Source organism: Sus scrofa, chromosome 3 (assembly GCF_054392235.1).
Source record: "Sus scrofa isolate SSC_HxYL_T2T_F1_AM1 chromosome 3, Sscrofa_HxYL_maternal_Yorkshire_Landrace_v2.0, whole genome shotgun sequence".
Lineage (NCBI taxonomy): Eukaryota > Metazoa > Chordata > Mammalia > Artiodactyla > Suidae > Sus > Sus scrofa.
In genome coordinates, this window is record NC_139385.1 from 71,566,426 (window position 1) to 72,719,858 (window position 1,153,433).

At 42.5% G+C, this 1,153,433-nt stretch overlaps 7 protein-coding genes, 8 long non-coding RNA genes, 1 other non-coding gene and 2 pseudogenes across 36 annotated transcripts; 5 read left to right on the plus strand and 13 right to left on the minus strand.

The window, feature by feature from the left end:
* Positions 1-3,759: 3,759 nt before the first annotated feature.
* TCF7L1 (transcription factor 7 like 1) lies at positions 3,760-184,370 on the minus strand. Of its 4 annotated transcripts, none has more exons than XM_085018781.1 (13): positions 184,199-184,370; positions 183,503-183,625; positions 183,356-183,419; positions 182,990-183,117; positions 24,493-24,576; positions 12,063-12,195; positions 10,465-10,567; positions 10,083-10,166; positions 9,319-9,462; positions 7,833-7,992; positions 7,628-7,735; positions 6,266-6,341; positions 3,760-5,175 (listed from the first exon to the last, which is right to left on the minus strand). In XM_085018781.1, the coding sequence occupies exons 4-13, from the start codon at positions 183,053-183,055 to the stop codon at positions 4,742-4,744; spliced, it is 1,392 nt and encodes a 463-aa protein (XP_084874907.1). In that variant the 5' UTR covers positions 183,056-183,117; positions 183,356-183,419; positions 183,503-183,625; positions 184,199-184,370; the 3' UTR covers positions 3,760-4,741. The 4 variants fall into 4 exon arrangements, with proteins under 4 accessions (XP_084874907.1, XP_084874906.1, XP_084874905.1 ...); XM_085018780.1 differs by having other exon boundaries at positions 10,465-10,618; XM_085018779.1 differs by lacking the exon at positions 184,199-184,370 and having other exon boundaries at positions 183,503-183,826.
* LOC146404703 (uncharacterized) lies at positions 66,684-68,048 on the minus strand. The gene is made up of 2 exons (XR_014841571.1): positions 67,390-68,048; positions 66,684-67,027 (listed from the first exon to the last, which is right to left on the minus strand). It is a non-coding gene; the product is annotated as an uncharacterized LOC146404703 (long non-coding RNA).
* LOC146404704 (uncharacterized) lies at positions 136,139-142,432 on the minus strand. The gene is made up of 2 exons (XR_014841568.1): positions 140,246-142,432; positions 136,139-138,725 (listed from the first exon to the last, which is right to left on the minus strand). It is a non-coding gene; the product is annotated as an uncharacterized LOC146404704 (long non-coding RNA).
* LOC146404705 (uncharacterized) lies at positions 148,758-152,915 on the minus strand. Its single transcript, XR_014841572.1, has 2 exons — positions 149,665-152,915; positions 148,758-149,014 (listed from the first exon to the last, which is right to left on the minus strand). It is a non-coding gene; the product is annotated as an uncharacterized LOC146404705 (long non-coding RNA).
* LOC146404706 (uncharacterized) lies at positions 156,173-161,004 on the plus strand. The gene is made up of 3 exons (XR_014841570.1): positions 156,173-156,811; positions 157,589-158,647; positions 158,694-161,004. It is a non-coding gene; the product is annotated as an uncharacterized LOC146404706 (long non-coding RNA).
* A 28,709-nt stretch (positions 184,371-213,079) lies between the features above and the next one.
* Positions 213,080-245,298, minus strand: KCMF1 (potassium channel modulatory factor 1). Its single transcript, XM_021087303.2, is given in 7 exon segments — positions 213,080-215,210; positions 222,208-222,490; positions 224,493-224,667; positions 227,914-228,015; positions 241,460-241,599; positions 245,062-245,248; positions 245,251-245,298. Coding segments are annotated over 7 exon segments (1,182 nt in total). The 5' UTR covers positions 245,284-245,298; the 3' UTR covers positions 213,080-214,948.
* LOC146404707 (uncharacterized) lies at positions 245,087-300,410 on the minus strand (the record flags this gene model as incomplete). The annotated part of the gene is made up of 2 exons (XM_085016189.1): positions 245,087-245,229; positions 299,452-300,410. A coding segment is annotated over one exon (942 nt), but the record flags the coding sequence as incomplete, so codon positions are not given.
* On the minus strand, positions 278,215-896,831 carry LOC146404708 (uncharacterized). 2 transcript variants are annotated; one of them, XR_014841566.1, is made up of 3 exons: positions 896,792-896,831; positions 293,805-296,455; positions 292,606-293,498 (listed from the first exon to the last, which is right to left on the minus strand). It is a non-coding gene; the product is annotated as an uncharacterized LOC146404708 (long non-coding RNA). The 2 variants fall into 2 exon arrangements; XR_014841567.1 differs by lacking the exons at positions 292,606-293,498; positions 293,805-296,455 and adding an exon at positions 278,215-280,588 and having other exon boundaries at positions 896,792-896,830.
* On the minus strand, positions 327,018-349,174 carry LOC102158774 (uncharacterized). The gene is made up of 3 exons (XR_298235.4): positions 349,058-349,174; positions 328,967-329,028; positions 327,018-327,154 (listed from the first exon to the last, which is right to left on the minus strand). It is a non-coding gene; the product is annotated as an uncharacterized LOC102158774 (long non-coding RNA).
* TMSB10 (thymosin beta 10) lies at positions 368,122-369,138 on the minus strand. The gene is given in 3 exon segments (NM_001097482.1): positions 368,122-368,408; positions 368,689-368,803; positions 369,076-369,138. Coding segments are annotated over 2 exon segments (129 nt in total). The 5' UTR covers positions 368,789-368,803; positions 369,076-369,138; the 3' UTR covers positions 368,122-368,379.
* LOC146404709 (cytochrome c oxidase subunit 7C, mitochondrial pseudogene) lies at positions 392,627-394,480 on the minus strand (annotated as a pseudogene).
* TRABD2A (TraB domain containing 2A) lies at positions 394,945-449,274 on the plus strand. The gene is given in 13 exon segments (XM_085016191.1): positions 394,945-394,954; positions 398,381-398,714; positions 398,812-398,923; positions 406,733-406,802; positions 406,805-406,855; positions 406,858-407,268; positions 429,687-429,838; positions 433,374-433,548; positions 439,756-439,846; positions 446,297-446,335; positions 446,337-446,456; positions 446,458-446,556; positions 448,952-449,274. Coding segments are annotated over 13 exon segments (1,851 nt in total). The 3' UTR covers positions 449,139-449,274.
* Positions 451,336-706,774, minus strand: DNAH6 (dynein axonemal heavy chain 6). 13 transcript variants are annotated; one of them, XM_021087306.2, is made up of 77 exons: positions 706,634-706,774; positions 704,950-705,182; positions 690,226-690,402; positions 686,035-686,249; positions 671,927-672,194; positions 666,051-666,185; positions 665,842-665,962; positions 664,618-664,735; positions 663,176-663,344; positions 660,313-660,429; positions 656,261-656,461; positions 649,301-649,421; positions 647,242-647,393; positions 644,827-644,979; positions 640,916-641,167; positions 638,704-638,832; positions 635,028-635,141; positions 631,436-631,579; positions 625,757-625,969; positions 624,961-625,053; positions 622,653-622,772; positions 619,828-620,008; positions 616,278-616,374; positions 612,278-612,497; positions 609,381-609,545; positions 609,180-609,293; positions 607,401-607,526; positions 607,160-607,315; positions 606,703-606,864; positions 601,363-601,500; positions 599,956-600,123; positions 597,104-597,252; positions 595,312-595,419; positions 589,282-589,837; positions 588,106-588,228; positions 584,447-584,629; positions 583,277-583,420; positions 578,698-578,919; positions 577,778-577,925; positions 575,650-575,807; positions 573,788-573,919; positions 569,834-570,005; positions 568,946-569,092; positions 567,995-568,068; positions 566,008-566,162; positions 555,245-555,476; positions 549,471-549,623; positions 548,041-548,181; positions 545,449-545,691; positions 543,540-543,707; positions 542,572-542,807; positions 540,697-540,958; positions 537,628-537,751; positions 536,909-537,105; positions 535,665-535,868; positions 534,850-534,975; positions 531,153-531,317; positions 526,661-526,728; positions 525,893-526,073; positions 522,345-522,524; positions 516,483-516,716; positions 511,554-511,689; positions 504,472-504,641; positions 494,140-494,330; positions 489,360-489,520; positions 485,911-485,999; positions 484,307-484,453; positions 482,294-482,432; positions 476,562-476,681; positions 475,752-475,873; positions 469,279-469,408; positions 465,988-466,115; positions 460,917-461,102; positions 459,929-460,001; positions 459,344-459,495; positions 455,977-456,199; positions 451,336-451,616 (listed from the first exon to the last, which is right to left on the minus strand). In XM_021087306.2, exons 2-77 carry the CDS (start codon positions 705,172-705,174, stop codon positions 451,513-451,515), a joined length of 12,420 nt encoding a protein of 4,139 aa, XP_020942965.2. In that variant the 5' UTR covers positions 705,175-705,182; positions 706,634-706,774; the 3' UTR covers positions 451,336-451,512. The 13 variants fall into 13 exon arrangements, 9 of the variants coding, with proteins under 9 accessions (XP_020942965.2, XP_020942964.2, XP_020942967.2 ...); XM_021087305.2 differs by having other exon boundaries at positions 686,035-686,297; XR_014841541.1 differs by lacking the exon at positions 511,554-511,689 and having other exon boundaries at positions 686,035-686,297.
* On the plus strand, positions 459,213-466,961 carry LOC146404710 (uncharacterized). The gene is made up of 2 exons (XR_014841565.1): positions 459,213-460,110; positions 463,054-466,961. It is a non-coding gene; the product is annotated as an uncharacterized LOC146404710 (long non-coding RNA).
* On the plus strand, positions 734,152-769,267 carry SUCLG1 (succinate-CoA ligase GDP/ADP-forming subunit alpha). 4 transcript variants are annotated; one of them, XM_005655225.3, is made up of 9 exons: positions 734,152-734,274; positions 744,748-744,851; positions 749,980-750,096; positions 754,268-754,480; positions 754,630-754,687; positions 762,323-762,406; positions 764,031-764,182; positions 765,904-766,092; positions 769,024-769,267. In XM_005655225.3, the coding sequence occupies exons 1-9, from the start codon at positions 734,178-734,180 to the stop codon at positions 769,048-769,050; spliced, it is 1,041 nt and encodes a 346-aa protein (XP_005655282.3). In that variant the 5' UTR covers positions 734,152-734,177; the 3' UTR covers positions 769,051-769,267.
* LOC146404711 (uncharacterized) lies at positions 777,723-867,401 on the plus strand. Of its 2 annotated transcripts, XR_014841564.1 has the most exons (4): positions 777,723-777,887; positions 785,939-786,008; positions 819,329-819,512; positions 865,586-867,401. It is a non-coding gene; the product is annotated as an uncharacterized LOC146404711 (long non-coding RNA). The 2 variants fall into 2 exon arrangements; XR_014841563.1 differs by lacking the exon at positions 865,586-867,401 and having other exon boundaries at positions 819,329-821,820.
* Positions 896,832-1,045,636: 148,805 nt separating the features above from the next.
* LOC146404712 (U2 spliceosomal RNA) lies at positions 1,045,637-1,045,824 on the minus strand. The gene has a single exon (XR_014842629.1). It is a non-coding gene; the product is annotated as a U2 spliceosomal RNA (small nuclear RNA).
* Positions 1,045,825-1,068,821: 22,997 nt separating this feature from the next.
* LOC100525159 (cytokine receptor-like factor 3) lies at positions 1,068,822-1,072,039 on the minus strand (annotated as a pseudogene).
* Positions 1,072,040-1,153,433: the final 81,394 nt, after the last annotated feature.

The following is a 1,153,433-nucleotide window of genomic DNA, read 5'->3' on the forward strand; positions in this document are numbered from 1 at the left end:
GGTGCAGACTGTTCTGTGGTGGAAAGAATAGTCTTTTTGACAAATGGTACTGGGGAGTTCCCATTGTGGCCCAGAAGGTTAAGAACCCGACTAGTATCCATGAGGATGCAGGTTCGATTCCTGGCCTCACTCAGTGTGTTAAGGATCCAGTGTTGCCACAAGCTGCAGTGCAGATGGAAGATGTGGCTCAGATCTGGCATCGCTGTGGCTATGGTGAGGGCCGGGAGCTGAGCTCAAATTCGACCCTTAGCCTAGCAACTTCCATACACTGCAGCTGCTGCCCAAAAAAGAAAAAAAAAAAAAATGGTGCTAGGATAATGGACAAATAACGTATGATTAGATGTCCAACATCATTAGTATTAGTTAGGTAAATGTAAGTCAAAATCACAATGAGACACTTGTTCACACCTACTAGGATGGCTATAATTAAACTGAAAACAGGGAAATGAATCAGGGAAATACAACTTAAATAAGATATCACTTCACACCTGCCAAAAAGGCTATCATCAAAAGGAACACAAATAGGAGTTCCTGTCGTGGCTCAGTGGTTAATGAATCCGAGTAGGAACCATGAAGTTGTGGGTTCAATCCCTGGCCTTGCTCAGTGGGTTAAGGATCCAGCGTTGCCATGAGCTGTGATGTAGGTCACGGATGTGGCTTGGATCCCGTGTTGCTGTGGCAAAGGCTGGCAGCTACAGCTCCGATTAGCCCCCTAGCCTGGGAACCTCTATATGCCATGGGCACAGCCCTAGAAAAGGCAAAAAGACAAAAAGACCAAAAAAAAAAAAAAGACACAAATAACAAATGTTGGAGAGGATGTGGGAATCTAAATTGGTGCAGTCACAGTGGAAAACATGGAGGTTTCTCAAAATACTAAAAATAGAATTACCATGTGATACAGCAATCCCACTCCAGGATATGTATCTGAAAAAAACCACTATGTTGAAAAGAAACACACACCCCAATGATCATAATAACATTTTTTTGTCTTTTTAGGGCCACACCCTCAGCATATGGAGATTCCCAGGCTAGGGATCCAATTGGAGCTGTAGCCACTGGCCTACGCCACAGCCCCAGCAATGAAGCATCTGAGCCTCTGTCTGTGACCTATACCACAGCTCACGGCAATACCAGATCCTTAACCCACTGAGCGAGGTCAGGGATTGAACCTGCATCCTCACGGATGCTAGTCGGGTTCATTAACCACTGAGCCATGACGGGAATTCCAATAGCAACATTATTTAGAGTTGCCAAGATAGTGGTAACCTATCAACAGATGAGTGGATAAAGATGTGGTATACATCCACAATGGAATATTACTCAGCCATAAGAAAACATGAAATTTTGTCATTTGTGGCAACATGGATGGACTAGGAGGGCATTATATAAGTGAAATAAGTCAGAGAAAGACAAATACTGAATGATATCACTTACATCTGGCATCTAAAAAATACAACAAATTAGTGAATATAAAAAAAGAAGTGGAGGACTTCCCATCATGGCTCAGTGGTTAACGAATCCGACTAGGAACCATGAGGTTGCAGGTTCGATCCCTGGACTTGCTCAGTGGGTTAAGGATCCAGCGTTGCCGTGAGCTGTGGTATAGGTCGCAGACATGGCTCGGATCCCGAGTTGCTGTTGCTCTGGCAAAGGCTGGCAGCTACAGCTCCAATTGGACCCCTAGCCTGGGAACCTCCATATGCTGCGGGAGCGGGCTTAGAAAAGGCAAAAAGACAAGGGAAAAAAAAAGAAGAAGAAGAAGTGGATTTACAGATGTAGAGCACAAACTAGTGGTTACCAATGGGGGCACAACATAAAGATGGGGGAGCGGGTGGTACAAACTATTGGGTGTAAGATAGGCTAAAGGATGTAATAAACATGGCCAGTAGAGTCAGTATTTTGTAATAACTGTAAATGGAGTGTAATCTTTAAAAATTATATTAAAGAAAGAAAATAATATGTTGGTAAGGATGTGGAGAAATTGGAAACCTCAAAAATTGCTGATTGGAATGTAAAATGTTGCAGCTGCTATAGAAATTGCAATGGCAATTCCTCCAAAAGTAACATAGAATTACCACATCTCTTAGCAATTCCACTCCCAGGTCTAAACCCCAGAGAATTGATAATGGACTCAAACATATTTGTATGTGAATGCTCATAGCAGCATATTCACAATGGCCAAAGTGTGAAAACAACCCACTTATTCATCAAGAGATGAACAGAAGAACAAAATGCACTTTATATAGAAATGGAATGTTATGCAGCTATAAAAAGGAATGAAACACTGACAGATGGTAAAATATGGATGAATCTTGAAAATATTATGCTAGACACGAAAGGATAAATATGATTCTGCTTATATGAGGTACTTAAAATAGGCAAATTTATAAAGGTATAGAGCAGATTGCAAGTTCCTAAAGTCTGGGGGAGTTAATATCTAATGTGTACAGAGTTTCTGTTTGGGATGACGAAATAGTTCTGGAAATCAGTAGTGCTTATAGCTGCACAATATTGTGAATATTTATTGCCACTAAATTATCCACACGTACTTTATGACAATTTATATTATATACTATTTTACCACATTTAAAAATCTGTGTGGGAGTTCCCATTGTGGTTCGGTGGTAACGAACCTGACTATTATCCATGAGGACATGGGCTCAATCCCTGGCCCTGCTCAGCTCAGTGGGTTAAGGATTTGGTGTTGCTGTGGCTGTGCTGTAGGCAGGCAGCTGCAGCTCCAATGCAACCCCTGGCCTGGGAACTTCAATATGCCGCAGGTGCAGCCCTAAAAAAAAAAAAAAAAAAAAAAGAAGGAATGGACACGGACATAACGGATTTGTGCTTGCTGCGTGGGGGAGGGGAGGAGGGAAAGATTGGGAGTTTGGGATTAGTGGATGCAAACTAGTCAACAGCAAGATCCTACTTTATAGTACAAGGCGCTATATCTACTCTTCTGGGATAGACCATGATGGAAAAGAATATGAAAAAGAATGTATATATGTATAACTGGGTCACTTTGATGTACAGCAGAAATTGGTACAACGTTGTAAATCAACTATACTTCAACACAATTGAAATGAACAAGGGATGAAGTGCTGATAGAGTTACAACATGGATGAATCTTGAAAATATGCTGAAAGATGTCAGGGAGAAAAGACACATTGTATGATGCCATTTAAATGGAATATCCAGAATAGACCAATCCAGACAGAAAGTAGATCCATGGTTGTCTAGGGCAGGGGGTGGGGCTGGGAGTGGGGTATGAGAAGGAGGAAGTGGAGGGTAAGTTCTAAAGAGTAGGAGGGTTTCTTTTCGAGGTAATGAAAATATTCTAAAATCCACTCTGATGATGGGTACCCGACTTTGAACATACCCCAACCCATCGAATTGTACACTTTAAATGGGTGAATTGTATGTTATGTGAATTACATCTCAATAAAGCTGTTGCAAAAAAAAAAAAAATCATTGCGGTGCTAGGTACATGCAAAGCAACCCAAGGACACCCTTCCATCTTGGCAATTACAAGACAAACGAAAATAAAGATTCCTCCCCCTGGATATCTCTGTTATCTATACCACTGGTCTCTGCATATTCGAGGCTGGAAAGCTGGGTTGGGGTTTTTCTCGTTGTGTCTGGCATGATTTATATTCTCCTCTAAGAAGCGGCATTCCCCTTTTGCATGTCTTGCAAAAACCTTGCCCGGGGCTCGATGTGATGAAGGGGGCTTGGTTCAACAAAGGGACAAAAATACTCAGAAAAGGTCTTGCCACTGCAATTTTATTTTCTTATGTGAAAATAAACAACTGGGAGTGTAAACTGCTCCCCAAAAACCCCGTAAAAATGAAAAGAAATACACACAGAAGAAGCATGTGAGGCGATGGAGGTGGCGGGGTCGGGGGGTAGGGTCTTCAGAACTTTGGCAGATTGTGCTAACACTGACCCAAGTGACAGAGCCAGACCTCGGAGCCAAGTCCTGTCTGCCACTCTGGGGCCTCGAGGGGACAACTTGACTGGTAAGGGGATGGAACACAGGCTTCTTCGCTGAGGGAGTGGCAGGCACCTTGAGTCCCTTTAAATGCGGGGGAAGAACCATTTCAGAGAATCTCGTCCCCCACCGGAAGCTGGAGGCTGGCAGGTTAAGGCCACTGAGGAAAAGGGGACGCTGGCAGAGACCAACCAGGCCAAGGTGTCTTCTCACCTGGTGACAGACAGCCTTACACTGGGCAGAGGACGACGATGAAGGCAAGAACCCACGGAGCTGAGCAAAGGAGAAAAGCGTGGGCCAGGCAAAAGGGGGTGTCCAGGAATGGGATGGAGAGGAAGGGGCCGTGGGCTAGAAATGGTAGCAAGTGGCCACCATGCAGGCCACGTGGGGGACGCTGGGAAGAGGGAGGGAGGAGCAGAAAGTCCAGGAGGTGGAGAGGAAGGTGCCTTCTGCCCAGGCCCATCCACCGCTGCACAGACGGGAAGAGTAACATACTACTTTTCAGTTCTCGTTCTTTTCAAGATTTTTTTTTTTTTTTTTGTTTCGTTTTGTTTTGTTTTTTTAAAAAAAGCCTTAAGATCAGCTACTGGTTACATCTACAAAACGTAAAGTGCTGCTGTTACCAGTCACTTTACAGAACAGTCCAGAGTGGTCAAATATTGACCAATAAAGTTTCCTTTTCTTTTTTTTTTTTCTTCTGCATCATTACTACTCGATGAGTCACGTGTCAGCCTGCGTAGGTCAGGGGGCAGCTTAGTGGGCAGACTTGGTGACCAAGGAAAGAGGCTGGGCTTGGAGCACCGGGAGGGCCTGGTGAGCACGGAGAGTGGTTGGGAAAGAAGGGGGGGACGTCAGCAGAGCTGTGGGCACGGACCCCAGGGGGAGGGGCCGGGACAGGAGGGGGGCCTGGCTGCCCATCTGGCCAGAGGAGGTGGCGGCAGCCTTTGCTGACAGGAAGGCGGCTGAGTGGAGAGCCAGCTGGGCCCGGGTCTCTGGCTTGGTGGTGAGGGAGAGGGGCTGGGCTTGCTCGGAGTGGGTGGCGGCCGGGGCTGCAGGAGAGGCCAAGGCCGCCGAAGGGGTGGCTGGGGAGTCCAGCATGCTGCCGTGGGAGGAGGCAGGGCTGTCACAGGGCTTCTCGGGGGGCAGGTACTGGACACATGGCTTCTTGCTTTTGGAGGCCAGAGCACCTAGGGAAAAATAAACCCCAAGAGAGACTCAGCAGCTAGTAGTGCTGGGTGCGGAACCCCAGCTACACACAGCAACACCGGAAACAGGAATGCGTCTAGGGAGGGAAGTGAGGACCTGAAATGCCGGCGAAGCCTTCCAAGACACCTAGAGCACAGAGAAGGGGCAATGCCAAAGTGCCAAGACCTGCTCGGTATCTGCCTGCAGGGAAAATAGCTCAGCCTTTAGCATCACCTTCCTGATTAAACCTCATCATCCTGGGGATTGGCCCTCAGTTTGCCTTCCATTCCTTGGTTTCTGGTACTGCCAGGGACATCTGTTAAGCAGAAAGTATGCTGTGGATTTTGCACCATATACATAGCTTACTTATGTGAAGTCCTATGGAGAGGAACACACAAATGACATAGATGTTACAGAGATAGCAAAGGAAAAAAAGAGAAAGGGGTAAAAAGCGCTTTGGTTGGAACCAGTAGTTCTATGCTTGTCCTGGAGTGAGCATGAGATAGGATGTGTGACAGAAATACTGGTTCTGGTGTGAGCGTCTCTGTACAGGCTGTGATTCTGGTGTAAAAAGATACAGTGCATACTTGTGGCAAAAAGGGGCTCCCCAATCCAAGCGAGCGATAATTTCTGATATTCGACTAACCAGACATTGAACGAAAACCTCATTCTATTGGACACACGGATAGGATCCATGTCAATCTCCAAAGGGCCACCTTTCCGAGGGCATTTCAAGAATCATGTCAGCTGCATTCAGGTTTCACCTTATACATTGATTTTAGAACCTGACCCTCAATAAGATGCAATTCAGCTGCATTAAAAAGTGCCTTCTATGTGAGAAAGTGCTGGATCAAATCCTACCTCTACCATGTAACAAGCATAGGGCCTGGACCATCCCTTCACTCCTCTGAGCATCTTATCTGATCATCTCCAAAAAGGGGACTAGGTATACATGAGGCTGAGGCCTTGAAAACAGCAGCCGCAATAATACAGCCTTGTCACTGTGTCCAGAGATGCAGTACAATGCATGGGCAGGCATGGCTGGGACAGCAGGAAAAAGAAGACAGACGCAGTGCCCTTCGGAAGACTCACCCTCTGCCTCTGGGACTTGCTGCTGGGACTGTGTCTGCGATAGCTGCTTTTCCCGCTTCCTCTTCTTTTTCTTACCCTGAAAGACATGCCGAAGAAGGAGGTAACCAGGGACAGAATAAAGCGGCTTTTCTGGGGGAGCCCCAGTTACAAAGCGGGGAGGCAGGAGATAGCTCGTCCTGGGCACCTGATCAGTCCCCAGCAGCCTCACTAGGAGGCAGAGTGAGCCCTCCTGAAGGGCACCTCCCTTCCCCTCTCCATCCCTCCTTTCAAGCTCCAGTGTGGTGTCCTGGCTTTCTCAAAAGGCCTTTTTCTTTCCCTGCCCTTCAGGCCTATTTTTCTATTTCTCTCCCTAGAACAGTGTAGGGCTCCTGATCTTTTTAAGGTGTCCCAGGTCCCACTGAAAATCTGACACAGCTCTGAAGCCTCTCAGCAGAAGAAAAGGCAAATAAGAACAATACATATAGAGAGTTCCTTTGGTGGTGCAGCAGGTTTAGGATCTGGTGTTGTCACTGCTGTGGCTTGGGTCGCAGTGTGGCGAGGGTTTGATCCCTGGCCTGGGAATTTCTGCATGCCCAGGGTGTCTCCCCCATCCATTGCCCCCACCCCAAAAGAACAATACATATAAAAACCTGCCCAGGAAGTTCTCTTGTGGCTCAGCAGGTTTAGGATCCAGCATTGTCTCTGCAGCAGCTGTGGTTACTGCAGTGGCGTGGGAAATTTTGAGTGCTGCAGGCACAGCCAAAAAACCTCCACAAAAACAAACAAACAAAAAAAACCCTACACAATTTTCCCAATTTCAGGGAGTTATCAGAACTGCTGGCAATGAATGGCTCACACATGCTGAGCCCCAGGTTAGGAACCCCTGGTGAGACAGGCATTGGCCACCAGCACGAGCCCCCAGCACACACTACACCCTGAATGATGGAATTAAAGACTGTCAGAGTTCCTAATGTGACTCAACAGGAACAGCGGAGTCTTGGGAGCGCTGGGAGGCAGGTTGGATGCCCGCCTGACAGTGGGTTGGGGATCCCGCGTTGCTATAGCGGTGGCTTAGGTGGAGACTGCGGCTGGGATCTGATCCCTGGCCTGGGAACGCTATGTGCCGCCCACTGGTCAAAAAAGAAAAAAGAAAAAAGAAAGAAGGCTCTGTCCACTGCCCATGGCATGGGCACAGATTTAAGTCTGTCCTCAGGACACCAAAACTCTGTCCTCATTGACCTCCTGAGAATGGAAATGCCTTCTTTATTTCCAGAGAAGGACAGACTTCCCCGGGGCCTCAAGGGTCCTCTATCAGTGGAGATGGAGTCCTCCCTTCCTCCCCCTCCGGCAGAGGCGACTCCCGGGCTCTGAGCCAACACGTACGTAGTTGTCCCGCGCGGACCAAGTCGGGTAGAGCTGCGAGTGCAGCTGCCGCTCCTTCCGGGCCAGCTCGTAGTACTTGGCCTGCTCTTCTCGCGAGAGGTTGTGCCACTGCGGGAGAGAGGGCCAGAGACGCCCGGGGGCCGTGAGCGTGCACGCCGCCAGCCCGCGCAGCCTGGACCGCCCCGAGCAGGGGGGCAGACCTTACCTTTCTCCCCAGGATCTGGTTGATGGCTGCACTTTCCTTTAGGGTGCACTCGGCCACCACCTTGGCCCTCATCTCCTTCATATATAACATGAAGGCATTAAGAGGCTTCTTCACGTGGGGTTTCTTTTCTTCCTCTTTTTTCACCGTGACTGGTGATTTCCTGGGAAGTCACAAGGCCCTAGGTTAGCATGTGTCAGGTGTCACCTCTCAAGGAGGCTAAGCACGTCAGCGCCTGAGCCCCCAGTTCCTAGAGGCTAATCAAACTAATCAGGAGAATATGTGTTAATTCAGATTATATTGTACTTGGATGTTGACTGACCACCAGCCATATTCTAGGAGAACACAATTTTCTGACTAAGGAGCAGAGGGTGGTGGCCAGAGCTGGGATGCACTGGCCCCAGACGAGAAAGGCGAGGGGCCAGGGCACTTGAGGAAGAAACAAAAGGGGGGGTGGGGTCCTCAAGAAGAAAAGATAAAAAAGAATTAGGAGTTCCCATTGTGGCTCAGCGGGTTACGAACCCCACTAGTATCCATGAGGATGCAGGTTCCATCTCTGGCCTTGCTCAGTGTGTTAAGGATCCCAGGTTTTCATGAGCTGCCGTGTAGGTTGCAGACACGGCTTGGATCTGGCGTTGCTGTGGCTGTGGTGTAGGCTGGCAGCTGCGGATCCAATTTGACCCCTAGCCTGGGAACTTCCATATGCCAAGGGTGCAGCCCTTTAAAAAAAAGGGCGGGGGGGGGTATCCCCCATCAGCCATGAGGCACTGACTTTGGCTTTCCTGCCATCTTTATGGCACAGTGAACAAAACATGGGTGTGGGTGCTGGTCTCAGCTCTGCCACCAGTCAGCCATGTGACCTTGAGAAAATTCTCCTTTCTGGGCCCTACAGTTTTCATGTGTATTAGGGGAGGAGAAGAAGGAAACTAAAAGCTCTCTTGGTTTCTCTTTCAGCCTCAAAGTCCTAGGGCGTTCCCACTGTGGCTCACGCTAGTATCCATGAGGATGCAGGTTTGATCCCTAGCCTTGCTCAGTGTGTTAAAGGATCCTGCTTTGCTGTGGCTGTGGTATAGGCCAGCGGCTACAGCTCTGATTCTACCCCTAGGCCTGGAACTTCCATATGCCGCAGGTGCGGCCCTAAAAAGACAAAAATAAGTCATGATTGTAGGGAGTTCCCTGGTGGTCTAATGGTTAGGACTGGGCATTTTCACTGCTGCAGCCTGGATTCAATTCCTAGTCTGGGGACTGAAATCCCACATCAAGTGGCTACACACCAATAAAGGAAAAAAAAAAAAAAGTTCCGATTGCAAAACTTTCCTTAACACAAGAAAAGATCCATGATGTCTCTGAGGAAATGGGAACACCAAGGGTCAAAGGGAACAGTTCCCAAGTGGGAGGGTGTGGCTGGGCAGAATGTCCCCAGGAGAGAAATCAATGGCACCTGCTGCTCAAAGACTGGCTCTCCCCATCCAGGCTGCCCATTACTCACGCGCTCACTGCCGGGCTCAGGCTGGGGGGCGCTGGTTCCTGCTTGACGATGGGGGAGACGATGGCGGGGTGGGGGATCCCTGAGGTGGGCAGACCAGGATGGGCCGGAGCCACCATGTGAGGGGAGAACCGACTGGAAACCAGGCTACGGACCAGGTGGAAACAAAGACAATAGAGGGATTTAGACTGAATGCTTATCACCCACAGAGGACGTGGAGCCAAGAAAGGTCATTCATTGACCTCGACAGAACCGGATTAGGGAAACAGCCAACAAACCTCCCCTCCCCCATGAATGCACAGGGTTCCTGTATCTGATGCTGAGAGCATGTCGGACCAAAAACAGAATAAGATGCAGCGGGTCAGAGGCCAGGACACACAGGGGAAAAGAAGGGTTTATGCTGTGGGATGCATCTCTTTTGTCACTGGAGGACCACTATCAGAGAGACTGGTCTCTGAGACAGAAATCCTCCCTTTTACTGCCCCTCTCCTGACATTTCTCTCAGGAGCAGTGAATCTTCTCCCAGTCCCTGACTTCAGTGCCAGAAAGCCCAGCCTGGGAGGGACCGGCAGGAGGGGTGAGTGGGAGGGCTTGGACATGCTTCTCTTAGAGAAACTGAGCTTGTGGTCTCCACTCTCACCTCATCAGAGAGGCGGGGAGCAGAGGGGAGCCGCTGCCTCCTGGGTCACTGCCAAGAGAAGGCTGTGTAACAGTCAGAAATGGCAGGGACACCAGGAGACAACCATTCCCCAAGTCCTTGGACTCACCTGGACATGGAGGCGTTCATGGCGAGGGCAGGGTAGGGGTGCCGGAAGCCGCCGGGAGGAAGGGAGTACATGGGCTGTCCTTGCCTAGGAGGGCCCGAGGGCAAGGAGATCTGGTCAGCAAATAGGCTAAAATGGGAATGTTCAGGACAGGGGAGAAGGGGTTGGGAGGAAAGGATGCTGAGCAAAAGGCAGGAAGTAGGAAGTAAGAGGTGGGAGGAAGCTGCCCTGGGGAGAGCCATCCAGGCTTTGGTGAAAGGGCTGCTTGTGTGTGTGGGGGGGGCATCTACATGGATCCCCCCACCCCCAGGGCAGGCTGGACCTACAGAAGGCAGAGCTCAGCATGAGGCAGGAGAGAGGGTAGAAAGGCTTCAAATTTCCTTACTGTGGGACGAGCCAGCCGAGGGGATGGGGGATTTGCCCGACAGCTCCAGGAGAGAGTGGGTAATACGGAGGCAGCTCAGACGGGTGAGGGGGCCGGGGGATTCCTGCTTCCAAAGAGAGATGTGTCAGACGGTTCCCTGGCCCTGCCTCAGCACCTGAAAATAACACCAAACCGGAAGTTCCTTGTCCTATGTCCCCACGTGTTCTGGAGCTTGGAAGGCCCTTCCTTTCATTCTCCGTGTCCTCTGGCACAAGTAACTCCCAGCTGCTTATACAGAAGTTTTCTGAGAGACCGGCAGGAAACCTTAAGAGACCCAAGATGTCCCCAGCCATCAGCTAGGAAACCTGCCTCATTCCTGTGAAAATAAACTTTGGGTCTCTGCTCCACATTTGTCCTCCTTATTATTATTATTATTTTGCTTTTTAGGGCCACACCTGTGGCATGTGGAAGTTCCCAGGCCAGGGGTCGAATCCGAGCTGTAGCGTCCGGCCTACGCCACAGTCACAGCAATGCAGGATCCGAGCTGAGTCTTCTACCTACACCACAGCTCACAGCAATGCTGGACCTTTAACCCACCAAGCAAAGTCAGGGATTGAGCCCACGTCCTCATGGATGCTAGTCAGGCTTGTTGTCATTGGGCCACTATGGGAATTCCAAACTCCTTATTATCTCTGAACTTGAAGTAGCTGTGATTTCTCTTAAGAAAGGCTCCAAAGATGCTTTGAGCCATGGTAATTCTATGAGAATTTCATGGAGACTATGGCTCCCTCTGGTATGGAACGTACAGTTCAGGTGATCGAATTTTTTTTTTTTTTTTTAAAGAGAGAATTACAAGTTCCCATCGTGGCTTAGCAGTAACAAACCCCACTAGTATCCTCGAGGATGTGGGTTCGGTCCCTGCCCTGGCTTAGTGGGTTGGGGATCCGGTGTTTCCGTGAGCTGTGGTGTAGATCACAGATGCAGCTTGGATCTCGAGTTGCTGTGGCTGTGGCATAGGCTGGCGGCTACGGCTATGATTTGACCCCAGCCCGGGAACCTGCATATGCTGCAGGTGCGCTCCTAAAAAGCAAAAAAAAAAAAAAAAAAAAAAAAAAAAGCCAACACATCCTTCTTGCTTACTTAGGAGTCTGGCTAAATTGCTTATTCTACTTGAGTATGTCTGGTTTAGGGCATAGGTCTTGGTTTAGGGAGGTACAGCCTGCAGCTGGGCTGGACTTTAAAGTCAATGAAAACGGAGACACCACCCCACCCCTCCCTACCAGATCATTCCAGTCTTAAGGTGTTAGGAGAGTCTAAAATAAAAGAAACAATGGCAGAGCAATAGCATATGCTTGCTGCTAAGCCTGGCCCGGTGCATTATCTCATTTAATGTCTTTTCATCCTCACGACGACCCCGTGACGCAGAAAGGCCAAGTAAGGCACTGAAGACAAAACAGAAAAGCCTAAAGTTAGCAGCAAGGTTAGAGACTCTCGAGAGTTGGAGACAAGGCTTGAACCCAGGTCTGCCTGGTGCCAGGGCTGAAATATTCCTGGAGAAGCAAAGCCTGCCCCCCATTGGAGCTCCGTACCTGGTCCAGCCTGAGCGGCAGCCAACTCACCTGTCTTTGGATCGATCTCCGGGGAGAGGTGTGTGGGAGGGGAGCCAGGGGAGAAGTGGTCGTTGCTGTAGGTGATGAGGGGCGTCAACGGGTGCATGTGATGTGGGTGCTGAACAACAGGAACTTTATTGGACTGAAAGAGAGACAAAGACTAGGGACTAGTTGCCAAGGAGATGGAGAGCACAGGCACACCTGCAGGTTCGGTTCCTGACCACCAAAATAAAGCGAGTCACGCATGGTTTTTGGTTTCCCAGTGCATATACAAGTTACGTTTACACTATAGTCTGTTAAGGGTGCCATGGCATTATGTCTAAAAAACATATATATAATCCTAATTAAAATATTTTATTGCTAAAAGGTGCTAACGATCATCTGAGCCTTTGAGCGAGTTGTAATCTTTTTGTAATATTAACATTGAAAATCACTGATCATACATAACAAATTGAAAAAATTTTGGAGTTCCCTGGTGGCCTAGCAGCTAAGGACTCAGCGTTGTCACTGCAGTGGCTAGGGTTATAGCTATGGCTCAGGTTTGATCCCTGGCCTGGGCATCTCCCCATGCCTCAGGCTTCACAAAACATAAAAATAAAAAAAAAATAAAAAAGAAAGAACAATTGAAGTATTGTGAGAATACTTGACACAAAGTGAGCAAATGCTGTCCAGACTTGCTGGATGCAGGGTTGCCGTAAACCTCCAATTTGTAAAAAAATGGAGTTATCTGTGAAGCACAGTAAAGTGAAGTGCAGTAAAACAAAGTCTGCTGGTGAAATCTGTGGTTATTCACTGAGTCAAGTATATGCCAGGTATTTTCCATGCAACATCCCATTTAGTCCCTGAACAGTACTTGTGAGAGAGAAGCAGTAAACACAGCAAAGAACCAACAGAAGAGAATTCCCATTGTGGCTCAGCAGTAAACGAACCCGACTAGTATCCATGAGGACGTGGGTTCAATCCCTGGCCATGCTCAGTGTGTTAAGGATCTGGCGTTGCCGAGAGCTGTGGTGTAGGTTGCAGATGCAGCTTGGATCTGGTGTTGTTGTGCCTGTGGCACAGGCTGGCAGCTACAGCTCTGATTGGACCCCTAGCCTGGGAACTTCCATATGCCGTGGGTGAGGGCCCTAAAAAGACAAAACAAACCCCCCTCCCCACAACAACAGAATTAGAAAGGGAACTACATCCACCCTCCTATATACCCTCTTCAAAATAGCCCCCCGTTCTCATTTCTTGTATACTGTGTGGTCCTTCAGGCCACAGGCTGCTGAATTAGAAACTGTGCTCTGTGTAATCTCTGGATTTAACACACGCCTTCCAAATTCACTTAAGAGAACTAGTAGTTCATGGGTTCAGGTCTGAGACTGGGAAGAGTTGTTGAGGGAATGTCACCATCAGACCTCATAAAGATTCAGGTTCAGGTTCAGCCTTTACAGACAACACCAAGAGCACTTGAGAGAGTTCTCCTCGGAATGTTTCAAACACTCTGCTGATCTAATCGCCACAGTTTCATTGAAAACACCAGTGAGTATAAGAAGCACCATTATTTATTTATTTATTTATTTATTTTATTATTGAAGTATAGTTGATTTACAATGTTTCGTCAAGTTCTGTTGTACAACGAGCAACCCAATCACACACATTTCCCTGTGCTGTACAGTAGGATCCCATTGCCCATCCATTCCAAATATAACACTTAAGAAGCACCAATAGTTAATTAATTTATTTCTTTTCAGCTGCAGCGTGCAGTGGCTTGATGTGGAATCTCAGTTCCAAGACCAGGGACTGAACCCAGACTGCAGTGGTGCGAGCAATGAATCCTAACCACTAGAACTCCAGGGAACTCCTGCACCATTATTTTATATAACTGTTAAGAAAGCAACAACACTGGCATGTCATTGACACTTCAAGACTTTTTTTTTTTTTCCTTTTGTGGCTGCCCCTTGGCATATGGAACTGGGCCAGGGATCAGATCCAAGCTGCCGTTGCAAACTAGACCACAGCTGCAGCAACTCTGGATCCCCAACCCACTGCAACTTGACTGGGGATCAAACCTGCTCCCAGCATTCCCAAGGTGCCACCAATCCCACTGCACCACAGCAGGAGCGCAACATCCAGATTTTAGAAATGTTAAGACAGGAAAAGCCTGGGGGTCCTAGAATTGGTAAATTGAAATAGTTTTTTAATTGTTTTAACCAAGGCTGACTTAACAATAAGGAAATTTATTTATTATAAAACTGGCCACAATCCTTATTATGACCTAGCAAAGGAGCTATGATTATCTCCATTTGAAGAATGAGAAAACTAAGTTTAGAAGGATTAAGTGACCTAGGCTGGGTCACAGAGCTCATCATTGGCAGAACTGGATTCGCATACCAGTCAGAGTGTTTTCTCTTTCATTACTTGCCTTTCCAACAGTATAATCAAAATATATGTCAGAGAAAGAACTGACATACATCTTTTTTTTTTTTTGATAACAAGGTAAATGAGTCATAAGTGGAGAAGAACATTTATTTAAAAAGAGATTTGTAAAAAGGGCCATGAGCTGTTGTGTAGGTTGTAGACAAGGCTTGGATCTGGCATTGCTGTGGCTGTGGTGTAGGCCGGCAGCTGCAGCTCTGATTCCACCCCTAGCCTGGGAAGCTCCACATGCCGCGGGTGCCACCCTAAAAAGACCAAAAAAAGAAAAAAAAAAAGGAGAGAGAGAATCGTTAAAAAGGATGAAGCAGCATCTTCAGGGCCTAAATTCCAAGCTGCTGTCTTCTTGGTTGAATGTTTCGCTTCATAGATTTTTGCCTTTGACTTGGTGTCCCTTTGGTGCTCATCATGAACGCTACCATCTGTATTCCATCCTCCTAAATATTGTGGGCTGACAGCGGTCTTGCTCCATTTTGAGTAGGTGAAGCAGACCTAAAAGGCAGAGTCCTGGAGACAGGCCTCCAACCCCGGAGTCCTGCTCCCAGACCCACAGGTCTGAGGTGGAGAATTTAGATGGTTTAGAATTTAGAATTCAGACCACGACCACTAGGGGGAGCAGGAGCACAACCAGGCCCTGCCTGTATCTCACCTTTACAGCCTCTCTCCTTCCACATTGGGCTCACTTGACGGCACAGTAAATGCTAAAATTATTTTCTTCTCCATGTTTTCACCTGTTTCCTGACTAGTTTTTGAAGAGGCCTCTACATACATGAACATATAGCACAAATAAGAGTCTAAAAAATTATTTTAAGGTCAGATTTCTAGGATCCAGATGCAACTAAATGATACATGAGGTTTTCTGGAAATAGCTTTGTCTAAAGGGTGATTTTTTTGTATCATAAAAGCAATAGAATTATTACTAGAGTAATAAAAATGATTAAAGAATTACACAGGATGATTACAATTTTTTAAAAAAACACATAAACTCTATGATTAAAAAAAAAAAAAAGACTAGGAGTGCCCATAGTGGGTCAGTGGTAATGAACCCAACTAGTAGCCATGAAGATGCAAGTTTGATCCCTGGCCTCACTCATTGGGTTAAGGATCTGGCATTGCTGTGGTATAGGTTGCAGATGAGGCTTGAATCTGGCATTGCTGTGACTGTGGCATAGGCCAGCAATTGCAGCTCTGATTTGACCCCTGGACTGGGAACTTCAATATACTTACGAAGATAATGCTTCAAATGTTTGCAGATCTATGGTCAAAGAGTTCTACCCAACTGTTCACTGAAAAAAGTCTTTCCGTACTAAATATATACACATACACATATATATATATTTATGTTGAACACAAATTTCCTAAGAAAGAAAGACAAACTACATTATAAAACATTTAGAAAACCACCCTAACCTAACCCAGTCACTATTATCATTTTGGCATATTTCCATTCATTTACATTTCTTGTGCATCTATTTTTAATTTATATCATTTCTAGCTGTGGTTTTTTTTTTTTTTTTTTTTTTTTTGCCTGCACTAGCAGCATAGGTACGTTCTTGGGCCAGGGATCAAACCCTCACCACAGCAACAACCCAAGCTGATGTAGTGACAATTTCAGATCCTTAACTCACTGTGCCACAAGAATCCCTAGCAGATTTTTTTTTTTTGGGGGGGGGGTCTTTTAGGGCTGTACCCGAGGCATATGGAGGTTCCTAGGCTAGGGGTCGAATCGGAGCTGTAGCCACTGGCCTACACCACAGCCACAGCCACATCAGATCTGAGCCGAAACTGCAACCTACACCCCAGCTCACGGCAACACCAGATCCTTAACTCACTGAGAGAGGCCAGGGATCAAACCTGTGTTCTCATGGATGCTCATCAGATTTGTTTCTACTAAGCCACGATGGGAACTCCCTTGCCAGTCTTTTTTTTAATTATTTTTTTTTCAGCTTTGACAAATAAGATTGTAAAACATTTAACGTGTACTATTTGATGATTGGATATATAGATACATATATAACCCATCTTAAAGTACTTAATAGTATTATGACATCTTGACTGGCTATGAGGGATCCAAGCCGCGTCTGTGACCTACACCACAGCTCATGGCAACACCTTAACCCACTGAGTGAGGCCAGAGATCAAACCTGCAATCTCATGGATATTAGTCAGGTTCGTTACCACTGAGCCGTGAGAGGATCTACGAGAACATAACTTTTTTTTTTTTTTTTTTGTCTTTTAGGGTCGCACTCAAGGCATATGGAGGTTCCCAGGCTAGGGGTCTAATCAGAGCTGTAGCCGCCGGCCTAAGCCACAACCACAGCAACACCAGATTGGAGACGTAACTGTGACCTACACCACAGCTCACGGCAATGCTGGATCCCTAATGCACTGAGCAAGGTCAGGGATCGAACCCGCAACCTCATGGTTCCTAGTTGGATTTGTTTCCGCTGTGCCACAACAAGAACTCCAAGAAAATAACTTTTGAATGAATGTGTGAAGGCAGTAGGGGTGAGATGTGAGGGCGTGAAGTGGGGGTGCATTTTGCAAGAAGACACAGGGTGCAGTGGTTCTGAGGTGGGCAGGATGCTTGGCATGTCTGAGGAGCCCCCAGGAAGCCAGTGGACTGGAATGGAGAGAAGAAAATGAGGGGATGAGGGCTTATGTTAACATACTAACAAATACTCGCTGAGCTGCTCACAGGCAGCAAGCTGTACGCTGCAGACTCTGAAAGGTGTAAGAAAAAGCCAGGGTCTTGGTAGCAACGCTGCAGAGCGTAAGTGCTCAGGAAACTGGGAGGTGCTTCTGGTCCTTCTTGGAAGCAGCGGTACCCTTCTGCGGGCTTTGCAAATTGAACCCTGGACAAAATTCTTAGGATAACTCTTTCCTCATCAAAATTATCTTTTTGGGAGTTCCCGTCGTGGCGCAGTGGTTAACGAATCCGACTAGGAACCATGAGGTTGCGGGTTCGATCCCTGACCTTGCTCAGTGGGTTAAGGATCCGGCGTTGCTGTGAGCTGTGGTGTAGGTCGCAGACGCGGCTCGGATCCTGCCTTGCTGTGGCTCTGGTGTAGGCCAGTGGCTACAGCTCCGATTGGACCCCTAGCCTGGGAACCTCCATATGCCGCGAGAGCGGCCCAAGAAATGACAAAAAGACAAAAAAAAAAAAAAAAAAAAAAATCTCTTTTTGGATGAGGGTTAAGGATCTGCCATTGTCACTGCTGTGGCTTGGATTCAAACCCTGGCCCAGCGACTTCCACATGTTGTGAAAGGGGAGAGTTTACCTTTATTTTTGTTCCTTTGACACTGGCCTTTTCCCTCCTGCGGAGATACTTGTAGGGAAAAACATTAAATGCTTGCAGTTCGGACTGTTGTCAAGATCAAGGCTACATTTGTTTTAAAACTAAAATCAAGCATAACATTGACAATTAAAAAAAATAAAGTTGGGGGAAAATCCCAACTCTTTTTTTCTGTGTACGCACACCACCACTCTCTAACAAATACTATTTCAAAGGCAAAATGTAAGCTCTTTGCCGATTCTGTCACAGGATCCTACACATTTGTGTAAATTTATACACATACAAGGAGAGGGAAACTGGAAATCTGGGAATCTCCATATGCCATAGGTTCAGCCCTAAAAAGTCAAAAACAAACAAACAAACCCACAAAAAAACCCCATGGTGTTCATTATTACTAAAGAAAGCATTTCGGTCATCATCTAGAAAGCAAGTTACAGGAGCGTGCACACACAGAAAAGAGGCCAAAATGCTACATGATAAAATGTTTGTGGGCTGTGTGTGGGATTACAGGTCTTGGTCTGTGTGCTTTGGCATTTTCCCCAAGTGTTTTACACACGCGCTTTACTTTTCTGATTTTAAAAAATGATCTAATTGAAAATCCTGAATAAGGAATTCCCTGAGGCGCAGTGGATAATGATCTCGTTTGCCTCTGGAGACACCAGTGTGATCCCCAGCCCAGCGCAGTGGGTTAGGATCGGGCATTGCCACAGCTGTGGCGTAGGTCACAGCTCCGGCTTGGATCCAATCCCTGGCTGGGGAACTTCCATATGCCTCAGGGGTGGCCAGAAAAGAAAAATCCTGAATGAGAAGAGAAACCAGACTCCAAGGTCAAGAGGGGTTGGGAAGCAGGTGCCTACCTTCCCCAGCCTCTCCATCCTTTCACAAATGCATCCCAAGGACCTACCCCGTGCCAGGCATTAAGACAGGTGCTGGGGAAACAGCTGTGAAAAGACACAACTCCTATCTTTGAGTTGCTACTCTGGAAGTGCACAGATTTGTTTCGAATGGCTGGGGGACCCCTTCCAGGGGGAGGGTGGAGGGCAGGACAGGGGCCAGGCACACGGGGCCATGGCGAGGGATCTGCATAGCAATGTACATTCAGGGATCAGACATCGAAGATATTTACATGTAAAATATCACCACTACCTCATTGTTAGAGCTTGTTTTTCTTCTTCTTCTTCTTTTTTTTTTTTTTTTTTTTGTCTTTTTAAGGTCCACACCTGCGGCATATGGAGGTTCCCAGGCTAGGGGTCAAATCAGAGCTGCAGCTGCCAGGCTACACCACAGCCACTGCAATAGGGGATTCCAACCACGTCTGCCACCTACATGGCAGCCCACAGCAATGTCAGATCCTTAACCCACTGAGCGAGGCCAAGGATGGAACCCAAAGCATCCTCATGGATACTAGTTGGGTTCTTAACTCGCTGAGCCACAACAGGAACTCCTTTAGCGCTTGTTCTGAAGGCATAAAAATTCAAGTAGTGATAGCACTTAACTCCATCCCCACTCTGGTCCAGTTATGGCTTGTTTATACACATTTCCCTGACAGGCAGCTTCACCATGACTCACTCACTACTTCTTTGTAAGTATGCGGGCTGTTTCCTGCATCATTTGCCCTTCTCCAAGGGCCAAACTCATCTTCACATATTTTTCTCATGATTCCAAAAGGGATTTAGTAATCAAGTGTTTTCATTTTTCTAATAAAAAAAGTCAGCATCCAAACCTCCGGTTCCTTCCAGTAACCTGCTCACCTGCTTGCGCCCCCAGGCTAGAGAATCCAGCATCTGTGAATGGGGGTAGTCTCAGGATCTTCCTCCCCTCTTGCCTCTGATTTGGTGAGGACAATGCTTCTCTATTCTGGCTGCCCCCTGGAATCTCCAGGGGAGCTTAATAAACTAAGATACCAGCCCCACCCAGACCAGTTAAATCATATCCTTCGGAGATTAGATGCTCAATTCTATAGGCTCATTATCTCTATTACCTTTGCAATGTGTCAATTTGATCTGGCACCTAAATTCAAGCCTTCATCACCTCTTAGCCTGCCAATTAAACAGGGTATTATTGTTCTTTCCCTCTCTCTCTTTTCTTTTTTGGCCATGCTGAAGCATGCCGAAGTTCCCGGGTCAGGAATTGAACCTGTGCCATAGCAGCGACCCACGCCACAGCAGTGACAACGCCAGATCTTCAGCCCACCAAGCCACCAAAGGAACTCCTATTCTTTTCCTGTCTTAATAATAGCAGTGCTAATTGTGGTGGTAATTGTAGCAAACTAAGAGCCATTACGACAGAAATTATCACAACAGTGTACATCAACTATATGTCAATAAAACTTTAAAAATTAAAAAAAAAATCTCCAAAACAAACAAACAAACAAAAACAGTCATTGAGGCTTATTTTGTGCAGCACACGATTCAAAACTTATTACAGCACTGGCTCATTTTCACACAAGTCAGAGGTCGAGACCTCTTCTAATTCCAGTACTATAAATGAGGAAACCAAGGCAAAAAGAGATGAGGTGATTTCCCGAAGCAGCTCAGGGAGGAAGAGGTGAAGCTGGGATGCAAACCCATGTGTTAGACAACCTCCAACACACGTCATCCTCCACCGGCATCTCACGTTTGCCTCCTACACATACACGCATCTCAAAAGTTAGAATGAGAAGTTCTAACTCGAAAATGGAAAGGGGCAGTCTTCTCCCATCTACAGAATTTCAAAGGAAGAGTTAGTTTTTCTCCCATAAATGCTCCTTATGCTTTTGAGGCCTGTTTCTGCTTTTCTTTCTCTCTTTTCGTTTTTGGCCCTGCAGCATGCGAAGTTCCCGTGCCAGGGATCAGATCTAAGCTGCAGCTGCAACCTACGCCACAGCTGTGGCAACATTGGATCTTTAACCTGCCATGCGGGGCCAGGGATTGAACTTGCATCTCAGGGCTCCAGAGACACTGCTGATCCCACTGAACCACAGTAGGAACTCCTGTCTTTGCCTTTCTAATATTAGTATATAGAGTGTGGTACTCAGCACCTTACTAGAAAAGTATCTTTTTGCTATCTACAATGTGATATATCCACTGTTCCTGCTTATCCACTCTCAGACAAAATTAGGAGCCCCTGCTCCCCTGCAGTGCTGAGTCAGGATCTGCAGAACACACATCTGCAACAGCTGGAGGTTTGCTTGGCCTTGGGTACAGAGCCTTGTTGAGAGTTTAGGGATTTCAGATGTTTTTATGTCACTTACACTGAGATAGTAAGTGAGGATGAATTGCTGATTTATTGGAGGAAAAAAGTCTAGAAGGAAAATGGAAGCTTAGGGCAGAAAAACTTGATACTGTATATTAATATAGTCTCCCAGAGGCAATGAAAGAATTATAGGAAGCAGAGGATTGAGGAAAATTCTGACACACAGGAAACTCTACTCAATGTTCTGTATTAACCCACATGGGAAAGGAATCTGAAAAAGAATGGATATGTGTACATGTGTGACTGAATCCCTTTGTTGTACGCCTGAAATGAACACAGCATTGTAAATCAACTATCCTCCAATATATAATAAAGATTTTTTAAAAAATCAGGCAAATGACTGGACTCCGGTATTAGATGGCAAGTGGATTTGGGGATGGAAGTGAGGCTCTAGTGTTTGTATGAAGCTGGGAGGGGAATATTAGAAGGGAAGGTAATGAATCATATTACATTGGCAGAGTATCATTTTATTTAATTTTATTTTTTTGTTTTTAGCACCACGGTCATGGCATATGGGATTCCCAGGCTAGGGGTCGAATCAAAGCTGTAACTGCCAGCCATGGCCATAGCCACAGTCACAGCAACGCAGGATCCCAGCCATGTCTGCAACCTATACAACAGCTCATGGCAACATGGATCCTTAACCTACTGAGCAAGGCCAGGAATCAAATCCAAGTCCTCATGGATACTAGCAGGGTTTGTTATCACTGGGTCACAAAGGGAACTCCTTATTTTATTTTTTAGAGATGGATTGCTCTGTGCAACAGGAAGGATGAGAAACTTGTTTTAAGGGAACTCACTTCCCCTAAACATAGATGGAGATTGCAGGGGATATGTAGAGAGCGTGTGGAAAGAAGAGAGGGGTTGCTGGAGAGGGCTCGGGGGTGCCACAGGATGGGTAGGGGGCAAGCAAAGATTTGAAATGGAGAGAGAAACTGCTGGGAGGGGACAAGCCAGCTTTGCAGCAAGGGTGGGCTGGGAGGCCACTGTGACTGACCACTAGAGGGCAACGCATGCCGCACTCAGCCATCTGGAGCTGTTCTGGAATCTGCAGCGCCACAGGCACCACCCCCCTGCTTCTGGACAGGACAGCTGGCCCTGCTGCTCACTGTTGCCCCCACACTCACTGGTCTCTCTCAGAAGCTGTGAAACAGCCATCCCCACTTGTCTTCCTTGAGGATGGCTGTGACGGTCACCTGAGAACTACTCATGGCACTGCTTTGTAAACTCCTACCAGGGGATCTGCCACTATAAGCTGGTCTCAGGATTACTGGAAATCCTACAGGCTCACTGCGCCATTATTTATCTCTAAGTACACGTGTACCTTCCTTCTCCTCAGTTTCTAAGCTTTACTGTATTTATTTATTTTGCTTTTTAGGGCTGCACCCGAGGCATATGGAAGTTCCCAGATTAGGGGTCAAATTGGAGGTACAGCTGCCGGTCTACACCACAGCCACAGGAACACGGGATTTGAGCCACATCTGTGACCTACACCACAGCTCATGGCAACATCGGATCCTTAACCCACTGAATGAGGCCACGGATCAAACCGGCATCCTCACGGATCCTAGTAGGGTTCATTACCTCTGAGCCACAAGGGGAACTCCTAGTCTCTAAGCTTTTAATGAGAAAGGATTGGGGAGTTCCCGTCGTGGCACAGTGGTTAACAAATCCGACTAGGAACCATGAGGTTGCGGGTTCCGTCCCTGCCCTTGTTCAGTGGGTTAACGATCCGGCGTTGCTGTGAGCTGTGGTGTAGGTTGCAGACGCGGCTCGGATCCAGCGTTGCTGTGGCTCTGGCATAGGCTGGTGGCTAGAGCTCCGATTGGACCCCTAGCCTGGGAACCTCCATATGCCACGGGAGCGGTCCAAGAAATAGCAAAAAAAGACAAAAAAAAAAAAAAAGAAAGGATTATCTGGGGGGGAAGGATGGAATGGGAGGTTGGCGTTAGCAGAGGTAGACTATTCTATATGGAGGAGATAAATAACAAGTCCTACTGTAGAGCACAGAGAACTATACTCAATATCCTGATAAACCATAATGGAAAAGAATGTACGAAAGAGTACATAGATATGTATAATGGAATCACTCTGCTGTATAGCAGAAATTCATACAACATTGTAAATCATTATATATCAATAAAGAATAAAATTAAGGAGTTCCTTAGTGGCTCAGCGGATTAAGGATCTGGCATTGTCATTGCTGTGGCTTGGGTCACTGCTGTGGTGTGGGTTCAGTCCCTGTCTGTGGAACTTCTGTATGCCACAAGAGCAGCCAAAAATAAATAAATGAATAAAAATAAATAAATAAATAAGATATCATTAAAGGTCCTGAATGAGATGAAAAACTACGGGATTTGCCTAAAAACAACCCAGGGTGGTGGGGGTGTGGGTGAAGGGACCCGCTGAAAATTTCTGAAATAGAGTTTTAAAAGCATCATGTGGGAGTTCCCGTTGTGGCTCAGCGATAACGAACCTGAGTATCCATGAGAATGTGGGTTCGATCCATGGCCCTTCTCAGTGGATTAAGGATCCTGTGTTGCTATGAGCTGTGGCTTAGGCTGATAGCTGCAGCTCTGATTTGATCCCTAGCCTGGGAAACTCCATATGCCTCAGGTGGAGCCCTGAAAAAACAACAACAAAAAAATCATGTATTCCCAGGTCTCCTTGTCTGTAAAATGGACAAGTCATGCCAGCTGGGGTTCCTTCTAATGGCACCCTCTACGCCTCTGAGACCCATTCCAGAGGGGACAACACCAGTTAGCTTGTGGGGCACGTGAGCTCAAGAAAAGTCCAGGAAGGGGAATGCAGGGTCCCCAGAATATGGCCTATCCTCTCTTTGGTTCCTTGCAAGCCCTGAGGTGAGCCCCAAAAGACCCATGGCTCCTCCTCTCAGGACCCTCCAGACAAAGGACCCTTGACAAAAGGGCCTCTGCTGCTCTCAGGAGCTTTGTTTTGCACATGTTTTGTTTTGTTTTGTTTTTGGCAGTCACCAGGGCACATGGACGTTCCCTGGCCAGGGAATCTAACCTGTACCATAGCAGCGACAATGCTGTGTCACTGTCCCAAGCTACCGCAGTGACAATGCTGGATCCTTAACCTTCTGAGCCATCGGGGAACTCCCTGTTTGCACGTTTTAAGTCATTCTTTCCCAAAACATCCTGTATACAAAGGGCCTCTTCACCTGTTGCCTTGCAGCTACTAGGGGGAAGTAGAAGCTGCTGAGCGAGCTCCAGGGGGAGGGAAAGGCTGCGCAAGTGGAGGGGAGGCAGGTAAGACATGGTTCCCCGGCCAGGGGCAGGGCTGGCATTCCTGATCACCCAACATCCGAGCGGGGTGTACACAGGTGACAACCTAATTGCTGCACCCCTGACCGTTCAGCTCACATGAGACAACACTGCTGGAGCTTCAGGGCAGTGGAGGGGAGGCAGTGGCAGGGGACCAGGTCAGTGAGAGCATCCCTCCCACACTTTAAGGAGAAACAGACTTACCAAGTGTGCTGGGGATGGTGACCTGGTGTCCTTGACCGTGGCGCTGGTGGGGACATCGAGGAGGGGCCATTTCATCTGCAGGTACTGCACAAGGGACAGAAAACAACGCAGCCAGTGAGAGGAGGCCTCGGAAGCATCCCAAGTGAGCAGGGAGGCGCTGTGCAGGTGGCTCACGTGACCTGCACGCCCCTTATGTCAACAAACATCTAGAGGACCCTGGGTTCCCACGGGGTGGTCTTGCCCGTTCATTTCCATTTCTTACAGCATCACACACAATGCTAACGAGGAAACAGCCACTCCAGAATTATCTGGTGAATGAATGAATAAAAACCATCTGCCTGACACTCCCAGGATCATGGGTTATATCTGTCCGTATTCAAGGATGTGGATTTTTGTTACAGGGTTTTTCAATCTTGAAAAGTTATCTAGTACCCTACCCTCTGCCATGTATACTTGCAAAAACCCCAAACAGTAAATCCTCCTAAACACACATACACCTTACACTTCTTTTTTTTTTGCCATGCCCCTGGCATGCAGAAGTTCTTGGGCCAGGGATCAAACCAGGGCTATAGCAGCGACCTGAGTCACAGCAGTGACAACGCTGGTTCTTTAACCAGGGCCACCAGGGAACTCCACACATACTTTCTTCAAACAAAAAGCCTCTCCTCAAGCCCAGCATGGCAGTCTTGGGCAAGAGCCTGGAACAACATGGGTGGAGTAGCAGTGAAGGGGTCTTCAGTCTTCATGGGTTCAAGTTCTCACTCTGCCAGTGCTCGCTGTGTGATCCTGGATAAGTGTCTTAACAACCTTGAGTCTGTTTCTTCATCCATAAAGCAAGATGCTCCTCCCTGACTTTACAGGTTGTGAGAGGATCAGTGGCAGTGCTGGTACTGAGCACAGTGCTTTGCACGTGGAAGACGCTGGATAAATGGCAGCTGTTATTTTCATAAGCGAACCATTATTCTGCGCCAGCAGCAAAACACACATGTTGTCTTAGTGTCAACACTGATGTGGTGCTTGCAGGCAGCAGACCAGCGATGCAGCCTCTGTGCAGAATTCTCGAGGCTACTTTGAAAATTCAAGATCTAATAGGAAGCAGTGGCTCCAGGCAGAGTTTCACAGGGAGACAGAAAGAGGTCTTTGAATCATCCCTTGCTCTGGTCATTACATTTCAGGAGGAAAAAAAGTCATGATTTGGCCTTGATCTCTGAGCACAGAATCAGGAAAGGAGGATGGGCAGTGGCCCTTTGCTCTCCATCAACCCCCCCAAACTGACTGAGAGAACAGGCTTTCCAAAAGGGGTCCACAGGCAGGATAATGACCCAAGGACACTTCTGCCAGTGAGGGGCACAGAGAGCAGCAGGAGTGGGGGTGGGGCAAGGAGGCACGAACCTTGGGAGCAGAAGAGGGCCCCACAAATAAGGATAGTTCCAGGAGTTCCCTGGTGGCTCAGTGGGTTAAGGACCTAGCATTGTCATTGCTATGGCACCGGTTCGCTCCCTGGCCCGGGAACTTCTGCATGCTTCCAGCATGGCCAGACCAAAAAAAAAAAAAAACAAGACAAAAAAGATAGTTCCACTCTGGGCCCTCTGGCACCTGCCCTTCCCCCCTGTAACTGAGTGTCATCTATGTCCCTGTCCTCCACTGATCCCATCTGCTTCCTTCCTCCAGCATCCCCCCCCGGCCCCCCTGCCACCATCTATTTCCCTTCCCAGAGCCTACATTTCCTAGATGAACAAACTGCAATTTAAATGCCTTTGGCAAGTTAATAGCACTGGACAAACATTGGTATCATTAGTTAAAACTCATTTCCTCAGTGAATAACAACATTTGTGCCACACAGGCAGTTTTCTACACATAAACCATGGCAACCCTGCTATGACAAGTAGGGGTGACTGTTCCAATTTTCAGGGGGAGCTGACGGAGGTAAATTTGGGGTCAATGACTTGCCCACGTTATGAGGAGCTGGAGCTGTGGTCTCTTGACTGCAAATCCCACACGCTTCACCACAACATGAGTCATAAGACTTTTCATAACATCGTCTTCTTGAACATTTCACCGTCCCCCAGGGAGAACCACCAGTCTAGTGATGGAGGCTCGGGAACCCACTATATATTATGAGACACATGAGGGTCGATATGCCTTGATACTGGGGCAATCAAGGTACAAACATGTATATAAACACATTTACACAAGAATAATAAGGAGTTTTAGTAGCAAGTACTATTTATGACTGTCTATCGTGAGCTTGGCAGTTTACCTGCCTACCAAGACGTCCGGGCTTCTGGTGGGAGGAAACCACACTGGCCTCTTCTCCCCTTAGGGTCCATTCTTTCTTTTTTAGGGCCGCACCTGCAGCATATGGAAGTTCCTAGGCTAGGGGGTCTAATTGAAGCTGTAGCTGCTGGCCTACACCACAGTCACAGCCACAGCCACAGCCACGCCAGATCTGAGCCACGTCTGCAACCGACACCACAGCTCATGACAATGCCGGATCCTTAACCCACTGAGCAAGGCCAGAGATTGAACCTGAGTCCTCATGGATGCTAGACAGATTCATTTCTGCTGAGCCACAACGGGAACTCTTTTTTTAAAAAAAACCGAGACATAGTTGATTTACAATGTTGTGTTTCAGGTGTACAGCAAAGTGATTTAGTTATACATATGCATATGTATATTTATGCATATATATATTTTTCATTATAGGTTATTATAAGATATGGAATACAGTTCCCTGAGCTATAAGTAGGTCCTTGTGGTTTATCTATTTTATATAGAGTAGTGCTGATCGCCTAATTTCAAACTCCTCATTTATCCCTCCCCTTCCCCTTCCCCTTTGATAACTGTAAATTTATTTTCTATGTCAGTGAGTCTATTTCTTTTTTCTTTTTTTAAGATGTGAAGTTTTTTTCATTTTATTTTTTCTCCAATTTTGTTTTTGTCTTTTATTTAGGGCTGTGCCTACGGCACATAGAGGTTCCCAGGTGAGAGGCTGAATTAGAGCTGCAGCTGCTGGCCTACACCACAGCCACAGCAATGCAGGATCCAAGCCACATCTTCCACCTACACCACAGCTCATGGCAACACCGGATCCTCAACCCTCTGAGCGAGGCCAGGGATCAAACCCGAATCCTTATGGCTACTAGTTGGGTTAATTAACCACTGAGCCATGATAGGAACTCCATGGGAGTCTATTTCTGTTTCATAAATAAGCTCATCTGTATCATATTTTAGATTCACATATAAATGATATGATATTTGTCCTTCTCCATCTGATTTACTTAACCTCTAGGTCCATCCATGTTGCTACAAATGGCATGATTTCATTCTTTTTTTATGGCTGAGTAGTGTTCCATTGTGTATATGTACCACATCTTCTTGATTCATTCATCTATTGGTGGACATTTGGGCTGCTTCCATGTCTTGGCTATTGTAAATAGTGCTGCTGTGAACAGCGGTGTGTGTATATCTTTTTGAATTACAGCTTTCTTCAGATAGATTGATGGAGTGGGATACTGGACTGTATGGTGGTTCTAGATTTAGTTTTTTAAGGAACCTCCGATCTATTTTCCAAAGTGGCTGCACCAATTTACATTCCCACCAGTAGTGTAGTAAGGTTCCCTTTTCTTCACATAGGATCCACTCTCACTCACTAACTTTACCTGGAACTTGGAAGCTTGGAGGGCAGGTGAAAATCTTTAGCCCCATCCATCACTGAAGCCTGGCTCCTTACAGGATAATTCAGACAACTGTGGAGCGGTGGTTCTGGGAATAGCGAGCATCCTGTCCAGGATCCTTCCTGCTCCAGGCGATCACGGGTGTGTGTGTGTGTGTGTGTGTGTATGTGTGTTGAGAGAGGGCTGCATTCTGGAGGGTTGTTACTTCCCCCTTTCCACTTTTCTGCCTTTTTTAGGATTTTGAAACAAGTGCTGAGGGTGGGGTAGCAGAAGACAGGCATGGTGGAGCCGGGGCGGCTTAGTCACTCGCAGGATGTCTTTGGATTATAATTCAGAGGACAGGCGCAGTCTAAAGGGACAGCTGAGCTTCCCAGAACCACAACTTGGGGCAGAAGGAGCAGGCGACTCCCACTGTCACCCTCCCCAACCTTGTCCCCAGAAATCTGGAGGTGGCCATTCAGTTCTGAATTCCTAGGTCAGGCTCAGCCCCATGTTCAGTGGAAGGAGCACTCTCTTGGCTGTGATTCTCCCGTGAGGCCACCCCCACGGGGCTAATCACTCACCGATGGCGAGCATGTTCTTGGGGACTGAGAGATGTATGGCTGAGCCAGATGGTCTGCACCATGATGGCATAGAGGCAAATTAAAGGTGCTGGTTTCCCCAAGCCCAGCTAGGCTTCAACCAACTGGCCACAAACTGGCTCCTGACCAGTGTGTCATGGCCAAACTTCAGCACACAGGGAAGCTAGTCCAGCTACCTCCCTCCCCAGCGTTGCTGCAGAAGGCCTCAGCTGCAGCTTCGATTCCACTCCTGGCCTGGAAACTTCCCTATGCCGCAGGTGCTGCTGTAAAAGGAGTGAAAAAAGAAAGAAAAAAATCCAGATCCAAGTGGTGAGTGCTGTGAACCCTCAATTTACAAACACCACATAACATGCAGCTGTGTTTGATGACTCTCTGAGACAGGCCAAGCCATTCCCTAATCTTACTGAATCTGGGGAACTCTATTGGGGGGGGACTGGGGTTCCACGGAACACACTTGGGGAAGTTCTGCTATCGTGGTTCACAGTTGAGTGAGACTGCGGTTTAGAATCTGTCTTTCCCTTGTTCTATTCCTGTTGTTAATCGTTTTCACTGGGGCTGTTGTTGAATTCTCTCAGAATCTTGTGTGGTTTCTCTTATTTGACTCAGTCATGAGATGTATAGGTAGTCATAATTTTTCTTTTTTCTTTTTACAGCCACACCCTCGGCATATGGAGGTTCCCAGGCCGGGGGTCAAATCGGAGCTGCAGTTTCTGGCCTATACCACAGCCGCAGCAACGCCAGATCTGAGCCATATCTGTGACCTCTGCAGCAGCTGTGACAACGCTGCATCTTTAACCAACGGGGTAGGGCCAGGGATCAAACCTGCATCCTCATGGAGATTATGTTGGGTTCTTAACCTGCTGAGCCCCAGCAGGAACTCTGTCATAGATTTTCTTACACTGAAGCACCTTGCATTCCCCAGGTAAACCCTCTGTGACCACAGTGGTTTTGTTTGTTCCTGTATATATTGTGGAATGCTAACCATGAGTATTTTAAGATTTTTGTTTCTAACATTCCTAAGAGTGAACAAGTTCTTTCTGTTTTATTTTTGTGAAATCTTTATTGAAGGTTGCTATGGGTGCTATTTTGGCTTTGTTATTATTATTATTATTATTATTGGCCCCCCACCTGGGGTCGAACCCGAACCCTCACCAAGGCAGCGACAAGGTGAATCCTTAACTGCTAGGCCACCAGGGGACTCCTTGGCTCTCTGATATCTCAGAGGGTGCTGCTGCTGCTCTCTTCCTGAAAGTTCTGGGTTCCTTTCTGCATCTCGGGCCCCTCCCCAGGACCCTCCTGGCGGGGGATCCCTTGGCCAGGTGGGCTGTTTCTGCCGACTGAGGCCCAGCGAAGAGTTCCTGTGAAGGGTCTCTCGCTGGAGAGCCAGAGCTCTCTTCCTGCAGGGAGGTGGAGCCCTGGGCCCGCAGGATCCCGCTTAACTTAGAGACTGTGCAGCAGATTAATTGCAGCTGTGCCCTGGAATTTCCCCAACATACAAATCTTCATGATGTGAAACAGCTGGGAGGAAATCCCGGCATGCCCCGGACAGCGGCAGAACTGCCAATGAGCTACGGAGATTAACCCTCCGCCTCCCAGGAGGTAGGGAGGGCCCCTCCCCCAGCCCCCCCCCCGCCCCGCCCCGCGCCCCCGCGCGCCAGGCTCCGTCCTCACAGAAAGCCCTTTAAGCAGCGCCCAGGCAGGAGAGGAAGTAAAGCTTCACGTTACAGAATCGAGAGCCGTCTTTCCAGAGGGGGGCGCTCTACAGCCAGAAAACAAGGGGTCTCTGGGAGCTCCCCAGGGGAGAACACCCCACTCTGCAGACTCCTTTGCAGCTTCTCCTGGATGGGAGGGACAGGTCTGATGCAGAAAGAAAGGGCCCCTTTCTCTACCTTTCCTGCCCTGATGCTTTCGTGCTTCAGAGCAGAAAGTTATCAGTTGAGGTGACCAGTCTTTCCTGCCTCTCTGGTCCCTAATGGTGACACTAGAGATTTCTTTGGGACACCAGAACTGGGGCCCCTTTTATAGAGAAAAGGCCTCCCTCCCAGATCACAGGGTGCGCCAGCCTCTCAGGAGTGCGGGCTAGAAACCCAACCCCGAAGGCAGGAGGCCACCCACCCTCAGTGACAAGGATGTTGTACACAACTCCCTCCACTTCTTTTTATAGGTGATTTTTTTTTTAAACATCAAGAATCGTATTATAAATGAAAAAAATGTGAACCATCTCTCAGTTTTTCCTTACTTTTCATTCTGCCACATTTGGGGACGAAATCATGCAACAGTGTCCCAGACTCTATAAGAGTTTAGACTTCTAGGAGTTCCCGTCGTGGCTCAGCGGGTTATGAATCCAGGTATTATCCACAATGATTTGGGTTTGACCCCTGGCCTCGCTCAGTGGGTTAAGGATCCGGCATTGCCATGAGCTGTGGTATAGGTCGTAGATGTGGCTCAGATCGGGCATTGCTGTGGTTGTGGCCTGGGCCAGTGGCTACAGCTCGGATTCAACCCCTAGCCTGGGAACTTCTATATGCCGCCAGTGGGGCCCCAAAAAAATAAGGGAAAAAAAAAAAAGGAGTCTAGACTTCTAAAATCTCATCCCTGCTTAAAATCCTACCCTGGGTGGTTTTGGGTCAGAGGATACTCACCTATAATCTAGGGCCAACCTAACCTTCTGCTTCAATCCTCATTGTTCCCGTACCCCTACCAACACCAGCTGCCCTAAAATGCTGAATATACTTTGAATGTGTCATACAGAGGAACCAACTGGTTCCTGGCCTGGTGTATCACCTACTCATGGGAAACTCCATCTCCTTCTTCAAAACCTAGCACCAAGGTCACCTTCCCCGACAAGCCTTCTCCAGCTGCTCTCATGGCCAGTCATGCTCACCTCTGGGCCCCAGCCAAGCGAGCTTAGGGTTCCACTGTACTCAGCATGTTGCAAATTCGGTCTGTCCTTTGGACTATAAGCTCCTCAAGGGTCATGTCCACATCCCCCATTCCTCGTCCAGAAGCCAGGATCCATGATGTGTCCAGACCCTGTCCCACCTTGAGCTTGAGCATCTTATCAACCTCATAAGCCCCAGTTTCCACATCTGCAGCCCTGGGTCGTCCAGCCTCTTCCTGAACCCTTTCGAGACACAAGACGCACATAATGAAGCCCTTTTCACTCTGGAGTGATTGGTTCTCACTTCAGTTGGCTTTGTATTGCCAAGAATTTGTAAAGGCGGCCTGGAGGCTGTAATACCCAGCCCTGCCAGTTCCTGGAGGCCTATTTAAGGTCCTCCATCTTCTATCAAAATGGACATAAGTGGATCTAACTTTGAAAACATACCAATATTGAGCAACAAACTCATTAGTGAGGAGACAGAACAGCTTTCCCAAGTGGAAACAAACATTTAGTTTTCAGGAGTCACTGAAGGAGATGAAATCAAAGTATTAGAAGAACTGGTTCCCAAACACGATGGATTAGGCACAGTTTCAGGAGCAAAGTATAAAAAAAAACAAGGTTTACACTCTTATCCCTTATTTCCTTTTTAGAAAGATGAGTAGTTTCCGCATTTGCTTAATTTTGCAAATGGCACTAGCCCCCTAATATAATCACCTTCTTTATTTTGCTCAAGTACAGAAGGTTGGGTTCCTTCTTGAGGTTTTGTTGATAAGTGAGTTGTTACAAATAAATCCAATTAATAAATCCATAAAGCCCTAAAATAAGCAACTTTTCTTTTTTTGGCTGCCTGGCAGCATATGAATCCCTCGGCCAGGGATCGAATCCAAGCTGGAACGGTGTCACAGCAATGCTGGATCCTTAACCCACTTTGCCGGGCCAGTGATCAAACCCTGCATCCTGCTGCTGTAGAGACACTGTCAATCCCCTTGTGCCACAGTGGGAACTCCTTTTTTTCTTTTTTTTGGGGGGGCCTGCAGCACACAGAAGTTCCCAGACCAGGGATCAGACCTGCGCCACAGCAGTGACAACACTGGATCCTTAACTGCTAAACCACCAGGGAACTTCATAAGTGACTTTTCTTTTTTTCTTTCTTTTTTTGGCTTTCTAGGGCCACACCCATGGCATATGGAAATTCCCAGGCTAGGGGTCGAAGTGGAGCTACAGCTGCCAGTCTATACCACAGCCACAGCCACAACAACTCGGGATCTGAGCCAAGTCTGAAACTTACACCACAGTTCACAGCAACGCCAGATCCTTAACCCACTGAGTGAGGCCAGGGATCGAACCCACATCCTCATGGATAGTAGTCAGGTTCGTTACTGCTGAGCCACAATGGGAACTCCAAAAGTGACTTTTCAATTTAATACAACAGACACAATTTTTCTTGGAAAAGTTATTTAGAACCACATTGTGGTAGTGTTTTCAACTAATGAAGTTAATTTTTTCCTTTCTAGCATCCATCCCAGCAAATTAGTCAACAAACATTTTTGGAGCCTGTCCTCATACTGGCAGCAGAGGGGCTCCAAGAATATTCCAAGACTGAGAATAAACTTAAAAAAATAAGAGCGGGCTGTTTGGGTTTCAGTCTCCCCAAAAAACATCTTTTTCCTCCTCTTCTCCCCAATAATTCCTTTTCTTCCTGGATGGCTTCAAACTAATCTCTTCCCCTCCCAATTCGGAGAATCCTGCCATTTTGCCTTCAAGATTTGATGAAAGGTTTGCTTTTCTCGCTTTTTAGGGCCGCACCTGTGGCATGTGGAAGTTCCTGGGCTAGGGGTCAAATCAGAACTATAGCTGCCAGCCTACAACCCAGCCACAGCAACTGGGGATCCAAGCCACGTCTGAGACCTATACCGAAGCTTACAGCAACCTGATCCTTAAATCCCTGAGCAGGGCCAGGGATCAAACCCACATCTTCATGGATACTAGTTGGGTTTGTTACCACTGAGCTGCAACAGGAACTCCCTACATTAAGGTTTTTGAGAAGTTATTATCAAAGACCACTGCCCCCGCCTCCCCCGACCCCTGCCCTGCCCCAGCCCAGTCTACACTGCTACCAGCAATGCGAGAGAACTCATTCCCCCAAACCCTGTGTTCCCGCATGGTGTTATTAAATTTAACCATTTTTGCCCAACTGACAGGTGCAAGTCTAGCTCACAGTAGTTTTAATTTGCCTTTCTTTTATTGTGAGGCTGGGAATCATCACCCATACAGGTACTGATTGGGGGGACAGGAAAAAGGTGTGTGTGGTCAAAAGGAAGTGGCCTTACAATCTATGGAGGAGGAGCAGGAAAAGGGTGAGAGTGTGAGTGTGACATGTGCAGGTGCAGAGGCAGATTAGGGTAGGACATGAGGGAGGGGTCTCTGGGATTCCTCTAATTACAGAGGACTGAGCAACCTCTACTGCATTTGACCGATGCCAAAGGCACGGTCTGTGGGACATGTGTGGGTGCAAAGGTGGAGGGGGGCCCAGGATGCCGCTGCTGCTTCCACTTCCCCAGCCCTGCCCACCCATCTCTGTTACTGCGAGGCCAGTGAGGACCCGAGAAGGAAAACTAAGGCTATTGGCCTTGCATAGGCCAGAGGCTATATGGGCATCTCTGGGGAAACACAGTCCCTGCCCAGAAGCCCTCTCCCCTCCTGTCACCCATGGTTCCTTCCAGGTTCTTTGTGCCTTCTGCTGGATCAACTTTTATTGATCTGCACGAAGGTCTCAGACAAACTCTTTAGTGAGTTTAGCCAGACGGAATCCAGAAAATCACCAAAATATTTTCACTGGGTTTTAGCATTTTGAGCAATTTTCTTACTTCTTTGCGCTTTTCTTATTCATTTGAAATGTTTACAACAGCCGCCTGGTGTATTGTCGCAACAGTAAGCAAAGCTATTGAAGTGACAGCAACCCTAGATTAATCATTTTCCTTCCCCAAACCCATGCCTTCTGCTTCCCCACCTGGAAACCCTGAAATTCACCACCACGTTAATGTCTTTAGCTGCCTCCCCTACCTCCTATTGGCTACCTAGTTCCATGGATTCTAGGCATCTCTCTAGATTCTAAGGATTCAAGCCCTTTCTAATTCATGGCTGGGCCACGGCCGCATCTGGATCTGGTCTCCTGGCTTCTGTTCCATGTCTGCTCCAGACTGTCCAGGAGGCACCTGGGGGCAGCAACTGGGTTCAAAGGGAGTGGTGGTGGGGCTGCAGTCATCTGGTCTCAGAGGAACAAAATACTTGTTGTCCATATCAAAGTATGGGGTGGCAAGCAGAGATTAAGGGGCCCCAGCCCTCTTCCAGTGTCACCACCTCTGTGGTGCTCTGGTCTCTCCCCCTATCTATTCCTGCCCACCCTTCACTCACCCCCAGAAACAGCTTTCTAAAACATAAAACACTGCTGTTTTAAGCCAGCAGGTAGCTTCCCATTCTTACAGAACTGCTTACTTCGACTTACAAAGCTGACCAAGGCGGTGAACGCTATGCACAGAGCACTCCCTCATGTTTAATGGGCACCTCCTCTGATGGCAGCTGTTCATGTGCATGACATGTGCATGTTCATGTGCCATGGGGGAGATTTGGAAAAGGCATATCAATAACTAGAATATAAGTCAACAAATGAAAGGTTCAGAGAAGAGCAGGGTTGCAGCCAGCAGGAGTCCATGGAAAAACCAGAGACAGCATAGAAGAGGTGGCATCTGAGGCAGAATACACTTCTGTAGTCATTTACTGTTTTTGTTGTTTGTTTTCGTTTGTTTCCCTTTTTTGGCGGTGCCTGTGGCCTGCAGAAGTTCCTGGGCCAGGGACTGAACCTGAGCCACAGCACAGACTCAAGCCACAGAAGTGACAATGAGCCACAGCAACGACAATGTTGAACTGCTGGGCCACCCAGTAACTCAGTAACTCCTATAGTCATTTAGGTGTTTTTTTTTTTTTTTTTTTTTTCTTTTCTTTTTTCTTCAGGGCCACAACCGTGGCATATGGAGTTTCCCAGGCTAGGGATCGAATAGGAGCTGGAGCTGCTGGTCTATGCCATAACCACAGCAACGTCAGATCCGAGCCACATCTGTAGTCTACACCACAGCTCACAGCAACGCCAGATCCTTAACCCACCCGAGTGAGGCCAGGGATCAAACCAACATCCTCATGGTTCTTAACTCACTAAGCCACAATGGGAACTCCCTGTAGTCATTCACTTTTGACAGCGCTTTATATTAATTGCCTCATTTGATCTTACTGACCCCCAGAGATGGATAAAGGAGATATTATCACCCTTATTTTAAAGATGGGGAAACTGAGCCTGCTGGGAGCTCCTGGACTTACCCAAAGTCGTGAACTGGTTGAGTCCAGTTGATATGAGACTAGGGAGTTTTGGGCTTTGATGGTAGGACTCAAGGGTTTCAAGGCATGCCTTTTGTCTTCTAAAAGCTTCTTCTTGGGATCTTGGGACAGGTACTATGGGGCAGGAGTGTTGTCACACACCCCTTGTGGACCCATAGCAGACACTACTAACTGATCACAGCACTCTTCCAATCCGTGCTGGGTAAGACCTCAGAATCCTCAACCTAGTACACTGCTAATAGTTGGTTAAAACTGATTTGTGAGATGTAGTCTATTCTGATTGAAGCCTGAAGGGAGATGCAGATATTCTGGCTGACGCGAAGGAGGAGAGGTGAGATCAGGCCTTAGGAACATTTCCCTCCTGGCTGGCACGGTGAGGAGCGAAGCTCCTGGACAGAGGGCAAGGAGCCACAAAGACGGTGGCTGGATAGCAAACCCTGTCATGACCACAAAGCCCATTGACCAAAAGCAGCCCTGGGAATTCTGAAGTTTATGGGTTTTCCCTGTGGGAGGAGAAGCTGGAAGGCATCCCAGGTATTGAGGAGAAAGGAAGCAGGATCCGTGGATAATCAATGGGGAACAGGAAGCGCTTATCTCGGGGCCAGTAAAACACACAACACAAAAGAACAGCTAGGCGGCCCGGAGCTGCCTCCCAGTGCAGGGAGCTCCAAAAACCTCTCCAAAAGCCCACGCGGCCACTCCCGCAGACCCAGCAGCTGGCCAAAACCAACAACCCGTGGGCACCAGGAAGCGGGCAATGTCTGAGGAGGTCCCTGATAGGTGGGCAGTCCTGGGAGAGATCTCGGACCCTAATGGCAAGAAAGGATGCTGAGAATAAGGCCACACCAGCCCCCTCTATGTAGGGTCGTCACTCCTGATAAAAGAGCCCAAAGTCCCCGGATTCCTGCATTGCATCGAATCCTAGTGTGGGCAAACCTGTGTGCACAAGTGAGTGAGTTCCTCAGAAGGAACCCCAAAACGATCCTGCGTTCATGCAGAAGCAGGGGTGCACGAAATCCAGACGGGTGGTGGAAGGGCTAGGAAAGGAACGTTCATGGTGGTATATTGTACGTAGGTACTTACAGGCATCATCCGAGCACCAAAATCATCAGCCTCCTCCTCCTCACGTCTAGAAAGGGTGTTGCACCTCATTTCCAATTTGCATCTCAACTCTACTATTGTTAACCATTTAAACAATTCATTTGTTTACTGTTGTTTACTCCAACTGTTTACTATTGTTTACTATGTAAACTATTCATTTTAACAGGCATTAGCATATACCTATGTGTGTATGTATGTGTGTGTATATATGGAAAACTGGTTTCTTGGATACTCTTGAGTTCAGTGAAGTTCCACTTTTCAAAAGTAGACATAAAGTGAGTCAATCCAAAGGAAAAGATTAAAACCACAGGGGCTACGTGGCAAAGATTATGCAAATAAGGGAGGTGTGAGGAACACTGATATAGAATCACCTGTTGACGGCCGCCCAGAGGCTTAGCAAATTGTGGGTGGCACCCCTAGGAACTGGGTGAGGTCTGCACACAAACCCCAAAGTTAACATGTCCCACAAAACACCACTATTTCCTTCCCAAATGTTTGTCACCTAGATCCACCATCTTCTTGGGCACTCTGGGTCAAAACCTCAGAAATCTTTCCTTCCTCCCTGTTTGCTGGCTGAGTCCCATCCAGGGGCTGCTTCAATATTATTTTCTTTTTATAAAACAATTTTGAAAATTATTTATTTATTTATTTATTTTGCTTTTTAGGGCCACACCTGTGGCATATGGAGGTTCCCAGCCTAGGGATCTAATCAGAGCTACACCACAGCCACAGCAACGCAGGATCCGAGCTGTGTCTGTGACCTACACCACAGCTCATGGCAACGCCAGATCCTTAACCCACTGAGCAAGGCCAGGGATCGAACCCGCAACCTCATGGTTCTTCACTGGATTCATTTCCACTGTGCCTTGAAGGGAACGCCTTATTTTCCATGTCTATCACCCCTGACCTGGCCATGGCTTCCTAACCCCTCCTGGAAGTCACACGTACACACCCTGCTGTCCCCCTGACCTCCCTGCTCATAGCCAGGCTCAGAGATCCTTCATCATCCCTCCTGAAGCTTCTTGGGCCCGGGGAACCAACAATTATTTGTGACTCGAGTCCCCAGAGCCCTTGGCACAGCACACCATTTGAGAGGTGCTTGGTAGCTACTGCTGCATGTTTACTTTAGCAGAGATACAAATGATTCCACCTTCTAGCCATTGCTTCCAGCCAGTTCCAGGGGGAACCACATCCAAAGCTCAAAGGCAATCAGTGATCAGGCTCCTGGGGTTGTCACCTGAAACCCTACTCCTGCTGGCCTAGAGCAAGGGCACTGATAACCACAGATTCCTGGGAAGGCAATGGATCGTCCATCCACTGCCAATGGGTGGTCTACCATCAAAGAAAGTCTCCATTGACTTAATACAGTAAGATTGAGCAAAACAAACAAACATTCACTCATACCATATCTGCTTCCAACTATTTTAACATTTTTCCCTTATAGTTTATATATCGACTACAAAAAATAAGCCAGTATATCTTAGTCCTTCTATAGGGTGTGTGTGTGTGTGTGTGTGTGTGTGTGGTGGGGAGGGGTTAACACCAGATTTGTGCTGCTCGGTGCTGCTGTGGAATACAGCATATCTGAAATCCATATTTTATCTGATATAACCATTCAGGTAAGCAGATACGTAGGTGCAAAAGCCAAGGACAGCAGATCAGTCTACATAGAAGAGTAAACAGATGTCTTCAAAGATAACATTTACTGATCAGTTACCCTGGACCAGCACTGTCCAGGGTATATATTTCAACATATTATTTCATTTATCCCTCATAGCTTTATAACTGGATGCTATTATTTTTATCCCCATTTAACAGAGGAAAAGAACAGAGAGTTTAAGTAACTTGTCCAAGCCCTACTCATCCCAAAGGCCGCACTCTTAATCCTTTCATTATTCTAATGTTGGAAGAGAAATAAACCACACCACTTCTCCAGCCTAGCCTGGTGTTTCTCAGGTAAAGGCACTCAGGCCACTGGCAGAGCTGGGATTAGAACAACCAGGCATCCTGGCCTCCAGTTGCAGAAGAGCTAGCATGGATCAGGTTATTTGTTTCAACCAACATAAACCTACAGGGGAAAATAAAAAATAACTGGAAGGGAATGAAATATTACTCTAAGCAAATCAATATTATGAATGCCAATGAGCAGAAGTCATATAACACACAACAAAGGAATAATTGTTCTGTGCAAGATTTTGTTCTGGAGACTCCAGAAAACCTCCAGAGTGGGGCCATAGCTCCACACTGCCCCCTGGTGGTTCCCGTGTGCACACCAGGAGCAGGCCAGGCCCATGACCAGCCTGAACAAAAGCTATGGAAGGGATGGTTGCCAGAAAGACTGAAAACCACATCAGGGAAAGGCCGCAGAATTCCCAGAGGCAGCGACCTCATGGGTCAGACAGTCAAGACCCTTGGGGCTGGGTACTTACCCAAACCGTTAAAGGAAATCTCTGAGCTCCACTTCTATTTGTAAGCAGACTTTGAGATAAAGAAGTTACGCACTCAGTAATGAGTTAAATACTTTTCAGTCTGTCAAGTTGGCTAAGCCCTTCCCCCTCTTTAATTACCAAGGGCACTTTTTCATAGGCTGTCGGTGGGAAAGTAAATTAGTAAAGCTTTCTTGTGCAATTTGGAGGTAGGTATCTATTCTTCCAAAGGCTTGCTACCCATAGGAATGTATCCTAAGGAAATAATTAAGGATGTGAGAAAATATAGCTGAAAGAATACTCACTGAAAAGCTGTTTATAATAAATGAAAGGTATTAAGTAACTTATGCTACAAATATGATATCTGAATTTATGAAATAGATGACTATTTAGGGTTGTGAAAAAGTGTATATAGTGCTGAAAATGAAAAAGCAGGATACGAAAACATATATAATATCCCACTTTGGGGAAAAAAGTCTTTATATATGTCTTGAAGAGAGGTATGGAAGAATAGGGCCACACCTGCAGCACATGGAAGTTCCCAGGCTAGGAGTTGAATGGGAACTGCAGCTGCCGTTCTTACACCACAGCCACAGCAACACGGGATCTGAGCACATCTGTGACCTACACGACAGCTCACAGCACACCAGATCCTTAACCCACTGAGCAAGGCTATGGATCAAACCCACATCCTCATGGATGCTAGTGGGTTTGTAACCCCCTGAGCCACAATGGGAACTTCTGAGAATCACTTTTTACTTAGAAGGGGTTTTTTGGGCTACACCTGCAGCATGCAGAAGTTCCCAGACCAGGGATCAAATCCACACCACAGTTGTTACTGGAGCCACCACAGTGATAGCATGGATCCTTAACCTCCTGAGTACGAGGAACTCCTAATTAATTTTACCTTTTTTTTTTTCTTTTTTTCCTTTTTAGGGCCTTGTCTGCAATACATGGAATTTCCTAGGCTAGGGGTCGAATTGGGGCTGCAGCTGCCAGCCTACACCACAGCCACAGCAACATGGGCTCTGAGCCACATATGCAGCCTATGGCACAGCTTGTGGCAATGCTGGATCCCTAACACACTAAGTGAAGCCAGGGATCAAACCTGCATCCTCATGGAGACTATGTTGGGTTCTTAACCCGTTGAGTCACAAGGGAAACTCCTAATTAATTTTAAAGACTGATAAAAGTGGTCAGGAAAAAAAAAAAAAAGTCAAATCTATATTCAAATCTCTAGTCTCTCTTTTCTGAATTTCTCTTTTTTTTTTTTGGTCTTTTCTAGGGCCCCACCCACAGCATATGGAGGTTCCCAGGCTAGGTGTCTAATCGGAGTTGTAGCTGCCAGCCTACACCACAGCCACAGCAACGCAGGATTCAAGCCGCATCTTCAACCTACACCACACCTCACAGCAACGTTGGATCCTTAACCCATTAAGTGAGGCCAGGGATCGAACCTGCAACCTCATGGTTCCTAGTTGGATTCGTTTCCACTGTGCCACAATAGGAACTCCCCCCCCCTTTTTTTTTTAAAAAAAAAAAGCTCCCCCAGGTGATGCCACACAGTGAGCTCAGAGTTTCCCCCAGGTGTTAACAACCGCTTTTCCCGCTAATAACTTTCCGTGGATTCCACCCATTGGGCTTCTTGTTCAATGACGACCTCTGTGGTCCTGTCCCTTATACACTCTTCTTATTCCCCAGAGGAAGGCATCCATCCACTTACCCTTTAAACATTTTTTTAAGTTCTCCTTGCTCTTATGCCACGTGCCACGCGCCACGTCTCACCTCTGCCTAAATCCTTACCCAAAACACTATGACAATGAATTATACAGAGAAGGCTTGAAGAGGAAGTGTTTGGTAAATATGGAGACTCCGAAACCTGTTTCAGCATCCTTGGCAGGGCCTCACAAATGGACCATCGCAACCAGTATTCCTGGAACATTCCTACTGGCGTTAGCTCAAGACATGCCTTATTTCTGGGCTGGGAGAGGGGCTGCAGTGCATTCCTTGACTTCTCTAACCAAATCCAGGGCTCGGTCCCTAAGGAATTTCAAGCATCTGGGCTAGGCTGGCTGGGCTGGGGAAGGGGGATACGTTTCAGAGCACAGAAGCCCTAAAAACATTTCTCGAATCTCATGTCATTTCTCAAGTGATCTGGGGGTGCCTCAACCCTAGGCATAGCTGGTGTGTGAGGCTGGAAATCGAAGAGGAAGAAATTAATGACCCATTCAAACCATGATTTTGAGCTGAATTCAGCATGTACTTGAGTATGTACCCTTGACCTCAAAGAACTGATAAGAAGTGCGGGGCATTTAAGAATGTAACAGAAAGGAGTTTCTGTTGTGGCTCAGCAGTAACGAGCCTGACTAGTATGTATGAGGATGCGGGTTCAATCCTTGGCCTTGCTCAGTGGGTTAAGGATCCAGCATTGCAGTGAGCTGTGGTGTAGGTCGCAGGCGCAGCTTGGATCCCATGTTGCTGTGGCTGTGGCATAGACTGGCAGCTGCAGCTCCAATTTGACCCCTAGCCTAGGAACTTCCATATGCCGCAGGTGCAGTCCTAAAAAAAACGAAAAGAAAAAGAAAGAAAGAGGAAGGAAGGAAGGAAGAAACAAAAGGAAAAAAAAAGAATGTAACATAGAAGGAGTTATGACAGAACTTAACTTTAACGAGCAGCTGTTTGGGGAATGGGACTGGGAGGTGATCTGGCCTCATTCAGTGCCTCTGATGACCCTGAGTTTCCACACGTCTGCCACTTCCTTCCTGAGGCCCTGGTTCCCATCCACTGGCTCTGAAAGGTGATCACTGAATTGAGTGACAACTTCATCTCCTAGTCCCAGGATCTGTGACACACACAAAGCTAGAGTGGCTCATTCAAATGCTTTTATTAAGTTACTGGGCAAATTCTCTGATCTACCTTAATTTCCTGTTACATTTTTTCCGAATTTTATGGACACATCCGCAGCTTATGGAAGCTCCTGGGCCAGGGACTGAAGCTGAGCCACAGCTGCAGCAACACCAGATCCTTTAACCCACTGAGCCAGACCAGGGATTGAACCCACACCTCCTCAGTGACCTGAGCTGCAGCCATCAGACTTTTTTTCTTTCTTTCTTTTTAGGGCCACACCTTCGGCGTATGGAAGTTCCCAGGCTAGGGTTTGAATTAGAGCTATAGCTGCCAGCCTACGCCACAGCCACAGCCACACCAGATCTGAGCCACATCTGGGACCTACACCACAGCTCACGTCAATGCCAGATCCTTAACCCATTGAGCGAGACCAGGATCAAACCCACATCCTCATGGATACTAGTCAGGCTCTTAACCCACTGCATCATGGTGGGAACTCCTCCTATGTTACATTCTTAAGTGCCCCACATCACTTAGCAATTCTTTGAGGTCAAGGGTACCTAATCAAATACATGCTGAATTCAACTCAAAGTCGTGGTTTGAATGGATCATTCATTTCTTCCTCCTCCATTTCTATTTTTCTGCTCCAAGAAAGGAAAATCAGTGCAGCATCCCACGATTGGGTGAGCCCCTGTGCTGCTGCCATCTCTCCCTTATAGTCTTTTTACAAAAACCCCCCAAACGCCCAACACTGTCCCTTCCACCCCGATGGCTCGTCCCACTGCAATTTGGCGTCCCTGTCACTGATGCTGTTCCCTGAAGGTTACTGCAGATCCCCTAACCACCAAGTTCAATGTCATCTTCCAGCTCTCTACTCTAATAAGGCCCTCAGCTTCTAGGACCCTCCCTCCCCCTCCCCACTTTCAGCTGGTTTGCCATTCCCATCCCCCACCCCCTCAGAGGCTGTGTTCTGAATCCTCCCCGTGGCTGCCCAACCTCATTTCCAGCCCCTCACTCCTCACCCCTTATGTCTAATGGTCTTCTCTGCGTCTCCACACAGGCAGCTCAATCCCACACAGACTCATCCAAACCCAGCCCTGACCAAGTTCCTAACATCCTACAAACCAGGGCATTTCTGAAAGCAGAGGGGAACAGTTTTTAGCAATGACATCAGATGTGATGGTTAAAGCATGGGCCAACCTGACTGGACCTGGGGGTGCCCAGGTATTTGGACACCATTATTCTGGGTGTTTCCAGGAGGGTGTTTTGGGGTGACATGCGCATGTGAATCAGTGGGCTGAGTGAGGCAGATCGCTCTCTGAGGGTGGTGGGCCCCATCCAATCAGTTGAAGGACTTGAACATAACAAAAGGTGAGAATTTTTCTTGCCTGATGACCTTCGAACAGGGACATCAGCTTTCTCCCTGTCTTTGGACACAAACTGAAACATCAGCTCTTCCTGGGCCTTGAGCCTGTCAGCCTTTGGATGGAAACCATGCCACCAGCTCTCCTGGATCTCAGGTCTTTGGCCTCAGACTGAAATTCAACCACCAGCTCTCCTGGGTCTCCAGCCTGTTGATTCAGTTCAGATCATGGACTTGCCAGTCTCCATAATTGTACACACACACACACCCACACACCCTGTTGATTCTGTTTCTCTGGCATGTCCTGACTAACACATCAGACAACAGATGTGAACCAGGACACAAGGTTACTCCACAAACCTGGGGAGTCTTCTTTCTTTCCCTCACCCTTACATTTGACAGAGGACCAAGTCCTGCCCTAACTCTGGACTGTCTCTCAAATCATTCCCAAACCAGAGTTCCCGCTCTGGCACAGTGAGTTAAGCATCTGTCGTTACTGCAGCTGTGGTGTAGGTTGTAACTGCAGCTCAGATTCCAGCCCTGGCCCAGGAACTTTCATATGCCACAGGTGTGGCAACAAAACAACAACAAAAAAACCAACCTTCCCTCTCCTCCTTGTTACTGCCCAGGACCTCTGCAAAGACTCCCAACTGAGTCCCTGCTTGCAGCCTTCCTCAGGCCAGCCCATCACTGCCCTGCTGGCTGCTCTGATGGCTTCCCGGTGCTTACAGAATAAAACCTGCCTGCTCAGTGGGCATCACACCCTTGCCTACCCTTCCCATTGCCAGCCGCCTGCCCACAACCTGCAACTGCACCCTTGGCCACAACCTAGTCACCCCACATCACTCTGTTCTCTGAGAGCTTCACCGTTCATGCTCCTGCACTTTTGGCAAAAGGCTGCCACGCTTTGCCAGGGCTTGGGCCACCATCCCAGGCACCTTTGGTCAGTGGCCCAGGGGCTGACAAAGCACTCCTCAGCTGCATCTGGAGGCTGTGTCACAATGTACATGAGAGAGGGTGACTGAGACCCTTGTGATACAGCCGACTGGCCTCCTGTGGCCTCCTCGTTATTTCCAGACTTGTAAGTTTGGAATGAGGACAGGGCGACAGAAGCCAAATCAGGAAAAAACACCTGGAGTGACTTTCCACTTCTCCACCCCAGGGAGTAACACTCCCTCGGTCCTTGAGTTGTGATACAAAGGGAAACTGCTAGAAGACGGTGTTAGGCACCAGCTCCACCCTGGCTAACTGTTTTTGGGGCTCTCAAGGGGTTACCAGGTACCCCCAGCTGTGATAATGGCTCGTTCTTCTGCAATCTATACTCATTCTCTTTTGGCAAAAATCTTTCTAGGACTCTTCAAACCTGGGTCTCCAACCAGCCTTTGATGAAAGTGCCTAAACCACCCACATGTGGCCGGAATTTCTTCCAAGCCGCATCTCCGGGGCCTGCAGGTTTTTTTTTCCCTCACTCCACTTGGGCTCATCAGAGGCCCCAGGGAACCGGAAGACTTCCCCCTGGGATGAAGCCCTGAACCCACAGCATATTCTCTGCAGCTTCAACAAACACCTGGTCACAGCTCAACCAGACCGTTCTGTCTTTGCTGACTCTGTCAAGACGCATGGCTGCTGGTGGAATCCTGGACAGCCCCACTTCACAGCGTCCCCTCCACGCTGGCAGGGAGGTGCCCATGGGCCCGAGCTCCCGAGTTTCATAATCCCAAGCCCACTGAACATGCCCTTTCCTTGAGCCTGCATAGACAGTGGCCGCAGGCATAGGGAATCCAGGTCTGGCCTATGTGATGCGCCTCAACAGAAACCAAATGCCTTCACATACAGGCCTGCGGGCCTCCTGGTATCACAGTTAACCTTTGTGGTGGGTTTGAGAGGATCAAATAATTCTACTAATATTATTATAAGTAAATTTTACAACTTTGGCTTTGGAATACAACCCTACACACAAACTAGCAATAATTCCACAAGTAGTCAAGAACTATAACAGTGCTCTTGAGCACATATTCCATTTCTAAACAGGGACAGTAAATGAGAAAGATCCTTGTTCGAAATGGTGGAAAGGTTATCGGCAAGAAGGAACTCAGGGAGTTCCCGCTGTGGCACAACGGGTTGGCAGTGTCTTGACAGCCCTGGGATGTAGGTTTGATCCCCCAGCCAGCACAGGGGGTTAGAGGATCTGATGTTGCCGCAGCTACAGTGCAGGTCGCAACTGTGGCTCACATCTGATCCCTGGCCTGGGAACTCCATATGCCATGGGGTGGCAAAAAAGAAAAAAGGAAAGAAGAAAAGAAGAAGGAACTCAGAAGATGTGTCCAGGGCTTTTCACAAGAAGCTATGAGGATCGAGCATGAGCAAATGCCTAGAAACTGGAATAAGAACCCCCCACCAAGCCCAAGAGAATTACTTCTACACCCTAGAGTTGAGGACTACTGTTTTGGGGTTTCACCACTTGGATGGATATGTTTTACCCAGAAAAGGTTGAGGTGATGCTGAGCTTCCTGAAGGCAAAAGGGAGTGTTCTTATGAGTCAACTATACTACAATAAAAAATAGGGAGTTCTGGCTGTAATGTGGTGGGTTAAGAATCAGGTCACATGGAGTTCTTGTCATGGCTCAGTGGTTAACAAACACGACTAGCATCCATGAGGATGCGGGTTCTATCCCTGGCCTCACTCAGTGGGTTAACGATCTGGCATTGCCGTGAGCTGTGGTGTAGGTGGCAGATGCGGCTCGGATCCCACATTGCTGTGGCTGTGGTGTAGTCTGGCAGCTGTAGCTCTGATTGGACCCCTAGCCTGGGAACCTCCACATGCCGCAGGTGTGGCCCTAAAAAGCCAAAACAAAAAACAAAAAACAAAACAAAAAAACCGGGATCAGTTCGCTGCAGAAGCGTGGGTACAATTCTCTGATAAAGTGGGTTAAAGGATCTGGTGTTGCTGTAGCTGTGGCTCAAATTCGATCCTGTCTAGGGAACTTTCTTATGCTATCGGTATGGCCATAAAAAGTTAAAAAAAAATTAATTAAAAAATATAAAAAATTAAATTAAAAGAGAAGGATTGTTCCTTATTTTTAATGTACAGACCACAGCATGACAGTCAACATGTGTTCATCAAATGACCACTGAAACCTCTTTCAAACGGGCGTTGACAAATGTTCGGGACCTTCACACACAGGTTTCTTTAAATGATGAATCAGAACATTAATCTCTCTTCTTTCATCTAAATTCTAGCCTCCCTACCCGTAAAACACGGGGGCCAACATTGCTTAGTGCACAGGGCTGTGCCAAGGATGAAATGACGAAATGCATGTCAAGGAATTCCCATTGTGGCTCCGTGGTAACAAACCTGACTAGTATCCATGAGGATGCAGGTTCGATCCCTGGCCTCGCTCAGTGGGTTAAAGATCCAGCGTTGCTGTGAGCTGTGGTGTAGGTCGCAGATGTGGCTCAAATTCCCAGTTGCTATGGCTGTGGTGTAGGCTGGAAGCTGCAGCTCCGATTCAACCCCTAGCCTGGGAAATTCCTTAAGCCACAGGTGCAGCCCTAAAAGCAGAAAGGAAAAAAAAAAAAGTAAAAAAGAAAGAAAGGAAAGAAATGCACGTCAAGTCAAGTGCTGGTTCCTCCTAAGTGCTTGACAGCCATTAGCCACCATCCGCCTTTCTTCTTGGAGATATTCTCGCCCTGTGGTCACAGCAGGGTTCACCTAATGACTAAGGGTGAGTTTGCAAGGCCTGCCCCCTCCTGGGACGTCCTCCTTCCAGGTGTTTCGATGTGCAGTCCAGGAAATGGAAAGGCCAGATAATCCTGCAATTTGGGGCAGGCCACCCAGGAGGTCGGCCGGGGTGCGTGTTCCCCCCAGGGGCCCCTCCCTCACATTCGCACAATGTCTGGTGACCCAGCCGGTGCCCAGGAACACTCAGCCCTCCCTTCTTTTCCCGGCATTTCACGGCTCTCCACCAGCATTCATTGTCCATTGTTCAGAGGAAAAAAAAAAAAAAAAAAAAATCAAGCCGCAACTTGAGGCTTGAATTCAACTTAGAAAACTGTGGCTCTCTAAAGGGTCTCCATCCGAGTTTTTCCCCAAAGATTATTCTCGGAGGAAAAAAAGACAACCAAGTGGCTACATCTCAAAAATGTGCAGGCTCCATTATCCCACGGCTCTCTTTACCCCCTGAGACACAATTTTCAACAGCAAACTGTGCTGAAGTTGGAGGGCAGGGCCTAGAGAGGCCGTTCCATTCCTACCACCGAAGACAGACACAGATGGGGATTCTTTGACCGTGTTCCCTCCGGCTGGCCCTCTGCTTCATAGGGCCAAACCACTGACAGAATAAATGAATGCAAAAAATTTGCCTCACAGCGGCAAACGCTAAGATTTGCTACAGATACAAATTCCCAAGCAAATCCACCCCAAAGATAATAGAAACGAGGGTTGGGTTTCCTGGGCTTGTGAAAGGCTAGGGGCCTGATTGTCTTCAGGGTCTGAATGTGTCTACACAGTGGGGGCAGCTTACTGACACAGCAGTTTGAGAATATCAACACAGGCCCACAGAACACGACTAGGTCTGCCGCGAGCTCACCTCTCATTCCGTGGATGTGCAGCGGCCACGCTCAAGCACTGCCTGCGGTGACATGGGGACAGAAAGACAGTGTGGCTTGGGATGGCCTCAACCTGGTTGGGAAGACAGGACTGGGGCCCTGAATGATGCATGTGCGTGGGTGGTGCAGGCCCAGAGGTGGGATTTGACCTTGACTTTGAAGGACTGGGAGGCTAGTTTCCACCTGCACAATTTACACAGAGCGGGACTTTATTTTAGAATCAGTGTGTTAATAAATACGTAAAGGGTCTGAATGGAAAGGATCTGGGACAGAGCCAGGGAGGAGGGTTCTCAGAAGTTAGTGGCGCACAGGCAGGCCCGCCCCTAAGTTCTTTGGGGCCCAGGCCAAGAATATAGATGAGAGCCAACAGGTGGATATATTGAAAATTTAAAACTCAAGCTAACAGATGGCTCAATAGATTCTAGCCTCCTGCCTTGACAAATACACCTTCCTAGGTTCATAGTTAGAATTCCTAGACTTCTGAGTTTTGCACCAGAATGTAGGGTACAGGGATAGGGGGCTGACCCAGGACCCCTCCTTTTCCTTCCATCCCCAGGTCCACTGTGTACCAGGAGTCTCAGGACCACACATGGAAATACCCCCAGACACCTCAGTCCCAGGCAGGCACCTGACCCCCTGCTCCCCTGAGTCTAAGGGTGTGCAGAGTGGGGGTCAGTCCACATCCAGGAGGACAAACCTGAGGAGGACATCGGCAGAGGCCCTGGACTCAGAACCCCATTCCCTGGTTCCCGGGTCCATGGATGCTCTGCACTGTGGGGAAGGGACCAAGGGTGATGAAGCAGGCCTCCTAGTAGGGGGCCCACAGCAGGGGTGACACTGGGTACAGGGAAAGACACAGCTCAGTGGGTGATGAGGCACAGCATTGTGGGGTTTTGGTTACGATGATGCTAGAGATTAACCTTTATCCCAGAAAACGAATACAACATTAGTTGAAACCTAATCATCTCGACCAGCCTATGAGTTCAGTAGTGTTTTTTTTTTTTTTTTTGTCTTTTTGTCTTTTTGCCATTTCTTGGGCCGCTCCCGTGGCATATGGAGGTTCCCAGGCTAGGGGTCTAATTGGAGCTGTAGCCACTGGCCTACGCCAGAGCCACAGCAATGTGGGATCCGAGCCGCGTCTGCAACCTACACCACAGCTCACAGCAATGCCAGATATTCAACCCACTGAGCAAGGGCAGGGACCGAACCCGCAACCTCATGGTTCCTAGTCGGATATGTCAACCACTGCGCCACGACGGGAACTCCAAGTTCAGTAGTTTTAATTCCTGTTTCACATATATGGAGACTAAGATGTGTGTGTGTGAGAGTGTGTGTATGTGTCTTTTTTGGGGGGGGTGTCTTTTTTAAGGGCCACACCCGCGGCATATGGAGGTTCCCAGGCTAGGAGTCTCATCCGAGCTGTAGCCACAGCAACGCAGGATCTGAGCTGAATCTGCGACCTACACCACAGCTCACGGCACGCTGGATCCTTAACCCACTGAGCGAGGCCAGGGATCGAACCCACAACCTCATGGTTCCTAGTCGGATTCAATAACCACTGAGCCACCAGGGGAACTCCTGTGTGTCTTTTTTAGGGTCGTACCTGAGGCACATAGATGTTCCCAGGCTAGGGGTTGAATCGGATCTGCAGCTCCTATTCACCACAGCCACAGCAACTTAGGATCTGAGCCGTGTCTGCGACCTACACCACAGCTCACGGCAAGGCCGGATTCTTTACCCAGTGAAGCAAGGCCAGGGATCGAACCCATGTCCTCATGGATACTAGTCGGGTTTCTTACTGCTGAACCACGATGGGACCTCCTGGAGACTAAGATATGAGAGAGATTTTAATTTAACCAAGGCCAAGCAGCTAGGGGTGGCAGAGCCAGGACTTGAATGTTAGACTGTCTTGTGGCCTCAAAATACAGAGAACATTCATTTCCTGATCCCGAACCATGAAATCTGTCCCATCCAACCCTCCAGGGGGGATTTGCTGGTGGGCAGCTCAGAGGAGGAACCCAAGGTCCTAGGGCTGGACCACCATCCCCTCTGTGCCAGGCACCTCTGTGGCCACAGGTACCCCAGGGGGTCAGGGAAGCCACCTGGGGGCCAGGCAGGTGGCCGGGACTGCCCAGCAGGCATGTCTTGCCCAGCTTCATCCCTGTGGCCCTTGGTGAGCCAGGACGCCTGGAAATTCTTCCTAAAACGGCTGTTTTGATGCTTTCTCCAAACCTCGAGAGCAAAGTAGCAGGCTGCAGTGGGGAGGCCCCAGAATCTGGCTGCTGTGAGGCTTCTTTCTGCCCCCAAGCTCAGACATCCACACCACTCAGAGAGGCTATGCCCAGGGCCCAGAACCCCTGTCCTCCCTCCCTGCAGCAGTGCTGGCCAGGCAAGGACTTGAAGGTCAGAAAGGAATTTTTTCCTTTCTTTCTTTTTACAAAGTTGTTCTTCCTTTTCTTTTTCGGCCATGCCTATGGCATGTGGAACTTCCCAGTGCTAGGGATCGAACCCAAGCCACCAAGGTGACAATGCCAGCTCCTTAACCCACAGAGCCACCAGGGAACTCCTCAAAACTGATTTCCTTAAACATTTTTCTATGAAGGTACACATCTAATATAGGAAAGTGCCCCAAACCTGTGTACAGCCTGGTGGATTTCCGATTGGGTACGTTTTATGTAACCACCACCCAAAGCAAGATAGAGGTAGTTTTAAAAATTATAGATGTAACCTGTGAAGACATTCTCCTCCTCAGAAAGCCTTCACACAGGACATGTAAGCTGACCCCCCTGTGACTCCCCCTCTCCTTGCATCCCCCCTTCACACACAAGGCCCCACTGTTATAACTCAGTGTGTCCGGAAGCGGGGCTTCCCCTCAGCATTCCCAGGCCTTCAGGCAGCAAAGCAGCCTGAACAAACAGGTTTGGGGTCTTTCTCCTAGAACACTCTTTTCTGCTCACTCCCCCCACCCCATGCAATTCCAGCGACTGATGGAGCCGTGATTCTCCCACAAGGCCAGCATGGCCACTCCCTGAGCTTCTCCCGGAGGCTAGGGCTGCGGGGGCTTCTCCCCAGCCTCTCATCTTCGAGGGGTCTAACCCGGACCCCTCTGAAGTTTGCCTGCTGCAAACAAAGAGTGGCCCCCGGCCTACCCAAGGTAGAGAGGACTGGGGGGGGGGCCGCCAGCCTCTGAGAGATGGGGGCACGCCTAAGGCAGAAACTGCCCAAACTGGTTACATTCCAGCAAGATTAGCACAAGGCCCAGGCCTGCTCTGGAGCCCACCCCTCCCTCCTGTCTCTCCTGGACCTTGAATAGGAGGTTTAACTATTTCCCTCCCACTTGCTGTCTTCGCATGCTTCGCATGCTGACAACGCTCCCCGCTGTTTGCACATTAACCTTCCATTTGCCAGGCAGCTTCTCAGCGGCTGTGGATTAACACCCTCCAACCCAGACAATGGTCCCTGGGGAGGGAGGCCAGGGGCTCAGACAAGGGTTCAGACAAAGGCTCCGGGCTCCAGGCCCTGTGCAGTCGCCACTGCCCTTTGGGGTGCGGCTCCCAGACCCCGCCCCACGAGGGGCTGGTGAGGGCTGGCTGTGCTCCTGTGACAAGGGCCTAGGGAGCTGGAAAACTACCCCCACGCAGTCCAATCTGGACGTGCTGGCCTGGTGGTGAATGAGTTCAGGCCTGAAACGAATGAACCCCCAGCTCCTGGGAGAGCCTCGCACACCCAGCCCACCACGTTTAGCTTTTCTCCTTTCTCTTGGCAAAATTGGTTTCTCAGGGGCTACAGCAGGAAGCAGGGGACCCTGGGCCCTGGCCCCTGCCCCAAGGCTCCCAGGGAAAGCTGTCTGCTCTTTTGTTAAGAGCAGACAGGAGGAACCAGTAGACACGAATCCACATCAATGCCATTTTCTTATTCTCTCTTGAAGGTGTGCACGTTTGCATGAACTTGGAAAAGAAGCAGAAGGGAAAGGAAAAAGAGAGAGAACCAGATTAGTAAGTGTGGAAATTGTTCTTTTTTTCCTTTTTCTTTTTTGTCTTTTTAGGGCTGCACCCTCGGCATATGGAAGTGTCCAGGCTAGGGGTTGGATTGGAGCTGGAGCTGCAGCTGCCCACCTATGCCGCAGCCACACCCACCCCAGATTTGAGCCATTTATGTGACCTACACCACAGCTCATGGCAATTCTGGATCTTTAACCCACTGAGTGGGGCCAGGGATCAAACCTGTGTCCTCTGGATATAGGAACTCAGCGTGGAAATGATTCTTAAATGTTCTAGATTAGGGGTTCTTGGCTCTGGCTGCAAGATAAAGGCCTGGCCTTAGTATTAACAATTTCTCCTCCAAGCGATTCTTTTTTTTTTTTTTTTAAATTTAAATTTTATGTTTTGGTTGCGCCCACAGCATGTATGTGGACATTCCAGGGCCAGGGATCAAACCCGAGCCACAGCAGTGATAATGCTGAACTCTTAACCATTAGGTCACCAGGGAACTCCTCCTCCAGGTGATACTATGCAACCTAGTCCTGAAGCAGAGCCTCTGTTCACATGAATCAGCCTGGGATCTCATTATATCCATATTCTGGGTCAACAGGTCTGGGGTGAGGCCTGAGATGCTGCATTTTTCACGAGCTCCCAGGAGATGCTTGTCCTAGGACCATCTTACTAAGACTGCCCTGTCCATCAGGAGGCTGAATCCTCTCCACACCCTGAGAAGCCGCCTGGCTTCAGTCTAAGCCCTTCTCTCTCTCTATATATATATATTTTGTTTGTTTGTTTGTTTTTGCTTTTGTTTTGTTTTGCTTTTTTGCGGCTGTACCTGCGGCACATGGAGGTTCCCAGGCTAGGGGTTGAATCGGAGCCACAGCTGCCGGCCTACACCACAGCCACAGCAATGCAGGGTCCGAGCTGTGTCTGCAACCCATACCACAGCTCACGGCAACACCGGATCCTTAACCCACTGAGCGAGGCCAGGGATTGAACCCACAACCTCGTGGTTACTTGGATTCGTGTCCGTTGCGCCATGACGGGAACTCCCTGAGCCCTTCTCTTAAGGCAGCTGTGCCAGCTGTGCACAGCTCTGCTGGCTCCTTCCTTACACTGAGACGACCCTGAGACAAGCTCAAGTCCCTCTTCTCTTGACCTGAAGCTCTGGGCCCTCCTAAGAAAACCATGAGGTTTTCCCCGCAGGCCCATGGCTCCTTGTCTAGGCCAGTGGAACTGTTTTTCTGACCTTCATTCTGTTCATAATACTAATGGGGGTGGGTGGGGGCAGGGTGCAGACTGGTGAGACTTTTGGGGGTTGGGGTGGGAATAGAACGCCCAACGGAAACAGAAACCAGAGTGCCAGCCCTGGGGCAGTTAACACACAAGAAATTTAAGGACAATTAAAAAGCAACAGCCACAATGAATAGGGTTTACACAGGCAAAACTCATTAGTGTGGGCCGGGGTGCTGGAGTTTACCTTTCCCGGGCAAACCCTCTCTTTACAGATAGTACAAATTAATTGCAAACAAGTCTGCACGGGAGGATATTTTAAAAGCTGTGAAACAATCTTGGCGCTCCCCAGATGCAGGAGGGAACACCAGAAACCTGCCACAGACACCTATAGAATCTCGATTAGGGAGCCCTTTGCCAGCCTGGTTCCAATTTCTGGCGAAGTTCAGGTGCAATAAACCTGTGCTGCTTTGGAAAGCTTTACTAATTCATGAGACTCCCTCATTCACACCGACATCCACCTTGACACTGAATCAACTGTGTTTCCCGGCAGTACTGCCCAGGCCCCGGTATACTGCTATGGGAATCACTTCATGGTCATTGCCGCAGAGGAAATTCATGCAGGGCTTAGGCTTTGCAGTGGCGACAAGTTTACAAATGATTATTCCAAAGGAGATGATGTAAGATCAGCCTCAAGTAAAGTGCTCATCTGGCTGCCCTGTGCCAGGGCATTCTTCTCTTGTGAGCTGACCTTTCTCTGCCTTGAGGTCAGTTCAGCTACCAGTCCTGTTGTCCTGAGAGACTGGCAGATAGGAAGTCCAAGGTCACAGTCTTACTCATCTCTGAACTTCCCTTAATGATCAACACAATGCTTGCAATTAGTAGGAAGCTGGTTGGAATTTGTTGCCCTGATTTTCCAGTGTGAACCAGCCAACACAGAACCAAGTGTGGCCACCATAACCAGGTGGGTTCAGTGGCAGCACAGACCAGACCTCCCTCCCACTGTAGGCGTGCTGTTTCTGTCCTTTGGAAAAACGGGAATTGCACTTCTGCAAAAAAGAGTGCCAAACTCTTCATGAAGATGACCACCAACATTCTATTTTTATTTTATTTTTTAAGGCTGCACCCGTGGCACATGGAGGTTTCCAGGTTAGGGGTCCAATTGGAGCTACAGCTGCCGGGCTACACCACAGCCACAGCAATGCCAGATCTGAGTTATGTCTGTGACCTACCACACAGTTCACAACGACCCCGGATCCTCAACCCACCAAGCGAGGCCAGGGATTGAACCTGAATCCTCATGGATACTAGTCAGATTCATTTCCTCTGTGCCACAATGGGAACTCCTCCTCTGAGGTTTTAACATCAGTAAGCCCTTCTGTTTGAGCTGTCATCTATTCAGCCCTAGAGGTTTCAGCCTGCTCTTCTGGGCCCCCAAAGGGGGAGGACTAGCTCTGGGGAAAGCTTCTCCATGGAGCTGGATAGTAGTGGCTGAGTGGGCGTCGGATAGGACTTTCCGGGCAGGGTGGGGTGTGCAGAGGCCCAGGGTCCTGGGGGAGCTTGTGGTGCGGGCTGCTGAGGAAACCACACACTTATCCAGATGACACTGTTTGTGTGCAGACATTTCTGGAACTCTTCCTCAAGAACGGGCTATAGGGAATAGCTTTTTTCTTCCCTCTCTTGGCTCTGCTCGGCCACTCCCTCCAGGGACACTGCAGACTTGAAGGGAAAAGCAGTACTGGGCAGGGGCATCTTTTCGAGGGATTGTGCCAAGGGGTCCCACTGAGGCTTGAATAGGGTGTAACAGCAAGAAGAAGGGCAGTGCACACTCATTTTGTGCAGCCTGCCTGGAGAGCTGTCTGCATGTTCTAACAAGGGTGTGATTGCCTGTAGCTGTGTCTGTGAATTCTCTAGAAGTCCTGCAACTGGACAGGGGCTGGTTCCTATCGCTGCCAGTTTAGGCCCATGACAATGACTTCAATAGAAGGGACGACTGTGCTTCTCAGCCAAGAACCACGGGAAACTAAAGACACAGGCAAATCTGTGGAGCGGGGAGGACCAACCCCAGGCTCACTCAGTTGGTTCTGTTACAGCACCTCCTTCCAGTCGTCTTATCACTCCCCTCTCTCCCCAACACACACACACACACACACACACACACACACACACACACACACACAGTATCTCCAGCAGGGAAACTTTTAGAGTTTCTCTTTTGTGTGTGTGTGTGTGTGTGTGTGTGTGTGTGTTTTAGGGCCACACCCACAGCATATGGAGGTTCCCAGGGTAGGCATCGAATCAGAGCTATAGCTGCCAGCCTACACCACAGCCACTGCAACTTGGGATCGGAGCCACATCTGCGACCTACACCACAACTCCTGGCAATGTCGGATCCTTAACCCACTGAGCGAGGCCAGGGATCGAACCCTCATTCTCATGGATACTAGCTGGGTTCATTAACTGCTGAGCCACAGCAGGAACTCCTAGAATTTCTCTTAACTGCGATCTGAACTAGAATGGGAAATTGTCTGCTCGTTTAAGGGACAAGCAGGCATAGATATCGGCCAAGAAGCAGAGACTAGCCAGAATGAACAGAGAGATGAAACCTGGGCATCTAATGTGATGCTGTTGTCTGGTCCTCACCCCACTGCCTCTTACATCCAGCTGGTCCCTTCCCAGATGCTGAGAGAAACAAACAGCATCAGGCCGGGACCAGACACTTGGCTTTGGTCACCTCCGCCCCACTGGCAGTGTGACTGCAGGCAGGTCCCGCCCCTTGCTGAGCACAGCTGCCAGAAAAAAAGCCTTTATCGAAACAAACATATTAAGCACCCACGGTTTACACTACACTGCGCACAATGAAAGGATGAGCCTCTTGCTTTCTTTCCTGTAAGCTTCCCTTCACGTGCGCTGAGAACGAGAATGGGCATCACCCTGGACAACAATCCTATCTAGATATGGGTCATGAAGCAGGGCGATGACCTACCCACTTGTCACACTAACCTATTCTTGGTTATTCCAAAGCATTTATTCAGACAGCACGATGAATTGCTTAATTTTTCTTTCCACTCCTAAATTATGAAATTAGACTCAAGCCCCCAAACAAACCATGCAAACCTCCAAATACAAAGTAGGAACTTGGTGCCAACACCTGTTTCACCCCTGCACAGGGGCTGGTGGCGCTCTCTCCCCCGTGGGGTCCTTGGGCCATGCTCTCTGCATTTGGCCCCGAACTCTCAACTGAAACGTGTTCACGGCGCCTTTATCACCTTTCGGTGGCTCAGACTGAACCCTAAGAATCCTCTAGGGCCTCTGGTTTCTGCTTTCCCCTTTCAAAGGGGCTCTGAAAGGTCTCTCAAAGGTTACTTATCTGTCCCCCAGATGTGCCCAACTTCCTGCATTCAGGGCTTCCTCTGGAGTGGACAGCCCAACCTGGGGGGCTCTGAACATACACAGAACACAAAGCAGTGTAATACGAAGTTGCACAGGCTTCTTAAAAACCCCACTTTTGAACTAGGCTATGTTTAAGATCTTATCACTGAGTGCTTTTAATTTTTTTTAATTGATGTTTTTTTAGGGCTGCACCTGTGGCATATAGAAGGTCCCAGGCTAGGAGTGGAATCAGAGCTGCAGCTGCCGGCCTACACCACAGCCACAGCAACACGGGATCCTTTAAGCCACTGATCGAGGCCTGAGATCAAACCCACATCCTCATGGATACTAGTTGGTTCTTAACCCACTGAGCCACAATGGGAACTCCACTGAGTGCTTTTTAAAAAGGCCACACTACATTCATACATGTGGTAGGCGGAGAGGCGAGGGGTGGCCACAGCCTTGTGGTTTCTGTCCATCACAGATGCCTCCCAGTGATGCTGGACAGCCAGCTGGCCCTGGTCTATTAGCACCTCTTCCAAACCCAGTGTTCACCGCTGCCACATTGGCAGCTTGCAGTCGGTCGCAGTGGGAGAATTTACACCATGGCAAATGACAAACACTACCGATCAGAGCACCCTCTAACCCCAGAGCTGGTTGTTAAAGTGACTAGCCCGTCACTGCTTGTAACCCATCCCCCCATCATTAATTTAAACGATGCATGTGTTGCGTATACAATCTACTGCATTAGACCCTGGAACTCAAAACTGAGTTGAATAAGCTCATAATATAGAAAAAAATAATAATGCTAATGCCACATAAAATCAACATTAATAAGAGTTAACTTCCTCAGTTCTAAGTTCAGCACTGCTCTAAGTCTTTGCATATGCAAACTCACTTAATCCTCAGGACAGCAGTGCAGGTAAAGACCCATTATCTTCTTGTCTTCTTCTTTTCACAGATAAGAAAAGTGAGGGCTCTCCCTCACCCCTGGGGCCCAAGAGTTTTCTGTGGTTCCTGAGTGCAGCCTGTGTGCAAAAAACTCAGAGAAAGGCGCCACTGGAGCTCAGACCCCAAAGCAAACAATTTTATGTAGGCTCTGTGCCAGGAAACATTCTTGGAAGTGACAAAAATTATGTAAGTTCTGAGGAAGGTTCCAGAGACCCTAGAACTGCCCAGGAAAGGCAACGGAGTGGCAATTTGGGCCAGCTCGAGAAGAGGGGGTGTTTGCATACAAAGGCCCCTTGTCACAAAGCCCTCTTCTCCTGGCTCACTCTGTCGAGCCAGGGAAACCCCTTGCAACTCTGGAGGAGAGAAAAGGAAGAAGGCACAGTCTGCCCTTATGAAAGAACAAACGCATCCTTAGATTCGCACAGCTGAACACCGAGGGGAAAACCCAAACCTTCAGAACCTAGGTGTCGCCAGAGCAAACAGCCCGAAGGGTAACTGCACAAGAAACAAGATCCACATTATCAGGGGACAGCGAGAGGCCATGTTTTCCGAACAGTTATGGTGGCGGCGGCGGTGGTGGTGGCGGCTGGTTTTCTTGCTGGGTTCCCAGTTGGAAATTCTGGAGGGAACCACTTTCGGCCTTTAAGCACCCAAAGAAAGAAACTGCAATGAGTGAATAACAAAAATGACATTTCTTAAAGCTACTTCATAAGATGAAAATAATCACATCCTGCTAACAACCAGACAGCAGCCTGGGCCTTTTCTGATGATTCTTAGGATAGACAGAAAACCAAAACCAAGAACACTCCCCTTTTCCCTACTTCCTCCTGCCTTGCCTTTTTTTTTTTTTTTTTTGCCCAGGGAATGAGTCAAGTCAGTCAACAACTATTTATGGAGCGACCACAGGATTGCAGAGTCTGGGAGGAGACGGGGTTGCTGGAAGCAGCCCAGGAGAGCTCTCACTTGAGACAGTAAAAGGAAATGTCAATCCTCAGGCCAGGTCTAAACAGGGCGGTAAGGAACTGACTGCCACCCTGGGTGGGTTTATTCTGGACCAATCTCTCCCTCTGGCTGAGTGGCCTCTGTTATCCTAAGGCCAAACTGGGTGGGTCCGCCATGATCATGCACATTTTTGGAAAAACACAAGCAGGACGCTAACAATCTTGATGGTTTTGGGGTGGGGACTGGCAGCTGGCTGAGATGCTCTTCCTCCCCAACTCCCGAAGGGCCCCACAACCATTGAAATTAAACAAATGTTGTCAGATGTTCACCATTTTCTCCTCTGCAAATGTTAAATGTGTATGCGCTAGAGGGGAGAGGCTAGGAAAATCTAGGGCCAATGGAAACAGCCTCCTGGGGACCTGACGCTCTCTTGTTTGGAAACTGGGGCCTATCTACTTTTGCTCCAAAGCCTTGCTGCTCACTGGTTCCGTGGACCAGCAACATCAACAGTGCCTGGATGATGTTAGAAATGCAAAGTTTGGCAGTTCCCGTTGTGGCTCAGCGGAAATGAATCTGATGGGTATCCATGAGGACGTGGGTTCAATCCCTGGCCTTGCTCAGTGGGTTAAGGCTCCAGCGTTGCCGTGAGCTGTGGTGTAGGTCACAGACACAGCTCAGATCTGGCGTTGCTGTGGCTGTGGTGTAGGCTGGCGGCGATAGCTCCGATTAGACCCCTAGCCTGGGAACCTCCATATGCCATGGGTGCAGCCCTAAAAAGATAATAGACCAAAAAAAAAAAAAAAAAAAGTATCTGACTGCAGTAGCTTGGGAGGCACTTGGAGGCGAGGGTTTGATCCCCACGCGGCCAAGTGGGTTCAGAATCCACTGTTGCCACAGCTGCAGCTTGGATTCAGTCCCTGGCCGGGGAAATTCCACGTGCCATGGGTGCAGCCATTACAAAAAAAAAAAGTCATTTGGGAGCTTGATGGTGGATCAACAGGTTAAGAATCTGGTGTTGTCACTGCTGTGGCCAGGTTGCTGCTGTGGTATGGGTTCAATCCCTGGTCTGGGAATTTCTGCATGCCACTGGTACTGCCCAAAAAATGGGGGGGGGGAGGAGTCACCTGGAAGGATCCAGGTCAATCACACATTTGTTTAATCCGCATTGGAAGATAACTTCTCGGAGTCTAAGAGAACTGAATGCAACTCACAAGGCGCCCTTTCACTTCTGCATGACACTTGGGTAACAGGGCACGCTGGCCTAGATTCTCTTCTGCTTTAAACATTCACGGATGTCTGAATAACCTGCACAGTTACAGTTAGGGTCAGCGCATCTGGGGAAGTCACTGCAATCCCCTCCCACATAACTATGGTGATTTTAATAACAAATAACACATCTAGAGACTGGAATATAAGTATGCAGGCAGAGGGAGCCACTGAAGATGTTAATTTGCATGTTCACAAAGGAGCAGAATCCAGCTGCAACATTAATGCTGAATTCTACAGAGTCATAGGATTCATCCACAACTTCACCATGGGTATGCTCTAAATTTAAAGCTAATTTTCAACCCCTTACGATTTTGCCTACAACTTAAATTTAGCTGCTTGAGAAAGAGACTGGATTTGATTTGATTTTCTATGAATCCTGAAACAGTGCAAACAGGAAAAAAAAATCCATTTGCTTAAGTTTTGTGAGTTAAATACAAAGATCTAATAGATTTGATGTGGGGTGTCTCAAAATATTCACCTTGGCACATGAAAAAAAAAAAGGGTCTAATTGGAAGAGATTTCTTCTAAGAAGAACTAGGTTCTTGCTTCGCTGTTGCTTTCTGGTCTCCTAGACTTGTTTTCGGTATAAAGTGTATTAGCCCTTAAGAAGATAAATCTTCTGGAAATAAGATGTATAGGAATGAATGTGTGTGTATACAGGGGAGTGGCTATTAACTATAGTGGTCATATCGCTGCATTAGAGTAATTACTATAATATACTACTTATACTATGATATACATAACACATAGACTATAATATAGTATATTATACCATACACTATAAGAACAACAGGAAAGGTGTGCATCTGGCCATCTTTGGGGAAACTAAGGTCCTGGGAAGCTTTGTTCACTTTATCAGTTTCTCCAAAAATATGGAGTCTACTGAACCACTTGCTCAAATACCTGCAAAATGACAAAAGGGGCCTCCAGCCTGAATGGAGACCCAGTGGGGCAAACAGAACTTATTATCAACTATGAAGTTCTATGAAGGAAACTATAGTTCCTTCTAACTATAATTCTTTTTTTTTTGTCTTTTTAGGGCCACACCTACAGCATATGTGGGTTCCCAGGCTAGGGGTCTAATCAGAGCTATAGCTGCTGGCCTACGCCACAGCCATAGCAACACAAGATCCGAGCTGTGTCTGCGACCTACACCACAGCTCACGGAGACACCGGATCCTTAACCCACTGAGCGAGGCCAGGAATCGAACTCAAAACCTCATGGTTCCTAGTCAGATTTGTTTCTGATGCACCACAATGGGCACTCCCCTAACTATAATTCTATGAAGGAAAGAACTATAAGATGCTTCCACTCAAATGGCCTATGTTGCATTGAATGCTGTTGGCATTTACAGGTTACAGAGAATGGAGGGTAGCCTGGACCTATGATGACAAACGCTAAAGGGCAACGCTCCAGTCCTACAAGTGACCCAGAGGGAAGGAAGGTTGTCAGTCATCCCGATCTACCAGGCGGATGTGGTGCAAACCCTCCATGGGGTGCATGCATCAGATACTGACTAGATGGCATGATTTCATGAGATAAGCAAAAGAATGTCTTGAGAGTTAAAAGCTTGGGAGTCCTTAGGGTTGCAACTCTGACGAATCCTTGGCCCATTTGTTATTCATTTACTTATTTATTTAGGGCCTCACCGGCAGCATATGGAAGTTCCCAGGCTGGGGGTCAAATTGGAGCTGCAGATGTCGGCCTACATCACAGCCACACCAACGCCAGATCCAAGCCGCGTCTGCGACCTACACCGAGGCTCATGGCAACACCGGATCCTTAATCCACTGAGCAAGGCCAGGGATCGAACCCGCATTCTCATGGCTACTAGTCGGGTTCTTAATCTGCTGAGCCACAACGGGAACTCCCCCATTTGTTATTAATAAAGGCTGGTGTCAACAGCTGTGAATACCCTTGTCAGAGGGGCTATGTCTTTTCCCCTCCCTGCTGGCCTGCCAGGCAATGGCCAGATGGGGAGATCAGGAGACCTGGGTGGAGAGCCTGGCCCTGCCAGGGGACAAATTCGTCACCTCGATAAGCCTCTGCTCATCGTCTATTACACAGGAGTGATTACGGCAGCTTCACTTAATTCTTAGAACCAGTTTGAGGATCACATAAGATAATAGATGGGAGTCCTTAGGGATGTCAATCAGCTGAGAGTCCAGTGTGGATGATATCATCTGGGCCACCCGGGGGCGAGGCTGGGTGTGTTGGGGTGAGCTTCCTTCTCCACTGTCATAAAAGGCATGTGACACCCTTTCCAGTACTTCCCCCTCCCAGGCCCCCAGACATGCTTGCCTCAACATTTGAACACATTTAGAATTCGTTCAGCAATTAAATCCAGTTTTGATCTGAGAGGCTTCTGAGGGCAGCTGCAGGTTCCCCTGAGCTGGTGCAGTTTATGCGGGCTGGCAAGCTGCGGCTCCATCCCCCTCGCTCGTGTCGAGACATCCATCATCACTTCCCACCAACGCGTCACTGAAGCTTTGTTACATCTGGAGGCCAGAGCCAAGCCAGCCTCTACGCCGAGGGGCAGCACAAATACCACCACTGTGGTGTCAGCAGTATGGATGGTCCTGCCCTGAGCCACCGGGCAGACGGAACACCTGGCTGCCTCTCAGGCGGAGGCTTTCCTAAGACAGGGGGGAATGGCTGGCCAGTCACTTGAGAACTAAAGCCATGAGGGGTATGGCTGCCCACTAACAGTGTCCAGTGGACAAACCCCTTTCAGTGTATGACAGCTGCTGGTCCCCCCCTCTCTTTTTTTTGCCTATTCTTGAGCCACTCCCATGGCATATGGAGGTTCCCAGGCTAGGGGTCTAATCGGAGCTGTAGCCACCGGCCTACACCACAGCCACAGCAACATGGGATCCAAGCCATGTCTGCGACCCACACCACAGCTCACGGCAATGCCGGATCCTTAACCCACTGAGCAAGGCCAGGGATCAAACCCGCAACCTCGTGGTTCCTAGTTGGATTTGTTAATCACTGCGCCAAGACGGGAACTCCTGCTGGTCCCTTTTAAAGAGGTCGTGGGCCTGATCCTGGAGCTGAGAGATGTGCCACTGTGGTTCCTAGTCACCCATTGGGTTTCCCTGTTTGTGCTGTGTCCAGCAGGGAGCCTCTTCAGCAACTCCCTCTGTCTGAGATGGCAGAGGGAGTGGTGACTGACGCCTGGGGTTACTCAAGAGTCTCCGCACCTGCCCCCACCATCCCTTTCTCCTCCCACCTGGTGCAGAGGGTTGTCACTATGTCACAAATGCCTCCTGGTGAGGAAGATAGAAAATGGCCTTCCGCTGAGTAAGGGGGAGGCAGCACAAAGCATAGACACCTCATCCGAGCTATTAGAAAGCCTCCATTCAGCTTCACCAGTCTTGGCAACAAGCTACAAAAGCCTCTATCTTCTGTACCTGACCTACGCTGCAGCTATGGCAGCATCGGATCCTTAACCCACTGTGTCAAGGCCAGGGATCGAACCTGCATCCCAGCACTGCAGAGACGCTGCCAATCCCATTGCACCACAGTGGGAACTACTATTATTATTTTTTTTAATTTTATTTATTTTTTTGGGCATACCCACAGCATGCAGAAGTTCCTGGGCCAGGGATCGAATCCACACCACAGTAGCAACATGAATCACAGTAGTGACAACACCAGACCCTTAACCCAATGAGCCATGAGGGAATTCCTGGAATTACATCTTTTGAAATAGGATGCCTTGGAGTTCCTGTCATGGCTCAGCAGTGACGAACCCAACTAGCATTCATGAGGATGAGGGTTCAATCCCTGGCCTCACTCAGTGGGTTAAGGATCTGGCATTGCCATGAGCTTCGGTGTAGGTTGTAGACGTGACTTGGATCTGGTGCTGCCGTGGCTGTGGCGTAGGCTGGCAGCTACAGCTCCAGTTCGACCCCTAGCCTGGGAACCTCCATATGCTGCAGGTGCAGCCCTAAAAAGACCAAAACAAACAAACAAAAAAACCAGAAAAGAAAAGAAAAAAGAAAAAAAAAAGAAAGAAAGAAAAGAAATAGGATGCTAACTGATTATGAAGAAAGAGCTGAGGGTAGAAAAACTGGAGCTGGATGCATACCGATTTTATACGTGTTATCCAAGATACAAGAGATTCAACTAGAAGCCAATGCAAGTTACTAATAGTTGAATAACTACTCTGGGCTGATACTTGGCCACACTGAGGTCTGTAAGACTGGTTGGTAGGAGACTCTACCTCGAGAGTGTCATCTAAATGGAGAAAGAAAAACATGCCCTTTCATTCAAGAGCTTTAAAAAAAAATGTAGTGGCATACCAAGAAAGTTGCAGGCAAAATAGCTGCTTGTAACAATGGGAAGCAGAGAAAGAGGGAGATGGAGGTGTTGGGAGAAGATTTCTTGCAGGAAACAAAAAACTAGAGATTTGCAAAGAGAAGAAATGGCAGGAAGCAGCACATCTCACATGGGAGGGGAGACGCCTGCACAGAAAGGGAGCTGCAGGCAGGAGGAGAAGGATCTCCCAGAAGCACAAGCCTGGGACAAGGCTTCATGCCTGTTGGCCACACACTGCTCATTACACACTGCGACACGGAGCCCATTCAAGAAGGAGGACACAGAGCAGAGTGCGGCTTCAGAGGTCCAGCGCCACGCGGTTTGGGGTTCTTATTGTTAGAATGGTGTGGTCAGGTTTGGAGGAGAAAATGCAGCTGACAAAACCTCACGGAAAGTAGGACTGTTCTTTCTGTGCCACGTGTCCACAAATGGACCAGTGAGGATTTGCGCTTGAGCTGTATGTGACATGGGTTCTATGTTGGCGGTTGGCAGCCCAGGGTTGGTCAGAATGCCCCAGGGAAGCCAGCAACCATCAAGTTTCCAAGCCTCATGGTACCCACGGGAGAACTCTGGGATCATAAATGTCAGAGATGGAGGAGACCTGTTTGGGGACATCTAAGTCTTTCTCCCTCTGGGGTCCTGTAGGTAAATGCTTAGTTTGATTAGATGTCATCCGGATAGTGGAAGAAGTTCTCATCAGTTTCTTAAAGCTAGATATCTTTAGACTTCCGGTAATTTAAAAACTTCCCTGGCCATAAAAAAGCAAGCAAGCAAAAAGAAACCTGAAAGGAATATTTATGGAAAAATAGAAACAAACTATTCCTAGACTCATGTGGTTGTCCAGCTCCTAAAGTTTAGGAGAGTTTCGTTAAAAGATTAAAAATAAACAGTGGCTGTATTTAACTTCTTTTTTTAAAAGTTTCTAAGGGAGCCAATAAAATAAAAATATGCTTGGGGCCTAATTATCGAACATGAATAAGGACTACTTAAAAATGCATCTAAGGAGTTCCCTGGTGCTGCAGTGGGTTAAGGATCTGGTAAGTTGTCAATGCTGTGGCACGGGTTTGACCCCTGGCTGGGGAACTTCCGAATGCCGTTGGGCAGTGGCCAAAAAGAAGTACAAACAAACAAATGAAAACACATCCAGTCCTCTGGGTCAGAGAACCAGAAGAACACCTGCTCTACTGTTCCCCACCCTTGAGGCACTATCTGTAAGCCAATCAACAAACCTCCACAGAGTACTATCATATAATATAGAAGGCACTGAGGACCAGGCACTCACAGAGTCAAGTGAGAAAACCCTAGCGTTCCAACTTCTGTTCCCACACTGAAAAAGAAAGACCAAAAAAATGCTGAGCTCCAAAAGACATGCTGTGAAAAATGCTGAAAAGGAAGACAAACCCTTTAAAGGGGTGACCTTGGGCGTGCCCTCCTCAATCAAGTTAAATGTCACTGCTCTGAGAACTTGTACTTTCTGATTTCCTGATTCTGCAGAATCCAAAGCTAGCATAACGAATTTAAACCCTCCAGCTTCCTTCCTTTCTCCATTTCCTTAAAAACAAAAACAAAAGCCACAGATTTAATATTTCCATTAAAATACAACTTAACAAAATGCATCACACACGTTTACTGTTACCATGGTTTAGGAGGAAAATACATTTCTCTCTCTCTTTTTTGCTGAAAGATTACTTTTTCAAATTTCAGCAAGACACTAAATTCTGCCCCTGCGTAATTTAGTTCATTAAGTATATGCGCTATTTTAGGCACTTTACGGTTGTGTGTTTGTGGGTTTCTATTATCTCTCGCTTGTAACAAAGGGGCTGTTAGAATCAGGAGGCATATTCCCACATCAGCCCACCTACTCTCCCTCTGGTTTCCCCATCCACACCTTCTGGAATGGTAGCTTAGTTTGGAAGATCCTAAATCTCCACTGCAGTCCTCAGGCTTCCTCCACTTGGTATTCACAACAGCCCCCTGAGGGAGGGACTCATCTCCATTGTGCAGAAGAGGAAAGGGAGGTTCCCAGAGCCACCCGTGCAGTGTGGCACAGTGGCCAGGAGCCCCATGTGTTTTCTGAGGGCTTGGAATGATGCTGCCCACGTAAAACACGTCGAAAACTCAGGACGGAAGAATACAAAGCACCTTGGGAATAGCTTTATATGTTGAGTACATGTTGAAATAATATTGTGGATAAAGTGGGTTAAATAAAATACATGATTAAAATTACTTGTTTCCTTTTAATTCTTTTCTTAATGTGGTTACTAGAAAAATTTTAAATGACCTCTGGGGCTCACATGGTTTTTATTTTTTGGCTGCCCTGTGGCATACGGTGTTTCCGGGCCAGAGATCACAGCCAAGCTGCAGTTGCAACCTAAGCCACAGCTGTGCCATTGCAGGATCCTTAACCCACTGTGTTGGGCCGGGGATTGAACCTGCGTCCCAGTGCTCTCAAGAAGCCACCAATCCCACTGCGCCACATTAGGAACTCCTCACATTATATTTGATACCAGGTAGCGTTGCCCTAGAGTGGTCAGTGCAAAGTCCTCCACTGGACCAAGGGTAGACCTGGGCCAAATCCACTGTTCCTACTGTTTTTGGGGGGCAGAGAGTTTCCCAGGGCTTGAGGACTTTGAGAGAGACTAGTATACAGATGCAAAATGGTCTGAGCTGTGCCCAGGAAGGAGGGGAGGGATGCTGTCTCTCTGAGTCCAGGCGGGGCAGGGCTCCAACCCAAACCGCAGCAGTGGGAAGGGGGTACAAGGACCCCAGGGAGGGCGGGTCCCCGACTGCCTGCCTGGGGAGGAGCCTGCACAGGGATGGCAGGGGGACCTCAGCCTGGCAGCTGAGTCTATCGAAGGAGGTGGGGTGCACATATTTCCCAAATAAGCACCCACTCTGGACCCAACTCCTGTCCTCACTTCCATCCCTTTAGACACAGTAGTTGGAAAACTGTTTTAAAAATTTATATCAGGAGTTCCCATCGTGGCGCAGTGGAAACGAATCCAACTAGGAACCCTAAGGTTGCGGGTTTGATCCTCGGCCTCGCTCAGTGGGTTAAGGATCTGGCGCTGTGGTGAGCTGTGGTGTCAATGACTACAGGTCCAATTGGACCCCTAGCCTGGGAACCTCCATATGCCGAGGGTGCGGCCCTAAAAAAAATAAATAATAAATAAAAATTTATATCAAATGGATTTCCCTTGGGGTGCAAGGGGTTAAGGATCTGGCATCTTCACTATAGCAGCCTGGGTCAGTGCTATGGGGCAGGTTCGATCCCTGCCCCGGGAAGTTCCACATGCCACGGGCAAGACTCCCCCCCAAAAATTATATCAGACAATGTCACATCCCTTTTCTTAAAAATCCTCCAATCAATTCCTCCGCACATGGAGTAAAAACCAAACTCTAGGGTTTGACTTGGCCTCCGCCCTCCTCTCTGATTCTCCGACTCCCTCCCCACTCCGAGGTCTTTTTAACGGTTCCTTCTGCCAGGGATCCCCTCACCTGGATCTCTGCATCACTCCCATCCTCTCAACTTTGGGGTCTCCCAACAGCACCCCGTCCACCCAGTCTAACGTTGCTCCTCAAACACTGCCCTGTTTTAGTTCTCTGCCCAGCTCGTCATTACTGCCTGGTGGTGCTTTATCCTTCTCCCCCCAGGAGAATGTGAGGTCCCTGGGGGTGCAGACCCAGCCTGTCTCAGACCCTGGAATAGGGACTGGCTCTAGAAGGCAATCTATGAATTAGGGCTGAATGAAATATGAAAGGAGGAACCCAGAGTAGGGTCCCCAGTGGTGCCCAATGGCTACGAACCTGTGCCACAGATTTGGTAAAATCCTGCATTTACCACCCACCATCTGAGCTGCCATCATCTGCATGTCAGAGAAGATGGAAGAGTCCAGCTCAGGTGGTACCTGATGAGGGCTGAGGTTCAAACCCCAACCCGGCTCCATAGCCATGCTCTTCCTTGAATCATCACTGTGCTGGGAGGAGCCGGGGCTCTAGTCCCCCGGCCCCGCCCCTCAGCCAGGGCTCCCCCAGCCTCTGCCTCTCCTCCACACACAGGCCAGGAGGGCAGTCATTTGTGCACCAGCCTTTCTTCCCAGGCGGCTTAAGCACTCTCTGTGAATAGGGCCTGTGTCCTGCAAGGGAATCCCCAACAGCAGCCACCACGCAAGACCTGTCCTCCATGTACAGCAGAAACCTAATCACCATTTGCTGCTGGAAAAAACGACTGCATTGAGAACAAGAGCCCTTCTTGAAGGCGACCCCGAGAGTGCGCCACCTGTCACCTGCCATGACCCTCCTTCATGGCCTCCCCCCATCACCTTCTTCTCCAATCACTTTCCTCTCCTTCCTTTCATTCGGTCAAACAGGCTCAGACCACTTAGGCTTTTCATCACTCGACATCACCCCTACTTGGGTGAAAGTGTGTCTGAGTGTGAAGAAAAAAAAAAAGGCCTGTGTACCACCCCCCTTATGCCTCCCATTCTTACCCGCCCCTCCCCCACCTGGCTCAGAGTCCTCCCAAGGCCCCCAGGGAGGCCCCTCCATTGGGCACCCCCCTCCTCTCCCATTATCCTCTCCCTCTGGACTGTTTACACAGCTGCAGAACGCAGGGACGCTCATTCCTCCCCTCCGCAAGCCCAGGGTTAATATACGTGTATTTCCGCCCCCCCCCCAACCTGGGGCAACGGGAAAGCTACCCCAAGCCAGTCTCCTGTAAATAGCCTGTCTGCTGATAATGGCGCATTCTGGGGCCCAGAAAAGTGAAAGCCTGCTGAACTGCTTACAGAAAATGATCTCGAGGATGCCTGTGCAGGCTGCCTTTCTGCAGCTCAGGACACAAGCAGCTATGCAGCAACACCTAAGCCCCGTCAAGTAAGCAAAGGAAAGGCAGGCACACTGCAGACCTCCAGGTGACCAGCTAGGGACATGTACCACGGGCATCCTTGATTAAGTATCATAGAATCCAAGCCTTGATCAAGTTGTAGGCAAGAGGTGGAAAAAAAAATCCCCACTGGACCAGCTGTTCAAATATCTTAGAACTAAACTAGCTAGCTAGCTAACTGAAGACCTGGAAAGTATTTTGGACATCTGCAGTCCTAAGAGGTGCCCCAAACGATTACCTCCCTGACTATACTCAAGGCCAGATGGGAAAATCAAACCAGACACAGCTAGAAAGCACCCCTCATTAGCCTCTGCAGTGAGGGAGATGCCCCAGACTAATGTGAACTTTATGAGATCAAAGTCCAAATAAAAGAACTCAAGATTGTGACTTGAGGTGTAAAGAATATAATTCCTGTAATTCCTGGAAAGCCATGGAATTCCTGAAGGTTCTGTCTCTAAAGAAGGATGTTGCTCTGCTGTCTGACCAACTTTCTCCAAGGAATGCGTCTGCGGCTCCTGGTCCCGCCTGCGTTTCCATTCCCCACAAATGACACATTCTCAGAGGGATAAATGCACAAAACCCGCCCCACCCTCAACCCACCCCATCCCGTGTCCCAGTACTGCAGGAACCAAGGGTCACTTTCCTTTCCCACTTCTGGGATGAAAAGATTCCTTTTCAAGAGATTACCTAACTTGTCTGATGGGGTGGCCCCAGCCAGAAATGTGACAAATCAGCTTTTCCTAGAAATACTCACTTTTGCACTCTGAGCTCTGGGTACAAAGCGTGCTTACAATATACCATCCAGAGGCCTCTGCCACATCCCTAGGAGATGTGCACGGGTGTGTGTGTGTGTGTGTGTGTGTGTGTGTGTGTGTGTGTCTGTTTGTCTATCTGTCCGACCCTGGTCAGGGGCCCCTCCACAGGGAAACCTGGGGATGACAGGCTTGATTCTGTCTGTGATGTCTTCATGGGCTCCAGGACAACCACGACAACCCAAGTCAGTTCAGAGCAAAGGATGGAGCCTGGGGGAGAAGAAAAAATTGACCTGACTCAGAGAGTGCCACCGGGCCTAAAATATTTCCAGGGCACAAGCTAAGGAATGACTACAGGGCTGCTACAGCTAACTTGGCTGATCTGCAAGGTTGTCACGTGGCCAAGTTTTTGTCATCGCCAAAAAGGTGCAGGGCTTACCCTTGGGCTTGAGATCCTCACGCTTAGGTTACTGGAGAGCCTCCCGGGTACACGTCTTCTCACTGAGCTTCACAAGGTCTTGAGTCTCAGGTAGAGCCTTAGTTCCCTTACAGAGATGGCCGAATGCACTATGGTCACAATGTAGTGACTCCCAAGTACAGGGGTCTGTCCCTCAGGAACCGTGCTCCCCAGCATCTCCCTAATGGGGATGACGAGGCAATCCTGCCACACGGTGCTGAGTTCTGCAGGATAAGGAAAAGGCTTGGCACAGAGCGGGGGAGGCCAGACAGAATCTGTGATTAAATAACTCAAACTATCCAAAGGCTTTGTAGTAAGAGCGGTGTGCTATTCCTACGTAGTGTGGACCTAGGTCGAAACTAAGGGAAAATGAAAACAACGTTGACAGCCATTTCCTTGCTTGTTTTCTCCACCCAAGAGGCACCAGTGGTTAACAGTATGGTGGCAACAAGTGGGTCAAAGGTCAGCCCCTCAGCCCGGCGCTGGTTTCCATGGAGATGGGGTCTATTCATCCAGCACACAGAGCCTCTTCACAGCCACTTACACACAATTGAGCTATTACTGAGAGCCCAGGAGAGCGGTGTCTGGAGCACAGTGCACTAGACAGGGCAGGGTTTAATGGAGCTGATTAAATGGTAGTTGGGGAATTATCCCAGAGCAGGATTGGGGAATGCCCTTCAGAAGCAAGTTAAATCCCCAAGCCTCATCGCATTCAACACCCCTCCCTCGTCCTGGGAAAATGCCAGCGTCCACACACTCCTGCTCACCTCACCTTTCTTCCCACGTGTTCAAAGTGGAGGACAAACCCTCATTCTGACATTCCCGGGCGTTTTGTATCTTCATCATTTGCTCAGCATTGCTGTATTTTTGTGATTTAGAAAGATATCCTCAGACCAAAGAAGGGAAATTTAAGTAAGGCGATCCACTTTGGGCATAAAATAAATTCCAGTGGATGGCGTACTGGTTCAAAACCAGTACTTCTTGGAGGTGAGAAATTCTTGGGCATATGTTTGGGAGTACTTGAAATCCCGTTTTTTGTTTTTTGTTTTTGTTTTCCTTGAAAGAATGGGGGCAGCATTCCATTACAAAATGCCCTGTCATCTGTAACTGATCATAGAGTCTACCAAAATTCCCACAACCTTTCAATCTGGGTGGAACAATAGGGCTGAAAAGTAAAATGACTAAAAGGGTAAAAAAGCATATGAAAGAAATTATTCTCTCATACAAGCACTTTATACATAAAGATTTTATGCATAACCACCCAAATCTGGAAATAATCCCAATGTCTTTTCACAGGTGAATAGATCGGCAAACACTGGTTCATCCACACCATGGAATACTACTCAGTCGTGAAAAGTTACTGCTCAGTCAAGCAGCAATAAGAATAAATCTCAAATGCATTCTACTAAGTGAATGAAGCTGGACTCAAAAGACTACAGACTGTATGAATCCACTTACGAGTCCTGGAAAAGGAAAAACTATAAGGATAGAGATAAGATCAGTGGTTCCCAGGATTTGGGACTGACTACGGGGGGTGGGGGGAGGGGCTGGCTACAAGGTGATACCCAGGGGAATCTGGTGGCAGATGGACTTGTCCTGTACTGTGCCTCTGGTGGTGCAGTTTGTTGAAACCCATAAGACTGTACCCACAAAGAGGGGATTTTATCGTATGTTAAAAAAAAATAAATATTGGAGTTTCCATCATGGTGCAGCAGAAACGCATCCGACTAGGAACCGTGAGGTTGGGGGTTTGATCCTTGGCCTCGCTCAGTGGGTAAAGGATCCGGCGTTGCCGTGAGCTGTGGTGTAGATCTCAGATGCGGCTTGGATCTAGCATTGCTATGGCTCTGGGGTAGGCCAGCAGCAACAGCTCCAATTAGACCCCTAGCCTGGGAACCTCCATATGCCGTGGGTGGGGCCCTAAAAAGACAAACAGACAAAAAAAAGAAAAAAAGAAAATCTGAATTGAGTCGTTTAGAGAATATCTAAGGAAACAGTGTACGGACTCACCAGGTTAGGATAAAATAATAAAGAATCTGCTCCGTTCTCCTAAATCATACCTGCTAAGCTCTAAGTGCAGCCCGCTCTTCTCATCCCTGCTGCTGGTACCTCTAACCAGGTGAAGGTCAAGATGAATGTTTCCAAGAACCGAAGTGCATCAACATTTCTGTTTTCTGAGGCCTTGCTCTTTCCAGGTATAATTTGGGAAGAAAAGGTCATAGTGGAGGAGACATTCTTTAATGCATAGGAGAGAAAATAGCGGAAAGAGGATAAAAAGAAAGCACTTACAGTCTCCAGCGGGTTAGCGCCTGAATGCTGAACGGGGGTTAACAAATTCAAGATCTGCATGCAGATGGTCAATGTGACCTCACAGAGGTCAGCCAGACTTAGAAGATGAGACCTCCAGATGTCTACGTATGTCCCTGGAATGGCAGCTTCACCAGGACATGCATATCACTGTAGTGGCCCCAGTGACCAGGTCAATATGGTGCCCACGTGTAAATGACAATAGGCACAATCAGTATTTGCTGAGCAATGACTAAGTCTGAGGTAGAAGCGCAGAGGAGAAAATATGATTTAGAAAGAAGTGGAAAGGAAATACATAGAATATTTACACAGATCATTTGGTCAGGCTGAATATAGGGAAGCTGCTGAGAGAGATTTAAAATAATAATTACTGCGGGGGGGAATAAATTAAGGAGTATGGGATTGACATAAACACCCCACTGCATACAAAACAGATGACCAACAAGGACCTACTGTATAGCACAAGGAACTCTACTCAATATTCTGTAACAACCTATACGGGAAAAGAATCTAAAAGAATGGATGCGTGTATGTATAACTGATTCATTTGCTGTATACCTGATTCTAACACAACATTGTATGTCAACTATACTCCAATAAATTTCCTTTTATTTTTAAAATTTCTAGGGCCACACCTATAATATATGGAAGTTCCCAGGCCAGGGGTTCAATCAGAGCTGCAGCCTGTGCCACAACTGGTGGCAATACGGGATCCATAACCCAATAAGCAAGGCCAGGGATGGAACTCGCATCCTCCTAGAGCAAACTTGAGTCCTTAGCCCGCTGAGTGACAACAGGAACTTCTCCAATAAAACCTTTTAAAATATAACAATGGGAATTCCTGTCCTGGCATGGTGGTTAACGAATCCGACTAGGAACCATGAGGTTGCGGGTTCAATCCCTGGCCTTGCTCAGTGGGTTAAGGATCCGGCGTTGCTGTGAGCTGTGGTGTAGTTTGCAGATGTGGCTCGGATCCCGCATTGCTGTGGCTGTGGCACAGGCTGGCAGCTACAGCTCTGATTAGACCCCTAGCCTGGGAACCTCCATATGCCATGGGAAGCGGCCCTAGAAAAGGCAAAAAGACAAAAAAAAATGAAAAAATAAAATAAAATATAACAATGACAGGCATTCCCTCTGTGTTGCAACAGGATCGGCGGCATCTGTGCTGTGCTGGGATGCAGATTCGAACCCTGGTTCGATCCCTGGCCCAGCACAGTGGGTCACAGCTGTGGTTCAGCTCTGATCCCTGGCCCAGGAACTCCATATGCTGCAGGGCGGCCAAAAACAGAAACAAAAACAAACCAATTACAAAACCAAACATACATTAAGCAAAAACAAAAACAAGACTCCAGAAAATACCCCCTCCAGAGGTCGGAACGAACTGTATGGGAGCTGTAACGCTTCAGGCCTGGGCTACTCAGCCCATGGTTCTGAGCAATGACCTGGAGAGAACACAGAGAAGATCCAAAGCACTGCGACAAGGCTAACGTTTCCACTGTCTCACAACAGCCAGATACTGTGGTTCATACCTGACTGATATAATCATCTAAGGTGGGAGCTGTTAGGGTCCCATTTTACAGGTGAGAAAACTGAGGCACAAGGAAGTGATCTGACTAGTCCAGGGTGGAATCGGAACACACCCCCGGCCTGAGAGTCTGCCTGCATAACCCCTACACTATTTTGGGAAAATGAAATAAAACCACAAAGGCAAAGGCTAACCGGGATTGAGTCCTACACCCACAGACATCCCACTGCTAAGAGCAGGTAGGGCACGGAGGGGGCTATGGCTGACCTGACAGCTACATGCGTGCCAATAACTCAGGGTGAGTCAATTCTGCTCCATGGTTCCCCGCAGAAGAAGCCACTTCAGAAATGTCTGCTGTTCCTCCCCAATGCCCAGAGAGTGGCGTTCTGGTCCAGAGTGGAGTGACAGGCTAAGGATTTCAGAACTATGTTGTCTGGAGTTCCCTGGTGGCCTAGTGGTTAAGGATTCAGTGTTGTCCACTGCTGCGGCAGTTCCCTAGCCTGGGAACCTCCACATGCCATGATGCAACCCCCCCCCCAAAAAAAAAACCCCAAACCAAAAAAATCCCAAACAAAACAATGTCGTCTAGAAATGGTCAGTGTGAGGAGAAGACAACACGGGAAGGCAGTCTTCTGAAAAGTGAAAGGCCATCCTGTGGACAAGGAGGAATTCAGTTTCCTCTGCGCTGCCCCCCTCACAGCAGGTATCCAGGCAGAGGCCAGACAACAAATTGCTAGGCCGGATATCCCTGTGATCTCAGCCAGCGAAGAATGATTCTCAGATGCGAAGGGATTCTCAGGTCTCTGGGAGTAAGTGAGGAATGGAAAAGCTCAGTTCCAACTCAAAGAAGAAATGCCAGCCGGGCTTCTGGGAGGAAGCACCAGATAGCTGAGGATAGATGGTGTGTGGGCCTGGGTCAGGGCATCCTGACAGACCCCTTTCCCCTAGTCTGAGCTTGCGGTGGGGACTGTTCCTTCTGGCTGGCTTAGCAACCTGCTCCACCAGCAAGATGCAAGATTCCTGCAGATGTTTGAAAGGGTTTTCAATATACCCTGTAATGCTTCTGGGGACACTTGTATGTCATCGTCCCCTCCCCCCACCCCAGCTACCACCCCAGCAATAGAACATTAATCCTGGAAGAACCAAGATTTCAAAAGTCAAGGAATCTATCCACACTTAGATCACGTTGTGGAAAGTTTTAAGACATTTCTTTCTTTCTTTTTTTTTTTCCTTCTCTTTTGTCTTTTGTCTTTTTAGGGCCACTCCCTCAGCATATGGATGTTCCCAGGCTAGGGGTCTAATCGGAGCTGTAGCCACCGGCCTACACCAGAGCCACAGCAACACCAGATCCGAGCCGCGTCTGTGACCTACACCACAGCTCACGGCAACGCCGGATCCTTAACCCACTGAGCAAGACCAGGGATCGAACCCTCAACCTCATGGGTCCCAGTCAGATTCATTTCTGCTGCGCCACGACGAGAACTCCACATTTGTCTCTTTATGACAAACTAACAGCAGATGAAAACGGGATATCCACCCATTGCCCCCAGCTTTTCCTCTGACAACACAATCAAGTCACTGTATGTGGTGCATGGCCGAGGAACACCAGTAAAAACAGTGGCAATTTGAAGCTATTACTTTTTTTTCTTTCTATTTTTTTCTTATTCTTTTTAGGGCCGTATCTGTGGCATATGGAAGTTCCCAGGGTAGGTGTCAAATCGGAGCTTCAACTGCCTGCCTACGCCACAGCCACAGCAACACCAGATCCAAGCGGCATCTGAGACCTACGCTGCTTGCAGATTGAGGCAACACCAGATCCTTAACCCATCGAGCGAGGTCAAGGATTGAACCTGACTCCTCATGGATACTAGTTGGGTTCTTAACCCGCTGAGCCACAGTAGGAACTCCCAACAGCCATTTGTTAATTGCAGTTTAGCACTGGTTCCAGTGGAGGTTTCTGATCGTGATTTCTACTCTGGTAACCTCTTATTTTCTATATCTGCCTATTTGTCTCACTTTGGAAACAGCGTGTTGCCCTGTGACTTTCTCTCTGTGATGTTTCTATGAAGGGTTGTGGGTTTTGGGTTTTTTTTTTTCTCAGGGTATTCATCTTTTTACTTGTTGTCAGGATTGAGTGGTGACTTCCAAGCTTCTTACTTGCCATTTCAGAAACTGGAAGTCCACTTAACTGTTGGCTAAGTCTCTTTTTAGTGTGCCTATAATACAATCTTTTTAATTTAAAGGAACTGTGGTCCATAAATGACTTGGACAAAAAGACGGATCCTACCTTTGGACACTTGTAGAATATAAAGTGTACACATTTTTTTTTTTTTTTTTGTCTTTTTTGTCTTTTTGTTGTTGTTGTTGTTGCTATTTCTTGGGCCGCTCCCGCGGCATATGGAGGTTCCCAGGCTAGGGGTCGAATCGGAGCTGTAGCCACCAGCCTACGCCAGAGCCACAGCAACGCAGGATCCGAGCCGCGTCTGCAACCTACACCACAGCTCACGGCAACGCCGGATCCTTAACCCACTGAGCAAGGGCAGGGACCGAACCCGCAACCTCATGGTTCCTAGTCGGATTCGTTAACCACTGCGCCACGACGGGAACTCCTAAAGTGTACACATTTTAAAAAAGACACACACTTTACTTAAAAGAGAAAAATGCCAGAAAAAAAAGTTTCTAAAAAATAAGGAAATGGTTAAGTGTGTCCGTGGGGGACAAAGCTCGTGGAAAAATATTACGTGAAAAAAGCGAGACAGGAGTTCCTGTCGTGGCTCAGCAGAAACGAATCTGACTAGTATCCATGAAGACCCAGGTTCGATCCCTGGCCAGGCTCAGTGGGTTAAGGCTCTGGCGTTGCCATGAGCTGTGGTATAGGTCGCAGATGTGGCTTGGATCTGGCGTTGCTGTGGTTGTCGCCTAGGCTGGAGGCTACAGCTCTGATATGACCCCTGGCCTGGGAACTTCCATATGCCACAGGTGTGGCCCTAAAAGGACAAAAAAAAAAAAAAAAAACACAAGACATCAAATTCTATCTCAATATGAAGATACTGATGTTTAAAAAGAGAAACAAGTACATAATTCACACACCAGAAGAAAGGTCTGGCAGAAACTGGACCAATATATTTAAATGGTTTTATTTGGGGGACAGGATTAAGTGACATTAAAAAAAAAAAAGTCTCCAAATCTCCAAATTTTCTTTCATAAACATGCTTCTCTTGCACTGTCTCTCTCTTCAAGTAGCTCAATTAACCAAGGGAAAGACTCCCTCTGTAGGTGCTTCCCCAGATTCTGGTGCAAATCTGCTCCATCTCCTTTCAAGAACGTATAGCCATAGAGACACACACACACGTGTTTATGACTTTCTGATTCTTTCTTCTTTTTTAAGCAGAATTGGGATTATATTACCCTTTTTCCAATAGTTCCTTGTTTTCCTTTAAAATAAGGTCCTAATTTCTAAGATCTGTTATCTTGGCAGCCCATTTCAACCTCTCCTTCCTTGCTCGATCTCACTAAATTCAAACCATTCTGCACTCCGAAGGGAGCTCAAGTCAAGATGCATACCTTGGAGTTCCCGTCGTGGCTCAGCGGTGAGCAAGCCCAACTAGCATTCATGAGGACGCAGGTTCAATCCTCGGCTTTGCTCAGTGGGTTAAGGATCTGATCCGGCGTTGCCGTGAGCTGTGGTGTAAGTCAAAGATGCAGCTTGGATCTGGTGTTGCTGTGGCTGTGGTGTAGGCTGGCAGCTGTAGCTCCGATTAGACCCCTAGCCCAGGAACCTCCATAAGCCATGGGTGTGGCCCTAAAAAGCAAAAAAAAAAAAAAAAAGTTCTTTTGAAATGAGATTATAGAGCTAGTAGAGGATAGTAGAGGATAGTTGTTTCTTTTAATACCCTTCTTCAGTAAAAATACAAGCTGGTATTATTTCGCCAACCCCTTCCCCTGCTCACATTTTCTTAAGTCTGAATGCCTGGGAGACCCAGAAGTGGGGGTCGGTGGCAAATGCTCTAATACTTTACGGGGAAGAACAAATCCCCTCCTCAGTCTGAGGGGGGATATTCTTTTGGTTGAACTCCGAGGCTGGATTTGATTTTGAAAGCCGGAGATCAAACCAGTGGTGAGAGCTGAACACGTGAAGGGAACGGGGCCAGAAGTCCAAACACGATAGACAAGTTTCTGTACAGAGCTCTCATTAGGTAGATGCTGGAAAAACAGCAAAACAGTTTAGGAGTGAAAACTAAGCACTCAGCCATTCTGGAAACCAAGAGCTGATCCTGACCCAGACACCTGATATATATGCTCTTTGCACATTTGACCACCTCAAAGCCCCCTGCGGAGAGGATACCACAGGTAAGTTTCAGGGTGAAAAGTGGGAGAGATGCCACTGGAATCCAGGTCCACCTCCCTCACCTTCACACTCACTGCCCTGGCTATGTTCCCTGTATGGTCAGTTAGGATTCACTGGAGGTTTGGGAGCAGGGCAATGATATGAAGAATGTGGCACCTTAGAGGGTTTTTTAAAAAATAGAGATGTGGGAGTTCCCCCTGTGCCACAGTGGGTTAAGAATATGACAGCAGTGGCTCAGGTTGCTGTGAAGGTGCAGGTTCGACTGCCAGTCAAGCGAGGTGGATTAAGGATCTGGCCTTGCCACAGAGGCAGCATAGGTTGCAGCTCTGGCTAGGACTCAATTCTTGGTCCAGGAACTACCATACACAGTGGGTGCAGCAATTAAAAAAAAAAAATAGGGAGTTCCTGTTGTGAGTCAGCAGAAACAAATATGACTGATATCCCTGAGGACCCAGGTTTGATCCCTGGCCTCGCTCGGTGGGTTAAGGCTCTGGGGTTTCCATGAGCTGTGGTGTAGGTTGCAGACATGGCTTAGATCCATCGTTGCTGTGGCTGTGGTGTAGGCCAGTGACTACAGCTCCAATTTGATCCCTAGCCTGGGAATCTCCATATGCCGTGGGTGGGCCCTAAAAAGACAAAAAAAAAAAAAAAAAAAAAAAAAAAAAGTAGAGATGGGAGTTCCCTGGTGGTCTAGTGGTTAGGATTTGCACTTTCGCCTCTGCAGCATGGGTACAATCCCTAGTCTGAGAACTGAGATCCTACATCAAGCAGCTGATTGTCATGGCCCAAAAAAAAAAAAAAAAAGGAGGGGAGATAAATCGAAGAGGCAAGAGCTGGAGTTGGGGCACCACTGCAGTGTGTTAGGCCTGAAGTTCACTGACCGTGTCCTCACAGGGTGACGCTGGGGTTGGAGGACAGTTTCAGAGAGTCAACAGGACCTGGAGGCCGAACAGGGATTATGGAAGACGATGGAAAGAGAAGCTGACAACTGAGCTGGGTGACCAGGAGAAGGGGAACTATGGAAGAATGAAGAAGCTGGGAAAGGAAACTTTTCAAGTCAAAGGTTTCTCCAAAATATAAGTGGCACTGACATGAAGAAGGGCAGCAGAGCACAATCGGTGAAGGATCCAGATTCTCGGTTTGCCCCGTTTCGATGTCTGCCTTGCCACTTGCTCACGGGTAACCTGAGGCAAGTAATTTACCTGTGCCTCAGTTTCACCAAGAGTAAAACTAGAATAAAGAACAGCATACTCCTCACAGAGGACAGCTTTAAGGATGAAAGGACTTCTTATCTGCCATACAGTATGTGAAACTGAAGAGTCTCCCACATTTTGCTGTCAGTGGTCAATGGCAGATAGAGTTTCTGGGCCAGGGATCAGATCTGAGCCACAGTTGTGACCTACACCACTGCTGCAGCAACGCCAGATCCTTAACCCACTGTGCGGGGCTGGGGATTGAACCTGCGTCCCAGCCTTCCAGAGATGCCCCCAATCCTGTTGCGTCACAGCAGGAACTCCAGGAAATAGTATTAAGAGAATACTGAGCACCTGCGTTGGTCCTAGCTACTGAGATGATGATTGTTTCTAGGACTTTTTTCTTCTTCTTCTTTTTTTTTTTTTTTGGTCTTTTTGCCATTTCTTGGGCCGCTTCCACGGCATATAGAGGTTCCCAGGCTAGGGGTCTAATCGGAGCTGTAGCCACCGGCCTATGCCAGAGCCACAGTAACTAGGGATCCGAGCCGCGTCTGCAACCTACACCACAGCTCACGGATTTTTAACCCACCGAGCAAGGGCAGGGATCGAACCCGCAACCACATGGTTCTTAGTCGGATTCGTTATCCACTGCGCCAGGACAGGAACTCCTGTTTCTAGGACTTTTAAGTGGGTAGTTTCTCTTTATCTAAGTTGGAAAATAGGTCATGAGTTTATATTGGTCTTTCCAATTTGCCCTCAGGACTACAAGTTATTTCCTCAGCTCCTTGATCTTCCATGAATTGGTACCTCCTTTTTCCCACATAGAAAATCCTTATTGTCGGTGACACCAACATAATTACTCATTTAAACACAACAGACTCAGAATAACACCACCAACACCACCACATCAACCCGGTTAATGACAACAGCTTAAAGTGTTTTTGTACAGGGCCAGGGGTGGGGTGGGGTGGGGTGGCAGACACTTCTTTTGGTCCTCAGGTTCTATCCCATTAGGGATATACAAGTAATTGTGTTTGCACTACTAGCTTCTGCCTAGGTCTCCTGGTTTCCAGTCTGGTCCTGTCCTTGGGCCTTAAGCCTGTCCAGCCCTTAGCTGGAGGCATGATACCCTGTCTGGTCCTGTCCCTGGGACTTAAGGCTGTCCAGTCCTTAGCTGAAGGCATGATACCCTGTCTACTCTTGGCCAGGCCCCACCTGGAGCTGGACTTATGCAAACCAGAAGCAGTCCAAGCCACAGGAGACACCTGACCTCAGACTTTGTTCCTTTGGGAATTCTGCGTGTTCAGACATGCTTGGATCTGGGTTGGGATGGAGCCTGAGCATGCCTTGCCCTCTTGACAGTGATCTGGGTGGATGGCTATTCCCCTGGGGCCAGGCCGAGAGCTGACTGCTTTCCCTGCAGTCCTGTTCACTCCCACCTTGCCCCAGGAACTTCTGCAATTCCAGGGTTCCGTGAGATGAACCTCCCCCAGGGGGGCGCCTGACAGGTATCTGTCAGAGAGAAGGAGGTATTCCACAATCCTTTAAGCATCAAAATACTTTCTTTTTTCTTTTTTTGCTTTTTAGGGCCGCAACTGCGGCATATGGAAGTTCCCAGAGGCTAGGGGTCAAATCGGAGCTGTAGCAGCCAGCCTACACCACAGCCACAGCAACATCAGATCCAAGCCTAGTCTGTGATCTACAACACAGCTCGTGGCAACACCGGATCCCTAACCCACTGAGAGAGGCCAGGGATCGAACCCACAGGTTTGTAACCTGCTGAGCCACAGCAGGAACTCCCTACATACTTTTTAAAGTAGAGAAAATAAGTGGAAATCTTAATGTACCTATTACACCCATACTAAATAATTTAACATTTTCCCATAGTGATCTCAGAGCCTTCCTGACTTTTATTTTATTTTATTTTTTTAAGCTGTGCCCAGAGCATAAAGAAGTTTCTGGGCCAGGGATCATAACTAGAGCCACAGCAGTGATGATGCCAGATCCTTAACCTACTGAGCCACCAGGGAACTCCCTGACTTTTTTTTGTTTTTTTAAAGAAATAAAGTGTTGTTGATATGAAGCTAAAGTTTCCAATCTCAGCCGTTTCCCCACCCTCCTCGGAAAGTAAATACTGTTCAAACATGCTGTTTATTGTGCTTCTGCATATTTCTATGCTCTCAAAACATATGCATTATCCATAATTTATAAACTCAATTTGGGTGTTTTCTCTCACTTTTTATTTAGCAAAATTCCAAATTTCCAGGGAAATTATAGAAGAGCGGTAAAACCCCATTTGTCCTTCAACCAGATTTATCATCATTAACATGTTCCCAAATTTGCTTTATGTTTACCTCTCTCCGTACATATGTACACGCTCACTCATGCGTGAGCACACACACACACACACACACACTTTCATTTTGCTGAACCATTTGAAGTAACTTTTAGATATCGTGACACCTTACCCTAAGCAGCAGGCAGTCATAATGCAAGTATCATTCTCAAGTTTTATTTTATTTTATTTTATTTTTTTGTCTTTTCTAGGGCAATACCCGTGGCATATGGCGGTTCCCAGGCTAGGGGTCGAATCGGAGCTGTAGCCACCGGCCTACGTCAGAGCCACAGCAACGAGGGATCCGAGCCGTGTCTGCAACCTACATCACAGCTCAGGGCAACGCTGGATCCTTAACCCACTGAGCAAGGCCAGGGATCGAACCCGCAACCTCATGGTTCCTAGTCGGATTTGTTAACCACTGAGCCATGACGGGAACTCCCTCATTCTCAAGTTTTAAACATTCATATAAATGGTGCTACATTTTAGGCATACTTTAGCAACTTGGTTTTCCCAATCAACATTAGACTTTTGGGATTTATTCATGTTAATACTCCCAGATGTAGTTAACTCAACTGTGACTGTATTGATTTATCTATTTATTTAACATATCGATGGCTGCCTACACTGCTCCAGTTTGTGCTTGTGCATACAATGCACTAATGATGGTTTCTGGTCATGTCCCTTGTGCCCGGTGTAGGAGTTCTGCTAGATATTGCCAAACCACTCCTCCAAGTAGTATCTAATGTAAGCCTCACTTTAACCAATATCCTTGCCAACACCCGTGCTCTCAGACTTTGATTTCTGCCGTCTCGTTGTTTTAATGAGCATGTCCTGGACGCTGCTGCTTTTTTAAAACAGAAAGCCTGGAACACATTTAACCTCTCCTGAACATCCTATGTCACTGTCATGACCCTCCATTACAAAGCCCCTTCTGTATTATTACTTCGTGTCCCTCCCTTCACCTAGATGGTCAGCTGTCACTTCATCTGCAGATGACCAGGCCATCCAGTAGCCAAGGGGTGTTTCTAAATCAAGTCCATAAAGGTCCAAGGTAAAGGTCCACGGACACCCCCACCCCCCCAAATTAAAGAGTAAGAACTCCAGGAAAGGACAATACGACCCATTTTTTCAGTGGAACAAGGGTCTATTTCAATTAAACAGTTCCTGGTTCTTGACTTTAATATAGATTTTTGAAACCACTAGAAGTATAGTATCTATGTAAGTAGCACAAACTCTCAACTCTTGAGAATGAGCCAAAAAATGGACAAAACAGAGGCCGGAGAGCTATACACCTCCCCTTAACACAAAAGCGTGCAGCCCCCGAGCCCTGAGTCGGTTTATTGCAGGTCAAAGGAAGCAGCCTCACTTCAGTTACTCGGGGGTGGGGGTGGGGGAACAGGGTAGAAAGGGAAGATGGGCCCAAGGCACATGATGACAAGAAATACACTCAGCTGGCAGGCAGACCCGGCTGCTGGTTCCAGCTCATTTTCATGGTCTATGAAAGGAGATAAACTAGATGGCTTAAAATTTTGGGTGTTTCAACTCAAATATTCAATGGTTCTACAATACCATAAGAGCCTGTAAAAAATTCATTTTACTTTTGCCCTAATCAAAACTGGGGTTCATAAAGCTGATCCTCAAGCATTGAAAACAAAATGAAACAAAAAAGATTCTATCTTCATTATTTGGGAAGTTAGAAAAAGTGTAGGATGAGTTTTAGAATATTTCCATCAAAAACGGTGAAAGGTGGAGTTCCCATCGTGGTGCAGTGGAAATGAATTCCGACTAGGAACCATGAGGTTACAGGTTTGATCCCTGGCCTCACTCAGTGGGTTAAGGACCTGGCGTTGCCGTGAGCTGTGGTGTAGGTCACAGAGGCGGCTCTGATCCCGCGTTGCTGTGGCTCTGGGGGTAGGCTGGCGGCTACAGCTCCGATTAAGACTCCTAGCCTGGGAACTTCCATATGCCGCGAGAGCGGCCCAAGAAAATGGCAAAAAGACAAAAAAAAAAAAAAAAAAAAAAAGAATAGGAAGTTCATTGGCTTATCTGGTCCAGTGATTTATGAACATTTACTGCTGGGTGAATATGCCCATAATGCATCAGTTTGTTCTAAGACGGCGGCATCTGGAAATGCTTAGGGCAGGGGGCGTCTACACCATGTGTTGTGAAATTCACCTTCTGAATGAAGATGGTTGAGCCTCTGAAGACTTCTGGTACATCTTTAGCATTCTAAGGACAATAGGGTCACTCAGCAAGACGTAACTCTCCCCTCCCCACTGGAAGGGAAGGCAGGCTGGTGGGACCTGGGTTCCTACCAGAACTGATGCTTGGTGTTCTCCGCAAGGCTCGGCTCAAACACCTTCTTGCCAGGGCCTCCCCTTACTCCTCCAAGCTCCTCTTCCAGGCATTTCAGGTGATGTTTTGCTCTATCAGTATTGTAAGGTCTGGTTTTCCTGTTTCTCCCCCTCCCTGCATTTCAAGCTCCCACAGCTGAGATCCTATCACATTCTGCTTGGTAACCCCAGAAGGTGCTCAGGAATTGTTAAATGGATGGACGGATGCATGCACACCCGGCATTCTTCCAAGGCAGGCAGGGAGGGAGGAAGGGGGGCGAGAACGTTGGCCTGATTAATTTCACCACATGTACACATGCTAGAAGCAGAAGAAAGCATGGAAAATGTTGGTGGGCTGGTATGTTTGTTTTGATTGGTTTTGTTTTCTGAGGTAAAGTGAAGAGGGTAAAACGAACTGAGTTAACTGAACATCACTAACCAACACACTGAAAGTTCTCTGGAATCCATCGTTTCCGAAAACTCCAAGCACAGCAGGACGCGAGGTTCCCAGATGGTGAGTGGGCTGTCGGGTCTTCACGGGCAACGGAAACGGGCAAATTGCATTTTGCACAGTCACATACCTTCTCAGCAGATCCCAACTATGATTTCCACACCAGTCAAGTAATTCAGGGCGGGAGTGGGGGTCGATTAAAAAAAATAAAATAAAAAAGGTGCCTGGAGCTGGGATGAGGGGAAGGCTGAACAGAGAAGGTCTCAACTTGCCCCTACGTTGTTAGTCTCCTTTCATTCCTTTTGAATAAAGTCTGCATTCCTTTTCTCAGCGACCAGCCCTGCTCCCCACCTAACACAGCCCTGAATGTGATGGACTGGGAGCACCCCCCTCCAAGCCAAGCTCCACAAGGGAGCTGAACCCCAGCCAGCATCAGCACGGGACAGAAAGGAGGACTGTCCCCCTAGCCCAGCTCAAACATTTCATTCTCTTCTTAGGCCTCCAAACCCTAATTTGACCACAAAAACCTGGCCTCTGGTGTTTCTGTTCTGAGTATCAGATTCCTTCGGCTGAACTTGGCTGTTCACTGCCTGAACAAATTACATTAACAATGCAGAGAAATGTATACAGGGCCTTAAAAACACTGCTGAGCAGGGACCAAAACAAAGACAGTGGTGTCCTAGCAACAGACCTCACCCCCCAGCAGCCTCCGGCCCTGCCAGGGATTGTAAGCCATTGAGCTCCTCTCTTCTCTGCAAACAATTAAGGACAGAGAAGTCACAATTACAGATGGGATTTACAGCCAGAGGAGCAATCTATAAATCACGGAGCTCCCACCCCCAGCCGTTCCCAGCCAGATAATCAGAGCCAGATGTTCGCCACAGCTGCTTCAACATGGGTAGACTGCTGTCCAACTCGACCACGCTCCCTACGCTGAGAACCGGCAGAGGCTGCAGCCAGAGAAGCTGGCCAAGCCAGAGGGGGCCTCTGCACCCTGGAGCTGGCCCAACTGTATGAAAAGTTGGGTCGTGTGGGAACTGTTTGTTAACGGTGCCTGGCGTTCTCACTGGTAAGCGCTGCGTCCCTGGGCATCCACGATCCATGTACAATTCGGTGACTGTGGCTGCAAGAGCAACCAGCATCAGCAGTATTAACATCCACTATCACTGGCGAAGTACTAAGCACTAAGCACCCAGTGAGTACTTTATCATGGTCCTCTCTCACTGAAGAACACTCTTCAGAGATCAGCTGATTCGAAGACCAAAGAACTGAGCCTGAGAGAGGGCAATAGTTTTCTAGAAGCTCCCAGTGCTGGTAAGAGCTAGAGAAGCAACTCAAAACTGGGTCAGCTTGAAACTGATGCTCCAGTAATCTCATTAAATTGCGGAGTGACTGGAGTTCCCACCATGGCGCAGCAGAAATGAATCTGACTAGAAACCATGAGGTTTCAGGTTTGATCCCTGGCCTTGCTCAGTGGGTTAAGGATCCGGTGTTGCTGTGAGCTGTGGTGTAGGTTGCAGACACGGCTTGGATCCTGTGTGGCTGTGGCTGTGGCTGTGGTGAAGGCCAGCAGCTGTAGCTCCAATTCGAACCCTAGCCTGGGAACCTCCATATGCCATGGGTGGGGTCCTAAAAAAGCCAAAAAAAAAAAAATTTGTGGTGTGATGGAGACTGATTCAGGTTGAGGGACTGACAGTTTCCAAATTACTCTCCTGACTGTCAAACTTGGAAGAGACTTGTTTTATTCCTCCACAGTGGCCAGTGTTTCAAATTTCTTGACAGAACCAAGTCAGACTGTCAGGACCTGGGGCCATGGAATAGCCAACTCCAAGTGTGGTAAAAGCTAGACTGTTCAAGTGCTGCCAAGGTGTTGTTCCTCACAGGCCTTTCTCTGCACATTTTAATTTTTTTATTTATTAAGTAGCATACATATAGTGCGATGCACCCATCTTAAATGTACAGGTCAATTAATTTTTACATATGTATGAACCCATCTAACTGCTGCCACATCAAGATATGGAAAACTCTAGAACCCATTCTACAAGGTTCTTAGGAGTCCTCTGGAGGCTTTGCAAGTTAAGGATCTGGCTCTGTCACAGCTGTGGCTCTCCTTACTGCCAGGAACGACTATATAGGTTCGAACACTGGCCTGGGAACTTTTGCATGCGGTGGGCTCGGCAAAAATAAAGGTTCTCACATGTCTCCTTCTAGCCCACATTCCTCTGCCCCCAAGGTAGCCACAACTCTGATCATAAATAGCACCATAAAAGGCTTTGCTTGTTTTTGAGCAAATGGACTCACACAGTGTGTCTCTGGTGTAAAGACATGTCTTTTGTGCAGTTTGGGTTATTCTCAGGGTCAAACACAGGCTCCCCTGAGTCCCGTCCGCTACACCAGCTCCGAAAGACACCTCCCTGACACCTGCAGTTCCACTTCCCAGGACCTTGCTCGTGGTGTCTCAGACGCCCGGTCCTCCAGGGGGGGACAAGTCCCTGGCCATTTGTCTTCGAGCACCGCCGGTAACTGAATCTGGTAGTAACAAGCTGTGTTTACCCCACTTGTCACCCTTCATCCTTCACCCGATGACAGCCACCATCTTTCACTCCTCAGGAAGTGCAGGAGGGCGTGGCGGACATGGCCGGGGCCCTTCGAGGGAGGAGGAGCAGGGCTACACAGGCTGGAATATCTGGACCCTGAGCGCCCTCCGGTTCAGGCTGTCCCTCATCCGTCTCACCACCCTGGGAGGTCCTTGGTGGGAGCTTCCATGGGGCCAGACCACCAGGCATCCCTGCACCTGGCCCCTGAAGGACTGGGCCTTTCGCTTAGACATCAGGGCAGGGGAAGGAGCGATGTGGGGTGGGGGTGGGGTTGCAAGAAGTTTAGGTGGAGATGGTGCAAAAGGGCTGGCACCACAGGAAAAGATCCTGAGCAAAGCTCGGGGAGGGAGGGCCAGGATTTTCTCCTCTCTTGGCTTCCTCCCCACCGTCTTAACCTCCCCCTGGAGTGCAGCGTCACTCACCTTAACTCCTTGGCATTGCCCCAATTTCACTTCCCAGGGTGGTTATTTTTAGCGGCCCTGAGCACCTGTTTGTTTCCATGACTGTTTTAAAATTCTATATCTGTTGGCATATTATGACACAGGACACTTCCAAAGGCTCTAATGCGACCAGCCGGAAGTGGCAGATCCTTAGGAACGGATACTCTCATCCAAGCGTTTACGGCTGACACATAAATACAGTGACCCTTCCTTCCAAACAAAACTGCACAGCCTGGGATTCCACAAAGGCTATTCTGGGGCACTTCTAGACACGACAGACAATCAAAGAGGTGGACATAGTGGAATGATAGCATATTCTTTTTTTTTATTTTTGTCTTTTTGCCTTTTCTTGAGCCACTCCCACGGCATATGGAGGTTCCCAGGCTAGGGGTGGAATCTGAGCTGTAGCCACCGGCCCACCCCACAGCCACAGCAACGCGGGATCCGAGCCGCATCTATGACCTACACCACAACTCACGGCAAGGCCGGATCTTTAACCCACTGAGCAAGGGCAGGGATCGAACCCACAACCTCATGGTTCCTAGTCAGATTCGTTAACCACTGCACCACAATGGGAACTCCGATAGCATATTCTTGACTTGTAGGCGTATGTCTGGTTACCTGTGATGAGCACGGCTAGAAAATATCAGACCTGGAAAGTGACATTGACACGGGCGCTTGCCAAGGTCAGCATTTCGAAGCCCAATGCTGTCTTCTGTCACAGCCATTCGAGTCTAAAAAGGGGCTGGGGTCCATCCATCCACACACCCAGCCCTAAAAGCCCTCCCCAACCCCAGGCAAGCAGGAAAACTGGAGGCTTCCCCCTCAAGGTATTTCCTGGCTCCCCCATCTCAGTCCGCACATCTCTTTTTTGCTGCACCACCTACCCCACCAACTTCTAGGACTGCTTCTGGCATCCCAGTCACTTCTGCTAGGAGATGAGTTTTGTCCTGTTCCAGAGGTTTCTAAAGGCCTGTCTATTTCCTAATCCATTAACTGACAGGGGAGAGTCTTGTGAACCTTCCCATGCCTCCCTTGGGGCCGTACGGTTACTCCAGGTACAACTTGTGAGCAGGCGATGTGGTCCAGAGGAGGAGAGCTCGGGCCCCACCTGTAAGTGAGAACATTCTGCCCCAGGCACTGAAGGGGACCAGGCCCAAACCTCGAGCAAGTTTCGTGGAAGCAGGCAAGAAAACTCTCAGTAGCAACAAAAGGCAGGCTGTCCATGTTTGCAGCCACTTAAAGAAGTGTGCATACTCCTATAGCCACGCTTTTTTTTTTTCTTTTTTTAATATTTTTGTCCTTTTTAGGGCTGCACCTGCGGCATATGGAAGTTCCCAGGCTAGGGGTCCAATCAGAGCTGTAGCTGCCAGCCTACGCCATAGCCACAGCAACGCCAGATCCGAGCCGCATCTGCAACCCACACCACAGCTCACGGCAACGCCGGATCCTTAACCCACTGAGCTAGGCCAGGGATCGAACCCACAACCTCATGGTTCCTAGTCAGATTCATTTCCGATGCACCACAACAGGAACCCCCTCACCATGATTTTAACTCTTGCTGTTCCTCTGCCTGACATCATCTCTTTCCTCTTCCAGTTCAGGCTTGATTCAAAAGACAACTCCTTAGAGTTCCCAGGTGGCTCAGCAGGTTAATGATCCGGCATTGCCACTGCTTTGGATCGGGTCATGGCTGTGACATAGGTTCAATCCCTGGCCTGGGAACTTTTGCATGCCGTAGGTGCGTCAAAAAAAAAAAAAAAAAGACAGCGCCTTGAAACCACAGGTCAAACATGTGAATGCCAAGGCCAGGCAGAGAATAGTCATGATAATAACAGAAGCCACAATAGTAATTATCTACTGCTTCCTAAGAGGTGGGTCCTGTGCCCGGGCCTTTCATCTGGACTAACCATTGAATCCTCAGCATGAGCCTGTGAGGTGGGCACTGTCACTACCTAGACGCAGAGAGAAGTAAGGTGACCTGCTCAAGGTCATGCCTGCTGCTAAGTGGTGGGCCCAGGATGGAACCCAGCCCCTCTGCTGGGACGAGGGGCATGGCCTGAGGGAGGGGGGCCGCCAATTGCCACCATGCAGGAATTTGAGCCCATCCTTGCTATATCTCTGATTTTTCAAGAAAAGCTGAGGTCTGGATTTTCATATGACTTTCTCTAATTTTGTAAAGTCACAGTTCACATCTGCAATGGGACTGAGCCAGAGAGCACAGGCCATGCCTGCTGTGAGCAATGCATCCTATATCTGACCAGGCACTGCCCTGTGGGGTCTCTCCTTCCATGCCTGAAATTCTGATTTCAGTGTTTGTGGTTTCACTATTCACAGCAGCCAAGACTTGGAAACATCTTAAATGTCCATCGACAGACAAACGGAATAAGATGTGGCATATATATGTATATGTGTATACACCCACATATGTAATATATAATGGAATACTACTCAGCCATAAAAAAGAATGAAATAATGCCATTTGCAGCAACATGGATGCAACCAGAGATGATCATACTAACGAAACAGGTCAGAAAATGAAAGACAATTACCATATGATATCACTTATATGTGTATATATATCACGCAAATGAACCTAGTTACAAAAAAGAAACAGACTCATGGATACAGAGAACAGACTGTCCCTTGCGGCTGTCAAGGGAGAGGGCGTTGGGGAAGGGATGGACTGGGAGTTTGGGGTGAGTAGATGTAAACTATTACATTTAGAATAGATAATCAATGAGGTCCTGCTCTATAGCACAGGGAACTACACCCAATCTCCTGGGATAAAGCATAATGGAAAGGGGTGTTTTTTTTTTTTTAAAGAATGTATATACGTATATAGCTGAGTCACTTTGCTGTACAACAGAAATTAGCACAACATTGCAAATCAACTATAATCTAAAATATTTTTTTAAATTAGAAAATCAATGCTTGTGGTTTCAGACAAGTCTTCTTCCCTAAACTACAACCTCCATGAGGACAGAGAGCAGCCTCTTGCTCTCCCAGGGAGAACAGGGGAGGGACATACCTTTATGGAAGCCCTCCTAAGTGCCAACACTGTTCTAGACCCTTCCATCTATTGGTTCATGTAATCCTCACCTGTTGGGTTGGTAATACTGACCTAGGTTATTCTTTTTAAACAAAGGCAGATCGTAAAGAGTTAAGAGGCACTGAGTCTCTTACCTAAGGGCACGACGCTGGTGGCAGTCCACTAACGCTCCTTCCAGCTCACAGAATAGCTGTAAATAATCCTCCATATGCTCTATCTCTGTGGTTCCAGGCAGGAAAATCAATTCCTAAATTAATTAACGAGGGAACCGTTTATGTTGGAGAGGCTCTCAGTAAATAATAAAGCACTTGGATCCCTGGATCCCTAAATTCTCAGAGCTCTCAGGGCCATGCCGTCTGCCTTGAAGACTGAATACTGTCCTACAGATAAAGGCGTATTCAGCCATGTTTGCTCCATCTTGGGGGTGGGGTGGGGGCCGGGGTCCCAAAGTGGCAAAGCCAAGTGCCTCCCAGGACTGGACCCCTCACGATGCAGGGCCAGGAGCAGCCCAGTGCAGTGGAGCCTCGAGGGGACTCCTGGGCTGGCCTCCTCCTCCACGTTTCTTGGTCTACAATGGGGATGACGAGGCTGGTGCTCATAGTGTTCACTGCCTAACAGGGCTGTTGTGAGGGTAAATCAAAATCTGTGTTTACACTCCAGAGGGGTGTCATTTAGAATCCCACATTGGTGCATCTTTATCACCCCTGCACTCGCTATGGAAGGAAGAGGCCCTAAGAGACAAGGTCAAAGAGTCAAGGTCAAAGGGGATGACCCCAGTCATTCGCACCTCCCTTCGACAGCCTAGTGAAAACACATCCTTCTCTGGATGAGTCTCACTGTCTTTCTCTCTCTCTCTCTTTTTTTTCTTTTTTCTTTTCATTTTTGGCCACCCCATGGCACATGGAGTTTCCAGGTCAGGGATCAGATCCAAGCAGTAGTTGTAACTTAAATTGCAGCTTTGGCAACGCCAGGTTCTTTAACCCACTGTGCCGGGCTGGGGGTCGAACCCTCGTCCCAACGCTTTCAGGACACCACTGATCCCATTGCACCACAGCGAGAGCTCCTCTCTCTCTCTCTTTTTTGGCTGCACCTGTGGCATGCAAAAATCCCCAGGCCAGGGATCAAACCTGTTGACCTAAGCCGCAGCAGTGGCAACTCCAGATCCTTAGCCCACTGAGCCACCAGGGAACTCCAGGTCTCATTGTTGCTGGTGGGTTTCTCTTGATCCTCTGGGGTTTTCCAGGGAGACAATCTATAAATGGTGGTCATTCTACCTCTTCCTTTCTGATTTTTTTTTTTTTTTTTTGTCTTTTGTCTTTTGTCCTTTTAGGGCCATACCCACGGCATATGGAGTTCCCAGGCTAGGGGTCCAACTGGAGCTGTAGCCGCCAGCCTACACCAGAGCCACAGCAACGCAGGATCCAAGCTGCGTCTGCGACCTACACCACAGCTCATGGCAATGATGGATCCTTAACCCACTGAGCAAGGTCAGGGATCAAACCCGCAACCTCATGGTTCCTAGTCGGCTTCGTTTCCACTGCACCACAACAGAAACTCCTCCTTTCTGATCATTATTCTTGGCTCCTGCACCCATGCAACTCCTCTCTCCCTTCCTAGCTCTTCACGCTTGTTTATGCAAAGGAGAAGGCCCATCTGTCAACTGAGGGGCACCACTAGAGAGGCCTGCCAAGGGGACAGGCTGTGGGGTTCAGCAAAGGGCTTTGGCTGTGCTGGCCCAAGGCCTCCCAAGCAGGGCTAGTGGCACCCGGGAGAAGCTGGGATGCAGATGGGGAAACGCAGCATGTGTGGAGAAGAGCATGGGTAGGAGGGGAGGACCTCTCAGGAGGCAAAGCTGAGGTCACTATTAGGTCCCATGGCTGCGAGAGTGTCCCCCCCACCCCGGGTGGGGGTGGGGTGCTGACACAGGGTAGCACTCGGGGAGTATTACTGAATCAACAGTGACCTGTGAAGATCACGTCCTGTCCCCTGTCCCCAGGGGTACAACCTAGGGGATAGATCCTTCAAGACCCTCTCCTTCTCCAGGATTTTAGGTACATGGAAATCGAGATGCCTTATTCCTTCCCAAGAGACACCCACGGACAGCAGCCCTTCAAAGAAGGTAAACAGTTTCCTCATCATTAAGGTTCTCACTGATGTCCCTGTCTGGAACCACCCTAGGTCTGCGAGGCTCCCCAAGACGGGACATACTGGACACATGTAGGGGGGAAATCATTTCACTATTTGGAAAGGTCAGAATTGTAGCAGTAAGTTTCTGTGCAAAGGGATTGCTTCCCATCACCCGTGTCAGCCTTGGAAACAGCCCTCCAAGCCTCAGCGCTGCACCTTCTGCTGCTGGGGATGGGGCAGGAATCTGCACTTGAGCATGTGTGGGATGATGCCAAAGGGGAGGTTGGATCACTGTCCTGATGGTACTGCGGGCTTGAAGCCCCTGGCATCCTCCCTGTAGTTTCCTCCTCCTTTCTCTGACCTGAGAGGCCCACCTGGACATTCGGAGCCCCCAGCAGCTCCCCTTGGGAGTACAGGCGGTGGGCAGACCACAGGAGAGGAGGCAGGCTGGCCAGCAACTCCGGGCCTTGGAGCTCCCACCCCAACTATGGAGGATGGAAGGGGCTTCAGAGCATCCAACGAAGCCTCTGGTCTCATTCATGTCCCAGAAGAGGGCAAGTGCCGCTGGCTTCATCTGCCCCTGTGGTCACAGCCTCGTGCAAAGGAAGACGAAGTCCCATGGGTTTCCAAGTTTTTGCTGGCCCTACATTGGGGTCCCCAAATCACCCTCCTCCTTTGGGCTGCTGCCTGGGCATTTACTCCTTCTTCACGCACTGGGCCCTTTCAGGGTGGCTTGGATGCACACATTTATCTGCCTCACCAGGAGAAAACTCTGCTATCGAGACCGCCCTGTTTTGTTCCATTTTGTTTTGTTTTGTCTTTTTAGGGTCACACCTGCGGGATGCGGAAGTTCCCAGGCTGGGAATCGAAAGGCGCTGTAAGAACCAGCCAAGGACACAGCCATAGCAAGGTAGGATCTGAGCTGCGTCTGCGACCTACACCACAGCTCACGGCAACGCTGGATCCTTTAACCACTAAGCGTGGCCAGGGATTGAACCCAGGTCCTCATGGATACTAGTCGGGTTTGTTACTGCTGAGCCACAATGGGAACTCCCAAGACTGCTCTGTTTACCTATTCACCTGTGGCACCTTTTAGATTAAGAGAAATATTTGACCCTGTTTTTCAACGACTCCTGTAAAAATCTATAAAGGATGTGGAGGAAAAAGAAATCATTGACATATAAATGGAGCTGAACCTGCCAAGCCCAGAATATTTGGAAAAAATAACCTTTCTTATTAATTTCATATTGACGCCCAAGGGGAAGAAGGTTTTATAATCCACCACTTCCTCAAGATAATAAGAAATGAAATGAAGATAGCAAAAATGTGGCCTATAAACATCTTTTTTTGTCCTTCCTAGAATTGTCCCTTCCACAAAAAAAAAGGAGTTCCTAGCATTCCAGAGCTTCTCCCTCCACTGGACCTTACACACTGGCCTCCCTCTGTATCTACAGGGGATGGTTCCAGGACCAAAATTCACAGATGCCCAAGCCCCTTATGTGAAATGGTGTCATATTTGCATAGAACATAGGCACATCCTCCTGTACATTTCATTTTATGTATTATTTTATTTTTTTTATTTTTATGGCTTCACCTGGGGCATATGGATGTTCCCTGGCTAGGGGTCGAATGGGAGCCGCAGCTGCAGGTCTACACCACAGCCACGGCAACACCGGATCCGAGCTGCATCTGTGGTCTATGCAGTAGTTTGTGGCAACACCAGATCTTTAACCCAATGAGTGAGGCCAGGGATCGAACCCACATCCTCTCCGACACTATGTTAGGTTCTTAACCCACTGAGCCACAATGGGAACTCCATCCCATATCATTTTTTTTTCTTTTTTTTTGTCCCATATCATTTAAATCATTTCTAGATTACTTATAATACCTAATACAATGTAAATGCTTTGTAAATAGTTGTCTCTGGGTGGCAGATTCAGGTTTTGCTTTTGGGAGCTTTTTGTACATTTCTTCCCCTTCCCCAAAAAATGTTTTAAGCTGCGGTTGGTTAAACCTGTGATGGGAAACCTGGCTATGGAAGGCCAACCATACTGGCCTCCAGATGCGTGAAAAAATGAAAATTCTGTGTGTGACAAGATAAACGCATATCTAGAAATCACTCTGGAAACATGGGATGGTAAGAATTTAGTTTTTCTACCATGAATTAGATACGGCTCACCCTCTCACTTCCTTCAGGTCGCTGCTGAAACATCACCTCCATGAGGCCCTTCCTGGCACCACTGTACCAAGTATGCTGCCCTTTACTCTCTCTGTGCCTTGCTCTGCAGTTCTCCTCATCAGCAGCTGACACGCTGTACATTTGTTCAGTCTCTGTCCCCAACCAGAAGGCCAAGAACTTGAAAACTGACATTGTCTTCCCCGCTATATGCCTGGTTCCTTGAAAGTGCCTGCCATGCCAACGGACCCAGGGAATCACATCCATCTGCCTGCCAGTCCATCTACCCACCAAAATATCCACCCACCATGTGGTAAACACCAGCCGTGATCTAGACGCTATGATGGATGTTCTGTCATAGGAGAGAGACACACATGAGTGAGGCAGTCGAGGTTTCTGCTCTAAGAGAGACAGATGCCAGGCAGAGGTGTGGCTACAAACTACAAAACTAGGAGTTCCTGTTGTGGCTCAGTGGTTAACGAACCCAACTAGCATCCAGGAGGATGTGGGTTCAATCCCTGGCCTTGATCAATGGGTTAAGGATCCAGCATTGCAGCGGCTAAGGGGGTTACCTACATAAAGACTGGGAAGCACTTAGGAAGGTCCAGGGTGGGAAGAGCTTGGGGGATGTGGATGAGGGAGAAAGCGGCAGGAAGGACCAGAAGAAGTCAAACCCCATCTGGCAGACAGAGGAGTCACCTGGAATTGAGTCAGTGGCAGCCAAGGATCGACTTTGTGGACGAGATTTATGGAAGCAGGGAACAGCGACCAGAGACATTCGTTCTCACATCAATTATCAAAGAGTATTAATATTAACTAATAAAACATGGGTTGAGGAGTTCCCTGGCGGTTCAGTGGGTTAAGGATCCAGCATTGTCACTGCTGTGGCTCAGGTTACAGTTGTGACTCGGGTTTGATCCCTGGCCCAGAAACTTCCACACATCATGGGTGTGCCCCCACCCCCACAAAAAATAGAAAGATCTCAAATTAATAACTTCAACTTCCACCTTCTAAACTCAAAAGAGAAGTGCAAACTAAATCCAAACCAAATGAAGGAAAAAATTACCAAAGAATGGAGATACATAAAATACAGCATTTAAAAATACAGAAAAATCCACAAAAATCTAAGGGTTTTGTTTGTTTTTAAAGATCAACAAAATTAACGAACATTTTCACAGGCCCAGCCCAAACTTTTTTTTTTTTAAATATGGGGTGAAATCCCCATTTGTTTCTGCATCAGTGAAAGTGCTTCTTAAAGGTCTGAGAAAACCTTGGAATGAGGTAAATGCAGCTAAAACATTTTTTGGCGACAGAATGCCACCGCTTTGACATCGTCCTTCAGAGTGATGTTTCTGGATGGAGAGTGGGGTCAAGAACGTTCAGGTTCAGGGGACTGGATTTAATGTGCAGAGTCTTAAAGACAAATCCTTAGAAGACTGGATTTTCTTTTTGACTGGAGCAAGATATCTTGTGTTATTTCCTGGGGTTTATTTCCTCCTCCTAAAATTACAATACATTCCAAACGTTGCATAAAATGAAAGAGGATCTCCTTATTGAACTATTAGCTCCTTGAAGGGAGGCAGTAACTCTGGATTTCCAGCACCAAGATTAGTGCCTGGCCCAGAAAATAGCCTTAAAACAAGTATAATGAGATGAAAAAGTCCCCGTTTAAAGACTTTGCCTGGTCTGGTTTAGCCCAGATTCGGCTCTCAATCCGGTGTCTGCCTCATGCTGGCTATAGGGTTACAGGCTCTGGAACTGATTTTCCAGAAAACCCGATGAAAGGAGGACTTAGGAAGAGCACCCATTTTGAAGCCTGGGACTTAGCCGTCAATCAATAAGTGACAGGGATTACTGCTTTGTCCGTAAAATGCCCAATGATTGTTCATGTAACTTTTGCATTGTCATCTTAAGTCTCTTCTATCAGAATCCTAACTTGGCACAAAACTGCTAACCCATGGAACATTCTGTGGTCACACGGCCCCATAGGACCAGGAGGAATGCAGCCTGTCTGGTCAAAAACTAATGCAAAAGGTCTCAGTGATAAAAGGGCCACCAACAAAAGCAAGTCAGGGTTATGGGTGGGAGAAAGGCCACCAACTTTCCCACCAGCTGGATACAATCTCAACAAAGTCACCCTCAGGCCACATGCCCTCATTTTCCACCATGGCCTCTGCCCCGAGACCCTCCGGCCAGGGCACAGGAGCCCAAGAGAATGGAATGAATACCTCAGGTGGCTGTACCTTCCTGTAGAACTGTCTTCCTTTGTCAATAATAAAAGGTCAGCGGTGGACATCACACCAAGAAAACAAAGCATCCAAGTGGATGACAGTCCTTATCAATGATTTATCGGCTAAAGTGGTAACATTTAATGTGTACACAATGCCTACTGTTTTTAAAATCCACTGGGGCTGGAAAAACCATTTGGAAATTCTTATACGAAGACTGGAATAAAGGATGTGAGCTGACAAGCACTCCTGTCTGCTGCCCCCGGTCTTCTATCAATAATTATCTCCATGGCCCCAGAGTGCAGAGGCACAAAAACCCATCATTTCAAGACTTGAGGAGTTCCCTTGTAGCACAGTGGGTTAAGGATCTGGTGTTGTCACTGCAGTGGCTTGGGTTGTTGCTGTGGCACAGGTTCGATCCCTGGCCTAGGAACTTCCACATGCAGAAGGCGAGGCAAAAAAAAAAAAAAAAAGACTTGAAATATTCAATCTTAGGTTAACAAGTCCTACAGAGGGATACCTCTATTACAGGAAAACAAAGGCTTTGAACATGCACCTTTCCTGCTGCCCTCAGCTCTAAGGGCAGCTCTGCACTGAGGGAGAAACAGGGATTTGTTTGATATTGTTTTTTAAAATATCTTTATTTTTTTTGGCTGCACCCATGGCGTATGAAAATTCCTGAGTCAGGGGTCAAACCTGCACCACAGCAGTGACGACACCAGATGCTTAACTGCTAGGCCATCAGGGAACTCAAAAAATATACATATCTTTAATGTTTTTCAATTTACAAAAACAATACTTATTTTAAAACAACCTGAAACATGACTCAAATTTAGAAAATGAAAAGTTCTCCTAATCTCATTTCCTTCTGAGTAGTTTTTTATGCGAAGATTAGAGAAAAAAAACCTAAGTAATACTTTTTTTTTTTTTTTTGTCTTTTTGCTATTTCTTGGGCCGCTCCTGCGGCATATGGAGGTTCCCAGGCTAGGGGTCGAATTGGAGCTGTAGCCACTGACCTACGCCAAGGCCACAGCAACGCGGGATCCGAGCCGCGTCTGCAACCTACATCACAGCTCACGGCAACGCCGGATCGTTAACCCACTGAGCAAGGGCAGGGACCGAACCCGCAACCTCATGGTTCCTAGTTGGATTCGTTAACCACTGCGCCACGATGGGAACTCCTAAGTAATACTTTTAACAAAGATTTTTTTTCTTTTGTTATAAAGAAAAGCAGGAGTTCCCATTGTGGCTTAGTGGTAACGAACCTGACCAGTATCCATGAGGACTCGGGTTTGATCCCTGGCGTCGCTCAGTGGGTTAAGGATCTGGCGTTGCCGTGGGCTATGGTGTAGGTCGCAGACGTGGCTCAGATCCTGCCTTGCTCTGATTTGACCCCTAGCCTGGGAACCTCCATATGCTGCAGGTGTGGCTTTAATAAGACAAAAATACAAATAAGTAAAGACAAAAAGTTGTTGAGCCTATGGAAAGTCATTCCCATACCCTTAATGGAAGTGTAATTTATATTCACATGTTCATTTACGGAAAGCCTTTTTCTAGATGGCCTTTTGACAGAATTTATTAAAATTTAAAATGCGCACATACCGTTAGACCCAGTGTATCTGCTATTAGGAATCTACCCTTGAGAAAGACTAACTTGTGGGCACACAGGGATATGCACAAGGATTTTTTTTTTTTTTTGAATGTTTATCAATGGGAGAATAGTTCCAAAATGATCTTTACTATAGAATGCAACACAGCAGCTAAGAAGAATGAGGGTGACCTGTATATGCTGATCTGGAAAGGTCTCAGACTAGAAAACATATGCACACACACGTTAGTATGAATAATATGATCCTCTTTGGGTTTAAAAGTACACAAAATAATACACAGCTGTATACAGTTGGCCTTCTATATCCTCCACATCTCTGGATTCAACCAACTGAGAAGCAAAAATATGCTGGGGGAAAAAAATAAATTCCAGAAAGTTCCAAAAGGCAAAACTTGAATTTGTCCTGCCCTGACAAATGCTATTTACATAGCATTTACATTGTAATGGGTATTATAAGTAATTCAGAGATGATTTAAAGTATACAGGAGGATGGGCCTAGGTTCTATGCAAATACTACAGGCATGCCTCAGAAATAATGTGGGCTTCAGTGCCAGACCACTGCAATAAATAAAGCAAATATCACAATAAAGGGAGTCACACGAATTTTTCAGTTTCCCCATGCATATAAAAGCTGTGTTTACACTTTATGGTAGTCTACTAAGCACACAATAGCATTCATACCTTAAATAAAAATACTTTGGTGCTAAGAACTGCTAACCATCACCTGAGCCTTCCAGCAAGCAGGATGTAATCTTTCTGCACTGGTAACTCAAAGATCACTGATCACGGTCCACCACAACCAAAACAATAATGAGAAAGTCTGAAATACTGTCAGAATTACCAAAATGTGACATAGAGACAAGTGAACAAATGCTGTTGAAAAAAAGGCGCCAACAGACCAGCTCAGCCCAGGACTGCCACAAACCTTCCATTTATTTAAAAAAAAAAATGCAGTTTGTAAAAAGTCTGCAAAGTTCAATAAAGCAAAGCACAATCACATGAGTATGCCTAGATGCCATTTTATATAATGGCCTCAAGCATCTTCGGATTTGGGTCTCCACCAGGGGGGAACCTGGAAACCACCTTCTGCAGATTCAGAGGGACAAGTGTATATATATGTTCAAACCAGCCTGGGAGGACAGACATCGAACAGCTAAGAGTGTGGAGCGGAGTGGAGATAGGCAGAGAGAGGAAGGAGCGGGTCAGCACGGAATTCCATTTTACTTGGACTGCTGGAATATTTTCCTGCAATTAGCATGCATTCCTCTCTTAAGTGTGAAAAGGATTTTTTTTTTTTTTTTTTTTGCTTTCTAGGGCCTCTCGGCATATGGAAGTTCCCAGGCTAGGGAACTACAGCTGCCGGCCTACGCCACAGTCACAGCAACACGAGATCGGAGCTGGGTCTTTGACCCACACCACAGCTCACAGCAATGATGGATCCTTAACCCACTGAGCAATGTCAGGGATCGAACCCACATCCTCACGGATACTAGACAGATTTGTTTCTGCTGTGCCCTAAGGGGAACTCCAATGACAGGAAATCTTTAATCCAGTTGGTACATTTGATTTCAGTATGAAGTAGGGATTAACTCCCCTTTCCAAGGCATCCCTTCTTCTATATGTGCTTGAGCCTGTGTGAGTTCTTTCTCAGGTTCCTTTGGTTTATCATCACATCGCAGTCACTTGCTGTGGTTTTACTCAATGCTTTAACATCTTTTTCAAAACTTTTTTTAAAAGTTTTATTGAAGTATAGTTGATTTACAAGGTTGTGATAACTTCTGTTGTACAACAAAGTGATTCAGTCACACAGGTACACACATCCAATCTCTTTCAGATTCCCTTCCCACACAGATTGGCACAGAATATTGCATAGAGTTCCCTGTGCCATACAGCAGGTCCCCGCTGGCCAATCATTCCATACACCTCAGTGTGCATGACTTTGGTTTTTTGCTTTTTTACGGCTGCACCCACGGCATATGAAAGTTCCCAGGCTAGGGGTTGAATTGGAGCTGCTGGCCTACACCACAGCCACAGCCACAGGATCTGAGCCATGTCTGTGACCTACACCACAGCTCACAGCAACGCCGGATCCTTAACCCACTGATCGAGGCCAGGAATCGAATCCGAATTCTCATGGATACTGGTCAGGTTCGTTACCGCTGAGCCACAGTGGGAACTCCTGCGTGCATAACTTGTAAAAATGCCTTTTAATTTTTTGAACCCTCTTAACATTTTAGTCCATTTGAAATTAATTTTCTCTCATGATATAATTTCCCGTTTAGTTTGAATCTGATGTATCTATAATCTGAACTTGCATTTCAACTATGCTTGGCTGTCTACCTACTCAAAAACTGGTATCTTTAAACACATGCTTCCGAGGTGGCATTTCATCTGTGGTAGGGACATGCACTGTCCTGGTCACCTCGTTAATCTGGTAGGAACATGCACACAGCACCTCAGATATAAGTGTCGGCCCTCAAAAGTTAGAGGTGTTATTAAAATTCATGGAACATGGAGAATACACTCTAACCTTCTTATAGAGTCAGAAAGTAGTCTAGGTTTCCATAGCATCCTAGGGTCAGTATTTGCCCCTCAATTGAAGTAACTCAGTACCTCAAGCTCTTTGCCAGTACAATACGGTGGCTGGAGTCCTGGTGTCCCGTAGCCTGCTCTACTATTTTAAGATTATCACACTTCCTTGCCCAGAATGCAGCTGGACCCCTAACTTTTGCTTTGTTTTTTTTTGGCCGCTCTCCCAACATTTTGAAGTTCCCAGGTCAGGGATCAAACCCGTGTCACAGTCACAACCTGCGCCACAGCTATGGCAATCCTTAACCCACTGCTCCACAAGGGGACTTCCTAGACCCCTAACTTTGTCGGGGGGTGATAAGACCTACCTCATATAAGAGAGAGAAATTCACTAAAAATTGACCAAAGATCTCAAATGTAAGAGCTAAAACTCTAAACCTCTCAGAAGAGAGCATAAGCATAAATTTTCATGACCTAAGATAAGGAATGGTTTTTTAGATAAAGTACAAATGACAAAAGAATAAATCATCAATGTTCAAAACTTCTGTGCCTCAGAGGATACTATCAAGAAAATGAAAAGATAACCCATGGAATGGGAGAAAATATTTGCAAATCATAAGTCTAAGAAAAAGTATCCAGAATACATAAAAATTCCCATAACTCAATAAAAATGGACAAATAATCCAATTTTCAAAGGTCAAAAGTTTAGGTAGACAAGAAGGGATGCCAATGGCCAAGAGCACATAAAAAGATACTGAACAGTATTAACCATGAAGAAAATGCAAATAAAAACCATAATGAGATACCATTTCACACCCACTAAGATGACTATAATCAAAAGGACAGGCGATAACAAGTGTTGGCGAGGATGTAGAGAAATTGGAATCCTCGGAGGCTGACTGCTACTAGCAATGCAAAATGGTGGACCCACTTTGGAAAACAGACTGGTAGTTCCTCACATGTTTAAACACAGAGTTACGGAGTTCCTTTCATGGCTCAGCGGTTAACGAACTCGACCAGGATCCATGAGGATACGGGTTCGATCCCTGGCCTCGCTCAGTGGGTTAATGATGCAGCATTGCGGTGAGCTGTGGCATAGGTACAGACATGGCTTGGATCCTGCTTTGCTGTGGCTGTGGTGTAGGCAGGCAGCTAAAGCTCTGATTCAACCCCTAGCCTGGGAGCTTCCAAAAAGCAAATAAAAATAAACACAGAGTTACCATATGACCAAACCACTCCACTCTGACAAAGATACCCAAGGTAATTAAAAACATACTCACAAAAACTTACACATAAACATAGGTACTCATTGTTCATAATAGTCAGAAAGTGCAAACAATCCAAATGTCCATCAGCTGAAGAATGGATACACAATATCTGGACTATCCCTCCGATGGAATACTATTCAGCCATAAAAAGGGAATGTATACCAATTCATACTGCAATATGAATAAACCTTGAAAACGTTATGCTAAATGAAAGAAGCCCATAACAAAAGGCCGTATGTTGCATGGCTCCGTTTATACAAAATGTCCAGAATAGGCAACTCCAGAGAGAAAGAAAGCAGCTAAGTGGTTAGAAGGAGGGGATAAGAGGTTGACTGTCTGTATGGATTAAGGTTTCTTTGGGTCTGGAATTAGAGAGTGGTAATGGTCCCACAACTCTGTGAATATACGAAAACCACTGAATCGTTCACTTTTCAAAACAGGTGAATGTTATGGTACGAAAATGATATCAATAAAATACATAGAGTCCCCCCCCCCTTTTTTTCTAGGCGTCACCTATGGCATCTTGGAAGTTCCCGGACTAGAGGTTGAATCAGAGCTGCAGTTGCAGTCTGCACCACAGCCACAGCAACACTGGATCTGAGCCGCATGTGCAACTGACACTGCAGCTTGCAGCAACTCCAGATCCTTAACCCACTGAGCGATGCCAGGGTTCGAACTTGCATCCTCATGGACACTACCTTGGCTTCTTAATCTACTGAACCACAACAGGAACTTCAGGGTTTATTTTTAAGCCATTAAAGGAATGAAAGAAAAAAATGATCTTGAACAATATTTCTCGAAATAAGCCTGAATCTTTACATTCAACTGGCATGCTCCAAACAATGGTCCCTAATCCCAAACGCCTGTTGGAATCACCCGGAGAACTTTTAAAAACACACAGACGCTTGGACCTGCTTCCCAGAGGTTGTGATTTAATTGGTCTGGGGTGGGGCTTGGGCATGAGTGTTTTTCAAAAGCTCCCCAGTTGATTCTAATGAGCAGACGGAGCTGAGAACTGGCTGCCCTAGAATTTGAGCTTTCACAAGAGTCCCTGGTGTTGGTTTAGATATCCGTTATTTCATCCTTTCTCATAAACATGAGACAACCAAAATTTTAAATGGCTCACAGTTTCTGGTTGTTAGAACTGGAATTTTATTTGATTGTCTCTTCTATATTTCTTTTTTTTTTTTTTTTTTTTAAGATCAGCAGGTTGCCATTTTACAGACAGCATCAAGTACAAAATGGTTAAGACACACAGTGAGGTCACCATCCTGAGCAGGGGTGAGGGTCGAATTACAGTGGCGTCCTTGGGAACCTAACTTCTTTCTTTTTCTAGTTGCTCCAATTGAAGCCTTAGGAACATCCCTCGGCACGGGTGTCTCTGGCACAGGAGGCAGAGAGGTTGGATGGAGCCTCGGTCTGGGAAAACTGCAGACTCTCACATCCACCAGCTTCACCTTCGGATTTGGTAAAAATGGAGCCACTGCTCTCCCTCCCCCAACAAGAAACCAGTTTTGCTTACAAGGCTGGAAAGATGAGGATATTTCACCTCCTCACTTCAGGTAAGCTACCCCTAAGTGCTCATCTGCCTAGGACACTGCTTGTCTGATTTTCATTATTTTCCCCTAAGCTGCTGAAAACCAGGTCGGGTCTGTGTGAGGTTCCACGTTCCCTTCGGAGCCCCAAAGCTGTTTCCAACTGGCAAAGTCAAGGCCAGTGAGTGTTGTTCATTCATCTACTTGTGGAGGCTGTCCAGGCCCCCACCCAGCCCCTGCCCACGGCAAATTCTTCCCCATCGGAGGACCCACCAGACCCCGGAGACCAGGAGCGAGGGGGTGGTCTCCTCCTCTCCCTGGGCTCTGCTCGGCGCTTCTGGCCCCTCAACGGGGAGGAACGAGCACACAGTGGTTGTCTGGGTTCTGATTTGGTTCAAGAACCTCGCGATGATCTTCTGTGAAGTTCCCTGGCTCTTCTACCCTGCTTTCTCTCTCATTCAGCTGTTTTATAAAATTGAATTCTAATATGGGTTTCTTCACAATGTCGCCTTTGACCAAAAGCTAATAAAACTCCGAACGGAAAATTCAGAAGTAATGGAGATGCCACGTGACTGTAACCTAAGGTTGTTGGTCAACTTGATTGGGTTTTGGAGCTTGTACACCATCTGGGGGCTTCAGCCCCACCCCCTCTTCCTTTGTACCAATAAAGGAGGGCTTTGTCTTTCCTCCACCGGACGTGAGGCCTGAACCTTTCTGAGGAGTCCTGGAGACAGACAGCTTTGCAAAGACTCAGGACCATGGCACGCCTCTCTCGATGCCTGCGCCACCACCAGGACTCTGGGCAGAGGCACTCTGCCCTGCTCCTCCGAGCAGCTGCCTCCTCCACAAGAGCCAGAGAGACCCACTGGCCCGGCGTGGGCTCTGCTTCCTACCTGCCACCCACCCAGACAGGAGTCACAACCCTGGCCCCTTGTACAACCAGAGGCTCCTCAGACTCAAAGGGGAGGAAAGCTTTTGAGTTCAAAAGCATGCATATCCTCAACATATAATGTGGATAAATCAGAGAGAAGGACCATGAGTTTTGCTGCAGCCTGACATTCATGGTTATGGCGGAGAGCTGTCTTCTGTCAGAGATAGTCCAGCAATTTATTTCTGATTCTTGTTTTTAATTGCAGAGAGTTGAGAAAAACCTTGGTTGCCATAGATGAGCGGCAGCAAATACTGACAGGCTTCTGTTTTTAGATCTTAAAATGGTCTTTAGTTGGCGTTCCTATTGTGGTTCAGTGGGTTAAACCCCCGACTAGTGTCCATGAGGATTTGGGTTCAATCCCTGACATCGCTCAGTAGGTTAAGGATCCGGCATTGCCTCAAGCTTCTGTGTAGGCTGCAGACGAAGCTTAGATCTGGTATGGCTGTGGCTGCGGTGTGGGCTGGCAGCTGTAGCTTTGATTTGACCCCTAGCCTGGGAACCTCCATATGCCCCAGGTGCGGCCCTAAAAAAAGTGGAAATAAAAAGGTCTTTAGTTAAACCAGTATTTCTTGGCCTTTTTTTCATTACTCCCTCACTCCCTGCAGCAAGGCATTTTTGCCTCTCTCTGCTCCCTCCATGAATCTCAATACTACATCTGTTTATGTACAGTGACCTTTTAGAGGGCCTTGCACTGTGCCATAGCTAGATTTTTTTCACCTCCCTGGGGGCAATACCTCTCTGGTTTAGAATGCATGCATTCAATAGATCCAAAGCTTGAAGTAGTGGTAGAAATTTTCTGTTTCAAAGGATCATGAAAATAATGAGTAGAAACAGCAATTACCTGATAATTACTTGTCAGACACACTCATAGAACTTTACCTCTATTTTACTTGTTTGAGCCTTGGCATACCATGACTAATCTCTTCAGTTAAACGATGAAGAAAAGGAGGCACAGAGAGGGTAGCTGACTTGCCCAAGATCACACAGATGACACATGGAAGAGATGGAACTCAGGCCTGGGGTCCACACCCTGTACCTCTAGGCTATGCTGGCTTCCCTCACTACCAAACAAATGCTTGTTTTATATCACGCATATAAAAATCAAGCAAGATGCACCACAAACTTGCAGGAAGCCTGAAACCACCCATAAGGAGACAGTTCCACAGGGTGGCGCATCACACATTAGCCAACTGGCCACTGCGCCTCGAAGACCCACAAGCCGACCCCGCTAAGGACATGTGTGAGTGTCTGGATAATGTCCAGAGAGCAGACTGTGCACGCCTGAACACTGAACAAAACTCGTGCTGGCCTGCAAGCTTCCTAACCAATATCACCTTTACAAGAAATTCCAACACAGATAGAAAGCGGCAGAGGACTCTCCTGCCCCAAATACGAGTCTGACCCCCCTACTCCCAGGTCTGTTAGTGCACCGGTGGTCTGCAGTATGTTGAAATGTATGATATTCAATCAAGCATGTCTTATTTGGGTTGCCTGACAAAAAGAGAATTAAAAAAAAAATTCAAGGAGTTCCCGTCGTGGCTCAGTGGTTAACAAATCCGACTAGGAACCATGAGGTTTCGGGTTCGATCCTTGGCCTTACTCAGTGGGTTAAGGATCCGGTGTTGCCATGAGCTATGGTGTAGGTCGCAGACGCAGCTCGGATCCCACGCTGCTGTGGCTGTGGCATAGGCTGGTGGCTACAGTTACGATAAGATCCCTAGCCTGGGAACATCCAAATGCCGCAAGTGTGGCCCTAGAAAAGACCACAAAAAAAAAAAAAAAAAAAAAATCAAGTCCAATGTTTGAACAACACTCAAAGCACTGGGCCCCTAGCAAAGAATCTGAACCGCCTGATGAACCCTGCAGGGCTCTTTCGTCTGATCAAGGGTGCTGCTCGCACAAGCCCGGACCCCAACCTCCTGCATGGTCCCAGCACCAGCTCCTTCTGCGGCATCTTACCCTCGGCCCCTCTGACCTTCCAGTCCGCGTCCCTCAGCCTCGTCTCCCACCCAAGACCCATTCCTGGCACCGATTCAGTCTGAATCTGGGCACTAGGTTCCAGGCTGCCCTGTGCCTAAGCTCCCCAGGTGGTTCTGACATGCGGTGGGCTTGAGAGCACAGTTCTAGTCCTGCTTGTCTCCATCTTCCGAAGTTAACCCATCTCTGAGCAGGATCACATCCAGCTGATCCCAGCCCCTCATGTCCACCTGAAATCTACACCACCTGTAGGTGTGTTCTTGCTCCTCACCACTGTCAGAGAAAGAGCCAGTTCTCTTGACTTTTTTTTTTTTTTTAATCTTTTTAGGGCTGTACCCACGGCAAATGAAAGTTCCCAGTCTGGTGGGTTAAATTGTAGCTTCGGCTGCAGCCTAGGCCACAGCCACAGCCACACCGGATCCAAGCCACATCTGTGACCAACACCACAGCTCTCAGCAACGCCAGATCCTTAACCCACTGAACAAGGCCAGGGATGGAACCTGCACCCTCATGGATACTAGTCGGGTTCCTTACTGCTGAGCCACAATGGGAACTCCTGGTTCTCTTGACTTTCTCCCTGTGTGGGTGTTCCTGCTAATTGCTGCTCTCCTTGCATACACTCGTCTTATTTACTGGATGCCTGCTAAAGGCAGGCCAGCAACAGGGAAAATCAGAACAGGTATGTACAGAATCACAGGCTATTTCTACCACTACAAAGGATAAAGAACAGGGGACCCCCTTTATTTTGTTTTTAATTTATTAAACTTTTTTTTTTCCTTTTTAGGGCCACACCCACAGCATATGGAGGTTCCCAGGCTAGGGGTTGAATCAGAGCTACAGCTGCTGTCCTATACCAGAGGCACAGCAACGCCAGATCATTAACCCACTGAGCGAGGCCAGGGATCAAACCTGCATCCTCATGGATATGAGTCAGGTTCTTAACCCACTGAGCCACGGTGGGAACTCCCAGGGGACCCCCTTTAGAATGCGGGTCAGATAAGGGGAAATTAGTGATCTAAGTGAGGGGGGAGGTTGTCAACCCCCTAGGCAGAGCAAACCCCAAGCGTGAGACCCAGGGACAGCAGGGTTTGGACAATGGGAAAGCAGGTGGATGAGGCTGGGAGCACAGGGGGCTGAGAAAGAGGCAGGCGCCTCCGTGCTTGCCTTCCCCACCCCCCTCCAAGAAAGCAGCAGGGAAATCACGGCAGTTGGGAGAGTGCTTGGTGGTGAGATTGCCTCCCTCACTGTGACCTGGCTGCCTATCTGTCAATTAGGATTAACCATAATGCCTTCCCTAGATGGCGGTGGTGATGAATGTCCACTGTGACTCAGCAGAAACGAATTTGACTAGTATCCATGAGGATGCGGGTTCGATACCTGGCATTGTTCGGTGAGTTAAGAATCCTGTGTTGCCATGAGCTGTGGTGTAGGTCAAAGACGCAGCTCAACCTCAGTTCTGGTGTTGCTGTAGGCTGGCAGCTATAGTTCTGATTTGACTCCTAGACTGGGAATCTCCATATGCTGCAGGTGTGGCCCTAAAAGATGAAAGACAGAAAGACAGAAAGAAAGGAAGGAAGGAAGGAAGAAAGGGCCTCTAGAAGAAGTGGTTCTTTTTCCTTTTTAATCTTTTTTTAGCTGCACCCACAGCATGGAGAAGTTCCTGGGCCAGGGATCGAGCCCACACCACAGCAGCGACTGGAACTGCTACAGTGTGACAATACCAAATTCTCATGTGCTGCCCCATAAGAGAACTCCAAGAAGCAGTGGTCCTTAACCTTGCTTACCCATCGGAATCACCTGGAGCCTTGTAAAGTCCTGGTTCCTGAGGCCAGGTCTGGCCTGGGCATCCAACTTTCAAAACTCCCACAAGATTCTAACACATATCGGGGGTGAGAACCACTGCCTGCAGATCACAGCGGTTACCATTGGTGGTGTCTCCAGTCCTCCCTCCCACCAGTTTTTAAAACTGCTCAAGCTTCAGGAGTTCCTGCTATGGCACAGTGGGTTAAGACCCTGACTGCAGCAGCTCGGGTCACTGCAGAGGTGTAGATTCGATCCCCAGCTGGGTGCAGTGGGTAAAATGATCCAGTGTTGCTACAGCATAGGTTGTAACTGTGGCTCAGATTCAATCCCTGGCCCATAAACTTTCATATGCTTTGGGTGCAGCCATTTAAAAAAGAAAGAGGGAGTTCCCGGCGTGGCGCAGTGGTTAACGAATCCGACTAGGAACCATGAGGTTGCGGGTTCGGTCCCTGCCCTTGCTCAGTGGGTTAACGATCCGGCGTTGCCGTGAGCTGTGGTGTAGGTTGCAGACACGGCTCGGATCCTGCGTTGCTGTGGCTCTGGCGTAGGCCAGTGGCTACAGCTCCAATTTGACCCCTAGCCTGGGAACCTCCATATGCTGCAAAAGCGGCCCAAAGAAATAGCAAAAAAAAAAGAAAGAAAATCCTCAAGGCTCCAATCAGAAATATCTCTTAGCCCTTCAACCATCATTCCTGTGCAGATGACTTCTGTGATAAAACTCTAAAATCTGTTTAGCAGCCAGATTCACAGAAAATAAGGCAGGAGGGGGAAGGTGCCTTAGGGAAGGGGGAGTTATAGCTTAATGGGTATGGAATTTCATTTTGGGAAGATAAAATCCGGAGATGGACGGTGGTGATGATCAAATAACAGTATGAATATACTTGGAGTTCCTGTCGTGGTGCAGTGGTTAACGAATCTAACTAGGAACCATGAGGTTGTGGGTTCGATCTCTGGCCTTGCTCAGTGGGTTGAGGATCCGGCATTGCCGTGAGCTGTGGTGTGGGTTGCAGATGTGGCTCGGATCCCACGTTGCTATGGCTCTGGCATAGGCCGGTGGCTACAGCTCGGATTAGACCTCTAGCCTGGGAACCTCCAAATGCCGTGGGAGCGGCTCAAGAAAAAGGCAAAAAGACAAAAACAGAAAACAAAAAACAACACAAAACAAAAAACAAAATGAATATACTTAAGTGAACGGCTCACATAAGAATGGTTAAGATGGCAAATTTTATGTGACGTGTGTTTCTCCACAATTTCTAAAAACCTGCTTAAGATATTTATTTATTTTATGTTTTTGCTTTTTAGGGCTGCACCTGCAGCATATGCAGGTTCCCAGGCTAGGGGTCCAATCAGAGCTACAGCTGCAGCCTGCGCCACAATCACAGCAATGCCAGATCCGAGCCGCGTCTGCGACCCTCACCACAGCTCATGGTAACACCAGATCTTTAACCCATTGAGCAAGGCCAGGGATCAAACCCGCAACCCCATGGTTCCCTGGCTTCTAAACTCTCTTTCCATAGCTAGGAGCCCCCACTGCCTTAAGAGTCCTGGTAGGAGCCAGGAGCCACCTCTCACTCTGAAAGCTGCAAGTCAACAGCGGCAGTGTCCTCACCATTCTGGTTTTGTGGCACAATTGTGGGCATGGCCTGGGCTGCTGGCTCATTTCCACAGTTTCAGTCCCTAGCCTTCCCAGCAAGTCTGGGAACCACCATGATGTCCCTTAAAGAAATTCCTTCCCTGCTGATATCAGTCAGTTGATAGCTACTACTCACAACTAAGAACCCAACTGATAAAAATATTTGGAGTAGGACTCTGGTTTGTAATAAAAAAAATAAATAGGTTCTTATATGTCAATAGCCAACAATAGCTGGTATTTCTTGAGCACTTAACTATGCGCCAGGCACTGTTGCAAGCTCTTCTCATGTAGCATCTCCTTCAGTCTTTATAACAACCCTAGTTGGCTTGCACTGTCATTCACATTTTACAGATGAGAAATGGAGGCATAGAAAAGGGTAAGTTATTTGCCCAGAGTTACAAAAATTGCACGTAGTGAAAGTGGTTTGTGAATGCGGTTCTGTCTCCAGAGCCCACAGTCCCAGTCACCATGCAAAAATGATTCTGCAGGGAGAAAGACAAACTGGCCACACCCCTTACTTCTGGGATGGGACCTGGGGAGGAGGGGGTGCTGAAAGAGGCCTCTTGAAGTTTCCTTCATGGCTCAGCGGTTAACAAACCCAACTAGGATCCAGGAGGATGTGGGTTCGATCCCTGGCCTCGCTCAGTGGGTTAAGGATCCGGTGTTGCCATGAGCCGTGGTATAGGTCACAGAAACAGCTGGGATCCTGCGTTGCTGTGGCATAGGCTGGCAGCTACAGCTCCGATTTGACCCCTAGCCTGGGAACTTCCACATGTCTCGGGTATAGCCCTAAAAACCCCCCCGCCCCCCCAAAAAAAGAAAGAACAAAAGAAGGAGGCCTCTTGACATGTTGCCTCTGTTGGTTTGAGTCTTTTGCAATAAGAACCAACTGTGCTACTTTCAGACATTGCAGCACTGAGGGTGATTAAACATAAGCCAGGGTGCCTGCGCTGCTTCGGTAGCATCTTCCTGTGGCCACTGGCCAAGGACTTGAGGATTCAACCCCACATCTCACACCAGCTTTTTCCTCTTGGTTCACTTGTAATAATTCCCTCCCAGGGTGGTGACGGGGCAGCACCTGCTAGTGGTGTGAATCACACAATCTGTTTACCCTGGGCTCCCGGGGCCCTGGGAACCTGTGTTTTGCACACACTCCTCAGGCCTGAGGGTCTTCAAGCAGCATGTGGTCCCAGCCATCCCTGCCCAGTCCATCCATCCTGCCTTGGTTTCTCATGATTTTCACTCTCCAAGGGCCCAAACCAGAGCAATTTCTCCTGGAGGCCTTGGTGTCTCCTAGGTTCTGCCCGTATCACTTCCCAAGAGCAGTCCTTCCTTTTTTGGTGGAGAGGTCTCGTGTTCCGGGGCCATTTCTTTCTCAGTTGATTCACCCTCTTCTATGTCACTCTGATGGTCCTCACTGCCCCCACCCCCGAGGGCCACAGTCCTGGGCTCCCCACCCCCATCCTTTCACACAAACCTGCACTGCCACACAGGAGGTGAGTGTTCCTTGAAACAATGCCTTGAGGAGTTCCCGTCGTGGTGCGGCATAAATGAATCCGACTAGGAACCAATCATGAGGTTGTGGGTTCGGTCCCTACCCTCCCTCGCTCAGTGGGTTAAGGATCTGGCTTTGCATGGGCTGTGGTGTGGGTCGCCAGCATGGCTCGGATCCCTCATTGCTGTGGCTGTGGTGTAGGCTGGCAGCTGTAGTTTCGATTGGACCCCTAGCCTGGGAACCTCCGTATGCCGTGGGTGTGGACCTAAAAAAAAGGAACAATGCCTTGATCATGAGCCTGTTCTGCAAGACCTCTGACGCCCAAGTGCTGTTATTTTACATGAGCCTTAACCATTTGAGGGTTACTTTTAACTTTTTCTTTTGAAATAATTTCAGACCCACAGAAAAGTTGGAAGAAGAATTAAACGGACTCCCTCCACCAAAACACCCCAAACATTAACGTTTAATTTGTCCTTCTCTCTCTTTCCAAATAACTTGTTCCTCTGAGACACCTGAAACTAAGCTGCACACAAGATATCCCTTTTCCTCTAAATTCAGTGTGGGCACTTCCTTAAAAAAGACATTTTCTTACATTACCAGGTTAATTATTTAATCAGGAAATTAACATTGATACAACACTATCAGCCAATCTACAGACTTTATTCAAATGGTGCCAATGGTCCCAGTAATGTCTTTTAGAGCAAGAAAAAAAAGAAACAGAACCCATGGTCCAGGATCCAGTCCAAAGTGAACAATGCTCAGACTGAACCTACCAGCTTCTCGACGTGTCCGTCGTGACTGAACATGTCAATTTCCTCTCTGGGCTCCACTCTCCATCACCCATGAGGATAAAAGGTCAGCGAAGCCTCAGACATTTTAGCAACAGCTCGATCTGTCAAAGGTGATCACCAATGGGGTCAGAGCTTCCCCAGGCATGGACACAATTCATTCAATTGGAAAAAGAGAAGTCGATTTCATTGAGCAATTACTAGGTGACAGGAATGTACCTGTTTTAGGCACATCATCCCATTTGAGCCTGTTTTCACTGCTAGCCCATTTTGCGGATGAAGAAACAGAGGTTGTAGGAGTTAATTGGCTCAAGGTCTTTCAATGCTTACATTCAGAATTAGAAGTGAGGAGGGAAGAAAACACACCCTGCCGTTCGCAGTCTGATCAAACGTCTCTAGGTTGAAATAAATCCTCTAGATTAGAGGAGAGCTGAGTATCTGAATAGAGACCACCAAGGCTGCAGTGGCCCCTCAGGCATGGTGAGAACACACTGGCTGGCCGCAGCAGAGTCTCCTGGGAAGAGGGGAAATGGATTGCAGGACCACGGTGGAAACAAAACTACACCAACTTCCATGCTGCAAGACCATTTCTCATGGTGGCTTGGAACTGACTTTCTGTCCCGTCCCTATGAAGGGCTATTTCCCTATGGAGCTAAATAGGAAGTCTCGTCCCTTTGTGGGAAGTTGGCCACATCCAATGAACAAAGTACTCCCCGCCTTTTATGGCTACATCTGCAGCATGCAGAAATTCCCGGGCCAAGAAATGAACCCGCGCCACAGCAGCAACCAGAGCCACAGCAGTGACAACGCTGAGTCCTTAACCCACTGAGCCACCAGGGACTACCAACAAAGTGCCTTCTAATGCACTAGCTATTAGAGTACTGAGCACATACTATGCCTCCAGTGCTAACTAACCGTATCAGGGATGCCAGTTCACCCGGAAGCTCCATGACCTGCCTGGGACTAAGCTGTCCCCACCCCTGCAACTTTCAGAACAGCTGTAGGGCCAGATGTTTTGAAGCTGGCATCATGACAGAAAGACCCACATCCCTCCACTAGCCATGAAGCAAACCAACTGTTTCCTCCGGAGGAAAGCCCAGGCACTTGTCCCAGTGGGGCTGTGACCTCCTTCCCAGGTTATATGACACGAGGGAAAGCTCTTCCCTTCCTGTCCTCAGGACAGACCCTGCTGCCACTCGGGCTGCTGGTGGTTTGGAAAGTGTTTCCATGTTTGTGGGTTGCATTTCCCCAACTCAATTGTGAAGCTCCTAAAACTTCTAAAAATGTCTACTTTTGCAATGTCATGGCCCCAATAAAAGTGTGTGTTTCCTTTTCTTCCTTTTTTTTTTTTTCTTTTGAGGGCTGAACCTGCGGCATGTGGAAGATCTCAGGCTAGGGGCTGAACTGGAGCTGCAGCTGCTGGCCTAGGCCACATCCACAGCAATGCAGAATCCAAGCCACATCTGTGACCTACCCCACAGCTTGCGGCAATGCTGGATCCTTAACCCAGTGATCGAGGCCAGAGATTGAGCCCGCATCCTCATGGACACTGTGTCAGGTTCTCAACTCACTGAGCCACAAAGAGAACTCCTTTTTTCCACCTCTTTTCTTAACACTTAAAACAGAGGTTAAAAATTATGGTGATAACTTGGTTCACTGGCCCAGAGTACGGCTTGCAGCAGCCATCACCTCAGCTGCTAAAAGCCTGAGCCCTGTTTCCCCTGAAGCTCTGCCACTCACCTTGAGAAGCCACTTAACATTTCTGAGCCTCAAGTATGCCGTCTGTAAATGGGAATAATAATCTTTCCTACCTTAAGGTACTTAAAGCATTCTTCTCTTTTGCTTTGTTTTAGGGCCACACCTGCGGCACTTGGAAGTTCCCAGGTTAGGGGTTAAATCAGAGCTGTGGCCATGGCAACACTGGATCCTTAACCCCTTGAGAGAGGCCAGGGATCAAACCCACATCTTCATGGATACTAGCTGTGTTCATAACCTGCTGAGCCACAACAGGAACTCTCTTAAAGTACTTATAATACATATATGTATACATTTTACAAATGTGTGTGTGTATACAACAGATGAATAGCTTAAGTCAAATGAAGTATTATGTACAAAGCACTTAGCCCAGCAAGTTCCCAATAAAAAGAAGATTCCACTACTTCTTTGCCTACCATTGCAACAGTTGCTGCTGCGATCAGCAAACATGGTTTTGTAAAGCTGGAGAACACTACGGCTCCTTGGCATTTTGGCTGGTCTTATTTTTTTTTTAATTTTTATTTTTCCCTTTATAGGGCTGCACCTGCAGCATTTGGTCTGGTCCTTTTCATCCCCCTCCCATGTTCCTAGCATGGTCCTAGGGTGCCGGGGCTTTGGTGAGGGCACAAGCCAGGGCCGAGAGCCGGAGGTTTTGAGGGTACTGGCTGCCAACTGGCACAAGCCATGGGGGTCAATTAAGCCCAAGCTCCCAAATCTACATCTGCCACTAACTGGTTCCAAGTTCAGCCCAAGGAACTGTCCCTTCCTGCAAAGGGCCTGAGGCAGACCCCTGCAGAGGCCTTGGGGGGGCTCCTTACACAGACTTTATTTTTAAATTTTTTTTTTTTTTGTCTTTTGTCTTTTTTAGGGCCGCACCCGCAGCATATGGAGGTTCCCAGGCTAGGGATCAAGTTGGAGCTGTACCTGGTGGCCTACACCACAGCCACAGCAAAGCCAGATCCAGCTGCATCTTCGACCTATACACAGCTCACGGCAACACCGGATCCTTAACCCCCTGAGCAAGGCCGGGGATTGAACACGCATCCTCATGGATACTAGTCGGGTTCGTTAACAACTGAGTCACGACAGGAACGCCTACACAGGCTTTAAATTCTAGATGCAGGTCCCTGGCAGCCCAGAGGCCCTTCTTTCGCTATGACCGCACCCCACCTTGAAAATGTCCTTTGTCCCTTCAGGGTCTCAAATCGACTGTCCTTCCAAATATGAGGTGAGCCCAGTTCTTCCAGTAGGTGGCCCGCACCCCCAGGCGCAGAGCACAGCGCTGCCGCTTCAAAGAGCAGCACATCTCAACCATCAGTGCGCCCTGGGCCTAAACACAGGGACCCCACCTTAGTGCCCCCATTCAATGAGCACTTACTGAGTGCCTGGGGTACGCAGGACTGAGAAGATAAAGAAGGGCTCCAGTCCCGAAGCAGGGAATCGGATGGGTGGTGCACAAAGATAAAAGCTGAAGGTCAGAGCCAAAGATAAGCTCCAGCAGGCCCGAGCTTGCACATTCCTCCTTCGCAGCAAGGTATTCCTCCCCCTCCCTCCCACTGCCCCCAAGTGCAGCGTGTATGAGCCCCAGTGGCTGTCCAGCATCGCCCGTCTGGGCTCACTCCCGGGCTCCGGGCTCCATGGAACAATCGGGGGCTCCTGGAGACAGGCAGAGTGGGCGCGTTCTCATGTGCGGGGCCCGCGGTGCCCTTCTCAGCTGATTGTGTCCAGGCGGCCGGGGTCTCCTCGGCGCATGAATGCCCTTGAATGGGCCCATTCAGGCTGATGGACAGGAGCTGAAAGCTGCACACACACAAAAGCCACTGGGCAGCCGGGAGGGCTCCAGCCTCGGCGTTTGCCCACGGGAAGGGAGGCCAGCACCACAAAGAGCAGTGTGAAGACGTCGCCCCTTTTCAATGGCATCCTCTGGGCACCAACGGTACAGCACCCACCCCACCCCCCATCTCCAACTGCGTGCGAGGTCTAGAGGCAGCAACGGAGAGCCAACAGACAACAAGTAAACAGAATCTGTGTTTCTTTAACAGCAAGCTAGGGCTCTGGCCCACAGGGGGCTGAAGGGCGCCTCCACGCGCTTGTCCAGTACATCGGTTGGAGCTGCATTCCTGACACCCACGGTGACCTTTAAGGACTCGGACTGACCTGAGATTGTTTAACATGTCACCAAGAAAAATGATCTCGAAGGGACACGGCCAATATTTAATTGAGGGCTGGAGAGACACGGTCCCATTCTTGTGTCACTCACTTGGTGTTTTCCAGGAAAAAAAAAAAAAAAGCCCTCTGAAACGACACTTGTATTTTTAAATAGGACCAGGAAGGGGGGAACCACCCACCTGGAATTCCTTTCATTGCTTCAAGGGGAGGGCAGCCTCTGCCAGTCACAGGACTAGAGAAGTCTATTTACACTGTGCCGCACAAATATTTTAAGGAGTCAGGTGGCTACTTCGGAAAGGGTGACTCTCAGCTCCCGAGATCACATTACTTTAGAAACAACCCCCCCAAAAGATAATTAAAGATAGTTCCTCCTCATAATGCAATCCTATAATGAGCAATTAAAATTAAATTAGCTTGTCATAATAAAAAAGATGAATTGTGTTCTTGAGCTTCCTGACCCAGAGTTAGTAATTCACAGGAAGAAGGGAGAAGTCTGTGACTGAATAGTTTTACTAAGGAAATATTAAAATGTTCAGACCAGTTCAGTGAGCAGATCAAGATAACATGGCGAGAGACACGGGCCCTGGCATAATTATTAATTTTATTTACTTTTATTTCATTTTCTGTCTTTTTAGGGCCACCCCCACGGCATATGGAGGCTCCAGGCTAGGCATCCAATCAGAGCTGTAGCCGTCGGCCTACGCCACAACCACAGCAATGCGGGATCCGAGCAGGATCTGTGACCTACGCTGAAGCTTGTAGCAACGCCAGGTCCTTAACCCCCCCAGATTTCACCAATTTTATAAGCACGTGTGTGTGTGTGCGCACACGCACACAACTTTGTGTAACCAATGAAGATACTAAACTGTACCATCTCCACAAGACTCCCTCATGCTGTCTCTGAATAGCAACCCCAGTCACCTACCCCATCCCTAACCTCTGAACCCAAAGGTGTTCCTCTTCTCTGCAACTTTATTATTTTAAGACTGTTCTATAAATGGAATGGTACCATCTGTAGCCTTTGGAGACAGGCTTTTGCATGCAGCCTAATTTCCTTGAGGTTCTTCCATGCCGTTGCATGTACTGAGCCTTTGCTCCTTTTTACTGCTGAGTGGTGTCCCATATATGTGTAATATGTCCCACATTTGTTCAGACATTCACCTCTGGAGAACATCTGGGTAGTGCCGTTTGTGGCTATTTTGAGTAACTTGTGCTATTCACGTCTAAGTCTTTGTAAACATAAGTGAAAGGCCCTTAAAAACAAAACAAATTTGGACAAAGAATAAAGTTATCCCGGAGTTCCTGGCATGGCGCAGTGGTTAACGAATCCGACTAGGAACCATGAGGTTGCGGGTTCCGTCCCTGCCCTTGCTCAGTGGGTTAACGATCCGGCATTGCCGTGAGCTGTGGTGTAGGTTGCAGACGCGGCTCGGATCCCGCGTTGCTGTGGCTCTGGCGTAGGCCGGTGGCTACAGCTCCGATTCAACCCCTAGCCTGGGAACCTCCATATGCCGCGGGAGCGGCCCAAGAAATAGCAACAAAAAGACAAAAGACAAAAAAAAAAAAAAAAAAAGAATCAAGTTATCCCTCATCTTAAATGTTAAGGTTTATTACACAGCAACAAGAATGGTGATGGCGTGTTGTTGGTTGAAGGACAGGCACACAGATCAATGGAAGAGAATAGAGAACTCACAATTAGCCCCACACAAATATCCCAGGGGATTTTTGATACTGCACAATGAACTCAATGGTGAAAATGTAACTTTCTTTCTTTCTTTCTTTCCTTCCTTTTCTTTTTCTTTATTTCCTTCCTTCCTTCCTTCTTTCCTTCCTTCCTTCCTTCTTTCCTTTCTTCCTTCTTTCTTTCTCTTTTTTAGGGAACACCCACAGCATACAGAAGTGCCTGGGCCAGAGGTCAAAGTGGAGCTGCAGCTGTGGTCTATGCCACAGCTTGCGGCAACACCAGACCCTTAACCCACTGAGTGAGGCCCGGGATAAAACCTGCAACCTCACAGAGAGAAAGTTCGGTCCTTAACCCACTGAGCCACAATGGGAACTCCAAGGTGTAGCATTTGGACATCCGCATGAGGAAAAAAAAATCAACATCAACTTCAGTTCCACACTGTATACCAAAACCAACTCAAAAGGGATCACAGACTTAAATGTAAAACATAAACTATTAAACTATTAGAAAACAAAGCTGAAAACATGGAGATACCTGAGCTCAGTTATTCACAGAACACCAGGAAGTGCCTCTTAGACTACATCTTCCTCTCTGGTCTATCCCAAATGACTGAAATTCCACTATTAGACACTCATACCTTTGGCTTAGAGGCTCATCCACAAAATTCCTTTGGGAGATAAGATATGAGCTTTAAATCTTGGGGTGAATCAGAGTATCAAGAATTCTCCAGCTGACAGCTAAGAGGAGACTCTCAAATGAAGGAAGATGAAAAAAGGCGCTAAGCACTTGGACAAGAGAGGAGAGTGAAAATGAGTCAGAGGAAAAAGATAATGTTCTGACAAGTTCTCCCTTCTTGACAATGCCAAGGTCAGTTCTTCCAAACTCTCTATCTGGTTCAGCATCATTGGCAGTGGTGGTGGTAAAGATGGGTTTTCACCAAACTACACCCACACAACATGAGCAGACATTCATAAGAGGAATCCACCAACTTAGAAGCAAAGAAAGGGAGAGGATAAGAGATGGGGGTTGTTGAGGTTCCCTCATTAGTACAGCACAATTCTAGCATAAAACAAAGAATTTATATTCCAAACAGGATAACACCATAGAAGATGTATTTATTATCTATCTAGTATTCTCCTTCCTGATTTATTATTTCTTTACATGAATGTTTAATGGAACTACTTAGGCAAATGCCTTTGGAGGGGCTCATTCTTGGTGAATTCTAGTTACAGACACAGAGGGCTCCAACCTCCAAAGAATCAAAAACCATCAAGTGCTTTTAACTCTAAAACTTTGTAGAAAGAAAATTTTCACCTATGCTAGTCCAGAAGACACGGTAAAAGGCATAGGGTCATGTAAGTATATTCACCAAACCATGCATTTGTATCATATAGTCTTGAGGCGTAAGCAAACAAAAACAACTGTTAGGAAAAAAAAACAATTTTTGTTTTGTTTTGTGTTTTGTGTTTTTAGGGCCGCACCCACAGCATATGGAAGTTCCCAGGCTAGGGATCCAATTGGAGCTGCAACTGCCAGCCTATACCACAGCCACAGCAATGCCAAATTCTTAACCCATTGAGCGAGGCCAGGGATTGAACCCACGTCCTCATGGATGCCAGCTGGGCTCACTAACTGCTGAGCCACGATGGGAACTCCCTTTTTTTTAATTTTCTTTTTGCAGTTATGAAAAATTTAAACCCAGGAAGTGTGGTCAGTGAGATCTAGGGCTGCCATTGCTTGCTTTTCCCATCCCGGTGGGAAGAAGGTTCAGAGAGAAGGCAGCAAGTCCCAGTGATGCTCCCTGAGGGCAAGAGGAGTCACAGTCCCTTAGAGCAAGCCCTCAGCTTTAACAGGCCACTCTAAACGGCCAGAATCACCCCCCCACACCATCCTCTCCTGACTGATAGGTAAACCCTCATCTCCTGATCAGGCTGCTCAGAGAATGTGACCCTCAAGTTAAAATGAGGCAGCAGAGGGAGTTCCCTGGTGCTGGGATTGTCACTGCAGTGGCTGGGGTCACTGCTATGGAGTGGATTTCGATCCCTACCCCAGGAACTTTCGCATGCTGGGGGCTCGGCCAAAAAAAAAAAAAAAAAAAAAAAGGGAGTCCCTGTCGTGGCGCAGTCGGTTAACGAATCCGACTAGGAACCATGAGGTTGCGGGTTCCGTCCCTGCCCTTGCTCAGTGGGTTAACGATCCGGCATTGCCCTGAGCTGTGGTGTAGGTCGCAGACGTGGCTCGGATCCCGTGTTGCTGTGGCTCTGGTGTAGACTGGCGGCTACAGCCCCGACTCAACCCCTAGCCTGGGGACCTCCACATGCCGTGGGAGCGGCGCAAGAAATAGCAAAAAAAAAAAAAAAAAAGACCAAAATAAATAAATAAATAAATAATAAATAAAAGAAATAGTCTTTAAAGGGGGGGGGGGGCAGCAAAGCATGCAAACTGACCAGGAGACAGGGCCTCGATCAAGACAGGCCACAGGCCCTCTCAGCTCTGCTAATCTTCCTTTCCACCAGCTGGTCACAAAAACCCATCAGAGGCTACGAATTCTCACAACCTTAGTGTAGGTGGCATCTCAGTCTGAAACAGTCATTCTCTCCCTCAGGGCAGCCTTCAGAGAAAACTCACAAGCACTGACAGGCCAGCCCTCTCCAGAGCTGAGGCTGAGGCTCTGAGCCAGGCAAGCTTCTATGAGGCCCCTAGCTGCCTTGAGGTTGTGTGTGAAGGCTCTGACATCTAACTCCTGCTCGGCCTGCAACCCACGGAGGCCTGCTTTGCCTTGGCGGCCTCATCTATAAAATGCTGAGATGCGGATCCATGAGTAAATAGGCAGGCCTGGCCCTCAGTCCAGGCTGGTTATCAGGATTTCACTCACCATCCAATGCAACCTCGCCTAAAGCTGATTTCCCAGGCATCTCTTAGTCCCTGCCCAGGCAGCTGCATTTTTTTTCTTTTTTTTTTTTTTGCATTCTTTTTTTATCTTTTTTTCTCCCCTGGGGCTGCACCCATGGCATATAGAAGTTCCTGGGCTGGGGATTGAATCTGAGCCGCAGCTTCCACTTATGCCACAGCTGCAGCAATGCCGGATCCTTAACTTGCTGCACTGGGCCAGGAATCAAACCCACACCATGGCAGAGACAATGCCAATTCTTAACCCACTGTGCCACAGTAGGAACTCCTTTTTTTTTTTTTTAAACTGCGCCTACAGCATGTAGAAGCTCCAGGGCCATGGATGAAACCCGAGCCACAGCATTGACTATGCTAGATCCTCACTGAACCACCAGGGAAATTTTTTAGTCTTTTTTTTTCCCCCTGAAAAAGGATGGATTTCTTAATTCCTTTTGTATTTTTGTCACACCCACAGCATGCATAAGTTCCCAGGCTTAGGGATTGAACCCACAGCACAGCAGTAACAACACCAGATCCTTAACCCGCTGAGCCACCAGGGAACTCCCAGGCAGCTGCATTCTTAAGAAACATGAAATTATTCAACCAGACCTAGGAAAGATGCTGAATGCTGGTGCAAACTTCAGATATGTCAGAAAACCAAGACACAGGCAGACCTCTCGCTCAACTTCACTGTGACCCCTTGTAGCAGGTCCTTGACCTCCCTGAGGTGCTGAGAGGCTCTGCCTTGCAGAGGTGCCATGGGGATCAGAAGGGAAGACTCACATAACAGGCTTCACACCTGCCATAACAGAGCCCATGGCTGAATCAGACGGCAAAGGCCGGCTTCCTGATGTGGGCAGGCCCAGATAGAAAAGCACAGGGCTGGGCGCTGAGGGAAGCGAAGTCCCTGAGAGCCTGCCTTGCTCCATCCCACTTCTGCATCCCCTAGGTTAATTAGGGAACATCAGTGGGGCCACCCTCTCAGGCCATGCATAGCGGCCTCCACCAGTGGGGTGGGGAGCATTCCAGTGCTGCAACTCTGTCTTTACACACGACAATGCGGGGGGGGGGGGGGGGGGCAAAAAAGGCAAGGGCTGATGTGATTGCCTGCAGCAGGCTCTCCAGGTAAGGAACCTTCCCACTCTGAGGGCTGGAGTTGCAAGGAGGCCTCTTTCATCATTACCAGCAGGAAGACGCTAGGCCTTTTTTCCTGTAAGGGAGCTCTCGAATTCGCCCACTGTCCCTTTCATTCCCCACCCCCCAAACCCAATCTGGACACTGGCCACCCAACTCCTAAAATCACCTCTGGGTCACCTTTACCCTGGAAAATCCCAGAGTCCTCAGCCAGTCTCCACCTTCCAGAATGCTGCCTCTGCCAGGCCTGGTCCAGCACCCCCCCTCCCAACTCCCCGTTCCCTGTTATCCAGGCCTGCTCAGCCCAGTCCTGGGACCTTCTTTTTGGGCTCACCCTCAGTGCCCACTTGCCAGCTGGAAAACCTTCCGTCCTCATTCCCGCCTCCCGCCCCCAGGCACTGATGAGATAGAATCGATCATATTGTGTAAGTTTACAGCGTACAGTGCGGTGATCTGACGGCTGTACCTGTTGTGAAACCCACCCCTCCTTCTATCCACCCAGATCCTGCCTGACTTTCAGAGTCTGGCTGAATTTCAGCTCCACCAAAAAGGGTCCTTCCAGATTTCTAGCCTCCACAGACGACACTGCATTTTTCTTCTAGTCCATATTTCTCTCCCAAAGACATCACCTGAACATGGAATCTGCCCAACTCTACGTGAAGAGCTCTGGGGCTACAGATGGCAGGAGACAGGTGACTGTGCTTTGTGACTGCCACAATGGTCTGCACCCCAAGACAAAGACACTCTCGCTCTGCTAGCACCCACTGCACTCCAGCTCTCACCCCTGGGTCTGCACAGAACCTCAACTCTCTTCCCACAATCGTAGCCCAAGTTTGCACAGGTCACAGCGGCCAACCCACCCCATCCCCTTTCACCTTCTCTAGCCCAGGGCTTCCCACAGACCCCTCATGATCATCTGTATGTCTAGGGCTTGTGGAAACTGCAGCTCCCAGAACCAAACCACAAGCTCTAGAAGGGGTCGAGCAGGACAGAGGTGTCAAGGTCATTCTCAATCTCGAGCAGGGCCTTCTTTTTTTTTCTCATCTTTGTTCCATTTCTTGGGCTGCTCCCACGGCATATGGAAGTTCCCAGGCTAGGGGTCTAATCGGAGCTGTAGCCGCTGGCCTACACCAGAGCCACAGCAACGCGGGATCCAAGCCATATCTGCAACCTACACCACAGCTCACGGCAACGCCGGATCCTTAACCCATTGAGCAAGGCCAGGAATCGAACCCCGCAACCCCATGATTCCTAGTCGGATTCATTAACCACTGAGTCACGACGGGAACTCCGAGGTGGGCCTTCTGATTCGACCCATGCATGGACATGTGCAGTTCCTACTGAGCCTTTCCTTTGTTTCACAGGCAGACCTTGGAGCTACTGGGGGTTTGGTTCAAAACCAGTGCAAATAAAGGAATACTGTCATAATGAGAGGCACATGAATGTTTTGGTTTCCCAGTGCATATAAAAGTTATGTTTACACTAGACTGTAGTCAATTAAGTGTGCAATGGTATTATGCCCAAAAAGAAAAAATACAGCTGGATCAGAAAACCGACATTCAGGGAAGAATGCAGAGAAAAGCTATAAAGATGATTAAAGACTTAAGAAATAGGACCTACACATAATATGTTCAATTAAATGAACTTTGTGAATTCTCATTCATTGTTTCGGAATTCATGATGTTAACATAAAGTAACTGCTTGAGAGAAGGGCTTATTCCAATCATTCCAATTATAATTATCTTATAAAAGAGAAAATAGCATGTTGTCCCCAAAAATTAATATATATACCTTAATTTAAAAATGCTTTGGAGTTCCCATTGTGGCACAACATAAACAAATCCAACTAGTATTCATGAGGATGCAGGTTCCATCCCTGGCCTCGCTCAATGGGTCATGGATCTGGCATTTGCCATGAGCTGTGGTGTAGGTCGCAGATGTGGCTCATATCCCGCATTGCTGTGGCTGTGGTGTAGGCCGGCAGGGTTGCAGCTCCAATTCAACCCCTAGCCTGGGAACTTCCACATGCCGCAGATTTGGCCCTAAAAAGCAAAAAATAAATAAGCAAAAATGTTTTACTGCTTAAAAAAAAAATGCTACCTGTCTTCTGAGCCTTTAGCAAGTCATGACCTTTTTGCTGGTGGAGGGTCTTGCCTCAACACTGATGGCTGCTGCCTGATCAGGGTGGCGGTTGCTAAAGGACAGAGTGGCTGTAACATTTCTTAAAATAAGACAACAATGAAGTTTGCCATATTGATTGCCTTTTCCTTTCATGACTCATTTCTCTGTAGCATGCAGTGCTATTGGACAGCATTTTACCCACAGTAGAACTTTCGAAATTGGAAGCAACCCTCTCAAACCCTGCCGCTGCTAAGTTTATATAATATTCTAAATATTTTTCTGTCGATCTTCACAACATCTTCACTAGGAGTAGATTCCACCTTTTGAAAACACTTTCTTTTTTCCACCACAAGAAGCAACTGCTCATCCATTAAAGTTTTAGAGATTTAAAGTCATGAGATTGCAGCAACTCAGTCACATCTTCAGGCTCCACTTCTAGTTTTCTTGCTATTCCCACCACATCTCAAGTTACTTTCTCCACTGAGGTCTTGAACACCTCAAAGTTGTCTATGAGCATTGGAATCGAACTCGTGTTCATGTTGATATTCTGACCTCTTCCCATGAATCATGATTGTTCTTAATGACATTAAGAATGGTGAATCCTTTCCAGAAGGTTTTCAATTGACTTTGCCCAGATCCATCAGAGGAATCACTAACTATGGCAGCTGTTGTCTTACAAAATGTATTTCTTTTTTTTTTTTTGTCTTTTTGTTTTTTGTTGTTGTTGCTATTTCTTGGGCCGCTCCCGCGGCATATGGAGGTTCCCAGGCTAGGGGTTGAATCGGAGCTGTAGCCACCGGCCTACGCCAGAGCCACAGCAACGCGGGATCCGAGCCGCGTCTGCAACCTACACCACAGCTCACGGCAACGGCAACGCCGGATCGTTAACCCACTGAGCAAGGGCAGGGACTGAACCCGCAACCTCATGGTTCCTAGTCGGATTTGTTAACCACTGCGCCACGACGGGAACTCCCACAAAATGTATTTCTTAAAGAGTTAAGAATTGAGGAGTTCCCATCGTGGCTCAGAGGTTAACGAATCTGACTAGCATCCATGAGGATGAAGGTTTGATCCCTGGCCTTGCTCAGTGGGTTAAGGATCCGGCATTGCTGTGAGCTGTGGTGTAGGTGGCAGATGCCACTCGGATCCTGTGTTGCTGTGGCCGTGGTGTAGGCCAGCATCTACAGCTCCAATTCAACCCCTAGCCTGAGAATCTCCACATGCCCTGGACGCAGCCTTAAAAAGCAAAAAAAAAAAAAAAAAAAAAAAAAAAAAGAGTAAGACTTGAAAATTGAAATGACTCCTTGACCCATGGGTTGCAGAATGGAGATCCTGTTAGCAGGCATGAAAACGGCATTAATCTCATTCTATGTCCCCATCAGAGCTTTGGGGGTCTAGGTGCTTTGTCAAGAAGCAGTGATATTTTGAATGGACTCTTTTTTTCTAAGCGGTAGGTTTCAATGGTGAGTTTAAAATATTCAGCAGACAATGTTGTAAACAGACGTGTTGTCATCCAGGCTCTGTTGCTCCATTTATACAGCACAGGAAGCAGAGATTTAGTGCAATTCTTAAGGGCCCTAGGATTTTCAGAATGGTAAATGAGCGCTGCCTTCAACTTAAAGTCGCCAGCTGCACTGGCCCCTAACCAGAGTGTCAGCCCATCCTCTGAAACTTTGAAGCCTTGTAGCCAATCACTGACTTCTCCTCTTTAGCTACGAAAGGCCTCCATGGCATCTTCTATCAGTATAAGGCCTTTTTGTCTATTGAAAATAGGTTGCTTAGTGTGGCCACCTCCATTAATGATCTGAACTAGATCTTGTGGAGAAGGTGCTGCAGCTTCTACATCAGCACTTGCTGCTTCACTTTGCACTTACCTGTGCGTTATAGCGATGGCTTCTTCCCTCAAACCTCATGAACCAACCTCCGCTAGTTTCAAACCTTTCTTCTGCAGATTCCTCACCTCTCTCAGCCTTTACAGGAGTCAAGCGTTAGGGCCTTGCTCTGGATCAGGCTTTGGTTTAAGGGAGTATTGTGACTGGTTTGCTTTTCTATCCAGACCACTAAAACTTACTCTCTATCAGCAATAAGGGTGTTCCACTTTTTTATCATTCATATGTTCACCAGAGTAGGTTTATTTTATTTTCTTCCATTTAATCTTATTTTATTTTATTGGGCCACTCCTGCGGAATATGGAAATTCTCTGGGCTAGGGATCAAACCTGTGTCATAGCACCAACCCAAGCTGCTGCAGTGATAACACTGGATCCTTAACATGCTGTGCCACAAAACTCCCAGAGCAGAATTTTAAATTTCCTTCTAGAATTTTTCCTTTGCATTCACAACTTGGCTAACTATATGGTCCAAGAGGCCTGGGTTTCAACCTATCTCAGCTTGCGACACGCCTTCCTCACTAAGCTACATCATTTCTAGCTTTTGATTTAAAGTGAGATATGTGCAACTCTTCCTTTGACTTGAACACTCAGAGGCCACTGGAGAGTCATCAACCGGCCTAATTTCAGTATTGCTGTGTCTCAGGAATAGGAAGTCCCAAGAGGGAGAGAGATGGGAAACCACGGGTTGGTGGAGCCATCAGCACGCACATTCATTTTTGTTTCTGCTGTTGTTTTGTTCTTTTTACAGCTGTACCTGCGGCATATGGAAGATTCCAGGCTAGGGTTCGAATCAGAGCCACAGCTTCTGGCCTACACCACAGCTACAGCAACACTGGATCTGAGCCGCCTTCTGCAACCTACACTGTAGCCTGCGGCAATGCCAGACCCTTAACCCACTGAGCGAGGCCAGGGATCGAACCTGCATCCTCATGGATACTAGTCAGGTTCTTAACCCATGGAGCCATAACCAGCACACACATTTGTTGATTAAGTGCACTGTCTTACATGAGCATGGTTCCCAGTGCCCCTGAGTCATAACAGTAGTAACATCAGAGATACAGATCACCATAACAAGCATAACAACAATGAAAAGATTTGAAATATTATGAGAATTACCAGAATGTGACACAGCGACCCAAAGCGAGCAAAGGCTGTTGGCAGAATGGCGCCAATAGATTTGCTCGGTGAAGGGTGGCCACAAACTTTCAATTTTTAAAAAACGCAGTATCTGCAAAGTGCAATAAAACAAGGAATGCTCTGGCCTCTACAACTAGATAAGGTCACTGAAGACGACCTGGAACCATGTTCTCGTGAATCCTCCTGCACAGACAGGCACACAACACCTGCTGATTCACCAGATGATTTTACCCCAAAGCAGGCCTGAACTAAATGACATGCCTATTTACCAAGGCTAAGATCCTAACTAAAAAGTACCTCCTGCCCAAGACAAGCAAGCAAGGTTATAGGCTCTGAGAGTCACGGGACACTAAAGATGAAGACAGACACCAAGAATGAACTGGGAACATCCCAAACAAAATCCACCGTGTACAACAATGTGGCTGCTGTTTGCCGTTTTCTTCCTTAGGCCTGAGCTCTGAAGGCTGGGCAAGGGATGCCAAGTTCCAGGTGACATAGGAACCTGAGTCTCCAATGACTCACACCGTGGGAAGAGTTATCCATTCTATAATGGGCTCCCTGAAGCTTCTGCCTTCTTGGAGGGCCCTAATCCCATGAATAAATGCAAATCTTGGTTGACTTTTTCACACATTTGAAATGCATTTTGAAATCTAGTGTTTTAGGCAGAGACCAGTGCCATCAAGATCTGTGCTGCCCGCTTTTATTAATTTTTTTTTTTTTTAATGGCTGCATCTGCAGCACATAAAATTTCCCAGGGACAGGGATTGAATCTGAGCCATAGCCTCAACCTAAGCTGCAGTTTTGGCAATGCCAGATCCTTTAACCAACTGGGCCAGACTGGGGATCAAACCTGCACTTCCGCAGCAACCTGAGCCACTGCAGTTGGACTCTTAACCTTCTGTGCCACAGGGGGAACTCCCAGAAATTTTTTTTTTTTTAAATGGTGCACTGCTCTTTTTAATTATGGCAGAGATGTTGCCATCTTATCTTCCTCCTGGGCCCACAGAGGATTCTATTTCTCAGACTCTCCTGGAGTGAAGTGGAGCCACTGTGACTTGACTTCTGCTCTCTCTCATCCTTCATCTCCTGGCTGCATACAGAAGCTTCAGTGGAGAACCACGAAGCCCTAGAATGGTAGTTTTCAAAGTGTGGCTCCTGGACATAGCAACAGCAGGAACTTGTTAGAAATACAGATTCTCAGGCCCACCGGTGGTGGGAGTGGGGCTCAGAAACCTGCGGGGTTTTTTTGTTTGTTTTTTTGTTTTTGCCTTTTTAGGGCTGCACCCACAGCATATGGAAGCTCCCAGGCTAGGGGTCGAATCAGAGCTGTAGCCACCAGCCTACACCACAGCCACACCAACACCAGATCTGAGCTGCATCTGCAACCTATACCACAGCTCACGGCAACGCCGGATCCTTAACCCACTGAGCGAGGCCAGGGATCGAACCTACAACCTCATGGTTCCTAGTCAGATTCGTTTCCACTGTGCCACGATGGGAACTCCAGGAACCTGTGTTTTAATAAGCCCTCAGGTGATTCGGTTATGCACTCAAAGTGGGAAACCACTGCTCCAGAAGATGGCAGAGCTCTGAGATGGAAAGTTCTGGGCTTGCACCAGGGATAGGAATAAACCTGTATTTCATTAAGCCATTTGAGGAGTTGTTTTGTAAAGCAGGAATTCTGTCCCAATTAAAACAATAAGCATTCTTGGGTTTCAGGTCCACCTACTCATTAGGGCCATATCCCACCTGGGACCTCCCAATGCCGAAGGCTGGCGGGCGGGCAGGCTGGGGATATTTTATCTCGGCTATGACGGCCTGCACAGGAACCCTTTCTACCCACTCATTCATTCGTTCAGTCTGGTTGGTATGTTAAGAATGGGGGAAGCGGAAGTCGCTCCCAGGCCAGGATCAGATAGCAGCCAGCTGCTGGTGTTCACACATTCCTGCCGCCCGACAGCCCCCCTGCCTGCCACAGGCTGCCTGGCACCCCAGACCAGCACCTGCCGGCTTGTCAGTTAAGGGTGTCCAGAACCTGCATCTGGGGCTGAACTCACAGATAGTATCAGGACCCATGGGTCTTCAGCCCCTGCAAGGCCAGCAGCTGTAGCTGCAGAACAAACGGGCTCCCAGGGTGTCCTGAGAAGTTTGGAGGGCTGTTTGTCCATCCACGATGTGTGCCATGTCACTTGCAAGGGCCTTGTCCCTCCTTGCCAGCTTTCCCTTTTCCCTCCAGGTGAAATCCCACTTAATCCTCAAGGTCTCCCCAGCATCTAGCCTGGTCCATAAAGCTGCTTGCTTTCCCGGCTCCTGTGTCCTTAGACCCTCTATGTCTGACACTCTCAGGGCGGCCTTAGGCGTCCCCGAGCCCACCCATGCCGGTAAACTGCTTCACACAAAGTTCGGTGTCTTCCCCTGAAAATCCAGTTCTCGCGCATGGGGCTGTGTTTTGCAGGCCTCCCACATCCCCCCAGACTTGGCACTGGATACAGAGCACTCATCACATTGGCACGCACCCTGCGCCTGCCTCATGATTGACGGGTGAGGCTCAGGGAGAATGGCCACCCCAGGTGAGCGCCCTGATGACACTGTACAGACACCCGAAGAGCCAGTGAACCCAGATACACAGATATGGACGTGTCCTCTTTGCTGGGGCACACTATGGCCCCAGACGTTCTTCTCTGAGCAGAGGTCCCTTCGCTCTCCTCCAGCCTCCCTCCTGCCCCCAACCCCATCCCGAGATCATACAATGACAAACGGGATTGCATGGGAGCTGCCTGAGGTTCCCTTGCTGTACTGCATCTTCTCCCCACCACTTATTCTTTTTTTTCCATGAACTATTTCTTTTCTAGGCCCAGCACAGAAGCACACATACTTCCTTTACCTCTCAACGTACAGCCTTTCTCTGGGCAATTTTATAGGCGGTGGCTTACTACTTACACTTGGGTTTCTGGCCACACACCAAACTGGACAAGGAATGTGGTTCCCGCCACCCTTCCCCCACCCCGAGGGCCTGTCGGCTGCTCCTTTTAGGCAGGTCTGCTCTCCAGGTGATTGGGCCCTCTCTCAGGTGCCCCCTGCTCACTGTACCTCTCTCTTCTCCAAGTCTCTGCCCCACCCTCCCCACCCCCCCCCACCCCCGCCAGAAGAAGCCCCAAGCGAGGCAGAGCCACAGGCTGCCTGGGAAACTTACAAAACCTGAAACCATCAGGCTCCTCTATTCCCATCAGGAGACACAGTTGACTGCCCCAGTCAAGCAGCAGCAAATCTGCCTGCCGGCAGAAGAGAAGATCTGTTAGGAGCCCTCAGCAAGCTGGGGCTCGGAACCACATGCTCCAGACCTGCACGCGGACAGGCAATCTAGCCGCTTGTTATTTGCCAGTGCATGACGTTGAGCAAATCATGAAACCTCAGAGCACCTCCGTTTCCCCACCTGCAACATAGGGCTAATAAGGCTGATAGGCATGAACCTCCTAGGGCTGCTGTCAAGATTACAGGAGGGAATAAATACACATGCTTGGAATGGTACCTGATGCATAGGAAACGATCCTCGGAGGCCACCTCTTACTCTTATTATGCTTATTATTTCCTCAAGCCTCACTTTAGGAGGTCATCGACTTCTGAAGAATGTGCAAAGCAAGGAGGAGAGCCCACTGTGAGCCAGAAGATAAAGGTCAAGGGGGAGCTCATGACCAAAGAACCCTCTAGAACCCATGACCTCCATCTGTAAGAGCATCTGAAAAACACGATTTACGCTGCTGGGCAAAGCTCAGTCTTTTGGATTCCACACCTATGAGCTAAGTCAAGTAGTATCTGACAAAGCTGGCAATGATAACCTTACCTTTAAATTTAACACAAGTCATTTTGCAGATTATTTTGAAAAAAGTAGATAGGTGTATATATATTAATGTATTTTTTGAGCTTGCAAACATTTTTCCCTGATAAGCACTGGGGAAGGCCTCTAGATGCTAAAGACTATTAACAGCCTGAGAGAAGCCCAAAGGGCTGCTCTCCTTTGAGGGGACCCAGGGAAGGAGGCAGTACACATGACGAGCTCAGTGGCCTCTAGCATACAGCGTGCAGCAAGAACGTGGGACTTCTGGAGTTCCTGAGTGGCACAATGGAATGTGCCACAATGTGCACAATCATCTCTGCAGTGCCATCCCAGAGGATAAGGATCTGGTGTTGCCGCAGCTGCAGTATAGGTCACAACTGTGGCTCAGATCTGATCCCTGGCCTGGGAACTCCACATGCCGCAGGGCGGCCAACAAAGAAAAAAAAAGAACGTAGGACTTCTGTAGCAGAAGAAAGCCGAGGAGTAACCTGGGCTGATAAAACAGGGTGAGCAGAGACTGGGCAGAGTGGATGCATGTGTTCCAAGAGCAGGAAGGAGTCTGGGGCAACCACGCTGTAAGATGACCCAGGAAAAGGCAGTGGGAGAGATCAAGGCAATTACATCGACAAATGTCAGCAGACATTTGTCGTGCTCCTACTGAGTGGCAGGCACGGGGACCCCGTCGGGAACATGACAGGCAGGGGTTCCTGCCACGCATGGGTGGTGGATGTTCTCTGAGGGATGTTGGACACACCGTTTGTCTGAGCCCAATACGGATTCCTGGGCCTCTCCCTGAGAGATGCTGATTCAGCAGGGCTGAGCAAGCCCCAAGACACTGAATATTTTTTGTCTTTTTTTTTCTTTTTTAAGGGCCACACCCATGGCATATGGAGGTTCCCAGGCTAGGGGTGGAATCGGAGCTATAGCCGCTGGCATGAGCCACAGCCACAGCAATTCCAGATCCAAGCCAAGTCTTCAGTCTACACCACAGCTCACAGCAACGCTGGATCCTTAATCCACTAAGCAAGGCCAGGGATCAAACCTGCATCCTCATGGATACTAGTCAGATTCATTTCTGCTGAGCCACAATGAAAACTCTGATACTGAATTTTTTCTTTTCTTTTCTTTTTTTTCCTTTTGTCTTTTTAGGGCCACACCAGCTACATATGGAGGTTCCCAGGCTAGGGGAATCGAATCAGATCCGTAACTGCCAGTCCCAGCCACAGCCACAGCAACTCAAGATCCAGGCTGCATCTGCAGCCTATACCACAGCTCACGGCGAAGCCAGATCCTTAACCCACTGAGCAAGGCCAGGGATTGAACCTGCATCCTTATGGATACTAGTCACATTCATTTCCACTGAGCCACGATGGGAACTCTGCTGATACTGAATGTTTTAAAAGCATCCCACGTAATTCTTTTTCTTTTTCACAGTGAAAAAATGTTTGAAGTATAGTTGGTATGTAAGTTTCAGGTGGACAACACAGTGATTCACAATCTGCAAAGGTTATAGTTTATTTATAGTTATTATAAAATACCGGCTATTATATTGTACCTGTCTTGTACAATATATCTTTATGGCTTATTAATTTTATATGAAGTAGTTTGCATTTCTTAATCCCCTAACCCTATCTTGCCCCTCCCCCTTCCCTCCCCCCACTGGTAACTGCTAGTTTGTTCTATCTGTAAGCATCCCACATAATCTTGATACACATTTGGAATAACACCCATCTGGATCCACCTAACTCTTTGAAGGGACTGAATCCCCGAAGCAACATCACTTCCTAAACTTGAATCCTTCTAGAGAAAGAGGGCGCACCACCTCTCATGCAAATGCTTTGATAACTGTAAAGCTCCCACAAGAAACCAGCTATTGTTATTATCATTGTTATTACTGATGCTGGGTATTAGTCCACCTTTGGACAGTCTGATCTTCAGGTTGGTCTTCCTTATAAGGGGCCAAATTTGCATACTGCGACCCCTTCAACTGTCCCAGGCTCAGCTCTTGCCCCCTCCCCGCTGTTCTTTCCTTCCAGTGCTTAGCAAAGCATCTTCTCCTCCAGTAGGGTTCAGGACCCATGGCACGCTGACCTCCAGTGGTCTAGGTCCCTTTTAAAGTCTGAGTGGTGGCATGGACACAATATTCCCCCAAGTGATCTGATGGGGCAAGAGAACGCTCTGGTGGTCCCTTCAGCAGAACTCCCAGACCTAGACCATGCCCCCTCTGTGCTGGTTTCCATTTCCCTCCTTTAACAGAGGTGCATTAGCCTTGGGGAAGTTCCCACGTCCTCTATCAAAATGACGTAATGGATGGCAAGCATTGGGAACCCTGAATTTCTACTTCCTCAAAACAAAACTTAAAAGCCCACTTCTTGGAGTTCCTGCTGCGGTGCACTGGGCTAAGAATCCGGCTGCACTGGCTCGGGTCACTATGGAGGTGCAGGTTCCACCCCTGGCCCAGTACAGTGGGTTAAAGGATCAAGCGCAGGTGGCAGCTACAGCTGGGATTCAACCCTGGCCTGGGAACTTCCATACGCTGCAGGTGCAGCCACAAAGAAAAGAAAAGCCCATTTACTGTCTTCAGCAGTTTTTCAGACCTCAGTGCATCTGGGGACTTTAGCCAGCAGACTGGCTGTCGGCAGTCTGAGCCTGGCCCCATAAGGGTTGGCAGCTCAGAATGTTCCGCGGGGATCAGAACGAGCACCATCAGAACCCAGGCCTCTTCGGCTGTCTCCCCAGAGTGTGGAGTCTTCCCACAGAATGGGGCCTTTGTGTGTGTGTATCTTTTGTCTTTTTAGGGCCACACCCATGGCATATGGAGGTTCCCAGGCTGGGGTCAAATCGGAGCTGTTGCTGCCAGCCTACACCACAGCCACAGCAACACAGGATCTGAGCCACGTCTGCGACCTATACCACAGCTCATGGCAACACCAGATCCTTAACCTACTGAGCGAGGCCAGGGATCGAACCCACAACCTCAAGGTTCCTAGTCGGATTCGTTCCTGCTGCGCCACTATGGGAACTCCTTTTTTTTTTTTTTTTTTTAAATGGGGCCTCTCTCAGCCAGGTTCCAAGATGTTCGCTCTTGATGATTAGGCCCTTCTCCCTGGCTTTCTCCACTGCTTATGACATGGCCTCTCCCTCCCACTTTATCAGTTCCTCCTCCTCCCTCTCTTGAGTCAGAGCAGCGAATCCTCTTGATGTTGGCTGGCCTCTGGCAAGCCATCAACTTGTCAAACACACTCCTTTCCGCAGCTGGAATATCCAGAAGCTTTGGGGATTGTCAAGGCCTCACTGGCATCCACACTCTTACTCTGGCTGGACTGGACGAACCCAGATCAGAAAGTTCTGATGCCCAGGAAATGGGGTTTTCTCAGAGACCACGGGAAACCATCAAGGGTTCTGTACTCTCGGGGGAGTGGGGAGCAGCCTGGGCACAGCAGGTACTAGGAGGACGATGTGGTAGTGTTGCGAAAGGTGGGTTGGGAGAAGGAGAAATTGGAGATGGGCTGTAGACTATTTAGTAGTCTAGGCAGGATGCAAGAGCAGAGTTCCCATTGTGGCTCAGTGGGTTAAGAACCCAACATAGTGTCCGTGAGGATGCAGGTTTGATCCCTGGCCTCGTTCAGTGGGTTAAGGATTCAGTGTTGTCAAAACGCTGTGGCACAGGCTGCAGATGCAGCTCGGATCTGGCATTGCTGTAACTGTGGTACAAGCCAGCAGCTGCAGCTCGGATTTGACCCCTAGCCTGGGAACTTCCATACGCTGCAGGTAGGCTTTAAAAAGAAAAAAGCAAAAGATGCAAGATCAATCTAAGGAGGTAGCAGAGGCATGAACACAAAGAGTGATCCTGGGGACTGGGAAGTCATTGCTGTGGGGACCAAGGGACAAGGCGGTGTAGACAACTGAGAAGATTCACCAGGATGAAGATCAGAGGGTCATTTGAGGGGGAGACAGCAACAAGCTGGGTCTGGCCACGTGGCTGAGATGGCCAGGCCAGCAGACCACAGGCAGCCAGGCTAATGGCATACAGGCTGCAGAGCCCTCAGGGCTCAACCCCAGATTCCCAGCCCTGCATCTTTCCTCCCATAACCCCTCCCACCACCCCAAAGGGGGGTCTCTGACCCTCTCCGCAGTAGGTGGCCCTATGCTCCTGGCCCACTTGGAACTGTTCCAGGGCCAGGCTAAGCAGTGCCATCCTTCACAGGAGAGCAAGACCCCTCCCACCCACTTGAAGCCATTACAAATTAACTCCAGAGATCTTCTTAGAGCAACAGAAAGTCTGAGAAAATTGTTTAGAAGAACAGAGTGTTAACTGTTTTTATTCATGCAGCAACTAACAATAGTTATAACTCAAGAGAAATGTTGTATTTCTTTCTTTCCAAAAAGGATAAGAAATCTTTTTTATGCACTTACTGGGGAAAACGCTTAGCTCATCAAATTTCACATGCTAAAAGGAGCTAAAGGAACATTGCAAGGGGGGCCCTCTCAGCACCAGCTCTATTCCAACCCATACACTGGGAGGTAGGGAAAGGAAGGGGTCAGCCCTGGGGGAGGGACCAAGGGCTGTGGGCGGGGCCAGGGGTAGTTCAGCTTCCACCTCAGCCAAAACCTCTTGACCTGACTCTATGCTGCAAGACAAATTCTCTTTTAGACAATGGTGCCCTCCCACACTTACTGTGTAGGTTTTGAACGGTGAAAATGAGAACAAAGGCCTATTTTCAAGAGCCACCCAGGACAGAGGTTCTCAGAGTACAGCAGAGTGTGGTTTTACACATCTTGGGAGACCTTGTTAGAAATGCAAATTCTCAAGGCCCCACCCCAGACCTACCCAATCAGAATCTCTGGGGTGGGGCAGAGATTAAGGCAATAAGCATTAACCAGCTCTGCAGGTGATGAGAACCACTACTCCACCAGTACTCCACCAGTACCCCACCAGTACTGCACCAGTACTCCACTAGTACTCCAGCACTCAGGCTGAGTTTTAGTCCAAGGAAAACCAGAAACCATTCTGTGCCCAACTAGTAGGAAACAAACTCCAGATGCTCCCAATTTCATTTCTAAGGTCAACATCATTTTGAAGTCAAGATGAGTGGCTCTATTGATTTTAACATGGTGGTCAAGGCAATTTACTCTCTTTTCGTTGTTGCTGAGCAAAAGAAGACAACGCCTGCAGAACACAGATGGCTTTGGAGGGAATGCAGCTCAGTGGGGTCTGAGTAACATCAGCTCAGCCAGTCAGGACCCCTTCCCTCCCCAGCAGGGCCTCTGAAAGGCTGTACCCCAGCTGGTGGCCACCTTCTCGCATCCTGGGTTAACCGTCCGTATCTCCTCCTATCCAGTCTCTTCTTGACTGCTCCTCCACCCAAACTCCACTCACAACAGACATCAGTGGGACCCACTGAGGCTCCACAGTGACCCTTTACTTGAGACACTTAAGATGACATAGTATTTACATATGCAGCCCCGGGGAGTTCCTATTGTGGCTCAAAGGTAAATGACCCTGACGAGCATCCATGAAGACATTCGATCCTGGCCTCACTCAATAGGTTAAAGATCCATCACTGCCTGAGCTGCAGTGTAGTCACAGATGCAGCTCAGATCTCATGTTGCTGTGGCTGTGGTGGAGGCCAGCAGCTGCAGCTCCTATTTGACCCCTAGCCTGGGAACTTCCATATGTCACAGGTGAAGCCCTGTAAAAGGAGAAAAAAAAAATTGTAGCCCTGACCTTCTGTCTCTGTGGGTCTCAAAGCTCAGATGAGTTACTTGTACAACCACAGCCAAGCCAGGGCATTACTGAGGCCAGGCTGATCTCAGATTCTAGCAACTAACTAGGTCTCGATTTCCTTATCTATAAAATGGACAAATCACAGTCTAGGAAGAGCTCGTTAGATGTGAGCATTCTGGGCCTGAAGAAAGCAAGCCCCCTGGGAGGGTGTGTGGAAGCATCTAGATGCTGGAATTCCAGCACCCACTGCCCTCCTACAATACTCCCTCCCCCCGCAACTATAGCCCCTTCTGGAATCCTGAGTGCACAGCAGGAGCTCAATAAATGGGGTGAATTAAGGGGAGAGAGACAGAAGCAAAGAGACTTGTGAATGTGTGACTCAGGCAAAGGCAGAATTGATCAGTGATGGTATTTGAGGGAGAAGGAAATTGCTAAATAGAACAGACTGTTTACTGCCATGAAAGGAAGCCAAAGCGGTAACCAGCGAACATGAAACACAGGAAATTCTGAAAAGTGTGTAAAAAGGGCACTGTTTTGTTTTCTCTTCTAAAAGATGAACACAGTTCCAAAACTTCCCCCTTCCCTCTCTACAGAGCTCACTGACCTTCATATGGAGATGCCCCTGAGAGCCTTGAACCCGGCCCCACCTCACACCTTCCTCTCCCCTGAAGCCCCCTGCTTCCTCTCAGGGGTAGGTGCCCACGACATCACTGCTCTGCTCTCTAGTCACTGTCACAATGCTGTATCTGTTCCACTGAACAAGGTGCACCCATCCCAATGCTCCTCCGAGCTGCAAAATGCTTGTGTTCTTTGGATTTCACCTTACAGTGCCTAGAGCTGTAGGAGAAATGACTGCACAGCGAATGAAGAAACCACCCAGACTTGGTATAGTGTAGTCTATTCTGATGATAACTGCACAATTGGATTAATCAGAATAAAGACAAAGGAAATACTCAAATAAAAATAAATTTAGGGAGTTCCTGTCATGGCACAGCAGAAACAAATCCAACTAGGAACCATGAGGTTGCGGGTTCCATCCCTGGCCTTGCTCAGTGGGTTAAGGATCCGGCGTTGCCATGAGCTGTGGTGTAGATCACAAACGCGGCTCAGATCTGGCATTGCTGTGGTTCTGGCGTAGGCTGGCAGCTGCAGCTCCAGTTAGACCCCTAGCCTGGGAACCTCCATATGTCACAGGTGCAGCCCTAAAAAGACAAAAAAAAAAAAAAAAAACCAAAAAAAAAAAGTTTAAAGTTTAAAATTTTCCTTTGTGGCTCAGCGGTAATGAACCTGACATATCCATGAGGATGCAGGTTCGATCCCTGACCCTGCTCAGTGGGTTAAAGGTCTGGCATTGCCATGAGCTGCAGCGGAGGTTGCAGATGAGGCTTGAATCTGGCATTGCTGTGGCTGTGGTGCAGGTTGGCAGCTACAGCTCCAATTGAACCCATAGCCTGGGAACTTCCATATGTCATGGGTGTGGAAAAAATAAAAATAAAAGGAAAGAAAGAAAGAAAAGGAAAGAAAGAAAAGAAAGAAAGAAAGGAAGGAAGAAAGGAAGGAAACATGTTTGGTAAATGATGGGATTATCATCCTTTTTCTTCTTTCTTTCTTTGTTTTTGGCGGCAATTGCAGCATTTAGGAGTTGCTGAGTCAAGGATCAAACCCGTGCCACAGTTGCAATCTGTGCCACAGCTGTGGCAATGCTGGATCCTTAACCTGCTGTGCTACAAGGGAACTTCCTCTACATTTCTATAATATGGTGGCTATTGACCTTACGCTTAAAATATATATATATACATATATATATATATATAAATAAACTATATATATGTGTGTATGTTGTATACATATACATTACGATACAACAGGCTTCCTCTGGAACAGGTAACTTGCAGAAAGCCATATGCGACAGGATGATGAGGGTTGAGAAGGACACAACCCCCACATGAGGACCAGTTACCCTGAGAACGCACGGCCTGATAGCTGTGAACACAGCGAGACCTACTCTGGAGGAATGAATAGCAGCTGAATCCAAGGAAGGAATCTGCCCGCAAATGGAGCTGTCCAACAGCGAAGGTAACTGCCAAACCTTGGTCTCCTGACCATGCAGATATGGGGGGAGGAAGGCACTAAATAATCATCTGTCTACCGGAAAGAACTGATGGGCTCAGGTGCTTCCAGTCTCAGCATCACCTGCTTCAAGGTAAACACAGTCAGTGGAGGATCAGAGCCTCAAACCCAGACTTCCCAGGGCCTGGACCGAGGTTCCAATTGGTTGGTGCTTCTTGGCCTCGTGGTGGGCGAGGGTATGCCTGACACAAGTGAGCCTCCAAGGGTGGCTGGCTCCAGCCTTTTTGCTCATCCCAGTCTGCCCTACAAATATCATCATTTTATACCCCTGCACGAGGGGGGAAAGTTGAGAGCAACTCTGACCACTGCAAAGAGGTGGGGGGCTTCCTACAAAGCTAGTAAATATTTCATCAGAAGGAAATCTCTTTCTGGAGTTCTCATTGTAGTTCAGTGGGTTACGAATCCAACTAGCATCCATGAGGACGTGGGTTCCATCCCTAGCCTTGCTCAGTGGATTAAGGATCCGGCATTGCCACGAGCTGTGGTGTAGGTCACAGACAAGGCTTGGATCTGGCATTGCTGTGGCGTAGGCGGGCAGCTGCAGCTGTGATTCGACCCCTAGACTGGGAACTTCCACGTGCCGAAGGTGTGGCCCTAAAAAGCAAAAGAAAAAAAAAAGAAGAAGAAAAGAAAAAGAAAAAAAGAAGGAAGTTTGTTTCCACTGGAACTGCTGCCTCCCGCTGTCCAGGCTTTAATTCTGATTTTAAGAGATCCATATGATCATCTTTCGTTTTCTTCAGGAACAACGGTCCCTCCCTTTCCCACCCCGCCCCTCCAAGAAAAAAAAAAAGCTGACCTAAACATGCCTGTAACAGAGAGACGGGGAGGTGAGCCAACCAAAACGAAAGCCCCAAGGGCCCGTGCTGAGATGGTCAGGAGGTCTTGCTCATGCTTCCACATCCTGGCTCATGTTGCAGCCAACTTTTGTTTACCGAGCCTACAGATTCTCTTCCTGCCCTTCCCAGCTTCCTATTTGAATTTTCTTCTTTCTCTGCTTGCTGTTATCTCAGCAGACAATGAACACAGACAACAGAAAGGCAGAGAAAAACTCAGCTAAGTTCCCTGCCTCATGTCGATTACCTGATCCATCTGGAAAACAGAGAACGGGAGCGGACAAAGAATTGGCGGACCTCGTCGTTACCGATGCGGTTATCAAGTCTGTGCAGGTTACCCTGCCCCCCAGTCCTAACTAAGTGCTCGAGTCTGTGGGGAAGGGAAGGGGCTTTATCACAGGTCCCGCCCAATGGTGGCCGGGCTCCCATTGCTATTCTGTGACTTTTACATAGACAGGCATGGTCACCAAGAAAATCCACAGTGCAAGGTCTGGACCAAAATTCAGGTTACTTTTCAGCCAGCTCAGCCACACACTCTTAAGAATTAACAATGGGAGGTTGAAGCAGGGTTCGAAACGATTTAAACCTGATCCCCCTCCAAAGACCATTGTACAGCTGAGCAGGTGCCTCCATTCACCATTCCATCCTCTCCCATTACATGGCAAAGGGCTCAAAACTCCCAGACACCAAACCAGCCAGCATTCAGAGAACCCACCTCGAGCTGCACCTGGCGGGCCAAGGACAAGGACGTTACAAGACGCTGTCTGGCCAGGTCGCAGTTATGGTTTGGTGGAAGCCATATGGCAAAGACAACAACATCAAAGGAGAAAAAAAAAATACACATTAACTAGAAAACATGTAGCACAAAGACTCACAGACTTTGAAAAACTTATGGTTACCAAAGGGAACAGGTGGGGAGGGGGCGTGGGCTTTGGGATGGGCATATGCACACCAAGGTATATGGAATGATTGGCCAACAGGGACCTGCACAGAGAACTCTACCCCATAGTCTGTGATAATCCATGTGGGAAGGGAATCTGAAACATGTGTATATGTACAACTGAATCACTTCGCTGTACAGCAAAAATAATCACGACCTCATAAATCAACTATACTTCAGTAAAACTTTTTTTTTAAAAGAAAATATACATTGAAACATAGGTAAAAAACATAGGGATGTTTGAGGTAGGCAAGTCAAAAAGGCCTGCAGAGCTGAGAAGGTCCTGAGAAGGACAGGTGGGTTTCACAGGCACCTGAAGTAGCGGTGGAAGGAGCCCAGGATGCGAGCTGGAGAGGGGACTGCTGGGGAGAGCTGGAGGCCCCTGGAGCTGAAGGTGGAGAAACCAGTGGGGTAGGAGTGGAGATTGGAGGGACAGGTGAGGAGACTACTGAATTCAGATCTGACTCACAGGTCAAAGAAGAGAAACACTTTGATAATCTCACACATCCTACACTGGAGCAAAAAGGCCACAGAAGCGGGAAAGGTCCACTTTCAGAGTGGACAACAGCCCAGCTAGATGATATGTCTACCCCTTTGCAGATCCTCACACCCATCTGGGAGGTGGGCCACATCGCCTGCAATTTAGGAGCAAGGAAACCCATCAGCATCAAGTCTTTCATTACATTTGAAAATGGCTCCGTGGTAGCCAGAAAGCAGAAAGAATCCAAATGCTCATTGGCAGATGAAGGGACAAACAAATGTGGTATATCCATTCGGTGGAGTATTATTTGGCCATGAAAAGGAATGAAGTGCTGTTCCACGCTTCAACACACATGGACCTTGAGAACATTAGGCTACATAAAAGAAGCAAAATACAGAGTTCCCACTGTGGCACAGTGGCTTAAGAATCTGACTGCAGTTTCTCAGGTCACTGCAGAGGTAAGAGTTCAATTCTAGGACCAGTGTAGTGGGTTCAAGGATCCGGCATTGCCAAAGCTGTGGCACAGGTTGCAGCTATGGCTTGGATTCAGTCCCTGGCCCAGAAACTTCCACTTGCTGCAGGTGCAGCCATAAAATTTAAAAAACAAGCAACAACCAACAACAAAAATGATGCAAGATACAAGTGATCATATGTTACATGATTCCATTTATATGAAATGTCCAAAAGATAAAGTTGCCAAGGGTTGGGTGGAAGGGAGAAGGGAGAGTGACTGCTTACAGGGTGATGGAAATGTCCTAAACTTATGTAATTTATTTATTTTCTGGTTGCACCCTCGGCATGCAAAAGTTTCCAGGCCAGGGATCAAACCCACACCACAGCAGTGACAATGCCAGATCTTTAACCTGGTGAGCCACCAGGGAACTCTGAAAATGTCCTAAATTCAGAGAGTGGTGATGGTGGCACAACTCTGTATATATACTAAAAACCAGTGAATTACACCCTTTAAAAGGATGAATTTTATGGCGTGGGAATTCTGTCTCAGTAAAGCTGTTATTTTAAAAACTGGCTTGACAGGAGTTTTTCTAAATATATTTGCTATTCCCCTACCTTCCTATACAGGGGCTATGTGAGTCCATTTAATCTTTATTAGTATTTCAAGGTCACTGTTTCAACGATCAATCAATGGGCACCATGCGCTACAATGAAAATAATATGCCCCCTCCCCTACATGCCTCTCAACATCCCGTCATGGTGCCCTTTTCAGGTTTCTGTCTCCTGCCACCAGTGAGCACTGACAGGCTGTCTTATCCCCCTTCAAGCCACTGAGCTGTGCAAGTGCAGGTCCTTGCTTGTGGCGATGCTCTGAATGAATCTCCTCTATCAGGCCCCCAGATGAGGCCCCTCTGCTAACACTGAGCAGGAAAAAGTGAGAAGATCACCTTGTCGTCTTCATTTGCCTTTGAAAAGAAGATTTATCGGATGCATTTAATTTTTCTCTGGAAACCAGTTTTTGTGGGAAAAGGAGGCAGATTCGGATCTCTTAAACTACTGCGGGGGTTCCCATGGTGGTTTAGTGGGTTAAGAACCTGACTAGCATCCATGAGGATGCAAGTTCGATCCCTGGCCTCGCTCAGTGGGTTAAGGATCCAGCGTTGCCCTGAGCTGTGGTGTAGGTCACAGACACAGCTCGGATCCTAGGTGGCTGTGGGGTAGACCAGCAGCTGTAGCTCCAATTCAACCCCTAGCCTGGGAACCTCCATATGCTACAGCCCTAAAATTTTTTTTTAATTTTTAAAAATTTTAAAAATACTGCAGCCACTTATTCATTCATTAAAACCTGTTTAATGGGCAGGGACAGTGTGCTCAGCGCTGCTTGGGTGCCAAGACACCACAGCAGATGAGCCATGTGGGGCCAACATGCTGTTGAGGGGAGGGACAGTGACAAATGGTGGTGGCAAGTGCCATGGAGTGAAATAAAGCAGGGGAGGGGACAGAGAGGTTTGCAATTTGAGATAGGATGGTCAGGAAACCCAGGAGGTGACAATGAAACCAAAGAAGCGGAGAGTGAGCCATGCAGTTATAGCAAAGAATGTTCTAGGTGAAGGGGCACAGAGCACGTGAAAAGGCTCTGAGACCAGCGAGAGCCCAGTGGGGAACAAGAAGGATGGATGGAACAAGGTGTGCGAGGGGGAGGAGCAAGAGGGGTCACGGGAGGTCAGTGCAGGTGAGAATGCCAGCTTTCACCCAGAGTGAGAGAAGATTCTGACCATCATCTCACTATCACCACAATGTTGCTTATCCCCAGAACATCAATTCCTAGGGCCTGTCACACAACCCTGCTGGCTACATGGTGCTGGGGCGCACAACTGAGCGTGACCTGGGGTCAGAAGCACCATGGGGGTCTTGGGGTAGAAACTGACTAGAATCTGCCTTCTGGAGGCAACATCAGGTAACTTTTTTTTTTTTTTTCTTTTTTTTAGGCCACACCCAAGGCATATGGAGGCTCCCAGGCCAGGGGTCTAATCTGAGCTACAGCTGCCGGCTTACACCACAGCCACAGCAACGCCAGATCTGAGCCACGTCTGTGACCTACACCACAGATCACGGCAATGCCGGATCCTTAAGCCACTGAGCAAGGCCAGGGATCAAACCTACATCCTCATGGACACTCATGTTGGGACCCTTTTGAACCTGCTGAACCTAAAAGAACTCCAACTCTTCCCTTCCATGTTACCTGTCATGCTCTAGACTTGAGTTTATAGAAAGCAGGTTTCAGTTACCTCAACATTTAGTTAGAAGAATATATTGTTCTTTCCCCTCCCCCCAATTCTGATCTCTCACAGGTATCTCCAAAGGAGTTTCACGGACCCTCTCATACTCAAATAAAAGCTAACCATTTGCTAAAACATCCTGACTGCCAGACCCTTGCCTTCCAGGCTCATGACCACGAAACAGGGAGCCGATAATTTAAATTCCAGCCTGCTGTGAAAGAGCCTGCAGAATAAGGACCCAGAGCAGAGCTGTCAGGCACTTCATGATGGGGACTGGCTGTAACCATCACTCAGCAAGCACTGATGGAACATGCACACAGCCCCACGGGGTGCCCGAGGTGGACAAAATACACAGCACAGCATCCCTGCCCGTCTCCTACTTAGGAAGACAAGGCCTAGCCAGGGAAACAATTAGGGAGCAACACAATATGCTTTGTCTCATTCACTAATTGCAGATACATAAGTAACATTCAGAAGATCTAAGACAACCGAACATACCATTATGTGGCAAACTGATTGTATTTGATGGTGAGGTAGGTAGGAGAAAATGTGACAGTGGGTTAATTTGGAGTTGAGCTCACCAAAGCCAGTGTTGTTAGAAAAGGGACAGAACATTATGGGATGGAGTCTGGAAGGGGAGCACAAACACCCCGAGGGTGAGGAAGGGGCGGGGCTCAGAAAATACTGAATGATGGGACTGATGAGCCGTCAGGCTGACCCGCCTGGGGGAGGTCAGATGCGGAAGGCTTGGGATTCACATGTGGGCGGGAAAGGGAGCCAAGGCTGCTTTCCTAGAAACGAAGGTACAAGAGGTCGGTGTCTCAGAAGATGGAATGGATGGTATCGGCAGGTGGGCTGAATGAAGGAGATGGAGGCAGGACGCTATCTCGGCCAATCTCCTTCCTGGGGTGGCAGCAGCCTTGGTCTCCTGCCATAAGTTTGGTTTCACAAATGATTATTTATAGAGAATTCCCATTGTGGCTCAGCGGGTTACAAACCTGACTAGTATCTATGAGGATTCAGGTTTGATCCCTGGCCTCGCTCAGTGGGTTAAGGATCTGGCATTGCCGTGAGCTGTGGTGTAGGTTGCAGATGGGGCTCAGATCCAGCGTTGCTGTGGCTGTGATGCAGGCTGGCAGCTGCAGTTCCAATTTGACCCCTAGCCTGGAGACTTCCACATACCACAGGTACAACCCTAAAAAGCAAAAAAAAAAAAAAAAAAAAAAAGACAACAAACAACCCCCCCTAAAAATTACCTTTACAAATGCATTTGAGGCCCTCCTCTGACCACCTGCACATGGCTCTAGCTCCTGAGTTATGTCTAACCCCCAGCTTTGCCATTCTGTGGCTGTGGCTCCTGCTGGCAGCACCTCGGTACCCCAGTTTTCCTGGCACCATGCTGGCCTTCTCGTCTGGGTGCCGGCCCCACCTCCACCTGGGTTCCCGGAGCCCCCACCCCCAGAGCCTGTGTGGGGCCTGCCGTCCCTCTCTCGCCTTCTAGCCATCTTCTGTCCAGTGTCCCAGCACTGGTTCTTGGGAGCTGGCCTTGTACCGTGGACTAGCTTTTACCCCCAGGAAGCCCCATGTCCCTGGAATCATCCAGGGAGGGGGCATATCTGCAGGGATGGAGCAGGGTGTCATCTCTGACCAAAAAGCTTAAGTACTTGGCAGAACACCTGAACCAAAGAAACTGGGAAAAACCAGCAAATGAAAAATAGAAGAGTCACATGTGTGCCAACATCCCCAAATGGCCAGCTGAAACCATAAACCCAGACCCGGTAAGTACTGTTGTCCTGCGAGATTGGAGAGTGGAGTCTTCGACTCAATCCCATGTCCTGTAACTGGGAAGTGCTGAAGACACAACAGATACAGGACTGGCTTTGGGAAAGTTACCACCTTTGTTTTGAGTGTGCTCCGCAATTTGTATTAAATATCTTCTCCTCTACCATGCCCTCACAGCAGCCAGGGCAGTGAAGCAACCAATGTTCTCATCTTGCATCTAGAAGCCATGCCCAGCAGCGTGTACTCAGCAGTCAGTTCAGGGGTCCATGAAAGGATGGGCAGGACCCCTGGGTACCCCCATGCCCACCAAGCTATGACTTTTCCCCACAACCTGCACCGTATCTGCCCATTCTCTCTTGTCCCCTTTGAGGCCTGGATCCCGTCTCTCAAACCCAGGGAGCTGGCCCTTGTTCCCTGCCTTTCTCTTGCTGTATCCCCCTCCCCAGAGGAACCAGAAGAACACTGATCCCATGCCCTGGACACAGGATGTCATGGCTACAGAGAGCCAGCACCTCGGCCAGCCAAGAGTCCTGCTGTGGGGCTCCAGGTCCAGACTGGACCTTGTAAATGGCAACCATGCCTAGCACCAGAGTCCAAATGCTCCAGAGGCCTCTGGACATGTCAAACCACCACCTCCAGCCCTGAGGCCAAGGGACAGTGCTCTGATTAACAGAACAACTGAAAACTCACCACGTTATGCACCTCACACCTAAGTTTCAAAACCATGTTCTATAAACAGCTCTATGGCATGATTGTTGGGGTAGTTACAAAAATCTCTACAGGGGATAAAACTGCATAAAACTGTTCACACACACACACAGACACACACAGTGAAGGCATGTTAATAATGGTGAGAACTGAAAAACGTCTGTGATCCAGTTAATAGTAATGTACCAATGTCAATATCCTGGTTTTGATATTGAACTTGAGCTATGTAAGATGTTACCCAGGGGGAAACTGTTGGAAGAGTTCCCAGGACCTCTATGTACTATTTCTGCAACTACCCGTGAGTCTATTTTGAAAGAAAAGTAAAAAGCAAGCAACCCCCACCTCCAAACCCTATAACCCTAGTCATCTTCAGTGGGATCATTTCACACCCACCAGGGCCTGTGAGTTGGCACCATGCATATTTTCCCAGGCAACGTGGAATAGGTCCTCTGAGCCCAGCTTTCCTCTCCAACATGGGCAGCTCAGGCACCAGCGCAAGGTCTGTGCATTTCCAGAGTGACCAAGAAGAACACGCCCCAGTGCATTTGGCTCTGGAAAGAACAGATGATTATTTTGCCAAAAGCTACTCTCAGTCCCGCTCACTGATTGGCTAGAGACAAGGACCAGCTTTCCCAAGCAGGACTCAACAGGACAGGAGGGCAGATTTAAGGCTGGGCTTATTTTAAAATGGTTACCTAAGAGTTCCCACTGTGGCTCAGTGGTAATGAACCCAACTAGTACCCATAACGATGCAGGTTCAATCCCTGGCCTCGATCAGTGGGTCAGGGATCCAGTGTTGCCATGAGCTGCAGTTTAGGTTGCAAATGGGGATTGGATCCTGCGTTGCTGTGGCTGTGGTGTAGGCTGGCAGCTGTAGCTCCGATTAGACCCCTAGCCTGGGAACCTCCATATGTCGAGAATGCAGCCCTAAAGAGACAAAAGACAAAAAAAAAACAAAAAACAAAAAAAACTCAGTACTGTTAACATTACTATGGTTTGGTTCACATTCGAAGGAAATGCAAACTCTCAGGTCATGAAATTAAAACGTAACTTTTTCCCATCAAAGTTTCTGGGACACCACCCCCCAACCCCGGAATTTTGTCTGTGAGTAGACCCATGTTAAAAACCACAGGAGCGAAAAATGAAAAGACAGCCTACAAAATGGAAGAACATATTTGCAAACAATGCGACTGACAGGGATTAATTTCCCAAATACACAAACACCATGGTATGCAGCTCAATAGCAAAAAACCCCAAACAATCCAATCAAAAAATGGGCAAAGGACCTAAAAAGACATACAGGCACACAAAAAGACACTCAACGCCACTAATTATTAGAGAAATGCAAATCAAGACTGCAATGAGGTATCACCTCACACCGGACAGAAGAGCCATCATTAAAAAGTCTACAAATAATTAATGTGGGAGAGGGTGTAGAAAAAAGGGAACCATCCTATGCTGTTGGTAGAATCTAAACTGGTGTAGCCACAGTTTAGAGAACAGTACGGAGGTTCTTAAAAAATTAAAAATAGAGTTACCATATGACCTGGCAGTCCCACTTATGGGCATGTATCCAGAAAAGATGGAAATTCTTTTTTTTTTTTTTTGGCTTTTATTTTTTTAGGGCCGCACCCGAGGCATATGGAGGTTCCCAGGCTAAGGGTTGAATCGGAGCTATAGCTGCCAGGCTACACCACAGGCACAGCAAGGCAGGATCCGAGCTGTGTCTGTGACATACACCACAGCTCATGGCAATGCCTGATCCTTAACCCACTGAGCGAGGCCAGAGATCGAACTGGAAACCTCATGGTTCCCAGTTGAATTCATTTCTGCTGCGCCACGACGGGAACTCCAGGAAAGATGAAAATTCTATTTTGAAAATACATGTATCCCAATGTTCATAGCCAGGCTATTTATGACAGTGGACATGGAAGCAATGTAAATGTCCATCAACAGATGAATGGATAAAGAAGATGTGGTACATATATGAAATGGAATATTATTACTCAGCCATAAAAAGAATGAAATCTTGCCATTTATAGCAACATGATGGACTCTGCGATAATCATATTAAGTGAAGTCAGAAAGAGAAAGACAAATATCACATATCACTTGTATATGGAATCTTAAAAAAAGATACAAATGAACTTATTTACAAAACAGAAAAAGACTCACATACATAGAAAATAAACTTGTGCTTACCAAAGGGGAAAGATGGAAGAGGAAAGGGATAAATTAAGAATTTGGCAAAAACTACTCGAACCGATCAACAAATTCAGCAAAGTAGCAGGATATAAGATTAACATTCAGAAATCAGTCACATTTCTGTATACAAACAATGAAATATTAGAAAAGGAATACAAAAATACAATACCTTGTAAAATTGCACCCCAAAAAATCAAATATCTGGGAATAAACCTGACCAAGGAGGTAAAACTCTTATATGCTGAAATCTATAAAACATTAATCAGGAGTTCCCGTCGTGGTGCAGTGGTTAACGAATCCGACTAGGAACCATGAGGTTGCGGGTTCCACCCCTGGTCTTGCTCAGTGGGTTAAGGATCCAGCATTGCTGTGAACTGTGGTGTAGGTCACAGATGCAGCTCGGATCTCGTGTTGCTGTGGCTCTGGCATAGGCCCGTGGCTATAGCTCTCATTAGACCCCTAGCCTGGGAACCTCCATATGCCACAGGAAGCGGCTCTAGAAAAGGCAAAAAGACAAAAACAAAAACAAAAACAAAACCATTAATAAAGGAAATTAAAGAAGATTCAAAGGAATGGAAAGATACTCCATGCTCCTGGGTTGGAAAAATTAATATTATAAAAATGGCCATACTACCCAAAGCAATCTACAGAGTCAATGCAATCTCTATCAAATTACCCATGGCATTTTTGACAGAACTAGAACAAACAATCCAAAAATTTATATGGAACCATCAAAGACCCAGAATTGCCAAAGCAATCCTGAAGAACAAAAACCAAGCAGGAGGTATAACCCTCCCAGACTTCAGGCAATATTACAAAGCTACAGTCATTAATACAGTGTGGTACTGGTACCAAAACAGACATACAGACCAATGGAACAGAACAGAGAACCCAGAAATAGACCCAGACACTACAGTCAATTAATCTTTGACAAAGGAGGCAAGAATAGAAAAGGAGAAAAAGACAGTATTTTCAGTAAGTGGTGCTGGGAAACCTGGACAGCCACATGTAAATCAATAAAACTGGAACACACCCTCACACCATGCACAAAAATAAACTCAAAATGGCTGAAAGACTTAAATGTTTAGACAAGACACCATCAAACTCCTAGAAGAGAACATAGGCAAAACATTCTCTGACATCGACCTTACAAATGTTTTTTCAGGTCAGTCTCCCAAGGCAACAGAAATAAAAGCAAAAGTAAAGTCAAACTGAAAAGTTTTGCACAGCAAAGGAAACCATAAAAAAACAAAACAACAACTTACAGAATGGGAGAAAATAGTTTTAAATGATGCAACTGACAAGGGATTAACCTCTGAAATACACAAACAACATACACAACTCAATAGCAAAAAAACCAACAACCCAAAGGAAAAATAGGCAAAAGACCTGAATAGACATTTCTCCAAAGAAGATATACAGATGGCCAATAAGCACATGAAAAAATGCTCAACATGCCTGATTATTAGAGAAATGCAAATCAAAGTTACTATGAGGTACCACCTCACACCAGTCAGAATGGCCATCATTAATAAGTCCCCAAATAACAAATGCTGGAAGGAGAAAAGGGTACCCTTCTGCACTGTTGGTGGGAATGTAAGCTGGTACAACCACTATGGAAAACAGTATGGAGGTAACTTAGAAAACTATACATAGAACTACCATATGACCCAGCAATCCTGCTCTTGGGCATATACCGGGACAAAACTTTCCTTGAAATAGACACATGCACCCATATGTTCATTGTAGCTCTATTCACAATAGCCAAGACATGGAAACACCCTAAATGTCCATCAAGAGATGAATAGATTAAGAAGATGTAGTACATATACACAATGGAATACTACTCAGTCATAAAAAAAGAACAAAATCATGCCATTTGCAGCAACATGGATGGAACTAGGGACTCTCATACTAAGTGAAATAAGTCAGAAAGAGAAGACAAATATCATGTGATATCACTGATATCTGAAATCTAATATATGGCACAAATGAACCTATCTACAAAAAAGAAACAAACTCAGGCACATGGAGAACAGACTTGTGGTTGCCAAGTCTGTTGGGATGGACTGGGAATTTGGGGTTAATAGATGCAAACTATTGCTTTTGGAATGGATAAGCAATGAGATCCTGCTGTACAGCACTGGGACCTATATCTAGTCACTTACGATGGAGTGTGATAATGTGAGAAAAAAGAATGTATTACATGTATATGTGACTGGGTCACGGACTGGGTCACCTTGCTGTACAGTAGAAAACTGACAGTGGTAATAGAAAAAAATAAAAATCATTAAAAAAAAAGAATTTGGGATTAACAGATACACGCTACTATACATAAAATAGATTAACAACAAGGACCTACTGTATAGCACAGGGAACTACATGCAATACCTTATAATAACCTAAAGAAAAGAATCTGAAAAACAACACATATATACACCGCTTCACTTTGCTGTAAACATTGTAAATCAACTATATGTCAATACATTGTTAAATTTCAAAATTCAAAAAACAAGAAATGAAAAAAAAGAACTTCAAAAATGAGCTGCTGATATCTGACCTCCATGGCATGAAACACTGCTTCTGGTCTACACCCTCGTCTCTCCCTCACCATTTACCAATGATACAGACACACCTTTCCAAGAGTACCACCACCAACACGGACCCCCCATCCTAAGAGCTGTTGTGCGTCCACTCAAACTGATGTTTAACTCCAGCACCTGACTCCAGCCTTTCCCTGGGGCAGGGAGGACCACCACTCATAGCTCACCTCGCCTTCCAGCCTCTCAGCTGCTCCTGCAGCTGTGAGGAAATACAGCCATCTCTGGAGAAGCCTGAATATAAACCTTCATCCTCCAAGTGTACCCAAAACCAGGGGACCAGATGTTAGTCTCTCGGCAAGTTAGTGCTGGTGGCTCCAAAGCAAGCAGCCCTGGGCTCTGAGCTCTGAGCACTTCGAGGGTGGGGACAGATGTAAAGAAACAACTACGCTATGTGGCTCTACCCATTAAAAGCTACAGCTGAGGTGGGAAGCTTGGAGGGTATTAGTATTAGCTAAAGGTTGAACATATATTCCCCCAAAAGATATGCTGAGACCTAACTCCCAATACCTCAGAATATATGCTTATTTAGAGACAGGGACTTTCTGGAGGAAATCAAGTAAAAAACAGGTCATTAAGAGTTCCCTGGTGACCTAGCAGTTAAGGATCTGGTGTTATCACTGATGTGGCATGGGTTGGATCTCTGGCCCAGTAACTTTTGTTTTTGCCGTGGGCATAGCCAAAAACAAACAAACAAACAAACAAAACCCCCCAAACCAACCCCTCCCCAGTTATTAGCATGGGTCCTAATCCAATATGACTGGGATCCTTATCGAAGGGGGAAATTTATTATTTATTTATTTATTTTTCTTTTTGGGGGCTGCTCCCGTGGCATATGGAGATTCACAGGCTGGGGATTGAATTGGAGCTGTAGCTGCTGGTCTATGTCACAGCCACAGCAACACCAGATCCAAGCTGTGTCTGCGACCTACACCACACAGCTCACGGCAATGCCAGATCCTTAACTCAATGAGCAGGGCCAGGGATCGAACGCGAGTTCTCATGGATGCTAGTTAGATTTGTTACCACTGAGCCACGACGGGAACTCCTGAGGTTAGATTCTGTTCAGAGTTGGCCTCTGGTCCTTGGGAAGGAGGGACAGTCAAGGCCAAGTCTGTCATCAAGAAATGACATGACAGGGAGTTCGCTGATGGCCTCGTGTTAAGGATCTGGCATTGTCGCTGTGGTTGGGGCAGATTGGGGCTTAGGTTTGATCCCTGGCCTGGAAACTTCTACACACCACAGGCACAGCCCCCCCAAAAAAAAGAAAAAAGAAAGAAAGAAATGACAGGACTGGATGATGGAGGGGCTTAGAGAATCCAGGGGTCACTGTTGGTGAATCTACTACCAGCCTACGGTCTTTGGGGGAGCCATCGACGCACCAGGCAGAGATCTTTTTAATCCTTTCATCCAAATGTTCCGTGAGGAACTCTGGCCTGGAGCAGTGGTTCACAAACTCGGTTGTACATTAGAAGCGCCTGAGGAGCTTGAAGAAAATTCCACCCAAGGCTGGGCCCCACCCCAGACCAGCTAAATCCAAATCTCGGGGTGGGGGTTGGGCACGGGCATTTTCTAAGAGCTCCCTAGATGATTCTAAAGTGCAGCCCGGGGTGAGAGCTTCTGGACCCTATGACCTTTGAAAGCCTCTCCTTCTCTGAATTCGGCGAAAGTGCACTCTGTGTTTATCTTAGCGGTTCTCAGGAGCGTGCCGGGGTGGCCTAGGGCTGGTTTCTCAGGTCCAGGCTACAGCAGCCTTTACTGGGTATGAGTGGATGTGTAATTCTGATGAACAGGAGGTTGATGTGGACTTTCTGATGGACGGTGGCGGGGCGGGGGGAGGGGGAGTTTAAAATGCCTTTTGCCCATTCATTAAAACATCGATTTAAGAGTTCCCATTGTGGGAGTTCCCACCGTGGCGCAGTGGTTAACAAATCTGACTAGGAACCATGAAGTTGCGGGTTCGGTCCCTGCCCTTGCTCAGTGGGTTGACGATCTGGCGTTGCCGTGAGCTGTGGTGTAGGTTGCAGACGCGGCTCGGATCCCGCATTGCTGTGGCTCTGGCGTAGGCCAGTGGCTACAGCTCCGATTCGACCTCTAGCCTGGGAACCTCCATATGCCGTGGGAGCGGCCCAAAGAAATAGCAAAAAAAAAAAAAAAAAAAAAGAGTTCCCATTGTGGCTCAGTGGTTAACGAATCCGACTAGGAACCATGGGGTTGCGGGTTCGGTCCCTGGCCTTGCTCAGTGGGTTAAGGATCCGGTGTTGCCATGAGCTATGGTGTAGGTTGCAGACGCGGCTCGGATCCCGCGTTGCTGTGGCTCTGGTGAACCTCCATATGCCGCCAGAAGCGGCCCTAGAAAAGTCAAAAAGACAAAAAAACAACAACCACCAAAAAAAACATCGATTCAATAAGCTTTGGTTATGAACCTCCTACATGCCAGGAACTCAAAGATGAATCAGAAACTAATATCTAGACCTCCAGAAGCATGGTCTCCTTCCAGAAACAAGTGGACAGTGGTTACAGTGAGGAGAACCCCAATGGAAGTGCATATGGGAGCAGGGGGGGGTCAAGACACCCCTCCCAAGGCAACAGAAGGTAACTCCAGAGACGATCTTAAGAGAAACAAGAGGAGTTCCCTAGGGGTGCAGGGGGCAAAGGACCCAGTGTTGTCATTGCTGCGGTGTGGGTCCTGAACTTGGCTCAGGAACTTTCCCAGGCCACAGGCGTGGCCAAAATAAATAAATAAATAAAGGAGAAACAAGGGTATCTTCCATGAGGACAAAAGAACAGGGGAAGGTTTGATCTGTGATGGGCTGAAATGATTTTGTTTGGCTAGAAATAGAGGAGATGATACACCTGCAGAGACCCAAAAAGAGGTAAGGACCCCTGCTCTGTGAATCAGGAATTTAACAAGGCATGACCTGGTTTGGGTAATGATTCCCCACCTTGTTGGTCTCTCACCATCCATGTGGGCTGGCCTTCTGTCTGGATCCATGGAGCAACCTCCAGACCCCACTACTCCTCAAGGCAGGGGCTCTCAATACCAGCTATGCACCAACTTTTATATAGTTATGTATTTGTTTGTTCTGTTTTGGTTTTTGGCAGCATCTACAGGACATGGAAGCTCCCTGGTCAGCTCCCCTGGTGGCTCAGCAGGTAAAGGATGGAATCCAAGCCACAGCAGGGACACCACATCCTTTACCTGCTGAGCCACCAGGGGACTCCCTGAACCAACTTTTAAAAGGAATCTCTTAATAAATACATGTTCTAGAGCCCCCTAACCTAGAGATTTTGGGCACCAGGGTTAGGCATGTGGACTTTCTCCAAAAACCACAGGCTCCGAGGAATTCTGATGGGTTAGCAATTCTCGACCTTGGGGGCACTCACAGCTCTGATCTCCAAACCTGTTTCCGGGGGCAGTCTGCCAGGCCTGTAGTCCCCCATGAACTTGCTTGCTGGGACTGCCTAGTGAGGCCCTCAGCTTCCGTCTCCCGAGTACGACTGCTTACCTGGCTCTCCCGACGGGAGGCTGAGTTCTCTCCATAAGGACCTGGCCAGGCCCAGTCTCCCTCCAGCTCTGGCTCCAACCTGGCCAAGAGGTTGCCCCAGAGCGCAGCCTCCCCCGCAAGTTAAGCACCACGAACCCTCAGCCCACAGTGTGGGACACTGCTCTCCCCCTTTCACATAGACCGAACCCACACAAGGGGGCAAACAGGGACGTGCCATCTATCCCACAGGCCCCACATGGTAACGCAGGTGTCTTCCTTCTCTGCACACAGAAGTCATCCCCTCCCTCTGCCATCAACCATCCGACCCCAGGAGGAAGGCAGGCCAAGGGGAGAGCCCGGTGCTCAGGGAACCAGTACGACCCGCCTAGGCACATGCACCTCGCCGGCTCACAGCTCAGAACGCACCTTTAAGAAAACTGCAGCCTGCAGACTGCCCTCTGTTCCCATCACTTCCAGTCCTGGCACCAGACACCATGCACCGGAATCACCTTGCATAGACTTTATTTACTCCAAAGAAATATCCCAAGCTCATTCACGCCTCCAAACCACCAGGGAATCGGAAAATTTACCAGGAAATTGGGCAACTGCAGCTTATCCTGAAGATTCAGGAGACAACACTTCGTTAAATGAGAAAAATCTCTTTGTAAGTCAAAGCTGTCACAGGACTCAGGATACCGGCAGGGGAAATCAACGTTTTTTGCTTTTTTTTTTTTTCTGTGGGCAAGGTAGCTGGTAAATCCTTAGCTAGAGAGAGACTGGCATGTCCCCAAAAGCCAGCCCAGGAAGGGCACTCACACCTCTGTGAGCTGATGGAACACGGCTGTGGCCCTAGTTCTTCCAGGCAGGCTTGGGGAGCCCCAACAGACCCCGACAACCACACCGTGCCTTACTCTGATTAAACAGGAATGACTCACGGGTTCTCATTACAAATGATGCACAAATGATCTTCTGGAGTAACATGAAGCCTCTTAACTCTTTTTTTTTTTTTAAAGATGTACCAAGACTTCAAAAATAAAAGATGGGCTCAAATGCACTGTCAAGAGATTCCTGAGCTCTTTTTTTTTTTTCAACTTGTCTTTCTCCCCTGGGTGATCTGCAGCCTAGGGTTATCGTCACAGACAGCATTCCTTTAAACTTAGACTTCATCACTTTCTTCCCATAACACAATTTTGAAGCACTGGGCTCAGAGCAGCATTTTTAGGATGAGCAGGAAAACAGGGGTGCGATAGACTTAAAAAATGTTGACGTGGAGTTCCCGTCGTCGCTCAGAGGTTAACAAATCCAACTAGGAACCATGAGCTTGCGGGTTCCATTCCTGGCCTTGCTCAGTGGGTTAAGGATCCGGCATTGCCGTGAGCTGTGGTGTAGGTCAGAGACGTGGCTTGGATCTTGAGTTGCTGTGGCTGTGGCTGTGGCATAGGCCAGTGGCCACGGCTCCAATTAGACCCCTAGCCTGGGAACCTCCATATGCCGTAGGAGCGGCCCAAAAAATGGCAACAAGGCAAAAAATTAATTAATTAATTTTTTTTAAATGTTGACATGCAGACCCAGCTGAGGGTGTGGAGGAAGAGTGCTGCGGTTAAATGCTGACTTGTCCATATTGGAGGAGCCCCCAGGTGGGTGTCAGAGCCCAGCACAGTCATCATAGATGCAAAGGCAAAGGAGGGTCGGAGTCAAATAAGTGGAGTTCGTTGTCCTGCTTTTCCCTTAACAGCAGTAGGTACCAGTGAAATTTATGGGAGGATGCAGTTACCGTGGACCTCAAATCTTTGAGGAACGTGTTGGAGGACAGAGCAGTGGTGGTTGGGCAAAGAGGTGGGTGGTGGGATGTGACTACAGAGAGGTAGTGGAACAGTTTTAGGGGCCTGGGACCATAAGGGTGGCATGAGACGAATCTATGTGTGTTAAAATGTGTAAAACGTATTGTTTTTTTGTTTGTTTTTGTTTTTTGTTTTTTAGGGCTCCACTTGCGGCATATGGAGGTTCCCAGACTAGGGGTCGAATTAGAGCTACAGCTGCCAGACTACACCATAGCCACAGCAACACTGGATCCTTAACCCACTGAGCGAGGCCAGGGATCAAACCCGTGTCCTCATGGATGCTAGTCAGGTTCGTTAACCACTGAGCTACGACGGGAACTCCAAAACGTATTGTTTTCTAATTTGGAGAGAGAAAAAATGTCAACGACACCATCTCTAGGTAGAGGAAGAGAAGTGTTGGCTGGAGATAAGGCATGGCGGGTAGCACACTTCCTCCCTCCTGTGACAGCGTCCCAGGGTCCGCATGGCACCCATGGATGCTCAGCAAAGCTCTCTTCGGGCTGGTGGGCTCTGAAGGTTCTGCCATCCTGAAACCCAGTGACCGTCACTCACAGTGCCCAAGGAGCAGGGAGCTGGGACATGCGGGAATCAGAAGAGGTACTTAGGGAGGAAGCTGCTCCCCAAAGCAGCAGATGGAGGAACTCAGCAAAGGAGAACTTACTTTGAGGGGCAGAAGGAAACTGGCAGGGGTGTCAGGAGGAGGCTGCCAGGGCACCAGGGCCAGCAGGACACTTGGTCCAGGCCCAGGCCTGCTGTGAGGGGCCTTGGAGAGCAGCCGGATGTCCCACTTCTCCCCAAGCATCCCCTTCATCAAGGCTTCCACGGGCCTTGGGCCAAGAAGGCCTGAATAAAATCTTTAATTTTCTCAGGGCTTCTTCCATCTCTGACAGCAAAAGTCCTACCCACCAAACCAATCAAGGGTACGCTCTGTTATGGGAAGCCAAACCCAAACATAATAACCCCACCAAAATGCAGGCAGCGACCCATGCCCTCCTCGGCCTCCAGGGTTCTTTCTGCAGAGGACACCACTGGGCAGGCAGACAAGGACCGCAATGTAAGGAGCGAGGAAGAGCCAGAGCGGAGCCAGCATCTGTCCAGCCGCTTCCTGAGAAACCCCTGAGCTGCAGTGGGTTGAGCCTCTCGAGGGGCAGGGGGCCATCCCTTTGGACCACAGAAGGGGCAAATCCTGGAGACCTGTGACTCAGGGGCTGGTCCGGGAGGAGAACGAGCTTCAGGGCCGCTCGCAGACCATTCAAAAGGACCATGATGGGACCATAAGGTTGTGGGTTCCATCACTGGCCTCACGCAGTGGGTTAAGGATCTGGTATTGCTGTGAGCTGTGGTATAGGTCACAGACATGGCTGGGATCCTGCATTGCTGTGGCTGTGGTGTAGGCTGGCAGCTGTAGCTCCAATTGGACCCTTAGCCTGGGAGCCTCCATATGCTGCGGGTGTGGCCCTGAAAAGCAAAAAAAAAAAAAAAAAAAAACAAATAAATATTAAAAAAAAAAAAAAATCAAAAGGACCATGAGGCTGGAAGAAGCTGCCGAGGCTGCAGCAACACCAGGAAGTTTGCAGTCTCGAGCACCAGTCTCTCTCTCTCTCTCTCTCTCCCTCTCTCTCTCCCGTTCCAGGAATCCCCTTTTCCTGAAGCGAGAGCCTGCCGCTATTTATTTATACAAGGCCGAACCCCACCTTCCAGGGCCCTGCAAAGCCGTCCTCCTCCACAAAGCCCGATTGTGCTTCCACAGCCTCACAGCCAACTCGGAGACAGAAACTCGCCTGAGGGAAGACAATTTGTACCAGGGATGGAGACGCAGTCGGATTTAAAGGCGCGGCCCCTCAAGAACAGAGATCTTTGTTCAGGCAGAGAACAAACTTCCAAGGACAGACAGAAAGGCGTGACAGGGGTTCCGGGGGGGCCAGGAGACTCTTTCGGCAGGTGAGCTTGTGGCTGTTTGGTTTTGGATCATCTCCAGGGAAGCCGGCCTCGCCGCAGGCCTGGCTGAGAGGGAAATTAGCCTGCTGCTCTGCTCAATTATCCACTTACTGAGAGACCGAATAACATTTTATTAAAGCAGGACATGCCCATGAAAGATACATCCAGAGTAGAAAAGCCCAGAGGTTTTTTGGGGTTTTTTCCCCCAGAAGGAGACAGGAAACTTTATCCTCTCCCAAAATGATGCTGGCCTAACCTAGAGGGATCTGGGCAATGATTTTTCCCAGGATGTCCAAGGTGGGCTTTTGCCCTGTCCCCAAACCTCTCTCAGCCGAGGGTTTGGGCAGACGGTATTTTGAAACAGGTTCCTGTCTTCTCACGACAAACTACATCTAAAAGGTGCTGATATGGCCCTTGGGAAAGTCGGGGCCCCAGAGCTCTGGATGGGTTTCAGCTTCATGTGGAGTCTGTAGATTGTCCGCTGGTCACCAAAGCCAGGACAGAGAGGCCCCCAGACAGAGGGCGATGAAGTGCCTATGTTCCAAAGCACCCACGCCACAGGTGACAAGGCAGCAATGCCGTCTGTTCAGTGGGCAGCTTCCCAGGTCCTGAGGACAGGCGGAACCCAGGCCTGGACAGCCATGTGGCTGCTTCCTCCTTTATACTCTGGATGCTTGAGCATCTAAAGCTGACCTCATAGGAGGCGGCTCTGAACCTTCCTTCCTTCCCACAGAAAGCTTGCTTTCCTCCCAGAATGCGACATTCTGACAGCACCCCAGCCTCTCTCCATCCCGGAAGGCACCAAGCCAGGCCATTGTGTGTATAAATGATGAGTAATTACTACCAACTGCCCCTTACCGCCTACTAACCCGCGAGCTTCCTACAACAGCAGGAAAGGAGGAGAGGGCGGAAGGCAGGGAAGCCAGCAGCGACTCTCCTGTCCTGCCGCGCCCAGCTCCCCGGCCTGGATGGGCCAATGTGCTGTCATCACTCCTGCTCTCCCCAGAGAGAGAGAGGCTGCCTAGCAAGTGCTATGGGTGCACCAGAGGGCTGTGGGACCAACAACTCTGCAGGTTTCCTAACTCAGGGCTTCTCAGAGACAACGCTCAGGCATTACTGCATTTCCACATGGCAGCCTCAGAATGCAACCACTGGAAGGGACCCCGCGGGGTCACCCCGGTCAGCGTCTTCACTGTGGAGGCCCTCCCTGTTCCTCAAGCTCAAAGAAGCCATGTTGGCCCAGTGGTAGATGGAGCTGAAGGCAACTCCACCTTGGGAGGAACCCGGCAAACGTGGGCTCTACACCAGTCCCTGCCCCTGGACGGCTGAGTGGCCTCAGGTAAGGATCTTGACCTCTCTGAGCCTGGATTTTCCCCAGAGTAAAGCAGGAATTAGCCCCGTCCCCCTCTTCAGGGTCATCCTGAGGATTAAACGAGTTAATGTCTGCAATACTCCTCTGGGATGCAGCACACTCAGAGAATGAGACTGTTAGCTCTGCCAAAAGCACCAGTCCTGTGTCTCACTTCTCTAGGCCTCAGTTTCTTCAGCTGTAACCCCAATGCAACCAGTATCTTTTGTGTCCCTTTTAAAAAAGTATATGTGTGTACATATATGGGTATGTGCATATACTCACATATACATACATGTTATGTGAGCACAGATATTCATATATACATGTGTGTTATATGAGCATAGGTACATAGGCGCATGGTTTTATTCATGTGTAATATGTATGTCTGTACTCCAGGGTTTCTCAACCTCAGCACTATGAACACTGGAAGCAAAATAATTTTTTGTTGTGAGGAACCATCTTGTGTCTTTTAAGATGTTTGGCAGCATTCCTGGCCTCTACCCATGAGATGCTGGCAGAAGCCTGTCCCCTGCCCCCACCAAGTTCTAACAACCAAAAAATATCTCCAGACATGGCCAAATGTCCCCTGGGGGACAAAATCACCCCCAGCTGAGAACCAGTTGTGTACACATCCACACACACACACACACATCCACACACACACACACACACACACACACACACACACGATGCATGCTTTGACAGAGGGAAGGGGTAAGCAGGGTGAGAAGCAAGGAAGAGAGCCCATGCAATGTGCTCATGGAAACTTTGCAGGGATTGAGACGACAAACATACACAGTGCTTTTGAGCTTCTTTACATCTGTAAAACGGTTACTGTGCTTGTAAAGACGGCCTGCAGACTTCATTTGGCTTAGACATACAGAGTCCCATTTACTGCACAAACTCGCCAGGCCCCAGGGCTCCCCAGCTCAAGTCAAGAATGTGCTCAGGAGCTCGGCCTGGGGGAGGAGAACACAGGGGGATCCTGTGTGCTCCCTCCCCCCAGCGCTCGCCCTTGAGGAAAAGGAAACTGCCTCGCAGGCTGTTGGGGGTCATGGCCAAGGAAGGGGGAGTTTGGTCCAATGTGCAATTCCCTTTACACTTGATGGGTGAGCAGCATTTTTTTTTTGTCTTTTGTCCTTTTAGGGCCGCACCCACGGTATATGGAGGTTCCCAGGCTAAGGGTCTAATTGGAGCTGTTGCTGCCAGTCTACGCCAGATCCGAGCCACGTCTTCGACCTACACCACAGCTCACGGCAATGCTGGATCCTTAACCCACTGAGCGAGGCCAGGGATCGAACCCACAACCTCATGGTTCCTAGTGGGATTCGTGTCTGCTGCACCACGACGGGAACTCCGTGTGAGCAGCTTTGACTAAACTTCTATCTGCCCCGTTCAGAGGAGTGAAGGGCTTGGTAGACAAGACCTGAGCACACTGACATGAGACCGTGTGAACGGACCTGCCCACTTGCTCGTTTAAGTAAAAATGAACAATCCTCCTAACAACGGGCACAGAGGTAAAGTGGGAGAGCAGAGGTGACTGCTTTCAAGAGGGGTCTGTGTACCCCAGTGTTTAAAAACGAGGATCCTGAACTCCCTTTCTACCTCATTACGACGTCTTTAACATTTGTTTTTAATTTATCCTTGATCATAATCATCGCTAAGGACCACATGTGAGCCAAACTTGAACTTGAAAACCAAGCTGAGCCTTTTGTTCTGCCTGCGTTAATGTGCACACAAAGGGGCATCTCGTTTCCCCCTCCCCCGAACATTCTGAACACCAGCTCCCACTTAGGATGCACGGTGAGAGGGGGGCTGTGGGTTATGGGCCCAGGGACAGGTATCAGGAAACGCAGGTTCTGATCCCGGCCGATTCCCTATGCGCCACTGAGACAAGTCTTTTTAAGCACGGAGCCTCAGGAGTTCCCTCTGTGGCTCAGGGGGTTAAGAACCTGACTAGTATCCATGGGGATGTGGGTTTGATCCCCGGCCTCGCTCAGTGGATTAAAGATCTCCCATTGCCACAAGCTATGGCATAGGTCACAGACGAGGCTCAAAGGATCTAGTGTTTCTGTGGCTGCGGTGTAGGCCGGCAGCTGCAGCTCTGATGGATGCACTGAGTGAGTTAAGTAGGGTTAAGAAGGAATTCTCAGGCAAAAAAAAAAAACAGCTGGAGTTGCCGTCGTGGCACAGCGGTTAACGAATCCGACTAGGAACCATGAGGTTGCAGGTTCGATCCCTGGCCTTGCTCAGTGGGTTAAGGATCCAGCATCGTTGTGAGCTGTGGTGTAGGTCGCAGACACAGCTCGGATCCAGCGTGGCTGTGGCTCTGGCATAGGCTGGCAGCTACAGCTCCGATTAGACCCCTAGACTGGGAACCTCCATATGCCGTGGGAGCGGCCCAAGAAATGACAAAAAGACAAAAAAAAAAAAAAAAAAAAAAAAAGAAGGAATTCTCGTGCTTCACACTGAAAAGGAAGACTAAGCTATGGTTCCCAAAGTGGGTTTGGCAGAGCACTAGTCCCCATGAGATGCTACTTGGAAATGAAAGGGTCTGCAGCCCCTCCACCTCTCCAACAAATATTTACGGAGGGCCTTCTAAAGGCCTGGCACCGGGAGTCCCATAGGGAAAGGCACAGACCCACACCCTAACGTCTCCAGTGACTTTAGGATCCGGAGAAGAAAAGCGTGTATCGGGTCATTGTTAAGCCACGTATTTACCAGCAGAGAAATGTGCTCAAGTACAGGAGCTGAGCATTTGCATCAGGGACGACATCTAAGGCTGGGAGCCAGGGTGTAGGAGCTGAGACTTAAGCCCAGGGTGGGGGGACACGGGGTAGAGGGTCCTTTTCCAAACACAAGGAAAGCCTTGGTCAGATAAGCCAGAGGAGTCTGCCTCATACACTTCTCTCGAAGAGACTCATGGGGCCAGTGCGTTAAAGGCCCCAGAAGTCCCACAGAAATGAAGCAACGGGACTCCCTCCTAACACCCCGAGGATGTCACTCTGGGAGACGCTGATAGAGGCACCATTGTTCCCACAGCCTTTAAGAAACTTCAGTATAAAACAAAAGCTCTTGTTCGCATAACTGGAAAACTATCACGTGTCTGCCCAGAACAGCCAAAATACCTTGGAGTTGCTAATGTAATTCTCAAGTATTTTCCTTGGCAAAAGCCTATAAAAACATATGGCCTCCACAACTGCTAACACATTCCCAGTATCACTGATGAAGGAGAGGCCACAGCTACACACCGGTGGGCACTCTGTCTCCAGCACAGGCAACTGCTTTATTTGGAAAAGAATGTACAGCCTCAAAACCAGGATGAACTGAAATAATCTTCATGAAAAGTAAAATAAAAATGATTACCTACCAATGATCAGCATATCAAAGATGACACCCTGAAAGGTCTCCGAAGTGAACAATGATTTGCTTTGTTAGCCTAAACATGTCCAGGAGGAGGACAGGTTTTTGCTGTTTGTTTTATTATATACGATACCTAATGAACACGGAAATGCAAATAAACAAATATTCACATGGTACGGATTTTGTGTACAAGGCCTTGTGCAGGAGATTAGGGTGGCCAAAAGGGAAATATGACAGCCAGAGTCACTAAGAATATGGGTTCTAGGAGTTCCCCCTGTGGCACAAAGGGACTGGCAGTGTCTCTGGAGCCCTGGACTCGGGTTCCATCCCTGGCCTGGCACAATGGGTTAAAGATCCAGCGTTGCCACATCTGAGGCATAGATCGCATCTGTGGCTGGGATCTGATCCCTGGCCCCAAGAACTCCATATGTCACAGAGAAAAAGAATATGCATTCTAGGATACGAGCAATTCAAAACTGAACCTAAGTGCATGCTCAGGGAATGGTCCAATACAGAGACAAAATTTCATAGGCACTGAGGAGGCCTGAAAACTCAAAACCACTATAGCTAATAATGAATTTACCTTAACCAAGTCCTTACTCTGTACCAGGCACCAATCTACATGCTCATGCCCAACTTTCAATCTTTGAAACTATGAGGTAGGTCCTGGGAAGCATCAAAATCTGGCTTTGGTCTCGGCATTCAGTGGAAATCAGTGGTTCAGCTTTGGCTTCAATCTTCTGAAGGACTGATGGATGATCAGGTGGTCACAGGGGTGACCAACACATCTTTTTTTTTTTTTGCTTTTTAGGGCCACACCTATGGCATATGGAAGTTCCCAGGCTAGGAGTCCAGTCAGAGCTACAGCTGCTGGCCTATACCAGAGCCACAGCAACATGGGATCCGAGCCATGTCTGCAACCTACACCACAGCTTACAGCTACGTCGGATCCTTAACCCACTGATCGAGGCCAGGGATGAAACCCGCATCCTCATGGATACTTAGAGTCGTTTCTGCTGCACCATGAAGGGAACTCCCAACATATCTGTTTAGAGTCCCAGTATGAGAAATAAGAAAATGAAGCCTGTCTGGATTCACTGTTGTTATCTGAACATGCCTTTTCAAAAATAGGAAAGCATTCCACATGTAATTTGAGTAGAAATCTCCTTAGGAGCTTTATCTATTAAAATGCTAACAGTTGACAGAAGCATTTATGTCTACATACTATTGAAAGAATAAAATATGAGCATGAAAGATGTTAATTTCATAGAAAACAATTTTTTTTCTTGCTTTTTAGGGCCGCACCCACAGCATATGGAGGTTCCCAGGCTAGGGGTTGAATCGGAGCTACAGCTGCCAGCCTACACCACAGCCACAGCAACTTGGGATCCGAACTGCATCTGTGACCTACAGCACAGCTCAAGGCAATGCCAGATCCTTAACCCATTGATTGAGGCCAGGGATCAAACCCACATCCTCATGGATACTAGTCAGATTCGTTTCTGCTGCGCCACAATGGGAACTCCTAGAAAACAATTCTAATGTATAACTAAAATTACTAAATAAACAGGAGGATTAGGGAGTTCCCTTGTGGCTCAGTGGGTTAAGGACCGAGCATTTTCACTGCAGCAGCCAGCCTGGGTCGCTGCTGTGGCATGGGTTTGATTCCTGGCCTGGGAACTTCCACGTGCCATAAGCAAGGCCAAGAAGGAAAAAAAAACTTCAGTGGTCACTTTTGCAGGGTAATAGGAAAGCAACTGAAAACTGGGGAAAGAATCAAACATTCAAATTGCTTTTTTCCATATGATCTAGAGCAGGGGTCAGCAAACTTCTTCTGTAAAGGGCCAGATTTCTTCAGCTCTGTGGGCCTCTTATGGCCTCACTGGCAACTACTCAACTCAGCCCTTGCGGGCAAAAGCAGCCGTAGACCACATGCAAATGAATGGCCATGGCTGCGTTCTTAGAAAACTTTAATTACAAGAATAAACAGTGGGTTGGATTTAGCCTGTGGACCTTAGTTTGCTGACCTCTGATGTAAGGTAAGCAACTTTTTTTTTTAGGCCCTCACCCAAGGCATATGGAAGTTCCCAGGCTAGGGGTAAAATCGGAGCTGCAGCTGCCAGCCTACACCACAGCCACAGCAACTCAGGATCCGAACCTACACCACAGTTCTCAGTAACGCTGGATCTTTAACCACTGAGCAAGGCCAGGGATTGAACTCGCATCCTCATGGATACTAGTTGGATTGTTTCTGCTGTGCCTAAACAGAAACTCCAAAGGTAACTAATATTAATGAGGGGTAGTTTGTCTTTTTAAAAATATTACAGCTGAGGAGTTCCCTCATGGCTCAGTGGGAAGGATCTGGAGTTTTCACTGCTGTGGCTCTGGTTACAGCTGTGACACAGGTTTGCTCCCTGGCCTGGAAACTTCCCCATGCTATGGGCATGACCAAAATATCTATATACATTAGAATTGATAGATGAAGAAGCAATGATACAAATAAATATTGCTATCTGGAAATTGCTAGCAAAGTAATAGATGTGGATGATAATTACCAGTGGTTGCTAATATCACAGGCAGACAATCAGATCTTAAGTATCTCATGATGTAAGGACACCATCCATGAAAGAATTTGCAGAAATAAATTAAAAAGGAGAGAGGAAGAGAAAGAACTCTGAAGCCTGATCAAGTCTTAATTCAGCTAACAATTTTCAAGAACTATAGGGGACAGGAGCTCCTGCTGTGGCACAGTGGGTTAAGCGTCCAGCACTGCTGCTGCTGCAGCGTACATCTCAGCTCAGATTGGATCCCTTGCCCAGGCGCTTCCATATGCACCAGGTGCATCCGAAAAAGAAAAAGGAAAAAAAAAAAATTAGAGGAAACAGAAAAACATGTTTAAAGACATGATGGGGTGGCATTTAACAAAATTTAGACAAGCTGTGACAAACTCTAGTCATCAGACAAAAACCTACAAATCCTAATTAGGAAGTTCTTCGCACCCGATGAAGAATGCAGAGCAGAATGTCAACTCCACTACCTCATTATTTCACAAGCTTTCAAAATCATGTACCATCATTTCTTGATAAATCATTTCTGATTGATCCCAACATAAAGACTATACAAATTATGAAAAAACTATTATTTTTGTTAAAGGACCAAAAATATCTTGTTCCTTCATCTTATTTAGTATTCACAAATATGCTGTAGGAAGCACAAAAACAATCTAACAACTTACAAAGCTGAGAAATTATGGTCCCTGTGTTACAATGTCAAAACTTTTAAAAATCCCACCACCATATGCATGTACAATAGAATACTCCTCAGCTGTAAAAAAGAAGGAGATTTGGCCATTTGCAGCAACATGGATGGACTTGAAGGGCATTACACTAAGTGAAATAACTCAGAGAAAGGTAAATACCACATATGAATATGATATCACTCATATGTGGAATCTAAAAAATACAACTAGTGAATATAACAAAAAGCAGCCTCACAGACATAGAGAACAAACTATTGGTTAACAGTGGGGAGAGGGAAAGGAAAAGGGGCAATATAGGGGTAGGGGATTAAGAGGTACAAGTATGGAGTCCCTGTCGTGGCGCAGTGGTTAACGAATCCGACTAGGAACCATGAGGGTATGGGTTCGATCCCTGGCCTTGCTCAGTGGGTTGAGGATCCAGCGTTGCCGTGAGCTGTGGTGTAGGTTGCAGACGCGGCTCGGATCCCACGTTGTTGTGGCTGTGGTGTAGGCCAGTGGCTACAGCTCCGATTAGACCCCTAGCCTGGGAACCTCCATATGCCGCAGAAGTGGCCCCAGAAAAAGCAAAAAGACAAAAAAAAAAAAAAGAGGTACAAGTTATTAAGTATAAAACAAGCTACAACTATACAACATAGGGAATATAGCCAGTATTTTATAATAACTATAAATGTAGTTTAATGTTTAAATATCATAAATCACTATATTGTATACTTGTAACATGTCATATTGTACAGCAACTATACTTCAATGAATAAATAAATAAACAGAAAAATCTGACCACCTACCTGGCCACTACCACTTGATAGTTTCTTGTGATAATTGGCAAGACACATCAATGGCTGCTGAAACCAGTAGGCAAAAGTTTGATGAGAAATGGGATATTTAAATAGTCTCAAAGTATCCCCCCAAAGATTATTTTTGAAGAGGAAAAACCATAACTTTCCTGGAGAACTCTGGCAGACCAAATTTTAACCAAGCGATCAAAATTAGCAAAACCTATACTGAGAAAAATAGATGGTGCCTCTTAGGAGAAGTCTTGAGAAGGACACATCAAAAAAGAGAGAGAGAGAGAGAAGGACACATCAATTACCCAGTGCTCTTGTCCAAAATATACAACCTGAATCTACTTCAAGAAATATCAAGGAAAAAAAAGCTCCAGGTCCTATAGAATAAATGGCTTATACTCTTCAAAAGTCAATATAAGACACAAATCAAAAACCTATTCTAGACTGAAGGAGACTAAAGAGATATGACAACTAAGTATAGCACAGGGTTTTGGACCCACTCTGGACAACCCCCATCCTCACCAACTTTTAAAATATTTATTTTCTTTCTTTTTTTTTTTTTTTTTTTTTAGGGCTGCACCTGCAGCATATGGAAGTTTCTAGGCTACGGGTTGAATCGGAACTGTAGCTGCTGGCCTACACCACAGCCACAGCAATGGCCTGATCCAAGCCACGCCTGACCTACACCACAGCTTGTGGAAAAGCCGGATCCTTAACCCACTGAGCGAGGCCAGGGAGCGAACCTGTGTCCTAGTGCTCCAGAGACACCGCCAATCCCGTTGCACCACAGTGGGAAATCCTAAAATATTTTCTTTTGCTACAAAAGACATGAGGAAGACAACTGGCAAAAATGTGTGTCTGTAGTTGAGACAATAGCACTGTCTCTATGTTAATTTTCTGATTTTGATCATTATATTCTGGTGAATGCCCTTGGTTTTAGGACATACACACGAAGCTATCCAGCCTGCAACTTACTCTCAAATGATTCAGGAAAAGAATTATAGAAAGATAGAAAAAAATGGGGGGGGGGTGCTGTGTGAGCAGCATGTGAAGGTTCCCAGGCCAGGGATCAAACCTGCACCATAGAAAGTGACAATGCTGGCTCCTTAACCCACCGTGCCACAAGGAAACTCCCAGAAAGATTTCTGAAATGGAATAAATGTCAACATTTGGAGAAATCTATGGAAAAGTAGATGAAAATCTTTGTATTATTTGAATCTTTCCCTGTTCCCGAAAAAATCGCTAAATAGAAAGTTTAAATTTTGCTTTGTTTTTTGTTTTTTAGGGCTGCACTTGCAGCATATGGAAGTTCCCAGGCTAGGGGTCAAATTGGAGCTGCAGCTGCCAGCCTATGCCACATCGACAGCAATGCCAGATCCGAGCCGTGTCTGAGACCTACAAGCCGTGTCTGAGACCTACATCACAGTTCACAGCAATGCTGATTCTTTAACTGACCGAGTGAGTGAGGCCAGGGATGGAACCCACATCCTCATGGATGCTAGTTAGGTTCGTTACCTCTGAGCCATAATGAGAACTCCTAAAGTTACAATGTATATGTATGTATATATATATATATAAATATATACATATATATGAATTACTGTATCCATGTCATCCTGTGGATAGCTATTTGATTAAGAACTCACATAAACTGGTAATACTTTTAAAGTGATACGTAAATCTTTGCAAAGGGAATTGATAACCATGTAAATTTCAACACCTACACTAAGAACTAAAGTTCATGTACTACTTTTTGTGTGTGTGTGTGTGGCCATGCCCACAGCATATGAAAGTTCCCAGGCCAGGGATCAAACCCACACCACAGCTGTAACCAGAGCCATAGCAGTGACAATGCCAGATCCTTAACCCACTGAGCCACCAGGGAACTCCTGATGTACTAATTACTTTTGTTTAAGCATGTCTTGTTCTCCCTGATGATACCATTTAATCACTTACTATAAAAAATACTTTTAAATACTGTAAGAAAATATCTGCTTCTTAATATATTAATTAAAAATGTTGGTCACTACCCATCTTCAAGTCATAATACTACTATAAATCACTTTCATGACATTTCTCATATCTCTCTTTTTTGGGGGGGTGGGTCTTTTTGCCTTTTTAGGGCCACACCCACGGCATATGGAGCTTCCCAGGCTGTAGCCACCAGCTCACACCACAGCCACAGCCACAGCCACAGCAACACAGGATCCAAGCCGAGTCTGCAACCTACACCACAGCTCATGGCAACGCCGGATCCTTAACCCACCGAGCAAGACCAGGGATCAAACCCGCGTCCTCATGGATGCTAGTCAGATTCATTAGCTGCTGAGCCATGACGGGAACGCCACATTTCTCATCTCTTTTTATATCCCAGAGATTCATTCCACGATGTTGATGCTTAGTTTTAGCTTTGGACAAATCCTGGTATTAAAACACAGTTTGTTCAGCCAAAATGTTAATTCAGTGACTGTCAAACACTACCACTATCTCCATTTTCCCTAAGAGGGCCCTGGGCACAGGGGCACAGAGCCCGACCATGACTGGGCTGAGGTCCAAGGCATGGCCAACTATGGCCAAACCCTAGTCCCAGACCACTTGGCCACATACACTGCTGGTCAGTGCAGCATGCTCCTCCACCCCTCAAGCCTCGGGCTTCTCTCCTGTCTTTCACTGCAAGGTCCGAGAAGCAGCTCACTAAGGTGCTTCCCCCAACTCCAGACTCTCTTTTCAACCCTATCCCCATCCCTTCCTGCATCCACTCTCCTAAGGAGGGTCTGGGACCATGCCCATGAACATGATCTCCTTCCCACTCCGAAGCTTCAGACCGGAGTTCCCGCCATGGCGCAGTGGTTAACAAATCTGACAAGGAACCATGAGGTTGCGGGTTCGATCCCTGGCCTTGCTCAGTGGGTTAAGGATCTGGCGTTGCCGTGAGCTGTGGTGTAGGTCGCAGACACAGCTTGGATCCCGTGTTGCTGTGGCTCTGGTGTAGGACAGCGCTACAGCTCTGATTTGACCCCTAGCCTGGGAACCTCCATATGCTGAAGGAGTGGCCCTAGAAAAGGCAAACACACACACACACACAAAAAAAGAACAGGGAAAAGATCACGTTGTGAAGTTGAAATATGAAGTTTTTCATCTCGCCTATCTCTAAGATGCCTACTATACCACTCTTCTTTGCATGCTACCTAGAAGCATTTCAATAGATAGTATGATTAATTAGCAGTGACTGTGTCCAGTGTACATGCAAACTAATATGCACACATGTATAAGAAAGTAGGGCTCGTCAGGAGTGGGAAGGAGGTAGCAGACCCTATAACCAGTTGCACATGACACTACTACATATTGTGGTACCTAAGGAACCAAGTTACTACCTCAAGATGTCAGAAAGAAGCACAAGGGAAACTGAAAGGGAGAAAAGAGGTTACATGGAGCTGCACGGCAAAGAAACATTAAGACTGCCGTGAACACCCTGTTGGAAACGATAAAGACACCAGTCAAGGCACTGACTCTACCCCAGGCAGAAGCAGTAATTAAAAGTGCCTCCTATTAGGGAGTTCCTGTTGTGGCTCAGTGGGTTACGAACCCAACTATTACCCATGAGGATGCGGGGTTGATCCCTGGTTTTGCTCAGTGGGTTAAGGATCCAGCGTTCCCAAGAGCTGTAGTATAGGTCCCAGACGTTGCTCAGATCCTGAGTTGCTGTAGCTGTGCTGTAGGCTGGCAGCTGCAGCTTCAATTCGACCCCTAGCTTGGGAACTTCCATATGCTGCAGGTGCAGCCCTAAAAATAGCAAAAAAAAAAAAAAAAAAAAGGCAAAAAACAAAAAGTGCCTCCTATTAAAAGACTGGGAATGCCTCCAAAAAGAATGAATGCAGGAGTATTGGGCATTACTCCGTTTTTGCTCATACACCATTTCTTTGTATCTTGCTCCAAATGGCATTTTCACCTTAACATGGCTGTCCACTTTCAGTAGACAGGAAATTCCAGCATTGTGGCCGGAACGATGGCTTTGCCACCTTCTGGAGAGGCAAGTCTGGGCCCCTCAATTACTCTCTCAGTCTCAGCTTCCTTGTGGATCAAAAGAGGTTGTACTATCAGACACACAGGAACAGTTGTAAATGGTGTGACATAGTGCCCTGGAAGGACGCAGGTGCCTACAGGGCTGTGTTTTCAAACACTGATGTTTAAATACTTATTCTGCCAACATTCAACAAATGTCTATGAATCATTCCTCACAGGTCAGGTGTTCAATAAAGAACTATTCTGGAGTTCCCGTTGTGGCGCAGTGGTTAATGATTCCGACTAGGAACCATGAGGTTGCGGGTTCGGTCCCTGCCCTTGCTCAGTGGGTTAACGATCCGGCGTTGCCATGAGCTGTGGTGTAGGTCGCAGACACGGCTCGGATCCCGCATTGCTGTGGCTCTGGCGTAGGCTGGTGGCTACAGCTCCGATTAGACCCCTAGCCTGAGAACATCCCATATGCCGCGGGAGCGGCCCAAGAAATGGCAAAAAGACAAAAAAAAAAAAAAAAAAAAGAACTATTCTGAGGTGCGTTTTCTCCACGGCATTGTTTTCTGCAGGGGTGGCTGTGGATCTCTGAGCTGTGGGGAGGATGAAGCTCCAGGAGGCTCAGCTGAGTTCTGCTTCCATCCCTCTTGACGGCTTGATGTTGGGCAAGCCCACAGTCTCCCTGAGCTTGGGCTCCTCACCAGCGGGGAGAGCTGGATGGTCCCTTCCAGCTCGGAGGGCTGCAGGGTCCCCATGCACAGTCCTTGCACAGGAATCTCAGGGAGGAACGGCCAGGAGGTCCGTGATAAAAATCCAGCTGATTCTGGCGACTCTGCTATATCCTTTTTGGAATATATGGAGAAGAGCATCATTCCAAACATCAGAAATCATTGCTGCCGACAAAGCTGGACTTGTAAAGTGATCAGCTTTTCAGATGGCTCATTCCTACTTCTTTTGCTTTTCTTCCTTATCATCTATTTCTTAATCCTAGTTACTGTCTCTCATTTACACCTTTGTTTTTCCACACACTTTCTAGAGACATTCCTACCAATCATGGCCCCATTCACTTTACGACATATATAAGACATTTATCTAAGTTTAGTGCCTCATAATATGCAGATCTCCAGGAGGGCTTAGCTAGGACCCCTAATGCCTCCTCAACCTCTACCAGTCGGATTCTGAAGCCCCTTATTAATCTTTCCACCATGTAATTGTTTTCAGAAAGAGACCACCTGGAAGATAATTTGGTAAGTGAATGAAAATGCACCAAATTACCTGATTCCTAATTTCAAACCATCACACACACACACACACAGAAAAGGAGTGGGGGAGAGACTGATACACTCTCTGAAATTCTGTGTAAACATTTAGTACTTATTTAACACTCAATTTACTGAAAGAGTTACAGGTGATTGGGACTGATGTTTAATTTACAAGAACTTTGAAAAGCAACTTTTAGGCCATGTTGGAAGATGGTATAAGAAAAGGAATGTATATATATGTATGACTGGATCACTTTGCTATACAGTAGAAATTGGCACAACACTGTAAATCGATACTTTAATAAAAAATTAAAGCAGCCAATTTATAAGCTATTTTATAAAACACACAATAAGGAAATAACATTTGCATGCTTGGTTCACCAGAGCTTGGTTTGTTAACCAAACTATGTTGTAATCCAAATTGCAGGGATGGCGAGAGAGCGAGCCGCCTCCCCTGCCTCCTTCCACGCCAAAGACACCCTTGTGTATTCTCCCAAGCCTCAGTGATTTCAACCAGGAAAAACAGTCCCCAAGTTCAGAAAAGTTCATGTCTATGTCAGTTGATCACCATTTTTTCCTCTCAAGGAGGGCAGCATGTGGGGCTGGGGCTCCTGGGGCCGCCCACTAAAGGTATTTATTTCTTTTTCTTCTCTCAATTTCTTTCTATTGAAGTAGAGTTGATTTGCAATGTTGTGTTAAGTTCTGCTGTACAGCAAAGTGATTCAGTTACACCATTTTTTTAAAATATTCTTTTCCATTATGGTTTATCGTAGGACACTGAATTATAGTTCTCTGTGCTCTACAGTAGGGCCCTGTTGTTTATTCCCTCGTATATAATAGCTTACATCTGCTAACCCCAACCTCCCACTCCATCCTTCCCCCATATCCCTACCCCTTGGCAACCACAGTCTGTTTCTGTCTCATAGATAGGTTCATTTGTGCCATATTTTAGATTCCACATATAAGTGATATCATATGGTATTTGTCTTTCTCTTTCTGACTTACTTCACTTAGTATGATAATCTCTAATTGCATCCACTGAAGGTTATTTCACGCCTCTGGGGCACAGACAGCACTGGCGCACAGCTCAGCTGCCCACACTCCCTTATACAACTGTTTATATGGGAAGGTCCCTTCCCAGGTCCAGTTTGTAAAGTTGGAACAAATCTACCCACCCTCCACATGGACTGATAACTCACATCAGGATTTCTGAACTGGGAAACAAAGGTCAGCTGCCCTTCTCCAGGGAGGGGGAGGAACTAGTGACATTAGGCATGCATGGAAAGTCACGAGGGTGGACTGGGAAGACCCGGACTTTCGACTCACAACCAAGTTCAAATCTGTGTGCTGTCAATTACCAGTTGCATGACCTTGAACAACATACTTGACCTCTACGAGTCTGTCTGTCTGGTGGCAAAATGGGAATAACAAGTGTCTTCTTAGCAGGTCAGAAGCGATGACAAATACTAAGGTTTTAGTGACCACTGCCAAGTCCTTTCCCAGTGGGGTGGGGCTGTCAACACTCTTCAAGAACAGTATCTGGGAGCACCCACTTCACCATACATTTGCCAGCACTGAACGGTCTTGTAAGACAAAACCTTTGTCAACTTGGTAGCCAAAGAATTGGTTGTCTTTTTTTTTTTTTCAGTGGTGGCACCTGCGGCATATGGAAGTTCCCAGGCCAGGGACTGAATCCAAGCCACAGCTGTGACCTACAGTGCAGTGGCATCAACACCAGAACTTTTAACCCACTGTGCCAGGCGGGGGATCAAACCTGAACCTCCACAGTGACCCAAACTACTGCAGTCAGATTCTTAACCCACTGGGCCACAGCGGGAAGGTTCTTGTCTTTATTAGCATTTCTGACTATCTGGGAGGCCAAACATAGTTTCACATACCTAATGGGCATTTGTACCTCCTTCTTTTGTGACTTTATTTATATTTATTTTATATTTATTTTCTACAACTAGGGCGAACACTTGGGGCCTAGTTCCTCCTCTTGATGAAACAGGTTTCTAAACTGCTATAATGCATTTTGGTTGGTTTGTTTGTTTTGTCTTTTGAGGGTCACACGCACAGCCACAGCAACGCAGGATCCAAGCCAAGCCTTCAACCTACACCATAGCTCACGGCAACACCAGATCCTTAACCCACTGAGTGAGGCCAGGGATCCAACCCCTGTGTCCTCTTGGATACTGGTAGGGTTCATTAACTGCTGAGCCATGACGGGAACTCCTATAATGCAGTCTTGAAAGCCTGCACATGACCATTTCCTGTCCTGAGGATCCCAGGTAAATGGAATGATCATCCATTACTTCCAACAAAAACTCTTGAAAAGAGCCATGTCCAGGAAAGCATTTTTATGACTTAATTTTCCAACTCTGAAGTGTATTTCTAGGCTAAAAGTTTACTTCCATGAAAATCCGTAGGCTAGCCACATGATGAAAAGGGAAGATCTAGGGTTCTGAACCTAAAACCTCTAGGTCCTTAAAGGTATCTGGCAGTTGAGGTCTAACTTGGAGCATCTCATAAAGAAGCGGTCCAGTGTCCCCTGTTGTTCCCTGAGCAGCGTACGCAGCATAGAGGAAAAGCCGAGTTCCCTTCACTCCCTCGATGTTCCCTCATTCCCAAATGCCAAGGTTTTGGAAACGGCAATTATGTCATTGTTCCCTAAATCCAATCCAGTTTGGGAGATGACAATAAAACATGGGACATATGAAAACCTCCTCTAAAAATACATTATTAGATTAGCCAATATGGGGCAATTTTTCCCAAGCTTTTAAGCGGTCAGTTCTTTCCCATCCCCAAGGACTTATCACATCCCACATCTGTCCCTGACTGCAAGTGGCTTGTGTTTTGATCCCCTCCTCTAGCTCCCTTCAAAGCCAGCCAGCTCCAGACAATAAAAAGAGGAAACATTTCGCCAGTGTGTCCTATCTCCCAACCAATGCACAAACATTTCACTATTAACATGCAGCTAAAAGGGTCTCGACAAGTCTGGCTCTAGAACTGGGTACCGAGGAAGGGCCTGTGGTCTCCCTACTGCCAACAAACCCCCAGCCAACTTACCCTTGTACTGAGTTGTTCTGAGAATCTCAATGCCATCCAGGCAGCCAATGCGCTGCCCCTCAACTTCTGCAACCCCACCCCTGTATTTTTCTACTTTCCCATCTTCAGCTCTTGGGCTCGTCTGCAAAGTCAGGAGACCAACGCCTACTGTTCAGAGATGCTGCTAGGGAGCATCCTCTGTCTGCAAGCAAAGAGAGACTGACCTTCTTCCCAAAGTTTTCAGTCCCCTCTCCTCTCCTCTCCTCTCATCTTTTTTTTTTTTTTTTTTTAAATGAGCAGAGTCTGCCACCTACGCCACAGCTCCACAATGCCGGATCCTTAACCCACTGAGCAAAGCCAGGGATCAAACTCGCATCCTCCTGGATACTAGTTGGGTTTGTTACCACTGAGCCACAATACGAACTCCCCACCCCTCTTCTCGTCCATTCACAGTCCACCCTGCCCTCTGACCCCTCCAAACAAGTGCCCCTTCCAGCATCCTGCATGGACTCTCCTTGCCACAGCCCTTCTTAAATGGGTTGTCCATTTAAGACATTTAAGATGCTGGTTTTCCAACATCTTCCGGGTTACACAGACAGGAAGTGAAGTATGTAAGGCAGGCAGGGGCAGGGAGGAGGCTGCTCACAGTGTGGCTAGGGGTCGAATCGGAGCTGTAGCTGTTGGCCTGCACCACAGCCACAGCAATGCAGGATCCAAGCCACATCTGTGACCTACACCACAGCTCATGGCAATATCAGAGCCCTAACTGGAGTTCCCGTTGTGGCTCAGTGGTTAACGAATCCCACTAGGAACCATGAGGTTGCGGGTTCGGTCCCTGGCCTCGCTCAGTGGGTTAAGGATCCAGCGTTGCTGTGAACTGTGGTGTAGTTTGCTGAGGTGGCTCGGATGCCGCCTTGCTGTGGCTCTGGTGTAGGCTGGCGAATAGCTCTGATTGGACCCCTAGCCTGGGAACCTCTGTATGCCTCGGGAGCAGCCCTAGAAATGGCTAAAAGACAAATATATATACCAGAGCCCTAACCCACTGAGCAGGGCCAGGGATCGAACCCATGTCCTCATGGATACTAGTCGGGTTCATTACTGCTGAGTCACAATGGGAACTCCTCTGCCGCCTCTTGAATAAGACCAGATTCCTTCACTGGAATTTAAGATTTAGCTCCTTATCTTTCCAAACAAATGGAAGAACTTGCCTTTCCCCAAATGGCCCTACGCCTTCCCTCCCTCCATGCTTTCGCTTTCCCTGTGGTGACATCTACCTCAAGACGGGGTGAATAACTTCCACTTTTCACTCTAAATACCTTTGTATTGTTTGCATTTTTTTTAATATAATTAAGGAGAATTACTTGAATTGAAGAATGATGAGTTTCAGGGACCAGTTTAAAACAACCTCCTTTACCTGCCTTCCTTGATCATGTCAGCCCAAGACAATTTTTCTTTTTATTCTGAAAATTCTTTTCTGAACTTTATTGACTCTTAACATGGACTTCCTATTATAATGGCCAACATTAACATTAGTAATACTAAGAAAATAAAAATAAAAATAAATAAAAACATTAGTAATACTAACATTACTTCTACCTAACTCAATTTTTAAGTCCTTCAGGGCAAAGCTGGGTTTAATTCATCCTAAAGCTCACAGTCCCTTTGTCGTTGTCCATGATAGGTCCTCAATAAATATCAGATGAAGTCGAGGACTTTATCTTAAGGATGCCAATTGAACTCCCCCAGTTTAGCAAGCAAAACCTGGCTCTAAATAGGAATATAAGTAGGATCTTTTTTTTTTTTTTTTTTTTTTTTTTTGGCCCCACCTGTGGCATGTGGAAATTCCCAGGCCAGGGATCAAACTGTGCCACAGCAGTAACCAGAGCCACAGCAGTGACAATGCCAGATCCTTAACCCACTGGGCCACCAGGGAACTCCATTAGAAGGATCTTTACATTATGGACTTTCCAGTAAGTTAACCATTTCAATTCTTTTTTATGCCACAAATGTTGGGTAACTTTGCACATCACTGCAAAGGCTGGAACACTCTGCATTGCAGGTTATACTGTGTGTGAGTGTGTGTGCATATACACGCACTAGCCTACTTTCTCCTCAAGATTCCCTCAAAGTGAGATTAACAAAGAATGAGACCAACCTCTAACTTTCCAAAATTATAGCGGAGCAAGCAAGTATGCCCTGTCAGAGTCACCCGCCCAAAGAAAAAGGACTGACAGGGTTTGAGTCCCTCCACAGAGTTTGTCACCAAAACTTTGGCAACACACGCAGGGCCCTTGTAAATGCTCATTCCATGTGAAAAGCCCTCTTCAAATCCTGAGTTATATTTAGCAAAAAAATGGAACCGAAGTTATATTTAGATGAAAGGGCTTAAAAGAATTTTACCAAAAGCAGTGTTTATGCTGATCTTCCAAAAGAAAAGGTTTTACTTAGCTTTTACACGCAACTCCCAACAACGGAAAACTTCTCATAAAGATTTCTGCTTGGGTTCCTTTGTGTCAGAAAGGAAACAGGAGCACCCAGAATATGGGAAAAAATGCCCGGGGGATACGGTGGAATGGAAGGATTTAAAAACGGGCCCACATTTGGAAGACAATAATCTCATAGAGAAATCTGAGTTGAGATGGTCTGAGAAATGTGTGAATAACTTGGTGCCTGAGATGCACCACAGCAGCTCTAAAATGCATAAACTACACACTTATACATAAGCTATAGAGATTTATACAGAACTACAGATTTCCTCAGCAACTCTACCTGGAAGTGCTCTTTGCCCAGTGTCATGAGCGCTCACATTGTGGTCCCAGTCAGACCCCTCTCTGTCACTTCGGAGCTTGCTGACCGAACCACATGCTGCATTTTCTTTGGGGTTCTGATGAGTCCAGCTTTTTTTTTTTTGTCTGTTATTTTAGGGCCGCACCCATGGCATATGGAGGGTCCCAGGCTAGGGGTCTAATCTGAGCTGCTGCTGCCAGCCTACACCACAGCCACAGCCACACCAGATCTGAGCCATGTCTGCGACCTACACCACAGCTCATGGCAACGCCAGATCCTTAACCCACTGAGCAAGGCCAGGGATCAAACCCACAACCTCATGGTTCCTAGTCAGATTCGTTTCCACTGCACCACGACAGGAACTCCGAGTCCAGCTATTTTTGTCATCCGCTTTCTCCTGGGTTGACTTATATTTTCCTAAGAAAATCCTAGTCGACTACACCGACGTGGTTTAGCGAACTGGTGAAGCCTTTTCCTGAATCAATGTATAATTCCGGTGACTGTCGGAAGGAGTGAAAGATGGTCTGTGGCGGTTCTTCCTCTCTTTAGGCCACAGGGTCCAGATGAGAATGAATCACAGTTCAGAGGCTTGGCACACACCCCGGGTTAAGGGGACCTCTTCTCTAAAGAGCCTCAGGAAGAGGCCACTTCCCAGCCTCCCAGCCAAACCAGAGTGGAGGGCAAAGGTAAGGCCTGGGGAGGCGGCTGGGGCCAGAGACTGGAGGACTGGCCAGCCCCTAGTTGTCCCAGAAGGAATTTTGCCAGTGGGGAGGGTACTGCGGCCCTGCTGCTTGCTATTCCTAGGGTCAATTAATACCCTGAAAACACTCCAGCCAGACCTTACTTTTGCCTCTGGTTTGGTATTTCCAGAAAGTTTGAGCCAGAAGAGGACTGAGGTCACCCAATTTTACACCACTTATAGGCCTTAGAGCAGCAAGGCCTCAAGTTGTGAAATTTAGAGGTGAAACCAAAAAAGACCGAGGCTGCTAAAAAAGACAGCAGATCAGATATTCTGGGCAGCACCCCCTCACCCCTCAGCCACCTTCCTCCTCCCCCGTATCGATCTACATTCATTTTACAGGACCCCATGGAGGGCCACTCTGTCTATACCTTTGGTTTGCCTACAGTGAGAATCACATTAATTACATTAGTATGATCATCCGGAGGAAAAGCACCATCTCAGTCCCACAGTCCAGACAATCAAGTGCTTAAGTGTTTCCTCGTTTGCTTGCTTTCCTAACAGTCACTGACCCCCAAGGATAAAGTCAAATTAGCAGGTGCCACTGAGCTGATCTAACTGCAGGAAACTTCAATGAACTTTGCAACCAGACTGGTCAAAGCCCAATGACAGGCACCCACGGGGCACAGAAACGAGAAGGACACTGAACCTACTTCTACGAGGACAATTCGCCCATGAGATACGCTGGAAGTATCAGAGTGGGACAGGACCTGTGAAGTCCCTCATGAAGGATCACCAGCAAGTGAGTCGAGGCTCCAAAAGGAGAATGGTGACCGGGGCCCAGGCAGGGAACAGCTGCAGGGATGAGCAGGGACAGTCAGAAGCAGATGGAGGGGAAAGGTCGACTTCCTAAGGAGGACTCCAGAAATCCCCCGCAGGCCTGGATTTAGGAATCAGGAATCCCCCAGACCAAAAAGAATCAGCCTCTGGAAGCGCGTAGGCAAAAAAGAACATGTAAGAGGATAGAAAGAAGGGTGGTAGAAAATGGTAGAAGGAAGGAGGGGACTGACACAAAAATCTGTCTCACTTGGGCGCTTGAGGGGAGGGGGAAGAGCGGCATCTCAAGACAGGCAGTTGTCACCACTCCAAGGGGTAGAATCAAAATGTCCTAGTGAGAAATGGGTAGGGGAGAGTAACAGCCAGCTTCAGTGAAACAACTGGTCATATGTGGAATATTTCTGGTGACTTTATCTATACCAGGACCTGGATCTGTGCTGACTCACAAAAATGCCAAACTCCTCTTCCCAGACATCTAAAGGTAAAAATGGAAAGGAAAAAAAAAACAAAAAAAGACTTTTTTTTGGTCTTTTTAGGGCCGCACCCTCGGCATATGGAGGTTCCCAGGCTAGGGGTCTAATCGCTGCTGTAGCTGCCGGCCTACACCACAGCCACAGCAACGCCAGATCTGAGCTGCGTCTGTGACCTACACCACAGCTCACAGCAACACCAGATCCTTAACACACTGATCGAGGCCAGGGAAACGAACCTGAGACCTCATGGATCCTAATCTGGTTAGTTAACCACTGAGCCATGAAGGGAACGTCGAGAAAAGAGACTCTTGATAGTGTAACCTTCTCACACAGTTATAGAAACTCGACTAAAACTTTGAGAACCGAGCACACCTGCAGGTGTGCAAGAGAATTCCTGAAAACCTAAACAAAGTTGCTGCAACTTGTTTTGCTTAACTTTTACTCCCTCCTTTTTTCTTTTAATATGAATGAGAAGAAGCAACAGCCAGATGCCCACACTCAGCTCATGTTCAGAACTTATATTCAGGACTTTGGGAATGTTCCCAGACAAGGCCAAAGATGTAGGGTCTTCCCTGCTTGAAAGGTTAGGGCTGTGTGGTCCCCTCTAGGTTGGTCAGAGTCCTCAACCTTCACTCCCACACACCAACTCGCCAAGAGAGCTCCAACACTGACCGCTGAAGCAAATGCCTCCCCTCTCCCTGGCCACTGTACCATGACAGCCGGGCTGGTCCATTCAGCACCACCTTTTCCAGGCGGTCCTTTAATTATGATCGTGATTTAAGGACAGCTTGAGCATAAAGTGAACTTGTAGGGCCAGCTCCTAAGACGCCAAACACCTCCCACCCTGAATCAAGCACGAACAGGCAGGCACTGGGAAACTGGGCAGGAAGCAAAGAGAGTCACTATGGTGCCCGTGGCGCCCAAGCGGCTACGGCGAAAGAGCCTGGCGCATAGTAGGCAGACGTTAACCCAAGATCTGCCACCCGTTCTAGCACCTGGGCAGGGGGCCGTGGGGTGAGGTGGCAGTTCAGGGGACAAAAAAGCTTGGCAGTCCCCGGGCTGCGCCCCTTGCGACGCGGGGGGCGGGAGTTAGAGCCCGGGAGGGGGCGAAGGAATCCTCCCTCATTTGCACGTCGTCTGGGTCCCGGTCAATTTGCTTAATCACGACTCTAAATGCCAGCGCGCAGCACACAATGCGCGCCCATTAACAGGTTTAAAGTGTCGCAGCGCTCGCTTTAAATGAGAAAAGCCGGCAACAAAGGGGGAAAAAGCCAAGTTCCTCAACTTGAAGAATGTCTCGATTCGCCCTCGAAATCGTCTCGGCGAGTTTGCAATCCCGAGCTCTACAGAAAAGTTGAGGCCGGCGCGCGAGGGCTTGGAGGCGGTGGGGTGGGGTGGGGTGGGGGTGCGGTTGTGAATAACCCGCCACGAACACTGGATTTCTTAGGAACCAACTCACAGCTGCCCAGCGAAAACCGGAGTCGTAGAGTAACGTCTCCAATCCAGGTCCCCCGGCCCCATTGCCCAACTGCCAGGGAAAGCTGACCGATTTCCAGGAAGGAAGCACGACCACCTCTCCTCTCCAGCCCAACCAGCACATATCCAAGCTTTCCTTGAGTGCGAGTCCAGAATTTTGGAGTCCAAGAAAGCTCCCAGAAGTGAATCCTCAAAGCCGCTCCCCAGCAAAAGAGGAGAATGTAAAGGAACTTTCCTTTCAACCAGGCACTGCCCAGCGCAGCCTCACCCTCGACCTCCAGAGCAGTTCAACTCCGTGAGCAAGTTCTGCCCAGGATCCACACCGGACGGCCCCATCCCCCACCCCGTCGCCAAGCCCGGGGGGCGCATCTCGGAGGCCCCCGCGGTCCACTAGCCCCGGCGCGGCCGTACAGGCACTCACCGTGCGCGCTCCTCCGGGAGACAGGGGTCCGTTGGGGAGGTACGGGCTGCTCAAGTCCGGGATCATCAGGAACGGGTACCCAGGATAGGGGGGGCCCTTAAAGAATGCGCCGTCCTGGGGCCTTCGTACTGCGGGAGAGACCCAGGCGGGGGTGAGGCCGGGGCCCCCGGAACAGCGCTGCGGCAGGGGACCCGGAGCGGGGACAGGGACCCAAGCACCCCCCTCGCGCGCCCCAGGACGGCTGCAGCCTACAGCGGAGGAGAGCAGGGGGGCAGCCACGGGGGAGAGGGGGGATCACAGGCGGCCTGGGCTGAGGCGCCCAGCGCCTCGGGGAGGAGAATGGGGGCTGCACGGGCCGGCACGTACCTTCGGCGAAATAGTCCCGCGGCTTCTGGAAAGCGTCCCGGGCGGGCTGCGGGCGCCTCTCCGCCTGCAGAGGAGACACAAAGGCGAGGGCGGGTGAGCGGGCGCGGAGCCGGGGTCCCCCGGGATCGGCCACTGGAGCCTCCTCACCTCCGAGTCCGAGCTGCTGCTCTGGTTCTCCGACTCGTTGACCAGAGACGACTTGACCTCATCCAGATCCCGCTGAGCCGAGGCACTGTCGCTGCTCGGCTCCTGCTCCTCGCCCCCCTCGTCCTGGAAGGGGATCAGCTCGTCGTTGGCCCCGAGGTCGTCCCCTCCGCCGGCCGCCCCGGCGCCCGAGCCGCCGCCGCCGCCGCCGCCTCCCCCGCCGCCGCCGCCGCCGCCGAGCTGGGGCATGGTGGGGCCGCGGGCCGGGGCCGCCGCTCTCGGAGCCCCTGGCCGCCCGCGCCCGGCCCGGCCGGGCACCCGCCCCTCCCTCCCTCCCGCTCGCCGGCCCGCTTCGTTAGCCGCCGCGGCGGCCGCAGCCACAAAGTTTGACAGGGCGTGGCCCGGCGGGAAGCGGGGCTGCGCGGCGGGGCCGGGGCGGGGGAGGCTGGGCTCGGGCCCCTACAGCAGAGCAGAGCCCAGGTCTCCCCAACTCGCCGCCGCCTGCTCCGCCGGGGCGTCCCAGCGCCTGGCCCGCTGGGGAGGGGCGAGCGGGGAAGGAAGGAGGGACCGGCGCGCGGGGTAGGGGGGCCGGAGGGAGGAGCCCCGGCTGCAAGCTGACACCCGCGCGCCTCTCGGAACCCGGAGAGCTCCGGCGCGCACACACTCTCGCATTCACACTCGCAAGCCGCTGGCTCACACCTTCCGGGGCTGCACCTCCCCGCAGCGCGCACGGCTCTCGCCCGCAAACTCGCCAGGACCCCCAGTACGCACCCCGGCGACCCTGCCCCCACCCTCCCGCCGACCACTCGAGTTCGGCCCCCACCCTTAGGCATCCTCCTAACTTTCTTCTCGAGAATCCCCAGAACTCCGCACTCGCTCCACACCCCCTCCCACTATATCGGCTCGCTGGCTGGGCGGCACTGCCCCCTGCGGGAAAGCTTTGGACCCACAGACGGCTAGGGACAAGGTGCCTGGAGTCCTCCCAGCGCCGGATCGCTCCTGGCCCGGTCTCCCTCACTGGCTGCGTAGGTCAGGGGCTTGGGGAAATGAATGGCATCCGGAATATGTCCGGCGACCTTCAGCTCTTCTTTTCTGGGGAGTTCCCTAACGCTCTCCACCCCACCCCACCCTAGGCCAGGTTTTCGACTTTGTTCAGGTGAGCAGAGTCACCCCCGCCGAAATCCCAAAGATCGCCTTCACCTCATAGTTTCGGACTAGGTCCTTAGTTGAATAACTCACGTCTTGGGTTCAGAAGGAATTCTGATTTGGTTCGTTGTAAAGGAAAATTGTCGGCCCGTTGATCTCTGAAGTGTTCACGAAGCTATCTCAGGAGCCAATGAGCGTGTGAAAAATGCCCAGCCAGCCTCGTGCTTAAATGCCTCCTGTAACAACAGTAAAATATCCCTCCAACCAGTTTGGGAAAGTCTGACAAAGTGGATCCTATCAAGGGGAAGCTGTTGGTGAGAGCCTCCGTTTTAAAAGTAGACTGGGGAGGAGTTCCTTTTGTGGCTTAGCGTGACTAGCATCCCTGAGGACTCTGGTTCTATCCTTGGCCCCGCTCAGTGGGTTAAGGATCCAGCTTTGCCATGAGCTGTGAGGTAGGTGGCAGATGTGGCTCGAATCTGGCGTTGCTAGTGTTGCTGGCAGCTGCAGTTCCAATTCAAACCCTAGCCTGGGAATCTCCATAAGCCAGGGGGTGCAACCCTAAAAAGACAAAAATAAATAAATAAAGGTAATATAAAAGCAGACCGGAAGGCAGAGTGGGTATGCCTAAAACCACTTTAAACACACCTGACAGAGGAGTTTTTTCCAGCAATGTGTATACACACAAAGTCAAAGGAACCAGGAAAGTTCAAAGCAGCAGGGAGTTTGGTAAAAAGAATTCTGGGTCTTCCTTACAGTGAGAGTCTGTGTATCAACCAGGTTAAGAGAAGGAGTCGCCCGCACAATCCTGGAATGATTTTGGAGAAACACCTTTCAGTGAAAATGTATATGATACCTTCATTTTTGTGCACTAAAGATGACACGCTAGTAGCCTAGCCATCAAGGATCTTACACTGTGACTGCTGTGGTACATGTTCCATCCGGGGCAGGGCACTGTTGGAATCCCAGGATGTGGCCCAAAAAAGACATGCTCCTATTTTCTTCTTCATAGGAAAATGTCTGAGAAGATGCACACCAAATTATTATCAATAAATATTTCTGGGAAAGAAAATAAGTGAGAGGAGAGGGACAGTTTTGTTTTTTACTCTCTACATAGTTTACTGTTTACAATAAGCAGATTGCTGTATCTATATTTTCACACAATTAATATGTGAATGTAGTCCCATAAAACTTCTTCAAACAATAGAGATAAATCTCTAGCAGTACCTTGGAGTAAAAAGTTTCTCTTTCCCCCACCTCCTTCCCACACCTCCCTCCAATTACTCACTGTCACTGGTTTGGTGGATAGAATCCCAGACATTTTCTTAGACAGTTATGTAGACGTGTAAACATATACAAATACTCAGATTTACTTTCATGCAAATAGAAATACACTGTTTATAGTATTGCATGATATTTCATTGTTCTGAAGGTTTTTCATGTGGCCCACAAACATATGAGAAACCTATTGTATTAGTTAAAAGTCCGAAGGTTTTTCATGTGGCCCACAAACATATGAGAAACCTATTGTTTTAGTTTCGCATGATTACTGTAACACATCACTGCAAATTCGGTGGCTTAAAACACCAGAAATGCATTCTCTCACTGTTCTGGAGGCCGGAAGTCCAAAATGAGTTTCACTAAATCAAAATCAAGGTGTTGGCAGGGCCATGTTCCCTCTGAGGCTCCAGGGAGAATATACCCTTTACTTCTTCCAGCTTCTGGTAGCTGCTGGCACTCCTGCAATCTCATCACTCCAGTTTCTGTGGCCACATTGCCTTTTCCTTCATCACATCTCTCTCCGCCTCCTTCTTATAAAGAAGGACACTGTAATGTCATTTATGGTCTACCCAGATTATCTTGGAGATTTCCCCATCAAGATCCTTAACTTAATCACACCTGCAAGGACCCCTTTTCCTTATAATGTTCATAGGTTCCAGGGATTAGTACATGGACATACATTTGGGAGTGGGCCGTTGTCAACATATTACACCCATCAACCTCAAAGAAATGAAAATTGAAATGGCACAGAGATACCATTTTTCATCTACCAGATTGGCAAAGGTAGAAATGAATAGTAACACTCAGCACTGGCCCTTATGCTGAGAAACATAACCACTGCTGGGTATGCCCTTGTGTAACATTTCTGAAGGGAAGTTTGGCAATAGCTATGAAAAATCTTTATTTATTTATTTATTGCCTTTTTCTAGGGCTGCTCCCGTGGCATATGGAGGTTCCCAGGCTAGGGGTCTACCCAGAACTGGGTAGCCACCAGCCTACGCCAGAGCCACAGCAACGCAGGAACCCAGCCATGTCTGCAACCTACACCACAGCTCACGGCAACGCCGGATCCTTAACCCACTGAGCAAGGCCAGGGATTGAACCCACAACCTCATGGTTCCTAGTTGGGTATGTTAACCACTGCACCACGATGGGAACTCCTATGAAAAATCTTTAAAAGTGTAAAGTGTAGGAGTTCTCCTCGTGGCTCAGCGGTAACAAACCGGACTAGGGTCCATGAGGGCACAGGTTCAATCCCTGGCCCTGCTCAATGGGTTAAAGATCCTGCATTGCTGTGAGCTTTGGTGTAGGTCGGAGAATTGGTTCGGATCTGGCGTTGCTGTGGCTACACTGTAAGCCGGCAGCTGCAGCTCTGATTCCACCCCTAGCCTGGGAACTTCCATATGCGGGGGGTGTGGCCCTAAAAAGAAAAAAAAAGTGTAAACACTTTGACTCATCTCGGTGCTTCTAGGATTTTTTGTTGTTGTTGTTCTGCCCTCCAGGCATGCAGAAGTTCCCTGGAGTGCGATCAAACTGTGCCACAGCAGTGACAATACCGGATCTTTAACCACAAGGCCACCAGGGAACTCTTTTTTTTTCTTGGATTTTCTACTAAAGAAATAACCAGGGACACAGGAAAACCTATACAAGTGTCTTTATCACAGAGAAAAGCTGGAAATAACCTCAAGGTCCCCAAAGAGGACCTTAAATTACTGATTTAATCTCTTCATTTGTTATGTTTATTCAGATTTTCTATTTCTTTTTGAGTCCATTTTGGCAATTTTGTCTATCTAGGAAGTGGGTCATTTCATCTAGGTGGTCCAGTTTGTAGGAATACAATTAATCTTACAATTATAATCTATAATTCTCTTAAGATTCTTTTTATATCTATAAATTGTTAGCAATGTCCCCTCTTTCATTCCTTAGTAATTTGAGTCTTCTCTTTTTTTCTTGGTCAGTCAAGCTAAATGTTTGCCAATTTTTTTTTTTTTTTTTTTTGGCCATGTATGCATGCAACGGGTTGAACCCAAGACACAGCAATGACCCAAGATGCTGCAGTGACAACACCAAATCCTTAATTTGCTGCTCCATAAGGGAACTCCAAATGTTTGTCAATTTTGTTGATCTTAAAAAAAAAAGCAACTTAGGAGTTCCTATTGTGGTGCAGTGGAAAAGAATCCAACTAGTAACCATGAGGTTTTGGGTTCGATCCCTGGCCACACTCAGTGAGTTAAGGATCCAGCATTGCAGGGAGCTGTGGTGTAGGTCACAAACATGGCTTGGCTCCTGCATTGCTATGGCTGTGGCTGGCAGCTGCAGCTCCCATGTGACCCCTAGCCTGGAAACTGGGAAGCTCTATATGCCACAATTGCAGACCTAAAAAGTCAAAAAAAAAAAAAAAAAAAAAAAAACTTAGATTTTAATTGATTTTCTCTCTATATATATGTGTGTGTGTGTGTATGTGTACTTTTTTTTCCTATTGTCTTTTTAGGGCTGCTCCCTCGGCATATGGAGGTTCCCAGGCTAGGAGTCTAATCAGAGCTACAGCTGCCAGCCTACACCAGAGCCACAGCAATGCAGATCCAAGCCACATCTGTGACCTACACCACAGCTCACGGCAACGCCGGATCCTTAACCTACTGAGCAAGACCAGGGATTGAACCCGAAATCTCACGGTTCCTAGTGAGATTCGTTTTTGCTGCGCCGCGACAGGAACTCCTGATTTTCTATATTTTTAAATCTTGTATTTCATTTACCTCCATTCTTTAGTAATTCTTCATTTGCTTTGGATTTAGTTTGCACTTCTCTTTCCAGTTTATAAGGTGAAAGTTTAAGTTTTTCATTTGAGGTTTTTCTACTTTTGGGGGGAGGGGGCAGCTGTACCCATGGCATGAGGAAGTGCCAGGGTCAGGGATCAAACCCACACCACAGCAGTAACTAGAGCCACAGCAGTGACAACACCAGCTCTTAAACCTAGTGAGGCTCCAGGGAGCTCCATCTACTTTTTAATATAGGCATTTATAGCTATAAATTTCTCTTTAAGCACAGCTTTCGCTGCATCTCACAAGTCTTGGTTTGTTGTGTCTTCATTTTCATTTATCTTAAAGTATTTTCTGATTTTCCTTTTCATTTTCTTTTTTTTTTTTTTTTTTTTTTTTGTCTTTTGTCTTTTTGTTGTTGTTGTTGTTGTTGTTGTTGCTATTTCTTGGGCCGCTCCCGCGACATATGGAGGTTCCCAGGCTAGGGGTTGAATCGGAGCTGTAGCCACCGGCCTACGCCAGAGCCACAGCAACGCGGGATCCGAGCCGCGTCTGCAATCTACACCACAGCTCACGGCAACGCCGGATCGTTAACCCACTGAGCAAGGGCAGGGACCGAACCCGCAACCTCATGGTTCCTAGTCGGATTCGTTAACCACTGCGCCACGACGGGAACTCCTCCTTTTCATTTTCTTTGACCTAATTTTTATTCAAAAGTGCATTGTTTAATTTTCACATATTGGTGAGTGTCCCAAATTTTCTTTCTATTACTAATTTCTAATTTCACTTCATTGTGATTGGAGAATATACTTTATATTATTTCCACACTTGCTTTTTTGGGGGTCTTTTGGGGGCGCACCTGCAGCATATGGAAGTTCCCAAGCTAGGGGTTGAATCTGAGCTGCAGCTGCTGGCCTACACTACAACCACAGCCACAAGGGATCCAAGTGGTGTCTTCCACCCACACCACAGCTCACGGCAATGCCAGATCCTTAACCCTCTGAGCAAGGCCAGGGATGGAACCTGCATCTTCCTGGATGCTGGTCAGATTCGTTTCCACTGAGCCATGATGGGAACTCCTATTTCCACACTTTTAAACTCATTGAGGTTTGTTTAATGGGCTAACATATGGTCTATCTTGAAAATGTTCCATATGCATTGGAGAAGTTTTATTCTTTGGTTGTTGGGAGGAGTATTTTGTAGATGTCTGCCATTCAAATCAATTTTTTTTGTTGTTGATTTCCTGTCTAATTTTTCTACCTATTATTGAAAATCGAGTATTGAAATTTCCAGCTAGTATTGTTGAATTATCTATATCTCTTTCACTTCTGTTATTTTTTTGCTTCATGTATTTTGGAGCTCTTGGTTAGCTGTATGTGTGTTTATAATTGTTATATATTCTTAATGGATTATGCAGCAGCTCTTTGTAGCAGAAAAAGTGGTTTTGAATTCCACCATTATTGACAAATACCACAAATGTTAAGATGTGATATTTATCGGTGAAATCTGTTGACTCACCAGCCTGGATATGGATGTTGCTGATTTTATTTTATTATTTTTTCTTTTTGGGCCGCTCCATGGTCTGGGGGTTTCAAGGGGCCAGGGATCAGATTTGAGCCACAGTTGCAACCTATGCTACAGCTCTCGCCTCACCAGCTCCTTCAACCCACTATGCCCGGCCCAAAATCAAACCTGTGTCCTGGTGCTGCAGAGATGCCACCAACCCCACTGTGCTGTAGTGGGAACTCTGGATATTGTTGATTTTAGTGTATTACATAAAACCTTTTTGGCATCATGTGACTGTCATCAGAATAGTGCTTTATTGTATTTTGGGGGAACAGAATCTCTCCATTTTTGCACACTGTATTGCATTTTAGAATTCAGTCAATTCTAATCTTATATCTGGTATTATTAGATTCTCACCAAGAGTATGACCCTTTTTCTTCCTGGGCAAGAAGTCCTGCTACTAAATAATTTGCTTTTGGAGATTTTTTACTGTTTGTGACATTTTTTCTTAAATGAAAACTTTGTTCTGTTTGGAGATTCCAGTAGCCATTTACAATAATTAGCCCCTTTATTGGTCAAAGAGCTGTTACTTGTAGTTAAGCACCCTTCAACTTTGGATCCTGCTGTAGACATTCATATGTTAAATTGTAAGGCCCAAGGTGATTATCTGGATATGGGAATTTGGGGAGGATATTAGATCACGAAGGTGGGGCCCTCATCAATGAGATTAGGGCTGTTATAAGAGACTCTTCTGGAGTTCCTGCTGTGGTGCAGCTGGTTAAGGATCCGTGTGGTCTCTGCAGCAATGCAGTTCGATTTGATCCCCAGGCCCAGAGTGTGGGTTAAGGATCCAATGTTGCTGCAGCTGTGGTGTAGGTCACAGCTAAGGCTCAGATTCAGTCTCTGGCCCTGGAACTTCCAGATGCCGAGAGTGAAGCCGAGAGAGAGAGAGAGAGAGAGAGAGAGAGAGAGAGAGAGAGAGAGAGAGAGAGAGAGAGAGAGAGAGAGGAGAGAGAGACCTTTCCTTTCCCTTTACTTCTACACAGTGAAAAGACAGACAGCTGGCTATGAACCAGGAAGTGGGTCTCACGGAATCCGCTAGTGCCTTGATCTTGAACTTCCCAGCCTCTGGAACTATAAGAAATAAATTTCTACTATTTACAAGCCACTTGGGTCTAAGAGAATGTGTTACAGCCGCCCAAATGGACTAAGATAGGCCAGGCCATTGCTGACTGTGCACAAAGGAATAGAACACCTCAAATTACCAGCCCATGTAAAACCCATTTATAAATGTCTTTCGCCATAAAGATGAACTTTTCTCTCTTTTTTTGGCAGCACCTGCAGCATGCGGAAGTTCCCAGACCAGGAACTGAACCTGCACCACTGTAATGATAATGTTGGATCCCCAACTGCTAGGTCACCAGGGAACTCCAAGATGAACTCTTTTATGTCTTTGTTTAGAAGACTGAAAATCTTCACCCTTAACTTGATCAGAATGGCCTATAAACCTAGGCCGGAATCCTCCTTTTGCATACTCTGTCTTCAAAAATTATTGTTTTGGGACTGTCAAACATGTTTGTCAAACACAAATGCTAGTGCTAATACTACATGTAATATAATTAAAGAGATATATTAGATACCTAGAACATCGAAAAAATAATGAATACATCACAAGGCACATCACTTTTAACATGCACAATACATATTTTGCAATATTTATAACAACTGCAAAATGACAGGGGTGGACAGCTAAGTTGCAGCACTAAAAATGTCTTCTTTAGAATGAAAATTTGGAATTCCCATAATGGCTCAGTGGTAACGAACCTGACTGGTATCCATGAGGACTTGTGTTCCATCCCTAGCCTTGCTCAGTGGGTTAAGGATCCGGCATTGCCCTGAGCTGTGGTGTAGGTCACAGATGCAGCTCAGAGCCAGTGTTGCTGTGGCTGTGGTGTAGGTTGGCAGCTCTCATTCAACTCCTAGCCTGGGAACTTCCAAATGCCTGTGGTGTGGCCCTAAAACAAAAAAACAAGCAAACAAAAAACCTCCAGAAAGGTAGTTCCCTGGTGGCTCAGTGGGTTAAGGATCTGGCATTGTCACTGCTGTGGTTTGGGTCATTGCTGTGGTGTGCATTAGATCCCTAGCCTGGGAACTTTCAAATGCTGAGGGAATGGCCAAAAAAACCCCTCCAAACTCTAGAAAGAACAAAGTTGAGGTATGGATGGATGAAGTAAGACGAGTAGAATGTTGAGAATAGTGGAACCTGAGGGATGGACACATGAAGATTCATTCTCTTTACTTTTTAAATTTATTTTATCTACTTTTGGAATTATTTTTGAAGATTAATTCTCTTTATTTCTGGTATATTTGAAATTTTCCCTAAGAAGGATTTCTTTTATATACATTTAAAAGAAGGGAGTTCCCATCATGGCACAGTGGAAACGAATCTGACTAGGAACCATGAGGTTGCAGGTTCGATCCCTGGCCTCACTCCCTGGGTTAAGGATCTAGCGTGGCCGTGAGCTGTGGTGTAGGTCGCAGATGAGGCTTGGATCTGGTGTTGCTGTGGCTGTGGCATAGGCTGGCAGCTGTAGCTCCTATTGGACCTCTAGCCTGGGAACCTCCATATGCTGCCAGTGTGGCCCTAAAAACCAAAAAAAAAAAAAAAAGGATTTCTTTTATATATATATATATATGATATAGGACATATATGATCATATGTATGATTTCTTATATATATTACTATATATTTAGTATAAAAATGTAGAAAATACAGAAGTATCAAAAATATATAATTATTGGTTAATTCCACTACTCAGAGATACAATTGGTAACACTGAACCATTCTTCTAGGCTGTTGCTATTCATATTTGCAAACCCTGGCCCATCCAGCATTGCTCAAGGGTGTCATTAACCATCATTACATGAACACAGCCTTCTTCTACTCTCCAGGGAACCGCACCTTAGAGTTACCTGTGGGAGAAGCAACTTGCTTGCAAATTGGCACCTGCAACTCGGAGGCTCTGGCCTTGGCACTGTGGCTTTGGGGCACATGTCTGAAACCAGTTTTTTGCCCTGACTCAGGGTTTTACTTGGGCAGGTCCCTTCTGGCCCTCACACAATACTCTCCTTGAACTTGTCTAGCTGCCTATCTCTGCACAGTCTGTCAGCCCTCACGCCCACGATGGGAACTGTGAATATGCCATAAATCTGCATTGGAATCCAGCTCATCCTAAACATACCCTACACTAGGTCCCCTCTTTTTATTTATTTATTTAAAAAAAATTTTTTTAGGGTCACACTCACGGCATATGGAAGTTCCTGGGCTAGGGGATCCAATCAGAGCTGTAGCTGCTGGCCTTCACCACAGTCACAGCAACATGGGATCCAAGTCCCTTCTATAACCTACGCTACAGCTCATGGCAACTCCAGATCCTTAACCCACTGAGTGAAGCCAGGGAGTGAACCTGGTGCTCAGGGATGCTAGTCAGATTCATTTCCGCTGAGCCATGACGGGAACTCCCCCTCTTTTTATTTTTTAGGGTAATAAGAAGACTGAACTTTTGTTTAATTCATATAGATTCATTATGCAAACTTAAATTGGGATCGTATCCTACTGTTTTTGCTTTATGTACGCTGGAAATATTTTCATGTGCATTAAATACACTTTATAATGTAATTTGTTTTTTTGGCTATGCCCATGGCATGTGGAAGTTCCTGGGCCAGGGATGGAATCAGCACCACAGCAGTGACAATACCAGACCCTCAAGGGCTAGGCTACCAGGGAACTCCCAGATTTGCTTTTCTTTGATTACTAGTAAACTAAATAGGCATTTCAATGATTGGGGGGAAAAGGCAGGAGATAATAAGAGAAAAAAGAACAGAGAACTTTCTTTTTTGGAGGTTACCTTTAATGTACATTGCATCGGCTTTAGTGGTTGGGAGGAGTGAATGGCAGCGTGTTGGAGCCAGACAGATCTGGGCACCCTGGGTAGGTGTCTTACCCATTTCTTTACCTCTAAGAATAGTTATCGATGTACTTACCCCTTGTGTAATTGATGATCTTCTGAGGTAATTCACGCAAGGCTCAGCTTTTGTCTGTTGTGGAGTAAACATTTAATACATCACCGTCAGGGTCATGATGCAAACGGATATTTGGAAATATTTCAGAATGTTAACTGAGATTCTTTTTTTTTTTTTTTTTTTTTTTTTGCAAGGGGTCAAATTGGAGCTGCAGCCACCAGCCTGTGCCATAGCCACAGCGCTGTCAGATCCAAGCCACGTTTGTGACCTACACCACAGCTCACAGCAACACTGGATCCTTAATCCACTGAGCAAGGCCAGGGATCAAACCCGTGTCCTCATGGATACCAGTCAGGTTCATTACCCCTAAACCACAGTGGGAACTCCTCAACCGAGATTCTTGCTGGATGGTAGTATTAGGTGTGATTTTTGGTTGCTCTTTTTTTTTTTTTTTTCTTTCTTTCTTTCTTATCCTGTTATGTATTTTTGAAGTTTTTAAAATAATGATCATGTGTTATTGTAATGAATTCAAAAGACTTTTAAAATTGTTCTGTAAAAAGGCAGCACCCCCCCCCACCCGCCCCCCCGCTGGGAGCTCTCCCTCCCTGAGGTCTGCAAACACTTCAGCACTAATCTGGTCCCCTGGACAGTTGCACCCCCACCCGCGCCCCCACATCTCACTGCCCCACATCTCAGGGGCTGCATGGAACAGTGTCTTGGGGCCCCCTGCTAGGTGCACAGCTGTGACCCACTGCAGCCTGAGCTGCTCTCTACGCAGTAAATTGAGGGCTTAGCTGGTCAGGGAGAGGGTCCTGCTGGAGCTGAGCAGAGACGGGGAAGCTGAGAACTGATGCAGTAGCCCCAGCCCACCTGGTGCCACCATCTGTGGCTCTGGCCTGGCCATCCTCAGCACGGCCCCAATTATTTTGAGAATTGAGAGAGGACTTCTGGATTACCTAGCCTGTGGTTCAGTCTTGACAGCACCTGGGAATCAGGCAGAAAGCAACTTTCTTTTTTCCTTCCTTCCTTCCTTCCTTCCTTCCTTTCTTTTTTTCTTTCTTTCCTTTCTTTCTTTCTTTCTTTCTTTCTTTCTTTCTTTCTTTCTTTCTTTCTTTCTTCCGTCCTTTCTTTCTTCCTTTCTTTCTTTCTTTCTTTCTTTCTTCCGTCCTTTCTTTCTTCCTTCCTTTCTTTCTTTCTTTCTTTCTTTCTTTCTTTCTTTCTTCCACGACATGGTGGTACATGGAGTTTTGGGGCCGGGGGTCAGATCTGAGCCTCAGTTGCAACCTAAGCCACAGCTGCCACAATGCTGGATCCTTAACCCACTGTGCCAAGGCAGGATCGAACCTTTGACCCAGTGCTCCCAAGGCACCACCGATCCCCTTGGGCCACAGTGGGAACTCCAGGAAGCATCTTAAAACAAACAGATGATGGGGTCCCACTCCCAGGCTATTAGACCAGGCTCTCTGGAGGTGGCCCCTGTCATCAGCAGGTGAGTCTGAGGGTGGTCAGACAAGGTTGAGAACCACTAGTCCAAACTACCTTTCCTCATCAGAGACGCTGAGTCACGTGGTGTCACAAGGCCCAGGGTGGAGTGGAACACACACCACAGCTGGTCATGCAGTGCGAATGGTCACTGTCCTCCCATACAGCTTCCGAGGGCTGGGTGGCTTACTGAGATTTTCCCAGCCTTCATCTCTATCAGTCCACATAACAGGGGATGAAGAAGGCAGGCAGACATTGCCTGCGCTTTGGGGCCCAGGCAATTGAGGCCCACAAGGGTGAAATGAATTTTGCAGGTCTGATCTGGAGCCAGAACTGCAATTAGACTTCATTCCCAAGACACCCAGAGGCTGGACCCCTTCCAAGGGGAGTCACTCAGGTGCAAATTCCTTAAGGGCTTGCATTCCTGAGCCCTGCTCCAGACCCACTGTATCAGTGTATCTGGGTATGGGAGAAAGTAGGTGCAATTGTTAGAAATTCCTTGGGGGATTGTGATGGACACTAAAGTTTGAGGATCATTTCAAGTGCTTCCCCTGGGGTGACCTGAGGCTAAATAACAACATATATGCCAATTTACAATTTACTTTTAGCTGTGGGACAGGAGACAGTTCTAAGTTCGGGATGGCAGAGCAGACGAGCGTCTCAAAGAAATTGTGGTGAAGCTCCTCGGAGAGATAAGATATTACAAGCATTAAACTGGAGTAGGATGGTCTTTCTTTTTAAAAGAAATGACCACACTGAGAGACAAAAGGTGATGGAGCTACACTTAAAAAATCCTGAGTGACAAAGCTTTTTAACCCAAGAGCTCGTTCTATGCCTAGACAAACTATCAATGAAGTGTCCAGGGAACAAAGATATTTTTCAGATCTTCTAATTAAAAAATGGACCAACCAGCAGATAATCACACAAAACAATGCGTCCTTTCTCAGAAGGCAACTGTGTATCACACCTAGAAACCAACCAGTTCAGACTGGAGGGCAGAGGACAGAGGTCTCTGGGATGGAAGTCTCCAGAAAACAATGGATAGAGTCGACCCTATGAAAAATCATAGTGAGAGACATTGTATGGAGCTGTGGGAATGCCGGGGAAGATGTGGCCAGAGTGTTGGAGAAAGCTAAACAAAAAAGAATGAATGAGGTAAACATAGAAGGTTATATTACAAGCGAAACGTAATCTTTTTTTTTTTTTTTTTGTCTTTTTGTCTTTTTTGTTGTTGTTGTTGTTGTTATTGTTGCTATTTCTTGGGCCGCTCCCACGGCATATGGAGGTTCCCAGGCTAGGGGTTGAATCGGAGCTGTAGCCACGGGCCTACGCCAGAGCCACAGCAACGCGGGATCCAAGCCGCGTCTGCAACCTACACCACAGCTCACGGCAACGCCGGATCGTTAACCCACTGAGCAAGGGCAGGGACCGAACCCGCAAGCTCATGGTTCCTAATTGGATTCGTTAACCACTGCGCCACGACGGGAACTCCATTCGAAACGTAATCTTAATACTCCACTTGGCTTAGTTGTGAACAGTATTTCATAAGCATAATAATGGAAACCCGATTATCGATTGCGCCAAAAACAGTGAGAAAGCTAAAGTCCCTTTCTGCCACAATGGGATGCCAGTGAATAATGAATGAATAACAAATAAGACTGATTATTAAGAGATGACAGAGCATGTATATTATTTTAAAATAGAGAGGTACATGCTAACAAAAAATGAAACTCACTGAAAGTAATTGCTTCTAGGGAATTGGGAGGTAACAAAAGGGGAGAGATGTGGGGAACCAGCAGACTTGTTATTTTATTTTATTTTAGTCTTTTTGCCTTTTCTAGGCCCACTCCTATGGCATATGGAGGTTCCCAGCCTAGGGGTCTAATCGGAGCTGTAGCCACCGGCCTACACCATAGCCACAGCAACAAGGGATCCGAGCTGAGTCTGTGACCTACACCACAGCTCACGGCAATGCCAGATCCCTAACCCACTGAGCGAGGCCAAGGATTGAACCCAAAACCTCATTGTTCCTAGTTGATTCGTTAACCACTGAGCCACGACCCAAACTCCAATTTTATTTTATTTTATTTTATTTTTGGCTGGTTTTTTAGGGCTGCACCGGTAGTATAAGGAGATTCCCAGGCTAGGGGTCAAATCAGAGCTGTAGCCACTGGCCTACACCAGAGCCACAGCAACTTGGGATCCAAGCTGTGTTTGCAACCTACATCACAGCTCACCGCAATGCCGGATCCTTAACCCACTGAGCAAGGCCAGAGATTGAACCTGCATTCTCATGGATGCTAGTCAGATTCTTTAACCGCTGAGCCACTATGGGAACTCACAGACTAGTTATTTTATTATAGACTTTTCACCATGGGCTGACTTTCAAAATTATGTGTGTGTATTACTTTGATTTAAAAAAAAAATTCTATAGCCTTCAAATGTAATTCCAAAAATATTTGACCCAATAGCATTATTGCTTGGTAGAATTTCAGAAAGGAAGACAATATTCATGGTACATATACCCATTAAAAAATCTATAGGTGAATAGATAAAGAACTTCTACAGATAAATAATATGGCAGGTGCAACCTGAATCCAAAAGAAAAATGGGCAAAACAAAACAAAACAAAAGCAGGAATTCATGAATAGCTCACAAATATATGAAACATTTCTCATTAAAGTACTGGGAGATCCAAATTAAAAGCCCAATGAGTTCCCGTCACGGCTCAGCAGAAACAAATCTGACTAGTATCCATGAGGAGGCAGGTTTGATCCCTGGCCTCGATCAGTGGGTTAAGGATCCAGCATTGCTGTGAGCTGTGGTGTAGGCCACAAATGCAACTCAGATCTGGCGTTGCTGTGGCTGTGGCGTAGGCTGGCAGCTGTAGCTCTGATTAGACCCCTGGACTGGGAACCTCCATATGCCCCCAGTGCAGCTCTAAAAAGCAAAAAAAAAAAAAAAAAAAAAAAAAAGCCTAAATATACCCAGGGAACTATATTTAATATCTTGTAATAAACCTATGATGGAAAATAATCTAAAGCAATACATATATATTTAACTGAATATATGTACACATAACTGAATCTCTTTGCTGTACAAACTTGATATTAACACAACATTATAAATTAATTATACTTCAATTTAAAAAAAGGACTTGATGGTTTTGAAAGTTCTCAATCTCTCTAGATGGAAAACAATGCTAAAGTTAAGAAAGGACTTTTGAGCATTCCCAGAAAAACATGATGTGGCAATGAAGGCAAGAATACGACAGTATGACCTTTTGTTAAGACTTCAGAAAAATTTTAAAAATAAGTAAAATTATTTATTTTGGGCTGTGTTCATGGCATGTGGAATTTCCTGGGCCAGGAATTGAACCCAAGTCATAGCAACAACCCAAGACCCTGGAGTGACAACACTGGATCCTTAACCCACTGTGCCACAAGAGAACTCCAAGAAGAGCTAATCTTAGAGACTCATGGGAATGATTTTGGTTGAATGGGAGTGGACTCCAATGAGATGCATAGAAGACCCAAAAAGTTCCATGTGGGTGTTCCCATAGAAGACCCACAAAGACCCACAAAGAGAACTATATAAGCAGAAATACTACTGACTTAGACTGAAAGAGACAAAGATGTACAAAGTGAATAAAGGCTGCTGGACCTCCAAAATTTTGCAGATAGGAAGCAGGCTGAGTAAGTTATTCATGTGCAAACATGCACTACCTGTCGTGATAAAGGAAAGTTGGTCTCAGAGGCAAAAAGTCATGGAGCGCTATTTGCAGGCCATAAAAACGAATCAAGGAATTTGCAAGGTCTAGCCACTTGGATTTCAGAATTCCTATGGACCAACCCTTTCCTTTTCCCTTCCTTGTCTAGGAGTTTTGACTGAGAATGTCTAGAGCAGTTATCTTATATCTGTCCCACTGCTGCAGGGGACAGCAGTGTGTGAGCAAATCTCTTCAGTTTCACAAATCCACAGAGAGAGGAACCATATTCAAGAGCTGGAACTATACCCAAGGTGCTGCATCCACAGCTGGACCTGATGTAGATAATGAAATTCTGGACTTTGAACTGATGCTGTGGTGGGAGGAGAGTCTGGGAGACCTTGGGAAGGAGAGAATATGTTTTGCATGTGATAGGAACCTGACTTTCTGCAGGCCGGGAGGTGGACTGTGGTTGGCAGCTTCTAAGAGGGACCTCAATATTCCCTGCCTCTGAGCATTCATGTCTCCTATAACCTACTTCCTTTTGTTTGTTTGTTTGTTGTTTTTTGACTGTGCCCATGGCATGTGGAAGTTCCCAGGCCAGGGATTAAACCCATGCTGCAGTTGCAAACTATGCCATCATCTTGTCTATGTCCATAAAAAATTCTTCTGGGATTTTTGTTGAAATTGAGTTTAATGAATTTAGGGAGAATTATTATGTTTATTATGTTAAATCTGCCTATTCATGAAGATGATATGCTTCTCTATTTAGGTTTTCTTTGATGAATTTTTTCAGTGTGTTGTAGTTTTCAGCTTATGAACCCTGTATGTATATTGGAGTTATACCTAAGTATTTTATATTTTTAGTATTATAAATGGTATTGATTTTTTATATTTGGGTTTCCACTTGTACATTGCCGGCATATAGAAATATGGGTTCTTTTTGTGTGTTCGCCTAGTATCCTGTGACTTTGCTAAATTCACTTATTAGTTCAAGGAGTTTCTTTTGCAGAGACTTTGGGGTTTTCTTTTCTTTTCTTTTCTTTTCTTTCTTTTTTTTGGTCTGTTTTCAGGGCCATACCTTCGGCATATGGAGGTTCCCAGGCTAGGGGTCTAATGGAGCTGTAGCTGCTGGCCTACACCAGAGCCACAGCAGCGCCAGATCTGAGCCTCATCTGTGACCTACACCATAGCTCAGGGCCACGCTGGATCCTTAACCCACTGAGCAAGGCCAGGGATAGAACCCGCAACCTCATGGTTCCTAGTCAGATTCATTTCTGCTGCGCCATGATGAGAACTCCGACTTTGGGATTTTCTATGTAGACAGTCATGTCATCTGGCAATACAGACAGTTTTATTTCTTCCTTTCCAATCTCTATGCCTTTTATTTCCTTTATGAGCTGTTTTCACTCACAACACTTCTGACACCAAGTGTGTGGGTTTTTCCATATCAGCAACCAGCTCTGACACCAACTGGGTGTCCCACATTTCAATCCAATACTGACACTAACTACCCAAAGTTAGCACAGACCCCACAGTTTAAGTGATCAGCCCCACAAGACTGTCCTCCTCCCCCTACCCCAGCCACAGATGCTAGTCGCAAGTCCCAGCTTGCCACCTGTCCTTCTGACAAACCAGCTATAAATCTGGGGTTTCTCTGACCCCATTATTTATGAAAATTTTGATAGAATGGCTCACAGGACTCAGGAAAACACTTCACTTATTATTATCAATTTATTATAAAGGCTATAACTCAGGAAGAGCCAAATGGAAGAGATGCTTAGGTTGAGGAATGGCGGAAGGGTCTCAGAGATCCTTAACTGCCAGGCCACCAGGGAACTCCAACAGGTGAGAATTCTAAAGCACAGAGAGATCAAGTCTTCTTGATTAAAAAAAAAAAATTGTGTATTAAAAGGACACTATGGGAGTTCCCGTCCTGGCGCAGTGGTTAACGAATCTGACTAGGAACCATGAGGTTGCAGGTTCAGTCCCTGCCCTTGCTCAGTGGGTTAACAATCAGCGTTGCCGTGAGCTGTGGTGTAGGTTGCAGAGTGCCTAGGATCCCGCGTTGCTGTGGCTCTGGCATACGCCGGTGGCTACAGCTCCGAATGGACCCCTAGCCTGGGAATCTCCATATGCCGCGGGAGCGGCCCAAGAAATAGCAAAAAGACTAATAATAATAATAATAAAAGGACACTCTGAGGAGAGTGAAAAGACAAGCCACAGGAGAGAAAATATTTGTAATCATATAGATGATAGGGGATTAATATCCAAAAGTTAAAAAAGAACTCCTGCAGTTCAACAATAAAAAAAAAATCAACCCAGTTTAAAAATGGGCAAAGAGCTTAGCTAGACATCTCTCTAAATGTATATACAGATGGCCAATAAGCACATGAAAAGATATTCAATATTATTAATTAGGGAAATGTAAACTAAACCCACAGTGAGATATCACTTAATATTAATTAGGATGGCTGTTTTTTTTAACGGAAAATAACAAATATTGGTGAGAATGTGGAAAAACTAGAACACTGATGCCTTGTTGCTGCAAATGTAAAATGGTGCTGCTGCTGTAGAAAGCAATTAAAATGCTTAATTTTATGGTATGTGTATTTAAAAATGAATAAAAATGGAACTTCATCAAAATTAAAAACCTTTGCTCTGCAAAAGACACTATTAAGAAAACAAAAAAGGGGGAGTTCCCGTCACGGCTCAGCAGTAAGGAACCTGACTAGTATCCATGAGGACCTAGGCTCTATCCCTGGCCCCACTCAGTGGGTTAAGGCTCTGGCATTGCCGTGACCTGTGGTGTAGGTCACAGACGCAGCTCGAATCCCACATTGCTGTGGCTGTGGTGTAGGGTGGCAGTTGCAGCTCCAATTCAACTCCCAGCCATGGGTGCAGCCCTAAAAAGACACACACAAAGAAGGAAGGAAGGAAGGAAGGAAGGAAGGAAGAGAGAGAGAGAGAGAGAGAGAGAGAGAGAGAGAGAGAGAGAGAGAGAGAGAGAGAGAGAGAGAGAGAGAGAGAGAGAGAGAGAGAGAGAGAGAGAGGGAGAGAGAGAAAGAAAGATGGAGTTCCCGTTGTGGCGCAGTGGTTAACGGATCCGACTAGGAACCATGAGGTTGCGGGTTTGGTCCCTGGCCTTGCTCAGTGGGTTAAGGCTCTGGTGTTGCCATTGAGCTGTGGTGTAAGTCGCAGACGTGGCTTAGACCCCGTGTTTCTGTGGCTGTGGTTTAGGCCGGCAGCTGTAGCTCCGATTAGACCCCTAGCCTGGGAACCTCCATATGCCACGGGAGCAGCCCTAGAAAAAGGCAAAAAAAAAAAAAAAAAGAAAGAAAGATATTGAAGTTCTCTTGTGGCGCAGCAGGTTAAGGATCCAGTGTTATCATTGCAGCAACTTGGCTCATTGCAGTGCTGCAGGTTTAGTTTCCACATGCCCCAGGTGTGGCAAAAACAAAACAAAACAAAACAAAACAAACAAACAAAAAATCCCAAAAAGATAAATCACAGACTGAGAGAAATTATTTGCACACCACATATGTGGTAAGGACTCATTTCCAGGATAATGAACTGAACTCAGTAAGAAGACAAACAAGCCAATTAAAAATGGGCAAAATAGACATTTTAGCAAAGGTGATATGTGAATGTCTAATAAGCATATGAAAGACGCTGAATATCATTAGTCAATTTGGAAGAGTAAAATTAAAACCACATTGAGGAGTTCCCATCGTGGCTCAGCGAACAAACCCAACTAGTATCCATGAGGATGTGGGTTGCATCCCTGGCCTCACTCAGTGGGTTAAGGATCTGGCATTGCCATGAGCTGTGGTGTAGGTCGCAGACATGGCTCAGATCTGGCATTGCTGTGGCTGTGGTGTAGGCCGGCTGCTGCAGCTCCAATTTGACCCGTAGCCCGAGAACCTCCACATGCTGCAGGTGCAGCCCTAGAAAGCAAGCAAATAAACAAAAAACCCCACATTGAAATACTATTATATACCCACTCAAATCACTATAATTAAAAGAACTCTATGGACTAAGCCAACTCTCAAGTATGTCTATCCCTAATGCACGTGACAGGGATTAGGGAAATGACCACGGGGTAGTACAAACCCTAGGGGACCTACTCTGAATGCCATTTACTCCCCAGCTCTACATGCTCCTGTCCGAACAAGGGGCCATGATTACTCTCTGGGTCTCAGGTTATCAGAGTCTGCTAGGAGTCTGTAGGCAAACAGCCTCCAAATGTTTAGGTATTTTCCTTTTCCCGATGCCCAGTCACCCAAGTAAATGCCATAGGTCCCATTTGGGGGAAGGCCAGAAGGAATCATTACCATGTTCAGTTGCCATGTGTCACCGGGTCCTTCCTCCTGGAGTTCCAGCTTCTTCTTTAGTAAATAGGTTCCGGGTTCAAAAACAGCATAGAGGAGTTCCCATTGTGGTGCAGCGGAAACGAATCTGACTAGTATCCATAAGGAGGCAGGTTCAATCCCTGGCCTTGCTCAGTAGGTTAAGGATCTGGTGTTGCCATGAGCTGTGTTGTAGGTCACAGATGTGGCTCGGATCTGGCCTGGCTGTGGCTGTGGCATAGGCCAGGCCTACGGCTCTGATTTGACCCCTAGCCTGGGAATCTCAATACGTCACAGGTGCAACCCCAAATAGACTAAAAAAAAAAAAAAAATGTAGAAATTAGGCAAGGGGGCATGGCCTCTTCTTCATCCTCCTTGATTTCTTTTGACAGTTCAGTTTGAGTGGTTCTCTTGCTGGCTCACCAACTGTTTTGCCTGTGGTTATGCCAAGATATTTCTATTACCATACTTGTAACCCCCTTCTGCTCTGACCCATTGCTGGCTGCCACTTCAACCCCGCTACTTGCTGTGACAATTGCAAACACCTGGCTTCAAGCAGGTAAGCGCTGCCACCTGTCCTCTATTGCGCTGGTGTCCAACCCAGCCCACTGCCGAGTGAGCCCTTGCAGAGGAGTGAAGGACTTCTAGGTAAAGGACTTCCCTGAGATCACACAGACACTAAACGATGGAGGCAGCTTCCATCCCGGGAAGTCGGGCCCCAACACCACATTTTTATGCAATTCCCACAACTGCCCAGGAGACGTGTAAAATAGAGGTTCAAATGGACCCCTTGGAGGCCTCCAAGAGGGCTCGGCAAGCAGTTGCCTTTCCTTTTTGGTGTTGATCCACTGCCCCCAGGTGGCCACATCCTGAACTTCACCTTTGTTTGTTCTGGAATGCCGGCAGGCTCTTCAGGTCCTGGCCCTACCATGAAGACCCTCCAAACTTACCCCGCTGGGAGACACCGCTCCCCTCCCCCCAGACTCAGACAGCACTGTGTGACCTGGAACAGGTTACTTAACCCTTCTGGGCCTTGATTTTGTCCTTTCTAAAATTTGGTAATGATAACAAATTAAATGAAATGATGAAATAATACAACTAAATTTCTGGCTCACGCTAAAGGCCCAGTGAACATTAGCTATGGTGCCCACAAGTTCTGTTTCCTTCTTTCTAAAAAGGGAGGGAACACTCAGCCTCACCTTTGCTACAATGCATGAGCTGCCAAGTTCAACTGCAAATGTTTAGAATTCATATACAACAGGAGGCTCTTGCAAGGCTCCTTAAAAAGTGCTCTGCTAGGTTAGCTGTGTTCTTGCTGGCTTGACTCCAACCACAGTTGAGTAAAAGGTTAGAAGATGATGGGAGACCTATGTTATTGTGTGTGCATGTATATATGTATGTGTGTGCACACACGTATTTGTGTGCATATGTGTATGCATATGTGTACATGTGCACATGTGCTGTGTATATGTGTGTGTATACTGCACCTGTGTGTGTTTATGTGTATGCACGTGCATATGTGTATGTATATGGGTGTATGTGTGTATATGTATGTGTGTATGACTATGTGTCTGTGTGTTTATGTGTGCATGTGTGAGCATGCATGTGCCTGTGTGTGTGTGTGTGTGTGTGTCTATGGGAGGAGTCAAAAGTGATCCATGTTTTGGCGAACAATAAAGTGGGGAAGGGGACTGGGGAATTCTGGGTGGGTGGGATCAATGTTTAACTGAACGGTCAGGGTGGGCTTCACTGACAAAGAGGAGGAGGAGGCAAAGGAACGTGACCCTTGCAAGAATAGGGACTGCCAAAGGGTCACAGACCCCAGCGGAGACCTGCTGGAGCACAGCAAAGTGGCCGGTGAGGCTTGGTGGAGCGTGCAGAGAGTAGCAGGGGACAAGGACTGAAAAGTAACAAGTATTGCACCCTGCAAGGCCCAGGGGCACAGTGAGAACTCTGGCCTTCACTCTGAGAGTGGATTTCAGGGACTAATGGGCTATGACAGCATCTTTCTTGGTTCTGACAAGATGGCCCAGCCTAAGGACCAATCCCAAGGAGACAGGGGTGGGGTTGGGAGACCATGTCTATGGTCCTGGCAGAAGACGGTGGCAGCCTGGGACCAGGCAGTGGGCGACACGGTAAGGGAGGATCAGTTCCTGGACACGTCATGGAATGAGAGCCAACAGAATTCACTGATTAAATGGATGTGAAATGTGAGGAGAGGAACAGGAAGTGATCGCAGCAGATTTTGCCCTGAGCAACTGAAAGGAGACTGGGCTAGTTACTGTGGGGGTTGGGGGTGTGTGACTCTGCTTTGTTCCCTGTGGACCCCAAGTGCCTGGAAGATGGAAAGGTGGCAGGGTCCTCAGCAGGCCCTCTGTCAGGCTTGCTTCTCTCTCTTTTATGTCTTTTTAGGGCCGAACCTGCGGCACATGGAAGACCAGGGATTGTTACAGCTAAGCCACAATGGGAACTCCAAGCACACTGTTTCATTAAGGTCAATTAACTCAATCAAGATTGCATTGCTAGCACACGGTAGATCCAGGGCTGAAACTCGCATCTGTGCTTGTAAACACTGCACTTTATCTCCTTCCTGTTCTGGCTGGAGGTTTGCTTTTCAGGAGTGTTTCTGTGGGAATCCTGAATGGAGAGGGCAATTGGACCTTTCCAACTCTGAATTTAATCCCAGAAGTCCGTTCTCTGGATTTGTCTTAAACTTCACCTTTAACTCGATTTCAAGCCCCAGCCACCACTCTTGATTCAAAAGTGTGCACCTTTTCATTCTTGCCATGAATTTCAAATTCTAACCTTTGATCATGAAGGAACATCAACTTTCCTCTTCCTCCTTTGGGGCGAGCAACATCAGTAATCCAGCGAATTCTACAAATTTCAGACTCTTGACCAATTATACCCCAGGACTTGTCATCTAGACCAGGCATGGTCTGGGTACTTTTGAGGTGATCAAATCTTCAGGTGATGAGCTGAAACCTAATTTCTAACACTGAACATTAATATCCATTCTTTTTTTTTGGCTTTGACTGTAGCATGTGAAATTTCTGAGCCAGGGACTGAACCTGCGCCATAGTAGCAACCCGAACCACAGCAGTGACACTGGATCCTTGACATGATAAGCCATCAGGGAGCTCCCATTCATATTCATTCTTATCATTCATCGTAATGTTTCCTGTGCTTCTCCTTTCCACCAATCTTAGTCCATCCTTTCTCCTATCACCATCTGTCATGGCCACTTACAGAATTTACGAACATCAAGAAGTTGAGCATTTTCCAAATACTTAATCAAATACTGCCCTAAATTCTAGTTGAAATGTCCCATAACAATGTCTATCTCATAAATATATAATAAGTTGCAAAAAGGAATGTTTGCTTCATCCTTTAAGAAATCTTAGCCAATTTTTGTCTTCCCAGAAGGCAGTTTGAAATGAGGCAGTGTGAGAAGAATGTCTGGTATCAGGACACTTGTCACTGGGCAAGCTTCTGAAAGTCTACAGGGTGGATTCTGGTTTAATCAGATGGACCTGCTGGTGATCTTGTAACCACAGAAGGGTGAACACATGGGAAAAAAACACTACAAGGAATTAAGTGATAATGAAATATACTAACGGTGTTTTCATTTTATTTTTTCTTTTTAGGGCCACACCTGTGGCATATGGAAGTTCGCAGGCTAGAGGTCAAATCGAAGCTTCAGCTGCCAGCCTATGACAGAGCAACAGCAACGCCAGATCCGAGCTGCATCCCTGACCTATACCTGGCAGCAACACCGGATCCTTAACCCAAGGAGCAAGGGCAGGGTTCAAATCCTTATCCTCATGGGTACTAGTGGTGTTCTAAACCCACAGAGCCACAACAGGAACTCCACTAACACATGGCATGTGTTTTAATATGCATTCCATCTTCCTTCCTGGAGATTCCCCCCCGCCCTGCCCCATAGACTCAACTCCTAGAGCCCTAGGCTAAGGTGAAACGCTCCTGTTCAGGGTGAGGCCAAACTTTCATGGTTTTCACCAAGCATTTTTTTTTTTTTTTTTTTTTTTTGGGTCTTTTGTCTTTTTAGGGCTGCGCTTGTGGCACATGGAGGTTCCCAGGCTAGGGGCTGAAACGGAGCTATAGCTGCCGGCCTACGCCACAGCCACAGCAACGCCAGATTTGAGCCGCGTCTGCGACCTACACCGCAGCTCATGGCCAACGCCAGATCCTTAACCCACTGAGCGAGGCCAGGGATCGAACCTGCAACCTCATGGTTCCTAGTTGGATTCGTTTCCGCTGAGTCACGTTGGGAATTCCTCACCAAGCACTTTTAACCCACTTCTATTCATTGCAGGCATTTGGCTGTTCAAAAAGGGAAAACCTACCAACAACCCAAAAGTCATCAGGGAATCTGAAGAGGAAGAAAAAAATGGTGTTGAGCAGACCATGTGCATTCTCAGGTCCTGGGTGGGTGGGGCTCGTGGTGTGCAGGTGGCGTTCTGGGGGCTCCTCCCCACTCCCTCTCTGTAGTCTCCCTGGTCCTGTGAAGCTGTAAGGAGGGTGAGTATTCCGAAATCCTGGTCTGGACAGAGCAGAGGCCTCACTGTCACGCCTCAGGCTCGGCGTGGTCTCTGTGGTTCTCCCTAGCGAAATCAGCAATGGGTCTCAGAGTAACTTGGGTGGGGTGGGTCCTGAAAATTCTGTAGGCAGATGGAGTTAAAACTTCAGGTGCTGGAGTTCCCATTATGACTCAGTGGATTAAGAACCCAACATAAGTGTCTGTGAGGATTTGGGTTTGATCCCTGGCCTCTCTGTGGGTGAAGAATCTGGTGTTGCCACAAGCTGCAGTGTGGGTCACAGATGCTGCTCAGATCCCAAGTTGCTGTGGCTGTGATTGGTGTAGGCTGGCAGCTGCAGCTCTGATCTGACCCCTAGCCTGGGAATTCCATATGCCACTGGTGCAGCCATAAAAAGAAAAAAAATAAACAAAAAATCTCAGATGTCACTGGAAGCACTAATGAAACACACACAGATGGAAGAGAATAGGAGAGGAAGCAGAGAGAGACAGAAATACAGTCACGGGGCATTGAAAGCTACAGAAAATTTCTTGTGGAACAGCTAAGATACTGGTACCACAATGTCTGTTGTTGAGCATTGCTTCTAAGATGATGCAATACAGCCACTGAAGCACCACATGAGTGAAATTGAAAGTGATATGTATAACAGTTTGCTATATGTGTACCCAATAATACATTCAAATCAGAAAACACAGGAGTTCCTGCTGGGGTGCAGTGGAAATGAATCCGACTAGGAACTGTGAGGTTGCGGGTTCGATCCCTGGCCCCAATCAGTGGGTTAAGGATCTGGCGTTGCCGTGAGCTGTGGTGTAGGTCGCAGACGCAGCTTGGATCTGGAGTTGCTGTGGCTCTGGCATAGGCCAATGGCTTCAGCTCCTTTTAGACTCCTAGCCTGGGAACCTCCATATGCTGGGGGTGCGGACCTAAAAAGACCAAAAAAAAAAAAAAAAAAAAAAAAATCAGAAAACACAGATAAACTGGGTGTCCAAGTGAAAACGTTATAAAAGATATTCCATGTGAGGATTCTAAGTCTGGGAGCCTGTTGCAATGTCTAATTCATTTAAAAAAGCTGCTGTGTAGTCAGTGGGATATTTTTCAAGGTGAGCTTTAATTCAGCGGTCAGTGAACAATGCGGCTGCCATCCAACTGGGTCACACTCCAGTGACGAGCTCTTTTGCAGCTCAACAGACTTTAACTAGCATACTCTGTATCCAGAAGAGGGTTTTTGTAGGTGAAACTAGTGTGCCATGAGAGGCTCTCATAGACAAAACTATAGGCATTCGAGACTGGTCAGAATAGCTTATGTGACTAGGGTGAAGATCCATGAAAACTTCAGCCTGTAGGGACCATGGCTGAGGCCTGCTTCCTAGTTGGTGTCATGCACTGTGTGACTTCGGGCTATTACAAAATCTTACCTTGAGAATATTGTCACTTCTACCTCAAGGGTTTAAACCTTTTATACAGGGTGTGGTCAGAACATCTAAAGGGAGAATGGGACCTCATCCAGCTTCCAGACTAGGATGTCCTAACTGTGTTTGTGCCAGCTTTGCTATCAGATGCAGACTGACGTTTTGTGGGTAAGGCAGGATTCTAAACAGCTCAACTGAAATCTGAAAGCAAGATTTAAAAGGAACAGCTCTCACCAGATGGGACTGGAAAGGCTCTTCTTGGAATTATTTTGGAAGAATTCTCTTATGGGGAGAATGTCTGTAAGCCCTGCACGTTGTAAAGATGCTTAAACCAAAGCTCTGTACCTACTGAGAGTTTGAAAAGTCAGGATGAATGAGAGAACAGGGGTGATGGTGGTTGATGGAGACAAAGAAGCCAACAAACCACAGACTAGAAAACTCCTAGGTCCAGGCCTGAGAACAGCCCCTGAGGGTGTGTGGCCCACAGGGGTTGTGGATCACGCACACACATTCATCAACATCTGTGCACAATCTCTACACCAAGCAAAGCTACCAGAGACACAAAATCGTACTGATTTTTTTTTCTTTTTTTTTTTGGGCTGGGGTCAAATTGGAGCTGCAGCTGCTGGCCTACACCACAGCCACAGCCACATGGGATCTAAGCCACATCTGCAATGTATGCCACAGCTTGCAGCAACGCCAGATCCTTAAGCCACTGACTGAGGCCAGGGATCGAACCTGCATTCTCATGGATACTGGTCAGGTTCTTAACCGGTTGAGCCACAATGGGAACTCCTACTGTTAAATCTTTTTTCCTAGTTGCTGTAAAGTTCAACTGACTTTACAAAGCCCAGAACATGAGGGTGAGGGGAGAATCATACTTTGTAATTTGAGGAGGCTAAGGAACAACTCACTTGATAGCAACTGTCATGTGGATTTTAAGGTTCTGGACCAGCCTAGCCTCTCTCAGAGATGAAGTCTTTCCGATTTGAAACCAAGTTAGCAAGGTTTGCTGCAGGCTTCCTTAAATAAGGAACTTCCCAATATATTTAATAATATATATTTGACAGCAATGGGCTGAAAAGTAGAAGCAGCAGGAGTATTAATCAGAAACAAAGACATTGAATAAGCATGGGTTGAAGTTGATGGGCACAAAGAATTAGGTTTTCACTCTCTTCTGAAAAACAAATTCACCTGAATTTGGCTTTGGAATACTGTGATGGAATTATTCAGATTAAGGCCAAGTTTAAAGCCATACAATTTCACAACACTGTTCTAAGTGACCAGAAGGTCTGCAAACTGCTGCTCCATTTACTTTCCAACTTTAACTTCTCTCTACCTCAACCTGGATGCAGGGCTTCAGTAGCAGGGAATTATTTTGGGTTTTTAAATTATATTGGGTCCAATGGAACTTTAAAAAGCACATAGCAAAGCACGACCTTTGTGCCAGCACTAACACCAATTATAGCATATAATTCTGGGAAAACCTTTTACCTAGTGTTTTACTTATTACTGCACATGAAATCAATTTTGCATGGGCCTCCGAAACTGTGCAGACAAGTGAGAAAACACAGATCTCCCAAGGGCTTCTAGCACCCTCTCTTCTGTTGTATTTGGATGGTTTTTTTACACACTCCTGCTTCACAGGGCTGTGCTAACCACATTAGCACAGTTACAGTTAACTTACCTATTTTTTCCTGGACACGGTTAGTGGCAGGGCTCTCATTCAGAAGACCCCTTTTCTTCCACCACCTCCTTCCACTAGCTCTCCTCTTGACTACCTTTCCTGACATGGCCTTAAATATTAAACAGAGCTAAGTCTCTGTGGCTCCCAGGAGGTGAGAAGTAAAACACAGAGGGGGAGCCATCAAGAGAACTCTTTAGAACTGTTTTTTGTTTGTTGTGAACTGTGGCCCACACCAGAAAAAATACAATAGGTTTAGTGACCATTAAAACCTCTTTGCATGGAATTAAAAATTCAAATATTGAGAGGGAAAAAACTGAGAGCGGGGATGGATTTTTGTGAGCCTTTTGTGATTCTAATAATGTAACCTGCCACCCTAAACTACGTTTCTTTGTAGGTCATAGGGAGGGGGATTTCTCTTGCATTGCCTGAGTCTAATTAGAAATGAAATAAGAATCCACTACGTAACACAAGCCTAGGCTCTAATTCTGTGCGTAAGACAAAGAAACAAAACAATCTAAATCCAAATCCAAGTATTTCACTGTAGCCAAACATAGAAATTGTATCTCAGAACCATGGCCATAAAAGCACAGGCATTTCTATTTGTTCAAAAGAGTTGAGATGTTTTAGAAAACTAAATGAGTGAAAAACAATCTAAGGAAGTCATGAGGTAGAGTCCACTATTTCAGTCAAATTTCAAAATTCCATTGTTCTCTGTGCTTAAACATCCAGGAGCGGGAAGCCCATGAATACACTACAGTTACAGTTTAGCAGGAATTACTTTGGGATTCTGAAAACACACAGCACATTCTAGTCCATCAGTTACACAGAAATAGAAACAGATACAGTTTCAAACATCCCTTGTAGCTCTTCCTCTTCACTAAGACATTTTTTTGGGGGTGGGGGGTGGTTCTCTATGAGTCATGACATTACACCACTTCCAGAACACCTTGAAGAGAAAGATTCAAATTATTTTTCAACAGAAAGTAAAGACAAGCACTGCAGAACACTTGTAAACTTACATACTCTAGACATTCAAAACTCAACAAACAAAAACCTCTCAAAACTCAGGACCTGGTCCTTGGAAATTTGAAGCTGTAGCCAGAACAATCAATGGTATATTGATTTTTCTCTCCTCTACATCACAGTCTTTGCAATTATTTTTATTCGGCAATTCCAATAATAGGATGTTACTTCAGAAACTAAAGAAAAAGGACACAAAAATTTGAAGGACTTAAATATATTTTTATATTGATAATCTGTGTCTTTCTACTCTAATACATTATTATTGATTACATACAGGATGAGGTGAGGTATTTGTAAAATATCTGATAAAAATAATTAATATACAGTATTCTACATGAGATGGAATCTTATGAAACTTTAGGTCTTCTGAAGTGTCAAGCTGATCATTTTAAACTGCCCTGACTGGACTTACAATTGTTCCCTCAAACCATGTTTAAAAAGGAAGGATCTTACATTTTCCCAGAATTTGTGCAGAAAGGGGAAAGCACATAATTGGCAATTTCTGTTTCTCACATCCAAAGTAAAGCATTCACACAAAATCAGGACCTCCAATTCTAGCATGTAAAGGAAAACAATACTCTATGAAATAGAGATCTACATTCTCTGAGTAATGGTTAGGCTAATTCACCAACAGCAAAGAAATCCAAGTGGTCAACAGTCTTGAAAATGCTTTATTGAAATGTGTGACTTATGTGCAGAAGATGTGTGTGAAAAGACCACAGCTTGAAAACTGGTTTCTGAAACGTCTCAACAACCAATTGAAAAAAGAAAAAAAAAAAAAAAAAAAAAAAAAAAAATCCTACTGGACTGGACTTCTAGCATAACCAGAAGCCTGGTGTAAAATTTCCCTTTAAAACATTTTCCATCACAGAAACTAAAGAAAACGAAGCTAGGATATTTGGAAATTGTTGGAGACTGAAGTTTCTGAGGAGGAGAAGCAACAGTTTTTTTAGACGTGTGGGGTGACGTCGTTTTTGGTTACGTCTGGATGAGCATGGACTTCACAGTTCTTGGGGAAACACCGGAGGGTGCTTGAGTCTGTAAGCTTGTCGTGTTGAAGAAACAGAGAAACACAGACTGGGAAGGAAAGGACTGTGAGGGAAAGAGGGAGACGAGGAAAGGGCTCAGAGAAGAGAGCACTGGAACAAGACATGATTAGGTTAAGTCTAGTTATAAATTTATCAGAAGCTGTGCGCACCTTTTTTAAAAGTCCTACATTTACATTCCAAAAACTGCCCCCCAACCCCCAAACCTGCTGTCCCTGCCTTGGAGCTGTTGTGAAAGTCTATGCACAAAAACTGAAACAGAAAATAAAAAAATATCCCAGCCCCTCCAAAGCCCCAAACAAACCCCAAAAATCTGTACATTTTTTTTTTTACACATAGGATTAATAATATAGGCATATAGGTGGCATGATTCAATTAAAAGGCTTTACTTTTTATGCTGGAAAAAAACCCAATAAATAAAAGGTGCTAAATCAGCATTAAGAATTTGGTTGTAATATATTGACAAAGTCTGGGAAGGCAAATCCTCAAAGCTCCCCTGATACTGATCTGTCTCAGCAAACTATGAAGCAAATACATAAATAACGCAAAATATGATTGAGAATGTGAGATTTTCAAAAACAAAGACAACATAATTCAGGTTAACTTTGTTGAACAGTGAATAAATGAAATTCATCTACACCTGAATAAAACATATTTAACAATTGAAAAAAATTTAAACAACCACAAAAAGTAAAAACTTGAAACAAAGAGAACAGGATTTGTTTTTAGGGCACACAGACGCCTGCAGCAGATTCCCACAGTAGCTGAACTGGTGTATCTTCTGTGGATGCGTTAGACAGGCTGAGCTCCACACGCTAAGATGACTAACAGGGCGACAGGACAGTCACACAGGGCGGAGCACGACACCGGCTGCGACCCCAGGTTCCACTGCAGAGCTGGCTTGTGCGTAGGAGGCACACAAAGAAAGGTGATTCAGGCAGACATTATTCAAAAGCTACTTCGTCAAGTAACTCTTTTGCTGCGTAACCATTGAATAATGTTTGGGAAAGCTTTGGGCTTTTATTTTTGTTTAAGTTTTACTCCTTGTATTTAATTTTTTAAATAACAAGGTCACTAAAACTCATGCACGCTGCAAAAAACCTCATGCAGTAGTTAAGGTAAACCATCCAAGCAGTTTTTATTCATTAATATTCATAAATACACACAGCAGCTTCATTAGAGATTTCAATTTTCCTCTTCAGTTTGAACGTGGAGTATTAGGAGAGCCTTTTGCATGTCAAGGTACAGGAAGCAGAGCTCACCCCTGCACTGCTACCTACATTTACCTGCTAGAAGTAAAAATTAGTTAAGTGGAAATGATTATCATATATATTTTCTCTCTTCCTTTTGAATGTACACAATGTAACAAGAGTGACAGACCTGAAATTACAATCACCAAACAAACCCAAGATAGTTGTTGTCCACTTTCATTGGCAAATACAGCACAGAGGACATTGTCTGCGAAGTGGGATGTCATCAAAGAGGAGGTGGTGGAGGCTCATTTCCTTTATTACTCTCTTTTAAATTTAGGTTTTCTAAAGCAACATCTAAAGGCATAATATCTACACAGCCCATAGCACCAAAATCTGCCATCTCCCCCCGTTCATCCTCGTCTGAGGACGAGCTCTCTTCTCGAACTAAAGTGGACAGAAGGAGCTCTTGGACAAACAGGCTGCGATCTGCACGCTCACTTTCCATGGACTGGCGCTCTGTTTCAGACATTTTAGGATCATTCAACCTGTGTAAATGAAAAAGAAAAGATCCTATGGGTAAAAAGTCAAGGAACAACGGCCCAGCCCATTTCCATAATGTCCTATGCTGTGCAAGCTTTATAGGCGGCAAAACTCAGAATCTGAGTCACACCACTGCCACGCCTTGCTCTCAGGTATCCCCTTAATTGTGCTGCGATGAATTCCCCACATTGGTAGCAGTAGTACTGTTATCCTGAGGTGCAGGGCTGTGCTTTAATTAGATTCAAAGAGAAAAAATACATTTAGACTTCTCATAGTTCATTTAGAGAAAACTGTGGTGAAATTTTTCTAAGGAAAACACAATTTCTAATAGATTAGATGCTTGGGGAGATAGGGATTCCCTAACCAGAATGTCACTAGTGGGTCGTGAAAACAGGAAAAGTAGCAACCGTGGTCACAAAAACAAAATCTAGTGACTAGAGGAGTCAACAGGAAAAAATCCTAAAAGTTCCCTTGACTTTCCTCTATTATCTCCATCTATTTCTTCCTGAAATGAAGACATGCCCAGAAGCCTGAGAGGGCGCACGTGCCCACATTCCTCCTACCAGGACCGCGTAGGCTGGGCTGACCTGGGGTTTAACGGCTGGCAGCTCATGTGCCCAGGCATCTATGAGACCTGTGTCATGCTGGGAAACTTGGTTCACCTTCACGGAGACCGGAGAGATGTTAAGAACTGAATTTAACATTACTGACCTGTGAAATGATTCATGCAAAACTCTGCTTAGTTTCAGTGCTAACTGTATTTCTCTATATTTTTAATGGCAGAGAGAGAAAGGGAAACTGGCTGCAGCACTGGGTCAGGAAAAGTAACAAATGGGGAAAAGATGGTGACAGTGAAAGGAGGCCCAGCAGGCCGGTGGACAGGTGCCTCTCCCAGAGGAGCCAGGGGTGCTGGAGCCCAGCTGGTCTGCAACCGGGCCCTGTTCTCCGCTGCCCCCTCTATCCTGGAAGGCACAGGGCGTCCCAAGGTAGCAATGGAGGACTGGTACTTGGCACTCATGTGGGTCAAGCTCTGTATTAAGTGTTTTCTGCATGTATCATTTCGTTTAACTCCTATGAGTTAGGGTTCATTACTACTAGCGATTTACAGGAGGAAGAAACTGAAAAGGTAAAGTGACTTGCTCAGAATCTTACAGCCACAAGTTCAAAACCACTCAATGATTAGATCTAAGGCTCAGAAAACAAATTACAAGATCTAAATTTCAGAACAGAAAGAACACAAAGGGATCTGGGAGTTAACTACATAAAAGCCATTAAATCCACATTGAAAGGAAGTGACTGACAACATAACTAAAACCAAATTAAGAATATATAAGAGAGTATTTAATGAAAGAGGAAACTGAGCAATAGGCTACATAGTCTCAGTCAAAAAATTTAAAAGCATTCAGAAATGAGGAGTTCCCGTCGTGGTGCAGTGGTTAACGAATCCGACTAGGAACCATGAGGTTGCGGGTTCGGTCCCTGCCCTTGCTCAGTGGGTTAACGATCCGGCGTTGCCGTGAGCTGTGGTGTAGGTTGCAGACGCGGCTCGGATCCTGCGTTGCTGAGGCTCTGGCGTAGGCCAGCAGCTACAGCTCTGATTCAACCCCTAGCCTGGGAACCTCCATATGCCGCGGGAGCGGCCCAAGAAATAGCAAAAAAAAAAAAAAAAAAAAAAAGAAAAAAAAAAAAAATGAAATACATTCTAAGTCCTAAGATTTGGAGAAATCCTTAAAAAGAAAAAGTCAAACCTATTATGAACAGACAAGATGCAAAGATTATCTATACAATAAGAGAGAAAACTAGAAACCTATAGGCTGAGGCACCCAAACCTTTGGCAAGGGTGTAGTTCTAATATTACCGTGTTAACTTTTAGGAAATAACTGAGAAAAATGTTTCTTTCCTGAGGGATAAATAAAATTGGATTAGGGCTAAATTTCCTGATGGGCCAAATTTCACTAGAAGATCTAGAAGTAACTTCAGGAGTTCTCATCATGGCTCAGCAGTAATGAACCCGACCAGCATCCATGAGGACGCAGGTTCAATCCCTGGTCTTGCTCAGTGGGTTAAGGATCCAGGGTTGCTGTGAGCTATGGTGTAGGTGGCAGACTCAGCTAGGATTTGGCATTGCTGAGGCTGTGGAATAGGCTGGCAACTACAGCTCTGATTCAACACTCAGTCTGGGAACCTCCCTATGCCGCAGGTGCAGCCCTTAAAAAAAAAGAGAGAGAGAAGTAACTGCAAAGCTTGAGAGGATTTTTTTTTTTTTTTTTCCCCTTTTTAGGGCTGCACTAGCAATGGAAGTTCCCAGGTTAGGGGTCGAATCAGAACTATAGCTGTCAGCCTATGCCACAGCAACTTGGGATCTGAGCTGCATCTGCGACCTACACCACAGCTCTTGGCAACACCAGATCCTTAATCCACTGAGCAAGGCCAAGGATCAAACTTGCATCCTCCTGGATACTGTTACTGCTGAGCCACAATGGGAACTCCCTTGAAAGGATCTTTAAATTGGGGCTAGCAAAACCAGTTGGCTCCATTACCAAAAGGCTAAATCTGACTGACACAATTGTTTTCTAAAAGGTTAATCATTTTTGGATCCCAAAGAAACTGTGTCCCATCATCAGTTCCAGGACAAGAGGAATGGGAACTCACTCCCTAACACCAAACACAAGAATAAACTCCAAATGGATTCAAGACCTAGATATAAGACCAGACACTATCAAACTCTTAGAGGAAAACATAGGCCAAACACTCTCTGACATAAACCACAGCAACTTCTCAGATCCACCTCTTAAGAGTATTGACAATAAAAACAAAAATAAACAAATGGGACCTAATCAAACTTCAAAGTTTCTGTACAGCAAAGGAAACTCTAAACAAAATGAGAAGACAACCCACAGAATGGTAGAAAATCTTTTCAAGTGAATCAACGGACAAGGGATTGATCTCTAAAATTTATAAACAACTTCTGCAGCTCCATACCAAAAAAAACAAACCACCCCATCAAAAAATGGGCAGAAGGTCTAAACAAACAGTTCTCCAAAGAAGACATACAGATGGCCGAGAAACACATGAAAAGATATTCAACATCACTCATTATTAGAGAAATGCAAATCAAAACCACTCTGAGGTATCACCTTACACCAGCCAGAATGGCCATCATCCAAAAGTCTACAAACAGTAAGTGCTAGAGAGGGTGTGGAGAAAAAGGAACCCTAGTACACTGTTGGTGGGATTGTAAATTGGTGCAACCACTGTGGAAAGCAGTATGGAGATGCCTCAGAAAACTAAACATAGAACTACCATTTGATCCAATCATCCCACTCCTGGGCATCTACCCAGAGAAAACCAAGACTCACAAAGACACATGTACTCCGATGTTCATTGCAGCACTATTTACAATAGCCAAAACATGGAAACAACTTAAATGTCCATCGACAGAGGAGTGGATCCAGAAGATGTGGTACATATACACAATGGAATATTATTCAGCCATTAAAAAGAATGAAATACCGGCATTCTCAGCAACATGGATGGACCTAGAACCTATCATGCGAAGTGAAGTCAGCCATACAATGAGACACCAACATCAAATGTTTTCACTGACATGTGGAATCTGAAAAAAGGACAAACTGAACTTCTTTGCAGAACAGATGCTGACTCACAGACACTGAAAAACTTATGGTCTCCGGAGGAGACAGTTTGGGGGGTGGGGGATGTGCTTGGGGTATGGGATGGAAATCCTGTGAAATCAGATTGTTATGATCATTATACAACTACAGATGTGATAAATTCATTTGAGTAATTAAAAAAAAAAAAAAAAAAAAAAAAGAGGAATGGGAACTGCCCTGGTCAAAGAGACCAAAGATAAAGCTTTGACATCACATGGCAGCTGTATGGCCAGGGACAAGGGTCTGCCTTTGGAAGCACTACCCTCTCTTGTGCCCTGAAGGCACAGTGTGCATTTTAACGTATCTGGACTTCTGAGAAGCCCAACAGTAAATAATAAACGATTTTTGTTACTTAGTTTCATCCAAGTTTATTTGTTCAGGAAAAAACTGAACATAAGTAACTGTTTATATTCCTTAGAATATATAAAATTCCAGGGAAAATTTTAGGGGAACACTGCCTTAGATAAACCCTATGAGTCAGGATCAAATGACACAATGAAAGATATGGGAAGTGGTCTATAAAATGCAAGGTATTACTTGACGTATGGTATGAGATGACAGAAGGGGGCCTTCAAGAAGCCCCCCCCAGAACCAGAATCTAAGGAAGGCAGTCAGAGGCTACCCACACTGTGCCCTGGGTGTCTGGTGGAGAATAATTACACCAAGAAAAGTCCCACTTAAAAGCTCACTGAGTCTGGAATTCACGAAACAAAAATTAAACCAGAGTGGGGCAAAGGTGGGAGGATGTCTTTCCAAAAGGCAGTGGGGTAAGACATTCATTCGGTCCCCAGCCCAGCGAGCTCGCAGCAGAGACGCACACTGGCAGGGCTCCTTTCTGAGGCAGGTACCCAGATCTGGCAAATTACAGGCCTGCTGTTGGTCAGTCCCTACAGGTAAGGGTACAGGGCAGAAGGACAGATCCATTTGCGGTTCTGTGATTTCTTTATGTTGAAGCAGTATTTTCTGGTAATAATGAGGCACAGTTACTCCCTTTGCAGAGATAATCCAAAGATAAATCCCCCACTTGAAACTCCTCCTTAGATGCATAATAAATGATAATAAGAACCATTAATTGAGCCTTTATTATGTGCCAGATACGACTCCATTTCATCCTCAAAACAATTCTCACTCTCATGGGGCAAAATTCATGGGATATTATGATAAAACCGAGATTTGGAGAAGTGAGTAACTGGCCTAAGGTGCAAACTAGTAAGTGGCAAAGCTGGGGCTCTTGACAGGGGTCCTGTTTGCAGGGCTCTGAAAACATTTTTAAAATTCTGTGTCTGCAATATGTTATTTACAACTATACACACGTGCCACTGTACTAACAGAGATGTTTAACAGTACAAGATAAAATATACACAGAAATAATGTTTTCTTCTAACATCTAATTGTCACATACACATTTTGGAGATAACTGATATATGACACTAATTCTTTTCTCCATTTTACAATTTTTACTTTATATTCCTCTATACTTCATTAAAAGCCCAAATGAGTCCAGATTCATATCTGCTGAGCCTCAGTCTACTCATCACTGCTCTTTCTAAAATCCTTTTATTTTTAAAAGTCACAGAAAATGCCTATGAGGAGAGCTGCTAATGGGAGTTTTCAGAAGCAAATAAGAACTCTGCTCCATCCAGCAGAGTCATTTACCTTGTGTACTACATGTTTTTTACACTGCAGTAAACCATTTTTTAACACAATTACTTTTGTTGTGTGTTAAGTATTCTTTCTTTTCTTTTTTTTGGCCATACCCGCAGTGTGTGGAAGTTCCCAGGCCAGGGATCAAACCCGAGCCACAGTTGTGACCTAGGCCACAACTGCGGCAACACCAGATCCTTAATGCACTGTGCCACATAGGAATTTACTATGCTAAATATTCTTTTTTTTCTTGTCTTTTTTTTTGCCATTTCTTGGGCTACTCTTGCGGCATATGGAGGTTCCCAGGCTAGGGGTCAAATCAGAGCCATAGCCGGCAGCCTATGCCAGAGCCACAGCAACGTGGGATCTGAGCCGCGTCTGTGACCTACGCCACAGCTCACAGCAACACCGGATCCTTAACCCACAGAGCAAGGCCAGGGATTGAACCTGCAACCTCACGGTTCCTAGTTGGATTCGTTAACCACTGAGCCACGACAGGAACTCCCTATGCTAAATATTCTTATTTTCTCTCTTTTTAAATGGCCGTACCTGCGGCATAAGGAAATTCCTGGGCCGGGAGTCCAATTGGAGCTGCATCTGTGACCTAAGCTTATGGCAACACCAGATCCTTAACCCACTGAGCCAGGCAAGGGATGAACCTGTGTTCTCACAGAGACAACATCAGGTCCTTAACCCAATGAGCCACAACGGGAACTCCTAAGTAATTTTATTCTTTAATTAGAATTTAAATCCCACTTCTTTAGAAATTCTCAGGAGAGGAGCTCCAGTCATGGTGCAGTGGTTAACGAACCATGAGGTTGCAGGTTTGATCCCTGGCCTCGTTCAGTGGTTTAAGGATCCGGTGTTGCCGTGAGCTGTGGTGTAGGTCGGCGGCTACAGCTCTGATTAGACTCCTAGCCTGGGAATCTCCATATGCCGTGGGTGCGGCCCTAGAAAAAAAGACCAAAAAAAAAAAAAAAAAAAAAAAAATTCTCAGGAGAAAACCATCACTATTTTATAGAATCTTCTCTTGTACCTTTGAATATTTTATGCGATTGAAATTGGCAATAAAAAGACAGTAATGTTAATTATGATACTAAATGTATCCTATGTCCATATATATAATGATACGGCAGTTATGCTTTATGGGCAATATGGGAAAAGAAATTCATATCTGATGATGATACACTTGTTAGAACAAGACCTTGAACTTTCCTACTTTACATAAAATAAATTATTGTTTTTCATATTTTTAAGGAAATACTGAATATGCATTTTTTTTTTCTTTTAGCTTTTTAGGGCCATATCTGTGGCATATGGAGGTTCCCTGGCCGAGGGTCCAACTGGAGCTGCAGCTGTCAGCCTAAGCCAGAGCCACAGCAATGCTGGTTCTGAGCCCCATCGGTGACCTACGCCACAGCTCACAGCAATGCCCTATACTTAACCCACTGAGCAAGGTCAGGGATCAAACCTGCATCCTTGTGGATGCTAGTCGGGTTCGTTAACCACTGAGCCACGACGGGAACTCCCTGGATATGCAGTTTTGATTAGAGGTCTGTGAGTTTTAAGAATCTGCTCAAAAGCAGAGGCTTTAAGACGATACATAAGCACAAAAGAGAAAGATCATCTCAGACTACGTAGTGCTAATAAAACATACTTCTCAAAGTTACATTAACAAACCAACTACCTTGTTAAAAGAAACTGGGAATTCTGGACAGTTTGCTGACTGCTTTCTGTGTTAGCTGTGTTGGTTGTTGCTGTGGATTGTGTGATTGTAGTGGTGACACTGCTTGTGTTAGTACGCCGGGTTGCGTTGCGTGCAGTCTCCAGTTGTTGCCGTGCTGCCTGGGCATGCTGCCGTTCTAGCTGCAGCTGCATCTGCAGTTGCTGTAACTGAGAAGCGGAAGGGCCAGAGGAATTAAGCTGTCCTCCTGCAGAACGTCTCACTCCTGATAACTGAGATAAAAGCTCTGCCAATGGAAATGAAGACAGTTAACGTCCACTTAAATATGAGGAAAACAAATGCTACAGATCATTCTTTTACAAGAGGAACACTAACAATGACCATCAACAGGAAAGCAACCTGTGGCAACACAGTTTCAGCTGGGAGCTCAATACCTTTTAGGATGCCTCCAGGAGGCAGGAGTTGCTGTGAATGGGGAATGCAAATACATATGAATATCAACTCACATACAATTATTTTTAAGCAAAATGCAGCAAATTGTTTTTTAAGTTGTTTGCTTACTAGGCTAATTTAGTTATGCCTTCTCGTAGCAGTTTAGCACATTAAAGTGGTTCATCTCCCGGTCCAATCATAATATAAACCCTTTCGATGTGAGCTCCATGAAAACCAGGGATTAAGTCTACTGTTTCTGATACTCCCAGATCTTAGAACAGTGCCTGACACACAGCAGGCACTCAAATATTTATTTAATGATTGAATGACTATCAGAATTACATCCAAGAGACCTGCATCATTTCTAACCATGACCTCCGCACACTTGCCTTTGGGCTTCTTTCTCTGGAACCTTCTGGTACTGTTGTTTGAGAGCCCTGGATACCACTGCAGTGAGGGCCACTGGTGACACCCAGTGAAGAAGGGTAGCTTCTGACCATACAGCCTATTTAGGGGCATGTTTTGATCCAGACTCTTGTTTGAACAATGCTCAGCTCACGTGTCCCGGCCTTCTCCTCTAAGAGAGGTGCAGTAATTGTCTTCTCCTAAGTGGAGGGTCTGCTTCGCTCACACGAATTGCCTTTTCCACATTCCCAGGCTGGCAAATGCTCTTTATCATTAAAACTCATTAACAGAGCACATTTCTGTTTTATTGCTCATTGTTGTTTTATCCCAGGGATTCTTTTTTTTTTTTAAGGGATCCCAGGGATTCTTAACACCATTTTCATATAATCCATCACTAACATAAACTACTTTTCATTGACAGGAAAAAAACTGGAGAAAATGTCTCAATTTTGAATTCTGTTCCCAGAATATAACTTTTAGAGCCTTTGGATGAAGAAGTATTTTTAAAAATCCCCCAAACTCAGTTTTTTTGGGCTTACTACATATCCAAATGCCCAAAGTACATTTGGAATTAAAATTTTACACTGTATATCTCACATTTTAAGATTTTCTGAGTTAAAACTGTTCCCACTTTCATCACAGATTTACACATATTAGCATTATAGGGACATGTTCTACCGTGGGTACAGGCTTCCACCTGTGCTTGGGGGTCTTTCAGGATCTCGGGCTACAGTGATTTCTGAAATTTTGACTCTCAAGTCTGTGCTGGCTTCCAGGTTGGCCATGCACTAGACCAGTGCCTTGGCTATGGACCACATGTTCAAATATTGGTGGTTTTTTTTTTTTTTTTTTTGGCTGCACTCACAGCATGTGGAAGTTCCCGGGCCAGGGACAGAACCCACACTGCAGTTGCGGCCTGCACCACAGCTGCAGCAATGCCAGATTCTTAACCCACTGAGGCACATGGGAACTGCCCAAATATTGTTTTTTTAAAGTCAGATTTTCTCAAGCTACTAAAACATGCGTTTTCCATAACAAAATAGTTCTCAAATCAAGGCAAGGACAAGAAAGTCCTACCTGACTTCTAGGAGAAGAGCTTAAGTCTTTAGTCTTATCAATTAGTTCTCTTAACTGTGTACCTGTGGAGGTCAAACCCTGGAACTTTGGAGGTCTTTCGACTCTGAAATCATCTAGGATTTTCTTGGGTTTCATTGGAGGCCATAAATTCCTTGTTATCTTACACCTCTAAGTACTTAAAGAAACACTGGAATAATAAGAACTACTTTATGTGGTCTACTGTAAACATACTTTATATTTTAAAAAATTTAGGGGAATTTTGTCAAGGAACCTAGGAACGTGCTGAGAGGCTAAGAATACAAATCCTACCAAGAAATTTTAAAGGTAGACCCCGATCCCCAGACATTTCCTTTATTAATGTGAAACTAACTTACCAGCTATAGGATCCATGGCTTCCCTATTGCTTGGAGAATATGAACTCTGAGAAGAAGAAAGTCCACCAGTAGAACTGCTAGTAAAGTGCATGTTTGATCTACGAGCACGAGGACCTCCTAATCCTCGGCCGGGGTGAAACATTCTACGTACATGTCGAACACCACTCGATTCATCATAACTCCAAAGTTAAGAAAAGGACCCAAGTATTTCACAGAAAGAAAAAAAAAATATCACTTGAGCCCTTGTAAAATAGACATGCAGATTTCCTAAATTATAAGCATTTAAAAATAGCACATTTCTTGCTACACAGGAGAAAGTGACAGGGCATTGTAAATCAACTATAACAGAAAAAAAATAAAAATCTTAAGGCACATCTGCTGATAAAAAAAAAAAATGGCACATTTTATTTAGCATACAAATGTCACAACTCTATCTACGAGAGGACTATTTTTTTTTCTCTCTTTTATGGCTGCCTGGTGGCATATGGAGTTCCCAGGCCAGGGATCAGATCTGAGACAGTTGCAGCCTACAACATAGCTGTGGCAATGCCAGATCCTTTAACCCATTGTGCCTGGCCAGGGATTGAAACTTTGACCCAGTGCTCCAGAGATGCCGCTGATCTCACTGTGCCACAGCAGGAACTCCTATGAAGACCATTAATTCTAAAACTGACGTTCAAATACAAAGCAACGTGTGACTGTGTGTATACTGTGTATGTGTATTCGATGAGGAAAAAAAGTATCTCCATGTGGGAAGAAGTTTTCTTCCTAGACGACAGCTACAAGGACCAGAGTAACAGTGCCTAACACGGTGAAAGGTGAGACAGTCCCTTACCCTGACCTCAGTATTGAACTCCATATAAGTTCATACCAAAGTAACCACAAAAAATTACCATCAAGTTTTATATCTGATATATAGACTAATCAAACCTCAATGACCATCTGTAATGAGAAAGGAACAGTAAAAATAACAAATTCAGGAATGAAAGACTCCTTTTGGCTATTAGCTTTAATCTGTCCTCAAGTTTTGTTTTTTCTTCAGTGCTGCTGCTAAACAGAAAACCAGTTGAATTTCTTGTCAAGTGGACACACAGACAGTAGCAGCACATTTATCAAGAAGTCAAATTTCTAGCAGCCTCGACCACCTTATATATACCTGCGTGTGAGTTAAACTGAAGAAGGTCCTGAGGAGCAAACAGCTGCCAAAACTCATGAAGACAACACGGTGTTTCCACACAGGCAAGTGTGAGCGTGCAAGGAGGAGGGAGGGGGAGCCAGACACTGTAGCAGAAGAAACTTTCTTTAAAAGCAGCCAACAGAACAGCTATAAAATGTTAAGTTTGGTGCTGGCCTCCTAGCTCTTCAGCAGATGGGGACAGGGTGAGCAGCTCCAGGAAGCCCTCAGGCACCACCATAATGCACACTGTTTCTTGGCTGTATTCTTGACGGTGGCTTGGCTTCTACAGAAAGTGATGTTATGATCAACACATTTTGTTTTGTTTTATTTTTGTTGTTGTTTTTCTCAATTTTTGTTTTTGTTTTTAGATTAAGTGCTTTAAAATTTTTAATTTTATATTGGAATATAGTTGATCTACAACAGTTAGTTTCAGATATACAGCAAAGTGATTTTAGTTATACATATAACATATACATATTCAGATTCTTTTCCCATATAGGTTATTACAGAATATTGAGTAGAGTCTGCTATGCTATACAGTTAAGTCCTTGTTAATTAACTATTTTATATATAGTAGTGTGTATATGTTAATCCCAAACTCCTAAACATTTTGTTTTTAAAAAGTGCACTTTAGGAAGAGTTCTATCATAGTAGTTAAAAGTTTGGTTGCTTAGAAGCTAGACACTCACGTCAAACAAAATTACCACATAGCAGCAATTGAAGTACCTGAAAAATAAGTTATATGTCCAGCATAACTGCTATGCCAACATTCTACTTTCTAGAACTTCGTGGACATACTTGTTAGGAATCTAAAATGCAATATATACCCTCTCTTATTCCTATATTTTACATAATTTAATCTTCCACCAAATAACAAAAGACTCATAAAAATTTACAAAACTGGATATAGACAATATGGGATATTTGACTGAATGGATACTAATTTCACTAGAGGCCCTTGAACTTGCTGAAAAAGTGCAGGATAACAGCATGGTTTTAAATTTTTTGACTCGCTTCTCCATGAAGATGGAGTAAAGAATGGATCAAGTGTAACTCTTCAGGGTACTGTTATTGGATTCTTTCATACAACGCACAAGGACTCAAAGGCTAAAGTATTCATGGCCCGTTTGGGTTTTCATATTCTCTTGGAAAAAACAACAACAACAAAGAAAGCAAGCACCGCTTCTGTCATTTTGCTTTCAGTGTCCCCTGCATTGCGGAGAGCGTGGGTTCATTCAGTACTCACCCTAGACTGGCTCAGGCCAGGATGATATTCTAATTTCTCAGGAAGGTTCCATATCTTTATCTTTCCATTAGTTTCCACTTATCTTCCCCTGACTATAGGGCCATATTTCTCATTAGAAAATTAGGAACTGTGAGGAGGGGATGGGGGCTGTAGGACAAAAACCCCACCAGACATTTCTTCCTCAAATAAGTCTAAAGTTGAATTATGATTGCCAGGAGGCAAAGAATCAGAATGAAGTCTGGCAGGGAGAAAAGTTGTGATCACTGAAACCTCTACAGGAGAACAGAACCCTCAGTTAATAGGTGACAGTTTTAGAAAAACAGTTCATAATAGTTCATAACTTGAAACCAGAAGCACTAAGTCTACAAAATTAATTACCCTGGTGGAACAGTCATCTGGTGGAGATTCTAGGGAATACTGCCAGGAACTGTCATGAGATTAGCTTGGGTGGGGAAGCAGAAGTGAAAGTGGGAAGGAATCTAGAGCTGGACCCTGCTCAGAGACTGGGCAGGAGATGGCTCTCCGTGGAGAAGTAGACTCCAGAAGGGAAGGAAGCCCCACGAGGCACACCTGCCTCCATCCTGCCCATTTAGGGAAGGGCAGCAGACACTGGGGCAGCAAGCAAACACATCCTCCGTACAGTTAATGATTGCGATCCTAATGTGGATGAGCATTTTCATTTTCCTCTCTTGTTTGAAAACACCCTCCTGAAGACTCATAACCTGGTCAAACTGTCTTTAAAAAATCTGACGGTAATGAACTAAAGATGATGAGCAAGTGAGCTTTCACTTACTGAGCACAGTTCATGTAATAGTCACAGCACAGAAAAAGAACGATAAGAAACTGCATCTCAACACTGAGTTACTTTTGGGAAACGGTCAAATCAACTAGGACAACATGGAGGTTAGTTTTTCTCTTTGGGGATACTGTCCTTAAAAATAATCAAAGTAACAAATGTTACAAACAACTTTTTCCCTTGTTGCCTCTCAAAAGGATATTAAATCTCTAGGGGCTCTGTGTTCAAGTGTAAGATGAGCTGCAAAGTCATCCGTGACATGATTAGGATCGCCTCCAGGTAATGCTGCACATATTGGACAAATCTGAAATGAAAGTAAAGAAAGCAGATTTACTTACAGATGAACATTGATCAGACATCTTTCTGGATGAATATTTTACTGTAAATGTTACCTTGACCAGGTTGTAACCAGGCAAAACCATAGCAGATCCTGAGCTAGTGAACAGCAGTGGAAGCTGAACAAGACCCGCAGGCACCGATGCTGTGACTCTCCACTAAGCAAACCATCTGGCAGTGTCATACAGACAACTAAACACACAGGTCAAACCTGAGCTCTGGCAAAGACTTCTAACATTCTGGCTGATTCATCTGCATGGTCTAGTAAATCAGTTTCCATAAAAAGAAGTTTTTAATGTGCTATTTACTGCACATTCATGTCTGACTAAGTTCAGTCTTGAATGGTAAAGGCTAAGACATAAGCTTCCCCAAAGGAAGCTAGACTTAAGGACCAATAGCCAAACAAGACAGCAAAACTCCCATCAAAAATTCAATTGCATAAGTTTAAAATATTCTCAATGTGGTACAGTAAGAAAGTCAATGATTATTAATAATAGGCAAATATGTTCTATCAATTCATGAATGGAACTTCCAAGGGGGAACCAGGGGCGGGGCGGGGCAGGGGGGGGAGGGAGACCATTTTTAAAACTTTATTTCTCAGAGGGATGGGAAGTAGGACAAAAGCATGTGATCAGAGCAAGGTCAAGGAGTAGAAGGTAACCTCCCTGTGGGCCAGGGAGAGAAGGAGGATGCAGAACTACAACGTGTCCATGGGCAGAAGAGACTTGGTAGGTTGGGAATGTGGTTTTGGAAACAGCAGTTTCACCAGAAGTGGTGAAACAGAAGGCAGGAGAGAGGGTAAAAAAGCACAGGAATTTTCAGAGGAAAGGTCTTCTAGAAATCCAGCTGGGCAGATGATGGACTAAGAGTGGTAGCCAAGCCTTGAAGTATGAAGCACTTCAACCTTAAGGAACAGAGCCAAGAAGCGAGGTCTGATGCAAAGGAGCACAACGATGGAGCCCCAGGACATGGAGTTAAAGGTTTCAGCTGTGTCCCTCCAGGGGTGGGAGAGCCGAGGTAGGATACGAGAGTTATCTGGCCAATACGTGTGCCACTGCCTGGGTTCTTTCACTGGGAGTAAAGCTGGGCCTTTGGGTGACCTTACTGCCAGTTCGCAGCAGAGCAGAAGAGAGTGGCAGAACGGAAGGACAACCCTGGGATATGGAGGGAGAACAAACTACTCTGATGCCTCGAGCCAAAGCGAACACAAATCCCCATTTTCTAATGACAAGAAAGCAGAAGCGATGTGATTCCAGTTCCTCTGTGTGCAGTCAGTCAGCTGTGCTGATCATCTGCCCCAGGACTCGGGGAAACAGCCTTAAGAAAACCTAAAAATTCTCATGAAAAATAACATTTAAGCAAGACAATGTGCAAAGAAAGTAAGGAGGCCAGGATGGGACAAACCTATGAGAGAAAGAAGTAGATAGACAGGCTTGTGCCTTTTTGAGAAGATGCCAGAAAGGTGGTCAGATACTTTTTTCTCTGTCAGAGAGAAAAGTAATTTGATCTGTTCACAAGTTTACAGATTATCAACTCTCTCTTTACAAGGAACTTAGAGTTTGGTACCATTTCTGTGCTGTGACACTGTGGGGCAGAGTCTGATACACTTATTTTACTTTTCACATGTGTCAGTCTTGTAAACTCTTTTTGAGAAATGCAGGACATGTGATTTCTTTCTTGTTTGGGATTTGTGACCAGATTTGCTTAAAGCAAAAAGACTGGTAAGGTTTAAAGAAGCAGAAACAACTTCCAGATCATGCATAAGATTTTTATCCAAAGAGAAAACAACCACCAAAAGGAAAAGTCATCTTCCTTCTAGGATATTTCCTTTCAGACTGGCCTTTGGATAAACTCTATGCATAACCTGAAGTGCATAAAAATGCTGCAGCGGTTGCAGTTCTCTGAAGATGTGTGTAAATGAACAAAGTCTCACTGAGAACATGCATTCCCAGAAGGACAGAACAGAGAAATATGGATACCAGACAGACAAAGAATGTCCCTATCTTTGAGAAAGAGAGGTAAAATAGGGAAAAAAAAAAAAAAATCAAGATCCTTCAATACTCTATGTTAATTTCAGTTCTGTAACTCAAAATCTTTTAGATTTCATTCTAGAGGTAAAACAGCTGATGGCAGGATGAAGGTATTCAGACTGCCTCATTCAAGAGAAGTAACACCAAAACAAACACTTCCCTAATGACTAGGGACAAAACTACCAAGGATGAGGAATTACAGGGTGGGAGGGTCCTCTATTTTGGCAACTGGTGCAGAAAAATTAAGAGACAAGATTAGAACCAAGTGGAAGACGCTGCACCCTTGGGCCACCTGGAGCTAATCCAGATGAGGACCAGGAAGGGAAAACCAAGTGCTGATGGCACCAGAGGCCTGGTCACCTTGCAAGTTTTTACATGTTACACTTAGCGAGCTAACTCATGTTTTAGGATAAAAACTTTGGTAACTCAAGGCTGTACTTTCTGAGGGATAATGGAGGGAACAAGGGGAAGAGAGAAAAACAAGAGCAAAGTGGGCCAGGAGCAAAAGGGAAGAGGGGGGAGTGAAGAGAGGGCGAGACACCACTCTGGCCCTCTGGGGTACAAATTCGGCCATGCTCTGAAGGCATCTACCTCCACAGGATGGTACTTGATACCTTTTACAGGACAGGGAAGTTCCACACAGAGGATAAACTATTAACCCTAAAATTATGAGTTTGTCAATTTTAATAGTTATCATACCTCCACTGCCACAATGGTACAGAAATACCTATCACTCAAACAGGAAAATTCCATTGATTTTAGCTAACACATTAGCTTAACTTAAACAATTTGTCAACATTAAGGCTCACTGAATTAGCTTAAGTCAAATGTTCCCTCAACTTGGCTAAGGATATAATTTATCTCGAGTATTTGTTAAAAATATAGTTTCCTAATCCCTGCCTGGAAAGCGACTCTGAAAGGTTTGTGGAATGTGGAGTTTGACAAGGGTCTCAGGTGTTTTATAATTAGAAAGTCTGATAAATCTAGCTTAAACAGACCATGGTATTGAAAAATACTTACCCCATTGTACGAAACACCAGATGGCGTTACGTACTACCCCCCACAGCCTATTCACAAGTGTCCTTGCCATTCTCAGCCTTAGCCATCTTTGCCCTTGCTTCAGAGCTCCCTCCCCCCCCACCCCCGAGCTTCATCTGCCACAGGGGAGCACATCAGAGCACATCAGTCCTGCTTTCTACCTGCAGCCCTTTGGGAAGCCTAAACCAACGTGGTGAGGTGAGCCCCACACCAAAACAACGGGGCTTCCGATTCCCCACATGGTCCCAGTGTATGATGGCCAGCGGGCAACCAGTCAGGGCAGAGTCTTAACGTAAGTGGTCACCAGCGTCTAGAACACACCTTCTCAAGTCATCGTTTCACATGTAAATACCAAGGCACTACTGAAATTGCAAAACCGTTTTTCCTGTGACAGGTTATGTCCATACAAAAATAATTTAAAATCAGCATGCTAGGCTTTTGTTTTTAAGCAAGAACGCCATACAACTATCAAGTAGTCTAAAGCAAGTTCAGATTTCCCCCAGCCTCTTTCTTGAACACCCACTACAGATGGCATCCTCTGTCTGGCTACTGCACGGTGCTTTATTTTATTAATTTTTGGGAGCTGGGTCTGCGCCATAAAGAAGTTCCAGGCCAGGGATCGAACCCATGCCACAGCAGCAACCCGAGCGGCTATAGCGACAATACTAGATCCTTAATCTAACCCACTCTGCCATGAGAGAACTCCTAGAGTGCTTTAAAAACAAGGGAGAGTTAAGTTCCCATGACATGATGAGTTCTTTTCTCCTCACTCTCCTCCCACCCCCTTTTAGGGATAGGCTTCATAATGCCTTTCTTGCCCATTTTGTTCACTGGTATTTTAAAATATGCATTTTAAAAAACTGTCTATCTGATCCAGCATAGAACCTGGTTTTAACTGAAATAGGACTGCAGCATTATTATAGAGGCTAGCCTTTCACCAAATCATCAGGCAGATGCTGCTGAGCTAGGCTGGTTCCTCACCATGAGGATTTACTTCGTTGCATCATCTTCTCAGACGACTTGAAACTGCCCTTGAACTCAGACTCTCTGGGACACCATGCTTCTTCTTTTTCTTATCTTTTTTTTTTTTTTTTTTTTTTGGCTTTTTAGGGCCCCACTCACAGCATATGGAAGTTCCCAGGCTAGGGGTCGAATCGGAGCTACAGCCACCGGCCTACACCACAGCCACAGCAATGCTGGATCTGAGCTGTGTCTGCGACCTACACCACAGCTCATGGTGTGAGCGAGGTCAGGGGTTGAACCCACATCCTCATGGATCCTAGTCAGGTTCGTTAACTGCTGAACCACAAAGGGAACTCCCACCATGCTTGTTCTTAACAGTCAACACCTTAAGTGAAATAACTGCCTTGGCAACTGGCATTTCTTGACCATGCTTCTGGATCACAAACTTGATAAATTCATTTACTTCTTTGATCTAATTTTAGATCCATGAGAAACTTTTTTTCCCCCTGCACCTAAGGCATGCAGAAGTTCCCAGGCCAAGGATTGAACCTTTACCATGGCAGCGACCCAAGCCACAGCAGTGACAATGTCAGATCCTTAACTCATTGAGCCACCAGGGAACTACAAGAAACTTTTTTTTTACATGAATATCTGTACAAAAGCTGTAGATTTCCCTATACCATTTTGATTGTTACTTTCTGTGACACTAAATATCTGAGGCATCATTTCTCTGACAATTGTAATCTTATTACAGGCAGCAAAAGCTTCTTTGTAATTTCTATCCTTTTTTGATCCATGCTCATCCACATAGTCATTATGATAAGGTTCATCCCGTTTCAAAAGACCCACAATCACTCAAACCCTACCATCCTTCCCTTCCCAAGTGAAAGCCTCGGTGGCAAAATGATGGAGAAAATGTCAGTCCCCTGTATAGGGGTTAACTTCTCGACTGACCACCAAGCCAAGTCTAGTTTAAAGGTTCTCTATTATCTGACCTCACTTGGCTCATTCAATTTTATTTCCTACTACTTCCATAACAAATCAATCCCGTACCATCCTCTCCACCTACTATATATGTTCTTTCTCAACAATGAATTTGGGTTCATGTCTCTTCTCATTCGGTCCACTTTTCAAAATAACACCCCCTTTTCAAGGCCTACCTCAAGTCACAAAGCCCTGACTCCTTCTTACATTTTTATCCAGCTGTGTCAGAAGAGCTAGTTTGGTTTTTAGTGCGGGTAGAGGCCATGTTTTAAATCTGTCATGCTCATGGCCACCATGTCTGACTCCAAGGATTTGATGACTTCAGAAAGCACTGCCCCACACTTCACGTAATAAGTGTAATATTCTTAGTTAATACTCCGAGAGACATAGTGAGAAGCCATGAATGTATGAAGTCTTGAGAAAGACCAGGAAATATTTCTCTGTTCAAGCTCTTCTTAATAACTGACCCCTTAGTGGAGTTCCCTGGTGGCCTAGAGGGTTGAGGATCGAGCACTGTCACTGCTGTGGCTTAGGTCACTGCTATGATGTGGGTTTGATTCCTGGCCCAGGAACTTCCACATGCTGTGGGTGTGGCCAAAAAAAAAAAAAAAATCCCTTTTACAAGAGATATGTTTTAATCCTTATACTAAAAAAGAGCCGACATGCTACTGAACTAACAACTGCCAAGGCTAATTGATAAGTCCAGGTTTTTGGATCCCTTGCCAATTAACAGTAATTTATTTAATAAAATCTGCAGATATAATGAAAATAAGATAAAAGTAAAGTTTTGCCTTGAGAACAAAAAGCACAGGCCACATGGTCAATAAACTCCTTTTGGGCCTTCTTTAGAACAATCTAAGTTGGAGCTACATGTAACCTGGCCATTTTGCCAATACAGATACAGGTTCTTTTAAGATTTAAGTGAGCACATTGACAGAGCATAAAGAATGTTAGGGAGTTTTTGTTAAATACAAAAATTGCAGTTTTCCTTATATTTTTATACAAGATTTAAAAGTACTAAATAATTACAAGTTTTGGTAGTTTTTTTTTGGTTTGTTTTTTTGGTCTTTTTTTGCCTTTTTTTTTAGGGTTGCACTGGAGGCATATGGAGGTTCCCAGGCTAGGGGTCTCACTGGAGCTACAGCTGCTGGCCTATGCCACAGCCACAGCAATGCCAGATCCTTAACCCAATGAGCAAGGCCAGGGATCGAACACGCAATCTCATGGTTCCTAGTCAGATTCATTTCCACTGCGCCACAACAGGAACTCCAAGTTTTGGTTTTAAACATGCTTCCTGGACAGAAATTTAAATTACATGTGTATACTGATGTCCTGAGAATTCATAAAACTTGAAAACCATAACTTAGCTACAATGAAAAACATCTGCAAAGGGGTCAGAGCTGCCCCATTTCTTTTTTTCTTTGTCTTTTTTCCACTTCTTGGGCTGCTCCCGTGGCATATGGAGGTTCCCAGGCTAGGGGTCCAATCAGAGCTGTAGCCACCAGCCTACACCAGAGCCGCAGCAACTAGGGATCAGAGCTGCGTCTGCGACCTACACCACAGCTCACGGCAACGCCGAATCATTAACTCGCTGAGCAAGGGCAGGGATCGAACCTGCAACCTCATGGTTCCTAGTCAGATTCGTTAACCACTGTGCCACGACGGGAACTCCAGAGCTGCCCCATTTCTTTATCCTGTCCACAATTCACTCTGGATATGAGCATTCATATCCATTCTTACCAAAAGAAAAACCCTGATGGAAGCTTTACTTTTTGCACCTCTCCTGGGGTGAGCTTATCTCACTTTCAAACAGAGCAAGGAAAGGAAACAGGAACCCTTTACTCTGAATGCTGTCAGTAAGCTCTGTGAGCCGCAGGGGAAGAGGTGTGGGGAGGAACGGCAAGCCAGCAAGCACCTCAGTGAAAAATGAGAAATGACTCTACCTACTTTAGTGGTTTTATGTTGTTTATAATGAGCTTAGAGTCTGGCAATGACAGAAGCTTTGGATCCTCTTCTTCTAAGAGCATAACCAGTTTGTCAAGTGAGGCTGAGTTTGGTAGAACTTCCTAGAAAAAATAACCTCAGCTACAAATACTGAGATTAGCACCTTCAAATAATTTTCTTAACCAGTTTTTCTAACCTAAGGGACACAATGGGAAAAGACGTGGTAGGAGGGGAAGAGACAAGGCTGAAAAGTATGTGAAGAACTTCTGAGCTACCTTGTAATTTGCCAAGAGCTACCAGAGAGCTCCTATCTTTATAGCACTCTTTCTACAAATCTTTCTGCTGGCCCTGCAAAACATTTCTATGCACTGACTTAAAATTAGCTGTGTGGACACTGAACTGGACAAATCGGTATTTCAAAGGACAAAGAAGAAACCACACCAGTAGCCAAAGGAAAAAAAGAATTCAAAATGAATGTCTCTAACACCTGCTGCTCTCTTACCCCTCACATTAGTTCTTCCCATTCTGAAAACGGCCCATTCACCTTCCCCCACAGAAGTTTAATTCAACAGCAAAGTACAGAGCAATGAAAACTCCACCCAGAGATAACAATATACTCTGAATTACCAGGCATGAGACCTTTCCAGAAAAGTTTTATCATCTCATTTTCATTATATTTCAAGCGAGCCTCCTCCTGGTCTTCATATCACCTTAAGGAACTGATTTCTTAGAGAAATGTCTTCTAAAATATCAGGACAATCACATACATTATAGATTATCCTAGAACAATCTGGAATCTCCAAAGTATCTCCTATCATTCTTTTCCCTGCTATCAACTCAAAAATCTGCTGGGTGGAAACAAATCTGACTAGGAACCATGAGGTTGCAGGCTTGATCCCTGGCCATGCTCAGTGGGTTAAGGATCCGGCGTTGCCGTGTGCTGTGGTATAGGTCACAGACGTGGCTCAGATCTGGCGTTGCTGTGGCTGTGGCATAGGCCCGTGGCTACAGCTCTCATTAGACCCCTAGCCTGGGAACCTCCATATGCCATGGGTGCACCCCTAAAAAGACAAAAAAAGAAATATCTTCTGGGATACCAAAAGCTCTAGATCACTCTTAAAATCAAAAGTATAACTATCTGATTTTAAACAAGCAAATATGTTCAAAATAATTATTATTAAAGATGTGCAAAGATAGCCAAATACCAAAGATAGAAAAAGAGATTTAAAAAATAGAAAGTGTTCTGAGTCAAAAGTAATGAAAAGCACAAATGGTGCAAGTACCAAATCCTGAACTTCTATAACCTCTCTAGCTAAATGCAGTTGAGTAGCAGCAATGTGGTTGCCTGTAGTACCTGTATTTTTCAAATCCTATGTTTTCCTCCGCTATTATTAAATACCATTGGTTAGTTCACAAAAAGGTAGATAGATCCAACTGCACTCTTTTTTTTTTTTTTTTTTTTCTTTTGTTTAAATGGCCACATCTGTGGAATACGGAATTTCCAGGCTAGGGGTTGAATTGGAGCTGGGGCTGCTGGCCTACGCCACAGCCTCAGAAACGTGGGATACGAACTGAGTCTGTGATCTACACCACAGCTCACAGAAACGCCGGATCCCTTACCCACTGAGTGAGGCCAGGGATCGAACCGGCATTCTCATGGATACTAGCTGGGTTTGTTTCTGCTGTGCCATAATGGGAACTTCCGGCATGGATCCGTTAACCCACCATAGTGGGAATATCCCAGCTGCATTCTTTACTGAAGAAGGATACAGACATTAAGTCAATTAAAGCCTAATTTAAAAAAATGTGTATTTGGCTTTTAAAGGCTTACCTTTTTGGATTACCTGGTTATAAGGATAAACAGATCATTATATTTAAGAAAATGTACAAAATTCAATAAGAAAATTTGCAAAAAATTATAGTTCACTCCACTATTACTGCTCCTAGTAAGGAAATAAATGTGTTGGGAAGTTAGCTCTACATATCTGTGAATTAAAATAGGCTTTTCAGTTCCCTGGTGGCTCCTCAGATTAAGGATCTGGCATTGGTTATTGCCATGGCTCAGATTTGACCCTTGACCCAGGAACCTCTGTATGCCACAGGCATGACCATCACCCCCCACCCCACAACAAAGTCTTTTTAAAATGAAATTCAGGAGTTTCCATCGTGGCTCAGAGGAAACGAGCCGGACTAGTATCCATGAGGACTCGGGTTTGATCCCCGGCCTCGTTCAGTGGGTTAAGGATCTGGCGTTGCCATGAGCTGTGGTGTAGGTCACAGGCACGGCTCAGATCTGGTGTTGCTGTGGCTGTGGTGTAGGCCAGCAGCTACAGCTCCGATTTGACGCCTAGCCTGGGAACCTCCATATGCTGTGGGTGCGGGTCCTAAAAAGTCTAAATAAATAAATAATAAAATAAAAAAGTAAAAACAACAAAATCCCTGAAGGCTTTCTAATTTGCTGCAGGGCAAGTCAGCTCAAATAAAATTTAAGAAAAATTTCAGGAGTTTTGCTTAATGTTTTTATGTTAGAAGAAAAGCTCTTCCCAATGATTCTCCACATTCCTAACATTTCCTTAATGTTAGGATCCTTCATGTCTGCAATCCCATCAGAGCTCTAGTGTTCACTAGTACTACCTGGTAGATGGATCTGGATAAGTATATACTGTGCTACCTCCCCACTTAATTCTTCTCACAACCAAAATCTAGTTAGTTGTCCCAAAAGACCAGATTTTATAACCATGAGGGTTTGTAAGAACTTGTACTTAACTTCAAAAATCACACTCTTTATTAGATTTAGTGTTTACAAAAACACTCCTGAGACTATACCCAACCTGCTTTTAAATTTTTTAATCAGCTTAACTATGCATTCTGTCAGACGTTGTTTCTCCTAATATCTAGTTTTAAAAGGGTCCTCTATAACCTCAAAATCAAAAGCCTCTTGAGTAATCTTAAATTAATATTAAAAATAGAAGCAAATCTTAGATTGAGGCCTTAGAGTCCACAAGTTGAAAAAGGAGACAAAAATATAGACAAGGGCTACGAAGTTGTTTTAAAAATTAACCTTCCACAGCTGTCTTCTGGCTGTGTCAGGTATCGGTAAATGCTTACTAGCAGTGACAGTAATATCAGCAGTGATATATCCTCTCGCCCTTAAATGTTCCAAAGGGATGCTGGTGAGAGGAGTGACATCCTTACATCCTAAAGGAAGGTGCAGATGACACATGCAGGAATCACAGGGTCAAAGACAAGAGAGCAAACTGAGTATTTAGAAAGAAAAATATAAACAGAGATAAAAAAGGAGATACAGTCAGTTATTATGTGAATCTTCTCTACCAAAATGACATGAGTCCCTCTTGAACTCTAGAATTAAAAAAATATTTCAATTACCATAACTTGGCAAAACACAGCAGGGAGGGTGTTGAGTGGGGACACACAGTAATACATCACCTGGACATTATGTATACCTATAACACATCACAGGTGACAACATGCTTCACATATACACTGAGAGGAATTCAAAACATTTAACAACTGTTATGGAAGAGGCATCAATCCTTCAGCATGGACACTAATCAGTGCGCCATATGTGGTGCACCTGCTAAATGCCAGCCCCAGACCTAGGACATGACCTATACGATTCAAAGAATCATGTACTTTCACATCAAAGATTCTTGTCTGCTTGCTATTTTTCACTTTCAGAGGTCTGGGTGTGTTACGGGTGGGAACAGAGGCAGATGCAGTGGTCATGCAGACTAAGAGCTGGTCAAGAGGGAGAAATCCTTAAAAATTTCCACAAACACTAATATGAAAAAACAGTATGGGGAGATCCTGTCGTAGCTCAGTGGAAATGAACCTGACTACTACCCATGAGGATGCAGGTTCTGATCCCTGGCCTCACTCAGTGGGTTAAGGATCTGACATTGCCATGAGCTGTAGCATAGGTTGCAGATGCGGCTCAAATTTAACGTTGCTGTGGCATAGGCCAGTGGCTACAGCTCCAATTCGATCCCTGGCCTGGGAACCTCCATTTGCCGTGGGTGTGGCCCCAAAAAGACAAAGAAACAAAACAAAACAAAACAACAGTATGGCTTCTGCCTTGAGCTATGTTCCAAGAGTTGGGGAACTAAATGAAAGCACATAACTGAATACAACTTATGAGAGACAGACCACAAAGCCATTTGTAGATGGCATTTAATTTTTAAACTATATATGGAGTATAAATAAATTGTGAGGAGGTCCTTGGTGGTTCAGTGGGTTAAGGATCGGCACTGTCACCGTTGTGGCTTGGGTTCCATCCCCGACCTGGGAACTTCCACATGCCATGCGTGTGGCCAGGAAAAAAAAAAAAAAGTATAAATACATTGTATTTACTTTCTGGAAAAAAAAAAAAGCAAGGCTGCTGGTGGTTGATTCTTATTTGAAAAAAAGGAATGGCTTTTCAGTCATGGAGAACACTTAAATTTCCACTGCGTTCTCCAATTTTGGATGTGGAAACCTAAGCTGTTGTCCAATGGGGTGATGAAAGCACGTATTATACTCAGGCCTATTGACTAATATAATAATGACTTAAGAATCCCTGGTTTACAATACAAGAATGCCTGGTATTACAGCTAGGTAAATAAATACCCCAACTTAGAAATTAAATCAAAGAGAAATTATTTCCACTTTTCCACAAGAACCAGGATAGAAAGGTAATCAAATCAGTATTCTTCACACCGTTTTTTGACTGTTCCAAAATGCAACAAAATCACCTCTGCAGAATAAAAAGAACAGATTAAGAACACTTGTGAAGTGTGATGGTAGTGTTCTGAGGTTCCCCAAGTGGCAAGATGAGAGCATTTCTGAGCCGTTAAATGGTAACATTTGACTTGAGGACTACATAATGTAAATTTACCAACTATTTGAACTATAAATCTTATAACAACTTTAACATCAAACTGGCAGTGTGAGTGGGAATGAAAGTGAACCTGTATTCCTCACAACTCTAACAGCAGGGCTATAGTGGAGACAGAATGGGGCTGAGGTTAAGCAGGGATTCTACAGCCCAGAGGAACTCTGGCTGAGTTCAAACACCTGTTCTGCCCCTTTCGAGTTGTACATCCTTGGACACACTACTTTGTTCCTCTGGAGTTTCAGTTAGTTCTTTTTTTTTTTTTTGGTCTTTTTTTTCAGGGCCACCCTCAAGGTATATAGAGGTTCCTAGGCTAGGGGTCTAATCGGAGCTGTAGCCGCTGGCCTACACCACAGCCACAGCAACACCAGATCTGAGCCGCATCTGCGGCCTACACCACAGTTCATGGCAATACCAGATTCTTAACCCACCGAGTGAGGCCAGGGATCGAACCCGCAACCTCATGGTTCCTAGTCAGATCCGTTTCCACTGCACCACAATGGGAACTCCTTAGTTTGTTTTGAGTACGTTTAGGGACTGACGAGTTGAAGCCATGTGTGACTGCCTGTGTCCACACTCTCCAGGTTCCACAGCCACAGTTCCAGCCCTCCTGGCTCACTTTATCTACTGTTACCAAATCAGGGGTGGGGGTGGGGGGGCACTCTTCAGGGTACATTCATCATTTCTCCAAGTTGGATATATGCTGGCTCAGATGTCAAGTAAAATATCCAAAAAGCTTTTAAGGCAAGACTGTTTGTATATTATTCTGAATCCCTGGCTTCTAGCCACTGGAAAATATCAGAGTAGGAGAAAACTTCTAGGGACCTCAAAACTTTGACCTTTGAAGCAAGAGATATGATCTGATGAAAATCAAGTAAGGTTAGTGATATGTTACAATGAGATGTGGCAACGAATTACTACCTCATATATGACCAAAGATTTAAATTTTCCTGGTGTAAGCTTCCTTATAGAAGAAAAATCAAGCAGGGAGCAAGAATACTATAAACAGGAGTTCCCGTCGTGGCGCAGTGGTTAACGAATCCGACTAGGAACCATGAGGTTGCGGGTTCGGTCCCTGGCCTTGCTCAGTGGGTTAATGATCCTGCGTTGCTGTGGCTCTGGCGTAGGCCGGTGGCTACAGCTCTGATTAGACCCAGCCTGGGAACCTCCATATGCCGCAGGAGCAGCCCAAGAGATAGCAAAAAGACAAAAAAAAAAAAAAAAAAAAAAGAATACTATAAACAGAGATGTGCTGCAGGTTGAAGTGCTTTAAACCTTTTCAAAACATGTTTACAGAAGGTTCCTGAGTTTGGTCAAGATTCCACATTGTGCTTTTAGAAACAAGGGAAGAAAGGCTGGTGTGGACAAATGGGGAGCCTTATCTTGTACACATACAGTCTCTCAGGATGTGTAAAATTTGCTGCCAGAAGATCGTTTTAAGAATTATCACGCAAATAACATCAGTTCAGTGGGCAGGAGGTAGATGGCAGTGACATGGCTTTATTTAGGTTAGAAATCATGTGCTTTACCACATCGTTTAGGTACAAGGCTGCTTCACTTACCACTTCTGTTGATGTTTCCGCGTGTTCAGAAGTAACATGTTCTTGAAGAGATGTCTCCGTATAGCCCATTTTTCCACAATAGGGACAAGTAAAAGACTGTGGCTGCTCTACAGAGAAAGCTTCCCCACCATAGTACAAATCTGAAAAGTAGAGTGGGGTTGCATTGAGAAATAATTATTATTAGTTTTAAGAAATATATAAAAATGTAATCATATGGTATAGTAATGTAAAAGAAAAGTGTGCCTGAAATCTCTACCAACAACATCACTCTGTCAGGACGGGCTTAGGTACCACCTCTATTACATCGCTAACATCCTCACTCTCTTCCAAAATTTCTTCTCCACTTGCTACTGTAGCCTTATAGCAGACAGCTTTTTATCTCTTCATTTAATTCTGAAACATATCTAAGTTCACATCTGGTTCTAATTTTATTGTAATTTATTTTTTCCTTTACATTTGTCTACACTGTGACAATGTCAATGTCAACACAAAGAATCAGCAGCATGTATCATATACAGGAACATGAGTAAGCAGAGGAAAACAACAGATGACAATGATCATCATGCTAACTCCTAGACGAGCTGTCATCTACAGAACATACCGTTCATATAGCAGGAAGAACACTAAGCATTCAGTTCCTGAAATTGCTAACCTGAAGGGTATACTACCACAACATACTCTGCCCAACTTGGTTACTGAAGAACTGATCAACTGGTAAGAGTCTGTGGGAATAATTTGTTTGCCTGATTAATACATCTCAAGGAATAGGTCTAATTTTCTCCACAGAAGGAAATGCAATTTAAGTATACTTACTATGTTTTGCCACCTCATCACAAAGATCTCATTATTTAATGTGAAAGAAGCAACTAATTCAAGAGGATATGATTATTTTTGTGAGAAGAGAAAACGAAAGTGTTTACTATATGATAGATATGTTCACATTCACTTCTAGGGAAATTTAGATTATCAAAAATATTTACCCATTATGTATATATTGACCATTTATTATGTCCACAAGACTTGCCAGGTGAATTTGGGGTTGGTGGGGATAATTATATTAAAGAATAGCACTTCCTCATCTGATAAAGGGCATCTATAAGAAAACGCACAGCTAACATCGTACTTACGGGTGAAAGACTAGGTGCCTTCCCCCTAAGATCAGGAATACTGGCTGAAAGGGAACATGTGGGAACCTTTATTTTTTTATCTATTTTTTTTTTTTGGCTGTGCCCATGGCATGCAGAAGTTCCCAGGCCAGAGACTGAACCTGAGCCACAGAAGTGACAACACTGGATCCTTAACCCACTGAGACACCAGGGAACTTTCAAAATAAAATTAAAAAAAAAAAAAAATTCCATTTACAATAAGAAAAGAATAAAACATTTAGGATACATTTAATAAAAGAAGTATAACATTCATCCTCTAATAATAGAAAATGTTGTTGAAAGAAATTAAAGATAACCTAAATAAAAGAAAGACCACATTCATGGGTTGGCAGGTTTAATATCATTACTTTCAAACTCATCTACAGATACAAAACAATTCCTATCAAAATCTCAGTTGGCTCCTTTGCAGAAATTCGACAAGTTGATCCTAAAATTCACCCCAAATTCAAGGGATCTAGAATACCCAAACAAACACTCTTGAAAAAGAACAAAGTTGGAAGACTCGCACTTTTTAAATTTCAAAGCTTATTACTACACAGTTGAGACACTGTGGTACTGGCAGAGAGGCATTTAAATCAATGGAATAGATTGGGAGTCCAGAAATAAAAATTGACATTTATGGTCGATTGATTTTTAACAGCTTTATTAATATATCTTCGACATAAAAATTATATATATTCATGTTATAAAATTTGTATACATTGTGAAAAGATCACCAGTCAAGCTAATTACCATCTCTCCCTCTAGATAGTTATCACTGTGTGTATAAGTGTGGAGAGATTTCATGTAAGATCTGTCCTCCTAGAGTTCCCTAGTGGCCTAGAGATTAAGGATCCAGCATTGTCACTGCTGTGGCTCAGGTTCGGTTCCTGGCTCAGAAATTTCGGCATGCCACGGGTAAAGGAAAAAAAAAGTCTATCCTCCTGGAAAATTTCAAGTACACTACACAATACTGTTCTGTGGTCATCAACATGCTGTGCATTAGATCTCTAGAACTTATTCATCTTCATAACAAAACTTTGTATCCTTTCACCAACATCACCCCAATTTTCCTCTTCTCTCTAGTCAACTGACTTTTAATAAGAGTGCCAAGACAATTCCCTGGATAAAGAATAGTCTTTTCTGGAGTTCCCATTGTGGCTCAGTGGTTAATAAACCCAACTAGTATCCATGAGGACTCGGGTTTGATCCCCAGCCTTGCTCAGTGGGTTAAGGATCTGGGTGTTGCTGTGGCTGTGGCTGTGGCATAGTAGGTCAGCGGCTGCAGCTCTGACCCCTAGCCTGGGAACCTCCACATGCCGTGGGTGTTGCCCTAAAAAGACAAAAGACAAAAAAACCAAAACAAAAAAAAACATATAAAAAAGAATAGTCTTTTCAACAAATGATTCTAGGACAACTGAACATCTATGTGTGAAAGAATGAAGGTGGACTTCTACCTCATTCTACACATAAAAATTAATTCAAAATGTATCAAAATCTAAATGTAAATACTAAAATTATAAAACTCTTACATGAAAACACAGTTTTAATTCTTCATGATCTTGGATTAGGTAATGGTTTCCTAGATACGACACCCCCCCCCCAAAATTAACATCAAAATTAAAACTTTTGTGCTTCAAAACATACCATCAAGAAAGGGAAAAGATAAGCCACAGAATGCGAGAAAATTTCTGCAAACCATCCATCTGTAAGGAACTTGTATACAGAATATACAAAGAACAATGAAATCTCAATAATAAAAGATATATTGCCCCATTAAAAAATGGGCCGAGGATCTGAATAGACATTTATACACATAACTAATCAGCACAGGGAAAGATGGTCAATATGACCAAGCATCAAAACTACATGAGACACCACAACTTCACACCCACTAGGATGGCTATAATCAAATCAAAGAAGACAGATAATAGGAGTTCTATTGTGGTGCAGTGGGTTAAGGATCTGGCACTGTCACTGCAGCAGCATGGGTTGATCCCTGGCCCAGAAACTTCCACATGCCACAGGTGTATCTAAATTGAAAAAAGACAGAGAGTAACAAGTGCTAAGTAAGAAATTACAGCATGGTAATATTTAAAGCTTTTCTTATTAGCTGACAGTGCATCAACAGCAGAAATAACCTGCCTCCTGATAACTAGAGCAATAATACTTGTGTACTGTTAGCAAGAACAATCAGTTTAAGCTTTATTCCTTCTTTACTGAGGCACTCTTCTATTTCATACTTTGCCAGTTGTATTTATTTCCAAATGGCTTTCATAAATAAACTATGATTAAGATAAATAATTACTTGGAATATGAAAGTAAGATTCATGTTATTTTTAGAGAATTTGGTGCCTCACATATGCTACTGGGAATGAGTTAGAATACTGTGCCTTTACTTCTTCACACATACACACAATTCTAAATGATAATTCAGAATTTTAAATAAATACGTACCAAAATCTACCCTTGTTAATATGCACTGCATTGGGTGGTCAGTTGTATGCCTTGTTGTTGTTGCACCACTTTCATAACAAGATGCACAAAGATCGTAATCGTAGCAAATTAAGCACTTATATCTGCGACCTCGAAAATTTCCTTTTAAACATGCATCACAGCTGACACCTATAAGGAAAAAGAAATAGTATTAATTAGCAGTCATAAAAGGCCATTCTCCATTTCATTTTTATAAAGCTGCACTTCTAACCCCATATTTCCTTTCCAAAATGACTAGAAACAACATAGTAAAATGATATGGGAACTTTCAACAATATAGTGGATTTATTACTGGATTTACACTCCTAATGAAAATAACTTCATGTCTGACAAAATGTAGAACAACTTTTCAAATGTCTTGATGAACTAGGAAGAGGATAAAAAACCAAGTGAAAGAGGAACAGGTAACTGGAATCACTAAAGGAGGTGGGCATCTACCTGGAAAAATCTGAGCTTAGATTTTCACAGTATTACAGGAAAAACAAAGCATAGGAAGCAAACACCAATGTCTACCATGGTGGGGTGTCTGATAGGCAATTCCTTACAAAGCTTAGACGCTAATATACCCTCAGTATACAGGTGAGCTAAAAATCCTCCTTAGGGATTACAAAACTCGCCTGTGAAATTCTCCTCCCACTAGGTACGAAACAACAACAAAAAAACGAAACAACAAAAAACAAAAAACAACAAAAGACTTATAAGAAGTCTGGGCTGGTTTGTGGTTATAAGTAAAGAGCCTAAATTCAGACTTCCAAATGGTTTCTGGTGAAGAATTTATTTTATTATTATTATTATTTTGGCCACGGCATACAGAAGTTCCCAGATCAGGGAAGTGAAAGCATGTTGAAGTTGTGGCCTATGCCACAGCTGTGGCAACACCAGATCTTTAACCCACTGCACCACAAGGGAACTTTCAAGAATTTAACTTAAAGTGATCCTGAACTAGAACTGCCGCCAAGCATCTGGCAGAAACAAAATTCCAAGGAATAAGAGTTCATACACGAGATACCACCACCAACAAAAAAACACCATCAGAAAGAAGTAGCAGAAACAGAGAGTGGAATCAGACTGGCAAAGGTTTGTATCAGAATTGAATACCAAATATACTTAACAGTTAAAAGGAGCTTGAAAAAAAAGAGGCAACCAACAGATATGAAAATGAGCCAAAGAGTTCCCTGATGGCCTAGCAGTTAAGGACTCAAGAGTTGTCACTGCTGTGGCTCAGGTTCGATCCCTGGCCCAGGGACTTCTGAATGCCACTGGTGCAGCCCAGAATAAAAGGAAAGAAAACAAAATGAACCAAATGTCTAAATGTAAAAAGAAAAAAATTAATTACAATTTAAATCTCAATGGGCAGGTTTAATGGTAGGAAAGCCTTTTATTCATATATGACATACTTATTTGTATAGAAAACCCCAATACAGCTATTTTTTTTTTTTTTTTTTTTTTTTTTGCCTTTTAGGGCCACACTTGTGGCATATGGAAGTTCCCAGACTAGGATCCAATTGGAGCTGCAGCTGCTGGCCTAGGCCAGTCACATCAACGCCAGATCAGAGCTTCGTCTGAGACCTACACCACAGCCCATGGCAAGGCCAGATCCTCAACCCACTGAGTGAGGCCAGGGATCAAACCCGAAACTCTATGATTCCCAGTTGGATTCGTTTCCGCTGCACCACAATAGGAACTCCTGAATACAGCTAAGTGTTTAGAATAAAGCATTTTAAGCAAGGTTGCTTAAAGTAAAAAACCAATTAAATAGAATTAGTTTCTTCATTCCAAATGAGATAAAAATATTTTTTAAAACGCCCCATTTATGATTCTACTTACATGAGGTACTTAGACTAGTCAAATTCACAGAAAAAAAACAAAGCAGAAGAGTGGTTTACTAGAGGTGGGTGGAAGGGGGGTACTGTTTACTGGGTTTCAGTTTGCGATGATGAAAAATTCTGGAAATGGATAATGGTAATAGTTGTACAATGCAAAGGTACCAATGCCACCAAAATGTACATGTAAAAAGCATTAAAATGACAGATTTTAGGTCATGCATATTTTACCACAATAAAAAAAAAAAAATGCCATTTGATGGAGTTCCCATTGTGGCACAGTGGAAACGAATCCAACTAGGAACCATGAGTTGTGGGTTCGATCCCTGGCCTCACTCAGCAGATTAAGGAGCTGGTGTTGCAGGCTGGCAGCTGTAGCTCTGACTGGACCCCTAGTCTGGGAACCTCCATGTGCTGAGGGTGCGGCCCTAAAAAGCAAAAAAAAAAAAAAAAAAAAAAAGAATAACAAGATGGAGGGATCTGCTTAACAAATCAAGAGCTACTAATACAAAGCTACAGTAATTAAGATAAAATGTCTTGGCATAGAGACAGATGAACTGACCAAAGGAACAGAATAGAAAGCCCCACATTGAAATCTGTTTCATGATAGTAAAAGGTCATTAGAGATCAGTGAGGAAAGGAGTAGACAGTAAATGGTACCAGAACAGGTGATCATCCATAGAGGGGGAAAATAAAACCGGATCTCTTCCACGGATTTCCACCCCCCCCCCCATCAATTCCAGACGGCTTAAAGACAAAAGTGAAAGGAAAGTAAAAAAAAAAAAAAAAAACTCTGAAGACAATAGAGGGTAATATTTTTATGAGCTCAGAGTAGGAAACAATTTCTTTTTTTCTGGCCATGCCCTTAACCCGCTGGATAAAGTAACTCTAGGAAACAATTTCTTAAAACACACACGCAGGGCCCAAACCATAAAGAGATATATTAAACCACATTAAAATTAAGACTTTCTTCATTTTTTAATATCCTAGAGATGGAACTGACAAGGCTCAGAAACTGGTGATAAATGCAACATACATGACAGACCAAAGTTAGGTATACAGAACACATTAAGGAACTCTTACATATCAGTAGGAAAATGATGAACATCTAATGGAAAAATGGACAAAGACATCAATGGGCAAAGAACAATAAACATATATGACCAATCAATATATGAAAAGATGCTCAATCTCCTTAGTCATCAAAGAAGTACAAATAAAACCATCAAGAGCTGTCATTTTACATCTAACAATTAGGCAGTCTGTTGATATCAAGGGTTGGTAAAGACAAGGAACAACAGAAACACTCTGCTCTGCTGGTGGCAACAGGAATCAGCACAACCACTCTAAAATTTTCTTCATATTCTAGTCACATTAAACATGTGCAATTCCCAGAATTTTGCAGTTTCGCTCTTAAATATATGCCCTGGGGAATCCTCTGGTGCCTGTGCACACCAGAAGAATGTTCACAGGTTTTGCAAACAAAAAAAAGAAAAAAGAAAAAAGGGGGGGGCTTTTAACAACCCAAAGGCACCTTACAGAATGAATTAAAAGAGAATGAATGCTAGCCTTAAATAGTGAGTGAGGATGCGTATTAAAAACAAAGCTATAAAGCAAGTTAGAAAATAAGTGCTATGGAGAAAAATAAAGCAAAAAATACATGGTGTGGCCAAAGCTTCCCTGAAAAAATGATGAGCAAAACAATGTAATATGGCAAAATTTCCTTATTCAAAATAGCTTTCCAACAAAAAAACCAGAACAACAAAAGGAGTTCCTGTTGTGGCGCAGCGGAAGTGAATTCCATTAGTATCCATGAGGATGCAGGTTCAATCCCTGGCCTCGATCAGTGAGTAGATTAAGGATCTGGCGTTGCCGTGAGTTTGCAGGCCGACAGCTGTACCTCTGATTTGACCCCTAGCCTGGGAACTTCCATATGCCTCGAGTGAGGCCTTAAAAAGCAAAAAAAAAAAAAAAAAAAAAGCTTCCAGGCACTATAATAACATTGAAAGGGGGTAAGTATCTACTTAGATTCACAAATGAAAGTTTAATGTGACATGGTACAATAACTGTTATCAAACAAAATGTAGTGTGAACTCAGCTAAAAAGGTGCCAGAGGAGTTCCCATCGTGGCGCAGTGGTTAACGAATCCAACTAGGAACCATGAGGTTGCGGGTTCAGTCCCTGCCCTTGCTCAGTGGGTTAACGATCCGGCGTTGCCGTGAGCTGTGGTGTAGGTTGCAGACGCGGCTCGGATCCCACGTTGCTGTGGCTCTGGCGTAGGCCGGTGGCTATGGCTCCGATTCAACCCCTAGCCTGGGAACTTCCATATGCCGCGGGAGCGGCCCAAGAAATAGCAACAACAGCAACAGCAACAACAAAAGACAAAAAAAGACAAAAAAAAAAAAAAAAAAAAAAAGGTGCCAGAAAAGGAAGCTCAGTTTTGAACACTAACTTTCTGGCATGTCCCATCTGACATTACCCTTTGGGCTCCACTTTTCTTTCTTTCTATCCTCCAACAAATGTAAATGAACAAAGCTTAAGGCGACTGTGGATGGTGACACTGCCAAACACTGCATCATTTTCAGGAGAGACATGCTAATGATTTCTGCCCGTTGCCTGTTCTACTCTTCTGATGAAATTCAAAGTATTCTAAATCTAAATGCTCTCCTAAGAGGTAAGGATAGGGAGCGGTATCAGACTTCACCTACAATCCAGCTAGAGTTCAGTAACTGTTAGCCCTTTAAGAAATTGGACTTCTGGAGTTCCCGTCATGGAGCAGTGGCTAACGAATCTGACTAGGAACCATGAGGTTGCGGGTTCAATCCTTAGCCTTGCTCAGTGGGTTAAGGATCTGGCGTTGCCATGAGCTGTAGTGTGGGTCGCAGACGTGGCTCGGATCCTGTGTTGCTGTGACTCTGGTGTAGGCTGGCAGCTACAGCTCCGATTAGACCCCTAGCCTGGGAACCTCCATATGCTGAGGGAGTGGCTCAAGTAAAGGCAAAAAGACCAAAAAAAAAGAAAGAAAAGAAAAAAGAAATTGGACTTCTTTTGGAGTTCCTCCTGTGGCCCAATAGGATCAGGGGCATCTTGGGAGCGCTGGGACACAGGTTTGATCCCCAGGCTGGCACAGGGTTAAGGTCAAGACTGTGGCTAGCACCTGGTCCCTGACCTGGGAACTCCATATGCTGCAGGGTGACCAAAAAAGAAAAAAAAAAAAAAAAAAAAGAAAAAATTGGGCTTCTTGGGAGTTCTCTTGTGGTACAGGGGGTTCAGGATCTGCCACTGTCACTGCAGCAGCTCAGGCCATAGCTGTGGCAAGGAGTTCCATCCTTGGCCCAGAAACTTCCACACGCTGTGGGTGTGGCCAAAAATAGGGAAATTGGGGCTCTTTAAAAAATTATTAACTATTTTTTTTTTTGTCTTTTTTTTTGTTGTTGTTGTTGCTATTTCTTGGGCCGCTCCCGCGGCATATGGAGGTTCCCAGGCTAGGGGTCCAATCGGAGCCATAGCCACCGGCCTACGCCAGAGCCACAGCAACGCGGGATCCGAGCCACGTCTGCAACCTACACCTCAGCTCACGGCAACGCCGGATCGTTAACCCACTGAGCAAGTGCAGGGACCGAACCCGCGACCTCATGGTTCCTAGTTGGATTCGTTAACCACTGCGCCACGACGGGAACTCCTATTAACTATTTTTGATGGAATCATTTCTAAAATGTATTTTTTTTTTAATTTCTTAACACTGAAAGACATTTAACAATTTTTGTGATTCAAGGTCTTTATTTCAAATACATATCTGTATCAGTGCTACCATTAAACATTATAATAGGTAAGTTCTCAGCAGGGTTTCTTATAAGTAAGAGTAACTTTATAACAATCTACGGTGGCAAGTATGTTACAGAAGATTTGTTTTGGTGCTAAGTGTACTATGAATAAGAAGTCAGGGAAGTAAAAATATATTCTCACATATAGTTTTCCTCATTGTAACAGTTTTGCCAATTTAATACTTCTAATCTGTCATCATAAGCTTAAGTCAAGATCTTATTTTGTAGATTTCAAACCACCTTTTTTTGTTTTTTTGTTTTGATAGTAGCTCAAAGTCTCAAAATAAAAGCACGGAAGCATGCATAGGCTGCCAGTTTCTCAAAAGCACCCCACTTCCCCCATTTCCACTTGGAATTACTAAATCTCATTTAGCTTTGCAAAGGACCCCCCGATTTCCCTTCTGGGAACTTAAAACATAATCTCTTCCAAGTATATCTGTCAGAATTCATTTTATAACCCAGACTAACAAAATCTGCTCCCTTAGTTTCCACTACAGGTGATCTACAATTCCAATGAGGGAAAACAAGCAGCTCTTCCTCCATGTGCACAGTCCCTTGGTTAACAATAGTTGTTCTACCTGGTATCAGGAAGCTCAGGAAAATCTGAAACAGAATATACATGTGGCATATGTAAAAGTATCAACTGCTTGATAGGAAGAATGGAATTGCTTCTGATGGGATGTAAGATATATTTAACAACTAAAATTTCCAGAGAAAAGTGCTATATTGTAATAGAAATAAAAGTTCAAATTGTCAAATAAAAATACTGCCTTGAGATGCAAGGCTAAAGAACCACGAGACGTTAGCACTGAGATATCCTGAATTAAAAACATGGTTTCCTTGGAGCTCCTGTCGTGGTTCAGTATTAACAAATCTGACTAGGAACCATGAGGTTGCGGGTTCGAACCCTGGCCTCGATCAGTGGGTTAAGGATCTGGCGTTGTCGTGAGCTGTGGTGTAGGTCGCAGACTCGACTTGGATCCCGTGTTGCTGTGGCTCTGGTGTAGGCCGGCGGCTACAGCCCGATTAGACCCCTAGCCTGGGAAGCTCCATATGCCGTGGGTACGGCCCTAGAAAAAAGACAAAAAGAAAAAGTTAGGTTTCCTTTACCCTACATTATATATAGCCTGCAAACACTGTGTTAACCAAATAATAAAATATGCAACTCATCCTTGTATAACCTAGGTTTTAGCCATACTGTGTCACAAATAAATTCAATCACTACTTTATAAAATGGCAAAAAGCACAAGCTACATCTTTTTAAAAATTGTATTTACTATTTTTAATTATGTATAGCTTACAATATTATGAGGGTTTCAAGTATACAACATAGTAACTTGGTATTTTTACAGATTATGCCCCAAAATTATTGTAAAATATTAATTATATTCCCTGTGCTGTACATTACATCTTTATAAAACCTGTTTTTTATTAAAGTACAGTTGATTTACAATGTGCCAATTTCTCCTGAAGAGCAAAGTGACCCAGTCATACATATATATACATTCTCTTTCTCATATTATCTTCCATCATGCCTTTTTTTTTTTTTTAGAGCTGCACTTCGCAGTATATGGAAGTTCCTGGGCTAGGGGTCAAGTTGGAGCTATAGCTGCCAGCCACAGCCACAGCCACAGGAGATCTGAGCCATGTCTGTGACCTACACCATAGCATTGGATTCTTAACCCATGGAGTGAAGCCAGGGATCAAACCCGCATCCTCATGGATATTAGTAGGGTTCGTTTCCTCTTAGCCACAACGGGAACTCTTCTATCATGTTCTATCCCAAGAGACTGGATATAGCTCCCTGTACTGCACAGTAGGACCTCATTGCTTATCCATTCTAAATGTAATAGTTTGCATCTGCTAACCCCAAACTTCCAATCCATCCTGCTCCCTTCCCCATGTCCCTTGGCAAGTGGAAATCTGTTCTCTAGGTCTGTGAATCTATTTCTGTTTTGTACATAGGTTCATTTTTACCATATTTTAAATTCCACATATAGTGATATAAGATATTTGTCTTTCTCTTTCTGACTTTACTTAGTATGAGGATCTCTAGTTGCATCCATATTGCTGCAAATGGCATTATTTTTTATGGCTAAGTAATATTCCACTGTGTACAGGTACATCTTCTTAATCCATTCACCTGTCAATAAGACATTTAGGTTGTTTCCATGTCTTGGATACTGTAAATAGTGCTGCCATGAACATATAGGTGCATGTATCCTTTTGAATTGTAGTTTTTTTTGGTCCAGATATATGCCCAAGAGTAGGATTGACAGATCATATAGTAGTTCCATGTTTAGTTTTCCGAGGAACTTCCATACTGTTTTGCACGGTGGTTGTATCAATTTACATTTCCACCAACAGTGTAGGAGGGTTCCCTCTTCTCCACATCCTCTCCAGCATCTGTTATCTGTAGACTTATTAATGACGAGTGTCTAATGTCTATAGACATTCTGACGGGTGTGGGGTGGTACCTCACTGTAGCTTTGATTTGCATTTCTCTGATAATTAGTGATGTAGATGGAGCAGTCTTTCATGTGCCTGCTGGCCATCTGTATGTCTTTGGAGAAATGTCTATTTAGGTCTTCTGTCCATTTTTTCAATTGGGTTCTTTTGTTGTTGTTGTTGAGTTGTATGAGTTGTTTGTATTATCTGAGATTAAGCCCTTGTTGGTTGCATTATTTGCAACTATCTTCTCCCACTCTGTAGGCTATCTTTTCATTTCCTTAAAAAAAAAAATGGTTTTCTTGGCTGTGCAAAAGCTTATAAGTTTGATTAGCTCTCATTTATTTATTTTTGTTTTTATTTTTATTGCCCTGGGAGACTGACCTTAGAGGACATTTCTAATGATTTATGTCAGAATGTTTTGCCCATGTTCTCTTACAAGTTGTATCTTAAAAGTTATAGTGGGATATTTGTGATTCCCCATCTGATCAAGTTCATCTAACAAGATAAACAAAAATGCTAAGAAATACAGTTTAACCTCAATTTTGACACTGATACATGTGAAACTAACATAAAAAGAATGGTATATATCTGACAACACTTAACTATAAAAACTGTATCTAAACACATTCACATCCACAACACGTACTTTTGTATTTAGGAATTTTGTAAAATTAATACATAAAGGCTAAGAACTAAAATCAAAGGAAAGAATGCCCCCTAGTGGGAACAGATGTTTAAAAAGCCACTGGAGGAGTTGCCATCGTGGTGCAGCAGAAATGAATCCGACTAGGAACCATGAGGTTTCGGGTTTAATCCCTGGCCTCCCTCAGTGGGTTAAGGATCTGGCATGGTTACAGACCAGGCTCGGATCTGGCGTTGCTGTGGCTGTGGTGTAGGCCGGCAGCCACAGCTCCAATTAGACCCCTAGCTTGGGAACCTCCATATGCCGCGGGTACGGCCCTAAAAAGGACAAAAGACCAAAAAAAAGAAAGCCACTGAAATAATAAGTAAAATGTCTTTTTTTCTTTAATTTTCTAAAATAAAGGTTTGTTAACCTATATACACTACTATACGTATATTATAAATACATTTATACATCATTTAAAGAAAAACCCAAGGTTGACACAGATTTTTCTTTTAATTTGAATGAATTTTTAGTAGGGAACAGAGAGGTGGCAGGAGGGAAGGTCAGTAAAGGGAAAGCTATCTGTCAAGATACACAGTGAAAAGAAAAGACTCCATCTGGAATATAAGCCCAGGAATTGTTCAGCATTAGCCAATGACGATCTATTTTAACCCCTAGATACCACGTAATCTGGAGAGAAGGTCTTCTTTTTTACTTCACGAAACTATCTCTTCAGGGCCCATACATCTCTAAATAAGTGTGACTTAAAAAAAAAAATGTACGTGTGTATGTATGTTATATGCTATAGAACAAAACTGAGAACTGCACACTAAAATAACTTTACAATAATAAAGACAACTCCCAAAGAGGCTCTCTGAATTGAGATAGTTGAAAAACCATTCAGCCTTTTGAAGAGGATCTCAGATGAACATGGAAGCAATTAAAGAAATGTACTGCCACTCAGTGAAAAGTGGAAGTAGCCAGAATTAAAGATGGTGAGGAGTTCCGGTTGTGGCGCTGCGGAAATGAACCCGACTAGGAACCATGAGGTTGCGGGTTCAACCCCTGGCCTCACTCAGTGGGTTAAGGATCTGGCATTGCCGTGAGCTGTGGTGCAGGCTGCAGACGTGACTCAGATCCTGAGTTGCTGTGGCTGTGGTATAGGCCAACAGCTGCAGTTCCAATTCATCCCCTAGCCTGGGAACCTCCATGTGCTGCAGGTGCGGCCCTAAAAAGTCAATAAATAAATAAATAAATAAAAAGAAGATGGTGAAGGGATCTTTCTAGAAGCAAAATTGCTGGAATCTGAGATAAACTCTAATGCTTCACAAGCTGTGACTCCTAGATCAGAAATAGAAAACTTTTCCCCCTTCTCTTAAAGAAACACAGGGGGAAATACAAGCAATCATGCCTTCCAACAGTAAAGTAACTCTAGGAGTTCATCTCCTTAAAAAGAAGAAGAAGGAAAAAAAAAAAAAAGCCCTACTTAATTATCTTTAAAATTAGGATCAGAACACCCCCCCCCCCATGAAATACACATGTAATTCTATACTTGCTTGCCTGCTTATTTATTTGTTTATTTAGGCTGTGATGGCAGCATGCAGAGGTCCCCAGGCCAGGGATGAAAACCATGTCGTAGCAGTGACAATGAACCACAGCAGTGACAACGCTGGATCCTGAACCTACTGAGCCACCAGTGAACGCCTATACATGTTTATTATCTTTTAAATCTATGCCACTTGGTAAAAAGAGAGGCTCATGAGGAGAGAAAATTGGGTACAGAAAGCCACATATACATACCATTCAGGAGAAGACCTCTACTTGAAGAGATGCCAGGGGCAGAGAAAGAGAAATGAGAACGAGGGAATACAGCTGGGAGAGCACTATTCGGGAAAGAGGACTGGGAGACAGAGAGGAACATTAGAGCAGGGGAAAGCATGGAGCTGCCTGGTAAATAGATTTTGAACTATGTGTGCTCTTCACACTTGGTAGACTTGAAAGTGCGATACACTCATCTGGCAATTTAAAACAATCCTTTCTGTACTGGGACTCAGCTTTCTAACCTTGACTTTATTACTTTCAGGTAGAATTCTATGAGTTTGGTGATATGTAATAAGACTCAGTAGTCTTTCCCTACTGAGTATCCACTATGTGCAAAGATAAGAGCAGTGAGTAAAGGTCTTTGCTATGTACAGCTAATACTCCAGTGGGTATTAGCAGCAACTCCCATCATTATTTACTGTGTCCCAGACAATTTTCAAAATTACTTTATTAATCTTCACAACAAAGTCATGAGGAAAATATAATAAATATAAAATATAAATATAATAAAACTTCTTTCATGGCTATGGATGACTCAAAGCCAGCTCATATCTGCCCAGCAAAGTGGACAGAAAGGTAGGGGTTAGACATTTTACTTAAGGAGTTCCTTATGGATCTTGTCAAAGAGGAAAGTTTAATTCACCTCTAAAAGTTTAAGGTTAGAGGAATTTGGTCTATTTTGGAACAACTGGTTGTTTTGCCTGGTTTTAAAGAACTGTTTCTGGAGTTCCCATTGTGGCTCAGAGGTTAACGAATCTGACTAGCATCCACGAGGATGCAGGTTTGATACCTGGCAGGCTCAGTGGGTTAAGGATCTGGTGTTACTGCGAGCTCTGGTGTAGGTCGCAGATGCAGCTTGGATCCCGAGTTGCTGTGGCTGTGCTGTAGGCTGGCAGCTGCAGCTCTGATCAGACCCCTGGCCTGGGAACTTCCATATGCTGCAGATGTGGCCCTAAAAAGCAAAAAAAGAACAGTTTCTCTGCTCTTGCTTTGCAGAAAATGCATCCCTGGCCTGCAAACAGATACTCACCTGAGTAACAATGGACCTGCTCGTGAGGGAGCTTAGTTAGCAATAGTCTTTCAGAATCTCTTATCTGGACATAGAGAAGCTTCTAAATTACTCAGTATACTATCATATTCAGCCATAATTAGAGCTATTTTCCAACTCACATTAAATGAAGGAAGGAGAGTTGTGTAAGGAATGCCTGGGACAAAGCAGGAATTCAGTGAGTATCTGCTGAATGAATGAAGTGGATGAAAAGAGGAAGGGACATTTTCATGGAGTAATTAGATAAGAGCTTGAAAGAGAGGAAGGAAACAGGGATTAATGTGTGTCTATAATAGACTTCCTGATGTAAGAACGAGTGAATGATGAAAGTAGCGGGGGGAAGAGACTGCACAGGTACCTGTTTCCCGTAGGAGAAAAGAAAATTAAGTCAGTAGAAATGCTGCACCAAATACTTCTAGGCATGAGCTAACGTTCAGCAACATCAGCCTAAGTGAGCTTAGTTGCCAGCTGTATAAACGATGTTTATTGTTGTTGGGAAACAGGGTTTTTTTTGTTTTGTTTTGTTTTTGCTTTCGGCCACATTTGGTGCAAGCGGAAATTCTGGGGCCAGGGATCCAGCCCATGCCACAGCTGCAGCCTGAGCAAAAGCGGCGACGATGTTGGATCCCTAACCTGTTGCACCATCAAGGGAATTTCAGTAAACAGGGGTTTTTTTAATTAGCCACAGTTTTGTGTTACCAATTTTATAGGTAAAAACCAAAAATAAAATCTTAGTATTTTAAAATATGTGTGCAATTCCATTTAGTTGCTTTAAACAATGCCAACTAAACAGAAACTACTGCTGTTTTAAAGACCTTTCTAGGGAGTTCCCTTCGAGGCTCAGTGGTTAACGCATCCGACTAGGAACCACGAGGATGGGGGTTTAATCCCCGGCCTCACTCAGTGGGTTAAGGATCTGGCATTGCTGTGAGTTGTGGTGTAGGTGGCAGACACGGCTCGGATCCCGCGTGACTGTGGCTGTGGTGCAGGCCAGCAGCTATGGCTCTGATTCGACCCCTAGCTGTGGCTGTGGCATAGGCTGTCGGCTACAGTTCTGATTAGACCCCTAGCCTGAGAACAACCATATGCCACAGGTATGGTGCTAAAAAGCAAAATAAAGAAAAGAAAGACAGACCTTTCTAGGCAGGTCTACAGGCCAAGCAGAGAGCTCCAGTCCTCCCAAAAGGCCAGTGTCCCTTGGAGTAGGTTTTGCTTTTTTGTTTTTTGGTTTTTTTTGGCCACACCCGCAATACTGGGAAGATCCCAGGCCAAGGATTGAATCTGTGCCACAGCAGTGACCTGAGCCACAGCGGTGACAAAACCAGACCCTTAACTGCTAGGCCACCAGGAAACTCCAGAAAAGGTGATCATTTTTATGAAAATATCGAGTGATTCCATGAACATTTTGCAGAGACTTTTAAAGGAGAATACTAGTACATTCCAATACTAGCACACCTCAAAACTACAGGAGCTGGTCTGAAAAATTAAAACACTTTAAATAGGTATGAAAAAACAGAGGAGACTCTCCCTCAGATCATCTACATAGCAATGTTCTCTCAATAACCAATTAATTAGTGTTTAACTGATCTTGATGCTCCAGGTACCTGCTAAGGGTTGGTCATCGAACTGATGAATAAATTGAGGCACAGGAACACAAGCAACATGCTCCAAAGGCACACAGCCATTAAGTGACAAATAGTGATTAAGATGAACCTATTGATGCAGATCATCTGAGAACAGGAAGTCTGCTTTTGTTTATTTTAGAAGGGGATGTCTTTAGAATGTTTTATATACTATGGCATGGAGATATACATTTAATATCATGTTTATTGCTCTTCCCTTAATTCTTTATTTTCTAAGGGACAAAACTCCTCTAAAATGAAACCCTGAGGTTGAAGAATTACTTTCAAGGTGGATGTTAATATACATTTATTTATTTCCCGAGGTTGATGATCAGTCAAACACAGCTCTACCTAAAGGCACTATTTTGTAAGTTCTTACTCCAGAGCCGTGTTTTCTTAACTTTTTGAAAATCCACTTATCCATATATTGGTAAATGTTTAGAAACATCACCACCTCCTCTACTGATAATTTTAGTTATATGTCACATCTCACTCTTTCAAATCACAGTAGAATATCAGTATGACCCTCAAATATATAATTTTTCATTTTTGGTCTTCGCAAACATAAGGAAATCTGGCACACATACATCCTCGAACATGGGAATCAATAACCTATTACACATGACATAATCCCCTAATGAAATTCTAGAACATTATGAGCTCCAATAAACTGCTATTATCACATCTAAGTCTCCACAAAAACAAGTTGTAAAAGAATACATATCACATGGAATCATTTATGTTAATTTAAAAATATGCAACACAAGAGTTCCCTGGTGGATCAGGCTCAGTGGGTTAAGGATCTGGTGTTGTCGCTACTGTGGTGCAGGTTCGAGCTCCGGCCCAGGAAATTTCATATGCTGTGGGTAGGGCAAAAAAGAAAAAAAAATTTAAAAATACACTATGCAGGAGTTCCCGTTGTGGCTCAGTGGTTAATGAATCTGACCAGCATCCATGAGGACACGCGTTCAATCCCTGGCCTCGCTCAATGGGTTAAGGATCTGGCGTTGCCATGAGCTGTGGTGTAGTTCAGCGGCTACAGCTCCGATTCGACCCCTAGCCTGGGAACCTCCATATGCCACTAGTGCGGCCCTAAAAGACGAAATAAATAAATAAAGAATAAAAATACACAATGCAATACTCTATAATTATAGTTTATCGATATATACATACATTTATAGAAAGCATATTGAAATGTGGACAGGAAGGATACACACCAACTCCCAAGAAGTGATGGCCTCTGGGATGTACAGAGATAAGGAAGGAAACAGAAAGGAAAGGAGAAAGGGTATAAAGTAGAATTCATCTATATCTGCAAAGTCTTATTTCTTTCTATACATTTAAAATATTTCACTTAAAACTAATATTTTTTAGCCCCAAAGATAGATTCTACATCCCTATTTGTTACGTCTTTCTAAGGTATAAACTAGTCACTGAGTTTCGAGGTAAGCATTCACTGTAGATCCCGTTGTGGTGCAGCAGAAACGAATCCAACTAGTAACCATGAGGTTGCAGGTTTGATCCCTGGCCTCGCTCAGTGGGTTAAGGATCCCACATTGCTGTGGCTGTGGTGTAGGCCGGCAGCTACAGCTCCCCCTAGGATTCGACCCCTACCCTGGGAACCAACAATATGCCGCTGGTGCTAACCTAAAAAGCAACGAAGGAAAAAAGAAAAGAAAAAAGGTAAGCATTAACAGAATGACTACCCCCAAACACAGTCACAATCTGGGCACACTAGACGATGCTCAGAAGATGTGAAGAGCGACTAATGGACACTGACAAGAGGCTCAATTTGCTGTTTAGATGCCTTCCCATCATGTACTTGGTGTGTACAGTTCAGAGGGCAGTAGGGGACTTTTGGCCTGGAAAAACACTTACATATATTTGTCAGAAGAATGTCATTTTAAACAAGGGTGAAACATACCTCATGGGGTCTGCCCCCCTTGGAACTTTCTGCCTACGGTTTGACCACTTTTAAACTGACTTTCTGCCACTATCTGAGGGAAAGGGGAAGAAACAACAAGATGAATAGGGAACAAGCAGAAAGCATACTATTTGATGCTTATTTGAGCCAGAAATGCCTGCACATTTATTTGTGATAAATTCCCAGTTTGCACATGACAGCCCTTTCTATTACAGTGTAAAGGATTTGTCTGCATTGATATTAGGAAATAATTTCTCATTAACCTACCTTAAAAACATTACCTCAATGACAATTTTTCAGCACCTACAATGCCCACTTAGTGTTTAAAGTTTAATAGGGAATAAAGATAAGTAAACAAGCAATTAAAATACAATAGACGAGTGAGTGGCAGAGACTGGTGGGAACACGCCCGCAAGCAAAAGCAGTATGAGATGACTCATTCTAGTTGGGAAGGTACAACAGAGTCCCACAGTTAGTCTTACCCGGACACAACTCTTCATACCAAGCAGTCCCTGAGGCACCTTTCTCTTCAAAACACTGAAATTCAACTTCAGGCCCTTCTGTTCCATGTTTCCTCCACATAGAGCTGTTACTCTAAATCCACCCTCAGAAACGCAACCACACAGCTTAAAGCGAGAATCAAGTCGCTTCCTCCTCTTTTCTAGGCAAACCAATTTAAAAATCTAACAGGTCTTCAACTGTAACATTATTTTTATGTCTACTCCAGTGCCTTCACTGGTTTTAAACTAAAGGGACCCACACTGATAGAAAACTCTGGAGAAGACAAGGAATAATGAACTTAAAGTGCAGAGCATATGCTAGGAAGCACGCTACCTACTCTACCTTTAGTTGTTGGGTCTGGGGTGATTATGAGACATGCTAGTTGAACAGTATGCTGTCAGGCTGATCTTTGGGAGACTTCTTCTGAGGGAGGACAGGTCTTTCCATCACATGGAGAGTCATACACAACAGTATGGGACAGAAAGACATAAAGGACTAAACATACAGGCAAAATGAGAAAAATAGGCAACGCTTGTAGAGTTTGAAGCAAATCACTAGGAAATCAAACTAACTAGTTCTCAAGTATAAGTATCCAAAGCTAAAAAACAAAACAAAACATTGGCTTTAATATAAATATTATTCACGTTTCTTCTTCCCCCCATGTGTGAACATTTTCCGCCATGATTCTGAGCAGTGAGTCTCTGGTAGGGCACCAGCCAGCAAATGCATCTAGGATAACGATGTAGCCATAAGGACTTGAAAACGTAACACTCAAAAGAACAGTGCCCCTACTTAAAAAAGGAGTATGGGAATAAACTAAAAGAACAAACTTCAAGAGCAGCATATAAACAATAACTTTATCATCAAGGATCTGAATTCTATCTGACTGCAAAGAAATTACTTAATTAGTTTTTGCTTTCCTCACCAACTAACTAATTTAAATTTAAAAAGGGGGGGGGAGTTCCCACTGTGGCTCAGTGGTAATGAACCCGACTAGAATCCCTGAGGATGCGGGTTCTATCCCTGGCCTCACTCAGTGGGTTAAGTATCTGGTGTTGCTGTGAGCTGTGGTGTAGACTGGCAGCTACAGCTCCAATTAGACCCCCAGCCTGGGAATGTCCATATGCTGCATGTGTGGCCCCAGAAGGAAAAAAAAAAAAAGGAAAAAAGAATATGCTAATCTCTATACTGCAGGGCTGTAACAAGCATGTGAATGTTAATTTCTCCTCCCTTCATTCCCATTTCAAGGCTATGTGAAGTAAAGCTGGTTCCGGTTATTACCACTGTTTCTCAGCTCCAAGCTTATTCTTTTCCACAATGCTGGCCTAGGACGTTGTCCTCAATCAGGGGCCATTTTGTCCCCCACTCCCACCAAGGGTCCGTGCAGCCATGTATGGAAACATTCGGGAGGGGGTTGGGTACACAAATCAAGCGGGTAGAGGCCAGGGATGTTACTAAATATCCTACAAAGCACAGGGCAGGCACCTGGCCCAAAATATCAACGGTGCTGAGGTTGAGAAACCACAGTGTAGGGTCTACAAATTCAATTATTTATACTCCCTTGGCAGCTGGCTTCTAGCTCAAGTTCTGCTGATGCGAGGTCATGGAGGGAGAGAGAAAGCATCCCTCTGGTAGTAGAGGGATTCCAGCATCAACTTCTGGCCTCTCATCACTAACCAGCTGTATCCCACTTGAAGGCCAAGTACCAACTGTGTACAAAAAGGCCTAGGGGAGTTCCCGCCGTGGCGCAGTAGTTAACGAATCCGACTAGGAACCATGAGGTTGCGGGTTCAATCCCTGGCCTTGCTCAGTGGGTGAAGGATCTGGCATTGCCGTGAGCTGTGGTGTAGGTTGCAGACACGGCTTGGATCCCGCATTGCTGTGGTTCTGGTGTAGGCCAGCGGCTACAGCTCCGATTTGACCCCTAGCCTGAGAATCTCCATATGCCGCGAGAGTGGCCCAAGAAATGTCAAAAAGACAAAAAAAAAAAAAAAAAAAAGAGGCCTAGGGAAGTAGGGGACTGTGAACTCTTAAATTCTAGCAACCCCATCTTTTCTCTTTTTGCAATGATAGAAATATATTTATTTATACTGTCCAGTCTTTAAAATCCCTTGTTAGCCAACAGTGCCTAGAAGCAGCACTGTTCCAGAAGCAGTCAGATCTTGGTTTCCAAACAGCATCCTCCACTAAGAAGAACTAAAGCTCTTTAGAGAAATGGATGATTTCAGAAGTAGGGCAGGGTGTGTTCATGAGGAGCCTGCAATATCTAGTTCTAAAATCAATACTGCAGAAAGAACGACGGATACTGAAGAAAGCTTGATGGGGTTTCCATTCTTCAAACCTGGGACAATTTGAGCATCTAAATCAATAATAAAAACCAATAAGGTCCTAGAAATACAGGGAACTCTACTCAGCCTTCTCTAATAACCTATATGGGAAGAGAATCTGAAAAAGAATGGATATATGTATATGCATAACTGAATACAGCATTAAAGAAAGCCGAATCACTTTCCTGTATACCTGACACTAATACAACTCGAGGTAAATCAACCATACACCAATAAATTTTTTTTTAAATAAAATCCGTAATAAAAAAAATAATGCCCATGGAGTTTCCTTGTGGCACAGTGGGTTAAGGATCTAGCATTGTCACTGCAGTGGTATGTGTTCGATCCCTGACCGAGGAATTTCCACATGCCGCAGGCACAGCCACAAATAAATAAATAAATCCCATTGAATAATACAGAAATCCACACGTCCATAATGATGTAAATGAATAGGTAAATAAATCAAGAAGAAGGAAACAGGAAAAAAATTTCCACATAGTAGATTCCTTGACTAGAACTTACATTTCCACTCCTATTTCACCAGCACTGGACCTGCACTGTCCAGTAGGGTAGCCACTTAGCCACATGTGATTATTTAAATGTAATTTATTAAAATAAAACTAAAAATTCCATTCCATACCAGCTGTATTTCAAGGGCTCACATGGCTAGTGACTACTGCATTGGACAACAGTGCACTGGACAACGTCATCCGACACTGAACCTGATTTCTGTGATAATAAGGTCTAGAACAGATAATAAGGTAAGATCTCATTTTATTCTTTGAAAATCTTAAAATTTAGTTCTAATATTTTTAAAAAGACGATTCCACAAAGATAAGCAGAGCAACACAATTTTGGAGGTGGGAAAGCAGAAGGATGGGTGGTAGCTGAGCCAGAAGGTTGAAGAAAGCCAAATCCTAGAATGGGTAAAGGGGAAGGCAAAGAAACCACCCAATTTACAAAGCAGATTCAACACAATGTTTAGGACTGGTGGCATCGGGTATCACTGGAACTTAGGTTAGGGTGGAGAACTACCTAAAGATGAAAGATGTAAAAGCTCTTTGAGAAGCAATTAAATTTGTAAGTTGCCTCTTTGATATTATAGTCCAAGTGGAAAGGGGAAGCTTATTCATTAAAGAGGGTAAAATATGGAGTTCCTGTTATAGCTCAGAAGAAATGAGCCCTACTAGTATCCATGAGGATGCAGGTTCAATCTCTGGCCTCACTCACTGGGTTAAGGATCCTGCACTGCCGTGGCTTGGATCCTGAGTTGCTGTGGCTGTGGCGTAGGCTGGCAGCTGCAGCTCCAATTTGACCCCTACCCAGGAAACTTCCATGTGCAGCGGGTGTGGCCCTAAAAAGCCAAAAAAAAAGGGGGGGGGGGTAAAATAGAGGGCTTCTGACCTAGGGAACTCAAGGAACTATTGACAACCACAGTAATGTGCACATTTTACTGAAAAAAGGAGTTGGAGTTAAGTCTTAACTAAATTATTTCTAGACAAAGAAGGTGGAGAAGGGAAAGAGAACAGAGCATTAATGAGAAACGCAAATCTACAAGTTTCAATATCCTGAAAATCACCTTACACTTAGAGGAACTAGAAAAAGAGGAACAAACAAAACCCACAGTTAGTAAGAAAAGATGTCATAAAGATCAGGACAGAAATAAATGAAATAGGGACTTAATAATTAAAAAGATCAATAAAACTAATGGCCTTTTTTTTTTTTGAAAGATAAACAAAATTGATAAAACTTTAGTCAGGCTCATCAAGGAAAGAAGAGAGGGCCTAAATCGATAAAATTGGAAATGAAAAAGGAGAGATTACAACTGACACCACAGAAATACAAAGAATCATAAGAGATTACCACAAAAATTATGCCCTAAGAAAATGGACAACCTAGAATAAATGGACAAATTCCTAGAAATGCATAATCTGCAAAGACTGAATCAGGAAGAAATAAAAAATATGAACAGACCAATTACCAGTAATGAAACTAAATCAATCATAAAACTCTCAACAAGCAAAAATCTAGGACCAGACAGCTTTGCAGGAGAATTCTATCAAACATTAATATCTATCTTTCTCAAACTTCAAAAAAACTACAGAGGAAGAAACACTTTTGAACTCACTCTACAAGACCAGCATCATCCTAATACCAAAACCAAACAAAGACATCACACACAAAACAGAAAATTACAGGCCAGTATCACTGGTGAACATGGATGCAAAATTCAACAAAATATTTGCAAACCAAATTCAACAATACATTAAAAAAGATCATACATTAGGTTTAAGTGGGATTTATCCCAAGGAGGGTTTTTTTGTTTGTTTGTTTGTTTGTTTTTTGCTTTTTAGGGCCACACTTGCAGCACATGGAGGTACCCAGGCTAGGGGTCTAATCGGAACTACAGCTGCCAGCCTACACCACAGCCACAGCAACGCCAGATCTGAGCCACATCTACAACCCACACCACAGCTCACAGCAACACCAGATCCCCAACCCACTGAGCAACGCCAGGGATTGAACCCACAACCTCATGATTCCTAGTTGGATTCATTTCCTCTGCGCCATGACAGGAACTCCAAGGATGGTTCAATATCACAAATCAATCAATGTGTTACACATTAAGAAAATGAAGAATAAAAATCATATGATCGAAGTCAGTTGCATTTCTGTATACCAGCAATGAAACATTAGAAAAGGAATACAAAAATAAGATACCTTTTAAAATTGCACCTCACAAAATCAAATACCTCGGAATACACCTGACCAAAGAGGTAAAGGACCTATATGTCGAGAACTATAAAACCTTAATCAAAGAAATCAAAGAAGATGTAAAGAAATGGAAAGATATTCCATGTTCCTGGATTGGGAAAATCAATATTGTGAAAATAGCCATCCTACCCAAAGCAATCTACAGATTCAATGCAATCCCTATCAAATTACATGACATTTTTCACAGAACTAGAACAAACAATCCAAACATTTATATGGAACAACAAAAGACCCAGAATCGCCAAAGCAATCCTGAGAAACAAAAACCAAGCAAGAGGCATAACTCTCCCAGACTTCAAGAAATACTACAAAGCCACAGTCATCAAAACAGTGTGGTACTGGTATCAAAACAGACAGACAGACCAATGGAACAGAATAGAGAATCCAGAAATAAACCCAGACACCTATGGTCAATTAATCTTTGACAAGGGAGGCAAGAACATAAAATGGGAAAAGGAAAGTCTATTCAGCAAGCATTGCTGGGAAACCTGGACAGCTGCATGCAAAGCAATGAAACTAGAACACACCCTCACACCATGCACAAAAATAAACTCCAAATGGCTGAAAGACTTAAATATACGACAGGACACCATCAAACTCCTAGAAGAAAACATAGGCAAAACACTCTCTGACATCAACCTCATGAATATTTTCTCAGGTCAGTCTCCCAAAGCAATAGAAACTAGAGCAAAAATAAACCCATGGGACCTCATCAAACTGAAAAAGTTTTGCACAGGAAAGGAAACCAAAAAGAAAACAAAAAGACAACTTACAGAATGGGAGAAAATAGTTTCAAATGATGCAACGGACAAGGGCTTAATCTCTAGAATATATAAGCAACTTATACAACTCAACAGCAAAAAAACCAATCAATCAATGGAAAAATGGGCAAAAGACCTGAATAGACATTTCTCCAAAGAAGATACACAGATGGCCAACAAACACATGAAAAAATGCTCAACATCGCTGATTATAAGAAAAATGCAAATCAAAACTACCATGAGATACCACCTCACACCAGTCAGAATGGCCATCATTAATAAATCCACAAATAACAAGTGCTGGAGGGGGTGTGGAGAAAAGGGAACCCTCCTGCACTGCTGGTGGGAATGTAAACTGGTACAGCCACTATGGAGAACAGTTTGGAGATACCTTAGAAATCTATACATAGAACTTCCATATGACCCTGCAATCCCACTCTTGGGCATCTATCTGGACAAAGCTCTACTTAAAAGAGACACATGCACCCGCATGTTCATTGCAGCACTATTCACAATAGCCAGGACATGGAAACAATCCAAATGTCCATCGACAGATGATTGGATTCGGAAGATGTGGTATATATACACAATGGAATACTACTCAGCCATAAAAAAGGATGACATAATGCCATTTGCAGCAACATGGATGGAACTAGAGACTCTCATACTGAGTGAAATGAGCCAGAAGGACAAAGGCAAATACCACATGATATCACTTATAGCTGGAATCTAATATCCAGCACAAATGAACATCTCCTCAGAAGAGAAAATCATGGACTTGGAGAAGAGACTTGTGGTTGCCTGATGGGAGGGGGAGGGAGTGGGAGGGATCGGGAGCTTGGGCTTATCAGACACAACCTAGAATAGATTTACAAGGAGATCCCGCTGAATAGCATTGAGAACTATGTCTAGATACTCATGTTGCAACAGAAGAAATGGTGGGGGAAAAACTGTAATTGTAATGTATACATGTAAGGATAACCTGACCCCCTTGCTGTACAGTGGGAAAAAAAAAAAAATCATATGATTGTTATCAATAGATACAGAAGAGGCTTTTGATAAAACCCAGCAGTCATCTGTGATAAAAACTCAATAAAGGATGGACCTAGAGATTCTCATATTAAGTGAAGTAAGTCAAAGACAACTATCATATGATATCACTTACATGTGGAATCTAATTAAAAATGACCCAAAAGAACTTATTGATAAAACAGAAACAAACTCACAGATTTCAAAACAAGACTTAGGGTTTCCAAAAGGGAAACTGTGATGGTGTGTGGGTGGGATAAATTGGGAGGATGGGATTAACACATACACAGTACTCTATATAAAAGATAACTAACAAGGACCTACTGTATGGTACAGGGAGGTCTACTCATGTTCTGTAATAACTTATAAGAACAAAATAGATATATTTATATGTATAACTGATTTACTTTGCTGTAAACTTAACACAACATTTAAAATCAACTATAGCAGGAGTTCCTGTCGTAGCACAGTGGAAATGAATCCGACTGGGAACCATGAGGTTTCGGGTTCAATCCCTGGCCTCGCTCAGTGGGTTAAGGATCTGGCATTGCCGTGGGCTGTGGTGTAGGTCACAGACGAGGTTTGGATCCCATGTTGCTGTGGCTCTGGCATAGGCCGGCAGCTACAATTGGACCCCTAGACTGGGAACCTCCATATGTCGAGGGGTGGCCCTAAAAAGACAAAAATAAATAAATAAAATCAACTATACCCCAATAAAACTAAAAATAGTAATAATAAAAAACTCAAGAAAGTAGATAAAGAGGGAACAGACATCAACACAATAAAGGCCACATGTGACAAGCCCACGGCTAACATTATAGTCAGTGGTGAAAGCTGAAAGCATTTCTTTTAAGATTAGGAAAAAGACAAAGATGCCCACTCTCACCACTTTTATTCAACATAGCATTGGAAGTCTAACCACAGCAATCAGACAAGAAATAAAAGATTTCTAAATTGGAAAGAAAGAAGTAAAACTGTCATTCTTGCAGATGACATGATACTATGCATAGAAAGCCCTAAAAACACTATGAGAAAACTATTAGAACTCATCAATGAATTCAGTGAAGCTGCAGGAGACAAAATTAACATACAGAAATCAATCGTGTTTCTACACACTAACAACTATCATAAAGAGAAATTTAAAAAGCAATCCCACTTAACAGCCATATCAAAAAGAATAAAACCTCTTGGATAGTCTAACAAAGAAGGTAAAAGACCTGTACTCAGAAAGCTATAAGACACTAATGGAGGAAATTTAGGACACCACAAACAGATGGAAAGATATGCTGTGTTCATGGACTGGAAGAGTTAATATTGTTAAAATGACCATATTAACCAAGGCTATCTACAGATTCGATATAATCTTTATCAAAAATACATTTGGGGAAGTTCTTGTGTGGCACAGTGGAAACTAATCTGACTAATATCCATGAGGATTCGGGTTTGATCCCCGGCCTCAATCAGTGGGTTAAGGATCCAGCATTGCCATGAGCTATGGTGTAGGTCAGATACAGCTCAGATCCCACACTGCTGTGGCTGTTGCGTAGTCCGGCAGCTACAGCTCTGATTTGACCCCTTTCCTGGGAACTTCCACATGCCGCCTATGTGGCCCTAAAAAGCAAAACAACAACAACAACAAAAACCAACAAAAAACAACCTTTGTTATTTTTCACGGAACTAGAGCAAACTATTTTAAAATTTGTATGGAAACACAAATGACCATGAATAGCCAAAACAATTTTGAGAAAGAAGAACAAAACTGGAGGACTCATGCGCCCTGACTTCAGACTATACTACAAAGCCCAATAATCAAAATAGTATGGCACTGGGACAAAAACAGACACATAGATCAATGGAGCAGAAGAGAGTCCAGAAATGAACCCACACTTATGTGGGCAGTTAATCTATCACAAAGGAGGCAAGAATATACAATGGGGAAAAGATGGTCTCTTCAGTAAAGGTGTTAGGAAAACTAAACAGTTACATTCAAAAGAATTAAACTGACTATTCTCTCAAAACATACACAAAAATAAACTTAATGAAGTTCCCTGGTGGTCTATCAGTTAAAGGATCCAGCGTTGTCACTGTCATGGCTCAAGGCACTGCTATGGCATAGGCTGGATCCCTGACCTGGGAACTTGCATAGGCAGTGGGCATGGCAAAAAAAAAAAAAAAAATCAAATGGATTAGAGAATTAAATGTTAAGACCTGAAACCATGAACCATCTACATGAAAACATAAATAGTAAGCTCTTTGATACTGTCTTAACAGTGTTTCTTTGTCTCTTCAGGCAGGTGAAACAAACACACACAAAAAAACAAACGGGACAACAGCAAATTAAAAAGCTTCTGCGCAATGAAACAAAAAAGTTGCCTATTGAATAAGAGAAGATATTTGCAAAATATATATTTCATAAAGCGTTAATATCCAAAATACTAAAAAAAAAACCTTATATAACTCAATAGCAAAAAAAAAAAAAAAAAAAAACTGATTAAAACCTGAATAGACAATTTCCCAAAGACATACAGATAGCCACCAGCACTAATAATCAGGGAAATGGAAATCAAAACCACAAGGAAATAACACTCCATATCTGTCACTACAGCTATTATCAAAAAGACAACAAATAAGTGCTGGCGAGGATACAGAGAAAAGGAAATCCCCATGCACTGTGGGTGGGAATGTAAACTGGTAGAGCCCCTGTGGAAAAGTATGGAATTCCTCAAAAAATTAAAACCTACACTACTGCCATACGATTCAGCAATTCCACTCGTGGGTATTTATCCGAAGAAAATGAAAACAAGTAGGAAAGATACAGGCACCCCTATGTTCACTACAGCATTATTTATAATAGCCTGGATATGGAAGCAACCCAAGTGATTATCAAGAACGGATAAAAGGAGTTCCTGTTGTGGCTCAGCGGTAATGAACCCGACTAGTATCCATGAGGTTGTGGGTTCAATCCCTGGCCTCACTCAGTTGGTCGAGGATCTGGTGTTGCCGTGAGCTGTGGTGTAGGTCACAGAAGCAGCTGGGATCCCACACTGTGATGGTTATGGCATACACAGGCCAGCAGCTGTAGCTCTGATTTGACCCCTGACCTGGGAACTTCCATATGCCACAGGTGCAGCCCTTTAAAAAAAAAAAGAATGGGGAGTTCCCGTCGTGGCCCAGTAATTAACGAATCTGACTAGGAACCATGAGGTTTCGGGTTCGGTCCCTGCCCTTGCTCAGTGGGTTAAGGATCCGGCGTTGCCGTGAGCTGTGGTGTAGGTTGCAGACGCGGTTCGGATCCTGCGTTGCTGTGGCTCTGGCGTAGGCCAGTAGCTACAGCTCCGATGAGACCCCTAGCCTGGGAACCTCCATGTGCCGAGGGAGCGGCCCAAGAAATGGCAAAACAAACAAACAAACAAAAAGAATAAAGAAATGGAACCCCCCCCCAAAAAAAAAGAATGGATTAAGAAAAGATGTGAGGGGACATGTGTGCAAACTTGCACGCGCACACACGCGCGCGCACGCACACACACACACACACACACACACACAGGAATATTACTCAGCCACTAAAAACAATGAAATATTGCCATTTGTGACAAATAGATGGACTTAGTATTATGCTAAATGAAATAAGTCAGAGAAAGACAAATGCTGTTTTGTTTCATTTATATCTGAAATCTAAATAGAAACAGTTATAGGAGTTCCCGTCGTGGCGCAGTGGTTAACGAATCCGACTAGGAACCATGAGGTTGCGGGTTCGGTCCATGGCCTTGCTCAGTGGGTTAACCATCCGGCGTTGCCGTGAGCTGTGGTGTAGGTTGCAGACGCGGCTCGGATCCTGCGTTGCTGTGGCTCTGGCGTAGGCCGGCGGCTACAGCTCCGATTAGACCCCTAGCCTGGGAACCTCCATATGCCGCGGGAGCGGCCCAAGAAATAGCAACAACAATAACAACAACAACAACAACAAAAAAAATAGAAACAGTTATAGATACAGAGAACAAATAGGTGGTTGCCAGAGGGGAAGTGGTGGGGGGAGTAAAGAAATAGGTGAGGGAGATTAAGAGGTACAACTTTCCAGTTGCCAAAAAAAAAAAAAAGTCACAGGTATGAAACATACAGTGTAGGGAATACAGTGGATAGCTATGTAATACTTTTATACGGTGACAGTAACTAGACTTACTGTGGTGATCATTTTGAAACGTAGAGAAATACTGGGTCACTGTGTTGTATAAAAGGAACACTGTGTAACCCACAGTGTTGTAGGTTAATTATACTTCAAAAACAAACAAATAAACTCAAGAAAAAAGAGATCAGATGTGTAGTCACCAGAGATGGGGGTGGGGGAGGGGAATGGATGAAGGCAGTCAAAAGGTCCAAACTCCCAGTTACAGTAAGTACTAGGGGTGAAATGCATTAACATGAGAAACAGAATTAACACTGCTGTTTTTGATATATGTTATATATCAAAGTGGAGAGAATAAATCCTGAGCATTCTTAAAATAAAAAATCCTGAAAGGAAGAAAATGGAGGGGAGAAAATAATCAAAAGAACAATTTAAGAAAACCTCCCAGAAAAGAGGTTATGAACTTCAGACTGAAAAAACCCACAATGTAACCAATGGATAAAAGGAGAGCAACCAACCACATTTCAAAAGAGCAGGCTTAATGAGATTCTACTACCCTCCAGGAGAGGAAGTAAGGGGGAAGGAGGGAAGAGAGAGAGGTCCATACAAAGGTCAAGAATCAGTTGTTTTCAACAAGAACACTGGACTCTAAAAGATAATGCACTAATGTCATCACAATTTTGAAGGAAAGAATTTCCAAATTAAAATTATATACTTTGAGGAGTTCCCGTCGTGGCTCAGCGGAAACAAATCTGACTATGAACAATGAGGCTGTGGGTTTGATCCCTGGTCTCACTCAGCGGGTTAAGGATCCTGCGTTGCCGTGAGCTGTGGTGTAGGTCGCAGACAGGGCTCGGATCCTGCGTTGCTGTAGCTGTGGTATAGGCCAGTGGCTACAGCTGATTGGACCCCTAGCCTGGGAACCTCCATATGCTGCAGGTGTGGCCCTAAAAAAAAAAAAAAAAAAAAAAAAAAAAAGACAAAAAAATACTTTGGAAATTTATCATTTAAGTATCAGGGCAGTATTAATACTTTCAGATGTATTAAGTTCTTAAAAATTAATCCTAGTGCACCCTTTCTTCAAAAATTAGAGACAAGTGAGATGAGGAAATAACAAGGAGATGGAATCTAGGAAACAGGAGATCCAATATAAGAGATGCAACTAAATTCACTAGGAAGATATGAGGTGGGAACCCCTGGAATGACAGCTGTGGAGTAGCTGAGGACTGGTCCACACTGGAGCAGTGACACTCAAGAGCCATACGCACTGAATGGTCATCACCCAGATCCTGAGGCCATGGTATTAATTGTTTTGCACTGTTTACCGAAGTGTCGCACCATTTTAAAAAGCACACAAGGAGATCTCTGTGGGAATTTCTGCATGCTGCAGGTGTGGAAGAGAGGGAGGGAGAAAGAAAGAGAGGAAGGAAGAAAGGAGGAAAGAAAGAAAAGCACACAAATCATAAACACAGATTGGTTATTACAGAGTGAACACATCCTGTGTAACCAACACCCAGACCAAGTAATGGAACATTACCAGAACTTTTTCTGGTAACTACCCCAAGTTACTATCCTGACTCTTAATGTCCTGGATTAATTTTCCCTGTTTTGCTTGTGTATACAGACATAAACACACACTCATACAGAAATGCTTGTGGTACTTTCACAGTCACTCATATACGAGTCGCCAATGTGCACACTCCTAGCTGAGCTCAAAAGAGTGGCCTCTCTGCCTTCCTGTTTCAGTTCATCCTGTAAACAAGTGTACTTTTCATGGTCATGTTTTTCAACTTTTTGTACTATTTGTAGGTGACCCCACTGTTTAAAACAGCCCCTAGTGCAGGGCTGAAATGCTGCCTAGTGTTTCTAAGCACCACAAGGCTGTGTCTTACAGAGAAAATGTGTCTTAGATAAACTGTGTTCAGGCATGAGTCATAGTGCAATTAGCTATGAGTTCTATGTTTAGGAATCAACTGTATATTTAAAAAGATGTCTTTCAATAGAAACACACAGAAAAGAAGGTCATGCATTGATGTGTAGATGAAAGTGTGACCCAAGACTCACGGGAACCTAGCCCTATATTTCCACTAGGAGCACTGGTTCAGTATTTGCTAATTCAGTGTTCAGGGCAACTTTATAGAACACAACTACCAAGAATAACATCCCCCCAACACACATAATCATATTCTTTTTCTTTTTCTTTTTCTTTTTGTCTTTGTTGTTGTTGTTGTTGTTGTTGTTGTTGCTATTTCTTGGGCTGCTCCCGCGGCATATGGAGGTTCCCAGGCTAGGGGTCTAATCGGAGCTGTAGCCACCGGCCTACGCCAGAGTCACAGCAACGCGGGATCCGAACCGCGTCTGCAACCTACACCACAGCTCACGGCAACGCCGGATCGTTAACCCACTGAGCAAGGGCAGGGACCGAACCCGAAACCTCATGGTTCCTAGTCAGATTCGTTAACCACTGTGCCACGACGGGAACTCCCACTTTTTCTTTTTGACCTGAGGACCGAACAATGACCAGGGAGTCTGGCCAGGCTCAGCTGCTTGCCTGGCCTTGGCTCATGAAGTTCACACTCTCCCCTCAGGAGGCGGGCTCAGCTGAGGACCCTCATTTCACGCCACCAGTGCTCTGCTCTGACCTGTTCCTGGGGGCTGGGGTGGGCCACGGTGAGCAGCACACACATCTCTGCTGGAGATCCACCTGCGTCCACATGATGACGGTCCAGCCCAGGCCCCCCTCTGTGGTGGCCCTGATTCTTTGCAAGGTTCACTCATAACCTCACCCAGTGACTTCTACAGAAGGGCTCTGGGAAACTCTGAGGGAGTTGAAGGCAGGCTTTGTTCAGTCCCTCCACTCCTAGGAAGTTACTACTCCATGCTTCACAACTATATGTTGCTTAGAGAGAATGACAGGGGGTAAAACTATAAAGAAAGGCAAGAGGGTGAACCAGGCAAAGGTTCAGAAAGTGGTTACGGACATGTCTATGAGATGGTCTATTTTTAATATAGATGGATACAAGGTCTTTTATTTTATTATCTTTTTACTGAATACAGACAACTCTCACACTTATGAATCTATGACACAGGTCTCACACATACATAAAAATTCCATTCTCAAAGAAAAATACTGAGTGACATATATCTTAAAATTGGCAAATATGTTTAGGGCTTTTTTTAAGCTGTAAACTTAAAAGAAACTATAAGAGGCTATTTTTATTACCTCTTTGTGTATGAGAACTTTCTAAAAAATATAAGGAACTCAAAACCAAAAAGAGGGCAAGGAAGCACAATGTAAATTTGATAATAGGTAAGTATAAAACTTTAATATTGGCAAAACAGCCACAAGAAAAAGTCAAATGACAATAGATAGAGAGATATATACTTGCAACAAATATAACAAACAATATCCAGGCTCTTAAGATTAAGGAAAAAAAACCTAGGGAGTTCCCATTGTGGCACAGCAGTAACGAATCCGACTAGGAACCATGAGGTTGTGGGTTCAATCCCTGGCCTCCTGGCTCAGTGGGTTAGGGATCTGGCATTGTCATGAGCTGTGGTATAGGTTGCAGATGCGGCTTGGATCTGGCGTTGCTGTGGCTCTGGCGTAGGCTGGCATCTGGGGATCTCCATATGCCTCGGGTGTGGCTCTAAACACACACACACACACACACACACACAAAAGAGAGAGAAAGAAAAAGAAAAGAAAGAAAAAAAACCAACAGGAAAAACAAAAAAAGGAAAATGGGAAACAATACATGAACAGTCACTACTGAAAAGGAAATATCATTAAAAAAAAAATCCTTGATCACTATCATAAAAACCATAATGGAAAAAAATAAGAAAAAGAATGTATACGTATGTGGATATACACATGTGTGTATACAGTTTTGCTGTATAGCAGAAATTACAAACATTGTAAATCAACTAAACTTCAATAAAGTAAACTAAAACAAAGACACACAAATACAACTCTGGTAATAAAAAGCAGTGTGTCTAAAGCCCTCCAAAATTTTCAATGCCATTCATAAAAAGGCCTAATTCAAATAAGGCTCATAAAAGTAGAAGGTTCAGGCATGATCAGTTAGATGAAAGATAAACTAACAATCTTATGAATCACAGCTGGCTCTGTTCTTAGGCAAGAATGACCCCTCACCTACCAGTCCTCCTCCAGAAAAATTCATCTGTTCTCATTCTGCGAGAGTTCTAGCTAACACAGAAGTAAGACCGAATTGGACCTTCATCCCATGCTAACAACACTTTTAAGCTTCCTTATATAGCTACATACTTGCTACAGCTTCTTTTCACTTGCCATCTTGTGCCAGGGTAAGCAAGGTCCTGTACTTGACCCTATTCTATTCCATGTTTTTATTAGCATCTTAGAAAATGACACAATACATACTTATAAGCTTTGCATAAAAGAAACAGTTAACACATTGGATGATAAAATAGAAATTCAAAGAGGCAAATGGGTGTGCCAAAATAAACATGATGAATTTTTAAAAAGAGTCACAAAAAATCTCTCCTTTGAATTAAAGACCAATTCATGTGATAAAAACAAACTCTGGGTGAGTTAACTAAGCAGAGCTTCAGCTTCAGTATTAGCCCAATATGGGATGCAGTTGCTACACAAGCCAGCAAATAAACAAGTTTAGGCTACATTAACTGTCATGTGAGATATTTTCACAACATTTTGCTCTCATCAGACCATATGTGAAGAACTGCACTCAGTTCTGGGTGTTTTGTTTTAAAACAAGACAAAAAAAAAAAAAAACTAAACAGCATACTGAAAGGATCTAGAAACTAAGTCAAGAGAAATTACTAAAAGACAAATGGGCAGAAGGGCAGAGAGGGGGTGCTGTGGAGAGGTTGTGGCTCTATCCAGAGCCAGTAGAGAAGGAGGCACCTGCTCTCTGTGCAGCAAGCCAGGTCAAAACCAGGAGGCACTAAATGCAACATGGTATCCTGGACTGGATCTGCAACAGGAAAGGGATATAAGTGGGAAAAACTGGTAAAATCTGAGTAAATCTATATAGTTTGGTGAGTAATAACATATACCAATGTTGGTTTCTTAGGTATGACAAATGTGTCAAGGTAACATGTTAATATTTGGGAAAACTGGGCGAAGGGTATATGGGAAATCTCTAGACCATCTTTGCAAATTTTCTATAAAGCTAAAATTACTATAGAGTAAAAGGTCTATTTAAAAAAAAAAAAGAAAAGAAAAAGAAAAGAAAAAAACAAGGAGGCAGATGGTTCAATGAATGACACTCAAATAATGTGAGTGCTCTGTCAATGCATGGACAGTGTTTGGAGATTAGACAAACTATGTGCCTTTGAAAGGATTTCTGCATTATTTCACAGGATACTGTGACCAACTAAATTGCAGGTCAAACGAATTTATAGGGCCATCAACACCTATCTTGCAGTCTGAAAGCCAGAATGAAAACTGAAGTGAGGTGTAGAAAGAAAAATAAAATGAAGAAAGAAAAACAAGCAAAACTAACTGAAGTGATCCATCAGCATTAGGGAAATAATAGTCTTATATTTGCAATAATGTTGCAAGTGACTATTCTTCTAGTTTTGAGGAGGATCCCAAAGGACTCCGTGTTTTTCAAACTATAGCTCATGACCCACTAAAATCAGTTTAATCACAGTATCTCTCACCTGAGAGATACCATTCTCAGAGGGGATTTATGGGGGTTATTTTTTGGTCAACAAAGTGATGCGGGTCCTACCGGCATTTATTGGAGAAAGATGCCAAAGATGCTAGGTGTCCGGAAATACAAAAAGAACTGCCCAGCATCCCAACGAGACTTTTCCAAATCTCCCACCAGATATTCATGCAGGAAATTTTTAAAAAATAAAAAACCATGAAAATTATCTCAGCATACTACCAAACTCCATTTTTTCCCCGACACAAAATATTTCTTGCTCCTATAGTAAACACTTTTCAAGTATGCTACTATCCCATAAACTAAGAAAAGATTATTTTGCTTCATTTAGAACTAAGACTTTTAGCATTTCAGAAAATTTGATGACAAAGCTGTTTGTAGTAGCTGAGTTTTCCGTACAGCATACCTGTATCAGACTGCTTTTACAGCTGTAACTTTCAATAATATGTAATAGATTTCTCTGAATAGATTTATTTCCAAACATTATTGTTATTAAGGGCTTATGAAACACAGAGTTCTAAATTTTACTAACACCATGGGGTTCCCTTGTGGCACAGCAGATTAAGGATCCAGCACTGTCACTGCAGCAGCCTGTGTTGCTGCTGCGACATGGGTTCCAGCCCTGGCCTGGGAACTTCTGCATGTTGTGGGGGTGGCTGAAAAAAAATTTTTTTCTAATTTAAAAATTAAAAAATTTCACATCAAGGTCTCCCTATATGTTATCCTATATTAGAAATCAATGTTGTGAAGATTAAATATTAAACTTACTAATTTGGGAGCTGTTATTCTTTTTCTTTTTTACTCTAAGAATGTCTCTCCAAGTTTACCACATGGCTGTTACTGTTTCTTTTTCTAATCTATCCCCTACTCCCCATTACCTATAGAAGGCATATCAAATATCAAAAGCACATCAAAAGGTATGCTCTCCAGGGTGTTAAGTACTAGAGTCTGAAAGCAAGTTGCTAATGATGGAGTCTCAGGTTTTCTATGAGATTTCTCTTCCTCATTTCAGACCAGGTCATTTCACAGGAAATTATTTTGACACCACACTTATAAACAAGGTCAAACTCACTAGTGAGTATGCAATACTACCTTTATTTTTTCATGATAATGGTCTAATTCCTTATGTTATCTTTACATCAAGTAAAATCTCTCTTATTTTCTGTCTTTTAAAAATTTTCCTTGGAGGAGTTCCTGTTGTGGCCCAGAGGAAATGACTCCAACTAGGAACCACCAGGTTGCAGGTTCAATCACTGGGTTAAGGATCCTGCCTTTCCATGAGTTGTGGTGTAGGTCACAGATGTGGCTCGGATCTTACGTGTCTGTGGCTATGGCGTAGGCTGGCAGCTGTAGCTCCAATTTGACCCCTAGGTTGGGAACTTTCATATGCCACAGGTGTGGCCCTAAAAAGCAAGGGAAAAAAAAAAAGGAAAGTAAAAAGAAAAAAAGAATTTCTTGAAAAGAAGATAGAATTGAACATTATCAGAGTACATTACAAATAGAGTACTGCTTCATAAAACTTGTTTCCATTGTGTGTGTGTGTTTTCTGGGTGCTGTAAAAAATACATTTCTTTCTTCTTCTTCTTCTTTTTTTTTTTTTTTTTAAGGGTCGTATCTGCATTATATCGAAGTTCCCAGGCTAGGTGTCTATTCAGAGCTTCAGCTGCCAGCCTATACCACAGCCATGGCAACACCTGATTCCTAACACACTGAGCAAGGCCGGAGATCAATCCTGCAACCTCATGAATACTAGTCAGGCTTGTTACTGCTGAGCCATGATGAGAACTCCATATTTCTTGCTATAAATCATGGTCAAATGAGTGTGCAGCCCACTGTTAAGTGGTCCCCCAGTAACTGAACACATCAGAGACCAACAACTCTCCTACCAGGTCCCTCATGCTAGCTGCTTGCCTCTCCTGGGCTCTCAGACTTACTCTGAGATCTACTTCCCACCTGAGTCCTCCTCCTCTCTCTAAAGCAGATGCTTTCACCTTCCCTACTCCCCACAGATATGCCTTCAAGTCATTCTCTCAATTTCTTTTTTACCTTCTCTGTCTTAAAAGCAAAAACAAAAAACAAAACTCTGAGCATGTCAAAAGGCAAAAAGTAGCCTTTTTAGGCATGATGAAACCGATAAACAAAGAAAAGGCAGAGATTCGTCTACAATAAAAGTGAGGAGTTCCCGTTGTGGCTCAGTGGTTAACAAATCTGACTAGGAACCATGAGGTTGAGGGTTTGATCCCTGGCCTTGCTTAGTGGGTTAAGGATCCAGTGTTGCCGTGAGCTGTGGTGTAGGCCGCAGACGTGGCTTGGATCCCCGCATTGCTGTGGCTCCGGCGAAGGCCGGTGGCTGCAGCTCCGATTCGACCCCTAGCCTGGGAGCCTCCATATGCCACGGGAGCGGCCCAAGAAATGGCAAAAAGACAAAAAAAAAAAAAAAAAAAGTGAAAATCTTTTTTCATAGTGGTTATTTAACTTCCTGTCTTAATAAAATTTTCACCTGACTAGCAGTTTTTAAAGAGTGTGATATTATTTCAGAGAGGGATTTTGAAATTTGGGTGTCATCTTGGCATCTGGGAGGTCAATGCCAGGGATTCTAGAAACCTGCAAAGTGATGGACAATACTAAGCAATGAAGAACTGTTCTACCTTTCACCTACCTCAACAAAGGTTGCAACAGAAAAACATCTTTATAATTAACTTAGAAGCTAACTCAATTTTACATATAAATACTAAGTATCTTTTGTAAGATTTTAACATACACTGAAATCACTAGTAATACAATTGTTTGGGTAAACTGTTTAAAACTTGACACCAAGCCTGTTCAAAAGAAACATCACTGATGGTAACATTGTTTAAGGTGAACTGCCAACAACAGGTCCAGGATGGATCTACATTTGAAGCTATCATATTTCACAGTGAGTCTTACATAAATACAAGCACCTAACCTCTTCATTATTTCCTCTAATGCTTCAGCATTTACATCCTGCAAGATACTTTATTATACATGATTTCATTTTATTTAATGCTCCTTTATTAGAGCATTATAGTGATTTCTTTAAAGTATATGAACCAGAGTCCTCTATAGAAAAATTCCACGCGCTGCTGTGGCTCTGGTGTAGGCCAGTGGCTACAGCTCGGATTCGACCCCTAGCCTGGGAACCTCCATATGCCGCAGGAGCGGCCCAAAGAAATAGCAAAAAGACAAAAAAAAAAAAAAAAAAGAAAAGAAAAATTCCAATAAACAGGAAAAATAAAAATGGAAAAATCAGCATCTTGCAACCACTATGAAACAACGGATCCAGGCAGTTTACATCAGTAACTGCCAAAAGAGGAACAGCTGACATTTGAACCCACTGAGGCACCAGTCATTATGGGCCTCAATGTGATACAGTAAGAAGTATTATGAAATATACATCACCTATGAAATATTCCATGAAATAAACATCTGAACCTACCCTCTAGAACTGATTACCACTTAAACATGAAAAATGAAGAATATGCTAAAATGGCATCATAAAAATACAAACCAGGTAGTTGCCACTGTGGTACAGTAGGTTAAAGAACCAGCAGTTATCTCTTTGGAGGCACAGACTCAATCCCCAGGCAAGAGCAGTTGGTTAAGAATTCAGAGTTGCTGCAGCTGTGGCGTAGATAACGGCTGTGGCTTGGATTCGATCCCTGACCCAGGAATTTCCATATGCTGTGGGTGTGCCCAAAAAAAAAAAAAAAACCCGCAAACCAGAATTTAAGAAATACTATCAAAGAAATGACTCAGCTTCTTCAACAAATAAATAGCATTTTTAAAGGGGGGAGAGCTGTTACAAATTAAAAGAGATTTTAAACGACGTAACCAAATGTACTTATGTGGACCTTGTTTGGACCATGATTTTACCGAACTTAAATTTATTTATTTATTTATTTATTTATTTATTTATCTGCTTTTTAGGGCCACATCCACAGCATATGGAGGTTTCCAGGCTAGGGGCTGAATCAGAGCTGCAGCTGCCATCCTATGTCACAGTTCACAGCAACACCATATCCTCAACCCACTGAGTAAGACCAGGGATCAAACCCATATCTTCATGGACACTAGTTGGATTCGTTTCTGCTGCACCACAACTTGAATTCCTAAAAATACATTTTTGAGACAAGTGGGAAAGCTAAACATGAACCAGGTATCAGATAATACTAAAGAATTACTATTAACTTTGTGAGGTGTGATGATATGGCACGGATGTGCACAGATGCGTGTGCGTGCATGCGTGTGTGTGTGTCTTACCAAAGTGTTCATCTCCATCTTTAAAAAAAATCTTAGAACAGGGAGTTCCTGTCATGGCGCAGTGGTTAACGAACCCAACTAGGAACCATGAGGTTGCGAGTTTGATCCCTGGCCTTGCTCAGTGGGTTAAGGATCCGGTGTTGCCGTGAGCTGTGGCGTAGGTTGCAGACGCGGCTCGGATCCCGCCTTGCTGTGGCTGTGGTGTAGGCTGGCGGCTACAGCTCCGATTAGACCCCTAGCCTGGGAACCTCCATATGCCACAAGAGCGGCCCCAGAAATGGCAAAAAGACAAAAAAAAAAAAATTAGAACAGAAAAAAAGAGATACAGAGTCAGCTCCTTAGTTGTCTCTTTAGGTTGCCACTAACCTATGAATCAACACTCTGACAGCTACTCGATCAGCAATGAATTTCTCTGACATCATCATCTAATACATCTATCCTGTCCATAAGGACAATGACAGTCTCATACATCCCAATGAAGGAAAGCTACTATCTAGGGTGACACTGTGATATTCCAATTTAGAAGCCCAATCAAAAAGAGGTAAGTTTGGTTTTGGTATACCCTTCATGGGCCTTTTCCCTAGCAAAACTGTTCATTTCACTGTTCACAAATTCTCCCTTGTGTTTCCCTGCCCTGGCCTTCTTATTACAAACTCATCTCTGCCTATCCTATTAGTCTAGAATGTCTCTCTGCTTCCAGGCAAGTCCTTTATCCACGAAACTTGCTCAAACCCCTTCTCCTTATTCCCTGTGCCTTCATCTGAATACTCAGATTCACGGAATGTCCGAAAAGGGATTATTCACAGCTCTCACTATCCTATAATTTTAAATAGGTAAGCGTTTTAGTATCTCCTATATTTTTCTACTTCTTTCTCCATTATAATGAAAATTCCTTGAGGGCAGGAACTATATCTTACCTTATATACCTTATCTTGCCTTACAATATCTTCTCCTATATACTTTGTATAATGTTAACACTCATAAATTATAGGCACAGAATTTAGAAGTATGGTAGACAACTGTTTTGTACATCCAACATGAAAATGATAAAGATGGCTCAAACAGTAAGTGCTCACTATAAGTCAGCCACTACTTTTTTCTTCCTTCCTTCCTTCCTTCCTTCTTTCTTTCTTTTTTTTTTTTTTTGCTGCACCCATGGCATACAGAAATTCCTGGGCCAGGGACTGAATCCTCATCATAGCAACAACCCCAGCCACTGAAGTGACAATGCCAGATCCTCAACCTGGTGCACCACCGGGGCATGCCAAGCCAGGGAATGTCAATTCTTTTTTTTTTTTTTTTTTTTTTTGTCTTTTTGCCATTTCTTGGGCTGCTCCCACGGTATATGGAGGTTCCCAGGCTAGGGGTCAATTGGAGCTGTAGCCACTGGCCTACACCAGAGCCACAGCAACACAGGATCCGAGCCACGTCTGCAACCTACACCACAGCTCACGGCAACACCGGATCGTTAACCCACTGAGCAAGGGCAGGGATCGAACCAGCAACCTCATGGTTCCTAGTCGGATTCGTTAACCACTGCGCCACAACGGGAACTCCGAGAATGCCAATTCTAAACATTTTATATATAATAACCATCAAATACAACCACCTTGAGCATTATGTCTACTTCATGAAATGATATACACAGAGATAAACAACTTAGCGAAGGTCAGAGTAAAGAAAGTGACCAAGCTGAGGTCTGAACCCTGGCAATCTGGCCCCAAAATCCCAATGACAAATTTATTACTCAGCATATCAGAAAAAAACTCAAGTAAACAGAAAATTTTATCCACTGAAGTCTAGCCTCGGAGTATCTATAAATAAATAATCTCACTCTGAGCATACAGTTTGGGGTAACTTCATCCCAGTAACATATACAGTACAAAAGGAGCCCTGAATAAAAGTCATGTGATGTGAAAGCTGGTCCTGACTGTGATCTCAAGTAGTATGACACAGCCTTTCTGGACTGCAATTTCATTGGGGGGGGGGGAAGAAGGTTGATTTTCTTCTGGACCCAAAAGTCTATTATTCTATCTTCTCTTGATTTTATTGGAGAGAAGAAGACTAAAATAAACTAATTCATTATCCAGCTGCCAAACTGGCCTAATTCCCACAATAAGCCCTCCTGGTCTGGACCTGCATCACTGCAACACTGGAGCAGGAGACACATTGGGTTTTCTACCTCTGTGCTCCTTTTCTCCTGCTACTTTGCAAGGAAAATAACATGGTTCCCAAGTCCCCAGATAAACATTTACCTAGAAAAGGTTTGGGGAATGAAACCACAATAAACTGGAAAGAAGGGCCTCACCTCATTCAGTCTGGACCCAGTCTATCCCACCTCAACTACTCTACTCCTAGTCAGCTCCAGCTACCCTGTTCCCCACATAACCTACGCTATTCTAACCCCAGGGCTTTTACACCTCAGGTCTCTGCTTGAGAGGAGTCACCTCCTCTCAAAGGCTTTCTTGACCACTCTTTTAAAAATAAACACAAAGAGTTCCCTGGTGGCCTAGCAATTAAAGGATCCAGTGTTGTTACTGCTGTGGCACGGCTCAGTTCCCGGACCAGCAACTTCTGCATGCCATGAGTGCAGCCAAAAACTAAAAAATAAAAACTAAGACACACAGACCACACATTCACCTCCCATCATATTCAACCCTTAAACCCATACCCTGCTATATTTTCTTCAGAATGCTCATCATAACCAAAATTAAATTATATTTTTCTGTACCCTCTCCGCATTAAAAAAACGTAAGCTCTACAGCGAGAATCTCCTCTTTCATTACTCTATCCTCAGTTTCAACACCAGTAGTTGGCACAGTGTTTGGTGAATGAGTAGCTTTTTCCAGTTTTTAGTATCTACCTTTTAGCTACAGACATCTCTCTCTTCCTTCACAGCTGAATCTTTAGGTAGTGTTCCCAGTTCTTCCTATTCATTCAGGGCTGAACACACTGCAATCTGGGCTCTAGCCTATGCCTCGGAAAGGGCTCATTAAGTTCCATAACCTTCCTCACTCCAACAGTCCCAGCCAAAGAACACTTCATTCCTTTCCGACCTCTCTGCAGCAATACTGGACATATCCTCCTTCCAGAAAATCACCTTCCTAAGTTTCAGCAACAATGCTCTCTCTCCTGATTCTCAAACTCTCCAGGCTCTTCCCTTCAGTCTCCTACTCCTTAAACATTAAGTGTTCCCAAAGACTTAATGAGCAGTGTCCTCATCTTCTTAATCTCTATGTTCTCACTGTCACTGAGCAATCAACTCCACCACTATGGATGTATCCCAGCTCAGTTCTCTTCCTCTTGCACTCCAGACCCACATGTTCGATTGCCCCTGGACCTCTTCACTTGGCTATCCCAGCAGGTACCTCAAACCCAACATGCTACAAATGGAAGTCACTTCTCTTTTCCTTGCTTCCCACCCTTCACCCTCAAAGCATGCTTCTCTGTCCTAAATATGCATCTTGATGAACATCACTGCCCAACTGATCAAGCCAAAAACCAGAGTTTTCCTAGACTTTTCATTATTCCAAAATCACCATGCCTAACCAATCACCAAATAGGTCTCCTATTTGTACTTGGTATGGCAATTATTTTATCCTGTGGTAACTAATTTGTCCACACCCCCCAGCCCCTCCATGCGGTAAATCCATCCTTCAGAGCATTTCCTTCTAGAATATGAAAATCATACCGGTTTAAAATTTCCCACAAACTCACTCTCCATTACTCTACTGACAAGGTTCATCTCCTGGCATTAGCTCCTCCCCTCCTGCTCAAATAATGTTAAATTTGTTTTTATTATTATTCCTCCCCTCAAAGTAAAACTCTTTCTGCTCATGTCTCTTTCCATGGGATACTCTCCCCAACATCACACACAGCTCAAATATATGACTCTTTTCAAGATGACTTCACAGATTCATTCATGAAACTGAGAAGCCTGTCATATCTGTTCCTTCACTATACCTTCTAAGTATAAATGCATTAGAGTTCATCCTACACTGTATTACATCTAACTACTGGTCTCATCTCAGAAGGCTGGAACTCCCTTTGTTTTTCTTTCCCAGTTCCCAACACAATGTTTCCATATAGAGAAGGTATTCAATACATATTTATTGAATGAATGGATTAATGCAGGAGTCAGCAAACCATGGCTCACAGGCCAAATCTGGCTCACCACCTGTTTTTGTGGAGCCTGCAAGCAAAGAATAGTTTTTATGTTTTAAAAAAGTTTAGAAAAGAAAAATTTAAAAAGAATAATATTCAGGGATGCCTGAAAATTATATGAAATTCAAATTTCAGTGTCCACAAATAAAGATTTATTGGATCACCCATGCTCATCTGTTTATGTTTAGTCTTACAGCTGCTTTCATACCATGACAGCAGAATGGAGTAGCTGCAGTAGAGACCATATGGCCTGCAAAGTCATACTTGCCATCTAGCCCTGTACAGAAAGTTTACTAACCTCTGAATGAAATATTTGGTTCCTGAGAGAACTGAGTTACTGCCTGCATGACCCAGGACAAATAAGCTAACCTCTCTGAAATTCTTAATTTGTAAAACAGAATAACATCTTGCTGGGTTGTTAGGAAATTTTACTAAGCCTTTTAATTGAGGTCTTTGCTGTAGGAACCAGTTTGTAAAGTGCCTGGTACAAAGAAAGCATAGCTTAATGTTAAGAACCCCAAGGACTTAATAATCAGTCCCAGGCTGATCTGAATTCCAGCTCCATCACAGACTACGTGACCTTGGGCGAGGTACTCAATTTGTCAGTATGTCAATTTCCTTATCCATAAAACTGGGATAATAATATACACCTCACAGGACTGTTAATGAGAAATAAATGACTTGGTACATGTGAAATGCTGAGCACAGTGCCTCACAGATAGTAAGCACTCAATAAATACTACTATTACTATAGCAGATGCTTGGTTAGAATTAGTTTCTCCCCCTTCCCACCTCTTCATCACTCCTATTCAAAGACGCCTACATCTAAAGGAGTCAGTACTTGCATGACAAGAATGGCAAGAACGGGCCTCTGTGGCTTCCAAGTCACATCACAATCCTGGTTCTTTCTGAGCCCTCTGATCCTCCCTTCTCTAGATGCTTTCTTCCTTAGAAATCTAGCCAACCTCCAGGCTTCAGTGTAGGGGCTATAAAATTCTGTTTTCTAGCCAGCATCTCTCTCCTGAGCTTCATTGTGGTATTTCTCAACTCCTGATTTATACCCAGTGGCCTACCATCACCTTAACTTCAAAATGTCAAAACTGAAAATTATTCTTTTCCCCATCTTTTCCTTGCCGCTCCCTTCCCATTTTCTCCACTTACTAGAAGAACCTGTGATCCTTCCAGCACCCTGGCTGGTTTTCCTGAAATGATATTTTAGTCCTTGCTCTCTTGTAATGAGATTTTACCTCAAGTCATCCTTTTCCTTTTTGTTCCTAATGTCATTGACTGATTCAGGTCCTTTTTAACTTCAAGCTCATTTTGCCAAAGAGCCTCTAACTGGTCCCTGCCACAGACACCAACCTACCCCCCCCCGCGACACACACACACACACACACACACACACACACACACACACACACACACTAATCTTCCTAAAACACGCAACTCTTTTTCGTGCCCTTTCTCTGCTTAAAACTTCTGATGTGCTACCCACTCTTCCATCCCATAATCTATATGGAATATGGAATAAGGAAAAGACCATCCTTAGTGTGGCATTCAAAATCCTCTCCTGTCCACCTTGCTCCAGTCTTCCTTTCTAATCTTATCTATCCCCCATAATAAAAATACCATCACCCTACATCTGTGTAGTGCTTTATCTAACTTAGAAAACATTCTTGTATGTGCTGGCTTTTTGTCTCCACAACCACCCTTGGAAAGAGGCCAAAGAGGCATTAATTAGCATCCTTCTTTTACAGAAAACAGACTTCTCACACCGAATGGGAAGTCAAACCTTACATATGGAGGTCTTCTACTCTGGAAACCCTGGCCTCCTTGGGGCTGTCCCACCTACTCCTCTCCAACACTCTCAGGTTTTCTTAGCTCTGCACTCTACATCCTACCGTTCTCTCACCCAGTGGACACCCCTAGAGTGATGACTGTAGGGGAAAGGTGGTAAAGAAATGTTTCTTGGAAATGCTGGAATGTGCTATATTAGGTATTTAGTTTCCAGTCTCTGTCGTAGACAGCCCAAAAGACCTCTCTACAGAAGGGCTTCCACAACAAATTTCTCAGAGCACTCACGGTTCAACAGTCCTCACCTCAGCCCACAACACAAGGTATGCAGGAGTTGGCCCCGGCTACACAGACTTCACTTCCCACTCCTTCCTCCCAGTCACTCTCCTTCAGCCACTGTGGCCTTACCACTGTGCCCAGAACACTCCAGGAACTCTGTACCTGCTGTTCCCTCCTTTATGTGTCCTTCATTTAATTCAAGTTTTTTGTTTTGTTTTGTTTTGTTTTTAAAGTTCCATCTTCAGAAAGGCTCTCCCTGAGCACAGTATCTAAAACAGGCTCCACCCTCTATTCCCTTACCTGCCCTATGGGTTCTCACAACACTTGTCACCTCCTAACAATCTATTACCTATTTATTCTTTTATAGTCTTTCCCAGGGATCCACAAACTTTTTCTGCAAAAAGGCCGCATAGTAAATATGTTCAGCTTTCTCTGTCACAACTACTCAACTCTGCTACTGTAGCACAAAGCAGCTTAGACAATTGGGAGATGAGGACATGTGTTGTGTTCCAACAAAACTTTATTTACCAAAACAGGTTGTGGGCCAGGTTTGCCTCCAAGGCCATACACCCCTGCGATGGTTCATCTAAATAGAGTGTGAGTGTCAGAGGGATGGGAAGCCTCTCTGTTTTGTTCATATGGTTTTCCTGTGGCCAGAATAGTGCCCAACCCCAGGCACACAGTCAATAAATATGTGTTGAGTAATTAAACAAATAGAATTAGTCTGGAGTAGGGAGCTATGCTTCCTCTACACCTTCTCAGGTGACAAGAGCATGATATTCAAGAATAAGGCCAAGGTCATCAGTTTTATTTCCATTTAGTTAGCATCATACCATGAAAAACAGTCCCACAACCACTGTGTGCCTATCTCCAGGAATAACCACCTCACACACAAAAACATGCTTTTGGTTATACATGGGTTCAGGTAGGAGCCTGTTAAAACACCCTGGGCCCCACTCCTAGAAGTTCTGATTCAGTAGGACTAAGGTAGAATCCAAGAATCTGCATTTCCAGTAAGTTCCCAGGTGATGCTGATACCACTGGTCCTGAACCATACATTAAGAACCACAGATAAGAGCACCCCAAAACAACAGTACCAGCATTTTTTTTTTTACTATCTTTAAAAAAAAAAAAAGAAGAAGAGCAACAAATTCCCGATGTTCCAGTGATCTGCCTAGAGAAGGATTTAAGGGGGTGGGGGGGAGAGCCATAAAACTGACTGCTCAGTAGAACTGCTGCTCCAGTAAAATGAAGACAGAAAAACATTAGGTCTTTAATTTTTAACAGACTGTCTTTCAAACACTCTAACTTTACTTGCCTATCTAGTTTTAACTGGCTCAAACAATAAGCCAAACAGGTAAAAGAGAGAAGTCACCAATGGGTGGCTTACCTTGATGTTGGGCTGAGTATTAGCTCCATTATCAGTTTCCTTAAAAATACTTTAAAGAAGAATCATAACCACCTGTCTTTGTATTGTTAGATGCCAGGAGGCTTTTGAAGATGGATGCTAGAGATCTAATCTCATTACAATGAAATACATCTACAATAAATTACCAAGCCTAGGGGTCACTTTCTACAAATGAAGGATTCACCATAACAGAACCTGCAATGGACTAGTAACAGTTTTTACAAATTCTACACTTGTCAACACAGGGGACTTTAAAATAACCCCCCAAAGTCACATTACAATCACCCCCAAGCCATTACTTACACCTCATCAACCTGAACAGCCCACAAAGGGATTAGAGTTTATATACATTTGTAGCTGTTTTTAAAGTGGGTTTCTATTGTGATGGTAATATGCAGCTAAAGTAGGTTAAAAATAATTTTAGGGTGAAAAAGTAAGGTAAAATCTGGCTCAGGAGAGAAATTCAGAAAGCACAAATCCAGAATGTTAATGAATAGTCTGGTAAGTAGATGATGGCAATACTCCATCGACAAGTACTTACAAAAAGAGACGTATATGATCAAAAGATGAATTAGCAGACACCCCAGGTATGAACCTAAAGTGCTTCTCAACTAAGACCAGGTATTTTTAATGAACATTTAGCATTCAATGTGTTATGGGTGAAATATACACTAGATTTTTACAGCTTTGAAAGCAAGAAAGAGTGTAAAAGTACCTCATTAATTTGTATATTGATTATATGCTGAAATGTTATTTTGTCCATTGGGTTAAAACATTAAATTACTAAAATTAATTTGACCTCCTTAATTTTGTTACTGTACCTACCAGAGAATTTAAAATTACATTTCACTTGTATTAGATTTCTATCAAGACAGTGTGATAGTGTACCCCAACTCTGGCAAGTAGATCAGCTTATCTCCTCTTCCTTTGGGTGATTTCTAAAATGCTTGCAGAAAATGACATGGAACAATGAATGGCATGAAGATATGCAGTATGTCTGACAGGAGTAAATATCCTTGGATCTTGGCCTAATACAGGATCACCATAGGGCAGCTGCCCATCCACTGTAACCTCAAGGTTCTAATCACCATTCTTCCTAGGGAAAGTAAGACTGGTCCCATCTCTGTGACTACTAATGTATATCCATATCTACAGCTATACAAACATATCAACAGTTTACATTCATTTCCAATTGCAGTTAACTGTGTCAGTATTCCCAGCAGTGTTAACAGGGATGAACATAAGCTCTCTGATGATGAAAACTACCTGGTTCCCAACACCCAACCACCCCCTAGCTCCCAGCATATAAGTCTTTCATCTTGCAGAGAAGGGACGCATCCGTAACACTCCTTTATATAATCTCTGCCCATTTGACTTCAATGCCCTAACTCCTGATTTGGAAAGCTTCTCATTTGCTTGTGCTGCCAAACCTCTACAATCACAGAGAACACCGAAGGAGAATGCTGGCTGAGGAAGAATAACTGAATAAAGTTGAGTCTAGATACTCCAATACTTGCTATACAACCATTAGGACTTTGCAAAAAATTATACTGAAGACAAAAAGTAAATGTTTAATCCTTTGAGCTCTTTTCTAAGGATTAAAAAGATATTTACCTATGCAGATGTGTGTTTCAGTCTAAGGATAATAGTGTTAAAGAAAGAAATGTACTGCTGGACAGAATTAGAAGTGATTGTGAAACCTGAATGAAAATAAGCTTAAAAAGGGGGGAGGGTGCAAACATTGCCAAAACATTGAAACATTTGCATGATTTAGTTACCCTGTCATAAAATATAAACTTCAAGGACTAATTTGAGCACACTGGAAAAGAGCCACAACCTATCCAACAGGAAAGCATTTAATTCCCAAATGTGTGTCTAACCCACTGAATATTGGCATCCTACAGCAAGGGTCAACAACCTGCGGCAAGCTCTGGAGTGACTCTGAGTGGAACCTGAGTAGGTAGGCCATACATACTCGCTGAATGAATGACTGATGAGCCAGAAAACTCACACACAATTACTACGCAGAACCCATAACCAGCTAATCTGAAACCAGCGCCAGAAGAACAAAACAGTACCTGGAGTCTAAATCCCAGGCCATTCCCCCCAGAGTCGGCTACCCTACTTTCATTCTATGTACATAGTTTATTCATCCCCTCTTACTTCTATGAAAGTTCCCAGTTGTCTTTCCTACAATCTCTCTCCCTCTTAACCAGTTCCCCCAGATAAAAACAGAAGAGCGTCTTCCAGTCTCACAATTTTTAAGACAAGTATTAATAACATCTCTAACAATCACCCACAGATGTTCCCTGGGCCTCCCAAAGGCCAGACACTTGGCTAGGTGGGAGGGTACAAATAAGTGTGACACAACACCTACCCCTCAGGTAGTTTGTGGGGCAGACAGACAAGTAAACAATTACAGCATAAAAAAATGCCTGGAGAATGAGGCAGGACTGCTACTGAAGGGACTTAACTTTGCTGAGTGGGCAGGGAGGGCGGCAGAGTCTTAAGGAACAAAAGAAACAAAAGTCAAAGCCAAAAACTAAATTACAGTCGAATATACCTCGTGACTGTTCTAATAGTCAATTCACCAAGTTAGCATCTAAAGTGGCTCTCTGAATGAAGATCCTCTGACCATGGAAAATTCTTTTTTTTTTTTTTTTTTTTTTTGTCTTTTGTCTTTTTTTTTGTTGTTGTTGTTGTTGCTATTTCTTGGGCCGCTCCCGCGGCATATGGAGGTTCCCAGGCTAGGGGCTGAATCGGAGCTGTAGCCACCACCGGCCTACGCCAGAGCCACAGCAACGCGGGATCCGAGCTGCGTCTGCAACCTACACCACAGCTCACGGCAACACCGGATCGTTAACCCACTGAGCAAGGGCAGGGACCGAACCTGCAACCTCATGGTTCCTAGTCGGATTCGTTAACCACTGCGCCACGACGGGAACTCCCTGACCATGGAAAATTCTAATGTTCATGACACTGGCACTGAGACTAGCAAGAGAAGGAAAATACACATACACATACACAATGTACAAACCTAATTAGTCATGACGTCAAGAGGCTTCACCCACTTACTGTGGGTCCCTCCAAGCTCAAGGTGACTTGACTGACCCATTCTTGTAATTTCAGTTGGTTCTTTTTTTTTTTTTTTAAATGATTTTTACCTTTTCCATTATAGGTGACTTACAGTGTTCTGTCAATCTCTTCTGGACAGCAAAGCGATGCAATCATACATACATATATTCTTTCTCTCACATTATCTTCCACCATGTTCCATCACAAGTGACTAGATACAGTTCTCTGTGCTATACAGCGGGATCTCACTGCTTACTCTATTGGTTCTTTCTCACAGCAGTGATACATCTGCAAAGATCCACCCATACTCTCTCCCTGATACCCCTTGTGGCTTCTGGCAAAGTCTGCTGGACTGCTGGTTGATATTGCAGCCATGAAGAGAGAAAAGGACCACATACATGAGCTAGACGGACTCACACTCTGCTTTGTCACTAGCTAAAAACAACGATTAACAAATACCATGGGAGGGCGGTGAGAAAGGCAGCAGGGCACCCTGGAAAGTGCCTAACAAGGCAATTCATCTCTTGCTAGTTTCCAAGGACACTGAGTTTTCACCTCCTGGTACCCAAGTCCTAAGACATTTCATCAGCATGAGTGTTGGTTTTTTGTTTCTGACTCCCTGTGGCTACAGATCATTTCCAAGCTTCATGTCTACTCCTGCCTCACTTTCTTCTGCCATCACCCTCCTGGTCTTGAGCTTACCATCCCCCAAACACCCTCTCTTTTCTTGACCACTCACTTCCTTCCCATGGAATCTAGGTAATGTGTTCCCTCAGGAAACTTCTGCCTTATCCATTATCACCAACATCAATCAGGACACAGATAATATATAAAAATTACCACATTTAAAAAGTGCTCTGATCTGGATATCTTTTAGGGGCTCTTTGCTCAGTTTTAATAAATAACTCCAGGAGTTCCCGTCATGGCTCAGTGGTTAACAAATCTGACTGGGAACCATGAGGTTGGGGGTTTGATCCATGGCCTTGCTCAGTGGGTTAAGGATCTGGCATTGCTCTGACTGTGGTGTAGGCCTGCAGCTACAGCTCTGATTAGACCCCCTAGCCTGGGAACCTCCATATGCCATGGGAGTGGCCCTAGAAAAGGGAAAAAGACAATAAATAAATAGATAAATAACTTCAGTGACTGAAAAAAAGAGTAGCTTATCGTTTTAAGGAAATGAAACATCATGGCTCCTAGCACAACACTAAAGTTAACATGAGGAGTTTCCATTGTGGTGCAGCGGAAACGAATCCGACTAGTATCCATGAGGACATGGGTTCTATCCTTACCCTGCTCAGTGGGTTAAGGATCTGGTATTGCTGTGGCTGTGATGTAGGCCAGCAGCTGCATCTCCGATTCAACCCCTAGCCTGAGAACTTCCATATGCAGCGTGGGTGCGCCCTAAAAAGCAACAAAAAATAAAATAAAATTAACATGAAATTAAACTTTTATTAACAAAGGTATTAATTACAGATACCATTACTTTTAGAATTTATGAGTATGAAAGGTAGGAAATGTTTCCATATTCATGAATGTAGCCCCACAGCAATATTTATAATGAAATAAAAAACACTATTTTTAGGATAACCCAATGATCCTTTAATCATCACAAAAACTTTTGGAACCCCCAGTCTAAAAAAAAAATCCAAACTGAAGCAAATGTATATGATAGATGTTATAAATGTTTTTGAAAATGAAGTTATGACTCAGAAGGGCATGGATTTCTCCTCTGAAATGTTGCAAGCCTAATGCGAATGATTTGTTTGGTCACTTCACATCAGAAATTTCCTAATTTTCCACTGTGAAAAAGTTTTCAATCTTTAAACAAGACTACTGCTAATACATCTTAAAATTCCAAGACTAAAAGGAATTTCTTCCAAATTAAATTTCTAGTTTAAAAAGAGAAGCAAGCTGTAGTCTCGCTTTATACGTTTCCATGTATAATGTCAATATACGTGGAAAATGGGATTTAAAATCAACACCATACAAAATCATGAAATCCGAGACCCCAGAAATGAAAATATTTACATTCTTATCTATCCTTTATTGAAATTGACAAAGTTTTAAGTAAGAATGTCATAATCTTTTAACAGATCATAAAACTGACATGATGGCAAAAATCTTTTCAGTGGGAGTCAATTTACTCTGCCACAGGAAGGCAAAAATCACCACATTAAAATCACATGCTAATTGCCAATCCTGGCTTTGCAGTCCCCAAATCTTGAAAACGAAATTATTGCAGTTCACTCTGGGACTGTCTACATGTACATTTTTAGCATCAAATAACATTTTTTAGAGAAGACAAAATTTCAATTTTACTAACAAAAGAGTGGTACAATTTCAAAAGATTGTACAACTTTCAAAAAGTAGAGTAATGACCTGCCTACTCTTGTATTTACATTTTGAAAGTAAACAGTATCAGATGCTTCAGGGAATAACATCCTATATGATCACTTGTCCATTTATTTTTACATAGGAAATCTTCAAAAAGCAGGTAGAGATAAGAACTCGACTTGAAATCTCAAACCATTTAATCCAAAATTTCAAATCATTTAATCTAAAATTAAGAGTAGCCACAAAAAACCTAGGAGAGCATTCAAGAAGCAAAGTTAGAAATCACCCTCTCTGAAACTGGGCAACGTTAGTAAGAAAAAAGTTGGTAATTATTTTGTCATCAATTTGTTGATCCCTTCCTTATGGCCTGTCTCAGGGGGTTAAGGATCTGGCATTGCTGTGACACCAACCATACTGGAGAATCTGTGTACCCATGTGTTTTCCCCACCAGATTTAAGGTGAGGAGCTGTGTCTCATTCATTCATGCCCACGTTCTTCACACCAAGTCCAGTGCATTATACACAGTAGAGAAAGAAAAAAGGTTGAATAATTTAAGGTAATACATGTATTCCTAACTGGAGATAATCAGTTATGCTCCAATTCATGTAAGGACATTCATAATTTCATTTTAGCTAATAAGCAGTGAGTAATTTGATGGGTTTTTTTTAATCCACAAAGCTATGAAATGGATTTTAAGCTCTAAATAACATAGTTATATTTTAAACATATTTAAAAGAAATACATAGTGAAACATTTAAAAAACACTCTCACAAATAAAGTTGAAGGGAGTTCCCATCATGGCTCAGCGGAAACAAATCTGACTAGCATCCATGAGGACGCAGTTTCCATCCCTGGGCCTGCTCAGTGGGTTAAGGATCTGGCGTTGCCATGAGCCTTGGTTGTAGGTCGCAGATTCAGCTCGGTTCTTGCTTTGCTGTGGCTGTGGTGTAGGCCAGCAGCTATAGCTCTGATTCAACCCCTAGCCTGGAAACCTCCATAAGCTACAGGTGCAGCCCTAAATAGACAAAAAATAAAAATAATAATAAAGTAGAAAATGATTGACTTCACTGTGTATAAAATGGAACCAGACGGTGTTGGTATGGTGAATGTAAAGTGACCAGGCACAGATGTTGTAAAATGACATGACAGGAACCTTATAGAGTGAATTAAAAGAGACCCTGGAATTCTGATTGGAAAAGTCTGGCTGGCAAATAGGAGGCTTAATTAATGTAAAGTACTGCCATCTCCATTCAGACAGGGTTTGAGAAGGTGGGGAGTTTCCCATCCCTCGGGAACAATGACTTCTACCCCAATCTACATGATACGGCTGGAAACAGGTACAGAACTGATTCAGCCCAGCGACTCACCCTCCACTGCCCAAAGGAAATAACGTGATACCAAGGAGAGAGGGCCCTCTCTGGACCCCCAACAATCTCAGTTCCATCATCTCTAAAGCTCTAGTCCATAGCAAAAGTAGGCAAATTAGGAGTTCCCATTGTGGCTCAGTGGTTAACAAACCCAACGAGTATCCATGAGGACGACAGTTCGATCCCTGGTGGGTTAAGGATCTTGCATTGCCACGAGCTGTGGTGTAGGTAACAGACGTAGCTCAGATCCCACCTTGCTGCTGCTGTGACTGTGGCTGTGGTGTAGGCCAGCAGCTACAGCTCCGATTTGACCCCTAGCCTGGGAACCTCCATATGCCTCGGGTATGGCCCTAAAAAGACAAAAGACCAAAAAAAAAGTAGGCAAATTACAGGCTATAGGCCAAAATGGGCCAGATCTGACCCCCTCCTGTGTTTGTACAACCTGCAAGCTAGGAATGGGTTTTTACTTTTTAAATGTTAAGACGAAGAATCACATTTCATAACACATGAAAATTTTATGAAATTCAAATGTCCATTCCATAAAGTTTTCATTGGAATACAGTTGTGCTCATTCATTACATGTTGTCTGCAGCTGCTTTTTCACTACAACGGCAGAGCAGACAGAGACCTTATAGCTTGCCAAGCCTAAGATAGTTACTACCTGGCCCTTAACAGTAAAAAGCATGGTGACCTCTGGGCTAGAAGATTTCTCCGTGCTCCCACCTGCATCTGATTTCTGAGTTAGTCCACTGCTTCATAAGGTACAGACTCTAAGCTTGAGAGATGTCCATCTTGGGGCTGTTCTGTCCAAAGTTACATCAATGTATATAACACAGTGCAACTCATTAGGATAGGGCCAAAGACAAAGTAACAAATTGCATGCACAAAGAAGGCACTGAAAAGGAAGCACAATGCAAGCACAACATTACAGGCAGAACAGTTCTGGGTGACACTACTGAGAAAAATGAGAACTACAGAGAATTTGGAGATGGACAGATGATTAAAAGAGCTCACAAATCATACCACTAAAGAAATAGGATTAGCTGGCCCAAAGAAAAAAGGATGAGAAAAGAACTACAGTACCGAGGGAGTCCAACTCTACATTTGTTGATAGGCTAAATTCCTACTGATGAAAATAATTGGCAACAAACTAAATTTGCACAAAATATTTATCTAATGAATTAAATGTGATTCTTAATAAGATTGCTGTTCCTGCCTCAGGCCATAAACTAAACCCTTAAAAAGTAATCCCTTGTTAAATACTGTGCTATAAGACTTAAACTGATATATTATAGGGACATTCCTTTTCCAGAAACATTTGTCACTTTGTAAGTTATCAGAAAAGGTGTGCTATGCATGTGCTGAGGCTCCCTAATATACAAGTAACTAAAAGTAAGTTTCATGACCACATGGCTTTCCATATGACCAAATAAGGGGAAAGGGGCTTAAATTACAGAATTTGTGTTACATTCAAGAATGGGATTTTAATTACTCTAGAAGATTACTGAGTGTAAAAAAAATCTTCCTGGGACATCATTCAATTAAAATACTTAGTTTGGGTGTACCTGGATACTTTCTTAAAACAGGAGAATGAGTCTGAAACACTCTTCTTCCATTACTATGATTCTATAATTTTTAACTCTCCCAGTTCTTATGAGTAAGAGAGCCTGCAGCCATTGCTCACTTTCATTTTGTCTGGAAGGCAGTCAATGTACACACAACTACAGTCTAAGATAAACTTTGATATCCCAAATTAAATTCTGATTATAACTTTAACTACAACTTATTTTAAATTACAAGATAGGAAATGTATTTCCATTAAATAGGAAAAAAATGGGAAAACAGGCATGGCTTCTAAATATTTCTATGAGCCTATGTACCTTATTAAAAAGGTCCAACACTTGGACACAGTAAGTGAAGAAAATACAGCATGTCTCCTATTAGTTTCATGACTTTAAAATACAGAATCCTTGGACACAATATACTGAGTCAATCTAAACATTACAATTAGTAATCCAAATCTTGATATTTGCTCTAAATATAATTTTGATCAGTCTGAGTTTTTTCAATCTAGAAATTCTAAGGGCTGTATTTCCCTAAGAATTCCCTTCCAACGGTGTGATGCACACACGAATCTGACTCACTAAACTTTCTCCACTCCTACATCACCTATACAGGATTTTAACATCAAGAGTACACAATATCTTCAAGCAACTTCTACGATCTTGCATTAACCTTACCAGGATAAACTTTTCTCCAAGTCTCCTAGTACTTTTTATTTAAAGACCTGTGGTAGTGAAACAAAGAAAACACCCCCCCCCTTAAACCATATGGCAGCAAATTGAAGTTAACTTATTTTTTCCCAGCTCAACGCCTATACACTGGCCCTAAACATTTTTTCTCTTTGTGTCCTAGGACCAGGCTAGAGCCGTCCGCTTATTTGCGACTGTACCCCCATCATGTTTTTAAATCGCAAAACAAAGTCCAAAACGACCCCTGACCACCAATACACCTCACCGTGGTCATGTACCAAAACCTGGCTTAGGTAGATCGCGCACGCCGGGCGAGAGGCCCTTAGCGGGCCGTGAGCGCGTCTCCCTCCGACCTGGTGACCGAGTAGGGAGTTTGCTCGCCCGGCCGGGCCGGATCCGCCCCGGGAACTTGGTTACCCGAGCCCAGGGACGCACCGAGGCCTACCCGCGAGGCCGGGGCGGGCTCCAGGCAGCGGGGGCTTCCCGTTCCCCGGCCACAGAACCTTCCCGCCCGGCCCGCGGTCGCCAGCAGGCAGGGGCACTCGCCGTTGTCTCCCGGCGACGGGACGCGCCCGCCGGGTCCCGGGCCGGCTCCTCTGTCTCCTGCCGCCGTCCGCGGCCCCGCTCGGCGGCCGCGCCGAGCCCTTCCGGGACGGAGGGAGCACTAGGCCGCGCCGGGGCCCCGAGGCTCCGGGGCCAGCCGGGCGGGCCGCGGCGTCCGGTATCAGTCCCGAGGGCCGGGCTCCCGCCGGTAACGGGCCCCGCCGCCTCCCCTCCCCCTCCCCCGCCCCATGACAGTGCAAACCCTCCGGCCAGCCCGGCCGCCCCGCCTCCGGCACCAGGCCCAGCTCAGGGCCGCGGCCGTGGCGGCGGCAGCGGCCGTGGCGGCGGCGGCGGCGCCGCGGTTCTCCGCCCTCGCTCGCTCGCTCGCACACGGGCCCGGCGCCCCTCGGGCCCGGCTCGGGCTCGGCCGAAGTCTCCGCCGCTTCCCGGCCGCCCTCTGCGGCGCCCGGCCCGGGCGGGGTAGGCCGAGGCCCGGGCGGTGGGGGTGGGGGCGGGGGCTCCTCTCACCTTCATGTCGGGACATCCTAGTTCAGACGGTGGCGGCGCGGCCCCTCCCGGGCTCCGGCTGCAGTGTCCCCCGCGGGGTCCCGGCGCTGACCGCGCCGGCCGGCCGACTCCCACTCGACTCCCAGGCTCGGCCGCGGGGGCGGGGTGGGCAGGGGAGCGCTCCCGCGGCGGCGGCGGCGGCGGCGGCGGCGGCGGCGGCGGGGAGGCGGCGCGGGGCGGGAATGGGGCCGGGCCTGGCCGGGGCTGAGCTCCTCCAGGAGGCGGGTCCGACGCCGCGGCTCCGCCGGCGCCCGCCGTGACTCGGTCACTCTCGGGCCCGCAGGCTCCCGGCTGCGGCGCCGCGCTCCGCAAATCCCGCTCCTCCCCTCCCCCGGCCCACCCCCCGCCCCTCTCCCCCGGCTCCCGGCCGCCGCCTCCTCCTCCTCCTCTTCCTCCTCCTCCGCCTCCTTCCGCCGCCCGCACGCCGGCCCCGCCTCTCGCTGCCCGCGCCGGGCCCAGCCGCCCGGAGTCCCGCGGTCGGAGGGCGTGGAGGCGGCGCGGCGGCGGCGGCGGCGGCTCGGGGTGCAGCGTTTGCCCGCGCTCGCCGGCAGGCCGCGGTCGGGCGCCCGAGCCGGGCCTCCGCCTGGCAGCCGCCGCGCCGCCGCGCAGCGCGTAGGGAGGAAGAGGAAATGCCCGGCTGCCTGCGTCCGTGGCTTGCCGGTACGGCCGGCCCGCGTGGTCCGAGGGCCGCCGGACCGCCCCCAGCCCAGCCTGGGGCTTAACCGGGCCCGGGCCGTGGCCGCCCCGCTGTTGGGCCGGGCTGACCACGGCGGCGAATGCTTCTCGGCGGCGAGCTGCGACCCCGAGGGGCTCCCGCCTTCGGGCGCTTGGCTGCCGTGTCGACAGCGGGCAGGGCCCTGCAGTCCCCGACGCCGAGGAGAGACTGCGGTCCGGTTGGGGCCATGTGTGTGTGTTTCTTTTTAAGGCAGGAGTCTTGAAGGAAAAAGCGGCTGGCCTCCGGGCGTTGTCCGGTCTTGCTCGGCCTGGCGACTCGCGGTCGAGAGGGTATGGGCGCGGGAGGCCAGCCTCGAGGAGGCCGGGCTTGGCTGCTGTGCCTCAAGGCCAGCTCCTCGGGTACCCTCTCTTTCGAAGACTTCTCTCCCGCCAGCCCGGCTGTCGGGCAGGACCCACGCAAAGTTTGTTCCAGCAGCTTGGCTCACCCTCAGTGCACTGTTCTGAAAACTGTTGGGGGGTGTGTGTGTGTGTGTTTAATGTGTGTGATAGCTTTTTTCCTGTCTGTAAACTACTTAACCGTTTTTACCTCTTTTACACTTTTCTTTTACATTATTACCCTCTTCCTTGTCAACTTTGTTTCAGGCATTATTTATCAAATACTTATACTGCCCCTTACCACGTGGCAGTTGGTAGTGTGGTTTGGTGGAAAGATTCATTTTGGAGTCACGACAGATTTGCCGTGGATTTTGGTTTTCATATCCTCTGTGTAACCTTGGACAAGCTTTTTTAATCTTTCCAAGTCTCCTTTTCTTTGTCTTTTGTTTGGTTTGGGGCTGATTTTTATTAAAGTGTGTAGTTGATTTACAGTGTTGTGTCAGTTTCTGCTGTACAGCATAGTGACCCAACTGTTCATATATATACTTTTTCTCATCCTGTCTTCCATCATGTAATATCCCAAGAGAGTGGATATAGTTCGCTGTGCTGTACAGTAGGACTTGGGCTGTTGTTTTAATTTACCCTTCATTTGAAAATACGTATATGTGTATTATTATTATTATTGCATAAACTAGAACTGTGCCCCTAGGCTAAGTCTACTGAAATTGCATTCTAAAGTACTGCTTCTTTGATATCACTCTATTCCTGTCCACCATTACTAGCTGTGTGACCTGGAGCAAATGGTTTAGCCTCTTTGTGCCTTGACTTACCCATTTTAAAATGAGCACGATTACAGATGATAAATTAATAATAAAATAACAGGTATTTGCAGGGTTAAGTGCTAAAATGTGTATAAAATATCTAGCACAGTAAAAACAGTTTGTTACCATATTTCATTAAATCTGATTTTAAGAAGCTCCTTGATTTCAGAGATATTAGAAGCTCTTAAAGACAAGGAAAGAGGTATGAGGTCGCTCAGCTCTACAGAAGGGCTGTATTTGGTAGTAACTAATGATAAACAAGGTATCAGCCAAACTAAGGTTTAAACAAACTGGGATTTGAGCGAGGACTGTCACAAGAAATATTTCCAATGCAGATATGGAGCTTTTGCCTGAATTCAAGCCAGCACAGTTGTTGATGTTCGTCCAGGCCACGATTGGGGTCTGGTGGAATAGGGCTTCAAACAAGGCTAGCTGACTTCTACTCCATGCTTGTCCAGCATCTTTCTAAGCATTTTATGGTATTGTGTGTGTGTGTGTGTATGATCCAGGGACCATTAATTTCTTGGCCTGTAAAAGTGAAGAAGACAACCTTTCATAGTCTTGTGATGAGTACATGATGTCTGTCAATCTATTAACTTACAGAGATTAAGGCATTATCATTAATGCAGTCAGACAAAATGCTGGGGCAGGTAGGAGAGCTGACTGCTCAACTCCTGGAAGGAACAAGAGTAAGTACAGAGTTTAGTTGTGAAGTTCCCCTTGTGGCGCAGCAGAAACGAATCTGACCTGAGGTTTCAGGTTCAATCCCTGGCCTTTCTCAGTCGATTAAGGATCTGGCATTGCTGTGAGCTGTGGTGTAGTTCACAGATGCGGCTTGGATCTGGCATGGCTGTGGCTGGCTGAGCTGTAGCTCTGATTGCACTCCTAGCTAGCCTGGGAACCTCCATATGCTGCCGGTGCCCTAAAAAGCAAAGAAGTTCAGTTTGTTCAGGTTTGGGGAATTGTTAGCTAAACCTGTGAAGAGCATACAGGTGACTGTCTAAAGCTGAAGGAAATCTCAGAACTTTGACAGTTTTGTTTTCAGTCAGGCAAAAGTAAGAAAATGAAGACACTGACTAGAAAATAAATTTTTTTTCTTTGTTTTTCTTTTTTTTTGGCCAAACCCGCAACATTTGCAAGTTCTCAGGCCAGAGGTTCAACCCTTGCCACAGCAGTGACAATGCCAGATCCATAACTAGCTGAGCTGAACTCCATAATATTTTCTCCTGTTATAACAAGAGTAAGCCGTATTGTATTTTGGGGTTTTTTTGTCTTTTCCAGGGCCTCACCCTCAGCATATGGAGGTTCCCAGGCTAGGGGTCTAAATGGAGCTGTTGCTACCAGCCTAGGCCAGAGCCACAGCAACGCCAGATCCAAGCCGCATCTGTGACCTACAGCACAGCTCACGGCAATGCTGGTCCCTAACCCACTGAGCAAGGTCAGGGATCGAACCCGCAACCTCATGGTTCCTAGTCAGATTTGTTAACCACTGAGCCATGACGGGAACTCCTGTTTTAGGGTTTTTCATGACTGGAGGAAACATTTACTCAGTTCATCTAGAGGTCAGGCCCTGCAATTAAAACTGCCTTCTGGGAGTTCCTGTCGTGGCGAAGTGGTTAACGAATCCGACGAGGAACCATGAGGTTGCGGGTTCGGTCCCTGCCCTTGCTCAGTGGGTTAACCATCCGGCGTTGCCGTGAGCTGTGGTGTAGGTTGCAGACGCGGCTCGGATCCCGCATTGCTGTGGCTCTGGTGTAGGCCGGTGGCTACAGCTCCGATTGGACCCCTAGCCTGGGAATCTCCATATGCTGTGGGAGCGGCCCAAGAAATAGCAAAAAGACCAAAAAAAAAAAAAAAAAATGCCTTCTGCTTGCCATCCTGCCATATAGGAGATTGCATTTCCAAAAAAAGGATTACTCATACCAAATTGTCCATCAAATGATTTCTCTTCTCCAGAAATGCTTCCTCGTGTCCTTTCCCTGCACTTCCTTGAGTCCTCCTCCTTCTATGCCCTTGCCTTGCCAACCCCAATTCCATACTATGGCCTAGTTATGTTCCTTAAAACAAGCTAATGTATGTAAACCTAGGTGAAATCAGAATAAAGTCTAGTCCAGTTAATTGCACTGTTGTCAGTTTCCTGGCTTTGGTATTTTTCTATAGTTCCGTAAGATGTTACCTGTGGAAGGAAGTGGACATGGACCCTCTTTGCAACTTCTTGTGAGTGTATAATTATAAAGTAAAATCTGCAGTTTCCATCTTGGCTCAGCGGAAACGAAGCCAACTAGGAACCATGAGATTTTGGATTGAGCTGTGGTGTAGGTTGCAGATGCAGCTTGGATCTGGCATGGCTGTGGCTGTAAAGTAGGCTGGCGGCTGTAGCTCTGATTGGACCCCTAGCCTGGGAACCTACACATGCCAAGGGTGTGGCCCTAAAAAGACACACAAACACACACACAAAAGCAAGCTTATACTGGGGACAGAAATCAGCTCAGTAGTTACCTACATCTGAGAGGGTGGGAGATGGGAATGGACTACAGAGAACTTTTTGAGAATATTCTGTCTTGATGGTGTTAGTGTCTACTGTACACTTCTGTCACAAGTTAAAGACCTGTAAACCTAAAAGATTATATTTCACTTCTGTGTAAATTATACCTCAGTGAACCTGACTTAAAAGAAAAGCAAGCTCCTGTCTGTAACCCCAGCCTCCTGTGATTTAGAGGGTGACATTTAACTTCTCGTATAAAGCCCAGCAGTCTTTTCCAGCATAAGGACTTTTGACTTCCTCTGCCAGTTTACTCTGTGCTTTCTTGTAGTCTTGATTCTTGCCTCTGGGCCTTTGCACTAGCTCTTCCTTGTGCTCTGTTAAGCCTTCCTGCCCCTCAGGCACACTGGTAAACTCCTCTGTGCTCACATGCGGTGCTTTTTTTTTTTTTTTTTTTTTTAATGGCCAAATCTTTGTCATATGGAAGTTTCCAGGCCAGGGATTGAGTCTGAGCCACAGCTGTGGCAACACAGAATCCTTTAACCCGTGTTGCTGTGGCTCTGGGTGTTGCTGTGGCTCTGGCGTAGGCTGGTGGCTACAGCTCCAATTGCACCCCTAGCCCGGGAACCTCCATATGCCACAAGAGCGACCCAAGAAATGGCAAAAAGCCAAAAAAAAAAGCCCAACAGTAACATATAACCACATTTCTTGAAAAGTTCTTTGGCGTCTCCGATGGTTTTTAAGAGCACAAAGGGATTCTGAGGCCCAAAATTCAAGAATCTTTGCCTTAAGAGACAGCCCCTTTGTTCCAATAAAAAACGGTAATGATGTTGACACGTAAGTAGTGATGAGCCTTGTGATGAGCACCTTACTTGTGGGTGTGTGTATCTCTTCACTGTACTGGTAAAGGCAAGTGAGGCACACACAAGTTAGTTGACTTGGCCACATACCTCATTGGTAGAGCAGGATTTGGGCCCCCATGGGTTTCAGAGGCCCTTTTGCAAACCAAAATTAAGTTTTCTGCCACCTTCCTAGAGGCCTGGAAAGGGTCAGAAAGGCTTATGCTGTCTGGTGCTTCACAGTCACTAGGCCAGGGTCACTAAGGCCTCCAACTTTCCAATTCTGCCACCCTGAGTATTTTCAAGAACAGCCTTGCATGCCTTGATTTCTAAAAGCCTAACCACCCGCACCTGCACTTCAGCCACCCAGTCCCCTCTCCTGACCACACCCAGAGCTCTTAATTCACGACTTCCTGTTTTATTGTAACTGCCAACTTCTCCAGTTTGCTTACTCTGCCATTAACCTAATCTTTTACTTCTTCAGGACCTCAATCCCTTGATCCTTCCATTTGACCTTTTTCTTCTTTCTTTTTTCTTTTTTTTTGGGGGTCTGCACCCTTGGCATATAGAGTTTCCCAGGCTAGCGGTCAAATCAGAGCTACAGCTGCCGGCCACAGCCACAGTAACTTGGGACCTGAGCCTCCTTGGCCACCTACACCACAGCTCACGGCAACGCCAGATCCTTAACCCACTGAGCGAGCCAGGGATGGAACCCACATTCTCATGGATACTAGTCAGATTCATTTCTGCTGTGCCAGAACAGGAACTCCTTTTTTTAATTTTAACCCCATTCTCTTCCTGGCCCAATGGTCAACTAAAATTATTCTCATTCATGACCTTCAACTCTCTAGACCCCTTCATTCTCAAGCTGCACCACCTCTGCAAACCCCCACTCCTGAACCAATTGCATGACAATCTCCCTCCACCTATATCTACTTGGGGTGCAGGACACAATGTAAAAAAATAATGGAGCTGGCATTTCTATTGTAGCGCAGTGGTCAACGAATCCGACTAGGAGCCATGAGGTTGTGGGTTCGTTCCCTGGCCTTGCTTAGTGGGTTGGGGATCCGGCGTTGCTGTGAATTGTGTAGGTTGCAGACACGGCTCGGATCCGGCATTGCTGTGGCTCGTGTAGGCCAGTGGCTCCAGCTTCGATTCAACCCCTAGCCTGGGAATCTCCATATGCCGAGGGAGCGGCCCTAGAAAAAGGCAAAAAGACAAAAAATAAATAAATAAAAATAATGGAGGGAGTTCCCTATGTGGTACAGTGAAAATGAATCCAACTAGGAACCGTGAGTTTTCGGGTTTGATCCCTGGCCTGGCTCGGTGGGTTAAGGATCCGGCATTGCTGCAAGCTGTGGTGTAGGTTGCAGACATGGCTCAGATCTGTTGTTGCTGTGGCTGTGGCATAGGCTGGCAGCTGTAGCTCCGGTTGGGCCCCTAGTCTGAGAACCTCCGTATGCTGCAGCTGTGGCCCTAAAAAGCAAAAAAAAAAAAAAAAAAAAAAAAAGATGGAACATGGAAATATAGATTCAGTGGGGGCTGGGGGGCGCTGTTGCAAAATCTGGTGGATCCAACTGCGTTTGGAGCTCAGTACCATCAAGCAATTTTTGTCCCACTAGCAGCCTCTACCATTCTCAGAATTTTATAGACCTTCACCACTTAGCTCCTTGTGCCTGTCCACAACCCCAGTAGATAATCTCACCTTCTATTTCACAGAGGGAATAAAGTTCAAAAAGGAAGAACTTCTTCCCCTTCCCACTCTGAATCTTCAGGGCATCTGTCCACGTGTATCCCACTACCTCGTGCCCTCGCCCTCATCCTCAGCCCAGAAGAACCGGGATGTCCTTTTGCCAGTTCAGGCCCACCTCTGCTTAGGATCCCACTTTATTTCACCTCGTATCTTGCATTATGCTCTTTCAGCCACCTTAACATCTACACTTCCAACCACTCAGCCTCTATGCATTCCTTTCCCTTGGCTGAGAAACACCCCAACCTGCACTCCCTCTGGTTACTGCCCTATTATTTCATATTCTTCATAGTCGAGCTTCTTACAATAACTGTCATTCCTTTCCTTCAGCTTTATAATATGATTCATCTGATTGCCGGGCTTTCGATGCTGTAGGCCATCCTCATTTGCTATGAAAGCACTCTCTCTTCCCTCCATGGTTGTGCTCTTCCTGTAATCCCTGTTGGGTTGAGCAGAGTTACCATCGACCTAGTCAATTACCCACGATGAAACCTAGCAGTTACCTAGACTTCTCTCCTATTTATCTCCCATGGCCAGTCACCACTGGATTTCACCCATTAAACAGTGGTCAAGTTCACCCTATCTCTCCATCCCCATGGCAACCAAACCATTCTAGGCTGCTCCCCTCCTTGAGACTTAGGGTGACAACTCCTGACTCTTCCCCACCAGTGTATCCCTTTCTGTTCTCTTGTTTTTTTGTTTTTTTTTTTTTACCACTTCTACTTAGCTTTTTTCCTTTTTTGGCTAAATTTCTAAAACTTAAAAGTGATACATACTTATTGGAGATGTTTTGGAAAGTATAGAAAAGTGTAAAAAAATAAAATAAAAATCATTTAAAAACTTATCACCCAGGAGTCCCCATAGTGGCTCATCAGAAATGAATCTGACCAGCATCCATGAGGACCTAGGTTCCATCCCTGGCCTTGCTCAGTGGGTTAAGCATCCAAAGTTGCCCGAGCTGTGGTGTAGGTCACAGATGCGGCTTGGTTCCTGCATTGCTATGGCTGTGGCGTAGGCTAGCAGATGCAGCTCTGATTTGACCCCTAGCCTGGGAACTGCCATATGCTGTGGGTGTGGCCCTGGAAAGACGGGGGCGGTGAGGGGGGAACCCAACTTACCACCAGAAGTAAACATTGTTATATTCTAATGTGTTTCTTTCCTGGAGCTATTGTTCAGAGTTACAAATGGATCATATATTCCACTGCTTAGAGCTTTCTAAGTTCACCTTCAATGCTTCCCATCTTCTAGATTGTCACTCAAGGTCCTACCAAATCCTGGCAGGGTCTGCCTCTACTTTTTCTGCCCCCACTGTGTAGTGCATGTGATGGGCTGCCCAGGCTGCAGAGGGGTTTCCTTTCTTTTCTGTCTCTGGAATGTCTGTACCTGATTCTTCCTTTAACAGCCTTAACCTAAAATCATCTATCTCCTCAGAGATTTTCCTGACCACGTTTTCTAGGGCCCTCCCCCACCACTGGTTTGATTGTTTGTTTTGGCTGTGTGCACAGCATGTGGATGTTCCCAGGCCAGGGCTCGAACCCAAGCCACAGCTGTAACCAGAGCGACAGCAATGACAACACGCTGACCCACATGGGAATTCCCTGATTTTTTTTTTTTTTTTTTTTGGTCTTTTTTTGCCTTTTCTAGGGCCGCTCCCATGGCATATGGAGGTTCCCAGGCTAGGGATCTAATCGGAGCTACAGCTGCTAGCCTATGCCACAGCCACAGCAATGCCAGATCTGAGCTGCTTCTGCGACCTACACCACAGCTTATGGCAACACTGGATCCTTAACCCACTGAGCAAGGCCAGGGATTGAACCTGTGACCTCATGGTTCCTAGTCGGATTCGTTAACCACTGAACCACAATGGGAACTCCAAGAACTCCCTGATTTTTTTTTTAATCTGTTTATGTTATTAATAACAATTCACATGAATTGTCACAACTATTCCCAAACAAGATTTCGAAGGCCCATAGAATTTTGCCCAGTCTCTGACACAGCCATCTCATCTCACTTGCTCTATTTAAATACATGCAAAGATTTTAGATACAAGGACATTTATCACAATGTTCTTTTTAATATTTAAGTTTGAAGACAACCTAAATAAATTATGGTTTATCCAAACCCAAAGCAGCTAGAAATACACTTGTGGTATGTTTTCAATATGAACATTGGTTTCAGGAGGCCCCAAGATGGCTCAGTGAAAACGAATCTGATTAGTATCCATGATGACACAGGCTTGATCCCTGGCCTTGCTCAGTGGGTTAAGGATCTGGTGTTGCTGTGAACCATGGTGTTGGTTGCAGATGCGGCTCAGATCCCTCGCTGCTGTGTCTGTGGTGTGGGTCAGCAGCTGCAGCTCCAATTGGACCCCTGGCCTGGGAACCTCCATATGCCGTGGGTGGTGCGGCCCAAAAAGACAAAAAAAAAAAAAAAGAAAATCAGACTTCAGTCGTATATTGGTCCTTTTCTAAATGATGTATCTACAGTATGATGCCATTTTTGTTTTCTAATAAAGCAAATACATAAAGACTGAATGGATTTCAGACTCTTCAATGTATAATATGAATATGAATGATTTACGTTATTTGTTCAACTTATACATATTTATCGGGAGTCCTCTGTGTTCACCAAGGATACAAAGATGAAAAAGAAAATCATGTCCTCATCCTCAAGGCATTTACATTCTGGTGACAAAATTAATTGAATTGCTATTCTGATAACTGTTATGAGTGTCTAGAGAGCTTATGATGCGGACATGAAGGGCCATTTCCCCCTTTTGAAATTTTCTATAATGAACATGTATTAGTTTCAAAGCCTTTTTGTTTCTTTTCTTTTTTTCAGGATTAAGGAAGATGCTCATTGAAATAAATGGGAACTAGGAGTTTGTGTTGTGGCTTAGTGGGTTAAGAATCTGACTAGTATCCAGGAGGATGCGGTTCGATCCCTGGCCTCTCTCAGTGAGTTGAGGATCTGGCATTGCCACAAGCTGTGATATAGGTGGCAGATATGGCTCGGATCTGGTGTTGCTATGGCTGTGGCATAGGCTGGAGGCTGTAGCTCTGATTCAAACCCTAGCCTAGAAATTGCCATATGCCTTGGGTGTGGCCCTAAAAAGAAAAAAGGGCATTCCCGTCGTGGCTCAGTGGTTAATGAATCCGAGTAGGAACCACGAGGTTGCGGGTTTGATCCCTGGCCTTGCTCAGTGAGTTAAGGATCTGGCGTTGCCGTGAGCTGTGGTGTAGGTTGCAGATGCGGCTCGGGTCCCGTGTTGCTGTGGCTCTGGTGTAGGCTGGCAGCTACAGCTCTGATTAGACCCCTAGCCTGGGAACCTCCATATGGTGGGAGTGCAACCCTATAAAGCAAAAAAAAAAAAAAAAAAAGAATAAGAAGAAAAGAAATAAATGGGAACTAGAAGGTGGTAAGTGGAGGGACCCAGGGTGAAGGGGATGGTTCTGATGGTTTGGGGAATTGGGAAGACTCCAGTGCCGTCAGAGGCCTAGAGGAAGGGGTGTGTCTGTGTCTGTCTGGGTGGGGCAGGGAGGAGGGTGGAGGAGAGAGGGGGAATCCAGGTGAAGTAAGCTTTCTCCAGGAGGTAGGACGTCTCATCAGCAGAGATCATGTTGTCACTTTGGGTAGAGCTTTGGCAGTTGTGCCCCTTGGCCTTCATTTTCTCAAATCAGAAGGTGAGATCATGCCTCTGTGCCTAGTAAATTTCTATTCCTTTCTCCTTTAAAAACCAACAGTAGGGAGTTCCCTGGTAGCCTAAGGGTTATGATTTGGTGCTTTCACCGTTCTGGCCTGGGTTCAATCCCTGATCCGGGACCTGAGATTCCACAACTAGCCCAGAGAGCAGCCCCCCAAAAAACAAAAACCATAGACCCCAGCCTTTGTGAACCATTTTCCCATCCCTTCCTTCAAGCTAGCTGGGGACATTTCCAGAAGCATCACCTTTGTGGGGGGTTGATGGGGAGTCCTTGCCTGTGAAAATCTTCCTAGCCCAAGGATCTGCATTTGAAAGAACACCCAAGCAGATCCTGGCCATGCAAAGTTGGAGAATCACCGCACTAAATACTTCCAATTCATTTTACAATTTGCCATCATCACTATTAAAGGCTTCCCCCTTCTGCTAGGTGCTGCCCTTGGGAAGGAGCATCTCTTCATTTACAAACAGCCCTGAACTTGGCTGCTATGGAGGGCTTCGTGTGCTTTGCTAATTTGTGAAATGAACGATTTGTTCAAAATGAGCCCAGGGGTCCTGACCCTCCCAACTCTGAAATTTTCCCCCTCACACCATGTTTCATCTCCACCAGCCCCTGAATTCTTCATGGAAGCATTTCCTACTTCAACTCGGCATCAAAACCATATGCTAACTAAAAACCTCACAAACCCACATAGGAAAGTCCTGGGAAGAATGGGACTTGAGGAAGATTGGTGGGTTGCTCTACAGAAGATCAGAAAATGAGGCCCCTTGAAAGCGAAGTAAATGGAATCCACACAGAGTGGATGAGCCAGCCCCTGCAGGTGGTGTGGACTCTGTGTCACCCACCATCCTCACACATCAAGGAGTTAAAAGATGCTCTGGAAAAGAGCCCAGGAATGTCAGGGTTAATAAGGTGGGTGCTGAGTCATAACAAAAGGCTTGTGCTCGGCTTGCATGGAATCCGGAAAAGGGGAGGCCACAAGGTTAGAAATTACATTGTGTTTCCCACACTGACCAAGGACAGAGATGCTCTGTTACTATTGGCCAGAGCTGTTCATTTAGAGAGAACTGTCCAAACGACGGCTGATTCCTCTTAGGAGAAATGGGTATTTCTTCCAGGAACAGCTAATCTCCTTTCTTTAACTTGAGTCTTTTTTTTTAATTATAATTTTTATTTTTTGTCTTTTTGCCTTTTCTAGGGCTGCACTTGTGGCATATGGAGGTTCCCAGGCTAGGGGTCAAATCAGAGCTGTAGCCCTGGGCTACACCACAGCTACAGCAACTCAGGATCCCAGCCGCGTCTGCAACCTACACCACAGCTCATGGCAACGCTGGATCTTTAACCCACTGAGCAAGGCCAGGGATCGAACCCGCAACCTCATGGCTCCTAGTTGGATTCGTTAGCCACTGAGCCACAACAGGAACTCCGAGTCTTTTTTTAAAAAAATATTTTTTTTGGAGTTCCTGTTGTGACTCAGTGGTAACAAGCCCAACTATTATCCATGAGGACGAAGTTTCTATCCCTGGCTTCGCTCAGTGGATTAAGGATCCAGAGTTGCTGTGAACTGTGGTGTGGGTTGAAGATGTGGCTCAGATCTGGTATTGTTGTGGCTGTGGCTTAGGTTGGCAGCTGCAGCTCCAAATCCACCCCTAGCCTGGAAACTTTCATATGTTGCAGGTGCAGCCCTAAAAAAGAAAAACAATAAAAATTTAAAAATAAATTTTTTTTAGTTTATTTTTTTGCCTTTTTAGGACCTAAAGATAAAATGTTTTATTTTATTGCTTTTTGTCTTTTTTAGAACCACACCAGTGGCATATAGAAGTTCCAGGGTTAGGGTCGGGGTTGAATCGGAACTGCAGTTGCCCTTCTACACCACAGCCACAGCAACGCCAGATCCAAGCCTCATCTGCGACCTCACCACAGCTCACGGCATTGCCAGATCCTTAAGCCACTGAGCGAGGCCAGGGATTGAATCCTTGTCCTTATGGATAATAGTCGAGTTCGTTACCACTGAGCCACAAGAGGATTTTTTTAAAAATAAAAAAATAAAAATTTTTTTTTGGCTGCACCTGAGGCATGTGGAAGTTCCTGGTCCAGGAATTGAATCCTCGATACAGAGGTACCCTAGCTGCTGCAGTGACAATGTCAGGTCCTTAGCCTACTGAGCCACCAGGGAACTCCAATCTGAGTCTTTACTGAGCATCTCCCATGGGTCAGGGGCTGTACCAGCTGCGGAAGATGCATCAGTGGGCCACTCAGGCATAGGACCTGCCCTTCACAGATCTCAGCATCATTCTTGGTCACCCCAATTCCCAGCCTGTAATTTGGGGCGATGTGTGGATTTGCCTGGCAAAGCCTAGGACTCTGAGCAAATGGCCAGAGCCAATTATTTCACCAATTAGACCTCTAGTTTCGAGTCACTTGTGACTGGGGTGAGTGTAAATCAGCCAGTTCCAAAGAGTTTGATTTCCTGTGCCTGACGAGCCTGCTGATGAGCTCCACAGACACCCTGGCCCAGGAGGCCCTGCGATGGTCCTCAGCCTGCCTTCAGCGGCTGTCACTCAGTTCCTCCAAGGCCTCGGGTCCACCCCCAGAGCCACTGGGATTGCCCTGTCCTTTCTTGCCCTAATGGCCCACTAAGAGGTTGTTCAGAGGTTGTTGGGAGGATTTTCGAATTCCTGGGTGTCTTAAATTCCAAGGAGTTGAGTCAGCAGAAACCACTGGGCCCAGGGCTGATTTTAAAGGAAAATGGAGTGGGATCAGCCGATGTTAAATGGACAGAATGGGAACAACTTGGAACCTGCAGCCCCCTGGGTTCCTAGGTTCCCTGAGAGAAACCCTCAGAGCCCAAACCAGGATCCTTAGCCCGTGATAATTCCTAAAAACTGCATTTCACAGTCTTAGCTTTGGAAAACCTTCACTCGAGGGCAGATCCAGATCTGGGAGCCTGAGGTCTACATATTTCTGAGGCGTGACGCTTAAGAAAAATACAGAATTAGACACAGGGCCTTAGAAGCTCTCCTTTAAGGAGGAGGGGGACCCTGAAGCTTAAGCTTCACTAGTTTCTTTTTTTTTTTTCTTTTTCTTTTTTTTGTCTTTCTTGGGCCCCTCCCGCAGCACATGGAGGTTCCCAGGCTAGGGGTTGAATCGGAGCTGCAGCCACCGGCCTACGCCAGAGCCACAGCAATGCCGGATCCGAGCCGATTCTGCAACCTACACCACAGCTCACGGCAACGCTGGATCCTTAACCCACTGAGCAAGGGCAGGGACCGAACCCGCAACCTCTTGGTTCCTAGTCGGATTCGTTAACCACTGCGCCACGACGGGAACTCCAGCTTCGCTAGTTTCATAGCAAACCACCTACCTATCCAAGTTGATGCTGGAAGTTAAAAATAGCGGTTTTCCTCCCTCCCTCCCTCCCTCCCTCCTTTCTTTCTTTCTCTTTCTTTCTCTCTTTCTTTCTTTCTTTCCTTCCTTCCTTCCTTCTTTCTTTCTTTCCTTCTTTCCTTCCTTTCTTCCTGTTGCACCCAAGGCATGTGCAAATTCCTGGGCCAGTGATCTAACCCAAGCCACAGCAATAACTCTGCCAGAAACTTAACCCACTAAGCCACCAGGAAAGTCATAATATTGGGTATCTTTGATCCCAAAGATTGAAGCGCTCTCTGGATGCTTAGAGGAAAGAGAGGCAGGGAAGAAAGTGAATTCAACATCTTATTTCCTTGATATTATTAATAAATCACACATCCCTTTCTTCACCTTCCCCATCCAGTTATAGGTTTATAGTAGACCCTGAGCTACTCAAGGAATCACATCTCATTCTTTTTCAAATCCCTAGTACTTCAGAAATAGCATAAGATAGAATATCTGTTGAAGGGATGAATGGATGAAGGCATGAATGAATGAATAAACGAATGAATTCTGTCAGGACCTGAGAACTGACAGCCCTCTATATCCTCATCCCTTCCTTCTAAACTGCCTCCAGGAGATGGCCTGAGATAAGAGCCTGAGCCCTAGAGTCAGACCCGACTTTGAATCCTGACTTGGCCACACACTAGCCATATGACCCTGAGCAACACCTCTCAGCCTCAGTTTCCTTATCTGTAAAGTGGAGCCAAGGATCCCTCCTTGCAAGGTCGTAGGAATCAGCAATACTGTCTGAAAAGTGCCTAGGACAGGATAGGTCTCAAAAAATGGTAGCTCTCTTATTATAACTTTAGGTCCAGTCAAGGCAAACAGTGGCCCCTGAGTCAAATCTGGCTCCCATTGCCTTTTTTTTTTTTTTTTTTTTTTTGGTAAATAAAGTTTTATTGGAACACATTGTCTGTGGCTGCTTATATGCTACAATGGAAGAGTTAAGTCTCTGGGACAGAGACTGCATGGTGAATCAAGCTGAAGCTATTTCCCATCTAGTCCTTCACAGAAAAACATTGTCAGTCTCTGACACTTTCATCACTTTACTCTCAACTTGTCACCTCCTCACTGGTCCTCTCCTAGCCTCTCACTCTGTTCTCTCTCTACTCTGTAGCTAATTGTTTTCCTAAAACCTATATGCCATTAGGGTTTTACTCAGGAAAACCTTTGTTGGTTCCTCATTTTCTGCAGCTCCTTAGTGTATTTTCAAGATTTGTCACCATCTGGCCCTGATCTTTCCCTGCAGCCTTGTCTCTGTCTCATCTCACCTGCTGTCCTCTCTGTGTCCTGTAAGATGGTCACATCAGACACCAGAGCCGCTCGGAGGCTTGTACGGTTCTGTGGCTCTGCATCTCATCCATTCTCTAGAGCATCCTTTTCTCTGTTCTCTGCTGCTCCAATCAGCTTCATCTTCGAACCCTGTCCTGATTTCTTTCTTCTATTCTGTTGGCTCAACCAGGATAAGGTAAATTATGCTGCTGTAACAAACGACCCCCAAATCTCAGTTACTTAAAAAGACAAAAAAATTGAACAAAGAATAACAGATATACAAGGGCCCCACTCCTGGAGGGCTCAACATGCATCTATTTTTTTTTTAAATGTTTGGCCATGCCTGTGGCATGTGGAAGTTTCCAGGCTAGGGATCAAACCTGAGCCACAGCAGTGACCCAAGCCACAGAAGTGACAACACCAGATCCTTAACCCAGTGTGCCACCAGAGAACTCACTATGATTTTTTTTTCCTGCCAAGAATAGAAAAAAAATCAGCCTAGTCCTTCTTGTTGTTGTTAATAGAGCACACAATGACTATTTTATTAATATATCCTTGTTGGGAGTTTTCTGGTTGACACCACAGGTTACCTAAGGATCTGGCATTATTACTGCAGCAGCTTGGGTTGCTGCTGTGGTGCAGGTTTGATCCCTGGCTGGGGAATATCCATATGCCAAGGGCAAGGCCAACCCCCTCCTGCAAAAAAACAAACAAACAAAAAAAACAAAAAAACAAAAAAACAAAACCAGACACTTATCATTTTTCCCAAAACAAAGGCTCTTATAGAGGTTGTGGTGGTTGATCAATAATTATAAAGGGATGATTTCATGTAAGGAAGAAAAATGGAATGTCTACCTGGGTGGATGAATTGTAGCGAAAGAGTCATGCCCATAGGCGCCTTACAGAGGGCCCACTGCTACTCTCCCTCGTCCAGATCCTGAGCTGGTCTTTCCCAAGGCGGGTGGTGGGGTTGAGTGAGGAGGGAGAAGGACCAAGTCTGTCTGAACCAGCGACCAGTGGTGTCATCAGTACCCTCTTCCCAGGGGGCATAAAATCATGTGTGACTTGCCCCACACGGCACTGGGGAGTTTCTCCAGGCTTGTCTCCTCTTTCCGCTCTGAAGTCGTTTGCTCTGTCCTGACATCTCTTGCCCTGCCTCCAGATATCTGGTTTCTGCCCAGGACCCTTAAGACTGATACCATTTTTTTTTAAGGGCTGCACCCACAGAATATGGAGGTTCCCAGGCTAGGGGTCCAATCAGAGCTGTAGCCGCCGGCCGACACCACAGCCATAGCAATGCTGGATCCAAGCCATGTCTATGGCCTACACCACAACTCCTGGCAATGCCGGATCCTTAACCCCACTGAGTGAGGCCAGGGATCATACTTACATCCTCATGGATACTAGCTGGGCTCATTACCGCTGAGCCACAACAGGAACTTCCCAGACTGACACCTTGGGATGTCTTTCTCAGCATCCTGTTCTGCAGCCCACAGGAGCTCACCTTTCATTTGAGGGAGCCCATTGGGAGCAGTCCAAGTTCTTTTGGCCCCGGGCTGTTCCCCGAGCTCCTGTGTTGCTGTCTCCCAGGCCTTTGCTTTATGCTCTGGCCACAGGAGTCTCTGGCCCAGGGATAGTCACTGAGCCTATATGTTGTTTCTGCAATTATTGCTCGCCCTGCCCATGATCCCCTTCCCTGGGCTCAGCCTTTTTTTGAGTCCTATTGTTCCATCTTGCTCTCTTTCGTATCCTCTCTGTGGATGAGATCTTTGACTCAGCATCACCCAGGACATTGGATCCTACCCTTGTTCTTCCAGGCACTGCCCTATTAGAAGTCATGGGAAGGGAGTTCCCGTTGTGCTCAGAGGGTTAAAAGCCTGACTAGTATCCATGAAGACGTGGGTTTGATCCCTGGCCTCACTCAGTGAGTTGCCACAAGATGTGGTATAGGTCACAGATGCAGCTCGGATCATGTGTTTCTGTGGCTGTGGTGTAGGCTGGCAGCTTCGGCTCTGATTCAACCCCTAGCTTGGAAACTTTCATTTGCCGCACGTGAGGCCCTAAAAAAGGAAAAAAAGAAAAAACAAAAAACAAAAAAAACCTCATGGGTAAATCATACTGGCCTCATCCCTGATCCACTTCCAGATCTGTGCCTCAAGCTCCACACCTCTGTCCTCAATCTTAGCTCATGTGTAGCCTCAAGAACCCTTGATGTTGATGTGGATTAAATCACACAACATGCTTTACTGGGATTAGGTATTGTAGCACTAGCCTCTTCGTGGGGTGCTGAACCTGGTCCCCTTTGGGGAATCCACCTCCTACTCTGATTGCTTTTCCCATCCCAGTCTGCAGCCTGGTTTCTTCTTCTTCTTTTTTTTTTTTTTCCTTGTCTTTTTGCCTTTTCTAGGGTTGCTCCCGCGGCATATGGAGGTTCCCAGGCTAGGGGTCTAATCGGAGCTGTAGCTGCCAGCCTATGCCAGAGCCACAGCAACGCAGGATCTGAGCCGCGTCTGTGACCTTCACCATAGCTCATGGCAACGCTGGATCCTTAACCCACTAAGCAAGACCAGGGATTGAACCTGCAACCTCATGGTTCCTAGTCAGATTCGTTAATCACTGAGCCACGATGGGAACTCCTGCAGCCTGGTTTCTGATACTGAGCTTCATCTTGTTCTTCTGTTGCTGGCCCTGCCCCACACTCTCCTCCACCAGGTTCTGTTTTCCTTGGATTCTTTTGAGCCCAGTGGTCTGTTCTCTCTCTCTACACCACTGCTGCCCACTATCCTGCTGAGGCCTACTCGTCTTTGTTCGTGGGGAGACTTCAGGACCACTGGTCTAGAAGAACATATGGTGGCTTCTCCCATCCAAGTTGAATCACTTATGAAAAGTACTAAGCATAGTGTCAGGCCAAGAGTGAGCTTATTTATTTATTTATTTTGCTTTTTAGAGTCGCACCTGAGGCATGAGGACGTTCCCAGGCTAGGGGTGAAATCAGAGCTACAGCTTCTGGCAACACCACAGCCACAGCAATGTGGGATCCGAGCCGAGTCTGTGACTCAGCGCACGGCAACACCAGATCCCCAACCCACTGAACAGGGCCAGGGATCGATCCTGCATCCTCATGGATACTAGTTGGATTCATTTCCACTGAGCCACATGGGAACAACACTTATTAATTATTTTTAAAAGCTGACAGTTATGTCACATAAATTCTGAAATAATTAGATATATTTAATAATTAAAAAAATCTGAAACCAGGAGTTCCTGTCGTGGCTCAGTGGTTAAGGAATCCAACTAGGAACCATGAGGTGGCGGGTTCCATCCCTGGCCTTGCTCAGTGGGTTAAGGATCCAGCATTGCCGTGAGCTGTGGTGTAGGTTGCAGACGTGGCTCAGATCCCGCGTTGCTGTGGCTGTGGTGTAGGCCAGCGGCTACAGCTCTGATTGGACCCCTAGCCTGGGAACCTCCATATGCCGTGGGAGTGGCCCAAGAAATGGCAAAAAGACAAAAAAAGAAAACTAAAACCAAAAGCCAAAGCCTCCCTCTTAGTCTGTTCCTTTGGCTATCCGCTTTGACCAACGATCCTTTCATCCAGTCCCGTTCTCCTGTGAAGTCATCTCTCTTATTCCTCCATGCGAATGACCCTCCACCCCAACGAAGACTGAGGGCTGTTAATTGTCCTTCCCCTAATGACCCAGAAAAGTGTGAGGTGCTAGTACCCAGTTGAAGAGTGTCTAGCACCTCCTGGCTTCTTTCACTGGAAATAGACCTTGGTAAGAGGTAACTCTCAGGCAGGGAACTGTACCCCAGTGGACATGGGCTTGAAATAGGAAGATACAAGGAATGGGCTTCAGGTTGTCCGAAGCTGCTGAGGTGTTGCTGACAGACTCCAGGAGCAGAGGACATCAGCCACTGAGGCCACATGGCCACTGGGAAAGTCAGCCAGGATGTCAGCCAGGAATAACGGAGAAGGAGGAGGGGCTCCACCATAGAGAGGAACAAACCTGGAAGAGAAGACACGCAGCTTCTTCGGGGCCTGGTCCTGTGCCCAGTGTAAGAACAATGTAGGATTGGTGGATGGATGGATAGTTGGGTTCAAGATGGCAGGGGAGGAAAGACAAAGAAAATCAAAAAGAAAGTAACAGGCAAATCAAATAAATGTATGAGTCAAGAGCAAGATTTGGCTTCCAGTGACCTGGGACCTTCCTTCCCTCCCTCCATCCCTCTCTTTTCTCCACTCTCTCTCTCTCTCATTCCTTTTTTTTTTTTTTTTTTTTTTTTTTTTGGCTGTGCCCACAGCAAATGGAACTTCCTGGGCCAGGGATCTAACCCACATCACGGCAGTAACCAGAGCCACAGCAGTGACAACCCTGGGTCCTTAACCCTTTGAGCCACCAGGGAGCTCCACTCTCTGTTTAATGAGGCTATTTCCCATCCTGGAGGGGTGCTAAATTCCATCCCCACCAGAGTGGCAGTCTGACTGAGCAGGGCACTGGGTGCAGGATGAAAGCCAGTGGCTAGGTCTGGAGTATGATGTGGGGCCCGCAGGACCAAGCGGAGAACTGAAGTCTGAAGCAGACCCCTTCAGGAACATGGCCGAGCAGAGCACTGGGTTTCAACAAGGAACCAGCAAGATTAGCTGGAATGAGGCCTCGGGTGGGACGTGCCAAAATTAAGCAAACAAAGCCAATGTTCTCTCTTGTACAGGAAGAGCTTTGGCATGAACTCTTAAAGCAAATCAGCAATGAAGTTCATTGTTACAGCAGTGTGTAACTGTGAAAAGACATTTATTCACTTACCATGAAATTCACCCTCTTAAAGGGTGAACCTAACAGTTTTGAGTATGTTCACAGAGTTGTGCAACCATTCCCACTCTCTAATTCTAGAAGTTTCATCACCCTGAGTCTATTAGCAGTCACACCCCTTCCCCTAACCCCTGGCTACCAGTAATTTATTTCTAGTGCCCAGATTTGTCTATTTTGCACATTTCATAGAAATGGAATCATACAATATGGGTGTGGCCTTTTGTGTCTGTTCTTTCACTTAGCACAACGTTTTCAATGCTTACTCCTGTTGTAGTATTTATCAGTACTTCATATCTTTTTATGGCAGACTAATACTCCATTTTTTGGATATATCACATTTTGTTTACCCATTCATCAATCGATGGAAATTTGTGTTATTTCCACTTTTTGCTATTTGAATAATGCCACTATGAGCATTTGTATACAAGTTTTCGTGTGGACATGTTTTTATTTCTCTTGAGTATATACTGGGAATAGAGTTCCTGGGTCATTTATGGTAGGTAAGTGTGTTTATTTGGTGGGGGGCAACTACCAAACTGTTTTCCACAGAGGCTGCACTATTTCACGTTCCTACCATTCATGTCTGAGGGTTCCAGTGCCTACACATTCTAGCCAGCATCTGACACTGTACATCTTTTTAGTGCAGCCATCCTAGTGGATATAAAGCTATATTTCTTTGTGGTTTTGATTTGTACTTTTCTAATTACTAATGCTGTTGAGCATCTTTTTATCTATTTATTTATTTATTTATTTATTTATTTACTTTGGGCAGTACCTGCGACATGTGGAAATTCCCAGGCCAGGGATCAAACCTGCGTCACAGCAATAACCAGAACCACAGTGGTGATGGTGCTGGATCCTTCGTCTGCTGAGCTACCAGGGAACTCCTTCCCATACTTCTTGACTGTTACTCTATCTGCTTTGGGGAAATACCTATAACAATGTATAACATTGGCTCTATACCTACACATGGTCATATTCTCTCATACAGTCCGAGACTGTGCACAAGTTCTGATAATTGCCTCTTCAGTCATCACTAGTGGTCAGAGTGCAGGTGGGGGATAATTCCTGAGGCTTCCTTGAAGGGAGAGAGATGCTGTGGGGGTTGATAGTTTTCCTCAAACTTTGCTTTTCTTGGCTGTCAGGTGGCCTATTACTCTGGGGATTAAATTGAGAGCTACATATGGGCAGTATGATGTTCTGTGGCTCACGCTGGTTCAGCGGTACTGGTTACTCAAGGTCTGCATCTGTTCTGATTGGTTGATGCCCATGCCATACTAGTTATTTAACATTTGCAACACTATACCTGTGTGCAGAGTACCCAGCTCACTGGCATATAGCTGCCGTATGGTTGGTAATTGTTAATCTCCTTTCTTTTTCTTTCCTCCTTTTTTGGGGGGGCTCTTTTATGTCTCGCCATCATTGAGAGTAGGCTACTGGTTGCTAGTATCTATTTTTCGTTGTCTTACATCCTTGAATTTTCACCTAATCCTGGACTCTGGAGTATGCTTTGATGATTCTGGGGGGTGTCTGTTCTGTTCTTTTTGATGAAGATGAGATCTCGGTGACTTTGGCAATTACTCATAATCCCAGGAGTTCCCCTTATGGCTCAGCAAGTTACAAACCTGACTAGTTTCCATGAGGATTTGGGTTCGATCCCTGGCCTCAATCAGTGGGTTAAGGATCTGGCCTTGCTATGAGCTGTGGTATAAGCCAGCAGCTGTAGCTCCAATTTGACCCCTAGCCTGGGAACTTCCACATGCTGCAAGTGCGGCCCTAAAAAGACCAAAAGAAAAAAAAAGAAAAAAAATTTCCTCATAATCCCAGAAACCCCCTATACCATTCACTTGGTCTGTTCCTTTTTTTTTTTTTTTTGGCCGACCTGTGGCATATGGAATTCCCAGGCCAGGGATCAGATCTTGAGCCACATTTGGGACCTATGCTGCAGCTGTGGCAGCACCATATCCTTAACCCAGTGTGCTGGGCCAGGCATTGAACCTGTGTCCCAGCACTCCAGAGATGCTGCCAATCCCTTTGCACCACAGCAGGAACTCCCACTTGGTCTGTTAACTCAAAAACCTTCATCCCTCCAATTCTTTTTTCTTTTTTGGCCACCCCAGAGGTATGTGGAAGTTCCCCAGCCAGGGAATGAATCCAAGCTGCAGCTGCAATTTACACCACAGCCACAGCAATGCTGGATTCTTTGTCCACTGTGTCGGGCCAGGGATCAAACCCACTGGACACAGAGACAATGCCAGATCCTTAATCCACTATACCATAGCGGGAACTGCTCAAAAATCCTTTTTATTTAATTAATTAATTAATTAATTTATTTATTTATTTTTTTTGTTTTTTGCTATTTCTTTGGGCCGCTTCTGCGGCATATGGAGGTTCCCAGGCTAGGGGTCGAATCGGAGCTGTAGCCGCCAGCCTACGCCAGAGCCACAGCAACGCGGGATCCGAGCCGCGTCTGCAACCTACACCACAGCTCACGGCAACTCCGGATCGTTAACCCACTGAGCAAGGGCAGGGACCGAACCCGCCACCTCATGGTTCCTAGTCGGATTCGTTAACCACTGTGCCATGACGGGAACTCCCAAAAATCCTTTTTAAAGGAAATCTTTCTGTGTGGACACACTGGATTCACATTCGGTCACGTTCTCACTCACTGATTCCCATGGTGGAGGTAATCAACTGGTGTAATACTGAAAAAAGTATTGATCATGGAATTGTTTGTAAGGGTGGATCAATGGAAGCAATGCCAATGTGATTAACAGGGGACTGGAGCATGGTATAACCATGTTTGCAGGGCTTGTCACACATTTTCTGTAAAGGACCAGAGAGTAATCTTTTAGGCTTTGTGGGCCACAGAGTCTCTGGTGCAACTATTCATCTCAGCTGCTGCAAGTGCAAAAGCAGCCCTAGACAATATGTAAATGAATGAGCTTGGCTGGGTGCCAGTAAACCCTTATTTAGGCGCTGGGCCATCTTCTGCCAGGATGCCATGGTTTGCTGATCTCTGATATCATGAAGTCTTGCTATGTCGCTATTAGAGAAAATCAAAAAGAATTACGTTTTGACAAAGATGTGCATCAAGTTTAAATGTCTACAGGCATATGTACATATTTTGAGAGGGAGAAAAATTGCATACACATTTGTTTAGGCCTAAAAAGTGTCTTAAGGATACACACTCAGCTGTTAACAGAAGTCACATCTAGTGATTAGGATTGAGGAAGTGAGAAGTTGGAACAGATGGGCTTTTTTCCTGACCTTATTGCTTGAATGTTGTGCATCGAGAGAGCTTTGTGTTTGCAATTCAATAAAATTTAATTTTTTTTCAAAAGAATTTTACTAGTCTTAGTTATAATGGACACACAACTGCATGCTATATAAAATAGAGCAACTTCACAATCCTTTTTTTTTTTTTAGGGCCGCACCTGTGGCATATGGAGTCTCCCAGGCTAGGGGTCTAATTGGAGCCACAGCTGCTGGCCTACGTCAGAGCCACAGCAACAGCATTCAAGCCACATTTGCAACCTACACCACAGCTCATGGCAACACTGGATCCTTAACCCACTGAGTAAGGACAGGGATCGAACCCACCACCTCATATTTCCTAGTCAGATTTGTTTCCTATGCGCCACGACGGGAACTCCCACAATCCTAATAATCACACAATCACCATTACACAGTACCTCTAAGCCAGAACATCTCAGGGTAGGAGTTCCTGTGCAGCTCAGGGGTTAAGAACCTGACATAGTGTTCGGGAGAATGTGGGTTCTATCCCTAACTTTGCTCTGTGGGTTAAGGATCCAGTGTTGCAGCAAGTTGTGGCGTGGTTTGCAGATGCAGCTGGGATCCAATGCTGCTATGGCTGTGGTGTAGGCTGGTAGCTGCAGCTCCGATTTGACCCCCAGCCCGGGAACTTCCCTATGCTGCAGGTGTGGCCCACAGAAGAATAAATAAATAAATAAATTAATTAATTAAATTAAATTAAATTTAAAAAATAAATAAATAGGAGTCTACACGGATCCATGGACAAAGAGGAGTCAGGTTGGTTGAGAAGCCTGATCAGAGCCTCGGTTGGGAGACACAAGGCTGTGTTTGGAGCCAGGGACTGAAACAGAGCTGAAGACAGAAACATCAGCCCAGCTCAGGCCTTCTCTAGTCAGCAACCCCCTTGCCCCCGACACAGCCCCTTCCAGCCCAAAAGGTTCTCAGGAATGTTCAGGCAAGCTTCTGCTCGTTGTGTCATGAGCTGCATTTTCACCTCATCAGGAGCCCTCATTTCCTCATGTGCTAAAGATCCACTGTGGACCGGGCCTAAGGCCGGTGGGTGGCGGAAGTCTATACCCTCAGGACCAGAGCAGGAGGGAGATTTGTACATAGGTGAAGTTCAAGTCCACGGCCCTGGCATACGTGCACCCACAGAAGTGAGTGCAGGTGGGAGGGGAATCTTTGTGCAAGAAGTCACAGCTGAGTCACAGCTGAGTCAGTCTGAAGTGTGAATAGGAGTTCGCCACATCAACCGAGGCAGGGCAGGAAATTCCAGGCAGACAGCAGAGATGAAGACCCAGAGACGGGAAATACGGTCAAAGGCACCCTGAGAACTTTATGAACAGAGAGAGGCTGAGAGGCCACAGATCAGGAAGGGGAACTAGTGGAGAGCTGCAAGCTGGAGAGACAGGAAGTCAAATTTGAGCTTTAGAGAGATTTTCTGGTGGAGGAGAATGGGTGGGGTGAGCAATTAATGATCTCTTGTTCATGGCGCCCTTACTCCTGGGCCATTCTCCAAACTGCTTACTATGCCCTCTTCTCTCCTCTTGGCGTGGCCATTCTCCTTCAGTCTTTAAACTTTTAAAAGGCAGGCACCATCCCACCATGAAAATTCCTTGACCTCCCTACCCCACCCCAGCCCCCACCCTCCTGGCTGGGTCCTGGATCCCTGCTCCAGGCTCTCTGAGGCTCTAGGCCTTTCTCTGTCACCGCGAGAATTCTATTGCTTTTTTTTTTTTTCCTTTTCCCCTTTATGGCCGTGGCGTGCAGTGGCTTGGTGTGAGATCTGTTCCCAGAACAGGGATTGAACCTGGGTCGAAGCAGTAAAAGTGTCAAATCCCAACCACTAGACCACCAGCAAACTCCCCATATTTTTTGGTTTCCAAATCTTCACTTGACTATGGTTTTCCTAAAGCAGAAGCCAGGTCTCATTAGTCTTTGGTTTCCATTGCCTAGGATAAAACCTGGCACAGGTGTTCTCTTCAGCAGGTTAAGGATCGGGTGTTGGCACTGCAGCAGCTTGGGTTGATGATGGTGGCAGGTTTGATCCCTAGCTGGGGACCATCTATATGCCTTGGGTGTGGCTAAAGAAACAAACAAAAACCTGGCACAGAAAAGGTAATTAGTAAATATGGAACTGAATGTGTAAACAGATGAATAAAAAGTGAGGAGGAGAGAGAGATGAGAGATATTTGGGAAGTTGAATTAGGATAACTTGTCAAGTGATTGGACAGGGAGAGGGTGACATATAATACGATGCCAGGTTTTCTGGTTTGGAAGTACAGGAGGTCTGAATTGTTTTTGCTTATAATGTTCTGACATCCAATCTGTAGATTTTTAATTTAATTAATTGATTAATTTTATTTATTTATTTTTTGGCTGCATCCACGGCATTTCGAAGTTCCTGAGCCAGGGATTGAAATCCAAGCCACAGCTTCAGCAACACCAGATCCTTAACCCACTGCACTGGGCTGGGATCTAACCCATGCCTCTGCAGTGATCCAAGGCGCTGCACAGACAACCCTGGATCTTTAATCTGCTATGCTACAGCAGGAACTCCTAATTTAATTTAAAAAAATTCTTATTTTGGCCATGGGGTGCAGTGGCTTGATGTGTGATCTCAGTTCCCAGACCAGGGACTGAACCCAGGTCATAGCAGTGAAAAGCGCCAAATCCTAACCACTACACCACCAGGGAACTCCCCAATAAGTGGGGTTTTTCCTCATACCAACCAGTTCTCTAACCCTCCAGATGCCAGCTGGGTATCCAACAATTCCTTTCTGACACTGTAGTGAGTACCTGGAGTGAGTATCAACTCCCCACAGGTTGAGAATTAGTCTCCCCAAATGGTCTCTACTTCAGATGTCGATAGCAAGACCCAGGTGCCCACCTGTACTCCTGACCAACCAGCTTTACATTGGGAGTTTCTGCAACCCCTCCTCAGGTTCAGTCATTTGCTAGGATAGCTCACAGAGCTCAGGGAAACACTTGACTTGTATTCATCAGGTTATCCTCAAGGCTATGACTCAGGAACAGCCAGATGAAGAGATGCGTAGGGCAAGGCATTGGGGCGGAGGTGTCAGGGGGCGTCTATGCCCCCTTGAGGTGAGCCACCTCCTAGCACCTCAACGTGTTCACCAACCCAGAAGATCTTTGAACTGCATCACTTAAAAGATTTTTTTGGCAGTTTCATTACATAAGCAAGGTTGGTTAAATCATTGGCCATTTGTCATTAACTCAATCTCCATTTCCCCATTCAATCTCCCTTTCCCCATTCAACCTCCCTTTCCCCATTCAACCTCCCTTTCCCCATTCAAGGTTGGGGGTTAGGACTGAAAGTTACAACGCTCTAATTACGCCTTTGTCTTTCAGGTGATCAGCACCCATCCCACCTAGGTCTCTCTGAGGGTCCTCATCTGCCAGTCGTTTCATTAGCATCTCAACGACACTCTCATTACTCCGGAGATTCCAAGGGACAGAACTCAAATATATATATGTACACCAAACCAAATATATATGTAGGACTTCCCGTCATGGTACAGCAGAAACAAATCCGACTAGGAACCATGAGGTTGCAGGTTCGATCCTTGGCCTTGCTCAGTGGGTAAAGGATCTGGCGTTGCCATGAGCTGTGGTGTAGGTCGCAGATGTGGCTTGGATCCCCAGTTGCTCTGGCTCTGGTGTAGGTCGGCAGCAATAGCTCCAATTCGACCCCTACCCTGGGAACCTCCATATGCCGTGGGTGCGACCCACAAAAGACAAAAGACAAAAAAAATGCATATATATATGTGTGTGTGTGTGTGTGTGTGTGTGTATGTATTTCTCACCCCTACAAAAGGCTTTGTGCTTTCACAAACCTCAGGGTTTGGTCTGTATAAGGTTCTGAGTCTCTGACCTGATGGTCACCTGCTTGGTTCCAGCTGCTGGCAGCTGTGTGGACATTCCAGATTGAGGATAAAAGCATTAATTAAGACAGGAGATATGAGAAGAAAGCAGGTCAGGGAAAGAAGATTGTCCCAGTTATCTATTATGTAGTGACACAAAACAATGACACGTATCATCTTTCATGGTACTAGGGGTTGACTAGCACCCCCATCGCAACTCCTGGGCTGGGCTGACAACCCTCAAGCATGGCTTTTGACTGATCCATTCCTCGTTTTCTTGCATGTCCTGCTCATCTGTTGAATCTCCGTGTTGTGCAGAATGACTCTTTTTTTCTTTATTTATTTTCACAGCCACACCCTCGGCATATGGAAGTTCCTGGAACAGAGATGGAATCTGAGCTGCAGCTGCAACATATGTGGCAGCTGCGGTAACACCGAATCCTTTAACCCAGGGCACTGGGCTCGGGGGTAGAACCTACACCTCTGCAGTGACCCAAGACTCTGCAGTCAGATTCTTAATCCACTGTGCCACAGCAGGAACTCCTAGAATGACTCTTACTGACTTTCCTTAGGGCCTTTGTTGCACCCATGTATTTCAGGAATCTTTTACTCTTGACAAGGAACTTCTTACCTATATTCAGACCTATGGCTCTGGCCTCTGGCAGTTTGTGAAATAAAGTTTCTCATGTGATCCATGCTCTCTACTCAGAGAAGTCCTGTATCAGGGCTCTTTCTTACATATAACTGAGAGCCTGGCATGCATCGGTTTAAACAAAAAGGGAGTTTATTGACTCACATAAGTGAAAAATCCAGGGAGTAAATCTAACTTTAGCCATGGCTGCCTACCAATGGTAGGACCTTGATTTCATTCCCTGATGATTTAATCTCACTTCCTGCCTTTCTGTTCTCAGCAAGTTCAACTCTATGGTTGTTTTCTGGCTCCCGAACCTACCCCTGAGATCAAGGGCCAGCAACAGGTTCTTGTGCCCTAGGAGGAATGACTCCTTGGGGTGTTGGGGAAGCAAAGCACAATCACTTTGGGTGGGAGGGCAATGCCCTGAAATCCCACCCAGGTGGAGCTCAGACAGCAAAGTGCCTGGTACCCTACATCTCCTGGGGAATCCTTCTATGTTTGGTGAACATATGGCACCACTGAGCCATGGCCTGGGACATGGGCAGAAGCTACATCCTGGCTTTGTGGTCAGTGTGGCTCCAAAGGGTGATGATGCCTGCTGGCTGAGCCAAGATACTCTAGATGGGAGTTCCCTTTGTGGCTCAGCCGCTTAAGAATCTGACTAGCATCCATGAGGATGCTGGTTCCACCTCTGGCCTCACTCAATGGGTTGAGAATCCAGCGTTGCTGGGACCTGCGGTGTAGGTTGCAGATGCGGCTCCAATCTGGCCTTTCTATGGCTGTGGTTGTAGGCTAGCAGCTACAGCTCCAATTTGACCCCTAGCCTGGGAACTTCCATATGCCACAGGTGCAGCCCTAAAAGACAAAAAAAGGAAGAAAGAGATAAAGAAAGAAAGAAAATACCCTAGATGCCTGCAAGGTTTTGGTTTTGATATTTCATTGCTAATCTCTCCAGGGAAATACAGATGAGAAGACAAAACTTCCCAACATGGGAAAATTGTAGAGAGTCAAGAAATCTCTGAAGGTTATTACAGCCTTAGTCCTTATTCTATATTTGCCAATTCTTTTTCCTAAATGGAAACGAGGAGCCCAATTTTTTCTTTTTTCTTTTTCTTTTTCTTTTTGCTTTTTAGGGCCACACCTGCAGCATATGGAAGTTCCCTGGCTAGGGGTGGAATCAGAACAGCAGAGGCAGGTCTACACCACAGCCACAGCAATGCGAGATCCTTAACCCACGGAGCAAGGCCAGGGATCAAACCCGAATCCTCGTGGATACTAGTGAAGTTTGTAACCTGCTGAGCCATGACAGGACACCCCCAATTTATTAATTTGTTCTGTCATCTATAAATATTTATTGTTCAACTACTCTGGTCTAGACTTTGGAGGTACAAAGGTTGAAAAGGTCCAGTCTTAGGTTTGCAGGGTTCACAGGCCAGAGCTGGGGAGACTGACTAAACAAATGATCATCCTGAATCTGATGACTATAAGTAATAAAGGCCTAAAGGGAGAGCTTTGGCAAAAGGGAGCAGCCCTTTCCCCCTGGGGCAGACCAACCTGTGCAGTTTCTCAACACGGTGGGGTTGAAATCATCTGAATTCATGCCTGGACCACGTGCCCTGTATTGCAAAGGAGAGAGTACAGTTGGCATAGATTTTATGTAGGAAAACTAAACAACAACTAGCAACATTTTTCCAGCAATTTCTCTTCCAGGAACGTACCTTCCCTGGTGCAGGTAAGAAACTACATATTACCAGGTTTTTCCACTGCAGTGTTGTTGGTAATAGTGAGGACTGGAAATAACTTTAAGGTTCAATGTTAATAAAAAAGATTGTCTAACCACACCAAGGAAGCCTATGCAATGGTAAAATCAAAGAAGAAGCTCTGTTATGTGCTGATCTGGAACAGTCTCTATGATATACCGAGAAGTGAAATAGCAAGTGTTTGAACCGATTTATAATATGCTGCCCTGTTTAGAAAAAAGGAAAAATTATATCTATTTTTTTTGTCTTTTTAGGGCCGCACCCATGGCATAAGGAGGTTCCCAGGCTGGGGGTCTAATCGGAGCTGAAGCCACTGGCCTATACCACAGCCACAGCAACGCGGGATCCGAGCCACGTCTGCGACCTACACCACAGCTCATGGCAACGCAGGACCCTTAACCCACTGAGCAAGGCCAGGGATCGAACCTACAACCCCATGGTTCCTAGTCGGATTTGTTTACCACTGAGCCACGACGGGAACTCTGAAAAACTATATCTACATGTATATATCTATCTATACCTATTTATATAGGTAGATAGATAGATAGATTAGCTCTGGAGGGAAACAAAGGAAACTTACAATTTCACTGGGGAGAGGAACAGCATGTCCAAGGGTGATTTAAGTGTGTACTTTTTACTATTTGAGGTCTAATGTATTTAATGCTTCTTTAAAGCACCCCTCTGCGTACTCCCCACAGCTGAGGCCAAGGAGGAGGATTGAGATTTGTGTCTCTGGGAGGGTTTGCCTGGCTGATCCCATCACAGAGATCCCTTTACCCTCCACCAGAAAGGCCGCCTGGGCCATCTCTCTTCACATTGACATGGCCTGAACTTGCAGTGTCACCAGTAGCTGCTCAACCTAGTTAACTTTCATTTCCTTTTCCACTGCCCAGGAAAGGCTTTGTGCTTTCACAAACCTCATGGTTTGGTTGGTGTCAGGTCCTGAATCTCTGACCTGATGGGCCCCTGGCTGGTTCCAGCAGCTGGCAACTGTGTGGACAATCCAGGATCTCAAGCGCGTTGCTCGCCAGCTGTAGCCATTTGAATTCCGCTGGGTTTGCTCCGTGCTCTGGGGCTGTTCCAGGCATCAACTCTTCCTGGAAAGTCCCCTTTAAAGCCATGTGCTTAAAACTGAAACCAAAGTGTAACAGCCACACAGCCACCACAAAGGTGGGGTCCAAGTACCTCCTAAATCCTTGCTGATGGTCTCCTTTATTAAGGAGTTCAAGGCCACGGTGGCTTGAGAACCCAGCTCCTGGTAGTTTCTAAATCTAGACTTGTTTTTCTTTTTTCTTTTTGTCTTTTCTAGGGCCGCACCCACGGCATGTGGAGGTTCCCAGGCTAGGGGTCAATTCGGAGCTACAGCTGCTGGTCTACACCACAGCCGCAACAACACCAGATCTGAGCTGTGTCTGTGACCTACACCACAGCTCACGGCAACGCTGGATCCTTAACACACTGAGCGAGGCCAGGGATTGAACCCCCATCCTCATGGTTCCTAGTTGGATTCATTAACCCCTGAACTATGACAGAACTCCATAGACTTGTTTTTCTTTCAGGGAGAGATTTTGTCACTTGCCTCACTGTGTCTTTTCTGATTCACATTTTAAATTTAGCCAAGAATTGCAGAACATTTATTTATTTATTTATTTATATTTTGCTTCTTTAGGGCATCACCTGTGGCATATGGAAGTTCCCAGGCTAGGGGCTGAAGCAGAGCTGTAGCTGCTGGCCTACACCACAGCCACAGCAATGCCAGATCTGAGCCACATCTGCAACCTACAGCACAGATATGGCAACACAAGATCCTTAACCCACTGAGAAAGGCCAGGGATCGAACCCACATCTTCATGGATATTAGTTGGGTTCTTAACCCGCCGAGCCACAATAGGAACTCTGCAGAACACCTTTTAAAGGCAAAAAGAAGCGACACAGTGATCTCTCTCTCTTTCTCTTGAAAACCAAAGAGGAGAGTTGAGGTGCCGACTCTCCTTAGAAACCTTAGGTGGGGGATTGGGGTGTACCTTAAGGGCCAGGCAGGTAAAGCAGGTGTGAGGAGCCACCTGGGAGTCAGGCAACAGTGGCAGTGGGAGGCACTGTAGAAGCTGTGAGATCCATACTTTATACAGGAGGCAGCTGCTTTCCTGCTTCAGCCCCTATGGGTACATGGCTTTGCTTTTCTTCTTCTTCTTTTTTTTTACACGAGATTTTTTAGCATACATCTTAAAACATTGTGAATGTCCTGATCCAGGGCAGGCCTTCTGGGTACAAGCTCTCTCCCAGGAAAGCTGCTGTATTTTTGCCAGTTTTCTCAAGTGCTCCTCAGCAGGAAGCCTTCAGTTTGGGACTGCCTCAGGATGGCTGCATGATATTTGACCTTTGTCTTGGTCCTTACAGGCTGCTGGAACATAATATAAACTGGGTAGCTTATAAACCATGGAAATTTATCTCCTACCATTCTGGAGGCTGGGAAGTGCAAGTTCATGGATCTGGCAAGTTCAGTGTCTATTGAGGGCCTGCTTCTTCATTCATGGATGAGAGTCTTGCTATGTCCTCACTTGGAGGAAGGGCTAGGGAACTCTTCCTTCCTTCTTTCCTTTTCTTTTTACAGCCTCACCTGCAGCATATGGAAGTTTTCAGGCTAGTGGGGGTCGAACCGGAGCTGCAGCTGAGGCCCACACCACAGCTACCACGACATTGGAGCTGAGCTGCAACTGTGACCTACACTGAAGCTTGTGGCAAATGCCAGATCCTTAGCTCACTGAACGAGGCCAGGGATCGAACCTGCATCCTCACGGATACCAGCTAGGTTCTTAACATGCTGAACCACGGTGGGAACTCCTGTGTGGTCTTCTTCATAAGGCACTAATATCGTTCATTAGGGCTCCACCCTCCTGACCCAATCACCTCCCAAAGGCTCCCACCTGCTAATACCATCACCTTGGGGGTTAGGATTTCAACATATGCATTTTGGAGTGACACAAGCATTCAGTCCTTAGAAACCTTGTACCAGACAAGCCCCTGCCCCCATGCCCTGTGGAACCAAAGGCACGAATATGGCATCTCAAGGAGAGGTCAGCCCTGGAAATTTGGATGGTTTTAATATTTGTCTTGGCTGTTTTTGTACTATTTGCTCTGTGTCTCTACTGTGTAGCATTTCAAAACTATTTAAAATTGCTTATGCCTTTTTAGATTGCTTTTTCCCTCATTTACTGTTTTTGGTAGCAGTGGTATTGAGACAGAATTCACATACCCTACAATTCGCCCGTTTAGATTGTACAACTCATGGCTTTTAATATATTCACAAAGTTGTGCAACCACTACCGCAATCAGAATGTTTCCATCATCCCCACGAGAAACTCAGCCAGAAGCAACTCCATATTTACTCCCCAGGAGAAACATTCCACAGCCCCAGGCACCACTTTCATTTCCTACAGATTGTGTGTTCTGGTCACTTCATATGAATACAATTGTGCAACATATGGCCTTTGTGTCTGTCCTTTCACTTAGCACAATGTCTTCGAGTTTGATCAGTATTGTGTCACATATCAGTGCTTTATTCCATTTATTGCCGAATATCATTTCATTGTTTGGATATACTACATTTTGTTTATTTACCAGTTGATGGACATTTGGGTTGCTTTTACTTTTGACTATTGTGAATAGTGCTGCTGTGGATGCTCATGTACAAATTTTTTTATTGCGGTAAAATATAGATAATATAAAATTTACCAGTTTAACCATTTTAAATTATTGTATAATATTTTATTTATTTATTTATTTATTTGGGCAGAACCTGCGGCATATGGAAGTTCCCAGGCTAGGGGTTGAATCAGAGCTGCAGCTGCCAGCCTATGCCACAGCCACAGCCACACCAGATCTGAGCTGCATCTATGACCTACGCCACAGCTTTCAGCAAAGCCACGTTCTTAATCCAGTGAGTGAGGCCAGGGATTGAACCAGCATCCTCATGGATACTAGATGGGTTTTTAACTTGCTGAGCCAGAATGAGAACTCCCTTTTTATTTTTTAAAATAAATTTTATTGGCGTATAAGTGACTTATAATGTTGTGTTAGTTTCAGGTGAACCAAAGTGAATCAGCCATATGTATACATATATATCCATTCTTTTCTAGATTCTTTCCCCATACAGGCTATCACAGAGTTTTGAATAGATTTCCCTGAACCATCCTTGTTACTGATCAATTTTGCATATAATAGTGTGTATATGTCAATCTCAACCCACTATTTATCCCTCCCCCCCACATTTCCCCTGTGGTGACCATAAGTTTGGCTTTGAAATCTTTGAGTCTGTTTTGTGAAAAAGTTCTCTTGTACCATATTTTATTAGATTTCACATATTAATGAAATATCTGATATGATATTTATCTTTCTTTGTCTGACATACTTCACTTAGTATGATAACCTCCAGGTCCATCCATGTTGCTGCAAATGGCATTATTTCATTCTTTTTTTATGACTGAGTAATATTCCCTTGTATATATGTACCACATCTTCTTTATCCAGTCCTTTGTTGATGGACATTTGGGTTGCTTCCACGTCTTGGCTATTGTAAATAATGCTTCAATGAACAGTGGGGTGCATGTATCCTTTTGAATTATGGCTTTCTCTGGATAGATGCCCAGGAGTGGGATTGTTGGGTCATGTGGTAGTTCGATATTTAGGCTTTTTTTTTTTTTTTTCTGGCCACTCCCATGGCATGTGGAAATTCCTGAGCCGGGGGTTTAACCCAAGTGACAGCTGTGACAATGCTGGATACTTAACTCACTGTGTTACCAGGTAATTCCCTATATTCAGTTTTTTAAGGAACTTCTACACTGCTTTCCACAGTGATTGCACTAACGTACATTCACTGCAGTAGTGTAGGAAAGTTCCCTTTTTCTCTATATCCTCTCTAGAATTTATTGTGGACTTTTTGATGATGGCTGTTCTGACTGGTGTGAAGTGATACCTCATTGTAGTTTTGATTTGCATTTCTTTAATCATTAGCTATGTTGAGCATCTTTTCACATATTTTTCTGGCCATCTGTCTATTGCAGAATATTTTATTAAATACATAAAATAATTTGCTTATACTTATAGAACTGTATTTTTTCCTACTTTTAAAATTTTTGGTAACTTAAAAAATTATGGTAAAATATACATAAACATAAAATTTGGGAGTGCCCTTCATGGCGCAGTGGTTAACGAATCCGACTAGGAACCATGAGGTTGTGGGTTCGGTCCCTGGCCTTGCTCAGTGGGTTAAGGATCCGGCATTGCCGTGAGTTGTGATGTAGGTCGCAGACATGGCTTGGATCCCGCGTTGCTGTGGCTCTGGTGAAGGCTGGTGGTTACAGCTCCGATTAGATCCCTAGCCTGGGAACCTCCATATGCCGCAGGAGCAGCCCCAGAAAAGGCAAAAAGACAAAAATAAATAAATTAATTAATTAATTTTAAAAAATTGCCATTTAAAATTACTGTAGAATATTTTATTTTATTATTATTATTTTTTGCTTTTTAGGGCTGTACCTGGGGCATATAGAGGTTTCCATGCCAAGGTTTAAATTGGAGCTATAGCTCCCAGCCTATGCCACAGCCACAGCAATGCCAGATCTGAGCCGTGTCTGCAAACTACACCACAGCTCATGGCAGCACCAGATCCTTAACCCACTGAGCGAGGCCAGGGATCGAATCCCCCACCTCCTGGTTCCTAGTCGGATTCTTTTCCGTTGCACCAGGACGGGAACTCCAACTGCAGAATATTTCAGTAAATGGATAGAATAATTTGCTTACTTTATAGAACTGTCCCTTCCCCTCCCCTGGCTGCACTCATGGCATATGAAAGTTCCCACGCCGGTGATCAAATCCAAGCTGGAGTTACGACCTACATCCCAGCTGCAGCAACTTACTTCGAATCCTTAATCCACTGCCCTGGTCCAGGGACTGAACTGGTGCCTTCACATCAAGAAGCCAGATTAATAACCTACTGCACCACAGTGGGAACTCCCAGAACAATATTTGTTTTATTTCCACTTCTTTAAGAAATTTTTGGTAATTATTTTTTAAATTATGGTAAAAATTACATAAACATAAAATCTGCCATTTTAATAATTTCTAAGTGTACAGTGCAGGAGCAGTGAGTACCTTCATATTGTTGGACAACCACCACCACTACCCATCTCCAGAATGTTTTTTATGTTCCCCAACTGAAACTCTACCCATTAAACTTTAGATCTCTATGTGTTTGACTATTCTTGGTCCCTCACATAAATAGAATCATACAATAGTTATCCTTTTGTGACTAACATTTTATTTCACATAATATCTTCAAGTTTCATTCATACTGTAGCCAATATCAGAATTTCATTCCTTATTTATATATTTATTTATTTAGCCTTTTCTAGGGCTGCTCCCGAAGCATATGGAGGTTCCCAGGCTAGGGGTCTAATCAGAGCTGTAGCCACCGGCCTACGCCAGAGCCACAGCAACGCAGGATCCGAGCCACATCTGCAGCCTACACCACAGCTCACGGCAACGCCGGATCGTCAACTGCAAGGCCAGGGATCGAACCCGCAACCTCATGGTTCCTCGTCGGATTCGTTAACCGCTGCGCCATGACAGGAACACCTTCATCCCTTTTTAAAGGCTGAATAATATTTCATTGTACATATACACCAAATTTTGTTTAAGCATTCATTATGTACATGTTTTTAGGTGGACATATGTTTTTATTTATCTTGGGAATATACCTGGGAGTAGAATCTCTGGGTATCATAGTAACTCTCTATTTAACCATTTGAGGGCCTGCTAGACTATTTTCAAAGGGGCTATACCATTTTACAACCCCATCAGTGGTGTATGAGGGTTCCAATTTCTCCATATCCTCGTCAATGCTTGTTATTACCTATTTAAAAAAATGATACCCAGCCGAGTGGGTATTCTATTTACTTTTGTAAATATTTGGGATACCTCAAAAGGCACAAATGAGAAAATGAAAGCCACCCAATGAAGATTAAAACTACAATGAGGAGTTCCCGTCGTGGCGCAGTGGTTAACGAATCCGACTAGGAACCATGAGGTTGCGGGTTCGATCCCTGCCCTTGCTCAGTGGGTTAACGATCCGGCGTTGCCGTGAGCTGTGGTTGTAGGTTGCAGACGCAGCTCGGATCCCGCGTTGCTGTGGCTCTGGCGTAGGCTGGCAGCTACAGCTCCGATTCGACCCCTAGCCTGGGAACCTCCATATGCCGTGGGAGCGGCCCAAGAAATAGCAAAAAGACAAAAAAAAAAAAAAAAAAAAAAAAAACTAAAACTATAAAAAAAACTTAAAAAAAAAAAAATAAAAAAAAATAAAACTACAATGAAGTACCACCTCACATCGGCCATCATCAAAAAGTCTACAAATAACGAGTATTGGAGAGGGTGTAGAGAAAAGGGAACCCTTCTACACTGTTAGTGGGAATTTAACTCGGTGTAGCCACTATGGAGAACAGTATGGAGGGTCCTTGAAAAGCTAAAAAGAGAACTACCGTATGATCTAGCAATCTCACTTCTGGGCATATATTCAAAAAAGATGAAAACTCTAATTAAAAAAGGTACAGACATCCCAATACTCATAGCAGCACTATTTACAATAGCCAAGACATGGTAGCAATCTAAATGTCCATCGACAGATGAATGTGGTACATATATATTTTATATTTATATGCATATATTTATTTGTATTTGTTTAAATATAAATATATTTTACTTGACCATAAAAAAGAATGAAATAATGTCATTTGCAGCAACATGGATGGACCTAGAGCTTATCATACTTAGTAAAGTAAGTCTGACAGAGAAAGACAAATATATAATATGGCTTATATGTGGAATCTTAAAAATGATACAAATGAACTTGTTTATAAAACCAAAATAGACTTAGACATAGAAAATAAACTTATGATTACCAAAGGGAAAGTGGAGGGAGGGGTAAATTGAGAATTTGGGGTTAACAGATACACACTGCTGTATATAAAATAGATAAACAACAAAGACCTACTGTAGAGCACAGGGCACTATATTCAATATTTTATAATAAGCTATGATGGAAAAGAATTTTAAAAAGACTATATATATACATATATATTTGCATCACTGAATCATTTTGCTGTACACCTGAAACATTGTAAATCAAGTATACTTCAAACAAAAAAAAAAACAAGCCACCCATAATCCTGCCATCTTACCAGAGATATACAGCCACGCCAGAAGTGAGCTACATCTGTGAACTACACTGCAGGTTGAGGCAACTCTGGATCCTTAACCCACTGAGCAAGGCCAGGGATTGAACCTGTATCCTCACGGACATTATGTCAGGTTCTTAACCTGCTGAGCCACAACAGAAACTCCCTCTTTTTCCCTCCTTATTTATATTTTCCATGTTATATGTTGACACGGTCGTCGTTAAGTATATGATAACAGGAGTTTCCGTCCTGGTGCAGCGGAAATGAACCCGACTAGGAACCATAAGGTTTTGGGTTTGATCCCTGGCCTCACTCAGTGGGTTAAGGATCTGGTGTTTCTGTGAGCTGTGATGTAGGTCGCAGACACAGCTCGGATCTGGCGTTGCTGTGGCTTTGGCGTAGGCTGGTGGCTGCAGCTCAGACTCAACCCTTAGCCTGTGAACCTCCATATGCTATGAGCGTAGCCCTAAAAAAATTAAAAAAAAAAAAGAATATGATAACATGATAACAGGCATTAGAGAAAGAATGTAAAATCAAGGCTAGGAGCTGGCATTTTCATGGCTTCCACCCCAAGCCTATGGGCCAGTGCCTTTCCGACATCTGCCCCCCTGAAGTTAGAACCTGATTCTTTCCTCTGCTCACATATTAACACCATCAGAATAGCCAGCAGCAATAGGAGCAAAGCAGTTAAGAGCCTCCAGGGGGGCTCCTGGGAGCTGTATTCTACCCTCCCTTCTTCCTCTTCTCGATAATGTCCTTCCTAACAATCTGGGCCAGCTTCAGAATGGAAAGCTCTGGAAGCACAGCCTCTGCTGCAGAGTGTAGAAAGACCAGCTTTCTCTCACAGGTGAAAAGATGCCTCTCACACTGAAATAGATAGAAGTGGGCCCGAGGGGCAGAAGTGTCACCAGAATGAAGGGCCCACATTTCCATGAATCTAAAACTCAAGCTGTAATCTCCAGTAGATGTTCCCTAACTCTTGACTGGTTTAAAACTGGCACTCTGGAGTTCCCTGGTGGCTCAGTGGGTTGAGGATCTGGCATTGTTACTGCTGTAGCTTGGGTCGCAGCTCTGGAGAGAGTTCAATCCCTGGCCTAGGAACTTCTGCATGCTGAAGCCGTGGCAAACAAAACAAAAGAAAACAACTAACCCAAAACTGGCACCTTAAGCCAGAGGTTGGCAAACTCTGGCTTGCTGGCCAAATCCAATCTGCTACTTGTTTTTAGAGGACCTGCAAGGTTGGAATGGTTTTTACTTCTTCTTTTTTTTTTTTTGGCCACAACCGCAACATACGGAAGTTCCTGGTCTGGGGATCAAATCCGAGCTGCAACTGCAGCAACACTGGATCCTTAACCCTATGCATCACCATCACAGTGGGAACTCTGGTTTTTACATTTTTAAGGGTTGAATAAACATCGAAGGAAGAATAATATTGCAGAATTTGTGAAAATTATATACAAGTTAAATATGTGTTCATAAATACAGTTTTATGGGAACACAGCCACACTTGTTCATTTACGTAGTGTCGGTGGCTTCTGCCCTACAGCTGCAGAGGTGAGTCATTGGGATAGAGACCATGTGTCCTCGTCTGCTGTCTGTCCCTTAACAGGTGGCTGACCCCTGACCTAAACATTTGAGTTACTTTCCATGCCATCTTGCAGGAGTTCTGCAAACACCTTGGGGTGGAGAGGGGCACTAGGGGGCAGCATTGCTCAAAGCGGGGCTGGCCAGTGGTTCCCGCAGGGTTGAACGGATGTTAATTTTGGCCAGGGCAGCAGAGTTCAACCACCTTGGTACATTTTGAAGAAAACCATTTCAGCCAAGTCCTTTAGAGTAGCACTTTGAGGCCTCCTCTGCTTTACAGGAATGTAAAATTACCTTCTGCGGAGAATCCTGGCTCTTCCAGCATGTATTGCCTTGGAGAAGAGCTAGGTCCCCTTTGTGCTTTCCCTTGGCTGATGGTCAGTGCCTGGAAATCCTAGGATTAGTCTCCTTAATGGTATGTGTTTTCTTCTACGCAGCCCAACTTCGTAGAAATGGGGCAGCAGTGTACATTTGCTTTAGTTCTACTGCCCATTTCCTGCACTCTCCAAACCACCATCATCCCTACCAACACCTCCACTCTATGATCCCTGCCATTACCACCGTCACTATCACCAGCATTACCCTCACCATTCCTACTACCAATACCACCACCACCACCTCCCACCACCTCTATAATCCCTGCCACCCCTGCCATCCCCTGCATCCACTACCATCACTATCACCAGCATTACCCTCACCAGCACCATTCCTGTCACCAATACCCCACCATCACCCCTACTCCCACCACTACCACCTCCACCACCACCACTGCCACCACCATCACTGCCACCTCCACCATCACCACCACCTCTACCACCACCTTCGCTGCCACCTCCACCAGCACCACCACCTCTATCACCACTATCCTCATCGTCTTTGCTACCACCATTCCCACCACCGTAATCACCAACACCAACACCATCACTCTCATCACCACTTGTTTCTTAGCATGTAATCCAGTGGATTGAGCTATAAGCTCTGTTACATTATGTAAAGGCTCAGTTAGGTTTTTACCCTAGGACCCTCCTTGTTTGGTTTCATTTTTTGAGTTTCTAGTAAATCTCATACACAAGTCATCTTCATGAGAAACTCCAGGATAGAGGTTTTTCTGGTCTTGGGACTAAGAATAGCTATATTTCTTTGGATTCAGGAGTTTGCCTTTATCTTAACAGACATTGCAAATTGTATAACTAATCAGATATTTCTTTTCACACAGGATGCTAGGAAGCCTGGAGCATCATACAAAGCCCACCTAGCAAGAATTGAGTTTCTTAAGCTCTGAATCCTTCAGCCCCATTCTGGGCTTCACTTTGGCTCCATCTTATTTTTGCCTCGGTTTTTTTTTTTTTTTTTTCCTGTGCCTGTGGCATGTGAAAATTCTTTGGGCTAGGGATTGAACCTGTGCCACAGCAGGGATCTGAGCCACAGCAGTGACAATGCTGGATCCTTGAACTGCTGAGCCACAGGGAATGTCCTCAGTTAATTTCTCTTTGGTTCTAAGCCTATAAACCACCTTAAACCCTTTCTGGAACAACATAGAAGTTAGATGGGTAGGTGCATATCACATAATTCTCCCTCATACTTAAGTTGAAGAGTCTGAGTTGTAAATGATGTGGGAGATTCCTGGATGTCGCACAATGAAACCAAACCTGTCTGCATGAAGGCATAATTTTTTTTTTTTTTTTTTTTTTTTGCTTTTTAGGGCCACACCTGCAGCATATGAAAGTTCCCAGGCTAGGCATGGAGTCAGAGCTGCAGCTTCCAGCTTACAACAATATGGGATCTGAGACACGTCTGTGACCAACACAGCAGCTCATGGCAACAGCGGATGCTTAACCCACTGAGGAGGCCAGGGATGGAATCCACAATCTCATGAGTACTAGCTGTGTTTGTTACCTCTGAGTCACACTGGGAACTTGCTGAATGCATAATTCTGATCTCCTGACAGTAATTGCTTCTTATCTCTGCCTTCATAGCAGTGGAGGCATCCATTTATTCGACACATATATACTGAGTATTTGCTTTGTGCTGGTCACTGCTTCAGTGCTGGGGAAACAGCAATGAGCAAAAGAAAACAAAACAAAACAAAACCCTGCCCTCATTGCCCTTGCATTCTAGTGGTGTGATGGGAAAGTCCCTGAAAATGGAATTCCATCTCTACAGATTAATAGTTGGGTGCCTTGGGGGAAAAAAATCACTGAACCTTTCTGGGCCACAGTTTTCTCATTAGGAAATTGGGGGAGTTCCCACTGTGGCGAAATGGGATGGGCATTGTCTCTGCAGTGCCAGGATGAAGATTTGATCCCTGATCTCAGTGGGTTAAAGGATCTGGCATCTGCACCTGCAGCATAGGTCGAAACTGCAGCTCTGATCTGATCCCTGGGTGGAAAAATCCGTATGCCGGGAGACAGCAAAAAAAAAAAAGAAAAAGAAAAAAAAAAAAAGGAAAAAGAAAATCAGGAGTTCCCGTCATGGCTCAGTGGCTAATGAATCCAACTATGAACCCTGAGGTTTTGGGTTCGATCCCTGGCCTCACTCAGTGGGTCAAGGATCCGGCATTGCCATGAGCTGTGGTGTAGGTTGTAGATGCGGCTTGGATCCTGCGTTGCTTGGCTGTGGTGTAGGCCGGTGGCTACAGCTCCGATTAGACTCCTAGCCTGGGAACCTCCACATGTCACGGGTGCGGCCCTAGAAAAGACAAAAACAAACAAAAGGAAAATCAGGGATGACATCTAATGTGTGGTACTATATTAAGAGTAAATAATGTAAATAAATGTCATTCAGTGAAACCCACACAAGGGGAGGCAGTGAACCACAGTCCTTAGGAGTATGGCCTCTGGTGTCAGATTCCTGAGTGTGACCTCGCTTAACAAATTACTTAACCTCTCTGTGCCTCGGTGTCCTTAATTTTAAAAAATTGGGATAATAATGGCACCTCTCTCATAGGATTGTGAGGACTAAAAGAGTTAATCAATGGAAAAACTAGCGCATAGTAATCACCCAATTAAAGTTAACTATTCCACATTACATTGAGGTTTTTATCCCATGTTTCTGTTTTTCCATCCACTCAAAAGACAGTAAGTACAATCGTTACATTTATTATAATATATAATATATAGAATCATTATATATAATATGTAATTATATATAATGACAATTATTACACATATAATGATATACATAATGATATGTAAGTATACACAATTATTATATAATCTACAATCAGGATTGTATTCAGGGTAAGGAAAGTTTGATAATTAAGTCACATTTCAAGTACCAGGTGTGAAAGGGAGGCTTGGAATGGGTGTGGGATGGGGTGGGATGAGGGTGGGTAGATCTGTCCACACCTAGAAGCTTCTGCGTTCTGTAGCAATCTGTTCAGACCATCTTTGTTACCAAAGATAGCAAAGATGTTTAACTAATTTTCCTTCTCCACTCTTTTTGCATATCAGAAATGTCATTTGGAAGAACTGCTGCTCCTGGGTAGAAGGTGTGATCCAGGAAGCCTTTTTTTCTTTTCTTTTTTTTTGGTTTTTTGGTCTTTTAGGGCTGCACTTGTGGCATATGGAGGTTCCCAGGCTAGGAGTCCAATCAGAACTGTGCCTACCCCACAGCAACATGGGACCTGAGCCACATCTACAACCTACAACACAGCTCAGGGCAACGCCGGATCCTTAACCCACTGAGCAAGGCCAGCGATGGAACCCATGTCCTCATGGATGCTAGTCGGGTTCACTAACCACTGAGCCACGAGAAGAAGTCCCAGGAAGGCATTTCAGATGCTGGTTTAACAGGCACCTCTGACTCTGTGGCTACACACCCTATTTCAAGGGAGAAAGCATTAAAGTGCTCTTCTTGAAAAGATATTTTTTTCTTTTCTCTGAGGAATTTTTGAAAGTTATAATGGATGCTTTTGATGAGAAAGGAGTGCTGAAGAGCAGTAAATGGGAGAGAGCATCTTTAGCCCCAAGGCTGGAACAAGGCAGGTTCAGCTGGTCTTTGTGGGTGTGAATCCTAACCCACAAACTTAGCTGCACAAGAAATGTAATTTTTGGAAATTCCCATTGTGGCTCGGTGGTCACAGCCTGATTAGTTTCCATGAGGATGCGGGTTTGATCCCTGGCCTGCATCAGTGGGTTAAAGGATTTGCCATTGCCGTGAGCTATGGTGTAGGTCACAGACGTGGCTCGGATCCCACATTGCTGTGCCTGTGGTACAGGTTTTTGTGTACAGAGAAGTTTTCAACTCAATTGAGTCAATACCTAAGAGTGTAACTGCTGGATCACCTAGTAAGACTATGTTTAGTTTTTTTTTGTTGTTGTTGTTTTTTTTTAGGGCCGCACCCATGGCATGTGAAAGTTCCCAGGCAAGAGTTTAGGGGTCGAATCAGAGCTGAAGCCGCTGGCCTATACCGCAGCCACAGCAACACCAGATCCAGCTGCATCCATGAGCTACACCACAGCTCATGGCAACACCAGATCCTTAACCCAAGCCAGACCAGCAATTGAAGCTGCATTCTCATGGATACTAGTCGGATTTGTTACCTCTGAGCCACAATGGGAACTCCCTATGTTTAGTTTTGTAAGAAACTGTCAAATGATCTCCAAAGAGGCTGTACCTTTTGCATTCCCACCAGCAGTCAATGAGAGTTTTTGTCACTCTGCATTCTCACCAGCATTTGGTTTTGTCAGGTTTGTTTGTTTATTTATTTATTTACTTATTTTTTAAGGCCACACCCTCAGCTCATGGAAGCTTCCAGGCTAGGCGTCAAATCATGGTTGTTTAAGGGTTGCTTTAAGTGGGCGGGCATTGGTAATGGAGAATGATTGGGGTTATTTCACAATGGTTACTCTTCCCCTCTCCCTCCATAAAACATGAGATTTTTCCTGAATCTTTAGTGTGAGAACCACATGGGGTTCCTGGTGGTAAAAACCCATGAAAATGTGTGGGCCCCAAGATTGGAGCAGGGGCTTCTCTCCCTCAAACTAGTCTACACTTGGCTTCCAGGCATACATCAAAATAACTGCTGGTTTCCTACCAGTGTCTGGCTCCAGCAGCCTCTGCTTGACTTTGAAGGTTTCTGCTTGCCTTTCATCATGGAGATTAGCCCTACCTGTCCTCAAATTTTTTTTTTTTTTTTTTTTGTCTTTTTAGGGCCATACCCGCAGCACATGGAGGTTCCCAGGCTACAGGTCTAATCGGAGCTGCAGCTGCTGTCCTTCGCCACAGCCACAGCAACTTGGGATCTGAGCTGCATCTGTGACCTACACCACAGCTCATGGCAATGCTGGATCCTTTACCTACTGAGCCAAGCCAGGGATCAAACCCACATCTTCATGGATACTAGTCAGATTCATTTCTGCTGAGCCAGGAAGGAAAATCCCCATCCTCAATTTTTTGATGGATCTAAGAAAAATTGTTAATTTTCAGTTTGTTTTAGATTTTTCTTGTTGTGAGGATGGGGATGACAATTTCCAAGCTGTCTGCACATTGTAGCTGAAACTGGAAGACTTCGTATTTTTCAATGAAAACACTCAAACATATGTGAAATAACAGAGAACAGAAAAAAATCCCCATACACTCATTGCTCAGATTCAGTACATGAGCCTCTCCCTGCATTTGTTTTGTCTATCTGTCCCGCCTTTTCATTTCTCTTATTTTGGTCTCTGCTAAAGTAGTTTAATGCAAATGCCAGACATCAGTCCATTCCTACACACATTAGTATGAAGCTCTAAAAAAAAAAAAAAAAAATCAGTTTTTATGTTTGTTGCTTCGTTTTGCTCATGGATCTTTGGTAATTTTTCTTTTATTTTTAGGGCCACACCTGCAGCATATGGAGGTTCCCAGTCGAATCGGAGCTACAGGTGCTGGCCTACACCACAGCCACAGCAACATGGGATCTAAGCTATGTCTGCGACCTACACCACAGCTCACGGCACCTCCCTGAGAGAGGCCAGGGATCGAACCCGCATCCTCATGGATACTAGTCGGGTTCGTTTCCACTGCACCACAACGAGAATTCCAGAAAAAATTTTTTCAAAGTATAGTTTATTGACAATGTTGTTTTAATTTCTGCCACACAGCAAAATGATTCAGTTATACGTATATATACATCCCCCCCCCTTTTTTGGCCATGCCCGGGGGGGCATGCAGAAATTCCTGGGCCAGGGATCAAACCTAAGCCACAGCATCGACCCACGAACACTGAATCCTTAACCCACTGTGCCATCAGGGAACTCTCTAATTTTTTATATTCTTTTCCATTATAACTTATCATAGGACATTGACTATAGTTGTCCCTGCTACACAGTAGCACCTTGTCCATCCCTCCTGTGGACAATGGCTTATACCTGCTAACCCCAAACTCCCAGTCCATCCCTCTATCTCCCCCCTCCCCCGCCCTTAGCAACCACAAGTCTGTTCTTTTTGTCTGTAAGTCTGTTTCTGTTCCATAGATGAGTTCATTTGTGTCTTATTTTAGACTTCACATATGAGTGATATCATGTGGTACTTGTCTCTCTCCTTCTGACTTCCCATAGTATGATAATCTCTACTTATATTCATATTGCTGCAAATCACCCCAGCATGTTTTTACTCCTTTTTTTTTTTTTTTTTTTTTTTTTTTTTTTAAAGCATTTGCTGCCACTTTGGGGGGTGGGGAGGAGGAAATCTATCTGCATTCTTTTTTTTTTTTTTTTTGTCTTTTGTCTTTTTTGTTGTTGTTGTTGTTGTTGCTATTTCTTGGGCCGCTCCCGCGGCATATGGAGGTTCCCAGGCTAGGGGTTGAATTGGAGCTGTAGCCACCGGCCTACGCCAGAGCCACAGCAACTCGGGATCCGAGCCGCGTCTGCAACCTACACCACAGCTCACAGCAACGCCGGATCGTTAACCCACTGAGCAAGGGCAGGGACCGAACCCGCAACCTCATGGTTCCTAGTTGGATTCGTTAACCACTGCGCCACGACGGGAACTCCTCTATCTACATTCTTGGTGGACTCCGTTCCTTTGTTTCTGCTGGCACCTTATCAATGCTTGTCCACTTTGCCATTAGCTCCTGGCCAAAGCAGCCTTTGGACACCAACATTTGCTTTGTTTTCTGACTGTCCGCTGCATCTGTTTGTCCCCTTTTGTGACCTGAACACAACTCTCATATCCACCTATGTCCCCTCCTGTTCCAATCTGGGTATTTCATTCCCTTGCTAATCACTTACTCATGAATTCAAACAACCTCTTATTTGCCAGCCTCTGAGTAAACATACATATATATGTACACACCCTTTATGCCAGAATAGATTTAAGGTGACTTTAAAAAATACTTACAGGAGTTTCCACTGTGGCTCAGTGGGTTAAGGATCTGGCATTGCCACAGCTGTGGCAGAGGTTGCAGCTGTGGCTGGAATTCCATCCCTGGCTTGGGAACGTCCATGTGCTGTGGGTGTAGCCAAAAATTTTTTTTCCAGTGCAACAAATTAAAAAAGAATAAACATTGGCCAGGGAGAGAATTGCAAGGAGCACCAAACACAAATATTCCATGCAAATTTATAATCCTTAATTAAAAAAAGATCTAAGCTCTGTGGCAACTTTTACCAAGAGCTTGGGGAGAGGTCTTTGGCCACAGACCTGCGTTCCTCAAAAAGCTTTCAGATCTGCAGTCCCGTCTAGTGGTGGTCAGCAGTAAAGGATCAAAAGGACCCAGGTGTCTGGGTTTGGGACTCTACCCATTCAGATCAGGCTTGTGTTGAGAGGTGCCCAATACAAGTGTGTGATGTGGGTGGAAAGGCAGCTTTGGAAAGGAGGAAGACAGACCCACAGGAGACCCTGCTGAAGCTCCAACGGCTGCATTACCTCCCTCTTTTAAGGATCCTCTGAAAGCCTCCTCCAGGAATGCTGCATCTCTTTCTACTTCTCTTAAATGCTTCTCGAGCTTAAAGGTAAACAAGCTGTAGAGTCCTGACCAAGAATCATGCAGGGATCTGGTAAGGGAGCTCCCTGGAAGATAGCGCACCTCTCAAGAGCCCAGGCTTAATCTGAAGTTGAGTCAAAGCAGAAGGAAGATTTTTCAGAGTTCCTGTGTGGCTCAGTGATTACTGAATCCGACTAGGAACCATGAGGTTGCAGGTTCGATCCCTGGCCTTGCTCAGTGGGTTAAGGATCTGGCGTTGCCGTGAGCTGTGGTGTAGATCGCAGACGCGGCTCAGATCCAGCGTTGAGGCGGCTCTGGCGTAGACAGGTGGCTACAGCTCCGATTCGACCCCTAGCCTGAGAACTTCCATATGCTGCGGGAGCGGCCCTCAAAAGGCAAAAAGACAAAAAAAAAAAAAAAAGAAGGAAGATTTTTCCAGGCAAAGAACTCATAAAGGATCCTGCAGCCCCAACCTTCCTTCCAGTGTGAAGTATTTGGGGAACATGGAGGAAGTCAACTGTGGCCAGAAGGAATGTTTTAAATTCGTTCTGGTCTGGTGTGGCCTTTAGACACCGCACTACTCTGGAATTTTTTCCGCTTTGCTCAAGACAAAGAGCAAAATATAAAAATGTGTTCCAATTCTCTTGTTGCCACTCCAGTAATGGACACCAGATGGCGCTGGTTTCCCTCCTCTAAGGTCTTCGGTCGTCCACACTGTAGCCACTACCCTGCCCTGTGTACCTGGGCTTGTGGCTGCTGCAGGCTGGTGGTTTGAGTTCCTTTGTGTCCCTCCAAACATGCATGAGTGAAGTCTGCTCTCCCTCTAAAATAGCCAGTGTTTCCATGAGAGAGGACAGAGCCCCAGAGAATGGGGTGTCCTGGGCCAGGAAGGAAGAGGCAATCTTTGAAACGGGGGTGGCTCAAGTGGCATTAATCTAAGCAAGAACCGCGAAGCTGACCCTGCAGTAAGTGCTGTGCTCCCTTTCCTTGGGAGCCTGGGCACCTCATACCGTGACAATGACGACGGTGGGGAGGCACCTCACCCCCCCCATAGCATCCAGTAAGAGGCAAGGGAGGTGGATGGCACACCCCTCTTGCCACTGGCAGGCATGCCTCTCTCTTCTGCCAGTTCCCAGATGTCCTATTAAGAACCCCATGGCTGGAGTTCCCGTCGTGGCACAGTGGTTAACGAATCCGACTAGGAACCATGAGGTTGCGGGTTCGGTCCCTGCCCTTGCTCAGTGGGTTAACGATCCGGCGTTGCCGTGAGCTGTGGTGTAGGTTGCAGACGCGGCTCGGATCCCGCGTGGCTGTGGCTCTGGCGTAGGCTAGTGGCTACAGCTCCGATTCGACCCCTAGCCTGGGAACCTCCGTATGCCGTGGGAGCGGCCCAAAGAAATAGCAAAAAGACAAAAAAAAAAAAAAGAACCCCATGGCTTTTCATGGTCCTAAAGGCACATGCATCAGGGTTGGGGAAGTGATGCATGAAGAGAAGTTGGGCATAGCTTCAGTTACAGGGGGTGGTGGGGACTGGTAAGGTCTGGTGAGAACACTAGCTCCTCTTGAAGGCATTCCAACTCAGAATTTCTTTTTTATTTCTTCTTTTTCTTTCCTTTTTCTTCTTCCTCTTCTTCTTTTTCTCCTTCTCCTTCTTTTTTTCCAGCCACACCCCCAGCATAGGGAAGTTCCTGGCCAGGGATCGAATCCCCAGTGGCAGCTGAGACCTACATGGCAGAGCTGTTGGCAATGCCAGATCCTTAACCCACTGCCCCCCCACAACCCTCTCACATCAACTCCATCACCACCCTACTGCCATCCCCACCACTCCTGAGCTGGGGATGGAACCCACCTCCCCAGCAACCCCAGCCACTGCAGTGGGATCCTTAAACCTACTGTGTCACAGCGGGAACTCCCCCACCTCAAAATTTCTTAGAACACTGTGTTGAACTAACAATATATCTGCAAGCTACTTAGGTTTAAAATGTCTGGCCTGGGATAAAGCCCTAACTCCCCACATGGCTCCAGGGACCTTTCACTGCTATTCCCGCCCTCCTTTTCCAACCCCATCCCCATGCACTTAAGCTCTAACCAGACCCAAAATACCAAGCCCCTCTGCAACCTTTGCCCTGGGCCCATGCCCTTTGTCCAGAAGGCCTTTTCTCTCTTCCCTCACCTCTTCCACCGTCCAGCTCAGGAGTGCCCTCTCCTCCATTGGCTTGTGGGTCCCTAGCAGGCTGGGACAGGACCGAAGCACGTTTCACCCTCAGGAGTAAATTCGCTTGGGATTCTGTGAGAATGGCGCCCCGGGGCGTCCCGCGAGTTGTGTAACGTCGCCGCCGCCGCCGCCAGGCACGGAGCGGGCACTCAATGTGACATCAGTTACCCGAGGTCACGCTCTCTGTGGACGCCTCCACGGCCTCCCGCCAGATGGCGCTCGTCCGCTCCACGGGGGCCCCGCGTTCGTCTGCGGATGAGGACCAGGGAGGCAGGTGTGCGCACGCGTGGGCGGCGCTCTTGGCTCTTTGCTCCACTTGGCCCTGGACCCCTGAGTACAGTAGAGGCCGGCGTTGGGGGTGCGTCCCACTCCATTCTACCCCATGGCTGATCTTGAGCCCCCTGCGGCTCAGTTCCGTCCCACGTGTTCGGTATTGACTCAAGACATTGCTACCTGAGTCATCAGACTCTCTCATGATGCTGGAGTGGAAAATAACAGCCCTGAGAGTCCCACTTGCCTAGACCTGCCCTGGATCCACCTGTGGCATCTGGGCTTGGGGAAGCCATGGACTAAACCTGGCATCTGGGTCAGCCAGGCAAACAGCACCCCCACCCCCGCCCCGCCCCGCCCCAGAGTGTAACCAAGAGGTTCTGGCAAGATCTCCCTTAGCTCCCTGAGCCTCTGAGCAGAAGGCAGGGGTGGGGTGGGGGTGGGTACTGCCATCAGCCAAGGGAGGGCTTCTGACAGCCTGGCACCTCCAGGGGAGGTGGAACAGCCTTGGCTAAAGGGTCCTTCATCTGCCTTGTGTCAATAATAAGTAAGGCTGCTCGAATTTCTGAAAAGAGGGGACTAGGCAGCAATCTGTTTGGAAGAGGGTGGTCTGTGGTGTGGGAATGAAGCACCTACAGACTTGCTTCGTGTCTAGTAAGAACACTGTTTTGTTTTTCCTCTTTTTGCCTTTTCTAGGGCCGCTCCCGCGGCATATGGAGTTCCCAGGCTAGGGGTCGAATCGGAGCTGTAGCTACTGGCCTAAGCCAGAGCCACAGCAAATGCTGGATCCCAGCTGCATCTGCAGCCTACACCACAGCTCAGGGCAACGCCCAATTGTTGATCCACTGAGCAAGGCCAGGGATCGAACCTGCAACCTCATGGTTCCTAGTCGGATTCGTTAGCCACTGTGCCACGACGGGAACTCCAAGAACACTGTTTTTTACAGCTTAATAAAAAGAGCAACTTTTTCTAAAGATGTCTTTATTTCATTTCTATGAGGACATCATTATAAGTGTTTATTTTATTTAGGAGTTTGATAAAGATTGTAGTGGGGCAATCATCCCTTGGTACAAATGATGTCCTGGGTGACAGGTGTGTTGGTGAGCAGAGCAGAAGGGAATGACGCCGGCAGGTGTTGGGGGAGAGGTTGGGGGAGAGGTGGGGTGGGGAAGGTTCTAAAGACCAATGAAGGAGAGATTTTGTGGACTGACCCCAAAAGAAGAGAAGAGGGAGGAAGTGACAGGACTTTCAGTTTCTCTCAAGGTCCGGACTAGAGATCTCTGACTAATTTATCTCCCATCTTATTCAAATCTTACTCAGTTTCCACCAGTAGAGTTTTGGGTGGTGTTCTGTACATTTTTTGCTGAATATTTTCTTAAACATATTTTGTTCTGGTTTGCTGTTGCTTAACAAATGACTCCAAAACTAGGGGCTTAAAACAACTACTTTGCTGTATCTCCTGTGGTGTGTAGATCAGGGAAATTTTTTTAAAGATTGTGGTAAATTGTGCATAAGGTAGAATTTCCTGTTTTAACTTTTTTTTTTTTTTTTTTTTTTTGCTTTTTAGGGCCAAACCTTGGCTTATGGAAGTTCCCAGGCTAGGGGTGGAATAGGAGCTACAGCTGCCGGCCACGGCCACAGCCACAGTAACGCGGGATCCTAGTTGGGTTCGTTGATCAAGGAGCTATGAAGTGAACTCCCCATTTTAACCATTTTTAAGTGTGCAGTTGAGTGATATTAAATATGTTCAAAGTATTTTGTAACCATTACCACTATCTATACCTAAAAGTTTTTCATCATCCCCAGCAAAAATCTGTACCTATCAACAATAACTCTCCACTCTTCTTTCTCCCCAGACTTTCTCCCAGCCCCTGGTAACCTCTGTTCTACTTTCTGTCTCTGTGATTTTGCCTATTCTAGGTACCTTATATAATGTTTGTCCTTCTGTGTCTGGCTTATTTCACTAAGCATGATGGTCTTCATTGTCTGTCGGTGTTGAAGTGTGTATCACAATTTCATTCCTTTTTTTTTTTTTTTGGCCATGCCTCTGGCATGTGAAGTTCCTGGGCCAGGGATCGAAACTGAGCCACAGCAGTGACCTGAGCTATAGCAGTGACAAGGCAGTCCTTAACCAGTGGGCCACCAGGGAACTCCTTCATCCCTTTTAATGGCTGAATAGTATTCCATTGTATGCCTATAGAATATTTTATTTATCCATTCATTTGCTGATGGACCCTAGGGTTGTTTCCAACTTTTGGCTATTGTGAATAAAGCTGCAGTGACCATGAGTGTGCAAACATCTGTTCAAGTTCTACTCTCAGTCCTTTTGGATATGTACGTAGAAATGGAATTGCTGGGTCTTAATATAGTTCTATGTTTATCTTTTGGAGAAATCCCCAAGCTGTTTTCCATGGTGGCTGCGCCATTTTGCATGCTGTGGGTCAGGAGTTCGAGCAGGTTCAACTGGGCAATTCTGCTTCTTGTGGCGCCAACCGAGGTCACTTTGTGGTACTCAGCTAGCAAATGGGGTGGTCTAGAAGTTTCAAGGTGGTGTCTTCACATATCTGGCCCCTTGGTGGGGATGCTGGAAGGCTGGGCTCAGCTGCAGTGGTAGGGGACTGTGGGTGAAGTGCTAAGAGTGGCCCCTCTAACCTGGTGCCCTCGGAGGATGGGACATCTTACTTGGCATATGGATGGGAGCAGGCATCCCAAGGGAAACAGACATGACCTTTTCTGGCTCAGCCTCAGAATTCAGCTGAATTCCATTTGTTCAAAGCAAGTCACAAGGCCAGCCTGTATTCAGGGGCTTGGGACCTGGACCCCGCGTCTTACTGGGGAGTGGCCAGGACACACTAGGGAGGAGCATGTGAGATGGGATTTACTGTTGTTAAGAACTTAAAAAAAATACAGTCAGCCAGAGTTTGTTGAAAACAGAATCTGCTAGGGTTTTAAGGGTTTTTTTAAACTTTATGAATGACATTTTTTTTCTTTATAGATTCTAACTCATTATTGCTGCAATTGATTTATGTTTCTTTTCTGATCTAAAGAACCTAATCAAAACCTCTCATTGATTCTAATATTTATTTGCTGAGTCTTAAATTGCCTAATTATATTATTTGTAATAATGATATTTTCCCCTTTTCATTTCCATAATAATGCCTCTTATTTCTTTTTCATGGTGAGAGTTAGGATTTTCAGAACAAAGTTAAAATGCAGTGGGGCTAATTTACAACCTTATCTCTTTCCTGATTTTCAAGGGAATTACTCTAATGTGTCACCATGAAATTAGATATTGGCTGTTGGTATAAACCAGATAGTTTCAATCCTATTAAGAAAGACTTTATCCAAGTTCCTGTCATGGCTTGTGGTAACGAGACTGGTTAGTATTCATCCATGAGGATTTGGGTTCGATCCCTGGCCTTGCTCAGTGGGTTAAGGATCTGGTGTTGTCGTGAGCTGTGGTATAGGTCGCAGACACGGCTGGGATCTAGTGTTGCCGTGGCTGTGGTGAGGCTGGCAGCTGTAGCTCTGATTCAACCCCTAGCCTGAGAACTTCCATGTGCTGCGGGTGCTGCCTTAAAAAGATGGGAAAAAAAAAAAAAAGAAGACAGATTTTATCTATTATTAGTTTACCAAGAGCTTTAAAAAATCCAAACTTTTGGGCTCATATCCAAATAAACATATATATTTTTTCCTTTTACCAACTTATGTGCTAACAATAGATTTCCTGATATTGAAATATCCTTGCATTCTTATAATGAACTTTAATTAGCAATATTGTAGTTGTATTTATTATACTTCCTGACAATTTTGCTGCTATTTTATTTATAATTTTGCAAAAATGTTCATAGTAGATTTTGTTTTCAGGATCATTTTGGCTTTGTAAAATGTTTTGGTAGGCATATGTCTTTTTCTAGCTACTGAAACAAATTATGAGGTATTGAAGTTACTGCTTTCTTGCAGCTTTGAAAGAAATCATCTGTGAGACCATCTGGGCCTGGCACTCTTCTAAGTGGTAACAATATGCACGCACATGTATGTGTGTGTGTGTGTGTGTGTGTGAGAGAGAGAGAGAGACAGAGACAGAGACAGAGACAGAGAGAGATGTTTATTCAGTGCATAAAAATTTAAGAATGTTTTTCAGATAGCGGCAATACTAAACAACATTCTTTAATTGTTTACTGTTTTCTGGCTTGAATTTTATTTTGTTTATTAACACACTAATCTTTCCGAAAACTGTTCCTCTGGGAGTTTGGGATTAATAGATGCCAACTATTTCATTTAAAATGGATAAACAATGAGGTCCTGCTGTACAGCACAGGGAACTATATCCAGTCTCTTGTGATAGAACATAATGAAAGATAATATTAGAAAAAGAATGTGGGAGTTCCCGTTGTGTGGCAGCAGAAACAAATCTGACTAGGAACCGTGAGGTGGCGGGTTCTATCCGGGGCCTCACTCAGTGGGTTAAGGATCTGGCGTTGCCGTGAGCTGTGGTGTAGGTTGCAGACTTGGCTAGGATCTGGTGCTGCTATGGCTGTGGTGTAGGCCGGCAGCTGTAGCTCCGATTTGACCCCTAGCCTGGGAACCTCAATATGTCTCAGGTGCGGCCGTGAACCCCCCCAAAAAAATAATAATAAAGAAAAAAATAAAAACAAAAAGAATGTGTATAAGTGTATGATTGGGTCACTTTGCTATGCAGCAGAAAATGACAGAATGATGTAAATCAACTATAATAAATCTAAAAAGAACTGATGCTGATGTACCTTTTCTGAAAAAATATAATTGAAGGAGTTCCCTTATGGCTCAGTGGGTTAAAGATCCAGCATTGTCACTGCTGTGGCTCTGGTTACAGCTGAGGCGTGGGTTTGATTCCTGGCTCAGGAACTTTTACATGCCTTGAGTGTGGCCAAAAACGTATGTAAATATAAGTATAAATATAAGTATAAATATAAATATAAATATAATTGAAAACTGTTTTGGCCCAATCTGGGAGTCTTTTAGAAGGTTTTTAAAAACTAATTTATTTATGGCAAGAAAATCTCCTTAGTCTTATTTTTATCATCTTGAATTATGCTTTACTTTTCTTTCTTTATTTATATTTTTAATTTTTTTTTGGCCACCCTGTGGCATATGGAGTTCCCAGGCAGATGCACGTTGTAGTTGCCAGGACTGAGCCTGAGTTCTGGAACTGCAGTGATGCCACAGATCCCATTGAGCCACAGTGAGAAATCCTATGCTTCATTTTGAAAAAATCCTTCCTTGTTTAGTTCTTTGTTAATCATCTTCCTTTTCTTTTTTTCTTTCTTTTTTTTTTTTTTTTTGTCTCTTTGTCTTTTTAGGGCTGCACCCATGGCATATGGAGGTTCCCAGGCTAGGGGTCCAATTGGAGCTGCAGCCGCCGGCCTACACCACAGCCACAGCAACACCAGATCCGAGCCGCATCTTCAACCTACACCACAGCTCAAGGCAATGCTGGATCTTTAACCCACTGAGCGAGGCCAGGGATCGAACCTGCCACCTCATGGTTCCTAGTTGGATTTGTTTCCGCTGTGCCATGACAGGAACTCCATCTTTTCTTAAGTGAGTTGTATTTTCTTTGTTTTTTGTTTTACAGAGATGAAGTCTGGAAGTAGCCAATGCAAACGTGGTATAGTGGCTCAAGGGTCTCAGGCTCTTCTCAGCTTTCTGCTCCACCATCCAGCATATAGTTCTTTTCCTGGCCCTGGGTGGGTGTGGGAGCCAGGCTTCTGCACTGGGTGTGCCTTGCTGCTGGCCGGGCTTGGCATGGCATGGACCAGTGCCCAGATCCAGGGAGACAGTGCCTGCTGGGATCTGGGTGATGTGAGGAAGAACTGGGTAAGTAGCCTCAAGCACTGTGATGGTTAATTTCTTGTGTCCACTTGACTAGTCTATGATGCTCAGTTATTTGGTCAAATGCAATCTCTATGTGGAGGTATTTTGCAGATGTGATTCATGTTTACAGTCAGTTGACTTGAAGTAAAGGAGACTACTTGCCATAAAATGGGTGTGTCTCGTTCAATCAGTTGAAAGCTTTAAGTGCAAAAGTTGAGGTTTCCTGGAGAAGACAGAATTCTGCTTTAAGCTTCTAATGTGGAAGAACTGCCTGATTTTCCAGTCTACTGACCTGCTCTGCGGATTTTGCTTTCACCAGCCCCATAATCCCGTGAGCCAGTTCCTCAAACCTCTCTCTTTGGGAGTTCCCGCTGTGGCACGGTGGATTACCACAGTGGCTCGGGTAGCTGCAAAGGTTAGGGTCTGGTGCACTGGGTTAAAGGACCCGACATTGCCACAGCTTTGGCATAGTTTTGCAGCTGTGGCTCAGATTCAGTTCCTGGCCTGGAAACTTCCATATGCCATGGGTGTGGCCATAAAAAAAAATTCTTTAAAAATAAAACCCAAAAAATCTCTATACATGCACACACAGATGCACACATATGTATGTACACAGGGGATGTGTGTGTGTGTGTTTGGGTGTGTATGTGTGTCTCCCTGTCTTTCTGTCTTGAATATAAGGACCTTTGCCCCTGCTCTGGTTTTTGGCAGGGACATTGGAAATAGGGCTGTGGTGACAGAGAAGTTAGGTTTTCTTTTCTTTTTTTTTTCTGGCCATGCCTGTGGCATGGAGAAATTCCTGGGCCAGAGATTGAACCCACAGCACAGAAGTGACAATGCCGGATCCACAACCCGCTGATCCACCAGGAAACTCCAGGGTTTTCTCTACCAGTTCACATCTGCAGCTCCAATTGGACCAGGATCAGACTCACAGTAGCTCCTACAGTCCCCAGGGATTAAGAGGTTAAAATGAGACCTTTATACTCCAGTTTAGCACATGACCTTGGTAGATATTGATGGGCTTGGTTGCTCATATCCATTTACCCTGTTCTTAGTAATTGTCTCTGATTTTGTTCAGACATATACTCCTCCATGTGATGTCCCTGTGATTCTAGTGAAGCTGACCCATCCCCTAACTCCAGGGATAACATATGACCTAGTTTGAAACCAAGCTCTGCCTTCTCTTATCTTGGTCAGTGTGATGGCATCAGGAGTGGACACATGACCTAATTCATGCTATTGCAAGTTAGGGCCAGGGTTTTTGTTTAAACTGGTTGAAGAGAAGTTCTCTCTTCTCTAGTGTTTTTTTTGGGGGGGTCTTTTTGTCTTTTGAGGGCTGCCCCTGTGCCATACGGAGGTTCCCAGGCTAGGGGTCGAATCAGAGCTGAAGCTGCCAGCCTACACCACAGCCATAGCAACACCAGATCTGAGCAACGTCTGCAACCTACACCACAGCTCATGGCAACACCGGATCCTTAACGCACTGAGCGAGGCCAGGGATCGAACCTGCAACCTCATGGTTCCCAGTCGGATTCGTTTCCACTGCACCACGACGGGAACTCTCTCTGGTGTTCTTAGACCTGGGAGGAATGTAAGTTTTGGGCTCTAGCAGCTGTATTATCACCATAAGGGAGGAGGGTCAGCTCGAGAATGAGAAAGTTTGAGGTGAGAGATGGAGAGGGAGAAACCAAGTCTCATGAGATCATTTGACTCTCTTCACATTAGCACACCTAAAGCAGAACCTACTCCCTGTATTCCTCATCCATGTGAGTAAATAAATCCTTTATGCTTAAGCCAGGGTTTGTTTGTTTGTTATTTTATTTTATTTTATTTTATTTTATTTTATTTTATTTTATTTTATTTTGTGCCACATCTACAGCACACAGAAGTTCCCAGGCCAGGGTGTGAATCTGTGCCACAGCAGTGACCTAAGCCACAGCAGTGACACCCCCTGGTCCTTAAACCCCCTGAGCCACTAGGGAACTCCCAGGTTGGATTTTTAAAAATAAAAACCAAATAATCCTTGTGATAATGATTGATTATGCACTCTACTGATTTTTTTTTTTTTCTAAGAACAAGCCACATCAAATAACCTGGCATCTGAGTATCAGGAAACAAAGGAAAGGCGGGCTTGGCAGGAGATAACATTTGGACAAAAAAAGCAACTCAAAGAATAAGTCCTTTTTAGCCACGGATGCCTCAGATGCAGATCTTGGGGCTGCCTTTATACAAGAGTGAGAATTTTTCTGGGCAGAATCACCTTCCTAGAAAACAGGATTTCTCTGCATTGTAGAAAATACTCTTAGCTGTGGTTTCAGTGCATTCATGGAACCAATGGATTTTATCTCCTCACCAATAACAGAGTCCTTCTGATTTTATTGATTTCTATGAAACACATTAATTTAGCAATACAGAGATAGAAGTGAGTGCTACAGAAATTCAGAATAAATGCTGAAAACCACCAGGGCTGAGCCAAAAATAGACATCTTTCAGTGTTAGGGGTTCAGTCTTCTGAATTTCACTGGGGAGATAAGAAAAATAAGACTACTGCCCTTTTAGTTTTAAATTAGAACACAGAATTCCATGATCCCTTATTTTGTCGTTAATCTAGGTTTCCCGTTCATCTTATCTTCGAGAGAATGAGGTTCAGGAAATCCATTTTGTTTATCCTGTGCATATGTAGCCTAGGACCCAGTAATTAACAGATGCTTAATAAATTGTGGTTCAATAAATGGAGAGAGCATGGATTGATTAATAAACTACAGCATCTCCTCTTTGACTGGCCCTAACAGCTTGTTGATTCTGGCCAATGGGCCTACTTTCCTCCCACTGTGTTCTTCCACCCAGACCGCCACTGGTGTCAGCTTCCAGGGTTTTGTTTTTTTATTTTTTTTTCTTTTTTGGTCACAGGCGGCATATGGAGTTCCATGGCCAGGGATCAGATTGGACTCGCAGTTGTGACTTATGTGGCAGCTGTGGTGATGCCAGAGCCTTTCACCCACTGTGTGGGGCTGGAGATTGAACCTGCATTCTGGTGCTGCAGAGACACCGCAGATCCCGTTGCGCCATGGCAGGAACTCCAGATTCCAGGGTTTTGCCTGATGTAGGTTCTAGGATGCTGTGATGTTTTGCAAGTCACTCTGCCCTCCTCAGGGCTCAGTGCCAGAGATATCCACTTTAACCTGGCCTCGTTTTATTGTATCTCCATACAATGTGTTGGCCATAAAACTAACTTATATACTTACTTGGGGACTGTAAAATGGCTCTCACAAGCAATGCTGTGTCTCTCAATGTACTTTCTGGGGAATGCTCTGGTTATTGGTCTTCCACTATTTTTTTTTTTTTTTTCCTTTTTAGGGCTGTACCTGTGGCATATGGAAGTTCCCAGGCTAGGGGTTGAATTGGAGCTGCAGCTGCTGGCCTACACAACAGCCACAGCAATGCCAGATCTGAGCCACATCTGCGACCCGTCCCACAGCTTGCAGCAACACTGGATCCTTAACCCACTGAGTGAGGTCAGGAGTTGAACCGGCTTCCTCAGGGATACTAGTCCAGTTCTTAACCACTGAGCCACAACAGGAACTCTTGGTCTTCCACTCTCGAAGCACGGAAATGAAGGCACATAGTCCAGCACACGTTTGATTCTGTTGGCTTGTTTGTCAGAGTACAGCTTCTGTAATTGCCCACATAATCTGAAGTCTTACTCATTCTGTCTCTGCATAATCTTTTGTACCTGCACTGACTGCCTATCTCCACAGCCGGTGGTGTGCTGAAGCTATCTGGCACCAGCCTGCAAAGATCCAATTGCTAAGTTTCAGAAGGCAGGCAAGCTGTTGGTTAAGCTGTTGGCAGCTCGAAATTGGCAACACTCTCCGTATAGAAATTGGCGAATGCTACAAAGTTAGCTCCTACCCGCCTCCACCTTGAGCTGAGAGCCGGTTGTTAGAGACTTACCTGCAGGTCTTTCCCTCATTTAAGTCCTCATTACCTCTTGCCCGGACTATTACAATAGCCTCCAAACCCTCGTCTCTGCCCTCAGAGTCCTCTCATTCCAGGTGACCACTGTAGAATACTTTTGACTACCAGGGACAGAAAACTCAACTACAGATTTCCTAAATATATGCAAAATGTATTATTTCAACAATAACAGGAGTTCCCATCGTGGTGCAGTGGTTAACGAATCTGACTAGGAACCATGAGGTTGCGGGTTCGATCCCTGCCCTTGCTCAGTGGGTTAACGATCCAGCATTGCCGTGAGCTGTGGTGTAGGCCGGTGGCTCCATCTCCGATTCGACCCCTAGCCTGGGAACCTCCATATGCCACGGAAGCGGCCCAAAGAAATAGCAAAAAGACAAAAAAACAAAAACAAAACAAAACAAAAAAACAATAACAGAAAGTTCAAAGATAAGACTCTTTTAGGAAAACTCAGCAGCTCGAGAGCTCAGCAGATACTCAGATTCATTTCACCTTTCCACACTTAGCATCATGGCATTGCCTTTTGTGGCTTCAAGGTGACTGTCACTTTTCAAGCATCATATCCTCACACAATGACATATGAAACTTTTCCTTATGTCCTTAAAGGACAATTACAATCTTCCCAGAAGTCCCCCAGCAGACTTCCTCTCCTTGGCCAGAATTGCAACTCATACCTACTCTTAAGTCAATCACTACAGGGTAATGAAATTACCATGATTGGCTCAGACCACTGGTTCTCAACATTTTAGAACCCAAATCTCCTTTTGTGTAAATATTTTATAGCGCTCCAATTTCCTAAAACAAAAATCAAAGATAATATAATCTATCCACACACATACTTGAAAAATGAATCAATACAAGTCCTCATTGGAATATAAAGGTGAAATAAAGAAAAATAATTCACAAAAAATCATACACATGTGCATTTCAATATATATAGTGAATTGTATTATGACTCCAAATTATTTCTTGCCTTCCCTATATATGAGAATTATACATCCTGGCCTGATGACATAGGTTTCGCCTTTCCTCACCCAAGTGATGTCGGGCTTGCTTTATGATTAGCTCTGGTCAATGTAATGCGAATGGAAGTGTCATAGCTCAGAAGAGTTTGAAAAGCCATCGCATGGCTCTGCCGTTCCTCTTTCCTTCTTCCACGACAACAGCATGCCTCAGATAGGGCTGCTCCTTTAGCCTGGCTCTTAAAATGAAAAAGACAAGTAGAACAGGAGAAGAGCTTCAAACGATGTGTATATGGATGTAAGTCTCTGAGATTTTTGGAGTTGTTTGTTACTGTAGCACAACCTATCAAAAACTAATATTATGGGCACAAAAATATTCTGCACATAAAAAATCAGTATACACTTTGATCTGTATGTAGCATTACCTTAAAGCCAGCAGCTTCAGATGAACACTGATACAATTGTGTTGTATACTTATGATCTGTGCATTTTTCTATATATAGTTATACTTTTAAAATATAATTTAAAAAATGTCATGCAGGGCACAGGGCAAATCTTTGGTGTGTGGGATTTCCCTACGAATTGTAGGATGTCAAGCATTCCTGGTACTTGTCCATGAACTGTCAACCATGTCCCCTAATCTTTGTGACGATCAAACTGAAACAAAACAATCTCACAAATTTCTATAATGCTGAACCCTTGGACTCTTGGGTGACTTAGGTTTATGTAATCAAGCCCCACTCCTGGGGCTGTGCCCCTTGAAGCTCATCAACTGCTTTATATCTAAATACAACTGGGCTTCCACTGGCCATGAAGAAGGCAGGATAGAAAAGGATGAGCAGTGGTAGAGGTGGTGGTGGTGGTGATGATGGAAGTGGTAATTGTGTTGGTAGCGGTGGCGGTGATGGTGGAAGTAGTGGTCATGGTGATGATGATAGTGATGGTGGTGATGTTCGTGGTGGTAATTTTGGTGATGGTGAATTTGGTGATGGTGATAGTGGAAGTGGAAGTGGTGGTCATAGTGATGATGGCAGTAACGGTGTTGTTGGTAACTTTGGTAACGGTGATGGAAATGGTGGTGATGGTGATGATGGTGATGGTGGTGGAAGTGTTGGTGGTGGTGATGGTGGTGGTGACAATGGTGGTGGTGGAGGCGGAGACTTTAGTAATGGCAGTGATGGTGGTGGTGGTGATGATAATGGTGGGTAGAGGTGTGCTACAACCTCTTTCACATGCTGTCAAATACATGCTATCACTTTGCCCCAACTTCAAATCTTCAGTGGCTCTCAACTGTCTATTGGATAAAGATCTCAACTTACCTTTTTAGGCTAATTTTGAGGCTTCTTCCATTTTCACTGAACCATTGCCTTTCCCTCCATTGAACATGCTGTGGTATCACTATGCATTCCTCTCCTTCTGTTAAGAAAGCCCTGCTCCCATTCTTTCTCCTCTGGTCTTCAAGTGCTTCTTCCCCATGAAGCAGCCTCCTCTCCAGAGTTAATAACTCCTTCATGTAACTTCCCATCGTGCTTTGCTTACACTTCTCTTTAGCATTTACTTCACTCTGCCTTTTTTGTTGTTGTTTGTTTGTTTGTTTTGTTTTTTGTCTTTTTGCCTTTTCTTGAGCCGCTCCCTTGGCATATGGAGGTTCCCAGGCTAGGGGTCGAACCAGAGCTGTAGCCACTGGCCTACACCACAGCCACAGCAACGCGGGATCCGAGCCATGTCTGGGACCCACACCAAAGCTAACGGTAACATCAGATCCTTAACCCACTGAGCAAGGCCAGGGACCGAACCTGCAACCTCATGGTTCCTAGTCGGATTCGTTAACCACTGCACCAAGACAGGAACTCCCACTCTGCTCTTTTATAGTTAATTAGCTCATATCTTTTACAGCTTCCATAAGACTAGTACAGTGAGAGGAGCTCACTGGGTGCTCAAAAAACACATGCTGAATTAAAGTGAATAAGAACACTGCCTTTGTATATCACAGAAATCAGCAACCCAATGTCTAAACTCCTTTACATGGTTGGGACTCACCATTGCCATATGGGTAATTAATAAATAGCTTTCCATTAATAGTCTCAATTGTGAATTAGCTGTACTTCCCCTCATTGTGATAGGACTTCATCCTGTTCTGCTGCCGGCAGGGAAATGAAGCTGTTTGTCTTCCCTGAACCATGGTACTTTCCACATGGCCATTGTGCTTGGGCCCTGTCAATGTACAAGAGAACCCACAGTAGGACAGTGGGGGCTCTGGTAGCAGCCTGGCCTTTGTATGGCCAAGATGGAGCAGGTGAGGCTGGGTGGCATTTCAGTGACAATTCAATAAGTGTGGCTTTTTTTTTTTTTTTTTTTTTTGTCTTTTGTCTTTTTAGGGCCATGCCCACAGCATATGGAAGTTCCCAGGCTAGGGGTCGAATCAGAGCTATAGCCACTGGCCTACATCACAGCCACAGCAACTCGGGATCTGAGCCACATCTGCAACCTACACCACAGCTCACGGCAACGCTGGATCCTTTAACTCACTGAGTGAGGTTCGGGATGGAACCTGTGTCCTCATGGATGCTAGTCAGGTTCATAAGCCACTGAGGCACAACGGGAACTCACAATGAGAATTTCTAAACAAATTTTGAAGTAAAACATACATAAGTGAAGTGCATATGAGTGCTATTGTAAGCGTACAGCTTGATAATATTTTACACATGTACACACTCCCAGAGTCACCACTCTGATCGAGGTATACAACATTCCTATCACCCCAGAAGGTTCTGTTGACTTTTTTCATCAAAAATTATTTTTGCCTTTTCTAGATTGTTACCTAAATGGAATCCTACAATATTAGATCTCAGCACTTGTTACTTTCTTTATTTCTTTTTTTTTTAAGCATGCCAGGTGGCATGCAGAAGTTCCTGGGCCGGGGATTGAACCCAAGCCACAGTGGTAACCCAAGCCACAGCAGTGACAATGCCAAGTCCTTAACTGGTAGGCCACCAGGGAACTCCTTGTTTCCTTTTTATTGTTGAGTAACGTAGTGATTAAGTGTATGAATACATCAGATTTGTCTGTTCATTCTGTTGATGGACATTTGAAATTGGGTTGTTTTGCTCTTTGGCGAATATGAATAAAGGTGCCAGGAACATTCCTGGACAGGCCCTTTGGTGGACAGTCATCTCTCTGGAATGCAGCACTAGACCCAGGGTTGCTGGGTCCTAGGGGAGCTGTGCTCAGCTTCAGGAGACTTCTAATGTCCATCTGGACTTGCAAGTAGTGTCTGAATTGGGGGGGGGCGCAGTTTTGTGGCTCTAATGCCACCTCCAGGTAGATACAGTGTCAGGACTGAAGAACCATAGGACACCAAGCTGGTGTCCTGAGAATCAGAGAATTGCTCCATGTGGAAAAGCTACATGTTTGGTGGCCTGAGGTGGAGTATTCTGTGATCTGAGTGTTGTAGTCAAGGAGAAACAGCATGAAGAATTTCCTGGGCCAGGGACTGAACCCAAGCCACAGCAGCAACCTAAGCCACAGCAGTGACAATGCCAGATCCTTAACCCACAGTAGGCCACCAGGGAACTCCATTTCTTTCTTTCTTTCTTTCTTTCTTTCTTTCTTTCTTTCTTTCTTTCTTTCTTTCTTTCTCTTTCTTTTTTTCTTTCTTCCTTCCTTCTTTCCTTCCTTCCTTCCTTCCTTCTCTCCTTTCCTTTCCTTTCCTTTCCTGCTTTTTAGGACTGCGCAAACGGCATATGGAAGTTCTCAGGCTAGGGGTCAAATCATAGCTACAGCTGCTCACCTATACCACAGCCACAGCAACGCAGGACCCCAGCCGCATCTGTGTCCTACACCACAGCTCATGCCGGATCCAGGAGTTGAGGTGAGTAAGGCCAAGGACTGAACCCAAATCCTCATGGATACTAGCCAGATTCATTTCCGCTGTGCCACAGCGGGAACTCCTCCATTAATTTCCTGATTCTGATCATTGGACTCTGATTAAGTAAGATGCTAACATTAGGGATGCTGAGTGAGACTCTATTATTATCTTTTATTTTTACTTATTTATTCATTTTTTTGTCTTTTTAGGGCCTCACCCATGGCCTATGGAAGTTCCCAGGCTAGGGGTTGAAATGGAGCTGCAACTGGCAGTCTACACCAGAGCCACAGCAATGCTGGATGTTTTAACCCACTGAGCCAGGCCAGGGATTGAACCCACATCCTCATGGATACTAGTGGGGTTTGTTACTGTTGAGCAAAGATGGGAACTCCCTATTATTTTAAAAATTTATTTATTTTTTTGGCTGTGCCAACAGCATGGGGAAGTTCCTGGGCCAGGGATTGAACTTGTGGCATTGCAGTAACCAGAGCTACTGCAGTGACAACACTGGATCCTTAACCTATCTGCCGAGCCACAAGGGAGCTCTGACTCCATTATTTTAGGGTGCCTAACATTGCCTGAGAAGAGGAAATGTTTCCTGAAAGTGAGAGAAGAGGGTGGGAGAAGGACCTGGGGAATCAGGAAATTCTGGGAAGACAGGTTGGGTCTTCCTTCCAGGCTCCCCTAGGTGCTCCCTGCGGCATCTGCCAACTGATTTCCCAGCACCTCCAGCAGCCTGGGGTACACACCAGGCACTCAGCACATGCTTATTGAATAGGAGGTGGAGTGTGGGCTTGGGGACCTTCTGTCATCCTGAGTCCCCTGGTGCCCCCTTAAACAGTGCAAAGTCCCAAGCCCTGAACATTCTTCATAACATGGAGGCGTAATTATTAAAGCCTGTCTTTAGAATGAAATAAGAAAATGAAACTAGAAATTCAGGTGTGTTGAAAAAGAAACATTGCAATTGTATGTTAGCTTCACAGCAAGCCTCATTTTGTGATTGGACTAATCAGTGGTTCCTGAATCCTTAGGAGGAAAAGGGCAGAAACTGGTAATTTAGTGTAATTTCCCCAAGGGTGTCAGTGTTCTCAGGTGGCGGGGAACAGAGACCGTGGGGAAGAGGAGGGAGGAGGGGGGAAAGGGTGGGCCTGAGGTGCTTCTGCGCTCTCTGACACCTTGGCTCTGGGGCTCTCTCCACTGTGATGCTCACGGGCTCCACAACCACTGGCGGGGGCGGGGCGGGGCGGAGTTGGGGAGAGGCGGGGGGGGCGGGGAAAGGCGGGGGGGCGGGGAAAGGCGGGGGGGCGGGGAAAGGCGGGGGGGCGGGGAAAGGCGGGGGGGCGGGGAAAGGCGGGGGGGCGGGGAAAGGCGGGGGGGCGGGGAAAGGCGGGGCTAGGAAGGCGGGGCCTCTTGGCCAGTGCTTCGCCTTCGGGGTTTGTCTTCTGCGGGTTCTACCCATGAGGCCGAGGGACGTCTAGATGGACACATCTTGAAGCAGCTCAGGGCCCAGAATGTGGGGGAAGGCAGCCTTATCTTGTAAACCAATGCGGTGTGAGATTTCTGAGATGATGACTCACCCCATCCCCACTTCCTCATCTCCTTCCCCCCCATCTTGGCCGGGCCCCATTCAATCAGCTCATTGTCTCAGAGTGGAAAAGCGAAAGTGTCCTCAAGTTTCTTACTGATTTTTGTCTTCTTAAGTCCTTAGGAAGGCTCTTATGGGCACCCTGTTGCTTCAGAATAGAACGGATTTCTTGGGAGGGGGGTGAGAAACTCGTGGAATCTTCTGAGAGTAAAGGGGTCCCAGGAAACGGGACTCTGGAGCTGTTGCGGGTGTGCCCGCTGGGGACAAGAAGCCTGTGGCATCTGAGGGGAGAGGTCCTGGGATATGCGTGACAGATGGAGCCCCAGAGAGGGGGTTTGTCCAGAACAGACTTAGGTGTGCGGTGCCTACGGGGCGCCTTGGGTGGGGGGAGGGGGAACCCCTCAGCAACCAACTTTGCAACAGTCTCCTCCCTCTCCTGGCCTCTCATACCTCAGCTCCCTAAGCAGCAGCTGCAGCTTCCGTGCTCGCTGCAGCCCAGCTTTTGTTCTTCCTGAGGCCCCAGCACATTCTGAACTCCATCTAAGAGTGCGCTTGCTGTCGCTCGCCCAGGAACATGCTCATCTTAGCCTTCAGGTGTCCACCTTTCTCTTCCTCATGTCCCTTTCCGTCTTTGCTCCAAGGCCCCCTTCTCTGTGAAGCCCTTCTTGACCACCCCCTCAAAAAATGGCAGTGGTGGGAGTTCCCGTCGTGGCGCAGTGGTTAACGAATCCGACTAGGAACCATGAGGTTGCGGGTTCGGCCCTTGCCCTTGCTCAGTGGGTTAACGATCAGGCGTTGCCGTGAGCTGTGGTGTAGGTTGCAGACGCGGCTCGGATCCCCCGTTGCTGTGGCTCTGGTGTAGGCGGATGGCTACAGCTCCGATTCGACCCCTAGCCTGGGAACCTCCATATGCCGCGGAAGCGGCCCAAAGAAATAACAAAAAGACAAAAAAAAAAGAAAGAAAAAAAAATGGCAGTGGTGCGCACCCCAGCACACTGATCCCCTTCCCAGCCTCCAAAGCCCTCTTGCCAGCAGACAGCTGTGCTACTGTTTGAAGATAGTGATTTCTTGCTTTCTCTTCCTTCATCTTCTAGCAATAGACCCAACAGGGATGACTATAAATATGCTTCAAGCAGTGGTCACTCCTGAAACCGATGCGCAGATGTCCTGAACATCCAGATTGTTGGCTCCCCCAAAGCACAGCCTTGGCCCCCCAGATTCTGGCTCCACTACTCACAGACTGTGTGACTTTAGCAAATCCCTAGTCTCTTTGAACCTTAGTTTCCCCATCTGTAAAATGGGATGATAATCATACTGCCTTCATAGAGTATCTGAGAATTAAAGCTCAGAGCACAGTGCCTGGCCCACGGCATACACTCAGTGGTTGGTGACTTTCACCCTAGTGGTCTCTTAATGTTTCCCTCCCTTCTTTCTCTTCCCAGCCCACTTACCCTCCAGCACAGGTCTGACAAGCCACTCCTTCATGCCAAATGGGCAGTGGCTCCCTCAGCCCAGGTGTTCCTGACTGTGGTCTGCTGTGTACTCACCCCCTGGATTTTAAGGTCCCCTGGACAGGGATCACAACTCATTCAAGAATTACCTGCCCTTACTCAGTGTCCAGCCCCTGATGGTCTGGCAGATAATGGCACAAAACACTACACAATGCATCCTCCTTTTCTTCCTCCTTAGGAGACTCCACCCCTGGCATTACAAGCCTGCTTCTTTTGCTTCAGAACACACTGCAGCCCCAGGTTCTCCTCCTGTGCTCAGGCCTCTGTGGGTTCAGAGGGTGTGACCCAGCAGGGCTGCGCCGCTGCCCCGGTGGGCCCCCGCCCTCCCTCCCATCCCCACCCTTCCTGCTGATCACAGCAGCGGGGGCGGTTCAGCCCAGCACTCCCTCTAATGGCTAACCGCTTTTGTGGAAGGTTCTGAGCTAGGGTTAAAAGACAAAAAGCTAGGCTGTCCCCCACCGCTCCTCTAGTTCTGGTGTTGGTTCCTCCAGTCCTGATGTTCTTTTCCTGGATCCCGCCTTTGTTTTTGTTCCAATGCCTCCTCCTTCAAGCTCCAAGAGAAAGCCTCTTGGAGACTTTGTGACCTCGCCCAATTCCCAACATTCCGGATTCAATCTTTCCCCCTTTCTTCTCAGACTTGAAATCACTGTTCTCTCAGAGTTAATCAGAACTAGGCGGAGGCCAAGAAAAACAGTGGACTCTAAAAGCTTATCAAAAACAAATCCTGCTCTTCTGAAAAGGCATTTTCCAAAAAGGCTTCCAGCAGTGAACAGTGGGGTTAAATTTTTGCATAGATTGTATTATAAGAGCAAGAGACTGATAACCCACTTAAATCTTATGGAGAAGCAGGTCAAGTCAAACGAAAAGACGGTCCCTCCAAGCCAGCCCATCCTACGACCCCCTCCCCCGCTCTGCGGCAGGAACTCCGGCGCGTGGGGCTTTGCTGCAGCCGGCACTACCCACGCATACTCAACTAAGAGACTCAGACCACGCCAGCCATGCCACGAGGTGTGTTTATTTTCATTAATCATACAAATAATTTTCTATAATATCCCAGGGCAAACCGGATAATTTGGCAGTCCGATTGGAGGGTCCCTTCGGAGACCCAGGGGCCGATGGCATCGGCACAGAGCGCCCGGGTTCACAGTGCAGCTTGTCGCTTGTGTCCATCTTGCAGGTGGCTCTTCCTCCACATCCCGATTAGGGTCTCCAAGATGTTGGGGGTGGAGAATCCTCCCGGTTCTTAGGAAATTTCACTTGGCTTGCTTCTCCTGCTCAATGGCTGTGGAGAGCAGGAAGCGGACATTGGGGGATGGGGACTTCCTTGCAATCCCCCAACCGAGGCGCTACAAACCTGGTGTGGGCGAGGCGCCCAAGACGTCTGGGGATTAAGAAACGGGCATGGGGCTGGGGATAGACAAGCGCTTTGTCTAACAGAAAGGGGGTGCTGGGGCCGCCCAATGGGAGGCACCGGCCGGATGGGGTGGGGGCGCTGGGCTAACGGGAAGTGTGGGTGGGGGCTGGGCAGGGGCCCGCGTACCCGGAGGCGGGGATGCACTTACTCTCTTTGGTGGGCAGGGTGTTCTTCTCCTGCGTCTCCGTCTTCTTCAGCTTGGCCTTATCGAAGCTGTTGATTTCGCCCATGTCCGGCTTGTCTGCCATTTTCTTATAACAATCCTAGCGGGCAAACCAAGGCAGTTGGCCTGGGGCCTGCGGCCCCCTCCGCGCTCCCCGCCGCCGCCACTCGACGTGGCACTAAAAGCCGGGGCGTTCCCGGCAGCCCCGAGGCCGAGGATCTGGGAGCTTTCTGCACCGCTTCCGCAGCCCCAGGGCGTGGCGGGCCAGGGCGTCCCGTCGGGGAAGCGCGCCCTAAGCAGCCGCTGCGCTTCTGCTAGGGAAACCCGCTCAGTTCCCAACCCAATGGGGCCCCCGCCCAGCGCGCGGCTCACCGAGAAGTTCCGCTGAAAGCCCAAGGTGCTGCTACTCGCACTCGCCTCGCTGCAGCAAGAGACAAAAGAGCGGCGCCCGCCCCTCGCCTTATATACACCGCGCCCAGCCCCGCCTCTCGCCCGCTGCAGCGGGGGCGGGGCCGGAGGCCAGGGGGCGGGGCCAACAAAAAGCCTCGCTTCCCTGCCACGCCCGCCTCAGGGCTACCCGCTGGGCTGGGTGCGGCTCTTCCCGCGCGCGCGGGGCCTTTGAGCTCTGTGCTCCCAGCTCGCGGAGCCACCGGCCTAGAGGCTGCAGGCGCCCCCAGGTCGGGCACCAGGCACTCGTTTTCCTACGAGGTTTCACTCCCCTCTCCGCTAATCTGTTGCGCACCCGCAGAAGGTGCGTGAGGGGCGGGCGGGGGAGGGGTGTATGGTTTGCTGTGAATGTGTAGCGGGTCGTTTTGAGTGTGGCTGTGCGGGCGTGCTCGCGCTCTCTGCAGCAGTCCCCACTCGCAAGAGACACCCCACCCCTGTGCAGTCCCCGCGTCTTTCAGTCCCCGCGTCTTTTGCCTTTACACCCATAAGAAATTCCCTACCCTCTTTTCCTCTCCTTGGGGAGGTGAATCCCTGCGGTTTTCGCACTGAAAGAATCCCAGCCCAGGGTCCTAGAGGTGAAAACACGGGGTGGAGATGGGGATGCAGATGGGTTTCCACTGCTCCTTGCTCAGATTGTGGGCCGGTTGTCTCCCTTCCCCGAGCTGAACAGCTCCTCCAGGATCCTTGGCTGATCTGCCTCTCTTGGGCGCTTGTTACAAAGCATTGTCTGAAATGCGGTGGTGGCAGCAAGGGGCTCGCAATGTTCTTTCTCTCACAGGGCTTCTAGGAACGCTGTGTGCCAACGTTCGGTTTTCCTCCTTGAGTTAACCTTGAAAATGTCTCTATAAAGGTTTTTGCTTTCCTCTTTAACCCGTTATAGGAGTGCTATAATGCAGTTATTCCGATCTTTGTTAGAAAACTTGTATTTTCATCCTGCGCAACGTTTTTAAGTACCATAAATTAACAACACAGGGAGTAAAGCTGGACATTGTTTTATTCGCCCTGGACTGTCCAACGACAAGGAGTAGTATTACCAAGCATTTTTTTGGGGGGGGGATGTCTTTCTAGGGCCGCACCCATGGCATATGGAGATTCCCAGGCTGGGGTCTAATTGCAGCTGTAGCCACTGGCCTACACCACAGCAACGCAGGAACCCAGCTACGACTACGACCTACACAGCAGCTCCCAGAAGCGCCAGATCCTTAACCCACTGAGGGAGGCCAGGGATCAAACCTGCGTTCTTATGGATACTAGTCAGATTTCCATTCCACTGAGCCACGGTGGGAACTCCACCAAGTATGTATAAAGTGGCACTTGGTATATCATCCTACATTCTGTCCCATCCCTTCCCGATTTTACCTGCTTTATTTCATGCTCCCTCAGTGCGTTTGGAAGAGAAGAAAATATATTTAGGTTTATGAATTTGATATACCAAACTCCTTATGTGATCTTGGGCAAGTTTTTTCTTGTCCTCTTCATGTGTAAAAGAGTTTTGGCATAGAACTTAGATGAGATAAAGAACAGTCATCAAATGGAAGCTTAACATCGCAGCCCATAAGAATGGCACAATCACACTTCATTAAGTGTATCAGCTAACAATTGCCACAATATGCTGTGTAACAAGCTACCAGAAAAACTCAGTGGCTTAAAATAATCACTTATTCTCACTCATTCATCTGCAGGAAGGAGCTGTTGGGTTGGGCTAGGCTAGACTTTGGCTCCATGCTGCTGGCTGGAGCCAGCTGTGCTTCACAGGTGTGTCTCATGCTCTGGCACAGGATCTAGCTGGGGCTTGTTCTTCTCTAGGTGATGGGAAAACAGCAAGAGGACTGTTGCCCAAGAGAATGCAGAAGGGTTGAAGTGTGTGTAAAAGCATGTTATGTCACCTCATGTCTGTTAACAGCCAAATCCGTGGAATGGGGAAGTATATTCCAGTCATGGTGGGAGAGGAAGGAGGATGAAGATTTCTTAAATAAAAATCCAACTTTGGGAGTTCCCCTCGTGGCTTAGTGGTAATGAACCCAACTAGTATTCATGAGGATACAGGTTTGGTCCCTAGCCTCACTCAGTGGGTTAAGAATCCCATGTTGCCGTGAACTGTGATGTAGGTCACAGACTTGTCTCGGATCCTGCGTTGCTGTGGCTGTGGTGTTGGCTGGAAGCTGCAGCTCCAATTTGACCCCTAGCCTTGGAATTTCCATATGCAGCCCTACAGTGAAAATAAATAAATAAATAAATAATAAAATCCAACTTTCTAGTGAGGGTGGGCAAACAACCATAACAAACAACTCTCGAAGGGGCTTAGTGCAATCAATTTTATTTTCCATTCAAGCAGTGATATGTTATGCAGTTTCTGCTCAGGTAGCTTTCCTTCATGCAGTGACTCATGTACCCAGACCCCTTCACTCTGCCCACCTCTAGGTTCTGGATATTTACCCCATCCAGCCAGTGGATGGGAAAAGAGAAGACAGAGGACTGCACTAGAATGTTTACAGACCAGGGCTTGGAGGTAGTCTCCACTACTTTTGCCTTCCTCTGTTTGGCCAGGACTGAGTCACATGGGAACCTGGGAAATACAAGGCTGGGAAAAGTAGTCAGGCTGTGCTCCCAGGTGTAAAAGAAAGCAGGGGGCAGATGAACTTGGAGTAGTCTCTACCAGGCACAATTGAAGGGATCTGCCAAACTTGAGCATGACACTCAGAGACATGGACTATTGGGAGGGTCTCCCTGGCCCTGGATTGCTTTTTAGATGCAGTGCCAAGTGTTATTTAGGTATTACCTTCCTAGTCCCCCCACCTTTGGCTTGAGCATGGAAATATTCAATTGTCTCTGTTTGGACCCACGGTGAACTCCATTTCTTAACCTCCCCTCCCTTTTTTTCCAGCCCCACTCATGGCATGTGGAAGTTCCTGGGCCAGAGATCGAACTTGAGCCACAGCAATGACCCAAGCCACTGTAGTGACAATGCCAGATCCTTAATCTGCTGTGCCAAAGAGAATTTCCCAACTTTTATTTGGGAAACAAAGGAATCTAATTCTTCTAGATAGAGCTGTGGAGAGACACATTTCAAACATATCAAGCTTGCAGGATTTCCAGACTTAAGACCTCTAGGTAGACTTGCAGACATTGTCTATTTTCACCCAGTACATCTCTGTGGCCCAGATCTAAGAAAGCAGGTAGCCTCTTAGGCATTTGTTGCTTAAGAACAAAGTTCATGTGGTGTAGGTCGCAGACACGGCTTGGATCCTGAGTTGCTGTGGCTCTGGTGTAGGCCGGCGGCTACAGCTCTGATTGGACCCCTAGCCTGGGAACCTCCATATGCTGCGGTAGTGGCCCTAGAAAAAGGCAAAAAGACCTCCCCCCAAAAAAATAAAAAAAAAAAAAAAAAAAAAAAAGAACAAAGTTCACACCTTTTAGTTTCATTCAATCCTATAGCAAAAGTTTTATTTTTTTTAATTTACATTTTTTTTCTTTCTTTTTAGGACTGCACCTGTAGAATATGGAAGTTCCCAGGCTAAGAGTCAAATCAGAGCTGCAGCCTCAGGCCTACGCCAGCCACAGCCACAGCAACACCAGATTAGAGCCGCATCCGCCGACCTACATGACAGGTCTTAGCAGTGCCAGATCCTTTAACCCATTGAGCTAGGCCAGGGATCGTACCTGTATCCTCATGGATACTGGTCAGGTTCTTAATGTGCTGAGCTACAACAAGAACTCCTGGGCAGTGGGTTTTTTTTGTTTGTTTGTTTGTTTTTTGTCTTTTTGTCTTTTTTTGCTATTTTTTGGGCCGCTCCCGCGGCACATGGAGGTTCCCAGCTAGGGGTCCAATCGGAGCTGTAGCCACCGGCCTACACTAGAGCCACAGCAACGCCGGATCCAAGCCGCATCTGCAACCTACACCACAGCTCACAGCAACGCTGGATCGTTAACCCACTGAGCAAGGGCAGGGACTGAACCTGCAACCTCATGGTTCCTAGTTGGATTCGTTAACCACTGCGCCACAACAGGAACTCCGGGGCAGTGGATTTAAAATGACTGGACATTCTTTGACACTTGTCCCACTAATTTCTGAGTATAGACTCTCCTTCATGACTTTCTTCTAGTGAATAAAATGTGGCAGAAATTATGCTGTTTGATTTATGAGCCACACAGCTCTGCCTAACTCTCTCTCAGGGTGCCTTCACACTCAGAAAACCAAGCATCTACAAGGAAAGGCCACTTACAGGCAGTCCAGCCACAAGCCTCAGCTGAGCCAACAGCCAGCATCAACCACTAAGCATGCAAGTGCATGAGGTAATGCTGAGTGGAGCAGACACAAGCTGTCTCTGGCCAAATTGCAGATTCCTGAGCAAAATCAATGTTGCAGTTTTTGTAAATCACGAAGTTTGGGGAATTTTTTTCTGTAGCAACACCGCTCATTTTCCCATGAGATAGAAAAAGCCTAACTTAGTGGTGCCAATCTTAGGTTCCATTTGGGGATTTTTTTCCCCCCTAAATATCTTCCATCAACTCACACATTCACTTTTCCCTAAATGTTTATCAAATGCCCACAGAGTATCGGGCAGTGTTTTGGGTGTGGAAGATAGAAAGATGATGAGCCTCTTAGTAACAAGTCTGGTGTAGTAATTGAATGACTGAGTCAGTCAATGAGCTGATGCTGGTGCCCTGCGTTTCCTTATGACTTGGGGCGTCATTTGTCTGACAGTGTATCAGCCTGCTGCTTGGAACAGATTGCATACTGTTCACAGATGGTGTAGAGGAAGCAGAGTCACTCAAAGCCAATTATGTTTCCATCGTCGTTGAGAAGGATGCTCTGGAAACTGCAGAGCTAATGAGAGAGACCTAAGGGGAATCTTGATGACTGTCAACCTGGTGGTAGGGGGAAGGGGGTGGGGGCACTTTGGAGATTTGCTGTGGGTCCAACCCTCAGTCCAGGCCAAGCTGACTATTTTTTTGTTTTGTTTTGTGTTTTTAGGGTCATACCCGTGGCATCTGGAAGTTCCCCGGTTAGGGATTGAATTGGAGCTGTAGCTGTCGGCCTATGTCACAGCCACAGCCACAGCGACTCAGGATCTGAGCCACATCTGTGACCTACACAGCAGCTCACGGCAACGCTGGATCCTTGACCCACTGAGTGAGACCAAAGATGGAACCTGCTTCCTTATGGATACTAGACGGGTTTGTTACTGCTGAGCCACTACGGGAACTCCCCAATTTGACTATTTTTTAAGGGACTTGAATGGAATGTAGATAGAATGCTGACTATATGGGCCAGGATGCAGCACTGTAAACACCAAAACAAGATCCAGTGGAGAAATGGACAAGATATGATGAAATGAACCTGAAAAGGACAGATGCTGAGCCTTCTTGGCCTGCCTCTTAGCCCTACAAGTGCAGGAAGACAGGAGTAAGAGGGTTAACTGTCAAGGGGCACTGAGATTTGTGACTGTATGAATAGGAAGATGGAGTTCAGTCCAGATTGCCTTTGAGTGTAAGGAAGACATTCACTCCTGCTTCATTTACTCCTTGCTGAAATGCTCACATGAGATGCTCTTCTTAGTCTAGATGTTCACCTTGGGTAGCTTCTTGTCTCATTTAGAAAGCGGCTAGTTGGAGTTCCTATTGTGGTACAGCGGAATTGCATCTGACTGGTATCCATGAAGATGCGGGTTCGATCCCCTCATTCAGTGGGTTAAGGATCTGGCATTGCCGTGAACTGTGGTGTAGATCGCAAATGTGGCTCGGATCACACATTGCTATGGCTGTGGTGTAGGCTGGCAGCTCTGATTCGACACCTAGTCTGGGAACTTCCATATGCTAGAGTGTGGCCCTAAAAAGCGAAAAAGAAAAGAAAAGAAAAGAAAAGAAAGCTGCTGGAGTGTTCTCTCTTCGACCACCCCTACCACTGTCTAAACTTTTACCTTATTCCATTTTTCTTCTTAGAATCTGATAAAAGAAATATGCACATATCGAGGTATGGGGAAGTCATTCTGGCTTACACCTGCATTAACTTGAATTTTACACTAACTGGAATAGCCTGATTGCAGCCTATCAAACATACATTGTATATCTATTTTAATTATTAAGGAAAAGGGCACATTGACCAGAAGTAAAGAATGTCCATGTTGGAGTTCCCTTGTGGCTCAGTGGGTTAAGGATCCAGCATTGTCAGTGTTGTGGCTCTGATGATAGCTGTGGTACAGGTTCAGTCTCTAGCCCGGGAACTTCCGCATGTCTCAAGCATGCCCCCCTCCCATTATACCCATGTTCAAAATAAAGATTATATGCCTCTCTTTCTGGGACACCGATGCTGGTACTTCTTTGATCAAAAGACTCCCTTTCCAGGTGCCAAGGCCATACTAACTCACTGGGTATGTGCTGATCTGTTTTTTGAAACCTTGAAGGAATGTTTTTCTGAGTTGTTTGATGTTTGGTTTTTTGGTCTAACAAGATATAACACTATGCTGGAAACCATGCTTCTCTGGAGCAGTTCCTCAGAGTTATCTGAGAGTCTGTCTTCTGGGCTATAGTTCTCAGTTTGGCTCAGATAAAACTCTTTTCTATTCTGCTTATAGATTGTTTATTGATTCTTTTGTTGACGACTCTCTCTACCAAACATGTTATATATTCATTTCTTTGTTCGTCTCACACACTAGGAAGTGGGAGGCCTTGTCTCTCTCATTTACCACTGCATCCACAGCCCCAGGTGTAATGCCTGATATATACTAAGTTCTCAACCAATATTCTTTGAACAAATGCATAAAATGTCTAATCAAAATGGAATAATTACTCAGGGGGAGGTGAGGAACTCCCTGTCACTGGACGCATTCAATAAGCAGTGGATGGCCAAGTGTGTGGACTCTGATAGAGCTGGTTTGGATCTTGGATTGGAGTTTGATGCTTCTCCCTAGATGACCTCCCTTGCCCTTCTCGTGCTGTTCTTCCAGTTGTGAAACAGCCTCCTTTGGGGAGCCGGCTTTGCCATCCTGAAAAATGCTGTGTGACTCTCACACAAAGAAGGTATGGGAAGCCAACAATTCAAGATTGACCTCTGTGTTTTGCATACCATCAAAACACTGTCTCTTTTTGTAGGTCATGGTGTTTAAGGAGTCCACAAGATAAAATTGTGAAGAAAGAAGAGCGGGTCTTTGAAGTTCAGCCTCAGGGATGATTGTTTTACTCTGGAGTTGTGTGGATGAATCTCTAAATCAACCTTGGCAGTTGCGAAGTTTGCCGAAGTGGCTAACAGTCACTGTGTGGGTGAGAATGTTATTGTTTCAGTTTTCATCTCTGGCGCTCGAAGAGCAATACTGAGGGCAAATGATATTTTTTGAGCAGTTGTGTTTCAGGCACGGTGAGAAGGACTTTAAATGTATGTATCTCAATGAAACTCACCGAAACGGTGTGAAATGGCATGGTTTTGATCATCTCTGCTTTACAGTATAAGGCTCGGAGGCTTGGTCAAGGTCACACAACAGGTGATTGGCATGGCTAGAACTTGAATCAGGCTCTGGCTGTTTCCAAACTCTAAGCTCTTAACCACCTGGACCTGACAGCAGGGTTTGTAAACTGGCAACCTGGATCCACACTAGCATATGTATCTTGTTTGGTCATATTAAATTTAACAAAAAAAATTCAAGCAATACTCAAACAGTGGAAGATGTCCAAGTTGAAGATCTAGCCACCCTGGGTCTGTATTTTCTCCTGGCAGCACCGTGATTAGCGGCTGCTCCCTTGAAACGGGGTATGTGAAGCTTTTACTTCACAGCATACGCCACCATTGCCTAATGTCTCTGCAGCATGGAGACTAATGCCACTTGCCATTTATTATATATGTACTGGTATTTTACTTAGAGTAGATAACTATTTCCATTCCCAGGTCTCTATCTATGAAGTCAGTCTTCGATTTGACCTCTAATGGTCCTGCCTCTCTTGTCTCCCTTCCTCTAGGGGCTCAGGGTTGGTCTGTGTGATCAGTGGCATATGGGAGAGGACATAGTATTCCATTTCTTTTTTTCCTTTTTGCCTTTTTCTGGGGCTGCTCCTGCGGCATATGGAGGTTCCCAGGCTAAGGGTCTAATCGGAGCTATAGCCACCAGCCTACACCAGAGCCACAGCAACGCGGGATCCGAGCCGCGTCTGCAACCTACACCACAGCTCATGGCAATGCTGGATCGTTAACCCACTGAGCAAGGCCAGGGATCGAACCTGCAACCTCATGGTTCCTAGTCGGATTCGTTAACCGCTGAGCCACAACAGGAACTCCCGGTAGTATGCCATTTCTAAGAGTAGGTATAAAAGATGAATTTCTCTTTGGGACCTTCTTCCTCCACTCTGCACTTCTCTCTCTCCAGGAAGCCAGGTGCCATGTTGGAAGCCCACATGGTGAGGAGCTCAAGTCTCTGTACAACAGTCAGGGAGAGGCTGAGGCTCATCAACTAGTAAGCTTGGCAGTCAGTCCTCTGTTCCCAAGTCTTCAGAAGGCCGCGGGTCTGTCCGACATTGTGACTTCAACCTCCTGGGAGACCTTGAGCTGGAACCATCCAGCTAGAAGTTCCTGCTTGGTACAACTGGCTTGATGGTGTCTCTGCAGTGGCAGGAACTCGGGTTCGATCCCTGGTTCAGCACAGTGGGTTAAGGATCTGGCGTTGCTGCAGCTGTGGCATAGGTGGAAACTCTGACTTGGATGCGATCCCTGGCCCGGAGACTTCCATATGCCACAGGACAGCCAAAAAAGAAAAGAAAAAGAAAAAAAAAAAAAAAAAGAAAAAGAAAAAAAAGAACTTCCCAGCTGAGCCACTCCCAGAAACCATGATATGATTTTACGTTGCTAAGATTTGGTGTAATTTTTTCCTCAGCAATGGAAAAACTAATTCACTGTCAAAAGTAGGGAGAGCAGATAGATCAAGAATGCCATGTAGTTAAAAAAAAAATTAAGAAAGAGCATATGTAGCTGTGGAAGTAAAGAATATTTATATCGTTATGAAACCTGCCGTAGTAAGAACTATGACTGGCCTATGGGAAAGAGGAGTGATGTCGGTCTTAATGAACCAGGCCTGTCTTACTTCCTCACATGGTCTGCCTGGTCTCTTCTGCATCTCTGGGTCTTCCAAGCTTACTGTAAAGCAGTGGTTTCCAAACTAGTTTTGACCTTGATGACTGCCCTCCCTTGCTCCAAGAAGTACATTAAGTACATTTCACAGGGGACCAGTACTCACATGAGCACACACAAATGAAACAAAAGTTTCAGCAGAACAATACATTCTGTGAGTGATACCCTCCAACTTTCTCTGTTCATTCAGTTCCTTTTCATTTTTAAAACCTTTTCACCTTGAAGTAACTATAGACTTACAAAAAGTTGCAAAGCAGTACACTGAAATCCACAATGTACTCAATGGTAACATCTTACACAACTGTAATGCTGTATCAAAACCAACAAGGGGGAGTTCCCGCTTAGGTGGGTTAAGGACCTGATGTAGTCTCCCCCAGCATGAGGCCTCATTCAGTGGATTAAGTATACGGCATTGTGGCAAGTTGCTGCATAGATCACAGATGCAGCTTGGATCCGATGTTGCTGTGGCTGTGGTATAGATTGCAGCTGCAGCTCCCATTCAGTCACTGGCTCTGGAACGCCATATGCTGTGGATGTGGCCATAAAAAGAAAAAATAATAATAATAATGCTGCTGTGAGCATTTGTGTTTTTTGGTGTATGTGGATATAAGTTTTCATTTCTCTGAGATAAATGTCCAGGCTGCGTCATGTGATAAGTATATTTTTAGTTCGTAGAAACTTCCAGCTTTTCGGAGAGGCTGTACTATTTTACATTTCTATTACCAATGTATAGGAGATCTAGTTTCTTATCATCCTCACCTGTATTTGGTATTTTGTCACTATTTTTAATTTTAGCTGTCCCAATAAGTGTGGAGTTACATTCCATCAAAATTTTCTTTTTTTTTCTTTCTTTTTACATCCGCACTTGCAGCATATGGAATTTCCCAGGCTAGTAATCGAATTGGAGCTTCATCTGCAGTCTACACTACAGCCACAGCAATATGGGGGTCTGAGCCACATCTTCGACCTACAATGAAGCTTGTGGCAATGCCGGATCCTAAATCCACCAAATGAGGCCAGGGATTTAACCCACATGCTCATTGACCAGGTCAGGTTCTTTTTTTTTTTTTTTTTTTTTTTTTTTTTGTCTTTTGTCTTTTTGTCGTTGTTGTTGTTGTTGCTATTTCTTGGGCCGCTTCCGCGGCATATGGAGATTCCCAGGCTAGGGGTCGAATTGGAGCTGTAGCCACGGGCCTACGCCAGAGCCACAGCAACGCGGGATCCAAGCCGCGTCTGCAACCTACACCACAGCTCACGGCAACGCCAGATCGTTAACCCACTGAGCAAGGCCAGGGATCGAACCCACAACCTCATGGTTCCTAGTTGGATTTGTTAACCACTACGCCATGACGGGAACTCCCTCATCAAAGTTTTAATTTCCATTTCCCTATTGGCCAGTGGAGTTGAACTATTCCTTTCCGTTTTATCATTTCAATAAAATTGCTAGTTATGACCGACCTACCAATTTAATTTTATCGCTCACTAATTCATTGTGGCTGGCAGTTCAAACACTGCTAAAGGGGGATCATACAATATTTGGCTTAGCACCTATTATCCAGAAGTCATACCTTTAACTTCTAAATTCTCCTTTCACTTCTACAAGGCAGATGTTTCTAAAATTTTATGTGTAACCTAGATATCCTCTGGCGTCTGATGAAGGCATTCTATTTGATGTTTTCCCATGGTTTCTCTGAATTTTCGGGAATATTCTGTTCTTATGATTATTTCTGGTCTCTCTGAATTTTTTTTTTTTTTTTCTGATCATGCCCCTGGCGTGTGGAAGTTCCCCGGCTAGGGATCAAACCTGTATTGAGGCAGCATCTAGAACCACAGCAGTGACAATGCTGGATCCTTAATCCACTGAACCAGCAGGGAACTCCTATTCAGGGTAGTTTTGTATCATAATTGTCACTGCCAATGCTGATTTAGTGACTATCAAGCCATTGCTCCTAGATTTCCTGTGAGCCTCTGGCCAGAACACTTTCAATAGCTGATCAACATACAACCCTGTTTTTATACGTGTTCCGTTGAGAGACACCTTATTTATTATATATTGTTGATTCATTAACATTGAACTTACACAGCCCACAGCATAAAATGCCTGGACAAAGCTTATGTAACAAGTACATTTTTCCCTCTAAGGCACAGCACAGCCTTCTTGCACTTCGGAACACTAAAAAGCACTTCAGTGCTCTTGTCAGGTCATTTTAAACAGTGAAATCACCAACAAAAATGAGAACAACAGGGTACTAAACAGAACACTTACTTAGAGTATCAGAGCTGAAATAAGAAGGCAGAATGTTGTTTTGTTCAGTCCCTCAACATGTGTGTTGGGGAACTCAAGTTTTTCATCATTCTGCCCATGTTTCAAATGATTATGAAATCACTGTGAGTTTGATTTGGGGATTAAAAATAAACTTCAGCAGAGTTCCTGTTGTGGTTCAGTGGTAACGAACACAACTAGTATCCATGAGGATGTGGGTTCAATCCCTGGCCTGGCTCAGCGGGTTAAAGATCCAGCATTGCTGTGAGCTGTGGTGTAGGCCATCAGCTGCAGCTCTGATTCAACCTCTAGCATAGGAACTTCCATATGCCATGGGTGTGGCCCTTAAAAAAAAAAAAAAGAAAAGAAAAATAGGAGTTTCCTTCATGGCTCAGCAGTTAACGAATCTGACTAGCATCCATGAGGCTGCAGGTTTGATCCCTGACCTTGCTTGGTGGGTTAAAGATCTGGCATTGCCATGAGCTGTGGTGTGGGTCATAGATGCGGCTCAGATCCTGCATGGCTGTGGCTGTGGCTGTGGCGTAGACCAGCAGCTATAGCTCCGATTTGACCCCTAGTCTAGGAGCTTCCATATGCCATGGGCGTGGCCCTAAAAAAAAAAAAATAAATAAATAAAAATAAACTTTAGCAAGTAGTAATTCTCAACTATACTCTCCATGAATAATGAGGACCAACTTTATTTTCACAGAAAAGGTGACTTCAGTTAGGTAAAAAACAAAAATTAAATTTCAAATCTTTTAAGCAAGATATTTTCTTCTAAAATATTAACATCATCTAGGACTCTAAAGAAAAATACAAATAATTATGAGTGAATTTCAAATACGTAAACAACATTACTGAAAAATAAAATACTTAATTAAATATTTTGTCATTGAATTCAATGAATAATTTTCTAAAAACTAAATGATTTGCAGTGCTGGCAGTCGACATCCATCTCATGGCCAAGGTAAGGAACCTGTATTTTGCTTCGTAAGTGTTATATCCAGGCCTCTATGTACACAAATTAAAGAACAAGATGAACTGTTTACTATTACAAAATATTCTTTGGCTGTCTCAGGCAACTGTTGGGAATACTGTGCTAATTTTGTGGTGGGCAATTCCTGCAGCTGCAGGAATTCCTGTGTTAGTTTTTGGAAGCCTAGACTGAAACAGAAAAAAGAGCAAGAAAGTGGGCATTTAGTACTCTTGGGAATCATCGTTAAGCAAGAATCCCTGGGAGAAAAATTTTGAGTGACGGAGGTGCTTAGGTAAGTGCCTCCATCACCCCAGTCATCCATAAACACAGACATGTATCACCTTGGGTACCGTCAGCGGCACAGCCTGCAAACCTCCCAGGCTGTTACCCTTTGCTTCCGGGACACAGAGCAGAGGAAACCTGTGCTCTGAGTTTGCAAGTCGCCGGCATACGGATGGGCTTCCTCTAAAGTACCAGCAAACTTTGCCTGGGCCTGCGGAAGCCACCCCTACAAACAGTGCTGCAAGTGAATTAAAGCAAACAAACACAACCAGTGCAAGTGTCTGTGTCAGATAATTTCTCTCTGTTTTTTTTTTTTGGAATCACGTTTGTAGTTTTCACCAAATTTCATTCATTTCTAACATCTTTTTCATTTGCATACTTTCCAGAAAACTGGCCCCTTCTGCACACATATTTTTAAATCCTCTTCCTTAAAGAATATGCAGTTTCTATTTTCTTTTGAGTTAATTCGCTCATTTGAACATTCAGATTCTTTTCTGTCTCTTTTATGCCATGTGTTACTCTTTGGCGTGGAGCCAAATTTCTAAGCTTCCTCCCAATGAAGTCTTTGAAAAAGCCAACTACAAGCTTACTGGGAAGGGAATAATAATTTATAACAGACAAGCAGAAAAAAAAGTTTGACTTACTACCATTGCACCTCCAGAAAGGAATGTAGTAAATATTGTGCTTTCAGACAAACCCCCTCTCTTCTATTTTGTACCTGTGGCATCTGGAAGTTCCCAGGCCAGGGACCAAATCCCAGTCACAGCTGTGACCTACACCACAGTTGCAGTAACACTGGATCCTTAACCTGCTGCCCTACAATGGGAACTCTGTACATCCTCCTTTTTTTTTTTTTTTTTTTTTTTTTGTCATTTTGTCTTTTTAGGGCCATACCTGCAGCATGTGGAGGTTCCCACAGCCACATCAGATCTGAGCCAAGTCTGCGATCCACACCACAGCTCACAGCAACACCAGATCCTTAGCCCACTGAGTGAGGCCAAGGATCTAACCCACATCCTTATGGATACTAGTTGGGTTTATTAACTGCTGAGCCATGATGGGAGCTCCCCACTTTTCTCTTTTTTTAAGTGTCTGGTTTTATTGTTACTGGTGGGGCAGACTCTCTAGGGAGTGCCCGAGACCCTGAAGGATGGGGGAAACTTTGTGGGAGTCTGGAAGAATTTGCTGCCTTTTATCAGACCCTGCAGCTCGAGAAGCCTCTTCTGCTCATATTTGAGGCTTGGGATTGGCTTGGTATGTGGCTTTCTGTAACTGGAAGGTGGCCTTTCTTTTCTTTTCTACTGGCTTTTTTTTTTTTTTTTTTTTTTTTTTAGGACCTTACCTGTGGCATATAGAAGTTCCCAGATTAGGGGTCGAATTGGAGCTATAGCCTCTGGCCTACACCACAGCCACAGCAACACCGGATTCAGCCGCATCTGCGACCTACACCACGGCTCATGGCAATGCCAGATCCTTAACCCATTAAGCGAGGCCAGGGATTGAACCCTAGTCCTCATGGATACTAGTCAAGTTCATTAACCTCTGAGCCACAGCAGGAACTCCTCCTCCTCCCCCTGCTTCTAATGAAGGTCTAGACATACTTATGAAGCACCTTGGACACCACATCGGGTCAGGAGACCTGGTTCACATGCTGGTCCCATTCGTTACCTACCAGCCCTGGACCCCTGGACAGTCACTTCGCTTCTCTGAGCTTCAGTTGCCCTCATCAAAGAAATGAAGATAGAAGTTGACCTGCCATGAGCAGCAGTGAGATCAAGTATCTGAAAGAATTTTCTTTTTATTAAAAAATTTTTATTATAGTTGATTTACAATGTTCTCTCAATTTCTTCTGTATAGCAAAGTGACCCAGTTATACATATATATACATTCTTTTTCTCACATTATCTTTCATCGTGTTCCATCACATGGGATCAGATATAGTTCTCTGTGCTATACAGCAGGATCTCATTATCTGAAAGAATTTTGTAGGTGAGATATCATGTGAAGAGGAGCAGTTCAACTACTTTGGTTCATTTTTACAGTTTCCTGCATTATGCTAATGACTTCTCTGGAGTATTGTCTGAACTTGTCTCAGTATTGTTCTCTTTTCATCATTGTGTGCTTCCCAATAAATGGTCCTAAGCTGAATATGAATCCTTCAAAAGAGGTGTCTGGACATGTCATTTTGGATATAGCGATAAAGGGTAGAAGAAAATGTCAGCATCCTGGAATTAAGATCAGATGCTATCTGGAATTGATTGGCAATGTTAGCCAAGGAGTTAGAGAAGGCTTCCAGATATGGGAAGTGGGGGGTGGGGTGCAGGAAGGCAGGGACTGGAATGCTCCCACTGTATCACCACTTGTATCTCCATAGCAGTATACCGCAGATTGGCTTACACAACAACTATTTTATTATTGTTTCATTGTATTTTTTAAGGTTGCACCTGCAGCATGTGGAAGATCCTGGGCTAGGGGTTGAATCAGAGCTGAAGCAGTAGGCCTATGGCACAGCCATGGCAACACTGGATCTGAGCCGCATCTGTGACCTACATCGCAGCTTGAGGAGACACCAATTCCTTAACCTGCTGAGCCACAGTGGAAACTCCAAAAATGATTTTTTCACAGTTGTGGAGGCTAGTTATCTCAAATCAAGGTTTAGGTAGGTTTGGCTTCCTCTGAGGCCTCCCTCCTTGGCTTGGAGATGGCCACCCTCTCACTATGTCCTCATGTGGTCATCCTCTGTGGACGCATGTCCCTGACATCTTTCAGTGAATCCATATTCCCTCTTCTTTTGTGTGTGTGTGTATATATGTCTTTTTTTTTTTGCCCGCAGCATATGGAAGTTCCCAGGCCAGGGGTCTAATCGGAGCTGCAGCCGCTGGCCTATGCCATAGCCACCCACAGCAACGTGGGATCCCAGCCATGTCTGCAACCTGTACCACAGCTTGCCGCAATGCTGGATCCTTAACCCACGGAGCAAGGCCAGGGATCAAACCCAAAACCTCATGGTTACTAGTCGGGTTCATGAACTGCTGAGCCACAACGGGAACTCCATATACTCCCTCTTCTTATAAGGACACCAGTCAGACGGAATTTGAACCCCACCCTAACAGGCTCATTTTGGTCTATTCATCTCTCTTAAGGTCTTATATCCAAGTATAGTTATATTTCGAGGTTCTGGGAATTAGGGCTTCAGTGCATGAATTTGGGGACATTAACATTTAAATCACATGTCAGTACAGGTGCCAAGTGTGGTCCGGGACAGGAACTGGCTCTCTGTGAACCGAGGCAAACATATGAATTTTTGTCCCCAAAACACAGGCTAATACATCCGGTAACCAGCTGAGTAAACCAGGAAGCCCTCCCCTGGGAACCTAAGTCTCACTTGCCATGGCTCATTCTTTCATTTGTTCATGTATTTATTCAACAAGCATTTCCTGGTGCCCATCAGGTGCTGGGCAGCAGACAAGGGGCAGGATTTTCCAAGACTTCATGACCTTTAACTTTGAGATGGGAAACAGACACACAAAAAAAATAGATGTGATGACATGTGAAGGGTATGAGAGGACAAGTCTACACCAGATTCAGGGGTAACATGGGCTGATCCACATGAGTTTGGACATCTGAGCTGTGCAAAGCCACTAATAATAATAGCTGGTACTTACATGACCTTTTCTATGTGGCTGGCTCGGTGCTATACCAATAATAATAATCTCAACAATTACTACTGGGTCTTTGAGCTCTTGTGACAGCCCTGGGAGGGAGTAGTACTAGGTCATTTTACTAACGAGGAAACAGAGACCCAGGACTTATGGACTGAAGTTTGTGTCCCCACCCACCCAAATACATAAGTTGAAGCCCTAACTCCAAATGCATTGGTATCAGGAAGCGGGGAGCTATCAGGAGGTAATTAGGTTTCGATGAGGCCATGAGGATTGATCTCTCACAATGGGATTAGTGCTCTTACAAGAAGAGGAAGAGATGTGAGAGCTTTCTCTTTCTCTCCCCATGTGCATGAGGAAAGGCCATGTGGGCACCCGTGAGAGGCTCCAGGAAGAGGGCCCTCCAAGAGCTGAAACATTAAAAAAGAGCAAAATAATGCCACTTGCAGCAACATGGATACAGCTAGAGATTCTCATACTAAGTGAAGTAAGTCAGAAAGAGAAAGACAAATAGCATCTGATATCACTTATATGTGGAATCTAATATGGTGCAAACGAACCTAGCTACAAAACAGAAACAGATTCATGGACATAGAGAACACACTTATAGTTGCCAAAGGGTAGGAGGGAAGAAGTAGGATGGACAGGGAGTTTGGGCTTGGTAGATGCAAACTCTCACACTTAGAATAGATAAGCAATGAGATCCTACTGTGTAGCACAGGGAACTTTATCCAGGCTCTTGGGATAGATCATAATGGAAGATAATATGAGGAAAAGAATGTATAGATGTGAAAACATATATATGAATGAATATACACATATGAATGAATACACATGTATATATGTATGGCTGGGTCACTATGCTATGCAGTGGAGACGGACTCAACATTAAATCAACTATACCCTAATAAAAAATTTAAAAAAAGAGGTGTAACGGCTGGCATCTTGATTCTGGATTTCCCAACCTCCAGAACTGTGAGAGATAAATGTCTGTTGTTTAACCCACCCAGTCTATGGCGTTTCCTTACGGCAGCCCAAGCTAAGCTAGAACTGGAGGAATCTGCCCAAGGTCTCATGGTCCCAAGTGGCAGAGCTGGGATGTGAAGCTATGTTGGTATAAATCTCAACAGAAATAAGGCAGAGAGGAACAAGGAAAGAGGCAAAGAGGGATAGAAGGGGCGGTCTGGATAAGAGGTAATGAGGGTCTGACTCCCAGAGTGGAGGTGGGGCTACAGAACTGAAGAATTTGAGAGTTAATCACTGCAGAAAATTAGCCATGGTGGATGTGATGTAGTGGGTGACAGAGAGAGATCTCCAGCTGGTTTGGGTGACATAGTGACATTAATAGAAATAACTAAAGCTACGTGTTAAGCTTTGTGCTAAATGTCTCTCCCTGTGTATCCAGAGCCTTGTCTAGCTTGACTATTTTTCCTAACATTTATCATGCCACCTGACTTCTGTGTGTGTGTGTGTATGTATGTGTGTGTGTGTGTGTGTATAATATAAAATATCCAGGACTACAGCCTGGTCAAGGTGACACGTCAAAAAAGCCGTTGCTGAAAAATCAGGCAGCCTGGCCTTAGAAAGCTCCTAACTCCCTATGGCCTGCACGTCCTGCTCAAGGAGTGTAAGAGGTCAAAGAACCCCTCAGGGCTTCAGGGAGAAAGGTGGAAGCTCCCTGAGGGATTGGCAGAAAAGTTTACTGAGGTGAAGGTGTCACCACAGCAGGGGTGAACTGGCCTTGTGAAGAGAGCCCCAGGCAAGGATGCCCAAGCCAGAGATCTAAGAAAAAAGGCTGTCAGATCTCTGGTAATCTGCAAAGTCAGGGAGGTCAGCCAGGAAAACAGGCTCTGAGTTACACCAGCCCCAGATGCTTCAGTGACAATTGAGTTTCTCCCCAGGGTTGGGGAGGGGGGTGGTTGGAGGAGAAGTTGAATGAAGCCCAAAGAGACTGTTTTGAGCAGGAAGAGACTAAGTTACCTTTAACTGGCTCATCCACTCACTCCCTGTGTGCTGGGGTGGCTGGGCCTCCAAGCACCCTTGGAGAGATCAAGCAAGCTGCATTTCCCCTCCAAATATGGGTCAGAGATTCCCTGAACACATGCAATGTAAAGTCTTTCCCATTTGCTTTGTGTCTTTCTCTTGTCCTGATGTCTGTATGTTTTCTGTGAATGGGGTGTCATAGTCATCACAGCCCCAGTACAGTGAATATCTGAGTGACTATTAATAATGCTCTTTAGGAGTTCCCATTGTGGCTCAGCATTTAAGACTAATATCCACGAGAATGGGGGTTGGATCCCTGGCCTTGCTCGGTGGGTTAAGGATCCGGTGTTTCCGTGAGCTGCAGTGTAGATTGCAGATACGGCTCAGATCTGGCATTGCTGTGGCTGTGGTGTAGGTCGGCAGCTGCAGCTCTTATTGGACCTCTAGCCTGGAAACTTCCATATGACACCGGTGCAGCCTTAAAAAGAAAGCAAAGATAATAATGCTCTTTAGAGAAGTGTGGTTTTGCATGTTGGGTTTCCAGGGAAGCAGACTCAGAAGTGCCTTCATGTGTAGGATGTTTATTAAGAAATGCCCTAGGATTACCTCCTATCAAAGGGGAGGAAGAGAGATAGGGCAGAGGGAAAGTCAAGCTGTGACAGCCTCCTTCCCCCCTGGCACCCTGGGGGCCTCTTGAGGCTGGATTTGTCCCAAGATGGGCAAGACTGCCATTAGAGATGCTGAAGCAAGACTGAAGGACCTGGCCTCTGTCTGCTGACAGGGCCCCAGCCATCTGGGGCATCAAGAGCTCCCTTGAAGGAGAATCTGGACAGTGCCTCACAGTGTCCATCTCCTGGGATTTAGGGTAAGAATGTCTTAGGGCTGGAGTTGGACAGCCAGCTGGAACTCAGTTTTCATGCTGTGCCCCCCTGTCCCCCAGCTTATGCTCTCCTGGGCACCGCCTAGATCATCCTCACCCTGTGCTTCTGACCAAGTCCTGGAGGAATTATTCACCTTGACCTAGGTCAGTGGTTCCCAAGGTGTTATGTGGAGATGTTAATCTGGTCTTTCAAAAGCTGGGTGATGCATATACACAAGTTCATGTACTCTTCCCTCTTCTTTTGTGTGTGTTAAAAAAAAAAAAAATCAATATATCTCCTTAAAGAAAATGTGAGTTGGGGAATTCCCATCGTGGCGCAGTGGTTAACGAATCTGACTAGGAACCATGAGGTTGCGGGTTCGATCCCTGGCCTTGTTCAATGTGTTAAGGATCCGGTGTTGCCATGAGCTGTGGTGTGGGTCACAGATGTGGCTCAGATCCCGCGTTGCTGTAGCTCTGGCGTAGGCTGGTGGCTACAGCTCCAATTAGACCCCTAGCCTGGGAACCTCCATATGCCGCAGGAGCGGCTCAAGAAAAGGCAAAAAGACGAAAAAAAAAAAAAAAAAAAAAAAAAAAAAGAAAAAAGAAAGAAATAAATAAATTAAAAAAGAAAATGTGAGTTGGTATTTAGAGGAGGTGGTATAGAGAAGCAGGTAAGAGTTTGGATTTTGAAGTTACGGTATGTGAGTTTTATTTTGCTTTGTTTTTTGGTGCCCACAGCAAGCGGAAGTTCCCAGGTGAGGGATCAAATATATGCCACAGCAGCAACTTGAACCACAGCAGAGAAAACAAAACACTGGGTCCTTAACCACTGAGCCACCAGGGAACTCCTAGAGTATGTGAATTTGAATCTAACACCTAAGAGGCAGTGACCTTGGGCAAGTATCTTGACCTCCCTATGTTGTGCTCTGCTTCCCTGAACAAGGGCAGGATAGTTAGGACAGACAGGAACACTGAGAGATGGGCATCTCCATGCAGTTATTTTATGGAGAAATAGCAAGAATGAAGCCCAGAATGTTTGTTTTGTTTGTTTGTTTGTTTTTGGCTTTTTAGGGCCACATGTGCGGCACATGGAGGTTCCAAGGCTAGGGGTTGAATTGTGGCTATAGCCGCTGGCCTATGCCACAGCTACAGCCACGCCAGATCTGAGCCCCATCTGTGACCTACACCAACAGCTCATGGCAACACTGGATCCTTAACCCACTGAGGGAAGCCAGGGATTGAACCCACATCCTCTCGGATCCTAGATGGGTTCATTAACCCCTGAGCCACAAAGGGAACTCCCCCAGAATGTATTTTTAAAAGTTGTATCTGGATGTATAGGACCAACTGGAGAAAATAATTTTATTGCTGCTCTACTTCTGGGAGACTGTAAAACATATTTTTCTCTGTAGATGTGCATCTGTCCTGGGCCTAAGCATGTCCTTACACACTGGGAGAGAAGCTGACCCTGGGCTGAAATTCTGGGCCACGAAGAAGTTCCATCTTAGGAAGATGGAAAGCAGATCTCTGAAGCCCTAGAAAGGATGACTTATGGCCTTATGGTGAGAGGGGACCCGGGCAAAGATTCTTCCTCCCTAAGTTTACTAGTGTTAGTCTGTGAGGCTGGGCCCCATATTGATCGTCATTCAGGTGGCCAAAAACCCTGCAATTCTGGGAAACAACAGACCTTTGGCAAGAAATGGAAGAAGCAGGGACAAATAGCCTCCCCCGCAGCTTAGTTATAAAAGTATCAGTTGCCAGATGCCAGGGCAGAAGTCGAAGTCTGGGGCACTTTTGGGGACCAGATGGGGGTCAAGGCAGATACAGCAGAGAGATGGTGGCTGGGGGTGCTGCCAGCATGTTGCATCTCTTGGAAGGGACCAGCCAGTTTGGGCCTAACAAACAAGTCAGAGTTACAAAAATAATAATCCCCAGGGATTCCTCGCACTGACTTTCTTCCCTGCACTCTCCTCCACATGGTTGGTTACTCGTGATGGTGAGAAACTACTCGCACGTCGTGAGGCGGAGGGTGCTATAGCTGTCAGGAAGAGTGGGGAGATTGTCAGGTTTTGATGTGCGAGGCATGCTCGCAACTGGACAAGCCACAGAGTGAGCTCTCAAAAGCATTTAGTCCAAAAAAAAAAAAAAAAATGGAGTTGCCTCGTGGCCCAGTGGGTTAAGGATCCAATATTGTCACTGTTGTGGCTCAAGTTCTGTCCCTGACTCGGGAACTCTCGCATGTTGTGGACACAGTAAAAAAAAAAAAAAAAAAAAAAAAAAAAAATCATTAAAATTAAATAAATTATAAATAGGGGAGTTCCTGTTGTGGTGCAGAGGAAACATATCTGACTAGTATCCATGAGGATGTGGGTTCGATCCCTGGTGTCGCTCAGTGGGTTGGGGATCCAGTGTTGCTGTGTGTTGTGGTGTAGGTTGCAGACATGGCTGGGATCCTGAGTAGCTGTGGCTGGGGTCTAAGCTGGCAGTTGTAGCTCTAATTCGACCCCTAGCCTGGGAACTTCCATATCCCGCAGTGCAGCCCTAAAAAGAAAAAAAAAAAATTATAAATACGTACTTGGTATAAAAAAAAAAATTCAACAATACAGAAGCACGGAGAGTAAAAATAGAACTCCCGGAGTTCCCGTCGTGGCGCAGTGGTTAACGAATCCGACTAGGAACCATGAGGTTGCGGGTTTGGTCCCTGCCCTTGCTCAGTGGGTTGATGATCCGGCGTTGCCGTGAGCTGTGGTGTAGGTCGCAGATGCAGCTGTGTGTGTGTGCGCTTGCTTGCTGCGTTGCTGTGGCTCTGGCGTAGGCCGGTGGCTACAGCTCCAATTCAACCCCTGGCCTGGGAACCTTCATATGCCGCGGGAGGGGCCCAAGAAATAGCAACAACAACAAGAACAACAACAAAAAAAGACAAAAGACAGAAAAAAAAAAAAAATACTCCCTTCCCAGAAGTCACCAGTTTGGGGAGTTCCTGTAGTGGCGCAGTGGTTAACGAATCCAACTAGGAACCATGAGGTTGCGGGTTCGATCCCTGCCCTTGCTCAGTGGGTTAACGATCCGGCGTTGCCGTGAGCTGTGGTGGAGGTTGCAGACACGGCTCGGATCCCGAGTTGCTGTGGCCCTGGCATAGGCTGGTGGTTACAGCTCCGATTTGACCCCTAGCCTGGGAACCTCCCATATGCCACGGCAGCGGCCCAAGAAATGGCAAAAAGACAAAAAAACAAACAAAATAAACAAATAAATAAATTTACTGGATCTTAAGTGAGAACCAAAGCTGCAAAAAAAAAAAAAAAAAAAAAAGAAGAAGTCACCAGTTTGGTGAGTGTCGTTTCATTCTGGAACACAAAGATCTTCCTCATTTGTTCAAAAGGTCATATAACTTTTCATGACAAGGATTGTTTTGAGATTTTTCCATCCTTCTAATGTGTCAGCCAGCCCAGCCTGATGATTCCCAAACTACAGTGCGTGTGTGTGTGTGTGTGTGTGTGTGTGTGTGTGTGTGCGCTTGCTTGCTTGCTTGCTTGCACATATGTGTCAATATTTCCTTAGGACAGATTCCTACAGTGGAATTTCTAGGTCAAAGTGCATGCACATTTGAAATGGTGCCGAACTGCCTTACACAAAGGCTTTACATTCCTGCTGAATATTGCCACGCTTTCGCTTTTGCCAATTTAAGTGAAAAAATGTGCTTAGTTTTATTTTGCTTTACTGAGGGAACATTTTATGTTATCTTTCAAATTGTGGTAAAATATACATAACAAAATTGACCATTTTAATCATTTTTGAGTGCAGCCTTCTGTGAAGCTAAGTCTGTTCTTACTGACGTGCAACCATCACCACCATCCTTCACCCAAAAGTGATTTGCTTTTATTTGATTGGTTAGTGGAGGCTGTGCTTCCTCTTTAACTACGACTGTGTTTTTCTTTCTCTTTCTTTCCTCCCCCCCATGTTCTCCCCTCCCCCCTCCCTTCTTCTCTTTCTTTAGTCTCTTTATGATCTTTGCAGATTTTCTAACTGGCTTATGTCTTTTTTTCTCTCTTGCCTTTTTTTTTTAAGTTATGAGCTTTTACTGGTGATAACCCATATGGGAAAAGAATCTGAAAAAGAATGGGTGTGTGAATATGTCTAACAGAATCACTTTGTGGTGCAGCAGAAATTAATACAACATTGTAACTCAGCTATACTCCAATAAAACTTTATTTTTTTTAGGGATTTGTGTCATAATTTTATTTACAAACATATCTAGTATGTTGAGTTCAAGAATTTGATCCTTTTTTCAGCGACTGCACCTCTTCATATCTGCTACTCTTCATATCTGTCTCCTGGATTATTTTTTAAGCAATTGGTGTCTTACTATAAAGAAAGGTGCGGCAAATCCAGATCCAAAATTCAGAGTCATCCTGAACTTATAATAATAAGTTTAAAATAATAATAATTATTTTATAATATTATTTTATAATAATAAACCACTGGTTTTCCACTTAAAATGGCAAATTCTTCCCTCAACCCTCCTCATAGTGATGCCTATAGACCACAGACGTTGGGAACCTCTGGATACTCTGTCCTAACCTAGCACTGTTGGAAGCTCTGCAAAAGGCACAGAGACCAAAGTTCCAATAAAACTTTAAAAAATGAAAAAAAAGTCATGAGCTTTTCTATATGATGGCTGCCATCTATTTTCAGTTTGATCTAATTTGCTTGGCTCCTCCGGTGTTACAGTAGTCCTGCTCTTTACATCTTTACAAGACAAGCATTATTAGTCCCATTTTGCAGATGAAGAAGCTAAAGTTTACTGAGGTTACATGAGATGACTTAATTCGCTGAAGGACACAGGGATAATAAGTGGCAGAGAGGAGATGCAACTGCCTGTCTGTCTGGCTTTTTCACAGTTTTGGACCAAAGGGAATCTGCCTGAGGCAGCAAGACTCTGCTAAGGGTGGGGAAGACTAGCAGCGGGGGGGTGGGGGGTAGGGGGCTGGAAAGGCCAGGGAGGGTTCAAGATACCTCAGGGGGAGGCCAGGGTAAAGGAGTTTGGGGGGGATCTAGAGTAAGTGGCTGATTCTTACCATGGAGATGAAAGACAGGCTCTCCTCTTCCCCTACTGCTCTTGCTTCAAGAAGGACCATCCAAGTACCTTTTTTTCGTTTTTTCTTTTCTTTTCTTTTCTTTCTTTCTTTTTTTTTTTTTTTTTTTTTCTTTTTTTAGGGCCACACCCACAGCATGTGGAAGTTCCCAGCTGAGGGGTAGAATCAGAGCTATTGCTGCCTGCCTACACCACAGCCACAGCAACACTGGATCCTTAAGCCACTGATGGAGGCCAGGGATCCAATCTGCATCTTCATGGATATGGGTTCTTAACCCACTGAGCTGCAACGGGAACTCCATCAAAGCACATTTGAATTGGGGTGTCTGGTGGCTGCTGAGTAGAGGCCAAAGGGTGTGGTTTGGAGGCTTTTTATAGGCACTGATTACAGGGAAGTTTCAATTTTTTTTTTTTTTTTTTTTTTTTTTTTTACTAAGTCCACACCTGCAGCATATGGAAGTTCCCAGGCTAGGGGTTGAATCCACAGCAACCTGGGGCATATCTGTGGCCTACATAGCAGCTCGAGGCCCTACCAGATCCTTAACCCACTGAGCTAGGCCAGGGATCCAACCCACATCTCATGGATACTAGTTAGGTTCTTAACCTGCTGAGCTACAACGGGAGTTCCTCCAGGAAAGTTTCTTTTGTTCCTTTTTCATCCATAGCACAGGGGCCAGGGATCAAACCTGTGCCACAGCAGTAACAACACTGGATCCTTAAACCCCTAGGCCACCAGGGAAGTCCCCAGGGAAGTTTCTTGTTCTTCCTCTTGGTAGGTTTCACATCCTTGATGTCACTTCACTTTTCTTCATCGCCTGCCTGAGCCTGGCCCCGGGGCCTCACAGTCTCTCCTTACTGGTCTCACCACTTCCACTCTCACTTCCTCCAATCTCCCCTCCCCTGCAGTCCACGTGATAGTTCTAAAGGGGACATTTGTTTGTGCAGCTCTTCTGCTTGGGATGCTTGGGTGCTCAGCAGTGCCTTGCGGGTGGGAGCCGATTAACCCACCCAGTGCAGGCGCTTCACCTGCTGACTCCTGCCACCACCCTGTCTCCCTGTCACAACGTGGGTCAGTGTGTCCATCAGGCTGAATTCCATGAGACGGCCAACTCTCTCTCATGCCTCAAGGCCTTTGCCTGCGCTGTTCCCTCTCTTTGGAATGCTGTTCACCCGCTAACTCCTACTCAAATTGTAGGTCTCTGTTAAGATAACATTCCACTGAGAGGCCCTCCCTGGAAGCATGGGCTTAGTTGTGGGTGGCCATGGACCTTTGCTTCACCCATCCTACCATCTTGTAATTTTCTTTTTGTCTGTTTCTTGATCCTGGCTGCACATAGCATCACCATGGCTGCTTTTAAAACACTGATACTTGGCAAATGAACCTATCTACAAGACAGAAACAGACTCACAGACATAGACTTGTGGTTGCCGGGGGGATGGGGAGAGAGTGGGATGGGCGGGGAGTTTGCAGTTAGTAGAAGAAAACTAGTACTTAGAATGGATAAGCAATGAGGTCCTACTGTACAGCACAGGGAACTATATCCAGTCTCTTGGGATTGACCATGATGAAAGGTAATATAAGAAAGGGAAGGTGTATATATAAGTATGACCAGGTCACTTTACTGTATAGCAGAAATTGGTAGGACACTGTAAATCAACTATACTTTAATAACAAATATTCAAAAAAAAAAAAAACCAGAAACATGGATGCTTGGGCCACAGCTCTCAGAAGATTTCTAGTTAATTAAACAGGGGTAGGGCCTGGTCTTTGGTAGTTTTGAAAATTCCCCAAGTGATTCTGATGTGTTTCCAGGGAAAGAAACAAAAGCTTCATTGCAAGCTCCATGAAGTCAGGGGTCCTGTGTGTCAGATTCATGATTTTTATATTTTTTATTTATTTTTTTTGCTTTTTACAGCCACACCTGCGGCACATAGAGGTTCCCAGGCTAGGGTTCGAATCAGAGCTATAGCTGCCAGCCAACACCACAGCCACAGCAATGAAGGATCTGAGCTGCATCTATGACCTACACCACAGCTCACAGCAATGCTGGATCCTTAACCCACTGAGTGAGGCCAGGGATTGAACCTGTACCCTCATGGATACTAGTTGGATTCATTTCCCCTGAGCCACAATGGGAACTCCCCAGGATCGTGATTCTAAACCCCTCACCTGACATTGAATTAAATGCTCATGTATTTAGTAAGCATGTTGAAGAAATGAATGAACTGGTTTCTACAAGGGATGCAGGAACTGCTGGGGACAAGATACAATGCACACCAAACTTAAGTTGGGTAGCAAGCTAGAGTTTTTGAAATGGTCTAGAGAACCAATTGTCTTGGAGTTCCTGTTGTGGTTCAGTGGGTTAAGTATCTGACTATTATCCAATCGGATGCAGGGATTGATCCCTGGCCTCTCTCTATAGGTTGGGGATCTGGCATTGCCACAAGCTGCAGTGTAGGTCACAGATGCGGTTGGGATCTGGTGTTGCTGTGGCTGTGGTGCAGGCTGGCAGCTGCAGCTCCAATTTGACTCCTAGCCTGGGAACTTCATATGCCCCAGGTGTGGCCCTAAAAAGAGAAAAAAAGTGTTTGCTAGGACTGGGTTCTTAGCGACAACTTCACTGGGGAAGGAGTTGTTTCTGAGCTCTCAGAGGTTGTTGTAGAATTCATTTCCTCACGCTGTAGGACTCATGGCAACCTGCTTGTCAAAGACAGCAATGGAGGGAGAGTTTGTCAAGCCTGGCACTCCATGGACACATTCCTTGGTTAGAAGCATTCTTGCCACATTCCATTGATTAGAAGCAAGTCACAAGTCCAGTTCACCCTCAAGGAGAGGGGGTTAAACAGAAGTATGAACAGTAGGAGGCAGCTGTGTTGACTGTTCTGGGAAACCTGCCATGTGGTAAGTGACTCAGGACTTGGATGGCTGCAGGCTGGCCAAGCTGGGCAGGGCAAAGGCACAGAGGTGAAGTGGAAGCCATGGCAAACCCTTTGTGTATCATGAAAACTTTGCTCTTGAGGAAAGATCTCATTCTTGGGAAAGAGCAAAAAGACATTCAGGGTAATGGGTCTGACTAAGGCAGGAAGATCTACCTAAAAATATTATCCCTATACTAGACATTTCAAACTTAGTGTCTGACAATATCTTGGGCCTTGAATCAAATTCTAGTAAATTTAAAATATTTGAAATTATATAGATTATGTTCTCTGAGTATAATGGAGTTAGATTAGAAATCAGTAACAACAAATGCTAGGAAAAATCCATAACTTGGAAATTAACCAACATACTGCTAAACTACCCATGGTCAAAGAAAAAAAATCACCAGGGAAATTAAAACTTTTCAAAAATCTGTGTGATGCAGCTAAAGCAGTGCTTTGAGGGAAATTTAATATTTATATTAGAAAATAGGAAAGTTTAGGGAGTTCCCATTGTGGATCATCAGAAACAAATCTGACTAGCATCCATGAGGACACAGGTTTGATCCCTGGCCTGGCTCAATGGGTTAAAGGTCTGGCGATGCGGTGAGCTGTGGTGTAGGTCGAAGACACGGCTCAGATCCTGTGTTGCTGTGGCTGTGGTGTAGGCTGGTGGCTACAGCTCTGATTTGACCTCTGGCTTGGGAACCTCTATATGCCTGTGGTGGTGCCCTAAAAATACAAAAAAAAAAAAAAAAGGGAAAGAAAATAGGAAAGTTAAAAAGTCAATGATCTAAGTTTCCACCTTCAGAAGCTAGAAAAAGAGCCAAGTAAACCCAAAGAAAGTAGAAAGAAATAATAAAGGTAAAAGCAGAAATCAAAGTAATAGAAAAGATACAATAAGAGAAAATTAATAAGCTCAGTCATGTTTTCCACGTATTATTCCGCCCCCTCTATCCTTTAGCCACAGCTGACTGGGTGAGAATTCATTTAAGTGGGGGAAAGAGTGTGAAATTATAGTCAATTACTTCCTTTTGAGTTCATGCTTGCATCGCACAGAGAATTTTTTTTTTTTTTTGCCAGTAGGTGGCAGCGCTGGCCCCTTGAGAATCCCGACAGGCTGCATTCGGGGGTCCGCTGGGGGACCAATGATTGCCGCAGGCATGAAAAGAATGAGTCATTTCAAGAATGGAGCGAGGCAACACCAGAAAGCAAATCCTCACTCGAATCTACAACAGGAAGAAGAGATTTCAGACACACACACACAGACACACACACACACACACACACAGACACACACACACACACAGACACACACACACACTTTCCTTTTCCCTCCTGAAGCCTTAACACCCACCCCCACCCCCGCCCCCGCCGCTGTGGAAACAAAGCTTGAAAAACGTGCCTTTTAAAACCTGGGCCTTGGAGGCTCAGGAAACCCCTCCTCCCATTGTGTGCAAATCCGAGCCACTCTCTCCCACCCCCTAACCAAAGTTTCCTTCAAATTCCCCAAATTATCGGGATTTAAAACAATTAAGGTACCCTGCCTACGAATGCTCCGTTAAACCCCGCTCGGAGGTTAAACACGCACGAGGCTAGGCTGTAAACGGAGGTGGTGGAGCGAACCCGGGCTTTGGGTGGGGGAGGCCCGGCACAGCTAGTCGCTTTTATCATTTTTTTTTCTTCCTGAAGGGTCCCTGCTGTGAAAAGTCCCTTAGGGAGTTTGGAGCTGAATGAGACCTACTGCATTTTGCAGACTTACTCTGTGCGTCACCCGAGGTGATTTTCCAAAAAGTCATTTAATCTTTGCAGTCAACCTTCGAGTTCGCTGTTAACATCCTTCCAGTTAACTCCCCCAATCCCTTTAAGAGGGCAGCTAATGGAGTGCCTGGCTTCTGTGGTTCCCGATTTTAAGTGAATGCACACACGGACTACTCCCCTCTTTTACTGACAAAATTTCCAATTGTATTAAAAAACTTGCCATTTAAAATAGACGTTCATTTATTTTTTTGGTCTGTCCATCAAGAGTCTTGGCAACATGAACGCAGACGTAAAGACAGTAGCCAGTACGATTTTCCGCAGAATTTAGAAGACTGTCCTGGGGCCCCCCCCTCTGCCCTTCGGGCCGGCTGACGAAGTGGCCGGTGGCCGGGACAGGGTTTGGGCGGGAGAACCGGTGGCCGGCGTTCCCGCGGCCACCTCAGCGCGGGGCCGACGGGCGGCGGAGGGGTTGGGCGGGGTCGGGGTCGGGGTCTACCCTACGTGGCCGCCGCCGCCGCAGCCGAGGGACTCGCAGGGCCTCCGACCGAAGGCTGCCGGAACAAGCGGGCGAGAGGCGCGGGGCCACTAACAAGCGCCCCCGGCCCCTCGAGCCCCGTGAGCCATGGCGGGCGCCCGGCGAGTCCGCCGCTCCACAGCGAGTGGCTAGCCGGGCCTGGCGGCCACTGCTGCCTACCCTCTTCCTTCTGCTCTCCGGGCTTCGGAACTGCGGAGAGAAGGATGAGCCCCTGAAGCTGGTTCCTGCAGCCCGCCCTCTGCCTGCTGCCCGCCCTCTGCCTCCTGCCGGCGAGCGCAGCCCCTGCGCTCGGCGCCCCCGCCTACGCCAACTGCGAGCTCAAGCCCCAAGTAAGGAGCGTAGCGGGCGCGGTGGTCTCCCGGCCCCTCTGGGGTGGTTCCTTTCCCAATCCCTCTGAGCACCCGGTGCACTCGGACCCCCAGCCCACTCTGCGGGCTGGGTGCCCACCTCGCTTGGCGGCGCCTCCTGGCTTGCGCCTCCCGCCGCGCCCCCGGATGTCCTTTTCCAGCTGAGTCGCAGCCCTCTGACCACGCGAGACCCTGTCCCCAAGCTCTTGCCGTTCGACAGCCGAAGTGAGTCCCGGGCAGGGTGGCTCGGGTCTCCCCCGCCTCCTTCGCGGGCATTTGGGCGATGAATCCGCGAAGACCGAGTGGGCCCCAGACTCGGGTACATTTACTTTGAGGTTTGTCTGCCGGCTTTCCCCTAGCATTTCATTTCTGCTCTTATCGAAATGCTAATAGCCCCCAGCAGCTGCTTGATTTAACCTTTGTCTATTCAGTGCCTGAGTTAGGAGGAATTTGGGGGAGTTTAAGTCACTCCTCTCGTTTTACTGATATGGGAAACTGAGGCTCAGAGAGGGACTTATATGCTCCAGGTCACAGAGCGCATTCGTAGAGAGACCGAGTCTGACAGCCTAGCGTTCCTGTACTGAGCGCCTCCTTCGATCTTCTCAAAAGCGTTTTGGGGTGAGGAGAGCAGAGGTCCATTGACCTGCCCGGGTCCACCCCGCCCCATGGGAGCAGAAACCGAGAGGAAAACCCGCACGTCTGTTGTCTCCCAGGCTAGACCTCTTTCTAGACGAGCGTTTTCTTTTCCTGATCAATTTTCTTACGCTCAGAAATTTCTTGCCATTCTTAAGTCCCTCGCTTCTGAGCGCTGTGGACGTCCAATTTTGCGAGATTGCATCGGTGGATCCGATCTATGTGGCTCCCTGGCGCTGGGGAGGGTGATCATAGGCCGTGAGCCTTCGGGTGCCAGAGTTAAGCGGTCTGCCCACTTTCGGTGACAGCTGCGCAGCATCCAGAGCCGACGCTACCTCTATCCGTGATATTATTCATCCTCCAAACCGCAAAGGTTAGGGTGGCCTCTTTGAGCCATTCCTGAAGCACTGGGCTACTCCGGGAGCACGGTGTGCTGCAGACACGCAAGGACTTTCCCCTCCAGGAAGGCAGGACGCAGGGTGGCTGGAGAGGGAAGTCGGACACCAGGGAAAGTTCCAAACTCTGCTGAGGTGTGGCCCCTGCGGGCTTGTTATACAAAGCAGAAGTCCATCCTTTTGTATGAAAGCAGAGTGCCTTGCACTTTTGCCAGTCTCTTACCAACTCATAATTATATTATCCAGTGAGTCTTGACAAGTCTCTGTTTTTCTCGTCTCTTGAATCTGTCTCAGTGGGTCTTTTATTCCATCAGTTCTCAAACTTTTTGGTCAGGAGCCCACTACATTCTAAAAAAGTATTGAGGACTTCAAAGAGCTTTTATTTTTATGGCTTAATGGACATGCTTATTAAAACATTTATGTGAGCTAACAGAAATATTAGTAAATCACAAGAATGCAAGTGCCATTAACCATCGGAGGACGATGTTATCTAGAAATCTGTAGCCTCTGGAATATTGTATTTGTACACTTGAGAGAGAATGAAAGTGAAAGAGGAAGATATCTCAGTATTATGATGAAAATACCTCTGACCCTACAGCCTGCTTGAAAGGGACTTGGGGAAATTCACAGGTTTCTGGAACACACTTTGAGAACTGATGTTCTATTGGATGGGCAGACTGCCTTGTCCTGGGCGAAGGTCAGAAGATCAGCCAGTGGCGGGGCTGTCTGCTTCACTTGCATGCTGTAGAGGGCACTCACTGTTGGGTGGGTTCCCCAGCGGGTAGGGATATTGAGAATGTAGAATGATGCTCTGGAATCCAGTCTCCAATCTGGGTGTGGTGACTTCCTCCTGCAGCATTCTGGGAGGACCGTGGCTCCCTAGCTGGTTTGGTTTTCAACTTTGGTTAATCATTAGAGGGGTCTTCTGAGCCCAGGTCTGCCACAGACAAAGGAGGCTTGACCCTGAGCACCACACAGATTGAGTCACTACCTTATCAACACGCAAACAGAACTCTAGAGAGTTCTTTATTGTTCCTACCAGTGTCCTTTCACGCTTTCTGTTTTTTCCCTGCAGATATCCACATGCTGTGCCCACACTTCCATCCTGGCTTTACACAAATTCTCTCAACGAGACTCTTCCCAATTACCTATTAAAGATTATGTCACGCCCCTACCTCATTCTCCTGCCTCCCCACCTCCACCCTCCTATCTGCTTTTACTGCTTTATTTTTCTGTGTGACACTTAAAACCACCATCTGATAAAAATTTTTGTTTATTGCTTCCCCTTCCCCATCCCAGTCTTCCCAAGAGTAGGAATTTTTGTCTGTTTTGTTTGCTGCTTCATCTCAGTGCATGCAAGGGTGCCTGGCTGGGAGTTCCCTGGTGGCCTAGTGATTAAGGATCTGGTGTTGTCACTGCTGTGGCATGGTTTCCACTCCTGGCCTGGGAACTTCCACATGCTATGGTACGGCCAAAAAAAAAAAAAAAAACAAAAAACAAAAAACAAAAAAACCTGGCCATAGTAGTCTGCTCAACAAATATTTGTTGAATGAAAAGGATAAATTAGAAGTTCCCATTGTGGCTCCATGGGTTAAGAACCCAACACAGTCTCTGTGAGGATGCAGGTTTGATCCCTGACCTTGCTCAGTGGGTTAAGGATCTGGTGTTGCTGCAAGCTGCAAAGTAGGTCGAAGATGCAGCTCAGATCCGGAGTTGCTGTGGCTGTGGTGTAGGCCTGCGGCTTGCAGCTCCAATTTGACCTCTAGCCTGGGAACCTTCATATGTTGGAGGTAGGGCTGTAAAAAGAAAAAGAAAAAAAGAAAAGGCCAACTTACCTGAGGATCATTCTAGCTGGTCTGCTGAATGGTACACTTGAAATAGAGCAGTTAATTATCTCAGGTCCAGGGGCTGGGATGGAAGGAGCTGAGTGGGGCCATGGTTTAGGCCCATGGCCCACATTACACAAGCCTTCATTGTGCTTCTTTGTTTCTTTTGTGTGTGTGTGTGTGTGTGTGTGTGTGTGTGTGTGTGTGTGTGTGTTTAGGGCTGCACTCGAGGCATGTGGAGGTTCCCAGGCTAGGGGTTGAATCGCAGCTACAACTGCCGGCCTACGCCACAGCCACAGCAACGCAGGATCCAAGCTACATCTGTGACCTACACCACAGCTCACCGCAACACGGGATCCTTAACCCACCGTGCGAGGCCAGGGATGGAACCCAAGTTTTCATGGATGCTAGTCAGGTTCGTTAACCTCTGAACCACGACAGACACTCCATGCTTCTTTGTTTCATTGCATGGATTATGCACGTGTGTGTGTGTGTGTGTGTGTGTGTGTGTGTGTGTGTTAAAATCTCTGGTAATTCAGTCGACAGAACTTTTGTCTCTGTCATCCATAAACATGGCTTTTTCTTTGGAAAGAAATGTTAATGGTGTTAAGGTTTTTTTTTTCTTTGAAATCCCAGCAGAACGTTAAGATACAAGGCTCCCTCTGGTAGCCTGTGGGGGCCACCTTTTCAGTGAAAAGGGAGGTGGTAGACCAAGCTTGTTCTTTTATCTTTTGTGGAGACAAATAACCCTTCCCTGCGGGTGTCAGTGTGAAGGAGCAGCTGCAGATCAGTGCAGCCACCTAGGGGCTTGCCTGTGGGCAAAGGCAAGGTGAGTGCTCCCTGCTCAGAAGCCCTGAACACCCTTCCACCTGAAGGGCCTGGTAGGGGGATGTCAGTGGCCAGGGTGGGGGACAGGCTGCCCTCCCAGGTCAGAACAGAACTCCATTTATTGAAGAAACACTACAAGATAAGGATCCTGTCTTTAAAAACACTTTAAAACCCCTGGCTTTAAAAAAAAAAAAAAAAAGAAAGAAGGAAAGAAAGAAAAGGGGAAAAACCCTTTAGGCTGTGTTCTCCTGAAAAGAGAGAATGGGGAAAAGCGGCATTTAAAGGAGATTTAAAGATGTCGGTGGGAAGGAGTTCCCTGGTGGCCTAGTGGTTAAGGATCCAGCTGTGGCATGAGTTCTATCCCTGGCCTGGGAATGTCCTGAGTGCTGTGCGTGTGGCCAAAAAAAGAGATGTCAGTGTGGATTCATCTGGACAGGTCATTGGGGCCCAAAGAGGGGCTGGACAGCACCTTTCTAGATGAGGTGTCAGGTGACACTCCCCAGATTGGGTGCACCTCGCAGAGTAGGAATTGCAAAAGACATGAGTCTAAATCTGGAGTGAAGCCTGTTGCATGTTAAGGCTGCATAATGTGGTGTTTAAAACCTGGCACTCAGGAGCCAACCTGCCTGGCCTCAAATCCTGGCTCTGCTCCTTAGCAGTGATGAGACCTTGGGTAACGGGAATAAACCTCTCAAACCTGTTTCTCCATCTGCTGATGACCAGAGTCTTACTTAGTGTGTATCTACTCTCCCTCTTCCTCTCTTCCTAATCTCTCCTGTGTGGGCACCAGGCAGGCCTTCCGCCCCCTATGCCAACTGTTCTTGTCCAGGTCCCCAGTGACCTCGGTGTTACTCCATCCAGAGGTCAGTTGTCAAATCCTAGACTTAAGATTTGGTATATCAGCCACACCCGACCCACTGGCTTACTTACTTATTTATTTATTTATTTATTTTTGGCTGCCCAGCAGCATATTTGAAGTTACTGGGCCAGGCATCAGATCCCAGTCCCAGTTGTGGCCTATGCCACAGGTGTGGCAACACCAGATCTTTAACCCATTGTATGGGGCTAGGGATTGAACCTGCACCCCAGCACTCCAGAGATGCTTTTGATCCTGTTGCACCACAGCGGCAACTCCAGCATGGTCTTATTTTCTCCTTCCTCAAGCTCTTCCTTCAATCCTGCTTTTCTTTTTTCTTTCTTTCTTTTTCTTTTCTTTTCTTTTTTGTCTCTTTAGGACCTCACCCATGGCATATGGAGGTCCCCAGGCTAGGGGTCAAATTGGAGCTACAGCTGCCGGCCTACACCACAGCTCACAGAAACACCAGATCTTAACCCACTGATTGAGGTTAGGGATTGAACTCATGTCCTCATGGATACTAGTTGGGATTGTTTCCTCTGAGACACAACAGAAACTCCCCAATCCTGCCTTTCTGATTTTTCCCCAGTTGTCTCACTGGGTTCTTCCCCCTTTTTTTTTTTTTTTTGCTATTTCTTGGGCCGCCCCTGCAGCATATGGAGGTTCCCAGGCTAGGGGTCGAATCGGAGCCATAGCCACAGGTCTACGCCAGAGCCACAGCAACGCAGGATCCGAGCCGCGTCTGCAACCTACACCACAGCTCACAGCAACGCCGGATGGTTAACCCACTGAGCAAGGGCAGGGACCGAACCTGCAACCTCATGGTTCCTGGTCGGATTCGTTAACCACTGCGCCACGACGGGAACTCCCCGGTTCTTCCCTTTTTTGAGCTGCTATTCTTTCCCTTGACTTCACAAAGTTAGACCATTTCATTTAAAAAACAAAAAAGGAGTTCCCATTGTGGCTCAGTGGAAATGAATTTGACTGGTATCCATGAGGATGCAGCTTTGATCCCAGGCCTCGCTCAGTGGGTTAAGGATCTGGCGTTCCCGTAAACTGTGGTGTAAGCCACTGGTTACAGCTCTGGTTCAACCTCTAGGCTAGGAACCTCCGTATGCCTCAGGTGGAGCCCTAAAAAAAAGGCAAAAAAAATGTGAGCAGTTTTCAGTGAAAAGATCATACAGTGACCCTTTTTTCTAGACTAACACTAGTTGAAAAGTCAACAAGAAGATAAATAATGAACTAAAAATGGACACATACAGTTGAACAGACTTTGTTTCTGAAGCGAAGTTAGGTATTTTGAGGTAGGATGGGACCTTAGGGAGATTAAGTGTATTGGGCAGAAATAAGCCAAAACTAAACCAAAATAAAACGGGCCTGTTCCCAAGTGGCCAGCACTGCTTGGGCTGCTCAGCTGATGCCCTTTGTGGAGAATTGTGGGCTTGTTGGCCTCTGACCTCACCCCACCTTTATCTTACCGCACTCCCCCCCCCCCCCGATTTTTACCTGCTGGCCTCTGCTCTCATCTGAGTGGACAAATGGTATTTTTGTGAACAGGGGAACAGGTAGAGAAAAGAAGGTTGAAGGCTGTGAGAATCGGGCCCCTGCCTCAGCCAGTTCCACCCTCATCGGTCTTATATTTTGAGAATCTTTGTAACAGGCCACTTGAGAACGTTTGCCATTGCTTAAAACAGTAGCACAGAAGTGTAACTACCAGTTGATTCTCATCTTTGGTGGATTCCACGCCTGTGAATTTGCCTACTTGTTAAGATTGATCTGTCACCTCAATGCTGGTCATGCCTTCCTGGTCATGTGCAGACATGCCCAGAACTGGGACAAATTCTAGTGGCCTGATGCACATGCTCCCAGCTGAGGTCAAATGAGTCAATGCTCTGCCTTGTGGCTTCAGCTCCCAAACTAGAAACAAGTAAACAAGTGTACTGGTTGTGGTCTACTTGGTGCTGCTTTTTTTTTTTTTTTTTCTCTTCATTTTGGTGCTTTTTATAGACGATTTCATTGTCTAAAACAAACTCAGGCCTAGTGCTGATGTGCTGTCTGGTGCTCCTAAGCACAGGAAAGCAGTGATGTGCCCACATGAGTTAGATGAGCTTCATTCAGATACGAGTGATAGTGTTGTTGGCTGTGAGTTCAATGTTCATGAATCAACAACATATATTAAAGTACGTTTCAACAGAAGCACACAGAAAACAAGGTTATATATTGACGTGTTGGTGAAAATGTCTTGACCAGAGGCTCACAGGAACCTAACCTTGTATTTCCCCTAGGAGCAATCGTTCAGCATTTGGTAAGTCAGTGCTCAGAGTAACTCTATAGAACATAACTACAACAAATCATGAGAATTGATTGTAAATTGAAACTCAACAACCCAGGAAAACCTGTTACTTAAAAGGCTGCTGAAATGAAGCCTTTGTAAAGAGAATACATTCCAAATTTTCTTTCCTATAAAACCTGAATATTCACATTTCTGGTTGCTTAATGTGTGGCTCATCCCATGCATGTGTCTGACCTTTACATTTGAACTTGAGGGCTGCCTTGTGCACAGACTTCTTTGCACAGTCTCTCTTAAGAAACTAATGTATCATAAATGCCCACTGTTGAGTCTAAGAGACATTCGGGGCTAAAGGGCATAGCGGCCTGGTCTCAGGTGGATGTAACCACTGCTCAGCCCATAAAACTGCTGGGCGAGTATCCAGGAAACACCACCCAGTTCTCTACTCTTGAACCAGAAGACTTTTGTAAGAGAGAAATGCAGTAGGACAATCCATATCCTCAAGGGACTGGGGCAAACCGTGAAGTCAGGGGTTCGTTAGGACGGTGGTGTCAACCTTGGCTACCCACTGGAGTCACCAGGAGAGCCTTAAAAATATCACCTCTGATCCCAAGCCACTGCAGTGACAATGCAGGATCCTTAACCTGCTGAGCTACCAGGGAACTCCAAGAATCCCCTCTTTTACTCCTGTTCAGTTGCTTGAGCCAGTATGGGGCAAACTCAGAGGTGGTGATTGTCTTGCTTTCTCATGTTTAATCAACATTTTGATGGAAGAGGGTAAAGGATGCTAAGATTCCGGCTGCATTGAGGACCTCTGCTTCTGGCAGGTGAATCTACCTAGACTCAAAAGTCCAAGTCCTGTTTTGACCATTTTTCTCCTGCAGGGTGACTTGTCTCTCTCATTCACTGCTCAAGTTCCTGACCCTCCCTAGCATATCTCCATGTTGTCACTTTTCCTTTTAGCAAAGTGAATTGAATTCCTTCTTGTGGACCATCAAGCGAGACCCACCGTCTTACTTCTTTAGCGCGATCCATGTCCGTACACCCGGGTTTGGGACTTCATCCCTGACAACTCCAAGGAGGCTTTCCGGCAGAGCTGGACCTCATGGACCCCTCTACCATCTCAGCCCTCACCAGCTGTCAGATGCTGCCCCAGGGTGAGAACCTCCAGGACATGCTCCCCAGGGACATCTACTGCCATCTCAAGCGCCACCTAGAGTACGTCAAGCTCATGATGCCCTCATGGATGACCCCTGACCAGCGCCGGAAGGGTCTCTATGCAGACTACCTCTTCAGTGCCATTGCTGGGAACTGGGAGCGGAAGAGGCCCATCTGGATCATGCTCATGGTCAACTCCCTGACCGAAGCGGACATCAAGTCCCGTGGGGTGCCCGTCTTAGACCTGTGCCTTGCCCAGGAAGCCAAGCGGCTGAGGAAACAGACGGGGGCAGTGGAGAAGGTGGAAGAGCAGTGTCATCCATTGAATGGGCCGAACTTTTCGCAAGAAAGATCCTCTTTGTTTGCAGGACTTGGTGGCAGTTGATGGTGTAGCTGGGCCTATTGAATTACAATACTGTGGGAAATGGATCAAAAGCCCAGCTGACCTAAAAATTGCCTTTGCTCAAGAAGTTACTCTGGGGAGTTCCCCTCATGACTCAATGGTTAACGAGTCTGACTAGCATCCATGAGGACGCAGATTCAATCCTCAGCCTTGCTCAGTGGGTTAAAGATCTTGTGTTGCTCCTTTGATTTACTGCGTTCAGAACAAGAATTAAAGATAGGCAACCTGAACTCTCTCAACAACTTTGAAGAGATAAAGCACTGGGGAAAGACACTACTGGATGCTCCAGGACTGCTTACAAAGTTGTTCTGAACAGACCACTAATGAGAAGCATTTTATTAATCCAGTATCCACTTGGCATGATTCTTCTTGGGTGAGGGAACGGCTAGGAGTGAAACTAAGTGGAATAAGCAAGGGGTTTTGAAACTGCATAAACGTTATTGTTCTTGCTACATAGGAAAGCAAATGTTTTCTTCACTGGTAGCTGAGATTCTTGCCAAATGAGACAAGAGGGACCAGGTAAACCACAACAGGTTCAATACAGCCGGCTTACTGCAAGATAACCTACTCTATAGAACCTTAACTATATACCCCCAATATAGCTCTGAAATACCAATGGGTGTTCCCATATGCTCAATTCAAACTGCGCTCATTTTTTCACACATCTATTCCTTAGCCTCATGTGGTATTCTGAGGCACTTTTGGGATAAGTGGCACCTGAAAAATGGGGAGATATCTCCCAAACAACTGAGGATCTCAGAGCTGGAAGAGAACCTGATGATAATCTTCTCTCCCTTCTTTTCTTTCTGATGAGAAAACTCACCTCACTGAAAATCACATGAGAAGGGACTACTTGCACTGCAAGGCTGCATGCAGAGTTTGAAAGTCTAGTTTAAGTGGTCCCTGTCAAACCTCATATCCAACCAACTGGATGCAAACATGTCAGGCACAGAAATCTCTGCTATACCTGGCCTACTGGCACGGTTCAACTGACCATTCCCTTTCATTCAGTAATGCTGGGTGCTGGGTGCCGGGAGCCAGGGCTTAACAGCACAGGCATACCCCTGCCCTCAGAGAGCTTGCATTCCCTTGGGTAGACATGCAACAAACAGGCAGATAGACAGTGGTAATTTGTGATAAATGCTCTAAAGCAGACGCATTATGTTTAATTCATTGAATTTACCATAGATCTTAAAGTGGGGAAGGAGATGGCAAAAACTAACTTTAATTAAGGAAACTTTCCAAAGAAAAGAAAATCATGGACTTGAAGAATAGACTTGTGGTTGCCAAGGGGGAAGGGGAGGGAATGGGTGGGACTGGAAGCTTGGGGTAAATAGATGCAGAATGACGCCTTCGGAATGGATTAGCAACGGGATCCTGCTGTGTAGCACTGGGAACTCTGTCTAGTCACTTATGATGGAACACGTAATGTGAGAAAAAAGAATGTGTACTGTATGTGTAACCAGGTCGCCATGCTGTACACTAGAAAAAAAAATATAAATAAATGATTAAAAAAAAAGAAAAAAAAAAAAAAAAGATTTGGTGTTGCTGCGGCTGTGGTGTACGGCTGGCAGCTATAGCTCCTATTCGACCCCTAGCCTGGGAACCTCCATATGCTACGAGTGCGGCCCTAAAAAGCAAAAAAAAAAAAAAAAAAAAAAAGAAACAAACAAAGAAAGAAAATTACTCTGGGGATGATAAAATACACCTGTTAGTTATATCACTTATTTGTGTATTACCAGGAAAGAAAACCTGTTTTTTCCTGTCACATATTTCTGTTTTAAGTCATTCTTCAAGAACACAAATGCAATGGAGTTCGCTGGCAGCTCAGCAAGTTAAGGATCAAGCACTGTTATTGCTCTGGCTCTGATTACTGCTGTAGCTTGGGTTTGATCTCTGGCCTGGGAACTTCTACATGCTGAGAGCACAAAAAAAAAAAAAAAAAAAAAGATAATAATAATAAATGAATGCTAGACTGCCTGTCTTGGGATGTGGCCTGGCTCTCCAGAAGCTTCTTAGTCCTATGGTCCTACCTCTAATCCCCACTCCAAGGATAACCATCTGCACTCCAGGAATAATCCTGATCCTGAAAACCTTTGAGCATAAGTTGGTTTGACTGTTTTAGAACTTCGTTCGCATCATGGAATTACCCAGTATGCTTGGCTTCTTTTGCTTAGTAGTACCTTTGTGTACCCATGTACTTTGTGTAACCAAGTTGTACTTGTTTGTGGTTGATTCTCATTGTGGGGTGAATTTTGGGGTGGTGGTTGGTGGAGTTTCCCTTCTTAGTAAGCAAGACCATTTGTGCCCATTTTGCTGGACCACGAGCCCTAACTCACGCCCTTGGGCCCCTGTCTTCTCCTGCCCAGGGGAGGGGTGGCTGGCTCCTTTCTCCTCATTCTGTTGCTCCCTCCCCATAGTTCTGAAGGAGGACAGCCATGGGTGCCGACCACACAGTGAGACGAGGAGATGGCCCGGCCCTGCAGCCTCTGGAGTCCACTCCCGCAGCCAGCTGCCAGGAAGAGGCAGAGGGCAGAGTTGTAAGGAGAACTGGGGTCCCTTCCTGTGGGCTCCCCACCCACCTCTCAGATTGTGGGGTGGAGGCAGCTCGAGACAGAGGCTGGAACACTCCCCATAGTGGAGGATGCCCTGGATCCAAAGTCAGATGAACCGGGGTTAGAATTTCCACCCTGTCACTTACTGGGGGGTGACTTTGAGTAGCTTCATGTCTCTGAACTTTTGTTCCTCATCTTTCAAACATATGCATACATATATATAGTCTTTCTAGGGCTGCACCCACAGCATATGGAGGTTCCCAGGCCAGGGGTCAAATTGGAACTGTAGCTGCCGGCCTATGCCACAGCCACAGCAATGCTAGATCCTTGCCCATGATCACATAGTTAACACATGGGGGAGTTTTTTTTGTTTGTTTGTTTTTTGTTTTTTGTTTTGGCTGCACCTGAGGCATTCAGAAGTTCCAGGGCCAAGGATCAAACCTGAGCCACAGCAGTGACAATTTTGGATTCTTATATTTTTTGTCTCTTTAGGGCCGCGCCTGCAGCATATGACATTTCCAGACTAATGGTTGGATTGGAACTACAGCTGCCAGCCTACACCACAGCCACAGCAACGCCTGGTCTGAGCCGCGTAGTTGATTAGTCTTTCTGATGGGAGTGAAACATTCTTGAATTTCTGCTTTACTGGGAATTTTATCAGAAGCAGTTGTTGCTTTTAGTGGAAGCAGTTGTTGAATTTCATCAAGATCTTTTTTCTTTTGTTGTGATCTGTGGTGATGTTTTTTAAAAAAATGTTGAGATATAATTGATGCATAACATTATATTAGTTTCAGATTTCCATTTCCAAGGTCAGGCACCACCAAGTATCTACATACAACATAAAGACTTGATATTTGTGTATATTATGAAATGATCACCACAGCAAATCTAGTTATCATCTTTGGCTATCTATAATTACAAAAGTCTTTTTTTTCTTGTAATGAGAACATTTTTTTTTTTTTTCTTTTTAGGGCCACACTGTGGCTGTGGTAGTTCTCCGGCTAGGAGTGGAAACGGAGCTACAGCTGCTAGCCTACACCACAGCCATAGCAACAGCAGATCTGAGCTGCGAGTGTGACCTACACCACAGCTCACAGCAACGTTGGATCCTTTAACTCACTGAGCATGAGGCTGGGGATTGAACCTGCATCCTCATGGTTACTAGTCGGATTTGTTTCCACTGAGCGTCAGTGGGAACTCCCAGGAGAACTTTTAAGATTTACTGTCTCAGCAACTTTCAGTGATGTCTTAGAACTGTCTTTGTTTGATCTCTATTTGTAGATGTCCCAGTATTAAATCATCCCTACCCGGCTGGCCCTAAACTTCAAGGACCAGGGTATGAGCTTATAAGAGTTACCCTCATAGCCACCCATTTCTATATACTTTTAACACACCCATTAAATTCCTGTTGAGCATGGTGCTACATGAAAAAGTTAAAGTGGGAGTTCCCGTTGTGGCGCAGCAGAAACTAATCTGATTAGGAACCATGAGGTTTGGAGTTCAATCCTTGGCCTCGCTCAATGGGTTAAGGACCCCATGTTGCTGTGGCTGTGGCTGTGGTGTAGGCTGGCAGCTGTAACTCCGATTGGACCACTAGCCTGGGAAGCTCCATATGTTGCAGATGCAGCCCTAAAAACAAAAAAAGAAAAGTTTTGGAGTTCCCGTTGTGGCTCAGTGGTTAATGAATCTGACTAGGAACCATGAGGTTGTGGGTTTGATCCCTGGCCTTGCTCAGTGGGTTAAAGATCTGGCATTGCTGTGGTTGTGGTGTAGGCCGGCGGTTACAGCTCTGATTAGACTCCTAGCCTGGGAAGCTCCACATGCCGTGGGTGCAGCTCTAGAAAAAAAAGACAAAAAGACTAAAAAAAAAAAAAAAAAAAAAAAAAAAGTTAAGGTGTAATCTGGTTGTTGCTCCTTAGAACCTGAAATCTTTATAATACCAGCTTCTCCATGGCAGGACTCATCACTGTTTTTCTAGGATTTAGCACCACGTCAGCATATAGTAGATGCTCAGTAAGCTTCTATGGGGTAAGTGGTTGAAGGAGTCTCTAACTTTGCATGGAGAGGGATCGGAAGGCCTCTTCTAGATCCCTCGTGATTCCATTATTTCCTCACCTCTCTTTCTCTCTTCACTGTTTCCCTATTATCTGAGAACTGTTTCCTTTAGCTACTTTGATTTGGCATCAGAGAAGGAACGCCTCCTTCCTGTCCATGGATTTGATCCTGCCATCCCAGGGCAGACGCCACCCTTACCCTGCAGGGTAGAGTCCCGTTTCGATGCCTGATCTTTTTCACCCAAAGTTCCTGCCTGCTTGGTACCACTGGCTACCTCGCCTTTCCCCGTGTGAAGAATGCACATGAGCTCAGAGCTGGAGGCTCAGCCGTGGGTCTCACCTCACTTCCCTCCCCTTCTGCATAGGTGGGTCCCTGTGAAAGATTGATGGTTCCTTAGAGAAGTGATCTTTCTGAATCTCATTTCCAAGGTCAGGCACTGCCAGGCATCTATACACAGACTTCAGATGTGACACCTTGTCTGCTTCCTCTGAGGAGCTGACTGGAATGACTGCCTAACCACAGGCATCTCCTGCCTGCTTCCTCAGTGGTGTGGGGGCTGTCAAGTTCAGGTGGGATGGGAATTTGAGGCAGCCCAATACCCTTGGTGTTGGAGTCTGTCCCTGGGACCCAGTCACACTAAGGTTTGGGGTCTGAGTCACAGGATCTGAGAGCTAATATGCATGCAGCCAAGAGGGCTGGAATGGCCCTCTGCTTTCCACACACAAGGCCTCATCTCTGGACTTCCCGTATCCTAAGAAGTAGTTGGATGTAAAACCCAAAAGTACGCTTTAGATGAGACATGTGTTCTTATTATCTGAATTGCTGTTGGCAAAGAATTGTTCCTTTGTTATTGATTACTCCTGCCAATAGATGGCACTAACATATTTCATACTTGCCCCATCAGCTGTCACTCTCTAAGGTCCAGCAGTAGATGTCACTACCAATTCCTGCCCTCTTTACCTCAAGATCCTAATAACTCACCCTTTTGGCTGAAAAGCATCCTCCCCCCACGTTTTTTTTTAGCACAGTGAAAACTTAAACAGTGTTTGGGTCCAGTGGACATACTTGCGGGTCTTATGAAAAAATGCATTTCTGGAGTTATAGTTCAGGGAGTTGGGGAAGATGGAGATCTTTTTTCTTTGGGGAATATTCTCTTTAGGTGGGTCAGTCACTTAGTAGAGGACATAACTGGTTCTAGGGTGGAGCCCTGGAAAGGTCCAGGGCAGGGCAGTGTGGGAGAGGCAACCTCTGCCCACAGGAGATGGTGGTCTGGCTGGCCAGATGGGTCACATGCCTAGAAAGACACCCCATCTCTCCATCCCTGGCTATTGTTAGTGAATGTTGGAGGAGTGGGAGGTTGGGAGGTGCTGGCCAGCCTGAAAAAAGCTTCCTGAGGAGGGAGGGTCAGAATCTTTGAGAAGGAGGTGGGCCTGCCAGACCGAGGGGAGGCTGATGGCAGGAATACTTCTTGGTGCCTTGTCTTGTAGTTTGCAAGTCTTTCTGCATATTCTCTCATCAGTGTGTTGGATCTTAAGAACAATCAACGCTGTGAGGCTGACAAGTCTGTTCCCAGAGGCCACTGCAAGAGTGAGGATGGGTCAGTGAGCAGAAGGATGGCACAGTGTCCTGTTGGAATGACCCTGGTGGATAGTCTGGGGTCTTAGTGAGACTGTGCAGGGCTAACCTGGGCCTCTGCGTCTCTTGTTTTCTCATCTAGTTTTGCCTTGGAGCCCTGCCACCTGCCAGATCTACAGTCTGATTTACTGAGGGAGTTCCTGCTGCTCCCTAGTCATAAATTCCAACAAAAGCAAGCAATCTTATCTTTGACATTGACTCCATTTTTCATAATTGAGATGGGATGTGCTTGAAGATGGAGATCTTGATAGAAATGAAGTTATTTACAAAACAGAAACAGACTCACAAGCAGAGAAAACAAATATATGCTTGACAAAGAAAAAGGGGATAAATTAGGATCTTGGGATTCAGATACATATGGCTGTATACAATAGATTAACAAGGACCTACTGTATAACACAGCGAACTAGATTCAATGTCTTGTAATAACCTGTAAGACAAAAGAATCTGAAAAAGAATATATATGTGAGAATCACTTTGCTGTACACCTGAAGCTAGTACACTTTTGAAAATCTGCCATCCTTTATTTAAAAAACAAGATGGCGATCTTGACATTTCACCTTTCCCTTGCAGATTTGGTTTAAAATAAAGGCCTAGAAAAAAAATATATGAACTCTCTGCAAGGGAGCTGGTTCCTAAAATATGGACAGGTTTGCTCATGAACAAGAATATCCTTCCTAGTGAAGGAGGCAGGTGAGCTCAGTGTAGGCACATGCTGTCCCTCTGGCCAGTGGCTGATTCAGCTTATGTATTATTTCCTCCGTGAGGCCTCCCAAGCCCAGGGTTGACCCTCTGCTGTCCTCTCAGTGTCCCCAAGGCTGTCTCCATGGGATCCCTGATGTGTGCCTCCCCCAGAGGTGGAAGCTTCTCCAAAGCTGGGCTGTGCTTTGTTGGTCCTTGTGCCTCAGCTGTTCATGTGGTGTCTGTTAGGGGCAGGGGCATACTAGTGGTTGTTTCATGGGCCATGGTTGTGTGTGTCAGTCCAGTTGGATGTGCAGAAGGATGATTTCAATGGGCAGAGCTTGGAAAGAGCAATGGGAAACCAGTGAACTTGTGGATACCTTGGCTCAAATGGGCTATAACCTGAGTGTGTGCTGAATCTCTTTTTTTTTCATTTGCTTTTTAGTTCTCAGGCTAGGGGTTGAATTGGAGCTGCAGCTAAAAAAGCTGAAGACAGCCTTCCTGACAGCTGTGTAAATGTAGCCTGGCATCTTAAGATTCACATTAGGTCCAGTCTTTTTGCTTGTGCAGTATTCTTTTGCTTTTTTTTACATTCTTCCCCACATTGCCGTATAGTATTTTCATGTTCCTAGGCATAGTGGGATGAAATGCTGCAGTTACTATAAATGCCCCAGGAGCTGTGACATGTCTTCTTTTTTTGTTTTTGGTCATTTTTGGCTGCCCCGTGGCATACAGAGCTCCAAGGCTAGGGGTCAGATTGGAGCCACAGTAGAGACCTAAACCTGCAGCTGCGGCAACACTGGATCCCTAACCCACTGTGCTGGGCCGGGGATGGAACCTGTGTCCCAGTGGCTCCCAAGATGCCACTGGTCCCGTTGCACCACAGCAGGAGCTCCGACATCTCTTCTTGGGTGAACCTGTCCCTGATTTCTCATAGAGCATCGGCACAGGTGTTGTGGGTGGGAACTGTCTTCATTAATTGGAAACCTGGGCTGGGCCATTAGCTTTTCCCAGGGGAATCTTCCACGCATTCTTTCACCTTGGCCAACTTTTTCAATTCCTTTTTTTTTTGGCTAGAAATGGACAATCGAAGCAACTGTGTACCTGTTGATGGCTGGCTGTGATGTTCAAATGCTGCAGACTTGGGCTCTGTGTCTCCACCTGGGCACAGACCCCCTAGGCACTTGAGTCATCTTTCCTTTTGTTGCTCATCTTTATTTGGGGCACATTTCTTAAGCACTCAGCATGGGCTGGGCATGGTTTCTCATGTTCAGGATTCAAAGACAAGGCAGGTGTTGATCCTGCCTTCCGCTGGCTCTGGGTGGCCCCTCTAAAGTCTAACTCCAACTTAAAGAAAGTAGGTCTTGGAGTTCCTGTTGTGGCTTAGTGGATTATGAGCCTGACTAGTATCCATGAGGATATGGGTTCAATCCCTGGCCTCGCTCAGTGGATTAAGGATCTGGCATTGCCATGAGCTGTGGTATAGGTCGAAGACGTGGCTCAGATCCCCCATTGCTGTAGGCCAGCAGCTGCAGCTCCAATTCAACCCCTAGCCTGGGAACTTCCCTATGCCATGGGTGTGGCCCTAAAAAGAAAAAAAAATATATCTTTTTGGATGTGTACATGGATCCCACAAGTGCTGCTGGGATTCTGACCTCAGCTGGATCTGATCTTGCTTGTTTGCCTTTGAGGTCATAAAAGAAGCATTTCACAGAATCCTGCAGCCTCATTTTGGCCACACGTCCCTGCATCCTATCCTGAACCAGACTGAGGCTTGAGAGCTCCTCCGAAGCCCCAGCAGCCAAATCTTGGTGGATTAGCTCTACGACAGCCTAGACTCTAGGAATAACTCCCAGTGTCTCTCTTTTTTTTTTCGTTTGCTTTTTAGTTCCCAGACTGAGGGTTGAATTGGAGCTGCAGCTGCCCGCCTACACCACAGCCACAGCAATGGGGGATCTGAGCCATGTCTGTGACCTACACCACAGCTCCTGGCAACACCGGATCCTTAACCCACTGAACAAGGCCAGGGATTGGATGTATGTCCTCATGAATATTGGTTGGGTTCATTACTGCTGAGCCTCAAAGGGAACTCCTTAGTGTGCTTTTCTACTTAGAAGGACATTTTTCTCCATAACCACAAAACAACCATCAATGTTGATGAAATCAATGAAATTAATGAAATTAATGTCAATGACATTAATGTTGATTCATCACTACCACCTTAATCCTCATTTGCCATTCAGATTTCATCAATTATCCTAGTCATATAATTTATAGCAAAAGGACTCAATCTGGGATCATGCATTGCCTTTTTATGAATTTTTTTTCCTTTTTATGGCTGCACCTGTGGCATATGGAAATTCCTAGGCTAGGGGTCAAATTGGAGGTGCAGCTGCCAGCCTATGCCACAGCAAGACAGATCTGAGCTACATCTGCAACCCATACCACAGCTTGTGGCAATGCTGGATCCTTAATCCACTGAGAAATGCCAGGGATCGAACCCAAACCCTTAGAGAGACAGGGTCGGGTTCTTAAATCACTGAGCCACAGTGGAAACTCTAAAGGAAGAACTTTTTTTTTAAATGGCTGCACCTTTGATATATGGAAATTTCCAGGGCAGGGATTGAATCTGATCAATTCAGTGTGGCAATGCTGGATTCTTTAACCCAGTGCAGGGCTGGGGATTGAACCCACATCTCTTCAGGGACCCGAGCTGCTGCAATCAGATTCGCAACCCACTGTGTCATGGCAGGAACTCCCATTTTGATGGCTTTTTTATGGTAATGTTTGAAAATTCTTGGAGTTCCCGCTGTGGCTCAGTGGTTAACAAACCTGACTAGTATCCATGAGGACACACGTTCGATCTATGGCCTTGCTCAGTGAGTTAAGGATCCGGTGTTGCCGTGGGCTATTGTGTAGGTTGCAGATGTGACTCAGATCCCGTGTTGCTGTTGTGGTGTAGGCCGGCAGCTACAGCTCCAATTTAGCCCCTAGCCTGGGAACCTCCATATGCCGTGCATGTGGCCCTAAAAAGACAAAGGACAAAAAACAAAACAAAACAAAACAAAAAAACCTCAAAAACCCAAAGAAAAGAAATTCTATTATTTTTACTGAAGTATAGCTTATTTACAATATTGTGATATTTTCTGGTGTACAGCAGCATGATTCAGTTATACATGCATCTCTGTCTATTTTTTTATTACAGATTCTTCTCTCTTATGGACTATTACAAAACTGTGCTATATAGTATGTCTTTGTTGATTATCTGTTTTACAAATAGTAGTGTGTAAATGTTAGCACGGTGTCTTGCACAGGTGTTATTTCCTAAGTGGAGGGTACCCTCTTAAGATGATTGTTTTCTAATCACTCCATCCTACCACATTGCCTTTTTTTTTTTTTTAAACTGATGTGTAGTTGATTTACAATGATGTGTTAATTTCTGCTGTATAGCAAAGTCATTCAGCTATACATGTTTATACACTTTTTAAATATTCTTTTGCATTATGGTTTATCATAGGACATTAAATATAGTTTTCTATGCTACACAGTAGGATCTTCTTTTTTATCCCCTCCCTGTGTAAATAGTTTACATCTGCTAACCCCAGCCTCCCATTTCATCCCTCCCCCAACCTCCTCCCCCTCGGCAACCACAAGTCTGTTTTCCTTGTCTGTGAGTCTGTATCTGTTTCGTAGACAGGTTCATTTGTGTCACATTTTAGATTCCGCATTTAAGTGATATCATGTGATATTTGTCTTTCGCTTTCTGACTTTCTTCACTTAATATGAGACTCTGTCTGTATATATCACATCTTCTTTATTCATTCATCTGTGTGGACGTTTAGGTTGTTTCCATGTCTTGGCTATTGTGAATAGCGATGCTATGAACATAGGGGTGCATGTATCTTTTTCAATTATAGTTTTGTCTAGACATATGCCCAGGACTAGGATTGCTGGATCATATGATAATTCTATCCTTGGTTTTCTGAGGAACCTCCATACTGTTTTTCATAGAGGTTACACCAATTTAAATCCCTACTAACAGTATTGGAGGGTTCTCTTTCTCTACACCCTCTCTAGCACGTGTTATTTGTAGAACTTTTTAGTGATGGCCAGTCTGACCTGTGCGAGGTGGTTTTTCATTGTAATTTTGATTGGCATTTCTCCAATAATTACTGATGTTGAGCATTTTTTCATGTGCCGGTTGGCCACCTATAGTTCTTCTTTGGAGAAATGTTTTTTTTTTTTTGTTTGTTTGTTTTAATAATTCTCTTTATTTTATTTTATTTATTTATTTTTTTGTCTTTTTGCTATTTCTTGGGCCGCTCCCACGGCATATGGAGGTTCCCAGTCTAGGGGTCTCATCGGAGCTGTAGCCACTGGCCTACACCAGAGCCACAGCAACGCGGGATCTGAGCCGCATCTGCAACCTACACCGCAGCTCACGGCAACGCCGGATAATTAACCCACTGAGCAAGGGCAGGGACCGAACCCGCAACCTCATGGTTCCTAGTCAGATTCATTAACCACTGCGCCACGACGGGAACTCCTGGAGAAATGTTTATTCAGGTCTTCTGCCCATTTTTCAAGTGGGTTGCCCATCACACTGCCCACTTAACCAAAACCACAGCATCAACTCTGCTGATTTGTTTCCATCTCTTCCCTGACTCTTCCTCCCTTTGTTAATCCTCCCAGAGTAGCTTCCTTCCTGCCACCAGGGCAGGGAGGCTGATCACACACTAATGGCAGCATACCTCCCCCGGCTTCCTGGTGGGTGACTCCAGGATGATCAGCAGTGCAAGTTAAACGCATCTCGTGGGGGCCGTGGGGTGTGTGCTAATAGGCTGTGGGGTGCCCTAGGGAGGCCTTCCCTTCCTTTCTAGGAGGGGTTTCCCATTCTGTGGTGCAGCTTTACAGCTTCTCTCCAAACTAGCCCTGAACTTTGGAAGCACCATGTAGAGCCTGAAAATGAGGGTGACTTCCAGGCCCTCAGCTGCTGGCACTTGAAGTCACCCACTCCAGGTGGGGTGGCCTCTGGAAAGGACCTCTGCCCGAGGAGGCCCACTTTCTGCAGTCATTGTGATGACCTGGCTTGTCAAATAATGTTATTGATGGGGGAGAATATAACAATGTTATATTCTAAATGTTATCCAGTTTAATAAGCATATTAAAGTTTGAGCTGATGTTCAAGAAAAGGCTAGGATTTACCCAGGCAAAGGAAACTAGGGGAGATATTTCAGATGGGCCAACAGTGCAAACCTGGGCAAAGCCATGCTGTGCTGGCTGGTGGCGGGTTGAGCTGTGTAAGGGTGAGGTGGGCGAGGAGGCTGGAGAGGGCTCTAGAGTGAGGTAGGGAAGTCACTGTGTGCTCTGAGGGCCAATGTTTTCCTGGGGACATGAGGACACAAAGAACAAGCACTGACATCGAAGTGTTGCAGAACAAGCACTGACAGCGAAGTGTGGGCTGGATGGAGCCGAGACAGTCGTCACTTTTGCAGCAGTGTCAGAGTTAGCCCCCTGGCTAAGAGCTTCAGCTGTGTTAGCCCAGGGCCCTGGGCCACTGGGAGGAAGACACTGGGAGGAAGACACTGGGGATCTGGGGGTGGGACCGCTGGGGAGGGGGCTGTCTGCCATATAGAGTTGCTCTCTGCAAGAAATCAATCGTGAGCATCATATAGTTTGTTTTGTGTGTGTGTGTGTGCAAAGGAGAACCTGCCATGGATGCTCATGTATGTTGGAGACAATAAACAGTAAGAGAATGGCCAGAAGCAGATTGGACTCAATGTGTTGACTGAAACAAAAACACACAGCCTGAGAGCTGTGAGTTTCAGTTGTATGTGGGGACTTGCTGAGGACTATACCTGGGAGGCAGCCTCTCAGACAGCTCTGAGGACCTGCTCCCCCGAGGTAAGGGGCGGTCAGTATACATGTGAATCTGACAACGGGGGTATGTGTAACCAAGCACACATCCTGGTAAGAAGGTTGGTACTAGTTGTAAAAAAAAAAAAAAAAAACAAAACACGTCTCTGTTCATGATTTTAGTGCTTTTCTAAGTTTGAGAAGATACAAGCATCTAGGTTCCTAAGAATTTTCTTCTGACAATATCTAACTATCCGAAGGCCAGTTCTGCCAGTTTTCCCAGAGCAGAGTGCCTCGTTTCTTATCTCCATCCTAAACTCCTTTCAGGGTGTGTTAAAGGTTGCTGACTGCAGTGACTAATGACTCAACCCTTGCAAAGCCAGATGGCGAGTGACATTCTTTATTTGGCAGAAGCGATACTGTGTGTAGTCATTTAGTGAGCTGCTTACCGCTTACGCCTAATTAGCCCCAGGAAGAGGCCCGGATGTGGTTAAGAGTGTGCAGTTAGCTTTCTTGGGCTTTTCATTTGGTTCTTCATGTGATTCTTCATAGTTTATTACTCCTGAGGCTTATCTGTCTTGTCAGAACTTCAAACAATGTAAAGGAAAATTACCTTTCAGGGCAGTAGACTAGAAAAGCATGGACGTTTCTAGCAAGGGGCTGAGATAGCTCTGAAGTGCTTAGCAGAGGTTGTAACTTTCACCGGACTTTGGAGACGGAGAGAGTGGTGTTTTCTTTTTCTTTTTCTTTTTTGGCTGTACCCGTGTCATATGGAAGTTCTCAGTGCCAGGGATGGAATGCGAGTAGCAATTGCGGATCCTTCTAACCCACTGGGCTGGGCCAGGGATCATACCTGTGTTGCCATGGAGACAGTGCTGGAACCTCGACCCACTGCACCACAGTGGGGATGCCAAGACTGTGCTTTCTTGTTACCCCAGCATCATGTGGGATTTGGGTGAAGGAGGTGAGCTAGTCTGCTTGAGTTGCCTTTGCAGGATACCCCAGACTGAGGGGCTTAAAGAACAGAAATTGATTTCCTCAGCATTTGGGAGGCTCACTGTACAAAATCAAAGTGTTGGTTGGGTTGGTTTCTGATGAGGTCTCTCCTCGGTTTGCAGAGGGCTGCCTTCTTGCTGGGTCCTCACAGGCCTTTTCTCTGCATGGGAAGGAAGCGAGCAAGCTCTGCTGTCTCTTCCTCTTCTTCTTTTTTTTTACTTAATGAATTTTATTACATTTACAGGTGTAGAACAGTCATCACAACCAAACTCTACAGCACGTCCATCCCAAACCCTCGGTACATCCCCCTACCCCCCAACCTTTCTCATTTGGAAACCATAAGTTTTTCAAAGTCTGTAAGTCAGTATCTGTTCTGCAAAGAAGGTTATTGTGACCTTTTTTTAGATTCCACATGTCAGTGATAGCATTTGATGTTGGTGTCTCATTGTCTGACTGACTTCACTTAGCATGATAATTTCTAGGTCCATCCATGTTGCTAAAAATGCCATTTTTTCTTTCCTTTTAACGGCTGAGTAATATTCCATTGTCTATATGTACCACATCTTCTTGATCCCCTCCTCTGTCAGTGGACATTTAGATTGTTTCCATGTCTTGGCTGTTGCAAATAGTGCTGCAGTGAACATTGGAGTACATGTGTCTGGAAATCTTCCTCTTCTTACAAGGACACCTGTCCTATTGGATCTGGGCCCCACCCATATGACCTCATTTAATCTTAATTACCTTCTCTCCAAATACCTCTCCGACCTGTGAATGGGAGGGTCAGGGGGGGACAGCTCAGTCCACATCCATAACAGGATGTGCTTAGTCAGCCCTGAAGTCAGGGCAGGCTGTGGGCTGGGTGGAAGGAAAGGGTAGTTGGGGGACCTGACTGAGGAGAGGAGAGGGCTTGGAGGCTGTGCAGGAAGTGGCAGGGACCAAAGGCAAAAAGACCCAGTCCGCCTGGTGCATTCTTTAGGTTCTCTCCCTGTGCTCTCTTGGAATTCAGGAAGTGTCATCATTTACAAAATGACACTTTTTCAGGTCAGATCATGACTGAAGATCAGTTTCTCTGGTCCTCATGTTTGAATCTGTCTTGGTCTCTGCACCTGGGTCAGAAGAAAAATTTCTGGGGTGAAAAGGAAGGAGAGTTTATTGAGAATAGAAACACTGCTGGCACAGAGGGATGACTTCCTGATAGTTAGAGAGAGCTGACCCCAAAGAAAAAGAAGAGTTTAAGATGAGAGATGCTACCAGCGCAGGGGGACGACTTCCTGACAATCAGGGAGAACTGATGCCGAGCGCATGGTCATGTCTCTTTTTATAGCCCGGGGAGGAAGGAGTGGTCTTGCCATACACCTGTTGACCTGCTGATTGGTTGGGGAAAGAGGGGTGTTAGGATACACTTGCTGGTTGGTCGGGGGTGTACAAGGCCCCTATAGAGGCAGGGTGAGGAGTGGGCCACATACCTTTCCTCTAGGGAGTGGGAAAGGGTAGGACAAGGTGGGGGAAGCGGCGTTAGAAGGAGATGAGTCAGAGGATGATAAGGGTCTGATAATTCTTGTCTTGGCCAGAGGCTTTGAGTTCAATCTCCTTAACAGGGCCTTGAAGGCCAATAGAATCCTTTGTCTGAAAAGAGCTCAGGTCCAAGTTCTGAGAATCACCCTTTTCCCTATGAAAAGCCGACCTCAAGTCCAGAGAAGGGTGTGGAAACATCTCTCCAAGTCTGGTAGCCTCTGCTAACAGGACAAAAAAAAGGGCGGGACTTCCATCACCACCTTGCCCTGAGGAATCAGTCTAGACTGGTCAAGGGAATAGTCACCTTTCAGATAAAGGAGAAGAGATTTTTTAAGAGTGGCTGGGAAGAGGTGGTGTGGGGGGGGGACAAAACAGCTTGAGGGGGTCGTTCCCACTGCCTGGATACCCAGGTGAGGTGGGAGAGGCAAGGAACAGAGATCCTCAAGGTGCCTTGAAAAATGATGTGGGCAGAATGATGGAAGAATGCAGGGGACCTTCCCCGACTCAACTAAACCTCAAGGGACCGAATGGCTCTCAAAAGTGAACTAAAAAAAAAAAAGAAGACAGAACAGCCCAGCGCCCCAGAAGAGGTGGGGCCTGGGCCAGAACAGATGCGAGGGGCTTTGTTGGAGAGCTGGGAGGCTGGTGGGGCGGGTGTGTGTGTGTGTGTGTGTGTGTGTGTGTATTTGGGGGGGGGATGGGAACTACCTAAAGGGCAGTACCTTTTTCATATGCAGAGCGGCCCTTTGATCTGAGGGGGATAAAAGTGCTGGAAAGTGAAGAAGCTCAATGGGGGGCCTTTGTCTTAGACAAAAAACACAACTGCCAGGCTCCAGCCACCCTCGCCCCCCTGCTTCGGCCAGTGGGCTTGTGCAACAATGCCCCCACTGGGACCTGGGTCTCCCCGCGGCTGAAAAAGTCTCACGAAAGAGAAAGAAGGCTGCTGCCAGGGTTGGACAGGGAGCTTAATTGATTCTTTCCACAGCCCAGAAAGAAAGGGAAGGAGAAGGGGGGCTGTAGGGGAGCAAGGGGCGAGTGGAAAGGGAGACACAGCCTGGAGAGCGGCTGTGGAAGGGTGGAATTTGAGCGCTGAATTACACTGGCTGGTAATAAGCTTGTTACTTTTTCCAGTGAACACAGCTTTTCAGAAGACATTGTCACTGGAGGGAGGGAGAAGCGTATTCAGCTGATAAGACATGGCTTGGGGTGGACTGGGAATTTTTTTTCCCCCTAAAATTGTCATAAAAGCCGAGCACGAATGTAAGCAGAGATCTGTCTATCTTGCTGTGTTTTCGAAGGGGAAAAGTCCGTCGAAGTCTTTGCACTGTTAGAAACTTCATGCTCATTGGCGTTTCATCATAATTTCCACTAGTTTTTCCGTTTTTGCTGTCTCTCACCTTCATTCGATCTCAACCAGTGCAAATTAAGAGACTTGAAACAAAGCCAGTCCTTTTGGGTCTAGAGCTGAGTATTTTCTGCTTATGGATGATTTTTGAGTCTATTTTATGGGGTAAATGTTCTGTGGTGGTAAATCTCAGCCAGATGGTTCAGCCAGTAGCTGTATCCTTGAGTCAGATATCCACCCAGTGTAACTGGCATGGCCTGAGGAGGGAGGGGACAGGTGGCATCGTGTCCTATGTAAGGTTGTCCCTTCAGGGGCTGTGCTTTGGGTGTCAGGTTGGAAGAGGAGGGAGCGCAGTGATTCAGCACTTCTGGAACACCTAGAAGAAGGTGTGGTTTTTGTGGGTTTTTTCTCCCCAGAGGTGGATATTGACCTGATGCAGTGATCTGGGCGAGGGCCATTAATTAATACATGGAAGGTGGATTTGAGGCCGTTTCTTACCTAAGTGGTGCTGTTGCAACCAGGATGAAGCATGTAGGAGAACTAGGGGTTCCTGTCTTAGGGGTGCATAGGTTCTGAACAGTCAGGCTTTGCCTTAGGAGAGGTTGGCTTTAGACACCTTGGAGAGGCCAGGCCAGTGCTACTGCCCCTCCTGCTGTTCTGTCCAGTTTCTCAGCAGAAAGAGCATGCAATTTGGGGACCCACAGGTCTGGATTTGAGTCCTGGCTTCCCCATTTCCTTGCCTTGGGACCTTGGGCAACACATCAACCTTTTCTGAGTCTGATTCTTCATCTGCAAAATGAAACAAACCTGGTAGGATTGTGATGAGGAATAAAGAAGAGGATTTTTATAAAGTGCCCAGGGCATCAAAAACATTTTGCTAAAAGTTTGTTTTGCTTTGTTTCTACCACCTAAGTAGCTGGGCCTCCCCGTGCCTGACTACTTGATTCTTACGCCCCATCCTTGACGACATGTTTTTCATCCTCTGTTCTACTTGCCTCATTCCATTTCTTCATTTCTAGGCATTAGTCTCAAACTGGCAAGGAAATCTGGTACAGGGTTGGGAATATATATGTAATTTTTTGTCTTTTATCTTTTTAGGGCTGCTCCGTGACATATGGAGGTTCCCAAGCTAGGGGTTGAACAGGAGCTGCAGCTGCCAGCCTACACCACAGCCACAGCAACGTGGGATCTGAGCCTCATCTGTGACCTGCATCACAGCTCATGGCAAGCCGGATCCTTAACCCACTGAGCGAGGCCAGGGATCAAACCTGCATCCTCATGGATACTACTCAGGTTCGTTAACCACTGAGCCACAACAGGAACTCCGAATTCTATTCCTGAACCCAGTAGTTAGCCACCTTACTTGCCTTTATTCCAGATGTTCGTCTCGGAGTGATTGGTGTTCCTCTCTTCAGGTTAGAGCTCTGACCCTGACTGAATTCATTCAAGGGCTCCCAGCCCAGCTTGCATGTTAGAATCCCCTTGAAGGGCGAGCTAGGCAGTGATTTGCACTGGCAGAGTGTAATTACAGAAGCAGTCCAGCCAGGGGGCCAGTGCATGTGCTTGTCATGGTTTCTGTGCAGCTGTTAGGAAGATGGAGCAGCGCTGGGTGCAGTGTATGGACGGACCCCCAGGATGAAAGATGAACAAGGTACTAAGTGCTGGGTAGGGCCCGCCAGGATTTATGTCCACAGGGACATGGTGGGTAATGAGTTGTTATGTGTGCAGGGCACTACGTTTTATATATAGTACCATCAACTGTGTAAAATGTATAGAATAAACTGAAAGGAAATATACTCACAGTATACTCGCATATTATGAAAAGTATTATAACCTGAGTGTTGAAATTATGGGCAAATTAAAAATTCTGTTGTATAAAATTTTCTGTTTTCTAGTTATACTGTGTGTGCTAATCTTACCTGGTGAAGGAAAGCGGTAGTATGTGCCTTTCTTTCTGACTCCCTTTCTCTCTTCTTCTTTCCTCTTTTTCCCTCTTCTCTCTCTCTCACCTTCTTAGCACCCTTCATCTCTTCTTCCTAATTTTAGATTCCTAGGTCTTTAGCATAAGCCTAATAATGTAAATCAGACCACACGACAAAAAGTCAGTTACGCTACTTGGTAGCAGCGTACCTCGTGTGCAGCATGGTGGTGGAGATATCGGGGTTGGTATTGGACTGCTTGGATTCACACACTTTGTGGGGACATTTTGATTTACTAAGCTAGGTGACCATAAGCAAGGTGTTTAACTTCTCTTTGCCTCATTTTCTTCTTCTTTAAAATAGGGGTAATAATAGTGGCTACCTTAGGATGTTGAGAGGATTAAATGAGAACAGAAGCAAAGCATTTAGCAGGGTACATAGTACTCAGAAAATCATTAATGTTATTGGCTTAGTTTTGGTATACAAACTTCTTTAAAGCTTCATCATCAAAAGCAAAGACAATGTCCTAGCGAGGCTTTGTAAGCTTCCAGTGAACAGGTGACATTTGAATATATTGAGAAGGGGCTGAATAAACAAAGTTCTTATTTGATGTATAATGTGGCCCATGCAATGTTCCCCAATTTGTAGACTGTTAGAATGTGTCTGTTAGAATGAGTGCCTCAGAGTTCTGTAGTGCAGCGGAAATGAATCCCACTAGTATCCATGGGGACGAGAGATTCCGTGGCCTTGCTCAGTGGGTTAAGGATCTGGCATTGCCTTGCGGTATAGCTTATAGACACAGCCCGGATCCTGCATTGCTGTGGCTGTGGTGTAGGCTGGCAGCTGTAGCTCCAGTTCGACCCCTCGCCTAGGAACTTCCATATGCCAGGGGTGTGGCCCTAAAAAGCAAAAAAAAAAAAAAAAAAGTAGACTGAATGCCTCAGTCTTCTTTAAATACAAAGAATACTTTAAGGAACACATTTTATTTATTTATTTATTTATTTATTTAAACAGATAAACACTAATTTATTTGTTCATTTATTTTTTAACATTTTATTGATGTATCGTTTGTTTAAAATGTTGTCATAATTTCTGCTATATGACAGTGATTCAGTTGTACATGTACACACCTCCAATCGCTTTCAGATTCTTCTCCCACATCAATTATCAGAATATTGATTAGAGTTCCCTGTGCTATACAGCAGGTCCCCATTGGCCAATCATTCCATAGACCACAGGGTTCATATGCCAATCCCAAACCTCCAGTCCATCCCTCCCCCCAGCACCTGTCCCGTTTGGTAACCAAAAGCTTGTTTTCTATGTCTGTGAGTCTATTTCTGTTTCGTCAGTAAGTTTGTTTATTTGTATCCTTTTTTTTAGATTCTACATATAAGCAATGTCTTAGGATGTTTGTTTTCTCTGTCTGACTTCACTTAGTACCATAATCTCTAAGTCCATCCATGTTGCTGAAATGGCATTATCTCCTTTTTTGCGGCTGAGTAATGTATCTCATCTTCTTTATTCATTCCTCTGTTGATGGATATTTAGGTTGCTCCCATGTTTTGGCTGTTATGAATAATGCTGCAATGAACTTTGGGGTGTGTGTATTTTATTTTATTTTTTTATTTTTTTTGCTTTTTAGGGCTGCACCTGAGGCATATGGAAGTTCCCAGACAAGGAGTCAAATTGGAACTGTAGCTGCCAGCCTACGCCACAGGCACAGCCATGCAATCTACACCACAGCTCATGGCAACACTGGATCCTTAACCCACTGAGCAAGGGCAGGGATCAAACCTGCATCCTCATGGATGCTTGTCAGATTCCTTAACCACTGAGCCACGATGGGAACTCCTGGGGTGTGTGTATTTTAGAATCAATGAATGCTCTTGGAAGAAGGTCTCTTAGCAACAGGTTACCTGGGCATGCCCTGAATACCTTTAGCACACCCAAGTCCATCAGCAGGTGTTTGTGAGCCATCGGACCCTGAGACCTTGGTCTGGATGAGTTAGACTGAGACAGAATGCGAGAGACCTTGGCCTGGGGCATGGCGTATCTGAGAGGTGCTTCATAACACCCCCTCTCCTTCTCCTCCAAAGGTTTGTTCCTCTAGCTGATTGAAAATCATTTAGGAACCCCAGTGGTATGGGTAGGTCCTGGTTATATGGCTTTAGAGCCCAGGGGCTCATCTCTATAGAAGACTGAGTTTCTTCATTTAGAACAAAATGTACAGACATGTACATGGATGTATTTGCCTCTCTGTCAGCCCGTGTCACCAGTAGAGGGGTGGGGAAGGTGGGAACACAGCATAGGCTGGAAGGTCCAGTCCCAAGACAGAAGAGGCTGGTCTGCAGATCCTCGGGGAGCTGACTTCCGGGAGAGACTGGAGGAGGTGCCTCTGCTGGGGGGTTGGGGGGCACGTGGAGACAAGAGAGGAGGCGGGGGGATTTTACAAAAAGGGACCTCCCCACTCCCCCTTTGGTTAAGGGCCCTGAACAGGGACAGAGTAACCGAGGGAGGTGGGGTCTTGGTGTGCAGCAGGCAGGCCCATGTACTCGGTAGCCTGTGGACACTCAGAACGAGGAAGAAAAAGTAGCAAAGCAGAGGGGAGGGACTTGGAGCTGCATGGGGTCATTGGATGACTTGCGCCCTGCAATATGTTACTTCCAGAGAATTGAAAACTTCCTGCCAAAGACCTCATGGTCAGATAGACAGGAGAGTGGGGGAACGTTCCAGCAAGGCAGTGTCCTATCCACTGGCTACTGGGGCAGTGGTCATAGGTGATATGTCTTATTCACCCTTGGGGAAACTAGCAAGAAAATGCCACAGCATCTTCGGTGTCGTCAGGAGCCTGGTGGAGCGTGGCCGGCCCCAGTTCCCACCTGGAGCCAGAATCCTCACCTTGCCCCCTCTGACCTAGCTCTCCTGGAGGATTCACTGCTTTGTAAAATTCCTTGAGTCTGGATTGTCCCCAAAGATGGTCCAGCCAAACCCTTCTCTTGTGATGTGTGCCTGAAATCAGCTTGGGAAACCCAGCACCCCCTCTATCCCTTGAGGAGAAGCACAGCACACACTAATGTATCAAAACTCTAGAAGTTCCATAATGACAAAACTCATTTGATTTTTTTAATTGAAGTATAGCTGATTTACAGTGTTGTGTCAATTTCTGCTATACCGCAAAGCAACGTAGTCATACATATTCTTTTTTTTATATTCTTTTCCATCCTGGTCTATCCCAGGAGATTGGATATAGTTCCCTGTGCTATATGGTAGGACCTTGTTGTTTATGCAAAAACCTGTTTGATTTTGTTTAGCCTTCATCCCACTCCCTTTTCCTATAATAACTTCCATTAACGTCTCATGAACTCATCAGCCAGCAAAGGCTGCCCTGATGTTTGGAAGATGTGTGTATTGTGAACAGTCCTGTCCTGTCTTTCATGTCCTTGAAACCTGTTGGTTACCTGTGTCTGTCTCCCCACCTTCACCTGCTCCTCACAAGCCAGCTTTTTTGGGACCCTTATGTCTGGGTCATTCTTGGGGGAGAGTTCCAGATTGTCGGTGTCCCTCTTAAGGCACTTCCTCTGGTGTCATCCAGTGGGGGCTGACTTAGGACAATCCTCCTTTTGTTTGGACACTGTCCAGGTTTTTGAGTTTCTTTCTTTCTTTTTTTTTTTAATAGCAGAGTCCATGTCCTTATATAAGGAGCACAGATGAGGCTCTTGCCAACTGTGGGCAAAAGAAATAAGATGGCAGCTCATGAGTGCTGTGTCAGTGGATTTAAAAGAGGCCTATGGTTTCTCCCCTCAGGTCATCTTTGCTTTGAACCAGACCCTCCTGCAGCAAGAGAGCCTGAGAGCAGGTGGCCTTCAGATGCCCTACTCCACAGAGGACCTCATCAAACACTATAACTGCGGGGACCTCAGCTCCGTCATCTTCAGCCATGATAGCTCCCAGGTGAGAGCCCTTTTCCCCTGCCCAGCTCACGGCACCTTTATATGCAAGAATAAGGACATTGCCTGCTGACACCTGGACATCCTGTGTACAAAGAATCCAGGTCATGAAAGGCTCTAAGGATAAAACTGGACAGATGTAGGTGTTGAAAGAGATGCTGCAGCTAACAAAGATATTCTTTAGGGAACTTAAGAATGGAGAGGGCCACTGATGAGAGTTCATTCCAGGATCCCCATCAAAGGATGAAGCTTCAAGAGGTTTGGCAGCAGGTCACTTAGGCAGCCGGCAGCAGGTACCAGCCTTTAGAGAGGGGGAAGGGGTCTGAGTCTGAAACCCCTTGGCTGACCTAGGTAACTGCTGAGACATGATGGAGCAGAACTTCGGCTGTAGCTTTTGGTGGCTTCTAGGAACACATGAGCACGATGCAATGGCAAGTGTACATGGTATTCTTAGAGCTTCTAGTACATAAGCAGGGGAGGCTACCGGCATTTCTAGACATGAATTTCATCCTGCAGTATTGCAGTAAGTGTGGCTGAGCTGGTGCAGTGAATGTACATGCAGAACAGACCTTACCTGGGGCTGGCTAGGGGAAGGGAGGGGCTGGCCAGGGCTCAGAGAATTGCAGCCTCCCTAGAGGAGGGAGGTGAGAGCGATATTTGTTATGCTTTGATCAAAAAGCTTCCCACGGGACAAACCATGGCTTCCTTCTTCTCCCCAACAAAAGCATGTGGCAAGTCCAGCTGAGCTTCTGCAATGGGGGAGTATGTTGTCTTCCCCACCTGCCAGGGGATGCTGGGAATGAAGAAGGGAGCTGATGGGTGTGAGGTCTAGTAGATCCGGGGACTCTGTCATAGGAAATGTGAATGCTTATATAAGAGCTAAAAAGGAATGGCGGCCCTGGGTCCGGGAAGAGGGACAGGAAAGGCTGAATCTGGTGTCACCCTGCAGGTGTCAAAAGATACAAGGAGGGAGTTCCCATTGTGACGCAGTGGAAACAAATCGGGCTAGTATCTATGGGTATGTGGGTTCGATCCCTGGCCTTGTTCAGTGGGTTGGGGATCTGGCATTGCTGTGAGCTGTGGTGTAGATTGCAGACACGGCTCGGATCTTCCATTGCTGTGGCTGCAGTGTAGGCTGGCAGTTATAGCTCCAATTTGATCTGTAGCCTGGGAACTTCATATGCCTCAGGTGCGGCCCTAAACAGCAAAAGCAAAAGCAAAAAAAAAAAAAAAAAAAAAAAAGATGCAGGAACTTTCTAGAGAGTCTAGGGTAGGAGCAAGTAAAACCAAGGCAAAGCAAAGAAGAGGAAGGGGAAAACAAGAAATACGCTAAAGAAGGCACAGCAGAGTTTATGGTGGTGAGAATTCTTATGTACACTGGACGGGGTGAGGGCACGAAGTGGGGAGAAAGGTCAGAATTGATTGGGAAATTAAAATCTGAAGGAGCAGAAAAAAGTTCACATGGGTGGGGCATTTGGAAATTATATGGACACATGGAAGTCTGACGGCCCTGTTAGAGGACAGAGGTCTCATTTTTTTTTCCCCCTGTGGCTCCTCCATGCCTGTGATATTCACAGTGCCCTGGACTGGTGTGGGTTGTGGGGAATGTGCCCGCTCTTGTGGAATGAGGGCCAAGCGGGTGGCCAGGCAGTGTGTGACGTGTCCCAGGTCCTGTCTGGCATTTAGGAGGCAGGGCAGAGATAGGTCGTCTGCACATTTGGGGCTTCCTGTGTGGAGAGGCTGCTGGCGCCCAGGGAGTGCTATGCTGAAGAACTCTGGGGAAGGGGACAAGAGGCCCCAACATAAATGACATGATTAAAAAAAGATGCTGAGGAGACGATGAAGGCTTTTGATTTGAAAATGAAAGAATATCGGAGTTCCCGTCGTGGCGCACCGGTTAATGAATCCGACTAGGAACCATGAGGTTGCGGGTTCGATCCCTGGCCTTGCTCAGTGGGTTAAGGATCCAGCATTGCTATGAGCTGTGGTGTAAGTTGCAGACCCGGCTCCAATCCTGCATTGCGATCCGGCGTTGCCATGAGCTGTGGTGTGGGTTGCAGCTCGGATTCCACGTTGCTGTGGCTCTGGCATAGGCTGGCATCTACAGCTCCGATTAGACCCCTAGCCTGGGAACCTCCATATGCCGTGGGAAGCGGCCCTAGCAAAGGCAAAAGACAAAAAAAAAAAAAAAAAAAAAAAAAAAAAAAAAAAAAAAAGAAAAGAAAAAAAGAAAGAAAGAAAATGAACAAATATAATTTCAAGGAAATAGCAGAGGAGATCTGTTATCCATCAAGTGGAAATTGATGGCCTCCTTACAGCGTCGGGTTTTCAAGAGGTCTTTGAGAGGCTATTGGAAGTAAGAGAAGCAGGAGGGTAGACACCCTATTCTGTATTTGAGGAGGGTAATGGTTGACCTGGTTGTTAACTCCCTGGAAGGAGGAGCCAGTGTGCACCCAGGAGAGGGGGCAGGGCTGAGGTTTGGAGCCAAGGAGAGAACACCCCTTACAGCCACTGCATTGCAGAAACCACCCCTGTTTGTCACAGTTTTGGTGTAGCAGCACCCTGCTGTTGGCCAAAGCACTGAAATTGGCTAACCGTGCTCCAGAGGGCAAAGAACATGCCTGGAGGGCAAAGAACATGAGAGAAAGCAAGTGGGAGCAATAGGAACTGGAAAAAGAATTAAAATTTAAATGTATGGAATTTATAAAACATTTGAATGTTTATAGAAGTTCCATGTATCTGGGAATTGAATGGTAATATTTGATTCTAAACTATGTAACTGTGTAAAATTATGTTTATGAAAAAGATCACATGTGAATCAAATAGCCACTTCCATATGGCTGTGCTGTGGAAACAACTCAAGTGTCCATTAACAGATAAACGAATAAAGAAAATGTGGTGTGTGTATATATATATGTGTGTATATATATACACACACAATAGAATATTACTTGGCCATAAAAGCATGAAATAATGCCATTTACAGCAACATGGATTCAGTTTTATATCTATATATGTGTGTGTACATATATATATATAGTATATATATATATAGTGTGTATATACACACACAATAGAATATTACTTAGCCATAAAAAGAATAAAATAATGCCATTTGCAGCAACATGGATTCAGTTTTATATAATGCATGTGTGTGTGTGTGTTCACATACACAACTGAATCACTTTGCTATACACCTGAAACTAACACAATATTATAAATCAACTATACTTCAATTAAAAAAAAAACTGGATGGGCTATGCCCAGAAGTGGTTTCCTTAAATGGAACAGAAATACTGTTTGAAACAGCCTAAGTGTTCTTCCAGGGCACTTCATTTGATATTTTTTTCACTTGGGTTACAGAGAATGATATTGCAGCCCGGAAGAACAGCAGGCGGGAGATTCCTAGGATGGTGTGCCACACTTGCTCTTTGCCTTGCATCATCTTGACTCTCTGGGCTGGGTGATTTGATGCCCAAATAAGCAACTTCATAGCCCTGTGGCCATTAATTTTTGTTTTTCTTTTTACTTTGGTGGAGGTTCCCAATTTTATTAATGCCACGCTACTGCCCCAGGAACGCATCACTGCTCAGGAGATTGACAGCTACTTCCGCCGGGAGCTCATCCACAAGCGGGAGGAGAGGATGGGGAAGCGGGTGAAGGCCCTTTTGGAAGAGTTCCCCGACAAAGGCTTCTTCTTTGCCTTTGGAGCTGGTGAGTGGCAGGCTACTTCTCAGACCTGGGGGCTCTGCTGCTTCTCTCAAGGAGCGAGTGTTGAGGGGGGCCCTGGTACATGGTGGGAGCAGTGACACCACCTCTTACTTGTTGATGATGCCAGAATATCCAGCGTGTTTGAAATTTTGCTGGACAGGTTGGTGCTTGTGATGCTCTCTATCAGCGTGGGGCTCCTGATATACTCCTGAGCCCCGAAGGCACTTCTCTCTCTTCTGAATTCAGAACTTAAGCAGAATTTCTTTCTGGCACCTTTCTGTGTTTTTAACTTCCCCGAACATGTGGTCTGTCTTCTCTCTCCTACCTGACTATGGGGGGGGGGTCTTCCAAGTTTAAGGCTGGGGGGACTGTTACATCAGCTATTGTGAACTATCAGTAGTTTGTACATGGAGATAGACTGGGAAAATTATTTCTTTTTGTGGGATTTTTAAAGTAAATTCTCTTATCTTTTTGAGCCATTCTAATATTGCTTTGCAGCCTCCAGAATTAAGGACAGAAATGCCAGAGGCTGGGTAGTGTGCACAGGAGTATTTGCTGGTCCAGGCTTTCTTCTTTCAGTTCTTTCACTAGCTTCACAAATTTGGACTGGGTGCCCTACTCAGGTTTTTTTTTCTTACGAGTGAAATCTGGGGATTGGAGAGAAGCATTTCTGGAATGGCAGAGTGAGTGATCCAGCCTAATCTCCCAATCTCAAGATCCTTCACTACACCTGCAAAATACCTACCCTCTTTTTTGGCCATGTAAAATAACATTATATAGGCTCCAGGGATTCAGATCTGGATATATTTTAGGGAGCTATTTGTCAGTTTACCACAACATCTGAAAATCAATTAATGTGAGAGTTCCCGTTGTGGCATAGTGGAAACGAATCTGACTAGTATCCGTGAGGATGTGGGTTCATTCCCTGGCCTTGCTCAGTGGATCAGGGATTCGGTGTTGCTTTGAGCTGTGGTATAGTTTGCAGATTTGTTTTGGATCCTGAGTTACTATGGCTGTGCCCTGGGCCTGAAGCTGTAGTTCCAATTCAACCCCTAGCCTGGGAACTTCTATATGCTGCAAGTGCAGTGCTAAAATGCAAAAAAGAGGAGTTCCCGTGGTGGCGCAGTGGTTAACGAATCCGACTAGGAACCATGAGGTTGCGGGTTCAATCCCTGGCCTTCCTCAGTGGGTTAACGATCCAGCGTTGCCATGAGCTGTGGTGTAGGTTGCAGACGTGGCTCGGATCCCCCGTTGCTGTGGCTCTGGCGTAGGCCGGCAGCTACAGCTCCGATTGGACCCCTAGCCTGGGAACCTTCATATGCCGTGGGAGCGGCCCAAGATATAGCAAAAAAGACAAAAAAAAAAAAAAAAAAAAAAAAAAAAAAGAAAGGAAAAGAAAAAAGAAAAAATCAATTAATGTAACATGTCACACAAATAGAATAAAGGACAAGAATCACACGATCATCTCAATAGGTACAGAACAATCATTTGACAAAATGCAATGATGAAAACACTCATCAAAGTAGGGATAGAAGAAAACTTCATCAACCTGGTAAAAAAAAAAGTTGCTATGAAACATCCACAGTTGACATCCTTTATTTTTTTTCCCCCAGCAATGCCCACAGCATAGGAAAGTTCCCAGGTGCCAGGGATCAAAACCATGCTACAGCAGCAAGCTAAGCCACTGTGGTGACAAAGCTGGATCCTTAGCCCACTGTGTCACAGGAGAACTCCTGACATCCTCTTTAATAATTAAAGGCTTAGTGCTTTCCCCCTAAGATGAGGAACAAGACGTGGAAGTCTGCTCCCAGCATTCCTCTTTGGCATTGTGCTAAAGGTTCTAGCCTGGCAATTAGACAGGGAAAATAAGTAAAAGGCATTCATTGGAAAGGAAGAAGTAAAACATCTCTTTTCTCAGATGAGATAATCTGTGTATAGAAAATCCTAAGCAATCTATCAAAACCAAACCAAAACCAAAACAAAAACCTATTGGAACTAATAACCTAATTCAGGATACAAGATCCATATATACAAAAATCAGTTCTATTTCTATACCCTAGTAATGAATAATGTGTAAATGCAGATAAGAAACCAGTTCCACTCTATTCAGTATCTTGTAATGACCTGTAATGGAAAAGAACCTGAAAATGAGGAGTTCCCGTTATGGCTCAGTGGGTTAAGAACCTGACGTAGTGTCTGTGAGGATTCCGGTTTGATCCCTGACCTCATGCAATGGGTTAAGGATCTGGCATTGCTGCAAGCTTTGGTGAAGGTCCTAGATGTGGCTCGGATCCTGAGTTGCTGTGGCTGTGGTGTAGGCTGGCAGCTGCAACTCTGATTCGACTCCTAGCCTGGAATTTCCCTATGCTGCAGGTGTACCTTTAAAAAAAAGAATCTGAAAATGAATTTATATATGAGACTGATGCACTGCCTACTGTGCTAACAAGGCATCTTGAATTTATATATATTGTATGTATAACTGAATCACTTTGCTGTGCACCTTAAACTAACACAACATTGTAAATCAATTATACTTTGGAGTTTCCACTGTGGCAAAGTGGGTTAAGAATCAGACTGCAGTGGCTTGGGTTGCTGTGAAGGTTTGGGTTTGATCCCCAGCCCAGTGGAGTGGGTTAAAGGATCTGGCATTGCTGCAGCTGTGGCTAGGCTGCATCTGTGGCTGGGATGTGATCCCTGGCCTGGGAACTTCCATATGCCACACTTGTGGCCATAAAATTAAAAAAATATATAACTTAAATAAAAGTAAAAAAGAAAGGAAAGGAAAAAGAAACCAGTTCCATTTACAACAGCATAAAAAAATACTTAGGACTCAATTTAGTGATGAGCAAGATATATCATAACAACTAAAAACATCATCGAAAGGAATTAAAGAAGACTTAAGAAAGACATCTCATGTTCGTGAATTGGAAGACATAATAGTGTTAAGATGATACTATTCCCCAAATTGAGCTTGAGATTCAGTGCAACCCCTATCAAAATCTCAGCTGATGAAAATGTTTTAAAATTAGTGGTGAGGGTGGCACAACTTTGTGAATGTTCTGAAAATCACGGAATTGTACATTTTAAAAGAATGAATTTTGGGAGTTCCCTGGTGGCCTAGTGGATAAGGGTCTGGCATTGTCATGACTGTTGCTCAGGTAGCTGTTGTGGCATGGGTTCTATCCCTGGCCCGGGAATTTCCCCATGTCACGGGTGTGGCCACAAACAAAAAAAGAATGAGTTTAATGATATTCAAATAAAATTGTTAGAAAAAATAAGGGATCAGTTTCCTACATCCAGTTTGTTAAAAAGTTCTACCAGGAAACAAATCACTGTGTTTATCTTGGTAGCCCTGGGTGGGTCTGGGAGCGGGTTTCCCCCTCTGTGAGCCCTCGGTTCTATGGTTGGATTGTGGACTGTGCTGTGTTGTGCTGTGCCCAGGTCCAGCATGTCTCAATGAATGGCTTTCAGCTGTCAGCTCCTGCCCTGCAGGTGCCCCAACAGGGGTCAGGCCCCAGAGGCCCCTGTGGCTTGTTCCTTGGTGGAGGTGATGGGACTCTCTGTTAGGACGCAGAGCCGGTGGCTCTGCTTCAGTGGCCCAGCCAGATCTGCCTGATGGAAGGCGTCGGGCGCTGCAACAAGGAAGCACTGGGCTCTGGTACAAGGGATAGCGGGTGCACCAGCCTGCCTGCCCCAATGTGGTCTTTCTTCCATTCCTGCCAGACTCACTTGATAGGTCAAGGGCTTCCCTGCCATCCCATGTTGGGATGATGGGCCTTGGGAGCAGGGGCAAGGTGGGGGCTTTGGGAGGACAGTGGACTGCCTTGTGGTGTGTTGATCTGAGCAGTTTGGTGGGCTCCCTTCCAGATGGGGATGGGGCTGGACAGATCACACTACAACACCTGGGCTTGCATGGTCCTCAGGGCACAGTTCTTCATACTGCTGCAGCTCTGGGTAGAGACCTCACAGCCTCTGGGTGTTGTGGGTGTCAGGGGTGCCCTGGACAGCCGCCAGGGCCAAGTGGGGCTGCTTTTTCCACCACGCGAGTCCATTTCTCCCAGTGCCTTCTGATGGCTGAGTTGACCAGAGGGAACCAGAGAAATTCAGAAACTGTTCCCAAACTCTTAACCTTGGCAGCATGAGGTTTAAAAAGCTGCATGGTTAACACACTTTTAATTTTACGGTGAGGATAACTCCAAACTGAAAGCTCCAGAAGTTTGAAATGAAATAGCAACTGAGGAGTTCCAACTGTAGCTTGGTGGGCTAAGAACCTGACATGGAAGTTCCTGTTGTGGCTCAGCGGGTTACCAACCTGACTAGTATCCATGAAAATGCGGGTTCAATCTCTGGCCTTGCTCAGTGGGCTAAGGATCCGGCGTTGCCATGAGCTGTGCGGTAGGTCACAGACATGGCTTGGATCTGGTGCAGATCTGGTGTTGCCAGTGGCTGCAGCGCAATTTGACCCCTAGCCTGGAACTTCCATATGCTGCAGATGTGGCCGTCAAAAAAGAAAACAAACAAAACCCCCAGAAACTGTTGTTAGGGGGATTTACAAATAAAATTTAAAGATGAGGAATGGAGATCGCCTTTAGAGTAGGAGGAGATTGAAGTCAGAATATAGCTTGGTCCATAATGATAAAGATGGCTACTAGGGGCTTTTCATTCACTTGACAAATGCATTTTCATTCTTAATTGGTTGAGAGAATGGATGCTGGAGTCAGACCACCTGGGTTTGAGTCGAAATTTGCTTATTAATCTTTCTGTGGGGATAATAATATGCCTACCTTATAGGGTTGTTGTTGGGGTGGGGGGCCGAATGACGTGTAAAGCACCCAGAATGGTGCCTTGCACCCCATAATGCTCCATAAATGTTAGCTTTTCTTTTTTAAATTGTGATTACTCCCTGTTCCATGGACTTGACAATAGCTGGGAAAGTGACAATCGTCACAGTAGCACTTTGCAAGCTCAGTCCCCTCCCCCTGCCCGAGTCGAGGTACCGACTATACAAGACTTTGCTGTACTGCTGCACCAGGGCTAGTCTGGGCCTTGCCAATGTCCCTGTCATCTGAGTCAGTTGCCCCTCATCCACCATGGGGTCATAAGTCATAGACTTTACAGTTGGACCCAAGAGCACAGTAGAGCCCAGTACCTTCTGCCACAAACACCTCCCTAGGACTCCCCAGGCTTCCAGAGGCTGCTCCAAGTTCACTCTGCTTCTTAGAGCTATGGAATCAGGACAAGGGAGTTTGGATGGACCTTAATTTGCTTTCCTGGTCTCCGGCTTTTGGGTATTCATTTGTCAAAATTCCATAGACTCTGGGTGAAGCTGCCTGGGTTTAGATTCTGCTCTGTTGCTTCTTAATGTGTGAAGTCCTGAAGCTACTTTACCTGTTTTCCATTTTAAAGTGGTGATAGGAGTTCCCTGGTGGCTTAGTGGTTAAAGACCCAGTGTTGTTACTGCTGTGGCTCATGTTGCCTTGCTGGCCCAGAAACATCTGCATGCCACAGGTGCAGCCAAGCCAACAAAAACTGGCAATAATGATACATCTAAGGTTCTGCTGGGTCAGAGGATGGAGTGCTGCAATTTAATTAGCCGTTTCGGACATTAAAGTGTTAACTGTCACAGAAAGGGACATTGTGACCCCAGAGGGTCATTCAGTTCTCAGCAGCAAAACCTGAAGTGAAAGAAGGTGAACCCCAGGAACTACTAGGCTTGGCCTTTAAAATACTTATTTGAAGATGCCTCTGCAAGCTTATCTGGTTGATCTTTGCTGCTTTTTATTGAAAAATAAAAAAGTGAAATAAAATTCAAGTTGAGGTTTCCAGTTATGGTGGCTTCTGCTAAATGGAGGGTTTTCGTGTGCATTTATAAGTATACATAGGACGGAAGGGGCCCGGGGGCTCAGAGGTGATTGGTTTGTACAAATGGGAATGGTTGGGAATGTCAGCTCTGGATTCAGAAGCAGGAGGTTGGGACTTGGTGTCCTCTTAGCTGTGTGACTCCGGACAGCTCACTGCACCATTCTGATCCTCAGTCCTCATTTTTGAACTGCCTGACTGGCAGGGCTGTTGGGGACCCCATTGCAGAAGCTCCAACTGTACTGGCCTGGACAGAAAGGAGGGGGGTGGCAAAGGTTATTTCTTCATTTCAGGGTTTGTGCTTGGGGGTCAAGAGAGCTGCTGCATTTCTGATGGTTTTTCTCACCGCAGGGCATTTCATGGGCAACAACACAGTTCTGGATGTCATTCGGCGTGAAGGCTATGAGGTAGAATACGCCCCCGCTGGATGACCCATCAACAAGTAACCTTTCTGTGCTTCTATCCTGACTGGGGAGCAGCTCGGGGAGCCGAGAGCCCCACAGGCTGCCTGGGCGCCAGGGCGGACTGTGTTCTGAGGGGCTCCAAGGGCCCCAGGATGGCCACTTAGTGACTATTTGGTCCCTGGCTCAGCTGGCACTCCCTTGTGGCTGGGGCTTAGTCAGATTTGGCTTGGCTGGCTGGGTACTTTGGGCAGCAGAGGCCACAGTGGCCTTTCCACGGCAGTGGTTGGGACAGAAAGGAAGGTGAAGGGGGAGTTCTCCTCGTGGCTCAGCAGTAACAAACTTGACTAGTATCCATGAGGATGCAGGTTCAATCTCTGGCCTTGCTCAGTGGGTTAAGGATCTGGCATTGCCGTGAGTTGCGGTGTAGGTTGCCGATGTGGTTCAGATCAGGCATTGCTGTGGCTGTGGTGTAGGTTGGCAGTTGCAGCTCTGATTCGACTCCTAGCCTGGGAATCTCCATGTGTCATGGGATGAACCTAAAAAGACAAAACAAAACAACAACAAACAGAAATAGCAGAAAGAATCACAATGTTGTAAATCAACTATGCTTCAATAATAAATAAATAAATAAGAAAGGAAGGTGAAGGGGAGGTTGCTCCGAGGTCCTGGGGCCCAGGTGAGGAACTTAGGCTTAAAGCTCCATGCCTCTGACTTGGCCATTTGGGAAGTTTTATGAAGGCGGGTGGTAGAATCAGACCTAATGTAAGACGGCAGGGGTGGGGGTGGCTGGAAGTACAGGACGTGCCTGTCAGACCCATCTCGGGGCAGGAGCAAAGCCCCCTCTCTTTCTCTGAGCTGTTTTCAACCCCTTTCTTTCTTTCTTTCTTTCTTTCTTTCTTTTTTTAAGACCACACCTGCAGTATTATGTAAGTTCCCAGGCTGGCTTGGGGTCAAATCTGAGCTGCAGCTGCTGGCCTACGCCACAGCCACAGCAGCACCAGATCCTAGCCACAGCTCACGGCAATGCCAGATCCTTAACCCACTGAGCGAGGCCATGGATCGAACCTGTGTCCTCATGGATACTAGCCGGACTCATTTCCACTGAGCCACAATGGGCACTCCCCTATTTCTGGTTTTTATGCAGAGTCCGCCTCTGACCCTGCAGCCCCTCTGTAAAGAACCTGGGGGGCCCAGACCTGCCCCTCCCCACCCCAGCAATGCTGCTGACCCCACGCTGGCCTCCCTGCTAATCTCTGGCCTGTGTCCAGTCCTAGGGGGCACGAGGTGGCCATTCCTACCTCCCCTTAATACTAGACTGCTCGGGCCCCCAGAACAAAATACCTTAGCCTGGGTGGCTTCAACAATAGAAGTGTTTTCTCGTGGAAGCTAAAATATGTTTTCCAAGATGTCAGCAGGTTTGGTTTCTCCTGAGGCCTCTCGCTTTGGCTTGCAGACCGCTGCCTTCTTGCTGTCCCCACAAGGCTTCTCCCCGTGCACACACAATCCTGGTGTCTCTGTGTGTCCAAATTTCCTCTTCTTCTAGAAGACACCTGTTGGATTGGACGAGGGCCCACTCTAAAGGCCACCTCTTTAAAGACCCTTCTCCAAATACAGTCACGTTCTGAGGTCCTTGAGGTTAGGGCTTTAGCGTGTGAATTTTTAAGGGATGCAATTTGTCCCATAGCACACCCTCCCTGCCACTCCCACTCCCTCCAGATCCTGGTGGCCAGCGCCCCCTCCTGGCAGAGCCCTCAGCTGTGGGGAGAGGACTCCAGGAGGAAACTGCCCACCCCAGCTGAGGGGATGGAGAGAGGTCCAGCTGTGTGTTGGGAGACCCACCTTCACCTCATGTGCTCTCAGGCCAGGTCCTCTCTGTCCCCTCACTCCAGAGGCTCCTCCCTGGGGTTCGCTTTCTATCCCAGGAGCCATGATTCCCCCGTCTCCCTCTCAGCGGGAAAGCTTGGATAGGATACATCTGGGCTTGCTTTACCCCCACCTGTCTTCATGCCCTGTATTCGGGGTATCAGTGATGGCAGTTCTCTATGCAGCACTTCTGCCCCATGGCACCTGGAGTCCCTGGACAGGGATCAGATAACCTGCCAAATTTGTGGCAACCCCAGATCCTTTAACCCGCAGTGCCAGGCTGGGGAACAAATCTGTGTCCCGCTGCTTCAGAGATACTACTTAGCCTGTTGTGCCTGAGCAGGAACTCCCACACAGCACTTTTTCATTTATAAAAGCCCTTACCCAAGACTTCTCATTTTGCACCTTCACCAGGCCTCTGGGTTCTTCCGTTAAAAATCTTTCACTGGGAGTTCCCATCGTGGCTCAGTGGAAATGAATCTGACTAGTATCCATGAGGACACAGGTTTGATCCTTGGTCTTGCTCAGGGGATTAAGGATCCAGTGTTGCTGTGAGCTGTGGTATAGATTGCAGACAAGGCTCGGATCCTGCATTGCTGTGGCTGTGGCTGGCAGCTGTAGCTCAGATTCGACTCCTAGCCTGGGAACTTCCATGTGCCGTGGGTGCAGCCCTAAAAATACCAAAAAAAAAAAAAAAAAAAAGAAGGAAGAAGTCTCTTTCAGGGTTCCCTGGTGGCTCGCTGGGTTAAGAATCTGGTGTCGTCAGTGCTATGGTGCGGGTTTGATCCCTGGCCCAGGAACTTCCACAGGCCACTGTGTGGCCAAAAAAAAAAAAAAGAAAAAGAAAATCTATCTCTTAGATTTTGCCCCCTTTGTTGCTAAAGCCATGGCCCTCTGGTCCCTTCACCTTTCTGAGGGGCTAATTTTGAAGTGTCCCTTACTTGGAAATCTTCAAGGCTTCTTGTTCTCTTCTGGTTTCTTATGCTGGTGCCTTGGCACCCAGACGCCACCCTTTCCCAGCATGGATACACTCAGGCAGCAGGAAACCTGCCATCCTCCTCGCTGCCTCCCCACCTTTGAGAGGTGGACAGGTGCCCTTCCTTTCCACCGTCTGCAGTGCTCCCCCTCCCTCTGACACTGGGAAAATCCTGCCCATCTCTCCACCCTCCTCCCCTGCCTCCTGTTCTCCTTCAGCTCTGGAGGAATCTGCTTTTGCGTGTGTGTGTGTGTGTGTGTGTGTGTGTGTGTGTGTGTGTGTGTTTGTGTGTGTATGTGTGTGCGTGTGTGTGTGTGTCTGTCTGTCTGTCTGTCTGTCTGTCTGTGGGTCTTTCCTCACCCACTGGACTGTGTGCTCTTGGAAGCAGGGTGAGCAGGGTCTTCTGGTCACTCCTCAGACCTGGCCCCAGACTGACTGGCTGGCCTGGGGTTGGCCACACTATCCTTGGGGCAGCCTGAAAGGGTCTTACCTCTGTGTGTGTGTGTGTGTTGCTGGTTGTTTCCTGTCTCCTTAATTCTGCCTCTAAACATGACCCTCCTGGGGGAAGGGAGGTCAGGCATCAATATTTAAAAAATTTTTTGGAGTTCCCGTTGTGGTGCAGTGGTTAACGAATCCGACTAGGAACCATGAGGTTGCGGGTTCAATCCCTGGCCTTGCTCAGTGGGTTAAGGATCCGGCATTGCCATGAGCTGTGGTGTAGGTCGCAGACATGGCTTGGATCCTGCATTGCTGCAGCTCTGGTGTAGGCCAGTGGCTACAGCTCCGATGAGACCCCTAGCCTGGGAAACTCCATGTGCTGCAGGAAGCAGCCCTAGAAAAGGCAAAAAGACAAAAAAAAAAAAAAATTTTTTTTTTTTGTGAGATTCTGACACACAGGGCTGAGGACCAGTCCTTTCACTTACTGGGCTGCTCACACTTCCCAGGGGAGGAAGTCACATTTATTGACCCACTGTCAGGTGGTGGCCAGGTTCATACGGATCTCTCGTTAACCCTCAAAACCAGCCTGTGAGGTGGGGGTTTCTTCTCTTTACTGATGAAGAAATGGTGAAGGTGACCCAGCCGAGCAGAGTCCAGAAACAGTTTGGACCCCTCACCCGCACAGCCCTTTGTTCTCCTGCTTCTAGCTTTCCAGCCCCTTCCTCTTTGTTCATGCAGTTTCCTCTGCCAGGGATCCATTCAGTGCTCCACCCCTAATTCTGTCAGAATTTGTGACATCCTCCTCTACTCTTGCGTCGGTTCACCTTCTTGCATGGTCCCAAGGAGTTTTGGTATATGCTTTGCAGCAGTTATCTTGCCGCTTGGCACACAGGGTGTGCTGCATGAGGGGAGGATCTGAGAGTTTTCAGGGGTGACCCTGCCTACAGTGCTTCTCGTTAAGGCCACGAGGGAGCCTCTTGCTATGGAGAAGAGGAGGTGAGGGGCTAAGGGCCCTGAGCCAGGGAGAGGCCCACAACCAAGGGAAGGGCAGGAGGACCAGGGCAATGGCTGTGGAGGTACCTGCCTCCTTCTTCCCCTCCTAGGTGGCCGTGTGATAATCCTTGAGGGATGAATCTGAGCATATGGAACTTGAATCTGGGCAGGCTGGTGTGGAGGGTGATCTAGCTTACCCCAGCCCTGCCAGCACCCTGGATCTTGGTGAAGGCCAGGATTAGCACCGAGAGGGGTGTATGTGTTGGGTGAGAGGAGGGCAACTGATAGCCACTACCCACCACCAATCCAACTGGCAGACTGAAAAACACAGGAAATGCTCCTGGTTGTAAAGCTGCCTTTCCCTGCAGAGAAGAGGAGGGGATGGGGGTCCTATTGGGCTGATCCTGAGGGTTCAGCCAGGATTCATTACCCCTCTCCTCCCACCCCCCCAATCCCAACTCTTTCCAGGATAATGGATGGTGTATCAGTTTTCTTTTTGGCTGCCATAAAAAATTACCATAAACTGGAGTTCCCATTGTGGGTCAGTGGGTTAAGGACCCAACATTGTCTGAGGGGGTGTGGGTTTGATCCCTGGCCTCACTCAGTGGGCTAAGGATCCGGTGTTGCTGCATCATAGGTCACAGATGCTTGGATCTGGTGTTGCTGTGGCTGTGGCACAGGCTGGCACCTGCAGCTCTGATTTGACCCCTAGCCTGGGAAGTTCCATATGCCATGGGTGTGGCTGTAAAAAAAATTGCCATAAACTCAGTGACTTCAAATGACACAGATTTATTATCTTATGGTTAGGTAAATCAGCAGTCTGACTCAGGCCTCACTGGATTGAAATTAAAGGTCTGTACTCCCTTCTGGAGGCTCTAGAATCTGTTCACTCACTCTCTTTTTGCAGGTTAAAGAGGCTTCTCACATTCCTTGATTTATGGCCCCTTCCATAAAGGAAATTGCATCTCTTTGACTGTTCTGCAGTCACATCTTCCACTGATCACAGAAAGCTTCCCTGGTTTTAAGGGCTCATGTGATTAGATTGGGGCCCATCCAGAGAGTCTAGAATAATCTCCCATCTCAAAGTCCTTAATCATATCCACAGAATCCCTTTTACCGTGTGAGGCAATGTATTCACAGGTCCAGTGATTAGGATGTGAACTTCCTTGGGGGTCATTACTCTGCCTGCCATGGAGCCCAAGGAGGATCTGGTGCATGTCCCTTTGGCTCCACAGTGGGGGTGCTCTGAGGTTCTGGTCAGCCTCACTGCGGTATGTACAGTGTCACTCACCCCCAGATAGAGGAACTGGGAGCAAGAGGAATGCCTGTGAAGTGCATACCGTGTGCTCATGTGTGAAGCATGGTGCATGGGCTGTTTTAATCCTCCCAGCAGTCAGGTGAGATATGTCAACTTCGCAGAAGCAGCAGAGGCCAGAAAGGCTAATTATCTTGCTCAAGGTGTCAAGGCTGGGTTCTCGCCTGGATACTGCATGTCCTGCTGTGCCCGTGTGCCCTGGAGAGAGGCCACAGCAACCAGGTGTTTTTTTTTTTCCCCTTGGGAGACTACCATGGGGAGAAAGGCAGGTAGGGGATCAGCAGCCTGTCAGCACAAGAAGAGAGTGTTTATATTGTGGCAGAAATGACCAGGAGCCTGGCCTTCATGAGTGACTTGAGGTTTAGGTAATTTTGGGAATCAGAGGGACCAAAATTTGGTAACCTAGAACCTGATCTGTAATGGGATGTTTAGGCCTAAGCTCTGGATTGGGATGTGTTCAGCAGCTGGAATTTTCTGTTTCGGGATGGCATGGCGACTGGCAACTGAAGAGCCGCTTTCTGAGTAGAGCCCTTCTTAGGGATATAGAAAGGATTAAGAGGCGACACAATCGTTTTAAGTAAATAGCATTTAAACTTAAGCACCATAATCGTCAGTGACTTTCTACACAGTAGTGACTCATTAGGGAAGGACAGTAACTATAAGCAGTTAAATAGAAATCTTATATTTCTTCCCCGGAGCTAAGAGATTTGGAGAATACAGTGCGGGTGCGTGAGGGGGAAAAGGCGTCAAAGTGAGTTTTCCAGGTGGCTTTGAGAACCCTCCCTGGCCCGCTTGAAAATTCACATGATGGGCCTGAAGTGAGGTCCTACGCCTTAAGGGTGGGGTAGGGCACCCTGCAGGGGGACCTTCTTCCCAGCCCTCTTCCTTCCTTCCCGTTAACAGAGGCAAGAGTAAAAGCCCCGCATTGCGTCCTGCTGCCTCTCTTGGCTCCGGAAGCGCCGACCCCGGAAGCACCTCTACCGGAAGCTGGGGCCGCTGGGCGCTCACTGTTACAGCCCTACGCGTCTCTGCCTCACGTGACTGTGCCCGGAAGCATGGACTTGCACAGAGGCAGAAAGAAAGTTCCGGAAGAAGCGGAGACGGCCTTAGCGGAGGCAGTGGCTTCGGCAGTTCAGCGACCTGTGCCTCTGACTGGAGGAGAGGTAAGGCTGTTGAGCTGGTCAGGGGTGGCCAGGAGCCCAGTGCCCGAGCTGTCCTCTCCCGAAGTCCGGCTGGGAGCCGCCCAGGAATGCGGGTCACACTGCCTAAGGGGCAGGGGCTCAAGGCTGTGATAGGGGCGAGTGTCCCCACCATCACGTCTTTCCCATTCCTTACTGCCCTGGGCGATGGTTTTCTGTCCTCTCTGTAGAGGTGAATCCAGATTAAAAGGAACCACTGCAAGCTGGGCCAGGACACATCCGTGTTAAGGAACAGATTGGGGATGGGGAGTATGGATGGATCTGTTGAAAGTAGCATGAAGCTGGAATCAAGGTTGAAAGGAACTGATTTCCCAGCTATTTCTTTATCGTGGATCAGGGAGAAGCTCATAGCTGTGTGGAGCTAGAAGCCGTTTTGTGGAACTAGAAGCCGCTCTGTAGGAATGGGCTTGTTAAGTCCCACATTTTGCAGAGCGTTTGGTCATCACAGATTGTACACTTAGAGATGCCTAGTGGGTGAATCAGAGGTGGGTAGGGGAGCCTAAGATGGGAACCCAGGCTGGTCTGTTGGAAGAACAACACCAGAGAGGCCTGGGATCCAGGATCCAGTTCAGTTCAACCCAAACTTTTTTAGTTCCTCCTTTGTGTCTGCTGTTAGGTTGGGTGCTGTGGTTTAAAGTGAATCAGACCGACATAGGCCCTGCCTTCAGGGAGCTTATAGTCTGGGGACAAAGCTGGATTTCGAGTTATTATGTGCGGGGGTGGGGGGGGAGGGGGGAGGGGGGCGGGGAGCGGTGAGGGGCTGCAGCGATGTGCAGGGTCATGAGGGTCAGGAGAGGCCTCCTGGAAGATGTGACCTTTTGACTGATCCTGAGTAGAAGCCTGATAAAGTATAGCCCAATGAACAGAGCTTCTCAGTCTGGATCAGGAGATCCAGGGATTGGATACCTGCACAGGTGCTTAATATAAATGTTGAATGAATGTGTAAACATCTGAACAAGGAGGGGAAGGGAGTCCAAGCTGAGGGAACAATGCAAAGCCGGAAGTGGGGAGAGAGATAATGGTAGAGGAACCAAGATTCGGGCTGGAGCCTGGGAAGTCAAGGGGGAGAGGGCTGAGGTGGGTCTAGAAAGGTGAATTGGGTGGAGTGACTCTGACAGGCTCAGGCCTGAGGGAAGGAGGGAGCCACTAAAGGTTTGAGGCAGGTATCCCGGGTACCATGGGATTTGCATTTTTAAAGGGACAGAAACTGGCAACCACATGCGACCTGGAGAGCAGGGACAGATCCTGTCGGTGTCCACGTGCCCCATGGTGCCTGATCCAGGGTGGCTCCTCAACCACTCTTTTTTTGTCTTTTTTTTTTTTTTTGTCTTCTTTGTCTTTTCTAGGGCCACTCTCGCGGCACATGGAGGTTCCCAGGCTGGGGTCAAATTGGAGCTGTAGCCGCCGGCCTACGCCACAGCAGCAGCAACACTGGATCGGAGCCGAGTCTGACCTACACCATAGCTCACGGCAGCGCCGGATCCTTAACCCACTGAGAGAGGCCAGGGATTGAACCCGCAACCTCATGGTTTCTAGTGGGATTTGTTAACCACTTAGGCATGATGGGAACTCCCTTTTTTTTCCTTTTTTGGCTGCCCTGCAGCATATGGAGTTCCTGGGCCAGGGATCAGATCTGAGCCGCAGTTGCCGTCTACACTGCAGCTGTGGCAATGCTGGATCCTTATCCCACTGTGCCAGGCTGGGTATCAAACCTGAAACCTGATGCTGCAGAGATGCCACTGATCCCATTGTGCCACAAAGGGGACTCCTCAGCCATCCTTTGTTGATGGAGGAATACACTGAGCTGTTTAATATCTTTTCAGTCTGGGCCTCTTCCTTTCAAGATGGCCACGCATGGGTCGGGCACTTTACACCTGAGCCAAATTGAAAGGACCAGGTGAGCCCAAGGTTATGGATCCCTCAGCTCACACCATCTTGACCTGGGATGCCTGCATAGTCTCACATGAGACCCACGCTGGGGTAGGGGAGAGAGCCAGAGGCCCAGGGAGGAATCATGGCTTGGCCGTGCCTCTCTGTGGTCTGACATTGCCCAGAATGATGGGCTGATGATTAGCAAGTCTGAGTCGGGTCTTTTTATACCTAGAGTTTTAATAAACTTGAACCAAGAAGCAGATAGAGAGGGGAGAGTTGTCCAGTGTGCTAGTCCTAGTCCCTTGATAATTTGGTCTGGTTGTAGCTGTAATAATGAGGGCCAAGACACAGAAAAACTATTAACATACTAAGATCCATTCCTGTCTTTAGAGAAGAGCGGTGACAAGAAGCTGTGCAGACCTTTGGGGGCCTCAGAGTATCCAGTGGCTCCTTGTGCCCTGAGACTGTCTCTCTCTTTGCCTCCAAGTGCTGTGGGCCCACAGCTCCAGGTCCTTGTTCTGGACGGGCACATCTCCGCTGAGCTGTGGCTCTCTCACCATGGACATTCCCCCAATAGCCAGACGGTGGCCAGCAGTGCCTGCCTGTCTCTCTGGATCCCTGCGTTCTGGGTGCTGGAGCTGGCTTTCCAGACAGAGGCACTCTTCCTGTACTGACCAGAGGAGCCAAGCCAAGACCCTGGCCCCTCGGACTTGAAGGCCAGTCATTCCTGTACCCACACTCTGGTCAGGCCCTGATAGGCCCAACCCAGGAGAAGAGACTCCAAATAAAGCCAGTGTTGCTTCTCCTTTTTCCAAGGAATGACTTTGGGTTTTCTAGCAATCCTTGGGGTGGGTGGGGGGAGTTGTACAGCTTTGTAACGTAATGAGCTGTATGAAGATAAGTAATGGTAAATGAATCGTATGGAAATAATTAAATACCTTTTTGTGTGTGTGTAGACTTTTCCTCACACCCTCTACACACCATCACGGCTGTGCTCCTGGCCCTGCTCCTGGGCCCACCTGCAGCCAGGGATCCTGCCCCTTTTCTCCTTCCCTCTGCTTGGCTTGCCCTCTCCTGGTTCTGGATGCAGGGGAGTCAGTGGCTATGGGACTTTTGTTCTGTCCTCTCTACTCAGAGTCCGGCGACTAGGATGCTTCCTGCACTTTGACCAGTGCTCTCACTGTGTACGGTGTGTGCATGTGTCTCAGCCGTGTGCTGAAGACTGGGCGGGTGGGTGGGTGGGCTTTCTCAGGGGTGCTATGCGAGGAAGTGGTTTTCAATCTCCCCCTGCCCTTTTCCTGTCCTGTTATTTATTATTTATATGTCTTTGTCTTTTCCAAATAAAATCTTATGGAGAATCCCTGTATAAAATGAGTAAGAGTAGAACTGCCCTACTCAATTTAGGTTGAGTCTGAAATGGGGACTTTCAGCCCTGCTCAGCTGACCTTCAACCCCACCCCCTCCCTCTGCTCCCACCAGGGTTTCCTTATGGTTCTCCTGGGCCTCTGAGCAGCAAACAAAAACCCGGAAGGTCTTTGCCCAGGGCTTGAATGGGGCCAATAAATAGTAGATGTGTTTGTTCCCAGTTTGGATTAGGGAACCTTGATTGTCTGGGCTTGTAGCCCTGTGGCTTTCCCTTTCCAGAGTCTGGCTTGTGGGTTTATTCTCAGTCTTTCCCAGGGCCAAGAAGATCTTTGGGGTCTCATTGAAAGAGGGATGTGGCAGCATGCAGGACCCGTGTGTACCTCCTTTCCACCATTCTCTGCCCCCTGAATTACAGGGCTAGGAGGGCTGTACTTTCCCAGATTACCTTGCTGCTATGATTGAGAGTCATTTTTTGGAGATATATACTAAGATGAGATTTAGAAGGTAAAAGGATCAAAATGCCTTTTTCTTCAGTAGTGGTGGCATTTAGGTGCAGGCTCCAGCAGGCACAAGTCTGTGGCCAGGCTGTATGTCCCACCGTCTGGTCACTTGCTGCACGGGCATGTAGCTATGAGGTTGGCACAGTTTCTTGCAGCTTCCTGACCTTGGATCACAGGTGCTGAGGTGCCTAACATCAACCCTCTGACTTCTGTGGCTTCAGCCCCATGGCTTAGTAAGCACCTGTTCATGCCGGAAGCCCCAAGAGGAGTTTCTGATTGCTCACTAATAGAAGTGGTGCTCCCTGCTTCTCACTGTCTTTGTTCTTTGGTAGGTGTGGGGATGAAGGTGGGGAGGGGGAGGAAAAATGGGAGGGTAGGATTGCTATGGCTGCTTCTATAAGTGGGTGGTGAGGCTTTCTCCAGAGGCTCATGTCCTACTGGGTGGTACCCAATTTCTTGGCTCATGTCAGGACCAAGGGAGCAAAGACCTTGTTGACAGGGCTGATGCAAAGTGTTTTGCAAACCACAGTGGTTGCTCCATCTCACCACTGTCCCAACAATCTTTGCTTTTGAAGGTGGCAGGGGCTCCAGTGTGCCTGGAAGGGACTTGGCCAGTTATCACACAGTTTTATCCTAAAGTGGAAAATGCTTCTGCAGTTGGGCAGGAGTGACCTGTGTGTTTGTGAAAACAATGCGGGCTCTTCCAAGGATTATAATCTAGCCCCACAGAGCAGGAGAATGGCCCTGTGGACCCAGATCTCATGCGCTGGACCCTGAGCCTTAATGTGATCTAGAAGGGGAAGGACCGTGGGCCTCGTGACTGAAGTATTGACCGGGCCTTTCCTATCAGCGTGAAGAGGAAGGAAGCCCATATGGATGAGGACGTGCTGAGTTCTGACTCTGCCTAAGCCCGCTGGGGCTCCTCCTTAACTGATGTGATGCTGCCCCTCATGGGGATGGGGGTGGGGAGCAGATGTAAGAGGCGAGGGCTGAATCACCAACAGAATTACCAACAGAAAAAACCCTCAAATACTTTATTTTAGGTTATAAGAGAAAAGCGACACTTGGCCCTTTAAACAAGAGCAGAAATAAATCTGTTTTGCTCATATATGTTATACAGACTTTTATCCTCTCTCAGGAAGATATCTGGCTGGTTCTTTTTCTGCTCAGAGGTGGCACCTTTTCACTCATTTAGCTGGCAGAGCAAAGCCGATCCCTTGGCAATCCAGTAATCTTTAGACCTCTTGGATGGTAAGAGGATAGTCACCACAAAGTTGGTTGAATGACCTAGTTAAGGATACAGGGACAAATGTATTGTTACTTAAAGAGTAACCCTAAATGCAAAAAACACAGTGCTGGGAATCACTACACACGGGTTCCAGACCTGACTTTGCCTCCATAAAGACGAAGGACAGACAGTCCTCTACAGATTTCAGTTGTATGCGCTATAAAATAAAGTTGTTAGAACAAATGATCCTCTAGGACCTGACCAGGTTGGACTCTGTATAACCTTGTAGACTATGTTTCAAGGTCTCTGCAGTCTGTCTCAGGGAACAATGGACTAGGATTGAGGCCTGAGCTTTTAGTTGGGTGCAGTTAGTAGGTCCCATCCATTTGTCCATCTGCTTGTCCGTCTGTCCATCCATCCATCCATCCGTCCATCCATCCATCCGTCCATCCACCCATCCTTTATTTCACCCAGCAGGTAGGCACTGGGGTCCTGAGATGACTAAGCATAGTCACCAGCATTTTGTCCTCAGTTTTGGGATATCTGAAGAGGTCACTTTTACAGTTTCTTCACTGTGGGCCTGTGTGAGGGGGCCAGGACAGTGTGATAGGAAGAGGGCCTTGCCCCTCTGGATGGGAATTTCTGTTCCTGGCATTCATAGCAAACCCCATCTGCATGGAAGCTGGGCAGGGTGGTGGTGTCCCTAGCAGAGAATGCCTACATCTGTCCTTTCCTTTGTGTGTCATTCCCTGCATGGTGCCTTAGCAGGTGCCTAGGTGACATTTTACAGTACACATGCAGTATGTATAGTAACCATTAGTTTGATTCAAGATTCAGATAAGGCCCATACTGTACAACAGTGATGTATGTCAGTAAATCTCTTTCATTTGGTAGGCTCCCACTCTGTTTCTTTTGCCACCACCTTGTAATTTGTTGAAACAGCCAGGCTGTTTATCCCGTGACGTTTCCCAGAGCCTGGCTTTTGCTGACAGCATCCCTGTGGTGATTTTACACATGTTCCTTTATCCCTACAAGAGCGGTGAGATGTAGAGGCATGACCACAGTCAGGGTTGAGATTTTTCGGCAAGAATTCTTTATAGGTGGAGTGCACTTCCATCAGGAAGTGCATTCCACCTAGTTTTCTCTTTTGTTGGGATGTCAGCAGCAGTCGATAATTATTACTTAGAGCCATTATTTCATTATGATTAATAATTTCATTATTTAATTTTTGTGTGTGGTCTGAGGTAAGGATCAAAGTTTGGTATAACCAGTTGTCCCAGCATCATCTGTGGAATTGCTTCTCTCTTCCCAACAAATTTTAGATGATGCGTTGATTATATGTCAAGTTCCCATGTACGCACAGTGTGTTTTTGGGCTCTCTATCCAGCTCTTTGATCTGCTTATTGAGTCTTGTGTCTGTGCAATGTCATTTTAATTACTACTTCTCTTGGTTCCTTTTACTGAAAACGACAGAGTTCTATTGGAATTTTGGCCAATAATAAGACAAATGACTATTAAAAAATAGGCAAAAGATCTGAACAAACGCTTTATCAGACAAGATATAAATAAGCACCAGAAAGGATGGCTACTGTCATTAGTCACTAGGGAAATGAAAATTAAAACTCAGAGAGATACCACGATATTCTATCATCCATTCATTTATCTATTATCTACATTCCATCTGTCACCTGAAGTTAAAAGGACTGATCATACTAAGTGATGGTCAGGATGCGGAGGCACTGGAACCCTCACACGCTGCTGGTGGCAACATTAAGTGGTGTGGTCACTTCGGAAAGCAGTCTGGCAGTTACTCAAAAAGTGAAACACGTACCTACCATGTTATCCAGTCATCCCACTCCCAGATCTTTATCCAAGATAAAAAAAGTATACATCCACACAAAAATGTTCATTAATTTAAAAAATACCTGTGAATACTGTTTTAGATTTGTCATACGAGTGGGAGATCAAGGCATGTGATGTGAGGGTCTATTTTAGTTCTATTCCCTATGTTACCCTTAGAGGATATACTTTAACTGAATACTTTAGAGAATATACTTCAACTGAATTTTTTTTTTTTTTTTTTTTTTAATTTCTTTGGGCCGCTCCCACGGCATATGGAGGTTCCCGGGCTAGGGGTTGAATCGGAGCTGTAGCCACCGGCCTATGCCAGAGCCACAGCAACGCGGGATCCGAGCCACGTCTGCAACCTACACCACAGCTCACGGCAACGCCGGATCGTTAACCCACTGAGCAAGGGCAGGGATCAAACCCTCTACCTCATGGTTCCTAGTCGGATTCGTTAACCACTGCACCACGACGGGAACTCCTCAACTGAATATTTTATTAGAAAAATAAATATTTATCATCACTATCTATATTCTCCCTCCAGATGAGAAAGATTTTTTAGTTCTTTGTGCCCTGTCCCCTCTCCTGTATTTCTGTTATCTGGAAATTTAGTTGTAAGTTATTATAAATTTATCTTATAATCAGACAATTAAAGATTTAACTCTGGGTGTGTGTTTTAAATAGAGGGTCAGTGGTGATTAAAGCCTTTGTGTGTCAGGACAGTGTTTTTTTGGTATTGTTTTTTGGTTTTTTGGTTTATGGCTGTATCTGTGGCATAAGGAAGTTCCTGGGCCAGGGAATGAAGATGAGCCACAGCTGCAGCTGCAACTGCAGTTATGGCAACGCCAGACCCTTTAACCCACTGCATGAGGCAGGGATTGAACCAGCAACCTGAGCCGCTGCAGTCTGATTCTTTTTTTTTTTTTTTTGTCTTTTTGTCTTTTTGCTATTTCTTGGGCCGCTTCTGCGGCATATGGAGGTTCCCAGGCTAGGGGTCTAATCGGAGATGTAGCCGCCTGCCTATGCCAGAGCCACAGCAATGAGGGATGCAAGCCTTGTCTGCAACCTACACCACAGCTCATGGCAACGCCGGATCACTAACCCACTGAGCAAGGGCAGGGACCGAACCCGCCACCTCATGGTTCCTAGTCGGATTCGTTAACCACTGCGCCACGACGGGAACTCCCTGCAGTCTGATTCTTAATCCACTGTGCCACAGCGGGAACTCCCAAGACAGTCTTTATTACAATTTTCCTTTCAGATGATAATTTAGTTGCATTTGCAGTTCTGCTTCAAAGTTGTTTCTCCTCAGCCCTTTGAAGAGCTTTTTTTGTTATCTTTTTATATGCACTGAGGATAATGAGACATGTCTGATATCAATCCGATTCTCTTTTTCTGGGATTTTAGTCCTGACATAGTAATGCATTTTATCAAGTGTTTAAAATACATGTGAGAACTTTCTTTATCCCTGATAATCTCATCACTTTGATATATCTTAGGTTTCTTTTAAAATCTGATTGTTTTATTTGTTGTATACTTTTTTATTTAAAAAAATTTTTTTTTTTGGTCTTTTTTTTGCTATTTCTTTGGGCCACTCCCACGGCATATGGAGGTTCCCAGGCTAGGGGTTGAATCGGAGCTGCAGCCCCCGGCCTATGCCAGAGCCACAGCAACGCGGGATCCGAGCCACGTCTGCAATCTACACCACAGCTCACGGCAATGCCGGATCGTTAACCCACTGAGCAAGGGCAGGGATCGAACCCTCTACCTCATGGTTCCTAGTCGGATTCGTTAACCACTGCGCCACAACGGGAACTCCTGTTGTATACTTTAAAAAGTTACCCCTACCACTTTGTGAGATCTCTTAATCTGAGGACTCAAGTGCTTCTTCAGTTCTGGGAAATCATCAGCCTTTTTTTTTTTTTCTTTTTTTTTTTTAATATTATTGCTCTTCCATTTTCTCTCCTTTCTCCTTCCAGATTGCCTACTAGATAAGTGTTGGAAATTTTGACTTTTTCCACAGTGTCACTTAAAATAGCATTATGCTGTATTTTGAGGGATTTCCTCAGCACATTCTCCTGGTTTACTCTTCAGCTGTCTACATTCAGTTCTTCAGATTATCTGTTGACTTGGGATTTTTTTTCTATCTGGTTCTTTTTTTTCAGGGCTGTATCTCAGTTTCATGTCTACTAAGATTTCCCTTTTTGACGCATGGCATTCCATTTATTAGTTTATTTTTAAATCTCTTTTTTGTGCTGAGTCTCAGTGGACTTGGTGAGAGATAGATTTCAGTGTCTACTCAGTTCACATTTTGAAATTACAAGTCACTGCTTAATAAACTATTTTCCACTCATTAGACTAACAGAAGCAAGCGTTCATTTTATAATATTAATATATGCTCAGCTTTGAAACAAAGTGAATTTACAACATTTATAAATTTGTATGTTATAAGTGGCCTATTTTGAACCTGACTAATTGGCCCAAGGTCACTCTTTGTACTTTATAGCTTAGTTTTGGACTCTGACTGTGGTTTGCTTTTGGGCATTATTTGTATTGACCTTAGAACATCCTTACCTGTAGTTGAGAGTGTTCCTGCTCGGGCTCCTGTTTTATAAAGTGGGGAGTGGTAGAGTGTTGGGCTTGGCTCATAATTTTGTTGAGGTTCAAAATGCACCACAGGCAGCATTGGGTTCATCTGTCCAGGCAGCGCATCTTCTATCACCATCTCCTTATTGTCCCATCGAGAAGCATCCATGAACATCCCATGAACCAGCACGCCATCCTCAGGAGAGGGCAACTGAAAGACACCCACAAGTTTAGAGGTGAGAAGAGGAGTGGGGGCAGCATTGTGGGCTGCTTCCTGGTCCCACATCAATTTTAAGAACCTCTAGAGATTGTGTTACTACTCACATTTCAGAGAGAAGGCCAAGGCTCCAAAAGGTGAAATTACTTGCTTTTCAGTTTGTTATCAAATCTCATACCTTTCACACTCCACCAGGCTGTCCAATAGAGGGTACTGGGTTCCCTGATGGGCTTCAGACTCTCTGATCATGACATTAGCATTTTCCCCTTCTCATGGGAAGCAGATGGGCTAAGAGGGCTGTGATTATCATCTGTTATTTTACCAAGATCTTTCAAAGATCTGAGTGGCTTCCAGAAGATAGATTCTATATCTGCAGTAATATTTTCAGAGTGCCTATGGAAAATCTTTTAAAAGAAATTTTACGAGGGAGAGAGAGAGAGGCAGGCAGAGGCAGAGACCCTGCCCCTAGTGTCCTATGAACAGATATCACCACCAGTGTACAGTTTCTGCTAGCTGTGGGCTTCTGTGTGTCCTTCCTTAAACACTGAGTGAATCTGGCTGGTTTTGGGGTCCTAGACCCTTGGATAATTGGAGCTTCACACCTGCAGGCAGAGGGCCAAGCAGTGTGGATGTAAATAGTGTGGTTTTATAGTAAATAAAAGGATTCACTATAAAAGCTCTTTTTGGTTGGTCTTTCAAGTGTCCCCAGACTTGTCTCTTGGGTGCAGGAGGATGGAGTGGGCTTTCCTGTTCGAGGGCTGCTAGATAGGCTTGTGCAGGTTTGCCTGAATAGAGGTGAAACCATCCTGCCATCCACTTGCTGAGCTGTGTGTAGGAGTCATCTGGACATACACCCAGAGAGGGTGCCTTTTTCTAAATGCCACAGAGACAGCAATGGGCTGAGAGTGGCGCTGTTGTTTGTAATAGAACTCCAGTTCTAACAGTTTCTTGCAGACATTGGCTGGGAGGACCAGGAGATGGGCTGACTATGCCATCTGCAGTATCCACAGAAGGCAGAGAGTCCAAGGCATTACCAGGGTTCACTGCGTGTGGCCCACGTGGAGATGCGTGTGGACTGGGGTGGGCTGGAGGGACAAAGGCCCTGTGTGGCAGATAGAGGTGCAGAGCACAGAGCAGGGCCAGCATCCAGGAGGGCCTGCCGAGGGCTTTTATATCATGCCCTCCTGTAGGCTCAGTTATAACTGAGTTGGGCCTATAGCACCTTCCTGGCTGAGAAGGGTCTCACCAAGGCATGCATCTCTCTTATTTTTGCAGGCTAATACTTTAGCATCAAACAATTTTTATGATGTGGGAGTTCTTGTTGTGGCTCAGTGGGTTACAAACCTGACTAGTATCCATGAGGACGCAGGTTCAATCCCTGGCCTTGCTCAGTGGGTAAAGTATCCAGTGTTGCTGCAAGCTGTGGCGTATGTTGCAGATGTGGCTCGGATCTGGCATTGCTGTGGTTGTAGTGTAGACTGGCAGCTGCAGCTCCGATTCAACCCCTAGCCTGGGAACTTCCATAAACTGCGTGGGTGCAGCCCTAAAAAGCAAAAAAAAAAAAAGCAAAAAAAACAAAAAACCCCACCAAATTTCCATAATGATGTAGTCATTATTATTTTAAGATATAGGGAATTATAGTGTTTCATAGATGAAGCCATGAATGAAATACAGGGTCGTCTCATCTTTGAGTGCTTTTGTAATCAGAGCAGAGACTACATCACTCAGATCTTAGTCGGGTGGATACTAATTAAATTACCCAGGAGCAATTCCTACTAATACCACGATATTTTAAGGAAAGTTCAGTAAAAGTCACTAACCCATTTACACCGACTGGCTAGTGAACACATTCTTGGCGAAAGCAATCTGGAGCAGATCTTTGATTTCACAGCACGTATAGAACATTATATTTGTAAGGCTCCCTGGGGTGGACAGGTGCTTTGAGGTAGAGGCTCCCTTGGCCCATCGGCATCTCAGCACATTGCAGGTGAGCAGCTCAGATTGGCAGTGGTGGCTCTCAGCCCTGGCTGTGTATTGGAATCACTAGGGGAGCTTTTAAAAATAATGGTGACTGATGTAATTGGGGTGATTTTGATGCAATTGGGTGTGATCTAGGCACTAGGATTTTTTTTTTTTTTTGGCCATGCCTGTGGCATGCAGAAGTTCCTGGGCTAGGGAGCAAACCTGTGCCACAGCAGCAACCTGAGCCACTGTAGTGACAATGCCAGATCCTTAACCCACCGTGCCACCAGGGAACTCCCAGGATGTTTTTAAAGCTCCATGGGCGATTCTAACCTATATTTAAGGTTGAGATATTCTAGAGCAGGGGTTCTCAAATTCCAGTGGGCTAAGAACCACCTGGAGGATTTGTTAAAATAGAGATTTCTGGGTCCAAGCCCAGAGTTTCTGATACAGTGTGGAATGGGTCCTTGGCATTTACATTTCTAATAAGTGTCCAGGTGACGTTAATGTTGCTGGTCTGGGGACCACACTTTGAGAACCTCTCCTCTGGAGGGAATTAACAATGTAAGTAAGAGTCTGAACAGCTTCCCTAGTGCATTCCTGTTGGTTATGTAACGTAGTTATGTGATGTATGAAGTTAGCATGTTAATTCTGCCAGGAGGCAGTTGAGTGAATGAGGCACATAAATATGGCCTCTGATAACAGTCACTGTAGGCATAGTTTGTGCTGGTCACATGACATCCACAGTTTCATTTATACTGCACCACGACTCTGAGGTTGGTGACACAAGCCCCATTTTGCAGGTGTGAATACTAAGGCACAGACATGATAGTAATTGCTCCAGCACACACAGCTGGGAAGGGGGAAAGTCAGAATTTACTCAGGCCTGCCTGATTTGGAAACTTGCTTTTAACCTCTTGCCATATTGCCTCTGCAAGAATGAGAGAGTTACAGTAGGTAACAGTATTGCTTTAATTTTTTTTCTTTTTCCTACTGATCAGACTCATCTAGGCAGTACCCATCTAGGCGGAGCTTGTCTTGGGGTGTGAGCTGCATCCTGTCCTCTCCTGCTCCTGGGAGGGAAAGCAGTAGGGGTAGGGCAGGGAGATGCCCCAAGACCCTGAATGACAGCGGGACAGAAGCTGCTTTGCTGTAACAACGGTCAGGGGGCAATACCTCCATGTCCATGGGCAGTTCTTGTCCAAACTGCACTGTCTTGGCAGCTTCTATGACTGCGGCTTGATCCCGGTAGGTAGGAATCACATTGTACTTGAAACTTAACTCATCTATTGGCAGATTGTATTTCCGAGCATGATTTTGAAGAGTTCCTGTAAATATGAAAACCAGAAAGCTGGGTAGCTACCACCCCAACGGACCCCCCTCGCCTCAAATTGGCTACTCTAGCGTTGGCTTCCTCTCCATCCATCTTACTCTGAATTGGTCAAGGCATGTAGGAATTTTGGTCATGGCTGGGAAGAGAGGGAAGGCACTGTCTGAAATGCACTGTCTGCCAGTGGGGGAGACAAGCCTGTGAGGGAGTTTTAGGGCCCGAGGTCTCTGACTGCAGAATCTGGCTATTTCTTGCCATCCTTTTCCCCGGCAAGCAAGGAAGAGCAGGGTCTTGTTGGATTGCCCTGTAATCAGTCACCCTGTGTTTAGGCCATCAGCAGCCATGCCGTTGTCCAAGTTCTTAGAAGCCCAGCACAATCATCACAAATAATGGTCTGTCCTAGGGGATTTTTCTAGGGAAGGTACTGATACCTGTTAGAAATCCTTGAGGAAAGAAGAAACCGGAGATCCAGAAGGACTTAGGCTGTCCTCTTTTGAGCCACAACTACAGGAAAAACATTACACCATAAGGTACTTTTCTTCTAAGAGTTTTTTTGTTTTTGTTTTTGTCTTTGTTGTTGTTTTTGTTTTTGTCATGCTTGAGGCATGCAGAAGTTCCCAGGCCAGGGATCGAACTTGCACCATAGCAGTGACCTGAGCCACAGTAGTGATACCAGGTCCTTGACTGCTAGGCCACCAGGGAACTCCCAGAGTCTGTCTTTACTTTTTTTTTTTTTTCACGCTGCACCTGCAGCATATAGAAGTTCCCAGGCTAGGGGTTGAATCGAAGCTGAAGCTGCCAGCCTGCACCACAGTCACAGCAACATGGGATCCGAGCCGCATCTGCAATCTGCACTGCAGCTTGTGGCAGTGCTGGATTCTTAACCCACTAAGCAAGGCCAGGGATCAAACCCATATCCTCCTGGACAATAGTTGAGTTCTTAACCCACTGAGCACAGTGGGAACTCCCAAATCTTTCATTTAAATCAAAGTCATATTTTGGAGGGCCTCTCAGGAGGTAGAATCTAAACCAGCCCTGAGTTAGCGCTGGCCCCATTCTTATTGTTTGTCCTGTCCTGCTTCCTCACCCGCCAGGCTGACCATAAACTGAGAACCTGGTTATCACAGGGGTTATAGAAAAGGGAGGTGAGAGCAAGGTCACACCTGGCTATTTAGACCTATGTCAGATTGGTTCTGTACCACAAACTAGGTCTGAGACTCCAAGAATTAAAGTGGCATTAAAATGGAATGTGGAATTAAGGGCCTAGGTAAACTACACTACAATCAAAGTGATGCTATTTGTTTTGGTAGTTGATCCCTCACTGGTTGTCACTATTTTAGTTAGCGAGGGCTTCTTGTGGACCTTGGGGCCAACTGTGTCATCAGATTCATCAGACCTCAAAGAAGTGAATTTTCTTACGTCCACAAATGCAGTCCTCAGAATAAGGTCTTTGACCCACGATCCTAGTGGCTTCAGGGACGGGTAGGCTGTGTTGGACCACAGAGAGGGAACCTGGTTGTTGAGGAAACTGTTATACACCTTTTCCATTTCTTCAGACATCACCACCAATCCAGCGATGGCTTTGTTGAGCGTATCTAGAGAGGTCTGAGAGAACAAAAGAAGGGTTGGTGCCCTTCACAGATATGATTCTCAACTGGGAATGATAGCTGTTCATGGTGGCAGGAGTTGCCCTGGGCTGAAGGGCCTGCTTGCTGGGTTCCATCCTCTGCACACCAGCACACCTGCTGGGCCAGAGCCTCCAATCTTTCATGCATTTTTTATAACAAGTGATGAGAGGGGGTGTAAGACCTGGGAGTGGGGGTGGTCTAGGCAGTTCATAGCAGGATCCAAGGACATGGAGAAGGGAAGGTGGGGAGACGTCCCTCCTAGCCTTTTGGGAAATGCTATCATCCAGCATTCCTCCAGGCTGAAGGAAGTGTAGACCTGATGGTTGGTGATTAGGGAACCAGGGAGGGGGGGTGAGGACGTGGGAACTGCCTTCGGCCATTGGCTAGCTCTGCCCAAAGGTTGCCTGTGGCCCCAGGAAGTATAGCAGCAACGGAAGACTGTTATACCAGTCTCTCAGCTGACACCAGAGAACCTCCTTTAAGACATATCCCTTGCCCTCCTCTCCTCTCAACAGAAGACAGAGGCCAGCAGTGGTCTTGGGAGATACTGGACCAGCAGCAGCTGTGGAGAGTACAGGGAAATCCCTGTCGCCTGGCCCAAGGTAAAGGCAGGGCATATAGGTTTGGCTCTTATGGGTTCCAGGTTTATGAAAAGTACTGCCATACATGGGGAGAATATTACAGGAAGATGTTAGAGGCCAAATGTATGCTGATTAAAAAACAAAATAGGAGTTCCTGCTGTGGTGCAATGGGATTGGTGGTGTCTCTGCGGTGCCAGGATACGGATTTGATCCCCAGCCAGGCACAGTGGGTTAAAGGATTTGGTATTGCCACAGCTGCAGTGTGAGCCACAAATGCGGCTCAGATCTGATGGCCTAGGAAGTCAATATGCCTTGGGGCAGCCAAAAAAGAAAAACAGAAAACAAAACAAAAAAAAAAGCAAAAATGAAGCTCCTTTAAGAATGTCCAAATATGGGAGTTCCCGTCATGGCTCAGTGGTTAATGAACCTGACTAGCATCCGTGAGGACCTGGGTTTGATCTCTGGCCTCGCTCAGTGGGTCAAGAATCCAGCATTGCTGTGTGCTGTGGTGTAGGTTGCAGACACAGCTCAGATCCTGTGCTGCTATGGCTGTAGTTGTGTAGGCTAGTGGCTACAGCTCTGATTTGACCCCTAGCCAGGTAACCTCCATATGTCGTGAGTGCGGCCCTAAAAAGACAAAAAAAAAAAAAAAAAAAAAAAAAAAATTTGTCCAAATGTGTATGACTGGGTCACTTTGCTGTATAGCAGAAATGGACAGAACATTATAAATCAACTATACTTTAATTAAAAAGTTAAAATAGGAGTTCCCGTCGTGACTCAGTGGTTAATGAATCCGACTAGGAACCATGAGGTTGTGGGTTCCATCCCTGGCCTTGCTCAGTGGGTTAAGAATCTGGCGTTGCCGTGAGCTGTGGTGTAGGTTGCAGATGTGGCTCGGATCCTGCATTGCTGTGGCTGTGGTGTAGGCCGTTGGCAACAGCTCTGATTAGACCCTTAGCCTGGGAATCTCCATATGCTGCAGAAGTGGCCCTAGAAATGCCACAAAAAAGACAAAAAAAAAAAAAAAGTTAAAACAATACAAAACCCCCATACAAAATAAGTGCTAGGACCACATGCAAATAATTCTGGAGATTGGTGATGTGTGGACAAAACAGGGCTAGTCGTCTTGCCATTCCTTCGTGCACTTCTTACCCACCTCCCATCTCTTTTCACAAGAGGACAAGAGGAGTGGTAATTAGGCATGAAAAGAAAAGAGGAGTTGTAGTTAAGCATGCCTAGGAGCTGAGGAAAAAGGCCCTCAGCCAGAGACTCATCTAAAATGTATGGAGGGAGTTCCTATTGTGGCTCAGTGGAAATAAACCTGACTAGTATCCACAAGGATGTGAGTTTGATCCCTGGCCTCACTCAGCTAGTTAAGGATCTGGCTAAGGATCCGACGTTGCCCTGTGCTGCAGTGTAGGTCAAAGATGCGGCTCGGATCCTGCGTTGCTGTGGTGTAGACCATCAGCTGTAGCTCTGATTCAGCCCTTAGCTTGGGAACTCACATATATCGCAGGTGCAGCCCTAAAAAGCAATAAATAAATGCATACATACATACAAATGAAAAATAAAATGCACTGAGAAGGCTTAGAGAGATGGAGGGGCTAGGCTGCTAGTGCTTTCTGGTTCTGCGTAAGGTAGACAGAGGTCACACTGTGGCCAGTTCTCCCAGAGGTGGCAGCAAATACACAGTCCCATTCAGTGGGAGAGAGCATACTTCAGGCCATTGTCCCCTATGGCTAAATGCCTAAATCACTGAGTGGCCTGTCTCTCCCAGGACCTGGCCTGCCTCCCAGTTCCTGACCTGTAATCTGGAGGGGAGGGAGCTCGCCAAGATGCTAGCCCACGGCCTTGGGCGCTGCCCCCGTCCCTTGGCCTTTCTTGTGGCTACCCCAGTGCAGCCTTGCTGTTCCCTGGGTGAAATGAAGGTGAGGCTGGGACAGAGCCAGGGCATGGCGGGGCTGGGCAGGGGTCAGGATGAGGGAGGTCTTGGTACAGGCCCAGCACGCAGTGGCCGCTGCTCCTCCCTCACGTGGGAGCCCTAGGCTGTGATTCCTGATTGCCCTCAGGCTGCTTCTCCCTGAGCTCCTCTGCCTTTTACTGCCTTTCAGTGAATTCTTCCATTGGCGGCGGACATTGTTGTTTGAGCAGAAGTGACCACGTCGTTCCTGAGGGCCATGTTTGTTCACTTGCCTGGTCAAATATTCGTGGAAGATCTAGGATGTGGCCAGGCACTGGGGAAACAGAGATGACTAATCTGCTATTCCCCTCTCTTCACGAAGTTCGTTGTCTATTGGGGGAGCCATTCTCACAGAGGAGCGATTACAAAACAAGGTGGTACCTGGTATACAAATACAGGGATGGACACAGATGCCTGAAGTGTGGGAGCCCTGAGAAGGGGCTCCTGTCAGCTGGAGGTGGATGAAAGGGCTGGTGCTCCAGGAAGACTTTATGAGGAAATGACATTTGGACCTGTCCATCTTTAAGTGGAAAGGCCATGCATGGTGTGGAAGAGGCAAGAGATGATCAGCATCCCTCTCTTCTTCCTTTGAATGATGTACCCCCTTAGTTTCAGCTGGGCACAGAGCAGTCCCAGCCAGAGGCTACCCTTGCAGCTGGGGGGCTGCCAAGTGAACAAGTTTTGGCTAATGGGATACAAGAAAAAATGATGTGTGCAACTTCTGGATCATATCTTTATGAGGAACCTGCTCTCCCTTGGCCCTCTCTTTCACCTGTCCCAGTGGGGACGACTGGAACAGCCACCTTAGTCCTAGAGATGGAGGCTCCCTGTTGAGGCTGGAAGAGCTAGCCTTCCAGCTGGGATCCCCGATGAGCTCACAAAACAAGATTAGTGACTTGCCTTAGACAGGGCTTCCTCTGGGCTCCTAGCTGAGAGAGAAGAGAATTCCCATCTTGTTTTGGCCACTGTATTTGGGGATCTTTATCACAGCAGCTTAATCTGTGTCCTAATTCATTCATTTTAGAAAGTAATCAGTCCTGACCTGGCTACCTGGCCCGCTGATACTGGGGTTTACCTAACTAGATGCCACAGCCCCAAGTGAGGCCAACACATATTCAGCTGACTACATGCTCTCCTAACCCACAAGCCTAGGTCTTGCCAGACAACCAGGAACATTTGGAGACTTTGCTTTCCTAATAGGGACAGACAGTCTTTAAAAGATCTATCATAGTGGGAGGGACTGGGAGTTTGAGGTTAGCAGATGCAAACTATTGCATTTAGAATGGATAAGCAAGAAGGTCCTGCTGTACAGCAGAGGGAACTACCTCCAGTCTCTTAGGATAGATTGTGATGGAAGATAATATAAGGGATTGTTATTTTGCTGCACAGCAGAAATTGGCACAGCATTGTAAATCAACTGTATTTTAATAAAAAATAAACTTAATACAGACCACTTAAAAAAAAAAGATCTACTTTAAATGGTTCGCTGCTTGGCAGTAAAACTTTTCCGGTTAATGCTCAATACTTGGTCTTTAATAATTTCCCTCATTAAAGTTATTCACAGAGAAACCAGGAAGTCCTTTAGCCCTCATTACAGAGTTAAGGCCATCCATAAAGCATTCCTGAGCATGAGGCAAAGTCTAAAGGGTTGTTTTTAAATTTTAGTTTCAGCGACATCATCTGGGGGAGTTTATTTAAAATTCATATTCCCAGGAATTCCTCAAGGGATCCCAAGTCAGTAGGTCTGGAGTGGGATTACGGAATCTACATTTTGAATATGCAGCATAGTGGATCCTAGGGCAGGTGTCTTATGGCCCACACTTTGAGAAACTCTGGTTTTCGTAGTCTTCATAAAGATTATGTTATTAAATACAAACTTGCGAGTTTCCTGGTGGCCCAGCAGGTTAAGGATGCAGTGTTGTCATGCTGTGGCGTGAGTTTCATCTCTGGCCCAGGAATTTCCATGTGCCGAGGGTTCAGCCAAACAAACAAACTCAAACTAGACATTAGGGAACAAGCATTGAGTCTCTCTTTGCTTAGGTCCTTGGCCAAATTTCCAGCAAGTCAATGGTAATTCTAAGGGTGCAGGTTAGAATAATGAAGGGTTTGTAATGCCACATGTTCACCAAGCCATTTTTAGAGAAAGGGAACACAGACTACTTAGAGGAGGTTTAACTCGGTTTTAGATATGCTGAGCTTGCAGGGTTGTTAGTCTATCCAAATGGGAATGCTGAAGTGACAGGAATGGAAAATTCACATTCTTACACCAGAACCACCAAGCTTTGATAGCCAATAGCAGTGACGGCAGTGAGCACTCGTACGTGTATTAGCTTCAGCAGATTGTTAAACCGGTCCACTTCTTGTCCAAGAACAGTGGTCAGGGAGTTAAGGCGTCCTTGAGGATCCTTGACGAAAAGGCTCTCAGAAGCGCTGTCCATTTCCAGAGTTTCTGAAACACACGCAGCTCACTCATCAGGCCAGTTATCATCAACTCCCATCTTTCTAGCATTGCTATTGGAATGTAGCTGTTTTCACCTTTCTTCAAGCCAGCTTCTCTGGTCCCTGGGCCATGGCTGGATGGGAGTTTGGCATTCAGTGGCCAGTGCTAGCAGAACAAGCGGCCCCCTGGCAGACCAGGAACATCCCTGAGACCGGAGGTGCCAGGGATCCTGAGTCCTCTCCTCTGCCCTGTGTGCATGGGGGGTATGTGAGCCCTGCTCTTCCCTGCATACCCGCCTTGCACCTAGGAGATGAGGGGCTGGGGCAGGACATGTAGAGACTCAGCATTTATCCCAGATGACTGAGCTTTGTTCAGAGGAACTGACTGGATTATTAAACAGATCCATAGTTCACGCTGGATCAAAAAGCGTGCTCTTCTTTTCCCCCCACAGTCCACCAAATGGAGGCTCGCAGGAGCTATGAAAAATGAAGGAACTAATTTCCCTTTACATATCTGAGTAAAGTGTGAGAAAATGAATGGCTCTGAGATATGTACATCAAATTCCTCTGAACCGCTCATAGGTTGGCTGCCGTAGAAAAGTCACACAGCAGGGGGTTAGTGCCATCTTTTGGGTCTGCAGGGCTGTAGTTATTTCTCAGTTATGGCTTTTTTCCTCCTACCAGTCTCCTTGGGTTAGTCCAGGCCCTAGTTTCTCTTGTGGAGCCAATTGCAACCCCTGCCCCCTCAGTCTCATTTACTGTGTTCATTACATAGTTCATTTACTATAAAATGATAAGCACAGGGCACCACATATCATTTCATAGTAAAAGCACAAGCTTTATGAAGCTTGGAGAGTCCATGGAACTCTATGAAACAGGCACACGAACTCTCCATCCATCCATTTATCCATCCATTCATCTTCACCCCCTTGCCACCCAGTCCTCCTTCTTATGTTTATTCAAAATTTGCTTCCTAAAAGAGCTGCTTCAGTATCAACAGAACTCTCTATCAAGAAGAGATTCTTTTGAGGGCCTGTTTTAGGAGGAATATAACTGGCTTCTGAGGTCACACAGGTCATCCTTTTATTTTCTGGGGGGCTTAAGAGTATTCACAAGACTTAGTCAGTTATACTGTGATGTAATGAGAAATATGTATTTTGGTTTCTGTCCCCAGCTTCTGGCCAGAGCTCCTAAAACCCTTGTAAATTCATTGATAAGAGTGATGGGGGGTTCCTATTGTGGCTCAGTGGGTTAAGGACCTGATGACTCTGTAAGGATGCGAGTTCGATCCCTGGCCTCGCTCAGTGGGTTAATGACCTGGTGTTGCTGTCTTCGTGGCTCTGGCGTAGACCTTAGCTGCAGCTCTGATTTGATCCCTGGCCTGGGAACTCCCATATGCTGCAGATGTGGCAGTAAAAAGAAAAAAGTGATCGGGACATGATTTCTATAATCATTGGTTTTTTGATTCTAACTCCTGAAATAGCTCCTGAGGGATAGAGATGAAAGGAATATCTTGTGCTGTTCATAACAAGCGCCTTTTAAGTACACCTAGTTTAAGGAGAAGACTTCTCTGGACTGCCCCTAAGGATGGAGGGCTGGTTGTCATGGGAACTAACTGTGTGATTAGAGGGTTGGAACTTCTAGCTCTACTCTCCATCCTCCTGGCAGAGGAGAGAGGCTAGAGGAGAGTGAATCACTAATGACCAGTGATTTAATTAATCATGCCTATGCAGTGAAGAAACCCCAACTGGAGGGTTTCGAGAGCTTCTGGGTTGGCGAACACATCCATGTGCCAGGAGGGTGGTGCACCCTGACTCCACAGGGACAAAAGCTCCTGCTGCCCTTGGGGCTCTTCTGGACCTTGCCTTCTGTACCTCTTTACCTGTGTGTTTATCTCCATCCTTTAAAATAATCTAGTAAATATAGGAGTTGTTGATGTGGCTCAGCAGGTCGAGAACTTGACATAGTGTCTATGAGGATCTGGGTTCGATCCCTGGCCTCACTGAGTGGGTTAAGGACCCTGCATTGCCGCAGGCCACAGATGCGGCTCAGATCCCTCGTGGCTGTGGTGTAGGCCGGCAGCTGCAGCTCCTATTCAACCCCCAGCTTGGGAACTTCCATATGCCGCAGGTATGACCCTAAAAAGAAAAAAAAAAAAATCTAGTGAATGTAAATAACTGTTTTCCTGAGTTCTGTGAGTTATTCTAGAAAAGGACTGAACCTCAAAATGGGGTGGAGGGATTCCTCGATACAGCTGGTTGGTCAGAAATACAGGTCATGACCCAGGACTGGCAATTGGCATCTGAGGTGGGGACAGGCTTGTAGAACTGAGCCCTGGACCTGTAGGGTCTGTGCTAACTCTGGATAGTTAATGTCCTAACTGAACTGTAGGACACCCAGCTGGTGTTGAGAGAGTTGGGGAACTGCTTAGGGTGGGGGGAGGGGACCATATACTTGGTGTTGAGCCCTGCGAGTACAGACAGAAACACAGCTGGCTTTTACAGTCACTAGTTTTTTTTTTTCCTGCCTCAGCTTTCCTTTTCCCATAATGACATTTCCAACCATGAGTAGATTAGGCCATTTAAATCTACAGCCACTCCAAGAAAAAATGTGAAAGTGGATCTCCGATCATTGGGAAGATTCCTCAACTCACCAGAAAACAAGGTGAGATAATTTAGCCACTCCTCTTGAATGGAGGAAAAAAACAAAATGAAATGGATTCCAGAGTGGGGCTGACCAACGATATTTTATGATGACGAAAGTGTTCTCTATCTGCCTTGTTCAATAGGGCAGCACTTGAAATGTGGCTAGTACAACTGAGGAAATGAATTTTAAATTAAATTTAATTTAGATTTAAGTTTAAGTGGCCACATGTGGCTAATGGCTGCTCTCTTGGACAGCCCAGGTCTAGAGACATGAGAAAGCTCAGGACAAAGTCTGGTTAATGTTCCATTGGGCTAGAAACCAACTTGCGCCTAAGGCTTCTGGCAGTTGAGGTCACAAGGGGGGCTGTAAGTGTTTCTAATCTAGAAATAGAGAACTCTACATTGTGGGATCGCTCTATGTAAAGAAGAATCTAAATATTAAGCTGATCTGGACCTACCTATCACTCAGCTTTCTGAGTTTATTCCTAAAAGTCCCTTTATACACATATGCCACAAATTATTTACTACCTGGAACTCTGGTCCGAACAGAAGCAACAAGTTCTTGGACAATTTCATCATTGCTCTTTCCCTCTTCACCAGAAGATGACCTTGGCTGAACCTCAAGTATGGTATTGATTAAAGTGTTGGTCTCTTTGTACTGGAATGGCAAGAAGAGACAGAACAGTAAAGACCCAAGCCCTCAAAAAATAATTTTGCAGCACACATAGTTTATTATAGAAATAATGGCAGCTGCCCCAAACTGGGAATTTGTTTATCTTGAAGATAGAGTTTGTAAAAATGTGCTCATTGGAAATGCGTAATATTTAGTTCCCAGTGTTATGGTTAAACATTTTTGGCTGAACAACAATAGTACTGAACTGTATACTTAAAAATGGTTAAAGTGATCAATTTCATGTTATATGTTTTATCACAGTAAAAAATTGTTAAGCAAGTTTTAGCTAATCATTTAAAAGGCAGTTATGAAAGTGAGGAAGAAATAATGAGAATTCAGTTTTGGAACATATTTTTATTTACATAACATTTTTTCTCAATTAGAAGAGTACTATGGCTTTATGATTGAGAATATAGAAAACAGAAAAAAGTATAAAAGTTATTCATAATCTTGCTTTTCAGAGACATTTATAACTTTAGTTTACCTCCCTCACCCATGGACATTATCTGTATGTATGTGCATATAGTTTAAAAAATTGAGTCCGTAAATGTATGTAGTATTCATTCTTTTTCAATTTCATGAACATTTCCTCATTACATTGAAAAATCTTCACGAGTCCAACTTTAAGTGACTGTATGGTAGCTGGTGGAATGAAGGCACTGTAATTAATATAGTTGTTTACTTTCGGGGCATTTCTAGCTTTTAGATTTTTTTAGAACTCTCTGAATAGAATGTCCGTATATGAGTTTATCCACTTATCACTTAAATTCTTCAAATTTTATACTACCAAAGGAATATTTTGTAAATGTGTATTACTACATTGATTTCTAACAACACTGTATCAATTTACACTCCCAACAACAGTGTATCAGAGGACCTGTTTTCTGTGCCTTTGTAAGAATTGATATCATTGCTTAAGAAAATCTTTTGCAAATTAATGGGTAAAAAAAGTTTTTCATTGATTTGTACTTCTTTGAGGATTAGTAGAGTTAAACATTTAAAAAATATGTTCATTGGTTACTTGTATTATGTCTTTATAAAGTATGTATATATTTTATACATTCTTGCTTTTTAGTGTTTATTATTATTGATTTATAAAGCTAAGTCCATAATAAAGATAATTAACTTTTTTCTAAATTCTTTTTCATGTGGTTATATACATATAAAATTTGCTGTCTTAACCATTTTTAAGTGTATGGTCCAGCAGTATTAAATGCATTAATAATGTCACTACCATCCATTCCCATAACTCTTTTCAACTTGGAAAACTGAAACCTTGTACCTGTTCAACCATAACTTCTCATTTCCATCTCTCTCCAGGACCTGGCAACCACCATTCTCTTTTCTGTCTCCAGGATTTTGTCTACTCTAAATACCTCAAAAAAGGTGTAATTACATAGTATTTTTCTTTGTGTGACTGGCTTATTTTGCTTAGTATCATGTCCTTGAGGCTCATCTATGTTGTAGTAAGTTGCAGAATTTCACTCCTTTTCATGGCTGCATAATATTCTATTGTATATATACACCATTTTTTCTTATCCATTCATCCACTGATGGACACTTGGACACTTCTTTGTTTTGGTATTGTGAATAATGCTGCTATGAACATGGATGCACAAACATCTGTTTTTGTCCCTGATTTCAGTTCTTTTGGGTATATGTCCATAAATGGAATTGCTGGATTGTATGGTAATTCTATTTTTTTTTTTGTCTTTTTTTTTAGGGCTGCACCTGCGGCATATATAAGTTCCCAGGCTAGGGATAGAATTGGAGCTGTAGCTGCCAGCCTGCGCCACAGCTCATGGCAATGCCCAATTCTTAACCCACTGAACAAGGCCAGGGCTACAACTCACATCCTCATGGATACTTGTCAGAGTCGTTTCCGCTGCACCACAACTGGAACTCCAGTAATTCTATTTTTAATATTTTAAAGGAATTGCCATACTGTTTTCTTCAGCAGCTGTACCACTTTACCTTTCTCTTTGGAGGAATGCATGTTCAATTTCTTTACCCATTTTTGAATTCGGTTGTTTGCTTTTTGGTGTTGAGTTTTAGGAGTTCTCTCTGTATTCTGGATATATATCTCTTATCAGGTATATGATCTGCAAATATTTTCTCCCATTCTATGGGTTGTCTTTTTCTCTGTTGCCTTAAAATTTAAAAATTAAAATTAAAAAACTTTCATGATGTCTACTGTTTTGTCTTTTGTTATTTCTGTCTTTGATGTCATCTCCAAGAAATCATTGCCAAATCCACTGTCATGAAGATTTTGTCCTTTGTTTTCTTCTAAGAGTTTTATATTTGTGGTTCTTACATTAAGGTCTTTGATCCAATTTAATTTTTGTAAATGGTGTTAGGTAAGGGTCCAACTTCATTTTTTTGGCATGTGGCTACTCAGTTTTCTAAGCAATGTTTGTGGAAAAGACTGTCTTTTCCCCATTGAATGGTCTTGGCACCCTTGTCAAAAATCATTTGACCACAGGTGAGGGTTTATTTCTGGACTCTTTATTCTACTTCTTGGTTTATATGTTTGTCTCTGTAGTATCAACACTGTTTTGATTACTATAGTTTTATTGATTTCTAATTTTATCCTGTGTTACTTGGAGAAGATAATGTGTGTGATATTTATCTTTTTAAATCTATTGATACTTAATTTGTGATCTAACATATGGTCTCTTTTGGAAAGTGTCCCATGTGTGGACAGTTAACTTCTGTTTTTGTTGTTGTTGCTTGTTTCAAAGATGTTTTACTTTATTATTTGTCTTTTAATTTTCTTATGACTTTTTTTATGTACTCACATTCACTGGCTTTTTCTAATGGGTTTTTAAAATTGCTTTTTATGCTTAGAAATTCTTATTCCAAGGTAAGTTAAATATTTTCAGTTTTTACAGATTTTTCTTTTATTCAGAAACATGGTCATCTTCTCATGCATAATTGTTGGGCCCTCTTAGAGTTTTTGTTTGTTTGTTTGTTTTTAAATGGGGCACAATATTCATCATTCACTTACCTGAGAAAAGAATTTAGAACCTGGGATTTTAGCTCCTGATTGTAAAAACTGTATTTTACCCAACAGATGTCCTTTTAAACATTATTTTTGACATATTCATTAGGTCCTAAACACATGTGTGAAGTTATTACTTAAGGCTCTAGTGAAATAGTTTGGTTTCGTACTCAGTGCCTGTCATTTATTATTATGACTTTTCTGTTTCAGCTCTTCACTTCTTGGATGAAAGTCTTAAACATTTAGCGCAGCCAGCCTGGTAGATGTTTAAGACTTTGATCTATGACAGTGGCTGAGATAGAGACTTCTAGAGAGCACCAATTTCCAGTTCTCTCCTTTAGGGCATAGCAAAGTTATGCTTTCTCGCACCTGAGATAGGCGGGCCATGTGACTATTCTGGTCAATGAAATGTGAACTGAATGTGGACTGTGTAGGCTGAAGCAATAAAAAGCCTATGCATACTCTAGTCTCTTTCCATCCTGCAGTGAATGAAGGTGTTATTTGTTCTGGTAAATGCAGCTATGATATCATGGTGCCTCTGCCAATCTGGGTCCTTGGGTGACTACATGGAGCAGAGCCACTCTGACAACCGGCTACGTCTTCTATCCTATCCCAGAAGCCAAAAAATATTATTTGTTTCCTGATTTCTGTGGTAGATGATTTGAAGGGAGTGAGTCTACATCTTCTGGATAGTGTTTTCTATCCCATAGCCTTCAGTATGTTTTTTCCCCTATTTACTCAGCCTCTGTTGTTTTTTTTTCTTATTTATTCAGCCTCTAATGAGAAAAGAATAGATTTCTGTTTTCTCTTAGTCAGGCTAGGCAGATGGCCTTTGACTCCTGCTGATTATTCTCTTGGGAGGCAAACTCCTTCCATGTGTCTTCAACTGATGTACATACATCAAGGCCCACTTTCTTTACTAGCTTCTAGTATGCATCTTTGTAAATATAATGTGCTGGATTGAGGAAGGAATCAGTTCTATCTTTTGTGTTAAGACGTTATTGATGGCCAGAGGTAGAATTATCTAACCTAAACCAGCTAAAGCAAAGAGAAGGGATCTGCTGGCTCACACTGCTGGGAAGAAGAGAACACAGTCGTTTGGGTTACAGGCATGGATGGATCTAGCACTCTCTCTCCTGTGCATGCTTAGTTGTTTCCCTCATCCAATGGCAAATGACCTTCTTCCATGTGGTAGGGGAAAGTGAGAGGGGGTCAGGGATAAAGCCACAGAATGCTGCAGATACATAGGATCCTAGCCAGTGATTCTAGAGGAAAGAGCCCCCACCCCGCCCCCCGCCTGTCCTGGCACCTATCTTTCCTATCTCAGGAAAGGAGTCTCAGGCAGCTTGCATGGGCCACGGGCTGCCCATGAACCAATCTCAGTGGCTGGGTGATGCTGTGCTGCCTTTGGCCAGGCCTGGGTCACATGCCTACCTCTGTGAAGATAAGCATGGTTGGAAGTTTTACCAGGATTTAATGGAATGAGGAAGGGGAAACTGTCCCAGAGGAAAGAGGTGGGAGGAGGGCATGTACTGTACCAGAAAAATGAAGGAAGGGAGGCTGGGCAGAAAAACATACCTGGGGGCTCACTACCTGCTTACTGTCTCATTCTTAGTCATTCTGAACCAATGGAAAGTACAAAGAAACTACATTCCCAGGTATACACTGCCAAGAGTGTTACCTTCCCCAAAGTCAGGTATTTCTCCTGGGATGTAGTGAGACTTTCACTTCCACTCCCCCCTCCCTGTCTCTCCCCTCCAAACTCTACCCCCTCCAGAGCAAAGGGTCAGATGACTGAATATTAACTCTGGGTTTGGACACCTCTTTTTCCTCCTGGAAGTAAAATCAGGAAAAACAAGGTATTCTGACTCCTCGCTGAATAGCAAAGCAATTGTAATGGTAGAGAACATGACATAAGGTCTTAGAGCATCGAGAAGTTCCACTAATGTTTTGCATGGATTCCTCGATATCCAGCTGTCCTTATCCTCTCATTTGACTCTAACTTGTAGGAGCACAATTCAAGTTGAAAAGAAAAGTGATTCCCTTTAGCCTCACCAGGCCAACCTAGTCTCCCACCTGTAGGGTACTCCAGGGCCCCAAGGACAGGCCTCTTTTATGGTTTGGGTTCACCCACCGATACCAGACCAGGACAGATAAGGAACCTGGAAGGGGATGTAGCAGCCTGATGATGGGGGAACCCTGAGTGCCGTGCTGAGGAGCTTGGACGACCCTTAGGTAATCATGTGGCATCAGATGATCTGGGAGGAGTAAAATTACCCAGTTTGCTCTCTGGACCTACTGTTATGGTCTTGATGAATCGAGCTTTTCTTTAAGTTCACATGTGCAGTATATGGAAGTCGAATTCGGCTAGGGGTGGAATCAGAGCTGCAACTGGGATCTGAGCAGTGCCCTCAGCCTACACCGTAGCTCACGGCAATGCCAGATCCTTAATCCACTAAGCGAGGCCAGGGATCAAACCCACATCCTCATGGATACTAGTTGGGTTCATTACCACTGAGCCACAATGGAAACTTCTGTGAGTCTGCTTTCTTTTTGTCATATTTACCAGTCTGTTGTTTTTTAGATTCTACATGTAAGTGATATCATACAGTATTTGTCTTTCTCTGCCTACTTAGCATAATGCCCTCTAAAACCTCCATGCTGTTGCAGATGGCAAAACTGATGATTTTTAAAGTAACAGTGTTTTAAGTTCTCTGCCTTGGATATTTCTTAGTGTACTTTTTTTCAATTTTATTTTTTAAATGGCTCACCTGCAGCATATGGAAGTTTCCAAGTCAGGGATTAATCTGAGCTGTAGCTGCAACCTATGCTGGATCCTTTAACCAACTGCACAAGGCTGGGGATCAAACCTGTGCTTCTGCAGTGACCTGAGCCATTGCAGTTGTATTCCTAACGCACTGCACCATAGCGGGAACTCCACCGTTACTGTATTTTTATAATGTGATCATCTGTGGATCCATAAATCTTTGTGTAATATGATCCAAATATGCCCAGCATGGAGGGAGAAGGGCAAAAGAGAAAGGACTGTCTGGATTATCGTGCAAATCCCTATGTTATGGTAGATGAGCAGGTAGATTATGGATGAGGCAGAGGGCTGGAGGGAGGGGGGTGGCCAAAGACAAGAAGAATGCATGAAGATCTGTGGATTCTATGAAGGATCCAGAGGGAATAGGCTAAATTGGAACCAAGTGCTGAGACTGAGGTGAAATGTTTGTTTATAATTGACAGAGCTAGCAAGGTGATTATTGATGTTTCAGGTGTATACGCACAATATGAATATGTATTTTAAGTTGAAAGGTCACCTACCTGGAAAACTAGGTTGGCATTCTCATGCATTCCAAATATTTCTGGGTCGTCGATTAAAGGCAGGTTTTCAATGTAGTCTTTAAACTCTTGCAGGCTGTCACTCAAGGGTGCAAAATAGATGCCTGTTATTGAAAACACAGAAGGCAAACCTGTCTTAGTTTTGAGTACTGCCCAGTTTAATCCCTCTCTGCCTGGTTCACGTGGTTGCTATAATCCGCTGCCGGACACAGAAATGGAGATTGTTTTTCCCAAGATCCCTTGCTTTCATTGCTGTATCTAGTTTTTGTTTGTTTTTTATTTTTTTCTTTTCTTAATGCCCCCCTTTTTGAGGTCTTTAGTGTCTGATTAGTGTCTTAACCTTTCAGAGTGTTACCTGCAGAACATTTCAATTCTGAGAATCCATGGATGTGTTGTTGAAAGGTGTGCTTTGAATTTACAGAACTTTGAAAAGAGAGAATACAACCCACTTTCCATCAGAAGTTATTCAAAATAGGTTATTGCACAATATTGTACTCTTACAACCAAAGCAGTTTATTTATTAGTTTTTGGTCGTGTCTTTGGCATGCGTAAGGTCCTGGGCCAGGGATCGAATCCAAGGCACAGCAGAGACAATGCCAGATCCTTAACTGCTAGACCACCAGGGAACTCCCCCAAAGCAGTTCCGAAGGTGGTCAAGCATGGGGATGGGTGGGCATGGGGACTGGGTTGTGAGGGCTGGACACAGAGAGCTCCAGGGTGGAAAACTCAGAGATCCTGTCAGTGACTTCTTGGAGAAAGTCTTTTTCACAATACTGGAAAAAAATAATTTACCTGATTCAGAATATTTATAATCCTCTTGTAATGTTTCAGGAGAAAAAAATCTTTTCAAGACAGTACGAAGGCATCTTTGATCCCAGGTGTCTGTAACTCTACCGCCATATGTAATTTCACCTGAAAAGGAGTTTGCATTGTAAAATTATTATTGTTTGTTTTTAACTGATATGCATATCCACATCCTAATGGGTATATTTATACATAGATATATTTGGTACTGAAAGCAGAAATAGCACAATGAGTTTCCTTCCACCAATGCGTCCCAAAAGTCAATGTTTAAAAACTCAAAAAAGTCTAGTATATGTATTCTCCCCTAATTATTTTGCTTTTTCCAAACAACTGAAACTAAAGCCACTAAGCTCTACTTACGTAATTCTTCCCTCTTTCTCTCTCTTTTTTTTTTTTTTTTTTTGCTTCAAAAATATTGATTTGGGGTCTTATCCCATCATTGACTGTAGTAGTCTAAAACACATACTTTCCATGAAACCCTGTTTGTTTTGGGGGTAAATGAGCTAAATGGAACCAAAACATTTCCAACAAGGCATTCATACTCTACACATACCTTATAAATTATTGATATTAAGCTCAGGAGGGAGGGTAGATTCAAGGTGAAGGACAACTTGCCTCACAAAAGTTATGTTCTGGGGAATCAGATTTCCCAGCATCTCATCCCTCTTTCCACAGAGAAGCTATGTTCTACTGTCATCTCCAAATTACAGATAGGAAAGATCTCTGTTCTGCATTGGGATGATTGCATTGTTGATATAATTCCTTGGAAAAATTCCAGACCCATTGCTTTAATTAATTATTCACCTCTGTAGTGTTCCAGGAAGGTTTGACCTATGGTATGGATGATGTCAACTTCTGAATCCTTCAAATGTTCATCCATTCTCATCTCTAACTCTTTCATTATGACAAGAATATATATATATATATATATTTTTTTTTTTTTTTTTTTTTTTAAATTCTCTTTCAAGCTGAGATGGTTGGCTGAAAGTTATTGTGTTTGGAATTTCACAAATTTTATTTCTTCCAAGAGAGCAATGTCCTGGTTTGGTAACTGTCATTCCATATTATAATTTATTTATTATCTCCACCCATGAGCTTTTGGTAGGCCGGGACTACCAAAATATCATCACTGAATTTCCAGCATCTACCATAGTAGTACTAATCAGTGTTTTCTGGGTTAATCCACAAATGACTGCCTAAAATTTCACCATTAGCAAATATTGCCTGGATAAAGCACTGCCTTTTTTTCTCTGATTTTTTAAAAACATTTTTAATGAGCTACAACTTAAAAATCACACAGGTCACTTACAATTTACGTGTATAATTCAATAGTTTTTAGTAAATTTACAAAGTCATGTAACCATCACTATGGTCTAATTTTAGAACATTTCTGTCGTCCCCCTCAAATCTTACGCCTATTTGCAGCCACTGCCCATTTCTACCCCCTGCCCCATGCCATCGCTATTCTATTTTCTGTCTGTACATTTGGTTTTTCTGGAAATTTCTTATCAATGAAATTATACAACATGCCGTCTTTTACTTAGCATAAAGCTTTTGAAGTTTATCCACATTGTAGCATATATCAGTACTTTTTTTATGGTGGAATAATTTTACATTGTATGTATATGCCTCATTTTATTTATTCATTCATCAGGTGATAGACATTCAGGTTGTTTCTACCTTTTGGTTGTCATGAATAATGCTGTTATGAACATTTACGTTACAAGTTTTGGTGTGGGCATGTGTTTTCATTTTCCCTGGTATATTCCTAGGAGTGGAACGAAATTTCTAGGTCATAGGGTCATAGGGTAAGCCTATTAAAATACTTTCTAAAGCAGTGGTACCGTATTACAATGGCACCAGCAGGGTATGAGGGTTCCAGTTTCTTCATATCCTTGTTAACACTGTTTCTGCCTTTGTTATTTCAGCCATCCTAATGGGTATGAAATGGCATCTCAAGGCTTTCATTTTCATTTCCCTGTGTATCTTTGCATGCGTTTATTAGGCATTTGCATGTCTTCTTGTGAAATGTATATTCAAATCTATTGTTCATTTAAAAACTAGATTATTTTTCTTCTGTCGTGGAGTTCTTTACATCCTGCGTGTACAGGTATCTTAGATGATTTGCAAATATTTCCTCTCAGTCTGTGGCTTGCTTTTTCAGCTACTTAATGGTGTTTGCTGAAGTGCAAAAGTTTTATATGTTGAAGAAATTGGATTTATTATGTTTCTTTTATTGCTTGTGCCTTTTGCATCATACCTAAGAAGTCATTCTCTAACCAAAAGTCATGAAGATTTACTTATGTTTTCTTCTAAGAGTTTTATAGTTTTAGCTCTTACATTTAGATATATCACTCATTTTGAATTAATTTTTTGTAAGTGTGAGTTAAGGATCCACATTCATTCTTCAGCAGATGGATGGCTAACTGTTCTAGCATCATTTGTTGCAAAGACTCTCCTTCCCCCGTTGAATTGTCCTGGCACTTTTGTTCAAAATAAACTGACCACTGGAGTTGCCATTGTGGCTCAGTGAGTTAAGGACCTGATTTTGTCTCTGAGGATGCAGGTTTGATCCCTGACCTTGCTCAGTGGGTTAAGGATCCAGCGTTGCCGCAAGCTGCGGTATAGGTCACAGATGTGGCTCAGATCTGGTGTTGCTGTGGCTGTGGTGTAGGCCTGCAGCTGCAGCTCTGATTTGATCCCTGGCTGGGGAGCTTCCATATGCCACAGGTGTGGCTGTAAAAAACAAAAAAAAAGTTGACCAGAAGAATAAAGGTTTATTTCTGGATTCTCAATTCTATTCCACTGATTATATGTCTACTCTTAGGCCAGTATCAAACTGTCTTTTTTAAAAACTGCATTTAGTTGATTTACAATATTATGTTAGTTTCAGGTGTACAGCAAAGTGATTTGGTTATTATACATATATATGTGTATATCTATATTATTTTTTCAATTCTTTTCCTTTATAGTTTAAGATATTGAATTGTCCCCTGTGCTATACTATAAATCTTTGTTGTTTCACATTGTCTTGATTGCTACAGCTTTGCATAACTTTTCAAATTGGGTAATGTAAATCTTCTGATTTTAATTTTTCCCCCAAGATTGTTTTTGTTTTGCCTTTGCGTTTCCATCTGAATTGTATGATCATCTTGCCAATTTCAGCAACAGCGTCAGCTGAGATTTTGAAAGGGGTTGTGTTAAATCTATAGATGAGTCCAGGGAACTAGTACCATTTTAACAATGTGTCTCTCAATCCTTGAGCATATCATGTCTCTTCATTTAATTTGATTAATTTTGTTTTGGCGATGCTTTGCAGTTTTCAGGGCACAAATCTGCACTTCTTTTGTTACATTTATTCTTTTTTTTTTCCTATAATTAAAACGGTTTATTGGTTAAAGAAATGCAGAATTACTTAAATATGGAAGCTGTTAAGGTGAAAAAAAAAAGCATAGTTGGTTGTAACTAATTCAAGGCATAGCTATTCTATGAATATTTCTTTTTTTTTCTATAATTAAAACGGTTTATTGGTTAAAGAAATGCAGAATTACTTAAATATGGAAGCTATTAAGGTGAAAATAAAAGCATAGTCGGTTGTAACTAATTCAAGGCATAGCTATTCTATGAATATTTCTTTTTTTTCCATTTTTTTATTATTATTATTATTTTTTTATTTTCCCACTGTACAGCAAGGGGATCAAGTTATCCTTACATGTATACATTACAATTACATTTTTTTCCCCACCCTTTCTTCTGTTGCAACATGAGTATCTAGACAGAGTTCTCAATGCTACTCAGCAAGATCTCCTTGTAAATCTATTCTAAGTTGTATCTGATAAGCCCAAGCTCCAGATCCCTCCCACTCCCTCCCCCTCCCATCAGGTAGCCACAAGTCTCTTCTCCAAGTCCATGATTTTCTTTTCTGAGGAGATGTTCATTTGTGCTGGATATTAGATTCCAGTTATAAGTGATATCATATGGTATTTGTCTTTGTCTTTCTGGCTCATTTCACTCAGTATGAGAGTCTCTAGTTCCATCCAAGTGGCTGCAAATGGCATTATGCCATTCTTTTTTATGGCTGAGTAGTATTCCATTGTGTATATATACCACACCTTCCGAATCCAATCCTCTGTTGATGGACATTTGGGTTGTTTCCATGTCCTGGCTATTGTGAATAGTGCTGCAATGAACATGCGGGTGCACGTGTCTCTTTTAAGTAGAGTTTTGTCCGGATAGATGCCCAAGAGTGGGATTGTGGGGTCATATGGAAGTTCTATGTATAGATTTGTAAGGTATCTCCAAACTGTTCTCCATAGTGGCTGTATGTTACATTTATTCTTAAGTAGTTTATTCTTGATGTTACCATGAATAGAATTAAAATATTTTCTAATTGTTCATTACCAGTGTACAGAAATGTAGTTGATTTTTGTATATTGATTCTGTATTCTAGAACCTTGCTGAAATCATTTGTTACTTCTAAGTGTGTGTGTGTAAGTGAATTCCACAGGATTTTCTGCACACAAAATCTTGCCATCAGCAAATAAAGACTGGTTTACTTCTTCCATTCTATCTGGATGCCTTTTATTTCTTTTCCTTGTCTTATTTCCTCCAGCACAATGTTGAATAGTAGTGGTGAGAGCAGATACATCTTTGTTCTGTTCCTTTCTATCCTTTTCAAAACATAGGTAACTTCCACAGCAGTAGAAACTAAAGCAACCTGAAAAGTCAAAGGTTATAAGAGAAAAGGAAGGGAGAGAAAATCTAGCAAACAGGAAATTCAGGGTACACAGAAGGGACCAGAGAACCACTGTGCCCCCATCACAATAATGTTAAGTACTCCTGGTCCCACTGGTGTGGTGGGGGTGGGAATACAAGGAGCTTCCCAGATTCCACTCCCACCCCTCCTGGTCCACCCAGGGGATGGGTCTTCATTCATGTTCACTGCCTCCACTCAAACACGGTCCACGGTTTCACGAGCCATTCAAGGCTCTAGGTCAGCTGAAACCTCCCTGCTGTTGCCCATTTCCCTTGCTCACCAATGAGAAGCATCCATTTCCATTCTGCCCCCTTTCAGGCTCTCCTTTCCCCACTTCCCAGTGGGAATCTCTTCTTCATTATTTGGGCCTATGTGCTCTAAACTGGATCACATTTTGGCCGTAAGGTCTCAGGTGGCCACAACTCATATTTGCTAAAAATCGTAATTCCTGAAATATTTTCTTTCTTTCTCCACAAGTTTACCTGACTCAGCAGGTCTCTACTAGTCTGTCATGCCCAGATTCTTTTGAATTTAAAAGCACAGACTTTGGAGGCTGGACTTCCTGGGTTTAAACCTTGGCTCCACCCTTGTAAAGTGTGCACTTGCGTGTCTTTATGAGTAGAGTAGGGGTGTAATAGTCTTTACCTTGCAGGGTCATTGTGAGGATTAAATCTGCTAATTCATGGGAAATGTGCTTGGCATGTAGCAAGAGCTACCTAATTTTTTTGCTATTCCAATGTATGGAAAACATCTGCCCCATTTTCAATGTGTAAATATTCTTATGATATTCTTATCATGGTCTTATCTTCTCAAAGGGAACATCGGAAGTCATCACCACCGTCACCAGACCCTTGGGAGGACACCATCTTGGTATAAGCCGGGTGGGTGTAGACCAGTAATTGAGTGGGGGCACAGCTGGACCCCTGGCCGTGTGGGGGTTGGGGTTAGGGTTAGGGTTACTGACCAGTGATGTAAATTAGCGCATCCCAGGGAATCTTTCCTTCTTGACAGTAAAGGTTGAGGTTCAGTAAAGCACATTCCCTGTCACTGTCATTAAATTCATAGCAGATGTTCCAACCAAGAGGACCAAACTTCTTTCTCTCCTGGAGTAGAACATGAAAATGGTCTTAAAATGTGATAAAATTAAGTCTTTCTAAAAATACTGAAAATGAAAAGGTTTCTGTTAAAGTTGGGCATCCCCATTGTGCAAAATCAGTTCAAAATCATGCTGTTCAACTTGAGCTAGGCTTTCAGTTTGGCTTTCACCAAACGGGGCAGGCACCTCTTACTCCAACACTGGTTCCTCTCCAAATTTCCAAAAGAATATTTGACGTTACTGGAAATGTGAAAATGTAATAGACATGTCAAAAGAACATTTGTTCTTAATGGTAAAATAAAATATTTCCCCATCAAATTAGGGGGGGAAATCCCATCTACAGTTTTTTTGAGGGGGCATAAAAATACTTATACTAATCATCCATCTGGTAGAGAAAGCTCCCCTGAAATTCTTCTAAGGAATCTGCCCATCACCCAGGCTTTTCAGTCATGCATGATGTACTGATTACACATTAATTTCTCTATGGTAACCTTTTTAAAAAGTGATAACACAGTCATAATTTTTTTTTTTTTTTTTTTGCTTTTTATGGGTGCATATATGGCATATAGAAGTTCCCAGGCTTGGGGTCGAATCGGAGCTGCAGCTGCTAGCCTACACCACAGCCACAGCAACGCAGGATCTGAGCCACACTTCAAGCTGCACCACAGCTCACAGCAATGCCAGATCCTTAACCCATTGAGCAAGGCCAGGGATTGAACCCATATCCTCATGGATTCTAGCTGGATTCATTATTACCACTGAGCCACACAGGGAAATTCCATAATTCTTGTTTCATGATTTCCCATAGTGAAATCTTTACCTTTCTGTTTTCTTTGTTATCTCTCTATCCCACTTAATTTTTAAATTCTAAACTACTGATTATATCAGAGGATTGGTCCTATGTTTCCTCTTTTTTTTCTTTTGTTTTTAGTTTTTATTTTTATTTTTTGTCTTTTCAGGGCCACACTCGCAGCATATGGAGCTTCCCAGGCTAGAGGTCTAATTGGAGCTGTTGCTGCCGGCCTACACCACAGCCATAGCAATGCCAGATCCAAGCCACGTTTGCAGCCAACACCACAGCTCACGGCAACGCTGGATCCTTAACCCACTGAGTGAGGCCAGGGATCGAACCTGCAACCTTATGGTTCCTAGTCGGATTCGTTTCCACTGTGCCAAGACGGGAACTCCTGAGGAAGCTTTTAAGGGTGGTAAGCCCTCTCCAACAGGAACAGGTGACAGCGAAATCTTCATAAGAAAAATGAGAGTTTGCTGACTGACGTGTAAATAAGGAAGAATAAAAATAATCTTGCAACTTTGATTATAGGTGACTGAGAGAATAGGATCATGATTTCAGGAGTAGAGTCTGGAGGGAAAGCAGATTTGGTGAAGTGAAGCACAGCTGAGAGTTTAATTTCATGCTCTTGAATTTGACCTCCTGCATTCATCCAGGTGATGGTGCTCCATGGGTCAGAGCAGAACTGAGAGGCAAAGCTGTGAAATGCTGAGGCAAGGGGCTTACAGAGATCAGGGACTGGGTTAAAGCAGCTTGGGTTCAGACAGAACAGGACCTTCAGCGTTTCACAGGGCCATTTGTAAGCTTTTATTTAATTCTTACTTTTTTTTTTCCCTTTTTTGGCTACCCCGAGTCATATAGAGTTCCTGGGCCAGGGACCAAATCCAAGCCCTAGTTTCATCCTACACTGTAGTTGCTGCAACATGGGATCCTTTAACCCACTGTGCTGGGATCAAAACTGCATCCTGTTGCTGCAGAGACACCACTAATCCCATTGTGCCACAGCAGGAACTCCTAATTCTTATTTTTTATTGATTTATTTCTAACATAATACACTTCTTGTTTCTATTAAAAAAGAAACTGAGTACCTGAATAATTGCATGGAAGAAACAAATGCCGAATATTATTTGTCTCCATTTTCTTCCCAGTATATTTTCTTCAAAAAATGAAGGTGTCATTTCAGTAAATGCTCGTCTGATGTTTGCACGTAAACCTTTTGGAGGCTCGTTGGTTACCTGGATTTAGGCACACATGGGAAGACGGGGTTGTGTAGATGTGCATTATTCCTGAATAACACATATAGGCTAAGGTCAGTGAGGGGTATAGATAAGGGTTGCATCTGGGACACTCCTGGCCTCTTCTGCCTCCTCTGTATCTTGCTCAGCCTCAGTCTCTGGAGAATAGGGCCTGCGGGGGTCCTTAGACCTACAGTGGGGGGACCACCTCCATAAGAACCTCAGATACTTTGGTGTCCACTTTTCCAAACATGAGCCAGAAAGGATGCTCAGGCCTTCTGTGTTGGATTTTTTTTTTCTTTTTACAAAATTAACAAACTTGATTTAGGAGGCACATAGAAATTTGTCCCCTACAAAGAGAATAGCCATTATTTTCAGATACATTTGAGCGGAAATGAATGGGACAGGATGGGATAGTATAATTTTTTAAATGGTTGAAACCATCAAGGCATATTCTCTGAACTCAAGACAATAAAACTAGAAAACAAAAATAGAGTTCTCTGTAAAATCTGTCTTTTCAAAAAGTTTTAATTGGCTACACCCAAGGTATGCAGAAGTTTCTGGGCCAGGGATTGAACCTGCACCACAGCAGTGACAATGCTGTATCCTTAACCACTAGGTCACCAGGGAACTCCTGTTTTTTTTTTTTTTTTTTTTTTTTAATTTATTTTTTTATTTTTAAACATTTTTTTTTTTAATTTATTTTTTTATTTTTAAACATTTTTTTTTTTTTGCTTTTTTAGAGCTGCAGGTGCGGCACATGGAAATTCTCAGGCTAGGGGTCAAATCAGAACTGTAGCCGCCAGCCTATATACCACAGTCAAGCACCCCAGATCTGAGCCGCATCTGTGATCTACACCACAGCTCATGGCAACACCCTATCCTTAACCACTAAGTGAGGACAGGAATCAAACCCGCATCCTCATGGATACTAGTCGGGTTCATTACCCACCAAGCCACACGGGAACTTCCGAATTCCTGGTTTTTGTTGTTACTGTTGTTGTTTGTTTTTGTTTTGCAGTAGATCTCATGGCCATCTCCACATTCAGCATCACCCCACACTGTGCCTTGATGCTCAGGGCAGACAGGGAAGGGGCATCCTGCTTCCCAGGTGGTCATTCATATGCAGCAGCTTCCACATGTGGAAACTTCCAGCACTGCCATCCAGCAGCCATAGTACTTGTGGGCCTTCCTGTCTCCCAAATGCGGAAATATCCTCTCACCTCTGAGAGGGGTCCTGTTCTCACCCCTCTGCAGTCTGGTAGGGGAAGTGAGGGCAGCCCCAGGGCACACAAGGATGAGCAGTGACCTGGGAAATCATTTCCCTGCTCGCTTTGGGTAAAACGACACGGATTCCCGCCTCCCCACCTTGGCACAGGCCAGGGGTCCCTGGACCCACCCAGTGAACACCCTGAGGCCAATCACATCCCCAAGTTCCAACCCTGTGTGTACGTTACCTTGACAGAATTTTGAAGAACTGTAACAGGGAATGTGTTACTGGGCATGGAGCTTAAAAAAAGTCGAAAGGTGTCCTTGATCACAACGTCTGTTTAAAACAAAGAACAGCCAACCAATGAGGAAAATGCTTAACTCTAGTAACACTTTCCTGCAAGAGATAATTATTATAGGAGAGCAAAAGTATGCTGTAAGTTCAGTTTAAAGACTAGGCTATCTGTTTTAAGGACTTTATGTCATAAATTGCTCTAAAAGGGAGGTGAGGGCAATCTTTATACAAGCTCTTCACTCAGGAGAGTTTGGCAGTCTAGACACTGGCACATTTGAGTAAAGAAATTAGGAGTGTGTTAGTCTTCATACTTGATAGAGAGATGTTAAGGACCTTTCCTTTGCAATGAGGAAAATTTTCAATCAAAAAAAAAAAAAAAAAGACAATTACTTTAGTTGTGCTTACAAAGTTGCTTTTGTTTTTGTTCCCCCCCCACTCACTTTAAGGCAAATTCCATGACAATGGCCAGAAAGCCCTGTGGAGGGGAAAGGAACTTCTCCCTTCTGCAGAGAAGTTGCAAAGGAAACTCAAGAACAGGGCAACAGGACGCGTATAGGGCATGTAACATAATGAAGCTGAATTAACACGCTTTCTTTCTGAGCTGTGGACAGAGAACCTCAGAAAGAACCAGCTCCATTCTAGGTTCAGAAGGCCAAGGCAGAACTGGGAAAATCATTGTTCCCATCCCAGGAAGACACAGGCATCACCCAAGAAGGGCTTTCTGGGTACTGTTCTTTCAGTACCTATGATGCTGTTCCTCCAATACGCTCGGCTTGCTCCCTCCCTCGAGGGGCCCTGGCACTCGCTGCTCCTTCTCCTGCAGTGTTCTTCCGGCAGATGCCCTCTCTTTCTTCAAGTGTTGGTCAAATGCCACCTTTTCAAAGCGGTCTTCCCAAACCATGCCACTTCCAACTGCTCTCCAGCCTTCCTCTTCAGCTGCATTCCATCCTAACCTTTCTGTTCTACTTGCTTTCCTTTTAGTTTTTTCTAAAGCACTTGACCACATTCTGTCCCATCACACACACAAATCACTTATTAGTCATGTGGTTTATTTACTGTCTGTCTCCTCTCACTAGCATGTAAGCTCTGTGACAGCAGATGGCTATGGTTGCTTTGTTCACCAACAGACCCTAAGCATCCAGACCAGTGCATGCTACACAGAAGGTTCTCTAATATTTATTATATTAAATAGATGACTGCAGATTAGAGCTGAATTTATGCTTCTTGGTTTGGTCATCTAAATTCATGAGCTACATTAAACAGACAAAGTTATTTCTAGTACGATTCTAGAGTGACATGAAAGTTGCTTATATGGTAAAAACTATTACTACACATAGAAGTCAAACGTCACCAAAGTCTCAGGGCTAAAGATTTCATTAACTAAAAAACCTACAAGGTTTAGAGAAGCATTTATTAAAAATAACTTTTTTTTTTCTTTATGTAAAGGCATCAAGAATCTTCACTTTCATAAACATCACAGAAGTTTAGAGATGCGATGGACTTAGAAATCACCTTAGTTTGGGACTTTTAGCAATGATGCTATGCAGTCATTTTATGGCTGGGGAAACAGACCCAGAGAAGAGGCCTGAAATGTACAGTCAGGAAGTGGAAGGGACTAAACGCTACTCATGTCTTAGAATTTCAAGTCCAGAGGCTGTTTTACTTCCTTTCTCTCCTTTTTCTTTCATTCACTTTCTCTTTTCAGCTTATTACCTAAACTTTTTCTTTTTTTTTTTTTTTCTGGTTCAAGTTAAACATTAGAACTTAAATGGTTAAGTTAGTAAATAATTGTAACAAGGACCAAAAGAAGATTCTTCTATTCACTTAAGCACTTAAAATCCATCTACACCTTTGCTGGCTTCCATAGCCCATCCAGCCTCCTTGAAGGACTGGCAAACGCTCTTGTCCAGGTCACTATGAAGTTGAATGACTTGTCCACATTCAGAAGGCTCCCATAGTACCACTGCAGCAAACGCTTTTTAGATGGCTGCCCTAGCATCTTTTTCTTAATCATAATCCTCATCATCAGGGACCCACGAACAGTAGAGTGCTAAAGGCTTCTTGTCATTTTTCTTTAATTATTTAAATGGAAAAAGCCAGAGACCCAGCCCATCTGGAAAAGGGCTCTCTCTTATTTGTAGGGCAGAGTGGGAAGAGTGGAGATTCTGAATGGTAGATGCCAGTGACTCTTTATTCCAGATGGAAGCAGCCTGCAGAACACAGGGCAAGGGGAACCAGGAAGTGAGGGGCTTTTAGGTGAAGGCTGCTAAGCCCTGGTTATAGCCTGGTAACCAGTGCTGCTGGGCGTGCTGTAAAGAAGCTGCTCTCCACCAGAGTAAGTAGCAATGAGAAAGTCACTTGCAAGTTTGTGTGCAGAGCTCTCACTTTCCCAGAAAGCCCTCCGTGGTCAGGGCACGAGGGAGGACCTCAGAGAAAGGGCTCTGCATATCCCAGGCTGATGGTTCTCCTCCGTGGCCTCCTGGGACAGCAGAGAAGTGGGGCCCACACAGCTTATTACCAATAACACAGTTCCTAAGGTTTCAGTTATTTCACACTAACATATAAAAGTGAGTAGAGTCTAACTCCCCTTCCCTCCTCTCTGTGGTCTATCACACTTTGCTGAGTGGGAAAGAAGGTGATGCTATAGCTAGTGGTACAACTATAACTCATGCTGGGTACCACCATGGGGTGCGTGTGTGGCTCCTAGGCACCACGTAAGGTTAATTGTCACAAGGGTTACAGAGGATGAAAAGTGGTAAAACACTAAGGGAACGAGTACTAATTTGAACTCTGTTCCTTAATTTCTCTCATTCTGTAGTGAAAGATTTAATTTCCTCTTTTAGGGTCCTAAGTCCATATTCTCTTTCTTTTTATCATGCCTGTATGCAATGTATTTTGAATTCAAATGGCCTCTCATAGAAGGTGACATGAAACAGCAGTGATCCACTGTGTCATACCCTCAGCTCAGAGTCTGAAGGTTTTTATTTGAATCTGGTTTGTGTAACTGAACTTAAACCCCTCTAATCTCACACTTCTCCTTTTTATTATGGGGGAAATAATGCCTACAATCAATAATTATTATAAGGATGGGATTCAAAAGAAAGGCCATATAAAAGGGGGTATTATTAGCTTTCACTGACATGTGGAATCTTAAAAAAGGACAGAATGAACTTCTTTGCAGAACAGATACTGACTCACAGACTTTGAAAAACTTACGGTTTCCAAAGGAGACAGTTTGGGGGGTGGGGGGATGCGCTGGGGGTAGGGGGATGCGCTGGGGGTGTGGGATGGAAATCCTATAAAACTGGATTGTGATGATCGTGGTACAACTATAAATGTAATAAATTCATTGAGTAATAAAAAAAAGGGTATTACTATACAGATGCTATGTGCTCAACATACTTGAATCTGTGAAGGTTTTAATAAGCTCCTCCATTGCCAACATCCAAGAAACAGCAAGGTGGCAGTTTTGCAGAAATACCCAGTTTCCTGTTTTCATTGCATCTTTGATCATTCTTTCAGCAATGGGACCTTGTCCTTGCCCCAGTGAAATTGACTGCACCCTGAATTCAACAACAACAAAATGCTGTTTTACATTGTTTTTAAGCAATACAACTATTAAGAATTGTAAATATGGTAGGCTTTTGCCTAGAATATGCACACATTTCACATCCTCATTCTGATGCACATGTAAATATTTTTTTCTAATTTCCTTGCCTTTAACATTTTTATTGTAATATATATACAGAAAAGTGCAAAAACCAAATAATCAGTTGTGTGAGTTATCAAAAATGAACATCTGTGGTTAAGAAGAGAACACTGCCAATACTCTGGAGATGTCTCTCTGAGCCCCCTTTACTCCAGTTATCTCCCCTTTCTCCCTCCCATTGTCCTGACTTCAACACTTGATAGTGTTTTTTAAAAAAACATTAAAAATTAAAATCTACAAATCTGACGAGGAGCCATGAGATTGCAGGTTCAATCCTGTCCTTGCTCAGTGGGTTAAGGATCTGGTGTTGCTGTGAGCTGTGGTGTAGGTTGCAGACGCGGCTCGGATCTCGCGTTCCCGTGGCTCTGGTGTAGGCCTGCGGCTACAGCTCCGATTAGACCCCTAGCCTGGGAACCTCCATAAGCCGCAGGTGCGGCCATAGAAAAAGCAAAAAGACAAAAAAAAAAAAAAAATATATATATATATATATATATATATATATATTCACAGAAGAATAATACAAATCATCAGTATATGTCTTCTTCTTCTTTTTTTTTTTTTTTTTTTTTTTTTTTTTGTCTTCTTAGGGCTGCACCTACAGCATGAGGAGGTTACCAGGCTAGGAGTCGAATCAGAGCTGTAGCTGCCAGCCTACACCACAGCCACAGCAACCTGTGATCCAAGTTGTGTCTGTGACCTACACCACAGCTCAGAGCAATGCGGGATCCTTAACCAACTGAGTGAGGCCAGGGATCAAACCTGCATTCTCATGGATACTAGTCAGATTCCTTAACCACTGAGCCATGATGGGAACTCCATTAGTGTATGCCTTGATGAATGAATTCTTCCAAAGTGAATGTACACACATACCATCACCCAGGGCAAAAAAAAGAGAACATTATCAGCACCCTTCCAATCAGTATCCTTCCTTATTCTCAAAGGCAACAACTATTTTGAATTCTACCACCACGGGTTAATTTTGCTTGTTTTTGAATTTATATAAATGGAATCATAGAGCATTATACATGTATATACATATATATTTTTTCCTATTTAAATCAATATTATGTTTTGATGTTAATTCATATTATTGTGTGTCACTAGTTTATTCATTTTCATTGTCATGTAATATTCTACTCTGCAGAGTTCCTGCTGTGGCACAGTGTGTTAAGAATCCAACTGCAGTGGCTTGGGTCCCTTCAGAGATGCAGGTTCAATCCGTGGCCCAGAGCAGTGGGTTAAAGGATCTGGTATTGCTGCAGCTGTAGTGTAGGTGACAGCTGTAGCTATGACTCAGTCCTTGGCCTGGGAACTTTTATATGCCATGGGTGCAGCCTAAAAAGAAATTCTACTGTATACTTGTGTCAGTTTATCCATCCATTCTGCTCTTGATGAACATTTGGGCTACTTCTGTTTCTTTTACAAACAACATTGCAATAGACATTCTCTAGAAGTCTCTCCCTCTATACATGTGTACTCCATTTTTTGTATGTTCCTAGGAATGGAACAGGGTATGTGTATATTTAACATTTTTATAATATCAAACTACTTTTCAAAGTGATGGCCCATTCCACATTTCTATCAGTGGTAGATAGAGTACTTGTTTTTCCACGTCCTCGTTACCACCTGGTGGATATGTTGTATCTCACTGAGGTTTTAAATTGTTTCCCCTTTTCATGGGTTTATTTATTGGTCATTTGGCTATTCCCTTTTATATCCCTCTCCCCTTTTTTTTCTACTGATTCAACTGTCTTTTTCTTAGTAATTTAAAAGAGTTCTTTGCATTGGATATAAACTGTTGTTGTTGCTGTTTTGTTTTTACTGTTTCCATAGTTTTGTCTTTTCCAGTATGTCATACTTGGAATCATGCAGCATATAGCCTTTTCTGATTGGCTTCTTTCGCTGAGTAATACGCATTGAAATTCCTCCATGTCTTTTCATGGCTTGGTAGCTCATTTCTTTCTTCCTCCCTCCCTTCCTTTCTTATTTTCTTTCTCTCCTTTCTTCCTCCCTCCTTTCCCCCACTCTTCCTTCTTTCTTTTCTTACGATCTTCCTCCGTTTCTTCCTTCCTCCCTTTCTTTCTTTTGCTGTGCCCATGGCATGCAGAGGTTCCTGGGCCAGAGGTCAAACCTGTGCCAGCAACCTGAGCCACAGCACTGATAATCCTTAATCTCCTAGGCCACCAGGGAACTCCAATAGCTCATTTCTTTTTAGCACTGAATAGTGTTCCATTGTATGGATATACTGTAGTTTATTTATCTACTCATCTGCTGAAGGATATCTTGTTTGCTTCCAAGTTTTGGAAATTATGAATAAAGCTGCTATAAATATCCACATGTAGGTTCTTATGTGAACCATACGTTTTCAACTCCTTTGGATAAATACTAGACTCTTGGATCATATGATATGAGTATGTTTGTAAGCAAGCACCAAACTGTCTTCCAGAGGGGCTGTCCCATTTTGCATTCTCACCAGCAATGAATGAGAGTTCCTGTTGCTAGTATACATTAATACAATCTATTTCATGTCCAGTAACCTTGCCAGATCCATTAAATATTTTAAGATACCCTTCATCAGGGTAGAATAATGTCTTATTTCTGGTTCTCACTTTCTAAGAAATTATTTTCTTTGGATTCAGATGAAATCACTGGCTTTTCTTGGGTCTTGAGCCTGCTGGCTTTCAGACTGGAACTTGTGTCATTACTCCTGGTTTTCAGGCCTTTGGACTTGGACTGGAACTACACATTGGCTCTTCTGGATTTCCGTCCTGCTGACTGCAGATTTTGGGGTTTATCAAGCCTCCATAATTATGTAAGCCGATTTCTTATTTTGTTTTTGTTTTAAGGCTACACATGCAAAATGTGGAAGTTCCCAGGCTAGGTGTCAAATTGGAGCTGCACGTGCTGGCCTACACCACAGCCACAGCAATGCCAGATCCAAGCCACATCTGCAAGCTTCACTGCAACTCATGGCAACCCTGGACCCTTAACCCGCTGAATGAGGCCAGGGATCGAACCCATGTCTTCATGGATACTAGTTGGGTTTGTCACCACTGAGCCACAACAGTAACTCCCTATTTCTTATTTTACATACATGATATATATACAAATACATATAGGATAAATATGTATACATATGTATATATATACATATTTATATATATCCTGTGGGTTCTGTTTCTCCGGAGAAGCCTAACACAGATTATGAACTTCAAACAACAGATGGGACCCATCATCTTGTAATCCCCAGTCCAGGGGCCAGGCCAAACCAGCCACTCCATGCAATGGCTTATTAGAACTGGAGCTTAAATCCTAGACACGAGACCCCTACTTTACCCTGCCCCCTGCCATCCTGTATACTTGCTACTTATGGGGACACCATCTTGGATGGGAATGGAGGAAGAAGTCAGGAAGACTGAGCTCTTATGAGAAAGAAGCCTAATCAGCTTACTCTGGAGACATTTAAACTTGAAGAAAATATCATAATACAAATTCACAAGTTTAAACTTCCCCCTCTCTCTGTTACCCTGCAGAAGAGAGGCTCAGGAGAAAGACAAGATTAAAATTACACCATAAAGAGCTATGGAGCTTTTTGCACATTTGAGCATGAGAAGTCCTTTTATAGTTACATTAAAATAATGTCTTAAATAACATGTTTTAATCACTGTTGCATTAGATTAGTATGCTTCAACATGTTAAGCAGTCTCCCTTTTGCTCAAATGAAGTTTACATTTGCTTTTATGATTTTTTTTTTTTTTTTTGTCTTTTGTCTTTTTTGTTGTTGTTGCTGTTGTTATTGTTGCTATTTCTTGGGCCGCTCCCGCGGCATATGGAGGTTCCCAGGCTAGGGGTTGAATCGGAGCTGTAGCCACCGGCCTACACCAGAGCCACAGCAACGCGGGATCCGAGCCGCGTCTGCAACCTACACCACAGCTCACGGCAATGCCGGATCGTTAACCCACTGAGCAAGGGCAGGGATCGAACCCGCAACCTCATGGTTCCTAGTCGGATTCGTTAACCACTGCGCCACGACGGGAACTCCGATTTTTGACCCCATTTTAACAATATGCACAGCTAAATTTTAAAGTATCTTAAATTTATTTAGTAAGGGATGCCTGAATTAGGAATTCATACTCCACAGAGGGAAGAACAAAAGGCACTTTTTTTCCCTTTTCAGGGCTGCACCTGGGGCATATGGGCATTCCCGGGCTAGAAGTAGAATTGGAGCTGCAGCTGCTGGCCTACGCCATGGCCATAGTAACGCCAGATCTGAGTCGTATCTGCAACCTATGCTGCAGCTTGTGGCAATGCCAGATCCTTAACCCACTGAATGTGGCCAGGGATTGAACCCACATACTCATGGATATTAGTTGGGTTCTTAACCTACTGAGCCACATCTGGAACTCCCCAAAAGGCACATTTTAACAAGGAGATGTTCATATGAATTATTAAAACTGTACAGTGCAACCTTACCGTTCTGAATATCCACTTTCCCGGGCGAACCTCTGAAATGCACCCATGGGATCTGAGCCTGTGCTTAAGATAAATACCAGGGGTGTGTTGTAGGACATGTCTTGATATAGAGTGGGCAGGTCCACAGGTGGCGTCTCTATAAAGCTTTTCCCAAGGTTTTCTATTACGAAGTCTGTAAGAGCAAAAACCACCTGAAAGTTGAAAGGAAAGACATGAAAAATACATTGGATGAAGATTGTTTTGTAACTGTACCCTATTTTTCTCCTTAACTTCTCTGTTGTCCTGCACTCATTTCCTTTTGATTAGGTGTATTCATTTCTGCAAACTGATGTGGTGGATTACACTGCATCTTTCCAGAAGCCTGGGACTCCAGCAGAGAGCTTCCAGATTAAGGAAAAATAATCTGAGACTGGATGCACTGAAGACAGTAAGAGCAACAGTTTCACTTTGCCTGTGTCACTCCTCCCCAAGGAGGCATAGCTCAATGCCAAAACTGACCTTCTGAGCCCATGATTTCTCCCATGGAGGGAAGTGAGAGTGTGTGAGTGAGTGTCTGGCTTCCCCAGGTGTGTGAGATACTGACAAAGAGGCCCATTTCTTTCTCACCCCATCCAGAATACTGACTTGTGAACTGCACAGCTGTGGGGTGGGAGAACAGCAGCCACAGCCCAGAATGGAACATGTCAAAAGATGTAGTTCCTACTAACTGCTTCTCAGACTCCATCAGGAGGCCTGCCCACAAACTTCTGGGGATGCCTCACCAGTGGATCCTTCCAACTGGCCCAGCGGAACTCTGTGGGCCACTCCACAAGCACAATGCTCAGTATACCTTCCCTTACCATATGGCTGGCTCCCTGTGTGTGTCCTTCCGGGTGAGGGCAGTGAGGTAAGCCTTTGCATATGGTTAGAAAGCATATGCAAAAAGTTGGCCCACCTCTGCAGGATTGGAAGAAAGCATACAAACATGAGCATTCAGGCTTCCTGCACCTGGCCTAGCTTTGAAGGATCAAGGAAAAAATGTACAATCTTAAGAATTCCCTCTCAAGAGGGAACAAGAATTGCAAAGCAAGTGTATCCTTTGAACAAGTCTAAGAAAGCCTCAGAATCCCTAATGGGGCTGATAGAAGGTATTTCTCTCCCAAAGTCATGCAGTGAAGTCTGGAGGAAGTGACATCCTTTAAATGTGAAGACAGCAATGCAAAGCTTTAAGGGACATGAGAAAAAACAAACAAACAAACAAACAAAAAAAACCAAGAAAACATGACACTAAAAAGGAACACAATGATTTTCCAATAACTAACCCCAAAGAAATGGAGATCTGTAATTTTATGGATAAAAAAAATTATAGTTGTTTGAAGAAATCTCAGTGAAATAAAAAATGAACAAACAAAAAAACTAAAGAAATACAATTCAACAAAACCAGTGAAAAATATATTCACAAAATGAGAAGTTTAATACAAAGATAAAAATCACTAAAAGATCCAAATAGAAATTCTGGAGCTGAAGAATACAATGAATGAAAATTTCAAAAGTGCAATGGAGAGCACCCACAGCATATTGAATCAAACAGAAAAAAGTACCTGTGAAGTATAATATAGGTTTTTTAAAATCATTCAGTCAGAGGAAAACAAAGAAAAAAAAAAAGAATTATGGCTACCATTAACAGAAACAATCTATGCATTTTTGAGTCCCAGAAGGGAAAGAGAGGGAGAAGGGGGCATAAAACTTATTTAAAGAAATAGTGGCAGAGAACTTTCCGAAGCTCAGTGAGCTTTGGACATATAAATTAATTAAGCTTATAGATTCCCTTAAAATTGCAATTCAAAATGATCTTTTCCAAGACACATTATAATGAAACTGTTTGAAATCAAAGACAAAGAGAAGACTTTAAAAGCAGCAAGAGAAATAAATCTCATATACAAAGGAACCCTCATAAGATGACCACTGGATTTCTCAGCAGAAAGTGAGATGATATATTTAAAGTGCCAAAAGACCAGACTCACTAAAAACAGGAGAGAAAGAACCCAAATAACCAAAATTATAAATGAAAAAGGAGAAATCACAACGGATACAGCAGAAATACAAAAAACCATAAGAGAATACTATGAACAACTATACGGCAACAAGTTTGACAATCTGGAAGAAATGGACAATTTTCTAGAATCTTACAGCCTGCCAAAACTGAATCAAGCAGAAACAGACCAACTGAACAGACCGATCACTAGAAATGAAATTGAAGAGGTCATAAAATCACTCCCTACAAATAAAAGTCCAGGACCAGATGGCTTCACAGGTGAATTTTATCAAACATATAAAGAGGAATTGGTGCCCATCCTCCTTAAACTCTTTCAAAAGGTTGAAGAAGAAGGAATACTCCCAAAGACATTCTATGAGGCCACCATCACCCTCATTCCAAAACCAGACAGAGATACCACCAAAAAAGAAAACTATCGGCCAATATCATTGATGAATATAGATGCAAAAATTCTCAACAAAATCTTAGCCAACCGAATCCAACAACATATCAAAAAAATTATACACCATGACCAGGTTGGGTTCATCCCAGGTTCACAAGGATGGTTCAACATATGCAAATCAATCAGCATCATACACCACATTAACAAAAAAAAAGTCAAAAATCATATGATCATCTCAATAGATGCAGAAAAAGTATTTGACAAAGTCCAACATCCATTCATGATCAAGACCCTCGCCAAAGTGGGTATAGAGGGAACATTCCTGAATATAATCAAAGCCATTTATGACAAACCCACAGCAAATATAATACTCAATGGGGAAAACCTGAAAGCCTTCTCACTCAAATCTGGAACAAGACAGGGATGCCCACTCTCACCACTGCTCTTCAACATAGTTTTGGAAGTCCTGGCCACAGCAATTAGACAAACAAAAAAAAAGGCATCTATATAGCAAGAGAAGAGATAAAACTGTCACTGTATGCAGATGACATGATACTATACATAGAAAACCCTAAGGACTCAACCCCAAAACTCCTTGAACTGATTAATAAATTCAGCAAAGTAGCAGGATATAAGATTAACATTCAGAAGTCAGTTGCATTTCTGTATACCAGCAATGAAACATTAGAAAAGGAATACAAAAATACGATACCTTTTAAAATTGCACCTCACAAAATCAAATACCTTGGAATACGCCTGACCAAGGAGGTAAAGGACTTATATGCCAAGAACTATAAAACTTTAATCAAAGAAATCAAAGAATATGTAAAGAAATGGAAAGATATTCCATGTTCCTGGATTGGGAAAATCAATACTGTAAAAATGGCCATGCTACCCAAAGCAATCTACAGATTCAATGCAATCCCTATCAAATTACCCAGGACATTTTTCACAGAACTAGAACAAACAATCCAAACATTTATATGGAACAACAAAAGACCCAGAATCGCCAAAGCAATCCTGAGAAACAAAAACCAAGCAGGAGGCATAACTCTCCCAGACTTTAAGAAATACTACAAAGCCACAGTCATCAAAACAGTGTGGTATTGGTACCAAAACAGACAGACAGACCAATGGAACAGAATAGAGAATCCAGAAATAAACCCAGACACCTATGGTCAATTAATCTTTGACAAGGGAGGCAAGATCATAAAATGGGAAAAAGAAAGTCTATTCAGCAAGCATTGCTGGGAAACCTGGACAGCTGCATGCAAAGCAATGAAACTAGAACACACCCTCACACCATGCACAAAAATAAACTCCAAATGGCTGAAAGACTTAAATATACGACAGGACACCATCAAACTCCTAGAAGAAAACATAGGCAAAACACTCTCTGACATCAACCTCATGAATATTTTCTCAGGTCAGTCTCCCAAAGCAATAGAAATTAGAGCAAAAATAAACCCATGGGAGCTCATCAAACTGACAAGCTTTTGCACAGCAAAGGAAACCCAAAAGAAAACAAAAAGACAACTTACAGAATGGGAGAAAATAGTGTCAAACGATTCAACAGACAAGGGCTTAATCTCTAGAATATATAAACAACTTATACAACGCAACAGCAAAAAAACCAATCAATCAATGGAAAAATGGGCAAAAGACCTGAATAGACATTTCTCCAAAGAAGATAAACAGATGGCCAGCAAACACATGAAAAAATGCTCAACATCGCTGACTATAAGAGAAATGCAAATCAAAACTACCATGAGATACCACCTCACACCAGTCAGAATGGCCATCATTAATAAATCGACAAATAACAAGTGCTGGAGGGGCTGTGGAGAAAAGGGAACCCTCCTGCACTGTTGGTGGGAATGTAAACTGGTACAGCCACTATGGAGAACAGTTTGGAGATACCTTAGAAATCTATACATAGAACTTCCATATGACCCCACAATCCCACTCTTGGGCATCTATCCAGACAAAACTCTACTTAAAAGAGACACGTGCACCCGCATGTTCATTGCAGCACTATTCACAATAGCCAGGACATGGAAACAACCCAAATGTCCATCAACAGACGATTGGATTCGGAAGATGTGGTATATATACACAATGGAATACTACTCAGCCATAAAAAAGAATGGCATAATGCCATTTTCAGCAACATGGGTGGAACTAGAGACTCTCATACTGAGTGAAATGAGCCAGAAAGACAAAGACAAATACCATATGATATCTCTTATAACTGGAATCTAATACCCAGCACAAATGAACATCTCCTCAGAAAAGAAAATCATGGACTTGGAGAAGAGACTTGTGGCTGCCTGATGGGAGGGGGAAGGAGTGGGAGGGATTGGGAGCTTGGGGTTATCAGACACAACTTAGAATAGATTTACAAGGAGATCCTGCTGGATAGCATTGAGAACTTTGTCTAGATACTCATGTTGCAACAGAAGAAAGGATGGGGGAAAAAATGTAATTGTAATGTATACATGTAAGAATAACCTGACCCCCTTGCTGTACAGTGGGAAAAGAAAAAAAATTATAAAAAAAAAAAAAGTGCCAAAAGAAAAAAAACCTGCCAACCAAGAGTACTTCACCCAGCAAAGTTACCCTTCAGAAAGTAGAAGAGATACTTTCACAAACAAGTAAAAGCTGAGGGAGTACATCACAATTAGATCTTCCTTTGAAAGAAACTGATCTGCTGAGAGAAATTCTTTAAGCTGTAATAAAAGGATGCTAATCTGCAAGATGAAAACACATAAAAATATACACTGGTAAAGTTAAGCACATAGTCAAATTCAGAATACTCTATACTAAATTATGGTATTGTGTTTATTACTTAACTCTAGTGAATGGTTAAAGGGTAAAAGTATTAAAAATAACTATAACTATAATAATAATTACTACTTTTTGTCTTTTTAGGCCACACCCATGGCACATGGAGGTTCCCTGGCTAGGGGTTGAATCAGAGCTGCAGCCACTGGCCTATGCCACAGCTACAGCAACTTGGGACCCAAGCCATGTCTGTGACCTAAACCACAGCTCATGGCAATGCCAGATCCTTAACCTGCTGAGTAAGGCCAGGGATTGAACCTGCATCCTCATGGATACTGTTGGATTTGTTTCCACTGTGCCACAATGGGAACTCGTATAATTATATGTTAATGGATATATTATATAAGAATAAGATATGACATAAAAATATAATATGTTTGAGAGGGAGAGGGTAAGGTTTCTGTATGCAAAGTTAAGTTGTTATCAGTTTATTTATTTATTTATTATTATTTTTTTTGGTCTTTTTGCCTTTTCCAGGGTCACTTCCCGAGGCATATGGAGGTTCCCAGGCTAGGGGTCAAATCGGAGCTGTAGTCTCTAGCCTACACCAGAGCCACAGCAACGTGGGATCGAAGCCGAGTCTGCAACCTACACCACAGCTCACAGCAACGCCAGATCCTTAACCCACTGAGCAACGGCAGGGATCAAACCCGCAACCTCATGGTTCCTAGTCAGATTCGTTAACCACTGCGCCATGACGGGATCTCCTGTTATCAGTTTAAAATGGACTATTACATCTAAAGAATATTTTATATAAGCCTCATGGTAACCACAGAGCAACAACCTACAGTAGGTAAATAAAAGATAAAGGTAAGGAAATCAAAGTATACACTATGGAAAATCATCAATTAAAAAAGGAAGACAGCAAGAGAGGATGAAAGGAGACAGAGAACTATAAAACCACCAGAAAACAACTATTAAGATGGAATTGACATGTCTTTACCTAACAATAATAACGCTAAACAGAAATGTATTAAATTCTTCAAACAAAAGGCTGAATGGATTAAAAAAAAAAAAGGCCCAATCATGCTTCCCATAAGAGATTCAGTTCAGCTTCAAGGACACATATATGCTCAAAGTGAAAAGATGGAAAAAGATATTCCACATAAGAGGAAGCAAAAAAGAGCATATATGTGTATCAGACAAAATAGACTTTAAAGTAAAAAACTGTAACAGGAGGCAAAGAAGGTCATTATGTAATGATAAAGGGGTCAGCTCATCAAGGGGATATAACAATTATCAATACACGTGACCCAACATTAGACCACTTAAATGTATTAGGCAAAGTCTAACAAATCTGAAGGGAGAAATAGCAATACAATAATGGGGGACTTCAATACCATATTTTTAATACCTAGACAGAAAATCAATAAGGAAGCATTAGACTTGAAGTATACTTGGGATCAAGTGGGCCTAAGAGACACATACAGTTATTCCATCACAAAGAATCAGAATAAATATTCTTCTCAAGTGGTCATGGAACATTCTCCAGAATAGATCACAAAATCTTAGCAAATTTAAGAAGATTGAAATCATACCAAGTAAATTTTCTAACCACATAAAACTAGAAATCAATGACAGGAAGAAAACTGAAAAATTCACAAATATGTGGAGATATATTTGCTCCTGAACAACGAACAGGTCATAAAAGAAATCAAAATGGAAAAAAATCGTGAACCAAATGAAAATGGAAGCACAACATATCTAAACCTTTGGATGCTGAAAACAGTTCTAAGAGAAAACCTTACAGAAAAAAAAATCTACATTAAGAAAAAAAAAGATGTAAAAAAAACTTTATACTTCACAGAACTAGAAAAAGAACAAACTAAGTTTAAGATTAGCAGAAGGAAGGAAATAACAAAGATCAGAACAGAAATAAATGAAATTGAGGCCAGAAAACAACAGAAAATATCAATAAAACCAAGAGTTTTTTTTTGTAAAAGCAGTAAAATTAACAAACTTCTAGTTTGATTAAATAGGCAAAAAAAGAGGACTCAAATAAATAAAGTCAGAAATGAAAGAGAAGACATGACTGATACCACAGAAATACAAAGAATCATTAGACATCTATGAATGTCAACAAATCAGATAACCGTGAGGAAACAGATCAATTTCTAGAAACACAAAACTTACCAAAACTGAATCATGTAGAAGGAGAAAATCTGAACAGACCAATAACAAGTAAGGAGACTGAATCAGCAATAAAAAACTTCCCAATAGGAGTTCCCATTGTGGCTCAGTGGGTTAAGTCCCTGACATAGTGTCTGTGGGGATGCAGGTTCAATCCCTGGCCTTGCTCAGTGGGTTAAGGATCCAGCATTGCCACAAGCTGTAGCGTAGGTTGCAGATGGGGCTTGGATTCTGCGTTGCTGTGGCTGTGGCGTACGCCTGCAACTGCATCTCCGATTTGACCCCTAGCCTGGGAACTTCCATGTGCTGCAGGTGTGACCATAAAAAGAAAAAGAAAAGAAAAAAAAACAAAAACCAAAAAAACTCCCAACAAAGAAAAGCCTAGGAACAGATGATTTCATTGGTAATTCTACTAAACATTTAAAGAAGGATTAACACCAACCATTCTCAAACTCTTCCAAAAAGTTGAAGTGGAGGGAACACTTCCAAACTCATTGTACAAGATCATCATTACCTTGATGCCAAAGCCAAATAAAGACACTACAAAAAAGAAAACTGTAGGGGTTCCCGTCATGGCTCAGAGGAAGCGAATCCGACTAGGAACGATGAGGTTGCAGGTTTGATTCCTGGCCTCACTCAGTGGGTTAAGGATCTGGTGCTGCCGTGAGCTGTGATGTAAGCCGGCAGCTGTAGCTCCGATTAGACCCCTAGCCTGGGAACCTCCATATGCTGTGGATGTGGCCCTAAAAAGACAAAAAAAAAAACAAAACAAAAAAACAACTGTAGGCCAATATCTCTGAAAAATGTAGAGGCAAATATTCTCAAGAAAACAGTAGCAAACAGAATTCAACATTACATTAAAAAGATCATATACTTTGATTGACTGGTATTTATTACAGGCATTCAAGGATGATTCAATATTTTCAAGTCAATATATGAGATACACAACATTAACAGAATGAAAGATAAAAATCATATGATCATCTTAATAGATGCAGAAAAAGCCTGTGACAAAATTTAATATCTATTTATGATAAAACTCCCAACAAAGTAAGAACACAGCTCAACAAAATAAAGGCCATATATGACAAGCTCACAGCTAACATCATACTTAGCAGTGAAATGGTGAAAGCCTTTTCTTTAAGAAAAGAAAGGAACAAAACAAGGATACCCACTCTTACTACTTTTATTCAATAGTATTAAAAGTCCTAACCAGAGTAATTAGACAAGAAAATAAAAAGCATCCAAATTGGAAAAGAAGAAATAAAACTCACTGTTTGCAGATGACAAAATATTATATATAGAAAACCCTGGCATGGATGTAGCCAACCAGTACCTCTTCTCTGGGCACTCTTCCAGTAATCTTCCAGTTCCAGCATCTACTGGATGGTGAAATTTTCCTATTCATAACTGATTGGACCATCAGTAAAACTTAAGTCAAGCTGGACCAATCAGAACCTCTCTCCTGAGAATTTGAAACTAGAGTACCAGTCATAGTGGAGAGCTGAGTCTGACAATGGCAATATTACACAGTTATATTGAGTTACCCAGGTTAATTACTCTCCCTGAGGCATGATCAATTGGTTTTTCTTTTAATGTCTGAGCTACCCCAGTATCCTTTTATTTTAATAAGCCCCCTTTCCCCATATACTTATAACTGAATTAACCTTAGTTCCTACATAGAGATATAGAACCTGGGACAACAACAACAATTTCCCAGTCTAGAGTTTTCTAGCCTATATCTTTTAAAACTCATTTTTCTCTGGGACCCTTGCCATGTAGTCATCCTTTCATTTTTGTCAGCATCCAGCCTGGTAGCAACTGCCCCAGATTCACTGAAGACTTTCCACCTGGCTTGTAGTCTTCCTCTCCATTAATGTCTACCCCAGTGATTTATCACCTGTGAACCAGGCATTGTATTGTTACTGTCTAGGGTGACACAACCCAGGTTTAGGGTCCATAAAGCCATCCCACATTCCCATATTCTTTTTTTTTTTTTTTTTTTTTTTTTATGGACTGCACCCGAAGCATATGTAAATTCCCAGGCTAGGGGTCGAATCAGAGCTACAGCTGCTGGCCTGTGCCACAGCCACAGCAATGGAGGATCTGAGCCATGTCTGTGACCTACGCCACAGCTCACGGCAATGCTGGATCCTTAACCCACTGAGTGAGGCCAGAGATCAAACCCACATCTTCATGGATCCTACCTAGTCAGGTTTGTTAACTGCTGAGCCACAAGGGGAACTCCAGCCATCCTACATTCTAACCGTACAGTTCCTTGACCTCTAACTCTAGTGCACATCACTTCATCACTTCCTCAGTCATCCACACCCATGGTCACCCTTAGGACACTGTCATCATGCAGAACTGCTCGTTTTAGGCTCAGCTTTGATCACAACCTCTCCCATTCTTCCAGCTGTACTACGCTTCTGCTCCCAGAGAAACTCTCCTTTTCTCCCAGTCTATGAGCCCTTTCTTAGATCTCTTCCACTGTTGGTAAAAGGATGGGAGAGGTTGTGTGTGCCATCATTTCTTACATAAACTCTGTCAACCATCTTCAAACTGGTCTTGGTGACTATGTTTTGTTCTTTTCAAATGCCTCCTTCCCATTGCTGCCAAGATCTAAAAGGCCCACACCCCCCTGCTAACACTGTCCAGCAGACCCTCATTCTCCCTGGCAGAGAGCATGAATTCCCCAATGGCACACACTAGGAAAAGATGACCAGACTCCTGGATGGCTCTCCAGCCTTTCCTTTCATTATTTTCTGTATAAAACATTGTGTTCTATGAATAACAGAAAGTCTCTATTTCTTAGAGCCACCTCCCAAAACTTGGCCATTGCTACTCTCTATATAAATCTAATCAGTTCTTGAATCATAACTGGCTGGTGAGCTTTAGTAAAATAATTATAACACATTTCTTTAATGAAAAAGCATCCTACCTTTTCTTCTTTACAGCATTTAATAAGAATTAGCTTTTGGAAAGAACTTAATTCTGGATGCCAAGAATCATGGTTTGTGGTCATCCTTTCCACTGTCATGAGTTGATCATCCTCCTTCATTTTAGAATAGGCTTCCCCATCATTTGGGTTAATATAAGTCTCAAAAGATCCTAGAAACACAATTTTAAAATATGCTTTAATTAGAATTGTTTTGACTTTGAAATTAAATACTTATATTTGGTCATTTAAAAATCTCTACATTTAGGGAGTTCCCATCATGGCTTAGTGGTAACGAACCCAAACAGTATCCATGAGGATGCAGGTTTGATCCCTGGCCTCTCTCATTGGGTTAAGGATCCACTGTTGCCCTGAGCCATGGTGTAGGTTGCAGACGCTGCTCGGATCCTGCTTTGCTGTGGCTGTGGGGTAGGCCAGAAGCTGCAGCTATGATTCAACCTTTAGCCTGGGAACTTCCATATGCCACACTGTAGCTCTAAAAAGCAAAAAAAAAAAAAAAAAAAAAAAAAAAAAACAAAAAAAAAAGCCCAAAAAACCAAAAACCCAGAAACCCCCCCAAAACTCTATATTTTTTACTATTAGTTTTTTGCATTACTGCAAATGTAAATCTTATTATTCCCCCTTACCCAACCTAATTTAAAAAATTAAGAATTTAAAATAGGATCAGAAAACAAATTTGAACCACTTCTAAAAAACAAGGCTAAAACAAATGACAGAAGTTAAAAATAAAAGGATGCAGAGCGATGTAGCAATCAGATGTGAAGAAAAAGAAAACTGAAGTGATAAGAGTAACAGCGGGTATATTAGAACTCAAGGAAAATATGATTAAATGGGACAAAGTAGGTCAAGTTACATTAATTAAAATATAAACCCCATAATAAAATAAACTTCTGTGTGCCAGATAATCCATAAAAATATATCAAACCATGGCGAGCAGAAGAAAAGCAGAAAAAAAAATCATAGTGGTAGGAAAAAACACAGTCTGTGATAGATGAGATAAATTAGAAATTCTGGCATGTATAATTTTTATAAATAATACATGAATAAATTGACATAGATGTAACTTTTATGCCCTAATAAACAGAACACATTGCCCCTCCCCCTGGAATATTTATAAGAAATGGGATTGCATCTTGCATTAGCGTTAGGATGCTAGTTAGCCCTCACAACAGCATAACATGCAGTAAGAATTAGCATTGAAATTCCTACAGGTGCGGGGTGCACAGTCTGCTGTAAGTTGCCCAGCAAACCTACATGGCTAGTGTGTCCTCTGGTGATGAAACAGGTTGCTGGGGGCAGACATTAGGCAAAATAGTTGGCTTACAAGGGAGGCTAGAAAACCACTCTCTCCCAGCTGGTCTGCTGGGGCCTCTCCTCTGAGGGCCTAACAATAGCAACCACAGAGCTGGTGACAGAAATTTAGTGACACTTAAGACCATGGCCCTGGAGCGTATGTACCTTTGCAAGACTTCTAATTTCTATATGGAATAAAGACAATTACATGTATGGGACCAAAGGGCAGAATACACCACAGTGCTTTTTGGTTGAAAGTGGATGCATTATTCTGAGAACCGGGTGGTAGAACCATTTATTCCAAAAGGACTTCTTTTCCCCTCAGGTTCTCATTATTGTATAATCACTAGGGCTTTGGCTAATAAGGCAGGATAATTTTAAATTATAACTCTCGGAGTTCCCGTCATGGCTCAGTGGCTAACAAACCCAACTAGTACCCATAAAGACGCAGGCTCAATCCCTGGCCTTTCTCATGGGTTAAGGATCTGGTGTTGCTGTGTTGGTCATAGATGTGGCTTGGATCCCAAGTTGCTGTGGCTGTGGAATAGGCTGGCGACTACAGCTTCAATTTGACCCTTAGCCTGGGTACCTCCACATGCTGCAGGTGCAGCCCTAAAAAGACCAAAAAAAAAAAAAAATTATAACTCTCAACCATTAGGTCATGAAGCACTTAAAAACTCTCAAAGACACAAGATTAAGGCAATTAGGAAGGCTTTAAAGGTAAGATCGGCATTGAAAGTAGTCATTAACTTTCACCTGCGAAGATCTAAAGTTTACTTTTGGAATAGAAACCATCCTATCACACGTAGACACCTTCACAGTTCTGTAGGATTTCTGGACTAAACCTGGAAATTTAACAAATGAAAGCAGGAAAGTTGATTTAAATTGTTAAAATTTTAGTCCCAGTTGATAGGAATGATACGGTGTCTTTTGTCCAAACATGATGAGTTGTTTTCACAATTACTTTGCCTTTCAGCCTCTAACTCTTCCTCCTTTCTTTGCTTCTGTGTTTATGAGGTTCCATCTAGCCCTCTGCTTTGGGTCTGTCCCTAACTGTCCATCACTAGGCTTCTTCTATGATGATTTTTCTTTTGTGTTCTACCTCTAGCTGTCTTGTTGAACTGGTCCACAATACACATAATTTTTATTTGATTTATTTATTGAAGAGTATTTTATTTTTTCTAGTCTTTATTTAGAAATTAAAGGAACCTAGAAATTCTGGTCTATGAAGACTTTAAATCATTGCACTTTTACTTGCTATATGCAGGTAAACGTGTATTCATATGAGAAGTAGAAGAATAATTACTAAAAAATAGAAATAGAACACAGAATTTCAAATCAGTACAGGGGAAATAAAAAAGTGTGGTGGGGTCTAATCTCTTGGGATAGAACATGATGGGGGATGATATGAGAAAAAGAAGGTATATACATGTATGACTGGGTCACTTTGCTGTACAGCAGAAATTGGCACAACACTGTAATTCAACTGCACTTTAATTAAAAAAAAATGGGCAAAGAAAAAAAAAAAAGAATATGGACAATTCACCTGAAGGCAAGGAAGGAGAAATCAAAATGAGGCAAAGAAGAAAACTTGCCAAAGGGGAAAAAAAAAAATCCCTGCAAAACAGGATGACAGAAGTAAGTTCAAATAGATCAGGGGTTTTCAGCCTTGCCACTACTGCCACTTGGAGCCAAGTGATCACTTGTTGTGGGTTGCTCTGAGCATTCACTGTCAGATGTTTAGTCACATCTCTGGTTTCTACCTCCTAGATGCATGTAGCACCACCCCAGTGGTAGCAACAAATAATGTCTTCGGACATTGCTGAATGTTCCCTGGGCAACGAAATCTTCCTCAGGTGAGAGCCACTGAAATAGATCAATAATCACCCTTACAGAACTATGTTGAAGAGTAGTGGTGAGAGCGGACATCCTTGTCTTGTCCCTGATCTCAGCGGGAATTCTTTCAGCTTTTCACCATTGAGAATGATGTTCGCTGTGGGTTTGTTGTATATGGCCTTTATCATGTTGAGGTAGGTTCCCGCTATGCCCACTTTCTGAAGGGTTTTTATCAGAAATGGGTGTTGGATTTTGTCAAAGGCTTTTTCCATGTCTATGGAGAGGATCATATGGTTTTTATTCTTCAGTTTGTTAATGTGGTGTATCACACTAATGGATTTGCGGATATTGAAGAACCTTTGCATCCCTGGGATAAATCCCACTTGACCATGATGTACAATCCTTTTAATGTATTGTAGGATGCAGTTTGCTAGTGTTTTGTTGAGGATTTTTGCATCAATTTTCATCAGTGAAATTGGCCTGTAGTTTTCTTTTTTTGTGGAATCTTTGTCTGGTTTTGGTACCAGGGTGATGGTGGCCTCATAGAATGAGTTTGGGAGTATCCCTTCCTCTGCAATTTTTTGAAATAGTTTCAGAAGGAGAGGTGTTAGCTTTTCTCTAAATGTTTGATAGAATTCGCCTGTGAAGCCATCTGGTCCTGGATTTTTGTTTGTTGGAAGTTTTTTAATCACGGTTTCAATTTTAGTTCTTGTGATGGGTCCATTCATCTTTTCTATTTCATCTTGGTTTAGTCTTGGAAGATTGTACTTTTCTAAGATTTCAACATAGTTCTGGAAGTCCTAGCCACAGCAATCAGAGAAGTAAAAGAAATAAAAGGAATCCCAAATTGGAAAGGAAGAAGTAAAACTATCCCTATTTGCAGATGACATGATACTATACCTAAAGAATCCTAAAGACTCTACCAGAAAACTGTTAGAGCTCATCCACGAGTTTGGCAAAGTCACAGGATACAAAATCAATACACAGAAATCGACAGCATTTCTATACACTAAAAATGAAAGAGCAGAAAAGGAAATTAGGGAAGCAATCCCGTTTACCATCGCATCCAAAAGAATAAAATACCTAGGAGTAAACCTACCTAAAGAGACAAAAGACCTGTACTCTGAAAACCATAAGCCACTGATGAAAGAAATCAAAGGTGACACAAATAGATGGAAAGACATACCATGCTCGTGGATTGGAAGAGTTAATATTATCAAAATGACTATACTACCTAAGGCAATCTACAGATTCAATGCAAACCCTATCAAATTACTGAGGACATTTTTCACAGAACTCTAACAAAATATTTTAAAGTTTGTTTGGAAGCACAAAAGACCCAGAATAGCCAAAGATATCCTGAAAAAGAAAAATGGAGCTGGAGGAATCAGGCTCCCAGTCTTAAGACTATACTACAAAGCAACAGTCATCAAAACCGCATGGTACTGGCACAAAGACAGAAATATAGATCAGTGGAACAGGACAGAAAGGCCAGAATTAAACCCACGCACCTACAGCCAACTAATCTATGACAAAGGAGGCAAGAATATACAATGGAGAAAGGACAGCTTGTTCAATAAGTGGTGCTGGGAAAACTGGACAGACACATGGAAAAGAATGAAATTAGAACACTCCCTAACACCATACACAAAAATAAACTCCAAATGGATTCAAGACCTACATATAAGACCAGACACTATAAAACTCTTTAAGAGAACAACATAGGCCAAACACTCTCTGACATAAACCACAGTAACATCTTCTCAGATCCACCTCTCAGAGTATTGACAACAAAAACAAAAATAACAAATGGGATCTAATCAAACTTCAAAGTTTCTGCACAGCAAAGGAAACCCTAAACAAAACGAAAAGACAACCCACAGAATGGGAGAAAATCTTTGCCAGTGAATCAACTGACAAGGGATTAATCTCCAAAATTTATAAACAACTTCTGTAGCTCCATACCAAAAAAACAAACAACCCCATCAAAAAATGGGCAGAAGATCTAAACAGACAATTCTCCAAAGAAGACATACAGGTGGCCAAGAAACACATGAAAGGATGTTCAACATCACTCATTATTAGAGAGATGAAAATCAAAACCACCCTGAGGTACCATCTTACACCAGCCAGAATGGCCATCATCCAAAAGTCTACAAACAATAAGTGCTGGAGAGGGTGTGGAGAAAAAGGAACCCTACTACACTGTTGGTGAGATTGTAAATTGGTGCAACCACTGTGGAAAGCAGTATGGAGATGCCTCAGAAAACTAAACATAGAACTACCATTTGATCCAGCGATCCCACTCCTGGGCATCTACCCAGAGAAAACCATGACTTGCAAAGACACATGTACTCCAATGTTCATTGCAGCACTATTTACAATAGCCAAGACATGGAAACAACCTAAATGTCCATTGGCAGAGGAGCGGATCCAGAAGATGTGGTACATATACACAATGGAATATTATTCAGCCATTAAAAAGAATGAAATACCAGCAATTTTTGCAACATGGATGGACCTAGAAACTCTCATGCTAAGTGAAGTCAGCCATACAATGAGACACCAACATCAAATGCTTTCATTGACATGTGGAATCTGAAAAAAGGACAGAGTGAACTTCTTTGCAGAACAGATGCTGACTCACAGACAATGAAAAACTTATGGTCTCCGGAGAAGACAGTTTGGGGGAGTTGGGGGATGTGCTTGGGCTGTGGGGTGGAAATCCTGTGAAATCAGATTGTTATGATCATTATGCAACTACATATGTGATAAATTCATTTGAGTAATTGAAAAAAATTTAAAAAAAATCACCCTTAGAATAATTGGATTAAAACTTGCCTGTTAAAAAAGAGACTCTGACATTGCTCAAAACAATAAAATCCCGCTAGAGATCCACCAAAAAATATGGTGACATGAAAGAGTTGGAAGAGTGTAGAAATATATAGAGGGGGGATTACTAATGAGAATCCTGCTGTAATAAAACTGACATTGAAAAAATACATTTTAAGGCAAAAAGCACTATTCAGTGTAAAGAGGAATTTTATTTAATAAAAAAGAAGATAATCCTAAACCCATTTATACCTAGTGTCAGTTCCACAAGATACAGTGGGAAAAATTCCAGAATTACAAAGAGAAATGATCAATTATAGTGGTTTGCCTTAAAATATCTCTCTTAGAAACTGACACATTAAGTATAAAAAATAGTAAAATAAACACAGTTTAATAGGCTTGAACTAAAGATCACATACGGAATCTTGCATCCAAGAAGAGACACACATGGGACATTTTACATAAACTGAAGTGTAAATAACTTACAAAGAATCAATTCCATGAAAACTATAATTTCTACAATTAAATTATAAACAATAATTTGAACTCAAAAGTGCACTTTTGAATTGAAAAGCATACTTTTAGAATCAAAAGGGCTACATATAAACAACTTGTAGGGAAAAAAATAACATAGAATGTTATACTTCAGAGCAGGCATAACTCTGGGGAAGAGAGAAAGGGTCCTGTGAAGGAGTCTAAGGGATTCTGCACTGCTGGGACTGGTCTAGTTCTCAATTTGGGTGGTGCCTAATAAGTACAGTCAGTTTCCAATAATCAAGTTGTTATTCTGATTTATGTACTTTTCCACATGTATGTTAGCTTTCAATTAAAAAGTTAAATAAAAATCATACAGGATGCAGCTAAAGCAACACTTAGAGGTAAATGTGTCTCCTGAAAACGAGTATAATAGTAGACATGAAATATTGAAAATTCATGGGCCAAGCGTTCAACTCAAGAAACGGGAAACAAGTAATTCACAACTTCTTAATAATGGAGACATTTCCTACTGAAAAATACTGACATTACAGATGAGGCTAAAGGAAACCTTAAAATGCAAGAGATTGTGGACAACTCCCTATAGCAGATCCTTTTTGACATATTACCTATGCGTATGGAAATAGGATGTAACACTATATATTGCGTAAGTCCTTTAAAAACTGGAAATAATTCTTCTAAATCACAGCATGCGAACCACATGGCAGTAACCAGCCAGGGAAAGTCAGGCTTAGGTGGGCGTTCCTGTTAGAAGAGAGAAATAAAATGAATAATTCACAAAGACAACCACAGAATATGGTTTTACCTTGCCTAAGTGGAAAAAAAAAAATCAAGCATAGTCACGTGTCAAAAATAACCATTTATGCAAGACAGGTATAAGATATGGTGAAAGAGAAATGGTGTTGAATCAATTCTACCCGTTGGCCTTTGAACAGAAGTACAGCTGATGAAAGTTTCCATGTTGACATGTGCAGAAAGCGTTTGATCTGGTGAAGGGTTAACATTAAATGTCAAGCCTACTTCTAGCCTATTCTCCAACACGCCACACCAGTCTCTCCCCACCTCTCAAATACTCTTATATTAATGATTTTTTCCCAAGAGAATCAGTTTCTAAATCCAGCTCCTGGTTGTTCTCTGAATAGTAAAGCAAAATCAGTAGCAATACAAGCAGCAATCTCATTCCAGCTGGGCTGAATGTATGTAGGTCTAATCACCTCATACATTTTCAGAAATTTCTGGGAAGATTACTGCGTCATCTGGCAATATTCCATGAAGCCCATGCATGTGGTGAACAGTTTTAAAAGAGACAGAGAAACAGCTATGACTGCAGACTGAAACTAGTTTGAAAATTTCATGAATATTTGCCTGAGGTTTTATACTGTATTTTATTTTATTTCAGGCTTTTTTTTTTTTTTTTTTTTTTTTTAAGGGCCGTACCTCCAGCATATGGAAGTTCCCAGGCTAGGGGCTGAATTGGAGCTGTAGCCACTGGCCTATGCCACAGCCACAGCAACGCCAGATCTAAGTCACATCTTCAACCTATACCATAGTTCACGGCAAAGCTGGATCCTTAACCCACTAAGCGAGGCCAGGGATTGGATACTAGTTAGATTCATTTCCACTGAGCCATGACAGGAATTCCTATACTACATTTTAAAATGATTTTATTGAGATCCAATTCACATATCATGCAATTGATCCACTTAAAGCACACACTCCAATTTTTTTTTTAAAGTAAATTCAGTTTTGTGTAACCATCACCTCAATTTAGAACATTTCATCTCCTCAAAAAAAACCTTGTATACTCTTTAGAAATTACCCCCTATCTATCCCATACCCTCTAGACTTAAATAACTGAAACTAGTTCTTTGAGCATTTAGTACTTTGCAACTTAAATTTCAAAGTTTAATATTGGTTTCTGTCTCTATAGATTTGCCTATCTTCAGAATAAAAATAAAATATAGAATTAAAATTTTATAATATGTTGTCTTTTGTAACTGCCTTTTTTTTTTGCTTATTTGGGGCCTAACCTGTGGCACATGGAAGTTCCCAGGCTGGGGGTTGAATCTGCAGCTACCGGCCTACACCACAGCCATAGCAACACGGAATCCAAGCCACGTCTTCGACCCCTACACCACAGCTCGTGGCAATGCCGGATCCTTAACCCAATGAGTGAGGCCAGGGATCGAACCTCCGTCCTCATGATACTAGTCGGGTTCGTTATCGCTGAGCCATGAGGGGGAACTCCCTGTACCTGCCTTCTATCACTTAGCTTAATGTTTTCAAGGTTTCTTTGTGTTGTGGCATATATATCTGCTTCATTCCTCTTTATGACTGAAGGATATTCTGTTGTTACTGATCTCCCACATTTTGTTTATCCCTCGCCAGTTGATGGACTGGATTCTTTCGACTTTTTTTGGCTATCACGAATAGTGCTGCTATGAATATTCGCATCTAAATTTTTGTGTGAACATAAGTTTTCAGTTTTATTTGGTATATACCTAGGAGTGGAATTGCTGGGTCATGTACTAATTCTACATTTCATTGTTTGAGGAGTGGCCAGACTCTTTTCTAAAGCAGCTGCACCATTTTTCATGCTAGTCAGCCCTTTTCAAGGGCTCTGCTTTTTTTTTTCCACGTGCTCACCAACACTGGCTATCATCTGTCTTTTAACTCTAGCCCTTCTAGTGTGTGTGAATGCACACTATTTCTAAGTTGGGTTGTCTTTATTATGGATTTGTAAGGGTTCTTTATCTATTCTAGATACAGAGCCTTTATCAGAAAACAATTAGCAGGGGTTCTTGCTGTGGAGCAATGGGATTGGCAGCCTCGTGGGAGTGCTGGGGCACAGGTTTGATCCCTGGCCCTGCACAGTGCATTAAGGATCCAGCTGCAACTGTGGCGTAGGTTGCAACCAAGGCTTGGATCTGATGCCTGGAGGATCTGATCGCTGGCCTGGGAGCTCCATATACTGTGGGGTGGTGGGGAAAAAAAAAAAAGAAAACTATTAGTAAATATTCTCTCCCATTTTGTGGTTATCTTTTCATTTTCCTGACAGTATCCTTTGAAGCAAAGACATGTTTACTTCTGCTGAAGGATCTGTTGTAACATTTGGGGTCATGAAAATTTACTCCTATGTTTTCCTCTAAGAGTTTTAGCTCTTATATTTAGGTCTTCAATCCATTTTAAGTTATATATGGTGTGATGTAAGGGTCTAACTTCACTTTTGCATGTGGCTATTCAGTTGTACCAGTGCCTCTGTTGAAAAGGCCCCTTTCCTACTGAAATGTCCTGGTATCCTTGTCGCAATCAGTTGACCACTGACATATTGTTTTATTTCTAGACTTTCACATTTGATTTCCTTTATCCATATGTCTATCCTTATGCTAGTATCATACTGTCTTGATTAGTGCTGCTTTGCAGTGAGCCTTGGGATAGAGATCTCTTGCAATACCATATGAATTTTTGGATCAGTTTGGCAATTGCTGAAAAGAAATCAGCCAGAATTTTAACAGCGATTGCACAGAATCTACAGATCAGTTTGGGGAATATTGCAATTCTAATAATATTAAACCTCCAATCCATGAATGTGGAATGTTTTAGGTCCTCTAATTTCTTTTCTTTGCCTTTTTTTTTTTTTGCCTTTTTTTTTTAGGGCCACACCCATGGCATATGGAGGTTCCCAGGCTAGAGGTCGAACAGGAGTTATAGCTGCTGGCCTATGCCATAGCACGCCAGATCCTTAACCCACTGAGCAAGACCAGGGATCGAAACTGAAACCTCATGTTTATCAGCTGGATTTGTTTCTGCTGCGCCATGACAGGAACTCCTACTAGGTTCTCTAATTTCTTTCAATCTCTTTTGTAGTTTTCAGAGAAGTGTGAACTTCTTTTGTTAAATTTATTTCTAAGAATTTTTGTCTTTGATGCTATTATAAATGTAATTATTTTCTTGGTTTCTATTATATTGTTCATTGCAAATGTAAAGAAATCCAAATTAATTTTGTATATTTATCCTGTATCCTACAACCTTGCTGAATTTGTTAATTAATTCTAATAGTTTTTTTTTTTAAGTAGATTCCTAAGTGTTTTCTATATACTTATTACCTGAAAACAGAGATAGTTTTACTTCTTCCTTTCCAATCTGGATGCCTTTCCTTTAGTTTTCTTGCCTAATTGACCTGGCAAGAATTTCTAGTACAATGCTGAAAAGTGGTCAGAACTAACATCCCTGTCTTTTCCTGATCCGAGCTAGGACGCACCTAGGCTTTCACTATTAAATATGACATTAGCTGTGGGTTTTTGTGAGGAAGTTCTTTTTTATTTCTAGTTTGTTGAGTGTTTTTGTGATTATTAGTTATGTGATTCTGTCTTTAACCTCTCTGAGCCTCTGCTTGAGAACACTGTAACAAAGTGTTAATGATCATGCTGTGCGAAAAGAAGGGTGACAGTGCCAGGAAGGGCCTAAGTGACTGCCTGATAGTCAGTAATCGAGGGAAGTGGGTAAGAGGGCAAGTTCTGCAGACTGTGTGCAAGGCTTTGAGTCCTGGTTCTAAACCCTACTAAAGATGTGATGATGGGTTACTTCATCTCTCTGTGCCTAAGTAACTAATCTGCAGACTAGAGATGAAATTAGAAACTCACCCAACAGGAATACTGATATAAGAAAATGAGTGGATATATATAAAATGCATAGTAAACCCTCTGTAGGTAATGACTGTGATTTGAAGACAGCATTAAGCAAGGATTAACAGACTATATTATGCATTCAAGGTGGGTGGGGGTCAGGGAAGAAGGACCATAGTGGAGAGGTCTTGACTGGGCTGGTTCTGGGAGTATAGGTGCTGAGAGTCAAATAAAAGCACGAAGTCCAACCTCCCAGTCAAATATGGGCAAACACATGCAGGTGTCAGGTCTCTAGAGGCCAAGGGCAGGGCTTGAGGTTGACAGGACAGAGCCAGGAATTTAGAGTCGGGCTGGATAGATTTGGGGGACTGTGCCTCGGTTATGGAGGCCACCAGATCTGTAGTACGTGGGTGAGTTAGGCCAGTTGGAGGGGCTAGAGCAAGGCAGACAGATGGATGAATGTGAAGGAGGAAACTAGCAGAACTCGTACTTGTATCAATGGTATCGCAGACGACAACAGTCAAATTCTATTCCTCCCCAGGCTTTGTAATGTAAGATGTGTCTAGGCAAGAGAGGGTTATGATTTCACAAGCAGCATGGCCAGATTTGTGGATTACAACTTTTAGTGGATTTTCACTCTTCCTATTTGGAAGATGATCAACTTTTCAAAACACGTTAGTATTTACTAGCTCACTTGTTACTCTCAACATCCCTTTTCTACAGGTGAGGACATTGCTGCATAAAGAGGTCACATATTATTGAGCTACAGCCTGGGTCCCTGACCCCCAGGGCCCTCCCTACTAGACCACACAGCTGAACGTATAACCTTCAGCCACCAGAGTCACTGTGGAGCAATCATAGGTGCTTGTGTGCTGTATCTAATAACACTCAGTCTAGACTTGAAACAGGTACCTTTTCTAATCCTGCTGAACCTCGGAGAAAGAAATTCCATTCGGCATCAGTTAAGCTTCCTTGCTGACGCATGAGCTCAACACAGAGCATAAAGCTGTAGATGAGTTTATGTTGTTCAAAAAGTCCTCTCGAGACGTTGACATATGCAGTTAGGAGAGTCTGCTCCAGCAGGATTTCCATGCGCTGCTGTAGATCATCTGTCCTCACAGAGGTTTCGATTGTTGTGTTGAACAACTGTGAAAGAGAGCTCTATCAGCGCCTCTGATTTGATTCAATTTCTGTGGAGGAAAAACAGAATCCCTGCTCCTCACCCTGACTCCCCAAATTCAGTGGGTAAAGAGCAGCATAGGAGGTGAATACTGGAACCATGAAAAAGTCCAGAATTCATCCAAAATTGATGCATCCACAGGTGATATTTATTTTCTGCCCTCCTCTCTCTCTCCCCTTTTTTGCAGAATTGGACTGAGGCCAAATTCTTGGCTATTCAAAAGGCATCATCCTGATGTGGGACAGAAAATGGAAAATGAAGGTGAGCTGGCAGAACTGATTTCTCAGATCCTCAACTCAGACTGGATCATCACTTTGGGGTGAGAGGCGTAAAGGCCAGGTGAGTTCATGCCCTCTTGGCATTTTCCCAAGATCATCCTCAGGTGTGGGAAGAATGTGCAAGAATTTTTCTTTGACATTTAAGAGGAACCAATTTGCAAGAGACTGCCCACCCTGCTTCCCAGCTAGAAATTCTGGGAACAGGGCTCCTCCCCTGAAGGTGCCCCATATTATGAGGATATCAGGGAGGTAGCAGAGGTGGTGGCATTGGTGGCTCAGGCGTGAGAGGGCCAGAGGCAGCCCACCCAATTCCTGCTACTTCCAAGTAGCAAAGAAGGTGAGGAGGTCGGAAGAGCCAGAAATCCCAAGGGTCTCAAGCTATGTGAGAAAGCTGAGCAGAGCCTGAACTCAGGGGCCTGGAAGTCATGGGCAAGGGGATCTTGCAGCAGAGACTGGGGGGTCTCATGAGAGATGAGCGGGCCATTCATATGGCTTCAGCCTGGAGGGTCACAAGGGGCAAAGATGGGAGGTAAGGCCGGGCTGCCCAACCCCTCAAGATGCATTGCTCATGGGGAGATCAGACAGATGGAAGCCTACTGAGGGCCAAGGCAGATCAGGGTCAAGGAGTGTACTCCACCCACCCCCAAAAATGCAGCACTGCTGTGTACAGGCCACCTTTTACCCACCCCTCCTGCTAACAGGATGGAGCACGAGGGGAAAAGAGCTGGCAGTCTCTTCACTGAAAGACAGGCTCCATTCCTCCAAATTAAAAGGGCTTCGAGAAAGCACACACTTATTCTAGAGAATTGGGAAAGCCCTTGTAATTCTCTAGAGAGCTTGGTCCACAAAGGGTAATGGGGTTGTCACACCAATAAGAATGGCCATCATCAAAGAGTCCACAAGCAGTAAGTGCTGGAGAGGGTGTGGAGAAAAGGGAACCTTCCTACACTGCTGGTGGGAACCACTATGGAGAGTCATGTGAAGGTTCCTTAAAAAACTAAATGTGGAACTACCCAGCAATCCCACTCCTGGATTTCTGTGGCTAGAAAACTATAATTTGAAAAGATACATGCACCCCAATGTTCCCTGTAGCACTATTTACAATACCAAGACATGGAAACAACCTAAATGTCCATTGACAGAGGACTGGATAAGAAGATGTGGTACATACACACAATGGAATATAACTTGGCCATAAAAAGAGTGAAATAATGCCAATTGCAACCACACGGATAGACCTAGAGACTATCATACTAAGTCAGACAGAGACAAATATGAGATTGCTAAAGTGTAGAATCTAGTAAGAAATGATACAAAAGAGCTTATTCACAAAATAGAAAGAGACTCAAAACTAAACTTACCAAAGGGGAAATCCTGGGGGAAGGCTGGACTGGGAAGCTGGGATTGGCCTGTACACACACACTACTCTACACAAAATTGGTCAGTAACAGGGACCTACTATACAGCTCGGGGAAATCTATTCAATACTCTGTGATAGCCTAGATGGGCAAGAATCTAAAGAAGCATGGATATATATATATATATGACTAATTCACTTTGCTGCACATCTGAAACTAACATAACATTGTAAATCACCAAAAATGAGATAAAATAAATGAAAATGAAGAATAATGGAGCTGTTATTTGCATATACTCAGAAGAAAAAAGGACTGACAAGAGGCAGAGAGGTTAAAGTCCAGTAAAGATGTGGTAAGTCTGGCACCAAAATAAAACACGGCGAATCCCGACACACCCTAAACAAATTCAGAGTGAAGTGGAATTATGGTTTGGGAGCCAAGGTCCCAGCTCTGGCTGTCACCTACAGTTGTGTTTTGGGTTTCTAGTTTCCCTTCCACACAGTTAAGTCCAGTGTTTTGATGATTCATCCAAGAACCCTTTTTCTGTCACCCCAAGGTATTTTCAAAGCATTCATTTATCTTCATTTTTATTTCTGGAAGGAGATTTTAAAACCTTGAAAAACATGAATTGCGAAACACCCAGAATAAGAAAAGTGTTAGCAGAGTCATTCAGGTGGGATGGAAGGCTGCACTAATCCCTGTCTCACTTGCTTTAATACCCACCAACTAGAGGAGCTGTGAGAACAGCAAGCCCTGCCTTTAGGAATGGAGATGTGACCCTGCAAAGATGGCTTTTAAAGGCTGCGACAGCAGACATACACACACTACTATACATAAAATAGACAGGTAACAGGGCCCTACTGTATAGCACAGGGTAATCTACTCAATACTGCTAATGACCTTTATGGGAAAAGAATCAGAAAAGGAATCATATGTGGATTTTAACTGATTTGCTTAGTTGAAACTAATACAACTTCGTTACTTGAAACTAACATAACTTTGTAAGTCAACTATATGCTAATAAAGTTTTTTAAAAAATGGCTGCTACAGCAGATGCACATCTAGTTGGAAGAGAGCCCAGGCACGTCTACAACAACACACCTCTCATTTGTCTCAACTCTTCATCTCCACTCTTTCCTGCAGCTCCTACTGCTGCTGGACCCCTGACCATACCAAGGCCACCTCAACAAGACATCTAAGGAAAAACAAAGCTAGGTCTAGTGTTTGAATATTTCAACAGCTTTTTTTTTTTTCCTTCTTTTTATGGCTGCACCTGCGGCATATGGAAGTCTTGGGCTAGGGGTAGAAATGGAGTTGCAGCAGCTGGCCTATGTCACAGAAATGGCAACGCTGGATTTGAGCTGAATCTGCGACGTATGTTGCAGAATCTTAACCCACTGAGCGAGGCCAGGGATCAAACCCACATCCTCATGGACATTATGTCAGGTTCTTAACCCACGGAGCCACAATGGGAATACCTCAATAGCTTTTTTTTTTTTTTTTTTTTTTTTTTGTCTTTTGTCTTTTTAGGGCCGCACCCACTGCATATAGATGCTCCCAGGCTAGGGGTCCAATGGGGGCTGCTGGCCTACACCACAGCCACAGCAACAAGGGATCCGAGCTGCATCTGTGACCTACACCTAGCTCATGGCAATGCTGGATCCTTAACCCACTGAGCAAGGCCAGGGATCAAACCCACAACCTCATAGTTCCTAGTCAGACTCATAGTTCCCCTGCACTATGACGGGAACTCCCTCAACAGCTTTTTAAATGGAGGGAAGGAAAGGGTCTTTTCACTCAGGAGACACTCATTATGAAGTGTTTTGGGCACTAAGCACCACGGAGGTGGGGGACAGGTGTGGGGGAGGCTTCCTTCCTGCCTTTGTTGCAGTCGGACTCTGGCAAGAGAGAAGAGCCCACCACCCGAGGCAGTGCGGTGTAAGTGCCCTGTGCTGCATTTCAAATGTGTTGGATAAAAGGCTGCTGCAGATTTTTTGTTGCTCCTCCCATTGGGAGGTGAAGTCTAAACCCCCTCCTCTCGAATCTGGGCTTAGTTTAGTGACTGGATTGACTAAGAGACTGTAGCATGAGTGACACTGCATGACACCCACACCATATGGAAGGGACTGAATCTGAGCCGTAGCTACAACCTACACCATAGCTGCGGGAGGGAACACCAGGAAGGTAGCCCAGATCCTTTAACCTACTCTATTGACCAGGGGATTGAACCCATGCCTCCACAGCAACCTGGGCTGCTGCAGGTGGATTCTTAACCTCCTGCACCACAGCAGGAACTCCCAGAGTAGTGTGTTAAAAACACGAGGCCTGGACTAGCCTGGCCTCCAGTGTGAGAGCCAGCACTGACCACAGACAGGTAGGGGCATCAAGCAGGAAATACAGATGTGTTGCAGGCAAAGATGATCTATTCACAGTTCCCCACCTTTTTCTCCTGTGAGTGGTGCGTTTGGAGAGGCCTCTGTCAAGTTGTAGTACAGGTGTAAGCCGGGATGACTGGAGAACCCAGAGTGAGCTAAACTGTTCTGCCCAGAAAAGGGAACAACACAGACAAGAGGGGAACAGGAGCTGGGAGGTGGGAAACTGAGCCAGCGGGGTTGAGTGGGGGTGAGCTAAGAAACCCTGGAGGTGAATAGAGGGGACCCTGAGGATGACTGGTACGTTCTGCTGTGTGATGAGCAAATGAACCCGCTGTCTGCCTGGAAATCTCTGGATAAACTGACATTGCTTGTCAGAGTTTTGTGACACTGAGTTTGCCTTTGGGAGATGTTAGAGGGCTGCCTCAAAGAGGATGAGGGGTGACAGTATCCTACTCACGAGAGATGAGAGGAAATTCAACTGTGAACATGAGTGTGAGTGGAGAGGCCAGAGATAAAACCATCGTGGCTCAGTGGTAATGAACCCAACTAGTATCTATGAGGACTCATTTTCGATCCCTGGCCTTGCTCAGTGGGTTAAAGATCCAGTGTTGCAGTGAGCAGTGGTCTAGGTTGCAGACATAGCTTGGATCCCGCATTGCTGTGGTGTAGGCCAGTGGCTGCGGCTCTGATTCGACCCCTAGCCTGGGAACTTCCATATGCTGCAGGTGCGACCCTCAAAAGAAAAAGAAAAAAAAAAAAAAAAAAAGAAACAAGAAAGACTCCTGGTTATGGTGGAAACAGGAAAGGAACACAGAGAGGCAGAACAGGCATGCTCAATCCCTCTAAATAAGAGCCAGGGGCTAGGAGGAGAGCCAGCTATATAAAAAGTTCTGGAAAACAGGGAGTTCCTGTCCTGGCGCAGTGGTTAACGAATCCGACTAGGAACCATGAGGTTGCGGGTTCGGTCCCTGCCCTTGCTCAGTGGGTTAACGATCCGGCATTGCCGTGAGCTGTGGTGTAGGTCACAGGTGCAGCTTGGATCCCGAGTTGCTGTGGCTCTGGCATAGGCCAGTGGCTACAGCTCCGACTCGACCCCTAGCCTGGGAACTTCCACATGCCACGGGAGCGGCCCAAGAAATAGCAAAAAGACAAAAAAAAAAAAAAAAAAAGTTCTGAAAAACAAAAGATATAAGCAATTGTAACTAATCTGCTTAGGGTCAGTACTGAAATGTGGGATGCAATACAGAAACCTCACAGTGGAAAGGAAGTTAATTCACTGGAGAGAAAATACAGAAAATAGAACAGAGCTGAGCTCTTAAAAGGAATAAAGAAATCCCAGGTACAGAGGAAAACAATCAAGAATTAGTTGAAAAAGCCAAGAGAAAATGAAACTTGCAAAGAAGCTTTCTTTTCTTCCTCTGTGGAGTGCTCTGCACACGCTGGACACCTGAATTTAGGAACCATGCTAGAATCATGGTCTGAACCCAAACTCCCAGAGGAGTTTACCAGGTAACCAAATGATTTCTCTGAGGCAAGAAGTAACCAGGGAAGCCAGAGATAAATTCGACTAACAACACACTTACCTGTTTAAAATATTTTAATGAATACTGATACATAGGATCTATTTCCGAGAGGCTGGCGATAACAAAGTACATGACAGAGCCTTGAGTGGCCACTGGCCGATACTTCTCACGAGCGATGTTTATCATCTGTTCGGTGGACTCGGCTTCCTTCAGCCTGATTTTAATGGCACCCGAAGTGATCTGCATACACATAAGAAAACAAGTTCTGATGGATCTGTTTCCAAAAGAAGGTGGGATTTTGGGAATATATCTAGTTAGATCTAGGAAAGAAAGAAGGATATGATGGATTCGTGATTATGACAAGGGGGCTTCCAGAGAGGTGATGGAGGCTTAGGACTCAGTGATCTCCTGACCGAGCTGACGTCCTGTCCCAGCAGAGTTAGGGATGGGCAGATGGAAACAGACCACACAAGGACCCTGGGAAGAAGTGGAGCAGAGCTCTCCTGAGCCTGGAACTCGGTTACTTCTGAGATGGAGACACACAGTGGTGCCAATGGCTCCCTGGCTTCCTTGTGAGCAGTTCTCAGATGAGCCCGGGTTCATGTACTGAAAGGAAGTATGAAGAGAGAAAGGGCACCTGTGAAACTGCCTCAGGTGGGGGGTGTAGCGGGGAGGGTAAAGGGAGGCTGGAAGGAAATGGTACCACATCCTGCCCTGGAATAGGATGGAATGAAGTCTAATGTTCTCTGTCTTTCCCCTGAATCTGAAGTGCGGACACAGGGAAACCTGAGGGCAGAAGCTATTGTGAAGGGTTGGAAACCTAGGTAAGCTGGGGATGCTGTCAAGGTGTCTTGCTGTTCTTTTGGGTTTGTGGCTCTGGAGAGCCTTCTGGCCAGTGGGCTTTCCAAGATTCCCTTCTCTGTCTTCCTCAGTCTCTGTGTCTTTATTGCTGTCTGTCTTTCTCCCCTACCCCCTCATCTTCTCCAGGTATGGATATTCCCTAGGCTGGTGGATCTTCTGTGTCTAGAAAGTCACAGGGTTTAGGGCAGGGATGATGAAATATCACTAAGGGACTGCTGGTCAGTATCTGTTCCATTGAAGGGAGACCCAAAGGGGACCACTGGGTTCCCCTCCAGCCACACTGCCTGGCAGAAGTATAATGTGAGCCACAAATGCAATTCTAACTTTTTTAACTTCATGAAAAGTAATAAGAAACAGGTGTAATTAATTTTTACATTTAATTTAAGCCAATATATCTTGACATCTATCAAAGTATAATTGATATAAAATTATTGAGATATCTTTACATTTGGAGGGATTAAATCTTAGACATTTGTATATATTTTATACGAATGATGCATCTCAAGTCAGATGAGCCAGATTTTAAGAACTCAACAGTCACAGCCTGTCCTCCCCAGCCCTCTGGGAGGTAGAGGAGGGACTCAGTGCAGAAGCTCCCCCCATACTGACCCCTCAGGAACCTGAGGGGATCGAAAAGGGTAGAGCTGAGTGGGAAACACCAATATTAATACTGGACTCAACTGAAGCTTTTACATCTGAGTAGAAAAAAGGAAGTTAACATGGGAGCACTTGGGTCATGGAGATCTACTTGCAAACAATTCTGTGGTGAGCACAAGGCCCTAAGAAGCAGAGCCCAGGGCTAAAGAGAACACAAAGTGGACCATTTTCTTCTTTTTGCCAGAGAATATTAGAAGACTATACACCCCAGCTGGATTTAGTAACTATTTATACACATTATGCCCCAGAGACTTGAGGCTTCAGTAGTGGTGAGAGGAGATGTGTTTATCTTCATTTTAAATTTTTTGGCCATGCCAATGGCATGCAGATGTTCTCTGCCTGGGGATCAAATCCGAACCACAGGAGCAACCCGAGCCACAGCAGTGACAACACTGGGTCCTTAACCCACTGTGCCACCAGGGAACTCTGAGACCTATTTTTTTTTTTTTAATGGCTGTGCCTGTGGCATATGGAAGTTCCCAGACCAGGCAAAGAATCTGAGTTGCAGCTGCGTGAATGCTGGATCCTTTAACCAACTGTGCCAGGCAAGGGATTGAACCTGCACCTCCACAGCAACCTGGGCTGCTAAAGTTGGATTAACTCACTGTGCTACAGTGGAAACTCCATCTAAGACCTGTTTTTAAATGAGGATTCTAGGAATTTAGGGAGTATGAATTACATGCAGGAGGTGGCAGGAAATATAGCCCAGGAGCCATCAGTCCTGTTTATACTCTATAAAAAGAATGTCTTCAAGACTCGCAAACAGAAACTGGTTTACAGATAAAGATGGAAGTCAGATGTAGCTACCTTTACTCCCTACTGAAACCACGGTAGAGTTATAGTAAAGGAATTAAAAAACACTGCAAATCCACAAAAACAGGAGGAATAGAAGAGAAAATATCAGACAGAAGAGTGGTAATATCTTAGCAGACCCAGGAAAATGCGTTTCTAAGCTGGCAAAGGGGACAGCCAAGAACTCACAAAATTTATAAAATGTATTCCTGCTGCACCTAACCAAAGAGAAAAGACACATAACTGGATCCCAGTCCTGGGCATCTATCCTGAGAAAACCATAATTCAAAAATATGCACATACCCCAATGTTCATTGCAGCACTATTTACAATAGCTAAGACATGGAAGCAACCTAAATGTCCATTACTGGATAAAGTAGATGTGGTATATATATCCAGTGTGAATACTATTCAGCCATAAAGAAGAACAAAATAATGTCATTTGCAGCAACATGGATGGACCTGGAGATTATTGTACTAAGTGAAGTAAATCAGATAGAAAAAGACAAATCTTCTATGAGATCAGTGGATGCTAATTAAATGATACACAAGAACTTATTTACAAAACAGAAACAAACTCATAGATTTCAAAATCAAACTTATGGTCACCAAAGGGGAAACTGTGGTGGGGAAGGATACATAAGGAGGATGGGGATTAACATATACACATTACTGTATATAAAATAGAAAACTAATAAGGACCTACGGTATAGCACAGGGAAATCTACTCAATGTTCTGTAAATAACCTATATGAGAAAAAAGAATGGACATGCTGTATGTATAACTAATGCACTTGGTTGTACATCTGACGCTAATACAACACTATAAGTCCACCATACTCCGATAAAAATTTTTAAAAAGACATGTAATTGGACAACTATGATATGAGGTAAACAGTGACAGGTGCTGTATCAGAGGTGCAGATAAAGTGCCACAGGTATTCCAAGAAGGAAGTGATTTATCCCAGCTGGGAGGACCAGGCAAGCTTCCTGGAGGGGGTGACGTTAATATAAGTATGAATCGTGTTGTTCCTTTCAGCTTATATCTTGCTCCAGTTCTTTACGTGGCATGTTTTGTTTCAAAAAGGCAAACAAGAGGAGGGGCAGTTGTTACAGTTTATCTACTCTTCTTTGGGTTGGTGAGGGGCCAGCTAGCCAGGCATGCTTTGTGTGTGCCCTGGTGGCCCATGGGGAGTTACCATCCTTACTTTAAAAAGACTCTGCAGGACCCTGAAGGGCTGTAGTTTCAACTTTTGAAATAGTACACTTTCTATAAATACCAAAGATGTTTTGCTTGCCTTTGAATCCTGGAGTGTGTCAATGAGTTCTTCATTGTCCAGAATATTTCCCTCAGATGTGAAGAGCATTTTCAGGATTTTCTCTTCGATAGCTTTTAGCTGGTTTTTATCAGTATTGATTCTCACGATGAGCTTGATTCTTTGTTCTTCCAACTCAGGCTTCTCGAGTCTCACCACATCACTGATGCCAAAGTGAATCCTTAAATTAGGTCTTTATTGGGGCCCTAAAATTGCTTCTGTTTTTCTTTCCCCATTTCTAATTGTTCTTATCCTGAATACTTCTTAGCTGAACACTAATGCTACCAGTTAAATCCTAGTGTGCAAGGCCCCTCCTCTGCTGAGTGTAGCCAGTAGCTATTCACTGCACTGCATATAAGTTCTAATACTTTATCTTGTATTTCTGAGACCCACAGCTCTCATAGCTTCTGCTAATTTTCTCTTAGGAGAACCTGCACAGTGCTTGATCTCTTTAATCACTCAATTTCTGTTTTTAATGGTTGCTTGTGTCAAACTGCAAATGGTGCCTGGAAGATTCTTTTCATACTGACACGGGAGACTCTGAAATCCTACCAGCTCCTTGAAGCAATTCTTGGTTGCATGTAAAAGGGGGCCTTATCTTTAGCTTCTCCCATCTACACATGCGAACTTAGGTTTCCCCACACTTGTCCTTTTATCATTTACCCCATCCCTCCATTTGCCAGCTAATCTTTTTCTTAGTTGAAATTTCTAGACAAAGTATTAGGAAATCTTACTCCCACTTCCTTTTACCTTAACAACTGATCCTCCAGACCTGATTTGGTTACGGTGAAATTGATGATGGTTACTTTGATGCATACCTGGAAGAGAAGCACAAAGTATGTAAAAATGTTTCAGGCCAGGCTAATAAAAGTGAGACCTGCTTTCTTTATCAGAACAGGGCTCATCATTACCCACCTGGGTGTACCCAGGTCTAATTGTGAACACACTCACTATCCCCCAACACAGCAAGCAATAAAATCCTAGTCTCTCAAAATTCTAACATGACTCTCTGTTGCTGCAAGTGATGATCTTGTCCCTCAAATGCCAGTTAGAGAACAGTGCTGTAAGGAAAGGTGAGCCAGTGAAGGGTTAGAAAGAAGAAGGGCTTAAATTCTAGCTGTACCCATTAGTGTATGTAGGATGCTGCACAAGCCATTCCATTCTTGGCTGCAGTTCCTGATGCTTAAAATTTGGGAAGATAGGGGGAGTTCCCTAGTTCTTGCTAGGGTGGCCTAGGGGTTAAGGACTCGGTGTTGTCACTGCTATGGCTTGGGTCATTGGTGTGGTGAGGGTTGGGTCCCTGGCCCAGGAATTTTTGTATGCTGTGGGTGCCAAAAAAAGAAAAAACTGGGAAAATAGGAACAGGGGAGTATTTGTGAGGACTAAAAAAAAAAATCAATTAATTATAGTCACTTTTACATAGTTTGTCTTGTTAAAAAGAAGCTATTATTGATAATAAATATATATTATTATATAATATATAATATAAAATTAATTATATATTTATATTATTATATATATATTTGTCTCATCATAATATTTTTCTGAAAACGGCTGCTAGAATATTCTGACATGACTTGAATAAGTCAACAGCAAAAATCATAAATATAAGAAGAGTGTCTCATGCACCCGCATGTTCATTGCAGCACTATTCACAATAGCCAGGACATGGAAACAACCCAAATGTCCATCAACAGATGATTGGATTAGGAAGGTGTGGTATATATACACAATGGAAAACTACTCAGCCGTAAAAAGAATGACATAATGCCATTTGCAGCAACATGGATGAAACTAGAGAATCTCATACTGAATGAAATGAGTCAGAAAGACAAAGACAAATATCATATGATATCACTTATAACTGGAATCTAATATCCAGCACAAATGAACATCTCCACAGAAAAGAAAATCATGGACTTGGAAAATAGACTTGTGGCTGCCCGACAGGAGAGGGAGGGAGTGGGAGGGATCGGGAGCTTGGGGTTATCAGACACAACTTAGAATAGATTTACAAGGAGATCCTGCTGAGTAGCATTGAGAACTCTGTCTAGATACTCATGTTGCAACAGAACAAAGGGTGGGGGTAAAAATGTATACATCATGTAAGGATAACTTGATCCCCTTGCTGTACAGTGGGAAAAAAATAAATAAATAAATAAAAATTCACACAATACCCTTCCCCCCCAAAAAGAAGAGTGTCTGAATGTTGCATACTTTACAGACACTCTTCTTATTTAATTTTTGACAAATCTTTGAAATGGACTCCATCTCTCCATCCTTGGACTCAGAATCCAAGAAATGGAATAGCTTACCCACAGCCACAGAGCTGGGATCAGGGATATGTGTGTGATGTTCCCTCTCAAAAGTTAAACAAAGTGAGAAATCAAAGGTTGGAAGTCAGCACATGGGTCACTTTTCTAAACTCTAAAAGGGAACTTGGGACGTTGAGCTCCAGGCAGTGGCTGTATAATTAAACCCCTCGAGGCTGACAAGGAAAACCCTGACCTGGGCTTCTGATAGCATTTCCTTCCTTTTAGGCAAGAAATGTGTCAATTTCACTCAAGCCGAACACATCTAGGAAGACAGGCTGCTATCAGGAATTCAGTAACTCAAGTGAAATGACCTTCTTCGGAATGGTCACACCAAAATGATTTTTAGTGGGGGATGGGGGATGAAGTTCTGATTTGCGAAGTCCCTTCCCTAGGGCGTGGGTGCCAGTAGAGAAGGGGAGGTCTGCTGGCAGGGAAGACCCTGCAGAGTGAGTGGCTATGCCTGGAGCTCCAAAGCCCCCTGTGAGGAGGGAGAAAGGGTCCCAACTGTCTTCCTTCCTGTTATAACCACCCCAGGCTCTGTGGCCAAGAGCAGGGATTCTTCTGGTTCTTACTGTGGCTCAGAGAGCTGTGTATGGTAGTAGGGTTCACACAACTCCCCTCAAATGGTCTGACGTCATGAGAAAGGGGATGAGAGGTCTCTCCCCTAGAACTCGAAGTATGGACATTGGATGTTGGACTTGTGACCCTCCAGTGCTGCGGTCACCAGAGTTCCCAAATAGGCCACCTGCTTACTTGGGGTTGTCACCTGGGCACCTGTACACTTAGTCACCAACGAGGCCCCCCTCCCCTGACCCCTGGAGTCTCTCAATTAAGCTCTGATTCATTGATCAGCCAAAACGAGAGGGAACAAATGAATTTCATTCCTTTTTTTCTCTACTCAATATTCTGTGATAATCTATGCAGGAAAAGAATCTGAAAGAGAATGGATGAGTGTACATGGATAATTGAATCTCTTTGCACAGCAGAAATTATCACAACATTGTAAATCAATAAAACTTTCCACAAAAGACCCAGAATTGCCAAAGCAATTCCAAAGGACAAAAACCAATCATGAGGCATCTCTCTTCCAGACTTCAGGCAATATTACAAAGCCACAGTAATCAAGACAGTGTGGTACTGGTACCAAAACAGACCAACAGACCAACGGAACAGTACAGAGAACCCAGAAATAAACCCAGACACCTATGGTCAACTAATCTTTGACAAAGGAGGCAAGAATATAAAATGGGAAGAAGACAGTCTTTTCAGCAAATATTGCTGGGAAACCTGGACAGCTGCATGCAAATCAATGAAACTAGAACACACCCTCACACCATGCACAAAAATAAACTCAAAATGGCTGAAAGACTTAAATATAAGACAAGACGCCATCAAACTCCTAGAAGAGAACATACGCAAAACATTCTCTGACATCAGCCTTACAAATGTTTTCTCAGGACAGTCTTCCAAAGCAACAGAAATAAAAGCAAAAATAAACCAATGGGACCTAATCAAACTGACAAGCTTTTGCACAGCAAAGGAAACCAAAAAGAAAACAAAACGACAACTTACAGAATGGGAGAAAATAGTTTCAAATGATACAACGGACAAGGGCTTAACTCTAAAATATACAAACAACTTATACAATGCAACAGCAAAAAAGCCAATAACCCAATCAAAAAATGGGCAAAGGACCTGAATAGACTTTTCTCCAAGGAAGATATACAGATGGCCAACAAGCACTTGAAACAATGCTCAATATCACTGATTATTAGAGAAATGCAAATCAAAACTACCATGAGATACCACCTCACACCAGTCAGAATGGCCATCATTAATAAGTCCACAAGTAACAAATGTTGGTGGGGGCATGGAGAAAAGGGAACTCTCCTGCACTGTTGGTGGGAATGTAAGCTGGCACAACCACTATGGAGAACAGTATGGAGGTATCTTAGAAAACTATACATAGAACTACCATATGACCCAGCAAGCCCACTCTTGGGCACATATCCAGAGAAAACTTTCCTTGAAAAAGACACATGCACCTGCATGTTCATTGCAGTGCTATTCACAGTAGCCAAGACATGGAATCAACACAATGTCCACTGATAGGTGATTGAATTAGGAAGATGTGGTATACATACATAATGGAATACTACTCAGCCATCAAAAAGAATGAAATAATGCCATCTGCAGCAACATGGATGGAACTAGAGACCCTCATCCTGAGTGAAGTTAAGTTAGAAAGAGAAAGACAAATGCCATATGATATCACTTATATCTGGAATCTAATATATGGCACAAAGGAACCTTTCCACAGAAAAGAAAATCATGGACTTGGAGAATAGACTTGTGGTTGCCAAGGGGGAAGGGAAGGGAGCGGAAGGGACTCGGAGCTTGGGGTAAATAGATGCAGAATGTTGCCTTTGGGATGGATTAGCAATGGGATCCTGCTGTGTAGCACTGGGAACTCTGTCTAGTCACTTATGATGGAACACGTAATGTGAGAAAAAAGAATGTATACATGTATGTGTAACTGGGTCACCATGCTGTACAGTAGAAAAAAAATATGTGTAAATAAATGATTGAAAAAAAAGATGGGGGGACGAATGGCCTTGTTCTGAAGGATGGAGAAGAATGATTGCAAGGGGGCAGCTGGGGACCAGGAGGGACAAAAGAAGAGGAGGAAGAGGAGGTCAGGGTAGGGAGACCGGCAGGGCCTGGGAGCTGAGAGGGGCAGGGTTTGAGTGCAACTAGCAGGTGAGCAGAGGGGCGGCTGGAATGAGGCTCAGGACTCAGAAGAGAAGCCAGCAGAGGATGGTGGAAGGAGCGGGGGCACAGCGAGGGGCGTTGTTCCCTTCAGCTGGGAGATCCGTCACACTACCAATCCCTGATCAGGGTGGCAATTCCAGGCCAGTGGCTCATACCTCGGGCAGGTAGTGGGGGTTGGGCAATTTGGTCGTCATATAGAATTTGAAGTTTTTATCATAGTCAATGTCCGAGTCTCCAAGGCGAATGAGCAGTCGTCCACCACTGATGAATGTCTGTTTCAGAAGGATGGGTTCCAGAGCGGGATCCAGGGTCTCTCTAAGCTTAAACATTAAATCAAAAAAATACAAAACACAACTTATTAAAATGGGTGGCAACCTTGTAAATTAATTACTTCAATAAAACCTAAAAAAAAAATAAATAAAATGGGTTGGCAGCAACTTTTCCAAATTTCTTATGCCTCAAAATTTACTTTGGGCAATTTTCCAGTGATCTGATGGATATTTCTTAATGTCCTCCTACTACCTCTAAGAGTGTACATTTCCTGGGGACTGTTTTCATCAACAGTCTAAGGAGATAAAGGATGGGAAGGCAACACATCTACTTAGACTAACCTTCCACCTGATTCATCCCCACAAGAAACCAGCTAAGAAAGACAAGCCTGTGGTGTGGGTCTGCAACAGGCCCCGGAGAAAAAAGATGTGCTTATTTTCATGGTTGCTCTAAGTTGGAGCTAGCAATCTCCAGCCTGCAGGCTGAATCTGGCCTGCTGGGGTCTGGTGTGTGTGTGTTTTTTTTTTTTTTTTTGGCTGCACCCAAGGCATGCAGAATTTCCCGGATTAGGGATTTAGGGATTGAACCTGAGCCACAGCAGCAACCTGAGGCACTGCAGTGACCATACCAGGTCCTTAATTTGCTGAGCCACAAGGGAACTCCTCCAGGGCCTGTTTTTGTATAGTTCTTGAGCTAAAAATGGATTTTACCATTTTAAAGGGTTGTAAAACAAACAAACCCCCCCAAACTAAACAAAACAAAGAAGAATATTTGTTCAGAGACTATCTGTATATATGCGGCCTAAAAAACTTAAAATATCTGGCTCTTTACAGGAAGTGTGGCCCTCTATCCTACGTGACAGTAATTTTTTCTTCCCTCAAAGCAAATCTGATTGTTGGTAAGAGCCTGGGCATGCCGACTCTGCCAAAAGACCCCAAGACAAACATCTTTATGTCAGCAGGTAGGTGATGGGGACCTATGGCCTAGGAGCTTTCAAAATTTGATGTAATCCATACCTGACACATCTATTTCACATGGTGACACAGTCCCCAAGCATGCAAATTCTTAAAAGTTTATGAGATAAGATTCCCCTTACTGTCTACAATGCAATTTTGTGCTTTTAAAAGTCTATTCTGGTTTCACTAAAAAAAAAATGCTGATTGAGATCGATTACCTCAATTTTATACTCACGAATGTCTGTAGACAAAGTTTGAAAATATCACCCTATAAATGTAGAAAGCAGCTAGTTGTGCAATACAAATGACACCAGGACACAGAAAGCAAGAAAGGCGTAGTTAGAGTGTCTTATTCCTGGCTGGGTCCTAACCCCCACTTCCATGGGGAACTCAGCTACAGTGATAAGGCTCTGCTGTGCAGGGGTGGAATATCACAGAAGATCTTTTGTTCACTGCCATGACAGAAGAAATTCCCTGGAGTCTCCTGTGTCATGATATAACTTTGCCAAAGATTTGGGGGGACCTCACCTTGTCCTGTAACTTCAGGGTTTGAATGGGGGAGTAAGACCCATTACAGAACCTTACCTGTGTTGGTCAAAGCCACAGGCCACACACGGAGGCTTCCTATGCTCTTTGGAGCTTGAGCTGGGAGCGAGGTAACTTGCTGTGGATTTTCTAGACAGTCAAGGCTGCTTGGATGGTTTACTTATCTTTTCTGGGCCTCGGTTTCCCCATTGGTAAAATGGGCTAATAGTAGTAACTACCTTGAAGGTTGCCATGTGGATTAAAGAGTTAATGTACGTAAAAGGCCAACAACAGGGTCTGGCGTGTGGCGAGCCCTCAGTGAGGGGTGGCTGATGCTAATACTATTGATCATTCCTGGCACCGTGGCAGGGCTGCAGCCAAGCTGCTCCGGGTTGGAGGTCTTTCTAAGCCTCTTGCCCTTCTGCTGCAGCAGAGAGTCTTCCAGACACAGTTATACTGAGACTCAGCTCACAGCTTTCGCTTACTCATTCTTCTCTTTTTAAAAAAATATATATTTTTTATTAAAATATAGTTGATTCACAATGTTGTGCTGATTTCTTCTGTACAGCATAGTAACCCATTCCCTTTCTTATATTATCTTCCATCACAATCTACCCCAAGAGACTGGCTATACTTCCCTGTGCTGTACAGTAGGACCTCATTGCTTATCCATTCTAACATACTCTGACATAAACCATACAAATGTTTTTTTAGGCCAGTCTCCCAAGGCAATAGAAATAAATACTCATTCTTCTCCGAAGAGAATGGGAAATTAGGAAAGTAAACTACAATTGTCACCCAGTCTCTTTTGTGCCAAGGCTGTTGTCCATGCTGTCCCCTTTGCCTGGAAAGCCCATCTCTCTGCGCTCTTCACACAGTGAGCTCATCACAGAGGTCACAGCTTACGCATTACCACCTGCAGCCATGCCCCGCACCTCCTATTGCTATGTCAGTACTCAGCTTGTCCCTTATCATAAGTTCTCTTCCTCCCCTTCTGTCTCATTTCCTTCCTCTTCTCTGTGTATTGTCTCTGTCCCCAGCTGCATTGTAAACTATTAAGGACAAGAACCACATCTGTACTGTTTGCTACTGATTCTTAAACAATGTGTGTTGAATGAATGAACAATTTCAAAAACATCCACTCTTGGAGTGATTTTGAAGATATAAACACTTAGACTCAACAAACATCTCTTCCTTTGAACAAAGTTCCTCTCACACTACTCAATCTAATTCTGACCTTATGTCTAAGTGGAAAAAAAACGTTTATACCCATTGGGGTATTTTACTGGCTCCATGTCACTGGTGTGAGGGGACACGCCCTGATGGCACTGCCGCTTTGAATTTTTGAGGCAGCTAATGATCAAGAGCCATACGAGGCCTGAGAGCAGCAGCGTCAGAAAACAGAGCATCGACAGAGGAATGGATAAAGAGGATGCGGTACAATGGAATATTATTTCATAAAAAAGAATGAGATAATGCCATGTGCAGCAACATGGATGGACCTAGAGATTATCATACTAAGTGAAGGGAGGCAGACAAAGACAGCTATTATAAGGTGCCACTCATATGTGGAATCTAATTAAAATGATACAAAGAACTTATAAAACAGAAACAAACTCACAGATTTCAAAACCAATCTTAGGGTTACCACAGAGGAAAACATGGAGGGGGAGGGACTGGGAGGATGGGACTAGCATATACACACGACTATATACAAAACAGATAACTAGCAAGAACCTACGGTATAGCACAAGGAAGTCTACTCAATAATTTGCAATAACGTATATTGGAAAAAAGAATGGATATATATACATGTATATCCATTACGTATAACTGTAAGTCAGCCATACTCCAATAAAATAAAAAAACAAAGAAAACAGAGCCCATTCCGCTTAATACTAAAGCACTGTCTTCCAAAAATGCATCCATTCACAGACTGCTCCCCATTTGGGAGTGTGTTGTTTAAGGAGCAAAGCAATTGGTTTGACAGTTTGAAAAGGGAGATGGCCGGGGTCTTGAGCACCATGCAGACACGGCCTGTATAGGATTCTGGATATGGTCTGAAGGTTGGGAACTAATGTGAGAAAAGAAAAGACCAAACCTCTTCCAGTAAGACGGGTAAGCCAAGTCGGATGGAATTTTCAAGTGTGCGTAAGAAGTTACTATCCGTGAGCTTAATAATCTTCAAACCATTTTTGCTTTCTTTGTTTCTTATCCAACGGTTTGCCTGCATGAGAAAGCACAGAGCTGGATGATTAGAGTTTGGAAAAAAGTGAAAGTTTGTAAAGTTTAGAAATTGTGTTCAACTTACAAACAAGTTTGGAAGAAAAAAAAAAAAAGAACCACTGCACCCGCTGATAAAAACACCTTTTAAATCTAATGTTTGGGATTTTTCTTTTATTCACATTTGGAACAAATGAAGAAAAGATGCATCATCTAGGAAAAAAGCCCATACTTGAGGTGTTCAAACTTGTCTCCTTTGCTGTCAGGTTGACTCCTTTTTCTAAACCCCATTTAGAAAAATTGATCCATGGACTTATGAGAGAGATAATGGGATTCTGTAAATTCCAGGCAGGCTTGCCCTAAAAGTCATCATTCCTTGACTTCATTCCTCAGATCTTTTAGGAACAAGGACTATACAGGAATGAATTTCTGCTCCCACAGAAAACAAAACAAATGGTGAACCCCAGAAACAAAATCAATCAAAATTAAGTGTGCAGAACCATTGGACTCTTCCTGTTTTGCTTTCTACCTCTGCAAAATCAGGGACAGGGGATAGAAGACAACTAAACTCTCTTCTAAGTCCAAATCTTCAAGATCTTACAAGTGGGTTGAAGTCTGCTCTTAGAATTTGTAATAGTAGAATCTTAAGCAGGGTTAGTGGGCTGCTCTTTATCTGAAGCCCTGGTTACTCACCTGATCTTGGGGATCAATCATCAAAGGCCACCGTCTCCCTTGAGTGACCAGAATGCCATTTTCTGTTGATATCAGGTCCCGGGGCAGCCCGTCCGTGTTCCACTGCCGTATTTCATAGGGATCACCCAGAGTGTTAATGAGACTGAAGGAAGGATTGATGGGGATCTCTAGAGACTGACAGTCCTGGATCCAACACTCTATAAGCTGTAGAAGGAGAAAGGCTTAACTTGCATAGAGTCAGGGACACTCAGTAAAAGAGGATACACACAAGAAGTCCTATCAGACTCCACAGGCATCTGTGCATCAGAGCACAGGACACAAGACGTGGACTGACAATCAGGAGATCTGGGGTCTAGAGCTACACTGTTAACTAGTGTGGCTTTGGGTATGCCACACGCTCTGTCTGGACCTCAGTTTTTTTGTGTATAAGCGACAAGGGTTGAACAGTAGGCTACAACTAGGGGTGTAGGTCCCTTTGGGGAGGGTCTGAAGGAGCTTGGAGTTATCACAATGATTGTGGATGCTACTGGCAATTAGTAGGTGGGGCAGAGGGCTGTTAGCATGTCACCTCCTCCAATTAGCATCATAATCATGCACAATAGGGAACTGTCTGTCCCCTAAGAACACCCCCCATGACCCCTGAGTTACTGTAGAGTCTACATGAGTCCTATACCAACTAGGTTTTATAACCCAACGACAGGACAAAACATTTTAGAAAGCATTTCATAAAAGTGGCCTGAAAAGCTCTCTAAATAATTCAGTTTCCTGTTCCTTGCCAATGCCTACCCCTTTGCAGCAGTCTCATCAATTCAGAGCACTTTGTCCTGGTTGACTTCCTTTTTTTTTTTTTGGCTGCACCCATGGCATGCAGAAGTTCCCAGGCCAGGGACTGAACTCGTGCAATAGCAGTGACCTGAGCCATACCAGTCATGACACTGGGTCCTTAACCCACTGAGCCACCAGGGAACTCCTTGGCTGATTTTTGATGCTATTTTGGATCCTAAGAGTAGGAGATTCCCTGTCTCTCTCTTCTTCTTTCTAAGGTGGGAGAGGGAAGGGAGGACCATGTTAAGGAAAGCCTAGGGGTAACCATCACCAGCTAGCAGGGGAGGCAGAGGGTGATGAAATATATATGTAAGTTTCCATCATGGAGAACTTCCTGCTGAACTCGGACCTCCCCCACCCCCAGCCCCTCCAGTTTCAGCTGCTTCTCACGGCTCCTCCTAGAAAGCAGGTTGACTCACTGATTGCCTGTACTGGGCTGTGAAGGCCCCATAATAGGCCACGCAAGCTGCTGCTATGAACACATTCCCGATGATATCTGATATCTCCTCATCGAATTTCTGGATGCTTTCTTCCCATCGAACATGCTCGTCTCCTAACGCAGCTGTCAGCTTGCCAGCACGTACCAGACGTGCTTTTGTTAGGGCCATCGTCTTTGCTAGAAAATTTTAAGAAAATCGGGTTCTGTTACTCTAAATTTTCTTAAAGTATAAGAAGTTTGTTCACCTGCTTCTGTTTATAGCAGCATTAGCAGGATTTAGCTAATGATGTCATTATATCTCTATGAAACCTCACACCAATTCAGCATTAGTTCCCATTTCAAAGCCAAGTCCAAGTTTTCCTCTTCTGTGTAGACAGTTCCTTTTTGATCCATTACCGTGGCTGAAAAATAGTGTTCTCTTTGTCCCCATGCAGCATTTATTTTCTGGATCAAATTCACGTGCTGCTTTGTGTTACAATGGCATAACATCCCCCCCCCCCCAAATTCTTACTCAGATATAGGAGTTGAGTATATACAATATACAGAGTTCTAATGTTACACTAGAAGGCTAATGCAATCCATCGAGTGCCAATATGCCTGCTATGTTGGAGGGAGGCCAAGATCTGCCTGCCTGAAAACTCTTCCTACTTTTGAAAATGAGGCATTTCCTGACCAACATAAATTTTATGAGTTACTTACCCAGACTTTCTTTCTCATTCACGCTTCTGTCATATTCATCTTGTAAGGCTTGTATTTGATCTTCCACTTGTTTTAGTAAGGCTTGTTTTTCTTTCAGAGTAGCCATAGTAATATCAAGTTCAGCCTAATAAAATCAAATAAATGTTTAAAAATGGGCCCCCAAAGAATGTACCAGGACAGAACTGTAATTCAAAAAGATACATGCACCCCTATGTTCATTGCAGCACTATTCACAATAGTCAAGACATGGAAAAAACCTATGTCCATTGACAGATGAATGGATTAAGAAGATGTACATATACACAATAGAATACTACTCAACCACAAAAAAAGAATAAGATAATACCATTTGCACCAACATGGGTAGAACTAGAGAGTCTCATACTAAGTGAATTAAGTCAGAAAAAGATAAATACATGTGATATCACCTATATGTGGAATATAAAATATGGTACAAATGAACCTATGTACAAAACAGAAAGAGACTCACAGACATAGAGAACAGGTTTGTGGTTGCCAAGGGGGAAGGAGTGGGATGAACTGGGAGTTTGGGATTAGTAGATGCAAACTATTACATTTAGAATTGATAAACAACAAGGGCCTACTCTATGTCACAGGAAACTATACCCAGTCTCCTGGGATAGACCATTATGGAAAAGAATATAAAAAAGAATACATATATATGCATATATAGATAGATATATGACTGAGTCACTTTGCTGTACAGCAGAAATTGGCACGGTATTGTAAATCAACTGTACTTTAATAAACTATTAAAGACAGTCAATCTCTAAAAAAAATAAAAATGGCCCCAAAAGAAGGTTAAATTTGTCCATCTATTATAGGCTTTTAAGACTTTGTCCTAAAAGATTTTGATATGATATACAAAGTTAAAACAAATATAAAATAGAATAAAATATGAGCTGAAGTGAACAGAACAAAATAAGACAAAAACAAAGCCCAATAAAATGAATCACAGATGGATTAAAGAAATGATTGTACCAAGCCTTTGAAGATGAAATTAGTTACTACAAAAACTATTAACTTTTTAATTTTTTTCTGCTTTTTAGGGCCGCCTGTGTGGCATATTTAAGTTCCCAGGCTAGGGGTCAAATTGGAGCTGCAGCTGCTGGCCTACACCACAGCCACAGCAACGCCAGACCCTTAACCCACTGAACGAGGCCAGGGATTGAACCTGCATCCTCATGGACACTAGTCAGGTTTGAAACCTGCTGAGCCACAATGGGAACTCCCATTTCCTTTCCTTCTTTCTTTCCTTTTTTTTTTTTTTTTTTTAACAATTTTAAATGATTAAAAAATTATATATTCTTGCAGTAGTGAAAAAAAATCTTTCCTAACTAATTCTATAAAGCAGGGGTTTGCAACTATTGTCTGCAGGGCAAATCCAGCCCTCTGGGTGATTTGTGAGCTGAGAATGGTTTTACAATTTTAAGTGATTGGGGAAAAAAATCAAAAGAAGATTACATATGATAACTGCATGAAAGTAGAACTCCAATGTCTACAAATAAAGTTGTGTTGGAATACAGCCATGTTTATTTACACCTGAATTGTTGATGGCTGTTTTTGTGCTGCCAGGACAGAGGTGAGGAGTTGCAGCAGAGACCACTTAGCCAGCAAAGCTTAAAATTTTATTCTCAATCTACATGGAAAAAGTCTGCCAACCTCTGCTCTACAGCCATAGTTTTTTTTGGTGACCTGCTCCACTAAATGATCACTCTTCGTTCTGCTTGGGGCCTCACATCTGATTCTGGGTTAAGCTACTTTTTATGACCCAAGAAGACACCATCAGGTGTGGGAGTATTTAGTAAATAGAAACATAGGGTATCAGATGCTAGAGCTAAAATAAAGTTAAACATTACCATAGGCCTGATGATATGAATATACTAAGGACTCATTTTCCTTTTATGCTGGAAAATGGCTGATATTAGAGGTCATTTCTGAAAAAAAAAAAAAAAAAAACAAACAAAAACTTTGCTGGCTGTTTTTTACTTTTATTTTTAAAATTTTTGGCCATGCTGCCTCATGCAGAAGTTCCTGGGCCATGGATCAAACCTGCGCCACAGCAGCGACTTGTGCTGCAGCAGTGAGAATACTGGATCCTTAACCTGCTAGGCTACCAGGGAACTTCCACAAGCTATTTTTTGTAAACTAATTTTCAAGAGCATTGTTAATGCATTGCAAACCATTTATATTGCGTAGGGTCTCAGTGGCACCGCAAAGGGAAATTGAATGATTGATGATCATGACTTTTAATTCTGAATGGATAAAGAAGATGTGGTACATATATACAATGGAATATTACTCAGCTATAAAAAATAAAATAATGTCATTTGCAGCAACATGGTTGGATCCAGAAACTATCATACTAAGTGAAATTAGATAGTGAAAGACAAACATATATGATATCACTTATATGTGGAATCTAAAAAAAAGGATACAAATAAACTTATTTGCAAAATAGAAACAGACTCACAGACTTTGAAAAACTTATGGCTACCAAAGGGGACAGGTTGGGTGGTGGAGGGGAGGGATGGACTGGGGGTTTGGGATTGGCGTATGCATACTGAAGTATATGGAATGATTGGCCAAAGGCAATCTGCTGTATAGCATAGAGAATTCTACCCAATATTCTGTGATAATCCATGTGGGAAAGAATCTTCAAGAGAGTGTATATGTATATATGTGTGACTGAATCACTTTGCTGTACAATAGAATCACAACCTTGTAAATCAACTAAACTTCAATAAAACTTAAAAAAAAATTCTGTTGGAGTTCCCGTCATGATTAATGAATCCGACTAGGAACCATGAGGTGGCAGGTTCCATCCCTGGCCTTGCTCAGTGGGTTAAGGATCTGGCGTTGCCGTGAGCTGTGGTGTAGGTTGCAGATGTGGCTCGGATCCTGTGTTGCTGTGGCTCTGGCTTAGGCCGGCGGCTACAGCTTCGATTTGACCCCTAGCCTGGGAACCTCCATATGCTGCCAGTGTGGCCCTAAAAAGACAGACCAAAAAAAAAAATTCTGTAAAATACCACGACACAGACAATGTACCTGTGCAGCACGGAGTTTCTGTCTCTTTGGCTCGACTTCTTTGACCACTCGAGAGTACAGATCCATCGCTCTTACCCACATGCACATGGATTTACATGCTTTGGACACTTTCTCTACTTTTTCAGGCACAAAATCAGGATTATTAATGTACTTCTGAAGCTTTGCCAGGATTTGCGGCTTTATGTTCTCCTTATCATATTCTAAAAGTCTTCTTAGGAAGTTAGAGTCACCAAGGAGTTGCTTTGCTGTTGGCCAATCAGGCCTGAAAGACAGACGTGGTAAGTTAAGAGCATCATAATAAATAAGAGCAAAAGAAATGTATTCCTTTGGGAGCATGAAGATATGACCCCACAGATGGCTACTTGACTTACCGTGGTGATTATTTCAGTATCTGAAAATGTCAAATTGTTACATAGCACACCTGAAACTAACATGATATTGTGTTCCAACTACATCTCTGTAAAAATAAATTAATTAAAAATGTTGGCGTTTCTGCTGTGGTGCAGTGGGTTAGTGATTTGGCTTGTCTCTATGGCATTGCTGATTTGATCCCCGGCCCAGTGCAGTGGATTAAGGATCTGGTGTTGCCACAGCTGTGGTGCTGGTTGCAGCCATGGCTTGGGTTTGCTCCCTGGCTCAGGAACTCCCATATGATTGCAGCCAAAAAACAGAAAAAAAAAAAAAAAAATCCCAATAAGTGGGTAGTTTTTTTTTTTTTTTTTTTAAAGTAGGTTGTTTTAATATCAATAGTATAACATGAGTAATCGGTAGTTATGTGCACCACAATTCATGGGAGACAGGTAGTTGGATGACTAATGTCCTATACAACCAGTTTTCATAGAAAAGGAATTATAAAATCATAGAGTTGGTTGTAGAACTGTAAGGCATTTTAAGAATAACAGCTTTATTTCAAAAATGTCCTAGACCCTCACATTTTTAGCTTCTTTGTCTTGGTTTGGATTCTTAAAAATCTCTTGCCAGGACACCTCAAACACCTTTTGTCTTTCAGTCAAACTCGCCCTTTGTGAGCTTTGGCCAGGTTGGTCCTTCCCAAGTGAAAATCTGATTAGGTTGACAATGGTCAATGGTTCTCAGTCCCCCATGGCCAGGGCTCTCCATCTGAGCTCTGAAGAGCCCGGGGTCCCTCTGAGATGCTGGCCTGAGAGTTAGTAGGGAAGCTTGGCAGGGGGAGTGCCCTGGGTCCTCTACTCTCACTCTGATCAGTTTTACACAGAAACTTTTTTTTTTGGCCACACTCATAGCAAGCAAAAGTTTCCAGGCCAGGAATTGAACCAGTGCCACAGCAGTGACAATGCCAAATCCTTAACCACTATGCCACCAATTTCTTATAACATAATTTTTTATTGAGAAAAGATTATATTTCTAAAGAAAGCTTGAAAACTACATATCTCCAAGATGAAATCTGAACTGCTTAGCACAGCACACAAGACTGTTCATGATGTAATCACTGCCCTCCTGCCCGGTCCCACCCAATCCATGAGCATCAAAGGTTCCTGACCCTGCCATGGTCCACTCTCCATCCGAGCATCATCTCACCAAAAACCTGCTCACAATAATTTCAAGACTTAGGCATTCCTCTCTTGGCACTCCTAATACTATTCAAGTCTCCCATGTCTTGAAATTATTATTTTTCATGCCTGTTCCCCCACTAGACTATAAGAGCCTTGTGTGGAAGAACTTCATATCTTCCACCATCTAGCACAAAGTAGATGTTCAAAAAGAAAAGCCTATGGAATCAAATTGTTGAATGACTGAATAAATGACAGGGTGGAGAAGAGAATGAAAACATACAAAAAAGAGCAAAGAAATCTGACCAGGTATTTTGGCAATGGGCAATTTAGCAATGGTACTCACTTGGCATTCAAGAGAATGGAGATGGCTTCCATCACTGTCATGACCATATCTGGGGGCTTTGTGAAAACTCTGATTTCAGATATATCTGCTTTATCTAAGGAATCCAGTGCTTTGTTAGCAGCCTCAAGTGCGGGTAGAGCTTCTTCAAGATCTCGCTGAGCATCATCGGCTATTGCTTGGGTTTCCTCAGCTTTCACTTTTGCTATTGCTTCATCTTCTTGCACAATGTTACGGACCTAACCATTGAAACATGGTTGCTTACGTTTCAACGTTTGAATTTCAGTGTTTAAAAACAAAGCCAATAAAATGAGTCACACTGGCCTCCTCAGATTAGACTAATGATGAAAGGAGATTAGCTATACTGCATTTTATGCTCTCCTTGGTCCATCTCATGCTATTGATAGACTCATGGAGACAAAGTCATTAGAACAACCAGTTCCTTTTGAGAAGACTGGTTGCTTTGTATCATAAGGTGGTGCTTTTCTTACAACCTTCTCTGTCCCACTCATTGGGTTCATTCATTCTCCAGGCTGATTTACTGAAGGGAGATTGTTTACAACCTAAAAGCATGCTACACTCAGTTATATTAACAACACATTTAAAAGACCCAATCATTGGAGTTCCTGTCATGGCTCAGTGGTTAATGAATCTGACTAGGAACCATGAGGTGGTAGGTTTGATCCCTGGCCTTGCTCAGTGGGTTAAGGATCCGGCGTTGCCCTGAGCTGTGGTGTAGGTTGCAGACGCGGCTCGAATCCTGCGTTGCTGTGGCTCTGGCGTAGGCTGGCGGCTACAGGTCTGATTGGATCCCTAGCCTGGGAACCTCCATATGCCGCGGGAGCAGCCCAAGAAATGTCAAAAAAGACAAAAAAAAAAAAAAAGAGTAAAAAAACCCCAATAATTTGTCCTTGTATACAAGTAATCAATTGGTGGTCAAAGTAATCAATTGGCTGGGTAATGCAGCATACCTGATCGGCATTTTCTTGATCCACTGCCAACTTGTCCATCAGGGCTTCAACATCCTGTGATTTTGTTAAAAGGACAGGTTCCAAAGCTGAAAGATCTAATTTCATTTTATCTACTAGTTCATTTGTTTCTAATAGTTTGGTGAGACCATTCTTCACCCGTTCACGTGCCTGGGTGACAAGGAAAATATCTGTTATGATGAGTATTATAAATGATAAGTTTACCAGCATCTCTTACTCATGTACTAGAGTCTTACATCTATAGAAGGGGTGAATCAGTTTGTAATACTCAACACTGTGAATGCACAGAAATCTTTAGGTAACAGGACTCTAGGAAATGGCTCTGATGCTCACCACAGTGGATTTGGATCCACGAAAATTCAAGCATCCGTGGGCCACAAGAATGGGATGTCACTGGACTGTGGACTCACTGAGGGCTCACACTGTATTATTTTTACTCCCTGGGGTAACTTGGTAGCATGGTGAATGGATGAGGGACAAGTTCCTATAGAAATTCCTGGAGGTCACAGCTCTGGGAGCTTGTTTCCTCAGGATGGATCAGCAGGGCTGAGATCTCCTGGAGATACTGTCCTGGGTACTGAGCTCTGGTTGCTGTTCTGAACCTTACTTCCCAGGGGTGGGAAGCTCTTGACTAGGATCAAAGGGGAGGTAGCTTGTAAAGAAGGCCTGGGAATAACTATTTTTTGAGGTTGAAACAGAAAACGTGGTTCAAATTGGCAGGTTTCAAAACTATCTGTCACATTATTTTACTAGGCATGTATTTACTAGGTAAAAATCTGCAAAACATTTAAATTATCTCAGTGGTGGGAGTTCCCGTCGTGGCGCAGTGGTTAACAAATCCGACTAGGAACCATGAGGTTAAGGGTTCGGTCCCTGCCCTTGCTCAGTGGGTTAACGATCCGGCGTTGCCGTGAGCTGTGGTGTAGGTCGCAGACGCGGCTCGGATCCCGCGTTGCTGTGGCTCTGGCGTAGGCCGGTGGCTGCAGCTCTGATTCAAGCCTGGGAACCTCCATATGCCACAGGAGCGGCCCAAGAAATAGCAAAAAAAAAAAAAAAAAAAAAAAGACAAAAAATAAAATATCTCAGTGGTAATACTGTGTTTAAAATACTGAAAACTTTAGGTCATGTTAATAGCCTGATAATGATAATGATAATTGTGATGGTAATGGTGATGTTGGTGATGGTGCTGGTGATGATGGTGATGATGGTGATGACCGTGATGGTGATGATGATGATGACAGTGATAATCGTGATGATGACAGTGATGGTGATGGTGGTGATGATGGCGGTGGTGGTGATGAGCACCTCATCTGTGTCAGATCATATTCCAAGCACTTCACAAATTGCATCTTATTTAAATTCTATAACAATCTGAGAGGTAGATATAGAATTTTCCAAACCTTATTTTCTACTAAGATTGGAACAGTTACAAAATGTGCTCACTGTTGTGCAGAAAGAAAGAGGCAGGGCAGAGGCTGTACCTGGCCTGCCTTACACTGAAGTCTTTGCTCTCAATAGAAACTGCTGACACATTAGATCATCCAACCTCTATCTCTATTACTTAACAGGAAGTCTTCCTTATTAAACACTGCAGAGGTGACTACTTCTCTACTTTAATTCTGTTGAAATGTCCATATTATGCTCCTGAATCAAGGACACTTATGTAAATGACAGAAGACAAAGAATAAATAGCAAGGAAGGGGAAGGCTCTGGACCTACAGCATGAGACACTTTGTGGTCATACTGTAGGTTGTCAAGGGCATGTATGGGATGGCGAGAGGTCCAGCAAATTAAGATGGCACATAGATCCTCCAATCACTCTGGTAAAAGTTTTGAGTTCGATTAAAAAAAAAAGTTTTTTTTCCTTTTTTATTAATAACATTAAACTTACTGAAACCAACTGCTTCTTTTTTTCACTCAGCATAGACAGGTAGAGATTGATGAGTTCCAAGTAGGAGGTGGGCGTTGTGTAGTACCGCCTGCGGAGCTCTGTGTAATAGCGTTCTGCCATATTGGAGACACTCAAGTGGACATTCACACACATGAAGGAAAGCTTTTCTCTCAGCTCTTCATTTACAGCATCAACATTTGAGAAAAATGTCTTTGATACAGAAAGAAGTGCTTCTCTGGGCCACTGTAAGTAAAGATATCATTTGGAAAGTCTGTTGCTCATTTCCATGATACACAATTTAACTGTTCAGAAAAACGCACTTCTCTGAATATCTTCCTTGCCTTGTCCCCCTACTCCCCTTTGCCTAGTTAACTCCTACCCACACCCATGATACATCATGAACTGAATGGAGTTCATTAGACGGAGGTCTGAGTCTGCATGTGCTATCTCCAGCATAGCATCTGGCACGTAGAAGTTGTTCAGTAACTATTTGAAGACTGAATGAATAAATGTTGGTGACTTTAGAATAATCCCATGAATCAAACCACAAACATTATGAGGACCTTGTATCCTCACTGTTTATTATGCAGTTTGAACCTCGGGTCCATTATTATAATCACTGTCCCGTCCACCTCAACTCCTTTGCTCCTCTCTTGTCTCTCTGAGCTCACCTGAACCTTAGTCAAGTGCAACTTTCTGTTACCTCATGGCTGCAGTTGTGCAGCTAGCATGGCTAGAGAAAAACACACACAGCCCCGCTGACTGGCCTTATTTTAAATTTATGACAACCAGTTCAAGCGGGTTCTTAGTGTGGTCCAATAATGTTTCTACCTTGTCTCACATGTCACTCTTGTATTATCCTGAGTATTTCATACCCTGTATTACTTTTTCAGACTGCTAATACTTCCTCTTTCCTCTTCCTCCTCAGCTCATGACCTTGCTTCTCATACCACTAGAAAAACCAGAAGCAGGAGTTCCCGTCGTGGCGCAGTGGTTAACGAATCCGACTAGGAACCATGAGGTTGCGGGTTCGGTCCCTGCCCTTGCTCAGTGGGTTAACGATCCGGCGTTGCCGTGAGCTGTGGTGTAGGTTGCAGACGCGGCTCGGATCCTGCGTTGCTGTGGCTCAGGTGTAGGATGGTGGCTACAGCTCCGATTCAACCCCTGGCCTGGGAACCTCCATATGCCGCGGGAGCGGCCCAAGAAATAGCAACAACAAAAGACAAAAAGACAAAAAAAAAAAAAAAAAAAAGACAAAAAAAAAAAGAAAAACCAGAAGCAATGAAAATGGAACTTCAGTGAGCTTTCTCCCACATCTTCCCCTCTACCTGTATCTCTGGGCACACATGCTGGGGTGAGTTGTGTATGCTCCCTGCCCAGCCCAGCCCCTTCACTGGTGACTTGAGCCCATTCTTTCTTGCCTATTCAGTGACAGTGGTCTGACAATGTCTAACTCCATCTGCTGTACCATCATGATAATTCTCTTTTCCGAATCATTTCCATTAGCACACATGTGTATTGTTTGTGTATTCCACTTAAAAAGAATTTTCTCTGGAGCTCACATACTACTTCAGCTATTACGCATCTCTCAGGCATTCCTTTGGGGAAAAACTCCTTGAAAGAGTTGTCTGTGATTCCTCTCCCTTCTTCCCTTCCTCTCTCTTGAACCTTCTCCCCCATCACTCTGCAGCAACAGTTCTTGTCAAGATCACAGGTACTCTCTACATTGGTAAATTTAATAGTCACCTCTTCTTTATAAATTCTATTTTGCCTTTGTTCAAGGATTGTCATTGTCATCCCTTGCATGGGAGTAAATTCCTAGTCGGCTTTGAAGCTAATGTAAGTACCCTTGAGTTATTATTAGACAATTTATTACCCCTTTAAAATCAAGCAAGTTCAGGCATACATCTGGAAAAAATAAAAACTCTAATTAAAAAAGATACACGCACCCCATTGTCCTCAGCAGCACCACTGACTATAGCCAAGACATGGAAGCAATATAAATATCCAATGACAGATGAATGGATAAGAAGATGTGGTACATCTATAAATGGAATATTACTCATCCATAAAAAGAATGAAATAATGCCATTTGCAGAAATATGGATGGACTAGAGATTATCATACTAAGTGAAATAAGTCAGAGAAAGACAAACAGCATATGGTAACACTAATATGTGGAATCTTAAGAAATGATACAGATGAAATTATTTACAATATAGAAATAGACACACAGACATAGAAAATAAATGTATGGTTATCAAAGGAGAAAGGCAGTGAAGGGGAGGGATAAATCAGGAATTTGGGATTTACAGATATACACTACTATATAAACAATGAGGACTCACTGTATAGCACAGGGAACTATACTCAATATCTTGTAATAACCTATAATGGAAAAGAATCTGAAAAAGAATATATATATGTGTGTGTATATATATATATATTCTTTATATATATATATTCAGAATATATATAACTGAATATATATAACTTTGCAATACACCTGAAACATTATAAATCAACTATTCTTCAGTAAAAAAAATCAAGCAAGTCCAAATTCTCAAAGAGATATCCTATGATGTTACTGACCTGGACAAACCAATCAATGGTGCAGCAGTTCACAAGGGATGGAAACATCCTGCATCGGGACCGAAAGGCCTCCCCAACGGGGCTCATGCAGAGAACAATGTGCAGCTTCTGACGGACTCTACTGATAAAGTACTGAAACACCTGACAAAAAGAAAGATATTTCCAATTAAAACAAGGGTGAAGAACAATGAAAATAAGCATTGGCTAATGCATCTGACTCTACAATATGTGAGCATACTAGATGTGTGAATTGCTTTGTTTTAATGTCCCATTCCATCCTCTTTCTCTCATTCAGCCTTGAAAGATTAAATGATATTTTGCAGACTCCATTGCAACTAGGGTTTGGGATATGATATAGCTCCTCTTCCTCAGTGGATTTAGAGACCATTGAATAAAGTGCAGAGAGGTATTCATACAATGTTTTGCTTTGGGGTAGAAGACAATTGTGGGAAAGAGGGCGCAGGGCACTATTTTCACAGGTGCAGAACCTAACAGAAGTGGCATGGACCTGGAGCCCCTATCTCTGGATCTGGCTCCTTACTTCAGCTGTTCCCAGCACATTGGGGAGCATGTGGCTTTGGAGCTGGCAGCTGAAGCAGTGGTAGGGCTGACTGGTTCAGCAGCTTCCTGGCTTAGTGGGAATGGTGGTAGTAGAGGCAGCAGTGTCCTTCACTGTTAACTTCTACACTATCATTTCATATTCATTCCAAGGAATTCATCCTGGAATTACTTTTTTTGGCTTTCCCAATGGTTCTGTGTCCTCTGAATAAAGCCATTTCTGCTTACGTTAGCTGAAGTAGACACAGCTCTCTGTAGCTATAAGCCCTGACCTAGCAGTGGAGGGAATGTCCCATGAAAGGACACAGAAGAGAAGACAAAAAAGTTAGAAAAGGTGCAGAAAGGGAAAGGCCTAGAGCAGACATAGAGCAGTTTATAGAACCTAGCACAGTACTGGAGAAATGGAAGTGGACAGAAGCTATGGGGTGTATGTATGTGTGAGAAAGAGAACAAGAAAGGGAGGGAGAGGAGGGAAGGGGAGAGGGAGAGACAGAAAGAGGAGTGAGAATGCATTAAATACACTTGCTGGTAGGAAAGGGAGTCTAAAGTTCTGGACTTCTCAGGCAGGGTACTGGGGGTGTGTGAAATAAATTTGTGTTTAAGAAGGATAAGAGAAGCTTTCCAGTTTGGATGGACTATAACCTCTGTGGGGTAGTAGGGTTTCTGCATTCTGCTTTCCATAATCTTTTCTGGAAGTCTGATGAACCAATGCTTTAAAGGTAGGAAATAAAATATGTAGAATTACAAAAGAATCAAATTGTACTGAAAAATTCTATCCATGGACTCCTTATGGGGTTTGTGGACCACTGGAAAAAGACTAAGACAACTTTTTGTTTCCCAAAGCCATATATTAACATTCTGTCATGTCCTACCTCATCTCTATTCCCCTCAGAAATTCCTACTTCTTTTGCTCTTGGTCTGGTGGCTGCTAAAACCTGCTCCAGTTCATCCTTTTCAAATAAATTAGGCACTTCACCTGAATTCAGGATGTTATTTATATCTTCTAGGAACTCTTCTACTACAATCTGTAGAAGAAAGAAGAGTCATCATTGTTAGCTCATTCAACCATTTAATATTTATTGCATGTAAATTATAAAGCAAATATATGATATAAAATTCACATTGAGTTCATTTTATCTTTATGAGAAGATAACTTTGGGGGAGTGGCCAAAATGTTAAAGCAGGATGACCCTAAGCTTACCTGTTCCCAAGTCACACCAAAGTTACAACTACCTATAAAGCAACTACCAATGAGAATGATCTACTTAATACATAGAAATAAAAACAGAGAATTAGGCAAAAGGAGGCAACAGTGGAGCATGCTACAAACAAAGGAACAAGATGAAATCCTAGAAGAACTAAACAAAGTGAAGATAACTAACCCACCCAGTAAAGAGTTAAAGGTAATGATTATAAAGGTGGTTGTGAACTAGAGAGAAAAATGGATGAACACACTGAGAAGTTTAACAAAGAGAAAATATAAAGAAGAACTAAACAGAACTTAAGAACACAATAACTTGGAGTTCCCATCGTGGCTCAGTGGTTAACAAATCCAACTAGGAACCATGAAGTTGAGGGTTAAATCCCTGGCCTCGCTCAGTGGGTTAAGGATCAGGTGTTGCTGTGAGCTGTGGTGTAGGTTGCAGATGTGGCTCAGATCCCAAATTGCTGTGGCTCTGGTGTAGGCCAGCAGCTACAGCTCTGATTGGACCCCTAGCCTGGGAACCTCCATATGCTGTGGGTGTGGCCCTAGAGACAAAAAGACAAAAAGACAAAAAGACAAAAAAAAAAAAAAAAAAAAAAGACTACAATAACTGAGAAAATATACTGGAAGGAATCAAGAGTAGATTAGATTATGTGGAGGAATGGGTCAGTGAACTGGAAGACAGAGTAGTGGAAATCATTTAAGCTGAGCAGAAAAAAAGAAAAAATAAATAAAAATAAGGATAGGCTAAGAGATTTCCCAGACAATATTAAGCATACTAACATTTACATTATAGGGTTCCATGAGGAGAAGAGATAGAGAAAGAGGCAGAGAATTTTTTTTTTTTTTTTTTTTTTTTTTTTGTCTTTTTGTCTTTTGTTGTTGTTGTTGCTATTTCTTTGGGCCGCTCCCGCGGCAGTTTTTTTTTTTTTTTTTTTTTTTTTTTTTTTTTTTTTTTGAGGCAGAGAATTTATTTGAAGAAATAATAGGTGAAAATTGCCCTAACCTAGAACACGAAATAGACATCCACATGTAGGATGCACAGAATGTTCCAGACAGGATCAACCCAAAGAGATGCACACTAAGGCATGTTGTAATTAACATGGCAAAAAAATTTTTTTTTTCTTTTTAGGGCTTCACCCATCGCATATGGAGGTTCCCAGCCTAGGGGTCCACTCAGAGCTATAGCTGCTGGCCTAGGCCACAGCCACAGCAACATCAGATCCAACCCACATCTGTGACCTACACCACAGCTCACGGCAATGCCAGATCCTTAACCCACTGAGTTAGGCCAGGGATCAAACCTGCAACCTCATGGTTCCTAGTCTGATTTGTTTCCACTGTGCTGTGACAGGAACTCCCTAATATGGCAAAAATTAAAGAGAGAATCTGAAAGGCTGTAAGAGAAAAGCAATTGATTATATACAAAGGAACTTACATAAGACCCTAAGCTGACTTTTATGCAGAACCTTTGCAGGCCAGAGGGGAGTGGCATGATACATTCAAAGTGATAAAAGGAGAAATCCTACAACCAAGAATACTCTACCTGGGAAGTCAATCATTCATCTTGAAGGAGAGATTAAGAAGTTTAATAGATAAGCAAAAACCCAAAGAATTCAGCAACACTAAAGTGACTTTCTAAGAAATGTTAAAGGGACTTCTCTAAGTGGAAAAGAAAAGACTACAAATAGAAACATGAAAATTATGAAAGAAGAAATCTCATCAATAAAAGCAAGTGTACAGTAAAGGTAGTAGACCAACCACTTATAAAAGCTAATAGGAAGGTTAAAACACAAAAGTAGTAAAGTTATCTATATATACCATCAGTAGTTAATGGATAACAAAGCAAAAATATTTAGAATATAATGTAAAAAACATTAAATGTGGTGGTGGGGGGTAAAAATGCAGAGCTGTCTGTGTTGACACTTAAGACATCATCAACTTAAAATAATCATTATATATAATGATATATAATGATGCTGTTACATATAAACCTCAAGATAATTACAAACCAAAATCCATAACAGAAATACACACACAAAGAGAAAGGAATCCAAATATAATACTAAAGATAGTCATCATCACCAAGGAAGAGAACAAAAAAAGGAGAAACAAAGAAAAAAGAACTACAAAACAACCAGAAAACAATAAAATGGCAATAAGTACATATCTACCAATAATTATTTTAAATGTAAATGGACTATATGTTCCATTCACAAGACATAGAGTGGCTTAATGAATAAAAAAATGACCCACATATATGCTGCCTACAAGAGACTCATTTCAAATCTGAAGACACATATAGACTGAAAGAAAGTAAAGGGATGGAAAAAAGTACTCCATCCAAAAGGAAACTAAAAGAAACCTGGGATAGCAATCCTTATATCATACAAAATGGCCTTTAAGACAAAGAATGTAGTAAAAGACAAAGAAGGAAATTATATAATGATCAAGGGATCAATTATCCAATGAGAAGATATAATTGTAAATATACATGTAAATTAAGTATATATACATAATTGTAAATAAACACCATGTTTGGTGGTCCAACATAGCATCACCAAAATACATAAAGCAACAGACATAAAAGGAGCATTTTTCACAGAAGTGACTTGGTTCTGCCCAAGCAAGCCTAGAGGATGGGCTTTGTGAAAGGGAGAAACTGACAATAACACAATAATGGTAGGGGCTCTGTGATTGCCTGGGTTCTCTGGTCAGGCTTCCTAGACCTTTGGGACTGGGTACTATACTTAGAAGTAGATGGGGCTATGAATCAGCTTCCTTGCCCTGGAAGAGTGGAAGCATTGGCTCTAAGTCCAACAAGGTTGTTTGTGGTCTTGACTCAAGCCAACACTGATTCCATGTTCCCTGGGTGAACAGGACACTGACTTTGCTCTGTGGACAATCTTCTCTGCCTGCCAGACTCTCCTTGTGAGCATCGCTGGGCTAGCAAGCTTTCCAGGTGTTCTAGCCATGCTTCCTGGAGGGGTGGAGTGGGCCTGGAAGGTACACTCATCACTGGACACTGCTGAACTAGTTCCCCTGCTGGGGTGGAGTAGGAAGGCTGGTTCCAAACATCTTCCCAGGTGTTTGTGGTCAGGCTTTCTGCTCATAGGGGCTAGGAACTATACCCAGCAGTGGTAGGATTATGAATTAGTTGCCCTGCCTGAGAGGAGTGGGGAGCTGGCCCCAAGGCTGGAAAGACTCTTTGTGGTTTGGACTCAAGCTGATCTGCACCCCAAGTTCCCTGGCTGAACAGTGCCACTGGCTTTACTTTGCGGATGATCTACTCTGTCTTTCACACTCTCCACTTGAGTGCTGGTGGGCTACACAGCTTTCCAGGTATTCTGGTTGGGCTTTCTGGCTGAGTGGAGCCAGGAGCTACACTCGGCAGTGACCAGGGTATGACTCAGCTCCCCTGCCTGGGTAGGTGGAGGCTCTAGGCTCCAAGGCTGGCAAGACTTTTCATTTGAGAATCTTAAATCAGGCAGAGTTGCCCCCTGCTGAGTTCTCTGGTCCTACTGCACCATTGCCATGGCTCTGCTGAGGAGCAAAGCTCCAGGCTGGGACCACTACTTGGATGCTGCAGGTCTGTCATGATCTGAGTGCTGGCTCTTACATCTTCATGCCTTCTCTGTCACAATCAAATTCCCACAAGTCAAGTGCTATAGTTTCTCCCACCATTGTGATGTGAGACTGGAGTAAAACTTCCATGATGTGACCTACAACACTGAGGGAGCTAGATGTCCACCCTGGGTTCTATCTTCCCGCTGGAGGAACTGCAGGCTCAGGGAGACTCTTCACGTGGTGCTGCATGGCCTGGGGGAGGGCGGTGTGGTCAGGGTGCAACTGCTCTTACCCTTCTAATGTGGTCCTTCTTGGTCTCTGTGGTGCAGGGGTGTGCGTCAGCTCCACCCCCGTGTTCTAGGATTTTCTCACTGTCTTGTTCATGAATAGCTGTTATTGTTCTCATGAAGGGGAGTGAAGTCCGGACTGACCTGTATGTCCATCTTGGTGATGTCACTCACCAACATTTTCTTCATGCATTATTTTTCTGAGATCATAAAATTGTTTACGTTCTCCTGTAGCTCTCTGAGCATCTTTGGAACAATTATTTTGAAGTCATTGTGGGCCAATTTGTGGATCTTCGTTTCTCTGAGGCCAGTTATGGAGGTTGACTGTACTTCTTTGGTGCAGTCACGTTTTTTTGATTCTTCATGATTCCAGTCGACTTAGGTATGTGCCTGTGCAGTTGAAGAAGCAATCACTCTGCCAGGCTTCATGGGCTGACTTTGGTAAGGGAAGACTTTCACCTGTGGACATGGGCATGCTGGATCACGCCGTGACCCCAGATCCAATGGTGCAAGGCAACAAATATAGGGGCATGTGCTGTGGGGAGGTTATGTCTCTTCAGCTCAGGTGATGGGGGTCCATGGTATTGACAACTATGTGCACCCTGGTAAGCACTGCAGGGGGTCCACAGTGGCTACAGGGGGTATTGGTGTCTTCAGCAGCACCTCCAAGTGCAGCCGCCAGAATCAGGGCAGGCAGTGGAGGGGGCCAGGGCTGGTAGTGGCTATGCACTCAGCTGCTCATCCTTTCTCATTTACGAAAAATATTTACATACTCAGATACAAGCTCTCTGTGTGTCACAGATGTTAAAAATATTTTTCTCATTTTATGGTCATACTTATATGATCATGCTTATAGTGTTTTCAAAATTAAAATAAAGCTTAAAATATGTTACACATCAGATCAATCACTTTTTTATTTGGCTGATTGTTATAAGCCTTTATTTTCCCTAAATGTTAAAATACCCAAGTGTAATCAATGTAGAAAATCCTGTTTTAGAATAAATTCAAGATCAGTTAAATCGGTTGGTGTAGACATAGATGTAATCCTATTTTAATTTTAAAGTTAATGTAACCAAAACATGGCCATTATTTTCTCCTCTTCTTGAGTAAAGCATATTTCCCTAATTGATTTCACTTAGGGACTTACTTTTCTTTTTCTGGCCACACCCATGGCATGCAGAAGTTTCCAGGTCAGGAATCGAACCCACGCCACAGCAGCAATCTGAGCCACAGCAATGACAACACCAGATCCCTAACCTGCTGAGCCAGGGACTGACTTTCTTATATTTACCTTTAAGGAAATAGTTTATCATTTTCTACTCTGTCCTCCCCGTCCAAGAAAAGTTAAGTCCTTTCTCACCCTTTTAAACTCTGATCACATTTACTTATTAGAATTTTAAGGGGGAAAATAATAGTTGGTAAAAGAAGTACAAATATACCATGAAAGTCTTTTACCCCATCCAAGAACTCTGTTATCAGAGGGAAAAGTCCGCAAACTACATTCTACAAACCATTCGAAGCACACACGTGATTGTACTTAATACTTGTCCTTTTCTTATTCTTGCTCTTTGGCTATTTAAATTTGTACCTGGGTGTCCGTGAAGAGGAAAACCATATTCCTGTCTTCTACACCAGCCAGTCTGTACAGCTTCCTCAAGTCTTCATGAAAACTGTCATAATTATACCCCCGGCTCAGCTCAATCTGCAAACATCTGTAACCACAGATGTGAGCTGCGAGTCTTGTAAGAGACTGCTTTCCTGTGCCTCCCACTCCAACGAGGAGGGCATTGCCTCTTTCCTGACGAATCATGCGGGCAATCCTGTGGGCAACAGAGCAGGGAGAGGGTTATTTCAAGTGTCCAGATGTGGCCTCTGTTCAGAGGGCCTGCCCTGGTATGGAAGGCTGGTGGCTGGCTGCTGGAGGGTCACCCCTGAGCCAGAGGCCACAGGAAAGACCATGTTATGTGTGAGGCTCACGGTGGGGAGAAAAGCTGCTGGTTGCCTTATACTCACCTCTCCCCCATTTCCTGTAGGCCATTGGTCTTGGTCATGTAGATTTAATAAAGTAAAATCTCTTCTCCCTTTTTCCAAAGGGATTGAAAGGATTGTGAGGGATTTTGTCAGGAACCCTGGCTGATCTAGGCCACTGCTTATCTTAATCATTATATTGGCAAGCAAGTTTTCATTTCTACAGATGAGCAAGTGGAAGAGTCACCGAACAGAGGAAAAGAGGAGAGGTCAAGAGGAATAACCTAAAATGCATTTACTCTATGAACAAAATTTTAGACAATTTCTGATTCACGTTAACAATAAGAATTTTTTCAAAAAAAATTTGCAATCATGATACTAGAGTGAGTGCTCAGAAAGGGGGGAAAAATCCAAGTTTAGGAAAAACTGATTAGAGATGGAAAATCTAACTACTAAATTGAAAACTTCGGAGGAAAATGGGCCTCACAAACGGGATACTAGAAAAACTGAGCAGGTGACATAGAAGACGAACTCAAGGAATTTACCCAGTACTCATAGAAAAAAAAAGATGATGATACTAAAATGAGAAGAGAGAAAATGGAAGAGAAGGAGGACAAATCTAGAAGAAACAAATGGGATCCCAGAGACTACATGATCAGACCTGTGGGAGACACCAGAGGGGACAGAACTGAAATAATAGAAGAAACCCGCAGAGCTGAACCCACACATTAAAGGAAGTCACTGAGGATTGGAGGAATGTCAAAGAAGAAAAGAAAAACACTAACTATTTTCCAGGAGATATGTAAGCCTAAGGTAAAATATATGTGTGCAGTGTAGGTGATATATGGGTGCATACATATGTGAATCAATAAGTGAAACAGGAGTTCCCATTGTGGCTCAATGGGTTAAGGACCTGATGTTGTTTCTGTGAGGATGCTGTTTCATCCCTGGCCTCACTCAGTGGGTTAAGGATCCAGTGTTGTTGCAAGCTTTGGTACAGGCCTCAGCTGCAGCTTCGATTTGACTCCTAGTCTGGGAACTTCCATGTGCGTAAGGTGCAGCCATTAAAAAAAGCAGGATAGAGATCTATATTTCACACATAACTGAAAATTTGTTAGCATCTAAAAAGTAGATATAATAGTTTACTCCCAAAGGGACAAGTAATTTTAGACTGTCCTCAGGCATCTCTTTTATAAGATGATATTCTGCAATGTTTACAGAAGGAAAACTATCATGTTATTTTCCAGAGAGCAAACCACTTGCAAACCCTTCCTAAAAGATTTCTTGAAGGTATATAGAAGGATACGAAAAAAATTTAAAAACTCAGTAAAGGGGAATGGATGTAGGTGCAAAAGTGAACAGTCTGTATGAGGGTCAAGTCTGTGTACTGTTGTTGAGATAAAAAGGTAACAGTAATGTGAATACGTTCTCCTTAAAAAGAAGAAGCAAATGTTAAAAAATTCTTTTAAAGAAATTATCACTAGGGAGCTTCCTTGTCACTGCTATGGTTCTGATCACAACTGCGGAACTGGTTCGATCTCTGGCTCAGGAACTTCTGCATGCCGCAGGTGGGGCAAAAAAAAAAGAAAAAGAAATTATCATCTAAAATCTCAGATTGGATCATGAGAAACTAATAAATCATGGGAGAAATGTTAAAGCAGGTTTATTTTCTTTCAGTCTCTCTTTCTCTTTTTTTTATAGGAAAATATCTATTTTCTATTTTTAATTCACTATGCTGACATTTGGAAAAAAATAAGACATATTTTTAAAGGATAATGGCTTTATTATTATTTTTAGTTATGAAAGTAATATATAGTCATTGTAACTGATTAGGAAAAAAAAAAAACAAAACTACTGCTAACCCTTTACCACTTGTAAGATCCATCACAAGGGCCTGGGTGCTACACTGTTCTCTATGGGAACAGTACATAGCACATAGTAGGTGCTTCATAAATAAATTGATGTCTCTTGACTTGTATGTATGTATTTACATAAATGGAATTAAACTCTACACCACATTTTTTTTGTGTGATTGTTTTGCTAAATAATGCCATATGGACGTTCTCATGCTAGTAAATACAGAAATAGATATACTATATTTAACCAGTTTCCTAGTGATGAACATTTAGTACTTTTCATGGTTTTGTTATCACATTAACAATATCAAAAAACAAACCTTGGAGTTCCCATGGTGGCTCAGTGGTAACAAAACCAACTAGTATCCATGAGGATGCGGGTTCGATCCCTGGCCTTATTCAGTGGGTTAATGATCCGGCATTGACATATGTTGCAGACACAGCTCGGATCCTGTGTTGCTGTGGCTGTGGTGTAGGCTGGCAGCTACAGCTCTGATTTGACCCCTAGCCTGGGAACTTCCATATGCCATGGGTGCAGCCCTAAAAAGGCAAAAACAAACAAACAAACCCACAAACCTTAAAGCTAGCTGTAAATAGAATCCTTTCAGATCATGAGAGAGAAACCATGAAATAAAAAAGAGGTTGCATTGAAATAAGTTAGAAAAGAAGTTAGGATGGCATCATCTGGCTGTTAAAGCCATGATATATGCTTATAAATATATTTGAAAGCACTGCACAACTTTAACAATGGTTGTCTCTGGATGAGAAGGTGGAATTATGAATGTTTTTCCACATTTTCTGTAATGAATGTATTTAGTATATAATTAGAAATAATAATTACTAATCAGTTTTTTTTAAAAGGAAAACAAAATAGATGTATTTCTACTTTGCAGGAAATATAAAGATGCCTTCCTTATGCAATGGCTCTATCATTAAAAAAGATCTGGGTAATATGAATTTTTATAAGTAAAATTACATTATGAAAAAGGAGACAAACATGGCATTTCTCATTCTAACTATCTCTGGAATTGAGTACACTTTCACCAAATCATCTATTATTGAAGCAACCAACTTCCAGAGGCCTTAAAAACTGTGTTACAGCAACTTAGAATAGATTTATAAGGAGATCCTGCTGAGTAGCATTGAGAACTTTGTCTAGATACTCATGTTGCAACAGAACAAAGGGTGGGGAAAAAATGTAATTATAATGTATACATGTAAGGATAACTTAATCCCCTTGCTGTACAGTAGGAAAAGAAAAAAAAAAAAAAACTGTGTTACAGAAGAATTGTGAAGTGGTTTTTACGTGCCATCGTCTTTGGTAGCAGGGGACAGGTGCTGTGTTGTGTGATTTTAGAACAGGGAACTTGCTCCTCTGGGACAAAGCACAGTCTCCTAGGTCACTATTCAGGATCTTTCAAAATAAGTATCAAACTTTCAGATTTGTCCTCTGCAGCTTCACACCCTCTCCTGTCCCTTTGGCGAGTTTTGCTGTTTCACTGCCCAGACTGCCTTGAAAACACTGTTTTGTTAGCAAACAGTGGCCCCGGGGCCAAAATCTACCCACAGACTGATTTTTTTTGTTTTTTTGTTTTGTTTTGTTTTTTGCTTTTTAGGGCTGCAACCATGGCATATGGAGGTTCCCAGGCTAGGGGTCAAATTAGAGCAGTAGCTGCCGGCCTACACCACAGCCACAGCAATGCCGGATCCTTAACCCACTGAGCAAGGCCAGGGATCAAACCCACCACCTCGTGGTTACTAGTCAGATTCATTTCCACTGTGCCATACAGGAACTCCACCACAGACCAATTTTAAAAAAATTCTTATGGCCTATGAGCTAAGAATGATTTTTAGATTTTTAAATGGTTGACAAAAAAAAAAAAAAAAGAAGAGTAAGATTTTAAATCTGAAAATCACATGATACTCCAATGTTAGTGTCCAAAAATAAAATTTCATTGGCTCAATAGCTGCAGAAAAAGCATTTGACAAAGTCCAACATCCATTCATGATCAAAACTCTTGCCAAAGTGGGTATAGAGGGAACATTTCTGAACATGATCAAAGCCATTTATGGCAAACCCACAGCAAATATAATACTTAATGGAGAAAAACTGAAAGTCTTCTCACTCAAATCTGGAACAAGACAGGGATGCCTACTCTCACCACTGTTATTCAACATAATTTTAGAAGTCCTAGCCACAGCAATTAGACAAAAAAAAGAAATAAAAGGCATCCATATAGGAAGAGAAGAGATAAAACTGTCACTGTATGCAGATGACATGATACTATATACAGAAAACCCTAAGGACTCAACCCAAAAACTACTTGAACTGATTAATAAATTCAGCAAAGTAGCAGGATATAAGATTAACATTCAGAAGTCAGTTGCATTTCTGTATACCAGCAATGAAATATTAGAAAAGGAATACAAAAATACGATACCTTTTAAAATTGCACCTCACAAAATCAGATACCTCGGAATACACCTGACCAAGGAAGTAAAGGACTTATATGCCAAGAACTATAAAACTTTAATCAAAGAAATTAAAGAAGATGTAAAGAAATGGAAAGATATTCCATGTTCCTGGATTGGGAAAATCAATATTGTGAAAATGGCCATGCTACCCAAAGCAATCTACAGATTCAATGCAATCCCTATCAAATTACCCAGGACATTTTTCACAGAACTAGAACAAACAATCCAAACATTTATATGGAACAACAAAAGGCCCAGAATCGCCAAAGCAATCCTGAGAAACAAAAACCAAGCAAGAGGCATAACTCTCCCAGACTTCAAGAAATACTACAAAGTCACAGTCATCAAAACAGTGTGGTATTGGTACCAAAACAGACAGACAGACCAATGGAACAGAATAGAGAATCCGGAAATAAACCCTGACACCTATGGTCAATTAATCTTTGACAAGGGAGGCAAGAACATAAAATGGGAAAAAGAAAGTCTATTCAGCAAGCATTGCTGGGAAACCTGGACAGCTGCATGCAAAGCAATGAAACTAGAACACACCCTCACACCATGCACAAAAATAAACTCCAAATGGCTGAAAGACTTAAATATACGATAGGACACCATCAAACTCCTAGAAGAAAACATAGGCAAAACACTCTCTGACATCAACCTCATGAATATTTTCTCAGGTCAGTCTCCCAAAGCAATAGAAATTAGAGCGAAAATAAACCCATGGGACCTCATCAAACTGAAAAGCTTTTGCACAGGAAAGGAAACCCAAAAGAAAACAAAAAGACAACTTACAGAATGGGAGAAAATAGTTTCAAACGATTCAACAGACAAGGGCTAAATCTCTAGAATATACAAACAACTTATACAATGCAACAGCAAAAAAGCCAATCAATTAATGGAAAAATGGGCAAAAGACCTGAATAGACTGTTTGCCAGATGGCCAACAAGCACATGCAAAAATGCTCGACATTGCTGATTATAAGAGAAATGCAGGTCAAAACTACCATGAGATACCACCTCACACCAGTCAGAATGGCCATCATTAGTAAGTCCACAAATAACAAGTGCTGGAGGGGCTGTGGAGAAAAGGGAACTCTCCTGCACTGTTGGTGGGAACGTAAAATGTACAGCCACTATGGAGAACAGTTTGGAGATACCTTACAAATCTATACATAGAACTTCCATATGACCCCGCAATCCCACTCTTGGGCATCTATCCAGACAAAACTCTACTTAAAAGAGACACATGCACCCGCATGTTCATTGCAGCACTATTCACAATAGCCAGGACATGGAAATAACCCAAATGTCCATCAACAGATGATTGGATTCAGAAGAGGTGGTATATATACACAGTGGAATACTACTCATCCATAAAAAAGAATGACATAATGCCATTTTCAGCAACATGGATGGAACTAGAGACTCTCATACTGAGTGAAATGAGCCAGAAAGACAAAGACAAATACCATATGATATCTGGAATCTAATATCCAGCACAAATGAACCTTTCCACAGAAAAGAAAATCATGGGCTTGGAGAATAGAGTCCTTGTGGCTGCCTTATGGGAGAGGGAGGGAGTGGGAGGGATCAGGAGATTGGGGTTATCAGATACAACTTGGAATGGATTTACATGGAGATCCTGCTGAGTAGCATCAAGAACTATGTCTAGATATCTATATTGCAACAGAACAAAGGGTGGGGAAAAAAATGTATACATGTAAGAGTAACTTGGTCCCCATGCTGTACAGTGGGGAAAAAAAAAATTTGTTGGAACACAGCCATGCTCCTTCATTCACAGAGTGATGGTGGCTACTTTTGCATTACAATGGCAGAGTTGTAGTTGTGACAGTTGACTGACTGCTGCAGAGCCTACAATATTTCTATTACTGGTCCTTGACAAAGAGGGTTGTGGCTCCTTTCCCTAGGATCTCCTAAAGAAAAACTTGCTTGCTCTCTGGTTCTAAAAGAATGAAGTCATTAGCCACTGTGGTCACTGACCTTCAACACACACTGACAGGAGCTCAGGGTGGAAATCAGGAGTGAGGCACTCTGTGCTCTGGGGCAAAACTGGCAGAACAGGTCTTCACGTGGTGAGATGTTTTCAGAAGATTTTGTGAGCTCATTTTCTCTTCTATCTAGAAAAGCACTAAAATCATTTCTGGAGACATCTGCTCCTTGAGACTAGCAGTAACCTTCTGCCCACGTGTGTGCTTGCATTTATTTCCCCTTCACTAAAATCGTGTATATGTCTATATACTGACCTCCCCTGCCTCTTCAGAGCAGTTCTCTGGAGTTATCCGAGAGGATGTCTACTGGGCTATGGTCCTCATTTTCTCCCAGTAAAACATACAACGCTCACATTGCACTTTTTTCCCAGTCAATAGATCCTTTGTTAACTCCTCCCCTAGAGCAAATAAGACCCGCAGGTACCATTTCCACGGCTATGTCTCTATCATAATGTACATCTAACAGAAGACATCATATCATCTGTTTGGTTATTTCTCTTCAGCTACCTCCAAGAGAATAAAATTGAGGGCTGAGTAGAGATGTAATAATGTTTTGGTATTTTTTCCCGTAACACACAAGGCTGCTACAGTGGATGAGATACTGAATATTATAAACATCTTGAACTTTAAATGTTACTCTTTCCTTGCTTCATTTACGTTATGGTAATTTCTTATATCCACCTGAGATTATTGGAAACAAATGACTTGTCCATTCTATTTGCCACTGTCATTTTTTTTCTGTCAACTTACATATCAATGGATAAAAAACTTCTTCCATTCAAAATCCTCCAAACTACCTTTTTCTCTACTGTAGTAGGCAAGAGATGGTTCCCTAAAGACTGGCCTATATTTTAACAGAGAAATTTGTTCCACCATTCCTGAAGCGTGGTGACGACTTTAGGGGCATATAATAGGTAAGGCCTGGTATAAACTGCCCTTAGAAAGCCCAGGTTCTAAAGTAAATTTTTAATTTTTTTCTGAGTTAGGAAGGCTTTCATCCAGTTATCCTATGCAAACAAAAAAATTAGAATGTTAACAAAAGGAAATGTAGTATCTGCTAAATTACTAAATATTTAGCCCAATAACTCATGTTCATAATGAAATCCATTTCGTTGCTCATCAGCAGTAGGTGGTTGAAAGCTCTTACAAGGAGAAATTTGTTTCTTCTAATGCCTAACTATTGATCCTCTCTAGGAAAAAAAAAAAAAGGACACGTCTACATCGTTATTCACAAGGTGGTTCTTCGTGCATTTGAAAACCAAGTTTCCCTCATTCTGCAAATGGTTTGTAATTTCCTTCTGTAATATTTTACGCAAACCTTGAGTAGTCTGGTGATTCCCTCTCACAAAAGAAAGATTATAAATACAATTAAACTGACTTTGCCTATCGTCTGGTCTGGTCTATTCTTCAGGAAGTTTCTTAGACCAGAGTTCTGCTGTTATTTTTTTTTGTCCCTTTTCAGGCTTAGGGCCTGTCTGATCCATGGGAATAAAAGTTGTTAGGACATAGCATGTGGGTATGTTTGCAGGGGGACAGATGGCAGGCAAGTGGTATCTTGACAACCCAATGACGAACCATTGTATGTTATGACATTTGAGCTGTGAGGGACATAAATCCTTGAATTAGAGCTAATTAAATAGCAGAGGTATAGGAAGGGTGAAAGACTTGGTGCGCTTATGGTTATGGAAGAAAATCCAGGAGATCTGTCAGTCTTAATGAGATCCAATGTTAAGATGTAGTTGACAAAGAAAACAAAGCAGTTAATATCTTGCCATGGTGGTGGGCCATGGGAAATCCTGCCCTCACACTCATTTTGCATTGCTTATTCCACAGAAAACTATATCAAATCTGGGTACCACATTTTAAGTGAAACACTGAAAAATGATCAGTACATTGAAGGCTGGAAATAAATCTTAACAGACGATAGTGAAAGATCTGGGATAATCAAGCCTGGAGAAGGGAAAGCTGAGAGGAGCTTGGTAATGATTTTCAAACATTTGGAGGGCTGTTGTAAAAAAGAGGGGATCCATTTTGGGGGCAGGCATCTGCAGCAGAGTTAGAATCAAAGCACTCATGAGCTAGAGGGCTTGGGACAATTCCCCTCATCTCTTTGTGGGACAGGTGTTGTCCAAAAATGGCTACAAAAACACTTCTGGTCCTGCTTGCTCTTTGACTCTATCAAGAGATAACAGTCTCTGATCCCGTCTTGGGAATCTGGGTGGGCCTGTGTAATGCCTTTGACTGACAGAGGATGGTATATGTGATGCCGAGTGACTTCTAAGACTACATTGTGAAAGGACATTTGGCTTCTGTCTGGCTCTCTCTCTCTCTCCAAAGGCACAATGTCACGAGACATGTTTCTACAGTATTTTCTTAGCCTCTTTGCTGAAAACTCCATCTTGTCCTGCTTTACTTTACCCCATCTTCCTGCCTGGAAATCAGTCGCAGTGCTGGTAAATGACTTAAGCTCAAGCACAAAGACCTAAAGGCATAAGTTATCCATAGGGTTAGCTGAATGAGGACTTAATGCGTTGGTCTAGGCACGCAGGACCTGTGCAGATTGGCACGCCTTTGCACAGCATGCTATGTCCGCTTAAGAATAAAAGAGGAGCCTCATGGCCCCAAGGAGTTTATGAGGGGTCATTAGCAGGATGTGCATTAGCAAGGAGAACTGAGGTGCAAACCAGGCATGCAGGGTTGCTGCAGATAGGCATGCCCTCTGCAGAAGCACAATGGTGATTCTCTAGATGCTATGCATAGATAGCTGACGCCAAGCTTCCTCAAATGCTAATGATTGTTAAATGCCTAAACATCTAAACATCGGAGTAAAAGCTTAATCAGCAACCGGCTATGTGACTTTTAAAATAACTTAAAAAAAAAAAAAAAAAACCTATATCCTCCACCCATAGCCCCTCCTCACTTGATCTCACCTAAAGAGCACAATAAAAGCAGTGTGGTTTCTTAAGGTGGTGCTCTTGGTCCCTGAGACCTTGAGTCCCCCAGTTCCCACCTTTACTTAAGATAAATGTCTCTGTGTCTTGTTTTATGTTAACTTTTTTCCTTAAGTTTCACAGCACCCGTTCTTCAGCCCCATCCTGCTGAGCTGGTCTCGGCAGCACAAGCCTTTGGAGCCTTGAGCTCCAACACTCTGATGCTGCCTTGCTGGAGAGACAGTGGAATCCACAGGGAAGCAGAGGTGGGCCAGGTGCAAGTGAGTGAGAGACCCAGACAGAGAGAATGGCTGGGAGCATGAGAGATAATGAAAAAAATGAAGCTCCAGAGTATAGCGTTTATTATGTGGTGAGAGGGCACTCACTGGAACATTCTCTGACCCTTATAGAGATTATGACCCTGAGCCATAGAGAGATGTTAAGAGTTAAATGAGATACTTCACATCACGGTTTATGTTCACAGTCAGTGCCATTATTATCACTACTGCTCCACAGGATGAAACAAGCACAGAAGTCACAGAGGCAGCTTCTGACTTACTCTTGGAGGGTTATTTTAACACATTGTAACAATTTAAGAATTATTCAACAGGACACGAGCCACTTCAAAAAGCTGTGTGTGCCCAAGGACTGCAGATCTTCAGGCAGGATACCTAGGTGTCAGGGAGGACCCACAAGGGACACTTGCGATGTATGAGTCAGACCCATGAGCAGATGGAATCTCTAATCCTTGCATTCAACTTGTTTTGCTATAAGCTTGAACCCTCTATCTCTTCAGGCATGTATGTGGATCAGCCTGGTTATACTATACATCTCTGAAACTACCTTAGATTTTTTTTTTTTTGTAATGAGATAGGACATTTTCAAAAACAAAAGCAAATTGCTAATATTTAGCACAAAAAAAAAAGATTCCATAGAAAATCCATGCCATATATTTAATGTATCAAAAAACCCTTTCAAATTATAGCAAGATTTGCTAATAGACCTTTGTCCATCTAGCAATCTGTTTAAAGAATTCTGCACAACTTAATCTTTACCATCAATATAAAGAAATTAGATCAATGTATTATCAGACACTTTACGGCACTATACCTTGAAACATGTTCTATAGCATCCTGGAAGAACACCAGCTTTACTTCTTTAGGGTTTATAAGGTTATAATCATCAAGATAGTCCTGTAGAACATTTGCGATTTTCTCCATATCAGGCATGTCATCATAAATCCGATCAGCCTTATCTGCTCCAAACTATGATTTTTTGGAGAAGAACCAAGTTGGATCAATTCTGATATATAAATATATATATAATATACATAACCTTAGGAGGGAACATTATTTTATCTACATTTCTATGTAATCATTTGCTTACATATGTTAGCAGGGCATTAAAATGAAGGAGATGGGATTAAAGCAACTCAGATTTTCATGGCTAACTGAAAAGTCTATTTAATTCAACCTCTTTAAGCAGTACACTGGGATTTCAATAATCTTTGCAATAAAATTCACACAGAAGCTCAGAAATAGTTTTTAAATTTTTCTCACTTTAACTTACTCTGGTTCCATACTTTTGCTCTTAGGCTGTTGATAGAAAAATGAAATGGCTGAAAATTATGTATGGCAGACTGTGATGGTTATACAAAAATCATGCCAGGACTATCTGCAGTTTTTACACAGCAATCATTTAATTAAACAAATAATTGAGAATGATATTTGGTATAAACTGTAGGGAACTGAGTCCCTATTTGGACCTATTGATAATGCCTTGTCTGTGCCATAACAACTGCCTCGGGACATCTTCTTTTAAAACTGTTAATTAAAATACACACAGGCAATGGAATAAGAGTCCATTTTTGCTTGTTCTTTTTGCTTCCTTCCCCCATTTGATAATATTATTAGAAACACACTAATAGTTCTCTTGCGGCACAGTGGGTTAAGGATTCAGCTCCAGTCACTGCTTTGATACAGCTTTGATTCCTGACCTGGGAACTTCCCTAGGACATGGGTGTGGCCAAGTCGTTCCCGCGCCCCAGGATATATGCTCACCATCTGAAAACAAACTTTGAACTTTGCTTTTAAGAATATATTTAAGTAGATATATTTCATATAAATAAACTGTTTACCTTTTTTCTTTTTTCAGTTGTCAGGGGTTACCAGAAAAGGGAGGTATTGCACATGCATAATATAAAGTCCATTCATGTGTTCAAACAGGATTGACTGAGGGTCTGTTCTTAACTTCTGTGCAGGAAACGGGGCATTTAGGGTGAACGAAACAGCCGTGGACCATGCCCTCTCAGAGACATTAGGAATGCTACACCCAAATAAGAGTCAACTTGGTAAAAACAAGATGGCTATATGTAACATAGGTAGGATGGTTAGATGGAAGTCTTTTAACCTAGAATAAGGTTATTCATCTAGAATAAGTCTATTCTAGGTAGGTCTGGAAGGTAAAACTAGGGCCTAAGTATAGATGTTATTGGGGGGACAGACCTGAGGAACTTAATACAAGGAAAATTTTGCCACTAATTAGAGCTACCCTGGAATGAAGAAGGCAGCACTGCTAATTAACTGGCCTCCCATCACTGGAAATATCTCAGCAGAGGCTGAAGTGCTACATGGTTTCTAGTCAGGGGATTCTAGTCCTGAGTTAAGAGACTAAACCTCTCTGCTTCCTTCCAAATTGAATACCTGATGGGTCTCTGGTTGAAACTATTATCAAAATGAATGTAACTAGATCAGAAGTCAGCAACTTTTTTCTCTAAAGGGCATTATAGTAAATATTTCAGGCTCTTCAGGTCATATAGTTTCTGTTGCTACTACTCCACTCTGCCTGATCACTCTGGTGATTAGAAAGCAACCATATAATACGACACAGTCAAATGGGTGGTGGTTGAGTCCCTATAGAACTTTATTTACAAAAATGAGCGGTGCATGGATTCAATCATGGGCCATCGTTTGCTGACCTCTGGTCTTGATCTTTAATCTTTACAAGGGCAAGGCTCCTGCAGATTATGTACTTGAACTAGAAAACAGTAAATACTTTATAATCTTCAAATGTACCCAAATCAATACAACATACTTACCTTAATGAAATCTCCAAATATGATGGGCCTAGTCAAAAAATATTCCAGGCCTATTGCAATTCCAAAATGCTTGTCTAGTCAAAAAAAAAAAAAAATCAATTTTTAGTGTAGTGATAAGCTTGAATGCAGGATATTAATAAGATATACAGAATAATAACAGCAGTTATTTTACTTAGAAGCCTAATTAGTACACATGAAACTGAGAGAAAGCCATGTTAATACCATACCATTTTAGTTTGGTTGATAATCTATCAGATTTAAGATTAAGAATATTTATTATTGGAGTTCCTGTCATGGCACAGTGGAAACGAATCCAACTGGGAACCATGAGATTGAGGGTTTGATCCCTGGCCTCACTCAGTGGGTTGAGGATCCAGTGTTGCCATGAGCTGTGGTGTAGGTCGCAGATGCAGCTCAGATCCCATATTTTGCTGTGGCTGTGGTGTAGACCAGCGGCTGCAGCTCCGATTAGACCCCTAGCCTGGGAACCTCCATATGCCACAGGTGCAGCCTTGAAAAGCCAAAAAGCCAAAAAAAAAAAAACCACCAAAAAAACCCCCCTAAGAATATTTAACATTAATAGACATTTAACTAAATAATAATCAAATGCATATTGATAAATAAGTACTTTAGAAATATCTTTGCTTGTTATCAGACAAAATGCTATTTTTCTACTTTCTTTCCTCTACTTAAAATTATATACAAACTAAGAATATTGACCTTCCTTGAATTCTAATGAAATGATTTTTTGTAGTATTTCATATATTTTTATATATTTGGGTCATCAAAGAAAAAACTTTTACCCATGAATGATTACAATTCATTTCGCTCATTTTGGAAACCAAATTGCATCTCCCTCATGGTCTAATGGCTAGGATTAGAAATCAAACTTCTTTTCTACTAAATTAGAAAAGAACAGCTAAATAAAGATTAATAAAGATTGATATTTACTGGCCATTTCTGTCAAAATAGCATGGAAATAGTGCTTGTCTTCGTTATTAATCAAACGGTCATGGAAAACTCTTTGACATTCATGGCAAAAGAGTCTAAATATCTGTATTTCTTCTCTTATTGTTCCTGGATCACATTGGAGGATACCTGTTTTTTTAAGGATAGGAAAAAAGAAAAATTCTCTATTTGTGGAATATCTAGTAATAGTTCAATTAATTAGAACACCCTTAAGTCCAATTGTATCCCCACACGGCCTGAAATGGATGGTTCCCCAGTGAATATACTTATATAATAATGTGACCTCATTTTCTAAAAGCAAAACTGGGGCACATTATCAGTGAAAATGGGGAGAGTAGCAGAAGGGGGTCATGAGGCAAAAAGAGAATTGCTTTTAAGATGGGAGATATTATAGCAGATTTTTATGCTGTTAGGAATGATCTGATAGAAGAGGAAGCATTGACAATATAGAAGAGGGAACTATAAGAGCACAATCCTTGAGTAGGCAGGAGTAGGAGGGGGTTGGGTACCAGGGGGACCACTGACACATGATGGAGTGTGTGGGGTGGGGGGAGGCAGTAGGAGGGAAGGCAGCTGCAGGTTGTCTGGGAGATTTGGAAGAGGAGGACCTTCTGGTTTTATTGCTTCTATTTTCTTCAGTGAAAAAGAAGCCAGGGCACCAGCTGGGAGTGAGAAATGGGAGGGTGGTTAGAGGGGAGCTGTGAAATAGTCAGCCTGGGGTGGGGGAGGAGGGTAACTTGAACAAGGATGTGTAATGGGATTTCCAGGCAAGTCTAAGATACCCAAACACTTACACTTCTACTGAGAGATCTGGGGGTCAACGAAAATGGAAGGAGGGTGCAAGCCAGAAAGCAGGGGCTCATCCACTACCTTGCACACATTTGGATAGATCCCTCAGGTTAAAGACGTAATGAGACTTGGCCGGTGTTGGCAAAAGATCAATGCTCATCCTGTTATAGATCTCAACTGAGGCTTCCACAATGTTGGATGCAGTTTGCTTTACAGCTGGTGTAAAATCATTCAGGAAGCCATTTAAGATGGCCTAGAACCAGAAATATAATACGAGAGGATTAGATTTTTTTTTAACCAAAATTTATCTTTAAATACTCCAGATCTGATGACACTTTAAAAAATAATAAGTAGAAAACCAAACTCCAAAGCAAGGACCCATGAATATTAAAACTCTTTTTCTCTGGGGGAGGGATAAATTAGGTGTTTGGGATTAGCAGATACAAACTACTGTATATAAATTAGATAAACAACAAGGTCCTACTATAGAGTACAGGAAACCATACTCAGTATCCTGTGACAAACCATAATGGATAATAAGATGAGGGAGTTCCTGTCGTGGCTCAGTGGTTAACGAATCCGACTAGGAACCATGAGGTTGCGGGTTCGATCCCTGGCCTTGAGCAGTGGGTTAAGGATCCAGCATTGCTGTGGCTGTGGTGTAGGCCGGGGGCTACAGCTCCGATTAGATCCCTAGCCTGGGAACCTCCATATGCTTGCGAGTGTGGCCCAAGAAAAGGGAAAAAAAAAAAAAAAAGATGAAAAGGAATGATATACAACTGAATCATTTTGGTATACACCAGAAACTACCATAATATTGTAAATCAATTATGCTTTAATAAAAACAAACAAAAACTCTCCCAAACCCTCTTCTTTTCATATGTTCTCACTCCTGCCTTCTGTGATTGTCTGGTGACGTCTGAGCAGCAGTCACAGCTGACTAGTGAACTTACCATGAACCCACCTCAAGTAATTTCATCCTCTGCCCTCTGCGGTTCCAGAGGGTCTCCTTGGAGTGCTCAAATGTATCTGGAAACGAGCTGAAGTCCGCTCTCTGATTTTCAAGGGCGAATGACCAACACCTCCATAGCCTTGCATCTTCATATATGGAGTGCAATTTACTGGTAACTACAAACTCCCCAGCCTTCAGCTTCCCCACCTTAGGATGTGGCCCCACCCCCAACTCAGATCAGGAACTCGGAGCCTCTTGGGACATCTGCCTTTCTCTGTCCCCCATAGTCAATCTTGAATATTTTTCTTTCTTTTTCAGCTGCACTGGCGACATAGGAAAGTTCCCGGACCAGGGATGGAATCTGAGTGCAGCTGTGGCAATGCCAGATTTTTAGCCCATGGGCCCGGGGATTGAACTAGTGCGGCCACAGAGACAAGCTGGATCATTAACTCACTGCGCCACAGCAGAGAATACTTTTCTTGAATCTGTCTGCTTCCTTCTGTTCCCCCTGACGTTACCCCTACTCTTTTTCATTCTTCACTCCCTCCTTCACTCGCTGGCCTCTCCATTTCCACAATCGTCTCCCTCCTGTCACCTTTAATCATGGAAACCAGACCCTGTCCCAACCCCCACCCAGAGGATCTGCCCATCCAGCCTCCTCTCCTTACCCTCCCTCCCTGGCCTCACCACCCATGTCCATGCTCTCCTGCATCAGGGTCTCAGCAGTGCTGCTCCCTCTCCCAGGACCCATTCCCATATGGCTGCTTCACACACACGTTCTCATCCTTCGTGCTGGACATCACATGTTGAGAGAGACCTTCCCTGACTATCCAGTCTTTGTATGATAAGTCCTTCCATCAGCCTCTCTCATACAACTTGCCACAGTTTGAATGTACACATTGATTAGTTAGCCTTCTACCCCTTCTTGCTTGGGAAAATCATTACAGATTTTTAAATAGATAAGTTCCCATAGCCATAGATTTATTCTTGGGAGAAGCCACCAGAATGCATATCAGTACTTTCAAGTCAGTCCTTGTGATTTTAGACTTGGGGCTCAGATGTGACATATTTTGAAATAAACCAAAGTATTTGTTTTCAGTTAGCCTCCTGTTGAACATTATTTTTAAGAGCAGCTCATGAGGACTATCTCTTTGAGGCATTGTCCTCCTGGGTCCCCAACATGAATTTAACATTCTCCTTTATGGGCCTCATTTTGAGTAGGACCATCCCAATACCTATAAAATAGAAAAATTTATATATATATATATAAAATGAAAAAATCCCAGACTGTTTATTCTCCATCACACATATACTAATACAAATATTTTATATATATAATATATACAAATAGTTATATGGGAACAAATAGTTATGTACATAGTAATATTTATAGTTATATATATATATATATTTATTATCTGTTTATCATCTGTCTCTATGGTACAAGCTCCATGAGGACAAGGGTGGCATCTGTTTTATTTAAAATGATTCACCACTGTCTGGAACATTGTAGATGCCCCACAAATATTTCTTTAATGAATGAATGAAGGGTTACTAAACTGATATTCATAAATTAAGATTAGCATATTATTAAAGAGTTTACTGAGGAGCATAACCTGGTATTCTATATAAAAGTCTGGCTTACATGATGTATTTGGCAAATTTGAAAAGATTCTAGTAAGAATATGCATACAAGATAGAGCCAGAATTCCTATAGAATTCCTGGTGTGAGGTTCCTCAAAAGGCTAAAAACAGAACTATCTAAATGTGGCAGGTTTTTTTGTTGTTGTTGTGCTTTTTGTTTGTTTGTTTTTAATGGCTGCACCCATAGCATATGGAAGTTTCTGGGCCAGGGAATGAATCCAAGCCACACCTGTGACCTAGGCTGCAGTGGTGGCAATGCTGGATCCTTTAACCCACTGCGCTGGGCTGGGGATTGAACCCATGCCACCCAGAGACAATGCTGATACTTAACCTCCTGCGCCACAGTGGGAACTCCCTACAGCAGTTCTTATATATCCTTTTGGCATTAGATCTTAAAGGGCTTATGGGAATTACTTCAACTTTATTAAACATAATTTTCTGTGGATGTTAGTTATTGAAATACGAAAACCGCTTTCCATGTACTGACTGTGGTGTACATGTGGTTTCTGGTCCTTTCTCTCCTCTATGAGGGCCATGTTGGAAGGCGAGGCTGACACGGGTCAGTGCAGAGGCTCACTTCACTGGCCCTCTTTGGCTCTGGGGTGATGGCCCCCAAAGTCAGCTCCTCCAGACCAGCCACCTGCTTATCCTACCTGGACACCCACATCACCATGTCCTGCCTCTGTGGTGGCAATCGGCCGTGTATCTCTTTCTCTCTGTCAGTTTCCATTCTCCAGGACTCAGCTCAGCCTGTCTCCTCTGAGCGTCTTTGCTGGCTGGTTAGGACATGCCTGCTCTGGTCACGCTGCTTCATGTGCTCTTATGGTTTTATTCAGAATAATGCCTCACACTTACTGAACACTTCTGCTGAGCCCTTACTCTGGCTGACACAGTTATTTCCCCCACTGAAAGGATGATAAAGTGGCCCCATGGGAAGCCTATACAGGTGGAAGAAATAGGGGTGCCTGTTTTGGTTGGGAGTGGTGGTGGCAGCAGCGGTGACGAACTCTGGGTTAGGTGTGTTGAGTGCTGGTGTTTGCTGGGCTATAGGGGTTATGGGCAGGTGGCGTTTGGTGGGCCAGGGGACACTGATGTGGCAGTCAGGGAGGAGATGAGCACGGAGGCAAGGGGCTGGGTAGGGATGAGATCTGCTGAGAGTAAAGGGCTGGAGATACAGTCTTCCTTAGAGGCAGGAGCAGCGTTCTGACAATCTTTCTGTTTTCCTAAAACTGCCTCTGAGACCACAGGCACAAGTGCCTGTCAGCCGTGATGCCAATGCCAATCAGCTACTGCCTAGATGCCCCTGCAATTACTCGGTTTCTGCTTGGGAAAGGATGGATGGGTTCCCGAGAAACACAATAGACTGTTCTGATTGTGGGAATCTTGAGACAAATACGTTTTCTTTTTCCCCTCTTGCCCAAGTTTAAATCCACACTCACCTGAAAAATCTGTTTCAGACTGTGCTCCGAGGGCATCGGCAGGCACAGCATGCTGAAGTGTCGGATGAAGCGGGGGGTCACGGGGTTGCGGCCACCGCCCGGGGGTGCACACGCTGATAGGATCGTTACATCCTAAGTGGAGAGAAATCCACTTGGGTCACCCAGCAGAGAAGGACATGGACTCTGCCCACCCCAGTGGCAGGACTCAGAACCAGCGTTTTAGGAGGCCCTGCCACACACAGGACAACACTGTGTTATATCTCCCTACACATTATCTGACTTAATCCTTACAACCTCCTCAAGAGATCGCTGTTGATACCTCCACGTCATAGAAGAAAAAAATTCAAGGCCCCAGATGGTCAAGCAAGTTGCCCAAGGTCACTCAGCTAACTCGTCTACCTTATACAAACACGCTTATGTAAAAATTAAATTTTAAAAAATTGTAAGGGTTTGAAGTTCACACTGTGGTGCAGTGGGTTAAGGATCTGGCTTGTCTCTGTGGTGTTACTGCTTCCATCCAGATCCGGCATTGCCATAACTGTGGCATAGGTCACAGATGAAGCTCAGCTTCCTTTAGATGTCTGGGAACTTTCAAATGCCATGGGTGTGGCCAAAAAATAAATTGTAAGAATTTGTATTGAAGGTTAAAATATAGTCATTCAACAAATACTAAGTATAGTTAATTCTTATATGCGAGGTAGTTATGTTCTATAAAATAGCCAAGAACACTGAATTAATAGCTCTTTGAGTCACTGCTCCTAGGGGGAAATACAGAGTTAGGTTCCTGTGAGCCTCTGGTGCTAACATTTTCAACTGGTTAATACATCACATAGCAGTTGTGTCTGGTCTTGCCTCCTTTCTAGTCCACACCGCCCCTGCAGCCAAGGGGATCTTTCTACAGCCTTCGGAGGCTCTCCATCACTTAGAGGATAGATCCACATTCCTCATCGTGGCCCCTGGGGCGGGCTGACCTCTGCATTTCCTGCTGCTGCTGCTTTGGTGCTCCCACTGCACACCCTCATGGGGTTCCACGTGACTCGCTTTGAGATGTGAATACCTCCCTTTCCTTGCTTTGCCCTGTGCTGCCTGCACGCTCCTGTTCTGACATCACCTCTTCTGGGGAAGATTCTCGCATTCTCGCACCATCAGCCTGGTGCCCACCCCCACCTCCCTCCATCTCTCTCCACTTCTCACCCTGCATTATTATTACAATTTTTTTTTTTAAGGCCACACCTGCGGCATATGAAGGTTCCCAGGCTAGCGGTCGAATTGGAGCTGCAGCTGCCGGCCTACACCACAGCCACAGCAATGAGGGACCTGAGCCACATCTGAGACCTTATTGGCAGCTCACGGCAACGCTGGATCCTAACCCGCTGACTGAGGCCAGGGATCAAACCCACGTCCTCATGGATACTATTTGGCTTTGTTACCACTGAGCCACCATGGGAACTCCTCACCCTGCGTTATAAACACATGTTCATCCATCCTCCAAAGCCAAGCCCTCCAGAAGGCTGGGACTGTCTCACTTGTCTGGATTTCAGGAATCAAACATGGCAATAACCCAATACGACTGCATGAACTGAGTTACACATGTGGACACAGATGGATACAGAGGCAATAAATGAGAAAACATAGGGAGAATACAGCCATCTGTGAGCCAAGGAGAGAGGCCTCAGAATAAACCAAACCTATAGACATCCTGATCTTGGACTTCCAGCTTCTAGAATTGTGAGAAAACAAATTTCTATAGTTTGAGTCATCCTGTCTGTGGTAGTTTGCCATGGCAGCCTAGCAAATGAATACACCATATTTCCTTGCCATATACATTGAAAGAGGCGATATAATTTAAAACCTAAAGTAACCTGTATGTCTTTCCAAAAGAGTTTGTTTCTGTCATAAAATCCACCAAAATCCTGATACTGCCGAAGTAATTCGATGGGCGGCTGAGAGCCGTAGCGGTCCAGTCTGGGCATGTTTAAATCATCAACAAAAATCACAACTCGCTTATGTCCTGGTGCCCCTGAGGAAATAAAATGAATTTAAGAACTACAATTTGCCCTTGATGAGTGTAAGATAAAGCTGAGGTAAGGCTTCGGACTCAGTGAACCCCAGAGAGGTCATAATGAGCTCAGTTCTCTACAGACTGAGAAGGGTCCCAGCAGAGTCCTGCCTCGAGGAGGAGAGACCACTCCATGGCCCCGGCCAGGCCCCTGCAGGGAGCTGTGGACCTGGGCAGGATGCCTGCCTAGTCAGCTGGTCCCTCACCCTCACTCTGTGGTGCAGGAGGATGCCCGCTCCTCAGCTGGCATTTGACCTCCCTCAAGCCCAGCTGCTCCCACTGCCTTCACCAACCGAGTGGCTTGGGCATGGGGTGAGGAAGGTCCTTTCTTTTTCACTTTTTGGGAAGAATCCCCAAAGTTTCCTTACATGAACACCATCCCACCAAAACAGGGCTGGAGAGTCAAAAGCATCCTATTGTATCAAAGGGACATCTGGTGCAGTGGAGCTGTACAATGCCATATTTAACTTAAAGACAATCGATATGTACATTCAGAAAAAAAGAGGGATAACAGAGACAAGAGAACAACTTAGGCTGAGGATGGGACTCCACCCATGCTGGCATCTGGCACTTGACAATTCCAAAGAGAATGAGGCACACTTGGTGCCCTACCTCATCTTCTGGGCTTTTAGCAGGTCATGGTATGGGGAGGGGCTCTAAGAGAATCATTCCTAAAAATATGGGTCTCATTCTCAAAAATTTGGGGCTCCCACCAGAAAGACTGGCACTCATTGCCCTGCATCTACCTGAGCAGGAAAAGGGGAACAGAGAGGGGCTAGTCAAGCAGCTGGTGTGACAGGGCCCATGAGATGAGGAGCAACCTGGGAGGAGGCAGCTGAGATTGAGCTCTGCCCAGTACTCTATCCAGGAGGGCAGTGGGCTGGGCAGGTGGACCCCAGAAGTAAGAGGCTGGGGGACAGAGTCGGGGCTGAGACCCTGATTTCCAACATCAGGAAACCTTCCAATGGGGAGGCCAATGCTTGTCCTGTGCACAATTCTTTCGCGAGTCCATCAGAGAGCCTGCGGCACAGAGTGTGGACAGCCAGCAGGCCAGCAGAGAAGCAGGGGCAATCCACATAGAGGCTCATCTAAACTTCAGTTAGGGAGATCCTTGTCCTTCCTTTCTCATCCCATCTTGCTACAGTAGAGCCTCCTGGGGGCGGGGGTGGCATGGAAAGAGCAAAAGCACACCCATGCCCCTCTCCACCTCCAGCACCTCCAGCCACAAAGCTGGCTTACAAGAGAGGAAAGGAAGAGCTCTAAACTGGGAATAGGATCGAAGCTTTACATGGGATCAGGCTCAAAATAATGGGAAGTGACCAGAGAGCTCAGCTATTTATCTATACGTTACCAAGGAAGGGGGAGGGAGATTCCACACAGCCTGGCCGACAGAGCTGAGTGAAGGAAACACCTGCTTATTCCTTACTGAGTTCAGATAACCCAATGTACCAGATATAAGGAGGTTTATTTTTTATTTTAATGAATTAATTAATTAATTGTGGCCATGCCCATGGCATGTGGAAGTTCCTAGGCTAGGGATCCAACCCTTGCCACAGCAGTAACCTGAACCAGCCACAGCAGTGACAAAGCTGGATCCTTAACCCACTGAGCCACCAGGAAACTCCTCTTTATTTTAAATAAAGGGAAAGCAATGTAGTTTGAAAGCAGAGCATCAATGGAGAGAGCGAGAGCCTTGAAGAGACAAGAGACTGAGGATGTTCTGAGTTGAAGATGATGATAGAAATAAACTACTGGTTTGCTAACAGTAAGACATTTAGCTATACAGCACAGGAAAGACTACCATTAACAGAATTAACTTTACATAAATCCAGCAAAGAAAACATCTAATTGTAATTTCACATGCACTGTTTTTGTGACTGATTAGCTCAATAAATAATTCGTGTGAGACAAATGGCAATAATAATTCTTACCTAGAACATTTTTCCTTTTCCTTTCCAGTTTTGACTCAATGATCTCTTGTGTTCTTGCAGATGAAGTTTGAGCAGAAAAATTTAAATAAACAGGAACATAGCCAGCTGATTCTTGAATTCTATTTAGCAGTCCTTTTGCAATAACAGACTTTAAATTTAAAAAACGTGTTAATTGATTTTGCATTTAGTATAATACCTTTCAATCATCTGTATCAGTAATAATCCAGTACAATGAGTAACAAACTAGATGAAAGGAGAGAGGTTAAAGCCAGACTGAAATGTCTGCCTTTCTCTCCCTAGAGATTCCATTTATTTATATTTATCAGAGCCAAAAAAATATTCTAATCAGCCCTATCTCAGCAAGAGTTTTCATTTTTGTTTCATACCCAAATCCAAGTGGGTTACTAGCCAAGTCAATTTGTTATCAAGAGTTAAAAACTTAGAAATAATTTAGAGGGGAAACAGTGAGTCTCTGTTTGGATTCCTCCCAAATCAAGAAGACCAAAGAATCAGCATTTTCCTCTATACTTCTAAACACCATCGCTGTGTCAGGGAGAAGTAAATGGGCAGGAAGGACACTGACCTTCACCCATAGTCCCCTGGGCACACAAACTGCCTTGATCCATTTCCACCCTAACCTGTGCCCTAGAAATTCTACAGGACACAACACAAGAGCCCCCAAACACAAAAGACTGGTCCACAGGGTCCTCTGGTTTACATATTATTGACTCCAAGGATTTATTCAGAAAGTGGTAAACTGTGGAGTTGATATAGATTCAGCATACTTACATTATTCCTGAAAAACCAATCAGAATTCAAAAGAAACTCCCTTAGAAACAAGGTATTATTTATAGGGCTTAGCATCCTAAGCCCATCATACCCTCACTTTGGATGGACCTAGTTTGATGGAGGCCTCCTACCTTGCCAACTCCAGTTATTCCGGTAAACAGAACTGAATGCTTGACTGCCAGTAGCTTTTCCATTAGATACCCAAAGCGCACTGTGTCAGCAGTGGGGACAAGCATTTCAAAAAAAGGAATGTCTCGGCTATACTTGAAGGTGGGTATAATTCGTTCCCAGGGGTCCAGCCGTTTGGTGTCAAAGTCCATGTGAATGCTCCATAGATCACCAGAACTGGGAAGCTAGAATATAAAATTAAACACCCCTTTCAACAGAATTGACACAGGGCCACGGAAATTTTCACACAGAAATGAAGATAGTCATAGAATATGGGTGGATTTGTACTTATTGTTTCTTCGTAGAGAATTAGTTGCCTACGTATCAGAGTTTAATTCTTTAAATATAATCCTGTAATATAGTACAGTAAAAAAACTGATATACTGATGATAATAAAACCCATATTAGAATTGTAAAGCATTTTCAATTTAATCTGACATGCAAGGGCTTACTCCATTCCTATGTTTGGTGCTGGAAGAAAATGCTGAATGACACCCAGCCTCTGCCTTGCCTGACCTTGTAATATACATGGGCAGGGCGGGGTTAATACTGATGGAGAAATAAGGATTCTAATGGGGCGTGGTACATTCACAAAGGAGCAGTGGCTCATTTCTATTTGCAGGGGATTGTAGTAGTGGCTAGAGATTTAAGAAGGCTTCTAAGGGGAGGTGATGCTTCAACTTGGACTTGAAGGACAATCGGGGGTCAGATGGGCAGAAAAGGGATGAGATGTGGTTAGGGAAGAAGATGTCAGGGTTCAGACTAAGGAAACAGGTCTAGAAGCCATGGAAAGTGCCATGGATGTTGGGAACTCTAAGAGATAAGTCTAGAAATACAGACAGGGCCAAGTTATGAAAAGCATCATTTATTAAAGAATGTGCAGCAAGAGCTCAGTGAAGAATTATAAGTAGTGGGTGACATGATCAGGTTGCATTTCAGAAGGTTCATTCTGGCAGCTATACACAGTAGTGGTATTCCAAGCTTACTTGACAGTGACTCTTAATTTGACATGGTGACCTGGTATATTCATACACATTTGTGTACACTCAAATATGTATAATATCTATTCCAACTATCGCTCTATTTTATATTTTATTATATTTAAAAAAAAAGCTTTAGGATTCTCTACATATTCACTTATGTTTCCCTCAAATAATGACAGTTTTATTTCTTCATATCAAAAGTTTCTGTTTTATTTCTTTATCTTGCCTTACTGCACTGGCTAGGATCTCCAATACGGTATTGACCAAAAGTTGTGATAGTGGCCATTTCATTGTTAAAAACTGAGTTGTGACTCTTTCAAATGATTTAATGACCAGTTAATAGATTGTAATTTTGAAAAACAATGGTGTATAGGTAAATTAGATAGGACTGGGCCAAAGGCAAGGGAATAATAAATAGGCTATTTGAACAACCCAGAAGAAAAGTGAAAAGAACCTGGATTATCTAGATGAAATAAGGACAAAGAGAAGAGGACATATTTGAAAAAAAATTAATTAGAAGAAAAAATTCACTCACCTTACTCAGGTGAGTAGAGAAGGAAAAATCCGTAACACTCATTGAGTTCTGGCTAGTACTGCTGGCTATCAGGCCATTAACTGAGGCAAGGAACACAACTCCAACAGCCCATTCATTTGGAACTTGCGGGCAGAAGGAAGAATCCACCTTCTCATCCAGACTCCTTCCTGTTATCTAAGTAGCAGTAAAAACTGCCAGGATAGGAGCTGGTGCTGTCTTGCTAAACATCCTTAGGTTGTAATCCATCAATAGCTACTCATGCACCCAAAGTGAAAAGCTACAATCCTTACAATGGCCTATGCCCCCACCACCCCCACCCCACCTCCCTGACCTTATCTCATGCTATACTCCTGCTTGGTCATTCCGTTCTGACCTCACAAGCCTCCCTTCTGTTTTTCAAAACTGTTAAGTAATTATTCATTGAGTAAAGGGCTTCGTATTTGTTTTTCCTTCTGATTAAATGCATTCCCCCTGAATAATCACTAGCTCTCTTTCTTCAAGACACTGTACAAACATGATCTTCTTAAAAAAGCTTTCCTGACCAATATTTAAAACAGTTCTCCACTACCCCCTGGCACTCCTTATCATCCTCATTTTGCCTTATCCCTCTCCACAGCACGTACTGCCACCTGATGTGATGACTCTCCTGACTATAATGTAAGATGTAGGAGGAGAGGGACTTTGATTACTTGCTTTAGCCTTTGTATCCAAAATGATGTCTACCACATAACAACTTTTCAATAAATATTTGTGGAATTGAATTTCTTTGCTCTGGGCCATCACCTATTCCCACTTCCATTGATCCAGAGGGGTCTTCCTGTCTCAAATTCTCAGTTGTTCTCAATCTGGTCCATCCTGTCCAATGACGATACAATAATCTTGAAGATCCAGCAGGGTTTCATGTCTACTAGAAGGTCCTAATACCAAACGGCTTAGATTCTTGTCTTAGGGTTTTTTTTCTTTTGGTAAAAATTTTGATATACTTTAAAACTTACAGAAAAGTTAAAAGCCTGAAAGAATAGTACAAAGATTTCCTACATATTCTTTATCTAGATTGATTGTTCACATTTTGTCCCATTTGCTTTATTATTTTCCTAACTCTATGAGAGTTGGTTATAATACTATTTTGCATTAACCCTAAATACCTGAGTGTGTATTTCCTAAAGAACAAGGATATTTTCTTTTATAACTACAGTAAAATAACCAGGCTCAGGAAACTGAATACTGACATAATATTATTATCCAACTTATAGGCCATATTTGAATACTGCCAAGTAATAATATCATTTATGGCTATACTTTTCCCTGTCTAGGATCTAATCCAGGATATTGCATTGCATTTAGTTATATCTCTTTAGTGTCTCTCTCTCTCTCTTTTTTTTGCCATTTCTAGGGCAGCTCCCACAGCATATGGAGGTTCCCAGGCTAGGGGTCCAATCAGAGCTGTAGCCGCCGGCCTATGCCACAGCCATAGCAGTATGGGATCCGAGCCTCCTCTGCAACCTACACACAGCTCACGGCAACGTGGGATCCTTAACCCACTGCGCAAGGCCAGGAATCGAACCTACAACCTCATAGTTTCTAGTCGGATTCGCTAACCACTGAGCCACGACAGGAACTCCTCTTTAGTCTCTTTATCTGAGAAAGTTTCTCAGCTTTCTTCCATGACAGATATTGTTGAAGAAAACAGGCCAGTTCATTTTATGGAATGCTCATCACTTTGAATAATCTAGGTGTATCCTCATAATTAGATTCAGGTTATGCATTTTGGAAAGGAATAGCTCAGAAGAAAGGCTCAATCCTTCTCTGTGCACCATATCAGGAGACACAGGTTTGTCCTAATATTAATGATAAATTGATCACTTAGTTACGGTGTTGTTTACACGGTTTCTTCACTGTAATGATACTATTTTCCCCTTTGCAATCAATAATTGTAGAAGTAATTGCTGATTGTAGAAGATGCTTTGAAACTATGTCAATGTTGTTTCTCACCAAAGCTTCACTCATCAGTTTTAGCAACCGCTGATGATTCTTGGCTAAATCAATTATTACTACAATGGTTGCAAAGTAATAACTTTCAAACTCCCATCATTTCTCCTAGACATGTTAGTTGTTATTCTCCTGTAAGGAAGAACTCTCCCTTCTCCCTAATTTATTTATTCACACATATTTTTATTATCAGCATGAAACCTCAGATTTTTATTTCATTCAAAGGCTTGTAATCTTACATTATCATTATTTATTTTGATGCTCATATCTGCCCAGATCTGGCCAGTGGGAATCCTTTCAACCTGGCTCCTGTTCTTTTCTGACATGTGCCATCATTCTTTAAGACTACTTTATCCAACATAAGACATTCTGGCCTTGTTTTGCACATTCCCTGCTCCAGTCCTGGAATCAGCTATTTCACTAAACTGTTTTGGTTCTCTTTCATGGAGACTAGTATTTAGAAATCAGCATACAAAGTATGCTCATTGCTATTGAGGTATCATTGTTTTAGTTCCTCTCAGCATGCGGCCAACCAGGAAATCTACATATATGTATGAATGTATAGACACACACACACACACACCCCATGGGTACCAAATCCTCTAATTCCAATGCAATAACACAAGGTGCATTCTCATCTTTCTCCTTCTATATTGGTAAATCCCTTCTCTTAACAGTGAGAAACCTGGCTGCCATCATCTTCAATATATTGATTCATTTGCTCAGTCTTGCAATGTACAGAAAACAGTCTCAGAATTGCTAACGTAACACTGTGAAAAAATAATTTACTAACTTAACGATTTAATGGTTTTTTAAAATATACTTTTATACCTTACTTTCTTCATATGGTGGGGGAGAACTCCTAAAAATTTTTTAATACAATTAATGTTTATCTATGGTTTAAAAAAGTGAAAAACTTTAGAAATGAATAATTTATATTTATAGTAGAACTAAGGCTTTTGAAATTTTAGTCTTGAAATTTCATTTTAATGATTCAGAGTTATTATGTTGAAACTAAATTTATTTGGCTCTTACCCTGGCATCAGGATTATCATCAAATTGTGTTCTAATAAATGTATCAAAAGAATCCCAGTAGTTTTCAGTTAGATTTCCACCTAAAGACCATAAGTAACAGAACACGAAAGTCTGACACAGCACAGTGTTCAGTTTTGCTTGCTCCTGAAAGACCAAGGAGAAAGAATTTCAATATTTTATATATTAACATACAAAGAATCCTAAACCATAGTTCCCATCACAGCTCAGTGGTTAATGAACCTGACTAGTAACCATGAGGTTGCAGATTCAATCCCTGGTCTTGCTCAGTGGGTTAAGGATCCAGCGTTGCTGTGACCTGTGGTGTAGGTCACAGACGCGGCTCGGATCCCGAGTTGCTGTGGCTCTGGCATAGGCCAGCGGCTACAGCTCCAACTGTACTCCTAGCCTGGGAATCTCCATATGCCACGGGGGTGGCCCTAGAAAAGACAAAAAGACAAAAAAAAAAAAAAAAAAAAAAAAATCCTAAACTGCAAAGTCTAAAGACTGTTTTCTTTTGTTTAGACTTATGCATTTTTTGTTTCTTTTTATGGCTGCACCTGCAGCATATGGAAATTCCCAGGCTAGGGTCAAAGCAGAGCTATAGCTGTGGCCTAAGTCACGACCTGTGGCAATACCAGATCCTTACCCACTGAGAGAGGCCAGGGATCAAACCACATCCTCATGGACACTATGTCAGTTTCTTAACCTGCTGAGCTACAATGGGAACACCAAGACTCATACGTTTTCAAAAAGGCATAGTGCATGTTTCTTATATTTCATTCAATGCTTCACAGAGTGATGTTTTATGGTAGTCTCTATTTAAATACTCTGATGAGAAAAATGAATGACAAGGAACATGTAGGACATGTGGGAAAAAAAGCTCAAGGTTATCTTTCAACTATTATGTTTCTGCCTACATGAAGGTATTTAAATAGACACACATTGGGAATATGTTCTAGACTGTCAGGGACTTTAAATGGAGTAGAGGAGTAAACCATAGACTAAAATTCCTTCCAAAGCTGTGATTCTTTGAATCTATTCACAGTTATTAGTCCCCTAAATAGTAACTTGAAAATTAAATAATCATATGACAAAGTTTAGAGTTATTTGCAAAGCATCTATACAATAATCACATTTTCCTAGTTGTATACCAGTAAGAAAATTTCCTACCATTGCCAAATTAACTCCATCTTTCCCGAGCAGCAAAGACTCTAATAAGCAACAGAGTGTAGTAACTTTGCTGATGTCCACTTGTGGGATTGCTTGGGTGCATTTTTTATTGATAAAATTTAAACCATCATCAACATAGCGCTGGAAAAGATTCAATATATATTCTTGGGTTTCTTCGTTCAGCTGAAAATTAGATAAATAATATTTTAGCAGGACCAGATAAAATATATAATTCAGTTTAAAAAGGGTTGGTTCAAACATATAAATTGCAATATATTATGTGACTTTCATACTAAAGGGTATACGCATTATAAGATATGAAACAAGTTAAATTAAAGAAAAACCCTTCTATGACTTGGGAGGATCACATGGGGGAGAGTCTGGGTAGTTGAGAATGTCCTATATCTTGATCTGGTAATAGGTACATAGGTGTTTATTTTATAATCATTTGTGAAACTATCAAAAATATTTCATGCAGTCTTCTATACTGATGATATCTCTCACAAGTAAGAACAATGAAAAAGAAGACGTGTAAAAAGAAACACTTTAAATACCCACGTAAGGTAAAGAACTCGTGGCCAAAGATTTTTAAAAAAGAATGTTGCTCCTCTCACCACTTCTATTAACATTATACTGGAAGTCTGAGCTAATGCAATAAGACAATGAAAGGAAATAAAAAGTATACAGTTTGGGAAGAAAGAAAAAAAATGTCTTTGTTTACAGATGACTTGATTATATACACAGAAATTCCCTAAGAATGGACCCCAAATTCCTAGAAATAATAAGCAGTTATAGTAAAGTTATAGGATACAACGTTACTATACAAAAGTCAATTGGATTCTTATATATCGACAGTGAACAATTAGAATTTGAAATAAAAAATACAACATCACTTATATTAGCACCAAAAAAAATACCTGAGTATATTTCTAACAAAATATGTACAAGATCTAGATGAGGAAAACTATAAGATTCTTATACAAGAAATCAAGGAAGATCTAAGTAAATGAAGAGAGAGCTCATGTGCATGGACAGAAAGACCCATCACTGTGAAGATGTTAGCGATTCCTGATTTATCTACAGATTTGGTGCAATCTGAATCAAAACACCAGTAAGTAACTTTGTAGACATCAGCAAACTGAGTCTAAAGTTTAGACAAAGAGGGAAAAGACCCAGAATAGTCAACTCAGTATTGGAGAACAAAGCTGGGAGACTGACGCTACCCGACTTCAAGACTTACTTTAACACAACAATAATCAAGACAGACAGTGATACTGGCAAAAGAATAGGCAAATAGATGACTGGAACAAGATGGAGAGCCCAGAAATAGACTCACACAAATATAGTCAACTGATCTTTGACAAAGGAACAAAGGCGATCCAACAGAGAGGGTGCTGGAATGGCATTGGAAACAGACATCCACATGTTAAAAAAAAAAAAAAGGAATCTAGACATTGCTCTTACATCTTTCACAAAAATTAAATCAAAATGAATCATAAAACTAAATGTAAAATGCAAAACCATAAAACTTACAGATGATAACAGAGAAGAATACTTAAGTGACCTTAGGTTTGGAAATAAGTTTTTAAATATAAGCCCCAAAGCACAATCCATGAAAGAAAAATTGGTAAGTTAAAATTCACTAAAGTTAAAAACGTGTGTGCTGTGAAAGATGTTAAGAGAATGAAAAGAAGCCAGACTTGGAGAAAATATTTGCAAAACACACATCTGATTTTAAAAAAATTGTATGCAAAATATATAAAGAACTCTCAAAACTCAATAATGAATAAATAGACAACCCAATAAAAAGTAGGCAAAAGTTTGAACAGACACCTCATTAAAGAAGCTATATGGATGACAAATAAATACATGAAAAGATGCCCAACAGCAGGTATTAGAAAACTGCATTTTGCAAAACAATGAGATACCACTACTGACATATCAGAATGGCTAAAACCTAAAACACCACACCAGAAAACTCTGGCGAAGATAGGGAGCAACAAGAACGCTGGTGGAAAATAAAACGGCACAGTCACTCTGGAAAACACATCGGCAGTTTCTTATAAAGCTAACATAATTTTACCATATGACCCAGCAATCACAGTCATAGGTATTTATCCAAATGAGTTTGAAAGCTTACGTCTCCACAAAAATCTGCACATGAATGTTTATAGAAGTTTTATTCGCAAATGTCAAATCTTGGTCAATTTGAGATGTCTTTCAATAGGTGAAGAAATTTGGTAAATCCATACAATGGAGTATTATTAATGCCAAAGAGAAATGAGCTATGAAGCCACAGAAAGACATGGAGGAATCGTAAACACACATCTCTAAGTGAAAAAAGCCAATCTGAAAAGGCTACATACTGTATGATTTCACCTATATGACACTATGGAAAAGGCAAAATCATGGAGATAGTAGAACGATCAGTGGTTGCCAGGGGTTGGGAGAGGCTGGGGATGGATGCATAGGCAGAGCGCAGATTTTTAAGGCAGTGAAACTATTTTATATGATACTATAGTAGTGGATACATGATAGTATTCATTTGTCAAAATTCAAAGAATGAACAATAATGTAAACCATGGACTTTAGTTAATAAGAATGTATCAATACGGGATCATCAGTTTTAACAAATGTACCACACCAATGCAAAATGTTAATAAAAAAGCTATTTTTGGAGGCAAAGCTGTTTTTGGAGGAGAAAAAGTATAACTCTCTATACTTTGTTAAATTTTTCTATAAACCTATAACTGCTCTAAATAATAAAGTCTATTTTTTAAGAAGTGAATTCAGAAAGGTTTAAGATTTTATAGCAGCCCATGATAAAGTCAATTCTGAGAATTACTTTCTTTAATAAGGTACTCTGAGAAGAGACCACAATATTCTTAAAAGGGTGATGCCTGAGAACGAGGAAAACAACAGTTTTCTGATTCATCTTTGGAAGGGGAGGGTCAGAAAGAAGATGGCTTTCTTGGAGCGGAGGTTGAGATGAGATGGGGTGAAACACTTAAAAAGACTGCTTGTTAAGTTTAAGGTTAAGAGAAACCCTATTTTAGAATAGAGAGGGAACTGAATTGTTTTGAAGAATAATATAAAAGCTTTCCTTCACTTTGAGTGGAATGGTGCCTCAGGTTAGAGTGTGTCTTGGATAATGGACCTAAGATTGGGTGGGAGGTAAACTGATTTTCGCTTATTTCTGTCTTTCAGAAGTGTTAGCAGTTCACAAAATCTAAAAACAATGACAATGTCCGGATTTGAATGTTTTTTTTCTTCATTGTGCTTCCCTTTCATTATCTCAAGCCTTCTGCAAAGTCTTTTTTTTAATGCCCCAGCTTGTTCTGCCTTGTGTTTGGGGAAACTCAAGGGAATGTTTGTGTTTGTATTTGAGAGGAAACCAGTCTGGGGAGAAGCCAGGCAGGGTGGACAGGAACCACGTGACTCAGGCAGGCTGGCAGGGTGAGGCAGCACACAATGAGGACAGCTCTGGGGAGTAAATAACATTCCTGGAGGATTCCAAGAATTCTTAGGGAGAGGGCTAGGTCCAATGCTGGGATTTCATCAATCAAGTACTGTGAGGCCTAAACCAACTGCTATTTGGGCACTTGAGGGGAGGGTGAACCCACAGATGGAGACAGTGGGGAGTGTCCAGTTGCACTTACTTTTTTAGAAACACTCTTCATCCAGGTTTTAACATAAGGCATCCATTTGAGTTCTTCAGGATCCACAAATACCATCCCACACCTACTGACTGTTGCAGGCGAGGCAACCTTTAGATCTTGCACCTAAAATTGAAAAAAGTTGAAGAGGAAACAGTTAATATGACATTTCTTATCCCTCTAATTTCAATATTAATGAACTACACATTTGAAGTTTAAGTTAATACTGTAATGCTTTGTCTGGAAGAGAAGGGGGGAGCTCTAATAATTAGAAATGGAGAAAAATGTATATGTGTGTGTGTGTATATATACATATATATATATAATACCTCAGTATAGAAGGATATTGTCAAATCCTTATGGGAAGGCATTTTTTGGGGGGGGGGCGTCTTTTGTTTTCTTAGAGCCCCTGCGGCATATGGAGGTTCCCAGGCTAGGAGTCAAATAGGAGCTACAGCTGCCAGCCTACACCACAGCCATAGCAATGCCAGATTGGAGCTGTGTCTGCGACCTACACCACAGCTCACAGCAACGATGGATTCTTAACCTACTGAGTGAGGCCAGGGATGGAACCTGCAACCTCATGGTTCCTAGTCAGATTTGTTTCCACTGTGCCACAACGGGAACTCCATCTTTTTCATTCTTATATTCAATACCTAGCCTAATACCTAGGACAGAGTAGGCATTCAATTAATGTTTGATGAATGAACACAGCAGGGGGTGTATCCTCCATAATATTTTATAGTATTTGGTCCACATTCCTTTCCAATCCCTTCACCAAATATTCATACCATATAGGGATGATTTATTCACCTTAAATATAACAATTTTTTTTAACTTGGTAAGCATTTCAAATTGTCTGAAGTAATATATATATATATATATATATATATATTATATATACACACACACTACATCCAAAGGAAAAGAAATAAGTGCTAGGGAAGTCAGAATTTATTGTATTTCCTGTCTACAGAGAAACAGGAATATTTGAGATACCATGGTTGTCAGAATGGACAATCTATTATAAAAGGACAATTGGATAAATATTTAGGATGTAAACAATACACCATGGTAGGACTTACCAATAGTCAATGATACACCAGTAAGAGAAAAAATTAGTGATAGTATGCCAATTTACTAAACAACTTCACTCCACAGTGAGGAATATATATTTACCTCAAAAAGCATGTGGATCTGAGGTGTGAGTTTAATCCTCTCACTGTTAGCCAGGCAAAGCATCTTGTTATCATCCAAGACTGTATTCATATTCTCAATCCAAAGAGCATCCACTGGCCCATCACTGATGATCCATTTATGGTCTTCTGAAGTATCATTCACAGCCGCTCGAACACTTAGTGCCATCAAACCGTCTTTCCACTCCAAGGTTAGGTTATTAACTTCACCATATAATTCACCCATTGTAATTGATTTAGGGTTAAGAACATATGTTTTAACTGGTTGGTAAAAGGGATTGTCTACACCAAGTTTTCGCAAATTCCCTAGAGTTTCGGCCAGTATTCGGTAAACTGTGGTCTTGCCACCTCCTGTTGGCCCAACTAACATAACACCATGCCTTACTAGCATAGTTTCATAGAACTGTATCACTTTTTTAACCATACATGTCTCAGGCTGAAGATTTTGTCCATTCATGACATCTATAATTGTTGACTGCAATATACCATAATCGTGTTCTGGAATTTGGACTCCAGGAAAAAGGTCAGATATGATTCCACTGGGGGGAAAAAAATCAATTAGAAACCATTAGTCACTGATAGTTCCCCGGGTTTGTTATCATTAATTGATTAAACATTATCATGGGTCCTATTTTTCTCGTTAATTTTTCTTCTGAATAAGCAGTCCTATATTGTCCTATGTGTTATACTAGAATCTGTCATTTCTCTGATATTGTGTATGATTTTGTTTGTTTCCTGTATAGTAGACTGATGTTCTTAAAAGTATATTGGGAGCATTTTGAGGCAGGGAGTATTTGTTACATTTTTGTATTATTCACAGTACATGGCATGGTAACAGACATATAGAAAGTGACGAATTTATCAGTTTATTTTAAAAATTATATTTATATCTCAATTTTCCCCCAAAACATTTATGTGTGCATATAATGGTATATGAACATTCTGAAAAAATAAGATAGAAATAGAAAACTAATACAATATAGAAAAGGGAGCAAAGGAAGAATGGACTGTTTCTGTGGGAAGCAGTTAATATGGGATGGTTCTATGGGTAAAAAAAGAAGCTGAATTCCTACCTTATACTATATACACAAATATATTCGAGATGTAGTAAAGAACTTAACATAAAATGACAAGAAAAGTACAAGATGAGGAAGATCAAGATGGCAGAATAGGAGGATGCTGAGCTCACTTCCCTTCACGAACACATCATGAAGCTCAGATCTGGTGTTGCTGTGGCTGTGGCCTAGGCCTGCAGGTGCAGCTCCAGTTCAAACCCTAGCCCAGGAACTTCCATATGCTGCAGGTGCAGCTGTAAAAAAAAAATAAAAAATAAAAAAAAATAAAGAAAAAAAGAAAAAGAAAAAAGAAAATAATTTGAAATTGTTTGAAAATTTGAAAAGCAATACATGTGCCCCAATATTCATAGCAGCATTATTTAAAATAGCCAAAATATGGAAGCAACCTAAGTGTCCTTCAGTAGATGAATGGATCAAGAAGATGTGACATATATATACTTATATAAATGTATTATGAATATTACTCAGCCATAAAACGGAATTAAATTTATCATTTGCAACAATATGTTGGACCTCAGGTGGTATGTCGCTAAGTGAAATAAGTCAGACAGGGAAAGACAAATACTCTATGTTATCACTTATATGTGGAATCTTAAAAAAACCACACTAGTGAATATAACAGAAAAGAAGCAGACACAGACACAGAAAACAAAATAATGGGAGAAGGAAGGGGGTAGAGACAAGATAGGAGTAAAGAGTAAGAGGAACAAACTACTACGCATATAATAAATAAGCTACAAGGATATAATATATATCACAGGGAATATAGCCAGTATTTTATAATAACTTTTAATTGAAGTATAAACTATAAATATTGACTCATCATGCTGTACATCTGAAACTAATATAATATTGTAAATCAACTACAATTTAAAAAGAGCAATGAAAAAAGGTACTAGATGAAAATATAAAATGAATTTTGCAACACTGGTAAGAAATTGTCTAAGAAAGACAAAAAATTTATAACTGTGAGAAAATGTTGATAAAACGAAGAAATAAAAAGAAGCACAAATCACATGGAAACAATCCAAATGTCCATCGACAGATGATTGGATTCGGAAGATGTGGTATATATACACAATGGAATACTACTCAGCCATAAAAAAGGATGACATAATGCCATTTGCAGCAACATGGATGGAACTAGAGAATCTCATACTGAGTGAAATGAGCCAGAAAGACAAAGACAAATACCATATGATATCACTTATAACTGGAATCTAATATCCAGCACAAATGAACATCTCCTCAGAAAAGAAAATCATGGACTTGGAGAAGAGACTTGTGGTTGCCTGATGGGAGGGGGAGGGAGTGGGAGGGATCGGGAGCTTGGGCTTATCAGACACAACCTAGAATAGATTTATAAGGAGATCCTGCTGAATAGCATTGAGAACTATGTCTAGATACTCATGTCGCAACAGAAGAAAGGGTGGGGGAAAAAACTGTAACTGCAATGTATACATCTAAGGATGACCTGACCCCCTTGCTGTACAGTGGGAAAATAATAATAAAAAAAAAAAAAAAAGAAGCACAAATCAAACTTCTATAGCAAAAGGCTTTTGTTCTATAAAGAGTAAATGATACAGTTAGAGAAATATTTCCAATTTTTATACTAGATAAAGTTTGGGTTCTCACAAATTGATATGTAAAAGACAACAACTGAATAACTGACTTTTGGCTAATGAACGAAAGAAATGATGCTCAGTGATACTGATAATTTAATGCATATTAAAATGGGCTACTATGTTTGGTCTCTCTCTCTCTCTTTAAAACATATAAATGGGAATTTTCAGGAGTTCCCGTTGTGGCTCAGCAGTTAACAAATCTGAGTAGCATCCATGAGGACACAGGTTCGATCCCTGGCCTTGCTCAGTGGGTTAAGGATCTAGCATTGCCGTGAGCTGTGGTGTAGGTTGCAGATACAGCTTGGATCCCAAGTTGCTGTGGCTGTGGTGTAGGCTGGAAGCTACAGCTCCAATTTGACCCCTAGATTGGGAACCTCCATAAACTGCATTGTGGCCCTAAAAAGCACACACACACAAAAGAAATGGGAATTTTCATAAAACTGTTTATATATATATATATGTGTGTGTATATAAAACATACACATATACATCAAACGTGTTTGGAGGACATATTCCTAGGATCTAAGTGTCAAATGTCTATTACCTATGATCTAGGAATACTTCCTAGATGCTCACTTATAGATAAATGTGCAAACATAAATGTACAGGAATTTTCATACATTTGTTCTACCAAAAGTGAATAGACACAAGTTCTGGGAAACAGAGGATCTGATAGCAAAGGCAAAGGGAACCCCCAGCACGGTCATAAATGGACATCCCAGGACGACAGATGAGCACTGGGGGTGATGGGCAACCAGCGGAGATGAGAGAGAAGGACAGAAACCTCCAAAGAGACAGTTCAGGAGAACGTTCCATATGATTGAAGGTTGTTGATTTGCATTTTTTAGATTTACAGAATTTGAAAATGAACTAGTGATAGATTTACAGAAAAGTAGGTAAAGGAATAAAAAACAAAAACTAAGATAATAAATGCAGGGAAGAGTAAAAGCTAGATAATATCATAACAAGGGAAAGAGAGCTCAGATTGGGTAATGTTTATATCGCTATAATAAACTTTGGAAACCTGGATATTTAGCTCCAGTTATGCCTCGAAGACTAGACAGAGATGATGGGTGGGGGCGGGGGAGTGCATGTGCGTGTCCTCAGCTCTCTGTTCGTAACTTGAGATAACATCGCAAACTGAAAAATCATGAGATGGCATAAATGTGGCACTAAAAATGGAGGGAAATAGCAAAATGAAAGAAGGAGTACATGAATTGGAAAATGACTGCCTTTGGGACATGGACTTGGTAAAGGGCAGGTAACTTGTTTTTCATGAGAGTAATTTGGAACAGCATTTTAACTTGTAAAACTACATACATATATGACTTGGATAAACATACAATTAAATAAAAACAGTAGAAATAGATAAAAGCAATCACATTTTTGTTAAGGCCAAACCTGCTTCTTATGGGTCAGGAATTTCTAACCAATTCCTATAAATCATAATCTCTTAGGTCAGGAATTTGTAATCAAATGCTAATTTGCATAGCATGCAGCTTGGTGATCAATATTTTGAAAAAAAAATAAATGACTGTATTGATGCTAAAACTTTTGTATCTTTATTTAAAACTAGTATTTTTTACATTGCAGTAAGCCATGCACCTACAGCCAACTAATCTATGACAAAGGAGGCAAGAATATACAATGGAGAAAGGACAGTTTGTTCAATAAGTGGTGCTGGGAAAACTGGACAGCCACATGGAAAAGAATGAAATTAGAACACTCCCTAACACCATACACAAAAATCAACTCCAAGTGGATTAAAGACCTAGATATAAGACCAGACACTCTAAAACTCTTAGAGGAAAACATAGGCCAAACATTCGCCGACATAAACGACAGCAACGTCTTCTCAGATCCACCTCTTAGAGTAATGACAGTAAAAACAAAAATAAATAAATGGGACCTCATCAAAGTTAAAAGTTTCTGCACAGCAAAGGACACCCTAAACAAAACAAAAAGACAACCCACAGAATGGGAGAAAATCTTTGCAAATGATTCAACTGACAAGGGATTAATCTCCATTTTTTTTTTTTTTTTTTGTCTTTTTGTCTCTTTGCCGTTTCTTGGGCCGCTCCTGCGGCATATTGAGGTTCCCAGGCTAGGGGTCCAATCGGAGCTGTAGCCGCCAGCCTACACCAGAGCCACAGCAACACGGGATCCGAGCTGCATCTGCGGCCTACACCAGAGCTCATGGCAACACCAGATCCCCAACCCACAAGGTTGAGCAAGGCCAGGGATCGAACCCGCAACCTCACGGTTCCTAGTCCGACTCGTCAACCACTGTGCCATGACAGGAACTCCAATCTCTAAAATTTATAAACACCTTCTGCAGCTCCATACCAAAAAACCAAAAAACCCCATCAAAAACTGGGCAGAAGATCTAAACAGACAGTTCTCCAAAGAAGACATATAGATGGCCAAAAAACACATGAAAAGATGTGCAACATCACTCATTATTAGAGAAAAGCAAATCAAAACCATTCTGAGGTACCACCTTATACCAGCCAGAATGGCCATCATCCAAAAGTCTACAAACAATAATTGCTGGAGAGGGTGTGGAGAAAAAGGATCCCTAGTACACTGTTGGTGGGACTGTAAATTGGTGCAACCACTGTGGAAAACAGGATGGAGAGTCCTCAGAAAACTAAACATAGAACGACCATTTGATACAGCAATCCCACTCCTGGGCATCTACCCAGAGAAAACTACGACTTGCAAAGACACATGTACTCCGATGTTCATTGCAGCACTATCTACAATAGCCAAGACATGGAAACAACCTAAATGTCCATAGGCAGAGGAGTGGATCCAGAAGATGTGGTACATATACATGATGGAATATTACTCAGCCATTAAAAGGAATGAAATACCAGCATTCTTAGCAACATGGATGGACCTAGAAATTATCATGCTAAGTGAAGTCAGCCATACAGTGAGACACCAACATCAAATGCTTTCATTGACATGTGGAATCTGAAAAAAGGACAGACTGCACTTCTTTGCAGAGCATATGCTGACTCACAGACATTGAAAAACTTATGGTCTCTGGAGGAGATAGTTTGGGGGGTGGGGGGATGTGCTTGGGTTATGGGATGGAAATCCTATAAAATTGGATTGTTATGATCATTATACAACTACATATGTGATAAATTCATTTGAGTAATAATAAAAAAAGATAAAAAAATAAATTGCAGTAAGCATCTCTAGAAAAGATGGTACCTTGTTAGAGACAGACATATGTGAAGATAAGCTATCCTTTACCTCCACAGAGTAGCCATGCTTTATCTGTAACATAGAGAAATTTACCTGAATAGAATAGCATCATCTGTCAGGAATTTTGGCAAGTTAGAGTCTCGTAAAGCTCTTATCAACACCACATCTTCACTGAGGTTTGGGTTCTCTCTTTTTAAAGACCTGAATTTAAAGGAATAATTCAGATGACAGTGAGAGAACATAATATCGCATGTGATTCTCCAAACCTGTGGGTCTGGGATTCTGCTTGCAAAAAGCTGTGGAGGGCACCCCATTGCAGATTCCTGCAGGAAGGAGGGGACCAATTTCCCTCACATGCCCAGCATCCATCTCCAAGAGAGGACATGGACAAGTCAGGCACAGGCTACACAGCCTCAAGGAGAACGACGCCTAGAGGACAATGACAAGTGACATTTTCTCACACTCCCCCCCATCAATCCAGGCTTTATCCAGTGTGAATTCACAGTTGAAAACACCATGGTGATTCACATCTCTGTGACTTTCTTTTCTCTCAGTCCAGAATGCTCTGCTTTGCTCTTTTGCTGGCTCATATTTCTCTATCAAAATCCAGGTCAGTCATTCCTTTCTTTTCTTTTTTTTTTTTTTTTTTGTCTTTTGTCTCTCTTTTTTGTTGTTGTTGTTGTTGTCATTGTTGCTATTTCTTGGGCCGCTCCTGCGGCATATGGAGGTTCCCAGGCTAGGGGTCCAATCGGAGCTGTAGCCACCGGCCTACACCAGAGCCACAGCAACGCGGGATCCGAGCCGCGTCTGCGACCTACACCACAGCTCACGGCAACGCCGGATCGTTAACCCACTGAGCAAGGGCAGGGACCGAACCCGCAACCTCATGGTTCCTAGTCGGATTCGTTAACCACTGCGCCACGACAGGAACTCCAGTCATTCCTTTCTCTAGAAAATCCCTCATCCCCACCTTTCAACCCCTGGGCATAGCCCCATCATTGCCCTCACACATTACATGACTGCTCTTTTGTCTGTCTCACCCCTGGGCTGTGGCTGTGTTCTCCGACTATAAGTGTGTTTGCACTCCTTAGCACCCCTCTTCCTGCAATGGCAGTTTTGTAAAGAGGAGAACACTGCTTCTGGGCAGTTGAAAGAAGGAACAGTGGGTGGAACGGTGGGGAGATCTGTGCAGAACCAGGACTAGAGGAGTCAGGCAGAAGAGGCTTTGTGGGTATAGAGCCTGAGCCAGTGACTCAAGCCCCAAGAGGAAGGACTAGACAGAAGCCTGGACAAGCTGGGGATTCTGGAAGTAGAGGTGTCCAGAGGTCCTAAGGAGAGAGGCTGGGCCTGAAAAGAGGAAAGACTCTTGCTTTACTAGAAAAGAAATCTCAACCTCAGACCATACTATGAAGACAGAGGTGGGGTCTGGGACATAAGCTTGAACTGAAGAATGAAATTGAAGTTTCTCTGAATGTTTTGGTCTTGGTCAGGCCACACGTATAACTTAATTAGTGTATATACATAATAAACTGTCTGCCTTATAAGTCTAGTCATCCTAGCTGATGGTGGTAAAGTCTTTTGTACAGTAAAACCCCACATATGTGATGAATTCAGAGGAAGCACATTATCCAAAGCCTTGTGGGGACTCAGGTTTGGTCTGGGGGAAGCCATGTTGGTTCTCACAGTGGGGCAAACCATCGTGGGGTGATGAGAGATGCCCCATTTCACTGTGGCAGGTGGGGAGGTGTAAGGTAAGATTGATGGCAATGGTGCCAGCTAATGTTTATTAATCGCCTACTGTGTCAAGAGCCATCTGTGAATCACTCATAACATGCGTTTGGTGACCTGGTTTGGAAGTTGACTCCTGCCCACTTGGGTTTCTTACCCAGCCATGACCAGCACAGACTTTACGGCCCTCATGCCAAAGTCATAGTGATCCTGCTGCGAGAGCTGCTCACTGCAAAGCTTATACATCTGAGTCATTTTTCTTGCTAATATTTTACTGGATTCAAATCCTTCAGAATACAGAATTACCTAGAATGGAAATATATAAAGCAATGCTTATTATATCACACTTGTAACAATCTATCACCATAACACCAATGTATTCAAAATCCACTTTAGGGGAGTTCCCGCCATGGCACAGGGGAAACGAATCCAACTAGGAACCATGAGGTTGCGGGTTCGAGCCCTGGCCTCGCTCAGTGGGTTAAGGATCCGGTGTTGCCGTGAGCTGTGGTGTAGGTCACAGATGCGGCTCAGATCCCACGTTGCTGTGGCTCTGGTGTAGGCTGGCAGCTACAGCTCTGATTTGACCCACAGCCTGGGAACCTCTATATGCCGCGAGCATGGCCCTCAAAAGACAAAAAGACCAAAAAAAAAAAAAAAAATCCACTTTAGATCTTATACCTCTCCAAGTTGTCATACCCTTTAACAAAGAAATGTAAAGATTAGAGGGAAGAGGGTTTTGTGCCACGAGGTGAAAGGTAGGCTATACAGGGACACTCTGAGCACTGCGTCTGCTTGATTTACATAGATAAGATGTAGTTGTGGTGACATTTGGTCCAAGGGACAGCAAAGCCCACTGTGAAAATGTTCACATAGTGGAGGCTGGATGGTGCTGTAAAGTGTAAGTTCAGAAGCAAAACTGGAGCTTCCCTGATGGGACAGTGACAGTGATGTGCTCCCTTTAGGCTCTCTGGGATTCCAGGGGAGCTACGCAAAGTTTTACACTCTCTCCCCTGCCCTAGGAGGTACCTTGTCTCTGACGAGTTTCTGCATCTTTGGTTTGGATAAGCCAATGAGGACAGTGAAGGTGGGTGTGGACCCTTCTCTCAATCTATAATCTATTCAAATCGCTGCAGTTGTCCTCAGAATCAAGATTTAAGATGACACGTGGATTCCTTACTGGTGCCTATTTTGTTCATTGCTCTGTCATCACCTATTAGCCCAGTGCTCTGTGCACTGCAGGTGATTAAAAATACTTCCTGATGACAGACCCAAGTCATTCAATTGGGAACGACAATAGGAATAGTATTGGATTTTTAAATTTCTTTAGTTAAGGATACAAATGAACTTATTTGCAGAATAGAAACTGACTTACAGACTTTGAAAAACTTATGGTCACCAAAGGGGGCAGGTTGGGGGGAGAGAGGGGTGGACTGGGGGTTTGGGATGGAAATGTTCTAAAATCACACTGTGATGACAGTTGCACAATTATAAATATGATAAAATTTATTGGAAAAACGCTCCTCAATCAATTATTGAGTAAAATACCAGGACAAACATGAGATGGGAACACGATGTTAGACTAAGTTCTAAACCTGATTTTCTTCCTACCAGCTCTGGACAATAAGCAAGTCAGTGACTGGCCCTGTCCACAGAGGTTCTGGAGTGAAGACATCACCTGCCTTTACTACCCACCACCCACCCCACCCACAGAGGGCGCTGGGGGGCTCATGAGATGCTAGAGACATTATACTAATAAAAGCTGTAATTTTTCTAATGATAGGATTTGACATGGTCTATTCTAGTCTTAGGTCATTCCTTCTTCATTTGGAGGAATATTTTAAATTAGCTGTTATCACATAAGGAATTTATTAGCTGCAGGAGTAACACGTGCTTTCTGAGGGTTCTGTTCTCAAATGGGTGGTGCCCCTTGCCAAAGGGCTGTGCTGGGCACAGGGGCTTTCTAGAGTCCTGAAAACATCCTGTATCTTGGTCATGATGATCACGCAGGTGAATACACATGTAAGAATTCACTCAGTTGTATGCTTACAATCTGGGAAATTTACTATATAAATTACACCTCAGTAAAAAGTGTCAAGAAAAATACATGTAAAATTTAAATACACTGGTTCTTAGCTAATATGAAGAAACAAAAAGTAGTTTAAATTGAAAGATTCCTAGAGAGATACAGAGGAACAAAGACAATCATAAATAATTAATTTATTCATGATTACTAATTTTTGACTTAGCTGATATGGACTAGAAACCATTTCATGCCCTCCATCATAGGGATTAGTGTTGTTTCTAACTCAACATTCCTTGACTCTAATGAAAAATAATGCACCAAGAAAGGTGACATTAATACAAAATAAAATATTTTATTTTACTTTATCTTTTTATTTTTGCTTTTCTGGGCCATACCTGCAGCATATGGAAGCTCCTGGGCTTCAAACTGGAGTTGCAGCTGCCAGCCTATGTCACAGCCCTAGCAACACCAGATCTGAGACGCATTTGCAACCTCTGCCACAGCTTGTGACAAGACCAGATCCTTAACCCCCTGAGAAAGGCCAGGGATTGAACCCACATCCTCATGGATACTAGTCAAGTTTGTAACCCACTGAGCCACTATGAGAACTCCCTAATACAGTATTTTTAGAACGAAGCTAGACATTTTAATTCCTAGATATGAACTGATAAACCCAAGTGAACTAATTAATTAAACTCATTGATTCATTCCAGTGTTAGGGGGTTACTGGATTCCAGATACCATTCTGCACATTAGGGGCATAGCGGTTATAACACATACACACATGGGTAGGCACACATACACACACACACACAAAAAAAACATTCTATTATTGATAATGATCGTATTTACACTTGAGGAAACAATACTACATAACCTTGGCCAGGGTGCATTCACAAAGGAAGCTTCCCATCATAATATAATCAAAAAGCAAATAAAAGAAACAAACTTGAAGTTTTGCTGCTTTATTATGTGAAGCTCACCTCTGCAATCAGCGCATAATTTGGAACCATCATTGCAAAGGGTCTAAACAGGGCTTTCAAATTATCTGGCAATTCGGTTCTGCCTGCATATCCAGGATTCATTGTGATGAAGGCTGCACAGGTCATAACCAACTTTATTTCCCGCCCCTCAAACATGAATCTAGAAAGCTGTTGAAAGGAAAGAGAAAATATAAGTTAACACTTCTCCAAACATTTGTAAATTCTTCCTCATAGTGATGACTTAAGTACAAAACTTGTGTCATGTGCTTTCAAGCAAATACTACTGAATCCTGCTGTTGGAATGCTTTCCTTTCTGATTCTGTCCTACCCACTCAGTCTCTTTTGGGCTAAAATATTTCCTGCTCCCTGCTTTCCTACCCCTGCCTTGGCCCAACTACCTCTTCCTTCTGTAATCTAGGCCTCAACATCTTTTGCTGAGACTCCTCAATTCAGCTGAGGTTTAACAGCCACTAAACCTTCACCACCACCCCTTTTTGGTGTCCCCAAGAAGTCGAATCTGATCTTAGTCCTTAGGTGGTTAAGGTCCCACTGGTAGTGTCATTGGAATTACCTTTCACTTTTATTCAACAGCAAATGCTTGTTAAGTACCTGTTGCAAGTGGGCAGTGGGCTAGGCACGGATATGGAAAGTTGAAGGGGAGCCCTTGAGAAGCTCCTGGGTTTGCTGTGTGGAGTCAGGTCTGGCACTGTGACCATGCAGAGCACTAGATAGTGGAGGTGTGTGCAAAGCCTGGAGGGAGAAAATCTCATAGGAGGAGCAGGGAGCCCACCTGGCACCTAGAGAATGAAGAGTGCATTTCATGCAGATGATCAAGGCAGCCATTCCAATCCAAGGGAGCAGGAACCAGAAACAGATTGTATGTTCAGGGACTGACCAGCTATTCACTTTGCTAAAGGATAGAGTTCTAGGAGGAAAGTGTAAGTAGGCTGGGGCCTGAGCATCACAAATCTTGCATACTAGGCTAATTAATTTAGGTTTTGTTCCATGGGTGGAGAGGAGCAGAGAATTTTAATTAAAAAATTTTTTTAATTTTATGATTTTTTTCCATTATAGTTGATTTACAGTGTCAATTTCTACTGTACTGCAAAGTGACCCAGTCATACATACATACATACATATATATATTCTTTTTCTCACATTATCCTCCATCATGTTCCATCACAGGTGACTGGATACAGTTCCCTGGGCTACACAGTAGGATCTTATTGCTTATCCACTCCAAATGCAATAGTTTGCATCTAGAGAATTTTGAGCAGAGGGATAGGACCAAAGATGGCATTGGAGAAGTTAGACAAAGCACAGACAGGGGGATCAGGAAGGAATTGCTTTTGGGAGATAATGAGAGCCAGAGTCAGGGAGTTCTCAGACAACTGCCCAGGGCCTTACCTTTGCAGCTTTGGCATTTCTGATGGTAATGAGTTGCTGTGCAATGACTGACAACACTTCTATGTCAATTCGATTAAATTCATCAAAGCAGCACCAGGCCCCTGACTGTGCCAGACCACTGAAGAAACGCCCCATCATCTGAAATCAAAATAATACCATTTAACTCTGCACTGCAGAGTTGAACTCCTTCAAAAGTTAAATTTTGAGCTGAAATATGAACAAGAAAAGTGGTGGTATCTGCAAACAACCAATAATTTTATGTGAATCCTGGGTGACGTTAGAAGTTAACACCTTTCTGTAAGAGGAAATATCTTTTTGCCTCTCTCTAAATGATTTAAAGCTAATTTTTATTTTAAAATAAAATGACAATCTGATCAATTTTCCTACTTTGTCATAACCTCCGTTCATCTATGTAAATACTTCAGAGGTTCTCAAAGAAAACGAAAACATAGACACACTTAGTGACCTATGAAAACCTTAAAAAACTTTACTAATGGAAGATTTTCTTGCCTTTACAAGGTCCTACAAATGGCAGATAACATACAGAAACCACTGAGCATAAGCACAGAGTAAAGAGGGCTCTTGAAGCTGGCAGCGCTGACCTTCTCTGACCAAGCTAAAACCCAAGGACTGCCTTATAGAGCAAGGGACATATTAGGATATTATCTTTGGGACATATTAGGATCTTTAGTGATATTTAGCCTATGGATGTCGACTATAGGCATGCTGTAGGGAGATCATAAGATATGGGAGAATAAAATAAAAAGATCACTGGAACTCATCCATAGTATAAAAAAGGGGGGGGTGTTATTTCTTATTGCAATAAGGGAGACCACACGCCATGGGGAAGCATGGGATAGCTCAGTAAAAGAACTTTAGGAGGACTTGTTATAGAAAAGTCTGGGGAAGGTTCAGTGAAGTGGGTTTTGCTCTATGTATTAGTTTCCCAGGGCTATTGTAACAAATTACCATAAACTGGGTGGCTTAAAACAACAGAAGTTTATTCTTGCATAGTTCTGGAGTCTATAAGTCTGAAATTAAGGTGTTGGCAGAGCTATATTCACTCTGAAGGTTCTAGGGGCGCATTTTTGCTTATGGCTTCATAGCTTTTCATGTTTGTAGCCAACCCCTAGTGTTCCTTGGTTTGCTTCCTGTGTATTTTCACATGGTCTCCTTTCTTGTGTATCTATGTCTGAATGTCCTTCTTCTTATCAATACACTAGTTGTTTGATTAGGGGTTCATCCAGGTCCAGGATGACCTCACCTTAGCTGGGTTACATCTGCGAAGACTCTCTTTCCAAATCAGGTCACATTCACAGGTATCAGCCAATAGAAACTGAACATATCTTTTTAGGCGACACCACAACACTCTAAATTTGTATTGGCAGAAAGCAGGGGCAATTCCATGATGGGTATCATAATATATCATAATAGCATCTATCTAGAGTGTGGCTCAAGGTGTTGGTAAGACTGCAGCAGTTACTCAGGTTAGTCGAGGAAGGATATTCGGTTATTTTTGTGGTTTGGACAGAGTTCTTGTTTGTGTCTGTCTTCAGATATGATTATGGTGTGGTTTTTTTGTCTCCCTGCATCATGGACACAAAGTGACCGGTCTGATGTTGGTGGTCTGTGAAACTGTGTTCAACCGGAGAAGGAGAGTCAGTTTGAACCAGGCCAGCTCTCAGCTGAGAGCAGTCAGGGGCTAATCTTCCCCCTTTCTTAAAAGGAACTAATTATGCAGCAAAAACTGATTGACCGTTAAAGATAATTTTTGGAGATATTTATGCCACTTTGATGTTTTATACTTTTTTTGTCTTTTTAGGGCTGCACCCACGGCATATGGAGGTTCCCAGGCTAGGGGTCGAATTGGAGCCACAGCTGCCAGCCTGCACCACAACCACAGCAACGCCAGATCTGAGCTGTGCCTGCAACCTACACCACAGCTCATGGCAATGCCGGATCCTTAACCCACTGAGTGAGGCCAGGGATCGAACCCCCATCCTTATGGTTCCTAGTCGGATTAATTTCCACTGCACCACGACGGGAAGTCCCGATGTTTTATACTTTTAAAAAAGGTTTTGTATTGCAGTATTTCAAACATACCTAAGAGGTAAAAGAAGGTATATGATACTCAGCTTAATGATTATCAATATTCTGCCTTTTTAAAAAAATTCTACTAACACTTTATGTTGTTGTTGTAGTATTTTCAAACAAGTCCCAGACATCATTAGTATTTCCCCATAAATCTCTAATGTGTAAGAACATTAAAAACAAAACACCAAACCAATACTATTAACATATTAAAACAAAACCAAGCAATTCCTTAATGTTATCTAATACCAGTCCACGTTCAATTTTCCCCAATTCTCCTTTTACAGTTGGTTTATTTACATAAGGATGCAAACAAGATCCAAACATTTCATTTGGTTAATTCTGAATCTCTTTAAATCTATAGCAGTTCCATGCATCCTTTCCCTTTATGCACTTTTAAAAAAAGGTCTATAGGTTATTTTCCCTATGAATTTTCTTGCATTCCATATTGGGTTGATTGTATTCTTCTGGTATTAATATATTTCTCTATTTTATATACTTCTTTAAAAAATTTTTTTTGCTTTTTAGGGCCACACCCATGGCACATGGAAGTTCTCAGGCTAGGGGTCGAATCGGAGCTACAGCTGCCGGCCTACTCCACAGCCACAGCAACACAGGATCCGAGCTGCCTTTGTGACCTATACCACAGCTGACAACGACACTGGATCCCCAACCCACTGAGTGAGGCCAGGGATTGAACCTGCATTTTCATGGATACTAGTTGGATTTGTTTCTGCTGCACCATGATGGGAACTCCCTATCTTATATACTTCTTGAAAATTGTATTTAAATCTAGAGACTTAATTTTTATTTATTTATTTATTTTTGGGTCTTTTTGTTGTTTCTAGGGCTGCACTCACAGCATATGGAGGTTTCCAGGCTAGGGGTCCAATCGGAGCTGTAGCTGCCAGCTTATGCCAGAGCCATAGCAACGCAGGATCTGAGCCACGTCTGCAACCTATACCATAGCTCACAGCAACGCCAGATCTTTAACCCACTGAGCAAGGCCAGGGATCGTACCCCCAACTTCATGGTTCCTAGTCGGATTCGTTAACCACTGAGCCACGACAGGAACTCCATAGAGACTTAATTAGACTCATTGAGGTTTAAATACTTTTGGACAAGAGCAATTCAGACTGCATACCATAGCAGGAGATGCATATTTCCTTGGCTATCTCACATTCAGGGAAGTGTTGATTGACCAATGGATAATTAGACTGATCCAGCCATTACAAACGTTACAATTACCTTTTTCATGTGGTTTTGAAAATGGTGATGACTGTCAGATCTAGTGATTTTTTATAGTTTGCAAATTAGAACATTCTCTAACACCATACACAAAAATAAACTCAAAGACCTAAATGTAAGGCCAGATACTATAAAACTTCTAAAGGAAAAATAGCAATTTCTTTCTTTTTTTTTTTTTTGTCTTTTGTCTTTTCGTTGTTGTTGTTGTTGTTGCTATTTCTTGGGCCGCGCCCGCGGCATATGGAGGTTCCCAGGCTAGGGGTCCAATCGGAGCTGTAGCCACCGGCCTACACCAGAGCCACAGCAACGCGGGATCCGAGCCGCGTCTGCAACCTACACCACAGCTCACGGCAACGCCGGATGGTTAACCCACTGAGCAAGGGCAGGGACCGAACCCGCAACCTCATGGTTCCTAGTTGGATTCGTTAACCACTGCGCCACGACGGGAACTCCAGAAAAATAGCAATTTCTAATGTTATCATCCTGCATGTATTAGCTATTATTCTTCTATAAAGAATTTTCCTCATCGACATCTTTAAAAATTGAGGTATAGTTGATTTACAACATTACATTACTTTCAGGTGTACAATATAGCGATTCAGTATTTTTACAGATTAAACTCCACTTATAGTTATTATAAAATATTGGCTATATTCCCTGTGTTGTACAAAGTATTCTTGTGACTTATTTACTTTATGCCTCTTAATCCCCTACCCCTCTTATGTCTTTCCCTCTTCCCTTTCCCCACTGGTAACTACTAGTTTGTTTGTTATAATTTGTTCTCTGTATCTGTGAGTCTGCTTCTTCTTTTTTTTTTTTTTTTTGTCTTTTTAGCTATTTCTTGGGCCGATCCCGCAGCATATGGAGGTTCCCAGGCTAGGGGTCGAATCAGAGATGGAGCCACCGGCCTACGCCAGAGCCACAGCAACGTGGGATCCAAGCCACGTCTGCAACCTACACCACAGCTCACGGCAACGCCGGATCCTTAACCCACTGAGCAAGGGCAGGGACTGAACCTGCAACCTCATGGTTCCTAGTCGGATTCGTTAATCACTGTGCCACGACAGGAACTCCTTTTTTTTTTTTTTTTTTTTTTTTTTTTTTTTTTTTTTTTTAGTTTGCTTCTTTTTTGTTATATTCTCTGGTTTATTTTTTTAGATTCCATATGTAAATGATAACAGAGTATTTGCCTTTTTAATTTACTAAACACAATACCCTCCAGGTCCACCCATGTTGTTGCAAATGGCAAGATCATTCGTTTGTATGGCTGAGTAATACTGCTCAGAAGAAAATGTGGGAGATTTTATATATGTATATGTGCACGTGCACACACGTGTGTGTGTATATGTATGTATGTATATATGTATCCATACATCTTCTTTATCCATACATCTGTTGATGGACACTTAGGTTGCTTCCATATCTTGGCAATTGCAAATAATGCTGCTATGAATATTGGGGTACGTTCATCTTTTCATTTTCTTCACATAGATACCCAGGACTGGAATTGCCAGATCTTATGGCAGTTCTATTTCTAGTATTTTGAGGAACCTCCTTGTTTTCCATAGTGGTTGCACCAATTTACATTCCTACCAAGAGCGTACAAGGGCTCCCTTTTCTGTACATCCTCACCAACTTTTTTTTTTTGTGGTCTTTTTGATAATAACCATTCTCACAAGTGGGGGTTGATCTCACTGTGGTTTAGGCTTGCATTTCGCTGATGATTAATGACATTGAGCATGTTTTCATGAGCCTGTTGGCTATCTGTATGTTTTCCTTGGAAAAATGTCTATTTGGACCTTGTGCCTATTTTTTTAATCAAGTGCTGACTCTCCTCCTTTGCTCTATTTATTCCTTTGCTCTATTTATTCCTTTGCCCCTACTAATTTCCCATGCTTGCGACCCCACCCCCCATTTTCTCCTTCTTTTATTGTGTCATGTTGCAGATAGAGAAAACCACACAGAACACTTAATGTTAGTGTTCAGATGCTGGGACTGTACCTTGTAGTCCAGCCCATCAGAGCAGTTAAAGACCACACACTGGATGGCAAGAGCCTTTGCAAGGTCTTTGGTAGTCTCGGTTTTCCCAGTGCCAGCAGGACCAGCTGGCGCACCTCCCAGGTCGAGCTGCAAAGCCCCCATGAGGCAAAGGTAGCAGCGATCCTAGAGAAAAGGATAAATGGTCATTATTGAAGGAAACTGACTCTGGCCACCAATGTATAAGTCCTTTCCTTTCTATAGCAGAGGGGTCATTATTTTTTTATGAAAGGTTCTATAGAAGTGGGAGTATCCTAAAAAATCCAGGCACATAATGAGATAATACAAATATCTGCTTCCCAAAGACGCATTCATGGCAAATCCTTTCCAGGGTTGATGTTAGATGGAAACTTTTCAGGACTATTTTGATTTTCAAAAAGCAGTCTTACGTCAACATGCATCTAAATGTTCGGTAACTTACCGTGAGAGGAGTGATAACTAATCTTGGGCATGCACCCAAATACTCATAGCCATAAGTGTACTGAGAGAGCGCCATCCTCGCCACACAGTTGTCCACGTCTATATCCCAATAATAGCGCAGCTGTCTCTGCCAGTCAAAGGATTCAACTGCCTCTACCTTCGTAAATGATAACAATGATACACATATTAGATGCACTCATTTCAGAAAGAAATATATGTTTTTATTTAAAAGAAATAGGTACCTTGGCTTGAACAAGTTCAGTGACTATGTCTCTGGCATGTACGTCAATAGTAATTAAGGCAGTTATGATGTTCCTGTGTAGTTTAGGAAGACTGCCTCGGACTATAGCAGCCAGGGCATTTAATCTCTACAGATTAAAAAAAAAAAAGAATTTGTAGTAATTAATTTTCAAAAGTCAGCTTACATGTATATCTTTTTACTATTAAATTTGGAATAGACATTTGCCAAAACTATCTATAAAATTAGCTATAAAACTAGAAAGTTTAGGCAAATGTCTATTCCAATTTTCCGCAGATCTATAATTCTGTGACCAAACAGGACAACAGTTTAACTTTTTAAATTTCTGTAAGATTTCTGTGGAGTATTATCTTTATCCCTATTTTATGTTAGAGGAAACTGAGGGTCAAGACGGTAAGTAAATTGATGGCAGTCACAGTTATAAAGTGGCAAAAATGAGACTTGAGTAGACATTTGCCTTGAGGAAAGCCCAGGCTCTTAACCACCATGTGATAATGTTTCTAGAGAAGATTGTTCTCCCTAAAAATTAAAGGTGATTAAAGTAGTGCTCCTCATTTTCAAATATATATATTTTTTGATAATCAGAAATCCTGAGCATTTTAGCCAAGCCAATGACTGATTAAGTGAAAGCATTTTTCTTTTCTTTTCTTTCTCTTTTTTTTTTTTTTTTTTTTTTTTTTGGCCTTTTAGGGCCGCAGCTGTGGCATACAGAAGTTCCAGGCTAGGGATCAAATCAGAGCTGCAGCTGCTGGCCTACATCATAGCCACAGCAACGTGGGATCCGAACTATGTCTGTGACCTACACCACAGCTCATGGCAATGCCAGATCCCCAACCCACTGAGCAAGGCCAAGGATCAAACCTGCATCCTCGTGGATACTAGTCGGATTCGTTTCCGCTGTGCTACAGTGGGAACACCCGAAAACATTTTTCAATAGGTTGAGTTCCTGATTTTCATGTAAACACATCTTTTTCAAAGAAGAGCAGTGCCTCTGAAGGCCCTGAATCGTTGTGCTGAATCCTTGCTCTGGCTGACCCTGATCAGGGCCACCTTTACTCAGGCATGGATGAGACTTTCCTTAGCCAGTCTTTCTGTCGTTGCAGCTCTTTGAGAGGAAGTGCTATTGAGGACCTTTATGAAAGAATTTTCTCTTATTTCAAGAAAATTATTTCCTCCTTTTTCTGTTTTAAGGGTGATTCTTTAAAAATGCAACGTGGCTTGGAAGTAGAAGTGAATTTGGTGTTAAAAGATTTTACACAGCTATAGTGGCATTTCCCAATGAGAGCTCAAAAAATTCTTGTAGAATGGTATTTAATTCATTCAATTATGTATTGTTTTGTTGCTAGGTTGCCTGATGCTTCTATAAAATAGTAGACAAGCATATGTTGAACCTAAGAGTAGAAATGACACAGATCCGGTGCTTTTCCTGGATTGAATAAGCTTCTGTGAGAGACAGCCAGGATCTAGGATGCAATTCCTCCTTAAATGTTGCAAACCATTATAATCCTGACATTTTCCTCTTGAATTGTTTTTTCCTTCTGTTTTTAACAACATTCATATAAATATACACAAAATCAAGGTAGTATTGCTGAGAAAACTTGAACATAAATAGTTTTAGTGAGAACCCCACCACTCTGCATGTCATGTCAGAGGATTATGATTTCTGAAGTGGCAGATTTGCAATAACCATGCCAGTAGAAGCCACTGAGACCATCTTGCACAGACAGCAAAATGTTTCATTGTCACTGTGCCATAACCTCACCTCAAAGTTGACATTTTCAAAAGCTTCCAGGGCCTCTAAACGGTTGCCGTCTTCTTTTTCCAAACAATCAGTCATATCTCGGCACCACATGATTTGAGAAACGGTCAGGATCACCTGCGTGGAGACACCTTCCTTCAGTGTGTGACGCATCTCAGCAAAACAGGATTTGCAAGGAGGGGAAATTTAAGGAGGGCAAGCTACCTGAGAAGGGTGGCCGGCAATCACCCATTCCGTCCTCAGTTTCCCTAGATAGTCAGCAATGGCGGCTTTGCACAGGCGCCGCAGAGATGTGAACATGGCTTCCTCCACTTTGCCCAGCCATTCCTCCACGTTGCCACGGGCCTTGAGGCCTTTCCCCAGGCTAACCTGGAAGGTAATTGGAGCAGGGGTAACGTGGTTCCTGGAGGCTGCACATCCTCTCTACTTCCCTAACAGAACCTTGGGTGGGGGAAACATGAGCTTGACCACAAATACTAGAACTTTCTTTTTTTCTTTTTCTTTTTTTGTCTTTTTAGGGCCACACCTGTGACATATGGAAGTTCCTAGGCTAGGGGTCAAATTGAAGCTACAGCTGCGAGCCTACACCACAGGCCACAGCAACGCCAGATCTGAGCTGCGTCTGCGACCCACACCACTGCTCATGGCAACATTGGATCCTTAACCCACTGAGCGAGGCCAGGGATCGAACCCACATCCTCCTGGATGCTAGTCAGGTGCATTACCGCTGAGCCATGACAGGAACTCCCTAGAACTTTCTATTGGCATCCCCCACTACAGCTCTCTCAACTCACCTGTGCTCAGTGCTCTATTTCACCGCTTCCCTTTGGTACCAACTCCTGGAAGGTGGAGTGTATGTGCACTACATGAATCCCTCCACTTTCTTTTCCTACTTGCTGCCATCTGAATTTTTTACTTCAAACACATCTCTAAACCTATACAGGCCATTAAGGTGAGCAATATTCTCCCAATTGTCCAGTCCAACTGACACTTTTCAGCTCTTCTCCTCTGTATTTCTTGGACTTTCAATGACCTGACTACCCTGCTTGTCTGGGCTTCTACAACTATTCTTTTTTTTTTTTTTTTTTTTTTTGTCTTTTGTCTTTTTTTGTCTTTTTGTTGTTGTTGTTGTTGCTATTTCTTGGGCCGCTCTCGTGGCATATGGAGGTTCCCAGGCTAGGGGTCCAATCGGAGCTGTAGCCACCGGCCTACGCCAGAGCCACAGCAACGCGGGATCCGAGCCACCTCTGCAACCTACACCACAGCTCACGGCAACGCCGGATCATTAACCCACTGAGCAAGGGCAGGGATCGAACCCGCAACCTTATGGTTCCTAGTCGGATTCGTTAACCACTGCGCCACGACAGGAACTCCTCAACTATTCTTTTCTCTTCCCTTCAAATGCCCTGTTTCCCTGGACCCTAGCCTAGGTCTTCCTCTTTCTCTTCTTCAACACTAGAGATGAGCAAAATTCTATTGCAAGAGGATCAATTTAAGACAAGTAAAAATTTTTTGATTTATAATACTATATTTCTTTTAGGTGTACAGCATAGTGATTCAATACTATTAGAGATTAAACTCCATTGATAGTTATAAAATATTAGCTAGATTCCTTATGCTGTATATATATCTTTGCAGCTTATTTATTTTATTCAGAGTAGTTTGTACCTCTTAATCCCCTATCCCTATTTTGTCTTTCCCTACTCCCTGCTCCCCACTGGTAACTACTAGTTTGCTCTCTACATCTGTGAATCTGTTTCTATTTTGTTATATTAACTTGTATTGTTCTTTAGATTCCATGTATAAGTGCTAGCACAGAGTATTTCTCTATTTGACTTATTTAAATATGCATAATACCCCCCAGGTCCATCTATGTTGTTGCAAATGGCATTATTTCATTCTTTTTATTTATTTACTTATTTACTTATTTATTTACTTATTTTTATTTTTTCAGGGCTGTACTGTGGCATATGGAGGGTCCCAGGCTAGGGATCAAATCGGAGCTCTAGCTGCTGGTCTATGCCACAGCCACAGCAATGCCAGATCCAAGCTGTGTCTGCAACCTACACCACAGCTTACTGCAATACTGGATCCTTAACCCACTGTCAAAGACCAGAGATCAAATATGCATCCTCATGGATGCCAGTCAGATTCATTTCTGCTAAGTCATGACAGAAATTCCTTTATCATTCTTTTTAATGGCTGAGTAATATTCCATCGCATATATGTACCACATCTTCTTTATCTATTCATCTGCTAAAGGACACTTTGGTTGTTTCCATGTCTTGGCTACTATAAACAGTGCTGCTATGAACATTGGGGTACATGTATATGACAAGTGAAGTGTTTATGGGCCCCTGCCACTTACACCATTGTGTTATACCTGGACTGAAAGCTCTGGCATTTCCCTGCACAATTCCTCTATATGGAATGCTCTTCCTCCCATGTCTCCTCCTTATCTTTCTTGGCTGCCTGTAGGTGTGTGTCATTATCCCCTGTGAGGTCACTTGGGTCCCCATGATCTGCTAACACAGTCACTTGCATGGTATTCACCATACGCTAGGCACTGTGTAGTGCCCTGCAGACACCGCAGCCAAACAAGGACAACTTATACTTCATAGCCTCCACTGGGTACTGTTCTAAGTAACTGACATAGAGAAACATCTGAAAAACCCCTAGCAGTTCATTAATTGGGCACTATTACTAATCCTCATTTTACTGATGAGGTTAATGATTGGGAGTGAAATCCAGGTGGCTGGGCATAGAACCAGCTCTTAACCAGTCCACTCGCATGCCCCTTTTGGAGAATTACGACCTGGTTCCAGTTTTTTTCCATTCCATTCCCAAGAACAAAGCGCATGCCTCTGTTATTGCATTTACTGTAGGTGTTTCAACTGTTTGGCTAAGTTTCTACTAGACTCTGAACTCTTGGAGGGCAAGAATTTTTTCTTGGTTCTCCTTGATATTGCTGAGCCAGCAGAGTAACAGATCACAGTAGCACCTGACTGTATGTTTAGAGTGTCAATGAATAACCCTCTACCCTCAACCCCATGAGAGTAACAAAGTTTACCCATAAAGAATTATAAATAAAAACACCTTACCCTTTCTCCCTCAGGTGAGAGCATAGCTAAAATATCATTTGTGTAAACCTTTTCTGGCTCTGCATCTATAACAGGAATTTTGCTCTCAGTTGGAGGCATGAGAGCAAATTCGAGCTTTGAAATGGAGTCAAAGCATTTCCTTAAGTGCGGCTGCACAGCTTGGGGGTTTCGTGTCTGGGCCAAAATCTCCAGAAGTTCATCATTTGACAAGAAGTAAAATCTGGATTAAAGAAAATATGTAAAATGTAACTTGGAGCAAAGCCTTATATAGATATGAGAGATAAATCCCTTAGCCCCATCTCTTCCCCATACCCCGATTTCCTGGACCTCCAACCTACTGCTCTGGGTTTCTGGGGAGGCCACGTGTTTTTAACTATGATTGTTATGAAGCTTAGTGCAGATGCATCTCAAACCTCTAGAATTAATGCCTTATACCTAAAAGGTAGATATTTTTCAGAAAAATCGCAAAAATGGTAGCACTTGCTATAATACTGATTTTGTTTCATGTCTACTTCTCAGCTTTTGAACTCCTAGAGTGAAGGTGCATTATTTGTTTTTCCAAGAATATAGCCTTGTACCTCATGCATGCCTGATATTCAATACATAATTTATTGAATAGATGCATGGGTAGTTGTGGAAACCTCATCTGTTTTTACAAATACACAGCTGTGGGCCATGCTGGTGTGATTATGCATGAGATTTTCTTAGATCCTGCCCTACAGAGCCATGTGGAGGCATAAAGATACCCTATGAAAAAAAACTGGAGAAGGGGCACACCTGGATGCCCGGGGATGAAAGACAGGGATGAAGATCTGTCTGGAGAAGGTATTTCAGTTCATAGAGGAAGATGCCTATTTGAATCCCTCAAGACTGGAGGGATCCTAATGAGCTCCTGGGAGGCTCCCCTGTGGAGAGAAGGGGCCAGATGGGTACCAGCCATGTCAGCCTTCTCCTCTCACCTTGCCTCTCCCTGCTTTCCTTCCCAAAGCCGGAGACCTCAGAAACCTAATAGGAAGTCGGGAGGGTTGACCACTACTCATCCTCATCATCACTAAAGCCTTCAGCCCTGCAACAGGCTTGGGCCAGAGAAGGGGGAGGTTTTAACTCTGAAAAAAGTTTAGAGTTTTGATAATTACAGATTATTTACTGGGCTAAAGAGATTATTTTTTTTTTGCATTATTATTTGAGAATGACCAGAAAATACATGAGACCTGCTCAAGATTTTTTTTCCCGGGGGGAGGAAGAAACTAGCCCCAGCAGAAAACACAGAAGCTCTCATTAGAGATAAAGATATTTGGGTTGTACTCCATCAGTCATCCTTCTTTGAAATGCTAGATACAGTAATAATTAATTTGTCCTCCTTCTTATTTGATAATGAAACATGTAAATGTCAAGATTGGACCTTGAGCCCTGTGAAAGCAGCAAAAGTGTTGTGTTCATTTCTTGCCCCCAGGACCTAACTTGCCCCGTGGCTCATAGCAGGTCTTCATTAAGGTTTGGAGCGTGACATCAATGCAGCAAGAGCCTCCTGATATTAAACACTGCAGACCTAGTGGATGGAATTCTAAACAAAAGGAAAAATAAAAGCTGATACTTTTTGGTGTTCAATATTATCAAAGGTAAATCTGTGTCCAGGTTTCTTTAATGAGCAAAATTCAACATGCAAAGAACCAGGAAAACCTAACTAGCTCTCAAGAAATAAGAAAAAAGACACCAACCCAGATGACCCAAATGTTGGAATTATCAGAAAAACTTTTTAAATCAGTGTTTGCAATCATGATACCAAAAGAGAAAGCAAGTGCTTTTGAAACAAATGCAAAAACAGCAATGCTCAGCAAAGAAAAACAAACTATTTCTAAAAATGGAAATTTAGTTGTACAGAAAAATACAATAATGGAAATTAGAAATTCACTGGAGAGCCCAATAGTAGAATGGATATGTCAGAGGACAGAGTCAATGAACCTGAAGACAGATCAACAGAAATATTTCAATCTAAAAAACAGAAAGAAAAAAGAACAGGGATAAAAATGAGCAGAGTCATAAAGACCTATGAGACAATATCAAAAGATTTAGGGAGTTCCCGTTGTGGCGCAGTGGTTAACGAATCCGACTAGGAACCATGAGGTTGCGGGTTCGGTCCCTGCCCTTGCTCAGTGGGTTAATGATCTGGCGTTGCTGTGAGCTGTGGTGTAGGTTGCAGACGCGGCTCGGATCCCGCGTTGCTGTGGCTCTGGCGTAGGCCGGTGGCTACAGCTCCGATGAGACCCCTAGCCTGGGAACCTCCATATGCCACGGGAGCGGCCCAAGAAATAGCAACAACAACAACAACAACAACAACAACAACAACAACAACAACAAAAGACAAAAAAAAAAAAAAAAAAAAAAAAAGATATAATATTCATGTTATATGACTCAGGAGGAGAAGAGAGGTACAGAAAAATATTTAAAGAATGGCTAAAAATTTCCCGAATACGGTGGAAAAAGGTAAATTTACAGATTTAAGGACCTCAGTGAATGCCAAACAAAATGAACTAAAAGCAAAAAATAAACTAAATTAATGAAAGCCAGAAGATAGGGAGACAACATTTTTAAAGTACTGGAAGAAAAATACTGCCAAGTTAAATGTATAGAAAATGTACTTTAGAAATGAAAGTGATTTAAAGACATTCTGCAATGAAAGAAAACTAAGAGAACTTGTTGCCAATAGACCTGCTTTAAATGAAATGCAACAGAAATTGAAAAATTGGTCATATAATTCACATAGATATTAAACAAACAACAACAAAGCAGTGTACAGATTTTCTCTGGCCTAGGGAGACACAAGTTGGAACCACTGATTTAATAAACAATAGGCACGTTCCAAACTTCAGCTGCTTCTATTGTTTCCCATGTTGCATGAATGCCATTTTAGTAAGATTGGCGTACATTCTTTCAAGCCCAACCAGTTCTATTAAACTCAATCAAATCTTCCAGATCTTCAGATCACCACCTCTCAGTCAAATAACCCACATAAGCACCTGACCTTGGCTGACTCAAGTGTTCTTCCTAGGAACAGACCTGCAGAGTCATTTCCTTAACCACTCACAGGAAAAATCCATGAAAGAGGAACAATTCAGTGATGCTCTCTGTGTTACGGTACAATGCGCCCTAGTGACTGAAGTTAGGGGTCATACAGAATTATGACGTAATGGTGTATATACATGACTCTCCACCTGTTAACCAGGAGCTCCATTAGACCAGGGATCTGACCTTTTCTTTGTATCTTTACCACTCTCAGCAAAACATTTGGTGTGTTTTTTAGAATGAGGGGATGAGCAAAACTTTCATTTGGAATTTCTGAAATGACCTCAGGCAATTTCTACAGTGATACACTCAAGCCATCAGTTAACCTAAAGAGGCCAGCTCAGGCAACATGGGTCTCTAGCTTTTTACACACGCACACCTGTGGACACACTCACACATGCAGAGACACACATACACACCCAGCAGTGGAACAATGCTGTGATCAAGAATCCTTGTAGGAGTTCCTGTTGTGGCTCAGGCAGTAACGAACCCAACTGGCATCCATGAGGATGTCAGTCCGATCCCTGGCCTCCCTCAGTGGGTTCAGGATCTGGCATTGCTGTGACCTATGGTGTAGGTTGCAGATGTGGTTCTGATCCCACGTTGCTGTGGCTGTGGCATAGGGTGGCAGCTGCAGCTCTAATTCAACCCCTGGCCTGGGAACCTCCATATGTCACAGGTGCAGCCCTAAAGAAAAAAAAAAAATCATTCTAGCACCTTGCATACTTAGCCACTTAAACTTTCATCAAATTTTGTATCTTTATCACTGAGATTTATACTCCCCAGTAAAGATATTAGCTTTCATCTTTCAAATATCTTTCACCTTTCTCTCTCTGGTTCCCTGATGTTTTCAGACTATAGTTTGTTTTTAAGTATAGGCTTAAAAATTAATGGATACTCTTAACTACTAATATCAGAGGTAGCTTTATAAACTTACCTTGGAAAGATAACTCTTTTTGATTCTAAATATGCCTCTAGACACTTCTGAATTTGGTCAAGTAATGCATTATTATTTTGAAAAGTCTCCAGAAGTCCTAGTCATTGAAAAAAAAAAGTATTGGTAAAATTGTGTTACAATAAATAGAGAATACATATACTAAATGGAAATAAAATGATATTAACCTCTTTAAAATCTTTGGTTTTATTTGGTAAAAGAATAGACCAATAAAATATGGGGAGGTTGGTTAAGAATGTTAACAATCAAGTGAATGATAAATAGAGTCTTTGCCAGTTCTGAAGTTTGGGAACGCTAGCTGGGAAGTATAATGGGGCTTCAGTTGTATTAGTGATTTCTCTTTATTATGATGGGCAGTATATACACAGATAGGTGTCTGTGTTACCATTCTAGATTTCATATTATTGGATTTTGTGTGTGTGGATCTCTGAACAAAATCTCATAGCAGTAGTAAGTATAATTGTCTTTCTACTTCTCCCAACTCCTGCCACTCTGTCAAATTGGGCTGTTTGACTCATTCTGGGAAGGGGTGGTTTTAGGAATAGTTGTAGCTCTATTTGTCATTCACTTGTTTTTCATTGTAGTTAGACTCCTCATCTGAAACATAAGTGGTAAACATATTAAACTGTGTATTTCTTGACTTGAAATTGTTTATTTATTATTTCTATTTTTGTTAAGATAAACACTGTTGTTATGAACATCATCCATGTTTTCTGGTACTTCTCTAAATATGTGTGAGTGTGTGTGTGTGTGTACACATGCCTAGGAGAGGAGTTGATGTGTTACAGGGGTATGCTCACTTCAAATTTACTGGAAAATGCCAAGATATTTTAAGTGTTTGTACTATTCTGCATGCCTACAAGAAGTGTCTGAAAATGTCCATTGCTCTAAATCACTGTCAATGTTTAAGACTGTAAACTTTAAAAAAATATTTTCCAATCTATTGGGTATAAAAAAAAAAAGAATGTTGACAATCATCTTTATTAATTTTGTTATTTTACACAGTTGAATAAGTATTTATTTACTTACTTTTAAATTATTTTCTATCTTGAACATTTATTACTTGTGTTTTTTGTTTTTTGTTTTTATTTTTTTTTCTTTTATTGGCTTCCCCTTGGCATATGGAGTTTCCAGGACAGGGATCAGATCCGAGCAACAGTTGCAACCTATGTCACAGCTGTGGCTATGCCAGATCCTTTAACTCACTGCACCAGGGCCAGGAACTGAACCTGCGTCCTGATGCTGCAGAGAGGCCACCAATCCCATTGCGCCACAGTGGAAACTCCTGAACAAGCATTTAATTTGAAACCTTTTTTTCTGGCCTCCTCCACTTTGAGAGGCTTAAGGTGCTACCAACCAGAGTCAAAGGATTGCCTTCGCTTTGACCCTCTAAACAAAGGCATTCACTAAAACATTCCACATTCTCTGTCACTTTCTTATTTATGTCTTGTTTCCTCTGCATCTTTAGATGCTGAAATTGTGGCAACAGAATCCTACCTCTTTATCACTAAATTTTAGAGTCTCAAGGGAACCTCACGTCTCATGTGACATTGCCATTTTGGTGCTTGTCACAGCGCCTGGCTTCCTCACCTGCCCAAGAATCAAATCCATTCTTTTTCACGGCCTCCAAGGCTCTGTGTGGTCAATGGCCCAATCCAATCCCCAATCCCTGACCCAGGCATGCTCCCCTCTGCAGCCTCACTCCTAAGCTCTCTGCCGTGCGCTGTGCTCCACTCCACTCCGGTTCCTTGCAGACCGTGACGCTTGTCAAGTATATTCTCACTACACAGTCTCGGCCTTTGTTCTCTCTGCCTTTAGCAGGCATCCCTTAGATCCATATGCATAGTCCATTCCCTCATTCATACAGACTTCTACTCAAAAGGCACTTGATTCAAAAATCCTTCTCTCTCTCTCTCTCTCTCACCACACACACACACACACACACACACACACGGCAGTCTCTAGTCCCTTTGCCCTGATTACTTTTCTTCACAACTTTATCATCACTTAAAATGATATATACAGGTTCACACTTCTTTATCTGAAACCCCTAGAACCAAATGTGTTTTGGAATTTATTTTTATTTCAAAAGCTATACAACAAAAGTCTAGCAGGGACTGGGGCAGCACTCTGTAATAAAACACACTCATATTTCTGCAGCAAAAGGTTTGAATGTGCACAGTCAGTGGATGCAGTCAGCAGGAAAAAGGTCTCTCAGGTATGTCCATGTCCCAGTCCCCAGAACCTGAGAATATGCTAGCTTTTATGGAAAAAGCCATCTGGCAGGTGTGATTGAGGATTACAGGCTGGGGAGATTACCGTGGAAAATGCAGTGGGCCCAGAATATTCATAGGGGTCTTTATTTATAAGAGGGAGACAAGGAGATGCCATGACAGTAGACTGGAGGGATGCAGTTGTGGCTGGCAGGGGACCAAGAACCAAGGATGTGGGCAGCTTCTTGAAGCCCCGAGGCATTAACATTTTCATCTCATACCGTATAGCTTCTCCTTTCTGTTTCTGTTTTACATAAGAGTCTCTGAGCAAGAAGCACAGCCCAGCAGGCTGCCTCTGTTGGACCAGGAAGCTCTCTAGAGGAATCACCAGGACAAGCCATGCACGGCCATTGGCAGAACAGCAGTCGATCCTGCTGAGGCTTTGATACAAAGCATGAAGTTCTATCACCATGTATGTGCACCCTGAAAGATTTTGATTCTGCATCCCTAGAAACAGAACTTATTAAAATGCATTTCAACCTTGAGATTGGAACTACCATTAGCGGTAATAACTATAAGTGGTTTTAATGAATTAAAAATAAGCGGTGGAAATTTTTATGGTTGTAAGTCTACAACTGCTTTAGTAGAATGGGGCAACTGAATGTAAAAGTATGTCTTGTAGCCCAAGCTGTGAGATGAAAGCATCACTGATACCCTGGGGCAGCACCCCTCTCCAATTCCAAAAACAACAAAAGCAGCAGATTCTTCTGTGGAAAACTATAAACTGAGCTGAGAAATGAGGATTAAAAAGATAATAATGATAATGATAATAACCACAGTGTTCCAGTTCACACTGCCTAGCAAGTGTCAAATGTACCACAACTATTCCTGGTCACTGATGCTCACTAGAATCAAGGGTTGAATGAAGCACATACGATTAGACTCCTAGAAGTGATGAACGTTTTAGACGATTATAACAGTTTTTGCTTGTGCCTTTTTTCATTATGCATCATGTAAACAACTACTTTCTCCTAGTTTATATTTTATTTTTGATTGAGATATTGCATGTATTTATTCATTTTTCCATATATCACAGTGTGCACATGCCAGTCCCGAACCCCCAGTCCATCCTTCCCCACCACCTCTCCCCCTTTGGTAACCACAGGTTTGTTTTCAAAGTCTGTGAGTCTGTTTCTGTTCTGCAAATAAGTTCATTTGCATCTTTTTAAAAGTCACATGTAAATGAGGTTTGATGTTTGATGTTTGTCTTCCACTGTCTAACTTCACTTAGTATGATCATCTCTTTGTGCTTTTTGTACCTGGTTGGGTCGCTGCTCGGAGAGCGTTCGGCAGTCGGTTCACCTTCCTCATGATCTCCTTCCAGGACTTATCCACCTGAAGGAACATCTTGGCCTCTGCAGGCAACTGCCTCTGAATATCTGGAGCATTAAATATACTTTCTAGGTAGAGCCAGTTTCTCTGGCAGTTCAGCCACTCTTCCTAGGAAGAAAAATAGGGACATTACCCGATTTTTTTTTTTTTTACCCCAAGTGGAAAACACACAGTTATATTAAAAATAATTACATGGGGATTCACAGTATCATTTTCCTTCTGGCAGCTTCTCACAGGTCCTTTGAAATGAAACGCGTTTAAAGGGTCCAAGACTCATCTCAGCCTAATTTCAACCCATTTTATAGAGTAGAGTTATACTGATTCTACCACCATGTGGTGACCAGGATGGACCCAGCGAAAGAGGATGAAAATGTCCAGGGGAGACATTCTAGGGGGAGGCAAGATGCTTAAAGAAATATGAAGGGTTGGGAAGTGGTAAGTTTCATGACTATTTCCAAATATAAAAAAGGTGATCAAGAAAGGGTTTTTTTTTTTAGTCTCAATTATGTCTATATTTTTCTGTCTTCTTTTTTTAAAGAAGAATTATGATGAATTTTCATCAATCGAAAAAAGTAAAACCTGTTGGTGATAGAACATGTGGCAAATACTGAAGACAGGGAAGACGAAGAAAATCATGCATTACCTCTCTTCTTAGAAATAATCACTGTTAATCAAAGAAACCAGAAACACGGGGTGATCTAAAGGCTGCAGACCTCCTCCTCCCTCTGGGCCTCCTACCCTGTGTGCAGGCAGAGATGCAGGCAGAGATCCAGGCAGGGGCTTCTCACTTTTCATTCTAGATTTGGGGCCATGCCTAAGCCTTAATGTCACAACCATTCCCTGGTTTGTTTCAGGTCTCTCATGCTGTCTATACAGTTAATTCTCCATAGGGTCCATCCCTACTCTCCAGCAGTGCTTCTTCCTTTAAGGATTCACTAAGAAAACATGTCCTTTTCTTTGATCTGCCGTCCCTTCCTTCATAGGGCTCAGCCATCAGTACAGAAGGCTGGACAGGGGTCAGATTATTGAAGAGGATGGATTCCTGAAAAAAAGATCTCCATGAGAACAAACTGTTTTTTCTTACGCAGAACCTTTATTATTTCACAGATACCATGAGAACGTAGAGAAACCTCAACATAATTAAATCAAGTGGAAGTTTAAGAAAGAGACTGATGGGAATAAAGTCAGAACCAAGTAAGTGGGTTCTTAGTTTTATTGTGGGATAATATGAGGTAGAACAAAGCAAGAGGAGGTGTGCGTGACAGGAAGGGCACTAAGGAGACTTCAAGAAACAGTGAGTATTTGCCCAGTAAATATAAGCTTGCTGTGGCAAGACTCTTAAGGTGGCCCCCAACATCTGGTCTTCATTCCTTTGTGTGATCCACTCCCCTTGATCATGGGGGCACCTGGGACTGGCTTCTACATGGAGAGCTGGGCAAAGGCAGCAAGAGGGACACAACTGCGTGTACCGTGCATGAAGCTGTCACCTTCATCTCACCAGGGGACTTTCTCTTCCTGCTAGATCGATGGCGTGATCTAATTGAAGAAGTCCACAAGGAAGAACACTGGGCAACATAGAGGAGCTGAGGATGCTTCCAGCTGACAGCCAGTGAGAAGATGAAGCCCTGGTCCCGGAATTGCCAGAAAATGATTTCGGCCAACATTCTCCCTTAGTTGAACCTCTGAGGAGAACCCAGTCCTGTCCCACATCTTTTTTTTTTTTTTTGTCTTTTGTCTTTTGCCTTTTTAGGGCTGCACTCGTGGCCTATGGAGGTTCCCAGGCTAGAGGTCGCATGCAAGCTGTAAGTGCCAGCCTACACCACAGCCACAGCAATGTGAGATCTGAGCCACATCTGTGACCTACACCATAGCTCACGGCAACTTCAGATCCTTAACCCACTGAGTGAGGCCAGGGATCGAACCCGTACTCTCATGGACACTACTTGGGTTCGTTAACCACTGAGCCACTATGGGAACTCCCTGTTCCACATATTGATTGACCCCTTGTGAGACCCTAAGTGGGAAGGAGACTGAATTAAGCCATGCCTGAACTGACTCACAGAAACTATGGGATAATAAATGTGTATATTTATTCTCTCATATTTACTGACTGTGCTCATGGCATGTAGAATTTCCCCAGGATCAAAAACGTGCCAGAGCAGCAACCTGAGCCACAGCAGTGACAACACTGATCCTTAACCCGCTGAGCCAGGGAACTCCACATGTATATTGTTTTATACCACTAAGTTTGTGGTATTTTGTTTTATACAAATAATAACTAACATGGAGTTCCTGTCGTGGCTCAGTGGTTAACGAATCCGACTAGGAACCATGAGGTTGCGGGTTTGATCCCTGGCCTTGCTCAGTGGGTTAAGGATCCGGCATTGCCATGAGCTGTGGTGTAGGTTGCAGACGCAGCTCCGATCCCATGTTGCTGTGGCTGTGGCATAGGCCGGTGACTATAGCTCCGATTTGACCCCTAGCCTGGGAACCTCCATATGCTGTGGGAGCAGCCCAAGAAATGGCAAAAAGACAAAAAAAAAAAAAGAAAGAAAAAGAAATAATAACTAACCCAAGGGAGATGGAATAATCTCAATCTATTTGCAGTTTCCTTACCTTCTGAGCATAATTCAATGTCAATAACTAAATATTATGCCTAAACTATATAATATTGAGGTGACCGAGCACATAATTTCTAAGGTCCTATGGCTTTCCAATTCTGAGTCTGTGAAATGAAATTATCCTTACTCACCAGTGTTTGATTAAACAAAGCGAGTTGTTTCTGCCAGTCATCCACTCGAGTTTTCAGTGGACCAACGTAACGTGATGAGGCTATGGTAGCAATGTTGATGGTGCTGTCGTCAAGTAGGACCTTTAAGGAAAGGTGAAGAAAACATATGCAATGGGCCATGCAGTGAACCTGCATCCTCATGGACATTAGTTAGGTTCGTTACCACTGAGACACAACAGGAACTCTGATAATTACAGATATTGAATCCCAACAGTCCATTTAAAAGCCAACTTTTTGAGTGAATGGCTTGGTCCCACCTACTGTTTCCAACCCATCCACTTCCCCGCCTCCTCCTCTTCATGAAGGCTTAAAACCCACTCTGATATTCTCTCAAATGAACCAAGTAACTTTAGATTGTTCAACCCTGGCTATTTCTGTAATTATTAAGGGCACATGTTTAGCTCAACCCTCCTCTCCTCTCTCCCCCTACAAGGTATCTGGTACCTTCTTCATACCATTTGGTCTTTATATCTCACTACTCAAAACTTGAAAAATTAGGTATCATCTCCATCCAATGAAACGTCACTTTCCCTCAATCGTCTTGAGGAAGAAGGAAACTGAACTCATTCATGTCAAGCTCTGAATGATTAGAGACATTTTCCTCTATCTCCCTCTCCCGCTCCACCTCTTCACACCACAGCATCCCTCAGGGGATGCGTACATTTAAAAAATGTGTCTGCTCACTATTCACAATAGCCAAGACATGGAAACAACCTAAATGTCCATTGATAGATGAATGGATTAGAAGATGTGGTATATACACACAATGGAATACTACTCAGGCATAAAAAGGACAGAATAATGCCATTTGCAGCAACATAGCTGCAGCTCAAGATTCTCATACTAAGTGAAGTGAGTCACAAAGAGAAAGACAAATACCATATGATATCACTTATATGTGGAATCTAAAATATGGCACAAATGATCCTATCCACAAAACAGAAACAGATGGTGGACATGGAGAGCAGACTTGTGTTTGCCAGAGGGAGGTGGGAGAGAGGGTGATGGATGGGGAGTTTGGGGTTGGTAGATACAAACTATTACATTTAGAACAAATAAGTAATGGGGTCCTACTGTACAGCACAGGGAACTGTGTCCAGTCTCTTGGGTTAGAACATGATGGAAGACAGTTTGAAAAAAAAAAAAGAACGTGCATATATATATATATGTTTATATGTTTGTGTGTGTGTATATATGGGGGTGGGGTGGATCGTTTTGCTGTACAGTAGAAATTGAAGGGCCATTGTAAATCAACTACACTTTAATAAAAAAATTTTTTTAAATGTATCTGCTAATCTAAAGGATTTTATTTATTTATTTATTTGGCCATGCCTACAACATGTTGAAGTTCCCAGGGCAGGGATCAAACTTACTCCACAGCAGTGACCCAAGCCACTGCACTGACATCTGCTGGATCCTTAACCCGCTGAGCCACAACAGAATACCTAAAGGATTTTAGATGTTCTATTTAAATCGTAAACTTCTTGAGAGCAGAAGCCCCATCACCTTATATCACTTTGCCTCATACTGACTGATTTTCATCTTGGGTATGCTCTACCCTCCACTGCCTAGAGTGATGTCTGCTCTTCCTCTTCCAACCTTTACCTGGTAAAGCCATTTCATCTCAAGTTCTGGTTTGAGTACACCCTGATAGGCAAACGGTGCTTTTTAAATTGAGCCAAAATCCCCAGATCTTTTGCTAAACAAACGTACCTTTGGATTTTAAGTCATTAAGAATTTTCCAAAAACATGGGTTAAATTATCTTCTTTTGTTGTTAACAGAGCATGACCATCTATCCACTCCTGGTCTCAAAAAATTCAAGGGGCTTTAGCTTCTTAGGGTGCTACAGACCTGAAACATTCAAGCTTCTTTGCCTCATTTAAATGGTTTGAAATGCCTTTCATTCTCATCTTTGTCTATCAAATCCTCTTACTTTTTAAGGTCCAGCATATCTTGGCTGGTCTAGAAAGGAATTTCTGACCACTTCAGCCATAACTGATCTCTTTGTTTTCCTAAATTCCTCAACAGTGAGTCATTAACGGTAAGATTATAACTTTCACATTTATATGCCATTTCTATTGCTTCGCTAAATATTTCCTGTACCAGCATTCATATCAATTAATCATACTCATATTTTGCTTTCCCAATTAGATTTTTCCCATTTAATAACTTTCACGTTTCAGTCCTACATCATAATCTCTCATAGAATATTTAGGACTATGTCTGGCAAGAACCTTTACCATAAGTTTTAGTAACCCAGTTACCCACCTGTATGTCATCAGTGCCACCCAGGATAAATACATCTTTGGAATCACGGTGAGGAAGAACGACAAATTCAGTTGTTTTCCAAGAATCCTCCACCTTAGAAACAGTTCAAGTCTTAAGATATCTAAATTCATTTGGTTTAGGTACTTTATAAATGCATGGGGAATGAAATAAGTGAAAACTCTGTAATTTTCCTAATCTCTTCCTGTCTTTAAAATTCTTAAAACCCTTTTCTTGGTTAGATGACACTGATTTGCTTAGTCTTATTGACTAGCACTAATACATATGAATAACTCGTGATACATTAATGCGTGTTCCCTCCCACTTTATACTTTAATTAAAAGGAAAAAAATTCTTTTGACACAGGTGACTGGCGGGTGTGCGTGTATTTTTAGAGTAAGGAGGTCAAATATCCTAAGTAGGGAAGTCTTCTCAATGTCTTTTTGAAGCATTTCATATAGACCTCTCTAGTATGTAGTTTGAAAGATAATGCATTTTGGCATAAGACCTCTTTTTTGGTATGTAGTTCTCTATATAATAAGCATGCAAATTTCAAACCCTGTTGCCCTCAAGTTCTTGTTGGGCTATAAGCTAAGCAGGAGAAGCTGTTTATAGAGGTGATAACAAAAATAATGACAATAAAAGTAAGGAAATAGCAGAAGGACAACTGAGAATGAGAGGGTAAAAGCTACAATGTTGAAAAAGCCATTTAGATAAAACAAAAGTTGATCTTCCTGTGGAATATGAAAACCTTTATATCCCTGATCTTAAGAATCCACATTTTTTTTTTCAGATTTACCTTTTTAAGAATTGTTTCTAAGGCAGCTTCTCCAGAAGCCTGTCCAGAAATGTCCTGGATTTCTTGGCCAAAGTCAAAAACATGCAACTCAGACAGCTTATCCAAGGTTAATGGAACGTCAAGGTCCACTAGGGTGGCATCAACTGTTTGCTCAATAGCTGCCCAATGTCTAGGCTTCAGAGTTGGGTTCCTCAGATCCATGATAACTGGAAGCTAGAAAACAAACACTCTCAGGAGCACCGTGCTTTTTATCTTAAAAGCATCCCAAGGCTTCTGGTTTCAATTTGGGCATGTAGAGAGCTGGAAAGAAAACCACTTACACTATTACAATGAATAAAAATCTAAACAAACTGCAAATTAATGACTTGTACTGAACCCATCAGAAAAGTGAAGTTGCAGGACAACCAGCTGACTCGAAATTTGGAGAGACACTGGAACCCACAGTTTTCTCCACACCGAGAAACAGGACCTGAGAATTTGCTTACCTAGGACAGATGGTTTGGGTTTCCATTTAGGCTGGTAGGAAGATTCAGTTAAATTTTAAAAATAAATTGCTGAGACTGAATGTAGGGTAGCATAAGAGTGTGAAGTCCCCGGGGGCTACAAATATAGAGGGGTTCATAGGGAAGCCTGGGAAGAATCCTAAGAAAGTCTCTGCCTTATGGTGCTGGCTGAAGGTGGGAAACAGCAGCTGCTACTGTAACTCTAACCAACCCATCTCTCCTATCTTCCCTATGGAACAAAAGACTTAATGTCAGGTAAAGGAACAACAAAAATTATCAGCTTACAGCACTGGTGCTAACTCACTGTAGATATCTGTATAAAACTGGAGAAACAGAATAGGAAAAAAAGCTTTACCCAGGGAGGAGGAACAGAAATTTATTCTAGGCTTATTACTATAGCTGGAGGAAGGGCAGGAACATTTTTGAAGGGCAGAATTCTGAGAGCAAGGAACACATAGTGCTTTGCTAGGACAGAGGCTTAATCAGAACATGAGGGAGTATCCTTCTCCCACCAGACTAGCAATTACTGAATGAAAATAGCAGTGGAATAGAGTGGAAAGCTGAAAGATACAGATTCTCTCTGGGCACAAAACAAAAGGAAGACCTAAGGTCAGGGGGAAAGAGCAGTTTAAAAAAATGACTTTGGCAAATCAGCCCAAATTATAAACAAAAGGTATCATTAGGAGAATTTGAAAACTGGTATACTGAGGGAAACCACAGCAACACTAACTCTCACTCTAGCCCAATTCCTGACTAGATTTAGTATAACATGCCACACAGAAGGCCAAGTAGAAGGAAAGGCATGTTCATTTCCAGGCATAAAAATCATTTACCCCACTATCTACTGTACTACATAAGATGTCTAGATTTCAACAAAAATGTAAGAGGTATACAAAAGGTCAAGGCAAATATACATCTGAAAGACATAAAATTAATCAGAACCAGGCTCAGATCTGACATATGTCAGAATAAACACATAGAATGTAAAATAATTGTGATTCATAAGTTAATGGCTCCATGGAAAAGGTAGACCACATATAAGATCAGATGGGAAATGTCAATGAAATGATGGAAGCTACAATTAAAAATCAAATGGAGGAGTTCCTGTTGTGGCTCAGTGGTAATAAACCCAACTAGGATCCATGAGGACATGGGTTTGATCCCTGGCCTCGCCCAGTGGGTTAAGGATCCAGCATTGCTATGAGCTGTGGTGTAGGTCACAGATGAGGCTTGGGTCCTGCATTGCTGTGGCTGTGGTATAAGCCGGCAGCTACAGCCCCAATTTGACCTCTAGTCTGGGAATTTCCATATGCTGTGGGTGCGGCCCTAAAAATACAAAAGAAAAAAAAAATCAAATGGAAGTGTTAGAAATGAAGAAGACAGTAAGAGATATAAATAATGTCTTTGATGAGATTAACCCAGCCAAGGAATTTGAAGGTGAGCAGAAATTCTCCAAACTGAAACAAAGAGAGAAAAAACAGTGAAATCCTCCCCCCAAACCTAGAATAGAACATCTAAAAGCTTGATATCAAATAGTCTAACATAGATGGAAATACCAGAAATACCAGAAGGATAAGAGAGAGGAAAAAAACAGCAGAAGATACCTTGAAGAAATATTAGCTGAATTTTTTTCAAAATTAAGACTGATACAAGAGACCCAAGAAACTCTGAGAATACTAAGCAGGATGAATACAAACTGTAAATCACAATGACAACATACACCCAGGTACATCACATTACGAAATGCCAAAAGTCAAGAAAAAGAGAAAAATTTGAAGGCAGCCGACAAAAGATACATATTATCTACAGAAGAACAAGGATAACAACTACAGCAGACTTCTTGTCAGAAATTATGCAAGTAAAAAGATAATGAAAGGATACTTATACATTGCTGAAAGAAAAAATAAAATCTGCCAACTCAGAATTATACACCTGTGAAAATATCATTCAAAATAAAGGATAAAAACTTTCTTTCAAAAATTTGGGGAATTCATAGTTATCATTCCTACTCAATAAGAAATATTAAAAGAAGTTCTTTAGGCAGAATAAATATGCTATGAGTCAGAATCTCAGATCCATACAAAGAAATGAAGAACACTGGAACTACAATAGATGTAAAATAAATTTCATTTTATTTCCTATTTTTATTCTCCTAACAGGTAACTATATAAAACAAAAATAGCAACGTGTAGTGTGCATATGCTCTGTAAAAGTAAAATACATGACAACATTAATAGAATGGATGAGAGGGAAGAATTGGGAGTATACTACTATAAAGTCTTTATACATGAAATAATATCATTTAAAGACTGATTTAGATGAATTGAAAAATCTATATTTTAAATTTAGGATAACCACTAAAAATTGCCTAAAAAGACGTGTGAACAATAACTCCATAGAGAAGATAAAATGCAATCATAAAATATACACAATTAAATCAAGAAAGGTAAGATAAAAAGTCAAAAAGGAAACAAAGGACAAATAAATTTAAAAAACAGCATGATGGCAGGTTTAACACATCCATATCAATAACACTTTAAATAGTCACTAGTCATTAGAAAAATGTAAATTATCACCTTTATGAGATACTACTATACATTTATGAGAATGGTTAAAATTCCAACCAAATCAAACCAAACCCCCAAACTCCCTAATGAAAACAAGTGCTGGTGAGGAGGAGGAACAACTAGAATTCTCACACATTACCTGTGGCAAGGCAAAATGTTATTGCCCTTTGAAAAACTGTTTGGCCCTTTGAAAAACTTATAAATATTCACTTACCCTACCACCTAGTAACCCATTCCTCATTATTTATCCAAGTGGTTTAAAAACTCATGTTTACATAAAAAGTTGCACATGCATGTTTATAGAAGTTTAACAGTAATCACTAGAAAAATGGACACAACTCAAATATCTTTCAACAGGTGACTGGAGAAACAAAGTGTGGTGATCTACACAATGGAACATTACTCAGCAATAAAAATTAACAAACTATTGACTCACATAACCAACCTAGAGGAATCTTCTTTAAAATATTCTAATTTACAGAGTTGTGCCATTATCACCACTATTTCACTACCCTTGAGGGCAAACCCTACACTCATTAGCTACTGCTATTCATTTCTCCATTTCCAGTGTCTGGTAACCACTAATCTACTTTCTCTCTCTATGGAGTTCTCTGTCCTACACATTTCATATCAAGGACATCATACGCTATGTAGTCTTTTGGTGATTGGCTTCTTTTACTTAGTGTAGTGTTTTCCAGGTTCATCTATGCTGTCACATATATCAGTATTACATTCCTTTTTATTGCTGAATAACATTACATTGTATAGCTATATCACATTTTGTTTACTCATTCATTAGTTGATGGACATTTTTTTTCCCCCTTTTGGCTGTTATGAATAATACTATTCTGAACGTACACATATAGGAACACATATAAATATATATAGTCTTTGCATCAACATGTGTATGCAACTCTTTTAGGTATATACCCAAGGAGTGGAATTATTTGGTAATACAGTAACTCTGTTTAACTTTTTTTTTTTTTTTTTTTTTTTTTGTCTTTTTTCTAGGGCTGCACCTGTGGCATATGGAGGTTCCCAGGCTAGGGGTCTAATTGGAGCCGTAACTGCCGGCCTACACCAGAGCCACAGCAACGCAGGATCCGAGCCACGTCTGCAACCTACACCACAGCTCATGGCAACACCGGATCCTTAACCCACTGAGCAAGGCCAGGGATCGAACCCGCAACTTTATGGTTCCTAGTCGGATTTGTTAACCACTGAGCCACAATGGGAACTCCTATGTTTAACATTTTAAGAAACTGCTAAGTTGTTTTCCAAAGAGATTGTACCACTTTATAATTCTACCAGCAATATATGAGGGTTTCAATTTCTCCGATCTTTACCAAAACTTATGTAATCTTTCTTTCTGATTATAGCCACCCCAAAGGGTATGAAGTAGTATCTCACTGTGGCTTTGATTTGCATTTTCCTGTAGACTAAATGGTGTTCAGCGTCTTTTCATGTATCTTCTTTGGAGAAATGTCTTTTCAAATCCTCTGCCCATTTTAAAGAGTTATATGTCTTTTTTTTTTGGAGTTATAAGAGAAGATATATATTCTGGGTAAAAATACCTGGATGTATTTTGAATGCTTTTGCTAAGTGAATGATGTCAGACCCAAAAGTTTTACATTGCATTATCCCATTTATATTATATTCTGTAAAAGGAAGAACTATAGAGACAGAAGAGTGATCAGTGGTTGCCTGGGTTGGTACGGAAGAAGAGCCTGACAACAAAGGGAATGGGGGGCTGGTGTTGGATACATCACACTCTTCATTTGCAAAAATCCACAGAACCGTATACCACAAAGGGTGACTTTTACTGTATGTAAGTTAAAAAAAATTAACCAGGATTTCAAAGGAATGCAAAATGGAATGCAGACTGTGACAAATGAGCTTGTTTATAGCAGCATGATATAACCACACTAAAGGAGATAAAGAAGAAAGAAGCTGATATACGTAACTTTGGAAAAGGGTTTTGACTGGACACTGGAAGGCTACAATGGGAAAAACTGCAAAAACACTCTTCTTAAGGGGGGAAATTTGCTTTGCATTGTGCCTGAAGCTTTCCCTACTTTTCCTACTCAGGTCTTCTTAAGTCCTTTATCTCATCTTTGGAAGAAAAAAACCCAAACATCTAAAACCATTTCCCCCTTTCTTCCCATTTCAAGTACTGGTTTAGCAGTGATCAGTTTCTAAGAGTTAGCCCTGCACACCTACTGCCAGGCTTCCCAGCCTTCTTCACATAGTGGCACATCTGGAAAATGGCCTATTTGTTTGGTTAGTGCTATAAATGGACAAGGCTGCCCTGGCCTCACCTGGTTTACAGGCTGAGCAGATCAGCATCTCAGCACACCTACAACCCATTCCCACACTATTTCCACTGTCACTTGAGACACTCTGACTCTAAATGCTCCTTCAATTGCATTTGGCCAGCTGAATATGGGGACGCAGTCTGTGCCTGTGCAAAAACTGAATTTATTTATTGTTTCTTCTCTCTCTGCAAAGCTGACTAATCTAAACAGGGAAGAATTCCTGACTTTGGTCTCATAAGCATCAAGTGGTAACTGACTGACATGGAGATTTTGAAATAATTTCTCAAAACTTACCTTTTCTTTCATTTTTTCCACCTTAGTTTTTAGCTGGGGCACTACACTGTTGGGTGGCAAACCTTTTTCCAATTGAGTCACAAATTTGGCATATTTAGAAACTTGACTGTTTAGAAATTCTGGATCCAGGCAGTCAAATTTGGACTATGAAAATTAGAAGAAAAAAAAAAAGAAGTTAAATAATGTGATAAAATGCAAACTTGAAATAGTAAATTTTTTTAATCTACTCAGATTTTTCAGCAGCTATGTTGTTAATCCAAGTCAATTCTACACTTTTGGAAATGGCTCTACTTACTGAGATTTCTAATAGTATATCAGGCATTGCTTGTTTATTACTTTCATGTCTTTTTCTCCCACATTATCAAATGTAGTATTGCAATCCCTGTAATTTATTCCTGAAGGCCAACCTTTGTAAGGTTACACATAGGTAATTTTTACTCTTGTGCTGTAGAAATTTCTCACCAAGTAGTCTCCAATTATTTGATTCTGTACCCGTTTAATATAACTGATTTAAAGATGCATCCCAACATATGTATGTATCCATAAATATATTTCTCAGTTATATAAATATGTAAGTGTACACATATATTGACATATCAGATGGTCATATGGACTGAAGACAATAGAAAATTTGTAAAAAGGAAAAAATAGTCCATGGTCACGGATTGTAAAAATTAATATTGTTAAAATGTTCATATCACCTAAAACAATCTACAGATTCCATGCAGTCCCTATCAAAATTCCAACAGCATTTTTCACAGAAGTAGAACAAACAAACCTAAAATTTGTATGGAACCACAAAAGACCCTGAATAGCCAAAGTCTATTATAGCCAAAGTCATCTGGAGAAAGAATAACAAAGATGGAGGTATCAACTCCCAGATTTCAGATTATAATCCAAAGTTACAGTCATTAAAATAGTATAATTCTGGCACAAAAACAGACATATAGATTAATGGATCTATATGGATCTAATGGATCTACATATAGAAAACCTAGAAACAAGCCCACACATATATAGTAAATTAATTTACAACAAAGGAGCCAAGAATACACACTGGGAAAGGGACAGTCTCCTCAATAAATGGTGTCAGGAAAACTGGACAGCCACAGACAAAGGAATGAAACTGGACCCATACACAAAAATAACTCAAAATAGATTAAAGATATGAATGTGAGACCTGAAGAAATCTAGAAGAAAACATAGACAGTAAGCTCCCTGAAATGGATCTTAGTAATGATATTTTGGATTTGACACCAAAAGCAAAGGCAACAAAAATAACAATAAGTGGGACTACATCTAACTAAAAAGCTTCTGCTCAACAAAGAAAACCATCAACAAAATGAAACAGCAGCCTATTGAAATGGAGAAAATATTTGTAAATGATATATATGACTAAGGGGACTAATATCCAGAGTATATAAAGAGCTCATATAAATTAATAGCAAAAAAAAGTAACAACCTGATTTAAAAGAGGGCAGAGGACCTGAATGGACATTTTTTCAAAGACGTAACAGATGTCCAACAGGTACATGGAAAGATGCTCAACATCACTTATCTTTGGGAAATTTAAAGCTACAATGAAATGTTACTTCACACCTGTTAGAATAGCTAGTATCAAAAAGAGAAGAGGTAACCAGCATTGGCAAAAATGTGGAGAAAAAGGAACATTTGTGCACTGTTGGTAGAAATCTAAATTGGTGCAACCACTATGGAAAACAATATGACGATTCCCCTCAAAACATTAAAAATAGAACTACCATATGATTCAGACATTCCCCTTCTTGGTATTTATCCTAAGAAAATAAAAATACTAAATCCATGTTCATAGAAGCATTATTTATAACAGCCAAGTAATGGAAACAATCTAAGTGTCCACTAATGAATAAATAGATGAAGAAAATATATAGATAGGTAGGTAGATAGGAAGAAAGAAATATATAAAGATATAGATAGATATAGATACCTATACACACAATGGAATATTAGTTAGCCATAAAAAAGAAATGAAATCTTGTCATTTGTGACAACATGGATGGACTTTGAGGGCCTTATGCAAAGTGAAATAAGTCAGACAAAGAAAGACAAGAACCATGTTATCTCACTTATCTAAAACAAAACAACACAACTCACAGAAACAGAGAACAGATTGGTGGTTGCCACAGGAGCTGGGGGTGGATGAAGGAGGTCAGAAGGTACAAGCTTCTAGTTATAAAATAAATAAATCATGGAAATGTAATATATAGCATGATGACTATAGCTAATAATACTGTGTTACATATTTGAAAGCTGCCAAGAGAATAGGTTTTAAAAGTTCTCACAAGAAAAACAAATCTGTGACCATGTATGGTTAACCAGATTTACTGTGGTGATCATTTTGCAGTACACACAAATAGAGGATCATTATATTGTACATTTGAAACTAATGATATGTCAAATATATCTCAATTAAAAAAAGAAAATTTATAAATATTCTTTTTTTTTTCTAGATCCAACATTTTCTTTTTGCCCCCCATGAGTCTTTTTGCATACTTCCTATGGTGATTTCATCCCACTTTGGAAACCATTGGTCTAATCTATGGTGGTGATCAGAAAAGTCTCTAAGTGTCTTTCTTCACAGGAGCATCTTTTACTTCTGAGGTAAGTGATAAATGAGTTATACAAGAGCACTTAAAATTCTCTGATATAATATACATTATATTTATATATAATATATATATTGTTTTCTGTTTTCCCCACCAAAAGCTAAGTTCTGTGAGGGCTTGGAATTTGTCCATTTTCTTCTCCATTGGTATTCACAGCACCAAGAACTTTATCTGGGAAACATTCTTGTATCACTGTGGTTTAACCCAGATATGTGACTTTTAATTATAGGTATCAGCACAGGGAAGCTGAACGAGGTTAACAGTATTTGTGAAGTTGATGGTATCTCTAACATGTCCATGTCACACTTGAAGGAATAGATGTTCATCTATTTTGTTTCCTAGAGTGTTGACTCCAGTTAAGCTTTGAAGATAAGGGTAGACCCTAGAAACCAAACCCTATGGTACTTGGCTCTATAATTAAGAGAATTTATTACTGAATCTCAAGAGAAGACCCTAGATTTCATTACTGTGATTCTATTCTCTCACAGTGAACAAAATAGCTTCCTTTTTTAAAAAAAGGACAATAAGAACAGAACCTAAGCTAATAGAAATCTAACATGTGTAGATCACAAATAAAATCCTATGATCCTAAAAAACCTTGGCTGTAATGATTCAGGATGACACTATGTTCAGAAACTGCAAAGCAGTTAAACATCATGTAGTGAAGTCCTTTGATGCTTCCTTCATTTAGCGTTATTAAATGAAGGGCCCAAGAAGCCTGCCTTTACAACAATGTGTTTTGTTCTGTGGTTCTTAGTGACGGGAAGACCTTTGCGCATTTCACTGGTAACCTGATAATAGCTCCCATAAAATTATAACATTGCATTTTTTACTGAAACTAAGAATACACAAGATTGTTAAAAATTGTAATTCATATTGTTAAGATTTTAGGTTTAATTAACACAAAGATGATTTAATAATTGAGAGCTTTTTTTTTTTTTTTTTACCTTTAACCATTCTTGTTGGAGTTGATCCCATTCAGATAAAGAGTCCCAGAGCAATTGCTTGAGCTTCAATTCAGCACTAACTTCTTCCAAAGCTTCAAACTTGGACACCTCTACCTTTAAAAATGTAATAGTAAAATGTACTATTTAATTTTCAGAAATAGAGCTCTTATGTTATCCTCCCATTAAATAATTTTTGGTACAATGATGCCTCAGCAGAATATGAGTGGGTCCTAAATGGCAAAAGGAAAGGAGAGATAGACACAAGACAAAACAAAAAGACAAAACACAAAACTCCACATATACTCAAATTTCCATTTGAGTGACAAATATAACTCTTTATATATTTATATTTATAGAACTTAGAAAGTCTCTAAAGACACAAATATTACAAGAGCACTAAGGGCATTCTTCCTCAAGTTGGATCATACATGTATATACAGACACACACACACACACACACACACACACACACACACACACACACACACACACACACATTCCTGGCCTTTTTAGGTAAATGGATGAGTCTTCAGAGGCACTGATATAGGACTTTTATCTTAGATGACAGAAGAGGGAGAGGATATTTGTGTGGTAGCTGGTGGAGGGCATGGGGAGATTTAAGATGGAGAGACCCTCCAGCTTAATTCTTTTTAAACCAATGGACTATAAGAACTGTATAGAGAGAAAGGTTGCGAGAAAATCTGAAGAAGTTGTTTTCATGATGTGGAGTTAGAGAAACCTTCAGGAGATTGATTGCACAGAAACTGTGAGCCTTGTGATAAGCTAGGGCTTTAAACATTTCATCCAATAGCATCAAAATACATTTTATTTTCAAGCACACATAGAATACTCCCCAGGATAGATTATATGATAGGCTACAAAACAAGTCTTAGTAAGTTTAAGAAGACTGAAATCATATTAAGGATCTTTTCCAGCCACAATGGTATGAAACTAGAAATTAACAAGAGGAAAGCTGGAGATTTACAAGTATGTGGAAACTAAACAACACATTTCTGAAAAACAAATGGGAAAACTAGGAAATGAAAAAATAACTTGAAACAAATGAAAATGAAAATATAGCACACCAAAACTTATGGGATGCTACAAAAGTAGTTCTTAGAGGGAAGTTTATAGTGATAAATGCATATATTAAGAAAATAGAAAGATCTCAAATAAATAACTTTACATATCAAGGAACTAGGAAAAAGAGAACAAGCTAAGCTCAAAGTTTGCAGAAGAAAGGAAATAACAAGGATCAGAGTAGAAATAAATAAAATAGAGACCAGAAAAACAATAGAAAAATAAATGAAACTGAGACCTAGTTTTTTTTAAAAAAAGATAAACAAACCTTTAGCTAGACTAAAAAAAAGGGGATTTAAATAAATAAAATAAAAAATGACAGAGGACATGTTAAAACTTATGCCACGAAAATAATAATAGACTACCATGAATATGTAAACAAATTAGATAACTTAAAAAAGAGATGAATAAATTCCTAGAAACATACAACCTACCTGGAGTTCCTGTCATGGCTCAGCGTTAACAAATCTGACTAGTATCCATGAAGATGTGGGTTTGATCCCTGGCCTTGCTCAGTAGGTTAGGGATCTAGCGTTGCTGTGAGCTGTGGTGTAGGTCACAGACATGGCTCAGACCCAGCGTTGCTGTGGCTGTGGCATAGGCTGGCAGCTACAGCTCTGATTTGACCCCTAGCCTGGGAACCTCCTGTGGTTCCATGCCGTGGGTGCAGCCCTAAAAAGACAAAAAAGAAAGAAACATGCAACCTACCAAGACTGAATCAGAAGGAAACAGAAAATCTGAACTGACAAATAAGGAGTAAGGAGATAGAATCAATAATAAAAAACCTCCTAACACAGAAAAACCCAGGACAAAATGACTCCACTGGAAAATTCTACTAAACATTTGGGGGAAAAAAAAAAGAATTAATGCCAACCTTTCCCAAACTTTTCCAAAGAACTAAAGAGATGGGAATACTTCCAAACTCACTTTTACAAGGCCAGCATTACCCTAACATTAGGGATCCAGCCTTGTCTTCATTAAAAATTAGAAATGACTTTCTAGGCCAGTTAGACCTTCCCTTCTATCCCCTAGTGACCAGTAGCTGCAGAGGAAGGTTAGATATGACATGATCATAAAGGATCACAAAGTATAGATGCAGAATGCAGAAGAAGGGGGATACACTTCTATTTCAGGTTCTGGCTCAAGGAGTGCTCTTCTTTCTGACCCAAGAAGAGCCCAGCTATTAGTTATACATTTTTATCAAGCAATGGTTCCTCTATAGTTCCCTTCCTATCGCATACTTTCTTGTTCTATAGATCAGTTAACTCAATTTGGGAAAAACTTTGAATCCTAATTCTCTCACCAACAAACTTCCTGCCTCAAGTATTGCAGCAGTCACATGGTCTAATGCCAAGGTCATTATTTTGTTGGTTGCTCCATCAAGCCCTGGGCTCTGTAGTGGACACTCAGAGCCCTCAGACCATTTTCTGGCATCCATTTGGAGCTCTGGAAGAGACAGGTACCTCCCATGTGAAGTCCAGGGACACCTATGAAACTTCTGAGGAGACTATTAACACCTCCCTCATTGCTGGTGGCCCTCAAGTTTTGATCCTAGGAATCTTTTCTATTATCTCTTCTTTTTGGTCTCTCCAATAGCAGTTCAGAGCACTTATTTCTCTCACCCATTTTTCTTCATTTTTTTTTAGGCATATCTTTTAGCTTTCCAAATCTACCCTTTTTGGATCCATCTATCCTCTTGCTTAGTCAAATTTTCTTCTTTCATGAAATTGGGTAGCTCAGGCAATATTTATGGAATCATAATATAAACATGAATGTAAAAGAAGCATGAATATTATTTAAGACAAAATAGAGGGGAGTTTCCACTGTGGCACAGCAGGTTAAGTGTCTTGCATTGTCTCTGCAGTGGCTCTGGTGGCTGCTGAGGCATGGGTTTGATCCCTGGTCTGGTGGAGTGGATTAAGGATCTGGCATTGCTGCGGCTGTGCATGTTGCAGCTGTAGCTCAGATTCGATCCCTGGTCCGGGAACTTCCATATGCCAAGGGTGCAGCCAAAAGGAAAAAAAAAAAAAGAATAGATGGACTTTCACTGACCACATTTAAAAATCCATATACATTTTAACACAGAAATCACATTCTTTGGTCTGAGGGTTTGTTTATAATTCATAATTACTTTTCAGTAAAAAAGATATTTTGTCTCTCAGGTGTACTAATTTTTCAACACAACATATTTTGTACTTCAGATTGTTCCATCACAGTGACTAGCACATAGGTGTCCAGACATTGAATGTTTGTAGCCAAATCATTGAAAGTGTTTCTTCATCAATGTAATTTCCATGCACACATTGTAAAAATAGATTTGAATTGGGAGCCTGGGGTTAAAAGATGCAGACTATTGACTTTGGAATGGATTAGCAATGAGATCCTGCTGTGTAGCACTGGGAACTACCTCTAGTCACTTATGATGGAGCATGATAATGTGAGAAAAAAGAATGTATACATGTATGTGTAACTGGGTCACCATGCTGTACAGTAGAAAACTGACAGAACACTGTAAACCAGCTATAATGGAAAAAATAAAAATCATTATATATATATATATATATAAATAAAAACAGATTTGTAGATCTGTTATTACCTTAAAATTCTTCTGATAGGATTTATATTGAAATGCACGTTTTTGAAGATCATCTAGAACTAACTGCAGATCATTCAATATGACCTTTATTTTGTCTGGGTCAGCATTTATATCCAAAATCTGTGGGTCCTGTAAAATCAAGACAGTTTTTGATTAGTCATTCCTACTTTTTAATGTGCACCATTAAATTGAATTGATAAACATTTTCAAAAAATATTTTTCTATATTCTCTCTTCACTCTATTTTTTTTTTTTTAGAAAATACACTATAATGGTTGCTTTTCTTGAATTTTAAAGCAATGTATATACCTTGTAAAAAAAAAAAAAGTACAGAAATGTATAAAGAATCACCAGAGGGATAATGTTTTTAAAGAGCATCTGCTTTCACTTATTACATTTTTTCAACTGATAAAACCTCCGGTAAGGAGAGGTGAAAGCAGTATGGAAAAGAAAGAAGAGAATATGACATAAGAAAATTCCTGTTTTATAATAAAGGTATGGTCCCATTTAACTGAAGTTCACAAACAGGCAGAACTAATGTATGGCTTTAGAATTCAGGGCAGTGGCTGCCTCTCGACAGGAATGAAAGGTTGGTGACGAGAGGGAACACAAAGGACACCAGGAACAATAGCTCTTGTCATGAGTAGTGGACACATGGATGTGTGTTTGCTTTCTTATAACCTATTGAGTTGTACAATTATTACAGTTACGTATAGCTTTCTTTGTGCAAAAATACTTCAAAAGTGAAAACAATGCTGAGTTCTTACAATAGGACTTGACACATAGTATGTACACAATAAGCATTAGCTACTTTTACATTTGCATGTCAACACATATAAATGTATGCTGTAATCATTAACATCTGCACTGTGTTCCTTTGAGCGGATGTACCCAACACATTAGTAATCCTCTGTTGGTAGTTTCCCATTTTCTCTGATTTGCTCATTACTTTATATGGTTTTATAATGTTAACAATTAAATAAGGCGTCATTACGAAATGATCTATTTTCATGTAGTCTTCAGTTAAGAATCACCTGGATATCTATTCTAAGTTCTTAAAAAATTTCCCTTGTGTCTTCTGTGTAGTTAAATGGGTGAAAGTTAATCAAATAGTCTTCATTATTATTTATTTATTTATTTATGCTCTGTCTCTTTCTAAAGGGGAATTTTCTAATATGTGACTAAGCAAACTCTTAAATTGTCACAATAGCTATAACATATGCTAACAAGTTATAAAAATACTCATTTCAAAATAATAAATATAATCAGCAGAAAGAGAATTCAGTATTACATAACATGCTTTAGTTGCAATGGACTGGAATTTATGTAGTACCTAAAGAGAGGTTCAGAAACACTTCCAATTTTCAAAAGCAGTTCAAAGATATTGTTAACTAGTAATAATGAAGCCATAAAAAAAGAAAGTTAAATGAGATGAAAGTGAAATACACTTTGTAAAAGGTTTATTAAAATATAACTGTCATGATATTTGTCTTTCTCTTAGTATGATAATCTATAGGTTCATTGGAGGATGGGAATAACATATACACACTACTGTAAATAAAGCAGAAAATTATAAGGACCTACTGTAGAGCACTGGGAAATCTACTCAATAAACTGTAATAACCTATATGGGAAAAAAGAATGTATATATGTTTATATATAACTGATTTGCTTTGCTGTATACCTGAAACTGATAAAACATTTTAAGTCAACTATATATAATCCAATGATTTTTTAAAAATCCAATAGTCAAACTTTACACAGATTCTTTTTTATTTTTTTAAATTATAGTTGATTTATAATGTTGTGCCAATTTCTGCTGTACGGTAAAGTGATCCAGTCATGCATATGTTCTTTTTCTCATATCATCCCCTAGTATGCTCTATCTCTAGAGGTAGGACACAGATTGATTTAATTTAATTAATTAATGTATTTATTTAGTCTTTTCAGGGCTGTACCTGTGGCACATGGAGGTTCCCAGGCTACAGGTAAAATCTGAGCTGTAGCTGTTGGCCTAGGCCACAGCCACAGCAAAGTCAGATCTGATCCACATCTGCAACCTACACCACAGCTCATGGCAACACCAGATCCTTAACCCATTGAGTGAGGCCTGGGATCGAACTTGTGTCCTCATGGAGGCTAGTCAGATTCGTTTCCACTGAGCCATGATGGGAACTCCCACAGATTGATTTTTAAATCCTGCTTTGGCTTACCTGGGCTTGCAGCTTTATTTCGTTTACTTCGTTGCTTAGATCTTCAAGATCTCTACCCAAATGCAGACAAAACTGCTTAATGCTTGCTTCTCTGTCACCCACGGATTTATCGATGGCATTCCGAACAGCAACAATGGATGGCTTCATAGTTGCAAAAACAGCAAAGTCCTCGGGAGGCGTGGGAACCTGATACTGTTCAATGAGCTTGTACATCTGAATCACTATATTCCCTTCATCTTCAAGGCTTTCAATCTAGAGAGAAACATTGGTCTGTTCATGAAATAACTGAGTCCTGTTACTCCCATTGTGATTTGTCTGTTGCAGATGGCGCTGTGCACCATGAACATCATGCTGTGAAGAGCCAGCAGGTGAGACGTGTGCTTAATGTACCTCAAACTGGCTGGAGCCTTCTGAGTGATAAATATGGACATTGCTGTGACACGGGTGTTGAGGTCCAGGAGGTAAGTTGTTCAGAGCCGAGCACAGCTAGTATTACTCTTTTAAATATTTGTTTTTCTCTTCCCTCTCTCTTTTGTTCTCTAGTAGCATTAGACAGTGCCAATACTTAAAGTTTTCAGAGACAGCAGCTGCCATGAAGATGCTCAGCTGTAACATCTGAGATCCCAGGCCTGGGTGCTAAACAGTGACTGTCCCAGGGCCACCCCTAAGGTGTGGAAAAGGCATGTTCCTGGCTGTGTAGATTCAGAATCTGGATCTATAGTGAGCCTCAGGCTACCCTTTAATAAAGGCTTTTACTACTTCCAACTGACTACTAAATATCTTTGCTTTGATGCCCTACCTGCAGTGGAAGGGTCTTTCCTAATTTTTTGGCAAGGACTCCCCAGTTTGGGGGGAACCCTCCTCCCCATCGCACTGTCACACACTTACAGAGGGAGCATTCATGTTCTGCAATTTGTCCCACCTCTTGGCCATAAGTTACCATGAGGTAGCATCAAACTGAGACCTAGTGAACCCAGCTCAGTCAGACCTTTCTTTTGAACTTGGGAAGAATTAGACTGTAGCTGTTGGCAGAGGCCATTTGCTTTCATGGGGTTACAAAGCAGGTCCTAAATGGGAGAAGAAAGCTGCAGAGAGGCTTTAGAAAAGTGGTTGTCAACCTTCAGCTGCATCCCAATCTCCTTGGCGAGCTTGTTAAGACACAGATTGTTGAGCCCCTCTCCAGAGTTTCTGATTCAGAAGATCCAGGGGTGGGGTCCAAGAATATGTATTTCTACCAAGTTCCCCAGTGATACTGATGCAGCAGGTCTGGGCATCACCCTTTGAGAACCACTGTTCTGGAGAGGAGCAGAGATGGGAGATGGAAAAAGAGGCCTTTTTGGCTTTTTGATTCTGGTCTAGTCCCTAGTTCCTGCCCTTTCTAAAGACCAAGCTCTATCCATACTGTTGGAGATTACAAAAGATATCCTTGCAAACATAGAATAAATCTCATTTTTTTCAAGCTAGGTGAGTTTTTTTTACTTTCAATCAAAAGTGTCTAACATCTTTAACAAGTTATAAATAGAAGTAAGTCTAATACCAAGATCTGCTCCTCCTCCTGTATTTCTGGCACTTGGAATAAGCAAATGTCCGATTTTCCCTGGGAGTGCCTTGGTTTACACCAATGGATTATCCTGGCATAATGATTAATGCTGCCTCTTTTACTCTCAAAAAAACATCTGGTCAGACAACCATTACAAGGCCTGCCCTACCTATTCTGCTGGGGATCTGTTCATTCACTGTAAAAGGATATCTAAGAGTTATCTCAAATTTTTCTTGCTGTCTCTCTCCTCATTCAGTTGTCCACAAGTCCTCTCAATTCTACTTACTTAACATCACGAGAACCCATTCCTTCTCTATGATCCTTGGAAATACTGCTGTAGCTACCAAGCACCCTTTCTCCACAGCACACCGACTGCCATATCCTGTTTTTGCCATGCTGCCTCGGGTCTTTGCACATGGTTTTCCCTCTCCCTGGAATGCCTAGACGGACTTTAGAACATAGTTTATGTTCTATCCCATCCTCTGCAAAGCTTTCTTTATAACTCATAGGCAAGAATGACCACAACCCCTCTGCCACCCCAACCCCACCACCAGCTCAGTCCTCCACTTGTATCTTGCAGCTATATTCACTGTATAAAATTATCAGCTATCATTCTAGACACTGAACTCCTTGAAAGCAGGCTTACTCACTGTTGTAATGCTTGCCCCCTGCTAAACAGATGCTCACTACATTTTCTGAACTCATGGATGAAGTTCCAGAAAAAGCAGTTCGTGTGTGCAGAGCATTTTCCTAAGGGAAGCTACTTCCCCAACACACCACCCAGCACCACACAGACAACCCCATGGAGATGGGATATAGTCTGATTTTCCACGTGGGACATCAACTGCCCTGTGCTGGAAACATTGAGAGCAGTCTACCCTCTGCAACGTGATCCTACCTTCCTGTCACAGTTTATACGATAGGATTGGGGTGGGGGTGGGGGTGGGGGTGCTGAATCCATTCGCTAAACATTTAGAGTTGACATCAGAGGAGAGAGATTCTGTTTCTCAGTGGCTGGCTAGACCTGCAGCACCTAGCTTGGGTGGTGCTGGTGGCCATGTTTGCTGCTGAGAATGAGGAAGCAGGAACACGGTGTTTGCAGAGGGAGAAGAGCAAAGCAGACTCTAGAGAGATGCAGGGAGAAGAGAGGGAGAGCTCACTACCTGGGTCTCTATGGCCTTCTTATTGCTGGGTTTGGTAAGTTCCTAAGCCTAGTGACTTTCCTAGAGTAGGTGTCAGTGGGAGTGGGGGTGTTCCATGAAATACTCCCGGATCCCTAAACAGGGTCCTTATTTTGTCCTATGCTAGCTCAACTGGCTTGGAGGGTTAAGGACTACAAATAACAATAAACACTGGGAATCTTTAGGCTCCTGGATGATGAATAAGTAAACCTGAGGGAAAAGCACAATCACCTGCCCTTTGAGAAGGTGCTATTACTTGAAACAAGAAACAAAACTATTACTTTTAGAGGCACAAGAACTAAGCTTTTTCTACTGATTCTATTAACAATATATAACAGATTAACCAGTGGTTAATGACTTATTTCACATTTCATCCAGTCTTATATTTTTAAAATTTGTAACATACTTTGATTTCCAGATAAGAAAATGCTTTAGCTCATTTTAAGTGCCAAGTGGTACGACTGAAAGCTTATGAAAAACAGACTATTGAAACTTATGCCAGACTGCCTGTCACAGGGAAGATCCTGGGAGGAAGAAAGCAAGTTATTTTCCAGAAAGAGAGAAATAAGGAAGACAAGGAGAGAGAGAGCGATAGAGAGAGCTGACCCCATTATTTGTGTCACTTGAGTCCCCACATCAGCTTTTGTCTCCCCACCCCACCTCCCTTTTTGACTAGTTTGACTTGGGTTTCTTTCTTTCCTAAAGTTGAGTTTCATGCAAATATAGGTTAAGAAGGATCAAGACTTCCATTATGACTAACATCCAGATTACAATGCTATTATCACTTGTCATAAATAAGAACTGCAATAAACTGGGGTTGAGGGTATTGGTTTTGAGGGCAGGGACCCATATTTGAATTCTGGCTCTACCAAAGAATGTGCTATGATCTTGGACAATATAACCTATTTTGGTCCCTGTATCCTTATCTGCTGAATGAGAAGAACTGTCTATACTTCTTAGGTTTTTGTGAGGATTAAAAACGTAATGCATATAGAAAATGTAGTATCTACCCAACTAGTGCTAAGGGTTTGATCAATGTTCACTGTCACTGCTGCTGTGATGTTGTTGCCTGAAAGTGTTTCAGATCTTTTGACAGCTGTTTCTTGACCTTCAGTTCCTCAATATTCTTTTATTTGCCTTCCTTACTTGCCACAAGATCTGGAATATTGAGTTATACAAGAAGCACTCACCCTCTCCTGAATTTCGTCAAGAAATACTAAGTTGTTAACGTATTCTATGGTGGTAGTTGGGACAAATTCAAGTTTATATTCTGCATCTTGTGCCTCAGAGATGATGGCATCCACCTTTTTCTTGCTTTGACGAGGAAGCATATAATTTAGCACCTAAGGAAAAAAGAGGAAATGTGAATCCTGACTCCTTGAGTACTTCCACTTTATTGTATCTTTGAGATAAATTCTAATTGCATGTGTGTTAAGTCAGCAGGTATTAGAAGCAGCAGTATATATAAAAGGGGTGTCCCTCCCACATCTTGAGACAATAGGAAGGGTTAGTTTTGAAGATCATTTCCAGAACAAGCTAGATCACACAGCTTATTAAAAAGTGTGCCTAAATGCTCTGGTCTTTTGTAAGCACCCTTTCTATTACTTTGCCCTGTAAAGTAGACACTGTGGTGCCCTCCCAGCATCAGTTACACTCCTTTCAGGCTGGGTAGTCATATGTGGTTTGGAGGAAATCAATCTCTCCTTCAGAAACCAAGATGGGGTCTGACTGGTCATTAGGCAAATCTGAGCCTGGCTTCCTTTGGCTGATGTGATTGAATTAGGATGAACCTCTGACCTTAGTTGATCCAATTAAACAGAAACCCAAGCTTTTTGTTTAAGGCTGAGAGAGATGGATCCTTAGGAGTCAATCTCTCTTTCTCTCTGTGTACATGAACAAGGGAATAATTAGCCCACGGAGTTTTTGTTTTGTTTGGTTTTATGGCTGCACCTGCGGCACATGGAAATTCCCAGGCTAGGGGTCAAATTGGAGCTGCAGCTGCCAGCCACAGCCACAGCCTCACTGGATCCAAGCTGTGTCTACAACCTACACCACAGCTCACAGCAACACCTGATCGCTTAACCCACCGAGAGAGGCCAGGGATTGAACCTGCATCCTCATGGGTACTAGTCAGGTTCTAAACTGGCAGAGACACAATGGGAAGTCCAGCCTATGGAGTTTTTGACAACCATTTCAGAAATGTGAGGGAATCTTGCTTTAGCATGAAGCTAGCACATCAGAAGGTTCAGAACAGAGAATGAAAAAAATCAGGTCCTTGGCGACACCATTGGGTCACTGGATCACACCTACCTGACGCCCTTCCACCCTTTCAGGACTTTTTGGCTGCAAAGGCCATACATTTTCCAATTGCTTAAGCCACTTTGAGTTGAGTTTTCTTTGGCTTGGTATATAACAGTGTTCTTAGTGCTCGAAAATGTATGTTGAAATTGAATTTGCTCCAATTCTGTACTTTTCCTTTTTTAACAGATGAAGCAGCAAAACTCTAGAAGAAAGCCTGATGCCCTACAACTAATTAGTCACAGAACAGATACTAGCACTCAGGCCTACAGCCTTTTATACAGGGCTTTGTCTTCTGTCATCTGCACCAGGGGTCAGCAGAGGTTTTCTGCAAGATCTAAATAGTAAATATTTTAGATTTTCAGGACATATATTCTCTATCACAACTGCTCAGCTCTGCCCTTGTAGTGGGAAAGCAACCATAGGCTGTACATAAGGCAATTGTTACAGATGTATTCTAATAAAACCATATGGACAAGAGTTCTCATTGTGGCTCAGCAGCTTAAGAGCCTGACATAGTGTCTGTGAGGATGCGGGTTCAATCCCCGGCCTTGCTTAGTGGGTTAAGGATCTGGCGTTGCTGTGAGCTGTGGTGTAGGTCGCAGACTTGGCTCAGATCCCATGTTGCTGTAGCTGAGGCATAGGCTGGAAGCTGTAGCTCCAATTCAACCCCTAGCCTAGGAACCTCCAAATGCCACAAGTGTGGCTGTAAAAAGAAAAAAACAAAACAAAACAAACAAACAAAAAAAAACATATGGACAAAGCAGGTGGCAGGCTGGACTGGTCCTGGGGCTGTAGTTTGTTAATCCCTGTTCTACACTATTGTCTCTCTGGAGGTATTTGATAGTATATATGGGTCTAAAGGAAGACCTGAAAGTTATTGCTGAAACAATCAAATTTCCTCAGCTCTAAAACTCATCAAAATATAATCAGATTTTAGGGCAGTTTCAGATCAGGAAATGATCTCTTAAACTTCGTCTCAGTATCCTGGAATCAGCCAGCACTCCAACCAGTACACTGAGCCATTACAGGGGTATCTGTTCTATAGGAAGTCTGGGGATGCTCCAACAAAGGAAAAAGGAGCAGGTGAAGGAGGCTAGTCTGAGGGCTGCCGTCCCCTCATCTGAAAGCTGACTGTGCTTGGGAGAGAAAGAATACAGGACTTTTCCTAGACATTAAGGGTGCCAAAGACTTACACTAATTTTAAATATCTGCAACATTGGAAAATAAAGATAGGTTATTTGCAGTGGAAAAGGCATAAAATTGTTGTAAAGATCACAATGAAACTTTTTCTGGTTCATTGTTACCTCCAAGCATCGCAAAGGTGATGGAATTAGTTTTTCTTTCAGTTGCTTAGTGTCAATGAGCAGCAATCCCACATTCCTGGTGGGTCTTAGTGCTACTGCTTCCTTGTGCTCTCTGTGATATTTTTCCAGTTGTTCACTAAAGAACTTGACATCTACATAAAATAAATTCATATAAAGCATAAAATACATCATGTTCAATTTTAAAGGATCATTACAAAATTATATGAAAAATCATTGCATTAATAAATTTCCATATGTATTTATAATGTATTATCCATAGGTAGAGTACTTGGCATAACCTTAAAATGTTAATTCATAATGCATTTATCTGGATTAGGCCCACTTCACATGCTGAAGTGCCAGGCTCCACACCTTACTGCCACCCTGGTGCCACTGAGTCCCTGTCAGTTCCCTTTGGTTCAACATTTAAGTCTCTGTATGACAGTGTTGATGAGAACAGTAGAAATAAAACTTGGGTAATTTTTTTCCTAAAGCAAGACCCCACTTTGGTTTCTCAAGCAACTCAGTGTCTTGAAAAAAAGGTGTCTGTTTCAGATTCTAGAAACTTAAAGTGGGATTTCCCTCCCAGCTTGGCACATTAAGGATCCAGTGTTGTCACTGCTGTGGCTCGGGTTACAGCTGTGTGCACAATCCCTGACAACTTCTGCATGCTTCAGGCATGGCTACAACAAAGAAATAAACAAAAATATAAGGACTATAACAAGTGAACACAATGCCTACTCTGGGACTAGATTCTGAGTCAAACCAGTTGCTAACTGCTTTATGTGGAGCATTCTGAATGTGGATAAATGTTGATATGAAGGGTTTTTTTTTTTTTTTAGCTGTGATGATATTATTTTGGTTCTGTAGGAACAATTTTTTTAAAGTTGCATGTTGAAGCATTTAATTCAGGAATTCCATATCTAATTTACTTTAAAATAATAATAATATTCAGCATAATAAAAATAATGGATTAAAAATAAAATAGGAGCTCCCATCATGGCTCAGTGGTTAATGAACCTGACTAGCATTCACGAGGACATGGGTTCAATCCCTGGCCTTGCTCAGTGGGTTAAGGAGCTGGCGTTGCTGTGAGCTGTGGTGTAGGTCGCAGATGCAGCTTGGATCCCGTGTTGCTGTGGCTGTGGTATAGGTTGGCAGCAACAGCTCCAATTCGACCCCTAGCCTAGGAACTTCCATATGCTGTGGGTGTGGCCGTAAATAGACAAAAGACCAAAAAAAGATAAAATAAAAACTTACAGAAAAAATTAGGACTGCTTCATGAGCCAAAGTAATCATATGTGAAATAAAAAAAAAAAGAATATGAATGATATGCTTCACATTTTTAAATGGTAATGATACTACATACTTAATTTTGTAATCATTTGGGAATTTTCTTGCTTGAAATTTCACTTGGGTATTGTATTTTATTTTCTTTTGTTGAAGATAAGTTTAATAATTTCCCCTCAGACCTAATTTCATGACTAGGAGTTGTTGATTCACATCCACTGGGTTGCAATATGGGTACAGAAATAGCATAACTTGAATTCCTGAGACAGAATGAATTCCTGAGATACATTTTACACTATGTAAACATTTTTAAAGGAATTTGTAGAAGTAAACATTCCTTTCAATTCCTTCCCATATAGAGGCAATAAAACTTTAGCATGGATACAGTTTCATACTAAAAGATAAGCCATTGGAGAGGAATTCTGTCCCATAATATTCTGAAATAAAACAGTAACACTGAGTAAAACGAAAGAAAAAAAGGGATCCTAGAAGTTCTTTGGTCGCCTAGCAGTTGAGGATCCAGCATTATCACTGCTGTGGCATGGGTTTGAACCCTGGCCTGGGAATTTCCACATGCCTTGGGTGTGGCCAAAACAAAACAAAAATAGTTCTACAGCACATAATCTAGAAATGAATAAACTCTTGTGTTTTGTCAGGCCTACTCTTTCGGGCTGCCATTTCTGTTGCCATGAAAACACAAAAACCTAGACAATGGTAAATCCTGATATGACTACTAAACAAAACCAGTAAGGACAAATGGAAAACTTACCAGGTTCTTGAAGTTTAAGAGCTTGTAAATCAAGACTTTCATTTTCCTTGAAGAATATCTGAAACTTTTCAAACGTAGCTGCATATAATTGGGCAGATTCAAAGGCTGCCTGTACAGCTTCCTAAGTGTTACAAATAAACAGACAAAACTGCATTTTCCTGAGCAGAATTCATTTCTAGAAAACTAAACAAGCACAAATACCTTCTCTATGCCCAATACTATGCTTTGACCTGGGGATACATAAATGAAGGAAGACACCATCCTGCATGATAAAGGGCAGTTAGCAAATTCTCTTATGAAACTAAAAACAAAAAAAATAATAACATCTTCAAATCTGACATTTGAAGAATCGTTCCTTATAATTGAAAGGACGTGCACATAACGTACATAGCTTCATCTCGTAAATATATGGCAAGAGACAACGTCTATTTATTTTCCAAACCACAAATTTTACGACAAGGTTTGAGTGTTTCTGAGCCAAAGCAAAAGTGTTTAGCATATCTACAAAATGACTTACCTAATCTGACTGTCACGTTCTCTGTACTGGCAAGACTCTTATTCCCCAATGTCTTTCATAATGTGCCTTAATAAAAACCTTCCTTTCCCTCATCTTTCTTAACCTTGGCTCTAACCTCCCCCTCCCCACAATACATCTTGTCATAGGTAATAATAATATGGCTTGTCAATACATCTTTTTGTAGTTGAGTCCCTGTGAATGGCGATTAGGATTTGCCTGTGGTTGGTCTTGGTCCCTTACTCCCTGGCTACACCCTATCCCCTTCCCTTATTTCCACCAAGACTTCTTGCAAATGAATGCAACTTGTCCCAAGAAAGCTAGAGATGGTCAATGGAATTACTCATACCCAATATATCCCTGCTAGGGTAAGTGCTTTATGCATAGTGGGGAGGGTAGAAAGTTTAATTACAAAAAATAGCACAACCCTTGATGGCTATATCTAGTTATCTGTTCATTTATTTCCTTTTAATAGGTTCTTAAACTTCCAGAATGTTTCTGCTGTTTATTTCTTAATGTTAAAAATTGAGGGGAAATGGACAGGTAACAAGGACCTGCTATAAAGCCCAGGGTAACCTACTCAATACTGTGTAATAACCTACACGGAAAAAGAATCTGAAAAGGAATGGAGGTAAAACTCATTTGCTTTGCTATACACCTGAAACTAACACAACTTTCTAAGTCAACCATATTGCAATAAAATTTATTTTATATACATATATAAAAGAGGAGATCAGTAACAATGCTGTGCTGAGTTGTACTGGTGCTTGAGACAAAAGGAAAAATCAATCATACTGATCCTATTTTTATTAAACATTTTGAGAGTTGGCTTATGACAAAAAAATTGAGGGGAAGAAACTATGTGAAAGTGTATTTACTTTGAGTTGATTTAAGAGTGTCTCTGATACGTGATCGTGCAGGAGTTAGGAATACAATGGAAGGCCTATAAATGGAAAGGTCCACCAATATGTTCAAAATATGATTTTCACACCTCACGGGAAAGTTGCTAGAATAACACAAAAAATTCCATATATCCGTCACTGAAATTCCTTACATTTTAACAGTAGATCACATTTTCTTTACCATTCTCTCTCCATGTATATTATTTTACCTCTGAACCATTAGGAAGAAAGTTGCAGGCAAAAGACATTTTTATCCCTAAATATTTTAGGGTTTATTTAATAAACACCAGTATAACCATAGTATACAGACCTAAATCAGGAAATTAGCACTGACTTTAATACTATTATCTAATTATAGACCTTTACACAAATTTTGCCATTTGTCCCAATAATGTCTTTCATAGCAAAATAAAAAACTTTTTTTTTTTTTTTTGCCTGGTCCACTATTCTACCCAGGATCTTGTAATGTATCTTGTCATATCTCTTTGATGTCCTTTAATCTGGAACAATTTCTCAATCCTGTTTTGTCTTTCATGACCTTTACATTTTTGTAAAATTCTCCATAATTTGCATTCCCACATGTGCAGTGTGAAGAGGGTTTGTTTCTCCACAGACTACCAAACAGAAATGTGTTGTCATACTTTTGAATTTTGCTAATCTAAGAGTTGGGAAATGTTACCTCAATTTTACTTCAATTCCATGTATCTTATGAGTGAGGCAGAGTATATTTCCATGTGTTTAGGTGTTAGTTTTTGGTGAGTTTTCTGTTTTGGCCATTTTTTCTACTTAGTTTTGGTCTCTGCCCTCTCCCTGTTTGTAAGAGCTCTTTATGTGATTTACAAATTGCAAATAGATCCTCCCAGTTTATAATTGGGTTTTTACTTTGTTTTTGTTTTGGTTGGGGGAGTCACACCATGGCATATGGAAGTTCCCGGCTAGGGATCCAATCAGAGCTGCAGCTGCCGGCCTACGCCAGAGCCATAGCAACACAGGATCCGAGCCATGTCTGTGACCTACACTGCAGCGCACAGTAATGCCAGATCCTTAACCCACTGAGTGAGGCCAGGGATTGAATCCACATCCTCATGGATACTAGTCAGGTTCATTACTGCTGAGCCACATTAGGAACTCCAGGTTTTCACTTTGTATTTATTTATTTATTTATTTTTTTTCTTTGCAAAATTAAAAAAAATTTTATACACTCAAATTTATCACTTGGACTATTATTGTATCTGGATTTTGAGTTTAGTTAGATAACCTTTTCTTATGACCAAGATTATAGAATTCACCCATGTTTTCTCCTAGAACTTTTTTTTTTACTTTTAGATCCTTGATCCAGTTTTTCTTACATACACTGAGATGCGTATCTAACTTCATCTTTATCCAAATGCCTAATCAGTTGTCCTAGCATAATTTAAGAAAAAGTCCAAATATGGAGTTCCCATCATGGCGCAGAAGAATCTAATCCGACTGGGAACCATGAGGTTTCGGGTTTGATCCCTGGCCTCGCTCAATGGGTTGTGGATTCAGCATTGCTGTGAGCTGTAGTGTAGGCCTCAGATGTGGCTCAGATCTGGCATTGATTGCTATCACTCTGGCGTAGGCTGGTGGCAACAGCTCCGATTGGACCCCTGGCCTGGGAACTTCCATATGCCACAGGTGTGGCCCTAAAAAAAAATAAAAAAGATAAAAAGACAAAAAAAAAAAAAAAAAAAAGAGAAAAAAAAAGGCAAAAAGACAAAAAAAAAAAAAAAAAAAATTAAAAAAGTCCAAATACGTCTCAGTGATTTGAGATACCATGTTTTTCATTTAACAAATTTTCATATTTACTTATATGTATTTCTGGACTTTCAATTCTATTCCATGAGTCTGATAGCTATGCATGTGCCAATATTACAATCTCTTAGTTACAGTGTTTATATTTAATATTTGGCAAGAATAGTACCCCAAGTAGCTTTTCATTTTTCAGGGTTTTCTTAGATTTCCTGCATACCTATTTTCACATATATACTTTACTATTTACTTGTTCCCTTATTAATCTTTCACTATTTGATTTGCTGGTCTTTACTGATATTCTTTACTTCCCACTTACAGCTCTAATCAATCAATAAATGCATTATACTTTCTTCTTATTCTCTAACTTCTCTTTCTGTTTTTTTTTTTTTTTATTTATTTGTTTGTTTGTTTTCTTTCGTCTTTTTTAGGGCCGCTCCTGTGGCATATGGAGGTTCCCAGGCTAGGGGTCGAATCAGAGCTGTAGCCACCAGCCTACGCCAGAGCCACAGCAAAGTGGGATCCGAGCCACATCTGCAACCTACACCACAGCTCACAGCAACACCGGATCCTTAACCCACTGAGCAAGGCCAGGGACTGAACCCGCAACCTTATGGTTCCTAGTCGGATTCGTTAACCCCTGCGCCACGATGGGAACTCCTTTCTGTTTTTAAAGTTGCATTATTTCTGCTTCGTTAGAACAATCATCTTTTAACAAATTAAGTCTTTCATCTTTTTTCTGCCTATATTTTAGTTTTAGATAAATCTACAGTTAAATATACTCAATATTCATCATCTTTTTTTCTTAAATTAAGACTTTATTTTTCTAGAACAGTTTCAGGTCTAAAATTGAAAGTGCAGATACTTCCCAGACACCCCCTGCTTCTACACATGCACACCTCCACCCATTATCAACACCCCTTACCTTTCCCCTCGGTATATTTGTTACTATTGATGAACCCACATTCACACATCATAATTGCCCAAAGTTCACTGTTTACATTATGGTTCACTCTTGTGTTGTACAATCTTTGGGTTTAGGTAAATGTATAATGACACATCCATCCTTGTGGAATCATAAAGAGTATGTTCACTGTCCTAAAAATATCTGTGCTTTATCTCTTCATTCCCCCATCCTAACCTCCTGGCAACCACTGCTCTTTTTACTGTCTCTATGGTTTTACCTTTTTCAGAATGTCATAGAGCTAGAATCATACAGTATTCCCATTACACATCTGCTACACCTTTTGAAGTTGTTCTACAGTCCTTGGATGGTCTGTTCTGTTTTTTTTTTGTTGTTGTTGTTGTTTACCCATACTTTCTTCTCTTTGCTTTTTGATTTTCAAGACTCTACTGATAGATCCTCCAGCTAGGGATTCTTTTTTTTAAAATGATTTTTATTTTTTTCCATTATAGTTGGTTTACAGTGTTCTGTCAATTTTCTACTATATGGCAAATTGACCCAGTCTCTCTCTCTCTCTCACTCTCTCTCTCTCTCTCTCACACACACACACACACACACACACACACGCACACGCACACGCACACACAAACACACACATTCTGGGACTTTTTTCTCAGCCTTGTCCAGTCTACTACAAAGCTCATCAGGAAAATGGGAAAATAGGTGTATATGGGTGGCTGGGTCATTTTACTGCACAGCAGAAACAGAAGGAACATTGTAAATCAACTGTACTTTTTTTTCCACTGTCTAGTTTATTTCATTTAGCATAATGTCTAGATACTTACAATGGAGCATGACAATGGGAGAAAAAAGTATGTATACATATATGTGTAACTGGGTCCCCATGCTGTACAGTGGGGAAAAAAAATGTCTAGGGGAAATAACAATAAAATTGACTATACTTTAATTTTAAAAAAAGCCCATCAAAGGCATTCTTCATTTCTATTATAATGCCATTTTTTTTAACCCTAGCATCATTAATTACTGCTCGGATTTTCTTGTCCTAGCACTGGGTCTCCCTGTGATTTCTGCTCATGAGTCCATGCTCTAAGGAGCCATGACTCCCTGTATTCACTTCTCTGTCTCTCCACTACTGAGGGCTGTGGTATTTCTGTGTTCTTTTCTCTGTTAGGGATCCAAGAATAGTCTGTTCTGCCAGGCCATCTTTTTACTTGTTAGGATGGAGTTGCAACTTCCAAGCTTCTTACATGTACAACCAGAAATAGGAAGATCAGTCTTTCTGTCCAGTTATCTCTTGGTTGGATAAAACCAATTCCTTAGGCCCTTGCTTTTTAAAAACTATTTTTCTACAACCTTGATACCTGAGGGACTGGCTTAGCTATATAAAAATTCTTGATTCACCCTTTCTTCCCATATGTCTCACTTTAAAATGCTCTTCCATTGTTGCCTTACTTTATATGCTGTTTTTGAGAAATCTAATGCTGGTCTAATTCTCTTATTTTTACAAGTTATTTGATCATTTTTGCTTTGAGATTTGGAGGGATTTTTTTCTTTACCTTTAAAAGCTAATAGTTTTAAGAGGATATATCTCAGAATTGATTGTTCTTGGTCAACTTTCCAAGGTACTTTGTAGACCCTTTCAATATATAGATCCATGTTTTCTTTTCTTGGACCATAGTTATATGTTTGTTCTACCCCTTGTTTTATTTTCTCCTTCAGAGACTCCAATTATATGTATGTTATTTCTTCTTTGCTTTTTTTTTTTTTTTTTGTCTTTTTAGGGCTGTACCTTTGGCATATGGAGGTTCCCAGGCTAGGGGTCTAATCAGAGCTGTAGTTGCCAGCCTACACCACAGCCACAGCAACGTGGGATCCAAGCAGTGTCTTTTACCTACACCACAGCTCATGGTAATGCCGGATCCTTAACCCACTGAGCAAGGCCAGGGATTGGACCTGCATCCTCATGGTTACTAGTCATATTTGTTTCTGCTGAGCCCAAACAGGAACTCCTTTTCTTGCTTATTTTCTATTTCAATTTTCTCCTCTCTGACCCTTTTACTTATATCTCTGGCTTATTTTCATTTGTTTTTTTCCTGTATTTCTCTTGTACACATTATTTTTTTCCTGTTTTTTTTTTCTATAATCATTAAATTTTCATTTCAGTCTATCTGCCCTTGGGACCACATAATCTTTGTTTCTGAGATAATTTTAAAAATCCCATTTCTATTTTGAATTTTTGATTCAATAGTATTTTACACATATACAAAGCTTGTTTGAGAATATTTAGTTTATAATACAGCTTGTGTTTCATGGCTTGGGGAGGAAAGAGAAGGAATATTCATCAGCTGTCTTAATTTTCACTTTCTGTTTTCTCCTTATAGTAGCTTCTTATGTATTTAATATATTTTAATGAAATACCTAATGGATTTTGAGTGATTTGTAATATTTATAATTCAAGGGCTTTTTGTTTTTGTCAGTGTAGCAATGTGAAGATTATTTTATGTTTTGGTTGTGGGGACAGAGTTAGGTGTATTCTGGTTTGGGGGTTATCTTTTGTCTCACAGGACCATAAATTTTCACCAGTTGCTTGATTTCCCCTGCATCACCTAATGCATCTTCTTCTTTTTAACCTTATTCCCCCCACCCAGAAGTGATGCCATCTCAAATAGCTTGCACTTTTAAGTCTCTTTCCTATAGTTAGTGCTCTGATCCACCAGGACTTAAAAAAAAATTTTTATCATTTAGAAATTAAGCAGCATTCAATTTAAGACAGGAAGAAAACATACTACTTGGTTTCTTAAAAATAGGAAATATTATGAAAATAGTTTTAGTAAAAGAAAAGGTACCTTTATTTGATAGATGATTGTGTGAAAATTCATATCATCATCAAATACTGCTGATAAGCTTGGTCCAAATCCACAAGTTTTTTCTTCTAGTTTGTTGTTAATGTAAGGACTGGTAAAAGCATCAAAGTATGGATCAGGCACAAGATTAGGAACTGATAACACAGTGCTTTGGAAATGATTGATTGCACCTGAAATACCATCCTGTTAAGAGAGAAAAGCATAAGCATACATGTAAACACATATATGCTTATATTTTTGAATTTTATAAATTTCTAAAATCAATAATAATTCCTTTAATCATGCCAGGTACTGTATTGATTCTGAGTACATGACAAACCAGAAACCACAGCCCATCTTCAGGAAATATGTTTTCTAATTAAGAGGCTGGTAAGCAAAAAATTGTAACACATTAAGATGAACATAGTACATTCATTTGAAATATGAACAAAACACAGAAAAGTCTTAAGAGAAGGAAGGCTGAAGAATGCCTAAGAGAAACAGGGAAAGTTTAAAGGGTGAGTTAAACGTTCATATTCTGTGAGCAGTAATTTACATTCTAGGTATCTATCCTAAGATAAGACATTAACTTTGTAAGAATGCTTCATGGTGCAAGGCCAATCACGCAGCATTACTTATAATAAAAACTAATCAGAGAAATACCTTAGTGTTCAACAATAGAAGACTGGTTAAGTTATGATATAGTTGTACGATTGAAAATTAGCATCTCTTCAAAATGATGTCTCTAAAGACTGATTTAATGACATAGGGAAAAACTTGTAATGTTTGAAAAAAGGAGCAAAAAATAAAACTGGTATATAATATACCACTTTAAAAATGTATAGTTTGGGAGTTCCTGTTGTGGCTTAGCAGGTTAATAAACCGACTAGTATTCATGAGGATTTGGATTAGATCCCTGGCCTCATTCAGTGGGTTAAGGATCTGGTATTGCTGTAAGCTGTGGTGCAGATGTGGCTTGGACCTGGCATTGCTGTGGCTGTGGTGTAGGTCTTAGTTGAAGTTCAAATTTGACCCCTAGCCTGGGAACTTCCATATGCCATAGGTATAGCACTAAAAAGAAAAAAAAATGTATATACAAAATTTCATGTTAAGTTAGTTGTGTGGGTATATCAGTATGTACTAAAACAAGATTGAAAAAAAAACATATACTCGGAGTTCCTGCCGTGGCTCATTGGTTAATGAATCTGACTAGGAACCATGAGGTTGTGGGTTCAATCCCTGGCCTTGCTCAGTGGGTTAAGGATCCGGCATTGCTGTGAGCTGTGGTTTATGTCACAGACGTAGCTCAGATCCTGAATTGCTGTGGCTCTGGCGTAGGTCAGCGGCTACAACTCCAATTCAACCCCTAGCCTGGGAACCTCCATGTGCCCTGGGTGCGGCCCCAGAAAAGACAAAAGGACCAAAAAAAAAAAAAAAAATATATATATATATATATATATATATATATATATATATATATATATATATATATATAAATGTTAAAAAGTCATTTTCTATTTCTGGCATATGAGATTACCGATGATTTTAACAATTTTTTTCTGTGTTTTTCACATTCTCTTCAATGAGAATGAATTGATTTATAATTCATAATAAATACAAACCTATCTAAAGGATACAAAGAAAAGGTATTTCTTGAGTTGCCTTTTTTTTTTTAATTTTTTTGTCTTTTTGCTATTTCTTTGGGCCACTTCTGCAGCATATGGAGGTTCCCAGGCTAGGGGTCGAATCGGAGCTGTAGCCACCGGCCTACGCCAGACCCACAGCAACGCGGGATCCAAGCCGCGTCTTCAACCTACACCACAGCTCATGGCAAAGCCGGATCGTTAACCCACTGAGCAAGGTCAGGGACCGAACCCGCAACCTCATGGTTCCTAGTCGGATTCGTTAACCACTGCGCTATGATGGGAACTCCTTGAGTTGAGTCTTAAAAGAGGAGCAGGAGCTTGTCAAGTGCACAAGACAAGAGTATAGTTCTTGCAAGTCACTGAGTGTAAGAAGCCCAACGGGGCTGGCAGTCTGGGTGCTGGAGCACAGATGCCAGTCTGGAGAAATGCAGTCACGATGCAGTCAGCTCCCTTACGAATGGCCTTGTGAGTGTTGCTGGCTTCCAGTGTCAGCCTAGAGTCCAACATTCCCCAGATTGTGACCAGAGACTACCCTAAATTCAAAGGGTCTTATGGTCAGATAAGTTTGGGGAGAAACCTTAAGTTAAAACAAAGTTAAACAGAATTCTTCTCTGGATCTACTAAACAGGATTTTTCATATTTGTTAATAATGCAAGTGCACATCCCAAACCCTTTTCTCCTAGAAAGCCATGTCAATGTCTTAGAGAGCATCCTTTGAAAATGCTACTATCAGCAATTGAGACATTTGATTTTAAGTGATGTGAACAGATTGGTCTATGAAATAATCTTGCAGCGAGCAATATATAAAATGGATCAGAAGGAAGAGAGGCGGGCAGGACAGAAGAGACTCCTACAGCAGACCCGCTGAGAGAGGACGAGGTTCCCAAGGAGGGGAGGTACAACTAAGGTCAACAGACAGGACTTGCTGATTGGTCTCAAAGAGGAAAGGATCTAGGATGACTCCCAGATTGCTGGCTCGGGCACCGGGATACCGCCTTTCATCAAAGAGGAGATACGAAAGGAGGAGTAAGTTTGGGCAGAAGTCGATCATTTTAATTCATTTTGGTGAGTTGGAAATTTCCACATGACTCTGAGTCTGGAGCTTAGAAGGAAGGGATTGATGGAAATACATACGTAAAGTCACCATTCTAGAAGCGGTAGTTAGACCAATTTTCAGACAGGAGCAACCAGGAAGAACATCCAGAAGGTGGGGAGGAGTGAGCCCGTCAGGAACACAACAGTCAAAGGTCAGACAAAAAAAGAGGCTTGAAATACAGGAATGAAATGGAAAAATGTTGGCACAGGAATACAACCAAGAGAAATCAAGGAGGGAGACTATTTCCAGAGTGGGAGCAATAAATAGAATCACATGCAACAGGAGGTCTGTCAAACTGAACAGGAAAAGAACTGAAAAATTTATTAGGAAACCACAATCAACTCAAGCAAGAACAATGTCAGATGTCAAGACTTGGTAAATAATTTTCCTTTCGATCATGCTCTATATGTATATGTATGTTTATAACAATGAGATGGGAATATATGTTAAGGCTAATGATCAAAATAATAAGAAAAAATAGGAAATTCATGAGTGACAGTCCTGTTTATACTGCCAGGGGATAATTTTGTGATAATTTTGTGGTTACACGAAAACAAAATGTTATGTGTGATATGGACACATGAACACACCTGGCCTACAACTTCATGTGTAGAAATTAAAAATGTGGGAAGTAGATATGATACATATAATCAATGAAATTCTACTCAGCTATAAAAAAACCAAAACAATATCATTTGCAGCAACATAGATAAAACTGGATTCTCATACTAAGTGAAGTAAGTCAGAAAGAGAAAGACAAATGCAATATTATATCACTTATATGTGGAATCTAAAATATGATACAAATATACCTATCTATAGAACAGAAACAGACTCACAGACACAGAGAACAGACTTGTGGTTGCCAAGGTGAGGGGGAGGGAGCAGGATGGACTGAAAGTTCGGGATTGGTAGATGCAAGCTGTTACATGTAGAATGGATAAGCAATGAGGTCCTGCTATACAGCACAGGAAACTATATCCAATCTCTTGGGACAGAAGGTGATGGAAGATAATATAAGAAAGGGAACGTACACACACACACAGACTACACTCAATTTTCTATAGATTATGCTCTCTTGGTGGTGTGCCCAACCAAGCCCCTAAACTGCCTCAAGTTAAAGAAAACATGCTAACCTTTCAGATACTTTTTATATAGACATCATGCTGTGCACAGAACAATGATTTCTCTTTTTCTTATGATCATTTTGGAGACATGACACCAGCGATCCTGCCAATCATTTGACGGCAGAGCAGCCTCTTCATTTTCTAAAAAGGTATTTATACCTGGATGTTATAGGAGGTAACACATACCAGAAAGTCTTCCAAAGAAGGCTCAAAGAGCAGTGACTGGACGGTCAAAATCAGTTCTGTGAGGAACATGGGGGTGAGAGACTCATCTTCTTCCTGCTTCTCCATCATGGGGGCCCCCTGAAATGAGCACATTTACAGTGTTACCAAGATACAAGCACCAAGGTGTAAAATAAAAACCCTCTCTGTATTACAAAAGGCACAGACACTTAAGCTTATGCAATTAGTTCATCTTATAATATTGGCATGTCTTTCAAAGAATATTATCATAGACATTAAAGGATAAAGGCAAATATGGAAAGACTGCACAATAGTGTAAAACTTCACTCCTTGTGAAAACACTGTCATCACAGTGCAAAGGCAAAGAGGAAACCAGAAAAATCTATCAGTAATGTATATGGCAGACAGAAGGTTGATAATATTGAAATATAAAGGTACTTGACATATAGTCAATAGAAATATACACTAGAAACATGGGTTGATATCAAATGGAAATAAAGAGAAAAGTGGGGCATCAGGCGGCATAATCTGACATTTTTTAAAAGGAAATTGATCTGCAGTTGTAACTTACACCACAGCTGTGGCAACACCAGATCCTTTAACCCACTGTACCAGGCTGGGGATTGAACCTGTGCCTCTGCAACAACCTGAGCTGCAGCAGTCGGATTCTTAACCCACTGCGCCACGGTGGGCATTCCTTACAAGGAAATATTAATCGACCTCTTCCTTCTTTTCTTCTTCAAGATGGTTTATTTAGTAACATTTATCGAGTATTTACTGTGCACCAGCCAGTGTCAGGTATTCACATAAATCCACACCAACTATATGTAATAGGTATCATTATTGCTCCCATAAGAAAAATAGGATCTTGAGAAGGTAAGACATTTCACAGAGGACCCACTGTTTCGTAAGTGGCAGCCCAGAATTCACACTCAGGTCTTTCTGACCTTGAGACCTATACTTTTATCCCTGTACTGGGTGGCATTTAAAGGGATATAACTTTTAAAAGCAGTGATATATTAGTTTACATCCATCGGCTTGACAAAGATTAAAATGAATGACAATATATAGTGTGCAGGTAGCCAAAGCTTACTCTCAAACATTGCTAGGAAGGTTGTAAATTGACACAAAATTTTCTGGAAAGTTATGCATCATTTTCAAAAGCCTTAACGAGTAAGCATATTCCTGACCCAACAATTCCACATCAAAGAATCTCTTCTAAGAGGAAAAATCAGAGACGTGTGAAAAAATATATAGACAAGGATGTTCTTTGTAGCATGATTTGGAGTAGTGAGAAAGTGATCGATAATAGCAAATTATGTATAAGATTTATAATACATTTCCATGTGCAAATGTTATGTGGAAGCAACACATATTGACTCAGGAGATTTTTCATAAAACATTGTGCTAAGTGGAAAGACCAGGTGATAAAGCAGCAAGTAAAGCAGGATTCCCCTTTTCTCCTTGGAAGTAGTTCTCCTGGTACAGCAGAGCATGCTTTTCCTTCTGTGTTTTTCAAATTTTCTGCATTTTGCAGACATTACCTTTATAATTAGAAAAATAAGTGTTACATTCAAAATGTGGGAGTATTTAGTGAAATCAGGCATTGAGAATAGAGGAAGAGAGGACATAATGAAAAAGAGTATTTGGCTAAAATCCAACTTCTGGAGAAAAGGAAAACTATGGCAAAGAGCATCAGGCCTTAAAACTGCATAGCTGGGTTTCCTGGGGGAAGTTGAGATGTGGAGGTAGGAAGCTTGATGAAACAAGGTCAGCATGTTTTGCTATGCTTTTAGGTGTCTAGCTTGAAGCTATTATCCAGGATGGAGCCGAGGGAAAGCTTATTGCGACATAAGAGAATATGTTTTCTCTCTTAGCTTTGCTGAAATGCACAGTCAAATTCATACTATTTCATCTCAAACATCTCTAAAAAATTTTTTGTTTTATTTTTATTAGAGTATAGTTGTGTATACACACACGCATATATATATATACACATTTTATATATATATGCATTTTATATATATATACGCATTTATATATATACGCATTTTATATATATACATGCATTTTATTAGAGTATAGTTGTGTATACACACACGCATATATATACACACATATATACACACACACGTATATATATATACACATACATACACGCATATATATATATATATACATATATATACGCACATTCTTTTTCTCATACTCTCTTCCATCATGTTCTCTCCCAAGAGACTGGAAATAGTTCTCTGTGCTGTACAGTAGGACCTCACTGCTTATCCTTTCTGAATGTAATAGTCAAACATCTCAAATTATGCTGTGTTTCTAAGATCAACATCCTCCCAAGAGGTCATCCGCTGAAAGCACAGTGATTTGCATCCATGATTTGCTTCCTCTCACCTCTAAACCATTGTTTATCTCTTTCATTTGTACCACTTTTCCTGCTTCCCTCTGCCACTTCACAACAAAGATGCCTTCTAAATGAAAAGCTTCTTGGGGGTAAGTACTTGCTATGCTTTTCATCACTGGGTAGCCAACACCCAGCACAAGGCTTGATACATAGTAGATACTTAATGAATATTTGTTAAATGAATATAGGAGGAAACTTTAGCAAACGCCCATGAGAGAGACTGCAAACTTCACCATAGTGGATGCTTTCTCTGCCATTAGATACTTGCTGAGATGCTGATTTTCACTCTGCCATTTCACATGTGTGTAGTAGACGCTGATTATACTGTGAAATCCTCTAAGCACTTCTCCTATTTTTTCCAGCACACAGAAAAGTAGTATAATTCCTAGTGCACAATAAGCACCCCTCAATAAACGCGGACCAGTGAATTTTCTTAATTGTGTCTGAATGTACCTTTTTATCAGTGACTTCAGGCTTCTCTTCTGTAATCCATTTCTGAATGACATCTGCTGAAGGTGTTCGTTTTAGCTTGTCAGTGAGATGATTCAAAAGAGAGCTGGCAGAGTTTACTGTTAGGACGTGCATGGTGTTCTCAATTAGATAGTCATTTAGGCGGATAAAGCTTGAAAAGAAAAAAATACAGCTTCACTTTTCTATACTCACTACATGTATTTGAAAGTGACTCTAAAGAAAGTATTTACATTTTAAAATATCATAATTTCTCTTTGACTTTCCATTTACATTACAATATCAGATACTTATTGTCCAGAAGGATTGTTCTTAAGACATTCTTCATTTTAAAACACAAACATACACAATAAATAGCATCAAGTTAGCTAGGTATTCTAACCATTCAATAGGATATTTAATGAGCAATATAGTTGTTATGAAGAAAGCACAGAGCTCATCTAGCTGAAAGGGCTGTATTTTTTAAGATGCTTTAAAGAAGAAATCAGTAAATATACAACATCTGTGACTTACATTCTAATGGTAATGAAATCTTTGCTATTGAATAAATGCTGTTTGATGGCAATTGCTAACCCAAAGATAAGAATTTTATATTTCCTTGCTTGAATGCTTAGAATGCAGACTGAGTCAGCATGGCATTTGGAATAATGTTTTATTTGGCTTAAGTGGAGTCCAGTCTATGATGGGGGCCTCAAGGACTGCTTCGCTGCCTTCTGTTGCAATACAGACGTGATTGTCAGATTATTCACCTATAAACCAGGGCACAATTAAGACTTGTCAAATAGTTGTAAAAAATGGACTAAGTTAGTGAGCACAGAGTAAGAGTCATCAGTGTTTTAAAGTGCTGCACACAACTTTTCAGACAACGTTTGGTGATTTTGCTTGCAAGAGGTGTTTGCAGCGATGAGGTTTTAGGATGATGCAAAATCCAAACCCTGGGACAAAGGCAAGATTCCTGCTGGGCAAGCAGATGGAGGGTCCTGGTAAGGTCCTGGAAAGCAGCCTTTCTTCCCTTGCCTCCTGGTTGCAAACCCGCCTCAGGAAGCAGGTGGAATTTTGTGTGACCATGCAATTGCCTGTATTTCTTTAGGGACAAGATAGGTGGAGTGTGCCCTCCGGGTCCACTTGAGAAAGCCAACCAATCTCTGTGTGCATGGCTTCTCCTTACTGCAGCCTGCCCCATGCTCCCGGCTGGGCTAGAAGAAACCAAGCCTTAGCGATCAAAGAGGAGCTCTTGGCCTTGGAAATAACCTCCATTCTCTTTGGCTGCTTTGCTGGGTGGCAGCTGGAAGGCTGCACTTCTGGAGCCTATGTTCAGGTTACTGTGGCCCCCAAACCCCTTATCAATATTAGAGAATCCTGTGATGAAGGAAACTTGAAATGGATGGATGCTCTGGTTTTTCTTGAAAGAAAGAATAACTATTCACCATGTCAGCCTCATGCAGTGGTGCCTTTTGCTGGCCTGCTCTGTGTATGTCATTTTCTCAGAGTCTCCAGAAGTAGGCAACTCAATGAAACTTCCGCTTTCTGGCCTTTTTAAATGACCTAAGAACAACAGAAGACACAACAACAAGAACTCTTGTGTGAAAATTCCATTTCTTTTAATATGGATTAAGAGACAAGTAAAATTCAAAAATGGAGTTCCCTGGTGGCCTAGTGGTTAAGGATCCAGTACTGTTACTATGGTGGCTTGGGTCACTGCTGTGGCATGGGTTTGATCCCTGGCCCAGGAATTTCCACATGCCATAGGCATGACCAAAAAGAAACAAACAAACCCCCCCCCCCCAAGAACAACAACAAACCAAAAATTCAAAAATGACACAATGCTTTGGTTCATGAGATATTTCAAACTTCAGGAAACAGGCCAGTTATGCAAAAGAATTCCACATCAAAGGATTTCAACCCAACAAAACATTCAACATCCTCGTTAACAGGATCTGATCTCTGTCCCATGCTTGCTCTTTCTAGAAACATCTTCACCCTCCTTATTTGACTTCAGAGTCCCTGCCAGCTGGGGTCAATCCTGAGATCCATCCAGTCCCTTAATTTTAACAAACCTAGTGTCACTACTAGTAGGCTAGACATACGTTTAAGCAGAGAGGCCCTGAGTCCATTATAAAATGCTTATGCAAGAAAGGTTCTGTAACCAGTTTAGAAATACTATTATACACAAGCAGGGATTACATAAGGAAGATGCAGTATTCACTGTTTTCCCCCTCCTCTACAATACACATCAAATTTATAATCTATCTAGCAAAGTTCGGGAGAACTGAAAAATAGCATTATTATGTTATTATTTAAGCTTAAGAAAAGTGGAATGGGGAGTTCTCATTGTGGCTCAGTGGGTTATGAACCCGACTATTATCCATGAGGACAGAGGTTCGCTCCCTGGCCTCGCTCAGTGGGTTAAGTATCTGGTGTTGTGAGCTGTGCTATAGTGGGCAGATGAGGCTTGGATCCTATATTGCTGTGGCTGTGGCTTGGATTTGACCCCTAGCCTGGGAACATCTATATGCTGCAAGTGTGGCCAGAAAAAAAGAAACGAAAAGAAAAGAAAGAAAGAAAAAGAAAAGTGGAAGAATGAAAACGAGTTAATATTTCAGAAAGTCACCACTTTTGATCTACTGACGTTCTTTCAAACCCCTTCCTACCCTCAACGGGTTCGTATACACAGTCATCAGGAACAAATCCAGCAGCACGCAGGGCAACCCGACAAGCCTTCCTGACCACATCCTTTGCCTCATTTCGAAATTCTTCTAGGCGCTCTGTCACCTAGACATTGATGAATATGTATGGTTAACGGTACCAAAGTTTCAATGACAGGAAAAAGATCATGAAACTTACAGACAAAATTCCTCACCTCTTCTAGCCGGATGACTTGTGTAACTTTAAATTCGTGCAGGGTGTAGGTGTGACATTTTTCAATACAACAAAGTCCCATGAAACTCAACTGATAACACAGTTCATTTATTTTAAGAAGAGCTGGTCGTAAATACTGAATGAAAATAGAAATTTATCACGATTTAGTAAAAAGAAAATAAAAAACCTGCCCTTTAAAAGTACAAAAATACTTGGAAAGCAAGGATGGTAAGTCAGAAAGAGAAAAACAAATACCATATGATATCACTCATATCTGATATCTAATATACAGCACAAATGAACCTTTCCACAGAAAAGAAAATCATGGACTTGGAGAACAGATTGTGGTTGTCAGGGGGGAGAGGAAGGGAGTGGAAGAAACTGGGAGCTTGGGTTTAATGGATGCAAACTATTGCTTTTGGAATGGATTAATAATGAGATCTTTAGATACTTACAACGCAGCATGACAATGGGAGAAAAAAATTATGTACACATGTATGTGTAACTGGGTCCCCATGCTGTACAGTGGGAAAAGAAAAGTGTGCTGGGGGAAGTAACAATAAAAAACAAATTAAAAAAATAAAAAGTAAAAGTAAAAACTCAAAATATAAAACTGCAAAAAAAAAAAAAAACACTGAAAATGCATATTCTGTGAGACAAAAGTGAACCAGGGCAAAACAATAAAGGCAATAAATACTTTCTGGTGTTCAGGTAAGGAAAAAAGGGACAGATTTCTGATTTCTCCGAGGCAAATGGATTATTTTACCTTTATTAACAAAAATTTACTTCTCAATTACATATATAGCATGAATAGCATATCTATAATATAAATTATACAGGTGTGTGTATATGTATATGTGCACATAAACCAACGAGTTCTAAAAATTTAAACATAATTATAATAAAAATCAATTGAATCTGAAAAAAAAGTAATTAAGGAAAAAAAAATCTCCATATGTTAATGTCAGTTCTAACTACAAAGTGCATACATTAAAAGGGGACATGTCCGAAATTTTGCTCTGAAAGTATTCTTTGAATTATCAGATTTAATGAGTTTGAATGCCTTTCTTTTCATTTGAATATATATCTTTTAGCTATGAAACTGAGGGCAAGTAATGGAGGACTGGACAATATCTTAAATTTCATTAGGTTATGCTAATAGCCACTGCAAAATACTTAGTGTTACTTTAGGACTTTACAATGTCCAGTCATGATAAAGGAGGGGCCCAACTATTGATCTAAAAGGCTGTAATATGACATATAACAAGGACAAAGTTAGCTTTAAAATTTCAGTGGGTAACAAGTTGCTGAAAAGAAAATTCAGTCACTCTCAAGAATCTATCTTGCAATGTGGGCTGGGAGAATGAGTGGAAGTATTTGTGGAATCATTCCACGCAATATCAACCTGATTTTTTTCCATGCTACCATCATAATCAAGTTCTAGGCTGCTGTCTTTGAAGGCACATGTTCCAAGATTATTTCAAGGTTTCAAGGTCATTCACCTTCATTTTTCCTAATGTAATCAAAGGAGAAGCATTATATAGATGTAATATATATAAATTACATCTATATAAATACATACCTATAATTATATGCATATATATACACACACATATAATTATATGCATATATATATGGCTTTAATTTATTTGTAGGTATGTGACACTGGTTTAAATGTTATACACAGCACAATCCTGAACTTTCCTAGGAGTTTCCAAAACAGGACAAATAATAGTCATTCGGACCATCATGAAATAGTGCTTTAATTATGTATTCTAAGTACAAATAAAGGGAAGTTATACTTAGAAGAGTCCTCAATGAAAGGATTTATTTCAGAAAACACCTAGGAAGTCAGAGAGTCCTTAAGATTCATCTCATGGAGGAATTTTCATGATAAAAGAGAAACAAAAAATATATTATAAATCAACTATTCTTCAATTTTAAAAAGAAGCAGAAGTTTAGAGGCTAAATCCATGAAATAAGATACTAAATAAATTAAAATGAGTACAGGAGTAGGAATGAGAATGTAATAGAAATTGGGCAGTAAAAGCAAGAAAGTCCAGTGTATTTTCCTTGAGCCAAAAATATGAATTCTATTAGTAAAGGGATAAACAGCTAGGGTCCAGGTGAACTGGTATTAATGGTCTGCCAAAAAGTGAGAGCTTGACAGTGGGAATCTTGGAGAAGAAAAAAATATATAATCTAAGAAATTACTTTGCCTTAATCTAAATACCTGGCTGTCAGCATAAAGGATAGATGTGAAAGCTGTTGTGAATATAACACACTGTAGGTGTTTGTGTTTTTCTCTTTTTCCCCCTCATCATTGTTTCTGTTGTTAGCAAATTTCAGATAGAATTTGGGTTAGGTGATTCATTCTTGGGCTGGTATAACAAGAATGCCCATTGAAGGTGATAAGAATTAGCATTAGTTTAATATCGTATAATAACTAAAAATGGAATTTAACCTTTAAAAATTGTGAGTCCCTATGTTGTACACCTGAGATTTATGTAATATTATATGCCAACAATACCTCAATAAAAAATTAATTAATTTACTCAGGATATTTTCCCTGATATAACTCCAATTTTCCTGATAGTAGAATTCTTCTTTCTTTTGGGAAACTCATTACTCTTTGGTTTTGATAAGGCTGGCCCCTCATTTTCCCCATCACAGGAATGAGGAATAGGCACATATCCAGGACGGGCATATTAGAGTACTCCTGGCTGTGCGGGGATTCATTCAGGACTGGGCACATGATCAAGCCGAGGCAATCAGTGTTCTCTCCAGAATCTCCAGTAAGAGGTTCTCTCTTTCACTGAAAGAACCAGCTGTAACTAGAGCTGCAACTCAGTTGCTTGCAACTCAGTTGGTACCAAGAGAAATATGGAACTGAAAGGTGGAGGGAAAGAGGAAAAAGTAAAGATGACAAAATATCATTTGAATTTCTGAATTCGGCCATCCATAAACATATTTTTACCTCTTGAACTTCCTTATGATAGGAGTTTTGTTTCTTGTTGTTGTTGAAGCTCATTTCAAACTGAGTTTTTGCCAGTTGTATTGAAATGAGTATAATTACTCAGAGATGGGAAATCATTGTTACTAATCTGGGGGTTGGTCATTGGGTGAGAGTCAAAGAGAAAATTAGAGACTTTGGAGCAAAGTGCAGAAGAGTGGCATTTGCTATACGTCTAAGAAAAACAGGGTCATGCTGAGCTCAGTACAATGTTGGTTGGAATGCAAGAACACTTTGGGTTTACTGATCTCTCCTTCACCATGGCACTACCTTTAATGTGCCCTAACTTGAGTTGCCAGAACATTTGAGTGATCTGTGAAATGTGGCCCTTAGAGAACCCACTGGAGATGAAGGTCATGGCCCAGCCTGAGGCTCTGGGCTCAAGTGTTCTCATGTACATTTCTGACCCAGTACAGAAAGGACTACAGCAAAAGGTATATCCTTCAAAAGTAGAGAAAGTTTCATAAATCTATGAAATACCAATTCTTCATAGACATTTTCAAAAAACAGAAGAAAAAGAAATATTTCCCACTCAACCTATAAAGCCAGTATTAACCTGATACCCAAACCAGACCAACATATCACAAGGCGGAAAATGTAAATCATCTTCCTTGTGAATATATATGCAAATATCTTCAACCAAACAGCAGTAAACCAAATATAGCAATGTGTAAAAAGGATTATACACCAGGATCAAATGATTTATCTTAAGGATAAAAGGTTGGTTTTATATCTGAAAATCAATCATTGTAATAAATCATACCAATAGAATAAAGGGCAAAAACTGCATGATAATCTCAACAGATATAGAAAAAACCATTTGACAGAATCAGCCTGGCTTTATGATAAAAAGAGTCAACAAACCAGAATAGAAAGCAACTTCTTCATAACATCATTTCTTCACCATACATACATACAGGCTCAATAAAAAAAAAAAAAAAATCAGGAGTTCCCGTTGTGGCGCAGTGGTTAACGAATCCGACGAGGAACCATGAGGTTGCGGGTTTGGTCCCTGCCCTTGCTCAGTGGGTTAACGGTCCAGCGTTGCCATGAGCTGTGGTGTAGGTTGCAGACGCAGCTTGGATCCTGCGTTGCTGTGGCTCTGGCGTAGGCTGGCGGCTGCAGCTCTGATTCGACCCCTAGCCTGGGAACCTCCACATGCCGCGGGAGCGGCCCAAAGAAATAGCAAAAAGACAAAAACAAACAAACAAACAAAAAAACAACTCTTAGAGGAAAACATAGGCCAAACACTCGCTGACATAAACGATAGCAACATCTTCTCAGATCTGACAGTAAAAACAAAAATAAGTAAATGGGATCTAATCAAACGTCAAAGTTTCTGCACAGCAAAGGAAACCCTAAACAAAACGAAAAGACAACCCACAGAATGGGAGAAAATCTCTGCAAATGATTCAACTGACAAGGGATTCATCTCCAAAATTTATAAACAACTTCTGTAGCTCCATACCAAAAAAACAAACCACCCCATCGAAAAATGAGCAGAAGATCTAAACAGATAATTCTCCAAAGAAGACATATAGGTGGCCAAAAAACACATGAAAAGATGTTCAACATCACTCATTATTAGAGAAATGCAAATCAAAACCATGATGAGGTACCACCTTACACCAGTCAGAATGGCCATCATCCAAAAGTCTACAAACAGTGAGTGCTGGAGAGGGTGTGGAGGAAAAGGAACCCTACTACACTGTTGGTGGGATTGTAAATTGGTTCAACCACTGTGGAAAGCAGTATGGAGATGCCTCAGAAAACTAAACATAGAACGACCAGTTGATCCAGCGATCCCACTCCTGGGCATCTATCCAGAGAAAATCATGACTTGCAAAGACACATGTACTCCGATGTTCATTGCAGCACTCTGCAATAGCCAAGACGTGGAAACAACCTAAATGTCCATTGGCAGAGGAGTGGATCAAGAAGATGTGGTACATATACATGATGGAATATTACTCAGCCATTAAAAGGAACAAAATACCGGCATTTTTAGCAACATGGATGGACCTAGAAATTATCATGCTAAGTGAAGTCAGCCATACAGTGAGACACCAACATCAAATGCTTTCACTGACATGTGGAATCTGTAAAAAGGGCACAATGAACTTCTTTGCGGAACAGATACTGACTCATAGACTTTGAAAAAGTTATGGTTTCTAAAGGAGACAGGTTGGGAGGTGGGGGGGATGCACTGGGGTTGTGGGATAGAAATCCTATAAAACTGGATTGTGATGACCATGGTACAACTATAAATGTAATAAATTCATTGAGTAATAAAAAAAGAAAAAAAAAAAGAAAACCCCTACTGCAAGTCAAAATCCAAGGAGTGGGTAGAGATTTTAAAATATGGCCACATACTCTCTAGGAGGTTCTTTTTTCCATGATCATCTCCTCCTCTGAGGCAAATATTTAAAAATTTCCCAACTGTCTGAATCCGCAGTAGAGGAAAACTATGATACACTGGGAGGTACTGGCCCGTGAAAACAAGTCCCCAAATTACTTTGGACCAAAAAGTCCAGAGTGTCTCAAGGATGAGGAGAAGGAGCAGGGGTTGCTAGCCTGCTCTATTCCCAAGGATATACAACTTTCCTGATCAACAACAAAAGGCATCATGAATCCAAACTTCAGAGGCTGCTTTCAAACAAAGGATGCAATGCTTTTGTTATACTTTTATGTTTTGCAACCCTAGTTAAAATGCAGAAACATACTAGACTGCCAGACTCTCAAATGACAAACAGGATGAAAACAGTGAATTCTCTTAAAGGACAAAATATTCTATTTCAAGAGCAGTATATACCAATATTTTGTTTTTCTGTAATTCTTTTAAAATATGATTAATAAATACGTACATGATTAACAATGAACAGGTTTTTCTGTAACGATTTTCGACATCCGCTGATTTTTTTGGAGCGGACATTCTTCTTCCACACGTTAAAAGCCTTCCACTTCCGGAAAAGTGAAAATATGGGAATTTTGGTGAGTTCTCTGTGATACAGATATTCCTGTTCCCATCGATCAATTTCGATAAATTCAATGTCGTCATTATAAATATGTGTTATTGCCTTTTTGCTAATAGTATAATAGTCATTCTTATTGATGTTCTCATAATTTACAACCCTATGAACAAATAAAAGTTAGGGTTAAGTGAATACAAAGTTAAGCAAGTGCATTTTTTGTTTTAAAGAGATAAAACATTTCTGGAAAGCAAATATTGTTAAGATCCTAACATAACAAATACTTACTTTTAGAATGAGTAAATTACTCAAGAAGTGAAAGGGGAGCTATTTTTTTAACAATAACTGGACTTATAGCTCTTAAGGATTTCAAAACCTTGGCAATATGCTTGATAATTTCAGTTACATGATTTCTATAAAAACAAATGAATTACTGATTTTTAAAATGTAATAGCACAATATGAAAGCTACCTAGAAATAAATTTTTATTTATCACTGACTCTTTTTTCTCCCCCTGGGTGTGTTCTACCTAATTCTTTTATTTAAAATTTTTTTTTCTTTTCTTCTAATTGAATCGTTGATTTACAATGTTGTGTTAGTTTCAGTTGTTCAAAAATGTGATTCAGTTATACATACGTATACATCCAATCTTTTTTAGATTCTTTTCACTTATAGTTTATTATAAAATATTGAGTATAGTTCCCTGTGATATACAGTAGGCCTTTGCTGGTTATTTATTTTATATATAGTAGTATGGATCTGCTAATCCCAAACTCCTAAGTTATCCCTCCTCCCCTTTTCTCCTAAGTAACCATAAGCTTATTTTCTATATCATTGACCTTTAGAAACTATTCAATAATAATGGTGTGAAAGAGTTTTACATTACCCAATATTGACAGAATTATGAGAAAGATCAAAGCAAGGAAATATGAATTAGATATGATTAGAATCAAGACCCAGATTAAGCTAAAAATGGCTGATTTATCATATATCAAAGTAATTGTTAATGAGAAATTATTTATTTCAAGACATCCCTCTTTCAAGTGTCATCAAGGGTACTCATCAACCTCATCTATAACAAGAAAATGATCAAGTAAAGAAGAAGAGCAAGAATGGGATAAAAATAGGAGCAAGAATAGGAGAGGGAAGTAATGAGAAGAGACAGGGCCGGTTCTCTAAAATTTCTTAAAATAGGAACTTGCTTACAGGCATAAAGATATTTTCTGCAATTTTAGCTATAACACTGAAATACTGGATGCTGCTTAAATATTCAATAATAGAACAAGTGTGAAATATGAATATGGAAAATTATTAAAATATATTTAGAAATTTAGCAGAGTAAAATTTATGAAGATTCTACGGCAGGTTAGAATAAGACAACAAAGTTTAAGTGCAAAAACAAAACCTCAAACTGTTTCTATATTAAAACCATGAAGAAATTGTTATAATCATATAATATATATTATATAATGATCATTCTAAAAATTACTGTACAAAAATTAGACAGGAACACATAAAAACCAGCTGTTTCCCACATTTATTTTCTCTTCCAGCCCTTAGTGCCACATTCAGAAGCTGGAGTGCACAGCCCTTTAGCACAGCCCTCAGGCCATCTGTGAAATTGCTGAAACTGTTGTCTATAAAACAAACTTTCGTACACATGTGTAAGTTTTTTAAGGAACTGGTACAAAATCCTCTGTTCATCAAAAAAACTACAAACCACTGGCAAAAAAAATCATTTTTAGGTTTTAATTTCTATTTTTGTTTTAATAACACCAAGTGGGAAAAATACTGTTAAAATGAGAACACACAGGACAAGAATGAGAGCAAATCAAAGCAAGAGCGGCTCAAGGGAGCACACAAGGTGGGGGCTGATGGTGCTGAGGAGAGGGTGAACCTGGAACGTCGAAGGTCACCCTCCCAGTTCCGTGCTCTAGCAGAAGAACTTCCCCTTCCTTAGCTCTGCCCAATGCCACTATCTGACTCTGTCTATTTAACTCACACCAGAATCATCTGGGAAAACGCCAGGTATTACATATTGCTGGTGAGGTACACAGAAAACATTTAAAATGTTTTTCCTTTTTTTTCCTTTGTCAACAGCTGAAGATATCATTAGGACATTCTGTAGGTGATTCTCTTCAAAATGGAAAATTTCAACTTGTTTCCAAAAGTGTAATCAACTTCGGATGTTTCATGAATATCAGTCATCAAAACAACCTAAAAACAAGAACAAATTCACCAGGGCCCTGGCATGTGTCTATAAGAGTCACCCTATGGAGGTCTATCTGGTATTAAAGTCCCTTCTAGAAGACAGTAGGTGTGAACCAAGATATTGAATTTTAACTTATTGGTGTTAAGTGCCCCAAGAAATCCTTTTAATCTACATTTTCCTCCCTATTCAAGATTCTCATTCTCAACCCCCTAAGCCTTTTCCTCCACCGCATGTCTCAACTCTGCAAGAGGACAAGCAAACACACCGGTCTTTTTGAAAGAGTCACTTGGGGTGGTTAAGAATCTAGATTTCTGTGTCCAATACAGAATCAAAATCCCTATGTATGGGACTCAAGACTAATTTAACAAGTTTCCTGCATGATTCTGTTACAAAGTAATGTTTGTAACCACTGAACTTTATTTGAAAGCAAATAAACAACAACAACAAAAACAGGGAAGTGACAAGGTGAGCTCTCTCTTGTACCTTCAGTGTGAAAACCCTGTACCTGCACTGGGTTTTATCCCTTTGACTGTATCTCTCATGCTTTTCTAAAAACAGAGATGGAAAAGGTTCACCTCACTTTTTTTGTAACTCTCCTGGCTTTTGGCTACTTTTCTTCTTCATCTAAAAGTGAGCAACATGGAAGTTTCTGTTGTGGCTCAGGGGGTTAAGAACCAAATGCAGTGTCCATGACCTAGCCTGGCTCAGTGGGTTAAGGATCCAGCATTGCCATGAGCTGTGGTGTAGGTCGCAGATGTGGCTCAGATCTGATGTGGCTGTGGCTGTGGTGTAGGCTGGCAGCTACTGCTCTGATTCGACCCCTAGCCTGGGAACCTCCATATGCTGCAGGTGCAGCCCTACAAAGGAAAAAAAAAAGTAAAATAAAAATGTACAGGATTTCTCTTTCATTTGTAGAAAGCTTCCCTTTAGCATACAGAAAGTTTTTTTTTCTTTACCCTGATGCCCATTTAACTTAAAAATCCTCGTCTTTTCTCTTAAACTTTCTACATAATGGTATATTCAGCTGGCCATATCCTCCCCATTCATTTTTTTTCTTAAATTTTCCGAAAACTAGACTTATTCCTCACTCATCTAATGAAAGGATTCTCTCAAACATCAGAGGGAACTTCCTTCAAGCCCGGCCCAGCTGGTAGGCAGAGGGGCAGCAGGGTCAAGAAGAGCTTTGCAACAATTAAGAAGCCCTAAGCACGGTTCTTTGCAATGCTGTTCTCCAAGATTTTCTAGTTTGTTCCTGAGGGGTTATATCCTCAATACACTCCTTGGATTCTTGAGCATTGCACCTCACACTGTAAACCCTGGCATTCATCTGTTTAAGAATTCAGCCTCAATCTTCAGCTGCCTCCTTTGAATGTCTATTCCACCAAGGCCTTCTTTGAGGAAATAACCAGGAAAAATTAGTCTTCCTTTAAGATCTAAAAAGAGAACTTAATTTGTTCAACTGCTGTGCTCTACAATTCCCACTCTGCTGATAAAGATGACTCTATGACCCGATTAACTAAATATAGGTCCTTGGAAAGTTAACTGATCAGGCTGAGGAGAATATCTTCAACAAAATTACATGTAACTATGTTTTACTGCTTTAAAAAAAAAATCTGTAAAGTTTTCTTGCTGTTCAGTGTAGAATCATGGAGTCTGTTGTCAAATTATTTTGCAGTAGAACCTGTCTGTGTCCATCTGAAATGAACCTTGGAGCCCAAGGCTTCTATTACTGTCTAAAAGCATGTGTCACGTGGAGTGAGAGAACTGCACGGTTGACTGTGGTAGGTCATAAACTGTCCTGTTATTCTTCACTTCGCATAAAACTCAAAAGAAATCTCCTGGGGTTCTAAAAACCATTATTTCTGTGCTCAGAATTAATTTTTTGATTTTTTCTAAAACCATAAGATCTCCCTGTGATTTGTGGTGTCAAGCAGCATCTCTATCCGTTGTTACCCCTTCAGTGATGGAAAAGCGTTGTTCATCTTTAAACCAGTTCTCTGGATTAAGACTGCAGAAGCGTGGTTTGTCTCATGAGACTTTCTTGGTCAATAACTTACAATAGCTTCCTATTTCTTATATCACCAAATCCAAATCATTCTGCCGGGGGTTCAGGGTACTTTCCTCCTCTCTCATATGAATTTCTTCCCTGTGCACACAATTGCTCTTCTTAGTTGGGCTGGTTTCTCGATCCTGTCCATCTTGGACTTTGCTAGAATGCATACATATGTCTTTATCCACACTGTTCCCTTCTCCCGTCTGGATTTATTCCTTCCTTGCTTTAAGGTACTGGGGTAAATTAGTTCAGTTCATGGTGTCCTCTGCAAATTTAAGTTTGTCTCAACATTTTCATTATTATACGGTTTTGTTATGATTTGAACATATTTATTAGACAAAGGTAAATAAGCAAGGAATTAACTAGTTCCTGAGTTTTGCTGTTAACCTCGATCTGTTGGATGACGGTCAATATCAAGATTCAATATGAGTCAAGATCTAACTTGAACTGGAGAAGAGTACTGGCTTGTTTTGCTTCTGGTTTGATTAACCAAAAAATAATAAAAAGGAACTCCTTTTCGCCTAGAAAATTAGACAAAAGTATAACTAAGAGGAAACTTTTACACAACACATGCATGTAGACATTAATAGAAGCCTTGGGGTCTAAGTTTCATTTCAGATGGACACAGACAGGTTCTATTGCAAAATAATTTGACAAGGGGCTCCATGATTCTACACTGAATAGCAAGAAAACACTACAGATTTCTTTTTCCAGTAAAACATAGTTAAATGTAATTTTGTTGAAGACATTCTCTTCAGCCTGATCAGTTAACTTTCCAAGAACCTATATTTAGTTAATTGGGTCATAAAGTCATCTTCTTTATCAGCTTAGGAATTCTAGAGCACAGCCACTGAACAAATTAAATTTCTTCAATAAGAGAGTGCTCTAGGCAATGAGGTCCTACTGTATAGCACGGGGAACTACATCCAGTCTCTTGGGATAGACCGTGATGGAAGATAATATGAGTAAAGAATGTACAAATGTGTATGACTGGGTCACTATGTGGTACAGCAGAAATTGACACAACACTGTAAATTAACTATACATATATTTTTTAAAGAGCTTACTCTAGGGTCAGTGGTTCTCAAAGTATGGTCCTTGGAACAGCAGCACCAACATCATGTGGAAACCGCAAATTTCCAGCCCACAGACCTACTGAGTCAGAAATTCTGGGGGTTTAACAATCTATGTTTTATCAACTGTTCCAGGGCTTCCTTGAGATCTGTTTCTCTAGGTCCATGGCGTGTAACTCTGGTTGAATACTGGAATTATGTGATGAGTTTTAAAGAAATGCTGTTGTTCAAGCTCTACCAAAAACCAATTAAATAAAATGCTGGGGCTGGAGCCTGGGAGATTCTAACTAGCAGCCAAAGCTGAGAAGCACTGTTCTAGGTTCTTCAAGTTTTTTGTATAAAATGAAATAATAACTGACGAAACTGTCATAGCTCCAAAACTGTGGGGGCGGGGGGGAGAGAGAGAGACTGAAAGAAGAGTAAGGAAAAATTTGAAGCTATGAAGTGTTTATGATTCCAAGTAAAAATACTAAGGTCCTGAACAGTTTTCATATGCAGACTGAAATTTGACTTGATTGAAATTGCACTAGCCCAAGAAAACGGTCATGTGCTACGCAACTTGAGGAGGTTTCTGATAATGTGGCTTCAAAATTTTCTGCTTCTTATTACATGACCTATATGCCTCATTACAAATTTTTTTTAAATAATTTGACCTCACAGGAAAGCTAAAATGCTTTCACTTGAGAAAGTTTCAAGTTGGCATTTATCTGTGTTTTTTGTTCTAGGCTGTTACACATGTAATCTAGCTGGAAGTTTAGAATAGCTTTAGTATGAAATTTAAAAAGGTGCCTAAAAAATATTTTTAACATAACAGGCTTAGAAACTACCTGGAAACCAACTTGATCACTTAGAAAGTAATATGGTCTGAGCCCAGTGTAGATGTTTATACAGTCCTAATAGCTGAAGTCATGTAACTACACTTCACAGAAATAAGAAAGGGTTCATTGTTCATATAGGACAGAAATACATAATTAGCATATTTACTAATTATGCTCAAGGTTTCTCAATCTCAGCACTATTGACATTTTGGGCTAGGTAATTCTTTGTTGGGCACTGGCAGCTATTTAGCAGCATCCCTGGCTTCTTCCCATATGATACCAGTAGCACTGACACTGCCACAGGTCTCCTATGGGAAAAAAACTCCCAGAATTTGGACTTAACAATGTTTCTCAAGTTCACATGGTCACAGAACAAATTTTTTCACCACCCACTATTAAATCACTTAGGCCTTACGTCCTGGAAATACAGGCTGGGAAACATGTAAAAGTAGAAGAGATATTGTTCTTTCTTGGCTTTTCAAAGGCCCTAAGGATGCTCAGGATTTAGGGATTCTGATTTCTAATGGCTTTAAAATTGTAATTGCCCAGAAGATTAAATCATAGAATTGAAAGACGGAGCCTCAGACATTATTCTGAATTTCCCATCTACAAATCACAAAATAACATCAAAAAGCACAGTCCTTAATATGTTTGTTCCCTCAGCTTTCAACTATAAAGAATGCTTTTCAGAGTGCCTGTTGTGGTTCAGTTAGTTAAGAATCTGACATCGTGTCCGTAAGGATGTGGGTTTGATCTCTGGCTCGCTCAGTGGGTTAAGGATCCAGCATTTGCCTCAAGCTGCAGCATAGGATGCAGACATGGCTCAGATCTGGTGTTGCTGTGGTGTAAGCCAGTAGCTGCACCTCAGATTCAGCTCCCAGCCCAGGAACTTCTATATGCTGTAGGTGTGGCCATAAAAGGAAAAAAAAAAAAAAAGAATATTTTCTAATGGGGAAAACAGGATGGAATAAGATTAATGTACGGAAAGCCCTCAGCATGCTTAGCATAGAATGTGTGACACAAATATCAGGAGTATCTGCCATTATGAGGATGAGCACATTGGGCCTAATGCATGAGAGCTTGGGTTTGGATCCCAGCCCCACAATTCTAGCTAAATGAACTTGGTCAAGTTTCTCAACGCTGTCTTAGCTTCCTCACTTGTAAAATGGACATATCAGTACTACCCACCTTGTAGAGTTGCTATGAAGATTAATACATATAAAGAATTTGGAACCATGTCTGGCATATACTAAGAGTGGGTGCTTGGAGTGTTGTGTTGCAGTGCTCACTCATTACATTATAAAGAGCTGGCATCCCAATATGGCCTTACATGAGCCCTGCACGGTTCCTTGGCAATGTGAGTTAATTTGTATTTCTGTGACCAAAACAAGAAATAGCAAAATATGGATATACGCAATTAAAATAATAGAAAGTCCAGCACAGGGAAACTACTCAATAGTCTGAAATAACCTTTATGGGAAAAAAATACATATATATATACAATTATATTTTGCTGACTGATTAACTTTGCTGTACACCTGAATCTAATACAACATTGTAAATCAACTATACTCCAATTAAATTTTAATAAAATAAAATAATAGAGAGATGAGAGGTTCCATAGATGTGGGAAAAATCCCTCAGGTACTACAGTAGGGATCTGCCCGATACCACACAGTGTCTCCTTTTACATGAGCATGAAAAAGAAATACTTAAAAACTGTCCCACCAGGGGGTCTCCTGTGATTCAACTAAATGCTCAGACTCATAAGACTTCCAAAGACCATATCTGGTAGCCCTCTACCTAGAAGGGAGAACAGGAACAACTTCCTGCCTTGCAGGCAGCATCAGATTTTTCTCTAACGTGGGACTCCTTGTAGTAATCCAGGAGCCATCCACGAGCTGTCCTCTCCCCAGATAACTGGGGAGAGGACATGAAATCCAAATTGGGTGGGTGTGGAAACTACCCTGGCTTAAGAGGAGCCAATCTCTCTTGCAATAACTCTAAGACAAGCCCAGAAAAAAAATTTTTTTGCTATGTTATAGGAAGGTCCAAAGCCATGGCTCACCACCAGGTATTTATAATTCATGTTCAGTTCCTCTGGATGCAGATATAATTTGCCAATCAGGGCTCATTTTTTATCATGAGCAGTGTTGCCTAGAAACAACAGACACTCAACTCTTATTGGGTTACCAAGGGAACAGAACTTCAGAGTTAACCAAAGGCCAGATTCTCATGCAGAGAAAACTCTTCTATCATCCTCTAGAGCAATGCTTCCCAAACTGCACATTCTAACACACCCATACAAGGATTCTATAAGGTACATTGGTGAAGACATTGATTACAATGTCTTCATATTATAATAAGAGAAATAAAACATAAGGTTTTCAGAGAAACATTCAATACTGAATTTTATAAAACTTCCAAATAAATTCTAGCTCACTACCACAGCTATAATTTTTTTGAAGTGGCTACTACATTTCTAATAAAGATATGATGAATGGTCTGTTCAAATTCTTAATAATCACCACTGCTACAGAGTACTGTTTACAGAAGCAGGAGACAGAAAATGCAGGTAATGATAAATTGCTCTGTTTCTGATGAATGGAAACCCCTTTTCCACAACAGAATTCGGACAACTTATTCTTTTGAAATTATGCACCAGAGGTACCACATTTCTTTAATTCTAACAGCTTTTCCTTTTCTTCTTTGATAAATGCAGTGTTGAAATTTCTAATACAAACTGATTTAAAACCCAATCAAACATTTCCATATTGAGTATTTCAGAAATAACGATGTTTTCTCTAAACACAGATGTTACTGTTTGACTTAGCAATTTTTTCTTAAGCTTAAATTCTTAACAATGACTAAAAATCACTTTTTAGGGTGATTTTAATTTTTATTAAGGTATAGTTGATTTACAGTGTTGTGTCCATTTCCGCTATACAGCATAGTGACCCAGTCATATATTTTTCTCTTACTATCTTTTGTCATGTTCTATCTCAAGAGATTAGATATACAGTAGGACCTGTGGCTGTACAGTCGGACCTCACTGCTTATTCATTCTAAATGTAATAGTTTGCAACCATTTGAAGTATCGCTTTTCCAAAGTTAATGTTTTGCTTTGAATTCCTAATCTGTCAGTATGTGTTAATATATTTCCAGGCAGCACTTGTAATTTTTGTTAAGTTTATTCCAATGCTCAAATGTCAGTCAGGTACCCCAGTTGCGAAACCAGAAACTATCTTTCACTAAATCGACAAAGTTGAACCATTTGCAAGATATTTTCCAATTCCTGATAAAATTTTTCCTTTGGACCACCTATGTTCTTAACTCTGAAACAGCAAAAAGTGGCATTCTGCTCACATTCCTTTGTAGAAACCATAATAACTGAAGGTCAGGTGGTGGCTTGAATTTTATTACAGTTACAGTTTTGACAACATTATTTAATTTGGAATTCATGACTGTGAGAAACATTTACATATGGGAATTCCTTTGTGAATAAAATAATGTATTGTGTACTTGAATCTCAGGATTATCAGAATAAATTCTATATGGAATAGGCATTTTTAGGAAGTATTTTCACAATGTCTCCTTTGCCTCGGATATTTCATCCCTAGTAGCTTTTCTCCCCGCTCAGAACAAAGTTCTTCTAAACATTTCACTTAGGAGATTCTAGTGCTGTTACCTTGTAGTTATTAATATCTGGACATTCATCAATTTACAATATGCAAAACTTTAATAATGTCCTGGACTGTGGTCATCTGTTATCTAACACGTCAATCTAGTGGTGTAAGTGATTGGTTTCCTTTGTTTTTCTGGTTCCAAATCGAATAAGTAATTTCCACACAGGCTGGTGAAACTGCAATTCTGTAAGAGTGAGTCATTCTGATATTAGATATTATATATTCTTGCAATCCTAGCTTCTTGAGCTTCTTGGTCAGACACCAATCTAAAAAAGGAATTTGGTTTCATATTTTGTTCTTGCACATGTCTTTACAAATTCAGACCCTTTACAGAGGGTGGATATCTTTTGGTAAGGTGTTGATACAGCTTGCTTGGTACTACTGATTTTTTTGATAACATTTTCATATAATGAGATATTTAAGCAAAAGGACAGGAAAATTACTGTGGTTCACAAATTCAAGTTTGAGATACTTCTACTGTCTAATTTTTAATCTTTTTCTTTTACCACTCTGTTTATCTTATAACTTACTCCATTTTCTCTCTGAGCATATCTTTCTATAGGTGTCTCAGTAACAGTATGATACCTTTGTTCGGGGGCTTTTTTTTTTTTTTTTTTTTTGCTATGAGAGCACAACGTTGATCTCAGTTCTACCCTTACTTGTCAATTCTCTATTGAGAAGAAAGCATTATTCTGCATTTTTTGCATTTGTTCCAGAAAAGTTCAGTAGGCTTATCTGAAAGACAAATTATTTATGCTAGATTTGGAAATTCTAGAAAATGTTTCCATGGCTTCTACCACTTTTGGTAGAAGCAAATCCTCAGTCTTATGGAGGTCTCACAGACCCTGCCAAGTTTCAGCTTGACAGGCAGTGGAGTATAGATATTAAGAGCAGAGGTTCAGAAGCCAGACTGTCATTTACTTCCTGTAACACCTGGAACAAGTTATTTAACCATTCTGTGTCTTATCTGTAAAGCAGAGTAGCAAATGGATGTATCTTAGAGTATTATTGTGAGGATTAAATGAGATGGACAGTTAGATAGATAGACATTTTGTCTGGAACATTTAGATACCAATAAACCATCATCTTTTATGACATGTAAAATCCACTTTGGTGCCCTCTCACCAAGTGGGTATATATAACCCAACTCTGACCAACAGCCATCCTCCATTACAATCACTCTTGTTCAAAGTCTAAATCCTAACAAAACAGAATTATTTTGTCTTGACCAGCACTATTCTCTGTCTCCTTCCGAATCTCTCTAGTTCCAGATCCTCTACCTTTTCCTCTAATTGGCCCAAGATCTGACCAGAGTCACCATCGTGTCCTCTTGCTGGACAAGATCATCTGCAGTATACAGCTGTATGCTTACCAGTGTGATATTCCAACATGTTTAGACATTTCCTTGAAGCTTACTCTTGGCAAAACCATTATGCCTAACGCAGACCACTAAATTGATTCTTAAGAACAAATTCCATAAATAGAACTACTTTCCCATGTAGAGGGATCATGGTAAAGATAAACACTGTAGAACTGCACATTTAATGAATTTTGCTATACTTAAAACTTATGAGAAGGCACTACATTTTATCACTTTATTTATTTATTTATTTATTTATTTTGGTCTTTTTGCTATTTCTTGGGCCGCTCCCATGGCATATGGAGGTTCCCAGGCTAGGAGTCTAATTGGAGCTGTAGCCACCGGCCTACACCTGAGCCACAGCAACGCAGGATCCGTGCCGCGTCTGCAACCTACACCACAGCTCACGGCAACGCCGGATCATTAACCCACTGAGCAAGGGCAGGGACCGAACCCGCAACCTCATGGTTCCTAGTCGGATTCGTTAACCACTGCGCTACGATGGGAACTCCACTTTTTTAAATTTTACTTTAATTAGAGTATAGTTGATTTATTGTGCTATGTCAATTTCTACTGTATAGCATACTGATCCAGTCATTTATATATATATATAAAATATATATATACATTTATATATATATATATATATATATCCCCTTCTTATGCTATCTTCCATCATGGTCTGTCCCAAGAGATTGGATATAGTGCCTTGTGCTATACAGCAGGCCCTCACTGCTCATCCATTCTAATGTAGTGGTTTGCACCTACCAACTCCAAACTCCTCATCCTCTATGTTCTGTTCCCGAGCTCTCATTCACTCCACAGTACTCCCACCAGCCTTCTGTTCACTTCTTGAGTGTGGCAGGTGTGCTCCTGCCTTGGGATATTTATATTCACTTTCCTGCTGTCTGGAAGGCTCTTCTCTGCCTCTGACAGGAAAGCTGTCATCCGTCAGCACATTATTCACTCCTTCAAACCTTTGTCCAAACACCAGCTTCTCAATGAGTCTTACCCTGACCATCCCATTTCATTCACAACCTCTTTCCAAGAATTCTCAACCCCCTTTGCTCTACTCTATTTTTTAAATAATACTTTGCAAATTCTAACATTCTACATAATTTACTCCTGTATCGTATTTATTATTGTCTTCCTCTGCCAAAATGTAAGCTCCACAAGGGCAGCAATTTTGATCTAGATGGTTCACAAATATAGCTCGAGCACCTGGAACTGTTCATGCTACAGTGTGGATGTTCGATGCACATTACTGAATGACTGGATTTTCATAAGCATCCCTTCTACAAATTCTCTCTCACTCCCAATAAGCTCCTTCCAATTAATAATAAATCTATTATTGAAGATCTTGATTAAAATGCTTTTCTTCTATCCTACTTCTTCCCAGCAAGGGAGCTATTTTCAGAGTTATCTGACTCAGTGAAAGCTACAGTGCTGAGTAAGGGAGAAGACAATTCCTAGAAGGAATGTTTGTCTTCCTATGCAGCAGAGAATGGGGAAGGCAGCTCAAAGAAATCTGGTTGCAAAGCTCAACTACAACTAACTTCAAGGAAAGACCATCTCAACAACTGTAGTCAGCCCAACTAAACAATCAAAAAGGAAGGACGGCATCATCTTTAAGTCCTACTACCTGTCATGCTGAACTTTAAAGCAATTTGCAGACTCATATTTGGGTGACTCTCCAAATTATTTCAACAATAGATGTGTGTTTAGGAACAATAGAATATGTGCATGTGTATTATTAATCTATATAAATCTACATAAATAGCCTAAGTTATCAAGCTCATTTTATTTTTTAAAAGCTTCTTATTACTACTCTTCTTAAGGAAAGCTGGAATGACATGTGGAAAAAAAAATTATGCCATCATCTACTCTTTATACAATGCCATCTTTTCTCAGTAATCACAAAATATCAAAAATATGTTTCTAATCCTGATCAAAAATAAACGGCATTATGGAGTTCCCGCTGTGGCTCAGTGAGTTATGAACCTGACTAGTATCCATGACAGTACAGGTTCGATGCCTGTCTTTATTCAGTGGGTTAAGGATCCGGCACTGCTGTGGGCTGTGGTGTAGGTCACAGATGTGGCTCAGATCCCACGTTGCTGTGGCTGTAGCATAGGTTGGCAACTATAGCTCTGATTCAACCCCTAGCCTGGGAACTTCCATGTGCTGCAGGTGGGGCCCTACAAAGCAAAAAAAGCCAAAAAACAAAAAAATATAAAAAGGCTTTATATAGTATAAACATATAAGAAACACAACAGTATACTACTCCATAAAATGTTTATACAGATAAATGGGGAAAATAAATAAAACTGTTGTGATTAAGATTCATTTATCAGCAGTTCCTGTCATGGCTCAGCAGTTATCAAACCCGACTATGATCCATGAGGATGTAAGTCCAATCCCTGGCCTCGCTCAATGGGTTAAGGATCCCCAGCATGAGCTGTGGTGTAGGTTGCAGAGGTGGCTCAGATCCTGCGTTGCTGTGGCTGTGGTGTAGGCTGGCAGCTACAGCTCCAATTTGACCTAGCCTGGGAACCTCCATATGCTGCAGGTGTGGCCCTAAAAAGGCAAAAAGAAAAAAAAAAAAAGATGCATTTATCATTAACACAACATTGTAGATCAACCATATGTTAGTAAAAAGAACAGTGCATTTGCCATTGGATGATAACCAAAGTTATATTTTGTTACATATATCATTAATTCCCAATCAATGATGGGTAACATCAGCAACCTTATTTGTAACTTTTATTGCTAAATAAATGACTTCATAAAACAGAACTCACTTCAGGTTATACGTGTCATATTCAATGGAAGATCTTGGCACCGCAGGGATCATATAAAGAAATCCAATGTGTTCATTTTCACGTACTATTTTAATGATTTGCAAGGGATTTTGAATGTTGGCTTTGACGACTTCTTCCCGGTCATGGAAATAGTACTTAGGGTAAGTCGAGGAACTCGTCTCATAGAGGCCTCTTCTTCCGATGCTGGTCCGCAGCTGTTTAGGAGGAGTGGGAGTAAAGGCCTCGGCAGAAGGCCATTGGAGCTGAACAAACCCAATTGTTGAAAAAGTGAGTTTGGTGGGGTGGGGGGGAACAAAGCTATTTATCAGTGACAAAATATTAACCTCCAGAATTAAGTACTACACTGAGATGTGTAGGCCTCAAAGGCAGGCTTTTTTTTTTTTTTTTTTTTTTTTGGTCTTTTTGCCATTTCTTGGGCCGTTCCTGTGGCATATGGAGGTTCCCAGGCTAGGGGTCCAATCGGAGCTATAGCCATCGGCCTACGCCAGAGTCACAGCAATGTGGGATCCGAGCCACGGATGCAACCTACACCACAGCTCGTGGTAACGCCGGATCCTTAACCCACTGAGCAAGGCCAGGGATGTAACCCACAACCTCATGGTTCCTAGTCGGATTCGTTAGCCACTGAGCCACGACAGGAACTCCAAGGCAGGCATTTTTGAACAGACAAGTTTCTCCATCCTCTTCCCACAAATACCAACAGGGATGACTCCCATTGCCTGCTCTTCCCTTAACTCAGCGTTCATTACATCAACATACTACCAGGTCCTGGGTAAACTGTTTTTTAGAGAACTGTCACATGGAGTATTGGGCACGAGTAATGTAACAGCCATGAAGAACCATTTTTTATTGCTATTGTATACTAACTTGTAACTGCCTGTTGTGGAGTCAGTGTTTCTCACACTGAAGTGTACATATGAATTACCTGGGCGTCCTGTTAAAATGCAGATTCTGCCACTGGTCTGGGATGGAGCCCAAGATGCTGCATTTCTCACCTGTCTCCAGGAGATGTGGATGCTGCTGGCCCCAAGGACCACACCTGGAGCTCCAAGGCTGTCTCTGCTATATACCCACCCTTGAGCGCTGCTCTAGTCCCTGGGCCCCACTGCCTGCTCGCAGTGCCATGCACACTCCTTTGCTCCCCTCACACCAAATCTGAGGAAGCTTCAAAGACATCCTCCTCCTGCAGAGGAGGTTGAGAACTGCGTTTGAGGAAATGTGATTTCAACTCCGACCACTATCCTCTCAGTCTGACAGGATAGAGGTAACTGGCTTTAAGATCAAAGAAGGGCCATGCAGACCTGCTCGATGAGTCATTGAGGTACATACACAAATGATACCTTCATTGCCTATTAGCATAGTTAACAGAGGCTGCCACTTCTTCCATAAGCTCTGTGAACAGCCTCCCCAGAAGGTTTGTGTGTACAGGGATCATTCTTCTGTTTCGGACTAAATACCCTGCTGAACAGGAGTTTCAGAAGAGAATCCTGGAGAGTTCAGAGCTAAAGGAAACATCCCTTTGAACTCAAAAAATAAAATGTGCTTCTTTCATTTACTGGCCAGGGATAACAGCAGCAGCACTGTTTTCTTATGTAAAAGAAGAAGTCAAACCAGATGCCAGAACCAGAGAAGATACACGTTGCTTTGTCTCAGTGTTTCAACAAGGCCTGTAGTCCCCTTTTTTTATGCGACTGGAGTATTGATATTTTAACAGGAAATGCATTTATTTTAGGATATCCTTTAAAAAGTTATACTGCATTTCAAAGGAAATGGGCCTACACATTTTCATCTTATTTCTAATTATGGCATTCAGTGGGAAGATGCGATTCAATTTAAACAGTCACACAGTTTGGATTTTGGGGGGGTGGGGGAGGAGGGAGATAAAGGAAGCGTTTATTCATAAAATGTAGAACACCTATAATACTTTTTCATGATGGATGCCCAGGCAATTGGTAAGTCAGTCTTCCTTAATCACCAGAAGTAAAGCCTCCAGCTTTCCGTCTCCCCTCCCTCCCTTCCTTTATCTGCTAGGAAATCTGCATTTCCATCCTATATACCTAGAAATCAATACCTGGAGAAATGATCCTCTTTTCAGAATAAATACTCTTCTCTTTTTAAATGGATATTCCCTTTCTTCCACCTGTCAATTCCGTCCCTAACTCTGTACTGAATTCTTCACTTACAGGTAACATAACTGTAAGTTATGTTAACTTACAAGCATAACACATAACTTATTCCTTTTCAGCCTCTTCTTTCATTCCAGTTATGCACACAATCTTTTTATTTATTTTTTATTTTTTCTGTTAAGGCCGTACTTGCGGCATATGGAAATTCCCAGGCTAGGGGTTGAATCAGAGCTGCAGCTGCTGGGCTACACCACAGCCACAGCAACATGGGATCCAAGCTGCATCTGCAACCTATACCACAGTTCACGGCAATGCCAGATCCTTAACCCTCTGAGCGAGGCCAAGGAGCGAACCCACATCCTCATGGACACCATATCAGGTTCTTAACCCACTGAGCCACAATGGGAACTCCCAATCTCTCTTTTTAAATTCAAGCTCTTGGAGCTCCCATCATGGCACAGTGGAAACAAATCTTACTAGGAACTATGGGGTTGAGAATATGATCCCTGGGCTCCCTTAGTGGGTTAAGGATCTGACGTTGCTGTGAGCTGTGCTGTACGTCGCAGACATGGCTCGGATCTGGCATTGCTGTGGCTCTGGCGTAGGCCTCCATATGCCGTGGGTGCAGCCCTAAAAAGCCAAAAAAAAAAAGTTCAAGCTCTTAAAACTACCACTTTATACCCAAAAGGTTAATTAAGGGATAATCAGATCATTCTTGAGCACACTTAAAATATCTCATTCTCTCTTCCTACTTTACAGAAACCAAATGAACTGAAACAATACAATTTCACACAAATTATCATACGCTATTCTCTCAGGATGATCTCACCCAAGCCCAGGGTGAGCCACCTTCCAGCTGCCTCTCAGGTCCACGGCTCTCCCACCTCCTCAGCCTTACTGACTTTCCTCTCGTTCCTCAAGCTTAGTGCAATTCCCCAGGGTGGCCTTTTCTCCCACTGACAGTCCCCCAGCCACCAGGTATTAGCACCCCTTCTGTTCAGTTCTCCATCACTTTGTACTTTAAATGACCAGTGAGAGCTCTGATCACACCTGCTGCACTTACATGTCCACTTGTCCCCTCTGCCCGTCCCCAGGTTCTGAAATCCTTGAGGACAGAGCTCGTCCCCAGCTCTTCATTTCTAGCACTCTAGCCCAAAGCCTGAAAGACAGACAGCTAGCACTGAAATGTTTAACAAGCCTCAAAAGATCCTATCAATTACAGTCTTAGAGAGGGGCTCCCATTGTGGCAGGTTAAGAACCCAATATAGTGTTTGTGAGGATGTGGGTTCAATCCCTGGCCTTGCTCAGTGGATTAAGGATCCAGCGTTGCCGTGAGCTGAGGTGTAGGTCGCAGACATGGCTAGGATCCAACATTGCTGTGTCTATGGTGTAGGCTGGCGGTTGCAGCTCCAATTCAACCCCTGGCTTGGGAGCCTCCATATGCCACAGGTGTGGCCAAAAAAAAAAAATTTTTTTTTTTCAGAAGAATCTCAGATTTATTGGCATTTTTATTGTGAGGGTATCCTCCACATTTTCTCCCACTTTTGTTCCTTTGTTTAATTATCTACAGGGTAATTAATTATTCATGTAAAGCCAGGCTCCAGTGATTTCTTTCCAGACTTGTAACTCACCTATTCCTTGCAAGGCAACTTCTCCACACCACAACTTTCATCATTCACAAATGTTGTCTAACTGGCTTACTTTCTATTTTATTGCCCTTAACCAAGGGCTTCAAAGATTTGGGGGAATAATGGTAAAAATGTCATGAAAGTTATAATAACACCCAAAACACTACGATGTCTTCTTTTAACATGTCTCCCAGAAAAGATCAGAAGACATTGAACAGATGCTGCAAATTTTCCTTTATGATATCTTACTGCCCAAATTTTCCTTAAATAGGAAAAACTGGGAAATATTATATTCCCCAAATTAATTATATAACCTGAGAGAAAAATATTTTGCCACTATTATGAGTGAAAGGCATGTTAGCAATTCTACATGAAACTAGAATTAAATGGATTGATTAAGTATGTTAATACCATACCTGTTTTTTCTTTTTCACAGAGTCTTCATGCTCAAGAAACTGAACAAGAGATTTGGCAGAACTTCTTTCTTCAGTGCTTCCGGGAGGTTTCAGGATTCCAGAAGCAATTAACTGGTATCGGTTCTGGTCATATATGTATTCGGGCTTCTTATGATCTTGGTAGACTTTCAGCACTGGCTTTGGGGAACAAAGAGACATGTTCATCATATTAATGTTAATGTGACCCTGTCTTGCTCTTCACTCCCTTTGATTTTATCCCTGTCAGAAACTGACTGCGTTCCTGGACTAATTTTCTCTCTGAACCACAATCGTTATAGCAGCTACCACTATTGTCTGTGTGTGGCCTACTGCTTGACTATGACTTTTCTACATGGTTTCCATTAATTCTGTCCTTCAAGGACCAATGAATACTTCTAACGGTGAAGTTATGATAGGACATGCTCAGAGGTACGAAATAACATACTCACTAATTGCCCAACAGAAACCCCACTGGTCACTACAACAGTGACTGTGGGAAGGATCATACAATCCTCCCACTCTACCCAGACGTCATTAATCACTTCCTACAGCCATAACAGACTAAAGAGCAACAAAAACACACAAAACATGATTCAAAAATGGGCAGAGGATCTGAACAGACATTTTCCCAAAGAAGGCATGCCGGTGACCAGTAGGCCCATGAAAAGGTGCTCATACCACTAACCATAAGGAAAATGCAAATCAAAACCACTGAGAGATATCACCTGACACCTGTCAGAAGGGTTATCATCAAAGAGACAACAAAGAACAAGTTTCTCTGAAGATGCAGAGAAAAGGGAACACTATTGGTGGGAATGTAAATTGGTACAGCCACTACAGAAAAAAGTATGGACATGCCTCAAAAAATTAAAAAAAGAACTACCATATGCTCCAGTAATTCAACCCCAGGGTATTTATCTGCAGAAAAAGGAAACAGTAATTAAAAAAGATACATGCACCCTATGTTCACGGCAGCATTATTTACAATAGCTACGATACGGAAACAACCTAAAAGCCCATCAATAGATGAACGTATCAAGAAGATGTGGTATATATACAATGGAATATTACTCAGCCATAAAAAGAATCAAATTTTGTGATTTGCAGCAACATGTATGGACTTGGAGGGTATTATGCTGTGTAAAATAAGTCAGACAAAGATAAATATTGTATAATATCACTTATATGTGCAATCTAAAAAATACAACGAACTATTGAATATAACAAAAAAGAAGCAGACTCACAGATATTGGGAACAAAAGTAGTGGTTACCGGTAGGAGGAGGGGCAATATAGTGGTGAGCGAGGGGGCGGTATAAACTGTTGGGTATGAGATAGGCTACAAGGATGTATCCTACAAAATGGGGAATACAGCCAATATTTTGTAATTATAAGTCAGTGGAACCTTGAAAACATATAAAAAAGACAAACTTCCAGTTACAACATAAATACTAGAGATATGTACAAAAGGATAAACATACTTAACATTGCTATATGTCACATATGAAAATTGCTAAAAGAGTAACTCCTAAGAGTTTTTGTTACAAGGAAGCTTTTTTCTATTTCTTTAAATATATAGCTATATGAAACCACGGTTGTTCACTAAATTTACTGTGATTACTTCATGCTGTGTATAAGTCAAATCTTTATGCTGTACATGTTAAACTTATACAGTGCTGTATGTCAATAAAACTAGAAGAAAATAAAAGAGAGAAAACCAGATACTATGTGCCAACTTAACAAAAGAACATTACACCTGCTATGGAAACAGTCGTCCCATCAGACAATCGACCCAAGATTCTAGACCTAACTACCAACATACGGGAAGTGCAGAAAGCAGAGAAATGGGTTAGATACCATGGTGAGGATACAATCAATAAAATCCCACTGTGGAACTCTACAGAAAAATAACCAAATGTCATCAATCAAAATTTTTTTCCCAAGAGAAAACAAAAGAGTTGATGGAGAACCTATAGACAGAAAGATACTTCAGAGAAATATCAACCAGTAAGTGCATGGATCGTACTTTGATCTAATTTTAACAAGGAATCAGCAAACGAAATTATTATAAGACAATCAGGGAAATGTAAATATTTTCAAGAGTTTATTTTTAACAGCTTTCCTAAGATAAAATAGACACAGCTGTAGGTATTTAAAGTTATGATTTGATGTGTGGACATATGTGAAACAATCAAGATAATGAACATAACTCAACTATAAGCCCTCTCTGTTTCCTTTCAAATACTCCTACCAAGGCAAATACTGATATGCTTCCTATCACTATACATTACTTTGCATTTTCAAGTTTTTATATAAATGTAATAAAACAGTATATATTTTTTGCCTGCCATCTTTCAGAATAATTATTCTCAGATTCCTTTATATTGTTTCATATATCCATAAGTCATCTATCTTTAAGGCTGAGTAGTATCCTATGGTTTAGATACACCACAATCTAATCTTTCACCTCTTGATGGACACTGTGGTTGTTTCCACTTTTTGGCTCTTAAAAACAAAATTGTTGGAGGGGGATTAAGATGGCAGAGTAAGAGGACATGGAGCTCACCTCCTCTAAAAAACACATCAAAAATACATCTATATACGGAATAATTCCCACAGAAAACCAACTGGAAAATAACAGAAGAGCTATGCAACTAAAGCTGTAAGAAAGATCTACATGTAACTGGGTAGGATGAAAAAAATTAAAAAAGGCATCAGGACAGGATGGGCACCTGTGGGATGGGAGGGTTCTGTAAGGAAAGAAGGTCCACAGGGCAGACCCTCACCCTGGGGAGCTGCCTTGACTGATGGAAGGTCCACTGGAACAGAGGGGCAGAGGAACCCTAAATCCCACTTGCAAGGAGTGCAGGTGTGCTGGAGAGGGACCAGCACTGGTGGCCCGGCAGCACTTCCCAATCCAAAGTGAGCACCAGACAGGGCCACAAGTATGCACTTCGGCCAAATGCTGAATTCAGACAGACAGGCTCTGGGAGAGGACTCCACCTACCTGCACAGAGAGAGCCTAGAGGGCCTGGGGTGTGGTCAGAAACTTGAGGCCCACTGTCAGTGCACACACACAGTGGAGACAGGTCTGGCTGATGCAGACTTTGTTAGTGTAGGCACCAAGTGCTGCCAAAGAAAGGTCAGTGACTGGGTGCTGAGTCAGGCAGACAGACCCTGGGCAAGAGCACATAATGGTTTGTTTCCAGCAGGAGTGCTCCAGCTCCACTTACTCTACACCACGGCTCAGAGCTGGACCTAAGACTGACATTTCCCAGGAGAGATCTGCCACAGAGGCAGCCCAGGTCCGAGCTGGCAGCACAACCACAACCACCTTGGTTTCTGCAGCCACTCTGCTCTGGCTCTCAGCTCCAGCCCATTTCACACCACAGCTTAACAGTAGGTTTAGGACAAACACAACAGAGAAATTGATGCAACCTTGAGCTGCTTCTGGGTGGAACCATGAACACCTACACGGGCACTGCATGGGTTTGCTGTGACCACATGAGCCTCACTTGCTCACTTAGGGCAGGGCACACACTCATAGGCAATGGATTCTGATCAAAGCCAACCCTCAGGGCTTCTATTACAACAACTGGGGAGCAGACTCCACCCCAAAAGATCTGTGACAGTCGTGGAGCAAAGAAGGGACCACAGAGTTCCCATCGTGGCGCAGTGGTTAACGAATCCAACTAGGAACCATGAGGTTGCGGGTTTGGTCCCTGCCCTTGCTCAGTGGGTTGACAATCTGGCGTTGCCATGAGCTGTGGGGTAGGTTGCAGAGGTGGCTCGGATCCAGCATTGCTGTGGCTCTGGCGTAGGCCGGTGGCTGCAGCTCCGATTCAACCCCTAGCCTGGGAACCTCCATATGCTGTGGGAGCGGCCCAAGAAATAGCCAAAAAAGGCAAAAAAACAAAAAAGAAGGGGCCCTGCCTCATATCCAGCACAGGCTCTGGAGACCTCAACATCAATTAGACCTACTATCAATGAGATCATGGCCAGCACTCTCTGAGAAAAGAATTGGCAGGCATCCATACCAAAGATAGCCCTTGCACCAAAAACACTGGACTCACACAGTCTACACAGGGACATTCTCACATAAAAACATCCCTCCAAGACCACTGTAGATAATTATTTTTCCTAAATTCAGAGAGACAGAGAAAGTTTAAGTAAAATGAAGAAGTAAAATTCCCAAAAAGAACAAGAGAAATTCTCTGAAAGAACAAATAATGAAACAGACCTTACCAGTCTATCTGAGATTCTGAGATTAAAAAGGAGGTAATAAAAATGTTAAAGGAATTAAGACAGATGATTGACAGAAATACAAATCACTGTAACAAGGAACTAGAAACTATAAAAGGAACCAATCAAAATTAGACAACTCAATTGGGGAGATAAAAACCAATCTAGAATCAATGAATAGTAGACTAAATAACAAAGAAGAATGAATAAATGAACTGAAAGGTACAATAATGGAAATCACCCAATCAGAACAGCAGACAGAAAGACAAATGAAAAAAAATGAAAGCAGCATATGAGATCTATGGGATAATATAAAGCATGCCAACCTACAAATAATTGGGATTCCAGAGGAGAAGACAGAAAAGGAGATCCAAACTGTATTTGAAGAATTTATGGCGGAACACTTCCCAAATCTAAAGAAGCAAACAAATATCCAGGTACAGGAAGCAAAGAGAGTCCTAAAAGAGATGAACCAAACAGACCCACACCAAGATACAGCATTAAAATGGCAAAAGTTGACAAGGGGATTCTAAGCCAACAAGAGAAAAACAGAGTCTGTTACAGGGAAGCCATTTACAACAAATGCACTGCCAACTTAATACTCAATGGCGAAAAGCTGAAAGCCTTTCTGCTAAATTCAGGAACTAGACAAGGAGGCCCACTCTCATCACTTCTATTCAATGTAGTATTGGAAAACTTTGCCACAGCAATCAGACAAGAAAAAGAAATAAAAGCTATCCAAATTGGAAGGGAAGAAGTAACAATGTCATTATTTGCAGATGACATGAAACGCTATAGAGAACCCTAAAGACTCCATTCAAAACTACTAGAACTAATAAATTCAGCAAGATAGCAGGATACAAGATTAATAATCAGAAATCTGTTGCATTTCTTTACACTAGCAATGAAACACAAGAAAGAGAAAGTAAGAAAACAATCCTATTTAAAATCATGTTAAAAAATAGGAGTTCCTGTTGTGGCTCAGCAGAAACGAATCTGACTAGCATCCATGAGGACACAGGTTGTGATCCCTGGCCTCACTCAGTGGGTTAAGGATCTGTCATTGCCATGAGCTGTGGTGTAGTCACAGATGTGGCTTATGGAAGTTCCCAAGCTAGGGGTTTAACTGGCATTGCTGTGGCTGTGGCATAGGCCAGAAGCTACAGTTCCAATTCAACTCCTAGGTTGGGGAACCTCCATGTGCCGCAGGTGTGGTCCTAAAAACAAAAACAAAAACAAACAAACAAACAAAAAAGGTAAAAAGGAAAAGAAAAGAAAGTTATGTCAAAAAATAAAATAAAATACCTAGGAATAAACTTAACCAAGGAGGTGAAAGACCTACATGCCGAAAACTCTAAAACATTGAAAAAGAAAACTGAATATGATTCAAGGAAATGAAAAGATATCCCATGCTCTTGGATTGGAAGAGTTAATATTATTAAAATGGCCATACTACCCAAAGCAATTTATAGATTTAATGCAATCCCTATCAAAATACTCGTCCCATTTTTCACACAACTATAACAAATAATCCTCAAATGTATATGGAACCACAAAAGACTCAAAATTGCTAAGGCAATCATGAGAGAAAAAGAATAAGGCTGAGGGCATAACCTTTCCAGACTTCAGACAATACTACAAAACTATAGTAAATAAAATAACATGACATTGGCCCCCAGACATATAAATCAGTGGAACAAGATAGAGAGCCCAGAAATAAACCTATGTACCTATGGGCAACTTATGACAAAGGAGGCAGAAATATACAATAGAGAAAAGACAGTCTCTTCAACAAGCAGTGTTGGGAAAGCTGGACAGATACATGTAAATCAGTGAAATTAGAACACTCCTGCATACCATACACAAAAATAAACTTGAAATAGTTTAAAGGCCTAAATAAAGACTTGACATCATAAAACTCCTAGAAGAGAACATAGGCAAAACATTTTCTGACAAAAAATGGTAGCAATATTTTCACAGTCTCACAGGCAAAAGAAATAAAAGCAAAAATAAACAAATGGGACCTAATCAAACTTAAAAGCTTTTGCATAGCAAAGGAAAGCATCAAAAAAATGAAAAAGCAACCTACAGAATAGGAAAAAAAAATATTGCAAATGATGCAACCAGCAAGGGGTTAATATTCAAGAATAGATGTGTACATGTGTAACTGAATCACTCTGTTGTACAACAAAAATTATCACATCTTAAATCAACTATCTGCAATAAAACTAAAAATGAAAAAACCAACAAAATATAAACAGCTCATACAAATCAATATTGAAAAACAACCAAATCAAAAAACAAGCATAAGACCTAAATATACATTTATCCAATGAAGACATACAGGTGGTCAACAGGCATATGAAAAGATGCTCAACATCACTATTGAAGAAATGTAAATCAAAACCACACTGAGGTATTACCACACACCAGTCAGAATACCATCATCAGAAAATCTACAAATAATAAATGCTAGATAGAATGTAGAGAAAAGGGAACCCTCATACACTATCAGTAGGGATGTAAATTGGTGCAGCCACTATGGAAAATGCTATAGAGCTTTCTTAAAAAACTAAAAATAGAGCTAACATATAATCCAGTAATGCCATTCTTAGGCATATATCCAGAAAAGACAAAAACTCTAATTCAAAAAAGATACATGTACCCCAATATTCAAACCAGCACTAATTACAATAGCCAAGATATGCAAACACCACAAATGCCCATCACATATATATATACATATATATAAACATATATATATGTACATGTTTATATATGTATATATATATGTGTTTATATATCACACATATGCACAAGGGAATTTACTCAGTCATAAAAAAGAACGAAATATTGTCATTTTCAGCAACATGGATGGACCAGGAAAAAACTATACTGAATGTAGTGTCAGACAGAGAAAGACAAATATATAACTTATATGTGGCATCTAAAAAATAATATAAATGAATCAATATACAAAACAGAAACAGACCCACAGACATAGAAAACAAACTTATGGTTACCGAAGGGGTAAGGGAAGGGGAGGGATAAATTAAGAGTATGATATTAACAGATACAAACTACTATGCATAGAATAGATAAGCAAAAAGGATTACTGTATAGCACAGGGAATCATATTCAATATCTTATAATAACCTATAATGGAAAAGAATCTGAAAGAATATATATAAAATAGGCAGGTAGATATATGCATACACATATACAAAGATATAGGTATAGATATAGGTATAAATTGTTAAGAAAATCTGAGTACACGCCTTTACATAGATGTTTGCTTTATTTCTTCTTGAGTACCAACCTGGTAGTAGAATGGCTGGATCATACAGCAGATATACATTTAACTTTTTAAGAAACTGCTGAATTGTCTGCACCATTTCACTTTCTAACAGAAGTATATAGGAATTCTAGTCCCTACACATTCCCACTAACACTTGATATGTTCAGTCTTTTTAATATTAACCAATATAACAGGTATATAATGATATATATGTGATTTTAATTCATATTCCCTTATGACCAGTGAAGCTGCAAAGAGATTGCAAAATTTTTTCTTTAAAGGGCCAGATAGCAAACATGTCAGGCTTTGAGAACCATAGAGTCTAAATCCCCAATCATTAACTCTGCTGTTGCACCACAAAAGCAGCTATAAACAGTACATATGTGAATGGCATATGAGTATGTGTCTCAGCAGTCCCCAAGACCATCCTCGGGTGCGACGATTTGCTAGGAGGACTCATAGGATCTAATATGTAATCACACTTATGGCCTGTACACAGTGAGGAAAGAGACAGTAAGCATCCAAAACAAAAGCAGCCCTCATGCAAAAAAAAAAAAAAAAAAATAGCAAGCCCCTCACAAAATACCCAGGGCCACTCTCGCATAAAAATAGTCCTCCCAGACTACAGTAGTAGTTTTCCCTAAACTCACAGAATAAGAAAAATATAAGCCAAATGAAGAAGCTCAGGAATCATTCCCAGGTAAAAGAACAAGCATTCCGGGGAAGGAACTAACAATGAAACAGACCTCTGCAGTCTAACAGACACTGAGTTCAAAAGGGAGACAGTGAAAATACTGAAGGAATTAAGAGTGATTATGAACAGTAATGCAGATTACTTTAGAAAGGAACTAGAAAATATAAAGAGGTGCCAAAAAAAATTAGAAAATTTCATTTGCAGAGACACAAGTTGAGTTAAAGGCACTGAAAAGCAGAATGAATAATGCAGAGGAACGAATGAGTGATTTGGAAGATAGAATAATGGAAATCTTCCAATCAAGAAAGCAGACAGAAAACCAAATGAAAAAAAAAACATGAAATCAATATAAGAGATCTATGGGATAATATAAAGCAGGCCAATCTATGCATAATAGGGATTCCAGAAGGAGAAGAAAAAGAAAAGGGAGTTGAAAATATGTTTGAAGAAATTATGTCTGAAAACTTTCCAAGTCTAAAGGAAACAGATACCAAGATACAGGAATCACAGAGGGCCCCAAACAAGTTGAATCACAAAGGGCCCCAAACAAATTGACTCACACCAAGACATATTATAATAAAAATGGCAAAAGTTAAAGACAGGATTCTAAAGGTAGCAAAAGAAAACAAAGACTTAATTATAAGGAAACCCCAATAAGGCTATCAGCTGATTTGCCTACAGAAACACTACAGGCCAGAAGAGAGGGGCAAGATATATTTAAAGTTCTAAAAGGGAAAAATTTGCAAACTAGAATACTCTACCCAGAAAGAATATCATTTAAAATAGAAGGAGAAATAAAGAATTTCCTCAACAAACAAAAACTAAAAGAATACAGCAATACTAAACCCACTCTAAATGAAATACTGAAAGGTCTCCTCTAAATAGGAAAGAAGTAAGAAGATATAGGATGGAGGAGAGGAAAGTAAACACTTAAATAAGCCAGTATACAGATCTAAGGCGGGGGGCGGGGGAAGACTATTGTAAAAGTAATGATAAACACAAGGAACAGCAAAGGAATTAACACAAAGATATTAAAAAAAGGACATCAAAATCATAAAATGTGGGGAAGGAAAGTAAGAAAATCTAGACTTTTTTCCTTATAATGTGTTTGAGCCTATATAACTATCAAGCTGAAGCAAGCAGATATAGGAAGGAGTTTACATATCTGAAAAACAGCACAACCACAAATCAAAACCAAACAAAAAGAGAACACAAGCATAAAATAAAAGAAAATCATCCAACCAAAAAAAGAAAGGAACAAAGGAGAAACATAGAATCAACTGGAAAACAAGGTTTAAAATGGCAATAAAGGAGTTGCCATCATGGCTCAGTAGTTAGCAAATCCTACTAGGAACCATAAGGTTGTGGGTTTGATCCCTGGCCTTGCTCAGTGGGTTAAGGATCCGGAGTTGCCATGAGCTGTCGTGTAGGTTGCAGATGTGGCTTGGATCCTGCGTTGCTGTGGCTCTGGCGCAGGCTGGTGGCTACAGCTCTGATTCAACCCCTAGCCTGGGAATGTCTGTATGCCACAGAAGCAGCCCAAGAAATGGCAAAAAGACACACACACAAAAATAAATAAATAAATAAATAAAATGGCAATAAATATATATTTATCAATAATTACTTTAAATGTCAATGGACTGAATGCTCCAATCAAAAGACATAGAGTGGCAGGCTGCATAAAAAACCAAGAGCCTACAATATGCTGCCTATAGAAACCCACCTTAGGGCAAAGGACACATATAAATTGAAAGTGAGGGCATGGAAAAAGATATTTCATGCAAATGGAAAAGACAGGAAAGTGGGAATTGCAATACTCATATCAGAAAAACAGACTTTAAAACAAAGGCCATAAAGAAAGACAAATAAGGACACTTATTGAATTAAGGATAAAAGGATCAATTCAAGAAGAGGATATTACAAACATCAATATATATTCCCCTAATATAGGAGCACCCAAGTACATACAATAAATACTAATAGACATGAAAGGAGAAATTGATAATACTGATGTGACTACAATAATAGTATTATTATTATTACAATTACTATTACTATTAATAATAGTAAACGTAGGAGACTTTAATACCCTACTTACATCAATGGAAAAATCCTCTAGACAGAAAATCAATAAGGCAACAGAGATCCTAAATGACAAAATAGAAATTTAGACATAATTTATACTTTCAGGACATTACATCCAAAAAAAAAATCAGAAAATATATTCTTTTCAAGTGTACATACAACATTCTTAAGGACTGACCACATACTAGGGCACAAAATTAACTTCAACAAATTTAAGAGTATAGAAATTATTTCAAGTATTTTTTCTGACCACAAAGTCATGAAACTAGAAATCAACCACAAGAAAAGAAATGAGAAAAAACTGACTACACGGATGCTACTAAAAAACCAATGGGTCAGTGAGGAAATCAAAAGGAAATTAAAAAATATCTTGAGACAAATGATAATGAAAACACAACCATTCAAAATCTATGAGATGCTGCAAAAACAATGTTTAGAGGGAAGTTCATAGCAATACAGGCTTTCCTGAAAAAAGAAGAAAAATCTCAAATCGACAGCTTAACTCACCACCAAAAGAATTAGAAAAAGAACATACAAAAACTAAAGTGAGCAGAAGGAAGGAAATCATAAAGATCAGAGAGGAAATCAATAAAATAGAGATTCAAAAAAACAAGAGAAAAAAAAATCAATAAAACCAAGAGCCAGTTCTTTGAAAGGGTAAACAAAATTGACAAACCACTGGCCAGATTCACCAAGAAGAGGAGAGAAAGAACTCAAATAAACAAAATAAGAAATAAAAAGGAGAAATCTCAATGGATACTACATAATACAAAAACTGTGAGAGAATACTATGAACAATTATATGCCAACAAATTTGACAATCTAGAAGAAATGCACAACTTTCTAGAGACACAGCCCACCAAAACTGAATAAAAAAAAAAAGATCAATTGAACAGACTGATCACTAGAAATGAAATTGAATACGTAATTCAAAAAAAAAAAAAACACTTCCTACAAACAAAAGCCCAGGACAACATGGCTTTATAAAGCCAAGAAGAGGCATAACTTTCCAAGATGTAAGACGATATTAAAAAGCTACAGTAATCAAGATGATGTAGTATTGGTACAAAAACAGACATATAGACCAATGGAACAGAATAGAGAACCCAGAAACAAACCCAGACACCTTTGGTCAATTAATCTTTGAAAAAGGAGGCAAGAACATAAAATGAGAAAAAGACAATCTCTTCAACAGGTGGTGCTGGGAAAACTGGACTGCTGTATGTAAATAAAGGAAACTAGAACACACTCTCACATCATGCACAAAAATAAACTCAAAATGGCTTAAGGACTTAAATATAATACAAGATACCATAAAACTTCTAGAAGAGAACGTAGGCAAAACATTCTCTGACATTAACCTTACAAATGTTTTCTTATGTCAGTCTCCCAAACAAACAGAAATAAAAACAAAAATAAACCAATGGAACCTGATTAAACTGACAAGCTTTTGCATAACAAAGGAAACAATTAAAAAAAAAAAAGACAGCCTATGGAATGGGAGAAAATAGTTTCACAGATGCAACGGACAAGAGCTTAAGCTCCAAAATATACAAACAATTCATACAACTCAACAGCAAAAAAACAAATGACCCAATTGAAAAATGGGCAGAAGACCTGAATAGACATTTCTCCAAAGAAGACATACAGATGGCCAACAGGCACATGAAAAATGCTCACTAATTATTAGAGAAAGGCAAATCAAAACTACAATGCTGTACCACTTCACACCAGTCAGAATGGCCACCATTAGTAAGTCTACTAAAAACAAATGCTGGCAAGGGTGTGGAGAAAAGGGAACCCTTCTACAACTGTTCGTGGGAATGTAAACTGGTACAACCACTATGGAAAACAATATGGAGGTACCTCAGTAAACTAAATACAGAACTGCTTTAGCAGGCCCACTCCTGGGAATATATCCAGACAAAACTTTCACTGAAAAAGATGCATGCACCCCTATGTTCACTGCAGCACTATTCACAACAGCCAAGACATGGAAATAACCTAAATGCCCATCGACAAATGAACAGATTAAGAAGATGTACATATACACAATGGAATACTACTGACCATAAAAAAGAACAAAATAGGGAGTTCCCGTCGTGGCGCAGTGGTTAACGAATCCGACTAGGAACCATGAGGTTGAGGGTTCAATCCCTGCCCTTGCTCAGTGGGTTAACGATCCGGTGTTGCCGTGAGCTGTGGTGTAGGTTGCAGATGCGGCTCGGATCCCGCGTTGCTGTGGCTCTGGCGTAGGCCAGTGGCTATAGCTCTGATTCGACCCCTAGCCTGGGAACCTCCATATGCTGTGGGAGCGGCCCAAAGAAATGGCAAAAAGACCAAAAAAAAAAAGAACAAAATAATGCTATCTGTGGCAACGTGGATGGAACTAGAGACTCTCATACTAAGTGAAGTAAGTCAGAAAGAGAAAGACAAATACCATATGATATCACTTATATCTGGAATCTAATATATGGCACAAATGAACCTATCTACAGAAAAGAAACAAACTCATGGACATGGAGAACAAACCTGTGGTTGCCAAGAGAGAGCGGAAGAGAGTGGGAAGGACTAAGGGTTTGGGGTTAGTAACGGTAAACTATTTGCATTTGGAATGGATAAGCAATGAGATCTTGCTGTATAACACACGGAGCTATGTTTAATCACTTGTAAAAAAGGAGGATAATGTGAAAAAAAGAATGTATATAAATGTATAACTGGGTCACTTTGCTATATGGTAGAAATTGATAGAACATTGTAAATAAACTATAATAAAAATTTTAAAAATAAAATAATTATTGTTGGGCATAAACTTATTGCTATTTTGTTAATTATGTTATAGCTATTTTATGATTCTTTTGGTCCTTTTTTCTTCTCTTGCTCACTTCCTTTCAGATTTGATCATTTTGTTCAGTGGTATGCTTAGATTCTTTTCTCTTTATTTTTTGGGTATCTGCTAAAGGTTTTTTGCTTTGTAGTTAACTATGAGACTTAAAACAATTTACATTTGTAATGGTTTAAGTTAATAATAATTTAAATTATTATTTGAAGGCATTCTAAAGCTCTCCATTTTTCTCTCCCTACATTTTATGTTTTTGACAGTATCATTTACATCTTTTAATCCTGTGTAATCATATCAAATTATATTAAAATTTGTATTTTGTATGTATATTGCTCCATTTATATAGAACTGAGTATGGAGAAAGACAAGAAAGAATATATATCAGATTGTTATTAACAATTGATATCATAGAAAAGAGGGTCAAAGATTAGGGAATTGAAGGTAAGAAAAAAATGTAAGAGTAGGAGAGGAAAAGAGAGAAGGATGGGAGGGAGAGAGAAGGGAGGAAAAAGTAGGGGAAGTGGATATAGCAGGAGAGGAGAAAAAAGAATGGAATGGAGGAGGTGGGGTAGAGAGAGGGGTGGAGGCGAAGGATCATAACCATAAAAAAAGAACATACACAGTATTGTTAACTCTGTAAGAACAAATCGAAATACAGACATACACAGAAAATCAGTCAACAGAATACTAAGCTACTTTCTCTCTGTGTGATGGCAAATGAGGTGATTTTCACTTTATTCCTTATCATTTTTTAACACTGCCTGAATTACCGTATTCATGAATATGGTATATTGTTTCAGTCACCTGTTAGCATGTAACAAACTGTTCCAAACTTAATGACTTTAAAAAAGACCATTTATTTTGTTTAAAAATATGCAGTTTAGGCAGAGCTCAGTGGGGACAGCTTGCCTCTGCTCCCCTCAACATCAGCTGAGGCAGCTCAACAGCTGGGGACTGGAATCCCTGAAGGCTTGTCCACTGTCTGGCAGGTGCTACAGGCTATATAGTCTGGGACTCATTCAGATGACATCTCCTCAGGGTGACTTTGTAGTCATCCAGTCTAAAGTAGCCTTCCATCTGCCTCAGCTGCATTTCCTATATTATTTTCTTAATAGCACCTATCATTAGAAGAAATTTTTCAGTCTATTTATTTAGAATTACTAGAATGTCAACAGGAATCTTGTCTGCCTTGTCCACTGCTGTATCACCAGACCATGGAGTTTCCAATATCAAATGGTGCCCTAAGACCTAAAGGGGGCTTGCAACCTACCTAGTTAAGTATGTATATTGTACATAATGCTAGAGAGAATTTATCTGCTAGAAAACTTTTTCACCCAGTGCAACCTACCACCTCAAACAGTGCTTAGAACTCAATATTTCTTGAAGAAATAATTGTTTATAACTTGATAAATAAACCTTAACGTTGACGTTTTCATTCTTTCTTTGTTAATTATGAGTCTAGAAATTACCTCCACCACCCCCTCAAAGCAATTTTGCAACATTTTCTGTAGCCCAATGTGGCTAGAATGCTGGTTTTCCAACTTACCAGAGGCTCTAGTTTTACAGGCTGCTGTCGTTTTCTTGTCCTCTCCTGAGCTTTTGTAGTGTTCTTAAACGTGAGGAATTGTTTATCAGCTTCATTTTCCATGGGTATTACATAACTCAATCTTCCCTTTGCTTTTATACTATTCAATCTTGAAAGCACAGGGTTTTCCACCAGCTCTCCAATATTTTTCAGGTCCAGGTCATTCTCTGAGGCACGAAAAGACATCTTCACTCCTGGAGAGGTTAAAATCAAGAAAGGAAAACTGAAAAGTACCATACAAAGGTTGGGGAAATAGGGCTATTTGCAGGGGTTTTAAGAACCAGGAAGAGCTGAATTTGCTCATCCCCAAAGAAAACCTATCAAAATTACCTAATTCATCCCAAATTGAGGACCTGAACCACAGGAAGGAAAATTAGGAACTATGCCTGGCCTTCTAGAAGTCCAGAAGCTGGGGTGGGGCCAGGGTTTGCATTTCTAACATGTTCTTGGGGACCACACTGGTCCATATTTGGAAGGATGAAGGGAAATGCAATTATATTGGGATCAGTGTTTCTCCCACTTGAGTATGCAAAATACCTCAAGGGTAGGGACAGTTCAAAATGCAGGTTATTCCAAGACAGGCAATCTGAGATATATAGCCTAGGTATTCACAGAGAAACCAAATAAAGGAGTTAAAAAAGAGCTCCCATCATGGCTCATTGGTAACAAACCTGACTAGTATCCATGGGGATGTGGGTTTGATCCCTGGCCTCGCTCAGTGGGTTAAGAATCTGGTATTGCCATGAGCTGTGGTGTAGGTTGCAGACACGGCTCAGATCTGGCATTGCTGTGGCTGCAGCTCCAATTCAACCCCTAGCCTGGGAACTTCCGTATGCCGCAGGTGTGCCCCCCCCCAAAAAAAAGAAGAAAGAAAGAAAAAAGATTTGAGGGCTAAATTATAAAGCAAGCAGTGCTTCTGGAGTGTTTACATGCAGAGAACCACTTGAGTTTGTGAAAAGGCAGATTCTAGAACACAGAACCATGAGCCTTTTGTAGTGGTTTTATACCCTCACTACCACTTACTCTGCAGCCTCACCAGATGGGTGGAAAAACTTTCCTTCAAAACAGTATTTCAACACATGAGGTCTTCAACCAAGAGTCAGAGGCTCAGGCTTAAATCTAGATCTGAGCTGGCCAATGAAAATATAATGCAAATCTCCTGCGCAATTTAAAATTTTCAAGTAACCACGTTCAAAAACAAAAACAAAAAAAGGAACAGGTGAAATTAATTTTAATAATGTGCTTTCTTTAACATATCCAAAATACTATCATTTCAACATGTAAGCAACGTAAAACTCATTCATGTGATAGTTTACTTTTTGTTTCCACGTCTTCAAAATCCCGTGTTTCACCTTTAGGGCATATCTCAATTCAGACTAGCTCCCTGTGGCTAGTGGCTACCATACTGAATAGCGTAGGTCCAAGAGCTGACCACTTAGTGTGAGACCTCGCACAAGTATCTTGATATCTCTATTGGTCACTTCCCAGCCCTCTAAGATACTAGGTAGGTGGCACGTAAATACTAAAATGCCTTTGGACTGATTCCCTGACTCTCCCAGCCTTTCCTTATGTACTCCAAAAAGCCATGCTGTTTCACGCCGCGAAACTGGAGTTCAGCCCCACATCTCGTTTCCTCTGGACTCACCAAGTCAGACTAAAGCGGCCGTCGCTGCCGTTGAGGGACTCCCAAGACACATCAAAGCAGGATCTGGAAGTACAAAGTTATCTCTAAGCAAGGCTTGTTTCCCGTTGCCTGGCAGCCAAGAGGCCTCCGCGGATGCGCACTGCGCCTGTGCGCGATCTATCGCCACAGCAACGCCTCAGCCAACTGTAGCTCTGGGTCCAGGACAGTACCGGACAGTCGAGCCAATGATTGTCTCCGGAAATTTTCCTACGTCGCTGATTGGTGAAGAGCCCTCACTCGACCTGCCCGGCTCCTTCTCCAAGTTGGGAGGTGAGCACCTGCAAGGCCGAAAGGCGGGGCAACCGAAGGAAGAGGTTAGTTCTGTTGGTTCCTTCGCTTATCAGCTGCTCGCGCCTTCCTTTTCTGTTGCCCCTCAAGAGGCTTGATACTACCTTGACATTCGCTTTAATCTAACCTATTCTGGTTAGAAAAATCGAGTGCCTAGGTAGACAGTTCGGGTCCCACTCTCCGAGGGCGTGACCAGCTAGCATCTCTGCCCCACCTATCGACCTCCTCCTGGGAGTGTCCTAAGGCGCAAGGAATGCGGGTTCCTCTTTCCCTCAAATTTTACTGTGCCCTTTCTACCTTTTCCATCGGGCATGTAACCTGGTGTCAGGTATAACCCGAGTTCTTATTACTTGGTCCCTGAGCTTTATATGCTAAAGCAGACCCTGGATCTTGTTTTGGCATTTAGACCGACTTAATTAAGTTCCCAAACAACTGCAGCTGGTATTGTATGGAAGCGACCCCGCTGAAGTCCGGTGCAGGTTGTTTACTGAAGGAAGATGTCTTGTCCCAGTTAATGATCAGGGGAAGCAGCCCTTTTACCTAATGTGGGGAAATGTTGCACCAGCTGGCAGCGTCTTGGTTTTCGATCTCCCCTCCAAAATGACATCACACCGCTGAAAGTCATTATTTTTCCCCCTTTTGGTCCCTCTTTTTAAACAAACAAACAAAAAACCTTGATATTTGTTTTTTGCCTTGAATGCAAAGTCCTATAATGAAGTGTTTTACATAGCATACTCACAACCTGTATTTTCTCAACCTTAAGATATTCGGGTACGTGTTTACATGCTAGGCATGACACCACAAGGTAGAGAAATATAATAATAGAGCTGGAAAAGAGGTAACAGATTATTCACTCCAACTACTACCCCACTGATTAACATCAGAACTGAGACCCAGGAAGAGAGAGAGTAAGTGATTTACTCCAGGTCAGGCACCTAGTCCTGGCAGAGATAAAACTGGAATACAGATCTCCTAATCCTTAATCAGTAACTGGAAACAGCAAGGGAGTAACTTCAATTTAAAAACAATTCCGGGAGTTCCCGTCGTGGCGCAGTGGTTAACGAATCCAATTAGGAACCATGAGGTTGCCGGTTTGATCCCTGCCCTTGCTCAGTGGGTTAACGAACCGGCGTTGCCGTGAGCTATGGTGTAGGTTGCAGACAGCTCAGATCCCGAGTTGCTGTGGCTCTGGCGTAGGCTGGCGGCTACAGCTCCAATTCGACCCCTAGCCTGAGAACCCTCATATGTCGCGGGTACGGCCCTAAAAAGACAAAAAAAAAAAAAAAAAAAAAAAGAAAGAAATACCCAAGGATCTGAAAAAATCCTTCCTTTCCCTAAACTTCTAGCTTAAGGACTGGAAGTCAATAAGTCAAGAATATTAGTACTGGTATAAGAGCGGCCCAAGAAATGTCAAAAAGGCAAAAACAAACAAACAAACAAAAAACCAATTCAGAAAAATCTTAAATATAGGTACAATAAGTACTAATTCCCCAGAGATGTAAGGTACACCCAACCAATTAGAGCCAATAAAGTATAAACTAATAATAACAAAAGAAATTCAAAATTAACTCAATACACATCAAAGCATAAAATTATAACATTCTGCAATGTTAGACACGCACATCCCAAATAGGTGATTGTATTCTAATGTTAAACTGGTGAAGCTAAGAGCATTCCAGCCTAGGCTCTTGGTGGGTAAAGACATGGACACATAGTGCTTTTTTGAAGGTATTGAACACTATGTTGAACACTGCTCTAAATCTCTCTAAACATCTTCTTCTTCTGCTGCTACTGCTGCTACTGCTTCTTTTCTTTTCTTTTTAATGTCTGCACCCATGGCATATGGAAGTTCCTGGGCCAGGTATTGAATCTGAGCTGCAGCTTCAACCCACACCCTGCTGTGGCAACACTGTACCCTTTAAATCACTGAGCTGCTGGGCTGGGGATCAAACCTGCACCTCCACAGCAACCCAAACCACTGAAGTTAGATTCTTAACCCACTGCACCACAGCGGGAACTCCTCTAAACTTCTTTCTTTAATGTGGCAGGGTTTAATGTGGCAGGATTCTTTAATGTGGAAGTCATCTTCATTATCAAATGCATACTTACTAAATCAACACAAACAAGAGCTTTGTATATTGCTTGTTGATTTTTTCTTAGTTCCTATAAATAGCAATAATTGTTACTTTTTATTGGGTACTCTTTATATGCCAGGTACTGTGCTATATACATTTTGCATTTTTTATCTCAAATACTTCCAACAAACCTGAAATTCCCATTTCATAGCTAAAGAACTAGGCCGCGAAAGGTTTACAAGAACTAAGGCATGAAAATAGTAAAAATAAAAATGGTTAAAATTTATTAAGCAGTAAGTTAAGATTTACATGCCAGACCCTTTGTGAAGTGTTTTTCACCACTATCCTATTCACTGCAACAGCTTCATATTATTTAGAGATACTATTGCACCTACCCACCAACAGGGAAATTGAGGCTTAAAGAGGTTACATGATTTTTCCCAAGATCATTCCAGAAGTGGTAAATAGCAGAGCTAAGATACAAACTCAGATCCATTAACTTAAATAGTTAAAATTCTATAATATTTCAAGAGCATGTATATTAATCATGGAATTCTGTTACTGGATGTATGGTGGACTATAATCTGAAAAATTTCTGAAGTAAAGCGCCTCTGTATTTGGATAAACTACAAGGCACATTAACTGCACTGCTGAACTCATAGGAATAATAGAATCATAACAATAGAGCACTGTTGATGGGAATGTAAATTGGTGCAGCCACCATGGAAAACAATATTGAGATTCCTCAAAAAATTGAGAATAGGAATTCCTGTTGTGGCTCAGTGGTTGATGAAACTGACTAGGAATCATCAGGTTTCGGGTTCGATCCCTGGCCTCACTCAGTGGGTTAAGGATCAGTCATTGCTGTGAGCTGTGGTGTAGGTCGCAGAAGAGGCTCGGATCCCACGTTGCTGTGGCTGTGGCCTAGGCTGGCAGCTATAGCTCCGACTGGACCCCTAGTCTGGGAACCTCCATATGCTGCGGGTGCTGCCCTAGAAAAGACAAAAAGACAAAAAAAAATTGAGAATAGAGCTACAATACAGTCCAGCTATTCCACTTCTGGCTATTAATCCAAAGAATTTTTAAAAACCCATTAATTGGAAAAATATATATGCACACACAAGTTCATCACAGCATTGTTTACAATAGCCAAAATATGGAAACCACCTAAATGACCATTAATGGATGAATGGATAAAAAAGATGTGGGGGAGTTCCCTTCATGGCTCAGTGGTTAATGAACCTGACTAGGATCCATGAGGATGTAGGTTTGATCCCTGGCCTCGCTCAGTGGATTAAGGACCCAGCATTGCTGTGAGCTGTGGTGTAGGTCACAGATGTGTCTTGGATCACATGTTGCTATGGTGTTGCATAGGCCAGTCCGGGTAGCTCCAATTCACCCCATAGCCTGGGAAATTCCATATGCAATGGGTATAGCCCTAAAAAAAAAAAAAAAAAAAAAAAAAAAAAAAAGTGGTATTTACACACTATGGAATATTAATAAATAATAATATTATTTATTACTAGCCATAAATAAGATAAAATCTTACCATTTGAGACAACATGGATGGACCTTGAGAGTATTATGCGAAATTAAATAAGACAAATACCATATTATTTCACACATGTGGAATATAAAAATATTAATAATAAATGAACAAACAAAAACAAATGAAAACGAAAACAAATGAAAACAAAAATATAGATACAGAGAGAAGAGTAGTGGTTACCAGAGGGGAGTGAAGGTGGTGGGGAGAGGGAGATGAGTAAAGGGGACCAACTCTGTGGTAATGGGTGGAATCTAAACTTTTGGTGATGAGCACACTGTAGGGTATACAGAAGTTGAAATGGAATGTTGTACATATGAAACATATGTCATAAACCAAAGTTATCTCAATATATTAAAAAAACTCAAACTGTATACATAAAATGAGTATAGCTAATGTATATAAATTATACTTTAGTAAAGTTTATCTGAGGAATAACAAATTTATCTTGATGCACAAAAAAATTTAAATAACAATCATATTCTTAGAATTACACTTCAAAGTCACATGAGACATTTTGAAACATACAGATGTCCAGGCTCATGCCCAACCTAGTAAATAAGATCTCTGGAATGGGCATTTAGCAAATATATGCTTAAAAATCCCTACAGATGAATCAAATGAACATCTCTGGTTCAGAACCACATCTGTGGGTGAAAATGTCTGATGATTAAAAGATGTTAAATGCAAGGTCATAAACCAGTTTGTGTAACACAATAATATTTTTACAAGCACATATGTATGTAAACTCAGCAAAGTATGTGGAAGAAAAACAAGTTTATGAGATTTTGGGGTATTTTACATTATACCCTTTGCTTTTCTGTATATCTAAAAATAAAAGCCATGTATTGCTTTTGTATCAATAAAAGTGAGTTATTTTTAATTAGCATGAGAAAACATAAGTGAGAGAGCATAACATGGAGCGACCATGAACTTGGTAGAGGCCAGAGTGGATGGATTAGAAACACTGATGGAGGATTTAGTCTTCAGTGTAAAGAAGAGGCACCTTGTTCCATGTGAGGGAAGGAAGGTAGGAGTGGATGAGGTAAACTGGTAGATTTGGGCCAGATTTCTTTTATTTTTGATATGAAGCAGGGGGTAAGATCAACTGCAGAGGATGGAAGTGGGAGTGGTCAGGCCCCATATAATTTATACAGGAGTGAAGGGATAACTCATCTTTAGTCTTAACTGCCCACAGTTTATTTTCAGGGTTTGTGAACTGCTTAGAATTGTATTTATATTTGTGAGTGTACATGTGTCTACAGCTGTTAGATTCTCTATGGGGTCAAGTATAGGTCACAGTTAGCTCAACTGGGAGGTTGTGGTGTCATATTTCATTGCTCCATCACCACCTTGTGGTCAAAAGAATGTACTACCAAAGGAGGTTTTGAGTCACAGATTTGGAGACAGGGTAATAGTTTCTCACTTTAAATTTAGAAGGGACTTGGGGCCTTCTATGGTCTAATGTCCCACCCATTATGAAATTTAATAATCACCTCAAAGTTTTCCTCCAAAATGTTGAACCAATGTTAATTATTCATGAATGAGAAGTCCTGCCCAAGCCCAGATAGTTGTCTTTCAATGAAAGGTCTTTTCAGAAGTGATCTCTGAGCCAGTGTTGGATGTTTTTGAAAGGCCCTAGAGCAGTTCTTAAACCTAGCTATGTGTTAGGATTAACTTGGAGAGTTTTGAAACACCCTGATGCCCAGGCCGCAAGCCATGCTAATTAAATTCTGAGAAAGAGAGACCTGAATCAGTTTTTTCTCTAGAGTCTCCTTCCCTAGGGGATTTCAATGTCCAACCAAGTCCAAGCGTCTCAGGCATGGATCCCTGCTATTCAGGGTGTGCTTCATGAGCCAGCAGCCTTGGCATCCTCTGGGAGCTTGTTAGGCTGCAGGATCTCAGATCCTGCCCCAGACCACCTGGTTCATTTTAATAATTCTCAGGTGGCTCATTGCATACTAAATTCAGGAAGTTCTGCTATTCACAATATCCAAGACATGGAACCAACCTAAATGCCCATCAACAGATGAATGGGTTAATAAGATGTGGGACGTGTATACAATGGAATACTACTCAGTCATAAAAAAGAATGAAATAATGCCATTTGCAGCAACATGGATGCAACAAGAGAGTCTCATGCTAAGTGAAGTAAGGTAGAAAGAGAAAGACAAATACCATATGATACCACTTATATGTAGACTCTAAACTATGGCACAAAAGAACCTATCTACAAAACAGAAACAGACTCATAGACATAGAGACAGACTTGTGGTTGCCAATGTTGGGGGAGAGAGTGGGATGGACTGGGAGTTTAGGGTTGGTAGATGCCAACTATTATATTCAGAATGGATAAGCAATGAGGTCCTACTGTATAGCACAGGGAACCATGTGCAGTCTCTTGGGGTAGACCGTCATGGAAGATAACATAAGAAAAGGAATGTGTATATATGTACAACTGGGTCACTTTGCTGTACAGCAGAAATGGGCACAACATTGTAAATCAACTATACTTTAAAAATTTTTTAAAAATTAATTCAGAAAGTCCTATTAAAGAGAATAGAATTGGTGTCCAGTAGGTCTGCTGGATACACAAGGCAGAAACGGTGCTCAAAAGGTGGGCTTCTTATCTTTGATCACTTTCAGTTATAGGAAATGTGGGACTTAAATGCCACTGTTACACAGTTTTAACTATCAGTAAGTTCTCCTCTACCCCTCCCCCTGCCTTTTTTTGGTAGATGTCAAAATCTGCTTTCTGGCCTACAAACTGCCCTGATGATCTCTTTTGTAATATTTGAAGGCAAAAATGTTCTTCTCTTAATCTTCCTTCTTGGAATCCCTCTGTCTCTATCTTCCAATTTCTTTAGCCTATGTATGATATTTTTGTGGAACTCCTAGTATTCTGCACTAAAAATGGATCCTAGAACTGAAGGTGAGATTCTAGATGTGGCACAACATTGAAAATAGTAGGAAAATGACTTCCCTTTATTTAGAAAATCTACTAAAGTCTCTTTACTTTTCCTAAAAATATTAGTCAGGATTTCTCTCAAATGCTACATTATAAACAATGGATAAAGAAGATGTAGCACATATATACAGTGGAATATTATTCAGCCATAAAAAAGAATGAAAGAAAGCCATTTGTGGCAACATGGATAGACCTAGAGATTATCATACTAAGTGAAGTAAGTCAGACAAAGAAAGACAAACATCAAACAATATCACTTATATGTGGAATCTTAAAAAGTGATACAAATGATTATTTGCAAAATAAAAATAGACTCACAAATGAGAAAATAAATTTATGGTTACTGAAGTGGAAAGAGGGGAGAGATAAATTGGGAATTTGGGATTAACGGATACAGACTACGATATATAAAATAGCTAAACAACAGGGATCTTCTGTATAGCACAGGGAAATATATTAAATATCTTGAAATAACCTATAATGGAAAAAAATCTGAAAAAGAATATGTGTGTAAGACACTGAATCACTCTGCTGTACACCTGAAATACTGTAAATCAACTATATTTCAATAAAAAAGAAAGAAGTATTTTCAAATGGTAAGACGATAGTGACACACAGTGGACAACAGCAGAAAGTTCTGAAGCTTAAATTGCCAAAGGCATTGAGGTATTTGATTAAAAAATATTTGAAAATATTATTTTAGTAGACTTTAGGGCGAATGGGGCATTTTGAATATACTCAACTACTTTTGTTCCTCCCTAAGTCCCTACATAAAATATTTTTTTAAAGTTCTAAACTCAGAGAAATTAGGAGTTCCTGCTGTGGCCCAAGGGGTTTGGAGGTGTCTCTGGAGTGCTGGGATGCAAGTTTGATCCCCAGCCTGGCACAGTGGGTTAAGAATCCAGCCAGCATTGCCACAGCTGTGGCTCAGATCTGATCCCTGAGGCAGGAACTCCAGAGGTTGTGGGGTGGCCAAAAAAAGTTAAAAAGAAAATTAGAGAAATTAGAAGAATGGGAAAAGAGACAATAGCTATAAAAATTTGGATTCTGGTTATTCCCTCTGTGGCACAGTGGGTTAAGGATCCAGCATTGCTGCATCTGTGGTATAGGTCACAATTGCGGCTGGAATTTGATCCCTGGCCCCGGGAAATTCTATATGCGGAGGGTGTGGCCAAAAAAGCAAAAAAGAAATTTGGATTCTGGAAAGCAAAAATTTGAGTGTTAAGTGATTAAACAGACACTAAAAAGACTCTAAGCAGTGGTGAGGAATGATCATATCCATGATATACACAACAGAATCTCCCAGAGACTCTGGAATCAGTGGTACGAGACATCTCTGGAAATAGAGGCTTAACCAAGAAGGTTGGTTGACTGTCCAGGAAATGGTCAGGTCTTCAGATCCAGTCCACCCTCCACCTTCCCAGGAGATAACTGGAAACTTATTCCCCCTGGAATTGGTAAAACAGTCTCTAGTCTGACAGACGCTAAGCATACTTGGGAGAGGGGCACCATACTGAGAATAGTGGGGTGACCTGAATGTGTGCATACAAGATGCTGAGGTCACCTAACCCCCTTTCCCTACTTAGTTTCCAGAACAGTGACTAGGATGTCCACCAATCTCAATTTTCCTGGGACTATTAGTGCTTCAGTTTTAAAACTGTGACAGTCCTGAGCAAACCAGGATGAGTTAGACACCCTAATCTTAAAACATTGGTAGTTAGACCCTGCTGGGCAGGAGACTGGGAGAATCTTTTCTGGGGAATCTGATCAGCCCAAGAGGAAAGACCTGAACATATGGATGGTGGAGGTTCTACAATGAAGTGGTCCAGTCAGAGCAACCTTGTAGTGCTGCTTCCAGTAAACAAGCACCATCTGGGTGCGTGGAGTTTCCTGTCCTGTTTTTACAACCCCTTTCTTATAAGCAGATAGTGGAGTTCCCTGGTGGCTTAGTGGGTTAAGGATCTGGCATTGTCACTGCTGTGGCTAGGGACACTGCTGTGGCATGAGTTCGATCCCTGGCTCGGGAACTTCAGCATCCTGTGGACCTGGCTAAAAAAAAAAAAAAACAAGCAAAAATAAGCAGACAACTACAAATTATTAGACACTATAAGGAAAGACTCTTCACACAAAAGATAGAGACCAAAATATTCAAACGGGATAAACAACATGAGGGATAAGACTGTGATTTGAGTTGGGATGATCAGTCTTTCTCTTGGTTTTCAAAAACTGGATCTGGGAGAGAGAATCCTCTTCTCCTCTCTAGCCCCGATGCTGTTAGAAGGTGAGTCCAGAGCTCCTGGAGGCCCTGTTCTAGGTAAAGGGAAGGCTGCAGTTAGCCATACTGAGATGCACAAATGGGAAATGGACTCAGCCTAGAGTCTCAAAGGCATTTATGCCAAGATCCATTATCTTTAAAGTATCTTTGCTTTTTCCAGTTTGGTTGTGTGAGTCAATGAATTCCACCAGGTTTTTTGTTTTTTGTTTTTGTTTTTGTTTTTTGCTTTTTTGCTTTTTAGGGCCACACCTGAAGCATATGGAGGTTCCCAGGCTAGGGATCGAATCAGAGCTATAGCTGCCGGCCTACACCATAGCCACAGCAACACAGGATCCAAGCCTTGTCTGTGACCTACACCACAGCTCATGGCAACACTGGATCCTTAACCCACTGAACGAGGCCAGGGGTCGAACCCGCAACCTCATGGTTCCTAGTAGGATTCATTTCCACTGCATGACGATGGGAACTCTGAAATTCCACCACTTTTTCAAAAAAGCATTAAGTTTGAATAGACTTTCTGTCCTTTGAAATCATATTGTCCTGGTGTGCCTCATGAGTGGCATTGTCTCTTCCTACACATCTGCCTTTTTAATCTATATTCTATACCCAGAAATTTTCCAAGTCAGCTTTTCCCCCTGTTTAAAATAAGGATTGCACAACTTATGAAGGTTAAAAGATGAGATTTCAGTGCATGCTGGGTGCTTTCACCAGACACAGAACACACTCACATTGCTTCAACACTCACAACCGTGTCTTCCCCTGAAATAAAACCTGGATGCACATGTTTGAAATAAATATTTGGGCCTCAAAGAAAAGACCAAGAGAAGAAAGAAAAATTCTGAGCATTAATTCACAGTGTTAGCCTTCCACATAGCAGGGAAGGAGAAAGTCTGTATTTGTTAGGACTGTGTTCATTAGCACGTAACAGAACCCCCAATTAAGAGTGGCTTAATTAAATAGGGTTGTTGGGGTCATTAATGTCAGATTCTCTTGGCTTTTTCATTGCGATGGCAATAGGGTTGTTTCAGTCCCAGCCACCAGGTCCACTTCCAGAGAGAAAGAAGGGAATAGGTCAAAGGATATATTTGCCTCTTTATAGCAGGAAAGCAAAAGTTCTCCCAGAAGCCTCTACATTAGATTAGCTTTCTCTTTTTGTCTCAATGGTCAGAATAGGGTCTGAAGGTTACATCCAGCTGAAAGGAAGGCTGGGAAGATAGGGAACAGAATTGTCATAAATGACTTGAGACCATCATGATCTACTACCCAGGGCCGGAAACATGTGCCTACCCGCTTCCCTTCCCAAATGAAGGCTCTATTGACAAAGAGGGATAGGCCAAAAGATGCTATGTCATGGACCATTTCTGCCATAGGAACCAAAGTAAGCAGGTAACGATGTTAAACATATAGCTGAAACTGGAACCCTCACCCACTGCTGATGGGATTCCAAAAAGGTACAATCACTCTGAGAACCAGTTTGGCAGGTTTCTTTTTACCTGCCTAAATGGATTTCACAGATGTGATTAAGGATCTTTTGAGATAGGGGAAATTATCCTGGATTATATAGATGGGCCCAGTGTAATCCGGATCCTTTCAAGAGGGAGTCCAGAGAATCAAAGTATGAAAAAGACGTAGGATGGAGGAAGCAGAAGTTGGAGTGATGCCTTTTGAAGACGAGGGAAGGGACCCTGAGCCAAGGAATGAGGGTGACCTCTAGAAGTTGGAAGACGAAAGGATTCTTTTCTAGAGCCTCTGGTAGGGATGTGGCTTTGCCAACACCTTGATTTGAGACTTCTGCCCGTGGTGTTCAAATCAACTGTACAGGGTGGGGGGATGGGTTGGGAGTTGGGGATTGGCAACTGCAAACAATTATATATAGAATGGATAGAGAACAAAGTCCTACTGTAAAGCACGCTGTATTTAATATTCTACGGTGTTAATGGATATTAACATAATGTAAAATAATATGAAAAAGAATGTGTGTATATATATATCTGAATCATTTTGCCATGCAGAAGTTAACTTGCAGGTTAATTCTTTGATTATTTTATTGAATGAATACTTCAATAAAGTAGTTTTTAAAAAACTATCAACCGTATAAATATAAAAGGTACCTCCTGTCTTATGACTGGTGGGGAAAGGCAGACTAAACTTTTGAGAACTATTTAAATAATTAATGATAATCATCCGAGTTACTTTCTTAGGCAATTTTCTTTTCATGTCTAAGAACAGAGTACCCAATTTATATTCATGAAACTGAGTATAAAAGTGGGCTGGAGTCTTTAGAGTGTGTGTCAATTAACATAGACAAGAAATGGAACCCCTTAAAAAGATAGCTTTGACCATACAAACATCCCACGGGGTCATGATGTCCTAGAGCAGGGGTCTCTGTCCCCAGAGATTTCACTTTTCTCTCTTTTCTGCTTTCCTCATAGACAGGGACTTAGTGCCAGGCCCAGAGTGTCATCAGAAACTCAGCCACAGGCTGTCAGTGTTGATGTAGTTCTCCTGCTGACCTAGGAAAGGGGCCCAGTCCTTACCCTCTGGCTGCTTCTTCCACTGGACCCAAATCACATTTGTGGAAGTCTAGCAGGATTTTGGAGTTCTCATCGTGGCTCAGCAGTGACAAACCTGACTAGTACCCTTGAGGATTCGGGTTGGATATCTGGCCCCACTCGTGGGTCAGGGATCCAGAGTTGCCCTGAGCTGTGATGTAGGTCGTAGATGTGGCTCAGATCCCATGCTGCTGTGGCCATGGCGTAGGCCAGCAACTGCAGCTCCGATTCAACCCCCTTAAGCCTGGGAACTTCCATATGCCACAAGTGTAGTCTTAAAAAAATTAAAAAAAAAAAAAGAAAAAAGAAAAAGAAAGTCTATCAAGGTTTCATCAAGGGCAGGCCCTGAATGCCCCTAATTCATAGCCAACATCATTAGCTTCATTCGTTGAGTGTCTCCAAGAGCTTTGGATGTAGCAGCAAATCTTTCCTATGTTGTCTGTGGCTTTCATGCAGGAAATAAACTTGGGTTCTGTGTCCTTCATCTAAATATCAGAGGCTATGGCTCATTGGCTCTGCAAGAATTACTTTTTGTCATCCACAGATACAACAGGAAGTGTGGGTACAAGGCACTGAATAACACTGCAGTTTCTCAAGCAGTCAAGGATAAGTCGGGTTTTCTTATTCATTCATTTTCCAGCCCATGCCACTTATACCTGGTGTGCTGGAGTTCCAAGCATTCAGATAAGATCAGATCCTACATTTACATGGCACTCTCTATTATTGTTCACATTTAACAAAACCGTTCTGGACATGGAGTTCCTACTGTGGTGTAATGGGATGAGAATCCAACTGCCACAGCTTGGGTCACTGCAGAGGCACAGGTTCCATTCCTGGTCTGGCACAGTGGGTTACGGGATCTAGCATTGCCACAACTGCGGCTTGGATTCAGTCCCTGGCCTGGGAACTTCCATATGCTGAGGGTTCAGCCATAAAACAAACAAACAAACAGAAACAACAATAAAAATAAGTAAATAAATAAAATAAAAACAGTTCTGGACAATAGGAGGGGCAGCAATGCATGTTGCCATTTAATGGACACAAAAAATACGTTGTACCTTTGAAAGTCTTAATCAGTACCGGGACCCAAATCCCAGGATTCGTGACTCCCAGACCATATCCATGACTTCTGTCCTTGGTGATGGAGTAATAAAGAAAGAGAAGTAAAAACCTGGGAGACAATAAATATCAGACCTGTGGCCTGGCTGTTCTTTGTCTCCCCCTGCTGGAGGCCTTTCATGGTCAGAAATCCTCCTTTGCTCACCTTGACAGCTCACCTCTAAGGGTTTGGTCCACAGGCAACCCTGAATCAATATTTGTTGAGTAAACGGCTCTAATCATTAAATTCCTTCCTAACCACTGAATCCAGGGAACACTCAGATAGTTCTGCAGAACGGATGTCCTTTGGCATCTTGGTTTCTTGTCTCCTAGATGTTTTTTTCTTCTATTGCCTTTGCAGTGAAAGGAGATGCCTCCTTTCCTGCCATGGGAAAGGCAAACAGCCTTGCAAATCTGGAAGATAACCGAGTCTGTAAGGAGGCAGGCTAGTTAGCTATTAACCCACAGACAAGGTAATTCAGCTCCTTATCAAGCTCTAGGCACCTACCTTTGGAGGCCCTTTCCTGATTCTCTCCAGCCCCTAGTGGAAAAGCAGATTAAGGCCTTGGGCAATCACAGGGTGCATGTGCCCTCCCGCCTCTCCCCCAGCTGTATCCAGTGGCAGCAGGTCAGAATAAACAGCAGGCAGTTTGAGGTGGAGAAAGCCAGAGATTGGCAGACAGTCTGCAGGCTAAAGGTGAGTGACACCACTAAAGGGCAGCCTGAAGAGTTGATGATGGGGGTGGGAGAGGGTTAAAGGACCTTTTACATGTTCCTAGAATTTCAAATTTATTTTGGCACCATTGAAGCCATAGTTCTCACGGATGGCCCTTCAAGCCGTGGGGATCGTTAGCTCAGGTCCACATGCCTGACGCACAGTGAGGCCAAACAAACCAAAATGTTGGAGGTTGGCACAGAGAAAAATTTATTGCAGGGTCATGCAAGGAGACGGTGGATCATGCCCCATCATATCCTGAACTCCCCGAACCAAAATTGCAAAACATTTTTAAAGGCAAGGTGAGGGAGGGGCATGGTTGGTTGTGGCAGACTTCTTGGTGAAGAAATTCTTTGTTCTTTTACGTGTCCACAGAGGTCAAGCCGCAATGTTCCTGTAAACCTCCAACAAGATATATGTTATACTTCAGAGAGGAGCTAAAGCAGAGGATATGGGGGAAGGACCTTGCTTAGTTACAGGATCCTCATATTTTATAATTAAAGCCAAGGTACAGAAGTGTGGAAAATGTTAAGATATGTTTGAGCAATGTCAAGTAGATATGTGTAGGATAAGCTAATATCTCTAATTGGAGCTGAGGCAGAAAAAAGGTTTGGGATGAAGTCTCAGAAGTTTTCAGGGATAAGTGCTAACAATTAAGATAAAAATTTTCTACCTTATCTCACAAAATTGATATCCTTGTGCAAAGTCAGAGTTTTAACCTCTTTGAAAACCCAGTATCTCACAAGCATTTATCCTGTGGTGATTGAAGATTCTGGAATGTGAAGACTCATTTGTCTGTGAACCAGGAAGAAGGCCCTCAGCAAATACTGAATCCCCCAGTACCTTGATCTTGGACTTCTCAGCCTCCAGAACTGTGAGAAATAAATGTCTCTTGTTTATAAGCCACCCAGTCTATTGTGTTCTTTTGTAGCAGCCTGAATGGACTAAGACACCACCCTGCTTGAGCCAAACACCTTGGGGAAAAAAAACGGCCCCATCCCCACCCCTGTTAAAAAAGGCCAGGTGGGAAGCCTAAAATTCCATCCTTGCTCAAGATGTCACCTTTTCCCCCAAAGAAAAGGGGAGCCTGAATCCCGCAGGCAGGAAAGCAAATCAGGGAGGTTTGGACGTTTTCCCAGATTCCTTTCATGGAGGTTGTGTTCAGAACACTATGATTGCTTCCGACAAGGAGAACAAATTGACAGCAATGCTTGGAGTGTCATTCAGAGCCACGTCTGCCAGGACCTGATTAGTGAGGTTCCAGTCTGCCCAGAGGAGCGGTCTCCTGGACAGTGGTTGTTGGAGAGAACAGAGCTGTGACTCTGGGGTTACTGCCTGTCATGAGTGAGACGGCAGTATTTGGGCTGGACAGAGTTCCAGGCTATTTGTGTGTGCGTGTTTCTCTTTCCGTTTTGGGTTTTTTTTTTGTTTGTTTGTTTGTTTTTAACAACCATGCCTGAAGCATATGGAAGTCCTGGGCAAGGGGTCTAATTGGAGCTGCAGCTGCAGCCACAGCCACAGTAACACTAGAACCTTAACTTACTAAACAGGGCCCGGGATCCAACGTGCATCTCCTCAGACTCTATGTTGGGTTCTTAACCTGCTAAGTCACTACAAGAACTCCCCAAACTGGTTTAGGGTTCTAGGAACACAATCTGCTCTCAGCTCCTCACTTGAGATGATGCTATTTGATAGCTTGATACAATAGTGGCTGTCTGGTTTTATTTCACTTTCAGGAAGATTCAAAACTTTTGGTCATCTATTTTACCTGGAGACATTCCTTAAATATCAGCTCCAATACCACCATAAAAATAAACTAGTTGGATCAGAGGGAAGGAGAATTAACATTGACCAAGGGCCTTTCGTGTGCCAAGAAGTGTGCAATGTATTTTTTGTGTTTGGGTTGTTGCTTCTGTTCCTTATAATAACCGTGTGAGATAGGTGTTATGATCCACATTGAAAGTCATACAAGAGGAAAACGCTCTGGAGGTTGAATTTTGTGAAGGTGTTTGTGAGTGCGGTGGAGGGGGGTTCCCTCTTCTTTAGGAAAGTAAATTGCCACCTGTGTCATGGCATTGGAAATTATCCAGCATCCTTTGAAAACAGCTTTCCCTTAGACCAGTGGGATGGACCAGGCTGGGGCCATAGGATTTGACCTCTCTTAGAGGCAGGTGTAGAAGTAGTAGGTGCCTGAACCAACCTTGCTCCAATATTCTGTGATCGCTACTGAGACAGGCTGGGACCTGGGACCTGGAACCCGGAACCCTTTGCCGTAGTGGCTGCCATGCTTGCACCTGGACAAACCTCTCCTGGAGCAACAAAATTAAAAAATATATGTTTATATATGGGACTAAAAATAACTGCAGTTGGAATAAATTATGGGCAAAAAGATACAGAAAAACTAAAAAACCAACTGCCACTTCTGAAAAGTCAAGAGCAAAAGTAGGGTGTCAGAAGCAAAAGCAGGGTCCTACGCATGCCCCCTGCACACAATGCCACCTAAGAGTTCAAAGACTACCTAAGCCACCCTCTGGCCTGCTCCCTGGACTTGCCTCTACCCTCGCCCCATATAAGGAAACAGCTTGACCCCTCCTCCTTGGCAAACAAGCAAGCAAGGGAACCTATTGTTTGTTTTTTACTCCTATCTGCTACAGCAGGATCCTGCCTTGCCTGAATGTTCCTGCCTGGCCTCTTATCAATTTCTATTGATTAAAGAGGCCAGGAATCCTGGTTGGTTACGCTACGGCACTGCTCAGTGGGAGAGGGGGGTTTAGCAGTGCTGCCTGAGAACAGGGGCTTCCATGAACCTCTGCTACCTCTGTCAGAGTAACAGAGCCAGATGGGTCATTTCCTTCCCTTAAGAGAGTCCTAAGTGTCAAGAGGCTTGGTATAGGAGATAGACTTGAATGTCTGACCTGCTTGCCATTTGCTGCACATGAGGAACAAACCAGAGCATATGAGTTGCTGCTTGAACCTCAGTAAATGCAAGTGAGGAATCTGAGACTCAGAGAGATTAGGTGATTGTCCCAAGGTGATTCTGCTGTGAGTGTCAGAGCAGAGATCTGAGCTCTGGACTGTCTGATAGTGAAGTTCATGTGTATTCTGGTCTGTATGTTTGTGAGCTATGTCCCTTTCAACAGCAGTGGGTGGACAAGCAGAAGATAATTTTATTTGCTTTTCAATATAAATCTTGTTTCTTTCTTATTTACCATTTCATCCTATTTCTCTTTGGGCTAAGTTCATAGGGAATCATTTTTAAATTTAAAAAATTGTTGTGATTCATTTGTTTATTTTCATGGCCGCATATGTGGCATATGGAAGTTCCCAGGCTAGGGGTCAAATCCAAGCTGCAGCTGCCAGCCTATGCCACAGTCATTGTAATGCCAGACCCGAGCAGCCTATGCTGCAGCTTGCACAATGCTGGATCCTTAACTCACTGAGTGAGGCTAGGGATTGAACCTGCATCCTTATGGACACTATGTCAGATTCTTAACCCTCTGAGCCACACCAGGATCGCCTAAAATTTTTTTAAACTAAAATATATTTGATTTACAGTATTGTGTCAATTACTGCTGTGTAGCATAGTGACCCAAACATATATGTACGTATATATACGTGTGTGTATACATATATACACTCTTTTTTCTCATACTATTTTCCATCATGTTCTGCAGGGAATCATTTTTAAGGAAAACACCGCGTTAATTGTTATTAATTAAGCACTTGAAAGTCACAGGTTAAAATTATGAATAGAAATAAGCAGGGATATTGTGGTTGGTGTATGACTTTAGGGCCTTAATCCACGATTACGAGACAAGGTTCCGTGTACAGAGTCACTTCTGTGGCTTTGCCTCTGCTTGGGATGCCTGCTGCCCACCTCTGCCCACCCCACTGATACCTGCACTGGCAAGTGGATGCAAGTCTTTCCAAGTAGTTAGTCCCAATGGGCTTGCTACAGAAACTAAGACAGAAGCAACATCTCAGTAGACAATTTGGTTGGAGGATGTAAGCCTGGAGCGAGACGAACCCTCGTGACTTATTTGCATTATGCTGGAAGGATGTGCCCCAGATTTTTTCAATTAAATAAGCCTGTGATGATAATGGGTGGCATCTATTGAGTGTTTACTATCTACTAGTCTCTTTTCTAATGATTTTATGTGATGTATCTCATTTAATCCACATAAAAAATTAAGAGATAGATACAATTATTACCCCTATTGCAAGTGAGGAAACCAAGCCACAGAGATTTCCAAGTGACATATAAAACTGGAAAATATCCAGTAGGGTGATAAAACTTTGGGGTTTATTTATTTATTTATTTTGTCTTTTTAGGGCTGCACCTGTGGCATATGGAGGTTCCCAGGCAAGGGGTCAGATGGGAGCTGTAGCCGCTGGCCTGCACCACAGCCACAGCGATGTGGGATCTGAGCCGCATCTGCGACTACACCACAGCTCACAGCAACGTCAGATCCCCAACCTACTGAGCAAGGCCAAGGATCGAACCCGGTCCTCATGAATGCTAGTTGTGTTCATTTCCATTGAGCCGTGATGGGAACTCCCAAGGGGTTTATTTGTCTGCTGAATAGAAACAATTTGCATCTCTACCAGACAAAAATCTATAAGCTAACACAGAGTGTCACGGAGTCTGGGTCCTAATCACTTCCTTTCATCCATAAAACCTCAAATGATTGATGGTTCTTTCCAGTTAGAAAAGTAATGTGTTAACCTGGGCGAACATTTGGAAGATACTGAGAAGAACAAATCCAAAAGTAGAAATTACATGTAAAATGCATAATGAACAAGTATATTGCCTTTGTATTAAACAGGAAACAAAGATAAATATAGGTTCATCCTTCTAGAGAATTAAATAACAGTCTGGTGGGCATATTAGACAATGTTCCAGAATAGAATGGGAAGGACCTGCATCCATTTGGATCCACGCAGACCCTTTCAACTTCTGTCAGGTGGTATTGTTCTTCAAACCCAACATACCCACTTATTTCACAGTTACATAAAGCCTCAGTAAGGATGGCGATTTTCAGATCCCCCAGCTAGGAAAATGCTAAATACAAATGCGTGATGGGCCTGAACCAGAGCCTGGTAGTCTTTGGAGTTGTTTCCATAAAGTCCTTTGTCTTCTAAGAACATGGGTCCTTCTCCTCCACCTTGGAGTCCTTTCTCAGGCCGTACTAGCTTCCCCCAAACCTTCATCTTTCCTCTCCTTAGGCTTCAGGGCTCTGCTTTTCTCTCCTTTCAGTACTAATTCTTTGGTCTCTTCTTTTTTTTTTTTCTTTTTTTGTCTTTTCTAGGGCTGCACCTGCAGCATATGGAGGTTCCCAGGCTAGGGATCTGATGGGAGCTGTAGCTGCTGGCCTCCACCACAGCCACAGCAACTTGGGATCTGAGCCCCATCTTTGACCTACACCACAGCTCATGGCAATGCTGGGTCCTTAACCCACTGAGCGAGGACAGGGATCAAACCCGAGTCCTCATGAATACTAGTTGGGTTTGTTAACCACTGAGCAAAGAAACTCCTTGGGTCTCTTCCTTGCCCCTCCACTAGGCTGCAGTGGGACACAAAGTCACAGTGTCTTCAGCTTTCTTCCAGAGTCTCTGGAAAACTTGCTCTTTCCTGGTAACTTGATTTTCATTTCACACACACACACACACACACAAAATCAAAAAGTAAACCCAGACACACATGTGCACACACAGACATCAAAGAAAGACAGAGAAGGGAGTTCCTGCTGTGGCACAGCAGAAATGAATCTGACTAGGAACCATGAGGTTGTGGGTTCGATCCCTGGCCTCGCTCAGTGGGTTAAGGATCCGGTGTTGCCACGAGATGTGGTGTAGGTAGCAGACACGGCTTGGATCTTGCATTACTGTGGCTGTGGTGTAGGCCAGCAGCTACAGCTCCAGTTCAACCCCCTTCCTTATTCTGCAGGTGTGGCCCTCAAAAGCAAAAAAGCAAAAGAAAGAAAGAAGAGAAAGAGAGAAAAATTTTAGGTGTACCTGATGAAGAAGGAAAGTTATCCTAGAAAGATCAGAGAAGGGTGAAAAAACAGTCTTCCTGGCTGTAATTCCAGAAATTCTCAGCATGAATCACTTATTTGTGTGAAGACATTGGCAAACTCTGTTAAAATGCAAACATGTAATTTAGGAGGGATTGTCTATGAAACGAGGCCATAGTCCTAGTGTCCCTAATCCCTAGGAGACAGCGTTGCTCTGTTTCTCAGGACAACGAGAAACATTGTGAGAATGGCTGGTCTAGGCCTGGGCAGCACAACCCACTGGCTGTCTAGGGAAAAAGAAAGGAGTCATGAGAGTTCTCACTGCCGCACAGTAGGTTAGGAATCCCACTGCGGCCGCACAGTGGGTTAAAGGATTCTGTGTCGCTTCATCTGCATTGTAGGTTGCAGCTGCTCAGATTCAGTTCTTGGCCTGGGAATTCCATATGCCATGGGTGTGGCAAGAAAGAAAGAAGAAAGGAAGGAAGAGAGAGAGAAAGACAGGGAGGGAGTCAGTGTTCAGAAGGAGAGGGTCACAGTGTGGGGAAAGGAGGGACACCCAGACCAAGCTGTCACCCTTTTATTGGTTCTGCTGAGGACTCCTGCTTTCTTGTCAAACTTCTCCCTGGAAGGGACATCTGGTACATACTATGATGAGCCACCCATATTCCCCTTCAGACATGCTGCCCTTCTCTTGGGAGTACTCTTGGTGGAGTCTTCAGCTGTCTGCCCCACCCTCCAATCCTTTCAGGAATTTCCTGGATCTGGATCATGCCCTTCTCAGGGCTGCTCACCCACAGTGAAGACCATGTGATGGGCATAGAGGCCTGGCCATCCTGCCTGGTTCAATGGCCAATGCAATTCTGAAGGGCATTGGCCATGCCTGCCATTGGGCCTGCCCTGCAGCTGGACCTCGCCCTCTCTGCCCAATCCTGCTCTGTCATTTCTCTTCAACAAGAGTTAGTCCCCAGGGTTGTCCTGCAGGGGGTATTCAGAGTCTGCTTCCTAGGAGACCGAATCTGCCCCAGGGCTCAAGTATGTGGAAAAGAAGTTATATTTGGAAGCCATTTCTTCCAAAGGAGAGGTCAAAGCTATTGACATTCCTGTAAGGGTACAATGCAGACAACACCTCCCCTTCAGAGTTGTTATAACCCTTCAAAGAAGGCCCCGTAAGTGCATGTCAGAAAGTTCTTCATCCTCATTCTTTAGAAAAGACAGATAAACTAGCGGTGCCAGTCCCTGTAAGGGGAGAGGGACATAGCCTGCCTCTGCTCACATCACAGAGCCCATGGTGTTAGCTGCTTCTTTCTTAAAATCATGCTGGGTTCAAAAGACAAACAAACAAACAAAAAGGTAGGAGTTCCTGTCATGGCTCAGCAGAAATGAATCTGACTAATATCCATGAGGATGCAGGTTCAATCCCTGGCCTCACTCAGTGGGTTAAGGATCCAGTGTTGCCATGAGCTGTGGTGCAGGTTGCAGACGTGACTCAGATCCCATGTTGCTGTGGCTGTGGCATAGATGGGCAGCTATAGCTCCGATTGGACCCCTAGCCTGGGAACCTCCGTAGGCCCCGGGAGTGGCTCTAAAAAGACAAAAACAAACAAACAAAAACGTGCTGTGAGATTCCATCTCTCCTTGAAGCTGTATTCAGATGAAAATAATCTCCCCATTTTCCAAAAGCAGAAACTTTGTCTGAAATCTGGTACCATGCCCCATAAAAAAAAAAGCCAAGGATACAAGCTCCCTGTTCTCGATGTTTTATGAAGGAATGAGTGATACCTACAATGGGGCTTAAGGGCTTAGACTGGCTCATCAGCCCCAGAGGCCTGAGCCTCTCTTGGCTGCAATGTAATTCTCTTTAAGTGTACTTATATCACTAGGGATAAAGAAGCTATTTTTCACTTCAGAAGGCAGTTTTTTTTTTTTTTTTTTTTTTTTTTTCCAGAAAGAAGTTGAAGGCCTAGCTTCAATGCTCTGAATGTTTATCTCTCCCAAATTCATATGTTGAAACCCTAGACTCCAATGTGATGGTATTAGGAAGTGGGATCACTGGGAGGAAATTAGGTCATGAGGGTGATACTTTCCTGAATGGGATTAGTGGCCTTATAGAGGGACCCCCAGAGTGCTCCTTCACCCTCTTTCCGCCACCAGGAACACTAGTCACCTTGACTGCTAGTCTCCTGACTCTGGCACCAGCCCTGCTCATAAGTCCTAGTTGTCCTCGATTCCTCCCACATTAGTGGCAACACAGAATGGTGATGGGGGTGAGGGGATGGATATATGTGTATATTTGTATATACAAGAAATAGATCTGGAAGATACATAAGAAAATGGATAATAATGAGTTCCCCTGGGGAGAGCTGGGTGATGGGGAGACAGGTGGAAGGGAGATTTATCACAATATAATATTTTTGTACTTTTCGAATTCTGATCTGTGGGAATAAATGAATAATCAGGAGTTCCCGTCGTGGCTCAGTGGTTAATGAATACGATTAGGAACCATGAGGTTGCCCGTTCGATCCCTGGCCTTGCTCAGGGGGTTAAGGATGTGGCGTTGCCATGAGCTGTGGTGTAGGTCACACATGCAGCTTGGATCCTGCATTGCTGTGGCTCTGGTGTAGGACAGTGGCTACAGCTCCGATTGGACCCCTAGCCTGGGAACCTCCATATGCTGCAAGAGCAGCCCTAGAAAAGGCAAAAAGACAAAAAAAAAAAAAAAAAAAAAGAATAATTAGGAGTTCCTGTTGTGGCTCAACGGAAATGAATCCGACTAGTATCCGTGAGGATGCGGCTTTGTTCCCTGGCCTTACTTAGTGGATTGGGGATTTGGAGTTGCTGTGAGCTGTGCTGTAGGTTGCAGATGTGGCTCAGACCCCATGTTGCTGTGGCTGTGGTGTAGGCCGGCAGCCGTAGCTCCAATTTGACCCCTAGCCTGGGAATTTCTATGTGCCACGGGTGAGGCCTTAAAAAAAAAAAAAGCAAAATAAATAAATAAATAACATATAGTTTATTAAAAATAATAAAAATGAATAATTATACTATTACATTTAGAATGGATAAGCAATAAGTTCCTACTCCATAGCACAGGGAACTATTTCCAGTCTTCTAGGATTGATCATGATGGAAAATAATATAAAAAAGGAATGTGTGTGTGTGTGTGGCTGAGTCACTTGACTGTACAGCAGAAATCGGCACAACATTGTAAATTGACTATACTTTAATAAAAAATGCTCAAAAAGTGAATGATTATAAGTCCCATTCAATCCAATTTAAAACTTCAGTTGTCTACCTAACACAAAGCACCTTCTCCACTCCCAGGTCAACTATGATCTGTGGCTCCCCAGTCTGCAGTTGGAAGGAACCAAGATCTCTTTTCTTCTCTTTCTACTCTGCCTCCCCTTCACTCCCCTGTTCTTGGCCTGCAGGGGTGGGGTGAGGTTTGTATAAAATCTCTCTTATGGTGCTATTTGAGGTGCTCTACTGACGGTCCACATGCTCTGGGTTTCTGGCTCTAGGTGGGTTTTTCAGTACCTCCTCTGCTCCTTTGCTCCTCCCCTGACTAGGGGACTCCATCTGCACAGTATTCTGATGTGAGTTGTGTGCTCTTTCACTGACCTCCAGTAAATCCCTCTTCCTCTCCTGCTCGTGAGGGCTGGGGGAGGGGTCCTCCACGGCCCTTCATTCCAGGGTTTCTTGCCCCAGTGGGTGGTCATTTTAGGGGGAAGCTCAGCTTCTCTGGCATACATTTCAGCCATGAGAGTATTACACATCTTGCCACATCAAATATTTCCCTGCCTGCCAATGAAGGCTTCTCTGGCCAACACCTGCCTAGAATTCTCCAGGCAGGAAGCAGACATTAATCTCTAGATTAGGTCTGCCATCCAAACTCAAGTTTTCCTGAGCTTTCTTTGACCAGATGTACTCCAGTGCATGAGGTGGGCTTGTAAATTTCTGCAGGTAGTTAGCCTGGGATTTAATGCCTTTTTTTTTTTTTTTTTTTTTTTTGGTTAGGAGCTCTCTTCCAGAACTTTAAACTGACAATTCATGACTCAAAAGATTTCCCTCATTCAAGGAATTCCAGTTTTTTGCTTGTTGGAGCTGCAGGGGAGTGCGAGTGAGAATCCAAAGACAAGTCGCAACACCACTTATCCAAGTCAGGAAAGGTGTAACTTCTAGGTGCCCCACTCATGTGGAGGTGCTTTGGGATTGTTGCCAAACAGGACTGTCCTATCCCACATCTGGTTACTCACATCACTAACCACTTCAAAATATCACCTCCCCAAGTGAAGAAGAAAGTTCTTATCTTAAATGATAATAACTACCATTTATTGAAAGCTTACAGGTATTAAAAATTCTACATATTAATGCATTAACTGGTCATAACACTGTTATAAGCTAGGGAGTTTCTTCACTATCTCAGTGAGAAAACCTGAGACTCTAGAGGTCACAGAGCCAGTGGTAAAGTTGGAATTTGAACCCAGATCTGTCAATTTTCCTACAAAGATAAATGGTATAAGAAAGACAAATATCACATGATATCACTTATGTGTGAAATCTATTAGAAATGATACAAAACCCTTTTTTTTTTGGCTGTGTCAATGGCATGTAGATAGATGATCCTGGGCCAGGAATTGAACCTGTGCCGCAGCAGAGATCTGAGCAGCTGCAGTGACACCACCAGATCTTAACCTGCTGGGCCAGAGGAGAACTCCCAAAAGAACTTATTTGCAAAGCAGACTCACGGATTTCAAAATCAACCTTATGGTTACCAAAGGGGAAACATGGGGGAGAGGGTTAAATTAGGAGGTTTGGATTAGCATATACACTCTACTGTATATAAAATAGATAATTAACAAGGACCTCCTGAAAAGCACAGGGAAACCTATTCAATATTCTGTAATAACCTATTTAGGAAAAGAATGGATATATAGGTATATGTATAACTGATTCACTTTGCTATACACTTGAAACCAATACAGGATTATAAGTCAACTACACTCCAATAAAATTTTTAAAAGAGAAAAATTGTATAGTTTGTATCTGGTGCAATAGTCTCCCACTGATGGGCTATAGAACTGGGGTGGAGGAGTTCCCGTCGTGGCGCAGTGGTTAACAAATCCGACTAGGAACCATGAGGTTGCGGGTTCGGTCCCTGCCCTTGCTCAGTGGGTTAACGATCCGGCGTTGCGGTGAGCTGTGGTGTAGGTTGCAGACTCGGCTCGGATCCCGCGTTGCTGTGGCTCTGGCGTAGGCCGGTGGCTACACTCCGATTCAACCCCTAGCCTGGGAACCTCCATATGCCGCGGGAGCGGCCCAAGAAATAGCAACAACAACAACAACAACAACAACAACAAAAAAGAACTGGGGTGGAGCTGTAGTTATTATTCACAAATGAAATACGCTTAGGAGCATCAAACATTGTGTGTGGATTCCAGAAATAAATGTATATGGTATTCCTTTTATTTTTTTTAATTTTTAATTTTTTTCTTTTTGGGGGCCACACCCATGGCATATGGAGGTTCTCAGGAGAGGGGTCTAATCTGAGCTACAGCTGCCAGCCTAAGCCACAGCCACAGCAACGCCAGATCCGAGCCACGGCAACGCCAGATCCTTAACCCACTGAGCAAGGCCAGGGATCGAACCCAGAACCTCATGGTTACTAGTCGGATTCATTTCCATTGTGCCACAATGGGAACTCCTGGTTTTCCTTTTATATGTTGGCTCAGTTCAATTCAGTAAATACTGAGTTCTCTCTTTGTGCCAGGCATTGTTCTAGGTGCCAAAAATACATCAGTGTATGAAACAAACTAAAATCCTGGTCCTTGTGAAAAGAAAAATTCATTAAAATCATATCCATATTATATTTTTTGTTATCACGCATTTTAGCAATTCAAATAACTATTGTGTGAGTGCTCAGAAGTCTTGCTACTTAAAATGAGTCTTCATACTGAACCTACCTAGAAGCCCCTGATAGAATTTGAATGGTAGCAAGAATTCTTTGTTCTCTTAAGAGAGAGAGAAAACCAAACTATAGTCTTATGTCAGCTTACTGTTGATAACAAAATTCATTTATTTAATTAAATCCAATCTTGACTTAATCCTGACCATATACAAAATTCTTACATTTATTTATTTATTTTTTTGGGGAAGATTCCAGACATAGTACCAGCATTGGTGTCCCAGAAAGAGAGGCACCTAATCTTTATTATTAATTTTTTTCCTTTTTACTGCTGCACCTATGGCATATATAAATTCCTAAGCCAGAGGCTGAATTGGAGCTGCAGCTGTAGGCCTACACCAGAGCCACAGGCAATACCAGATCTGAGCCACACCTGTGACCCACACAGCCTTAACCCACTGGGCGAGGCCAGAGACCCAATCCACATCCTCTCAGACACTATGGTAGAGTTCTTAACCTCCTGAGCCACAGAGAACTCCTAATGTTTATTTTTTCACATGGACATTCTTTATTTGTGGTCAATGCGTCCTTTTCTCTAATAATTAAAGCAGATGTACAACATATGTTTGCTGGACCACAAACAGGCTATTTTAGCACCAAATTCAAGTTATCTCAAGTATAAGCCAGATTTCTATATCTCAATATGTGAACATTTATTATTAGCCTGTTTAAATGAAATTTCCACATTTCAAGAAGTTAAGTGCCAGTAAGGTAGCTTTTTGGTCTTTGCTGTCATATCCTTATCTTCACTACGGAGTTCAGATTCACTCTTAACTTCTGTAATTTTTCTGGTCTTCACAAAGGCAGGCGGTAAGGAGTTTCACCCTCTCCGTATGGTAGATGGGGAAATGATGAGAGGTCTGCACCTGGGCTTTGGAAGAGACATGGAAGGTTCTGCACAGCAATTTTTTTTTTTTTTGTCTTTTTGCCTTTATGTGAGCCACTCCTGCGGTATATGGAGGTTCCCAGGATAGGGGTCTAATCGGAGCTGTAGCTGCCAGCCTACGCCAGAGCCACAGCAATGCAGGATCCGAGCCGCGTCTGCAATCTACACCACAGCTCATGGCAACACCGGATCGTTAACCCACTGAGCAAGGGCAGGGACGGAACCGCCACCTCATGGTTCCTAGTCGGATTTGTTAACCACTGCGCCACGACGGGAACTCCTGCACAGCAATTTTCACCTCCCTTGTTGCAGAAACGGCAAAAACCGTGGCAGTGGAAGGAGACAAACGGCACTCAGAGACACGGAAAAGCAAGGTTTATTCAGCACCAGTGTGGGCTCAGATGAGTCACCTCCAGAGTCTGAGCACCAGGTCTTTGTTCTCAGCAAATTTTATACATTATAAGGTCTTGAATTTCCCATGTAAGCATCCCGGCCCTCCCCCCTTCCACAAGCAGTGTTCCTCCCTAAGAAACTGAGCAAGCAAGGTTACAGAAGCAGAACTGATAAGCAATGCTAGCTACAGGATTAGCAGGGCTGCGGACTCGGACATAGGGCACACAGTTGCTACATTATTACAAGAAAGGTGGTATGAGGCAGAGCCTAGCTGGAAAGGCTTGCAGCTGTCTTTCTAGCCAAGATGGGGGGGGGGGGGGGTTCTTAGTTAAAACTCCTATTTCAGCCTCACTGTTTCCTCACGCCTTTTGACAGCCCTCCCCCTTGACTCTCTGCTTTCCCCTTCCCTTCCGTAAGGTCCCCCTAAACCACTAACAAGCTGTAGCCATCGAACTACATTTCCCACAACGTCTTGCGCCGTCCAGCTTCAGTGGGGTTTCCCCTGAGCTGCCGTTACAATTAATATAGAATCAAACCCACGTTTCCAGAGAAAAGCCGAGTTATTGTACACGTCTGCATTAGGATGGCTGTTTCTTCTCCACCTTCGGAGGCGGAGTGTGATGTAAAGAGGCCTCTGCAGAGAGAAAGTTATACCGGCAAATGCTCTGGCCACCCTCTTCCTTCTCGCGCCTCGGCCCCTGCCCGATTCCAGGGGGCCTAGGAGTGTCATTGGCGGATGACCGCAGCCCTCGTCGCCGCCCCGGCCGCCGCCACCATGGCCTCTGGCAGCAGCGGCCTTGCCGCCGCCCGCCTCCTCTCGCGCTCCTTCCTCCGTGAGTCCGGTTGGGGCGCTCTTTCCGAGCCTCCGCGGCTTCCCGGCCTCGTTGGACCTCGCGCCCCGGTCTAGGCCGGGGCTGGGCCCTCCGGGGCGGGACCTCGGCGGGGGCCCAAATCCGCGACCCTTTGCAATGGAGGGAGCTTAGCTGGATGTTTCGGGTGGGGACATAGAGTTATTGAGCCAGGATTCGGGTCTGGGAGCCCTGCAGACCGGGGAGCACGCCCATGATCCCGCGGTGCTGAGTGGTGGGATGAGGGCTGCATCTAGAATTGTTCTTTTGGAGAGGTGGTCCAGGATGAGCTCAGCTGGAAGGGTGAGTGGGTTGAGAGGTAGGAGTAGGAGATCAGTAGGAAATTGGAGGGTGAAGCTGAGCTTTGTGCGGCAGGGTCCTACATCGTTAATTGTCCTTTTCAGTAGATTTTAGGGTGGGTTCTGCACCGGGAGTCCGCATAGCGCAGAAAACTAGAAGCTTAGGCTGGGACCTTAACCAAGTTATATCTCCACCACGCGGTGTGAATCCTTCAGTTCCTGAAAACTTAATACCCACGCTTGCTGGTAATGCTGACTATTGAAAATTCTTGTTCAAAGTCTCAGTGGTTGTTAGGTAGGTTGTGTAGGAAAAGACTTTGGAATCAGCCACATCAAATTTGAAGTCTGGCTAGTGCTATACGGTCTATGTAGTAACTCAGAGGCATGTTTCTAAATCTGTTTCTCCATTTCTCTTTCAAATCCCAGGAAAATAACACCATATTTTAGTGACCCAGAGATACCATCGCTTGTAAGATGCACTGTTGATTTGTCCGCCACTAATGGTGGAAAATGGTTGCTGATTAAAATTGTGACACACCATTGGTTGTCCGTTGCATCCTGATTTAAAGAATGTTAAAAAGTGAAAGAAAATGTGCATCCTAGAAATGAAGTACAGGATGATCTGGGTTCACTATGCAGAAAAAATGAAACACTTTATATAAAGCACTTGGGGTGTAACAGGCACTTAACCAAAGTTTTCTTCTCTTTCTCTTTCTTCTACTTTGCTTGTCATCTTATTGCTAGTGCTGAATATTGGATGAGACTTAATTTACTGAGAATACTGCATTCTAAAAGTGTACGGCTATGACTGTACACTCTATAGCTATGCTTAGCTACCAGATCACTTGAGGCTAAACTTCGGTAAGTAGGAAGAAAGTTTTCTGGAGATTTTTATTATGTAGCTTAAAAAAATAATTGAGGGTGTTGTAGGCAGAAAGAGAAAAGGGATTGGTTATACCCACGTCTTTATCTTCTGGCATCTTGCTTGTTTGAGTTTCTGAATCTTTGCCTCAGAGGTCTGCTGTCTTAGGAGAGTCTAGAGAAGAAAGAAAGATGTCTAAAAGGTCAGGATCTTGAATCCACCCTTAGCAATACTTAACAATACTTTTCTTGCAGAACTGGAACAACTTTATTCCTAGACTTTCAGAATCTTGAGGCCTTAAGAGATCATCTAGTTATCTTCTTGTTGCTAGAGTGGCCTTCATTTATCCTACTCATGTGATTAGCTGTTATTAATAGAGAGATCTGAGGTATAAACCAAAGTATCTCCTATATCAGAGAGGTTGCAAACTGCAGGGTTCATGTTTAAAAACCTCTGACCCACAGCTTTTTCTCCCATGCCATATTTCCAAGCCCACTACCAATCCTGCGAGAAAAACAGCAGCCGCAACAATATCATCTTGCAAACTATTTTTTTTTAAAGATGATCACAAATTATTTTGGCTCTGGGGTTAGCAATACAACTAGAGTTGCTAGGGGATCTTGTTCCTTCTATTGTCTTCAGCTTTAATTGATGGTACATTTTGTGCTGAAGGTCATAAGTGTTACAATGTTGATTTGAGTTAGGAAAAAAAAAAACCCTAAATACTTGTAGATGCCTTCCAGAGACCCTTTGGTGGCATCCTAGAATATTTAGAAATTCCTAAGCAAACAATGACAACAAAATCAGTTCCTATGAAAAAAGAGAGCCTAGTTGAAGTAGTGGGAGAAAATTAAATGAAAAATAAGAAAGATTTCTTCTATGAGAAAGTTTAAAGATTTCCTAAGCACCTGAAATTGAAATGGTGATTTTCAAGAAGTATAAAGTTGTTTTACAAGGTTGTTTTAAACATGAGCCAGTAGTTCCTATAAATTGGGTTTTTGAGAATAAATAGGGAACAGTATTTTTTTTACTTTTATTGACATGAAGCATTATACTAGTTTTAGATGTAAAACATAATATTTTGATATTATGTGATAATATTGTGATATGATCCCCACTATAAGTCTAGTTAACATCCATCAACATACGTAGTTACACATTTTTGTTTCTTGTGATGAGAACTTTTTTTTTTGTCCTTTTAGGGCCACACTCTTGGCATATGGAGGTTCCCAGGCTAGGAGTCCATTTGGAGCTGTAGCTGCCGAACTCGGGGTCTGAGCCACATCTGCAACCTACACCACAGCTCACAGCAACACTGGATCCTTAATCCACTGAATGAACCCAGGGATCAATCCCGTGTCCTCATAGATGCTAGCCGGGTTCATTCATGATGGGAACTCCGTGATGAGAACTTTTAAGATCTACTCCTTCTCTTTTTTGGGGCGGGGGGGGGGCACTCCCATGGCATGTGGAAGTTCGAAGGCCAAGGATTGAACCTGTGCCACACTGGAACTCCCAAGATCTGCTCTTTCAAATATGCAATATAGTATTATTAACTATAGTCACCATGCTGTGCATTACATTCTCATGACCATATTTGCTAAGTGGAAGTTTGTACCTTTCACTTGGCCCTCATCCCCCTGCAACTCTGGCAACCATCAATCTGTTCTTTACCTGTGAGCTCAAGTTTTGTGTTTTTCTTGTTTCGTTTTGTTTAGATTTCACATATAAGTGAGATCATATGGTATCTGTCTTTCTCTGTCTCATTTTACTTTGTAGTGTCCCCAAGGTCCATCTGTGTTGTCACAAATGGCAAGATTTCCTCTTTTTTACAGCAGAATAATGTTCTATATTGTGTATCTGTGTGTGCTTATTGATATATATGCCACATTTTCTTTATCCATCTATTGATGTACACTTGGGTTGTTTCCATATCTTGGCAAGTATAACTAATGTTGTAATGAACATGGGGGGTTTTTTCTTTTCTTTTCTTTTTTTTGTTCAGGGCCGCACCTACGGCACATGGAAGTTCCCAGGCTAGGGGTCACATGGGAGCTGCAGCTGCTGGCCTACACCACAGCTATAGCCACTCAGGATCCAAGCTGCATCTGCGACCTACACCATAGCTCCTGACAGCACTGGATCCTTAACCCTCTGAGCAGGGCCAGGGATAGAACCAGCATCCTTGCAGATAATAGTTGAGTTTGTTACCTGCTGAGTCACAACGGGAACTCCCTGTGGGGGTTCTTTTCAAATTAGTGTTTTTGTTTTATTCAGATAAATATTTGGAAGTAGAATTGCTGGGTCATATGACAGTTCTATTTTTAATATTTTGAGGAACCTCAATACTGTTTTTCATAGTGGCTGCACCAGTAACAGTCCTAGTAAAGGCATACAACTAACACTGTTTCTTGTCTTTTTGGTACTAGCCAATCTGACAGATGTGGGGTGAAATCTCAGCAGGGCTTTGATTTCTATTTCCCTGATGTTTAATGATGTTGAGTGCCTCTTCATGTACTTGTTGGCCATTGGCATGTATTCTTTGGAAAAATGTCTATTCAAGAGCCAGTATTTTTGAACTTCAGAATTAAGGTATTTTGTTGCCAAAAAGTGAACCTCACAGATCAACTGGTCCCATACCTTTGTTTGGCAGATGTGAATATAAGCCCCAAAAGTTTCCAAACCAATATCAGAATGGGTACTAGAGCTCAGGTCTTCTGAATCTACAGTGCCCTTTCTGCTAAATACATACCATGTGATCTTTAAGCCTCTTTTTTGAAGCTCTGATTTTTCTTTCTTTCTTTTTTTTTTTTTTTTTTTGGCAACCTCACTGGCTTGTTGAGAAGGTTACTGCTTTGCTCAGAGGTGCCACCTGCCTTTTTCATGTGTTTGCCAAGTTGTGTAGGCCGTTTTTGGAATTGGGAAGACATTTAGATGTGTAGTTTGAAAAAGCGGAACCTCAGCAGTGATGTTTCTGATACCTAGTATCTGTTGTTATTGCATATAAGTAACCAAATCTTTATTTTAGAAATGCAGAATGGTCTCAATCTAAAGGTATCAATGTAGCCATGAGAAAATGGCTTGATTTTCTGACCTCAACCTTGTTTTCCTATAGAAATGTAGTTGGGGATGTGAAAATAATTTCTCTAAGCATAAGCAAGCAATTTCATTTCACCAAAGAATGGGCATTTTGTTGCCGTAGACCCACATTTTTTGACATTGTAGCATTTCTGAAATTGGGATGTGTCTTATAATTGATGATATCTTATATTAAATTGGCAGCATTTCTTTTCAAACTAGTATTTAGTTGTGTTTCTTAAAATGGTGGTGGCTTAGATTTAATGAAATATGGTACTTAGAGCCAACTCAGCTTCATTTGTAAGTAAATGTTAAGTGAATATATAATTTTGATTTCAGTGGTGGATTGTTTGGGGTTTGGAAGTGAGCCACTGGAGGTACTCTGCTATACTTTAAGGTCCTATAGTGTGGGCCTCAATAGCCTTTACATTATATATGCATAATACACATGGTTAACAGGTATATGTTTGTTAAAACCAGGAATATATGAATAAATGAGTAACAAGGACATAGTTTGAGAGGTGAGTTGAAAGAGTATTTTCATGAATGGGGTCTGAGGTTACTGGTTAGGAGCCCAGTGCTGGTCACACTACACCGTCCATGGTTTGAGTTCCATCTGGGCAGGTGCTTATTGGCCACAGCCTGCATCATCTACCCCACAGCCATCTGTAAACGATGCTCTTGCTCTCCGTGAGCAGGAGGACATCACAGCTGGCCGCCTCATACACATTTCTCTCTCAGACCATTCAGTCCCTTTCTTTCATAACCATTATTCTAGATGGCACTTTTGTGTTTCTCTGTTTAACATTTAGCCATCCTACAGGGAAGGAAGTGTCATTTGGGTAGGGCCTCAGTGTGTCTTGTTCATCCTAGAACTCCTGGTGCCTGGCAGAGAATGTGGCCCAATGAACATCTCGGAGTGGTTTGGTCTTTTCATCCTGTGTCAGTAATGATAATGATGACAAGGAGTAAATGGTGAACTAGCCCTTGCTCTACCCTAGTTATTATTCTGCATGCTATGTATATTAACCCTTCCAGTTCTCATCTGGCCTGTGAGGTACATAATATTATTATCTCCATTTTTACAGTGAGACTGCACCTTTCAAAATGTTTCAGATGTTAAAAATTTATTAGTCTGTGTATGCATACTACCTGTTATATGTAGACATGAATTAGTATATTTATACATAAGCATATAAAGGACATGCAGGAGGACATAAAACACTTCAGATTGGACTTATTTGATTTTAAAATATGAATTATATATTCTGGGGCTTTTTCGGAAATGACTTACTTTTGTGCTCAGATAAGGATGTGAACCCAGTTTAGGGAGTGTACCAGCACTTTACTACCCAATTTACAGGCATCATCTCATATTAACCTCACAGCCTCATGAGCAGCTGTAATTCCACTTACAGGTGGGAAGACCTAGGTGAGGGGAGATCAAAAGACCTGTCCCAGGTCACCTGGCTGGTGAGCCACAGAGCATAAACTCAAGACCAGGTCTGTCTGGTTCCTGGGGCTGTGTTTTTGGCTGCTCCTGGGGCACAGTCCCAAGGTTAGACTGGCCTGTTTCTAAGACCCTGAAAACAAAGTGACTCTACCACATTCTCTAGAGGTGGCCTAACGCCTTCATCACTGGAAAATTTTGACCTCGGGCCTTCCTGCTGCCTTAATATTTAATTAAAGATACTTGTTCTGTTAATATTAGAAGAATCAGATATCTCCTCATATGTTGATTTACCCTTTGTCACCATTTGTGTTTCTTATTTATGGCCTTTGTCTGTTTTTCTGTTTGACTCTGGACCCCTCATTCTTGTTGGCCCCTCGTGTTGCTTAGGTTGTTAAGGTTGTTCTCCTTTCCTGTTACATGTGATGAAACCACTCTCCTGGTCTGTCATTGCCTTTAACTGCCTGTGTATGTTTTGCTCTAGGTTCTTTCTTTTTCTCCTATAGTAAAATAGTCCATCTGTGTTATATTTCCACTTCCTCAGTTTCATTTGTTAAAAAAAAAAATGAGCTTGGGCTTTGTACCAGATTGATACAGCTTTGAGGACTGCTAATAGCATTTATGGCTGTTCTCTATACAAATTTTTAGGGAACGTATGATCTTTGCATGTACAAAAGCAGATGTAGTAGGTTTTTTCCCCCCTTTCCTGGTAATGGGAGTTCAAGATTGACATTTTTCCAGTTCACACAAAAAGAGGTGCAACTTCTGATATTTAGTACTATACGTCTGTCTTCTCATAGATCCTACCTCTTGTCTTGAAATTCAGTCGAACATTTCCTGTACACTCACTCTGTCAGGCACTGTGCCAAATGCCATGGGAGACTCCAGGGTGGCCAAGACCTGGTCCTTACACTCATGGAATTTACAGTTAAGAGTTCTTAAAGTATTTAGATGTTACTTAATCTTGAAAGAATTTAGCCTGAAATGATATAGTAAAAAAAGTAACAAAACATGTGCACTTGTCTCATGCAGTGTGTGGTGTTGATTATTAGATATCATATGAAAGTGTTTACGGTTTCTGTTCTTCTTAATCTCAGATTCCCTACAAACCCCCCATTATATTCAAAAGTCATGAATGTCAAAAGATTTAAAGATCTCTCACTGTACAATGTTTTATTTAAATATGGACTTTTCATGAATTAATGCAAGTGAAAATCTCAGGAAATTCAGTACATTGACTCTCTCATTGAAAGGTGAGAAGTATTTGTAAAATGGTTTGGCCCCTGACATATCCCTTATGTTCTAGATTTATTTTTAGGAAACACCTAACTCTAGTTTTTAGGTGGTTTTGTCATAGAGACCAGATCTTTATTTAAAACTAAAATATGATTGAATTTCTTTAAGCACTGGACAGACAACTGAAGATTTGTACTTAAACCATTTTGCCTTCTTCAGAAGAAGGAGAATAGACTTTTTTTTTTTATTACTTAAGGTATTTGATTAATAATTTGGATGGAGAAGAAATCAAGTAGGGAAAGAAAATGCAAAGAGCCAGGCTGCCACATTTAATGTTTACAGCCGCTAGTAGCTTCTCTCTTTACCACCCCAATTAGAGAGTTGATGGGGTTGTGGGAGGGAAGGTGAAGAGATGCAGAGGTGGTGATGAGGAGAGGCTTTCATGGCCAACCTGTGATTTTGGGCTTGGATTATCTAAGGCAGGGAGGAATGAGAAAAGCGAATAAGTGATTTAACATTTGATGAGTTTTACTTGGAAGAGAAGCATATTTTGCATGATTCCCATGTGAATGCACACCAGTGGCAAAGCAGAGAGAATTTCCTTAATTCTCTGATGTCAGCAATGGTAAGACTTATCATTGATTTGATAACCGTATAACCTTAAATAGAGCCTCTGGTTGCTACTTGCATCGTGGTGGCATGGAGAGGCCAGAGACTGAGGTCCTCCTCACAACCAGGGCCCCTGGGAAGGTGTACTTGGTGTGAAGGGTCAGAGTTGGGGCAGAGTCGTCTTCTGCTTTGGGGTGAATTTGGGGATTAAAAAGGCTTTTGTGGTGATTATGGAACATCCTCATGGCTTGCTGGGCACCAAGGTTTTCCTCTGGGTTTCATAAGTACCAGACTATTCTAGCATTCTCCTGTGCAGTACCAATGATACTTCATCTGACATCTTTCAGGTTTTCTGTCAGGACAGAATGTGGTCAGGAATTTTGTTTCCTTATCCTTGTACATGTGTTTTGGGGTTGGCTTGAAGGTGATGAGAGTCATTAGTTCTAGCTCACCTGAAGCTAGTTCTGAATGAGTCGGAGCTCCTACAGTAGATGCGGAGTGCACATACACACACAGGTATGATGGATCTTCCAAGATCCACTTCACTAGATGCTATAGAATGGCAGAGTCGTTGCAGAGGCTGAGCTGTACCAAAGGGCGAGGAGGCTGGCCGGGAGGTGAGCTGCTGTTCATCTCGCTTTTGGATGCAGGTTTTATGAGCACCAGGGGTCTGGTGCTGGGCAGGCTTCAGCTTCATAGAGTTGACCTAGAAGGGCTGGAGTAGGAGGCGTAGGAGAAGGTGGTGATGGTAGCTGCTCTGGTCTAGAGGCCATGCTTTACAGATGCAGGCAGACCTGTCCTTTCTCAGGGTGACAGGGCCACTCCTGCTCCTGTGAAAGGAGAAGTGAACTGTCTGATCTCTACTTTAACAAAGGATAAGAGTACTTGTGAAGACTAAACTTTACCTTCAAAAAGCAAGTATTTCCTCTTCTCAAGTATGGGCTCCAGATATCCCGATCTTATTTGATCTTGTAATCAAATCTTGTACTTTTCCTCTCTGGATACTCCCAATAGATGGACCCTGTATTGAATATTCCAGGAATGGGAGGGACTACTGAGGCCGATTCTGCCAGGAATAGCAGCAGGGGACAAAGTTCTTCCATAAGTACTGTGGTTTCTGGTCTCCAGCTGGGAGAACTGGGAGCCAAGGACAGGCACTGGCTAGGATGGGCTCTCAGGCCACAGTTCCTGTCACAGTGTTTTGCTGGCCTGGGTTCAGGTGTTTAGCTATGCTCACTGGGCCAGGATGTGACCTTCAGTGCTCCCTTGGGTGCCTTGTTCAGCATAGTCTAGTCAGAGAACGTAGCTGACATGTGTACACGCAGAATTCTCCTGGTTGGTCAGGGTGTATTCTGGGCCTGTCTCTTTCCTAGAGGTAACTCCAAATTCAAAGTTGTTGGAAGCTGAGATCAGTATGGGAGTTAAAGATAAATCAAGCATACTCAAAGGGCCAGAAGCAGATCAGTGATGGAACCTGAAATGTGAAGATTTAGGAGGCAAAAAGCATTGAGTGGATCCTGGACAAATTTGTGATGAGATGTTCTTTTCTGGGCCTGGCTTTCATGGGCTACCTCAGTGGTAGGTGCTGGCCCTTTGAAAGGGTCAGGGATGGGCTATAGAGACAATAGATTGGGGCTCTCATTGGGGTTTTGAAGGTATCCCACAATTTTACTTTATCTGTGCTCTATTTTCTACTAATTTTTGAAATATGGGGATCTAGCTTTAGGAACTACTTAGATTTCTGTTTTTATTGAGGTAGGTTGCTAAAAATAGCTTGGATTTTTTTTTTTTTTACATGTTTCTCCTTTATCTACTTTTCCTATTTATTGTATTTTCCCTATTTCCTTTATATCTGAGGTCTTGAGTCTTAAATCAGAGGAGACTCAATTAAGTAATTTTGGATTATGTTTTAGACAAGTTTTATTCTTTGACTTAACATTTAATGTTAATATTATTGGGGAATGAGTTGCAGAGTAGTTTTGTTTGTTTGTTTGTTTGTTTTTAGGACCATACCTTCAGCAGCATATGGAAGTTCCTAAGCTAGGGATCTAATCAGAGTTGCAGCTGCTAGCCTACACCACCGCTCATGGCAACACTGGATCCTTAACCTACTGATCGAGGCCAGTGTTCGAACCTGCATCTTAGTTGGGTTCGTTACTGCTGAGCCACAACAGGAACTCCTAGAGTAGTTCTTAGTTCCAACAAAGTTTGCCTCTTAGCTCATCTTTTGCTTAGAGATATTGGGCTTAAATATGTTGAGTCCAATGGGGAATGCATGTGGCTGTTTAGTAAATATTATTAGTAGGAATGATACCTACTTTTTAGTCCCTGGATTTAATTTGAGCTAAGTATCTGAGTCCCCTTTTTCTTTCTGAGGAGTGAAATTACAAACTTATCCTTTTCTTTCTTAATTCAGAAAACGCTACAAGATTGTGGTTCTCAGTAAAGAGGAGATTCTGGAGAATAGAACAGTATCTTTTATTGTTTATTCTTTTAGTCAGTTTCTGTAGTCAATGTCTTATTTTAAAAGTGACATTTAGGCGTTCCTGTCGTGGCATAGTGGAAACGAATCCAACTAGGAACCATGAGGTTTCGGGTTCAATCCCTGGCCTTGCTCAGTGAGTTGAGGATCCGGCATGGGTGTGAGCTGCGGTGTAGGTCGCAGATGCAGCTTGGATTTGGCACTGCTGTGGCGTAGGCCGGCAGCCGTAGCTCTGACTAGAACCCCTAGCTTGGGAACCTCCGTATACCATGGGTGCAGCCCTAAAAAGCAAAAAAATAAAAAGTGACGTTTAAAGTTACACTATCACAAGATAGTTCCTGTGTTAGAAGATTTTGTTATATTTACTTTTTGTCACCAGGTTAAATTCCTGGTCTGAGAGTTAGGAAGAATTATAATGTATCATGTTTTCTTTACTTTTCAGTGCAACAGAATGGAATTCGGCATTGTTCCTATACAGCTTCCCGGAAGCATCTCTATGTTGATAAAAATACGAAGGTTATTTGCCAGGGTTTCACTGGTAAGCAGGTATGTGTATCAAGGTTTTTTTAAGATGTATGTTAGAGATACAAGAACATTGAACTATTTTCTATTTTTTTAATATCATAAAAGTTATAATACATGCTTGTAGCTGAAAAGTGTGTAGTACAGCAGTGGAGGTGTATCTTAGGAGGAGGTTAGGTGTGGTGGCCAGCTTCTAAGATGAAAACTCTTTAATAATACTTTGAAAATCCATCCCTAGGAGTATAGCATTATGTATGTGGGTACATACTCGCTTTCAGCGAGTTTAACAGTACTGGCTTTTCTCCAACACTGGAATAGGTCACTGTTTCTTTAATTAAGCACTAAGTAAAGTAGATAGCTTGTGTTGAGACTTCATACAAAACAAAACAAAACCATAAGCAGCTCAGCACTGATCAGTGTGGGAAAATGTGCAGACCCATAGAGGCTCATGGGAACTGTGATGGGCAGAGGAAGCAGTATGCTGATTTTTCTCATCTTATGCTCTCTGTGGGCAAATGGTCTTCGAGGGGATTAGCAGGCAGAACTGACTGAAGGTTTTCATTTATATTCTTTCTCTCTCCCCCTATCCTCTGTTGACATCATAGGATTACATATGTTTGAATGTATCTGTGATGTTATTCCACAGTAAAATGCAGCATGAACATCTCCTTTCCCTCCTTCCTGACATTCTACTCCTCTGGGATTCCTCCTCATAACAAGTTGACATGTATCCTTCCAGATTGTTTTTCTTGCTCATATAAACATGTATATACTTATGCATGTTTACTCTATAGAACTCTCTCTCTATAAACATAGTACACAATATGTAATATATATCATACATATATATGTATGATAAATAGATTCCTGAAAGTAAAATTGGGTGTCAAAGGTTCTGTATATTTAAAATTTTAACAACTACTGCTAAGTCGCTTTTTAAAACATTGGTACACATTTATAGTTCCACCATAGTAGATGCACAGATTTTTTTTTTAATTATTAGAAGGTAATCGGAGTTCCCGTAGTGGCACAGTGGAAACAAATCCGACTAGGAACCATGAAGTTGCGGGTTTGATCCCTGGCCTCACTGAGTAGGTTAAGGATCTGGCATTGCTGTGAGCTTTGGTGTAGGTCACAGACGTGGCTTGGTTCTGGCGTTGCTGTGGCTCTGGTGTAACAGCTCTGATTAGACCCCTAGCCTGGGAACCTCCATATGCTGCAGGTGCGGCCCTAAAAAAGACAAAAAAGAAGAAAAAAAAAGATAATCACAAGTCTTAACCCAAAGTATCCATTTTTTCATTATAAAAGGAGATTTAGCAAAATAGAAGTGATTAATGAATTTTGTGTAACTTAGTTAATTTTTTGTCTGTGATTAAAAGAATTATCATGTCCATTCTGCAGAATTTTGATGATTTAGAGCAAGAGTTGGCAGGCTTATTCTGTAAGGACTAGAGTGTAACAGTTTAGGCTTAGTAGGCTACCCAGTCTCTGTTACAACTACTCAGTAGCATTAGAATAGCAAAAGTAGCCATAGATAGTCAGGGGATGGGCATGGTTATATGTCAGTGAAATTCAATTCACAACACCGGTGGCTGACCAGACCCCTCGTTTTTTTTTTTTTTTTTTTTTTTTTGGTCTTTTTGCTATTTCTTTGGGCCGCTCCCGAGGCATATGGAGGTTCCCAGGCTAGGGGTCTAATCGGAGCTGTAGCCGCCGGCCTGTGCCAGAGCCACAGCAATGCAGGATCCGAGCCGCGTCTGCAACCTACACCACAGCTCACGGCAACTCTGGATCATTAACCCACTGAGCAAGGGCAGGGACGGAACCTGTAACCTCATGGTTCCTAGTCAGATTCGTTAACCACTGTGCCACGACGGGAACTCCTGTAATTCTTTTTTAAAAAATGAATTTGAGTACAAGTTTGTTTCATGTGAAATGTCCTTTTGCTCTTCAACTTTTTTTTTTCTGAAATAACTGGGCATAAAAATGTGAATTGCAGTGAACCTTTCTTTTTCTCCCATTACTCTATTATCTTAAAAAAAAAAAAAAATCTACCACCAACAAAAAAAGAAACACCCAAAACTGAAGTTTTGTTCACAGGTGCTTTACTTACTCTGAGAGCCATAAATTTTATGACTACATATATACATTCCAAGGAAAGTTTAAGATATATTTATATGTGTGTGTGTATAACTGAATCGCTTTGTTGTACACTTGAAACTAGCACAGCATTGTTAGTCAAGTATATTTTTTAATTTAAAAAAAAGATGTCAAATAATATCAGACCTAAGACTACCAAAAATAAATACCTCTATCAGAATAAAATAAAAAAGAATAGACTAGAAAAATAAAGAAAATTCATGCTTATCTAAGATGCGAAGTATGTTTCATCATTCCTTTGCTAATTAAAATCATATTCAGTCACTTTTTGGATATATGTTAATTTTATTAGCATATAGCCAAATGTTTGATTAACCTAAATTCCCCATATAAGTTTCTCGTGTATAATTTTGTTTTTCTCTTTGCTAAGCTTTATATGATCCTATGACATTTTAACCTCTGACCTGACCTTTTTTTAAAGAAACAGTGTCCATGCTATAAGCACTATTTGAACTTGTCTCTGCCTAAATAATGAAATCCAAGATCGATTTCAGTGTCTTTATTTTCCTGCAAATACATTGTTTCTCATTCACTTTTTTTTTTTAAGTAATTGCGAGAATTAATTGTCTCAGACTTAAGTTTCTCTTTGTAGAGGTAAAGATTCAGTCTGAAATTTAGAGTTTATCTCCATAGAAAAATCTGCATTTTGTCTCATTAGTTCTTTTTTTTTTTTTCAGTGCACACATTGTTCCATATATGAATGAGGAATATTTGTATTTCAGAGTGGATCCTAAGAATGCAGATTTCCAATGGATGATAATTCTTGTACTGGCTGTTACGAGCTGCTAAAACAATTCCTGTTCTTAATAATGCACTAGAGAGTGGTAATGGGAAAACTAGGAAAGGAAGCTTATTAACAGAGTTTTAGCGCTGCATCAGGAGTAAAATATTTGTCTGTTTGAATTTATCTAACAATGTAGTAGTTTAGGGCAACACTTCTCTTAACTATCTGGAGTGAAAGACCTGTGTGTGTGTGTGTGTGTGTGTGTGTGTTTCCAATCTAGGAGTTTCCTCTGTGGCACAGTGGTTTAATGGTCCAGCTTGTCTCTCTGGAGGCAGTGATTTGATCCCTGGCCCTGGCCTGGGAACTTCCATGTGCCGTGGGTGCACCTGAAAAAGAAAAACAGTAGATAGAAATCATTGCCTTCATTGAGTAGTGGGGGAAGAGAAAGTCAATGAGTAAATTATGTGATATGTTAGAAAGTGTGAATGCTATGGAAAAACTAAACCAGGGAAAGAAGAAATGTGGGGGGGGAGGGGGTTGTGGTAGCAGCTGATGTGGGGGAATGGGGGGTTTTATATCAGGTGGCCAAGGGAAGCCTGACTTCTGAGTCACGTTCAAAGGAGATGTGGAAGTGGACTCAGTAGACATCTAGGGGAGGTGTATTCCAGCCAAAGGAGACAGTGAGGCCAAGAGGCAGGAATGTGCCTGCTGTGTGTGGAAGCTGCAAGGCCAGCATGACCGGAGTGGAGTGGTGATGGGAGAACAGTGATGAGGTCAGGCAGGGGAGGGGTTCTGATGCAAGCAGGCAGCTTGCATAGTGACTTGTTGGCCAGAATGAGGAGTCTGGCTTTTGCAGTGAATGAGATGGAAAACTGTGGCAGAGTTTGATCAGAGAAGTGACGAGTAACAGGATCACTCAGGTTGCTATATTGAGAATACACTGAAAGGGAGCAAGGGCCATAGTCTGTCAAGAAGTGATTGTGACTTAGAGCAAGACTGTAGCAGTAGAATGGGCAAGATGTCAGTTATGTTCTGAAGGAAGGGCAATAAGATTTACTAATGTATCTTGATTTGAGATAAAAGAGAAAGAGAACAGTCAAGAATGACCTCAGTATTTTTGGTTCAAACATCTGCTGGGAGTACAGTTGTTATTCATTGAGTTGGGGTAAACTGTGGAGGAGCGACCAGGTACTTAGATTTGGGCATGATAAGTTTAGGATGCCTACTAGTCCTCTAAGTGGAGATGTCAGGTTGGGGTTGACAGTGTCAGCATGGAGTTCAAGGCGAAGGTCTCGCCAGGTAGGTGGGAGGTGTGTGTGTCTGTGGGTATGGAAGAGGTCACTGTATGTTACTTATTGCCATAATAAGGTGTGAGATCACCAGGGGGACAAATTTAAATGAAAAAGAGGAAAAAAAGAAAAGGAGAGAAAGAGAAGAGGAAAACTGGGGGAGGTGGAGCCTCAGAAGCTCAGTGAAAAAGGAGCTTTCAATCCCTGGAGATGTTTTTGGTCTTAAAACAGATTAGGGTGCGGATGAGGGCATTGTACTGACATCTACTGAGTAGGGGTAAACAGGGCTGCTGAACATTGTGCAACATAAAGGACAGCCTTTTGTAACAAAAGAATCAATGTGTCCAAAATGTCAGGAGTGCCCAGATTGAGGAGGAAGAGTAAATGAATAGGAAGTAGGGGACGGCTGGCTGCTGGGCAGCTTTAAAGGCTCATTTAAGGTTAGGTTTCATCAATTCCAAGTGAGACCAGTTAGCATGGTTCATTTTTTCTCCAGCTATTGCACATGTACTGTCTTAGAGCAGGTGGAGATTTAGATTTAACCAAGATCATGTTTTTGCCAGATGTATAAATTGAAGTGAGAGAGAGCCTAGGTGACTGAATGATTATAGTGACTGACTGTGGATTTTAAACTGAGTAGAAGAGGGATGTGAGGACATTAGGAATTGAGGAACAGTGAAAAGGAAGTGGGTTTTTTTTAGGTAAATACCAGGGGGTTTCTGATGATTAGCCACCTTTAAAACCAGAGTGACTAGAGACCCCCTTAAAAAATCAGTTATTTTGGCTCTGCAGAGGCCTGTTGTGTTTCAAGGTTGAAAGCTGTGTTCAAATAAGTCGATGGGAATATGCTGGGATATATGTTACTGCTATTCTCTGGGTGATACTTAACCTATGTTTTTCCTTTCCCAGCTTTGCTGAAGATTGCTTTTAGGCTTCCCAGCCTGCCTTTTCTCACTAGCCTTGTGCTTCTTCCCTTCAGGGCACCTTTCATAGCCAGCAGGCGCTGGAATATGGCACCAATCTAGTTGGAGGAACCACTCCAGGGAAAGGAGGCAAGACGCATCTGGGCCTACCAGTCTTTAATACTGTGAAGGAGGTAATTAATGGTACCTGAGTTTGTCAAGAAAAGAAGAGCAAGGAAAGAGCCAGCATACCTTGCTTAGAGATCTTAATTATGCCCCTTTTGGGAGAATCACTTGTTCTTGAAAATTCTACCAACTTAGAAAACTTTGAATTGCAGTAAAAACTGTGGGTTCACTTTAGTCACATGAGCTCAGGATGTTTTCTCCACAGCCTGAGTCACTTTTGTTTATGGGTATACATCAGCTCTTAAGGGAAGAGGTGAGGCGACATGGCTTCTATTTGGCTTATCTTCCTTTCCTTCCCATATCTTCTTCTGGGATTTAGAGGTGTACCTGTCAGCATCCACCTGTACCCTAATGCTCACTGGGAATGGGCACTTGGCCAGGCACTGTGCCAGGCGCCTGGTGTACATGGCCTCATTCAGGTCTCACAACAACCTCCAGGTAGGTGCTGTTATCACCCCCATTTTAAGATAAGGATACAACAGGTCCAGAGAGGTTAGTCTCATAGCTGGTATGTGGCAGACCTCACCTGGTCCAGAGTAATTGGTAAGTAGTATGTGATGCATCTATGTGGAAAAACCTAGCTGTAGAGTCCGATTGACAAACCACAGAGTCCTAGTCTCTTCCCCAGTGTGCTGATTTCTTAATACTTTTAAAGCGATGTTAAAACTAAACTTTAGAAGTTCCCTTCATGACTCAGTGGTTAATGAACCTGACCAGTATCCATGAGGACACGAGTTCAATTCCTGCCCTTGCTCAGCGGGTTAAGGATCCAGCGTTGCTGTGAGCTGTGGTGTGGGTTGTAGACGCAGCTAGATTCTGGCATTGCTGTGGCTGTGGTGTAGGCCGGCGGCTATAGCTCCGATTTGACCGCCAGCCTGGGAATCTCCATATGCCAAGGGTGTAGCCCTAAAAAGTAAAAATAAATAAATAAATAATAAAAAATTAAACTTTAATTCTTTGTTACAAAGCTAATATGTGCTTATTATAAAAATTCTGATATAAAAGTATATAAAATTTTATAGAGTGTTTCCACTTCTCAGATTTTGCCTTTATAGAGAGCTAATTTAAATTCTGTGTAAGTGGAGTTCCCGTCGTGGCGCAGTGGTTAACGAATCTGACTAGGAACCATGAGGTTGTGGGTTCGATCCCTGCCCTTGCTCAGTAGGTTAACTATCCGGCATTGCCATGAGTTGTGGTGTAGGTCGCAGACGTGGCTCGGATCCTGCGTTGATGTGGCTCTAGCGTAGGCTGGCAGCTCAGCTCCGATTAGACCCCTAGTCTGGGAAACTCCATATGCCACGGGAGTGGCCCAAGAAATGGCAAAACGACAAAAAAATAAAAAATTCTGTGGAAGTTTCCACTGTGGCACAGTGGGTTAAGAATCTGACTACAGTGGTTCACATTGTTGTGGAGGCTCAGATTTCGATCTTCAGCACGGTGCAGTGGGTTTTACCGATCTCTTGTTGCCGCAGGTGCAGTGTAGGTAATTTCCATATGCCACGGGGGTAACCATTAAAAAAAAAAGCTCAGTGTATTTTTTCATTTTCTTTCTACATTTATATGCATATATAAAACATGGTAGTGTAAAAGAAACTATAGTACAAATTCTTGGCTGTTTAAAAAAAAATCAAGGAGGAATTCCCATAGTGGCACAGCAGAAACAAATCCAACTAGGAACCATGAGGTTGTGGCCTCCATCCCTGGCCTTTCTCAGTGGGTTAAGGATCTGGCATTGCTGTGAGCTGTGGTGTAGGCCAGCAGGTATAGCTCTAATTAGACCCCTAGCCTGGGAACCTCCATATGCTGCAGGTGCAGACCTAAAAAGACAAGAAGACAAAAAAAAAAAAAAACAAGGAAATAAACTTTGTACTTGGGATTGATGTATTAATGTTAAAAAAATACTCCTCTCCCTCTTCTTAAACATACTTTTAAGGCATTCTTTAAAGAATTGCATTTTTTAAAGTACAGATGTATGGATTTAATCTCTTTGGAATACTAACTTCAAATTGAAGTTAATTTGTATTCTTCATTCTAAAGTGTAGGGAAAAACAATTACTCAAATTTGGAATTTTCATTTTACTTTAAAAGTGAAAATGGGGTTTTATGTGTATTGTGTTTTGAATATTGTATTTAAAGAGTAAAATCATCTCTTCTGTAGAATAATCCTTTACAGTTTTCTGCTTTGCATTTAAAAGAAAATTCCTCTAGATTTCTCATTGGTCTTTTTCTGCTTTCTTTTAGTAAGGAATTTGTTTATTATTCATTGTGATACAAATAGATATGACATTTGGAATATAGTGTAGGCTTTTTGACAGATACTGTTTATTTCTCACGTGTTCAGCTCTTACAAAGAGCTTTCTGAGTGAGTAGGATGGATATCTTTTAGCCAGTATTATTTGCCAGCATAGACCCTCTGTCACAGTCCAGCTTCTTAAAGTGTTTGTGGCTTTAAGAGTTAGAAACCCATGGGATATATCTTCCATAAAATACCTGCATGACGATTATCTCATTTCGGTTGGTTCCAACCTTGTTTTTTCCTTTGGTCCCTACTTCTCTGTTATAACCTTGAATATAGTTTTTAAAAACATTATTTTAAATTATTTTGAACCCCTGGCAAGTCAGCATCCTTTGACTTAATATTCTGTCATTGTCAAGGTACCTCTTTTTATTAGGGATGCAGTAGAGAAAGCTCCGTGGCTTTTGGGAATGTGGGGAGTCATTTCGGGATGATTCTCAAAGATACCTTCTTTTACTTCTGCCTCTCCAAGTTGTACTTGTATGTTCTTTAACTTAATATTTGTATCCACTGTAATATTCACATGGCACAGCCTTCCAAAAGGTTTTGATTTTTATCTTGAGTTACATTTTAACATTTATAGGGAGGCAGCCTGCTTTGATTAAAAAAAGAATTGTCTGAAATCAGATATACTTAGGTTTGAATCTTGTCTCTACTACTTCCTAGCTGTGTAACCTCAGGCAAGGTGCTTAGTATTTCTTGGCCTCAGCATCTCGACTTGCAGGTTGGGCCACTAAACATGCTGGCTTATGGTGAAGCCTTACCTAAGATCTGTGCGGTCTCTCACGGCCTCTCACAGAATAGGGGCTGCCATTCTTGGAGAGTCAGAGGTGACTGAGATCTCTGTCTTCAGGGAGCTTTCCTTACAGAAGAAGAGACATGTCCAGAGAAGGAGGTAGAAGCTCTATCTCTTCTGATACCTGTAGAGTGTTTGTCAAGGCCACAGAGAAGACAATGGTCTGATTGATTGTAAGTGCTTCGCATTGTTGAGGGGTGATGTGGAGTAGATGCTAATCCTACCTGAGCCATTCTTATTTTGTGGCCATTTATGCATGTGCATTTTAGTTTATTTCTAATCAGCATGCATTTAGAGTAAAAATTGGCAACTGGGGAAAAAAAAAAAACCACTTCATTTTACTACTTCATAATATCTACCAAATGTGACGTATTTTTCACAGATGTTTGAGAGCTGAGTTCTGCAACTTAGGTCTCATTGGTCCTTTTTCTTCCTGAGCATGTACAGGGTCTTTGGTACTGCATAGGTGGTAAGCTGTCTTATAGAACAACAAAAATAAACAGGGCCCAGGAATGGGGGGGCACAAACGTAGTGCTTTCAGCTTTACTGACTTACATTCTTGAGGAAATGGGAGGTCACAGGGCCTTTCGATTCAGAGGGACATTCCAGAAGGGCAGAAAGGAGGCCATGCTTCCGCTTTTTTTTTTTTTTTTTTTTGGTCTTTTTGCCATTTCTTGGGCAGCTCCTGCGGCATATGGAGGTTCCCAGGCTAGGGGTCTAATCAGAGCTGAGCTGCCAGCCTACACCAGAGCCACAGCAACGTGGGATCCGAGCTGCAACCCACACCACAGCTCATGGCAACGCTGGATCGTTAACCCACTGAGCAAGGGCAGGGATCGAACCCGCAACCTCATGGTTCCTAGTCGGATTCGTTAACCACTGCACCACGACGGGAACTCCTCTTCTGCTCTTTTTTTGACAGCAAAGTGACCTTGTTAACAGGAAGAATGAAGACATCCAATGTCTCCTGGTGGTGTCCTTTCCCAATCCCAGGACATTAGTTAAATCATGGTTTTGAATTTCTTTTACAGCGTTTATGACCTTGTGACTTAACCAGTAATAAAGTGCTTTGTGGTTCACATTTCAGGCCAAAGAACAAACCGGAGCGACGGCATCTGTCATTTATGTCCCTCCCCCTTTTGCTGCTGCTGCCATTAATGAAGCCATCGATGCAGAAGTGCCCTTGGTCGTGTGCATCACTGAAGGCATCCCGCAGCAGGACATGGTGCGGGTAAAGCACAGGCTGCTGCGCCAGGGAAAGACGAGGCTGATCGGGCCAAACTGCCCTGGAGTCATCAATGTGAGTGTCAGAAACAAAGATAAGCCTGATTTTAGCCTCTCAGGGCTCTGAGTCAGTCCAAGTTTATTTGTGTGTGTGACCTAGGAGGTATAGGTGTTTTTTTTTTTTTTTTTTTCACTTCTCTGAAATTGTGAATTACTTCTCTTCAGCCTGGAGAATGCAAAATTGGCATCATGCCTGGCCATATTCACAAGAAAGGACGAATTGGTGAGTATGTCTTTTATAGATTTAAAAACAAAACTGGCCCTAAAGCTCAAGGCTCAAAACTCATGACGAGACTCTCACTGTGAATCAAATTTATTTTAATTAATTTAACTTTGATGAAATTTACCAGGGAAATTTTGATTGTATATCCTGAATTGATGTTTGAGAAACAGTAATACTTCTACAGAATCTAGAAGTATTTTTAGGGTTTTTTAAAGATTCTTTTCCTGCTCAGAAGGGAACATATGGATTCTTCCAGGAGTTTGCAGGTGTCAAGAGTGAATTTCCTTTTCTTGCTAAGTAATATTTTACTGAGTGATTATACCACAATTTGTTCGTATTGATGAACATTTCTATTGTTTCCTTACAGGTTTGAGCCATTATGAGTAAGGCTAAGGTGACCTTTTGTGTACAGGTCCTTTTTGTGAATAAGTTTTTATTTCTCTTGTGTAAAATGCCTGGGAATGAGATTGCTAAGTCCTAGGGTCAAACTGTGTTCAACTTTTGGAGAAGTTGCCAAATAGTTCTGCACAGCTCGTGTGCATTCTACACTCCCAGTGTTGATGTGTGTATTCCAGTCATTCCACATCTTCACAGACATTTAGTATTGTCTGTCTTTAACTTTAGCCATTCTGCTGGAAGTAAAACATTATCTCATTGTAGTTTAAATATGAGTTCCCCCATGACACATGATGTTCTGTACTTATTGAAAAGTTATACATCTTCTTTTTGAATTACCTGTTCACGATTTTTGTACATTTTTTACTGGGTTGTCTTTGTACATAATTTTTAATGTAATTATTGATTATAGGGGGGTTGTATATTCTGTGTGTAAGTCCTTTGTCAGATAGCTGTACTGTAAATATTTTTACTATTAGTCTTTTTTTCTGTGTCCTGTTCTAGAATTACTTTGCCTTGTTGGATATCACAGGCTTTTTCAAAATATTTTGGAAAAATCATACTGAGACTTGCTTAGTTCCTCAAGGAAATAACATTTCAAAGTTAACCCATTATTTAGCCTCTTCACACCTAACTCAGGAAGGTGAAATATACTGTTTCTCCATCATAATATAGGGTATAGTACTTTATCTATAAACCATGCCTGTAAATACTAAGAATAGATAATGTGGTGGGTGTTAGTGTGTTAGTTGTGTAGTTTGTAGGACTGGGTTAAAGGTCATGATTTTTCTTTCTTTTTTGTTTTTTCTTTTTAGGGCCACATGTGTGGCATATGGAAGTTCTCAGGCTAGGGGTCAAATCAGAGCTGCAGCTGCCAGCCTACACCATAGCCATAGTAACACAGGATCTGAGCTGTCTGTGACCTACATCAAAGCTTATGGCAACACCAGATCCTTAACCCACTGAGCAAGGCCAGGGATCAAACCCTTGTGCTCATGGATCCTAGTTGGGTTCATTACCACTGAGCCATGATGGGAACGCCAAGTCATGATTTTTCTTTATTACTAATGGCTCTTAGAGCTGTCAGCCCTGCTGCTAGGAGGGAATTTACCAAGTTCTCTTAGAGAGGTTACAGGGAATTACATGGGCTATCTTAGTTCTGGTTGGGCCTAATCCACTTAATCACTGACTCTCTAACATATATTTGAGTATTCTTTACACACTTGGGTCTGTTTTGAATGTGGTTACTGCTGTGAACTTCAGGAGAGCATGGAATGTGGGCTCTGTGCTGAGTTGCCTTTCTGATTACTACCCTGCTTTTTAAGGTGCCCATAAAACTCAAAAACAACTAAGAAAAGTGCAAGGAAGTTCTTGACCTTGGTTCTCCAAATGGTGGTTACACATTGATGAAGCAGTCCTTTGGGAGACTGCCTTTAATTCCTTTGATAAAGGACATTAAAAAATTCATATAAAATATGAGAGACTATGAGATTTTCAAGGAGGTAAAGGAGATAAGATGACTTTTATACTAACTATTCCTATTTTGATACCAGTACTAATATTCTTGACTTACTGACTTCCAGTCCTTAAGCTAGAAGTTTAGGGAAAGGAAGGATTTTTTTCAGATCCTTGGGTATTTCTTTCTTTCTTTCTTTTTTTTTTTTTTTTTTTTTTTGTCTTTTTAGGGCCGTACCCGCGACATATGGAGGTTCCCAGGCTAGGGGACGAATCGGAGCTACAGCTGCTGGCCTACGCCATAGCAATGCCAGATCCGAGCTGCGTCTGCGACCTACACAAGCTCATGGCAGCACCGGATCCTTAATCCACTGAGTGAGGCCTGGGATCCAACCTGCAACTTCATGGTTCCTAGTCGGATTCATTTCCGCTGCACCATGATGGGAACTTCTAGACCCTTGGGTATTTCTGAATGGGACATAATATAATATAGCAGTACAATAGTATAGTGGCTTTCTAGCTTGTGTAAATGATAGCTAATCAAATTGTATAATAGCTAATTAATGTTATTGAAGAAAGTGATTGTATTCCAGATTGATATTTAATTATACGATATTTTTATTCACTTGTTAGACATTTTTTTCGCTCTCAACCACATGTGACATGCTTGACTCCTACATCCTTTTTAAAAAATTGTTTTAATTAGTCTTTTTGTATTCATGTCATTGTAAATTCCCGTGTAGTTCTAAGAAATAATACAGACCTCTGTGTACCCTTTATTCAGTGGCCCCCAATGGTAACATCTTGTGAAACTATAATACAGTGTTACAGTCAGTATGTTGACATTGATACAGTAGAGATAAAGGATCTTCCATCACTGTAGGGATCCCTCATCTTGCCCTATTAGAGCCTCACTCACTTCCCTCCTACTGCCGTTGCCTTCTTAATTCTTGTCAACTAATAATCTTGTCTAAAATTTTTTCATTGCAGAAATGCAGTTTATATGGGATCATATAGTATGTAGCCTTTTGGGATTGGCCATTTTCACTTGGTGTAATTTTCTGGAGATAGATCCAGATTGTTGTTATCAGTAGTTCATGCTTTTCTGTTGCTGAGTAGTATTCCAAGATATGAACCTACCACAGTTTGTTTTGTCGTCTGTTGAAAAATAGCAGGGTTGTTTTCAGTTTGAGACTTTTACAAATAAGGCTGTTAGAAACATCTGGGTGCTGATTTTTGTATAACACAAGTCTTCATTTCTTTGGGATGAATGCCCAGGAGTGCAGTTGCTGGGCTGTAAGAGAGTTGCATGTTTTCTAAGAAATTTCCAAATTGTTATCCACTGTGGCTATACTGTTTTATTTATTTTTTATTTTTATTTATTTATTTATTTATTTATTTATTTTTTATTTTTTTGTCTTTTTGCCATTTCTTGGGCCGCTCCCACGGCATATGGAGGTTCCCAGGCTAGGGGTCTAATCGGAGCTGTATCTTTCAGCCTACGCCAGAGCCACAGCAACGCGGGATCCGAGCCGCGTCTGCGACCTACACCACAGTTCACGGCAACGCCGGATCCTTAACCCCCTGAGCAAGGGCAGGGATCGAACCTGCAACCTCATGGTTCCTCATGGATCCTCATGGTTCCTAGTCGGATTCGTTAACCACTGCCACGATGGGAACTCCCTATACTGTTTTACATTTCCATCACCAGGGTATGTGTGATCCAGTTTCTCCACATCCTGGCCAGCATTTGTAGTGTCACTATTTTTTATTGTAGCTATTCTGTTCAGTGTTCAGTGATATCTCGTTGTAGTTTTAATTTACATTCCCCTGAGGACTAATGATAGTGAACGTCTTTTCAGGTGCTTGTTTGTCATTTGCATATCTTCTTCAGTGAAATGTTTCTTCGTGTGTTTTTGCCCGTGGTCCAGTTGAATTATTTGCTTTTTTTTTTTTTTTTTTTTTTTAAACTGTTGAGTTCTGAGAGTTCTTTATATTCTAGATACCAGTACTTTGTTGGATATTTGGCCTGCAGATTTTTCTCCTACTCTGTAGCTTTGTTTTCCTGCTCTTCCAGAAAGCAAAAGTTTTTAATTTTGTTAGTCAAAACATCAGTTTTTTTATTTTATGAAGTATACTTTTGACCTCAAGTCTAGTAATTCATTGCCTAGCCTTAACTACCTATTTTTTTCCTGAAATATTTTTAGTTTTACATTTAAATCTCATGATCTAGTTTCAATTAATTTTTCTAGATGTGAGACTTACAAGCTTCTTTTCATCTACTCATGTTCAGTTGCTCTTCAGCACCTTTGTTGAAAAGATTATTTTTCTTCCATTGAATTGTTTTTCCATTTTGGTCAAAAATCAGTTGACCTGTTTGTGTTGGTCTGTTTCTGGGTTTCACCAAGACCTGATGGGTAGGTTGCTTCTTTGCACTTTATTTTTTTTTTTCAATTTTAGCTATTCTAGTTCCTTTACTTTTTCATGTAATTTTAAAGATGATCTTGTTTCTGTCTATAGAAACTCTTGGTGGGATTTTGATAGGAATTGTGTTAAATCTGTATGTTAGTCTGGGGTTAATAGACATATTTACTCTATTGAATATTCCAATCATGAACACATTATGTCTTCATTTATTTAGATTGCCTTTGATTTCTTTCATAAGCATTGCATAGTCTTTAGCATACATGCCCTGTCCATGTTTTGTTAGATTTATACCTGTTTCTTTTCTTTTCTTTCCTTTGTTTTTTTTTTTTTTTGTAAATTTTTTGTGTGTGTTAATGTTGGTGTCCATGTGCTCATGGCTAATATGTAGAAATACAATTGATTTTTGTTTGTTTATCTTGTATCTTGCAGTGTTGCTGTACTTGTTAGGGTTTTCTTGGTAGATTCCTTAGCATTTTCTATGTAGACAATCATTTTATCTACAAATAGAGACAGTTTTATTTCTTCCTTTTAGAAAACTCAGGATAAAGAATAAAGTCTATTTATTTGTTCCTTCTTTTGCTTACTGTGTTCTTCCTTCCTGGTCTCTCTCTCCCTCTCTCTCTCTCTCTCTCTCTCTCTATATATATATATATATATATATGTATATATATATATGTATTTTTTTTTTAACTGAACCTTCATATTTCTTTGATAAGGCTTCTTCTTTTTTTTTTTTTTTTCCCCATCTTTTTGCCTTTCTCTAGGGCCGTCCCTGTAGCACATGGAGATTCACAGGCTAGGGGTCTAATTGGAACTGTAACCGCCAGCCTACACCACAGCCACAGCAACACTGGATCTGAGCCTCATCTGCAACCTATACCACAGCACACAGCAATGCCAGATCCTTAACCCACAGAGCAAGGCCAGGGATCGAACCCGAAACCTTATGGTTCCTAGTCGGATTCGTTAACCACTGCGCCGCAACGGGAACTCCAGGCTTCTACTTTTTGTTTCAAGCATGTTGACAACTGTTTAAAAGCATTTTTGTTATGGCCCCTTTAAAATTCTTGTTAGATAATTCTAATATCCCCTCATGTTGGTGTTAGTATCTATTGATTGTCTTTTTAAATTCGGTTTAAGATCTCCCAGGTTTTGGTATGCCGGATGATTTTCAGTTGAAACCTGGATGTTTGGGGTATTATATTATGAAATTGGGTTTTATGTGAACCTTCTGTTTTAGCTGACTTTAATTCTCACTGCTTCAGCAGGGATTGGGGGGGAGGTACCTTGTTACCTCCAGGTGGAGGTAGAAGTCCAAGTTTCTTACTTACCTCTATTGGTACTAGAGTGGGTGGGCACCTCCTTACTGAGGATGATAATTGCAGCTCCTTATTTGGTCTCCCCTGACACTGCTGGGGACAGAGTTGTTATTGCCGGGTGATGGTGAAAGTCCTGATTCTCCCTTAGGCCCTCTATACCACCCTGCCAAGGAAATGGAGAGATATCATAACTGCCAGATGAGGGTAGACAGCCAGGCTTCCAACCTGGTTTCCCCTGATGGTGTGGGGGTGGGGAGGGGCTTCCTACCAGCTTGTGTAGATGAAAGTCCCAGCTGTATTCTTGGCTTTCTCTTTCACCATCCTGGCAGGTATCTTGGGGTGCCTTATTACAGCCTTATAAATGTGGAAGACTAGGATTCTTTTCCGGCCTTTGGTCATGTGAATAGAGGTGGAGCCACAGTTTTTTTCTGTAGTATGTGGTTGGTATGGAGTATTATAATTGGCTAAAAGTTTTGTTTTGCTAGGCTGTCCTTAGTTGTTTTGCTAGAGAGAGCAGGTGTTTGGGCCAAGGGTGGGAAAGTTCTGTGCCCTTATGTATTTCTAGGCTGCTGGCCTCTTTAGCTCTGTATCTGGATACACGAGGCAGAAGCAAACCCAGGGAACTTACCGCTGTGTCACTCTTGAGTCTCGAGTGACTCTGTCTTCTCTCTTTCAGAGATTTCTTAGATTTGCTGTATATATAACATCCAGGGTTTTTACTTGTACTCAGCAGGAAGAATACAGGAAGATACCTCTGCTTTTTGGAACCAGAAGTATCCATATGATAAGTATTTTGAAGTGATAGTCTCTTTTACTACGTATACTTTAAGGGTAGCAAGTATAATCTGCCCTAAAAACATTTCTTTCAACACTATAAGGTTATGCAGTTTGCATTTATAAATTAAATATCGTTTACATAGTTAGATGAAAGCCCCTTAAAAGAGTGACAAAATCCTAGTGTTACTATCCCCTGATTATTATCCTGATCCATCAAAAGATTAGAATAAATAAAATAGTGGTGCTTCCCAGTAATCTAGGGTGTTACATGAACAAGAACATAATTCTATTATAAGGATCAGGTAGGAGTGGAAAGGAGATTACGTAATTGCACACAGAGATGTACAACTAAGTTACCGATTATACTTTGTTTAAAAGCTAATGCACCAAACGTACATAGGCATTACCTACCTAATCTTCTTGGTTATGAAAGGCCCCACAGAGTATTAAGGAGAGAGGATGTAGATGGAAAGAAAGCTCTGAGAATAGGGAAAAACTGACGAATGAGACAGGTGGGGGTTGGTGTTAGTGGTGATGTAGGGTCCAGTTAGTGAATGGTCTTAAACCTATTGGAAATTAGATTTTGTTTAAGAGGGTGACGGTACTACATTGATTTTCAGTTTTGACCCCTTCTGTAAATATTTATTGAGCTCCTTCTGTGCCTGAATGAACTGTGCTCAATACTGGGAATGCAAGGGCGGGGAAAACCGTCTTGTTTGCTGACCCCCTGGAGGTTACAGTCCAGCAAGAAAGACAGTCACCACAGACTCTCCGGCACCACTGACAGTCTCTTATTGAACCACTAGAGGAGAACAGTGGTCTGACTTGAGGAATCAGTATGTGATCAGGAGACAGCAAGCCTAACTATATGAATTTATTTTCCTAAACCAGGGTTATTAGCCAAAGATTAAAACTTGAAATTTATGCCTTTTTTCCCCCGTATGGACCTTTTTATAGATTTATTATTCCATTTTACTGTGTGTCTGCAGTAGAAAGTCATTTTATGTGGAAGACATTAGGTCTTTCTTAACTGCTTTCATAGTCATAAAACAACTCAAACTAATAAAATACTTCCTTCTCTATCTTTTAAAACCTCTCTGTTCTAATTTAATCCTTTTCCTTATTTCATTACCTGACAATATTGTTTATTTGGATGTCAGATTATGAAATGGGTTTTATATATAGCTGTGTTTGTAATTTATTTTACTGCATGATAATCATATGAACACAATCTAATATTTTTGAATTCTCCTTCTTTAAGGTATCGTGTCCAGATCTGGCACCCTGACTTATGAAGCAGTTCATCAAACAACACAAGTTGGCTTGGGGCAGTCTTTGTGTGTTGGTGAGGGATTTTTTTTTTTTTTTTGCCAAATTCATCTTATTGGAGGGCAGTATCTTCATTGAATAAGTACAATGATAATTAATGGTTCAATTATTTGTGAGAGATTGTGATACCATTTTATTAAAAAGATGTTATGACCTGGAATTTAATTTGCTTATATATGAAGTTTACTGTTGTATTTCCAAGATTTGTGGTTCAAGATGTGACTTCTGCATTGCAGAGCAAACATCTTGGGACACGTGGTTCCTGGAGAGTCTTGGTCCCTGAAAACAGCACCCACTTTGCTTGCTGGGAAGAAATGGGCCTTAATAGGACTTTCGTTACTGTAATTTGCATTTTGTTATCCTTACCAGCCGTCACTCAGTGCTTCAGTCACTGAGTTCTTGCAGTTCATTATCTTACTCTTCAGGCAAACCCTCTGTGGTGTCACTGTGCTGGCACGTTGTCCTTTTCTCATCAGTAAAGACGAGAAAGATCCAGGTGGAGAAGGGTTGAGCTCTGCAGAATCTCTCCCTTTGTCACATCGTACTACTGCCCACTGATTTATAACTATAGAAAAGCTTTTACTTTTTTAAAATAATTTCGTTATTTGTTGCCAAAAGCCAGGCAAATTTCTCATTTTTGAAAATACCCTTTCCACTTTTTAGACTATCTTTTAAAAGCTCTTCAAAGGTAGCTTTTTATGGTAAAAAATGATAAAATGTAGCCTTGGAGTATCTTTATTAAGACTCAAGTTCATAAAATTAGTATTAAACATGAGTAGAGCTTTTCTGTGTATAAAAGTCCAATTTTCGACACAAGGTAACTTAGTGTGAAGAGGAAAAGGTCTTGAAACAGAGTGGCAGTTTCTGTGTTCTCCAGCCTGTGTCTTTAATGTGTAAGATGAGAGTAGTGATTCCCATTGCAGGGAGTTTGGAAGGATCAGGAGATGGCAGGTCTGACATGCGCTAGGGCCCAGTACTGGACACATGCTGACACTCAGCCAACGTGGCTTCTCTTCCTCAAGTTCATTCTTCCCTGATGCATTGAAGAGTAGGACGCCAATCCTGCCTTCAAGAAGTTTATAACTTCAAAATTTTAAACAGCCAGTCTGTAGGGAACATGTCTGAGTCCTATCTACCTGCTTGTGCTGAAAAGCCATGTGCCTGTAGTAGCGCCCCCATGTGTGGTCTCCACCATTGGGGACTGAGGGAAGAGTGGAGAGGGGTCAGGACGCCCTCCCCTCCGCCTGAGACTCTGCCTTAACTTGTCCTCATCAAATACCTTGTGCAAAGAAATACGTCATGTTCGGTCATTCTTGCAAGATATTCTCACAAAACACATTTTCTTAAAATGCTCATTTTTAAAGAGCTACCAGGAAAAATTCTGTGGGAGGGAAGAGTCTTAATAAAGAACTAAAACAGAAAGAGGGCTATTTTGTGAATAACAGGAACCAACGACCATTTAGCATTTATGTAACATTATAGGTGGTTTTTAAATGTGCAATGCAAGAGTGATAACACATTTAAAGATAAAGGTAAGAAAGGTGTAGACAAAATAAAAAACCAGTTCAAACAACATTTCTTGACTAAAGTACATGGTTCATCCTTCAGTTTTTGGTGTTGATATTCTTTGACTTTTCCAGGCATTGGAGGTGATCCTTTCAATGGAACAGATTTTACTGATTGCCTTGAAATCTTTCTGAATGATCCAGCCACAGAAGGCATCATATTGATTGGTGAAATTGGTGGTAATGCGGAAGAGAATGCTGCAGAATTTTTGAAGCAACATAATTCAGTAGGTTTGGGTTTGAAAAAATACGGCTCTTTGCTCTTAAATAATACCACAGGTTTGTGTTAATAGTTATTTTTGGTTTTTCCAAAGATGAATTTTTCAAACAAACATGAAAGATAAAATTGAACCTTGTCGAGCTGGAGTACTGGGCTGCTCAGGAAACCTTGACTCTGGGTGGTTTCTCCTCCCAGTTTCCTGCGGTGCCTATTCTCTGCTTCTCTAATGAATCCTCCCCCAGGCATCTCCTCACACTTCCTGGTAGGTCGGTTGGCCATCAGGCAGGGAGAGCTCCCACTTGACCTGCACATTTACATTTTCACCTGTCGTCGGTGTCCTTTCTCTTTGTCAAGGCTGACTGTGTAAGATCCTGTTCTTTAGACCCTTTCCCAGGATCTTGCCTCGTTCTGGCTTAAGCCTCTCCTTGAAGAGAAGCCCTGCTCTTCAAAGGTCCAGTAGAGAGGCTTTGTTAACTTTGTCCTGGGAAGGCTTTCCTTGTTGGTCTCCCTTAGAATTAAACAAAAAGAAGAGCGTGGAGTTGTATCATATTTCATTTAACTTACTGGAATTCAGCTCTATTCCTGGGGTGAAGGAGAGTGGTGGGAAGAGAGAGGGCATAGGAATGAGGGAAGCCGCTCCGCACCCTCCAGCCCCCACTTGGGCAGTGAACGTGTGCTTTGGACCATTGGGACGAAGACCTGGGGAGAGCGTGCAGATGGTTTCCAGGATGTCCCCAACTCTGACCACTGGCAGTGAGGGAGACGCATCTGCAGGAGGCTGGGCAAGGAGGCGGAGCTAAGGAACTTGTGTCTGTGCTTTTGAAAGAGATCGAGAGTGAGTGCACCAAAGTTAAATGAATACCGGGGAGTTAAAGGAAGAGTGATATCTGAGGTAGTATACCTACAACAGTCCCTATTTATGTGTACCTGAAGGAATTTTCAAGAGCCACTTGATTTTCTTTTGTGGTAATTTTAAACTCAACTTTCCCGTCACTCTCTGGATCTCTTCCGTTAATTTTTATTACTCACTAATCCTCAGCAGTTTGGCTTCAGTCTGCCACTTAGAAGCCACATGACTTCGGGCACTTTCCCTAACTTCACTGTGCCTCATTTTCCTCCTTGGCAAAATAGGGACACAGGATGCCTTCCTCTCAGTGTGGTTGTAGGACTGGTATTAAATGGCCTAGAAATGTACAGCAGAGTTGCCACAGCTTATGCCAGTGAAGTCGAAGTTTAATATCTAAAGAGATGACAGGAGTTCCCATTGTGGCTCACCAGGTTAATAAGGACCTAACGTCGTTTCCTTTGTGAAGATGCAGGTTCAATCCCTGGCCTTGCTCAGTGGGTTAAGGATCTGGCATTGCTGCAAGCTGCAGCATAGTTGGCAAATGCAGCTTAGATCTGGTGTTGCCATGGCTGTCCCTAGCTCTAGCTCTGATTCGACTTGTAGCCCAAGAACTTGCGTATACTGCAGGTGTGGCCATAAAAACAAAAACAAAAAAATAGGTAACAGTTTTGTTTCAGGATTGTTTTCTGGAGTTTGTAGGAAAAGTTGAGTCATGTTAAAGGAGAATGCAAGTGGCTTCAGGCATAGATCAGTATTTGTACTGATTTCTTAGTGAAAAAGAGTGATGGGCCCTCGCCATCTACCATTTCCTGGCAGAGCCATGAATTGGAGGTCCAGTTTTGATCAGCTTCTTCATTAGTGTTTAAAATCTCGCTTTCCAGGGTCCCAAGTCCAAGCCGGTGGTGTCCTTCATTGCTGGCTTAACTGCCCCTCCTGGCAGAAGAATGGGTCACGCAGGGGCAATTATTGCTGGAGGAAAGGGAGGCGCTAAAGAGAAGATCACTGCCCTGCAGAGTGCAGGAGTTGTGGTCAGCATGTCTCCTGCACAGCTGGGAACCACCATCTACAAGGTGAGTGCGACAGTGGCCTGGGTGCTTTGAATCATGGGCTTTAAATGGGAGGCCGTGTAGGGCATGGAAACCATGGTCTTTTCTGTTTGTGTCTTTCTGGTGTGAGCTTAACAGTCTTCAGCTATTTTGCTAATGTCCTGTATGGGCAGGATCAGGGATAATGTTCTGATTAAAAAACTTTTATTTTATTTTATTTCTTGTTTTTTAGGCCTGCACCCGAGGCATATATGTAAGTTCCCAGGCTAAGTGTAGAATTGGAGCTGCAGCTGCTGGCCTACACCGCAGCCATAGCAACGTGGGGTCTGAGCCACATCTGCGACCCATACCACAGCTCATGGCAATGCCAGATCCTTAACCCACTGAGTGAGGCCAGAGATTGAACCCACATCCTCATGGATACTAGTTGGGTTTTTTTGTTTTGTTTTGTTTTGTTTTGTTTTTAATGCTGAGACACAACAGGAACTCCCAAAACCTTCATTCTTTAAGCATTTAGATTTGCTCTTTTGGGAGCAGTAAGATACGATATACAAAAAAGCTTTTTGGGGGCTCTCTTGTGGCTCAGGGGTTCAAATCCAGTGTTGTTACTTCAACGGCTTGGGTTGCTGCTACAGTGTGGGTTAGTCCCTGGCCCAGGAACATCCTCATGCCATAGGTGCAGCCAAATAAACAACCAACCAAACAAAACATCCAGGAAAACATTTCAGAGTCTGTACGTGCTGTGAATTCCCTCTTGAGGGTGCTATGGAAAATTACCCTGCCTTGTTTTTTTTCATTAGAGGGTCTTTGGGGTATAGCTATGCTGATTCTATAGGGGTTTTTCCCCCCAGGGAGAGAGGTTGAAGGCTGACTAACATGAAAACTGGATGAAGAGGGAGTCAGGATGGAGGGAGATCTAAAGAAGAGGTTTGCGTCTTAAAGGGAGTCTCAGCCTTTAGTTTCAGGCCCTTGCTGTGCTGGGATGCCATTATTTTTTTAGAGGCAGAAAGTCAACTTCTTCACCATTTGCTTTGCTTTTCTCTTTCTGGTAGGACACTGCGGTTTAAGTACTCTGAATGATTTGTCTTTTGCATGACTTTTTGCAATGATTTTCACCCTATTTCTTTTTTTTTTTTTTTTTTTTTTTTTGTCTTTTTGCTATTTCTTGGGCCGCCCCTGCGGCATATGGAGGTTCCCAGGCTAGGGGTCGAATCGGAGCCATAGCCACCAGCCTACGCCAGAGCCACAGCAACGCAGGATCCGAGCTGCGTCTGCAACCTACACCACAGCTCACAGCAACGCCGGATCGTTAACCCACTGAGCAAGGGCAGGGACCGAACCCGCAACCTCATGGTTCCTAGTCGGATTCGTTAACCACTGCACCACGACGGGAACTCCCACCCTATTTCTTTAAGTGAACATTTAAGGCTCCCTGTCACTCTTTACTTTTATGTTAATTCTAGCCTTTACCAAAAAAGCAAACAAAGAACTGTGCACATGCTGAAAACAGGCCCAGATTGTTTTCCCAGCTGGGAGCAATGTTTTGGCATAATCTACTTTGCCTTCTTTTGTCTTGAGGATGATAACATGAGCTCCTTGTTTAATTGAACCTTTGCTTGATTTTGTCTTTTGGAATATGACACTGTGTGCTACAGTGTTTAAATCTGGATAGTTAGTGAATATGTGAAAAAAAATTATTTGTAAGAGGGGAAGGAAGGGGAAAGCACCTGCTTAAGTTCACACTGGAGACGTGTTGTCATCATACTCCAGTAGGTGGAGCCCCACCTACCAGTGGGCAGGCACCAGTCCCTTCCATCAGGAAACCTACAGCAAGCCCTATACCACCTTCAGCCACAAGGGGGGCAGACATCAGAAGTAAGAGAGGCTACAACTCTGTTGTCTGCAAAAAGGAGATCACACCGAAAACCTATAAAAATGAAGAGGCAGAGAACTATAACTCAGATAAGGGAGAACGAAAAAAGCCAGAAAAACAGCTAAGTGATCTGGAGATTATCAGCCTCCAGGAAAAAGACTTTAGAATGATGATGCTGAAGATGATGCAAGACATTGGAAATAAACTGGAGGCAAAGACTGATAATTTACAGAAAACACTGAGCAAAGAAATACAAGATTTAAAACTTAAGCATGCAGAGATGCAAAATACAATAACTGAAATAAAAAATTCATTAGAAGCAACCTATAGCAGAATACAGGAGGCAGAAGAACAAATAAGCAAGGTGGAGGACAGGCTAGTGGAAATCACTTATGTGGAACAGAAAAGAGAAAAAATACTGAAAAGAAATGAAGAGATTCTCAAAGAACTCTGGGACAACTTTAAATGCACCAACATCCGTAATATAGGGGTGCCAGAAGGAGAAGAGAGAAAGGGACATACTCCAGTAGGTGGCAGCAGGCATCTGCACATTATGCTGTATTCTGATTGTTAAAATCCAGAGAAATGTGATTTCCAGTATTATTTCCTTTTCATATATTTCTGAGGTTCTTGACATTTTGTTTAAATCTGAACTCAATCTGCGTTTAGTTTTAGTCTCTGAGAAGCTAAACAAACCTGTTTCCATTGCCTTATTAAAAGGGCTGGTGTGGTTCACATATAGCATTAAAGGTTTGGATAAAGCACAGTCAGGTTTCTCGGCTCCTAACGATAATACTGCAGTAGGAAATAAGTCTAATTCAGAACCCTCTCAGCCTGTGTGTTTATGACATACAGTTGAAGCTCCATTTGTGGCTTTAGTGAAATTCAGACTGACACAGGCCCATGGGAAAGCTGTCATTTTGTGTTTAAGCACCACATCCTAGTACACTTTAGTTCTATAATTTTTGGTTGTTCAAAGGATCCTAAAGATGAGAGGTTTCAGCATCACTTTGATTGTGCATGTTATTTGTATCTTTAATCTTTTTATCCCTCTCTCTTCTCCCTCTCTTCTGTTCCTGAAGGAGTTTGAAAAGAGGAAGATGCTATGAAAGCAAAACGAATGAGAAATTCCCTAAACCTGTGGAATGAATCATTGTAGAATTGTAAGCCCTGCCCTGTTGCTTCTGTCATCCTCTGTCAGCTTGGGCGCCTGCTGCTGGTCTTTGAGGCAACAGGAAGCCCAAACAAGGTTTAGCGTGTCCTGCTTTGAGATGGTTTCACCTCACCGAATAACAGACAGCCAATAAATCTACCACTTGATTTGAATACTGTGTTGGAGACTTTATTATTCTACCATGGGAATGGGTAGTAGGAGAAATGGAGGAGTGTGTGTGTGTGTGTGTGTGTCTGTGCATGTGCACATGTGGATGTGTATTTTAGAGGGCTTACAGCAAACATTCTACCTAAAACTTTGAGAGGATGAGTATAAACATGTCCATTTGGCATTTGTCTAATCACCTTAGACATAGAGTAACTTTAGTTCTCTTGAATCATAGTTTTCTCATGTGTGCATATAACAGCCCCCCTCTTGCAGGATAGTTTTGCAGATTAGAGATCAATACGTAAAGTCCCTTGCACATGACAGAGCTACCTAATCACTGTCACCGCCACCATTGTCATCACCATCATCATCGTTGGTGCTATCATCGCTGTCATCACCATCAGTGTCACCATCACCAGGATTACAGGCAGATGCTCATCCGTGTTTGTTTTTGCCTCATTGAGAAATGGAGGGTCTTCAGTAATGCTTTGTTTTTCCTCGATTCTTTGGAGGGCTCGCCCCTTCCCCACCCAGAGCCTCCATGTCTTTGCTAGAGGTTTAAGACATTCACTGAAAGATAGCAGGAAATCTGTTAGCCATCCTTCTGTTTCAAAGGGAGAGTGTTAACAAGAAACAGTTCCAGTGGATAATTGTCACTACATAAGACAGAGAAGGCATCCATCAGGAGCTTACATTCTGGAGAGGGAGAGACAAAATACTCTAACATGGTGTAACTGCCCTGAAGGAAACAAGAACTTCCTAAAATTATTTTAGGAGAAGTCCCTGCAAAAAGGCTGTTTGGGAGGCCTTCCTAGGCCCGGGATCTAGTAGGAACCTGAGGGCTGGGAGGATGAGCACCCAGGCTTGTTTGGAGGAGGTGCCCAGGGTCAGTGACCCCTAGGAGGGGCTAGAGGAGGTTTTGTGGGAGCTAGGGGGACAGATGTTTGCAGAGCTCCCATAACCACACCCACCCAGGCTGTGAGGGCACAAAGAGCAGGTGTCATGTCGGGAGATGGGTTCACAGCCCAAGGATTCTGCCTGGGCTGAGGGCCAAGTAGTGATCAGCTTTGGGTCGAGTAGACTTTAGTTTCTACTCATGCTGTTTCCTTGTCTTGAAGTGGGGCATATTGACCCCCAACCCTCAGGGCACCAGGCTAGAATCCTTTAGGCTAGAATCCTTTAGGCTAGGGGTTGAGCCCGCACCTCTGCAGCAACTCCAGCTGCTGCAGTCTGATCCTTAATCCTGCCGCAGCAGGAACTCCAGGTATTGCACAATTTAATTCAACTTTGAAAATCCTAGGACTTAACTAGGACTCATGGGTTTAGGAGCTTAGTCCCACATGTTTTCCCCACTTCAGAGACCAGCTGCAAGTCCTGGGTGTCCCCAGGCCACTCATACTTACGTCCTTCTAGGCTGCCAATTGAGGGCATCCTGCAAACCCCCTCAGGTTCAACAATTTGCTAGAATAATTCACAGAATTCTCTAGAAGCATCACATTTGTGATTACATTTTTATTATAATGTATACAACTCAGGAACAGCCAAAGGGAAGAGACGAATGGTCTAGGGGTGGGGCACCAGAGCTTTGGTCCCTGTGGTGTTGGGGTGCATCACTCTTGGTATAGCAATAGGTTCCTCAACCAGGAGGTTCTCTGAGTGATGTCCAGAATTGTATTGATATGTCATTACCTAGGCATGATTGATTAAATCATGTAAGTGGTATTCTCCAGGAAAAAAAACAGTTAATTGTTGTGCTCTGAGGTATTGAAAGGGCCAATGTAGGGAGTATAGCAGAGTACCAGTGTCCTGTGGGATGAGTGAGGACAGCTGTAGGATGCTACACAGGGGGGTTGCAGCTACAGAAGAGCACGCTGGGGCTCAGGAGGTGAAGGACCAGGGACCTGAGAAGGGAACCATCAGGTGGGGCCAACACAATGTCTTCAGAGAGTCCAGGACTCACATACTCTAGTTTCAGTCTTGGTGGCAACCGTGCAATTGTGAATTCTTTGGTCCCAGGCTGCTCTCTGGCTGGCTTTGCTTTGCTTCTTTTCTTTTTGCTTCTCTTCTTTTTTCTTTTTTTCCTTCTTCAAGGGCTAGTTTTATTTTATTTATTTTTTTAAAAACTTTATTGGGGTAGAGTTGATTTACAATGTTGTATTGCTTCAGGTGTACAGCAAAGTGAGTCAGTTATACATATACCTATATCCATTTTTTCCCGTATAGTTTATTACAGAACATTGAGTAGACCTCCCTGTGCTCTACAGTAGGTCCTTGTTAGTTATCTATTTCCCATATAGTAGTGTGTATGTGTTAATCCCATCCTCCCAGTTTATCCCTCCCCACCACAGTTTCCTCTGGTAAACCCTAAGGCTGGCTTTTCAAAGTGGTTCCCCCAAAGCCACCCAGCAGGGAGCATTTTGCCCAGGACACAGGGACAGGATAGGACTTGTACCTGAGGCTTATAGGTGGGTAGCACTGGCCAAGGAAACAATTCTCTTTATGTGGTTTCTAGACAATTTGCCTTTGTCCCTTGTTGCCTGAATGACACACAGAAGCTGTAAGAGAGAAGCTCTGAAAAAGATGGATCGAGTCTCATTTTTCTGGTGGGAGAGCTAAGATTCATGGAGGTTAAAGCCTGAAATCACAACAGGGTTGGTGACAAAACTCAAATGTGAACTCCCGTTACCTGTCCTGGTCCCCAGACCTGGGAGGGCATTTGAACTCCCTCACTTTAGAGGTAATGGGAGGTGCTCAGAACTGGGCTTTTCTGGATGTATTGGAGGCACAGAAAACAAGCTGTGAATTACAACTGTGACCCACCCTTCACCCTTTGAATTTTAGGTGCCAGTGGGATAGACTTGCCCTGGTGGGAGACGTGGTCAGAGCAAGGTCCATGGCCAGGAGATGAGGAAAGCTGTAGGGCTGGCCACCAGGTAGAATCTTATTTTTGGCTTCTGTGGCACAGGACCTGACTCTTCTCCTTCATGGCCTGACCTCAAACAATTGAGATGGATGCTTCAAGGGTCTCAGCCACTTTAGGAAAGGCTGCTGGAAAAAGAACACTTTGGTTCCTTAGCCGTTTCACTTTCTCAAGAATTCCACCAAAGCTCTCTGGGACTGGACAATCTGGTGTGAGCCCTGTCAGATCTGAAATTGAGATTTGAAATCACTCAAGATCAAAAGCCTGGTTAGGTACGTCATAATCTGAGGGAAAATTGAGCTGACAACGTGAAGGTCAACACTCATGGCTTTTATTCAAATAAAGGCGCTCTGTCCTTTAATAACTTTTTAGCTCATTAGGATTCTGATCTGGAAGGGAAAGCATCTCTGCTGCTGAATTAATGATGATTCAATGTGCATGAACTTTGACCTTGACACCAAGGAGCAGGGAGATCTCCCCTACATGCTCTGGCTGGTCTTTGGTGATGCTCAGCAGTGGCAGAAGGAATAAGCAGTGATCCAGAGAAGAGTGTGTCACTTCAGCAGGGCACCTGCAGGTGACAAGTTTCCAGGGATGGGGTGAAGAGATGCTGAGAGTACCCCATGGGGTCAAGGGTCATTCTCAAACACCATCCGCGACTGGACAGCACACAGCCAGTGTATGACGATGCTGTAAGAACTTTCCTGTTCCCTTGCTGCAACCTGAGAAGAGTGAGAACAGCAGCTGGCAAGTGAGGGAAATAGTGATGGGGAAGCCGATTCCTCCCTCCCTGGCAGCTGACTTCCCGCCTGCAGCAGGCCCCGGACTCTGGTAGGGGGTGGGGTGTGGGGACGGTGAAAGTCAGAGTGATCAGGAGCCTTTCCTCAGAGTGGAAGTTATCGATAATATATTACTTGGCACTGGAAATAAATCCTGAAGCAATTTTGTGATTTAATTTAGTATCAGGATTCTGAATCTTTTCATTGTGAACAAAAAAGTCATCAGGGACAGGGTAAAAAGAGGCCCCCCTGTTAGTTTCCTAGGATTGCCACAAAAGACTACCACAAACAGGGTAATGAAACAGGGAGCTGATTCTCTCAGTCCTGGAGGCCAGAGCCAGAAATCCCAGTGGTGGCATCTCTGCTCTCCGTCCTTCCTGAGGCTTTGGGGAAAGATCGCCACCTTCTGGTGGCTGTTGATATTCCCTGGAGTTCCTTGACTTTGTGATCTCTGCTGCCCTCTTCATGTCTTCCCCTCTCCTGTCTCATGGTCTCTGTGTCTCTTATAAAAATACTTATATCATTGGACTAAGGCGCCCTGGATAATCCAGGGTGGTCTCCTCATCTCAAGAGCCTTAACTTAATGACATCTCCAAAGGTTGTTACTGGAACAGACTTGAATCTGCTCATCTGTGCACAGCAAGGCCAATCTACTGACACTGGCTGGGGTGAAGGAAAGAAAGCACAGCATTTATTGCAGGGCACCGAGCAGGGTGTCTGGGCAGCTAGTGTTCAAAAGACCCAAAATCCCCCATGGCTTTCAGGGAAGGGTTTTTAAAGACAGGGTGAGGGAAGGGGATTTCGGAGTGCCTGATCAACTCATGGCCATTCTTCTGATTGGTTGGTGGGGAGGTAATTGGAGTCAACATCATCAGCTTTCTTATTCCAACTTTCTTATCCAAACTTTCCTATCCAAACTTTCTTATTGGCGTCTATGTGCTTGTGGTCAGCATAGAGTTAAATTCTTCCAGCTGGTGAGGGTTTCAGTTTCTGCAAAACAGCTCAAAGGAATTGGCCCTAAATATTATCTATCATCCTTGAGGAGGAAATAAAGGTCCTTGATTTTGTTTAATGGCATAATTATTATTATTATGTCTTGCTTGATTGTTCTCCTCTGTTTCTACATTTTCTCACTGCTCTGATTAACCTTATTCTTTGGAACTCAGGGAAGGCCTAGGAGGCTAGCGTTTTACAACAAACCAAAGGCAGGTGGAAGACCCCATTTGGTCCTGCTTGGTTACAAGGTCTAGGTTTGCATCTTAGTCTGACAGCCTCAGGGAGGCCACGCAGGGATGGATCAGGCATCTTCTTTTCAGTGTAGCAGGAGGGAGGGAAGAGGAAGGAGGAAGAAAGAGGGAGGAGGGAAGAGGAGGAAGGGAGGAAGGGAGGGAGACAAAATTCTGGATCATGGACTGCCTGTGGGAGGACAAGGGAGTTGCTGTTTCTTTCTTCATTTTTCCTTTTCTCAAATGAAATGTAGACAAGGTCATCAGCTGAAAGTGAAAGTAGGGGAGGGTTTTTGGAGGGTTAATAGGAAGGAGAGCATGTGAACCAGGCCTCAGGAGAACAGAGAAGGGAACCAGGGCAGGTCTGTATCAGTTCACACCTCCACTGAGTACTCACAGTTGTGCCTCTGCCTCACTTCCCTCCTCCATCTAGATCTTTACTCCTCTCCCCATTCTCCATTCTAGATTCAGAACCTTCAATGAGTTCCTTTCAGAGAGTGAAGTTGATGCTCCACAGCCTAGTAAGACCCACCAGGATCTGGTCCCCACCCTTTCCCTGCTCCTTGATCTGTTGGAGAAAAACCAGGGGTGACCATTTTTTTCCCCTGTAAAGAACCATATGATAAGGAGTTTCTGTTGTGGTTCATTTGGTTAAGAAGCCAACTAATATCCATGAGGATGCAAGTTTGATCCCTAGCTTCACTCAGTGGCTTAAGGTTCTGTTGTTGCTGTGACTGTGGTGTATGCCTATAGATCCAGCTCTGATTCATCCCTTAGCCTGGGAGCTTACATATCCCATAGGTGAGGCCCTAAAAAAAATTTTTTTTAAAGAAAAAGAAGAACCAGATGGTAAATTTGCCAACGGTGGCTCTCCATGGTGACCACTAGCTCTGCTGTTGTCACGAGAAAGGAGCCAGAGAAAATTCTAAATAAGTAAGCATGGCTGGGCTCCATCAAACTTGGTCAGCTCAGAAATTTGAATGTCATATAATTTTCACATGGTGCAAAACATTTTATGATTGTTTTCAAGCATAACAAAAATGTTAAAATTATTCTCAGCTTTCTCAGCTTGCAGATCTTACACACGAGCCATTGTTGGCTGGACCTTGAGACGGCCAGACCTTGAGATAAACCATGTGTGTTTCACTCTGTCTGCCTTGCACGCCAAAGATCCATCTTCTTACAAGTCGAAGATGTCCTATACTTTAACCTAAATGCTTTCTCCCCTTTTCCATCAATATTCCTCATTCGCCCACCTGCTCCACAGCTCTTAGGGACTATGCTGGCTTTTGACTTCCTATAGCCCAAATCCTGTTCAGCTCAGCCTCCTTTTTAATCTTTTCCATGTTGCACTTTCAGAGCAGGCTGTCTATTCTGAAGGGCAGAGCTTGCATTTTATGCCCCTGTGTGTCTCCTGGACTCTTGCCCTATACCTGCTCGGTGCTCAATAAATAGTCAAGAAAAAAAAATGGCACTTTTTAGACCCTGTTCTGCAGAGCTCAAAGGGATTATTTTATGTGTGAAGTTCCGAAATAAAAAAGCCAAACCCCAGCAAAATTGCTTCCTTTTGCATTCTTCATTTTGATGATGTCTCTAAGGTGTGGTTTTCTATATTCTTTATGCTCCTAATATACTTCAAATTACCTTATATTTCTGTTGTATCTAATAGATAGGAGGTGACATGTAAGGGTACAGGGCCCCCGGTCACCTAGAGTCATATACCAAAACCCGTCTGAGTGATCTCAGAAACAGACTGTGCCAGGCTTTTTATTAAAGGCTTTTACCTTGTACTAGATAATTACACACCATAAAGTTAATTCACACTGGAAGGAGGCAATAGGAATTTTGAGTGTGTTAAATGTAATTTCAGCCAGTTGGGACAAATGGTGATTAGGACTGCTCTGGCTGAAACTACAATATGTCATTCTGATCCAGGCACTATTTGGAGGTTATTGAACAGATGTTATTTGAGGTCTGCTACACTCTGGGAAGAGAAGAAAAGGAGAAAATAGCAGGTGATTTTGAATGTTTCAAATTAGGTGCCTAAGGTATTTAAACCTAGAACCTCTCCACCCCACCTCCACTGCAAAGACATGCAAAGTCAATCTGCTGAAGCTTCAACTTGAACTCAAATTAGCCTACACACTATTTTTGCACAGTAGATAGTGAGAATAGTTGAGGGCGTGTCTTCCTCAAAAGCATTTTTTGTTTGTTTGTTTGTTTGTTTTTTCCTTTTTAGGGCTACACCTGTGGCTAGGGAAATTCCTGGGCTAGGAGTTGAATTTAAGCTGCAGCTGAGGCCTACACTTCAGCCACATCAACCCAAGATCTGAGCCATATCTGTGACCTACACCCCAGCTTGTGGCAACGCCAGAAACTTAACCCACTGAGCGAGGCCAGGGATTGAACCTGCATCCTCATGGACACTATGTTGGGTTCTTAACCTGCTGAGCCACAATGGGAACTCCTAAAAGTGTTTTTAAAAAATGAGGGCTTGGAGTTCCCATCGTGGCCCAGTGGAAACAAATCTGACTAGGAACCATGAGGTTGCAGGTTCCATCCCTGGCCTCACTCAGTGGGTTAAGGATCTGGTGTTGCCGTGAGCTATGGTGTAGGTTGCAGACTGGGCTTGGATCCCATGTTGCTGTGGCCCTGGCATAGGTTGGCAGCAACAGCTCTGATTAAACCCATAACCTGGTAACTTCCATATGCCATATCTCTGCTTTTACAACACACCAACCTCCTTGCCACCTCCAGGATGCCACCCACCCTCTTCTCTCTGCACCCTCAGCCCACAAGCACACCTGTAGCCTGACACGCTCCTTCCCGGCCATTCTTCAGGTCTGTCTTCTCAGATCTTTCCAGCTTTGTTTCAGCCCCCTCCTTGTCCCTGCCAATTCTCTTTCTAGAGGAGCCTCCTTCTCATTTCCACCCTCAAAATGATCATACTCATTTGGCCCTGAGTTATTTGGATGCTGTTCTGTTTAATGTCCATTTCCCCTGTAGACAGCGAGGTTGATGAAAGTTGAGATGAAGAAAATAACTTGCTTTGTTCACCCACATTTGCCATTTTAGACTCGGTGCCTGGCACTCAGAGCGCCCACATGGACTATTTAAGGCATCAATGAATGGAGGCTCCCACCTGAGAGTAAAAATCACCTGCATTATGGCTTGATTTTTTTTGTTCATTTTGTTTGTTTTTACTTTATTTTTTCACTGCACATTTCTGTTCTTAGAGGCCGGAGACAATGTCTTTGTATCATTTGTATCAGGCACATAGATAAATGCTTAAAAACATAAGAACAATTTAAAAAACTAGCCCAGTCCATGTAGTGGACATGCAGTGATTTTCCTGACTGTTTGCTCTGAGGTGTCGGGAGCCTCCAAGGTGTGCTTGGTTTGTTTTCTGCTGCAGCAGAAATAGTGAGCCCCGGGGGAGTCTTGGTGCCTGGGCCCACCTGCTTTCTGACCCTGTCCTTGTGGATGATGGGCTTTAGAAGTAGGAGGCAAGAAATCCTCCTTCTTTTGTTGGCAGCTCTAAAGAGCTTCTAAAACACTGGAGCAGTGATCCACAAATTGAGCACAAGGAGGATTTTGAGGGAAGATTTGAAAGTGCATTGCTGCCTGTGTCTCAGCCCAGATCAACTACGTGGGATCTCTGAGGCGGGATCCACCATGGAGATGTTTCAAAAGCTTCCAGGTGAGAAAGAAAGATGAATCCTGCTTGTTATCATCACTGATATGTGGAATCTAAAAACAAAGTTGAAATAGAGAGTAGGATGGTGGTTGCAGGGGGCTGGGGATGGGGAAAGGGAAAGTTTGGTCAAATGGTATGAACTTCCAGCTATAAGATGAATAGGAGTTCCTGTTGTGGCTCACCAGGTTAAAAACCTGACTGACATAGTGTCTATGAGGATGTGGGTTCGATATCTGGCCTTGCGCAGTGAGTTAAGAATCCAGCGTTGCCAGGAGCTGCAGCATACGTTGCAGGTGCAGCTCGAATCCTGTGCACCTATGGCCATAGTGTAGGCCTGCAGATGTAGCTCTGATTTGACCCCTAGCCTGGGAACTTCCATATGCTGCAGGTTGGCCAAAAAAAAAAAAAAAAGAATAAGTTCTGAGGATCTAATGTATAGCATGGTGACTATAGTTAACTGTAGTTAATATTCTGTATTGTATCCTTGAAATTTGCTCAGAGAATAGTTTTTTTTTTTTTTTGCCACAGCCATAGCATATGGAAGTTCTTGGGCCAAGGATCAAATCTGAGATGAAGCTGTGACCTACACCACAGTTGGGGCAGGCTGTATCCTTAACCCACTGCTCTGAGCCAGGGATCAAACCTGCACCTCAGCAGTGACCTAAGCTCCTGCAGAGACAACACTGGATCCTTAACCTGCTGCACCATGGTAGAAGCTCCAAGAGAATAGATCTTAAGTGTTCTCATGACACACATGCACATACACACACATACACAGAGGTAATTATGCAAGGTGATGGATGTGTGAATTAACATGGTTGTGGTAAATATTTTACAATATATATGCATATCAAATCATTACATTGTACATTTTAAATATATAAAAGTGGGTTTTTGGGGTCAATTATACCTTAATAAATCTGGGGGAAAAATAAAATTTCCCAGGTGATTCTAAAGTGCAGCCAGGGCTGAGGAGCACTGCCCTGGAGGGATAAACATAGCCATGACATTTTGTGGGGAGGGGTTCATGAGGTCTCAAGTCTAGTCATTGCAGTAATGACCAATTTAAGTTTTCTGTGGCAAACAAGCAGAGAAGCTTTGCTCTCAGGCTACAATCCATTTTTATCCCCCATAAGTATGGAAGGAGGGGCCCTAAAGGGTCCCTGTGGCCTGGAAATTGAGCTTTAGGACCTTGTGTTTCTCATTTGATTTCCTGTGCCCCTCCTCTTGGTGGTGGGTGGGATTTATGAGGTCTGTAGGCTGCGGGGCCATGGTGTTTTGAGGCTTGATTATTTGGGGTGTCAGGATATTCAAGAGAGAGATGTCACCCCAAGAAACAGACAGAGGTGCTAAGATTCTAAGTGCAATTTGGTCTGGGTTTGATTCTCAACTTGGCTGCTTACCCTGTATGATTCTGGGCAAGTCACTCCAGGGCCTGAGCCTCGAACTCCTCCTTTGCCAAATGGGGATAATGGTACCTATCTCACAGTGTTCTTGTGAGGATTTTTAACTAAGATAACACTTGTAAAATACTTATCAGAGCACCAGGTGCATAGCAAATATCCAGCCAGTGGCTGGTAAAAATAAAAGCAAATGCAAACTCTCTGAACTCTACATGGCCAGGCTTAAGGTTTTTGACAGTAGGAACCATTTCATTGGTGTTTCTCTCTCCAGTCCCAGAAGGAAAGGCCAGTGACCTGTCTGTGCTACCTCACAGCATCCCTGGGGGTGGTTGACTGGGCCACATGCAGGTACCCAAGCCAAACACGTCCGATCAGAGCTCTGTATTTTTCAGACTGGAGTTAGAAGAGCCATGAGCTGAGAGGATGGGAAACAGAGAACTTATATCTGTCACTGACTGAGACACAGGGGGTGGCTTGGGTACCACTGGACACAGCATTATGGGGACAGAGCTGGAGAGAAGGATGCGCCATGGCACACTGGTGTGCCTGAGACATCAAAGAACTAGTGAAAAATGACACCGTTCGGTATCAGAAGGGGCTGTGTTAATCACATGAAGGGGAGACACCTTGATAGCCTGTCTGACATAGTCAGGGATGTTTGCAAGGGGCCAGGACCTTGAGATTTCAATTGTAGAATACTGAAGGACCCGTTGCACATTATTAGCCAGTGCTAAGCAACCCCACTTTCACAACCAGCAAAAAAATCTATTGAGAAAAAAGGATTAGATTTTTACCAGCTGTGCTCATTATAAACTATACCATTATAGTGGATCTTAATCGTCATTAATAAAATATTACCATTTTACTAAAACTTTAATAACATATCAATAAAGGGCTATTGTGCATTATTTATTCATACTTGTACATAATCTCATGCTTCTCTGATATAATTAATGAATCCAGTCTTCATTCAAACTCTTAAGGGAGCTATAATAGCTGCCTATATCTAATTTCAATTTTAGCAAAGTATAAGTAGACATGCAAAAATCTGTGCCAATGACTTGTTGATGGCCATGGAACAAGCAAAATGAAAAGAAAATTGTCTCTTTTGACTATAAAAGGCACATTTGCTTTTTCTCATGGGGAAGTTAGAGGTGAATAAGATGAGAACAATATCTAAATTGATTACAGTGCTTGCTGTTGTAACATATTTCTTTTTTTGTTATAAAACATTTTTAGCAATGTTTTGTAGTTTCCTTTTTCTATTTTTAAATTAACTCATCTTTCATTGAAGTATAGTTGATGCATAACATTATGTAAGTTACAGATAGTATAGTGATTCACAATGTTTAAATCTTAGACTCTACTTATAGTTACTATAAAATATTGACTATATCCCCTGTGTTGTACATAATTTCATGTAACATATTTCTAAGTTGTGCTCTTCAGGTTGATTTATAGATATTGATTATTGGCATCTCTCAATTTTATTCCTCTTAAGAGATTTTACTCTTCTCATTTCCAATTTTTCTTTTCTTCCTTCATCCTTCTCTGTCTTGGTAATGTTGCATTTCATTTTGGGGAAATAGTCTATTTTATTTTTTTTTCTTCATTGTTATTATTTCTTCTCTTCATTCTTAGAATTCTTTATTATTATTATTATTTTCTTTTTACAGCTGCACCTGGAAGCTCCCAGGCTAATGGTTGAATTGGAGCTGCAGCTGCTGGCCTAGTAGCTGCACAACAATTCAGGATCCAAGCTGCATCTGTGACCTATGCTGCAGCTTGAGGCAATGCTGGATCCTTAACCCACTGGGCAAGGCTGGGGATCGAACCTGCATCCTATCTATATACAACACTATATCATGTTCTTAGCTCTTTGAGCCACAATAGGAACTCCACGTTGTTAGAATTCTTAGACACAGTTCAGCCCCTTTTTAAAAAATGTCTTAAAATGTATACCCTTCACAGGAGTTCCCTTTTTGGCTCAGCGGTTAACGAACCCGACTAGGATCCATAAAGATGAGGGTTTGATCCCTGGCCTCACTTGGTGGGTTAAGGATCTGGCATTGCCGTGAGCTGTGGTGTAGGTTGCAGATGTGGCTCAGATCCCGTGTTTCTGTGACTGGAATGGGCCGGCAGCTGTAGCTCTGATTTGATCCCTAGCCTCGGAACTTCCAAATGCCGTAGGTGCAGCCCTAAAAAAGCAAAAAAAAAAGAAAAATATGCCCTTCACAATTGACTGGATATAGTTCCCTGTGCTATACAGCAGGACCTCATTGCTTATCCACTAACGCCAAACTCCCAGCCCATCCCACTCTCTTCCCCTCCCACTTGGCAACCACAAGTCTGTTCTATCTGTGAGTGTGTTTCTATTCCTGTTCTGTAGTTAGGTTCACTTGTGTGTCATATTTTAGGCAGAACATTGTAAATCAACTATAATAAAAAAAAAAGAGAGAGAAAAATGTATACCCTTTATCTCAAAAAGCATCAATAACTTTGAATAAGAAAATGAAAACACAAAAAATATAATTCTTATATTTTAATTTTAGCTTTAATTTATAACAACTATTTCAGATATTCAAAAGATACACATAGTAATATAATAAATACTAGGATACTTGATTCCCACCTTAAGAAGTAAAAGATATTCAACACACTTGAAGCCTTTGTGTAAGCTTCCTCAAATGCATGCCCCCTGCTCCCACCCCACATAAGCATTACCCTGCATTTATCGTTTATTATTCCCATGAATGTCTTTTTGCTTTAGTTTACATATTTAAGTTGCCTTGAATAATATATACTGTTGTGTGACTTTTTTGCAATTTTATATAAATCGTATCATTCTCCATGAGTTTCACAACTTGTTTTTTTACTCAAAATGCATCTTTATGATTTTTACCCATGTTGAGTCATGTAACTACAGTTCATTTTTACAGTCATATGTTATTCTAAAATACCTCAATTTATTATAATTCTCCTGATGATGAGAATTTACAATCCAATTGTTCCAACATTTTTGCCATGTTACATGTTATTACAACAGATGCAATAAAGTTGCTTACTTTTTTTTTTTTTTTTTTTGGTACCACAAAGAAGCTCTTTTTCTTTCTTTCTTTCTTTTTTTTTGTCTTTTAAGGGCCATACCTGCGGCGTATGGAAGTTCCCAGGCAAGGGGTCAAACTGGAGCTGCAGCTGCCAGCCTATACCACAGCTACAGCAACATGGGATCCTTAACGCACTGAGCGGGGCCACAGATCTAACTTGCATCCTTATGGATAGTAGTCGGGTTCATTACTGCTGAGCCACAACAGACACTCTGGAAGCTCTTTGTTTGAACTGAGTTGTGTGTCTCCAAAACTTGTTAAATTGAAATTTTAACCCCCAGTACTGTAGCATGTGATTATATTTGGAGAAAGGGCCTTGAAGAAGTAATTTAAAATGAAGCTGTTTGGGTGGGGACTAATCCAATCTGGCTGGTGTCCTCATAAGAAAAGGAGGTTGGGAAACACAGAGACACAAGGTGTGCCCTGAGGGATGACCATGTGAAGAGGTAGCAAGAGGGTGACCATCTATAAGCCAAGAGAAATCTTAGAAGGACCCCATGGCACCCGGACCTTGGACTTCCAGCTTCTAGAACTGGGAGTATACACATTTCTATTATAGCATAGAGACCCCCACCTAGTATTCTGTGATAATCTATGTGGGAAAAGAATCTGAAAGAGAATGGATACGTGTCTATGTAGGACTGAATCACTTTGTTGTACAGCATAATTTATCACAAACTTGCAAATTAACTCTACTTCAATAAAACATAAAAAAAAAAAAAAAGCCCCTCAAGTCTGTGGTGTTTTGTTATGGCAACCAGTGCAGACTGACACACTCTCTTAGGAGTAAAACTGCTGAGGGAGGGATGTCTTCATGCACCAAAGCCTCAGCCCCCTCCAAAATAGCTAAGATTCCCACCACCGGACATTTTCTGGAATCAGATCTTCACCAGCCTGAAAGTAGTGCTGACATGCTATCTCATCATGATTCTAGTTGGCAAAAATCTAATTGATTTTTAATGAGGTTGAACATCTTATGTTTATTAGCCATTTATGCTTTCTGTTTTTCTGTAAATGCCTTATGTTTGGTCCATTTTTATGTTGGGTTGACTTTTTCAACAATTAAGTGCAGTGTTCTATTAATATCACTAGTTTGCATTTAAAATTTTGCACCCCAATGGTTTTTTTTTAGGGCCGCAGGTGCTGCATATGGAAGTTCTCAGGCTAGGGGTTGAATCGGAGCTTCAGCCACAGCAGCATAGGATCCAAGCCTTGTCTGCAAACCTACACTACAGCTCACAGGAATGCTGGACCCTTAACCCACTGAGTGGGACAGGGGATCAAACCTGTGTCCTCATGGATACTAGTCAGATTTGTTTCCACTGAGCCACAATGGGAATACCAAATCCTTTTTTTTTTAAAACAGAAAAATTAAGAAAACCTTGTGTCTTCACCCTCACCTGCCCATGATCTTAAGAGTACTCTTTGATTCTTTTTCTCTTCCCAAGAGATGGCTCTTCTTCTCCTAATGGTATATAAATGACTTAGGATAAACTCCTTTAACAGCCAAGTGTGTTAGCCTAGTACCTCTCAAACATTAGCAGTAGTAATTTAGATCTGTGGTTCTCAATGTGCATTCCCCAGAGTACCAGCATCAACTTCACCCAGGAACTTGTCAGAGATGCAGCTTCTTGGGCCCTTCTCAGACTTACTGCCTTTACCTAAGGGTGCAGCACCTAATGTCTTAACAAGCTCTCCGTAGGATTCTGACATATGCCAAAACTTGGAAACCACTGCTTTTAACTTTGGCTAAAGGTCTAAAAGGAATAATATCTCCCTTGCCCATTTATTCCCCCATTTATGCTTATGTTAAAGATGTTTAAACAGCACGGACTTGTTTATAAATAGTCATACAACAGTGACAGAGCAAGATGTGACCAGGTGACAGAGTAGTCAGAGGGCCAGCCTAGAACATGCCTTAGGAAGAGAGTCTGAGACCAGAAGTGATCTTGCTGTCACATCTTGCCTCCACCATCTTCTCCTTGTGTGACCTTGAATTTGTTACTCAGCCTCTCTGTAGCATCTGTAATGTTAAAATCACCTAGTACTTGGAGTTCCTATTGTGGATCGGCAGGTTAAGAACTCAGCTGGTATCCATGAGGATGCAGGTTCCATCCCTGGCCTTGGTCAGTGGGTTAAGGATCTGGTGTTGTTACAAGGTGCGGCATAGGTCACAGATGTGGCTCGGATCCCATGTTGCTGTGACTGTGGTGCAGGCTGGCAGCTGCAGCTCTGATTAGACCCCCTTAGCCTGGGAACTTCCATATGCAGCAGATGTGGCCCTAAAAAGAAAAAAAAAAACAAAAATCAGATGGTACCTACCTTATTGGGTGGGTTGTGGTAAGCAATGAATGAGTCATATTGATAAATGCTTAGAATACTATCTGACAAAGAATGAATGATCTGAAAGTCGTTGTTAATAAAACAAATGCAATTGAATCAGAAGATTTCTTGATCTGGGATGGACCCTGTGAAAGGGACACAAAACAGTTGGGTTGTCACACTCCTTGATGAGAGGCCTTTGCTCCTGCCTGTGTGGCCACTGTCTGTGTATCAGGACAGGTGCTGAGGAGAGAACTGGGTTGCCAGTGAAGGCGGAGTACAGGACACCTGTATTTATTAAAACAGGATTCACATCTGTGCTGTTTGGAATCCTGGGGAAGGAAACACTAAGAAATGTTGTCATTGGAGTTCTCCTGTGGGGCAGTGGTTTAGGGATCTGGGGCATTGTCCCTGCAGTGGCTCTGGTCATTGCTGAGGTGTGGGAAAATTTCCACATGCCTAGGGTGCAGCCAGGAAAAAAGAAGGAAGGAAGGAAGGAAGAAAGAAAGAAAGAAATGCCATTATCCTTCACCAGGACATAGCAGGTGTGTGAGATCCCTGGACCATAATTTGCGCAAATCTTAGGTTTTAGAGTTTCATATGTACTGCTTTCTTTGAAAAAAAAAAATCAATTCAACATGATCTAGGCACTCACATTCATTCCTGGTGGTTTTTGGTATATTCTCCGTCACTTGGCAAATCTGAAGTAGTTTAACCCTGCTTTCAGCTTTCTCTAACCTTGCTTCATCAATCCCACTCTGCTCAGGCACATCTGCCTTCTTTGGGACATGGCAGGTTGTTCATTCCCCCCATGTAAATGACTTGTTTATTACAGTAGGGGTCCCTGGTCTTTGCAAACAGCTTACAGATATCCTTGAATAGAGCTCAGAAAGGGCTTCATGAATAATAATGCCCAAGTAAAACTGAGATGAGCTTGGACGTTGCCTCTTTGAAATTCATACATCATCCTAAGTGCCGTCATTTAAACAGCAAATGTAGAAGGCTTCCTGGGCAGTCAGAGTCTGAAATATGCTTTCTTTACAGAACTTATCATTTTAGCACAAAACAAACAAACAGCAGAAAGGGAAGGAGGGAGTAGGTGACTCTGGGTCTGTGTTTTACTTGAGCATAAAATCTGTTTTTCTGATTGTACTGAGACTTTTCACAGTCCCTGGCTTTAACTTTCAAATTTGCATTTCTCTCTTTATTAAATATGCCTCAGCTTCCTGACTCCTAGATGGCGAATTTATGGGAAAGGCACAAGACCAAGGATGAAGAGATAGACAGCCAAAGTAAGTTAACACTTAGTTCCACTTGCCTTGGGAGACAAAAGAGATTTATGTCGATGTATCTGTAGCCTGGACCTCAGCTTCTGTCTAGATCACAGGTTCTTAAACTTGGCTGGGCATTGGAATCACTTGGAAACTGTTGTGTCCTGGACACTGTGATTTTTCAAAGATGCTCTGGTGTTTCTAACGTGCGGGAAAGTTCGAGAACCACTGATGCTCATTGTGTCAACCATGTGGATATGGAAATGGCCGGCCATTCAAGGAGTTGAGTCAGATGACCTAACCAAAGTCCACCTGGACATGGTGGGGGGTGTCTCCTAAGTGAGAACCCATCCTGAGGGAGGAAGGAGTCAGGTACACCCAGGTCCTCCTTTCACTCTGTCCCCTGCCTGGTGTCATGGTTGCGAGTCTCAGACCTCAAGAGAGAGAAGACTGTGGGCCGAAATGGAGTGTTTTTCCATTAAAAGCTCTGCAAAGCAAAGTTCCCAGTAAAACTGGTAACAGACTGTGATGTCACGACGTCATGGGAGGTGGCCTCTTCTGCTTTGTCACACAGTGTGTAGCAAAGCAGGCCTCTTGCAGGCTGGAGGGCAGCAGTGTAAGTGGCCCAATGAGCCATTGTGACTTCTGGGGCAGACAGCAGGGCCCTGTGCAACAGCATTGGTGCCGGGTGAGGCCTGAACCATGGGTTCTGCAGAAGCAGGACTGCATCTGGCAGAAATGCTGGGAGGACAGCAGGTTTGCCTGAGGGCCAAGGTCATGTACATTGACAGGTAACAAGATAAAATTTGCCTGGACTCCAGGAGTGTATCTACCAGCAGGTGAGGCCTATTGACTCAGGGCCTAGTTTATCTATATAACTAAGGATACAAGGATATAACTGTACTGTTATAGATAGAAGATCAGAATACTACTCTTCTGACCACTTTGGTTTAGCTCCATATTGGTTTAGACTTCATGGTAGGCCCTTTGTCTGAACTGAGGAAATAGCTACATAACATGGTTTTGACCATTGCTATGGAATGGCTGTTAGAGGAGTTATTCATTAAATCATTCACTGGCCATCCAAAGGCTCCATGGGATAAATTCCTTTTGGAATTAAATTCAAGAGTGAAACTCTCTTGAATAACTGGTATACTTCCGTTTATGACAAGATGAGAACTGTTCAACCCATTATGTTGCCTGCCCTCCTCTCTTCCCCAGTCATCAAGAATCTCAAAATCAATTACAGGGCTTATTTATAATGAATATAACCTCTGGGGTTCACAGCATTACTGGTAATGTGACTCCTTCTTATTACAGCTTTGCTGTGGTTTAATCAGTTTTTCTATGTGTTTCTTTTGTTTTCAAATAGTCCAAAATATTTTTTAAAAAAAGAAACAAAGGAAAAACATAAAAATCTCAATTTAATAGAATTCTATTTTTATCAGGTGTTTTTTCACAGCTTTATTGTGGTATACTAAGCAATAAATTGTATGTATTTAAAGTGTTAACATTTGGTAAGTCTTAACATAATACATACACCTGAAACCATGAAACCATCACCATGATTAAGATAATGAACATATTTATCATGTTACTTTGTAATCCTTTCCTCTTATCCCTCCTCCCTGTACTCAATATCCTGTAATAACCTAGAATGGAAAAGAATCTGAAAAATAATATATATATGTAAATATATATATTTATATATAAATATAAAACTGAATCACTTTGCTGTATACCTGGAACTAACACAGCATTATAAATCAACTACACCTCAATATTATTTATTTATTTTTGTCTTTTTCTAGGGCCACGCCCGCTGCATATGGAGGTTCCCAGGCTAGGGGTCGAATCGGAACTGTGGCCACCAGCCGATGCCACAGCCACAGAACCGCCAGATCCGAGCTGCGTCTGTGACCTACACCACAGCTCACCGCAGCGCCAGATCCTTAACCCATTGAGCGAGGTCAGGGATTGAACCCACAACCCCATGGTTCCTAATTGGACTCACTTCTGCTGCGCCACGATGGGAACTCCTCCTATACCTCAATTTAAAAAAAAAGGCACACAAAAAAATTTCAGCCATTCTAATAGATGTGAAGTGATACTATATTTTGGTTTGCATTTCCCTAATGACTAATGACGCAGAACATCTTTTCATCTGTTTATTTGCATATCTTTGGTGAGATGCCTGTTCAAATCTTTTGCCAGTCTTTTAGAAAACTGAGCTGTTTTCTTATTGTCGTGTGTTGAAAATTCTTTATATATTCTTGGATAGGAGTCCTTTATTCACTATGTGATTTAAAAATATTTTCCCACAATCTGTGGCTCGTCAATTCATAGAATTTGATTCTCGCGTTTACCATTTAAGCTCCCCCGGTGCAGTTGTGGCCTGTGAAACCCTGTGGGGTGATGTTCAGAATTACAACTCAGAGACTGTGTAGCATCCTCTGGCTGCATCCTCCGACCTTCCCCCATGCCCCCGCCCCCGCGCCCTAACCGCCCCCCGCCCCCATCACTACGGACTGCAGTTGTGTTCATGGAACGTCCTGGGCTGCTCTATCTGCCCTCAAATTGGTCTTCCTCTCAGAAGCGTCCACCTCCTGGAGCCTCTCCCTGCCACACAGCCCTAAGATTCACCTAGTCATTAAACGGATCCCCACCTGCTAAAATAGCAGTTGTTATCCTTTAATGAGCTTGACATACAAGGTACTTCTGAAAAGTATCTCCTCTTTTTCTCCAGAGACTAAAACCTGTCTCTTCTGGGGAGAAGGAGAATCCAACAGTCTAACTATTTCTTGTATTTAGGTTGAATTAAGTAATTAAGTGAAATGACTCCTTTTGTTTTTGTTTGTTTTGTTGTGTTTTTTTTTTGTTTGTTTGTTTTTTGTTTTTTTGGGCCCCCACAAGTCAAATATGATGGATTTGTTCCTTGGGGCTGCTGCAACAAAGCACCACAAATTGTCTGGCTTAAAAATCCAGAAAATTATTGTCTCACAGTCCCGGAGATCAAGGGGTCAGCAGGGCTGGTGCCTTCTGAGGGCTGTGAGGCGAAATCTGTTCCAGGCCATTCCCCTAGCTTGTGGGGGTTTTCCTGGAAATCTCAGGCTTTTAGAGGCACCCTGATCTCTGCATTTATCCTCATGGGGTGATCTCCCTGTGTGTGTCTCTGTGTCCAAATTTCCCCCTTTTAATTCGGACACATGTGTGACTTAGGTCCCACTCTAATGATCTCATCTTAACTAATTATAGTATGGTGAGCCTATTTCTAAATAAGGTTACATTTTGACATACAGGGTGTTAGAAGTTCAACAGATCAATTGTGAGGGGACATAATTCAACCCATAACAATAGGCAAGTTCATTTAGTTCAACCTAACAAAAACTTTCATTCAATCTGTAGCTCCCAACTTCCTCACACCTCCTGCATTGGATTAGTCCCTCCAGTTCCTATCCTTTTTCAAATTGGGGTCAAATTGGCTTCATTTCCTTCATTTTTGCACCCCTTCCTTCCACAGGGACTTAGAGCCGACTCATCTTCTCTGGGTTTGCCAGGTCATCTGACATTCATTGGCCCACCTGCTGTCTGTCTTCATATACAGTGGTCTGTGGCTAGAGTTATCACCTAGGTCATTAGAAAGCTTTTATCTGTGTCTCTTCTCTAGCTGGTGATTAGGGTCATTTTGAGAATGCAGGAACGTCTTTACTTTGTCATTTAGTAACTGTTCTCTAGCTGGTGATTAGGGTCATTTTGAGAATGCAGGAACGTCTTTACTTTGTCATTTAGTAACTGGGTATCTCCACTGTCACTGCTCATAACACAACCCAGTGGAGAGATGTCCTCATTCCTTCTTAATTATAGACAGTTCGGATTTTTTTTTTCTCCAAGATGTTCTCTTCTGGGTGATTAGGAGAGTTCCTAAGAAAGGCAGAGTCTGTTCTACATGCTGGTGATGCCTTGCAGCTTTGGGGAGCTGTCCAGCTCTGCACACCCTTCTCTGGTCCTCCACAGGCTGTGCTCACTCACTACCCACGGCATCCTGTGGCCTCTGGACTAACTCCCTTCTGGTGTGGTTTTCTTTGTCTCAATTGCTTACCAAAAGGTCAGCACATCCTCTCCTGTTAATTCTCCTCAGTAATGGTGGTGATTTGGATGAAAAGTTGAAAGCAGAGTGAAAATAGTGTGTACTTGGAAAAATTATAATGGCTGTTCACAGAGCCCAATATCCCAGAACAATGTCAGGATACTTGTCCCATGTTTTCAAAACTGTGAGATGGGAGGTGAAGCAGATGGTGGAGAAAGGAGGGAGGGACTGGCTTGGTCCTTGAAGAAGCCAGTGCTTCTTCAAGGACCAAGTGCTGGAGGAAGGTGGGGAAGGTGGGGAAGGCCTGGAGCTTGTGGACTTGGTCCAAGCAGAGTAGACTCAAATTATTTGATAAGTAAGGTCTATTTTTTATTTGATAAATAGTAACTCTTCTCTAAAGGCCTAGCTAAAATTTATATATCTTCATACACACACACATAGACACATTTCTTCATATATATAAATAAATTATCTGGTTGCTGGAAGATGTGGATCTGGTATGCTTCCATTGTGTGTTGTGGCACAGCAGAAACGAACCTGACTAGTATCCATGAGGATGCGGTTTGATCCCCGGCCTCTCTCAGTGGGTTAAGGATTTGGCATTGCCATGAGCTATGGTGTAGGTCACAGACGTGACTGGATCCTGACTTGCTGTGTCTGTGGCATAGGCCAGCAGCTGCAGCTTTGACTTGACCCCTAGCCTGGGAACTTCCCTATGCCTCAGGTACAGCCCTAAAAAACAAAAACAAACAAAAAACAAAGATAATAAGAACTGTGAATGAAAGATCGTCTCTACTGTTTTACCTACCTATAATCTAGTTTGGGGACAGGTGGTAGTGAATGGGGATGGGGTCAAATGGAGAACTTGGTAGAAAGACTTACGTATGGAAATAGCCAGTCTCCCAGACTCAGACAGGAACACTAGGTGGCAGCATAAGTGGGCCTCTTAAAACATCCCGTCCTAGTGTCTGGAAGGATAAGAGCAGACAAGATGGAAGGAGATATCTTTTAAATCTAATTCCCATGTGCATTTGAGGTGATTTCCCAGGATCACATCCATGTCCACATAAAGAAATTTGGGTATGCAGCCCAAGGGTCAGGTTCTTAGGTGATGCTCAATTCTTTCTGTTATCTTTGTCCTTAGCAACTGTCTGCATGCAAAGCTTTCTCTTCTGCTGGTCATGCCAAAAGCTTTAAACATTCCACAGATTCATTGTTCTGGATTCTATCAAAGTCTACTCTAAAATGCCAATGTTTCTGAAAGGACGAAGAGCAGGAGAGAACTCAAAAGACAGATTTACTTGATTTCTTCCATACGCTTGAAGTGCAAGAAAAAAAAAAAACATTAAAAAAGGGAAGCTCTTTATTCTGCTTCTTTTATTTACCTCCTGTTTGTGCTTATTACCTTTTCTATTAAATCATACTGAACTTGTATATACTCAATTAATACTTCTTTTTAACTCCCGCAATCTGGCTTCTGATCTCTCCTTTCCACAGTATGGAAACAAATCTCCTTGGCAATCACCCCAAATTTCCTTCTCTGTAAGATTAGCAACCTATTTTATCTTCATCTCTTACCCTTGTCCACCTGTATCAGGCTTCTGACAGTGCCTATCAGTCCTAACTGAAATCCCACAGTCCTGTGCTCGTTCTTTCTAACTTGTACATTCCTTGTTTGATCCAATCACCTTTTTTCCCCTGAATAACTTGAATAACCCTTTATCTCATTTTATTTTATTTTATTTTATTTTATTTTATTTTATTTTATTTTATTTTATTTTATTTTATTGTATTGTATTGTCTTTTGAGGGCCACACCCACGGCACACAGAGGTTCCCAGGCTAAGGGGTTTAATCAGAGCTGTAGCCGCCAGCCTACACCACAGCCACAGCAACCCTGGATCCGAGCCGCATCTGTGACCTATACCACAGCTCACACAATGCTGGATCCTCAACCCACTGAGTGAGGCCAGGGATTGAACCCGCATCCTCATGGATGCTAGTCGGGTTCGTTAACCACTGAGCCACGACGGGAACTCCCTCATTCTATTTTATTTTGAGAAATGATCACTACTTGAAACCATACTTTATTTTTCCTTTCTGTCTGACATCAGTTATCCTTCTTCAGCTTTTCTATCTCTTTGGGTATTACTTCTATAAGAGGCACCCTGGGAGGTTAGAAGGAGAAATAATCCAGCTCTTCTGTATTTCTATCTGAAAAGTGAATAGCACTTGGATCAAATCTTTTTGGTCTTTGAAGAGTCACTTGAGGGCCTCTTTGCATGTTTTCCCTATTAACAGAGAGGAGTAAATCTGATCCCATATTGCATCTATTCCTTGTGCTCTAACCCTTGTGTTCTGTTGCTTGTGCTCACTCCTGCTGGCTCTGCACCTTTGTAAAAGAATGTTGTTTATAGCCTGAAATATACATGATAGCCCTTTCTCAAGGCTCTGACCTTTAAAGGTATAACATTTTCAGTTCATATGAGATAAAATGTTGCAGAACAGAAAATACCATTTGTCTTGTTGGAGGTTTATAGAAACATTGTGACCAGAACTACCTGGACAGCTGTAAGAACAAAAGATTCCTACACCAAGAAGTTTGCAACAACCAACCCTGCCCCTCCCTTTTGAGTATAAAAGAAGCCCGAATTCTAACTCATATAAGATGGTTCTTTGGGACACTAGTCCATCATCTTCTGTCTGTTGGCTTTCTGAATAAAGTTAGCTATTCCTTGCCCCAACAAATCCTCTCTCCATTTATTGGCTTGTCATGTGGTGATTAGTACCAGCTTGGGCTTGGTGACACTATTACTGGTAGTGGTTCTGGGGGGTGACAGAGAAAACACCAAGAGTGTGGGAGGAGAAATAGACTATGTGGGAATGAATGAAGGTGCCGAAAGTATCTTTTCTCATTGAGCCTGAGTCAGACCAAAGCCTGTGGAGGAAAATATTTTAAATTGAATAAAGATTGAATCTTGTAAGGTGGAATCAAGAAGTTATTGCAATAGGGTAGGTGAATGACAGCAGGTGAGAAATGAGAAGGAGGACTAGATTTAGGCTATAGAGGAGATAAGAAATGGCTGATTCTGGATCTACCTGGAAGGTAGAGCAAATATAATTTGCAGTTGGATTGGATGTAGTGGTTAAGGGAAAGAGAGGAGTCAAAAATTATCCTCTGTTTGGGAATCTGAGTGATTTGGCAAATGTGGATGCCATTTACCAATGGGGATGGGGAGGAGCAGATTTGGGAGTAAATCAAAACTTGGTTTCATTTTTTAAAATTTTAATATTTTAGGCCACACCCACAGAAATTCCTGGGCCAGGTATCAAATCTGAGCTGCAGCTGTGACCAGAGTGCTGCAGAGAAAACACTGGATCCTCAACAGTGGGAACTCCAAAACTTGGTTTTAGATGCGGTATTTGAACTATCTTTTGCACAAGCTAGGGGATGTAGAAGAATTCTTTTTTCCCCTGTCTGGAAGGGTTCCCACATTCTGTAGATTTAAAATCTTTCTCTTGGTGTGAATTTTCTGATGTATAAAAAGCTCTATAAACTGGATGAAATGAGTGGTGGTGAAAGTTGGTTGGCAAGGCTTCCCACATCCATCACGTGCACAGGATTTTTCCTGTATTAATTTCTTAGTCAAAGGTGGCAAATGATTTCGTGTTGCCTGCCAAACTTAAAAAAAAGAAAGTCCTCATTACCGATTTCACTTGCCATGGGTGGAAAAATAAGTCAATATGATTCACTATAAAATATTTAATGAGTTTTTTTTTTTCATCACTGATTCTGACAAAATAATACAAAGTTCTTATCAATATTGATGATATCATTTTAACTTTGTTTTGCTATATAAAGCCATTCTTTTCTTTCAGGAGCAAAGTTATTTCTGACTGGATATGATTTGTAGTAGAGAAAAGATATCAAGGAAAATTAGTTATTAGAAAAATACTCAAGTAAAGAATTATATTCTTTAAAAGTCATGAAAAGTATTAGGCTATAACTTTGGAATGTGCAAATATTACAACCTCAACTTCCAGATAAAACAGCAAGTATCCGTAGTGATGTTACTCTATGGCAGATAGGTAACATCCTGGGTTAGTTCAAACTTTGGTCTTTAACTACATTTTAACTCAGCTTAAATTCTTGAATGTATGTAAAATTATTTTGGTTTTTGCTTTCAAATCTTGAAAACATAGAACTTATGGATTTAAAAATAAATTCAACATTTAAGAATGTTTAGTCTCTGAAATTGACAAATATTTATTAAGCATGTACTGTATGTCAGACCCTGGGTTAAATGCTGAGTACAAGCAGGTGATGGGAACCATCAAGGCCAAGCCTTTGTGGAGATGACATGATTGTTTAGAGTTCAAATATAAGGGTAAAAAGCAAATTTCTACGTATAATCTGAACTGCTTATAAATGTTCATAATTTCTTTGTTTCTATATTTTAATATTGGGAAATAACTTATGTTCATGTATATTTTTCTTGCTCATAGGCCTATAATTTCAAATGTCTTTTTGCAGGAAATAGTATGCAATGAATTGATTCAAAGCATATAATACATGACAAATGATCTCAGGAACATACCAGTCAGCAATCCACAATTATTTCAATCATGTATATCTTCCCTCTCCTTTTTTTTAATGACCAAATTTTTTAATTTAACTAGACGTTTAGTATAATTTTAAAACAATCAAATGAAGTTCTTTTTAGTTTCTGGTAATAGAATTTTAGGGTGGCAATAAAATCATTCAAGAAGCCAGTATTAAAATGTTTACAAATCTCAGAGTTCCCGTCGTGGCGCAGTGGTTAACGAATCTGACTAGGAACCATGAGGTTGTGGGTTTGATCCCTGGGCTTGCTCAGTGGGTTAGAGATCCGGCGTTACCGTGAGCTGTGGTGTAGGTTGCAGATGCAGCTCAGATCCTGCGTTGCTGTGGCTCTGGCGTAGGCCAGTGGCTACAGCTCCGATTAGGCTCCTAGCCTGGGAACCTCCACGCGCCATGGGTGTAGCCCTAGAAAAGGCAAAAAGGCAAAAATTGAATGACAGCACCCAAACCAAATGGAAAGTCTTGGAGTTGGTTAAGCTGGGATTTAAGAGTTTTTTGTAATGAAACAGTAGAACAGCACACATGATAAGTTAGATAACTACACAGAATCAGATTTCCAAATAAATTAAGCATTCAGCTATGCATTTTATCACTAGGATTATGCTTAGGCAAGGTGTACAGCATGGACTCGTGTGTTACAGAACATCGCAGGGATGCTGTCAGATATCATTAGAGTCCTAGGCTTGTCATCAGATTCATTACACCGTCTTATCATACGCTCCACAGAAAAACTAAGTCATCTCTAAGTTCATCTCTGAGTTCATTGTAATTAAACAGGACTGGAATTCCAAGTTAGTAAAAATCCCATTCTTTAAAAATTCATTTTCTTCTAAAAAATTAATTGGAATGTCAAATGAGATTATTAAAGTACAGTATTAATTTAAAAATCTCTCCTGTGATAATATTAGCCAAAGGGTTTCTAATGTGTATGTGTACATCTACAGCTACACACACTCATATTCTTACCTGATGTACTGCAAGATCTATGTGCTTCTGTAGCCTTATTTTTCTTCCTCCTCAGGATGCATCTCTGATGATGAATAAGAAATGTATTCTGGGGAAATTTTCTGGAACTGTTTCTCTGGGCTTCAGGCTGCTACAACCTGGGCTGTATTGTTTGCTTAGAACATATAATTGGTTCTTTAGAATGAATGAATGAATTACTCATTTGAGGATAAAGGCCAGGCTACAACTTCCATGGGTGGTGTTGGCTTAAAGCTCAGGAATTAGATACCACACTTGGAGTCTGAAGCCCTCATTAGGAATTCCAGGTCTGATACTACCTCAATATGTGAAACCCAAGCTTCCCCAAACCTTACTAACTTTTTTTTGGTCTTTTTTTTGGGGGGGAGGGGGCTGCATCCACAGCATATGGAAGTTCCCAGACTAGGGGACGAATTGGAACTACAGTTGCTGGCCTACACCACAGCCACAGCAGCATGGGATCTGAGCTGCATCTGCGACCTATACCACAGCTCATGACAACACCAGAACCTTAACCCACTTAAGGCCGGAGATTGAACACGCATCTTCATGGATCCTAGTCGGATTTGTTACCGCTGAGCCACAACGGGAACTCCCAAACCTTACTAACTTTTGAGGATAAAATAAGATCCTATCAGTGAGTGGTCCAGCTTTTCTGTATCCTTCCCTACATAATAAAGGACCTCATAACCCTAAAAGAAATCCCTCCCTTCCTTGAGGGTGTCGCATATGTTTATTCAGCAATGGTAGTCGGTGCTCTTCCTTTAGTAAGCCCCTCCACATAGACCCATGGATTCCTGTAGGACCCCATGAACTCAGTGGACTTTCCCACCTTGGTTATCTGTAACTGTTTTGTTTGTTACATGAAATTCTCTGAATTCAATGGCTTTTCATATCAGCAGGAATCTCTCATGGCAGATGCTTTATACTTAACACAGTAATGAGTCTCTGGCGAAGCTCAGCCAAATGCAATGCCAAGCTCCATTTTCCTTTACAGTTGTGGTTGAGGCCAGTGTGGCTGCACCAGCCAGCAGCAGCAGGGACAGTCATTCACCACTGCATGCCTGGCACCAAACAGTAAGGTAAAAGACATTCAGAAACCTCTACTGTGGGTAGAGCCATGTGTGTCTGTCTAATTTCTGTCTGCGATCCCACCATGCAAAATTTGTGGCCAGACTGTTGTGCTAGAGTCTGATGGCTTGCCTCACACTTTGGATAAGAAGGGTTGTTAAATGTGATCTCAGTAAATACATGTCCCTTATTATTTTAATTCTATTTTTTTTTAAATGGAGGTTCCCAGGCTAGGGGTTGAATTGGAGCTACAGCTGCCACAGCCACAGCAATGCCAGATCTGAGCCTCATCTGTGACCTACACCATGGCTCACAGCAATGCTGGATCCTTAACCTACTGAGCGGGGCCAGGGATTGAACCTGAATCCTCATGGATACTAATCAGGTTCATTAACTACTGAGCCATGATGGGAACTCCTATTTTAATTCTAAATAAGCACTCAGGCTGAGGTTAAACTGCTCATGACATCTAGGCCAAGGCAGAATGGCCGATTTTGCCTCAGCCTCCTACAACTCTCTGTGCTTCTCCACCTCAGGAGGACCAGGTTCCAGAGGGTAAAGTGCAGGTGTGGGTTGGTCTGTGCAGAGTGAGTTTTGCTTGTGTTCTTTCCAAGCTGAGGTTTTAGAGTCCAAGGCTGTCTGTTGTCTTAGGCAGTGTCCTGAAGGCCTGTCACCAACCCCTGCATACTGACTACTACCTTGCCTGGGATTTTTCCTTAGGGTCAGTGACTGTCAATCCTGGCTGCATGTAACAGTTGTCTGGGGAATTTAAAAAATGCTTGTGTCCCAGCCTTAAATGTTAGTGTTTACTTAGTCTGGGGTGGGGCTCAATATCTGTAGTTTTATCAAGTGCACAGGGAACTCTCATCTAATGTTAGAGTTGGAAAGTAGCCCGGAGACACAGATTGTGAACCCAGATTGCATATTAGAATTACCTGGAATGCGAGAGTTTCCATCATGGCTCAGCAGTAACAAACCAGACTCACATCCATGAGGATGCAGGTTCAATCCCTGCCCTTGCTCGATGGGTTAAGGATCTGGTGATGCTGTGAGCTGTGGTGTAGGTTGAAGATGCGACTTGGGTCTGGTGTTGCTGTGGCTGTGGTATAGGCTGGCAATTGTAGCTCGAATTCAACCCCTAGTCTGGGAACTTCCATATGCTGTGGGTGCAGCCTCCCCCCCCCAAAAAAAATTACCTGGGATATGTTAAACATCACCTCACCTTGTCTTTATTTTATTTTTTTTCTTTTCCTTTTCCAGGGCCACACCTGTGGCATGTGGAGGTTCCCAGGCTAGTGGTCTAATCAGAGCTGTTGCTGCTGGCCTAGGCCAGAGCCACAGCAACACGGGATCTGAGCCACATCTGCAACTGCAGCACAGTTCACGGCAAGGCCAGATCCTTAACCCACTGAGCAAGGCCAGGGATCGAACCCGCAACCTCATGGTTCTTGGACAGATTCATTGACCACTGAGCCACGATGGGGAACTCCAAACATCACCTCACCTTCAGGAATCTTCATGTAATTAATATTGGGTGTGGTCTTTTTTCCCCTTTAAGCACCCATGTTATGCTTTATTTATTTCTTTCTTTTAGAATTGGTGTCTTCCAATGTTTATGACAGTTCCTAGTGGATTGCATTATTTCATTGTACAGCCAGTGTTGAGAACAACTGCTCCAGAGCTTACAGACTTAGAGGTAGTCATGTCTGTAAGGGTCAGGGACCCTCACACCTGCCTCATTTGAGTATACTCTTCCCTTTTCATGAGCCCCATCGGAGACTGCTTCATTAGCTAGACTGAAAAACAGGAATGTGCCCTGCATATTGACTACTGCCTTAGCTTGAGCACCTGGCCAACATTGCTCCCTGACAGATCTGATTGGGATTCTATATAAAGCATGTCAGGTGGCTGCACACCACGGCAGGTGTGGGGTCATTATGGATGCTTAATTTAAGGGGATCATTATAGATTCAGGAATTAAACTTGGCCACTTCTCATGTTCAGGGTAACCCAGAACTCACTGCATCACATACTCTCTAGCCAGCCAGAGTGTTTTATTTCATTTCATTTTTTTTTCAAGTTTCTTGCATTTTTATGTCAAGTAAAAGAGTTTGATCCATACATTCAGTGAGTCAGTCAACTGACATTTGTGAACATGCCAACTGTGAGTCATATCCAGGAATAAAATTATATCTACCATCTATCTATCAATCATCTATCTATCTATCTATCTATCTATCTATACTAGGATATGAAATATGATATGATATGTAACCCTATGCCTGCCTTCATGGAGTTTATAGTCCAAGTGGAAGGACAGACATGAAAACAAACAAGAGCACTAAAGTGTTCCAGGAGTTATAATGGAGACAAATATCATTAATAGAGGAAAAGACTGGAGTCTGGGGTAATAAGGGGCTCAGAATGGCTTCCTGACTTGAGCTGTATCTTAAAAACTGAGTGAATAAGGGGACTGGAGTGAGAGGAGTCATGGGGAGAAAGGACAGTCCAGACATGAAGAACAGGTAGTTCAAAGACCCAGGAGCATGAAACAGCATGGTGGCTTGGACACGCTGGTAAGTGGGTGTGTTAGAGGTCATTGGTGTTAGAGGTCATTGGGCTTGGTGAGAAATGAGGTTGGAGAGGCAAGCAGAGGCCAGGTCATGGAGTATCCTGTGCTCTGTGCTGAGCAGTTTGGATTATATTCTCTTGGCAATGCAGAGTCTCTGGAGTCCGAGTGTTGCAAAAGCAGTCTTGCTAAGTGCTTGGCATCTTATAATCTCTGAGCTTGACCAAGGGCTGAAGGTCACTGAGGGACTCTGTGGTCAAGGAGTTTTCTATCCATTTCTGTGGGAATTTGAATTCTTCATCTATATTGAGGTATGGGGGGAATGGGTTGATGGAAGTGGTCGCTTTGTCAAAAGGAACCAGCATATGTTAGGCACTTATATCATGGCTACAGCACCTTGGTTCCTTAACAATGGAAATGGTATTCCAGGGTTGATAAATGGTACCACCAGGAGGATCTTTTAAATGATGTGGCAGGCGTATCTCTAGTTCCTGAGATTTAGTGGGACTCTTATGTGGACTGGGATGAAAAACAACAAACAGGGAGTTCCAATTGCGGCGGAGCAGAAACGAATCCAACTATTATCCTTGAGGAGACAGGTTCGATCCCTGGTCTCGCTCAGTGGGTTAAGGACCTGGCATTGCTGTGTATGTTGCAGATGTGGCTCTGATCCTGTGTTGTTGTGGCTGTGGTGTAGGATTAGCAGCTGCAGTTCTGATTTGACCCCTAGCCAGAGAATTTCCATATGCCACAGGTTTGGCCCTAAAAAAGCAAAAAACCCCAAGCAAACAGACAATGTAGTATATAAATTCCAGGCTCTCAGAGTTTCCATTGTGGCTCAGTGGGTTAAGAACCCAAGATAGTGTCCATTAGCATTAGGATGCAGGTTTGATCCCCAGCCTCATTCAGTGGATAAGGGTTTGGCATTGCCGCAAACTATAGCACAGGTAGCATATGAGGCTTGGATTCAGAGTTGCCATGACTGTGGTGTAGACCACAGCTGCAGCTCCAATTCAGCCCTTAGCCCGAAAACTTCCATATGCTGCATGTACCACTGTAGAAAGGAAAAAAAAAAAAAAAAAAAAAAAGAAAAGAAAAAAGAATTCTAGGCTATGCCCCCAAATAAAAGTAATGTTAAGATTCCCAAGGAATAATATGGATATAGTCAAAACGGCCCTCCTGCAGCTCCCAGCTTGGCCAGATACTAGCTCTGGGGGTAATGTGTTATTATCTTCTGCTTTAAAAACTAGCACTCCTCCCCCTCCTTCCAAAGAAATGTCTTATATTTCTCTGCAGAACTTCATTTCCTTTTGGATCAGACATCCACTTGTTCAAAAAGTCCTTGTCTCAGGAAGCACCTCCAACTTATGCCCAGTTATTACCATTCACTTTGGATATATTAACCTCTAGGACATATCCCTGTCTAGAGTCACAGCAGGTTCTATGCAGAACACCTGGACCCCAAGAATTTATTATTCTATGACAACCAGAAAAAAGATCAGAAATTTTGAGAAGAATTAGAGACCTAACATGCTCTGACCCAACCAACCTGTGTGTGCAATGCTGCATTAGAATTTACAGAGCCCTGGAGGCCGGTGTCTTTGTCCTGGCCACACTTTCTGACAAGCCTTACCATCCACCATGAGCAAAGTAAGAGGCAGCTGACTATGAAACATGAATGCATTTTTTTTTTCCCCCCAGTGGCCAGAAATTCTTGGGCTAGGGGTTGAATCTGCACTGCAGCTGAGGTCTACACCACAGCCACATCAAAAGCAGATCCGAGCAGCTCTGCAACCTATGCTGCAGCTTGCTGTAACACCGGATCCTTAACCCACTGAGAGAGGCCAGGGATTGAACCTGAATCCTCATGGAGACTATGTTGAGTTCTTAATCCACTGATGCACAATGGAAACTGCTGGAACACATCTTTGTTCACACTGTTCCCAATGCTGCTCCCACAGCTGCTTCTGTGACTAGCTTAGCTCCCAAGGTCCAAGAACAGCATGAATCCATCTGTATCCTTTGACAGTAAAAAATCAGTAAATGCACTTGCTGCGTAGCTGAATATTGCTTGGCTTGAGAAATTGTGAGAACAGAAACCACCATTGATAACATGATATTATCAATCAAAGGTTTTCAAGCCCCAGGAAAGTGGTTGGAAAACTTGAAAGGAGGGATGGAAATAGTGATGAGGTAAGGGCAGAGTGCTCCTAAAATATCTGGCAAACAAAGAAAAAGTTAACTGAATGAATAGTGGTTACATGGGGAAAAATCACCTGACCTTTGTCTCACAAAACTTCACTTCTTGGCTTTTGTCTTTCTCAGCAGATCAGCTTAGGAAAGTAACAGTAACATCATCTGTTCCTTTTCTCTCAATAGCAGTGAAATTTGATGCCCTATTGACTTAGGGACCAGCCTTAGATCTCCTTAGATCTAAGGGCTCAAAATTTCCTCTATATTCCCTTAGCCTCTGCGATATTGAATGTAGTACACATTTCCCATCGCATCATCCCATATTGTGAACATTTTCTCTATGGTCTATTTCTGACCAACATATTTTCCTCTTAAGATGATTTTCTCCAGGTATCTGTTAGATTTGCAAAATGAGATGTCCCTCCTTTTTGAACAGGAATTCTTCTACATGCTTACTTAATTTCCCTATTCAGAACCTCCTTTCTAATAACCTCTGCTCCTTGAGGAATATTTGCATCTGCGTCTTCCCACCCATCCTTTCGTCTCAAAGCATAGATGAGGTTGGACTCATTCATTCTGCCCAGCAGTGAAAATCAGTGGAAATCCTACCAAGCCCCTCCCACATTGCCTCAAACTGTGTTGCAGCTGGAGTCAATCATGTTTTTCCTACCCTATCTTGCCAATTAAAAATGTAAGATCTGTCCAAGACACACTTTCTATAGGATCTTCAAATGGCAGGCTTGCCTTCATCCCCTGTCATAACCCAACCCACAGCCCTGATGCTTTAGTGAGCCATCTTGTTCCTATGTTCTTTTTTATAATAATACATCTCTACAGGCAATTTCTGTTTACTTCCTTCCCATCAAGGCTTCCATTTTACCTAGACCAGAATTTCCCAAGACTAAAATCCATCATCTTAAAAGTGATCTAGCTTACATTCAGTGTCCTGGAAACTCTGTTCTTGTCCAACACATCTGTGACCTAATGGGAACCTCGTCCTGCCAAGAGGCCTACAAATAAGGTGCCTTTGTCTTGCTTGCTTCTCCAGCACACAGGGCTGCACAAACCTCTGATGAACAAGTGCGGTGAAACCAAGCATGCCCTGAGTTGTCTGTGACTTAGGAGGTGGCATCTCAGTGGAATAGAAGCACTTCTCCTCCTCCTGATTGGAGGCTATCCTGGCCCTGTAACCCTCCCAGTGCACACCTGTGTTATGTGCCAAGTCTGGGGGACAGTAGACACAATAACGTGCTTCAGTGACAAAGCTGCTGTCCCATCCAACAGAAACTGACGATCCAGTTGCAACTTATTTCACTTTGACCAAAACACAAGTTGTTTAGTGATTTGGGTTCCTTTTTCTTGGTCATGGTCTTATCACTCATCGTCCCGCACAGAACCCAGCTTCCTCTTTTTTCTGGTTCCAAAAGATCTAGAACTTTACAGTTTTCTTCAAGTTCACTACTAGTATGATTAAATCTCATGAGGGCTAAAAGACACCATATTTGAAAGTTATGATCTCATCAGTTATGTAGTTAGATCTTGTCCAAGACTATCCGGGAAAAATGGTCCCCAGATGAGGTGGTAAAAAGTTCTTTTGCCTTCTTATACTCTGTTCAGGGGACCAAACTCTCCCCAACTCCTCAGCCTAGGGGGTAGCTTTAATTTTCATAAGTCTTTGCTTTGGCATTGCTGAATACACACAACTCTCGTATCACTGTGGATTTTCACTCCTGGAAAAGAGCAATCTCGAATGATCCCTTGCCTTTTATTCCTCTGCTGAAATTGACATAGAGTATATTGTCCAGGAGAAACCTTGATAAGGTTCCACGTAGCCTCTGGCTCATGCTTTGGCTGATGTGTCATGAACACAAGCAGCCATTTGCCCTTCCTGGAAGGACAGCCTTTTGCTTTTTTCCTCACTTCTATAATAATTCTCTTTGTACTTTCTGTTTTCACAGAATCCTCATCCTCAAGGGGTGTCATTTTTACCAATACTGCCATGAAGGGTCTTGTTCTTCATGTTGGATCAGTAATCTCATGGCGAGAAGATGCTCCTCCAAATAAATAATCCAGGAGTTCCCATTGCGGCTCAGTGGTTAACGAACCTGACTAGTATCCATGAGGATGCGAGTTCAATCCCTGGCATTGCTCTATGGGTTAAGGATCCGGTGTTGCCATGAGCTGTGGTGTAGGTCACAGACATGGCTCGGATCTGACATTACTGTGGCTGTGGTGTAGGCTGGCAGCTGTAGCTCTAATTCAATCCCTAGCCTGGGAATTTCCATATGCCTTGGGTGTGGCTCTAAAAAGGGGGAAAAAAACCAAAAAACAAAAAAACACAGCAACAACCAAAAAAAAAAAAAAAAACAAAAAACAAACAAAAACAAAAACCCAGAGAAATAATCCAGACTGATTGTATTGTGTTGGCACCTCCCTGTCAAGAATGGCCTCTAATGGCCACTGTGGAAGTCACTGGTGCATGCCAGTGAGGGTACTAGTTTCTGCATCATTTTCTTGCTTGCTCTTATATGACATATAATTGAAGGTGAAAGCGATTTGAAAAGAAGAGGGTGTGCTTCTCCAAACAGGTAAAATGTTCAGGTACTGGGTCTATGTTAGTCTGCTTGGACTCCTCTAATAAAGGATCATAAGCTGGATGGTTTACACAATAGAGATTTATGTTTATATGGTTCTGGAAGTTGGAAGTCTGAAATTAAGGTGTTGGCAGGATTGGTTCCTTCTATAAGGGAAGGACTCGCCCCAGGCCTCTCTCCATGGCTTACAGATGTCGTATGGTGGGCTGTACCCGACGGATCTGCAAGGACTGTGCTGGCCCAGCTTTAAGACTGAAGAAGGAGCCTGGAGTTAGCAACAGAGACATCAATGGTTAAACACATGGGGGAACTTACACTTCTGAAGCAAGGTCCTAGAGCCACACCCACCATGTGTGTCGGGGGCGGGGGGCATGGTGGCAGTCTTCGCTCCTGGTAGGGGAGAGAAGACTGCCAGTTATATGGGCAATTGGTCAGGTTGGCTCATTGGTTACCAGGGAAACCAGCAGAGGGCTACACCTCTCACCACCCTCCCCCCCCTTTTTGTCTTTTTGTGCATATGGAATTTCCCAGGCTAGGGGTCAAATCAGAGCTGCAGCTGCCAGCCTACACCACAGCCACAGCAATACTAGATCTTTAACCCACTGAGCAAGGCCATGGATCGAACCCATGGCCTCATGGATACTAGTTGGGTTCGTTACTACTGGGCCAAGACAGGATCTCCACCACCCCTTTGATAAGAACAATCACTAGCTGGGCCTGGGGCAAGTTCATAGGAAGGTCAACCATGTGCATAGGGTGAAGGTGGAGCAGGCACTGGGAGAGCAGGGGATGGACAGAGAGCAAGAGAATGGCCGTGTTGAGTGGCCTGACCATGCACCATCTTCTCCCATCTCTCTCTTTTTCTTTTTTAGGTCTGCACCCTCCAGGGCATATGGAGATTCCCAGGCTAGTGGTCTAATGGGAGCTGTAGCTGCTGGCCTACGCCACAGCCACAGCAGTGTCAATCCAAGCTGCATCTGTGAACTACACCAGAGTTCACGGCAATGCCAGATCCTTAACCTGCTGAGTGAGGCCAGGGATTGAACCCACAACCTCATAGTTCCTAGTTGGACTCGTTTCCACTGCACCACGATGGGAACTCCATGGAAAAACATTCTGAAAGAGATGGGTTTAAGCTTTGGAAGACAGGTAAGATGTGAGTTGTCATAGAAGGAATTGATGGTCAAGAGAATTTCAGCTGAAAAACTTATTTACAAATCCCCTTAGAATTACTGGGGACTAGACCATTGAGGAGACATATGCATGCAGGAGACTTTTATGTTGATATTTGGGAGGAATGTGTTTCGATATATGAGGTGGAGTCAGAAAGTAAAGACGCCTTTTCTTATCCCAGAGATGAGCTGAGCACAGTTAAGTGTTTTTGAGGAGAGGTGTGACATAAATGGAGAATGTTTGAGGGACAAATGACGGAGTGGAGTGGAGAGTACACAGTGAGGGGAGGCGGAGATGGCTCCAGCGTTGGCGGGGGTTGGGGTGGTCCATGTAAAGATGATGAGGGCAGACTAACTCCCTCTGAGCCTTTGCCCGTCAAGTTTGTTCACTGTTCACACTGAATATTGATAATTATACCTGTTATAAATGTCCGTATGGGGGAGGTGGGGAAATGAGCATGCCTGTGATTAGGAAGAGAGGCAGTGGTGTGAAAGAAGACTAATATAGGGAATTAATAAACATTGATGAAAGGGAAACCACAAAAAGTCCTAACATAGTCATATCACATAGTAAAATGGAGGAAAAATGTCGCAATACTCACCTGAATATCTTGCACTGAAAGCAACTGCCTATAAGGAAGGAGCTGGCAGTGGCAAGTTGGGGAGAAGAGGGAGGTAGGTGGTTGGAGAGGCAGGGCAAGGGGCTATTCTTATAAAAGAGGACAAAACCAACTCATAGAACTCTTTGATTCTCTAAGTTATGTCTATAAGTAACTTTGACAAAATTAAAGTTCAGAAAAGAAGGGGTAATAAAAATAGGGAGTTAATTTCATCTACAATATTGGAAAAACTTTAAAATATTAACAGTTTTTCCAAAGGGCTGTTTGACAATACATATTAAAAATTTAAGCTTTATGCTTGCGCTCAGAGCCCCTGGTTCTAGAAATTCACCCTAAAAAGTATAGTATTACTATGATTGAATGTTTGATCAAACCTGTTCTATGATAAACATCCATGTTGGCTTCTTTTTTTGTTGTTGTTGTTTTGTTTTTAGGGCTGAACCTGTGGCATACCAAAGTTCCCAGGCTAGGGGTCAAATAAAAGCTGCAACTGCCAGCCTACACCATAGACACAGGCACAGCAAGGCTGGATCCAAGCCACATCTGTGACCTATGCTGCAGCCTGGTGGCAGCATTGGATCCTTAACCCAATGAATGAGGTCAGGGATCAAACCTGATCCTCATAGATACCATGTTGGGTTCCTAATGTACTGAGCCACAAAGGGAACTCCTTCAGCTGTTTTTCTGAGCATTCACACATATGCCTAGCACTTAGATGGCCCCTGAGTTAACCCAGATGCCAACACAATTATTTAGATGTCATAGAGCCCCTTTTATATACAAGGAACTAGCTCTCTAGTTCCTTTCCCCTTTCTCTGCTCTTTCTCCTCTTCTCCTTCCCTCCTACTTGCTTACCTCTCCCCCCCTCCTCCACCTTCTCTTTCTATACAATAGGAACACCATGTTGGGACTTGTCTAGAAAGAAGTCTTTCATTCTTTTAACACATGTGAGGTGCTCCCATCGTGGCTCAGTGGTAAACAAATCTGACTAGGAACCATGAGGTTGCAGGTTCGATCCTTGGCCTTGCTCAGTGGGTTAAGGATCCAGCGTTGCTGTGAGCTGTAGTGTAGGTCACAGATGTGGCTTGGATCCTGCGCTGCTGTGGCTGTGGCATAGGCTGGCAGCTACAGCTCTGATTGGACCCCTAGCCTGGGAATCTCCATATGCCGTGGGAGCGGCCCTAGAAAAGGCAAAAAAAGAGTGAATCCATGTGAGTGGACTCAGTTTAAGGTATGCGAAGGGAAATGAAAACTCTCTTTTGTTCACAGACCATTCATGTTCTGTAAGGTAGGGTTTGTTTGTTTGTTTGTTTGTTCGTTTTAAGTAAAGACTCTATTTCATCCTCCCGTTTTCCTCAGTTGGTGAGAACTCATGGACAGTAGGTGATAAGCCATATTTGCACCTGCAAAAGTCCATGTTGAAGAAAATCTTACTAATGAATAAAATCAGAGTCTAAAAACGTAGGGTACATAACTGTATAAAGAAATAGATATTCTTTCTAAAAAAAATGGCCCCATGGCAATAATAATTTCAACAGTGGCTTTGTGCATCGCTAACTCTCATGTATGGGTCTAGTGCCATATTTCATCTGTTTTTGTTTTACCCACTAAAAGATCTTTCTACATCTTCTTAAAAAGTAGCTAATTCCTGTGTTTAAGCAGGAACATTCAGGATGGATCTAGAACATCTTGGTCTTGCTAGAAAGCTAGAATGCATTTAAGGTGTCAACCCACCAGTCAACATCTGGAACTTATTTATTTATTATTTTTTGGTTTTTTGTTTTGTTTTGTTTTTTGTTTTTTTTTTAGGGCTGCACCTGCCAGCATATGAAATTTCCCAGGTTAGGGGTGAATCAGAGCTGCAGCTTTTGGCCTATGCCACAGCCACCACCACAGCAATGCCAGATCCAAGGTGCATCCACAACCTCCACTACAGCTTGTAGCAATGGCAGATCCTTAACCCACTGAGCAAGACCAGGGATTGAACCCAAATCCTCATGGATCCTAGTCGGGTTCTTAACCCAAAGAGCCACAACTGGAAATCCTGGAATGTATTTAGATTTATTTAGTTTGGTGAGCAAGGAAGAACACATTAAGGAATCTTGGGTATCTAAGTAAAAGGGAAATGGGAGAGTTTATTATATAATTTGTACTTCTGTTGAGTGATTCTATGGAGAGATTGGGGAAACGGGTACCATCTCTGAAAACTGAATAATGTCAAAAGCCAGGAGCAGTTCAGCAATTGAGTATCTCAGTAACCCTTGTTCAGAAGGCCAAAGAATCAATGCTAGGTTGGGGATGTCACTCATAAAAAAGCAGAAATCACTCAGAGAACTTTTTTTCCTCTAGCCACTTTGACTATGTTTATTAGAAATTGTTTATCATAGCTTGATAGCCAGCAGTGCTGATTTTCACCTTTGCAAAAATATTCAAGGCAGTGCTCAAAGGATAAAGGAACCAGCTTAAAGGGACTTCTGCTGGCTAAGTTGAGACAACTTGAGCATCGGAAAGAGAACGATAATTATGATCATTAAGTCTATGAGAGCATTAAAATGAAACTCAGAAAGTTAGTATAAAGCATACAAAAGCATACTTTATATAGTATACCTTTAGATAAATATGATAGCTATATGTAATTCTTATTGATTATATGAGGTGTTTTTTTTTTTTTTTTTTTTTTGTCTTTGTCTTTATAGGGCTGCACCCGCTGCATATGGAGGTTCCCAGGCTAGGGGTCAAATTGGAGCTGTAGCTGCCAGCATATACACAGCCACAGCAACACCAGATCTGAGCCACGTCTGTGACTTATACCACAGCTCACGGCAACACCAGGTCCTCGACCCACTGAGGGAGGCCAGGGATCGAACCCACAACCTCATGGTTCCTAGTCGGATTCATTTCTGCTGTGCCACAATGGGAACTCCTGATTATATAAGTTTTGAATTAATATCCGCAGAGACATTTAAAACCTTCATGGTAAGAAATGTCAGTCACCTAAAGAGTAACACATCATTTCTAGAAGAGCAACATTTCAAAAGTTTAAAACATATATGAAGGGTAGAGACATAAAAAAGTCTCATAATGTAACAAGTAAAACTTTATTATAAAAAGAGACTCAGTGCCCAAAGCTTGAGTTTAAATCACAGTAGTCTACACAATTAGGACACTTGGCCAATCAAAATCTACAGAATGTAAAATTCCAGAACCTTGCATTTCATCTAGTCTGAGATGGTATTCTTTTTCTTTCATGACTAGTACACCACTTAAGCTTTGGGAAAAGTTGATATGATGTAAAACAAAAATCCCTAGGAAGGAAGAACATAAAAATATATGATAAAATTAGAATTTTGTAACCAGTTTAAAGCATAAGAAAATTATTTAGATTTTCAAATTTAAATTCAACAAACTTAAACTTGTTTTATTTTTTGTATTTTGTTAATTTCTCAGAAAATATGAAATATTAGAATCATAATTTTAAACTGTTTAGAACATCTTATTAAATAAATGTTTATAACCAATTAATAAGTTTGGGGAAATCTAATCTGTTAGATTCCAAGTCCAGGTATCAGTTTTAAAAATACTATGTGATCGTTTACTCTTTCAAAAGAATAGTGATTGTTTACTCTTTCAAAAGAATGTTAATTTTTTTTTCCTTTTCAACACTGGATCCAAGCCGCATCTTTGACCTATGCTGCAGTTTGCAGCAACACTAGATCCTGAGTGAGGCCAGAGATTGAACCAGCATCCTCAAGGAGATTGTTGAGTTCTTAACCCACTGAGTCACAACCAGAACTCCAAGAATCTTAATTTTTAGTGAAGTTATACAATTAACAAATTAGACCTTAAGTAATAGTAATGAATTTTCCTCTTTATTTAGAGTTTTCTAAGACATTAAGGGGGCATCTATCAACACAGCAGAGGTAAGGATAGAACCGCGCTGTGAGGTTTAAAGAATCATTCATCCATTATCTTTGAGATGTTTCCAGAACCAATGTTCTTCTCTGAGAGCAGCTCATTATCTCCGTACCCTGAGAACTGTGTGATTCCATGGTCTGGCCGTTAAGAATTAGGTTAGAGGAGATGATGTTTGTTTCTCTTGGTCATTCCCTATTGGACACGAAATGATACCCCCAGGATTAGGCATGGAAAAGGGGAAAAGGGAGACCAGAAAGGTGTTGCTCTGAGCTCTCTATTGAAGAGCACAGTCAACTAAATCAGTAGGATTTCTCCTATCTCATTACGGCTTTTTTTTTTTTTTTCTTTTTGCCATTTTCTTGGGCCGCTCCCATGGCATATGGAGGTTCCCAGGCTAGGGGTCGAATTGGAGCTGTAGCCACTGGCCTACGCCAGAGCCACAGCAACACAGGATCTGAGCAGCGTTTTCAACCTACACCACAGCTCACAGCAACACCGGATCCTTAATGCGCTGAATAAGGCCAGGGATTGAACCCGCAACCTCATGGTCCCTAGTTGGATTCATTAACCACTGAGCCACGACGGGAACTCCTATGGCTTTTTTTTTTTTTTTTTTTTTATGGGAGTCATACACTGCAATGCTCTGAAATTCCCAATCCCAATGTGATTTGTCAGCACACATCTCCACAAGCCAACTAAGAGACACATCTGCTACCACTTTTGTCCTTTTGGCTAGAAATATAAGGGAGGCTGGGAAAGCAAGAATTCATGTGTGTTAGGGGTGCTCTGAAAAGACTTGGGCCATTTAATAAGGAAGATAAGGAAAATGGCTATTGGGTGACAAATAGCTCTATCTGCCAGAGGAGTGATCAATTTTCTAAACCCATGTGATCTTCCAATTGGGGGAAAGAAAAGGAAGTTGGTTGCACAGAGTGAAAGAAATCCCTGGAGATATCCAGGTGTGGACCAGGCAGATAGAACATTTGGATGCAGGAAGATGAAATCTTTTGTGATTTGGGGCTGGCTTGTGGCTAGATTTAGTCATCAATTGTGTACTCCCAGAGCCCTTGACTTTATCTACTATCAGCAATTTCCCTCCCTTTATCCTCTCACACTTTCCCTATTTCAGAGCAAGAAAAGACCTGCTGTCTATTGAAGTCATCATTGCAGCCTGCCTAATGGACTCAATCCATTCCATTTCCATGGCATCCTTGTAATCTCTCTGTGTGCCTCTGTCTCATTTGCTTCCATTCTCCGTCTTTCCTGTTTGTATGTTTCCCTTTGTAAAATATGGACCCCCAGGCCTGCCATTTAACCCGCCCATATATTGTTTATATTATGGTTTCTATTTCTAAACATTTCAATTTTTTGGCTCACACCCACCCTTTCTTTTCTCTTTCTGGCCCTAGAAATTTAGAGTCTCCTGTTCTACTGCTTTATTAAATCTGCTCCTTGGAGGACATGTCAGATTTCTTCCTATTCATATTTAATGAATTAAAAAAATTATTTTTTGGAGTTCCTGCTGTGGCTTGGCAGGTATATAACCCAATAATATCTACGAGGATGTGGGTTGCATCCTTGGCCTCGTTCAATGGAGGATCTGGCATTGGATCTGGCATTGATGCAATCTGCCATGTAGGTTACAGATGTGCCTCAAGTCCAGTTTTGCTGTGGCTGTGGTGTAGGCTGGCAGCTGCAGTTCTGATTTGAGCCCTAGCCTGAGGATATCTATATGCCGCAGGTGCAGCCCTAAAAAAAGGGAAAAAAAATTAAAAAATTAAAAAAAAACATTTTTGTTTTGTTACAATCCCATTGTAACAGGTAGTTTTGACCACGTGCTCTCCCTGAAGATCTTCCTCTTGGGTTTTTTCCTTTCTTTCATAAATACTTTCTTATTAGCTTTCTTTTCTTCCCCAACCAGCACATATGCTGGGGACTGTTTTTTTTTTTTTTTTTTCCATTTGTGCTTCTTATTGCCAGAACTTGGCTTCTGTTCATTGGTACCAAATAGAAGCACAGAGATAGAGTTTTGGGGGAAGAAAAAATAGCTTTATTGCTTTGCCAGGCAAAGGAGGGTCACAGCAAGCTAGTGCCTCAAGATGGTGACCCCCTTAGGGGAGATTGGGAGGTGGTTTTATAGTTTGGGGAGAGAAAAATAGGGCCACAGATAAGGGTCAGTGTTGCATTGTTTTCAAAGCTGGTTTAAACGGGCCTGGTGGTCTTCTGTCCAGAATAAAGAATGCTTCTTTAATGGCTTCCATTTGTTGGGGGTGGTTAACTCTGCAGAAGAACTCAAATAACGTTATCTATATTCCTGGAGGAGGGACTAGGCCCCTGCCTCAAGGCTGCACTATTGTTTCTTGACTGCTCCTCCCTGGTCGCTGCTTCCTCTGATTAGTAACTTTTTGAACCTGCTTTTTGGAACTCAGGGAAGGTCATGGAGGCTGAAATTTATTCTCTAAAAGCAAGAAACTGGGGACACAGAAAGGCTTGTGTGCCCAGGAGCCCACAGGGCCCTGCTTGGTTTCCTTCTGTCTTTGAGAGAAATCACGTGAAAGTTCCCATTCCAAATGCGTTTAGTTCTCCGGTCTCCTCTAGTTCCATATTCCGAGTTGCTGTGCGGACTTCTACTTCAAGTCTGACAACCATCTAAAGCTGAATTTATCTCTTGCAAAACCATTTCCTTCTTCCCATCGTCTCCATGTTCAACAGTGCGGCACAGTGTTTTTCAGCATGAACTTTGGAATCAGACAAACCAAAATTCAGCTCTGATACTTAGCGGCTGAGGGACTAGAGGCAAATTACATAACTTCTCTCCATCTCTATTTTCTCTGCTGGGAAATGAGGACACCATCCCCAGGGGCTAGTCCTTCTTGTATAATTATTAGCTGTCTACACATATGTACTTCTCTCCTCTGAGGTGAATAGCATGGCTGCCCCACTGAACTCAGGTTGATCATATGACTTGCTTTGGCCAATGAAATGTGTGCAGAAGTGGTAAGTGCCATCGCTGGAAAGAACCTCCAAACGCCACAATCCCTTTCCCTCTGCTTCAACAATTCTCAATGGTCTCTGTCACTTTGGAGTAAGAATGATGTGGGGCAGAGCCCCACCAATCCCTTAGGATGCTTAACATTAGTGAGAAAGAAGCCTTTGTTGTTTAAAGCCACTGAGATTAGGGTTGTTTTGTTACTGACACATAACAGAGCTTACAGTGACTGCTATATCCCGGTACCATAAACAAGACAGTGGTTCATGATTTCTTGGTGCTTATGGCTGAGTGGGAAAGATAAACCTGGGAAGTAATTATATAAGGCTTTTATGACTATGGTAGCTGTTGTTATGTCCTTACAATTCAGCCTTTAATACTCAATTGCTATTCGTTCTCTGACAACTCACTTCCTTTGCCTAACCTAAGTTCTTTCAGCTGCTATTAGAAACCTTTGTTTTACTTAAGTGGCTCTTAGATATAAACATGCATCGAAATCACCTGGAGGGCTGTTATACCAGTGAGGGCTGTTATACCAGTGTGTGCTAGGCTCCATCCCCAGAGGATGAGCTAGGTCTTGGGTGGGGCCCGAGAATTTGCATTTCTAACAAGTTCCCGGGTGATGCTGATTCTGATGTTGGAATTCACATTTCTAAACAGATTCCAGGGAACCACATTTTGAGGACCCTTGTTTTACTGGTTCACCCTCCTCTGTTTAATGCTAGTCTTCATATTCTCACTAGTTAATGTCAGGTCTGATTTCAATCCTACAGGACACTGTTAATTTAATGCTGTGGAGGGAAAGAATATTGGGGACCACTTGGAAAACAACCACAGGAGCAGCAGCGGTGATATTTAGATTCCCTGGGGGCTTCGTGATGATACAAAACAAAACCAAACAAACACAAAAACAACCCCTCAAGCTGGACTTTGTGTCCTTGGTGCAATTTAATACTGCTTACTGATTAGCGAGGGGGCCACACTGATCCAGCAGAAAAAAAAAAATGGGATTCAAACTCTCCAGTGCATCAGTCTCCTACCTTCAGTTGTCTGCTCACATCAAAGGACCCCCCCAACCCTTGCAGAACTAAATTGGCTATGGACTAAACAATGTTGATTTAGCCATAAGATATGGGTTTGTAGATTTTCTTAAGACAAAACTAAAGATATGGGGGCAATTTTCATTTAAAGTGCAGATAAAAATCAATTATATCTTGAATGTTCAACTCTTTCTAGGCTATTCCATTAGAAACACTAACCACAGACGCACTTTAACCCTAATAGTTTATTTTCCATCTAAAGTTAATGGCTGTTTGAGCAATAATAAAGATAAGTAGACACCATGTTGAACCCTTTTATTACCCATTATCTTATTAAATCCTAACTTCAACATTTTGATGTGGGTATTGATAGTCTCATTTTTTTATAGTCATGAAAATCCAGCCCCATGAAGGTTAATAAATTGCCAATACTGCCTGCCTAATAAATGGTAGCACTGAGGCTCAACTTTGGCCGTCTGACTGTAGACAAAATTTGGCCTCTGTACACCAGTATCAAATTGAATCTTGAAGATAGAGTTTTAAGTGAAGTAGAAGAGAATAGCTTTATTGCTTTGCCAGGAAAAGGGGGCCACAGTGGGCTAATGCCCTCTAAACTTGGTGTCTCCAACCTGGGGGCAGTGGTGGCTTGTGTGGAGTTTTATAGTCAGAGGGGTGGGATTGCTGATAAGGATTGGGGTGCCTGTGGGGCCTGCATTCCTTCAATCCACACATCATCTGGGGTCAAGTGGTTTTGTGATGGCTTCTGCTCTTCTGTTGTTCTGAGGTTATGGAACTGTGACCTTCTTTCTGAAATGAGGAATGCTTCATCAAGAAGTTAGCATCTTCCATTTGGTGGGGGTTTTAATTCTGCAGAAGAGCTTGAAGATATGGTTCTATATATCCCTTGAGGAGAAACCAGGACACTGCCCCAAGGCTGAGCTATTTTTTCTTGACTGCTCCATCCTTGTGTCTGCAACCCTTCTCTTTCCTTCCCTGAGGTGCACACACTTGAACCTGCCCTTTGGAACTCAGTGAAGGTCATGGAGGTTGAATAAAGCCTATTTCCTACAAACAAGAAATGGGGACACAGAAAGGCTTTTGTGGCTAGGAGCTCCACAAAATACAGTTCTATATATATGTATATATATATATATTTTAATTGAAGTGAAGTTTATTTACAATGCTGTGTTAGTTACAGGTATACAGCAAAGTCATATATATATATATATATATATATTCTTTTTCAGATTCTTTTCCATTATAGGTTATTACAAGTTATTGAATGTAGTTCCCTACTCATATTTTTTGTAAGGTTAAGACTTGTATATTGTTTTTGGGGTATGTCAAGATTCTGTATAAAAGCAGAGTACAATCTTGTCTCTAAATCAGGTCTTTTAGATTCTGTGGTAGGAAAATATATGAGACACATCTTTTCCTTGGCTAATACTTACACATTTTACAGCATAACTTCCATGAATTACTGAATTATTGGGCTAACAAAGCTGTGTCTCTTGACCATAGATCCTTTCTCAAACTTTTCTGGAATAAAATTTAAAGGAAGTATGGAATTAAGGGGGGAAGGAAAACTGTTCAATCACAAAATAAAGTGTTTTTCATGTCAGCATGATTAGTTAATGCTGATCTTTCTAAATTCAAGCTTATGCAGTTTGCCTTTTTGGGGGGAGGGAGCATACCTGCGGCATATGGAATTTCCCAGGCTAGAGGTTGAATCTGAGTTGCAGCTGCCAGCCTACACCACAGCCATAGCAATGCAAGATCTGAGCTGCATCGGTGACCTACACCACAGCTCATGGAAACGTCGGATCCTTAACCCGCTGAGTTAGGCCAGACACAGACATGCCTTTGCCTCCACGTTCTTACCATGCAGGAGTCGAACCTGCATCCTCACAGATACTAGTTGGGTTTGTTACTGCTGAGCCACAAGCTTATTCAGTTCGAAACCTTTAAAGAATTTTAATGTTTAGTTCTTGGACATTAGCTGTTGCCTTGAAGGTCTCTTTCATGACACCCTTTCTCACTTCCTGGACCCATTTCCTTTGATGATGTCCCCTACTGCTATATGCAGACAGGTTCAGAGTTTGTACCTTAATAGTATCTCACTTAACTATGCACCTTTTTTGGGGGTGGGTGGAAGTGAAGGGTTGAGTTGTCCTTGTTCTATGTGTTTCAGCCTCCCTCCTCCATACTGTAAGTCCTACAAAGGCAGGTTATATCTCTTCCTACTTTGGCGAACACATTGTGATGGTTTACATGATGATAAATACTTACTGAGTAGATATTCATTTCCTTGAAGATGTATGGGATGGTTCCAGCCAGCATTCCTACCTTGGTATGCTAATACAGATACACCTCATGAGTTTATACCTCCAACACCGAAATTCATCTATTTCATACATACTGTGCCACAGAGTGTTTATCAGAGAATTATGAGATTGGAAAGGACATTAGGGCTGTATGATTCAGGGGTCCTTAAATGTTTTCTTAGCCAGGGACCTCTCTCTTTAAAAATCTTAAAATAAAATGGATCAAGCATGGGTTTTTTTTGTTGTTGTTGTGTTTTTTTTTTGTTTGTTTGTTTGTTTTTTTTTGGCTTTTTAGGGCATATGGAGGTTCCCAGGCTAGGGGTCGAATCGGAGCTACGGCTGCCAGCCTACACCAAAGCCACAGCAATGTGGGATCTGCGCCACATCTGCAACCTACACCACAGCTCACGGGAATGCCAGATGCTTAACCCACTGAGCGAGGCCAGGGATCAAACCCTCAAGCTCATGGTTCCTAGTTGGATTCTTTTCTGCTGCATAACGATGGGACCTCCATTTTTTTTTTTTTTTGCTTCAAGCATGGTTTAAAACTGTTCTTGTTACATGGGATCTAGGGGAGAGACACAGACATGCCTTTGCCTCCATGTTCTTACCATTTTCTCTGCCTCTCCAGATGTGATCCAACGCATTACCGGAAAACCGGAATCCACAAAGAATATTTGAAAACCCATGATCTACTTTGTATCCCTTATTTGTACAAGCTGAGGTCCCAGGAGGAAAAGTACCTTGTCCAAAGCCTTGTGCTGGAAGTGGAGCCTGATTTAGGACTGGCTCTTTATCTGACACCCCTCCTCCTGCCTTTCTCCTCCACCATGGTCCCCTAACAGAGGCATAAAAAACTGAAAACTTATATTGGACTATTAACCAAAATGGTACTGAAAGTTCACTTCTTTTTTATGCCATACATCTAGATGCCCCCTCCTCGGGTGAGCCCCACAGGGAAGCATGTTTAGCCAGCTGTCAAACCCACGGGCTTAGTCGTTTGCCACAGACCACCATCTGAAGACATGCAAGAAGTCTATTAAAGTTTAATCACTTAACTTAGCTCAGTTCTTTCTTCCAGCCCCTGTTAAGCTTCAGCCTTACCTACCACACCCCAATCCAGGAGGCCTTCACTACAAACACAAGTGAACAGGGGGTGGGTCCAGAGGGATTCAGGTACTAGGTGAGAAGGGATAGGAAACTACTAAGTTATATGATTTCCTAGGTTTTAAAAGTTTCTGTGAACCCCCCAACCCATTTTTTTGAAGTCAAATGTACTAATATTTTATAGAATATTAGAGATCCTAAATTCAGAACAGATTAGGAGTTTTAAAAAACATGTTTCATAGAAAAGCCAGTGATTAGATTTATAAAAAGAAGTTAAATTTCAGAACACAAAAGAAACTCATGGTAGACACCAGCTATTTAGCTTTCACATATCATTCAGTTAAATGAATGAACATATTTGGACTGTGTTATAGTCTGAAATATAATTTTAAGGATGTCCTCTCATTGCATTGTCACACCACCACCAAGAAGAAGGTCTTATTACTTCTATCTTGCAGACGAGTAAATTGAGGCCGGGACCAGAGAAACTTGCCCAAAGTCACACAATGCAAAGTGGTGACACCAGGTCCTAAATCCAGTTGCTTCCGTCTCTCAATTTCCTATTCTCGTACGCCCTCTAAGAGAGAGAGGATACTGGACAGGCCAGACCATTGATCTGAGCCAGTTCGGTAGTTTTTATGTTCAGGGATGCCTCATTAATCTCATATTACTGGGGAATGAGCTGTTCTACACAAGTGAATATTTCATGTAATGGAAGCTTTAAGCACTAAAGCTTAACAGAAAACATAACCCTTTTGAAGGAAATCTTTCTTGCCTGTGCTAGATATTTTTGTTCTGTAGATCACTTCCTGGGCCAGCCCAATGTTCTCTGCCCTCGGTGTTGTCTGCCCTCAGCAGCAATGATCCTGCCCAGGCTTGGGGGTCAATGAAACCACAGGGCTGGGTGTGCGCAGGAAGTTGCTGCTTCCGGGGAAAGTGGAATCTGGGGCTCCAGTTGCTTATTGAAATAAAGATGGATTCAAGCCCCTGAGTACCTACCTTCATGATTACTGAGCCATCACTACCTAGTCTCAAACCATTACATACCTGGACAGCAATGTTATGGCATTTTTTTCATGAGCACCTGATGCTCAGTTATCCATTAGGGACCATGGAGCTGAAGTGCAGAGCTGGTTATTATCAAGCAGAACTGGAGGCTTAACCATATTCCCCATGGCCATTTTCCCTGTGGTAGAGCTCTTCAACATTCTTGAGCATTTTAATAAAAAAACATGTATGCTCACCCAGTGCCAAGCTCAGGCTCCAGAGTATTTTCAGTGCCTCTTGCCCTGCCCCTTTGGACATGATCTCTTGGACTTTGATGATGTCTCAGGTCATCTTGGGTTTACCGTCTGGTCAGTTTCCTTTAGCATTTATGCTATGTTCATGCTGACTTGATTGAGCGTACTCCCCACATTAGGTGAAAACTTCTAGCATAACCACAAGCTTGGGTCAGATTTCTTAGGACAGTCTGATTTCATTTTTTAAAGTCATTTAAATTTTTTACCCACATCAAATAGAATTAGAAGGCTGTTAAAGAGAAAAAGAACCACCCCGTCTCCCCCGCAATACACACACACACAAACAAACCAGAAATCCTCTGCCCTACTCCTCCATAATCTCTTTTGAGTTGAATGCTGGTTTTTGATTTATTAAATTTTATCATTGTTTTCACTTTTTTTTGGCTTCTTTTTGGTGAGGATTTCACATCTTTAGATGATCCAACATCGTTGCTTTTCCCCTTGTTTTCTAAATATATCAAAATTTTTAGTTAAAACAATGCAAAATGTTTGCCTAATTTTCTGTTTAGTATTTTGTGATTGTAACCCAGTAGGACCTGGGAGGCCTTCCCGGAGTGGACCCCTGCTCATGTCTTCCCCCTGCCTTTTTATCTATAGAAAAACTTTAGTCAAAAAACCAATTTAATCAGAGAAGTGAAAAAAAAAAAAAAACACAGAAAAAAGAAAACAGCAATAATAATTCAGCCATTCAACAAAGTTAAGGGCCTTCAGTTCTTCAAAGACTACAGATCATATTCTGAGCCATGTCTTTGAAGCTGTTTTGCAGGTGCTGAAGCCCCCACCAACCAGGTGGAAGAAGTCAGCTGTATGCTGCCTGCAAGCATGTAGACCCCAGACTGGTTGGAACCAGAAGGTTGATGACGCTGACTCTCAATGACCTCACCACCCATCAGTCAGGAAAATGTCCATGAGCTGGTCACGCCCCATTCCTCAAACACGGTAAGACTCTTCCCTACCCTCTCCAAGGGGGGGCATAGTCCTTGAGGCACTAGCCTGCTGTGTTCCCCTCTTTGCCTGGCAATGAAAGCTACTTTTTTTGTTTCCTCTAACTCTGTCTCCAAGTTTCTATTTGGCATCGGTGTACAGAGACAGCTGAGATTTCAGCAACATGATTACTTTTCTTGTTCAAAATATTTTCCTTCCTGGAGTTCATCATTACCTCATTTTTTCCCACTTGCTTATACGAGTATGTTCCCATCAGTAATTGTTTTCACTCTTCAACACCAAAGACTATCAGTTCCCACCCAACCCAAAATCTCAGCTTTACTTTGTTCTTGGAGATGTCACTGTATCCTCTTGCTCTGTCTAGTCAGGCTGTGCTCTAGACCTGCTGAGCTGTACAGATGTGCTTCTGCCCCTTCCCTTTGCCTCTCCCTCAGAATGTACCTCTTCTTTCCTGTAACCCACGTCTTTCTCGTCCTTAGTATCTACTCTGATTTCAAGGGATCACATCCTTTAGTAGCTTCTTAAAAACGTGTGCATGAGAAATATTTTTTTGAGAACTGAAAGTGTTAATATGTATTATTCTCTCTTCATCCTCAATTGATCATTTGAATGTAGAATTCTGGGATGCAGATATTCATTTAAAATTTGAAGTTGTTTCTCCCTTGACTCTGAGTTTTGACTGTGTTGTTGAGAAGTCAGGTGACATTCATATTTCCAATCATTTGTACAGGAACTAGTTACTAATGATTGAAGATTTTAGTATCTTCTCTTTATCCCCAGTGCTCTGAGATTTCATAGCAGTGTCACTTGATGTGGCAATCTCTTTACTCATTGTGCTATACACTCAATAGGCTCTTTTATGTCTCTCAGATATGAAAATATTTTGTGCATCAACATTTTTATAATTTCCTTTTCATTTTACTCTGTTCTTTTTTCTGGAACTCTGTTACACAGTGGTTAGTGATTAATACTCAAATTTCCTCTTCTCTTCTATTGTCTTTTTGTTCTGCTTTCTGAGAGATTCTCTTGACACTATTCTCTTATTTTTTATTTCCTTTTAAATTTTTAAAAATTGAAGTAGAGTTGACATAAAATATATTAGTTTCAGGGGTACAACATAGGGATTGATGATTATATACATTATGAATTGATCATGATGGTAAGTCTGGTCCCCATCTATCCACATACAAATTTATTACAATATTATTGATTATATTCCCTATGCTGTACATTATATCTTGTAACTTTGATTTTATAACTGGAAATTTGTACCCCTTAATCACCTTCATCTATTTTTCCCAATCCCCATCCCTCTCACCTCTGGCAATCACCAGTTTGTTCTCTGTATCTGTATCTGTTTGTTCTTTCTGTTTTGTTTTGTTTGTTTGTTTATTTATTTATTTTATTTATTTATTTTTTTGTCTTTTTGCCATTTCTTGGGCCGCTCCTGCGGTATATGGGAGGTTCCCAGGCTAGGGGTCTAATCGGAGCTGTAGCCGCCAGCCTACGCCAGAGCCACAGCAACGCGGGATCCGAGCCGCGTCTGCGACCTACGCCACAGCTCATGGCAATGCCGGATCGTTAATCCACTGAGCAAGGGCAGGGATCAAACTTGCAACCTCATGGTTCCTAGTCGGATTCGTTAACCACTGCGCCACGACGGGAACTCCCTGTTTGTTTATTTTAGATTCCACGGGTAAGTGAAATCATGGTATTGTTTTTCTTTTTTTTTCCTGTCTGACTTATTTCAATTAGAATAATACCCTTTAGGACCATCCATATTGTCACAAATGGCAAGCTATCATTCTCATTTATGGCTAAGTTATACCTTATTGGATATTATATGTGTGTATATGTGAATATGTCATGTATGTACATCTATGTTGTGTGTATGTATATATATATGTATATATGTGTTTATTGATGGATTTTTATTATTTATTATTTATTTATTTTTTGGTCTTTATTTTAGGGCCACACCCATGGCATATGAAGGTTCCCAGGCTAGCGCTATAATTGGAGCTGTAGCCGCCAGCCTATGCCATAGCCACAACAATGCGGGATCCAAGCCACATCTGCAACCTACACCACAGCTCCCGGCAATGCCGCATCCTTAACCCGCTGGGTGAGGCCAGGGATTGAACCCTTGTCCTCATGGATGCTAGTCCGGTTCACTAACTGCTGAGCCACGATGGGAACTCCAGCTTTTGGTTTTTTTAATGTGATGTATTCTTATTTATTTATTTTTGCTTTTTTCCCCCTTGGCTGAGGAAAGAGATCCAAATAAATATTCCTAAGACCATGTTATACTGTCTGTGTTTTCTTCTAAGAGTTTCATGGTTTCAAGTCTTGCATTTAAGTTTTTAATCTATTTTGAGTTGACTTTTGTAAATGGTGTTAAAAAATAGTCCAGTTTCATTCTTTTGCCTGTATTCCCAATATTGTTAATTGAAGAGAATGTCTTGTCTCCACTGTGTATTCTTGGTTTCTTTGTCATAAATTATTTGGCCATATAAATGTGGGTTTATTTCTGGGCTCTCTATTCTATTCCATTGGTCTATGTGCCAGTATCATACAGTTGTGATTACTACAGCTCTGTAGTATCATTTAAAATCAGCAGGCATGATACTCACAGCTTTGTTCTTCTTTTGTAAGATGGCTTTGACTGTTCAGTGTCTTTCATGGCTCCATTCAGATTTTAGGATAACTTGTTCTATGAAAAAAGGCCCTTCGTGTTTTGATTGGGAATGCATTAAATCTGTAGATTGCTTTGGGTAGTATAGCCACTTTAACAATATTGATTCTTCCAATTCGTGTACATGGTATATCTTTCCATTTATTTGTGTTGTCTTAAATTTTTTTCATCAGTGTCTTATAGTTTTCAAAGGGCAAATCTTTCACTCCTTGGTTAAATTTATTCTAGGTATTTTATTATCTTTGATGCAATTGTAAATTAGATTGTTTTTAGAATTTCTCTTCTGATAGTTTATTATCAGTGTGTAGAAATGCAACAAATTTTTGTACATTGATTTTTCTATCCTGCAACTTTACTGAATGCATTTATTTTTTTCTAGTAGTTTTTTTTTTTTTTTTGGTGGAATCTTTAGAGTTCTCTATATATAGTTTCAAGTCTTCTGCAAATACTGACAGTTTTGCTTCTTCCTTTTCAATTTAGATGATCTTTACTGCCTTTTCATATTTAAAGGGGCTGGTCAGGGTGAGTGCATTGAGTGGAGTGGGTCCTCAGGGGAGTGCTGGGCTGGGGTATATGGTGTTAGCCAGGTTTATAGAGAGTGACAGGAATGGTGCCTGCAAGTGCCAGGCCACCTGGGTGGAAGAATAATAAAAGAAAAGTGTACACCAGTGTTCTCTTCCCAGAGAGAGTTCTGTCAAATCTCTGCCTCTCTGACACATACCCTAAAATTAGTCAATAAATATCCTCAGATGACCCAGGTGCTTTTTAGGCTGCTGCCTCTGCTCTGAGGCTTGGAGCAAGTGAGTCTGTGTGTGAACCCTGTAAGAGCAGAATCTCAATTTCCCACAGCCCTACAGGTTTCTGTTGGTTTACAAAGCCAGATATTATACAGGGGCTTATCTTTCCAGTGCAGGTCACCCAGGGTGGGGAACCTGACATAGGGCTTGTACCCCTTGCTCTGCAAGGGGAACCTCTGCAGTTGTGATGCCCCTCCCACTTTGGGGTCATTGTCCGAGGGGTGCGGATCCTGATTAGACTCCATCTCTGCCTCTCCTATTCACATGTCTTAGGTGGCCTTTTCTTTATATTCCTAGTTACAGAATATCTGTTCTGCTAATCTTAAACTGTTCTCAGAGATAGTTGTTCTTTTTTTTTTTTTTTTTTAAGTCCACCCCTGAGGCATATGAAATCTCCAGGCTAGGGGTCAAATCAGTCAGAGCTACAGCTGCTGGCCTTTGGCCACAGCCACAGGAATGCCAGATCCAGGCTATGTCTGGGAACTATACTGCAGCTCACTGCAATGCTGGATCCTTAACGTATTGCATGAGGCCAGTGATCAAACCCGCATCCTCAGAGATAATAGCTGGGTTCATTTCTGCTGAGCCACAATGGGAATGCCATTGGAGATAGCTGTTCTATATGCAGTTGTAGTTTCGGTGTGTTTGTGGGAGGAGAGGAGCTCAGGATCTTCTCACTCTGCCATCTTGATCTGAAACATCTATTGTCTTTACATTCTAACTTTTTCATTGCATTTTTTAAATTTTTTTTTTAATTTTAGGGTCACACCCATGACATGTAGAAGTTCCCAGGCTAGGGGTTGAATCAGAGCTGTAGCTGCTGGCCTATGCCACAGCCACAGCTATGCAGGATCTGAGCTGTATCTGCAACCTACACCACAGGTCACAGCAATGCTGGATCCTTAACCCACTGAGCAAGACCAGGGATCGAATCCATGTCCTTATGGATACTAGTTGGGTTTGTTACCCCTGAGCCATCATGGGAAGTCCCATTGCATATATTTTTTTTTTTTCTACCGAGTCTTTTATTTCAAATGTTAAGAGTTCTAATTTGTTTTCTCTTTGTTAAAAATATGGCATCCCCGGAGTTCCCGTGGTGGCGCAGTGGTTAACGAATCCGACTAGGAACCATGAGGTTGCGGGTTCGATCCCTGCCCTTGCTCAGTGGGTTAAAGATCCGGCGTTGCCGTGAGCTGTGGTGTAGGTCGCAGACGCGGCTCGGATCCCGCGTTGCTGTGGCTCTGGCGTAGGCCAGTGGCTACAGCTCTGATTAGACCCCTAGCCTGGGAACCTCCATATGCCGCGAGAGCGGCCCAAGAAATGGCAAAAAGACAAAAAAAAAAAAAAAAAAAATATGGCATCCTGTTTTTTGCCATGGATGAATATTTTTTCTTTCTTCTTAGGATACCAGTTATATACATTCAGCCTTTTCTTTTCCCTTTGCTCTCCTGATTTCCTCTGAGTTTCTTTTGTTTCTTTGATGTTGGTTTTTCTTCTTAGAGGCTTACTTCCAGTTTTTTTTTTTTTTTTTTTTTTTTTGTCCAGTTGTGTTTAAGAATATTATATTGGGAGAAATTAGTTGCTTTTTATGAGGGAGAGGCATGGCTTGTCAAATAGGATGTGGCTTGGGATCCAGCTGTTCATGGGAAAATCCTGCATGAGAGTATAGTTTCCCAGTCTATACCACTTAATATCTGTAAAAACTGAGCATCAGTATTTAGAGCTCTTTTTCTCTGGCTGTATTCTGTTTCCCCAGATAAGAATCCTCCAGTTTCCTGGCTGGGTTGATGGTGTTGGGAGGGGTATATCCTCAGGCTTCCAGTGTTCTTAGAGAGACAGCGGTGTGGGGGCCTCACTCTTCTGTTATGTAGACTTTCATTCATGCCCCTGTTTTTTGATGTGTGCTTCTGTTTACCATAGGCTTTGATCCTGGGGCAGGGTCATCTCCGAATTTTTTCTTTGTGAAGTAAGCCTCTAGTTTCCTGCCAAAGTGGGAGAAGGAATCTGAGAATTTAACTATTATCTTAACAGACTTTAAACGAATCCTTCTGTTTGCAGCCCGCCTCTTCATGCTCCTTGTTCAAGTGCCTCTGATTTCTGGAGTCTTTCCAGGGATCTGAGGCCTGACCTGGCTGGCTTCTTGGTTCCCTTCTGCAGGCCCTTGCTCTTCTGCTTTATCAGCTCTGATCATTTCATCTGATGCTCTCTAGCCTGCCAATATTGGCTGACATCTGTTTCCCACTGTGGATCCTTTTCCCTCTTTCCTTGCGAGTTCACAGACACATACATCACTTGACTCTCATTTTAAGTAATATTAGAAGGGAGCAGAGAGAAATACATGTGTTCCATCTACCACATTTAACCAGAGGTGATCATTGGCCATCTTATTGAGAGCTTACTGAACACAGTTTAAATTTTCCTTGCTGTCTTGGCTACACACGTGGATATTATTAATGTAAAATTTTTTTTTTGTCTTTTTAGGACTGCACCTATGGCATATGGAAGTTCCCAGGCTAGGGGTCGAAGAGGAGCTGCAGCTGCTGGCCTATGCCCCAGCCACAGCAATGCAGAATCTGACCTGCATCTTCAGCTTACACCATGGCTCACGGCAACGCTGGATCATTAACCCACTGAGCAAGGCCAGGGATTGAACTTGAGTCCTTATAGGTACTAGCTGGGTTCTTAACCTGGTGAGCCACAATGGGAGCTCTTACACACATGGATATTAATCGCAGTGTGTGAAGCAGTCTTGAGGAGGCTCTTCAGGTGTGTATGGTCATTTGTACCTGTACTAAGTGTTCCCTGACCATTGTGCTGAAAAAAAAATTGTATCTGCTCTGTGGAAGCATTGCTTCATTCATTCATCCATTCAGCATTTTCGAGCATACACTATGTGCTTGATGTGAGGTATATAGAATCAGCCAGATAAAGTCTTGCCTGCTTGAAGTTTTCTGTTCTCTTCTTTGGGATTTCACTTATTATTGTCAATGTTCTTGCCTATTTCTTCTACCTTGTCCCTTCTAATGTGTTGTAAGCCTGTAAGGCAATCAAGCACTGGGCCACTATATGAAGGAAGAATAAATTGATTCTCTGCATGAGCCTATAAGTTTCTGGGAGGTATAAAATATATGAACTTTGTAATATCAACTTGTGGGTGTTTTTCCTTCCCTCCTTCTTTCCTCCCTCCCTTCCTTCCTCCCTCCTTCTTCTTTCTTTTCTCTTTCTTTCTTTCTTTCTTTCTCTTTCTTTCTTTCTTTCTTTCTCTCTTTCTCTCTCTCTCTGTCTGCCTACTTTTGATTTCTGGTTATATTTCCAATCGTTGAAATAGGCAGAAAAGGGGCTTCTGAGTACAGAAATTGTTTAGGAGTGAAGAGTTTTAGAGCCAGAAGATATCTCTGTGGGCACACCATAAAATCTTTTCATTTCATAGTTGCAGTAGTTCCTGCCTGGGGAGGTAAAAAGAATTGCTCAAGGTCACACAGTGAGTGATTGGCCAAATCCAAGGCTGGAACCAGATCCCTGAGGACTCCGCACCAAGAAACGCTCAGATTTATAATCTTAAGATGTGTGTGCATGGAAAATTAGCTGCCAGTTCAGGCGATGGGGAGTGACAGCAGAGATGACGCCCTCTCTTCTGAAGGAAGTGGATCTCATTAGAATAGCAGGGCATCTTAGCTGGAGCCAACCCCAGCCTGGAGCAGGAAGAGCTTTAATATCTGCACCCCTCTTATGTGTAATGTAATTACATTTTCACTTCAGCTTAACTGGAGAAAGGGCTTGAATTTACACTGCACCCGATTCTTACATGTTTTCTGCTGATCACCGCTTAACAAGGTATTTCACAGGAGAGGTTTGTTAGCTTTAATAGCCCTTAAATTACTTATGGCAATTACCTGCATCACTTTCAACTCCATGGAGGTTATTAAAATGCTCTCATGGCAACTGTAAAGAAATATAAAAATAGGTAAAGATGAAATTATGCCCTTTCCCTGAAGACATTTGCTGGGAATGTATTTGCATTGCTTTGGTAGAGGGGGATACATTTAGTTGACGATAAATATCCTGTCCACTGAGCCTTAATCAACCTAAAAGCCGACATATCTCATTTGAAAAATTCTTTTTTTATCCCACCAGCTTTATTTTAATGCTAGCCTCACACGGGTAACTGGAAAATATTTTGGTTGAGATTTAATAAGCATTTGTTGAGCCTCTAGCATGTGTCAGGCAATGTCACACAGGCTTTTTAAAAAAATTGAATTCAGAGAATCCTTGTGAGCTATGCTATATTATATATATCTTACAGATAAGGAAACTTAGCTTCAGAGAAGTGAAGTGAAACTCATAAAATCACGTAGCTAGTAAGTGTAGTAGATGGAATTAAAATTCAGCCTCAATTCCAACATTATTTGTACTGAATCACAATTACCGCCAATGACTTAGATGGCCTTACCCATAAGCAAAACTGCTTTTGGGGGGTTGTTTGTAGGATTCAGGGGAGTTTTTTGGGTCGCATCCCATCCCTGAAATTTCTTGTATTTCCATGGGCTAAAGTGCCATCTTTCTGATATTCTCTTTATAGAAATCAAAATCCAAGTCTGGGCAAAGTCTCTAATCCCTTTTGCCTGGCTCCTCAAAGTGTGGTCCATGGACCCGCAGCATCAGCATCACTTGGACATGTTAGAAAAGTAGAATCTCAGGCTCTGCCCCAGACTCACTTGAGTCAGAACCTACATTTAAACAAGAGCCCTGAGTGATGTATATGCACCAAAGAAAGAGTTGAGTTTGCCAAGAGACTTCTTTTTCTATTTGAGAGTATTGATCACTTGGAGGAGTGGGGTGAGTGGGAGAGGGAGGACTCCGTGGAGGGGGAGACTCCCACTGCAGAGAACTTTGCATATGGATCTCCCCTACATCCCCATCTTGTCCAGAAATTGCTCCAAGTCACTAACATGAGAGGGAAGTAGTTATTGCATTTGCAGACTGGGATGATGAGGGTGATAATGAGGATGAGGATGAAGATGAGGATGATTTTTTTACAGTGCCTATTGTGATTTTCCTTAGAAATGCTGCCCAGCATTTTCATGTGAATTAGGTGAATTTGTTTCTTTTTTCCATGGCAAGGAGGGCCCCCACAAACTATACATCCGTCACCTTCATATGTCATCTTGTTCTCTCCCTGAGCTCCAATCTCTATCTATGACTTATATCTGAGCATCATAATCTGAGCATCTCATAGCAGCTTCTAACTCAAAATACCTAACTCCAGACACATCCCCCTTTCCTGCCTTCCTTCAACAGAACTGTTTTTAACCCGTGGTCAGTAGTGACATTGATTTATTAATCCAGTCAATCATTCCACAACGAGTTATTATGCAGCTGCTATGAGTCAGTCACTCTTAATGGTCCTGTGTCTTAAGGACCAGCATGCTAACAGGGCAGATGAACATATCAACACAGAAATTGGCTGCACTCTCTAATTCAGCATCCATCAACCACATGTGGCTCCTGTGTGCTTGAAACATGGCCAGTCTGAATTGAGATATGCTCTGAGTGTAGGAGAGACACTGTATTCTGAAGACATAGAATGAAACAAAAATCTCATTAGTATTTGAAAGGTACTGGTTCCACACTGAATTGATACTATTTTAAATATATTGCATTGAATAAAATGTAATATTAAAATGAGGTTCACTTAACTCTTTACTTTTTTAACATAGTAACTAGAATGTTGAAAATTACATGTGTCTATATTTAGTTTTCTGAAGAACCTCCATACCCTTTTTCATAGTGGTAGAATCTCAGATATGGCACAAATGAACCTATCTACAAAATGGAAACAGACTCATGGACATAGAGAAGGGACTTGTGGTTGCCAAGGGGGCAGAAGAGGGAGTGGGATGTACAAGGAGTTTGCGGTTAGCAGATGCAAACTATTACATTTATAATGGTTAAGCAATGAAGTCCTACTGTACAGAACAGGAAACTATATCCAATCTCTTAGGGTAGACCATAATGGAAGATAATATGAGAAAAAGAATATGTGTGTGTGTGTGTGTGTGTGTGTGTGTGTGTGTGTATGACTTGGTCACTATGCTGTACAGCAGAAATTGACTCAATGCTGTAAATCAACTATACACTAACAAAAATACATTTAATAATATTAAAAAATAAGATTAAACGTGTTGCTAGCACAGTGGTCTGTTCCGGGTTCTGGAGCTGAGAGGAACCACAAGTCAGGGAATTCAGAGAAGTACAGGGAAGGGGCCATAGGAATTTCCAGGTAAAGAGGAGAATAATCTATGGCTTTAGTGACTTAGGAAAGCAGGCGGGTTGAAATTAAGGAAATTAACAGAACCATTGCTTTCCTGTTATGAGCAATTGTGTCAGCACAGAGGACCACTGGAAGCTTCATGATGTGCCCAGTCAGAGAACCAGAGTCCCCTCCTCCTGCAGTTGTGTTATTCATCGGGACCCTGCATTCTGCTTGGCTGTTCTGCTGCAGGGCTTTCTGAAGAATCCCCCTGAATTTCCTGCTCTTCCTTGAAGTGAAGCCCCAGCTTCTATCTGCAGGCTGTAGTGTGAGGAAGAGCAAAGTAAAATGCATTTCCAGCTCCAGAGGAAGGGCTAAGGATAGTTCAAGGTTTGCGTGTGGGGTTCAGTTGTCTCTGCTAAACAGTGACTTAAAATCAATGATAATCAAGTGGAAAGAGGCAGAATTTGCTGATTTCTGAGACTCTGGGGAAGGAAGGGGGAAGCTGGGATTTCTCTCCACATTTTTTCCCTTAGATAAAGGCAAGCTCTTGAGATTGCAGGTTTATTGCGTGATTGGGATCACTGAGATGTGATGCATTTTCAGTGCTTGGGAAACTCCTGCTCCAAATCTGTGACAACAAAGGGCTGTGGGATCCCAGAGCAGGGAGGAGGCCAGTTTCTCCGTTAAGCAGCAGCTGCCCTCTCTGTTGCCTGTGGGTCTATTCATCTCTCTGCTGTTTGGGGAAAACACAGCGTTCAGCTGGGAGGTCCCAGAATTACAGGAGGTGAAAGGATAAGTCAGAAGCTAGACACCTGGGGAACATTCCATCTGATGTACTCAAGATTCATCTTTCAGCTTTAGAGAAAGACCCTTTAGGGGAGAATAAGCTGAGATTCTACTTGAGGATTCATCACTGTCTGGACGAAAAGTGAAGTTTATTTAATAAACATTTATCAAGTTACTTCTCAGGCACTGTTGGGATGTGAGGAAGGGAAGGAAAATACTCTATTCTTGTGTGATGGGTATTTTTGTCCCTATTTGATGAGTGTGAAACCTGAGGTTGAAGGCCTTGCTCCAGATGGTCTGAAAAGCCAGGTGACTAACCAGGGGTTCATGGCTTTATCCTCTCCAAGGTCAGAGTACCTCCCTGTCCCTCTCTGCTTGTTCTCTCAATTTCTACTCTGTTGGGACCCCAGGGTGAACGTACTTAAGGCCCAAGAAGACAAGGATTAGAGGAGGCAGCCAAGATAGGCTCTGAGGCCACTTTCCTCTCAGTATGTGTTTTTGGGTCAGACCTTGAGTAAACAAGCTTAGCAAATACTGCCAAATGTCCCCCTTACACAGACAGCTGCTTTTTTAGGTGTGTTTGTTTTGTTTTATTTTTGTATTTTGGCCACACCCACAGCATGTGGAAGTTCCTGGGCCAGGGATGGACCCTGCCCCACAGCAATGACCTGAGCTAGAGCAGTGACAATGCCTGATCCTTAACCCACTGAACCACGAGGGAACTCCCTTAGCTGCTTTTTTAGGTGAAATAAGGGGAGACAGCTGACAACAGAATTCTCTTATTTTTATAGAAGTTTTTATTTTATTTTATAATTTTTTAAGAGTTCCTATTGTGGCTCAGTGGGTTAAGAACCTGACATAGTGTCCATGAGGATGCGGGTTCGATCACTGGCCTTGCTCAGTGGGTTAAGGATCCAACTTAGCCATAAGCGGAGGTGTAGGTCACAGATGCAGCTCCGATCTGGCATTGCTCTGGCTGTGGTGTAGGCTGGCAGCTGCAGCTCCGATTTGACCTCTAGCCTGGGACCTTCCATATGCCATGAGTGCCGCCCTAAAAAGAAAAAAAAAGTCTTTTTAAATTGAGGCATAGTTAATTTACAATGTTGTTAGTTTCAGGTGTACAGTGGAGTGATTCAGTTATACATACATATATATCTACTTTTTTTCCCCAGAGTCTTTTTCCTTATAGGTTATTACAAAATATTGAGTAGAGTTCCCTGTGCTCTACCATAGGTCCTTAATGGTGATCTGAATTATCTTATCTTTCTTCTTCTTTCTTCTGTGACTTGATGTCTCTGAGACTGGCTACAAATATGTTTAGGATATAAAGTAACACTTCCACTGATTTATCCAACACACCATAATCCCTATTCCCAGGCCAAACGGGGGCACCTGGAGAGAACAGCTCTTCTGTGCCTGGGCTGCCAGGTGACTGAATCCAGTCCTGAGATGTCAGATTTGTCTGATCAGGAACCAAATTGAGCAAATATCAGGCATACAAGTAGAACAGATTTATTCCTTCTTGGCTGATAAATATTTATCAGGTATGTGAGATATTTTTGTTAAAACCACCTGGCAAGCCTCTTGCTCCTCTCTATTCCTTCAGACACGCCAGGGCTTAAGGTCTGAAGACCTGTTCTGGACTAAATGTCTGTTGTTTAAGCCACCCAGTCTGTGCTATTTTATTCTAGAAGCCTGAGCTGGCAGGTAGGACCTCAATGCCACATCCAAGGAAGGATTTGACAGATACTGCATCAAAGAGAAGAGGCAGGTGAGGTCTTGAGAAAACTTCCAGCCTCTTGTTTGACAGATGTGGAAACTAAGGCCAAGAGAGGGGACATGGCAGAGGATCAGCCATGGGGTATGTGAAGCCAGGCTGGGAGTCAGGATTCCGGATGGCTGGTCCAGTCCTCTCTCAGGGCCAGAGAGGCAATGGGCTGCCTTCCCAGAGGTGACATCAGGTGGGAAGCAGAAAACATGACAATCCTATGGCCCCTTTCATCAGAGAGACCTTGGTGCTTTCTGGGAGCTGGGAAGCTGGGATATGGGGAGGTGATTACACAGTCCTGGGTCTTGATTGGGTATTCAGCCCATGCTCCACCGTGGAGAGGTTTTGTTACCTCAGAGGAGGCTCTGAATTTCTCTGTACCTCCCTCTCCCTGTCAGTGAAGGAGGGCCTGTTGGACTTGCTGGATTAGTCAGGGAAGGTGTGGAGAGATGTCAGGAGACCCCTCTGGAGAATCCAAATCAATACCATGCACGAAAACAAAGCCTTCTTTGAAGCCCTTGAGTTCACAAAAGAAAGTTTCTTTGCTGCTAAGATAAATTAGAACAATACAAAAATGGCTCAAACTAGTTCAGGAGGTTTTTTTTTTCCCCTCCAAAAGTTTTGGTGTGGAGAAGGGATTTTCCCAGAGTGCATCTGGGCATATTTAGATCTGTATATGGAGGAAATCTACAAAACTTCCTCTCACTCTCCATCCAGACACTCGGGACTCAAGTCCCTGACTGCCCACTGCTGCCTCATTCAGCCCACTCTTCCCGACTATGGGCTCTCATTCTGGAACTTTCCTCCCTTCACCCAAACTTATAGCCATGTCTACCCACCCTTATCCCCATTCCTTCAGAGCCTTGGTCACAAGTCTTTGAAGCTAGTTTAGTTAGACCTGCTCAAGTTTGAAGAGTTGGCTATCAATGCTTTATTTATAAGAGGGGTTAAGGCTGTTTGGTGTGATGAGCACTCCATCAGAAATGTGTCCCAGCATGGAATCTCTGGGGTTCCTCTAATGGTCTTGTCTCTGGAATGACTGAATCCGAAGAGATGAGCCCCGAGGTCCCAGGAGTCCTCAGACATGACTACAGGAAGATGTCCTGAGGTCCTGCCCTGCAGGCAGCTTGCCAGGCCAGGTGTGAGGTCAGCAGAAACCTCCAGACTCCTGCCTGGGGAATCAGTGGCCTGGTAGCTCTTCTGGTCTCTGGGTCCTGATCTGAACACCTGTGCTGCTTTAATCCTCTGGATTTGGAATGGCCTTCAGGATGATCTGGTCAGGAATACTTCCCCAGGTTCCTCCTACCCTTAACAGCAGCAGTCTGAGTGGGGACCACCTCTTGCTCCTTTGCTTAGGCTCTGCTTTCTGGTTGCAGCGCCAGGAGCCCCACCTTGACAGATTAACCCGCAAAGCATTAGGTAAGTTTGGACCACAAGGTGGCAGCAGAGGACTAGCCCTGGTGGGAGGCACTTGCCAGCTGAGCTGGCAGGCCCCGGTGGGGGTAGGAAAATGAAGCTTCCTAATGGAGGGTTGGGGAGGGTGGAAAGGGAAAAGAGTGAGCCAGCATTTTAGAGGGCTGGGGGATCAGTGCTCACAGATGCAGAAAGATTCCAGAAGGGTGTTGAGGTGGAATACCTAATCATGTATTGAATATTTACTGTGAGCTGAGCAATCTGCTTAACACTTAACATACGTCATATCCATTTTCTTGGAAAACTTTGGATCTCTAGTCTACATGTGAGCAAAGAGCTCAGATTAATTAAATTACTCACTGAAATTCACCCAGTTATAGATGATGAAGCCAAGAATAAAAATCGGGTCTGCCTGACTTTCAAGCCTGAGCTCTAAACCTGATTTTCAACAGTGCAAGTGTCAGCCTAGACCAGTGGTTCTCCCAGTGTCATCCTGGGACCCCTGGTCTTGGTATTGCCTGATGACTTGTTAGAAATACAGATTCTGAGACTCCACCCCAGGTCAGAAGCTCTGGGATGGGGCCTCAGTAATTTGCTGTTTAAAGCCCTCAGAGGGATTCTGATGCATGTTCAAGTTTGGGAAGCACTGGTGTAGACAGTGGTCCAGGATGCTTAAATTCTGGACAGTGGTTTTGCCTCTGGGCATTACCTCTCATTGGTAGTTACAGCTTTGACCTGAGCTGGAGGAGCCTTACTCCTTACTTTAGCCAGGTGGCCCCAAAGGTAAAGAGGCTATTTTAGGGTTGGTCCCAATTCCACCCTTGACCCACCAACATCTTTTTCTCCCCATTGAGCAGTGGGGGGAAAAAGTCTTTGTGGCACTTGGAACTTTTCTGTTCATTAACATGACAAACAGGCTACCTCTATCAAAGGCAGCCAGGTGAGACCAGACTGGAATTTAGAATCTCCTTATAAATAGTCTCAGCTTGAAGCATTAATGCAAGACAGGGGATCTTTATGGCGCCATTCACTTCTGATCTTGCCAATTCAGTAGCCAGAGATCATCTTCTGTCTTCACCCCTGCCACTAATTATGGAAGTCTGCCCTGGTGTGTGGTAATTCAGGTTCCTGGCAGAATCATTAATCGTTTACAATATTACATAATATGTAAGATTAAAGAAAAAGACTCCAAACTGTTCATGTTTGTATTTCTAGCTGAACATTTCTGGGTGATTTTAGTTTGTTTCTTTGTCTTTCAATTTTTTTTTTTTTGTCTTTGTTAGGGCCACACCTGCAGCATATGGAAGTTTCCAGGCTAGGGGTTGAACTGGAGCTGTAGCCGCCAGACTACACCACAGTCACAGCAATGCCAGATCTGAGTTGCATCCGCGACCTACACCACAGCTCATGGCAATGCCGGATCCTTAACCCACCAAGCAAGGCCAGGGATCGAACCTGAGTCCTTGTAGATGCTAGTCAGATTCATTTCCGCTGAGCCATGATGGGAACTCCTAAGTTTTGTTTTTTTAAACTTAGAAGTGTGTCTAACTTTTTCTGTAAGAGAAGAAAATAATACATGCTGTTTTATAAACAAGTCTTTTAATCTGGGAGATGAACCCAGCGGAATGAAAGTTTTGAGTCTGAAATTCCTGATGGGGATGATTTGACTGTGATGGAACTGTTTGAAGTTTTCGTATAGTCATTTAAAGAGAAAAAAAATCTCATTCATTTTTGCTTTATTCATTTGAAATTTGTGATTGTGTCCATAGGAGACAGTTGCCCTTTTTGCTGAGGCTACAAAAGGATATTAAGGACAAGACAATGTTTAGGAGAACAGATTGTTTCCATGGAGTTTCAACTACCTTCAACAGTCTCATGTACATGCTAGCAGTTGATATGTTCATTATACATTTTTTTTTTGTCTTTTGTCTTTTTAGGGTCAAACCCGAGGCGTATGGAGGTTCCCAGTCTAGGGGTCTAATCGGAGCTACAGCTGCAAGCCTATGCCACAGCCATAGCAATGTGGGATCCGAGCCACGTCTGTGACCTACACCACAGCTCATGGTAATGCTGGATCCTTAACCTACTGAGCGAGGCCAGGGATTGAACCCACAACCTCATGGTTCCTAATCGGATTCATTTCCACTGCACCATAATGGGAACTCTCTTGTTATACATTTTTTTAAAAAATAGTTATTTCCCCAATACAATTTTTTTTTCTACTGTACAGCATGGTGACCCAGTTACACATACATGTACACATTCTATTTTCACACATTATCATGCTCCATCATAAGTGACTAGACATACTTCCCAGAGCTACACAGCAGGATCTCATTGCTAATCCATTCCAAAGGCAATAGTTTGTATCTATTAACCCCAAGCTCCCCAACCACCCCACTCCCTCCCCCTCCCCCTTGGCAACCACAAGTCTATTCTGCAGGTCCATGATTTTCTTTTCTGTGGAAAGTTTCATTTGTGCCTTATATTAGATTGCAGATATAAGTGATATCATATGGTATTCATCTTTCTCTTTCTGACTTACTTCGCTCAGTATAAGAGTCTCTAGTTCCCTCCATGTTGCTGCAAATGGCATTATTTCATTCTTTTTTATGGCTGAGTTACATTTTTCTTGTACATCCACTAGTTAGATTGCAGGTGGGCGCCCTCTGCATTAACACCAGTCTCTAGCCTTGAAATCCGATTGTGTGATATATCATTATGCCAACTAAGCTCTTGTGGTTTGTGAACATTTATCCAGACAACTATGCAAAGCCTCTCTTCAGGCTGAATTCCAGACATCTGATAGGGTGGATGTCTGTTTTTGTAGGAGCCAAGGAACAAGATCTATTGAAATGTCCACTTCTTAGGAAATGGGCTTCTGGACACTTCCAAACTGTTTAAAAGCCAGGAAGACTTGGGGAGGTGAAGATATCTTAAGGATATACCCTTCATTATCAAGGGACCATCCTCCTGCTGTTGAGAAGCCAAAACCTGGCCCACCTCACAGGCAGATTCCATCAGTTCTTAGGTAAGACTTTGGTGACAGAGGCTGCAGTAGCAGTAGCTGCCACATATGCCAGCCCATCCCCGTGAGCTGAGCCCCTGTCCCCACTAGGAGGGAATATGCTCCTTAGCATCTGGGAGGACTGAGCAGGAGTACTGAATCCTCCTCTACAGGACTCCAGGCAGATAGGACCCAGGATTGAACAATGTGCATGACTGAACACAGTCTCATTTATACTTTGCTCTGTCTGTCTACTCCATTAGAATATAGATTTCCTCTCCACTTTAAAGTGGTATCCTCAGCATCTAGAACATAGTAGCTACTCAATAACTATGCACTACATGAGTATGTGACAGTGAATACAAACTCTAGGTTTGTGGCATTCATTGACACTTTTGTTAAGTTATGGCATTTTTCTAATAATTCAAGCAATCTTTTTTTCTTTTCAGCAAGAGCATATGAGAACTTTAGGAACCAGAATACCGGTAGGGAACATCCAAAATGATGCTAAGAAAAGGTTTCCTTGAAGCAAAACCCCCATGGATGTTTTACATTTAAGAAGCTTAAGACAGTGGTTTGAACTTGCTTATTTGGTGCTCAGCAGGGCATTTTTTTCAGTGGCAGTCTGAGGGAGAGGCCCAATATGGGGACAAGATAAAAGTGGGAATGCTCAGGTTCAAGCTGGAGGAAGGGGGCCTGGGAGCCTCGCTCCCTCCTTTCCTTCCTCCCAGGACTACCTGAGCACCTCCCTGCAGCAGATGGAAGAACAGTGAGTCTCTACATCTGCTGGACATCAGAACTACCTGGGCAGCTTTCAAAACCCCAGACTTCCAGTTACACCCCAGAAGCTGCCAATGCCTGGGGTTAAGGGGCAAGTTACACTCTGGTTCTGTTAGTTGTTTACTTCTCTCCTGTGAGCACACATGTGATTTTATTTGCTTTTGACTCTCTTTCAGTCCAGTGCTGAGAGTATAGGCCTTGGAGTCCGAAAGAGCAAGGTCCAAATCCCAGCTCCATCACTTTCTAGTTTTGTGCCTTTGGACAGATTCCTTTAGCCCTCTCTGGATAACATCCATGAGAGGATAACGTCTGTCTGAGCAGGGATGGTACCTGTCTTGTTTATCACTGTACCTAGTTCTGGTACACAGTGGATAGTCAATAAACCTTAGTTCAATTAATGACTATTTCATTAATTATTCACTGACACAAGGATGAACTCAGACTAGGTTGTTTTTGTGTTTTGTTTTTGTCTTTTTCTTTTTTGGCTGCCCTGCAGCCTATGGAGTTTCCTGGCCAAGGATCAGATTCTAGCCGCAGTTTCAAACTACACCACATCTGTGGCAACGCCCAATCCTTTAACCCATGGCATAGGGCTGGGGATAGAACCTGCGCCCTGGCATTGCAGAGATGCTGCCTATCCTATTTTGCCACAGTGGGAACGCCTCAGTCTAGGTTTTTAAGACCATTCATGTAGTAAGTGATTGGAAAATGTTAAATGCTACTCTCACCTGGCCCTCCCCTGCCTAAGATTCTTAAATGCATAGGACCCAGTTCTACTTTCATTGCTCCCTTTGCCTTCAGTTTAGGGTTCATGGGTTCCCCAGACTCTAGGCTTTGGCTGAAGGGCAGAGCAAGGAAGGGAGGGGCATGGAATCCAGATGTAGTGCTCTAAGACGACTGGCAAAGAGGGAACAGCAGATACCAGAAAAGAATTTGGGCAGCTTGTCTCTGGACCATGGAAATGGGAGCTCATTCATTCACTTGCTTTTTTTTTTTTTTTTTTTTCTTTAACCAATTTTACTACCTCTTATAGCTGTGCCTGATTCTTCCCTGGCAGAGTAATCAGTTCCCTCACTTGGGTTTCTTGGCATTCTATGCATTTCTCTCCTGATGTTCTTGTCACATTACATCACCAATTCTCCTGTCTGTCCCCCATGAGAATCTATGAGCTTGTTGGGATGAGAGATTCTGATTCATTCGTCTTTATATCTTCAGTTCTTAAATAGTAGCTACCACCTGGTGAATGTTAAATTGGTTTTTTTTTGTTTTTTTAAAGACAAATCATTGAAAACAGTCTACTGGAGTGCTTATTATAGAAGCTGGGGAACTAACAGATTATTTGACTGTGTAAGACTTGGTCTTCTGTTTCCCTATCATTTACATTGTATATTGGATTAACCTGTATATATTGGGTTTGATTACAAGAGTAAAAAACCTCCAGAAATGACCGTTTATATAGTGAACGACCAGCACTGCTTGTAGTTTAAAATGAAGTGAAAGAATATTATCTACAGAAAATTCTTATTCCATTTAAACACAAAGGTGACAACCATGCACGTCCCTCTTGCAGCGATATTAATGGGGACATTTTCCCCCGTGCCTATCCTTTCTCTGATAAAGGAAGTGTGGCAGCTGTAACTCTGGGTCTCTCTCTACTCCTTTGGGCCCTTCAGCCCTGGGGAGGTACAGTGCTTATTTACAAACCAGAGAAGAATCACCAGGCATGAGTAGCTCAGCTCTTCCCTGTCTTCTTGTGTTTCTTGAGGGTACATCTTCCAACAAAGACAATTCTTCCCTGCTTGTCCCTTCTGTTAGCTGTGCAGGGACCTCTCCTGAGCGGGGAGGCCACCTTGGCCTGGCGACAGCTGTGACAGCATGGGGAAGTCTGTCATTACCTGGGGTATAGGTAGAGGTCCTGTTTGCTCTCACACTCTGCTGTCTTCCCACTTAGACTCGAACAGCATTAAATTGATCTTTTGGCCACCATTTTTACTTTTCACCTTATTTCTCAACTTGTTAAAAGCCCAAGTGAGGAAGATGCATGTTATTTATTGAAGATGAGTGCTATTTATTGAAAATACCTCTGAGCGATTCCTACAGCAGGCAGTCTGTGGCACTGGGCTTCACTCTATATTTGCCTCTACATAAGGATTTCACTTAGCTTCCATCAGGCAAAAACAGATATAGAACTTCCTTGCCAGGAGGATTCAACCACAGGCATCATGGGGCCATTCTCCAGTGCAAGGCACAAGCAGCAGTGGAGGAGGAATGAAGTGTTATGTTTCTGGGGCACTTGCCCAATAACAACTCATCTTTTGTCTCTGAGTTGATAAAGATCTGACTCATTCCATGAAAACCAGGCATAGTGCTTGGGGCAAGGTAGAGACTCAACAGACAGTGTAAGAGATGGTGAATGGATGCATAAATTGGTGAGTGAATGGGAGAAATCCAAGAAAGAAGGAAAGAAAAATGAGAGAGAGCAGAAAGAAAGCAGGAAGGGAAGGTACAATTCAGACACATTGGGAGGGTGGTTGTTACTGTCAGCTCTCATTCGAGGCTTTTCCAAGTACAAATGGCTTAATCCACCTTATACCAAGTGGCCTTTCAAGATTCTTAGGGCCAGTGAGTTTGCTTCTTAGCAAGCTAACCAATACAAGACAGACGGAGAAATGGACACAGGGAGTTTCTGCTCAGTGAGAGCAAGGTGATGTTTTTAAAAATTGTCTCAATAGAGCTATGGAAATGTCAGCACAGTCACAGAGGCCTCCTCCCTTTCACTCACATGGAAGGTACAGTTTCTAAAGTCTGCGTACTCTGTTTTTATTTGACCCTTTTGAGAAACTTCTTGAGATAGGCAGAATGGATATTGTTATCTCTATAAATCATTAAATGGAAGTGCATGAAAATCAAAGCTATTATCACAGTACTCCCTGGCTGTTAAATGGGGGTCATTGGAAATAAGATCTAAGATTTCTAATGCCATTTCTCAGACTCTGTGCTGAAGCTGAAAGTTACAACAAGATTTATGAATTCATCATCACCATTCTTTCATGGACTCTGTGACTAGTAACAGGTTGATCAGGTATCCAAAGTTCCATAACATCTCCTCCAGAAACCAGCTCCAGCCTCACTCTTCCAGCAGGCTGCTCACGTCTGGAGAGTGCTAGAACGATGGAAATTGTCTGCATCCTTCAAAGGAGCATTAGCCAAGTGAAGGATAAACCATTTCTTCAGATATGACTCGGAGAGTGTCATCCTGTGAGTGCCACTGCAAGCATTATATTAGTAATATTGTCTGAAAATTAATGATGGGCAAGAAGCTGATGATCCATGGTATAGACTTGGGCTATTAACTGGTATAGTCATTACTTTCATGGGAAAGTCTTGAGTCTTTGTCTTTCTGCTAGTAGGAGCTATTTTAAAGGAGATAAATGTTTTGGTGGTTTTTTTGGGGGGGGTCAGAAGGATTTTGTTTGTATCTGCTAATCTCAAACTCCCAATACTCCCCCCACCCCCCTTGGAAACCACAAGTCTGTTCTCTATGTCTGTGAGTCTGTTTCTTTTGGCTAGAATCTGTGTGTGAACAGCCACCATGTCCAGTGGGGAGCAGAGTTGAGCCAGTCTTCTCTTCACACTTTCTGTAGCTGTTCCATTTCTGAGGGTTACAAGCCTGGTTGTCTAGTCCCCTCAACTGTGTACAATCCTCCAGAGCCTTTGATAAATTCTCCTTCTGCTTCCTTTGGTCAGAGTTGTATTCTATTGTTTATAACCACAATGCCTTCACTGGAAAGGCCCCTTTGCTGGTTGCCTTGCCTACAGAAATCCTGCGCATTTTTCCAAGTTGCAAATATGACCATAACGAGCCCAGACCTGAGTGTCTGCTGTGTCCTGTTATCTATGATGAAAGCTCATGCTCCTTGTCATGGCAGGGGAGCCCTTCCTCCTACTTTTCCAGGATGTCAGTAAGACCTTCTACTCCATATTTTTCTTTCTTACAAAACTTTACCCTCTTACCTAATTTACCTGGAAAGTACCTCAAAGAGACTTGTAGTTTCTGCTTTTGCCCTTTTGGATTGCTGATCACAGACCACCGTGGACAGCAGCTCTGCCCAACTTACTGGAGCATGAGAATCCAGGCCTTGCAGCCAACAGACAGCACCCATTGTCAGCTGTGTGGACGAGGCCGTCATCTAGCATCCCTCCCTGGTCAAGCTGCAGATGTTGCAGCCATGGGACTGACCTCAGGAGAGAGCAGTGGAAGTGCTGCCCAGATTCCAGCCTTTCCTCCCATTCTGATCGTTCTTTTTTCAGGTGCCAGGTTTTGGAAGAGAAATTCCAATTGATGGAGCTTATGTCATAGGCTGCTCCCTGGCACTGAGAGAACCCCCAGGACAACGTGGAGAAATCTGTGATGGGATTTTCAGGATCTACACTTTTGCCCCGGAAGACAGAGGGACAATTCCCCAAAAGGAAACCAAGGTGCTGTTAGGAGAAGGAATGAGAGCTTGTCAACCCCCAAATCGACAACGTCCATTATATGGTCATTCTAAGAGGCCAGGTGAAGGACATCAAGCCCAATGTGACTCTCTGGGACAGTGCACATCCAAAGAAAGAATAAATACAAAAGCTGCAGGTGACCAGGGCCTTAATTCATCCTGATCTAGATGCTTGTGGCCCCAAATCTAGCACCTCCCCAGTGGCATTCCTTCTTCTATAACATAGAAGTTAAGCAGTTTGTTCAGATTATTTTTCTGATAAAAAATATCAAATGAAATAACTACCTCAATTGTGCCTCTGTAAGTACTTCTTTTGACAAAATTTGAAGAGGTCACCTCTTCCTAAATTTCGCAAGCATCCAACCTTGGGACTAACCTTGAACATGATCTGGCAAGTAGACACACAGTCATGCCTCAAGAACTCTACTAGGAAGAGGTTTGTGCACAATAATTTTTAAAAAATCCTTCTGCCCCACCCCCAACAAAAAAACCCGCCCAAACATTTGTTTCTCTTAAAATAGCGAACAATTTTGAAGAGGGAGATCTTGGATGGTAAATCAAGGTCTGAGATGTGTGGTGAGTGGTCAGGTTTAGGGATTGACATTTGCTGGAAGAGCAGCTTTTGCATTGAGTACAACCAAAAGCTGGCTCCAGGGTAAGTGACCAGGGAGGCAGATGAGGTGACAGAATTAAAAAAAAATAAGTGGAGCATTCAATAGGGTGAGACTGAATTCTTCTGAGTCATTCAACCAGACACTGCCTCTGTGGGAGGTTGCATGATATAAAGCATTCTTACACTGAAGCCAGAAAACCTTGTTCTGAATACCAGCTCTTCTAGCCTTTCTGCACATCCATTATCTTCCTCTCATACTTATTGGGAAGATTAAATGACTAGCATGTATAAAGTACTTATGACTTAGAACTGTTTCAACAAAAATTAGCTCCTTTTCTTTTCTGGCTTGAAGCCACTTTAGGAATCTTGAAGATGCCACCCAGGGACAGGGAAAAAAATGCTGACAGATCATGCAGAGTGACCCCTTAAATTCCAAAGTATGCCCCAGATTGATCAAAGTTGAGAAATCTCTCTCTTTTCTACCACTTTCAGAGCTATTTAACTTCACAGGGAGCATAAGGAGTATCTTGGGAGAATAGAATTCCATATCTCTCTGATCTTGAAGTCTACAGAACTAGGCTGTCTTGATAGGAGGCTGAAGCACCTGCAGATGGCAAGTGAGGCACATAAGTATCGACACATGCAAGAAAATCGTGCTGTGAGAAGAATCTTCTGGCAGAATATTTATCACAACAGCGTGGAGCCTCTTAAGGTCTCGTTCCTTGGCTGTTGTTGGGGAGCAGCAAGGATTTGTGGGGTCTGAGTGAGCTGGAAGAGGAACTTTAAGGGCAGAACAATGATATCACCAAGTCCTATAAAAGATTGAGTGTGTGCCAGGCCTTATTCAATCTAAGCACTTTTATATGTATTAACTCATTTAAGTCATTAAAAACTCAATAAGGAAGGTACTATTACAGGTGAGTTAATAGAGACACAAAGTTAAGCAGCTCCTCAAAGTCTCACAGCTAGCATGTAGCTGAGCCAAATACAGACTCAAACCCAGGTAGCCTCCCTGTCTCCCAGTCAATGCTCAATGCATGATGCTATAGCCCCATGGTAATTGGACAAAGATGTTTGAGATATTTTCAAATTGAATGCCAGAGGGACAAAAGACCTAAATAGGAAAGGCAGAACTTCATATTTAAATCTTCTCCCAGTGAATATAGGACAGTATCTTTGTATTCCTGTGGTATGGAGGGATTTCTTAAATAGCACTCCAAAAGCTCTAACTTTAAAGGGAAGACTGATAAATTCAACTACATTAAAACTAAGACCTTCTGCTCAACAAAGCATCAACAAGAAATGAAAAGGCAAATTATGGGGTGGGAGAGATAATTTCAACAATTGTCATTGCAACAGTTTACTATCCAGAATACATAAATGACTCCTCCGAATCAATAAGAAAAAAAAATTCAAAAGAAAAATCAGCAAAGGATTTCGACCCACTCTTCATAAAAAGGAAATATAAATGGTAAATAAATATGTGAGAAAGTGATTAATTTCATTAGTCATCAGGGAAATGGAAAATACAACACCAAGAAATAACATTACAAACTCACCAGAACAGCTAAAATTAAACACAGAAATACCAAGTGTTAGTGAGATGTGGAACAGAGGAAATTCTTACTCATATTGGTGGGAACATAAAGTAGTGCAAATGTGTTGGAAAACTGCAGTTAAAGATCTTCATACCTTATGGCTGAGGGCATCCTTTGGGAGGGGGGCATACCTAGAGATATGTGTGCACAAGTGCACAAGGAAGCATGTGTAAACAATACACAATGTTTATAACACCCTTTTTCCTAATTGCCCCAAACTGGAAGCAACCCAAGTGTCTATTAACAGAAGAATGAACAAATAAATTGCAGCACATGCATACAGTGAAATGTTGCCCAGCATTGAAAAGGAATGAATAACATCTACACACGGACATGTGTGAATATTACAAACATGATGATCTATGAATGGCATCAGTTCTGCCACCAACAGTACCACAAGCTCTGTCCCCCAGCTTCTTTCATACTTGGGAGGAGCAGGAAAGAGCCCCTGATACTGCTTAACTAGAATGTGTGTGAAGCTCAGCAATTTCTGGGACAGTTCATCCAAGGTCATGGACCTGTTCTGTTCTCTGTGAATTGTGCCAACCAAAACATGGTTGACCGTCAGTGGATTATGGAGTGCCCTCAAAAGTAGCATGTTTACATTTGAAAAGAGTCTGCTGTTTACAATGCAATAGTATGCCACCTGGGGATAGACTTGGAAACTAGCTGCCATTTCAAGCAGAAATAACAGCTTGCTCATTTTGAAGCTGCATGATCTAAAACCTCTTCTGCACTCTTGCTAAACTCTGAGATAAAGTTCTAATAGATGCAATTTGAGACAATTCCTCTGGGCTTGGAATTCAGGAGAAAAACGCATAGATGGCTCTGCCATGGCAGGGGGTGGCTGAATTTTTAATGGAGTCAATGTTCTCTGAGCAGATAATTTCCCAATTGATCCAGTTTTCTCCTGGGATTTCAGGAGTGGGCAGCAATAAGGGTGTGGAAGGCGGAGACTGCATTGCATCCCTTGGCATGCTCTGCAATTCCAGCATCATAGAAGGAGAAGACCTAGACCAGGCACATCCCAGGAGCTCAGGATTCTAGACCTGTCTGTGATGCTATTAACTTTGAGCCTTAATTTCTTCCTCTGTAGAGTGAAAGATTTAAATGGAATGATTTTAAGGTTGATCTGAGCTCTGAAACTACTCTCTCTTTCCTCTCTACATATTTCAGTGAACACCTTTCAAGCCAGCAAATATGGATTTTACTACTTTCTGTTCATTTGGCTGCTACTTATTTATCTGCCTATGGATGGAATATCTGTACCTTGGCCAAAATATCTAGGTCTAGATTTAGATCTATATATAGAGAGATGGAGTATGCATATATTGGCCAAGAATTCCCTGGAAACCTGCTGGCTGTTTGATGAGGGATGAAGAATCCCTAAGTGGCAGAATTTGTAGAGTGAATCACTTCACTGTGAATCAGTCACCTTGAATCAATTTAGTTTGTGACATTCCCTGGCAGTCTGTAGGGAGCTGTCCAAGGTGCTAGTGGCCTGGACCAGCCAGGTAGAACAGAGAGATACTGTGTTCATATTTACCTCATTTTATCATTTTATAGGTACAAGTCTGACCTAATGCCAAGGTGGCCAAAATGTTGTTCACATGCTATGATTTAATTCTCCAGTGCTTAGGAGTGACATTGCTGTTTTCTGAGAAGTTCAAGTGAAGCTCCCTAATCCAGCACAGTGATTGATCAGAATTGGCTCCGAAGATGGCACCAATTTGCCATCTTTGAGAAAGAAAGGAAATACATATGATCAACTCAGGTGCAGAACCTAGATATCATAGAATTTATCCCCAAAGTGCATGGCTAGTGATGATTCACAGCCTTCCACTTGATTCTGTGAATTCCAGGAGACTTACTTTCTCAGGATCCTGCCTTCTGCTTCCATTTTCATGTGCTTTCCCTGTTTTGCCTAGTATACACTTCTGATGTTTTCCCTAGTAAATACACCTGCATGATTTTACTTTGGGAATCTTAGGGACGGCATCTTACCTCAGTAAAGCTTCTGCTATCTCTTGGATTTCTTCTCTCCAAATTTCCCATTTATCTCTCATTTACCTCCTCTCCAGGAGTAAACAAATTTCTCTTCTCCTTTCATCCATAGCAAATACAGTTTATTGAAAACCTTACACTGGCCAGGTACTAGTCTCCAGTCTTTGCATGTATTACTTCATTTAATATTCACCCAACCTCATGAAGGATCCTTTTTCATTATACTCATTTTTCAGATAAGAAAACTGAGGCACAGAACAGCTAGGTAATTTTTCTAAGGTTATTCAGCTGGTAAGCCATTGAGTTGGGATTCAAACTCAGATTCCAGACCCCATGACCCCATCCCTGACACTTTACTATCTCCTAAGAAAGCATTTCTTTTAGATAAATGTAGAGGAGGGACTTTGGTGAATGAAAACCTCTTTATCCCTTTTCGTAAATATGCATATTTCTAAATTTGCTTTGGATAGTCAACACTGAGAATACTCAAGATTGGAAATATTGCATTTTATTGACTCTAAGACACAACTGATGGGAAGGTGCACCATTTTACTTTATGCATTATTTAAACTACAATACAAGGTTTTAATGACTGACAACATGACTCAAGACTTTGTCACATTGCTTCAAAATTTCTCTAACAAATATAAAAAATCTAGGCAATTTCTCTTGCCTTCAGTCTCAGTAACAAAATATTACAGACTTCATCCATTTGTAGTACCTATCTTTCTTTGATCCCACAAAAAGGAAGCTTGTTATTTTCTAAGAAAAGGTAAAATTGTAGTTATTCCTTCAATGCAAAATATTTGTTTTACTAATATCATATTGATACCTCACTGCTCTGTTTTCTCCTTTTCTGAAAACGCAATAAGCATTTCACTTTAATGCTGAATCACGGTATATTTTTCCTTTTTCATTCTGGAAATGTTTAAATGTAAAAAATGCTGGGAAGAATACAATAATAAACTCCCATGAATCTATTATTCTAACTTCAATAATTACCAACATTTTACTCTTTTGGTTTGATGAAATTTTAAATTTTAATTGAACTTAGTACATGAGTGAAGACAATGGGGATAGTTCTGACCTTGATCGGGCATGAGGGCAATAATTCCACTGTAATTGCCTTCTGGCTGGAAGAGATGGAGGCCACTGTTACTGCAAGATGCAACCCAATTTCAGAGATGTTAAAATGTGGAAAAAAAATGTGTGTTTTAGATTGATGACATGCAGCAGCAGGGAGGCCAGACTGCATTTTACTTATGAGTTAGTACCTAAGGGGTCAGAATTTTTCTTACTCAGTGCTTTTGAGATTTGGTTTTTGTTCTTGTTTATTTCCTTTCAGCCTATACTCTCCACCAAAACATGAAGAGTTTTTGCATGTTTCTTGAAGAACCTCCTTCTTCTTACCCAGTCTTTGGACTGTCCAGAACAGGTAGCCCTTCAGAAACCACTGGATGGAGAGAGCCCAGTGCCTGCATCTTCTCTTCCCGGGAGACTGGGTCATTCCAATGTGCCTGAGGTTGTGTGCCGAGTACAGGTCTGGCCTGCTCTGGGCTTTTGAGCCCAAAGATATGTGCCTCTGTGAACCATAAATGATGCTCATTGTTTGCAGATTCAGTCCCTGAACAAGGCGCTGAATCCCCTGTACCCTCTTCTGCCCTAATGGTCCTGCCACTTGGACTTAAGCACCTGCCTTTCTTCTTATGTTCCCTTGTCACGAGTCATTAGTCTCCCTTCCATCAAAGTACATCCCTGATAATTCTGAGCCCCTAGGCCTGGAAACAGCTCCCCAGATCTGTGAATTCTCACGTAGGGTACTCTGTACTGGGCTTGCAAGACTGGGCATTCCAGGCTGAGTGTCAGAAGCTATGGAGAGGACAGTTTTGATAAGAGATGCCATCTCCTGGCTCTGGCCCAGTAGTGCTGCCGTGTGTGGGAAGAATGACCCTACTAGGAAGCAGTCTGTGTAGAAACCTCATGAGGTCAGGAGTGTTCATCCATAATGTCAGAGGAGAGCATGACACAGTATGGTGAAAGAAACCCTAACAGAACATCAGGTAACTGGAGTTCTGATCTTACCTCTGCCAGTTGTCAGCTATCAAAGCCACTACGATGCCACACACATATCCAGTGGGGCTCACCACTTCAGTGCACTCTGGTCAAGCTCCAACCACCAGCCTCTGCTTCCCTTGGTCTACAGCCTTCCTTTAAGTACCCATGGAAGGCCACTCTGCCCACACCCTGTCCCAGCAGCCCTCAGCCAATGACTCTGGGGAGTGGATGCCCCAATATTCCAGCTGCCTTGTCATGTGGATAGGATAGTTCTGAAGTCTGTGCTCTACTCCATTTCTGGAATTTCCTCAGGAAATCACCCTCCAGGGAATCACCCATAGTGGGAACATCCTTTACTGGTTACCTTCTCTTCCTTGGCTCACTTTTACCCTCCTCTGTTTTCTTGTATCTCTTAAATAAATTGTTTGTATTTGAATCCATGTTGCAGTGTCCACCTCTGGGGGAACCAAAACTAAGACAATATGCATGGGGATCATTCAGTTTCCTCCTGCCACAGGCATCTCATCTGTTAGAGAATATCAAAGTTTACAAGTATGTTGTGGAGTTAGAGTTTCTTGTGCATTTTTATACGAATCATTAGTATTCGAAACTCAGGACCTGTGACTAGACAGGGTCTTATTATTCCCTTTTGCAGATGAGGAGTAAGAGGCTCTGAGAGGTTTTTTGAGTTGCCCAAGGCCTCTCCACTGATAAGTGGTGGAGCTGAGATGGGAGCACATAGCTTCAAACTCTGAGACCACTCGCCTTCCTTTCCAGTGTTTCTTGGTCCTCGCCGTTCCTTTCCAAAAGTTGTTTTTGTATTCCATGGAGTCCAAGATAGAACAGTTCAGGGTCAGATACAGATTCCATCATCTGGGTTTTGTCTTTGGGACTGTGGTCAGCCTTGGCTGGAGGCGGTGCCCCTTGGGATCACTGGTTCCATGAATGGGTTTGAAGCCTTCTCCATAGGTCTCCCGAGGGTGTTGAGCTCCCTGAGGAACTAAGCCCTAAGGAGTACATTCACATCTCATGATCCTACCTTCTGGAGGTCATCTTCAACTGGCTTTGGACCATTAGCTCCAGTGTCACAGTCAAACCCAATGCACAGTCAACCCTTGCATACTCAAGGGTTCAAGTATATCTCCACATCTCTACTTGGCTGAGTCCTCCTGGCTGCATTAACTGGTTCTTGGTAATGACTCTCAGCAAAGCCTTTGTTATGTGATATCCTGGGAGGAAGGTCTCGAAATCCCATTGGAAGGCATTTCCCTCCAGTAAGACAATAGCTGTATTATTAGCCCAGCCGAGGGAGGATGTCTTTGAATGATGTCCACCTTAACCCTATACATCCCACCCAGCCTTCAGGCAGCAGAACAGGTGTGTGCCTCTTAATTTTGTGGGTAGCTCTCAGAGACTTGTTGACCTCTCTCTCTCTCATTTATTCTGGGAATACTCCTTCACCCCAGCAACTTTCTCTATGTCTCCATTCCTTATTCTCAATCATTCTCAATCTCATGCTCTCCCTTAGTTCTTGGAAGGTGCAACACCTAGCCATTTCTACTTTGATTTGGCATTCTTTATAACAGGGTTACTGTCACCCTGACTCGCATCTGTTTCTGGCTATTTCAGGTAATTTCTTCCCCAGAGCTGGCTTTAGCTGCCAGGACCTGGCCAGGTGTCAATTTCTTGGCCAGCACTTGATTGGGGCCTGGTAATGACAACACACACTGCGTATTTAGAAAGGTACCATGATGATTTAGGTGACATTTATATCTCTGGAACAAAGCAGTAAAGACTATGTCAAGCCTTTGCAAACTCAAAGCTATTTGGGCTAGCTTTTTTCTATTTCATGCACTGTTTTTATTTTTATTTAATTAATTTATTTATTTGTCTTTTTGCCATTTCTTGGGCCACTCCCGTGGCATATGGAGTTTCCAGGCTAGGGGTCTAATCAGAGCTGTAGCTGCCAGCCTACGCCAGAGCCACAGCAACGCAGGATCTGAGCTGCGTCTGCAACCTACACCACAGCTCACGGCAATGCCGGATTGTTAACCCACTGAGCAAGGGCAGGGACCGAACCCGCAACCTCATGGTTCCTAGTCGGATTCGTTAACCACTGCACCACGACGGGAACTCCATGGACGGTTTTTATTTTGTGACTATTTTTGGCCATTAGCCATGATCATGGTCAGAGTAATAGATAGGCAGTGATGCTCTGGCTGAAGGAGGCTGGAAATAGTCTCCGTCCCCACCCGGTAGTATCTATTCCCATTAATCACAGCAGTGCCTGAAACTCTCACATCACTGTGGGGTTCCTGTTGAGTCAACAGAACCCTTGTCAAGATTGTGGTGCTCTCAGGGAGAGGTAACACTGGAGTGACATTCGATCTTAAATACTTGGCACGCATGCAGAGAATGAACACTCTCAGAGTGGAAGGGGTCTCCTAGGGAGTCTGACGATCAGATTAGAGTAGATCATTTGCTTAGAGAGAAGCCGAGAGTGTAGGACACAGGGAAGGGCAGGTAGGTTTTTAAGGGAGGGAAGGAGTGAGTGACATCAGAATACAGGGTGCTGCTCAGATGGGCAACACAGAAGAGTTGCTTGTTTAGCAAAAGGACAGAATGAGGGTCCTGGGCATTGGAGGGTAGAGGACAAAAAGGTGGTAAGTGTCACCAAAGGAGATTCTTTACAGTTTTGTGTCAGATCAGCCCTCACCTTGAGCTTGTCTCATCCAAACTTGATAGCAGTCTTTCCTGGCCCATTTGTGAGATGTGTCACCTCAATTTTTCAATTTATTCTTTTCAGAAGCAGTATGGAATGGTGGAAAGAGCAAGATAAAAAAAAGCATATATCTGGAGGTACCCTCGTGGCTCAGTGGTTAGTGAACCTGACTAGTATCCATGAGGATAGATCCCTGGCCTTGGTCAGTAGGTTAAAGAGATGTGGTGTAGGTCACAGATGTAGCTTAGATCCTGCATTGCTGTGGCTGGGGCATGGGGCGGCAGCTACAGCTCTGACTCAGCCCCTAGACTGGGAACCTCTGTATGCCGTGGGTGTGGCCCTAAAAAGACAAAAAAGACAAAAAAACAAAAACAAAAACAAAAAAGGGCATATATCCAAAAATAATACTCATCTCTTCTTTCTCATCTCTAAAATGGGAGAAATATAGAATTATGATGAGGATTCAATAAGATCATGTGTCTAAAGTATTTCATAAACTGTAAAACTTCTAGGCAAAGGTCAGATTGAATTCTCTTGGGGATACCTTTGCACTGTCAATCACTCTCACCTTTTTGAAAATGAGTCCAAGATTTCACAACGTCTTCTTGAGGTAACCAGAAGTCTTTCTGGGTTTTGCAAAATCTAAGGAATTATTTCACCAGGTCTGCAGGCAGCAATTATTTTTTTCTCTTGGGCTCACCTGGAGGGAACTATCCAAGTGTCACCTCCGGGGAGATTCAGAGGAGAGGGTGACATGCATGGGTAGACTGATAGAGCTGAGCTGACCACCCTTCAAACATGAAGAAGCTGTGCTACCTGAGACCTTTTGTTTGCTGGTGATTTCTCAGCCTGCAACATAAAGCCTTTCCCAATTGTGGGGTTCGATAGGCATTGCTGCCTAAGAAATCTCCGCAAATGTCAAACCCTTTATCAGGCTGAGGAAGGCAGGGTTATAATTGAACTTTTCCTCCAATCTTCTGCCCTTCACAGCCATAACAGGATGGCTTGTGCCATGATGGCCTTTTTAACAAGGCCCTGTACAGAAAAAGCAAATGATCTCCAAAGAAACATTTAGACAGGGATAAGTCTGAACGCTTGAGTATTTTGTTTATTTTTTCATGTCCCACTACCTTTTTAGTTGCCAACATTTCTTGCTCACAGGATCAGGATGCTATCTGTCACAGCGGGTCTTCAGGCAAGTAAGAAAGAAGAAAAATACAAGCAGAGTGAGAAAGGTAGGGAGGGAATCGGGCTGACACTTTGAAAGGCATGTCTCACTTTCTTGTAACTCTATAAAGATGCTTTTGCTCTGGCCTATTGAAAGCACCACCACCTCTTCACCCAGCCAATTTTTTTTTTTTTTTTTCAAGACTGCACCTGCAGTGTATGGCAATTCCTGGGCTAGGGGTTGAATTGGAGCTGCAGCTGCAGGACTACACCACAGCCACAGCAACACTGGATTGTGACAGTGCTGGATCCTTAACCCACTGAGTGAGGCCAGGGATTGAACCTGCATCCTCATGGACACTATATTCGGTTCTTAAACCAATGAGCCACAGGGGGAACTCTATGTCACCAAACCGTCTTTAACCCTGACTTTTCTTTCCCTCTCTCTATGACCAAGATTTTAAAAAATGTAGCTCCACTTGTACATTCCACAATTTGCCCACTCACCTAGGCTACCTTCTTCTGCCTTGGCTGATCCATTGGCCCTGCCCTTGTGGTATCCCATGCAACCTCCCAATTGTAATCCATTTCCTCTCTTCGGCTTTACTTTTCCTTTATTTCAGGCCACAATCATCTCTTGGCTGAATTATTTCAAAAACTTCCTAGGTGGTCTTCCACCTCCCCTTTTCCATCTTCCTAACCTTTCTAATCCATCCTCTTCACTATAGTCAAAGGGATTCCCCAAAGGTACTTCAATGCTGTCAAGATGTCCGAATCCCTTTGCCTGGTTTATGAAGCCATTTGAACTCAGCCACTGCCCATTGCCTGCCAGTCCCTCCTCATGTTTGGCTGCCCAGCTACATTAGTTTATTTGCAATTTTCTTAAGTGGCTCTGCTGTTTCTTTTCTTAGGATCTTTGCATGGGCTGCTTCTCTGTGAGAAGGGCTCATCCCTCCCCACCCCCTCCCCCTTTTTGCCAGGCTGATCCCTACTTATCTGTCCTTCATCAGCACAGACTTCCTAGGCTCCTGGAATCCCTTTCTGTCAGTATGAGTCCAATCCCTTCCATGCTCCTCCATTGCTATTTCCCCCATTCTTTCCTTTGAGGGGGGGCACCTGTGTATTCACTGGCTCCTCCCCCCTTCTAGACAATGACCACCTGGAATGCCTCAGAGGCTGACTCTAACATTGGTATTCACTGGTAAGTGATATTTTAAAGGAAGTTCTCCCTGGGGAGCTTGGCAGGGAGTCAGGGAAGCAGGATAGTAAGGGGAGAACTGAGCACAGACCTGTCCTCAGGGAACCTCCTAGGGAGGGTGACTCCAGCCTGGTTCAGTGGGGAGGTTTGGAGTGTAGATGATGCTCCAGCATTACCACATGGGAGGCCAGGAAGCTGGGCCGCAGAATTCCCCACTCTTGTGGGGCCCTGGTCAAAAGCTGCCATGGGGGAAGCAAATCCCCAAGACACCAGCTCTCCTTCTGTGTGTAAGTGTGTGTTAAGAAACAATTAAAGAAAACAGTTCAGGTGATACAACAAGATTTAACACTTCATGAAGTGAGCAGTCTGCATTCCCAAGGGTCCAGAGAGCTGCAAAATGGGGCAGAAGGCAAGATGCTTTTCTAGGTTAAAGAATAAGGAACAAGAAAGAGAAAGACAGAAAATGAATATAGAACAAGGAAATAAGTGTAGAGCTCAGAAGCGGCCTGGCGTTTGGGGATTGGCTGACTGCATAGACAGTTGCTGGTCCAGTGGAGTGCTTACCAGGGGATGAAAGTTTTCTAAGTTTCAGTTTGCTGATGGCACCCAGGCAGGAGAGGCCCCATCTTGGGCCTAGAAATTTATGTCAACAGCGTGGGCGAGCATCTCCGTAGCCTAAGCCCTGTCCTTGCCGGTGCGTATTAGAAACAAAGGGATACAAGGAGGGAACAGTATACAAAAAAAGTGGCACGAAGTGACTGCAGGGGATCTGGATGGAACATTGCCATTGCCCCTATAGTTGTATTCCTTGGGTGGTATTGGGACATTGTCCACAATGCCTGGTACCTAGAAGGTATGAAGTGATTTGGTTTTTAAATGGGTCAATAAGCATTTTTCATTCCTCATCTCTCTAACTTGTTTTGTAACATTTTCCACCATTCAAGTCTCTCTCCTTGAAAATCTCTCTTCCATTGCCTCTTGAAGTGCTGTTCTTGGTACTGTTTCTCCTCCTTCCATTCTGTCTCTTTTCTCAGCTCATCATCCCCGCTTGAATTAAGCACTGGTTTTCCCAGAGGTTATGTCCTCAGCCTTCCCCTGGGGTCACTCTGTGAATGTGCTAATCTGTACTTACAGTCTTAAGGGTAATTTATATGCTAATGATGCACCAGTTCATGTTTCTCTCATTCACTTATTCATTTAATCACTATTTCTAAGTGGATATTTCTTCACATGTGCCAACCATTAGTCCAAGTTCTTGAGATACAATATTGAATAAATCATACTAAGAGCTCTGCCTTTGGAGCACTTGCATTCTGGAAGCAGGATAGGAATGGGGACAGAAGATATATAATAAAATAGAATAGGAAAACTATATAATATGTTAAAGGAAAAAGCAAAGGAAAACATGGTGAGCATGATGGAAATGCTAAGGACACCACAAGTAGAGGAGCTCACAATTTAAGATTGGGTAAGTGGAGTAGTCCTTAATGAGCAGATGATATTTGAGCAAAGCTCTGAAGGAGCTGAGGGAGAAAGCTGTGTAGCTAATTGTGGGAAGAGCAGCACATCAGAGGTAACTAGCTGTGCAAATCCTCAGAGGTGCCTTTTGTCATGTTCAAGGAATAGTGAGGAGGCTGGCGTGGGACAGCAGAGTGATCTCTGGGAAGAGAATTAGGAGATGAGATCAAATGGAAATGAGGGATGGGCAGAGCATGGAGAGCCCTGTGGAATATGGTAAGGACTTTGGCTCTGGCTCTGAGTGACCAGGTAGCATTGCAGGATTTTGAGCAACAGTGTGACCTATTTGACTTACAGCCCAGATAGACTTGTATGTTCAATTGGATGTTCCATGGGCACCTCAAGTTTAATGCCATTTGTTCTCGTTATTCACAGATTCCACATTTGCAAATTCATTTTTAGCTAAAATTTATTTGTAATTCCCAACTTAACACTTTGTGATACTTATGGAAGGGCACAAGGCAGTGAGAATATCTGATAGCTGTTGAGGAATTTGATAGTGTGTTTCCAGCTGAAATTGAACAAAGTAACAGTTTGCTTTCTTATTTTAGCTCTCATGCTGTAAACAAGCATCCTTTTTGGGGTCTATTTAGTGCCACATTTTTGAATTTTTATGGTCTTGCCGGTTGATTTCACTGTTTAAAATCATCCCTGATCTTAGTGCTGATGTGCTGTCTAGAGTTTCAAAGTACAAGAAGGCTGTGATATACTTGATGGAGAAAATACACGTTACATAAGCTTCATTCACGTGCCACTGGCTTTGAGTTCAATGCCAATAAGGAGTTTTTACACAGAAACGTATATAAAACAAGGTCATGTATTGCCTGATGAAAATTTGGAGACTTGAGGTTTGCAGGAACCTAACCTTGTCTTTCCCCTAGGAGCAATGGTTTAGTGTTTAGTAATTCAGTGTTTTCAGTGACTCTAGAATGTAACTACCATGAATAATAAGTATGTAAACCACTAAATTTTTGTTAGCTCCATCACTCACTGAATCACTCCAGCCAGACAGAACTCCTACTTCCTCATTTCTTATATGCAGTCAGTTTAAAGCTTCTCCTTAAACATGCTCTTCTCTCCATTTTACTCTCATAGCTTTATTTAGATTCTTATCATTTTTTCCTGCACTGATATAGCAATCCCATCTCCCTGGCTCTGATTGGCCCCTTCTAATCTCTCCTCCATACCTCTTCTGGAGAGATCTTTCTAAAGTGTAGCTCTGATCACATTATTTCTTCCACACAACCTTCAGGGTCCCCCTTTCACCAGCAGTTGTGACTTGTTACTCACTGCTAAATACCTGCTGAATATCCACCTCTCAGCTTTCTCAGGTTGGCAGTGAGCCCTGCCTGCCTCCTCAGATTCCCTTGCAGCATGTGGCTCAATCCAGGCCAATGAGCCTTATGCAGAAGTCACTAGGTGAGCTGATGAGGAAGCCTTTAGTGGGGACAGACTTGACTGGCATCAAAATTTTGCCCCTTGATCTTCTTTCTTCCCCTGGGACATGATTTTGATGCAGGAGCCATCTTGTTAACCATGAAACAGAAAAGAAATACAAAGGATAATATTCAAGTTGTCTGCCTAACAAATCATCCAAAACTTAGTTGCTTAGAAGAACACCCATTTTTTTGCTCACAGTTCTGCTATCTGGACTGGGCTAAGCTGGGTGGTTCTTCTTCAGGTCTTGCGCTGACATCATCTGTGTTAGAGAGTTGGCCAGGGCTTGGCTAGTCCTGGATTCTATGATAGGGAATTGGCTAGGGCAATTGGCTAGGGCTTCAAGCACTTGTCTGGAGCCTCACTGGAGATGTCTGAAAAGGCTGGGTTGGATATGCCTTTATCCATCTGACCTCTTTCTCTACCTGGTTTCTCATTCTCCAGATGCTAAGGGACCTTACATGGTGGTTTCAGTGCAAGTTGGTGAGAGGTGATGCTGCAAGGCTTTTTGGGGATAAGGTTCAGAAGTCACACCGAGGAACTCTTGTCATGTTCTCTTGGTCCAAGAAATTCACATGGTCAGCAGCCAGCACAGATTGAAGAGCATATGTCCAGGGATGGAAACAATTGTTGTGGTCATCTTTGCAAGCCATCTGCCACAGCGGACCAAATTAGAGGATGGAAGGAGTCTGGATTCCCAGTGTTACTATGAACACTAGACTATCTTCAGACTTGTTGTTATGTAAGAAATATAATTCTTCTTATTATTTATTTTTCTTTTTAGGGCCATATCTGCAGGACATCTGCAGTTCTTGGTCTAGGGATTGAATCAGCTGCTGCTGCTGCTGGTCTATGCCACAGACACAGCAACACAGAATCTGAGCTGCATCTGTGATCTTTGCTGCAGCTTGTAGCAATGCTGGATCCTTAACCCACTGAGCGAGGCCAGGGATTGAACCCACATCCTCATGGACTCTATGTCATGTTCTTAACCCACTGAGCTACAATAGGAACTCCATAATTCTTATTTGCTAAGACCTTGGATTGGTATTTTTATCACCTGGAACTTAGTCTTAATTGGTTTAAGTCACTCCTATGATTTTACTTTACCTTGGTGGTTCCAATTGGTAGTTGAAATCTCACAAGTAACTTATCACTGGTAATAAAGTGCCAAAATTTGTGAATAACTCATAGAGCTTAAAAAAATAAATTAGGATGGTTCTCAAGGTCCCACTTTTGAATTATCCATCATCTCTTTCATGGGGATAGAAGCCAGAGATACACTGTCCTATGGAAGCAAAAAAAAAAAAAAAAAAAAAAAAAAAAAAAACCAAAAAAACCCAATAACAGTGAAAAAACAAAGCTCTCTAATCCTCAACCTCCTCGGTTGCCTTCATTTGTGCAAACTTTCAGACTAGTTTATGCAACCTCATGAATCTAGGATATAGGTCTTTTGATTTCAAAGCACAGCTCTGGCTGAACTGGATGCCTAGGTTAGGAGAGATTCTGGAAGAGGCTGCCACACCATGCCCAGATCCCCTCTGGCTCTGATCCTTAGGCTCTACCTTCTTCCTTGATGTAAACTACTTCATCAGAGTCTTTGTTCCATCTTCTCTCCTTTTTCTCTCCACTTTGTTGGGGTATAATTGTCCTACAGCTCGTTAGCTTAGGGTGTACTGCATAATGATGTGACTGATGTACCTATTTTTGCAAAATGTTTACCACAATAAGTGTGGTGAACATCCATCTCCTCCATCTCTAGAACAAAATTTTTTGTTGCCTTGTGATGAAAACTTTTGGGGCATAATCCCTTAGCAACTTTCACGTATACCCTACAGTCCATCTGCTGTCTTTTGAAGTCATATCAGACATGTTTGCCTGTGTTCAAATCCCACTAAGGGACAGGGTTCAAGTATTTTTCCCAGGAGGTTTGTGAGCCCCTGTGTTGGGTGAGACCCAGTGAAGAGCAAGCTCCAGCTGATCTAGCCTGGCTCCTTCCATGACTCTGGGGATCCCTCCTCTGTAGCTCCTGGCTGCTTCCTTAGCTCATCCCCACCCATCCCTCAGGCCATGTTCCAGCTTGAACAAAACTGCAATTTCTCCAGCCCAGAGGTTTCACAATTCTGTACTTTTGCAAAGGCTTTCCCTTTTCTGGAATATCCTTTTCCTATTGTTCTCTTTGGAAATTTCCATTTTTCTATTAAGACAAAGCTTAATTCTTACCTTTTTCTGGGAATGTTTTACCAAGATTTATTTCCCCTCAGAACCCATGAGTTGAGCTCATCACATCAGCTTTATGCACTGCTGCCTCTGGCACTGATTTTGGTTATTCAAACAATCACATTGTGCTACAATTTTATTTCTTGCATACATTGTCTTTCCCATCAATACACTGAGCTATTTGAGAGTAAGTGCTTGCCATTAAAATATATGCATGTCACATAGGTGGTATTCAGCAAACATTTCTTAAATAAGCTCTTACTTATCATATGTAATTTTTGTACTTGGGCCACTCTAGTGTTCCTTTGAATATCGAAGCAAGGGGAAAAATTCAGGAGCTACTGTCCTACAGGCTCCAGCCTGACATCTTTTGCAATCTGATGTCCCCAGGATCAAGAGATGTGGCTTTTGGAGTTCCCATCGTGGCACAGTGGTTAACGAATCTGACTAGGAACCATGAGGTTGCGGGTTTGGTCCCTGCCCTTGCTCAGTGGGTTAAGGATCCGGCGTTGCCGTGAGCTGTGGTGTAGGTTGCAGACACGGCTCGGATCCTGCGTTGCTGTGGCTCTGGCGTAGGCCAGTGGCTACAGCTCCGATTGGACCCCTAGCCTGGGAACCTCCATGTGCCGCGGGAGTGGCCCAAAGAAATAGCAAAAAGACAAAAAAAAAAAAAAAAAAAAAGAGAGATGTGAGAAGTCACTTAATGTCCTGAGCTTTGATTTTCTTGTTTTGGAAAATAAAAGAAGGTTTATACATCTTGCAGAATTCTGGAAACTAATTGTGATGATAAGAAGCTGTATAGAAAAGTACTGAGCACATACTGAGTGTTCAGGGCATGTCAATTGAGTGAATGAATAAATAACTGAGTAGATTAATAGCTCTCCTGGTAGAGTAACTCACATCCGGTCTAATGCAGCATCTGAAGGAAGACAGTTTACATAAATATCGATAGAGATGGGGATGGAGTAGGATAGTTACACAGGTAGTTGTAGAAGTCCCAGTGGGGGACCATAAATAGAGAGGGAAACCTAGGGAGCTTTGCGAGATAATCACTCAAGAAAGCCATCAGAATGAAGCAGGCTTGCTTATATGCCTCAGGTCATTAAGTGAAAGGTAAAATGAGGCCTGCATTCAAGTTCAGCAAGGCAATGACCCTTAGGACCAAGGGCAGGAGTTTAAGGGAAAGATGACATTTCAAAGTAGGAGATCCTCATGATACAGAAACCTGAAATGACTCAACATACTTTAGCCTTTAATATTGCCCTTCTGATTTGAAGAAGCACCATGACAATCCTAGAGTCCTAGTCCTCATAGGGTCAAATACTCTCTTGCTGAATATGATGGAGGAGTTAATTTTGTAAACCTGACGTCTACTCGAAGAAAGAGGAAGAGGCTGTCTTCTCCTGCTCCCCCCACTTCCCTTGGGTTATAAAAATGTAGCCCACCTAATCCTCAGGGCAGAGCCTCCTTGCCTGCCTGCTTGTATCTCTCACAAGCATCCTATCTGAATAAATCTATTTCTTGCCCACCACTTTGTCTCTCACTGAATTCCTTCTGTGCTGAGACATGAAGAACCTGAGCCTTAGTAAGTCCAGATGCCCAGTGAGTGATTCTAATTTAAAACCGTGGGGCCAAGTCCCAATCTGGCTTTTGGATGGCTTCAGGTCCTGCGGTGGGTTCAAGTCCCAATCTGTGTTCTGGCTACAGTTCAAGGCATAAGTGTTGTCAGTTTCAATAGGAACAACATTCTGTCTGTAAATTTACTTACCTGTTTCTACATTTTGTTCTTGCTCTCACATGCATACACACACACACACACACACTCTCTCTCTCTCTTTCTTTCTCTTTTGTACATACCATTGCTGTTCCCAATTTTGTTTGCTGGTTATACAGCAAACCTCCAGGATGAGGTCTTGCCAGTGACAGAGAAGGTGAGGCGGCTTTCGCTGCAGCTTTGACATTAGGCCCCAGCAGTGTTGCATTTTCATGTCTATTTTTCTTTAGTCCAAAGCTGTGGTCCACCTCTTCTTATGTGCACAGCTGGCGAGGGCGGCCGACTGTGGTTGTCAGCCGTTTTGATGGTCCGCTGTCCGCATTGCTCTTGTATGAGCCGAGGATTTCTGGTCTTCCTGAAAAGCCCTGATATCTTATCAGTGTGGACGCAGGGAGGTTTTTTTTTTTTTTTTCTCCAATGCTTACTTTGCTTTCCATTTTTAGGTGTGATTGAATTCTGCAAAAGCCTCTTGGTGAAAGAATGTTTTTTGATAAGTATTTGAAATCCTCCATTTGTCAGATTTCACTTTTAGTTGGTGTCTGGCTACTTTATCCCTCTGAGGCACCCTCAGTCTCTCATTCTCTCTCTCACACACAGACACAGACATGGACTACACACACACACATTTCCTCATTGCGTGGTCTCCAGCCCACATAATGGCAAAGTGCACTTGCCTTCAATCCCTGTTCCAGCTTTGAACATATTGAGGGGAATTGGATTTCTTTTGTATCTGTTCCTAAACTGAATTATACTTAGCCTGCTTCCCTACTGTCAGGCCCTTCTTCATCTTAATATCTTTGTCATTGATGGTGTGTCCCTGGGGGGCTAGATTCCTCCATCAATAAGACACTGTCATCCCCATACTGTTCCCAGAGACATAGCATGTTTGGGGGACCATGTGTGAGGCAGGTCCTCCCCTGCCCCCATGGACCGCCCATAGCCCATGCTTTAATTCTCCTCCTCAGTACAGCCAATATGATGTTAACCTCTCAGCATGCCATCTTGGTGCTACCAAGAAGAATCCTAGGACAACACAGAAGAATCTGGAAGCTCTTCCCCAGATCGACTAGTTGTCCCTAAAGGAGCCTCTCCCCAGTCATGTCTTCCTTGAGCCCCATCCAGCTGCTGGCTTGATGGGTTGGGTTTTCTTCTCAAAGACAGTTTTTTCACCTTGTTCGTTATTGAATTCTGAGCCCCCACCTCTGCCTATCGGGTTGTTCAGAAGAAAACTCCAATCCTACTCTTGTCCTCCTCAGAGTAGTCACCTTCCCTCTGTCTCCACCATTGGCTCCAGCACCACCTGGGGACCTAGGACTCTTGCTTTCACCTGAAATGCCCCCTGGGGTGTTTACCAAAAAAAAAAAAAAAACCCCAAACTCTTCCTTCCCTCCCTGGAATATCGCCATGCTCCTCTGAATATGAAACTGATAACATTTAGTAGCCATATTTAAAATTAACAATGTTGGTTTTCCCTTATGACACACAGATTATACCCTTCCAAATACGCACTCTCATTTTCACATTCCAAACAGGTTTTTCTTTTTTTAAAAATTTTAAAATTGTTTATGGCCGCACCTGCAGCATATAGAAGTTTCTGGGCCAGGGATTAAATCTGAGTCACAATTGTAGCAACACTGGATCCTTTAATCCTCTGCACAGGGCCAGGGATTGAATCCCTTATAAATATTTGTGGTAACTCCTAACTACATATTATCGCTCAACAACAAAGTCTTCTCCTTAGAGTCCCACACCTAAGGTGTATTTAGCTGGTACCGTGTACGAGAGCAGTGTCTTGGCCAGCACACATTTTGATGGGACCACTGTGATTGATAGGTGCCCTGCTGAATATTGTCAGTCATACCTTTGTCCACACTCATATCTGGCATAAACAATTGAAAATAACATTGTCAAGTATTGGGGTTCCCGCTGTAGTGCAGTGGGATTGGCAGTGTCTCTGTAGTGCTAGGACACAGGTTCAATCCTGGCCCGGCACAGTGGGTTAAGAACCTGGCATTGCCACAGCTGTGGCTTAGGTTGTAATTGTGGCTTAGCTCTGATTCCTGGCCCTAGGACTCCATATGCTGTGGGATCGATAAAAAAATAAAAAATCTGTCAAGTTTCTGACTACTTGGAATGCAATTTATTTTAATTACGGAATTGGTTTAACTCAACAGGCACTCATTATCAGAAGAGATGTACTGGGAGTGTAGAACCCCATCCTAGAGGCTGGGGCTGTATGTTTAGGGAATTGGCATCCTAGTTGGGTAGGTAGGATCACCCCACTTAGTGAGTGCTTTATACTTTTGTATGTTATTGTTTTTTGTTTTTTTTTTGTTTTTTTTTGCATTTTAGGGCCGCATCTGAGGCATATGGAAATTCTCAGGCTAGGGATCAAATCAGAGCTGCAGCCGTCGGCCTATACCACAGTCATAGCAACACAGGATCTGAGCCTCGTCTGTGACCTACACCACAGCTTATGGCATCGCTGGATCCTTAAAACACTGAGCGGGGCTAGGCCTGGAATCTGAAACCTCATGGATGTCAGTTAACCACTGAGTCACATGGGAACTCCAGTTCTCAGGACTCTTTGGGTCAGTCTTGAGTTTCTGGTGGCTCACTTCCTCCTCATAGGTGGTTTCCTGATCCTGGACGGTCACTTGATGGCAGGCAGCTTTCCTGTCCCTGATCCTCTGGTCTTCTGTGAGTGGCCTTCCTGGGTTAGCAGAGGCATAACAGAGGGTTCCAGCCTGAACTTGCTGTGTTGCAGAACTGGCTGACAGATATGGGCTGTAGGGCAAAGGGGAACCAAAGGTAGCATCTCAGACATAGTGTCAGGCCAGTGGCAAGTTTAACCTGAGTAGGAAGCAAAACCTAGAGCATGCCAACCAAAGAGATCCCCCAATAGAGAAGCCATGAGACCTCTTGGAGGCAGTGGTCTGTGGAAGGTGGGAGTCTTTCACAAGGGGCGAGTGACTTGGGTACGTACTGAAAGGCTGGGGATCTTTTCTATTTTTTTCCTATCATTGTGGGCATCTCTGTTTAGCAGAGGGCTCTGTTTATACTTCTAGGACCCCATGGTTTTGCAAGCTCTAAAGGAGCTCCCCTGCCCCCAAAGGGCTGCACATTTTTGCCAGCATGGCATGACATGTCATCATTATTTTCTAATTAATGATGATCTCAAGTGTTGTACCTTTTCGTTTTTTTTTCTTTTTAGGGCTGTATCTGCAACACACGGAGGTTCCCAGGCTAGGGGTAGAATAGGAGCTGCAGCTGCTGGCTTATGCCACAGCCATAGCCACAGCAATGCCAGATCTGAGCCGCATCTGTGACCTACACCACTGCTCATGGCAACGCTGGATCCTTAACCCACTGACTGAGGCCAGAGATAGAACCCACATCCTCATGGATGCTAATTGGGTTCTTAACCTGCTGAGCCACAACGGGAACTCCCACTAATGTTGTATTTTAATTTTTATTATTCCTTCTCTTACAAAGCATCATATGTTTTCAAGGGAGCTCAACACTTGTGACACTACTGAGAAGCACCCTTACACCCATGGGCTGTCTTGGGTCTCTCAGCCCTCTTCTGTTTCCCATGTGCTCTCTGGCTTTCTAGGGCATCCTCTTTAGCAGAATCCTCCCTGTGGGTTGGGCAGCCATCACTTTCTTCTTTGTCCAAACATCACAATCCCAATGCTTTAGGGCCAGACCTCTAGTCTCTGAGACCCTGTTGATCGGGAAGCATTCCTGCAAATAGTTTCCTGGTGGCCTTTCCTGCCAGCTCAGTGTCGGTGAACAGAAAGGTCAGCTCCTTGACACTTCAGATGCTACCCAGATGGAAATGCAAGGGCGTGTGCAAGGACTGCCAAGTGTGAGGCTCTGCTGTGACTGTCCATGTCAAGAGAATCTAGGACTGTCTCCCAGGTGTGTACTTCCTTCTTCTGTTTTAATATAAAGCTGGTCTGCTTGCCCCGCCTCCCTCTCTCCTGCCCCAGTTCTGGCTTGTCAGCCTGATAGGTGACCTCAGCACTAATTCTCCCCTCCCCTGTGCCTTTGAGTACCTTTCCACATGCTAATGCTCCTCTCAACAGGATCCTGGAGAAAGGTTCCTGTCACTTGGTCCTCACCCGGCACCTCTGGTGGCTGCCATGTCAGCTCATTCTGACAGGAGCTGGACGAAGGATGGCTACGTGGGGTGCCAGCCTGTCAGCTGCTGTCAGTAACGGGCAGGGGGTGCACTTCAGGCTCTGATGACATCCCAGGAAGGAGGAGTGAAAGGAATGTTTCCCTTCTGTTTGGAAATCACAAGGTGCAGGTTATCCTTGGTAGTAAGGTGGCCTCTGCTTTTCTGCTAGGAAGTACCTCTTTCCATCTTCACTGCAGTCTTGGCTGGGAGAGAAAAATAGGCCAGCTGAGATCCTTTCCCAGCCCCCATGGATGCTGATGTCCTGGAGCTTGAAATGTGTGCCAGAAGTGCCATAAGGATCATATAGGGACCAATGTACTAGAAGGAGGAAGTGAATTGTGGCCAGTGGGCTACTCAGACCAGGGGAAAGAGCGCTGGGCTGCTTAGCAAGAGATGAAGGCTATGAGGCCATCCCTGTACTCTTAAGATGTTACTGTGTAGCCTTAACTACTGTTTTGGTCAAGCCACCCAAGATGGCTGTTCTCTTTCTCTCTGTACATCCCCCTGCTTGACCAGTGACTGCTTCGCCTACACCCCACTCACATGGTGGACCTTCCTACTTACTTGCCTCAGGCCCCAGGTAGTGATAGTGGTGATGGGCGTGCCTCTTTAATAATTTCCCCAGTAACCAATGAGCCAACCTGGTGTAATTCCCACTACAACTGGTAATCTCCCCCTCTTCCTGGGAGTAAAGACTCACCTTCCATGCACATGTGGGGTGTGGCTCCAGGAACTGGCTTCAAACATGTAAGCTCCCCTATTCATCAAGCCATTGATGGCTCTATCACTGACTCTGGGTTCTTTCTTTAGTCTGGAAGCTGGGCCAGCACAGGCTCTGGAGGCCTGCAGGGTGCAGCCCAACATGGGCTGCTATAACAAAATAGCACAGACCTTGTGGCTTATAAACAACAGGAATAAATATATATATATGTATGTATATATATATAATTTTTTTTCTTTTTAGAGTGCACCTGGGGCATATGGAAGTTCCCAGACTAGGGGTCAAATTGGAGCTGCAGCTGCTGGCCTGCACCACAGCTTGTAGCGATGCAGAATCCTTAACCCACTGAGCGAAGCCAGGGATCAAACCCACAGCCTCAAGGATACTAGTTGGGTTTGTAACCCTCTGAACCACAATGGGAACTCAACAACAGGAATATTATTTCTCACAGTTTTGGAGGCTAGAAGTCTGAGGTCAGGGAGCCAGCACAGGCCACCAGGTTGCAGACTGCTGGTCTCATGTTGTGTTTTCTCATAAAGAAAGGGATTTGGGGAGGTCTCTGGGATCTCTTTTATAAGGGCACTAATCCCACTCTTGAGGGCTCTGCCCATGACCCAATCACTCCCAAAGAACCCACAACGGGAACTCCCAGGGGGCATATTATGGGCAATGGATGCCTGTGATGGAGGGTTAGAGCTTGGGGGCAGGAAAAAGGGAAGGAACACCAAAGATAAGCTTCATTCATTTCTCAAGTATGCCAGAATCAAGGAAACCTGGGTCAACACTTCCAGGCAGAGGAAGAGAGAGGTCTGTGTCAGAGCCAGGTCAAGTGTTGACTCCATGATTTGTAAATTTCCAGGTGATGCAAAGGGATGGACGTAATTGCCATTAAGACAGAGGTCAGAGCCACACACAAAAAATGCACATGGAAGAGGATGCCCAAGGTCAGTGGGGAGATAAGGTCTTTGGGGCAATAGGAGGGAAGAATGACCTTCACATGACCTGAACCCATCATGGGGCAAATGGTTCTAGGCTGGGGGATGGGCAGCCCAGTGGGGGTGGGTGGGGGTTATGATTCTAAAATGAGAGTTTTTTTTTTTTTAATTCTTTTATTTTCCCACTGTACAGCAAGGAGTTCAGGTTATCCTTACATGTATACATTACAATTACAGTTTTTCCCCCACCATTTCTTCTGTTGCAACATGAGTATCTAGACAAAGTTCTCAATGCTATTCAGCAGGATCTCCTTGTATATCTATTCTAAGTTGTGTCTGATAAGTCCAAGCTCCCGATCCCTCCCACTCCCTCCCCCTCCCATCAGGTAAATGAGAGCTTTTTCATCTAAAGTGTGACAAAACAAACTCTGCCTTTCATGGCACATATCTGAGAAAAATACCTGGACACAATGCTGTCTTGTGTTCTTTGCAGTTTTCTGTGTTATGTCTCCTTGCTCTGTTTCTGGTTTGGGAAACCAGAAACTTTCCAAATCTTTGATCTTGGGCAACATAGACTGTAATACTACTTGATGGGCTGGGGAGAGAAGGATTCAGGTTTTTGCCTTGAAAACTCCTTGTGTTCTGAGCGTTTGACTCTCTTTTTAGGATAGCTTCACTAAAACTCATTCTATCACATGATGGCAGTAGAGATATAATCTAAATTTATAAGCTATGATGCATGGATGCATCTCAGTGGGGGGAAGAAGTCTAATTTATGTTTGTCCATATATTTTTCTTTGGTGGGTGTTTGTGTTCTAAGTTTCTGGAGGCATCAAACATAGAAAGGCCCTGTAATTCCAGACGGGATTAATGCAGATGGTATTTCATTCAGGAAGTGAGACCGTAAATAAGAGGACATACTTTTACATGGCCTTTAAATTTTTTGAGATACCACTCAAGTGCCCGCCAAAAACCAAAATCAACTTTCTGCTTGCATTCTTAATTTGCTCCGCACCTCATTTCTTTCCTGGATAGAGACCATTTTTCAAGCTGGGTAGGAGACCAAGAGCATCTATCGAAGATGCAGGCTTTTCCCTTTCATGTTCTCCTTACCCTTGTTCTGAATTCCTTCATTTTCCTCACAGGAAATTTTTCTTGGGCCCTAAACAAAGGGACAGAGAAAGTGTGGAATCTATTAGAATGGGTCCAAAACCTTTGTCTGGGAAGATGGTATATTTTGCCATTGTCTCTGCCTATGCCTTTCTCAAGCTACAAAATGGTTCTCTAGCATAACCCATGTCTTTTTCAGTAATGCCAGATTTTCTTTTGAGATAGAACTCAAATCCTTCTTAGGATCCATTCATTCTTCCAATGCACTAATGGTAGCTATTACGAACCTCATACTGGGAAATATGACCAGTTAAGTCACCACTAACTATGTGCCATGATGCTCCGAGTTCTTTACACATATTATGTCCTTTGGTTCCCTCCGCTTTGCCATAAGGCAGGTACCAGAAATATTTCCATTCATGATACAGATGAAGAAACGGAGGCCCTGGGAGGTAAAGTTACATAATCAGACGGCTTGTCCAGGACTGATGCATGATTGACAACCAGACAGGCTGACCTCAAAATCCATGTTATTAACTACAGAGCTGCAGGAGACAAAGATTCTCTCTTCACATAGTTTATAATCTAGTAAGAAATGAAAGCTTCTAAAAAAAAAAAAAAAGATAAAAATGGAGTTACCATCATGGTTCAGTCTGACTAGTGGACACAATCTGACTGGTGTCCATGAGGATGCAGGTTCAATCCCTGGCCTTCCTCAGTGGCTTAAGGATCCAGCTGTGGTGAGCTGTGGTGGAGGTTGAAGATGTGGCTTGGATCTGGTGTTGCTGTGGCTGCGGTGTAGGCAGGCAGCTGTAGCTCCGATTCTACCCCTGGCCTGGGAACCTCCATATGCCTTGAGTGCAGCCCTTAAAAAAAAAAAAAAGCTTCCAATCTAAGGTAGACATATTGAATCAGGTGGGAGACATTGGGGTGGCATATTGTATGTGACGCATGTGAAAGTGTTAGCATAGGACATGGTTATGTTTACACCAGGACAAATTAAGAGATAGGATAATCTTCCACCCAGAGAAGATTTCCTTTCCTTACTTCTTCATCCTGGACATTGTGAGTTTTTTTGAGGGGGCTCTAATAGGAATGTGAAGATGTTTAGGCTCAGCAATTTCAACTGGCAATTCAGTTTAGAGGAGGAAGGCAGTGGCTATTGGCCTGAATTTTTGGAAATATTTTGGCCTTCATGCTTTTGCGGGGTTGTCGCTTTTTCATTCTTGCATGTTCCTTGTTTAAATGCCTTCTTCTTGAGAGTCTCCTTTGGATCTGGAAAGCTCAGAGAAGGCAAGAAAGCAGGCTACAGAGTTGTGGTGCTGAATTTAAGGGTAAGGTGGGAACTTTCACATCTCCTTCTAATTTGATCAGTGCAGCTCAGGAAAGGTGGCAGGGATTCAGGGTAAAATCTCCATCCAGCAATAGAGAATGTACATTTATGGGAAACATCTTCCTAGGAACCAGGGTGAAGCAGATGGATAGATGAACCCAGAACCAATCTTTCATATGAAAACATGAAAATTAATTCTCTGTCTGAATAGCAAAGGTGTCACTAAGTCATGTTCTTGGTTTATCCAAAATCCTGTTAACTTTATATTTTCCAATTCAATTCCACGTTAAGAATAACTTGGCATTGTTTAGCTCTGCGTCCTAGATAAAACTATTATTTGGGGATAATTTTAGTCCTCTTGGTTTTTGCTTTTCTGCATTTTGCCATTTGCATGAGTTAGAAATAAGCACTCTAAAAACACCTGCTTTCTTTGTGCTTTGAGAAAGAAGAGACAATTAAGTTCTTTTCTAGTCCACTTTTAACTGTCTCTACTTTGAGAAAACCATCTTCAGAAGATGGATAATCAAATGCAGGCCATTCTTAGGGATCATGACATTAACTGGTGCTAAGGATACTCAAAATGACAAAAATCCAAGGAATAAAAATAATGTTTGTCTTTCATTTTTACTGTTGAGTCATTTGCACTATTAAAAGTGAGAAAATTTATTATAGTGCAACAGTTTATGTTTTCCCATTTCTAAAGAGATAAATAAATACAGAAATGGGGCCATATTTCTCCAAAGATGAATGGCTTAAGACAACAGAGAGACTATTCACTAAAAGCCATAACGAGTAGGGGCTAAAAATATAGCCACTTTACGACGTCTGCAGTAGCTCCTCAGCTATCTGCATTTTATAGGATGGAAGAGAAAGTATCTTCACGTGCCCTGACTCATCCTCTCCTCATTACACTTATTCTAACTCTCAGCACCATCTTCTGATGTCCAAGGTATTTCCTTTCATTTTTACAATGGCCAAGAAGCAGGCTGGCTTAGAAGGCTCATCTGAGTGTGAGGATGGGGCGGAAGGCAAGACCTGGTGTGTGACAGTTTTGACCAAAGTGTCTATCTGTGTGAATCTAAAAGTGAAACTCTCAGGCATTTTTTCTCGTTTTTTAATCTCGATGTTGTCAACCATTCTCGTTAAGAATAAAAAAAAGGTAGTCTTAGGAAATAGGAAAAGGACTGTGTCCACTATTGGAATGACTCTCAGGTTGCATTTAAATAGTCAGTCAAAGCTCTCTTCTATGAAAGGTGCGGCTCTATGTCCTAGAGAAAGCTATCCATTTTAAGCCACCTTTTGCCTTTGCCCCTTGCCTTGATTCTTGGAGGGCCTATGAAGACTAATAGGATCATTAGCAGACATGAGTTCAAATGATAAATAAACCTCTGAAGAAATGGGAAGTAGAAGGCTCATGGTTGCAAGAGTTCAGAAAGTAGTGGGCCTTCTAGTCAGTTCACTCCTGCTTATTGAACATCGTCAAAACTCATCTCGTTTTACCATGTAAATTCTTTTGATTGGCCTTACGTGATTCTCTGCAAAACATCGAAGCACCACTTTTAGGCTGGCGTTCATCTCACAAAGAGCCTCTGGAGATAGTCTGATTATAATGGGGTAACTGAGCCCCCAACCCAAAGGCCCTTTCCACTTTTCTTTCTTTTTGGCTTTAACTGTATCGTGCGGAAGTTCACTGGCTGGGGATGGAACCCGTGCCACAGCAGCAACCTGAGCCACAGTGGTGACAAGCCAGATCCTGAACCCTCTGAGCCACCAGGGAACTCCTCTTTCCACTTTCTGGGACCTATTTCCCACTCCTCACCTACAAGAGGGGGCTTCCAGCTCCATGTTTGCTGAGCATGACTCCTTTCCCCTGGGAAGGACTAATTCTATCAGAAGTTGAAATTTATTCCCAAAGAAGAACATTCTCTTCCAGGATAGAGAGGGAGAGGAGGAGGAGGAGGAGAGAGATAGAGAGACAGAGACAGAGAAGGAATGGGAACAGACTGAAAACATGCAATGGTAGGGGCTGTGGGCTGGCCACATTCTCCTACCAACAACAGAGGGAAAGTTGAGAAAGTTGATCTGGAGTGAAAAGTGAGAAAAAGCAACAGCAGCTTTTCTTTCTCTTTCCTACTTGATTTTTGTGAGAAACTCTACATCCCTGTAATATATTGCTCCAATTAATTTTACCTCAGTCAAATTGGCTTCTGTAACTTGCAATTGAAGGATCCTAAGTAAAACATAGGTTAAAGAAGACATTGCTGATGTATTTGTCTTGTGGATTTATTTCCAATAATTGAAAATATAAATCTGAAAAATGGCTCGGGTCCAATTTCATGTGATATTAGAACAGGAAAGTCAGGTACAGACTAAATGGAGCATTAAGTGTGCTTTGGAGTTAATACAGGGCAGATACCAGCCTCTTATTAGATCTTTGCTAAAGTGTCCATATCTTTTAACCTTGCTGAACCTCAGTTTCCTTAACTTTAAAAAGGAGATGATAGGTACCTTATAAAATTTGTGTTAAATGTAATGAGTTACAGTATGTAAAACAGCTAGGAACATAGTAAAGGCACTCCCTTCTAGTTATGGAAAGTTGCTGTTGGAGAAAAGCTATTAATTTGCCCCCCTCTTTTTTTCTTTTGTTTTTCAGTCCTGCTCAGTGTAGCTGCAGGAACTGGAGAGGACTGAATTTAGGCATGGAGTCTTATGTCTCCAAACAGAATCTCAACGGGCAGGGGTGCAGATGGGCTGGGGACTTTGGAAGGGAAGATAAAGAGAAGGGAGAGGGGCAAACACAAGGTTCACCTACTTGACAATTTTGATGGTGACCTGGCCAGGCTGATAGTTCCACAATGCCTGATGAAACAGTTGCAGAAACTATACTGCAGGGTGGTTCCCTTCCCACAAGTCTGATCCATTTGGATGTGATGCGGAATTTATAATCAGCACCTACGTTTATTTATTTATTTATTTATTTATTTATTTATTTTTAAATGGCCACACCTGCTGCAGCTTAAGGACGTTCCCAGGCCTTTGCGACCCATGCTGCTGCAGCTCCAACACCTCTGGATCCTAAACTCTCTCAGCAAGACCAGGGCTCAAACCCACATCCTGATGGAGAGGACTGTTCTTAACTCGCTGAGCCACAACTGCAACTCCTCATGGAGCTTTTTTTTTTTTTTTTTTTTTTTTTTTTTGCTTTTTAGGGCTGCACTCTTGGCATATGGAAGTTTCCAGGCTAGGGGTCGAATTGGAGCTACAGCTGCCAGCCTACACCCCAGCCACAGCAACTTGCGATCTGAGCCGCATCTGTGACTTACACCACAGGTCACAGCAATGCCAGATCCCCCGACCCACTGAGTGAGGCCAGGGATGGAACCCGCATCCTCGTGAATACAAGTCGGATTTGTTTCTGCTGCAGTACAACGGGAACTTCCCTCACGGAGCCTCTTAAACAGGCTTTTTCAATCTCAGTGTTATTGCCATTTGGTGTCCACAGTTCTGTTGTTGGGCTATTCTATGCAGTAGGGATGTTTAGCAGCTTTTCTGTCGTTTATCCACCAGTTGTGACAATCCAAAATGTCATGAATGTCTGAAAACACTGCTAAATGGCTCCGGGGTGGTGGTGGCACAAAATCACCCATGCTTGAGAACCATTGCTCTAAAACGATTTATTTTTTTTAGAAATTGATAACTCTATTTTAGTCCAAGAATCAGGGACTCTAATCATAGAACAAAAACCACACACACAATCAATAGAAATGAAACCTTGCATTCCCAACCTCTTATTCTTACAAACTTGGCCGTCATTGTGAGAGGGCTGGATTTGGAATGAGGAGACTTAAGTTCAGATCCTTTTTGCAGCTTCCAAGCTGGTGAAGGACTTGCATGGTATCTGTTAAGGAAACCCAATACTTAGCTGTCTGGATTCTGACTGATAACATAGACATGAAGGTCACCAGCCATACCCCCAGCAAAGTCTTGAGTAAATAGCCAGGCATTTGCAAAATCACAACGAAATGCCTAGTCACTTGTGTGGGGGATTTTGTTTTAGAAGGGGTTTACTCCACCACCCCCTTTCCCTAGCTTTTAAGCCTAGGGTACTAGTTGCTTGGGGGCATCTGCCTAGAGACTTTGAAACACACTGCCTCAGCCAGAGGTAGGCACTTCTCATATTTCATATATATATATAGTATATATATATATATACTTTTTTTTTTTTTTTCCGGGCCACATAGAAAGCAGTGGACCTCCTCTGCTCACTAGGCAGAGGTTCCACTTAAACATTTAATTAAAACTCTGGACCAAGTAGCCTGTCGGTAGAGCGGGGCTTCATCCACCCACAGACACCAACCACAAACCAGGGCTGCAGATCCACTCTGTGCCTGTGTGGAGGACCTGGCTCTGGCTCCACCCCCTAAAACTGCTGCCCAATCAGAGACCACTCTCACTAATTCGAGGAGCCCCTCCCCTGGAAGGCAGGAGTCAGAGAGAACCCGGACTCCTCTTGTTTTGGGGAGGATCCAGGGGCTCTCCTGCAGAAACAGTAGGCAAGCAAAGGCAAGCGTCCCCTCTCTTTCATGTGTCATTCTCTTTTGTAATCAGGGTTTGTGCAAAGAAAAAAAAATTGTCAGTAGTTATTCTTGCTATTTTATTTTACTTTTTGTCTTTTTAGCTATTTCTTGGGCCGCTCCCGCGGCATATGGAGGTTCCCAGGCTAGGAGTCTAATTGGAGCTGTAGCCACTGGCCTACGCCAGAGCCACAGCAACGCGGGATCCGAGCCACCTCTGCAACCTACACCACAGCTCACGGCAACGCCGGATCATTAACCCCCTGAGCAAGGGCAGGGACCGAACCCGCAACCTCATGGTTCCTAGTCGGATTCGTTAACCACTGCGCCACGACGGGAACTCCCTATTCTTGCTATTTTAAAGGGGAATTTGGTGGCTTGTCTAGCGGAGAATCGCCAGAGTTCAAATTCACTAAGGTCCTTCCTGTAATTCACCGCTCCCCGCCCACATCTTGGAGCACAGCAGAGACTATGTTGATTTGGCATCGGAGCCCAGCAGGAACAATCATCCAAGTCTCAGAGCGTGCTTGATCTGGGAGTTATGAGGAGCTGGGAATTTATAATTATGTCTACTCCTTTAAGCAGTATTTAAAATATATATATTTTTAAAAGCTGGTAAATCCTTATATGATCTTGGACAGTGAACACCATCTGTTTTGTTTTGTTTGGAATGACCGAGAGTAACTCTTGCTGACCTTTGGTTTTGTGCAGGTGCAGCCGCCAGTGAGCACAGGCAGACCTGTTTCTAGATTTCTTTTTTCTTTCTTTCCCTCCCTTCCTTCTTTCCTTCCTTCCTCCCTCCTTTCCTTACTTCTTTCTTTCTTTGCTCCGGGGTGGTGGTGGCACAAAATCACCCATGCTTGAGAACCATTGCTCTAAAACGATTTATTTTTTGGAAAGTTCCTCAGACAAGGAAGGAGCCTGTGCCATGACAGCGACTTGAGCCACAGCAGCCACAACACCAGATCCTTAACCCCCTAGGCCACCAGGGAGCTCCAGGATTTCTTGTGCCTACATTTTATAGTTACTTTTGATTGCCATTAGGGGCAGTAGTTCACTATTGTCAGAATTTGTTTATCAAAAAATCTTTTGAATTTCCTGCTGAAAATCAAATGTAGGTTAAGATACCTAAATGCCTAAACATATTAAGATAGTCTCTAAAATAAGAGTAAATAGACACTGTATCAGGGTCTATGACACATTTCTCTGAGTAGATAATGAATAGTATTACTTAGTGGACTTTATAATATCTGTTTTGTAAATTTATTTTTATATTTTTATTAAAATTTTTTTTTTTTTTTTTTACCTTTTTTTAAGGCCGCAGCCACAGCATATGAAGGTTCCCAGGCTAGGGGTCAAAATGGGGCTGTGGCTGCCAGCCTACACCACAGCCACAGCAACTCAGGATTGGAGCTGTGTCTTCAATATACACCACAGTTTATGGCAATGCCAGATCTCTGGTCCCCTGAGTGAGGCCAGGGGTGGAACCTGTATCCTCATGGATGCTAGTCGGGTTTGTTCCTCTGTGCTGCAATAGGAATTCTCTCTTTCTTTTCTTCCTTCCTTCCTTCCTTCCTTCCTTCCTTCCTTCCTTCCTTCCTTCTCTCTTTCTCTCTCTCTCCAGCTGCATCCACAGCATATGAAAGTTCCTGGGCCAGGGACTGAATCCAAGTCACAGCTGTGACCTTCTCTACAGCTGCAGCAATGCTGGATCCTTTAACACAATGCACTAGGCTGGGGATCGAACCCATGCCTCTGCAGCTACTGAACAGCTGCACTGGGATTCTTTACTCACTGTGCCACAGCAAGAACTCCTAACAATCTTTATTTAACTTATGTGATAGAATAATATGGTACCACCTAAATTCAAACAACATTAATTGGAAATAAAAATTTTTAAGAGAGTCCATCCTACTATTAGATTTCTTTGTCAGGGACCAAAGCATAACCAAAGCATAAATAGAAAATTGAGAGGGAATACTTTAATACTATATTTTGGAAAATAATTCTTCAAAATATGGGCATATAGCTTTATCAATTTAATAATTTGTTTAGTCCAAGCAACTTGGTCTAGAAATCATGTACCCAAGATGTGCTTCTATGTGTTCATTAGCATCGAATTAGCATTGCGAAAGCACTTTGAAATACCATAAAGCTTCCTTTATCTAAAGCTAAAGCTCACTGAAAACACCTATGATGGGGGTTACTATGAGTGAGAGAGGTTATTTTGGCATTTTATTGGGAAAGGAAAGAGTTGTATCTAGAGAAATACTCTCAGAGGTTCATTTCGCAGATCAGCTGCCCCCACAGGCTGATGGAGCCCAGGTCTGTGCCCTTTGGCTATAGACTGCATTTCTCGTGTCCCTGTTAACAGTGAAGACCCTTCCTAGAAAAGAACCCTTCCTGGAAATCCATCTGGCCCATCTGGACAGCCCCTCTTTTCCATTGGTCCCTATGGATCAGGAACATTTTTCACCTGTAACTTGGGATAGTCTGGGATGACAACATCTAACTTTGCTGGGTTGGGACAAAATAAAAGCCAACAGAGTAGTGTTTCCTGGGTTCAGATCCTGCTCAAACTTTTACCAGTTACCTAGGGTGATATTTTAATGAGATAAGGCCTTTGAAGTTCTTGCATAGTGCTTTACACATAGTGCTTGACGCACACTCAACAAACTAATTTATGGCTTATAATTCTCAAATTACTCTTATTAAAACACTTCTTGTTTATTTATGATTCACTAAAACTGTCGGACGATGGAAAGTGTCTTCACTCTGCCCAGTGCTACGGAACATGGGAGTCACATGATTTAATGGGGAGTTCCTTCCCTCCCCTGTTCCCGCCCCAAGTGGGTTCACCCCAAGCGGATGAAAGACTTAACAAGGTGACCCAAGATAAAGATGAGGATCTTTTCATCTATACTTTTTTCAATACACTCCGAGTCTTAGTTGACACCAAGGGTAATATGAATGGGACTGAATGCCCTCTTAGTCCCCAGGTACCTTTTCACCACTCTGTCCTAGTGTCTGAAATCCCTAGCATGGGTCACTCTTGTGCCTAATGGCCAGGGAAGTTTTACAGAAGCAATCATGAGTTTGACTACTTCATTCTTCCCTTGTCTAGGTGAGAAAACAGGTAGACTACTGAAAACCTCCTGCATCCCAGCACATCGTAATGTCATTAAAGATTGTTCCTGGGTAAGAAAGACCATGGACAACCTTTAAGGTTGTAAATTTTTCTCATATGTTACATGGGTAATTTCTTCAGAAATAAACGCCTAAGATGCAAATAATTTCTCAGTGCCTTGTGTTTAAATCCATGGACTTCCATAGGAATACTGGCCTGAGACTTTGGTGGTTCATATGTCATTCTTCAGTTTAGCTGCAGAAGCAGCAGGTGGAGTGAAAAGTATCTGTTTAGAGCTGCCAGATTTTGTTTTGGTTGTCAGCTGAAACAGAAACCCCATCATTCTGGACTTGGCAGCTTGTTAGTAGAAAGTCACCAGGAAGCTCTGAATTTGGTAATTTAGAGCATAGGCTTACTCCCTGATACAGCTGCAGAGCAGCAGGTGGCTGTGACTTAAGCAAGCACTAGCTTAAAAAAATAGAATAAGGAAATGGAGAACTTTTTTTTTTTTGCACATATCAATATGGTTAGACATGTGAGAGTTCATTTTTTTGTTCCTCTGGGTTCTCCACCTGTTAACTTGCTTAGCCACATATAAGAGAACATTTCACTCAGTTCCATTCAAACTAAGCAGCATTCATTGAGCACCTACTGTGTGCCAGACATAGCACTGGGTTTTGGGAATCTTCACTCTCTAGTTTAAATTTTGATGTGGAGATAGATATGCATATAGATGTAAAATACAGGAAAAAAGATACTGCTTCAGAGCACTGGATAAGGAGTGATTTTGATCATGGGATAGGAGAAGCCTACTAGAAGAAAGTGAGCAGAAGGTAAAGAGTAAATAGAGCAGAAATGGATTGGAGAAGAGGAGTAAAGGCAGAGGGAACTGTCAGGGTGAAATCTGTTGGATATCAGAGTGAATGTGTGGGAGGAAATAAAATAGGGATTTTCATTCTGTGTCTCCATCTGATGGGTATATACATATTAAAAACAGCAGGGAGTTCCCTTGTGGTGCAGTGGGTTAAGGACCTGGGATTGTCACTGCAGTGGCTCAGCTCCTTGTTCTCTGCACCACCTCTACCCCATCCCACCCCATCGTACATGCATCCAGGGTTTGATCTCTGGCCAGGAAAACGTCCACATGGCGCAGGCATAGCCAACAAAAATGGAAAGGGTCCTTTAGACCAAATCATTTGCCAGTGGAGGCCACAGACCATAGACATCCCAAACTACAAAAGTATGCAGGCAACTTTTCTAGTTACAGGATGAAAAGAAAGACTTGTCAAAAGGAGATAGAGACTAAAGGAAGCTACAGAATCAAATTTAGAGTAAAGAGGTAAATGGATCTGAAATGTATATAGGAAAATCAATAATTTTTATCTATACATCTAGTAGTACTTCAAAGATATAATAGGAAAATATGATCCGTTACAGCAGTACAAGTTTAAAACACCTGTGATTTATCTTAATCATGAATTTGGTGCAAAGCCTAGATAAAGAGAGCTACAAAATGCCATAGAAGATATTAAAACAGGCTATTAAAATGATTTGACTAAATGAATAAAAATGAAATATTTGTGAATAGGAACCCTCAATTTGTAAAGATATTGTGGGTTCCCAAATTTGTATAGGTTTAAGGTGATTCCAATTAAATTCCAATAGGATTTTTTTTTGAAAAGTAATGCTAAGAGTGCATCTGTTAGAATAAATGGTCAAAAATTAGGGAATTTTTAAAAAAAGGAGCTTTAGCATACTGGATAGTAAAAATGCAGTTTAAACCTAAAATACATCGTTTTATAATATCAAAGCAAAAATAAATATAAATAAATTGAATAGAAAAAATAACCAAACAAAACCCCGAGACAGATATTTATTTGGACATGTGAGAATTTAGTATATGATTTAAGAGATATTTTTAATTAGTGATTAAAAGAGGATTTGTTCATTTGTGGTGATGAGACGACTATCTATCTATATTGAAAAATTGTCCAATTCTTATAGCACATGGTATACTAAAATACTTTAATGTTAAAGTTACATGTAAAGTAATAAATCATGAATATTTTAAGAAAATGTATATAACTATATGTAAGGAAAAAAATCTTTCTTTTTTAACATAAAAGCAAAGGCATACATTATCACACACGATTTGACTACCATGCTTATTTTTTAATACAAAAAAGTTGTGAATAAAATAAGTGAAAAAAACGGAAAAATGTTTGTTAGGGTTAGATTTTTAACATATAAAAAAGTGGTAATAGATTGATGTACAAGAGCAGGAAAATGAAAAAAGGATATGGATAGACAGCTAGTAAAAATGGGTGGCAAATAAAAAGAATGCTGAGACTTTTGTTTTGATTATCAACTTTGTAAAGAATTTAAAAAATGTAGTATTTGGGATAGATCAAGATGAGGAAAACACAAATGCTCTTTCGTTCCCATTGCGACTCAGAGGGTGAAGAACTTGACATAGTGTCTGTGAGGATGTGAGTTCAATCCCTGGTCTCGCTCAGTGGGTTAAGGATCCGGTGTTGCCTCAAGCTGCAGTGTAGGTCACAGAAGCACCTTGTCTCTGGTGTTGCTGTGGCTGTGGTGTAGGCTTGTAGCTGTAGCTCCAATTCTATGCCTAGCATTGAAATTGAAACATAAACTTGAAATCGAAAAGTAAAACACACACACACTCCATTTTCAACAACATAATCTCAGTGCCTGGCTCAGAGTATTGCTTTCAGAAATAGTGGCATTAAAACATTTGTTATTTGGAGTGGAAAGTCTGGGAACAAGAATGTCATTGGCAGTGAGGATGGTGCCAGGAATAGGCTTCCCTGGATTCATGATGGGTGGGAAGACCCAGAGGCCTCATAGGATAGGGAGTGTGAACAATTTGTAGAGCATCTCAGAAATCAGATCTTCTCACCTTGTTCTTTGCACCACCTCTAACCTCACCCACCCCATTGTACATACATCCAGGGTCAGAAGGGCTTTGGGTTTGTGGGGTAACTGAAGGGCTGGTGAAGTATTGATTGGCTGAGCTCTGGTGCTATGCATCTTGTTCTCTGTACATGCTCCCCTCTGCTGTGACCTCCAGAAGTACCTTCTATGTAAAACAGAAGAAAAGTGCTTCCTTCCTTAAGCAGCTTACACAATGGAGAATCAGAGGGATGGAGGTTAACACGGACTGAGGATCTCTTAGCTCAGTAGATCAGGAGACCTCTGGGCCGCCTGGGTGAAAACAGGAATCCTAATTGCTAGACCATCAGGGGCTTGTGGCTAGAAGCAGAGCCCTGGCTCTTGTCTTCTTTGAAGAAAAGAAGTTTACAGCGACTGAGGTTGTAAAATAGGCACAGAGATTATTCGAAGCAAGTGTGTGTGAGAGCACTCAGAAAAGCAGTTCATTTAGGACAGAAGTAAGTTGTACACTCAGAGAAGACTGTGTACACTCCTGCTTATGAGGAGCAGGCTAGAAGGGTAATTTAAATCACTTAGATGGGGGTAGTGTTTCCAGGTCTTTGTCTTCTTCTGGCGTCCTTCCCATAACTCAGAGCCCTCTCCAGTATGCATGCACATGCTTTAGCCAAGGTGGATTCCAGCCTGAGGGTCTCTGGGAGGTTGATAGAACATATTATGGGCTAGTGCCCCATCCCTCTTTGACCCCGAGGAACTTTTCTGTGTATGTGCAGTCAGGGAGGTCTCCTTGACCTCAAGAATGAAAGATATGGTCATCTTATCTTTTTACTACAGCAGGGCTTTTTACTACAGCAGGGCTTAGAGCCTTGGAATATCAGGGGGACGTAAGTTCCAATTTGCTCAGCCTAATAAACTCCAGCTGTTCAGCCCAGGGGCCCATCTACCTCCTCCTTCAGTTCAACCTGGACAGGTCTAAAATGAACTAAAGACAAGGAGACTAAAATGAACACTGGGTAAGACTGGCCATTTGCTACGCACTTCTTCTCTCTCCCTCCTTCTTTTCCTCTCCTTATATTATTAAGCACTTACTGAATATTGTCATACCCTGGGAGCCTTGGTTCCAAATTTCAAATGGCTTAGCGTCTAATGGAACCTCCTTCCGGGATAGGTTGCGCTTTAAGATCTCTGTAATTGGCTCCTATGCTCTTCCAGGGTTTCCTGGTATCCTGTCCATACCTGGTATCCTGTCCACGCCTCCAGGGTTTCCTGGTATCCTGTCCACCCCCAACTTTTCCCAGCGGGATGAAGCCAGTGGTGATCTGTACCCTCTCCTATGATACTAGCTAGACTGTGGGATTTAATCTGCTTCTCCCTTGAAGGTGGCTAATGCTGGTCACAGGGACAGTGTAAAGGGCAGAATAGGTGATGAAATAGTTAATCCCACTAGTAGAGAGAAAAGGATGGGAGACCCCTGTAAGTTAATGATCACTCAATAAAACAGGCTTGCTTAGCAACAGAACCAAGCAGGCTTGCCTCATAACAAAACCCTGCCATAGAAATATGAGACATGACCTGAACAATAAAACAATGGCGGGAGGAGGCCCACATCCTGCCCGTTGAAGTCAGCAAGTTAATGATTCTTGAGAAAGGGATTTTTCTGTGTGTACTAAGAGCAGAGATGGAGGGGAAAGGGGACATTATACTGAAATCTGAGATGATTTTACCATTTTTTTTTGGCATATGTTACTGCCTTTTGTTCATTTCCATAGTGTCATGACAGACCCCATTGGGCCATATAGGGTCCAAAACTCCCCCACCTGACATGTAAAAGGAGTTAATAATGGAAGACTTGAAGAATGGGAAGATGTGGGTCTTTTCCCCCTTCCCCACTTCTCTGTTGATTATAAAAATGTAACCTAGTAAATGTTTGGGGTGACGCCCTCTTCTTGCCTGCCCATTTCTATCTCTCACGAGCATTCTGTAACATTAAATCTGTTTCTTACCTACTACTTTACCTCTCTCTACCCCAAGACAAAAGAATCTGTGCTTCGGTTAAGTCCTGAGACCAGGTTTGGAGTTTTATTTTTTTGTCTTTTTTTTTTTTTTTTTTTTTTTTGCCTTTTCTAGGGCCACTCCTGCGGCATATGGAGGTTCCCAGGCTAGAGGTTGAATCAGAGCTGTAGCTGTTGGCCTACACCAGAGCCACAGCAACGCAAGATCCGAGCTGCATCTGTGACCTACACCACAGCTCATGGCAATGCCAGATCCTCAACCCATGGAGCAAGGCCAGGGATCGAACCTGCAACCTCATGGTTCCTAGTCAGATTCGTTAGCCACTGAGCCACGATGGGAACTCCAGGTTTGGAGTTTTAATCAGAAGACTGTGGGCTCAGGTCCCCTCCTAAGCCAGGGATGGTGGGTTCAAGTGTGGCTGGATTAGAGTCCCATCCTAGGAGTGAGATTTTACTGGGAAGACAGAAAAGGATGAGTTTCTAAGGCAATGGAATGATGTGAATAGGCAGGAGTAGAGGAAACTACTTAAAATGCTTATTCCTGAGCCCCCTTCCAGGTCTTCTGATTGAATAGATCTAGGGTAGGGCCTAGACTGCCTGCATTCTTAACCTTGCCAGACCTCCACACTTGGAGTCCTCATCTTTGCAATGGACTCTCTGCCTCTCTCAGATTCAGATCTCATTGTGACAGATGCTAACACTGGCCTCCTCAGGCTTCTGGGAACAATGGTTAGGTGTCCAACCAGGGAAGAGGTCGGGCCGGCCTGCTTCCTAAGTCCTTCCTGCTGAGCCCTTCTCTTGAGCCCTCTCTGCCAATGTACAACTGGATCAGGAAGCAGAATTTTTTTTTTTTTTTGTATTTTTTTTTTAGGGCTGCACCCTTGGCATATGAAAGTTCCCAGGCTAGGGATTGAATCAGAGCTGTAGCTGCCATCCTACACCACAGCCACAGCAATGTGGGATCTGAGCCATATCTGTGACCTACACCACAGCTCACAGCAACACCAGGTCCTTAACCCACTGAGTGGGACCAGGAATTGAACCTGTACGCCTTGTGATTACTAGTTGGGTTCGTTACCACTGAGCCACCATGGAAACTCCATGAAGGAGCATTTTTGAAGGGACTTGTTCAGCCTCCTCTAGGTTTCAGAGAAAGTCGTAGAGAGATTTGCGATTTTTTTCAATAGAGTTACAGAACATTTACCATGCACTAGCATGGTAACAAGGCTCACTGTCCGAGAGGGACATTTGGGCCTCTCAGTGCAGAGTGCCCCTCTGACACATATCTCTCTGGTAAGAGATGGCAATGTATCCAAGCTACCAATTTCCTTTTCCTACAAGGAAGGGGAGAGAGAGGTGGCACTTGAGAATCTTCTTGGTTACCCCTGTGTCACTTGCCATGTTCTGTCCACCTACCTTCTGTCACCTTCTATTTCAGTGCTGGCTGAGACTCTTTATTCTGGTTGAGTCAATTCCTCTATGTCGCAGATCTCAGTATAGGCTGAGTTCAGGGTCTTGGTTGGTAACATCTTCAACCCTGACTTTGACCTCCTACCTCTGATCCCAGCTATTCTCTGATCCAAATTCTGAGAGTGATGATAAAATGTGGTATGCAGTAATCCTGTGCTTTAGTTCACAATGAGAATAGATTAGAAGCCAGACTCCTCTATCCTCAAGCCCCAGCTTTAGAAATATGTGGTCAGTGTACTCTAGGGAGCTTGGCTAGCTTGGCAGATGCATCTAAGGTTCTGCCATGGTGGAAAGTCTCTGGTCTTGCCTCTTGACCTTTTGTTAACAAAATACGACCTTTTATTAAATGTCTACCTTTTTGTGTTTTGTTGAAGTGGAAAAAAAATGTACATGCTCTGCTGGGATTGGAGAAAGCTGAAGATCTCACACTCTGTATCTGAAAGCTGAAAATTATTGAACTATAGTCTGAGAAGCAGTGATTAAAAAGAATTTCATTTTGGATCCATGGTGAGGTTCACGCAATGTGACTGGGGTGGAGGGGGCATCTGGCCCCTGAGAAGGGTAAATAGACCCTTGCTGCTTCTGTCCTCGGGGGCAAGTGTAAACTCAGATCTGAGGACAAATTGATGAAAGGCCAGTCTTGCATGAATTGGCAAGACCACTTTATCTTTTTCCTGGTTTGGCCTACTGTTTTTTTTTTTTTTTCTGTTTTTTTTTTGTTTTTTTTCTTCCTACACCACAGCCACAGGAATGCCAGATCCCAGATTTGAGCTGCATCTGCAACTGACACTGCAGCTTGTGGCAACACTGGATCCTTCACCTGCTGAGTGAGGCCAGGGATTGAACCCACATCCTCATGGATACTAGCCATATTCATTTCCACTGAACCACAATGGGAACTCTAGGAATCGGTTATTAGTGAGCAGGGTCACTGTGCTTTGAAAGTCAACACAGGCCACAGTACTTACTTCTCACTACTTCTTGTGCCTATGTGGTAAGTGTATCGTGGTAGTATTCTCCTACTTTATAGGCTAGTATTCTCTGGGTCTCTCTCTGGGGAGGCCTGAGCATCTCAGTTTGGTGCTGGAGGAGGTAGGATTACTTACATTAGTTGTGTGTGTGTGTGTGTGTGTGTGTGTGTGTACTGGTGTTACTGGATAAGATTCTTGTCTCACCACAGAACTTAGAGACAGAGGAAGAGGTCAAGAAAGTAGATAGACATCAAGAAAGCAAAGTGAGGGTTTATTAGGTGATCATATGCTCTTGAGGGGGGAGTGGGTCAACTCAGTTGAACAGCTGCCCCAAGTTTTTCTGGCAAGCTGGTTATATGGGGTGTGGAAATGAAGGGTAACAGTATTCATTGTGGAGGGGGGAGTTTGGGGGTGCCGTCCTTGATTTTCATCCCAGCTCCAGCTTCCTGAGGACAGGAGGCATTTTTGCCCTTATTTATCTTTGATTGGAAGTGTCGTGGCATCAGTGCATGTTGGGTACTCCTTATTTGCAAGGCTAATTTTATTGTAATGAGATCATAATGACAAAAGATTACATTTGGCTGCTGGAGAGTCTTGCCTTTTCCCACCTTTCTTTGTCTGCCTCTAGGACCTTTGTTACCCCCAAATATGTGATTTCCTGTCAGTCTGGAGGTTCCTACTCTAGCTGATACCCAGCACCAGTTAAGTCTCAGGGACAGAGTTTTGGGTGAAGCAGAAAAAACAACTTTATTGTTTTGTCAGGCAAAGGAACCCACAGTAGGCTAACACCCTCAAAACTGTGTCCTCCTAAAGTTCCTGTCATGGCTCAGTGGTTAACGAATCCGACTAGGAACCATGAGGGTGGGGGTTCTATCCCTGGCCTCGCTCAGTGGGTTAAGGATCTGGTGTTGCCGTGAGCTGTGGTGTAGGTTGCAGACGTGGCTCAGATCCTGAGTTGCTATGGCTGTGGCATAGGCTGACAGCTGTAGCTCCTATTTGACCCCTAGCCTGGGAACCTCCATATGCTGCAGGTGTGGCCCTAAAAAGACAACAAACAAACCACAAAACTGTGTACTCCCTTGAGAGGGGATAGCAAGGGGTTTTATAGATTTAGCTCAAAACCACAGGGCTGTTGTTAAGGATTAGGGTGCCTGCATTCTTCTCCCTCCATAGATCATTGTAAACTCATCAAGGCCAGAGTCAAGTGGTCTAGTGATGATTTCTGGTGGTCTTTGGGGTGATCACACCTTGACCTTCTCTCTGCAGTAAAGATAGCTCACAAAAGGAAGGGGGTTTTAGGGAGTGTTTCAAAGGAAAAGGAAACCCCAGGCACATGATATAACTCTAACTAGAAAATAATCATTTGTAAAGGAAGCAATTAAGCAAGGAAGAAATCATTGGTGAAAAGTGGGTTAGAGTTAAGTTAGTGGGCCAAGGCGGGGTCTAACATCATGGAGACTGTTTTAACTAGTTTTTAGCTATAACGCTATTTCCTAATCACTAACTCTTGAGTCAGCCTTTTGAGACTGAAGGGAGAGCCTGGAGGATTAAAAAAAAAAGACTTCTACTTCAAAACGCAATGATACAGGGGCTTGTACATGGGGTCACTCTTTTCTTTGTCTGCCCAAGGACCCCTGTGGTTTATAGGATAATGGTTTCCTCCATCTGGCCCATGGCCCCTTTCTCTGCTTATATCTCGCTCTCTGCCTACCGCCAAACAGGGATGGAGGCTTGAGACTGAAGCTGCATCCATGTCCTCCAAGTCAGCTGTTATACCTGAGACCACCACACCTGGTCTTTAGCTTAGGCTATAATTGCTAAGGCAGGCCAGGCTCTACCAAGCAATCTTACCACGAGGCATCTTCCATAGTGCTTTTACACTGCGCACCTTTGAACAAGTGAGCAAAAGAATGAAGTAAGGAAGAGGCAAAAGGAGGTGATCTTTAGAGAGACATCTTAAAAAGTGCTGTGAGCATTTGATGGTAATGGAAGAAGACATAGTCCCTGTGTCTGGGAAGGGTTGGCCCGAGGCAAAGTTGTCAAGTAGTTAGCCTGGCTGTCAATGGCCTTCTTTCCTGCTCCTTCATCTAGTTTTCTAATCCTGCCTTCAGGCAGTCCAGATTCTTCCTGTTGTTTTTCTTCTATTCAGTTTCTGTTCTGTATTTACCCCCCAGACACACGCCTTTTCCTTTGTTGAGGTGAAATAAGTTCAGCGTCTGAACCAGCACGTGTATTTGGAGCCAGGGGCCTAAAGTCCACAGAACCTGCACTTCAGAGCAATGTGGGGAGGGGGGCAGGGGCAGGGGGACTCCATTGGGATTGTTAGTCTGTGGGGAGGAGGAGCGGGGAAGGGAAGGATTCTACAGTGAAAGGGATGAGGGATATATTTCTTTTCTCTTTATTGTGGGGGAGGGTCTTCCAGAGGCAGAGCCAATAAAGCGGCTGTGTGTTTAACATGCAGGAAGGCTCATGCAGAGAAGGTCGGCCTTCCCTGTGAAGGGCAGTGAGGTCACAGATGTGGCTATGAGGGTGTAGCGTCTGCCTGTGTATGATGTGGAGGATGGCCAAGGCCTTGTTGAAAAATCATCCTTTGTTGGCTTGCCATGCATGGTGCTGTAAATACTCACCTCTGTGGATTTAGGTATATTTTGCAAAGCCCTGGCCGAATAATAGGTTAATGAGGAGGCAATATACTCCTATACAAGTAAATATCCTGACTAGGAATGGTTACCTAAACTCGGGCGCACACAGAACATGTGGGCATAGGTTATTGATAAAGCCTGGTTACCTGTGCCTGATCTCAGGGAATGGAACAGAGGTCTGGTTGGTTTGCAGAGGTTCATGTGTTGCCAGAGGGGGCATGTATGGAGATTCTGGGAATGGGGAAGAAGGAAAGGGGAAAAGCAGAAGGGAAGATGACATCTAGACAGAAAGGGAGGCACTGAGATAGTCTTTCTAACATAAGAATCGTTTCAATATTTATTTATTTTTTTCTGTTGCTATTGTGGAAGATGCCACCTTCCATAACACTAAACAAAAGATGTTATGGTCACTAAGGCATCAGCCACAGAAGCTGCCCCAGATGGTTCACCCTGAGGGGATTCAGGATGGAAAAAAGCCAGATACTAACCCTAGATAGTTAAGGTGCATGTAGAAAGATTTCAATGAGCCCAGACTCTTGCATCTTCCCAGACCAAAAAAAAGTTCTAAGTTCATTAACTTGAGATACCTGATTTTTTTTGAGTAAATGATTTTTTTACATTTCCACTACCTAGGTTGTTTGGGATCTTTTAGGGTTTGCTCTTGTTTTACAAAACTTCTGTGTATCCTGGCTTCTCCCTTAGGTCTTCAGAGCAGCCCCTCAGAGTTCTCTGAGAGGGTTATGTCCTCATCAAGTCAGCCCAATAAAACATAATTCTTGACTTTCAGGTTGTGCCCTTATTTTTTCATTTGACACTTTGTATTTATATTTAAATATTTGGAGAGTGGGAGTTCCCGTCGTGGCGCAGTGGTTAACGAATCTGACTAGGAACCATGAGGTTGCGGGTTCGATCCCTGCCCTTACTCAGTGGGTTAACGATACGGCGTTGCCGTGAGCTGTGGTGTAGGTTGCAGACGTGGCTCGGATCCCTCGTTGCTGTGGCTCTGGTGTAGGCTGGAGGCTACAGTTCCGATTGGACCCCTAGCCTTGGGAATCTCCATATGCCGCGGGAGCGGCCCAAGAAATAGCAAAAAAAAAGACCAAAAAAAAAAAAAAAAAAAATTGGAGAGTGAACCAGCAGCTCACCATAAAGAAGAGACTTTAATTAACTGCATATTAGATTATATTAGGTTTCCAAACTGGTGATTTCAGACTTAAAATGGACGTCCGTTCAGAGTAGTAAACACTATGGATTAACTCTCTATATTACCCAGATGAATGGGATAACTAACTGATATATATTCTTAAATCACTCCATAATTACTAAGGAAAAAAGAAAATGGCCCTTTGCACAGTAGACTAGATTATAGTCAGTGGCTGGGATTAGAAAGGGAATATTTCTTTTATTCATGGACACCCAACATGGGTCAGCTGGTTTCTCTTGTGCCTGCTGAGTCACTCATCCTGGCTCTGCCTCCCTTGTGTTGTTTCCATGTGGTTTCCAAAGGGAGGTATAGGATGGAGAGAGGCAGCTGCTCTAGTTGTCTTTAACAGGGCAGAGGGCGTCCCCTCACATTCCTGGCCACATTCCTCTGGCCAGAACTTAGTCCAGTGGCCCCGACTTAACTCCAGAGAAAATGGGACAATGCCCGGGGACAGAAAATGGTGTGCTACATGGCACAGTCTCTGTCTTTTTTTTTTTTTTTTGCACTATAGGGCAGTACCTGCAACATATAGAAGTTCCCAGGCTAGGGGTTGAATCGGAGCTGCAGCTGCTGGCCTATGTCACAGCCACAGCCTCAGCAACGGAGGTTCCGAGCTGAGTCAGTGAACTATACCACAGCTCATGGCAATGCTGGATCCTTAACCCACCGAGTAAGGCCAGGGATTAAACCTACACCCTCATGGATCCTAATTGGGTTCGTTATTGCCTAGCCATGACAGGAACTCCCAGTCTGTCTTTATCACTGATAAAGACCTTCATCCCAGATGATACCTGATAGAACTGAAAAAAAAAAAAATGTGCATACCTATGCAATCAGATTGATCTGGGATTGAATTCCAAAAGCCAGTTCCTTCTCTGAAAATGAAGATAAACTCATGGGGTTTAGAGGAGAATGAAAAGAGGAAACATTAATAAAGCTCCAAGTTCAGTGTCTGGCTCAGAGTGTGGACTCAACAAATAGTATCTCCCATCACGTCCCTTGTCTCACTATGTTGGCTACAGCCAAACAATGGGGCGTTAGAACCCAACTTCTTCCTTGTGAATACTGAAGAGATGGTTTGGGGGAGGATAAGTGGTAGGAAGCTGCCAAATTTTTCAGGCTAATTCCTTCCATTCACTGCTTTGGTTTATTTTTAGACTTAACATGTGCTAGGATAAACAGGAATATCTCTGACCATCAAAGTGTTGAGCTTGAGACATAGCATATTCCTTCTTTCTAATTAATCTGGGTAGTCCCCACAGCCACTTTAACAAGCGATGCTCTGCAGAGATGAAACATTCCAATTATTTTTCTATAATGCTATAATCTTTTTACAAGTTCTTCCTTCTGATGTGTAGTCTCCTAAGTCAGATGCTAAAGAAGAAATACCAGCTTTGATTTGCCAAGCTTATCCTCCCTGAAGGGGCAGGGCCGGGGGCAGGGGAAACAATCCACCCCAAATCCTGATTCTCTCAACAGCTGCAAAGTATTCCCCTTAGAACCAAGTCCTCCTGCTGTTGAGTCCTTCTGCGCTGGACTTATTTCCTTCAGGGGCCACTGCTGATTACGGCCTTTGGATTCAGTGACAGTTTCCCTCCCAATGAGAGTGACTAAGACATGAGGTGCGCAGGAGTGGGTGTGGAGGAGGAGGAGGAACAACGATGAGGGTGGAAAATCGGAGGTGGAAACCATCTAAGGAGCAGTGAAAGAGGAAAAGGCACAGAGAGGAAAGATGCGCAGCACGTGACCACACTGGGTTGCATCAGCTCACAAAAAGACACACCACCAGACAGTCTGGGAGGGGGAACCAGCTAGAGATGGAGACGGAAACCACAATTTTGAATTGCCTGGGATTTAAGGACGAGCCCCAGATCTGCTATTTTCCAGCGGTGTACTTTTAACCATCAAAATTACCATTGTAAGATTAAAAAAAAAAAAAAAGTGAAAGAACCACGTGGAATCAAAGACATCATACAACTGCAGGTCATTGTTATTTTATGGAGATGTAGCCAGATACAGATAGAGTTAGACTGAGAAACAGCAGGAGAGGCAAAATGTAGACTCATTTTCGAAAATTTCTAAATGTATATTATAGATGCCAAGTTTAGTGAAGAGTTCCACCTCATTGGGGGTATAAACAGGAAGTAGTTTTGCTTTTCTCAACAGCTGCTGACCAGCTGTGCACTGTCCAATCTTCCTGCCTGGTGGAGGGTTCCTTATGGCCTCAGGCCTTTTTGTTAACAAAGCAATCTCAAGGAAATTCTGTGAGACTCAGTCTTGATTATTTTAAAACTTCATTCTCCTGCGTAGGTCAATGCCATTCTCTCCCCAGTGGCTGGGGTTGGATCAGGAGCAGGAAGGAGAGGGGAGGCTGAAGTTCTTTCTTAAAACAGCGAGGCTACTGCCCTCTGTATTTGTCCTTACTGTTTATCTAGTTGTTCATGTGTGGGCTAGTGTGACTGGTTGTGGATGAGAGGTCCACACCCAAACTGCTCCTCAGGCACAGGTGGTCCCTTTTTGGGCAGGTCAGGTCCTCTGGCAGACCCTCAACTCAAGGCTTCCCTGAAGAGTCCTCTGCTCAGAGTGCCGTTTGCCCTGTGGTAGAAGTTAGCAAGTGCTTTGAGGAGATTGCTGCCTCCCAAAAGGATATATGCTGAACTTGCAAGTGGAGAATGTTAGCACTTTTTTCTTAGCTATACCCTTAGTTGACAAAGCTAGGGAAATTGAGGAGGAGAAACTAATCTCTCTGGAGTTTAATGTGTATGTTGAAATGTAAATATATTACGTGTACATATTAATGTACATATTAAATTCTAGCAGGATTTATCTCCTATCTATCTATCTATCTATCTATCTATCTATCTATCTATCTATCTATCATCTATCTATATTCCATGTTTATCTAAAACCTAGCAAGGAAATTCTTCTTTGACTCCTTTAAGCACAGTTCTTTTCAATTTTTTTTGAAAAGTGGTAAATGTTTCCTTTTACAGAGATCACTTTCATGACACTATAGCTTCTCCTGTAAATTAAAATGTTTTTTCCAGCTTTATTGAGATATAATTGACATATAATATTGTGTAAGTTTAAGGAGCACAAGGTGATGATTTTGATTTGGTGTGTGTGTGTGTGTGTGTGTGTGTGTATAGTGAAATGATTATCACAATAAAGTGAGTTAGAACATTCATCTCCTTACATAGTTACAGTCTGTGTGTGTGTGTGTGTGTGTGTGTGTATAGTGAAATGATTATCACAATAAGGTGAGTTAGAACATTCATCTCCTTACATAGTTACAGTCTGTGTGTGTGTGTGTGGTGAGATTATTAAGGTTTACTCTCTCAGCAACTTTGAGACATATAATAAAGGACTGTTAACCATGGTCACCATGTCGTACATCGCATTCTTAGAACTTATTCCTCTTATAACTGGAAGTGACCACCTTCACCCATTCCTCTCACCTCTATTCCCTATGCTCCAGGAACCATCCATCTGTTCTCTGTTTCTACAAGTTCAGTTTTCCCCCTCTAGTATCCTGAGAACATCTCTCAGCATCTCTTTAAACAGCCTAGGGTTAGGGAACCCACAACCCCACGGGGCAGCACACTCATGAATATTCAAGGTACATTCTTTTTTTTTTTTTTTAATCTTCCCTTTTTTGGCCTCTGGGGGCATGTGGAGTTCCTTAGGGTAGGGATCCTTAACCCACTGTGTCTGGCATGGGGATAGAACCTGTGTCCCTGTGCTGCAGAGCTGCCACTGGGGCTGATCCCTTTGCGCTACAGCAGGAACTCTTCAAGGAACATTCTTGGAAGGGAACTAAATCTATCATTTGTCTCTTCCACCCTTCAGATCTTGATCGTAACCATTTTTCTCTTCCCTTAGATTTCTTCATTTCAGTCATCTCTCCCACTTCATCTTCTTCAACTTCCCTCCTCATTTGACAAAAGTTCCTGCCCTCCTGCACCTTGGGTATTCTGCTCATCATATCTACTTTAAGGGTCACCCTCACATTCGAACCCAATATTCCACCTATGGTTTGAGCAACCTCAGAGCAGAGCAGAGGAGAATCACATCCCTTATTCATTAAAATGTCTAAGTTCTCAGAGTTCTTTTGTGGCTCAGCAGGTTAAGGATCCAGCATTGCGATTGGAGTGGCGTGGGTGGTCGCTGTGGTGCAGGTTTGATCCCCGGCCCAGGAATTTCTGCATGCTGTGGTTGTGATCAGAAAAACAAACAAACAAAACCCCAAACTTCCCAGTTTTCTTTTATCCCCTTTCCTCCTCTTTTTCAAGTGCTAAATCACATCTCCCTGGCACCTGCACAGTTAAGGACAAGATCCTCCATTTCTAGACACTGAATTTCATATTATTAATTTCTTTTAGAAACATTTTCTTATTTATTACATCAAATATCCAACCTGCTTACTTGTTACTATTAAAAAAATGATTCTTAGGCTTCAAAAATAATTTTATTTTTTCTTTAATTAATAACATGGTTATAGGTGAAAATTTCTCCTAGAGCTTTGCATCTATTTCTAAAATTTTGTTCTCTGTGAAGATTGGTTTACATTTCTCCTTCTCTCCAACCACCCAGGACAAGTTGTTTTCAGACTTAGAATAATTTTCAAATTATAAAAGTTGTCCATAATACCACATGTTCTTCTTGTTTATGCTTCTGAAAATATATTATTTGTATTTTAAATTAATTCATTAATTAATTTGTTTTTTTTAGGGCCACGCCTGCAGCATATGGAAGTTCCCAGTCTAGGGGTCAAATCGGAGCTACAGCTGCCAGCCTACACCACAGCCATTGCAATGTGGAATTCAAGCTGTGTGTCTGCGACCTACACTACAGCTCACAGCAATGTCAGATACTTAATCCACTGAGGGAGGCCAAGAATCAAATCCGGGAGTTCCCGTCGTGGCGCAGTGGTTAACGAATCCGACTGGGAACCATGAGGTTGCGGGTTCGGTCCCTGCCCTTGCTCAGTGGGTTAACGATCCGGCGTTGCCGTGAGCTGTGGTGTAGGTTGCAGACGCGGCTCGGATCCCACGTTGCTGTGGCTCTGGCGTAGGCTGGTGGCTACAGCTCCGATTGGTCCCCTAGCCTGGGAACCTCCATATGCCGCGGGAGCGGCCCAAGAAATAGCAACAACAACAACAACAACAAAAGACAAAAGACAAAAGACAAAAAAAAAAAAAAAAAAAAAAAGAATCAAATCCGCATCCTCATGGATACTAGTTGGATTCTTTTCTGCAGCACCACCGTGGGAACTCCTATTATTTGTATTTTTAATTCAATAATTTAAATATTTATTTGACATCATTTGTATTTTGTATGTGTTCTGAAAGACTTTTCAACAATGATTTCTTCCTTTTCAGTTTAATTTTAAAGAGTAGTAGTGGTGACGTTTTCTGTCATTTCCTCCATATCTTCTTTTTTGCTGTCTTCCAGAATGCTTGTGAATTGGTGATTATTTTTCCTCGATCAATTTTCAAGGTTCTCTATATAAGGTTTTTATCCCATTATTGCCTGAGTCAAGGAGGTAATTTCCTCTTTTCTGTATCTCTTCTGTGCCTTTACCTCTAAAAACCTGCTTTCTGATATTTATTTCAGATTGTAAGTGGTTTCCAGTTTACTATTTATTACTTTTAATGTCATCTTCTCTCAGTTCTTTTTAGTACTCAAGCCTCTAAACGTTTCTACCAGAAATGGACCTACTTTTTCCTGTGGTACCTGTATTTCAGCCATTTTCACCTCCTATTAATCTTTCTTCCTTATTTCAGATGTCCTATGTTTTATCACAGAAATTATCGAGTACTCTTCATGTACTTCTCTTTCTTTTTCTCTTTTTTTCCTCTTTCTAGCTTTCCTCCTCCCTCTTTCCCTTTCTTTCTTTCTCTCTTTCTTTCTTTCTTTCTTTCTTTCTTTCCTTTTTCTTTCTTTCTCTTTCTTTCTGTCCCCCTCTCTCTCTTTCTTTCTTCTCTCTCTCTCTTTTTTCTTCCTTTGTCTCTCTCATAGAGTCCTTTAAAAAATCATTTTGCAGAAGACCTATTGGATAAACCGCCATCAATGCAGTTACATAGTGCCTCTAGTGGAGACTGAATGTGCTCACTAAAAACATGTGGTCCTCTATTTTCCCACACTCTCTTGCAATCAGAATGGCCACATGATTATTTCTGGCCATTCAAGTGTCACATCCAGGCTAATACTAGTTCAGTATCCACCTTGCCTTCCCTATGCTCTCCTCCCTACCACCTGTGGGCTGATTCTCCAAGAAATCACGTGTTGGTAGAAATTGCCCTCGTCTCCAATTTATGATTAAAGGAGAGCAACCCATCTCATATCACACAGTACCATGAGTGAGAAATGAACTTATGTTAAGTCACTTAGATAAGGGTTTGTTACTGAAGCATAGACTAATATACCCTGACTGAAATAGCAGCCACCTGGCACCTTGACACAGCCAATTCTAACTGATAGGCCAGCTGGGACATTGCTAGGAGTCCATGGAACACAAGTCCATTAGAGTGTGTGGATTAAGAGTATGGGGATTATTGGTGAGTCCCTGGACTTGCTTTGATGGTTGTGAAGTTTGCTAGAGATCTTGAATTTAAATGTTTCTGGGTCTTTTTAAGGAGGAACTAATGGAATTATCTCTTTCTGCCTCATCATGCTTTTAGAAGCTTGGCCTTCCAAAATGTAAGCACTGAAGCACTTTTTGTCCATAAGATTGTTTCTGATTTTAGGCTTAGCCAACAGTTTTCAGAGAAAAAAAATCTAGAAAAACTGCTTTGCTTTTCCAAGCTCTTACCAAGGCCCCCATTGTTATGTACTCTCTCCTGCTGTCTCAGCAATGTCACTTAGTTCAGAGTGCTGGAGCCCCCCATTTAGGTGTATGGCCAAATGTGCCGACAGCTGCCTTCCCTAAATTGGGCTACAGCAGCTGAAAATCTGCCCAGAGAAGAAGTGGGCAGATTTTTGGCTTCAGGGAAATCCTGGAGCAGCTCACAACTTTGCTTCCCCACATGTCTGCAACAGAAGGTGCAGGGAAGAGCGATCAAGTGTTGCTTCCTAGGTGATTTTGTGCTGTCTGGACCATGATCTAAGAGAGATGCTTTCATGATGTTTCAGAAATGTACATTGTTCTTAGTTTCTTATAATCAACATCTTTCTGAGGCAAGGGAATCTTCCCAGAGGATGAAGAGCCATGGCCTCTTGATTTGTTTCCAAATATAATTGCAAAGATATATAGCAGATATAGCTTCACCATCTTTGGAAACTCTCAATCTGGTCCAACAAAGCCCTCTCACCTTTTGACCCTGTGTGGCCTCCAGATCAAGGCCTGACCCTAGGATCAGGCCTTCAGATCTGTTTAAAAATCCCCCTAAAGTTAAGGATTTTGCCATCATAACTACAAAACTTTCAGGGATGATGTCCTTAGGAAGATGACATTTACTCTCTTATTAAGGAAGGTAGATGCACAGCACTGAACATAGCACATTTCTGTTAATAGCATCGAGACTGGTCTCTTTTCTTAAAATGTAATGATATTTTCTTGGGCAGGAATTTGCACCAGAGATGATACTCAGCAGCCTCTTCCCTTCCATCATTATAATTGAATAATTATTATATACACTTGAATGTTCTATTTATGCTAATGCATTGGTTATAGAGAATGGCACAACAGTATTCAGATTATGCTGGTTGCCTTAAGAATGGAAAAAAGGCCATTATGGGGTATTTTCATTTCCTTATTTTTGTAATTATTTTTTCTCCCCATTAATGTTCCTTGAAATCTTCATATTCAAAGCTAGGGTTTATTGAACAAAATTGCTCTTTCCTTGGTTAGTTCATTGTTCACAAAGCCCACAAGACTGGGAAACATTTACTGTCAATCCTCCCTGTTAGTGTCATCTATTGGGAAAGGACATTCAAACTAAATAAGCCAGAAATTTATTTTACTTCTCATGGATGTGTTGAGGCATGCAGGTCGATTTAAGTTATGGTGTCTCTGTTCTACAAGTTGTGAACAGTCCAGGCACTTTTTGAGCCTTCTGTTCTTAGCTTCAATAAATGGCCCAAGGTGGCTGCCCAGCTTTAGCCATCAGGTTGACATTCCAAACTACAGAAAGGAAGAAGTGCTAGGGGAAGTGATACAAGCCAACTGGTCCCTAGAGGTATGACACATTATTTTTTTCAGACCTAATCAGCCTGCACTTAGGCCTTTGGCCCCATATACTGCAAAGCCTGAGAAACAGGTTTTTTTTTTTTTCACTTATCTGGGCAGACATGGACTGAGCTTTAAAAAAAAAAAAAAAAAAAATCCAAAATTCTATTACTATGAAAGCAGAGAGAAAGTTTATTGGTAGTCAGCCAGCAGTCTCAGTCTCATTGTCCTCCAAACCTTGACTGAACAGAGGTCTATGGGTTAGAACTTTGCTGAAGGCAATCTGAATGAGGCTGATGGAGGGTCATTCATATTCTGTCCCTACTGCTGGCCTATTGGGAAGTTCATCTCAGCTCTCTGGGGAAAGACATTTATTCTTCTTAGCCTGCATTTATTATAGAGCCCACTCATGTTCTTTAAGATGTTAAAATAAAATGCAAATGTTCTTTGAGAATAATAATGGATTAACTAGCATGATGTAGTACAAAGGAAATAGATGTTAGAATCAGACAGAACCAGTTTAATCCTGGCTCTCTCACTTATAAAATGAATGATAATGGGAGTGAATATGAGTATCCTGGCCTCAGTTTTCTCATCTGTAAAATGAATACCAAAATACCTTACATGTTTTATGTATGTGTGTAGTAAATAACGTAATGTTTGCCAAGTGCTAAATTGGGGATTAAAAATGATCCCTCCTTTGCATTTCTCTAGTAACCATGCCCATATTAGCTCCATCCAATCATATTCTTATATCACCACAGCACCGGGCCTCAAGCAGATGTAACCAATGATGGGAAGTTTTCATAAAGGATGGTCAGCATTATTCTGGAGGAAAGGAAGAGCTCTTTGAAAGACCTGGGTGAGTGGTTGTGGTTCAGGATCCAGATCAGCATTAGGAAAGATGAGAACTCCCAGCTGTATCCAGGAATATGTTTACTTTGACATGTTGCTCTGATGGTTTAAATCAGTCATTTTAGCATGGGGACATTTTGATATGCTCTGAAAAACAAACTGTTAAACTTTCGCCTTTTGAAAATTGTCAGTCATTGGGTGAAACCAGCATCCATTTGGTGTAAACCTGAGGATGTGATTGAGCATCCTGGGTGGATGTTAAGAATGAGGGTGAGACACAAGGATGAACTAAGGATCAGAGATAATAATTGCATGCTTTTTTCGTAATAAAGAAAAATAGTGTTTTTACTTTTTATCTTGGTGTTTGAAGCATCAAAACAACCTCATAAATTAGGAGTATGTATTAACAGATACATGCTACTATATATAAAATAGGTAAACAACAAGGACCTAGTCTATAGCACAGGGAACTGCACTCAATATTTATCAATAACCTATAATGGAGAAAAATCTGTAAAAGGATATATATACACATACATATATATGCATAACTAAATCATTTTACTCTAAACTTGAAACTACCACAATGTTGTAAATTAATTATACTTCAGTTTTAAAAAAATAAGGTGGAAAAAAAAAAACCTCATCAAATGTGTTATGTTAAAATGTCCCTCTTAAAATGCAGTCTTTTTTTTAAAAAATTACTCAATGAATTTAATTACATTTATAGTTAGTTGTACAATGATCATCACAACCAAAATGCAGTCTTGTGAGCCACACGGGAAGTCCCCAGAATGCAGTCTTAATGCTGAATATGCAGGGTGTATCCTTCCTTGGAAAATGATGTAATCACATAGGAGATCCCTCATCTTTTAGAACTTTAGGAAGTCATCAGTAAAACTGGGGAGAAAAACAAGAAGCTGACGATTCCGTCAGAGAAACTCAGAGCAATCAGCATGGTCATGCCCTGGACGTGTGTCACTGTTCATGATCTGTGTTCCTGTGCTTTTGAACTTGTGAGATGGCACATGCTGTGATCTAGGCGGAGTTGACCAGGAGTGGTTTTTATCTGCCTAAAGGACTGTCATGAAGAATTGCTCCCTTCTCTCTGGTTTACTGCTATTATCTCCATGCTCTCTGGGGGTGCAGTTAAGCAATAATGCACTAACAGAGCCTTTCAGAGCTGTATAAATCCTTCCCTTGATAAACTAGGAGCATGTGGACAAGATAAATGCCCTTGGACAGAAAAGCTATCCAGGATCCTGAAAGGAAAGCACCCTGACATACGTCATAATAGACACTTAGAGAAATTCAGCCCAGAAGAGTGTTTTTCTAGACTTCGGAATTTTGTGTCATAATATGTTTTGCTGTTTAAAAGTCTGTCTGGCAATGCCTAAAAATTTTAGAAAAAAAAGAAAAGATAAATGGGGCTGTGTATCTTATCTTTGTTATGAGGCATTGGTGAATGGTGATATTCTTTGTGTCAGCTTAGCTGTCCCTAAATAGGGATTTAAGGAGTGAAGTGGCTATCATAAGAAGAAATACAGTATATTTAAAAAATTCCTGATACATGACACTGCACTTATGGGACTACAACTAAAAAAGCAGTGAAGTGAGGATTTTAGAAAAGAAATAAATTAAACAGTCAGCGCCTACCTACATGTGTTACAAATGATTCTTGGATAAGATATAATAATCCTAGTATCAGGTATCATAATTGTGAAGTGTAGAAAATATTATGGTAAAAATGTTATGCCACTTTTATGTGCAGAAAGAAAAATGACCTATTGTCTCCTATATATTGAGGTATGGCCATTATATGAGGCTAATGTTAGCTTAGGAAATAAAATATGCATAAAATATGGTCACAATTTCCTAAGTTTTAAGTCTTATGTGGAGTTTGGCCTAAAATAAAACTGTGAGTTACATCCTGAACCCTTGAAATAACCCTATTAATTTGCTGAATGTATAAATGAACTCAAAACATATACTCACAGAAATAAAACCTCTTTTTCTCTTTTGTCTGTTTTAACACATCAGGGAGCCAGTCTGAATGGGACCTGGACTGAAATATATATATATATATATACAAGATCCAAAGATATAAAACACCTAAAAATATCCTGAATCAAATCAAAATTCTGTTTGGCCATCTCTTGAGAGTGTCAAACCATCAATGTACTATCATGAACAGATATTATTATTAGCTGGTAGAACAGAAGAAAATTTCCCCCCTTACTTCACCCTTTAAAATTTTTTTCCCCTGTAGATGCTTTTTCTTTTGAATTCCTTTGCTTCCAGTGCATCTTGCAGCATTCAGACTTTAATTCAGTTGTCACACGGTGTATTTTGCATTATAAATATTTACTTAATACATGACAGGTTTCTTCTCATTTCTCTAATATTTGAGTTCAACTTGGGTTTTCTTGTTGGTTTTTAATTGAAAGCTTCCTCAAGTAAATATGCTGGACTCTCCAGTCTAAAGTCCTCAATTTATGGAGGGCAGAGCCCTATCAGGCCCTGGGATGCTGGGTTTATGGATTGATGTGCTGAGGCTTTAGATAGGTTCTCTCACAGAGTGAGGATGGAGGACTGTATTTACAGAGGAGAGAGCCATCTGGAAGCCTCTCTCAATGTCTGCATTTGTTAAAGTTGGGAAGTTTATTTATTTTTTCATTTCTCAAAGTTTTATTCAAGTATAGTTGATTTACAATGTGTGATAATTTCTGCTGTACAACAAAGTGATTCAGTTATATACATACACACATCCATTCTTTTTCAGATTCTTTTTCCATATAGATTATCCCAGAATATTGAGTTCCCTGTGCTATTCAGCAGGTTCCTGTTAACCATCCATTCCATGCACAACTGTGTGCATATGCCAATTTCAAACCCCAATCCACCCTTCCCCCAACTTGTAAACTTGGGAAGTTTATATTGGTGTTTTTGTGTGTGTGTGTGTGTGTGTGTGTGTGTTTGGCTGAACCTGAGGCATATGGAAGCACCGGGGCCAGGGACAGAATCCCAGCCACAGCTGCAACCTATACCACATCTGTGGCAATGCCTAGATCCTTAGCCCACTTTACCACGGTGGGAAGTCCAGGTTTTTGCCTTTTTAATTTTAAAACATGTTTAGTTTTGTTTAGATGGAAGGGCCATCAATCACTAAGGTGATGAGCAGGGAGAAACAGTCATTGAGAAGTTGAGACTGGGAGAATAGTAATAGGAAAGACCCTGTATGTCTTCACAGCTACCTTCCAAGCATTCAAATCATGTCAGAGCCTGCCCTGGTTTTATTCTGGGTGAACATTTCTCAGTACCTCCTTTCTCCCCTGGCTCACATTCTCACATATATTTACAGGCTACTCACTGTTTACACTAGTGTGCCTCAGGGGGTGATATCTGGTGCTATATTATATTTGCTATTATCTTTTTCTTAAATGCATTTCACTGAATCATAAGATACTACTACTAAAACAGGCACACACACAAAAGGGAAGGAGCAGGCCTGACACTGCAAGGCAGGGATTGGGTTGTCCTGTGCTGGAGCTGGGGTACCCCCAAGGGCAAGATGGGACTTCACCCTCATGGGGTGGGGGAAGCAACTTGAAGTACACCTGTGATAAAGGCTGTGGACAGCTTCTCAAACTTCTGTTTGAAAGAGGTCTCATAAATCTTCCAATTTCATTTTGTTTTCATTGTTTCCACTTTTGTTTCATTTTGTATTTGGTGTGTATCTCCACCACCCAGTGTGGATACAATCAAGGACAAAGCCAACCTTGCCCACCACTTTTTCACCCCTCTGGTTGTGCCCATTGGAATCAGAGTGTGGGGCTGATATAACTGAGGGGTTATCCTAGAACTACACTCTGATGGCCTGTATTAGAGAAATTGTATCTTGTTAGTTCATGTCTTTCTAGAAGGAGGAGACATGCACTTTCCTCTCTGCAGAATGGGGGTGGCATTGGAGCAATGTGTCTGTCTCTTTCTGTAACCCCTTCACTTGTCCTTTGTCCAGGAAGAAGAATGACTTATTTGATTGGGGAGATTGCTGGGAGGTGAACTTCTCTTGGACCTAATCATCTAGGCCGGGAGGTTAATGCATCAAAAAGACAGGGCTTGCGCATCACCATCTCCATTTCGCTGATTAGGTCCTTGAATGGGCTTGACCTTGTACTTCAGGTTTTCATTTATGAGGTTGATGCTTTGATCCTCCATCTATCTTCCCTTCCTTCCTTCCTCCTTCTCTTTCTTCTCTTTCTTCTCTTTCTTTTCTTTCTTTCTTTCTTTCTTTCTTTCTTTCTTTCTTTCTTTCTTTCTTTCTTTCTTTCTTTCTTTCTTTCTCTCTTTCTCTCTTTCTCTCTTTCTCTCTTTCTCTCTCTCTCTCTTTCTCTCTTTCTCTCTCTCTTGCTTGCTTGCTTCGCTTTTTAGGACCACACCTGTGGTATACAGAAGTTCACAGGGCTAGGCTACATTGTAGCTGCGGCTGCTTGGCTACACCACAGTTCACGTCAATACCAGATGGGATCCTCAACCTACTGAGTGAGGCCAGGGATCAAACCCGCATTCTCACGGATATTAGTTGGGTTCATAACCCACTGATCTACAACGGGAACTCCAGACCCCCATCTTATCATTAGTTCTTTGTGTTTATGCCCTTACCTTACTGTAAGGGAGAGGGGAGGAGTAACTGGTTTTCCAGTGTGTCCACTGCCCAGGTGCTGCCCGATGGCTGCAAAGTTCTCACCACTGTTGAGACAATTCCAGGACTGACTTGCAGTGGCTCCTAACCCATGATGGTCATTAGGATCATCTGGGACACCTATTAAAATACATATTCCTCATACCAACTCCAGAGCTAATGAATCGGCACTTCATCAAGGGGAATACAGGCTTTTGTGCTTTGAACAAGTCCTACAGGTGACTGATGATCCACCAAATTTGGGAAGCCTCTTTTGAGACTTATACCAGTATCATCCTTCACTGGTAAAAATTTCATCTTCCTTGTCATATTTGTTCAGGTCCCTATTTAGGAACTAATCAATGATTGACTTTATTGGGGGCTATTGGTTGAATATATAATTTCTCCCAAAGAGTGCATTCGTATGTGTTAACATACAAAGAACTTCTGGAGACAAGGTAGGATTAAAAGAAGGATGCTATTCCAGGCTGTGTCCACCAAGGGGCGTATGCGAGTGGTTGTGGAGGGTGGGGAGCCCTTCAAGCATTCTTAACATCACACTCTGCAGACCACAGCCTGCTGCAAAACTCATGTAGGTACGCTTGGAGTGTATTTCAGGGTGACAGTCTTTTCTGCCCAGGCTGCTGGACTTGGAAGGAGAGAGTAGATGAAATGTAAATCCAGACACTTCTGGGAAGGAGCAGTTCCTTTTTTTGAATAGACTGGCATGGAGGAGAAGATCCAGGTGACAGTCCAGGGACTGGTGACATTCATAAATTATCAGATCCTAAAATTCACATTCTAAGAGGATTATTTTAAAGAAGCTTAGCTCTCTTTGGTTGCATAATGTCTTATTCTTTCATCTTAAGCATTCATGTTTGATAAAAACGATTCCTCATGTAAATTCATTTATTATAATTCAATCCTTCCTAAACTCCCTTGATATAGAGATACAGATTGTTACTTTTCTTTTTCCTCTTGAGAAAGGTGCTAAAAATGCAATACTGCCTTATGGTATATGAATTCATCCAAAATTCTTGCAAAAAATTCTCCTGCCTTTTTAGAAGACTTTCCCTTCTAGAACTTGTTTTTTTGCCTGCCTAACAGATTATTGTCCACTTTTGACTCTCCAGATAACTCATTATGAGTACATATGAGTATGGGATTCAACCAAAGATATCCCGTTGATCAATTTACTCCCTTACTTTTCCCTGAGAATTCTGCCCTTCCCTGCTTTGATGCTTTTTAGCCATTTTATTCCTCCTTGTGGGATGAATGCACCTTCAGAATGACCCTCCTGGTTAACCCTATGTTCCTTCCAGTCCAGAATTATGGCATTGACAGGGGCACCAAAGGATGACTGATGTGAGGAGTGGTCACTGAACTTCCTGATACTGACCTCAAAAGTACAGAAGAATATGGTTTATCACTCCCTGGCAATTACAAGCTAAAATTAACAATCATATGCCAGTTAGTATTTGTCTAATGAAGATTTGGTTTACAGATTGAGGGGTGGGTAAATGTCCGCTAGGCACTGACAAAAAGTAAAAGAGAGGAGTTCTTGCTGCAGATGAAAAAACCAATGGACCTTATCTGCATGCTAAGTGGTTCTCTCTGTTCCTGTTACTCAATCCATACGATTCAGTGCCCTATTTTGTAGATGGTTTTTGCCTGGTAAATGGAGCTGCTCAGCCCTGGAGGCAGTGATGCTGCATCTTACCAGTGACATGTCTTCAGAAAATGGGCCTATTGAATGGGTAATTGCTCTAGGACAGTGAGAAATTCAGCTGCAAGAAACCAGCAGAATACAAAGCTCTGTGTTTGTCCCAAGTAACTTCTGCAGTGTGATTTAGGACCAAATCCTAACTTCAGAAATTCATTTTCTTGAGATAACATACTATACTTCCAGGATTATATTGTGTTAAAATATAAAGCGTGTACCCTCCCTAGGATGTCTAGTTATTATTATTAGCCCAAACAAATGAATATTTGTCAGTTACCAGATACTTGAGGATGAGGGCAAAGGATAGAAAAATTTGAGCATCCTTGATGGGCCAGATGCTTACTGTCTCCTAGGAAATGCCTCTGGGTCCTTCAGCACATTGTCAGTAAGCTACAGTAGGCAGTGTGACAATAGTTGCCTTGTATCCAGCCTAATGAGCAGGTACTTAGAATGGAGTCCTGAAAGGTCAAGGGTCTAAGATGGACTATCTCCATCTACAAGCAGTTCCCTTAGTTCTTGAGAACTCATGCTCTCCTCTGATGCCCCTCAGGAAGAGTGTCCCTTGGAAAGGACACTCAACCCTTGCTGTTTGGATTCCCATTTCCTCTAATGCAGCTTTATTTAGGGATTTTTAATGCTTTTTGGATGTCACAGTAAAATTGCCACCTGACCATCCTTATGAATTTGATTTAAATTTATAAGTATTTATATCTATGCTTTTTAAAAATATTGAGTATAGATATCTCTAGTGCTTCTCCTTAAATCATAATCCTATTTAGGTAAAGTGGTGCTTTAGCCAAACAGGTTGACTTCCAAGACTGACAGATAACTGGCTTTTGCATAAAAGTGTATTTGCCCAGTCACTTAAACATGGCCAGGATGTATCGCTTTAGTAACTAATCAACTCCTCCAATCTCTGGTCTCTTGTTTGTGAGCTTGCTCTGAGGCACGTGGGAAGAAGCATGGGTGAGTTTTCCAGCTATGCTTAAACCCAGATCCTACATCCAAAGCCCTTGGATTGGGATATACCTAGCCATTTTGCTAAATGTTTTGTTATTTTATTCTTATAATCTATGTGAAAGGCAGTCACAGATTTTACCTTTCCTTTATAAACCTCACTGTAAACAGGAATAATGGATTTATCCCAGTGAATAAACAGGACATTGATTTTTTTTTTTAATCAATCCTATGCTATACCTTAGAAAAAGCAGTAAGAGGTGGGGAGGAGCAATGCAGAGGCTACAGACAGAGCCAGTTTTGATATACACCTGAGAATGGCAAAGCTCTGAGAACTGAAAACATTTATATCCACAGTACGTTGTGAGCAACTCATAAAGTGACTCTGCCCTGAAGTCAATTTTATTGAAATTAACTCCTCCACAGTCTGTACTTTAACTTTATAAAATGTAGCTGTGTAGATGTTTGCAAGTAAAATCACAATAGATTACTCAAAGCAGAAATTATAAGGTTAGAATCACTATTTAAAATGCATTGATGGAGCTTCTGCTATGGCACAGTGGGTTAATGACCCGGCTTGTCTCTGTGGAGGTGCTGATTGGATTCCCCAGCCCAGTGCAGTGGGCTAAGGATCCAGCATTGCTGAAGCTGTGGCATAGGTCACAGCTCTGGCTCAGATTTGATCCCTGGCTTGGAAACTTCCCTATGGCACAGGTATGGCCAAAAAAGAAAAAAAGTACGTAAAATGCATTGTTATTTGAAATCATATGATTTAAATGTCATACGGTTTAAAGATAAATTAAGATGGAATTTATTAATTGCTTAATACAAAAGAGGAATAAGAAATATGTATGTATATAATGTGTGTGTGTATATATATGCGTGTGTGTATATATATGTGTGAAACTCCATCAATGCATTTTAAAGCTTACCTGTCTGACTGAAAAGGCCATTAAAAAATATGCCCCCATGGAATCAAGTCAGAGTATTATTCAGAGAAAAGTGTATAGCTTTTTTTTTTTTTTTGTCTTTTTGCTATTTCTTTGGGCCGCTCCCGCGGCATATGGAGGTTCCCAGGCCAGGGGTTGAATCGGAGCTGTAGCCACCGGCCTACGCCAGAGCCATAGCAACGCGGGATCCGAGCCACATCTGTGACCTACACTACAGCTCACGGCAACGCCAGATCGTTAACCCACTAAGCAAGGGCAGGGACCGAACCCGCAACCTCATGGTTCCTAGTCGGATTCGTTAACCACTGCGCCATGATGGGAACTCCCATAGCTTTTAATTAGTTTATTAGAAAATAAGAAAGATTGAAAATAAGCGAGCTAAGATTTCATCACAAGAAGCTAAAACAGGATAACAAAATACATCAAAAGAATGTAGAGGAAAAATATTGACATAGATGTGTGCTGAAGTAATCAGAACAGATGAATATAGGAAATTAACTAAAATAAAAGGTAAAAAAGATGCTTGGTCAAAATAAAATCTTTTTCTTAGAAATAGTGAATAAAATAGTCAAAATCTTGTTAATAGGATCAAAGAAGAGAGCAATAAATGAATTATAAATACATTTAAGGAAAAAAGGGATGTACCTGATAAAGAAGACATTAAAAATATAGGAAGAGAAATTTCCCTTTTGAGAAGACAGCATGAGGAAATATACAGACTCATTCTTTGAGAAAATAAGCAAAGCTGTTGAATACCATTTAAAAAAAACCCCACATTTACATCTCTGTAAATTATCCTTCAGGTATACAACAAATGAAGAAATAGTTTATTTAAGAAAATCTATTACAACTTTATAACAGTGAGAGTCTGTAGCATTTGAAGCATGGCCCTCTCCCTCATTATCTTTATCCCAGCTCAGCTAGACTAAAGCTCTATTCTGGGTAGATATAGCCCAGAAGGTGGGACATCCTCTCCCCTCAGCTCTCACTAAAAGCTTACCCGTCTAACTGAAAAGGCCAGGCAATCGCCATTTCTTATCCCTTCCGACTCCAAGTTGAAGAGCTGAAATTCCTAGTGAGTGTGAGAAGTCAAGGGCTCCATCCAGTTCCCAACCATAGGATAGAAACTCTATCTCAGAAGTAAAGAAATGACACCAGATGGTAACTCAAACCCACAGGAACAAATGAAAAGGACGAGAAAGGGTAAATAAAAAGGTAAATATAAGAAACTCCGTAGTTCTATAATTGCTCTCCTTTCCTCAATTTCATTAATAGATATAAAAGTAAAAATTGTGCCAATACGCTGATGGATTTGTAACATCTATAGTATAATATATATGACGATAATATCTAAAAAGCAAAAAATTGTGAATAGATGCACAGAGGAGTAAAATTTCTATATTTCATTTGAACTAATATAAATTTGCAGTAGATTAAGAAAAGTTTATGTGAAAAGCCCTGTAGCAACCACTAAGAAAATGACTTGAAAAAAATCATTCAAGGAACTAAAACATCCCACTAGAAAATATTCACATAAAGGGAAAGAACACAGGAGAAACAACAACAACAACAGACATAAAGATATCTAGAAAACAAAAGCAAAATGAATTATATTGAATTATATATAAATTGATAACATCAATAACATTCAATGTGAAAGAATTAAACACTATGACCATAATGCAGAGACTGTCAGCCTTGATAAACAAACAAGATCCAACTGTATCCCATCTACAGCAGAAACACTTTAGATTCAAAGATTGAATGCAAATGTGTGGAAAAAGATATATTATGCAAGCAGCAACCATAAGAAAGATAGAGTTGCTATTCTAATGTAAGACAAAATAAACTTTAAAAATATTACTAGAGATAAAGAGGGACATTTTACAATAAAAGTGTCAATCCATTAGGGAGTTATAGTGACCATAAACATTACATATATGCAAGAACAACCCCAAAATATGTGAAGCAAGAGTTGATTGAATTGAGTGAAGAAATAGAGACTTTAACAATAACAGACACTTTAATACCCTACTTCAATAATGAATAAAAAAACAGGCAGATTAACCATAAAATAGAAAGCTTAGCAAAATACACACAAAGTAGACCCAAGTATACATCTCCAGAGCACTCTACCCAACAATATTAGAGTGAGTATATTTTCTTCTCATGCACACATGGAACAATTTCCAGAATGATCCATATGCTATACTACCAATCTCAATAACTTTAAAAGGATCTCAATCCATACAAAATATGTTCTCTGATTATAGTGGATGAAATGAGAAATTGATAGCAGAAAAACAATTGAGAAATACACAAACATGTGGAAATTTAATAAAATTACCCCAAATCCCAATGTGTCCAAGAAAAAAATGGCAAGGTGAATTAGAAAACACTTCGAGATGAATGACAATGAAGATACAACATAGCAAAAAAAAATCCCATTAGATGCAGCTAAAGCAGTGTTTAGAAGGAAATTTCTAGCGGTACATACCTATGTTAGAAAAGAAGAAAAGTCTCAAATCACTTACCAAATCTTCAATTTTCAGAAATCAGAAAAAGGAGAGGTAATAAAACTCAAGTAGGCAGGAGAAAGAAAATAATAAATATCACAATAGAAATAAATGAAATAGAGAATAGAAAAACAGTAGTGAATATTAACTAAACCAAAAGTTGGCTTTTAAAAAGAACAATAAAGTACACAAATCTATAGATAGACTGACAAAGAAAAAGTGGAGAAAAATCAAATTGGTAAAGTAAGAAATAAAAGGGAACATTACTACCAAACTTACAGAATTATAAAGAATAATAAGAGGAGTTTCCATCTGGTGCAGCAGAAATAAATCTGACTAGGAACCATGTGGGTTCGATCCCTGGCCTTGCTCAGTGGGTTAAGAATTGGGCATTGCTGTGAGCTGTGGTGAAGGTCCCAGATGTGGCTCCGATCTGGCGGTTGCTGTGGCTGTGGCCTAGGCTGGCAGCCGTAGCTCTGATTCCACCCCTAGCCTGGGAACCTCCATATGTTGAGGGTGTGGCCCTAAAAAGACAAAATAAATAAATAAATAAATAAATAAATAAATAAATAGTAAAAAATGATAGTTCCTTTGTGGCTTAGGGGGTTAAGGATCTGGTATTGTCAATGCAGCGGCTTGGACACGGCCAAAAAAATAAATAAATAAAAATACAGAATGATAAGAGAGTAATATGAAACGTTGTATGTCAAATATTAGATAACTTAGATGAAATAGAAAGAGTCATAGAAAGAAAGACACTAGCCAAGCGGACCATGAAGAAATGGAAAGTCTGAAGCTAGAAAGAGATTGCAGTATTCATAAAAAGGAGCTCTTCACAAAGAAAAACCTGGGGCAAGATGATTTCACTAGTAAATACTACCAAACATTTAAAGGATAATTAATATCAATTCTTCACATACTTCCAAAAAACAGACTAGGGAACAATGCTTCCTAACTTCTCTTATGAGGCTAGTATTACTCTGATAGCAAAATTATACAAAAACTCTAGAAGAAAACTGCAGACCAATATATCTTATGAATCTAGACATAAAAGTCTTCAAAAAAAATACTGGAAACTGAGATTATGCACCATGACCAAGTAGTCTAGAATATGATCTATGCCAGAAAAACAGTAAGACTGTCAACTAGGTGTTTTATATCTAGTAAAACTATTGATCAAAAATGAAAAAGAAATTAAGAAACTATACTACTAAAAATGACAACTATTTAGAGAATTTATCTGTGGCAGACCTGCCTTATAAAAAACAGTAGAGGAAATCCTTCAGGCTGAGATGAAAAAAACGCTAGATGGCAACTTCAATCAACATGAAAAAAATAGAGTATTTGGTGTCATTTACGTTTGGATTCAGGTCCCAGGTCAATCGTTATTGACTCTGCCAATTGTGCATGTGACTTAACCTCACTCACCTTCTGTCTCTTTGTGGACAAAGTGAGGTTAATCGCACATGCAACCATGGAACAGAACACGTGGAAAGCTCCTAGCAAAATACTTGGCACCTAGTAGGTGTCCAGTAACTAGTGGCAGGATCTTGCCTTTGTTTTTTTCACTCTTCATTATATCAGTTGGGGAGTGTATTTTTCTCAGAGATTTTGCCTTTTCTTTCTGAAGGGCAGGAAACCTTTCCAGGCATTGGACAGGTGATGTTTAATTTATTTCTGACTGAGCCCAGGGGGATCCTCTGAGGACTATGCTCCAGGCAACTGCCACCAGGGTCCTTCTTTGTCCTCTGCATGAGGCAGGCATCTCCTGCCAGTCTCAGCCAAGAAGCTGCAGGTGCTGTTTGACCTGAGAACACCAGGTGGCAGTTGTGGCTGCTGTCCTGCTGCTCCCTCCCCAGTCACAGCCCACCTGGCCTGGGCCACTAGAGAGGGCCTGGGCCAGTAGTTGCTACGCAACCAGGTCAGTTCCTCCTCTGTTTGTCTTCCAACCTCCATCCCCTGCCTGTCGCATGTCCTTCTCCACAGCCCCTGCTCCATGGAGCAGCCCTGATCATCCTGGATCAGAAAACAGTTGCCCCCAGTGTGGGTGTTTTGGGTGCCTGGGAATTTAACCTCCACGGATCTGAAAAAGGAAAATACGCCTATTTGGAAACATTGCCCTTTAAACTCATTTCTTCTCAATTTATCCATACCCTGCTGCTTCTATCCTGGTAAATTTTCATAAAGATTTTATGTTGGAGCAGTTCATATGTGGGCAATGAGTTATCTGATCTCACTCTAGAGTTGAGGTTATACAGGAATTTGGTTTGAAAAGAGAGTAAGAAAGGACTTCTCCCACAAGTTCCCTTGTGATGCAGTGGATTAAGGATCCCGTGTTTCTGCAGCTGTGCTGCTGGTTTTGGTGCAGGTTGCAACAGTGGTGCAGGTTTGATCCCTAGCCTGGCAAATTCTACTTGCCCCAGGTGTGGCACAAACAAACAAACAAGTAAACAATCACCCCCCCCCCCAGAAAAAATGGGAGGAACTCCTACTATTAACCCTCACCTGCTCCAGAACCCATTAAAAAACATATTTGTATGTAGATTCAGTCCGGAGATAAGAAAATGGGTTTGGTGTTTCCTTTCTGGGCCACTGCCCTTCAAATTAACCTAAGCAAAGAAAAGAAATGGAACCTTTTGAAAAATGTTGTTATATAACCCATTGTTTAGTGTGCTATTATTTGTTTTCATGTTGTTTTCTCCCAGTGGGCTGTGAGCTATTCAAGGTCAGGAGCATCCTTTCATCTGTGTTTTCAGATGAGCTATCCACGTAAAAGCAAAACCTCTATTTACACTATTTATCCTCTGTTTAGACTAGGAGGCCCTAATGAAAGCAGTGGTTTGCTTTACTAAAAGCTACGCTGAAAATCTTTTCATTTTAGTGAATATTGCAGGTGATATGAAGGCTTTCCTGCTTTATTGAATCTAATCTAGCGAAACTGACTGTGAAAGCATTCACAGCCATTATTCTGAACCTCACTTTGCTGTGCTCAGGTTTCGGGAGGGAGTTGGGCGCAGGTATAAGCAGGGCTGGCAAAGAGAAGGCTTTAGTGCCTGCTCTGCCGTCCAGCGCCCCAGGCAACCATCAATATTTTATCACAACACAGCTCTCCCACTGAGCTCAGACAAAGCCTTAGCATTCTTCCAGAGGGGGTGCTCCAGGCAGACACTACCTGCTGATGGGAAGTGGCAGTTGAGATGAAGTCTCTCTGCCAGATTAGCTGGACTGGGCCACAGATGTCCCCTAAAACTATGCTTTTGACTAACTTCTTAATATCCGCTCGCATTTCTGAGATGAACGCCTTTGAAACAAGTGGCAACCTCTCCAAATCTGACCACAGTCAGCAGGTTCTTTTGCTTAATATGCATTTACCTTAAAATGTCACTATTGATTTAACTGAATAATTCAGCTATTTTACTTTGTATTGGTTGAGTTCAATAATTCCTGGTCTTGAAGTGGACACACAGTTTATTTTCTTTCTTTCAGGCAGGATCAGAATGCAAAAAATGCCAGACTTGCCTATCTGGGAGATACAGCCCTTTTTTTAGCCTGAAAAACCCCATTCTTTCTTCCCAACCCCATATACTGTACCCATCCTATAAGACTTAGAAAGTTCAGGTCTCGCCCTGCTTTCTCTTTTCTTTTATTTTGTCTTTTCTAGGCTGCACCTGTAGCATGTGGAGGTTCCCAGGTTAGGGGTCTAATCAGAGCCGTAGCCACCGGCCTACGCCACAGCCACAGCAACGCGGGATCCAAGCTGTGTCTGAGACCTACACCACAGCTCACAGCAACCTACACCACAGCTCACAGCAACACCGGATCTTTAGCCCACTGAGCGAGGCCAGGGATTGAACCCGCAATCTCATGGTTCCCAGTCAGATTCGTTAACCACTGAGCCATGATGGGAACTCCCTTCCCCTGCTTTCTTGATTCCTCTCATTATCCCAATTCTCAGGGTTTGCAGTCCTTGCTCCAAAGGGAGCCTGTCTGACCTGGCTTCACTGACCTCTCTGAGGGAAAGAATTGTTAAATCTTTGTATCTCTGCAGTGCTTGGGATGATATTTGGCAAATAGCAAACAGCTTCCAATAAAGGTCCACAGAGTGAATGAACAGGTAGGTACAAAGGATTATAGTTTATCAAGTTTTCTTTCATACACATCATTTCCTTATTAAATCCTCCAAAGAGCTCTGTAAGGCAGGTACTATTCCAGAAGAGGACTCTGTAGCTAAGAGAGATTAGGTAATACAGATTAGATGGCTGTGTTAGTTGCACAGAAAGTAGGGGTAAAACCAGGACTCAACCTTATTCTCCTAACTGTAAACTCTCATCCCTCTACCCTCGAATGGCCTATTGCTTCTTGGTTATGAGCTGTTATGTGTCATTCACTGCTATATTCTGGTTCATATCATCTTTGCATCTAGATGATAAACTCCTTGAGGAATTTTCTTGCTCTTAGTCTTTCTGTAGCATTTCTCCAGTTATTGTAGTAGGCTGGCAATTCTAAAAGCACATATTCGGTATTATCTGATCGCTGAACACCACAAATCACTGGACGATTAATGTTTTTTAGGCTTGCTTTGCCAAAAAATCTGATTTGTCTAATGAGGTCATTAAAAAGAAGCATGAAATATCTTCAAAAGAGTCTGGAATTTTATGCTGCGATGGCAGTATCTGAGCTGCCTGAGCACATATAAAAAACCATTAAAGAGGCTGGTATGCTTATTAAATCTTACAAAAAATTTTCCTTTAGTCATTGTAAGTGAAAAGACTCCACTATAACACTTGCCTGCCAAGAATCACAGATGATCTAGTGGGACAGAGTCTAATAATAAATTCTGGCCCTTGGAGATGGGTCCTGGTTCTGTGAAGGTCTCTTGTCCCCTTTTCTGATTAAGAATACCTCCAGCTAAGGAATAATGGGTAAGCAGACTTGGTATGACCTTGAACTCCTCTTCATGATGTAGTATGTATATATTCCTTTTCCTATAGTAAAGTTAATAGGGCCTTATTGGCTATACAATTCCCGCGAGAGCTCATGCTACCAGTTAGCTAAATTTCATTGTGATATGGCCTAGTTTTGTTCTGTAATCATATTCCCTTTCAGCAGGAGCGGAGGGCAAAAACATCCAAAGGTTAGTTATAAAATCTTATGTTTTATCTTATATTCCTCCCAACAATTTTAAATCTTTTATTTATGTATTTATTTTCTTGTTGGAGAAAGCTGAAGAAGCTCTTTCAAATCAGTAATCAGTGAATATGCAGAGTTCCCATCATGGCACAGTGGAAATGAATCCAACTAGGAACTAGGAGGTGGTGGGTTCGATCCCTGGTCTTGCTCACTGGGTTAAGGATTCAGCATTGATGTAAGCTGTGGTGTAGGTTGCAGATGTGGCTCGGATCTGGCGTTGCTGTGGCTGTGGTGTAGGCCGGCAGCTGTAGCTCTTATTAGACCCCTTGCCTGGGAAACTCCATATGCCGTGCGTGTGGCCCTAAAAAGACAAACGACCAAAACCAACCAACCAAACAAACAAAAAAATCAGTGAATATGAATGCAGACCAGGGAAGCCATCACAGTTGCCTATGATGTAGAAGACATTAGGCTAGGGACAGAGGTATGAGAGTGGGGGACTCTTATGATACCTTTGAGTAGCTTAGAATTGAGGATGGAGTCAAGATACATGTGTTTTTAAGGTCAATACTGCAAGAGATATTAAGCCACAGGCTATGTGAAAAGGAGGGAGATTATAATCAGCTTAAACAATTAGGACAGGCTTCATGGAGAAGGTAGAAACTGGACTGAGCCTTAAATGTGGAATTGGATTTTGAATGATAAGAACTATCGTGAATAAAGCCATTACTTAGGGAACAGTGAAAAATCCAGTGTACCTAATCTCAGTATGTGCAGAGAAGTAGTGGGAAATAAAATTGGAAATGTAGATGAGATCATTCTGTGTGGGTCAATATCAACGAAGAGTCTGAATCTCTTTGCGTGGGCTGTGAGAACTTGTCTTGGAAGATTTTTTTTTTTCTTTTTGTCTTTTTAGGGCCGCACCAGTGGCATATAGAAATTCCCAGGCTAGGGGTGGAATCGGAGCCGTCGCTGCCAGCTTATGTCACAGCCACAGCAACGCCAGATCTGAGCCACATCTTCAACCTACACCACAGCTCACAGCAACAACAGATCCTTAGCCCACTGAGCGAGGCCAGGGATTGAACCCAAGTCCTCATGGATACTAGTTGGGTTCATTACTGCTGAGCCACAACAGGAACTCCTTGGAAGATTTTTAACCAGGGTACTGCCGGCTGTTGGAAGTCAGGGTGAGATTGTAAAAGTTGGTCAAAGAGGGACCTTGTGTGTGAATGAATTTGGGATGCAATGACATTGATTTCGAATACTGAAAGATGGCTTGCTTTTTTTTTTTTTTTTTTACATTTTTCCTTTTTTAAGGTTTTTTGAACTATAGTTGATTAACAATGTTGAGATAATTTCTGCCGTACAACAAAGGATTCAGTTATCTATCTACACACAGCCATTCTCTTTCGGATTCTTTTCCCACATAGATTATCATAGAATATGAGGTAGAGTTCTCTGTGCTATACAGCAGGTACCCGCTAGCCAATCATTCCGTGTACATATGCCAATCCCAAACCCCCAGTCCACACTTCCTCCCCCTTCCCCCAGAGCCTGTCCCCTTTGGTAACCATAAGTGTGTTTTCAAAGTCTGTGAGTCTGTTTCTGTCCTGCAAATAAGTTCATTTTTATACTTTTTTTTTTTTTTTTAGTTTCCACACATAAGTAATTTCATATGATGTTTATCTTTCACTGTCTGACTAACTTCACTTAGTATGATAATCTCTAGGTCTATCCATGTTGCTGCAAATGGCATTATTTCACGCTTTTTTAAATGTCTGAATTATATTCTATTGTATCATGTACCACATCTTTAAAATTTTTTTTTAATTTTTAATTTTTATTTTTTTTGTCTTTTGTCCTTTTAGGGCCGCACCTGCAGCATATGGAGGTTCCCAAGCTGGGGGTCTAACTGGAGCTGTTGCTGCTGGTCTACACCACAGCCACAGCAATGCCAGATCCAAGCCGCATCTGTGATCTACACTACAGTTTACGGCAATGCCGGATCCTTAGCCCACTGAGCTAGGCCAGGGATCGAACCCACCACCTCATGGTTCCTAGTCGGATTTGTTTATGCTGCACCACTATGGGAACTCCCCACATCTCTTTTTAAATTAGAGTATAGTTGATTTATAGTGCTGTATCGATTTCTGCTGTACAGCATAGTGATCCAGTCATATATATATATATATATATATATTTCTCTAATATTATCTTCCATTATGGTATAAACCAAGAGACTAGATATAGTTCCCTGTACTATACAGTAGGACCTCATTGCTTATCCATTCTAAATATAATAGTTTGCATCTACCAACCTCAAACTCCCTCTTCATCCCACTTCCTCCCCCTTGGCAACCACAAGTTTTCATGTCTAGCCAACAGTCAAATTTTAACTCTTTATAGAAATTCTCTCTTGAATCCTCAGATTCATCCTCTACTGTGCAGAGAAAAGGGAACCACACTGTTGATGATAATGTAAATTGATTCAACTACTATGGAAAACAGCAAGGTTCCTTAAAAAACTAAAAATAGAGCTGGCGTATCATCCGGTAATCCCTTTCTTGGGTGTATATCCAGAAAAGGTTAAAATGCTAATTTAAAAATATATGTTGAACATCCCCAAAACAGCACTATTTACAGTAGCCAGAAACATGGAAACAACACAAATGCCCATCAAAAAATGGTTTAAGAAGATATGATATCTTTCCCTCCCTCCCTCCCCCCCCCATATATATATACACACACACAATGAGATATTACTCAGCAATAAAAAGAATGAAATATTGCCATTTGCAGCAATATGGATGGACCTAGAGATTATCATACTAAGTAAGGCAGACAAAGACAAATAAAATAGATCACTTACATGTGGAATCTAAAACATAATACAAATGAATCTATGTACCAAATAGAAATAGGCTCACAGAATTAGAAACCAAACTTGTGATTATCAAAAGGGAAAGGGCCTGCAGGAGGGATAAATTAGGGATATGAGATTAACAGATTCAAATTACTGTACATAAAATAGACAAGCAACAGTATTTACTGTCTAACATAGGGAGCACTACTCAATATTTTGTAATAGGCTATAAAGGAAAATAATCTGAAAAAAATTCACCCTCTGCCTTTTCCAACATGTTTGCTTCCCCCCCCCCCCCCCCACCGCCCGCAGGAACTGACACACATGGCTGTTGTTGGTGGGTTTTGCTTGCTCTTTGGCTTCCAGCTTGGCCAATGGAAGGTGCTGTCTGGAGCTCTAGCGAAGGGAGCTAGTGGTCATGGCATTTATCCCGCTGGCTCTCTCATGCTGTGGTGTGGCACAGGTTGGCAGTGGCCAGGTTCCTTCAGCTACAGGACTCATAGGATTCCTTCTCTGTTCCTTTAGGTCTACAGGTGTAGCCTTGGAGGTGGTACATCTTCCTTAATTCTGCCATTCTTTTTTTTTTTTTTTTATCTTTTTGGGTGGGACTGAGGCATATAGAAGTTCTCGGGCTAGGGATCAAACCCACACCACAGCAGCAACCTGAGCTACAGCAGTGACCATGCCAGATCCTTTATCCATTGCATCGCTTGGAAACTGCCCTCCCCCCTTTTTTTTGGCTTTTTCTAGGGCCGCTCCCCCAGCATATGGAGGTTCCCAGGCTAGGGGTCTAATCGGAGCCACAGCCACTGGCCTATGCCAGAGCCACAGCAAGGTGGGATCCAAGCCGCATCTGCAACCTACACCACAGCTCACGGCAATGCCAGATCCTTAACCCACTGAGCAAGGCCAGGGATTGAACATACAACCTCATGGTTCCTAGTCAGATTTGTTAACCACTGCGCTACGACGGGAACTCCCCCGTTAGCCTTTAAAACCAGGTTTTTATACACAATTATTTTTTTTTAAAGAGCAATTGTTTGCAACTAGATTAGCAAAATTTTGTTTCTACAGTTAGCCAACTCTGACCTGTGAAAATAGCTTGGTTGGCAAAAATCTCCTTTGTAATACAGTTAATTATAATGAGTTTTCCCTGATTTACCACAAAGCTGAGTCTGACCTGAAAAAAATTCAAGTTGAACTTGGAGATGTATAATACAAGGTCAGTTCTACTGGGAAACTCAGCCTCAACTGCCAGCATGATCAGAGCCCTTTGGGATTTGTTCATGTCTGGTGTGGGGTGAGGGGAGTTATAGATGAGTTTGTCTTCATTGTCCCCTCTGAGTTTTCAAAAGTTTGAAAAGAAACTTTTTTCTTTACTGTATTAATTTTCATCTTCTCTCTCTAGGCAGAGTAGGGCTTTTCCACCTGACATGTAAATGTTGCTTTTCTTGCTCTCACCCCATCTCAATCTTGCTCTTTCTACTTCAATTTCTTCTCCTTTTCAAGGTGGAGCTGAAACTTTCTTCTCCAAAGCCTTCCTTCCTTTGAGAACAAGGAATGTGTCTTGCAGTCTCTTTAATGACTCCCATGAGTTAGAATTGATTAGGTGCTCAGCTCCTACTTCTGGACTGGTGAAAGGATATCAAAGGGACTTCTTGGCTGAAAACAATTTGAAGATTTGAATGTGCCTATGCATTGCCCCATTAAATGGAGAATTACAAATACATTTTTTAATGTAAGAGTTAGAAATATTTCTATTTATACTTATATTTTTTTTAATTCTTTTTAGGGCCACGCCTGTGGCACAAGGAGGTTCCCAGGCTAGGGGTCAAATTGGAGCTGCAACTGCTGGTCTACACCACAGCTCACAGTAAAGCCAGATCCTTAACCCACTGAGCGAGGGCAGGGATCAAACCTGCAACCTCATGGTTCTCTAGTTGGGTTTGTTAACCCCTGAGCCACAATAGAACTCCCTATTTATACTTTTTTAAAAAATCACATTTCTTAGTTGGCTCTTGTTCATCCTTTATTTTTTTATTTTTATTTTTGTCTTTTTGTCTTTTAAGGGCTGCACCCGAGGCATATAGAAGTTCCCAAGCTAGGGGTCCAATCCGAGCTGTAGCCACTGGCTTCACCACAGTCATAGCAACTCAGGATCTGAGCTGCATCTTTGACCTACATCACAGCTCATGGCAATGCCAGATCTTTAACCCACTGAGTGAGGCCAGGTGTGGAATCCACATCCTCATGGATGCTATTCGGGACGGCTGAGCCATGACGGGAACTCCCTCTTGTTCTTCATTTAGAACTCATCTCGTGAATATGCCTTGCCTTTATCTTGTTAGAATACCATCCATAAATTCATCCAAGCCTTCCTTGAAGCCTCCAGCTATCTTCAGGAACCCTGGTCCACAAGAGCTAGGAAAGAGCCAGGAACCCAGGAACTGGGCTATGCATTCACTCACCATGTACTTTATTGAGCAGTTACTGTGTGCAATGCCACCTAGGCAGAAAAGGAAGACTAAAACCCCAGTCTCAAGAATCTGGCAACCTCACTGCAAGCCTCTGTGACACTCACAATCACCTTAAATTACAGAGCTTCTGTAGCCTGTGTTGACAGCTTCTTCCCTCGTGTGTTTCTCAGCTCTTGGTATTCAGAGTGGTACAATTCTAATTTTTTTTGATGTTGTTATCTTTTTAGGGCTGAACCTGAGGTATATGGAAGTTCCCAGGCTAGGGGTTGAATCAGAGCTGTAGCTGTTGGCCTACCCACAGCCATAGCAACACCAGATCCCAGCTGCGTCTGCAAACTATGCCACAGCTCACAGCAAAGCTGGATCCTTAGCCCACTGAGCAAGGCCAGGTATCAAAACTGCAACTTCAGGGATACTAGTCAGATTAATTTCCTCTGAGCCATGACAAAAACTCCAAAAATAAACAAATATTTGTTAAATAACTGACCTTCCTCATCTAGTGCCAAAAACAAAAGGGGGAGAAAAATTATCTAGGAAAACTCATTTTTCCTCCAGCAACGCTGAGCAGAATAAGGAATGATACACACGGGTGGAGGGGAATATTTATGGAAATACATTACAGGCAAAAAAGTTTGGAAAGTTAGAGGAGATTATAAACATAGAATCAATGACTACCAGAATATAGAGGGGGATTTTTCTTTATCACCAGGAAAACTTCTCATTAATTACATCACGCCCCGTAAGTTATCCTTTATCAGCTCTCAAATAAAAGACTTTTTATCTCTTTCTGGGTCTCTGGTCAACAAAAATTCAGCTCCTAGTTAATATCTGATGAATCCCAGGATGAGTCCAGAGGGAACGGTTCAATAATCCAATAGCTCATTTCACTCTCATCCTGCTCAGCTCCCTCAGACATCCACTGCTGACAAAGTGAAATATGATATTGATCCAGCACTGCATTGTTCAGTCTCCCTGAATCTTTGGGGGTCATTGGCTGGCTGATAGATTAACACAAGTGTGATAATCACTTTGGAAGTAAACTGTCGAGTGCGCGTACGACGCTAGATGCTATACTGGAAACTCAAAGAAATTGGTTTCTCCCTGGGGAGTGGTGTCACATAATCACATTTAATAACACAAACAAATGCTGGAGAAGAAGAGGTAATTGCCAAAGCATGCTACTTTGTGTGTGTCCTCTGGAAAAGGGATTGTCTTAGTCCAGCCTCTCAGCTTTGCAGATCTTGCTTCTCTCAGTTTTCAGGAGATACTCTGAAGCATAACAAGAGTTTAATCTAAGATGAAAATACTAGTAAGAGTCATTCACAGTGAATGGGGCACACAATTGGCATTTGGCAAGTGTTATCTAGGGATGCTAATTATCCTGCAATCCTAGAAACAGTCCTATATAATAAAGAATTGTACCACTCCAGGAGTTCCCATGGTGGCATAGCAGGAATGAACTGGCTAGTATCTATGAGCACTGGGGTTCGATCTCTGGCCTCACTCAGTGGTTTAAGGATCTGGCTTTGCCGTGAGCTGTGGCATAGTTTGCAGACGCAGCTGGGATCTGGTGTTGCTATGGCTGTGGGTAGGCCAACAGCTACAGCTCTGATTCAACCCCTAGCCTGGGAACTTCCATATACCTCAGGTTCAGCCCTAAAAAGATAACAACATCAAAAAAAATTAGAATTGTACCACTCTGAATACCAAGAGCTGAGAAACACACGAGGGAAGAAGCTGTCAACACAGGCTACAGAAGCTCTGTAATTTAAGGTGATTGTGAGTGTCACAGAGGCTTGCAGTGAGGTTGCCAGATTCTTGAGACTGGGGTTTTAGTCTTCCTTTTCTGCCTAGGTGGCATTGCACACAGTAACTGCTCAATAAAGTACATGGTGAGTGAATGCATAGCCCAGTTCCTGGGTTCCTGGCTCTTTCCTAGCTCTTGTGGACCAGGGTTCCTGAAGATAGCTGGAGGCTTCAAGGAAGGCTTGGATGAATTTATGGATAGCATTCTAACAAGATAAAAAATGGCAGATGAGAACAATTGGAGCATGACCCTAAACTCTTCAGTTCTGCATCTGGGAAGCAAGTGGTGCTTCCTGTTGCAGCCCCCTTGCTGCCTTGACCCCTTCTGAAACAAGACTTTTCCCAAGATACAGAAAAGGTCTAGGTCGTTCTTTGCTTCATATACTTCCCTTGCTTGTCTATCATTAGCCATCATTCCAAACTCTACTCTTCTTCAATGTCAGGCTCAGTTATTCCTTAGGAATTACACATTTCTCTAGACTATGTGCTTTTTTTTTTTTTTTTGAGGGCGGGGGAGATCTCCCAACAAAAGATGAGATTTGTGTTTAGGATCATTTATGCCACATGTGGAATGGAGGCTGACTATGAGAGCTAAGAACTTTAAAAGTCTAGATGCAGTCCATTCTGCTATAACGCTTGTTTTGAAAACATCAATTTGTTCCAAAAAGTTTGCAATACTAGAGCATGATCTAGGCACAATAGGAATTGAGTGTTTGCTTACGTGCAGGTTTGTCCAGCACCAACATGAGGTGAATGCAGTTCACCTGCTGAATGGAGCTGGGGAGGAATGCGTAGGAAGCACAGACATAGCTTCCAGCTCCCTCAGTGCACTCCGGGGCTGTGAGCCGCATCTGTCCACACCAGGCCTTCCCACATTCTGATCTGAGATAACTCTGCCTCTGCCATGTCACAACAGCTCACAGCTGCCACATTTGCAACAATCGCATAACTTGGCAACCTTCGGGTCTTTCTCAAGGTAAAGAGCCGTGTTTATTATTGTACTTAGTTTTTCTTAACCATTTAAGGTATGTGAAACTGGGATATCTTTTTTGTTTGTTTGTTTCTTAGCTTTTGTTTTTGTGTCACTGAAGATTTTGAATGTTGTGCCCCCAACTCCATTTTCCCCATAAGCTCTGTAATTTTTATTGCATGAAATTGTACAGCATTTCCTATGTTTTTAGGAACACATATGTCATGTGATAACAGAATTGGCTGGACTTTTGTAATCCAAGTTCTGGAATACTTAGTCAAAATTGCTTGCAGGGAGAATGTGGGGCATAGCTTTTACCCCACATATTATCCCAAGAACCCTCATGGCATAATAACTAGAGATGACCTGTATCAAAAGGGAACAAAAAGGGAAGCTGTGGGGAAAATAATTATGCATCTTCACATGAAATGACTAAGAAATGACTCTATGTTAACATGTCTGTTCTTGTCTTCATGGGCCTTTTCCCTTAATTCCACATTGCAGGAAAAAGAGAGAGGACTCTTCCTTAATTTTACAGACCTGCCACAAATTCCTCTATGGAGCATTCCTATGCTGGGTTGTTGAGAATAGAATATGTCTTCATTTATGTGCTCAAGACATCTATTTCATAAATAACAAGATTCTAGAACAATAAACAGTGCTTAGAAAGTTACCTTAACAACACAAAGACAATGAATAATAAACATCCTCATTGGTTTTGAAATAATACCTAAAAGTCATCTTTTGCCTTAAACAATAAACTGATGAAAATTATAGAATAGGCTTTGTTTTATACATCAAAATAAATTTTTTTTTTTTATAGAATAATGGAAAAGTCTGAGAGTTAGATGACAAGCCTTGTTCAGAGGCTAAGGGTGTCTTTCTCCCCCCTCTATCCTTCTGCTTTCTTGGCTCCTCTGGCTCCTCCTTTATCTTGAGCATCTATCATTTGATCAGGCTGAACCCTGTCTTCACAGACAGGTCAAAACCCCTGTGATTAAAACAGAAATGGGAGTTCCCGTCGTGGCACAGTGGTTAACGAATCCGACTAGAGGTTGCGGGTTCAATCCCTGGCCTTGCTCAGTGGGTTAAGGATCTGGTGTTGCCATGAGCTGTGGTGTAGGTTGCAGATGCGGCTTGGATCCCGCATTGCTGGGGCTGTGGCGTAGGCCGGCAGCTACAGCTCCAATTAAACCCCTAGCCTGGGAACCTCCATATGCCGCGGGAGCGGCCCCCCCAAATGGCAAAAAGACAAAAAACAAAACAAAACAAAACAGAAATGGCACCAATCCTTTTACAGAATTTGCAATTTACAGATGACTTAAAAAACAAAACAAAACAAACAAACTGAGGAGCTGTCAGAATTAATATATAATTGTGTTGTGTTAAAAAAAAAAAGCTCGAAGGATTCAATTTCTAATGGTGGAATTCCAAGTATTGTAGTAGGTGTTTCTGAGTTTTGTTTAAGGGTGAAAGTTTTATTTAAATTATAATTATTAGTGAACGATTCATATTTAAAAAAATGTAAAATACATACAAAATGGGTAAATGATGTCCATAGGTTAAAAGGGCAAGTGAAAACCATCAAGTCCAAGCTTTTTGAACTCTGCTTAGGGATTTCCTTGGATGCAGATGAGTAGAAAGGCAAATTTCAACTTAGAAAGGCCAGATTTCAGCTTAGATCTGTGTGCATTTTACATAAGATTTCTCCTAAAAAAAATGTTTGCAAACCAGAGGTTTAGCCTCCTGATGGTGGAGCTCCTGACTCAGTGCTTTCTCCATCAGTCCTCCTTTGGGAAAGAAGATATTTTTGAATTAGAGGACTTGAGCTACTTAGTATCCAGGTGATACAGTGCATGGCTTCTTTTCGATGAGTGGGAGAAGGAGCAAAGGAACTAATGGTTGCTTGTGAGAGGCAACACACTGGGCTGCAAACCTTTCTTTTTATTGTTTCAATAACACAGGAAAGCAGTTGTCATCATCCTCATTTTGTAGCTGGGAAAACTGAGTCTCAGAGGGTAAGTTCCACATCCCAGTACCAAAGCTTTCATAGAGTTTAGGCCATTTGTTTGAAAAAATAATTAAAACTTTTTAAAAATTATAGTTGATTTACAATGTTATGTCAATTTCTGCTGTATAGCAAAGTGACCCAGTCATATATATACATACATTTTAATTTTCATATTATATTCTATCATGTTCTATCACAAGTGATTGGATATAGCTCCCTGTGCTATACAGCAGGATTTCAATGTTTAATCATTCTAAATGTAATAGTTTGCATCTACAAACCCCAAACCACCACTCCATCCCACTCCCTCCCCTCTCCCACTTGGAAATCACAAGTCTGTTCTCCATGTCTGAGTCTGTTTCTGTTCTGTAGGTAGGTTCATCTCTGCCATATTCTTGATTCCACATATAAGTGAAATCATACAGTACTTGTCTTTCTTTTTCTGACTTACTTCACATATTATGAGAATCTCTAGGTCCATCCATGTTGCTGCATATGGCATTATTCTGTTCTTTTTTACTACTGAGTAGTATTCCAGTGTCTATACGAACATATTCTTAATCCATTCATCTGTTGATGGGCATTTAGGTTGTTTCCATGTCTTGGCTATTGTGAATAGTGCTTCAGTGAACATGGGGATGCATGTATCTTTTTGAATGAACGTTTTATATGGACATATGGCCAGGTGTGGGCTTGCTGGGTCCATATAGTAGTTCTACATTTAGTTTTCTGTGGAAACTCCATACTATTTTGCCTTGTGGTTGTACCAATTTATATTCCCACCAACAGTGTAGGAGGGTACCCTTTTCTCTACACATTCTCTGACATTTGTTATTTGTAGACTTATTAATGATAGTCATTTTGACAGGTGTGAGGTGGTACCTCATTGTAGTTTTGATTTGCATTTCTCTAATTATTAGTGATGCTGAGCAAAAAAAAAAAATAATAATTTTTTCACTCTTCAACCTATTTTGAATAGGGAGCAGTTTAGGACAACAGGAACAAGACTCTCATTGTGGCTCTGGGAGTTACTAACCTGGCTAGTATCCATGAGGATGCTGGTTCAATCCCTGGCCTCGCTCAGTGGATTAAGGACCTGGCATTGCCTTGAGCTGTGGTGTAGGTTGCAGATGCAGCTTGGATCCCACGTTGCTGTGGCTCTGGCGTAGGCCAGCAGCTGCAGCTCCGATTCAACATCTAGCCTGGGAAATTCCATATGATGCAGGTATGGCCCTAAAACGAGAGAGAGAGAGGGAGAAAGCATGTTTCTGTGTCTGCTGCCAGCAAGCTGACATGATGCAGACACTAAGACCCACTCAGTACGAATAACTATTTGGGGGTGGGAGGTCCCTGTTAGAAAGTTCATTGGCTTTTAGAGCCCCAGGTTGCAGATGTCCCACTGCAACATCAGTGCCTCCTGTTCTCACCACTCCCTTACCCCCCCAAAGAAGATGATGTCTCTATGTACCATCAATGTATGTGTTTTATTTTCTTTCCCTGTGCAATACTGACCCACATTTTAACTGAGTTAGCATTGTCTCATACCTTTCTAATCAGAGCCCTTGAGGTTTTTCCTGGATTTCTGCTCCTGGAGAACAAGTTCTAGGAGAGACAGAGGAAGTAGATATTAACCCTCAAAAGAGGAGATGGTGGAGTTCCCGTTGTGGCTCAGTGGTTACCAAATCTGACTAGGAACCATGAGGTTGTGGGTTCGATCCCTGGCCTTGCTCAATGGGTTAAGGATCTGGCATTGCCGTGAGCTGTGGTGTAGGTCACAGACGCGGCTCGGATCCTGCGTTGCTGTGGCTCTGGCACAGGCCAGCAGCTACAGCTCCAATTAGACCCCTAGGGGGAACCTCCATATACCAAAGGAGTGGCCCTAGAAAAGGCAAAATGACAAAAAAAAAAGAGGAGATGAATTTTGCTTCATATTCTTTGCAGTTATTACCACTCTCTTCCTGTCTTTCTTTCTATGTCTGTCCACTGTTCCTATAACACCAACTCAGGCCTCCATTGCTAAAGCTTCGATCTCAGGAGCATAAAAAAAAATCCCTTTTCATGTATAGGTCGAACATTTTGCTGTGTTGTTGCCCTTTTAGTATGATTTTAATAAAATGCCCAAGAAGAATGTGGACATGTGACTATAATTTATGGTTGCATGTTCATGCGAAGTCAGCCCATCTTTGAGAGTGGCACGCTGAACTCTTTTCCTGGAAGGAAGGTAGTGGCATCACATGTGAACTGTTCCCATCTTGTTCATCTTACACAAAAGCACTTCTATGAGTTTGTAGAAGCCTGTGGCTTTCAGTGGGTTTTGCTGGGATCTGAGAGGTTTAAAGTGAAGACAGATGATGTAGTAGGAAAGAACAAATTCCACTCCCTATTAGATCTCTTCCTTTACATTAACCTTTGTATTCTATTACCTTTGGAGTTAAGAATGTTGCCTGTAGCCTGAAATATACAGGATAGCCCATTCTCAGGGCTCTGACCTTTAAGGGTATAACACTTATCCACTGGTACAGAGATAAAAAGTTGCAAATCAGAGAATAACATTTGTCTTGTTAGAGGTTTCCAGGAACATGGTGACTGGACCTACACGGACAGCTTCAAGGACAAAGGATCCGGACACAAAGAAGTTTGCGACAACCAACCACACCCCTCTCTCACCCTTCCCTTTAAAAATGCTTTGCTGAAACCCTACAGGGAGTTGGTGGGGATTTTGGGGGGCACAAAATTAGATTTTTAACTCACTGTGCCACAGTGAGGTGCCTTAGCACCTTTTGATAAAGGTGCTAAGGATTTCTTCTGCATCATGGATGGTGCTGTTTACATCAGGTAGCTGTGAGGGGACCACAAAAAGGTAATATTTATGACCATTAGGAGTTCTAGACATATTTTTTTCACGAAAATGAAAGTGACTTACACTTTTTCAATAGTTCCTGCTAGTGTCCAGGAATTGAGTCTGATTTGACCGACCTGGGTCACAGGCCCATCCTTGATGCAGTCACTGGCCCAGAGGATGTATAATTCTGATTAGTCATGTGCCTATCCCTGGAGCTCTGACAGAGGTGGGGGTTAAATTCCATCCAAACATGATGAACTGTGAATGGGGAAGAGATTTCTGAGTAGAATCCAAGTGCTATATTCTTAGAAGGGAAATTCTTATTGGGATGGCAAAACATCAGAAGTGTAGGAGTTATTTGGAGACCTCAGGGGAAACAGGTACAGCTTAGATAATCCAGGGCATCACCAGCCTTGAGCAGTATTGTAAGAGCAGCCCCCTTCCCTCAACTTCCAGAAGCTTGTTAGAGGCCACCAATCCCTTCTCCATACTTCTCTGGCAATGGACTTTGGTTATTCATATAGTATATGACATGATGTCTAAAAGATCCAGTGTCAACTTTCAGTGGGACAATTGTGATGAATGTGTTTATTTGGCTGACAAACCAGGGATATGGACTCTCTGGGGCTAAAAGGGAAAACATCCATGGTATCCAGGTTTCTTTGGGATTTCTCTTGTATTCAGTGTATACACAAATGTCCCACAAAGAGCCAGGCCATGTATGGCTATTCAACAATCCACACCTTTACGAATACATCCTAGGAACATCCCTAGAGCCTAAGAGACACATAGACACCATGAGCAATGACAATTGATGGGCTTTGGAGAGTATGACAAGTAGACCCTGACCACATTTAGGGGGTGCTAGGGGGCAAAGACCTGATGTTCAGAGCAGGAGGAGGAGGATGCCAGTGCATCATGGTACTGCAGGAGTTGGGAAGAACCTTAGGAGGGAGAGGACAAGTCCAGGCTAAGGAAGGAATCAGCAGGGGGCTGAGCTGATCCCTATATGTTGTATCTAACAAAGCCTTAGGAACCCCCTTGCTTTGGTGCCACCCAAGACCTAGGGCAGTGAGCCCTGTTCTGTGATGCATGGTCCTGAATATCCAGGTCCTCTCAAGCCACAGCCAGGAGGACATCACTATGCCATCTGCTAGGATCAGTGACTGGACAAAGCTCTCCGGTTCACGGAGTTCAGTAGAGTTCAGAGTTTATATGCATCCTTCTGGAGCTGGCACCGCTGATGGCAAGGAGGAGACAGTTGTTGAAGTTCTGTGACATGTTTCCTCTTGATCACCACATCCCTCATAAGTGAGTGCAGTGGACAGAACATGTGTCTTGGAAGCTGAAAGCCCTAGACTGATTCCAGGCCCTGCCTCCTAATAGCTGTGTGACTCTGAGCAAGTCCCTAAAATATTCTATACTTCAGTGGCTTCATCTGAGAAATGGACACAGTTATAATGCCTGTCTTATATCACAAGTCTTGTCTTAGTTCATTTATTTGTGAGACTAAATATTCATAGAGGGTCTGCTATGTGCTTGACATAGGGACTATGTATGACAAAAATGATTCCAGCCCTAACAGAGAGGATAAAATAAGATATTTGAGGACTTTCTACTAAGGCTCAATGGGATCAACAGTGTCACTGTAGTGACAGGGACATGGGTTTAATCTCTGGCCTGGTTAGGTGGGTTAAGAATCCAATATGCCACAGCCATGGCATAGGTTGCAACTCCAGCTTGGATTTGATCACTGTCCTGGGAACTCCATATGCCTTAGGGGAGCCAAAAAAAAAAAAAAAAACAAAAAAAACAAAACACCAAGATATTTGATTTAAAAAATACCTCTTAAACTTTAAAGTATAATAAATATGCAAATGATGATGATCATTTTATTATACCAATAATGCAACTTTCTCAGATAGGCTATTTCTTTCCTGGCCCCTCTTTGTAAGCAAACTGAATATACAACATCAGCAATTTCCTTCCTTTGGAGCAGAGATTTAATTTTCTCTGCCAGTCTAGGCAAGCCTGCTACAGTTTATATTTATAATTGCTCAGGCATAGGCTCTGGGGGACCCCAGGGCCAGGTGTGCCAAGGTTGTTAAATGCAGCCTCCCTTGCTCCCTGTCACCATGCAATCATCGGGCCCCAGAGCCACACAGGCAAATGCATCATTGATGTGTAGTTAATGAAGAGGGAGTCAGGGGCCTGGCATTGACACACACAAATCAAGGCCTTGTCAGCCATGGGGGTGTCGATGGGACTTTTGTTCTTTAGAAATATTTATTGTTACAAAATGCTTCACACTTGAGTTGGGAAGGGGAGCGCCTTTGTGGCATTGGTGATGTGCCTGTTTGCAGCCAGCCACAGGGGCAGGCATCCGCTAGATCTGCTGATTAATTCAATGCTTCTTGGGCTGAAGCGGATGAGGGAGCTGGAGGGAACATTCTTCTGTTTAAAATGTATGTGCATATTCCCTGTGATTGTGAGCTGCCCTTGGTTTCTGCAAGCCCAGGGGTTTTGAAGAACTTTTATGCATTCCAACTTATTGAGCACATTCTCCATGCATAGGTGATAGAATGGGAGGAGACCCATGAATTCAGGTGTTTTGCATTTAGTGGATGGGGAAAGAGGGTCCCTGCATATCAGGCAATCAGAGATGGAAGGAATCTTAGAGCTCATATTATCTGACACCCCTTTCTATGCTTTTCTATGTTTTCTTGCCTCTGGTTAGACCAATAGAACAATATGTCACAGCATCCAATACCAACACCTCACTTTTTGGGAGAAGACAGAGAAGGGGATAAAGATAAAATGAAGAGGACAAATGACATCCTTCCTTTTCTCTGAAGGCTCAAGCAGTGCCCAGAGCATGACAATAATTGGCAAATCCAAAGAAGACCTATACTCTTGTATCCATAGACAAGAGTTGGCTTTAATATGTGTACCATGTATGTTAGGTTGTTTAATGCTGGGGCATTGACAATCACTTCCCAAAGCCATGTCTCAGTCCTTGTCACACCTTAGAACTGATACATATTTAAAACTTTATGCACACCTTCACCCATCTCTGAACAAAAATTCCTATCTCTCCAGCCCTCTTGCCTCTTTTTTCTCATCACACATACTCTTCAATCTTATCTCTGTTCCTCCTCTGTCCCTTCAGTCATAGCTTTTCTATTTTTGCTAGGCCACACTGTATCAATTTGGTCACTCTCTTGCCAGGAGCATGTCCGATCATCTCACTTCATGGACCTTAGACAGAAACTTTCCTGCACATTCCTTATTTTTTTCAATTTGACCATCTGCTTCTCTGCTCCAGCTCCCAGATGGCTAGATGCTGTAGGTAGGGTAAAAGCACATGACTGTACAGGTGTGGTTTCCAACTTTAGCTAGATTCTCAGTGCTGTTCTGTGATCTTCCTACGTGGTCCCAGTTGGTATCTTCATCTGTTCCTCACAACACTTATGCAACTCCAGCCACTCCTCAAATTTATTCTGCAAAGATGGCCTTGTTTCTTATTATCACAGAGGAAGTTAAGGCCCTTGGTTGTGAACTCTGCCCATATTTCTCCTTCTAATACTACAGATTTATTTATTTAACTTACATCACAAGGTATCTTTGTTTGGGTTCTTCCCAAATCAGTCCCTGAGACCAGGGTTCTTGGGTGTAGTTTATTTGGGAAGTGAACATTGGAGAGGAAACATCAGTAAGAAATGGAATGTAAACAGGGGAGGGAAGGAAGCCAGTGGAAATTTTATTACACATTGTTTTTTCTGTAAGTAACTGGAGCTTAATTCTATTGGGGATTTTGGGAATCAGCATAGGATTCATACTTAACTTATCCCACATACAGAGGGATGAAGGATAATTGCACACCATTTCCCAAAGACTGCACCAGGGATCATTAATCCTCCAGAATTCCTGGTTTGGTGCAATTGCATTCTCTTGGAAGGATAAGCCCTTGTTCCAGTTGGTAAAACTTGTGAAACTTCTGGGTGAGACCTACTGGCTTTTATATATTCGGCATTTTCTTTCTAATATATTTTTTTTTATCTAGAAATACTAGAGATGATTCTTTAGTATTTAAGTCAAGATTTTTAGAATAACAAAAATATTGTCTTCTATTAAGCCCTTGGCCCCTGTACCTGAAAATCATGATTTTCAAGAAACCGTGTGTGTGTGCTGTATGTTTACAATAGACTACCTACAGCCTGGTCTTTTTGCATTTTATCTTCCCTGAAGTAATTAGACACATACTTCTTTTCTATATTTAATATTGGAGGAAGGCAAATGATGATGATGGTATTAAGAAAATAAGCTCTAGAAATAAAAATATATTGGGAAATATTTAAAAATATTATCTTCTTACCTTTAGCTGACCATGTCTCCCTGTTTGACTGCTGATATGACAGACCATAATGCTGATGCTGGCAAAGACATGTGCTGGAGCTCAAGATTCTGAAACCGATGACCACCAGGGTCCCAGGTGAATCCCAGAACTGGGGTCACTCACGTCTGGCTAAATTCTTTGCTGCTTAACCTCTTGACACTGAAGCTGCTCTGGTTCCAAGTTCTTCATATCTCTTGAGACTGTAGCAGTCTTTACTTTTGCTTGTATCATAAATTTCAAGCTTTTCCCACTGAATTAGGCATAAACTCTTGGGCTCTATGTCTACCCCTAAATCTTATCCCATTGGTTTCCCTAACATCTCCCAAAGGTATCTCATCATCCCCTTACCCAGTGATGTCAAGTCCCATCATCTCCTGCTTGGCCCAGACAGAAGGATGAATAAGTGAGAGACTTCATATGATGTACTTTGCAGGTCCTGGTCCATAGTATGTGTTCACCAAGTTTCCAACTAAACCGAGTCCCATACTTTCCCTCCAGCTCTCCAACCTTGTCTACAGCCTGCTCAAGAGCACTCTTTCCAAAAGGCAAAATAATCATAGAAAAACCCTCCATAGAATAAAGAACCAACTCCTGGGTAGCACATCTGAGACTATCACAGGGAAGTACAAATCTCACTTCAGATTGGATCTGTTTCTTTTTTTTTTTTTTTTTTTGGTCTTTTTGCTATTTCTTGGGCCGCTCCCATGGCATATGGAGGTTCCCAGGCTAGGGGTCTAATCGGAGCTGTAGCCCCCGGCCTATGCCAGAGCCACAGCAACGCGGGATCCGAGCCACGTCTGCAACCTACACCACAGCTCACGGCAATGCCGGTTCGTTAACCCACTGAGCAAGGGCAACCTCATGGTTCCTAGTCGGATTCGTTAACCACTGCGCCATGACGGGAACTCCCCTGGATCTGTTTCTTTAACTTGTGTATTCAGATTGGATCTGTTTCTTTAACTTGTGTATTCTACCACTTTTGCTACAAGTCAGTCACTAAAGGATGTTGCCTATAACTTCAAGTATACATAATAGTCCATCTCTGGGAACCCTGCCATACCAGAGCGTTAAGCTGAAACACCTTTGTTTAGCTCACAGGAAACATCCTGACCAGGCCCACCTGTGAATGGCTGCAGGAAAGAAGAAATTAAATCACCCCTCTGGAGTCTAGCCAAAACCAGGAAATATTTGCAACAACTTATTGTCTCTTTTTACTTTACCTCCTCTTCTTTGTTCCATAAAAGAAATGCTTATTCTTGTCCAAATCTGGGTAAGATCGTTCTTTGGGACACTAGTCCACCAACTTCTCCGTCTGCTCACTTTTCAAAAAAATTTGTGATTCCTTACTCTACCAACTTGTCCCTCGATTTATTGGCCTGTTGTGCAGTGAGCAGCATGAGCTTGGACTTTAGTTAAAAAGTAGCTTCCTGAAGCCATGAGGAATAGTGGGTGGTAATACCTGAAAATCAGAGACATAGTGCAGTTGGCCCAAGGACACACAATTAAAACAGTCAGTGACAAGATTTTAAATTTTCTTATGCTGCACTTTGCAGAGTTAGTGTAGGATGAAATTTCAGTCTCCATTCAACTTGTTGTGAGGAATGAGGCAACCTCATCATTGACATTCTCCTTCTGGCACTTTTGGAAAGTAAGTCTTGGGTGGAGTGGAGTTTATTAGGGACTGGATGAGAATACCCTTCACAAGACTAATTTAGAGTCTTTATGACTCAGTAGAGACTGTCAATCCTAAATTATTTGACATTTAATTCCTGCTGATGTAAATTTTATATGACAAATAGTTTCATTTAATTGTGTCACCTCTGGCTTATATACACCATAAAAGGTTTTCATTTTAACAGCCAGCAACAGAAGAGCCCTGGCTGAGAGGAATGATGTTGAGAAAACCTGCAAGGGCATGGCTAGCTCTCTGGGGAAGAAGATCTCTGGAGGGAGGTGGCTTTGGATCCAAGCACACCTGCACCTGTGCTTGTGCCTGGACTGGCAAGGGCACCACATCCTCTTGGAACCTTGACTGATATACAGTTCTTCCAGTAGTGAGTCCACATGCCTGCCTCTCCTTTGGTAATCACTTCCATTGATGCCTTTTATGCAGAAAGAACTTGCTTGGCAATATGCTGTGACATATACTAATAATTTCATATAGTATGAGAAAAAGAATGTGTCACTTTGCTGTACAGCAGAAATTGGCACAACACTTTAAATTAACTATACTTTAATAAAAAAATTCATAATAATTTCATGAAGAGTCTCTATTTGTTTTTTTTTAAATGTAAAACCATTGTGTTTAGTAATGGTGGCAGAATGAATCCCATTAAATATTGGGAAAGTACTGACTTCTATGAATCAAATAATTATGTATTGAGCATCTAATACATGACAGGCTTGTGGTAGATACTATGGAGAATGAATGGTCTCTGTCCCCAAGAAGTTTTTTGTCCACTAGGAAGATCCAACATAGCTATATAGTGAGACAACAATAAAGGGCATATGAGTGAAAAACTTTATGGTTTATTAAGGACATTCATGTGTCCATTGCAAAAACACTATCTGGGGGAGGAGACTGTATATTATTTCTCCCATTTTGTTGGTGACAATTGAGGTTCATGGTGTGGCAGCTGGTCTTCTACTTCTCAGATCTGATGCTCTGTCCTCACCATGCCTTTCGCACATGCTTCTTTATGATACACTATGGAGTCCCTGAATAAAATATGGGTTCTTCCAAGATGCTAATAACACAAAATATGTTACCCTTGTGTATGCCACTGTGGACAATGCTATAGTAATGGTGGTGGGTATTCTGTACATTTCCTTTTTTTCTTTCTTTTGTTTAGGGGGGATCACAGTTGCAGCATATGAAAGTTCCTCGGCTTGGGGTTGAATCTGAGCTGCAGCTGCTGGCCTACAAACAGCCACAGCAATGCCAGATCCCAGCCACCTCTGTGGACTTGTAGCAGCTTGTGGCAGTGTTGGATCCTTAATCCACTGACTGAGGCCAGGAATTGAACCTTCATCCTCATGGATTCTAGACAGGTTCGTAACCCACTGAACCACAACAGGAACTCCATACATTTCTAACTATAAGGAAATCAGAGTAGGGAGTGGTTAATATTTGTTCGGTCTACATAATAAAATACCTGTTAATATCCCACTGACCAAACGTGTAAGGATTTTATTTGGACACCCCATATATTAGGCATTTCTCATCTTGACTTTAATATTCTGTCAGAGTGCCAGCCTTTGTGTATTTAAAAGTTCTTTCCTCCATGTGAAAGATGTGATACTTGGCAAATCTTTGCGGATGACTTTCACTGTTAGTGTCAAATCTCTCTTACTCCACCTCATCCATTTTTCACACCTCTCTGTACTTTGCTACCCTGCTCTCTGCCTAGAGAGAGAGACCTGCATGAATTATATCAACGTCCTCCTCTGCCCACAGGAAGAGGCATCCTACTGGATTTGGCCAGTGAGGATTCCTCGCAGAAAATCAGAGGGAGGGAAGAGAGTGAGGCCAGGTTGTTTATTTCCCAGGCTCTACCTCTTTGAGGTCATCTTGGGTTGACTCTGCTGCTCCTCCTAAGGCAGGCTTATCTCCTTCCTGTGTCTTCTCCTTCTCCATGTCCCTTCACTTCCAGAAGAAGCAACAACTGTGTACAAAAAAAAAGACACATCTACTTACAAAGGAAATACTTTATTTGTAAACAATTCCTTTATTCAATGCTCCTTACATTTTCCTAATCTGAGTGTACCTTTTGTTTCCTATTGGATCTATTGAGATCTTTAAAAAGTCCCTGTGCCTTGAAAGGTCCATTCTCCATGCACCAGCCTCTCCCTTGACTTATGCTTTCCATGAATAGATGTTTTGTAAAGTGAAAATAAGCACAACAACCTCAGAAGGAAAACACAGGCAAAATGAGGGGTAGAAAAAGTTAACGTGATGTAAATGATGGGGTGGGAGTGGAGGTGGGCAGAGCTAGCGATGAAAGAAAGGGGGCCCTCCTAACAGGAAATCTTTTGTTTCTTGTCTTTGAACTACTTTCAGCGACTTTGTGATATTTTGAGATATAGAGAAAAAATCTCCCCTAGGAAGGTCTATTTCTAAAACGCATACATATGTATATTAGGAAAACAGCCCAGCGCAGTGGGAAGGGACCTGGGAATAACTATGTGACCCACTACTTACTAGTTTCATTATTTGTTAACTTCTCCGAGGTCTGATAGCCTCATCTAAAAAGTGTAGATAATATTGCTATAGGCCTTTAACAAATGATAAATACTCCTATTGGTGATATTTTCGATATATAGAAATATATTTTTTCCTAGTGAAAAAATTGGGGGGGGGAAATGACTTATTTTTGTGTCTTACATAAGAGGGAATATAGATCATTGTTTACCCTGAAAATTAAGTTCTTCCCCAAATATCCATCAATCAAAGAGATTCTCCCCAGTTAGGAGACCCTTAGTTGATGCTAGTTTATCATCCAAGAACCTTTTGGAATAAGGGTTCTGGGATTGATGACATCACTTTGTATCATTAAATGAATCTCTCAGCAAACAGTTTATTAAGTAACTGAGTTTCTGCTGTATTTTTGCAAGGCCTCATATTAGGTTCTTCAGATACAAAAAGTAAACAAGCCATGGTCCTTGCCTTCAAGGATACCTCAGCTCAGTTAGGGAGAAGGATAAGAGATGACCTCTCAAGGTCATAGGTCCTATTTTATTACCCTTTGTCTCCCAAGTGCTAATGTACCTCCCAATCCATTGTGAGAATGCATCATAAAAGCATGTTGAATCTGAATAAACTGGTAACCAGTCATGTCAGGAATGAGAAGCAGAGACAGTGTGCATTAGAAACTCAAAGGAGAGAGTGCTCTTTGTAGTCTTAAAATTTCATTGAGGTGGAGGAAATTACTCTGGGCCTCAATAAGTGTATAGATTTGGGTAGGTTTAGAGGGGGAATGGACAACACTTTAGGGCACTGCCTAACTATTCACTTGGTATAGATTTATAGAAATCAAATTACCACATAAAGTGGTATGAATTTTAATAGGAAATGATTTACAGACACAAATTCACATAGTCTTGATTTTAATAGGACTCAATTTACATACAGCCTCCAGAAGAGGGTGTTCATTATTTGTAAAATCACAACCAGCCGTAACCAGAAGGTACTATTTCCCCATAACTGCATTAGCATAGTGAGTTATCATTGAAAAATATTTCTTCACTTACATGATAGATGACACCATATTTCAACTAACAGTGCATTAGGTGAAAATTTTAATTAATTGAGCAACCTCAGAGAGGAATAAAAATGGTGTCATTGCGTGGAGGTAAGAGAAGGCAAGAATAATTGAGGCTGATAGAGGCTCAGGAAGGCCGTGAGGGCGAGTACTATGACTGAGTATAAGCCTTATGAGGGTGGCTGCCCATGTAGTTGGCTGTGGGAAATGAGCCACGTTTAAGGTTCAGCATGGTGACAGGAAGGTTGTGTTCAGCAGCGAGAGGCATGGTGAATGCAAACACATTTGTCATCCAGAGGGGAGCCTGCCAGCCCGGGATCTTGGAAGTGGAGAAATTTTGAGTGAGGAAAAGGTGTGACCTTGGCTTCAGGCTACAGATAGGAGTCAGTGCAGGCAAGGAGGTGAAGAACTGTAAGGCTGACGGTCAGATGCATTAACAGTACTTTTTTGGTGTATCTGAGGTTGAGGTCCAGTGTTGCAAGGTAACCGGGCATCCCTTACACCAATAAATAGGAGGAGTGTTCAAAGAAATGTCCTGGAATATCGAGGGAGGAGGGGAACATTGGGGGAAAGTGGAAAATTGGAGAGATAAAGTGTGGCTTTGAGAAAGAGGCTTCCAGGAGGGGTTAGTCCTGGGATCAGCTTGCATAGGAGCCAGTAGAGCTTATTGGTTAAAAATAGGGCTGGCTCCTCTGTTAATTATTCATTTGATATGGACAAGGCACTTTAAACTTTCTGTGTCCTCATTTCCTTACTTGCAAAATAGATCTTTTAAAAATGAGTTTTAAATGAGATGTTACACATAAACAGACTCAGACATAGAGAATAGACTTGTGGTTGCCAAGGGGGAGGGGGTTGGGAGAGGGATAGAGTGGGAGTTTGAGGTTGGCAGATGCAAGCTATTATATATAAGATGGTCCTATTGTATAGCACAGGGAACTATATTCAATATTCTATGATAAACCATAATGGAAAAGAATATTCAAAGGAATACGTATATGATGGAGTTCTCATTGTGGCTCAGTGGTAATGAACCCGACTAGTATCCATGAGGATGCAGGCTCAATCCCTGGCCTCACATTAAGGCTCTGGTGTTGCCTTAAGCTGTGGTGAAGATTTCAGACAATCTTGAATCCCTAGTTGTTCTGGCTGTGGTGTAGGCCCGCAGCTATATCTCTGATTGGACCCTTAGCCTGGGAAATTCCATATGCTGCTGTTGCAGCCCTAAAAAATTAAAAAAAGGGAATATGTATAGATATAAGAATATAAATATATGTAAATATATATTTTCTTTTCTTTTTTTTTGGCTTTTTACAGCCACACCCACAGCATATGGAGGTTCCCAGTCTAAGGGTCTAATCAGAGCTAAAGCTGCCAGCCTAAACCACAGCCACAGCAACAGATTTGAGCTGTGTTTGTGACCTATATACACCATGGCTTATGGCAACGTTGGATCCTTAACCCACTGAGTGAGGCCAGGGATCGAACCCACAACCTCATGGTTCTTAGTTGGATTTGTTTCGGCTGCGCCATGATGGGAACTCCTATATTTTCTACTGAATTACTGATGTGGAGCAGAAACTAACAGAACATTGTAAATCAACTATATGTCAATAAAAAATTGAGATATTACATTTCACCCTAGCAGAATGTGTCTGGTACATAGAAAATGCTCACAAGTGTTAATACTTTTGTTTGCAGTAGTGTAGTACTATTGTGATTGAAGGTGGTATTTTTTCGGGTTGCTGTTCTGTGTGTTGTTGGAGGAAATATGTTGCTGTTATAGCAAGAATCCAAGGGATGGAACCGAGGGGCAGGCTGGAGGACAATGTTTTCAGCAGGGGTATATGGAACGGTCCCTAATTCTTCCAACAACTGTCAAAAGTTCTAGGGGATGCTGGAAGAATCCTTCAGTGCCTTTTACCCTTTGTGTCATCTCATCTACAGCCGGGATGGATCCAATTAGTATCCTCCTCAACCTCCTCAGTTTTTGGACATCAGAGTCCTTTTATAGACAAAGTGATTCTTAGAAAAGAAGCAAGGTAGGAATCAAGGTAAATATTCAACATTTGCTGCAAAGTTTCTGTCTCATTGGGAGGAGAGGAAAAGTCTGGAATGATTTTTGGAAATTATCCCCAATTCAACTCTTTCTTGGAAGCAGCCGGGGATATCAGCCTTTCATGACACCCAGGGGTCACAGTTGAAGTCTTGGCTTAATCTTGTTTTTCTGCTCCTTTGTGTGGGGGTTTATATGGGTGTCATTTGTTTTGATAGGCTTCACTCCATAAGGTGAGCTTATGAGCATTGCAAAAATAGCTTCTGATTTTAGGACCCTTTAGCTCCTTGGTTTGTCATTCTTATTTATCTGTTTAGTCTGTGATCTTTATTTTCTTTGGAGTAAGGCCTGATCAAAACAGGTGAATATTTTCTGACAAGTTTTAGCTTAGGGTTTATAGCTTCTGCTCTGTGTGCTGTGATTGTCTAAAGTCACAGCGGTGAGAAGCCTGTTTCTTATGATGATTTGAACCCTTGCTGAAAGCCGTCTACCTTTTGTGCACCCAGAGACACAAGAGCCCAAACAACCTGAGGCCAGACTCAGGGTACATGTTTCAGTTGGGGGATGGAAAAAGAGTTTCCCAACTGTGAGTTTTGGATAAAAGGCCCTTCCACCTGAGATGAAATGAAGTTGCAGAATACATCCAACTGTTATTTGGCTGTAAGCACCTTAGTCACAAATTAGTTTAGAACATTCATTCTTTTGTAGATTTAAAAAAATTAATTATTTTAAGTTTTATTGAAGTATAGTTAATTTACAAGGTTGTGATAATTTCTGCTTACAACAAAGTAAGAGGTCATACAAATCCATATATTGATTCTCTTTCAGATTCTTTTCCCTCATAGATTATCACAGAATCTTGGGTCAAGTTCTCTGTTCTCTGTGCTATACAGCAGGTCCCCATTGGCAATTATTCCATAGACCTCAGTGTGCACATGCCATCCCAAACTCCCAGTCCATCCCTCTCCCCCAACTCCTGTCCCTTTTGGTAACCACACATTTTTCAAAGTCTGTGAGTCTGTTTCTGTCCTACAAATAGGTTCATTTGTATCCTTTTTTTTTTTTTAAGATTCCACATATAGGCGATATCATATGATGTTTGTCTTTCACTGTCTGACTAATTTCACTTAGTATGATAGTTCCTAGGTCCACCCATGCTGCTGCAAATGGCATTATTTCATTCTTTTTTATGACTGAGTAATATTCCATTGTGTGCATATGTACTGCATCTTCTTTATCCACTCCTCTGTTGATGGACACTTAGGTTGATTCCATATCTCTTTTGTAGGCTTTTTGATAGGACAGGTCACTTCTGACCAAGGGACAGGAACCAGGAAAGTTCCCAGACCTGCATAGGAAGGGCACATGTGTTGTATCTCTACTACTGGAGCTTTAGAGAACTGAAGAAAGTGCCTGAAACACACTCTGTTTCCAGTGAGGGTGGAGGTGGGTAGAAGGAAAAAAAGGGAAGAGGGATCTTGGAAAAAATCATCATAGGTCCTTGCTGACAGCCTTGATCTTACAGTATAATCCTGGGATATTTACTGGTGTCAGCATGTCAAAGTGAAAGGTCCTACAACACTTCATCTGACTGGGAAGAAACTTGGTGAGGAAGAGGCAGTCCTGAGATTTCCAGTGAGTTGTATTTTTTTTTTTTTTTAATATGAGACCATCTGAAGAGATGGGGTTCCAGTACAAAAGGGTAATTTAGGAAGTATTAGATAATACATTATTCTTCCTTTCATGGAACAAAAGTGATTCTCTCCCCATGTTTCCATTACTGGGTGAGCTGCCTTCAGTGTTGGTTCATAAATTGTTAGTTGCTTTGTGGGTTCAGTGGGCCTAGAGATAGGGCAAAATCTTATCTTTGAATATTAGAAGCATAACCCATTGCATGTTCAAAAAAGAGGAAAAAAAAGAGTTGTAATTGCTTTTTAAATATCCACTCCAACTAGATCAAACTACTCCTTGAGCATACTTTATACACCTCTGATTCTAAGTTTTCTTTCCAGTTTCCTGTCCAGCCTCACAAATCCAGTTCATATTTTGCCTTCATTACCTTTTATGTTGATATGCATACAAATGGATATTCCTTCAGTTCTAAGTATCTGAGTATGATGTCCATTTTGTTGATTTCCTTCTTGAAGTGTGATGCCCAGATTAAAACACACCACATCAGATGTATTCAAATAAATGTTAACTAAAAATAAAACAACAATTATTTCCTAGTTCCTGGTATCATGCTTCTTTTGATGCCCCTGAAGATAGCAGCCACAATTCACCATGATTCTTTGTCCCTTGAAAATTGTGGGCCTTTCTCCTTTGTTGCTGCTAGGTCATATTCTTACCCCAGCTGCTTTGTGCAGTTGGTTGTTTAGAACTAAGCCTAGGAATTTTATATTTATCTTTGCAAAAATGACATAAAATTCAGCTCATCACTCTAGCATATTAAGATACATTTGAAACTGGATTAAAAGAAATAAATTTTCTGGAGTTCCTGTTGTGGCTCAGCGGGTTACAAACCCAACCAGTGTCCATGAGGAGGCAGGTTCGATCCCTGGCCTTGCTCAGTGGGTTAAGGACTCTGCATTGCTATGGCTGTGGCTGTGGCATAGGCAGGCAGCGGTCGCTCTGATTTGACCCCTAGCCCAGGAGCTTCCATATGAATGAGTGTGGCCCCAGAAAACAAAACAACAAAAAACAAAACAACAAACAAACAAACAAACAAATTAGCCTTTCTTTTCAGGCTAATATCATTGATGTAGTTGATGTATGTGGCCAGGATCTTACAAAAGTGTTGAAAAAGACATGGCTGAAGACACATTCAAGTTCAAGGGGCCTGTGCTGAGGCTGATAGACTCAAATCTCAAGCCTAATAGAAGACTACAGGAGCCCAAGGACCAAGAGCTCCAGCCTGCTCCCAACGATGCCTTCCAGTGTCTCCTCCCCTGCCTGAATGCCCTGCTCTCTGTCCTTCTCTGATGCTGTGCTCATGCAAAGGACTGGAATGGTTCCTTTATAAGCTGTATCTTCCCTTCGTGGATGGCTGTATGACTCAAGCCCACATTAATGTCTCCTTTTCTTAGACCACTCCTTTTGACCCTGGGTGTATATTTCCCTTTACTAAAATAATTATTACAGGAACATTGGTTAATGTTGCTTGAGCCTTTAATATGTACCTGATACTATGCTGAGTGTATTATATACATTATCTGATTTATCTTCCCTATACCTCTATGTGCTATTTGCCTCATCTTATAAATGTGGTACCTGAGGCTTAGAGAGTGAAAGTCATCCATCCAAGCTGATCTAGATGTATCACAGTTTGAAAATATATCTTTCTGAGTCTTCACAAGTCTTCTCTTTAGGTTGTTAAGTCTTTGAGGGCAGAGACTGGTTTTAACATTCTCTGTCTTCCTACCCAAGAGAGATACCTCACAGAGTGCTGACATGAGCATACAGTGGTGCTTAATATATGTATTGAATTTAAAAGTAAATTAATAAATAAAACAGGTGATTTACAGCATTATTATTCTTCCTGATAGTATGTAAATATCTGGAAACTTTTTTCAAGGTAAGAGAGATGATAATATATACTTGAATGGAATACTGCCTATATTAATTTGCTAGGGCAAATTAATTTTCTCATGATTCTGGAGGTTAGGAGTCCAAGAGCCAAGGGTTGTTTTTCTCTTAAGTTTCTCTCCATGGCTTGTGGATGGCTGTCTTCTCCCTGTGTCTTCCTGTGGTCTTTCCTCTTGTTTCTATCAGCATCCTAATCTCAGAAGGACAGTGGTCATATCAGACTAGAATCTACCCAATGACCTCATTTAGCCTTAATCTTAAAAGACCCTATTCACAAATACCGTCACAATCTGAGGTTCTGGGGATTAGGACTTCAACAAATGAATTTTGGAGGAGGGGGGGACACTATTAAGCCCATAACAGAATCCAGTGAACATCATGAAGTTTCCAGAATATGTATCCTTGGAATTTTCACAGAGTTAGTACTCATGGATTTATTATAGACCAGGGGGAAAAAAATCAATCTTCCCTTTGGACATATTTTTCTCAGAAGTTTGATCTTTTCCTTTTAATCAAGTCAAAAGTATTTTCGATATTTGAGGGTCTTTATTCCTTTTCTAAAAGTAAAATCAGCAAAGTTAATAGGGTGAAATAGGGTAAGTCTATTGAATGAGAAGAATCTAATTAAGAGGCTAATTTTTCTTGCATTTTGCCTTCCTCATTTGGCTCTATCTACATATTTTCCTAAAAAACATTTAAAGTTAACGTTTGATGAAGCTGACATCTGAGATGTTGAAAAGTTATCTTGGGATATGGCATGCATAGATTTTATTATTACTTTGTTATCACTGCCAGGTTTAACCTTATTTCTTCTTAATTTGTCATTTGCCTATGCCACTCACGTATTTAGGACCTGTCAAGGTTTTGTGATTTCAAGAGTTCCCAGGAAAATGATGTCTGCTATTCTACTCTTAAATTCCAACTCTTTAGCTTAACTTTGATTCCAGTTAAAGCACAAAATTCCCTGGGAGGATTATACTAAGTTATTTATATTTTAACCTGATGGGAAACTCTAATTAGAGGAAGGAAGTAGAGGACCGTGAGTCACCAAAGGTGGGCAAGGGGACCCAGAAAGGGAAGCTTGGGGCACAAAAAATAAACTCGCTCACCTTACAATATTGACTAGAGTCATCTCTTCCTTAAGGATGCTTAGCAAAGGCGTATAATATAAGAGCTGCCATGTTCCTTTCTGGGAACATTGGCTCCTTGAATTCATTACTTGCAAACTTAGGGACTTAAAACAAAGCCCATGCATTATTTCCAAGTTCTGTAGGTCAGCAGTCCAGGAGTGCTTGACTGGATTCTCTGCTTATGGTCTCATGAGGAGCTAAAGTCAATGTGTTGGCTGGGCTGGATTCTTGTCTGGCGGCTCTGGGAAGGACCCACTTCCAAGTTCTATCAGGTTGTTGGCAGAATCAGATCCTTGCAGTTGTAGTCCTGAAGTGCCTGCTTCTTTGCTGGTTGTTAGCTGGGCTTTCCCCTCAGTTTTCAGAGACTGTTCACGTGACTCTCACGGCTCCATTCATCTTCAGATCCTCAATGGTCCTGGAGTCTTCATGTTTGGAATTTCTGATTTTCCCTCTGTTTTTTTGTTGTTTTTCTGAAGTTTTTTTTTGTTGTTGTTGAAGTATAGTTGGTTTATAATGTTGTGCCAATTTCTGCTGTACAGTAAAGTGACCCTGTCATATATATATACACACATACACACAACACAGACACAGACACACACACACACACACACACACACACACACACACACACACACACACACACACACATACACACATGTTCCCTTTCTTATATTATCTTCCATCATGGTCTATCCCAAGAGACTGGATATAGTTCCCTGTGCTATACAGCAGGATCTCATTGCTCATCCATTCTAAATGTAATAGTTTGCATCTACTAACCCCAACTTACCCATCCATCCTACTTCCTTCCCTCTCTCCCTTGGCAACCACAAGTCTATTCCCCATGTCTGTGAGTCTGTTTTTATTCTGTAGATAGGTTCATTTATGCCATATTTTAGATTCCATGTATACCTCTGCTTTCCTTTTTCTCTCAGCAGCTGGAGAAAGCTCAGTGCTTTCAAAGGCTAACACAATTAGATTAATCCCATCCGAAATGTGCCATATTTTAAGGTCAACTGGGGACTTAAATTACAACTGTAAAGTCTTTCCATAGCAGTGGCAAGATTAGTTGGATCTGAATAACCTCAGGACAGAATTTTCCTGTGCGTTAGGCAGAAGGGGGGAGCTTTAGAATGTCTTCTATCACATTCCACTTAGACACTTCTTGGCTCAGCAAAGAGCATCCTAACTTCTACCTTGTTGCCTTCTTTCTCCAGGGAAATAGAGAGTTAATCTTAGGCAGCTCTTAAGCTCTAGAATCTAGTCAATTGTGCTTCTCAGGGTTTCTTCACAGCTCACTGTGAATAATCAATTCATAGTCCACTTAATTTTCTCTTTTAAGGCAACTGCAGAGCACTTTGAATCATCCCCTGGGATATAGTGCGTAGGGACTGTCCAGTTGACCAGGACTGGTCCTGTGCATGGAGGGAGCTGGAGTTGCTTCATGGTGTATTTAGAGAACTCCCTGGCTTCTGTCTGATCTGCACAATCCTTCCCCAGAGAATTCCTGACTACTGGCCTTTCAGACTTTGCTCTTGAGTTTCTAGCTTCCCACTACCCTATAAAGAAAGCCTTCCCATTCCAGTTCTCAGCAGCTATTAAAATATCCTTAAATTGAACCCAAATCTGATTCCCACTGGCCTCAGTTCTGGCACTAGAGAAGATAGACCATTCTGATAGCTCTTTTTTGGGTCTTGGTCTATTTTCTGTTTTTCTATTTTCCCTTGGCTGGGAGGCAGCATATGTCTTAGTCAGCTGAGATTCAGACCCCGATCTCCCTCTCAAACAAAAATAAATACTGCCCTTCTAAGACTTTTTCCTCTTTCATGCCTGCCCTTGACCTTCTTTGAATGCACATTTCAGAAGGTGGACTGCATACCCGTGTGTTCCGGGAAGTGGCAGGTGATGCAGATCACAAATACCTGGAAACCTGCTCAGTGCAGCAGGGAGAGTGTGTTCTGCTGAGCTGGATGGGCTTTCTGCTGGCCTACTGGCATTGGAGAATGCCATGGTTTTGGGGGAGGTTGTGAGGAGTACACCTGGTGGTGTGTCCCAGGCCTGATATCAGAAGCATCGTGGGATGGCAGAAAACCAGAGAGCTTGATCAGGCAGAAGTGCAAGCTTCCATTGTTGTGCAGAATGAGGTGAATGGTTATCAGTGAACCTGAGGGTGAGGGGACCTGGGAAATTTCAGTGCTCACGTGTATCACAAACAGGCCTTCACATGTCTGTGCACACAGCATTTTGTGTACTCTAAACTCATTGTACTTAACATGAATGGCATTCAGGGCTGTAGGAGAGGGCAGATAATATCATTCAAGGACATTCCATGTATAAGCAGCTTGTCAGCTGATGACACCCTAAGCTTTGAGATGTGAGTAAAACTGTCTTAACAACCCATCAAGCATCCTGTAGGAAATTCAAGGCCTACCCCAAGCTTTTGGTGTGTTCTTGAGAGTTTTCTTCTCATAGGAAATTCTGAGTCAAATTTCCTGTCTCCCCAGACCCTCACTTTCCTTCACTCTCTTTTTTCTTGTTCAATTCCTTCTGTTCTATGCTTTTGCAGCTCTAGAACTCAGCATTTCCTCTTGCTTTTCCCCCAAATCAGTAGCACAAAGCATTAATAAAAGTCATAGACTTTATGGAAGCATTACGGAAGAGAGAAGGTGATCTATAATAACATCATGAATTTTAATTAAGGTATTAGATATCTCATCTCTGTGTTTTTTTTTTTTTTTTTTTAGGCCATACTCTCAGCATATGGAGGTTCCTAGGTTAGGGGTCAAATTGGAGCTGCAGATGCTGGCCTACACCACAGCTACAGCAACACAGAATCCAAGCCATGTCTATGACCTACACCACAGTTCACAGCAATGCCAGATCCTTAACCCACTGAGAGAGGCCAGGGATCAAACCTGGGTCCTCATGGACACCAGTCAGGCTTGTTACCACTGAGCTATGATGGGAACTCCTAGATATCTCTATTTCAGTGAGTGGCATTCATTTTTTTTTTTTTAATTTCTGCTTTCTACAGACATTTTGTTTTTGGTGGGGGGTTTATTTCACTCCCATGTTACGGCAGGATGGGCTTGGTGTCCTGGTTAGGAGTATTGAAGGTTGGAGGAAAGGATACTATTTCCAGAGGCCGCTATCTGCCCCACCTACGACAGAGGTTCTCAACCTTGACTGCATGTGAATCACCTGTGCAGCTTTGAAACTACTGAGCCAAGGGCCCCATCTCTCCCTCCCCACTAGAGATTCTATTGTAATGGGTTTGGAAATACAGATTTAAAACCCTCCCAGGTGATTTTAACATATGGCCAATGTTGGCAGCCACTGATTCTGACTTAATCTCCCAGGAAGACCTGTTAAATAATGGGGCCAGGGGTGGGGTGGGGGGTCTTGACTGGAAATGAGGAGCAAGATGCTGAGAGGTAGCATCGGATTTTTAGCTCTATCTGGGACAATCTTCATGCAGAGACTGCTAGAGAATCAGAGTCTTACTCTATCATGTAATAATTATTCCCAACCCCTGGTTGAATCCTCACCTATGGTCCAAATTAAGCTGAGTGGCTTATAGCAGAGAAGGCCTTTTTATGGATCCAAACTGATCTTCTCTCTCTTTCTTTTGCTACTCTGGTTTAAGCAAATTTTAGCCATGTTTTGGTTCGTCACAGATGTGAGTTGGGCAGGAAACTCAGCCTCATGGAACTGAGTAGGGTAGAAAGGATGTCGGATGGGTGAGAGAAGGATGCAGAAGGAAGGCAACGTGGCTGCACAGGAAGGTGGTCATGAAGCTTCAAATCCTTGTGTTAGAGACCAGCTCCTGCCAAGACCAGGGCCTGCTGTCTGCTGAGGGGCACCCAGATAGGCTATAGGAGCTGGGGAAGGTACCAAAAGGTGACAGAAGTGCTGGCTATGGGAGTGCAGACCAAGTCTTGGATTTTATCAGCTCTCCGACCTGGACAGACATTGGCTCCTTTCTTCCTTCTTTTACCTGGTTTCCTAGTCGTTACATGGTCCACCTGTCATCTAGAGGCTAGGCTGCCTTTTGAGGGTGATGTCTGTCTCAGGTGTCAGACGTGTGATTCCTCTGCTCATCACATACGTGGCAGGTGTCAAATTTCATCAGCACTCACTGTGCCCTTGGGGTCACCTGTCAGGGAAAGATTGAAGCACTTGTCTGTGGATTTCTCTGGAAGGTTTTTAGGCGTATCTACTGACTTGCCTGCCCCTTAAACTCTCACTCCCATAACTTGGCTCCTTGCAATCCATGTGGACTTTCTTTCTCATCCTGTGCTCAAATCCTCATTTATCCTTTGGAAAAACTGTGCTTTTCCTGCTAAGTCTAGCCTATAAATACCACTTCCAAGAAGCTACTCGCTTATTTTCCCAGTGGAAATTGCTCTTCTCTCCTACACATTCCCGACAAAGACCGTTGGTAGCTACATCATGCTACTTACTACAAACGGCTCTGAGGCTGATGTTGAGTAAGCATGTGCAGTTACTCAGGAAACTATTAGTAGAATGAATACACCATGTTACTATCATTGTTTGCATTATGCTAAGTTATTTACTCTCTGTTTACCTCATGCATTCCTTTCAACAAACATTTCATTAGTGGGTAGTGTTATTAGCCCTACTTTACAGATGAGGAAACTGAGTTTTAGAGATTAAGCTGGTGCAAATATGGGATATCGACCCAGACAGCATTAATGTGTTGATATCACCAGGCTGAGAGTTCATAAAATACAAAAATGTGTTTGTCTTTTCTTTCTCTCTTTCTCTTTCTTTCTTTCTTTCATCTATTTTTTTGGGGGGGGGGCACACCCACGGCATATGAAGGTTACCAGACTAGGGGTCAAATCAGAGCTACAGCTGTCTGGCCCCGGCCACAGCCACAGCAACGAGGATCCAAGCCGAGACTGTGACCTACACCACAGCTCATGGCAATGCCGGCTCCTTAACCCACTGAGCAAGGCCAGGGATCGAATTCCCATCTGACACTAGTCTGATTCGTTTCTGCTGCACCATGAAGGGAACTCCCAAGAAATATGTTTTTAAAAGACTCACAAATATGGAGTTCTCAACGTGGCGCAGCGGAAATGAATCCAACTAGGAATAGGTTGCTGGTTTGATCCCTGGCCTCGCTCAGTGGGTTAAGGATCCAGCGTTGCTGTGAGCTGTGGTGTAGTAGCAGATGCAGCTCAGGTCCCTAGTTGCTGTGGCTCTGGCATAGGCCAGTGCTGCAGCTCTGATTGGATTCCTATCCTGGGAACTTCCACATGCTCAGGTGCGGCCCTTTAAAGACAAAAGACGAAAAAAAAAAAAAAGAGGTGCACAAATACCTTTCAGGATCCACTAGCATGCCTAGTATTGCTGTTTTTGCATGGCCCTATAACTTTATTTCTGAACATGCAAAATATTTATTGGATTGTATTCTTTGACTTATGTAAATGAAAAACATGCAGACTTAGGGAAATGCAGTTATCAATAGTTCCTGTGAAAACGTTTGCTTGTTTAAATTTAAAATGTACAATTTTGATCCTTGGAAACAAGTCTGCCTTTAAGGTATAATGAGGCCAAGCAAAATGTTCTGGGGAAGCTTCTTGTCTAGATAAATAGGTTGAACCACTCCAAATCGGCATGTCAGCTCCATTCTGGCAATACAATCTTGAGCAGTTCTACTAAAGGAAAATCACCCTGGACTGCAGAAATACCATGGTCCAAATGGGAACTACAGGTCCCTGGGCCTCACAGTCTCAGCCACTGGAAGGTACTCCAAAACACAGGGTGCCCCGAGGTGAGGGCAGGGCACAATCCTGCTTACCTGAGTCTCAAGTGTGGTACTGGTTGGTAACATACAATAGGCAGACAATGGTTAAGATAATTGCAGTAGAAGGCTTGATAGTCATATACCAAACCCTATATTTGGTCAGTGTGTAATAAATCTCAAGGTATCTTTGTACTGTCCAACCTATTTTTGGACTCTAAGTTTATGATAAATTTTTTTCCTTCCTTCCATATAAGCTTTGATTGGACAAGCATCTAAGTTCTCCAAACCTGTTTCCTCATGCATATAATGGACTGCAAGGGTGCCTACCAGGGTCATGTACAAAAGTGTTATAATTGTAACAGCCTTCATTTATTGAATTCTTGTGTACCAGGTACTATTCTCAGAGCAATACATGGCTTATGTTATTTACACCTTGCAACAACCCTCCAAGGTAGCTTCTTTATTTTTTTTTTTTTGTAGATGAAAACACGAGGCATGGAGAGGCTCCCCATATGAACCTGTGAGCCAATGTCAGAGTCTAAGCGTGTAACTATCATGCAGTTACAATTATGTGCAGATGCCTGGCTTGGGTCTTCTCTACCCCGGTTGCATTTTGGAATTGTTTGAGGGGCTTGTAAAAGGTACCAGTGACCAGGCACCACCCGCCCACTCTGACATTCCAGTTTCATTGGCCTGAAGTGGGTCATAGACTTCGATCCTTTTTATAGCTCCCTGGGTGGTTCACAGGGCAGCTGGGGCTGAGTGCTCATAAAGAGCAAGGCGTGCAGTGAGCTTGTGTTGAATTTCAATCAGGGTGACTCAACCTTGACCACACCAGACATGTAAATGTGCCTGAGTGCATTTCAACACTAAGTCCTCACACATATAAGAAATTCTATTTGATATTTGTTAAGCTGGTACTTATCCACGGTCTTTGTTTTTCATACCATGAACTAGAGAAACAATTATGTGCAGAGTTTCTCTGAAGCAGCATCGGGGAGGGGAGGGTGGGGTAGAAGATGGGATTGTGAAAGCGGTCTGCCCCACTCCACTCTGGGAAGCTTATTTCATTCCTGGCCATGTCTAGAATTGCTAGAGCATGGTGACAGTAAAAAGCCAACTGACTTTTGGATGGTTTTATTATTATTCTAGAATTCTCTGCACTCCTATCTTGCCTCATTCACATGCTACCACTGGATATGTCAATTCTGCTGCTTTTAAGTATATCATCCAAATTATAAATTAAATGTGAACATAAATAAAATCATTTACCATCAGTATATATAGATACTATGTATTATATAATATGTTAAAGTATATTTGGGGAATTTCTGTTGTGGCACAACAAAAACGAATCCGACTAGCATCCACGAGGATGTGGGTTCAATCGCAGTGGGTCTGGGATCTGGTGTTGCTGTGAGCTCTGGTGTAGGAAACAGACACACCTCGGGTCTGGCATTGTGGCTGTGGTGTAGGCAGGCAGCTGCAGTTCCAGTTCGACTCCTAGCCTGGGAACTTTCACACGCCATGGGTGAGGCCCTAAAAAGCAAAAAAGAAAAAGAAAAAGAAAAAAATTTAAGTTGTTAATATATTTATGCTAAATCCATCAATGTACGAATAAAGCTATGTAAATTAAAATATTTCTCATAACAACCTTTTCAGAAATGCATCATTATTCTCATTTTACAAATAAGGAGCTTAAAACAGAGAATTTAAGTCACTTACCCAATGTTAGGGATTTAGTGATTAGTAGAAAAATTTTCTGTACATTTACTGTGTGATATACCTATACTATTTTTTTAAATTCTTTCAACAGTCAGAGGAAGAGATAGTATTATTACTTATTTTTAAAAATAAAAGTCATGGTAGAAAGAAAAAGGAGTCAAGGCACAGGATGTCAAATGATTTGCCTAGTCTCTCTCAACTAGGAAGTGGTTGCACCACCACCAGAATTTGGCCCCAGGTAGTCTGCATCAGACACTGTGTTCTCTAGCTTATGCTGAGCTGCCTCTGATGTAAGAGCTGTATAAGCAGCTTATGGCAGGAAAGCGTCCTTTGCAGGAAAGCACTTTCTGCAGGAGGTGCTCTTTAGACCTGTCCCTAACCTTAAATCAGGCACTCTCATGCCCCTAGCACACCTTTCAAATCTTTTGATCACACAGTACTTTGCTTAATTGTTGATTCTTTCCATAGATCAAAGAAGTAGAAGTGAAGAAAAAGAATTAACAGAGGACCAGACCTCTTCTCCAGCCTCCCCCAGAGTAATCTTGTGAACACACTGTGTGAACAAGACAGCATCTAAAGAAAAATCACAAGAAGTCAACAAGCCTGTACACAAGCCTGCACGCAGTAAGGGATGACCAGGATACTGAACCCCATCTCAATGATTAACTAGAATTACTTCCCTTTTGGCCTTTAAAAGCTTTCGTGGCCAAGCAGAATCTTTGGAGGTGGTTTTTGGAGGACAATAAGTCCACCCTGTTCCCAGACTGCCTGCATTCTGAGTAAAAGCAACTTTCCACCAGGATTTGTCTTTCTCTGTGTATTGATTTTTTTTTCTTTTGTTTTTGTCTAGGGCCACATCCACAGCATATGGAGGTTCCCAGGCTGGAGGCCTAATCTGAGCTGAAGCCGCCAGCCTATGTACACCAGAACCACAGCAACGCCAGATCCAAGCCAAGTCTGCAACCTATACCACAGCTCACGGCAACGCCAGATCCTTAACCCACTGAGCGAGGCCAGGAATTGAACCCACAACCTCATGGTTCCTGGTCGGATTTCTTAAACACTGAGCCATGATGGGGACCCCTCTGTGTATTGATTTTTGAGCAGCAAGAGCTGGTTCTAATTCGGTAACAGTAGTAGAAGTTGCAACCAGATAATTTTCCTCAGTCTACTGGTCCTTCTTCTTTACCTCATTACCCTTTTTGAGTCTTCTTATCTTGCCTTCATTTTCCAGATCCCTGTCAATTAAAGGACACTCGAATATGTCATTCCAAAATATGGCACTTTTGGCATAAGGGATAAATTGAACTGGAGACAGTTGAGAGGAAGCAGATACGAGAAAAGCTTCCTGCCCTCCCCTACTTGCCTCAAAGCAGGACATACAGTTTCAAAGATGTCCCTCTTCCCTTCTCCATCAGGAGGGACAAGAGTTAATTAATTACCAGGGGAGATAGCTTTGGACACTTATCAACCTGGAGATGGCACCCGGGGACACTACATAATGAACTTTACTAACTAGCCTTTATCTATCATCAGTTTCCCATATGTTTACCTTCCCATGTTTAGTTTCCTGTGGAAGCCTAAAACTGTCTTGTCTTTTCCCTACAATTTTTTTTTTTTTCTTCTGGTCGTTGTTGAGGATGCTAATAAACCTGAATTCCAGACTGCCTCTTGGAGTTACTCCTTCCTGAGTTTCTCCCAAGTGTGTATGACATATACATGTTAATACACCTGTTGGCTTTTCTCTTGTCAATCTGACTTTTATTACAGAACCCCTACCAAGAACCTAGGATGAGTGGAGGAAAAATGTTCCTTCTCTACACAAAATAATGCACACAGCTCATTGGGTTCCGCTTTAACCCTGTGACCTGAGTACTTCTTCCTGGTTCAACAAGGGGTACCTCACTCTACATGTCAGAAATTGGGCTCCTCCACTTGCCCTCACATCTGCATCTCCTTTTGTGCCAGGGACTTGGGCATGACTGCAGCAGCATCTCACACAATGGGAAGAGTTTTGCTGAGCTGCCTCTGATGTAAGGTGGTACTCCCACAAGGGGAATAGTTTTGCTGTTTCCTCAGGCAGGGACGTGGCCACAGGGCATATACGGTTAGCATCCTAGCTCTCTCTCACAAGCCCTTTCTATTTCCTGGGTTCTTTCTGGCTTCTATCATAGTCCTAAATTCTGCTGAAGAGGATTATGTTTCTAAGAAGAACTCAGAACGAAATTTGGTGGTTGTGTGACCTTGGAGAGGTTAGCAAATCTCCCTCTTAGATCCTTTCATCTGTAAAATGGAGATAATGTTAAGACTCTGAAGGAGGGCATGAGGTGTACAAGTATGGTCGAAAAATAATCATCCTTACAGAGGATACACTTCCTTTCGGGAGCGAGATTATTCTGCTTGTCTCTCTATTTAGATTCAGTTCATGATGGATGCCTGGAGTTTGAAGATCTCTTTCATTTTGTCTGTGTTTGGAATAAAAAGTAATATAATCACTACTGTGGTCCAAATGACGTCTCCTGAAATTATGTTGATACCCAAACCCCCAAGGTGACTGTACACGGAGAAGAGCCGTTAAAGAGGTTGTTGAGGTTAAATAAGGTCAGAGAAGTGGGGCTGTAATATAACATGGCCAAGTCTCCTTAAGAAGATGGCAGGACACCAGGGATGTTGTACAGAGAACAGATCATGTGAGGACACAGCCAGGTGGCCATCTCTAAGCCTCAGGAGAAAGTGAACCTGATGAACCCTTGAGCTCGAACTTCCAGCCTCTAGAACTGTGAAAAAATAAATCTCTGTGGGGTTTTTTTTTTTTTTTTTTTTTTGCTTTTGAGGGACACCTCTGTGGCATATGGAAGCTCCCAGGCTAGGGTGTGAATCGGAGTTACAGCTGCTGGCCTATGCCACAGCTGCATAGGCTCCAAGCAGCATCTGTGACCTACACCATGGCTCACAGCAATGCTGGATACTAAAGTATCCTCATAGATGCTCTTTGGATTTGTTTTCACTGCGCCACAATGGGAACTCCCATAAATCTCTATTTTTTAAGCTGCCCAGTCTATGGCACTTTGTTATGACAGGCCTAGCAAATGAATACACTCACCTTTGCACTCTAAACCTATTCAAAGGTGATTGCTTTTGGTGTGTTCATTCCATCACAGCCTGGTGGCAGTGTGTAAATAAAGAACATTCAAGGCTGGGCTTGGCCATCCTCGAAGTGACTCTGAACTCTTTATTACAGGAAAGAAAAGATCCCTTTAATTTACATGCAAAGGATTTTATTGCTAATGACCCAAACTGCATAAAGAACTTCCATCTTTCTGGAGGGAAAAAAAAAAATCAGTTTTCTCTTTGTACAGTACTTCTGGTCTTTTGTGTCTTTTAAGGGGCCTGAACCTTTAAACAGACTTTGATGTTTGTTCCAATTTTATTTTTATTATTTAAACCTCTCTGCCTGGCAGAGAGTGGAGTCTCATGTCATCCTCTCCCTCTTAATTGGACCTGGTATTGAGTGACAGATCAAACAATCTTGAATTAATAACAATGACAAATTGCCCTCCGATGGCACTTAAACATAAAAGGAAGTACTTTCATTAAACAAATGTTATGTCATCAAGAAACCCATTAATAGCCTCACCAGTGATCATAGCTGTGTAATTTTTCTCATCAATGTTAATAACCAACAAAGTTATAATTGCATATGGAGCTTAATTAAAATCTTCTATCCTATTAATGAGTGTCCATGCTTCAGATCTCTCATCAAATGGTCTGCAAAATTTAGATTTCTTGAGGTCCAGATTCTTGGAAGACATGAGAAAGTATGGACAGTAATGATGCTGGATTATAAAATCTCAGTATGGTGCAATTACTAATCACTGCATATTAGGGAAGGAATTAGCCTTGCATATCATTTAAGTTAATTCTAGTATTTTAGGCTAATTTTGTATTTTACATATTTGTAGCTCTTAAATACAAGATAATATTACTAATAAAGAAAAATTGCCTATCTCCTAAGTAAATAAACCTTTTACTTAGAAAGTAAACTTAGCTCCTTAGCAAATCTATTCTTTTCCTTTTCAAATCTTCTTACTATCCATTCATTTACATATTGTGAGACAGACTGGCCAGATGCTCAGCAGACTCACCTCCTCTTCTTCCTGAGCACTCACTCCATCACTCCATCATGCCCTCCAGACCCCTTTGTCTAGGTTTGGCCAGGGCCATGTGACTTGTCCTTGCCAATGCATGTCACTGTCAAGAAGAGGTAGTTCAGAGCAGGTCTCATTTCCTCTCCTTGCCCTCTGATGAAAAGAATCCATGGGATGAAGTGCCAGGAAGGAGTGGCATCATTAGCTGTGCTATTCCTGCATCCCTAAGTAACTGCATGGAGCAGAGACCACCAATATTAGACTATGATGTGAATGAGAAATTAAGCTCTATTAGTTTCAGCTATGGAGATTTTGAGATTACTTCATTAGCACTTAGCCTATCTTAATACATATATTTTACCTAATTTCATAGCTAGTTATAGTTTTTATTCTACTTTAAAAAAACTGGGTATAGAGTGTCTACATACTAGATAGTCTTCCATGTGATATAGAGTTATGACTTTTCATTGTTTTTAATATAATTTAATTTTTATTAAAATACGGTTGATTCACAGTGTTGTGTCAATTTCTGCTGTACAACAGAGTGACCCATTATATATATATATATATATATATGTATATATATATTTACATTCTTTTTCTCATACTATCTTCCAATGATCCATATTAAGTGATATACCAAATTATCACATTTTTCAATAGGTCAATATTATATAGGTCATTTATTGTGTTTTTCTTCATAAGGAATATTCTTATGCATGTAACATATTTCCTTAGAATTATGCTGGTAAATATTTTCACAGTCAGGTACAGTTTACATTGCCTCTGGCCATTACCCGGGTACCAGTTATAATCCACCTTTCTAAAGTTGAGCATTTTTGCTGTGCAAAACTTGTCAGTTTGATTAGGTTCCATTGGTTTATTTTTGCTTTTATTTCTGTTGCTCTGGGAGACTGACTTGAGAAATCTAATATATGGCACAAATGAAACTTTCCACAGAAAAGAAACTCATGGACTTGGAGAATTGACTTGTGGTTGCCAAGGGGGAGGGGGAGGGAGTGGGATGGACTGGGAGTCTGGGGTTAATAGATGGAAACTGCATTGGAATGGATAAGCAGTGAAATCCTGCTATATAGCACTGGGAATTATATCTAGTCACTTATGATGGAGCATAATGGAGGATAATGTGAGAAAAAGAATGTATATATATGTATGTGTGACTGGGTCACTTTGCTGCATAGTAGAAAATTGACAATACACTGTAAACCAGCTATAATGGAAAAAATAAAAACCATTTAAAAAACAAAGAAGAAGATAACATTGAAAATTTTTTACTTTTAGAATTTACTTAGCTTTATATGATACTTTATACATAAATACATTGTATATAAATTATATATATAAAGACGTTATACTTAAACTATATATGTGTTGAATACATACGTGCATATGTATATATACACTTTCTGTAACCACCATATGTATACACTTATAAAAACATTATAATTTGGGTTTTTGATAACTGGTGACTTTGATATTTTCCACATACATTTGCTTACATAAGCGTATTACCTCCTTTCATATGGAGAATTTAATCCTGCCCATTTAATTTCAGCCTAATAGATAAGACAACTGAGAGTTGAGGTGATTTGTGAGGGGAGGCAATACTAAGATAATGGCTGAGTATCAGAATACAGATCTGATCATTTAAATGCACTAATTTTTCTATTGTAACAGAACTTCTATGTTTATAAAATATAGCATGTCATTATGATTCTCATGGCTGTCATCTTGGGAAGAAGGATCATGACATAAATAAAACACACATCTCACCCTACATCATTCCTTGTCACTTAACAGACAAGGTGAATTCAATAAAGGCCTCTGAGCACCCAGTAGTGCGTAGCTTTGGAAGCTCAGCCCCACTGTGGATAGAGCCAAGCTCAACAGTGCCTTTCCTGGTCTAGCCTCCTAGGTTTCATCTATATGACACAGTGATGGATGAATTCTAGATGAATGATTTAGTATTAGTTATTGAATGACTGACTATTAGAAATGGCAGGAAGAGGGACAGAAGCATATGATACTTGAGCAGTAGTAGGTCATCATGAGCAGGGTTCACCTAGAGGAGAAGCAGGAGACAACACTGGAAAGACAAGTTAGGCCTGGAATAACTCAATTCAGAGTGCAAGTTCCTATCATGCGCCAAGAACTGCCATAGATACAGGGTTGATGAAAGACAAATCAGTTAAAGTATGTTTGAGCTTTTAATCAAATAAGGGAGAATATAATTCAATGAAGGAATCGTGAGGCTTTGTAATTAGACCGGAATTTGAGACTCAACTTTGAATTTAGTTATCTCAGATAAGCTACGTCAATGAAACTTTCTTATCTGTAAACTTGGGACAACAATAGTACATTTTGCGGGGATTATACCTGCAAAGATTTTAATGCACAGCCTGATGTACAGTGTGCCCAGTGCAGTGCTAGTTGTAATTTTTAAAGTTTTATTAACTGGGGAGACAAACTATTAAAACAGTTATAGTACATTGTGATTAAATGCAGCATAGAAACATCCATAAGATGTAACATTAATGCAGAAGACACCTAGAGATAAAGTTATTCTGAAAGTAGATTGAATTATTGATACCAACTCTTTTTTTTAAATCAAAGTATAGTTGATTTATAACATTGGGTTAGTTTCATATGCACAGCACAGTGATTTAGTATTTTTACAGATTTTACTCTATTACAAAATAGTGCCTATAATACCCTGTGCTGTATAGTTTATCTTTGTTGCCTATCTGTTTTATGCACAGTGGTTTGTGTCTGTTAATCCCATATTTCTAATTTGTCTCCCCTTTCCCTCTCCCCTTTGGTAACCACAAGTTTGTTTTCTATGTCTGTGAGTTTGTTTCTGTTTTGTAAATGCATTCATTTGTATTACTTTTTAGATTCCATATATAAGTGATACCATACACTATTTTTAAAATTAATTTCATTTATTTATTTATTTTTCCACTGTATAGCATGGGGACCAAGTTACACATACATGTATACATAATTTTTCCTCCCATTGTCTTGTTGCGATGTAAGTATCTAGACAGAGTTCTCAGTGCTACACAGCAGGATCTCATCGTAAATCCATTCCAAGAGCAACAGTTTACATCCGTTATCCCCAGGCTCCCAATCCCTCCCATTCCCTCCACTTCCCCCCCCGGGCAACCACAAGTCTGTTCTCCAAGTCCATGATTTTCTTTTCTGTGGAAAGTTTCATTTGTGCTGTATATTAGATTCCAGTTATAAGTGACATCATATGGTATTTGTCTTTCTCTTTCTAACATTTCACTCAGTATGAGAGTATTTCTGACTTATTTTGCTAAGCATAATTTTCTTTAGGTCCATCCACATTGCTGCGAATGGCAGTGTTTCATTCTTTGTGGCTAAGTAATGCTCCATTTTAGTATTCTATCTTCTTAATTCATTTGTTTGTTGATGGGCACTTGGGTTTCTTCCATGTTTTGGCTATTGTAAATAGTGCTATGAACATTGGGATGCATGTATTAACATCAAGTCTTGAACCCCTCTTTGTCCATGGCCTTTGCCATATAATTTATGCAGTTCTTTTTTTTTTTTTTTTTTTTTTTTTTTTTTGTCTTTTGTCTTTTTAGGGCCGCACCCACAGCACATGGAAGTTCCCAGGCTAGGGGTTGAATCGGAGGTGTAGCTGCTGGCCTACACCAGAGCCGCAGTGATGCAGGATCCAAGCCGTGTCTGTGACCTACACTACAGCTAACGGCAATGCCGGATCCTTAACTCACTGAGGGAGCCCAGGAGTTGAACCTGCAACCTCATGGTTACTAGTTGGGTTCATTAACCACTGAGCCATGACGGGAACTCCTAATTTATGCAGTTCTTTCCATCTCTACAGGAAAATTATGCTTTCTTGTCCCTCGACTTTGGTTGGCTGTGCTACTTAACTTGACCAACAATGTCAGCAAACACAAGGCAGAGGCTTGAATTGTGCTTGTGGAACTGTGCATATGATGCTTGCCTTTCTGCTTTGCTAGAAGAAGAACATATCTGATCAGCTGATTGTCTCAGAAAGAAGGTGATGGGCACAGAGACACAGGAAGCTAGGCCAGACCCACAGATCAGTAGCTTAAAGTAAAAGTTACCTCTTTTAACTCAGAACAGTTGACTCCCAAACTCATGAGTGAGAAGTAAATGCTTCTCATCATCTGCCAATTGGATATGGACATTAATGTTCCACACCAATGCTTGACTGATACGGGTTTATTGTTCAAGGGTGTTTTTTTGGTAAAAAGTGACTTATAAACTGGATTTTGACCAAGAAACAAGAATATTCTAAGAGGAAAAATGGGGTAAGGGTATTCCAAAAGAAAGAACTTCAAGTATAATAACTCAGAAGTGTGACATAGCATAATTGAACACTTCAGTACTTGGGCCCTGGCTGGAACAAACAGGGTTAATAAAGAAATCATAGAAGAAAAGATCATAGATATAAAGAAGTACTCAGTATGTACTAAAGGGAGGCAAGAAGTAGGGATAATTAATAGTACCAATTTTTCCTGAAAGAAGAAAATCCCTTGTAGCAATAATTAAAATGAAAAAATTTTTAAAGTGACCAGAAATCATGAAATAAAATGGAGATAATTGTCATTAATTTCATACCAAAATTATTTTCAAGCAGATGAATTGTGTAATATCTAGGCTTTTTGCCTCCTATCTATGAAAATCTCTTCTATGACCAATCCCTTCCCATCATGCAAGCCCCATTTCCACTTTATTCTGTGTATAGTCAATGAGATGCTCCCTTTGGATATTTTAGGGTTCTTAAACAAAACTTCTTTCTTCCTAATTTAAGCTATAGTGGAAAGATTATTGGACTGGGAATCAGAAGTTCCTGGATGCTGTCCTGCTCAGCCAATGGTTTATTTAAGTCTTTGGATAACCTTTTTTATTGCTTTGAGCATCACATACTCCTCTTCAAAATTAGAAGTTTTGATGAGATAGTCTTTAACATCCCATCCGGTAATAATATCCATACATCCATGAGTCTATTCATCTAACAGATTATTTCTTGAGTCTCTACAACATACTTGGCCAATGTCCTAGGTCTTGGTCTCTTTTTAGAGGTAAAAGATAGTCAATAAATTAACTGATAAATGAGAACAAGGTGTGATGCCAATAAAGGTTCTTTGGAAAAATTAAAATGTGACGGGATATATAGTGTTTTGGTGATTGTTTCACCTTGAGCGGATGGATGGTAAAACGTGGTCTCCCCGAGGAAGTGACATTATAGTTGAGACGTAAATAACAAAAAGTGGCCAGCCGTGTCAGGAGAGGGGAAAAGCCTGTCTATCCCGAGTGATAACTCTCAAGAACTTATTCGGTACATATGGGGAATGGCAGGACAGGTCTATGGGGGGCCATCACTAAATTGTCAAGTAGCCTCTGTTACTGTGCTGACTGGTTAGTTCTAAATTGACAGATCAAAAGACCAAACTTCTTGTAGCAGCGGGAAGCATAGGGCACTCTGGCTAGTAGCGCAATATATCAAATTACAGAGAGAGTGGGGCCTGAGACATGGATGGAAGGAAGTAATCTGTGAGAATGCAGTAGAGAGCATCCGGGCAGCCCCTTCTCAGACAGGGAAACTGAGGCCCAGAGAGGGAGAGCAATTTGCCTAAAGTCACAAAGTTCTAAAGTCATTAAGTTATGCCTCTAAATCCTAAGAATCATTAACTTATGCAAATTGTGAATCGAGTCTATGATATGACGTATACAGATTTGAGGTGGGAGAGGGAGAGATGGGTCCAATATTACTATGGCTGGCTGGAGGGTGAAGCTACCTGTCATTACCAAATTTCTCTCCTTCTCTATATTCGGGTCCCATTTGGATAAATTAGGACCATTGCAACACTGACACTCACATACATCAATTGAGGACCCAGAGAAAGAGAGAGAGAGAGAGAGAGAGAGAGAGAGAGAGAGAGAGAGAGAGAGAGAGAGAGAGAGAGAGAGAGAGAGAGAGGGACTAGCCTGCTTGCTCTACAGCACAGTCTAATTTGCATTGGGCTTATTCTAGCTTATCTGAGTCTTAAATCTGACTTGTGACTAACTAGGGAAAGTCTTCTGAAGTAACAGGAAAATGCCGAACTCCTAGAATCACAGTCTGAAGCCCTCTTTTATTTCCCTATGGCTGCCCTTTTACTTTCCATTCCCCTGCCTGGGAAATGATCGTGCCACTTGCTTTGACTACTCCTGGTGTTATCAAGAGCTAAGTGGAGACCTCAGGATGGCATTTTGTATGTTAAACAATAAATGGAAAAGTGATTGGATTACTTACTAACTTAAATTATGAATTGGCCAGGTTGCTTCACTTTTCAGGGTCACACTGATCTAGTTTTTCACAAAGGAGAAAATTAGATTAAGTCAACGCTAAGGAACTTTCCAGCCTTAACATCCTATGATTTGACAAAATTGTAGCCTCAAATCCTTGAGAAAGTTTCCTCTGTGCTTTTCTTCTTTGCTATGGGGTTTGCCACTGATGACCTAATAAATCCTCTGCTATTGGAGGGAAGATTTCGCTACTAGAAATTTGCTGGTCTTAATTCACACAATGTAGAACTTTAAGGGCATTTGAAGCTAGAAAGGGAGCTGGCTGACATAGAACCACAATTTTCCAAGTTTATCTTGGAAAAATAGCTAATCAGATATCCCTATTATGCCTCTTGCTAGGTTTTCAAATGACTACCTGATGAACCACACATCTGGCTGGATTTACACTGTAGAAGTTGAGTCCTTTACAAGTTCATGGTCATAGATAACTTATTCTTATTCAGGTTCTCAGGGCAGGATTCTATAAATCACTGGATTGGATAATTGCTCCCTGAATAGTAAACTCATTAGGAGCCCATGAGAAATTAACACTCATTCTGAAGTAGGAGATGAATTGGCCAATTTCCTAGATATTTCCAAAGAGAATGGGTAGCACTGGCTTGTTGGCCAGCAGCTTTCAGACTTTATTTTTGGTCAGAAGTTCATGTTTGCTATATGAAGCTATTTGAAGCAAAACAAACAAACAAAAAACACCTTTCTCATTTACTCTGTTTCCAAAGGAGGAAAAAAATCATCTTTGTTTAACTGCAAAGAGGTATTACTATATAGGCACATTTGGGGAAATTACCTATCTATTTCTTAGAAGTGGGGCCTGGTGATGTGTAATCTTTTACTTGCAAATATAATGTAAAGCCTAGTGATTTGAAAATTATCAGTCAAAAATCCTGATAAATAGGTATACCACTCTGCATGGTAGATTGACAAAAACCAAACCAAACCAAACAAACAAAAAACCCCCAAGCCAAACATAACTGATAATGATAAAATAAAACTTATAGTAGTTCAAAAATAAGAAGAATATCAATAAATGAAAACTGTGTCCTACTGAAGACAGCATTGATAATCCCTCAACAATTGTCGTTCTTTGTTACCGGCAATCTTCACAGGTAAAACCCAGACTCATCAAGAATTGCAGAGCAGAGGAGTTCCTGTCGTGGCACAACGGAAAAGAATATGACTAGGAACCATGGAATTGCAGGTTTGATCCCTGGCCTCGCTGACTGGGTTAAAGATCCGGTGTTGCCGTGAGCTATGGTGTAGGTTGCAGACACGGCTCGAATCTGGCATTGCTGTGGCTGTGGGATAGGCCAGCAACTGTAGCTCCGATTAAACCCCTAGCCTGGGAACCTCCATATGCTGTGAGTGAGAAAACAAACAAACAAACAAAAAAGAATTGTAGAGCAGAAAGACTTAGAATACTGAATAACCGTCTCTCGTAAACTCTTATAATACCCTAGTTTTCACTGGAATTACCTAGTTCTATTAACTTTTGATGACTTAGGAGGTGAGTAGTTTTAAGTCATCTTCATCATTACAAACCCGAGTCTGCTACAGGATGGCTTATCATTCACCTAAGAATGGAAGAAAGTTTGTACCCCAGGAGAGAGATATCAGGGTTCCTGTTGTGAACTAATTCCCTGATACCTAGTAGTACTTACATGTTTTTATGTCAAGCTTTGGTGTTCTGTGTGAGACTGCATTTTAATGTAAAATAGATCATATTCTCTCTCAGTGTATCACTTAATTCCAAGAACTGGGATCTTAATCAAGTACTTACCCAAAATTATGCTTTTAATTTAGTAATTATGAGAGAAAGAGGGATGGAGATGGGGGGAAGGAGAGAGAGAGAGAGAGAGAGAGAAGGGACAATTACTAATTTCTCACTAAATAACAGGCATTTTGCTGAACTTTTTATGTGTGCTATATTGTTTAATCTTTTAAACAATCTTATGAAATATTTATTATTTGTCCTGATTTATAGACTAGGAAGCAAACACTCAAATTTACTCAATTTGCCCAAGTTTATACAATTAGTAAGTTGTGGAGCTGGGATTTGAGCCAGTATCTTTTAGTTTCAAAAGCCTGTAATTTTCACATTATTGGTTCTACAGAGGTGACAGATATCTTTCCTCAACATTTAGGGCACATAGTTTTCAAACACTCTTATCATTAGGATAGGTTTGTCCATAATCTTGCCAATGATGTAGAGGCTACAATACTGATGAATGGCCAGCAGTCAGGTTTAGCCCATGGTGTGAATTCCTTGTGAACTTTTTTTTTTTTTTTTTTTTTTTTTAAGATATAGAATATACCAATTCCAGACTCTCCACATAAGAGCACAAGGAAAAATTTTTTTCCTGTCTTCTTTTTAAGAATCAAAGGAATAACTTGTGATAGAACATGATGGAAGATAATATGAGAAGAAGAATATATATACATTCTTATATATATATCTTACTATAACTGGCTCATTTTTCTGTACAGCAGAAACAGGCACAACATTATGAATCATCTATACTTTAATAAAAAGGTTTTTAAAAAAAGAATCAAAGGAATGGAGGACTTGGTAAGTGCCGTCAGCTAATCCTTTGAAAAGACTAAGGAGAGGAACATTTATTTTCCTGAGTATATGGTGACATTTTAAAGCCAGCAACAACACATTTCATATCCCATAATCTCATAGGTATATCCTATGCAAGAATGCCACTGGAGAATTCTGATTCTTCTGAGAGCAGAATATCAAAGAACAGGCAACGGCTAAGTTATAAAAGTGGGGAAATCTTTAGCCACTTTGGTTTTGGAGTATGGTGCTCCAGAGAGAGCTCTACAGTGAAGACAGGAGAAGATAAACATCTCACTTCTTTGAGCGTAGCACCAGGAGCCCTGCCAGATAATTTATGTGTGTGTCTATAATTACACATGTTCATACATATTCATTCCCATGCTCCTAATTTTCAAGAACAGAGAAGTGAATAAATTGATTAGTAATTTGATTGTATTTGATTCAGCTGGCTCTTGAAGTGACTTATAAAGGTCCCAGAGTAAGTTTCCACTAATCGAGGACTCAGTTCAGCCTGAGACCTTGGGGAGTAGTAGATTGACTAATGATGGAGAGGTCAAGCCATTTATTTATTCAAAACTTTTATTTATTTATTCACTCATTCAACAATTATTCCCACCTCTGCCCAGGCACTGTGCTATGTATAGAGGATACTCAGTCTGGTAAGTGATAGACCTGTAACATGTCTATCCTTGTGGGGAAACTTATCTGGTCATGAAGGTATTGATTACAGGGCAACATGGCCAAGGGCTAAAGACATCTAACATAGGCTGGAGTCTGAGGAATGTTTTCCTAGAGATGGAGAAATCTGATCTTCTTTTTGAAGGAGGGTTAAGTGCTCTTTGGATGATGAAGTATGGAAGTCATTCCAGTTGTAGGCACAGTGGTGAGATATGCTCTGGTCCTTTAAATTTCCAGCAATTTTCTGCCATGATAAGGACATGGGGAGAATGGTTTAAAAAGAGGTGCCAGGTCAGATGGTGCCTAACCTAAAACTAGGGAGGGGGCTGGAAGTGTTTAAGCATGGGTTAATACACTAGATTTTCTTCTACAAAAGATCATTCAGGCTTCTATATAGAGAGAGGATTAGATCTGATACAAACTCTGGGCAGAGTGTTGAGTTATAAAGCTATGGGAGAAATTCCCACAACGAATGATGAAACTCAGAGCTAAATTCCTAACAAGAGAGACTGTAGGAAGGAGGGGGAGGTTTGATGGATATAGGAAGGATAAGGATTATATAACTTGGGGATATTATGGTACATGAGAAAGGACAGGAGGGTAAAACATGTTCCTATTTCATCAGAGGATTAGGATGTCATGCATGAGGAGAACACAATGGAAAGAATGGTTTTGGGGAGGAATGCATATCAAATTAGTCTAAGAGCATGGTAAGTTGAAGAAGAGAAGTCGCAGAATTCATGCTGAGCTGATGCTTAATCATACTATCAAATTGACCTTGGGCTATTTTGAGACGCCTAGGAGGCCTAGACCGTTAGCCAGCTCTGTCTGCCATCCTGGGGCTTTAATTGTGATCTCAACCTGTTTTCTAGGTGGTTCCCTAATGTGCCTACTTCTTTTTGTACCTTGGCCTCATGGCTAAGATTTGTTTCTCATAAACCATTACATCATCCTACACTCAACTCAATGACCTTATTGTCTTTTATTGCAATAACTGCTTCAGCCTGGCACTCTTGGTGTGTTTTTACCTTCCCGTCTTTGTTTGGATGTCCTTAAGACTCTCACCCTTTCCCAGGATATTTGTAAAAATTGCTCTTATACCTCTATTCTTGACTTCAGCCTGAGTGCCTCTTGACTTCTGCTCTTAAATTGTCTCAACCACACCCTGGACAAGACTGTTCCCCAGGCTCTGTCAGATTGCATGGGTCTCTATTTGCACTAGGATGATTTCTCTGCTTGTTGGATTTCCATTCCTGCCTCTAGCAGGTTGAGCAGCCAGTGTCAACACTGGGCTTTTTTCCTTAGATAGGCAATGGCCACCATTTGTTGCTGACTCAATTGCTACGCTGGAGTTTGTGGAATAAAGGAATAAAGAGAGATCAGAGGGATTTGTTCTGGGAGGGGGCCAGGGAAGGCAGGTCTGTCACTTTCTCCTTCCCATGCCATGCTGGGCAGAAGCCAGAAGCTATTTTTCTGGGGAGAAATAAAGAACATGCAGATGACCAGCAAAGCCTCTGGAATTGTACTGCCAAGACCCAGTAGCCTGGGCTTCAGGGAGAGGAAATGTGCTAAGATGATAGGAAAGTGGAGAAATAAGCTGATCCTGAAGCAACATAGAGGGGGATACACTGTGAAGGACATACTATGGGTTAAACTTGAGATGTATTTGCCATGACCATGTTGAGAATCAGAGCATCATACCCTCACAGAACCTGGGAGCTGGGAAGACTGTAGGATTATGTGAGTCCATGGAGGGAAGGTGAGTGATCTAAATTAATGAATGAGTAAGATGATGGCAGATGGATAATGATAACCCCCCACGCAAACAAGAAGCAATAGACAACATGGCCCAGCAAGTCAGCCCCATGGTACAGGACTTTCACACTTTTCACAAAAAGCCAGAAATCTGGATTTTATGTAAACTTTCATGACTTATAAATGCTCTCAGATCATTAGAATTGCTTTCAAATCCAGTAAAAAGAAAACATATTTGTGAGTTGGATGTAGCTTCCAATTTAAAGGGTTCCAGTTCTTTTACGGTGATCATAGCTGAGGCCCAGGGAAGTAAGCAGATTTCTCCAAGGTCCAATAATTGTAGAAGGGTAAGTAATTGATGGCTTAGTATACTGTTTTCCTCCCCTCCCTCTCTCCTTGTCTCTCTCCAATCCTACATCCTGTGGATATGTGAGAATATAAATTTTTTTTCCTCAATCAAATGTGATGAAATGGGGCCAAAGACTCTGCTTCTTAACTGCCTATTGGCTTGGCTCCTCTTTGGTGAGTTTGACCCTGTTCGGTGCACTGAGTAGAAAGAGACCTGGACCACGTTCTAGCCCAGGCTTAGCTGCTAACTTTTCAGTCGTGGAAAGTTTTCTTTTTCTCTTTGGACCTCATTGTATTCATAGATATAAGTAGGTTGTCAGCCTTGAAACTTCCAATTTCCTAATAAGTCTAATCAGGTGAACCCAAGCTTGCTTCAAATATCTAAGTTCTCATTTCAGGACCTTTTTTAGCACTTCTTTCTGCTGTATTCTTCCCTCCCTTCACCCATTGCCCCATCCACACTCCTCTCCTGAGTACTTGATGTTCCCATGGTGCTCCCCAAAGCCTGGAGATCCATTGGTCTGTACCACTGGGATCCACCCTTCATTGCCTATAAGATCCATTCCAAATCCTTTTTTTGCCACCAAAACTCATCTACCCAGGTAGATAATAGCATACCTAAATATTGGAAATGGGTAAATAAATTTCTCAGTATAAGAATTTTAAACTGAAATACTTAGAAATATTAGAACTGAGAGTTGAGTAAATTGGCCAGTTAAAAAACAATACACAAAAAGTCTGTATTTTTTCTCTCGATCAGCCATAACCTGTTAGTCTCTCTCACACACACACACACACATACAAACACACACACATCTCCTACTACAAAAGGTCTTAAAAAGAAATTTACAGAGCCTACACGAGGAAAACTGCAAACCTTTATTATAGTGTATAAAAGAAGATGGGAATAAGTGTCCACGTAGGAGAAACTATATTGTAAGAGATGTCTGCCAAGTTAATCTGTAATTCAGTGAATTCTTTCCAATTCAGTACATTAATAGAATATCAGTAAAAATCTCAATCTTATTTTGGATGTGATGTAGAGGTAGTTATAAAATGATTCTCAGCTTTATTGGAGAAATACTTTCCAAATATACTCAGACACCAGTCATGTTTCTTTCTGATTCTTTTGGTCCAAGCCATCAACATTGCTCATGTGGATCATTGTCATAGTCTTATAACAAGCCCGTGCCCCACTTCCTTCCCCTTTTCAGTCTACTCTCAATAACTTCCAGGAAAGTCCCGTTAAAATGTCAGTTACATCATGTCACCTTCCTGATCAAAATCTTCTGATGGCTTTGCACCTTTCTGAGAGTTAAAAAAAAATATTGCAATAGCTTATCGAGACCTATATGATCTAACCCCTGCTCTGGACCTTTTTCAAATTTTCCTCTTCCCATTGTCTACTCTTTCTAGGAACACTAGTTTCCTGGGTATTTCTCAAAGGCACCCTAAATGTAAAATTGTAAAATGGAACAGCTGCTTGGAAAAGAAATCCCACTGTTAGGTATGTATTCAAGAGAAGTTAAAACATAAGTCTATAAAAAAAACTCAGGAGTTCCCATTGTGGCGCAGTGGTTAACGAATCCGACTAGGAACCATGAGGTTTTGGGTTCAATCCCTGGCCTTGCTCAGTGGGTTAAGAATCTGGCGTTGCTGTGAGCTGTGGTGTAGGTCGCAGACACGGCTCGGATCCCGCGTTGCTGTGGCTATGGTGTAGGCCGGCGACTACAGCTCTGATTAGACCCCTAGCCTGGGAACCTCCACGTGCCGTGGGAGTGGTCCTAGAAAAGGCAAAAATACAAAGAAAAAAAAAAAACCAAAAAACTTAGATATTCATAGCAGCATTATTCATAATAGCAAAAAGTATAAGGAACACCAAATGTCCATCAACTCATGAGTGGCGGGAGAAAGTAGTGTAATCCCTTAAAGAAATATTCTAGTTAATAAATTGGCTAAGAATGAGGTACTGATACATGCTAAAACATGGCTGAACCTTGAAAACTGTGCAAAACAAAAAAGTTCCAAGAGACCACCTATTATATGAAATGTTCAGAATAGGAAAATCTTTAGAGAGAGAAAGTAGATTAGCGGTTACCTAGGGCTGGGGTGGTGGTTGTGGTGTCTCTGTGTGTGTCAGGGGCGGGAGGAGGAAATGGGAGAATGACTGCTAATAGTTATATGATATTTTTAGGGGGTGATGAACATCTTCCAAAACTGATCATGGTGATGGTGATATAACTCTGTGAATATAGTAATAACTATTAAACGGCATACTTTAAGTGGGTCAGTTGTATATGGGAATGGTATCTCAATAAAGCTGTTAAAAAAGGTAAAAGGATTGTTTACAAAGGGCTTTTCTTTTTCTCTTCTTTTTTGTCTTTTGAGGGCTGCACCCACGGCATATGGAGGTTCCCAGGCTAGAAGTTGAATCAGAGCCGTAGCTGCCGGCCTACACCACAGCCTCAGCAATGCCAGATCTGAGCCGTGTCTCGACCTACACCACAGCTCATGGCAACACCGGATCCTTAACCCACCAAGTGGTGCCAGGGATCAAAGCTGCAACCTCATGGTTACTAGTCGGGTTTGTTTCCCCTGAGCCACAATGGGAACTCCTAGAAAAGGCTTTTCATACATGATCTCATCCTGTCCTCAAATGACCAGGAAACTGTGTGTTAGGGACGTGAGGTCACCTCCATCATGTTGAGGAGAAACCCAGGTTTCAGGTTTAACCATGTAATTCAAGGCCGCTCCACTAGCAACTGCATCATCTAAACATGAGGATTTCTGGCATCACATTTCATTTTCTCCCCTTCCTCACACTACTCCTTACTTCTTTGCCCCCTCCCACTTAAAAATCTTTTTTTTTTTTTTGAATTTCTATTGCTTCTGAGCCACTTCTGATGAGGCCTTCATTCTCTCTTTGCCTTTTCTTCACCATGATCAGCATTTTATCCATTACTTCTCTGGGCTCCTATTCTTTAGGAATTTAGGCTATGGTCCTGTCAGCTGATCTATCTACCAGGAGAGTTAACCTCATGTGGCCTTGTCTGGATGTACTAATTTCATTTCATGGCTTCTTTCCTAAAATTTTACCTCAATAACACTGTCTAAGGTGGTTAATCTGATCATCTGTCATGCATATATCTTTAATACCCTAAAAAAGATATTTTTCTTTCTGTCTTTTTATTTCATTTACTTTTTCTAATAACTATTTGAGGAAGGAATAAATAAATGAATGCCTGGCACATAGGATATTAAGAAAGGGACTAGCAAATGCAATTTTCTCATTTAGAGGATTATCTCAGATGGCAGGGGGAGGATTTATACTGGGTAGAGAAGTGATTGTATACTGAGAAACCAGTTTGTGAACACTTATTATTGTTGCCAGTCAGTTGTGGTTGTTTATTTTGATGATCAAAGTCTTTTCAAGATACCAAAGTGCCAGAAATTTAATTTTCTTGTGGTTTGATTTCTTTTTTTTTTTACTTTAAAAAACTTTTATTTTATTGAAGTATAGTTAATTTACAATGCTGTGTTACTTTCTGCCATACAGCAAAGTGTTTCTGTTATACTATTTAGACATTATTTTCCACTATGGTTTATCACAGGATATTGAATATAGTTCCCTGTGCTCTACAGTAGGACCTTGTTGTTTATCCATTCTATATATAATAGTTCATATCTACTAATCCCAAACTCCAAATCCATCTCTCTCTCACCACCCCTGTCTTGGCAACATCTGGTAATATGGTTTCTAAAATCACTAACCTAGACACTGACACTAAATCATCCAGTCCCAGAGCAGAGGAGATTCACTTGTTTATTCATTTGTTCAGCAAATACTTGCTTAGAATCTACTTTGTTCTTGGAACAATGAAACATGGTGTGTAGCAGGGAAAAAAACAGGCATAATTCTGACACTATAGTCCAGTGACAGAAAATAGATATACCAGAAAGTAAATATGAAAGTGGGTTCATGGATGAACTATACTTATGTGGACTGGAACTGAAGCTCTGGATAAAGGAGTGATGGAAAAATGAAGTAATGAGATTAGCAAGTGCAGCCAAAGAAAGATAAGCCTTAAGTGCCAACTTGGGCCAGTGGTAAGGATGATGATATTGATGATGCTAAGATTAGCAATAATGCTTTGTATCAGGTCCTGCTATTACCTTTACAAAAAACAGAAAGAGAACTATCTTTGAAGGCAGCTGTTAAGACTCCATCATCCATTCTCCTTCTAGTTACTGGGCACTCAGCCTTTGCCCTGGTGCTGGGCCCGTGGAGGTAGAGGGTGGGGAAATAGATAGGGTTTCTGCCCTGTGAACCTCATGCTCTTATGGGGGAAATAGCAATCACTCAAGCAACTACATAAATAGAGCTGCACTTATACAGTGTTAGAACTGTGAGGAAGGAAAGGAACAGGCCATTCTGAGATGCAGAGTAGGGGATTGGACTTAGGAAGCCTTTCTGAGAAAACAGTATTAGAGAACTAGAGAACTGGGATTTACTGAGGGGAGAGATTGAGACCACGGTGATTGAGACCTGGGGTGAAGAACATTCTAGGTGGAAGAATGAGGTCCTTCCGAAACTGAAACAGAGATTAGCTGATCTGAGGAAATGAAACAAGCCTAGTGAGGTGCAGTCAGTGGAGGGCAGGAGGAGAGGCACAGCCTTGAGTTTCTCAGAGGTTCCATTCTACCTGGAGACTCTGCTCTCCCAGGATGAAATGGAATAGAAATGATTATTCTCTTTTTTGCCTGGAGTCCATGCAAATGAACTGTCAATAAGAAACCTGACAGAACTTCCAGTAAGGAAAAAAAAAGCCTTCAATTCTCAATGATAGAACATTAATTTTCATTATGTTGTTGATTTTTTGAGTGAAATAAGATCAAGGGATAACTTTGAATATATTGGAAAGTTAGTTATGGCTGAATGCATTTTTCATAACTAATTTTAATGAACAAGGTGGAATTAGCATCCTAAATGAAAAGGTTGCCATATCATGTCAAAAAATCAGTAGTCTTCTAATGAGAAGGATTTTATGATCTGAGAAATATATGTGACATAGTAGTATCTGGGTGTCCAAATTGAAATTCAGATTAGCAGTTGTAATAGTCAGGGTCCTGGTGGCAGATAGAGGGCACATGTGAAAGGTGAATTGGAGTTTAATGAAAGGATGATTTTCATAGGTGTGCATAGGGGTTAAGGGAAACCAAGTGGGAGATGGTGACACATCTAAGGATTAATGTGAAATTGGTGCTACCCATAGACCTTAAGAGACATGGTATATTGACTACATTTTCTAATTTTGTGTATTATTTTTTAAAATTGTATTTTTATTATAGTTGATTTACAGTGTTGTGTCAATTTCTGCATACACCATGGTGACCCAGTCATACATATATATACATTTTTTTTCATATTATCTTCCATCATGTTCTATCCCAAGAGATTGGATATAGTTCCCTGTGCTGTACAATAGGACCTCATTGCTTATCCGTTCTAAATGTAATAGTTTGCTTCTACCAACCCCAAACTCCCCTTCCACCCCACTTCCCCCCTCTCCCTCCTTGGCAAACACATGTCTGTTCTCCATGTCCGTGAGTCTATTTCCATTTTGAAGTTAGGTTCATTTGTGCCATATTTTAGATTCCACATAAAAGTGATACCATATGTATTCTTGATGCTCTGGGCATTTGGAACCTTGATCCTAGAGACACTGCCCCTCCAAGGCCTAGCTAATTCCTAGAGATATCAAATGATCCTTCTGGAGCATGCCTTTGATATGCAAACAAACTTATCCAGAGCCTACACTCGACTGTATACTTTATTAAACTCTCACACACCAAGGCAGTATTTTCCTACCTTATATCATCCGAAGTCCAGGTAATAAACAACTAGGCGTCGCCTTTCAACTTGCTGGCTGAAATGATTTAAAATCTCTAATCTTAAATTTTTTCAGCACTCCTACCCTTGCCTCACCCATGTCTTCCTGTGAAAACCCCAATAAAAGTTCTTGGCCACGCTCTGCCCTCACCATCCTCTGCCTGCTGACCAGGCCCATTCCTTTCCGAGTGGCCCTGTGTTACGTATGCAGTGCCTCCTGTTTCTAGGGATGTGTGAGCATAATTCTTTCATGATAGTCATTTTTACGTCCATGTGTCTTACCACACTTGATTAAAACAAATATGGGTAGATTTTTTGAACAACCACTAAGGAGTTGTTTTTGGAAACTGTCAAGAGCTGTGGCCACTTGGCAGGACCTATGGACTTAGGGAAGGAAATGAAGCTGCTACCAAACCACAGATAGTCTGAGAGGGTCAGGAGATTAAGTGCCCAGCCTCTCTCTTCCCACTTTCTGATCTCCTGGTTTGGTCTCTTACAGGCATAAGTCAATGAAAGCTAGGGCCCATCGATGTCCAGGTAACACAGACTATAGAGGTCTGCCCCTCACAGCACAGAGCAGGAGAGGGAAGTGTGGAGAATGGGTCAAGAGGTTCTGCTCAGCAGTCATCTCATGAATTTCAGCCATGAAGTTTCTGTTACTGAGTCCAAGCTCGAACTGCTTGCTGCATGACAGTACCAGTTTGGACTCAGTAATAATGGGGGCTTCATGCTTGCCTTGTTGGGGCAAGGAATAATGACTTTATTCAGAAAGCTGCTAGACCAAAAGGATGGTGCGCTCACATCCCTAAGAACCATCTTAGCTGAGTTAGAATTCAGGCTTCTTTTATAGTAAAAGAGGAGGGAGTGTGGTTGTTGCTTGAAACTTCTTGGTGTCAGAATCCTTTGTTCTGGTAACTGTCCATGTATTATAGGTCAGGTCATGACATTCCTGTAAACCTCCAACAAGACAAATGTTATTCTCTGTTCTGCAACTTTTTATCTCTATGTGAATGGAAAATACTATACCTTTAAATGTCAGAGCCTTGAGGATAGGCTATTCTGTATATTTCAGGCTATAGGCAACATTTTTAACTTGTAGCCAAAGCAACAGAATACAAAGGTTAAAGTAAAAAAAAGTATCCAATGTGGAGTCAGATTTGCTCTTCCCTGTTAGAGCTCTTTCCTTTATAATAGCAGGAAAGGGATATTGACTACAGCATGATTTAGCACATGGAAATGCACTGAGAATGAAACATCCTCAATTTAGATGACCCCTTATGTTCCCTAGATGTCTACTGAAAAGCTAGGTATGTTTTGGAAAAGTCATGGATGCCTCGACTATGAAACTCCTGTTCCTTATACTTCCAATCTACCTTTAATACGTCAGCCAGTTAACCTCCTAGAACACAGATCAGATGATGTCATTCACGTCTTCAAAACCTGCAAGGAATCCTCTTATCTTCAGAAATAAGGCCACTGAGACTTTCCTGGTGGCCTGGACATTTATTCAAGGTTCATGTTTAGCTTTTCCTCCCTCTCCCACTCATTTTCAGTGCCCTTGCCCATTAGCCCTCTCTTTATTACTTAAGCATATCAGAATATGCCTAAACGTATTCCGGAAGCAATTCTTTCCAAATTGCAAAATTCTGAACCTTGGTATATGGTATGCCTACCATTCAAATTATCTTTTCTAGTCTTTGCCAAATTCCTTTCAATCTCTGCTCAAATACTACTTCCCCTAGAATAGCCCTACTCTCTTCCATAACAAGCAGAGTTATGCCCTCTCTCCTCTTTCTTCTTTAGCACTTTGCTCAAATGTCTATTATAACAGTACATACAGCCTAGTATTATTGTTACTCACTGTTTTCCATTTGTCAGGAGGTTTAATCTTGTGTCCTTATATCCAACAGTGCTGTAGCAACTCATGACTTGTTTATCTGAATGAATAGACAAGTGAATTAATAAATGGGTGATTAAATATACACCTAAGTGTGAATTAGTTTAGTTCTATTGAAGAAGAGTTAGGGGCATGTGGAGGTCAAGAAGAAGGAAAAGGAGGCAAGTAATGGTTAAATCTGGAATATTCTTGGAATAGTGTTGGCTAATATAGATCGCCAGTCCTCAAAACTCATGTGTTAGAAGGAAACAGGAACTGAGGAGGGAACAACCCAGGGGTGGGAATGAGGTACAGAGAGGGAACTGAGAAAAGTCCGAAGAAAGAGGGTGAACATTTCCGTACAGTAGTGATGTCCAGGCTTCAATTCTACTTAAATATTTTTGCAACCACCTGTATAGTTATTATTTAATAGTTTTCTTTAAATTGACATACTAAATACCTTAATTCAAAAAATTGATTGCTACCATAGTAGAAAACCAGGGCACCATGCCCAAAACAGAAAGTACTGATAAAAATAAACACAGCTAAACAGAACTTCATTGCTAATTTAAAGCTATGCATGGCTTCCAGCTGAAATTCTAAGCCTGAGACCTAAGCCCTCTTAGTTAAAAAGATAATTTGTCAAGCCTTAGAAGGTGTTAAGTACACCCTGTGTTCTAAACAAATACTTTCCCTTATAAATTATCAGGAAAATTAAATGCAATTTAAAAAGTTACTAATTTTCAGAGTGAGAGTAAAAAAAAAATCTGCTTAATTCCCAGTGTTTATGCTACTAAAATCAACTTGCATGAATCCACACTTAGAGGAATACTGCTCCTGGGTGATGGCTGCATATCTCTGTAAGCCAGAGGTCAGAAGCCTTGCTTGGAAATCTCGTCACCACTGATGACACGATTTCTACCTAAAAATGCTTTCCGTATGCCTACAGCAGTTTTCTAAGGAATTTTTTTTGAAAGAGAAATAGTCAGAAGATACGTGTTGGGTCCTATATCCTACGTCCAGGCAAATCCTTTGCTCTAGAATTAGAAAATAAATTTTCCTTTAATGTGCACAATATCCATTCAATTAATTCACAAAACCACATTCACAAGTGGATCTTAAGGCCTATACAAAGTGTGTTGGGTGTGCATGTGATGGAAGGCAGGATGTAGAAAATAATGTTAGTTTTGGCTTGCTGATTTAAGTGATTATCTGGAAATTATGTACTTTTCCTATTTATTTATTTATTTATTTATTATTGAATACTAAATATGTACAGTTAAGTACAGCACTCATCTTCCAGATGTGATAGTACTTAGCATTTTCTCATATTTGCTAGATATTAGTTTTTTTTAATAATCACACCTTGCAGTTACATTTAAAGCACCATTTGTAGTTAGCCTAATCCCTTTTTCTCTCTTGCTAATAAATTTTCATACATTTTCTACTTACATATTAAACCATAAACATTTATTGTATTGATATGTGAGTTTTAAAAACTTAAATAATATACATTATTATTCTACCTGCCTTTTTCATTCAAAATTTTGCTTCTGCAATTTGCCCATATTGATTGCTTACCATCTGTCACTTATTATATGTGTTACATATTATTCCTTGCACATATATACTGTATTATTTATCTACTCTCAAATAGTGGATTTCCCCCACAACCCATTCTTCACTCTGACGGACAATATGTAGTGTATGTCTAGAATATCACTACTGTATTTATTTCTAAGTGGAATTCCTAAGTTATAGGATATGTGCCTTTAGCTTTATCAGATATTGCCAAATTGTTTTCATTTATAACTATGTTTTCTCTATGAGTATATACAAAGAAGAGAGATGTGTCCGGTGGTGGAATTTTAAATAGCGGGGAAATGAAGGTGGAAGTCCCTGATGGGCAGATGAATGTATATGACACGGGAACTCCTCTAATCCTCCTCACTTGGTCTCCCAGTGAGCATCTTCTTGGTTTAGGGTATGGCCTGCATATTGGGATTTTGATGAACTTCCTGGGGAATTTAAGTGGGAAGCCAGGGCTGAGAAGCACTTTTTTGGATCTTCATGTTTCTCTTTCTCCTCAATTCACTTCTACATTCTTCTCTCTCCCACAATATCTTACAAAGCATTTTGGTTCTCCTTTGTTTCTTATAATAAAGCTCTACATTTCATATGGGCTTTTCTACTTTTTCCAACAAAATGACAGTGTAACTTTGAATTCTCTTTAGTTTCCATCCCAGTTCTGTGCACATAGGAGGTACTTAATACGTGTCCAGTGGAGAGCTGGCATTCAAATAGCGCAGTACAGTGCCTTTTTCCTCCTGGTTGAAGCCAGCCTCCCATTCCAGAGGAAGCAGCAAGCCAGAAGCTCAAGAAGATAAATTGATTTTGAGAATGTCAACATGAAAAATGAGAGAACCACTTTTAACAGTTGGAAACCTATTTAAAGTCCTAATCCTTTTATTAAACCTGTTTAAAGACAGCCTGGAGACACCGATGCTAGAGCTGCTTCCATTTACCATCCAGATGTACAAAATAAATAATGGAATTCGAATCAGCTAGAGAAGCTGCCAAGCTCTAACACCTGATGAGACCCTGTGATTCATTTTTCCCTTGGGAAAACTAATTACAGCAAACTATTTCATCAAACTGTCCTGGAGAGTGGTTGTACTTGGTAGTGCCACTCTTGGAGAGGAGTTCACTTGACCAAAAGATACCTCAATTCTAATACATTAAGGTAACAGAAACCAACAGTGTGTGTGTGTGTGTGTGTGTGTCTGTGTGTGTCTGTGTGTCTGTGGCGGGGGTGGCCTTATAGGCTGTTGTTGTGAATAAGCCTGTAGGAGAAGGAAAATATAACACTTTGGAGAACAATTGAATCAATCTTCAAAAGTATTGTCTTTACAATTGTTAGCAACAGACCCTTTTATAAGTATTTTTTTTAAAATTTTGCAGTGATGTCAAAAGTCAGGAAATGGTACCTCTTTTTGCAAATAAAGAAACTAAGACTCTGACGTTCTTACTCGAAGTTGCACAGGTGTTAAGCATCAGACCGGACATAAGAATTCAGTGAGTTGACTTCTATTTTTCACGTTTCTTCTTATTATGGTGAAAAAAAGCCTGCAGCTTTCTTAGGAATATAGTATGCATATAAATTTTGTTCTTTTAAGACATGTGAAGGTAGAGGCTGGCTTAATATTAATAATTAAGGGGTCTCCTTGTGGCTCAGCAGGTTAAGAACCCAAAATAGTCTCCGTGAGGATGTGGGTTCAATCTCTGGCCTCGCTCAGTGGGTTAAGGATTGGCATTGCAGCAAGCTGCAGTGAGGTTGCATATTGGCTTGGATCTGGTGTTGTCGTGGTTGTGGCATAGGCTCCAGCTGCAGCTCTGATTTGACTCTCAGCCCAGGAACTTCCATATGCCACAGGTGTGGCCATAAAAAGAAAAAAAAAGACCAAATGATCAAGACCAAGTGAACACCACCTTGGGGTCTGCGTGAGGGAATGGCTTTTGTCACCAGTACTTTTATTTCCTTTGGGAACAAGAGGACTGAGATACTGATGGAAGATCTTAATTCTACTGGGCAATGTTGACAAAAATAATCAATAAACAATCAGTAATAAGAACAGAAAAGAGTTTTATTTCAGTCAAATTGAGGACTATAGTCCAGAAGCCCATGTCCCAGATTACTCTGACATATTGCTCCAGAGAAGCACATTTTCCAGCTCAGTTTTATATCTTGTTAGAAGAAAGAGCAATTAAGTCAAGCTATTTTTCTTTCAAGCTTTCAAAAGAACAAAAAATAAAAGAAACATAACATGTGCACAGAGAGTCAGTATGGCCTTGGCACCTGGAAGGAAGTCTTCTCATTCAAGCAGGACCAGCACTGTTGCCCCAGCAAGGGAGGCATTTCGTGTTTATTTTTAACATGGACATTTTTTTACTTCTGGTCAATGCCCCCTTTTCCTTAAAAATTAAAGCAGTTGTACAGTGTATGTACAACCTATGTTGTCTATATGTTTATAGGCACAGACAGTTTTAGTTAGCATCAAATTCAAGTTATGTATAAGCCAGAATGTCTTCCCCATACTTCAATATGTGAAAATTTCTCTTATTGATACTAACCTGGATTCTTTTATTGATTCTATCCCTGGTATTTAATATAACTGTAGGAGTTCCCACTGTGGCACGTCGGCAACAAATCTGACTATGAACCGTGAGGTTGCAGGTTCCATCCCTGGCTTCCCTCAGTGGGTTAAAGATCTGCTGTTGCAGTGAGCTATGGTGTAGGTCACAGACACAGCTTAGATCCTGTGTGGCAGTGGGTAGGCCAGCAGCTGTAACTCCCATTGGACCCCTAGCCTGGGAATGTCCATATGCTGTGGGTGCGGCCATAAAAAGCAAAAATAAAAATGAAATAAAATAAAATAAATTAGTAAAGTAAAATAACTGTAACATGACTCTAGTCTGCTCTGATGACAGAGGCTTCAAAGTGACTGCTGCATTTTGTCACAATCTTCAGGCTTTTGCTTTATCCCTGTCACTTCACATCTGGATTATAGCATTAGACTTCATGTCTAATTAGGCCGTTTGATTTAATTTCCCCTGCTGTTCTCCATCCTCATGCCAGGGCCTTCTTTCTTTAATGCCATTATCTTTTTTGGGATCACTCACCTGCTTCCAAACCTGCATGGGCTTCTATCACATCTAACTCTTTGGGCTCTCTCTCTAGGTTTCTTCTCCTCTTTGTATACAGTATCTCATTGTCCTCTGTTATTCCTCCCAGGTATGTCTTCTGCACCCCTCTCTAAGATCCACAATCTTTCTCTGCCTTCATTCATTCCTCCCTCCTTCCTTTCTGAACAACTCCCTCCCTTCTCTCCTCTGCACATGTAAGTCTTACAAGTTTCCATCACACAGAGGTTCCTTTGCTAGCCCATCCCTCATGAGCTGTGCTTCTCTTAGAATCTGGTCCTAATGATTTGGTCTTCTATGCTTCTCATTTGTGTTCTAGGCATGTTTTTCATGTGCTGAACCATCAGTGCATATTCATCAAACCTTTGGGACTCATTGGGAAAAGGGGAGAGGGCGAAGTAAATTGTGTTGTCAAACTTTGAGGTTTCCACGTTTTTTTCCTCATCCTTCAACTCAGGAAGAAAAAAAAAGGCAAAACAGGATAATTACAACTCGAATCTTTTTATTCTACTAGTCAGTGTTTCAGAAAATATTCCACTTCAAGGATAGCTAATTAGTTCAAAGACAGATGACAAAAGATGTTGATCTATTTATTCACTTGGTCAGCCATTCATGCTCCTTTGTCTTCCAGACAGGACAGGAGACCAATCGCCCCAACAGTTCTTAAATAATTCATCATTTCCACACTGAATCGAAATCAGACACTAACCTCTCATTTGTCTGAGTAATATTTTCTGAGTTAGCTCTTCAATAACTTTCTTAGTTTAAAATCTGGTAGAGAAAATTTCTTGTGGTTTTTTTCTTATTTTTAAGAATATTCTTGACTACTTTATAAAATAGATGATTAACAAGAACCTACTGTATAGCACAGGAAAATCTACTCAATAGTTTGTAAAAACCTGTATGGGAAAAAAGACTTGATAGATTTACATATATGACTGATTCACTTTGCTGTACACCAGAAATGAATACAACATTGTAAATCAACTATCCTCCAATAAAATTAAACTTAAAAAAAATAATATTCTTGGCTGTATTCACTCATTAGTTTTCCCGATAAAAATGTAAATTTACTATGACATGCTAAAAGAGTCCATTAAGATTTTGATTGGAATTTTATTAAAACTATATTAATTTGAGGAAGAATTACCATTATCACTGCTTACAATAATCTCATTCAATAACTCCAGGTGCTTTCGTGTTGACTCAAGATTGCTTTTCTATTTTCTGGTGCAGAAGTGTTTGTTTCCTCACTGTAAATAGGTCTACCTCATAGAGTTCTTGTGAAGATCAATTGAGATGACACTTATAGAGCCCTGATATGCCTGTACTGAGTAAGGGCTCAAAAGTGTAAACTTTTGTTATGACAGTAGGGGTGGGGTGAGGTTTCTTAGTAAAGAATGGTTTTTTGGGAGCTCCCGTTGTGGCGCAGTGGTTAACGAATCCAACTAGGAACCATGAGGTTGCGGGTTTGATCCCTGGCCTTGCTCAGTAGGTTAAGGATCCGACGTTGCCGTGACCTGTGGTGTAGGTCGCAGATGTGGCTTGGATCTGGCGTTGCTGTGGCTCTGGCGTAAGCCGGCGGCTACAGCTCTGATTCGACCCCTAGCCTGGGAACCTCTATATGCCGTCGGAGTGGCCCTAGAAAAGGCAAAAAGACATAAAAACAACAACAAAAAAAGAATGTTTTTTTGCTCCCATGAGACCTGCATATTTCTTGCTTACACTAAATATTTTATATTTCATTGCGAGTACATCATTTCTTTTTCACATAATTTGTATAGCTGGTTTTTGCTAGCGTAGAGGAAAACATTTTACTTTAATATAAATTTTTACTTATTTATTATTTTTAATTTTATGGCTGCACTCTCAGCCTACGGAAGTTCCTGGGCCAGGGACTGAATCCAAGTTGCCGCTGAGACCTACACTGCAGTAGCAGGAACGCTGGATCCTTTCACCCGCCCACTGTGCTGGTTTGGGGATCAAACTGCCACCTCCGCAGGGACCCAAGCTACAGTCAGATTCTTAACCCACTGTGTCACAGTGGGAACCGCAATATAAATGTATTGATTGATTGATTGATTGTCTTTTTGTCTTTTTAGGGCCACACCTGCGGCATATGGCAGTTCCCAGGCTAGGGGTCGAATCGGAGCTGTAGCTGCCGGCCTACACCACAGCCACTGCAACGTGGGAGCTGAGTCACATCTGCGACCTACACCACAGCTCACAGCAACATCGGATTCTTAACCCACTGAGCAAGGCTAGAGATCAAACCCACGTTGTCATCAATACTAGTCAGGTTCATTAGCCACTGAGACAATGAGAACTCTCAATATAATTTTTTTTATCTGAACGTCTTATTACACTCTTGTTGGTTCCAGTAGTTTTTGGTGAATGTATCTGGATTTTCAAGGTAAAGAACTGAAACAGCAGCAAAAATAAAAAAATATATAATTTATGTTTTGAATAGTTCTATTATCATAACCATTTTTTTACATTTTATTTCATTGACTAGAACTTACAGATCAATGTTAAATGATCTCTCTCCTTTACCCTGTCAAGGAAGTGCTGTTTGTTCCACAAACTGGTGCAATGTTGTGTGGGTGGACTCTTAAGAGCTTTGAAAGTGGGAGGGGGAAAGTCTCCCACGTTCAGATAAATTAGGAGAATTTATGAAATTTAATCAGTTTCATGGACTGTAAGATTTTTGAGAGTGATAGGCATTGTGAACTTAAGAGTATAGTTTTCAGAATTTTCTCAAATGCATTTGACACATATTTGACACTTTTTTCAATATACATCTATTAAGATCTCCCAAAGAAGTGGCCTGTGGCATACTAGTTTGAAAGTAATTATTCTGATGATTGGTTTATATGATGTTGAGAGTTTCATTGAGAGAGATAAGCTTTGTAATTTTTATAAAGAGCCTCACTCCTAAGGTTAAAAAAAGGAGTAGAGGTGGAGCTTTAACAAATGACTGAGAGCCAATGAAGGTTTGCTTGATGAAATGGTTAAAAGCATTAATCCTGGAGTCATACTGCCTGGGCTTGAGTCCCAGCCCATCTATTACTATGACCTTTAGTAAGTTACCTGACTTCTGGCAGCTTCCTCATCTATAGAACAGAGACTATAATTGCACTTGCTTCTCAGATTTGCAATGAGGATCAAATGAGACAACGAGCAAGGTCTGAATATAGTAAGAACTGTGTAATTATTTATTAAACATTAAATAAAAATATTGTGTCTAGCCCCAGGTATCTCCCCATAAACCCCATGCTCTCTGTATCATCCCATCCCTTCTACCACTGTCTTCATCTCAAGAGAGAAGGAGTTGGAGAATGAATAACATTCTGGATTCCTCTTCAACTGCTAGAATTACTGTATGAATTACCTCTGTGACTCTGAGGCTTCCTTGCCACCAGAAATCAATGCTAGGAATCCTTACTATGGACCACCTGCCAGAAATGAAACAAATTTCTGTATGATCCAATATATGCACACATATATTTTTTATGGCCATACCCACCACATATGGAAGTTCCTGGGCTAGGAATTGAATTTGAGCTGTAGCTGTGACCTACCCTGCTGATGCAGCAACTTTGGATCCTTTTACCCACTGCTCCAGGGATCAAACCCACATACTGAGCCAATGCAATTGGATTCTTAACCCACTGTATCACAGTAGGAACTCCAATCCAAGGTCATTCTTTATGAACTTTCTATCTTTAGGCTATAGGTCCTACCAGAGTGAGAGACCTAGCATTTCTTAGAGTAATTCTGAATATTTATCTTTTCTCTTTATTTTATTTGATTTAACATTCTAGAGCTTTATCTTTTGGGGGGGGGGGACTTTGTTTTCAAAGAACTATTCACCTCATTTGTCTGTTCTACTATTTTTCTGGGCTTTATATTTGCATTTCTTTTTGTATTCTTCTTCATTCCTTTCTCTTGCTTTCTTTAGGATTTTTGTGCTTTTCTCTTTTCTAATTTGAGTTCAAAGCACAATTTCATTTTCCCTGTTTGTAGCTTATTAACAAAATAATTTAAGTTTATGATAGTGCCTCTGAACATGGCTTCTACTGTCTGTCCCATTAGAATTGAGATATAGAGTTCTTCACGTCTAATAATCTGTAATTTTAGCCTTGATTTCTTCATTGACTTGAGAGTTATTACTTAGAACAGTAAAGATTTTTGGTTGTTTTATTATTTGTTTTTTCCTTTAATATCCATGTAGTCATTTATTGTTATTTAAACTTTTGTTTTCATTTTACTGAATTGCTCTCAGAGACCAAGCCTTGTGCATGTCTGATTAGAAGTATTCATTAAGATTTCCTTAGTGACTGAGCATAATACATTTTTACCAATGTTCCACAAATTCTTCAATAAAATGTTTATTTTTCATGAAGGCATCTGCAATATTCCACTTCCCAATTAAATCCAATTCATTACCAAGTTCTGTCAAATCTACCAAAATTTTATGTTACCTCAGCCTCCTTGTCTTTAACCTCACTGCCTCCACCACCCTCCAGGCAGTCAGCATCTCTCTTGGTCCACCAGACTCACCCCTTTACTCCTGATTTTCTTTTTTTCTTTTTTGGGCTGCACCTATGGCATATGGAATTTTCCAGGCTAGGGGTTGAATCAGAGCCATAGCCACCAGCCTACACCACAGCCACAGCAACGTCAGATCTGAACCACATCTGCAGCCTATGCTGCAGCTCTCAGCAACGCTAGACCCTTAACCCACTAAGTGAGGCCAGGGATCAAACCCACATCCTCAAGGATACTAGTTGGGTTCTTAACCTGCTGAGCTACAATGGGAACTCCCCGCTTCACTCCTGATTTGATTCTTGCCCCTTTCAAATCTGTTTTTCCACCTCAGTTATGTGACAAATAAAGTAATGTTTGCCTTCTTCCCCTTACATGCTGAAATGTTCTCAGTTTCCTGTTTCTGCTCTCAGGGTGGTCAAGACCTGAACACACTGCAGAGCTGGCCCCTTTTCCTCCTATGATCTAGCCATGGAAGCTCCTGTCTTCTTTGGATCCTTAAACACACCAAGCTTTTTTCCATCTCAGACCCGTGGCACGTGGGGCTCCACCATTGGGAATGATCTCTGTGTCCATGCCTGGCTGGTTCCACCTCCTGCCACAGGCCTTCCCAGAAGCCTTCGGGCCATCTAATCTAAAGGAAAACTATCCTTCTCACTCCATATTCTTTCTCCTTGCACCCTATACTTTTTCTTGATAGCATTTATTGCAATTTGCACTTTGCATGGCAACATGTAATTGTAAAAATTGTTGTTGTTATATGTTCAAAGGCTATCTCTTCTACTAGGCTGAAAGCTCCATAAGTGCAGGATTTTTATTTATGATCCATGGAAAACCTATTTCTTAGCACAATTCCATAGTATAATATTCTCTCAAAAATAGGCTGAATGGAAAGCAATTTGTGTAGAGTATTGAGTGTGATATATTTCTCCAAATTTAGCCTGATTATTTTTAGTCTTCAGAACATATATCCTTATTTATTTGTTCTTCTTCATCAGTCAAGTGCAGAGCAATAAGTGCTAAAGTTCCACTACAATTGCGTTTCTGTCAATTCTTTCTCATATTTCTGGCATATTGTGCTTTATGTATGCCAAAGCAGTGTTGTTCAGAGGATAAGTGGTTTTTGACTGCTGTAATTTTGTATGATTTAGGATGCTATTGGTTGTAACCAACAGAATCCAATGTGAGCTTACAGGAGCTGACCAAAAAAGAGGAGATTTATAAAGTTGTGGGGGCAGAAGGGTAGCAAGGCTTCAAGGTGTCTCAATGTGTATATGTGTGTTGTGTTTCTATTACTTTTGGCTCACTTTTGATTGATTTTAAGCCTTTGAAAGCCTAAGACTTGCTCAGAAACAATGTCTGTGGATTTTCCTTTGTTCTTCTCATTGACAATCAAATGCCTTGGACTCTCCTTACACCATAAGCAGAACTATGGTAAATATAACCATCCCAGTTGGGGACTTGGTCTCCACACTTGTCTTATCTTTGTTTGGTGAAACATCCTCTCTGTGGTCTAAGTTTATACCTGACATTCTGTCTGGCTAGATTTTTATATATCACTGAGCCAAGAACTAGTAGAGTTCAGCATAGTGTCCTCCCTGCTACTCCTGGCTTCCATGATTGGGCAAAGTCCTGGTGGGCTTTCCGCAAGTTACTGGCATCCTTTCCCTAATGTTGTTGGACTATAGTAGCAAACAGCCACCAAAGAGCTTGACCTTCATCTGTTCTACAAGCCATTCTGACCTTCCATTCATCAACCCAAATGGGACTGTGCATTAGTGGGAATGGTTTCCTTCCTTTTCCCCCAATCAAGGCCATGCCCCATTCACCCTACTGAGATTCTGCTTAATTTAGCACCTTTTCAACCCAGACTCTCCCAGGGTTGCCCCTACATTAAAATGTTGCTTTGCAAAAAAGGCTTTTGAGAGAGTTGTCTACACACACTGTATTTTCTCACCTTGTCAAATAAAAATACAAATCTGGACCTAGGAGAGACTTTATATAGGAAGATTATTGCAACAGGGAGGCTCTGTGGTCACAGGATCTGCAAGGATCTGAAAGGTTAGGCAAAGAGGGTTTTTCTTTTATGGAGAGGAGTGAACAGGGCCAAAAAGAACTGGATGTGGGAAATGGGATGAGAAGGTGGCATGATGAAATGTTTTACCCCGAGGCCAGCTCATCATCCTGGAAGGGCCCTGAAGGAGGACCTGCAGGCTTGCTCAGTCTGAAGATAGATCAAACATTTGAGAACTAATGAAAGGAAAAAACTTTGATCAAAGCATGCTTAACAAGCATTTTATTCTGATTAATCAGTGAGGACAAGCCATTTAGCTAACCATTTATGAGGCCAAGAATGGGAATTTGGAGGAGCCACGCCTGACCTTATAAATAAAACAAGGGGCATTTGAGAGTCTTGTGGGGAGAAGAGTGGTCCTTTGCAGTCAGTGTTTCTGGGTCACAAGGAGTGGGGGGGATTTCTTAACCTGTGCTGTTTGTCAGGATTGCAGGGCTCAGCAACTTTCAATCATGAAAACTTCCATTCACCTTCAACCCACTCCCATCTGGCTTCTGCACTAAAGCTCCTTTCTTTTTACCCCAGTGCTGAGCTCCACGTTGCCACATTCAATGGACTCTGTTGAGCAGAATCTCAGCAGCATTTGGGACAGTTGGCCACGTCCTCCTTTCTTTCTGGAATGTGGACTGCCCTTGGCCTCCTTGAAACTGCACTCTGCTCTGTTTGTTCCTACTTCCCTGGAAGTGACTATTCTGTCTCCTTTGTTCTCTGTCTCAGTGCCTAATGGTGGCATTTGTAGGGCTCAGATTTGGGACCTCTTTTTATGCTTCCTACTTCCTTTCTTTCTTTTTTCTTTTGGTTGCACCAAAGGCATGTGGAAGTTTCCAAACCAGGGATCGAACCCACACAACGGCAGTGATAACACTGAATCCTTAACCTGCTGAGGCAACAGGGAACTCCCTGTTTTTTTGAGGTAATATTCATTTCTATACTTTTAAATATGATATCTTTGTGACCCTCCAATTTTTATTACCACTGTATGTCTCTTTCCTAAACCCCAGATCTATATATCTGACGCTTGATATTTGTTTTGTCTGTCTAAAATGAATTTCAAATTGAAAACACCCCCAAATGAATTAACTTTCCTTTTCTTCTTCTTCTTTTTTTCCTTTCTAAGGCCACACCTGCAACATATGGAAGTTCCTGGGCCAGGTCTCCAATTGGAGCTGCAACTGCAGCCACCATTACAGCCATGGCAACACTGGATCTGAGCTGCGTCTGTGACCTATGCTGCAGCTTATGGCAACACCAGATCCTTAACCCACTGAGCTAGGGCAGGGGTGGAACCCACATCCTCACTAAGACATCGGGACCTTAACCCACTGAGCCACAAAGCAAGCTCCTTAATTTTTATTTTCAGTGTATGTCTCCAAGCGTCTCCCAATCACTCCATTCACTTTGCTGTAACATCTGCAAATCCACACTCCCCTTTCTTCATCCTCTCTTCAAATCCATTGCCCAGCTCTGCTTCATTTCAGGACACATCAGACGTCTTTCCAGTGCTCTCTGTCTCCACTGTCACATCATAATTCAAACCTGCATTATATATCATGGAAACTACTGCTGTGGCCTCCAGTTGACTTTTTCATCATGTCATGCAGCCTATCCAGTCAGTTTCTCGCACAGTGGCCAAAATAATCTGAAAATATCCTGTTCGAAACATATGAATCGTGCCCCCTGCATTTGGGTTAGAAACCATAATCTACAGCAGAGTTTTTTTCACCCTCACATTACTGACAATTTGGTCTGGATAGTTCTTTGTTGTGGGGGGCTATCCTGTATTTGTAAGAAGGTGGATGGCATCCCTGACCTCTACTCACTAGGTACCATTAGCATCCTTGGTCTTACGGCTCCTCTCCATCCAGTGGTGACAACAAAGATGTCTTTAGACATTGGCAAATGTGCCCTGGGTGGGGCAGGGCATCATTCCTGATCTCTACCATCTGTAAGACCCTGAATAAAGTACCCCTGACTCCTCTGCAGCTTCAATTTTTTTCTTCATAGGAAGCCTTGTCATTGCCTTTCACACCTTATTCGTCTATCAACATTCTATTCAAGATCTATTGAGTGTCACCCCCTTCATGGATCCGTTCTGAGATTTCCCAGCATCCGATACTATCTTCCAGAAAAATAAATTATTCCCATCCCTGTCCTCCTGTAGCCTTGTGCTTATACCCCAACTACATCATTTGTTGTTTTGTGCCCATCACAATTAATTAGATAGATATGTATTTTTTTATTCCTCACTTGAAAGAAATACCCAGCATCATATCTGCAACATTTGAAACATAATACATTTAAACAAATTGAATCCTTTTACCACATTCTTATCAAAAAATGTTGCATCCTTTGCAACAATCTTGCCATTCTCTCTCTTTGTGCACAGAGAGGCGTTTAGGCTGCCTTCCCTTTTGAACCTTCTATTTTCCTGATGGGCCGTTCTCTTCTATCCTTTTTTAATTTACTGCTTCCTCCGAAGATGTTTTAATTACTGCTGTTTCTTCCTCTTACACCAATCAGCGTAGCCACTTGTCTGGCTGTTCTGAAAAGAAGAAAAGCCACCAGAAAACTGAGTGGTCCAGGGTCACTTGGCTTGTCTGAGGCCAAGCCAGCACTCAGATACGATCTGCAAATCCATGCTTCCTACACTGCCTTCCTAACAGATGGTCTATTGGAAAGGGCAACTGAACCAAAAATAGGCCTGTAATGGCTTATTAAGAGGCATTTAGGGAGAGAGAGAGAGAACACACTTCACAATGGCCAACAATGACTTGAAAGCAGTGACTTGCAGTTATACGGAACTTTTGGAAAACACTTTATCCATATTGCTGTTGCTCAAAATATTCCTTATGCCCAAGGATCTCCTTCTGGTGGAGGGGAAATATGCCTATGGCTGTGATTTTGTTTTTGAGGCTTTGAGAGGACCTCACGGTCTTTAAAATTCTTCTCCTTCCTGCTATGTAGGCATCGGACCATGCCTTTCTGTCAAGTGCTTCTCTGCAGCCTGTGGTGAGACAGGGGCACTGGCCATACTTTAAATGTCAAAAGTCCCTGCAGAAGGCCTTGATATATGCTTGCATAATTTGAAGGAGTTAATTAATATATTTAAAGCCCCTTTCAGATTAAGTTTATTTGCTTTTTATCAAGGACAGGTTTTGCACAGAGGTTTGGCAATAGAATGAGAGTAACTCAGAATTTGGAGGGGACGTAACAGCTAAAGAGGAATGTAAGGACACACGTATCTCATTAACACAGATGAGGAGGACTTGGTGTCTGCGGGGATAGGATATAAGTCCTTGGGCCTCAGTGCAGGTGAGAAAGGAAAGAACACATGCAGTATGGCTCATGCACAAGCAGCTTGATCCTAGATATGTGAGCTCCTATGAAGTGTGGACATGCAAGTCATCTATCCCAGCCCCTTGATGAACTGTTACTATTTCATTTGTAAACAGGTATCTTTTATGGATATCTTGGAGTCTGGAGCCAGAATTTTGTATTTGTCAAATTATTTGTTAAATCATCACACACAAATAAGAAATGGGTATTGGAAAGCTCACCATTATTGTGATCCACTATCTATACACATTCAACTCCCTCTTTATTATCACAATTTTAAAAGAAATATTATTACTTGCCAGTGGATAGAATTCACCATGTATTTATCACCAGTGTTGTTATTCTCAACATTTGCATGTGTAATGAAAGAGATGAAAAAAATAGGTTGCAGTTCTTAATAGATGGAAAAGATGGAGAGAGAGGAATTATTTTGGAATTGATGCGATAATGCTTGTTAATGGTTTGGGAAATGAAATAAGATTAGAAATGAAGATAGCTACAAAATTTATTCTAGTCTTGGACTATTAAATTTTTGTTGGGAAATATACGCCAAACCAGAAAGTTTACAGTTTTCTGAACTCACATGCACTTAAATGTTAAACTGACTAATAAGAAAAAGATTAAATTACACACACACACACACACACACACACACACACACACACACACACACTTTATCTCAATAAATGCTTTAGACTACCAGAACTAGGGATTTTTAGATCATTGAAAAAGGATATACGTTATGAGGCCATAAGAAAGAATGAAATAATGTCATTAGCAGCAAAATGGATGGACATAGGGATTATCATACTAGATGAAATAAGTCAGAGAAAGACAAACAGCACATGCTATCACTTGTATGTGGAATCTAAAAAAATGATGTAAATGAACTTATTTATAAAACAGAAATAGACTCATAGACACAGAAAAAGTCTCATGGTTACCAAAGGGGAATGAGAGGGAGACAAATTTTAGGAGTCTGGGATTAACACATACACACTATTATATCTAAAATAACCAACAAGGACCTCCTGTATAGCACAGGGAACTATACTCAATATCTTGAAGAAACCTATAATGGAAAAGAATCTGAAAAAGAGTATATATGTATAACTGAATCACTTTGCTGTGCATCTGAAACTAACACAACATTGTAAATCAACTGTACTTCAATTTAAAAAAGCATGACGGTCAGAAAGAGAAAGACAAATACCATATGATATCCCTTATATGTGGAATCTAACATATGGCACAAATGAATCTATCTGCGAAACAGAAACAGACTCATGAACATAGAGAACAGACCTGCAGTTGTCAAGGAGTGGTGGAAGAAGTGGGATGGATGGGGAGTTTGGGGTTGGTAGATGCAAACTATTATATTTAGGATAGATAAGCAATGAGGTTCTACTGTACAGCACAGGAAACTATATCCAGTCTCTTAGGATAGAACATGATAATATGAGAAAAACTATATATTTATATACATATATATATATAATATTCTCTCTCTCTATATATAGAATGACTATATATTATATATATATATATATATATATATATAGTATGGGTCATCATACTACACAGAAATTGACACAATGCTGTAAATCAACTATACTCTAATAAAAAAATTTTAAGGGAGTTCTATTGTGCCTCAGTTGTAACAAACCTGACTAGCACCCATGAGGATGTGGGTTTGATCCCTGGCCTTGCTCAAGGATCTGGCATTGCTCTGGCTGTGGTGTAGGCCAGCAGCTGCAGCTCTGATTAGACCCCAAGCCTAGGAACTTCCACATGCCAATGAGTGTGCCTCTAAAAAACAAAACAAAAAAAAGATTTTTTTTTGTTTAGAAAAGTAAATAAAACCATGAGTTCTTGGATTTCTCTTCCTACTATAGGATAACTAAATCTGTAAGACAATGAGAAAAACATAAATTAAAAAGCATGAAAAAAAAAGAGGAATGATATACAGAGACATAAAAGGACTTTTCCTACATCACATAGCAATTCCACTGAGCTCTAATCTTTTCATTCCTCTTACTATTGGAGTTGTACTCATGCTATCGGCTTGTGATGACTGAAGAAGGACTGGGTAAAGGAAAGAGAGGGGGAAAGATAACGTGACGTGTCATGGGATAAAGAGTGAAGTACTGTATCCTGTAAAAGCCCCAAGTCAGTCTCACTGGGCTCTTCTGGTTAAATGACCCTAAGGCACAATGAGGCGCAGGAGTCTCTGAGCAGGATCTGGGACTCAGGGGTAGATGAGGTTAATCCAGAATTGAGGATGAAAAACAGTGCTGGATCTGTAAATCATCTGGAGTTTCTTCCCTATCTTCTAGGAAGGAAACTGAGGACCAATGAAGCATCATTTGGGATAGTTCCTTTCTGGGGGACAGGTCTGCTGTCCCAAGGCTCTATTATGACTTATTGGGTTCCATCATCTCCTGGTGCCGCCTTCTCTCCTAGGACTCCGTCTTGGTACCTTTTAATGAGCCCCACTTTCACTGGAGTATCTGGATAACTTGACCTCCTTTCATCATGCACAACACTGAGTAGCATAATGGAAGTCCTAACAGGTAAATTTCTTCCATCACGTCATTTTTTTTCTGTCATTCTATCACCTTTTCCATTTTGACTCTAAACTTCTCTCCATATTTATCTACTTTGTATATTCCTTGTGTTCCCATAGAACTCTCTTTAAAGATAATTGGAGTTAGTTGAAGATGTTGAGCTAATATAGACCATAGGGTTTTGAATTTTGTAAGATAATATTCACCAAGGATTTCTTAAGGGTAATTTCATTTCTCTAAGGCTGAGTCTCTTGGCCAGAAATATGCCTCAGGCTTTTCCTGTGAACTGAAAGCAAGACAAAACAGATTTCTTGTACCTCCCAGATCTACTAAACTGGATTTTGATGAATAAAAGCCCAGTAGATTTTAAAAAGTTCTAGTACTAGTTTAGATCATCTGAATTTTACTCCACCAAATCAATTTGTTGGAAAACTGGTTACTTTGACTACGTTCTTTAGGTCCTAATATAATTGTATTTATGAAGTTGTCTTTGACCCTATTTTCTTAGGTTGAATTGAGTCTTATGAAAATTGCTAATTTGAAGTAAACTGGGTATTAAAGATACTGTCTACAACTTCACATTTCCATCAGGGTCCTGCATAAAAATTTCTCTTGAGTGCTGCTGTTGAGGTATAGGTTGGTAGAAGGGGCAAAAACAATTCTTTTTCCTTCTATTTTGGAGGATTTTGCATTTTGTAACTAATTAGGTTTCCCTTTTTTCTTGAGAGTCTGCTACAAACTTCCTAATCAAGTTCAAACTCAGAGTAACCCAGTTTTAATAATTGTATATATTTTTCTGGTGTACATATCTGTGTATGTCCTTGGCTTCATTTTATTTTTCAAATTGGATTTTCCTTTAGGCTTCATTTCTTATTCTGCTTCCATTATTTTAAATTTATCATTCGAAATTGTATTAATTTTTTATGGAATAACTAATAATAAAGCACAAACACATGTATAACAGCAGTAGCATTTTTTCCCTTTTATTATTATTCATTATTAGACTGTGAAAAATACTAGACTCTAGGGTTTAAAAAGTGTAATAGGTGACTGATGAATAAACTTGAAATTAGAAATAATATCTTCATAAAATCTTTCACTAATGAATATTGTCGATTATTAACACTATCTTGTAATTGCAATTATTATATTTTTTAATTGTAACTTTATTCCTGATCAATTTTACACTCATATTATCTGGTCTGATTTCACAACTATTCTATATTTTAACTATTATTATAATTACTTACCTTATCTTAAAGTTGAAAAAATAAAGGACCTTTGTCAAAGATTTTATAATGTCCACAAAAGTGTGCATGTATACACACACACACACACACACACACACATACACAATTACATACACACAGAGAGAGAAGAATATCCAACATACTGGAGGCATTCAGAAAGTCTTGCTTTGAACTTGATGTTGATGATTTAAGACCAATGATGTCTACAGAATTTATTTAATAATATTGATTAACTGCATGCAGTATAAACAGCATTTTTCCAGAGACTATGGTAAATATAGGAAGAATAACATAGCCCCTGATCTCAATTTATATAATTCAGCTGGAGAGAAAGCCATATGAATATGTAATTTTAAGAAAAGACTAAACAGAATAAGTGGCATAATAAAATATTAGTCCAAAATTATCAATTATAGGGAAATTAAAGCTATGTCCTTTTATTAGTTGTCCATCAAATGTATAAAGATAACATAATATATTCAAAGCTGTTAAATGGGTCAGTGATCTGAATATATCTTAATACGCTTTTGGATTATATATTTTTTTGTGAATATGCTGGAGGACAATTTGTTAAGGTATATTAGAAGGCTCAAATATATTCACTTCTTGGACCCCAAAGTTCTATTTTTATGAGTCTAACCTGAGGAAATAATGGAAGACATAATCAAAGATGTATTTGTAAGACTGTTAAAGGTTGAGGTATTTATGACTCTCCATGTGCAATCATAGAAAAAAGGGAGAAATAAATCCAATTATTAGAAACTTTATATCTGAATCAAATTTTTTAATACTTATTGAATATTCCAGGTTTTTATAGGACAGGGTATTGTTACCTTTCTAACATGAAGAAAAGAAACCCAACAATCAATTAATTTAAAAATCATTATGAGAAAGACCAGTTACTGAAGCCCATTTTAAGTCAGGTATCCAGATATTTAGAAATATCTAATCAGTAGTATTCAATTTTAACTCTAGTTTATTTTGGAAGGAAGAGGGAGAAGCAGGATTGGCATTTGCAATCACAAACCCCAGTGCAGCTAAAGCAGTTAGGGAAATGAGCTGTTCCAAGGAGGAACATTTTAAGGGCAGCTGATGTGTATCACCTTCTCTGACGTGGCATGGACTCTGATCTGCTCCTTTGGCCAGAGTCACATGAGCTGACACAGCCTACATGGGGAAGAGGGACTCTGTGTTCTGAATGTGGCTGTCACATCACAGCTGCTCTTGCCATCTGTTCCACCTTTGATTCATATTGTTTGTCATTTCCCTTGTGCCTTTTTTGTAGGCCACTGTCCAGTGCTCATTTTTAAGTGACTTCTCTGAGACCCGGGGATTGATAGTCATAACAGCATGATTTCAATTCTATTTTACCTGGAGGGCTTCAGTTTCAGAAAAAGAAATCCGAGTAATATATCAGCAAGCCATGTGGAGCTCTGAAACTTCAATTCAAGAAGTTAATCAAGTTTTTGCGATCCCTTTGTTCTGATGACCTAGTTAAGTAACTCAGAGATGCGAGAGGGGGTCTAGCTGGCTTGAATGTAGACGAAAGGATAAAGACATGGTCTAGATGGTACACGAACCTCAAGTGACAGCTAAGAAGCAGCTATTTTCTGTTAAATGTCAACTTTATTTTTTGTGTGTCAATTTCTCTCAACATAATGGCTTATTTGATGGATGGTTTTCGTCTTTTTTCAGAGCCCCAAAGAAGAAAAAACAAGTTTTAAATTAAATAATCAATCACTTTCATTCATTCATTTGTTCAAACACTAGGGAACCTGCTTTGAGCCCAGCTCAGCATGCAGTTGGAGGTATAGAGACGAAAAGGGGTGTATTTTCCTTGAAACAGTGAATATGAGACAACTATGAATGGATTCTGTGCCGGGCTAAACAAACACGATGAGGATGGTCAGCCGCCATCTCATTGAAGCAAGACTGCAAAGATGCAATGGAAGGAGAAGGAATGCACTGAGAAATTTGTTACAGAAGAAGGGAGTGTTAAGGCAAAAGACACGGTGAATAACTAAGAATCATGGAATTCTTTTTTTTTTTTTTTTTTTTTTTAATTTTTAGGGCCGCACCTGCGGCACATGATGGTTCCCAGGCTAGGGGTCTAATCGGAGCTACAGCTGCTGACCTACACCAAAGCCACAGAAACACCAGATCCGAGCCATGTTTGCAGCTTACACCACGGCTCACGGCAATGCTGGATCCTTAGCCCACTAAGCGAGGCTAGGGGTCGAACCCACAACCTCATGGTTCCTAGTTGGATTCATTTCCACTGCACCACGATGGAAACTCCAGAATCATGGAATTCGAAAACAGGAAACTACATGCAGGTAGGACATTTTCAACATCTGAAAGGGGAATCAAGTGACAGTTCTCTTGCTTTTAGGAAATCCATAAGGTAGTTATTTTTCAAACTCCTGGAGATCCTTGTGGAAGAGGTCTTGAGATATTCCCATAAAAGTCCAGTGGGTATCTCATTTTCACCTCTGACAAAACATCCTTCTCCATGTTCAACCAGCTTCTGCTAAGCAAAACCCACTTCTTGCTCTACAAGAATGCTTTCTCCTACTTGATAATAGCGACATCTGCAAACATTCAGTGCGCTTTGTGTGAGAAGTATTTTTCATTTTCCACCTTTTAAAATTCTTACTACAAGAGGATCAGAGTCTAGAGTTATCCTCATTTAATATTGTCCTTATTTAATAGATGAGGCCTTTCAGAACTACAGGATTAAGAAACATGAAAAATCACTAAGCAGTAGGGGAATATTTGGTTCAGGTTAGTCTGATTCAGGACTCATGGTTTAAGTATGGAGGTTTCTCAAAAAACAAAAAATAAAACTACTATATATCCCAGTAATTCTACTCCTGGATATATATTAAAAAATGCGAAACACTATTTGACAGCATATGTGCACCTCAATGTTTATAGCAGCATTATTTACAGTTGCCAAGACATGAAAATAACTTGTGTTCATCAACAGAAGAATGGATAAAGAAGATGTGGCATACATATATATATATATATATATATATATATATATATGTATGTGTGTGTGTGTGTGTGTGTGTTTGTAAAATGGAAGGTACACACACACACACATATACAGTGGAATACTACTTGGCCATAAAAAGAACAAAATTTTGTCATTTTCATCAACATTGGAAGGCATTATGCTATGTGCAATAAGTCAGTAAGAGAAAGATAAATACTGTATGATATCACTTATATGTGGAGTCTAAAAAATACAACAAACTAGTGAATATAACATAAATGAAACAGACACAAATAATAGAGAACGAACTAATGGTTACCAGTGGAGGGGGCAGGGGGTCAATATAGGGGTTGGGCACAAACTACTGAGGGTAAGATAGGCTCAAGATTGTATTATACAATATGGGGAATATAGTCAATATTTTTTAATAACTGTAAATTAAAGGTAACCTTTTATTTTTTTAATTTTATTTTTTTATTTTTTTATTTTTTGTCTTTTTGCCATTTCTTGGGCCACTCCCACGGCACATGGAGGTTCCCAGGCTAGGGGTCTAATCGGAGCTGTAGCTGCCAGCCTATGCCAGAGCCATAGCAACGCGGGATCCGAGCCACATCTGTGACCTACACCACAGCTCACGGCAATGCCGGATCCTTAACCCGCTGAGCAAGGCCAGTGATCGAACCCACAACTTCATGGTTCGTTAGCCACTGCACCACGACGGGAACTCCAGGTAACCTTTTAAATTGTATAAAAATAATAAATTAAAAAAAAAGAGTCGTGATTTAAAATACAAACTATTTTAAGGATATAAAAAATAAAAACCCTCTGGTTATCATTGGCACCATTTGCCAAATATTTCTGGTTCTCTCTCCTTCCAAGAAATGGCTAGGATTTGCATTTTCTGGCTCCTCTGTCATGCAGTAAGGCCATACAACTAGCTTAGCCCATTAAATGAGAGTGCAAGGTAGTTGTCTTGAGAGTCTCCAGAATTTCTCCTTTTGGGATAAAAGCTGGCAGTGCACAAGTTGGTGGATACTCACTTAGCCTGAGTCTCTGAGTGGCTGAGAAAAATAGAGTCCCCATTGACACCTGATGGTCAAAAGTGAGAAACAAACGCTTCCAGCTTTAATACATTTTGATTTTAGGGGTTGTTGCTGTAGCATAAATTAGCATATACTGACCAGCACAAACTCTAATCTCTTGCACTTTTAGACAAGAGGATACTTTATGTGTGCTTCTTTTTCTTCTGTACTTTCTGAGTACTGGGGTCACAATTGAAAGAGTAGCTCATGGAGTTCTCATTGTGGCTCAGCATATTAAGAACCTGACATAGTGTCTGTGAGGATGCAGGTTCTATCGCTGGCCTTGCTCAGTGGGTTAAAGATCCAGTGTGGGCCCAAGCTGCGGTGTAGGTTGCAGGTGCAGCTTGAATCTGGCATTGGTTGTGGCTGTGTTGTAGGCCAGCATCTGCAGCTCCAATTTGACCCCTAGCCCATGAACTTTCAAATGCTGCAGATGCAGCCCTAAAAAGACCAAAAAAGAAAAAAAAAAAAAAAAAGAAAAAAAAGAGTAGTTCAGGATTTGCTCTTCTGAGTATTTATTAAGACCATAAATGGATCATTTTTAAATGACTATATCCAAATCATGAAATGAAATTTGTTTATTGAAGGTGTGTGTATGTATTACAAGTCCCCACTGGGAAGCCCAGTGGTTATCATGGAACTGTCTCTTTGATTGGATCAGGGCAGAGATGAGGCAACTCTATGTGAGCCTTGAAATTTCAAAATCACCTTTGAGGCCTGGGCTATTTCCTTGGACTCTTTCCTAGGCAGACTATTAAAAAGTCAAAGCTAAGAATGTTCTAAGATGATTCCCAAATCCAGATACATTCAGAATCATATGGAGACCTTTTATAGATCCAGATTCCCACATCTATATTCTAAGTCAGAGTTTTGGGCAGGAGCCCAGGGAAAATGTACTTTAAAAGAAAAAAATCTCAACTCCAGAAATCATCCTTGTATCGTGTGACCATGGCCAAGCTTGGCTGTTTTAAAATATCTTTCCTGTCTTGGACCCTTCCTGATAACACCCACTTTGAGGCCTTTGGGTGGGTTCTGGTTGCTGGCATAGGGTTATGCCACAAAGTTTTCAAAACAGGAATTTCTTGGGGTCCCAGGGAAACAAGCCTGAGGGGACTGGGCAGGAAATGAAGAGCAGGAAGTGAGTCAGCTCCACTCATCTCCTGCATCCTAGAGGAGCCTGCTGAGTAAAAATAATCAGGCTTCCTTGTAGAGCCTTCTATCTTTACACTGTCAGAAATATACAGTCAGGAGTTCTCTTGTGGCTTGGCAGGTTAAGGATCCGGCATTGTCACTGCAGTGGCATGGGTCACGGCTGGGGTGTGGGTTCAGTCCCTGGCCTGGGAACTTCCACCTGCCCTGGGCATGCCCCCCCCTCCCCACACACAATCAAAGCCTATGCACACTAAGAAGAAGTTTGAATCACAAAGACCAGGTTTATTCTTTGCAGGAAGGAGGAGTCTATTTCATTGATTCACTTTTTTTTTTTAAACATTAAGAAAGATGGAACCAGGAGTTAGCATGATCATCTGAAAGGCAGACTTTTTCCAGCAAGACTGAAGCCCCAAGGCAAGGCTTATGCCTGGGTGACAGGCCCCTATCCACTTGTCATTCTCCTTAGCAACATGAGGTAGCCCTCAGGAAGTTCCCAGGTTCCATGCCTAGCTCACATTATACATCGACATGGGTGTCCTCTCCTCTCTTTTTTCTTCCAAACATCTTTGCCATCACCTGATTTTTTGGTTTTCTTTTGTTTTGATTTTTGGATTCCCAACCAAAGGCCTCTGGTGTCAGGCTTCCACACTCTGCTTTACTTGAGCCCCTCATCATGAAGCTGGTTCACCATCCTCCCTGAACATATTCTCCTTTCTTTCTTAAGTGTTCTTAGTCTTAGTTATTTATAAATTATTACACAGAATCCAATGACGATCAATGACAAGTATAGTTTGGCTTTATGGATTCTTATATTTTCCCTTTTCTTTAGGAATTCTCAACCTCATGAAAAGTAGCCTTATTAAAAGCCTTCTATAAAGGTTTGAGTATTTGTAAATTTATAAGAGTTTAAGGCATAGTATGGAGGGGAAAGGGAGATCCTTGTCTCATGGTCATTTCCAGCTGGTGAATTAGCCCAGTGTAGCTGTCTGTCACCCTCGCACATTTCCTCTTCTGTTTCACATTGTTCTCGGTATGGAATTTGTCTCTCTCTCTCTTTTTGTCTTTTGTCTTTTTTTTTTTAAGGGCCACATCTGCAGTATATGGAGGTTCCCAGGCTAGGGGTCTAATTGGAGCTACAGTGGCCGGCCTACACCACAGCCACAGCAATGTCAGATCCTTAACCCACTGAGCAAGGCCGGGGATTGAACCTGTGTCCTCATGGATGCTAGTCAGATTCGTTTCCCCTGAGCCATGATGGGAATTCCTGGAATTTGTCTCTTTTATTTAATTTTCACAAAACTGAACAAAACAAACAGAACCATACTAAAAGCAGCATTTACAGAACACATTGGTGTGAGTGGAAAACTTTTTTCAAGGTTTAGAGGAAATGGAGAGATTGGCATAACAGAAAGACACACAACTAGTTTAACGTCAGTTCTCTTATTCCTAAAAGTGCCTGTCCGTCCCATGGCTCAGGCTGCACCTTCCGTGTTACTCTCTTTATCTGTGATACCCTCCTCCTTCCTCCCTTTATCTTATTTTCTCACCCTCCCTCAAATTTATGTTCTTTTTCATACGGAGCCATTTACCTATTATGTTTGTGCCTTAGATCCTAAAGATCAAATTCTGTTTCTCGTTTTCTATTCTCCAGAATGTGGTCAAAGTATACCTGGATATATTTAGCCATGAATAGAATTTATAAAACATAAAATTGTGAAGAAAGCCAGCTAAGCTGTGTCAATAGGAATCTCGGGAAGAGAAACTGGTCATTGTTGAGACTGGATGGAAATATGTGCCAAAGAGGAAGAATAGAGAACTAGATGATATAAAAATAAAAGGATCTGCAAAAGAATGGATATATGTAGATGTATAACTGATTTACTTTGCTGTGTATCTGAAACTAACACAACATTGTAAGTTAACTATACTAAGTTAAAGAATTGACATGACATCATAAATATATTAACTACAATTTCTTAATACATGATATTATGCTAGCAATTTTCAGGAAACTTATAAATCCTAAGATGCATAGAATTTTGTATCTAACATCTGATTATTCTATACAAATTTTTTCTCAACCTAGTCTTCTACACAAACCCAGATTTGAAGGCTGAACTTGATAATTTTCTTTGAAATAATGCTTCTTCAGTTAAACTTAGGGACTAATTTAGTTTAAATTTTGTGTTTAAACTTAAGGCAAAAACTGGGTGGTGCGTGTAGTTAATTTTAGAGTTAAGGGACTGACCTAATAAGATAATCAGCAAGAACTAGATAATGACAGAAAAGAGATTGAATAATAGATCCTGAAGAGGTCCAAATTTTTCCTGGTCCGTGACATCTATAATAAATGAACGTGAGAGTGTTCCATAAAATGTGAAGTTCAACAGCAAGATTTGTGTTCAGTCTCGTATTTTGAGAGATGTCATGATTGGAGAAGAACAAAAGGGCTTTGGAACAAGGAGAATTGAAGTGTGTATGTCACACCAGCCATTTAATAACTGTCATATTGGATATATTTTGTCTTTTTAGGGCTGACCAATGATATATGGAGGTTCCCACGCTAGGGGACAAATCGGAGCTGTAGCCACAGGCCTACGCCACAGCCACAGCCACAGCAATGAGGGATCTGAGCTATGTCTGTGACCTACATCAGAGTTCATGGCAACGCTGGATCCTTAACCCACTGAGCGAGGCCAGGGATAGAACCTATGTCCTCATGGATGCTAGTCAGGTTCGTTAGCCACTGAGCCATGATAGGAACTCCCATGTTGGATATTTTTAAACCATAGCTCTACCTCATTTCCTTTCAGGGAGAATTGGAAAATTAATTCAACTTGGCAAGGCTGTTAGAATTAGGATGATGGGAGGTAATGTCACAGAGTTGCTCTCTAGTAGATTGCATTATTGATCTCAATTTCTTCTCTCTCTCTCAGTTTGCTGCATGAATTTGCACTTTATCCTTGTAGAGGTGGGTATCCCCTCTTTGACTTGAGTTTGGACTTCTACCCTGATTTGGCAGAACGTAGGACATGCGTGGAAGCTGGAAATGTGTTTGTATGATTCTGCTTGTCCTCTTGTGCTTCTGCCATCACCATCAGAAGAGCTACCTGTGAGTAGCTAGTGACCCTTTAAGCTGGAACCCAGAATGAAGACATGTGTGGAAGAACTGAGCCTAACCCACAATGGAGAGTCAAACTTGGACCCATAGCTTGAAGCAGAGATGCCCACTTAAATCAGCTAATCCACTTGCAAGAGGAAACACTCACTGAGTTTCAGATGTGCTGTTGTGAGGGTAGATGACTGATTCTCTGACCCAAGCCGTGTGCTCTAAATAAGTGTGTGTGATGATTTCTATGATTACTGGTGGCATTGCTATGACCACATTGAAGAGCAAGTTGAGCAAATCAAGAGACTAAATAGTTAAATGCTGAGAGTGTGGTCAGAATTCCTTTCAGCAGATGACCTTTATGGCAATTTTATAGTTCAGCAATAATGGAAGATCCAGATCCACATGTTTCCCCAGTTCTCAGAAATAACCATAAGTTATCTAACCTGAATCCCATGAGCATGGATTAGAATGAATAAATCACAGTGATTTAAAAATCAACAAGTATGATTGTTGTGTGTCGCAGCCAGGCCAAAGTGCAGAGAAAAGTGCTGTTAGACAAGTTTGTAAAGAATCACAAACTCTACTCTGGGTTTACTCTTTTGATGACTAGGGGTAACCCAGGCCAGGAGCTTTGCTTGGCAGAGATCCTATCCCTGATACCAATCAGACCTGAGTTCAAATCATACCTCCTCCCTTTCCTAGCTAAGTGGCTTAATCCAGAGAAATAGACACTCTGACTCTTATCTCCACTGGGACATCTCAAGTGAATGTGTGAATTGAACAAGATTACACTGGTGCTTGACAAAAAACCTGGCTTTTTCTAATGAATAGAAGATGGTCTAAGGGTGAACAGGAAAGCATGGCCATCTGTGTAATTTAGAGGACTCAAGTGTAGCACCCCTTAGCAACAGGTGAGGGTATATGGGAATTCTCTGGTAGTGTAGTGGTTAAGGATCCAGCCTTGTCACTGCTGTGGCTTGGGTTACTCCTGTGGCGTGGATTCAACCCCTGGTCCAGGAACTTTGACATGCTATGGACACAGCTTATTAACAAAAAAGGATGTGAAAATATAATGTCTACGTTGACCATGTGGGTACAAAGTCACATCCATAACCTTTTGTGGACAACATATTGTTCCTTATCTGGTGTCGCCAGTGGGCTTCTCACATTGAATCCATTTTCTTTCTGTTTGAAGCCTCCTCCTCTCCCAATTTAAACGCTGCCACTCCTCAAAGCATGCACAGTTTGGTGTCCTGTTGCCTTCTGCTTTGAAAGTCCTCCGGAATGCAAGCTGACACCACAGGTGGCTGTCTCTGCAGTCAATTCTTTTATTTTTACAGCTTTCTGCCCTCAAGCATTTCTTTGTTTCAGAGAAACTAGATTTTAAAAATGGCTCCATGCCCAGAGAGTTTACAAATCTTCATAAAAAAGTATCATGTACTAAATAATGAAATGAGTGATTGCCAAACACACTGTAAGCAAATTACATAGCAACCTGCTCCCTAATGCACCAGAGTATTTTTATTCCAGTTAAATGCATTAAAAGAGCAATTTCCTGATCCTTCCAGGGTAAGTGAAAATTCTCATCATTTGTTTTTATAATTATTTAAATCTGTCACTCAGTTTGCATGTAAAAAATATAATGAACATGTTCACTTGGCCATTTTTAAAAGGGGAATCATCCCTTATCTAGTCTATATAATATGGGAGCAAACAACTGAAATGTATGGCTTTGAAAATGGAATTTGAGCAGGAGGTTATACTAAACACAAACAGAATCATGCATCAGGGTGCTGGTGAACCCGACTGTACTAGATGTTTTTTTCTTGGGCACCATTCAACCTTATCGTTTTGGTTTTAGAATTCAATGAAGGTAGAAATATGTTCATGAAGCTTCTTAATGTCAAAAGCAATGGAATTGTATTGTGCAATTAAAAGAAAAATTGGTAAGAAATTACTGAATATGGTGACACTATAGGGTATACTTTGAATTTTATTCTAAATGTATTCTCCTTGGTGGCTATTAATAGTACCTCATAATTTGCTCAATTTTTCTCAAAAAGAAAAATTCCCTAAGAGAGTGGAAGATCATCATATTTTTTTTTATGGCTTCAATACATTTTGTAGCTCTCCCTTAAATTGAGAATATTGCTAAAGTCATACTCCCCTGGAAATTAAAGAGTGCTCTGCACTCATAAGGATATTCAAAAATGGTATTTTATGGCTCTTTTAAGGATACCCACCTTCAAATGTTGAAATGAAAGTATAACTCTCTATCTCCCAGAACTCTTAAAACCAACGATAGGGTCATTTTCCTGAAGCAGCTGAGTGGCAGCTTGCTACTTGTGAGTGGATCTCTGTCTCTCAATAGAATTCTTCTTTGTAGAACACACCAGAAATTTGTTATTGCCACCTCCACCAAAATTGAGATCAGTGGAGTGAAAATCTGATGCTTACTTCAAGAAGAAGAAGCTGCTTAAACCCAGGAACCAGAAGGTGAGATCTTCCACACAGAGACAGAGAGAAATATGAAATTATAGAGCAGCGCAGGGTTGGTCACAAAGCTGTGGACTCACAAATTCTGCAAAGAATCGAAGCTATTCCTCAGCTCCAGGGCTACCTATACTCTGTGTTTGCCTTCACAAATGAGATTTATCCTCACAAGTTAGTGTTCTAAACCTTTTACAAAGAACTCAAATTACTGATTAAACAAACAAACAAACAAACAAATAGGGAGTTCCCCTTGTGGCTCAGGGAAAACGAATCTGACTAGCATCCATGGGAACATGGGTTCGATTCCTGGCCTTGCTCAGTGGGTTAAGGATCTGGTGTTACTGTGAGCTGTGGTGTAGGTCACAGACATGACTCGGATCTGGCATTGCTGTGGCTGTGGTGTAGGCCGGTGGCTACAGCTCCAGTTCGACCCCTAGCCTGGGAACTTCTTATGCCATGGGTGCAGCCCTAAAGTAACAAACAAATAAAAAACAAAACAACAGACCAATGATAAGAGCATGAGCAACACAGCTGTTTCTTTTGCTATAGCTGATTTTCACTGGAGAAATTCTCCTCTGTCCTATAGGTTCTAGGTTAATTTGAACTCCATTCCATCCTCTATGCTGCAAGCTCCAGAACAGACTTCTTCTAAGCTGCCTGACTTATTTGCTAAGAAATCTTTGTAGGGCTATTTTCCACCCTCTATTTTTACTTCTGTGTGTCCCTCTCTTCCTCTCTCCCACACTATACTGTCTGTCACTCTTGGGAAGCATGAAACCACACTAGGAGTGTAATGAATTGAAACTACTCTAAAGCACATAGAACAGATATTAAAGCGTCTGGATTGTGAATGGATAGTTTGACAGTGCAACTAAGCCATTTGCCTTATTTTCTTTCCCTTTTTTTTTCTTTTCTTTTTTTTTTTTGCTTTTAAGGGCTGCATCTGCGGCATAGGGAAGTTCCCAGGCTAGGGGTCAAATCGGAGCTGCAGCTGCTGGTCTACACCACAGCCACAGCCACAGCCACAGCCACACCAGATCTGAGCCACATCTGTGACCTACACTGTGGCTCAAGGCAACATTGGATCCTTAACCCATGGAGTGAGGCCAGGGATCGAACCAGCCTCATCATGGATACTAGTTGGATTTGTTACTGCTGAGCCACAACGGGAACCCCCATGTGCCTTATTTTCTTAAGTTTAATCCATCTACCTTTTCCTTCCCTAAGGGCTTGGAAATACAGCCTTTAATGGGTAAACTTCTTTGTCTGAACCCACATAGTTTTCGGATTTCCAGCACTAGCCCCATTAGTTTGGAGTCTTTCAATATTCTCGTCTTGTACTGCTTAATGTTCATTCTTCTCCAAGGCTAGATTAGAACACTGATGGGAACCAGTGCCCCTAAACCTGAGGATCTTTTCCCCCCAATGTGGGGGGAATTCTCTTTTAAGGTGCCTCCTCGGCATAGATATTCCAAAAGGTACTCTTCTATCCACTCACACCAGGATCATGCAGGGTCCATTTAAACATTTTAATTCTTGGGCTCCTCTCTGTAAATCTACTAAGCCAGAATTTTGGGGAGTAAGCTAAGGAATGGAAATATTTAAAAACTCTCTAGGTGGTTCCTATACACATTAGAATGTGTGGACTGCCACAATAAATGGCACCATTAGCCGCCCAATTGCTCATGCCAAACTCTGGCAGTCAATCCAGATGATTTTATGTGTTTCACCCTCCCCACGTTTAATCAATAACCTAATCTACAAATTTAGCTCTTAGGGATGTCACGATTATAAAAGATACCATCAGTGACAGTGATTTATAATCTGATTAGGTAGGACACTGAAGCATTAGATTAATTAATTCTTATGTGCAATTTACACTCTTTCCACAAAACTTTAAGATAAATACTCCTTAGGGAATAAGATGCTGAGTTGTTGAACAAGATGCTAAATCAAAGCATGAGTGAGGTCTCATCTACCAGATTCTTTCAGTCCTGCCGGGTTCCTTGCTCCCCTTGCTTATCATTTCCCAATTACCTCTCCACAACTCAAAAATAGACACTGTAACTTTCCTTAATTTCTGGTTTTGGTCCAAAGGCACGGTATATTTTACCATAGTATATTAACAACCATAGTGTTAAATCATGTGTTCTGCTTCTAGGGGATAGGATCTAATTTTCCAGAAGCTCAAATAACCCAGACCATTTTATTTTTGCTACAAAGTAAGACAGAGAACAGAAACTTGAGGCTGATTTTTTGTGTAACTGTGTCTTACATCGCCATTTGCTTGAATTGCTTCCTGACAGAATCCTTTCATAATGACTGTAGTTATAACTAATGCTTCTGAATGTACTTCTTGGTTTTGCTACTATCTGTTTTGTTACTTAAAATCCTGATTTAATACCACATCCCTATTTTCTCTAAATGTCCAACATTTATTTATAATTTCTTAAAGTTAACATTTACCTTTTTCTGATTATAGTGTAAGGACGACGGATGGATATAATTTGAAAAACAAAGTGCAAAGGCAAAAACAAAATCAACTGTAATTCTACAGATGTATCTCTACATAAAATAGGGCTTAAAGAGGAATCTATGAACCTCTAAGCATTTACTAAACTCATAGCTCCCTTTTTAGGAAAAGTGGCAATAAATGTTTATTAAGCACATACATTGTGCCAGGCAAGTGCTGAGAGCTGTGCAGTTAATAGCAAATGACTCAGATACAGTTGCTATAGATTCTCTCATGGAATGTGCAGGTCTGAATTTTATTTTATTTTATGTTTTATATTTTATATTTGTTGTTTGGGCCAAAGTTGCTGTGGACATTCCATGAAAAGATGTCCTATCCTACCCCAAATTACTCATTCCATAAGCATTTACTCTGTGCTATTTTAGTCAGCATAAGTAATGCTAGCTGCTTTAAGAAAACACCTTAAAAATATTAGTAGCTTAAAATAAGATGATCTTTTTCTGGTTCATGTTTCCATCTGATGGAGGTTAGGCTCCTCTATAAACAGTACCCTGGGGTTTCTGACATCTTCTATGTCACAATATCATCGTTTTTTTGCAAAGACCTTCATGGAAGGATGTAGATTATCACATGAGACTGTTAAAAGGACCAGACTTGAAGTGGCTTATATGACATAGGGTCACATTCCTTTGGTCAGACTTAGTCGCATGACCCCAAACCTAACTACAAAACAGAGAGAGGAGAGTAAAAACGGGATTCTCTGTTGCTTTGCTGCTTACCAAATGTCCGTCTCAGTATTTTCCCACATGTTGGCACACTCCCTACTCCCATTTTCTCCCTAAGGAATAGAACCCCAACTCCCATCTAGTCAAGGTCCAATGTCACTGGCTAATGTGCAGTCCATTCTGTTACATTTATACTACTTTTGGCTTGTAGTGTAGAGAGTAAAGACATAAATGCTCTACTGCCTCATACTTATTGCAGTTGTCCAACAGGGGCAGTCTAACAGCAGTAAACACAGGCAGAAAGTAAGAATGGGAACAACTCACAGTCCCTGATCTGCAGCAATCTAAAACCCCAGTGGACAAAGGGGGTGGGGTGGGAGAGGCGGAGAGTGGGAGTTCAGGATTAGCAGATTTAAACTATTCTATATTATATATAGAATTAATAAACAACAAGGTCTTCCTGTAGAGCACAGGGAATTATATTCAATATCCTGTGATAACCCACAATGGAAAAGAATATAAAAAAGAATATATATATATATATGTGTGTGTGTGTGTGTGTGTGTGTGTGTGTGTGTGTATACATATATAAAATCACTTTTCTGTACAGCAGAATTAACACATTTAAATCAACTGTATTTCAATTAAAATAAAATAAAATAGAATAAAATAAAATAAAATAAAATCCCAGTGAACAGCTACCGAGAAACCTTCCCACCTTGGAGACGATAGATGGGGAAAAAAAAATGCCCTAATCAGTCAGAGGATGAACTTATCTCCGAAAATGATTTTCAATAAGACATGGAAGCAAAATGTAAAAGACATCAAAAATATCAGCTTATATGGGCTGTCGAAAGGGGCTATTATCTGTAAAATGTCTAGAACAAAGTCTGTCATGTAATAAGCATTTATTTAATGTTAACAGGATCGCTTATATACTTTAGGCTGCAGGTCGTAAAAGACCAATTCAAACCGGCTTTAAAAATTAGGAAATTTATTATCTCATAAACCCTGAAATCCAGACACACTGCAGACTGCAAATCTGGGTTACTTAATGGCCTCGTGTTCTTGTCTTCTCTTTGCTCTGTTGGAGGGCTTCTCATAAGGAGACTACCAGCTTCAATAGGAGCAGAACACTTTCTTAATCACATACTGTGGGGAAAAAGCAAAAGACTTTGCCTCAACTCAGGGATGGGTTCTTTCCCCTCCCCCTGATTTGACCAGCTTAGGTCACGTTCTCATGCTGGACCAATAACAATTCCCATCACAGTATCATGTACTGATAGGTTTAGAATCCACCCCAGGAACTAAAATGAGCTCCATGTCCTCTGAGTCACGTAGGCCATTTGAGGTTGGGTAGATACCTGGATAAGGCAGGAATTGTGACTGGGCAGGCAGCGGTGAGTGTCCATTTCACTTGCTTTGTGTCAAATATTTTGCTAATTGCTGGATACTTTAGTGTGCCACAAGTTAAAAAAACAAACACACAAAACCCCTCCCCACCTATCTACTGCTTGCTGAGGAAAGCTCAGGGAGTTTGGGAGATGCATGACAAAGACATGCAGTTTGGAGGAGGTGAATCAGGAAGGGCACGTTGGAGTAGCGATAGTGACCACAGCAAGTTAGGCTGTGAAGTGGATGGAGGGAATTCCAGCCAGAGGTAGCAGCTTATGGAAAATTCCAGAAACAAGTAAGCCTGGGCAAAACTGAAGAAAATATAAGGGCCTTAGACCTGCACTGTCTGATATAGTAGCTAATACCTGCATGTAGCTATTGAACACTTAAAATGTGGACAACACCTCATGTTTGGATGATAATTTTTTTTATTAAGATATCATTGACATGCAACATTGTAAAAGTTTAAGGTATACAGTGTGTTGATTTGATACATTTATATATTGCAAAATGATTACACTTCAGTGTTAGCTTATATCTCTACCATGTCTTTTTTAGAGTGGGAACAATTAAGATATATCTTTGGGGAGTTCCTGCCATGGCTTAGTGGTAACGAACCTGACTAGCATCCACGAGGATGGGGGTTCAATTCCTGGCCTTGCTCAGTGGGTTAAAGATTTGGTGTTACCATGAGCTTTGGTGTAGGTTGCAGGCACGCCTCAGATCCCGCTTTGCTGTGGCAAAAAGAGATATATCTTTTGCAACTTTAAGTTTTAATTATAATATGGTATTATGGTCTATAATCATATGTTATAATCAGATCTCTAAGACTTATTTATCTATGAGTTACAAATGCATACCTTTAAACAACATCTCCCCAGTTCTCCCACCTCCCAGCCACTCGTAACAACATTCTAATTTCTGTTTTTACCAGTTTTTGTCTTTATATGACTTATCTCACTTAGCATAATGACCTCAGGCCTATCCATGCTGTCACGAATGACAGGATTTTCTTCTTTTTAAAAAAATATTTCTTATTAAGTTATAGTTGATTTCCAATGTTCTGTCTATTTCTACTGTACAGCAGAGTGACTCAGTCATACGGGATTTTTTTTATCATGGCTGAATAATATTCCATTGTGTATCTATATCACTTCTTCTTTATCTGGAATGATAATGTTTTGGATACATTGAGTTAAATACAATTCTTTATTAAAATTCACTTTACCTGTCTTTTTTTTACTTTTATATAAAATATGGGCTCACATTATATTTCTATTGGGCCCTGTGGCTTAGACTGAAATGAAAATACAAAGAGGGATGTGGAAAGAGGTGAGGTTGGGGCATTAAGCAGAGGCTGGCTCAGGCCGGGTCTTGAATGGTGTTTCATGGGAATGTTATCATTTTATCATTGTAGAGTCACTGAAGTTCTGATGTGCATTTCAGCAAGTTCACTGTCTGCTTTTGGAGAAGGGGTAAAGCAACTGGCGAGGAGCCCAGAAGACTGTTGCTGTAATTCAGGCAAGTAACAACGCCTGAAAAAGCAGTAGGGATGATGAATGAATAGTATGCAAGGTGATAGAATCAGCAGAATTTCATCATTGATGAGATGCTTGGGCAGGGCTGAAGGAGAATGGAGTGGGACTTGTGGTTTCTGGCTTAGGTACTTGGGCTCTTGTTTTTATTGATATAGGAAACACATCAGAGAGAAACAGTTTAAGAGTTTGTCAGAGAGAAAAGTTGACAAAAGTGAGGTGTGAATAGAGAGGGATTAAACAAAGGAACAAAGGAATTGACTAACCAATCAACAAAGACGTAACTGGGAGTTGGGATTGGAAAGTTTTGTTTTGTTTTTTTGTTTTTTTTGTTTTTTGCCATGGCCTCATCAGTACAAGCCTCTTTGGAGTACAGTCAAAATGAGTTTGTAGAATCAGTGAGGCTGTTCTTGATAGCATTTTTTTTTTTCATATTTTAAAGTTTTATTAAAGCATTGTTGATTTACAAAGTTTTGATAATTTCTGCTGTACAACAGGTGATTCAATTACACATATAACACATATCCATTCATTTTCATATTCTTTTCCCATATAGATTACCACAGAATATTGGGTAGAGTTACCTGTGCTATACAGAAGGTCTCCACGGACCCTCTATTCTGTAAGTGTGCACATGCCGGTCCTAAACCTTCAGTCCATCCCTCCACACCCCCACCTGTCCTCTTTGGTAACCAAGTTTATAACTGCTTTTTTTAATCCTTTGGTGTTGGGGTTTTATTTTTTTGAGTCATTGTCTGTCTTGTGTTAGGTACCAAGCATATTTTTATTCCTCCTGTTTCTCTAAGTTCATTTATACTTTGATTTTTATTAATGAATAAAGGATCCAATTTTCTGAGAATAGTTCAGTGTGCCTCATTAGTATTAATGGATAGGTAATTTTGGTTTTTGCTCACATCGGGAACTAAATCATCTCTGTGCCTTTCAGCATTGTCAATGTGGTTTTTGTTGGTCCCAGCATTTCCATTGTCCTTTTAGTGGTTACGCTCAAAATGAAAGGGATTCAGACTCCAAACTGTTTTGTGATTTTTTTTCTTGCCATATATCCTACTCTATATTATACTCTACTGTATAGCTACCTATGTTTACATACTATAGATATGCTTTTATTTTCTGGGAGAGATATTGAGAGACAGCAAGTTGTTTTATTTCTTTATTTAAAAATTGTTTTTATGTCCCCCTTGGTGTTTGGATTCCTTGGTGAAGCTGATGTGGCTGCAGCATGAGGAAACAGAAGGTATATGTCCCAGAGGGGCTCTTTAGAGAGTTTCAGGTTGGGAAGTCTTTTGATTATAATAGCCAGGTTTTCCTGAATTAGCTCAATCAAGCTTTTGTTATTTTTTAAACCAATATTTTACCAGAGCAGAGATGAAAAGCATAGTTTTTTCTTTCAGGATTTTGGATAGAGTCAGGTAAGTAAGCTATACAAATATATATGGGATTCTTGAGCACTTTTATTGATGAGGGGATTTAACAGCCCTCTCTACAAGACTAATGTAACTTCAGCAAATTATTATGTGGTCATTTATTCTGAAGCGAGTCTATTTTCTTCTTCAACATTCATAATAGTCTCATAATAATCAAGAGAGCTTCTGTGGGTTGAGAATCTACCTGCCATGTGTCAGCTACTTTATGTGTATGTATTTTTTTTTTCACCCTTAAACGACTCTACCGATTAGACACTCATTACGCCCATTTTATTGTTTTTATTGGATTTCTGAAATGAACAACTGGGTTTGGTAAAATCTCTAATTCTGACATACTTTCATTATTGATAAATGAAATCTCTTTTACTTGTTTGTTTTTAATAATATCATAAAAACTCATCAACAGTGGAACTAAATCATTGGTAATAACTATCTCCCATGTAATATTTTTTCTTTTTCTCTTCTGGTTACTCTCATTTGAACAGGCCTCTATGGTGAATTTAAAATTAGATTTATATCTAAATGGTTTTAAGATAATTGGATAGCCAATACATGTTCATGCATATGTACACACATGTACACACACCCTCACACACACGTACAAATGAATTGAGACTCTATGTCACACTTTACACAAACATTAACTTGAAATGGACCATAGACCTAAATGTAAGAACTAAAACTATAACTGGCCTTAGGTTAGGCAAAGGGTTCTTAGCTGTGGTACCAAAGCACAGCTATCATAGAAAAGAAAGCTGATACATTGAAATTCGCTAAAATAAAAAAAAAAAGATATTATTACATAAGAAACCACTTAAAATGGGAAAGACAAACAGAAAGTATCTTTGAATCAAAAATGTAATAAAAGACATGTATTTAGAATAAAAGAATATTCTAATTCTGAATTCTAAGTCAGAATACAACTAATTCTATTCCTAGTAAAGATTATCTAATTTAAAGCCTATTTTATCTAATAGTAATGTAGCTGTACTAACATTTTTTTTTCCTTCAGAATTTGTCGACCTCTTTTTGCATTCCTTTAATTTCAATCTTCTTAAATTTTTATGGTTTAAGTGTGTCTCTTATGGGCACATTAATAAAGCAACCAACCTGATAGTCTTTGTCTTTTAAATGTTGACTTTATTCTTCTATTTATTGAAATTATTAATGTATTTGGATTATTTCTATTACTTTGTTTATTGTTCAATTGTCTACCTTTTCTTTGTTATTAAAGCTTTTTTGTAAAAATCGATATATGTAGCTTTGCCCTCAGACACAATTTTTTTGCGTGCTATTTATTTCTCCCTTTCTCAAATTCTGGACTATTACTACTATAGAGAATTTTATTTTTATTTTGATTTTATTTTTTATTTTTTGTCTTTTTGCCATTTCTAGGGCCACTCCTGAGGCACATGGAGGTTCCCAGGCTAGAGGTCCAATCGGAGCTGTAGCTGCTGGCGTACGCCAGAGCCACAGCAATGCAGGATCCGAGCTGCATCTGCAACCCACACCACAGCTCATGGCAACGCCGGATCCTTAATCCACTGAGCAAGGCCAGGGATGGAACCCACAACCCCATGGTTCCTAGTTGGATTCGTTAACCACTGAGCCACGACAGAAACTCCATATTATACAGAATTTTAACTCTGCATTGTTATGCAAATATTTTATTGGTCTTTAATTCTTTTGAGAATTACAAACAATTATATTTCTTCTCTATATTAATAATGTTTAATATAGAGATTTCTCATAGCATCTTCTTGGTTTGTTTCTCCTCTTACTGTAACATTTCTTTGGGAGTTTCCTGGTGGCTTAGTGGTTAAAGGATCTGGCTTTCTTACTGCTTTGGTGTGAGTTAGATCCCCAGTCTAGGAGCTTCCACATAGTGTGAGTGTGGTCACTCCCCCCAAACAAATGAACAAACAAGCAAACAAAGCAAAAAAAAAAAAAAAATTCCTCCCAAGTATTTTCAATGAAGTAACTATGAGTCTTCTAAAGCCTTTATTTGCTAAGAGGTTTATCTATGCTTTTAACAGATATTCACATAAATAAATATATATATTCTCATATTTGAAGAGTAATTTGGCAAGATATAAAATTCTAGTTTCAAAATTATTTGCCTTTAGGAAGGAAGAATAAATTGGAAATTTGGGATTAACAGATATACACTACTATGTATAAAATAGATAATCAACAAGGACCTACTATATGGCACAGGGAATAAAAACCTTGTATGTAATAACCTGTAATGGAGAAGAATCTGAAAAGTTATATATATATATATATATATATAGATATAGATATACACACACACACACACACACACACAACTGAATCACTTTGCTGTATACCTGAAACACTGTAAAAATCAATTGTAGTTCTGTAAAAAAACCAAAAAAAATTACTTGCTTTTGAACACTCTTATACTGTTTGTAGGAATGTAAATTGGTACAACCTCTATGGGGAACAGTATGGAGTTTCCTCAGAAAACTAAATATAGAACTACAATATGATGCAGCAGTTCCACTCCTAGGCATATATCTGGAGAAAAGCATAATTCAAAAAGATACATGCACCCCAATGTTCACTGCAACACTATTTACAATAGACAAGACATGGAAGCAACTAAATGTCCATTGACAGAGGATTGGATAAAGAAGACATGGTACATGCATATGATGGAATATTATTCAGCCATAAAAAAAGAATGAAATAATGTCACTGGCAGCAACATGAATGGACCTAGAGGTTATTATACTAAATGAAGTAAGCCAGACAGATAAAAACAAATATCATATGATATCACTTACATGGGGAATCTAATAAAAATGATATGGAAGAACTTGTTTATAGGACAAAAACAAAGTTTTTGAGCTCAAACTTAGGGTTACTAAAAGGGAAACTGTGGGAAGGGGAGCGGTGAATTGGGAGGATGGTGTTGGCACATGAACTCTGCTATTACAGGGTAGATGACTTACAGGGACCTACTAAAGAGCAAGGGAGCTGTGGGTATATGTATGTGTATAACTAATTTACCTTGATGTAAACCTGAAGCTGATATAACAGTGTAAATCAGCTATATCCCCATAAAATTAAAATAATATTTCTTCATTGATTTCTCATATCCAGTGTTGCTGTTAAGAAGGCTGACATCAATATGATCTTTCTTTTGAATATGATGTCTTCTTTTTTCCCAGAAATTTTTATAATTTTCTATTTATGTTTGATTTTCTTAAATTTTCCTATAAAGTGGTTTTTCATCTCTTTTGTTTGATGTTCTTTAGAGTTTTCCAGTCAATTATTTCTCTTTGCTTCCTTCTTTCCTTTCTATTATTCTGGAAACCTTAACTCAATTATTCCTCCAAATATTTTCTTCTATTGGATGTTTTTTCCGTCTGTGATTCCCATTATTCAGATATTGGTGCTTAAAAGTCTTTATCAGGTTTTTTTGCCTTTCCTACCTTTTTTCTGGAACAAGTCCTTACTACAATGTTCCTACCTGCTAATGTGTTCTTAGGCTGTATTTACTTTTTTATCTTTTCCTAATGTGTTTACTCATAGTTAGCCAAACTGCAAGATTAAGGGCACAGTCCTCCAGACTTCCAAATCTGCCCAAGATTTCTGATACTAGCTGAAAGTTTGCATGTCCCCAGGGCTACCCTCTCTTCCCCTAGTTACAAATTCAAGGCTCACCACAGACTCCCTCCAATTCAGGGATTTGCTAGAATAACTTACAGAACTCAGAAATGTGTTGTACCTGTGATTACAGTTTTATTAGAGTGAAAGGATAGCAAATCAGAACCAGACAAAGGAAGAGAGGCTGAGGGTGGAATCTGGGACTAGGAGTCTCTCAAATGTAAAATTTGTGTGTCCGTAGGGCTCATTACCCTTCTGACTTTGATATGTGGCAAGATGCAGAGTACTGCCAGTTTGGGAAACTCACCCCAGTCTCAGTGTCTAGAGTATTTACTGAGGCTTCCTTACATAAGCTTTGTTAATGGAGTTACTGCTCATATGGTTGAACTCAATCTCCAGTCCCTACACCCCTGAGGTTGTGCTGATTTCATGTGGCTCAAACTATGATTTCTAATCACTCACTTGGTTGGTCTCTCTGGCCTGGCCAACCTCACCCCTAATTATTTTATTTGCATAAGTTTTCAGTTTCAAGGAGCCTATAAGGAATAACAGAGATAATTCCATCATTAGGGAAATTCCAAGCACTTACAGTTTATTTCTCAAAGACCAAATCTTTCTTCGGGTAAAGTTAACTTTTGACTATATAGTATTGTGTTTGTTTCAAAAATTGCATTTTCATACTCACTATTTCTAATTAGATATCTTAATTTCATAATGTCAATATTATATATATATGATCTTTACTTTAAAATGCCTTGCTGCCAAGTTGTGGATTCGATCCCCAGCCTTGGACAGTGGGTTAAAGGATCTGGTATTACCACAGCTGCAGGGTAGGTCATAGCTATGGCTTGGATTCAGTCCCTGGCTTGGGAACTTCCATATGCTGCAGGTGCAGCCATTTTAAAAAAAAGTCTTGTTCCATTTTATTTAATATCTCCGCCTGTGATGGTATCTATTATTTATCTATTATTTAGTTTATTTCTTCTTTTGTTTTTGTTTTTCAGCTTTATTGAGAAGGAATAATTGGTATACAAAAAACTGCACATAATTAATGTATATGATTTGATGGGTTTGGACAGATATATACAGTCATGGTACCATCACCACAATCAAAGTAATGAACTAATATCCATCATCTCCAAAAGTTTCCTCACAACAACCTCACTGCTTATTGGTGAGAACACTTAACATGAGATCTGTACTTAACAAGGTTTTTTTTTTTTTTTTTGTCTTTTGTCTTTTGTCTTTTTGAAGGCCACTCCCATGGCATATGGAGGTTCCCAGGCTAGGGGTCAAATTGGAGGTGTAGCTGCCAGCCTACGCACAGTCACATTAACACCAGATCAAAGCTGTGTCTGCGAGCTACACCACAGCTCACGGCAATGCCAGATCCTTAACCCACTGATCAAGGCCAGGGATTGAACCTGCAACCTCATGGTTCCTAGTTGGATTTGTTTCTGCTGTACCACAAAGGGGACTCCTGTACTTAACAAGTTTTGATGTGCAGAATACCCTATCATTAACTCTAGGCACTGTGTTGTACAGCAGATCTCTGGAACTTACTTCGTTGTTTTCTTTTGAGGTGGTTGTACTCATTTGTTGTCAACATCTATGTTAAGATAAAGGGACCTATTTTGTGACAATTCAGTTGAGTTCAAAGGAGGAGAGGGACAGCTCTAATGTGAAGAGCTGCACAGCCCATCACTCACCTCCCCATTGAGCAACTCTTTAATGAGTACTTTATTCTCAGATGCTTCTCCTCACTCCCATGATGGGGAGGAAACTTTTCCCATTGAGCTTTGAAAAGGAAGCCCCACCTGCTTTTCTCTACTCCTCTCTGTTTGAGAGCTTCTGTGCAGCTGAAGGAGTGGGCACTGATGCTCTCAAGGTGAAAGCTGGACTCAAAGTGTTACCAAGGCTATTGATTCCCCTCCCTTGAAAGGAATTAAATTTTTCTTATCTAAATTTCAGGATGGAGCTGCAGAGAGAGAGGAAAAAACAAACAAACAAACCAACCCAGAAACTGGTTAAAATCAACTAGCACTAAGGCGACAGAAGATCTGACTTTCAGTCTCTTTTCAGTGCCTCATTATACAATCACTATAATACATTAGCATACTAAATGACAACACCTACAGGGGTCATGACTGTTGACAATTGCTATGACAGCAACTGGAAAAGCCCAAGCAAGGACTGAAAAGGAGCATTGCATCAGTTCCAGGTTCAAACCACATTTCTATTCTTGTAACTACCATGACTGTTCCTTTTCTCCCCAAATTCCCTCCCTATGTTTGGTGTCTTTGCCCAAATTGGATTGTGAAGTTGGTTTTTGAATTAATTTCCTGCTCCTTCATTCTTTGGCCTTTGAATAAAGCTTGTGTTGCTCCAGTCCAGTATCAGTTTCCTAATTAATCAATTAATTCCCGTGTTAATCAGATTGGAAAAAGAATCTCCTGAGAACTCCAGAGCAGGTCCAGTTGACCAATCTAACAACGAAAGGGCTTTTCCTAATTTATCCCTCCTGCTCCCACTGGCTGAACCCTGCCTGAGGGTGGAAGCCCCATATCCCAGCCACACAATATTTCAGACAACTCTCCCCCTTGCCAAGTGTTTCCCACGGTTGTCTCTCTTGCTCCTTAGGTTTCTCAAAGTTTCAATAATTCTCCCACCTACCCTTGAACCTAGGAGAAGAACCCGGCAACCTGTACTAATTCTTCTTCTTGAAGGAATCAGAATCAAATGTTAGTTTTGAATTCATATCACAAACATGAGGCATTATAGGCTAAGTTAAATAAGTGCTCAAAAATCTATCCTAATAAGGCGTTAAACCAGATTTCAAACGTCACCTGAATTCAAAGTCTATGCTCTTTTTCCTGTTTCTCTCTGTCTCTAGGAGGGTCTAGTCTAGACAGATTTACTTTTCTGTGGTTTTGTAATACTCAAGTCTTTTTTTTTCTTAACCTATTCTCATTGCTACCTGAGGAAAAAGAGGAAAAAGCGGTTGGTATAGGTTATAAAATGCCTGAAGAATGCTCTGCATCTCCGCCAGCAAGCAATTATAATAATAAACAGCAGCATTGCCCCCTCTGTGTTTTTCCACAGAGCTATTTCATTGCTGGCTTGTTTGACCTTGAAACCTTGTGCCACTGCTTTGCACAATTAGCAGACTCTAAAAGTATATTCAGGTCACATCTGTGCTGAATTGTTTTATTTATGTTGATTGATTGTGGATTATGACACAGCATCCCTACTTATTCAGGATAAGTGGAGTGAGGAGTTTTAAGGACAAACAGTGAACCAGCTGCAGAAAGGTCGAGAAGACAGAAGAGTGTAATATTACAACTTGATAATGAAAACTTTGAGAAGGGATTTTTATTAAATCATAAAAAACATCTGTAACATCTTAAGCCTGAAAGTTCAGGCTTATTAGGCACTGGCTGCATAATGAATTTTGCATACTGTCATCATAAAACCACAGCCTGTGGTTCCTAAGGAGGAGCATTTGATTTATTCCTCACCTGGGACACATTTCAAGCTTTTCCCTAAATATCCCCTAATGGCCAACCAGGGTTAGTGAATATCCTCAGAGAGATGACCTGAAGTAGCTATAGAAAATTCTTATAGAAAATACAAAAACATTTTTTTTTTGATAATCATAGTTTTACTTTAAAAATGTATGCATTTTTGTACCGTATTCCACACTATAGCCATGTTTGCTTTAATAAGTAAAAATATCACTCATGCCTCAATCTTGCTCTTTAGGACCTACCTCTGTTCTACTGAATTACAATTTTAGAGATATGGATCCCAGCATATTTTTGGAGAGCTGTGCAAGTGTTTCTGGTGTGTGGCCAAATTGACAGGCATTGCTGTAGAAAGATGGGTCTTAGCAAATCAGGTGGCTTTGTACTCTCCTTAGTATAGAAATGGGCATTTCTGCTTGAGAAGAACTGAACTCTGAAGATTGGATTCTATCTTCTAAATCTAGGGAGTTGTCCAAGGTGTGGAGCTACAAGAACCAGAAGGAAAAGTATGGTTACATTTTCGGGTAGTTAGAAGTTCCCTGGTAGCTCAGCAGGTTAAGGATCCGGTGTTGTCACTACTGTGGCTCGGGTTCTTTTCCTGGCCTGGGAGTTTCCACATGCCATGGGCTTCCCCCCTCCAAAAGAATTATGATGATTAAAAGCAGGGTTAAAATTCTCATCATGTGAAGAATGCCAGATGTGACAACCCTGGGAGGAGACTGCAAAAGCACTGGCTAAGTCAGTGACGATGCAAGTTGCAGCTTAGGCCACTAAATTTTAAAGAAAACAGGTTGCATTTCAAAACTGCTTTCTCCAAAAGGTCTGTGAAAAGGCTTGGTCTATTGCTTATTCATATCTTATTCAGATACATAAACCACAACGATAATAGTCCTCTTTGGCTACCCATTCCGGCCCTCCGCGGTTTTGGTGTAACTCACCACCACAGTCAACCGTGGACCCACTTCATGTGGACTCTTCTTGCCCATGGCCGTCAGAGGAAAGGAAGAGGGAAGAGCATAAACGCCCACTAGAAAACAACTTTTCCCAGTAGCATTCTCACTAATGGAAATTGTGGGTTTCCTTTGAAACCAATCCTTTTTTTTCTTGCCCAAACAGAACCATGATTTAAGGTCTGGTATCCACCTGTTACCCACATGACTCTGGGTAAATTCTGATGAAAACATGGTGGTTTTACTCTCTTAATCTCATGATTTGTTTAGAATGGGCTTGTGCCCCAGTTCTGGCCAGAAACCAAAATGACAGTTCTTACTAAGGGTTTCTGCTCTTAAGCAGGAGATTCCAGAGAACGTCGTGCTTTTTCTCCTTTGGGCTATTATCTTGGGTGGATGTAATGTTTTGAATGCCCGCAGCCACCTTGCTCTGTGAGGAGCCAGCCCAGAGGCAAAACTGCCCCACTGAAGATGGTAGAATAAAGAGATGGAAAGAGGTGTAGTTTGTTTCTTGATGTCCTTGATGATGCCACTGAGTCTGTAAATCAATGAAATCTAGAGCCTTTCCTTCATACACACAGAGAGAGAGAAAAAAAAATTGTAGAGGTTTTTATGTTCACAGAAGAATTGAGTAGACAATAAAGCCCCTCCCCCTTTCAATAATTCCTCCCCATCAACACCCTGCACAAGAGCGATACATTCATTACCATCTATAAAACTTGGCTGACACATCACTATCATCCAAAGTGACAGTAAAACCCTATTTACCATTAGGGTTCACTTTTGGTGTTGTACATTCTGTGGGTTTTCACAAATGTATTATGATGTACATTCACCATTGTAGTGTCCTACAAAGCATTTTCACTACCCTAAAAATCCTCTGTGTTCTGCTTATTCATCCCGCTCTCCTCCCTAGCCCCTGGCAAGCCCTGACATTTTTACTGTCTCTGTAATTTTGCCTTCCAGAGAATGTCATAATGTTGGAATCAGACAGTATATAACCTTTTAATTTTTTTATTTTTAATTTAATTTAATATATTTTTATGGCCGCACCTGCAGCATATGAAATTTCCTGGGCTAGGGGTTGAATCAGAGCTGCAGCCATGGCAGCACTGGATCTGAGCTGCATCTGTGACCTACATGGCAGCTTACTGCTATGCCAGGATACTTAACTCACAGAGCAAGGCCGGGGATCGAACCTGCATCCTCACAGAGGCAAGGTCAGGTCCTTAGCCTTGAAATAGATCCACAATGGGAAAAAGAATCCCCAGTGGGAACTCCCGCATCTACATTCATTAGTAAAATATGTTTATAGTTTTCTTGTGGTGTCTTTGACTTTGGAATCAGGATAATCCTGGCCTTACAGGATGAGATAAAAACTGTTTCTCACTTTTGTAACAATATTGCAATCTTTGGTAATAGTAAAATTAATATTAACTCTTCCTTAGTAGTTTGGTAGAATTGACTAGTGATGTGATCTTGTCCTGGGCTTTTCTTTGTTGAAGGGTTTTTGATTATTGATTCAGTTTCTTTACTTGTTATATGACTATTCAGATTTTCTATTTCTTCTTGCATTAATTTGGTAATTTGTGTATTTCTAGGAATTTTTCTATTTTATCTAATTTGTTGATATGTAGTTGTTTGCAATATTCTTTTATAATCTTTTATTGATGTAAGGTCAATAGCAATGTCCTTACTTTCGTTTCTGATTTTGGTTATTTGCATATCCTTTTATCCTTAGTCTCTTTAGTTAAGTTTGTCATTTTTGTTTATCTTTTCAAGGAACCAAATTTCATTTTCATTCATGTCCTCTACTGTTTTTATTTTCTCTTTCATTTATCTCTGTTCTGACCTTTTCTTTTCACCAGCTTTCAGTTTAATTTTTTTCTGTTTCTAGTTCTTAGGGTATAAGTTGGGTTACTTATTTAAGTCGTTTTTCATGTGCCATCTATCCTGGAGAATGTTCCCTGTGAATTTGAGAAAAAAATGTGTATTTTTTTTTTTTTTTTTTTTTTTTTGCTGTTTTACATCTGTCTTTTGTCTAGGTGGATTATAGTGTTGTTCTAGTATTCTGTCTCCTTACTGATTTTTTTCTCATTTCTAGATGATCTACCTATTATTGAAAATGAGGATTAAACTTTCCAACCATTATTGTAGAATGTCTATTTCTCCTTTCAAATCTGTTAATGTTTACTGACATATGTTAGGGCTTTCTTGTTAGGTGCATATATGTTTCTAACTTACATCTTTTTGATTAATTGACTGTTTTATCAATATATAATATCCTTCTTTGTATTTTATAACAGCTTTTGACTTATAGTCTATTTATCTGGTATAAGCATAGTCAACTCAACTCTTTTCATTACTATTTGCATAAAACATTCCTTTCCATCCTTTTACTTTCTTCCTATTGGTGTTTTGGGGTCTAGAGTGAGTCTTTTGTAGAACAGCTTACCCTTGAATAATGTTTCTCTATTTATTCTGCTAATATCTCCCCTTTTATTAGAGAGTTTAACTCATTTACATATAAAGTAATTACTAATAAGGAAGTTCCTACTATCATTTTTCTATTTGTTTTTTATTTGTATTTTACCTCTTTTTGTTCTTTATTCTTTTCATTACTACTTCCCTTTGTGTATAATTGATATTTTTGTAGTGTACTAGTTGATTTCTTTCTTGTTTCCTTGTGTGTGTGTGTGTGTATGTGTATTTGTGTGTACTCTCTCCTCAGCTTTTCTTTTCAGGCTTTAGGCACTCTATTGTATGCCTCAGTCATAGACTTTTGCCCCAGGTGGTGTGAACTGTTTGATTTTTTAAAAAAATGTTTTTGAGGAATGCCTGCTGATTTTCTGCCTGTGAGTTCCAAATTAGGTGAAACAAAGAGAAGCCTTTTGCTTCAAGTCTTTATTGAGCCCCAAAGCAGTTTAGAGCAGACAAACAATTCTTTGCAAATGAGGTGTTTTCTGCCCTCTCCAGAGCCAGGGCCCAGGATCCCTCTCTGGGCATGTGGACTGATGTCTTCAGGACAGCCACTGAGGTGGGGGGGTGGGGGGTATTGTGGTAAACGAGAGGTGGCAGGTGGAACAAGGCAAATAAAAATATCACAAAGCTTTCCTACCATTTTTTTTTTTCTTTTTAGGGCCACACCTGTGGGGGCCAGATGTTGAATCAGAGCTATAGCTGCTGGCCCATGCCATAGCCACAGCAACACGGGATCCAAGCTGCATCTGCAACCTACACCACAACTCACAGCGATGCTGCATCCTTAACCTACTGAGCGAGGCCAGGGACTGAACCTGCATCCTCATGGATACTACTTGGGTTCTTAAACTATTGGGCCACAACAGGAATTCCTTTTATATGATTTTTAAGTGGACTTGTCTTTATTCATCATTCTCTTAGTTGCTGTAAACCTTTGAAAGTTTTCTAGAGTTGTGATAAATTTGATTCTGGCAGTTTCTGCTCAGTTTTAAAATATTTCTATGGAGGGATATGTTCTTGGAGCTGCTTACTCCACCAGTTTTGCTGACTTTACTCTCTCTCCCATTTTTCTTATGATCTCCCTTTAGTTATGGCTCCCACTTCCCTTTTCATCCCTGCCTTCAAAAATTTCTTGAAGCTACCAGAAACTATATTTTGCTTTTCTTCATTTTACTTGTTTTAGTGCTTTTGTTGCTTTGTGTTATGGTTGTGTGCATTTGTATGTGAATGTTGAAGAAATTCAGGTGATGGCAAATTTGAGGATCCAGTTGGCAGAAAAATTAGCCATCATTAGGTGTCTTTAACTTTTTAAAATATTTTTGGCTTTTTAGGGCCACACCCATGGTTCCCAGGCTGGGGGTCAAATTGGAGCTACAGTTGCTGGCCTATACCATGGCCACAGCAACACCAGATCCTAGTTGCATCTGTGACCTATACCACAGCTCATGGCAATGCCAAATCCTTAACCCACTGAGCAAGGCCAGGGATCGAACCTGAATCCTCATGGATGCTAGTCAGATCCATTTCTGCTGAGCCATGATGGGAACTCCAAGGTGTCTTTAAATATATGCTTTGCCCTACATTGAAAGCCATTTGATGGAAGGGACATTGTTCTCTTCCCATGAAGTAAAGTATTTAAAAACATTAGTAATCAGGAACTGATCTAGCTAATAAAAGGGACAACCAAATGTTTATTGAAGCTGTCACTGTCAAGCTCATTGTGTTCTGGTTTATAGGGAGTAAAAAAAAAAAATAACCATTATGCGGTAATTAACACCACAAAATATAAATCTTGCAAGTAATTAGGCAGCGGTGTATTTATCAGTACAGAATGTATTTTAATTTTTAATCAGGGCTTTTGTTCCAACTGACAAAATAATGGCTTGTTTGGAGTCTTCCAATGAAACACACTTCCCAGAGTGGGATTTGCTGCATCAGTGAGCCTCTCTCTGTTTCATTTGCCATCAAGTCTGATGCACCATGTAATCCCCTCAGTGAGAGGTTCCAAGGAAATAGTGTGCTGCTTTCAAATTGGCAGTGTTTCCCCATATATGAGTCACAATAAATAAAAATGGTCTATTTAAGCAATACATTCCCATTTGCAGGGACATGAAAGAGAAATATTATTACAAAGGCATTGAAAGTATTGTATGAACAGCCAGAATGTTTTTATGGACCCAGAGTAAAGATTAAATCTCCAGAGAAACCTCAAAATTGGAGAATTCCAATTGGGATAGTTGTTATGTTGCCCATGGCAGAAATCTTCCTGCTTATCTCCATCCCAAACATAAGCAATATGTACATAATTTAGATGCAAAAGATAATAGGATTTCAGCAACCTACCTCTGTTTCTATAGCAATAATTTCCAAAGAAATAGTATTTGTTAAAATTAATAGATATGAAGGTGCCATTGGGGCATTTGATAAAACACAGAAGGAGCTCCAGAATTTAATCAGAAAACCTAAATCTGAACCCAGACTCTCTAGTTTACTATGTGGCTTTACCAAGAGGTTTCGGCTTTCTGTACTTTTGTTTTCTCTTTGGTAAAATGGGAATCCTTCTTCCTGACCAAAAATTTTGTTGCATTACCTTGGGGATTTGAAGATACATCATAAGAGAAAAAAGCAGAAAAATGCTGTGCAAACTATTTAAATTCTGACTTTCCACTTATTCACTGTGACCTTTGGTAAGCTACCTAATCATTAAACAGCCTTTGTTTGCTTATATGGAACATGGAGACAGCATTGTTCATCTCACAGGGTTCTTTTGAATATTTCTTAAAATCTTCTTAAAAAATTTCTTGGACTAAAATGGAGTGTGATCATATTGTTGAATGTATAAATATAGTAAGGCCTTTCTGTTATTTGCTTTTCTGTTGGGTTTTTTGTTTGTCTTTGTGTGTGTGTGTGTGTGTGTGTGTGTGTTTTAATGGTCACATCTGCAGCATATGGAAGTTCCTGGGCCAGGGATTGAATCTGAGCTGTAGCTGTAAACTATACCTCAGATGTGGCAATGCTAGATTTTTTAACCCACTCTACTGGGCCAGGGATCAGACCCGCACCTCCCCAGCAATCCTGAGACATTGCAGTCTGATTCTTAACCCACTGTACCACAGTAGGAACTCCAAGACTTTTCTGTTCTGAAGAACTTTTCTAATGAAAGTGCAATAGAACCCATCTCAACCTGATTTGGGAAATTGGGAGTTTCGCTCATAAAGAATTTGAAATAATATCTGACCCATGAATAGGTTTTAAGTTCATGCAAGACTTTGTCTGTGATGATCTGGATAATAAATATTTTAGGTTGCTGGATATCTATACGTCTCCATTATACTTTGCTCTGCCAGCGTGGCACAAAATTTTTACTTATAGCAAAAGCCCTCAGGGAAAAAGTAGTGTGCTTCTCAGGAAGAGCCAGAGAGCTTGTGATAATATTCCTTTTCGTTGTTGGGAATCATTTCCAGGTAGAGGGAAGGGCATGACCACATTGGGTGACATAGATTCAGACCATCCATTTCTCTTCCTTAAATTTCCTCCTTTCTTAGACATCAATCATGACCATTGTTATGAAGACACTTTGTAAAATGTAAAGCCCTGTGTCAGAGGTACTTATCTTTGGTGGAAGATGGTGAACTAACTTGAGTTAAGGTGTCAATTAGAAAAGGCTAGATCTCTGACTCTGGTCCTGGCTCAGTGGGTTAAGAACTACATCCATGAGGATGTAGGTTTAATCCCTGGCCTCACTCAGTAGGTTGAGGATCTGGTGTTGCCATGAGCTGTGGTGTAGGTTGCAGAAGTGGCTCAGATCCTACGTTGCTATGGCTGTGGTGTAGGCTGGTAGTTGCAGCTCCAATTGGACCCCTAGCCTGGGATCTTCCATATGCTGCAGGTGCAGCCATAAAAAGGAAAAAAAAAAAAAATAGAAAGGACTCTATTTCTGCATTCTTGGAGATGTAGAGAGTGTCAAAAAAAGAAGATCCACTGACTACCAGTTGTTAGACCAGCTCCACAGGTGTTTCTCCTCCTGCTCAGTCTGCATCCAGACTCCATACTCCAGCCACTTTGTCATGGTTCATAGTGTCCTGGAAATTGCCACTCATTCTGTCACTTGCCACTAGCAATTGTATGACATTAGGCCAGTTACCTTCCCTTTGGGGGCCTCAGTCTGAAAATCTATGAAAGGAATGGGTTGGACTAGATGCTTGCTGACATGCCTTCCCATTGTACCTATTTCATGGGCTGTGATTTTGTGCACTGGAACCTTGCTGCCTTTGCAGAGCAGCTGATGGGCTTAAGTTCTTTCAAACACTTGAAGGCATAATTCTCCTTTGAATGAGACCCTGTGTAAGCAGCTCTTTGCAGGAAACTTCCCTCAGCAGGTAGCCTCTTTTTTCATCACTTAAGCAAAACTATATTTTAACTAATTTTTAAACCAGGCAACCTCATGCTCTACTATCTCTGGCCCAAGCACACCTTTCAGATTTTCTGATCACACAATACCTTCCCTAACCTGTTGGTTCTTTTCATGGATTAAAGAAGTTGAAATAAAATGTAAGTAATTAACAGATAACTAGATTATCTTCCCAAGCCTCCCCTTTAGTCATCTCATGAACAAACTGTGAACAAGATGACGTCTAGAGAAAGATCATGGGAGTCTCCAAGCTTGCGCACAGTGGGGGATGGAGACAACTCTGAACTCCCATCTCAGTGACTAACTGAGATTACTTCCTTTTTCCCTTTAAAACTATCATGACTGAGCAGAATCCTCATAGTTGGTTTTTACAGACACCGAGTCCACCATCTCTCCAGATTGCAGGCATTCTGCTTAAAAACAACTTTCCTTTCTATCAACATTTACCTCTCCCTAGTATTGAGTTCTGAAAGCTAAGCAACTGGAGCTGAATTCCTTAACAACCTGGACAGGTTAGGTTTGTACTGAGTCTCCTGTGTAGTTGAGAATATCAGTAAAATATTTCTTTTACAGAACCTAGAACACTAGCTCCCCCTCTACTCATTGTTCCTTTTTTTTTTTCCCTCACTGACACCATAACTCATCCACATTTAGCCCTGTTTCACTAGGGTTTGCAGGACACATTTCTGCTTGTCTTAATCAGATCTTTCCATGGAATTGAGGAGGCAGTGAGTGGAATGGTCATTGCCATGGCCCTGATATTAGGGAGACATAGTCCTGGTCTTAGGTTTGCCATTTACTCTCTGTGTGACTCTTGCTTTGTTTTCACACCTGTAAAATAAGCACGGTGTTACTTCATGGAGATATTTTCAAGATTAAATGCGACCATGGGAGTTCCCATTGTGGCTCAGTGGTTAATGAATCCTACTAGGAACCACGAGATTGCAGGTTCTATTGCGTTGGCCAGAGGCTACAGCTCCGATTCGACCCCTGGCCTGGGAACCTCCATGTGCCGAGGGAGTGGCCCAAGAAACGGCAAAAAGACAAAAAAAAAAAAAAGAAAAAAAAAAAAAGTGACCATGGCAATAAAATCCTGAGCATATTAGCTGGAACATAGTAAACCTTTGAAAATAATAATAATTATTATTTTTTTAATCCTTTGGTTCTCTGTAGAAAATTAAGTCTTTCCTTAGCATCAGGAAGAGAGATTTGGAAGGCTTTTCTCTTTTCCTTCTATTTCAGCTCTTATAACTGGCTGCTTTGCTGCTGGACTACCCTCCCAAGGAATGCTCCATCTCCCTGAGCCTGGAAAAAAACAATTGTGACAAACGTGGCAAATACAAGCACCGAATTGTGTGATAGAACCTTGCGTGTCTTCATGAGTTGCTAATGTTTTAATTAACTAAGAATAGCCATGGGACAGAAGGGGATCATTTTTTTCCTTTAGCAAATCAAATGCTAATTGACTAGGACTTACAGATCTATTTTTAATGGTATGGTGCTGTCATGCAGGGTGTCACCGGTTGTGAATGAGATGAGGTGTCGTGACAAAGGCATCTCAAAAAGGCATTAAATGAAGCAAGAAGCAGAGGTTCCAGCAAGGTCAGAGCAGACAGGCCAGGTAGGGGACTTATAAGTAAGAGATTCATAGGAGACAGGGTCTAAAGCAGAAGTGGGCAGACTTTGTAATGGGCTGGATGGTAAATATTTTAAGTTTGGGGTTTTTTAAATGTCTGTCATGACCACCCAACTCTGCCACAGTGACACAAAAGCAAGTATAGAAAATTATAAGTAGGAATTATGTTGGTTAAGACTCCGACATAGTGTCTGTGAGGATGTGTGTTCGATCCCTGGTCTTGCTCAATGGGTTAAGGATCCAACATTGCCACAAGCTGCAGTGTAGGTGGCAGATGTGGCTTGGATCACACACTGCTGTGGCTGTGGCTGTGACTATGGTGTAGGCTGGCAGCTGCAGCTCCAATTCAACCCCTAGCCTGGGAACTTCCATGTGCATCAGGTGTGGCCATAAAAAGAAAGACAAAAAGAAAGGAAAATAAAAAATTGTAAGCAAATATGCATGGCTCTGTTCCCATTAAATTTTTATAAACATTAAAGATTCGAATTGTATTTCTTCTCTCTTTTTTTCTTGTTTGTTTGCAATATTGAAAAATTTCAAAATAACTCAACTCACTTCAAGCACTGAAACTGGTGGCAGCTGGTGGAAGTTCGCTGACCCTTAGTCTAGAGTTATGTTCATGGAATTGCAAACTGCAGAGGATTGAGCCAGATAAGACATGGGAAGTGCAAACATACAGCTGTTAGACAGGTCCAAGCTCTGTGGGTATCAGCTTGGCAGGCTCTTGCCTCTGCCAAGAAATGTGACTGCACTTGACCTGAGGGCTTTGGCTAATCCTTAGGTGTGGCCTGTGGCTGTCAGGATCTGTAGAGGGACACAAAAGAAAAATGAAGACAGCTGACAGACAGGCTCTGGCTCTGGTAGGTCCTGACCTACTGTTTCCTATTATTTCTAGAATGTTTTCTTTCAAAGTTTCCCTGTGTCTCTTTTCTGCTGGTTTTGACTTATTTCCTTTTAAAGAACTTTCCACTGTCTTCCTGGGGTCCTTCTGAACAAATGCCCCGAGGCTTTGCTAAAGCCCAATTTGCTCTAAAGGAAATTTTGTGTAAGGTGGGCACATCCTTGGATTCACTTATCAAAGAACTAAAAAGAGTTCCTTCCAAGACCGTCTCCCCAGAGTGACAGTAGATTCTGGTACACACATATTCTGACTGTTCTTAAATGTCCTCTATTAATTAACCCCGCTCTCTGAAAAATCTGAACTTCTCTCCATTATGTTCATAAAACACCTGAAAACATACATCCCTGAAGACAATGTCAAGCCTGGATAAATTCAAGCCCCACTACATGCTAGCTAAATGACCTTGGACAGGTTATTTGAAAGTTGCCTAATATGCACTTTTGGAAAGTATTTGATAATATCTCCAGATTTAACAGGTAAGCATTTTCCAGTTTTCGGAATGCCTGAAAATAAAGGTATAATTATTTGCATATTCTGGTATGTGTATGTTTTAAATCATTTGGAAACACATTTTAAATATTTCGAAAGAGTCTTCAAAATACATTCACATACACACAGACACATACACAGCAGCGCATGGCACAGTGTATATATGTGTCTTTTGATTTCAGGAGTTTGTCTTGGAGTGAGAATGGTGTAGCATAGCAAAAGGAGCACTGGTTTTAGAGACAAGGAAATAAGTTGTTGCATTAAAAGCTGGCTTCATTATTAATTAACTATAGGGATGGAAAAATTGCTTAACATCTCAAATCTTATTTCTTCATGAAGAAAAAATGGAGATATTAACCCTTGTCCTCATCACAGGGTTATTTCAAGAATCAACTGAAATAAAGAAAAGTAAAAAAAGGAAAGTGCTATGCAAATCTAAGTCTTGCCTCATTAGCATCATTTTCTCCCCTGGGGCACTCTGAAGTCTGCTTAAAAATCCTGGGGTCCACAGTTTGGAAAGCACCAGTAGAAAGCATCTAGAATAGCAAAACTGTCAACAAAAAGTAATGGCCCATTGACAGGTGAAATGTATTTACTGATTTTCCAATATATGATTAGGAGACCAACTTCAAAGTACACTTGATGAAAATTCAAAAGATATTCTCAAGGTTCAACAATTGAATTTCCACTAAATCTTGAAGCAAGATTCTTCCCACATAATACACAAATGTGTACCTACTTGTTTTCCATGAAACACAATGTTGAGTCACTTAAGCACCAGGAGTTTGAGTCTCCCCTTTGATCTGAAGAAATCAGAAAGAGCAGCTCTGCCAGAGTTATGGGGGGTGGGGGGGAAACTCCTCCCCAGCTTCTAAGGAAGGTCAGACAACTGGCTGGTTTTGCCAGAGCAGTCAAGCAGTTAGTTGAACTAATTGCTTCCCTGAAATAATTTTCTCTGAAGGAACAGACCAGGCATTTGAGTCCCTAGGGCTGATCTCATACTGCTTGTTTACCCATCCAGCACCCAAAGCCATAGGCAACATAGTTTAAAACAAAACAAACCAGAAACAATTAGAAAGGTGTTGTATGGTGTGTAAACACTGCGACCCAGGTTAAGGAAGATGAAACCTTAAGGGTGGAATTCCATCTTTTGCTCCAGTATCCCTGGTCCCTCAAAGGCCCCAAAGACTCTAATTCTGATGGTAAGACTCCCCACAGAAGACTGTGTCAAACTATTAAATAAAGAACAAAGATTTTCTTTCTATATCACATCAGTGGAAGGTCTCTCATTTTAGCCTCTGCTTATTCATCACAAGAAATAAAAGCAGAATAAAGAAAACAAAAACAGTGTAACACTACAAATCAACTATATATATATATATATATTTTTTTTTTTTGGTCTTTTTGCTATTTCTTAAGCCGCTCCCGCGGCATATGGAGATTCCCAGGCCAGGGGTCTAATCGGAGCCGTAGCCACCGGCCTACGCCAGAGCCACAGCAACGCTGGATCCGAGCCGCGTCTGCAACCTACACCACAGCTCACGGCAACGCCGGATCGTTAACCCACTGAGCAAGGGCAGGGACCGAACCCGCAACCTCATGGTTCCTAGTCGGATTCGTTAACCACTGCACCACGACGGGAACTCCAATCAACTATATTTTAATTAAAAAAAGAAAACAAGAAGAAAGCAGGAAGAAAAATTACTGAATGATAAGAAGAAAAGGATGGTTTTTCGATTGGTGAGGTCTGGTGAGTAAAGTTGTATAGAAAAGGATTCTTTCAAGGACACATATCTGGCAAGATTTCATTGAAACTGACAGTAGGCATAAGGCAATGCATGGTGCAAGACACTTTGGGGAAATAGAAGTTGTGCTGACAATGATGTTTAAAGGGAAGACATGCAGGTGAAATAGCTTGAGAGTCATAGGAAAGCATTGTCAGGACGTGTGCAAGCTTATCTTTTAGGCTTCAATCCCTGTCTTCAGTTCCTCCTTGCATGCCATTTGGTGACTCCTACATTCCTATCTCCTGTGCAATTCTGTTCTCTTCATTCCAGATCAATAAATCCAATTACCCATTTTATATACTTTACAAAAGTCTCAAAGCCCTATCTAAGTCAACCTGTTCAAAACTTCTAATATTACACCTAAAACTGGTCTTATTTTAGTGTTCTCTCTCTCAATAGTTGATACCATCATCTGTCAAGAAACAAACCAGAAACTGAGAAGTGGTTTTTAAAACTTCGTTACTCTTCAGACAACATGTCTATTTCATCACTTTATTTTTGAAGACTTTTCTTCTGTGTGTGTGTTTTCAGGGCTGCACCTGTGGCATATGGAAGTTTCCAGGCTAGGAGTCAAATTGGACCTGAAGCTGCAGGCCTACACCACAGCCACAGCGAGAGCAACACCAGATCTGAGCCACATTTGTGATGGACCCTGCAGCTTGTAGCAATGCTGGGTCCTTAACCCATTAAGGGAGGCCAGGGATGGAACCCGCATCCTCATGGATACTAGTTGGGTTCTTAACCCATTAAGCCACAACGGGAATTCCTTTAAGAGCAATTTTAGGTTCACAGATGAATTAAGAGGGTGATAGAACTGTTTCCTTGTCCCCACACACATAACCTCCCATATTATCAACATCTATCACCAGAGTAGTACATTTGTTACAATTAATGAACCTACATTAAAATATCATTATCACCCAAGTCCATAATTTACATTAAGTTTCATGCTTGGTGTTATGCATTCTATTATTTTCACTACCCTATGGTTTCTCTGATTTCATCTATTCGATTCTGTTCCCTCCTCCCTAAAAGCAATCACTTATCTTTGAGATGAAAGTTTATTTTTATCACATAGAAAAGTGTTTTGAAATAGATGATTCAGAGATGCTCTATGGCGTCACAGAGATGTCAGATTTAAGTCAGTTTCAACTTGTTGCTCTGATATAATTACCATGTGATATACATTATCAGACTCCAACCAGCACATCTGCATTCCAGCCAGCAGATGGAAGAAAGCATAATGAAAAAAGGATGCAAAGAACACACATTAGTTATCCATTGAGGTCATTTTTAAGGAGCTATAACACAACATTTATAGTTACATTTCATTGTCAGAATTTGGTCACATGACAACACCTAGTTGCCAAGGAAGGTGGGAAATATATTCTTTATTTTTGTACCAGGTGCACAGCTAAACATTGGGGAGTTTTGTTAGTAAAAATAATAACAACAAGAGATAAATAAAACCCCTAAATATTAAAGAGTCCAGTTCATAATATCTGCTATTTTTTTGTCTTTCTGATCCAGTCCTATTTTCTCTAACTCATATTTCCCAGTCATATTTTGCATTAACCTTGTCATGATTCTGGATATCCACATTCTTTGTTAGATTGGTGCTACACTAGTGTGTGTTTATACAATGCTGCTAAATATTTAAGTAGTTGTTAGAATAGACTGAAGTTTGGTTCAGGAGATGTTTCAGATTTCACAAACCGTAAGAAGAAATCAAATACTTAAGTTTTAGGAACAGGTGTAAAAACTCCAATGAGAAGTATAAGATGTGAGGTTAGGAGCAGTCCTGACTTTAGCCTATATTTCACGCACTTAATTTGCTTTTAGTATTAACAGATTTCTGTTTAAATGCCTAACACTCCCACCTTCCTTCCTGTTCTCACACTCTACCAAAACTTGGGAGATCTCACATGTTGCCCTACCCCAAACCGCTATCTTCTTTATTTTGGGAGCACTGAGTAAGTAAATGATCCAATTGCCTTAAGCTTAAATTCTAGGTGGTTCGAGCCTTGAACAAAAGTGCATGATATTACATGTAGAATTTCAGGACCAATGGCATGGAAGATTGTCAACATCACGTGCCCAAGGGACTTTCCGTTTTTTCTGTGTCAAAGCCAGGCTTAAATGACCTATAAGGCAAAATAATCTGAAAAAGATCTGAATCATTTTGCTGTACACCAGAAACTGGCAACACATTGAAAATCCATTATAATTCAATTAAAAATAAATAAGTAAATATTGCACCAAAAAAGAATTTTTCAAAAAGGTGTGAGATATATATATATATATATATATATATTCAAAGGAATACTATTCAGCCATAAAAAAGAGTGGAATTTTGTCATTGGCAACAAGGTGGATAGACCTAAATGATATTAAGCTAAGTGAAATAAGTCAGACAGAGAAAGACAAATACTATATTGATATCTCTTGTAAGTGGAATCTAAAAAATAAAACTAACTAGTGAATACAACAAAAAAGTAACAGACTTACAGATATAGAGAACAAACTAGTAGATACCAGGGAGGAGAGGGAAGGAGGGAGGGGCAAAACAGAGGTAGACGATTAAGAGTTACAAACTATTATGCATAAAATAAGCTACAAGGACATATTGTATAGCATAGAGAATATAGCCAATATTTTATAATCACTATAAATGGAATATAACCTTTAAGAATTGTGAATCAGGAGTTCCCGTCGTGGTGCAGTGGTTAACGAATTTAAGAACCATGAGGTTGCGGGTTCGATCCCTGCCCTTGCTCAGTGGGATAACGATCCGGCCTTGCCGTGAGCTGTGGTGTAGGTCGCAGATCCTGCGTTGCTGTGGCTGGGATCCTGCGTCGCTGTGGCTCTGGCGTAGGCTGGCAGCTACAGCTCCGATTAGACCCCTAGCCTGGGAATCTCCATATGCCGCGGGAGCGGCCCAAGAAATGGCAAAAAAAAAAAAAAAAAAATTGTGAATCATATGTTGTATACTTGTAAATATAATATTATACATCAACTATATCTCAATTAAAAAATAATTTAAAAAAACCAACCAGCCTTAAAGAATATGTCAAGGTGGAGAACTTCCTCTTCCTGGATCTGAGTTTCCACCTCTATTAAATATAGTATAATATAGCACAATATAGTGCTCCCCCCATGCACAGAGAATACTTCCTAAGATCTCCAGTGGATGCTGAAACTGCCCATAGTCTCGAACTCTATATATGGTATGTTTTTCCTATACATACATATCTACAATAAAGCTTAATATATAAATTAGGTACATTTAGAGATTAACAATAACAACTAATAATAAAATAGAACAATTATAACAATATGCTCTAATAAAAGTTATGTAAATGTGGATTCTCTCTCAAAATATCTTCTTGTATAAATTTCACACTTTTCCCATCTTATCTAGGCACTTACCCAGCCTACCTTAGTTTGAAGTGTGAAAGCAAAACTAGCATGGATTTCTTTTCTTCTTAACAATTTCATGCATAGAAGATTTTTTTCTGTATATCTTGGCAACTTTAGTATATATATTTTTCTTTCCTTGTTAAATGGAGAGATTTCACCTTTTCACTTAAAAGGAGCATTTTATGGATTCTCTTTGGCATATCCGAATTGCCAGGATCACTACTCTTGTGCTTGGGGGCCATTATTAAGTAAAGTAAGGGTGATGTGAAAACAAGCACTGTAGTACTAGGACAGTCAATCTGATAACTGAGATAGCTATGAAGTGACCAACAGGCATAAATGTACTGGACAAAGGGATGATTAATGGCCCAAGCGGGAGAGAGTGGGATTTCATCATACTACTTAGAATGGCACAGCAATTTAAAACTTAGGAATTGTTGGAGTTCCCGTTGTAGCTCAGTGGTTAACGAATCCGACTAGGAACCATGAGGTTGCGGGTTCGATCCCTGGCCTTGCTCAGTGGGTTAAGGATCCGGCATTGCTGTGAGCTGTGGTGTAGGTTGCAGATGCAGCTCGGATCCCTCGTTGCTGTGGCTCTGGCATAGGCCTGCGGCTACAGCTCCGACTGGACCCCTAGTCTGGGAACCTCCGTATGCCGTGGGTGCAGCCCTAGAAAAGGCAAAAAGACAAAATAAATTAAAAAAAAATAGAAATAAAACTTAGGAATTGTTTATTTCTGGATGTGAAATCATGGATCAAAGTAGATTCCTGTATTACCAATTTCGTATGCCAGGAGGCACCATTTGCATTGTATTTTATGTACCATCTAGATGTGGTAGTCATAAAAAAAATGCAAGGCAAACTGTATCTCTGGAATTGGTCAACACAGTGGCCCTAGATAATATTTCATACGTATCAGGTGAACATCCTACTTTGATCAGACAAAATAAGGATCTGTAGGAAAATCACCAACTTCTGTTTTGAGTGTATTTATTTTGTTTCTATATATTTTCCTATTGAGTTTATAAATTGAATCTTTTACTATGAAAGGTACAGTCTTCGTTTGCAGAGAATATGCTGTAACTTTTATTTAATTGAACCAAATGTTGGAGGTTTATGATTGTCAGTGGGGTTGTGGTTTGTTCAAGGTAAAATTGAATAACTTTATTAACCACGTGCTGTGTATCAACATAATTGTTACTATTCTAGGTTGTGAGCAGATGACTCATCATTCCTGAGCAATATGTAAATATATGAACAGAGTTTACTGTGAGTTTACTGTTATGATAAAATAAAACTTACAACACAGTTTATCTGACTTTTTATAGAAAACATAATCCTTATTGTGTTGAACTGTAAACAGGCTTAAATTGTTAATCGTTCACTTCAAGGTTTATGATTAAAATTACGAAGACAAATCATATTTTTAATTTTCTTATTTTCAAAGGGTTTTTTTTGTATCTTGAATCAACATTAATGGAGTTTGGCAATCAGGGAATGGATTCAGAATGTCACATCTACCACTACTTAAAAGCAATATGTGCAATTCTCTAAATTCACTCTGTCCTTAACTAGAGAAAGAAATGAGGGGCTATTCACATTCTGGAAAGAGGAGCAAATTGTCCAGAATTTTGGTTACTAGAAAATTCATCAGGGAGTGAATTGGCGGATTGAATTTGTCTACTAAAACATGAAATTTAAAAGATTGTCTTTTTTGTTTACTTGTGAAATACCTAAGCCAGGATGATTTGATGAACTAATTTGCTACCTGTTTATAAGATCTGGACTGGACTGAAAAGGAGAAACTCAATGGACTTGATCATGGATGGATGGACTTGATCATGTTAAAAATGTTTGCTGCTCTCACTCTGTCAGAGGAGTGTACGTCTCATTCCCACTGACATGGGGTTGAGCCATTGTCTTGCTTAGTTCAAAGAAATGTGAAGGACGTGATGCCTGCCAAATTGGAGCATAAGCTTCAGGAACACCTTAAAGTTTCACCATGTTCTCTTTTCTTTTTGTCTGAAGACTGGCCTATTCCATTTATGCTTCTTAGCCTGGGTCCCAGAAGGAAGATAAGATGGAATAAGTCATAGACAACCTGCACAGGACAGGCAAGGCAGGTAACATGAGCAAGAAATAAGTCTTAGTTTTGTAAGCCACTGAGCTTTGGTGTGTAAAAACTCAGACTCATGCCAGCCAATTACATATTGATATGCGTCAACAAATGTAGAGGCGATTAAACTGTAGAAACAAGGAGGATTTATGATGCATAATATTAAACCTAAGAATCCAAGATCTTAAATCTAAGATCATAAATACAAGTGGGTAAACAGAGAAAAATATCACAACATGAGTAGCAGTATTAAAATGCCAGGGAAACTGTAAAACAACATAATTAAAACGTAAAGTGTGATTGACTTTTACAGAGGTACTCTTTCATTTAATGAACATTCAGGGGCTACCTTCTCTAACTGTGGCATTATGTTAAATTTTTCGAACAGTATTATTTCATCTGTACTCAGGGAAATTGATATCCAGAAATAAATACTCCTTAGAGGTGAAAAGAGGTGGATGAATCTGTGGTTCTAAAAGTTTGGGAAAAGATGTAAACTGTATCCCTCTCTTGGGAATTCATAAGACATACCAGGAAAATAAAGCTTTGAGAATTTCTACATAGCACATCTGTTTTTCTTGGTTCATTCCAGTAAATCTGAACCTTATTTGGAAATAGTGTGGGAAACATGGTCTGGAGGTTTTCAAAGATTAATAAAACATAGTCTACTTCAGCTCCCTCCTCCTATCCCACCATATTTCATGGGGGATGGAAAAAAATGTACAAAATTCCACAAGGGAATATATGAGTAGGAGTAGAAGAAAATGAGGAGAGGAGGGTCTGAATGTGCAAATAGCTGGTTCTGCAATTCAAAATCAGAGCATTAGTGCTATGTGGGAAGGAGAAGACACTTTTAAATCCTAACCCAGTAGTAAAGTGATTCTTTAACACATCATATATGAGTTATAACTGTCTTTTAATTGTCCATTTTGTCCTTAACATATTCCCATATCATGCTGCTCTGCATACTCCCACGATTCAAACTTTCAAAGACTACCACTTAATTTCCTTCTTAAAATTTTCTTTGGTTTTGCTTTATCTACAGGATGATATCCATGCAATTGATTGATTTCTAAGAAGTTTGTATTATCAGAATACATATCTCTACTTGAGTGAGTTTTGATGGTCATTGAATACTTTTAACTATTCATTTATTTAATTAAATGTCCTTTCTGTATCCAGGATGAAGCTAAGTGGTGGGTTTTGTAAAGGAAAGGGCTTGGAGCTTGAATCAGACCTTCCACATTTGAATTCAGTCTTCTACTCACTAGTGATTTAGATGTTAGTGACCAAATCTGAAAAGTAAATATAACGATACATGTTATCTCCGTGTCTTACATATTTGTTATGATTGATTACACAAAAAACATTACTGGATGCTTAGGTCAAAGTGGACACTCAATGTTAATTGTTAAAATCCAAATCTAAGTGATATAAGATGTACAAAATGGTAGATCCAGTCCTTGAAATTTAAGGAATTTAAAGGCTATTTAAGAAGAAATATATATAAATATTTAAATGCAAAAGGAAGAAAGGAAAATTAACAAAAACAGAGTTCAGACTGTTTAAAAGTATGGACATGCTGGGAAGAATGGATTGGCAGTTTGGGATTAGCATATCAAACTATTATATATAGAATGAATAAACAACAAATTCTTATTGTATTGCACAAGGAACTATGTTCAATATCCTATATAATCCGTAACAGAAATAATGAAAATCATGTATATATAGTATAACTGAATCACTTTGCTATACCATAGAAATGAGTACAACATGATAAATCAACTATAGTTCAATAAAAAAAGTTTTTTTAAAAAGTATAGACGTGCCCTTTTGCACGTTCTAATTTGTCATAGGAGTGATGGGGTTTGCCTTTTGTGATCAGCCCTCCATCATAGATTCAGATCCCGGCTTCGCCTCTCACTAACTCTGTGACTTTTGTAAAATTTCATAGATTTCCTGAGCCTCTTGTTCTTTTGTAAAGTTCAGATAAAACCTCATAGCACTGATGTAAAGATTAGTCTGAGTGTCTTTATAGAACAAATAAATCTTTGAGGGGGGGTCTTTAAAAAAGCGTAGATATGAGATATTTGAGAAGAACAAGAGGCTGCCCCTGTGGATGAAGGGATGGGCGGGAGAGAGAAATGTGTGAGCGACTGTAGAGGGAATGCATTCAAAGCAGGATGCCTGGCTCTCTGCTGGGAGTGGTGAGAGCTTGGGTTCCAAGCCTAAAACAAGAGAGCGTGGTCATTGAGGGGAAAGGGCAAGAATCCCATCCTGAAGAGTTTAGATTTTCCCTGTTAAGCCAGGATTGAGAAAATCAAATGCTAATGGACTGAACGAGAGAAGTGTCCTAGGACAGGCAAGCAAAGTGCACAGGCCTTTTGAACAAATGGAAGACTGCTTTGTCTCAATGTGCAATGGCCACTCAGCTCTGTGTTTACACGCTGCCATGGTGTAGCCAGATCTTCTAATTTTTTGAAGTAGCCAGCAATAGGGACTTTTATGTGGATTTCCAGAACTTTTTTATGCTCTTTTACACCTTCACATCTTAGGCTTATCTTTTTTTCTTCAACAATAACCTGACACTCCTTCACCCCTTTCTCCCTGGCTAAATTCAATCTCCGCCGCCCTCCCCCCGCCCGGCCCCCACCCTCTCAAATATTATCTTCTTGGTGGAACCACTTCCACATCTTGAGGGATTTTATCCTACCTCTATTCCAGGACTTCTTACGTTGGAGACAATCTTGAGACTCGTAGTTGCTCCAGGCTGTACCAGGCAGAGTGCCAGAGTGGTCACTCACAGGGATTCCTAGGGGAAATGTTCCTGAGGAATTGTGGTCTGAGGCACTGTCGAGGGCAGAAGACGCCTTATCTTTGTTACAATGCTCAGCACAGCATTTGACACAGAAAATGTTCAATGAGTATGTGCTGATATTTGCGTTGGCTTGATTCCTGAGCAGTGGAAGATGACTAATTCAGGTCCATCTCAGCAGTAGAGAGAAGAGAGGGGTCGTTTTCTTTTAAGATTAAAGAAAATAAATTTAAACTCAATTTAGCATAAAAATCACATCTGGAAAAAATTCTGGAAGATCGTTTCAAAAATTCCCAATTCTCTAGTCTCAGATATATCTCTGCCCTGTTCCCTTTAGGAAAATGCTACCAACAATATTTGGCATACACAGAACAAATCATACACATACACACATAGATAGAGACTTATAGTCTCCTCATAGGTTAGGCAACTGTGTCTGTTAGCCAGGGGTGGACCTGGTAAGTCTTTGTTCTAGTAGAAGTAAAGCTGGAGGAAAAAGAGAAAGCAGCACAGAGCTGGGACATGGTGGTGGAGAGGTGTGATTTCCGTGCTAAGAAAGAAGACTTTAAATGGCAAAGGACGTCAGAAGAGGATCTCTTGTAAAGGAAATGGTGCAGCATCGAGAAATTGCTCTGAATTCCTAGACAGCCTGGAGACAGCAACATGTGAAGCTTCAGTGTCCAGTGACACCACCTGCTTGCCTTAGAGTTCTTCAATCTCTGCCTCATCACCCCTCCTCTTTTGTTTCCTCCCTCATCTCTGCCTCCTTCTTACTCCCTCCCTCTGTCCCTCCCTCCCCTCCTTTCCATTATTTCTTCTCCTTCTGTTTCTTTTCCTTTTCTCTTTTACGCATCTTCTTTTTCTTCTTCCTCTCAGTTCCTCATCTTTCTTATCCTCTTCTTTCATCTTCCTCATCTTATCTTTTTCCTCTTTTTATTCCTCCTCTTTCTTCTTATCTCCCCCCACCACCACCACTAATTCTCCTACTTTTTCCCTTAAAAGAATGTGGCTCTGCTTTTGGAAGGAAGTAGGGTAGTAAAATGCATTGGAGGGTCAATTTTGACCTCAAGTATATCTGTTCTAGAATGAGTGCAAATGCCAATTGAAAAATATTATAAGATAAAACTGGAAGATTAATCACATTTTAATCAATCCCAGTCACTTGTGTGGTGATAACAGAACTTTTGCTTGTCCTGTGTCACAATGCTTTAGGCATCGTACATGGTTCAGGATAAGTGGGTTTACTTTTTAAATTAGCTCTGGGTGGCCAATGAGACAGAATTACTGTATATTCTCATCTGCTTTATTTTGTCACTTGAAATAGATTTGAACACCAGAAAATATGCCCTGTTTGGTTTAATTTAATTAATTAATTTTAACTTTTTAAGGTTTCCCCATTACATGTATCTGGGCCATGGTTTAAAATATGTTCTAATTTTAAGATACTGACTCACAGACTATGAAAAACTTGTGGTTTCCAAATGAGACAGGTTGGGGGGGGTGGGGGAATGCATTGAGGGTTTGGGATGGAAATGCTGTAAAATTTGGTTGCGATGATTGTTGTACACCTATAAATGTAATAAAATTCATTAAGTAATTAAACAAACAAATAAAATGTTCTAATTTTGGTGCTTAATACAATAATTTCCCTGAAATTCCATTATTCCTGATTAAATCAATTTCCTCTAATCTTAGGATACTAGATTTTCTTTTTTAAAAATTTATTTTATTTTTTTATTACTCAGTGAATTTATTACATTTATAGTTGTACAATGATCATCACAATTCAATTTTATAGGATTTCTATCCCACACCCCCCAACCCATCCCCCACCCCCCCCACACTGTCTCCTTTGGAAACCATACGTTTTTCAAAGACTATGAGTCAGTATCTGTTCTGCAAAGAAGTTCATTGTGTCCTTTTTTCAGATTCCACATGTCAGTGAAAGCATTTGATGTTGGTGTCTCATTGTTTGACTGACTTCACTTAGCATGATAATTTCTAGGTCTTAGGATAATTTCTAATCTTAGGATACTAGATTTTCTATAATATTAATACTCTGTAGCTATCATTCCATAACAAATCTGATGAAAATCCACGTGAGATGTTAACACTGCATGTTATGCTTAAAACTTGACAGTACACATTTTTATAAGGTGAAATGGGTTGAAAAATATGGAAATGACTAGCTCCCATTTCACCTATAAAGGGTTTATCAGTGGTTCATACTGTAATTGTAAAAGTACTACTTTTAAAAAGAGTAGTTCATGATAAACCAAAATTATCACATATATGTGAAGATTTCAGGTTATTAAAGTTGCTTTCTTCTGCTGCACATAAGGTACATCTACTATTCTGAGACTCTAGATGCTCTAGGTATGTCTAGGTTACTCAGGACAAGGCACAATAGTGGCTGGAATGCGGGTGGAAATTTCAAAATATCTGACCTTGCGATTGATGTGATGTGGGATGAATCAAGATCAATGGAGTTTGAATGACCCTGGGTGGGTAGGAGTCCCATTTACTGGTAGAGGAGCAAGTTCAAGTTTCATCTAGTGTTAAGGAGTGTAAGCAACAATCAAGAAAGAATGGGAGGAAGGAACCCAAGAAATGTTTTATAATTCATCAAGTAGGAGTAAAATTACAAACACTATTTTTAAAATACCATGTATAGGAGTTCCCTATAGTGGCGCAGTGGAAACAAATTGGATGAGGAACCATGAGATTTCAGGCTTGATCCCTGGCCTCGCTCAGTGGGTTAAGGATCTGGCATTGTTGTGAGCTGTGGTGTAGGTCACAGATGCGGCTCGGATCTGGCATTGCTGTGGCTGTGGCATAGGCTGGCAGCAACAGCTCCAAGTAGACCGGTAGCCACAGGTGTGGCCCTAAAAAGACAACAACAACAAAAAATACCATGTATATATGTGGACCACTTTATATTCATTAGAATAATACACTTCTGGTGTCCCTTTCATCCAACTTCCTGAAAAGCTGCAGTGACTTTGTTAAAATGCAGATCATCTTCCCCCTTTCCTTCTAACTTGGCAATGGCTTCCTATGAAGGTCATTTTTTTTTTCCCCACAAGGTTTTTTCTCTGTGATATCTGCTCCCCCTCTCAATTCCACCTCCCCAGAAACTCAATCTTCTTACCTGCCAGACTCCTTTAGATTTTCCCGCAAGCCTAGCTTACCCTTTACCTCTGGTCTGGGCAGTTGTATTTCATCTGCCTTAAGTGCTTCCACCTCCTCTAATATTACATATTATAAATAAAATAAATATACTCCAAGTTTGTGAAAATAATGCCTCTACCTAAAAAAGTATTTTTAAAGTGAAAATCCAACCCATTAAAATTGATATTCCATTTCAACGTACTCATTTAAAATAAGAAGGTAGTTCTCTACCGGAGGTGACTGAATCATGTTTATCCACTCTGATAATTTACCATTTAATTGATGCACTTAGATCACCCATATTTTAAATGATTATTGATGTGGTTGTATTGACATTTAGCTTGACATTAACTGTTTTTTATTTTTATTTTATTTATTCATCTTTCTTTCTTTTTTTTCTTTTCTTTTTTTTTAGCTTTTCAGGGCTATGCCCGTGGCATGTATGGAGGTTCCCAAGCTAGGGTCAAATCAGAGCTGTAGCCTCCAGCCTATGACACAGCTACAGCAATGCCAGATCCGAGCTGTGTCTGCAACCTACACCACAGCTCATGACAACACCGGATCCTTCACCCACTGAGTGAGGCCAGGGATTGAATTCACAACCTCATGGTTCCCAGTCAAAGTCTTTCCTGCTGAACCACGATGGGAACTCCTGTTTTTTAAATGTTGCATTTTTTCTTTGTTTCTCCCGCACTCCGTTTTTGTCTTCTCTAGGTCCCCCACCCCCGCTTTGGCTACACCCAAAGCATGTGGAAGTTCCAGGGCCAGGGATCAAATCTGCACCGCTGCAGTGACCTGAGCCTCAGCAGAGACAATGCCGAATCCTTAACTCCACCACACCACCATGGAACTCCTTGTTTTCTATAGTTTAATTGAAGATTTTATACGATTCTATTTTATCTCCTTTCTTAGCATATCAACTGAAGTTATTTCAAGAAACAATTTTAGTGCTTGTCTTGCCCCAGAATTTGTAACATACATTTATGACTAGCTTAGGTCCACTCTCAATCCACTATTTCATGAGTAGTGCAGAGAATTCCCACTTCCTCCCTCTTGTTTCTTTTTCTTTTTTTGTCTTTTTGTCTTTTCTGGGGCCACACCCACGGCATATGAATGTTCCCAGGTTAGGGGTCTAATGGGAGCTGTAGCCACTGGCCTAAGCCATAGCCACAGCAACGCAGGATCCAAGACGTGTCTGCAACCTACACCACAGCTCACAGCAACTCTGGATCCTTAACCCACTGAGCGAGGCCAAGGATTGAACCTGCAACCTCATGGTTCCTAGTTGGATTCGTTAACCACTGTGCCACAGTGGGGACTCCCTCCCTCTTGTTTCTTATTACATTGCTGATCCATTATATGAATTATTCATATATGATTCATTCACATATCAATATGCTAAATCACCTGATACACTGTTACTATTACTACTTTGAATAGTTATCTTTTAGATCACTTAAGAATAAGACAATTAAAAAATTACATTATCTTCATTAATTCCTTCTCTGCCCTTCTTCTTTTGTGTAGATCTGCCATATATAATATTCCATCTCCTTGAAGAACTTATTTGATCCTATCTACAAAATAAAAACAGATCGTGGGAGTTCCCATCGTGGCACAGTGGTTAATGAATCTGACTAGGAACCATGAGGTTGCGGGTTCAATCCCTGCCCTTGCTCAGTGGGTTAAGGATCCAGTGTTGCCATGGGCTGTGGTGTAGGTCGCAGATGCAGCTTAGATCCCATGTTGCTGTGGCTCTGGTGTAGGCCGGTGGCTATGGCTCTGATTGGACCCTCAGCCTGGGAACCTCCATATGCCGAGGGAGCGGCTCAAGAAAAAGGCAAAAAGACAAACAAAACAAAACAAAACAAAACAGATCATAGACATGGAGAACAGACTTGTGAATGTCAGGGGAAGAGGGGAGGGAGTGGGATGAACGGGAAGTTTGTGGTTGGTAGATGCAAATTATTACATTTAGAATGGAGAAGCAATGAGGTCGTATAGCATAGGGAACTATGTCCAATCTCTTGGGTTAGAACATGATGGAGAATAGTATAAAAAAATATATATATATGTGCATATGTGTATATATATATATACACACACACACACACACACACACATATATATGAATGACTGGGTCACTTTGCTGCATAGCAGAAATTGAAGGCACATTGTAAAATCTACTATATTTTAACAAAAAAATTTAAAAATAATGAAAATTAAGAAAAAAAAGAACTGGAGTTCCCGTTGTGGCTCAGCAAGTTAAGAACCTGACTAGTATCCATGAGGATGTGGGTCTGATTGATCCCTGGCCTTGATCAGTGGATCAGTGGGTTAAGCTGCCATGTAGGTGGCAGATGTGGCTTAGATCTGGCATTGATGTGGCTGTGGCATAGGCTACAGCCCTAGGCTGGGAACTTCCATATGCTGAGTGTGGCTCTAAAAAGACAAAACAACAACAATAAAACTTATTTTAACACAGCTTTCAAGGCCTGTTTGCTGCTGGTGAAATCCCTCAGTTTTTGTTAATAAGTTTATTATTTCTTCTTCATTTCTGAAGGATAATTTCACTGACTATAATATTCTAAAATGGTGGTTTTATGTTTTTGGCACTTTAAATATTTTTCTCCACTGTTCTTGCTTGCATGATAAGTCCATTGTAATTCTGGTCCTCATTCCTCCAGTGCTGTGGAATTTACCACCTCTAGATTTTTTTCAAGATTTTCTCTGTCTTTGATTTTTTTTTTGCAGTTTGAACATGATATGCCTAGGTATAGATTTTTTTTTGGTATTTATCTTGTCTGATGTTCTCTGTTTTGATATCTGTCATTAATTTTGGAATATCCTTGATGGTTATTAATTCAAATATTTCTTCTTCTTCTGCTATTTCAAAGAGTGGTACTTCCTTCCCGTGTTTTGAAGTGTTTAATTTCTGGTATTTCAAAATTTTTAATTACTTGGCAGTTACTTAAAAACTATTTTCCATTCTTTTTTCTTTTTTATTTCAGTTTGGAAAGTTTCTATTAACCTATGTTAAGTTCACAGATTCTCTTCTTGGTCATATTCAGTCTACTGAAGGACCCGTCAAAGGCATTCTTCATTTCTACTATAGTGTTTTTTATTTCTATCATTTTCTTTTGTTTTTTTTTCTTAGAGTCTTTATCTCTCTGTTTATGTTCCCCTACTGGTTCTTTCATGTTGTCTACTTTTTCTGTGAGAATCTTTATTTTGTTAAACATAAGTTATTTAAAATTTTTTTGTCTCATAATTTCAAAATCTGTGTCATTTTTGTCTGGTATTTATGCTTGCTTTATTTCTACAGGTTGTAATTCTTCTTGTCTTTTAGTTTCTCTTGTAAATTTTTGTTGAAAGCTAGACATATTCTTATTGAGCAATGAGAACTGAGGTAAATAGACCTTTGGTGTGAGGGTTTGTTAATATGTTTAAAAGTTGGGCTGTGTTTAATGTTTGGTGTAGAGTTGTAGGTGCCAGAAACTTCAAATTCCTCTAGTGTCCTGGTTTTTGGTCTGTCCTCTTACTTTCTTCTTCTTTTTTTTTTTTTCCTTTTAGGTCCTTACCCTCAGCAAATGGCTAGAGGTTGAATCATTGAATCAGAGCTACAGCTGGAGGCCTACATCATAGCCACACAATGGTGGATCCTTAACCCACTGAGTGAGGCCAGGGATCAAACCTGCATCATCATGGATACTAGTTGGATTCATTTCCACGGAGCCATGGTGGGAACTCCTGTCCTCTTACCTTCTGGTTTCCCACAGAACACTTCCTGAGATAGAGTTAGCATCTTGCACCTCTTTGGTCATTCACTGTCATTCACTGTTGTCATACTGGGGCCATTAGTGTTGTCCCAAGGTGGGGAGGGAGGAAATATTCTATGATCTTATGATTAAATCTCAGTGTTTGGCTGAGTCTGTATCCCTGAGCTTTGATCTTCACAAATGTTTCTTGGCTCTTATTCCCCACCTAGGTGGGACAGGAATGGTGGAGGAGGCTGGTCAGGAGTAAATTCCCTCCCCTCCCAACTAGGCAGGATAAGGTTATAGTCAAGTTTTTCCCCCTGGAATATAGGCCTTTGTTATGGAGAATCCTCTGCATGGAGTATTTCTCAGTGCTTATGTTTTCCCTGTCCCTGCCCTCTGGGGACATTTCTTGGTTCTTAACAGTGAAAACCTGGTGCGTTTCTTGGTGGTAAAACCCATGAAGGTATGGGAACACCACTAATACTTTGTGATCTCCAGAAATTTCTCCTTTTCAAGTTAGTCCATATTGAGACTCCAGCAAGTCATTAAAAAGGCCATTAAAGTGTTCCAACCAATTTATGGTTTCAGGAACTTCTGCTCTGGGTACATATTTCCTCTGTGAGTTTCTATGTTTATCTGCCTCCAGACAGAGGGTGGGGTGGGGTGGGGTGGGGGGGAGATTTGCCCTTTGACCTTAGTTCTCTAGTGTTTCCAGGGAAATTCATTACATTTCCATTAGTTCAGCTTTTCCTTGTCATAAGGAAGGGGGATGATAAATTTTAAGCTCTTTTCATATTGTAGTTGAAACTGGATATTTGATCAAATAAAATTTTTAAAAAGTAGATTTCCGTCCTTTCATTTAACTTAGCAGAACTCTAAAGGTTTGTTTCCAACACCCTGGAGAAATTAAAAAGATGTGAGAAAGCACAAACCTGAAAACTAAGAAGAAAAAAGAAAAACATGGATTAGTTAGGTTGAGGCTCAGGCCTGTGGAAAACATGCACGTACTTCTGCTCAGTGAGATGAACACCATGATGCTGGCACACTCTCAGGGTGTAGGCCTCAGCCCACAGTCTGTCTTTTGATATCCAATTGTTCCCCCAAGGGGAGGGCACATTCCTGGAGGTGCTGCAAAACCAGATCTATGCTTGGAGTGGATGGAGCAGGCTCCTTTCCCAACTCTCTGCTCATGAAATTCATTTAATATAGCGCTCCAAATTGAGAACTATCAGATATTAAACTGATACGGACAGATACTATGCTTGATCTTAGCCAAAAGGCTAATAATTTTTAAACAATTATTTAACAATAATTTTTAAGTAGTAGACAATTTACTAATCTTTATCTACTTTAATTTGAAATTAGCATTTTCTTGGTGAGAATTATAAATTCGATCTTACAATTTTTAATAAGGTAACTGCCCATGGTAGGTGCTTAAAATGATGATTTTTAATTTTATTACTATGAATGAAAATTCCCTTTGACTGGTCAGTTTATGTCTATTATTTTGGTTACTGGTGTGATTCAATCAGTTATCAACTAGTCAACAGTCAAATAAATAGCAGCTCGGTTTGAAATTTCTTTTAAGAGGAAAACACAGCTTTTCTCTTGGAAACCCCTTATTCCTTGAATACATTTTATGTGTTACAGTCTTGCCTGGTGAGAGTAAAAAAATAAAGGGAGGGAGAAAGTATGGCATTTATTTTTATTCTGTGCTTACTATGAAGCAATCATTTTATATGGGATAAATTTTACTTTCCAAAGAAGTCCTTTAAAACAGGTATAATTACTATCATTCATATTTTATTGATTAGGAAACTATGACTCAGAAAGCTTAATTCACCTAAGATCATTGAGCTGATAAATGGAAAAGATAAGGTTTGAACCCATGTCTCAACAACAAAGCTTTAATCTTCTTTACAGCACAAGCATACCTCAAACTTTAGTAGGGCATGAACCCCTTTTAAAGGAAAAACATCTGCTAGATTTCTTCATTCAGATTTATGCTATTTTTATCATAATATTCTTTAAGCATATAGTCACAATATACCAGCTATAAATTCCTTTTCCAATAGCTCTTATACAACTACAGAATGAAATGAGAGCATAATTTAAAGGCAAACAGAATTACAAAGTCAATCAAACTTAATTAGTAACTTTAATTTACAGAAGTGAGAGAAAGGTGCTATAAGACAAATAAGTGCTGAAAATAGGATTTAGGCACTTTAACCCAGCTCCGGTTCTTAAACTAATTCTGGTTAGAGAAGACAACGCATTTAGCGTTTCCAACCTTTCCATACAGATCAAGTACAAAATTAGTCCTGCCCTTAAAGGTTAGAAGATTATTGTTATGCTCTTACAGAAAACTTGAGAGTCATACGTTATGAAATTCACCTTTTTTGGCTAAATCAAAAACTTTTTTTATCTGTCTCAATTTTCTGGGATTTAGAGAAGCTGAAAGCAAAAAATACATTATTGAGCACTTACAATTTTCCAGACACTGCGCTGAGGAATTTTAATACAGAGATTGATTTAATATTCAAATAAGCCTATGAAGTATTACAATCTATTAAAATTTCCATCTTACAAGGCAAGCAAATTGAAGTTTGCAAAGAAAAATAGGAGAACATGGATCAGATATTCCAGGTCAGGTCTGACTCCATAAAAAGACTGTGTCAAAACCCTATAATAACCCTACCATGAACGCTTGTAATTCCCATCTCTTAGATATGTGGGCTGGAAAATGTCCACTAGTTGGAGACCAGCTACAAAATAAATGAATCTACCAGATTCACAATTTGTTTCCTCGTTGGAACTTGATCACTACCAGCAAACACAAGAATGCTCATAAGCAAACACACAATTCAACTCCATTAGACATGAATGCTACCCCCGGTCAATTCAGGGTTTACCATAGGCCTATATTAAGTTTATTAAATTTATAATTAACCCATCAAAAGACCATTTGTTAACTGTGTTTGTTCCTAAGCTTCAGCCACACAGAGTCTTGGCTTCTTGTCTTCTCCCACTGGTCAAATTTGATTATCAAAGTCCAGGTATGCATCCTGGTAAAGCCCAGAATGCCTCCCACGTTCCCCATCATTTCATAGCATAGGGACTGGCTTTCTTAAGTCTCTAATTAGAGATATTTCATAAACCTTAAATTCCCCAATTAACATTTCTTGATTGATGCCAAAGTGTTTGTTTTCATTGATCTTAATCACCTTATTAGTCACCTTAGTCATGCTTATTCAGATTGCTGGCAGATTCCTGTATTTCTTGGTTGGCTAGTCTGAACAGTTCTTTTTATTTTTCAACTTGCAGCTTTTAAAGTAAAAAATTAGTGAACCCCGGGAGTAAATGACAGAGGTGATTATCCTTTCATTATTAGACTGATGAAACAAGCCATTTTATTTGTTGGGAAGTGTAATATTATAGTAGGATAAAAGGGAGGATATTTTTTGAGACTTTTCTAGTAAGGAACCCAAAAGAGAGTGACTTTAATTACTTAGTTTGTGTATACACCAGTCTTGAAGATGGTGTGAAAATTTTAATTGCGTAAGAGACATAATGCAAACAATGCTTGGCAAGTAGCCAATCTGGAGCTTCTGCAGAGGTAGCAAGATCAGATTTGCATCTATAAAGATCAGTTGATCAATTGAATAAAAGATAGATATCAGGGCTATGAAACCGGAGATGAGAAACAGAGGTGAAAAAGGCAGTAGGTACAAAGATAGAGGAAAAAAGAAAGGAGAACAAAAAGATAAGAATATGGAAGGGCAGGAATGATATTTGATGAGTTTGTGAGAGTTGAATGAGAATGAACCGTCTAGGGATTTCTATTGGATTTCTGCTTCAGGAATGTTAGTGCTATTAATAGAGATAGACTATCAGGTCCTTCATCAAAAATATTGAATTTGGCTTTGAATGCATGAATACCTTTCAGCAGGCAGCTAGATATATGGTTTATGGTCAGGAGAAAGGTCTGGGCTAGAGATAGAGTCTTACATACAGATTAAAACTCTGAGAATGAATGAAATCATTGCAGAGAAGATGGGTTAGGGTAAGACCTTGAAGGATGGGGAAGAAGCAGAAAACTCAGGAAAAGAAGTTGAGGAGCAATGTTGAATACGAGAAGAGCCAAGAGGGGGTGCTCCGACAGAGCCCAGGGGAAGAGATGCAAGCTTCAGAAAACAGGGAACAGGAAAATACATCAAATGCTAGGGAAAGCTATGCCAGTAGGAACAGTAATGCACTATTGAAGTGATACATGCTATCCATGAACCATTTGGAGAACATTTCCCAAATTATCTTTGGAGATATCTCTCTTGCTGTGTTAAAATAAATGTCATTTTGGTAATTCTGAGAAAACTTAGCATGTTTCCTCCAAAAGCACAGAGAGGGGTATAAATTAACATTACTTAGTCTGAAATTTCCCAATCTGACGTTTTTGTGAAGCACTTTCTGTGACCTGCTACCTATACTATAGGTAAACTACACTATAATGTGAAACAGGTACTTCTGGACATTATTACATCTAAACTTCACAATGATGCTATCAGATGGGTGCTATCCACATTTTACTCAAAAGAAATTGAAGATATAGAGACACGTTAACTAACTTGTTCTAGATCACATAGCTAATCAATGGCTGCTTCAACCTCTGAATTCAGCCTGACTCTGCACATACTCTTATCATGGATGTTTGGTTACCATCCAAATATTTCTGGAGGTTATTTCAAAATGTTTATAAGGATATAAAATGATGACTTATGAAACTGAAATCATAGGGAGGTAAAAAAAATGATCACAAAATCATGTTCTATTACAGGAGTTGACAAATTACAGCCGATGATCAAAGTCCAACTTGTAATGTATCTTTGTAAGACTTGTGAACTAAAATACTTTTTTTTTTTTTTTTTTTTTTTACGTTTTAAGAGGTTGAACATAAAGAATAATGTTTCATGACACATGACACATGAAAATGATATGAAATTAAATTCCAATGTCTATAAATAAAGTTTAAGTGGAACAAAATCAATCCCATTTTTTAATATATTATCAATGAATGTTTTCTTGCTACAATAGCAAAATTGAGTTGGAATAGGTAGAACGGCCTACAAAGGCTTAATTTAAAAATTTGCTGTTTGGCTCTTTAATAGTTTGCTGGCTCCTGTTCTATAAGAAAGGGCAAGATGTCTGGGCAAAAAATGGGGATAGAGGCTTAAGGTTTAAGTACCACAGATAATATTATTATTCCAAAATAATGTAGGGCTTGGGAAAACAAGCATTTGGTTTAGTCCATACAAGACTACTCGGCATGCTGGTGTGAAAAGTCAACACCTAGGCAAGCATTGTTCAATTACACAGAAGAGAAACCATTCAAGACAGCAAAAATAAGGAGGTGGAGTAGTGTCATTGTATTTTCAGGACCTGAGAATCCCAAGGTTTAAGAAACTAAATTGTAGGAGTTTCCATCGTGGCTCAGCGGAAACGAATCTGACTAGTGCCCATGAAGACTTAGGTTCGATCCCTGGCTTAGTTCAGCTCAGTGGCTTAGGTATACAGTGTTGTTGTGAGCTGTGGTGTAGTTTGCAGATGCAGCTCAGATCTCACATTGCTGTGGTTGTGGTGTAGGCTGGCAGCTACAGCTCCAGTTGGAACCCTAGCCTGGGAACCTCCATATACTGAGGATGTGGCACAAAAAAGACCAAAAAAAAAAAGAGAGAACGAGAGAGAGAGAGAGAGAGAGAGAGAGAGAGAGAGAGAGAGAGAGAGAGAGAGAGAGAGACTAAATTGCGGGAATCACAGCTAGTCTCTCTGCAAAACAGAGAGCAGTCAAGCTTTACTTTTTCCCCTCTTTCTTACTTCATGGTCTCTTGTCTCCAATTTGCTTCTACTTTTTTTTGTCTCCACAGAGCATCTCTCCTTTCACTCATCTCCCTCCTTACTCAGTTGCCTCTAAGTGGTCACCTACAGAGGTTTACATGGCCTCTGTCTTGACTCTCTATTGCAAATTTGTGCCTCTTCTAAATGTTCAAAGAGAAATCTTGATCCAGCTCAGGGAGGTGCATGACAATCCAGTGAGTTGAAATCAAAGGGCTGGTTCACGAACACCAGATCCCTTATGATCTGAAGGGAAGGAGTGTGAGACATTTCTTTTCTTTATTTCTTTCTTTTTTTTTTGCCATTTCTTGGGCCGCTCCTATGGCATATGGAGGTTCCCATGCTAGGGGTCTCATCGGAGCTGTAGCCACCAGCCTACACCAGAGCCACAGCAATGTGGGATCCGAGCCGCGTCTGCAACCCACATCACAGATCATGGCAATGCCAGATCCTTAACCCACTGAGCAAGGCCAGGGATCGAACCCGCAACCTCATGGTTCCTAGTCGAATTTGCTAACCACTGAGCACGACGGTAACTCTAAGACATTTCTTAAAAAACAGTTTTTACAGATTTCCTACTATGTACCAGGCTGTGATTTAGTAATGACAATGAAGCACTAGGAGAATAATTTAACAACTTCTTGCTCTAGGCTAACAACTATGAGAAGGAAACAGTCACTATCTGGGGGTTGTTGGGGAAAGAGATCCTCAGGCAGAGCCGAGTTTCAGTTAGAACAATAGGTGAAGAAAATATTTAGACATAAAGTAGATTTTTTTTTTTTTTTTTTTGTAATGCACCATGTATTTGAAAGTGCACATTGAAAGGGAGTGGAGTACATCCTCAAAGGTAGGATGGGGGTCAGAGTAGGAAATGCCTTTTTAAAAAACTGAAGTATAGTTGATTTACAGTATTGTGTTAGCTTCAGGTATACAGCAAAGTGGTTCAGCAAGTAGGGAGGGAGGTAGAGCAAGAAATAAGAACAAAGCTAACCCAATGCCCTCCCTCACTGCAGGCTTCTCAGCTCCCAAATGGCTTCAGCTGAAGGAGAAGTTGGATCTGAAATCAGATCATATTTTAGAATTTTATCACTTTTACTTTGTTAGAGTGTTTAATGCTTAGGAGTGACAAGAAAACTTTTTATAATCTAATGTGTATGTACATACAACTTAGCACATGTGAACTAGGAGACACATATATTCACAGCTGCACTGCCCATAATAGCAAAAAATGTAAATAACACACATTTTCATTGATAGAAAAATAGAAGAATTAAAAAAAAAATAGATTGTGGTATGCCTTATGGAATGGAATACTACAGAGCAGAGAAAATGAATAAAATACAAGTCTATGTAATAACAAAGATGAACCATAGTTATATATCAGAGGGAAAAAAATTTCCGGAAAACTGCATATAGTATATTATCTTTTCTTATGAGGTTAACAAAAGTAAAACTCAATAATATAGTCCAATATTTGCAGATATATTGAATAGTTATTTAAGGCAGAGATATAAGAGGCATAAAATTTAGGGTCGTGCTAACCTCTGTGGGTGGGAGGCAAAGCAGGGATGAGTCAGGTAGAAGGAAGTTATTGGTAACATTCTTGTTCCGGCCTTGGCTGGATTGTGGAGGTTTATTATCTTATTAATACAAGTGATTACAAGTAATATGTAATATGATCAAAAGGCACATGCATGAAGCAATAATGGGTCATGAATGAAGAATTACAACTAATATACTTCTTACCTATGCGCTTTACTTACAAAGACAAAACAAAGCAAAACATAAGCTCGGAATCCTAGCTGAAATATCTAGCTATTGACTGAGGAAGGTTACAAAGCAAGTTTAGTGAGTGGAAAGAAGAACAAATGTTCCCTTTTGCTTGTACCTAAGACAAGCCATTTATTCGAAGAGTTGCCTTTGTCCTAGCCTTCACACATTCAAGGGGGTTAGGGTGTCATGCATTGACTTGCTGTTTAAAACATGGTAATATCTTGTCCAAGTCAAAGGCCAAGGTGAAAAGGAAACTTGAAATGTCATGGCTGTATTTGCACAAACCAAATGGAAGTGATCTGTAGGTCTGAAGAGAAGGGTTTTATTTTATTTTTAACATCAACTTAATTATGGATCCTGATGTTAATGTTGATGTTCATAGCTTCCTCTTCTCAAGCGAAGAATAGAACAAAGAATAGAAGGTGATCCGCCAAAAAATAAGACTCTTGGCATTCCAGTTGTGGCTCAGCGGAAATGAATCCGACTAGTAATCATGAGGTTGTGGGTTTGATCCCTGGCCTTGTTTAGAGGGTTAAGGATCTGGTGTTGCTGTGAGCTATGGTGTAGGTCACAGAGGCAGCTCGGATGCTGCATTGCTGTGGTTGTGGTGTAGGTCGGCAGCTACAGCTCTGATTAGACCCTTAGCCCGGGAACCTCCATGTGCTGCAGATGCAGCCCTAAAAACAAACAAACCAAAAACAAAAACAAAAAGAAGTTCTGTGGTTGTTTCAAATGATCTAATTAGATAGAATCAGAGGTTCCCCAACACAGAATGAAGGAAAGATGGAGAGCTTCTCAGAGGAGGCACTCTTTTCAATTTTACAAAGTGTGTTTACATATCAACAAGTCCTCTAATACAGTGGGGATAGAAGCATTGGAATGCATTATTAAACAGCATAGCTTTCCCCAATATTGTGTCATGTGTCTCAGAGAAAGGAGAAAGGCTCAAATATGACTGAAATTGGTAGGGCATCAGGAAGGGCATTGGTAATGTTTGGAATGCACAAAACACAGAGAGGTTTTTCAGTATCAATTTGTATCCTCATGGCCCCAGAAGTTTGAGTTTTCTCTCACCCACCTGCACCCTGAGCACAGGGTATCTTCATATTAGTGTGTTATCCACACTTGAAAATATTGTTTGACTATAATTATGGTAGACAGAGATGGGGTACAGATCTCTTAGAGACTGGAAAAGGCAGCAGTGAATTCTCAAATCCACTCCATAAAATCAGATAAGTCATCAAGTTTTTTCTTTTTGACCCCTCTCATTCTTTTGATGGTGTTGTCTTTCCTTGGGTTACGAAGCTTGCTGAAGGATTCGACCTGGCTGGCACCAAACACGCAGATCTACATATTTCCTTCTCCCATTTTGCTCTAGCTTCAAGATGACACCACATTCTAATGATATTTGAAACTGGATAGATGGGTCTCAGTCCAGTGACAATGGAGTGGTAGTCCACTGGTCGGTCCTGGTAGGTGAGGGAGATGGCTATGACATATCAATTACTGACATATTCACAAGGACGGCTGCCTGAGGAAACCGCCTTAACAAAGTGGAGCTAACTCAGATCAATTAAAAAGCTATTCCTGGACACAAATTTGTATGTAGTGGCCAATCAGGATGTTTAATGGAGCAGATGGGCTCTTGGAATGTGGCAAATGGCGTCTGGTGACAACTGTCTGCATTCTCTGACTTCCAGGCATTTATGTTAAATTGGGGCAGAGGCAAAAATAAAAAGATGCGAAAGACTGCCTGATTCCAGAGGATGTTGTTGATTTTCCCCTCCTTTCCACAGATATTTGCTTGGGAGAATCCACAAGGGGGTCAGCAATCCTGTGAGGTTAGTGATACTGATTTCTACAGCAGCCATTATGGGCACTGAAGTGGTTTTAAAAAGGTTAGTAGCATTTAGTCACTATGTAAGGGAACCTTTAAATATCTCAGCAAATATGTCACATTTCCTTGTTCAGACACCCAGGAAAGAAAGGAATAGGAATCATTTACAGCCATTGTTAAAGCCAGGTTTTATGTATGTCAAGGCTGGAGCTAGCTGAAAGGTCTGAGTGGGAAAACCAAGCTCATTCAGATACATGCTGGAATACAATCAGCTGTCAAAGGAAATATCCTATGGACCTTGTGCAGTGATGGTAGTTGTTTCTCCCATTGGGGCCAGCTGAAGGGAAGCCACCCTTCATGGCTGCCAAATGCTATGTTTCCTAAGTAGAAAACTCGGGACTGGACAAACATCTGTGTGAGGCTGGCTCACTCCTGGAATAGGGAAGACAGCTTGTTTAGGTCATGGTCCATGTGAGCAGACTCAGAAGACTGCTATTACTGACAGCCTAGTCATTCATCTTTCCAATAAAGCATTGCATTTATAAGAAAAAGCATCAGTCATGTGGGTTGGAATTTCAAATTGCTTTATAAGGGTTGTTCAGGTTGGCAGAGGTATTTGACATGTATCAGCCATCAAGGCTGGTAAGGGATTGCTTTCATGGAGGTTAGCAAGGATGGAAGCTGGCGGTGGTGGTGATGGGGTCCCAAATGGACAGACATAGTCAGTGTCTGGGATCAGGAAAAGAAATCTTTCTTGAGTCAATTTATCCTCTGTTTCTGGAGTACTCATCGTGGCTCAGTGGAAATGAATCTGACTAGCATCCATGAGGATGCAGGTTCGATCCCTGGCCTTGCTCAATGGGTTAAGCATCTGGTGTTGCCATGAACTATGGCCTAGACCAGCAGGTATAGCTCTGATTTGACCCCTAGCCTGGGAACATCCATATACTGTGGGTGTGGCCATGAAAAGACAAAAAAGAAAAAATTATTCTCTGTTTTGTTTTTTCATCACATAAAGTCTAGTTTTATTTGGTGAATATAGAAAGGAACTCAATGAATATTTGTACAATGACACAATGTTCCTCAGCACAGAGACTGATTTGTAATATCTGTAATAGTGATTTGTTGAGTGTCGGAAGGGCTTGCCATGGTTAACCCTTGGCTTACTTGTGAGATTATGGCCAAAAGAAGATTAGAGACTTCCAGGTAAATCTTGCCTCTGATGGAGGTTGGGGCAGAAATGTCAGGATTACCTTCCAGACAGATCACGAGCTTATAAACAAACAGGTTTATATGTATTTTACTCTGGAGAATGGTGTTGGAGAATGAGGGAGGTATCTGGCTTTGACTTTGTGCACTTCTGTCTTGTTTGATATTTTTGCCAAGGGCATGCAGGTGTTAAAAAATGAACTAGAATCCAAAGATTATGAAAGATCTCTGTGTTCTGCCTGAGACGTTCTTTCCAGGATCAGAGGCTAGCTTTTGTTGTTTGTTTTTTGTCCTTTTATTTTTTCCTACTGACCTTGAGAAATATTATGCCACCAAATGTTCTTAAGGGAAAACAAAATCTTAGTCTTAAATCTGGATTTCAGATATTTGATATGTGAGCAATGTAGAATCTATAACATTTTAACTGCTTTGGAATGCAGTTTTTCAATCTCTGTGTGGCATAAGATACATAAATACATTGTTGTACTACTCTTTTGAAAAATTGGTTCAACCAATTAATTGGGCTTGTGAAATACTGGGGAAAATATTTTACTTTGGTTGAGATTTCCTAGTTCTGTTTGCTCATTCTAATTTACCAACATTTTATTCAGTTCTTAGTATGTGCAGATACTGTATAAGTTATTCTAAGATGAATCAGATACAACAGCTGCCCTGTAGGATTTTACTTCTAATTGTGGAAAAATACAGGGTTAAGTAAGTGCTACTTCAAGATGATAAGCAAAGATCTGTGGGGGTACGAAGGAATGAGTTACAGTGCTAAGGAATATCCAACTGAAGATAAAGCTGTTTTTCCTTGGGATGGTGATTAGAATTCCAGGGGAAAACATATGTTTTCCCACAATGATAACATATCTCATCTCATTTACAGTAAGTCTAAATTTTATAGTGGGATAGAAATAGCACTGGCCAGTTAGTCAAATACCTGGATCAGTTCCAGCTCTTTTCTGAGTCAATTGTATTGTTAGATGATTGGTAGTCATTAAATTCAAGGTTCTTTTCCTTTCTTGAGTACAAGTCTAAGGACCATTACTAGACCATTGGGCTCTGCTGAAGTTAGTCTTGTGTTGAAGGAAAGCATTAATGTTCTGAGCCCTTAGGCTGAGTGTCTCTTTTTGGAATTCATCTCCATGATGTCTTTTTCTTCCTTATGAGTAAGTAGTAAAAGCCTTCTGGGTGTCTTTTAGCTTAGAAAGATGGGCTTAGAGAGACAAAGAGAATCATTGTAAATCAACTATAATAAAAAATTAAAAAAAATAATCATAGCTCCTCCTGAGGAAAAGAGATATGAAAAGTAACTTGTCTTACATTCTTTATTTTACTTTTGTCTTTTTAGGGCCACACTTGTGGCATACTGAAGTTCCCAGGCTAGGGGTTAAACCAGATCTGCAGCTGCCAGCCTATGCCACAGCCACAGCAATACCAGGATCTGAGCCACGTCTGCGACCTACACCACAGCTCACCGCAACACCAGATACTTAACCCACTGAGTGAGGCCACAGATGGAGATTGAACTTGTGTCCTTGTGGATACTAGTTGAGTTTGTTTCTGATGAGCCACAATGGGAACACCCTGTCTTACCTTCTTTAGGTGAGACTTCCTTTTTCCTCCATTCTTAACCTTGGAATTTTTATGCACCATTAGGATGCTAAGTCAGATGAAGGGATGAGAATTCAGTGTGGTCTGAGGGGAAGGAGCTGATGAAGCCAATGTGCTGGCTTTTGATTACACTTCTAAGCTCATTCATTTTGGACCAAAGTCTTCTTTCTAGCTTAAGGAGTCTTGTATAACAAACCAGGAGAGTCTGATAGTGTTTGATGAACATATCTAATTTAAATAAATAAAATAATTTTGCCTGGACAACTGTCTTTTTATTTTCCTTGGGAATTTGGGGCAGAGACAAGATAATAAATGAGGACTTATGTTTTCATGATGATAAGGCCGTTTTGTGTTTTTTTTTTTTTTTTTTTTTTTCCAAAAGAAAAGACATTGGTTCAGTTCTGACTTGTTTCTTGTGTCTTTTTCTTTTTTATATTGTGTTGTTTTTATAAATATATTCACTCTGTAATTTATCACAAGCAGGGACACCTAAGCAGTGATTATAGGAAAGTACATGTATGTATGCTTCATGATTTCAACTCAAAGTCTAAGCATAGCCACAGGCAACTCAGATTAGTGTGCATGTTTATGTAGCATTCATCAAATAGTTAATTAATTAACAGATTAACTAAATGGATATTTTTTGAGTGTCCTCCAGGAAATACAATCTTTTATATTATGCTTTAACTAGAGGCCCCTGGATTTTTATAGGCTACAAGAATAACTTTCAAAAGGTTGTGGAATCCCTGAATTTATATGCATTTTTTTTTTTTTTTGGTGTATTTATCTAAGGATATGAATCCATAGCTTTGGTAAGCTTTCCAAAAGGATCTATAACCTCAAAAATACTTTAAAATATAAATTCTCTTAGATCACAGGCCTTGTATTTTCCTTCGTTGGTGTCTGCTCTTATACAAATTAGTGTTCAGTACAAAATTCATCAGAGTGGATTAATTCAATACAACAGACATCCATCGAATGCCTATTTTTATTCAGGAAAAATGTTCAGATGCTAGGCAGATAAAGTTGAAGTTAAGTGAGTGAGAAGGGAGGTGAATATCAGAGCTACCTGGGGAGCTCATTCTCAGTGACCATCCACTGAATCAGAATTGCAGCGAGGGGGAAGCAGAGAACCACAAACATGGTTTTCCATGCCATTGTGGAAGAGCTCACCCTTTATTCAGATTGAAAATCACTTGACTGATGGGAAAGATAAATGGATAAAATTTAAGTAAATATACTTCAAGACAGGATGAACTCCCTTCTAAAAAGTGATCTCATTAACATGAACTAGGAAGGAGCGAAACCCATGTGAATTTCAAAATATTTGTAGCTTTGAGCCAGACCTTGAGGTGTGAGCAAATGTCAATAAGGACAGAATGATATGACTTGATACTCAGCATTATGGAAGTTTTGATGATGGGGAAGGAAAGGAAACAGTTTTAAGATTTTTTTTTTTTTTTTTTTGATAACAAGGTGCAGGTTCAGAGAGGGAGATGGATATGTAGTTTAGAAATCAGGTACAAATGTATTAACATGGAGCTATATATAAGTCAATTTATCTGAATTGGCTCAGAATATCTTCCCAATTGATGTAGCACTGCCATAAATTTGCCTATACTACAGCCAGAGCAATGCAGGATCCAAACTGCATCTGCAACCTACACCACAGTTCATGGTACCACCAGATCCTTAACCCAATGAGCAAGGGCAGGGGTCGAACCTGCGTCCCCATGGATACTAGTCAGGTTCATTACTGCTGAGTCACGATAGACCCTCTCTGAATATATTTTTGTATTAACTGACCAAATAAACAATTTTGTTACTATGTAGGCACAGAATGATTCTAGTATTGCCTGTATGCAATAAATTGACTTTTGTCCTGCACTTTCATTTTCTAATCAATTGAAACATCACATAATATCTATAGTATGTCAGGTACTATTTCAAAGTCTGGAAATAAGGAAATAAAAAGAGATAGACCAGTCTTCAAAGAATTCATAGTACTTTTGGGAACAAAAAAAATCCTGGTGAAAGTAAATCTTTGAAAGCTATACAACAAAATAAATGAATTTGTGAGCTGTCAACCCAGAGATGGTAAATGAACACAAGAATGTGGATTAGCTCTACCAGAGAATGAAAACTTGAGATCCCCAATAGTTAGAGAATTTCAATGAGGGGAAAATAAAATACTGAAAAGGAAAATTCATATAGGTAATGATAAATGAAAATATTGTCTTTGTTTGGATTCTGTAGGAAGAAGATGCCAAGACAAGATTTGGGGGTAAGGAATTGAGTTGGTGAATGATCCTAGAAAGTATCAGCAGATGAGTAAAGAGGCAAGACAGGGGAGAGAAGAAAGCCAATAAAAAAGTCAGTTGCTTTCATTTGTGAGCAACTGAAGCTTAATTTCACTGTGGAACTCTGAGACCCAGTGTAGACATGTGTGACAGAACTGTCTTGCCTGCGGTGTGAAGGAAAAGAAGTATTTCTACACCAATTGTTGTTAGTCATTGGTTAGGAGCAGTCCTCAGGGATTAATTCTCTGGCACTGCTGGCCTATCACATGTGCATTAAGAGTGAATTCTGGTGGTCAGGCAAGAGTGTCTAGTGCCAGTGATTGTAAGTCTGGGCTGCCAGCCATGGAAATGGTAAGTGCTTCTTAACACCTGCTACAGTTTAGTGCCATGAGGAGCAGGGGGAGATTTTCTGGGAGGAGGACATAGTAAACAACATCAAAAGACGGATGAAAAAGTAAAAGAAAAACTCAAAATGAGCCATAAGCTAAGGGGAAGGTGCTCACAGAAATGGAAAAATTAAAGATAAATAAAAGTGGATAGAGAATGAATAACTGGTAGAGTAAGACGCAGGAGATGGAATAGGGTTTGTGTGAATATTCATAGCTAAAATTCAAGACACACACAAAGACAAATTAAAATTATCATTAAAAATAAAAATACCCTTTTATGATTAATTCATAAATCAACTTATTCAGAAGATTCTCCTTGAACTAGCAAGTCTGGCTTAAGTGCCACTTCCTTTTTTTCCAGTGCACCCTTTGCTTATTTTTATGATGTAATGTATGCACAGACTCCAAATTATTTATTTGCTGCTTATGCAGGGATGGTATCAGACACAGAGAGAAGTTAGAGCTCCATGTGGTTCATTCGAGCTATAAACCATTGAATTACTTTGTGCCCAGATATCTTAGGACACATGAATAGAAACTAAACCAGCATCCTGGGGAATATAAACCCGACTACACAGTGTCCGTCCCAAACCGAGGTTAGTCACATCCTTGCTGTTTTCTCCTGACATACTGATGAGCTGTTGCATTGCAGCACATCATCGGAATACAGAGTGACTTCTTTTGAGCAATTACATTTTTCCTAAACAGGCTCTAGATGGAGATATTCATCTATTGTTCTTTTTTCTCCTCAACAGTTGAGGTGAACTCTATACTCAACAACAACAACAACAAAATAGAATTATTTCCCATTTTAAAGTCTCTCAAAGACTCCTAGAAATGATTTAGAACATTATTTAAGGCAGAGAACATAGGAAAAATATTTTCGAATTGTTAATCTGGATAATGTATAAAAATGGGACACTGCTGCACGTTACTTCTTTCATATTTTTCGAAAGAAAATACAAATCAATTGCCTTTTGATATAAAGCAGATTTAATCAGAAATACAAAGAGGTTAAAACATTTCAACATATTTTTTTAAATAGGCATTTTGTAAACAACAGTGAGGAATAATAAAGTCAATTCACAACAGAAAAAAACAAAGGCCAAATTTGCAAATCTTCTTGCATAGATCTTAACATTTAGGTAAGGCTTAAGGACTTATAATTATTAAATAATTATATGCATGATTTTCCCAGTAAATGGGCCATTCTTCATACTGAATATAAATGTTTAGGGCAGGCATGGGAAAGAAAAGGAAAAGTAATCAGAAGCCTCCAGAGAGACACTGGGTGATGGAAAAAACGGAGCTGGCTTCCGACACATTGGGCAAAAATGAACTTCTCTGAGGTTCTGTTTTCTCCACTTACTAAATGGGGGAAGTTTTTGCTGCTGTATTTATCTTGTAGACTGACTAAGGTAAGCAAAAACGAAATGAAATGAAACCAAAGACACACATGGAAGGTGAGGAAGAGAGTGGCGTGATGTAGGATGCACTCTGGCCACTTCACCTTCCCTTGGCTGCACCTGGCTCTTCCTCTGCTGGTACTTCGTGGTAGTAGAGCCCACCCAGGTCTGGATAATTTGAAGTCAAGCTTAACTGACATAGATACTAAAGACACATACATGCCTACAACTTTGTATACCTGTGACTAGGTTAATGCCTGTCTAAATACTTCTTTTCCTTCACATGTCTACACTGGGTCTCAGAGTTCCACAGTGAAATTAAGCTTCAGTTGCTCACAAATGAAAGCAACTGACTTTTTTATTGGCTTTCTTCTCTTCCCTGTCTTGCCTCTTCACTCATCTGCTGATACTTTCTAGGATCATTCACCAACTCAATTCCTTACCCCCAAATCTTGTCTTGGCATCTTCTTCCTACAGAATCCAAACAAGATACAATTGGAAATTTTCTGACCGCCATCTTGAACAAAATACAAATCAACAAAAATTTGACATAAACAATGAGGGGCATCTTGAGGCCACTCTGTGGAAGGATTTACATAAGGCTAAGGCCACTCTGCTGGACCACTCTCTGCTGTAAAGTTCCCGAGCCATTTGCTGCTCCTTTGCTGCAAAGCCATGGCTCTCATCCTTTCAGTGGCAAAAGGGGTTTTCTTATCTTTTCAACCTATGAGGGGAGCTCCAACTTCCCTCCCACCTTCCTTTTCATCCATCAGGGTACATAGCAGGTGGATTCATAACTCTCACTATGTGTGACACCCAAGATCTTATGTAAGACTCTTTCAAGAAAACTCCCCTCTGGGTTTTGGATAAACATTTCAACCTTAGCCAAAGAAAAATTGACAGCTTTTCTAGATTTGTTCTTAAATAAAAACACTCTCAAGGAGATGAAAACATGTACCCTTAGCTAGCAAAAGGCAGGCATATCTTAGAGTTGAAAATCTTCAAGTCAGCATTTGGTACTGGGCTATTTTAGGAATGTCAATGAACATTGAGGACTTATCACTTAACCAAGATCTAGCCCCAATACAGGCAATGCACAATGCCTACTTCAAATCCTCCCCCGCCCCCCCGTCAAGATTTCATAGAACACTCTGAAGTTGTTCTTCATCAAGGAAACATCTTAAGAATCTTTGTGTAAGGTGTTAATTCTTGCAAACATGATCAACTTGCTTCTACCCTGAAGTGGGGATAGAAAACATTCTTACCTGATAAAGTGGGAGCACAAAAAGAAGCAGAAAAGACAGTATATTTTCAGGTTAAATAATTCAATAAATGACAATTATTTGTCTTTTTTTTTTTTTTTTTTTTTTTTGCACTGGAGAAGTGGTGAAAGTATATAAAGTGCAGGGCGAACTGTGAAGACTGCTTGTAGAATTCAAGAGCCGTGTGAGGTTTCAGGGTGTTTGATGGGGGGTGTCAATTATATTGTGGACTGCCTGATAGTGAAGTGAATTTCATCAAAGATTTATCACCTTGTTACAAAAGGAGGGTATTGTTAGGTAATGAACTCTCACGATTGCAATTAATTTGAACTGAGTTAGCAGATAATCAGTTTCATAATTTTAGATAAATTAGAGCCATAGCTTCTGGTCTTTTATTGGGACTTTGTTTCTTCCTAGGCTGGTTTAAGGAAATCTCAACCAACATATTACTGCCATACAGCCATTTAACCAAGACTTGTGATTTAATGTCTTGGTGACTCATAGCTTTGGATAGTTTCATGTGCTACACCAGGTGGTTAGCTGACAAGACATTTGCCCAGGAGTGTTGTCTTTGGAAAATTCACCAGGCACTAGCATCTGGCCTTCAGTTCTGTTGGTTGGGGACAAAAAATTTATCAGCGCCTTTTTTTTTTTTTTTTAAGTGTTATTATCTCCATTTTATTTATTTATCTATTTACTTACTTATAATTATTTTAAAAATTTTATTGGAGTATGGTTGATTTACAATGTTGTATCAGATTCAGGTGGACCGCCAAATAAATCAATTATACATATGTGTATATCCTTTTTTTTTTCAGATTCTTTTCTCATATCGTTCCACTTGCTATATCTACAGTAGGTCCTTGTTGGTTATCTATTTTACATTTATCAGTACCCTTAACACCAGGGATGAATGAACTCAACAACTTGAATTGAGAGACTGATGTAAATTAAGCTGCCATTATACATATACAGAGAAACCTGAGAGACAAACAATGATTATGCAGTACTGAAATAGTTCTTATATACAAAGGAGACATTACAACAGCCTTTGAATGTAAACGGAGTATCCAGGACAGAGCCGGCCCAGCAGTAGAAATAAGAAACTTGAGACTCTAACCCTTTGATCTCTTTTCCCGATCTTGAAAAGCCGGCTGAAATTTCTGTCCCTTTGTTACACAATCTGCAAAAGTGGATGGTGGGGAAGTACTAAAGGTGAAGCTATCTGAGAGTGCAGAGCATTAAGGTAATTAGCCTCGGGAGATTGCTTTGTTCAAAGAAGTTTCCGTTTTCCCAAACTCTAGTTGATGAGATTGTTCTGATGCTTTTTAAGTTGGCATTGGAAATTCTGAAATAGAAAACACTTTCTCATTTTTACCTGAGAAAGGCTAAGGGTGAGATAGGATTTTTTTCCTGCCTTATTTAGATTGATGGTAAGTCAGGGCAAAGAGAAACGTGGTTGAATTACTTCTTTAGAACAGACTGGGCAACTCCTCACCCTAAACCTTCATATATTGTTCAAATGTAGCGGTTTTTTTTTTTTTTTTTTTTTTGCACACTATTTTCTTTTTGCCATGACCTTCCTTTTCTTCCTTTCACCCAAAATAGCATCCTAAATAGCCATTTTGGGTTGGCCACAGTTTTTGTCCTTTCTAGATATCACTGTTAGCCCATTGTCATCTATTTGTTTTTAAATTTGTTTTTCTAAATCTCCCCATTGATGTTCTGGTTTCTTCATGTGGAATAAGGCCTAATATTAAGTCCTAATATTATGTGTTTTTTTTTGACATCAGGGGCAATGCTGAATTTACCTCAGCTGACTAATAAACTGTTTACCTCTCTACTTTGCATCTGAGAAAAAGATTTCCTGGCCAAGTAACCCTCCTTAACATGGATAATGCATAGTTCCTGTTTATTCCTGAGTAGCAGGCTAGTCTGTGGAATTATTCAAATGAACCAATCACATCCGCCTGTGGGAACCAGGAGTCACCCCAGCCTCTTGATATTACCGTGCCTGGCTCCCACAGCATCTGGTTGTTCCCTCTGTTTCTGATTGCAGCCTCCTGTGGTCCTGAATGGTACACAGAGTCCTTCTTTCTCTTCTCTCCCAGGATGTAAGTATATGTGGCTAATAAATTGCTGTCACTTTCATCTGCCCAGTGTCAGTTGTGTGTTTGGCTATCCCATAACCTAAAGGCAAAAATCCATCCCTCACCCATAGGGAGAGGAAGAGATGACTAGTACACTTGGCTAAAAGAAAGTGGCCCTTTTCCATGACTCACTTCATGGTTAAATTTTTTAATTTTAAGGCAAGAATTTTTAGGGAGTTCCTTGCTGAGAGGGTTAAGCATCTGACACAGTGTCTATGATGATATGGGTTTGATCCCTGGCCTCGCTCAGTGGGTTAAGGAGCTGGCATTTCTGCAAGTTGCAGTGTAGGTTGCAGATTCAGCTCAGATCCAGTATTGATTTGGCTGTAGTGTAGGCTGGCAGCTGTAGTTCCAATTTGATGCCTACCTCCCAGAACTTCCATATACTGCACTTGAGGTCATAAAAAAGAAAATTAAACAAGGGCCCAGTCGGTTCTAGGATGTCCATATCTGGAATCACACAGGTATCAACTATTGGCATCTTATTTCAATGATAATTTCCTCGGTATTTCTGCAATCCTTTTGTCACCCACACCCCTAAATTCCCTCTCCACCATGTGTCCCTAAGTATTATCTGTGTCTATATATTACGAATTTGGAATGCCTAAATTTTATTTATTTATTTCTTAAGTTAAAAAAAAATTATAGTTGATTTACAATGTTGTGCAAATTTCTGCTATTCAAACAAAGTGGCCCAGTCATACATATATATGGATTCTTTTTCTCATATTATCTTCCATCATGTTCTATCCCAAGAGACTGATATAGTTCCTGGTGCTATAGAGTAGGACCTCATTGCTTATCCATTCTAAATGTAGTGGTTTGCATCTAAAATTCAACTTTTAAATAAGGCTTTATTCTGTCCATAGCTCTCACTTATTTACATGTTTCACTTACCCCCTTTAAATTAATTCCTCTCAAATATTTTGGCTTTACTCCTAAGGGCAGCTTCGTATTTCCAACTACCAAATGGACATTTCAGGTGGCTGTACTGTCATCAATTCCAATTCCACATGTTAAATAAATTTCCGCTTTCTTCAATGCAAACATTCATCCATGTTTATGGCTGGCTTATTCCTGGTAATCCATTTGCTCCACCTACTTTTCCCAGTCTCCCTTGCAGATGGGTTGGAGCCATGTGACTCATTTATCCAATGGGCTGTGAGCAGAAGTAGTAGGTATATTTTCTGAACCATAAGCCATTAAGAACCACTATCTTTCTTCCATTTCTTTTCCCCCCACAGTGCCTTAAAATCCAAATGTTCCAGATTGTACAATGATTAAGAAGAAGGAGAGTGTCTGCCTCACACTGGAACTTACTGGAATGTGAAATAATCCTTTGTAGACTTATGTCATGAAATTTTCATATTTACTTGTTACCAAGATTTAAAGTGCCTACTATGACTACAAAGCTTTCCTAGCTGAGCAATGTCTCAATCTGGAGCAGTAATTTACAATCCAAAGAAGGCAGGCACTTTGCCATAGCATATTATTTACATGCAGAGATGTGACTATTATATACCTCATCTGTTTTATTTTTTAAATTTGCTCTTTTTAAAAATTGGAATATAGTTGATGTACAGTATTGTGTAAGTTAAAAGTATACAATATAGTGATTTACAGTTTTAAAGGTTGTACTCCTTTTATAGTTATCATAAAATATTAGCTATTGTCCCTATGTTGAATGATATATTCTTATAGCTTATTTTATACATATATTTTATGTCTCTTAATTCCCTACCCCTTTATTGACCCTCCTCTTTTTCCTCTCCCCACTGGTAACCACTAGTTTATTTTTCAAGTTTGTGAGTTTATTTCTAGTTATAGACACTAGTATATTTTAATTTTTTTAGGTGAATCCATGAATCTAGATTTTCATGTGAAATCTCCTAGTTTTTAAATATTGGGTCAAATTGTTAGTCACTATTTGGTCCACACAAAAAGTCTGTGGGTTATATTCTATACATGACTTACTTCTTTGCAATTAATAAAAGAGTGATCTTTAAGTCTTTTTCAGTTCTGGTATGCTATGATTGCATAATCTAAGGAAAAAGCACTGTATTTATTGAGCAGATGTTCATACACTGGTTCAGAATAATATTATAAAAGAACTAACTTTATTATATCACACACCTGCTCTAAAAACCATAACAAACAAAAATCCCACACAATGGTTTCTTATGTTCCACCCTAAATATGTCAATTCTTCTTTTTGCTCTTCAGAGCTCTCTCCAATACAGAGCTGCCCAGCCTTCAAACCTTGTATTACCCATACTAGGCAACCTTCCTTGATAACTGCAGTCATCACTAAATCACTTTTGTTTGTGTACTTGAAGCATTTATAGCTCAGAACACACAAGTTGCCTTTATTTACTTATTTACTTTTATTTTTATATTTAATGATTTTTTTTTTCCATTATAGCAGGTTTACAGTGACAAGTGTCTTTACATATATTACTCTCTATTTAGTAGTAAAGTCCTATTCCAAGTCCTTAGCACTCTTTCCAAGTAGAATGGGACTGGGCCACTTCTTGACTCATGCCACTTTTGTACTTGTCAAAGTGCTCTGCACTTTTCTTCAGTATTGTTTGACAAATTTTCCTGTCTCACTCAGACCGCTATTGCCTAAGCCTGGACCAATCTAGCCCTCCTCCAGCACAAATAGAATTGGTAATGCCCTTTAGTATGAGTAGCTGGGGTCACAGCTTGCAAGCAGCCCCTGTACGGTAGAAGCAAAGAAAGTAAGCAAATGGGTTTCAAAGTATATAAGAGAGAAGCCAGAGGGACAGGATAGGGTGGCTGGCAGCTGGGAGGGCTATGGGTCAAGCAGGTTTTTTTTTTTTTTTTTTTTTTTTTTTTTTTTTTTTTTTTTTTTTTTTAGGTCCGCACTTGAGACATATGAAAGTTCCCAGGCCAGGAGTCAAATCAGAGCTGCAGCTGCTGGCCTACACCAAAGCCACAGCAAAGCCAGATCTGAGCTGCATCTTTGACCTACACTGCAACTCAGCGCTCAGCATCCCAGATCCTTAGCCCACTAAGCGGGGCCAGGAATCAAACCCCCATCCTCATGGATACCAGTTGGGTTTGTTATTGCTGAGCTACAATCAAAATGCCTCAAGCAGCTTTTTTTTTTTTTTTTTTAAATTACCTTTAGTTTTTTATTTTGTTTCAGACAGCTGGACAAGGCAGCTATATTCCAGCATATCTTCTTAACCTAATGAAACCTTCTGAAATGTCTTCACTAACCAAATGAAAGAATACTTACTTATATGTAGTAATGCAAGAGAGAAAGTTCACGATTCTCTAACAGGGAATTTGAATCCCCAAATAAATTCTTACAAAAAATTAAACTTGCTTTTCAAGACATTTTCTCACTAGCAAAAATGAAAAGAAAAAATTCACATTGGAGAGAAAAATCTGTACCACTTTTATACATGAAATGAAGGCTTCACATATTTTATACACATTTAAATTTTCAAAAAAATAGGTAGGTTAGAAGTATGTGATTAGTCTGGCCGGTGGACTCTGAATTGGAAATATGAAGCTACCTTGAACAGAGGTGGTAGGTTTATCTTCTGAACTAGGCAATTAAGAGCCAGTATTTCTCTCCTTCCCTCACAGTGCTTGTTTAGTCAACTAAAATACCATTTATCAAACTGACATTTAAACTGAACTGTAAATCATGACCTACAAATAGTGGCAGCCAGCCACTGAAGCTGGATATACACACATGCATATAACATATATGTGAAACCACTAACATTGCTGTCCCTACTATGTCCATAGACAGTTTTGCCCTATAAAAATCCTTTAGACTATCTTGAGTCACATCACAAAGAAACAGCAAAAGAAAATACTTTGATTATTGCAGGTGTTTGGTCAGGCATTTAAAAACATGCAAAAATTGCAGTGCTTTTTGGACTTTAAGATTATTGAACACAAAACAAAAGTCAACACTACTTACAAAATACCCAAACGTGAACAGCCCATTCAGCACACTTATGTGGGATGCACTTGATGAGTGTATATTATAGAACTCTGGCTTCTTTAAGTCTATTCCTGTTTTATTCTAAGTTATACACAGTCTTGGATCTTTAAAAGATGGAGAGTTAATCAAATAATATATTAACTTTTCCTTTTCTAATAACCAACTTTAAAAAGAAGTTCAGTGGAAGGGTGTAGGACTTTATATAATTAGGTACTTTTAAAGCCAATTCAATTTTTATTGTGATATGGTATTTTAATGAACACTATACTAAAAAATAAAATTGACTGCATTATGGTTTTGTCCACAACATTTAAGTATCTTATTGCTAAAATGTTCTAAAATGAATCCGGTAGGTATTTTCCATTTCCAATAGCCTGAGAGACGAACATGACTATTTTTATCAATCGCAATTAAACTGGGTTGAGAACAGCTATCCTAAAACCCTGCAGACCAAAGCCAGTCATCCAAAAATCTAAAACACTAACACTTTCCATCCAAGGTGAAGCAATGAGTATCCAAAGAGAACCACATGATTGTTCAAGTAACCAGTTGTCAGCAACCACTTCTCTGTTATTCAAGCTAATGGTTATTTGAAAGATGAAGTTTCTGCCTTATTATTGGTGGTTTATAGAGTCACATTTTCAGCATCTAATGTGACACCTCTCTCAACCTCTTGCCCAGGAGTAACTACAGGAAACTGATTAGTCATTTCATTTCCATTTACTAAATTGGCATTGTTTGGACTCACAAACCCTGCTTGATCCTTCTGCAGAAAGTCATATTCATTCTGTGCTCTGCTCACACTCCTATAACTTCTCTTCTGTCCATTTGTCTCTCAGTTTCAACTCTGAATGTTCATGTCTGCCCAGAGAATCTTTTTGAAGTGTTCTATTTCTTCTATTACTAAGACATTACCTTTCAAGTCCAGGTTTCATAAGGCATCAAAGTGTGATGACCTATTTGGGGGATGCTTTAAGGAGTCCATTCCCATCAGCCATCTCCTCCACCAGAAGTGATAATCAACACTGAGCTCTATGTGCCATGTGATGAAGTTCATTTCAGAGCTATGTGTATGTCCTCAGAATGATTTAAAGTGCGTTCATAAGACTGGAACCTGTCATCTTGGGCACTAAATTCATCATTCACCTTACAAAATTGTACCGTGATGCCTCCAGGGTTTTCTATCATTGTGTTCTTTCTTTCCTTTTCTTTCTTTCTTTTTTTCCTTACTCCTTCCCTCCCTCCCTTCCTTCTTCCTTCCTTTCTCCCTTCCTTTCTTCTTCTTCTTTTTTTTTTTTTTTGTATTTGTACTGGAGACTCAGATGCTGTTGTGCCGTGGTTTACAATGTAGTCTTTCATTTGGAGTTGCTAAGCAATGAACTCCTGTTATATAGTGCAGGGAACTACATATAAAAATTTGTGATGGAATATGACGGAGGATCATGTGAAAAAAAGAATGTAAATAAATATAAAAGTGGGTCACTTTGCTGGACAGCAGAAATGGACAGAACATTGTAAATCAACTATAATAAAAAATTTTAAAAAAAGGAAAAAAATGTAGTCTTTCACTATGTTAAGCACTTAGTCATTCAACAAGGCAGATAAATATGGCCCATCAACCAGTAAAGGCACTTGTGGTAGCCTGTCCAACTGAATGTGTGCCTTTTTGGTAAAGCTCTACAGTTTCTCACTCTGCTCTCATGCAAATGGCGATTTCCCTTTCTTGGACTGTCATTTTACAGAATTAGCTCCATGCTCTTTGACTTCTGGAGTCATCTAGTGGCTTAATACTCTCCTATGCAGTAGGGTCCACCTCTTGTATAAGAGACCTACTGCTCAGCCCAGAGCTTCCTAAGGGCTCCCTTTAACTCATTAAAATGCTGTTTCAGGACATCCTCTGGGAGGATGTCTCTTTGATCTTTGGGAAAATGACTTAATCCTTTTCAAGTCATGGTCTTTTTTGAGAATGTCAATGAGAGTTTTATGAACTGTATTGTTAGAAAAGTGATAATCCGTGCTGCTGCCTCTGCATCTTCTGCCAGCCCTGCAGTTCTGGTTATGCTCCCTCTGGTTCCATGTCCTCATGGTCCTCCTGCAGTAGTAGCTCAGGCTCCGGCTCCCCTTTGACAGTTCTATGACTGATGATTGTGGGTGTGGGTTCCTGACTCTTCCATATCTCAATGAGCCACCCAGCACATGAACAGCTCCTTTGTGGGATTCCAGAGAAAGCCAAAATGCTTTTGCTTTTATACATTATGCCTGAGTTGCTTTCAGCATGACTTTGACTCATTCTGGATTGGTTGGCCAGGTTGGTGGTGAGAAAGAATTAAAAAACTTAACAAAACCCAATAATTTCATTTGGCTGCATCTGGCACCACTGAATGCATTGTGGGTGGTAGGGATACCTGGTGGGCAAAGGACTGGGTCAACTGATCGTTTTATAGCAAAGGAGTGAATGAGTGAAACTCACAGCTCCCAACTCCAACCCCTTTATCCACCTAGAAGTTATTTTATTTTTCTTTGTACATTTTCTGATTACTTTCTTTCTTTTTTTTTTTTTTTAAGACTTTTTCTGGTTAAATTATATACAACCTCTGAGGAAGATTATTTAAGAAAGTTGAGTCAGGGGAATTAACACTGAAATGATTTTTATAAGCTTTAACAACATTATGACTCAGGCATGAAGTAATAATTTTAAAATTCTTTGAATGTTTTATGAGGAGAAAATGAGTTAGGTACTAAAGGAAGGGTGCATGTATTGCTATTTTGCATTGCATTCCTTACAGCACATGACCTTCAATTTTGGAGGTTAAAAAAAAATGGTATGGCTTGATGTGGAATTTTGAGATGGTTACTGATCTGTCTGTAGGATTAGTACAGGGGATGGGTGAGCTGCATATAAGACAGGCTGGAATCTGGGACCCTTTGCTGCAGTGGCTGTAATATTTGCACCTGGACAAACATTTCAAGCAACAAAATACAAAGAAATTACAATGGATTAAAAATAACTGCATACATGCAGAGCTGGGGCATATTATGGGCAGGAAGATACAAAAACTAAAATCCTAGCTGCCACTTCTGAAGAGCCAAGAGCCAGAAGCAAAAGCAGGGTGCTGCACATGCCCCTGCACACACCACCACCTAAGGGGTGGGCAGACCACATAAGCCCCCCATTTGGCCTGACCCCTGGACCTGCCCCTACTGTTGCTCCATATAAGGAACCAGCTCATGCCCATGCCCCCTCTCAGTGAGCAAGTAAGGAAAGGAAACTGTTGTTTGTTTTCTCTTTCCCTTACTGCAGCAGGGGACCTATCAAAATCTTGCCTGAATTTCCATGTCTGTTTTCTTATCAATTTCTATCAATTAAGGAGGCCAAGAACTCTGGATGGTAACACATATGCTCTGGTTATGTTTGTGTGAGGTGGGATGGATCTTTGTTATTGCTTCTTCAGTGCTGGGCCCAAATGAAGGCCTTTGACTTCCTGTGGCTATATTTTCTCCTGGGTTTCCAGCACTGCCTGCTCTTAGAAGGGAAAGGAAACATGGAGCAAACAGCAAACCGCCACTACCCTGGGACTAGGTGTGCTTTTCACGGAGCTGCCCTTGCAGACTGACTTCCTGGTCACTGGTTTCTGCCCAGCTGGGACTCCAGACCTGCTTAGTCCTGTCTGTCTTGGTGGATTTCCTCATCCCGGCTCACTTTTCCTGGACGGAAGAATCTGCCAGCCCCTTTCTTCTCCAGAGGCTTTCTCATTCTGAACAAAACTCTGCACAACCCACCACCCTGTCCTTTGTTATTCAATGATCAGAGCCTTGAGGGAGAGTTTAGCTAAATGAATTTGCTAACCTTTATTCAATATTTACTGTGTACTAGGCACTGTTTTAAATGCTTTACTCATATAGGCTCATTTAATTCTTGGGATGACCCTGTGAGGTCTTTATTATCCTGATGAAAAGTAACTTGCCTAAGGTTACACGGATATTAAGGGACAGAGCCAAGATTCAAATCTAGATAGTTTGGCTCTCAAAGGCAAAATTCTTCATCACCACACTGTAAGGCTTCTGTAAATAAATGCCTAGGTAGTAAAATGGAAAAGTCAGAGTCGCTGGTTGAATCATGTAATATTTATTATATTTGGATCACATGCCAGGCTTTTATGCACACAATGACAGACCTTAAGTTATACCAGATAATAATTTTATATTTTCTGAGTTTACAGTCTAATGAACGATAAAATAAAAGGAGCATATGAATTAAGACTAGACGGAAAAAATGCAGCCTGATTTGCTAAAAGAGCACAGGAGTGAGATGTCCCAGGTCAGAGGATCAGGGAACTCTTCATGGTCAAGCCAGAGTTTGATCTGGATGCAAGTGTGGTATTTGGATGTTAGTAAGGAACACAGAGGGAGCTACTTCAGGAAAAGTAATACCAGAGGGAAATTCTCAAGGGCACAATGTTTACAGGGGCAGTAAATAACTTTGGATAAAAACTAGAATGAAAGCATAAAATAGAGCTGAGAGATGTAAGCCTGAATTTAAAAAAAACATATATGCTGGGTTAAGGAGTTTGCATACAAATGAACAGGTGCTTCAAGATGGTTGGCTGGGCAACAGAGTATGATAGAAATTGGAGCCAGGAGGGACCAAATAAGAGATTGGCACATTCTCTTAGTTAGAGGGGTTACTAGGCAGTGGACAATGGAAGGATGAATTTGAGAACCATTTTGGAAGGAGGAATAAAAACTCCAGTGCACCACATATTAGAGATGAGAAAGAATGGGCTGTGAGAGACATGGAGAATCAGAGTGCTCAGGTCCTCACCCATAGGTAAGTAGCTCTTCCTTTACCTGGCTTCTTAGAACACGTCACCCAACATTAGACTGTACCTGCTATCAGAGCCCTTCTCAAAATACTACTCTACCTTTTTTCCCTCTCCTGAGATCCCTGACCAAAATAAAGGTGTGAGAGAGAAATTGACACATCATTTTCTCCTATCCAAGTACTAACCAGACCCAACCCTGCTTAGTTTTTGAGATCAGGCATGATTCAGGGTGGTATGGCTATAGACGACATATCATTTTCTGTTTGAGTTAAGGCTATCTAAACTACTTTGGGAGTTCCTCCTGACTCTTTTTAAGAATGAATTAATGTGAGTTCTAAATGGAAACTCACAAATTTTCCACAAGTGTCATAGACACTCGTCCGTGTCAGTTCCATATCATACCAAGCAGGATTTGATTAGGTGTCATCTTAGAGACAAGCACAACTATACGCTACCCTCTGTTGAGCCTAGACTCTTCTGTCACAGTCATGTAATAGTGGATGGCAATTCCAAAGATATAGAATTGTTCCCAAAGCATGCCTGGACCATTCTTATTTCTTCCTGGTTCAGTTTTGGGAGATTGTGCCTTTCTAAGAATTTGTCCATTTCTTCTAGTTTGTACATTTTATTGGCATATAGTTGCTTGCAGTAGTCTCTTATGACCCTTTTTATTTCTGTTGTGTAAGCTGTAACTTCTCTTTCATTTCTGATTTTACTGATTTGAACCCTCCCTTCCCGTATTTTTTCTTGGTGAGTTCGGTTAAAGCTTTATCAATTTTGTTGATCTTTTAAAAGAACTAGCTTTTAGTTTCACTGATATTCCCTATTGTTTCTGTTGTCTCTACATCATTTATTTCTGCTCTGATCTTTATGATTTCTTTCCTTCTACTAACCCTGGGTTTTGTTTGTTCTTCTTTCTCCAGTTGATGTAGGTATAAGGTTGGATTGTTTATTTGAGATTTTTCGTGTTTCCTGAGGTAAGTTACATTGCTATAAACTTCTCTCTTAGAACTGCTTTTGCTGCATCCCATAGGTTTTGGATTGTCATGTTTCCATTTTCACTTGTGTCTAGATATTTTTGATTTCTTCAGCAATCTTTTGGTTGTTTAGTAATATATTGTTTAGACCTCAAGTATTTGTTCTTTTTGTAGTTTTTTTTTCCTATGAGGTTAGTGGATTTCTAACCTCATAGCAATGTGGTTGGAAAAGATGCTTGATATAATCTCAATTTCCTTAAATTTACCAAGCCTTGATTTGTGGCCCAAGCAGAAATTTGATCCACTGTCCTATTCACAACTGCATATAGGAATATCCAAATGCTTCTTCTTTTATGTAGTGTTATCACCTTCTACCTGATATGCTGACAGTGTGATGCTTACCCAATGGTTATACCTTTTATTCAGATCAAAGCCAAAGTCTTAAATAATATACAAGGTATAGTCTCCATAAGAACCGTAAAACTTCATAAAAGAGGCTGACGTGACTGCCTAATACCCAGTCTTACTTGATTGGTCTCAGCAATCCTAAAATATATCATTTTTTTCTTTTAGGGGTTGTTGGAATACAGCTGGATTAAGTTGCTATCTTTAAATTTGTCTAGTATGATTCAGGTAACAGACAGCATTGTATTTATCCTGATTTTCATAATCAATGCCTGATCGTGTGAGTAGATGTCAATTGCTTCAGCAATGGGGGCATTAAACAAAACTTGACATTGATATGGGAGGATTCTTCATTCAAGGGCTAGACTCTAGCTAGGAAATCACCAGATGTGGCACAGGTAAGAGATGGTAGAAGCAAGTCTGCTGGATCTGCAATGCTAGAGGTGATTAGCACTGGGCCACTCCTCAGTGAACCTAGAAATCCTTTTTCCTTGACTGAGTTACTTGGAAAGGAACCGGTTCCTAACATCTCTTAAGTTTACCTTTGTACACTGTGTGAATATTCAATTCAGCCAATGAGGAATTTAGAAGGAACATTTTCATTTGTGATTGTTTGAAATATCTTCATAAGAACCAATAAGATGGGAATGTGACTCCTTAGAGGGTCTAAAACCACAGCAACTCAGAGGAGCCATTTTTGCCTGATTGATACTGGAAGTTATCCAAGGCTTCAACTGAGCCCCACAGGCAAGCATTTTGGTGCGTATGATGACCGCATAATAAATTGAGCAGAGGATAATAGAAGAGACAGTATATCAGAAAACAAACCCCTTACCTACCACCAACTCATTTAAAAATGTATTCCTAGAAAGAGGCTGTACTGGTTACGCTTGCTGTATTGAGATCGAGGCTTATTCACCAGTAATTGCACCCAGGAGAGATTTCTTAAACCTCTACTTGAAAGCAGGGTCTAAGAAAGAAACTCTCTGTGCTGGCTGACAGAAACTCCCTTATGGCTAATATAATTGGGTTGAATCCCTTAAGCCTTTCTGTTTCCTGACTAAATATTCTTAGGATGATTCCTCCCGCCGCACTCTCCCCTACTCAGTGTGGATTTCTCTGCTATAGTTCCACACCCAGGCTGGAAATTTGCTGCCTCAGCTTTACTCTCTTCTTCTCTTGTCCCATCTCCCAAGTGGTCCTTACTATTCCAACTTCATCCTTTTAGACAGTGAGGTATTCCCAGTAAGATATTTATTTTTTAAACTTTTTATTATTGTTAGTTTTTGTATCAGTTTTCTGTTGCTGCCAAAACAACTTACTACCAAATTTAGTAACTTGCATACAGCTGGCTAAACGGCAAAGTCTGAGAGGGCAATCTCCACAAGACTACCCTTGATGCTGAGCAGGACCCTGTGTGGCTCCTGGGCACAAAAAGCCTTTCTGTATCCCCCATTTCTTGTTTGTGGGAAATAGGCATGGTTCAGCCTCTATGGCTTTCACTAAGTTCCAAACGGCAGGTTCAAATTGTTGCTGATGAGGGAAGGGAAGGGATGCAGATATAAGGGAGGAGCAGTCAAGAAAAAATAATGCAGCCTTGGGGCAGAGTCCTGGTTCCCCTTAAGGAATACACATTACAATATCTTTGACCTCTGCTACAGGACAAAAACCCTGAACAAATTGAATATGTTAACTACTTGATGAAGCATTCTTCACTCCAGGAAGAAGGTCACGGTGCAATAGCCTCATGGACCACCAGAACCTGTCCCAGGACTGCCTGACAGCAACTTTTGAAGAAGAATACAAGGTTGCATCTACCCTGATCCTTATCTGTGGCCCTATTTTCCACTCTTAAGCTATAAGACCCTGTTCTCTTTCGAGGGAGGGAAAAATTTTTAGCCTGCTGTGGTTTTCTTTGCCTGGCAAAGCAATAAAAACTACTTTTCTACTTCACCCCAAACTCTGACTCCTCCTCCTCTCTTTTTGGCACTGCTGGACAGAGGCTGAGTTTAAGCAACACCATCACTTCAAATACCAGCCACAAGTTTGGAATTTCCCAAGATCACTTAGTGCAGACCAGCTGGCTGCAAATTTGGGGGTCCTCATAGTCACTCAGGTTTGATGATTCTTTAGAATGACTCATGGAACTCACTGAAAGAACTCACTACTCACTGGATGACATTATAGGGAAAAGATACAGGTTTAAATTAACCAAAGAAAGAGACACATAGAGCAAAGCCTGGGGGGAGAGGAGGGAGGGTCCAAATACAGAGCTTTTGGCTTTCCTCTCTTACTGGAGTCTCCTCCAGGCCACTAGGTGTGACAATACACTCAAAGTATTGTCAGCCAGGGAAGCTCACCCACAAACTTTGGTGTCCAGAATTTTTATTAAGGCTCAATCACAGATTCCCCAGGAGGCTGTTTCAACTTCTCCCTGACTTCAGGCTGACATGTTTAATCTCTAGTTTCTTGGTACTAGATTTGTTCTCATACTGTGTGATCCAAAGCCTCCATTGTAAGTAATATGGTTAGACTGCCTAGTGACCAAATCCCAGAGGCAGACAAAGACCCTTTTATCAGGCAGATATTCCAGGGGCCTAGAGATCACCACCTAAAAGATGGGGTTAAAGTGGAGACTTCTCTTTGGGTGAGGCCAGACTCTTTTACCTAAAGCTTAAACAACGCAAATTTATTATCTTAAAGTTCCAAAGTTCATGAGCCTGATAAAGGTTTCACTGAGTTAAAACCAAGGTATTGATTGGCAGGGCTGTGTTTCTTTTGGGAGACTCTAGGGGGATTATCTGTTTCCTTTTCATTCCTATTGCTAGCAGAACTCAGTTCCTTGTGGGTATAGGACTGAGATCCCTGTTTTCTTGTTGTCTGTCATTGGAAGCTCATTACTAGTTTGTAATGCTCTCTGCATTTGACCACCTTTGTTTGTCTTCAAAAGCAGCAATAAATCATTGAATTTAGGAATGCTTTGTATCTTTTCTCCTCCTTCTATTTCATCTCTGACCTAACCTGGAAAAATTCTCTGATTAAGGACTATGTGATTAAATTGGTCCTGCCAAGATAATCTAATCTCTCCATCTCAGGGTCCTTAATTTTTATCACATTTGCACATTTCATTTTGCCAATTAAGGCAACATATTTATAAGTTAGGGCGTGGACCACTTTGGAGGTTAATATTCTGCCTGTTACAGATACTGAACATATGAATTTTAAAATGTGGTTTGATTGTCTTAATGCAAATGTAAGTATGACATAGGGACACCTAAGACAACAGAGCCAGGAGTGGAAATACTTCCAGACAGGAGGTTTTTCATGACCCATCAAATCTCACAGGTAGGAGTTTCCTACCCCCAAATGGAAAAAAAACTAGTCAGGATGGCTTTGTTTTAGGCTCTTGCCCCAACTTTTACATTTATTTTGTTTCATATCAGACAAATAATTATCAAGAAATGGCTGTTTATCAGGCACTATGATAAGCAAGCACATTTGCTTGATTTTTCCACTAAATCATTTAGCACTAGGAAAAAAAATAGATCTACATTTCATACACCAGGAAACTGGATTTTAGAAATAGGCAGTACATTATACAATGTCACACAGGGAGAAAATATCTCAGAAGTTTGAACATAGTTTTCTCTGAGTTTAGGATTCTCTAGACTGCAGATGCCATCTCTCTAATTTTATATCTAATATATATATTTAAAATCTGTATTACATCTATACACATTTTGATGTCTATAATGTTGACAACTCCATCTTTTTATGTGTACAATTTTACTTTTTATTTTATCAACTCCTGAGTAGCTAGAAGCAGAAAACATGCATATTGTTTATATGTGGAGAAAATGTTAAGTGCTTTTAAGTGCGTATCCTGGGTTAATAAAATATTATCTGACAATTTCTTAGAAGGCCAATAAAATTAGACAGCAAAGCCATTTTAAATGGAATTTAACAAGCACAGAATTTTTCTAATGCATTCTTTTAAGTCCCAAAAACATCAACCCGGGTGAAATCTCAGAGTATCTGTGTAACACTTTCAGTCAACTCATCTATAATGGGAGGCAGGTAGTTTAATTTTTATAGTTTTACCCTTGTAACCCATCTTTGCAGTTGGTTAGTTTAATTCAAAGCAATTTTCAGACCAATAGTGAGGCAATTACTAGCCCATTATGAGGGGTGATTAGTAGATCATTTGTTCATATTACAGAAGATTTTGATTTCCAGCATTTTCACCCAGTAAATATTTAGAATCCCAGATCTCACACTCTGTTGGTAAGTGGCTTGGCACACAGGTTGTTCATTTCTACAATCCCTAGCCTGGATGATGTGCTATAAGACTAAGTGTCATGTCGCTATTTTGCATTTTTCTATTGGGGGAATCCTACTCTGTGTTTCTACTTCTAAATCAACTATACTTTAATTAAAACAGAACAAAACTAACTAAAAACACTTGATATATTCTATTCAAATCCAAAAGGTGGCTAGTGAACATTTTAAAGATTCTTATCAGAAGTTCATACTTCAGAGCAGGCTCAAGCAGGCACTTTAACATAGCCATCTAAATCTGAACTAGCCTCTTGCTATTCAAAGTGTGGTCCAGAGACCAGTAGTGCAAGCATCACCTATGAGCTTGTTAGAACGTACAGTCTCAGGCCCTCAATCCAGACATAATGGATCAGAGCTACCTTTTAACAAGACTCCCAGTGGATTCTGTGAACATTTAATGTGAGAATCACTGCACTAGGTAGTTTGTTAATTAGCATAAGAGATGTGCGAAATAACTTTTGCATTGGTGAAATGAGTAATGAACAAACACGTAGTTTATTAGAAATATTATACAAGTACATCTACCTTTTCAGAAATTAGATATAAGAATCTGGGCAGCCCAGGAACTTTTGGAGAGGCACCCTAGAATAAATCTAGAACCCATTCGGTCTTGTGTCCCTTCACTTAACAGAAGATTCTGGTATCTGATCTGATTACAAAGATAGCTGAAACTGCTGTAAGAATGTTGTCACATTTACTCTGGAATGAGAGTTGCATGAAAGGCACTTGGCATTGTCTGCAAAGACAGAGAATGAGGACATCTCATGATTGTTTTGGTGCTTGGTTGATAGCAAATGTTTGTATTTGTTTAAACGTCTGCATGGCTGAAACTTCTTACAAGATTACGCTATAATATGCCACTTGGTAATAAACCCAATAATTATTGGGATCTTGGACATTTACCAGAAAGGATCTTATGATGAGAAAAAACTAAACTGGTTTGAGACAGTTGACAATAGAGATTTGGAAGCTATACAACCATACAGTTTCTTTTCATTTTTCTAGTGGTGCTATTGGCTTACAGGTAGTCTCAAGACTGAGACTATTTTGTATTCCAAGCAAGCCTTCCATCTGGGCTAGATTTAGACTACCACTAATAATACTCTGTCTGAATGCCACTTGTGGGACTGTACATTCATTTCTGCAAATAGAACATGGTCCTGGATTGTTATACCTCTTCAAGGAATCACATTAATTGCCAGCAGATGGCACAGATACCCTCGTGTGCTTCATAGATATTTCTGCAATATTCTCTTACTTTGTCATTCTCAGGTGAAAAATCAACTCTGTTTCTTTAGACATATTTAACCTCCATTCTAAATCAGCATAATAAAGCTTCACCTATGGCCTTTTCACCATCTTAGAGTCTATTTCCTGAAGCTCAGAATGTGTTTATTTTACAAAATGGCTTACTGGGTTTCAGTCTATCCACAGTGTTCATGGTCACCTATAGAAGGAGCTGAGAAAGAAAACTATTGTTACTTAAATGGCAAAGGATCTGCTAGACAGAGCCATCAAATGGTCTGTTTTAAACATTTTGAGTAGGATGCCATACTACTAATTCAACACATACTTCTTTTTCTTCCCTGCTCCAGCCAGAGAGTTGACAGAAATGTTACCTTGGCTACTCTTAGGAAGGCAGATCACCTTTAGGGGGCTAAAGGGTAGGAACTACAAAGGGCCTCCTGAAGACAAATCAGGAGATCAGGTATCAGGGTAAGAAGTACAAAGGCCTTCTGAAGACAAATGGGATAACAGTGGCTCTTAGAAAAGTGGATGAGAAATTTCTATTTCCCCCACTGCCACCAGCTTTACTGAGATATAAGTGACATACACTATTATGTAAGTTTAAGATCTACAGCGTGATGTGTAAAATGTCAAAAAGCTGAATTCATAGAAATTGAGTGTATTGGTGGTTTCAGGGGCCGGGGGTGGGGGTTAGAGGAAATGGAGAGATGTTGGTCAAAGGGTACAAACTTCCACTTATTTTAATCTATACGTGCTTTTATATTTAAAGTGGGTTTCTTGTAGGCAATGTATAGTTGGGTCATGTTTTTTGATGGATTCTGACAGTTTCTGTCTTTTAATTGATATATTCAGACTACTGATATTAAAGGTAATTATTGATAGAGTTGGATCAATATTTCCCAAATTTGTTACTAATATCTGTTTGTCACCCTTGTTCTTTATCATCCACTCTTTTTCTGTGTTTTGTGTTTTTAATTGAGCATTTTATACGATTCTAGTTTCTCTCCTTTCATGGCATGCAGAAGTTCCCAGACCAGGGATCAAACCCTAGCTACAACAATGACAGCAATGGGTCCTTAACTGCTAGCCACCAGGGAATCTGTAGTTCTCTTTTTTAAAAACTTTTATTTAGTGGTTGCCCTAGAGTTTGCAACGTACATTTACAACTAATTCAAGTTCACTTTCTAATAACACTATGGCACTTTGACACTTTATGGGTAGTATGATACTTTATAATAAAATAATCCCAATTCTTCCTTCTTATCCCTTGTATCTTTGCATATATATACATGTATGTATATATACATGTAAAATCATGTTTGAATACATTGTTACTATTATTCTATTATTATTTTGAACTGACTATTGTATGTTAGAGCAATCAAAAAGAAATTTAATTTTACCTGTACTTATTCCTCCTTTGATGCTTTTCTTTCTTTATACAGATCTTAGTTTCTGACTTATGTTATTTTTTTCTCTTTAAAGAACTTCTTTTAACATTTTTTGCAGAACTGGTCTACTGGCAACAGCTTTCTTCAATTATTATTATTATTATTATTTTTGTATCTTTAAGGCTACACTGGAATTTCCCAGGCTAGGGGTCGAACCGGAGCTACAGCCAGCAGCCTATGCCACAGCCACAGCTACAGCAACGCCAGATCTGAGCCACATCTGTGATCTACACTGCAGTTCACAGCAATGCCAGATCCTTAACCCACTAAGCAAGGCCAAGGATCAAACCCGCATCCTCATGGATACTAAGCTACTAGTCAGATTCATTTCCACTGCACCACAATGAGAACTCTTTGTTCAATTTTTGTTTGAAAAAGACTTTATCACTCCCTTTTGGAGGATAATTTTACAGGGTACAGAATAATAGGTTGGCATCCTCTCAACACTTTAAATATTATACTCCATTCTCTTGCTGCATGATTTTGAGAAGTTAAATATAATTCTTGTCTTTGTTCCAATACAGGTAAGATATCTTTTTCCTCCTTTCTTTCTTTCTCTTTCTTTCTTCCTCCCTCCATGCGTGCATTCTTTCTTTCCTTCCTTCTTTCCTTCTATCCTTCTTTCTTGCTTTCTTTCTTCCCCCTCTCTCTTTCTCTCCCTTTCTTTCTTTCTTTCTTTCTTTCTTTCTTTCTTTCTTTCTTTCTTTTCTTTTCTTTTCTTTTCTTTTCTTTCTTTTCTTTCTTCCCTTCCTCTCTTCCTCCCTCCCTCCCTCCCTTCCTTCCTTCCCTCCTTCCTTATTTCTTTTCAGGCCACACCTGTGACATATGGAAGTTCCCAGGCTAAGAGTTGAATTGGAGCTTCAGTTGCCAGCCTATGCCACAGCCACAGCAACACTGGATCCAAGCCACATCTGTGACCTATTCTGCAGCTTGTGGCAATGCAGGATCCTTAACTTACTGAGTGAAGCCTCATATAACTCCCATCCTGACAAGTTGGGTTCTTAACATGACGAGCTACAATGGGAACTCCTCCTTCTACCTTCTTTTGGGATTTTTCTTCTGTACCTTTTATTTCTTGTATTTTGAAAATGATATTTCTAGTTATAGTTTTTCTTCGTTTTTATTTTTTTTTGTTTGACCTACTAATGTCTTCTGAGATTTTTCAACCTGTAGTTTGTTGTTTGATATTAAATTAGGAAAATTCTCATTTGTTGTTTCCACAAATATTTTTTTCTTTTCCTTTTGCTCTTTCTTTTTTTCTGGTCATCCCATTACACATTTTTGTATCTTTTGTAGTTTTCCCATGGTCCCCTTGGATATTTTGTTCTGATTTTCTTAGCCATTGGTCTCTTTTTTTTCCAGGTTTGAAAGTTTCTATTGATAAATCCTCTAGCAGAGATTTTCCTCCTCAATTTTGTCTACTCTACTAACTCCATCAAAGTCATTCCTCACATTATAGTGAAGAGTTCTACATTTTCATTACAATGTTTTTGATCTCTAGCATTATTTTTTTGTTCTTTTTTAGGATTTCCATCTCTCTACTTACATTGTCTTTCTGTTCTTTTACTTTCTTTTTTTCTCATTAGCATGATGCACCTTTATCCATTCCTTTACTTTCAATCTATATGGACCTTAATTTAAAGTGGGTTTCTTAATAATGAACATTTAGTTTGATCCATTTTTTGATCCACTCTGACAGATTTAGGATAAACTTAAAGAAATCTATTGCCTAAACATATCAAAATTAAACTTCAAAAAACTTAAAGCAAAGATAATGTTTTAAATGGAGTCAGAGAAAAAAATATGTCTTACCTATAAAGAAAACAAATTAGAATGATAAAAGGGATCTCATCAGAAATTATAGAAGCAAGAAGCAAACACCCCATTTTTAAAGCTGCTGAAAGAAAAAAAAATTCTACACAGAATACTAGAGACCGTTGATATGTTCTTTAGAAATGAAGAGTAATTCAAGATAGTCTCAGAGGAAGGAAAGCTAAAATAATTAGTCAGAAGCAGACCTACCTTAAAGAATGAGAGGCTAAAGGAAGTTCTCTAAACAGAAAGACAATGCTAGAAGGAATTTGTAACATCACGAAGAAAGAATACAGTAAGCAAAAATATGGACAAATACAACAGCCTTTTCTTAAGTTTTCTAAAGAATATTTTATTGTTGAATTGAAAAGTATGCTTGGGATTCAGTCACCTTCTTGAATCTGTTGGTTTATGTCTCTTGCCAAATATATGAAGTTTTCATCTATTTTTTTTGGGGGGGGTTCTTTTTTCTCTCTTCTACTCTCTAGGACTCCGATGACAGGAATATTAGCTCTTTTGTTAGAGTCCTAAATGTCTGTAAAGTTATGATATTTCTTTCCAACCTCTTTTCTCTGGGTTGTTTACATGACTGCTTTATATTGCTTAGTCTTTAAATTCAATCTTTATTTCCTCCATCCACTCCATTTTGCTGTTAGACCCATCTACTGAGCTCGTTATTATATTTTTCAGTTCTAAAATTGCTACTTGGTTCTTCTTTACACCTTCTATTTTTTGTTGAAATTTTATTTTTCCTTGTGTTTTTTTTTTTTTCTTCAGTTGACTCAAGTGTTTATAATCACTTAATTGAAGCTTTTTTTTTTTTTTGGTAATCTTTGTAAGGTAATTCTAACAACTCTCTCATCTTGGTATTGGCACTGATTGATCGACTCTTTTCATTTTGTTTTGAGTCCTTCGGTTCTTGGTATAATAAATCTTTTTAAAATTGAACCCTGGAGCTTTTTATATTATGGCTAGCTTTTATTTAAACCTTCTGTGTTAGCTAGTTTTCCATCATTCCATTTCAGCAGCAAAGGGGAGGGCATTGCTTCCTGTAGGTCAGGTAGTTGTAAAAACTCAGGTTCTTTAGACTTTATTGATAGTTGGGTAGGAGTCTTATTATTGCTTGACAGGGGCGGGAGTTTCAACATCCCATGTGGTCTCTATTGGCAATGCAGTGGAGGTATCCCCACTACTATGGAGTGATTTTTAAAAAGTCTTGTCTTTCCACTGGTCCTTTCTGACTTCATCCTAGCGGGGAGGTGAACGTGGAACGTCATTATTGTGTGTTGGGGAGATGGTAGAGTAGATTTCCCACTTGGCCCCTACTAGGGATGAACACCAGTGATTGTTGAGTCCAGGTTCCTAAAATGTTTACTATGGTAATACTGCCTCTAAATAAGAAAGTTGAATTCTCCAAATGAGAGGAGACATTGGAAATCTTTGAGAAATCAAATTTAGAGAAAAATAAAAGGGGAACTAAACCTTATGACTTTATTTTAGAAAGTTTATCTTTCCTGTCAATGCTTACCTAATATGCTTATTTATTTTGCTTTTCCCTATTTCCTCTATTATGTGCTCTGTGTGTGTGTGCATGTGTGTCTGCGTGTGTGTGTGTGTACTTCTGTTGTAGCAGCTTCACAGAAACATTTTGATCCCTCTGAAAGAAATTGCTTTTGCAACATGTTTATCTGCATGCTGTTCTCTCCCTGCATTCCACTTCTTTAGGAGACAATTTTATGCAGGTGAGTACATCTCTGGGAAAATTCTATTCTACTAATTTTCCCAGGTCAGAAATCTCTGCTGCAGAAAACTCCTGATTTATTGTTCTTAAAGAAAAAAAAATTGTAAGGAAGTTCAGGTCTTCACTGTATCTTGCCAATATGTCTAATTTTTTTTTATAAATTATAAATTTCTTTTACATTTCTTCTGCTTGATGTCAGTTAAGTTCATAGATTGATGTTGTTTATGGAAATTACTTATAAAGAGAATTTCTGGCCTCCAACTCCCCTTATCTCATATACAGTTCTCACTGTATGCAGACCCAAATTCATGAGGCCGCAAAGGAGATTAGCTTGTAAGATGTACCAGTGTTTTAAGGGAGATGTCAGAATTTATTGATGTTCAGATTCAGGGAGAAAGAAATCTCAATCCAGAAAAACAGATCCAAGCATGAAGGATTTGAAAGAACTACAAAAGTAAGTATATGAAAAAATGGCTTATTTTTGATGAAGAAATATGACAAAGTGTGAGACTATCTATTTGAGGCACAAATTTTTCTTTCAAATCTGTTGAGACTTAATTGTGGTCACTTTGCAATTTGGTTTTTTAGAGTTATAGCATGTGTCTGAATATTGGAGGTAATATCCAGTTCAGCCATGTCATCAAAAGGAATTTATCTAGGATTTAGCTTGCAAAAATCAGTGGTAGAGAAATGGAAAATGGCTACTGTGCTGCAGCTTATAAAAACCTGTCAAGGAAAACTGAAGAGGAACATAGAACAAGGGGTTTACATTCTCCTTTTAGAGTCCAACTTTGGCCACTTACAAGTATTTTCTGATTATTATTCTCCTTTATTTCTCTAGCTACTTCTGCTGTTTTTTTTTTGTTTGTTTGTTTGTTTTTAAGAGAGACAGTTTGCTGTGTAGAAGAGAGGGAAAAAAAGAGCTATTACTGAGAATTTCTCAGCTTTCCTATCCTTTGGTTCATGTCTTGTTTCTCTGGAAGCAATTCCCCTCATCAACCTGTCTTCTGCTGTATTTTTAATATATGGTATTAACTAGCTCCACTTCAAAAGACTTGCACAAATCATATACACTCCTGCCTGAATTACTTCTGGATCAAATGGCTTCTCCTAGGATTGTGTATAAGTAGCACATACTTAGAACAAAAACGTGGATAAAGACAATATTCGGGGTCTATGTGTGTAAGGAGGAAAAAAGTTCACGTTTTTTTTTTTAATACTTGAAATCCCTTTTAACAGGAGTACATCTAGATGGTGCTATCTTTTCATGAAGATAGGAAGTTATCTTTTCATGGAAGAAGGTAGTGGCTGCCTTAAAACACAAACATTTCTGTCATATTTATATTTTGGGCAAGAACCATTTTTTTCAGGAATGTTGCTAGGTTGAAGAGGTTTAATCTTTTTTTTTTTTTTTTTTTTTTTCTGTTCTGTTGCAGAGGTCATAGATGAGGTTTTCCAATATGATCCTGTCTGGTGATTTAGTTAATAGAAATGTCTGGATCTTTTTATCTTTCTTTATAACATTTATTTCCACCTGTAATATTATGTTATCTTTGGCTTATTTGCCTACTGTCTTTCTCCACTGGGATAAGCTCCTTGTGAGCAGGGGACTTGATTACTTTGTTCACTGCTGGATTCTTAGTGCCTGACATACAGTTAGTGCTCAGTAGACATTTAGGAGTACATAATCGTACCTGGTGATGTAGTAGGAAAGAGTAGGAAGGCAGGGCATAACTGTAAATTAGAGAGGACAAAGGTTATTATCAGGCTCTTCACTTCCTTGACTCTATAGCCCTAGTATGTATGATTGATTTAGGAAAGGAAGGTAGATGATTTCTTTTGGAATATATTCAGTTTCAGGTGCCCCAAAGACATCTTCCTGGAGATGTCAACTGGAAATTGAGATCGAAACTATAAAGGCAAAGAGACAGAGCTGTGATGAAGGAGAGAGAAAGGACTCAAAAACATCTATGTAGTATTTGGTGCATGAAAAACGCTAGGGCAGGTTTTGTAGCATGAAATGACCAGTGGGCTGAAGACTGAGCCCTTGGGCACACTCATGTGGGACTTAAAGGAAGCATTTTTACGTAATGATGACCTTCTGAGCAAAGGAAACTTAGTGTAAGGATAACCACTGGATGTTGCAGAATGATTGAATAGAGACCTCGAGAGCGCATTAACTCCAAGAGCTATGTTTTTATATTTCAGGGATCAAAATCCTGGGAGCCATCTGTTTATAATTCACAAGATTGTAAAACAATGGGGAGCCAAGTTTTATCTCAGTCTTTCTGGAGTGGAGAGTGGCAGAAATTCCTGGATTCATAATTTCAGGATTCTTCTGTGGTGCCAAATAAAAAATCATCGGTGCATGCAAGGTTACACCTGGCTCCCATGGTATCACCTTGAAGGGAGATAATGGGGTATGGGGAATCAACACGACTGTTGCTGTAAAATAACAGTACTGTGCCTTTGATCCAAAAACCTACTGCTTGATTTCAGGACAAAATAAATAAATGTAGATATGAAAAACATTGATGAATACATGTAAGCCAAAACAAGAGGAAAAGAACTCATACAGATGATTGAGAATGTGGAAGGAAAGGGGAATATTTTAGAAGATAACTGAGTTTTCAAGTATTTAAGAGCTACCAGGTAGAAGATAGATTTAATATAATTTCAATCTAGATTATAGAGGGCTGTATAAAGGTCAGTTGCTGCACATTACTGAGAAACAGATTTTTGTGCAAAAGGGAAAGTGTTTTGTTTTGTTTTTAATCAGTTTTCAGTAATGGACCATGGTCTCCTAGAAGCAGAGAAGAAATGTGGTGTAATGAAAAGAATGCTGGACCAGGAATAGGACAATTCTGGGATTTTTTTTTTTTTTTTTCCATCACCCATTGCCTTATTGTTTTGGATAATCATTTTCATCTTTGTTTTTCTTCCTTAATCTATCTACCTAATAGGACTCTCGAACATCAATCATATAAAAGTATTGATGGACATAAATTTGAAAATATTTAAATGCCAAACGAATCTGAGATAAATTCTCCTGAATTCAAGTATTAAAAGAGAAACTACTGGCCTTCTTGGATGCCTGACATTCTGATAACTCCATCCCCAGATATCAGAGTGAAACTTCATGGAGGACTCCCAGTAGGAACCACCCTACTGAATCCAGCAACTTACAGAACCATGAGAGACAATAATAAGTTGTTTTAAATTGAGGGGAAGGGCTACATAGTAACAGACCACCTGAAGATTTCTGAGGCTAATCGTCCCCAAATGTTTGGCTAAAGGCAAATCTTTTGTTCCAGTCACACAGTTAACTATAAATTTTACATTTTTATGTGCTAGAGTGCTTATTTTCTCCAAACTTCCAACTCAAGTCTCTGTGGAACAACTTCACTGTGACTTCAGCGACCCAAGAGAATATAACTCAATGTTCTTTTCCAAAGCCATTTATATTACCAGGGAAGTGCTGCAATATATTGCATAGAGAAGACACATGGGTTCCCCTTACAGTATTTTCTTTTTTCTTAAATGTCCAAATTTATTTATTTTATTTAATTTTAATTTTATTTTGGAAATTCTCAGGCCAGGGATTCAACCTACACCACAGTTGCACCCTGGCCACAGCAAAGACAACACTGGATGCTTAACTTGCTGTGCCACCAGGGAATTCCAGTATTTTCTTTATTTAAGAAAATAGGAGTACATCATGAAAAAGAAATACATTTTCCCATCCTTTGAGAGATGCCATAAGCACCTGAAAATTGCATGAGAATATGGTCTTGGTTTTGAGGAAATGGTCTATTTTGGGCATACTGTTCCTAAAAATGGAATGCTAATGTATTCACTATAGGACACAGCTATTTCTCAGCAAGGAGGCAATATGTGATAATGATAGATACATATGAAGCTGCCTTTAACTTGTCAAAATGCTCTCACATATGTTAATCCCTTTGTTTTCCAAACAGGGACAATGGAAGTTAGCAGGTAAAGTGATTTGCTCATGGACATTAGGCTAATTTGTGGCAGAACCCAGATTTTTCTGTATCTGTCTACTTATCATTATATCATTCTCTGGTTTGTCTAGTTTTAAAATGAATAAATTAAGGCAGAACATAATTACCTTTAAATGATTTAAACTCAAAATATAATTTAAAACAACTCCAAGCACTGTTAAAACCCTTTATCACCCTGGCAAATCCACTCCTAGTCCTCAGTGCAAAAGAAATGAAGATGTACATCTGCATAAAAATTTGCACATAAATGTTGATGACATTATTCATAATAGCAAAGTGTAAGCAACTTAAATGCCCACCAACTGCTGAATGAATAAACAAACTGTTTCTTCCATCCAGTGGAATATTATTCAGCAATAAAAAGTATTGCAGTAATGTTGGATATTAATCCCTTATTGGTCATATAATTTACAAATATTTTCTCCCATTCAGTAGGTTGCTTTTTTCATTTTGTCAGTGGTTTCCTTTGCTGCAAAAAAGCATTTAAATTTAATTAGGTCCCATTTGTTTATTTTTGCTTTTATGTCCCTTGTTTTAGGAGACAGATCCAAAAAATAATGCTACAATTTATATCAGAGTGTTTTGCTTATATTTTCCTCTAGGATTTTTATAGTATCCAGTCTTACATTAGGTCTTTAATCAATTTTGAGTTATTTAATACCTCATACAACTCAATATCAGAAAAAAACTACCCAATTAAAAAATGGGCAGAATGAGTAGTCATTTTTCCAAAGAGAAAATGCAGATAGTCAACAGGCATCTGAAAAGATACTCAACATCACTAATTGTCAGGGAAATGCACATGAAAACCACAAGGAGATATCATCTCACGCAGTCAGAATGGCTGTCATCAAAAAGAACACAAATAAAAAATGTTGGTGAGGATGTGATGAAAAGGGAGAACTTGCACACTGTAGTAATGTAAATTGGTGGTGTAGTCACAGTGGAAAACAGCATGGATATCTCTCAAAGAACTGAAAATAGAACTACTGTAGGACCCAGCAACCCTACTCCTGAGTATACATATCTGAAAAAAAAAACTGAAAACACTAATTGGAAACACACATGTACACCAATGTTCATATCAGCATTATTTGTAGTTGCCAAGGTATATAAGCAACATCAGCATACATCAGCAGATTAATGGATAAAGAAGATGAGGTATATATATGTAATGGAATACTACTCAGCCATAAAAAGGAAAAATGCCATTTACAAAAACATGAATGAACTTGGAGGGCTTTATGCTAAGTGAAACAAGTCAGACAGAGAAAGATAAATACTGTATGATATCACTTATATGTGGAATCAAAAAAATAACAACAAATGAGTGAATATACAAAAAAGAAGACTCACAGATATAGAGAACAAACTAGTGGTTGCCAGTAAGAAGTAGGTGGGAGGAGGGGAAGTATAAGGATAAGGGATTAAAAAGTACAAATTATTAAACATATAATAAACTGTAAGGAGATATTGTACAATGTGGGGAATATAGTCAGTATTTTATAATAGCTATAAATTGAGTATAACCTTTAAAAAAAGTAGTGAGGAAATGATACATTCTACACTATGGATGAGTTTTAAAATACTATGTTAAGTGTAAGATAAGCCAGAAACAAAAGATCACATACTGTAGGATTACATTTATATGGAATATCCAAAATAGGCATATTCTAGAGTCAGAGGGTACATTCCTGGTTGCCTATAATTGGGGTGGTGGAGTAGAGGGGTGACAAATAAAGGGTATGGGGTTTCTTTTAGGATTGGTGTGAATATGCCTTTAAACTGTACTCTTTAAATGAGTCAATTTTGGAGTTCCCTGGTGGCCTAGTGGTTAAGGATTTGGTTGTCACTGCTGTGGCTCATTGTCACTGCTTTGTCTTAGGTTCAATCCCAGGGAACTTCTGTATGCTGCAGGTATGACCAAAAAAAAAAAAAATCAATATCATAGCATGTAAATTGCATTTTATCAAAGCTATTGCAAAAAGAGAAAAAGAGAAAGATAAATCTTCATCATGACCTAGGATGCCAGGATTTGATTTAAGATGAATGGCACATTTTTTTTTTTTTGACTGTGCCTGTGGTATGCATAAATTCCAGGGCCAAGAATCAAACCCTAGCCACGTCAGTGACAAGAGCAAATCTTTAACCTGCTGAGCCACCAGCAAAATCAAAAAATGGCACATTCTAAAATACTGAAATATGCCAGCTGAGTAATTCCATTAAAGTGAGATACAAATGAATTAAGGATTGTGATTTATTCCTGATGTGGGTCAGATTTACCTAGAGTAGTATTTCTAAAATGTGGTGAGCATTCTCTTATTTTTTTAAATTTTTTATTTAAAATTTTTTTTTGGTCTTTTTGCCATTGCTTGGGCAGCTCCCATAGAGTATGGAGGTTCCCAGGCTAGGGGTTGAATCGGAGCTGTAGCCACTGGCCTATGCCAGAGCCACAGAAACACCAGATCCGAGCCACGTCTGAAACCTACAGCACAGCTCACGGCAACACCGGATCCTTAACCCACTGAGCAAGGCCAGGGATCGAACCCGCAACCTCATGGTTCCTAGTCGGATTCGTTAACCACTGAGCCACGACGGGAACTCCTATATACTTACTAGTAGTTTACTTCTTAGCCTCAAAAATACTCTTTGCATGAATCATGGTTTAGTGAGAATGTCCTATTATCTTTGGACATCAAAGTCTCCAGGAGCCTGGTAGTTTAGCACATTTATAGATGAGGCAGAAATGACTTCCCCTTAGGTAACACTGCACCATTCATATGAAATACATAATTGGGTCTTTGTTTAGTATTCAATGTGAGGTGATAGAGCATGATCTTTGCAGGTTTAATTGCATGTACTTGCTAGCTCTCAGTTTTCTTAACTTTATAACCAATATAGTCATTTTCTTATCTTAATCTCAGAGTTCTATTTGGTAAAAAAGAAGGTGAAGAAAGACAGAGAGGGAGGGAAAAGGGAAAGAAAGAAGAAAATAGAGGAAGAAAAAGAGAGAGGGAGGGGTAAAGGGAACAGGAATGAATGAAGGAAGAAGATTAGTACATTTTTTCACCAAAATGTTTTGAGAATAAAACAAAATGGAGCAGTTTGGGCAATAGAATAGGCACTTAGTAAATGTTTTTCTCCCTCTTTTCCTCTCCTCCCTTTTTGACTTAATTTTGGAGTTTAATAGTATTTGTTAAATAAATAATCTATATAGATATGCTGGCTGAAGATTATTTAAAAAATAAAGATATTGTTCTTTTCTTTAAGGACGAATACAACTTAGATAAAGTGAAACTTATTTGGAGTTCCCGTCATGGCTCAGTGGTTAAAGAATCTGACTAGGAACCACAAGGTTGTGGGTTCGATCCCTGGCCTTGCTCAGTGGGTTAAGGATCCAGCATTGCCATGAGCTGTGGTGTAGGTCGCAGACGAGGCTCGGATCCCGCCTTGCTGTGGCTGCAGCGTAGGCCGGCAGCTACAGTTCCTATTAGACCCCCTAGCCTGGGAACCTCCATATGCCACGGGAGCAGCCCTAGAAAAAGCAAAAATACAAAAAACTAACAAACAAACAAGACGACGCATATTTGACATACATTGGATTGTGAAGCCATGGTCAGGAACTGTACATAAGCGCTAATAAAAATCCTTATAAATATCACTGGGAAGCTTCCACTGAGAGCATCTCCTTTTTTCCATATCCTCTCATTACGGTGACATTGCAGTCAATATAGTTTTATCTTGATGAATGAATGATTTTGTCCTCAGGCAGTGAATACATTTTCATAGCGAACTTGTCATACTTAGAGAAATACCACGATGGGAGCTACATTATTATTGCCATTTTAGAAATGAAGGGACTAAGGTTTACTGAAGTGAAGCACCACTCCGAGTCACACAATGAGGGGGGAGCCCTCAGATTCTATTCTATTCAATCCCAGAAACGTTATTCCTTGTCACTGTTCACCACGACCTCTCCAGGTCTTGAAGAAAGTGAGGCCGAGCAGGTGGTTTGGCAGAAAGCCTGTGTGAAAGGCATTCCACTGGCTTCCAGAAATGACAAGCTGAAAGCCTTAGTGGGTTATGAAGGGACAACCATTAGACAACTTGGCACATGTGGAGCAAGAGGATCTACTAATGACTGGTAGCTCCTGGAGCACTTTGGGAGTGTCACTGACTCCAGGCTTAGAAGGGCAAAGTGTACCTTAGCCTGGGTGCTTGATTCAGAAATAACTGTTTCCTTTTTTTCAACAGGTTGGGCAGAATAAAACGACTCTGGCATCCATTTCCTTTTTCCTCTCTTCATTTATGCTGCCATCGCATCAGCCAGGGTGAATATTTCTGTGCACATGCACATCCAGACCAACATTTTCCATTTGTTTCTGGAAAAAGCCATCATGATGTGATGTAAGGAAAGTGTGAGAAGACTTGATCTTTTGAAAGTTGAGGGAAATGGTTACGGTTTCTGTGAAACCACCTATTACTTCCTTGGTACGATTTTCAGCATGACTCAGAGAGTGTTTTTTACTGCTTTTGAAACTTCTGCAAGGTGGATACTGTTTACAAAAATATAGTAGTAAAACCGTACATAGGGAAGGGCGGTGTGTGGGGAGTGCCTGGTGAGTTTAGGGGTAGGAGGGGTCCTTTCTTTAATTGTAATCTGGCCTTAGGCAAAGTGATACATTAGGCGACCCTTGTCTCTGAGGCACCTCTTTTTCTCTCCTTTTTGAGAGCCTCTCCTCCCTACCTCCTGGAATCTTACCCCTTTATGAAACAATTCCAGTGGCCTTCTGCCCTGGGTTTAACCCATATATCAAACACTATCCTTGGAATCCAATTCCCAGAGCCAGAAGTTCAATTTTGTAGGCACAAGAGTAGTTTAAAAAAAAAAAAAAATCTGTTTCCCTAACCTCAAGTAGAGCAAGCTTATCTCAGCCTTTGCTACTTAAGGCAGAGTCTAGGCACCCACAGCATAAGCACTACCTGGGAATTTGTTAAAATTGCAGAAGTTTGGGCTCTGCTTTAGATCAACTGAATCAGAATCTGTATTTTAACAAGATTCTTAGGTGATAAAGGATGGAGAAGCTCTGCTCTGCAGACCTGCTTCCTTCCACAGAAGAGAGGATCCAGGTCAGAATGTCCTCTGTACAGGTCTGAACACAGCACACCCATCCCATGTGATCTCAACCTGGGTTAGAGTCTGAGGTCTGTTTGCTCAGGTTCTTTTGAAAATCTTCGTGCTAAATTAAATCAAACAGATTCAATGATATTGGTGAGAATACTACCATTGCTGCTACTGTAATCAACTGCCTTGTTTGGAGTTATGCTAAAATGTAACCAAGCAGAACCCTAGGGTGCCTTCCCAGGGCGGGCCCTTCCCCTACACCCTCTGCTTTAGTTCCTCTCGGAAGTGCTTAGATAACAGGATCTGATGCACATTTCCTGAGCCATTTCACAAATGTGAAAATCTCCCCAAACCAGATGGAAGATGTTAACTACTCGGTTAACTACTTGGTGGCCATGAGGACATGGCCCCCAGGCCTCCGAGAGCCTGCGGATTGATATCATTAACCCTGGTGACACCACCCTGTTACTGCACCATCATCCAATCAGAATTGCGCACTTGCCGCATCACTTACTCTACACCCCCGCACCAACCTGGCTTTAAAAAATGCTTTACAATTTTGGTTTGAGGAATTCAGGCTTTTTTTCTAGGGCATGAGCCACTTGTCTCCTTGCATATCCCTGTAATAAATTTTTTTCTGCTCCCAACCCTGACGTTTTGGTTTGTTCGGCCTCCCTGTGAGTCAGGCACATGAACTTGTGCTAACAAAATAGACTTGAAAAATCTTCTCATTTTTTTTTTTTTTTCGACATTATTCTTTGAGGCTAGTGCAATACGTGTCTCTATTTTTTTGTCTGGAGAAACTAAGCTATAAGAAATTAAGGCCACACAGCTAGTGAAGTGGCGATTAGGTTGAAACTCAGGTGATCTGTCTTCAGAACCTAAAATAGTTTTTTGACCCTTCTGGAAGTTCTAAGAACCTTTAGCAGTCTGATCTACTTTATGAATCTAGAAACCAGAAATATAATCACTAAGCTTTCCCAGGGGTGGAAAAAACCCCTGCTGTTAAGGTAATTCATGACCTTTGCTGGTTTTCCTTCACTCATCCCACACATCTGTAGATAGTCCTTTATTAAACTCTGCCCAGCTTCACCTTTTGGTCATCCCATTTGTTTCCTCCCTGTCTTGACTGACATATAAATCAAAATATAATCAAGTACTTTAAAATGCTGTTTAAACTATTTTCTTGTTACATTGCTTTACTTCTTTCTTCCTATATTCTCCTATTGCCCGAATCTTCAGATACACTCAGTGTTCCCAGAAATGTTACATGTTCCTCCATTGCCTTCTCTCAGGTATTTCCAAGGGTATTCTGAGTACCCTAGATGGAGGATGCTGTGTAGCTAATATGAATGTTCATACTTGAGAGAAATGAATGGGGCCAAAAGCAAAGCCCTGGGCTGCTAATTTCTTCTAATCAGAGAAACAGAGGATCAGGATGTGGGCCACTTTCTCAGGGGAAATCCCTTGTGAATCACTGCAAGAGGATGTCCTAGGGGGTTAGGGAAAGGCTGGAGACAAAGGGTCCTGGGGAAAAGGTCACTGCTCTCAAGAAGACTGCCTTGGAGAAACAAAAATCCAAGAAAATAAAATCTGTACCCCAGGAAGTGCCCATGTTTTCAAGCAGGAGTGAGAAGGTGGGACTGGAAGGTGTAAGTTAAATTTATATTTGGGGAGATGTCAAAGTTACAGCCTCTCTGAGTCCAGATGGTGGCTGTCAGAACATAAACATTCCTTCTGGAGATAAGAGGCATCTGGACCAGGTCAGATGTGCTGCTGAAGCCACAGTTTGCAAAGAGTAGGAGAGCTGACAACCGAGGAAGAGGCCCTTAGAATAAATGGAGGTGAGCTAAGGAGAGAAGAAGCCCTGTGAGAATGGCCTTCTCCCAAATACCAGAGCATAACAAGAGGGGAGCTGAGGGCATGCTGAAGAGATGGCCGCCTGAGCTCTGGGCACTCGTTATGTCCCCTGCAAAGTGACAAGTGGACTCTCTGCTTTCTGTTAAGGATGCACTTCAGGACAGCAGTCTTGATGTGGATCCAAAGAAAATGAGAGAAATGCGAGCTAGAGTTTCTTACACAGATACATGTCAGGCATGTAAACAGAGGAGGTCTCATTTTAATCCTCTTAAAAAGTTAAATTGTTTTCCTTCATTTCATACACGAGGAAATGAGGTTCAGAACTGGCTAGCGCAGGGTCACAAAACTAGTAAGTATCAGAGCCTGACTCAAAATCATTTTGCTCTGAATTTGGAGACAGCTATATCCAGCATCTCCCTCCTAAGACCCATATCAACTGAAATAAATAAATAAATAAAAAACACACCCTGAGAGTTAAGATTTATGTTTTACCCATCAGACTTTCTGAGGACTTCAAGCCCAGGAGGCAACTCTGAGGGGCTGCTCTGAAGAAAGAGGGGAGGAGCCTGGATATTAGAAATTTTGCAATAAAAAACAAGTAGTGGAAACATCAAAAGATTAATTAATTAGAAAAATTTAAAAAAAGACATCAAGTTAATAAAATTTGTGCTTTTCTATGTATGGGAAGATGCAGTGTGGAATCACTGAAATCATTCCTTTGATAAGCACCTCAACTCTCAAGGGCCAGTATCCTGTTCTTTCCCATCAGCGTTGGGGGTGGCTGCTGTGGCTGATGGCTCGATGGCCACAACTTCCCTTGTTTACTGATACGGCAGGCAGCATTCTTAGTCCACATCTAGAAAGGGTCACTTTCCCATCTCATTATGGGTGAAGGGATAAGCAGAAAGCAGTCAGCGTATGCTTGGAATGGCAATAATTCAAACAATTATGAAAAACTGATTCATACATCCAAAGCCTGAAGGAAGAGGTCTATGAATTGGAAACAGGAAAAATTGAGGAACTCCCCGGAAGAGACAGTTTTAAGCTTGCCATCTGTGGCCAATGAAGTTAATAAGGTGAAACCTCATATTTTAAACTTACATTAGCCATATGTGTTATGCACTTAGAGTCATAGCTCCTTCCCACTCCAGCAAATCCCAGTGGAGCATCAGACTATATTTAAAGTACTGGACCACACAATGACTAAATTGAGAGAGCTGATCTCAAATGAAAATCACCCAGGAGTGACCATTAAAACCCAGACTCTTGGGGCTCCTGCTGTGGTGTGGTAGGTTAAGAAACTGACTGAAGCAGCTCCTGTCACTGAGGAGGTGTGGGTTTGATCCCAGCCTGGTGCAGTGGGTTAAAGGACCTGGTGTAGGGTTGGAGCTGCAGCTTGGGTTCAGTCCCTGGCCCAGGAACTTATGTGCTGCAGGTATGGCTTTAAAAAAAAAAGAAAACAGATTCTTAGACCACATTTCGAAAGATTCTAATTCACAAGGTCTGAAGTGGAACCCAGGAATCTGCGTTATAACAACCTTCCAGATGACTCTGATGGAGACTGACTATCTGCTTGAAGTATTGGTTTGAAGCCTCTCTGACCAGAACTCTGACCTAGGAAAAGTGATCACAGCGGGAAAATAGGGACATGTGACAGACATGTGAATAAAGCTAATTATTAAAGTTTGAATAGTATAACTCTGTATATTTTTTTCATCCATTTTTTTTCTCTCTGCTTAGTCTCCATATTATTGTCCAATCCTTTTTCAATCCACTCTTAGACCATTTAACACTTTATTACTGGGGTTCCTAAAAACATCTCTTTTATCCACTACCCTATCCCATATGTTATGTCCCCAAAGGCAACTTTTCCATACCCATTTCGTAATGCCATTCCTCTTCACAAAAACCTTCAAATTTTCTTAATGATGAAGGGGAAAAAAGGCCAGTCTTTTGATGCAGCTTTTAAAGTTCTCTGAAACCTGCTTATCTCCTCATCTTCCAGGATAATTCTCAAGCATCCTAGGTAGACCAAGTTTGGCTCTTCCCTGTTACCAAGCACCATCTGAGCAGCCATCCTTCCATATCCTTGTTGATATTCCAATTCTGAGGAAGGAAACTTCTTGCTTGTTCTCATGTTTCTATCTTGAGGTAGGGAGGAGAAGGGGTGAAGACCAGGCGGTGCTATGCTTATAAAAGGTTAACAATCAGCTCTCTTTAAGGAACGTTTAGCATTTGTAAACTGCCATGGTATAAATAATTTAATTCTTGCTGACTTCAAGCCACCAATATGGCAGCACTTGAAAGTGGAATTTGAAAGTGCCACACACAGTTGGCCCCCCTGAGCTTACTTAAGATAATTGGAGACATCTCTGGGACATCTTCCGGTTCCCATTTCACCAACCGCAATGAGGTCTGGCTGTAAGGGAAACTCTACATGTCCTTTTGCAGTGGGTGGAGGGGTGGCTAGTTAACTTGTCAAATTTGTTTTGCTCCAGGTAATGGCTGGTGTCTGGCTGGATAGCCTTTATCCTGTGCAGTATTCAGTGTCCTGTGAGCAGCTCCTGAAGTCAAGGTGGGGACTTACACAGTCTGCACCCTTGGCACTTTCGAGGCCCTGTGCCCCTCCCCCATCATCTGACTTGGCTCCCCTCAGCTCTTGCTGGGGCTACGATCTCTGGGTCTCAGCCACGTGGTCCACTTGGTTCTTGGCTCATGCTGGGCCCCCCACAAATGCTCTTTCACTGTGGGCCTGTCCTTCCCAAGTCAGCCCTCTTGCAAGTAGTAACCAGTTGCAAGCTGGGACTTAGGGAGTGGAGGCAGAGTTCTTTGGAAAATATCTGTGACCTTCTCTCTGCATGGCCTCTTCCTTTGTTAATTTCCTTTCCACCATACAGAGGGGTCATATTAGTCACAAAGATTGTCAAAGGGAATTAGAAAAACCCCTGGTCTTCACTAGACATCTGAAGTCAGTGCCAGTGCTCTGGGGACCTCTGAGCTGCCAGGTGGTTTCTAAAACCACCACCAGCATCTCTCTCCCTGGGGTTTCAACTTAGTGGTTAGTGGGACCCAACTCTTCCTTCTCTGTTCTTCCCTTTTCTGTCTCCTCTCCCCTGACTGTTATTTTCCTTGCCAAAGGGCTCCTATTTCGATTTCCTTTTGGAAGATCACCTTGCTTACCTTCTGAGTTATCCCTTTGAGAGACTGTAGGAAGAATGTATGAAAAAACAAACAACTACGTTATTTCTTCTCTCCACAGGTACAAGCAAAGGGGTATGAGATGAGCAGCAAGTGAAACTTAAACGTCGAGTCAGAACTCACTAGAAAAAGGATGGCGCTTCCGGTTCCTCAGATTTGTTCCATGAATTATTCTTAGGCTGGCATACACTCTCACCTTACGTCCAAGCTACCTGCCTGAGGGGAGCCCATCCCACAGTGGTGGTGTTTATGTCTGCTCGATTCAACTCTTTCCTCTTTCATGAGGCTGAGTGATCAGGTTTTTAGGTTTTTAAGATTTAGATGTTTAATGCTTGGGTTTTTTTAAGGTTTCAGTTGCAAGGTATCAGCTTTGAGATTCAAATCTGTCTACTGACCTCTCCGAACAAACTTCTCCTTCTCTGGCATAGGGAACTTCATGATTTAATGGTGAGAAAGTAAGCAGAAGACAAGGGGGGAACAAGTTCTCAGCACTTTATTCATTTTTTTATTTTTATTTTTGTCTTTCGTCTTTTTGTCTTTTTAGGGCTGCGTCCGCGGTATAATGGAGGTTCCCAGGCTAGGGGTCTAATCGGAGCTGCTGCTGCTGGCCTACACCAGAGCCACAGCGATGCCAGATCCGAGCCACGTCTGCAACCTACACCACAGCTCACGGCAACACCGGATCCTTAACCCGCTGAGCGAGGCCAGGGATCAAACCCACAATCTCATGGTTCCTAGTCAGATTCATTTCTGCTGTGCCACGAGGGGAACTCCTCTCAGCACTTTAATATATTCAAATATGACGTGGGTTCATGATGTTCACTGAATACTTTTTTTTTAATTTTTAAAATTTATTTTTTTCTTTTTAGGGCTGCACCTGTGGCATATGAAAGTTCCCAGGCTAGGGGCTGAATCAGATTTGCACCTGCAGTCTATGCCACAGCCAAGACAATGCTGGATCTGAGCTGCATCTGCGACCTATGTGGCTGGATCTTTAACCTATTGAGCTAGGTCAGGGATCCAAACTGCATCCTTATAGAGACAAGATTGTGTCCTTAACTTGCTGAGCCACAATGGGAACTCCTGTTTATTGAATTCTGATTCCAACACATCTTTGCTGCCTTCTCTCCATAGGAGGAGGAACAGTATTTTATTACTGGGTGTTTACTACTCGGCCTGTAGTCAGGAGCCTGGCATTGTGCCTTCTCTTTTCTTTCTTCTTCTTCTTTTTTTTTTTTTTTTTCCTGTCTTTTTGCCATTTCTTGGGCCACTCCCGCAGCATATGGAGATTCCCAGGCTAGGGGTCTAATCGGAGCTGTAGCCACCGGCCTACGCCAGAGCCACAGCAACGCGGGATCCGAGCCGCCTCTGCGACATACACCACAGCTCACGGCAACGCTGGATCATCAACCCACTGAGCAAGCGCAGGGACCGAACCCGCAACCTCATGGTTCCTAGTTGGATTCGTTAACCACTGCGCCACGTCGGGAACTCCTCTTTTATTTCTTAAACCAGAGGTAGTGTGCGTTCTTCTCCCAGGAAATGCCCTTGGTGGGTTGCCACAAGAATCCCTGACTCTCCATTCTGACTGAATACAAAGTGAGGACAGGTCTGTCCTGAATCTTCTTTGTCTCTAAGTTGAGAGGTAGGGAGCCCACCTTGGCACCAGTATTGAGCATGTTTGACCCCAAAGTCTGCGTTCGAAGGAGCAGGCTACTTGTCAATGGTATTGTTCCATGTTAGGCTCTGTGGCTGTACTCCATGTGTTCCTCCTCCTGAAAGGAGGAGGTTTGTAGACCAGTTCTTAGCCCTGATACTTCCCACCATGGAAAGTTTTCTTTCATTTTTCTTCCAACTCTCAACCTCACCCACAGATCCACGTAAATCCTCACTTGTACTGGCTACGCATCACTTTTCTTAGCCCGAATTTCAAGTTATTTATCAGTCTGATACCCTGACCCGATAGCATGATTTGAAAGTGGTGACAATATCTTAGAATTCTTTGTACCTCACTACACTGGAAATAATACAACCTTCCTTGACTATATTTTTAATTAACCAATTAATAACATGCTACATTTGGCATTTTTCACAATCTCATTCGGAGGGTCCTGCTAAATACCCACACACCTTACATCCCAGAATGCTACCTGTCCTGAGGTGCGCAGATACATCCAGACAAGAGAGCCATCTCTGCAGACACAAGAGACAAGAAAAATCCTGGTGATCTTGCTTTCCAATCCTCTGACTGTGCCCAGACTTTAATTTCTGAAACTAAAAGGGCTTCCAACAGAACCTCTGATGAGTCAGCAATTACCCTGATAGCAATTTTCCTGGAGAGAAAACATTGAACCACTGGGAATGACTTGTTCCTTCAGGGTCTTAAATATTTCGGGGTGGGGGTAATCTTCTCACTGGGTGTCTCTAAATTATTTAAACTAAATTGGTCTGCCCTGTGGTCTGTTCTTTCCACAGGATTTGAAAGCCTGACTACTTCTTTCTCACAGTGGGTAGGTTTATAGCTTAATCAAAATGACAATTACCTAAGGCATTATGCCTATTACAAACCACATCCATTACAGGGTCACCAAGGCAGGGAAGAGGGAGGGTGTGAGAAGAAGTTCAGGCTGCTGGTGTAAGTGGAAAGTGGTTTCTTTTCTATGCTTTCTACACTTTCCCCATCAAAGGTTAGGAGTGAGCCCACCTTTGGGGCATTTCACCCTTTTCAGGGGCAAACTCTGAGGTCCATTTCTGGGGCCACTATGTAGCATCCTGCTGTTTTGCATCTATGATATGATGTATCTGACAAGAACTCAGACTACCTTTGATCTCTGAGCCTCCAGATCATTTCTTTTATAACACAGCAGACTTTATTTATTTATTTTTACTGAAGTATGGTTGATTTACAGTATTTCTTCAATTTCTGTTGTACAGCAAAGTGACCCATTCATACACAGTTCCCTGTGCTGTGCAGTAGGCTCCATTGTTCATCCATTCCAAATGTAACAGTTTGCATTCACCAACCCCAAACTTACTTTATTTTTTTAATTTATTTTTTATTGTAATTTCCCCCAACACACTTTTTTTCCCCACTGTACAGCATGGGGACCCAGTTACATATACATGTATACATAATTTTTCCTCCCATTGTCGAGCTGCGTTATAAGTATCAAGACATAGTTTTCAGTGCTACACAGCAGAATCTCATGGTTAATCCATTCCACAAGCAATAGTTTGCATATGTTGACCCCAAGCTCCTAATCCCTCCCACTCCCTCCCCCTCAGCAACCACAAGTCTGTTCTCCAAGTCCATGATTTTATTTTCTGTGGAAAGGTTCATTTGTGATTCCAGATAGAAGTGATATCATATGGTATTTGTCTTTATCTTTCTGACTTACTTCACTCAGTATGAGAGTCTCTAGTTCCATCCATGTTGCTGCAAATAGCATTATTTCATTCTTTTTGATGGCTGGGTAGTATTCCATTGTGTATATATACCACATCTTCCTAATCCAATCATCTGTCTATGAACATTTTGGTTCTTTCTATGTCTTGGCTATTGTGAATAGTGCTGCAATGAGCATGTGGGTACATGTGTCTTTTTTAAGGAAAGCTTTGTCCGGATATATGTCCAAGAGTGGGATTGCTGGGTCATATGGAAGTTCTATGTATAGATTTCTAAGGTATCGCCAAACTGTTCTCCATAGTGGCTGTACCAGCTTCCATTCCCACCAAGAGTGCAGGAGGGTTCCCTTTTCTCCACACCCCCTCCAGCATTTGTTGTTTGTGGACTTATTAATGATGGCTATTCTGACTGGTGTGAGGTGGTATCTCATGGTAGTTTGGATGTGTATTTCTCTAATAATGAGGGATGTTGAGTATTTTTTCATGTGCTTGTTGGCCATCTGTCTCTCTTCCTTGGAACAATGTCTATCCAGGTCCTTTGCCCATTTTTCCATTGGGTTTTGGCTTTTTTGCTGTTGTGTTGTATAAGTTGTTTGTATATTCTAGAGATTAAGCCCTTGTCAGTTGCATCATTTGAAACTATTTTCTCCCATTCTGTAAGTTGTCTTTTTGTTTTCTTTTTGGTTTCCTTTGCTGTGTAACAGCTTGTCAGTTTGATTAGGTCCCATTGGTTTATTTTTACTTTTATTTCTGTTGCTTTGGGAGACTGACCTGAGAAAATATTCATGATGTTGATGTTAGAGAGTGTTTTGCCTATGTTTTCTTCTAGGAGTTTGATGGTGTCTTGTCTGATATTTAAGTTTTTCAGCCATTTTGAGTTTATTTCCGGGCATGGGTGTGCTCTAGTTTCATGGATTTGCATGCAGCTGTCCAGGTTTCCCAGCAATGCTTGCTGAAAAGACTGTTTTATTCCCATTTTATCTTCTTGCTTCCTTTGTCAAAGATTAGTTGACAATAGGTGTCACGTTTATTTCTGGGTTCTCTATTCTGTTCCATTGGTCTGTCTGTCTGTTTTGATACCAGTACAACACTCTTTTGATGACTGTGGCTTTGTAACATTGTTTGAAGTCTGGGAGAGTTATGGTACCTGCTTGGTTTTTGTTTTTCAGGATTGCTTTGGCAATTCTGGGTCTTTTGTTGTTCCATATAAATTTTTGGATTGTTTGTTCTAGTTCTGTGAAAAATGTCCCAGGTAATTTGATAGGGATTGCATTGAATCTGTAGGTTGCTCTGGGTAGTATGGCCATTTTTACAATATTAATTTTTCCAATCCAAGAACGTGGAATATCTTTCCATTTCTTTACATCTTCTTTAATTTCCTTGATTAATATTTTATAGTTCTTGGCATATAAGTCCTTTACCTCCTTGGTCAGGTGTATTCACAGGTATTTGATTTTTTGTGGTGAAATTTAAAAGGGTTTTGTATTTCTGTATTCCTTTTCTAATATTTCATTGTTAGTATACAGAAATGCAACTGATATCTGAATGTTAATCTTATATCCTGCTACTTTGCTGAATTTGTTGATTAGTTCAGGTAGTTTTTGGGTTGAATCCTTAGGGTTTTCTATGTATAGTATCATGTCATTTGCATACAGTGACAGTTTTATATCTTCTCTTCCTATTTGGATGCCTTTTATTTCTTTTGTTTGTCTGATTGCTGTGGCTAAGAATTGAATACTATGGTGAACAGCACTGGTGAGAGTGGGCCTCCCTATCTTGTTCTAGATTTTAATGCAAAGACTTTTAATTTTTCTCCATTGAGTATTATATTTGCTGTGGGTTTGCCATAAATGACTTTGATTATGTTAAGGAATGTTCCCTCTATACCTGCTTTGGCAAGTGTTTTGATCATGAATGGATGTTGGACTTTGTCAAATGTTTTTTCTGCATCTATGGAGTTGATCACATTGTTTTTGAATTTTCTTTTGTTAATGTGGTGTATGACGCTGATTGATTTGCGTATGTTGAACCATCCTTGTGAACCTGGGATGAATCCCACCTGGTCATGGTGTATGATCTTTTTGATGTGTTAGATTCAGATGGCTAAAATTTTGTTGAGAATTTTTGCATCTATATTCAGCAAAGATGTTGGCCAGTAGTTTTCTTTTTTGAAAAAAGTTGGTGTCTTTGTCTGGTTTTGGAATTAGGGTGATGGTGGCATCATAGAATGTCTTTGGGAATGTTCCTTCTTCTTCAACCTTTTGAAAAAATTTAAGGAGAATGGGCACCAGTTCTTCTCTATATGTTTGGTAGAATTCACCTGTGAAGCCATCTGGTCCTGGACTTTTATTTGTAGGGAGTGTTTTTATGACCTCTTCAATTTCATTTCTAGTGATTGTTCTGTTCATTTGATCTATTTCTTCCTGATTCAGTTTTGGCCGACTGTAAGTCTCTAGAAAGTTGTCCATTTCTTCCAGATTGTCAAATTTGTTGGCATATAGTTGTTCATAGTATTCACACATTTTTTTTTTTTGTATTTCTGCAGTATCTGTTGTGATTTCTCCTTTTTCATTTCTTATTTTGTTTATTTGGGTTCTTCATCTCCTCTTAGTGAGTCTAACCAGAGGTTTGTCAATTTTGTTTACCTTTTCAAAGAACCAGCTCTTGGTTTTATTGATTTTTTTTCTATTTTTTTTGAATCTCTATTTTATTGATTTCCTCTTTGATCTTTATGATTTCCTTCCTTCTGCTGACTTTAGGGTTTTGTTTGTTCTTCTTTCTCTAATTCATTTAGGTGGTGGGTTGTTGTCAATTTGGGATCTTCTTTTTTGAGGAAAGCTTGTATGGCTATGAACTTCCCTCTGAGAACTGCTTTTGCAGCATCCCATAGATTTTGAGAGGTTGTTCCTTCATTATTGTTTTTCTCGAGGTATTTTTAAATTTCCTTCTTGATTTCCTCATTGACCCATTGGTATTTTAGTAGCATGTTGTTTAGTCTCCATGTAATAGGTTTTTTCTCATTTATTTTCCTGTGGTTGATTTCTAGTTTCATGCCATTGTGGTCAGAGAAGATACTTAAAATAATTTCTATACTCTTAAATTTGTTGAGGTTAGCTTTGTGCCCCAATATGTGGTCAATTCTTGAGAATGTTCCATGCACACTTAAGAAGAATGTCTGATTTTTTTGGATGTAATGTCCTGAAATTGTCAATTAAGTATGAATTTTCTATTGTTTCCTTTGGGATCCCTGCTGCTTTACTGGTTTTCTGTCTAGAGGATCTGTCCATTGGTGTGAGTGGGGTGTTAAAGTCTCCTACTATGATTGTATTCCCATCAATTTCTCCTTTTATGTTTGTTAATAGTTGTTGTATGTATCTGGGTGCTCCTATATTAGGGGCATATATATTGATGATTGTAATATCCTCTTCTTGAATGGATCCTTTAACCATTAAATAGTGTCCTTCTTTGTCTTTCTTTATGGACTTTGTTTTAAAGTCTAATTTGTCTGATATAACAACTCCTGCTTTCCTGTCTTTTCCATTGGCATGAAATATCTTTCCCTACCCCCTCACTTTCAATCTATATGTGTCATTTGTCCTAAGGTGAATTTCTTGTAGGCAGCAGATTTAAGGTTTTTGTTTTTTTATCCAATCAGCCACTCTGTGTTTTTTGATTGGAGCATTTAGTCCATTGGCGTTTAAGGTGATAATTGATAGATGTTTATTTATTACCATTTTAAACCTCATTTTTCAGTTGATTCTATGATTCTCCATTCTTCCTTTTTTTTTTGGTTGGATGGTCTCCAATTATTTTCTGCTTGAGTATTTTTCTTTTCATTTTTTGTGAATGTAATGTTTGGTTTTGATCTGTGCTTGCCCTGTTTTTTAAGTATGTTAACCCCTTCCTATTACTGTTGTTTTAGCCTGATAGTCCTGTAGGTTCAAACACCTCATTACCGTAAAAAAAAATTTTAAAAAGAGAAAAGAAAGAAAAAAAAAAAAAAGAATCTATGTATTTCCATACTTCCCTTGCCCACATTTTATGATTTTGATGTCTTTTTTTAAAATTTTATTTTAAACATCTTCATGAGTATGCTGGCTCATTTAAGTAACTGCTCTCTGATTGTGGTTTCCTCCATCCTAGTTCTTCCTCTTTTTTTTTTTTTTTTTAAATTTAGAGAAGCCCTTTCAGTATTTCTTTTAGAATGGGTTTTGTATTGCTGTATTCTTTTAGCTTTTTTTGTTGGAGAAATTTTTTATTTCCCCTTCTATTCTAAATGATATTCTTGCTGGATAGAGTATTCTAAGTTGCATATTTTTTCTTTTCAGTGCTTTAAATATCTCTTGTCATTCCCTCCTGGCCTGTAGAGTTTCTGTAGAGAAATCAGCTGATAGCCTTGTGAGGGTTCCCTTATAAGTGACGCTTTGCTTTTCTCTTGCTGTCTTTAGGATCCTCTCTTTATCATTAACTTTTGCCATTTTTATTATAATATGCCTTGGTGTGGGTCTATTTGGGTTCAACTTGTTTGGGACTCTATGTGCTTCCTGTATCTTGAAATCAGTATCCTTTAAATTTGGAAAGTTTCCAGCAATAATTTCTTCAAATATATTTTCAATCCCCTTTTCTTTTTCTTCTCCTTCTGGACTTCCTATCATGTGTAGATTGGCCCACTTTATATTATCCCATAGGTCTCTTATATTGCTTTCATGTTTTTTCATTTGGTTTTCTGTCTGCTGTCCTGGTTGGGTGATTTCCATTATTCTATCTTCCACATCACTAATTTGTTCTTCTACATTATTCATTCTGGTTTTTACTGCCTTTAGCTCTATTTGTATTTTGGCAAATGAATTTTCTAGTTTTTCTTGGCTCCTCCTTATATTTTCTATTTCCTTCCTGAGGGAGTCTGCATTGCTGTTCATATCTTCTCTTAATTCCTTCAGTATTTGCTGTTCATATCTTCTCTTAATTCCTTCAGTATCTGCACTATCTCCCTTTGGAACTCCAAGTCTGTGAGACTGCAGAGGTCTGTTTCATTGTTGACTGCTTTAGGTGAGTTCTCCTGTTGCTTTAACTGGGAATGGTTTCTGAGCTTTTTCATCTTGCTTGTGTTTTTCTTTTTTGTGGTGGAGTTGCATCTCCCCATGGCCGGGCAAGGCTTTGCCCTGGCACTCCTGGGTCACGGAGCTTTTCCCAAAGTCAGATGGTGCTGGGAGACTTTTTCAGTGGAAGTGCAGCACTTCCCAAGGGCCAGCAGGGCTAACTGGCTGGCTCCAAGGCAAAGGAGTGCTTCCCAAGGGCTGATGGTGCTGGGCAGCTTGCTCCAACAGCGTGCAGCACTTCCTGAGGGCTGACAGGGCTAACTGCCTGGCTCTGAGGCAAAGGAACACTTCCTGAGGGCTGGCAGGACTGGCAGGTGTGCACTGTGGTGTAGGTCCACACTTTCTGTGGCCTTGCCCTGCTGCTCTTGGGCCTCGGAGCTCTACCAGAGGGAGAGCGGTGCTCTGCAGGAGTGGGGCGCTTCCTGTGTGCGGGCAGACCAGCTGGGGAAAGCCATGGTGGTGGATGGCTTCCCAAGTGTGGTGAGGCCATTCCACCAGGATGGTAGGCAGCTTCTGGTCAGGCATGCACAGAGTGGGGAAGGGGGGTTGCGCCAAGAATCTCTGCTCTCTGGCAGGCAAGCATGCACCCTGGGGCATAAGGAGTAGTCTATGGCAGCCCACCCGTCCACCTCTCCCTTCCACAACATTGGCACCTTGTCTCTCCTGTGGGTCCAAACCTTCTCCTAGGTTCCCTCTGTTGTGGCTTTCCACTCCCCAGCCCTTAGTGTATTGTTCCCTCCACCCATGATGCACCGCTTCCTAACCCCTCAGGCTGTCTCCACGCTGTCAACCCCAGCCCGCTCCCAGGGACTAACCTCCAGGGCCTAGGTCTTGGTGCCCAGCCCCCAGCCAAGCATCTCGGTTTTTGGTGTCTGTGCCGGTGGTTCAGATGATCTGTGTGGCTCTCACTTTGCTTTTTAGATCTCAGACCTGCTGCTCCACTTTTCTCAGAGTCTGGAGATCCCTCCGACTTGGTTGATCTTTCCAGGGTCACTTTCCAGGGTGTAAGTTCTCTTTCTCCTTCACAGTTCCCTCTCGGGAGTGCCAGTCCAGTCCTGATTCCCCTTCTCTATCTCTCCTCTTTTCTCTTATTTTACCCAGTTATATCAAGAGATTCTTGCCGTTTTTGGAGGTTTAAGTTCTTTTGCCAGCATTTGGTTGCTGTTCTGTGTGAGTCGTTTTACATGTAGACGTGTTTTTTGTTGTGTTTGTGGGAGAGAGTGAGTGCATCCCCCTACTCTTCTGCCATCTTTGGAACCCCCTCAAACTTGCTTTATTTTAATGAGAGGAAAAAACAATAGAGGAGCCTGAGACAAGCAGAACTGAATTTAAAATAGAATGTGTACATGTGTGTGTAACTGGATCACCATGCAGTACAGTAGAAAAAAAAATTGTTTTGGGGAAACAACAATTAAAAAAAAATGAAATGCAAAACACACACACACACACACACACACAAATATTTTAGGGGTTGATGCTTCATCTTGGAATTATATTTTTCTATGTGGACTCTCTACAAGTACAATTGAAGACAATGAGTGGAAATTGTACCAAAGTGATTTCCACTTTTGTTAACCAATCTTCTCTGTCACATCTGCATGGATAGGTATCATCAAAGAGAGGTTAGCAGTAAATAAATTGAATGACATTAAGCTTTGACTCCAGAACTCACTAGAAACAGAACCTCCAGTCCCTCCAAATTTCTTTCTTTCTTTTTTTTTTTTTTTTTTTTGTCTTTTTGCCATTTCTTGGGCTGCTTCTGCGGCATATGGAGGTTCCCAGGCTAGGGGTCCAATCGGAGCTATAGCTGCCGGCCTACGCCAGAGCCACAGCAACGCGGGATCCGAGCCGCGTCTGCAACCTACAACACAGCTCAGGGCAACGCAGGATCTTTAACCCACTGAGCAAGGTCGGAGATCGAACCTAGTTGGATTCATTAACCACTGAGCCAAGACGGAACTCCCCTCCAAATTTCTTATTGGGGTTCAGACTAACTATATGCTCATCTCAGCAGTACCAAACTAACCTGTGAGTTATAGCTATCCCATTCTATGATATTACTTTTTGTTGCACTGAAGCAGAAAAAAATAAACTGATGCTACTTTTTTTAAAAATGAGGTTGTTTGCCACTTGATCTCTAGTTATGGGAGTTACTGGAGATTCTCTCATTCTAGGTGGTGATGATCATTACTTTTATACTTCAACAATTAGATTCATTCTCTTTTATTCCAAGCAAGTGTATTGACCCTCCCCTATGGTGATTTGGACATAGTGTTTGCACAGAAACTTTTGCTGAGCAAATTAGGTGAAGTGAAGTGAGGAGAAAACTGGCAGAAGGGAGGTTTTTTTCTTCAGCCTTAAAATGGGAAGCAATTTATCCCCTCAATGAGATCTTCATTCTCTGGGAGGCCCCTATGGCTAAGCTCATTAAAAACTAAAGCCATAAGCACATCATAAACCAGGTAAAAGGTCTCAGTGTGATCCTTGGAAAGGTGCCAAAGTAGAGAATCACAAATGGAGGTTGGGGACCAAGATGAGAAATATAGATCCATCTTGCTCTGTGGATGTATTTCTCCCCATCACACTGGAAAAAAAAATGCTTAGAAGAAGAGCAGCACAGATGGAAACTTTGTTTTCTTTTAAGAGATACACCTATTTATTCGTTTTGAAAATAAGAATTGCCCTTTCTATAAAGACCCATAAAACACAATGGGATAAAATGAAAATAAGGTCATGATTATATTTCATTAAGAATAAGATGCATTGGGAACCCTTCTGCACTGTTGGTGGGATGTAAATTGGTGGAGCCACTGTGGAATACAACAAGGAAGTTACTTAAAACACTAAAAATAGAGTTACCATATGATTTAGTAATCTCACTTCTGAGCACATACCCAGAAAAGACTAAAGCTCTAATTCGAAAAGATACATGCACCCCAATGTTCATTGCAGTAGTATTTACCATAGGTGAGGCATGGAAACAACCTAAACATTCATTGACACATGAATGGATAAAGAAGATGTGGTCTATACACAATGGAATATTAATCATCCATAAAAAGAATGAAATAATGCCATTTGCAGCAATGTGGATGGACTTAGAGATTATCAAACGCTAAGTGAAGTTAGTCAGACCATGAAAGACAAACATCATATGAATTACTTTTATTTACAATCTAAAAAATAGTACCAATGAACTTATTTACAAAACAGAAATAGATACACAGACACACACACAAAAAAACCACTTATGGTTACCAAAGGGGAAGGAGGGAGAGATAAATTGGGAGTAAGGGATTAACAGATGCAACTCCAGTACATAAAATAAACACGGGTTTACTATACAGCACAGAGCTATATTCAATATATTATTAAAAAAAAAAAAAAAAACCAAAACCCAAACCACCAAACAAAAAAGAAAAAACAAAGCAAATCCAAAAAATTCCCCAAAAACAAAACCCAACAAACTCCTAGAAATTGAGGTCACATTTGTGGTGATTAAAAGTCGGGGCTGGAAGAGGGGGAATTAGATGAAGGTAGTCAAAAGTTACAAACTACCTGACTGGTATCTATGAGGTTGTGGGTTCGATCCCTGGCCTCAACAGTGGATTAAGGATCCAGCATTGCCATGCTGTGGTGTAGGTCACAGACGCAGTTCAGATCTCTCCTTGCTATGGCTGTGGTTCAGGCTGGCAGCTGCAGCTCTGATTTGACCCTTAGCCTGGGAACTTCCATCTTTCATATGTCACGGGTGTGGACCTAAAAAGCCAAAAAAAAAAGAAGAAGAAGAAAACAAAGAGAAATGGAGATCATATTTGTGGTGACCAGAGGTGGGGGGCCGGAAGAGGGGAAACTATATGAAGGTAGTCAAAAGGTACAAATTTCCATTTATAAGATAAATAACGTACAACATGATAAATATAATTAACACTGCTATATGTTATATGTGAACATTGTTAAGGGAATAAATCCTAAGAGTTCTCATTGCAAGGAAAAATATTTTTTCTATTTTTTAAATTTTGTATCTATAGGAGATGATGGACATAGTCACTAAAGTAATTTGATAATCATATCATGATGTGTATAAATTAAGTCTTTATGCTGTACACCGTAAGTTTATACAGTGCTAGATGTAACTGTATCTCAATAAAGCTGAAAGAAAAAAAGACAAGATGCACTGAATTCTTATGCTGTCTTGTGAGAAAAGAAACTACAACTGAGAACTGAATAAGTACAGTTGCAGAATATAGTTTAGGGCACATCATTGGAGACATTGGTACATGAAGTGGAGTGGACTTTTGAGTATAAAAACATTAAAGCCAAATAAAGTTATATTTAACTTTGTAATGAATGATTACTGCTATCATGTTAGGGGAGAGGGATCAGCTACCAGTATTGACTGATATTATTCCCCCCCCATTTTTAAAGTATTATTGAAATAGCATTGATTTACAACGCTGTAATCACAGCCAAGTGATTCAGTTATACATATATACACATCCATTCTTTTTCAGATTCTTCCCCATATAGGTTATCGCAGAATATTGAGTATCATATATTCCCTGTGCTATACAACAGGCCCCTATTGACCAGCCATTCCATATACAATAGTGTGCATGCATGTTTCTATGGCTTCTTTAACATAACTTAGAGTGATGCAAATAATCGTGTTTATTTGTTTTAAACTGTTGGGGAGCCTCCTGAAGGATCTGGCCCAAAGGATTCATTTTTGTTTTGTCTAATGTGGAACTCAGGGCAGAAAGGCCCTGGACATTGCCCCAAAACACTAAAGGCAAATGGAAAGCCTGCAGCCATCCTGGGCCAATGGAATATAGCTGAGGCATACATGAACAGCCTAAAGCCCGGGAGTTAAATATGGGGAGACAGTTTCTTTTGGAAATTGGGGCATTTAAATGCTCCCATGAATACTTGAACATTTATAAAGCTACACACATGCGTAGGACTGGATGCGTGCTCAGAAAATATCTGAGAAAACCCTAAGCTATCATCTTTGGCTGATCTCTAGACTCAGTGCAAGCAGGAAATTAAGTGTAAGGCAGAGTTGTAAAAGGCCTGCCTAAGCAGAGTTGAAGGAATGTCTCAGGACAGAGAATCTGCAAACACTGGGAGATTTTTTTTTGGCTGCACCCACAGCATGCAAAAATTCCTGGGCCAGAGATTGAACATGCGCCATTGCGGTAACCAGAGCCACAGCTGACAATGCTAGATCCTTAACCCACTGGGCCACAGGGGGACTCCTAGGAGAAATTTCTTTTTAAGCTCCCAGTTTTTAGGGAAATCTCTTTCAAGACACTAACTGAACACAAGTTAAAGGAATAAAACTTTCAGTGATTACACATGAAAAGGAATATAGTTTTTGTATGTCTATGTCTCAGTGTATTGGAATCCAAACAGCTATATGAGCACCCTTGAGTAGCGCCTGGCTGACCATGGAAATGTTATTAATCAAATGGATGACTTGGGCATTTGTGAAAAATCCACAGCTAACATACTTAATGGTGAAAGACTGAAAGCTTTCCACCCAAGAATAGGAACTAGACAAGGACTGCCACTTTAACCACTGCTATGTAACATTGCACAGGAAATTCTAGCCATAGAAAATTACATTTGAAGTATAGGGAAGGTTTTTTTTTTTTTTTTTGGTGTTTATTTGTTTTTCTTTTTAGTACCACACCTGAGGCATATGGAAGTTCCCAGGCTAGGGATTGAATGTGAGCTGCAACTGCTGGCTGACCCCAGGGCCACAGCAAGGTGGAATTTGAATTTGAGCCTGTAATTTACACCACAGCTCATGGCAATGCTGGATCCCTAACCCACTGAGTGGGGCCAGGGATCAAACTTGCATCCTCATGGGTACTAGTTGGATTCATTACTGCTGAGCCGCAATGGGAGCTCCTGAAGTGTAGGGAAGTTTTGATGTTAAGAGGAACTTCCTTGGTGCTGCATATATTATATTTCTTGATCTGCGTGGTGGTTGCAAGTGGGTTTACTGTGCATTATTCACCAAGCTTGTGATTTGTGCTTTCTTATACTTAAATTATATTTTAATTAAAAAGTTAAAACTTATACCATTGAATAAAAAAATAAAGTGATCATTGCAGTGCAAACGATTGTATTTTGGTTCTAATATAGCTGCTTCCCAAACTCTGAATTAAATACTAAATTTATTTTTAATGGAACATAATAAAAATATATAACAGCATATATTAGGCTTCAAGTAAATGGACAGTAAATGCTTTTTACAGCAGCTACGTTCCAATGGAGAACTCTGTGATATAGCATTCTGATTTTAGCAATAAAAATCTCATTGGAGGTGCTGGTATAAACTCAAGGAAAGCTCTTATCTGCCGATTTTACATTATTAGCCTGGCTGTTTCTTCAGTGTTTCATCCCTCTACAATTTTGTGAACATTATGGTGGGGAAAATGATTTTTCTTTCCCCAAAGACTGGCTTATAAATCATCATGTGTTTATTAGTGTGTGCTGATTTTTCCCCATTGCTGTATGAGAGTCTTAATGTATGGAGAAGGAATCTATTTCTACTTTGATGAATGCTAAATTCATTAAACTTTGTGCTTTGGGCATTGTCCTTGAAATTTTAGAAAGCATTTTTGTTTTCTGGCAATAAGATGATAAATCCAGAATGATTCTGTTATTTTCTTGGCCAAGTCATGGGATCAGTTGCTTTCCAAGGTTCCAATTGATTTTTTCAGTTCCACATATGACATTGCTCAAACCTGCTTTTTGAGGATGAGGCTAAAACCCCTAGGCTTTTTTTCCAGCTTGATAATTTACATAAAGGATATCAAAGGAAGCCAGCAAGGAAGGATACAGAATACCCTTGCCGTTTTCATGGGACAGGTAAATTGAAGCCATGCAACAGCAGAACCCTATCTCAGGACCAGAGTATGAACGCAAGGCCAAAGTATGCATGGTTCTCCCCTGACTCACTACTGTGCTCATTCTGTACAAGCAGCCACTTAGATGGAGACAATAGGAACACAGCGATGGTGGATTAGTAGCTGGTTAATTCAATAGGTAAGAGCATAATTTGGCCAAGGTCTGTTCATGCAAACCAGCCATTTCACAGCAATGCCACACAAATCACTTACAGTATTAGCCAACTGTAATTATAGGTCCTAGATGGTAATGTAAATATATGGTGATGAGTCTATAATGTGACTATACACCACATTCATTTGCTTGGGCTGCCAAGGCAAAGTATTATAGACTGGGTTGGTTAAACAACTGAAATACTTTTCTTAGGGTTCTAGAGGCCAGAAATCTGAGATCAGGGTGTCAGCAGGGTTTTTTTTTTTCTGGGACCTCTCTCCTGGGCTTGCAGCTGGCCATCTTCTTGTGTTTTCACACGGTCTACTCTCTGTCCATGTCCTAATTTATTTTTATCATAAGGACAGCAGTCATATTGGATAAAGATCCACCGTAGGGCCCTCATTTTAACTCTTTAAAGATGGTATCTCCAAATATAATCACTTTCTAAGTCACTGAGAGTTAGAACTTCAACATAAGAATTTCTGGAGGCATGCGATTCAGCCCTCAACACCGTAAGAGCTTTCTAATTTTGGTCGGGTATATTGAATTGCTATCAACACATACTCAAGCCTGTGCTCCAAATATAAGCAGTTTGGCAGGTCCTTCTGAGGTGAACATGGATGTGAAATGTGAAAAAGGAATGGAAGCCTGTGCTAATACTTATAACTTCTTCGCAGAAGACATCTTAGCAGAATTTTGTAGCTAGATACATTCGAATAAGCCCAGATATTTGCAAAAGCATTATGAAAGCTGGTTTCCAAATATCAATGCTACTAAAGCACTGCTTTGCCCCTTTCTCCTTTGTTCAGTAATGTTGGAACACATACTAATATAGGAGGATATTAGAAATTAATGACCCTAAAAGTCAAAATGAATAGATTTGAACTCATCTTATTTGCCATCAAATATCTTCTTTCGTCAGTATGACCTACATCTTTTAATGATAACACCAGTTAACTGTTACTCAGTATCACAGTCTGAGGCATCTTTTTTTCTTTCTCCTTATTATAATATAGCAGTTGGATTCAAACAGATTATGTGACCTGGACATGATATTCATCCTCTTACTTTTCATTAGTTTCCTCATATGCCAAATATGAGATAATAACATTTCCCAGTTCATTGAATTATTGACAGAATCAAATGAGAAAATGAATGCATTGGAGTTCTCATTGTGGCTCAGTGGTAACAAATGCGGCTAGTATCCATGAGGATGCAGGTTTGATCCCTGCCGCGCTCAGTGGGTTAAGGATCTGGTGTTGCCATGAGCTGTGGTGTATGCCTCAGATATGGATCAGATGGATCTGACATTGCTGTGGCTGTGGCCTAGGCTGACAGTACAGCTCTGATTCGACCCCTAGCCTGGGAACTTCCATATGCTATGGGATTGGTCTTAAAAAAGAAAAAAGACAAAAAGAAAAAGAAAATGAATGCATCTGATGTTCAGTACATGCATAGTAAATATTATTAATTATTGCAATTATTGCTACATACTCCTGCTTCTACAATCAAACTTTCTCTCAGAGCTGCACACTTCTCTCTCTGGTTCTAAATTTCTCATTCCAATGGAGAAGTACATTGAGTAAGTTTACATGGTTATCCCAAATTTAAAGATATTATTTAAAAATGTGTTTCCTGCCCCCTTACCCCTGTAGGAAATACCAGTGGAACTTTCTCTCCTTTGATTCTCTTCCTCTCCAAACCTTTGTATTCTTTTTTTTTTCCTTGCTATTTTAGGACCGCACCTGAGGCATATAGAGGTCCCAGTCTAGGGGTCTAATCTGAGCTGTAGCCACTGGTCTACATCACAGCCATAGCAACACCAGATTTGAGCCCCGTCTGCGACCTATACCATAGGTCACAGCAACGCTGGATCCTTAACCCACTGAGCGAGGCCAGGGATTGAACTCACGTCCTCTTGGATCCTAGTCGGGTTTGTTAACCACTGACCCACAAAGGGAACTCCTCCTTTCTTATTCTTTAGCTCTCTACTGGTTCCTTCCCAAGCTAGTTTAGCAACATGGGATACTAAAGTTGGAGTTCAGGTATTCCAACCTCCATCACTTGCAAAAATTTTTTCTACGTCATCTCAGGCAAAGGGCCTTTTACATTCTGCTTGAAAATTTCCAAGATCTAAGACTTGGTTGCATCACATTTTTGGATATTTCTCTTCACTAGAAAGTATTTTCATAGTTTGAGCTTGACAAAATTGTTCTTGGTACATTTGCTCATAGTTATGTCCTTTAGAATAGAATATCAGGTCTCTTTCCTTATGGCAGCCTTTCAAATATCTAAGTCAATTGCCACAAACACCTAAAGATTTTTCTTTTCTAGTAGTTGGAATCAGGACTTTCAGTTCTTTATTGGATCCTGCCATGTCTTTTGAAGATCTGACCCTGAAGATTACTATGCAATTAAGAGTCACAATAGCCTACCAGGGGAGGGATTACACTTCATCCTGTAACACAACAGTGGAAGCAATAATGTATAGGCTCTACCCTACTGGGACATACAGAACAGCATACATCTCTTCCCTCTCCTCAGCACCAGCTTCATGGGCATACAACCTCTGCATGTTTCGCTGGTCTCGTGACTCAATGATCCCCTTGCTTGGTCTGATATTCTGCTGTTGTTATCTTCAAATTCTTAACATGTTTTGAGCAACGGGCCCTACATTTCATTTTGCACTGGGTCCCACAAATTAAATAGCCAGTGCTGACTTTCTGGTTGTAATACTTTTGCTAATACTCTATTTTTTATTAAAAAAAACCTTATATTCTTTAATAATGCTTCCTATAAAGGCCATTAAGAGTGTATTATATTTTATAGTCCTTTTTACTTATCTCAGAGAGTTTTCCTTGGAGCAATGAAGATAAGTTCAATATTATAATTATCCTCATGTTACAGATGAACAACCTAGGGCTTAAGGAAATTAGGCGCATTGCCAGGTTTTTGCAGCTCATTAGTAACAAGGCTAGGCTGGTACTACATCTCTTGACTTCAGCATCTTTTGTGTAAAGCCCTCCTTCCCTTCTCCTGGAATAATTCTATATTCCAGCTTCCCAGGGTTCAGGTTGGACACTCTAATCTTATTAAATTCCCAGGGTCCTATAGTTCTTCTTTTCGTTCACTTTAAGCATCATGCTTCAACTTGACGCTGTGTATTGCTGACTCATCTTTAGTCTAGAATTCCCTCTATTTGCCCCTCAGGTCATTTCCCCATAATTGCCTAGTCCTTTCTTACCTAATAATTGAAGCTTATTTCCCTACCCTGAGTGATTTAGCTTGAGCTTGCCTTTTTAAAAAAGTAATCTCAGGTTAATTTTGAGAGAATTCCAATGCAATCTCATTCCCCCCCCCCTCGATTATGATTCTAATCTATAGCTAGTCTCCAGATCATTAAGGATGTTCCAGTAATTGGAAAGAAATCTTCATTTTTTTTTTCATTAAGTGCTCATCTAACTTGCGAAGGGAAGTTAAACTAACTTAAGCTGCTGAGACTTGCCTTATTTGACCAAAAGAAATCCAAAGCAATGCTATGAAAATGTAGCTTCATTTGCAATTATATTAGTCAGGGGAAGGGAAATGGAGAGTATAATGTAACAAGGTTATAATGACCATCTTAATGTGGCAGGGTTGATAGTGACATCAGCCTCAACATTGGCGTTACTTCTGCACACACCACAGATGGACCTCTTAGCCTTGTGGGCTGTCTGGGCCAAGTAAAACTGTGTAGTTACTGTCTTTGTCGTCTAGTGACAACTCTGACCCAGAGTGGCTTTCTAGAAAGCCCAGGCTAAGATCGACGATTTCCAATGTTATGCTCGCCACCTGAGTTATTCTACCAACATTGTTTCTTCATTCCTGGAGGATAAAATAAAAGGACTTGATTGAGATGATTTAAATGTCCCTAAATCTGTAATGCTGCCAGTGGAGGAATACTACACTTTGAGAAGGTACCTCTGTTCCCAAAATAAATTGAGCTGGTAATTTCTTTCCCAATTAATCATACCACCATCTTTCCCACTGATGATTTAAGAAACCTGAGGATTCTTCTTGTTCCCTCCCTTTCCTTTACCTCCATAGCCAACCAATCAACTAAGCTCTGTGTCTCCTTTCCCCAGATAGACCTCAGATGACTTCTGCTCTCCATTTCCATAGCTTTACTTACAATACGCACTATTCCAACATGGGACACACTATACCTGAAACTCAAGTCAGAAGTACTTCTCACCTGGTCTTTGCAGTAAATTCTTAATTAGTCTCCCTTGGCACCTTTATAAGCCATTCTCTACACAATTGTGAAAGGACTTTTAATAATGCAAATCAGATTATGTTATTCTTCTGACTACAAGTCCACCCTAAGAACATAACTTCCACAAATAATGAGAATCAACTGTCATTTGATCTATGCCTGCAGTTTTACCTTTGTGTTCTTTTTAATTTCTTTTTCTCCTTAATTGCTTTTGTTTACATTAAGTAAATATTTTTAACGAAGCATTTTCTTATCTTTAATTATTTTTCATCTCTTTATTCTGATTTCTTTCTTTTTTTTTTTTTTTGGTAAAATTGGACTTAATACCATCTATATTATTTTTTCCTTTGTTTAATTATGCTCTTCTTTTCCTCCCAATTCCCACCTAGAATGAAAAGAAAGGTTTTTCCCTGTTGGTCATTACTGACTTTAGCATCTTTAACAAGACTGTTGGCACTCAGGAAGTACTCAAAAATTATTCACAGAATAAATAAATAAAACTGCAAACCAAGGCTGAAATGTAGCCCATCTCTCTTTATTTCAGACTGGGCTCTCCAATTCCCCAGTGCTAACTCCAAGCATTGGCCAACCACTGGCTTGTCTAGAGCCAAGATCTCAAACTGACTAGGGTCTGGCTTTCTCTCTTTTGTTCTCTCTTTTGCTCCTTAACATATCTTCAGCTCTACAACTCTAGGTTGATTTTCTCCTATCTAATCTCAGCCTATGACTGGCAATGCCTTCCTGTCTTCTCTATCTAAGGTTGAGTAGGCTGCCATTCCCAGCTTCCACTGTTCTGGCTCCCTTCCTGAGCCAACTGATATTTGCAAATCATCATACACCCTTTCAACTCTGCAGGGTTCAGTGGCTTCCAGGTGGAAAGTGCTTGGAGTGACTAAGCCAGATGAGTGCCTCCCTCTGATCACATAACATATTCAGGATAAATGTTTCCTCCCAGCTGAGATTTGTAAGGCTTCATTGCTTAAAGATAAGCACTTGTTTCATAAAAAATAGTTTGTGTATTTGTGCTCACTGAGTCCACCTATGAATTTGTGATGAGAATACCATTGTTCAGCCCCTTGAGAAAAATTGAGTTGCATTTGAATTTTTCCCAAGTGTTTTCTGATCTTAAAACTTAGGCATTCACTTAGAAGTCAAGAAAGATTGCAATAAGCAGCTGGCAAAACAATCCTAATGGCAGAGATGGGAGATTGAATTGAGCACAATTTTGGCTGGCATTTTCAGGATTTTTAAATGCTTGGTTGCAACTGTCACATCCATAAGGATTTCATGAAGATTAATAATGTAAGAAAAAGGCCATCTTTCAAGTAACTGAACACAGTAACTGTTAGGATGTTTTCTGGCAAAATAGGGAAAGAGGATAGATTCGTTTCCTGGGTGACTATCCCCAATTTTATATTGTTTTTCATCTTTAAAAATCTGCATACTGTTATTTGTCAATTATATCTTAATAAGCTGGAAAAAAATTGAATTTTCGTGAGCATTGTACCATGGAAATCATAATAATATATAATGTAATTATATATAAACATATGCATGCATGCAGATACCTATATGTGGATATTTGTGCATATATATAATACTAGGTAGAATTATTTTGATGATAGTAATGTGAATAAGTGAACTGGATTAGTTAGTGTGCTATAGTAGGCATTCAATAAATATTAGACCTTATTACTTTTATATTATTATCATGTATATGAATAATGAACGCTTTTCAGCTATAAAAATCTAACTATTTAAAAACCTCTGTAAAATAGGGGCAAAACTCAAATCAAGAAACATCAACTCAAAAGCATCTGTAAAAAAGCTCTAAGAAAGGTGAGAACCTGTTGTATTTGAATCAGAACCACTTCCTCCAAGCTCAGCAAGGCAAATACTCCAATCCAGATGACTGTAACCAAGAGCACAAGGCTCCCACTCACAACAGCACACAGTCAGGACAAGGATGAGTAGGAGGCCAGGCTTTTTCATCCTACAAGCTAAACCTAGGTCCTAGGTGAGTGTGATTGAGAGATGTTGGTTGCCTTCTGAATATATTTCCTAAGCTGATTCAGATAAGTTAAGGTACATAGGGTACACTGTACAACTATCACTATAAACTAACTCAAAATACAGTGAAAAAAATTAAAGAAATGAAAATGCCACATTGAAAAGCATTTACTTAATGTAAACAAAAGCAATAAAGGAGAAAAAGCATAAAGAAACATGAAGACATAATGGAACACAAAGGTAAAATTGCAGACATAAATCAAACTACATTTGATTCTCACTATTTGTGGAAGTTATACCCTAATAAATTCAGCACAGACACTGGCTTAGTGATGACTGAATCATCTCTTGTAGGAGAATACAGAACTGGGGCCCTGTGAACCTCTGCTCACAACATTATACCAAACGATCAATACAGAACCACATTTTCTGTGTGTTTCTGTTCAGGATGCCTTACTGAATATGCACGGCTGATTCATTTACAGTGAACTCATGGTCAACAGCTCTATAACTCATTCCTGAACAATGCTGATCTAAGATATAATTTTTTTCCATAAGGCACATCACAGCCTTCTTGTATCTAGGAATTGTAGATATCACTTCAGCACTGTGTGGGGGTCATTATAAATAGAGAAATCACTAATGAAAAGCAGAAAAATGCAAACAATATGGCACTAAACAGACCATGAAAAGAACACTCGTTTACAATATTAAAGCCAAAACAAGGCAATGCATTACCTTGTTTGAACTTGGCTAGAAATGTGCATGCCAGGTGATTCAAACTTTTCACTGCTCTACACATGTCTGCAAGTGACCCCAGACACTGAAAGTATTTATTTATGGTTACAAATAAAGTTTAATGAGCAAATTAATTCCCATGCATGGTATCTTTAGATAATAAGGATTGGTTGTATATCAATAAAAACATTAAATGTTTTCTGGGACAACTGGAAAGCCACCTGCAAAAAGAGTGAAGTTGGATTCTTACCTCAAACCACATACAAAAATTAGCTCAAAATGAATGGAAGACCTAAAATAAAAAATGAAACTATAAAACTCTTAGAAAAAAAAGGTTGAATTTACTTGACATTGGATTTAAAAAAAGGATAATCAGAGGGGCATAGTGATAAAAGAAAATAATTGAGGAGTTCCCATTGTGGCTCAGCAGGTTGGGGACCTGATGTTGTGTCTGTGAGGATGTGAGTTTGATCCCTGGCCTTGCTCAGTGAGTGGGTTAAGGACCCAGTATTGACATAAGCTGTGGTGTATGTCACGGATGCGGCTCAGATCCTGTGTTGCCGTGGTTGTGGCATGGGTCACAGCTGCACCCCTGATTTGACCCCTGGCTTGGGAACTTCCATATACTGCAAGTGTGGCCATAAAAAGAAAAAAAAAAAAAGAAAAGAAGAAACAAGAATATAATTGATAAGTGGGACTTCATCAAAGTCAAAAGTGTTGACGCTTCCAAAGGCACCATCAAGAATGTGAAAAGAGAGGGGTGTGGCCAAGATGCTGGAGTAGAAACATCTGAGCACACCTGTTTTTGTGAGCACACCCAAATTACAACTTCACAGAGAAATGATTGATGGGGAAAGCCAGAAGATCTTCTACAACAAAAGATAGTATGAAGAATCACAAGACAGGTAGGAAATGATACAGTGTCCAGTCAAGAGCCATACTCCCAGGTGGGTGGCCCCCAAATGGGAGGATAATTATAATTGCTTAAGTGCTCCCCAAGGAGTGAGGTTCCCAAGCCTCACACTGGGCTCCTCAGCCTGGAATCCTGCATCAGGAAGACAAGCCTCCAGCACTTTTGGCTTAGAAGGCTAATGTGGCTTACTTTGGGAAGAGCCAATAGAGACTTCAGTCTTAAAGCACAAAAATCTCACATGCTCTAAGACCCAGGGCAGAAGCAGTAATTTGAAAGGAGCCTGGGTCAGACACCCATGCTAATCTTGGAAAGCCTCTCAGAAAAGCAAGAGGCCACACTGATGCCGGTGGCAGCCAATCTGGGGAGCTCATTCCACAATGAAGACCCTGGTAAGTGCCAGTTTGGAATCCTTGGTCTATCTTACTAGCACTGAGACCCAGCCCCACACACCAGCCTGTCAGCATCAGGACTTCAATGCCTCAGGCCAAGCAACTAGCCAGGTAGAGACATATCCCACCTGCCAGCAGGATGTCTGCCTTAGGACCCTCTGAGTCTCCAGCAGCCCCAAGAGCCAGCCCCATCTAAACTTGGTAGATTATATCTCAAGGAGTCGGTCTATTTCATGCCACTTATCAAATCTGTGTGCACAGAGTTGCTTGTAATATTCATTTTTTTATCCTTTTAATGTTCATGAATTCAGGAGAGATTTCCCCTCTTTTATTTCTGATATTAGTAATTTATGTCTTTTCTCCTTTTTCTTAGTTAGGCTGGCTAGAGGTTTATCAATGTTACTGATCTTTTCAAGAAACTAACTTTTGGGTTTGTTGATTTTTCTCTATTGAACTTTGTTTTCAATTTTATTGATTCCTGCTCTAATTTTTAAAATGTCTTTTCTTCTGCTTATTTTGGGTTTACATTGCTTTTTTTCCCCCCAAGGTGGGAGCTTAGATTATTAACTTCATATATTTCTTCTATCCTAACATTTGCAGTCAACCCTATAATCTTACTTCAAGTCCTGTTTTCATTGCATCTCACAAATTTTAATAGACTTTATTTTAATTTTCCTTTAGTTTGAAACATTTAAAAATTTCTCTTGAAACTTTTTCTTTTACCCATGTGTGGTTTAGAAACGACTGTTTAGGAGTTCCTATGGTGGCTCAGTGGAAGTGAATCTGACTAGTATTCATGAGGACACAGGTTTGATTCCTGGCCTTGCTCAGTGGGTTAAGGATCCACCATTGCCATGAGCTGTGTTGTAAGTTGCAGATGCAGCTTGAGTCTGGCATTGTTGTGGCTGTGGTGTAGGCCAGCAACCGTAGCTCTGATTTGAGTTTCCCCTGGCCTGGAAACTTCTAATGTGGCCCTAAAAAGACAAAAAAATAAAAATAAAAATAAAAATGTACTGTTTAATTTCCAAGTATTTGGGGGTTTTCCAGCAATCTTTCTTTCTGCAATTGACTTCTAGTCTGAGGGCATAATTTGTAAATTTTTATTATTTTTAGTTTCCTAAGCTGTGTTTTATGTGATCTGCCAATGGCCCAGGATGTATCTGTGTTAGCGAATGTTCCATGTAAGCTTGCAAAGAATGTATATTTTCTTTCTTTGGATGAAGCATTTTATAGATGTCAATTAGATCCAGTGATTGATAATACTGCTGAATTCAACTATATCTTTACTGATTTTCTGCCTGCTGGACCTGTCAATTACTCACAGAAGAGTGTCATATGGTGAGTCTATGTTTAACCTTTTGCCAAACTGTTTTCCACAGTGGCGTCACCATTTTATAATCCTACCAGTAACGCACAAGTGTTCAGTGTCTTTACAACGTTGCCAACACCTGCTATTTTCCATTTTTTAAAACAATAGCCATCACAATGGGTGCAAATTTGTATCTCATTGTTGTTTTGATTTGATTTCCCTAATGGCTAGCGATGTGAAGCATCTGTGGTTTCCATTCGAGGTGATGAAAATGTTCTAAAACTGATTGTGGCGATAGCTGCATGTATCTGTAAATATACTAAAAACGATTCAATTGTCTGCTTTAAGTGGCATATGAATTGTGTCTCCACAAAGCTGTTTAACAATGGAAAAAAAAAACCAAAAGATAGAAAAGGAGAAAAGAAAAGCTAATTTGTGTATAATGACAGAGTGGGGATGTACACCACTCTATCCATGGCTCTAAAAAGAAAACCTGCTGCCATGAACAATCAAGTCTCCAAGGGCTGGGGGGTGGGGGAGTATGCACAGAGAACAGACCTGAATGGTCTACATCCTTGCTGCTAAACGTATGTTCCTTAGAGCAGCAGCAGCAGCATCACCGGGAGTGAGATAGAAATGCACAGTCCCAGGTCCCCACTCCAGGAGTGCTGAGTCAGGATCTGCCTTTTAACAGGATCCCCAAGCAGTTCCTTTGTACGTTCCAGAAAGCCCTGGAGGACACTCAGCTAAGTTAACCTATGAGGGGCAGAAATTAGGGTAATTCTAAGATCGTCTATGAAGGAATACATGTTGCATGGCTCTGGCAAAGGTTTCAGTCCCCAGGTGGGTATTTTCTTGAGCATTCATATGGCCAGAAATCCGTGATCCGGTGGAAGGATTTTGCCAAGACCATATTCTAACAACATAATCTTGTGTCATGTTATGAGAACATGTTTAATTAAGTCAGTATTTACTGTTACTTACTTTCATTTAATATAGTTCCAGCAGGAACTATATTAAACTTCATTCAATATAACTATACTATATCTATATTATATTATATTACTATATTATAGTAATATTATATTACTGTAATAATACTAGTATATTATATTATATTACCATAATAATATTATATTACTATATTATATTATATCATTTAAGTAAACTCTATTAACTTTCATTTAATATAGTTCCAATATAGGAAAAGTCATAAACTAACAACAATCTGTGATTTAACAAGATCGCCAGTGATCCTCATGCACGTTCATGTTCAAGAAGCACTGGGGAACAAGCAGGAGGGAGCCAGAAACTAATGAGCTAGGGACATTCTTGGAGGAGGAAATGACAAAGCTGCTATCATTGTCTACATTTTGGTGGAAAGAGCTTGTGGTCAACAGCAGGTAAGCATATTGCTTTTCTGTCAGATAAGAATACAAAAGTGAGGAGTTCCCGTCATGACACAGTGGTTAACGAATCCGACTAGGAACCATGAGGTTGCAGGTTTGATCCCTGGCCTTACTCAGTGGGTTAAGGATCTGGCGTTGCCATGAGCTGTGGTGTAAGTCGCAGACGTGGCTCGGATCCTGCGTTGCTCTGGCTCTGGTGTAGGCTGGCGGCTACAGCTTCTGTTAGACCTCTAGCCTGGGAACCTCCATATGCCACAGGAGCGGCCCTAGAAAAGGCAAAAAGAAAAAAACAAAACAAAACAAAAAAACAAAAGTGAGGCTATTAATGTAATAAAATAACTGCATCAACAGGACTAATTAAAAAAAAAAGTTCCAGAGTTCCCATCATGACTCAGTGGTAACAAACCTGACTAGTATCCATGAGGATGCAGGTTCAATCCCTGACCTCCCTCAGTGGGTTAAGGATCCAGCATTGCCGCGAGCTGTGGTATAAGGTCACAAACGAGGCTCGGATCTTGTGTTGCTGTGGCTGTGGTGTAGACCTGCAGCTGCAGGTCCATTTGACCTGTAGTCTGGGAACTTCCATATGCCCTGGGTGCGGCCCTAAAAAGAAAAAAAAAAAAAAGTTCTATAATAACACTATGTTGACATCTGCCATCACAAAAAGCAGTGTTTTGCCCCCAGTCTCTCATTTTACAGCAGTAAGAAAGGAAAGACTGGCCTTTGTACCCTGAACACCAAGTTCTGTGTTTCAGCTCTGTTTTCTGCCTGCTTTGTGCTTCTGTTTCGCACTTTAACGGGAATATGAAAGTTTCCTCACTCTAACATGCATGGCTTGGGGAGAATCAGTGTAATGATGTTGATGAAGGTGCTTTTGAAGACTGTAAATTTTGGTAGTTATTTTAAAAACCACAGACCATTTCCTTTTACTCTGCTCTACAGCTGTTCGTAGATTGCCAATGATTTTCATGATCTTCCCTTCCTAAAGAGCTCTCGCCACACGAGGAAAGTGAGATATTGAAGCTCAAAGTGTTATTAACTGGCTTGGTAGTAGCAGCGTGCTATTGTTTATTCCCACTTCGTACATCTTCACATTGATCTTTCCCATTCTACCACATGGTTGATAATGTTTCCCAAGCACTACGGTTTGCAGTTATAATTCTCTGCATTTTTACTCTCCTTTCCAGATTGCCACATCTCTGATCCAATCTGGAACACACACTGGGGACTATTTCATTCGTGGTGCCTTCCTGTTCAAGCCTTCGCATGGTTTCTTTTTCTCACCACACAGAGCTAATTTTGTCATTAACATTTCAGGAAATACACCGTAGCGTTTTAAGTGAAATACAAATTAGAAAACTCTGCTGTTCTTAGTTATTCTTTTCTTCCAAATTTGAAAAGAAATCACTATCAAATTACCCAAGTCACATTTATCCTTTTTAAACTCCCTTGGTTGTTGTCATTATTCTGCCAAACTCTATTTCTAGCCCCTTAGACAGAAATTTTGCCCCTTTTGGAGCAACGGTGGAGAGAAAACTGAAGCACAATCAATATATTAAGAGAAAAAAAATTTCCATGTGGCACAAAGAGAAGTACTTCCCTTAGCCCTTGGCACACACTTGTGCTTTGAAGGTTCTTGTAGTTGCGAATATGTGAATCCGTGTTGCACTGACACAACTTCTAGATCATAGTAATCAATCAATATAAATTGGTTGGCAAACTGATTAATGAAGAAAGCTCTCATTCAACTGAAATTATAGATGGAGATCATGCTCTTTATTTTTTAAAGCTAACATTGCATTGATTTTTTCACTATATGCCAAGCACTCTGGTAAGCACATGCAATGCATTATCTCATTCAATTCCCTCATGGTTCCACAATCCCATGAGGTAGTGTCCATTCCTGTAGCCAATTCACCAGAAAGGGAACACAATGCAATATGTTAAGAGGTAGTTCGGCTGCTACATTGAATATTAACTCCATTAGGTATTAATTAACTTAGCCTTCATTACTTCATAGGAAAGATTTGAACATATGTCTTATTTCATCCCAGCATAAAATTAATCAGCATTTATCGAGCACTGACAGTGTGCCAGGCACTATGATGTGATTTACAGAATTATTTTATTTAATCCTGAGAATTAGCTTATGTGGGGTATATATTATTAATATCTTCGTTTCATAGATGGAACAGCTGAAGCTAAGAATGTTTAAGGGGAAAACCTAAGATGAGAGAAAAATGGCAGGGTCTGGCTTTGCAGTCAGGACCGAATGCTTAGCCCATTGGTACAATGCTTGGCTCACCAGTGCACCAATAATACTGCAATACTGGCAAAACTTCATCCTCTCCCAACCAGCCTCCCTTGGAGCAACTCCTTTGAACCTTTTCATGGGCAAATAAGCCATGGAGCTGTCACCAAATCTGTGGCTTCTATAGTTTTTAGGGCAATGGAGAAAATATCTTCTAGGGAAATTTATTCTAAGGATAGCTTTGTATTCTGGTTTATTTTTCAATTAACATTATAATATAAATATTTTCTGATGTTTTAAAAACTCTTAATAAGCATATATTCCAATGGTAATTTAGTTTTTAAAAAAATCTTATTGGGTTATAGTTGATTTACAATACTGTACTGGAGTCATGTTTATAGCAAAGTGGATCATTTATATGTATACATATATCCATTCTTCCTCCCACCATAGGTTATTACAGAACATTGGGTAAAACTCCCTGCACTATACAGTAAGTCCTTCTTAGTTATCTATTTTATAGATAGTAGTGTATGTTAATCTCACCCTCCCAATTTATGCCTCCACACTACAGTTAAATCCTAAATTTAATTTCAAAATCTTTGAGTTTGTTTCTGTTTTGTAAATAAGTTCTTTGTATCATTTTTTGTTAAATTCCACTGATAAGTGATATCATTTATTTGTAATTCTCTGCCTGGCTTACTAAAGTGAAAGCATCGATTTAATTATCCATTTCTTTATTGTTGACTATTCTTTCCTTTTCCTGTTATTTTACGTAATCCTGTAATAAGTACCTCTTTACACAGACTCTCCCCCACACCCCAGATTTATGTCTAAAGCATGAGGAAGGTACCTAAACATGAATATTGGGCTTGGATATTTTAAGTCTTTTGATGCACATTGCCAAATTTGCCTTCCTTTTTTTTTTTTTTTTTTTGGCTGCCCTGCTGCATATGGAGTTCCTAGGCCAGAGATCAGATCCAAGCTGCAGTTGTGACCACAGCTGTAGCAATAGTGGATCTTTAACCCACTGTGCTTAGCCAGGGATTGAACCCCTGTCCCAGTGCTCCAGAGTTGCTGCCAATCCCATTGAGACATAGTAGGAACTCCCAAACTGCCTTTTAAAAGTTCTATACCATTTTGTATCATCCCCATCAGGCTCATGTCAGGCATAGAATTAAAATAAGAGAAATCTTCACTAATTGTATAGGTGAAAAACTCTATCACATTTTTATAATTTGTATTTGTTTAATTAGGAGGTGAAATATTTTTTCCAATACTTACTAGCCACTGAATCTGCTTATTTGACAATTTTCAGTTCCTGTTTTTCGTCCCGGTAAGATTTTACTGTTTTGTCTGTGTTTCTTACTTACTGGGAAATTCAAATTTTGCCGTCTTTATTGTAAATATATTTTCCAGTTGTTACCTCTGCTTGGACCAGAAACAGAAGTAAATTTGTTGATGAAACCAAGGGAGGAGAAGAGCCCTTCAACAAAGAAGGAGTGATGGCAGTTTGCAATGCTACAAAGAGATGTGGGTAGTACTCCCCCCCCCCCCCCACCAGGGTATAATGAATGGTAACAAAGCCTATATCTTACTTTGACCAGGGTGGGGTGGTGTGTGATAATTTACTATTGCTAATGAAAAAGAAAGTGATATATCACTAAAAAAAGCGTAATGTATCTGGGAGTGTTAAGAAATAAATGAGTGGCACATATTCAATACCACATTGGCAAGGAAACAGTTCCAGTGAACCCCCAACCTCTTACAGACAGAAGAAGAAACTGAGGTTCCAGAGAGACATAGAGACTCTGGTCCACATGACACAGACGATGATCGGATATTCAGATTCCGAGTCTCGGCCAATATACCATGCTCACTCTCTTGCTTAAAACAGTTCAAATAGAAATATTTTCTGATTAAAATAACAATAGGAGTTCCCTTTGCAGCTCAGTAGTAATGAGCCTGACTAGTATCCATGAGGACGTATGTTTAATCCCTGGCCTCGCTCTGTGGGTTAAGGATCCAGGTTTGCTGGGAGCTGTGGTGTAGGCTGGCAGCTCTGATTCCACCGCTAACCTGGGAACTTCCAAATGCCGCAGGTGCAGCTCTAAAAAGCAATAAATGAATAAATAAATAAATAAACAAAATAAAAATTATAATGATAATAATAAAAAATTTTAATCTGGCATATTAGTCAGGGTTCTTCAGAGAGGCAGGACTAACAGGATATGTGTGTTTATCTGTGTATCTATCCACCTATATAAACAGAACTAATGAGATGTGGGTGTATCTGTATATTTAGATATCTAGACAATTTATTTTAAGAGGTCATCTCATGCAATTATGGAGACTTGGAAAGGTAAGTTGGCAGGCAGGACACCCAGGAAAAAGTTATGGTCTTGAATCCAAAGGCTGTCTGCTGGCTGAATTCCTTCTTGCTCTGGAAAGGTCAACCTTTGTTCTGTTCAACACCTTCAACTAATTGCCTGAGGCCCTCTCTCATGGCGAGGGTAATCTGCTTTACTCAACACACACAACTTTTAATATTAATCTCATCCGAAAAAAACCCCAAGACAAACAAACTTCATAGACATATACAGAATAAAAAAGATGGGGACCATGGTGCAGTCAGTTTTACACAAAAAGTTAACCATCCCCCCGGTGAGAAAGTTAATCAAAATTTCAAAATTGAACTGTCTTTTAGAATTTTTGTACTTTCAATAGGATATATCTATTTCATTGTGACCTCATACCACAGCCTCCTCTCTCCTGTTCCTACTCCTCTTTTTTTTTTTTTTTTTTTTTTTTTTGGTTTGTTCAATTCACTGTCATTCTTCCCTACTGTCTGATCTTGACTGTGACCAAACAGGGAGTTGTAGCCTATTTGGGAGGAGGGGGAGGCTATTTGCACTGAATTCCTGGGAACTTATTTTCTGTAAAGATGTAATAATGTCCCTGTTCTCTATACACCTGGTGCTTTTGTACCTTTTCATTTTGAGTTCAGCAGCCACAATGAAGTTAAGATGACGGCTGTGAAATGGAAATTTTCTGGTTCAGATACAATTACACCCTTCTCGGTGGCTTATTTTTTTATTTTAGTAAATATTCATTTAGCAGCCTCAGGTAGTAGAACTAATGATTACAATTTTTCCTCAAACAAAGGAGAAGACAAATACTGTAATTATAGAAATTACAAATCAAATCACCTAGTTAAATAGGGAAAGAAAATCTGCAATAATTACTTAGGTATAGGCCAGTTAACGACGCACAGGAAAGGACCCATAATTTTAAGAAATAGACCAATGCCTGATTTATCAAGGTAAATATAATAAACATGTACATTTTTGCTTAAAAAAATAAGTCTTTCATCTATAATAAATTAACATCAAATGACTCCTCAGGTATGAGATTTCAGACTTTCTTATCTACATTTCTTCAGAGAATTGGAAAAATTATTTATTTGTTCTAGCCGAAAAGAGCATTAGCATTTAATTGTGGAAATGTAAATACTTCTTTGTTCATATCCAAAGTCTGGGAAGCCTCTGTGATTACAGCTAGCCCATGATAGCTAAATTACAATGCTTGGCTCTTAGATATTTGCTTCCTTCTATTTTCTTTGGCACCATGGCTGACATATTGCTTACCCTGAATGCTCACGTTATTTCCCAGTGAGGGCCAACTTCGCCTCCCCTAGAGGCCTCTATCAGAAATAGAAATCATGCCTTCCATTTTTACTGTCTTTTCCCCATTCCTACACCATTTACTTAAAGCAGTAATTATTGTGTGTGTGTGTGTGTTCGTGTGCATGTAAGCTCATACCCTGCCTGCCCTTTGCCAGGAAAAACTGACAGGCTTACACCAGAGTATTGCTGGAAATATTTAATACTTGCCCGTGGCATTTTGCAATGTACAAGCCGGCCTGGATTTTCACTACATGTGATTATTTTGTCACAAAATCTTGATAAAGAACATGACGACTGGAGTCATGTTCTCAGCAGTAACGAACCCGACTAGCATCCATGAGGATGGGGGTTCGATTCCTAGCCTTGCTCAGTGGGTTAAGGATCCGGAGTTGCAGTGAGCTGTGGTGTAGATCACAGATGCGGCTTGGATATGGAGTTGCTGTGCCTGCGGCGTAGGCTGGCAGCTGTAGCTCTGATTCAACCCCTAGCTTGGGAACTCCCATATGTCACAGGTGCGGCCCTAAAAAGACAAAAACAAAAACAAAAACAAAAACACTATCAAGATCCCTTAGTCAAATAAAACCCTATTTTGATAACTTAGATAACATTGCAAATGTCCTACCTCGTTTCATCTTCATTTCTTTAAGTGATTAAAGAGAATTGTCATTAAGAACTCTCTCTTTGGAGTTCCCACTGTGGCACATTTAAGGATCCAGTGTTATCTCTGTAGGTGCTCCGGTTCAGTCCCCTGCCAGTCACAGTGGGTTAAGGATCTGGTGTTGCTGCAGATGCAGTGTAGGTTGTAGGTCACTGCTGTGGCTCAGATTCAGTCCCTGTCCTGGGAACTTCTAAATGATGTGGGGATGGCGGCCAAAAAAATAAAAGAATTCTCTCCTTGAGAGGAACAAATCAGGAGTATGAGATTAACAGATACCCATTGCTATATCAATAAAAAAAATATATATAGGTGTGTTTGTGTGTGTGTGTACACACACACTATATATATAGAATAAATAAACAAGGACCCACTGTATAGCACAGGGAAGTATATTCAATATTTTATAATAACCTACAGTGTTAAAGAATCTGAAAAAGAATATATATAGGTATATGAATGACTTTGCCACACACCTGAAACTAACACGACACTGTAAATTAACTACCCTTCAATAAAAACAAAAAAATAAAAAACAACCCTCTCTTTTTCACATCCCCACAGTAGACAGTGAAGGCTTTCCACCACCCTCACTGCTACCTGCTCTGTGCAGTGGTGACCTTAGCTATAACTTCACTGAAAAGATGGTCAGATCCAAGCAGTTTCCTCCTATTTATTTTCCACTTCTGACTCTTCCTGTATCTTTGCTCTTCATTGCTTTGGCCTGAGTCAATGCTCTCAAATGTTTCCATGGATTTTCTTCTTTAATGGTCTCTTCAAACATCCAGTTATCCCTCTTCACTCATAAACGTTCCTAGGACGCTCCCATCCTCAAATCCATCCTAGTGCACCAGTAACACTTCCTTCTCTTCTTTCTGTAATGACTGGAAGTCTATTATTAATGTCGCCTACATTTCTTTCCCCTCTCCCGAGTTTAGTGTATGTCCCATAACTGTTTTTTTTCTTTCTAAAATTGCCCTCTCAACAGTTTCCAGTAACTTCTATCCAAACAAATAAATAAATAGTGATTCCTTTTTTTACTTTCTAGCCTCCTTGAGTTTCCTGCAACATTATAGCTTATTTTAAAAATTCCCTACTTAATATTTATTCCCTCAATGGTTTCCCTAAAAATACAATCTCCTGGAACTTTTCTGCTCCATTATCATTTCCCCTCTTTCCTTTGCCAACTCCTTATGCAACTTTATAATTCATAGATGCTGGAGGCCAGCTCCAACAACCAGATCCGGCAGCCAGGGCGTATACGTCCGACAGGAGATGAACAGCGTCAGCTTTTGCAACGGAGACAGCCTCTTTGTCCCTTCTTTCATGGTGCTGGACTGTTCAAACATTATTGGCATAAGTGATTGATTATATAGACAGTTTTTCACTACATATTACATCACAGTGTTAAAAGTACATTAGTTAACTATTAGGCTTTGCTTTTTGATCACATGGTATAGTAGCGATACATCACATTTTAAAATCTTCAACTTAACTAAGCTTAATGAGTACAATTCAGGGACAAACAGGCACAGCATATCATGTGGGAAAGAGGAGACTCAGCACAAACCATCTCATGGCCAGCCAATTCCCACAAGCTGAAGAAGTTGCAGACACGAAAAATCCTGTCTTCAGACTAGTGTCTATCTTCAAAGTGTCCTTGGCAGGGAAACAGTATGAGAAAATACAAATCAACTTAGCCAGCTACCACTAAAAGTTTCTAAAATCGAGGACAAGACTCACAGCTGGGTTTCTTTTGATCAAGAATAATATATGTCTAACTTCTATAAACCTCATTAAAATCCTAACTCTAAAGTTTACTGTATAACTAGTTAGTAGATAAACACTATGTTCTAATTAAGTTGGATTTAAATAGGGGAAAGTCCTTCAGGATGAAATTCTTATTATATTATTATTGTAATTTTGTTAAGTCACAAATCACCACAGGAAAATGAGAATGGGAAGTAAGAATAATAAGCAAATAATCAGGACAGACTGAGGAAACCTGAATAGCAAATAAAACAACAGGAAAGACTAGGTCACCCGAGAAACAATCCATGTTCTCCGGCGTAAACGTGGAAATTGTTTTCCCAGGAAAGCCCCAATTCTTCCCCATCAACATCAACATGAGAGCTGTGTAACCTGAGGCCTGCCCTCGGCTTGTACCATACAGGTAGGCTTTCATCCTGACCGGAAGCCCACCTTTGGCATGCACCATTCAGGCAGGCTTTTATCCTGTCCAGAGGCCCACCTTGGCATGTACCATTCAGGCAGGCCCCTTTTTCTGATTAGGAGCCTGCCCTTGGTTTTTTACCATTCAGGTGAGCTCCCTTCCTTGGTTAGGAACCTACCTTCAGGTTGTTCTGCCATCAGGCAATTTCCTTTTTTCTGATTAGGAGCCTGCCCTCAGTTTTGCACCGTTCAGGCAAGCTCCCTTCCTTGGCTGCTTGTATCTTCTTGGCTCCCCACACAGAAAAGAGCATTGGTTTTGTAGGATAACTGAACTCCAACCTTAGTCCTTTTATAACAAATTTCTTCAACCACAGGTTGCTTTCTCCTTGTGGTTCTCAGCTTTTCCAGCTGTGCAGTGGGGAGAGGGGTAGTCCACAACACTGGATTTTAACTCTGCTCTACAGTTAAAGAACTCCTTTCATTTTGCTCACCCATCACCTTGGCTTCCATCCTTGTTCCAACCACATCAGCTACATTAAATCTGGTTTATGAATTAGGCACCTACTGTTAAGAAAGATGAGTCTGGAAATACAACTACTTGGGACAAGTGAGTACAGTGACTACTGGCCTAAAGGAGTTGATAGACACCATTGCCAAAGACCAAGTTTGATAAAGGAAAATACATCATGAAATGGGGTAAGAGGGAGGCTAGGTGGTCCATCTGTCAGGTATTCAATATTCTACCCCATCGTGGTTCAGGGGTGGGAGGAGGAGGTGGCATCTGGACCATTAAAACACTTGCCTCCTGAACCCCTAGCATTTCTAAGACCATCTTTGGTCTAAATTTAGAAAGTATTTATTTTCTGGGGTTGATGTGAGAATTATGTAAAATAAGGGTTTTTTGGAGCAGTTAACACATCCAGAGAGCCATTAATACATTTCTTCATTTTTAATACTTTCTCTGTGGCATTAAGTGAAGAAATGCCAATGTATCCCCCGCTCCCATATAGTGGCCACATACTCCTCAAATATATTAATAGTTTGATTTGTGCTGACTTAATCTTGCTGAAACAAGATGTAGAAAAGAGAGAGTTCCCTTCATGGCTCAGCAGTTAACAAACCCAACTAAGATCCATGAGGATGTGGTTTGATCCCTGGCCTTGCTCAGTGGGTTAAGTATCAGGCATTGCTGTGAGCTGTCCTGTAGGTCGCAGATGTGGCCTGGATCCTGTGTTGCTGTGGCTGTGGTGTAGGCCAGTGGCTATAGCTCTGATTCGACCCCTACCCTGGGAACTTTCATATGCTATGGGTATGGCCCTAAAAAGAAAAAAAAAATGTAGAAAAGTGATTCAGTAAGCAGAAAGAGACAATGGAAGAGGTGTTACAGCAGGCAGATAGGCATGAGCAGAGAAGGGGCCATGGGGCCAGAGGGCAGGAAACCACACATCATGCAAACAGTGGGGTTCATGGTCAAAGAAAAGCAGGAACCTCCAGACTGATAGGAAACCACATATTTTGGGGAGATAAGTGCCCTGGAGACAAAGAAAGGTGGAAAAGAGCACCATCTCCAGCTTCCAAATGCAACCTGTTGCTCATTATACCCTCATTATAATAAAATTATAATAAAATTGGCTTTGCAGACAAGAATTACCTATCATGCACTGGCACCATGACACTTCTGATCAACGCTAAATAAGGACAAAAATCCCTCCTCCCTTTGGGAAGATGGAGCTGGAATGAAAATTAAGGAACGTGAGCCCCAAACCACACCTTCCCAGTGAATACTCCACCCATGCAATTGGATGCCCCCTCATAGCCCACATACCAGAAAAATGCAGGGCAGCTACTGGAATTTCTGCCTGCTTCTCTTTAAGAGATATATTTCTTAAAGTGAGAAACATGTCTCTTAAAGATTATATATTTTGAGGGTCTTTGTCAATTACCCTCTCATTTCTGGATTCATTCTGTTACAAGACAGGAACCTAAGCTTTGGGAGTTCCTGTCGGGGCGCAGCGGAAATGAATCCGACTAGGAACCAGGAGGTTGCAGGTTCGATCCCTGGCCTCGCTCAGTGAGTTAAGGATCCAGCGTTGCCATGAGCTGTGGTGTAGGTCGCAGACGAGGCTCGGATCCCATGTTGCTGTGGCTCTGGCACAGGTTGGCAGCTACAGCTCCGATTGGACCCTAGCCTGAGAACCTCCATATGCCATGGGTACAGCCCTAAAAAGACCAAAAAAAAAAAAAGAAGAAAAAAAAAAAAGAACCTAACCTTTGGGAACAGAGGCATTTAAAATTATTTATCTATGAGGACTACTTTTTATGTTTCACAGAGTAAAAAGAAAAAAATAGGTACTGCCTGAGTCATTAGATCTGCCCTTTAAAATTTAGGTCAGAGTTCGTTCTCTGAGAGCAGGGTACCTGACCTTTGGAAACTCGTCCACAAAGTTTCTATCTGGAAAACAGCAAAGATCACACTTCCTCGACTCTGGAGGGACACTTCCTCCTTGCGGTGAAATTCTTTGATTTATATCACATCATGCTGGCTGAGAAGATAATCCTTGTGATTGCTCCCATATTTATTTCCCCTGCAAATTGCTGGCAGGACACCCCAGTTCTGTTCAGTGAATCATTAGTCACATCAAAAATCTCAGCAAAGCCTAGCTGATTCCACTTCAAATAAAAAAAAAATGAAAAAAAAAAAAAAAAAAGAAAAAGAAAGAAAGAAAACAATAACCACAAAACACCAGGAACAAGGCTCAGATCTCAAACCAAGCATGAAATGTCCTCCAAAATTCTTACAGCAGGCTTGCTGTTCTTTTTATGTGGAGAAAAGGAGCCACAGTCTGCACTGCAGTATTGGCTGCTCTCCTGATTTGCTTAGGTTGGTTTTTAAAGGAATTTCTGCTCTTGCTGTGCATCTAGGTGTGAATGACAAAGAACAGGAGAGCAGCTGTGCCCATTAACACCTTCCTTGGGCATTGACTCTTCAAGAAATTAGGAATTAAGCTTAAAGCCAGTGCCCTAGTCACAAAGGAGGCTAAGTATATTACTTTTCCCTCTGCTAAATTCTATGTTGATAATTACTGCGTGGGGCACACCACAGTTTTAAAATCCCTTATAGTGTGTTAAGCAGTTTCTTTCTCATATAATATACTACCTGATCCTCATAATTTTCCCATGAAATAAATAGATAGGGCAGATACGTAGTGTCCTTTGTTTCCAGTTGAAAATACAGAGTGACTCAGAAAAGTGAAGTGTATTGTCCAAAATAGCAAAGCTAAGGAAAACAAACAAACATAAAAAATGGAGTCAGAACTCAAAACTAAGAATCTGATTTCTGAATCTACAGTTTTACTCATGAAAGCTCTGGAGTCTGCTGCAAGAGCCTCTGCAAACAAAGAGAATTCTGCCAAATGGTGATATGATGCTGAGGCCACTGAAGGCACTGTCCTTGCTTCCTCTCTTCACCATCCTGGACCCTGATGCTCCCACAAGGCACCCTTCATGCCTTATATCCTAGAGTTTGGATAAGTCCTTGTTCAACTCTGCACTTCCAGTGAGTGAGGGACTAAACAAATGATTCAGAGTGGCTGTTATACACTGAATTGTGTTCCTCTATATTTATTTATTTTATTTACTGTAATTTTATTTTTATTAGAGTATAGTTGATTTACAGTGCTGTTCCCATTTCTGCTGTATAGCATAGTGACCAAGTCATATATATATATGTATATATGTATGATAGGACATATACATACACACATACACATACATTCTTCTTATACATCATCTTCCATCATGTTCTACCCCAAAAGATGGGATATAGTTCCCTATGCTCTGCAGTAGGAGTTCATTTCTTATCCATTCTAAATGTAATGGTTTGCATCTACCAACCCAAACTCCCCATCCATCTCCCTTCTCCCCTCTCCTCCTTGGCAACCACAAGTCTCGCCTCTATGTCCATGAATCTGTTTCTGTTTTGTAGAAATGTTCATTTGTGCCATATTTTAGATTCCACATATAAGGGATATCATATGGCTTTTGCCTTCCCTTTTCTGACTTACTTCACCCAGTATGAGAATCTCTAGTTGCATCCATGTTTCTGCAAATGGCATTATTTTTTTCTTTTTATGGCTGAGTAGTATTCCATTGTGTATATGTACCACATCTTCTTAATCCATTCTTCCATTGATGGACTTTTTGGTTGTTTCCATGCCCTGGCTATTGTGAATAGTGCTGCAATGAACATAGGGGTGCATGTATATTTTTAAATGAAAGTTTTTTCTGGATACATTCCCAGGAGTGGGATTGCTTGATCATGTGGTAATTTCATCTTTTGTTTTTCTGAGGAAACTCTATACTGTTTTCCATAGGGGTAATTCCCTTTTCTCTACACGCTCTCTAGCATTTGTTATTTGCCCCAAATTTATACGTTGAAACCCTGACTCCCAATCTGATGGTATATGGAGAAGGGGCTTTAAGGAGATAATTATGTTTAGATGAGGTCATAAGAATGGGACCCTTATGGTAAGATTAATGCCCTTATGTGAAGAATTACCGGATAGCTCTCGATCTCTCTCTTTCTCTATTTTCTTTTCTCTCTGCTACATGGGGACACAACAAAAGGCAGGCATCTCCAAGCCTGGAAAAGAGTTTTCACCAGAACCAGACCATGCTTTGGCATCTTGATTTCAGATTCTCAGACTCTAGAGCTATGAAAAGAAATTCCTTTGTTTAAGCCATCTAGCCTACGACATTGTGTTCAGCAGTCACACTGATCTAGTGTCTCAGTGCATTTCTTGTCCTGGTGGGTGCATTTCTTTCAAAATAGGAAGTAACTTGTAGACATGCCTGCTTTAACCGACAGTGGTGAGTATTGGAGGCACCATGGTAGAGCACGCAAGGTCTGAAAACGTAAGGGGGATCTATTAGTGGAGCTCTCTCTTTGGCTCATATAATAAGTTAACCTTCCTAGGTGAGTATGCTCTCAGCTACTGCCTTTCTATTGTTCTCTACCTCCCCCATCACAATGATAGCTCCTAAAGACTTGAAGACTGGCCTACTGGAAACTGGACAAGGAGTATTAACCCTAGTTCAGCCATTCTTTCCCCTTGTGAAGGTAGGGGGTTATTTTCTCCCTGGGCTTCAGTTTCCTCACTGGCAATATAAGATTAAACTGAATCATTTTGGGGAGTTCCCTTGTGGCAAAGTAGGTTAAGGATCTGGCATTGTCATTGCAGCCGCTTGGGTCACTGCTGTGGCATGGGTTCAATCCCTGGCCCCAGAACTTCAGTATGTCTCAGGAGTAGCCAAAAAGAAATACTAAATCATTTTGTAACCCCTTTTCTCTTATGACAGTAGACTACTGCTTTTAAATGTAAGAGTCTAAGTTGTCAATACTTAAAACAGATAAGTATGATACTTTCCCTTTTAAAAAAGGGTGACTTAATAAGGGGGGGCAGAGGTGGCTAAAAGGAGAAAGCAGCAGATATGAGAATGAGAGATTTTCATCTAATTTTGAGGAGCATCCATTTGGCAAACATTTGTTAGCCAAATGGATGGGGATGCAAAGATATGGCAGGACCCTGTTTGTATCCGCCAGGTCTGTAGGAGAGAAGACATAGAGGTCAATAAGTAAAACATAGAGTAGAAATGACAAGGGGTCTATGTGTGCTGCAGCTAAAGTCCTGGGATGGTCTAGCTGTGAGGGAGGAGAGGGTGACAGCTACGAGTCAGGGAGAGGTGGGAGGCAGCAAAAGCGGTATTGATCTGAACCCTAAAAAATCAAAAAGCATACAATTCTCTGTTTATGGTCATTTCTGAGTAACAAACTGTATCTTAAAAGAGGTGAGTGAAGGGGCCATTGTGTGTTTATTTCCAATGAAATTGCTTGTGGAGTTCCTGTTGTGGCTCAGTGGGTTAAGAACCCAGCTAGTATCCATGAGGATGTGAGTCTGATCCCTGGCCCTGCTCAGTGGGTTAAGGATCTGGCATTGCTGAGAGCTGTGGTGTAGTTTGGAGATGCAGCTTGGATCTGGCATTACTGTGGCTGTGGGGTAGGCCAGTGGCCATAGCTCCAATTTGACCCCTAGCCTGGGAACTTTTATAGGCCATGGGTGTGGCCCTTTAAAAAAAAAAAAAAGAAAAGAAAAAGAAAAAGAACGAACGAAATTACTTGTGAGTCCAAGATGATTCCAACCTATCTGCAGTGTCCCTCCTGTTCTTACTCAGATTCTCTATGGACTTTCTCCCCCTATTCTCATCTTTATTGATTTAATTTATCAAGTAGCAGCTAATCTCTCACACAGAGACCTCCTTCATTTCATTATGCCCTAGAAAATTATCCCTTCATGGACTCAGACTTATAAGGGGAATTTTACAGCACAAAAGTCTGATAGTATTTTAATTAGCTCAGATCAGCCTTCCTATTACACCCAGGAGCAGGCGTTTGCAGGTTAATTTAGTTTCCTTAATTACAGTGATAAAGCCAGATATAAATTCTGATACAGTGCTAGATGAGTAACACACATGTTTCATTACCTGGGATGGTGGCACTTTTTTGGTCTCTCTGCTCACTGAACTCTTCATTCATTAATAGCGCCTGCAGATGCAGTGTTTATTCCTGGGACAAAGAGTTACTTGCTCTTTCCAGATCTGGGTGACGTCTAACTCATGAGACAGGAATGGTGCTTTTGGTTCCAGAGAGACTCAACACCTGTGCTTGGGATCACAAGGCATTCTTATTATCATCAGGGAATTTTGGTGACAACTTATTAAAGGGACACAAATACTGTATGTATATTTTTATGGCTGCATCCACCACATATGGAAGTTCCTGGGCCAGGATTTGAATCCAAGCTGCAGCTGTGACCTATGCAGTGGATCCTTTAACCACTGCACCACAGCGGCCATTCCCACATAAAATAATTTAAATAGTTATCATTTGCTTATGAAATTGCCTTTCTTGGGACCTCTCCTGTCCTTAGGAGAGATGAGATAGTGTAGGACAGCTTCTCAACCTCAGCAGCGTTGACACTTTGGACCAGCGAACACTTTGCTTTGGGAGACTATCCTGCACACTGTAAGATGTTTAGTAGCATCCCTGTCCTCTGCTCACTAATTACCAGTAACTCCCTGCCCCAACTGGTGGCAACCCAAAGCGTCTCCAGACATTGCCAAAGGTTACCTGGGACACAAAAATTGCCCCGGCCAAGAATGACTGTTCATAAGGGTTAATGCATAGCATTGTTGTGAGAGTCAAACAAATTAACATGGGAACACTTCTTAGAATTGTGCCTGGTGTATAGCAAACACTCAATAATTATATACTACCATTTGTATTATTAATATGTTCCAAATGGTCTACATTTTACAGATTTACTTTTACAAAGACAGGAATAATTATAAAAAAACAGGGCAAGACAATGACCATCACAGAGTCTATAGCCGCTTAATATCCTACGTTGGTAGAGGGCATGTTCCAGCTTTGAGTCATGGACAAGGGTGAAAGTTCTGTTTCTGTTGCCTTGATGTGGCTATGGGCAAGAAGGTCCTCACTTATCCTACAGGGCTATGTTATAGGGAAGAAAACCATCTACTACAAGACAGCAAAACAAATAAACAAACAAAAACTTCTGCCTGCTTTCCCTACCTCCCCATCCTTCTTTTCTTTCTTCCTTTTTTTCTTTCCTTTTTCCTCCCATGTATGCATATTAAAAACTTTATTTTGATTGGTTCTTATTCTCAAAGAGCAGTGATTCTCAACCATTTGGGGGGCTTGTTAAAACAAGTGTAACTAGGTCTACTTTCCCAGTTTCTGATTCAGCAAGTCTGAGGATGGAATCCAAGAATTTGCATTTCTTCTGAATTCCCAGATGATCTTGATGCTGCTTGGTGACCAGTATTTGAGAATTTTTAATGTCCTAGTTTTTAATGCTATGCGCTAGAACAGTAGTTCTTATTCTTAAACGTGCATGAAAATCCCTTAGAGGGCTTTTAAAGACGCATGGCTGGGCCCCATTTCCCAAGTTTCAGGTTTAGTAGACTTGTACATTTAGAACCACCGCTCTAGAAAGACTCTGAGCTTGAGCTGCACATTACATTTAATTGGGGAATTTAAAAAATTAGTCTTAAGGCCCAAATCTCAACCCAGACCAATTAAATCAAAATCTCACTGTAATTTGTAAGGCTTCTAAAGTGATTACAATGTGTAGCCAAGGTTGAGATGTCACTCAAAAGCAGGTATAGAGATTTACAAACTCTGGTAGGGGGAGAAGGGAATTTGAGGATTTCGTGCTCAATATGTTTAATTCTAAACAGAAAAGGCAATTCAGATCTGTGGGTATTGATGCAATGAGCATATATTTGATTCTGTCTACCTAGGTGAGTGATATATTAAAAAAAGCTATTGGGGTCTAGGAGGGACTTTGAGAAGTAGTGTTTAGGTAAGAAACTTGGAAAATTCATAACCATCTGGAGGCTAAAGTCAGAAATAGCTTTTGAAGAGAGCAGGTAAATACATGATCCTTCAGGACATTTTTAAAAAGATAATAAAAATGTTTTCTAAGTCATCCTTGACAGATAATCTTGGTATTCCACACCCTCTCCCCTGATTCCTGTTGAGATACTGTTACCGAATGAAACTTAGTCCACCTGCCCACATGCAACAGACTCAATCTAACACAAGTTTGTGTTGAAGGAAAGTGAAGCACTTATTGGAAGGCCACACAAGGAGTATGGGTTGCTAATGCTTAAAAGACTCTCTGATGAATTTCAGGGAAGAGTTTTTAAAGGCCAGGTGAGGGAGAGAATTGCTGGGTATGTGATCAGCTTGTGCATGATTCTCTGAGTGGTTGATGGTGAGGTAACAGGGTGATGTCATGGCAGTTAATCTCACCAACCCTCAGGCTCCAGCTGGTCTGGGGGCTACGTATTCATGGTCATCATGCAGTTAGCTTCTCCCACCTAGTGAGGGTTTTGATATCTGTAAAACAGCTGAAGAATGTGTACCAGACACTATTATAAGAGACAACCAGAGGACATTGGAGGAGGGGTCTGTCCCAGGAAGGCTCCATAGGGTCCTGTTGAGTTAAAATCTCCTGTTTGCTCTGATATGCTTCAATCCTGAGGGAACAACTGTGGGACAACAAAGGGAATTAAGTTTTGGATAGAGAGGTTAATCACAATCAGTTTTAGGGGGATTTAGTTTCAACACCTGGAAGGATTTGACTCTAAATGACAATCTTGACTGTTTAATGATGAAGACTATTGTCCTCAAATAGAAAAGTGTCATCTTTCCTTTTTCCAAAAGACTTCTGGAAATGTCTTATTCTTCTCTCTTCCAGCATTACTTGGACTAGATGGTCAGATATAGAAAGCAGGGATATGCTGCATGTTCCTAAATTATATAGCAATGGCTTCTAGAAAGTTGGGTGAGACGAGGACCAAGGAGGTGACATAATAATGGGATGAATGATGGATAGATTTTGGCAATGTCATTTGAACAGGCCACTTGAGCGTTGACATGGAGAATGCGTTTAAGCCTTAATGGGGCTAGGGGCTGCTTGATGTAGAGGGAGAAAGATGGTGAGTTGGAAATGTGTCTGGCCTTCCTGCACCTATTACAGGGTAGCGGTGGTAACTGATGCTGTGTTGGTGGTATCCACTCCCAGGAATTTACCTGGCATCCAAGACAAACTTGCTTCAGTGAGAATGATAGAAGCTTTTCCCCTCACCTGTAATTATAACACTAATTATTCTCTTTAAAATAACTCACCCGGTCAGATTTCAAATACTGCCATCTCCCGAGGAATGTGGGAAAAGTTCCTCTGAAACATGAGAGTGTCTAATTTGTATCATTCAGAGTCATGTGCAGAAGTATTTCCCCCCACCCCCGCCACGTCCCAGAATGAACCTCCAGATGCTTCATGTCTCCTCTTATGCCATTTTGTAATGTGTAATACTCTCTTTTGTGTAATTCTCCACAAATTATTTTCCCCTCATTTCTTGGGCATTATTCCTATTTTTCCTACCTCGATCTGACCATCAGTGACCTTACCTGACTCCTCACATTTTCCTAGCGGTTCTCTTGCAATCTAGCTGTCTGTTGGCAGAGCTGTTATCCCATTCCCTTCTCCCGTGCTCCTGGCACTAGTTCCATAAATCTGTGTGCCTTGTGGTTAAGGTGAAAAGGCTTGATTTTGTGCATCAAATCTAAGTAGATTTCTTGCTAAGGCTATATAGGGCTTTTTTAACTTCTTGCCACAGGAAAGTGCTGAGGAATCAAAGAAGGAACATATCAATAAAGATTTTTCTAATGTTTTAAAGGCAATTTTCCCCCCTCTGCATTGAATCCAAGTAAAGTTAATGGTGCTCAGCAGTGCTAGGTTTTGAAAGCAAGATCATTTTCCTATTTGAAAGTAGGCGAACAAAGGTCAATCTAGCTGCTAATCCCTGCTTGTCACAGGAACAAGTACAAAGAGAGAAGAATGCACAAAGCAAACATTCCTGGATTATCTTCTTAACAAGTATAAAGTAATTTTAAAGCCTGCCTTAATTTAAAGTGGAGATTTTTATGAATGCCCTCTCAATGGACCAGTTTTGAATTCCATGATTATTGAAGTAAAAATGAGGAGGACATGTTGAAAAAGTAAAATTAAATTATTTACTTAAGCAAAAAGTAATCGCAATATGTGGTAATAAGTTAAGGGGATTGATCAAGCGGTGGTTTTTCAAACAGAGGTGCCTCAGGGTGGGGAGACATGATGGAAGATTGGGGACAGTATTCTATCACTTTGAACCCCCGCCACTTCAATAGAACTACTCTGTTTTCTCTGTCTTCATGGGTGGGATAATTTAAATAGGCTTACATCCCACATATAACCTTAAGCTGAAGATTTATACATTCATTTATTATGTTACTTGTGGTCATTTCTATGAAAGGCAGTACACTAGCTATAATGCTGAGCAGGTGGACTGGCATTTCTTTGTGGCTGATAAACTGGTTAAGGTAAGTCTGGCCTGACTGATGCCAACGCCAAGAGAAATGACTATAAAATAATATGAGAAAGAGAATGTTTATGACCGGATTACTTTGCTGCCCAGCAGAAATTGTCAGAACAGTGTTAAATCAACTGCAGTTAAAAAAAAAGAAAGAAAGAAAGAAAGAAAGAAAGAAAGAAAGAAAGAAAGAAAGAAAGAAAGAAAGAAAGAAAGAAAGAAATATGTTACAGTGATAGAAGAAGAGGATTTTCTACCAGTTAAAGGTGTGAGCCACATAACTCTCTGTGACCAGGTAGTTGAAGATCTCCTTAAGCTCCACAGAATGACCAGCTACTGTTGGAATTAAAAAAGAAATGTCAGGGAGTTCCCATTATAGCTCAGCGGGTTATGAACTGACTAGTAAGCACAAGGATGAGAGTTCAGTCCCTGGCCTCACTCAGTGGGTCGGGGATCTGGCATTGCCACAATCTGTGCTGTAGGTTGCAGACACAGTTCGGATCCTGTATTGCTGTGGCTGTGGGATAGGCCAACAGCTCCAGCTCTTATTTGACCCCTAGACTGGGAACCTTCATATGCCTTGGAGGTGGCCCTAAAGAAAAAAAAAAAAAAGAAATGTTAGTTTCCTAGGATTTCATCCTTGTCTTTACCCCCAAGAGCTCCTATATCAAAAATCTTTTAATTAGTTTATAATTAAACATATATTTCCTAGGATTTCCTCCTTGTTTTAATAGGGTTTTTCCATGCTCCGGGGAGGATAAAGGACTTGCCCAGGATCCACAAAACCAGAGGTGAGAGGAAAATCCCCAAATTTCTTATCCAGGGTTCTTTCCTCTACAGAACTGGTTAAAACCGTCTTTAGGGAGTTCCCGTGGTGGCTCAGTGGTTAACGAATCCCACTGGGAACAATGAGGTTGCGGGTTCGGTCCCTGCCCTTGCTCAGTGGGTTAAAGATCCGGCGTTGCCCTGAGCTGTGGTGTAGGTTGCAAACTCGGCTCGGATCCCGTGTTGCTGTGGCTCTGGCGTAGGCTGGCATGCTACAGCTCCGATTAGACCCCTAGCCTGGGAACTTCCATATGCCGCGGGGGTGGCCCAAGAAATGGCAAAAAGACAAAAAAACAAATGAACAAACAAACAAAAAACCATCTTTAGAAGCTGACAAGTTCTTTTTTCTAATGTACTTTAACACAGAAACCTCGTATATTAAACATAAAATAGCAGAACTGCTTTAGATGAAGTTGCATGGGGGAGGAGGTTATTATTACCATTATTATCATTATTTTGCTTTTTAGGGCCGCACCCGAAGCATATGGAAGTTCCCAGTCTAGGGGGTCTAATCGGAGCCACATTTGCCAGCCTATGCCACAGCCACAGCAATGCGGGGTACGAGCTGCATCTGCGACCTACACCACAGCTCACGGCAGTGCCAGATCCTTAACCCACTGAGTGAGACCAGGGATGGAACCAGCATCCTCATGGATCCTAGTTGAGTTTGTTAACCACTGAACCACTAAGGGAACTCCCTGGGGAGGAGGTTCTTAATCTTACCTACTTTACCCTTCCCTTTTCTCTTTCCTGCCTCCAGCAGTAATGATCCTGGGGTTCCCATGGATCACAATTGAAAATGACTCTCTTTGGACATGGTATTGACAGTTGGGGTCCAAAAGGCCTGTGGAACTTCCTTCTTGATCTATTGCTTATAGAAGTAATATGGGCAGGATTAAATGTAGTAGACTTTCCACCCTAAGATCCTCAAAGGCAAAATATTAAAAATGCCATTTGCTTTTAACTGGTATTAAGTGCAATTAAAACAGTATAATATTTACTAGTAGCTTAACGGCCTATTAGGTGAACATTTTATTGCTGAAATAATTTTGAATTAATTACACACTATGTACTTTAAGTCCACCCAGTATCTTCTACAACATTGCCACACTTGTTCAAACATCACTCTACAGAAAAAGCGTACAAATCTAATTAAATACTACGTGAATTAAAAACATGGTTAAACCTCATTGTGTAATTACAGCATGATGGCCATATGTACTCTTCCTTTGATTTGTATGGAAATACTTAACCTTCCAGGTTAACCTGACAGAGTAATTATATCACAATTATTTTGTCAAATTCACCTAAAACATGTCTATTCTTCCTATATTCTCCTTCTTACTTCCCCTATGCCACCAGAATAATACCCCTTGGTTGCATGGCACACTCAAGTTTTTAATACTTTTAAATATATTGTATTGGAGTTTCCTTGTGGTGCAGACAGTTAAGGGTGCAGCATTGTCACTGCCTTGGGTTGGGTCACTGTTGTGGCATCAGTTCGCTCCCTGTTCCAGGATATTTTGCATGCTGAGGATGTAGCCAAAAAAGAAAATATCCACAAATACGTATATTATATATACATATGCATTATATATACATATTATATATACATATACAAAACATATGTTATTATTCCTTTTTAACAAATCAGAAAAATAGAAATTTATAGAAATTAAAAATCTTGCTAAGTGTCATAAATAATAAATTAAACATCAAAACTTTGTTTTTTAATTTTAAAAAATTGGTCTCCATTTCTTGTCTTTTTGCCCTTCCTGTTCTATCATAGGCACCAATCAGATTGGGTATTGAGGGAACTGACCTCCTTTGTAGGGAAAGGAGAAACCACCTCCCAAAGGACCTTCTCTCCAGTCCTCCTTCGCTTGTACCACTTGGTGCAAGTCTCTCGCTGAGTAGTGAAGTAAGGCCAGGCCACCCAACTGCCTTTGGAAATACCTTCCATTCAAGAACAGGCTCTGGAAGGCATGAAGGTGAGCACCAGGCCACTCCTCACCTGCCTGGAAGTCTAAACATCATTTTGTTTCAAATCAGGTGTGGGCTGAGCTGGCGATGAGGGTAAGGGGACGATAAGGGTGAATCTCCTTATCAATAATCAGTCTATTATTTCAAGACACCAGTGTTCAAAGATAGCATTGGAGCCCTGCAAATCTATGTCTTCTGAGATAATTCTGTATCTAAAAGAAAGGCAGAATATTTCTCCATCAGCAGCTACTAAGAGCAATTGCCCTCCTGTCAATCAACCCTGCGAAAGCTCCCTGGAATAGGGGTTTACTGAGCAACTGCAGGGTGCTCAGAACTGTGTTTGAAAACGAAACAGAAAAAAACTGTTTTACAATTATAGTAGAATCCATGTAGATGATCAACACTTTATTTTAAGCAACTTTACTCCAAGAGAGCCCAAATAAAAGAATGAATACTACCTCTGAAACCAGGTAAATCAGGCTCCAGGTCCCCCCGTCCCCAGTTAACACACACATATAAGCAGAATGGGGGCCTAAGGTGCTGGACAGGGAATAAGTAGGAAGAGAAATTAATAACTGGTTAGAATACGAGTTTCAGCACTTTATTCACCAAATGTGTTTTTAGGATAAAATATGACTCCTTCTCTCAAAGTGATCAAAAATTCTTTTAGGGACATTGATAAAGCATAAACACATTAACCTTGAAATAGCACAACCAGCATAACCAGTGCTACAAATTGGTAACTGCTATGGGAATTTAGTGATGTAGGAAACAGTGGGAGTTAATAGATATTTGGGTTGGGGGGGGGGTCTTTGGGGAAATGTAGCTATGTTTTGGATACATGCTTAATTTCGGCTCCAGTGTCTTTTTCAGTTCTCTGATGTGAGACCAGTTCTTATTGAGATACTATTTTTGAGAATTGGCCAACATTGAGCTTTAACGTAAACCATGCTCTTGCCTCAGCCCTGTCAATATTTACAGTAAAGTCATTTTCCTGTTTGTTATGTGAATTATTCACTAGTATAACTATACCACATTTATATTGGATAAAAAGATTGCATTAACTCAAGAGAGAATGAACAGTCACAAGAAACTATGAGGAGAAGTTAGGTTTGCTTGCATTGCATTTAAGGACATTTTCTTTTCTTTTCTCCTTTTTTTTTTTTTTTTTTTTTTTTTTTTTAAGGCTGCATCTGCAGCATATAGAAGCTCTTGGGCTAGGGGTCTAATTAGTTAACTAATTTTCCTTTTTTGGCTGCCCTTTTGCATATGGAATTTCCAGGCCCCTGCAGCTTCTGCAATGCCAGATCTTTTTTTTTTTTTTTTTTTTTTTTTGCCATTTCTTGGGCTGCTCCCATGGCATATGGAGGTGCCCAGGCTAGGGGTCGAATCGGAGCTGTAGCTTCTGGTCTACGCCAGAGCCACAGCAACATGGGATCTGAGCCGCGTCTGCAACCTACGCCACAGCTCATGGCAACGCTGCATCGTTAACCCACTGAGCAAGGGCAGGGATCGAACCCACAACCTCATGGTTTCTAGTCGGATTCATTAACCACTGAGCCATGACGGGAACTCCTGCAATGCCATATCTTTAAACCTCACTGTGCCAGGCTGTGGATTGAACCTGTATCCCAGTGCTGCAGAGACGCTGCTGATCAATGGTTTCCATTGTGCCACAGTGGAAACTCCACAATGGCATATTTTTTTTTTTGTCTCTCTCTCTCTTTTTTTTGGTGGTGGGGGATGCTGTACCTGTGGTATATGGAGGTTCCCAGGGTAGGGGTCGAATCAGAGCTTCAGCTGCCAGCCTACACCACAGCCACAGCAATGCCAGATCCAAGCTGCATCTGCGACCTACATCTCAGCTTGCAACAGTGCCAGATCTTTAAGACACTGAGTGAGGCCAGGAATTGAACTCGCATTGTCATGGATTCTTAATAGGCTGGGTTCTTAACATGCTGAGCCACAACGGGAACTCAAAGAACATTTTCAAAAAGATTGACAATTCATTGGTTACTTATTCCACAATGGAAAAAAAGCCAACTCATTTATCTTTCTTCTTCCTTCCACTCAATCTGTACATATATACAAATAATGAGAAGAAAAAAAAGTGAATCAAAAGATCATTGATGGAATTCCCATCATGGCGCAGTGGTTAACAAATCTGATTAGGAATCACGAGGTTGCAGATTTGATTCCTGCCCTTGCTCAGTGGGTTAAGGATCCAGCCTATTAAGTTGCCATGAGCTGTGGTGTATGTCTCAGAAGTGGCTCAGATCCCGCATTGCTGTGGCTGTGGTATAGGCCGGTGGCTACAGCTCCTATTCGACCCCTAGCTTGGGAACCTCTATTTACCACGGGAGCAGCCCAAGAAATGGCAGAAAGCCAAAAGAAAAAAAAAAAAAGATCATTGATAACTTTATCAACTTAAGGCTGTTTAGCTTCTACAGAATTTTTTTTTTTTAAAGGTGGTTCTTTTTTATACAGAATATACTTACTCTATCAGCCTTGGAGAAAATGAGTAATGCCAGAATCTCATTAGAATCATCACAACTTATTTTGTTGTTTCATTTGGCTTTGTTTCATCAAAGAAGGCTGTCCTGATCTAATTCACCTCAATGATCAAAATGTTTTTTCCCAGGGTTCTCCATGTCTCTTTATTTCATTTGTACAGCCCCTGCCTTGGGAGAACAAGTGTTGCTGCTGTTGTTGTTAGATTAAGATAACTCAAAAACAGTTACTGTTGACTTCAAATAAAGACATTGTCTTCAGTCTACATTTTGGATCAACTGGAAATTTGCTAATTCTTGGCACTCTTTCAACTTGTTTAGAAAACATCCTATAGATTCTCAAGATGCAGGTTGCATAGTTATAGCTTTGAGATGAACACAAGAGAGAGTCTGAGGCTCCCTGAAGGTTGTTATCCCCGAGCTTGGCAGGGGCAGTGGACCTATAGATTTAATGATCAAGTCTTGGACTGCGTAGGCACGTCCACCCCTGCTATGGGCCACACCCTGGGCCTTGTGTTCAGTCATGTTGACTCTGCTAAGGTTTACCTTGTAGTCCAGGGAGTCTGCTGTTGTTTCATTGTGATGAAATGTTCAACCCCTCATTCCATGGTTTGGCACCAGGAGTAGAGAAACAGAGGGTGGAAATTTAAGAGTTAGAACAAATCACAGGAAGGAGAGAATTAAAGTAACCAACATGGAAGCCATCTGAAGTGGACAAGTAGTTGGCAAGAGGTAAATTATCTGAGAAAGGTGGGAAAGATTCAACAGCTTTTGAATGACTCATGGTTGAAAACCTACCACTATCAAGGAATAGCTTATAGATCTTGAGGCAGCCTCAAAGCTGAATCAGTAGGGAGTTCCCTTGTGGCACAGTGGATTAAGGTATTGTCATGGCAGGAGCAGCTCAGGTCACTGCTGTGGCTCAGGTTCCATACCTGGCCCAGGAACTTCCCCATGCTACAGGTGCGACCAAAAAAAACAAAGTGCTGAATAAGTAGAAGTAAGAGCAAAAATAAAAAAAAGTCACTCAAAAGGAAAGACTCAGTCAGATTTTGAGATGTTGAATGTTGAGAGCCAGATGGAGATTCTGTTGGTGAATAGATGCGATACCAAAGTGGTACAAGTTCTTAAATATGTAATTTTTTTTCTGGATCTGGCAAAATACTGCCCCTCCCGCCCTCACCTCTGCTGCTATAGATCTTTACTCAATTTTATGACATAGCTCAGACAGTTCTCAACCTGTGAGGTTTGCCTTCTTTCAAAGGCACAAGCAAATAACCTTCTCACAAGCGTCCTATGGCTTTCACTTTATCATTCTCAGTACCCTTCATGTCTCTTATCTTCAGGCTGTATTAAGATGGAATCACGAATTTCACGTGAAATACCAAAAATCGACTACAAAAGATCTGCGGATGTGTTTTGCTAAATGGAGTCCTCTGTGACACTGAAACTCAGTGCACACCAGAGATGAGAGAATGTTAATAGTGGACATTTTCCTAGGCAGTGTATCTGAAAGCTTCAGTGGCCCAGCCAATGGAGCAAAGCCAGGGTGTATATTTTTATTATTCTGCTGGGGTCGTACAATGCATCTGCTCATGGAGAAGCTAAGCAAACCCCCTTCACTCCTCAACACTTCAACTGAGACCATTTTATTTCCCTGATAATTTCTCGCCTTGAGACAACCAGGTTTGATATGTATCCTCATTATGATTTTATGAAGCAGTAAATGCCACTACCCTCATCTTCTAGGAGGCAGCATCCACCGAAAGGGGAGGCTTGGAACCAAATTGATTTTTGAAACATCGTAGGAAATAGATCATTGGTACATTCAGCTCATGTTGCAGATTCCTGTCACATCTGAAGTTCCAAAGGATGAAGCTTTCTGTTCTTTACAGAACTATGGGAGAAGGGATGGAGGCACACCAAAGGGCAGTGTTTTAATTTTTAAGGGTGTTTGCTTGAAAAGCTTTTCCCCTGCGGTGGCTTCGCTAGGGCACAGCTAAGACTCTCTGAGGCGATGAATGAAAGCCCTGCCAAAAGAAAGGGAATAGAAATGAGCCCAGTGCTGGGCTTGTTCAAGCTTTAGGATGACTCACAGGATCAAGGGGTAAAACAGGAGGTGGAGATCAGCACAAAAATTAAAGTTTGGGGTGAATGATATGAACTTCTTTACTTGGCTATTTTACAGCATTTTGGCTCACCAAGGCTGTGTATAATCATTGTCACTGGTACATTTGATAATTAGTGCTACCTTGAGTCTAACGCTAATTATAATTAATGTAGTCTATGCCTACCTCTGAATGGAGCCCAGCATCTTCTTAAAACATTGGAACATTGGAGGCTTGGGTAAGAAAAGGAAGATTTGTTTTATTCTGTCTAGTAGCAATTCTCTCAACCCAG

Excerpts from the sequence above, each read along its gene's own strand:
- TCF7L1 (XM_085018778.1), bottom strand. The coding sequence starts at position 183,748 with ATGCCCCAGCTCGGCGGCGGCGGCGGCGGCGGGGGAGGCGGCGGCGGC. Across the intron at positions 7,736-7,832 it reads ACCAGATCCTGGGGAGAAAG|TGGCACAACCTCTCGCGAGA; the intron begins GTAAGGTCTGCC and ends TCTCTCCCGCAG. Across the intron at positions 5,176-6,265 it reads GCAAGTCCCAGAGGCAGAGG|GTGCTCTGGCCTCCAAAAGC; the intron begins GTGAGTCTTCCG and ends ATTTTTCCCTAG.
- DNAH6 (XM_021087305.2), bottom strand. The coding sequence starts at position 705,174 with ATGTCTTTTCGTGCCTCAGAGAATGACCTGGACCTGAAAAATATTGGA. Across the intron at positions 600,124-601,362 it reads GAAATGCCAAAGCTGCAAAG|CTTTCTAGATTCATGTTTGA; the intron begins GTAAGGCCCTGG and ends TCCTTTCAACAG. Across the intron at positions 469,409-475,751 it reads ATGCCAACCTAGTTTTCCAG|TACAAAGAGACCAACACTTT; the intron begins GTAGGTGACCTT and ends TTGCCATTCCAG.
- SUCLG1 (XM_005655225.3), top strand. The coding sequence starts at position 734,178 with ATGACCGCAGCCCTCGTCGCCGCCCCGGCCGCCGCCACCATGGCCTCT. Across the intron at positions 754,481-754,629 it reads ACTGCCCTGGAGTCATCAAT|CCTGGAGAATGCAAAATTGG; the intron begins GTGAGTGTCAGA and ends ACTTCTCTTCAG. Across the intron at positions 762,407-764,030 it reads GGGGCAGTCTTTGTGTGTTG|GCATTGGAGGTGATCCTTTC; the intron begins GTGAGGGATTTT and ends TGACTTTTCCAG.